The 1,101,497-nt window shown below is 50.1% G+C and overlaps 13 protein-coding genes and 2 long non-coding RNA genes across 29 annotated transcripts; 6 read left to right on the top strand and 9 right to left on the bottom strand.

Annotated features, from left to right (window-relative positions):
• The first annotated feature begins 1,459 nt into the window (after nt 1-1,459).
• On the top strand, nt 1,460-6,551 carry Uts2 (urotensin 2). The gene is made up of 4 exons (XM_052175764.1): nt 1,460-1,562; nt 3,548-3,664; nt 4,849-4,892; nt 6,438-6,551. The coding sequence occupies exons 1-4, from the start codon at nt 1,460-1,462 to the stop codon at nt 6,549-6,551; spliced, it is 378 nt and encodes a 125-aa protein (XP_052031724.1).
• A 1,935-nt stretch (nt 6,552-8,486) lies between these two features.
• Nucleotides 8,487-47,969, bottom strand: Per3 (period circadian regulator 3). Its single transcript, XM_052178249.1, has 21 exons — nt 47,444-47,969; nt 46,874-47,019; nt 46,004-46,119; nt 44,602-44,803; nt 41,345-41,393; nt 37,081-37,223; nt 35,123-35,201; nt 32,390-32,496; nt 32,013-32,169; nt 29,108-29,213; nt 28,032-28,160; nt 26,086-26,215; nt 20,481-20,616; nt 19,645-19,760; nt 19,343-19,489; nt 18,077-18,304; nt 16,785-17,461; nt 14,969-15,071; nt 13,570-13,753; nt 12,729-12,879; nt 8,487-10,990 (listed from the first exon to the last, which is right to left on the bottom strand). Exons 1-21 carry the CDS (start codon nt 47,566-47,568, stop codon nt 10,907-10,909), a joined length of 3,315 nt encoding a protein of 1,104 aa, XP_052034209.1. The 5' UTR covers nt 47,569-47,969; the 3' UTR covers nt 8,487-10,906.
• A 2,617-nt stretch (nt 47,970-50,586) lies between these two features.
• Vamp3 (vesicle associated membrane protein 3) lies at nt 50,587-61,401 on the bottom strand. 2 transcript variants are annotated; one of them, XM_052178258.1, is made up of 5 exons: nt 61,296-61,401; nt 59,571-59,652; nt 54,092-54,250; nt 53,381-53,432; nt 50,587-52,161 (listed from the first exon to the last, which is right to left on the bottom strand). In XM_052178258.1, coding segments are annotated over exons 1-5 (312 nt in total). In that variant the 5' UTR covers nt 61,298-61,401; the 3' UTR covers nt 50,587-52,144. The 2 variants fall into 2 exon arrangements, with proteins under 2 accessions (XP_052034218.1, XP_052034217.1); XM_052178257.1 differs by lacking the exon at nt 50,587-52,161 and adding an exon at nt 52,741-52,811.
• A 1,540-nt stretch (nt 61,402-62,941) lies between these two features.
• On the bottom strand, nt 62,942-112,472 carry LOC127681705 (calmodulin-binding transcription activator 1). 7 transcript variants are annotated; one of them, XM_052178250.1, is made up of 13 exons: nt 112,328-112,472; nt 93,653-93,804; nt 89,531-89,727; nt 89,091-89,169; nt 88,140-88,455; nt 87,248-87,774; nt 83,296-83,483; nt 82,366-82,612; nt 81,420-81,491; nt 80,207-80,227; nt 78,731-78,924; nt 77,641-77,715; nt 62,942-66,268 (listed from the first exon to the last, which is right to left on the bottom strand). In XM_052178250.1, the coding sequence occupies exons 2-13, from the start codon at nt 93,788-93,790 to the stop codon at nt 66,205-66,207; spliced, it is 2,118 nt and encodes a 705-aa protein (XP_052034210.1). In that variant the 5' UTR covers nt 93,791-93,804; nt 112,328-112,472; the 3' UTR covers nt 62,942-66,204. The 7 variants fall into 7 exon arrangements, with proteins under 7 accessions (XP_052034210.1, XP_052034215.1, XP_052034213.1 ...); XM_052178255.1 differs by having other exon boundaries at nt 87,248-87,432; nt 112,328-112,470; XM_052178253.1 differs by lacking the exon at nt 112,328-112,472 and adding an exon at nt 95,132-95,187.
• Nucleotides 112,473-147,386: 34,914 nt separating this feature from the next.
• On the bottom strand, nt 147,387-750,316 carry LOC127680442 (calmodulin-binding transcription activator 1-like). Its single transcript, XM_052175894.1, has 8 exons — nt 750,310-750,316; nt 750,087-750,193; nt 610,407-610,474; nt 464,635-464,770; nt 298,000-298,071; nt 168,444-168,597; nt 151,915-152,055; nt 147,387-149,953 (listed from the first exon to the last, which is right to left on the bottom strand). The coding sequence occupies exons 1-8, from the start codon at nt 750,314-750,316 to the stop codon at nt 147,684-147,686; spliced, it is 2,955 nt and encodes a 984-aa protein (XP_052031854.1). The 3' UTR covers nt 147,387-147,683.
• LOC127681708 (uncharacterized) lies at nt 435,103-447,639 on the top strand. The gene is made up of 3 exons (XR_007977152.1): nt 435,103-435,331; nt 446,247-446,314; nt 447,028-447,639. It is a non-coding gene; the product is annotated as an uncharacterized LOC127681708 (long non-coding RNA).
• A 57,222-nt stretch (nt 750,317-807,538) lies between the features above and the next one.
• Nucleotides 807,539-891,402, bottom strand: LOC127681707 (calmodulin-binding transcription activator 1-like). Of its 2 annotated transcripts, XR_007977151.1 has the most exons (9): nt 891,269-891,402; nt 865,337-865,406; nt 859,668-859,786; nt 821,091-821,174; nt 818,979-819,240; nt 818,525-818,626; nt 817,986-818,038; nt 809,289-809,417; nt 807,539-809,166 (listed from the first exon to the last, which is right to left on the bottom strand). XR_007977151.1 is itself a non-coding variant. In XM_052178259.1 (4 exons), exons 1-4 carry the CDS (start codon nt 891,311-891,313, stop codon nt 821,166-821,168), a joined length of 243 nt encoding a protein of 80 aa, XP_052034219.1. In that variant the 5' UTR covers nt 891,314-891,402; the 3' UTR covers nt 820,876-821,165. The 2 variants fall into 2 exon arrangements, 1 of the variants encoding a protein (XP_052034219.1); XM_052178259.1 differs by lacking the exons at nt 807,539-809,166; nt 809,289-809,417; nt 817,986-818,038; nt 818,525-818,626; nt 818,979-819,240 and having other exon boundaries at nt 820,876-821,174.
• Nucleotides 891,403-968,839: 77,437 nt separating this feature from the next.
• Dnajc11 (DnaJ heat shock protein family (Hsp40) member C11) lies at nt 968,840-1,016,640 on the top strand. Of its 3 annotated transcripts, none has more exons than XM_052178260.1 (16): nt 968,840-968,956; nt 983,169-983,298; nt 985,737-985,810; nt 989,646-989,747; nt 1,003,730-1,003,858; nt 1,004,865-1,004,987; nt 1,005,576-1,005,649; nt 1,008,302-1,008,491; nt 1,009,019-1,009,104; nt 1,009,403-1,009,519; nt 1,011,986-1,012,141; nt 1,012,911-1,012,980; nt 1,013,821-1,013,878; nt 1,013,989-1,014,131; nt 1,014,527-1,014,656; nt 1,015,426-1,016,640. In XM_052178260.1, exons 1-16 carry the CDS (start codon nt 968,885-968,887, stop codon nt 1,015,449-1,015,451), a joined length of 1,680 nt encoding a protein of 559 aa, XP_052034220.1. In that variant the 5' UTR covers nt 968,840-968,884; the 3' UTR covers nt 1,015,452-1,016,640. The 3 variants fall into 3 exon arrangements, with proteins under 3 accessions (XP_052034220.1, XP_052034222.1, XP_052034221.1); XM_052178262.1 differs by lacking the exon at nt 968,840-968,956 and adding an exon at nt 975,335-975,406; XM_052178261.1 differs by lacking the exon at nt 968,840-968,956 and adding an exon at nt 981,524-981,778.
• A 95-nt stretch (nt 1,016,641-1,016,735) lies between these two features.
• On the bottom strand, nt 1,016,736-1,022,976 carry Thap3 (THAP domain containing 3). The gene is made up of 4 exons (XM_052178264.1): nt 1,022,854-1,022,976; nt 1,019,744-1,019,936; nt 1,018,150-1,018,251; nt 1,016,736-1,017,877 (listed from the first exon to the last, which is right to left on the bottom strand). The coding sequence occupies exons 1-4, from the start codon at nt 1,022,925-1,022,927 to the stop codon at nt 1,017,590-1,017,592; spliced, it is 657 nt and encodes a 218-aa protein (XP_052034224.1). The 5' UTR covers nt 1,022,928-1,022,976; the 3' UTR covers nt 1,016,736-1,017,589.
• A 611-nt stretch (nt 1,022,977-1,023,587) lies between these two features.
• Nucleotides 1,023,588-1,030,126, bottom strand: Phf13 (PHD finger protein 13). Its single transcript, XM_052178263.1, has 4 exons — nt 1,029,757-1,030,126; nt 1,027,949-1,028,050; nt 1,025,990-1,026,512; nt 1,023,588-1,025,752 (listed from the first exon to the last, which is right to left on the bottom strand). The coding sequence occupies exons 1-4, from the start codon at nt 1,029,793-1,029,795 to the stop codon at nt 1,025,526-1,025,528; spliced, it is 891 nt and encodes a 296-aa protein (XP_052034223.1). The 5' UTR covers nt 1,029,796-1,030,126; the 3' UTR covers nt 1,023,588-1,025,525.
• A 308-nt stretch (nt 1,030,127-1,030,434) lies between these two features.
• Nucleotides 1,030,435-1,039,482, top strand: LOC127681713 (uncharacterized). Its single transcript, XR_007977154.1, has 3 exons — nt 1,030,435-1,030,934; nt 1,036,587-1,036,681; nt 1,036,780-1,039,482. It is a non-coding gene; the product is annotated as an uncharacterized LOC127681713 (long non-coding RNA).
• A 3,546-nt stretch (nt 1,039,483-1,043,028) lies between these two features.
• On the top strand, nt 1,043,029-1,051,695 carry Klhl21 (kelch like family member 21). The gene is made up of 4 exons (XM_052178267.1): nt 1,043,029-1,044,105; nt 1,046,451-1,046,856; nt 1,048,524-1,048,596; nt 1,049,437-1,051,695. The coding sequence occupies exons 1-4, from the start codon at nt 1,043,085-1,043,087 to the stop codon at nt 1,049,728-1,049,730; spliced, it is 1,794 nt and encodes a 597-aa protein (XP_052034227.1). The 5' UTR covers nt 1,043,029-1,043,084; the 3' UTR covers nt 1,049,731-1,051,695.
• A 1,776-nt stretch (nt 1,051,696-1,053,471) lies between these two features.
• On the bottom strand, nt 1,053,472-1,061,326 carry Zbtb48 (zinc finger and BTB domain containing 48). Of its 2 annotated transcripts, none has more exons than XM_052178266.1 (11): nt 1,061,194-1,061,326; nt 1,060,033-1,060,707; nt 1,059,429-1,059,679; nt 1,056,254-1,056,365; nt 1,055,584-1,055,676; nt 1,055,194-1,055,280; nt 1,054,936-1,055,090; nt 1,054,468-1,054,604; nt 1,054,233-1,054,397; nt 1,053,890-1,053,978; nt 1,053,472-1,053,818 (listed from the first exon to the last, which is right to left on the bottom strand). In XM_052178266.1, exons 2-11 carry the CDS (start codon nt 1,060,702-1,060,704, stop codon nt 1,053,519-1,053,521), a joined length of 2,061 nt encoding a protein of 686 aa, XP_052034226.1. In that variant the 5' UTR covers nt 1,060,705-1,060,707; nt 1,061,194-1,061,326; the 3' UTR covers nt 1,053,472-1,053,518. The 2 variants fall into 2 exon arrangements, with proteins under 2 accessions (XP_052034226.1, XP_052034225.1); XM_052178265.1 differs by having other exon boundaries at nt 1,061,189-1,061,326.
• A 233-nt stretch (nt 1,061,327-1,061,559) lies between these two features.
• Tas1r1 (taste 1 receptor member 1) lies at nt 1,061,560-1,072,583 on the bottom strand. 3 transcript variants are annotated; one of them, XM_052178268.1, is made up of 6 exons: nt 1,072,237-1,072,583; nt 1,068,559-1,068,865; nt 1,066,360-1,067,121; nt 1,065,850-1,066,056; nt 1,065,408-1,065,528; nt 1,061,560-1,062,686 (listed from the first exon to the last, which is right to left on the bottom strand). In XM_052178268.1, exons 1-6 carry the CDS (start codon nt 1,072,428-1,072,430, stop codon nt 1,061,755-1,061,757), a joined length of 2,523 nt encoding a protein of 840 aa, XP_052034228.1. In that variant the 5' UTR covers nt 1,072,431-1,072,583; the 3' UTR covers nt 1,061,560-1,061,754. The 3 variants fall into 3 exon arrangements, with proteins under 3 accessions (XP_052034228.1, XP_052034229.1, XP_052034230.1); XM_052178269.1 differs by having other exon boundaries at nt 1,072,272-1,072,374; XM_052178270.1 differs by lacking the exon at nt 1,072,237-1,072,583 and adding an exon at nt 1,071,673-1,071,839.
• Nucleotides 1,072,584-1,073,391: 808 nt separating this feature from the next.
• Nol9 (nucleolar protein 9) lies at nt 1,073,392-1,091,607 on the top strand. 2 transcript variants are annotated; one of them, XM_052178271.1, is made up of 12 exons: nt 1,073,392-1,073,865; nt 1,075,010-1,075,229; nt 1,075,475-1,075,602; nt 1,080,323-1,080,458; nt 1,080,572-1,080,662; nt 1,081,221-1,081,318; nt 1,083,789-1,083,950; nt 1,084,692-1,084,992; nt 1,085,658-1,085,775; nt 1,087,658-1,087,835; nt 1,089,609-1,089,742; nt 1,090,115-1,091,607. In XM_052178271.1, exons 1-12 carry the CDS (start codon nt 1,073,425-1,073,427, stop codon nt 1,090,247-1,090,249), a joined length of 2,142 nt encoding a protein of 713 aa, XP_052034231.1. In that variant the 5' UTR covers nt 1,073,392-1,073,424; the 3' UTR covers nt 1,090,250-1,091,607. The 2 variants fall into 2 exon arrangements, with proteins under 2 accessions (XP_052034231.1, XP_052034233.1); XM_052178273.1 differs by having other exon boundaries at nt 1,080,575-1,080,662.
• The last annotated feature ends 9,890 nt before the right edge of the window (nt 1,091,608-1,101,497 follow it).

Consider the following 1,101,497-nt stretch of genomic DNA (forward strand, 5'->3'; position numbering starts at 1 on the left):
GTTTTCTTGTTTTATTTTTACTTTTTAAGACAGGTTCTCTGCTTGTAGCCCTGGCTGTCCTAGAACTAACTCTGTAGATCAGGCTGCCTTGAACTCAGAGACCTACCTGCCTCTTTCCCCTGAATGTTGGGATTCAAGGTGTGCTCCATCACTTGGCCCCAGAATAGATTTTAAAAGAGATGTCCAGACTTTGAACTACCGAGCCCTCTGCCTCCATCTCCCAAGCATTGGGATTACTGGCCTATATCACCTAGTTTAGGTGGTGCTGAAGACTGAGTCCAGGTCTTCACAGAAGCCCCCCACCAGCTGGGCTACATCCTAGTCCTATAGCAGAGGATTTTAGGAAAAGAAAACCATCTCTTTACCCCAAGGCGACTACTTCAGCTTCGTGGCATTCCATACCAGTCCTACACAGCACATCTTGGGGTGACTCTTTTGTTGCTATTTTTGGTAGTTATTGTCATCTACTTGTGTATAGGCTTGGCTGGGGTCTTAGGTTTAACACTGAGGACCCATAGGTTAAATGAGGACTCATGGATGTAGCCCAGGCTAGCTTTCAATTCAGAACCCTCTTGCCTGGGGCATGTTAGACAACAGTTGTCAGTTATTTCATGCACACTCTTGAAAATGTGTGTGTGCACACATACAAACATACCACATGTGCACTCGTGTATGCACACACACATGCACACATGCACACTCACATGCACACACACACACAAACAACGTTCTAAGCAAAGCACTCAGGCAAGTTGGCTGCTATCAGCACGACTTTGCTGGGTTGGTCTGGATTCAGCCTGGGGACGTCCTTCAGTCCTTCTTTGATGGCTACTACCCAGCCTACGGAAACCTTGCTCTGAGGACTGAGTGCTTGTGATCGTACATGCAGCCAAGCACATGTATGTGCTGGACCTGAGCTTTGGGCAATGCTTGCTGTGTCTTTGCTATTTTGAACAACAGGTTTAATACAACCTGACAACTCATTTATTTACCAGTGAAGGAGTTTTTTTTTTTTTTTTTTGAAAAGGAAGCCAAGACATTTCACGTCATACCCTGCATCGCATCTGCTAACATTCATAAATCCTTGTCTTTGTGCCTTGGCCACACCATGCCTGTCCCTGCCTTTCACCCGTGATCTATTGCTGACTTACTTATTTTGCCAGATTTATAAACTTCGCAGTACTTTATAGAATACCCACTTTGCACACCAGTCAACAAGCCAGTAAATTTATTGTCTATGAATTGTTACTTTGAAAAATTACATCAATGCAAAGTGATTGCCTTTCAGCTTCTCTAGCCAATAAATTCATTTTATTTTCTTGGAGGGGACATATGAGGTCACAGGATGACAGAGGGGACATATGAGGTCGCAGGATGATAGATAAAACGGGCAATCCCTCAGTGAGGAGAGTCGGAAGTCCTCCGGAGCAGACGCCCAGCCCGACTTCTCTCCGTGGTCATGGACAGGGTGCCCTTCTGCTGCCTGCTCTTCCTAGGACTCCTGAGTCCACTCCTGTCCCTCCCCGTCACGGACACTGGCGAAAGGTCTCTTCAGCTTCCAGGTGAGGTGACGGTTTTGTTTTATTTTTATTTTCTTTTTTATCAGTTCTGGGTGCCACTCGAAGGAACGGGATGCTGGCTGAAAGGGGGTCTTCTGTAGGTGCAACCAGGCTTTGAAAAGAGGCTTATGGGATCTTCACTGCAGGTCTTAGATTTAGCAATGGGCAGGGTCTTCTCTAAATTGCGTATTTCATGTTACAAATGTACTTCGAACTTTGTCACTTTGTTTATAAAAATTGGACTGACTTGAAGCATTACCTTTGATTTAGGGATGAACTGGGTTGAATGCAGGAATAGTTTCTCTAACGACAGACAGTAGCGCACTCTGTCGTGGGTCAGAATGCATGCCTCCGATCGTGTTATGAGGAATGAAGAGGCTTAATTAAGCAGAGTGGTGTCTGAGGCTGGGGACTGCAGAGCCATCCAAGTATGCTTGCTTTCCTTCTGACCTGATGTTCTACTCACGTTCAACCAGAAGGGAAGAAATTAGAAATTTCACCACAGCCTCCGCATTTGGTATCAGGTTGTGTATCAGAGTTCATAAGAGATTGTAACTGGGTTTCATATTTGGTTGTGGATACTTAAGCAAGTTTTCCTTTATTTTTATTGAGTGAGCACGCACACACCGGGGTCCAGATGTGGAGGTAGATGCCCCGATTCTCTAGCACGTGGGCAGACTTGGTGGCAGGCAGCCTCCATCTGCTAAGTTACTTCACTGGCGTGACTCTTGGGTGTTTTCAGACCTTTTCCTCAGTAAGTTCTCTCTCCCAGCCATTGCCACTGGACTGCCCAGCCTCCGCCAGCACTCTGAGCATCTCATGTTCTGTCAAAGCATCCCTCGCATTCTGTCCATCAGCCGCTGGGGTCACTGGGTTCGCACTGGCACTGAGCCTGACAGTCAAGACCAGGCACGGACCAATTCTGTCATTTTAAAAGAGCAGTGCACCCTGCTCTTTCTCTCTCAAGAGACCAGGAGCGTTCAGACACCGACGCCACTTTAAATAGCTACGAGGAAAGAGCTCGGAAGAGGGCAGCCTGTTATTGAAATTCCAAACCGGTGGAAGCTTAGTGTTTTTTATCAGAAAAATTTCCCTCACGTTTGTTTCTCTGCAAACATCCTTCATCGAAGGCATTTACACATCATCACCATATGGAGGCTGTTCCCCGAGGACTACAGTGGCCACGCTCACTGGTGTGTGTGTGTGTGGGGGGGGGGGGTGGCGCCTTTAGTGTCTTCCTGCTATCTTCCATCAAGGTTGCAGATGAGTACCCGTCAGCCTGCAGCACTGCAGGGTCTTGTGTGGCTTTCCAACCAGGCTCCCAGAACATCTCAACGTGCTGGCACATGTCCCACTGCCAGCCGCCGCTGGCCATACACACGCCGCACACTCTGTACATGGCACCTGCTATCATGAAGATCACTCCTTACATGCACTGGCCATACAGGCTGCCGGCCCCCATTCCTCACACCACACGGCTTGCGCAGAGCATATAGCCACATACACGTACCTTACATACCTGAGTTGCATGTTACCACAGTTCTCTCAGCCTGCACACTTCGATTCAGATCATGTTTCACACAGAGGTCACAATGCAGCATCTGAGCTTCACATGAATGTCCACCGTGAGGCACAATAGAGGTGCCACCGACAACTTCCCTAGGGGAACACAGGTGACCTCAAGGAAAGGCGCAACAGGTCACAAAGGGTGTGTGGCGGTGAGGACCAGTCAGAGGTAGACTGGCTGCTACCCAAGGCAGGTGCTAGGGTGGCCACAACGGCAGGGAGAGGTGGCCCGCGAGTTCCTCCATGAACTCCTGATGACTTACATAGCTCCTTATATCTGCTCAGTGCCACTGTGACACGTCACCAGTTCCCCTTGTGGAGTTCCAGAATCCACCTCCCTGTCCCTAGCATTCACTGACGACCGGGAACAGGGCAGCCAGGTGAAGCTCATGGTAGGCTACTTGTCTGTCTCTACCCCACAGTGCGTGAGAAAGATGCTCTTCAGGTTCTGGAGGAGCTGGAGAGGACGGCCCTCCTGCAGACACTGCGCCAGGCCCTGCGCACGGAAGCAGAAGCAGGGGAAAGCCCTGGAGAAGCAGGTACGGCACTCTTAGGCTTATGGGCAGATTCCATTGCTACTAGATTTGATCTATTTCAGTTACTAGAGAAAGCTCTGAGAGCTGCGCTGTAAAACCCTTCTTAGCCTATTCTTCTGCCAACCCCTGTCTACCCTTCTGTAGACCCGAGGCAAGCCTGGGCTACAAAACAAGACTATATTAAAAACAATAACAGCAATAACAGCAGCAGTGAGAACATTTCCCTCTTGGGTTGACTTCGAAGTAAGTGTAAACAGGGTCAGAATGATGGGTGACAGACATGGGGACTCACACCTGTGAACAGTGAGTCTGAGGCTAGCCCGAGACCTTCATCACAACACACACAGCTGATAGAAAAGAACACAGCTTTGACTATTTCCTTCTGTTGCTCAGAGCGTGTGGGTAGAGGAAGAAGAATCTTCTAGTAGTCATTGTTAACTGACAGTCCAGCTATAGTTTAGAATCCTTGCCTGCTCTCAAGTACACATTGCCTCAACCTGGAAATGAGACACGATTTAGGGGTGTTCCTGTTTGTTTCTTTCTTTTTCACATGTGTGGTGTGCATGTATGAGGCAGGCCCATGTGGGGGTGTGGGAAGCCCAAAGTTGACACTGGCTGTTTTTCTCTGGCTCTCCAATTTATTTATTGAGGCTGGGTCTCTAGTCCTGGAGCTCCTTAGTCCAGCTGCTTTACCTAGCCAGTTTGTCCCAGGGATCCCATATCTATGTTCTGAATGCTTACGGGGCCAAGGTGGCCTCTATGCCCACCCAGCTTTTACCTGGGTTCTGGGGATCTGAACTTCAGTCTGTTAGCCTGTGCACCACAAGTCATCTCCCAGCCTTGGAATCTCAGATTCTGTATGTTTTGCAATAAGCATAACTGCTGGGTGTGGTGGCAAATGCCACAGGTAGATCTCTGTGAGGCCAGCCTGGTCTACATGGTAAGGCCAGCCTGGTCTACATGGTAAGGCCAGCCTGGTCTACATGGTAAGGCCAGCCTGGTCTACATGATAAGGCCAGCCTGGTCTACATGGTAAGGCCAGCCTGGTCTACATGGTAAGGCCAGCCTGGTCTACATGGTAAGGCCAGCCTGGTTTACATGGGGAGTCTCTACTTAAACAACGAAAAAGAGAGAGATTTAAAACACAGCAGTAGATCTAAATGACAAGGTGTCAAACTGTTTTCCAGATCCCAGCGCTGAGACTCCCACTCCACGGGGGAGCCTGAGGAAGGTAAGAAGCTCTGGCTTTTGAGAGAGAAAAACTGAACTTCTCATAGTTCATGGCCCTTGAGTGCTCCAAGGAATCACACCTTCAAATAATTGGCCAGTGTTCTTCCCAAGCAGAATTTTTCTAAACTGATTCGCAGACTATGTAACTGTAACAAGAACATAACAGGCACCTATCCTATCCTGGGCAAACTGTAACAAGAACCTGGCACTCTCTGTTCTGGGTACATTGTAACAAGAATGTAACAACCATCTTTTCTGGTTCTGGGTACACTGCAGTAGGATGTAAGAGAAAGGAGCAGCAGGCGAGGCTGCTGCCAGGCTTGCAGCCCACTGCCCTGCCATGTGACCTCAGCGGCAGGCCGTTGCTAGGAAGCTGGTGAGAAATGCTCAGTCTCCACCCATGCCCTACTAGTCAATCAGTCCTGCAGTTCACCAGATCTGTAGGGGAGTGACACACTATTCAGCATGGGGCACCAACAAGGCAGCATGGGAAGGGTTGGAGGACGCTGTGCTCCCCTCCCCAGGGTGAAAGGTGGTGCAAAGGCTGGACCAGACACACCCCTGTGGCTGTAATCGCCAGCAGCATCCTGGTAGCCATCGCTGTGACAGGAGAGCTTAGAGACAGGGAGCACTCCCTGAAGCCCTTGGGGGACAAGTATGGCTTCCGTGTGCGGCTGGGGAAAATGTCCATTACTCAGAGGGACAGTCTCGCTGGGCAGTGGTGGCACACACCTTTAATCCCAGCACTTGGGAGGCAGAGGCAGGCAGATTTCTGAGTTCGAGGCCAGGCTGGTCTACAGAGTGAGTTCCAGGGCAGCCAGGACTACACAGAGAAACCTTGTCTTGAAAAAAAAAAAAGAAACAAACAACAACAAAAAACACCCCCCCCCCCAAAGGACAGTCTCAGCCGGGGTTACTCTTGCTGTGATAAAACACCATGACCAAAGCAACTGGGCAAGGGAAGGATGTGTTCAGTTTACACTTCCACATCAACTGTTCACCACTGAAGGAAGTCGGAGCAGGAACTCAAACAGGCCAAGGACCAGGAGGCAGGAGCCGATGCAGAGGCTATGGAGGGATGCTGCTTACTGGCTTGCTCCCCCTGGCTTGCTCAGACTGCTCTGTTAGAGAACCCAGGACCATCATCTCAGGGATGGCACTGCCCAAAATGGGCTGGGCTCCCCATCAATCACTAATTAAGAAAATGCCCTACAGGCTTGCCTATAGACAGATATTACGGAAGCATTTTCTCTATTGGGGCTCCCTCCTAACGGGTGACTCTAGTTTTTGTCAAGTTCCAATACAAGGATTATCCCTAAGGTCTAAAACTACATGGAGGCTGTGCCCACTGTATTCTAAAATAAAAAGAAAACTACGGCTCAACCTTTAAAACAAGCTAATTTTGACGGTATGATTTATGTTCACAGAAGGCAAGTGCCTAGAACCTAACAGAAGCTGGCATACAAGGTTAGGGGAGCTCAAGGCGACCACAGAGGGGACTCTGACTCAGGGGTACTGACCTGCTGTTTTGGTCTTGTGGTTTCAGGCTATTGCTGGGCAAGATTCTACCACGGTACTGAGTCGTCTTTTGGCAAGAACCAGGAAACAACATAAGCAACACGGGAATGCCCCAGAATGCTTCTGGAAATACTGCATCTGACGAGAGACAAGCATTCGTCCGTGGTCTCAGAACCATCGCTCCGGGAAACCGGAAGAGCAGATGCTTGAAGAAAAATCATACTAACAACACCTTGTTCTGCATCATGAGAATTAAAATCCTCTGTTTCTCAAGTATCACACTCAGTTTGTTTTACTCATGTATAGATCCTGAAAGGTGGATAGTTTGCCTTTGCCCCCATTTATCTTGGAAGTGTACGAGTTGGACTGGAGGTATAGCTCAGTGGCAGAGAGCCTGCCTAGCTATGTGAACTCTGGGCTCTGCACAAAAGGGAGGAAAGCGTCTAAGTAAAGATAGCAAGAGAGCACACAGCCCAGAGGAGGAAGAAAAGGCAGAAAGAAAAAGGATTTGGCCAAGAGTCTCAAGTCAAAAATGATTTAAAAATAAATTACTTTCTTGACATCTCCTCAAGCCTTAAAAAAAATGAATATATACATTGGTCTGGGGTTGGATTGGGGGGACAGGGTCTCATGTATCCAGCACCAGCCTTGAACTCCCAATTCTCCTGCCCCCTACTTCCTGACGGCTCGGTGTGCGAGTGGATGTCACCACATCCAGTGTCGGTGGCTGGTGCTGAGACTGGAACTCAGCTCTGCTCGCTCCTGAGGCAAGCGTTCTGCTGGGCTCTGCTTCCAGCCAGGGTGCCTGAGTTTGGAAAGCTCTAATGTAAAGGCAGTGGCAGGGGCCAGGGGTGCTCTGGGCTGTGGCTTGGGGGCCGGGGGTGCTCGCACTCTTGCTCTCTGCAGGCTTGAGTGTGTACTGAGGAGCACTTGAGAGCTTCCCTGCTCTGCACCTCTGTGAGCTTCAGTGTTCAGCTGACTGGCTTTAAGTAATGGAAACTCACTTCCCTTCAGCTAACAAAAGGCAAAATTCCCAGTGTCCTTAGAGCTGACACGGGGATTCAGGCTGTAGAACCGAACTGGCGGGTTGTCCATCTTTAAGACACACAGATGAAGCTGGGCGGGTGGTAGTACACGCCTTTAATCCTAGCATTTGGGAGGCAGAGGCAGGTAGATTTTTGAGTCCGAGGCCAGCCTGGTCTACAGAGTGAGTTCCAGGACAGCCAGGTCTATACAGAGAAACCCTGTCTGGGGGTAGGGGGAGACCCACTGATGTGTAAACAGGGCAGCGTTTCCCTCACAAGTCTGCGCCAACCACGAAGCACTACGTAAACCTCACTTGCCCTGTCACCAAACATCACCAGTGCCTTCGAGTTCATGTGATAAAGCTAAAACAACACACAGTAGGAAAATCATGCAGGTTCAAGCATTCGGCTGTCAGGTCGGCCTGCCTGTGACTCATGGCTCCTTAGAGTGGGGATCAAACTAGTTCTCGTTCCCTTCTGGCAATCCCAAAAATCCAAGTGGGTTTCTAGTGTACTAGCAGAATCTAAAGAACCGTCAGCAGGCATAGTGATTTGGGGCGATTGTCTTAGGACAGACTGCTAAGTCCAGTTCCAAGAGCGGAGTCCTCTGCCCACACAGCAGCCCCCTACCCCCGCCCCCATCGTGAGAAGAATGGCCTCCGCTGCTGTGTGAGGCTGGGATGAGACGGTTCCTATAGAGCACTTATGCCGGTGGACACAGTAGACCCTGGACTGTGCTGCCTTTGGTGTTGGCATGAAAGGAAGGACAACGGGACAGGCATGAGACTTGAGGCCTTGCTGGCTGGGATCAGACTCCCCATTCTGATGTCTTAGCTTTGCTCTAAGTAACGCACAGTTTGTAAAATACAAGCTTACCCTACAGAAGCCTCAGGAATGCTTTGATAACTTTACCATGTTGGAATAAAGGAATAGCATGGTCTGTAGGTTTACATCCAGGGCTCAGTAAATTCTCAGGGCTGAAGTGGGGACTGAACAGTGGCAGACGTCTGTCCTCCAGACTGGGAACAGGTGGTGGACGGGTGTGAGCTGGTGATGTGGGCCTGGCACGGGACCTCCAGGGGCTGCAGTGAGTGAGCCGCTCTGGCTGGCACCAAGTGTGCGTGAGGCTTGATTACACAATAAAGACCACTCGAACACGTACACCATTTATTGTTTTTACTCAAAAAGACGCCCAATGGAAAGATGGACAGCCATTAGGTACCAGCAAATTCACAGTTAATTATGAACAAACTGCCAATTTGGTTAAAATTTGTGACCTTGTGAGTTATAATATCTCACTTAATCCATTTATTTACACAGCATCTTATTCTCATGAATTTTGACCTCTGACCCAAGAAAATAAAGCTTTGGGGAAAATATTTATGTAAATGTTCAAGTCTACAATACACACTTTTCTTACCAATTCGCTAGTTATTAATACGAAAGCCAGTGAGCTTGAGTTTCCACTGGGTGTGGCCCCCATGGGGGGTAGCAGGCTCTGCCGGAGTGGCCCTTGGTGGCGGGAACTGCCGGTGGACCGATGGCTTCCTAGCAGAGGTGAGACTTGGTAAAGGACTTTACAGACCTGACTACAGCACCATTTTCAAATCAAGCCTGGCACAATACAGACTCTGTAAGGTGTGGACAAAGGCAAGGAAATAAGGGATTGCAGAGAAAACAGGGATCGGGAACCGACAGGAAAGGGCCTCTCACTGGAAACCATCAGGTCTGCTGCATGTACACAAACGCAGAAGGATCCTGGCAGCTCCAAACAAACACAACCCTTCACTGGAGAAGGCCGGCCTGACTAACGCAGGCCTTCAAACCCACTTAACTACCAGGATGGAGTAGGTTCTGAGAAGTCTCTCTAGCCACACAGCAGGAGCACGTGTCTGGAATTGCTCAAGACCAGAAAGTTCCAAGAAACCTCATAGGCAGCATCTTAAAACGCTTCTGACACCTCCCAATAGGACTGCCATCTGGAAAAAGCAGTACTTTAGACAAGAAGTCTCGGCCACAGAGTTGGAGCGCTGGGTACAGGTATGACAGTCTCCTGACCACAATGACAATACAGTTATCAACAGCTATAAATGGTCAGATATCAACAGCTATAAATGGTCAGAGGAGAACAAAGCATTTTCCTAAAACAAAACAAAAACAACAACAAAAGAAAAAAAAAAGAAAGAAAAGGACATTGGACTACAGGAAGTGAAGCGGAAAAGGCCACTGTAAACCTCCTGCCCGTCCGTCACTTCCTTCCTGACCTGCACGGACGGATTCCACAGCCATCCGCGTTCAAGGGAACTGTGGGCTTCCCTAAACCAGAGCACCAGACAGTGAGCGGACAAACACGTAAACAACCGCACTCCCTTCTGAGAAGGAAACTGCCTGGAGAGCACAGACTCGTGGGACGCTGCTGTCACTGTCACCGAGCTGGGGTCCCCGAGCTCCCCTAAGTGTAGTCTCTCCCTCTGCAGGCCCCAAACATTACCCCTGTTCAAGGGCAAACAAACAGCAGGGCCAATCAGACCACTGGTCGTCACGGAGACCTCTGCAATGTGGTAAAAAGGAAAGGTTAACTGTGTGTTGGTGTGCCCGGGCACACACACCTCCGTGATAACAGGAACATAATATTCAAAACTTTGCACATTTATCTTATAGCCAAAAAAAAAAAAAAAACAAAACCCCACAACAGCTTTAAAAACACTATTGTTTCGGTAAGAGGCTTTTTTAACATGCAAGGCTGTCTAAAGAGTGAGAGTCCTGTCCAGCTGACAGATCTTAAGGAAAGAGCTCCCATGAGAGTGGCCACCACAGGAAGTGCATGGACGAGAATGGGGTCAAACAACCGCAACCGTGGTGCGATCCACATGGTTCCTAGGGACTGTTTTCAAGAAAGCTGGAATGTTTTACAATCAGGAAGAGAAGCACCACGCTGTACAAAACCTAGACCAATGTGGTCAGTTCACGGAGAACCCTGTGAGAAACACAACCTATAGACAGAGGTTCTTCAAGTACTCTAGTGGGAAAATGATCTTGTAACAACATAAAAAACCAAAGGAGACTAAGGCCTGGGACTCATTCCAAGTGTAACTTACTCAGGGTGACTTCTGAGATCACGCTGTCAGACACAATCCAACGTCTTCAGGTGACAGCTGAGCTAGGGAAGGCTTCTCGTTGGCAGTTTTAGTATCAGGAGCAAGGGCCTACGTATACTCCTGCTTTGGGAAAACGTCATCTATAGAAAACCAAGAAGGGAGGGCTGTGGATACAGGGCAGCAGTGGAGGGTGGGCAGCCCAGCAGAGGTGAGGCCCTGGGTCTGATCCCCAGTGCCACCGAAACCAAACCAGGACAAAAGCTAGGGAAGATCGTAATGTCAATGACCGCCATTTAAGAGTCAGACTGTGGTGAGGGAACACACAGCTCTGTGTCCTACATGGCCTGGAGAGGGTGTGACATCTTCACAGCTGCTCAACTGGTGTCTTCTGCTGGCTGCTGTTCGCAGACCTCTGCAGTGGTGCTGACTGAACCTCTGTCTTCACAGGCGACACAGCTCTCCAAAAGAGATCAAAGATAAGCATGTTATTTGACGTTAATGCCATCTGAAGAGTTTAAAAGTAAGGAAAAGGCTGGGCTGAGGGAGGGTTTATTGGTTGGTTTTTGTAAACGTGACAGACACAAAGCCAGGCATGTCTGGGACGGATGAGAGAACCTCAGCTGAGCGGATGCCTCTATCAGATTGGCCTGTAGGCAAGTCTGTGATGCACTCTCAGGATTAATGATGGATGTGGGAAGACCCCACTCATTGTGGGCTGTGTCACTCCTGGGCTAGTGGTCCTGGGTGCTATAAGAAAGCAAACTGAGAAAGCGATGGGGAGCAAACCAATAAGCTGCCCCCCCCCACGGCCTCCCCTTAAACGGAATCAGCGCAGATGCACACACCTAGACACGCCATAACCAGTCAAACAAAAGCAGGAGGACACACCACACACAGAAATCATAGAAGATTGTCTGTAGATGTCTCAGCAGAAACTTTGGAGGCCAGAAGGCAGAATGCTGAAACAGTCAAAGTGCTTAAAGAAAAAGACTCCTTCTACCAAGAGTCCTTTATCTGGGTAAACTCCTTAAAAGGTACAGGGGAAATCAGACAACCCACAGAAGCAAAGGCTCCTGGGGGAGTAGGTCTTGATGCCACCCTCTCTGCAGTGTAGGAAGTGGCAAAGGGCATGTACTGAGATGGCTGGGTAATAGTCAAGAGCCCTGGCTGCTGCCACAGAGGAGCTTGGTCAGATTCCCAGCATCACAGCTTCTCCTAAGTCCAGTTCTGCAGGATCTGGTGCCCTCTTTTGGCCTCTGTGGGTACCACACATGTGTGCAGGTGTGCAGACATACACAGTGCTGCACACAACTCAACACAAAAGGGAGGAACAGATGAAGGGGTACTGTAGGCTGGGTCAGATGGATGGTAACTCAAGGCCGCAGGCTGTTACAGCCCTGGCTTGCTGGTCCACGATATGACTTAGGACATTAACACAGAAGAATGACTTGGGTTTCTGTTTCAGGGTTCTCAGTGAACCAACAATCAGAAGGAAATGGATACTGAGCTCCTGTGGGGTGAGGAAGCCTCCTTCAGCTGGTCAGACTCTAGGGAAGGGTCTTCATCACCCTAAACATTCCAACTGCTGGGAGAGAACTATTTCACCATGGTTGTGGAATGCTGTTTCACACACATTAAAAAAAGAACTGTGGCTACTCACAAGGGACCTTTAAGATTGGGACTGATGTCACTCCTTTACAGGAAGAGGGTAGGGAATCACTAGTCTGTCACTGCAGACCCTCACTGCAGACCCCAGCCTCGTTCCTACATTTACCTCCCAGTTCTGTATGCTTTCACTTCAGGTGTCCTGTGTCTCAGGAGGTGACAAGAGTCTACAGGGTGCAGAGGGACTGAAGGGTGGGGGGGAGAGCCCCATCTGTGGGGCTATCACTCATGCTGGGGTGAGATGGTTTCAGTGATATGGCCGTTTGGGGGTCGTCCATGCTCTGTAATGTCACTCACTGGTTTGCCAAGTGTGCCTTTTCTTTAACAGGTCTGGCCCTGGGGCTGGGCCCTACCTGGGGTGAACAGACATTTGTTTATGCTTCTCCTAGGAGACCTTACAATGTCAAAAGGACCTGTATTCAAGACCCAGCATGCACTGCACTAATTAACATGTACACACTCTGCACTTAAAGTGCACAGTTAGATGAAGGACACTGGTTGCCTGGCACAGGACAGTCGTGGCATGCTTACTTGGAGGTGTCTTTCCTGAGGGGCAGTGTGGCTGTGGACCCAGGGGTGCACCTGGGCCAGCTCCTCCCTCTGCGCAGGAGAGAACAGGGGCTGCTGCTGCTCCATGCTGTGAAGCCTCTCCAGGTCTTGCCTCAGCACCTCGGCTCTGCCCCTAGGGTGGGAAAGGCCTCTCTGAGTGCTGTGCTCCCTGCCCGGTGCGGATGCACTTCGTCTGCTGGCTTAGGATGCACCCAGCTCGCCTGCCACACTGGCACAGCAAAGCTTTGCTGCTTGGGGGAGAACCGTGCTGCTTAAATGAAGCACGCCAGGAAATGCACTTCCCCTGGCCCCCCTCTGCCAGGGTGGAAGCAAGCGTCCTGTGCATTCTGAGAGACAGGCTGTGCATCCTGGATGCGGTGAAGTGTGCTTCTTCTGTATGGATCTGCACATGTGTGGCTCCAATTTTTCCTTCAAGAATCATTTGTTGCTTGGATTGAGATGAACAAATTTGTAAACACATTTTCTATGACTGTATCTAAAACATTTAAAAATCATTTTATGTAAACACACACACACACACACTGGAAACCAAACGAACAGCTAGAGTGATGGCTTGAAAGAGACGGCCACTTCTGGGCAAGTGTGACGACAAGATGCTGTCCTCCATCCTTACGTACAAACCACAGCTGGGAAGGTGCGTCCCCTGTCGCCAAGCCACAGTCTGATCTCTGGACATACATGTGTGCCACAGTGCACTCACACATGAACATGCAACAACATAAATGTCAGTAACAAGAAGTTTTTAGGATTGAAGAGATAACCCGTCCAAACACTGAGCGGGATTTGCAGAGTGCTTCCGTACCTCTCCGGCACCTGGTATGTCATAAGGACACACTCTGGCGTCCGTTCTATCATTCTCCAGATGGACTCCTCAGCCGCCCCGAGAAAGGCTTCGTCTCTCTGTCTATCCTGGGACCTCGGTCCGTTTTCAGAGATTTCAGAAGTGTAGTCACTGCTACTGAAGTATGTACTGCTGGCACTGCTTCCTGCCAAAATCAACAAAATGGAAAATACCAGTCAGAAGTTCATTTGCTAAAAAAAAAAAAAAAAAAAAAAGAAGAAGAAGAAGTTCATTGGCCAGGGGGTTCCTGTTTTAACTTGGGCAGCTGCCTGCCCATCTCAGCAGTGGTTTCTTAAGGTGCTAACCAGATACTTACCAAATAACCTAACAATTTCAAATGACACGGCATCACTGACCATAGGCCCGGACCAGAGACAGCCCAGTAACCATCTTCTGTACAATCCCAATAACTATCCATACAATCCAATTCTCCTGAGCAACAGAAAGGAAGACTACCAATATACATAATGAGGCTCAATCTTAACAGCATCACTCTGAGACTTAATGCAAGAAGCTCTCACACTGCGCTGTAGTAACTGAAGCGGCAGAAAGCACACCAGTGTGTCGGGACAGAGGCTGACTGTCAGTCTGACTATAAAACACCCCCACACGCACATGTTTAAACACTTGTTTCCCTGTAGGTGGCAGGGTTCTGGGAAGTGGTAGACCCTTCGGGGAAGGATGCTTGAGAGGAGGGTCACTGGGGGGGTAGGAATTTGAAGGTTACAACAGGGCCTCATTTCAGGTTGAGCTGTTTCCTGTCTGCTATGCCCAGGTCCCTCCACCTCAGACTAAGATGGTCAGCCTCCACTCCTTCTCCCTGCCACAATACACTGTAGCCACAGATCTGTGAGCAGAGCAAATCCTTCCTCCTGTAAGTTGCTGCAGTCGGGTATTGTTTCAGCAATGAGAAAAGTAACGCAGGGCTGGAGAGATGGCTCAGCGGTTATTGCACTGACTGCTCTTCCAGAGGTCCCGAGTTCAATTCCCAGCAACCACATGGTGGTCACAACCATCTGTAATTAAATCCGATGTCCTCTTCTGGTGTGTCTGAAGACAGCTACAGTGTACTCATATAAAATAAATAAAACAAGAAAAAGAAAGAGAGAGAAAAGAAACGCACACAGACTGTAAATGGTTACAGGAAGAACTTTCTAGAGCAACAGGAATATTCTAAGTGCTTGTAACAGTTACACCAAATATATATTATATTGTCAAATATAAACCTGTCCAAAAGCAAGCCTACAAAAAGAAGGAGAAAAAAGCCCCTAAATTCCTTTCTGTGCCGATGTCCAAGCTACAAGGCCTTGGACAGAGTGATCTGGTAATAGCGTGATAGGCTGTTTTCCTGGTCACCTACCCGAGGCAGCTGCAGATGGGGACTCTTGCTGCACTGTTGCTGTAGCCAGCTCCCCAGGGGCACAGAGATGGCTCCTACTGTCATTGTGACCTGTGACACAGCGCTGGAGGGGAGGACACAAAGCTACTTAGCACTCCGAGAGCTAGCTAGCCGGCAGCTCTTCAGCTTTCCTGTTGAGTGGAATGAGATTCACATACATAAATGAGGAGTGAAGACTCTCAGGGCTGTCGCTGAGAATGTGCTCAACGTTCCTCTGGAACTACTGTGTTCTGAACCCCGGCTGCACGCCAGGCACCACACCAGGTGGGCTTCCATACACCTCTGTCATGTGGCAAGAGTAAATGGACAGACACTTCATATGTTCTAAGCACAGTGTGTCAAACTCTAAGAACACAGCAGCAGGCAAAACAAAGTCCCAGTCCTCTGGGAAGACAGGCCGCACAGGGTGTGGCACTGCGTAAATACTGCATCCTTCATCCCTCAGCAGAAGCCGTGAGACAGCCATCTTCCCAGCTTTCTCGTGAAGACACCTAAGCCAAGTTGAACGCACCACTGAAGCTAGCCCATCTCACTAGTGACAGCTCCCATGTGAACCAAAGTCACTATATTTTCTTAGGATTTGTATGACTAGGTCAGTAAGAACGACCAATAGGTGAAGGCACCTATTTCTTATGACCTGAGTCTGAGCCTCAAAACCCACATGGTAAGGAGAGAACCAATTCCCCAGAGCTGTCCCTTGACCTCCACATGGGCACGGTGGCACATGGGCACCCACCCCAACAGTAAATAAAATGTTCTTAAATTAAAAATATTTATCACGTCTGTATGTATAGGTGTACACGTGCTTGAAGAGGCCGGATGAGAATTCCAGGTCCGTCGGAGTTTGCGGGCAGCCGATACCTTGCTGGGGTCTCCTCTGGCCCTCGGGACTGCACAGCGAGCGTTCTAACCACTGAACAGCTTACCCCACTCCTGAGCTGCTGTCTTATTCCTAGCTCCCCAGAATTTTGTCCCTCAGGCTATCAGAAGCAGTGACTGGGGAGACAGCTCATCAGCTGGGAGCCCTAGGTCCGGTTCCGAGCACCCACACTCGGATCTCTCCAGCTCCAGGGGACCCAGCTACCTCTTCTGGCATGGCCCAGAGCATGCCACATACATGCTGGCAAAATACTCCTCCGCATACAAGAAAGCACTTATTTTTTGATTCCATACTGAAATGCAGGAGTGCCAGATGCTGAAGTTCAATCTGATAAATATCTCAAAGTGCTTTCTTAGGTAAAGAGTTTGGAAAGTTCAAAACACTTTAACTAAGACAATTTTCAGTTTTGAAAATGACATGTATAAGCATGGGAGGATGAGCGGCCTACTTTCTGATTACGCCAAACACTGGCTCCTACCTTATCCACATGCTCCTGCGCTATGTGTATAAACAGAAGAGCATGGATTCTATATCTCAAGGCCGGCCTGGTCTACTGAGTGAGTTCCAGGACAGCCAGGGCTACACAGGGAAACCCTGTCTAAAACACACACACACACACACACACACACACACACACACACACACACACACACTCACAAATTGTTTTTTAAAGACAGAATCAGTGAAAACCCTCCCAAGAATCGAGAACAGAAGATTCCTTCATCTCCAGTCCACAAGCGGACAGGGACACAGGTCTCGTTTACGCAGAGCAGAGCTTAGTGCTGATCACAGCAGTGGGGCTGAGCGCCCACTATGGCTAGGCTGTCAGAGCTGGGCCCTGGCTTGGTCAGACGACCCAGGCGTTCTCAGTCCCTCGGTACCGACAGCAGCACTCACATGCTTAGGGTTTGGAGCAGCGCCTCTTCTCACAGCATCTGCGGACTCTGACGGGGCAGGCATTTCTTCCTGGAGTAAATTTAACTGCAGTGGTGAACTGCTCCGTGAGCTAATGAATGGAAACTCTTCACCGTGTGTCTCCCAGTTCTCCTCCACGCTCCTTTGGCCGTGGTCTGAAGAGGCTGGTTCCAGGTTTGGAGCCGCTGCTGGTACTAAGGGTGCCATTTGAGGAGAAGCTGCGGCCCCCAGGGATGGGTATGGAGAGAAGGATGCTGGCCAGAGAGGGAAGACAGGGGCACTGTGCAGGAAGATGGCCATCAACGTATCCAAGATAGCAGAAGGGAAGGCGGGAACAGCCTGAGGGCCAGTGGACAGAGGTGGACACCCAGCTGTGGAGTGCCCTCCTCCCTGAGAGGCAGTACCTTGGAGGGGAAAAGAGGGAAGGAGGTAAGGGGCCTGGCTGGGAGCTACCAGGGCTGAGGGGAAAGCTAGGCCTTCACCCCGGGGAGAGGAGATAACGGAAGGGCTCCAGTGCTGTTCAACTGGAAGGAGGCCTCTGACGTGGGGACAGAGGTGGGCACCGGAGCGGCTGGTCTCCACAGGCGTCGGCAATTTCTTCCGTTTGTGCTTCTGTCTCCCCCTTCCAGCACATCTGCTGTGCTCAGAGGGGGACCCTGCTGATAGGAAAGACAGAGGCACGTTATAGAAAAAGTAAAAACCGAGGAGAAAGTCACTGCAGGTAACCCTAAGTATTAGCTCATGAAGCAAGTATTTGCCAATACTTTTACAAATGCAAAAAGTTGTTCTAAATCAACAAAAATTCTGGGTAAAAACTAGTGCTCTAAAATCAATTAAATCCAGCACCTTAATCGCTTTCTTATTGCTCTTATTAGAGCTCCTCTGTAAACTGCGGAGTAAGTGAAGTCACTGCTGTCCACCCTTCTCCCTGGTCCAGCTGGCCCTGCACTGCCACAGGGGCCAGAGCGGCAGACCCAGGCAATCACAGACTGAAAATACTGCTAAAATGAGCACGCACAGACGTTCCCATTATTCCTCCAACTGTAAAAAACGAGTGTGTTAAGTGTTAAATAAGAGACAAGGACAGGGAAAACCTGAGTAGGTCACACACGAATATTCTACCCTTTTATACAAAGGCCTTGAGTGTCCATGGATTTGCATGTTTGTCAGGTAGCTCCTGGAAGCAATGTCCCACTGACAAGGAAGGACGGTTCAGCCTCTGTGTGACTCATAGTAATCTAAAGATGTAGGGGGCATACTGTAAGTGTGGCTACCTTCTACACCGGAGTACTTAGTGTGGTTTCTGCTTTCTTGCTGAAGATAGCAACCGTAGGGTGAGGTCAGGATCTTTTCCCGGAATCTGTCCACATAGTTCCGCTCTTCCTTCTGTGTGTGTGCGGAGAGGGCAGCTGCTGTGAGCCCCACGTGCTTAAATCCTCCTGCCATCAGGTGAGAGGCCTTCGTTCTCAGGGCCCAGGGCTTACACGCTGCAGCAACACTTTCTGCTGGGATCATGGAAAACGGAATTAATCATAACTAAGAGCAACTGTTTATTTTTATTTTGTAACTGCCCTTCAATACATTTCTACAAACATAATTGTTGGAATATAAAAACTTCATCAGTACAGCAAACATTCTTGTCTTTCTTTACATATATATTACTTTATGATTGTAATAATATACAGATACTATTTAGATCTTGATTTATCAACATGTTCCGTGTTCTTACATTTTTAGATTTTTGGTCAAAATTATTAATTTAGACACAGAGCTTGGGGTTTCCTGACTAACCTACTTGTCTTGAGTTCATTGGGCTCCTGTGTCAGTCGCTGGAACATTGGATTATAAGTATGTGCCATCACATCTAGCCTTTGAATTTCTATTTGTTTTTTAGAGACAAAGTCACTCCATGTAGCCTGGGCTGTCCTGAACTTGCTAAGCAGACCAGACTGTCCTTGAGCTTGGAGATCTGCCTGCCTCTGCTTCCTGAGCGCTGGGACTAAAGGTGTGCACCACTGTCTTGCTCAGTTGATTTTTTAAAAAATTTATTTATTTTTATTTATATGAGTTCACTGTAGCTGTCTTTAGACACACAGCAGAAGAGTGCAGCAGATCCCGTTACAGATGGTTGTGAGCCACCATGTGGTTGCTGGGATTTGAACTCAGGACCTCTGGAAGGGCAGTCAGTGCTCTTAAGTGCTGAGTCATCTCTCCAGGCCCCAAGCTTTCCCTCTTAATTTCAGTATTTAGTCTATTAAATGATTACTGAGAATCTGTTTTTTTTTTTCTTTTCTTTTTAAAAATTTCCTAATCATCTTCTGAATTCAGGTATTATTTAAATTTTTTTCACCTCAATTTATGGCTAAAGGTGATCTCTGTGTCTCATGCTGCATCTTAATTAGTCCCTGGTCCTCTAATGGAGACAGCTGCTGCGGACCAATGTGACCTCCTGCTTACTACTCACAGGCAACGGAGTGAGGAGCAGCTACTTCTTGCATTTAGGCCTTAGCTGTCCGTGTAAGTAAGGAGGGCAGCAGTACCTGACCGCGGCGGAGGGACCCGGTCAGTGCTGCTGCAGCTGCACTGGCTCAGCGCGCTGGTGGACAGGGTCTGTGCGGCGCCTCCTCCGGCGTCTGTGGATGGTACGGCTGTTTCCTGTTTCGGTATGTCCAGGAGCTGTTCAGTGTCTGGTGACAGAGATGAGAAACTGATGGTGAAATGCGCCAAGCAGAACCTTGGGGATGGTGACTGACCGTTTACGTCACTGGCCACCTGAGGGAAGACAGCACCAGGACTCATGGTGTCTGTCGGTGGCATCATCACCCCAGCACATTCCCGCTACCTCGCAGGCTGCTGTCCGCCTCCGGGTTTGGCTTGGCTTCTTCTGAGGACGAAGACGTGTTTGTGCAGGAGATGCACTTTCTTTTCAAGGCTGGGAGGCTGTAGCTTGTCAGGTACCTAAGACAAAAGAACTGGTCTGAGTCTTCTTATTGGCTGCACCGGGCCACTCCCACCTCTGTGCTTTTTGCACCACTGAGGCCTGGGGGACAACGCCCTTTCTTCTTGGCTGAGGTGGTCCCAGCCTGGGTTGCTGGTTTAGCTATCTCTTCCACTCTGTTCTTTAATTGGTCTCCTCAGCTCGCCCCGTTTAACTCTGACCAGCTTACACGTTCACTATCACACAGTTCTCTCACACAGAAGATGCAGCACCTTATTTTCTGTGTCCTCCATAACAGCCAATAAGCTGTGATCTGTATGTATGTAACAGGTATTCCGTGGCTAACACAGGACTCAGTACCACTGTCCCCAGCAGCTCTACGAATGCCACATGCAGCCATGGATCCTATCACATACAGCAGGAAATCAATACAGACATTTCTGAGAGTGCTGTGCAGCTCCACAATGACTAGCTAGGTTTCTGCCTGAAAGTGACGTCGCTGAGACCTGCCTTTCTTCTTCTTCTTTTTTTTTTAAGTTTTAAACTTTTTTTTTTAAGATTTATTTTATTCATATGAGTACACTGTTGCTATCTTCAGACACACCATAAGAGGGCATCAGATCCAGTAACAGATGACTGTGAGCCACCATGTGGTTGCTGGGAATTGAACTTAGGACCTCTGAAAGAGCAGTTGGAGCTCTTAACTGCTGAGCCATTTCCCCAAGCTGACATTTTCTTACCTGATGACACTGTCGATACAGTTCATCTGCTGATAGGATGAGCTGTGCTGCTCTTGCTGTAGATCGCCCCCGGAGCCGGTATCCGTGGTGCTTTTATTTTTCGGTGTCTGAGGGAAAGAAAAGTCTTTCTGCTCATCTAAAAGGAGATGGAAAGAGATACAATTCAAATGTTTATCATGTAGTGAGAAAATATTCAGCAAATCGTAGCATACATAGATAGCTCAGTGGTTAAAAGCGCCTACTGCCCTTTTTATTTATTTATTTATTTTAATTTTAATTTTTTTTATTTATTGAAAAGGGAAGTAAAGGGAAGTAAAAACACTTCATGATAAAATTAAAGATTTACATGGAAAATATTTCAGATAAACATGTTAAAATGACAATTTTCATGGAAAATTAAGAAGTAAAGTAGTAGACATGTAAAACATTGAAAACATTGCTAAATTAATTGAAATTTGGGATAGAAACATTTTATGATAGAATTGAAGATTTATGTGGAAAATATTTCTGGTAAAATTGTAGAAAAATGTAGAAAAACATGTTAGAATTGAAGATTATCATGGAAAATTTTATATAGATATAAAGATAGAAGGCATAAAAGTATTCCTAAGTTGATTAAAAATAGAATTATAAACATTTTCTGATAAATTTAAAGGCTTACATGGAAAATATTTCTGATAAATTGTAGAAATATATAGAAAAACATGTTAAAATTAAAGATTATCATAGAAATTATATAGATAAAATGATAGGCATAAAGATAATTCTAAGTTGATTGAAAATGGAATTATAAACATTTTCAGGTAACATTGAAGATTTACATGGAAAATATTTCTGGTAGAATTCAAGAAATAAATAGACAAACAAATTAAAATGGACTATTTCATGGAAAAATTTACATATAAAATGGTTGATGTAAAAACTCTAAATTGAAGGTGGAATTAGAAACATTTGTGATAAAATCAAAGATTTACATTGAAAACATTTCTGATAAAATAGAGGAAGTATATAGAAAGACATATTAAAATTGAAGATTATCCTGAAAAATAATGCAGATAAAATGGTAGACATAAAAGAAATTACTAAATTAATTAAAAGGGGAATTGCAAATATTTTCTGATAAAATTGAAGATTTACATGAGAAATATGTCGTTAGTCTATGCCTTTTTTTGTTTGTTTGTTTGTTTGTTTGTTTTTGGGGGGGGATTTGTATTTTTTCGAGACAGGGTTTCTCTGTATAGCCCTGGCTGTCCTAGAACTCATTCTATAGACCAGGCTGGCCTCGAACTCAGAAATCTGCCTACCTCTGCCTCCCAGAGTGCTGGGTTTACAGGCATGCACCACTACTGCCTGGCTAGTCTATGTGTTTTTATTGGGGAGTTGAGTCCATTGTTGTTAAGAGATATTAGGTGATAGTGATTGTTGTTTCCTGTTATTTTTATGTTTGTATGGGTATCTTCTTTTGGGTTTGTTGGAAGAAGATTACTTTCTTGCTTTTTCTAGGGTATAGTTTCCCTCCTTGTGTTGGCATTTTCCATCAATTATCCTTTGTAGGGTTGGATTTGTGGACAGATATTGTGAAAATTTGGTTTTATCATGGAATATCTTAGTTTCTCCATCTATGATGATTGAGAGTTTTGCTGGGTATAGTAGCCTGGGCTGGCATTTGTGTTCTCTTAGGGTCTGTATGAGGTCTGCCCAGGATCTTTTAGCTTTTATCATCTCTGGTGAGAAGTCTGATGTAACTCTGATAGGTCTGCCTTTATAAGTTACTTGCCCTTTGTCCCTTACTGCTTTTAATATTCTTTCTTTGTTTAGTGAATTTGGTGTTTTGATTATTATGTGCTGGGAGGATTTTCTGTTCTGGTCCAGTCTGTTTGGAGTTCTGAAGGCTTCTTGTATGTTCAAGGGCATCTCTTTCTCTAGGTTAGGGAAGTTTTCTTCTATAATTTTGTTGAAAATATTTACTGGGCCTTTAAGATGTAAATCCTAGCTCTTGTCTATACCTATAATCCTTAGGTTTGGTCTTTTCATTGTGTCCTGGAGTTCCTGGATGTTTTGAGTTACCAGATTTATGCATTTTGCATTTTCTTTGACTGTTGAGTCAATGTTTTCTATGGTATCTTCAGCACCTGAAGTTCTTTCTTCTATCTCTTGTATTCTGTTGTTGATGCTTGCATCTGTGACTCCTGAATTCTTTCCAAGTTTTTCTATCTCCAGAGATGTCTCACTTTGTGGTCTCTTTATTGCTTCTACTTCCACTTTTAGATCCTCGATGGTTTTGTTCAGTCAGTTCCTTCATTTGATTGTGTTTTTCTGTAATTCTTTAAGGGATTTTTGTGTTTCTTTAAGGGCGACTGCTTGTTGACCATGACTTCCTGTATTTCTTTAAGGGATTTTTGTGTTTCCTCTTTAAGGGCTTTTACCTGTTGACCGATGTTCTCCTGTATTTCTTTAAGGGAGTTACTTAAGTCTTTCTTGAAGCCCTCTATCAGCATCATGAGATATGATTTTAAATCCAATTCTTGCTTTTCCGGTGTGTTGGAGTATCCGGGACTTGCTATGGTGGGAGAACTGGGTTCTGATGTTGCCATGTGGCCTTGGTTTCTGTTGGTAGGGTTCTTGTGCTTGCCTTTCGCCATCTGGTGCTAGTTGGTATTCTTGTCTCTGGCTGGAGTTTGTTCCTCCTGTAAGGAACTGTTCTGCCTGTAAGCCTGTGTCCTTACTCCTTTGAACTCAAAAGTAAATGCACTGCTGGGAGATCTCTGTCTCCTGGCACACTATGTACAGAAGACTGTGGAGTTTCCCAGCTCCCCGGTGCAAAATGGCAGTGGGCAGAAGACTTCCATTCCAGCTGTTCCACTGATCTTAGGCCCTGTGTGCTCATAATTGGGTCCCCTCCAGAGAAAAGGTGGAGATCTCACCTCTATGCTCAGAAGTGAAAGCCTGCTGGGAGATCACTCCCTCCTGGCGGGCTATGCACAGAAGGCTGTGGAGTCTCCCGGCTCCCTGGTGCGAGTACTGCCCTTTTGGAGGAACAGAGTTAAATTCCCAGCACCCATGTCAGTAGGGCAGCACTGCATGATGGGTGACTACAACTATCACCAATAAAAACAAAAGAAATTCCTTGGCATTTCTGGTAGAAAAGTATGCTGTTAAATTCCCAGCTGACTGAGAAATCTGATTTGAAAGATTCCCCACCAGGTACAGAACTGTGTTGACATTCCTTCCTTTGATGATGCCGTTTCCTGTCTTCTTGTGTGATTTCAGGAGATGCACTGATACGTCTTACCTGTGCCTGCCTGTCTCCTGCCACCTTCAGCAACGTAGACTGATATTCTTTGAATCTGAAGAAAATCATGACTGTTATATCTTCAGTTTCTTCTAGGCTCCCGATTGATCCCATATTAGATAGTCTGATGTGAGTCCTGGACTGGAACTGTTTCTGTTTCAGTCTAAGAAGTCTGAGTGAGATCCAAAGCAATCTATCTCGGAGCTTATGGAGTCTTCTGGTGTGTTGAGGACAACTATTTTACATGTCTTGATTTGCTGAAACCTTTTGATCCTCAGTGCATATCAACATTAGTCTCTTCTGACTTGGGTCGTATTACTGAGACACTTCAGTGGGAAAACAGGCAGCAGGTCTACTACACAGTACCACCAGCCTATCAACAGTTTCATCGGGCCCTTGCACCCAGCTCCTGCTCAGAGCTGGCCTCCCTCCCTTTGCCCACGGCCTTGCAATGTACCACTCCTAGTTACGTTACCTCGTCAGGCATTTCCACTGCTGTGTTTGAGTCTTCTTTCTGTGTGCACTTTGTCTCTTGGAGGTGAGGTGCCTCTTCTTGTCCTTCCATAAACTACAGACCAGCAGAGACTGAGTAGCCATTTCCCTGTAGAGGCCTGTGTTTGGACTGACGTAGGGCAGCATTGCAGTCTCTGTCTCTGGTTTCATGGATGCTTCAGCTCCCAAATTCCTCTAGCCAAATTTTGTGCTTTAAGTGGTGGCTATTTCGAGAGTTGTTGTGAGTGTCTGCTCCACTCATTATCCCTTTGCATTTATTACAGGTAAAGGTGGGCTATGGAATTCTGGGTAAACTTAGATAAATAAAATCCCACGTGGAACTATCTGGTCTAGCGTGTCTCATTGCGGCTCACGGTTCTACCGCGTCCCGCGGCCCGGTGCAGCAGGCGCTCAGTGGGCGCAGCGAGCAGCCGCAACGCAGCGAGCAGACAGGACCTTCGAGCGAGCGCAGAAACCAACATTTAAGGCTCCATCTATAAACCATGTGATAAGAGAGGTTTTGCTGTCTGTCCTTCTGTCATACCAGAGAGCTTTCCCTTTTCCTTTGGAGGATATGGGAGATTCCAGCTCATTCTCAGAAGCAGAGTCGTAGAATACTCTCACTGTTTACTGTTCCTATCCTACCGTGACCCTAGACATTGCTCCGCTCCATACTATAAGAATAAACATTTGTTTGAAAATTACAATCTCAGGAAAAAAATTATAAGGAAGACGGCATCATGTTGCAGGCCTGGTTGGCCTAGAATTCACTAGGAAGACCAGGCTGGTTTTGAATACAATAAAGATCTACACACCTCTGCCTCCTGACTTCAGGTTTTAAAGGTCTATATGATTACACCAGGGAATCTCAGAAATGTTGACATAACAGTATACAATGTCCATGGCTCCGTGACATGTGAACAGTAATCTGCGTTTTGGGGGTGACAATGTCACTTATCTGTGCATGTTTGACTACAGAACAAAGGTCACCTTTGGGCATCTGTAATTCTCCACTTTATTTTTTGGCATAGAGTCTTGCCTTGAGCTCGCTCACAGTGTTGGGTAGACTGGCTGGTAGTAGGTCCCTGGGATCTGCTTGTCTCCACAGCTCGGCAGCATTGCAGTCATGTGTGGCTTTTACAGGGGTGCCAGGGGTGCGTGCCCAGGTGCTCATACTCATGTGAAATCAGGACAGACCCCCAAGAATCTAGTTACTGTCACCCCTGTTACATAAGCTCTGCATTTGACAATGATAAATACTATTACAAAAGTCACATGATCAAAATCCATGATTTCTAAAATTGTCTTAAACTTCAAGAAGAAACATGAAAGAAGACGTTAGGTTAAAAAAACAATCACTGTTACCTCACATCTAGAGAAAAGATTAGAATGTCAATGTTTTCTAGTCAGTCTAGATCATTCTCTGTTTGTTTGAAATGACAAAAAGGATCATTTTGATAGTTGTTATTATATGAAATGTATTAAAAATTAGCTTCTTTGGGGTTCAAGTACCTCAGAGAGGAAACAAACTAAGAATCTGATGGCATCAAAACAGTTTCTTCTTTGTTCAGGTGTGCTGAGCTGTAATCTAAATTAACTGCTTTGTTCCAGTGTACTAGGCTCTAATTGAAAACCGCTTAGCTTCTGAGTGTTACTGTGCAGCCGTCTTACTGTTAGTGACACTGCTACTGTCTCGTGGGTAGTCAGCAGGCTGGGAAGCAGCTCAGGCCCCAGCCTGGTCTGCTCAGCTCAGTGAGTAAGCCAGCTGCTCTCTGTGAAGAGACAGACGCTGAGAGCGGCCCAGGCCGCTCTGCGACTCACCGCCACCCTGGGGTTCCATGCATGTCTCCATCACGGGCTTCACTGATGATCTGGCCATGGACTCAATGTACAGCTGCTGGCCCACATTCTTAATTTTGTTCACACTGGCATAGACCTGCTGCAGGGTCATCTTGAGGAAAAGAATGATAAAGTCAGGGTTAAAAATGTAGAAGTGGGGGGTGAGGCGCGCACACGCACAGTGCACACTAAAAACTACACAAACAATACATGCTGAACTTCCGCTGACATGGCTGAAAGCACTCCTCACTTTAATTTCAATTCCTCCTGTGCTATGAAATACTGACACCAATCAAATTTTATTTCCATCTATCCATGGTACACCACTTTTAGAAAAGCCTACAAAGAATGTAAGGGGAGGTTCTGCAGCAAAGGTCCTTTTCCCCAATTGGTTCTTGAGTTGTCAGGAAAGAAGGCCTGGCGACAACTGCTGGACGGAAGGTACAGGTGGGACTTCCTGGTTCCAGGGGGAGAAGGAGACTTGAGGAAGGAGAGGATCTATCTGCCATGCTTTGGAGGAAGAAGAACAGCAATTATGTGAGGTCTGAGGAGAGCTTGGGCCTGTGGCCTCTACTACAGGTGGGTGTGTCCAAGGATGTTTGGCAGGGGCTAGGTGGGACTAGCCACTGAAGTTTAGGGCAAGTGGAGAGACAAAGATAATAAATTGGCAAGGGACCGCTTTTCCAGGCAGGAGATATCTGCACCCAGCAATTGTGTCTAGAAGGCAAGCTGTAAAGTGATAAGCTGTATGTGTGTCTTTTATCCTCGGATTTGAGGGTCTTGGGAAGGTCACCTCTAAGAGCTAAGGCAGGTAGAAAGGGAAGCTGGTTAGGCAGACCCTGGGCAAAGGTGGTAGCAATTTTAAAACTACAAGCAACAAATGAATCCAAGTGTTACCTTGTAAAGGCGAGTCTCTCTCTCTCTCTCTCTCTCTCTCTCTCTCTCTCTCTCTCTCTCAGATTTAAATAAATATATATTTATAAATATTTTATTTATATGAGTACACTGAAGCTTTCTTCAGAGGGCATTGGATCCCATTACAGATGGTTGTGAGCCACCATGTGGTTGCTGGGAATTGAACTCAGGACCTTAGGAAGAGCAGTCAGTGCTCTTAACCACTGAGCCATCTCTCCAGCCCTTTTCTCTCTTAAAAGACAGGGTCCTTACTCTGTAGTGCAGCTGGTCTCAGACTCTTAACCCTCTAGCTTTTACCCTGCCAGCTGAAATTTTAAGTGTTTGCCACCAAGCCTAGCCTAGACTTTCTTTTTAGATATTTATCTATACCTTTCAAGCCTTTTCTGAAATAAATTGAAATTTGTAAATGTCAAACAAATTATAAGATATCATTAGGTGCTGGACCACCCCTGACACAGTACAGAGAGCCTGTACTGGCTGGTTTTGTGTGTCAACTTGACACAGGCTGGAGTTATCACAGAGAAAGGAGCTTCAGTTGGGGAAGTGCCTCCATGAGATCCAGCTGTGGGACATTTTCTCAATTAGTGATCAAGGGAGGAGGGCCCCTTGTGGGTGGTATCATCCCTGGGCTGGTGCTCTTGGGTTCTATAAGAGATCAGGCTGAGTAAGCAAGGGGAAGCAAGCCAGGGGAAGCAAGCCAGTAAGACACATCTCTCCATGGCCTCTGCATCAGCTCCTGCTTCCTGACCTGCTTGAGTTCCAGTCCTGACTTCCTTTGGTGATCAACAGCCGTGTGGAAGTGTAAGCTCAATAAACCCTTTCCTCCCTAACTTGCTTCTTGGACATGATGTTTGTGCAGCAATAGAAAACCTGACTAAGACAGAGCCTAAGATGTTACAAGGTGCAAGACCGCCAATGACACAGTACAGGGAGAGATGTGGCCCTGCACAAGGCTGCCAATGACACAGTACAGGGAGAGATGTGGCCCTGCACAAGGCCACATCTGCACACACCTGCTCCTGCTGGACTTCCTCCGCACAGTGTCCACTTGACTCACTCGAAGATGTGATGCTGATGTGCTGCTCCTGTGAGCCGCTGCTGCCCAGGCTCCCGTAGCCACTGGAAGCACTAGCATGAACCGGCTAGGAGGGAGACATCAGTCTAGTCACTGCTCTGCATGCAGTAATGACATTCACCTCAGTTTCTAGCCTACAATCATCACAAAGCTAAGAGCTTCCTAAACCTGAAGGGGTGAAGAGGCGGATACTGCTAGCTGGCTGCTAGCTGGCCGCTGGTGTAAGACATGCCTCAGTGCCTCCCTATTCTCTGGGCAGAGTCTAACTTTTCAGTCTAGGTGAACGGCAACAGGTTCTTTTGGATGCCACAACATAACTGACTTTTCTAAAATCATAAATAAAAAAATAAAATAAAATTGGTTCGTTAGAATAGACAGAGCATGTGACACTTGGATTTTATAAAAGGTGGATTTTATAAAACCTCAGACACTTCATGAACCCTAGAGATTTTATAAAAGATGGTTCTGAAAACCACTGGCTGACTTCACACACGATGTGACGCACAGCTCACTTTACTAACACAAACCCTCACTGGCTGTTCTTTTCAGTAGGTAATTTTCTTACATTTCCCTTATAATGACAAGAGATACTGAGACCAAGCATATCACTCTTCTAATTTTAAAAATCAAATTATTAAAAAAATAAAACCAAAAAAAACCCCAAACAAACAAAAGCACCGAGGTCCAAACACAGGAGCTGAGTACGCTGCTGGCATCTGAAACAGGAAAAGAATTCTGTCATCAAGAGAGCACAGGTCTGTCCTGTGGAGCAGCTCCGTTTGCTGTGCCGAAGTGAGCACAGGTCGAATGTTCTGTACATCTCACCCAGAATAGGGAAAAAACCCGAACAGAACTCAATCCACACAGGCAAAGACAAAAGCAAAAATGTCTGAGACGTGTAGGGAAAGAGCCCTCTCTCCTCAGGGTGCATCTTGAAGAGTGACTTCACTAAGACTGAGCCAACATGAAGCACAATTTTGGGAATGACGTCTTTTTAGGAACCTCTCACTTTACCTGCAAGAGAAGTCTGTGAATTTGTTCTTGTAACTCTGCTATGCCTTTGTCGTTATTGGTTGCCTTTTTTATTCTGGTGGCAAAAACATCTTCGTTTAATGGACTCCTATAAAATGCCAAGTGAAACAACAGATCACGAGCCGGACTCATTTGAAATGGAGACTAAGCGGCTTGCCAGGGACCATTTAAAGAACTAATTACGTCTTCATGAAACAGCTCCTTGACTAAGTAGACGATATGGAGTTAAAATTCCCAAAGGAACAAACCAGATATAACAGCCCCTAACCTGCACGGTGCCGGGCATAGAACACAGGGCCCTGTACTTGGCTGGGAAACACTCCATGTCTAAAATACATCCCCAGGCCTTGATTTTTGAGACAAAGTCTTGCTCCAATAGCCCAGGCTAGCCTCCTAGCTCTGCTTCCTGAGACCTTTAAGCTCTGCACCCTGCACAGCTTAAATTTCTCAACAGCATTGACCTTTATGTAACCCGTTCAGAACTATGTACATATTGTCTATTTAGCTACTCTTTTGCTCCCAAGGGCTTTAGGAAGGACTGGCTTCAGGGTCTGACTGAGTAAACCTCTGTAGGCATGTTAAGACTCTGAAGCTGCTGAGTAGTTACAGCTGGGCTGGAGACAGCTCAGTGGTTAGTACATGCTGTTCTTCCAGAGGACCTGAGTCCCACCACCCACGTCAGGTGCCTCACGTCATGTCCTCCTAGGGGATCTGAAGCCTCTAGCCTCCAAGGGCACATGTAGATATACACACCCATGCAGGATTTAAAAACTAGTAAGGATAAAACCTAAAACAATTTACATGGGCATGGTAGCACACGCCTGTAATTCCATTACTTAGGAGGCAGAGGCAGGAGGGTCTCTGTGAGTTTGAAGCCAGCTTAGTCTGTGCAGGGAGCTCCAGGATAGCCAGGGCTACCCAGTGAGATCCTGGCTCAAAAAAAAAAAAAATCAAAAATCAAAAATATGTAAATAAAACTTAAAGCTGCTGAGCACCTCTGCTCCCTGATGAAGAAAGCTCTCGAGCCCCCTAGTGGCGAGAAGGAGGCCTTCCCAAGGCTACTTTACATCTCATTTACTCCAGGGGATTTTTAAATGGTCTACTGAGACTGCTCAGTGGGCGAAACTGTTTTCTGTGCAAGCCTGATGACTGGAGTCTGATCCCGGAGCCCTAGTGAGAAGATGCTCCACCCAAGATGCTCATCTCCACGTGTGCGTGCCATGTTACACATCTGGTTGCTCCCCTTACACAATGCCTCATGTAATAAATGAAAAAACAGGGGCTGGAGAGATGGCTCAGCAGTTAAGAGCTGCTCTTCCAGAGGTCCTGAGTTCAAATCCCAGCAACCACAGGGTAGCTCACAACCATCTGTTATGGGATCTGGTACCCTCTCCTGGTGTGCCTGAAGACAGCTACAGTGTAGACCTCAACAGTGTGCTCATATAAATAAAATAAATAAATAAATCTTAAAAGAAAGAAAACAAAACAAAACAAAACTTACTACCTGAATATAATGAATGCAAACAAAAATAATAACAAAGATAAGAAACTAACACTTATTAGGATCTTCTCCTAAAAGCTGTGCTAGTCTTTGTGTGTGTGTGTGTGTATGTGTGTGTGTGTGTGTTTCGAGACAGGGTTTCTCTGTGTAGCCCTGGCTGTCCTGGAACTCACTCTGTAGACCAGGCTGGCCTCGAACTCAGAAATCCACCTGCCTCTGCCTCCCAAGCACTGGGATTAAAGGCGTGCGCCACCATTGCCCGGCTGTGCTAGTCTTTAGAATATGAAAATAACATCTTTAAGAAGCCCTAAAGTAGCAGTTCTCAACCTGAGGGTTGTGATCCCTTTGGCAAGCCTCTATCACCAAAAATATTCATATTACTATTCATAACTGTATCAAAATTATAGTTATGAGTAGCAAGGAAAATAACTGTGTGGTTGGGGTCACCACAGCATGAGGAACTGTGTGTAGTAAAGGGATTAGGAAGGTTGGGAGCCACTGCCCTAGCTTGTGGTAGGCACTGCTCCCACTGCTTTACAAGTATTATCCATCCGATGGAATTATCCCTTTAGTGGGACCTTTCCCAGGCCCCCTGGTTATTAAGGGGAGAGGAGAGCGGAAGGGACCTGTCTAGGGACCAAGGTTCTCACCTCTGCCATGTCACGAACCTACATGGGGCCTTGGCAAAGTGAGGACTGCGGAGTCAGAGGCATCACCTCATACAGTCTGATGATGCAGGCATCATCCCTGACACTCGGTGTGAGGCTGGGTGATGGGGTCCAGGGGAGCCTGCTTGCCCAGCCCCGGGCTGGATGGCAGAAGTAACCAACAAATAGCAAAGCCAGTGGCCCGAGATGGTTCCGTGGTTAAGAACACTTTCTGCTCTCGAAGAGGACCTGGGTTTGGTTGCCAGCATGCATACAGCTGCTTACCAGAGTTGTAACTCCAGTTCCAGGGGATCCAGTGCCTTCTTCTGGCCTCCACAGCCCGAGGCACACATTCATCAAACATACCCGCAAGCAAGACATTTATACATATAAAATTAAAATATGACTTTTTTTTAAAATTTAGTTTTTTTTCTTCTGTGTATGGTGTTTTGCCTGAGTGTATATCTGAGCGCTACCTGCATGACTGGTGCCTGCATAGGCTAGAAGAGGGCATTGGATCTTGACACCCGGAGTCACGATCTACAGTGCAGCTACAGTGAAACACTGCCCCAAGACTGCAGTTATTGTCAGGAGATCACAGAGTGCTGGTAGTGTCGTGAAAAATAGCAAGAGGACTCCTGAACTCAGGGACCTTATACCCAATCCAGTCCATCTTCCCATGACAAGTGACATCTGCCTACTTACCTCTGTACCCTACAGCAGCAACGGATGGACTTACGTTCGGACTTTATGGCGACCAATGATGAAGGACACCTTCCGGCTCCAGGGGTTCACAAAGCTGGACCAGCTGGAATCCAGGATGATGTAATCTCCGTTCTGAGTGCAGAATCTGACGGGTGAGTGTTCAAATGGAGGGTGGCCAGCGTATTTTAAAACTACGGAAAGCAACAGGATTAAAACCAAACAAATAAGATTATGTGTGCTTCAGTTATCTGTGTGGGTTTTTTCTAGCATTTTAAAACAGAAAACAACTATTTTAGCAGTTTCAACATATTTCTCATTTGGGTAAAGGCTAAACTCTAATCAGAAACGGACTGAGAAGTTACAACCATCATCAGTAGCAAAGGACAACTTCCGTAGAGGAGCAGGCCCCACCTTTTTGGTGTATGGCAACCATCAGAGGCCGGTCTTCGGGGTGCAAGTGCGTTAAGATCGATGTTCCAATCAGATCCTGAGGTAGGTAACCCAGCAAAGGCACTGCTCTGGGGCACAGGCACACAGCACAGGAAGCGCATTACACCCAGCAGGTAATTAAGTAGTTGTTACATACTTAAAAACACCCACCCCGGTTGGCAATATAGCTCAGTGGTAGACTATGTGCTTAGCATACATAAGGATTTTGTCTCCTGCTCTGTAAAACAAAACATCTCCATCACACCCTAGCCTCACTATGAGCTCTACACAGGAAGAGCAGTAATGAAAAGATACCCACTAACGCACCCAGGAAGGCAAAACCCCAAGTGCCAGTTTATGGGGAACAGACACAAGCTAACTGGTGTCCATGGCCTTCTGCCATGTTTCACCAGAGCCATCTCTTCAGACACATCTGGACGATGCCATCTTTCTAGTCCTCACCAGAGCCATCTCATACACTAAGAAGAGGCTTGCAGGCTCACTGTGAACCCAGAAATCAAACTTGAGCAGACCTTTTCAGCCTGTTCCTCAGGACTCCTGTGTTCTTCATCATGTTGTCATACGGCAATACAGGTGTTAATGATGAAGTAGGCTATGAATTTATTCGGCATTGGTATATGAGTTTATGCATGTATTATGAATTTATGCAGCGTTGGTGTACCCTGAATATCCCCCAAGAGTTAGTGCATGTGGTCTCCAGCCCACGGCCATCTTAGGAGGTGCTGAAACCTGCAGGAGGCAAAGCCTGCTGCAAAGAACTTAGGTCACTGGGGTCACTCCTCAGGCCCTGTCTGAGTCGGCATTAACTCATCACCTGAAGAAAGTCTCAACTGTGCAAATGTCATCATCCTATGAGTCTGTGGACAGGCCTGGGGGGGACTTGATTTAAGAGACGCAGTCCACAGTGGGCAGGGTCATTTCCTGGGCAGGCGGTCCCAGGCTGTGTAAGGCTGGCAGAAAGGCAGCGGGCAAGTCATGGAGTGAGCCGGCAGCAGCCTTCCGCCATGGTTCCTACGTTCAGCCTCTTGCCCTGACTTCCCTCTGCTTCCTGGTGCCATGAAGGAAGGAGATGTACTTCCCCATCTGCTCCCCACTGTGATGTCCTATCCCACCAGAGGTCCCAAAGTGATGGAGCCCGCCAGTGACTGTGGCCTGAATAAACCTCTTCCCTCCTTACAAGTCGGCCACTTCTGGTATTCTATGACAGTAACAAAGGCTGATGGACAAAACAAAAACCAAAAAAACAAAAAAATGATTAATAACTGGATACAATGTAATGTCAAAAATCACCCACAGTATCAAAAGGCAGCTACCCTGTCTGCTCAGGGTGAAGAAGCCTTGTAAGATGACTTGGACAAACCAGGCTCCAGCAACAGTGTCTGGGCCTCGCTTTACACAAATGCATGACTCAGTCCGATTTCTCAGATTTTCAGATTTCGAGAATAAACAGAATTCTAAAATAAATTTGTGTATGTGGGGGTTGCATACACTAATGTGACAGCAATGCCTGCTTTATCCAGACAGAAATACTAAAGAACAGGAGCTAGAGAGATGACCCAGCAGTTGAGAATACTCCAGCTCTCCCTGAGGACCTGAGTTAGATTTCTAAAACCCACACTGTGGCTCACGACCATCATCTGAGGCTCTCTTCTGGCCTCTTTAGAGGTTCTCCACATGTAGTACAGATACATGCTCAGACAAAACAGCCAGACACGTAAATAATCTTTTTCTAAAAAAACAAAAAAACAAAAACAAAACAAAACAAAAAACCCTGAAAAACAGCAATAAGCACCATCTGCTCTTACTATGTGTAAAAATTAGCAAATATCAATTTAAAATTGCCTTTTAATATAAGTTCAAAAACAGAAAAAAATCCTTTAAACAAAGCTAGCCTTTTTTTTTTTTAAAGTATAAAGTATGTTCTCTTCTTTTTTTCTTTTTGGTCTAATTACAATAGTTAGCATGAATTGATTTGACAGGCATTGTCAAATGGAAATACTACTAAAGCAAATGCTAAGAGATTTGAGTCTTAGCCAGGCATAGTGGTGCATGCCTTAAATCCTGGCACTTGGAGGCAGAGGCAGGTAGATCTCTGAGTTGGAGGCCAGCCTGGTCTGCAGAGTGAGTTCCAGGACAGCCAGGCCTGTCTCGATACCACCTCCTCTCCCCCCCGCCCCCAAAATAGAGATTGAGTCTTGGTCCTAAGTTGAATACAGTCAGATGATTTTGGTGTACTGGTCCTTTGTTTATGTAGAAATAAGAACTCTTGTGCCACCCATGGCTCAAGCAAGATATTATGTAAAAATATCTTGCTTTTAAAAATATAACACACAAGATGTTTACACTAAAATTCAGCTAACTGGTACAGTGAGAAGACTTAACAGGTGAAAGCACTTGCCACCAAGCCTGCCAGTGTCAGCTGGATCTGAGACCCAATGCCGGGACGGTGACCCCTGACCTCCACATGTGCATGGCAACCATGCACATAAGCAAACAAACCCGTAAGTGTAACTTGAGAATATATTTATTCAAGGGGACGCAATTTAAGCTGGACTGTAGCCAGCAGGAGCCATGCAGCCAGCCTAGCAGTCTGTCACAGGACACACAACAGCACACAAAGCACACCTCAGATCTCTAAAGTACCTTGGTTTGTCTTCAGAAACAAATTTCCTTTAGACTCAAAACAGTATTTACCTTTCGTCTACTTCAAGAAACACACATCCTGGCGTGTGTGTTGTGGTAAAAATTCTTTTATCTACAGGGATTCGAGGAGCTATTAAAAAAGGAGAAAGACTGATTAAGGGTCAAACATCCAATTAATCATCTATCCAACTAGCTACTTAACATACAAGGAGGGGGAAAAATCCCATATGAAATGGCAGAAATCTAACTCAGAGGTCTGACGGGTCTGGGGTCAAAGCTACAGCACAGTGAGACGTTTCATTCCTAACGTGATTTAAATGAGGTCAATCTACGATGACTACATCATGGTTACTCTTACATACAGAAACTCTGCTGTGTTCTAAACAGCTGGTTTCTTTATCCTAAATGCTACCAGTTGGAGCTGAAGTGAGGGAGGTGCTGGACACACAGTGGTATTGAGCCACACTCCAAGTGGCGCAGAAGCAATGTGTTACGTAATAAATCCGGATCCCTAAGTCAGTGAGCTCTGCTCTAACCGTGCAAGGGAAAACGCAGGCAGCAATCGGAGAACACGGCTTACCTCATGTTACTTGAGCATGATTTCAGCTACAAGACACCTCAAGTGAATGCGTCAAAGCCTGGAAATATTCAGGGTCATGCAACATGCACACATTTCGGCTGCTCTGGCTACCTGGCTTCATCCCAGGCCACAGTTACAGTAGTTTTGGGGTTTTTCTTATCGTTTAGCACAGTGGTTCTCAACCTTCCTAATGCTGAGACCCATTAATACAGTTCCTCATGTTGTGGTGACCCCAACCGTAGAGTTACTTTCATTGCTACTTTGTAACTACTTTTGCTACTGTTATTAATAATATGTAGATATTTGATATGCAGGATGTCTGATAAGTAACCCCTGTGAAACCATAGTTCCACTCTCAGAGGGGTCATGACCCACAGGTTGAAAACAGGTTGGCATGTAAATCTATGGTTTTATTATTTCCTTAAAATTATTTTTATGTGCATAGGTGTCTGTCTTGCATGTATGTACAGGAGGAGGCTAAAATGGTTGTGAGCTACCCTACACTAGAGCTGCAGACTGTTGTGAGCGACCATGTGGGGACTGAGAACTGAACCAATGTCCACTGCAAGTGCAGTCAGTGTTCTCAACCACTGAGCTATTTTACCCTTGTCCTTTTATAAAAAAAATGTAATTAATGTTTTGATCACTGTGCCCCTGAACTAATTTTTCACCATGGTCCTATGTCTTTACGGTGACTTTTGTACAGGGCGGTAATTTGTAGAAAAGCACGTATCATGTCTCATAAGAACCAACGATGATTATAAGTATTAGATGGAAGCTGCTGCTATGTACAAGTTTAGAAATGTATTTGTTTATTGAATATATACACTGAAATTTCTGGAAGTTTCCAAACACTTCTATGACATCTTCCCACCTCTACCAACTGCTGAGGATCAAACCCAGGGCCTTGTGGTTATATAGCAAGATAAGCATTCTAGCACTGAGTTATACCTCCAGCTTTTCCTGAGACAGGGATTTGCTATGTAGGCCAGGCTAGCCTTGAGCTTGTTATGTAGCCCAGGACACACATGCTTCAGTCCCTAGAGCATGTGCTTCCTGGCAAACTCAACCGTTCTTGTGGCCTGTTCGTGTAATGATTTTAGTGCTACTATTTCATATATGACAGATATAAAAGGCCACAGAACAGGTCACCAACAGAGAGGGAATAAAGGACTATGTGTCTATCTGAGTGTGAGGCACAGGCCATGAGGCCACACTGTGGCATGGATAACAGCTCAGGAAGACAAGGCCAGTGAACACCAGCTACAAGTGCTTCTGGAGCGGATGACCCAGACTGGACACTGAAGGGGTCTTCTGTCCTAGCATGACAGAAGCTGCTATCCCCACTCGCAGAAGCTGCTATCCCCACTCTGCTGTCTGAACACCGCATTCTGCATCTTTCTGAGAGCAGGGGTACTTACTGACTTACCTTCGTAGCCAGAGTGAATCTTCTCAACCAGTGTCAGGCAGCAAGGCTCTGGTTCTGGCTGGTCGGAGCTCTGTACATGAACCAAATAGGGGAGGATCCGGAATGGGGAGTAAAGCCTCTTCTGCGCTCTGTCTCCACCTCCACTGAAGAGATCAAAGGTGATTAGTGCTCGTCAGGGGGCACTCAGCCCACTGCAGATAGGCTGGTGAATGCTCCACAGTAATTCCCAAGACAGAAAGACCTGAATCTAAAATGTTTAGAGATGTCTGTTTCCCCAAAGGGAAGGTTAGCTAGAAATCTCAGTCCCCCTGGGCAGGTGCACACACCCACTCTTCACTGGGTAAGAGGTTTATGGACGGCTATTACGTCACTGTCAGTCACCCCACGACTGGCTCATGACTGTGCCCCAAACTCCTAGCTTTTACTCTTCTCTGGTGAGGTACACCAACACTACTAAATAGAAAATGGGGTCCCATGTAATCGGTACACCAAGCACTACTAAATAGAAAATGGGGTCCCGTGTAATCGCACAGCCAAACCCAACTCTAAGGTACTCCCCTTCCCCTGTGTAAAGAATGGACAGTCTCACAGCTTCTTCAGCTACTTCTTGGCTGCCGCAGGCTCACCCTGAAGGTAAGCACTATCCTGTAAAACACCTGGCTGGGAAAAGGAAGTGTTTGAACCCAGCTGCCAACCTGGCCTCTGGAACAGAGCCTGACCCCTTCTCAGTTCTCACCAATGACAGTTCTGAAGACAAGCAAAAAGGCTATCTTCTCTGTTGGTAGGGGGACCATGCTACCATCCTGCAGAGACTTCAATGTGAACCCCTTTCCTCTTTAGTTGCAATCAGGCCTTTCTCCTAACATAATCTACATTAGTGACTCTACTCCCCGTGCTGTCTCGGAGCTCCAGAGCTTTCCCAGTGTGGCAGCTCCCCTCACCCCTGTGAGCCTGCTTCCTGATTCAGTCATTTGGATGAGGGCCTTCCTCTAACCAGACGAGAGCTCATGCTTTTATCTCCGACTGCTGTGAGGACTCCTCCAGGCCAAGGGTTCTAAGCCATTAATAGACATTTGCCCTGGACATCAACTGCTGACCTGTACCTCTAACTAGAATAGGCTCTCATACAGTCTTAGTGTAGACCTCAGGTTAGCCCAGACACAACTAAGCATCTTTCCAAGAAGGAGCTTTTGCTCTGTGCTCCTGGGCCTCGATTATCTGCACCCAACAGTCCTCCTGCCACCCCTTACTCCTTTGTGTGTCATGCCCCACTTTTAACCCATTCATAAGTCTTGGAAAAGCATCCAGACCTCATCCACCCCCTCATCAGCCTGCAAGCCAGCCAGTGCTCTGGCTGGGCTTGTCTTTGACAGCAGCTCTCTCCGCACAGCTTTCAATCTTTTCCAATGCTAAATATGCCTTCTTAAGAAACGGAACCCCCTAGCTCTGTCCGCTGAAAAGTCCAGCAAACACTGGCAGCCCTGAAATAAGGACTGTCCCCTCACCCAGACTGCATCAGTGGCAATGCCATTTCCCTGCACATGGAACTGGGGATTCCCAGAGAAATGACTACTGAGTCTGGGGTAAGAAAGTCTCTGTTCAGTACGGGATGTGACTAAGGCAGAGGAGGCTGCCAAAGACCATGTGGGTGCTGTTACAGGGGCAGGGCAGCCCCCCACCGGCCAGAGACGGGCAATTTCATCATTATAAAAAAGTGAATGGTAACTCTGTCTTTCAGAAGCACGTTCTAGAGTATGAACGGAGGAGATGATTGAGAGCTGAGATGAAGAAGCAGAGAAGAACTGGAGGGCAGGTGGCACTGGGTCGGCCATGGTTTATAGTTGGCCAATCAGGAAATACTGGGTTGCAATACTATTTTCTCTGCTTTTTGTTAGGTTAAAAAGTCCTAAGGAAAAGGTTTGAAGGTCATCAATCTCAACAAAACACTTGTTTCTGAAAGTGAAGCCCCCTGTGGTTTGGTCCCTTCTTCTTCATCTGCCCTCTCCCTTCTCTTCTGCTCCAGCCAGGTTCCTTGTTGACCCTCAGGCAGTCAGGCATGGCCCACCCAGTGCACTTCTGCTCCTACCACACGGACTCCGCTTCCTCAGGAACGTCCTCACACCTGCCTGGCTTGCTCCCACCTTCTTCAGGTCTCTGGCAGCAGCTGGGATCCCTCAGAAAGGACTTCCTTCATCGCTATCACAGTGAGGTTGTGCTAACAGCTGGTGCAATGGACTGAGAGCAAGGCTGGGCTCATGGGAGCTCATGGGGCACTACTCTCAAGATGGCAGTAATGCAGTTTCTGTCAGAGCGGGAGAGCTGGCTGCTGTGGTGTCTGGCTCCCTCTGTCTTTTTTACCCTCCCTGTTTGTCCTTTATCATGAGGCCATTGCCAGAAGCCAGCAGACTCTGGCTTTATGCTCTCCAACCGTGAGCCAAAATGAATTCTTCTCCCTTACAATCTACTCGCTCCTAGGTATTCTGTTACAACAACAGAAAACAGACAGAATGATTCTGAATAAAACAGCAATTTCTGGGCTGGAGAGATGGTTAAGAGCACTGACTGCTTTTCCAGAGGTCCTGAATTCAATTCCCAGCAACCACATGGTGGTCCACAACCATCTATAATGGAATCTGATGCCCTCTTCTGGTGTGTCTGAAGACAGTGACAGTGTACACACATACATAAAATAAATAAATCTTGAAAAAAAAAAAAACTCCAGCAATTTCCTCCTCATCCAGAATTTGTTGCTAGTGGGCACATTTATATTTGTGTATAATTGGCCTCCTGCTTACAAAACTTAAGTACAAGGTATAGCGGGACTTTCTCGGACCTGTCAGCAGTATAAATAATGACATGAGACTTGTACATAGTTTAACTCAGGACTTTTGCTTGATCTCCCAGCTAGTTCAGCTAACTTAACTCGACTATCTTACTCATAACCTGCCACGTGGCTAGCTCTATACTTTTCTCTGCTCTACTCTAGTCCATTTGCTCCCTCTGTGTCTGGTTCTCTGAACACAACCTTCCTACACCAGCCTCATTTCAGCTTTCTTCTCCCAAAGTCCCGCCCTCTCCACTTTCTGCCCTGCTATTGGTCAGCATATCTTTATTACAACCAATCAGCAGGGAGGCAACATCCAATACAACTCTAGATTGCCTCTAGGCGTAGGGGGCTGTCTGACATTCACATACATAAGCAGGTATGGAAGGACAAGTGTTTACAACTATAAGGTCACTGGTGGGCCGTGGAAACGACAGTACCAATGTCCTGACAGCATTTAGCTCTCTGCCAGTACAGAATTAACAACTGAAAACACAGAGACACACCTTCACACGATGTAAAAAAATGTTATCCCAACACATGGGGACAAAAATATTGCTTTGAATGAAGTACCTGATTCAGGTAGGACCTGAAACTATTTACTGTAACAAATGCACAGTTACTCTGCCTGTCAATGAGTGACTCAGTAGGGAGCACAGGTCCCTCCCACCTGATGACAAAAGTGTTTTGGTTAGGTGATCCCCCCTCCCTATGCATTCAAATACTATTAGCTTAATTTTATGGCATTTCTGGTTATTTCCCTTATAAACATTTTTTTCCTTTTAAAAACACTTGGAGTAGTTACTAACTTCAATACTGATATTAGCAACTGTGACATTTTAAGAAATGTTTTTTTCTTGCCTGGAATGGTGGCTCGCACCTTTAATTCCAGCACTGGGGAGGCAGAGGCAGGCAGATCTCTGTAAGTTTGAGTGCCAGGACTACACAGAGAGACCAACTCTTTAAAAAAAAAAAGTTCTTCTTTTTCCTCTGAAAGCAGCACCACAGTAGTTAAGGTCGGAAGGTGGCAACTACCTATGAGAATCAATCCCTGTTAAAGTGTGGCCAGTTTTCTTCTAGATCATTCTGTTTTTAAGCCCTGTTATTAAAAACTGAGAGGTAGGTGTGAGGAAATTTTATAAATTAATCTTAAATATGACTGAACTAGAAAGCAAAAAGCAAGCAAGCAAAACAGGCCCTGAAGCATGGTTGTTTTAGTTTACTTCAAATCACGGGCTCTGACGGCACAGGGCTGGTGATTATCTTTTAGTGTTTTTATTTTTCTTCTAAATTCACAAGTTCACATAGCAACACTCAAGAGGTTTTGTTGTTGTTGTTGTATCTAAAACAGAATCTAACTGCATACAAAGGGATCCCCAGAAAGGTTGAATAGAAATTAGAGACTAGGCCACATTTCGAGCCTCTGCGTTTTTTACTTACCAGATTCTGCAGAAAAAGGGTTTCACTGGTGCACATTCATACTGTGAGGCTAGAAAGAGAGAGAGGTGATCGCTCTGTCCCTCCCAGGGCAGCTCCTCAGTGAAGCAGCCCTGTCCCTCAAGTGCTCCTGAGAGGTGTTCTCTCACCTGTGAGAGTCCGACTGGACTTTCCTTCATTGCCTGTAGTCTTTCCCTCACTCACAGCTATTTCTAATGTCACCGTGATGACCTGGTGGCATGACTTTGGGGTCTGCTGTCTGGTTCACTGTAATGGTTGGGATAATCCGGAGTATTTCCAGATTTCAGTTCTCTGACATGTAAATGTGACCGTTTTCCTCCACTTTAGGTCTGACCTTGGGGGATTTCTACAAGCTGTGCTCTAGGTTCCCTGTACGATCCTCTATGCCTCTCAGGTGCTGCTAAAGTCATCTCTAGAGGGCCAGACCCTCAGCAGCCTCATGTTTTCTCTCCCTCAGGCCAGTGATTTTTACCAGCCTTTCTTAAATATAAGGTGACAACCCAAAGGTAAAGGCATTTTAAAGTCAAATGAGGAATCTTTTTCCTTAAGGTTTGCCCAAATGTTTTACTGAAAACACCTAAGTTACTGTGCTATGGGAAACTGTTAAAATACACACAATGATATGAACATAACCAGGGAGAATGCCAGGGACCCGAAATACTGACCAGGACTCTGTCCCTGCACACCTAAGGATCCTACGAACAATCAGAAAACTGCCTCTTGTTCACACCGCTTACCCAATACACCAGGCTTCCATGTTCACCACAAGCCACCGCAGAACCACCAGATGGACTCTGTGACCTCAGGGGACACAGCCCATAAGGTGCTTGATGAGCTGAGAATGTGTGAGTTCCTGCTTCTGGAAATGAGTTCTTAAGAACCATCAGATCCTCCCGAGAGGTCTATACAACCAACCTAAGCGGAAGCATGTTCTAAGACATGACCAAATGGACCACAGAGTGGACAGCATCCTGTGCCCTCTTAGGTCCATAAACCGCACAGGAAGAGACTGTGGTGAGCAGCGGGTTACAGCCTGGAGCGGCCTGGAGCTTATTAACTGCTCTCGATGGAAGATGGACACAGCAGACACACAGTATCCAAGGTAAACCTGATGTATTGTGTGTCTGCAAGGCAGAAGTGATCATTTCGGCAGATATTAAGGTTTTACCTGAGATTGTGATATCACAGCAATGATTAACCAGCAGAGAGCAAAAAGGCCAAAGATGCAAGCACTGTTGAAGAAAAGACAAAACCAAACCGAACCAAAAAGAGACAGCAAACGTGTCTAGCATCTAGAGCAGTTCCTGGCCTCATGTTATCACGGGACGTCCTCAGAATGGGTGAACAGTGAAATCGGAAAACCCAGCGCAGACAACTGAAGGTTGAGAATGTGCGTTTAGGAAAGGAAGATAAGCAATACTAGGATCTTTAAGATGGGAAAGGAGAGAGATAATACAGTTAGACAAACGTAGGCCAGGCTGAGTACCAAATTGTGAAAACCAGAGAAGCAGTGGCTGAGAGATCACAGGGAAACAGTCTGTTTCTCCAGATGTAAGCATTCTCCATCTCTCTAATTCCTGAAACTTAAACATGACTGGAGATGACAAATCTTGTGCTACACTTTTTTTTTTTGGGGGGGGGGGGTTCACTACATGGATGACAATGGCCTTGAAGTCCCATCCTGTCTCGTCCTCTAGAGTGCAGGGACAGGCTGCTGTGCTCACCTGTTCTCTGCTTTTAACACAACAAAGGAATGTTTTCTAAAAAAGCAAACAAAGGAGAGCTAGGGAGAAGACTCAACGGTAAAGACACTGGCTGCTCTTCCACAGGGCCTAGATTCAATCCCCTGCACCCATGTTAACAACCACTTATAACTCTAGTTCTGGAGGGCATCTGATGCCTGTTTATGGCTTCCATGAGCCCTGGAACCCATGTGGTACACAGACATTTACTCGGGCAAAACACCTATACATACATAAAGAAATCTTTTTTTTTTTTTTTTTTGGTTTTTTAGATTTGTTTTTTTCGAAACAGGGTTTCTCTGTATAGCCCTGGCTGTCCTGGAACTCACTTTGTAGACCAGGCTGGCCTCGAACTCAGAAATCTGCCTGCCTCTGCCTCCCAGAGTGCTGGGATTACAGGCGTGCACCACCACTACCGCCCGGCTAAGAAATCTTTTAAAACAGATCAAGTGATGCCAGGGATGTAGCCCAGTCAGCAGAATGCTGGCCTAGCCTCTCGAAACTCTCAGTTCGACCCCAGCACTGCCAATGGTGGCTCGGTGGTTGGTATATGCCTGTGATCTCATCACTCAGGAGGTAAAAGCAGGACGATCACAGTTTACGGCCATATTGGCTGTAAGGCAAGTTTGAGGGTAGCCTGAGTTACAACGAATAAACGGAACAACAGGGTAAAGGGACTGAAATCAGAGAAAAGGCCAACGATGCAGGTGGTGTATATTGAGCTCTTTAAGAGACGATTCACAGAGAACATAAGGAGTAATGAGCGACTTTAAAAAGGAAATCACACAATCAGAATGCCCCAGAGAGAGCTGCAGTCATGCAGGTGTGTCCAAGTGAACAGGCATTTCTCAAGGCTTCCAAATTATTGGATCCATGAATTTTCAGGGGCTAGAAAAAGTGAGTCAGACTCTCAGAATCTTACCGATGAAGTCACATCTGTCAGACTGACATCATGGAGTCAACACAAGGAGAAAATATGCCCTCCTAATTCAGAGTAAAGAGAGCCTGTACCAATCAAAGCTATTTTTTTTTAAATAGAAAATAAGTAAAATTTCACTAAGTGAAAAGAAATGCATTGGTCTGTTATGTTACTAAATGATAAAAAAAATGCCATTTTGCTGTGCTCTTTTAAAAGAGAAGAAGAAGGCTTGCAGTTGTGGTACATGTCCTGAATTCTACTCTCAGGCAGAGATGAGATCTCTGATCCCAGAGTTTGAGGCCAGCCTAGTCTATAAAGCAAGTTTCAGGACAGCCTTGGCTACATAGAAAACCTTATCTCAAAACAAACAAACAAGCAAACAAACAAACCAAAAACCAAACCAAACCAAACCAATCAACCAAAAAAACCCCAAAGAGATAAAATAAATAACCACGTAAACTAAATTTTAAAAAAAGAAGGAAAATGACATGGAGTTTATGTTGGAAATAACATGTTAATGTCTGTTCTATTTCTGGGTGCACAACCCCATCTTAGAGCAAGCTACACTGGTCTCACACCTCTTTGGGTCCAGTTGTCCCAGAAAGGAAGCTGTTTCGGAGCAGTGTGCGCGTAGAACACCCTCACGTCTTGAGGGGCAAGCAGGTCAACGAAGTGCAAACTTTTGAGGAAACCTTTCTTAGAATTCAGGATCAAAGCAGCTTGCTCGGATATGTGCACCAACTTTCCAGACAGAAACGAAAACACAGCCACAAAGGTGTCCTGCGGGAAATATTTAAAACAGACACAGAGGAACTTACAAACAATGCCTCTGCAAAGTCAGTTTCTTTCCGGATTTTGTATTGGTCACAATACAAAGCTTAAACCACACACACAACATGCACACACTCACCCCTTGCAAAGATAAAAAGCTTCCTAAATAGTTTTCTCCAGCATGCTTAACAACTATTATAAAAAGCATACCGTGCTTCCTAAAAGTCCAATCTCTATGCCAAAAATCCCACACCAGCTTCCATGCAGACTAAATATATACAGAGTGCACACACTTCGGCAAACTGTGCTCCCCACCAGAAGGGACTGTCTTGCAGCAAAGCAGATTCTATGCTTAAAGACCACGCTCAAGATCTCCTTCTCCACAAAGCTGTCCTTGACAGACCTCATTACATAAGAATTGCATGTCAGACCTGTTTGATTAGCCACAAACTCCATTTATAACCAGCCTTTGCGCTTGCTAGCACGGACCTGTTTCCCTCTCTAGACTTACGGTGAAGATTTTAGAAGGTGAATGTTTTCTTAAAACTTGCTGTTTAACAGCCTACTACATCACTGTGCACATTAGCAGAATAGGTTCTCTTATGTAACACTACATAGCTCCTGTTGTAGAACTACAATAATCATTAAGTTATGATGATGTTGGAGTCTAAACATCCAATGAAGGAGTCTCTACCATCAATACACTCTGAGGCTTAATTATTCTATCAACAAAAAGAGATTAAAAATTTAAATATACCACTAAAGTTCTCTTCTAAAATGTCACTACAAAAACGACATCTCAACTCACCTGTACTACAAAAATCCAGTTGTTACAACTTGAAGAAGTAGGTATTGGAACTAAGAATGATATGAATAGAAAGTAACAATTTGGAGATTAGAATAAGATGCAGGAAATTACTCTGCCACACTTTGCTTGATGCTTTTTTCTTTTCCTGTGAGAGAACAGGGGATGCTAAGGGGAGTAAATTACCTGCTGGCTAAGCACAGGAAAACTCTGATACAACACAAGGTGCTCCATCCCTCTTCAGACAGGGTTTCTGCATAGGACTTTTTTTTTTTTTAGAACTTTTGCTCTTTTTTTTTTTTTTAAACCTCAGCAAGTGAAGCTTCCAGTGACTATTTTAACACCTAGAGAAGGTCCTTAGGAAGAGTCACCAGGTGGAGATGGCAAAACTCATGAAATCTTACTGTGTTCTTGGAAGTATGTTCAGAAGCCAGAGAGGTCAGGTCCTCCAGACTGTATACCGTCACATCTGCCTGGTGTGCTCCACGTGGGCTGAGACTCTGGAAAAATTCACTGCTTGCTAAGAAACACAGGCAGATAAACAGACAATCTGGTGACAACAGTTTCTTTAAGAAGCCATTTCTTAGCACTATAAAGCTGGCGTATTTCCTTAGCAGAGGATACCTTAAGTGTGTTTCCCTCAAAACCAGGTGATTTTTTTTTGTTTGTTTGCATCAAGAATATAGCTAGGTATGCAAACTTAAGACTATGAGTTTTATGAATCCTGTCTGTTCTAGGTTACAAGGAGCAAGATTCATTTGAAGTTCTAAAACTAGTTAATAAAATCAAAGTCCAGATACCAAATACATGTATCTTTAATGGAGGAAACACTAGAATTCACAAACTACCTATTTCTCACAGGCTGAGCAAAGCGGTTTATGCTAGGGAAAGGAGAAACATTTGTTCTTTGATTCAGTCAAATTTTTATATGCATTTCCAAAAGTGTATGCATGATGCATTTCCAAAGTATGTGCATGACAGAAAAAAAAATACATGTATTTGCTCTTGTAACCTCCATGGAAGGCAATGATCCTTGAAAAAGTCTTCTGAGTTTTACTCTTTCGACAGATAGGCACAATATTGCACAGTTAGTAAACTATCAGAAAATAACATTCTCCTGGGCTTTTCAAACTTGGAAAGCCTAAAGCACCACTTACATCAGCCTCAGACTTGCTTGTCTTGGCTACACATAAAGTTCATGCCTCTGGAGACTGGAATCCCACTGTATATGAGTCCTGGGCCCAGCACCACCCTATAGGCTGCAACTTATTTACCTTGCACACTATGCACACAGCGCAGGGCATAGTTAAGGGCATCTAGGGTGCTGGGTTTAGTGTGTCTCTCAGCTGGAAAATACTTTTTCATTTCTTGGACAACCATTATAAGGTCTTCAGACATTCTGTTTCGGTCTTCATGTTCACTGAATAGAAAACAAACAAACAAACGAACAAACAAGAAACGGTAATGGTGGACACTCAAGGAATACCTGATTTCTAGGGATGCCTGGCTACCTCAACTAACCCAGGTCATAGGTTTAATGTCCTTTCTCTTCCAGGTAGGGTCCATTTTACACTTTCATTCTCCCTTCAGTCCTAACTCAGTCAAATTCTTTAACCACTTTCCTTTTTTTCATTCCATACTCCGGTAATTTAGTTTAGTAACGTTCCCCGTCCCATCAATCCTCACAGAACTATCAGAAAGTTCCCTTTCAGGTCGCCTCCCCCATCCTCCCCCCCCCCGGGGGGGGGGCCAAAAATACAATTAAAAAGTTGTAAACCCTGCTTCCCCCGCTCCAGGGAAGGGCAGTAAACACAGAGGGCGGTGGGGAGGCTTCCTAGCGTCACCTGTGGCTGCTGTCCACGCAAGTGCCCTGCAGCGGACCCTCCGGGCCAGACGCCCCGCGGAGCCCCGGTCCCCTAGTGTGGGGACTGTCGCCACCAGGCACTGCCGGGTCTCCACAGGGATCCATCCTGCCAGGCAGCCCTCAGCCTGCTTCTCTCAGTCTGCAGCTAGCAACCAAACCCGGCTTGTTTGGGTCCCTGCCATCGCCTTCGGGAAAGACTGGTCGCCGAGCACGCTCATCTGATGGGCACTTTTCTCCCCAGCATTTCCACAACCTGCTGGGGTGACGAGCTACACCAACAGCTGGACGGACCACCAGCGAGGCTCTCAGGGAGCGCGTTCAGCCCGCAACAACTTTTCCACCGTCCGTGCTGGGAAGCCCGGCGAGTACCGAGAAACACCTCAGAGCGTAACGTCCGGCGCGACCGGGCGGAAGGCAGGGGCAGCAGCGCCCGGCCGTGCGGGCTCGCAGGCGTCCTGCCAGCCGAGCACTCGCCGCCGCCCGCCGCCCCGCAGAGCCTCGCCCACCCGCGGGCAGGGCAGTCTCGAGGCCGTCCGCGTGCCGAGCTGCCGCCGGCCCCGCCCCCCTGCGCGCCAGGGACCCGGTCCCGCCCCCTCGCCGCGCGGTTGGCCGCTGTTACCGGCTACGCGAGCTCCCATTGGTCAGGGGGCGGGGTCCGGGTCGTGGACCTTGGGGGATTACATAACCGCGGGCGGGTGGGCGGGTGCAAAGGCCCCCGGAGTACCTTACATAACGCGCGGGTCGGGCGAGGGCGGCCCTCGGCCAATCCCGGCCAAGCGGAGTGGCCTGGACGGTAGGGCCGGGCTGCGCAAGTCTACTGCTGTGTTTCCCAGAGGCGGGGCCTTGGGGCTGTCAGTCACGAAAGGGCGGGGTCTGCGCAGCCAACAGGTGAGTGGAGCCTGTGGGGCTCCCGAGTGCTACAGGAATGCAGTGCTTTGGGGTTCCCATTGTTTTAATCTTTCCTAAACTTGCTGCTTCCTCCCACCCACCAATATAGGTGAGTGAACCCAGGTAGAATCCAACCGTATTTTCAGAAATACAAGTTTAATGGTACAAGGTAAGTTCGTTGGCTGCCCTCAAGTTACAGGTTCATTTGGCAACGGGAGGAAGGTAGTATTGTAAACGACGTTTTCGAGGAAACAGCCGGGACGCTCCTTTTACATAACTATCTGCTCTTCAGAAACGAAAGGTTCAGGGCAGAGCTCCAGCCTTCTGCTGCTGCCCGGGTACATCAAGAATGCACTCGGTAGTGGGTGGAGAGATGGCTCAGCGCTTGAGAGCTGAGCACCTACTGCTTCTTCCTTAGGATGGTTCCCAGCCACCCTCTATCAGATGCCTCTAATTCCAGTTTTAGGGGCTCCAATGCCCTCATCGATCGAGACGCCTGCACAGTGCGCATGAGCTAACCAGACATACACCACATAAATAATAAAATAAAATAAAAAATACACTCGTATGGAGAGGGTCCTGATCCTGGAAAGGACTGATCTAGCGTTGGAGGGGAGTATCAGGACAGAGAAAAAGGAGCGAGGTGATTGGAGAATGGGTGGAGAGAAGAAGGTTTATGGGACATATGGGGAGGGGGGGATGTGGGAAAGGGGAAATCATTTGGAATGTAAACAAGGAATATAGAAAATAAAAATATAAAAAAATACACTCAGCATTTGTTGGATGAACGAAAGTGTTCAGGTCCAAGGAGAAAGGGAAAATGCCAGAGGGCAGGTATCCACATTTCATATTGGACAAATGACCAGTTTTTTAAAAAGTCTTTCTCCTCAATGGGATCACTCTACTCCTGAGCCTGTTCTTCAAGAGTGCACACACGTGGGCAGGGATTATTGTACTGAGGTCAGGACCAAATTCTCTCATACTCAACGTACAATACACGGATGGTGCCGCTAAGTCAAGAAAGCCTGAGATGCTGGTAGGAATGTGAAGGACAGAGGTTAAGGAAGGAGGGAAGAGCCCTGGAGAACATGCTGGAAGGTAAGGGAAGGCCGCTGAGAAGGGGAACTGAATCTGAGTGATACCTTGGGCTGGGGGAAATGGGTGGGCCAACAGAACTGAACAGCAAGGCCCCCGCCTGGCCATCCTTGTGCAGAGCATGTTAGTCTTTAAGAACCTGAAGCCATGTGAGAACAGATAAGAAAGGAAGGGCCAGACTATGAAGCAGCTTGTGCTTAAGGTAAAGTATTTAGACTTTTGTGCTGCAAACATAGACAAAATCCTACCTGGTCTATATATTATTTGCAAGAGTGGGGGAAATGAGGGGAAATGTATTCAAAGGAAGGCAGATATAGGAAAAAGCCATGCATTTGGAACATCCCTCCCCTATCTAAGTGTACCTTGCTGGCTGTGTGGTGGACCAGGGTTAACTCTACAGAGCACCTCCAGAAGGCCAATGACCAAATCCTTACTAGTTTGGTAACTGCAAACCAGCTACAGACTCACTTCTAATCTGAAAAGCACTTTTCATTTAAGGTATGTGATGGTTAACTCCAGTTGTCGACTTTGTTGGGTGTGGAATCAGCTGAAAGGCAGCCTGTCAGGTATTCCTGAGCAGGTTTCTCTGCTCAGGTTATGTGAAGTGAGGAAGATGTACTCTAAATGTAGGCAGCAATTTTCAGAGACAGCTAAGATAAAGATGGGAGAAGGAAGCTCTGCTTTTTGTCTGCAAGCCTTCCATCACAGGTGGGTTAATCTACCCTGCTGTTGCTGCCTTCTGCTGTTATCAGAACTCAACATGTTCTCATGGGCTTCCACATGTGCTCAACACCAGAGGTTTTCTGGAATCCTCCAGGCCTGCAGTGCCAGATGGGAACTTCTGAGGCACTCAGCCTCAAGGACTAAGCAGCTCTCAGGTTCTCAGCCTCTTCAGTATGAGGAAGACCATATCACACCATTAAAATCTTTTTAAAATATATATTCATCTTATCAGTTCTGTTGCTCTAGAGAACCCTAACACAGGGTGAAATCTACACCTACTCACAGGAATATGTGCTCCTAGGAGAATGGATAAGAAAAAATGTAGTTTGTCAGGGAGGGAGAGGAGCATTAAAGGTCAGAAGTTTGGGACATGCATCATGTGTATCCCCAGCTCCACTCAAGAAACACAACACGGGATCATGTTAATAAACAACTTTATTCTGGTCACCATAGCGGGGACATTCCCAGCTAAATGCACAGGGAAGCGAGGTATTACTGTGTTAATACAGAAGCCAATGAGTTACATGACAGAATATGAAGAGACAGCACCAAAGTTGTGGGGTCAGATCAGGTCAGAGGCCCTAGGCTGATGGGGTAAGGCATACCTTAAACATTTGTTTAAGTAATATTAGGGAAACAGATTTAAAAAAAACCAAAAAACTAGAACCAGATTCTATGACATCTTGACTAATGCTGCTCTGCACATAAACACAGATTTTGGGACGTTCTAGTGGCAATGATGCAGGCAAGCAACTTGTCTTTCACCACTTCCTCAATTTCACCCATGCCTGAACTCCCATCTTTGAAGCAAACCTTGAAGAAAGTCTCATATAAACAACGAAATTGTCTCAGACAACAATGGCTACATTCTAAGAGCAACAGGCATGCCTGGTTAGCTATCCTCCAGGAGTAGCAGATGCCTCACCTCACACATAATACAAAGGATGAGTCAAAGCAGTAAACAGTCTTCTGGAACCCTCTCTGCAGACTGATGCCTCTGTGAGGCTGCACAGCTGCTGCCTGCATCACACCAGAGGCCATAGCCTAGTAGAGTCTGCAAACTACTGGCTGAGTATCTTGTTTACAGGTGTGATTTGAGCCCACCTCTATAGCTCTAGGAAAGAAGCCAAATCAGAATGAATAGTATTCTCTGCAGCATTCCACAGGAAGGACTGTCAAGATGTTGAAGGCTCACACATTAACAGTATTAACATTTTTTCTTAAAGGGAACCTTGATTTACACTTGGCACTTATTTGAATTTAACTATTAGAGGCAAACTTATAGGCAATTATTTGTATTTAACTTTTGGCAAACTAGAAACTTTGGTCATAGTTCTATAAAAACGTGTCAAAGGGTTATTTCTGATTAAAATACTATTTTAGAAGTGATATACAAGAACAAGAAAGTAAACATCTTCATATCTAACACAAGAGCATGAGCTCTTCACCAGTATCTTAAATACAGTGGGAGTCGGTAGTGCTTACAAATGGAGGATACTCTGAAAAGTTACCTAGCTTTCAAAATAAGGCACACCCTGCTATTGTCACTGACTTTTGTTAGGCAGTAGTGTTCTTCTTGGAAGGTCCAAGTTGGGAATTTAATTACCCAAAGGTTTAAAATGTGGTTTTGAAGACATGTCAGATGTGGGGACAGTGACTTGAACAAAATTCCCTTCCTAGAATTCACAAGTCATCAGTGACAACATCCACCTAGATTTCAGCACTCTGAAACACACAAGTCATCTTTCCCAGCCCATAAATCTGTAAAGGCACTGTGCAAAACGTGGGCATGGTAGGTCGCACCTCCAGTTTGGAGTGTATATGAAAAACAAAGGCACATTTTCTAGGCACTAAACTATGTAAACTAACAAAAGTAATCATTTGGAAAAAAACAATAGGTAAGCTCGATAACACAGCAAGTAGAAAGTCTTGAAGAAGATCCTGAACAGCCGGCTTCAGTTTCATCTGTTCTTCATTAAGAGACACACCACACTAAGAGGCAGGGAAAATTTAGAAACAAAGCAAAGGGCAGTTTAGTCTTTCTGTGTAGATGCTCAGTAGGGATTTCTACTGTCTAGGACAAAGAGAAACTGATCTGGCCAATTCTCTACTGGTAGCGTCTTTATGCTACAGGGTTCTGGGGAAGACTGAAATCAAAAGAGAAAAAGGAAATACATGAACTAGCATGAGCTGGGCCGGTGGTGGCACACAGCTGTAATCCCAGCACTCTGGGAGGCAAAGGCAGGCGGATTTCTGAGTTTGAGGACAGCCTGGTCTACAGAGTGAGTTCCAGGCCAGCCAGGGTTATACAGAGAAACCCTGTCTCGAAAAACCCAAACCCAAATCCAAAAAACCCCCCCCAAAAAAAAAAATTAAAAAAAAAAAAAAAACCAACAACAACAACAACAAAAAAAACAACCCCAAAAAAACCCCCCAAAAAACAAAAAAAAACCAACCCATGAACTAGCATGAAAGGCATGCTTTGCTAGGACATTCCCATAGATTGGAATGAAAATAGAATGAGTTCTAAAATACAGCCACAAGAGTGGTGGGAGTAGCTATGTGCTATCTACATTATTTATGTAATTACCATTTCTGTTCTCCTATGCCAGGTACTTTCTTACGTAGTAACCAGGTTTGTCCTAACAACACAAGGTGAACACCATTACTATCTTCATTTTATTCACGAGAATACTGAGGTCCAGACAGACCCAACTGCTTGCCCAAGGACACAGAACCTCTACTACAGGTGGTAGAGCTGGGATGGATCAAGGTAGTCTCAGCTAATCACCACATTCCACAAAAGGAAACAGACTAAAACTGCATAGGAGAGAAAAATTGGCCAGACAGTAGGAGTGAGATTTGCTATTCTTAAAGAATGAACACATCCATCTATCCATCCCTTCATGTATCTAAACAAAACACCAGACTTTAAATACAAAAACTCAAATATTTGGGATCAGTTTGGTGGCACATGTCTATAATCCTAGCACTTGAAATGCTGAGGCAGAACATTTGAACTTGTGAAAGATCACAAGTTCAAGGCCAGCCTGGATTGAATACTGAGACAGACTCAAACTTCCCTCAATACCATCATCTCAAAACACCCTCAAGTATTCAAAATATTTGGTAAAGAACAACATTTAAACCTTGGACTGAGTCCACTCTGTGCTGCTGCACAGACAAACATCTATGGCCATGGGTAACTCACCGATGATGATGATGACAATAATCACCAGGACGCTGACTCCTATCGCCCACATCTGCAACAAGACAGACAGACAGCGCTTGCCACCACAGCTACAGTGTGAGATACTTTATATCATTTCTAAAGCCTAAATTTTATATTTTCAGTTAAGGCCTGAAATTTAGTTTTGAGCTTTCAGAAATATATTCCAATCCTCTGTGACTCCTGGAAAGACACACATTTCCACACAGGCTCCTGATCTTCTCCCATTATCTCAGATTGTCCCTTCTAAACAAAGCATGACAGGAAGTACTTAAGCTCTCACCACAGATATTCTCATTTGCTAAGTCTGCTTTGGACCATACTCACTCGTTGCTTTTTCCTCTTGTTGAACAAGGTGAGATTTCTTAGCACTTAACTTTTGAAACTGGAGCCATTCCCAGAATGGGCAGCAAACTGCATCAAAGCCAACACCCCCTAACAGTGTGTTCTCAGGTAGGCCTGGGCCAGGGTCTACTGCCCATGACTGCTTGGGCAGTCTGATTCTGCATGTCTTCTAACTTTAGCCACAAAATCTGGATTAGATTCCCAGCTGTGGACGAGTAAAAGGGATATAGACTCACAGTTGGCCCAGATTCTACCCACTACCCTGAGTCACCAAATGCAACCGTGGGCCTGTGCAACACTTGGGCAATAGAGAGGGCCTGCTGTGAAGGTCTGTCAAGAGAGCATTACCTTGCAGTTCTTCCACCAATACTTTCTCTTCAACTTGGCAGCACTTGTTTCAAACTGCGAGGCACCTGCCTGCAGTGCATCTGCGCGGTCATCCAGCTCCGAGAGCTTCTGGTCTCTTTCTAACACCTTATCCACATTGACTCTCATGATGTCAACCACCTAAATGGACATGGTCACAGTTACACAAAAAAGGAGAGGAAGAACAAAACTCCACACAACATCTATGAGCACTCTGTATTTTTTTTCAGATTAATACTTTATTATGTTGAGTTAAACTTTCACTTAAATAGAAGACCCAGGCCTTTGGGATAGATAAATCCACACAGCAAACCAGGAATAGAAGGGAACTTCAATAATGGGCACTTACAGGGAAGCCCACATTAGTATCACATGCTATGGTGAGAGACTCAACTTCCTTCTAAGATCTGAAGCAGAACAACAGGGTACTTCACTTTCATGGCTGTTGGGAAGAAAGGCATCCAGTTGGAAAGGAGGACTACGACTACCTATGCCACGTGTAAGAAACTCTACAGAAAATCCTTAAGACTCCTTCATAAAAGGCTGCAGAGATGACTCATCAGGTAAAAGATCACGTTGTCAGGTCTAGTGACCTGAGTTCAATCTCTGGGACCCACATTGCGAAAAGAGAAAACCGACTCCTGCAAGTTGTTCTCTGATGTCTCTGTGTGTGGTGGGTATACTGTGTGTTCCCACCACCAATTATTTTTAGAGCCAGATCTGTGCCCATTAGTAATCCCTACACTCTTAAGGCAAGATGAGAGGCTGAGACAGGAGAATCACTTGGATGTTCATGAGCCAGTTAGCCTGCATTTCATAGCACAGCATGGCAGAAACAAGAGACATCTCCTTGACAAGGTGGAAGAGAACCGACTTCAAGAAAGTTGTGTTCTGACTGCCAACGCATATGCCATAGCACACCTGTGCCTGAATGAAGAACCTTACCTCTTCAGTACATACAAAAACATGCACACACGTGTGTGCACACAAAACACATGTGCACTAAATAAAAATATTTAATAGAATTTTTCAAAATCTACAAGGGATAAATCCAGTCATGTTACAGCATCTAAGATAAACACTTATCAGTTGCCTTTCTTCGTGCCAGCAATCAAAAAAGAACATTAAGATAACACTGTCTTTACCAAAAAACTCAAAATAAAATTGCAAGAATATAATCAAGGAGCTGAAAGACTTGCAGAATAAAGAAAGTACAAATCAGACTGAGTAGGTAGCTCAGTGGATAAAGGGCTTGCTGCACAAACGTGAGGACCCGAGTTTGGATGTGCAATGCTCACAGAAAAACAACAACAACAACATCAACAACAACAACAAAACAGGTGTGGCAGTCTGCTCCTGTCACTGCAGCACTGGGTAGGCAGGGAGAGGAGGACTCTAGAAATTCACTGGCCATCGATGAGCTATGGGTTCAGGGTAGGACCCTGTCTCAAAAATTAAGGTGTAAAGAAAAAAGAAGAAAATCCCTGATTTTGACCTCTGGCTATCACATGTGTACACACATGCATATGCTACACCCACCCACAAAAGAGAAGCCAAAACAATACAGAACACTTCTCCAAGCTGGGCACAATAGCACATACCTGCTATCTGAGAGGCTAAGGCAAGACACACAGACACACACACACACACACACACACACACACACACACACACACACGGAGGGGGGAGGGAGAGAAGAGGGGAGAGAGAGAGAGAGAGAGAGAGAGAGAGAGAGAGAGAAAGAAAGAGAGAGAGAGAGAGAGAGAGAGAAGGGGAGAGAAGAATTAAAGTATTAGGAAGGGGAAAGACATCCACAGTGGCAATTGGAAGACTTAATACTATGGAGATGCAGGACTCCTAGAGTGACTAAAGAGTCAATATAATCCCAACAGCTCTGTCTCCCTCAGAAAGACTGTCATGTAATTCCAGCTCCTGTGGCTTTTTTCACATGTAAGCTCAAAAAAGAAGTGAGAACAAGTAAACCAAGACTAACAGAGAGAGTTATAATAGTCATTTCAAAACTCACCGTAAAGCTAGAATAGTCAAACTGTGGTGCTGGCATAAGGAAAGATGAAGACCAGTGAGAGAGAACTGAGAACCTGGAAATCAGCTTATGTATTTATAGCCAATTGAACTGGCTATAGATTTATTATTGATCTATTAATCTATTTTGGTGACGGGGATGCTTGCATAAGTTAGCCAAGTGCTCTACCACTGAGCTCTCAGCCCACCAAGTAACTATCAAAAGGATGCTAAAAACAACAAATGGAGAAAGAATATTCTTTTCAACAAACAGTGCTGGCATAACTAAATAACCATAAGGGAAGAATAGATACACCAGTGAGCTAAGTTTAAGTGCTAAGACTATAGTAATCTTAGAAAAAAAAAAAAGTAAAGCTTTATAGCTTGCTTTAGGTTTCTACTCCTGTGCTAGAACACCACGACCAAAAGTAACTTCCGGCCAAAAAAGGTTTATTTCATCTTACAGTTTGTAGTCCAACATCCAGGGAAGTCAGGGCAGAAACTGGTAATGCAGAAGTCATGGAGGAATACTGCTTATGGGCTTGCTCGCCATGGCTTGCTCGGCCTGCTTTCTTACATTATCCAGGACAATTTTCCCAGGGTGGCACCACACAAGAGTAAGTAGGGTATTGTACCCCATATCAATCCTCAATAAAGGAACTGCTTGCCCACAGGCAAATTAGGTAGGGTATTTTCTCAATGGAAGTTCCCTCTTCTAAAATGTCCCTGACTAGAGTTGAGTTGATACAAAACTAGCCAGCACACAGCTTCAGGCTTGGCTCTGGGCTTTTAGATTTGCTATCAAAAGCAAGATCAACAAATGAAAAAATTTCAAGTAATTAAAGAGATAAATTGGGCTTTATATAAAGTAAAACCTTCTGGCATCAAAGTATACTATGAAGAATGTGAAACTCAACCAACAAAGAGGATGGAAATACTTATGAACTACATCTCTGATAAACATTAGATGTGAAGAATGCATAAAAGAGCCTTACAAGTTCATGTAACAGAAAGACAATACAATAAAATCATTTGCAAAAGAAGTATTATGAGAAATATAACCGTAATCCTAGTACTTGAAAGATGAGGTAAGTTCAACAGTAGCCTGGGCTACATAGTGAGTCCCAGGTTAGCCTGGCTATATAATAAAACCCTGTCTCAGAAACAAACAAACAAACAAAAAAGCAAACAAAAAAGCAAAAAACCCCAGCAGTAACACAAAAGGGGGTAAAGGACTTGAATAGTCACTCCTTCAGAGGCACACAGATGGCCAATATACACTAGAAATGTGTTCACTGTCACTAATCATTAATCAAATCATTAATTCAAAAACAAAAGGAGATACCACCTCCTGCTTGCTTGGATGGCTGCAGCCCCAACTCTAGAGCACCAGGACACTGGACACTGCTGCCAGAAAACAAGCTACTGTAGCCATTTGTACTTGTACAAGCTACAAGTCTGTAGCCACAGACTGAGCTGCCATACAATTATTGTATGAACCAGAAATGAAAACACATTTAAGATCTGGCTCCTGGATATTTACAGCAACTTATCAGCAGAGAAGTCAGAAGAGCTTAGTTACCCATTAGGTAGGAAGAGATAACAAATCATGGTTTACTCAGATCATAAAGGATCACTCAGCCAAAAGAGGAAACAAGGTGCCAGCACAGACTGCAGCCTCCATGAACATGGGACACACTGAGGAGAGAGAGCCCAACACATACCCTGGAACATGCTACACCTGAAACAGGCAAACCCAGAGAAACAGCTGACTACAGGTTACCAGGCAACCAGGAGAACCAGAGGTGAGTGACTATGAGTTCAGGGTGCTTTTTAGTAGAGACAAAAGAGTTCTGAAAGCAGAAAGAAGTGATAACTGTGCAAACAACGGAATATGGTAAACATATTAGATGCTAAATGGCTAATAATGACTTTAACTTTAGCCATTAACCTTTTAATGACTTTTAAAAAATGCTTAATTGTATTTTACAGAAATTTCCACTCAAGAACAAAAAATAGATTCTCTTTAAAATTTCTTTAATTTCTAAAAAGGATAGGATTTGAGTTTTTTTAAGTGACAGAATTAGTGTAAAAGCCTAAAATGTTCAGAATTAAGTTCATAAAGAAATCATCAAAGCAAAATCTTACTATATGATTTAATAACAGTATCTAAGATAGTTTTAGCTGTTTTAAGACAGCTAAAAGCAGAAAGATTGTGCCAGGTGGTGGTGGCGGCAGCACATGCCTTTAATCCCAGCACTCAGGAAACAGATGCAGGTAGACCTAAGCTTGAGGCCAGCCTGGGTTACAATGCGAGTTCCAGGACAGCCAGGACTACACAAAGAAGCCCTGTCTGGGAGAAATGTATATGTATGTATGTATGTATGTATGTATGTATGTATGTATGTATGTGAGTGGGGAGATGGTTCAACCTGGGTTTAGTTCCCAGCACCAATAAAGCATCTGAACCTCTAGTTCCAAGAGTTTTGATGTCTTCTAGCCTCTGTAGAAACTGTGTACGTGTGTGTGCACAAGTGCGCGAGTGAACAACCCCCCCATACATGTAGGAAAAAAATCTCATACACTTAAATATTAATAAAAAGAATATGGAAGTAGTGGTCTGAGTTTTTCATAGGATCTTCACTGTAGGTCTACATGCACACACCCAAACAAAAAGATGCCAGAAGACTCTACTAGCTCAAGAATTCCAGAGAGAGCTGGGGCTACAGCAGTTCCACCTGTTATGGGTTCTTCATCGAATATCAGAGAAAGCTTCTACAAAGACCTGCCCATATTAGGGAACTAGTAAACTTGGCTACAAGACACACAGCAATTTGGGAACAAAACAGAACCTAGATCAGAAAGGCTTGTTCCTGGCTTGAGCAATCTAATTACACTATCTTACAAGTAGTTCTGGGGACAGATATGTTTTAGGTTTGTGATTTGATAGTAGAAAAATTATTATGAAACCAAGAAGAATCTTCTTTGTGCTTAGAAGATGGCTTCTAGAAGATTCAAGCAAAATATTAATATACATAAAATAAATCTTAAAAAAACGGATATGGAAATACTGTTTCTCAAAGAATCTTTACTATTGCCCTGCAAATACATGTTCAGAAAGATGACTTCTGATATAGTCAAAATTTATGCTCATACTTTGATGATGCTTTTCCCTCCTAACATTTAAAAACGTTAATTATATGCCTGTGTCTGTGTGTGGGTGTGTGCAGGTACATGCAGGTGCCATTGGAGGCAGTTACAGGCAGTTCTGTGGTACAAATGAGAGTGCTTGGAACCCAGGTGAATCCTCTGCTAGAACAAGTAAGCGTTCTTTTAACCCTTGAGACATCTTTCTAGCTCCAATGCCTCTTTTTCTAAATAAAATTCTAGAGAATCCCCATGTTGTTGAAAAGTCACATTTAAAACGTTAGAGCAGTACCTCATCTACTTGATTTTGTGTCTGCTGGAGTCTTCGATTACTGCCAGTGGCAGCACTTGATCCTGAAGGCACACCTGTAGACCTGAAAGGTATAAAGTCACAAGTGTGAGTGCATTACAATGCCCAGTGCACTTGATAAGCAAACATGTAATCCCAGTGCTCCTCCAACCATGACATGGGAGGTGCACACTCCTGAGTCTTGGAAGCCTGAGGCCAGCTTACCTGATACGTGCAGCACTGAACAAGAGACACTGTCTCCAAGAAGGTGGAAAGCAAGGGCTGACATGTGAGTTTGTTCTCTGCTCTCAACTATACATGTTTGTGTGTATAAACTGTTATGCTGGGACTCAGTGTTAACTCCTTATACTGCAGTTATTTCTTAAAAGTCCTGCAGTAAGAAATAAAGGTAGTAATGTGTTTTTATAATCCCTTGATAATTCTTAAGGCTCTATCACTTGATAGTGACCAAAGTCTGAAACAAGTGTTTAACAAGATCTGTTTTGTGTCAATAAAGTGCTTTAAAAAAAACCCTTGCTTTAAGATCACAGATGTTTAAAGGCACTTGGTAGACTCCTGAGCTTTTTTTTTTTTTTTGGCAAGAACTGTCTTATAATTAGGAACAATCACAGAACAGACAATATGGAGAAGTAGGTTCAAATGCAGGGAGAGAGTCTGTGTGAACCAGAAGGAGGCTGAGGCAACTGTCTCTTGGAAAGTCATTCACCTCCCGTAGGCTCAGTGAACCTGTATTTTCATTCATTCCCACTTTTCACAAGTACTCTGGCTTTTAAGTCCTTATTGCCTCCATTAAACTCTTGTCCAATCTAAAACAGCAGCCAGCCTGTGCCTTCCTACACCACCCTAAGGTTGACTCAACAGTTCTTTTTAAGTCTGCAAGGACACAACACTGAGTTCTGTCTCACAGAACTCAGGGTCCGAAAGTTAAACAGGTAAGGACCGTGCTCTGGAAGCACACTATCCACGTATCTTTTTTTTTTTTTCTCTTTGAAGCCTAATAACTCTCTGAAGAGGACACTACTATCCTTATCTTATTAAAACTTAGGTTGAACATGCAGCTGGCTGAAGTGAACCAGTGTAGTTCTCTTGAGTGTGGACCGGACACTACCGTTTGCACAGCAGTCTGACAAGGTACATGTTAAGTGGTGACACCTCTGAGCAGAGGAACACATCCATTCCCGCTGAAGGTTTCTATTAGAAACCAATTTTAAAACAAGCGTGTCCTGGCTTAAGACGGATGCGCTGGGAGCGCGGCGGCTCCCCAGAGGACGCCATAAGCTGGTCTTCCACGGCCTGGGGCTCGGCGTCCCGCCACCTCCCGGTCTCCCGCTCCTGCCAGGCACCACCTCGCAGAGGGCGAGCACTCACGGTCGCCCCCGCCCCTCTCCAGGAAGGAGCCGCGGGGTGTGGCGGCCGCTTCCTCGGCCAGCCGGTGCCCCCACCCCCGCCCTTCCGCGTCTGCTCGCCGTCCGCGGGGCACTCGGGGACGTCGTGGCGCCACGACTCGTCCTGCAGCGTCCGGGGGGCAGAGTGCACCGCAGGGCCGCCGCCCACCTCAGGCACCCGGGACGCTCGCTGCGCGAAGGCCCGCGAGGCCTCCACTCGAGTCCGAGTGCCGGGCAGCGGCCACCGCGCCCGAAGCGGGTCCCAGGAGTGGGCTACCACCCCCGGAGTTCGCCTCTCCTCGCAGCGCGGCGCGTCACTCACATTTTGGCGGCGGCAGCGAATGGCCGAGGGTCTTAGGGACTTGTGCTGCAGGCGACAGGAGGCTGAGATGGGCGGGGCTGTGGCGACGTCACGAGCAGGGGGCCGGACCGGAACCGGTGACGCGCTCTCAGTCGCCGAGGGCGCGCCGGAAATGGGCGGGACAGGAGCCGGGCGCAGCAAGGGCTGTAACCTTCCGGCTGACCAGAGTGGGAGGGGCCAGAGCTTGCCCTGAAGTAGCGCCCGCGCTGATGAGTGGGCGGGCGTTCTCGGTGGACAAGTGGGCGGGGCTAGAGCGCGGCGCCTGCGCCTTTGGGCTGGGCTCTTCGCCGCCAAGGAATCACAGCAGCTTCCTGCAGTGTCTCCGCTGCCCTGTCTCTAGCCCTGGAAAGGCAGTTTAGAGTGAGAATGGGTACGTTTTACATTACTTTGAGCTCGCATACCTTATCTCTGGGTCGTGAGAATGTTAGAGAGAGCGGACGTGCCTAACGTTCCAGAATAATCTAGTGGTCCTGAGGAGACAAAGTTCTTTTCTGAGAAAGTTAAGAGGCAACAGGAAGTCCTTTTGGAGTCTTGGCCACAGGGTTTGGAAGAAGTCCCCTCTCAGATTCTCAGGTGACAAATATTTGCCATTGCACGGATATTACAACCCCCAAAGGGAACCTTGGCTTAGAGAACTGTAAGGTTTTTCCGTTTCTGTAATTCCCTGGCCCTAGCAAAAAAGAGATACTCAACTTTTGTTCAAAAATGGGTGAGTAGTATACGTGGAAAAGTATCCCAGCAGTCTCTAAAACAGACTAAATAAGCTCAGTTGGTGGATTCACTAAATGAAATACACAAAGGTATTTTTCCATTTCAGCATGGTAACTCCCAGAGGGGTGTGTGTGTGTGAGAGTGTTGCAATAAAGAGCGCCACGCCAGTGGGTACTAGGTTGACTAGTAGCTATAAAAAAACATTCTGGGCAGGAGGAATGAGACATCAAGTACAGACCAGCTGGAGAGTGTGTGGCTGGGCTTAAACAGTGAACAGAAAATGCAGTGGGCTCCTGGCAGGAGGTTCAGAGTGTGAAACAGGCACTAGTTCTGAGCTGGATCAGAAGTGAAGTCCCGAAGAGATTCAGACTGTAGGGAAGAGGACTGGAACAGTGACGAAGAATACCTGGCAGGGAGGCCTTTGTGAGGTAAGCTGGAAAAGGTCTTTAAAAACAAAAATAAACCACCCAGTAAACTGAAGAGTGTGGCTTAGTTAGCAGGGTGCCTGCCTAACACACAGTACTGGGTCTGATCCCCAGAACGACTTAAGACCCAGCCTGCTGGCACATCCATAATCTCAACAAAAGTCTCTTAGGTAAAAGGTTAAGAGGTTCAAGGTCATCCTTAAACTTAAGTGTTGTGAATTCATGGGTACTCTGAGCTACATGAGAAAGGTTAATTAAACATTGAGATCCTTATCTTCCAAGTGACTGCATGGTGTTAAGGAACCAGGCAAGGTAAGTAGAAAGTAAGTGCTTTGGGAAAGTGGCTCTGAGTGAAACACTGGGTGGGAGAACACTGCATGTGGAAAGTAAAAAAATACTTTTTGAGTTCTAACTATGACCTAACCCTCAACACCTTGGATTTCAGGTCATGTTAAAGCAAAACACAGATAATATGGGGAAATTTTCTTCATTTTTAATTTACAGCAGAAAGAATATAAAGCATTCAGAAAACATTTTCCATATTTTTAAGGGCAATTCAAAACATTTTGCATGGTTTCCAGCAGCTGAGTTCTTCAACAGATCCATTGAATCAATGATGCTTTACATGCACAATTACAAAAATAAAACTTACAAAAAAAGAAGACATCTAGACTAGTTTTACATGCAAGTCTCAGGGACCCCCCGTTGGGCGCCAACTACTGTGTGGAACTGCCATAAGCGACCGTGCAGCCAGAAAGGGGTTCGTCTTAATGTCTTTATTTCATTCACACAGTACAGCTGATTTTGAATGGGTAACAAGGATAGCAATTAAATCTTCAGGAGACAGAATAAGATTAGCTATTAATTTTATCATGAAATCCTACTCCTGGCACTTGGGAATTCAGATTATCCAAGAAAGCTGCGCCTACCTATCACCTTATATTCAAAATTAAGAGTCACAATCAAAAGGTGGTCAGAAATGCTTTGTGTCAGTGGAAGTACGCTTCGACCTCACCTAGAATTCACAGTTGTACTGGTAGGTTTTGACCCTACTTCTATCCCCTCCATAAGAACTTCCTAATTCTATGTAAGTCTCTATCTTCCAAAATTTTCTAACTTATTCAGCTAATGTGGCATGTGAGACATTTAAAAAAAAATGTGAGGGTTGAAGCAAATCCACTGAGGTCTTTGCTCTGGTCAAATGATTGGTCATCTGAACCATAAGCAATGGAGGAAATGTATCCAAATCCATGATTGAGATAGGATATTCTGAAAAGAGCTGGCTTTACATTCTATTTCCTGTTATGAATACAATTGTTTATGTAAATTACTCAGTGTCCTCAGACAGGTCAAATTGTGTAAAATAATAGATATGGCAGGGGCGGGGGTAGGGGGGTTGAGGATTGCAACAGCTGCAACATAACCCACACATGTAAAAACAAAATTGGGTCGGGTCAGATTACAAATGTACAGGTGGCTCCTAGCTGTGGGGCTGTTGCTGTTCCAAGCTGATCACAAGCAGAAAGACATGTACTGTACAGTAATTTGAGGTTGGCAGTGAAAGGAAGTAATTAAAAAACAAGTACAATTATAGAAAAGGCACCGAGAGCACTGACCCCAGTTTTTATTTTTTTTAACCACAATCCTTTTGTTTCTACCTTCCTTCTGAAGACACCAGCTTAAAGCTCATTTGTGAATATTTTTAGGCTTCACAACAAGCCTCGAGTTTTAACTCACGGTTGGCAGCCAGAACCATGTTGGTTTGTTTTTTTTTTTTTTTTATAAAAAAAAAAAAAAGAATCTCATACCAACCAATTCTCACACTTAACCTGGGAATTTTAAACTGGCATTAGCAAATGTAAAATTGGTTCTCTCATAGGTTAGCTTTGAAAGCATTGGATTTCTTTGGCTCCTCATTACCTGGAAAGTACTGTACCGTGGCACCCTTCCGTCAACACCAATCTCCACCGGGTTTTGCTTTTATTTTGTCGAGTGAGCAATTTTTATTCATTTTTTAAAAAATTTCCAGCAGGAGATATGAAAACATGTTGTTTTTCTCATTTTGTCCTAAATTTTTTTTTTTTTTTTTGTTAAACATTGATCATCCTAATGTTCTTTGTTGGTGTGAGTGGATGGTGTTAAGGTCTCTAAGGATTCATCTTATGATTATCTATTTTGCAAAAGTAACTTAATTTTCATAAGCAATATTAGCATTCACATTACTTGGCACCTTTGGCAAAAAATTTTTTTTAAATAAAATAAAATAAACTCCTGATAGCCAAAATTAAATGTAAACATATCCTTTTTTTTTTTTTTTTAAGTAATGCTACTCTGCCTCTTTTCCTAAGTCTAAATACAGTAGCTCCTTTTTTATTTTTTGCAGGTCATGCTTTAGCAAAATGTTCTTCTACAGAACATTTAAAATAAAGTACTCTTATAGTGAAATAAAGTTTTTTTTGTTTCATTTTACAGACCATAGCCACTAATGCTTTGCTTTTGTTCTTTTTCTTGATTTCATGCACATCTTTGTTTTAATATATACAATATATACAAACAATACATCCACATTGTTCTCGCTCATTCAGACAAAACTATACAAATAATTTCATCTTGCCATGTTATTGACCTCTCTGAATAAAATATTTAGCAATTAATATAACCCCTTTCAAATATTTTCTTGCTTTTTTTTCTTCTTCTTCATTTCTACCTTTTGTATATACACAGAAACCACTCCGTTTGGATGAGATAGAGCCAAAACATGGAATTTACTGGCCAGAATGCAGCACCACACTGGTCGTTTAGGTGGCAAATGTCCAGGCAAGGTTTATGATCCCTTGGAATTACTACAGTTTCCAAGGTTACTAAAAAAGGCTACATGCGTTACCAAGTCTTAAGTAATCCTCACTTCAAGAGAGTGGGGCAGACAAACTAAAGTGCTGACCATGAGAAGGGACAGGATAGTTACTATCCTTGCAGGTTCCTGGGAGGTGTTGGGGGGGGGGGGCAAGAAAATGAATTTAAATCCCATAAGCTGTTTCTCATTATTTCCCGTGCATTACCCGTTTACCACACACCCACCCCTCTGCAAATTTTCACAAGACATTAAAAACCTGCAGATTTTAAAAGTTGCATTAAGTGTGCTGTAGAGATTCAAACGAACGGACGGACGAACCAACGGACGGAAAGGAGGAAAAAAAAAACCGAAACGGAAACTCAAAAGCGAACAGTGAAGGAGATGAGGACAGGCAGACTTGAACGACTCGGGTGATCTAAGCCCTCCACTGAGAACCAAGGATTCAGCTTCTTGGAAGTCACCGCAGGTGCAGGCGCAGCGCTCCTCGTGGGGCTGACGTCGCCCCGCCTGTTCTTATCTATATTTTTGGTATAAATATTTGTACAGTTCCACACGATGTTTGAATACAGCCCTAATGACAAGGAAAGAGGCTTCCTCCTAAGATGAAGCCCTTCCAGTTCCTCCTGGTGTCTTGTTTTTTTCCTGTGATCCAACAGAAGATTTGAGTTCCAAGATGTCTTGCTGATCAAATTAAAAGTTGTCCATGAGAGTGCAAATGTAATGACCAAACATTCTCGTTAAAATCCTGCAGCTGACTCCCCAGAACTGCAGAGGGATTGTGTGTGTGTGTATGTGTGTGTGTATATGTGTGCACGAGCGTGTGTGTTGTTGTTGCATGTCTCTGCTAAAAACAGAAATGGAAAGAGTCTGAGAAGCAATGTCACATTGCTAAGGGATGCTGCTGTATGTCTTCAAGTTCCTTGGCCTTTTTCAATTCTTTCACTCTGGAAGAGAAACAAAACACAACACCAGGTGATAACTACAGAGTGAAACTGTGACCAGATAAAGGAGAGGGGCTGTCCCCCCGAAATGAGATGCCCAGACAAGCCCCTTCTGAAGACCGACAACAGGAGAACTTGTGAAATTGTTGGGAGAATATCCAAAGAGGAAGATGTGACACTATGTAAAAACATGTGCACGTTTTACAAGGGGCGCTCCAAGAAGAGAGCAAAGCTATTTGTTCTGTTGTTCTGAATAAAGGGTGACACTTACAGCTTGGGAACATTTAATTACTTGAGGAACTTGTTCCTCTGTCGGATGGACTGCTATATACCCCCAGAGTTCCATGTGATATAAACTAGGGAATCAGCACACAATTTGTTTGGCTCTGAGTACACCCAGGGACTGAATCATTATTTCACTCAGACTCCAGGCTGCAGACTACCTTGAACCTGACCCTATAACCTGCACAGAGTTCCCTCCCCTTCTCTGTTATATTACCGAGTCTTGGATCCTCACAGTTCCTGGTTCCCTCCCATTTCAAACTGTAACTTTAAAGTTCTTATTCCTTCTCACAACTCCCAAATAGGCAGTGTTAAGATCAATACCAAATGGGGACTTTGTTTTGCTTATCAGAGATACTACACATTTAAGTGAGTCTGCTCAAAGACTGCCATGGAGTGCTCACACCGTGGAGAGCTCACACCGTAGAGAGCTCACACTGTGGAGAGCTTTATAAATTGCTGCTCCAGTTTCCATTTTTTAAATATAAGACTCTGCTTTAAAAAATGTGGTGCCTGATGAGATGAGGTGCGAGGGAAGTGTTGTAGGATATGACACTATCCCTCTGCATGGACAATGGCAGGTGTATTAATGGCAGAACAGTCAAATGCAGGGCAATGCTCCCTGAGTCTGACAGGCTCCAAATGCCACCTGCCACATAGTAACATCTTCCCAGAAGCTGGCATGAGAGGACAGTTTAGCCAGACAGAAGCAGGAGTTTCTGAGGGTATTCCTTCAATGCCCCAGTGACAGAACAAGGAAACATTTGATTGGTAGTGGGCTTATTCAGGTATCAGTCAAATGTGGCCTCTATCTAAGGTCTCTCCTAGTGTTTTAAGATATGCCAGTCCATTAAAAGTTATTCAAAATGAATATTAGTATTTTCTAAATATATTCAGTAAAACTCAGGCAAATATGAACATTCGGGGAAGCATTGGTGGTGGTGGTGGGGCAAGGAGGGGCGGGACCAAATTTGTGGTGGGGCACACAGGTTGGCAATGAATGGAAAGAAACATATATTCTGAGCAATTTAAGAACTTTTAGATTTATAACCTTAAAACAAAATAATTTCTTAGGAGTATGAAAGCTGTTGTGATCTCTTCAGAGAAAGAAAATATATATTCTTTGGAAGAAAGCCTTCATCATTTATATTAAATTGCTGCCGTACATGAAAACTTGCTTATCTAGCTTACTGCATACACAAAGTCCAGTTTAGCACAGCTTATATACAAATAGCAGTGTATCTCCTAAACTGTCCTTTCTTAAAGCCATATTTAATATGCTTATTGCTGTTGATGATGTTGTTTGTTGGGAGACAGGGTTTTTCTGTGTAGCACTGGCTGATCTGAAACTCACTTTCTGTAGACCAGGCTGACCCTGAACTCAGTGATCTGCCTGAGTGCTGAGATCAAAAAGGTATACTTAATATGCATTTAATAATTAAGAATATCATAGCAAATTAGGTCTTAGGGTGTGGCACCACGTTGCACTATAGAATAGTATAGGATTATAGGCCTATGTTATAGGTCCTAGGGTGTGGTGCCACGTTGCAGTATAGAATAGTATGGGATTATGGACATGCATACTTGATAAATGGATTCTTGACAATTGAAACATGCTATAGGTCTCTGTTCAGTTTGTAAACATGCAGCATCTAGACTAACACCCCTTTTGGCTGGAACAATGCAAGGCATGCGTGGATGCCAACCTCATTTCCAGACATGCAGTGTCTGTGCTCACGCAGACCCATCTGCCAGGGTCCTGCAAGTTGTGCATGCTATGTCAAACACCATGTTTTCTTTGTGCATTAGCATGGAACTCACTCACAGCACCACTGCTAAGACCTCTAGAGTTTCAAGATGTCTGAACTCAGAATCTGTTGGCATCAACACAGAGACAGACCTTCATCTTTCTAGAACCATCAGAAATGCTTTACACGTATTAAGTTCATCACTGAGGTGAAATAAAAAGGAGACTGAAATGTTTTAGGCAACATCATACCAAAGAATCTGTAACCAGCTGGTCAGGATACCAGTCATGAGGATGAGCTTTTGAAGACATTCCCACTGCCTCTGCCACTTATTTCTTTCAGAACTAGTTAAAATATCAACTAAGTTTTCACAAAGGTTTAGGTTGCTACATAATGCTGAATTAGTTACGAATTAATGATGCCATCACAGACCACCAAGTTAAGGAAAAAGGCATGCCCACACACACAGGAAGTCTACATAGGAAAAACGAGAGCATTCCAATTTTCAGGTATATTAATTTCATCATACTATATTGGAATTATGCATGACATCGGAGGAGCGAGATGCCATGGGGCTTTTCTTTAAACAGAAGTCTGTTAAGGGATGAACTAGAGAAAATGGTGTGGGGAAGAAAAGACTAATCCTACTCCAGTATCGTTAAAGGTTCCTGAGCGCCTGTTACTAAGATACAGCCATGGACTCTAATTTGTAAATCCAGACTGTAAGATTCATAGGAATTAAGCATCCTGCCTCAGCTTGTGCTAAATAAATTGATAAATATCAGAGCAGCAACTTGAACTTATGTCTGTTTGACTTCAAAACCATCCTGTTCCTCTCCACTGCCTCTAGCAGCTCTGCTTTTAAATTCCTATTATACTGTGTTTTTTTTTTCCCAAAAGACTTTAATATGAAAAATAGATCTGGACCATACTTAGCATGAAAGTAATAATGATTCTGTTTTCTCCATTCTAAGACACCATTGTTTTGTGAAGCACTATATTGAATTTAATTACAATGTTACGGGGAGCCACCCTCATACAAAAGTGCACCTGGTCTAATGCAATCCTGGAACCCTGAAACACACATAAAGAATGTGTCTGTTATCCAAGAAGACAGCCTGCAACGTAAGGCAGACACACCCTGTTGACACCAACCCACCAAGACAGGGAGCAGAGTGGGGAACAGACCTGCCCTGTCGGTCCTGCTGAAATTACCAAAGAGGGCTTCACAGTACTTAAAGAAGATGAGGAGGAAAAAGGTGTCTGCATTTTCCTTTAAATCAGACACCAAGCATATAAAATGAAGCACACAACTTATGTGGCCTGCCTCCATAGAAATTCTATGTCTCTAAGCTGATTTGGACAGTACCAGAAGGACTAGACTTTTCAATAAATTCTAAGAAACAGTTATTTCAAATGAATATTCCAAAGATTTTTTTCAAAATTGATTTTGCCTTATCATTCATGGACAGAGTAATTAAAAGGCATATTTAAAATGTGTCTTAACAATGAGAAAGCTATGTAAGTTTGATCATCATCTCTGCATTTTCTTCCTTGCTCCTGTGGTCTCCTTGAGCCACAATGGATACATGCTTCCATATTAACTACCATGCCTGTTGCTGTTTTTTTTAAGGATTTATTTATTTTATTTATGTGAATACACTGTAGCTGTCCTCAGACACACCAGAAGAGGGCATCAGATCCCATTACAGATTGTTGTGAGTCACTATGTGGTTGCTGGGAATTGAACTCAGGACCTCTGGGAGAGCAGTTGGTGCTCTTAAGTTTTGAGTCATCTCTCCAGCCTGTTCTGTTTGCCATTCTTTAAGAGGTTTCTTTAAAGCATTTATTTATGTGTGTGTGTGTGTGTGTGTGCCCGTCCGTTCATGCACAGCACTATATGTACACATCAAGGCCAGAGGGCAGCTTTCAGGAGTCCATTTTCTTCCTCTATCATAAATTCCGAGGATCAAACCGTTACAGCAGCCAGCACTTACACACACAGAGCTATCTCACTGACCCTAAACGGTTCCTAAGATATTGTTCTATGTATCTGTTGTAACAGATTATATCTTTCATATTGTAAATGTGTTTACATGACAGAAACTAAAAATGTTAGTGGGAAAAATAATTCATTTCTGTATCACTCAGACTATAATCAACTGCCTGGTCTATTTTGCTTGGTATCTCCTGTGTTACACACACGTTCAGTACATGAACCTGGTAAACATAGACCTCAATTTTTGAAATTGGATTCCTATTTGTAAATATAATACCTGTGGTTACTAGCTATGCAATTTAGAGCATAGGTACTCAGCCAATTTTATGTTTCACAGCAGCTAAGGATTGCCAAAGTTTGGGTTTTCTTAAAGAATTACAAAGGTGAGGCCCACATAGGACTAAGAAAGAAGTGAACTTAAAATGCCCCAGTTACCTACCTACATCTATCTAGATCTACCTATCAATGGATTGTACTTGTTTTTGAATCCCATTACACAGAAGTCTTGGATGAGATACGATAGACAAATATAGGACAGAAGTTTTTATATGTACCAGGTATTGCTTCGTCTAAGGAGAGCTTTGAGCACAGTCCTTTCTATTTTTAACTATGTGTATGTGTCTGTGTGGGGCACATGCACAAGAGTGTAGGTGTGATTTCCTTGAGTCGGAGCTACATGAGGATTCTAAGAACCAAACTTCAACTTTCTGCAAGAACAGCAAACGTTCTTAAACACCAAGACATCCCAGCAGCCCGAGGACCATATTTCTGACTCTTTTTATCAGTAATTTGGAAGGTACTCGACTAGCATGGAGGTGCAGCCATCAGGGCAGCAAGCCTTTGAATTGTGACCATTCAAACCACCAGACGATCCCGAGATTTTTCCTAGCATTCAGGCTGCAAATAACTCACACTCTGAGATACTGAGGCAGTCTCAACCAAAAACAAAAAGAAAGCTGCATCAAATGGACTGGAGTGATGTATAAGCAGCAGCCCTGAAAGCCAGCAGAAGCTCACAGGGTTGACTCCATCAGATGTCCAATGAGAATACATGAATAAATGAGAGGCCTGCTGCGGAGACTCTAGCGAACAATGGCTTCATGGGAAAAGTGTCAGGCAAAGCCGCTTCATTATATCTACTGGGTGACGCTCAGCCAGAGAGATGCTTCATGAGTCAGTGGCTTTTAGCAGGCAGAGCCTCGCAGTGCTGGCCATCAAAAAACCACAGGACAGCCTGATGCTGCTTTCTGGTTAGTTACCTGTTGCTCTCAGGGCTGCAACAGCTTGTGGGAAATTTAGGAAAAGAGAGATCTTGCCATATTCCAGAAATTTCATTTGGATTGCAAAATAAAAAAGACAAGAGAGGCCCAATAAGAATGACAGAGAGCATGTTGTCTGCAATTTAACACACACCACTGTGTTCCAAAAATATTCATTTCCTAAAAGAGGCAAGTGAAACACAATTACTTAGAGATTCATGACCCATCCTCCATGCCATGCTCCACATTCATTTCCAACTTCCTGGATAACATGGGGCCACCTGGAATCAAAACCTCATGCCACATTTAACTGAAGATGTGGCTAACACATCTGTTGGCCCTTGAAGACGGCTCAGCTTTATGCAGCACTACTATTTTGGGTGGGGTCAGAAAATTATCCCTTGGATAAAAGTGTACAGCAAAACTGATGCCAATCTGTAACCCCCAGAACCTGGTGACAACCTGCTCCAGGCAGTTCCCAGGGCTGCTCGGGAAGGCACAGCTGCTTGGCTGAGATAACCACTCACCAAAATTCTTGGTCGCTTCTCATAAAGTGAAGGATTGGAAAACCCAGTTCTCAAAACACCCGTGGTTTGAACGCCTGAGATTGAACATGTTACCTCCTCTTCCTCTAACGAAGACCCATGTCAGTAGAAGAGCCCCACCCACCTTTATTAAAGGTGACATGAGCAGTGTCAGTAATTGCCAAAAATAGGTTATTTAAATACCAAGGCTAATCCTAAGGACCCTCTGCTGGCTGTGTTTTCTGAAGCCCTCCTTGTTACCTTGTACAGAAACAGGAGACACTTGTCTAGGATATACAAAGAATGTCCTCCCTCATTTATGAGGGACACAAAAGGACTGTCCTTAAGACAGAGGACAAAACCACTCTGTATCTGCAAAGGGACACAGCTTTGTGTCTGCATGCATTTCTAGCTGATTATGTCTCAATACTGAGGCCAAATTGTTGTGTGACTTAGTGGCTTACTGGTTCCTTAATGTGTAGCTCAGTGGTTCCACGCCACGTGGAGCACACAGGCAGTCCATGTGGAAGACAGGACTTCCCTAATACACCTTTGGGAAATCCTCAAACCTTAAAAATCATATACTAACCATGTGCTTGAAAATAAATAATTCATTTAAATAATGCAGAAAAAAACATTCTCCCCTTAAAGTAAAAATGTGTCTGGAAAGGAAGGAAGGGAGGGAGGGGAGGAAGGAAGGAGGGAGGGAGGGAGAAGAAAGGAACAAACTAACCAAAACTTCAAACCACACAGTTATCGGAAGTTGGTAACTCCATTTTCAGTTATTGGATAAATCAGGAGTTAAGCCTGGGTGAAAGACAGGGAACCAATGAGCTGCCCTCTGGAGACAATTATTGGACTGGTCCTTTCCCAACCTTCCAAAGAGGCTGAAATGAAAAGACACAGTTGGTAATTTTGGGGCGCCCTGCAGCTGGGATACTCTGCATCTAGATGAGCTATGGTATCCTAAGTCTGCTGATGGCGGCGCCTACCTTTGTGGAGGTCCTTTTGCTGTGGGCCTGGGAGTTTGGCCAACAGCATGTTCCACACTGCACCACAAAACGTAACTGTACATTTTAATGACTTCTCAGCATTTAAACCAATAACTGGTTTGCTGTACTTTATAAATTAACAAAATATGCATGTTATTCTCTTTGACACGCCACCTCAGGACTATACACCCGAGAGAATGCTCAGTCCCAAGGAGAAGTTCAACTTGGGGGATTATCAAGGGGGGGGTGCCACTGCAAGTCCTTGAGGAAGAGAGAGGGAGAGGAGATATTACTGGCAACTGCACAAAGCCATAGACAAGCCATTCCTCAGTAAGGAGCTGGATAAATGGTCCCATCCCAGAAGGAACCTGAAACCCTCTTGGCTCCTCTCTCTCAAGCTCCCTGCTGACTGCGTGAGGCATGAGGGATGTTATGAGATTCCAGCTTCCCATGCATGAGTGGGAGTCTCCAGAGCTCATGGCAGAATGCAGCAGGCACTAGAGAAATTAAAAGGAAGGACTTGGGCTTGCACTGAAATAGCCTTTAGGAAATGAGCTCTTGACAATGATCGGTATCCACATACCAGAAACTAAGAAGCTTCAGAAGGGCTTGAGCAACCACTCCAATGTCAGTTCCCTTCAGCAGGCTCTACAAACTGCATTTAGCATGCAAGATACTACCACTGAGGTAAACTGAGTGGTAGGCCATGCACCTGCCTCTGGAGGGCTCCTTGTGGCTTCTAGTGGGAGAGGTGGAACCTCCTCTCACTTTCTCCTCTATTTCAAGCAAACATGTCTGAGGCGCTCTACCACAGGGGCCTGGACACTCTCAATGGTGAACAACTGTGTAACACTAAGAGTGGGAACCGCTAAGTTACCAACATCGCTGTGTTTCTGGTTTGGGTTCCAAGTTTTCCCTTCAGCAACTGTTCATGGTTAGTTTGTCTTATTCCTGGATTTAAAGTAGTCACAGCTGTTCTACACTTAAGTCATCACTCAGGAAAAATTTGTAAAAACTCATTGCTGTGTCATTAAGTTGGCACGGCAGCAGCCTGTACAGGTTGACATGTTATTCCGAATTAATTTCCTCTCAAAAAGCTAACAAAGTTAATCCAAATTCCAGCCCAATGTTGCTGAGTTCTTGCCCTAGCTTCCGAAAAGTTTTCTGACATCTTTCACTGTCACTTCCAATGTGTCTCAGCTGCACTCCCACGTGCTCCTGTGTGCACTGTGCACCCACAGGCTGGGAGCTTATGCTCAGACACGGGAACATGGGCAGTGTCTACTGGCTACCTAGTCAAGACAATGTCTGCAAAGTACAATTGTGATTGGAACAGCTACTCCCAACTGTAACGTGGAGTCTTGAGGTCTCAAGGTACCTCACGCTGTTTTTATTAAGAATCACAGTTTGGCACTGCACATCCAGCACGACTTCTGCTCTGTACTCAATGTCCTAAGCAGGTTCTGTAGGGCAGCTTTGTATCCTGACTTGCCTCACACCATGAGGGAAGAGAGGTTTAGAAACAAATGCTCTAGGGCAGGGTGACAGGGAAGTAGTATCTGTAAATAAATGATTATTTTCCCACCCTAGCACTTTCCAATGAACTTTTTTTGCCTAAGAAATTTTGACCAGTTTTGAGGAAATCTGATGTGGCAAAATGCTGTAGTTACAAAACCCGTGCTGAATGTTTTCTTGTAACGCTGCCTCACGTCAGCAGGAAGGCCTGTGTGGAAGGCGCTCTGCCTGGCTTGAACATGCTTGGCGGTGGTCTCAGAGGTCCCTCCCTCACTTTCTCATGCATGTGCACACCGACTATAAGTGGCTGCTCTCCTGTTGCACAGACAGCAGGGTTAGTACTCAGGGTTAGTTTTTTTTATTTTGTCTTATTTTTCATTCAGAATGGATGTGAAACTTACTGGCATACCTACGCTGCAGCCCCATGCAAGCAAGCAAAAAGCAAAATATTGAAAATGGAAGATAAGGAGAAACTGGCTAGCAGGCAGCTAAACTCACCCTTTTGTACAGCCTATGGTCCACCAGGGGGCTTTAGACAGTAAAACAACACCAGAGAGCTATTAGCATGAGAGGGTCATAGCAGAAATCGTATCAATAGCTTTATTAGCATGTGAGGGTCATAGCAGAAATCTTATCAATAGCTTTATTAGCATGTGCGGGTCACGGCAGAAATCTTATCAATAGTTTTATGTCACCCAAAGACACTAGCAGGTAGTTTCTCTTGTGGGCAAGGCTGAGAAGGGTGGTGGCAGGGATGGGGACAAACAAGAAGAAAACCCGTCAACTTTTAAAAACCTGTTGTGATCATGTGTCTTAGAAATGCGTCCTGCTAACTGCTCAGGCCACTGTCTACCTACCTTGTTGAGAGGGTGTCATGAAGTTTTCTACTGTAATGCTTCTAAGAGACAATAAACATGACCATTCTATTTATGAAAGTAACACCAAGCAAGCCAGAATGGGGGTGCACACATCTGAGGGAAAACGTAAGTTTAAAATAACCCCCAGGAGAGAGATCCATCCATAGTGAAATATGTTAGACAGACAGACAGAAATGGGAAGCAAGGAACGCACACCGTGCATCCAGCACGCAAAGGCTCCTGCTGCCTTGCTTGTGTGTTTTTCCTACCGTCTGAACCAAGAAAGAGCTCTTTATTTTGCTGCAAATGGTGAGCAGAAAGAGCCCCAGACCTGACACTCTCCTTCCCAGGAGACCTTGCCAGCCTCCTGAGGATGGGCTGGTTAAACTATGAACTCGGGACAGGTGAGTTCTTCAGCAAATTCCTCAGCTAGTTTAAAGGTAGGAGAGGGATCCCACCATCCAGCCTACTTTAGCAAGCAGTCTTTTATGCAATTATACTTTAAGTATCTTATTCTTCGACTCATCCACTGTAAACACAGAACACACCCTGAAAAGAACACACACTCGGAAGTCAATGAAGGACTCAAGTAGCTCTGCTTACGTTGCATTTCTCATACACGTTTGGACTCAGTAAGCAACATGGAGCGAGCACAGTACAGCTTAACCCAGGGAGGTTCCGGTTTATTGACAATGGCCTCAAAAGCAATGTTGGGGTCTGGACCAGATGAACCAGTCTCACAAAGTGGAGCAGCTACTCTGGGCCATGGGGGCTAAATCTACTAGACTCTGCCCTGGACATGTTTGGGGGCTCTCATTCTGCAGGCAAAATAAAAAGGAACTGGACTCATGAGGAAGTAAGGAAAGTGGCCTGAGGGAGTCCAAGGTTTTTTACCAACCCAAGAAACTTGGCAATTCTACCAAGTCATAACGGTTTGACCGCCAACTGAAAGGCATAGCTTAACAACAGAGACAGGAGACTGACCGGCTTTGGGGGGACGTGCAGAATCACTCTCATTGCATGAGATTGTACCTGTAGTTTACTGTCCATTTCCTGCCAGGACTTCTTCGTTCAGCCTAGTAGTACTTGTATTCCGTGTGCTAGCGCCTAGGGCAGGGAGGGCAGGGGAGCGTGGTAGTGCTGGGGTTGGAGGAAGACCTTGACCCAAGACTTGGAAGAGCAGCCAGGGCATGAGCCTGCCCTCCCAGGTTCCACCTAGAGACTGCCTAGCACCCTAACACACTCTTTAAGGTTTTCTGTTACTTGATGGAGTGGCTATTACGCATGTTTCTTTCCATGGTCATACAGATGTGTGTCTGTGTTAAGTAAGAGTAAGTAGGTAAGTCTCAAAGGCAAGGTATTTTAAAATATTAGCTTTAAGAGAGAAAGAGAGAGAGAGCGCGCCTGATGTGAGGTCTCTGAGGAATGAGGGTGGTTAAACAGGAGAGAGCAGACAGTGCAGAGCCAGCTCTCAATGCTCTGCAAACACACACACACCCTCCGTGCAGCTCCCATGGCCGCCGCTATGGACTCCAGGCTTCAGCTATAGAGAGAAAGCAAGCCTCTCCCTCCAGCCCCAGACGTCTTAAGTCTTCAGTAAGAAAGCTCATGTTTCTTCTTGCTCCTCTAGCAAGGTTCCAAGAAAGCATGTTATATCCTCCGGGCCAACAGGCTGCCTTTTCCTCTGTGTTCCCTCTCCACTGTGAACCAATCAGACTGGCTCTTTGTGGTAAACTGAGAGGAAATGCTATCTTCTACATATCCAGCAGGGGGCACCAGCCGCTTAGTGGAATTCCACATGTGAGACCCTAGATGCCTGTCATCCTTAAGTTTCTGTGTGGATGCCTATTTAGCAGATTAAGGAAGTACGGTGAAGACCATAATGCAAACTGGCTTATAAATGGTATGTTAAAGAGAAACTTGGACTAAAAGCTAGTCCGAGTAAATTACATTCATGTAATTTAAATCAAAACAGAAAAATACTGCTGGGGGATGTCTCCGTGGTCGGACACACATCCTCTCAAGTCACTGCAGCCAAAGTGGCAGTGCCAAGATGCCACCATCCTGTTACAACCTGGAGTGCTTTCCCCATGCTTGCTGGAGGCCACCAGCATGGTGCAAAACCAGCAAATGGTTAGTAAGGTTGGGGCTGTTCTATTATTCCTTTTGAGCACAACGATAGATAAGGACTTGGTGTACCTGTGGCGACAGCGACGCAGAAACCTCATTATCTTCCGAGCAGCTTGGTCCTGCTTTTTGGTCAGCAAACTGCTCCTGAAAAAGCCAGAACATGACCGTCACAAGAAAGGTCCCAGAAAGCTGACAGTGCAGACCCGGAAACGACCTGCGCTGCAGCTGGAGGAGACTTTCAGTTGAAAGGTGTCACAAATCCAACTGCAAAGCACTCACTGCTCCCACAGTGCTGAGAGCAGCCTGGGACCCTCCCAAACCTTTGTTTTGTTTTCTTTAATTTGTTTGAGACAGAGTCTCATGCTTCTCAGGCTGGTGTCAAATCCACAGTGTAGCGGAGACTTCTCAACTCCGGATGCCCTGCCCTCATCTCCCAAGTGCTGGCACTACAGGTGTGCAATTCCCGGACCACTTACGTGCTGCAGGATCCAGAGCCCTGGGCTCTGTGCATGCCAGGCATGGCTCTCTCTCATAAGGAGACAATTATGAAGACTAAAAGTAAGATGGTCTTTCCATCTGCCTTTATAGCTCCTTCATGTGTCTGGGTAAGGCAGAGGGTTGTTTTATAGGCAAGTTAGCCTCTAGAGGGTTGAGATTACAGTGTATACCACCATACCCAGGTTTTTTCCATTGTGTGTGTGTGTGTGTGTGTGTGTGTGTGTATACAGGCCTGGTGTTAGCCAGACTTCTTCAGGCTAGGAGTTAATTCTGGGCTTGATACTCTCTCTCTGGTCTATTTTCTGTTTTTACTGCTACTCTCTGAACTGAAATCACCAAGCTGTCCTCTCCCAAGGTAATTAGGGAGTAGATCAATGTCCAGAACACTGCAGAACAACTCTTTAAGTACAGACTCTGATCCTGACAAATTCTCATCTATACTGAAGTTAGCCAGAGACATGAAAACAATAGCATGTGGCAGGTAGAAAGAGGACCTCAAAGAGAGAACAACAACTAACAACTAAAAGGCCCTGTTAGTCAAAGTCACAGCACCTGGACTCTGCTGAGAGGAAGGTGCTGCCACGCCTCAGGCCCTGCAGAGGCTGGTCTAGCTACCGTGCCAGGCAGATCCTCTGTCAAACCCTGCAGGCTCGCGACCCACCTAAGCTTCTGCTGCACAATGACCGCGGTCCTGCGGGCTGGCCGTCTCCGGCCGCACTTCTTGTAACTCCGGTAGAAGTTCTGAATCAGCACTGCGGCACGCCGGCTCTGCTGGAACCGCTTCTGCTCGTAATAACTTCGGAATTTGCTCTGGATGAGGATTGCCGCCTGTGTCATCTTTTTGTAAAGTGCATACTGTGGAGGACACAGAAGGAATAGGACAGTAATAACAAGAGTTGAAAGTCCTCCAAGCTTAGGAGGTAAGAGCCCCTCCTTCCTTCCTACCCTAGTCTCTGCTAGGAGCCGGCCAACTCTGGATGCCAATAGCAAGCTTCCAGTACTTTTCCGAAATGCAAAGAACTACCTTCAGGATGGCCTGCGGGCAACTGTATCTCCATCTTCACACAGCAACATTTTCTGCCTCTCTTCAAGATTTCCAAAGGCATTTAAAACTTAGAAACTTAAGCTATATTTTAAGATGAGAATTTACTATCCAATTTAGAAACATTTTAATTCTGTCTCTTGATTCCACTCATACAAAGAGGTACCTAGCAGTCAGCACCTTTTTCTAACTAATTTGCTCCATGCCACAAATTTCTGATGGAGTTACAAGGTCCCAAATACAAGGCTTATCATGAAACGCTGACACTTTCAAGCCGTTTCATCCTACAAAAGAGTAACACCACTCATCACACACACAGTGGGCCTGGGAACGGAAGGGAGGCTGTTAAGAGCTGTGGGCTCCTGAGGAGCCATGTCAGAGGCCCTGACCAACCTACTCCACAGCCTCAGATCTGAGGAAGGGCCAGCAGCCAGGCATGGCTCCTCAATCAGTCTTGTGGCCGTAAGAACACAAGCTCGCCACCATGCCACGTGAGAGTTTCTGATGCAGAGACAACGCCACACGAAGCTCCCTGCTTGTGGCAACTTTCTATTGTTAAGGGACCAACACTTCGAACCCTCCCCCATGGCTACCCACGGCACTAGTTGTGCTGTAACACTAGGAAAGGAAACTGACTTCTCAGAATGTCCAAAAAGCAAATCTGCTCTCCCTTGACCTGCTTTAGATTCCTCACCACCTGTCCAAAAGTCCTGTAAGGGACGAACACTGCAGCTGACGGAGCGTCTGCAGATCTAGTCATTGCGTCCTGAACATAGTGCATATTCTGGTTCCTGGGGCCATGGTAAAGCCCTTCACAGAAATTAGGTATTTGCTTAATATTCACTAGGTCCCAAGTCACCAGCTGTCATGGACTGCCCGGGCCATGGAAAGGTCTTATTAACCTCTTATTAACGCCCGAACCTCCTCTACTAAAAAAACCACAAGTCCCCCAGGACAGATTTGGCGTGTCTGGCTCCCTTAGCAAAGGAGTATTTGGTGCCTGTGCCATCTTAATGACCCCTCCTTGTGGTTGGTGACAGGTATGACATTGGTGACTGGTGAAATGGTTTGTGAGAGGACTTGGTGGATCATTACCTTCAAGGCTATCCATGTCAGCTTGGGGGAGAAACAGAAAATACAAATTAATGTTAGTTTACCAAACACAGGGAGCAAACCAAAAAAAAAAAAAAAAAAAAAATCCCCAAATCAGTACAACTCCCAACCCAGATCCAAAGCAACAAGAAGGCAGCCTTCCACCTTCCAAAATACCATTCCTACAGTTCTCACCACTTCCATCTCCCTAGCCAGATACAGCATTCACTCAGCAGGGATCTTCTTCTTCTTCTTTTTGTTTAAATACCTGTTGTCATCACAGACTTGAAATCTCATTCTGTATGTGACATAATCTGGTGCTAACTTGAAGCCTGCTCACCAATCACGAAGACAAAGGGACCAGAGACAAAGGGACCTTGGTGTCAGCGTTTTACATAATAAACCTCAGTGTCTGGGATCTGGGACTCAACTGGCCAGAGCTGGAACCCTTGCCTCCCAGCCCTCCATAGAGTTTAAAGGAGAAGTTTGAAAAACAACAGTAACACCTGTTAGAAACCAAAATCCTGGGTCAAAAGGACAGCACAGGACCCCAGATTACTCTGTAGTTATTATACAAGTTAGCATGCAATATCCTTCCCATGACAACATAAGGGTCACTCAACGTCCAAGGAATAAGTCCACGGTTTTCTCTGTAAAAACTTTTCCAGATCCGACAGTGTGTGTGTTTGTGTGTGTGTATAAGAGTGGGTCCAGGCTGGCCTTGAACTTGCCCCCCTCCTGTCTTAGTCTCTGAGTGCTGGGACAAGAGGCTTATGCCACTGTTCCCAGTAAAGAGACCAGGGTTTACCATTGAGTCTAAAGTCACTGAGGAAGTTTCAGTATTTTATAACCACCTTGATATCTATAAACTCTAACTTAATTTTCCCAAGCCTGCTTCTTGCTGTGTGAATGGCAATACAATTGTTTGCAGTGGCTCTGAGACTACAGGGATCCTAAAAACTGGTATTCCTGGCCCCCCATGAGGTCCGGCTCCCCCACAGGCTGGCAGCAATGCCTCCATGAGACAGGCCTGCCAGTTGTTCTTGCCTCCACTGGCTAAAGCTGGAGGCAGGCTGCTGTTTTCTTTCCCTAGGGTTCTTAATTACAGCAGTTCAAGTTAAGCCTTTGTTATCAGGAGCGATGGGTGGGGCTTTTTGCCAAACTGCAGAGCAGCCTCTTCCTCCTCCCAGGACGGCTGGGGCACAGCTGAGTTTACCTGTTTGTACTTCCTGTAACAGCGCTGGATGACAGCAGCGGCCACTTCCTGCTGTTCCCGCAGGGGTCTGCCCTGAAAGGTGAAGCAGGGGGATCAATAAACTGACCCAGGAATCGTCAACATACAAACAGCTAAAACCTTACTCATGTCAAATACACTAACATAAGAATTCTCAACATATGGAGGCTGGAGAAATGAAGGCTCAGTGGTTAAGAGCACTGGCTCTTCCAGAGGTCCTGAGTTTGTTCAATTCCCAGCAACCACATGGTGGCTCACAACTGTCTGCAACTCTAGTTCCAGGGATCTGACACCCTCAAATAACTGTCATCAAAAGAAATAAAACCCAGGTTATATTAAAACCACATCGGCAACAATCCCTATAAATTAAGAAAAATAAATTTTCAGAATAAATATCCAACTATTTTTGCTTTTAAAAGTCAAACCATATTTGTATGTTAAGAGGCCTAAAAATACTCATTTAAGAGGTTTTTAACAAATTAGGTATTGCACTACTGATCTTTCAGGCTCACTGTGGTCTTTCCTAAATAATCAGACTACTTTTTTTAAACACCTCTGGACAGTGATACATTTCGTTAGGAGTGTGTAGAAGGTAACAGAGCCCCACCCAGTCTCACCCCCATCCCAATAAAAGCGTATGTCTAAAATGATGACTGAGTTCCCAGGGGCTCAGGCAGCTCACAGTCCTCAGGTCCCTAGGGGCTCAGGCAGTCCACAGTCCTCAGGTCCTGATTTAGGCTATATGTCCCTTGGGGCTGAGGTGTCAGCTTACCAACAGTAAGATGGTGAGAGCCACCCCACTGGTTGTATTTGACTAAAGCTCCTAAAAGTTATTATGATAATAATACAACATAATATAACATCTTCCAATTGACATTTTATCAGACCACAAACCACAGGGAAAGGGGCCAGGGTGCTCCTCCTTTACCTTGTACTTGCGGAAGGCTGTCTGGACAAGTCTGGCTGCCTCATAGAGTTCTCGCTGCTCATGGTCGGACAGAGTGAGCTGGGCAAGCTCATTCTCCACCTTCTCGCTGGTGGACGCACTCAGGAATTCTGACCAGTCTGCCGCAGAGGGAAGGCTGGGTTTCTCAAAAGCCACTTCACTGACTGGAGAGCTCGCAGGGCTCAAGCTGGCATTAGAAGACGGAGTTAGGGGCTCAGTGTATGCACTCCTAAGACAAGGGGAGAAAGAGAAGATGGTTAGCAACTACCGTCACCATCCAGTAATTAATACTCCAGTAATTAATAAGACAAGACAGGATCTACCTGAAGCAAGCTGGGCTGGTAAGATGCTTCCACTGTGTGTGGGTAGCTAAACACACCTGACACTGGCTGCACCTCGGTGAGGTTCCTACTGAGCACCTATTATCAGTTTAGCACTGTGCTAAGTACTAAGCCCACTAAGGACACTACCTTGCCTCTAGGAAACTTTAGCAGAAATAGGCATATCCTGAGATAGCATCAGCTCTTCATTTAAAAGACATTTATTTTATGTGTATGAGTGGTCTATCTGCATGTACACGTGCATGCCAGAAGAGGGCATTGACTCCCATTACAGATGGTCGTGAGCCAGCATGTGGTTGCTGGGACTTGAACTAGGAGGACCTCTGGAAGAGCAATCAGTGCTCTTAACCACTGAGCCATCTCTCCAGTCCCATGACATGTGGGAGAAACACTTATAAACACTGATGTGGGAGAAAGCAACAGATGGAGAGAAGACAGAACCAGGGTCTGGAAGTGGCGCACTGCCCTGTGCTCTCCTTGGGAAAGTCTCTCTACCCTTGGCCTTCCTGCCTCCAGTTAAATCCAGGCCTTTATCCTGGTCAGAGGATCCCTGACCCCAAGTCTTCCCAACCTGATGTGGGCAGCACTGGGCAGACGGTCAGCATCAGCTAGGTAACTGGCCAGCCAGCTCATTGTACTGCTAATGGTGGCCGGGTCTGTTCTTTCCAAGGCTGAGGACTCCATGGGCACAAAGTTCTCCTGCTTGATTCGGTCTGGTGTGGCCTCGATAATGTGCTCCGCCAAGGTCATCATGTTCACCTGCAACCAGAAGGTCAGAGAACACATGAGCTTAGGAAAAACAAGACAAAGAACAAACCTTCAAAACCTTGTACAGGACACAGAGGGGCATGGAAGTTGGAAAGAGAGCCAACATACACCTCTACACTATGCATTCTAATATCACTTTAAGTTAGGGTGAAACTCACCCTGAGTTCTGATTATCTCCCAATCATAGTTTGGCTTTGCACCTTGATGATATCTTAGAGAACTTTTTGTCTTGGGCCCACTGTCTGCTATCAACAGCATATATCAGTTATAGACTTCATACCTGGTGTGGGGAGGGGGGTTCCAAGGTAAAACAGGACCTTAAAAATATGACATTATTTTCCTGCACGCATGTGGCCAGAGGTGACATTTATTTATGTGTCTGCACACATGTAGCCAGAGGACAACATGCAGGAATGTGTTCCCTCCTTCTACCTGTGGCCCAGGAGACCAAGTTCAGTTTGAGCAGGCTGAGGGCAAACACCTGTGACCTGTTTTATCATCCTGACGGCCCTACATATCTATTTTGAATTAACTGTGTGTGTGTCTATGTATGTGCCTGTGTGTGTGTGTGTGTGTGTGTGTACATGTGAGAGCAGCTGCTCACAGTCCAGAAGAGGGTGTCGGATCTCCTGGAACTGGAGTTGAGAGCCGCCTGGCATGGCACTGAGACCAAACCTAGTCCCTCTGCAAGATCATCAACCTCTCTCCCCATGGAGTGAGAGCTTGCCAGCCTCTAAGATGCTATCTTCCTTCACCAGTATCCGGCCAGTCCCTCGTTCCTTGTCTGGGAAATCCCAGAGCTATGGATACAGCAATCTGCTGAGCCTCGGTTTGGCTATGCCCACCTGCTTCTGGATCTGCTTTATGGCCCAGTTCTGGGAAAGCAGCACTGTGCAGCACGTGAGCAGGAGCATAACCCTGACATGCACACATAGAAAGGCAGAGCACAGAGACATGGGCCTGCAATCTCAGTGCAGGAGAGGCAGAACCAGGAGGATTCTGGGAGGCTCACCGAGAGACCCTGCCTTACAACACTACTGGGAGAAGACCTCAGCACATGTCTATGCACACTCTCACACTTGCAAAAATAAAATTTAGGATCGGAGGTGTCTTTTTAAAATTCCTTGCACACATCTTAAAAATGGTAGTCAAAACCAAAACAGTTTAGGTTTTCACCGGATCCTCTGGCTCAGCGGAGAGGTGTTCTAAGAGGAACTCCAAAGAGGGCGAAAGCCTGCCCTCCTACCACGAAGGCAGCTCAAAGTTACCGTGCTATGGGCTCGAGCTTTGCACGCCGGCTCCCCAGCTATGAAACCTTCAGTAAGTAGGGTCTTGCTGACAGGAGTAGGGTGACAGTGTTGTCCACTTGACAGAATCTAGAAGCACCTGCGAGAAGCCTCTGAGCATGTCTGCTGAGCTATTCTGATTACATACATTTATGAAGAAGACCAGTCTTTGCTGTGGGCGGACTGTTCTCTGGACTGGTATCCCGGTCTGTGTACCATGAAGACAGCAGACTGGGCACAGGGAAGCGTTCACCCGCCTGCGTCTCTTGACTCGGCTGTAAGGGGAGCAGCTGCTCTGAGCTGCCCTGACCTCTCAGCCACTACAGGCTGCGTCTTGAACTATGTGCTAGACAGACCTTCCTCCCGCAGGCTGACTTTGTCAGAGAACTTTCTCACAGCATCAGGGGAGTTAAGACACATGCTGTTAGCACAGGCCTTGGAAGGCATAGCTCCAGTTCCGGGACTTGAGCACGCTTGGTGGGTCCCTGCCATGCCCTCCCGCGGCCATAAACTCTTTAGCCCGTTCTACACCAGGTATTTTGGTCACTACAACACTAAGACGTCGAAGACTACATCCCAGTTAGAGGACGCTTCCAGAGAAGCAAAGTTCTGGGAATGAAACCAGATCTGGGTGGACAGTGCAGCTGGGACACCGGGAATGGATGCAGGAAGCAGGGCTGACCTAAGACTTTTCTGACAGTCGGACAACTCTCTAAAGTTGGCTAAAGTGGATTTTACAATCTAAAAATCAGGATCCACAACCCCCCTCTCCCCCAAAAAACTATTTTAAATGTCTAAGATAAAATTTCTTCAATGAAGTACCATCTATGACAGTGTTTCCATAAAGGTTTAACTAGAAGAGACAATCCACCCTGAAAATGGGCATCGGCATCCCGTGGGCTGGGGGCACGGGCTGCGTAAGCAGAAACTGAACAGCACCACACCTAGCTGCTGTCTGACCGCTTCGCACAGAGCAGGTACCTCGTGCTCCAGCCGCCCTGCCTTCCCCGGCAAGATGTGTGACGCCTTCCAACTGAACCAGAAGTAACCACACACACCCCTCCCCTGCTTCAGCTGGTTTCTTCCTGCCAAGCAGGAAGGTAGCCACTGCAGGTGCCGGCAGGAATTGTTTGCAGCAAGGACCAGGTAGACTGTAGCGAGCTATGCACCACCACATCGCAGTTACGCTAGTCACTTTAACGTTGTCCACGGTTCCTTTTATATGTTCTATGGCATAGCCACAGCTACAACAGTTTCTGTGTGAGCCCCAAGGCCAGAGAATAGGCACCACATAGCTCTTGACAGGAAAAACAACAAAACCAAACAACCTTACCAGTCTTTTGTCTGCAACCTTATTTGACTTAGGCTGGGTGTGGTGAGTCACATCTCTAACCCTAGCTACTTGAGAGGTTGAAGTTGGAGGTTTGACACCAGCCTGGGAACTTAATGAGGCCATGTCTCTAGATAAAATTTAAAAGGGGCTGAGGATTGTGCGCAGTGGAGAGGGTTTGCCTAACGTGCACGAAGCCAAAACAGTATCGTTTGATTTAATTTGGCAGGTATCCTCCTGGCTACACGGTTGTTGGTAAATCAGTGGTGGGGTCTGCCATCCACCAGGAGCCAGGGCTACACTGTGTAATGGGAATGCAGGCTTCTTGTCCCTCACAGAAAACCAGAGAGTTCCCCTCAGGGTACAATGCTCAGGCATGACTCAGCAGACACACCTCTCCAGGAATGGCTGGCAGGGGCGTGGCCTTCCCATCCCAGCTAGGGGTGGGGGTGGGGTACTTTTTATCTTCCCTTTAGTTCAGAGATGCTTCAACCAGAAGAATCTGGAAACAGGGCTTGGAACAGAGCATAGAAAACCACGCCCCTTTTGACTGCTTCAGCGTGTCTGAGTTGATGGGTTTTGTCTAGCAGCCAGGTGCCTTGTTCAGTCTGTGACAACTTTAGTGCCCCCCAGAGGATTCTGCTTCCTATGTTCACAAGGGCAGTCAGTAATTAGCCCTGGAGGTATTTCACTACACGCCATGTGAGCCTCAGGCCACCGATGCCCTTCACAATGGCTAGATGACGGCCCTGCTGGTCAAAGTCACTCAGATAATCCAAATCCTGTCTGCAGGCTTCCTTGCCGGCTATTTTTAGGGCCCTGACTCTTATAACCAGTACGGAAAACAGCAAAGCTGCCACTCTGGATGCGAGGAAGCAGGACACTAATTATTAGTGTTATAAGTTTATTTCTCGAGGGGCTGGTACTGAAGGGAGGGTCAGTTAAGGACCTGTGGTCAAGCCCCATTCGTGGTGCCAGGGAAGCAGATAACTCAACATTGCCAGACTGCTAACCCTTGCTGGGATGGGGATGGTCAGGTGTGTGTGGGTGCAAAGACTACACGACTTTCAGAACTGAACGGTGACATTCGCGGCCACCGTGAGGCTCCAGCTTCTGCAGGCTTACCCAAGCAGCCTTACCTGAATATCGTCCATGGGCTGGGAGCATTCCTCGTGCTCTGTCCTATCCCGGTAGGCCCCCATCTCTGTATTCACCACCTCTCTGTTAGCCAACATCAGGACGCTCATTGGTTCCCTCGGACGCACCTGTGAAGGCGCCACGTCCTTTACTACGCTGGTCCCCTTCGGATTTCCAGTCACCTGCACTGTAGACACACCAACGTAAAGATCTTTGGAACTCCACTTTACTACAGGCTGAGGTGCAGACGCGTGGGCTGCTGCAGTGTCTGGAGAGGGAGGGGAGGAGTCTTCCCGGCTGCGCTCCCTCACTCCTTCACTGGGGCTCATTGTCTCGGGGGAGGACTGCTTAGGCCTAGGGCTCTGTTTCCTGATACTTGGCTGCTCCAGACTCAGTGCAGTGCAGAGCAGCTTCTCCTGCCTTGCCTGGAAGGACTCGGGGTTCAACTTATGCTTTTTGGGAGCCGGATAATCTTTGTGGCCCTCGGGGCTGTAGTAATTAGAGGGTTCAGACCGAGGTCTTCTCAGCTCTGAAAAGTACAGTAGAAAGGACAGTCAGGTCAGGTGATGAAAGTAGGAATCCTAAAGAATTAACACTTTAAGTCTGGGAGATAAGGAGGGCGGAGCTGGAGCCCAAGGCATGGTCCTGAGGCATAAATACTCCCCAGCAGCAGAGACTACTCAGGCAATCCTCCTCTGAAAGGACTTGTTTCCTAAACAGACTTTCCATATTGGGAGGGGCACTATTTTTAAAAGAAAATCAGAAGCAGTAAGTAGCCCCCTCCCACCAACCCTTAAATGCACGTGAGTCTCCTACAGACTCTTCTAAGGGAAGCTGCAGATAGCCAGTGTGGGAGCCGGTGGGAGCCGGGATGAAACCCTCGTGAATCTGTACCTGGGTTGGTGCTCGCAATGACGGTGACTCCTTTGGGTATTTCTGGAGGGCTCATGGCCTCCCTCTGCCACTGGGTCATCCAGCTGTCTGTGGCTGGCTCCTCGCTTGGGGCACAGTGGATCCGGGAGGCCTGTCCCAGCTGGGCCTGCTCGTCTCTCTGCAGGTGTTCCAGACACTCTGCTAACTTCACGTGGCCCCGCGACCTGGCAATTCCCAGAGGCAGCCGTCCCAGAGAGTCGGGGATGGAGATGGCCCTGCGGTCCCACTTGTAGAGCACCACAGCCGCTTCCAAGTGCCCCAGGGCGCAGGCCCACATCTAAAAGCCAGGCAGACAGATGGAGGAACTCAACAGGAGGGCTGTGCACGGCAAACACCAGTCTCTGCTGGCACTCTCAGTGGGGACCCTGGGTGAATGGTGCCATCACAGCTGTCCGACTCCAACGAGAAATAACGGTGTGCGTGTCTGACACTCCCCCAGAGTTTATAAATTCGCTTTCCTACATCAGATTAGAATTTATCTTTGTATTATAGTCAGAAAGGGTCTCACTGCAGCCCAGGCTGGCCTTGAACTGTGTAGCCAAGGATGGCCTTGTACTTGCGGGCTTCCTGAAAGCTTACATTAGAAGTATATACACCACCATCACACTGTTTTGAGTCTCATCTTTTAAGTGACATTCTCAGATCCCATTGGGGTCTGGAGTCCCTGTGTTTGTCAGTTTAGAAAGATGGTTAGGGGACTAAACAAGCCACCTCATCCATCCATCCATCCATCCATCCATCCATCCTCCATTCATTTTAAGACAGGGTTTCTCTGTGTAACCCTGGCTGTCCTGGAACTCTCTCTGTAGACCAGGCTGGCCTCAAACTCAGAGATTTGCCTGTGTCTGCCTCCTGAGTGCTGGAATTAAAGGTGTGCGCCATCACTGCCCGGCTAACAAACCTCTTCCTTACCAGAGGAGTACAGGAGAAGTGGTCCACGTTCAGAGGATCAACTTCCAGTTCCAAATCAATGCTGTCTGCATGCTTTGTGCTGTCGGGGATAGCACAGAGGTTACCACACGTTAGCCCGTGGCAAGAGGAAACACCAGGACAACACAGAACCCGTGAAAATGAAACCAAACTGGGCACCTAGCCTCTCTGGTACGACTAGACTCTAAGGGCAGACTGGACTCCATCTGACAGAAGCCCAAAGGAAGCAGGACGGCTAACATCTCATGTCTCACTCAGTAGTCTAGGGCACAAGACCGTACAAATCTCCGGGGACCTGTCCTGGGAAAAAGCCCTGGCTTACGGGCCATCACACACACTGAGTGAGCGGACTCCTGGCCACCAGTGGGAAAGCCCAGGAAACAGAGACTGGGGATGGCCGAGGCCTTTGCGCCTGGCCTTACCGCCATTTGATGAGGGTCTGGATCAGGGTGGCGTAGCCCTGGGCAGCAGCCAGGTGTAAGAGGGTCATTCCACGGAAGGTCTTCGAATGGATCAGGTGCTTGGACTTGGCCCAGCAGGCACGGCTCATCATCTTTTCACAGACAACAACCACACGACTCTCGAAGCAGCTCCCTAGGGTCCCGGCGCCCGACGCACACTACGTCATGAGAAAGTACAGGTTACATCCGGGGTCCCAGGCCCTCTTCCACGCAAGCGAGACAAATGACAAGCAGCAGTCAGCAGAAAACATGTTAACAGTGAAAACAAAGAAACCTTAAGAACTAGAGACGGGGCTGGCAAGATGGCTCCCAGGGTGAAGGCTCCTGCGGCCAAGCATGAGTGAGGATCAGAGTTTGATCCCTTGGAACCCACGAGGTGAGCTGTCCTCTGGCTTGCATGCACATACACACAGTTTTGTTGTATTTTTAATTACATCTATATTAATTTCAAATGTGTGCATGAGTACAGGTGTATGCTCGAGAAGGTTGGAATAGGATGCTAGGTTCCAGAAAATAGGTTCTCTGGGGCAGAGTTACACAAGCCATCACCAAGGGTGCTGGGAAACTGAAGTTGGGTCCGTCATAAGAGCAGAATCCTAGCTGAGGAGCCATCTTGCTGGCCCCCCACTAGTAATTTTTTTTAAAGGAACACAGTAGACATGCCAAAGGTCTCAACCCCACACAAAGAACTACAGGCAATTTCTGAATGGTGAGATGGTCTCCCTAGGACAGAGCATAATGACCAGTTAAATGGTCAGCCCTTGAAAGCAACTAACTATATAACCTGAGCAGGTGTTAGGTATATGTATGTATGTATGTACGTACGTATATATGTACACATACACATATGCATATAGTGACAATGAAAAAAAGAGGCCATGGAATTAAAAGAGAATAATCAGGGAGTCTGGGAGGGCAACAGAGGGAAATGGGAGGGGGAAGGGGGAGGGGGAAAGAGGAAGGGGGAGATAACATAATTATATTTGGATCTAAGAAACCATAGCTTCACATGGGTAATAATTAATTTGATATATGCATAAGTTCTATTTTACTGAAATGTTACATTTTAGAAAGGATTTTAAGTTGAGAGGAGGAGGAGAAGCAGAAGCAGCAGAAGCGGCAGGGGGAGGGGGAGAGGGGCTGGGGGAGGGGAGCCAGTGAAACAGCATTGTGTGACATGGACGCACAGGTGACTCGCCATCCTCATCCTCAGAGCAGCTATAGTGACTGTGACACTCTGCCGTGTCTCAGGGGAGTTGACACTATTGAAAACCCTCTAGGCTCCAGATGGCAGTGGCCACCACAGGCAGCAAGCGGCTCCCATCTGGGTCACACCGACAGCTGACTCCTGCTTCTTCTAAACCCAAGAGATGTGGTGTCACTTCAGTGTGGATTTTGGTTTCTTTTTAAAACTTAAAACTACTTAAAAGTACCCCCAAAAAAACTTTTTTTTAACTTTTTAAAAAGAAATCCTGTGTAGGCGTGTTCTGTGCGCATGTGTGTGCCTGCAGCCCACAGAGGCCCGAGGAGCTGGCACTATAGCCGTGCGCTGCCATGTGGGTGCTGAGATTCAAACCCTGGTCCTCTGCAAGAGCAGCCAGGGCTCTTTAACAAGGAACCAGCCCTCCAGCGTCCCCCCTTTTTTAGTTCTTACAAACTACAAAGGGGCACACACAGGAAACCCTGAGAGATGCACGTAAGGGTTACAAGTCGTAAGGGTCCACAGAACCTAAGTTCGTCATGTGCCTTCCTTGCTGTGAAGGAGAGGGATAAAAATCACAGCTCATAGCCCCAACAAGCCGAGTCCCAGGGGACAGTCTTTTGTTCAGTGCACTCTTAGCCAAATGGCACATCTAGCCTAATCCCCACCTCTGGTGTGATTGTAAAAGCCTATTATTTTCTGGCAATAAAGCCACATAATCCAAATAGGACAGAAATGACACCAGTCTTCAATGCTCTTTATTTTTAAATCTTAAAAAAAATTCCAAAAATTAAAAAGGCAGGGTCATCGTCACCAGAGCTGTCAAAACACTCTAGAGAAGATGGCTGGGCCATCCCGACATGCAGCAGACTGACCCTGACGCAGGCAGAAGGCCTGTTCTGTAGACACCAAACAGACACGTTTAGAGACACGGAAACCATCAGTCAGTGACTAAGCAGGGAACGCTTCCAACTACACACAAATGGCCCTGTCTCTGTTGTATGTAGTAGAGACGCCATCATTTACTGGAGAGACAAGTAGTTGTAGCTGACACTGGATCAGATCACAGAGGGCTGACTGCCATATGGCTGAGCTCAAAAAAATGCGCTAAACTGTTCCCTTTATGTGGTGTTTGTATGTGAAAAGGGTTTCACGGAAATCTATCATTTGACCCTCACAGCAATATAAGGATTACTTGTTTTACAAAACTTAGTAGTATTAGGTGAAAATCAAAGCTATCTTGGGCTGGATATAGTGGCGTGGGCCTTTAATACCAGTATTTGGGAGGCAGAGGCAGGCAGACCCTTGTCTTCTAGGCTAGTCTTGACAGTAGTTTATTACGTGTGGCCTCTACCACCAATGGGAGACATAAAAGAAAATCTGAGATATGTTTAATGCTTTGCTTTCATCTGTTATTAATATATTAATATTAAAAATATTGGTGCTGGAGAGGTGGCTCGGCAGTTAAGGGCACTTGCTGCTCTTGCAAGGGTCAATTCCTAGCACCCACATGATTGCACCCAACTGGGTATTTGCAGTTCCATGGAAATCTGATGCCCTCTGCTGGTCTTTTCAGGCACTGCATGCACATGGTACACACAGACACTCACTCTCTCTCTCTGTCTCTCTCTGTCTCTCTGTCTCTGTCTCTCTCTCTCTCTCTCTCTCTCTCTCTCTCTCTCAGGCCAAACACCCATGCGCATAAAATAAGAAGTAAATTAAAATATTGCTAATATTTCATATTTTCAAGGTTTCCAAACCAACAAACAAAAGAGGAAATTCTGCCAAGCATGGTGGTGATACACAACTTTGACCCGAGCCGTGAAGAGGCAAAGGGGGCCAACCTCCAATGAGTTCAAGGCTACCATGGTGTATATAGTGAGTTCCAGGCCAGCCAGGGCTATATGGAGACCTCACCTCACAAACAAAATCAAAACAAAGCAAAACAACAGAAAGAGGGGTACTGAGGAGAAGGAGAGAGAAGGAATCCTGCACAGGAAACCATCCTTCGAAGTCAAGAATAGGAAGGGGATTTCCTTGTGTCTCCCAGACAAGCAAGGACTTGGTAGCTGACGCAAGAAATCCTACCGGGTCTTCTATCTCTGGGTGTTTTAGGAAAGTTTATTCTCAGACTTTCTCAAAATGAAGCTCCTAGATGGGATGTCCTCAGAAGCTTCAGGAACAGAAGTTTATCCGCAATACTTGGCCATCTCCCTGTGTGGCCACGCAATACATTCCCTGTGCAGTATGGGCTGGTATGTGCAGTGGATAATGGCACTTGCCGCCATGAGTGACAAGCCTGCGTCCGATCCTCAGAACCAAGGTGTTAGGAGAGATCTGACTCCACACAGCTGCCCCTGGGCCCCAAATGTGTCATGTACACATAACAGATATGAAGAAAATAGAATTTAAAAAGAAAAGGAAACGTGTTGCCAGAGATGACTGACGCCACGGCTCACTGGACAACAGTGCTCGGATGGTTTTCTGATTTCGTCTTCCGGGGGCTATGAAAAGGCGTGAGGGCTGCTGGACTGATTATGCTCTAATTTCTCGGACTGGCATGAGATACAGATTAGAAGGAGAGGGACTGGTTTAAATCAGAGTTCCGGCAGATGGGCATCGCCCCTTGGCTGTTCCTCCCAACTGCCAGGGAGCACAGTGAGATCTGAGACCAAGAGAGACAACAGCTGAGAACTGGGCTGCTAAGTCTGCACCCAGGCCTCTTTCACACCATGCAAACCAAGCACCATGAAGCAGGGCCCTGGACAAGGACATCAGTAGCATTAGGGAGGGCATTGGGACCAGGTGCCTCGTGCAAGATGAACCACAGAGCATTGCAAACAGACGCCGCCACGGATGGACGGACGGACGGCAGAGCCTACCTGGGCCTGGCCCCCTCCGGCGCCACTCCCGCTGCCGCTGCCACTGCCGCCTCCGCTGCTCGCCTGCTTGTGCTGCTGGGAGCCGGTCATCTCGGCCATCCTCCTCTCCATCTGCTCCAGTCGCTCCAGGATGGACATCCTGAACTGGTTATCTAGGGCAGAGCGGGAGGCGTGAGGCTGAGTTCTAGAAGAAAAGCATTTGACCTGTGGCCTATGCCAGCTTGTGAGTCTGGTGTCCAAAAGACTGTCAGCGGCTCTGCCAAGTGAGGGACTCCAGCAGGCCGATCTCCCCAGCAAGGCAGGCCGGCAGGCTGTCTCTGCACACCAGAACGGAATGCTTATAGAATCCCATAGTGACCAGAAAAAAAAATCCCTTTATGTTAAAACAAACAAACAAACAAACAAACAAACAAAACCAAAAAACAAACAACCTCAATTTTAGGTTCCTGCGTCACTATGTGGAATTCCCCACAGAAACCTTGAGATCTGACAGAACACCCTCCCCACTACACACACACACCACTACACCACCACCACCCAGGGCAGACACAGGAAGTGGCTATGATGTAATATAAGCTAGTGGGGGAAGATTTCGAGAAAGGAGGCAGGAGGGTGTGAGCTCCCTTACAGAGTTTAACACTCTCAGTCAGCATCAGGTACACAGTCCAATCCTACCTAAAAAAAGCAACGGCCGTCACTGTAGGACCTGGGACGGTAATTCAGAAAGCACGAGCCTATACCACTGAGTAAAGACCAGACGGCACCCCCGCACCCCAGCCCGCGTGCCAGCACACATGCAGGGAGAATCCGGATGCGCTGCAGAAGTAAGAGGACCCCAGATCACTGCGAAAGTCACCGGTGCCTCTATTAACGCCACAGGTTTTGGTAAATACGGTGCCAGGGGTGCCCACAGCGCTGAGGTCTCTGGCTGGTGGAGTCCAATCAGAGTGTGCAAACAAGGCAGCTGGTGCGTGTGACCAGGAACAGCGGGGTGGGCACAGAGCTGAGAGTGTCAGGAAAGGTGACCCCTAAGTGTGGCCAGTGTGAAGAGAAAAACCAGATACACAAGCCAGAAACAAAGGGCCTGAGGCGCTGGGAGCGGCCTTGGGGTGGGCCTGAGAGGAAGAGGGTAAGTGCTCGCTGAGGTGGGCTGTCAGAACCCTGCGGCCCGTGCTAACTGCACAGCAAGAGAAACCACAGTAGCCCTAACTCTCGGCTCTCCGCAGGAGGCACTCAGGATGCATTGGTTCATACTCACGGCCATGCTCAGAATACACTATGCCCCAAGGAAGTGCTCTGACTTCCAAAGGCGCAGATCCCTTCGGAACACGGCCACCTGAGTCCCAGGAAAGCCCTGAAGGGGTAGATCAGCTGGTGTCCCCTGCCACCCTAACAGTAACCCCAGACTGGTGAGTGGGGCGGCTCACATGCAAGAAAGAACACAGGCAGAGACTACCACTCCCAGCCCCAGCTCCTCACCAACGCGGGAGGCAGGTACAGCTGCTTTACTTCACAAACAGCGGCACACAAGGGTGGCTCCTCTCTCTGCCACTCAAACGCCCCAGGAAGGAAATATCAGAGAAAGACAGGCCCAGCGGTTTCATTTCTCACAAGTTCTCAGAGGATGCCGGGGATGCTAAACGGACCACATTTCAAGGAGCCTGGCTCAGGCCTGGCATGCTTCCACTGTGAAAGAACACCCCTCTCCCACCCCATGCTTGGGTGACAGTCTGACAGACTCCTTCCCAGTAAACTCACGCACCCACACCAGCTCTGTTGAAGAGAACTGGGACCCACACCTTTTCCCCAAGTGCAGAGCCAACTCTGGCCTGTCAGTACTTGAAGACATTAAGATCCAACCACACCCACCCTTACTTGGCTCTCTGACGCAGCCAAACACCACCCTGTGTTCCCGATGTTTCTGACCAGCTTCTATTCAAGGTGGGATGTGCTCCCAGCTGTGAGTCTCTGCCTTTACAAGTCTCTCAGCTGGTCTATTTACCTCATGGCTTCAGGAAAGTAAAGGTACTTCAGCTGTCACTGCCCTCCCCACAGAAGGTAAATAACTGGCTGACACACACTCTCGTGAGGACCGTGTTCTACCTAAACCCACTTTTTTGCAGAAGTAGCCTTCTTTGACAGGATATCGGTGCCTAGGAGAATGAACATAGGAGAGACCAGAGCTCTTGGTGGGGCACAGCTGTGTTGTGACCCACCTGACACCTCCTTTCTCTTATCTGTAAGGCAGGGGCGCTAAGGACTACCTTGTATGGATTAAATAATCCAACACGAAAGTCTAAGTGAGGAGACTTCTAAGTGTAAACTTCCATCACACTGAGGCCTTCTCCCGAGCCAAAGCTATGGGGCCTTTAAATGTCTACTTAATGTATGTGTGCATACACATTTTTATGCTTTTATTTACATATGCATAGCAAAGACCATGAAGCTCCCATAGGTCTTACCCAGTTTTCCCCAATACTAACATTTCATATAATGCCTGTGTTAAGATAAAGTGGCATCACTATGGCCCTGTTATTAACCACAGGCCTGAGCCTGACTGTACCCCACCACTCACTAGTGTGCCTTTCCTGCTTCTGTTTTAGGGTCCTTGGATTTGTGACTTTTAGTAGCTCTTATTTTCGACTTCCATAATTACAAAAAATCCTAATTGGATATTCTGCATGTGACCTTCCATTGCAGGATCGCCTGCTGGTTAGACAGGATCTGTGGGATCCTAAGGGAGTCCCAGTGAGTCAGAGATGGTGTGTAGATGTTGTGACCCTTGACCAGTTTGGTTTAGGCAGGGTCTGCTGGACTTGCTTGTTACATTGGGATTTTTCTCATGTAGTCTTTGCAAGCAAGGAACTAAACTTCCGTCTGTGTTCACAGGGAAGGGCACTGAGTTCTGTGTCACCCAGTCTTAGAAGCAACAGTCCCTGTGAGACGTGGAGCCCAGTCCTCTCACTGGAGAGTTTAGGAACCGAGACTTGGGTGCTGTGTACACTCACGGCCGCCGGGTTTCAGCTTTGAGGCTCCTTCAGTGCACAGAGCTAGTGCACACTTGTATACATGTAGACACTTGCACCCATTAGCAATGCTTCTGTTCTATGTTTAAAAAACGTGACTCAATGCTAATAGCTGAAAATAACTACAATGTTCATTTATACCCTCCGGGCCACCCCACCCCACCCCACCCCATCCCATGGAAGGTGAAAAGAAACAGTGTTTCCTAGACATAGCACTGGCAACAGGAGACAGGCTGCAAAGACTCCCCAGAGCTAAGTCAGACTGCAGAAGAGGAGCCAGAACCCCAAAGGCACACAGAGGGGCCGGGACAGTAACACGTCCAGCCATTCTCACCCCAGTTCCTAAATTTCCAACAATATTGAAAGCTATAACTATAAAGGAAACCACTCCTAGGCATGGCTCACTGGTGGTTACAAAGGTCAGAAGGAAAACATCACACAGCCAATCAATCACCGCCCAAGAATAAAGAACGGCTTGTTGGAGCTGTGTGTGGTGGCACCCACGTTGGAACTCAGCGCTCAGGTGGCAGAGGCAGGCAGATCTGAGTTCAGACCTAGCCTGATCTACGTGGTGAGTTCCAGGCCAGCCAGGTCTACACAGTAAGACCCAGTCTCAAAGAAGCATAAAACAACAAGTAAGAACGGGTAGTTGGGGCTTGATGTACCTGATGCCAGCCTCTCCCATCATGCAAAACACCATGCAGCCAATCAGGGAACTTCTTTGTCCTCTCTGATAGGAATTCTTAACTCTCAAAGGGATTCACTGAAAATATCCCTAAATATTTAAAGTGCCTAAGCTATACCAAAGGCTTAAAGAAAAATTTTTCAAGAAATCAGACACCCGCAGCAGGTTCTAAGTTTAGAAAACATGGAATCTGCTACTGGAAAGTGGAGACATCCAGGGCCTTGAGTATCCGCCATCAGTGAGGGGGGAGCCTGTGTCAAAAAGACCCTGAGCCGCCGCTCCGCTGCCTGCTCCTGATGTTGTACCTCCTATTTTAAGCTTTAGAGCTCAGTTCTCATGGCGATACTGAATGGTTTCTGACAGGAGAGCCAATCATTTAAAACACCAGGGCCCAGGACTGATGAGATGGCTTCCCAGCACACACATGGCCGTTCACAGCGGTCTGTAACTCGGGACAGTTACAGACAATCCCTTCTTCTGGTCTCATTGGGCACCAGATACAAGTGATTCGTATATGCAGACAGAACACCCGTGCACATTAAAAATCGGCTCTGCTATTAAGAGCACTGTTGCTCTTGCAGAGGACACGCATGTTCCCAGCCTGGGAACCCACATGACAGCTCAAAGCCATCAGTAACCCCGGTTCCAGAGATTTGTGGCAGATGCCATGCAGGAGGGACTATGGAGGGCAGGTGAGCTTCCTGGAGATAGTGCACTATTTGGCACAGTTGCAATGGATGTAGTTTGGAGAGGCATAGTCCTGGGGGTGTCCTCTCTGTATAACATCTTGCTGCTGCTGTGCCTTCTCGTGACTGTCCTTGCTATATGCCTCCTGAATCTGGCATGATGGGATTGAGTGCAGGGAGCCCCTCATTGCCCATAGTCTAGTGTGAGTGCTTCCTGGGAGACAGCCCACTCTCTTGGGCAATTTTCCTATAGATGAATATGAAGATGAACTTTCATGATATAATGCTGTTTAGATGAATTCCTGGCATAAATTGTTTTAGGAAGGTAGGGTAGTTGACAGAAAGTTTAGAAGATGGCTTAGGTTGTTCTGCCAGAACGGTGTAGGTATAGAAAGAAGAGCAGAATGTGCCCCTCCCTTGCAGAAGACTACGAGCTTCCATGCCTCCCAAGCTAGTAACTGTACTTGGAAGAGAAAGTAACAAGATATTGATCAAAGGAAACATTTCATTCCAGGTCAGGCCTGAGTTCTGGGATCTTGTGATCTAGGGATGCAGTCACAGGTTTCAGTGTGCACCCTGAAAAGACAGGGTTATAAATAAAGAACAGGTATTTCTGAGAATGAGAGCCGAGAACAGGTGATTAGCCAGGTTAGCTGAACACGACTTCAAAAACAAGATGCAAGATAGAGATGATGTGTGCCTTGGTAAGTTCAAGCTGTTGTCAGCTAAGCTCAGGGAAACACTTGCTACTCTGAACTGCCTTGCTTGTACTTTGTTAATAAATGGCAAAAGAATCATTATTGCTTTGGGGTTACGATGAACTTGTGGAGAATTCTCTCCACAGGCAGGAAATGTGTAGTTAGGTATGAGTTTCAAAAGAATACATACTCCATAAACCCGGTTGTAATTCTCCTTCTGTGTAATAATTTTAATGTTCTTGAAGAATATGTTTTATGCTGTTTCTTTTTAAGAATATGTAACATGGCTAAGAGGCAATCTTTCTCTTACATAGAGAATTTTGTCTTGGGGGAGGTATAAGTGGGTTCAGGGAAAAAGATAAAGTGGTTAGAGCTTGCTTCATCCACAAGGTGTGTGAGCATGTTCCAGCTTTAGGTCAGTCTCGGACCCCATATCCCCCTCCTTGGATGGCTGACCACGCTGTCTGAGTGGGTGTTCAACAGATCGGGTGCCCTCTTCTGGCCTTCACAAGTATTGCATGCATGTGATGCACTTATATGCAAGCAAAACACTCAAAATGTATCCAAAAAATGTTTAAGTTAAATCATTCTCCTGGAACCTGTAATATGGAATTAAACTTTTTGTTACACTGTAGCATACTCTTCAGCAACTTCTCCAGGTCACTCCGTCTGTTTTCTGGTGCCTCCCCCAACCCCCAATTCACTGTCCTCCAAACACACGGAGGAATTTTCCATGCCTCTGGGCCTTACTTAGCTAATGTTGCCCTTTTCCCAGTCCACCTGCGAACTTCTGATGCTTGGGAAGCTCAGCCAGCACTTTCAACGGTGCGGTAACAGCAGCTGCTGAGCTGCTGTGTGGAGTAGCTCCAGAAGCCAGGGACAGTGTCTAAGTCCCATCTACCCAACAACCGAGGGGTTCCCTCCTCACGGAGAGGAGAGAGCCGAGGCTTACTTACCCAAGCTCATGCTGTGTTTAAGATCAGGACGGAGATCTGAACACAGGCTGGAATCCAAAGTGTTGTTCTTTCCACTGAACCCAGCTGCCCTTCCCCGTCCTGCCCTCTGTCCTAAGAGAAAAACTCAGCAAACAATACACACTTACTCTTCTATATGCCATCCCACTAATGGCGAGACTACGAACTTTCGGGATTGACGCGGGGATCTGGCAGAGGCGGAGCGAGCATTGGTGGAAGGAGTACTCTTTTCTAATTTAAGACCTGGGAGCCAAGTTATTGATGAGGTCATTTACCGGCTGGCCAAGGACTCAGCAAATTTCACTGCCACAGTGGATCTATGCGCCAGCCAGCAGTTCTTACTGCTTCCTTCAGCGAGCAGAGAGAGGGATTGGATGAAACGGGCAAAACGCAGTGGAGCTGACTTGGAAGGCGGACGGGGAAAAAAAAAACTGTGTTTTCCTGGCTGCCGGCCATTTATTTATTTATTTATTTATTTATTTATTTATTTATTTATTTATTTTCTCTGCAGCTCAGGTAAAGAGATGATGTCACTACACAGTGCTGGCCGAGAGGCCTGGCAGCGAGATCCAACCATGTGACGTCCTCACAGACACAAGCTGGAATTTCCTAGCAGAGCAATGTCACTCTTCTGCAGCCGCTGGCGCTGCGCACTAAAAATATCACTGACCCCTAACTGTCAGGGTGCCCCCCTTGTCACTTGGGAAATGGGCTCTGAAAACGACCAGCACGGAGCCCACCGGCACGGAAGGCAGATTAGTTGCCAAATGTTAAACAAGTCTGTCAGGTTAAGCTGCTGTGTGAACACGGGCTTTTAATGATGTGAAATAAATGAATACATTTTTCTACGGCAGCCTCGGGTGCGTGCTTGGGCATGGATGTCCGCAGATCAGCTAAAGTGCGGCACAGGCGGAGGCGCGCCATGCACACTGAGCCACTTGGAGTCTTGTTGCTGGGGGGGGGGGGGGGAAGTTTGCCTTGGCAGGTAAGTGAATGGAGGAGCAGCCATCAAACACCATCGGCTATTTTAAAACGCGCTATTTGTGTCTCAAGCGCACATGTGCCCCCTGTTGCTATTTGGACGGGCAGCGTGAGGCCGCCGCTCGGTCCATTTACAGCCTTTGGCTTCCGTGGCTGCAAGGGCTGGCCAAGCGGGAGGAGGTATGGCCGGGACTATTTCAGTAAAGAACTGTAATTGCTGCTTAGGAAGTCTCCTAAATGTTTCAGGAAGCTCGGAAAGATGGGGAAAGCGAAGTCACTTCGTTCCTTCCCAGAATGCACGGGGCCACCAGGGTCCAGTAAGCTGCTCCTCCCTGGCAAAGCTATGTAAGATGCCCAAGTGCGAAGGAAGGGAAGGAAGGGCTGGACCACGACAGGGCACACACTGTACCACTCCGATTTTCCAAAGCAACTGCTAAATTTAGCCTTGGGGGAAAAAAAGCCTGCCATACTCCACTTTTAAAAAACCCTCCAACGCTGAGGTCCAAAAACTCTGGAACTCCCATTCTAGTTAGGGTGTCTCTTCCACCTGCTTCTGTCTGCGGGGCTTTGGCACCCCAGTTCTCCTCCGTGTCTTTGTTCCACACAATTTTGAATGAGAGAACCTTAGGAATGCCCGCAGACTCTTCTGGGAAGCCGCTGGAGGAAGCCAGCCGGCTGGTGTGGCAGCCCCGAGGAGCAGCAAACCTAACGGTTCTCTCCCTCTTGAGGTCGCCCAGTAAGAGAGCCAGGGGCGCATGAGGAGCAGCAGCAGCTTCTCCTCCAGGGATCCTCCCCTCTGAGGTTCCATGGGGGGCCCTGGAGCTTGGCTGCCTCTGCAGAGCTTGAGGCTGGAAAGAGCCCCAAGGTACTGCAGGAAGTGTCCTTGCTGTCAATAAAGGACAGATCCACCCGAGAGTCAAGGCAGCAAAGTAGAACCAAAGAGAACAGGGCTCCAGCCGAGGATTAGAGGGTCAGCGCCCGCTTTCATACAGCGCCCCTTTAAGTATGCTAACTTTCCAAAAGGCAGCCAAATCCACAGGCGGTCTCAATGGTTCCAGGCCACTGAGAAAATGCAATATATGACGAAGCCCATAATTTCAGATGAGTATAGTATATGTTAATAAAAGAAATATGACAAACAGAAAAGGAGACATCAGATAGACACAGTGGGGAGCAGATTATGCCAAAGCTGGAGGTTTTTCAAAGCCGGAGCATTAGCCTGGGACTTGGAGGGCAGACAGGAAGACATGGGAAGGAAAGCTAACTGGTTTGAAGGAAGGAAATTTGGAGCAAAACCCAGGACAAAGCCGGAAGGACTGTCAGAGGCATGACCAGGGTACTCCAATGAAGACAGGTTGGTTGTCCCACAGTTACCGGTGTAATCGGTAAGTCACTTAAGATCCTTGTGTGGAGAGTGTGGGGAAGAGGGACAGAACTCCCACTGTGCCCGAACTGGGGCTTCAGAGCTGTGATAACCAAGACACGTTTTCTTAACCAACCAGGGTCTAAAACATGAGATCCCAGTCTCTGGCTGAAGATAATGTAGTCTGATATACAAAATGTAGACAGGCCACCAGGTTATGTCCAGCCCGGCCCTGGTCTCAGAGCATACAGGGCATGTAACAGAGACATACGCTGAACCGGGCGTGGTGGCGCACACCTTTAAGTCTCAGCGCTGGGGAGGCAGAAGCAGGTGGATCCCTGTGAGGTTTAGCCTGGTTTATGCTGTAAGTGCCAGGGCTATGTAGAGACCCTGTCTTTATTTATTTTTTATTTTATTTATTTATTTATTTTTTGGTTTTTTGAGACAGGGTTTCTCTATATAGCCCTGGCTGTCCTGGAACTCTCTCTGTAGACCAGGCTGGCCTCAAACTCAGAAATCTACCTGCCTCTGCCTCCCAAGTGCTGGGATTAAAGGCATGTGCCACCACGCCCGGCTCCCCTGTCTTAAAAAAAGGGGGGGCAGGGAGGGAAGAAAATACACACTGAGAAATATCTGGCAAATGAACATCAGTAACAAGCTACTGCCATTTCTATGGTGGTCTGTTTTTCTAACCGAGTTATTAAAACCTATTTCTGGCTTCTGTGTTGTTTTACTTGTTTGATCCTGGCTGCCATATACCGCAAACTCACTATTTAGCCAAGAATGACCATCATTTCCTGATCCTTCTATCTCCACCTCCAGATTCCCCTCCCACTTCCTGCCCTTCACCAGGCACGGCCATCTTTTTGTCTATCCCACTGAAGAGAGAACAAAGACCCAGCGTCTGAAACAAACAAGACAGCTCACCAAGACTGTGATAATCTCTAGTGTTTTTACCTTAAAAGCCATGCTCTGCAAGGTGAGGAAGGAGGCTACAGGAGGCAGAGGTGGAGACTTAGCTGCTTTATAGAGCACCTGGGAGGAGCAGCCAGAGGAGCCTGGCCACTTGCAGTCAGGACTTCTACTCACAGTTCCTGGTGGTTTTCGGCATCTGAAAAACCATGCCACATATTGACTGGAAGAATTCCCCTGCGGTTCCACACTCAATCTCTATGCACTGTCGGTGGGCCTGCAATGGGCAAACCCTGGCTCTCAGAGCTGACTGAGGGGTGCCACCTGCACAGACGCACTCTGATAACCCTGCCTCACAAGTGCCGAGATTAAAGACACGGACCGCCATATCTTAGTCTACGCTTTTATTTTGTAAGGCAGAGTTCTATAATGGCATACCTCTATCCCACAACGTGGACATTTAACAGCCGTATTTTTCACAATGCTATAAACTCTGTGATAAATATAGGCAAAGTACATTGCAGATGAGTCGATTAAAATAATTTAGAAATAAACAGCCATAATCCCTAAAATAGTGGCCAGATTACAGGTAAGTCTCAACAGATAAAAGACGTAAAAACGGTATTTTATAATCTGACACAAGTCTTTCTGATAAAGGGATACATTTTGTTAAATTCAGCACGGTTCTTGAGAGACTCTGTGAAGAACAAACAGTTTTAGGAAGTGCTAGGTTCTCAGCATCTTTCCAAGATGGTTGTTTTGTCCTGGGCTCCATCTGCTGCACCGGAACAAGGAAAAAAATCCACGTCTGCGAAGTACTCGCTCCATGTGGAGACTGCGGTACTTAGCACCCACACCCTAGGCCAGGTCTGAACCTCCATCGGGGCCTGGCCTTCTGGGTGAGGCAGAAAAGTGAAAGCAGCCAGTGTCCACTACAGGGGTGCAGAGCTTGACCCCAAGCACACGTGGGGCAGCCCTGCTCTGTTACCGTCATACAAGTCCCCAGAACGGACTTCCTGAACCAGAGTACAGTTGTAAAGGTGTGGGGGACACTTAAATAATGGACCAAGGGGATGGCACAGTGGTTAAGAGCACTGACTGCTTGTACTGGCTGGTTTTGTGTGTCAACTTGACACAGGCTGGAGTTATCACAGAGAAAGGAGCCTCCCTTGAGGAAATGCCTCCATGAGATCCAGCTGTAAGGCATTTTCTTGGTTGGTGATCAAGGGGAGGGCCCCTTGTGGGTGGTGCCATCCCTGAGCTGGTGGTCCTGGGTTCTATAGGAAAGCAAGCTGAACAAGCCAGGGGAAGCAAGCCAGTAAGGAACATCCCTCCATGGCCTCTGCATCAGCTCCTGCTTCCTGACCTGCTTGAGTTTCTGACCTGACTTCTTTTGGTGATGAACAGCAATGCGGAAGTGTAAGCTCAATAAACCCTTTCCTCCCCAACTTGCTTCTTGGTCATGATGTTTGTGCAGGAATAGAAACCCTGACTAAGACACTGCTCTTCCAGAGGTTCTGAGTTCAATTCCCAGCAACCAAATGGTGGCTCACAACCATCTGTAATGGAATCTGATGCCCTCTTCTGGTGTGTGTGAAGACAGCTACAGTGTATTCATATAAATGAAATAAATAAATCTTTTAAAAAAAGGAAAAAAAAAGAACAAATGGTTAATAATGAACTCCAGCAGCCATGGACACCAGCCGTGGAAAGCGGTGGACAGCCTCTACTGCCAACTTTTATCCCACAGTTCCTTTCTCCCTCCTCACTGTCCCTGGGCATCCATCTCTGTCCCTGTCTATTCCCCCAGAGTCCATGTAGTCCCTCCTTCTTGCTTAGCATGTTGCAATCCTGGAAGCTGAGGTAGCTGAGGTGAAAATACATACAACTGACACATTAGCTGAGGGCAAATCAAGACTCAGGGAAGAAAAATGCTCCGCTCAAGCACGCTCCGCTCACAAAGAACGGCACCCAGTGCTCCAAGGGTGAGAAGGGAGTCCTTGACTTCACTCACTCAGCAGACCAGACAAAACAGAGGCCACTGGTTTCAGAATCACAGCTGTCACCTGCCTACATTCGTGACCATCCCTAGCATCAAAATCTGAAGAAGGACTGGAGGGATGGCTCTGCAGCTGAGGGCTACTGCTCTTTCAGAAGATACAGGTTTGGTTCGCAGCACCCCACTGTGCGGCTAACAATCACAACTGCTTGTAACCCCAGCTCCAGAGGATCCAACGCCCCCTTGTGGCCTCTGTAGGCAATGCACTTGCTAGCACAAATTTATACATAGACATGCACAGAACACAGAAATACACAGGCACAGCAAGCGTACACACACACACACACACACACACACACTCACTCACTCACTTTCTGCTCCTGCAGCTCACTGCCCCACCTCTCTCTGGGTTGCCTTGGATATGGGGTTTTATCACAGCTTGCTCTCCCTGGTCTTTTACAGTAGGAACCGAAACACCTTTCGCACATTCAAAAGCCAAGGGCATTGATTCTGGCTGGAGTACAATCAATGGTTTCTTTCACAAGATACTTAAATACAATCTTTGTTGGGAGGTCCAAACCACAAGTGTGTGAGGTTAAGAAACCGAATCGCATTTTCTGAAAATGGTCCTAAGGACCATTGGTCAACAACCACCGAGGACTTGATGAACGGGCGTGTCTCCTCATTTAAAATGGGACAGGAGTGAGAACACAGAGTGGGGCGTTACTGCGGAGTCTCTGTGGCTTCTGAGCGACAAGCTGGCGTAAGGATCGCGAAGTGTCAGTCCCCACACAGCGTGCCCACCTGACTGACCTCCCTCGCTCTGACCACAGACGGCCCTGGGGGCACACACTGTTTCTGAGCCTTCCTCAAAGCCGCATGCTCAAATTCTGTAACCTGAGGAGAAGGGGCCTGTGGTGGGTGGTCAGGTCATGATGGAGTACTTATGAACACGACTGTTATTACCCTTTAAAGGGATCCCAGGAAACCATCTTGTTCTGTAATGTGAGAAATGAAAGGCTGACGATAGCACCCAGAAGAAATCAACCTCGTGCGTGGGCACCCTGACCTGGGCCTTCCAGCCTCCAGAACTGTGGAAACCACTACGTTTCTAAGCTGCCTGCGGAGGGTATAATGTCACAGCAGCCCGGACTGAAAACTACTCTTGCCTGTACTTACGGGGTACCGGGGGTGAGTGGACAAAGGCCCGGGGCTTGACTCCAGCTGGGCCAGAATCCAGAAAGTGGCTCATCTGTGCCAATAAGGGACGTTTCAGGAAATGTGAAGGTCAGCCCTTCTTCCCAGACAAGTTTGCTAAACTGGCGGGGTGTAAAGTCGGCGCTTTGAGCAGGCTGCTTCAGGGAATACCGGCCTGAGACTACAGAGCCAGGAGAGGAAGACAGAGTCCTTAGCACTCTGGAGTCCACAGAGTTACTCAGTACCCAGACCCAGTGTCCCTGAAGAAAATGCCAAACCTGGACTTGATATGACTCAGGGACTTGCTTTCTACATATTCTGGTTCAAGAGGGACTTCTGTCATTTGCAGCTAAAAGAAAGGCTGGTGGGATGGCTCTGTAAGTAACAGTGTTTCCCCTGCAAACCTGGAGATCCCAGCTCGATCCCTAGAAACCACAGAGGCTGGTCCAGAGAACTGACTTCATAGTGGTCTACACTTGTGTCCTAACAGGCAGGGATGTGCAGCATACACAGTAGCAGACTCGCCTCATAGATTCCTCCTTCTAATTTTAGTCAGTTAAGCGTACTGGCTGCTCCTCCGGAGGACCCAGGTTAGACTCCCAGCTACAGGGTAGCTCACGACTGGCTGTAACGGCAGTCCTCGGGGACCTGATGCCTTGATAGCTTCTACTGAGCACTAGGCACGCACTGGGCCCACACATACATCATGCATGCAGGCAAAACATTTATACACATAAAATAAAGTTCAATTTGTTTAATTTTTTAAAAAAGAAAAGGTGTGTGGAGACTGTAAAATGATGGTCTTTTTGCTAAATACCAGGAAAGTTCTGTTTTTCACTTATAAGTAAAAATATTCCCTATCACTAACCATATTTTAGTGCTATAATTACGCTGCTATAATTTTCTCTAGAAAACCGGGTAAATTATGGCAGAAACAAGCTGCTGTACTTCTCCAGAGCACAACTTGATGCTCATTACCCAGAGAAATCAGAAAGATGGCAAAGGCAGACTGTGCTCTGGCCTAGCTGCAGACCATCTGTCATCGAATTTATGTCTCGAAGAATCTTAACTCTTCAAGTCTCGCGTTACAGCCGAGTGCTGTGACACAAAGACACCCCCAATAGAGCAGAATCACAATATAACACCAGACCTGAAAAAGTGGTCTAGAAATTACCTTTCGAGTCTTTCTTTCTTACTGTGGCCTACGGCAACAGAATCCACTAACAGACACGCATATACCTGAAACAGAAACACTTCCCATGTGCTCTGCGCTTTGATTTTAAAAATTGGTGGTGCTGACCCACTGAACGGACTTCTTCAACCACTCCCAGCTTTGGGAGCTAGGTAAGGGACGGAGACGCAGGGATATAAGACAGTCCCTACCAGTTCAGTCAGTGACAAAGTGAAGATGCAGTCCCCTCTTCCTCTATGATATGACACGAAACAGCTGTCGCCTATACACATTCCTGGACAGCAAACTCCCCCGCCAACCGTAAGAAACCCGGGAAGATGATCCACATGTCTGACCTAAGCCGCCTGCCATGGGTATGGTGTCCAGGGTTTTAGGGCTACCTCAGGACCACTTAAGAAGGACTCACATCCAGTGGAGACCTTGAACTGACCTCAGTGGGAGATCATGTGACGTCTGTGTCTAGACTGCCAAGCGACAAGACCAGACCTAATGTATAAATAGGATCCTGTTGGTTTCAAGCTTAAAGAATATTTTCACTTCAAGATCCTGGCACTGTTTGTTGAGGCACATAAGGCTGACCCATGTCTTTATTGGTGCGCGTCAAGTTTCAACTCCTAGATCGTAGCACACCAGGGAGAGTCAGGGAAGGAAGCTGTAGCCAGAGACTACACATTGGATAAATGGCACAGAGGCCAGCCACTTATCTAATCCAGGTACTGGAAAAGGTTAAGTCAATGAGGAGTGACCCAAGTCAAGCTCAGAGAATATTCACACAGACTTTAACATGGCCTGCTGATGTACGGAAGCTTCCTGCCTGACTGCAATACTAGATCTTTATTCAGCAGGCAAGTCTCAGACCTGGATGGTGGTGGTAAAGGGCAGTGGTGGTGGTTGGGGGGGTGGTGTTGTTACACGGGGAGATAGAAAAAAGCCGGACAGAGGAATGGCTGTTGAGGAAGTTAACAAGTCCTAGTTTAAAATAATGGAAAACCCTATTTATTTACACTTGCTTTCTACAACACAAAAAATAAATGTTAAGCTTATCAGCAGCTTAATTACTGTAAACATCTGCTCTTCCTATATTTACAGTCTGCAGCTTAGTTCTTATCAGTTACAAGTTGCTTGAAACATTGTATACAGTAGATGTTTCTGAAGGGTGGGCCCATCTCTCCACATGGAATGTCTACTATGCCTGTCTTAGACAACAATGCAAAATTCGACAAATGGAAGATACCATACTGCCAAAACCTTAATTAATTCATAAGGACTTCTCTAAAATGAAGCGTAAAGAAAGATCATAGAACTAGCCCCTTCCATGCCTGCATTTTTCTTTTTGAAGGCCACTATTTTTAAAGCTGTCTTGTCAGTTTTAAAGAGTGACTTTCCAGAAGGCAAAAGCCTCTTGCCTGCATACTGTGTGACAGCCCAAGTGTAAGAGCAGCAGATGCCTACTGTGTGACAGCCCAAGTGTAAGAGCAGCAGATGCCTACTGTGTGATAGCCCAAGTGTAAGAGCAGCAGAGATGCCTACTGTGTGATAGCCCAAGTGTAAGAGCAGCGGAGATGCCTACTGTGTGACAGCCCAAGTGTAAGAGCAGCAGAGATGCCTACTGTGTGACAGCCCAAGTGTAAGAGCAGCAGAGATGCCTACTGTGTGACAGCCCAAGTGTAAGAGCAGCGGAGATGCCTACTGTGTGATAGCCCAAGTGTAAGAGCAGCGGAGATGCCTACTGTGTGATAGCCCAAGTGTAAGAGCAGCGGAGATGCCTACTGTGTGATAGCCCAAGTGTAAGAGCAGCAGATGCCTACTGTGTGATAGCCCAAGTGTAAGAGCAGCAGAGATGCCTACTGTGTGACAGCCCAAGTGTAAGAGCAGCGGAGATGCCTACTGTGTGATAGCCCAAGTGTAAGAGCAGCGGAGATGCCTACTGTGTGATAGCCCAAGTGTAAGAGCAGCGGAGATGCCTACTGTGTGATAGCCCAAGTGTAAGAGCAGCAGATGCCTACTGTGTGACAGCCCAAGTGTAAGAGCAGCGGAGATGCCTACTGTGTGACAGCCCAAGTGTAAGAGCAGTGGGGACAGCAGGAAGTCACCTGGCTCTGGACCTTCCGGTGCTTTGCTGAGGGTGAGCCTGTTCCTACAGATCTAAGCACCAAGGCCCCCAAGACACAAGGTGAAATACCCAGGTGTGTCACCTAGCAGGCTAATAAGCACTTCCTAAATGTGGCTAATATTAACATGTGACCATCAATGTCACTTAATCTGGATTTCTCCCACTGTCATTAAAATTACTCCATGGCTGTCTGACCTTAAATGAAATACATATCTTAAAAGAATAAGAAAGATAAAATTACCCACAGGGTTGCTTTGGTTTACAATTGTTGGCCAACCCCTAGGAAGTGTGTAAGATTTTTACAACGTTGTTTACTAATTTCAATAGTTTTCCCAGTGCTCTCTCTTGAGCCTTCAATTTCCTGTCTAATCCTCTTTTATTTCATCTATTTTTATCTGGATTCATGTGTAATCTATATCTCAGTAGCCTCCCTTAAGTCCCTCCCCCCTCGTTGGAAGGGGAGCACACACCACAGCAAATACACCACAGCACGCACGGCCGCAAGAAGAAGCTTTTTGGCAAAGAAATACGTAACTGAAATCAGCTCCCAGACATTAGGCTCGGGCACCGTGACGGGATGCTCTGCTAATGTTTAATAATGAAGACCTGGCACCAGACTGAGACTCCCTCTCTTGAAAATATCAAAGGGGCACAAATATTCAATCACTTTAAACTGGAAAAAGCAACACCCTTTAAATATGAAAAGACACAAGGGTATGCAGTGATCAGAGGAGCTGAAGAAGGCGGGTACATCAGGCTGGGAAAAGATGAAGGCTTCCAGAAAACCCTGCGGGGCTGTGCCTAACAAAATGGTCTCCCCTGATATTTACTGGGAAGCATGGAAAACTGTGTTTTGTATGAACGTACTCAATTTTCTTTAAACATTCTTTTTTTTAAGGGGTGGGGGAGAAGCAGGCTATACACACAGTACAGTAACTTCCAAGTTCGTCAGAAAGAGTGGCACACCCGAAGTCATTATGACATATTTTCAAAGGAAACTCTAGATCCCCCAATTTACATGTCCCACACTGCCAGGGACCAGCCTCTCCAGAACTGAGCCTGGAATCCTAGATGTCAGTAAGAGCTTCACGCCTTCTTGGTCGGATACTTTCACTGGCAACTGATCCTTCAGCCTGATTTGCTCAAGCGAAACAAAGAATGCTCAGTTCCACCTGTTATCCACGAATCCTGAGGCAGCCCAACCCTAGCAGTGTCTGGCTATTCTAGGAAGGAGGATCCAGCTCAGTGCTGAGTACAGGGCTGAGGGAAAGTCTGAACCGGCATGCCTGAAATTTAAAAGCTTTAAACAATGCAACCCTGTTAATTCTTTCCTTAAATGATCTATGGATACACTTGGTTTGTCCAGAGTGGAATTAACCAAGACCCCCCTGGGGTTCCTAAGCCATGACTTCAGTGCTTCCCCCCCCCCCACTACTAGCCAAACGCAGTCTTCTAAAACATTAAAGATTATCATTCCCTAAATCTAATACAAAGAAAAAGAAAAAGACCCACAAGGTAATCTGCTACCTAGTAAATCTGGTTTTCAAATAACAAATGATTTATTTATGAACACATACCAGGAAAAGCACTGTGAGCTGCTTAGTGTTTTTCTTTACTGGATTTCATAGTAATAGCTTCTGTGCACAAAGACGGGAGGGAAACTCTATCCAGCTACTGTTTATCCATTTTACCACAAAACTGGTTGGGAGCACAGTTATAATATGTGAGTTTGGCTTCTCTGAGAGGAGAAACGGAGCCTGTTTAACCAAGTGGAGGTAAGAGGCACTCTGGAGCTCGGAGAGCCTTCCTTCCGAGTTGTTTACTTGGTCTGCTATCCTCATTGCTACCTCAGGTTAGGCGGACCAAGCAGGATGGGGGAAACAAGAAGACAATGCACAAGACTCAGTAGTGGGTCCCGCTGTTCTCCAGTAGCCAATGGGTTTTGACAATGGTTAAATGTTACTTCTAACGCCGTGCATACCACGGAGAATTAAAGAGCAAGACGACCCACCCTGGGCATCTAAACGGGTGGCCATGAATAAAAAGGTGCCCCCTCGCCCTTGCTTCGGGGCTGCAGGTAAGCCAAGCTCTCAGCAAGTTCTTCCACACCTACTTTCTCCACCGGCCTGGGGCGCAAGGAAAACAAAGCAGCCTTCGCCGCCCCTCGCTGCATGCACCGCAGGCAGGGATCCAGGCAAGGGGCGCGGGCCCGCGGACAGAAGGGGAGCTCAGCGCAGCGACAGAGCAGGAGCGCGCCCCCTGCCCGCGCGCCCCCGCCGCACCGCACATAAACACGCGCGCTCCAGAAACGCGCGCCAACGCCCGGCCCCGCGCGCTCCCTGGCGCACGTAAACACACTCCGTCTCCCACGAGCCCGCGTGTCTCACACCTGCTCTGCGCACGCTCGCCCAAACACACGCCCTCCTGTAAACACGGCCTCGCACCAGCGATCGCTCCAGAAACACAGCTCGGCTCCCCACGCTCATCCAACCACCCACACGCGCTTCCCACTCGCTCCCACAGCACACGCGTCTCACACGCAGTACTCAAACCTACCTGCTGCTGCGACCGCACTGCCCCACTCCAAAACACGCCCCCACAACACCAGGTCCCCACGCACACTCCAGGGTTCACTCGCGCCATAAACACGCGCGCACTCACCGCCGCGCCTGTAAAGAGACAACCCGAATGGCTTCGCCTCCCACGAGCTTCAGAATCACGCGTGCCTGCACCTAGCTCCTCCGACGCTCTCCTTCTTCACTCTCGCTCCCGCCCCCGCGAGCACGCGTGTTGTCCCCACGCCCGCGCGCCAGCCTCCGCCCTCGCCCCTCCGCCAGGCGCACACTCACTGGGACGTGGGAGCACAGTCACCCTCGGTCGGTCCGGCGTACAGACGCCCGTGCCCGGCTCTCCGCCCCGCCCGGCCCCGCCCGAGTCGCTCCACTCCACAAGCCGCCGCTGGAACGGTGCGCTGGGCTCCGGGTACCGCGGTCTCCCCGCCACAGCCCGAGTGCGCCCGCACGGCCAATGGAGGGGCGCGGCGGTGAGCTCACCGCACCCGGCTCCGCCTCCACTACCGCAAGGGCCAATCGAAGCGCGCTACGTCACCCGGAGCTGGGCAGAAGCAGGTGTGGGGCGCGGAGCCGCTCGGCGCGCGGACTGCGCCGGAACTGCGCCCAGCTTGGCGGCGTCGCGCTGGACGGCGTCGGGCCGGGCCTGGAGGGCGTCGCGCGCGCGTGGGGCTGCGTGGGGCCCGAGCCGCCGCCCTGCCATCGCGACAGCTCCATTAGCCTCCAGCCTGGATGCACCTCGCAGGCAGGGCGTCTCCCAGTCCGACGGGCCGCCGCGGCCTCGGGTTCCTCTAACTCCTGGCTGCGCAGCGCCGTCGGGGGGCGGAGGGGCGGGAGCCCACTCTCAGGGACTCTGTGGCCCAGGCGGCTGCAATGCAGCGAGCTGGGGGAGGGGGTACTGCGCTGTCCGAGGTGGGGCCCGAGGACCACAGGGCTGTGACAGTGACTGCACCCCCTGGGAGTTTAAGGTTCTTTCCATTTCTATGATCAAAGCTCAACTCCTTAGCTGGAGTCATGGGGCCTCCGCCTACTTAGTTCTGGCCTCGCTCTCCCCAACTTACAGCGCTGTAATCACCCACTTGGATACTTTGCCAAAATATTCTCTTGCCCTCCTGCTACAAAGCTAAACACAACTCTAAAGGCTCCTTGTCTCCACACAGCCTTCTCAGACGTCCCAGAGGAATGCCACCTACCCTTATTTCTCTCAGACATTTATATCCTATCCGTATTTGGTTAACCACTCACCCACCAAGATCTTGTTCATAGAAAGTGTGATCCACACACGCTTTTGAAGGGCCATCTTTTGTTTGCATTTCTTTTATATTGTCTATTGACTTTAAAAATGACGTTATATCTTTCCTGCCATCGGAGCTACAAATCTCTACACACAAAGGCCCCTTGCTCCTACCCAATTAGATTATCAAGATGACATACTTTCGCATAGCCCTTAAGTTCCAACAACTAACAGTGAATCCATGGTTAGACACCAAGTGAAGGACATACGGTGCTCGTGCTTCTAAAGCAGAAAAGGTAAGTAGGTGACTGAGTCCGGCCACCGACTAACATGAGCACACCCTCTTCCCAAGCTTGTGCTAGCATAAGCAGGGCTCCACAGCATCTTCACACTCCTGCTAGGTCCTTCAGAGTCCACAAACCTCTACCCTGGTCCCACACAGGAGCCCCACAACATCCCAACTCCCTCTCATGTGCTAGGGTAACCTCTGTCTCTATCTAGGGCGTGGCTTAAACCTCACTACCATTCCAGCTTTTTCCTGCCACTGTGGGTAGAACCATGCTGACAGCACAGTCGATTCTGGAGCTGCAGCACACAGTGGGTGGGTTCTGCCTCTGTCTAAGGGATGGTGCAGGAGCAGTAGTCAAGGACACTTTAACTTTGGATACAAATTGCCCAAATTCAGAGTTAGATGCTGACAGTTGCTACCCATTGCTACAGTTTCTTTGTATCTATGGGGCAAGCTTGAAATGTGATATAAGGCCCATCATAAACACATTGTGGAGTTATTATTACTTTCTTACCTAAACATAGCTATACCTTGAGCTTCTAAGCAGTGACTAAAAGTTATGGGACTGTAGGTTCTAAATTTCAAGTAATGTTCTATGGTTGGCCTGAGCAGTTTTAGTTTTGAACCTGTGATGTGTGCATTATTCTATATGTATACTGTATATTCATCAAGATCTCAAAGGTTAATGGGACAGCCCTCGTATCTCTCTGAACGATGACAGTGCAGCTGGGCTTGTGTCCCCAGCCGATTGTTGAATTGCATTGAGTAGACTGTGAACAACACACAAACGAGAGGAACTTGAGGAGCCACACCCACCCGATGCTCCTGCATGCCAGGGAATGCACCAAGATCTCGTGAAGAAACAGGGATCACCAGGGCCTTGTGTGAGGAAGCTCACACTCTCTCTCCTCTCTCTCTCTCTCTCTCTCTCTCTCTCTCTCTCTCTCTCTCTCTCTGTCTGTCTGTCTGTCTCGGTGAGTGTGTGTGTGTGTGTGTTTTAAAAGAAGGGGCAAAGTTCAGCCCTGGGCATCCCAGCTGTCTGGGGAGAGACCCCAGGGAATATAGGACTGACCCTTCTTTCTCTTTCCAGCCTCCGCATGGTATGAGAAGAAAATGGAGTCTGTGGTTGCCGCACGCAGTACCGGAGGCATGGCTGAGCCCTCCTGCCCAGTCTGAAGCTGGAACTTTCCTTCTAGGCAGCCTGCAGTCATGGCTCTGCAGCAGTAAGACTGTCCTCTTACTATTCCTCTGATGGACATAGTTTCCTAGAAGGTACTTCCTTCCTGCCACTCTGAGTCCCCACTGTACCGTGGGAACAAGCATCCTCTTTGGCCAGTGCACAGAGAGTTGGGTGGAGCTGGGTTGAGCTGGATGCTTCTGCAGCTAACTGATGGTGTGTTACAGCCAAATACGCACAGGTGCTGGGTTGTTCCTTGTGGGTAGTTGAGGCCTTTAGACAATGAAAGGGTGGGGGAACACCTGCCACTCAAGCAAAGGATCCCACTGGGGTTTTATGAGGTTTTGATTGGACCCAGGTCCGTTTCTGGCATGGAGAAAGAAAAGCTTTCCTGAGTTAGCTATGAGTCCAGTTGGTGGAACTCAGACCAAATGCGGTTTTTGTCCCTTAGGTGAATACAGTCTGCTGTAATTTTACCCCAGCCTCCGCTCCCTGGGGACCCTGAGTGCTGGTAGGGAAGAAGGAAAGCCCAGTGGGTTGGGTGGGTGTTGTCTGCTCCCATTGTGCTGGGCACTCCTATCCGTTACTGCTCATTCTTCTGCAAGTGGGACATGGCATGAGACAGAAGCCCCAAGAAGGCAGATGACTTGCTCCAGACTCAGCAGCTGGCGAGCAGCAGAGCTGGATTTCAGGGTCAGACCTGGATTTCGGGGTCTTGAAGCTGCACCCCATTTCATCCTGTTCCAGGCACTTAGAAAAGGTGCGGTCTGGAAGTTACTCTAAAAGGACGGAGTTTCTTTACGATGGTTAAACTATCAGGTGCACAACAGAAAGGCCAAATTCTCTGCCCTGCGGGGAGAGAAGGGAACATTCACATTTCCGCAGCCATCCCCAGGGACGCTCTGCACTCCGTGGACTCTTTGGACAGTCCGTGTGGCCGTGTGACTTTCTTGGGCCAGTGAAAGGTGGAATGACTTGTGTCATTACAGATAGAAATTTGAAGAGCCAGGGAGGTGCCTGCCACATTCACTTCCCCGGCCCTGGCACTTGTGAAAGCTTGCTTACGTAAAGTGGTGGCTTCTCTATGCCTAGACCCCTGAAGGTCCATCCCAGGCAGACTCCGCCCAATGACACTTGAAGTATGGCTGACCAACCACTGACGTCATCGAACATCGGACTGTTGGACACCGAGGCACAGTCTAACTTCTCCTATGTGATAACACTCGAGTATGCTTCTGAATAGGATGGCTTCCAGTAAGTGAAAAGGCAGTAACAAAATGAGTATTTTAATGGAACTAAGAGGCAGGAGAGTTGGCTCAGCAGTAAGAGGGAGCACTTGCTCTTTTCGAGGACCCAGGTTCGATTCCCAGCACCCACATGGAGGCTCACAATGACCTGTAATTCAATTCCAGGGCATCCATTGACATCTCCTGTCCCTCTCAGCATCCAGACATGCCCATGGTGCACATACATGCAAGCAGGCACTTGCATATACACATAAAATCTTTTAAAGAAAATTTAACTTAAACATAAGTAAGTGTAATATGCCAGTTTATGTCTTTAAAAAACAATGGCAGGAGAGATAAGGTGATACAATGGATAAAAGAAGTGTTTCCAACAAGTGGGCTGTATAACTGGATGCCCAGGCTGGAGTGATGGCTCAGTGGTTAAGAACATGCGCTGCTCTTCCAGGGATCCTGAGTTCAATTCCCAGCAATGACATGGTGGCTCACGACCATCTGTAATGGGGTCTGATGCCCTTTCTGGTGTGTCTAAAGATAGTGATAGTGTACTCACATACATATAATAAATAAATAATTATTTTTTAAAAACTGGATTACCCTCCCCCACTCAAAAGAATGAAAAGGGACCTTTCCTTTGCTCATGTAGGATATAAAAACTAACTCACAGTCCAACAAAATCATCTGCTGGCGCCCAAAGTATAGAACCCCTTCAAGCATCTTTGCAGCAGTTTGTCGTGGCATGGACTTTGTTGGAGGTCATCTTAAATGTGATCTCAAAAGCACCAAAGGAACAATAAATAAACTGAACTTTAGAAAAATGAAACAGTTGTGCTTCAAAGAATAGCAGTGTGGGGCAGAAAGGAGAAATTATGTAAATGACATGTCTAATAAGGGACTTGCATCTAAAATCAGAAATTCTTACAGCTTAAATTTAAAAGCAAACAACTTATTTTTTTAAAGCCAAGTAATGGATCAAATGAGTTTTTGTTTGTTTTTTAACTTTTTTTTAAAAGAAGATAAATAAATGGCCAGTAAAAACATGAGAAGATGTTCAGCATCTGATAAATTCAACGTCACCGAGGAATACAAATAAAAACTACTGTGGACCAGGGATGGTGGCCCACACCTTTAATCCCAGCACTCTACTTGAGAGGCAAGAGGCCGGTGGCCAGTCAGACCCACAAAGTAAGTTCCAGGCCAGCCAAGGCCGGGTATTGAGTCTCTGTCTAACAACAACAACAACAAAAACACCACCACGTGGCACCACCAAGACAGCCATGACGCAACAACAAGAACAACAACAAGAACAAGGGCCTGCAAGGAAAAAGCAGAACTCCTCAGCACTGCTGGTGGGGATGCAGGGTGGCGAGATGGCTTTGGGGAGGGTCCTGGCAGTTCCCCCCGGGGGATCTTCAGCTATGACACAGACCAGCGATTCTCCTCCTGGCTATGGACCCGAGAGAAATGGAAACAGATGTCAGACATGTGGGTATCTGTCTGACAACAAACAGAAAGGAAGGACAGATACACGCTATACAATGAACCCAGAAGGCAGAACGCTAGGTTAAAAAGGAAAAGAAAAGCCAGCCTTACCGCCAGACGCTGCCTGATTCCTTCTATAGCCGATGCCGAGAACAGGCAGGTTTATAGAGACAGAGAGGATTACTAGTTGTTTAGGATAGGGCTCAGAGTGCGGTGATTTCTTTTGGGAGGAGGGTGAGAATGATGTAGGATTAAGTTTCTGGTAACTGTATAACCCTGTGGACTAAAGACTTCTGAATCCTATACTGTAAAGCAGTGTGAGACTGGAAAGCTGGCTCGGGGTTAAGAGCATGGGCTGCTTCTCCAGAGGATCTGCATTCAATTCCTAGCACCCACATGGGAGCTCAGAACCATCTACAATTCAAGTTCCAGAGCATCCAATGCCTTCTTCGGGTCTCTGGGGGAGCATTACACCCACGGGGTTCACAGGCACACACGAAGGCCAAACACTTACATATGTGAAAATACATAAAGCTGTGAGACATAAACACGCACACACACAAACAGACACACACGCATAGACACACACAAACACATACACACTGATAGGAACAAGTCTAAGTCTTAGAAAGAAGACTGGACTTCAGGAGAAGGGCTCAGGTCATGGACAGGGGCTCTCAAGGCTAACCTCAGCTTAGCGGGGTTCAAGGCTAACCTTGCTCACTGAGCCCTTCATATCCAGCCCTCTGTGTGAGGCAGCAAGGGGAAGGCTCTAGACAGACAGGGCTTTGCTTCAGGACTTTAGGGCTTCTCAGTGATGGCTCCGTGTCTCATCATGCTGACTCCCAGGACCACAGGCCTGAGGGTAGCCAACTCTAACAGTACTTCTGGAGGGTGGGGAAAGAAAGGTCAAATCTACCAAATCCTTCAATACTGTGATGGCCCTTGATCTTGGAGAAACACATCCTGAACTGAGGTCTCTCTCAACACCCCACTGGGTGGCTGACTTGGGGATACCATAGACTTTATAGACTCCTACTGCCCTGCCGAGTCCTTGGCAGGGACTTTGGAATGTTCACTAGGAGGCGGGTCCTGGCTCGGGACAGTAGCCTAAATTTTGAGTCCAACTGCAACACTAAGTTCCTGGGTGATAGGTTTCTTCTTCCTTTACTTTGAGCCCTTTTCTGCCTATGTAAAATGAGATTAGACAGGATCTCAGTGGAATTTGTAAAGCAACCGGACCTGAGATCAAGGCCTCTGAGCTTCCTGGCAAGGAACCTGGATGCCACGTGATGTGATTAGTCCTGAGGTCAGCTGCACAAGTGAGCCCGACCAACCCACAGTGCCCAGAAAATAAACACACTTGTGTTATTTTGAGACCCTCAGCTGTGGGAGGCTGGTTTGCAGGAAGACGTACAGCTAGCACAGAAGTGGAGGAAGAAGGGTGCTCACCACATCAGCCTGGGAAGAAAGGCGCTCACCACATCAGCCTGGGAAGAAAGGTGCTCACCACATCAGCCTAGGAAGGCTGTTGGCTTTGTTTGAGTTGTTAGAAGGGGGACTGACAACATGTGGCTTTCTCTTCGTGGACAAAATGCAGGAAGAAAGGGAAAAAATCACCTTTAACTAGTTCTCCTTATTGCTTCTGTGAGCTCATCCATGCCCAACACTCCCAAATGTCAATTCTGCGGTGAATGATAAAGTCCACCGCTCTTATCCATATTAAAGTGGGGGGGGGGGGAGTGCAGAGACATCTCTTTCCAGGGCAGTGAGCAGAGAATCAGAAGTTGGGGTGAATAGGGACAGGTGCCCCAGGGTTGCCATCCCCAGCCTGTATTACAGGAGAACTTACTCGACCCTTTTGGGATGTGGGCCCTGTGTTAGAATAAAGATGGAGACAGCTCCTGGAGAGAGGATCAGGATGAAACAAAATGAATATCAAGGAAGATCCAAAGGCCAGGTCTGTGCTCAGCAAGGCTCGTGGACCAGGGATGACACCATCACTTTGAGACAACAGACCCTTTCACACTTCCTGTGTATTAAGATAGATGTGTCACACTTCCTGCGTATTAAGATAGATGTGTCTTCTGTGTAGCTGTGGAGGGAGGTGGCAGATGCCGTGGATAATCCCATACAGAGAGAGGAGACTTACCCTAACTGAGTCCTACACTGGGGCCTTATGGGAAAAGTTGGGCAGAGGGGTTCCGGGCCCAGACTCTTTGGTACACCCCAAGTTAGCTCAAAGCCTCAGCCAGCAGGCACTGCATCAGCTAAGACAAGCTCACCCCAAACCCACAACTGTATGCATTTCTTTGTCCAGCACAACTCACAGGCCCCTTCTGTGGAGAACATGGAAGCCTCCCTGATCCTCCCTTAGGGCTCCCTGTTCAAACCAGAGCACACCTGCTCAGTCTTTATGGAGCCTAGGGCTGGATGTCTGAGAGGACCCAAGGCTGAAGGTGGCCTTTGCACAAGGCAGACCCCTACCCCAAGAAGACTATGGGGATACCTACAAGGCGTGGAGGCATGCCTTTAGTCGCAGTGTTGAAGAGGCAGAGGGGGGCTGATTGCTAAGAGTTCAGGGCTAGCCTGGTCTACATAGTGAGTTCTAGGACAGACAGGGATACATAGTAACACCCTCCTGTCTCAAAAAACAAAATGCATATGCACACATGTGCATGTACACACAAACACACACACAGACACACACGCATGTACACGTACACGCACACAAGAAATGCATAGACAAAACCTGCCATCGTCAGATACCTTTCTAAAAAGTGGGGGTCTGACCAAGACAAGCAGGCAATGACAGAGTCAAAAGACCAGCCTCTTAGAATGACAGCCATCTTGGAATCACCCTCAGAGTGGCCATCAGCACCTACAAAAGTAAGCTAGGTGAGCACCCAGGGAAGGGGGCAGAGTGACAGATTTATCTCAGGGACTCTGCAGGCACTCCGGGTGCTAAATGGGATGGATAGCCAGAAAGGGCAAGCGTGTGGCCAGGGGACACAAGACTGGGTGACAGAAATGCATGCCCATCACTCCTGCTGGCCTTTCTGTGACACTATGTCATGTCCCCTCTACAGAGGCCCCTCTCCATGTAGTCACACCCCCATGGTGACAGCTCCAGGCTCTGGGGCTATGTCAGTCCGTCCTTTGGTTCTAATGCCCACTTTTCCTAAGTCAGTTTGCACCTAGTTGGCTGCCGCTGTGATCTAGACTCCTCTCCAGCCGGAGACGGAGACCAGACAACCCCGGATTGCCCCATCTGCTGCAGGAACAAGAAAACCCCACCCACCTGTCCTCTGTGGTTAATTCCTGTTCAGATGACTCAGAATACTACCAGTGCACCGCTCACTTTCTTACTGGGAACGAAACCATAGAGAAATGAACACAGCCCCCATACACACACTGACACACACATACTGACACACACACAAGGACTCACACACACTGACACACACACAAGGACTCACACACACACACACACAAGGACTCGGCTTAGTCCTTGAAGGCAGTAACAACAGAACAAAATTGGGGGCCATGGGGGAGGGAGGGTGGGAAGAAAAGAGATTCAAAAAGTGTAGAAAGAACAGGGAGGTGTAGGGTGGGGCAGGAAATGGGGCAGGCTGCCTCTGATGCAGGGGGATGTCTTGGAGTTCCAGACCTTTATACGTCTGCCTTCTCCCCTCAGTTTGCTCTTGCCTGATGCTGTCGTGGGGGAAGGGGAATAGAAGGGTTCTCAAAATGCACCAGGCTGGACAAACACAATGGCATATAAGCCTGCCATTCCAGTGCTCTGGAGGCTGAGGCAGGGGCATTGCAGCAAGTTCAAGGCCAGCCTGGGCTACAGAATGAGTCTACTTCAGAACAAAGCAGTAAGCAATCACCAGGGACTTCCAAGTTCCCGGACACTGATGGCTTCAGAAACCTCAAGCCCAGCCTTGTGGGATCCTGCTCACAGCTCTGGCATGGCACTGGCTCCAGAGCCTCCCCGCCCCCACCCACCTTACAGGCCCTGTTTGAGTCTCCTACCCTGATTCTCTGGCTTTAGCTGCTGTGGGATAGCACAGACCCAGCCTTCCAATGGTGATCAACATCATCAGATGCCTCAAGCATTGTATCGAACGGTCTCCACAGTAAAAGATGGCTGGCCACCATTTGCAAAGCCAGGTCCGTTCCCATCAGTGTTGGGGGGAAGTCACAGTGACACTGTGTGAGGTCAGCCACACAGAAGAGGATAATAGTCCTAGTTTAACCCAGGCTCCAGTTCAGGAAGGGGAAGAAGGGGGTTTGTGGGTAGGGGGAAAAGCTGTTTATAAGTCTGCCATAGCAAAGGGCCCTTTGGGAGAACATTTAACAAAACAGAGGATGTTGCTCCAGCCCAGGGTGCTGTCTGTAGGCTGGAAGTGAGACTCAAGGTCTTTTCAGGGTCACTGCACAGATGAGTGACTGAAAGTTGTGATTGAAATCATGTATTAGGGCAATAACTCTGGCTCACAATGCACCTGCATTTTCTCACTTAGTTTCACATCTAGGTAGACTGAACTAGAATCCATTTGATTCCACATCACAGCCCTGGGGGAAACTGAGCTGTCCGTGATATCCTGCAAAGAAGGTAAAATATTCATTTGCATTATGTTTCTGGATAAAATGTGTTCCCAACGAGCTGCACAACAGTGCTTTAAAAACAAGCGACCACACAGGGATCTTCATCATTCCTTCTTCCCGCCATGACGAGAGAAGAATGTAATCTCCGGCGTGTGTGTGTGTGTGTGTGTGTGTGTGTGTGTGTGTGTGTGTGTATGTGTGTGTGTGTGTGTGTGTGTGTGGTGACGACACACAGGGAGCATCATTTTAAGAGGTGAAGGCACATGGCCTTCACTCTCACCTGGGAGGTGGTCTCTAAGCACTTTTGGGTCACAGGACAGTTCAGCAATACCATGCCAAGAGGTTAACAGTGTGACTTGGTGTCACACACCCAGTACCAGCTAACCAGAGCTTGCATGACAGAGCCACAGACTGTGAAGGCCGAGGCTCTGGTGAGCATACTTTCTCTCTGACTGTCACACATCAGTGCCAGGAAAGCAACATGACAGCATGCTCAGAAGAAAATGGAAGCTCCGTATTTGAGAACCTCCTTGGCTTACTCATCGTGGCTGTTTCTGACTGTAATCTGTGTCCTTCGGTGGTAATACGCAGCAGTGTGAGGCTAACAACCTTCACTGTCTTTTTTGTAATTTATCAAGGGCTCTTAGGGACCTTTGAGCTTGTAGTTGGTGTCACAGAGGCCCTCCTGGAAGGCAGTATGCCACACAGTGACTTGCCTGGGAAGTTTCCTTCCTCTCTGATGGCCAGAGGGAGGTTAGGTCTGAAGATTGGTTTCCTGTTACCTTCCCACCTACAGGGATCTGAAGGGAGAATTCTCCATCCTCCCCAGGTGACCTCTTAAAAGGACCATCAAGCATCTTGTGCTTGTCTTGGGTCACTTGCCTGAAGCTTTTCCAGTGAGACAAAGAGCAGAAAAGGTTAACAATGGATGCCTTCCCCAGCTTGGTTCTGACATCCTAAAGCAAACGCAAGCCATGAGGATGAAGGCTACAAAGAGAGCACTGGGTTCCTCCAGTGACCCATTTGTCCATTCATTTGTCCATCCACCCAACTACTCCACCACCTATCCACCCACCCATCATCCATCCATTCATCAATCCATCCATCTACCCCCACCCATCTAGTCATCAACGCATCCTTCTACCCACTCACCTCCCTCCTCATCCATCACGATCATCCGCTCACTCATCCATCCGTCAATTCATCTGCTCATCCATCCCTTGAAGAACCAATTATTAAGAATTGCTACATCCCTCCATCTCTTACAGTGCTAATTAAGATAAAAATCCCTTGGGACTCAGCTATTTTCTTGTCCTTGTCAATCTCACCCATATTCACTGCCTCCTCCTATCCAGGACCACCTCCGTGCAGACACCCGTCTCCTGCTTATCAGCTTTCTTGGGTTCTGAAGTCTATGGCTACTTATCATTGACTTTTCTCACAAAAGTACCAAAGGGCCTTCAATCAAGCTCCACCAAACTCAGGACCAGTCCTCCAAGGTGAATGGCATGTAGCCCACAGGCAACCCTTCCATCTTCTCTGAGTTGCCATCTTTCATTAGAACAGCTAACTGGTCTACCTCGTGTACTTCAGGTCTTCTTTAATGTGAATGCCAAAGTCACTGCCAGACAGACCTACCACCTCTCTCCTGTCTCATGGCCTTCACCCAAACCTCCCTCCCATCACAGAGCTCTTGTAGATGTCGCCTTGGCCTGGAATCTTCTTGTCTTCTGCTTTCATGGAGTCAATGTTTGCTCTTCCTACTGATCTCTTCCAAGGTCATTTCTTCAACAAATCCCTCCTAGACCTCAATGAGGAGTCCGGCCTTATCAGAAGCATCCTGAGTTTAAGCTTAGCAAGTACAAGGACCTCATCAACCCAGCTGCACCTGCTCTCACTCCCAGCACTGGGACAGCACCTGGCACCTACAGGGAACACGCTCTACTTCAGCAATGAGTTCAGGGGAAACTGCTAATAAAGGAATTTACAAAGTATTATGGGAAAGCAGGATACTCAGGCTGTCTTCAAGGGGCAATGAGAGGGAGCACGGGACAGAGCATGCTTCAAGTTCTGGGGGCAACATTCAGGCAGCACCACAGGGATTGGGGAGAGACTGAGAAGACAGATGCTCAGGGCGTGGACGTAAAAGGAGGGGCCCTGTATCCTCCACTCCCTGGACCACCTGCTCACTCTAATGTCTGAGTCCTCCCCTGTGCACGAGGACCTGGAAGGTTGCTGGAACATCAGAGTAAGGACACCACATGCATATTTTGTGGATATGGCCCGGGGCATGGTGAACTTTGAAAGCTGCTAGGGCAGCAACAATGACAGCTCTCCGTGTGTCCCCAGGCCAGTCAGTGCAGCCTGGTGTCAGCAAACTGACTCAAGGGTGACTCTCCAAAAGTAGCACCAAGCTAGGTTGAGGATGAATGGGGTGGAGTCCTCCACTCACACCCCTGACCCATCTCAGGTTGCAGCAGCAGGAAAAAAGTCCCTCTGAGGCCTCCACTGGAGATCGTCCCCATCTGCTGATAACAGAGCTGGTTCCTTGGCATATGGCATCTCGAGCCCAGGGTGGAAGTCAGGTTCTATCTCTCTTGTTGGTACAGACATTGGCAAAGAGCATCAGCTCGTTCAGCTGGGTCACCTCTTGTGATCCTTGACCCCGAAGAGAACCGATAACCTATGCTTCCAGCCAGTTCCTTTCTCATCTGCCTTCCTGTCTCCCGGGGCTCAGGGATGCTTGGCTGTGGGGTGGAGAAGGGAAAGCCGGTGGAAGGGAGGACATCGTGCAGAGGGAACTCTTTGGAGACTTCCATTTGGTTGGCAGTGGTTTGGTTTGGGTTCAGTGGTCTTCTGGGGGCCCGGGCTTCCTGTGAGTGAGCCCTAGGTTTGTTTTTCATATACTGATACTTTTCACTTTGTGCTGGTTTTAACAACAACAACAAAATCCAACCCCCTCCCTTTTTAAACTTCTCATGTCATTAGTTCACAATGGGCCATGACTACAGCGTAGGAAGCTGGTCTGCAGCCTGTCAAAGACTGTTTGGAATGCTCTAGAGTGACAGAGGTGAGGGATAAGGTCACTGGACTGTGCAGACAGGACCAGGCATGTGTGTGTTGTTAGAAACTTTGAGAAAGAGAGGCCTTAGCCTTGGCTCCTGTCAAAGGCTGAGGGCTGTCCCCTTGGCCCTACCTGGAGCTGCGCTACCTGGGTGGTTTCTCCTGAAGTCTCCAGAGGTTCTGACCTGCATCTTGCCGCTTCGCTTCCTTGGTGCTAATGCTCACCAGGCTCCTGGTCTCAGGGTCATTTCTCTGCACTGCTGGATCTACAGACCAGCCTCTTCATTCTTTCTCTCAGAAAGGTGGATAACTGGAGCCCAGCTTAGGAAAGCCCACAAAACCAGCTGAATGGCGGAGTGGACCAGCCACACTGTGGACTTGATAGGCAGCCCTCCTACCTACAGGCTCCCTGAGTTATGGCAGCATCCAGTAGCCAAGAAACTAGAGCTGCCTTCTCCTGTCTGATATCAGCATGCGATCTGGGTGGGGATGATCATCATTTGTTCCTGATTAGTTCAACCCCAGATTAGAAGCGTGAGGAGGGGGTCCCTCTGGGACTCTGGGCAGATGTAGGGCTCAGAGGCTACCGTCCTCTTGCCCACAGACTTAGCAAATAGATAAGGTAGGAGAAGGAGAAATTCTCCCCTCCAGCTGTGCACTAGAGGGAACAAACAGTGGGAGGCACAGGGCCTCCTCACCAGGTCAGCTCGAGAGGGTCATGCCCTCTGCCGTCCTGCCCCAGGTTGTGGCTCTGAGCTGAGACAGGCCTGGCACTATCACATCTGAACTCTCAGCCACACTCTTGAGTTCTCTAAGCTCGGTCTTGCCCTGACTCTTTGAGACCCTTCCAACACATCACTCCCCCTGGCTAGGATGTTCTTTCCCTTCTTCACTTGGCACTGGACATGATGACGATGACCAAGGCCTTCTTGAAATGCTTTTTTCTCTCAGCCTCCTTGAAATCCCACCTTCCAGGTCTTCCTCTTTCCACCTTGATGGCCACACAGCCTCTTTGCCAGCTTCTCTTCTCCTTATGGGTAAGGGCTAGGCCAGCTTGTGGTCCATATTGCTCTTTCTTTTCTTCCTTCCTTCCTTCCTTCCTTCCTTCCTTCCTTCCTTCCTTCCTTCCTTCCTTCCTTCCTTCCTTTAACAGTGTTTCTCTGAAATCTTTTTTTTCCTGAATCTTACTCTGTAGACCCAGGCTGGCCTTGAACTCAGAGATCCTCCTGCCCCTGCCTGCCAAGTGTTGGGATTAAAGGGGTGCGCCACCACTGCCTGGCTTGCCTGTGGTTACCACATGGCTTCCCTTTCTATACTTTTCCATGGAGCAATGATACAAAGCCACCAAACATACACTCATGGGCCCCATCTCTGTTTTCTATCTCATTCTCCATTGTTTCCAGACCTTCAAAGCCAATGGTGACATTGGTGTCCCCGCCTAACCACACCAAGACCAAGCTCCACATTACCCGTGGCTCCCACAGGTGCTTCTTCAAACATCTCCGTCGCAGAACACAAGTCGCCGTCCCTCTAGCTGTTAGAGGCCCAGATCTGGATGTCAGCTCATCTAGTCCCCTTCCTCATTAGACATTCAGACCCCAGCAGGACATCTGAGTTTGCATCCAAATGTCTCTCAAAGCCAGTGTCTCTGCAGATTGTCACAGGCTCTGTCAGAGTCACTCCTAGCATCTGCTGCCTAAGCCCATGCGCTGGCTTCTGGGACGGGAGCCTGCAGGTGGAGACACAGTGTATTCTCCAAACAGCAGCTGGGGTGGCCTGACAAACAAACCTGAATGTGTCGTGTCACCTACCTAAACACACACCTGGGCACGTCACTTCACCCACTTAGCACACACCTGAGCACATGAGCTCTTCCTCTGTGGCAGCTCCCTACCGACCTTAGGAAGAAGTGTTAGCTGCCTACACCGGATGGCAGAGCCCCAGTGGACTGGAGTGGCTGGACTCTAGCTGATTTTCCTGCGATGACGTCACCTTCCTTTCTTCTTCCTTGGATGTGTCAGAATGCCCAGCTTGTTCCCACCCTCCTGGGGACCGTGTTCTTGAGAATCTTTCTGCCTAGCATGTTCTTCCTGTAAGTTGCATTCTATCCCCCTCCCCTGCCACAACCTCACCATCACAGGTTGTTGCCCCCCAACTGCAAATACCTGCCTGGAACCTCTCCCAGATCAGCTGGCTCAACAGTTCTGCTTAGTTCACCGCCAGCTGGTGTTTTTATCTGTAACTTGTCCTTTATCTTTCTCCCCACTGGACGATGATAACCCCCTGGGAGAGTTAAGACTCCCCAGGGTCTAGACCAGTGCCTGGCACCCCGCAGAGGCTTAGCACATATTTATGGGATGATGGAAGAATGAATGCCCAGGGAGGGGGAAGGAGGCCAGGAGACAGGCTAGGACGTGCACGACTATTTTGGGCTGCATGACAGTGGTGCTGGGGATGGGGAGAAGTAGAAAGCATGAAAGAAATGAAGGAGAGAAAAGTACCAGGCTGGAGGCAGCCTAGAGGGGAGAGGGGAGGAAGCAGGCATCCACTCTCCTCCCGAGGTTCATCGAAAAGGCCAGGAAGAAGCGTGGGACGCGGGAAACCATGTGACAGGTCTAGATCTGGGAAGACATACTGAGGAGTGGCCATCATGTCCTGAGCTCTTGTATTTGAATACTGAGTGTCCAGCCAGAGGCGCTGTTTGGGGAGTTTATGAAACCTTTGAGACATACACCTGGCTAGACACGGGTTGCTGGGGGAAGGCCTTGCATGCTATAGCTGCCTCTGGTCCTGGCCTCAGCACTTTGACTCCTATGCATGCCTTTCCCACAATGATTGGGACAGACTCCTTCCTTGGTCGTAGCAATGAGAAGAAGCCACTAACATACTTGTAGATGACAGAGTGGGTTAGACCCAGGCTTGAATCCTCAGGGAAAGCAGGCAAAGAAAGAAAGAGGCCAGCTACATAGGCACTTATAGAACCTTCCAGAAGGAGGAGCTGGTGACAGGCAGGGGAGTTGGAAGGAGCTGGAGGAGAGGGTAAAGGTTCAGAGAGTGGGGCAAAGGGGCTTCAGAAGACGCAGGATTGATCAGCAGGGGTCAAAGGGCATAAGGGTCACGTGGCCAATAGGGACCTACTATGGCAAGGGCTATGCTTGTCCACATGTCCATGGCACGTGGATGTGGGAGATCAGAAACTGCTGGATGTCAATGCCTTGTCTGTCCTGCCTCCCAGGACCAGCAGAGCATCATTGTCGAGTGGTAGCTTGCTTCTTCCAAGGATACCCAGAGTCCACAGAATAAGTGCTCGCTGTTGTGAGTGTAGCAACACTTTCTTTACAGGCTGCACCTGCTGCAGACCTCACCACATCTGGTCAGAGTCCCACGGAGACCAAACCCTGGCGAGGCGTCTGTCTCCTCTGCAGCTCAGCTCGCTCTCAGCGTGGCTAAAGACAGCCAGGACCACCCTGGGTATCTGTCTTGGTTACTTTTTTGTGATAAAAACTCCAATGACCAAGGCCACTCACAGAAGGGTTTATTTGGGCTTATGGCCCAGAGGGATAAGAGTCTGCCACCATCGTGTCAAGGAAGTGTGGCAACAGGCAGGCAGAGTAGCAGAACTGCTGAGAGCTCCCATCTCAACCACAAGGGAGCAGACACACTGGGAAGATGCTGGGAATGGTAAAGGCTTTTAAAACCTCAAGCTCCATCCCTGTACCATACTTTCCCCAACAAGGCCTTCTTGTTGCCTCCAAATCCTGCCAAACAGCTCTATCAACTGCACACCAAGTGTTCAAATGCCAGAAACTAGGGAGGCTATCTCATTCAAACTACTTCAGTCTTCTTCTGGAGTCCTCAAGAGCTGCTGTGCTGGGTCGCCTACTGGAACCTCAGCGCGGGATCTGATTCAGAAACGGAGCCAGATTCCAGAGACGGCTAGGTAACAAGGTCACCGTGGACTAGACGGCTCCTTACATAAAAACAGAGACACGGAGGAGAAAGATGACCTCGTGCCAGTGGAAGAGGGACTGCGGTTATGTTGCTCCGTTATATTGGGTGACAAAGGATGGTTATAGCTATCAGCCGTTGGGTGTGATGATAGGGAACTCATCTTACATCCTCTGAGGGGAGCCTGGCCCTGCCACCCTGGACTTCAGCCTTCCATTTCTGCCATGCGTGGTAACTATATAGTAGCCATAGGAGAATACAGTAGTCAAGGGGGTGTTGTGATGGTGCCCATCGGAACCTCTCTCCCACAGGCTTGGGTGTCAGCCAGCTCAGCCCCGAGTGGCCTGGAGCCAGGTCCACCATGCAGCCTATACCTACCAGGTCCTTGGGCTTCCTCCATGACACATTTCTCTGCTTTCTACCCATGCAGCTGGGTTGTCGTGGCAATGGTTGTTCCTTTGGTCTATGTCGGGGCTGGCCTGTCTCCTAAATGACCCTTTCTGGCAGGGTACTATTTGTCACTACTGTAGGAAGATGTGGTGAGGCAGCTGCAGGGAGACTTGTTCTTAGCCACAGAGAGGAGTTCTGTACAAAGCCACTTGGGTTGGCTCCAGATGTAACCTTTCCCTTGGTCCCAGGAGCAGCGTCAATAGATGACCGACCAGGAGCCTCAAGACACTGCCCACAACTGGATGCAGACATGAATCTCACCATCAGTATTAAGAAAGCATACAACAGGGCACAGGGCCCCAGCAGCTGGACCTACCCTGGGTAGCTTTAACTGCTAACTTGACACAGCCCAGAGTCTCGATTAAAGGATGAGCAGATCAGCTTGCCTGTGGTGTGTCTATGAGGAACTGTCTTGGTTGATGATTGATGTGGGAACGCCTACCCCTCTGGGCAACATCATCTCTTGGGCAAGTGGTCCAGGCTGTGAAGAATAAGCCAGCAAGAAGTCCTCCCCTCCACCCCCCACAGTTTCTGCTTCCAGCTCCTGGTTGAGTTCCTGCTCTGACCACCCATGATGGTGGATGATGACTTGAATGTGTAAGCCATGTAAGTGCTTCCCTCCCCCAAGTTGCCTTCGGTCAGAGTATTTTATCACAGCAACAGAAAGGAAACTAGCCACACTCCCAGCTTGTGATGTGGACCCCACAAAGAACAGGAGGGACTGACTACAAGATGGGGAAGACATTGGTCACACCCAGAGGAGACTCTCCCTCCTGACTCACCTTCTGCTACTCAGCCCCAAGACCCTCCCTCCTCCTGTCACTCAGCCTCAAGACCCTCCTGCCACTCAGCCCCAAGACCCTCCCTCCTCCTGTCACTCAGCTCCAAGACCCTCCTCCTGTCACTAAGCTTCAAGGCCCTAGTGTGAGACTGGTTCAAACCAACCCTGCTGCCACCTGTGTCCTCCGGGTCACTGCTGTACTTGGAAGCAGCCAGAGACCCATGTTACTAACAAGCATTTGTTTGCTCAAAGCTCACTCCTGGTCGACTTAGAAAGCTCCAGGTGGGGTCCTTATTCCCGCTCTGGTCTTTGTTTACTTACTGGCCAGCTCTGGTGACAGTAAGTCTACAGTGTCCCTAGAGGCAGGACAATGATCTTGGGCTTCCAGGATTTAACTATGCTAAGATTCAAAGCTGTTATCTAAGGTAAGACAATTAACCATTGTCTTTTCTTTAAAAAAAAAAAAATCTGTGGCCTGTGTGTGGTGGCCCATGCTTTTAATCCTAGCACTAGAAGGCAGAGGTAGGTGGGTCTCTATGAGTTTAGGCTAGCCTGGTCTACATAGTGAGTTTCAGGCCAGCCAAGGCCACATAGTGAGACCCTTCTTAACAAACAAAATTCTTGTGAATATTGTATTCTATGCTATAATATACAAATTTAACTTCTGCCTCTTCCTCCATTATATGGGGGAAAGGACATCTTTGGATTGCTCTGGGTCTCTGCTTACCCATACGTATTCTCTTCTGTCACCCAGCAGGCCCTAAGAGGATGATGTCCAGGTGGACTGGACAGTGGGAACCACACACTGGGCTATGATAGCCAGGGACCACTCGTCGGAAGGCCCTAGAATTCCTAATCTTGAGAAGAAGCGTCCCAAAGGCCTCTCAGGAGCAACTGGCACAGCTAGACTGCATGCAGGACCTCCAGCTCCCGGGATTTCTATAGTCTCAGGATTGTATGCAATGTATCTATGCCTGGGTGAGCCCCTAGCCCTGGTGGGCATAGGCTGGAGTCGGAAGCCTGCTAGGAGGGGACCACGTGCCAGGGTTAGACCTGCTCATGGCAACATCACGGCTCTGAGGCAGCTGCATCTCTTCCGTCTGTTTGCACAGAGGGCAGGTCAGACCAGACTCAACTAGGAAGCCAGACCTTACCTTTTCTTTTAGACCAAGGCCAGGGTGCTTGGGCAGGGGTGTGTGTGTGTGTGTGTGTGTGTGTGTGTGTGTAAATAATCTCCTCTGTCCTGTGAGTTGAAGAAGACCTCTAGCCTGCTTGAGGCCAGCATGGGAGGCAGGTACCTGGATACTGAGCTTGAGCATCCGGCCCTGCTCCCTCCTGCCTGAGATGACAAGGTCCCTCCCTCCCCAGAGTGAAGTCAGCAGGGTGACCAGCCCGGGAGAGCTGCCTCCATCTCTTACTCAAGTGCCCTCAGCTGTCAGAGGAGCGAGCAACAGTCTAAGCAAGAAGACAGGAGGGGTGGGAGTGGGGGCAGGGTGCCCCTGAATCTCGTCAGCCCACCGTTCTCAGGAATCAGAAGGTTACAAAGAAAAAAAAGGACAAGACACCCACAGATTCCACTCCAGGGACAGAGGTCACCTGGTACCCCACTGTCTGTGGCCTAATGAGCATTTGCCAGGGCTGGAGCTGCCGGCAGCCTGGGCATAGTCTCTTTGTGGACACAAGCACAGATCTCAGCACAGCCCTGGCTGTGTGTAGCCACTAGACCCAAGGCAGACAGAGGAGATGCTTCCCAGAAGCCCTACCCAGACACCCTCCTGGGAAACCAACCTCATAGCTTGCCTGCTTCCAGTCTGGATCAGTGTCCTCTTGCAAGTCCTATTGCTGACCATCCTGGGGTCCTATGCAAACGACCTGGGACAGTTATTCTGGATCTAGACGTTGTGGCTGTACTTGGAGCCTGGACAAAGATAGGGGCTTTTCTCCCTTCTGTCCTCTCTTCCCAGGACACTCCTTCCACCGCTCTTAGTCTGGCTGATAACCCCCTGCTCAGCCTTCAAGTGGCCTTCCCCCCAACTCCCCCCAACCCCCCGTGGAGCTTTGGAGCTGTAGGGTGGATTAAAGCTCAGTTTCCCTAAGACTCGTCTGCACCTACAAGCTCCCTGCAATGGTGACTCAACCAAGCACTGCATACTGCCACAGGCTGCCTGTGCAATGGGGTCTCAGCAGACGTGGTCCTTTGTCCCCAGCGCCCAGTAAAGTACTATAGAGAAACTGCCTAGGTCTTGAGAAGGCGTGGTGGTCCAGAAGGCTCTGGGCTGTGGCATCTCCCCCTTTTGCAAGCCTGTTCTCTGCTTTGCTTTAGTGGAGGTTTGGGGACATTAAATCCTGAGCCACAGGACCCCACCTAGAAGAAAAATCGCTTTCTGCTGGGTGGGGCTGCGCACACAAAAGCTGCGTAGCAGACAGGACTGAGCATTGGGGACAAAGACTGCGGCGGGGACAAAGACGGCGGCGAGGGCAAAGGCGGAGCCGCAGCTGCTGCGTGCACGCGCCTTGTGCGCGCTAATGCTCTGAGTTTCGGGACCAGGCGCCCCCACCTGGTCTTGAATCTGGTAAACAAGTCCATTATTCTAAAGCAGCAAACGCTGAAATTCTCCTTCCCAAACAGTCCCGGGAATTAAGGCAGGGGAAGGACAAAGAGCGCTCTCCAGAGTCAGAGGAGGGTGACGCCAGGAAGGACAGCAAAGCTACCAGCCCGCAATCACAGTGTTTTTGTGCTTTCCCTGCCAGAAACGCCTACGCGCTCTTCCTATGAACACCCGCCGTTCTGCGGCAACCCCACGGGACCCGCGTCACCCGCTAATGCGCGAAAAGACCCCGCATTGCGGTGGTGCGCACGCGCGTGGTGGGGAGGGCGTATGTGTGCATCGTGTGCGCGCTTCCCGCCCGCGTTGCCCCAGATCTCCGGGTACTGCAGTCTCCTCATCCCCACCCCCGCCTTTGCACACACGTCCCTGCTGGTTTGTGAGCTGGGATGGAGAAGGTGCCCAGTGGCCGTGGCGCGGCAGGGAATGGTGACGCGAGGGAATGAAGGGGAAAAGCTTACCCGCCTGGTCGCTGCAGCTTCTGCCTCCACACAAAGCTCGCTGCCAAGCCAACGGGTTGGCAAGAGGCCGGGAGACCCCCGCCCTCCTGCTAGCTGTCTCAGCTGTCTCCAGCGTTGGGGCAGATTATGTCCTTGGCGTGTCTCGGCGCTGCTCCCCTCCCCCACGGCCCATCAGAGGAATGAAATGGTGGGCAAGCTATGCACGTTCATTTAAAGATCTAGATGCGCCAGGAAGCTCCCAGATTCTCAGCCAGGAGGGATCTCAGTCCTGCTGACCCCACCTCTTATCTCCTCCCATTACTTGAAAGTACTGCAGGCCAAGAACGGGGGGGGGGGGGAGAGAGAGAATGCCCTGAGGCAGGGGGGAGGGGGGAAGGGGGTCCTCGGTAGTGCTCAGGGGGCTTGGTGGATAGCAGTCTGGCCTTCCCCAGCAGGCAGGATCAGTCCTCAGAGTGGCTCCCATGCCCACGTAGCTAGGGTTCTAACTGGGTCCTGGGTGGTAACACAAAGGCAGCGTGGCTCAGATGCCCAGGTGTTAACACCATCTCTCCTGTTTTGTGTCAAGGGGCTGGAGGTATTTCAGCTTGGAGGCCTACAGAAGAGAGAACTTGGTCTTGGAGCAGGAGGCTGCTGGAAGCAGGCTTAGGACCTGGGAGTGTGTGTATTATGAGGTCATCCTCCCTGCCTTCCATTAGTTATAAGCATCATTAGGTATACCTGGCTTTCTGGGCTTCCAAGGACCAGCAGATGTTTCATGTGTTTGAAGGCACACGGACTGAGACTCTGCTTTCAAGACAGACCCTACTGCTGGTCCCAGCATCCCTGGGTTCTGCCCTAGTGAGGCTGACGGGGTCACCCGGGGAGAACCAGGGATCCGAAGAGCACCCTGCTCCAGTCCCCAGTTTGTTCTGCAAAACCGAAACCGGATTTCCTGAACGGGAGCCCCTGGTCACGCTGCCCTTCTCTGTTACACACTGCAGGTCACCAGCTCACGCTGGCTCCAGCCTCAGCCAGGGATGCTGCCAAGGCCACCACGGTTCCTCGGCAGTCCTGCCAGGGTGCAGATGCCTGCTGACCCCAAACCACCTCTGAGAGTAACTCCGGAGGGTTCATGGGCCAAGGCGGCTGCCAGGCACCCTATGGCTGTGGGGACAGGGGCAGGGATAAGGTTGGGCTGAACACACTGAGAAGTTCTAGAAAGCCCTGTAGGGTCTGAACCACCAGCCAGGAGGAGAAGGACTGTTGCGGTCAGGTGGCTACTGTGGGTGAGGAGTACTTAGTCCTCCAACACCCAGGGATTGCTGTGGCTTCCAACGAAGGTACCCCATAGACTTTCCCCTTTATGGACTGTCTTGGTATTTAGGCCTAGATCTTAGATTTGTTCCCTCTGCAAAACCCCACCCAGGACTGGCCAGCTCTAGGGCATCTTGTATCATGCCTAGGTAGGGAAGGAAGGCAGCCTCTAACCTTAGGACTTCTTAGCCTATCTCTCCCATTGTTTTAATCTGCAGAGATTCTTTTGTTTCCTAGATGAAAGAGACCTATCCATCAACTCAGGGCCAAGGCCAGCAACTCTGGAAGCCCCGCCCTCCTTTGCAGTATACTTTCAGCCCTGGTTATGAGCCTGGGCTTGTCTCGGGAGCTGTACCAGGCAGAGGTTTAAAAGTAGCCAAGAAGCTGGGGTGGCAGGAGTGCCGAACTTCCCGGAGGAGGCCTGGCTACTTATCTCAGGCCACCAGCCTGGCCACCCAAGCCTGTCGTCTGAACAAAGGCCTCCCAGAGCCCACACAATGCTATCCCCTCCAGGAGGTGTGGGGCTGGGCCACGCCTTCAGGACCCCCCCACCCCCTTCTTCCTGTAGATGATACAGGAGCAGCATCATAGCTGGAGTAGCCGCTGGGCTCTCCCAGCTCCTGGGGAGCTGGTTTAACCACTCAGACACCTTGGCAGAAGCGACAGCCACAAGCCAGCCTCACGTGCTTCATCTGATGCCAAGAGAGGCTGAGACAGGGCTAACAAGTAGCCAGACACAGGCTGAACGGTAGTGTGCATTCACAGTCCACGGGAGGACTCCGCAGATATTCCCATGGCGGACCCCAGCACTGGTCCCTGCCCCTCTCTGCCAGCCCCCCTTTCCCCCCACATATATACTTCCTCTCCCCCTGTGCCCAAGAAGGCGACCAGAATGCCGCCCATTCTTACCGTCCAATGAGAGCCAGTCGTGCTGGGAGGAAGGGAGCGTGGGCAGAGCCCGAGCTTTGTACTCAAACACCACCGAGTTGGAGATGATCTGATTGTTGAAGGCAACTTGTAGGGTTACAAGACCCGTGTCATGGGCTGAAAGTCAGAAAGAGAGAGGTCAGGGCGAGGGGATCCCTCTCGATTACCTCTCTTTCAGTTAACAACCAGCAATTAACTCGGCTTCTGCCCACCTATCCCAGAGGGCCCAAGTGTGGCACTTCTGAGAAAAAAATTCTTGGCTCCAGATTCACCGAGTGTCTGGAATCCCCAGAGGACTGTTTATTGTTTGATTGTTTATTTTAAGACAGGTTCTCACTATATCATCCTAGTTTGTCTAAAACTATAATAGACCAGACCAGACAGGTCTCAAAATTCCCAGAGATCTGCTTGTCTCAACTCCTGAGTTCTGAGATGAATGGTATGTGCCGCCATTTTTGACAAGCCTCTGTGACTTAGCTGTCTGTTCCTGTGATACCTGGAAAGGGCAGGGACCTAGCTCAGCACAGATGGCTTGTCCCGTGCTTTTTTTTCCCCAGAATCAGTTACATCTGAGGATTTGTGGGTTTTTTTGGCCCCTTCTTGCTGCCGTGTCCTGACTCGCTTCATGTAAGATCCTCAATGTTTTAGGAGCTTGGCTTCCTGCTGACAGCAAGAGTTTCCTCTGCGGCTCTCACTGTGGCCAGGTTAGCCCCGAGATGCTGTGGGCAGGGTAGCTACTGAGCTGTAGTGAGATGCTAGCACATTTCTTCCAAGGACTCTGGGAAAGTGTGAGCTTGTATTTTAATGCAATCTCGGGGCTCAACAACAACTGAATGAGCAGAATAAATGGACGAAATGTTCTCTTTAGGAAGAGTAGAGAAGTCTACTAGAGGCAGAGACCTACATCTGCGGGGGGCGGGGCAGGATGGTGATGGTGGTGGTGGTGAAGGCTACATCACCAAGATATTACCATGGATATCTTGGGGGCTGCACTGTGGTCCCCAAAGATGTCCTGCAGGCTATGATGGCTGTGCTGGGGCTCAGTCCCCTAATAGGGGTCAGGCACTGCTTTTCTGGAGCTGGGACACCAATACTTAGGGCCTCCCCCAGCAAGAGCAGGCCGATTTCCAGGGAGGACGCACGGGGATCATATTACTGTTTAGACTCTTGGCTTTCAGAAGCCAAGAGGAAACTATCCAAGTCAGCTGCTCCTGAGGACAGGGTGAAGCTCTGGCTTCCCTCAAAGGACATCTGCGGATCCCACTTCCGATGGGAAACCCAACTCATTGGCCATGGCCTTCCTCCAACCGAGGTGTATATAGAAAGAAAGTCTTGGGGATATCGCTGCCCAGGTGTCCAGGACACACTCTGAAAGGATGGGTTCCCTGGGGATCATGAAGAACCTCCCATGGTTCTTCTCTGCATAGGGATCCCCAACGATATCCAGGGTCTTCTCCATCCCATATCCCTGGGCAAAACTCCAAGACTGTGGTCTCTGTTCTCTCCTAGAGATGTGCCTGGCTTTTCACCAGAGAGAAAGGGCTCTGGGAACTCTCCTTGTGATCTCAGGGCTCTCTGTTCTCCAGGTGGGGGAAGCTGTATCTTGTGTCCAGTGTCCCCATGGAGGACCCTCCATTATTGCTACTATGTCACTGTCCTGGCTTCTACACAACTGGCAGCACAGCTCAATGTAGCAGACACTCAGGCATCCCCACCATCCCCAGAGATGCAGTACAAGGGGGACCTGCCAGTTCAAGGTGTCAGGCCCAGGACCCACAGCCTTCCTTGATTTCCTCTCTGAGTCTCCCCTGCATCTGCTTCTGCTCTTACTGATGACCATACCTTGCCTCTGCCAATACAACGGCCTCTTGCTGAAGGCAACAAAGCCAACACGTCTCATGTCTGTTCCTGCTGCAATAGGCCTGGGGTGGGGGGCTGCCTTGAGCACCCCGAGAGAAGGCTACCAGGGGAGTCTTCTTCCTTAAAGGTCACCCCAAGCCCAGTTTCCCTGGCTTTCCTATTTAGGTTACTGCTCCTCCTAACCCATTCTCTCAGAATACATTTTTGTTGGGGGTAGGGGGGGAAGTCAGGGTCTCCTATGTAGACTTGGGCAGCCTAGAACTCACTATGTAGCCCAGGCTGGCCTTAAACACAGAGATCCACCTGCTTCTGCACCCCTCCTCCCAAGTGCTGGGATTAAAGGTGTGCATTAGCACACTGGCTCAGAATCATCTTTTAAAGTCATAATTTAGATTGAATCACTCTGCTGTCTAAAGCCATTAACTTCCCATGAAAGTACAACATAATCAGACTCCCATTGGCCAACCTCTTCCTGCCTCAGGGCCCCTGTGCTCTCCTCATCCTCTGCCTGTTGTGACATCTTCTTCCACCCTTCCCAAGACTGGATCTGTGCCACCCTGCTTCTGCCAGCCTCCCAGGGACGCGCGTCCTCATGTCTGAGAATAAACCTCAGCTGTGCGCAACCTGTCCGCTGGACACACCCTCTCTGCTGTGCAATCTCTCTCTGCTGGGCACATTCTCTCTGCTGTGCAATCTCTCTCTGCTGGGCACATTCCTCTGCTGTGCACACCCTCTCTGCCATGCACACCCTCTCCACTTCCCCTTGCTGCATCTTTTTGTTCTTTCATTATGTTCTGTGTCCCTGTAGCAGAGTGCCAGCTCCCAACAGCTGAGACCCCCTTCAGGTCAGCTCTCCATGCTCAATGCCACAGCCACTGTCAGGATCCCGCTCTGGCCATCCGTAACTCCTTTCAGTGAGCTGCTTCTGCGTGTGTACTGCTAGTCCGTGTCTTATGCTTTCTGACGACTTCCTAGGAGATCAAGTGGGGCTTGCAAGTCCGCGGCAGACTTCTTGGCAGACTCTTCCATCTCCTGCTTCTGGCCTACGGCAGTGCTGCTGCTCAGTAGTCCGACTTGACTGCCTCCACGGGCTCAGGACAGACCCAGACTATGTGTCCATTGTCGCCAGGGATAGTGTGAACTTGGAGGAACTCTGTTCTCTCTCAGGCTTGGGTTTGCCCAGGCAGGTGCCCCAGGATGCCAGGCAGTTGGCATTAGGGCTCTCTGTGCCTTCCCTTCCCTTCCCTTCCCTTCCCTTCCCTTCCCTTCCCTTCCCTTCCCTTCCCTTCCCTTCCCTCCCCTCCCCTTCCCTCCCCTCCCCTATCTCAGCCTCTCACATGGCTTGGCTTGTGTTGACCACCCTTCCTCCCCTCCCCTCCCCTTCCCTCCCCTCCCCTCCCCTATCTCAGCCTCTCACATGGCTTGGCTTGTGTTGACCAGCCTCTGAGCCCTTTTGTGTTGGCCAGTTTAGGTCTGGTGTTTATCCTTTAGGATCGGTCTCAGTCTCCTCCCGAAGACCCCGAGATGCATCCCCAGCAGGCGCCACTACCTCCCAAGGAAGCAGTTGGTTGACTTCCAGCTTTGGATTAGAAGCTCTTTGAGTCAGGTGTCCCTCTGGGCTCATCTCAGTTGGAGTCTAAGAACCTACTCAACCCATGGCAAGCGGGAGACGCTTACAAATGATTTGGGAATGATGAACTCATGAGCGAATGAACCAACTGATCAATACACCTGACAGGACCTGCTTCCGTTGGGATGTTAAAACGATATATCCTCATGGGACATGCTTTGTGAGGCCGGCTGCCAACGCAAGGTGCACAGCAGCCAGACCACGGCAGCCAGACCACGGCACAAAGCCCCTAGTTTTGTGGTATCTGATTGGAGAAAGGATATTTTAGAAGTGACCAGTGGGCCTTCTATAGTGCCCCAGGGGCCAGGAAAAACAGCGGCCTAGATGGACTCTGCGTATTAGCACTGAGGACCCAGAAGTGCGTGGAGAGCAGGCGAATTACCTGAGGAGATCAGAATGGCCCTGGCTCTACTTCCTTCTCCCCACTCTCCCTCTAGAAAAGCTTTTGTGAGATGAGTCCCAGAGGCAAGCGCTTCATGACCCCTGATGTCTATGCTCTCGGCTATGTGGAAGAAAGTCTCTGAAGATTAAGGTTCAGGGACACCATTCTCCAAAGTACGGCTACACAGATGGTATGTGACTGACAGGACACACCTGGGTAGGATTGATTCTAGCTCCCAGAGTCCTCTGGATCCTGGCCTCGGATACCATTCAGAGGTCATACAAAGCTTAGTCCTCTGTCAGGAACCTGAGGCAAGAGGTATTTAGCTAGGTACAGGAAGATGTGGCACCTATTTATAGGGCCAGGCAGGTCCCTTCCCACAGCAGGTGCAGCGTGGACAGTTTAATAGTATGCTGCCATCTCTCCTGGGCTGGGCAAGGCTGCCTTGGCCCAGGATGGCCATCTGGATGGCTGCTGTCCAATCTTAGCAGGGTTGCTGGGAGGACCTGGGGCTGGGTACCTCTGGAGCTGGCCTTGGAGCTGGTGAGAGCTGGGTCAGCAGCAAGGTACACACCGTGTGTATGTGTGTGTGTGTGTGTGTGTGTGTGTGTGCGCGCGCGCACGCTACAGTCACCAGGCATGGCGTCTTGTCACCCTGGGGCATTCTAGACTGAGCTGAACAATTTATGCAGGGCATTCTGATGTGGTGGGTTGCAAAGGAAGGTGAAGAGAGAGAAGGAGGGAGAGGGAAGATGAGAAGGGGAGAGGAAGGAGGGGGAGGGCGAGGGGGGAGTGGTCAGGGAGGAGGAATGGTTGGTTTGTAAGCTCCAGAGTGTTCCAATAAGGGACATGGTCAGCAAGACAGGTAGGCACTGGGGAGAGACCACACTGAGTGTAGGGGAACTCTGTTGGCTTGCATAGGCCTGGTTAGCTTGCTTCTCTCTGGGAGTCCCTTCTTTCCTTCCCCATGCTGACCCTGCCGGAAGTACCCTCCTTTTTGCCGGAAGTGCCCTCCTTTCTGTCGGAAGTGCCCTCATTTCTGCCGGAAGTGCCCTCCTTTCTATCGGAAGTACTCTCCTTTCACTGTCTCTGGCTTCAGACCATGTAGAGTGTCCCATCTTCCTTGTTCTGCCTCTCTGTCCCTTGCCCAGAATAGGTGAATGAGCTATCCACAGAGCAGGCATTGTGAGAAGTTAATGAGACAAAGGTTTCCCAGTCCCAGCCTAGTGAACAGAAAGGTCACGTTTTCCAAACCGCTTTCAGACTCCAGGAGCCGAGTCTCCTCTTTACAGATCTCCAGCACCCTAGGCACCTTGCTAGCCTTGGGGACACAACAGTCACCAAGAAAGATACAGTCTCTTGCCTTCATGGGGTCCACAGGCTAACAGGGAAGTAGATATAGTCAGAGGTCAAGGATGAGTTAGTCAGACAGAGATACCAATCTAAGGAGATCAGAGCTCCCTAAACTGTGGGTCACATGATCTTATAAGATGTTGCCAAATGGAACGCCAGAGTCGACACCAAGTCTGGCAACAGTGGAAGGTTTCTAAACATTCAACAACCAAAAATCCAACATAAATGCGTAGTGACTCTGAGGCCGTCTGGGCTGTGCTTGCTGGAGTGACTTTGCTGAACATGTAATACGCGTGCTTTGCTCTGCATGGTTGTCCTGGTACATGCCACCAGCAAACCCCGCCTGAAGCGGCTGGTCTCTGATCTGGGACCTGTCCGTCATGAACCGCCATGTTTCTGCTCCTCATACCAAGTTCTCTGCTTTTAGGTGGGACTTAATTCCTGAAAACAGCGACTAAACAGTTCCCTCCCCATCACTCCTCAGCGCACAAAAATCCATTCGGACTGTATTGTATTCAAACGTTTGCTTTTAAAGACTGCCTTCTGAGTTGAGAATTAGTTTCGTTAAAAAAAAAAAATCATTGCATGAGTTTTGGCTTGCAGTTATGGCAAAATTTCCAACAATTTCTAAAGCGGCTCAAAACCAAATTTCTGCCACTTTGTACTTTGTATTTATGTGTATTGGCATATTCTCATTATTGTTGGTTATAAAATAAAGATATTGATTAACTGAAAAATACTAGAGATGTTCTATACCTTTTGGTATCTAATAGCCAAGACTTAATATTTGACAGAAAGATAAACAAACTTTTTTTTATGAGTACTGACTCATTCATTTCGTTAGTACGCAAATTTGATCTCATCTTCGATAGACGATAAATGATATGAATACCAAATAATCGTCTTAAAATCAATTTCTATAATTGCCTTAAAATCAATTCCTTTACAGTTTGTTGCAAGTAAGTGTGACCAGTTTTACATGCCTGAAGATCTGAGGTCCCTTAGAAACTTCTTAGGCAAAAAAGGAATCACAAGACAAAAAGCCCAAGACCTCATGAATTAGGTGATACTGAGGCCTGGGATGAGGGAGGAGAAGGCAGAGCCACGGAGGGCATGAGCTCCTGGCTCGCTTCCCCTGAGTCCCATAAGGCCTTGAAACAGGAGCACATTACCTGCTCACCTCTCAAAGGGGCTTGTGCTCCTCATTCTGAGCTTGACCCCCACACCCCAGATCCCCACAGTCCCTCCACAGGGAAGGTTTCCTTGACCTCCTAGAACCTGCCCTGTGTCCCACTGAGCCAATATTGTGAACACACAATATTGCCCTGAGTTCTCTAAGCCTCAGGGTGGCCTGGGCCAGGGCAGAAGTGAGGTTGGCTCTGCAGTAGAAGAGACCTTGTCTATCTTTTATCACCTTGTCCAGGCCCCAGCTGGGCCCTGTCTTGTATAGGTCGCTTGACTAATTGGTTCTTTAAATAGTCCTTTTGCTTTGTTTTCTTCACAACCCCCATTGAGCATGCCTGCTATTCCCGGTTGATACAGGATCCATGAGCCCCAACTGATGATATTACAACAGACTGTGTGAGCACACTTCTTCACGGATGAGGGAAGCAGAGGAAAGGCGAGACTCCCTCAAGGTCACCCCAAGGCTGACTCAGAGCAGACTGTTCTCCTTCCTTCCCAAACCCCTGCTGGGCACAGCCTCCTCACCTGGGCAGTAGCAGCGCAGCACCCCGGGCTGAATCAGGGATGCCGGCACGGAGATCTGGTCGAACAGGCAACTGTAATTATTGCTGGCTTCTTGCCACGGGCCTGTGATGAGGACCTTCACTCCTCCCTGCAGAGGAAGAGACGAGATGGAGCAGTTCCCGGGGGGTGGGGGAGGGTGGAGGGTGGGGGGTGGGGGGTGGGGGGGCAGCACACAGGAGGCCCCTGAGGCTGCAGGCTTAGTTGGGGAGGGCTGAAGGCTGCTAGCTACACATGCAGATTCCCAGGCCGTATGCCACCCCATTCCAAAAAGCCTTGATTTCTGAGATGCTCTTCTAGAAGACAGGCCCACGGCTGCTCTGACCCCCAGAGGCCGTCCTCAGTTGGCCCCCAGCGTCTGGACCCTGACACTAGTGGGCAGGGCTTCTCATGCCACATGAGCCCATGGTGCACCTGAGAACCAGCCAGCAGGGTCCCCAGGAAGGAAGCAGAGGGGGCACAGGGGATTGTAAGTCATGCATTTAGGGAGAGATGGAGGAAACTCAGATTTGGAAACTGTCACCCCAAGGGACAGATGTTCTTGCAGGAAACTGAAGGGAAATGGAGGGCGCCCAGGGTGTGACAGGAGATGGTTAAGGGGAAGGCCCAGGAAGTGGGTGGGGTGAAGAACTCTATAGGGAGAGAGAGAAACTGAAGCAACGCATTCAGAACCGGAGGGGCTCAGATAGCGCTCTTGATCCTGAGCTGGCACTTGGGATAGCCTGACCCTCCAGTTCCCTACCTGCCTGCTCTGTCATTCAGGGTATCTCGAGCTATGCAGACACAAGAACAGCCCTCATTGGCACTTCTGCACCACACAGGCAAGCACCAGCCTGGCAGCCAGGCCTTCAAAGCCTGGGTGGACCTGCCTCTGCTCCAATGGAGGGAGAATTGTCTTCACAGGCCCAAGATGCCAAGCACCAGAAAGCATTAAAAACAAAAAACAAAAAACAAAAACAAAAACAAAAATACCGGGCTCTCTCTAACCTGCTCTGGCCAGCAGGAACATCCCAGGACAAATAGCCTCACGTGGCTGCTCCCAGGAAATCCCTTTCAGAGTCTTTGTTCCCGTTAGTGATTAATCTCTCTCTGTCTCTCTGTCTCTCTCTCTCCTGAGCTCCAGGTGGAGAAGGCTAGAGGTCCCCTACTTACGACTTAGCCAAGAAGAGAGGCTGGTCATTCGGGGTGAAGGGATGCTCTGCCCCGGGATGTAGAGGCAGGGGCGCTGGCCTCTGGCTCTCCTGGCTAACCTTGGATAGACCCACCCCAGAGGCTCATCCACCCCACCCCCAAACAAGTAAACACCTTTCCCTGCAGGGGGCGGGAGCTGTGCTGGATAGGGAGGAGAGCGCCACCTGGCGCCCTGGCTAGAGAAGGCCAAGAGGCGCTCCAGGAGCTGAAGCGAGGCCTGGTTAGGAGCTGCGGCAGTGAGCCCTGACTTGCCCACTGCTCCCGGCCTGGGCCCTAGCTGTCCGCTGCTGCCCCCGGCAAGCCTGCCAGACTCTGTCGCCTATTTAGTCCCCGATTCCCGTTTGCTTAACCCTTGCTTGTTCCTGCCCTAGAGGAAGCTCCGACTTCCAGACCCATTTTTTTCTCTCAAGACGCCCACTCCTTAGAATGTTCCCTGGAACCCAGACACAGGCATGACGGGGCTAGCCTTGGTTATAAGAAGTAGCAGATACTGTTGACTATGATGATGTCCTGTAGCTATCTGTGGCCCAGAGCTAGTAGACTGGCCCTTGGAGGGAAGGTGCCCTCCTGTGCTGGCATGCGCATTTCTCTCTGGGAGTGATGGCTAGCTAAGGTCACTTTCCTGTGGTGCCACAGAGGTTTGAACAGGAGTAGAGAGAGCTCAAGACCGTTCCAAAACCATAGCGTGCCCCCCAACCCGTTTATTTATTGTGTATATTTTTGCCTGCATGTATGTGTGTGCCTGGTGCCCTCCGAGGTCAGGAGGTGGCACTGGATCCCCTGGAACTGGAGTTCCAGATGGCCACGAGCCACCACGTGGGTGGTGAGAAGCAAACGTTCTCCCAGCTGCGAGAGCTGCCGAGCCTTCCCGCCAGCCCCCAGCGTCTGCTCTTGTCCTTGGTAACTGTGCGACTTCAGGAAGTAGCCCAGTCCCTGTGGTAGCTGTGATTTCAGAAGCCCTTCCGCCCCCAGAAGCTCCGCAATGTAGATTCAGGGCTCTGTCCAAGTGATGGTGGAGGGGGTTGGAAGAGATCGCCTGGGTGTGGTGTCCTGCTCTGAGCAAGGTCCTCCCGTGAACCCTGGGACGGGGGAGAACACCGGCTTCAAAAGGCCACGGGCGGTTACCGCGTGAGAAAAGGGGACATGAAAACTGCGACCCACGGGCTGTTAGTTCAACGACGGGTGACTGCGCGGGGTGGGGGTGGGGACAAAGAGCTGCGGAGACCGGGGAACATCAAGACCTTCTCCATGGCAACTGCCGCAGGACGCCTCAGAATCCAGCAGTTCCCGGGACGGTTCCCATGGCAACCACTCCGCCTGGCTGCGCTGTGTTGTTTGTGATGTGTGCGTGCTTGACGGTTCTAATTGCAGCTTCTTCTGCCTGGTGCGGCGGGACCCGGTGGTGGGAGATGATGTATGGGAGGGGCGGGGAGAGGCGGCGGTGCCGTCTGAGGTCTGTGTCCTGAGTCCTGACATGGAGGGTCTTGAATTCCTATGCACACTGGGCAGACGCTGAGGCAGAGAGAGCGGGTGTGTGTGTGTCTGTGTGTGTGCGTGCGTGCGTGTATGTGTGTGTGTGTGTGTGTGTGTGTGTGCATTCTATGTATGTGTTGTGTGTGTGTAGTATGGTGCAGTGTGTGCTACAGTGTATTCTGGGTGTAGTCACATAATGTGCTATATTGTGTGTTCACTCTGTGTGTGTGTGTTCTATGTATGTGCTGTGCTGTGTGTGTAGTACAGTGCAGTGTGTGCTACAGTGTATTCTGGGTGTAGTCACGTAGTGTGACTATATTGTATGTTCCCTGTGTGTGTGTTGGGGACCAGCTGAGCGATCACCAGACGGGTAGGTGTGGAGGAGACATGGGAGCGGGGAAGGAAGCAGTCTCAGAGAGGACCCAGCAGGCCAGGCTGGGCACAGCGTGCGTGGGAACCATTGCAGTTTAAAGCTGGTGGCAGCGGTATACCGGTGCCCACAGAGCCTGACATAAAGCAAGATCCCAGCCGCAGGGCTTTCTCCTGAGCTTGCCAGAGCCCACTTCACACCAGACTCCCGCTGAAGTCAGCTCACACCTGCACCCCTATCAGCTGGCAGGGACAGAAGGCAAGATACCCGGCAATCATGCCAACAGGGGGTTTATGAGGGGACATAAGTGTTAAGAGGCAGAGTTCTCCCTCTTATAGAGCCCGGTGACCTCGGGTTGTCCTGGGTAGGAGAGCCTGGCAAGGAGGAAGCCACCTTGAGGGCCTCACCACGAATTCCCGCTGGACACCAGAATGGCGTTTTCCCTCTAATCAAGTTCACTATGCTTTGCTTCCATTTCGGGGTGCCGAGAACTATCAGGGTTTTTGGAAAACCTGGGCTGGACACGCCTGACTACGATGGCATATGCCATCCTGGGCTGCCCTCTGGTGGAGAGATGCTGAACTGACGGTCTCCGGGATATAGTAGAAGGCGGCATAGGCTGGTGAAGAACAGAAGCCAGGCTTGCTGAAGACTTCCTTTCAGCAGGGGCTAGAGAGCTGGCCTGGGCGCATGCTCGCAGGCCAGGGAACAAGCCGATCCTGCCCCTTAGGTGTTATAAAACGCGGCTGCAGCCGTCCTGTAGGCAGTTTTCGTGAGAGGGCACCCACAAAGTTCTAGGACACGGAGGTCTCACGTCCACCCCTCTCTCTTCTGTGTCTTGATAAGGGAATGGAGGCCCCAGATCTGAGTCAGGCCACAAGTGGATATGACCTTCCCAGAATGCACCGCGGACTCACCTTCCTTCCTTCCTTACTGCTTTAGCGGGTTTTCCAAGCCTCCTGGGGAGGCTACCTGGTGGGTCTCTGGTGAGCAGGTGAGGAGGTGCAATGACGTTTGCTCGGGTGACTACTGACCCAGACCAAAAGAAAGCCCACTGGGGTCTTTCTGGGGTCCTACCAAGGGGTTGATGTGGACAGGGCTGGCTCTGCCTGGGCGCTTTATGCAGAGACTCCGAGGTCCCTTTGCTGCTTTCATTTTTAAAATGTACTTTTGTATGTGTGTGGGGGTGTTTAGCTTGCACGGTGTTTGTGCGTGCCAGGTGTCCGAAAGGGCCAGAGGAGGGTGTCCAGGTCTCCCAGGACTAGAGTTACAGACAGTCGGTCAGCTTCTGTGTAGGTGCTGGGAATTGAACCCCCGGCCCTCGGGAAGAGCAGCCAGTGCTCTCAATGGCCGAGGAGCCATCTCTTGGGCCTCTCCACGGGTGCTATTTTAGAGACAACGTGCCCAAGGTCACTGGCATCTAAGGGTAGAACCAGAGTTCACACCAGCCCCTCCGGTTCCAGTTCCAGCGCTACCACTCACTTACCGCAGTGGTCTCACGGCCTCCATCAGTATCCCGTGGACACTCACGAGACCCCACTGGTGACAGCTGCTCTGCCTATGCCGCTGCCAGGCTGCCGGTGCAGGGCTCCTGGGCGGCACCCTCAGCTACTCTGATCCTTCTCTGACCTGGGCCATTTGTGGACAGATCGTCTTATGGTGGCTTTCCCGGAGGGAGGAGGAGGAGGAAGGAGGAATGAGCCTGCTCCCTGCCTGTTGTTGAGATGACGTGGCAAGGGCACTAAGAGTTCTGGGCAGCCACCCCCAGGGGAGAGTGTCTGATTCGGGACCCAAGAGGACGCACTGGTAAAGCCAGGGAGAGTTCAAGCTCTGTCACATGCAAGCAAGGCGTTCAGGGGACCGGGAACCACACTGTCCCCTTCCCAGGATGTTCTATTTTATTGCACTCCCCCAGCCCCCACCAGGCAAGACCTGGGTCGTCCTACGATCCTGTTGGAGCAGTAGTCTTTAAGGCGGCAGCCCATGGTGACAGGAGCACAGGCTAGATCCTGGGTCACATGCCATGCTTCTGATCCTATGGCTAGAGTTGCACCCTCCCCTTCACTGTGGATGGGAGCGCTGCCCGTTGGCTGTGAGTGAGGCCAATGGCCCCATGTGATTCTGGTGTTGATTTCTGGATACTTTAAAAGCAGCACCAAGACACCCCCTCTGTTCCCCCAAAAGAAGGGAGGGAAGGAAAGGAAAAGAGAAAGAAGAAAGGCACACTGTTCTGATGGGTGCCCAGAAGGGCAGCTTGCCTCCAGGGATAGCCCTGACTGCGAAGCTACCTGCTAGAGTGAAGTCTGAGGGTGAGTCCCTTCCACCACGGGAGGGAACAGCTTTGTGTCTCCGGCCAGAGCTCCATCCAAAGAATGACCACATGCAAACAAGCTTTCCAGGCTGCATAATGGCCCAGGTGAGGGGGTGGTAGGGCGGCGGCATGGACTGGCATCTGCAGCTTACCTCTGGGTAAGACCACTCTGGGGAATAGTCAGTCACCATGAACACCCGTCCGCTCTGCTGCAGCATACCCAGGGTGCCCTGGGCCGAGGCGGCCGAGACCACCTCGGCAACATGCATGTAGGCCATGGTGCTGGGCCCGCCTTCAGCGCTGCTCAGCTGAAGGCTGCCCTGCTGGGGGCTGCAGCAGGGAATACACATCTCCGCCTGGGTGAAGGGTGCCCGCGCCCCATCTTCCGACTGTGAGAGGGCAGCGCTGTCCCCCGACACCAGCTGGTGCCCGTAGATCGTACCACTGCCCCCCTCCACAGAGATGAAGTCATTGATCAGGTCCGAGAACTGATTGCTGAAGGAAATGTCAAAGTGGTCCAGGCTGAGCTCCATGTTAGAGGTGTTGCCCAGGCTGGCCTGGGCCACCGGGTAGAGTCCCTGCACCACATTGCTCGGGAGAAGTGGGACGCCCCCCGCGCTTCGGATCACCCCATTGGTCTCTGGCTGCAGGTAGTGCTCAGAGCCACAGGCCTGCAGCTCCCCGGACTTGAGGAGGACCTCGCTCCCTTCAGCTGCCTGTGAGGTCTCCATGGTAACCTCCCCTTCTGGTGCCATGGCCTGGAAGTTGGCCTGGAACTGCATGAGGTGCAGGGAGGAAGTAGTCTCTATGCGCGTTTCCACGTGGCCGCTGCAAGAGCTGGTTTGGGACGAGGCCTCCGTTTTCACGGTGGGCATCACGAAGGTGGCCCCTGACTCGCTTAGGCTGCTGTGGGTATTTTGCTCAAGGGGTAGGGGTTTGCTGGCATCCTGCAGGAAGAAGCTGGGGGAGGGGGTCTGGTGGATGTGGGGGCTGTGGCCCGTCTGGCTGAAGCTGGACGTGTAGTCCTTGTTAGAGTCGATGGCACTAAAGTCCATCTGCTCAAGGGTGGTGCTGGGACTCAGGCCACCGCCCGACGGCAGGAGGCTAGACCCCGCAGTCAGGGTCAGGGAGCTGGACGCCGCCGCTGCTGCTGCTGCTGCCACCGCCGCCGCCGAGGAGTAGGCCGCCTCTTTGGCCATCTGCTGCTCGAAGGAGGTGTCTTCGGTCTTGATCTCCTTGGTGAGGACGCTGGTGAAGCCAAAGTTCCTCTCTGCAGGCGGCGAGTGCCGGATATTGGTGCTAACCATCTCTGCTTTCAGGCCCCCACCCCCGTATGTCTGGCCCTGCTTTGGATTATTGAGGAAACAGTCGGGGTCAAAGTTCATGGCGGCTTCTGGAATCTTCCGGCCACCGTCAAGGGTGGTGGAGAGGACCAGCTCTTCGGACACGTTGGAGGGCAGCATGGACAGGCTCTCTGAGCTGCCCGTGGTGGGGAAGGCAAACTTGTGGCCGTCAGAACTTACAGCCAGTACAAGGCCCTGAGAGGCATCAGGCGAGAGGAGGTGGTGGTTGGGGCCAGCGGTGGGGGACATGGTATACACGGCCTCATTGGTTACCTCGGACATGAACACTGTGGCACTTTGGGACAGTCCCCCCATCACAGAGGCCACTGCCATGCTGGACACACCTGTGACGACCGGGCTGTCTACCATGTCCGGGTCGCTGTTGAGCCCGCTGCTGATGGACACGGGGGAGCTCTGGGTGGTGTCGGGGACCTCCACCTGGTTGGTGGAGGAGACCTCCGTGCTGTTCTGGTGCAGCAGAGCAGGCTTGGCCACTTTGCCATTCCTCTTTTCCCGGCTTGTGCTCCTGCCGTGGCTGGGTTCATGCTTGCCCTCCGACACGTCGTTGTGTTGCACTTCTGAGTGGCCCCCGTAGCCCCCAGCCCGCGGCTCCACCTTGGGTGAGATGATGCGGTGTTTGGCACTGTTGCACTTGTGATGCACGCTGCTGCCCGCTCCTGTGGAGATGGGAACACAGCACACACACATGCACACACACATGCACACACACATGCACACACACATGCACACACACACACACACACACACACACACACACACGCGCGCATAAGGTCAGAGCTGGGACTTTGACTAATTTAGAACCCACCCAGTTACAAAGTCCCCATCCAGAGCCCAGGCAGGACAAAGACCGCAGTCCTTGTATATCTATGATCTACACTCAGGCCTGAAGCTCTGCCTCGCCCTGTGTGGCCATCCTAAAATGTTTTAATCCTGTTATTGTTTGTCATTGTTGTTTCAAAATCAGCAGGATGTGGCATGTGGGAAGCCCTGGTGTGGTGTGTGTGTGTGGGGGGGTGGTGTATGGTGTGTGTATGGTACATGTATGTGTATTGTATATGTGTGTGTATGGTATATATAGGTATGGTATGTATGTGTGTGTGGTATGTAATTATGTGTATATGTGTGGTGTGTGTGTATGTGTGTATAGTGTTTATGTGGTGTGTAAGTGTATGTGTGATGTGTAAGTGTGTATATGTATGTGTGTGGTGTGTGTATGGTATGTATGTGTGGTGTGTGTGTGTGTGTGTCTTTTCAAGAAAGTCCTCTTCACCATCAAAACCAGACCTTGCTCATCTGGAAGGACTCTTCCGGACCCACAAGGGTCCTGCCACACATTTCGGCTGTGACTCCATCCCCACCCCACCCTAGCTTCTCACACCTGGTTCTGGAATGCTCCAAGAAACCTGTGACCTATAGGAGCCTTGTACTGGGGACGAGAAGCCAGGGGCTGGCCCAGGGTGTGGAGAATGTACCCTCTCTAGGCCAGCTCTCAGACCCCAGGACCAAGGAGCAGTCTAGACTCTGCCCTAGGGGCTTGGGATTATTTATTTCTATTCCACGTGTGTGTGTGTGTGTGTGTGTGTGTGTGCATGTGTGTGCGTGCGTGGACGTCGGAGGACAGGATACAGGAGTTAGGTCTTTACCTAATGACATGTAAGATACAAACTCGGCTTACCAGGCTTGGCTGCAAGCCCTTTCACCTCTTGAGCCATCTTGCTGGGCCATGTGAGGTGACCCTCTCCACCATTCAGTTAAGCCAGGATCTGTCCCTATCTCTTTGGACCTTCACGCCTTCAAGGGTCACTGCTTCCATTCCATCAGACCAGGGACATTCTGTTCTTGATAAAACGGTGACTTCTTCCACAGAACAGTGACCCCACTGATTGGTGGAAGCATCTAATGGAGGCAGTCAGGGGAGTGGAGAGCTATATCTCACAAAGCAAATGTCACGGTCAGCAAGGCAGAGGCGCTACGGCAGAGTGTGAGACACTCGCTGCCCCTCCTTGCAGGAGGCCGGCTCAAGGTAGGTGACATTTGAATGGCTCCACTGTCTCAGGACAAATGATGAGAAACCTCAGAGCAGGAGACCTGAGCCTCCTGCCGAGGCTTCCCAAGAACATGCTCCCACGGGCACCTGCAGTAAGTGTGTGGAGGCCCTGGACCCCAGACATCTCTACTCTCCTGGTGCACCTGTGTGCTGCTCTGGGCCCCAGAGTCTCACTGGAGACTGCCCTCTCCTGTCCAAAGCAGGCTGTAAGATGATTCTAGGGGCGGGACCAGGATGAAGGGCATACTGGGTACCTCTCTCAGTTGCTGTTATATAAACCGGTTCCTTGTCCCTTTCCTTTCTGGATAGAAGGGTGGTGCCCTGTACCCTACCTGTTCTCTAGGATCCCCAACTCAGGTCTCTTCCTTCACGTGACAGGATAGTTCAGTTTCATCTGTCCCCACAGCCTCCGCTCGATCCACCCTCACTGCAGTGAATAGCCCAGTACCCAGGTGCCCAGTACTGCCTGGCTTCTGGAGCCCTTAGCTCCTTTCCTCACTGGACAGGACAGCAGAACCTACCACCCGGTTCCCAGTGCCACATGCCCCGCCCCCAGGGGCCCCAGCTCACCCAGGCTGCCGGTGCAGAGGCAGTTGTGGGTCCGTGGCTGGGGCTTGGTCTGGTGGCTGTCAAGGATCTGTTGTACCAGCTGCTCCACTGAGAAGCCGGAGCTGCTGTTCCCATTACTGCAGGTCCATTTGATACCATGGACTGGAGAGAGAGAGAGAGAGAGAGAGAGAGAGAGAGAGAGAGAGAGAGAGAGAGAGAGAGAGAAGAGGAGGGAGTGTCAGGGGCTGCTGGTGATGGGTCTGACCTGGCAGGGATGGGTATCAGACCCTTGGAAAGCTCGGCCTGCAGGAAGGCTGGTACTAAGATGGATTTGGGAGGCCATGCTAGCCAGCAGAGTCTGCTCCATTAGGAGCTCTGAGATCTTGTGTTTTCCACTTTTGCTAACCTGGGGAATAGCTCGCCTATAGAAGTGGCTCTCACCCTTCCTAAGGCTGCAACCCTTTAATGCAGTTCCTGGGGTTGTGGTGATCCCTCCCCCAACCACAAAATTATTCTTTTGTTACTTCAGAACCGTCATTTTGCTACTGATACAACTCATAATATACAAATCTGATTTGCAGGATATCTGAATAAGTAACCCTTGTGATGAAGGGTTGTTGGATCCCCAAAAGGGATCGCCGACCACTTTTGTTTTTCCAAAGTCAAAGGCCCTGAGATAGCTCTTTTGGGGGTTCCCAAAAGGAGGAAGAAAGCAAGGTGGGGAGGAGACAGGGTTGGGGTGCTGTCATGTGCCAGTAGACTGTAAGGCTTCGTAGGTTCACAGGGTGAAGTAGGGGGATTCAGCAAACAGGAGGACCCCAGGAGCAAGTGTGGAGGGGGCTCTCCGCAAACAGAGGCTTCAGCTTCCTACTCTGCCCACATTTCTCTACTCCAAAGGGAATCAGAAGAAAAGCTGGACAGGGAACAGGAATGATAGGCCCATAGCCCAGAGTGTAGAAGACTCCATTCCGGTTCTAATCAATGACCATGGTCTTTACAGCTGCCCTGGGGCTTTGTTTCACCCCTCGCTGTCTAGTCCCTGGAGTTGGGATGAAAAGCCCAGAATAAGAAGTTTCCACCTGCCTGGCCAGATGAGGCTGGTGGGTGGGGAGGGAGGTAGGAGGGTATCAAGCACAGAGATACCCTCAGGGCTCCAGAGTGCAGCCGTGGGGCACATCTAATCTGCAAGACAGGAGGAACCAGGCCCAGGCTCACACCTGGGTTTGCGGCCACAGTGAATCATGCCTTGTGAGTTCGAGGTGCATTCGTTTGCCTTCCTAAACCTGCTTCCTCCTCCGTAAGGCTAAAGCGGGAACAGACTAGAGCGTGCCTCACCGGCGGGGCAGTCAGAAGGCCTGTCTGGATGCCTTTGCACAAACTGAACAAAGAACAGGGTCGCACAGCTGTTGATGGTGAGGGCCAAGGTGGACTGGCAGGAGCCAAGCAGGTAGTGGTAGCTGAGACCCAGAGGTCCACATTGGGAAGGAAGCTCAGCCCTCCAAACTGGTACAGACCGCAAAGGTGGTGGCCGCCACTTCAAGCCCCTTTTGGTCGTCCCTATGGTGGAGTTTCAGGGGAAGGAGTGGGGTCTGTGGCTGTGTTCTGGCAATGTCTCTCCTGGCTGGTTTCCTTTTGGGTTGTTCTTGCCCACCTGGCCAGGTGATTCATTGCTCAATTCCCTGGCCCTCTAGTCCTCAGAGGGTCTTCAGGGATGTGCCCGTTAGCTTCCGATGTCTGTAGTGAGCTTCAGCTTCCGGTAGGTGGCCTCTGCGGCTCTGTGCAGGTCTGGAGGTGTTCCTGCCCGTTCTGAGCTTTATGGGTGGGCCTGGGCAGTGAGATGACTGTGTCTGTGGTCCATCCTTCTGCAGGGGAAAGGGGGCTCCCAGTGTGTGTGTATGTGTGTGTGTGTGTGTGTGTGTGTGTTCCAGTGGGAATGGGAATCCCCACATTCCAGGAGGCTGTAGATCTTGCTAATTAAACCAATTTGGCTGTATCCTTTCTGAGCAACGTGTCTCCAAGATAATTGCAAGAGCTGGAAAGCCTGGCCCAGGCCAGGGGTTGCTGTGCCCCTGGAATCTTCTCTTCAAATTACGCTCTGCCTAGAGTCCCAGGGTACAGGCTAAACAGCAGCAGGGACCTGGACCTAGGCCACTTACCTCTCCAGATTCATTTCACGGATGAGGAAACGGCTTCAGCGAGGGGAGATGATGTATCATGTGCAGGAGAGGGAGGGTGCCATGGAGATCCCCCTTCTGTTCCCCGGAATCTGCAGCAGCAGATCCGAGCTGCGCGTTTCCTCCACTGCACCAAGAGCTTGTCATTGCGGGGCTGAAGTGTTTCGGGTATGTTTTAAAGCTCCCACAGTGTGCGTGTGTGTGTGTGTGTGTGTGTGTGTGTATGTGTGTGTATGTGTACATGTGTATGTACACATGTGTGTATGTATATGTGTGTGTATGTGTGCTTGTGTGCATGTGTGTGTACACATGTGTGTATGTGTGTACATGTGTGTATGTATATATGTGTGTGTGCATGTGTGTGTACACATGTGTGTATGTGTATGTGTGTACATGTGTGTATGTATATGTATGTGTATGTGTGCATGTGTGTGTACACGTGTGTGTGTATGTGTGTACATGTGTGTATGTATATGTGTGTGCATGTGTGCATGTGTGTGTGTGTCCTTAAATGCCACCGAGATGGAACACATAGCTCTGTCCTGACCCTAATCCAGCAAAGAGTTCAAATCCGAGAAGGAGGGCCTTGTGTTGTTAGAACATCCGGTATGGAAACCTTAAGCAGACACTGTTGCAAAGCCAAGCCAGGTGCTGGGGAGCCCCCAGGTGACATGGATTGGGTTTTCTAGAGAGATCAGGGTTCTCAGGGTAACCCCAATGCTGGCTTCTACCCCTGTCAGTCCTAGATGGGGCTTTGGGTTGGGTGGGTTTGTTAAGCCTCTACTGAGCAGGCGCCATCTCCCTGATTCTTCTCCACCCCGGCTCCCACAGACCCCATTCTCTCTCGTCTTCTTCTGTATGTCGTGGAAGTACAAAACGAAACCCGGCGAAGGGTGACAGATTGCAAGCAGAGAATTTCTGGACGCTTAATGCAAATTACCGAGTGTCTCGGTCCATCCAATATGCAGATCATCTCCTTCCTCCATCTGGGGAAGGGGGAGCCTCGCTCAGGGCGGGGAGCTGTTAGTACTGACTATCAAATACTATCAAGACGCTTTTAACATGTCATGCTTGGCTTCCCGACACGTAATGAATCAGTGGGAAAGGGGATTTCTACAGGGGGAGAAAAGAAATGTGTTTTGAAAGGAAGGTTTGTAAGTGCACGGGGCACTTGCTGCTCACTGCCCCTGCCTGGGCCACGCCCTCCTTACCAGAGCAGAAAAGAGGACTCAGGAAGAGCCCTGGCTCAAGTGAGGGCTCACAATGAGGCACAAAAAAGGAGCAGCCAGGGAAACAGCCGGTCCCCTCCTGGTCAGTTCTTTGTCCCCTGCACAATTTGCCTCTGTGTTCTGGGGGACAAATCTCAGGCAGAGGGACCCCCCTCTTCAGGACCCCCTATGTGGAGCCTGGGTGGTAGTTTCTGAGCTGGTTAAGGGGTGTTCCCGGGAACACAGGGGCAGGGAATGTCCAAGACAGGAAGGAAAGCAGGTATGGAGTTGGTAAATTGCCCTAGAAGCGACCTTTCCGGGGTAGGAACAGCAGGGAGGACCACACAGACCACCAGGAAGCTGATGCTGGGATCTTAAAGAATTCTATCTTGGGGCCTCCTGCCGAGCCCTCCTGAGGCCCTGCCACAGCTGGGGACACCTGGCAGAGAAACCAATCATCTTACACCAGTGCTGATTTGACTGATCGAGATGTTCTCCCTAACCAGAACCATGGCAAGATGGCTTCTGCCATTGTGAATACTGAAGCCAGGGCCGGCGCAGGGCTGTGCTCAGAGATGGAGACCACCTTTCCGAGAGGCAGCCAGAGGCCATGAGTAGACTCCCTGAGATAGCAAGGAGGGGGCTGGGTGAAGGTGGGAGGCTTGAACTTGACACGGGCAACTGCCAGCTAAGGGCATCCTGGACCCCTCCCCGCCTCCCCCCGAACCCCCCCCCCTGTGGTGAACTGAATAGCATTCTCCTAAAGCTACACATGCCACGCCCCAATACATCTTTAAGGAGGTCATTAATAGTGGAGCCCCATGCAATAGCAGACAAGCACACGTGCTTCAGCAGAGAGAAGCCACATGAGACCAGAGCGAGAAGGCAGCCCGAGACTGCACAAGGCGGAAAGAGGCCTCACCGGAAACCATCCCCAGAGCCACCCTGACCTTGTTGTTCCAGTCTCCGGAACTGGAAACAACCAAGGCCACGGTGCACACACCCCAGTCAGTGGGGCTTTGCCACCGTGGTGCTGCCCGGGGTCTGCTTTCTGCTGCGATCCTGGAATGCCACAGGCTAGGGCAGGGCTTACGAGGAGAAGTGCATTCTGCACGGTTCTGGGGTGGAAGGCCAAGTTCAGGTGCAGGAGTGGGGGGGAGCTGGGGCAGCATGGGGGTAGGGAGGAGGTGGGAGAGCAGGGGGGAGTAGGGAGGAGCTGGGGGAGTAGGGAGAGTAGGGAGGAGCTAGGGGAATAGGGAGAGTAGGGAGGAGCTGGGGGAATAGAGAGAGTAGGGAGGAGCTAGGGGAGTAGGGAGAGTAGGGAGGAGCTGGGAGAATAGGGAGGAGCTGGGGGAGTAAGGAAAGTAGGGAGGAGCTAGGGGAGTAGGGAGAGTAGGGAGGAGCTAGGGGAGTAGGGAGAGTAGGGAGGAGCTGGGAGATCAGGGGGAGTAGGGAGGAGCTGGGAGAGCAGGAGGGAGTAGGGAGGAGCTGATGGAGTAGGGAGAGTAGGGAGGAGCTGGGAGAGCAGGGGGGAGTAGGGAGGATCTGGGGGAGGAGGGAGGAGCTGGGAGGGGAAATGGGGGAATAGAGCCGGCTAGGAGGATGTCTGCAGGTGGAGGAGAGCTGCCCACAGGATGAGCTTGCAGACTGGCTCGAGCAGGGCCCTGAGCCCCGGCCTCCCGCCTCTGAGGAGCTAACGGTGTGTGCACGTCAGCAGATGTCCATCCTGGTCTCATGGCCGCACGTGCACGTGTCCGAAGGCTGAGAGGGAAGACGGTGCGGTGCGGGACTGGAAGCCGGAGGCAGGCAGGTAACCGCCAGCCGCAGCGGCCTCTGTTGTGTTTCCTGGAAGAGTTTTCCCGCCTCAGTCCCTCATCTATAGCACAGCTGTCATGGTGCCTTCCCTGGTTCCACGCCATCTCCCCAGGGACTTCAGGGACACAGGAGTAAGGGGGCCTCGGGTTAGAGGTGGAGGGACGGTGAGTTCACGCTAGCAGGGACAGACCTCGGGAAGGAACAGGGTAAAGGGAAGGAAAGAGGGCCATCAGTCCTGGCGGTTCCTCTGGTTTCAGAAAGATGGCAGGACAGAGCTTTAATTGCCACAGCAACAGCACAGGTGTGCCAGTGAGAAGCACACCGACCCTTCCCACAGGAGGAGATGCTTGGCACTGTGGCAAACAATAGACAAGGGTCAGTGTCTCTGTGTCAGTGTCTCTCCCTGTCCCTCTGTGGCAGTGTCTCTGTGTCAGTGTCTCTGTGGCAGTGTCTCCCTGTCCAGTGTCTCTGTGGCAGTGTCTCTGTAGCAGTGTCTCAGTCCAGTGTATCTGTGTCAGTGTCTCTGTGTCAGTGTCTCGGTCGCACTGCTCCTGTGTCAGTGTCTCGGTCGCACTGCTCCTGTGTCAGTGTCTCGGTCGCACTGCTCCTGTGTCAGTGTCTCTGTGTCAGTGTCTCCGTGGCAGTGTCTCCGTGGCAGTGTCTCTGCGGCAGTGTCTCCGTGGCAGTGTCTCCGTGGCAGTGTCTCTGTGTCAGTGTCTCTGTGTCAGTGTCTCCGTGGCAGTGTCTCCGTGGCAGTGTCTCCGTGGCAGTGTCTCCATGGCAGTGTCTCTGTGGCAGGGTTTGCTGGATCACCCTTCCCTTCCTCCTGTTCTGTCTGAGCTCGTCTGCACTTCCACCACGCCACGCAAGGGTGACCACTTGCTTAACTTGTCCAAACCAGGTCACCCTGGGCCCAGGGACACTCCCAGGCAAGCCTGGTCATGGGGTCACCCTGCTTGTGAGGTACGCGACACAGTCAGCTGGAGAGGAAGCCATTTCTGTGCCTAGCCGCCAGTGAATGAGAGCCCTTCTGGAATTCTTCGGAGTTGTTGATGCTCAAAGGCTGTCGCCATAGCAACAAGGTCAATAAGGAATGGCAGCCGTGAGTGTTCCATCCGTGAGGTTTCATCCTCACCGGCTGCTTGTTGACAGGAATAAAGGCCCTGCTTCTGATTTCTTGGTTCACCTAGATGAAGTTTTCATTAGATTTAACTTCTCATATCCAGACACCCACACGCTAGTCAGGTCCCCGTCTCCCGACTCCGCTCTGGCATTCTGAGGAGCACTGCTCAGGCTGAGGGGTTGGGGTGGCGTGCACATGCTGGCTGCGTGCAAGGATCCTCTGCATGCAGCGTCTCCAAGGAGCTTGGCTGCTGTATTTCACTATCGGGACGCGGCATACAAGGAGCCCCCCTTTCCACTTGGAGGCCTGGACTTCATGCCTGGTCACACTCACCCCTGGAGAAAGCCAGAAGTCGAGGTTGGGTGTCGGCTGTGGTGTGGGGGAACTTACCCTGGCCATATTGTTTCAGAGGAGAGGGGCGTTGGAAGTAAGGGGTCAGGACACCTAAATCGGGATCTAGACCACATGGTGATAGTGTAGCCCTGGCGTCTGCATTTGGTCTCTTGGAAAACCTTAAAGGCGGACATGGTGTTTAGAAGGTGACCTGGGCTGAGAACTTCTGCCTCCTGAGTCTTAGACTCTCCTCCAGGGGTCTGGGCACTCTGTGCAGTAGCAGTGAATGTGCTAGAAGCCCCGACTTGTTGGCAACACTGGAAGCTCAGTGGGCAGGGAGAAGAGCCTCTCCTGGTATTGGCACGTCAAACCTGGAGTCCCCAGTCCTTCCCACCACTTGAGGGAAGAGCCAGTCAGTGGGGAAACATAGTTGTAAACAGCTGGGTGTCCTTCGGGGCCACTTGAAATTAGGGACATTTCAGATGGCTGATTTCCCTTAGGGGAAGCCCCCTCTTAACTCCCAACTACGAGGTGCAGAGATCTTTTAAAAAAAAGATTTATTTATTATTATATCTAAGTACACCATAGCTGTCTTCAGACACACCAGAAGAGGGAGTCAGATCTCTTTACAGTGGTTGTGAGCCACCATGTGGTTGCTGGGATTTGAACTCAGGACCTCTGGAAGAGCAGTCAGTGCTCTTAACTGCTGAGCCATCTCTCCAGCCTTTGTTTGTTTGTTTGTTTTGTTTGTTTGTTTGTTTGTTTTTTGAGATCTTGATTCTTACAGAGACATAAAACCTAGGGAGTTCGAGAATTCCACATTTCACTAGACTGATCTCTGACTTAGAATCAGATCCTTGACTCTTAGGCCTAGGGCAGGTCTGAGAACAAACCACAAAGGTTGGTCGGGCTGGTAAATGGAGCCAGAGGACACTTCCGGAACAGCCTAGAGGTACAAGCGCCCACAGGGCCCCAAAGGACATGCAGCTAGGGACAGGCAGGAAATTAGAAGCATGTTCTTCCTGGGAGGTGTGTGTGTGTGTGTGTGTGTGTGACATCAGCTCACTAGGATCTAGCCTGAAGGGAAAAAAGAACATTTGCAAAACAAACTGAGGTCTCATGGGCAGGGGGAGCCTGCAGACGGAGCCACCTCTGGGCCAGGCTGGAAGATGGCCTGGGTGTAGCAGGGTGAGGTAGCTGCCAGGAATGTGGGAGAGCAGAGCAGGGCTCGGCCTTCCTGAGGCTCTAGGGACAGCACAGGGCACAGGGAATCCTCTGCAGGCCTTTGGGGGTCTATCTTTGCTTCCCCAGACTCTCAGGTCTTATAGTCACTGCAGGACACAAGACACAGAGCTGCTATTCTTGGCCCCAGGGACAAAGGTGTATGGTCCATGCTCAGGACTTTTCTTGAGTTACAGTCAACAAGTGTTCAGCAAGACTTCACCGTGTCAGCTGGGCCTGGTGGCCCAGCCACTCAGAAGGCTGAGATAGGAGGACCATAAGTTCAAATCCAGCCTGGGAAAGTTAGCAAGATCCTATCTCAAAATGGAAAATGGAAAAAAAAAGGGCTTAGCACTGTGTCTCAGTGGTGGCACTTGCCCAGAATGGGAGAGGCTCTGGGTTCGAACCCCAGTCTCATGGCTTCCAAGAGATCACACTGTGTGCTGGCACCGAGACTCAAACTGCAAACCCAGAAAATATTAAGGGTGGCGGTTCTTAATTAGGAGACTAGGAAAACATCTCGGTCCTGGAAACCCAGAAACTAGGTCTCCCATCTTCTGGATATTTCCCTCTGGATGTTTCCTGATAAATCTCCGGCCCTGACTCCCTGCCATCCCAAGAGGTCCAAGGGTGAGGGTGCTAGCCCAGCTTTCCAAGGAAGAACCCTGGGCTTGCCTCTTTCTGGTGCCTGTCTCAAACTTGAGGTTCCAGGAAATACAAGCCTGGAGATTACAGCATGGAGACTGGTTTGTAAGATACCCAGAATCCCCTGGCTGGCTTCTGCCCTAGAAATTAGCCCCCAGAGTTTGCCTTTTCCAGGCCTGACCAGGTGCTTCGGAAGTGAAATAGATCCTGCCACTGGCCGCTCTGAGCCCAGGGCTCACTGTACTTCAGTGATCCAGAGGAGAAGGTGCAGCTGGGTGCTCTGGTCCCCAGAGAGGGCAGTCCGGACACCCAGGCTCACACCTGACTTACAGAGAGTCTGTCTCTCTTATCCCAGAGATCTTCCTCCACTTCAGGGGCACTGGATGAAGCTTCAGTCCTCCCTAGCATCATTCAGCCTGAGGCTGGTCCCTGACTCTCTGTTCTTCTCACGGCCACACCTGCAGTCCGTGGGCAGTGGCTTTGTCACTCCAGGAGGTCTGCCCCCCCACTCCACAGGCTGTGCTCAGAAAATTCCCGCAGGAGTGCTAGGCACATCCTGGAGGCGCGTTGCTACTCTTGGCCACCAGGTGGCGCTAAATGACCAGGATCTGGTCTGGAAGGCTCAGGCAAGGAGCACCCTTGTTGATACTCCATAATCACCAGGATTACAATCTAAGCAAAAAAACAAAACAAATAAACACCTGCCCCGTGAAGAATTTGTCTTTGTTTGAAAAAATCGTGAGAAAACATGCTACTTTGAGCGTATACTCTAAGGCTCAGGTGTGTTGGCACCAGTGGGCATCCTGGCACAGGTGGGAAGGTGCCCTGGGGACTGGAGGACAGGGTGGCAATGAAACTGGGTGGGGAGTTCCCAGGAAACGTCTTTGCCTCTGAATCTCTAAGTTTCACAATGTGGGGGTCCCTGTCTGCAGTCTCCCTAGCCTGTGGTGGCTGCTCTGCGGGAGTGGTGGGGGGGGGGGGCTGGGAAAGGCTCCCTGCTGAATATATAGAAAAGGACAGATGCGGCTCCTAAAGCCATTTCCAGTAAAGACCAAAGAGTCAAGGCATCTGAGGATTGCTAGGAGCGATGACAGCGCCCTCAACCTCTTGCTCACCATGGCCACCACCAATGCTTACAGCGGCCTTTACCCCACAACCAACATGGCTCCATCCTACACGCACTAGGACCCCCAGCCCACACTCTCCAGGGCCTCTACTAGGATTCCCCTCTCCCATACTCAACGTGGCCTCCATCTCTTTATTCTCAGCCTGGTTTCCACTCCTATGCCTAGCATGGCCTCTACCCAACATTCAACACAATATGCCTTCCTTCAAGCTAACATGGCCTTTCTTCCTTTAACCCCGAACTCGACATGGATGGCCTCCATGTCTCTGCGCAGCATTTATCTCAGTGTCCATCCCCATAGTTGCCTGGGCCACTGGCCCTAAACTCAGCATGGTCCCATTGCTTCAGAGTCAACCAACCCTGCAGGCCACAATCCTGACACTGACCCACTCATCTCTGCTTCCTTCTGGATTTTCCACACTGCCTGGGAGGCCCTGTAGCCTTCCTCCACCCTGTTCTTTGGGCTGGTGGCCTGGGGCCCCCACAACATGGCTATCCTTGACTTCCTACTCCACTTACAGCCCTGCGGTGCCTTCTAAGAGGCTCCCTTTGATTGGGTTCCCTGAGGGATGGCCTGGGATTCCTCCTGTCTGGCCTCTTCCCAAAGCCCCGTGTAGCATACAGCTCAGTGTCCCCTCTCTGGCTGGAGGAAGACAAGAGATGTCTAGGTGACCTGTGTGGCACCTTGCTGGGGTTCTGAGATAAGGACTTGACCTCCAGAGGGCGCTGTTCTGGCCTTTGGGCAGGTTTGCCTCCTAACTCCAGCCAGTACACTGGTCATCTGACATCTGTGATGTCATTTCAGGGCCACAGGGACCTGTCAACCAGCCCATTGTCGTCCATCCCAGGAAAGAAGACATGGCTACTCAGAAAGTTCAGGCGTACTGGCCACGTCTGGGAGAGGCGAGTCTGCCTCCTCATGGCTCAGTGCCGCCAAGTTTACATCTGGCCTCTGACTTCTGCTGAAAATTCTTTTACATGGTGCCTCCTTGCTGGTACGGCCACCCAAATCAAGGAGCCACAGAGCTACGGAGCCACTTCTCATGTGTGCATCCTAGTCTGGCTGGTTACTAGAGTGACCTTGACCTTGACTTGTAGGCAAGGGGCTAGGGTTGTTTTGGGAGAAAGTTTCAGAAGTCATGGGGTCAGGAAAGCAAGCCTTCCCCATTCTGAGCTCTCATGTGTGTCCCGGTCTATGTGTGCCCAAGGTAGTGAGGGTGTGAACGTGGGTACCTATGTGTGTCCAAGGTGGTGAGGGTGTGAATGTGGGTACCTATGTGTGTCCAAGGTGGTGAGGGTGTGAACATGGGTACCTATGTGTGCCCAAGGTGGTGAGGGTGTGAACGTGGGTACCTATGTGTGTCCAAGTTGGTGAGGGTGTGAACGTGGGTACCTATGTGTGTCCAAGTTGGTGAGGGTGTGAACAAGAGTATCTATGTGTGTCCAAGTTGGTGAGGGTGTGAACGAGAGTACCTATGTGTGTCCAAGTTGGTGAGGGTGTGAACGTGGGTACCTATGTGTGTCCAAGTTGGTGAGGGTGTGAACGTTGGTACCTATGTGTGTCCAAGGTGGTAAGGGTGTGAACGAGAGTACCTATGTGTGTCCAAGGTGGTAAGGGTGTGAACGTGGGTACCTATGTGTGTCCAAGTTGGTGAGGGTGTGAACGTGGGTACCTATGTGTGTCCAAGGTGGTAAGGGTGTGAACGAGAGTACCTATGTGTGTCCAAGGTGGTAAGGGTGTGAACGTGGGTACCTATGTGTGTCCAAGTTGGTGAGGGTGTGAACGTGGGTACCTATGTGTGTCCAAGTTGGTGAGGGTGTGAACGTGGGTACCTATGTGTGTCCAAGGTGGTAAGGGTGTGAACGAGAGTACCTATGTGTGTCCAAGGTGGTAAGGGTGTGAACGAGAGTACCTATGTGTGTCCAAGGTGGTAAGGGTGTGAACGTGGGTACCTATGTGTGTCCAAGGTGGTAAGGGTGTGAACGTGGGTACCGATGTGTGTTCAAGGTAGTGAGGGTGTGAAGGTGAGTCCCTATGTGTGTCCAAGGTGGTAAGGGTGTGAACGTGGGTACCGATGTGTGCGAGTGTGCATGGCATTATGGGACAATGCAGGAGCAGTGAGCACAGGAGGTGGCTGCTGTCCCAGGCCCAGGCTCTCTTTCCACAACTTTCCTACCTGGCCCTCCTTTTGTGGCTGAAGACACCTTCCATAGGCCTCTACGGACCCGGAGTGACATGGTGGGGTTCCCGGAGGACAGTTGGGCAGAACCAAAGCTGGGCTGGCTGGAGGCTGGGGATTTCTGGGGGTGGCGGAGGCCTGCTGAGAACTCAGGCCTGGCTTGTTCTTCAGGGCCATCTGGCTGTCCAGGGTGCTCCAAAAGGCACCCTAAGGAGGGGAGAGCTGGGCACGACTGTGCTCAGGGAAGGGCTGGGGCAGCTTAAAAGTCCTGGTGCATCAGTCTGGCTGCGAGCTGGGCAGAGGCTGGCATACTCTTTCCTAGTGGGCAGCTAGGAAATGGGATAGGGCAGAAGACCATGGGTACCCGAAGGGAACCAGTTTTGTCTGGTTCTCCGTTGGGTCACAGAAGCTGCGAGTGCTCCATTTGGGCCATGGTGGTAGTGGCTCTGAGCCACTGAACAAATTTCCCAGCAAGCTAGAAGGACCAAGAGCCAGGGCCTTGTTGCAGACCGGTCGTCCATGCTAAAGCGTCCCTCTGCAGCTGGCCTGGGAGGAGGGACGTTGCTCTTACTAGTGATGCTTGCTGGGAGCTGAGCTGAGGCTCAGGGACAGCCGTAGGAGTCCAGGGCAGACTCCAGACAGACTCCAGGACTTCCAGGATGTGGCAGGCTGTGTGAAGATGAGTTCCGTTCTCTCCCATCCCAGACAGAACCCCAGGCAGCCATGCCTAGACTTTGGCCAGAGATGAGCCGTCAGCCATATTGCAAGCCAGCAAAGCCAAAGCTCACAGGGTCCTATGCACGTGTCATGGGGGCCGGGGGGGGGCGTGCCTAGACAAAGCTCACAGGGTCCTATGCACGTGTCACAGGGGGCGGGGGGGGGACGTGCCTAGACAAAGCTCACAGGGTCCTATGCACGTGTCACAGGGTCAGGGGGGGGCGTGCCTAGACAAAGCTCACAGTTCCTCAGATTCCTCGCCAAGCGGGTGTGAGCCTGGGACGGCATGGATGGCTCAAGGGCTCACGAGTAGAAATGATGTGTTCTTTTGTGACTCTGCCCTTAAAGGGAAGAGGCGTGTTCTCCGTTTTCTTTTCCTTCCCCTTTCATTGATCAAGATGCAGTTGTGATGGGCAAGGGCCGGAGCAGCCATCTTTGACCCGCAGGAGAGGAAAATGGCAGATCTCCAGCTGGGAGGAGCCTGAGGGGCTGACTTCAGATACAGGGGACGGGCATTTCGACTCTGGTCTTGGGGAAGATGTAAGAGTGAGAGTGAAATATATTTCTTTTTGACTTAAGCCGCTGTTATTTGGCCAGGAGGGATTACAGAAGTCGGGGAGGCTCTTGGGAAGCCTGTTGGGAATTCAGTCAGACATCTTAATTTCCCCTCTGTGCTCGCTCTATATGTGAGCCCCTCAGATTGCAGGCGAAGGGAAGAATCAGGTGGCACAAGGAGCCCCTCTCCTGCTTCGCGACAGGTGAGACAGAGACTGAGCACGGATGGAGGCCTTACACTGATCAGCGTCATGTTCCGATTAAGCCACTGACAACTCTGACGGGCAGAGAGATCGGGAAACATCAGGGCATCAACAGGGAGGCCTTTGAAGGAGCATGATTTATGAACCTAATGCGCTTGGCTCCAGCCTTCATGCTATGCCGGGTTCTGGAACGCGTCTGATGGCTTCTTGGCTCTCAGCAAAGAGTGCTTTCCCCGAATACTGCTGGCTGGCACCTGTGAGCTATCCACGCTCAACCAGCAGCTAGGCACTTAGAGGGGGGCTGTGTTTCCAGGTGTCTGTTCCCAGCTTCCCAGGCAGGGCTGCCTGCACAGCAGAGCCCAGGGCAGGCGTACACCATCCGTTGAGTGATCCAACCTTTTGGTCTCCTTGTAGCTTTTATGTAACTTCCTTGACGCACTGCAGGCTCTAAACAAGCGTTTCCCCCACCCCCTACCCCCAGTTAAACCTCAGAGGCCAAATCAAGTCTGCTCTTTGTTCCCTGGAGTTTGGGAGCCAGAGACTCTTGCCTGGCTTGGAGGTGGCAACTTTGTGCTTGGTGTTAGGAGGCATGGCACTGATGGCTTCAGGTAGAAGCTGTCTGTGTGCATTTAGTGAGGAAGCCCTAGGCGGAGCATAGGGCATAGTTTTGCAGACATGGCTTTCCCTGGGAGCATGTCCCTGGTGCCCGTCTGGCACAAACTTGTGCCAGGACCCAGTCATCTGCTCCTGGTGGCCTGGGTAGAGTCTTTCATCTGCAGACTGGCCCTAATTAGTCAATGGCAGGCAGCAGGAAGAACTCTTTGCAGTGACCCAGAAGACAAATATGACCATTCCAGAGGGGAGGAATTAATGTTTTCCTTCTACCTGGAGTCGGGTTTTGGAGCCAAGCACCCCCTAGACAGAATACTGAGGATGTGGACCAGGAGCAGAAGCCCTTGGACTCTTCCCACCTTTGCAAGTCAAGAGTCCTCCCAACGGCCTTTTATTTTCAGAAGTGGTAACTAAGTATCAGCAAGAAGGCACCGGACAGTCAGGAGAAGGAGGCAGACATCACAAGTAGAGGGCCGATGAGTGACTGCCTCCGTCTCCAACCATATCTAATCTGCTGCCCGGAGATGAGACAGAAGACAGAGTTTCAGAAAGCTAATCCACTGTCTTCTCTGATTCCCGGATTTCCGAATAAAGTGAAATGTTAATCCTAGCCTCCGCTCATTGGTTTCTGTGAGTGACAGGTAGCGAGGACAGAATTCCAGTTTCATGGTGGCCATAGACCCAGGACAACGGTTAGTGTCCCGAGTCTGAGCTCTCTTGCCAGGAGGCATAAGAAAGGACAAATGGCCCCGAGGGGCCCACGAGGGGTGGGTAGGACCCCTGCCTGCGCTTGTTGGCACCCCTTGAGGCCACCTGGGCCCTGAAGGACAAGCAGAAGACCGTAGAACCAGGACCTGGGATGGGAAGGCGTGTCTGGATCCACGTGTCCCCGGGCCTGGCTGTGACCTGCTGCCCAGGATCCTGCAGACACTGCATGAAAGCCAGCGCAGTCACCTTCTGCGTACAGCCCACACCGTCCTGAGCACTAACTGTATGTCGGGGCTTCCCATGTTCCCTTGCTTTGTGGAATTAGGCGGAGGCTGTGCGGTTCCTCTGGATAATGGTGGTGGGTTTGTTTTTGTCTGATGTTCCCTGGAGTAGAGGTTTGAGGACACTAGGGGACTGTAGAGTATATGAGCTAAGCCATATATATAGCCTATATGTAGTTGTATATAGGCTGAGTCCAGAAACCGAAGTGAGGAGAAAAAAAAATGAAGAGAGGAGAGGCCAGATCCGGGAACCCACGGCATGAGGGCCACAAAGCCTCGGGAAGGGGGCAGAGGTGGAAGCATTGCCTACCCATGACAGGAAGGAGAGCTATCCCAGCGCCTTCAGGCCAGTGCAGACACCATTGGGGTTTCAGTCAAGGATGAATCCTGAACCCCGAAGGCCCCTGGGCCACCTGCAGTACCAGAGACAGTCCCTGAGCTCAGGAAGACAGCCCAGGAGATGCTCTGTCCTGAGGCCGAGCGCCAGGGTGGAGCATTTTGTATTGCATGTTATAACCCCCTCTAAAGCTTCGACGGATAATATATTGAGGTCTGGGCACGCAGGGACGTTCAGAAGCAGGTCCTGGCAGCTACCCCTGTCTTTGGCTTGTGTCCCACGAGCACGGATAGTTTAGTGCCTCTCCTGCTGTGTCCAATAACTGCAGCTCCTCTCTGGCTAGCTCAGAATGGTCCTGCTCCTAAGCGACCTACAGGTCTCCCAGGACCCAATGGTGTCTGAGAAGACAGCCAGCATGCCCATGTGCTCTAGGGCCCGGGCACGTCCTGGGACGCCTCGTGGACCTCTCAGTCTGGATGAGCCTATGGCAGAGGCAGGAGGGAAGGCGGTGCCCACAGGAACAAGGGTCCTCGGCTTCCTGGAGCCTTGGCCATCACACCTGACAGATGCTGCAGAAAGCTCCACTTTGCCCGATGAAGTGAAGTCAACTCAATTACAGGAAGCCCTTTGTCACCCAGGCTGGGCACTGGGGCAGCCCAGGGCCGGCAGCCTGCTGCCGTGTCCAGGGCCAGCATGGGCAGCCATTCTTCCTGTTCTCTGCCTGGTGCCTTCTCCTCGGTCTCTCACCCTGCTCCTACGTGTGCAGACACACTCTTGCTCTCTCCCGGTTTATGCTGTCCGTGTGTCTGAGCCTCACCTTCTCCATCTGTCGTTCGAGTCTGGAGAGTGCATGTCAGTGGGGGTGCGTGGGAATGGAGGTCATGGGATAACTTGGGTGGCAGTCCTCAGAGATTGTCCCGCCTTTGTGTTTGAGGTAGAGCCTCTCATTGGCCTGGAGCTACATTGCGTGGGCTAGGCTGGCTGTTTGGAGAGCTTCCAGGGCCCCTGACTTCACCTCAAATCTCACCATCTCTGTTGTGCCTGGCTTTTTACATAAATCGCCAGGGATCTGAGTTCAGGTCCTGATGCTCTACTGATCAAGCCATAGACCTCTCCCTGGGTCTGGGGAGTTTGTACCTCAGTTGTAGTTTAGGAGCTAATGAGGCTTAAGTGAGGGTAGACATCGGAGGGGGAGGGGATGCCATTAAAGCTAAATTCACAGTGTCTCCGTGTCTGAGAAAAATGGGGCTCCATGCTGAGACCCCAGGGCCCACCTGGGCGGGGCCGGCTGCGGGATCAGGGAGGTACTCACACATGGGCTTCAGTTGCCCGATGAGTTCCTCCTTTGTCCACTTCGCCCACTCCTTCTTGTCGGTGTTGATGGAGCAGAGGATGGGCCCACAGGGCTTTCCACAGTCCTCGATGGCCGGCACATTCAGGTAGTGCACCAGGACGATGTCGGGGTTCTGTGGGGGGAGAGCAGACACTGGCAGCATGAGGGCACAGCAGGTGGACATCATCCCCACAGTGCCCGTGTGGCACTAGCTCTATGCTGGAACCAGGTGACGGCCTTTGAGACCATCCACTGTGGGATGCCAGCACCTCCCCGGGCCTGTAGACACCATGTGCCATTAGGCTCCTGCCTTCACCGGGACAACGGGGAAAGGCTTCTTGCTTTTTATCCAGGACCCTCAGAGGCAAATCACCCGATGCAAACCACAGATATACATTCACAGTGGCTGACAAGCAAGAAGCCATGACCTCAACTGTGAGATGGAACTGTGTGTCCTGTGAGCTGAGGACCTCTCATTTCTCACCCCTGCTGCTTAAGGAACATGTCCTGGTCACAGTCACAGAAGTCACTGATACTGGGCTCTCAAAAAAAAAAGTAGCTACCAGGGCTTCAGACCCAGTACCAGCCTCTGTTTGCAGTCTGGGACCTTCCCCAGCACAAATAGCAACAGCACATGTCACAGTGCCTCACCCAGCAGGCAGCTGTCACCGGGAACCTCAGACAGCTTCTTCCTGTCTGCTTTAGAGCTTAAGAACGGAAAGGCCCGTGAGCCCAATGACATCAAGGATGTCTGTTTCCAGATGGTTCTGGGAAGTGGCCAGCCTCTCCCCACCAGATTCAATCCGGGTGCACAGGCACCGCGTTCTACCACCGGTAGCTCTGATGGTGACACCGTGGGGTTTCTGACAGCTTTGGTGCAAAGACTCCCCGAGCCTTTGGGCGGTCCCCCCAGCTCTGGAGTTTACTTGATCACACCAGGCCTGACAAATAAGAGCAACCACGGTGAGTCAGGCGTGGATTGGTACATCTAGGTCAGTCCTGGGGAGGTGAATAGCAGGAACAAGTCCAAGGTCATACAGCCAAGGCTAGCCTGGACTACATAAGACCATGTCATAAACAGAATCAATCAATCAATCAATTAAGCAAACACTAGCCAACTGACCATCACACATCTTCACAAATGTCCCCTAAAAATCTTGCTTAGCCTGACCAGAAAGTATTTCCTAAGTCACATTCTCTTTCAGCTTTCTAAGGAATCGTCAAAACACGGAAGAAAACTTTGGAAAAGCCACATGGTAGACAGGCCCTCTCTGCCTTTGCTCTGTGGGCCGCTATCCCCAGTTTGTCCCAAACTCCAGCCCCGGGAGTGGACAAGGTCCCCAGCAGAGGGATGCCGAGTCCGTGGTTGCTGTTTTGGTTACAGTCAGAGCCAGAGTAATAAATGAAAATATGAATCAATCAGCCCATTAATAAATAAAGACTCAAGGCTGTACCATGAGCAGTGTAAGAAAGCAAACTGGTGTAATTTAAAAAGATTTCCAATAAGGGTTGAAATGTGGGTTTTTTTTCCTTGCCAACGCTCAGTTAACCAGGAAATTAAATCAACACGAACAGGAGCCTCCTCGTTACGGGCAGCTTTTCTGGATTGCGGAAACCACGGTCCTTAATAATAAAGATAATCCCCGCCGCCACCGTGGGCCGACCCATTCTTTTTTGAGTATTTTCACACTGTTATTTCATTTGGTGTCCACGAGAGAGCAGGGAGGCGGGCAGGCCAGGGCAGGGCTCCCTCCCCCTGGAGAGGGAGACTCTGTGAGTCTTGCCCAGAACTCTGTTTCTGGCGAGGGACCCGCCTGGGCTGGATGCCAGGGCCCTGACTTCAGATTCACATCCTGCCAAGACAGCTGGTGGCCGCTTCCTGCTCTGCCCCACCGCTTCCCTATTCTTCATTTCCCTTTATTCTTGCAATATGCCAGACAGGTGGGTGGGCTGTGTGGATCTGCCACGCCCACCAAATGGAAGGGACGTAGGTGACTGCCTCCCTGGACTCCTAGCCCTGAGTTCTGCTCTCCCCGAAGCCAGGCTTTGTGAGGGTTCTTGCTGGATCCTGGGCCTGGCCTGGCAGCTGGGTCTGCTGCTGAGCAGGAAGGGAGAAGATGAGAGTCTGGATCAAAAGGCAGAAGGGACCAGCAGGCCACCTGGGGCTTCCTCTGATCCCATCCCTGGAGGGAGCTTGGCCCTGCAGGAGGGAGCTGCACTGCCCAGTGCCAGAGAGATGAAAAGCTGTGGCTTCCCTCGCATCCCCACAGCCTCAGGAGCTGAGGCCGCCTGTGCATGACCCAGCGAGACACAGGCTATAGCTTGTGAAGCCTGTGGACCTAAATCTGCAGCCTGAAGTTCCTGCATTTAGGTATCCGGATGGTTTCTTGAGATCTGCCTGCTACCCTCTATACAATCAGCACCCACCTGTTACTTGTGACATGGACAGACCCCTCTTTCTCCAGAAGGACTTTCCTGGTTTCTCAACTCTCGGGTTTCCAAGGCATGGTGATTTGGTGGAATGATAACTGATCAATCGATTGGATGTCTCCGTGTCTGAATGTGAGTCTCTTCTGGATCTCAGGATAAGGCCCTGGGATATTATAATACCCTGGCAATAATGCAGTCACTTCAAGTTTGTAGAAATGAAAACAGGTCAAATTATAACTCTGACTCATCTCCTTGAGGTTAAAGTCTGCTGACATCAGGGCCCACAAAGGGCAGGGAGGGTTTCTGAATGTGTATACTGACACATAAAGCTAATTTCCTCTATCTATCTATCTATCTATCTATCTATCTATCTATCTATCTATCTATCTATCTGTCATCTATTAATCTGTCTGTTATCTATCAGTATACCTATTATCTATCATTCCATCTATTTAATATCTATTATCTATGTATCTATCAATCTATTATCTATCAGTCTAGCTATCTATTATCTATCTATGTATCTATGTAGCAAGCTATCATCTATCAATCTATATTTCATCTATCAATCAATTTATTATCTATCTACCTATCTATCCATCATATATCAATCTATCTGTCATCTATTAATATATCTAGCATTTATCTATCAATCATTCTATCAATTTATCCGTTATCTATGTATCTATCATCTATTATCTATCATCTATCATATATTATCTATATATCAATCAATTATCTATTATCCTATCTATTATCTACCTAGCAAGCTATCAATCTATCATCTATCTATTATCTACCTAGCAAGCTATCAATCTATTATCTATCTATCTATCTATCTATCTATCTATCTATCTATCTATCATCTATCTACCATTCCTCTATCTTTGAGTTTCAGCCTAGGTTGGCTCAATGTATGAACTATATTAGCCCCAGAGTCACAACAACCTTTCTGCCTCAACCTCCTAAGGGCTGAATCACAGGCACGAGTCACTGTATCCACCACCATGTCTGGGTTTCCCCTCTGAGCTGTATCCACTCTCTACTTCATAAGGTACCAGAACCAGCAGCTGCGGGACTCTCATCATTTACCGTGGACTTGAGGGTTCTAGATCAACTCCCTTCCAGGGTACATGCCTGTCACAGGGTCTTCTGTCAGCCTGCCTTTCTGCATTGCTTTGATGAATTAACAGGAAGCCCAGATCCCAGTGGCCAAGGAATTTGGCTTGGGTTTGGAAGGTGCTTGGGTTTGGGCAGGCAGTGCTTGGTCCCAGATTCCACCCCTGAGAGCCCATGCTGGGGACCCTTAGGGCAGTGTGACATTCCTACTTCCTGTCATGGGCCAATTCCAAAACACAGAATGTTTGCAGTGTTTTTAAGATGTGGGGGCACACATCTCTTCTTGGCAACATTGTGGTTTTATGCACTAGCCACAGGCTTTATGGGGTGCTCTTGGTGAAACAGCGTAGGCGTTAGTGTTCCAGTGCGTCGATTTCATGGGATGCTCATTCATTGCTCTCTCCAGCTGTGATGTGGGCTGGGGCTGAGGGACAATTCAGGGATTTCTGTGAAGCTAGAGGCTGTTCCCTGAAGTGGAAATGACTTTGAGCCCCAAATGACTTAGAGCTCTGGCTGGGGCTTTAAATGTCAGGATGGGAGGATCCCTGGGGACTGGTACAGCCGGCACTGGTGAAGCCAAGGCCCAGTCAGTGTGAGAGGTTCCCTAGTCTTCTGGAAGGAGCCGCAGACTGGAGCGTCCTATCTCGTCTCTTGGAACTTACAGCATCTCAACTACAAATGGGAATGCGACTCATCTCTCTGCCCGGAGCTTCCTGGTAGGAACCCTGCCAGGCCTCTGGGAGTCACCAAGCAGCATACGGATGGCCCAGAGCCCTGACATTCTCAGTGGCCACCAAACCCCAAACAGACCCACACAAAGCCTGAAGTCCTTCTTGGGAGAATTAGCAGTGTCGGGTTTACCAGACAGGTTACCTGTGGGGATGGCCCTGATGCCACTGGCAGCCCATGCCTGCCCCCATTTTCACAGGTCACAGACTCTTCGCGGTGGGTGGGGGGTATGGCACTGGGTCTTTAGATCTCCCTCCCTCCTTCTCTCCCTCCGTCTCTAGTGAACTTATTTTGCCACAAACTTGAAGCCCCCAAGTGTCCCTAGGCCCCTTTCCAGCCTGATGCTGCTCACAGCAGCCCTGTTAACCCTGCAAGCAGATCCTCTTATGCGCAGTCTCAGAGGCTCTCCCAGCTCCGTGGCTCCACCCAGACTGCACTCAAAGGAGGACAGCACTGCTCTGCCCTGCCCTCGACCGAAAGAGTGGCGACCATTTCCTCAGTCCCCCACTGTATAGCTGTCAATGGTTCCAGCTTTCCCTAAAGCCAGCGGACCCTTCCTCTCGGCCCAAGTGCCCACAGGCCTGGAGTCCACACCTCCGAATGGCGCCGGTGTTGGAGGGAAGCCCTTCTCTTGGGTCTCCTCGCTTCCTCTCTTTCTCGTTCTTCATTCTTCTAACGTGAGCAGGCGTGATCTAATAACGTTATAATGGCTCTCTGAGCCTGAGGACAGACTGTGCTCATTCTCTTCCGGTGCTGCAGCAAGCACGTGTTTCTCCCCAGCCACCTTTTGTCTCACGCTCCCCAAAACGCGGATCACCACCCCCCCCCCCCATTCGCCTATGCTGCCGTTGCTGGCTCATGCATCCCCATACCTCGAGAAAGCCCCAATCTTCAGAGCACTCAGCCTCAAATAGGATGTCTTCGTCCAGCCCCTCCCCTCGAGGCTCAGGGACAAACGTGGAAGAGGAGGTGGGAGGATCGGAAGAGTCAGAGGCAGAGGATGACCATGACACAACTTCATCCAGACACAACAGGGATGGCACCACACTCATGAACCCACAAGTTCAAGGCAGACAAAATCCCGGCATGGAGAAGAAGGAGCGGGCGCAGGGTCTCACCCCTACCTAACCAAGATGTTATTTGCAATTGATAAATGCCAGGAAAGGGGAAAGCCAGAGCAAGCGATGTCCAGCAGGTCCAGGAGGAGGCCCGACACTTACTCCCAGAGTTACCGCCTGCCTTGGCCGCCTGCCTCCCTGCTCGGGCCTGCCTCGGCCGCCTGGCTCCCTGAGCCCCTGCTCGCATCTGCCTGATCTCCAGACGGAGCCCGCCCAGCAGATGCTGCTTTATTCTGCTGTCTGATCACTGGACTGGATGACTCTCCTCTTCCTCGGGGCTCTCGGGGGCTCTCGGCTCTCGTGCCTGGCCCTCGCTGTGGCTAATGCCGCCCTCCTCCTGAGGTGGAGCTCCTATTTAGAAAGCCGAAGGGGGCTGTGTGGGCAAAGGGGGATCAGAGAAAATGGAAACAAAACTGCTTTGAACAAAGAAGTGTCCACAGATCCACCCTCTTGGAACTGTGTGGTACCCACGGCTGGCATCAGCAGTGCAAGGGGGCAGCGGGTGCTCACCGGCAACTCTTGTAACTCCTGTTAACATGAAGAGGCTCTGCCAAGACTTCCAGCTATATATGCCCTGTCATGGCTGCAGCTGGCTAGGGGCATCTGTCCTGGGGGTGGAAGGGACCAGCCGATGTGCCTTTTCCTCTGATAAACCCTCACCAGCTTGGGAAACGCCAGATCCCCTTGCAAAGGCCTAGCGAGGGAGGTGTCGATTCAGTCAGCTCATAGCAAAACCTTGGCCTGGAGGGCCAGACTGCAGGCCAGGTTTGTGGAAAAGGTGCCACAGAGTTAAAGAGCAAAGGAGAGGAGCGGGGCACTCAGGCTGGTGACAGCCATGGGGTAAGCAGAGACTTGAGGGGGCGCCAGACTTCTTAGCCCACTGAGTTACCCGTGAAGTGAGTACCCTCTCGTTTCTGAGGGAGGAAGGGCAGGGTTCAGAGGCTCCCGTGTGGCTGATCTCCCCAGAGATCAGAACAGGGAAGCCATTTCAACAGCCTTCAGGGAGGGGAACCGGTCTCCTCCCGGCTGCCAGCTCTCACGTTGAAGGCCTCGGCCACAGCTCATCAGCAGTGCACAGTGCTCAGTCACGGGTAACCATGGAGCCAAGATGGAGTTTCAGGAGCCTCCATGTTGGACTTACCCAGGCTGTCTGACAGGTCCTGTGTCAATTATGTGTGCGGGAGTGAGCTAGTCAGCAGAGATTCTACCAAGAGACTCAAGTTGCCAAGAGCAAGAGGCCTGGGTCCCCCACTTGGCCACTTCCATTATGAACTGGGTGCCAGGTAGGGTCCCACTCCCTGGGTGCATCTCTCTGTGGGGAAGGAGGGTCAGGGCCAGCGCCCTTTGTGTAGAGCAAGAGAGACGGCCATATAAGAAGTGGTTAAAAATGCAAAAGGCGGTTGGTTTTGATAAAGAAAAATGCAGCGGCAACATCTGTTTGACTCCTGTTTGCAGCTTCATCAACGCTAAGTGGTCAATAAATCAGAGTGGCGTGGGGCTCCGCTTCTTCTGAGACTTGGTCATTAATCTCATGCCAGTTCTCATGAAAAATGAAGGCGAGCGCTTGCATGGTAGCGAAAATGTATACATTACCCAGAAAGTCCTAATAGCATGTACGAGTGCAATGTATACATTACCCAGAAAGTCATAATAGCCTGTGATAGTGCCACACACCTCCCTGCTTGCCGTGGGGTGCTGGGGGGGGGAGAACCCGAGAGGCAGAGGCTATGGGGAGGGGGTGGAGCGAGTAAATCAGCATCGCGTGTGCCAAGAGCCCGTTCTGTTATCGCATCTGTCATATTAGCGCATTTATGCAGAGCTCGACGACCCCGTGAGCCTGATCTGGAGAGGCACAGCTTTCTGGACCTGTGTGCTTAATAAACAACCAGGACGGGAGCCCGTAAAACGAGAGTGTGGAGCTGGCAGATAGAAGGACAGGATTTACTAGGGAATGGATATGTGACGGCAGCGGAGGCGGGAGGCTCGGGGCTGGGGTGTCACCCAGCTGTGTGGCAGACGAAAGTCCGTGCTGTAGCTGCCCCTGGCAGTCCGCCGCTGCCCTCCGTGCTTGGAGTAATGGGATGGAGGGGTGTGTGTGATGGTTCCAAGCTGTCACTTAGAGCACGCAGCAGGGCACTCCAGCCCCTACATCCCCCATGGGTCTGCTCACATTCAGGACAGAGTTCACGAAGGTCACAGGGACAGAAGAAAATTCTAAAACTCCATCTACCTTCAAGGGACATGGTGGCACTTGTCGCTTAGGTTCCCCGGGGTCTGCCAGTCCCTGGAAGACACAGGCTTCCCTGTCACAGACCAGAAGGGATCCTCTCTTGCTGTAGTGTATATGATTGACCTATTCTATGGCCTTCTCTGGGTGGCTGCTGGGCGGAACTCTCCTGTGGGCTCCTCCCATAGAGAGAGCCACCTGTGTTTTCAGAGATGGCCTCTGAGGACAGCTCTGTGCTGGCCTCACCTTCAAGCCTCAGCATGCCTGGTTTAGTCCTCTAAGTGCGGAAGTGCTGCACAATTGCTATCCCACCCACAGGGCAGAGAGTGTGTCTGAGGATGGAGACCCCAACCCGCCCCAGCTAAATGCTCCATTTCCTCTCCTTCATTCTGCCAGGGCTCCCGGAGACTCAATGGATATGAGTGCGGAGAGTGTGCCCCAAGCCCAGGGGCAGTCCAGGTCAGGAGCCATCACAGGTCAGGAGCAAAATCAGATGCAGGAGGCCAGCTGGGCCTGGGCTAGAGGGGGGGGGCTGGTGGGAATAGAGGCTGGATTTAGAGCTCAGGGAAGGGCAAGGCCTCAGACATCCCTGATTCTACACCAAGTTCCTGCAGAGATCAGAATGAGAAGATCTCTGTCAGGTGAGGTCATAGGACAGAATGTAATCTATGTCAGGTGGGGTCATAGGTCAGAATATGGTCTGTGTTAGGTGGAGTCATAGGTCAGAATACGGTCTGTGTCAGGTGGGGTCATAGGTCAGAATACGGTCTGTGTCAGGCAAGGTTTTGTAGGGAGGCCCTGAAAAGCTACAAGGGAACATGACTTGGGTTTTAGCACCTGTAACTTAGCAGTGTGTGTGCGTGTGTGCGCGTGAGCGTGTGCTTGTGCATGTGGTGTGTGCACCTGTGCACGTGAGTGTGCATGTGTGTGCGTGAGTGTGTGCGTGTGTGTGCGTGTGCACCTGTGACTTAGCAGTGTGTGTGTGTGCACCTGTGCGCGTGCATGTGTGTGTGTGTGCACCTGTGTGCGTGCACACATAGATTGAAAAGGAGGGAGAGAGAAGGGCCTGAAGGAGGGAGTCTAGTGCGATTGGGAACAGCAGGGCTCAGTGATCAACTCTCCTTCCTGGAAATCAGGTCCCATATTGTATACGGAGTCCAGGACTATCATTTTAACCTGAGGAACAGGTTTCCCAGGAATGGCCAGCAGGGCTAGGGGAGCTTGGGTGGGTGACCCGTAAGAGGCTGGGAGGTGCTTCTTGGGGCAGAGGCCAGCTGCCCAGGGAGCCCCTGACCCTGTCTCAGGGCTGCCATCATTAAGTGAACACATGCGTTGGCAGGAGTTGAGCCCGCAGCCCTTCCTGCTTTCGAGGGAGGCTGGGAGACTTAATTAGTTAATGTGGGTAAAGCGGCCTGAAGATGGAAACCCTGGGTAATTGCCGAGCGCTGTTGCTGTTGTTATTACACAATTACCAGAATTTTCCAGTCACGGGAATCTTGTTAAACAATTCCCACCTGGTGTGGGGTTCCAGGATCCATGCCGGCTGAGGGCCTGGCTGACTCTGACTCCTCGGTTGGAAGGTAATGGAGGAGAGGCGCAGAAATGTAGGGCACTGGGCCCATGTAGGTCCTGCCATATCCTGGGCACCCCAAGGGCACTTTGCCTCTGTTCCCTAGCAGACAAACTGCACATGCATGATGAAGAACTGAAGGTCCTGCCCGCGTGGATGTCCCCCAGAAATTTCTAGAAACTTCTGCCCAGACTCCCAGGAGGTCAACATAATCCAGATGTGAACTGCTGGGGGGACTTCCTGTGACACAGCCAGCCCTGGCTGTCTAGACTCCAGATGGACAGACAAGAGGTTCATACTGGCACGATCAAGCCCTGGGGCTCAGGATAGCCCAGGTCTCTCCCTCCCAAAACAGTGTCAATGTTTCAAAATATCACTACCTAGTCTACTGAACCACTATTTATAGAACCACTACTGAGTAAAGTCAAACCGATTGAGACTCTGCCTACTTCAGAGTTAATGTGTGAAGACAGATGTCCACATAGGCCACTTTATGAGGTTTTTCTTTTTTTCCAAACACTGAGGAGGAGGCATGGTCATCTCAAGGTATGAGATACACAAGAAATTGCAGGGTTTTCAAAGTAGTAACCAGGAACCATTCCTTACCAACTGCAAACACAGTCTCAGAGAAGATTCTTGGCTAGCTCCCAAGACAAAGCTACATTTTCTCAGGAACTCGTTCACCAGCCTCTGTGAACTCAGGCAATCATCCCTGGGCCTCGCCTGCCACACATCACCTGACCCTGAGGGATTCTTTGGGGCCACGAGGTTCATTTCTAGTCCTCACCTGGATGGTGAGGGACCCGGGCCTTTCAAGCGTTTCTCCGGTGATTGCTGCTCACCGCTTCGTCTGGGCGCTCTGTGCAGTTTAACTGGTGAGGGGAAGATCGCTAGGACCTTGGCAAGGCACGTGGCTCTTGCTTCTCCCCCACGAACAGGCTGATAAGACTGAAGCATGGATCATGCAGACTGCCTTATCCTCCACTTTGGCTAGCAAAACCCCCACCAAGAGAGGGTGTGATGGGGCCCAGTGTCGCCCTGTGGACAGCGGGAGGGTAAGACAGAGGGCTGTCTCTTCCCATCTCCCTTGCAGGCCTCTTGCCCACCTGCCTGGCCATGCTCACAGCCTTCCTGGAAGCAACGGCAGTACCTCCCCTGCTTTCAAAACTTGAGATTGTCCACTCGAGTGGCACTCAGCACAGGTCTGGCTTCCTGACCAATGTCTCCTTTTTATGGTCTTGACCTTCCCAACAAGCCTCTGGGTAGGAGATCCTTCTGGGCTGGAAAGGAGACCTGGATTTAGCTAGTCAGGGTCCCTGCCTTCTGTGCAGTCTCCAGACAGCAGCCTAGGAGGGGAAGGGGTTTTAAATAGGGGATTCTGGGAGGTTGGAGCTTGGGTCACACACACACACACACCCCACCCCTGCCTTGGGAGGATGCCTTCATAAGGTCCTGTTAAAGACACCAACCCCAATTCTTCCCTGGCTGGCGCATTGCCCAGCCTGTGGGGGGAAGGTATAGGATTTTTATGCTCCAGCAACCATAACTGTGAGATCCCAGCAATGGTTTTAGAGGGGCTTATGATGGAAATTGCGTTGTAGTTTTTTTTTTTTTTTTTTTTTTTTTTTTTTTTTTTTTAACGTGAAGATGAAGTATCATCACGGAAGTCATTGTGGCTCGTAACAGTTCGGGTCCTGAAAGAGTGACTGGAGTTAACAAAGCCACTACAGGGCAGGACTCGGATTAGAAAATATGGTTCTTCTTTTTTGTTATTTCCTTTTTAAACCCCTCGTTCTCTTCATCTTTTCTCCCGCGGCTCCTGTAGCTCACTGATAACCCGTAAGCCTCCTCAGGTAATAGCAGAGCTGCAAAGCTAATGACACAGGCAAAGCGCAAGCCACGCCCTCTGCGGGGGATGCTGTGTGGGCACCCCTGCTTCAGAGCCTCTCCCAACCCCCGCAGGGAGTACCGGCGCATCCTCCCTCTCCCCTTGCCCCGCCCCTGGGGTTTCATACGGTGAATACCAACAAAGATGGAGACATGGGGCATGCCTGTAATCCTGGATCAAGACATGGGGGACAGACGGCGGGGCATGCCTATAATCCCAGCTATGGAGGTGACAGCAGGAGGATTGAAAGTTCAAGGCCGAGAAAAGAAAATAAAAATTTAAATGGCTTGGGATGCCGCTCAGTTGCAGAATGTTTGCCTGGCATACATGAGGCCCCGGGTTTAATCTACGGATCTGAGGGAAGAGGAGGGGAAGGAGGAGGGGGAGGGCCGTCCATCTTCACCACTGTCTCCTGAAGGCAGTGGCTGATGCCAATGACACTTCGGGCAGCAGCAAGGTGAGTCCCCAAGTCCCAGCACTGCTTCAAAATGTCATCTCTCCTCCCCTGGGCTCTGAGGACAGCATGGGGGAGGTGAGTGGAGCCTGCTAGGAGCTTCTCCACTCCAAAGAATTGGCTGCCTCCAGTTTGCTTAAGCATCTCTTGAACATTGCTCTGAAAGACCGAGATGGGGCGGCACAGAGTCTCAAAGCCTCCTGGCAGCTCTGGTTCTAGAGTCTCACCTTCTAGATGCTGCTGCTGCTGCTGCTGCTAACAATGGCATAGGTGCCTGATCAACAGTGATGGAAATGTCCTCGTAACCCCTTGTTTCTTATGAATACAACACTGCTTCTCGCACCAAATGTCTCTCTCCGTGGTTCACAAGTCATGCAGTTACCAGACACATTTTGCACAGCCCTCTGCCGGCTCTGTCGGCTGCCCTTCCCACTCGGTCTCAGCGTCTGGAGTTTCACCACATCCCACCTACTCGTGGAATATCAGCTCCACCATCCTAGCATCTTTTACTGTCTTCCAACCAAAGAGAATCTTGTTCTCCCAAGGCCTCACAGGCAAAGTCGGGAAGCCCAGACCCACCTCCCTCATCTGTGGGCTGGAGCCCAGATCCCTTCCTCTAGAGCCAAGACTTCCCAAAATCAGAACCAAAGCCAGAAGAAAACGTCACCCACGTCTGTAGGCAGTGAGGAGTGGAATGACTGGCTGATGGAACGCACTGGCCCTTGAGGCTAAAGCATGGATGTCTTGTCTGTTTAGCCTGGACCCACAACTGGGAGCCTCTGTGCTGGTGTTGGGCATTGCTTTTGCAGTGAGTGGCCCACAGTGTCCTAGTGTCCCAGACACCCAGTGCGTGGCTTAGATACTGGACACCCACTGACCACCCTTTCTTTCTCTCTCTGGAAACTTCTCCAGCAGGTCCTCTAGGATTGCTTTCCCTGTGGGAGCACAGCAAGGCATTTTGCCCTGGTCTCTCATACACTCATCACTGCTCTCTTCTTCATAGGAAACCTTGACAGGTGGTACTCTTTCCAGGGTCCTAGGAAACTCTTTGCAGAGTTCTGTTGGCCATCACCTAGTGGACACACACACACACACACACATGCACACACACATATACACATGCATACGTGTATGCATGTGTACACACATGTGCACACATACATACATGTGCACACACATGCAAGGCACACACTTTCACATGCACATGTGCACATACCTGCACATGCAAACACATGCATACATGTGCACACACAGGCACAGGCACACACTTTTCCATGCACATGTGCACACAAGCACACATGCACAATGCACCCATGTGCATAGGCACACACACATGCATACGTACACACATGTACACACTTTTATGTGCATGCATATACATGTGTACTTGCACACACACTTGCACATACACACTCACATGTGCACATGCACACACATGTACACATACACATACATACGCACAAACATATGCACACACATGAGGGTGCGCCCTCCTTGATTGGGGAACCACAGCTCTTGCATACTGTTTGTTTTCAAGTCTCACCACGGCTGCCTGGAAGCTGAGAAAACATGCTGGGCTGAGGGCCTTGGCACCCGCCCAGGGTAACTGGGACACCCGTGTTTGCAAAGAAAGCATTTGTGAAGTGTGAAGAAATCCTGAGCAGTGCCGTTCAGATAGTGTGTTTAAATTTCACTCAGAATGTTCTATTTTGTGTAGGGGTAGAGTCCCTTTGGCAAAAACACACGGCTGGCATTCTTGAAGTACGGTTGCCATGGAGCCGTGAAGAGACACTAGATACTGAGGGAAGGCAATTAATCCTGTGGTTGGAGGGACACTGAGCCAGCAGCTCCTTGGGGAAGCTTCTGGGAAAGGGGATGCTAAAGCCAAAGTTGAAAGAGGGTGCTTTTAGTCCAATGCTGCCACATGGCTTTTGAGAGAGAGAGAGAGAGAGAGAGAGAGAATGCACACGCTTGCATGTGCTTCCCTGCTGTCTAAAATCGAGGCTGAGGCATCTGAAGGTTTCCATCTCTGGCCTTCCTGTCGGTGAACTTGCAAGGTCAGCGTGGCTTCTAGAGGCTGCCCTGGGATACTAGGCCACCTAGGGACTCTCCTCCTCTGCTTACCTCCAAGGCTGGTCACTCACTCACCAATAGATGTCTTTGGAGAACTCTGAGGTGTCAGGGTTGGCCTAGGTTTGGGAATCTACTGTGGACAAGATGTAGCTTCTGCTGCCAGGGATGAAGTATAAATATTTAAAGAAGAAGGTGATTGTGGAGTCTCTGTGAGGCTCTAGAAGTCAGCACAAGATGGCAGGCTAATGGGGTGGAGGGTGACAGGACACAACTCTTCCAGAGCGCTCAGAGGGGGCTGTGAGGAGAGGAACTGGTGCTGCCTGTGGAACGACAGAGAGGACGCCTGCATGGAGACAGACCCAGGAGGAAAGGAAGGCTTTCAGAGACAGAGACTGTAGGGCGGACACAGACCCCTGGTAAGCATTCAGGGAGACAGCCAGGAAAAGAAAAAAACACAGGTTAAGAATCAACACCCCCTACCAAAAAATGAAGTCTCCAAATTGTTTTAAAATTTCCAGATGTGGTACATGCTTGCAATGCATTTGAAAGGCTCAAAGGGGTGTGTGTGTGTGTGCTGTGAGTTCAAGGTCAAGCCAAGCTACCATGTATGACTTTATCTTAATAAATCAAAACAGGAGGAGGAGAAGGAGGAGGAGAAAGAGGAAGGAGAGGAGGAGGAAAAGGAGGAGGGAGAGGAGGGGGAAGAGGAGGAGGAGGGAGAGGAGAAGGAGGGAGAGGAGGAGGAGGGAGAGGAGGAGGAAAAGGAGGAGGGAAAGGAGGAGGAGGGAGATGAGGGAAAGGAGGAGGAAGAGGAGGAGGAAGAGGAGGAGGGAGAGGAGGAGGGAGAGGAGGAAGGAGAGGAGGAAGGAGAGGAGGAGGGAGAGGACGAAGGAGAGGAGGAAGGAGAGGAGGAAGGAGAGGAAGAAGGAGAGGAGGGAAAGGAGGAGGGAGAGGAGGAGGAAGAAGAGGAGGGAGAGGAGGAGGGAGAGGAGGAGGGAGAGAAGGAGGAGGTCACCTGGAGGTCTGTCCCTGTGGCCCAAAAGGGACTGATAAAAGCCATTTCCCATTACTGTGGCCTTACGACTGACTTTCTTGTTCCCTGGCATCTGGCTTGGCATAGGGCCCAGAGCCAGGCTGAGTAAATATTTGCTGAGTAAGTAAAGTGGCCCAGGAACACTTTAATGTTGAATGAGGCTCTCGATTGAAGTCGAAATTCAATCTCTCTTTAGAAGGCAAGCTTCTGCACGTAGAGGAGATCAGATCACCAGAAAGGGCTGCTTCTCCTAACGAGGGAGCCACACAAGATGAGCCCAGTCACCCTGCAGGAAGTCACCAGGCTCCCAATGCTGAAGGCTTGCTCTGCAGGGATCATCTCTCTGCCACTGGGCTGTAGAACGGAGGAAGGACAGCTGGGCTCAAGTAGTTGCTTCTAGTGACGAGGCTGATTCTGGCATTCAAAGCTGGGCAGGGAGCAGGGCTCTGTCATTGTCCAGCTTGCTGCTGCAGGATGGCAGGACCAGGGTGGGGCTGACCTTGGCTCATGTCTCCCTTGGGTCACTGTAAACGCTGTGACTTTGGGAAACTTGCTTAATGTCCCTTGCCTCCTCCCACCTGCAGCCACCTCATCCGCTCCAGCCCCCAGCAGGACGATCACCCTGTCTCCTCACAGCTCCGTGGTAAGGGTTATGGTGGGTGTCAACTTTCCTGTGTTTTCTCATAACTTCATAACTCCATATTGGACAGCAGTTTTTTAGAAAGCCAAAGGCTGGGTACAATTACAGTGTCACCTGTGGCCGCCCAGAGAAGATGTGTCACCCTGTCTTTAGAGACAAAGGGAAGCCACTGTGTGGAGTTCAGCTAGTGCCCAGTGTTCTTCAGCCAACCATGAACAGATTAAATTGAGTTACCTTCTCAACGCACCGGCACTGCGGCTGGTCCCTGCTGGGCATCCTTGCTCTACCAAGGAGTGCACAGGCCTTTCCGGTCCTCGTTTCGTAAGCTCCCCAAATGGTTGCCCATCCCTCTCTCATCCTAATGTAGGCTGGTGATGAGGGGCGTCGGCTGTTGTTGCCGGGCAGAGGCACACCCAGAAGGAAATTGCATGTTTAGTTTCCTATTAACTGTGCAGTTAATTAACTTTGCAGGACAGTGTTGACCAGGGCTCCCACCGATTCCATATTGGTGATGCACAGGGGAGGGATGCAGGATGCTCTGTCTCTCTCGCTCCCTTCTCAGGCTGGTACCCAACTTAGCAAATACTCAGAAGCCAATAGTAAATCCTTGGCACTTCAGACTGCAGTCCCTCGGGGAGTCTCTCTGGTGCTCACGGGACCAAGACAAGGTAAAAAAAATCTGTCTGGAGGGTCTGGAGTTCCCTGGTAGCTGCTGGGGACATGTCCAAGAGCTATTGGCTTCTCAAGAACTGGTAGCCTCTTGTCCTTGGGCCACACTTAGGAGAGGTTCCAAGGCTTGCTTAGTGCCCCTTCTCCCTGCCTGTGCCAGCCCCTAACCAGTGCTCTGTTGCCTCCCAGGAGGCCTCTCCTCACTTTGCCTCTCCTCAGCATCCACTCCCTCTTGTTCATCTCGCACCTGCCTCCCAGGAAGCTGCTCCAACATCTCTTCCCACCTGCTCTTGACAGAGCAGCCTTTGGTTCGACTTCAACTGCCAACTTTAAATTCTCAACAAAGGCTTTGACTCCACTTTGACTAACTCCAGGAGAGTGAGTGGGCTTCAGCTAAGAACCAGAAGATCTCAGCCTCAGCTGAAGGCTGCCCGGAGGGCCCGGCTCCAATCATGCCTTCACCACGCCCCTTCCTTCCAGCCCTCTTCTTCCTCATTCCATCCAGTTCCGTGGGATACCCAGTCACGATGGTTGGGGTAGACACGGTGGCTGAACAGGGCCCAGGTTTCTAATGGTGACAGTTTCCTTGAATGGTGACCTCTCTTTCTCTATACACCTGTGCATATTTGTAGGAGGCCAAAGGAAGCCCTTTGGGAGAAAGGAAGGATGGACAAAGGAGGGTCTGTGTTTTCCAGTTTCTAGCCACATCTAGCTGACAAACCATCTTACTTTTGTATCCTCCCCCTCTGGAGCAAAGCATTATGGGAATAGCCTGGATGTGCGCCTCACGGCTGTAGAGGTTTGACGTTGGGTCATTCTTTATTGTCGAGGCTTCCTTGTGCTTCATGGCAGGTTTCCCAATATCACTGAAGACCACCATTTAGTGCCAGTACTCTCCTCAAACGATCACAACAACAAAATGTCTCCAGGTATTGTCAAATGCCCGATGCGGAGTAAAACCACCGTTGCCTGAGAAGCCCAGGGTTTGTGATGGCACCAAAGCCTACCGATCCCTGGGTGCTATGTTCTGCTGTCAAGATTGTCAGAGTGTTAGGGAGGAACAAACTTGCTCCTAGAGAGAACATAAGAGTTGGGGTCTGGCTCTTGCCTGCTGTGGGGGAGGGGAGCTCATTTCCAGGGACATCTTGTTTCTTGTTTCCATTTATGTGACCGAGTCCAATATTCAGGAAGCATGTCCCAAGGTATTATGGTGGGCTCCATTGCTTTTTCTGTGCAGCATTTAATGCTACTCCAGGCCATCCTCCTGGCGTACACATGAGCCTCAGGAGGCAGGGGGTGAGCTTGATTGGTCAAGTTTCTTCTGAGGTGTCCTTGCTGGGGATGCTTCGGGAATAAATACGTGACCTGACTTAGCTCCGGCTACTGAATAAATAATAGGGTGAGGCCTCCCTGACACTTCTCTGTTGTGACGCTGACATGTGTAGCAGGAATCTGGGTCCTTGGGAGCATGGCCGAGCCCTCTCTCCACTAATCCTCCTGTAGCCAGCTCCCCAGGGGCTGTGTACCGCCGGATCTGTTGAAGGTGGGTTTCTCTTCAGAAGGGTGGGTGGCTCTCACAGCGGGCCAAGGCAGCAACAGCTGCCCGTGGGTCGGGGGAGGAGGACCTCAGCCTTCCTCCCGCCTCCTTAGCTCCCACCTCACATCGCCTGTCTGTACTTTGTCTGCCTCACACTGGGCGAATCCAAAGACTTGCTGTGGGATAAGTGTCCTAGCCTCTGCTGGCCCCTGGCCTGGCCGCCCTAAAATTTCTCCTTAGGATTCAAGCTTCATCCTCAGATTTGAACAAATCCCTCATTTCCCTGCCCTATATCGAATCCAGGATCAGGTGAAAATAATGTTAATTTTTTTCCCCATGGAAAAAAATAGCTCTAAACTACAACACAATAATACCGAGAACTTTCTAACTGGCATGCGCACTTGGGCAGAGCTAACCTGATTCGATATCTAAGGAACAGGGAAGGATTTTATTATCTCATTCTCATAATGGGAGAGGAAGCTGGTTACACGGTGTGTGTGTGTGTGTGTATGTGTGTGTGTGAACCCTAAGCCTTGGAGTTCCCACGGAAATCACAGTGCTTGACTTGATCTGGCAAGGAGGGGGGATATTTCTTCCTGTCTGGTGATGGTTCTGGATGTGTGGCCCTCTCTCTCTCTCTGTCTCTCTGTCTCTGACTCTCTGTCTCTCTGTCTCTCAGTCTCTATCTCTCTGTCTTTCTATCTGTCTTTCTGTCTATGTCTCTCTGTCTCTCTGTCTCTGGTTCTCTCCGTCTCTCTGTCTCTCCCATCATAACCATGACAATCTGGTGAATTAGAAAGCATAGAAAAATATCATCAGACTTGGTTGGGACCAATTGCAAGGAGCCAGTCTCATGGCCTGGGCCAACAGACAGAGATGAAAGAGAGAGAGAGAGAGAGAGAGAGAGAGAGAGAGAGAGAGAGAGAGAGGAAGAAGGAGGAGGAGAGAAAAGGAGAGGGGAGAGAGAGAGAAAGAGAGAGAGCATGCACAACTCATCTTTGGGGTGCAAGGCCTCTGACTCAGAGAATGAAGCTGGCTTCCCAGAGGTTCAGGTGGCCACCATGCCTGATAAAAGGAGGCCCAGAGGCAAGCTGGCTCCCTCCTTGTGTGACTTGTGAGGTGGTCCTGGCTGCTGGGGAGCCTCTGGCCCTTACAAAGCTGGAATCTGCCCTGGCTTGGAGGCAACAGGCCAAAGTGCTCTTTCCACCCAACACATAACTAACTCTTCCTTCCATCTTCCCTCTTTCCTTTCGTCTGTCCCTTTTCTCCTTCCCTCTCCCTTCCTTAGAGTGCGCTTATGTATGCATGCTTGTGTCTGTGTCTGTGTGTGCATGCACCCATGCACGCATGCATGCACCCATGTGTGTGAGTGTGGAGACCCAGGGAGAGGATGACCGGTGTCCTGCTGTATGTTCTTTACCCTGTTCCTTGAACCTGGAGATAAAGTAGAATCGTCAAACTTCAGTGATTCTTCTGGCTCAGCACCCGCACAGGTGTGCACGGCTAAATCTGGCATCGCTTTTTAGCCTGAGTACTTGAGACTCAGACTCAAGTCCTCCTCATTCTTGCACAGAAAGCACCCTTACCCAATGAATCACCTCTTCAGTCCACAACTAACACTGTCTTAAGAGGCTCTGTGCCAGGCTCTGGCAGCGCACCAATAGAAAAACAGTCTTGTCCTCGGGGTTTACAGGGAGAAGACAGACGATGCGGTGACCAGGCAGGTTCTCTGAGATGACCCCGTGGGCTGTTGCTGCTGCAGCAACATCAGAGCTGCCACCGGAGGACCAACCAACTCAAATCTCCATAACAACCTACCATGCTAATGAAGCAGGGGTGACATTTTCCTGGGACCGTGCCCAGAGGAGCCAGTGTCCGTCTGTGCTAGGCCCTGGGCTGCAGGCTTTAAGCGTCTCCCTGCACTGGGTTATCCTGAGATTGGCATATAGGTAACCCTATGATTGGCATATAGGTAACCCTATGATTGGCATTGCTTAGGAGCAGAGCGGACAGGTTCAGAGAGGCAAAGGAGCTGATTCTGTCACTGTTTCACATCCTGGCTGACGTTCTTTCGTCTGGCTGACGTGGCCCTGGCGTTGGATGGATGCTTGAGGTTCCCGACGCTGCAGCTGCTGGACTGGCTTAGAATCAAGAAGGCTCAGGGCTGGCAAGATGGCTCGATGGGTCAACATGCATGCCACTGACCGTGCTGACCCCCAGGACCCACATGGTAGAAAGAAAAACTAATTCCTGCAAGCTGCCTCTTATGATATGTGTTCTGTGCTGTGTATACATACATCCCCCCCCCAGTGAATAAACACACACACACACACACACATACACACACACACACATACACACACACACACATACACACACACACACATACACACACACATACACACACACACATACACACACACACACACACACGCACACACACACACACATACACACACACATACATACACACACACACACACATTTGGGACGTGAGAGTAAACATCTAAGAACATAAATCCTACATTTTATATGTAACCAAAGTCCACAGGGTGACCTTACCACTAAGATACTTATTATCTCTCTGTCCTCCCCTCCGGGGATGCCCATGTGTTAGATTAGCAGGGAAAGACGCCATCACAAGATCTGGGCATCCTGCAAGTACCTTATTTGCCTTGCAGACAGAAGCACCTTGCATTATCTGCAGTAAGTACCTGAGATGGTGGCTAGCCCTCTGGGCTCTTTACATATACTGTGTCTCCTGTGTGCCCTACGGCATTGTCACGTAGCATCAGGGTTACTCTGTCCTTCGAAGTTTTGTGCCCCAGTGCTTTCTTGACAATGACATTTTTTTTTGCATGCTCGAGCCGTTGCTGAGACAGACACGCCTGGTCTGAATGTAAGCACTGTGATCCCAGGACACACTCAAGACAGTGACTAAGTGACTAATGGGCACAACTCATGTGTGTGGATGGGATACACGGAGAGTTGAATCATGTGTTGGGTGGGATGCTGCAAACTTCCATCATGATATTCAGAATGGTGTACACCTTAGAATGTATGAGATGTCTGTTTCTGGGAGCTCCTACTTAATGCTTTTGGGTCACAGTTGGCCATGGTTATCTGAAAGCAGACACTGGAACTGTGGTCACGAGTATCTACAGAACTGGAATAAGAAGCAGAGGGTAGAGGACTTCTGGGTACTCATCCTAGCTCTTAATGGTGTCCCATCATTCCCCAGGATCCAGAGAGGATGCCTGAAACCAATTCAGGGAGAGGTACGCAGGCACTCAGTCTCTATGGGAAAAGGTCAACAGGCTCTTGGAGCTTTCCGTCCATATCGTTTGATTCTTTGCTGACATACCCTTCCCTCTTTGCCTGCTAGATGCCTGCCTACACCATCTCACACGGCCCTGTTAGAGAATGTCACCTCCCTCCTTCAATATTCTAGGGAGAAAGAGACTTTAGCCCTGTGCAACCCTCCTGCACGTACTCTCCTGCGTAGGGTCTTCACTTTCAGCACTCTGGACAGAACACGGGACGGCCACTCAGCCTTGCCCTGTTGGCACTGGAGGGTAACGGCTGAAAGAGCCTCTTGGGTATGAAGGACTACAGAAAGACTTTTGGCTGTAACTATGTGAATATCAATTACTTTGAAGTCAGGAAACCAGATCCTCAGTAGCCTTGGAGATCATGGTCAAAGTTGCCAAAACAGCCCAGGGTGAGTCTCTTGGCCCCCAGCAGCTCCCACAGGGCCATCACAGAATGATCAGTGCATGTCACATCTGGTCCCCAGAGCTCAACCCTCCACATTTGGGGACTGTCACTTCAGGTGACATCTGCATAGTGGCAAGACTTATTCCAAAGACAGATTTATAATAAACAGCCTTATTTTATAGAGCCCCAAATATTTGCACAAAAATGAGCCCTGCGTATAACTTGCTCCATTTATCTTTCTGCTGTCACTGAGTGTATCTCTATTTTATTACTGCATCTTCCAGTCTCTCCAGCTTCCAAGTGCACCTCTCATTTCCAAAGTCACTGTGATCCAGGCATCCCTGTCTCAGCTCCCTTCACTTCTGTCCTCCTGTCTGCTAGAGCTCTGCCCACACCCACTCATCCAGCAGCCTCACGGGGTACCCCCTCCCCCTACCGGGATTCTAAGAAGCGAACAGTAAAGTCCCTTGGAGAAGGAGTCACTCATTCCCTGGGGGCAACGCCTTCTTTCCAGCACTCTGGACAGAGCTCCCAGAGGCTCTGTTTTAACAGACTTAGCCTTGCAGGTCAGCATTGCCCTGTGCAGAGCAATTTGAGATGCTGCTCCCTCCTTCCTCCTCTCTTAGCATTTCCAGCGTTATGAAGTAAACCCCGAGTGGTTTCTAACCTCCACGGCTACCCAAGACACCGGCTCAGTAATAGAGCGAGCAGTGTATGGAAAGGAGCGATTTTAATTTCAAAGTTCTGCTGACATTCATCGAGTACTCTCAAGGTTTATATAAACAGAACGCCCTGCTTGAAATATCACTTTGAATTCTGTCGGTGCCATCATGCCTCTAATAGGCTGCTGTTTTGGCTCCTCTCAGCAATGTGAGCCTTTGTGTTTTAATATTCAGAGGCACAAGGAAGCAGGAAAATTATAGCTGGGAAGCCCAGGCTTGGTTCTTCATCATCCAAGTTAAATTTGGCTGAATGGAGGGAAAATATCCTTTTAAAAGGGGTGGTGAATGAGAATAATAATCTCTTACATTTACAAAACAGTACGCATTTTCAAAGCCCTCTCACATTCATTATCGTGTTAGATTTCCCTAGCAGTCTGGTACACAGCACCCCACAGAGATTTGTAGTGGGTGCCAGATATGGTGACAGGTCTCAGAAGATGTCAGTGAAGAATAAACTGAGGCTGGTGTGACAGTGACTGGTTGGTCACTCTGTGGTGGCAAAAGTGGGCAGGGCTGGTCAAGGCCAGGACTTGGCAACATCAACACATCTCTTGGTACACAACCTCCTCTGAACCTCCTCTACATCTGCAACGTAACATTTCCCCTCTCCTCCCATCAGACATTCTCCAAACCAAGCAGCGTTGAGGATGTCTTGCTTGGGTCTCTTCCTTTTTAGGAGATCTAATGTCCACAGCAAAATGGAGACTCCTAGTGGACAGTAATTTTTTTTAGTGAGTACTGTGTATATCCAAGAAATGTCTGTGCCTTGCCCTGCAGTGATTCAGGTGACCTTTCAACTCTGAGATGTGGGTAGCTCCTGTCATGATTAAGGTGCTGCCTGGATGCAGCATCGTCGAGGAGTCAGCTCTTTGTCACCCTGCTACATGCTTCCTCTTTACCTCCAACAACAGTGCCCATCATCATTGAGAGGGAGGACTTGGGTAAAGGATGGAGTTTGCATCTCTTTCTAAGGGCCAAGTTCCTGGTCCGCTGTCTTCTGATCCTGGCTTGGGGACCAGAAGTCTGTGAATCTAACATCCTGGATTCCAAGACTTCCCCTTTGCTTCCCTGATTTGTGGGACAAAATCTCTGCCTTGTATCCTGTCAGTGGCCCCAGGCATTCCACACAACATTGCCACCACTAAAGCAAGTGAGCTGTGGTAAGGACATATGACAAATGAGTGAATAAATGAACAATGAATGAATTAGGGGAGAATTTAACTCTTCATGTTAGTGTGTGTGCGCGCATCTGTGTGTGTGTCTGTGTGCATGTATGTGTGCATGCATGTGTGTATGTATATATACATATGTGTGTCTGTGTGTGCATGTGTGTATATATGTGTGCATGTGTGTGTGTGTGCGCAAGTGTGTATCTATGTGTACGTGCGTGTACATGCGTATGTGTACATGGGCATGCATGTGTGTGTGCATGTATATGCATGTGTGCATGTACGTGTGTGCATGCATGTGTGTGCCTGTGTGTGCATGCTTGTGTGTATGTGCATTTGTGTGTTTCTGTGTGTGCATGTGTATGTATTTTGTGCGTGTGTGTATGTGTGTGTATGAATGTATGTGTGTGTGTGTGTGTGTGTGTGTATGTAGGTCAGAGGAAAACATTGTAGAGTTGCTCTCACCTCCCATCTTCTTGTGAGATCCAGAAAATCAAACTTAAGCTGTCAGGTTTGTACAGCAAGGACCTTAACTCACTGAGCTATGTCACTGGATGAGGATCTAACTCTTCAAAGAGGTGCAGGGTGAGCAGCAGAACGACCTCAGCCATCAAGAGTACAACTCCTGCCCTGTCTCGAAGCCCTGATGGATCTTCAGGGAAAGTTTCCCTGTGGCATTCCCAGCATCTTCCTCTCAGCGGCACTGGAAGCTCCCGAGAACCTGGCAAAGTGGATGCATCTGGAGCGGGGGCTTTGGAGGGTCAAGGTGAGAGAGGAAGACAGGCGAATCCAGGGCTAGGGTACACCAGGGACTCATTAGATAAGCCTGTTTTGATGGTCCTGGCTGAGCCTGGACTGGGCAGGTTGGTGGTGGATTGCTGCAGGATCTGACTCTGGGGGCGGTGTCATTTATGGGTTCTTGAAATTTGTTGCTGTTGATAACAGTGACAGGCTATAAGCACCCCACGTGAGGAATGTTAATAACGCAGGAGGCATTTTTTAAGTGGTGGCTTTGGGGAGCCGTCAGCATGTCAGTGCCAATGGGCTGGCTGTTGGCGCTGTCATATATCTGGGAAGTTATTCTGGGAAGGTCGCGCGGTGACTCTGTTGTCATTACACACAAAATATTTCAATTTTCCAGAATAGACTTGGTTGTGGCACCAATGAATCTTCATCTCTTCTCCTTTTATGTCCCTGCTTGTCTCTGGAGTCTGGTTTTTTGTAAGCAGAAGATAGACAAACAGTTGGTGGCTCTGGCAGGAGTGGGACTCCGCACGGTGGAGCTGTGGTGAGGGGTGGAGGGTGGGTAGGAGACTGGATGGGTCTCTGAGAACCTCTGGTGGGGGTGTCACACCTGTAGTCCAGCTGAGGGATCTTAAGGCTCCCCTTCACACACATCTGACCCCCAACTCACCAGTTCCTGCCAGACTGTTCCCCAGACACAGCTGGAACCTTGAGCCTAGCGAGGGTCTTTGGCTCTTCTGTTAAAACCGGTTCTGCCCAGCATCTCTCGGGGCCAGCCCTCCCTCAAGGCCGTTGCTCGCTCCCGACTGGGAGCATGCGCAGTGGATCATCCGGCATTCATCCGTGTTTCCAGCTTCCATTTCCTACGGGGCAGTGCGCTTAAATCTTGTCCTATTTAACTTGTCTTCAGTTTGACATCACCGTGGGCAAGCGCCACACCATATTGACTCCCACAGGTTCTAAAGCTGGCTGCCTCCACTCCTCCTGTCTCTTGTCCTTCAGAACTGACCCCCAGTACCTCTCTAGACCTCAAGTCTGACTTCCCGCATATGAGGACCATCAGGGGCATCAGCCTGGGATGATCACCTCAGGAGCCCAGATCCGCTGCTCTCACATCTCCTCCCTACTTTCTAGTGAGCCGGACACATGTCACACCTTGCATGACTGAGGCGACAGGAAGACAGTGGCTCAACTTAAACTCTATTCCTGAGGGTAACTGCTCATGGGCAGGATGCCAGAGCTGGAGTTAGACATAGACATGCCCAGGGCCTCCCTGCTGGGCTCTTTAATCAGTGGGTTGCAGGTCTGGAGAGGACGTGATAGGGACAACAGAGACAGCTATCTTGAGAAAATACCCTGCAAGAAAGTTGGGGCACATGGAATCATCAACAAAGAATGCAAACTATCTCAGCCTCACACACATCCTGTTTAGGTTCAGGACAAGCGTTCCTCTTCCTTGGAGACCTGACATGGTGGCAGAACCCTGCTGCCCTCTCTTGCCTCACTCCTCTAAGCTGGCCCCTCCCTTGGCCTCAAACTTTTTAGTATACACCTTCAGCAAAGGATTCAACCCCCAGACATGTAGCTGAGATGAATGAGATACTTGCCCGAGGCACCAAAAGTAAGGAGTGGGGCACTGTGATGATTAATCTTGGTTGTCAATGGACTATATCCGGAATCACCTGACCCCCAGTTACTGGGCATGACTATGAGGGACTTTCTCGATTGGATCATTGGACAGGGAAGACCCACCCTCAATCTGGGCCACACTTTACAGTGGCATGCCAATCAAAGGGCACAGAAGAAGGAAGCTTTTGCTTTTGGCCTGCCTGGCCCCAGTCTCACAGGCAAGTTGGTCTATCTTCTTGCCGAGTCTTCCCTTTGCTGGTGTTAGAATCTACTTCTTCAGGATTCCAGCATAGACTGAAGACCAGCAGCTCTCCGGGAATTTCCTGAGACTCCAGCCCTACACTGAAACTACGGAGACATCTAGGCTCACGGGCCGAACAACTACCAGATCCTCTTGGGTGTGTCTGTTCGGAGGCACCCATTGTTTGACTGCTCAGTCTGTGGCCTGGAAGCTATTCTAATAAATTCTATCACTATCTAAAATGAATGTATATTTATTCTATCAGTTCTGCTCCTTTATAGAATACAAATACAGATTGTGGTACCAGAATGTTGGCCACATGGTTCTGGTTTTAGAGTCATGAAGAATATATAAATAAAGCGAATCTTTCTCGATGGTTGAGGAGAGCCATTAACGCCAGGACAGTCCCCACGTGAAGGTTCTGAGAAGCAAGAAGCCCTGAGAAGCCATTGTGTGGAGCTGTGAAGGAGAAGCTGGAGCTGTGTTGGGAACCCTGGGGTGTTAGAGATGCCGGAGCCAGGGGCTGGCTGTCTGCCGAGGAAAGCTGAAACAGGGTAGAACCAGCCAAGAGAGAGAGAAACCTCACTGGCCGCAGAGAAGGAGGGGTGGAGTCATTTAAGCCTGAGGTTCTCAACTTTCCTAACACTGTGACCCTTTAAAACGTTCTTCATGTTGTGCTGACTCCCAACCGTAAAATTCCTTTGTTGCTACATCGTAACTGTAATTTTTGTTACTGTTGTGAATTACTGCTGCAAATTGTAATGTAAATCTCCCATGTGATGTAAATATCTGATATGTGATCCCCAAAGAGGTCATGACCCACAGGATGAGAGACACCGATCTAAACTCTCTGAGATCCGACTTGGAATTAGCAGACGTTGAGTTTTCCCTTCTTGGTTTGGCTTTTACTTTGGTGCAGTATTGCCTCACTATATGCCAATGCCTCTGCTTTGAAACAGTAATGTATACTCTGCCACTGTATGTTGGAAGTATGTAATTTGCCTTTTGACTTTACAGGGTCACAGTTCAGAGATTGCCTCAAGTCTCAGAAGAGACTTGGACTTTTAAACAATGTTGAGAGACTGAATGTAATTTGTATCTTGATATGACTACAAGACTATAGGGGTGCAGGGGGTGGAATGTGGTGGGTCAAAGGAGAATGCCCCCCCCCCCAAGTCTCAGGCCTTTGAATACTTGGACTATGTGGGTGATGATTCCAAGGTGTAGCCTTGCTGATGGAAATCACTGGGGGCGGGCTTTAGGGTCTCAAAAGACTCCATCAATTTTGAGTTAGCTCTCTCTGCTTCCTGTTTGTGGATTGGATCCGAGCTCCCAGCGGCTGCAGGTGGTGGTGATGGATTCCTATTCCTCCTGAATTGTAAGCCCCACATATACCCTTCCTTCCATGGGTTTCCCTGGTCACGGTGCAATAGGACAGTAACCAACACATACCCAAAACCCTTGGTGACGAAGATGACGCTTAACACAGTGTCCCAAACCACCAGACCTACTGCGGATAGCAAATGTGGTACGTGTTACAAACGAAGCTGTGTTTGAAACAGACAGGATCAGTAACCCACCTTCTTCCCACTGTCACACCTGACCCCCTTGGAGACCTGGCTCTGAGCTAGCAGCCTTTAGTCATCCCGCCCTGTGCCCTCTCCTGCACAGCCGCAGGAATCCCCTGAGGAGGGGAATTTCCTCTGTCCACTTTTCCAGACACTCAAGAAGTGAGGTGATTTGCTCAGGATACCCAGGGTGGTAAAGGGCAGAGCTGGGAGCCCTCCCAGGGCATGGATCTTGGCCATTGAGCCTTATCACAGCATGTGGGCTGGCGTTCATGCCCAGGGATTATCTGTCCAGAGAGGCACCTGCCTTTGTCTCTCCTCACCTGGGGTTCCCCCAGGATTCTTTGCCCCCGAGCTCCCATTTGCTCCCCTCTTCTATGTTGATAGTGTGTCTACCCATGTAGGCAGGACGATACCCTGTCCTTGCTGTAGGGATCTTGAAGAGCATTTAGGAAGGAAAGGAAAAGCGGCAGGCCTTCTCAGCTGGGGCAGGTTCCTGCTTCTAGGAGTCGCTGGGTTGTGGCTCTGACGGCTCCCACTTGTCCTCTCAACCACTGTGTAGCCTCGTCTCCACCTCTGCTACAGTCTAACGCCAGAATCAGGCTAGAAAGACGCTGGCGGCGGCGGATGTTGCAGAGTTATGCAGTTAACTCAGTGGGCTGCTGCTCTCGGGAGGCGACACCAGACCCAGACAGAAGGCCACATGGTCAAGGATTACAAACCTGGTGTCTTAGTTTCTTTCCTGCCCCTGGGGATAAACTATCCCGACCGACCGGAAGCAACTTAGGGGAGAAAGGGCTTATTCTGACTCACAGTTCAAAGTTCTCATCTGTTGTGGTGGGGTAGGGTGGGGGTGGGGGCAGGGGGTGGGGGTAGGTGAGGCGTGGGTGTCACAGTGGCAAGGACAGGAGGAGGGGAAAGCCAGTTATGTGGCTGCTGAGTCAGAAGCAGAGGGGGAATGCAAGCTCAGCTTGGTTTCTCCTTTTCCTTCAATCCTGGGGTCACACAAAAAGGGGTGCTGCCCACATCAGTGTTGGCCTTCTCAGCTCAGTTACCCTAATTACAAAAATCCCCCTCCCACAACACGATGACAGGCCAATAATTCAGACAAGGACCTCCACGAGCCTCCCTACCCAGGTGATCTGGGACCTTCCAAGCTGATGGTTGAAAATTACCCAGCATCCCTGGTTTTGCCCCAGCCTCTGCTCAGCACATTCCATACCCGATTGTCCTTGGGCTGTTGTGAAGCTCTGTTCTGCGGCCACACTGTGCCACACTCACCGCGAACAGAGCTCAGGACACCCGTGATCACCCCAGGAGACCCTCACAGCCTTGGGAGCTCCGGCTCACACATCTTCCCCCCAGGACGTAAAAATGGTTGTGCAGCAGTGTGCAATCTCCCCATTTTCCTCAAAGTAACGCCAATTCAGCCCATTGGTACTTGGACAGGGATGGGCTGTTGTTGGTGCCCTCTCTGGGGTAAACAGATGTTTTCTCATGTCTCCCCAAGAAAAATCAGCAATGTTTACCAAACGACAGGAGGAGGGGGAAGCCAGTTATGTGGCTGCTGAGTCAGAAGCAGAGGGGCTCCTAACATGTGCTCCTAACACATCTTCCCAGAAGCTGGTCAGCAGGGCAGGGGAGGACTGCTCTCAGAGGCCCAGCCTTTCCCCACGAACCTGCCCATAGGTCACTGTGTTGGACTGTGTGTGAGCACATGACTTGGGGAGTGTAGTTAAGGGATGTCCTGGAGCCTTCCTAGGTGGTGGTGACTAGCCCCTGTGGCAATCAGTTTGACTGCAAGCCAACTAAAGACATGCTCGTCATCCCTGGTGCCTTTGGTTAGGGCCATCTCCTCAAGCCTTATGTATGGAACAGGGGGGCTCCCGAGAGCATGGAGACCCGCTCAAGGTCATTTCCCCTGTTGGTGTTGACAATCAGGCTGGGATCGGGATGTATGTGGCTCAGGGTTTCAGCTCTGACATCCTCCACAAGGTCACTGGGGGTGTGGTGGCAGCTGGAACTCTTCTGTCTTGTTCTGCTTGCAGCCTGTGGTGAAGCTTGGTTGAGACCAGCTCACTCAGCAGGACTGGGCCTGGGTCCCCAGGGAGAGTTCCAGGGTCCCCATATGTCCTCAGGGGGCAGGGATGCTGTCCTATCTCGCCTTTCCTCAGCTCGCCCTTCAGAGGGGCTTTGATTCGCTGTTAACCTAAAGTTGAGCAGAGCCTCATGAATCATTCATGAAGATGCTCTGACGAGATCATTATTTTGAGTGTCGAGTGTCAGGAAAACAGCGTCTGACGGGCAAACATGATGTCTGACGGCAGAACAGCCGATGGGGTGACCCGGGCACCTGCCATGCTGCAGGGAATTTTTAAACATAAAAAAAAAAACACTCTGGCTTAGAGCAGCACAGAGCCTCCTCACAGACCCCATGCAGGCAGACGCAGGCACGTGAGATGCAGGAAGGGGACAGGCTGTCCTGAGAGCCCTCCCCCCTGATCTCTGGTGGGAAGTGACTCAGTGTAGCCATGGGGGGGGGGCGGCCCACAGCCTGGCTCGGTAGAACAGATACTGCTGTCCCTTGTAACTTCCCAGGGAAGGTCATTCTAGAAATGACCGGGCAGGGGGCCCAGCCTCTTCCCTGAAACCTCCTAGTCTGGCAGCAGCGGATAGGCTGGACCTGTGGCTGGTGGAGCCCCTGGGACCCTGGGGAGGGGGGTGGGGTTCTGGCCGTGTCGAAGCCACTTTCCAGCAGATGACAGGTTGTCGATAACCTCACTACCTGCATTATTTAAGCAGAACAAGGTGAGCTTGCCTGCGCCCTTGAGCTCAGATCAAATTGATGGGCAGCACAGAAGCTACAGGCAATTAGATTGTTCCAAAGAGAAAGAAACTCGGAGGGGACAGACAGGCGGACGGGTGTGGGGCTTGCGGCGGGGTGGGGCTCTGGCCCTCTTGTCTGCGAGCAGAGGTCTTGAGCTCTGGCTTCTTTTTTGGCCTCTCATAGCACCTCCAAACCTTAGATCTCTGTAGAGGAGTTGGGCGTCAGATTTATGTGATTGTTTTAAGCAGTAAGCTGCCCCCCCAACCCCACCCGGGAAGCTCTGCCCTGTTCTATGACCTGATCCCTCAGGGGACTTTGTAGAATGTCTTCTTAAGCCCCCTGCCTTCCCTCCCAGTTCCTCACCTCTAACCAGCAGGTGATTGGCTGTCACGTGCTCTCTCTTCTCTTACAGTCTGGCTCCTGAGAGTTTAATCAAAGGCAAGGCAGGGGAGTGTGTCCACTCCAACAGGCAGCCACGGCGAAGGCAGAGCATGGGCCCCCGCGGCTCGGGAGGACCTAGGAAAGGCTGGTTCACAGACTCTAGGGACTGGGCCTATGGGAAAAGTTGCCACATGTTTTCCCTACCAGTTCAGGGACGCTTCCTACAGGCATAGGCTCATTCTGAACACTCACCGGGTGGAGGGCTTGCTGCCTCAACAACCGTCCACCATCTGCGGCCAGTGGGGCTGCTACAAAGTTCTTTCTTCCAGAGGATGCTACCTTTCAAAGGTCAGATGAGGGGTTCAGTTACTTGTTCATTTGCACACCCGTCTACGTGTCTGTCCATTCATCCTTCTGTCCATTCACCTACTCAGGTCTTCATCTTCCCACCCGTCTCTCTACCCATGCACCCACCCACAACTCAGTTATTAGCCCCATAAACCTGTCCATCAACATATCCTCCACCCACTTAACTTCCTATCCCTCCGTCTATCCCCCCTCCCAGCCCTGTCCATCCACTCACTGACCCACCTACTCTCTTTGCAGCCGCTACCTACTAATCCTATCTGTCAGCCTGTCCCCCTGCTTATCCACCCACCTGTCCACACACTGTCCTTCCAGTCATCCCCATACTTGCCCACTAGTCCTCCCTTTCTGATTATCTTCTGCCCGCTCATTTGTGGGTCCACTCACTTAGCCTTCCAGCTACCCACACAGCCATCCTTCCTTGTATGTATAGACGCCCACGACCACTTGAGTCCACTCTGGTTATGAAAGACGACGGGACGTGTGCGGTTACTGCTGAGGCAGGTGTGCCACAATCCCATGGCAAGCCAAGTGCTCCCAGAGAACACAGCATATCCAGGGAAATCCAATCTCCTTCCCAGTCATTCCCAGAACCACAGTCCCCGCTAGCTGACCCTGGCCGTACCATGTAGCCAGGGTACCCTTCGGCCCCGAGGAAGCTGGTGGGATCCTGTGTCTTAGGGTCTTAGGAGCTTTTCCCTCACATCCGCGGGGAGCAGGGGATGTCTGCCTGAAATCCGAAATGCACTCCCGAATTTCTTTCACAGATCACGGGTGGTTTTTTTTTTTTTTTTCAGTATGTGAAAAACCAGCTCAGACAAGTCCCTGGTGGGCTCAGTTGGGAAGTTTTTTGGACACTTAAAAATCTCAGCCTGCAAACGCCAGGCGTGCTGGAGGTAATTGTTCAGGAAAATCAAAGGGAAGCCGATACAGCAGGTCTCTGGTATTTTATCAGCCACAGACACGGGTTAGTTTTCATCATCCTGAGACTCAAGAAAGATAAAACTGGAGCATTGATCTGAGCCTCTCCCATGAGGGTCCCATGCTGGCAAACCAGAGCCATCGCAAAGCAGCCATTCCCTGGCTTGAAACAGCCATGTGCCGGGCGGCAGCTGCCGCCGCATTCACTCCTCTGGAGAGGCCGTGGTGGTTAGGACCACCTGACACCCCTTCTGCTACTTCCTGTGGGTGCCCCAACCTGCCTGGAAGGAGCTGTAGCAGGGCTGGGAGGCCTAGCCAGCACCTCCGGTGTCTATGTCAACTCAGGCATCCCATTCCCAACCCAGGGACCAAGGGCCTTGCTTAAGTTACTGTGTCTGGTGGATAACCAGAGCTGCCCTTTGCTGAAGGCTTTCCCTAGAGACAGGAAATGGCGTTGGGAGATGACAAACCCGGCAGGACAGGCCCTAGAGCTCACAGTGTCTTCAGAGGGCAGAGGACACCTGTGGCTAAACTTACAAGTCAATTGACAGAATCCATCCTTGGAAGGAATTCTTGGAGGAGACTAGCATTTAAACGAGTAGATTGTGGGTAGGCTGGTGGCCCTCCTCCTTGTGAACAGGCCTCCAACCACCAACTGAAGGTCTTAACATACAAAAAGATAAAAACTAAGGTCTCAGGAAACAGGAATCCTAACAGCAGGCAGCCTTCCGGCTTCCCCTGGAATACCAGCTCTGTCCTGGGTCCCTCAAAGGTTGGCCTGCCCCGAAGAATGCAGATTTGGAGGCTCCACAGTCGTAGGAGCCAATTCCTCATACACTTTCTGTCTCTGTCCTTCCATCTCCATCTCAGTCTCTCTCCCACTGACTCTTCTCTGGAGTATGCTATCTCACCCATAAGGCCTAGCCCAGAGTCAAGCTCTCTCTCCCTGCCTGAAGATCCTAGAGCCAATCAACAACCAACCAGGCAGCCACTGCTGTTTGTTGAGTGCTAGCCTAGTGCAGACCACAGAGCTAAGGGCACAAGCCCCTTGTGGATAGCCCTGGGCTTGTATTTTGATGCTAATTCCACTCCTCAGAGGCTGCAGATGAGGAGTTGCCTTGTGAACCTTCTCCTCACCTTAACTTTTCAAATAAAGGATTGAGCCAATGATTGGGTAGGAGGAAGAGAAGGAGCTGAGAGTTTGGGGGAGGAGAAAATGATTGATGGGAAGGGGGAAGAGCCATGGGGAGAAGCTGCAGAGAGAGAAGCTCGTTGCCTGGAGAAATCTCAAGTTATATGGGAAAATATAGATGGGAATAGAGTAGTGTAGTGGGAGATCTGCCCAATCTAGGCTTATAGCTTGTGTTGCTACTTATGGGGAATTGGGTTGAAAACAAAGTAGCAACACACGCCTAGCAACACTCGTGTCCTCAGAGAAGTGAATGGAAACTGGCAATGTCAAGCAACCTGGCCAAGGTCAAGTGTAAGAAGCCTGGAGGTTTATCTGTGGTCCCCCGCCTGGAACTGGGCTCTTGTCCTGGTATTTACTGGGAGGCCAAGGAGGAGAAGACCAGTGGCACCAGGAAGGAGTTGTTGGGGCAACAGAGAGGGAACAATTACTGTGATAGAACGCCACGACCAAAAGCACCCTGGAGGAGGGGGTGAAGGGCTTACTCTAGCTCACATTTCCAAGTAATAGTTTCTCAAGCAGGGCAGGACAGGGAACAGAAGCAGAGGCTGAGGAAGAATGCTCCTTATTGGCTTGCTCCTCATGACTTGCTCAGTCTGCCTTCTTATAGCACCCGGTAACGCCAGCCTAGGGAGGTACTACCTACAGTGGGCTCTGCCCTTCCATATCAACCAAGAAAGCGTACCACAGGCTTGCCCACAGGCAAATCTGGTCGGGGCATTTTCTCAGTTGAGGATCCCTTTTCCCATATGATGCCAGCTTGTATTAAGTTGGTATAAAAAGTTAACCAAACAAAACAATCTGGTCAGCATAGTTGCCAGTCAAGGCCAAAGGCTGATATCTGAGATCAGGCTAGACCTTCTATAGTCTCAGATTGACCGGGTTTCTGGGTTAGCACAGCCTGCTCCGGAGGCACCGGCTCTGCTTTTGTTGGGAGCTTTCGTGTCCTGAGCTTGTCACCTTGTCAGTCCCCTCCCATAGGCAGAAACATGGAGGAGAGCGGGGAGGAAATGAAATCTGAAAAGCCACGTCAGTTTGACTGATTCTCCAGCAGCTGGCTGCCCCTCATTGCTCCAAGGAAGGCAATAAAGCCAGCGAGCCAATAACAGCAAACGGTATGAGGCTTGACAGATATGGCCGTCCCCAGCAGGGGATGGCCAATTCAACCAGCGCAAGAAATGGAAGTCGGGGCAAACTGGTCCATGAAGTGAGTGACCCCGGGAAACCTCTCCCCCTGCCTAGTCCATCTGAGCAGTGGGCACCAGTCCGCCCCATGTGAGCGGGCTGCACCACTCAGGTAGAGGGGGCCCACGGAACAGATCGCTGAGTAGCTGTGGAAGGTGCTGCAGGGCCCCCTGGGCAGGGAGGTGGGCATGCGCAGTTAGCATCTGAGGAGGTGGGCATGCGCAGTTAGCATCTGATGTAGAGGGTGGATATCAAGCACAGGGGTGAGAAGCCAGTGAGTGTGAGGGGTTCTTCGTGCCAGCTTTCACGTAAGCCCAGGGCTTGGAGCAAAGCTGAACTTTCCATCCCTGGGTTGAGGGCAAGTCTCTTGCATTTCTGTGAACGGACAGGCACGGGTCGTGTGAGCCCCTCCGTTTCCCTGCAAGCTGGCTCAGCTGATCCTATGCTCGCCCTGCCTGCCCACTCTCAGGGCAGGTCCCAGGCTCTCACCAACTTCCTGACGATATGGTAGCAGGATAGGCCAAGCTCAGCTTCAGGCTTGTTGCTGAGGCTTGGCGCCTAAGATGTGGGCAGGCACCTGATGCCGGGTCCCCGGTGCATATCCAGGCAGTCGGCCAGGTTTCTGGGGACTGGACTTTGGCCTTGTCTCTAAGCCTCGTCTCCTTGGGAGGCGGAGGGAGAAGGGAAGCAGGGAAGGGGTGTCTGTACGGAGAAGACCTGCCGAGGTGAGTCTTCAGAGAGCATCTGTTTTCTGTGTCTGTGTAGGGTAGCTGCTCAGGTCTGCTTGGCATTGACATCTCTTGACTCTGAATCAACAACCATGGGGTAGGTGCGGGCTCGGGGAGATGGCTCGGTTGGTAAAGTGCTTGCCGTGAAATCCTGAGCAACGGAGTCTGATCTCCAGCACCCACCCACCAAGCCAAATGTGTGCGTTTGTAATCCCAGCATGGGGGAATCTCTGACCCAACCCAGCAAGTGAGCCCCAGTATGAGACTCTCGTTTCAAAAGGTCAAGGGGATGCCTCTTGAAGAATGACACTTGAGGTTGACCTCTGACTTCCACATGCATGTACGCATGTGAATACACACACACACACACACACACACAAAACCATGGGTGAGGCAGTGTGGTAGGGAACCTTGGATTTGACCAAACCTCCTAAGCACCATGGGGGAGCACTGACAGCCTTCTGAGCTCCAGTTGCCTGGGCACTCTCAGGGGCTGAGGTGGTCTGGGGTTCATGGACCCCGTAAGAATCTGTGTCTAGGCCTCTGCAGTGGGTCAAAGTCCCAGCCTTACGGGGGATCCTGGGAGACACGTGATGTCTGCTGGCTGAGAGGTGAGGTTGTGACAAGCCGCCAGGCCATTTTAATATGGGGGCTCTGGGAGGAAGGAGAAGCCCGCAAGACAGGCTCAGACCCCTCTGGCCCTGCCTCTGGACAGGCTTTCTTTTGTCTCTCTGTCTCTGAGATAAGGCTAGCCCTTCTTAGCGTCTTTCTTGACACAAGGTTTCCCTCATGCAGCTCCAGGCTAGCCTCAAACTCATGATCCTCCTGCTTCAGCCTCCTCAGTAGCAGGCCTACAGGAACGGACTACCACGCCCGATCTCTCTTCTTAGCTTCTTACTGCTTAGTCTAGACCTCAGTGTCTCCTAAGTGTGCTAAGTGCTACAAGCCCAGCACTCGCTAGCTGTGTCTGGACTGGTGCCAGCCAGCGCAGAGCATCCCTAGAAACACCCAGACTTCTGAGCACCAGCTGACAACGTGCCTCCGCATTCGGCAGAGCCACAAGAGGAAACAGCTTCCCACCTCCTGGGATCCAACAAGAACCAAATTAAGGTGCTAAGTTTGTACATTAATTTTTTTTTCTTTTTTTTTTTTTTTTTTGTGCGTCGCAGACAGGACTGGAAATAGCTTTCTAAAAGGTATTTTTAAAAACTGCTTTTTGGTGCTCCATTAAAAAGGCTCTCTGCCTTGCCTTGGAGACGCTGCATCTGCCAAAAATACTATGAAAATTGCTAAAACACAGTGTCTGTTGGCTCTAGCAGGTTTGCCGGCTAGCTCCAAATAATCCAAAACCTGATCACATTTGATCCAAGACGGAAGGCACTCAGCTAGCTTATTCTGACCAACCGTGATCCCAGAGCCTTGGAGAAGGGCCTCTCTGGGGTTGAGAGGTCAGCCCTGGATCCACACAGGCTCTCTCCTCAGGATTCTCTGCTCTCCTTTGCCATCTCCTAACCTGAGGTCTTGGTGTCCCTATTTCCTGGGTGGTGGCCCCGATGGCTTTGCCTGTGATTTCCTACTTCCCTTGCCAGGTCCAGCCAACTCCAAGCGCACAGAGCTCGTCATCTACCTGAAGTGCCTACCGAGATGTCCAGCATGCGCCTTGCTCCCGACACGGCTCAGAGAAGGCGTGATTTCTCTAGGTGTGCACAGCCTCGGCATCCCCCAGTTCTCCAAAATCCAAGGCCAGTGGTCACCCTGGATCCCTCTCTTTCTAAATCGAGCCTGCCTGCCCCTAAGCAAGTTTGGTGAACCCCACTGCAGTCACCAGTTCTCTTCCTCTGCCCCTACTATGTCCGCCTGCTGAGACCCTGTAAAACCTACTAGCCGTGTCATGGGCTGCCTCCTTGTCCCTCATAGCAAGAGAGAACTTTAAAAGCACATCATCAGACCATATCACTGCTGTGCTTAGAGCATCCAAGCTCTCTCTATGCCTGATCACTGAGGCAGTCTGCCCTGCCGCGGGGTGGGTGCTCCCTCAGTCTTTCCTTCCAGAGCCTTCCTGTGCTCACCTGGCTCGTTGGCTCCAGTCACCTGCTTGCTGTCTCCTGCCTTGAGGTCTCAGTACCTTGGAACCACCTGGTCTCTCTGGAACATTCTTCCCAAGGTCCCTACAGACTATTTCCATGTGACTCGGTCACAGTCCAGATGACATCCATTTGGAGAGCACAGACCTCGAACTGGTGGCCTTTCTTGTCTATCTGTACGTGGGCATCCTTCCCTCCTGCTATGAGGGCTGGGATCTCAGGACCCGACCTCGGACATCTGGGAGACTGTGCCCAGTGTATGCTCTAGTATGCAGGTCTCTGTGAGTGAATAAGCAAGGACCTGTCCCAAGTCACCCACCGGCACGTACGTGTGCACCAGGAGCTCCTGGCCCCTCCCTCGCTTCCGTCTGACAGTAGCTAGGACTCTTGCTGAGCCAATTGCACTCAGCCCCTGGTTCGAAGCCACCAGCCCAGGGTCAGGTAGCAGGAAGGTACCTCAAAAGGCCTGCTGGGTGGTACAGCATAAAGGTTTTCAGACCAAAGGCGGGGCAATCCCAGCCCAGCTGCCTATACTCTGCATGGCTTGGACACACCGGTTAGCCTCCAGACATCAGCTGCCCCTCCACACAGACCACAGCCTTGTCCAGAGCTAATGAATACTATGCTTCGTGAGGTTACGGCACCTGATCTTGCTCAGGTACTGAGGTTCTAACTGCTGCCATGGACGGAAGAGACAAGCCTTGGGGGGGGGGGGGGGGGAGTTATAGGAAGTCTTCAATTCCAATGAAAAGGACCTAAAAGATCCCAGTGGTCCTCAGGAGTCCACCACCATGGACTCTACATTTAGAACACAGAGAGGTCAGCATCCAGTTTGATAAATTAAAAATAAAATACAATGAAATGAAATGAAATAAATGGTACCTGGACACAGAACACCTGATCCTACACAAGCAAGATACACAAATGAGGCCTAGCCCATTCCACCAGGATGCTGGTCGTGCCTTGTACCTGAAGCTGGTACCCACAGTGGCCTATTCCATGGGATGCTGGCTATGCCTTGTGCCTGGAGTGGCACCTGTTCTTTCTCTCAGTGGCTTTTTGCCACATTTTGGTTATGATGCAGTGATGTGCCCAGTGCAGGGACCTGCTTTAAGGGTAGAACATGGCTATAGAGATAGGACAAGATAAAAACAAAGACCATCTTATGAGCCAGAACAAAGAGAGATGCAGGGATGAACTTAAGGAGTGGATTCCGAGGTGTGGCTGCTGAGCTGAGACCTAAATCCTGCGGCAGACACAGCCTTGGTAGATCGGGAGGGCTTCACAGGCAGAGGAGCAGTCTGGGTAAGAAGCGTGGGTTGGACTTGTTTTCCGAAAGAGAGTAGAGAGAGTGAGGTCTTCCTGTGGCTACAGAATGACCAGCAGTAGCTGGAGGCCAGATGAGGCCAGGGACATGGAGCCCTGGGACATGGGTGGACATGAAGATCTTCCACCTGTCAACCTTGGCTTGAGGTCTGATTTGCTCAAACCAGGAAGAGCTGATTATAAGTTTTAATTGTTCGTGGAAACTTCGAGGCCTTGGAGCAGAGTGAAAGACTCCTTAAATGGCTCACAATAACGGTCTGTTAACACATTCCAGACCCAATTTATCCAAGAACTTGTTAAAATTCCCTCTGTGCAGCCAGCAAAGGAATGTGCTTTTGAAGTCATTTACTTACCAATAAATTACAATGCTCTGGAATCATTAGCAGCAAAGTAAATTGTTTTAATTGATCTGAACTTCGTTACGACCCAGGGACTCCGCTTCTGTGCAAATGCACTTTCTAAGGGTCTAAAATAACAAATTAATCTCTCTTGAATCCTGTCATCTTTAGATCTGTTCTTTCCCCCAGAGACCAGGAAGGGGAGAGAATCAATGGTAGCAGTAGACATTGCTGCCTGCCCAGGGACCCACACAAAGCACTGCATAGATATTGCTGCCTGGTCCAGAGGTTGCACAGAACACTGCATACAGAAACACTGCATAGATAGATATTGCCTCATGCCCCAGAGGCTACACAGAAACACTGTATTGATATTGTTGCATGCCCCAGGGGCTGCACAGAAACACTGTATCGATATTGTTGCATGCCCCAGGGGCTGCACGGAAACACTGTCCAGGGAGCTGGGTCTAGGTGCAGCTAGTCTTTGCATGCGGGGATGGTGGGGGAGGTGTGAACTTTAGAACTATCCTATGCTAATATCTCTCCGTCCCAGTGTGTTGTCACAGGCTCTGTAATTGTTCACCCACAGGTTCCCGGTTCCTGCAGATTCTGCAGGTGCTGTTTGCAAGGCAATAAAAACACAAGCTAATTTAAAAGTGAACAGATTGGCGTGTGGCTTAACAATGGGGACATTTCGAAATGTGTGTCAGGTGACTTAAGAATATTTATTTATTTATTTATTTATTCACTTGGGTTGTTTTTCTTTCTGGAGGGACCACATGTATGTCACGGTATGAGTGTGGAGGTCAAAGGACAATTTGCAGGAGTCTCTCCTTCCACCAGTAGGTCCCAGAGATTGAACTCAGGTCATCGGGCTTGGCGGCAGGTGCCTTTACCTTCTGAGCCATTTGGCAGTCTCCATGAGGTGTACTTAACACACACCGAGCTGGCTGTGACCCAGAAATATCAACCTATGTGTGTCTCCTTTCTGCCTAAAACCACACATGTGTGCATGGGAGAGGATTTCACTTTTATTTGTGTATGCTTGTACGTCTGTGTGTGAATGCCTACGGAGGTCAGACAAGGGTGTTGGATCCCTCAGAGCTGAGAACCAAAACTCTGGTCCTCTGCAAGATCACCCAGTGCTCTTAACCAATGAGCCATCTTCCAGCCATGTCTGGATACATTTTAAAGTCAGGTTTTGTGTGATGATGTTGAATTATGAGCTGTCTCTAGGGAAGGCCCTGCGTGCTGAGCAGGGAGCCCCGTGAGAGTCACCCCCCTCCTCCTTGATACTACTGTGAGCCTGACTTTCCGTGCCCAGTGGCTCTGAGTGTGTACCAAGGTGTTAGTCACCAACACAGGACCTTAAAGGGACCGGAGCTGTGTTATGATTCCTCAGATCCATTTGGAATTAGCACTGGCCAGTTGATGGGAAAGAGGGAGGAGCAGTACAGGAGCTGGCGATAGCCAGTGGACCGACAGATCACGACATGGGTAAAGGTCACCTCCAGCCACATCCCTCCTGACCTGCTCTGCAAGCCACAGGCAGCAAGCCTAGATATCTCATATTCTGATCTGTGTGTGCCGACATCACCCTGGATGGCTTGCAGGTTGGTAGGGTTCTCTTGACCCTGGTTCTCTAGGGCTGGAAATGTTCAGGTCACACAGAGGCTGCAGGGACAGAGGTGTCCCACATCAGTCTAAACTGTCCTAGTGTGTGTTCAAGTCCCTGCCAGGTCTCCACAGTTCACAGTGCTCTGTGTGCGCGGAACTTCCTTCCTCTGACTGCTTCTACACAGGGCTGGGATTAGAAGGAAGATTAGGGAGAAGAAGCTAGGCCCCAGGGATGAGCTAGATATAAATGCTTGGCGAATTGATTGTGTTTTCAAGGAGACAACACTGGGCTATGCTCTGTGAACGAAGCATTCTTACCTGGGGACTGCGAGCCAGTGGCCTTCTGCACAGACACATAGGGTCACGTATAGACTCAGCGCTTGGCCCTCAAGTTCTTGTTTTTATAACATTTTCTGCAGTCCTATCAATCTGGGAATATGAAAGGCAGGCTGATCTCTTCTGCATGCAGCCCTGCCTGGCACAGCTAGTAGGTAGGAGTGGGAGAGTTTAAACACGCTGGCCAGGACAGAACCCACGGAGCCAGGAGGGCAGCGGATTTACACACCAGCTTATCTTGGTGGCAGTGATGGAGAGGCCTCAGGGGACACCTGTCCAGTTTACCAGGGGATGGGGAAGTGATTTACATCTCAGCAAACCCTTCCCAGAGAAGCGGGAACTTTGAGGCAAGGGCTTTGGGGGGCTCTATGTAAGGCATTGCTCTGCCTCCCAATGGATAACCCCACCAGAGCAGAGAACCTCATGGCTAGAAAATAGAACCAGTCCTGCGGGTGCTGAGCAGAGTCGGGGGAGCTGTGGACACACAGCTATGGGACACACTGTTGACAAACCTCCAGTGACAATGTTCTCACATGAACCCAAGTCTTCAAGTACCCAGACTTCCCAAAAGCCAACGACTGCTTCTTACAGCGTGAAAGGGATAAAAATGTTCTAGTACAGTTGGGCCTGAGGACTGTGCCCAGGTCCAGGGCAGGGAGGAGTCCTGCCTAGGTGGATGCCGGGTACCTGCTCTGATCACCTTTTTGGTTGCAGTAATAAAGTACGTGGTCAAAAAGCAAGTTTAAGGGAAAGGGGCCCACAGTTTGAGGGCACAGCTCACCCGTGGCAGAAGAGTCAGGTTGGTAGCAGCAGGAGGCAGTATATCAGGCCCACGGTTAGGAAGCAGTGTGTGTGTGTGTGTGTTCTTTTGCATTCCTGGACCTAGCCTCTGCATCCAGGATAGGTCTTCCTCCCTCCATTGGCCTAATGCCGAACATCCCTCACAGGCATCCATGGTGACCTGTATCCTAGGTGATTCTAGATCCCATCAAACTGATGATTAACCTCCACAGTATGAAACCTCTACAAAATCACACATCCTTTGGGTACCCTGTCCCTCTTAGAACTGAGGATAGGCCCGGGCCCAGCACTGCAAGGATAAGCTGCCCTGTCCCCTCTGAGAAGGGGAGGACTCCGCCCCCTCCCCTGGCCAAGTCCTAATCTCCCAAGGAGGCAGAATCAAATGTTAATGGGAAACACTTAACATGGGAAGGGAGTCTATTTCTCCTTAACTGTCTCTGGCTGCACAGGATTCCAGGGAGCTATTGAAGGTAAATTGCTTGGTTTTCAATTTTAAGCTGTACTTATCTGAGCCCGATCAGTCTTCCCTGATCGCGGCAGAAAATAATAAGTGCCCGATATGGGGTTGCCCTGGTGCTCAATAACACGGCGATTGTATCCCCATTTCATTATGGAAGACAGAGAGTGTTGGGTGCAAGTTTATTGATATGATAAATGGTCCCTCGTATCCCTATCGGTGAAACTTGTGCCTGAAGGCTGTGTGCAGGGGCTGGTACCTACTGGAAGAGCAACGTCATTGGCATCCATCTGCACAGCCTGCTGGGGAATAAACTGGGATTACCCTGCTAGCGAGGGCACTGCGGGGGATAAATGTGGCTAGGGAATATTCAGTCTTCCTGACCTGGAGCTAGGGGCAGGAATGTTGCACAGGGCTTGAGGGCCCAAGGTCTGGGATCTGCTGGATTCAAACTGTGTGTGCCCATCTTTCAATGCCTCCCTGAAATAAGGAGAGAATACCGGAAATGGTTAGGCAGAGCCAACTGCTGTCCTATGATCATGTTGGCCTCCAGGCCACTGGGGGCAGCAGTGAAGAGACTGCTGGTTGCTCTGGGTTCCCGGATGAACCGTTCTAGCCACGGATGTGGGAGGACACTGAGGCTGGGCTGGGCTGGGCTGCGTAGCCACACACAGGCCGCCTAGTCCCACTCTGCAGCGTAGAAGTTGCGACAAAGATTTGAGTGACTGGATGGACACCAGAAACAGATCTCAGCAAGGCCATCTGGGATCTGTTGCCCAGTGTAGAAGCCATGCAGTGTTGAAGCCACTGTGCAGGCTTAGGAGGAGGCTGGGGCAGAGCCGTGGTGTTCCCTTCCTGGGCAACCATTGCTAGTTTTGGCGACAGAGGCTTTTCTGTTCCCAGAGATGCCTTCCCTGGGGGTTGGGGGTGGGGTGGGGATGTGCACCACCCACTGTCATCTTGGGATCCCCACACAGTGGACCCCAGGAGTGGCAGCTGCTGAACATGACTGAGGTCTTTCCGAAGTGCACAGGATCCCTGAGTTCTCACCCCATCTCATGCACTCATCTTTAAACCCTAACATGAAGATAAATGGGAGGGAAAGACTCTGTCCTCAACCGCGTAAACACGGAACATCGAGTCGCGGCCCTCGGTCTGACACGGGAGCCCGTGAGGCATTGCTCGCCCAGATAGGTTTAATGCATAATTTAGAAACATCATCAAAACGGGAAGAAAGGGAAGAGGGCCCTAAATGACTCGGAGAGAGCTCCGGTGCTGAGCTCGTGAGGAGAGAGGCTGTAGGTTCACAGTGGACGCACACCCTGCGCTCACTGTAATTGGATTGAGACGGATCCCTGAGCACAGCACCTAGGCAGGACAGATGCACCCCTTCCAGAAGTGGGAGGCAGAGTCCCGCAGAAGCCAGCACACAGGCATGACAGATGACACACTCAACCCTGGTGGGTCCCGAATTCTCTCAGCAAATATGGGTGGGGTATGCTGTCTAGATTCCCTGGTGTCCTTCAGTCACCCTTGGCCCAGAGGCTGCTTCCTTGACCTAGGCAGATGTGGGGCCTGGTGTCTGGGTGGGCAGAGTGGTGGGGGAGGGGGATAGGGTTCATGTCCCCTTCCTCCTGTAGAGCTGAAGGTGGAGGCAGGTGGCCCTCCCTAGGAAACTATTGACGATTTCCGAGATGGGGGCTTTTCTGATCTTCATGATGTTTATTTATCTGGGGAGGAACATCTCAGGGATAGAGACATCACAGACTCATCCTGATATATCAAAGACCCTTCTGGTCAAGGAGCTTCCCAGAATACTGTAATTTCCCCTTCATTAAAGGGGTGTAGCATTCCCAGCACAGGCAGCCAAGATGGCTTGGGAAAACTCGGTCCCATGAGCCAGGAGACCCAGCATAGCACAGAGCCCTTGGAGTCCTGTTGTCTTTCTGTCATATCTTTGTGACTCTAATGTCCCTGCCTACATCAGACACTTTGAGGGTGGTGTGCCCTCCTCTATCAAGCTGGGCTGGCCTGTTGGGACCAGTCGCTTGCTAGGTAGTTCTTCCTTGTCAATGTGCCAAGCTCAGTGAGGAGGGAGGGAGGGAGGCTGTGGCACACAGAAGAGATGGAGTGTCCCATAGTTATGACCCCTTGATCCCTGGGGGAAGGGGTGTGTGGGGGATTTCCTGTCAGGCAGTGGGGTAGAGACTTCTGGTTGCAGTAGAAACTGGGCTAGCCATGGCTACTGGGAGGGCAATGAGCTCAGGATGTGCACTGCTGGGCCACACAGGAAAGTCAGCCTACCTACTGCCAATCCTCTGGTCCTGAGATTCAAATGGTCAGTTTGGCCCTGGCGAGGGCGGGGGCAGGGGGACGTTGGCTGGTGGCGATGTTGGCTGGCAAGGTTCAAAAGCGTCCAAGCCCTAGAATGTGCCCATGGTTGAGACTGGACCCTGGAGGATACAGCTGGCTCTTGTGGAGTCTAAATAAGACTCCTTCCCCAAAGGACAAGGCTCAGACAGGTGAGACAGGGGCAGCCCCTAATTTCTTGGGATTATTGACAGTTCAGTCCATCTGTTCGTCTGCTTTACTGTGGCTGCAGACATCCCTGGCTTCCCCTACTCAGGATCCCTGGAGAGAAGCTTCCTTCCCCGTGACATCAAGCTCTTGACCCCTAGTTCTGCTTCTTTTCCCTGGGTCCACCCATCTTTGACATCTTGCCTTTCTGGGACCTGCCCTGCCTGCCCTGTCTTCCAAACCCTTCAAGGTTTATGGGTCTGGGGTGCTGTGGGGCGCAGGTGCCGACGGAAGGCTCAGCCCCATGTCAAACCAGACGAGGGTGAAATGGACAAGGTCCCAGAGCCAGGGATCTTGGGATCATGAGAGGTGAGTGACAGGTGATACCCCCAGTTTCTAGGGGTGCACTACATCCCCTAGCCTTTATTCTATGTGACCTGGCCACCCTGGGGCGTGACACTTCTCCTTCAAGGCTGTCTGCTTTTGTTCTGTGTTGCCCCTCTCTTGCCTACACATTCACATCCATGTCCTGCAGCCCCTCAGGTTGGGTCCATTTGCACCCCATTCCTTTGAGTATCTCCTGCAGATGTGCTGCCTTCCTGGATCTTTCCCAGTGGCCCCAGGGCCTTTGCACGGTCACTGTCTGTCCAGATCCGCAGTCCCTAGATAATGTCATGTCCCTCAGGCATCTGCTTGGATGTCCCCGCAGCACAGAGAGGCCCCTGTGTGGCCACTCTGCCTGAAACCCCGTTCCTCCTTCCTTGCCTCTCTGCTCTGTTTATCGCTACAGCATTTATCACGATCTGAAATCATATTACAGGCTCGCAACCCAATTCCAAAATCCATAAAGCTCTGAAAACCAAAAGCTCGTTCATAACTCATTGGATGGCAAAAGAAAAGAAAAAAGAAAAAAAATCGTGACCTGAACGGATGCGGGGCTATTTATAGCCTGGGTTCATCCCTCTTCGCGTGAATATTCATACGTTTTGCTGTAGAAATATTAATGCGTTTGATTACGGGGTGCTGCTCCACACCCCGCTGGGGACATTACATAATATACGGTCTGCAAACTGTATTAAGTCTCTGAGTGTTCCCGCTGGGTTTCCAGTCCTCAGCATCCCTGATCTCGTGGGCCAGACAGCTCTGCTGTGGGGCGGTTCATGCCTTGGCGGACTCTCTGGCCTCTAGCCTGAGATGCTTGCGGGCAACATCCTCTCCATAGGTTGCCACAGGATAATGTCTGTGGACTTTGACAGGCCCTCAGTGAAGGTCCCCCAGCTTCAGCCCATCTGGCTCAAGGGTTTTCAAAAGAAGGACCTGGCCACTTCCGGTTTGTTTCCCTTCCTTGGCACACGACCAACCTGAGTCTGCTTGTGCTTTGCCCTGCAGTGTCCCCAGCACATGGTGATATCCATCACAGTTTCCTTGCTTGGTTCGGTCAAGGGCTCCCTCCTTGCACCAAGACACGAGTCCCCCTTCTTGAGGACCCCCACAGGCTGTATCCCTGGAAGCTCCCCTCTCTGCTCCTTTCGTGAGAATCCTGCTACCCTTGGTGGCTGACCTCTCTCTGTGTCCTGTCACCCACTGGCCTGCTTCCTGTCCTGACTCATTTCCCACCAGCTCTAACCATTGCTTCCTCTGGTTAGTGGTGGAAAATTCCGCGTGTCCTTGTGGGAATCAGAGGGGAACCCAGTCTTCCTCCTCTCTTCAGACGACCTCTTACTGTGGCTCCTGTGCCTGCCATCTCTCTCCCTGCCTCCTCATCTTTAGCAGTTTCTTCTTAGCTGCACATCACTGATGCCTAAAGAAAGCAAGGATTTCCCGCTGAGGGCAGTGTTCCTCATGCTGAGGGCTTATCAGGATGTCCTCAGAGTCCCCTCCCAGCAGAGTGTCCTTAGCCATCCTGGATGGATCACCTCTCTGGAATTATTCACACTCAAAGGGCTTGAAGCCCTTGGGGGAGGGGGACGTTGGTGCAATCCAGCTCCTCCATCCCGCCTCTGATCCCATAACAGCAGGGCTGACCTCAGACAGTGAAGCTTTAGAGTGGGAACACTGACCGGTGACCTCCTCTCGGGAGATGCTTCTTTATAAATAGCTAGCCGCTTATCCATTGGCCGGAGGCACGTTATCCCTGAACTGTCTGGTGAACTCACCGACCTCGGGAGCAAACCCAGGAATTCAGAGTCCAGTCTCACACAGGTGAAGCGGGAGACAGTAGGCCAGGAGCTGGGGAAGGTGATACGATCTTATCCTGTCTACACCTGGAAGACAGGTTTCTGCCCATTGACATTTCAGCCTGTGTTTGTACGTTCAGTAGGGAGGGGTGGTGGTTTGAATGAGGCGTGTCTCCATAGGCGCACATATCTGAGCAGTGGGTCCCCAGCTGGGGGCGCCGCTTGGAAAGCTATGGAAACATGGAAGGGTGCAGCCTCTCTCCCCTTTCAGTTCACTCTCCCAGCTTCCTGCATCCGCCATCACGCCTGCTGCTCTACCTCCTCTGCCACTGTGAACTCGCCGTCTAGAACTAGAAGCCACGACACGCCCTTTTCCACACGAGGCTTTTGGTCCTGATGTTTCATCACAGCCACGGAAGCGTGGCTGACACGTGAGATGAACCCGTCTCAGAAGCCACAGAGCGTCCAAAAGACGCTCCTTTCTTCTCCCTCCCCAACGACTCCAGCCGGGCACCCCGAACTCAGGGCACCAAGCTTGCTCCACTCCACACCCCACGGTGCTTCCTGTGTGCACAGGCTTCCGGCTGCCACACCCACGGGTTCCCACATATTTCCCACTCTTCCCTGGGTGAACTATCATGTCAAAGCAGGGATGCCAGCTCTACTGCTGAAGGCATGCTGGGCGGTTTTCTCCACCAAGGGTGAGCTGAGCAGCTCCTCATGGTCTCCCGCCCTTCACTGTCAGTTTCCGTGGTCGAGGTCACCGAGGTCACCAAGAGGTATGCTCCAAGACAAGGCTACCCTTGGGATCTGCCATACCCAATCTCTGGGAGGAGACAAACAGGCGACCCTGGACATAGTGAGGGTACAGCCCCAGAAAGTTCTGGAAGATAGCAGTAGTGTCCACAGCAGAGGAGCCCATTTCATTACTGTCCTCCAATACCCCAAGTCCTGGAAACACGGTCACCCTGATGGCTGGGTAACACTTCCCAGCATTCTTTGCATCAGGTACAGCTGTATGCCCGAAGGCTGGCCAACAGGGCGTGTCAGTGATGTACAAAAGTTCTTGGGGCTGTGTTAAAAAGGGAGGGCTGTGCCTCTCTTTCCTAGCAGCTGGAATGTCCCTATGACAGCTGGCATTAGGGCAGACATATTGGACCACAAGCAGCTGAAGCAGATGGTTAGAATAAGACCCAGGGAGTCTGGCTCCCTTAGACATTGTCAGAGGCACCCAACAAGCCTCTCCCCACCCCCGGCCAGCTCTGTTGCAGGGAGAAAAATAGACCTTTTAACCTTGGAAATTTTTATTTGTGTTAAGATTAGTATTTTTTTTAATTGATAAATAATTCCAACTCATGAGAATCTAGAGCTCAGGCAGATCTTGCCAGGGATAGTTCTAGAAAGTTCTTTTTACGCTACACTGCAGTGTGCTGGGTGAGAATAACTGAAGGCTGCCCAGCAGCATCCTGGGAGCCGGGAGCAGAGGGTGGGAAGAAATCAGGCGGGTAGAAGGCCGTTCTTCCTGAGGGACAGATGGGCCACTTATGGCCATGGCTCCCAACCTCCCTAATGCTGCAACCCTTTAATACAGTTCCTCATTGCTACTTCACGAGTGTAATTTTGCTACTGTTGTGAATCATAATGTAAATATCTGATATGTCTGGCATGTGACCCCTGTGAAAGGGTCACTTGACCCCCAAAGGGATTGCAGCCTACAGGTGGAAAACCCCAGGCTTAGGTGGTGATAGCCCTTTCTCCTTGGAGTGGCAGGAGTGCTCTCATTGGTGGTAACTCCAGATTCCTACCACAGGAGGGCCCTATTCCCCTGGACACAGACTCTTGGGGCAGACATTGGCTGTTGGGGGGACAGAGCCAGCATCATCAAAGTTACAGAAACAACTTTCCTGCAGTTCTCCAGGAACAAGTAGTTCCAGAAGGTGACCACTCAGCTGGCGAGGATGAAGACAGAGGCATCTGCCAGTACGAGGTACTAAACTTACCACACCCTCTGCTGAGGCTTTATTTTACTCTGTAATCACTCTGTGAGAAAAGGAAGGGCTCCTGGTCTCCCTTGACAGCCTAGGAAACTGAGGCATGACTCACAACAGAAGGCAAAACTGAACCATGACAACCAGGAGGTGGCGCTCTTAGAATCTAGGACCACAGCCTGAAGATGGTGTTAGGGCTTCTGCTGCCGAGTCCTGGTAGCAGCGACCAGGGGTGAGGGGCCAGAGATCTAGAACCCCTCTGACCCCTGTCTAGCTGGAGACTTGTCGCTATAGTCCCAAGGGTCACTCTACAATGGGTACATTTTGCAGGGTTAAGTAGACTCCCATGCCTGCAGCTCCCTGAGGTCCGCCTTGGCTAGGTTTTCCTCGGGATTTCTGGGGCCCAGGCTGGCTATTGTTTCTGTATCTTCTCCAAATTAAAAACCCATCGCTGCCCCTTCCTAGGTAAAAAAGAGTTACTTTTCGATTTGAATGTGTGGGAGGGTGTCCCCAGGGAGCCGAGTAATGAAGCCGCCAGTGCTCCTTGCAAAACAAATAGATAAATCAATGTTTCAATTTTCTCCATGTGCGAGAACGGCTGGCCACCGTTGCTTAGCAATCGGGAAGAACATGACTACTGGCCGCTCTGAGGTGGTAGCAAAGGCAGAGAAGTTGCTAGGGTCCTGAGCCACGCCAGGGCGACAACCATGCCAGCACCCTAAATGAGCACTCTCAGGGATGAGTGGGAGCCTAGGAGGGAGGCTGGAGACAAGTCCGGAAACTGGCCTTCCAGCTTACCAGTGCCCACAAAGGGTAGCGCCCCTGAGTCCCTGAGAGCCCCGAGGGTAAGCAGCAAGTGAGGCTTTCCAGGGAATGGGGCCATCTGGACACTGCGCTGCTGGGTATGAGGGGTGGAGGAGAGGCGGAGGAAAGGACCTGCAGTGCAGGGCGCAGAGGCCTGTCTGAAACATAACATGCAGGATACAGAAGGCAGCTGCTTCGGCCAGCAGACTTGCAAGCAGCCAAGCTGTGAACAGGGCCTCTGCTTTTCTGTGTTCGGATTCTCCATGGCTCTCTAGCACCTTTGGCCCTGAGCCATCAAGACAGTGTCTCGCTTTGTCTTGTTTTCCCAGCAGCCTCTTGGAGCTCATGGTTTATCATCATGTGTGGATGAGATAGAGGACACGTCTCCCATATACTGGGGAGCCCCTTCTTGGATGAGGCTGTGGTAGGCACTGTGTCGGCAAAGGTAGCTGGGAAAGAGAGCCCCCTCTTTCAAGGGACCTATCTGAAGGTCACCCTGAGGTAGTGGTCTGATCCAGAGTCCGTGGTGTCTGCGATGGGACTGTTCCTCAGGCTGAGGTACCCAGAGGCCTTGGGCCTGGAGGTTTAGGGGCCTCCAGTCATGATGGCTGACTGGGGACCAGAGTTACCAGAAGCTGTTAGAAACCCCTTCAGGACCTGCCTCCTGTTCTCCTCAGGTGTGAGATCAACAGTACTCTGCCTTGGGCCCCCGATTGGGTCCTCTGAGATCATGGTGTGACATCTTCCCTCTTTGTGAAGGTACAGTGAACATTTCCAGGGACCTTTCCTGGGTGTTGTGGCACACCCAGGGCAGGCTAGGGATGTCTGCCACACCAGTGAATTGTCCAAAGGCTCCGGCCATCTTCCCTGTCCCTAGCTAAAGGGAACAAGACTTCAAAGGCACTTCAGGTGCCATGGAACATGTGTGGCATCCCCTTGGCACAATGTCCCCTAATTCCTGCCCCAGACACTGTTCTGTAACCCTCTCTACAGCACTGGAGTATCTGGCTGACTTCTGACGCTGGAGATAGCCTGTAGGACAAGGGGTTTTTCTGACACAGGCCACAGTGAAAGTCTGGGGTTGGGTGACAGCCAAGGGGCTCTGTTCCTGAAACTCAGATTCCCGAGACCCACATCCCAGGATGCTCTTTGTGGACTGAGCATTGCCATGGAGATGCCGCACACGGCTCAGGACCGGGCCAGGCTACTAGACACGTGGTGCGAACACATGGGACCCTTCTGTAAGCTTCCTAGGAAGATGTCAACAGGTGTGTGTGGGGGGGGAGAAGAAAGAAGGGAGGGAGGGAAATAAAAAGGAGGGAAGGGGCAGATGGGAAGGGAGAGGAAGGAAGGGAAGATGTAATGGCGGAAGGAAGGAAGGGAGGAGGGAGAGGGAGGAAAGAGAAATGAGGAGGAGAGCAGAGGGGAGGGGCAAGGAGAGAGGAGGGAAACAGGAACGGGAAGAAACCATCTCTAGGTCCCCATAGGAACGGACTCCTACTCTCAGGGCGGAATGTGTTTGGGGACTGTGTGTCAGCTTGCGTTCTGGAGTGTCAGCATTATGGGGACAGTGGGTGGGGCATGGGGATCCATCAGGCTCTTTCTCGCTGGATGTCGCCCTCACATAATTCAGAATACTGCTTTTGTGGAACAGCGAAAAAACTAGTGACTCGGAACAGCTCTGGATACAATGCCCTGGAACAAAGGCTGACGACCGATCACCCACACCGACGCCCATCTGCCTTATAAATACGGCTTTGCTGGCACAGAGCCAGCCCGTCGTCTACCCAGCGACTGTGTCTCAGGGCCTTCCAGCCACAGGGGCAGAACTGGGTGTTGTGACAAAGCCGCAAGGCGTAAAGCACTCTCTGTGTCTTTAAGGAAGACATGGCAGCGTATGGCTTTAGACCAAGGCCTTAGAAGAAACAGAGGGTGGGAATGGAGAGCCAGTCCGACTGTACCGTGGGAGCGTTGGTATGAGGAAGGTAATTTGGTGAGGCCATGATGTTCATGCCTACAGTCCACACAAGTTTCCCCGGGGTTGAGCCTTGAGGGGGTATCCTTCCTAGAGCAGACTGGCGTCTCTGCAGGAGAGACTGTACCTAAGACCATGCTCAAGCCCTGTCTTGTCACAGCTGGCCAGCAGGGGGCGCCATGCTCTGTATCTGTCACAGGAAGCAGAGATGGGACGGTGAGACTGGCTGGGGAGGCCCAAGAAGCTCTCTGGGGCAAATCTAGCAGCGAGTCCTCAAATAAACACAGTGATGACACTTGTGATGTCTCGGGCACCCGTGTAGCTCCACACACGGTGTGTCTATGCATGGCCTCTGGAGGCTGTGGTTCTGGACCCGCAGAGGGGAGAGGGCTGTGAGGACGCCCCCTACAGGCCTCTCCTCTCACAGTATTGTCCTGGGGCCACTGTGTCCCGGTCCCCTCCCCTCCAGCACTGGCAGGAGATGACCCCCGCCTCCCCACCCCACCCCCGCCCCCAGAGGGTCCTGTGCACTGTAGCCAGTCTGTCCCGACAGTCAGGACACAGAGCTATGCCACTTCTCAAGGACATGTTCTGAGTGTCCAGCTCCTCTGCTTTGGAATGGCTCCTCCTGGCCCCCTCCAGGGCCGGTGTGCTGAGTGCCCTGTGAACCACAGACGGTTGTATTCTATGGCCTCTTGCTGGGAAGTTGGAATGCGGGCCCATTTTGAGTTTCCTGGTTCAGCAGTGCCTTGTGGAGGGTTTGAAGACTCTCTCAGGCCTCCCCCCAAATGGAATAAATCCCAACATGAACCCTTCAACCTCCCAAAGACCCCCACCTCCAATGCCATCATGCTGGAGAGGTTGGATCTCAACACATGGGGTTGGGGGAGGGGATACAAGCACTTAGTCCACCCCAACAAGGCAATTAATATTGCCCTGTGCCTCGGGCTAGCTTCTCTGTAGCCAGGGCCACCTCATTACCTAGTCTTTTGCTAAATGAAGTGTCCAGGAACTGAAAAAAAAAATCACAGGTATGATTACGAGAAATGAGTCACAAATGTGCCTGACCCTCCACTCCCAATGCCTATACCAGTGGCAGGCATTACTAATTGATCTCAGATTTCCTCTCTGAGCCAGAACTTAGGTTTCCCCTTTATTGATGCTATAAAAGAGATGAGATTATGTGTCATGGGTTCACTGGGACTTGAGAAACAGAGGACTTGAGCGGGCGGATGACGGGTCCAAAGTCATGTAGTGATTTAAGGTAGAGCAGGCCTGGGCCTTCTCTCTCCTTCCTCTGCTCCGGGGCCTTACAATAGGCATATGTATAAACTCTGTATTCATATTCTAGAATTCAGCTCCTGCATCAAGCACTCACAGGGAACAGAGATCTGTTAGGAACCTATACTTCGTCAAGACCGTCGACCTAGCTGTCCTCTAGATGGCTGAAGTTTAGATACATGGAAAGTGGAAGGCATCTGTCCAGAGAGGCAGAGATGGGCAGGGTAGGGTAGAGGACCACAGGGTACGACAGAGCCTAGGCTCCTGTTTTCGGCCATCTCGGGCTTCACTCCCAGGTCAGGGTCATGAGACTTAGGAAGGGCTCGTCCTGAGGATGTCAGGCAGGCACTCGGAACTGGCCATAGCCGGGGCAGAGTGCTTAGCATGAGCAAGCCCTGGGCTCCTTGCTGTTTCCTAAGGCAGCAGGATGGCCCGTTCCAGGGAGCAAGCAAGGGCAGAGGGGAGCAGATGGCGATGGGTCAGGAGACATGCAGAGAGCCGTGGTCCAGAGCTAGGCACGGCTGACGTTGGGACATGGCTGTGGTTGGCATCTGTACCATGACTGAACCTCAATTCTCCTCTCCTGGGGGCCCTGGGGAGGGCTGGGGTGAGACTGGGAGAAGTCAAGCCTGAGGGGTCTGGGGTTTGCAAGAGGGAACGATCCAATGGTCGGATGAGAGCTGCGAGCCCCTAACTCTTCCCGTCTTAGCCATCTGACCCCTGGCCTCGCTCCAGCTAAGCTCCGGAAGCCCAGACTCCTTTTCCCAAGGCAGAGAGGCCTGAGGCTGGTCAGGAGGCTTAGAGAAGGACAGGGCTGAGGAGCAGAATAGACAGCCCTTCCTCTCCGGAAAATGACCCCGCTGACCCCAGAGTTAAAAATAGTGGCGTATTGATCGTGGGCTGTGCCCAGCGCCAGTTATCTGAGCTTCACTGGCGAAAGGACCTGTCTGACTCAGCCGCTCGGGTAATTTATTTTTTTCCATTCAGTAGCCAGGGAGTGTCCCCCGCACATGAGTGTCCCGTTGGGCGCTTAGCCCTGTCTGCTCATGCATTCTTCTCAGCCCTTCCCATCAGGGCTCTCACGCCACAGGGATACAGGAGTTGCCCCTTGGAGGTCAGCTGAGCAAAATCCAGTTCCCCCAAAATGTGTATCTGCATGGAACACCAGAACGTGACAGTGTCTGGAAATGCACTCCCAAGTGATCAGCTAAGGTGACAGGCAGCTTAGGGCAGTCTAACATCCAGTGTCGGAAGGGAGAGGCTCAGAGATACAGAGAAGGCCTCCTGGAGAACAGGCGGGGGTGATAGGTCCTCAAGCCCAGGAATGTCAAAACCCAGCAGGAGTCCCAGAACTGGAGTCAGGCCCAGGCAAGCTTTCCTCTCAGGGCCCAGGGAAGGCCCTGACCGGCCTGCACCTCCATTTTGGATGCAAGGCCTGAGTGCTGTGAGGCAGCAGGGATTTGTGGTCTCAGGTTACACAGCCTGTGGTCCCCGTGTTAGGGCAGCCAAGGATCAAAGCTTCCTTCGTAGAAATGGCTTAAGATAATGGCTGGATCAGGATGGCAAGGAAGTAGCTGTGGGCCCCGGAGCCAACGGCACCCTCGGGCGGGCTTGGACTCAGAATGTCCATGCTCCGAGTCACCTTCTGAGACCTCGGCTTTCTCACCCTACAATGGGGACAATCATCCAAGCTCACAGGAAGTGCTCCAAACGCCATTGCAGGCCCACCTGCTAGGCAGTGGCTGTGTCGTGGAGGGAATGGTCCCAGGGGCATAGGGCACAGCTTGTGGTTCCATTGCTGCCCAATGTGCCACCCCCCCCACCCCGCCCCGGGTTCTGGGAGTTGTGACGCAGAGGAAACTGAGGCTGGGTAAGACAGAACCGCAAACATGACTTTAGAGGAAGGCATTGCTTCCAAGGAGAACTTGAACTAGAGAGCTGATGAGTGGTCTAGGGCCTGCGCCTGGCTCTCCGCACCACCGCTGTGGCCGGCAGACGAAAGGGTGCACCAAGCAGGGAGAGGCTTGCAGACGGCTTGAGCACAGGCTGGCTTACCATCACGCCGGGCCCTCAGCCAGCCCGAGCTTTCTAGTTTGCTCTAATCCGTCCCTTTGGTCCTCAGCAGCTCTCATTCCTCATGCCCTTCCCAACACTTGAAGCTGACATTCTAGACTCAGAGGTGACACGTTAGGAGGGGCCTCGGTGGGGTGAGCAAGCCGTGGACCAGAGACCTCCTGAGTGCTGCTAGTGCCCTTTCAAAGGAGGTCGGGAGACCCCTTGCCTCATGATGATGAGAGGACACAGGAAACAGGGCTGGAAGCGAGTTTGGCAGAGCAGGGCCGGGGTCTCTTTGGTATTCTTCGCAGGACTTGGAACTCAGTGGGTGCTTAATAAATGTTTATTATGGGTAATAAAATCAACCTTGTTTACTCCAGGACTGTCTCCAAAGACCACTTTCCATACTTAAAAATAACCTTAATCTTCTCTTGCTGCGTCCTCCACAGATGAGGTCGACTCTTCGGCGTCTGCCTTGCCTAGCGAGAAGGCCTACTGCCCACACACGTCCCCAGCTTAGCTCTTCCGAGACCCCCACCTCCGATCTCTGGAGAGCCCGGGACATAGGCCTAGATCTTTCTCAAGGGATTTGGAGGTACAGCGGACTCAACCGTATCCCTTAGCTTAATCCAGAATTTGGAACCAGAACCATACACTGAACCAAGACAAGATGGCCTCCCCCAAGTGCCGGGCTCCTTCCTCAGAGGCCCCCGTGCACAGCAGGGTCCTGGGTGTTCTGACTCACCAATACACTGGAGCAGGATGTGACTCTTTGGTGGGCTAAAACTATCTCAGAGAGGTGCCAGGCTCACCAGCCAGCCCTACCAAGCAAGATGCCCATGCCCAGCAGAGCAGGCTCTTCTGGGGACTGCCCGCCCCTGACCCCTGACCTCTCATTCTCTAGCAGATGGTCTGAGACAAAGGCTAAGCCACTGTGTCTAGAGTGGGTCTGCGGCCCTGGGTAGATCTGTCCCCAGCCTGAGCCCCAATACCTAGGACCACAGCCCCTGCAAACTCGCCTGCCCTTTTTGATGGGTATTTTCCCCTCCTCCCTCCCTCCCTCCCTCCCCTCTCTGCTGTAGGAGCCCTCCCTGCTCTGCCTCCCTCTCCACTGCCTTCCCTGTCCTCACAGATGCTACCTCCCCTTCCCTCATCCTCTGTGGTTCCTATCTCCCACTCTCCAAACCCTCTTTCCATAGGAGGTGGTGAGGACCACGGCTGTGACTGGAGGCCACATGTCACAGATCCATGCGCTCACCCTTGCGGCACACACAGACACCCATCACTAGATAGGTTCATCACTAGAACCTGCTGCACCTGGCTCCTGCCCTCGCTGCACAGGGCCCGGGATGGCGATGGAGCCGGCAGGGAGCTGATTTTGTTTTTTTGGTACTGGGTGTGGAACCCGGGGTGGGGTGCGGGTGCTGCGCCCGTGCTAAGCACACGCTCCACCACTAAGCTGTACCCCAAGCTGTGTGTGGCAGCAGGGGGTTCAGAGAGCTCCTGAGCACTCGCTGGGTAAAGATGAGGCCCTCTCTAATTAATTTTCAGGGCTCACTGCTGCAAACTGCAGCGCCCGCACAGGATCCCAAGGCAGCCGCCTCCTGCAGCCCCTTACAAATCACATCTGTGGCTGTAATCCCTTCTGGCAGCCACCTACCTCCTACCTCGGGGAAGGAGAGGAAGCCTTGGAGGCTGGCCTGGCTGAGGGAGAGACAAGGCAGGCCCTGTCTAGCAGCCAGCTTCCTTATTCCTGCAGAAACCAGAAGAGGGGCTGGGAGATGCAGGGGGAATGGGGGATGCCCAGGAAGAGAGTAGGATGAGGCTGTCCCAAGGATAGCTTCTGCCATGGCCCATAGACAGAATGAAACTTTTGCCTTCTGCTTGATTCTAAATCCCAGAAACGAAGGTCTCAGTTCGGAGAGCAGTGGTGTAACCTGGCCCTGGTCCTCACTCTGAGCCCTGAAGACCAAGTGTCAGGGAGACACTGCCAGGTCTGCCGAGCCTGTCTGGCCTGCCGAGCCTTGCTAAGAGTCTGCTCCTTTGTCCTCAAGGTGCAGGCACTGGGAGCCAGGTCTACCCAGGCTCCTCTGTGGAGAACGGATCCAAGTTATTCTCCAGAGCTCTGTGCAGGAGCTCCTGACAGACCCAAGAGTGCTCCTGTCTGGATACAGTAGCTCGCAACCAACACATGGGAGGAAGAGTCCCTGACAGACAGAAACAGGGCGCTGGGCTGGGTGGACCAGATTTGATGTATAGATACAGGTGACAATCAGCAGGTCTCTGTACACTTATGCTCTGGTGACACTGAGGTGAGGCCAGGGGCAGGAGCAGGAGGGACACAGTGAGCTGTCAAGGACAAGGCAGGAAGGGGCTTCCAGAAAACGTTTCTGTCAGTACCCAACAGCCTCAGACTGCTCAGGATTTCGGTGGTGCTCCAGGGAGGGCCTCAGGAGCTGAGGAGCCGGGGAAGCTGAGGGTGCCCTGACTCAGAGACTGGAGGCCATGGGAGCCACAGAGAAGCTAAGGTTTAACAACGGCTGCAGAAACGCCAGACCCTTCTCCATGGGTGCTCGTCTATGCCAGCCAGGGGAGCGAGATAAGCCATCTGAGAACACTGTGTGACAACCCAGGTGGCTTCAGATGGCTGCGGGTGACATCTCCAAATGAGAGATAACGTGTCGGGGACATGCAGGCAGTGCCACCGGTCCCAGCAGCCTGTTGAGGAGAGTCAGGCAGAAGTATCAGCTTCCGTGGGAAGTGAAACTTCAGCTACCCACCTCCTGGATGATGCCACAGTGGGAGGCAAACTGAGCCACACCCCCAGCCACCACGGTGGGAAAGTGCTAAAAGGCTTCCTCAGTGACCTTACTTATTCCAACCAAGCAAATATCTCGAAGCGTGACTGTCCCCTGAACGTGAGTTAATGGGGTTCAGCTGCTTAATACAGTAGCAGATTTTAGAGGGTCCCAAAGCTCTGGGCATGCTGATCCCCATGCCCTGGGCAGTGGCAGCCTGCTTACCTCTGTAAGGCTGGCTGGAAGCAGGTGCTAACAGGCGAGGCAGCCTCTGGCGTGCAAGGGTTCCTCTGCTTGACATCTCTAACCTATCACCCAGACCATGACCTTCAAGTGGGATAAATTCTAAAGGAGGGAATTCTCAGGACTCCCTCTGGAGGTGTGGCATTATTTCTGTGACCTAGGACATGAGATAGGGCAAGCCGACTGTGGCACAGCTAGAGAAAGCAGCCATCGCATTACAGGTAAGGGGGCGTCAATTTCTCCTGTGTATGAACAAACCATTCCTGCCTGTGGGAAGTAGGGTGAGGGGCCATCCCATCACTGTCCTGGCTCAGGAAGAGGGCATCCCCGGTGGGAATTAGTCTCTTGGGACCCTTCCTGCCTAGGATACCTCACAAGGACCCCACCTTGGCTGTGATAGTTGGCCTGCTGCCGCCCATGGTCCTTCCTGGGAGCCAGCTGACGGTTTACCGGGACTCCCTGTCTCCGATTTGAGGTTATTTTGGAAGGTGTGGTGTGGAAGCTTGTGTTACCCACTCAGCAGGAGCTGGGAGCCCTGTCTCCCTACAGGAGGGTGCCCACTGTTGCCTGGGTGGCCCATCTTGCCTACTGCCAGCCTGCTTATGAAGAAAAGGATTTTGAGACAAGGGAGGAGCTGTGTTCAGAGTCATACCCTTAGTGAGGAAGGCCCGTTTCCAGTGCCAGCAGCTGTGATTAACGTCTGTACCGCGTGGTACCGAGTCTCCAGTTCCCTCGGGTGATGGTCTTAGAGCCTTGGGCTGCAGTGAGGATGTTACCCTCTGGTGGCCAACCTTCTCTCAGCCTTTCTTCATCCTCTCTGCCTCATTGACCTGCCCACCCCAGGTACCACATGCTATCTTCACATATGAGAATGCCCGCCTAGGTCATTTTCTTACAGAGCAGGTGGGGTCCCAAGCTTGCTGAGGCTGCATCTTCAGGTAAATGATGTCCCTGGACCCAGAGATCTCAAAGCACAATCCCTCACGTCTCACCCCTGATGGCCCTTGTCTGGTCCAGGAGACTTTATGTCATGGCTGGTTTGGGGGCATGGGTCATATCTGTGGCTCAGATGCTTGTGGATTGTGTGGCCTAAAAGGGACACAGATGGTCTCTTCTCACCAGAGGGGACAAGGACCTCTTGCTCAAGTGACTTCCTGCAGGCCGTTCTTATCCTCGGCTCGGTCCCCAGCCCTGAACTCAGCAGGGTGAGCATGGACCATGTCTTAGGCGACCTCAGAGAGCCAGGGGCAGTGGGGCCTGCAGAAAATAGGCAGAGCAACCTCAGGGGCTCCAAGAAGTAGGGTGGGACCAAGGCCTTAGAGACACAGCCAGAAACCCTCTAACCATCAGTAGGGATGGGCAGGAGAGAGTAGATGCCACGCTGAAGGTGGACATCCACCCATTTAGATTTGCTCCCTGCCTTGGGCTCCCTGAGGCACACGTGTTTCTGTGTGGTTTTGAAGGAAGCACACATTTCTTTGGTAAAGGATTCTCCTCAAACTCCAGGAACATCATGTTTCCTAAGAAGAGCGGGGAACCAGGTTCTCATTTAAGAGGTGTTCTGGAACCTGACTTGGGGTCTCTTGTGGAATTCTCCTCCAGGTGGGGGACCTGAGGACCACCCTTCCTTCATTTCCCCAGTGCTGGGTCCAGAAGGGAATGCTCACAGAACATGGGTCAGCGGCAGGCTTGCTTTGTTGAGGGAATGATGATCTTAGGGGCAGGCTCTGGACACCCCTCCCCCATACTGTGAGTGTTCACGTATTATGGAGGGCCTCGGTCACTGGAATCACCTTGCCCAGTTCCCGTGTCCTCCTCACCTCTCCAAAACGATCTGTGGCTTGAACAGTTTCACCGAGCTTCAAGCTTTGGACTCTGAAAATCTGAAGCACAGAGCCGGGCTGCCTGCCCCCTCTGCTCCCTGATCCTTTAATCTGAGACTATTAAAACTTCATTCCACTTCTATTGGTAAACCATCCATCACTCTCACCAAGCCCAGCGGGGAGGGCGGCGGCAGGCGTAGGCGTAGGCGGGCAGGCTGCCCCCAGCTGCCGCTGTCCTGCCAGCCCTGGTCAGAATGGGGCAGGGAGGCCACTGTCCTTGAAGAGGTCAGTGGTCATGAGAGAAAGGACCTGGCAAAGTGATGTCGGGGTGGGGGACATGGTAGAGGTTTGCCACGGCTGCAGGAGGCGGATGCTGGGGCCGCCCCTCGGTGTATGGGGCAGAGCCCACACTGAAGCAGACATCACCACTGGTGCCAGCTGACACTCCCTGAATCCTGACCCTGGCACGTTGGCCTTAGATCTCTTTAGGTGGCTGCTTGCTTCCGGTTCTTGAACACCAGGCCGCACAGGGACGAATCAGGGGCCCAGGCCTTTAAGGTCCCCCACCAAAAAGCGACAGCTCAGTGCTTGCAGGATTACGGCTCTTTTTCTTAATTAAAAAAGATCCAATTAAATTAAGATATCAGAACTGAAGAACGGTTGAGTCATTAGTGTGGCTTTTATCTTAATGGCTGCAGCTGCCAAAACCCTCTTTCGATTCTGTGGCCTCCTCCGTCGCGGTGGGCGGACAGGCTCTTGTGTATGGACGTCCGGCCTGACTAACCGAGGGCAGGCAGGGTCAGCTGAACCACCCTGCTTCCCCTGTCCCCAGGCCACACAGAGCGGAGAGCTCAGTGTATGTTCAGTCTTGGGGACAGGATGTGGCCAAGTGTTCTTTCTTAGTACTTGGTGCCCATTGGAAGCAAAGCAAATCTTTACTGTATTTGAAGGCTTCCCTGAGGATGGAAGCAGCTCCCCTACTCTGCCCTGGAACCAGGAAAGCCACTGTGAGCTGCTGAGCCCAGTGCTCTGGGCAAGCGGGAGGGGCCGAGGGGCCGAGTGTGCTAGGCTGGGGCCCAGGGGTCTTCATTCCCGTATTCTGGGCTCCGGAACTCAGTGGAGACCAGGAAGAGTGTATGCATGCCCAGGGGCTGGTGGAGCTTGGGTTGGGTTGATTTGGATGCAGGGATAAGGGAGAGTGGTAGGAGACGAGAGCTTAGCACTGAGGGAGCCTGGGGATCATCTGCTGTGACTCAGGGGTTGGGAGGAGAGGAGAGAGGACAGAGGGGAGAGGGGAGAGGACAGAGGGGAGAGGGGAGAGGACAGAGGGGAGAGGGGAGAGGATAGAGGGGAGAGGGGAGAGGACAGAGGGGAAAGGGGAGAGGGGAGAGGGGAGAGGGGAGAGGGGAGAGGGGAGAGGACAGAGGGGAGAGGGGAGAGGGGAGAGGGGAGACGGAGAGGGAGAGGGAGAGGGGAGAAGGGAGAGGGGAGAGGAGGAGAGGGGAGAAGGGAGAGGGGAGAGGGAGAGGAGAGGGGAGAGGGGAGAGGGGAGGAGGAGAGGGGAGAAGGGAGAGGGAGAGGGGAGAAGGGAGAGGGGAGAGGGAGAGGGGAGAAGGGAGAGGGAGAGGGGAGAGGGAGAGGGGAGAAGGGAGAGGGGAGAGGGAGAGGGGAGAAGGGAGAGGGAGAAGGGAGAGGGGAGAAGGGAGAGGGAGAGGGGAGAAGGGAGAGGGAGAGGGGAGAGGGAGAGGGGAGAAGGGAGAGGGGAGAGGGAGAGGGGAGAAGGGAGAGGGGAGAAGGGAGAGGGAGAAGGGAGAAGGGAGAGGGGAGAGGGAGAGGGGAGAAGGGAGAGGGAGAGGGGAGAAGGGAGAGGGAGAGGGGAGAGGGAGAGGGGAAAGGGAGAGGGGAGAAGGGAGAGGGAGAAGGGAGAGGGGAGAAGGGAGAGGGAGAAGGGAGAGGGGAGAAGGGAGAGGGAGAGGGGAGAAGGGAGAGGGAGAGGGGAGAGGGAGAGGGGAGAAGGGAGAGGGGAGAGGGAGAGGGGAGAAGGGAGAGGGGAGAAGGGAGAGGGAGAAGGGAGAAGGGAGAGGGAGAGGGGAAAAGGGAGAGGGAGAGGGAAGAGGGAGAGGGAGAGGGAGGGGGAGGGGAGGGGAGGGGAGAGACTGTCAGAGATCCAGCTCATTCTCCTATCTTTGTCCTTTGCTGGGCCCTCAGTGAGTCTCCTGGACTCTTTCTTTTCAGATCCACTCAGACAGAACAGGCTCTTGCTGGCATCCCAGACCCTCACAAATCCCCCCCTCCTTCCTACCAGATTGCACGGATTCCATGGCCGTTGTCCCCAGGGCAAGGGGCCGTTCCACTTCAGTATCCTGTGTCTAGGCGGAAGTCAGATAGATAGCAAACTCACAGATACTATGTAGCCGTTCAAGCGATGGGCAGAGCGGCAGAGCCGTGGGAGCAGAAACCAAGTTCCGGCTGAATTCTACCATATGTCTACAAAGTGCTTCACTTCTTCAAGAAATTTTTAAAATGATGAAAAAACAAAAACAATACAAACCAAAATCAAAACCCAACCACGTGCTTCATGTGCTTCTGTAGGAAATGTGGACCCAACAAGAGGGTGGCGGGACACTCATGTCCTGGGTCGGCCCAGCTGATGAGAGCTGGCTGGAAGCAGTTCTAACTGTCGGTGACTGAGGCTGCCGGAGAGAGAAGGGACCCGCTGCGATCCAGACTCCCGGGCGGGATCTTACACGACCCCTGGATGGTCCTGTGTGAGGGACAGACATGGCAGAATCTGGTTGGGCCTAAACGAAGGTCAGTCGGTACCTCAGGCCCCAGAGAACATCGAACCTCAAGTAGCTATGGGAGCAGAGGGCATAGGATGGCCAGGGTGTGGCAAGAAAGATGCCAGCCCCAGGCACAGGGCAGGGGAAAGAGGAAACCTCTCCAGTTCACGTTTTCTCGGAGCCTCAGAATGCAACCTCGCTTAGAAAAACACCCTTTGCAGAGCTGTTTGCTTCAGTGAGGATGAAGTCATGACCAACGAAGTCAGGCCCCAAATCCAAACGCTAGCATCTTCATAAGGCCAGAGGAATTAGAACCCAGGCTGACATGCAGCGAGATGCCACGTTACAAAAAGGCAGACACTGCCCAGAGGCAGGCGGATCTCTGAACGTTAGGCCATCCTGGTCTACAGAGTGAAGTTCGAGAATACCCAGGGCTACACAGAGAAACCTGTCTCAAAAAAACTGAACTAAACATACAAATAAATATTCAAAACTTATGTTGTGTGGGCATTTGCCTCCATGAAGGTCTGCTCCCCACGCATGCGCCTAATGCCTGCAGAGCCTGTAGAGGACCTCAGGTTCTCTGGGACTGGAGTCACAGACAGCTGTGGGCTGCTATGTGGGCGTTAGGAGTCACACCAGCATTCTCTTGGAGAGCAGGGAGTGCTCTTGACGGCTGAGTCATCTCTCTAGCCTCGAGGTCTAACTTTTATTTCTTTTTAATTATGTGTGCGTGAGTGCCTGCGTCTGGGCATGCGCACAGGAGGGCAGGTGCCTGCAGAGGTCAGAGGTGTCAGATCCTCCAGACTCTCACACGCGGGCTGCCTGGCGCCCATTCCCGCAGGACCTGGTGCAGACAACCAGTGACCAATCCTGTCAGTTCTAGAGCCACTTCCTCCAGCACCACCTCTTCCTCTGTAAATTTCTTCCTCCATCTCTCCTTGCCCTCTCTGCCCTGACTGGCCTGGATGTCGCCTCAAAGGGCGGGGCCTACTTCTCTTCGTGGGCTCTGTGGGGCGACACACTGGCTTTTCAGAGACATCGTCTCTTAGATGGTAGCCGACACCATGACGGTGCCCACACACGTGAGAACGCAGCAGCAAGAGAGTGTCGGGCTGGCTGCTGGGAAGGGCCCTGGACATGGGATGCTTAGGAGGCAAGATGGACAGATCTGGTGGGGAGCTGGTGATTGGATAGTGGGTGAGGTTGGGGGTGGGGCTTGCCACCCAAGGGGCTTCTGAAGGGAATTAGGTTCATACAGGGAAAGACAATGACCTTTACCAGAATATTCATGGGAACTGGGCCCTTTTTGTCACTGTTGGGAGAAGGAACCACAAATTCTAGGCTCTTCATTCAGAGTCTCTGGCTTGTAGTATTTTCTTCCCTGGACCCCCCTTTTTCTTCTTACCCCTCCCTACCTCACTCTCTCCCTCCTTCCCTCCATCATTCCTTCCTTCTTTTTCTTCTTTTCCTCCTCCCTCTTTTCTCTAAGTTGTGACCCTATGTAACTGGCTGCTGGCCTTCAACTGGCTGTGAAGCTGAGGGTAACCTTGAACTTCTGATCTTCCTGCCTCCAGCCCTCAAGCGCTGGGATCACAGGCCTGCACCACCACATCTGGTTTATATAGTGCTGGGGATCGAACCCAGGGCTTCCTGCATGCTAGACAAGTCCCCTTCCAGCTGGGTTTAACATCCCTAGCCGGAAGCTCACAGCTCTGGAGGGTCCCAGCCCCAGTTCTGTCCTCAGCAGGAGATAAAGAGAGCAGTTCCGTGATCTAGCTCAGGTCTCAGAAAAGGAAGAAAAGGAAGATGGGAACTAGGAGTGGGGTCACACTGGTGTCAGAGGGGCTCCATTGGTTGAGGAATGAAAGTTCAGCGCCACCTGTTTTGGTTACAGGAAGTTATGAACCTGTCCCGTCCGCTCTCCTAGGTTTTCCCCACATGTATACAAGATGAACATCACCACGCTGAAAATGGAAGAGTAGAGGCTGCCACTTTCCCAGGTTCCAAAGAAGAGGGGGCTCTGCAATTCCATCGGTAGATCCTGGAGTTGCAGGCCCACTTGCTCCAGGGCGGACCACCCACCACCGCCTCGGGGAGCTGCCGACACCCGGCCTACTTGCTGGGAGACCCTGGAGCTGCGTGGAATGTGAATGTCTGGAAGTTCTCGGTTTATGGAGAGGTGTCAGCCTTCGCGCGTCATTACCCGGCGCTGGCGGAGGCAGCTGTGAACTCCGCGAACCCTCTTCTCACCTCCATTAGCAGATTGCTTTAGGGGTGGGGATCCAAGCAGAAATATTCAGCACTCAGGCTTGGGCTCCTGCCATCAGGTCTGGGTTGCCAGCTGTGTTTCTTCTGAAGAGATCTGGCTCCCACTATTTTGGGGTGAAGCAAGCCAAATCAAAGGGTTCCAGTGACTGAGTCAACCCCAAAATATCATAAGAGCATGAGGGCTTGGGACAACTGTGGGCAAAGGCATGTAAGAAGTAGCCTGTGAGAAGTGCGTGCATGGTTTTCTGTGATGCTGAAAATGGAAAGCATTTTCCATTGGGTCGGAGAGGGTGATTCCAGCTTACTTATCAGTTTCTACTGACAGGTGACAGCTTGGGGTCAAGCTGACGGCTCTGAAGCGCAGGTTCAGTAGAACATGTGTTGCAATCTATTAGTAATGCCTGCCCTGGGCATGGGAGGGGAAGGTGGTGGCAACTAGAAGATTTGCTGTCCTCAAGTTTCAGACAAATGCTTTAGAAGTAAGATGGGAAGACAAGCGTCACCTTCCAGAACATTCCTTCGGAAGCGTCCTGAAGAAGCTCTCCTGTGTTTCTTCAGCACTCTCTCTTATCTCTAGTAATGTCTAGAGCAGGAGAAGCCAGGATGCTGGTGTAATCTCTACACAGCAACTGGGACAGAGCTCCCTCAAGATCTGTGAAATAATTGGCTCCGAGGAAAGCAAAATGGAGGGAGAGGGGTATTCTGGGAACAGTGGGGGTAGGGGTGGAAGGAGAAGATGGAGTGAGCTTGGAAGGCAGGGGAGGGTTCCCAGCAAGGACTCCACACTGTTCTCAGCTTCAGGCCCCCTCTAGGCTACCGTCAGTGCCTTGTCCTCTCGTCCATTTCTGGCATCTGTCTGCACTGGCTGCTCGAGCAGAGCCGCCCTTGTGTCCTCACAGTCTCTCACAGGTCTGGGGCCCAGGTGTGGGCCTGGCATCTTAGCAGGGTGCCCAGCACCCGCATCTCGTCTGTGCGGCTGTCTGCTGCTGGGTCGGGGGCTCCCCTTCTCGTCTCCTGGCCACGATCTCCATAGCGTGTGACTCTTACCCACCAGAGCTCTGGCAGCCCATCTCCAGCCCCTGAGGCTTTGCACCAGTGTTTGTGTAGCTGCCTTCCCTTTCCGGGAGGCAAATGCAGGGCAGGGAGCAGATTTCTTAATTTCCTTTAGCTCCATGTTGGGGAGGGGGGGATTCAGCAGAGTCAGCCATTAGCTTGGCCCCATGCAGACTGGGCACAGTGGAACCTGCAGGGGGGGGGTGTGACAGCTTTTCTTTCTATTTCTCATCTTCCTGTTGGGTTCAGTGGAGGTCCCATGAAGGCCAGACCAGAGCTGCCTGGCCCACAGTCACCGCCCAGAGTGGCCTGCTGTGAGGGGATGTTGGCGGCCTTTCTTTTAAAGAGTTCTTTATTTTCCCTTTTGTGTATGCGGTTTGCTTCCATGTATGTACAACATATGAGTGCAGTGCCTGCAGAGGCCAGAAGAGGGCGCCAGAGCCAGCGAATTGGAGTCACAGATGGTGTGAACCAGGATGCCCTAAGTGCTCTTACCACGGAACCATCTCCCCAGCCCCATACGTTTTCCCCCCTTTGAGGCAGGTCTTACTATGCAACACTGGCTGGCGTGAAACTTGCTCCATAGACCAGGCTAGCCCCAAATTCACAGAGATTGTTGGCCACGGTCTCCCGAGGGCATGAGCCACTATGAGCCTTACTTGTCTTTTTCAAAGAGCTGACTAGTACCTCTGTCTGTCACTTCCAGCTTGCCCTCCTCACCTCCCTCTGTCTTCCCTCCCTCCATTACATACTCACTCACCTACTCACTCACTCACTCACTCACTCACCCACTCACTCACTCACTCACCCACTCACTCACTCACTCACTCACTCGCTCGCTCGCTCACTCACTCGCTCGCTCACTCACTTGCTCACTCACTCACTCACTCGCTCACTCACTCACTCACCCACTCGCTCATCCACTTACTCCCCTCACCCACTCACCCACTCGCTCACTCACTCACTCACTCACCCACTCACTCACCCACTCGCTCACTCACTCACCCACTCACTCACCCACTCGCTCACTCACCCACTCACTCACTCATCCACTCACTCACTCACTCAACTACTCGCTCACTCACTCACTCACTCACTCACCCACCCACTCACTTACTCACCCACTCGCTCACTCACTCACCCACTCACTCACCCACCCACTCACTCACTCACCCACTCACTCACTCGCTCACTCACTTGCTCACTCACCCACTCACTCACCCACTCACTCACTCACTCACCCACTCGCTCACTCGCTCACTCACTTGCTCACTCACCCACTCACTCACCCACTCACTCACCCACTCACTCACTCACCCACTCACTCACCCACTCGCTCACTCACCCACTCACTCACTCACTCACCTACTCGCTCACTCACTCAACCACTCGCTCACTCACTCACTCACTCACTCAATTACTCACCCACTCACTCACCCACTCGCTTGCTCACTTACTCACCCACTCACTCACCCACTTACTCCCCCACTCACTCACTCACTCACCCACTCACTCACCCTCTCACTCACTCACCCACTCGCTCACTCACTCCCCACTCACTCACTCACTTGCTCGCTCACCCACTCACTCACCCTCTCACTTACCCACTCACTCACTCACTTGCTCGCTCACTCACTCACTTTCTCACTCACCCACTCACTCACTCACTTGCTCGCTCACTCACTCACTCACTCACCCACTCACCCACTCACTCACTCACTTGGGGACTGGCTGGACAGATGGTTCAGACTGTAGAGCCCTTGATGCTCAGACTCACACATGTCTTGATACAAAAAGGAGCAAGTTCAGGAAGTAGATGGAGGTTCTCTCCATGTGCCCTCCATACATCCCTGCCACAAACACACACACAGACACATGGACACATGGACACACACATAGATACATAGATACACATGCATGTACACATTTGCATGTGCACACTTGTGCATGCACATATGGGCATGCACATATACCCACATGTGTGCACACACAGACACATAGACACACACATACCCACACACACATTTGTGTGTGTACACACATGCATGCACACATGGACACACAGATACACCCACGTGTGCACACACACAGATACACAGACATACACAGAACCATACATAGTCATATGCATAATCACATACACGACACACATTTGTGTGTGCACACTCATGCATGCACACATGGTATCACATACACCCACATGTGCACACACAGATACATACACAGACACATACATGACACGTGTTTGCATGTGCACATACATGAATGCATACATGTGTATGCAGATACACCCACGTGTGCACACACACAGATACACACACATACATACACACACATACATATATACACAGTCACATACAAGGCACACACATTTGCGTGTGCACAGTCATGCATGTACACATGGGAATGCACATACACCCACATGTGCATGAACACACACACATGCCACACCCACACCCACACACCATACTTTGGTAGCTGGACGTGGGACAGCCAGGCCCTCACCTCCCTCCTGTCACATGACCTGCCTCCTGGGCCCACGTGGGCAATGACATAGCAAATAAAGCTCAGGAGTGGCTGTCAGTTTACGGATTCTCTCCCTGATTTCTCCAAGGGTTCTTGGGATGCCTGGGATGGGGATGCTCCCTGTTGGAGCCCAAAGTGTTTAGACTTTACAGAAGCTGCTGCAGGCCCAAGGGTCTCATGATGGCTCAGAAAGAAGACTGTGTGAAGTACACAATGTATTTCCAGCACTTAGGAAGCTGAGACAGGAGGATTGCTATGAGTTTGAGGCCAGTCTGGCTAAAGCGAGACTCTGTCTCAAAAGAAAAAAGATGGTGCACAGCCCAGTACCAACCGGAACAAGTCTACACAGCAGCCACGGCTCTGGTGCTCTCCCTTTCTGGTGTAGCTCTGAGCATGGCTGTGGGCTGGGGCCCTCAGGCTATGATGAAGCCCAAGACGAGGGCTCTCCTTGCAAAAGATGAAGCAGCTGGGAAGGGCAGAGAGCTGAGTAGAGCAGGAGCTAATGGCAGGGGGATGATTGCTAGTGAAGAGTATGAGGCAGGGGGATGACTGTTAGTGATAAGTGTGAGGCAGAGCGATGACCATTGGGAGACAGGACAAATCTGGAGTCAGACTAGACCCTGGGTCTCCATCTAGACACTTCCTTGCCTCAGACTTCCCGGGATCTCCAATCTTCTCCCATGGGTGTTGTGATCCTTTAGATGGAGGTCAGATGGGTGGAGGGTGCCTGCTCCCAGGTTCTCAGTATGTGTCCGTCTTACTCAGAGCTTCACCCCCGCACCAGATGTTGCTTCCTGGCATTCAGGGTAGCTTGGTTTAGATTTGGTTTTCCTTCCCCTCCCTGTCCTTCCCTCATGAACCCCAAAGGTCCAGCTGAGTCTCTGAGGCTGACATAGGTTAAACAGGTTTCCGGTAAGGCTAGGAAAGCCCACAGCTACACTCTACTCAGAGCATGCTTTCTACAGCAGAGCCTTCTAGAAGCCCTGGTACACAGGTATGGAGCTGAGTTATCACACGCCTGATGGTATTTACTGAGCCGTCTGTGACCTCTTGGTTCTGTGGACACCAGTCTTAGGAACAGGGCTGCAGTAGGCCTTCCACTCAGAGTCACCTCGGAAGGGACCAGAAGGAGTCACAGCATCTTTGCATGGTCACCTTCTTAACAAGCTCTGTGTGGGACTCCCCAGGCTATGGGAAGGGACTAGAACCAGAGGGGAGCTGCTGAGGGAGCTGTGCAAAGTTATAGGTGCACAATTGTAGAGCAGGTCCAGAACTGCTTCCCAACCCACTAAGAGGGGAGACTGCGTGACCGAGTTGACAATCTATATATTTTTATTAGTTATAATTGTTGTTATCTATTTCTCAAAAACTACCCAGCAACCTGACAACTAAATGCACATGATCTCCCCAGGTAAGGGTGAGCGCTCTACACTTCCTACTTGCCTGTCCTTTACAGACATTACTAGTAGATAACAGCGCTCTTTCCTCTGGAAATAGCCTGGAGATAGCTTCAGAATCTTTCCTATGATTGATTGCTTCCTTGACGGATAAGGAGAAATTGCTCACAGTACGGAGGCTCTTGAGGGCTGTCAGAGCCCAGGCAGAGATATGGGATCAGTTGTTTGCAGGGAGCTTGGTCACGTGTGTAAACATATTTCAGGATGCTAGGAGATAACTTATTAAGATGGCAAATACGGTAGTAAGTATGGAATGAACTCACAGACACTGAGTGTATTTTCCTGCACCATCCACTTACAAGGCTTGGATCAACGATATCAAGATAACTGTGAGTACACTGAGGAGCCCATATCTTGGCTTTTAAATATCACTTTCCTCTCAGAGGAACCAGGGCCTTTGAAGAAATAGTGGATTCTCGGAAAGTACAGATATGTCTGGAATTCTGCATTCAGAACGTGGGTAAAAGCTCACAGAGTTCTGGCTCATTTCACACTGTGCGGAAGCCCACCTGCCCTCCAAGTGTGAGCCAACCCGAGCATCACCACAAGCGGTGTCACTGGAGCATGGGAATCCACTGAACAAAAGAGGAGACTGTCAGTCTGTAACATTGTAAAAATAAAGTAACTGAAGGTTAGAGGAGGGATGATACAAAGTACCCACTCCCAGAATACTTATGAACTGAACAGTGGGAGAGACTCCGGCATACGGAGAGACCACATCGTTTTGTTCAGAGTGTCTCCTAGGCCACTGGGCACTTGGGGCCCCTTGGTGCAGTCAGGCATGGAGTCACAAAGCCAGAAATTCCTCAGGAGGAGACACTGGCATCCTCCCAAATAACGGACATTTTCTGAAATGACGACTCTGTGACCCTCAAAGATGGCAAAGACACAGAAGCCAAGGACAGAGTGAAGAAGAAACATTGCAGGTTGAAGAGGATGCCGAGGGCATTGGGATGGCTGGTGGGACACACGGGGAGGCTGAGGACACCAGGGAAGCGTGCTGCAGGACCCTGACCGCAGGACCCTGACCGCAGGACCCCGATCTGGGAGCTCTGGGAAGGCTATGCAGGGGAACTCTAAAGTGTCCAGGTGCTAAGGAGGCTGGCAAACTCTGAATACGCTGCGGTGTCTTCTAATTTTCAGTAAATTTGTGACCACTTTAAAATTTTAAAAAAATGGTAAAAATAATGATCAGAAATCAAGAAAAACCAAAATAATGGTGAAACAACTCCCAGTTCGAATCAGTCTGAATCGGACACAGATGACACAGTAAACTAAACAGATCCACCCTGGTGTGTGTGTTAGAGTCTTCGTGGAGGTGACTCCCAGCTGGCCCTGTTCGCTGCTTTTCACGGGGATGAACAGGACCAGGCTCAGGTCCCCGAGTCATTACGTTGAACCCACCCCAGCAGAGAAGCATCGACCAGAACCACTGCAGGACTTCTGGGGCCAGGTGTGAAATCACGTGACCCACCCCTTCTTTGAGATTTACCAAGAGTTTCAAGAATGAACTGGATGCCCAAATTGTGGCCGGGCTCAGGACCTGGCCCTTTCCGTAACCCTTGCCAAGTGCCGTCCTGCTGAGAACATGTCAATTTGGAATACTCAGAGACTAGGCTGGAGATTCATACACCAAAGTGTTCCTCAGATAACTTTTCCATAGGCTTAACACTGAAAGGGTCGTAAACATCCCACAGAAGGGCGTGATAAAGTACAGTCTGTTCATAAAGTGGAATATCACACAGCCATTAAAAGCCATGTTATATAAGGTTAGGTGAACAGAATAGCATGTGAACAAAATACAAACTTACACAGGCTCCATGTCATAGCCACAGGAACTGACAGGAGACAGGCCAAAGAAGGAGCAGGGCTCGTCTCTGGGTGACTTTTACCATATTTTTTCATAGTTTTCTATAGCTCATAGCATGTACTGTGAGTGTATCTAATTTTTTTAATTAGAATAATATTTTTAAATGGTTAAGAGTAATGCATTCATTTGTTATAATGAGCTCAGTTGCCTCTGTAATTAAATATTTTTAATAAAGAAAAAGTCAAAGAAGAAAAAGGCTATCGGTGGAACCAATATTTATGCACCACCTCCTGGGTATCACGTGATGGGGGCTATGGGGTGGGGGGTGCAGAGGAACACGTGAGGAGCTAGGATGCTGCTTCCCTCATCTCTCCCTGACATCTGCTGAGAGCCGGAGTCCACCAGAGCTGGTGGCCGTCTGCAGCCCCTGCCAGCCAAGCCTGGAGCTTTGGTCACGTGACCACGGACCGCACAACTTGCTGGGGTGATGGGTGATTTGCCTGTGTAATGTCTGTGTGTTCCATCAGGGCACGCCTCGGAAGATATTTGTTAAACATATTACCCTTTAATAATCCATAACTTAAAAGGCAACGGCAGGTTGAAAGTAATCAATATCACATTGTAATAATTTCAAGCAAACAGAGATTTATATTCCATGCACCCTGGACAGCAATTACTTAACTCTTCTAATAGACTTGCGGACGCGGCTTTATTTCCCTTAAACCAATTTGCTTTATTGGCCAGATCAAGTCTTGTGGCTCTAGTACCAAACCTTCTCCCATCATCCAACTCAGCAAATCCAGCGCCCATCAATAATTATGACAAGGTAGCGATTGTTCCCCCTTTAGAGCTGAGCTATTGTTGACGAGCCCTGTCTAGAGTTGTCATTTTCTGAGTCTCCTTCTTCTGGATGGGGAAGAGCATAGGAAAGGCCTACTCACGCTACAAGGCCAGGGTCAGAGATCAAGTTCCAAACACGAGAGGCAGATAAGAAAGAGAGAGAGAGGATGTAAACAGACACACAAGAGAGCAAGGGGCCAAGCACGGAGTGTGGCCACAGCAGCTGGAGGAGCACAGAAAGTTCCTTTGCTTTGCTTTGCCCAGCAAAGCTCTGAGTTCTTCTGTGGCAAGAGTCAGTTTCCTGGAGACCCCGTGCCCCTCAGTTCCTCAGGTCAATGTGTCCAGGGCAGGCTGGGAGGAGCTCACTGGGGCATGCCGTTAGCCAGACACCAGTGACCCACTCCCTCCCTCCTCATGGTGGAGAGGCAGCCTCATGTAACTAACCAGCTAATTCATTCAACTTCAGAGAGGTAGGTCAAGGCCCACCATGGCTGGGTCAATTCATCACAGCTGAGAGTTGCACTTGGCGTTGGGCTCTCAGCAATAGTTTTCTTGACCTTTTGAAAACTGTATAACTATATAACTATCCCTCAGGAGTCTTTAACTTGATGCATTTTTCATCCTCAACTGCCCTGTGGCTCCCACTTGTAATCTGGAAAGGGTTAGTACTAGACCCGTGTATCTAGGTTGGTATCCTTGGGAAGCAGAAGCAAGGAAGCGGGCAGATCCACGTGTCTGCGAGGCAGAAGCCACACCGTCTTTTCTGCATGGTGTACACGTGCTCCTGGAAGGCAGGGCAGCACTGAACTCTTGGCCTGGGGTGGGAAGGGGTCTGACCCATACCTGGGAGCTAGGATGGTTGAAACTCTCAGCTGGGGCCACTGTTCTGGGCAGCCTGGTTTTCTCAGTGGTTTCATGACAAGAGTCTTGGTTAGTTCTGATCCTCTAGTGAGACCTGGTTCCAAAACTGAGCTCACTGTCTAAGCTTGGCTGTTGTTCTCTAGTTCTGATGCTGGGCCCTGGTCTGGTCTCTCAGAAAGCAACTTCTATATCATCCATCCATCTACCCACTCATTTATCCACCCACCCACCCATCCAGCCTCCCACCGATCCATCTATCCATCTACCCATCATCCATCTATCCATCTATCTACTCATCCATCCATCTATCCATCTACCCATCATCCATCTATCCATCTATCTACTCATCCATCCATCTATCCATCTACTCACCCATCCATCCATCCACACATCCATCTATCCATCCACCTACCCACCAACCCATCCATCCATCCATCCACCCATCCATCCATCCACCCATCCACCCACCCATCCACCCATCCATCCATTCATCCATCTACCCATTGATGTCTGCTTCTATCTATATAGCTATCCCTCCATTTATCCCCCCTCAATTGGCCATTCATTCACCACTCATCCACGTATCCATCTATCCACCCATCCATCTCTCTGTCCACCCATCCATCTCTCTGCCCACTCATTCATCTACTCATTGAACCTCCTCATTCACATACCAGCATGGTCTCAGGCAGCGGGCACGCCTCCATGAGCCAGATATGGCCCTTGCAGTGAGGCTGGGTCATGTCAACAGACTCTTAACACACAGAATGATGTTGTACAATGTAGGGCAGGTACAGGGTTTAGAGGGAACTCGGAGGAAGGTGTGATGACCTTTCTGGAAGGCAATGCATCCTGGAGAAAGTGGCTTCCTACCTGGGTTGGGGGGGACAGAGACTTGGCATAAAACCCCTGCAGCAGGAAGGGTGAACCCAGCAGAGGCTGACACTTCATTCTCTTCATAACATCTTAGCTCTGCGGCTCTTTTGATCCACGTCCAGATTTGTCCATCTGGACCTTCATTCCATAAGGGGGCTGCACATCCCTGGGCCTTGATGTCACACATGTGCCCATATCATACTACAAGACTCTCCGTGAGACCGCTACACAATGGGTGGAACCACACGATGTCCCCCTGTAAGGACGGCTGTTTGTAGGCAGTGGTTTTGGTGCAATTCTACTTTGCACATGACACACAGATTGGGCTGCATACACTGTGCTGCACAAGGCCCTAGGAGGTGCTGTTTCCACAGGCTGGTATGATGCGTCCTCTGGAATGATCCAGTGCATTGGCCCGAGAGGGATATTCTTCTCTCCTGAAAAGAAATATGCTGAGTGCTTCCCCTCCGAATGCATGGACCACTTACCCCATCCTTCACTGACCACTTCTGTAAAAATAACCTGAGCAGCCAAGAGTATTTCTTTAAGAAAAACCCCCACAGCCCTGGTAGTGTGAGAAATGGCAGCCTGAGTACTGGGCGGAGAGCACGGGATGTAGCTGGTGGCCAGATGCTCCCAGCCTGTCCTCTGGGGCAGCTGCTCACACCAGTCCCTCTCTGTGGTAGCCACAGGGGGGCATCTAGACTCACTAGGCTGAGGCTTCAAGATCTGTATAATCTATGGACTTGTGTGAGATTGCAAGGTGTATTTTTTTTTTAGGTAGATTCAACTGCTTCTTTTAATTTTTTTTTAAATTGTATTTGTGTGTGTGTGTGTGTGTGTGTGTGCATATGATCACGGGCACATCACACATGTGGAGGGGCGGAGGACAGCTTGTAGAAGTTGGTTCTCTCTGGGGACTCAGACGTGGGTCGTCAGGCTAGGAAGGCATCAGGTGGCTTTACCTACCAAGCCCTCTCGCCAGCTTGCACCATGTTTTCTAAAACAGCACACAGGTTAAATATGGAGAAGTCGAGGACTCTACGCTGGCAACCTTCACCCTGGGGACCACAGGCTCTGTGCATCTAGGGACTGTCGCCCACAGGAGGAGTCTTAGATGACGGGCAGGCAGTTGGGGTAGGGAGCTGGTAGAAGCCAGGATTTAGATCCCTGTAGCTGAGCTTAAATGAATTTTCCAGAAGTTTCAAAGCCTGGATGCCCAGGACTTCTGGATGCCATCTTCTGGCCTCTATAGACCCTGCATTGTATGTGCCGATCTATACATGCAACTAAACATCCGGAACCACCCCTCCCCAAATACATTAAATCTTTTAAAAAAGGTTTCAGGGTTCAGTTTGGAGCACTTTGGATTGGGGATGCGCACTCTTGGACTGTGCCCTGGACCCTTCCAGGGCTGAATGAGGTAGACAGGGGTGGGGGATGGAGGGAGGGGTCGCTTGTGTCCCTAGCTTGATGCTACCTGGTTTGAGCTCAGGCTTGCATGGGCCGGGACAGTCAGCAGCACCTGGTCCTCTCAGAAGCTCCTGAATCATAAGCAAAGACACACTTGGGTGGTCAGAGCTGGGGTTTACATAATTGGAACTGTTACATGTTGTAGACAGTGGCAAGCACACAGATTCACTAACACGTATCTTCTCTCAGCTTTGCACCCCAAGGACATCGTGTTGGCAAAGGCTGAGTATTCCCATCCAAACTGCTCCAAACCCTGAACCTTTGAAAAAACATTTATGTATTATGTTGTATCTGGGTGTTTAGCTTGCGTGCATGTTTCTGCACATGTGTATGCAGTGCCTACAGAGGCCAGAAGATGGCGTCGGATCCCTCTGGAACTGGAGTTGCAGGTAGTGAGTGTCCATGTGGATACTGGGAACTGAGTGTGAGACTTTGAAACAGAACTTGAGACAGAGAAAAAGTCTGAGGCAAAATGCTAAAAGCTAGGTGTAGTGACTTTGTCTCATTACACACATTCTAAACCCTGAAAACCTCTGGGCTCTGCGATGATATCTTCTTGAGGGATGCCAGTCTGTAGTTTGAAATCAGCCATGATGGAAATTGGCAAACACTGCAAATCAGGCTCCTCACTCCTTCACCACACCCATTCCCACTAGGAAGCTGGTCCTGAAGCATTTGTGGGCACACCATTCACACCTGACCATTCACACCTGACCATTCACACCTAACCAATCATTCACACCTAACCAATCATTCACACCTAACCAACCATTCACACCTGACCATTCACACCTGACTATTCACACCTAACAGAGGACCCTGAAGCCTGTGCCTCATTACTTTCAGGTAAACTGTTTGTGTGATATGCACACATTTATTCACATCTAGCAAGTGATGAAACAGGAAACAACCTGATCTAGGGGTGATGCCAAAGGAGGATGCATGGCGGTGTGTGTGTGTGTGTGTGTGTGTGTGTGTGTGTGTATGTGTGTGGTGTTTTATGAAAGAGAAGACTGGAGAAGGCCCTTCTGAGAGGAGAAGCTCCACCCTCGCCAGTCACCGCTGGGAGTGACAACTCCAGAAAAGGCCTTTCTTCTACCTCCCCCCAAGGCTCGCCTGGACCTGGGGTGAAAACTGTTCACCCAATAAAGCCATCTGCAATCAGAGTCTCGTGTCTTCCAAGGGGCTTGTGAGCGGCTCTACTTGTCTGGGGCTAAAGGGTTTGGACTGGTCTCCAGGGAAGTGATTGATTAACGAGGACAGGCTGAGCTGTTTCCAGGGAACAGCCTGCTCCATTTCTCGTTCTGGGTGCCCTTCAAGGGCAAGAGGCTCCCTCTGAGGAGATGGGATCCAGCACACCCTAGATATGTCTCCCAGACCTGGCTCCTGTAATACAGCCTTTGGCTTCAGCCCTTCACCCACCGACCCTGAGCCTGGCCTCCTTTCTGACGGAGAGCAGACCCATGTGGAGGTGGGCTGCTGGGTTCGCTGGCTGCAGCCAGGGCCGTGCTGCTTGTCGCGCTGGAAGAGGCTCTCTGGCCTGAGAAGCGGGAAGGGCTGAAGGTGATGGCTGTCGTCTCTGGGCAGAGAGTCTGCGGTTATTCAAACAGAGCGGGGAGGGGAGACATCTGCTGACTATTTGGGCTGGCCACTCTACAGGCAGAGGGCAGAGACAAAAGTGTCCTCCATAAAGATATCCCCAAGTCCTGGCCACTTAATCATGCGTTGTCCCATACACTGTGGGGCGATGCACGCCTTCTGGCTGGGCCTCCAGCTCAGGAGAGCCACATCTGTCAGGAGAGCCACATCTGTCAGCCGTGGGGAAGCGGCACCTACTGCAGGCAGATGCCCAGGGCCACCCTCTTACATTAAGCAGCTGTCACCTGGCTGGACCAGAGCCTCTGCTTAAGCCTGAAGCCTGCAGGAGGGAAGTCAAGGTGGGGGCTGGCATACCACACTCTGTTTGGGCTGGGCGGCCAGCTCCTTAGAGGAGGTGATGTCAGAGAACAGAGGGGCAAGGAGGGTGAGTGAGCATTGAGGGGGTGAAATCATTAGAACTGAGGCTTGGGGTGAATAGCACTCAGTTGGGGGACTCAAGGAGGGCAGCCTAGGTGCCCTCTTGGGAGTTGGCACATCAGGCCTCGGAGCCAGGGTGGGGTGGAGGGCTGGGAACAGAGGGAAGGCTTCAGTGGGTCCATGGTCTAGAAAGTTTCACATCTTACTCCCAGGCTCACACAGATGTGGGCGTCTGCTGCTCAGAGACTCTTGCTGGGCGGAGTACCCAGAGATAGCCCACACATCCTCCCTAGAACAGAGCAGACGAGGAAGATCTGAGAGCCTTGGCCAGCCCTTGCCCGGCTCTTTCCAGAGCAGGGACACTGGACCAGCGTCATGCTCGGGGTGTGGCCCCGCTCCACCAAAATCAGGTCCTGTCTGTTTATGAACCCTGGAAGGACTCTGGCAGGGAGTGAGCAAGAGAACAGAGAACCAGGAACCCGCAGCAGAGGCCAGGAGCCTGCACAGGGTGACCTCGGAGGCCGTGCCCTCCTCCCACTATGGTTTTTATTTATTTATTTATTTTGCAGAGGCAGAGTGGGGCTCTACTCTCCACCCAAAGCGCTGAGTCAGGCCTGGCTGGTTTAATGAGAATACACGGAGATCTATTTTGCATAAGATTCTCAACCGGCTGTCCCCTGGGAGCCCGCCTCCAGGGGAGGAAGCTGCTAGGTTTTATGAGCCTGTTTCTTGATTTCTTCAGCTCAGGAGGGGGTGCCGACAGGGAACCTCTGCCTACCCCTGCCTTACTCAGCATTTACCTTAATACCAGGCAGAGGTTGTTAGAACCCGAGTCTATAAATAAAGGATTTGCAATTAAGGCTATTAGTTAGCATCAGGTGGAACTTTAACACTGGAGCTTTGGATCTCATGCACATAAATAGGCCTGTACAGTAAGCATCTCACTCTGATTAAAAAGAAAATGGCGGGAGTTCCTTGCAAGAAGCCCTCCCTAACTAGGCCCCAAAGAGTCCCTGACAGCCTGGTTCTTGTAGGTGTGGGTGGATCTAGTGCTGGGGACATAGGAGAAAGGGCACCCAGAAGCCTCTTTGTCCAAACCCTTCCTCTGCAGCAATCGTGCCTCACAAGGGCACTGCCCGAGTGAGTTCCTGGCCCTTGTACTCCGGAGAGGGCAGGGCAGAAGCTGTTTATGTCTTCAGCAGGCTTGTTGTCCCCTGAGCCCATAGTCTCAACACACAATGATGCTGTGGAATAGGCTCCCAGCCCCCACCCTCCAATGTCAGAACCTGCTTTTGCGGCTAGGGACCCAGCCTCCCTTAGAAAAACACTAAGGGCCCGTGAGAGCAGGGACAGTTCCCAAGAGGCATCATGCTAGAGGGGGTAGCCCTGGTCCTTTAGAGCACATGTGATGATTAGTTACCATTGTCAGCTTGACTGGATTTATCAAGGAAACACAGGTGTGCACCTAAGAGTTTTTCCACAAGAGGAAGAAAGACCAACCCTAAATGTGGGCAGCACCATCCACGGGCTGGAGTCCTGGACCTTATTTTAAGGAGAAAGGGAGCTGAGAACCTGCTTTCACCTCTCGTTCCCAGACTGTGGGTGTGACGTGACCTCGCTCCTGTGGCCCTGCCCTCACGCCGCAACCCGACCATACTCTCCAACTGTAAGCCAAAGTCAACCCTTCCATCACTCAGCCCTTAATCAACTGGACAGGCATCCCAGGTGGAGCTCAGTCTCCCGCCTACAGACCGTCTCAATGATGGGTGGGTCCTCTAGAGGGCAGAGTGTGGGCTCCACACCCCAGCCCCTTTACACAACACACAACTGCAGCATCCTTTTCTAGGATGAAACTCCTCTCCTCCCTTCTCCCACCCCTCCTTCTTCCTCACTCTTGCTGCTCAAATTTCTGAATCTTGTTTCCATAATGGAGAGCCATTCATAACCAGCAGAAGATCAGTTATATGTCCCCGAGACAGCTTCAAGGACAAGCCGTGAATATGGCCACTGGCCTGTCTTTAAAGCCACCTGTGGGCCCTAGGAGGGAGAAGAAGGAGCCTCACGCTGCACATAATTCTTCTCTGCTGTGACAGCTATGGTGCTGTCCTGGACAGTGGAGATATGCACTCTGCGCCTCTGCACACTGCAGAAGCCTCTGCTAGACAGGACACAGTGAGGAGAGTATCTACCAGGGTCACCCTGGGCTCCTCAGCTGCTTACCAGGTTGGTGACTGTGACCAGCCACAGGGGAAGTGAATCCTGTGTGAAATGTGACACAAATTCTCATGGGCAATTAGTACTGCATCTCAGGCAGCCTTTTGCTGGAGTGCTACCCCCCCCCCCCCACAAACCCTAGCCAAGCTGAGAAGGCACCAGGGCACTGGGAAGATGGAGCTCAGGGCTGTTGCTACAAACTAAAAATAGCCTTCGGCCTCCAGCCAGTCTCTGCAAGATTAGGATGGCTCTCACGTAAGGGAAGACTAATGGATTTCTTCCTCAAGGCAATTAAAAAGTGATTTGTCACACCCAAGATGTATGGCTTTATATTGGCAGACCAGAGGCTGCGTGGGGTGGTGGGTGACGGGTGGCACCAGCTGAGGGGTTCCCTGGGGCTCTTTGAAAGGAGCAGAGCAGAAGAGAGTGGGCAGCAGGTAGGTGTAGCGTAGACATGGCCAGGGCAGGCTTGGCAAAGGGGCCTCCAGGAAAGCCCTTCACGCTGAGGAAAGACACTGCCTGAACAGTTTCTGGTGTCTCTTTAGCTGGAGAAGTTCAGACACTCAGGCTTGGTGGCCTCTGGTGGCTCCTTTGGTATCCTGGAGGGAGGGATTGGGGATCCTGCACCTGCGGCAGGCCACCGAAGTTCCTGACTGGAGAGTCACATGCGTGGACACATCCTCATAGCGTCCCCACACATGATAAGCCCTCATCACAGCTGTTCTACACCTGGGCAGGTCCCCACAGCATCCTCAATTGCTGACCCCTATCTGGACAGACCCATCTCTAGTTGTATCTCTGGATGTGTCCTCACAGCTTTTCCATTCCTTAGCAGGTCCCCTGTTTGGTCACGTGCGTAGGCGGGATCCCACACTTTCCCCCACCTTCTGAACACAACAGCCCTGTTTAGAATAAAGTTAGGAGCCCATCTCTGCCTTACTCCCTGCTCTCAAGCCCTCTGCAAACACTTGTAACTATAACTTGTAACTGGAAACTGCAACATATTTGCTGTCTGGGTGTCTTTTCCTGCTGTTTTGCGAAATGCTCTAAAAGGCAATAAATAGCACTCTGCACTTGAGAGGCAGAGGTAGGAGGATCTCTGAACTCCAGGCTAGTCTGGGTCTACCTAGAGAGTGAGTTCCAAGACAGTCAAAGATATATGGTGAGATCCTGTCCCAAAAACAAAAACAAAAAGTGGCTTAAGGAAGGGTTTATTTTAGCCTCTTAATTCCCAGTTACAATCTATCATGACCTGGGAATCACAGCAACAGGTTGTAATCAGAATAGTAAGGATGTATGTTCGCGCAAGACATCTCTGAGTATGGATGAGTCTACACCTTATCAAGCTGACAACTGACAATAACCAACTCACTAACTAGGCACAGACTTAAAGGAAGCGGCTAGGCTGGCGGTTCTCAACCTCCTTAGCACTGCGACCCTTTAATACAGTTCCTCATGCTGTGGTGACCCCCAACCATAAAGTTATTTTTGTTGCTACTTCGCAATTGTAATTTCGCTACTGTTCTGAGCTGTAGTGTGAATATCTGTGTTTTCCAATGGTCCCTTTCCTGTGAAAGGGTGATTTAAAAGGGTCACAACCCACAGGTTGAGGACCACTGGTCTAAGATGATGGGTCAGCTTGTGTGTGGTGGCAGTCATGACTAAGGGTGATCAGTTGCAAGAAGGCTCCACTAAACATCCAGAGGCTGTGGGGTAGGGTGGGGTGCTAGGAGTGGGCGGAGGACAGGAGGATGAGGCTTGGGGGAACAACTCAAGGATCAGTCCCCATTATCAGGTGTTGGTTTCAATCAGCGAGGGTTCAGATTACCAACTGCTTCAGGAGCAGGGCCGAGGAAGTCCCTCAGGGTTCCTGAGCTAGGAGGGGCCAGGCATGGTCTGAGGCCCTGGTGAGTTGGAGTTTAACTTTTTAGACCTGTGGCTCTTCTCCTGGGGTCCCTGGAGTGACGTGAGGGCTCTTGAGCCTTGCTGTGGTATGACAGCAGAACAGCATGGGCTGACTCAGATGGAATGCTCACGTGTTTGCTCACTGACCCCCTACAGAGTCCACAGAGTGTGTGCTATGGCTGCACATCTGTCTACAGATGCAGGACGGGAAGCAGCACCTGCCGGAGGGCGTGGGCTTTAGACTGGAAGACGCATGGCAGTGCTGAGCGAGAGATCCAACTCTGCACGGCAGTGTTGAGCGAGAGATCCAACTCTCACACTGCTGCACTCTTGGCCTCTTCATTGCTCCTCCTCCCTCCTCATTCTTCCCCCTTCTGCTCTCTCCTCTCCTTCCTTCCCCTCCCATCTATCCCTCCATCTATTATCCATTCATCCATCAACCATCCATCCATCCATCTATCCATTCATCCATCATCCACCTATTCATCTTCATCCACCTATCCATCCATCATCCAACCATCCATCATCCATCCATCTATCCATCCATCATCCATCCATCCATCTATCTATCCATCTATCTATCCATCCATCCATCTATCCATCCATCCATCCATCATCCATTCATCCATCCATCCATCTCATCTATCCACTCATTCATCAATCAATTCTTATTCTCATTCATCTATCCATACATTTATTCTATACCATAAGATGCATCCACTCATACATCTCTCTACCCATCTTTCTTTCATCCACTCATCCTATCCCACCTACCCATCTATTCATCCATCTGTCATCCATCCATCCATCCATCCATCCATCCATCCATCCATCCATCAGCCACCCAACCCTCTCACCTATCAATTCATTCACCCACCCCCCACCCAACCATCCTATACCATTGATCCACTCATTTTCCACCCATCCACCCTTCTGTCTATCCCTCTTAGAACCTATTGAGCATATTAAGACTTACTCCATGACAGGAATACTTTAGTAATTTGGAAAGTCCTCATTCTCTTCTTACAGTCGTAATACTTTGTTGGGAAGAAATACTAGTGCCCATGTAACTGTACACTGGCACTCAGCACTTACTCAGACATACTTGAGTGGGTACTGTGTTTGTCCTTCTGCTGTGTGTCCATGGGCAGCCTCCTTAAAATCTCTGAACCCCAGGCCTCATTTATACAACATACTTGGGGAGCAGTCAGGAGGTCTGTGTTGCACTGGGTGGTAACATGTATGGGACGGGTCTCCTTGCAGTAGGCTCGGTTCCCATAAATCATGGAAATAAATGCGCATTCCCCTGCTCTGAGGGGCCAATCAGTGCACCGCTCAGCATCAAATCAATAGGTTTAATATTTAATAATAATCCACTGAAAGGCACTTTGGTCACTCCACGCATCAGTGACACACTAATAACAAATTACTTCCTAAATTGTTAGCCTCGGTCCCTTTCATGAACCACTGGTTATGTTTGTGACAGGGAGGAGGAAGAGCTGAGGCGGGCCGCAGCCCCAGCCAAGATGCCTGGGCAAGGGCGTTTCAGCACTCTGGAACCTTCTGTATGAGGCGCTACAGGCTGGCACCGAGCTGGCAGAACTGGCACCTGCAGGAAAGGGGTGTGGCAAGGGCAGCAGGGGAAGCTGCCCAGCTACTGAGCACAGCCAGTAGCGCGAGTAGCTACATGGGGTTGGGAGAGCCCCAATCTAGCCCGCGGTGGGCATGCATCAGCGTGCACACAGCCAGCAGAGCCCTCTCTAGGGATCATGGGACATGGATGATGTGCAGGTGGGCCAGGGAGGTCCTTTCTTTCCTTCTGTCCCATCTGCATGCCTCCTTCAATGTATAGCAAAGTCATCACTTTGCCACAGAACCTTCCTGGAAACGTCCTAATTTTTTTTTAAAATGCCGGTTTTTTTTTTTTCTGAGCATTTTGACTAAAACGGTTTGTTGAAATATTATTTGACTTGTCTGCTGGTTTTCATGGATGCACCTTAAATTCTGCAGCCAGGTCCCGCCTCTTTCACTATATCCTAGTTGGGGGCAGGGCTGGGTGAGGTACCAGCATCTCCAAGTCCGTGGAGTTGGGCCCAGAGGACTGGCCGAACGTTCTGCTCTGTCCTGCTTGCTCTTCTCTCAGACTGAGTAGCCACTGGGTCACGCCTGCCTAGCTGGCCCTGGACAGCAGTCTGCATGGTCAGTGGATGGTCTGTAGATGCTACGGAGGGAGGACTCAAGGCAGAGCCGTCCTGCCTGGGCCATAGCTTCAGCTAGTGTGCTCGATGCAGGGAGCAGGGATGGGTGGGTGGGTGGACTTTGGTCCCCAGTGTCACTTTCCCTTCTGGCTGTTGTTGTTTAGAGAAGTGAGCACTCCTCCCTACTGGAGCCTGAGGATGCTCAGAGCCCTGGTGCAGAACACCATGAGCTTGGCTTCTCTCCAGTGCAGCGGGACTCTGCCTGAGGCCACTGATGATAACAATAATAATATTGCTATTATTAAAGAGATTTGCATAGACAGAAATTGTTTCCCTGATTAACAACAACAACCAACACCAAGGGCACCGGGAGTAGGTCATCCTGCAGCTGTGGCAAGACAGGGAGAGGCACCTGCAGAAGGTTCCAGGGCTGGGGCTGGGCAGGGACAAGGCGGCGCGTCCTCCACCTGCTGCTGAAGCTGGGAGGGGGATGGGCTCTGGGACTGTTGCTCAAGAGGTGTTGCTCAATAGCAGTTCCAGGAGCAACGTTAGCCTGGGCTAGTCCCTGGGTGTACAGGGGGATGTAGCCACGTGTGGTGTGGCGGGATGAAATGAGGGGCACTCTGAGGGGTCCATGTGAGACGGGCTTTCTCTAGGAAGTTACACCCCCTCGTGCTGTTGTTATAGCATGGATGACCTGAAGCTCAGGTTTATTGGGTGACTCGTGGGGTGCAAACTCATGGTTCCCAAAGTTTCACGAATGAGAGTGCCTCTAAGAAAGTTAGGGAGAGGGGGGGAGGGGTCATCTCATTTGATATTCAAAAAGCATCCACAAAATCCCTAGTAGCGAATGTGGGGATGTCTGTCGCACTCTCAGCCCGCACAGTAGGGGGAGCCCAAGGCACAGACAAAAAGTACAAGACACATAGGCTGGTCTGGCAGAAATACAAGCTCTACAGATGGAACGGAGTCCCTGGCCGTCCGGCCGTTTGCAGAACAAGGAGGCTCGGCAAGGTGACGAGAGACACGACAGGCACAGGAGAGTCTCCTCGTCTCTATATTCAAAGGACAAACACAGGAGATAGAATAGAACTTACGAGAGCGCCAAAGAGAACGGAATTCTGAAGCTAGCCTTTTGCAAACTGTGTACAGGAGCCACGTGCTAAAGTGGCCAAATACTACTGGTACCATCGAGAAGGCCTAAGGACGTGAAGCATCTGATGTTCATGGACCAGACGGAAGACACAGCACAGCGAGGATGCTAATCCTTTCCAAATCTATCAATGGGTTCGATGCAGTTCCTACTGAAACCTATGAGATGGCATGTATTCTTATTCTTGCCTGTATGTGTGTGGATGTACACACATTTGTGTGCATGTATGTACATGTGTTTGTGTGTGTATGAATTGTGCATGCATGCATGTGTGTATGCAAGTGTTTGTATGTGTATGTATGTGTGTATGTGTTTGTGTGTGTATGTATGTGTGTGAATGTACATGCATGCGTGTGTTTGTGTGTGTATAGCTGAGGTTGACATTGAGTGTCTTTCTGAGTCATTCCCCATCTCACTTGAACCCATAGCTTGCTGGTTCAGCTCATTTCTTTGGCCAGCTTGCTCTGGGGACCCGTGTCTCAGCTTCCTGTGCACTGGGATTGTATTTACATAGTCCAGAGGACCTGAACTCCGGCCTTCACTCCTGTGTGCCAAATGCTTTCTCTGTGGAAACATTTTTTGGACAGGTAGATGTATCCTATCATGTGTGTGGAAAGACACAGGCCTCCAAGAGCTAAGACACCCCGCAGAGAGGCACAAGGGCAGCCTGGTCTGCCTGATATTGAGGCTAACCACAGAATAACAGCAATCTAGCCAGCAGGGTGCCAAGAAGAGACAGACACACAGACCAGTGGGACAGGACACGGGATGGAGAGTTTGTTCTGCATAAACAAGTTCAGCTTTTTGATAAAGGCACAAAGCGGTTAAATGGAAGGAGGGCAATGTTTTCAACAAACATTGCTGTGGCAATTCGACATCTATAGACACACCCCAAAACCTCCTTCCCCAAACAAAAAGCCAGCAACAATAAAGATATAACAATCCCCCTGCAGCAGGAGCTCCAACCTATTGCCCTGACCACCCACATAACTCAGTACCAACCACAGACTGAGCTATAGAAATGCTAAAGCTGTTAGTAAAAATAGAAGATATTTGGTACCTAGTAATAGGGCACGCGATACCACAAACATGTACGGGTCTATAAAGGAAATGTTGACAAGTTGTATTTTATCAAAATTAAACTTAAAAAGCCCCCCACACTTCTCTACAGACTGACAAGAACATCATTCTGTGTGGTTCGGGGTTGAAGACAATCATTCGAAAATGGTTAACATCCAACAGAGGCTTCTTAAACAATGAGAAGGTGGTGGCGTTGGTGGTGGTGGTAACAGTTGTGATGGTAATGGTGTGTAGTGGTCACAAGGTACAGTGGTGTGTTTGGGATTCTTTAGTGTCTCAGGGATCGTGAAGTGAAGGTTGGTGCCAGGCCTTTCTACGGGCTGGACTGAACTTATCCTCACTGCTGCTGTCTGCAGTGTCTCCTCCAGTGTTCCATCACAGATCTTTGTCTCCACATCCACACTTTTGCTGACGGCTCAGTAAGGTGGGAACCCACCTCCCCGGAGATCAGCTCCCACTCAGCATCTGTAGGAGGCTCCACCCAGTGCAGAGTCACCAATCACTCCCATGACATGCACTCCTGGTGGCCAGGCATTAGGCTCTGCTGAGACAGCACCATGAGTCACCGTGGCAGGCCTTCATAGAGGAGAGGCCTGAATGCTGGAGACCAGGGCCAGATTGTGTTCGCTCACAGTGTTGGACAGACCCTAGCTCCACACGCTGGTCAGTCACCCTCTGGATCCACAGTGACTCTGATGACAGAACTTTGTGCAGACTGCAGAATGGACAAGGGACAAGGAGTTCTCAGGCAGAGTGACAGAAAAGCAGAACGCAGGCTATAGGGATCAAGGTGTCCCCTCCAGCACATGCCTTGCCTCCTCATTTTCAGAGAATGACAGCACCGTGTGTGTGTGTGTGTGTGTGTGTGTGTGTGTGTGTGTGTGTGTTATCTGAGCAAGTGGTTTTTTAGTCCATCCATTCATCCATCTGTCCATCCATCCATCCATCTGTCACATCTAAGGTACTGGGGGGGGACAACTCAAATTCTGGAACTAGACCACTTGAGTCCAAGCCTCAGATTTCCCCACCAATCTTTTAATGCAGGCGGGGCTCTTAACCTCTCCTGTGTCTCAGTCTCTTTTTCTCTAAAATAAAGGTGACATCAGTGAAGGCCACAGGAGAGGAGGTGTTGATGTCTTCGCCACTGAGTTGGTTGAAGAGATTGACACAGCATATAGAGGAAGTCAACCTTCTAAACAGCCACATAAGCACATTAGCCTGGGCAGGAAAGGGGAGCACTGCTCCCAAGAAAGTCTATTAATGACCCTCAACTCTGTGTAGCATAGGGCAGTGTGAGTAGATGCTTTCTTAAAACCTGGCTCCGTAGCTCTACCTCAGAGGTTTGACGTCATAGGGCCGTGGCGGTGCCTAGGACTCTGCATTTTGAGCAAAACTTCCCAGGGCTTCTGATACAATGGCCCATGGGCTGGAGCCTGGGAGAGTTTCTGGTGCTTCTCACAGCAGGGTGTCTTGGTTCTGAGGCAAGCTTAGGAGGAGGAGGAAGAGAGGAAGGGAGGAAGGCACACCAGGAGGCCTCCTGCTGGGCCCTCAGGCAGGTTCTGTGAGCACAGAGCCCCTGAGATGACACTGTGGGGCTGGCAGATGAAGGAGTGTCCCCCAAGCGTGGGTGGCTATTGCTTCTCCAGCCCCAGGATGAGGGGATCTTTGAAGATTTGGGTAGTGGAGGGTCATGAAATAACATGTTTTAGAAAGACCTCTGTGAGTCCTGAGACCCAGAACCAGAGCTGGGCAGCTGATATCCCCAAGATGAGCAAAGAGACAAAGACAACCTCGAAAACAAAAAGCGAGTGAGGGGTCTGGCTCTACAGACAGAGAGGGGAGGCACCACACTGGGAACAGGGGTGGCAGAGGTGGCACTCCCCCCATCAGGGAGGTGGAGACAGGTGGATTCCAGGGTCTCCTTGGCCAGGCGCCTAACCAACTCAGTGAGCCTCAGACTCAGAGACCCCTTTCTAAAACCTAAGGCAGAGCACCAAGGACGAGTGTTCAGGCTGTGAGTTGTTATTTGACAGAGAGCCTCAGAAGAGCCGCAGGGACCTACAGAGCAGGCTGCAGATGAGCCTCGCGCTGAGGGAGAAGGAAGCTCTGTCAGGTAGGCAGCTGGACGGGCAGCCTACAGCCCAGATGAGAGGCTCAAAACTGGAGAGGGAATAAGGGAGCTATTGTGTCCAGACAATGGGCGTGGCTGAGGTGAGTCAGGGAAGAGGTTGCGGTGACATGGGACCATCGGGTCCAGGGAGGTTCACAAAGCCAGTTAAAGCCCCAGGTCTCATTGAGGACACTGATGCGTGGAAGGGGCTTGCCATTGCCTCGCCATGCGAGTGTTCCAAGCATACAGAGTTCCCCATAAAAGTGGTGCGGTGGGTGGGTGGGTGGGCAGGCGGCCTTGCAGGAGAGCCACCTCCTAAGGTGCCACTAACAACAGCCGCCCTCAGTGTGGTCTGTGCAAAGCTTGTCCATCTTCCAGCCCTGTCTACCTCCCCCCCATCTTCCAGCCCTGTCTACCTGCCGACACCCCAGAGAGACAGATGTGGTCCCCTAACTAAGCTCCTGCTTATCAGGGAGGGGAGGGACAGGTGAGTTCTGGGTTCCACCTCAGCACTGGGACACCTTGGGCGTCTCACCTTGCAAACGAGCTTTTGATGATTCCAGAAGCCTCTAATTAGAGCAAGCAGTTAGGATCTCGAGATTAATAGCTACTAATATCGCGTGTTCCTTTCCTTTCTTTATGTGAAGCAGGTGGTCTGTCACGATGCCTGATGTGTCCGGGGGCGGGGGGGATGACCAGGATGGTTTCTTGGGGATTGATGCCTCTCTCAGGAGCCTCTGCTCCTGGCACAGGATTGGTCCCTTTCTGGGCTCCTATGCTAGCCTCTGGCATCAGGGTTCACAGTCTGTAGCCTCCACAGGACATTTTTTTTTCTGGGGCATGGTTAGGTTTAGATTTGAGTTATCCCTCCCAGAAGCTCATATGTTAAAGACTTGATTCCCACCTGGTGGTGGTGGTGTGTGTGTATGTGCGTGTGTGTGTGTGTGTGTGTGTGTGTGTGTGTGTATGTGTGTGTGTGTGCATGCATATGTTTGCATGTGTGGATTTGTGTATGTGTCCACATGTGTGCATGTACTTGTGTGTGTGTGTGTGTGTATGTTTGTGTGTCCGTGTGTGCACGTGAAGGCCAGAAGTCAATGTCAGGTGCCTTTTCCAATTGCTATGACATTTGGCTTTGAAGAGATGGAGGCAGAAAGGGCTGAGAAAAATTGATGAAATGTGTCCATGTCCTCCTCAGGATGTAGGTCAAAGAGGACCTTCTGCTGCAGCCAGCTCGGAATGCGCACAGGGTCCCCTCCCAGGGGCAGGGAGCACACACTGCCACCCTAGGGACAGCGCCAGGGCTCCGATGGCTTTGGCTGATGTGCCTCTTTGTTCTCATTCCTTAGACAAACTCATCAGGGCTCTGAGATGCTGACACCACCGAGGCCTTCACTGGGGCTCCCAGGGCTGAGCCCAGACCCGCGGTGGAGAGAGGCCATGGGAAACAGAGAGAAGGAGAAGGCAGCAGAGGACGAGGCGGGGAGACGGCCATGGTGGGTGGGGCTCAGTCTCCAAGAGGTCCAGCTACGCATCTGACAGCTTTTATTTTACCTGTTTTTTGTTTTGTTTTGTTTTGTATTGTTTTGTTTTCTGTTGGTTTGCTTTTCCAAATTGCAGAGAAAGTCAAACTGGCCCTGGCTTATTCTTGTCCCAGCTGCTACGTGGTCTTCATATATCTGTCTCTGGTCACACCCAGGACATGTCAGGCTTCACCGCTGCCACATGTCCATCCAGATGTCCTTGCAGTCTCCGGTGGGAGAAGGGTCTCTGAGCCCTTGGCCTCTATTTTCAGGCTAGAAAGCCTAGAGTCTTCGATGGCTCAGTGTCTGCCCAAACTTAGTCACCCAGAGGACCTACCCCCGACACAGGCTCAGAGCTAGGTATAAAAGGAATCTTCCAGGCCACACTGGGGAACTTCCTCCCACCCTGAGACTTGCTACAATATGTCGATTTAAACTATGTTTGAACCTCCTTCCTCTGCTTTGGGCTGGTTTCCACTGCCAGGGCAGAATGGATACCACATTCCCTCTGCTGGGACAAGCCAAGATATCCAACTGGTGCCTAGAAACCTGTGTGGGTTTCTCTCGATGCCAGTGACCTTTACATTTTGAAGATAAATCCCAGAGACCACAGTTCTTCCTGACACCCCCCCCCCTCAGGAATCCATCCCAGGCCCTTCTTCAGTCCAAGCCCACTGTACTCCTCCTTTCCTATGAGATAAGATGACAAGGGACATTATGCACAGTTGTCCTTTGTGTGCTGAGTCAGCACGTGGCGGCACTGAAAGGGAGCCCAAGTTCCCCTGTATCTATGAAGTGCTGGGCTTGGTGCCTGGGCCTGCAGTCATTACCACCATCCCATAGGTAGGGAGCACTGCTACAGGGGGATTAAAACATTGACTGGCCACAAATCAAGCAGACTTCCTCTCCAGCAAAGAAAGTCCCCTGTCGCCTTGCAGAGCAGTGTCTTGGAGTTTATCACAAAGGATTAAGCTGACCACGTAGGAAAAATACCAGCGGGGTTTGGAGTGTTCATTAAGAACAATTAAGAATCATCAAACGCCAGACCATCAGAGGACGATTAGGCGTTTGTGGAATAGGTTAGGACGGGGTCACTAAAGAAGGGTTCCACAGATCTTAACGCCGTAGCCTGTAATGACGCTCGTGAGATGCCACTCTGCAACAGCAGATTATTAGGACCGTGTTGTCCAACGGGAGCACATTTGCCCTGGGACTGCTGTGTCCGATGGGCATGTTTGCCCAAGCCCACGGTCACATGGGCCTCACAGTGGCTTGGAAGCTCATACAGTAAAGTTTGAAAAGCAATTATTTCCAAGTGGTGGGATGTCATGTGACTTTTTTCCCCCTAGAACCTCTTTCCTTTTCTGTCTGGTTTGATTTCCAAAACTGGGCACAGGCTGCTCTCCTAATTAGCAAACAACGGGCTATGTGTAGTTTACAAAGAATAGACCATCAGAGGCTCACACATCTCACCCTTCCCTGCAGACACAGCTGCCTTCCGTCTGTCTGAACACAGACTGTCTCTTTCCTCTGCACATTTGGTATGGGGATCCATTCTGTGACCCTTGGGGTGCGGCACCCGTGTACACTATCTTTTTTTAATTTGGGGTTTTCAAGATGGCCTCTGGCTTTCCTCCTGTCTTGAGGAGAGAGAAGAAGCATGTGGAACCCTGAGAGAGATAAGCAGGAGAGATTCCTCTGCTCTACCTACGACTGCAGAATCTCAGCAATCTGCCATGCATTTGGATCCAGGGTACCCAGCACCAGGGCATCTGCATCCAGTGTACCTAGCATCCATGGTACCCAGCATCCATGGTACCCAGCACCCAGGGCATCTGCATTCAGGGTACTCAGCATCCCAGCACCCAGGGCATCTGCATCCAGGGTGCCTGACCTACAGCATTTGAAGGAGCCAACTGTAGGGGGTTAGACATGACTGGAGGAAGTCCCTCCCAGCCAAGGGAGAGATATGTAAGCTCTGGATCTGGGTCAGCACTCTGCCTGTCCGCCACCTGCTGTCCCTGTCCCCATGGCTCCTGCTTCCTCCTGGCTCCCACAGTCCACACAAGCCTCCACCAGGAGGCCTTGGGACAGCAGAACGATTTAATCCCTATTACAGTATAAAAATTAATAACATTAAAATGTCATGATCATCCCACACTAATTAAGCATCTAATGAATAATTAGCTGTGGACACATCTGACATTTTTGGTCATTAATTTGAGCAAGTGTTTTAAGTTCCAAACAAAACCCCTCTGTGGTGGAGCCTGTGACTCTGTGTTAAGAGGCAGAGATCTTACAAAGTTAGCCTGCTCAGACCCCGCCTGTGGGAGGCAGGAGGGGCGGTGGGTTCTCCCTCCCTGCAGGAACGAGTTTGTTGTGCACAAAGGGGTCTCATCTTTCTCCTAGGGATACATCTTCCTTGTCCTTCAAAGCCCACCCCAAGGCCACACTCTGGCCCCTAATGTTTTCTTGGATGCATTTCTAAGTTTGCACATAGTGCTATGGCACACAGTAGGCGCTTGGTGAAGGAACAGATGCCTTCATCCATTCATGGTCTCCCCTACCAGCGTGGCTGACCTCAAGAGCGGACAAGTGTCTGAGTGACTGGGGCTGGGGCCAGCAAAGCATGATGGGAGACCTAAGGAAGATCCTAGCCCCTCCCCCCCCCCCCACACACACACTCAGGAAGCTGGAAGAGGCTTCTAGAAGGGGATCCAAGATAGGTGTGAGACCCCACCCCCTGTCTGCTGTTGGTGCGCCCCCTCTAAGTCACATGCTGTTTTGTAGCCTTAGCTCTAGCACGTTGTGAAGTCACTAGGGTTTTAAGGTTATGTTGTCTGGGCTCATTGCTGAGGGCACTAGTCAGATGAGACCACAGTGAAGTGGAGGCCCTGATCTACTGGCTGTTGTCTGTATAAGAAGGTGCTTTGGCCTCAGAGGTATTTGGTCATGACAGTGAGAGAGTGGCCAATATGAGTTTAAAGTCTAAACAATGCACATTATTCCTTATTTCATTATTCATTATTTCCCCTCCTTATAATGCGCAACTATGTGTGGTAATCCCACATTACAGGTGAGAAATGAGTGTGCAGCTCTATAGGGTTACGTTGTTTCTCCAGCCTGTGTGTGTGTGTGTGAGCATGCACATGGGAATGTACATGTGTAAGTGTGTGTAGGTGTGAGTATACATGAGTGTGCATGTGTATGGTGTGTGTGAGTGTTCTTGCATGTGTGAGTGTATACATGCGTGTACATGTATGTGAGCATGCACACACGTGAATGTGAGAATGTGTGTGTGAGTGTGTTCATGTGTGTATGTGTGAGTGTGTATATGTGTGTGTACATGCACATGTGTGTATGTGCAAGTGTGAGTTTGGTGTGTGCACATGTGCATGTACTATGTGCACACAAGTGTGCATATGTGTGTGCACACATGTGTGAATATGTGTGTGTGTTTGTGTACACATGCCACAGCACACATGTAGAGGTCAGGGGACAATCTAGGGCAGTCAGTTCTCTCCTCCCATCATGGGAGTCCCAGGGATTGAATCCCAGTGGTCAGGCTTGGCCGCGAGCACCCTCATCTGTCTGAGTCATCTTTGCGGCCAAAACTTTAGGACTTGCAAAGTTGGAGTTTTATGCTTAATTTCCCAGGTTTGACTTGAAAGGGAAGGGAGAAGGCGGTGTGCTGAGAGGGCGTGGTCTCCACCTTTGAAGAACATCAGCTGACATGTGGAATGAATGATCACTCGCAAGCACGTGACCTCCAGCAGTCTATCAGGGACCATGGGAAGACTAACTAGGTCAGCAGAGGAGATGCTGAAGGACAGTCACATGGAGGACTAAGGAGGGCAGACATGTGATCATTTACAGATGGCTCCCAGGAGCCTTCCCAGAGAGACAGCCCTGTGTGGGTAAGGAAGGGTATAAAGGGTGTGGTCAGGGACTGGGGGTGAAGTTAATCTTGCAAAGGCGCAGTGACCCCAAACCACAGGGAGCCACAGCACCCTCAAATCAGAACAGGGGTGATAGTCCTTCTTATGAGCAGGGTGCTCAGGAGGATCCTGAAACTGGGGTCTCTGTGAGGGGGAGCATCAGGGGACTTACGTATCTTAGGGAATGCGAGAGGAAACCTATTTTGCATAAATAATACAATCCTGTCCCACCCAGGAACTTCAAGATTTCTAATAGAGAGCCTCAACTCAGTTCTGATGCCCCCACAAGGTCCAAACCCTTGGTGTTTGGCCTCCTGCCACAGCTCCTGGCAACAGGGCCACCACTGCCCCTGAGCTTCTGACACAGGGAGAGAGACCCCCATCCCCACCTGCCTTCTGTCTCTCCCTCTACTGCAGGTGCAGCCAACACCAGGCCTCAGAGGTGGATCTGCTCCAGTCTGTTTTGACACCAGAAGCTGTCCCGGGCTTCATCACAGACCCACTGAACCAGTGCTCCCCAGAGGGCGCCCAGACATTGAGTTCCCTTTATGTTCTATAGGGGACGGTGTCCTCCCTTTATGCTCTATAGGAGGCAGAGTCCTCCCTTTATGCTCTATAGGAGACGGTGTCCTCCCTTTATGTTCTATAGGAGACGGTGTCCTCCCTTTATGTTCTATAGGAGACGGTGTCCTCCCTTTATGTTCTATAGGAGACGGTGTCCTCCCTTTATGTTCTATAGGGGACGGTGTCCTCCCTTTATGTTCTATAGGAGACGGTGTCCTCCCTTTATGTTCTATAGGAGACGGTGTCCTCCCTTTATGTTCTATAGGGGACGGTGTCCTCCCTTTATGTTCTATAGGAGACGGTGTCCTCCCTTTATGTTCTATAGGGGACGGTGTCCTCCCTTTATGTTCTATAGGGGACGGTGTCCTCCCTTTATGTTCTATAGGGGACGGTGTCCTCCCTTTATGTTCTATAGGAGGCGGAGTCCTCCCTTTATGTTCTATAGGAGACGGTGTCCTCCCTTTATGTTCTATAGGAGATGGTGTCCTCCCTTTATGTTCTATAGGAGACGGTGTCCTCCCTTTATGTTCTATAGGAGACGGTGTCCTCCCTTTATGTTCTATAGGAGACAGTGTCCTCCCTTTATGTTCTATAGGAGGCAGAGTCCTGGGAGCTTGATCCTGGCTTTTACTCTCCAAGCAGGGCTATTTAATGAAAATGGTAGTTTCACATCTACTTTTATTTACCAAATGTAGAATCTTTTTCCGATGTGAAAATCAGTCTGGAATCTGAGGAGCATGTCTCTAATCCTGACACTAAAGGCCGGAGGGCTTGAAGCCAGCCTGGGGTACACAGCAAGACTTTCATCTCCCCTCCCTCTCTCCTTCCCTCTCCCTACCTGCCACAGAGGGTCTGGAATGCTCCTGGTCTGATGTCTGGTTAGTGACTGTCTTAGTTAGGCTTTCACTGCTGTGAACAGTCACCATGACCAATGCAACTCTCATAAGGACAACATTTAACTGGGGTTGGCTTACAGATTCAGAGGTTCAGTCCATTATCATCAAGGCAGGAACACAGCAGCATCCAGGCAGGCTGGTTCAGGCAGAGCTGAGAGTTCTACATCTTCATCTGAAGGTTGCTAGTAGAAGACTGACTTCCAGACAGCTGGGGTAAGGGTCTTAAACCCCAGTAGTGACATACCTACTCCAGCAAGGCCACACTTCCTAGTAGGGCCACTCCCTGGGCCCAGCATATACAAATCATCACAGTGACTTGTCAGGCTCTCTATGGCCTCAGAGAGAGGCTACTGTTATAAACTATTGCTCCCGGGATGACCTTGGAAGGGCAGTCAGCACACAGAGCCCAGAGGCTCCCTGAGAGGTAGAGGAGCATCTCCCCTTTGGTCACCCAACTGTTAGGCAACACCTGATTCCCTCAGCTCGTGTGATCATTTACAGATGGCCTCAGGGCCCACACAACTCTCTTGTCCGTTGGGAGCGATGCCCACGGCTCATAACCCTCACTCCAGGCCACAGAAATTTGGCACCCTGGCCTCTTACTCTGGCAGGTTTGCTGATGTCCCCACCTGGAGCCTGGACCCAGCAGCTGTGTAAGGTCTGGTCCAAGTCTCCGGCCTCGGTGTGTTTTTATGGCCTAGTTATAAACCTCTGAGAAATGGGGCTTATAATGGAAACTCTGACACCACCTAAAATATGACCACATACTGGGCGCTCCCAGAACACAGCCCTAATTTATAAACCACTCAGGGATCCTGGGCCATTTTGAAACTCATGGACTGCAATCCAGAAATGGAGTAGACCCAGAGAGGGAAAAATGGCCCACGGGCCCTTCGGACTATAAAGTGCCACAGCTGACAGTCCAGAAATCAAGCCAGTGTCACAATGTTTGGTCTCTGTCCTGAATCCTGGTCCCCCTCCTCTCTGGCAAGTGTCCTCAGCCAGCTGCTGGACAGCGCTTTGGTCGCATACCACCCACCACCCGGTGGGTGCTACTGGGATCACTGGCTAGTGAGAGGGGCAGAGTGAGGAGAAGACTTCCTGTTGGTCCTAGTGATGTCTTAAGAAGAAGAGAAGAAAATAATTGGACCATCTGCTCCCCAGACACCCCAGGTCACTGCTAAATGCCGGTGGACGTGCCCATCCCCCATTGCCATCAGATCTCTGCCCAGCCACATCAGGGAGAGCCTCATTCACGGGACCGGGGTCCTGCCTGAGAGGGTATCTAGGCAAAGTGTGCAAGCCTTCAGTCTCCTGCTAACTCCCGCACCCGGAATGCGCAGAAGCAGGGATGAGAAGAAGGTGGTGCTGACTCAGACAGTGGCAGAAGGCACCAGAGCCTCTGTCCTCAGGAGGCAGGCTGGACCCTGTTCCTGCTGCTCAGCCCCTGGCTCCGCCCAGCCCCTGGCCCCGCCCAGACCCCCCGGCTCCGCCCAGACCCCGGCTCCGCCCAGACTCCTACTTCCCTCAATAATTCTAACCCACAAGCACCTGAGTATTTTCCTAGTTCTAGGCTCTGTTCTGGGGACACAGACGCTGCCAACGGGACTTGCAGGACAGGGTGTCCCCACATGTGAGAGCTCAGAGGTTCTAAGGCCTGTCTTCCACGGCTGACCCACCCCCTCTGTTCCCTTCTCAGGTCACTGTGGAGGCTTATATACGGTTACTGTCACCGCTGGCACCAAATTCATCTCAGAACTTTTGAGGGTCTTTTCAGCCCCACCTCAGTGTCTAGAAGCTTTCTGGATACCTCTTCTGATGGGGCAAGAGCAGCCGTCCTTCCCCTGTAGTGCCAGAGGTCTGCAGAGGGTAGTGTAGAGCCAATCCTGCCTTGCTCTGAGCACAGCTCGGAGACAGAGAACAGCAGCTGAAGGCCAATCAGTGCCTCCTCTTGGCTGCACCCATCAAGGATCTCACTTCCCTAAACCTAATGCAGCAGCCAGAACAACCCTGCCTCATAGGGTCCCAAATGGACTTAATGAGCTAACAAACACCCTGCTGGAGACACGGCCAAGAGCTCTGTAGACCTTGCTGGCAATGTGGTTTATAGAAGAAGTGGGCTTTAGAGGAATCAGCAAGAGCAAAGGCCCTGGGGCACAAACTAGCCCTCCATCAACAAACAGGATTTGTAGACTCAGAACTCAAGTCCTCCCCAGGGTGGAGTCTGCGGGAGGACTCCTCAGGAGAGGAGTGCTTCTGCTAGGGAAGCAAGCTCTGCTCTTGTCCCCATCTCCTTTCAGGAGGCCTGAGGGGATGGGGCTCTGCCACTCAGGCTGGTGGCTCCTTAGCGTGGGGCTGGCAGCTTCCCTCCGCCCACGCCCACGCTTCTTTCCCGCACTCCTGTCTCCCGAGCTCCCTGGGGAAAATACAATGTGAGCCGAGCCACTTTCAATTATGGATGCCGTTGCACTGAGCCCAGGAGGTAATGAAGGGCCCGCTCTCCTTCTGGGAGTGCTTGGAGTTCTCCGGAGCCTAAGGAGAGCAGAGGAAGCAGAGCTAAGTGCTGCTCTAAGGAGCAAATGGCTCCGCCATCCCCAGAGGCAGGAGTGCGCCTACCCGCCCTGGGCTGCCAGGCAGCTCAGCAGAGGTGCAGCCCCAGGGCAGGTCCCAAGAGCAAAGGGCTTGGTGAGGCTGGGTTCTGTGAGCCTGTGTGTGAGCATGTGTGACCAAGAGCCTGCGAGTTATCGTGAGTCCTGTGTAGTGTGTGTGTGTGTGTGTGTGTGCGTGCGTGTGTGTGTCTCCTCCGATCTTCTGGGAGCTTGTTACCTTATCCCAGGACATGGACAATATTAGGTGTGAGGGGAGCCCAGGACAGCACTGCTGTTGACAACACCCTGCATGGCAGGCAGTGTAGGTTCAGCTCGGGTTGGACTCACAGGTTAGACAGAAGGATGGCTCCCTGAACTCCTACATCCCCCAGAGACCTTGTGAAGCAGACTTGTGTCTGTCAGGAAAAGCCTTATTTCCCTCACCCGCCCCTCAAAACCCTGGCAAGGGCAGGCATCTAGTGCCAGATGAACTCAAATAAGCCTGGAAACTGAAACAGATCAAAGTTCCCTTCCTGCTCTGGCCTGTACCCCAGCTCCCCCTACTTTTGACTAACAGGCCCCTTCCTGTTCCCCTTAAAACCCACCAGACACTCCCTGATTTTAGCTCTTCTCTCTGCCCGCTCCCTGACTGAGATAGCCTGGCAGTCTGAATTCTCCAACAAGCCTTTCTCCCCCGAGAGTGGTCTAGTTTGATGGTTCCACCGTGCACCGTCGCTTACAGGGTCAGGACCCACGTGTCCTCGCTTACAGGGTCTGGTGCTTAGCCGACCCCGCTTTCCCTGGCGTCTCTTGTAATGCATCCCGTGTTTTCTGAAACATTTGTTTCCTACTTGCTAGACCTCCTGGTCTTCAGTTTTCCTTCCTCCACGTCCCTGCAGGGAGCCAGTCTGCAGCCTCCTTACCATCTATGGGTCCCACCTCCTGTCTGTCACCACCCACTCTTCCTTCTTGCTAGTCCCTCCAGGAGGCTCAACCAACAAGTGTCTTACAGTGAGAACAGAGGTGCAAAGCCTTCTGGGACTTCTGGGAGAGCTGGGAGTCTATGCAGATGAAGTACCCAGGGGATAAATAAACCTCTGGAGCCCTCAGAGAGCTCTCATTTCCTGTACCCCCTGGGGCCACAGCCCTGGTCCTCAAGGCCCAAGCCCAGCCTTCAGCCATCCCTGTGGCTCTGTGCAAGATCCTGACGTACAAGCTTGTCTAGACTACAAGCTCAGAACAGTGGCTGTGTGCGCCGACTGCCCAAGGTCATTCCACAGTTGTCTGTCTGTCCAGGCTTCTGCCAGGGCTCATGTTTGCTCTGTCATTTCAGCTTTGGGTGGGCTGTCTCCTGGCCTAGCTCCGTCCTGCCATGCAGCACTGGTAACACGGAGGGACACCTGTCTCTGGCCCCAGCACTGGCCAGTCCACAGCCCTTGGTAGTCAGGCAGCAGAGAGCCCATCCCTGTGGTGTGACCCCATTCCAGCAGAGTCTGGGCTAGCCCGGCTTCCTCTCACCACCGTGCCCAGTGGGTAGCTCTTGTTTATCTCATCTTCTGGAGTGGCATGCCCGGCCTAGGGTGGGGTGGGGACCAGAACAGTTCCAGTTTTCACTTTATGTCCCCCGCCCCCATTCCCTATTAGGTCCTCAGAGGACATGGCTGCCACTGTTGGCAGAAACATAGGGTGTGCTGGGGGATGGGGACAAATGTTAACCAAATACAACGACACACGTTTGAAGAATCAGTGATGAACCTCATTCCCATGCCAGGGTAGATATGGCCCAGTAGTGTCTCTGAGATCCAGCACTGTCTTATAGCATATGGTAGCTGCCTTCTCCAACCCCTCTTCTCCCATGGGTCCTGGCCTTGTCAGGGCTCCGAGCTAGACCCATTAGAACTGGGAACTATGCAAAAGGAAGGTAGATGGTGCTCGGACCATGAAGAAAGGCTGTGCTAGGCAAGAACTGGTTGTGATGTCCATGCTACAGCACATAGGCACTCCCCCCTCCCCGCCTCCGCCATGCCACGTGACACTGCAGCACGCAGGAGCCAGGCTGCACATGCCCCAGTACCACCGCCACGTGATTTACTTACGCGAAGTCCAACCCATGCTCTCCCCTTCTGTGAGGGAGGGAGCGTCATTCTCCTTTGTGGATGGATAAATGGTCAGCAAGGCTAAGCCCCTGTCTCAGAGCCACCTAGTTAGCAACTTCTGGGACTGAGCTGAGGCCCAGGAATGTTATTCCATCCTCAGCGTGGCCTGTCTCATGTGAGCAGTGGTAAGCACACCCTTCGTTTGTAGTAAATGTGATGTCCACAAAGAAACCTTTTGGCTATAGATGCTTGCTCTATATTCCCAGCCCTGCTCAGGCAGGGGGAACTCAAGGCTATGAATTTGCGCATTGTGCCTGGTCCCCTCTTCAGCGGAAGCAGAGCCCTGAGTATTTCCTGGTTATCTGGTGAATCGGGGTTGGGCCTGTGGCTGCTAAGGGCCAGCCAGGCAGTCAGCTCTCTCCACTCCCATGGCCCAGCCGTCGCACCTCTATCTTCTTGCTGTGGACTGGGCTCCTCCTGTATCCAGGCTTGGCCAGGAGATGAGGTGAAGTGTGGACACAGCTTGTATGCCAGGAGGTGAGATGTGGACACAGCTTGTATGCCAGGAGGCTCCCTGCAGGCCCACGGCCCTCAGTGTTCCCAGGCAGGGGCTGAGAGGCAGGGGACACTTGGTTCATTCTTATCTCCAAAGAGGCACTCCTCCCATGTGCAGGGCAGAGAGAAGTGACACAGGACAGTCACCGGGAAGTTATTCTACTTTCCACTCTACACAGCACATTCTCATCCAGTCCTTAACTCATTTTGTGGCCCAGAAACCACCTGCTCCCCGACTGGTTCAACAAGCCTTATCATGCCATGAAGACCCCCCCCTCCCCTGTGTCCCTCAAGCCCTTGATCTAGCAGGTTCAGGCCAGAACCCTCCATCCCTGGGGCTTACGGGGGCTTGTGGACTTCTTGGGAAGTAGGGGCTGAAGGTGACTTCCTGGTGGTGGTGGTGGGGCAGCCTTTCCCTCCAGATGCCCTCCCTAAAGCTGTCTGAAGCTGCACTCCTCCCAAGCCAGGGACCCAACCGGCACTTGGAATTCGCAAGGAGACTCTGCCGAGCTGCCGGAGCCCATCAAATTTTTATTGGACGCATTTCCTCTGGAGAACTTGTCTACTAAATCCTGCCCGGGCCGTATTAGAGAAATAAAAATTCGGCGCGCGCAGGCTTGACTGCCAATGTTTCTGCCCAGAGAGAGGACATACTTCCTCAAAAGCCAGTGTGCAGAGGCTGGCCTTTGAGGATGTCCTTGACCGGAGGTTGGGGGCTAGCTGTCAGCTCAGGCTCCAGACAGCCGAATGGCCTGAAGCCGCGCTCAGGCATCTAACCAGCCATCTTAAAGCTCCTGTGGGCCTTGGCCCGGTCCTGGCCACCTGCAGTTTCCTCGTCCCTGTCCAATCCTGAGTAGAAAACCACCAGCATCCCTACTTACTGCATGTTTCTTCCCTGAGGCCAGGGACCACCACAGCTGGAGCCTGGGAGCTCTGGTCTTGTGCCTAACAACTCTGTAGACCCTACCGCAGACCTCACTACAAACACCAGAGGCGCAGATGTTCTCAGCTGGAGGACTAAAGACTCCGCAGCACACAGGCACCCCACTGGGTTCCAGAAGGTGTCCGTGCATCCCAGAACCCCCAAGCTGTAGTCATTGATGGGGAAGGCAGAAAGACCTACAAGGAAGGGACTCCGTGGCACACGCCAGCCACTTCTACAAGCCTATCCATAGACTCGTACTTAAAGTAATTTTAAAAGAGCTCCTTGTTCATCTGCAATCCAAATCCACGGAGCAGCTGACAGTTTTACTTGCAGACTTTTGCAAGCCCCAGGATCAACCTCTGGGGTCTAGCGCACGTTGCGTTTCCAGACTTGGTCCGCTCCGCCTCCACCCCACAGGTGCAAAGCTCTGCAGAGTTGTTCGCTGTGAGCCGCTTGCCTCACGGGCTCTGGAAGACAGAAATCTGAACTGACAGCACAAGGAGGCTGGCAGCCGGGAGGGCACATCTGGTTGGGAGATTCTGGGAATAAACCGTTGTCACCAGCCCCCCTTCCTTGTGGGCAGAGCCCCGGCGAACACTTCTGAGCTTTTCCTCTCCCTGCTTTTCTTGTTTCCTTTTTTTTTTTTTCTTATACTTTGTTGCTGCCAACCAAGGGCGGAGAATGAGGCTGCTTCAGAAGGAAATCCCCCAGTAGGGTTTCTAAGGAAGGTTCTAGAATCTGCTTACTCAGCTTCCTCTTTTGGCTACTGAGCGTGGCTCCCCTGCAGTGGCCCATAAACACTCTGGCATCAAGACAAATGGCACATGTCACCGGCGGGTAATAACTGGCTTCCTTAAGCCCTGCTTGCTTCTCCGCAGGGCTGAGCGACGCTTCCACGGTCACAGACTCGCTCTCCCGGGAAGTTCCTAGGCCTCTCTGCCTGTGACTCCTTTGCCTAGTTGGGTCTGGCCAGTTGAGTGTGAAGCCAGGATACTTGCCAGAGCCGACAAGGGCACAGCCTACACTGGGCTGGTTGGCATCATCCAGGCCTGCGTTTGCAGCTTGGCAAAGGAAGCAGGTACCTGCTTCATTTTCTCTGAAGCTAAGCATAGATTTGGAAGGGTAAGACCCCCCAACACACACACACACACACACACCATCTTTGATGGGGAGCTAGTACCTGTCACTCAGAGCTGTGTGGTATTTGAAGCTGGTGAGCAGAAGTGTGAAGCGGTCTGGGTAAAGGAACATCCTCAAGAGACTGCTGTGACTGGCGTGCCAGCCAGGGAGCGACGCAGGGAGCGACGCAGAGGCCGTGCCCTCAAAGGACTGTGTTTGGGGATGGGGGTCAGGAGAGACTCTGCCTTGCTAGAGAAACAGGAAAGACCAGTAATTGCCCTTCTTAATGCCTGTAAACACATGCTGAATTCTCACACACAATAGTGCACACATGAATGCATACTGAACACAAGTTATGCATACATGTATTCACAAACATGCAATTCACTTATACACATGCATTTGCACACACACCACACTCACATACACTAATACACACTGAAACACTCCTGCACACATGCACATGCATATTCCATTCATATGTGTGCACACACTCATTTATGGGGAACTGAAAGTCATATGCTCATGAGGTTTTGAGAGGTCCACAGAGAAGTACTCTGTGACGTGACTCTCAGTCTAGAGGCACACCAGGAGCAAGATGAGCGGGGCCACAAGGGTTCTCTAGGGTTACAGCTCAGGGTGCCAACACTGATGGCCGAGAGGTAGGGCCAGGGCTGTCACCACCCTAGGCCTCATCCAACACTACCTGACAGTGGGACAGAGCCGGGGCCCATCTCCCCCAGGGCTCATCCTTTCTCCTGCCCAGACAGTGCGTGGTTCAGAAGATGGAAGGGGATGGGTAGGTCGTGACCTTATGTTGACAGGAGGAAGCAGCTACTTACTAGCTTCAGACATTTTAAGGGACAGGGCAGTATATGTGACTGATCCTCATGGCCGAAGGGTTGAAAATGGAGCCTGTTGTGGCACCGCCTTCTGTAGGACACCCCCAGAGGGACCATAAAGCTATGACCTTTTTAGAAGCTGTAGTTTGCTTCTCTCCGCTGGTCCTGGGTGTTCAGCCTGACATTCAGAGAAACAGGGCAGGGGAGCCTGCACAGGGCCCAAGGAGGTTTAGTAGCTTCTGCTACTCGTCCTGGCCTTTAGTCTTCGGGGCCTGGCTTGACATCTGTGTCTCTGTCCCTGGATTGTACTATCTCTTCACAGCCAAGAAAAACAAATGTGTTCCTTGAGTGCCCATGACAGAGGCTCCCGGGATGAGACTGTGCAGTGGTTAGCATCTGGACGTTATCTCTGAAGCCAAGCAGGCCTCTGTCCTTGGGTGGTGGGCAAGTCTGGACAGCAGGCTTATGTGAAGCAGATGGGCGGGTCATGGCTCAAAAGAGGGCAGCAGGGCAGGGTAGGGATGCATGTGCTCTCTCTCTCTCTCTCTCTCTCTCAAGATTTATTTATTTATTATGTATATGAGTACACTGTAGCTGTACAGATGGTTGTGAGCGTTTATGTGGTTGCTGGGAATTGAACTCAGGACCTCTGCTCGCTCCGGCCCCGCTTGCTCCCGCTCAAAGATTTATTTTATTATTATATGTAAGTACACTGTAGCTGACTTCAGACACACCGGAAGAGGGCGTCAGGTCTCATTACAGTGGTTGTGAGCCACCATGTGGTTGCTGGGAATCGAATTCAGGAACTTCGGAAGAGCTGTCAAGTGCTCTTAACCCGCTGAGCCATCTCTCCAGCCCAGGGATGCTGTCTCTTAAACACCTCCTTCATTTTTCTGAAGAACCTGCTCTCCAGTCATGAGGAACACCAGACAAACAAGAGCTGACTTAGATACTGGCAGTTCCTTCCTGGGAGGTGTTACTGGGGCATGGCAGGACGGTGCAGTCACCAATGTTTAAAGAGACACACAGCCAATGTGCAGGCCAAGACAAGTTCACAGTCACACGTGGAGCGTGAGACCTGCCCCCGATCTCTGCCTCCTTCTTGAGTTCTTAAGCTCACACCCTCTCTTACACTTGGCCACAGAATTCTTCCTAAGGAGTCCTTCATCCCAGAGAGCCCTGAGCTCGTGGTCCCACACAGTCTCTCTACAGAAAGCCCAGCATGGCTCCCAGCTCCTTCTGCTGGGCGCTTTTTTTTTTCTCCCTGAGACAGGGTTTCTCTGTGTAGCCCTGGCTGTCCTGGAACTCACTCTGTAGACCAGGCTGGCCTCGAACTCAGAAATCCGCCTGCCTCTGCCTTCCCAAATGCTGGGATTAAAGGCGTGCACCACCACTGCCCGACTCAGAGCTGGTTTTCAAGTACAAAGACATCCCAGACAGCCTGTTCCTGTGTGGGGACAACCTCAGGCTGACACCCCAGGAAGAGGATAGCCACTTTGCTCTGACTGTCCCTTTGTGTGTAGGTGGCCAAGTCTTCTGGGAGCCCTACCAGGGCTCTGGGGACACTCAGGAAGCTCTTCCTGAATCAGGACTGGAGAAAAGGTGGTTCTCGTGTCTGAGGCACTGAGAAGGGCTTTCATGCACCTGAGATGGAATTATGACCAGCCGGTCTGGGAACAAGACAGGAATAGATGAGTGCGGCACAGCCTCTCTATAAATTCCTGGAATCTGCAAACTGTCCAGGACTGGCCTCCTATCCCCGAGAGCCCTGAGACTGATTCGGTTAAACAAGATCTAGGGCTCTCCAGGTGAAAGGGCACAGGCTTCCTCAGAACCAAATTCTGGCAACAGGGACACCTCTGACAGGCAGGTCCTGGATGGTGACATCATCCTGCACCTACTTGCTCTGATGAAGACTCCAGAGGGGGCAGTCACCATCTGGGTGTTTAACACTCACCGGCCCGGGGATGAGAGGCTAGACCGCCACGGCAGGCCTCGGATCCAGGAGCTGTAGGTGGTAGCCACTGCCTGTCATGCTCAGGAGGGTGGAGTCTGACTGACCGCCAAAGGTTAAGTTGTTTTAATGACTGGAAAATGGGGTCCCAGAGACATAGGTTTTCACTATAGGCTCTGACATCACAATGAACACGTTGCTTCTTCCTCGACACCACCCACAATCCAAAGTTGACCACTCAGAAGAGGGACCCAGCTACCAGGACCACTGAACTCAGATATAGCAAGGCTGACTGTCAAACTCAAACCAGGAGAACAGGTAAGTAACAGCTTGCTGAGTCGGCTCCCCTCCTGCCATTATTCTCTCTCTCTCTCTCTCTCTCTCTCTCTCTGTCTCTCTCCCTCCCTCCTTCTTCCTCCTTTCCTCCCCCCAACTCTCTGCCTCCTGGGAGGATGCAGGATGCCTGCAGTGGGAATGATGTCATTCCTAAGTTTCTCAATCATTAAAGAGTTTGAGTCTCTCACTACTGAAGCAGCCACTAGACAACCACTAAGTTTGAGAGACGGTTTGGGGGAGGTAGGACAGCTATTCAGCATGGAGCTGGCTCGAGGAAACCAAGACCTTCTCTCTTGTCTGTCAACAGAATTAGGGTTGGCACAAGTCACCCCTCTAGGAGGACATGACAGGATGGCCCCCAATCCCAGAGCACATAAGATAGGGCAGGCATAGCCCCTGCTTCAGGGCGAGCCAGCTTACTGGGCAGGCTGACCACCCAGTTCCCTACTGATCACTGGCTTTCGTTGGACCTGTTAACCATCACACCCCGATGGACCTTGGTAGCAGGGTTGTATACCCCAACATGGTTTCTCCTCAGGGATTCCCTGAGCCTCTCAGTGCCCAGCCTGCCAGTTTAGCTGCAGCTCCAGGGCCTACGACCTCTCACGTCTCCAGGTGCGATACATTCAGAGGCGCTTCCACGAATCTCCTGCCCAGAAAAGGATAAATATTTCTCATCTATAGCAAATGTTTTCTCTTTAGCTAACATCTTGGCAGGTGAGCGCTCTAATCTCTCAAGAAAATCCAGGGCCAGAACAGCAAGCAGAGCCCCCCCCCCCACCCCCAACCTCCCCTCCCATTTAACCTCCCTCCTCTTCCCCCTCTGCCTTGAGCAAACAGAAATTCCGAGTTGCTTTTTTTTTTTAAATGCTGCCTTTTCTTTTGTTAAAAAAAAAAAAGAAGAAGAAGAAAGAGAAAGATCTGGGGAAGAGTCATGGTCCGTTAAGTCTGCATCTCTTGAACGGAAAACCCAGAAGCCCACCTCTCCAATCAAAGGAAAAATGAAACAGCTGTACGTGAGCGTTTAGACTGTATCAGGGGTGCAGTGGGCCTTCGCAACCCTCTGCTCAGCCTGCAGAGACCAGACTGGTAGCACTTCCTGGGATGTGACCAGTAAGGTTAGCCTGGGAGAGTAGAGGGGACTAAGGGCCTTGTCCCCACTAGATGCCACATGTGACCCCACACCTGGATGAAAGGCAGAGTCACAGAGATCCCCAGTCTCCCTTGTGTCCCCATATTATAGTCTCTGTGTTCCCCTCTGTAGCTTGGATCAGGAAGAAGCTCAAGGGATACATATCCAGGGGGGGTATCATCCTAGGGAACCCCAAAGAGAGGATCCTAGGTCTTCAGAGAAGCCAAAAGCTCCCTAAAAGATGACAGGTACCCTGTGCTTCCTCATGAGTTTCCCGGGGCAGGGCGAAGCTCTGCTTTCAAGTACTGGGAGTTCAGAACTGCGTGGGTCTAAATGCAAGTGTCTGTGGTTGAACTGTGGGATCTGTGGTCTGCACCTGCGTGATGCGTGCACCTGCGTGTGCATGTGCGGGTGCACATGTCCTGACCCAGGAGGAGATATTGTACCTCCCTTTCACTGCCACGGAAGTCCTGTCCCTGTCCCTGTCCCTGTCCCTGTCGCTCTCACTGTGCTTTTCCTCCAGCTGCTGTGAAGAAGAGGAGGGTGCGGAAGGAAGGACGGACGTGGCTCATGGCTCCTTGGACACATCTGAACATCTGAGCGGAGCATTCTGGGAGCGCATAAGGCTGGGGTCAGTTCCTCTCACTCTTTATCCACACTGCCCTCAAAAGTCTTGCGCAGACATAACCAGGAAGCAAAACCAAACAAACAAAAAAACCTTTAAGAGATCTTAAAGAGTGTGTGGTCACTTCTTCCTGCCAGAGAAGTCTTGGGCCCTTGAGGGAGGGAGGGAGGGAGGGAGCTGCTTCAGTCCACTTTGGAGGGCTTTCCTGGTACCATCTCAATGGGAGAGCCCCCCTCACCTTCTCTATGGGAAGGATACGCCCCTTAGCCAACTGGAAGTCTTTCCTATCCTAGACGGCTCCCCCTCTTCTCAACCCTGGGAATGGATATTGCCTGAGCATTTCGTTCAGACCATGTGGGGTGAAATCTTGACAGTCATGGTGCGAACACTGAGGCTTGAGGAGAGGCTGGACACAGTTCAGCCCCAGCAGAGGTCAGAGGGAGCACCAATGGCTCAGCAGAGGGGCCCGTTAGGTCTGCATTTCCCATCATGGACCAAGTAAACAAACCAGAAGAGGAAGTACCCATCGCCAGCCTGGCTTCCCGACAGGAAACAGTATGAGTGACTTCGTTTTTAAACATTATTATCCTCTTGAAAGCGAAAGATAAAGGATGCCTCGGAGCAGCCAAATTGCTTTGGCTCAAAAATCATTTTAAATACCATTTCCTTTAACAAGCCTACTGCCTGGGCAGTGGATCAACACTATTCATTTTAACCTTAGTCAGTAGGAAAAAAAATTCTGCAGACGGCTTGTAATTATTTAGCACTCTCCCTCTCTGACCCCCACCCAGATACATTAACTAATGGCCTCGATAGCACGTAACGGGTTCTCTCTGACACAAATGAGCACTGGGAGGTACACACAGACCATTCTGGAACCATTTTCCCTCTGTGTCCAGCATGAACCCTAGCTGGGGCCTGAAGGCTCTTTGCAGCCTTTTCTATGTGCGGTGGAGACCAGGGTTCTCCCACTACTGTAGCTGTTTGTGGACATCATCCGGCCAGTGTTGGAACTTGTTCGTGGCCTTCAAGTCAGCAAGTTCGGCCTGGATGGTGACTGAAGACAGGAGGTGGTAGGGAAAAGAGGTATGCCCTGCAGGCCACGATGCCAGGACCGAGCTGGCGGACTGCAGATGGGCAGGCAGAACTCAGGCTAAGATCTCCTATTGCTTTGGAAATGAACTGAAAGTAATTTTCATTATGTCATCCGCAAGCAAAAAACCCTACACCTAAGCAAACAGGAAGATCTGCAGAAACGAATCCCACAGGACAGAGTTTGCAAACCAGAGCTGGGCCGAGGGGGTTCTCTCTCAGCCAGGTCAGGAGACGCAGGGCAGGAGGGCAATCATTGGCTACCTGATCCTGATGTGTTAAGCCAATTTGGAGATCTGTCCATATCATGTCCATGGGGCCAGCACTCTGTCACCTTTAGCCACTGAAGCCATGTCTGAAGGCTGGGCATCAAGGGTACAGAAGTGGGCACAGCCTCCTACCCGGATCGGAAGACCATACGGGGTGGTTCCTTCCAGCCCAGAGCCCAACGGGAAACAGGCTGCTTCTGGGTGACCCAGATACCTGACCCCTCACAAGGAGGAATGGGATTTGATGTCACTCCTAGCAATTACAGTTCGGCTTGCACTGAAAGCTACATGCCTTGTTCCCAGGCAGGCCTGCAAGAAGCCAGGGCTACAGCGAAGGATACTCAGCATCTGGGTGGCACAGGGGCAATCTGATTTTGGGTTTGGGAAGAAGAGCTGTTTCTTCTGGCAGCACTCCAGGACTTTAGCCAGGACTCGCAGGTCTCTGTAGGAGAAGTTGCCTGAGCACATCAGTGCTAGGGACAGCTTTGCTTGTGGGGTGTGCGCAGAGCCTGGGTGGGGATTGATATCCAAGCATGTGCAGTTTCTAGTGGGACCCATGGGCCCTCCTGGAGTTGCTGAAGATTACCTTCTGCTGAGCAGCAGAGGCTGGCTGAGGACTCCCTTAGCCAGCCATTCCTTCTGCTTAGGGGCTCAGGCATGGGGAATACAGAGAGCATGTCATACCAACTTCTAAGTCACAAGATGCCCCCAAGGGCCCCGCCCCTGCCTGGATCTAGACCCTCAGAGATTTTCCTTATCTTCTGGGCCTCAGGAGGGACCTCGCTTCAACGAGCCAGTCACATGAAAATCTAGATTCACAAAATGGAGAAATTCAGGACAATTCTGGTTTTCCAAAGGATTTGTCACCAGGTCTCCAAGTGAGTCTTTCTGAATCTTTGCCCACAGGACTGGTTTATTCATGTCTTCTGAACCTGGCATGTTGCCCGACTCTACACTGATGTCCAAAGAACAAATTTCTCTAGACTCCCAAACCTGGCATTATGCACATTCTCAATGCACAAGAGTTGTCAAAGCAAACTTCAGCCCTTGGAAGCTTCCCCCTTCCCACACAGTGACCCGCCCTGAACGATGTCTTAGATGTGGATCTATGTGGGTGTCTTGGATGTGGATCTATGTGGGTGCCTCTGGAAGGTACCATTTGGTCCACTCTCTGCATTCTGGAATTAGAAGAAGCTCAGCCTCTGGAAATGGGGCACAGAGACAGGAGGCTAGACCACCCCAAACCAGTCTTGCTTCCCCTGTGCAGTCTAGCAACTGCCATGGGAAGCGTCCCCGAAGGCCTGGGAAGCCTTGGGTAGTAGCAGGAGGCACTGGCTGTGTGATGGTTGAGCGTGGGTGAGAAGAGAGGTGGCCACCGAGGAGGAGGGAAAGGAGAACATGTAGGACCCTAAATTTCCAGACTTCAACTTTAAAAAGCTCCATGGTTTGCATCAAATCGAGAAAACCGAGGCCCAGAGGTCACACAGGGGGCCAGGGGGTCATGTGACCTTTCACACAGGTCACTTCATACAATTTTTAAAAACAGAGCCTCTGCAGGACAAGTTTTCTAAGACCCACGCACAGGTAGAGTAGCTAAGGGCCCTCTACTCAACATGCCCGAGGTCAAGGGCTGGGCACCAGAGGAGCAACAAGGGAAGTGGTCAGGAAAATCACCGGCAGCATCCTTCCGGACTGCCATGCCTCCCGGGGATGGTATCACTCAGGCTCAGGAGCCACAGAACACTTTCAGATTCCCGTAAGGTGCCCTCGGGGGTCGGGCAGGAAACAGGGAACTGTTTAGGACCCTGAAGGACAGACCCAGAGGACAGGGGCCATGCCTGGCAGGGAGTCTTGGGCCAGGCAGTTCTTCCCTTGTCACTGTCCTCTGCTAGAGAAGAGGCTTCCCAGGAGCTTCTAGGATCCAAAAGTAAGAATGCCACCCAGAGAGGATATTTTTGGCCAGGTTGGCCATAGCTCAAGGAGGCAGAGAGTGGAACTGCCCTGTTCACGACAGGGAAGAGTGGATCGCTTTGGGGCAAGCATCATCCTTACTATGGCTCCCCAAACCACTCTTGCTTGTCTTCTCTTGAAGAGCTGACTGTTCTGAACTCCTCTCCCTGCTTAGCAGAGAGGAGCCCACATGGCCATGACCTCTGCAAGGTGTGTCCTTCCGGGGTCAAAGTTCACATGGTGCTGGGAGTGCAGGCAGTATGTATGTATCTATGTACCATGTGTGCACATGTGCATGTATGCATATACATATATGTTGTGTACACATGCATACACATATGTGCTTTGTGTATATGTGATAAGTATACACATGTAATAATACACTATATATATACAATGTATGCATGCATGTCAGGTATGTTATATGTACACATGTACATGTATATGCTATTCATTTGTACACACCTCCTGTATGCTTATGTATAGTACATGTATCATGTGATATGTGTGCATGTACACACAACATTGCTGTCCTAAGCATCTAGTTTATTAACACTATTTATATCACAGTCATGCTAAGTGCTGTGTGTGTTAAGGCCTCTCCTCTAACAATAACTAACTTTGCATCTCCACTGACCATACCAAGAAGCTAGGGTACTTTTTCAAAGCTAAGCTACTTTTCCAAAGAAATAAGGATAGAGTTGGGTTTCTCGTCTGTGCTTGGGCACGCTGGGAAGGCCAGCAGGAAGCCCTTCCTCCTGCTCCTGCCTCTGGGAGCTCTCCTTCCCTACAGGAGTTGAAGGGGGTAAAATGGAATGGGGACAACCAAAGGGAGGGAAGGGAGCTAAAGGTCAACTGTGGTCATCAAAGGCATGGGGGAGGGGACTGAAGGCTGGAGGTGATGGGCGGGGCCTGGCATTACTCTGGCAGTGTAAGCTAAGTCCTTAGGTCTAGGGACACTGAACCTCAGATCCTCCACCCCCAGAGTCCACGTGAGTGCATGGTGTTGGGCTACTCATTCCCACGGAGATTCAAGGCAGATTCTGCCTTTCATCTACCAAGGTACAAGTGTCATTGGTCACAACCGGATGTAGAGAGGCTTCAACAGTTCCTCAGACACCAGACATGACCTCCAGTCTGAGCTGACACTGTGGTGTGCTGGGGCCAGCCTGCCATGCCACCTGGCTTTCAGGAGAGCTTCCTGCTAAGGTCTGGGGAATGCTACAAACTGGGAACCCCACTGGGAGCACCGAGTCAGTGGCACAGGAACTGGGAACCCCCAAACCTGGCATCTGTTTTTACTTTCTGCTAGAGACCTGGTAGCTGGCTATTTGCCAGGACAACCCTGCTCTGCAGGACCAGATCTGGCCATCTTTCCGTATGCCCCGGCAGCAGAAGGGCAGGGGCCTAGCTCCGGAAAAGAGCCTTCATCCCAAACAGCAGCTGAACTCAAGCATCCTTTCTGGAGCTGGGAAGCTCGATGCGTCGCTGGCAGCAGGATGATCTTTTATCTAATTAAGCCTGACTCGGGCTAACGTTGTGAGGCTGTATTCTCTGATCAGACACCAGCGGCTGGCGGCTGAGCTGCTTGCTGGGGTGTCCTGGGAAGCCAGCCCAGAATGTTAAAAACGCTGTGGCTCACACACAGTCTGTGTGTGGAGGGGCAACCCAGAAAGACGCCCGGCCTAGTAGTTAGGATGCAGGGTTTCCACCCAGCTCTTCTGCCAAGTCATGGGCATCCCCGTTAAGTGGGGACCTCTCTAGGTGATAGCTTTCCTCTGGAAAACAAGGGGCTGTGGGACTGGTTTCTGAGGGACCCCTGGTACTGCCAACAGTGCCGAAATCTTCTCAAATAAAGAGGGGCCACCTGCATGGCCTGTTGTGTGTTGTGTAGTGTGGATTGAAGCCTGTGACTCGGCATGGCCGCTCCATGTGAGGTCCAAAACCTCACAGAATCCCAGTCCTGCAAAAGGTCATGTCTGCCCAAGGGGACTGGACTTTCTCTCTGCTGCAACCTTGACCCTAGGCTGTTGCATGACTTCATTTTCAGGGTGATGGCTCTGGTGGAAGGGGTGCCTGGTTGGAACCCGCTCTCACATTAAGGCAGCCGCTTCTAGGGAGCAGGGCACAGTAGGGTGTCACGGAGTCAGGACGGTGGCAGCGCATGGGACACCTGTCTTGTCAGGAGGCTCAGGTATGGGCATCTCCTCCTCCCCCTCCTGGACCAATGGCAGCGGCTGCTCTGACATGTCTGAGAGGCAGCTGCCATGAAGATGCTGTGACGAGTGCACATCGTAGCTGCCTCGTGGACATGGGGAGGTTATCGCCTTTAGTGTGGGATAACAAGACACAGGGGGGTCAAAGCCAGGAGGGTGGGCAGGCCAGGAGGGTGGGCAGGCCAGGAGGGTGGGCAGGCCAGGAGGGTGGGCAGGCCAGGTGGGTGGGCAGGTCAGGAGGGTGGGCAGGCCAGGAGGGTGGGCAGGCCAGGTGGATGGGCAGGCCAGGAGGGTGGGCAGGCCAGGTGGGTGGGCAGGCCAGGAGGGTGGGCAGGTCAGGTGGGTGGGCAGGCCAGGTGGATGGGCAGGCCAGGAGGGTGGGCAGGCCAGGTGGGTGGGCAGGCCAGGAGGGTGGGCAGGCCAGGAGGGTGGGCAGGTCAGGAGGGTGGGCATGTCAGGTGGGTGGGCAGGCCAGGAGGGTGGGCAGGCCAGGTGGGTGGGCAGGTCAGGTGGGTGGGCAGGTCAGGTGGGTGGGCAGGCCAGGAGGGTGGGCAGGCCAGGAGGGTGGGCAGGCCAGGAGGGTGGGCAGGTCAGGAGGGTGGGCATGTCAGGTGGGTGGGCAGGCCAGGAGGGTGGGCAGGCCAGGAGGGTGGGCAGGTCAGGTGGGTGGGCAGGTCAGGTGGGTGGGCAGGCCAGGTGGGTGGGCAGGCCAGGAGGGTGGGCAGGCCAGGAGGGTGGGCAGGTCAGGAGGGTGGGCAGGCCAGGTGGGTGGGCAGGCCAGGAGGGTGGGCAGGCCAGGTGGGTGGGCAGGTCAGGTGGGTGGGCAGGTCAGGTGGGTGGGCAGGTCATGTGGGTGGGCAGGCCAGGAGGGTGGGCAGGAGAGGAGGGTGGGCAGGCCAGGAGGGTGGGCAGGTCAGGTGGGTGGGCAAGTCAGGTGGGTGGGCAGGTCAGGTGGGTGAGCAGGACAGGAGGGTGGGCAGGAGAGGAGGGTGGGCAGGCCAGGAGGGTGGGCAGGTCAGGTGGGTGGGCAAGTCAGGTGGGTGGGCAGGTCAGGTGGGTGGGCAGGTCAGGAGGGTGGGCAGGCCAGGAGGGTGGGCAGGCCAGGAGGGTGGGCAGGTCAGGAGGGTGGGCAGGCCAGGTGGGTGGGCAGGCCAGGATGGTGGGCATGTCAGGAGGGTGGGCAGGCCAAGAGGGTGGGCAGGCCAGGAGGGTGGGCAGGCCAGGAGGGTGGGCAGGTCAGGAGGGTGGGCAGGCCAGGAGGGTGGGCAGGCCAGGAGGGTGGGCATGTCAGGAGGGTGGGCAGGCCAGGAGGGTGGGCAGGCCAGGAGAGTGGGCAGGTCAGGAGGGTGGGCAGGCCAGGTGGGTGGGCAGGCCAGGAGGGTGGGCAGGCCAGGAGGTTGGGCAGGTCAGGTGGGTGGGCAGGCCAGGTGGGTGGGCAGGCCAGGTGGGTGGGCAGGCCAGGAGGGTGGGCAGGCCAGGAGGGTGGGCAGGTCAGGTGGGTGGGCAGGCCAGGAGGGTGGGCAGGCCAGGAGGGTGGGCAGGCCAGGAGGGTGGGCATGTCAGGAGGGTGGGCAGGCCAGGAGGGTAGGCAGGCCAGGTGGGTGGGCAGGCCAGGAGGGTGGGCAGGCCAGGTGGGTGGGCAGGTCAGGAGGGTGGGCAGGCCAGGAGGGTGGGCAGGCCAGGTGGGTGGGCAGGTCAGGTGGGTGGGCAGGTCAGGAGGGTGGGCAGGTCAGGAGGGTGGGCAGGCCAGGAGGGTGGGCATGTCAGGAGGGTGGGCAGGCCAGGAGGGTGGGCAGGCCAGGAGGGTGGGCAGGCCAGGTGGGTGGGCAGGTCAGGAGGGTGGGCAGGCCAGGAGGGTGGGCAGGCCAGGTGGGTGGGCAGGTCAGGTGGGTGGGCAGGCCAGGAGGGTGGGCAGGCCAGGAGGGTGGGCAGGGCAGGTAGGTGGGCATGTCAGGAGGGTGGGCAGGTCAGGAGGGTGGGCAGGCCAGGAGGGTGGGCATGTCAGGAGGGTGGGCAGGCCAGGAGGGTGGGCAGGCCAGGAGGGTGGGCAGGTCAGGAGGGTGGGCAGGCCAGGTGGGTGGGCATGTCAGGAGGGTGGGCAGGCCAGGAGGGTGGGCAGGTCAGGTGGGTGGGCAGGTCAGGTGGGTGGGCAGGTCAGGAGGGTGGGCAGGCCAGGAGGGTGGGCAGGTCAGGTAGGTGGGCAGGTCAGGAGGGTGGGCAGGTCAGGAGGGTGGGCCGGCCAGGAGGATGGGCAGGCCAGGAGGGTGGGCAGGTCAGGAGGGTGGGCAGGCCAGGAGGGTGGGCAGGCCAGGTAGGTGGGCAGGTCAGGTGGGTGGGCAGGTCAGGAGGGTGGGCAGGCCAGGTGGATGGGCAGGTCAGGAGGGTGGGCAGGTCAGGTGGGTGGGCAGGTCAGGAGGGTGGGCAGGCCAGGTGGATGGGCAGGTCAGGAGGGTGGGCTGGTCAGGTGGGTGGGCAGGTCAGGAGGGTGGGCAGGCCAGGTGGATGGGCAGGTCAGGAGGGTGTGCAGGCCAGGAGGGTGGGCAGGTCAGGTGGGTGGGCAGGTCAGGAGGGTGGGCAGGCCAGGAGGGTGGGCAGGTCAGGAGGGTGGGCAGGCCAGGAGGGTGGGCAGGCCAGGTGGATGGGCAGGTCAGGAGGGTGGGCAGGCCAGGAGGGTGGGCAGGTCAGGAGGGTGGGCAGGCCAGGTGGATGGGCAGGTCAGGAGGGTGGGCAGGCCAGGAGGGTGGGCAGGCCAGGTGGATGGGCAGGTCAGGAGGGTGGGCAGGCCAGGAGGGTTGTCAGGTCAGGAGGGTGGGCAGGCCAGGTGGATGGTACCTGAATAGTGATGGCCGATTGTCACAATCAGCCTCTTAGAAGGTGCTAGATAGGGGCCTGGCCCGCTCCCAGGCTAGCTGCGCTGCTCTGAGGACACTGCTACGGTTATCTGGAAGGACGTGTGAAGAAAAGGAAACCCTGGCCTGTCAAGGGCATCAGCTGTGAATGTGGGAAACAGAATCCGACAGGAGCAGCCTAAGAGGTGCTGGAGACCATTAGAGAGAGAAAGATTTGCAGGCTCCTTGGGGCCAAGCTGAAGGGTTATGGCCCAGGACTGTAACACCTGAGCTCTCAAGATGACAGCAGCTAAGGTCACCACCGGCAGCTTGCTGGTATCTGAGCTCTGCTGTCTCTCTGACTGCAATGCACCATCCCGGAGAAAAACAGAGCCCAGCTCTGGAGTTAACCAGCCTGAAGTGGCACAGATTTCGTGTTTTCAGAAGCAGGATTAAGGCATATCTCAGTGTGGCAGCCTCCTCTCTTTGAGAGAAGCCAGAGATCTCAGCTCCCGGGGTGCATTCTGGAGACCCGCTTTCCCTGAACCCTTCTAAGGAGTTGCTCATGCTCCCACAAAAGTCTGGGAGCTGTGGGGCTTGGGGACCGTGTGGACCGGGTGCCATCCCCTGGGTGAGCTGCTGCCAGCTTGGAGCACAGAGTCTGCAGTCTGTAGGTAGCAGCTGTTTCATCTCCTTTGTCTAGGAGTGAATACTGGGGTCTGAAGCTAGTCGGCTCAGCACTTGGGTGCAATTACTACCTACCTGTGAGGGGCAGAGTTAGCCTTTAGTGGAGCAAGGTAAGATTCTTTCTGGCCTGTCTACCCAAAGGCCAGGGCCAGGAATGGACTGACAGCCTCTGCTTTGAGTGCTGTAAGGTCAGGTGGTATTTTGAGTGTGCGGGGTGGTGTGAACCCATTCCCAGGGTCGCCTCTAGGTGGCGCTGCTAGCTCCAGGCCTTGTCTTTTGGTTCCTGTACAGCTGAGATGCCCTAAACTTGCCAGGAGACCATAAGGACATGTGGTCCTTGTCTTCCAGTCCTACACCACATAAAGCAAGATGCAGGCTCTCTCCAACCCTCAGGGAATTGGGGTTGAATGCTACGGCAGCTGATGCAGGGACAGTTCCCAGTGCTAAGCCGAAGTCTCTTCCAGTCTCCTACCCTAAAGCCAGGCTGCTGTGGCCATGAGGACTCCATTGGGTTGGCTCAGTCTCCTGACTTGGAATTCTGAAGCCCTTTGGAGCTATTGAAGGTGGCACCAGCCTGGGATCTGAGATAGGGGACATGTACAGTTTATAGTCACATATAGAGCACAGCCCACAGTTGAGCCCCAGAACTACGCCCCTCCCAGCAGTAAGGGGCTCAGTTGAAGCTTATTTCTTTCTGAATGACAATACAAGAACTCAATTTCTAAATCAGGCAATCTTCTAGCAATTCAGGATCAGCAAATATGTCTAACCCTGGATTTCCTCTCAAGCTTCCAAGCTAACCTCATAAAGATTTCTGCCTCCCGAGGGTAAGTCTTCAGGGCACTCCAGAGACTTCTGGAGACCTTAGCTTCACTCCAAGGCCCCTTTGAACGACCCCTCAGAATTGTAAACCTGCTCCTCAGGAAGGGCAAGGGTTGCAGGCGAGGGAGGGGTCAGGGGGTCTCACACTGCGAGACTCCCTTATTGGGTTGTCTGTCCTGAGCCCAGGATCGTGCAAACCCAGCTTTGAGAGTTAACTGGGAAGAGCCCCAGGGAACGGCAGGAGACTGCTGGCCCCTCCAGCTGTCCCTTTGTTATGAGCTTTCCCCTCTGAAAGGATGGTAAGTGACAGAAGCCTGTCCCAGGAGGACATAGGCTGTGACTGTAGGTAGAGTCAGGACTGAAAAATGAGAATGTGACAGGGACCAGTTTGCAGAGAGGCGTAAAGTCTTTCCTCACTTGGGCTTCTTCTATGACCAGAGCATGCTCGGAGGACCGTGGCAGCGCCCTGCATCCTCAGACCCTGACTAAAGCACGTGCCTTTCTCTCCCCTTCGCCCCATCTTTCTCTTCCTCATGGTTTCCAAGATTTACAGCCTGTCCCGATGTTTTTCTCTCCAACTCTAGTAAAATGGTCCTTGAGCTTCCCTCTGAGTCCTTTTTTTTTCTTTTTTCTTTTTCGAGACAGGGTTTCACTGTGTAGCCCTGGCTGTCCTGGAACTCTGTAGACCAGGCTGACCTCGAACTCAGAAATCCACCTGCCTCTGTCTCCCAAGTGCTGGGATTAAAGGCGTGCGCCACCACTGCCCGGCTTCTGAGTCCATTTTTAAATTATTTTATTAACAAGACTAAATAAAACCCTATGAAAGGGAACCCCACGTTACCTAGTAACAATTCTACCTGTTTTAAAGCCTCAGAAACCTTGTGGGAAATGCCAGGCAGGTGCTGGCCTCTGGCCATGAGATGAAACTCCAGGCTTCCTGGAGGGAGGCTGTCTGTGTCCTTGACGGCCCTCGGCTATAACAACCCACACACTTGGAAAGTCTGTTCAGTTGGTTCACAGAGGAAACTGACTTCAGACACAAAGAACCAGGTGGACCTCGAGCTTTGGTTGAAGACGTGCCTACTGGTGCCCACTCTGCTTGCGACGTCTGATGCGAACAAAAAGGACTCACTGAGCTACTGCACATGTTTTACACGGTGACCAAGTCAGACAGCCCGTGGCAGTGGGGTCTAGATATTTGTAAAATCATCTCAGCTTTTCAGAGCATCAAGTGCTGGGGTGGGGGTAGGGAATCAGTGGTTTGCCCAGTACTGACTGAGGGTCAAGAAAACTGTGACTATAACTCAATGACTGTGCTAAGACCGGCATTTTAACCAGTCAGGTAAAGTTTGGGATATCTCCCAGGCAGCTAGAGGGTTACATGCAAAGGCCCTGGGGCACCTAGGAGCTAGGTGTTACTCAAGAACAAAATAAATCATCAAAGAAGAACCTCTATGTCAGTGGCTTCTAACCTGTGGGTTATGACCCCTTTGGGGTCACATGACCCTCCAACAGAGTCACATAGCAGATATCCTGTATATCAGATGTTTCATTAGGACTCACAACAGTAGCAACATTACAGTTACAAAGTAGCAATGAAAACAGTGCTTTGCGTTTGGGAATGCCTGCGACCTGAGGAACTGGGTTAAAGGGTCACGGCGCTGGGGGTCACGGCGCTGGGGGTCACGGCGCTGGGAAAGTCAGAAGCCACCTACTCTAGGTGGAGAAAGACGAAAGCACTTGACACGGGCCATCATGTTAGGGTGTGACAGTTTTAAGTACAGAGATTTGGGGAGCTGATTGGTGTGTGAGAAAGAAGGGAAGCCAATCTCGGTCATAAGAGGCTATCCTAGTGTGCTGTGGGGGATGGGTCACTTGCAAAGGGACAGCACCTGGCCTCTCCATGCAGAGAGCCAGGGCTTGTCTTGGGGCAGCAGAAGAGGTCATGGTGGGAGGATCTGGGTTGAAGACACATTTCTGAGAGGGGAAGGGAGAGAGGGACAGAGAGGGGTGAAGGGCAGGCAGAGCCCCTGAGGGCCAGGGGATCTTTTGGAGTCGGAGTCTTGCTGGGGTCTGCAGTGACACAGCTCTAGGAAGACTGTTGGATATAGTCCCTTCTTGGTCAGTGCGCAGGTCTGAACCTAGGAGTCACTAGCCTAAGACTGGCCCATGAAGACATGGGCCTGCTGAGCCCAGGAGGCAATGCGGAGGGGAGGCCAAGGAGACCTGAGAGAATCCAATACCAAGGGTCACAGAGAGACAGTTTGTACAGAGTGGGCAGTGAGATCAGGCCGAGGGGGAGCAGCAGAGAGCATTCCAGAAGGAACCGGGCAGCCTTGGGGAGTGCTGCAGGGGCGTGGGCAGGTGAGGTAGCTCTGGACTTAGCCAAGCAGATGCTCATGGGAAACCAGAACGCAGCCTGAAGGGCGGGGCAGGGAGCCCTCCGGGTGACCCCTGTGCTGGGTGAGCCGCTCTCCTGCATCAGGGCATCGCACAGGACCATGCTGGCTGTCTTCATCCTGTGACACCCTGTGCCAATACCCATCGGCATGTCTGGAAGAAAGACCATACAGGCTATTCCCTGGGAAGTCCTACCCACAGTCCACTGCTCTGGGATATGGTAGATAGAGTTATTCAGATCCTGCAGGATCTGGGCCTGAGTTAGGAGGAGGGCAGAGTTCAGAGGGAGGCTGAGTACACTGGCTGATTCTGTGTGTCAATTTGACACAGGCTGGAGTTATCTCAGAGAAAGGAGCCTCCCTTGAGGAAATGCCTCCATGAGATCCAGCTGTGGGGCATTTTCTCAGTTAGTGATCAAGGAGGGAGGGCCTATGGTGAGTGGTGCCATCCTGGGCTGGTGGTCTTGGTTTCTATAAGAGAACAGGCTGAGCAAGCCAGGGGAAGCAAGTCAGTAAGGAACATCCCTCCATGGCCTCTGCATCAGCTCCTGCTTCCTGACCTGCTTGAGTTCCAGTCCTGACTTCCTTTAGTGATGAACAGCAATGTGGAAGTGTAAGCTCAATAAACCCTTTCCTCCCCAACTTGCTTCTTGGTCATGGTGTTTGTGCAGGAATAGAAACCCTGACTAAGACAGGTGGGTACCAGGGATGCTATATAAAACCATGCATACCTGTGTACACATGTACATGCTAATGATTATCTCTGTGTCCATAATCACAAATGTATACATATGCAAACATTTTGTATATCCTCCACATCTGTGAACACATGTGCATACCTATGCCCATCTGTGATCACATACATTTACAGCAGATGCCCATACAGAATGTCTGTATATAGCCCTGTATACCCACAAATAATCTATGGCTATCTGTGCATACCTGTGAACACACACATACATACCTGTGATCATATATACGTATGAGTATATGTGTATACTCATACACACCTATGCACATCTATGAACACCTGTGATCATATGTGCACATATGTGCATGCCAGTGTGTACCTATGAATACGTGTGTATACAGGTATGCCTTGCACACTTACATAAATGAACACTTGTACATTATGAACACCTGTACACACCTGCATATACATGTACACACTTATGATTATCTGTGTATATGTGCGCACCTATGCATTTATGCATGTGTGTGTGTGTGTGTGCACTTGTGTACCCCCGCAGACATCTATCTAGCTAAAACCACCTGCCACAAGTCTGTAGTGTGTAATGTGTCTCATCCCTACATCTGGACATCCCACACTAAACAATGGTGCAGATCATGGTAACTCCTTATTCTTGCTGGATCTAGAACATTCCCACAGTGACTGTCGCCACCCACTAGGGCACAGCCAGAGGCCTAAGTGAGCTGCCGGCAGTCACAGGCAGGCGGAGCACGTGGTGGACGCCTCAGATTCTATCACATCTGAGTTTCCTTCTCAGCCCTTTGAGTTTCTTCAGAGGTGACACCGTAAGAATTTCCTCGAGGCCAACTTTCGTCTGGCGCTTTGAGAAGCGTAGCCGCAACAGTTTCCCCTTTGCTCAAAAGAAGATTAGGATATTACGGACAGGATGTCAGCTCAAGATTACACAAGCGGGATAATTAGACAAAAGCCTGCATTATAAGCCATCTAGCCGGGAAATTAAGCTGCTTTGGCTTTCTCCTCGCCTCTGAAGGGTATTCTGTAAGAGGAGTGGGGTGTGAGTTGTTGGGCGTGATAGAAAAAGATAGTAACCAAACTGCAGAGCCCATTGTTCTGCCTTTACATGAAAGACAATTGCTTAGTCAAGCTGACAGCACACACCGTGGAGCCACGGACCCCTCTGCAGACCCTCAGATTAAGAGACTGACACGTGGTGGATAATAAGGCTAATTAATAATTCCCATCTCCGAGGGACTGCAGCCCTGGCAGCCTCGTTGCTGGACTGTCTCCTCGTTCAGTCCTTGCTGAAGGACAGAGGAGAGCTAGCACGCCAGGATAAGAGACTCAGAGCGAAGGAGGCTGGGGACTGTGAGGGCACAGGAGACCAGCTGACGGATGTAGAGGCCCCAGTTCATGTGACTATGGGAGAAATCCTTGCCCGAGGCTGTGGGACAAGCCTGACTCTGGGGGTTATGATCTATTGCATGGTGACATCTAAAAGACTTTACATTTTGCTTGTGGAGAGACAGCCTCTTAGGGGCCGCCCCGGACGACACTTAGCCACCCATGCTCCTGGGTAAAAGCCCTGGCAGTGGCTCAGCCTACTGAGCATGGCACCAGGACCTTTGCAGGTCTGCCGCCTATCCTCAGAGTGAGAATTTAATGCCTGTATGCACACGCACACACACACACACACTCACATACAGACAGATACTCTCATATACTCACACACACAGACACACACTCACACACAAATATACACACTAATACACAACACACACACTCATACACATACACACACATACTCACATTGATACACACAGACACACACAGATATACATACACTCACACACTCACACACAGACACACATAAAGAAACACACAGACACACATAGAGACCCACACAGACCCACACAGAGACACACAGAGACACACAGAGACACAATCACACAGAGACACACACAGATACACACAGACACACTCACACACACATACACACACACACATACAGACACACACACTCACATACAGACACACTCACATACTCACACACAACACACACATTCATACACATACACTCATACTCACACTCACATTGATACACACAGACACACACATTCATACACATAGACATATTCACATAGACACACAGACTCACACACTCACACACTCACACAAGACACACATAAAGACACACACAGACACACATAAAGACATACACAGAACCACACAGAGACACACAGAGACACAATCACACAGAGACAGACACACGCAGACACACACACAGACACACAGAGACACATACACACATACACAGACACACACACTCAGACACACACACTCCACATTTAGAACACCTATCCAGAGTCCCAATCTAGCAAGAGTAGTAGAGAACTCAAACTCCCCGGATCCCAGGAGGATTTCCTACCCGCAGTACCTGTCCTGTCCACTAGGTGGTAGCAGAGTGTCCCGTGGCTTCAGAGAGCTCGAGCATTGCCAGCAACCTTGGCATACAGAAGTCTGCAAAGTGAAGGTGGCCACTCCCACCAGAGACCACCCATGAAAAGAACATTCCCCATCTCTCCTGTCCCCCGAGGAAGGGATCTGGATGAGGGAAACTGAAATCTGCTCGGTCACATTCCTCAGAGAGGAGAAGAGCTGGCTTTGGAAGCCTGCCGTATTTTCTGGAAGCGTTGGGTGGGTGCAACCATGGCCTTGGCATCGTAAATCGCAATCAAGAAAAGACATCTAAGGAGGAAATACTACTCGCTCCGCTGCGCAGCCTTGGCCAGGGTCCTGAAATCTTAATGGAATTGAGCGATTTTTTTTTTTTTTTTTTTTTTGCATAGCACCGTAAATTCCGTGGTGTCTACCTAATCTCCCGATCACGTTATTCAAGGGACATTTGAGTGGAGAAAGGAAAAAGCTGTTCGTTAGGAGAGAGCCAGGACAAGAAGGCTTCTCGGGAAGGGTCTCTGCCGGCATCCTTGTTCCTGTCCCTCCCTCTGACGTGTCCAACCCGTCTAGTCTGGTTTCCCAGGCGAAAGACGCCTAGGCAGTTTATCCACTCGGCTTCGGTTATACCCCTGGACTGGAATCTTCCAGCCTGAACGGGACCTAGCTCCCTTTGGCAACAGTCTTCCCTGCTGCTGCTCCTTCCTGGATCTCACGGTCCTCACTCCCTGCCCCCTCCCCCACCTCCTGTGTCACCAGTGCCAGCCTTCTCCTGCAGTGCGCCCGCTGACCCTGGTCCTCCTCCCTAAGTGGGGATGTCTCCTCTGAGGCGCCTTGGAGTGAGCTGATGTCTGGTTTGGGATTAGAATGCCTCCGGCACACCTAGTGGAGACCCGCTGATGTCCGGCCTAAGCAGATGCCGGAAGCCGTCCTGAATTCCCTTCTACACAGTGGTCACAGCTTCCTGAGGACCACAAAGTGCTCAGAAACAAGGGGCTGTGGTGAATGAAGTTATTAGCACAGATGATGATGATGGTGGTGGTGGTGGTGATGATGGTGGTGGTGGTTATGATGATGGTGGTGGCTACTGCTAACATGGGAGAAGCCTTCATGAAGTATCATTGTTTCTGTTTGTGGAGGTGGGATATAGCTGCTGCCCTCAAACACTGCCTGCTGCTAGTCACCCAGTCCCTATCAGCCTCCAGACTGCTGGGACTACAGGCCCTAGTTCATCATAGGGCTTTGCTCTGATACCTGCCCCTGCCCCTTCTTCCCTACCGTGTGCTGTGAGTGTGAGGCAGAGATGGTGAACCCCAGGCCTCTCAGCTCTGTTCCCTCTCAATCTCCTGGCTTGAGCCGGCCTACCGAGCTGGTCCTTCCCCAGGCCTCTTCCCAGACGGGCGTGGGCCAGGTGTGTGGATCTGGGAACTTGAAGCAGCCGTGGTTTCCCCCCCCCCCGCCCCCCTGCTTGACTCCTACAGAAAACATTCACTAACCCCGCTGACCATTGGGCAGGTGCCCACACCTGCCTCACATCCAAAGGGCATCGAGGCTATTCTTCCCACCCCGCTTCCTCCATCTTTCAACTCTGGACTCGCCGCCTCTTGCAGGAAAACTTCTCAGATCCCCTGGCCCATTGCTATGGTACCCAGAATGCATAGTATGGGCCAGCCCCCATGCCTAGAATCTGCAATGTACCCAGAGGCCATGTCCTAAAGTATGGTCCCCAGTTTGTGGCACTATGATAAGGTAGCAGAAACTTATGGCGAGGAAGCCCACGGAGGTCACTGAAGCACGTATATATCATATATATATATATATATATATATATATATATATATATATATATATATATATATACACACACACACACACACATATGTACATATATACACATATAAACATGGTATATATATGTACACACACATATAAACATGGTATATATATGTACATATATACATATATAAACATGGTATATATATGACATATATACTATATGATAAATATGGTATATATAGTATATTTGTGGTGTATATATATGGTATATATACTATATATAGTATATATATGGTACATATGATATATAGATGGGTATATATGTATATATATATATGTACATATGCATATATATGGTATATACCATGATACCATGTGCACACATGACACACCCAAAGGAAAAGGACCTAGAGACTAGGGGCAGGAAACCTCTGAAACCATGAGCTGAAGTAAACATTTCTTCCTTATAAGATGGCTACCATGGACATTTCGTCATAGTACTACCCCATCACTCCCTTGTACTCGCCATTTCTAGGGTTAGCAGAGCCTAGTGGGTGGGGAGGAAGGAAAGTGGAGAGGCTGACCCTAGGAGACCTTGACATCTTGCTTCATTCTGCCCCTTGGTGGCTGAGTGATTGAATTGCCAATCCCCAGTGACAAAGAGCACTTAGGGAAGGTTGGCTTCCTGGCCAGGAAGCAGTAGCCAGCAGCAGTCAGCCTTGTGGGCACAGCTGCTGGTCCTTAGAGCAGACCATATTCTGGGACCCAGCTCCATGGACTCAGGATACAGTGCTCTTCCCAGGTCCAGGTCCTAGACCTTGGATTTGAACTATCAGGTCTTCCTTAGTGAACTGGGAGCCCCACGCCCGTGCCATGTTCTTCCTGGATCCCCAGAGTCGATCCTCCCACAGGTCTTTGTGTACTGCAGGGCTGTGCGGAGCCAGGAAGGATCCCCACGGCCTCTGCCCCACGGCTGGAACGAGCAGACAAGCAGCCATGTGTAGGCACACCCCCCTGCCTTGTGTGCAGAAAACATTCATTAAGCATTTTAGAGAACAATGGTAAAGAGAGAAACACTCATTAGAAGCAGAGACGTTTTGCAAAGAAGCCAGCAGTCTGCTGGGAATCACGGGCAGAAACAGAGCTCATTCTCAGGGAGAGCTGCACTCAAAGGGATGCATCATGGAGGCCTGAGGCCTGGGGTCCCCTGATGGGGACTTGTTCTCTGTTTGACTCTGTTTCATCCCTTGGCTCTGTCTCTGGCCCTAGGGAGCTCGGTTCTGGAAGCTATAGCCAAGCCACGCCAGGCAGTGAAGCAGAGGCCGGAAGATCGCTGCTGTGCCCCATACCTGGCTTGTGTGTGACTCTAGACCTGGCCCTGTTCTCTGTGGACCTCAGTGGTCACAGATGCCGAGGGCCCAATGGCTGTGACACAGAGGGTGAGCGTGCGAGCAAAGGCAGCGTGGGTGGGACCTGCAGAGGTGGCCTTCTCCACAGGGCTGGCCAGCTGGGGAAGGAGATGGAGAAGCACAACCTGCTGGGATCCATGGGGCCCTGCAGCTTGGGATGCTGTCTTGGGCACACGTGGCCCCACCCTGACGCACCTCTGAGACGCTCAGTGTCTTGAGTAGCGCAGCACCCGTCAGTCATGGTATCGACTGTGTGCGCCTGTGAGCTAGCCAGGTTTCAGTGCTCTCCATCGCAGGCTCGCTCACTCGTGTCCTGGGTTCGACTATAGTAGAAACTTCACTAGCAGTGACTAGCAGAACCCCCCTCCCCAAAGAAAGCAGGGTGGCTCAAAAAAAAAATTCTAACTCTGTATGACTCAGTTTCACCTTTTGGGTCTTGGCACCGACCCGTGCTCCCAGCCACTGGCCTTTGGGCTTGCTCTGTGCCATCCTTTGAGGACATTTGTTTGTTAAACTGTGACCTTTAAGACATGTTGGCTCTGTCCCTGCCTTGGTCAAGGCTAGCGCTTGGCACTGAGGGAGACAGAGGCAGCCGGTTCCTCTGTTGGGGATCTGCCACTGTGGGTGAGGAAACCTCAGTGGACTTCTCTGTGGGCAGAGCAGAGGTCCCTGCGGTGCTAAGTGACTCTGAAGTGGCCCCCGCTGGAGGGATGGAGTTGAGCCGCAGCCTGTGGGCAAGATCTAGCTAATGAGCCGAAGTGGTGTCAGCCAGAGGTGGGGGTATCCCTCGAGGAAGCTCCTATTTCCAGCTGTGCCCTCCCCATCTGCACCCATCCTGTAAGTCCTGCCCTCTCTAGAAGGCTGTCTTGTTCCAGATGCTTTGCTTGGCGGATGGCGGGCTGTAAGCTCCTGGCCAATCCAGGCCTCTTCCTCAGCAGCTCCTCAGGGCCTGAACACCACCCTGTTCCACAACTTCCCTTCTCAGCCTCCATGGCACCCAGCCCTGGTACCCTCCTGCCCACCAAGCCTTTTCTGTGGTACTTGATGTTTGAGGACCCAGAGGTTAGGGATAGGAATGATAATCCTGCCTGGCATGGGATGGCAAATGAAGATGCAGCAGAGTAGCCAAGTTAGTTCTGCCACACTGGCCTTGGGTGGGGGACAGGAATCCAGCTTCCTGTCAGCTGGACTGTGACAAGTGAGACACAAGCACACGAATCTCCCCAGGCATGTCTTCAGCAGCCAGAGGCCACGGCACAGAGGCAGGGAGAGAGAGCGTGTGGAGGGCAGGGGTTTCCCTCTTGCGTTAGGGGCATCTGGAAGGCATCGGAATGCAGCTGTGGAGAAAAAAGCTCAGCACTCACGCTGCCCAAAGGTGTCTGCTTCCAGCAGAGGAAGTTTAATGGAGCTAAAAAGCCACAACAGTGCCAGGCAGTGGTGGTGCACGCCTTTAATCCAGGCACTTGGGAGGCAGAGGCAGGCAGATTTCTGAGTTCGAAGCCAGCCTGGTCTACAGAGTGAGTTCCAGGACAGCCGGGGCTACACAGAGAAACCCTGTCTCAAAAACCAAAAAACTAAAACCAAACCAAAACAGCTACAAGAGAGTGATGGGCTGAGAGGAGGAGGTGTAGGGCGGGCGTGGAGGAGGAGGCTGGTGAGTAGGGAGCTGATCTGTTAGGAGTCCCAGCCTGGTGTGGCACAGAGGGCACGGCCGAGATGCATTCTAACAAAGGACATAGACACCAAAAGGAAAAGAGCCACAGCCAGGGACAGGAGGCAATGAAGTCCCTGGAACCCAGCATCCGAGGCAGGGACCCAGGATCATGTGGTAGGCAGACCAGAGCACAGTCCTAAGAGCCGAGACCTCACCGAGCTACTGCCACTCAGCTAGTGAGAAAACACCCACGTGATGGCTTAGTGTCTTCAGGGCAATGCCTCTTGACAAAAGCAGCACCCCATGACCATATAATACACCCCCAAAGACACAGCTCTGAGAAATTCGGAAACAGGCACTCCTGCATCAGCCTCCAAAGAACACGGAGACAGGACAACCGGCAGTGGAGCCTGGTGCAAGGGGAGTGTCAACTTTGTAGATGAGCAATATTCTGATAGGCCACTCTCTAAGGAATCTGCTGAGTTTGGGGGAACTGAGGGAGAATGGAAGGACTGACTGGTGGGTACAGCTGGGAGGCCAGGGTGGTAAGACTCTGACAAGGCTGAGCTGTGGGCTTGCTATGCAGACAGCCTCAAGCCCTGTGGATACTTCCCAGACCATCTTCCCTGGAAGCAGCGGTCTCTCTGTACCTGGTGCTCTTTTCTGTTAGTTTATTCCCAACCTGGCCCCCTCAGGCTCCTGAGACAACCCGCATGTGCTTGTCAGTTTGAACAGAATTGAGTTCAGATAGCGGGGCCACGGTAACGAGACCCTCAGGCAGCATTTCCTGGTCAGAGGTAATAGGACAAGGTTCTGTGTAAGGGTCATGGCGACAGGCCCACTGAGCTGGGTCCTAACAAAGAGAATATGTATAGCAGATAGCTTGGAAAGAGACCTAAGTCCAGCCCCATCGGATAGATCCTCAGCCCTTCACCCCTCACAGTGGCATCCTATCCTGAGCGGCTTCTAGATAGCCTCTGTTTAGAACCACTGTGCCAGCACCACGGACAGGGGCAGTCTACACCACAGATGTAGATATTTGTCCATAACCACGGACAGAGGCTGACCTTGCCAGCACCACGGACAGAGGCAGTCTAGCTGCACCACAGACATAGGTGTTGGTCGATAACCATGGACAGAGGCTACTGTCCAGCACCACGGACAGAGACTGCCCGGTTTCGCCACAAACATCGCTGTTTGTCCACAACCACTGACATAGCTGTCTTTTCATAACCACGGACAGAGGCTGTCCTGCCAGCACCACGGATAGAAGCTGCCTGACCAGGAGGCTGCCTAGTCACACCACAGACAAAGCGGTTCATAACCACAGACAGAGGCGGCATAGCCAGCACCGCGGACAGAGGCGGCATAGCCAGCACCACGGACAGAGGCGGCATAGACAGCACCACGGACAGAGGCTGCCTGGCCAAAACCATGGACAGAGGCTGCCTGGCTGCACCAATGCATAGCAGTTTGTGCATAACCACCACAGAGGCTGACGGAGCCAGCACCATAGACCCAGACCACCCTCCACAAGCACAGCAGATACTCCCACACCACATTCTTTAAAGCAGGCATCACAAATCAATCACAGAGCTCCTCCCCAAGGAGTCAAGACCTACTCCTCCCCAGCGGGCACCCCTGTCAATCCCACTGTATGGAAAACGGCCCTGGAAGCCTATTTCCACGCGTACCTTCTGACTAACCAAGAAAGCAAACGAATATATGGATTGTAGCCAACCAGGATTTTATAGTGAGGGACAGGACACACAGCCTTCTTTTTACACCTCACCAAAAGAAAACTGGGGACCTTGGCACCTTGAAGCATCTACTCTTTATCCCCATGGATGAGCAAGTGTGGATGGTACCCTGGCCACCACCATAACTGTCACCAAACCAGTCTTGGAAAATACCACTGAAAACTAGGAAATCGCACCAGGGCTCTCAGCCCAAACTTGCTGTGAAGCACAGGAGCCCCATGCCCCCTTGATACCCTCCACGGACCCTTCCCAAGCACCAGCGAGTGACGCAAGAAGAATCCAATCCCAGCCACCTACCTGAAGGAGCCAGTAGCACCTCCGGTGGAAAGTAGGTATGATGGAGGAATGGACATAGCAGCCGTACAAGCACTAGGGAGAGAGAGGAAAAACGAGTTCAGTTGGAAAGAGGGAAGGGAGGGAGGAAGACGGTGGGCACAACAGAGAGGAGCAAGAGGGGCCACGCCACCGCTGGCAGGCCTGGGGAGGCTGAGGCACAGGGTGGACTCCAGGGGGAGGGTCTAAGATGGACTGTAGGGCATGCCAGTGTATGTGGGGTGGGGTGCAGGCATCTGGCACTGTGCCCTGTGGAGGGCTAGAGGCACCGGAGAACTCGGAACTGCCAGGCAGCATTCAGAGGCTGAAGCCACCATGCTATCACTACAGCCTAGGCTGAGATTGTTGGCTATATGGAGAGGACTGAGGGTTACCTTGTGGAATAAAACAACACACACACACACACATGCGTGTACACACATATACATATACATGCACACAACACACACAGAGACATGTGTGCACATGCACACATAACAATGAAGATATGTGTGTACATGTGCACACATACAGAGAGACATGTGTGCACATGCACACACATACAAATGCACACACACATGTACACACACACCATATTGCCCCAGGATAGCCATCCCTTGTTGTTGTAAGTCCAGTGCGAATGAATACAAGACTGAGCAAGAGTGGAGTATATCAACAGAAGTGGAGTGGGTACCACCTCCCATGTATCCCACTTTTGCTTTTGAGCAAGGGTTGGTTGATTTGTTCTGGGTTTGTTTGCTTGCTTCTTGTATTTACTGCAGATAGATTTGGTTGAAGAATGGGGATGAGGGGTGTGGGCCGTGGGGCTGCTCAGGTTCAGGACTGATCCAGTAGAAGGTCTGTCCTTAGGGGCCTATCACTTGGGCCACCCAGGTGGAGTTGACTGGTGGGTAGGCAGCACTGCAACCCCAGTTTCTGGGTGGGGGAAGCTGGTCTGCATACGGAGCTTGGCTCTCAAGGGGTGAGCCTGCTGGTGAGACAAGAAGAGGCCCAAGGTGACCTGCCAGTTAGGGTCCTCTGGAAATCTGCATGGGAGAGAGAGACTTCCAGCCACAGCTCACCGATTTGGCAAGGGCTATCTCGGGGTGCTTGGTGATGGGATCCACCCCAGAGTCTGCGCCAAAAACTTTGCTTTGGGCTTCCAGTTCCAAGTTGGACCAACCTTCCCCTTTCCATCCTCAGCGTTCCCTTGGCTTGTCAAGGTGCAGCCCAGAAACGGTGGAGTGGAGAGAGAAGAAGGAATTGGTAGAGCTGCCCGGGACACCGAGGGACTGCTCCCACCTCCCCCATAGCTGCCGGGGACACTGAGGGACTGCTCCCACCTCCCCCATAGTGGAGAGGAACGGCAGGCAACCTCTCCTCGGCACTTCTGTCAGACGTTTTTTATGCCCCCCAGAAAGACCAAGTGCAATTTGGCTTGACTCAGAGTCCATCTGAGCCCTGCCTGTCTGATTAGCGGGGTTGAAAGAGAAATCATTTTGGACTCTGGGATTCAGGCTGCAAGAAAATCAGATTTCCAATATGTTAGAACTTTTACAGATCGCTGTCAGCTGGGATTTAAGCCCTGTACAAACCAAACAAACAAAGCGGAAATTAATTTAAACGATTCCCTTGCAGTTCTTGCCCACGAAATGTATTTATTATTAAGAAGGCAATATTCTTCCCTGACTTTCCTGGTTTTCGAGATGCTATGTTTTTGGTTTTGCGATTGGGATTTTTTTCTTTCATTTCTTGCCAGGTTGATTCTTGCTTGGACAGTTTTTTGTTTTGTTTTGTTTTGTTTTGTTTTTCATGGAAGTGTTTGGCTTGCAATGAAGGCGAGCGGCCTCCTGTGACTTTCTGTGCCCTCTCCTTCCTGGCATCCTGGTTTCTCACGTACAGTTTCTTTGTTTGGCTCATTTCATGAGCCAAAGGGAGAGAAACGCTGATGGTTGAGAGAAAGGTCCCCATTCCCTTGAAATAAAAGGCGCCTGTCTATGTCTTCTCCCTGTTTACTCCCCTCCAGACTTGAGACGAACAAGGCTGGCTTCTGACATCCTATCCCTTCCTGTGCCTTCATTCTCGTAGACCTTAGTCTTCTGGCATCCCACATTCAGGCTGCAAGTTTGCCAAACACCTGCTCTACCCAGTGTGTGAACGTGGAGGAGAAGTGAGCAGGGGTCCCCTCTCCAGACGCACCAGCCAACAACCCGTCTACCCAGAAGTGCCCAGAATCACCACATAAGCAAAATGAAGTTCAAAAGAGAAATGGATGCTTGCCTATCAGGGTTCATGCATTTAAACTGGAGGAGAACAGGCCTCTCTCAGATCCACAGGACCATTTGTAGATGTTCCTCTGTTCCTCAAGCAACCACCATGATCACACGTCTCTTGTCTCATCAGCAGAGATGTGTGAAGTTAGGAATGTGTGAGAGGGAAGCAAAGCCATCGTTACACCCTGACAATTCGGGCATTGTGCAGAAGCCAGGAGTCACAGAGCGTGGGCCTCCGCCGGCCCGTGTGTTACCTCCACGGCTATCCTACTGTCGATCTTTCTAACCAGGTCCTTTGAGACGGGAGTTTTAGTAAAACTTCTGGGTCAAGTTGAGCAACCCTTTCCTATCCAGGACTTAGGGCAACTTAAGCCTTATGCTCAATGGCGGGGAGGGTAAATCTCTCATTTTCATTTCTGTTACTCAGCGAGATGAGAACACCAACACACACAGGATGAGACTCTGGAAGCGGCCTGGTGCGTTAATGCTCAAAGGGTTGATTCAGCTCTGGCTTGAAGAGAGCCACACTTGTGTTGAGTGACGCGTGCCTGTCCTCGTGTGGGGACTGACAGGAACAAATGCATAGTCACGTGTTCCTAGCATCAGAGTCGTTCAGGAGGGGCCGGCAGCAACATGGATGCTGGGAGAGGCAGGAGACCCGACTTGGCTGTCCCACCACTCACCAGCTCAGAGGCTGGAAGATGGCCATCACCCTAATGGTTTCCCTCAGTGTGGTCGTGAAGGAAGAGAGCTAAGGTACCAACGGGAGGCTTACGTCAGCCTCTGAGTCCAGCATTTCTGCAAACATGGGACAGGCTCTCACCAGAGGGGGTCGGGAATCCAGAAGAACGGGTTGGGCTAGCTGAGGCAAGAGATGGGTAAGAACGAATCAGCAGCTGGAGAACCCAGGGTTGAGGATGAGGTGGGGACCCACGCAGACAGATGGACAGATGACGTACGGAGTGTGCTGAGCTGACTGCTATGGTCAGATCCCCACAGGTGACAGCAGACAGGGGACGTGGCTCCGTATCTAGGAGCCATGGGAAGTTAAGGAATGTGACAGTCATATTCCTGTCTTGGATCCTTGCTTTGGGATGGCAGCCCCCGGGTGGCCATCGCCTGGACGGTTGACTCTAGCTTTCTCCTTGGGGAGGTGTGCGGGATGCAGAGGTGTGTGACCAGTGTGGTGGGAACAGCTCCAGGATGGGAGGTAGGCTAGACACTCAGGACCCTTGATGGGAGGACATAATAAGCATGCACAAGCCCTGCTGCCATACTGCGTGCTCCCTTCTTGCTGTGACCACTCAGGCCCGGGCCACCTACTCCCCTTCTGTACCTCAGCTACCTTGCTTGCCATGACCTGCACTCATTTGACTTTCTTCTTCTTTTTGCGGATCTCCACTCTGAGTGAGGGACGCTGTCATTGCCAGCCTGATTGGGATTAATTGTGCAACATCTCACAAGGCAGTTTATCAGCTGTCCCTTCACCTGTTCACCTAAAAGCAATCAACTTTGCCTGTAGTGATTTGTGCTGCACGAACTCCCAGCCTGATTTGACCAGGCTGCAGGGCGTCCCCTGCCTTCCCAGGTGGAACTTTCCAATTAGGGGTTGGGATGTGGTTAGAAGGAGCTCTCTCTCCAGGTCTGCTCTTGTGTGTGTGTGTGTGTGTGTGTGTGTGTGTGTGTGTGTGATTGTATATGTGTGTGTGTGTATGTGTGAGTACATGAACATGTATGTTTATTTGACTGGATGTGTGTGACTGTATATATGTGTGTGTATGTATGAGTATGTGAGCATGTATGTTTGTGTGACTCGTTATGAGTATGTGATTGTATGTGTGCAAATGTGTATGTGTGAGTGTGTGAGAGACTGTGTATATCTGTGTGTGTACATGTGAGAGTGTGTGTACATGTGTGAGTATGTATGTATGTATATGGGAGAGCATGTATGTGAATGGGTGTGTGTGTGTGTGTATACCTATGTAGTTGAGTGAGAGTGTGTGCTGTGCCCTCCCTGTGTACTTCTGTGTACTCAAAGCCAGATTCAGAAAGACAAATACTGCAACTCTCTCTCATATTAGACCCCATTGTTGGATTTGTATGTGTATATTTTATATGTAGATATAGATATAGACGGAGACGGAGACATAGAGATAGAGATAGAGATAGAGATAGAGATAGAGATAGAGATAGAGATAGAGATAGAGATAGAGATAGATACAGGCATATATGAGCACAGCCAGGAAACTGGAAAGGGGCCCAAGAGAGGAGAATAAAGAGGCTGTATTACAGGACACATGTGATATAAAAATGGAGAGTCAAGGCAGAAGGGCAAAATTAGGATAGGGGCTGGAGGTTAGAGAGAGGGGCAGGTTGGGGAGAGGGGCAGGTGGGGGAAAGGAGCAGGAGGGGGAGAGGGGCAGGTGGGGGAGAGGGGCAGGGGGGGGGAGAGGGGCAGGAGGGGGAGAGGGGCAGGTGGGGGAGAAGGGCAGGTGGGAGAGAGGGACAGGTTGGGGAGAGGGGCAGGTCGGGGAGAGGGGCAGGTAGGGGAGAGGGGACAGGTGGGAGAGAGGGGCAGGTTGGGGAGAGGGGCAGGTCGGGGAGAGGGGCAAATTGGGGAGAGGGGCAGGTGTGGGAGAGGAGCAGGTTCGGGAGAGGGGCAGGTAGGGGGGAGGGGATAGATCAAGACTAAGTGTGTATGAAAATACCCAAGGGAATCTGTTACTTGATATGCTAATTACTAAACAAATGTGGGGTGTGTGGAGAGACAGATGGAGAGAGAGACAGAGACAGACAGACAGAGAGACAGACAAACAGACAGCTAGACACCTTCAGGAACACCACCCTTCAGCAGAGGTAGCCTGCAGAAGAGCCACATTGGGCTTTAAGGTCCAGCAGCCTCCCTCTAACATGCCCGGGAGCGTCCTCGGAAACCACAGGGCAGTTTTTATCTTTTAATAAAAGGAAGACAGAGCACAGAGGAACCAACAACAAAGACCAGCTGCCTTCAAAGTAAACGTGCCATCGTCACCTAGAGCAACCAGTGTGCTGACCATGCGGCCTCTGCCAGGGCGCCCCATTGCCTCCCTGTGCCAAAGACAGAGCTCGCTTCATTGGTTAGGAGGGTGGACAACGTGGGGAGTCCTCCTCCGACTTTCTCTCTGCCTTTCCACCTGTTTCTGTTCTCTCTCTCTCTCTCTCTCTCTCTCTCTCTCTCTCTCTCTCTCATGTTTCCCTGTTTCCATTCATCTCACAGGCACATGCGCGTGCGTGTGCACACACACACACACACACACCTCTTCCCTTTGGCTTCCAGTTTCAATCACACACGGCCCAGGTTTCCTCACCAGGCGGTCTAGGGGAAGCCCTAAAGAAGCGGGCGGGGCCTAGACACTTCTGCTGGCCCAAGCTAATCTCTGCTAAAGCCTCTGCTGTCTTGGCCCAAGATAACACGGGCTCACAGTACCCAGCTGGTCTTGGGCATCCCTGGTGCAGGCCTGCTCTCACGGGGGTGGCTCTGAGGCCAGCTGCCTTCTTTTCCCCTCTGTCACATTTCAGCTGCTGCAGGAACCTGCAGGATCCCTTCTACCACAGTTACATAGCAGAGTTGCTGGACAGAGGGGTCCGTGCTGCCTGTAGAGACAAGGAGAAACTCGGGGATTTCCCCGGGGGGAATGGTGCACGCCTTCGGTATTGCGGATTCACAATCCACCCTTCCGTTCTCACGGGGACCGGCAAACATTCTGTTCAGGGACAGGCCTGGCTGGTGAGCATGTTCAGCTATTTTTAGCTTTGAGAGTCAGACCACTAGTATCTCTGCTCAGTTCTTCCCTGTGGGGCCGAAACAGCCTTAGGGGACAGGTCTGCGGATGGCTATGACTTGTCCTAGTGAGACACTGAAATGTGAGTTTTACGTGATTTTCACATGTCACAAGTGGTACTGTTTCTTTCAGGTTTAGAAAAGTGTTGACGAAGTGTAAAACACACAGTTGGCTCTTAGGCCGAGCCGGAACCTGCCAAGTCCCAACCCTTCAGAAAGGGAAATGAGCATTGTATGGCCCTTCAAGAAAAAGTCCCCTACGTACAACGCGTATGCTGTTGTCCCTCATTTCTCATACCGCGACTGTCTGCCGAAGCGAGTCTAGGAACGGGCTGCCATGGCACGGGCACACAGAAACCGCAGGACGAATAGTTAACAAACAGATATAAGGGGCTGGACATGGGTTTGAGTTGCAAGCGGTTTGTTCCTTTTCTGACCCTGAACACATGTGGCCCCTCTCCCTTGGAAGACTACAGTGTCCCTGCGTATTTGACCTCCCTAGAAGAAACAGCCCTCTCACTGTTTTCTGAGATCTGCCTCTCAAGAGGAGACAGTAGACAGGGAGCCTCACATCCTCAAAACACCAGCTTGTGATTGACTTTCCTTTCCTAGAAAAATGTAGCCACGTGGAAGACCTGCCACATGCTATTCTGTGGTTTGGTACAAAGGACACTCTAGTTAGAGAAGCCAGAACATCAGAAGCACCTGCGGAACCATTTGAAGACCAGAGTCTGTTCTTGCTAGGCCAGCAGGCCTTAACCAGACTCCTGTACCAGCGCCAGAAGACCCTGTCCACACCCTGAAGCATCCAGGTCTCCACAGAGAGACGTTATTCAGCATGGCGACCTCTAGCAACGGGTGACTTTAAAAATCCTTTACATGAATTAAAATGGATGGCTCAGATCTTCGGTCCCAATACATAATAGTATATTTAGGCTTGAATATGAAGGTGGGACTTAGATTCACCCTGGCAAACAACCTCTGGGCATATCTGTAAGGGAATTCCTAGACTGGGTTTTAATTCAGGCGGGAAGACTCACTTTGAATTGTGGGCAGCACCACCCTGCAGGCTGAGGTCAAAGAGTGGAGGGGACAGTCAGCTGAAGCCAGCACCGGACGGACGTCTGCTTCCTGCGGGTGCAGCCTCGCTGCTGCCCCGTGATCCCCCCACTCGCGGTAAAACAACGCCACACCTCCTGGAACTGCAGAACAACCCTTCCTTCCTAAAGTGGCTTTGTTGGATATTTTGTCCCAGTAATATGAAAAGTCACCAACAGGCCAAGACCCGTGGAGCAGAATTCCAAGCACCAAGAGGCTTGGATATGGAGGTAGGAAGATACAGAGAATTTGGGGCTTTAGGAGGGAGGACTTCGGAAACTGAAAGGTCTAAAGGCCCAAGTCCATCATTCTCTCATGACTAGCAGGACTTGATCATCGAAGGTTCCCAGAACCTTCTGAACTTGCCCCAGAAGAGTTCACCCACCCATTGAAGCCAGCTCCAAGGCAGGGATACTACCTGCTGTGTCCTCAGACCAGGGCACATGCCCGCACACCTCATCTGTAACCGTCTCGCAAAGGGGAGGGGGTGGTCTCCTCTGTGGACATCCCTGCTGAGGTCACAGCAGCCAGGCTGCCTGCCAGGGTCTGAGATCCGGCTGTAGCTGCTGCAGTAACCTCCACATTCCTTGGTGGTATAGATGGTGCTTGGCTCCTGTCTTCCTTGGGCTGGGGCTGGGGACGGGTCACTGTCTCCACAAAAGCACAGGGAGTAAACGGATTCTCGGTGTGCTGAGTTTAATTCTTTCGCTTGTCTCCATTGTATACATGACCCAGACAAATGGGTTTAAAGGGAGTCTCTGTGTAGAGGTGATGATGGAGAAGACACCACAGGAGGGAAGAGAGAATCCCTCAGGAAGATACCAGCTTAATCCTGTTGAAGTAAGTTGGGGAGGTGAGCTTCCAGGTGAGACTCAGCTGTACCCTCGCAGCAGGGAACCCTCGGCGCCGATGTACAAGGAAAGGAAAGATGATCCCAGGGAGATTTTACTGTTATCTTCTCCAGAACCACATCTGCACATATCACCTAGGTTCCCGAGTGAACCCCAATAAATGGTAAAGACTAAACAAGAGGCCCGAGGCCAAGTGCCAAGACCTCAGAGTCCAAGGAGATGTGCTCCTCCCCCCAGGTCAAAGGTCAGGAAAGCCACCTGAGAGGAAGGGACATTTGTTGAGATAAGAAGGGTGAAGAGGAGGTGGCCTGAGAGGTGACAGGCAGAAGACACCAGGCTGGGTACACAGCAGTGACCTCCTGAACGGACGGACTCTGGACAGGCAGGCATGCAGGGGTCCATCCTGAGTTTCTTATCTGAATCCTATGTTTGGGAGCTTGTGGGCAGGGCGTTTCAGACTGTCCTGTGGGAGCCCCCATTAAGACCCAGGACCAGTGTGTTGACAGATAACTGAGTGCATCAAATGCCCCGGCCTCCGTGGTTCCCTCCCTCTCCACTGGTCAGGGCTCTCAGTTGTCTGTGGGCAGCTCTGAGGGCCGAAGGCCCAGCGTGGGTCTCCCCGTGTCCGTGTCTTATCTCCTCTCCCTGTTTTCCTCTCCTGCTGTTTCTGGCAGATGGGGAGAGCGTCCTGATTTCTCTGTGACCCAAGAGGCATTTGAGTCTATTGCTTCTCGATTTGGGGTGACAGCACCAAAGAGGGACTTGACCTTTCTAGGTAGTGAGCCTCATTCCAGGGACATCAGTGGTGGCCAGAGGAGCCTCTGGGGTTCTCCCAAGACCTGCAGGGGTGGCTGGTTGCAGACAGGCTGAGAAATGAGCTAAGTGCTGATGTCTACCAAGTACAGCGGTACAGAGGTCAGGGTGGGGTCACGGCGGTCTTTTCCTGCCGGAGATTTGACAGATTAGGGGGCAGATATCCCCAAAGAGCAGTTTTCCCCAGTACAGCCTAGATCCCCCTAACCATAGACAGCAAGGCACAGAAAGAAGGAAGCAGGTACCCTGAATGTGAGACTGATCCCTGGTATCTTGGGAAGAGCCTGCGTGGGACAAGTGGAGGCTGACACGATGGCCCTCCAGCTGCACAGAGGCATCTTGGAGGTGACCCAATGCCTAGACAGGCTCAATGACTTGTTCAAGGTCACCTAGCATCTTAGGGACCCGATGGAGCCTTGGCTGACTCCTGAAGCCATCATGTCTTTCCTGTCACGTGCCACCCCTGGTTGCTTCTCACTGGTGCCATGGCCGAGAAGCCAGGTCTTCCACGGGACCTGCCTCTGTCACATGCAAAAGTGATGAAGTCCCTAGGGTGGTGCCTAGAACTGTCCTCGCTGAAGGATTCGGTTTGTATTAATTTAAGATTAGACCAAATAATTTAATTCGCATGCTGCTTGCGAGTGTGCTGGGGCTCGGCACTCATTAAACAGTGGATTGCTTTAAAATGAATCTGAGGTAAATGGATCGCAGGCTGACTCCGCCCCCAGGGTGGGGTGACAGCAGAGATAGGGAATATTAGATCATCACTGGCCAAGACTCCCATCCCGCTTCACTCCGAAGACCTCCCCACATGGCCTGCTCTCCGCCATACTGGACAATGACCAGTGAGCAAGGGGCTTCTGAATCCTCCATCCTGACCTTCCCCAGTAGCCAAAGGAGATGCCAGGCTGCCCAGCAAGCTGGGGATCTCTCCCGGAAACAGCCCCTGCACAGTGTACTTTCTTTGGAGCCTTTGGAGGGATATTATGGAGCTGAGGTGAAAAATCTGCTAAAAGATTATCTTCCCAGATGATCATCTTTCAAAGGATGCCTCCTCCCTCACAGTGGCTTCTCCTCATCTGGCATCAGGTGGTCCTGCCTTTTCAGGATGTTAAGCTGGTCTTTAAGCCACTTAATTGAACATCATTGTACCAGGTGCTGCAGGGAACCCAGAAGGATGGGGAAGGGTGGCCCAATAGGGAACTTCCTGAAATCCTCGAAAGAAGGCTGGTGAGAATTTCTCTCCACAGATGTGGCTGTTGAAGTCTTTCTTGGATAAAGTCACAGTGATGTCAATAGTAGAAGTCTGGCCTCTCCTCAGATCTGCAAAGTTTGCGGGAGTTCTGAGACAGATCTGACCCACACCTAGAGGGATACTGGGGACCAGGTGTCTCAGCTTGGCTGTGAAACAGGCCTGCCAATGTAGAGCCAACTGAAGGAAGGGAGACGGTGGGGCAGAGGCAGGACATGTCTCCCCATCCCCACAGGAAGCACGGGAAGGAGAAGGAAAAGACAGGGAGCCCTGTCTCTTCCTGGGACACACCACTCTGTAAAAAGGCCTGTTGGCCCCAGAACACAAGAATGGCAGACACCCCCATTGGTCTAAGGGGCTGGTTCTCAGGGCAGGAGATTCCCTTGTAGAAGCAAACGAAGAAGGCGGAGGAAGGCATCAGCGGTGGGGTCACTAAGGACCCCAGGGCTCTGCCTGGCACTGGGCACTCCCCATTAGTCTCTAGACAAGAGGGTACCTGCTATCCACCGCCCCTTGCCTCCCGAAGCTCCCCTTCCCCACCGAGAACTGGGACAGGGTTCTCAAACTAGAGGGTTGCCTGGCATCTCCGCAGAATGTTCTAGAGCACCTCTCTAGCAGGGCCCTTTTGGGGAATGGGACCTTAAAGAGAGCCGAGGGGCAGAGTGGCAAGGGGGGTGGGGTGAGGGAGGGAGCTGTAGGTACTGGGGGAGGGGCCAGAGCGGTGGGGGTGTGGCAGACTGCACCGTCTCAGGATCACTGCATGGGTATAGCAGTCCAGCCCCAGCAGCACCCACCTCCTTCACCTGGGCTCCAGCCCGCCCGCGGGAGACAGTGTGCTTGTGCAGAGAAACCGCCCGCCCCAGTAAAGCCCCGTCAGCCTAAGGATCGCATGAGTGAGGAGTGCGATAAAGATTAAATGAAGTTTTAGATAAGAAGGCATAAAAATCATGTTCAAAGATATAAATAAAATTCCCAGAGCTCTGACTTTATTGTGCTGGGGTGGTGGTGGTGGTTTCCAAGATTAATAAATTAATGGGCATAAAACAGAGTAATGGCTAAAACGGATAATAAGGTAAATTTGGATGTGCAGCCGGCATTGTTTCCAGCTGTGGCGCTCTGGTCAGGGATGACCAGGCCACAATGGGCGGGCACCTCTGTCCTGAGAGCACCTTGGCCATAGAGTCTGCTCCTTCCGCTCTGCCTCCTTCTGGGGTGAAGTCCGGGTACTTGCCACACTCGCCTGACGGGTCTCCCACCCTCGGCAGATCCACGGGCAGGAACACACGGTTCCTGTCACTGTCAGCCCTGGCCTGCTTGCTCTGTGGAGCCGGACAGATGCTGGAGGCTTCATTCTCTCAGTCTTAGCAGCCTGTCCTGGCACATGGGCCATCGGCCCCACTTGGGAGGAACACGCCCTTTGCCATTTCCCTTGTGGGTGAATCAGGCTGCCTGGCCCTGCTTGTCCGGTGGTCAACAGGAGCTGTCCCCAGTGTGTGTGTGTGTGTGTGTGTGTGTGGTCTCACCCAGCCACCAGGGGTTTGTACCCCCGACCAATTTCAATATAGCCTTGCCGTTTCTATTACAAATACTTCCAAAGCTACAAGACATAAATAATAAATAAATGAGGTGAAATTTCCTTTTTCTCATCGAAGTGCATTGCTCAGACTCATTTCTTGTAGACTTGTCAAGTGGTCGGAACTGATCTTGATCATGCCAGGGGTTTGTATTGGTGACAGCTAGACATCTCCCCTCCCCTTTGCTCTTCCCCTCCCTCCTAGACATCTCCCCTCCCCTCTGCTCCTCCCCTCCCTCCTAGACATCTCCCCTCCCCTCTGCTCCTCCCCTCCCTCCTAGACATCTCCCCTCCCCTCTGCTCCTCCCCTCCCTCCTAGACATCTCCCCTCCCCTCTGCTCCTCCCCTCCCTCCCTGGATATGAAGCGTTTCTGCTTTTCGTCTGTCCGTCCGTCCGTCCGTCCGTCCTGCCTGTATTAGGCATCCAGGGCACGCAGACAATGGATTTCCGTAGGCTCTTCTTGGTCTGGCATCCCTGTGGTCAGCATCCCTTGTGGGTTTTGCGCATTTAGACAAAGAATGACTAGCGAGACGGAGAGCTGTTGTCCAAGGTGCGGCTGCGCTCTCTCGGGGCTGGGGGCTCTCTGCATTTCCAGGAAGCCAACCCTCTTTCTCCCACTCCTCCATGCCTAGCCTATAGAAGGCGGCAGAGGTGGGTAACAGAATCATACACTCCAAGCCCTCAGTGGCCATTCTAAATGACGAGGGAGGTGGGGTGGGGTGGGGAGCACAAAGTGGTGGCTGGGATTGGCTCCCTCTGCAGGTGGGCCACGGAATTGCATCTGCTAAACACCTGTGACTCCATCCGGCTATCAAGGCGCACCTTTGCCAGCCAGCTGCACCCAGGCAGGAGTCTGGGAAGGCATTCTTACTTAAAACAGGTCATGAGGCTTTGTTTATGGAGAAGGTGGGGGGAAATGCCAGGCTAGACTGTGGCTATGTTAATGCGGAGCTGGGCTCCCTGCCAAGACATTAAGAGGGGAGTCGAATTCCTCAAACCAGCTTTAATCAGCAGATTTTTAAGGTTAGAATTACTCTCTCCTCTCAAGGCTTGCCAAGGTTAATTCTGGCCTGAGCATGCAGAATTAATGGGCTGGACAGAGGGAATCGACCTTTTCCTGATTTTTTTTTCTTAAGTTCACAAAAACATCTCTACAAGAGGAGAAGGTGGCAGGGCTGGGTGCCCCCCCACCCCCCGAAGGAAATACCCGGCACCAGGCAACCCATCTGGGAGCCCATGTCAGAAATACACACAATCAGACTCACGCCAAGTCAGGTGTGGACACGTGTGCCAGGGTGGGCATCCAGCCTCACCCTGGGAGAGTGGGAAGTAGAATTCCCCTCAGACAGCTGTGGCCGCCTACCCTGCCCAGCCTCTGTCTGATGTAGTTGTCCAAGTTTGAGAATCTCAGCTGGCCAAGAAAGACAGAGGCCTCTCCTCATCCTGCACTCTGAGGCACAGATCTACAGAAGAAGGTATGTCCCGTGAGAGTCCCCAGCCGGAGCAGGGTGTGGGTTCGAAACTCGCTTACACACCCCAGGATAATGACTGTGGGTCAGGGCTGTGTTCTCTCCGGATCTGCCCGCGGGAGCAGGAGGCACCCCAGCCCCGATCTGTCAGGTTTGCTCGGTGAAACAACGATGCATTTTTAGTGAGTGACACCCACGTGGCATCAGCAAACACAGGTCACCCATCTCTGTAGTCCCCATGGTATCCCCTCTGGTGGACCCCTCAGATCCAAGCACTGGGAGAGCCTTCCTTTGCCTGAGGCCAGAGCTATTAAAAACCAGCCCTGGTGCTGCCCATCCACTGTGTAACCTGCATGGCTACCGGTGGCCCCAGCCAAAGTGGGTCACTCCTGGCTTGACTTCCATACCTCCCCTCACTCTGCCCCACCCCTTCTAGCTCTAGAATGGGGAAGGTCTTGGTCCAAGGTACTCCCATTCCCCTTTCCCTTCTTCCCTCTCTCCTCTTCCCCCTCCCTCCTCATAGTCGGAGCTGTTCCTAGGATTTGATAAGCAGGGAAGGTCTCTTACTGTACTGCCCAGATACTGTAATACTGAGTCTGTAGGCACAAAGCTGTGGAGCCTGGCTACCTTGATGCACGCACGCGCACATGGGAGACTAACCTTTCTAACTGGTGGACTGTGGCTTTGTGGTCCAGAAGCACTGAGATCTAGGCCACTGTCAGGGTCAACCTGACTGTGAAGACAGGGCAATGCAGAGACAGGAGGATCTGCCTCCCTCCTGGTCATGAGTGGCTCAGCGGAACTGGGGTGCTGACGTCCATGTGCTTTGGTCAAAGGAGGCGCTGCTGCAAGCCACTGTTGGGAGAGGCAGCTGACTAAAGGCTCTCCCGGCATCTGCCCGACTTGGCAGTTTTGACCCTCCCACTCCCATCCCTGCCCTCTGGGCTCAGGTCAAAATCTGAGTTCCTAGTGGGAGGGAATATGTCCTATTCTATGTGCTTCCGCAGAACCCAGCAGTGCTGGTCAAAAGAACAGCCCCTTTGATGGCTCTTTTGAACTTTACACAGAAACTATGGTCCAGTCCTCAAAAGTAACCACAGTATTACTGTACAGCCAGCAGCTGAGCGCCTCAGTGGATGAGCCAAAAGATTGCACGAGGTTCACATCATCACTCACAGATCCACAGGGGAGCTCTTCACACAAGACTCAGGCAGCCCACAAGACCATCTATAGATGAAGTGGTGAGCGAGATACGAGATATAATAGATTCACACAAAGGAATAGTACTCACTTGTGTAAAGGAATAAAGGGTACATCCTGGGCAATTATAACCCTAGACTAGCTGACAGAAGCCAGAAGCCAAGTGATCTACTGAGTTTAGTTACTGTTTAGTTATTGCTGACAAAGTGCCTGACAAAAGCACTCAAGAAGCACGGGGTTTAATATTTTATACAAATACACACAGAGACATGTACTACATATATCTATATGTATATGCATATATATACACACATATATACATACATGTACATCTATCTATCTATCTATCTATATATATATACACACATATATACATACATATATCTATTTCTCTAACCCCTCCCCCCCCCTCTGCCGTTGTTGTTTTCTGAGGCAGGGTCTCTGGCTGAGCTCAAGCACAGAACATAGCCAAGAATGACCTTGAATTCCTGACCCTCCTGTTTTCACCTCCTGTACTGGCTGGTTTTGTGTGTCAACTTGACACAGGCTGGAGTTATCACAGAGAAAGGAGCTTCAGTTGGGGAAGTGCCTCCATGAGATCCAGCTGTGGGGCATTTTCTCAGTTATCAAGGAGGGACGGCCCCTTGTGGGTGGTGCTATCCCTGGGCTGGTAGTCCTGGGTTCTATAAGAAAGCAAGCTGAGCAAGCCAGGGGAAGCAAGCCAGTAAGAAACATCCCTCCATGGCCTCTGCATCAGCTCCTGCTTCCTGACCTGCTTGAGTACAGGCAGCTGGAATCTAGAAGACAAGCTGTGTGCTCCAAAGGGCAGAGCTGGAGAAGTGACCCAAGCCCTTGGAGGAGCCTGGAAGATTGTTAATTGGATCCCAGACATTGGACCGTTGGAGTTTAATTTTTGCTTTTGATTGTGACTGTGCCCTGATATGTTTCCCTCTTGAAGGAAGAAAGTATTTTAGTGGAGCCCACAGTTAAGAGACTTTGGAGTTTTAAAAGACTTTGAATTTTAAAAGATATTGGATATTTTAAAGGGATTGGACTTTTAATATGTAAAGACTGTGAGACTTTTAAAGTTATTTAGATCTTGGAGATGAATAAGAAAGTAAGAGTTGAAGCTTAATAGTGATGTGCTTGTGTGTCAAGTTGACAAGGGGTCAATTGTACTGGCTGGTTTTGTGTGTCAGCTTGACACAGGCTGGAGTTATCACAGAGAAAGGAGCTTCAGTTGGGGAAGTGTCTCCATGAGATCCAGCTGTGGAGCATTTTCTTAATTAGTGATCAAGTGGGGGCCCCTTGTGGGTGGTGCCATTCCTGGGCTGGTAGTCCTGGGTTCTATAAGAGAGCAGGCTGAGCAAGCCAGGGGAAGCAAGTCAGTAAGGAACATCCCTCCATAGCCTCTGCATCAGCTCCTGCTTCCTGACCTGCTTGAGCTCCAGTCCTGACTTCCTTTGGTGATGAACAGCAATGCAGAAGTGTAAGCTGAATAAACCCTTTCCTCCTCAACTTGTTTCTTGGTCATGATGTTTGTGCAGGCATAGAAACCCTGACTAAGACACCTCACAAGTGCTGGGATTACAGGTGGGGCATGTACCACTATATCCTGCTAGGAAGGGTTTATTTGGGGTCACAATTTGGCAGTCCAGTGTGTCACAGAAGGGGAGGGAGGGCAGCTGGTCACCCTGCATCTGTGGTCAGGGGGCAGAGTAGACAGGAAGTCGTGCTGGGCTTGGAGGCCCCAAGGCCTGCCCCAGTGACTCATTTCTTACAGTGAAGCTACACCTCCCATTTCCACAACCTTGCAGAATAATAGCACTACCTCCGAGGGCCCACTGTTCAAATACACGAGCCTGTGAGAGGTATGTCAACGCAGGTAAATCCTGGAGTCAGAACTCAGTGAGAGGAAGAGAGTGGGGAGGGGCTGGGTTGGAGGTTGCTTTGGGGTGATGAAAATGTTTAGAACTAAATAGCAGTGTTCATATGACAATCCTAAACATGCTAAGTGTCACCTTATTGCCTACTTAAAATAAGGTTGAGTCTTGTTATGTGAATTTCAAACCCAATGAAACAAAAAGAGCGAGCCCACAGCCTACGCAGGTGATGCTGTTCAGTGATCTCCCCCCACCACCATGAGGGCAACAGGGAGCCTGGAATGATGTGCTGAGGTCACAGAGTGCACAGGCCCACCCAAGTCTCTTGTCCAGTTGTATATCTGTTCTGTGGGATTTGCTAAAGGGCACTGGGTCTCAGTCAGCAAGTGATTGCTGCTCCTCTTGGCTTGGCCCAGCCTTGTAAACTCTAGCTGTCTAGCTGTCTCTCTTGGGTACCTTATATACACTGTGCCTGGGGTTCATCTTCTGGTGGTATGATGGTTTATATATACTCATCCAAGGGAGTGGCACTATTAGAAGGTGTGGCCTTGTTGGAGGAAGTGTGTCACTGTGGGGATGAGCTTGGAGATCTTCCTCCTAGATGCCTGAGGATGCCCAGTCTGTTCCTGGCTTCCTTTGGATGAAGATGTAGAACCCTCAGCTCCTCCTGCCCCATGCCTGCCTGGATGCTGCCATGCTTCTGCCTTGATGACAATGGACTGGACCTCTGAACCTGTAAGCCAGCCCCAATTAAATGTTGTCTTTCATAAGACTTGCCTTGGTCATGGTGTCTGTTCACAGCAGTGAAACCCTAAGACAGAAGTTGGTACCAGGAGTGGGGTATTGCTGTGATAGGCCTGACCATGCTTTTGTTTGGAAGAATGTGGATTTTGGGACTTTGGATTTGGAAAGCCATGGAATACTTTAAGTGGGGCTCAATGGGCCAGCCTGGTAGGAATATGGAAGACAGTGGTGCTGAGGGTCATTTGAACTGTTTAGGCCTGATTGACCAAGAGGTTTCAGTGGAGAAGAACTTTAATATATGATCAAGAGACCGGTTTTGTGATGTTTTTGTGAAGGACATGGCTGCTTTTTTTTGCCATTGTCTGAAGAGTCCACCTAAGGCAAAGGTAAAGAAATTTATATTAATTGCATCTGCAAAGGAAGTCTCAAAAAACCTCAACAGCGACTTTGCTCTCTGGTTGACCCTGATGAAGAGCATTAGCAAGCCTTCACAGGTGGGCCTGTGGTTTGATCGTAAGGCAATGCCACTGCCATATTTCTATGTGGCACTTATTCCTTGTACTTGCTGATGACTTATGTACTCACACGTGTCTTCATGTATGAATACATGTGGACCTCAGGCTCCTGTGTCTACATGCCAGCACAGAAGAGTCTGGAGAGAAAGGCCTAGAGGTGGGACCCAGCTAGGAACACTGGAGAAACCGAGGGCAGGGAGCCTAGAGCCTTGTTGGGTTAGCTGGTAGCTGCCATCCTCTGAAGCTTGTGGGCCTGGGCATTGCCCAAGCCCAGTTCAGCTCAATCTGCCAGGCCTCATGCAGAGCTTGCTACAGACGAGATGGCAAGAAGGGGTCTTCCCCTTTCCCCTTTTCAAAGCTCCTTAAGGGGTTTGCCCTTCTCCTCCCTTTAATCTCCCCACCCTGGCACAAACACAGAATTTTCTGGGAAAGTCACTAAGCTGAGTATCAAATATGGGGATAGTGAGGGAGCTTTTGAGACCAGGGAGAGCAGAGATAATGGTTGCTCTGGCCTCAGGGCAGAGCCAAGACCCTCCTCAGTGGTGGTGAAGTCTGCCACCCACCAGGGTGGGAAGGAGGCCCACTTGCTGGCACAGTTCAGTGGGTATCTAGGCTGCCACCGCTCCACAGCTCCACTCTGTGATCAGAGCCTTCCAAGTCTGCTCACCAAATCCCTCCTGCAGCTCTGAGCAGGGCCTCGGTGAGAGGTGTAATCTGCAGCTGGCAACAGGAAGCAAATGACTCTCCACTGGAGTCGGGGGCAGGGAGAGCGAGGACCGGCTGGATGCTTTAATGGTACAAGGCAGGGGACTTGGTCTCCCGGGACCTGGCACGCGTGAAAAGTGGGAGTGGAGCTCAGGGGCTCCGTTGGTGAGCATGACCGGCTACCTGCAGATCCCACATCCATTAGAGCAGCAGCCTGCTCCGGTCTCTGCAATTACACCTGCATCTCTGTCGCTAGCAGCATCTTTGCTGGCCTTCCTTGCAGAATAACAGATTGCCCTGCAGCCTTCAGGAAGATGAGCCTTCCGGGCGGGAGCAGCAGGCTTGCTTCTTAATGATGGGATGCAGGCACCCTAGGTTTAGCTGCCGTCTCTGGGGCCCCACCCTTGGCCCTGCCTTTTATCTACCTTGTAATGGGTTTGCAGGCTCTAGAGAGAGGGAGAGAATGCAATATTTTAAAGTGTATAATGTCACACAGGCTGCATGCAGTCCCAATTTTCTAGTTGTGTGAAACTGGAGAGAAACGGGCTACTTGTCGCCTGCCGCCATTGGTGCTGCTGAATTATGACTCATTGGAATCCTGAGAAGTTGCTAACCAGGGTGGGGTGGCATCAGATCTCGTGAGCAGGATGGTGAAGTAGTGGGGCTCCCGGCCCTGGGTCTCACCTGTTTTAGACCTGCTCTGGTCTGCTTATGAGTCATGAGCTGCCCGGGCCATGCCCCGCCCTTCCCACACACCAGCAGTGGATCAGTCTACAAGAAGTCTGCTTCCCCTCTTTCTGAAGCTTAAGCGGAACTCTGGGAAGGAGAGATGACATCATACATGGTGATATCACACGTCCAGGTTCATTTTTTTTTATGTATATGAGTACACTATAGCTGTACAGATGGTTGTGAGCCATCATGTGGTTGCTGGGATTTGAAATCAGGACCTTCGGAAGAGCAGTCAGTGCTCTTAACTGCTGAGCCATCTCTCTAGCCCCCAGGTTCATTAAAGATGAGAGAACATATTCATATATGAGTAGAGCTACATGTATGTATGTGTGTGTGTGTGTATGTATATATGTATGTATGTATGTATATATACACAAATTCATGTGGGTACACAAGGAGGTCAGAAGAGAGTGTTGGGTCCCACGGGGTTGTAGTTACAGGCAGTTTTAATCCACCTAATATGGGTGCTGAAAATAGAACTTGGTTTCTCTATGAGAGCAACATGTGCTCTTAACCTCAGAGCCATGTCTCCAGCACCCGAGACGTCTAATGGAACCCATTCAGAGCCTCATTGGACGTAGTTACATCTCTGAGCCACTGTCTTCTAAGGAAGGATCAGTGCATACTAACTGTCCAGTACCCTTGCTGGCCTTTGGTCCTCATATCAACCCTTCTTTCGGGGAGAGAACTGACACCTCGTTTTCTGGGTGGAGTCACTGTACCACGAAGAGCAGGCTTCTGGCCTGGCTTCCTAGAAGCCTACAAGCTGCACTGGCCGTGAGCGAGCGAGGCTTCCCCTTAGCCCCACTTCCGGGATGGAGGGGTCAGGAGCTGAACCTGGCCTGTCCCCTCCTCATCTTCTCACTCGTGCAGCCTCCTTCACAGCAGCACGGCCTGCATTGAGGTTTGGTTCTGAAGGCCTCTCTTCCCTCTCTCTAGGGAATGAGGATGTCCTCATTCCTAATTCACAGTCAAGAAATCAATCCCTCAGGGGCGAGGGCTCTGGCTCCCCCATCCCACCTCCTGGAACGATTGCCCAAGCCCAGGAGAGTCTGTCTGCCTCATCCTGAGAGTCAGGACCTCGCTTCACCCCAGACAAATGTCACTTGGCTCCCGGAACACTTGTCAGGGGCAACTTTAGTTAAAAAGTGGGCGCCCCACCCACGGGGGTCCAGGATGGGGTCTGGGCCTGTACCTCTTGAATGGTCAACTTCAACAAATCCTGCGTGCCTAGAAATGGAGGTGCAGGCCACACCCCAGGGTCTGCCTCAGACTGTTTCCTACTTGAGAGTAGCCCTCAGATCCCTATGCCCCCAGGCGTCTTTTTGACCACAGGCATGGTGTCCCGAAAGGCCACACTGGCATCAGTGCTGGTGACGAGTGGGTGTTTAAGGGAACCCTTTGTTTCCGTGCTTTGAGCCATTTGATATCTGTGTGTACAAAATGGCCCTTAGCTGTCACAGAGCAAGCAGGGCCCAGAGCGTAGCCTCTGGGAAGGGCTCAGGGGATCCCTTATTCAGTCAGTGTTGCTGGGACACAGCTCTGTGGGAGAGGACTTGGTTGAAAAGTTAGAGCAAGACCTGCACCCTGTCCACAGAGGCCTGGGCGCTTTTATGACTTGAGGGTGCCGAGAGCAGCTTCTAGAACCAGAGAACTTGTCAGATACTGAATCTGTCAGAGCCTTCCAGCCTCAAGAAAAGCAAGAAAACCACACACACTCTGTGTGTGTGATGTGTGTGTATATATGTGTGTGTATGTATATGTGTGCATCTATATGTGTGTATGTATGTATGTGTGTATGTATATATGTGTGCATGAGTGTGTGTATATATATGTATGTATGTGTATAACTGTGTATATATGTATGTATGTGTGTATGTATGTATGTGTATGTGTGTAAGTGTGTGTATGTGTGTATGTGAGTGTGTATGTTTATGTGTGTGTATGTGTGTCTGAGTATGTATAAGTGTGTGTGTTTATCTGTGTGAAGTCAGTGGTTTGACAGTGTTTTGCTATGGCAGCATGCTGGTCTGAGAATGGCTCTGTCCCCAATTCCCAGGAGGACAGGCGACTCTCACCCCGCTCCCGCCTCTGCTACTCTGCCTGGGTGTCTAGCAGAGCTCATTGTCAGAGGACCTCCCTGTGCACCCGCCTGGAGACCAGGTTCTCTCTGGCAGCTGGTCCTTCCTCCAGGATACAGGCTCAAGTAAATTCCAGACCCACTGAAGTGAGGGATTCCACGCCTTCCTGTCAGCCTGGGAGCCCAAGAGGTGGTCCCTGCAGCGGATGTCATTTATCAGGGCTGTGCAGAGAGAGACCCACATGCCTGTGCCTGCTGCCTGCGAGGGAAACCGTCAATCTCTGTGGCCTCCTCCTCACCCCAGAATTTGTTCAGGGAAAGTGGGGAGGCAGGGCCTGTGCGCCCAGGTCTCTGCTCCACTCTGCTTTGCAAACACAGAGGGTGGCTTAAAGGGGAGGGAGAAGGTGGCCGTGGAGGAGCCTGCTCATCTGCTGGGAGGCCTCATGAGCATGGTCAGTGTTTGCAGGCTCTGTGGTTAGACCTTCCTGGGTGTGACCTCGGTTTTACACCAGCATGTGACCTTGGACAAACAGCAGAGACTTTGTACCTGAGCATGGGCACGCTGGGAAGCAGAGAGTAGCCTCTGCCTCCTGGAGCGGTGAAAATCTGTCTGGTGTGCATCTGGGATCCCCTCAAACCCAGCCCGGGGTGCCCCCAGGGGAGCAATAGCTCCCCCACCGCTGTCTCCCAGGGAGCAGGGAATGATGGTTACCTTGTCTCCCAACAGGTGACACTGAAAATGAGAAGCTGCCCAGTCCTATGAAAACACTCAGGAGGAGACACAGGGCTGACAAGACCACGGGAAAGCAAGAACTGACCCCTGCTGTCCAGTGGGGGACAAAGATCCCAGAAGGATGTGCTGCAGTAGATGTTGTGTTCCAGTGACGCCCTAGCATTCCTCCCAGTACCCAAGGCTGGCATAGGCGTTGGATGGGACTGAGAAGGGGCGTGCAGCAAGGATGCTGGGGAGGCCTAGAAGTCTAGGTGGAGGAACAGCCTCAGCCTGAGCCCTGGAGGATGGGTGGCTTCACGCTGGTATGTAGAGGAGGCCTTGGGGTGATATGGTTGGAAGGACAAAGCAGAGTATAATTGGGAGGATGGCGGAGCCCGGGGTCGCAAGGCCTGCAGGTTGCAATGTGCACTAGCCACCAGCACAACAATACCTCAGAGGCCCATCGGCACTCATTCCTACCCGTTCAAAGCCCTTCAGTCCAAGGCTATCCCATGCCATCCACCACATGGGCACATGCACGTTTCCAGGGGTACATCTATGTTCCTGAAGAGACACACCCTCAAAAGGACACTTCTGCTCTCCACAGATGCTGGCAGTGCTTGGCCTACTGTGGGTGGGTGTGGAAGGAGGGGCATGTGATGCCTGCTATCTCATGGGGATGGAGGGGTACGGGGAGGGGTGATGGGGAGAGGCAGGGGAGGGGGATGGGTAGTCCATAGAGAGCAACCTGGTCCTGAAACACCACTAGTGGCTGTGGATGCCAGCCCTGCTCCCGAGAGGGAGGAAAACACGGCCTCCATTTACAGGATGCTCTGAGCAGTGCGCTATGGAAAACCAGGTGTTCGTACAAGGAATGGCAGGGCTCTGAGCAGAGACCCACAGAACCGTGGAGGAGTGACCCATTCATGACCTGAGGGAAGGGATGCCTGGGTTTAATCAGCTTAGTCACCGTTCTGATGGATGGTCCCTTCAGGTGACCTAAGCTGGAACACAGCCTCCTGAGGAAGACTCTCCACATGGCCCTCTCCACATGGCCCTGAAGACTCGTTGAGCCAATGCGGGCTCAGCGCCTAGCAGGGCCAGTGTATGCCGCATGCCCGTCGCGTGCCATCTATTTCTCTGTGGCTCATCCACCCTAAGGCCTGCCGTGTGGTCACGTAGACCCTTGCCACAACCACTCACAGCCCTCTTCACGGCCCTCCCTCCCAAGTGGGACTCCCCATACCCGTGGGATCTGAGCCCCAGACAGCCTCTCACCCCCAAGCCTCTGCCAGGCCAGGCCAGGCTGCTTTTGTGATCAAATATTGTTATATTTACCTAAGGATCTGTTAGGAAGCAATTTTTGAGATGATGAATATTTAATGAAAAATTTAAATATTTAATAGGAGCTCTTCCAAACCTGACTTAATAATCCGTGTCACGGGGCTCGAAAGGCAGGGTCGCGGCTTGCTGCTCCACGTGCTCTAGTACGCTGGGTGTTTGCTAGGCTTTCTGGGATTTTTTTTTTTTCTGTTCGCAGTTTTAATTATACTCAACATTCCAGAGAGAATCTCTCTTCTCATTAAAACTTAACTCTTGCTGACAGCAAGGTGAGTGGGTGGGGAGCTGAAGGAGATGGTTGGGACTGCCTACCCACCCGCCTGACAACTTCCAGGTCCACATGACGACAGAATGATGCCAAACATCTATAGTCTCATCCAAGCTACTTCTGATACCCGCGTTTATGCCCAGATGGGACCCAGGCCTTTGGTGGCTCTGGGAACACTTTCTAGATAGCATTGAGATTTATGCCAATTCAGGCTGACCCAGGTGACATCCCCAGGCCTCTGTCCCCAACCTAGGTCAACAGGAGCTGCAAAGGATGGAAAATTCCATCCCACAGTGCTTAAATGTAGACCACTTTGAAAGACTTAAAACATTCTAAAATCCTTCAAGCGCAGCCTAATGGTGACATGCTCCCCATCTTCTCTCTGTAAGGAAATCTGGGTTCACTGGCCTGGGGCTAGCTAGGTTCTTCCGTCTGGACTCAGGGTCGCAGGGCAGTTTGCCTGGCTGGGTTTTAGTCTCCCAGCACCCATAGCCTCAAGGGGCATCCCTCCTTAGCTGACTGATGTTCAGACCCAGCTCCAACCCAGCTCTAAGGTCTTTCCTTGTCCACTAGCTGTGAAAGCAAGCCTGTGCTGGGTGCCTGACTAGCTTCTCACTCACAGCCGCTGCTTAGATCCCTCCACAGGCTCTGTCTCCCGTCCTGCTCCGGAACCTTCCCCATGTGAGTCAAGGCCTTGTTCCCGAGTTGCATAGCCCGGCCTGTGGTCTCTTTCATTCTTGCCTCTTAGGCCTCTGCCCAAGCCACACATGGTACCAAATCCCTAGAGACCTGGCAAGTCTTTCCAGAGCCTGCTGAGGACACTGGAGCCGAGCTCCCTGTCACTGGTGTCAGGAGGGTCTGTGCTCTGCTGAGGGCAACTCCCTGTCACTGGTGTCAGGAGGGTCTGTGCTCTGCAACGTGGGCATCTTGAAGCACACACACTCCCTCAGCCACGTGGCTGCTTTCATGTCTAGCTCCACACTGTGAGCAAGTTGGAACTTGCTATGCACGTTTCCATTTTGTCAGGGCCTCACCTAGTTTTTAACCCTATCTAACTGTAAAGGGACACTAATCTAATGCTAACCTAACCCTGACCTATCCTAACTTTACCCTAATCTAATCTAACCTTAACCTAACCCCACCTAACACTGACCAATATTAACATAACACTAACAGCCTAATCTTAACTTAACCCTAACCAAACCCCAACCTAACTTCACCCTAACATTATGTATCCTTAACCATAAACAAACATTAACTAATTCTATCCTAACCTTATTTAACCTTAATCTAACCTAACCAAACTTTAACCTAGCCCTAACCCAATTTAACCTAACCTTATCTAACCTTAACTTACCCTAACATAACTTTTACTTAATACTTCTCTAATCCTATCTAACTTTAACCTAGCCTAACTTTAACTGTAACCTAACTCAACCCAACCTAACCTAACCAGCTTAACCCAACCCTGACTCCACCTGAGCCCTGTCTCCACTAATCTTCTCTAATCTTCTCAGACTGATGTGGATAGGCATTAATCCATGCCCCTTCCTGCCACCAGCCCCAGCTTCTCCCCAGCCCCAGCTTCTCCCCTATCTCCGTAGGCTCAGGACCTTGCCTAGATCCAGGATAGATCCATGTCCCTGCCTCTGTCCTAGGCTAGGGACTCATGGGACACAGGACCTTGCTACTTATTGCCTTCTTGGCTAGCCCAGCACCAGAGAGGTGGGAAGTAGCACCAAGAACTCTGGTCCCCAACCACATCCTCGCCTGCCTCATGGATTCTGTAGCTCTCCCAGGCTGCAGAAGAGCCTGCTGGAGCTGCTGAGTCACAGGTTGAGTTACCAGAAGCCTGGATACCCCAGAGTGCTGGGCACAGAGCAGGTCCTCACAGTGGCTTACGGTCTTGGGTCCCAGGCAGAGATCATTTTGGCTGGGGAGACCTCACTGCAGAGAAAGGACAGGCTGACATTTAAAAATGGTAACTCTTTTAATAAGGAGATTTTAAATATTTAGTAAACCCATGCAAGAGACCAATTCAGGCAGGAATGATAGTTTTAATCTTACAGGAGCACCAGAGGATTCCCTCTAAGAGAGCTCCCGCCCCAGCCTGGCTTGCGCCCCCCACCCCCACACACACACTGGTGCTTTCTTTGGGAGGCCCTGAAGAGGGTGGGCTCACTGCTCACTGGGCTCCTGATTGATCACCAAGTCCTGGCCTGGCATTTCCTGGTCTGTGCTTAGGCAGAGGTGAGGGAGGTGACTGGCCAGCTTATGGGAACTCTTAGGGCTGACAGCAACTGCTAGGAGGCAGAGATGACTGGGAGGGGAATGCAGAGACCCGAGGGACCACTTCAGAAACCCTACTCTTCCTTCTTCCTGACTTCTGCACCCACACAACCCATCCAGGAAGGCTCTGCCCCCTACCCTGGCTCTATTCTAGGCCAATGTAAACATTGGCTCATCTGGGTGTCCTCCATTCGATGCTAAAAGCAAACTTGGTACCCAGTGTCCTAACGGGCCCTGATGCCATCCAGGTGCTCCACAGATGTCACAGTGCTGAGATGGTCCGGGTTCCTTCTTCAGAAGCTGCAGATGACAGGGCTGCTCAGTCTTGGGGGATCGTGGCCACGCCCAGCCTTCTCTAGCATGTCCGTGGGATGCTCTGTGCTCCCAGTCACCTTGGCACGGTATATACTAAGTCACAAGTGCTTGCTGAGGTTTGTGGGTGCTAGCTCCTACATGGAGACTGATGGTGCTGTGAGGGGCAGCCTCATGGCCTGGTGGGTCCTGTGCATGCCTGGGCGGGAATCCAGAGGCCTCTGAGGTCATCCTGCAGGGTCTCAGAGGGGCTGGGAAGCAGGGCATTGAGCCAGGAGTGACAATCCTGTCAGCACCTATAAGGCTCAGACATCAGGCTGAGTGTCCCACAGGGGGCACAGTGGGAAAGAGTTTGTGGACACCAGTGACAGGAGAGAGATCCTTGCAGCAGGTCCAGAAAGTTAGTAGAGAATTCTGCTCTTGGGAAGCCTGGGATGACGACACCTCCCCATTGCCCTTTATAATTAGCACCTGTCCTCTCCACCAGTCCTACAGGAGAGGGCACTACACTTATCCTTTTTATATCCACAAATACCAGCTCAATGCCATTATATACCAGAGCTCAATCAATATTAGTAGTCCGGATAAAATGTGTCTCAGCATATTTAATATTAATAGCCGCCCCCCAAAGGGGTATCCCTAACACCCCCATCTCACTAGAATGCCCTGAGCTGTGGTTAGTGGGTTTTCGGGTTAGTGGGTTAGTGGGTTAGTGGGTTAGGGTTAGGTTAGGTTGGGATTGAGAACCTCAGCAGGTCATGTTGAATGGACAGTGAGGTCAGGATCTGAACCACGGCTCACCTGAACACAAAAACCCTGTCCTCAAATAGAGTAAGACTTTTGGGAACACCTTTCTTTGGTGTCTTTCTCCAGGTAGACCCACCCACACCACTCCGCAGGCTGTCCCTGTGAGCATACCGCCAGGACATTGGTATGCAACCTGTATACTCCTGGCACAGGCTGTGCCTTCACTTTGCATAGTTCCTTATTAAAGCAGGATACTTTAATCTTCGTCTAATTTTGTCTTTAGGGAAGCTCTGGCCCCAGGCTGCCGACTGCCGAAGCCCTCAGGAAGCCGGCACCTACTTGCGATTCACTCCACGGAGCCCATCTGCCAACACGCCCGTCTTCTGTGCTTGCCATCTCTTATTTATAATCCAGCTCAGATTAATGAATGACGGTGGTTCTCATCACAGGAAATCTGATTAATCAATTTAAGTGCTTAATCACCACAGCCTCGTTGAGAGCCGAGCACAAGGGGTCTCACTTTGATGTAGATGAAATTTCAGAAAGAGGGAGGAAAGAATTAAAGTAGTCAGCATGTCTCCATGGCAATACGGGGGATAAGGGCATCCCTGGGAAGTCCTGAGGGTCCCCAGAAGATCAAGGTGGGGGCTCCTCGGAAAGAACTGACAGATGACTTGGGCAGGGTGCCAGAGTTAACCTACCCTGGGCTCTGACTGCCCATTTTTAGTTTGTCCTGAAACTGAGCCAGGAGCCTCCAACCTGTGGCCTGTGGGCCCCAGGACCCCAGGACAACTATGAGTGTGGCCCAGCACAAAATTGTAAAGTCACTTAAAACATGATATTGTTTGCATTTAAAAAGAATGCTGGATTGTATGGTTCAGAGAAGACAATGTTATGTCTCAATGTCAGAAGGTTGTATGTGCTTAGCGCAGAAAGGCAGGAAGGGTGGTCAGCACAGGCAGAGCCCACCCTGGAGGGAGAGCTTTGGGGGAAGTGGCGTGGTTGAGCCGGCACAGAAGCCAAGCAGGCTGAGATCCACAGTTCATCATCAACGGCTAATGAGCAGGACCCGCGGAGCGCAGGGCTGCTCAGTTCCAGATGCCCCTCTGGCAGTAAGTGCTTCCCTACCTTCTGGCCTTGGCTCGGGGCACTGTCCCCACCTGCCTGTCACCTCTTCCTTTCAGCCAGTGTGAAGTCTGCAGCTTTAGAAACTTTTAGCTGGGTACCCTCTCCCAGAAAAGCATCCCTCAACCCCCATCCTCCAGTCTGCTAGCTCAAGCCACCGCCATCCTGCATCACTGGGTACCATAACTCCGCCCTCTGGATGTGCTCAGTTATCTCAACTCTTTGGGGGACAGATACAAAGAAGGGGGTTTTCTGGACCCTGGGGGTTTGCTGGCTGAATCTGTGGGCTCCAGCTTCAATGAGAGACTGTCTCAGTCAGTTAGCAGACAAGCAAATGAGGATACCCAACAGCCTCTGGCCTCAACATGCATGTGCACACATATGTATGCACATGTGCACATGCATACAAAGACACACGTGGGTTAAGTCAGGGCTGAAGGCCCGCGCCGGCAGGAGCTGCACACCCCGGGATGAAGCAGCTCCGCTCACCAGCCGGGAAGGCCAAAGCTCCAGTCACCGAACATTCACTGAGCACCTACTGTGTGTAAGCTGCAGTTCTCATCCAATTTAATCGCAATTAGCTGCGTATCATGACTAATAACCACGGGGACTTTACAGTTGGGAGAGGGGGAGTGGAGAAGGGGCATTCTTGGTTCTTAAGCTGTGCTGAGAAGGGACAAGAGGGGAGCAGGCTGGCTGGGTTCACTACTCTGCCCCCACTCCATTTCCTGGAGCCTGCAAGAACATGGAAGTAAATTTCAGCTCCCGGGGTTCTGAGACCCAGGGGCCACACCTGCCGCACTTGCGAAGGCAAACACTAGCTACTTCTGACAGGTAGAAAAAGAGAGTGCATCTCACGCTGTTTGTGACAGCTGCTGTACAGAGAGAGGCTAATTTTGGAAACAGATTATTAAAACATATATCTGCTCTGAAGGGCGTGATCAATCAAACGCTGGAGGGGCAGCTCACCCTGTGCTCTAGGTCTTCCTGGCAGCAAACCGCTCCTCCCAGCTATGGAGGAGTCTGCCAGGCCTAGTTCCCCGGGCTGCACTGGTCCGCTCCTGCTTCAGGCAAGATGGAGAAGAGGTTGGCGTGCAGTTTGGAGGCTGCTGGTGAGCTCTGGGCTGTCAACTAAACACCTCTCCTTTGCCAGGCCCGGGACAGCCATGATGTGAGGGTCCTGAGGCCGGCTGTCACCTGTGCAATGACAACCATGTGTGGTGCCTGCAGTGGGGTGGGGGTTAATGCAGTGCAGGTGCGGAAGCCCAGCACAGTGTGTGCCCCAGTCCGCCGACTTTCCTGGAACTGCTTCCTCCCTCTCAGATGCGCCGGGCAATCAGGGCGGGTTTGGGGAATCTAGAGACAATTCCATGAAAGTCCCTCAGAGCTTGCTGCACCCCACTCTCCCTATGAAAGAGGAAACCAGAACATAGGAGAAGCCCCACGCTCGGATGAGAGCCTTGGAAACCCAGTCCTGGCCCTCAGGAGCCTGGGACCTCTCTCCCCTCATCTCACCTGCCTCAGAATCAAGGTCCTTGCACCCTGGAGATAAAAAGCAGTCCTGAATCTAGGACAAGGGAGCTGTGCTGTGTGTGTGTAGAGTAGTGGTTCTCAATTGTCCTAATGCTTCCACCCTTTAATACAGTTAGTTCCTCATGCTGTTATGACCCCCAGCCATAAAACTATCTCATTGCTTCCTCATAACTTTAATTTTGCTATGGTTATGAATCATAATGCATATATCTGATATGCCGGATATCTGATATGCAACCCTATGAAAAGGCTGTTTGACTCCCAAGAGGGTCTTGATCCACAGGTTCAAGAACCTCTAGTGTAGCGAGCTCTCTGCTGGATACGGCAGGAGCTGCCTGCTTCAAAAGTCTGTTCTCTGCCCACCTGATCCAGCCTGCCTCTGTGCTTTATGGCTGAGACGCTGGGGAAAGAGATCTGCCCATAGTGCAGGTGTGTCCTGTCTCTTTCCTGCTAGCAACGTGCTTGGCATACAGGTCAGAATCCACCCACTGCCGTGCCTGGTTCTGGTGGCTCCACTTCCATGTATAGCCTCTATCACCTCCCTCCACCCACCCCTAGACGGCAGGACCCTCAGTTCCCCACCCTCAGTTCCCCACCACACTGAGAATCCCCTACCTTCCTCCCAGACACGTCTGACAGAAGCCCAGTCACTTGAGCTGTCCCAGGATGCGATTTGAAGGCAGTGGCGTGGGGGTGGGGGATGGGGGATGGGAGGGAGTGGGGGGGAAGGGTGTTGCCACAGACCTGGTTGGAACTTGTCCCAGGAACATATTCCGTGTATCTTAGAGCCTGCGGGCTCAGGAGAAAGTTCCAAACCCTAGCAATGGTGGCACCCCTCTATGATGACCCACTTCTCCCACATAAGACTCTTGGGGCTCTGCATCTGCCAACTACCATTTGCAAGCAGAGATAAGCCCTAGAGGCTCCCCTGATTCAGTTGCCTCAGCCAGGGAGTCGGGGAGTCGTCTGGGAGTCTGGGAACTCTTCCAGGTTAGAGGATCTGAAGAGCTCTGAGGATGCTGGGACTTCCAGAGTCTTGAAGAAAGAGACCGTAGTGCCAGGCTGGGAAGTATCCCCTCATTCCTAGCTCCCGTCCTCAGCTGCCTCCCGAGGAGGAGCAAGGGAGACTCTCTCAACTTCCTGCCTCTGTCAGCCATGAGCTCTGCAACAGGCAAGCTGCTGGGTTTGTACCCCTGCAGAAGGCAGCAGCTCCCAATAGACACAGAAAATGTCCTCCCCTGCCCCCATAAACGAGATAGAGGATCTTGTCTGTGACATTTCATCCAGCTGAAGCTAGCCTGGTCTTCTGCTTTGTGCCATGCCCTTTGTATCAAGAAACGATTGATAAGAGCATTGATCATGGACTCTCTGGCCTTGCAAAACCAATGTCTGTCCCTCATCCATACCCGCATCTGAGGAAGTCCATGTCAGCCACACAAACAACTGGAGACACAAGTCCACTCAGATTCAGGTTAGAGTACCCAGGGCTTAGCAAGATCCTAGACACAGAGGGAGGTCCAGGGCTCCTGAGGAAATTAATGTTTAGATAAACGAATGACCGGGCTGTCCTATTGTGTGAATGACACAGTATCTGTCCCTGGCCAAGAGGCACATGAGGATGTCTCTTTGCCTGTCACCTCCATATACCTTCTGTAGCCCTTTGAATGGGGACAAAAGGTCTGGCCATGGCTGTGTACTGATACTTAGGGAAATAGCCCGGCTCTGGATATACACAGAATATATCCTATCCAACCATAGGATAAGGGGGAGAGAAGGACTTGATCCCCAGAGGAAGGCAGAGGTGAGGAATCTTGGGGCTGCAGGGTAAAACCTGGCTGCAGTGGAGATGTAGTCCTGCTGACAGACTTGACATTTGTGGCTGCTTGAATGTGTGTCCCCAAAGTCAGGAACATTTGGGTGCTGAGTCTCTAGAGGTCGGTAGTGGGGCTGCTTGGGCGATTTGGGAGGTGTGGCCTAGTTGGCGGAGGTGTGGCCTAGTTGGCAGAGGTGTGGCCTAGTTGGCAGAGGTGTGGCCTAGTTGGTGGAGGTGTGGCCTAGTTGGTGGAGGTGTGGCCTACTTGGAGGAGGTGTGGCCTACTTGGAGTGCATCCCTGGACCTTTGAGTGGCTTTTGACTCAAAGCCTTTGGAGGTTTTGAGTGTTGAAAGACTCAGCCATTCCCAGTATATCCTCTCTACTTTTGTTCAAGATGTGGGCCCTTGACTTCTGTTTCTAGCACCCAGTTCCTGAAGCCTGATGCCTCTCTCTGGCATCCATGGATTCTAACTCTAGAACAGTAAGCTCAAATAAACTCGTCCTTCTATTAGTTGCCTTGGTCCCAGTGGGTTTTTTTTTTTTTTTTTTAATCACAGCAATAGAAAAAGTAACAGAGATGTAATTGCTTCTTCTGTGGTGAAAGGGGATGATCCTGTGCCCCTGACTTTGGGTTGAGATCAAGGTTGATAACTGTCACTGGGCCAGCAAGCTTCCTTCCTGTGCATATCTTGATGTTGACACTGGGCCCCTCAGAACATTTCTGCCACGAGAACCCTTCCTGTCAAGCCCTACCCACCTCCCTCTTTCCCAACCTCCTATGGTCACCAATCTGCTCTCCGCGTCCGTAATGTTATCATTTCAGCAATAATAGCATCTGAACGGAATCCCACAGGATACAGCTTTTGGGACTGACCTGCTTTCTCCACTCAGTGATATTCTCAGGGGATCCAGCCCGGCAGTGGCATGTGTTTACACTTCCTTGTGTCCTTGTGTTACCATGGGCTCCTCTGTGCAGTTGGCTTTGCCAGGCCTGGAGCCTTCCCTAGTTGTAGGAACCTGCACGCGCCCTTCATCAGGAAACCACATGGCACATCAGGGGTTAAGGGTGCAGGTGGGGTGAAGGGTGCAGGCGAGTGTGCCTGGGCAGGAGTGGGCAGGAGTGGGTAGTAGTGGACATTTGTCCTAAGGGCCAACGGCTCCCGGAAGCCCCACCTGAAGAGTCCATATTCAACACTTAGGAAAGGAGAGAAGAGAGGTATGCTGCTCAGGTGGGGGGTGGGCAACGGGTGGGGGTGGGCAAGCCCTTCCTTACCCAGCTTCCTTCCTGACCTCTTTCAGCCTGTTGGGGTAGCCATGTGCCTCCTGCTGGCCCATTCCTTGGGGAGTTCCTTCCAAGGAGACCTTAGGGGAAGTACACAGACACCCCAAGGTCTATGGAATGTGTATTGAGGACTCAGTGTACCTTGGCAGTGAGAGCCTTGATCAACACATCTCCAGTGGTCAGAGGGGCTACATTCTTCCTTCTAAGGAGCTGATCTCTGCAGGTCTGAGGGCCTGTGGGGCTGGGAGACCCTCTGGGGCTAACATTGAAAGGAGCCCTAACCCAGGTGCAGAGCCTTTATTCAAAGAGATGCAGACTGTGGCTGCTCCCGCCCTGGCTGATACCTGTCTCCCCAGTGGGAGCTCAGCCTGGGCATTTCCTACAGAGAGTGAAATAAACAAGGCTGTAAATAATCCTCTCCCCGTGAGCCTGAAAGACAGAAGGGCCCTGGATAGAGATAGAGGAAGATGCAGGGCCACAGGGGGGCCAGCAAATTTTGTTCCACCGAGTGGAACGGAGACAGCTGAGAGGTGGGTACCAGACAGGAAAGAGCAGCTGAATCTCCAGGGCCTCACTGGGCGGGGGACACCAAACCCGCCTCCCCCATAGGCAGGCAAGAATGGTGGTAGATCACTGTCAAGGCCCCGCTCCTGCCTTGTCCTACTGTGGGTCTGCCAGAGGACTCCTTATCTATAGCTAGATGCAAATTCTCACAGCATCAGTCCTCCCTCTCAGGCCTCTGCAGTATGGAGAGCAGTCTCCGCGGATTCTCCGGACCACTATGGGCACCCCCACAAACCAGGCTCCTTGAGGATGCTGATTTGTAAGCAGACCTGAATTCAGGCTCTGGCCTCATGCGTTCTGGCTGTGTGACCTCTGGGAAGTCACATACTCCCTCTCCAGATCAGTTTCTTTGTTTGCAGAGTAGAGACGCCTCATCAGCTCAGACAGCAGGGCGAAGGTTAGGAGACTAAAGGAGCAAGCCACTCTTGGCAGGAATCATCCCCAATGCACCCCACCCGGTAGTTCCCATCCTGTGCCCCCCCCCCCCAGTGTGCTCGGCGGGGCATCACCTGCTTCAGGTTGGCCTTGGGAAGCCATAGGCCCTTCACATCTGGGTCTTGTTCTCCAGATCTGAAGGCAGCTTTCCTGAACGACAGGCTTGCTGTGGAGTGGTTCACAGCTCGACTTGCGCTGGTGCCATCATTAGCACAGTTTCTAAGCGCCCGGTCATGTTGGGCACTGTCGTTCATCCCATGACGAGAAGGAGGTGGGTGGCCACAAGCACGACCTTCCAGGTCTCAGAGTCGGATGGCAATGATGGTGTGTGTGTTTGTGTGTGTATGTGTGTGTGGATGTGTATGTGTGTGCATACAGGCATTAAATTCTCACTCTGAGGATAGGCACCAGACCCTGAGCTATAGTGCAGGGATCTTGGAGCAGGGCAGTGGGTGGTCGGGGTATCCCTAGTAGCTAGGCTTACAGAATCAGGTCTCAAGGGTCTAAGGGAGCAGAATAGTCTAAAAGCAGGGCATGCTGGGTATGCCACTCAGGGTGTGGGGGGGCAGCAAAGGCTTGGGAGCAGGAATCTAAGGAACCCATAGCTGCATATAGAGTAGGGTTTACCCGAGGAGGCAGAGGGTACCAGCCGTTGAACAGCTTGTGCAGTGTTCTCCATCTACTGAAGGAGAAATATCTGGAACATCTCAGGGGGGAATGAATGCCAAAGTGGAGCTGCTTGCCTTCATGTGGTCTACATAAACGGCAGGGATTTGGACCCACTATGGGCTCAGAGCCAGAGGCTCAGTGGGAGCTGCTCTCTAGTGGGTACACTGTATGTGGGTCCTCTGGGGTAGGGCGACCTGGACAAGAGCTCTCCCTTGTATCCTCCAGGACCAAGCCTCCTGTGCAGGCTCCTTGGGTACTTAGCTACTGATGGGATCCAAAGGCAACACTCAGAGTGAGTCCTCAGAAACGGCCCTGGAGAGGGAGGCTCCGGGATGCCGGAGTGGTTCACTCTCACCAGGCTGAGAAGGCACCTCTGAGTCTGCAGAAAGCTGCTCTCCCCAAGTTCCCATAAAGTGTCCTGCGTCTCCACTAACTCATTGATCCACATGTTTTCCCAGGCCCGGAGATTTCTTAACTGTCATCACAAGGTTAGAAGAATTGTGAGTTAGGAAACTATGCAGCGTATTAAAGTCAGGCTGAAATATTGCCACAATACAGAGAAATATTTTATATTTATTCTCTTTTAGAAATTGTTATAAAGGGAATATAATGAGAATGTTGCAAACGAGCAGAATATTTTCTTCTAACCTGACAATAAAAATATGTCAACAGCACGCACGAAAGCCTAATAGGGAGCAGCCGATGGCTCCAGAGGCACAGGGAGTTAGGGAAGATTTCACTTGGTGTCTCAGACAGATCACAGAGCAGAAAGGGCGGTATCTGAAACCGGATTTCTTGTGACTGAATCCAGAGAGGAGGGGATGGGAGCAGTGGGTAGCCTCTGAGCCTGAAGAAATCCTGGAACTGGTCAGAGATCAGAGGCTAGCAAATATGCATATGCTACGGTCCCTGTCAGAATCCCATGATTCTCCTCATCCTTCTCCACCATCATCACTATCCCATGATTCCTTTCATCCTCCATCATCATCACTATCCCATGATTCCCCTCACCCTCCACCACCATCATCACTATCCCATGATTCCCCTCACGCTCCCCCGTCACTATCCCATGATTCCCTTCACCCTCCACCGTCACTATCCCATGATTCCCCTCACGCTCCACCGTCACTATCCCATGATTCCCTTCACCCTCCACCGTCATCACTATCCCATGATTCCCCTCACCCTCCACCATCACTATCCCATGATTCCCCTCACGCTCCCCCCGTCACTATCCCATGATTCCCCTCACCCTCCACCATCATCACTATCCCATGATTCCCCTCACCCTCCTCCATCATCACTATCCCATGATTCCCCTCACCCTCCACAATCATCATCACTATCCCATGATTCCCTTCACCCTCCACAATCATCATCACTATCCCATGATTCCCCTCACCTTCCACCATCACTATCCCATGATTCCCTTCATCCTCCACCGTTATCACTATCCCATGATTCTCTTCACCCTCCACAATCATCATCACTATCCCATGATTCCCTTCATCCTCCACCATCATCACTATCCCATGATTCCCTTCACCCTCCACCATCACTATCCCATGATTCTCCTCATTCTCCACCATCATCACTATCCCATGATTCCCCTCACCCTCCACCATCATCACTATCCCATGATTCCCCTCACCCTCCACCGTCATCACTATCCCATGATTCCCTTCACCCTCCACCATCACTATCCCATGATTCTCCTCATTGTCCACCATCATCACTATCCCATGATTCCCCTCACCCTCCACCGTCATCACTATCCCATGATTCCCCTCACCCTCCACAATCATCATCACTATCCCATGATTCCCTTCACCCTCCACCATCATCACTATCCCATGATTCCCCTCATTCTCCACCATCATCACTATCCCATGATTCGCCTCACCCTCCACCGTCATCACTATCCCATGATTCCCCTCACCCTCCACCATCATCACTATCCCATGATTCCCCTCACCCTCCACCGTCATCACTATCCCATGATTCCCCTCACCCTCCACCATCATCACTATCCCATGATTCCTTCCCTTCACCCTCCACCGTCATCACTATCCCATGATTCCCCTCACCCTCCACAATCATCATCACTCTCCCATGATTCCCCTCATTCTCCACTGTCATCACTATCCCATGATTCCCCTCATTCTCTACCGTCATCACTCTCCCATGATTCCCCTCACCCTCCACCGTCATCACTATCCCATGATTCCCCTCACCCTCCACCGTCATCACTATCCCATGATTCCCCTCACCCTCCACCATCACTATCCCATGATTCCCCTCATCCTCCACCATCACTATCCCATGATTCCCCTCACCCTCCACCATCACTATCCCATGATTCCCAATCTATTACTCAGCTCTATTACTCCCCATATCATTCCCAACACTCAGCATTATCCAACATCATCATCACCCCGTGACCATCACCACCATCTACATCATCTCCACTATCACTACCATCCAGGATCGTCCCACCACCATAATAGCTACCATCTGTATCATGACCGCTGTTACCACCCCATGACCACGACCATCAGTCACCACCGTCTTCATCCTCCCCTCCACCACAATCCCCATCACCAGCACACTGTTACCAGCATTATCAGATTCTCACCACCAGCACCATTTTTACCACCACCCAGTCCAGCATCATCCACTGTCTCCATGACAACCATCATACATCACTGCCAATAATATCACACGGCCACGACCATCACAACAGTCACCATTTCTGTCCCTCTATAACTATTATCTACGTCGTGCATGTCGTGCATATCATACCTCCAGCATGACCATTACCTAATTATTATCACTGCCCTCCTCATCATTGTTTGATGATTAGCATCTCCGTCACCATAATTATCCACAGCTATATAATTGCCACCGCTTCAGCTGTCATTCCGTCACCAGGATCACTGCCATTGTTATTCCATTACCATCAACCCCAATGCCACCATCATGACCTTGTGACTACCCTCCTGTGTATCCAGTATGATATTGAGACAGCTTTCGTAAGCACACACGTGTCTGAGGGACGGACCTTGGCCGGCATGCCAGGTTACTCTATCAGCACCCAGGCTGAGACACAGCTTGAAAGCACCTGGCAGGTCTCAGAATGGTGACGAGCCTTCTCCTTAGACAGTGTTACGTGCGTTACACGCCATATGTTGCCGCAGACTGCAGGCTGTGAGGAGTTCCATTCACTGAGTACTGGATAGACTCAATGTTTTGTACAGGCCCAGGAGCCAGCCTGGAAGCTAACACAGGAAGACAACCCTACTTCAAGACAAGATGCAGGTCACTAGTGCCTAACACAGTTAGGACAAGATGCCATGAACTCTCTCGGGCGTGGCATGGGGTGAGAGTGGGGGACTTTAGGGAAAAGAAGGTGTACTCCATGGAGGGTAGGGGAGGGAAGCTGAGGAGGACTAAGGGTTGGGGATGACTTCAGATAGGGCTTCCAGGAAGTAAGCCTTGTCTGTGGAGAGCCCGGCTTATGACCTACATGATGAGTTGCTTGGATCTGACTATGTGCCTTGGGGCTCCCTGAGGCAATTAGGTCACCAAAGTCACGAGAACCACATGATTTGTGATTTGGTGGTCGGTCGGCCAAAGTCCAGAAGGCAACATCTCACTCCTCTTTCTGAGCCCACACTCAAAGGTTCTGTTAGTAGAAAATCTAACAATTACTCATAGAGAACTTCTACCAAGTTGCTCTGTGGTGAGGTGGAATGGCATGGGAGCCCCAACAGCGCCTAGGACCCTACCTCTCAGGGCATGCAAGCCAGCATGCCCAGAAAGGCTTACGTGACCTGACCCCTGCTGGGGACTGTGCTTCCCAAAGCTGTGTGACACAGCTCCCCAGAGCCTGCTGGGAGCCAATGGCTCTCTGGTGATACAATTCCTCTATGGCACACCTGCTGGGACCACACCTGCAGGGACCACACCTGCTGGCACTACACCTGCTGTGATCACACCTGTAAGGACCACACCTGCAGGAACCACACATGCTGGGACCACATCTGCAGGAACCACACCTGCTGGGACCACACCTGCTGGGACTACACCTGCTGTGATCATACCTGTAGGGACCACACCTGTAGGAACTACACCTTCTGGGACCACACCTGCTGGGACTATACCTGCTGTGATCATACCTGTAGGGACCACACCTGTAGGAACTAAACCTGCTGGGACCACACCTGCAGGGACCACCCCTTCTGGGACCACCCCTGCAGGAACCACACCTGCTGGGACCACCCCTGATGGGACCACAACTGCTGGGACTACACCTGCTGTGATCACACCTGTAGGAACCACACCTGCAGGAACTACACCTGCTGGAACCACACCTGCAGGGACTATACCTGCTGTGATCACATCTGCAGGGACTACACCTGCTGGGCCACCCTTGCTGGGACCACACCTGTAGGGACAGTGCTTCCCACAGATGTGAGTCGCATCACCTCTGTCCATCTGTGTTGGGTCTCTCTGTAATCCCAGGCACACAGCTGATCTCAAAAGGAAAGAAAAGAACAGCAGGAGGGTTAGAGAAACCTCTGGATTCAGATCTCATTGTGCTTCCGGGCTGATGCTGGTGGACCTGCTTCAATGTCCAGGGCCCAGTGCTCACGTGTCTTTCTTGGGGGCATCAGCTGGGATTATGCTGTGCTCTGGACTCAGCCATGTGTTCAGAGGGCAGGGGTGCTCCTGGAGGGAAGGTGTCCTCAAATCGACATTTAACTTCCCATCACAAAAGATACTTCGGAAGCCAAATCACTCAGGATTATAAAAGAGACCAGAGATTGAACATTAAACATACATACACTCAGTGTTGGGGAAACCTGACCTTCAAAACTTCCTGTAAAACAATTTTTGAAACGGAATACTATTTATCCAGCTTAAAACAAATCATTGTGTAGCCCTGTTCACAATCTTCATGTTCCAATTTAGACTCTGTAGTCCTTCCCAGAGCTTGGCTGTGTTGGCAAGAATCACCATCGGAGAGTGTTCGAAAAATTCTCTGAATGTATTGCTGTAGAGATTCCAAGTTTGGGTTACGCACAATCAACTTATAAATATTACATTCATGTTCCCCGGACCCGAACAGCTGAGCATTAATCTCTCAAGATTAGTAGCTAAGTGTGCCGGAATCCACCGTGCACAAATAAGAAACCCACTTCCCCGACACATGCGGGCCACTTAGGAAGCAGCCAAAAAGGTCTGCATCATCTTAGTATTAATTTTTTATCAAAGCAGCCCGAGCTCATGTTCAGGCTTATAACAAACAGCTCTCCCAGGCTCGCACGCATCCTGTCTCCCACCGACAGAGCTCTCACTTGTCCTTGAGGATGGGAAACAACCTCTTCCGATCTGCCAGTTGCTGCTGCTGCTGCTACTGCTTGGATTCTAGAAGATTCCATCCAGGCTTAAGTGGGAGTGACACCTCAGGATGTCGAGTGTGGAAAACATGATTCTGAGTGTCCCTGCTGAGCAAGAAAGGCCTTGCTGGTGCCCTGATAAATTACTAAAACTCAGGCCAGATTTAAGGACCAAATTCAATCTTGCCCTGCCTCCCAGGAGGCCGGCGCTTCGGTCTTTTGTACTTGGGTTTCACAGTTCTACAAAAGCCCCTATTTGTAAGCCACACCCAAACTAATACGCTCAAACTGAGCACAAAACTGATCCCATTCTGAGCTCCCACCCAGAGCTCGGGGATCCCCTCCCCAGACGGAGGTCCCTCAGCCTCTTTGCCACTGGCCCTCCCTTCCAAAAGCCATGAGCCAGTCTGATTAATTATGGATTCTCCAAACCTCCAAGCATTCACTAAAGTTAATCTTTTAAATGATCTTCATGTAAATCAGGCCCTGTTCAGCCCCATCCAGGGCCCTCTGCCTTATCTAACAAATAGTATCAATCGAATCAATGCAGCTATTTAGTGGGTAATGGGCTCCGCGCTGGAAACCCCGGGTCGGCAGTTTTGGGTGGTGATCACTCTTGTTCATCTTACATCTGCAGCCAGGACAGAAGCCAAAGCTGTCCCCAGCCCACCTGGCTGCACTGGCCTTGGACCAGCCGGGAAGGGCATGCACAGAGCCTCCAAGGGGAGGGGATACTATCTTCCCAGCTCACCCAAGCTCTTGAGGCATGACAGTGAATGATGTCACAGAAGGGCCTTTGTGGTTGGCTCTGTGACTATTCCAGATTGGGCAGATAAGAGGGGACCTGAAGTCCTGCGGTGACACCTCTTCTGAGAGGGTAAGGCCTGAGTCTGAAGAATATGGCAAACCTCTTGTCCTTATTTGGGAAGTAGGGGGGGGTATGCTGCCTGAAGGGGACAGGGTCTACCCTGGTCACATATGGGAGATAAGGGGTGCATATGGCATTGCTGTGCCCTCTGCCACCTCTCTGGTCCTCTGGCAGCAAGAGTTTTATCAAGCATGGTCTTGTGTAGCCCAGGCTAGCCCCCAACTCCCTAGGGAGCCAAGTACAACCTTGAATTTCTGATCCTTTGCCTCAGCTCTAAGTGTGGGATCACAGACGTGCACAACAGTGCCTGGCCTATGCCCTGTTGGAGATCAAGCCCGCCTTTAACGGAGGCTAAGGAAACATTCCACCAACTGAGCTACAGCTCCAATTCCAAGAACCTGGCTCTTCAGTCATCTGGTTTACTTCTCCCTACACCCGCCCCCCTCCCCCCAGCTTCCTTCACACCAGTCCTTCCTCACCACCATGCTGTCACCAGGCTGCTACTGTGGACCCTGCTTCTGCCAGGATTCACAGAGGGAGACAGACCAAGGCCAGAAGACTTGTCAGTGCTGACCTCTAGCAGCTGAGCCACGCCCTTGTAGCTTTTGCTCATCTGCTGGAATGTTTTCTGAGAGCAGGCATCCCGAGACACTCTCCCTGACCCAGGTAGACTCCTATGTGGTGAAGCCAGTCCTTGGTTAAACCCTGGGTGGGGTCCACGGATCCCTGAGCTGCCCCTCTCCCCCAAGACATCAGTGCAGTGAGGATGACTCTGTGTTTGCCCCTGGGTCAGCAAGCAGTGCTGTAAACTGCAGGGCATTTTGGTCCCATTGTCTGAGGCATTCTGGAGATCAGTGGCCTCTAACTCTCCATGTCAGTACGGCCCTGTCTCCTTGCTCCCTGTGCCCAGTGGGAAGACTGTGTTCTGAGAGGACATTTCTGCAGGGCTCAGATCTCCACAATGCTGTGTGCATATTCCAGAGAAGAGCCAGTGCCGTACTGCGCTTGGCCCTGGACCCATTTCACATTATCAAACTGCAATGTGATATTTTTATGGGCCCCGCTTGCTTCCCAACTTCCCAGGAGCCAGTGTTGGGACTATTTAGCTGTCTGGGCCTCAGTATAAGGAAGAGGAAAATTTAACCCATGAGAGGGTGACACCAAAGCCAGGGCTACTCTTCCCTTTTGTAGGCTGCATTGGTTCCTTTCTGAAAAAGTGAGTCTTAATGTAGCCCAGGCTAACCTCCAGCTCCCTATGTCACCAAAATGTATCCATAGGGCCAGACCGCTGAGTCAGTGAGGAGACCCCCATGCCAGGAGGCTCTACCTGCCCCCTCTGCTCCTACCGTTTGTCAGGGGAGGAAGTGCTGGGGTTAAAGGAAGACCCTTTACGCTGTGCAAAATGATGTTTGCAAGAACTGGCAGAGACCAAGGAAGATCAAAGCCATTCAATTTGCAGTGCAGGCAGCGATGAGGCGGAGGCAGAGGCTTTTAATTCAGTTTCTTCTTTAAAAAGTATCTATGAATGTTTACATGATAAATGCCTTTAAAATGCCTCTTGTTGATACAAGGCAGAAGAGACGCCTGTGTCTGAGAAGCGGCCTCCCAGGGGAGACAGAAAGGTACCAGCAGATGGTGACTGCAGCCCACAGCCCAAGGCCCACACTGTTGAAAGGCATGGAAATGTAAGGCTATCAGGTTTCCTTCTACCAAGATCCCACTGCATACCTCCTGGGCGTGCAAGAGCCTATTGCACACCCCTGAGTGTACAAGACACTACTGCACTCTCCCTTAGCATGCAAGAGTCTGCTTCACCTACCCTGAGCATACAAGACCCTAATGTGTACACATACCCTGAGAATGCAAGACTCTAATGCACACCTCCTGAGCACGGAAGAACCTGCTGCAAACCCCTGAGCATGAAAGACCCTACCTAATAGCCCCTAAACATACAAGACCCTACCACATAGCCCCTGAACATGCAAGACCCTACCACATAGCCCCTGAACATGCAAGACCCTACCACATAGCACAAGACCCTACTGCATAGCCCATGAACATGTAAGACCCTGTTTTACCCACCTTAAGCATGCAAGACCCTACTGTACAACTCCTCAACATTCAAGACCCCATGGCACACTCTCTGAGCATGCAAAACTGTCCTGTACACCCCTGAGCATGTGTTGAAAGTTATCACCTGGTACTGTACTGTTAAGCAGCCCACGACCCTCCTGCAGCCTTAAGAAGGAGGTGCCACTGGGAAATTCTTGAAAAAGGAATAGTTCACTTGACTAATAGAGACTCTAAGAACACTCTCAAAGTGTCTGTCCTTCTGTCCTCATGCCTACTCTACCTTTAGATCATGTGACAGTTTGTATATGCTCTGCCTAGGGAGTGGCACTATTAGAAGGTGTGGTCCTGTTCAAGTAGGTGTGGCCTTGCTTGAGTAGGTGTGTCACTGTGGGTGTGGGCTTTAAGACCCTCATTCTAGCTGCCTGGAAGCCAATCTTCTCTTAGCAGCCTTCAGATGAAGATGTAGAACCCTCAGCTCCTCCTGCCCCATGCCTGCCTGGATGCTGCCGTGTTCCCACCTTGATGACAGTGGACTGAACCTCTGAACCTGTAAGCCAGCCCCAGTTAAATGCTGTCCTTATAAGAGTTGCCTTGGTCACGGTGTCTGTTCACAGCAGTAAAACCCTGAGACACTATCCTACCTTTAGTCACTTTCTTCTACTAGACATACTAATGAATGAACGAATGAATGAACGAATGAATGAATGAGTGTAGAGCACATATAGGATCTCAGAAGCACCAGACAGCTAACCCTATGATGTCTTTCTCTAAGTTAACTCACAGTTAACTCACCTTGGCCCTAGGAGATGGACAGGAGATGTGGTAGCCCATTTTGCTGATAAAGAAACTGAGGCAGAATAAGCATTTGGTGAGAGGAAGATTTATATTCATCGATAAAGCTTCTCTGGGTACAGCTTCCCAGGTGGCCCCATCTCACTGAAGGGAAACAGCGGCAGGAACCTGAGGCAGACTTGTGGGATCATTTCCATCTTTAAGCTGCACTCACAGGTGATTCTCAACAAAACATGCCCACCCGGGTGCATGCAAGCAGGCATGCCCGCACCACCCAGACTGCTGTAGCTGGGCTGAGGGCGGCCTTGCCCTGGCTCTCTCTCCAGAACCCACGTCAGCCCTTTCTGTCTTCGTGATCCTGACTGGCAGTTACCATCTCTGAGGCTTTTAACCCCTGAAAAACACACATCCTCAAATCTGAGGAGTATATTGTGGGCTCGGACATGAATATATCCAAAGTCTACACAGGGCCCTGCACACACACGCAGCCGGCTTCTGAGGGCCAAAGGAGGCCTGCCCTTGGGTGGGCAGTTTGTGGGCAAAGGTGAAAGTGGGCAGGACCAGGCTCCCTTCTGACCATTTCACAGCAACCAGTCCTCACAATGGCCAACAGGGGGCGCTGAAGGTACGACTGAACTAGTTTTAGTTTTCAGATGGGGAAACTGAGGGCACTGGCATATCGGAAGTCTTGAGGCTACAGAGAGCCCATGCTCTGGAGAGCAGGAAAGGGTAGGAGCCCAGAGTTAGACAGGCAGCATTAAAAGCCTGGTCTGGGTGGTTGGAGCTGCCTGGCCTGGGTCTTAGCCTGTCTGACCTTACCCCTTCTTAACCTGAGAGCAGGATACTACTAACCACACATATTTTATTTCTATGACCTCTGTGTGTATGTACGTGTTACTCATGTGTGTGTGTGCGACAGGCCCCCATGACTTCTAGGCTGTGATGGCAAAGGGTGGGGGGAAGGAACATGGGGGGTGGGTGGAATGGTCTACAGGGGTCGTAGGATCTCAGACTTGTTTTCCTTGGATCACATCCAAAAGCTGTCTGGATTCTATAGCTATCACTCATCCCTTCACCCTTCGGCCATCTTTATGCAGTCTGACAAGAGACCACGAATCTCCTTACAGAGTCCACGTGGCTGGCTGGTATTACGGGTGGCTCTGGTTCTCTCCATCAGGCACAGAAGAGAGAAGCGTCCCCTTACAGTGCGCCCTGTGCTTGTCATTTGATTAAACTTAATTCTAGTTCTTTAGAGGCCAGACGTGGAGGATGGTAGCCATCGAGGGCAGGCCATCTGAGACAGGAAGAGGGCTCCAGTGGCCCTCCTGAACACTGGCGCTGGGTGTCAGGCTGGATCACGCCCAGGCACTGTGTTCAAGGAGTCCCTGTGCCCTTATGCTAGTGCACAGAGCCTGGGGAAGCTTTCAAATGTCTAAAACAGCCGCCCCAGCCACCGCCCTGCCCCCTTCGGAATGCAGCTGGATGATTCTGCCAGCAAAGAAGGTGGGGGTCTATTCTGCGTCAGCTGCTGTCTCCTCACCCCAAGGAACGGAGCAGACCGCTGCCTGGGAACCAGGCCGACCGTGATGAGCGCATCATGCACCATGGAATCTCCGCAGCTCTGCAAAGAGACACTAAAAGGCGTGCACACACTTGGGTGCACATGCGCCTGCTCTGCATACTAGAGACTCACAAGTCTTCCAGGGATTTGGGGAACATGTCCTTCACGTGTGGTATGTGGCACTGCCGGCAGAGCATGTCAGGTCCGCACAGCCTGGGGTCTCAGGTGGTACTTGCGTTTTGATGGTGTGAGGGGCTTACAGCCTTCTGCGCTATGTGTGCAGGGCAGCCACGTTGGCTACAGACGTGTCACTGTGCGGTCCGTGCTCAAGGACTCTCCAGTCAGGAGATCTACACTGTGAGCTGTGATAGACACGCTCTGCAGTCCACAGTTGCGGCCATGAATATTCATCAGGGTCTTCTTGAAGATGTTGCTGAATCAGGGATTGTGAGCCAGATAGTTTACCCATAATGCCATGCAGCAGGTTCCGAGGACCACTCGGCCCTGTGAAGACTCCCGACCACAGTCGGGTTTCTGACCATCTAAATACTTGAGCCACGTTACTGGAGCAGCCTTGACACTTGACAAATCACCTGCCACAGGTTTCCTTGTGGCTCTTCCTGCTCTCGCAGTCTACTTTCTGACTCGCAGTCTACTTTCTGACGCGCAGTCTACTTTCTGACGGGCTGCCTGGGAGCAAGCAACTCCCAGTTCTGTCTTATGGTAGCTCCCAGTGTGACCATGCATCTGGGGCACACACCTTTAGGCACGTGTTTAAGGATGCTTCCAGAGAGATTTAACTGAGGAGGGAAGGCCCACTCTGCATGAGGGGTAGCACCCATAGACTGGGACCCAGAAAGAATAGGAAGGGAGCTAGACACAGCAATCCTCTCCCATCTCCCAGAGGGCGTGACTAGCTGCCTAGCTCCTGGCACCTTTTCCTGCGCAATGGATGCTACTTTCTAAAACTGGGAGCTGAATAACTCCTTTGTCCCTAAGTCACTTTTGCTAGGAGTCTTGTTAGTGTCTAGCTCACTTTAAACCAACTGTCACGTGACCTGAAAGCTTTTCAAGGAGGAGAGACTATGAGGTCATGGTCCCCCGTTCTTCAAACCACCAGGCTTCCAATCACCACCCCTTGAAAGCTCTTTGTCTCAAGGCAGTGGCTGACCACCAATAGATCTGGGACACTGGGTCCTTCGTGCTCCGTGGCTTGCCTGGCCTGTGGCCCTCAGACAGGCCCAGGCCTTGGCTCTCAGGCCAACAGAGAAAGCCCATGAGCTCTAAACACATCCAACAATTTATCTGGGAGGAAAAGAACTTGGAGGCCAGCCACACTGCCGGTGTGCCTTCAAGGAACTGCACGTGGGGAGTTTGCTCTTTTCCCTTAGAGATATTTATTTTTTGCATGAAAGCTAAATGCTGGTGCTGGTAGGATGGCCCAGTGGGTAGTGGTGCTTGCTATCAAGGCTGACAACCTGAATTTGATCCATAGGACCCACATGGTGGAAAGAAAGAGCCCACTCTTCCAAGCTGTCCTCTGAACTCCACATGCACTTCATGACATGCACACATGTGCATACAAACATATGTACATACATACATGTATACATACATACATACATACATATTTTAAAAGACAAAAAGCTAAGCATTAGGTGTCAAAACTACATCTTGGACAAAATGCTTAGCCTCTGTAAGAACTTGTTGGTGGCACTGAGCAGCCATCAGCTGTGAAGCCTGTTTCTCTTTAGAGACCATTATTTCCCTGTACGCACAGTGCTGACACACATACCAGGACAGTGCCTGGGTAGGCCCTACATAGATGACAACTGTCAACTGTGTCATAGGAAGTCTCAGAAGCCTGTGAGGAATATCTCCAGCAGGCACGGCCCTCGACTCCAGTTTCCTTTGAGGGATAACCAGGCAGGGACACACTGTTCCATAGGTGAGTCCCCCACCAGGCCCTGGGGCTTAGGGCTGGGGTTTTTATGGCCTTGATGGGGAAACCAGAGGCCTTTCCCATGAGAAAGAAAAGCCACTTCAAGAGGGTGGGCAGGTATCTCCAGATTCCATGGGTTACAAGTGGCTGCTGCCCCACGGAGGCTTTGGCTAGCAGGCTTTCCAATCTGAGGTCACTCTCTGAGTATGACCCAGCCTGTGACCCACCTAGCTCTAGACTGTAGGCCCAGAAAGGCAACCTTTATCGTGACCTTGGGCAGCAGGCCACAGGAACGCAGAGAGACCTTGAGTGCTGGGTGTGGAACCTGGCACCTTCCAACAGGAGGGAGGCCAGGGCTACTAGTCCTAGGCTATAAAGGCAGTGGGAAGAAGATAAGGGCAGCTCTGGGTCCATCTAAAACACAGCCGGAAAAGGCCTGAGGCCCCAGGTCTGCCTCCGGCACCACATACGCACATAGAGAGGGGACCTAGAAAAGGAACAGGATGGAGATTCCTGAATCCCAGACCTGCTGATGCAACTACAGGGCGGACAGCATTGGAGGAATGCTGTCCCCTACATGCACACACCTCCACACGCATGCACAAGTCCCTCCACACACACAGGCACCTGCACGCAGACACATACAAATAACAGACAACAGCCAGAGGCCCCCACATCACCACGCGGACACTAGGATGACAGCCTATCTTTTGTGTTTGTGCATGGGGAAGCAAGCTCAAGGTCATCTGTCTAGATGGTGTGGCTCCTTTCTGAACCAAGGGAATTTAGGCTCCAGGGAGAGCAAGAAGCAGGTCTGTAGGTCCAGGTCTTCCTACCCAATTCCTTAAGATGGCCCCACACCCCAGGCCCCAGCGACTGCCACAGGTTGGCATTCTGAGGGTTTCTATGTCCTTTCACAACAGCCAAGAGGCGACACATCAGCTTTCTCAACAACCTGTCAGCTAGCAGGTACTTCAAGCAAGCAGACAGGGGCGTGACACTGAAGTCCTGTGCGTGGAGGAGGAACCATGCCACCAAGGTCCACCCAGAAGGGTTTGCTCAGCCAGCGTGTCTTTAGCTAATCAAACAGAGTTCAGTGACCATACGGTGACTATCTCACAACGGGCCAATTTCCTGACCTGCTGCTGGGTTAGGTGCTTGACTGAAGTGTCACCCAAGTTCAGAGGACAGCTGGCTGGGGACTGAGATGCAGGACTGACAAGGCCTTGGCTCTTGCTCTTTCTGTCAGGGAGACATGCCCAGCAACAGTGTCTACACAGATAACTCTGTGGAGCTTCCAGTCACTCAAGTGAGGTGTGTAGAGAATCCCAAACAACTGCTTGTGGTGTGTGTGTGTGTGTGTGCGCGTTATGCACATGGTGTATATGTGTATTGTGATATGTGTGCATGCATGCTATGTATATGTGTATAGTATGTGCATGTGATATATATGTGTACAGTGTGAATATGTATAGTTATGAGAGTGTAACATGTGTGTGTGGTGTGGGTTCTTTGTGTGCATTTGTGTTGTCTGTATGTACAGTGTTTGTGCTATCTGTATATGGTATATTCGTGTGGTATGTATGCATGTAGTATTTGTGCATGTATGTGATATGTATGTGTGTGCATATGGTGTATATGCATAATATATAATGTGTGCATGTGATATATGTATGTGTCATACACATGATATATATGTGTATGTGTGATGTGTGTACATTCATGCTGTATGTATGTGTATAGTATGTGTATGTGTGATTGTGTGTGTGTAGTATCTGTGCACAGTGTGGATATGTATAGTGTATATGGGGGTAATATGTATGTGTGGGGTGGGTTCTTTGTGTGTGTTTGTGTTATCTGTGTGTACAGTGCATATCTATATGTATGGTATGTGCATGCGATATGCATGTATGAATGCATGCATGTATGTATGTGATATTTGTGTATGTTACATGTATGTGTGTGCATGGTATGTGTAGTATTTGCGTGTGGCATATGTGTGTATGTGTATAGTGTAGTCTATATGTATGTGTATATATGTTTGTAGTGTGTATGTCTGTAGTATGTGTACAATGTATGCAATGCATGGTGTGTATATATATTGTGCTTGTGTGTGGTGTGTGTGGTATATATATGTATAGTGTGATGTATATATGGTATGTATATGTATAGTGTATGCAGTGTGTCATGTGTGTGTGGTATATATGTGTACAGTGTGTTCACATGTGGTGTATGTGTACACAGTGCAGAGAAGCCAGCCTCTAGCATATGTGTGTGATGTGTATGCAGTATGTATGTGCATAGTGTACATATGATGTGTGTGTGCATGTGTGTATGTGTATGTGCGTGCGTGTGTGCATGTGTGTGTGTGTGTTGGCCGTGAGCACTTTATCATGTGAGAGACAAGGCAAAGGCTGGGCTAGTGTGAGGATATTTCCTATAAAAAAGTCTTTCCAAGCTGTTCTCATCCTGGCTGCACCTCTGGGCCGGACACTCGTCCTCCACGGTAGCCTCTGTTCCCCCTCCATCCCAGAACCCCATCTCAGTGAGCGCCCTGAAGTTGTGGGAACTGTGCTATAACACAGCCCCCTTCCCTGTCACTGTCTGGACTTGGGAACCCTGGTGCTCCTGTTAGGAGAGCAGGAGTCATGGTCACCAGGCTTCCACACTTCTTGCTGTTGCCTGAGGACTTGGGGTCCTTCCCATCATCCCCTGAGCCTCCAGCAACTCAAGGTTTACACCTCTTGGGAGCGCAAGCCTTGAGCCCACACGGCTGCGAAATCCCAGCGTTGCCAGTAGTGAGCGCCTGCACTCCTCTGGTCTAACCTCTTCCTGTGCGCTACCAGCCGGTCAGGAACCTGAGCCGGAAGTTCAAAGGGCCCAACCCACCACTCACCATCAGCACCAGCAAAAGCTCTCGAGGTCCCTCTCCTCCCACCACGCAGCTCTGTACAGAACAGTAGCCCTGCCTGGCCCTCAACTCCTGGGACGGAGCGGCCCGGCCAGCAGCATTGCTCTTCCAACTGAGCCAGGCTGACGCTGGGCTAGCCTGTGTGCGTTCACGGGAACCTAGCGCTCACCCACAAGGGTCGCTTGGTGCCACCCTCATGTACAAATTAGCACATGGAGGGAGCTTGGGAAGAAAAAAATAACTGACATCCAAGGCCAATGGAGGGTCACCCAAATGGGATATCCTGCCGCATCAGAAAAAGTGATCTCAGATGCAGTCTGCGTGGAGGCAGTACCCCCCAGTGACCTGCAGGGGGCAGGAGAGACGCTCCAGCAGGTAGCCTTCAGCCCAGACTCACCCCTCACAAACACAAGGACCTGAGGCATACTGCTCACCGCCCCTGCCACTCATTTTCCTGATATTTTTATTCCAGCTCAACTGTAAAAGTAATGGATAATCTACTGTTACACTAAAAAGACCTTTATTTTACGCTGATCATTAACTGGAGGCTTCGCGGTGCAGATTGGTTCTATTAGAGACTTGAAATTGCTTATATCAATTTCCTTGTTCTGCAAAGACTTTCTTGAAGCGCGTTATAAGTACTTTTCCCGTTGCCCCAAAGCAAAGGGCTCAGCTGGGCTTCTTGCAGGGGACCCTCAGCCAGGCGCTGGAAATAACACTGAATGCTGAAGAGGGTCCCCCCCCCCAGAAGCTGGCAGCTGAGAGGTCCTCGCCTAATGGACAACAGCGAGAACACAGCCTGCTCCTGGAGCTGCTGTCTTCAGCTTTGTGCTGACGGAAGCAGAAAGACTGCACTCCAGAGATGTCTGCAGGCAGGGAAGGTTGTGCTGTGGGCGCTTGCTATCTTTCAGGGGATACCAGAGGGTCAGAACAGCAGAGATACACCAAAAAACAGTGTCGACGTACATGTTGAATTCTGTAAGAAGGGTATGGGGGTGATCTCTCAGAGATAGCAAGAAGGATCAGATCTGCATAGGGATGGGAGGGCAAAGGGCACCTCAGGGGTGGGGTGCAAAGTGGACAGTGTGGGTACCACACTGAGAATGGTGTCTTGCCATTCAAACGTGAGGACCCGAGTTCGAATCCCCAATCTCCACATGGCCTGTAATCCCAGCATTCCTAGAGGTGGACACAGGAGACTTCCTGGAAGTCAGCTACTCTGACATACACAACAGCAGCAAATGACAAAAGAGAGGCTTGTCTCTCCAAGGTCGTCCTCTGACCCACAAACTCACACTGTGGCTTGTGCACAGTTGCACACACAAACACACAAAAGGTTAAAACAGAACTGCATTAGAAGCATGGACCAACAGCCATCCATTAGTGATGAGAGACTGGGTCAAGGTCGCGGCGGCGGCAGAATGCTGAACAACGGTTATGTAAGGAAGAGGGAAGGTCACGAGTGAGCTGGCCCAGACAGAACCGGCAAGCAGAGGGCAAACGTGCCCTTTGCCTCGGCGAGCCCATTTCCGGAATGCGTCCCGCGTCTGTACTTGTGCAAGCAGAAAGTGATATATGCACGGGCGCCCTCCACATATAGTATTTCTCGTAGAAAAAAAAAAACCCAACAGTAGTGAATTATGGCCCTGTGAGTTTGGCAAAAGTAAAATCAGAGGAGGTAGCAGAAAAGTTCTCTGCGACAGTGACAGACACTCTCTGGAGTAGCTCATTAAATCCAAAAAATATGACATGACTGAGGAAACGGATAGGGCGCGTGCAGAGGCGCCAGTGTGCCGCCGCCGCCGCCGCCGTGTGCATCAGTACAGAGAAACACCGGGCGTGGCGAGAAAGCCGGGCATGCGAGCGCTCAGTGGACGCCTCCTTCATTTTAGTGCCGTTTTGATTTTGAACCACATGAGCATATTAACATAGGCCGGAGGATGGCCGTTCAGAAATGTCTGTGTGTACCTCTCCAGAACTCACAACTCAAGCCGAGAAGAAGGGAAGGTCAGAGAAAGGCAGAGCTGAGGCTTTGACTATGGGCCGCTGCGTGCAAAGAGATGCCCCAAAGCCGGAGACTGGAAGGAAGTGGGCTCTCTCCTGGAGCCTCCTGCGGTGATGTCCTGTGATTGTTAGGAGACACAGCTCTGGGCGTGTCTGTGTGGGGAGTAGGGCGTGGGGTGGCGGTGGGGGTGAGGTGGGGGTGGGACTGGGTTAATTGAAATGAGAAGATGCCCCCTCAATGCGGGCAGCACTACCCCGTGGGCTGGGGTCCCAGATTACACAAAAGGAGAAAGCTGGTGTTCCCGACTGTGGGTGAACTCTCCCCCTTCTCCCCCTCAAGCCTCGGTGCCAAGCGGACTGTGCCCTCAAGCTCCAGCCACACAGCAAACCTTCCCGTTGTTCTGAAGTTCTGTTTGACTTCAGATGTCCAGAACTGTAAGATGTGAAGTTCAATGTTACTTTTAGCCGCTAAATTATCCACTTCAGGATCCACAGATAACAAATGCATTCTTTAAAGAGAAACGAAGTCAGAAACAGAAGTCCAGCGGGGGCATGGCTGTGTGCCTCTACTTCCCAAGACACTAAAGGGGCCTGCCGGGCCCAGCATCAGGGGCCTGATGCCCTCGTGGAGCTGCCTTGGGCAGGGAAGGTCTTTAAGTACAGTCCACCCCGGAACTGCTCTAACTGAGCGTGGGACGGGGCGCTCGCTGCTCCTTCTCCTTAGTAGGCTGTGGCTGCAGGAGCAGCGTCCTTGCTTGGAGGCCAACTTGCTCCGCTTTGCTAACCTGAGTGCTTCACAGAGAAGAGCCAGAGCCTGAGGTCAGACCCCACCCCTGAGGTCAGACCCCACCCCTGAGGTCAGACCCCACCCGTGCGGCTTCGGGGAGGGCACCAAGCACGCTGAGGGCTGAGGTCGTGAAGAATCCCCCCTGTGTGCTTAGGGAGGGGGCGCTGACTTTCTCACGTCCCCTGCTGACCAGTTCAGATGCTTCCTTGAAAGCCCAGAGTCACCTCCTCTGGGAAGGCCTCCCTGGTTTCCTGTCTTCACCACACACTTTGGGAGCCATCTCTCCTTTTCCGCAAAGTGTTACTGTTATTTCTGTGTCTTCTTCCCTCAGCGATCTGTGAACTTCTTGTTTGTCCCAAATTCCTAGCAGAGTTTCTGGCATATAATACCCATTCATTCATTCATTTGTTGATCTGTTCATTCATTCACCCATTCATTTACTCGTTCATTCATTCATTCATTCATTCATTTGTTCATTCATTCACCCATTCATTTACCCACTCATTCATTTGTTCATTTGTTCATTCATTCTTTCATTCATCCATCCATTTATCAAATACTCTAAGCACCTTTTGTGCCAGGGGCTTTTGTAAGTGAAAGAATAAAGCATAGAGATTGAACCTCAGCTCTAGAAAATGCATTGAGACAATTCCTAGCAGTGGAGTCTGGCAGGGACTCTGAGGGCAGACCACTCTAAGGTCCCTGTGATGCGTCTCACCCTTTGATTCTTCTCTAAGTTTGAATTGATGCTTGTGTCCCGACTCTCCGCCAGCGTCCGATCGCCCTCTTCATACCGCAGCCCACTTGCCTGGCCCTTTGAGCTTGCTGAGACCTGACTCACCGCAGACCTGGGGCCAGGACAGGAGGGAGAGCCAGAGACCTGGAGGGAGTCACTGTGTGACTCAGTGGTGCTGGCTCTGTCCCCACAGAGGCATCTGACAGCCCCGTGCCTGCCACAGAGTAAATCAGAGTCCCTTGTTCTCTCTAATTTGGGAGATGGGACAACCCACCAACCCCTATAACGACAGGGTGGCAATGGCCTGAGAGACTAACGGGTTCTGTGCATGCGGCAGCTGCCTGTGCACAGAGGAGCAGCTCAGGATGGTTCTCGTGGGTAGAAGAGAAAGTTGGGGTTGGAGGAAGTAAACAAGTCTGGGGAGACACTGTGGGAGGGTGGAGGGGGCGGCCTGCTGGGTTAATGCCTCCTGACTCATCCTCTGCCCACTCCCTGCCTCTTCTTCTCCTACAAGCAGGTCATAACAGCACCTGGATCAGACACAGGTACCTCCTCACCTCCAGCTGCTCCAGCAGGGGTCCCCCACCCCCACCCACCCGCAGCCCTTGTCATTCCTAGACTGATAAGAGAACAGGTGACTCAGTTCTCATTCTGGGGAGAGGAAAACTACAGAGCGGGTGACTCACTCCTTCAAGGTGACTCAGAGTCTGTCTGGGACTGTAGCCCAGTGACCTAGTTCCCAGAACTCACTCTTGAGACCAAAGGACATAGTTCTGGGGTGGGGAGGGAGGTAGCAGGCAGACAGCAGGAATGGTCATCCAGATCTCAGAACTCAGGTCCTTATACAATAGGAATTAGCTTCTGGGGAGCATGGCTGTGCCGCTGGGGATGGGGGATGGGAGGTTGTTATAGCATCACGGCCTGAAAAGAACGTTCAGATGCAATCTAGCAAGATACGGGCAGGATCCGTGTTCTGGAAACTGCAGAGGACTGATGAAAGAGACCAGAAAGGAGAGCCGGGCACCGCACTCTGACTTATCGCAGCCTGGGTAGCCACGAGCTGTCAGCACCGGTGAACATCAACTAGTCTATAGGTGACAGGATGGAGTTCTGGTCAGAGTCCCAGCAGGACATGTTTTCTGTAGGAATCCACAAAGGAATTTTTAAATTTACCCAGAAAGGCAAAAGGGGGAGGCTTGCCAATGCAATTAGGACAAAGAGGGAGGCTGTGAGACATGCCCTGCCTGGCTTTACGACTCAGGATCAAGCTACAGTCATCAAGACAATGTGCGCCTGGCAAAGAGACAGATCCCAATAAGGGAGTCTTGAAATAGAACCTCGCCCATTCAGCCAATCGATTTTCAATGGGAGTGTGCCGAGGCGACTCTGTGGCCAGAGGACGGTCGCTTCAGTCCGTACTGCTCGAAAAATTGGATATCTACGTTAAGGGGGGAAAAAGCCCTCAATCGATATTCACAACCATAAGCAAATACGAACCACAGGAGAGTCACAGATAGACTTAAAACTGAACACTAGCCAAAAAACACTATAACTTTCGTGTTCTGGGTGAAGCAATCCTCGATTAGACACTGGCATTAGTAAAAGCACCAGTCACACACACACATACACACACACACACAGACAAATAGCAAAAATAAAACCAAACCAAACCAAAACACAGAAAAACAACAACAACAACAAAACCCTGACCACTGCCACCACCAAAACATTGAGAAACTTGATCTTATTGAAATTAAGGTTGCCTGTCCTTTGAGACACATTGCAGATGAGTGTGAAGACGAGGTGACAAGCTAGGGGCCTTGCCACCACTGTTCTTCTTGCAAGGAGGGCCCCCTTGCAGGCCACATGTAGAGCAAAGGGCTTGTGTCTGCCCCAAGAAGAACACTGGGGAGAAAGTTGCCAGGCACACAGCTCAATGAGTGGACTGCTCACCGTCTGAGTGTGAGGTTGTGAGTTCAGATCCCAGGACTCATTTAAAATATCTCTGTGCAACATTGGCTGTATGGCAAGTGGAAATCATGTCAGCAGAGGAGAAATGGGTAAGGTTGAGTGGATTCAAAAAACCTCGGTAAATCCCATAACTGAGAATGGTAGGCATTAGAATCAACTCCAGACCAGGTTTCTGTCCTGGAGCATGTGACCACGACACCCCACTAAGAGGACCATGACAACCGGTCATGTATTGCAAAAACCTAGAGTTCTCCATGCTAATGAGGCGCCTGGATAGGGCCCAAGTGTTTAGCCAATGAGCTTCCCCTCCTGGGCATTCCTTCTCACCAGAGACCATGAAAGCTAGAAGATCCTGAGCAGATCTCATACAGACCCTAAGAGAACACAAATGCCAGCCCAGACTACTATACCCAGCAAAACTCTCAATCACCATAGATGGAGAAACCAAGATATTCCATGATAAAACCAAATTTACACACTATCTTTCCAAAAATCTAGCCCTACAAAGGATAATAGATGGAAAACGCCAACACAAGGAGGAAAACTACACCCTAGAAAACGCAAGAAAGTAGTCTTCTTCCAACAAACCCAAAAGAAGATACCCACACAAACATAAAAATAGCATCAAAAATAACAGGAAGCAACAATCACTATTCCTTAATATCTCTTAACATCAACGGACTTAATTCCCCAGTAAAAAGACATAGACTAATAGACTGGATGCATAAACAGGTCCCAGCATTTTGCTGCATACAGGAAACGCACCTCAGTATCAAAGACAAACCCTACCTCAGAGTAAAAGGCTGGAAAACAAACAAGCCGGAGTAGCCATTCTAATATCGGATAAAATTGACTTTCAACCAAAAGTCATCAAAAAAGACACAGAAGGACACTTCATACCCCTTCTTGCAAAAGATATTTAATCCCTGGCTCACCCTGAGGAAGATGTTTGCATCCTCATTCAACACGAATAACAGTTTGGACAAGCAAGGGCAGTCTCCTTCACGAAGGACTGCTGCGGGGTGGGGGATGTGGGTGGGGGAGGGGTGGGGGAGGGGCGGGGAAGGCTGCCTTAAGGAGTCATGTCTAATCTCCCATAGAAGGCCTTAGCCCCTCTGTACTTCTGACACTCACTTGGAAGCAAACTGGATTCTACCCAGTCTTGAGCTCATTGTGGGTCTTCGGACCCCCATTCCCAACTCCTCGTGCTCCCCAGTGGTGTACACAGGGGCTGGAGCAACGCAACACCTGTCCCAGCTCCTGCTGCTTTTCACCTGAAGAAACTCGGCTGAAACCCCTTCTTTAGACTGCATTTCACCTTTCCTGAGCAGCGGCCGGCATTTAGGCATCCCAGCAGCAGCGAGGCAGAAGCTTAGACCGACGGTTGGCCATCTGAAATCCCAGAGTGGGGAAGGCAGACAGGGATCCCGAGAGCCCACTGGTCAGTTAGGCAGCTCAGCCCCTGGTGGGTTCCAGGTTCACTGAGAAAAGTAGGTAGTGAGAACCTGGAAGACAGCTCAGTGGTTGAAGTACTTCCCATCAAGCCTGAGGACCAGAGTTCATACCCCACAGTTGTGCTACACACACACACACACACTATATATATATATAATATATAGTGTTTCAATATAAATATATATATTGAAAGCAAAAATATAAGGTGAAGCCTTATTGAGGAGAACACCTAATGTCAACCTTTGGTAGCCATATTCACACATATACATGTGCACAAACCTACACTAACACATACATAAATCACAGCACACATATGCACAAACCCAAACAAACACATATATACATCTCACTCACACGCGCGCGCACGCGTGCACACACACATACACACATTTACTTCATAAAGTCAATAAGTAAAACAAAGAAAAAAAATGGCTGTAACACTTCAAACGTCCTTCCTCAGGCAGATGTACAGATGCATGCGATCAGGCACCTGAAAAACATCGCTTGCCATTAGCGAAACACAAATTAAAGTCTCAATGACCTTCACTGACTGACTTTGGAGATACTTGCTCACTGGCCAGGAGGGGGTTAACTAGACTTTGAACGTTGCTTGTGGGCATCAGCAAGACAAGACGGTCTTCGTGGAATCCAATCTATCAGATTTTTATAAAGTTCAATGTGTTTACCAGGCAGCCTAGCAATTTCACGCCTAGAGATTTACCCAAGACATAAAAGCAACTGAGCAGACAACAACTTGTGTGCACGTCAGAGCTTGGGACGAGTTTCTGAGCTGATGGAAATGTCCTATCCTTTATGGTGCCGATGCGTACGCATCTCTGCACAGGGGTTTAAAGCTCTAGGATGGGTGTGTTTGATAGAACATGAGACCAAGCCTTCCCAGTCACATGAATGGGCCACAAGACCCGTCTCTCTGAGAACCAACACCCTAATTGATAAGAAGATGTTGAATATAAAACTTACTGTCACTGGGACATCAGGTGATTCGACAGTCTAGAATCATCCGAGAGAGGAATTTCCTAGATCAGACTGCCCTGTGGGCATGTCTGTGGGGGGCTGCCTTGATTGTTAATTGATACAGGAAGTCCAGGGCCACTGTGGGTGACACCATTCCCTAGACTGAAGGTCCTGAACTGGATGAGAAAGCTAGCTCATTGTAAACCAGCCTGTGAGCGGGCTAGCCGACAGCATCCTCTATGATAGCATCCTCTACGGTCAGGCTGTGGGGAACAGCAGGAAGGCTTGCCCTCAAGTCCCTGCCTTGAGTTCCCTTGATAATGGACTTTGGAAGTGTAAGCTCAAGTAAAATGTTTCCTCCCTGAGTTGCTTTTGGTCAAGAGTGTTTTATCATAGCAAGAGACGAAACTAAAACAAATGGCTGTAAAGGGCTCAGCAGACATCAGCAGGCCCAGACACTAAAATGTGGTGCCAACCCCACGGAGACGGCAGGATGCACCACTCGACCTACCGACAGAAATGAGATAGCCTTCCCACGATAACGCAGAAACGAGCGTCTATAGTGAGAACTCGAGGCAGGGCCAGGCTCTGATGGGTATGGAATGGGCAGGGGGTGAGCAGGGAGGCCTCAAAAGCCACCAGATGAGAGGCTAGTCAAGTGCAGAGAAACTGGGCGTTCGAGTGGGGCCCACAAACCCTTCTGCTCACCTCGAGTCCCAGCCACTCAATTATGCTGGCACTCTGCCCTGTATAACAGGACAGGGTCATTAGCAAACACCATTAATGGGACACACAGCCTGGATGCCTGTAGTGAGCTCCGGGGAGAAGAGGGTGATCCGAAAAGAGATGACAGAAAGGCTGAAGGGAGGAGAGGAGATGGCTGGAGAGGAGGAGGAGGTTATCTTCAGCATGGGGAGTCCTGCTAGGCAGGACAGGGCTGCTCTATCTGCTCTATGGGGCAATGAGATCTGGAGTCAGGCAGCCACTCACTGCCGACTGCCCTTCTCTTACAGAGCTCTGAGGCAGGGCTGCAAGGCCCAAGGAATGACTCAAAGCAGTGGAAGGACATCCAACAGTGATAAGTCAATCTTGGCCTTATAGACCCAGTCGGACAAGGAGATGAGGGCAGGCAGGTGTAAGAGCGAGGCCACTGTGGCCTGGGTGGAGGGTCACAGGCCTTCCAGTCTCAGACTCAGGCTCACATCAACAGCCCAAGGACATAACCCAGCCCCTAGGAAATTAGACCTGCCAATGTGTAGAGGCCAACTGGCTGCTGCCGCCTTGTTGTGGTGGTCTTTCCAGAGGTGAACTTTTCCTCAGAGCTGCATCTCTTTGGCTGTTGGGCAGGCTGTGGCTGCATGGTAGGCCCAGGCTGGTACATTTATCACACCCTGAAGCGCCTTCTGTTGGAGTGAACTTGTTCTGGCCATCTCCTCTCCTGACAGCAGGTCTCCTGCACCCCCAGGAAGGGCGGGCTATTAACCACTTTGCTTCTGACACATTGGTATTCAAATTGAGCCAGAATCCTATTTCTACCCACATGGGCCAAGGGCCCCCAAGACTATAGGGATGAATTAAGATGGTCCTTTAGTCCGGCTTGCAGAGACAGAGGCACTCTTGGTCCTTGTGCCCACAGGACAACATCTGTTCTAAGAATTCCTTCCCTTCGAAGACATAAAAGAGGGCTCCATCTCCCCATAAAGTCCCAGTGACAAACCAGTGTAAGATTCCACCAAGGGGACTCGATGAGTTTATTGACTTCCTTATAGAGCATGGGTGTGGGATTCCTAACAGGCCCCCAAATCAGCCACACTGGAAAGTCTTGGCCCAGTGAGGATGATGGTTTCCCTATGGTTGTTTAATGGAACCCATGGTAGTCTTCCCCTAGCCTGGAAAGTTCAGCTCCTCCTGAGACCCTCCCCTCCCAAGGCCTTGCACACAAATGGTTGAGAGGGGTGCTGCTCCGAGCGCCCTCCCCATACCTTCCTTCCGTGAGAGGACACACGCAGCCCCCAGGCTCTGTGGCGATTGACTCCGGCAAGCACGTGTGGGGGCACCAATGAAGGTGGCACCTATTTTTTCCTGGAGGACTTCTCTCTGCAGCAGCACCCTAGAACAGGACGCTGAGCAGCCGTGACAGTGTCCCGCTGGCCCTCACCGTGACCGTGACAACAGGAGACAGCTGTGTCTACTTCGACTTGATTCTTACGGGTCATTTCTTTCAATTCTCACAAAGACCCCACGCAGAGGGACAACTGCCCCATTTTTCCAGTCGAAGTAGCAATTGATTCTCAGAGTGGCAATCCGCCCACGGCCAGAGCAGGGATTGGAACCAAAGGCCCTCCAAGATCAGCAAGTTATAGACAGAAATGCCCATCTCCTGACCTGGCTGCAGAAGGGAGGCCAAGCGGGAAGGAAGACGGATATAGATTCTAAAGCCTTCCCTAGGAACTGACCCTGACAACCAAAAAGCCTTTCAAAGCATTGTCTGCAGGGAGGGGGAAAAAGCCTTGTCAGAGGAACAAGAAGGAAAAGGCACAAAAGTGGAGATCAATTGTGTCACACACAATATGGCAGGAAGAACTGACCGCATGAGAGATTCTCTCTGACTGGGTTCTGCCAGCCTCGTGGGATTTCTCATCCCAAGATTAATCGAAATTCTATCCTGCCGCAGCCTACTCCCTGTCCAGTTTCCTAATATCATTTTTTTTTTACACCATGCAGCACAATTGTTTTGAGACAAGGACTTACGTAACACAGGCTGGCCTTGCACTTCCTAAGTTCCTGAGGGTGGTCTTGAACACCTGATCTTCCTGCCTCTACCTCCCCACTGGTAGGATTTCCGGCAGGCACCACCAGGCCTGCTTCATGTGGTGCTGGGGATGAAACCATGGCTCAGTGTGTGCTTGTCAAAGCACACTACCGACTGAATTATCTCTCTCCACCCACACTGTGCACATTTCAAAATCCATCCCATTGGACCAGTGCGATCATCATGCCTGCTGATCTACGCTTGATCCCCGCGGCACACATCATGGAAGGAGAGGACTGACTCCTACGGGTGCTTCTCTGACCTCCTCTTGGGTGCTGTGGGACGTGTGCCCATCCCTACAAATGAATAAGTCTAATTGGAAAACCCACCCTGTAGCTCTCCCCACGTCTCCGTGGGAGCAAGCCATCTTGAAGCTTCAGGAAGAGAAGCGGTTGAGGCTTGGCCTGTGGAGTGGGTGAGACCCAGGCTGGGCCTGTGAGGGATTTTTCATATCCAAACTCAACAGTTCATTTGGAAAAAGAAGTGGCCAATTCCGGGCAAGGCGGCCCTGGAGGAAGATACTTAAATGCAGTCTTTCTCGTGACAGGTTATCTTCCAGTCGGGCCACAGCCTCTCTCTGGACCAGATATGTCTGGCTTCCCAGCCCAGTGACTGCTTGCCCTTGGCCCGTTGATATATAGCTCTACACCTTTGCCTTGGGGGAATGGAGCTCGCAGATGCCAGTTACTGCTCCCCCCTCCTGCCCCCATAGTCATCCTTTGGAGAGCTCGCTAGCCTTGAAGGCCCTTCCCAGAGCTGTCTGCTCCTCCTCCTTCCAAGTACTGGCCTGTGAGCTGAAAATTTAAATGTCCAAATATCCCTTCAGAGATGTTATTCAAACATCGAGGCCGAGATAAACATATCCGAGTTGAGCTGTAAAGCGCCTGAGGCAAACGTCTCCACAGCTTTATTTGTTCTGGAAATATCGCTTGCTGCTATCCAACAAAAACCTGTTAATAGCAAACAGAAAGGAGACAGGGGACTCCTCCTGCTGAAGCTGGGCGGTCTGAAGCCTGCGGGCGACCAACAGCATGCTGGGTCTTCCGTGGGGATCTCTCACCTGGGAGGCCACAACCAAAAAAGCAGGGTCCTGTCTCCGCTCAGGCCCAGCAGAGTCATCTCAGAAACTGGTAAAGAAGGTGATAGCCCTTGTGAGCCTAAGGCTTGCCCTTCGCCAACCCAGAGTCCCCATCAGACTCCGGGCCCCAATGCCACAGGCCCGCCCCTCGTGATTGACAGCCAGGCTGCACACGGGTCACATGCTGGAGTGAGCCACAGGATTTTACGGTCTGTGATTCAGCACGCCGACCCTCCTCTCTTCATTTTGATTAAATTAGCAATAACGAAGCCTGACAAAGGGGCAGAGATTTGCTGATTTTTATCGAATGTGTGCCCTTGCTGCTTAAATGGGTGTAAGCGGGTAACTGGCCTCCGATGGACATATCAGCAGCCAGTGAGCAGCGGGTTGGAGAGGCTGCTGGGGAGGCTCCGAACATGGCGTGGGGGCTCTGGGACGGGGCCCGCATGGGGATGCCCAGGAGATCCACGCCTGGAGATGAGTGGTGGGCTTCAGGTAAAGCCCATAGCCCTGGGGAGCCTGGCCAGGAGTCAGGATGGAAAACCACAGGAGCGGAGGCCCCTTGCTGCTCTCTGAGAGAGGCTTCATGCAGTCTGTAGGGACAGCCTTCCCAGGGAGCGGTTCTGTGTGTGTGTGTGTGGGGGGGGGAGCTGTGATTTGCCCTGTTCTCTTCTCCTGTCCCAGAGTCACCTGGCAACAGCCCAAGCCCGCTTTCTCTGCTGCTCTGTCCCCTGTGTGGCACTGATAAGGCAGATTATGCATTCCGTAATCGTTCATGGCCATTCTTATCCTCACCCTCTTCCTCCACACCACCACCACCACCATCATCACCATCATCACCACCACTGCCTCCATCATTCCTTCACAGGCTGACTCTGTCCTACACACTACCTTACTTTAGTCAACGCTGTCAGTCAGACACCCCATTCTCACTTTACACAGGAGAAAACTGAGGCACACGATCTTGGCCCACCCTGTGTATGACTTATTAGCAGGCAGACGGAACCAAGATTTTGATTAGCTGAACTTTTCTGACTCCAGTGTGTGTTCCAAATCACATCTACAGGTAAGTCAAATGAGTCGAAGGGAAAATAAATGCTGGGCATCCAAGTGCGTGCAGATGGGATGGGGTCACGGGGTCACGGGGTCATGGGGTCACGGGGTCCCAGGAGTGGAGGACACGCACCAGTGTTTGTGCTCTCCAGCAGTGTCTGCCTTGGCAAAGCGCTCAGTGTGTACTGATGTAGGAAACCCTGAGGTCTATGCTGCCCTGACAGTCGGTCTTTTCAGGCATGAGATGAAAGCCAACACCCTGGCTTTGTGATCGTGCGGTCAGTTTGTTTCATCCTCCCTAGGACACCAAGCTCCATGTCTAGGGCGTGCTGCTGCTGGGTCATTATCTTATTTCAATGTTCAGCACCTGGCGTGGCACAGAGGGAGTTTCTCTGCACACATGCGCATCTACAAGCACACACACACACACACACATGCACACACACACACACCAACACACACATATGCACACCTACAAGCACGCACGCACACGCACATGCACACACCAATACACACATGCACACACACCAACATACACACATGCACATACACACACCAACACACACACATGCATACCTACAAGCACACACACACACACACACACACACATGCACACACACACACACATGCACTCTGTATAAACAGATAAGCTAAGAGCCGCAAATGTTCCAGACTCCACCTTGGGAAACTGTAGAAAATCTCCCTGGGTCTTTTTCTGTCTCTCTTCATATGTCTCTGTCTGTCTCTGTCTCTCTCCATCTCTGTCTCTGTCTCTCTATCTCTGTCTCTCTCCATCTCTGTCACTTTCCATCTCTCTGTCTCTGTGTGTGTGTGTGTGTTTATATGTGTCGGATGTAGTAGAGGGCTCTAGAAAAGCAGTGACCACTAAACATGAGCAGCACAGCCCTGCTCCCCCATCTCAGGCCAGGCCCCACCCCATCTCAGGCCAGGCCCCACCCCATCTCAGGCCAGGCCCCACCCCATCTCAGGCCAGGCCCCACCCCGTCTCAGGCCAGGCCCCATCACTGGACACCAGGAACTGGAACCTGGAACCCCAACAAGTTCATTACACTTTGCCCTCCCCCCGCCTTGTCATCTTTGGATACCATGGCATTTCTCTCTCATCTAACCATCATAATCATCTATGTATGTATCTATACATGTATGAATGCATGTATGTATGCATCTATGTATGTATGCGTGCATGTGTGTGTGTGTGTGTGTGTGTGTGTATCCATCTTTCTATCCATCTAGGCTAATAAATCACAAAGACAAACAGGCCTATATTAATGGCACAGAGAGGTTTCATATAAAACGTCCTTAATCCTTCCCACATACAGGAGGGCGTATGAACCAATGAAGAAATGAATAAGCTTGAGAGGACTTGGGAGGGGTGTGGGATGCACCCTGACACAGCCTCTTCACTGTGACTGAAAGGCCCTTCACCACACTGGTTACCATGGGATCCAAGGGGGGCAAGGTGTGGGGAGGGCAAAGTGTGAAGTGAAGTTGTCAGTGCTCTACTTCCTGGTAGAGCCTCAGGATGAGGGCTGGCCTGAGTTGGGGAGCACGGCTGGGCTCGTCCTGTTGGATGGCGGCAGTGTCTCTAGAGCCCTCCGCTACATCCAGCTTCACAGGACCCATCTCAGGACGACCTCCTGTGCCTCTCAGTAGCCCTCCCCAGCCCCGGGCACCTCTATGATTTCATAGAGAAGGGCAGATAGAAGACAGATTCAGGGGCTGGAGAGACAGCTCAGTGGTTAAGAGAACCGACTGCTCTTCTGAAGGTCCTGAGTTCAAATCCCAGCAACCACATGGTGGCTCACAACCATCTGTAGCAATATCTGATGCCCTCTTCTGGAGTGTCTGAAGACAGCGACAGTGTATTCACATATAATAAATAAATCTTTTAGAAGAAGAAGAAGGAGAAGGAGAAGGAGAAGGAGAAGGAGAAGGAGAAGGAGAAGGAGAAGGAGAAGGAGAAGGAGAAGGAGAAGGAGAAGGAGAAGGAGAAGGAGAAGGAGAAGGAGAAGGAGGAGAAGGAGGAGAAGGAGAAGAAGAAGAAGAAGAAGAAGAAGAAGAAGAAGAAGAAGAAGAAGAAGAAGAAGAAGAAGAAGAAGAAGAAGACAATGACGACAGATTGAATTCATCCCCAGCAAACACTGGCTCTGTGATGTGGTTTCTGGCAAAAATGGCTGATGTCCATCTGTACCAACCCTCTCCTTCCTTATGCACCAGAGCCCCAACCTAGTAACTACATGAAAAGCTCAGAGTGCCGGATACATGTCCAAGCTTCGGAAGGTCTATGTAGGTATACATACAAGTCGAGGAGATACAGCTGGGAGCCGGGCAGCGGTGGTGCACCTATTTAATCCCAGCACTTGAGAGGCAGAGACAGGCAGATTTCTGAGTTTGAGGCCAGCCTGGTCTGAGTGAGTTCGCTGTGCACTCTTTCAAGGTGGAGAATTGAAACTGCCAACTTACATTTCTTAAGACATTGCTGGTGAGCCTCACTCCCGGACTCCTAAGAACATTCTCCTACCACTTTCTTTAGAAGGTAGCTTATCTCCGAGATCCTTCCAAGGTACAAGCACATTAGGCTCAAGCGGTTGTCGCAGTGTCTGGCGCAGAGTGAACGCTCAGGATAAACCAACTGGCCACAGCCCAGCTGTTCTGTGGGGTGGTGGCTGCTGCTCTCTGTAAGGATATGGTAGATCAGCAAGGTAGTCTGGGCAGATGGCTTTCACAGAGCCCCAAGTGCACCTCCGCCTGGCACCCAGCCATGCTTCCAACTGGTGCGCCAACCCTCAACTGGGCACAAAAGTCTCGGTGAGAGGGATGGAATTGCGTTCTACAGGGAAGGACTGCTTCAGTTTAAAGCCCCAGGGAGGTGTGGTCAAATGCAGCACAGCCACACTTGGATAACTGGAAACCCTGCTAAGGATGCCTGGGATGGGGAGGCACCGAAGGAGGCACCAGGCAAAAGGACAGTCACGTCCTGTATCCACAGGAAAAGGATCCCAGCTCTCTGGGGGAAATCCTCCTCAAAGAGCCAGATTTTCATATAAATAATAGACATGTCGAGGCATAGGACGTCTAGTAGGACATCTAGATTTGTTATTCATCGCCAGGGTTGAGAATGTTCCATTTGTAATAATTTCCTCACATTCTATAGACGTTCCTGCAGCCTCTGTCTTCAGCACTGGCGATGGGCAATTAATTAAATTGCCATTGTACTTCCTGAAATGGAGGGTGCTGATTAAGGACAGCCTTTCCACACTGCTTGCCTGATGCTCTGGGTTCTGCCCTGCTATAGTGTTGTAGGGAGTTGCTTTGTGTGTGTGTGTGTGTGTGTGTGTGTGTGCGCGCGCACGTGTGTATGTGCATGTGTGTGTGTATGTGTGTGTACAAGTGGAAGCCAGAGTCAAATGTTCTCCACCTTATTAGATTGTTTCCACATCTGTTTATTTTGTGTGGGGGAGGTAGGGGATCTGCATGTGCTCTGGTTCACATGTGAAAGTCAGGAGACAGTTTATGAGCAATCAGTTCCCTCCCACCGTCTGAGCTCTGGGCATCATGCTCACGTCACCAGGCTTGGCTGCCAGCACCCTGACTAGCTGAGCCATCTCACCAACCCACTTTATATTTTGAGACAGGAGCCCTTACTGACTGTCAGGCTGATTAGGCTAGGCTGGCTAGCCAAGAGGGGCTCCAGGGCTTATCCTGTCTATACAACCACAGCACTGGGGTTACATGCACCCAGCACCTGACATCCTGATGAGTTCAGTTTGCACTTTGCCCTTCCCATGCCATGACACATTTGGATCCCAGGGTCACCAGTGTGGCAGGTGTTCTTTCAATCACTAACATCTCTCATCTAACCATCGTATCATCGTATGCATCTATATATTTACACATGCTTGCATGTATGTATGTATCTATGTATACATGCATGTATCTATCATTTACCTCTATCTTACCTATGTATGTACGTATCTATGTATACATGTATGTATGTATCTATGCATGCATGTATCTATCATCTATCTCCCTTATGTATGTATGTATGTATCTGTCTATCTATCAATCAATCTATCTATCTATCATCTACCCATCCATCCATCCATCCATCCATCTATTCACCCATCTATTCATCCAGACTAATCCATCACAGAAACAAATAGGCATATATTAATCTCTCACATGAAACATCTTTTTTCCTTCCCACCTAAAGAGGGCATATAAACTAATGAAAGAATGAATGAGTCCAGGATCCCAGATAACAAAGCCAGAGGTCAGAAACTGCACCAAGTGTCCTGAATCTGCTTTTTGTCCGTCCTGCCTGTGGTTTAGTGGCCGCCACCTGAACTTGTCCTTCTCTTCCAGAGAATTCTGATCAAGGGAGGCTTCGAGAAGCCCTACACTCCGGACGTGGGGTCACAGCCACAGAAGGACAATGAGCTCGGTGGCGCTGTTCCAGGATTTGAAACTGTACCCTTTTCTGCCGGTGGCTTGGAATAACCTTCCGTGCTCTTTTCCTATTCCCCAAATTTAAAGTACATCACCAAAGACGAAACTTCCTAGGAAATGAATCTCCATGTATAATGTTTTCCCCCTCCCATGGATCTCAAATTGTAATAAACGTATAACTTGAATGCTAAAGGTGAATTCTAATCAAGGACTTGCGTGTTTATTTTCCTCTAGACCATAATTTAAAAAAGAAAACCAAAACCTATAGCAGCACTAGCAGCATTCTCCTGTGATATCTCTTTGAAAACCAACTATTTTTGAAAGCCAACTTAGACAAACGCATGTGCTCCGGGGTGTAAGGCAAGCGGCACCGTGTGTAAAATGTAATAGCGGAGCAGGGTCTGAGTATATTGACATTATAAAAACCGGGTAGCGGTGGGAAATAATATTTTTACAAAGGTGCCAAACAAAACCGCCAAACCTGCAGGTAGGTTTACAGATCGCTGTCACACGGCAGTGGTATTTTATCTTGGGGTGCCCACGAAAGCGAGGTGAAGAGGGCCTGCGGGGGTACCTGAGGCCTGTCAGCTGTCAGCTGCCCTGGAAATCAGAGATGCAGAGGGTCCGCGCACCTCCCGACTGGGGAAGCAGGAAAATGAGTTCCCTCCCTCACAATTCCCACAGACCTTCCCGCATTTCTGAGATTGGTGTTGGCTTTGGCTCTGCCTTTTCCTTGTTTGGACTGAGATGATATTCAGCCAGCATCAAACATACCATTTTTAAGTGTCCTGTTCAGGGTTGGGGGTGGGGCTTCACGGCACTGCCACTATCTGGCTCCAAAATATTTCCCTCACCCTGAAAGAAAACTCCTTGAAGCCTGGAGTCCCACGGCCCCTACCCCACGCTCATAGCTGCCGCCTGTCTTCTGCACTGCAGTTTTATCTGCTCTGGGCACTTTCCAGCTGGGGGAGACAGTGGTGGCTTCGTGACAAGTGACCCCCATAGACTCAGGAACTTGAACCCACTTGATGCTGTTTTGGGTGGGGAGGTTTGAATGGTGCAGCCTTGCTGGAAAAGGCACTGTTGGGAGTGGGCTTTGTGGGTAAATGTATCCTTTCCAGTTTGCTCTCTCTGCTTCCTGCTTATGACTCAAGATGTGAGTTCTCAGCCTCTAGCTCCGGCCATGAGCCCTCTGGAACCATACGCCCAAATAAACCATCTCTCTGAGCAGCCTTGGTCACCGTGCTTCCCATAGCAACGGGAGAATAAACGGTACAGAGCCACGCACGCTTGGCCTTTGCAGACTGGCCTTGGCGAACCTGAGAATTCTGTTGGCGATCCTGAGCATTCTGGTTCTGCGCATGCTTGGCTTTTGCAACCTGGCCCTGGCTCAGGGGAACATTCTGTTTCTGCGCATGCTTGGCCTTTGCAGCCTCGCATTGGCTAACCTGAGCTTTCTGCTTCTGCCTTGCCAGAGTGGGCTTCAGCCCCTCTGCCCAACTCACTCCAGAGAACTCTCGTCTTCAGCTGAGAGACGAGTGCTCCGCATCTACCTTTTGACCTCTCTGAGGGTTCTTTCTTTGACATCAGGGGTCCCTGGCATGGTAATGGTGCCCAGTTACATGGGAGGTGGCCAAGCTTTGATGTGTGAATAGATACACCGCAAGCATTGCCATGGTAGAAATACCGTCGGAGCTCAGCGTTTACTCTGCGTCTTTTCGTTTGTTTATCCTCACAAAGTCTGGAGACTTCCCCCAGCACTGTCTCCCAGGATAGACACACATGTGGCAAACTTCCCACAAGAGGCTTGTCTGTACATGTTTTTGGCATTTCAGGCAATACAGTCTCCGTCACACCTCAGCTCTGTTTTGCAAAAGCAGTCATACTCAACAGTGACAAATGGGCACGGTTGTGTGCCAATAAAACTTTATTTATAAAAAAGAAAGACAGATGGCAGACTGGATTTGGGCCACGGGATTGTCAAATGGTAGTCTCAGCTCATTGGCTGGCTCAGAGCAGTCAGGTGGGGAGCCACGGGGATGGAGAAGAGAGCCTGGTCCTCGATGGTTGGGAAGAGATAGGTTCTCTCTTCATGGGGAGGGTAGGTGGTGTCACTGGGAAGTCTGAAATGCCTGCAGCCACTTTGTACCCCAAGGAAGCCAGCCTTGGACTGAGGAGAGGTCACACCAAGTGGCACCACCAGAACCAGACACCAGACGGCGCCCCTTCTCTGACCTTCCCAACTGTCACACATGTTAACTACTTGGAGTCCCATTATCACCAGGCAGATGTTGCTGACAGCTGCCTTGTGTTCTTGAAGTCCTCAGCCAATGCTTGCTGCGTGAATGAATGAATTGGGTCTCCTGCAGGGTAGGGAGGTGGGCAGACATCACGACTCCGGCTCCCTCAGGAATGGGCCCTCACCTATGATCTGCAAACTCATCCCGTAGAGCAGTGGCTCTCAAGCTGTGGCCTGCAGCCCCTGAGCAGGGGTGACATATCAGATAAGCTGCATATCAAATATTTGCATTATGATTTTTTTAAAGGCATGTGCCCGGCTAAATTTATTTATTTTATTTATATGAGTACACTGTAACTGTCTTCAGACACACCAGAAGAGGGCATCAGATCCCATTATGGATGGTTGTGAGCCACCATGTGGTTGCTGGGATTTGAACTCAGGACCTTTGGAAGAGCAGTCAGTGCTCTTAACTACTGAGCCATCTCTCCAGCCCTGCATTATGATTAATAATGGCGGAAAATTACAGTTATGAAGTAGCAACAAAATACATTGATGGTTGGGGGTCACCACAACACGAGGACCTGTATTAAAGGGTCGCAGCGTTACATTAGGAAGAAGGCTGAGAACTGCTGCTTTAAAACTTTCAAATGTGGCCAGGGAGAAAGCACGTGGCAGAGCCCTGCTGATGTGTGCAAGGCACGAGGACAAGCAGTAAGTGGTTTGGGATGGGCAGATCACTGGTTTTGTCTGCAGGGTGAAGGATACTCTAGTCATCTATAGCCACACAGACTTGGGGTGCTGGACACATGACAGATGTTACACTGTTTTTCTCTCCTGGCCCCTAGTGTTATATGGGCATGGGATGCCCCACCCTTTCCAGAGGGTGTTGTCCTCAAAGAGGAAGTGGCGGTATAGCCCCCAAGAGCTTGCTCTAATGGAATGACCAAGCCGCCCAGCTTGCCGCTGGACTTTAAACTAGGCACCGTCAGTGAGCCACCTTTGTAGATGCTCCCAAGGTGCCAGGTATCCTCATGAATGCCCAGACAGCTCACAGGTAAGCAACGGCTTACAAACTCCTGTCCAGCCTTCCTGGAGGTCAAGGGTGGACACCGCGTCGGTGTTCTGCTTTATATGCCTCACACAGGTGTTGGACATAACCCTGTGGCCATCAGTCACGTAGGGCCACGCCCCAGGCCCCTGGTGTTCTGGCTGGACTCCATCCCCACAGTCACCTGGCTACAGCCAGGTTTGCCCCGCCCACAGCCAGGTTTGCCCCGCCCTACAGTTACCTGGCAACATCCAGGTAGCCAGGCCCACTATAAAAGGGGTTGTGTGACCCCTCTTCCCTCTCTCCTGCCCTCTTGTCTTTCTCTCTTGTCCTCTTCTCTTCTCTCTCTCCCTTTCTCGTATCTTTCTCTTTCTCTCTTCTCTTCCCCCTCTTCCCACGTGGTCATGACAGGCTTTTACCTCTCTATCTCCCCCTCTTACTTTATTTCTCTACAATAAAGCCTTAAAATCATGGGCTGCCTCTTCATATCTAAACCCATCGTGTTGGAGCAATAGAACAGGCCTCGAAGCATCTGCAGCCGGCAGACTGGACCGAGGACTCCCCTGCCCAGCCGGGCTTCCTCCACAGGTACCTGGGCCCACATCAGAACGGGCCTGCATCAGAACAGGCAGGCGGATAAGATCCCACACGGAGTTAGAGCCGCAGCTCTGCCTGCAATCCTCTAAATCCTGCCTCTTCAAACAGCCCTGCCATGTCCTCCACCCTGCTGCCGCCATGTTTGTTGGCGGAGAGCACCTGGCTTCGGAAGCAGGCTCCACAGACTTTAGGTTGGCACTGATCACAAAGGGCAGTATGGTTGGAAAAGTCAGATCTTCAAGGTCCCGGACCCACACAAGACTAACATCTCTTGCCTGGAATTCAGGCCTCCAAATCTATGGCTGCCCTCTAGCCTGGGTGACCATGGGGTCATGTGTCCTTTAATCAGAGGAAGCAGACTAGCTAGACTGGACGAGGCCAGACTTCCGGCTGCTCAGGACAGGAACACAGATTAACACCCCAGCAAGCTTGCCTGTCTCCACCAGGCGGGGGTCCCCTGGCATTTTAATTTCCTACCCCAATGTACTTATGTGTACCTCAAACCCACAGTGGCAACTAGAAAATGCATGAGGCAGGTTACCATGGAAACAATTTCTCTTTGAAGCGGGACTTTGCTTTTGTGCAGTGAGGTGATCTGGGGCCCCCGTAGTCACTGAATGGCCAGTGGTGGGATAGAGGGGCTTGTGGTTGACCAGAGAGGTTTACCTCTACTTAGGGAACTGAGAAGAACAACCTTTTATCTTCTCCTAGAGGTGGCTCAATGTCTCCCTTTTCCACAGGTCACCAAAACTCACTCAATCCGACCCCCCCCCCAGAAGTGGGTCAGGTTTCAACTTGTGCCCTCTGGCTCCAGAACCTTCTAGAAGCACATGGCTCTACCGAGGGGTCATCTAGCTTTGACTGCACAGGAGCACAGATGAGGGGACCTGAGAAAGAAGTGGAGCAGGATTCTGTCTTCAGGTCCATCTCAGGACCGTGGCTAGGCTGGTGTCTGTGCTGCTGGTCTGACAGTAACTCTGGAGTTAGTAAGAAGCCCAAAGGGTTCCTGGGCACTCCCTTTCAACATCTGTGAGCCACAGACCCACTGATCAGCTGCCCGATTGCCTTCCCTGCTGTGGACACCTTCTGAGGTAATGCGGCAGCCATTTCTATAGCTGGAGGGACTCATTGTAGGCATCTGGCGTTCCCGCCCTATTCCTTGCCTTCTGCTCAGGAAGCCTGTGATTGCTTCTGTGCTTGGGGAACGCAGCTATTCAGGCCTTCTCCATCCTTGTCCACCGCACGCACCCTCCCCTGTGCCCCTGTTTCCCTGCTAAGCCCATTCCGCCTAATACTGCAACAATCCCCTTTTGTGTTCCGTACGAACTTTCTGCATTTCCAATCGGAACCATTACTCCTATTTCCCCTCTCAGCAGTCCGTGAATTCTCAGATACGGAGCAAACAAGGCTCCGGGCACAGGCTCTGCCCATCCCTCAACTGGAGGCTGAATAAGGCTCTGTTAGAATTTTGTCTGCGGAGGAAAGAGAGCGGGCCTGCTTGGGGCGGGCGTGTGCTGTCTGTGCTGAGATGGGCTGTTTTCCATCGGGGATCCAGCCGTTTCCTGGGCAATTTGTCAATGACATGTGCTAATTCTGGGCTCGCACCGGAGGCTGCGGTTTGCCGGTGGGGCTGGAGGCGGCTTCGAGAGGCTTCTCCCTCAGCGGGGCCATTGGTCAGAACCCCTCTTGCTCTTATGAACGTGGCCAAGCTCGGAGTGGCCAGTCGGCCCCGCTCAGCCCATCCGTGGGAGCATTCTTTATTAGCCAAGGAAATTGAGGATGCCCAGTGGTGAGGGAGGAATAAATCATTGTTCCCAGCTAAATGGAGTGCTGCGGATCTTCTGAGCACGCCGCCTTTTATCAACAGTGCAAATAACGAAGATTCCATGCGCCGAGAACAATGAAATGAGCCCCGCACTATTGATGGGGTATTTGTACAACTCTGTGAGTTATGTTTCTAAACCAGGCTCTATTAAAGATGCAGAGCCCCTTTCAGAAGCACAAAGACTAATACTGCCCTCCAAATAATTTATATGTTCCCCACAAGACAAGAAAAGAAAAGTTGTCCGGAGAGTGGAGATCACCGTTTGGCATTTCCCAGCTCCTGTGCTTTCTGGGTCTCTGGTCAGGTTTAGGAGCAGCATCCCCAGATGCCCAGGTCCCCCGCTCCTCTGCTCCCCAATTTCCCCTGTTCTTCAGGTGGAGGGGACAAGAGCAGGCAGAGGTAGAGAATGAACCATCCTTCCTGCCTAGGGTCAGTGTCTGAGCCTACTCAGTACCTCATTCAGCCTCAGCAGTCCAGGATTCTGGGAACCAGGACACCTGAAACCCACTGAGAGCAAGACCTTTAAGGGTTAAACCTTAGCAAAGCTCCCCACCCACTTCCCAACCCCAGCAAACCACACACACACACACACACACACACACACACACACACACACACACACCGTACTGCCCCCCCCCCCCAGTCTCCTGCTGCTATCACAAGCACAGGGGACTTTTGGCAAAGGCTGAAGATAAGACTGGAGGCTATAGAGGGGATTGGGATAAGGGGGGATGTCCTGAACAACACAAGACAGCCCCCCCCCCCCAAGAAAGACCCACCTTGCCCTATAAGCATTGACAACGCCACGGCTGGGCAGAGGCGTGGTCGTTCTGTATAGCCTTGCTGGCTATAAGTGGATAGAAGGAGACGGCTCAGCTTGAGAGGCCTCCACCCGTCACACCAACCAGACACGAAGCTTGATGAGAAGGCAGGACGCAAGCACCACCAGGCTAACCCAGGCTAACCCATGCTAACCCAGGCTAGATCCCACTGAGGCGTGACTCCTGATGTGCCCGGTGCAGGCCCTAGAGGCTCCTTTGGGGTCCAGGCTTGGTTTCCCCGCTGCCTACAAGTCTCACCCCTCTGGGCCCCTTCCTATGCAGTAGAAGCAGTAAGAACCCACTGACGTCACAGGCAGCTGTGGGTACTGAATCAGGTCTTCTGTGCAAAGCATGCACAATGGCAGCAGCATATGCAAAGGGACAGGAAGCAGAGGCTGTTAGGGTCGTAAGTACTGACTGGTGAAGAGCGGGGATTGTGTGTAGGGCTCAGTAAGTGATCGAGCCTCTGGAATGTGTGCCTGTCAGCCGTTTCCCATGCTGCAGAGAAGAGCCTGTGATAAACCCTCTGTTGCATGGAGATGCAGAGGTGAACCTCTGGATATTGTATTTGTCTTTAGGGGGGAAATCAAATGCTAGTTTAATGTAACTCAACACAACACACACACACTCCAATATAGTGAGCCTCACTGGGTCTGTGTGCCTCCTGAGGGACACTCACAGGGCCTCGTTGGTGCTGGAGGAGAACAATAGCTCCTGAAGAGTTGGTCTCAAGGATGGGTCCAGGGGTTAGGAATGATGAAGACATGTTGGAAGGCATTTTGGCCAACCTTGCAGACCCACCCCACACAGATTCCTCCTTGATCCTGGAGGACCAAACATGACAGCCAACAGTGAGCACTTCAGGGTTAGAGAAGAGGGGGCTAACAGAGACAGGTGCATGGTCCACCTAGACCATCTTGGAGCTGGATTCCAGAAGGTCCCGCCCCCATCTTGACCACTGGTGGTGACACAACACTCCCCCTCAGATGGCCCCATGAAAGGGGTGCCACCTCCTTAGTTATAAGAACCAAAACGTTCCCAGGGTGGGAGACAAAAATTAACCCTGGTAGGGGAGTGTGGAGGCTGGTCACCTCTGGGCCCCTCATGCCCGTAGAACAAGGGTATCACAGGACAGACCTACATTTCAGGTCAGTGTGAGAGATGGAAGCAGGGTTGCACAGGTTGACAGGAACCAGCCTGACATGGGGATTTCTCAAGTGCTTTGGTTCAGAGAAACAACTGGGTAGATTTGGGGAAGATGGTAATTGAAAACACAGCATTGGGCTGGGACCATGGTTCATTTGTTTGTTTTCTCTAATGACTTATTTTTTATTCGCTTTACATCCTGATTACAGCCCCCCTTCCTCCTCACCTCCCAATCCCACCCATGAATCTCTTCCCCCATTGTTCCCTCACCTTCTTCTTAGGGAAGGGGAGTCCCTTTTGGGCATCACCCTACCTTGGGACATCTAGGCACATCCTCTCCCACTGAGACGCAACCCGGCAGTCCAGGTAGGAGGAAGGGGATCCAATGGTGGGGCAGAGACTGAGACAGCCCCCACTCCACTTGTTAGGGTCCCACATGAAGACCAAGCTGTGCATTTATAAAGAGCCCCTGGATGCTCTCTGGTCGTGGCCCAGTCTCCTCGAGCCCCCGCGGGCCCAGGTAGTTGGTCTTCTGGTGGGACCATGGTTTGATGGGTAAAGATGGATATGAAGGCATGAGGACCCAAGTTTGGAATCCCAGAATCCATGTAGAGGCTGAGAACGGTAGCCTGGAATCTCAGAACCGGAGCAGAGGAAGCAGGAGGGTCTGAGGCTCACTGTCTAACCGGCCTAGCCAGCTGGTAAGCTCCAGGTTCTGAGAGACCTTGGCTCGAAAAGAAGGTGGAGTGTGTGTGGTAGGAAAAGACTAATGGCACAGACCTCTGGCTTTCACACGTGCACACACACACACAAACACATACACACACACACACAAGTGCATGTACCTGTACGCACATACACCTATACACATGCATACACAGAAATATACACAGATCTACACATACAGATACAGAAATACACAACACACACACAGAAATAGACACTGAAATGCACACACTCACACACAGATATACACAGAAACACACACACAGAGAGAAACACACACTGAAATGCACACACACACATACACAGAAACACACAGAGAACTGCACACACACATATACACAGAAAGACACATAAACAGAAACACACTGAAATGCACACATACATACACACATATACACAGAAACACACATACATACACAGAAACACAAACTGAAATGCACACACACATATACACAGAAACACACAGAATCACACATGCACACACACATACACAGAAACACACATATCCAGAAACACACACCGAAATTCACACACACATACACACATATACATAGAAACACCCACAGATACAGAGACACACATATACAGAAACACTCACTGAAATGCACAGACACATACACAGAAACACACAGAGAACTGTAACACACATATACACGGAAACACATATACACAGAAACACATACTTTTTTAAAAGGGCTTCACCAAAGGACCCAGGATCTGGACCCAAAATAAAGAATCCTGAAAAACGACAGAGGGGCAGAGGAGGACAGCACCATCTAGAAGACACACATGGAACTCTGCATGCATTTTTAATGAAATGTAGGAATGGGAAATCTGTATCATTATTCAATTGCTATATTAATACGTGTGGCATGTGCTTTTAAATATATATGAGTAAACACAGTAATAAATAGCAAAAAAAAAAAAAACCCCAAAAAACAAAAAAAAAACCCAACAACCCCGAGAATGAAAACCTCTTTCAGATACACTTTCCTTCTCACTTAGCAATATATTAATCCTGGAACAATCACACATGCCAATAAATAACAGCCCGTGGAACATGACGTGTTAAGAGTGGTCCCGATAATGTGTGTTTTCCTGCAAATCCGACCTGGGTCGTAATGGATTATTTTACTCCATTTCGGGACGCTTGTGTTTCTTACGTATATTTTAAAACCCTTGGGTTCGAACGTACCTTATTACATTTTAAAGTCTTTGGATTGTAGCAGAAAAATGTTCTGCACTATAAAACATAGAGCATAGTTGAGGTTTGATGGGTTTGCTTCTATTTTCTACCCCACAAAACGCTTTCTAAATGCCATTAAAATTTAGCATACACCATAACAACCAGGCTGCATTTTGTTCCACGCTTAAGTCAATTGACTTCTGAGTTTTATTTCTTCATATACATCAAACCAAATAAAGTCATTGCTGCAGTTGGAGGTGAGGGACATTGGCGCCAGCCAGTATGGCATGAGCAGCCCTGATGCCCCCACAGGAAGGAGGGTGCTGGTGGAAGACACAGTGCGGGGACGGGGACTGCTGATGTAAGTCTGGGGAAGGGCAGGGCCGGGACAAGAGAAATGGCAGGCGCAGACCTGCCGTGAATTAGGAGAGATGAGACTCATGGGAAATATTATAGCATCAAATCCATCCTTAGAGGATCAGAAGATTCCACTTGGCCCAGAGTCCTTAGAACCCGGTCTAGAGAAGACCTGGGGTGCTGAGGCAAAGTTTCTCTTTAGTTGGTCGTAACTCACAGGATGACTCCACAGAGACCATCTCTCCCAGAAGGCCTGGGTCTCTTTTCCTTTCTTATTCACATACTTTGTGCGTGCAGATGCGGAGGTGAGAAACAACATTCAGGAGGTGGTTCTCTCCTTCTACCTCGTATATTCTGGGGGCCAGACTCCAGGCTATCAGGCTAGGCAGCAAGTGCCTTACCAGGTGAGCCATCTCACAGGCCCCCTCTCTCTGCTTTTGGCAAGTGTGTCTTATCACTATGACAGCTTAGAACCATGAGCTTGACAGTTCGGCGGCTTCTGGGTCCTCTCTGAGGTTGTTCCGGTCCCCCCTGAGCTTGCAGCTCGCTCGTGTCAGAAGTGAAGGGTATCTTTGTATAGGAGCCTCAAGCCCTAGCTTTTACCCGAGTGTAGAGCTGAACTCCAGGCAGCCCCTAGCCAGCCAGAGCATCCTTTCCTAGATCATTCTCTCCCTCGGACCTTCAGAAAACTCTGGGAAGTGGGTAAGCTGCGGGTGGCCCTTGCCCAGGAGGAGGGCACGTGGCTGGGGAGGTAGTATTACCCTGTGAACAGCCACCTGGGCCCCGTGGAGGGCCAGGCACGTAAGCCTGAGGGTGTAAGCGCCTGGCTCTACCTGCTGAGCCGCCGCGTGGAAGGAGTGTGCAGCCTCCCTAATGCGTTATGGCAGGAAGGAAGTACAAATAAACATAATAAATCTGGCGGAATGGCCATGCTGATGCAGAGTCTGAAACCGCGCGGAGGATGGGGGGGGGGGGGGGGCGGCCGGTGTCCTTTGTGTCACGGGAGCTCATAGCCAGCTCTTTCCTTTTACCTGGGGCTCTGTTCTTTACAGCAAATTGGACCTTTCGCTCTGAAAGAAATAATTACTCTCCGAGGAGAAGAGAGCTGGCCATGAATGCTGATATGACACACAATGTCACCTTGCCAGTCAGAGCAGGCTCCAGCCTCGGCTTGGGGCCCAGTCTTTTCCTCATAATGGAGGTCACCTCTCTATAGAATTTGTTGATGATCTCCAAAATGACAAGTTAGAAAGCTCCTGTCAGCAGGATATTTTTTTTCCAAGAGGGAAGGACAGCAGTGAAGAAGGCAAGGCGGCAGATGCCGCGGAGCTGGGAGAGGCCCAGGGGCCCAGGGACCCAGGGACGCCCAGAGACAAGGCTAAGGGCAGGTTTTGCATAACCACTGTGAAGTCCCATCCAAAATTAACTTCTGGAGCCAGTGACACAGACACATGTGTCGTATCAGAAACTGGTGCTCTCCCCTTGTCCATCCACAGTGGCGGGGTTGAGGGGGGGCACTGACCGGGAGCCAAGCCGACAGGAAGCCGCAGTCTCGGGCTCCCATTGGTACACTGCACGGCACCCCTCCCCCTGCCGGGGTTTCCCCACAGTCCCGGCGCGCAGCTACGTTCTGATTTGCCTGGGGAAGGAGGAATATCCCCAGCTGCAGTGCAGAAGACCCTGAGCAGACTGGGGGAAGGTGGGAAGACTGAATGTCATCATTAGCTCTGCAAAAAGAGCATCCACTTCACCTGCCAGCCTTGCTCAGGGGAGCAGGGGAAGAGAGGCGCCAGGGGTTGTAAATAATTCCATCTGCTGAGCCTAGGAAGGGATTCGAGCCACGTGCGCACCTCGTGTTTCTGTGGGAGCTGTGGAGATATTCTGAGCTTTCTCCAAGCACTCCTTGCAAGGGCTTTGAAGGAGTGGGCCCAGGAGAGAGGGCACCTCCTCTCTAAAGTCCCGCTGACCAAGGACAGTAGCTCCCTCCTCCACCTGTGACTAACCAGCACCACTTGGGTAGGTCTGTGAAGAGTGGGTAGGGACGATGGGAGACTCCACCGAGGGTGGAATGCCAGGCTTACCAACGACATAGGCACAGCTCAGGCAAGTGAATGAGGGGAGGCAGCCATAGCAGGGTTTACCTCACTCTGTACGCCGTGTGAGGGACAGTGACACCGTCTCTGCGCCCCCCAGCCCCCCACTCCCCCACCCCCATCCTAAGAACCTCACAGCCACTCCTTAAGTCACTGTGCTTTCTGATGCTGGAATAAATTCAACCATGAAAGCACATTTTTGAGTAACACACGGTACGTTCCAGGGCCACAGAGAACATGCAGTCCTGGGCCAGAACTCAGCTCCAGGCCGCTGGTGGCTTTGCAGAAGGCCACAGGCTGGGGAGTTCTGGGCAGCAACTTTCTACTCACTGCCAGGTTGGGGGACAAGACACCTCCCTTGGACGCTGTTCATCGGCAGAGAAGGCAAATTCTGGGTCCTATACCGGCTTTCCCAGACCACCTTGCTGATAAACAAACCCAGGGCCAACGTCCTAAACCGGTTCCAAAATGGGAGAGCCAAAGGGAAAGAAAGGGTCATCCTTGCCAAGATGGCAGATGCAGAAAGCCTGGTGCTGGACCCCAGCGGGGCTGCTATGCTGCCCCTGCCCCCAGACAAGTCTCTCTGCCGCCCTGGGGCACTGGGGGAGAAGGCTCTTGGCTGAGTGTCCATACCTTCAGGAAAAAAAGAAAAAAGAAAGCCAGATCTTTTAGAAATTATTTTTTAAAAAATAGGAACGGGAGTTTTTAATCAGAGAGGAAAGGGGAATTCCTTTCTGGTAATGGCCCAGTGGTAGCGCTCCCTAAAGTAATGAGGTTTCAGTGTCCGACAACAGAACGTGATCTATTCTAAGGAGATAAAACTCCAGAGATAATTTTAGGATGATTTTCAGATGCCTGGGAGGGGTTGCAGGGGACCCCACAACTAACCCCAGCATATCCTGCTTCCCTCCCTCACATGTAGCCTGGAGCCCCTCACACCAGAAACCCACCGCCACCATGCCCAGCTTGACCAAGTAGAGATACCTGAGTATCTAGCAGTTCAGTCATTCACTCAAAAACCCTAGCGCAAACTTCTGCTTCTATACCATAAATTCTGGTGGCTTCTAGAACATCATGCGTACACCTGGTCTGCCGCGAGGAGCACAGGAGAATCCCATCTTTGTGAGCCCGCATCCAGTGACACGTTAAGACAGCCTCTCCCCGTGCATCAAGAACATTCTACTCTTGTTCACACACCTTCCTCAGCCCTTTTTACGGGCAGTCTCTTCTCTCTCGACCCCATCCACAGACCACGAAGCCTCTACCACACTGTCCCTACAGCAAGTACAGATACTTGACCTTGACCTGCATACACAAATCTGAGGGGCAGACAATGCCCAGGGAAGTGGGACACCATGTCCTTCTCCCTGTGACACCCCCTGCCGCTACAGTGTAGCCCTGAGGTAGTCAACTCTCTGTGGATGCTTGCTTGTGAGTGATTTAAAGGATCCAGACTTATTCTGACGATGAGCGCTGGCCCTGGAGGTGAGGTTCAAGATCCCAGGGGACAGTTCAACCTAGCCATGTGGATGCTCCTGCCTCTTCTCAATCATTCTCCCCCCACCCCCGCCAGAAGCTGCTAGGTTCTGGGCTAGACATCTATTTAGGTCTTCTGGGCTTTAAGTTTCAGTGGCATTGTGATAGTGTGGCTCTTTGGCAGACTTCTGCTCCTGGGCGTGGCCAATCCCCTGAGACTCTCCAGCTTGCCAGGATTCTGTTGGGTGGCCATGGCGCTGCCACCATCTGTGCTTGGATAGGGCCACGGGTTCATCTTACATAGGAGGAGGCTCGTGCACACACACCAGGCCCAAAACAGACCTGCCAGTCTCAGAGCCCAGGTCCTTCTGAGGGTTCTGGAGGCGGCCACATGCCCCATGCTTCCAATGCCACCCGCCCTGTGACACATTACTCTGTGGCGGCAGCCAAACCACCTTCTTTAAAGACTGCCATAATCCACAGCCTGGAGGGAAGGATTAAGTGAGGTTCGGCTGATGGATGATATCCCACAAAAGGTCACCCCCCAGATCATCACCCCATTTATTATTTATTAACAACCTCCGAGACGTGCGTGTCACAGCAGCTGTCCAGGAATGGGGAAATGATAAAGTCATGTTTTATAGCTAGAGGCCTCCTAAAGGTGTGTAACAAAGAGCTTACCAAGCGATTTCAATGGGTTACAAAATAATTTATTAAGAAGTCACCGTAGCCAAACATTAAAAAAGGTATTAATCACCAAGAGAGATGGATGCGAGAAAAACAGCCCAGTACATGTCCTCGGTGGCACAGAGCAAGTGCCACATCCTGCTGATGTAGCACTCGGATCAGACAAGGGCCGTGTGCAGACTATCCTCATCCTACAGGCCCCGGACTTGCTATCACTTCTGCGTAGGACAGTTTCTCCCTAACCCTCATCTCTGAGCAGGTAGGCAAACAGTCGTGACTCTCTAGTAACCTCTGTGTCTATCCATGTGAGCTCCCGACATTATCCAAGACCAGGAATTCTCCTCACATTCACCTACTCCACCCAAGTCCAGAAGCACTGTCATAGAACAAATAACTACCCACACGCACCTCTTCCACCTAAGCCCACCAACGCCATCCAAGACCAATGACTCTGCACGCACCACCTACTGTAGTATATCACAGCCGCCTATTCAACTCTCCTCAGGTTATAAGAGAAGTACTCACACTGGCAAGATAAGATTCAAGCCAGCTATCACGTTATGTGGCTGGGGTTTGAAGCAGGTAGATGACCCGTGTGTGGCTCCCGGGAGGACACCGGGCATTTGTGGCTTTGGGTAACTGCTTGCAAGAGGCAAGCATGGAGAACAGTCTCGGGCTGGTTTCCTAGAACACAGATTATGGCTTGCATGTTTGAGGAATATTAAACACCTAGAGGGCAGATATCAGAAATTCTTCCTCAAAGAGCAGTCAAGACTGAGAGCAGCCCCAGGGCTTGGGGAATCATGAGAGAGATACAGTCAGAGTGGAAAGGGAACAGAGGATCAAAGATGATTAATATACATGGACCCAGCTTGAGGGCAACCTGATCCAACTCTCCAGGCAGGAGGGGATGGTCCCCATCAGGGGCATCGTCGCTGATCCAAATTCTTCTAACTAGCAGCAACGCCTCTCTTGCATAAGAAATTGATTGTCACGCATAAAAGTTTAATGGACCTCCAGCCTTCCAGGTTAATATTTATTGCGTGGGATGAGATTCACTTTGACTTTTTAAAAAGTCAAGCTGTAGAAAAGTCACCAGGTGACTAGATACACAGACCTGAGTCACCATTTCTCCCCCCGCAGGCGGTCACAGAAGGCCTTGAAGGACAAGGACGTGCCTCCCCCATGATCTTGACTGAGCTCTGTCAAGTGTCTTCTACAAGGCTTCGCCCCCAGGGAAGCTTTGCCCAGCCTCATCCCTTTCCCAAAGAACTTTCCGTGCATGGTAACTGGGGGCCAAGTCTGTTCTATTAGCATCCCCAGCCTGTCAGGCCCAAGCTAAAAGTTGAGTGGCCTCACCAAATAAATGAACGCTTATGACCTGATATGAGGGTGAAAGATTGAGATGAGGAGGGACCCCCAAATTGCAAACCTACTGCCTCTCTTTGTGGTGGCTAATACTGTCACCTCGCAGGATCTAGAATCACAGCCGAGATGAGCCTTGATTAGCTTACATGGAGTGGGAGGACCCGTCCACCCTAAGTGTGAGTCATACTGTCCCTGCTGTTCCACGGGCTGAGGTCTTGGGTGCATAGAAAGGTGAAAGCAAGTTGAATCTCACTGTTCATTCTGCTCCTTCCTTCCTGTTCCCATTACCACGCCTTCTCCACCATGATGGACCCTGTCTCTTGGAACAGCAAATAGCCTCCTTCTTCCTCGGGCTCCCATTGCCAAGTATTCTGTCACAGCCACGACCGAGACTGTAACCGAGATACACTCAACTCGCTGGCCGGACTGGCAGGCAGTGACTGGAGATCCAAACTTGGTTTCCATGATGGAAGCTGTCCTGAGTTGGAAGAAAATTCCAGAACATCACCCCTCACACCTAGCCTATCTTCCATGGGCAAATCCCATTAGCAGTGGCTGAGCACAGGCTGATTTATGTGCTGCAGAAAACGACCCCATTAAGCTTGGCAGTAAAGTCCCTTCAGCCACGACGCACTGCACCCTGCCTGCCAAGTGGCTGCAGACACAGGTCGGGGAGGAAAAGGCCTCCCTCTCATCTCTCTTCTTCCTGTGTAGAGATTCCTCAATCTCGGGTCAGCCAACCCTGTCCACCACTTGGCTAGGCCCAGGGAATGTGTAGCAGATGTGGCAGGATACAAAGGGACTCACACAAAAGCCGTGAGAATCCACTGTGTTTCCCAGCACAGGGTGGTAACCCAGGCTGGCTGCCATCTTGCTAGGTCCCCGATCAGCCCTTTGGGTGGGGATGTTCTCCCAGTTTGCAAGCAAGAAATTGAGCCTGGGAGAACACAAGTCACATGGCCCAGGTCCTGTGTGGGGGAATGGTGGACTGAGATGCCTTGCTTCACACCAACCCACAGGCCATCCTCTTAGCCCACCTGACACAGTGCCCGGAAGAACATGTCTGTGGAAGAAATGGCCTCCAGGCCTGCCTCAGGTGTAAGCCCCAGTGACACAGGAGCAGAGCTCGTCTGCAACCTTTGCATCTCCCAAGATTCCCATGTTGAAACCCTGAGCCCCCAGTTCTCAGATGGTGACCTTTGGAGATGGGGGTCTTATAGAGGTTATCAAGTTAAAATGAGGTTTCAAGGTGGATCCTGGTCCAAGATAGCTCCATCCTTATAGAAGCAAGGATTTGGGATAGCACAACAAACCTAGGATGTCACAGGATGATGCCCCACAAGCTGGGGTGCTAGCAAGCACACACACACACACACACACACACACTAGCCCTGGCCTGTGTCTAATGTGGTCATAAGTAGGTGTTTTTTTCTTCCTGACTGTCACGCTCCCACCCTGACTTCTGGATTCTTGGACTACCTTTGGTCTAAGAATCCAACCAAGACCCTGGGTAAGGATGCTAAAGAAACTCTCCCAAGTAGGCCCAGACTGCTCTCCCCTGGAGATCAGCCACCACACCTCTGACATAGCGGTGAACAAACGTATTGTGTCACGGCTAAAGACAAGTTGCAAACAGAGAGAGGAAGACGGGGATTGAGTCTAAGGAAAGACACGGGGAAGAGGTGTGATGTGACTGGGAACTGAAGAATCTTGGGATTTCTGGGAGTTAGGAGGGGTGGGGGAAACTGTCTATGCCAGTGGCGGTGGTGAGAAGCCCAGCAGACGGACCCCAGAAGAAGCTGAGCCTTCCAGCTGCCTGGCTCATCTTTCACTGCCTCTACACCTGGCAAGAGAAAGAGGACAAGATGGCGGCCCACTGGCCCCTGATGCTGTCAGCATCTCAAGAAAAGGCTTCAGGGGCAGCCACCAGCATGCAGCATGGTAAAGGCAAACAGGCCCAGAGAGGACACCTCTGAAAGCAGGTCCCCTGATGCCCTTTGTGGGCAGACAAGCCCCACAACTACTCTATATGGGAGCTTCCCGTTCCTCCGTTTGTCTCACAAGCTGCTAAAGGGTGTGAGTTTTACAGCCAAAGCCATCAGACCACAGGGCCCTTGTGGCTACAGCCCCTCCTCCGCCTCTGTCCCAAGTATTAATGTTAGTCACACAGACAGGGGTTGGGGAGGCAAAGCCAAAGTCCCTTGTCCTTTCTTTAAACACTGAACCTCACTCTAAGAAGGTCCCATCAACCAGACTCCAGAGTCTCATTCGGTCTGGATACAGCGGTCCCTCCTTGATCACGTGCCTGCCAGGTCATGTGATCGAGGAAGAAAGAAAGACTAAGGACTAGCTTGCTCCCGAAGGGAACCCGAGGGACAGAGCAAAAGTAGGGCTTGGTGTCCCAGTAGCCCTGGAAGGAGGGGTTGGAAACCCTGTCCACCCTAAACGTGGGCCACCTAAGTGTGAGGACATCAATAAAAAACACAAACAGTGTAAAACGCCACCAAGCAGACGACGAGTTTATTTCTCATTATGAGATGCATGACACGCTCGGACTCCTCTCGAAATAATGAAGTCCATTTTTAACGTCCGCTTCCGTGACTTCCAGATAATAGGCAAATTTACCCCGAGGCCGCATCCCGTTATCAAGGCGGGGCTTTTAGTGACAGATTCAGAAAAGCAACCCAAGGGTCCCGTGTCCCCAATGCAGCAAATGAAAATGAGGACTTGGGGTATCTTCCCTGTCAGCTAGTCGTAGCCTGTCAAAAGGACCCCGCCCCTTTCTTCTATAGCATACCCCTGAGCCGGGACTCCCAGCCTGGTTTTGGGACTTCTTATCCAACGGCTATCAGTGGCACACGCAAGGCCCAGGAGCCAGGACCCCTGAGCACCACCTGGAAGCCAGGCCGTGCAAAAAATACTTCCCATCTGTCTCATAGGTGCCACCCTCTGTTCTGCACCCTGGGACTCCTTCCTCCAAACACACATTGGCCTTTTAAGGCACATATTGTTGGTGACACCTGCTGGTTTAAAGAAATTTAAAAAAAATTATTCTTATGTTGTGTGTGTGTGTGTGTGTGTGTCTGAAGAGGGTATAGATCTTTGGAGCTGGAGTTACAGGGAAATGTGAGCTGCTCCACACGGCTGCTGGGGACCAGCTTTAGGTCCCACAGAAGAGCAGCAAGCGTTCTTAATGGTGGAGCCATCTCTCCGGCCCCACCTGCCTGTTTATAAACAACAAATATGTGTCCCTGGGGATGGTTTTTCTTTTCTTTGTTTAAAAATTTTATTCGTTTTATTTTGTGACAGGATCTCATGTAGCCAAGGCTAACCTCAAGCTTCCCCTCTCACGCCTCCCACTGCAGTTACGTGTTGTTGGCAACGGAGCAAGCTTTGCCATGCTATGCAAGCATGCTACCAACGGAGCCCCAGCCCCAGCCCTACAATCTCCATACTTGACCAGGTCCTACCTCCACTAACAGCAGTGGCCTGGAATGGAGCACCCCTGCTCCCCACAGAGCTAAGCCCCGACACATTAGAAGGGATGTTTGGCCGAGTGGACCCGGGCTTGCAAAACTGGAGCAGGAGTGCTGGGCAGAGTGGGAAGCAGAGTCGGCAAGGCTGACGGCTCGCCCGGGGTCCTGGCTGGCTAGAGCCAAGGGGGTGGGAGGGGATGAGTGCGGGCCAGCCTGGGCAGAGGGGGGTCTGCTTGCAGGAGTTTAAATGGGACTCTAGCTAGAGGAAGAGCCACCGGGGTGTTTTAAGGGGGGTGGTACTTAGGATGCCATGGTGGGAGAATGGGTGGACACAGAAAAGCTTAGGGGTATTTGGGGGCAGGGTATTTGGGGGCAGGGTATTTGGGGGCAGGGTATTGGGGGTTGGCTGAACCCGCAAATGAGGAAGTCAGGGAAGAAAGATCCAGGTGTCCCTGACATTCTTGACAGATGGACAGTGGGTGTGGAAGATGGTATGGTTCCTGGAGGTTCAGACAGAGTTTGCATTTGCCTCTTTTAGATCTGGGGTGTCTCATAGGCACCCAGATGGAGAGTCCCAGAATGTGTCAGAGGCCTGGGGATGAGCTATAAGAGGGGACTGTAGACAGAGATGAGACATGAGGTGCTTATAGTGAGGACAAGCCAATTCCAGCCTTGACTGCAGGCAGTTGACTGCAGTCGTGATCTCTGTGAGGAGATCTGGTGAGGTCCCTGCTATGTCCTGTCTCACCCCTTGTTCTGGGATGATGATGCCTGATGTCCCATATAGAGAATGGAACCTACAGACACCCAGGAGTACCTGTGATTATTTGACAATGCCGTCTCTCTGGACCCTCCTTTCTGTTTCTGGGTGAGTTAGGCTCACTGTTACCATGGGGGCTTGCTGTCTCAAGGTTCTCACCCTAGATGGGGCCTTGCCAAGAGCCCTGGGCCCAGCCAGGAAGAAGGTAAGACTGACTCCCTGGTGAGAGACTAGGAAGTCCTCAGCTCTGAGCTGGACCCCAGCACGAGCTCAAGCCGAGCCCCCCCATTACTCCCCAACCCGGGGAGTCTCCAGCACCCAAAAGAACTTCCATGGGCCAGAGTTTGCTGGGCTGAAACCAGAGGCCCGCAGGTGTGTGGCCTATCTTAATTTACCTTAAAATGTCCTCCTTGGGAGAATATCTCTGGGCAGGTGGTAAAGAATATCCTCTAGACCGGAAGCCAGTGAGGACATCACCTGAACACCTGCATATACCCCTAAGCTCAGACAGTCACAAAGTTGGACACTGTGTCTCTGTTAGTAACAGGGTTGAAGAATCTGGGACCTGGGTGACATCATGTCTGAGTCTTTGGTGGGCACAGGCTGCAGGCTCTTCTCAATTTTTCTTCTTGGGGAGCACACAGCACATGTGTGACCAGATCTCCTAGATGACACGGCAGTGCCTTGGAAGGACCTAGTAACAGGATGGACAACCCTCGCTGGGCACTGAGCACAGCTTCCATATGACACAGGACCCCTTCCCTTCTTTCTGCGCCTTTGCTCTCCCAGACCACCCCTCTCCCTTTCCCACCCTTAGCCACAGAGACTTCCATCAGGGCTGCAGTGAGCTGGCACTTTCCTGATGTTTCAAATCCCTGCCCATAGTTCTATTTCCTGGTTTATAGTGGTGGCACTGAAAACAGGGACATGTCATTTTGCTCTTTTTTTGTATAAAAACTCTTGCACGGGGTGCTCTAAGTGAAGCTGTCCTCACGGTCAGGTGAAGTTTATTATTTGGTAATAATAATGCCCTGTTTATACTTGCCATAAATGTCAGGCCTGAATAACAGACTGCAATCTAATCCCACGATGATGGAATTTATGAATAGCTCCGAATGCAGAGCCCAAGGTTCCCTGTGACCACTGCCCCCTGATAGCCCCTGAAGGATTCCCCACTACCCCCCCACCCCACCCCACCCCACCCATCCCCCCCGAAACAGGTAGGCAAGGGGGTGAAGCTCTCTATATGGGAGCCAAGCACAGGTCCCAGGTGAGGTCAGGTTCCAGGTCTGTGTCCATTGCCCTGCCTCAGCCATTCTCCACAGAGGCTGGGCTCAGAGCCCCACTCAGGCTGAAGGCACCATACGCTATCCTTGACCCACAGAAGGAAGACTTACAGGTGTGTGTCTGTGTGTGTATATGTGTGTGTGTCTGTGTGTGTGTCTGTGTGTGTGTCTGTGTGTGTGTCTGTGTGTGTGTGTCTGTGTGTGTATATGTGTGTGTGTCTGTGTGTATGTAAGGGCTTGCCCTCTTCCAGTGTGTCCCCATTCTAGAAAGACTGGACCGCTCTGCTGTTTGTCTCAGAAGTCTCCTGGTGTCGCGTGCTCCTCTTTGTTTTGGGGCCTTGGGTAGTTCTCAGATTCCAAAGTGACCCTGTCTGTCCTCAGTCCCCAGTGAAAATAATTGCTCAGTTGCAGGACCCATGTTACAAAAGTGAACAGCCTGTGAGACTCTTCTCCAGAGGCAATATAAACTTCGACATGTGGCCCAATCTCTGGCAAGCTCCAGGTGTCATACTACCCCATCTGCACATGTCAAAGATTCTCAAGACTCTGAGGTGTGCCATGGGAAAAAATGACTAGGGGACCACAGTGTACACAGAAGGAGGGAGCTCCACTTTTGGGGCCCTGGAGGTCCCCACAAGCAGCTGCTGGAGCAGAGCAGTGGTCTATTGGGAACATTGCCAGCCTGAGCTGACATGGCTTAGGTAAAGTAGATTTGTGTCAGGAAAAACTCTTGATTCCCTGAGAAAGTTTTGAAAAAGAAAAAAAAGGTATAAGTGTGTGTGTGAGACTGGAGAACTCTGGAGACTAGAGACATATCTGAGATGCTCCTTAGGCTTATCCTACATGTGCATGTATGCCTGCATATGTACATGCACATGTGTGTATGCAGTGTGTGTGTGTGTGTGTGTGTGTGTGTGTGTGTGTGTATGTCTGTGTGTGTGTATGTGTGGTAAGATGCTGGCAGTCAGGCCACTCCTAGCAGGGAGCTCCCCTCCTAGAGTTTGGGCCAGAGCCTCACTCTAGATCATGGGCCTATCATGGTGCTCAGACTTGTGTAAGGGCCTCTTCTATCCTCAGCTCTGCCCAAATTAGACCCAAACTGGGATTCTACCAAGAGCAGTCACCCAGTCACTTCTCAGACCCGAGAAGAAATGACAGCTCCCTGACCTATCTTTAGAAGCCAGCAGACGTGGCTCATTGGGCCACCTTGAACGGGAGGGCTCAGATGTGCCTGCTTCAGTACTGTCACAAGGTGACCTGTGACCTACCCATGACCTACACACACACACACACACACACACACGTTGTCCGAGTTCAAGCTCCAGTGTCTATGGAAATCTGGTGTTCGCAGATGATCAAACGGTAAGGAGGTCATTAGTGCAGGCTCCAATTCAATATGGCCTCCCCTCATTAGAATCACAAATGCGGATGCGGAACAAGCACACCCTGGGGGAGGATTCTGAGAGGACGTGGGGAGGACACTGCCACCCGTGTGCCTCAGAAACTCAGGGAACCAGAAGCCGGGAGAGCTCTGGAATTGGTCCTTTCTCCTAGAAAGCACAAGGCATCCACCCTGCGGACACATGGCATCTGACATCCAGGCTCAGAGACCCCCGAAAGAAGGCACTCCTGTCCTGGGAGCGCCCACCACAGTCTTCAGTACGCGACCCGGAAGGGCAAACACGTGTCATGATTTACCTCCAACCCTTGCCTGACATTGTCACTGTATGACCCTGAAGGGAAAGTGAGGGACAGCTCTGGCTTTGTGATGTCCTATCCCAGATGCTCACGACACCTGGTACAATCATGGCGCAGAAATTAAAAAGACTTGGGTTCAGATCCCACTGTACTATGGAACTTGCAGAAGTGACTAGGCCCTCTGAGTTCAATCTGCACATTGAAAAGAGTATCAATAACTCGTCTTTGAAAGGCCGCTCTGTGGCTTGCTGAGAACATGTATGTGAACATGGGAACATGCCTGGTACAGGACAGTTGACTGATTTCAGTTAAGGAGGCTCAGGGGCCTTCCTGTTCTCTCTCTAAGAAGAAAAGTGACCCGCTCCATCCAAAAGGGACATAGTGTGGCCGCATGCTATCCAAAGTACACTGTCTCTGAGATAACGCCACTGACACGGGCCTCCAAGGAGAGCGGGAACAGAGACGCGCATGCTCAGTGCATGCTCGAACAAGGCTGCCAGAGCTTTCAGGGACTTAACAGTCTGCGTGGTGTATCCCAAATCCATCTGTGGAGGACCTAGCGTGTCAGGCTGCAATGACACGTGAGACAGGCTATCTTTCCTTTTCTTTCTTTCTTTCTTTCTTTCTTTCCTTTTTCCTTTCTCCTTTCTTTTTCTTTTATCCTTTTTTAATAAATCTTATGAGTTTAGATAACTAACTTATATGTGCATGTATGTTTATGTGGATGCACATGTATGTGGAAATGCATGTGTGTGTGAACATGTGAAGACCGGAAGATAACCTGAGTGCTCTTCCTTGGTGGTAGCCAAGCACTGAGGGCTTAAGGGTGGTAGAGCCGGCACTAATGACCTATACACTTCTTTTAAAAAAAAAAGTCTTTTCTTCTTTTGATGAGACAGGGTCTCTCTCTCTCTCTCTCTCTCTCTCTCTCTCTCTCTCTCTCTCTCTGGCTTAGAACTCACCAAGCAGACCAGGCTGGCTGATTAGGAGTGCTGGGGTTACATGTGTATACCACCGTGCCCCTGACCCCTTAAAACGTGGGTTCTGAGAGCCCAAATCTGGTCCTCACGGTTGTAAGGCAAACGCTTTACCAACTGAGCCATCTCCCCAGCCTGGGACTCAGGGCAGGAGTGGTAAGAATGAATCCCTTGTGGCAATACCCAGGCTGATGGAATCTGGTTGGCCCCAGCAGACCCAGTGTGGTCTGAGCCCCGATGGCCGAGCAAAGGGTACCTACAAACATCACATGGCCCAGGTTAGGGGTGTGGGGAGGCAGAGTAAGAGACCCCGGAAGGAGACCAGTGCTAATGTCTGGCCTCCATGCCTATGAGGCAGTAATTAACAGTCGAGGGCCGGTCCCCTCCTTGAATGCTTTGGGATGTCGTCTCCGTTTTGCTGACTTTGGAGAAAAGGGATGGCGATAAATAAACGCGAAGCGTGTGCGGGCGGTGGTGCGAAATGATGCTTCGTCTAATTATCGCCATTCCGAGGCGTCGTTAACACGCGAGTGAGCTCAGAGAATGATAACGACTTCTGTGGTTCGTCGAGGCTGGGATTTGCCATCTTAAGCCCTCAGAGCAGGGACGCGGTATTCCCTGGGACAGACTCTCTCGCAGACAAATGACAGCACTGCATAGAGGAAAGCGAGTCACCGTGGCCGAATTGAAAAGGGCATGGTGATGTGCCCTGCCTTCTGGGACTGCCTGGAGAGGGCTCAGAAAGTCTGCGAATAGAGAGTGACTTTGAGGGGCACCCGAGAGGGCTGCTGGGAAATCTTCCCTCCATGGCGGCTCCCTCTGCTGCCTACAAAGGTCATGATACAGGGAGTGCACCGGCTCCATCTTTCCTTGGTGTTTAGTCATCCTTGGATCCTGCTGTTGAGAAGGCTGAGGCTGAAGCAGCTGGAGCCTCCTTTGTCTGTTTTAATCTCTAGGTTCCTATTGTCTGTCCCTTGTCTCAGCCTGGAATCTCACGGAGCCCATTTCTGTCCATTCACCAGGCCCCGTTCAGTTGGGTCTGTCTCCGCCTCTCCCTGCAGGCACCCTATGTCTCTGTGGGCACCACAGCCTCTATCATGCTGCCAGCATGGTTTTGCCCCTTCTTGGGCTCTCTGCTCAGTGCCACAGCTCCATCGAATCACTTGGACTAGGAGGGCACAAACAGGGTGGCCGACGGCTCAGCAGAATGCTGGGCTGATGTGGAAAGGAAGGGTGGCCCGGTGAGACGTCTTACCCACGGGAGCTGGTACATTGCTAAGACTGAGACCAGAGAGTGGAGAGGGAACCAGCCTAGACTGGGAAGAAAGATGCAGGCGCTGGAAGACAGGACACGTATGTGCCAGAGATCAAGGAGGGCTGAGAAGGGCTAAGAAGCGGCAGCAGAGACATCAAGAGGTGGCAGCATACAAGAGCCAGCCAGGCAGAGAAGCCCTACACCGTGGCCGCCCCTGGCTTCTAGTCTTGCTACAAAGGCTGGTCCAGCTCCATGCCAGTTTGGCAAGCCACGCTCCTACCAAGGTGAACTTGCCCCTGAGATACCAAGCCACATCTTAGCCTCTGAGACTACAAATGGGACTTATTTGGAAATAGGGTGTCTACAGGTTTAATTAAGGATCTCAAGCAGGACTTGGGTGGCACCTAAATTTAATGGTGGTGTCCTTAGATAGGACAGAAAAGGATGCACACAGACAGCCTGTGGTGTGAAGTGGCCGGGAGGCCCACGTGACTCAGCAGCAGGCTGGGGAAGGCTCTGAGGCTTCAGGCTGCTGGATGCAGGGATAGGTGTGGATGGACCCCGACCCCCAGAGTCCTGGGGTAAGTACTTGTGTAGACACTGTATTTTGGATTCCTGGCCTCTGTTGCTGTGAGAGAAATTGTCTGTTTCTTCATACAATCCAGTTCCTGGTTGTTATGGGACCGAGAGATGATCCGAGCAAAATGGGGCCTCATACAACCAACCAATGCACTTCTAACACAGGAGTGAGGGCGGCCATCCAGGGAGCCAGTGTAGCAGCAGGAGTCTGACAGGGCTTTAGATCTGCCTCTTCCTCAACCTGCCCTGTGATCTCCAGCCCGGACAGAGCCTCGCTCTGGAGCATGGCTCCTCCTGGGAAAGTGGGGGTTGGCCCCCCGGAAGCGCTACCTCACAGCAGCCAGAGTCCACTATTGACATTTATTCTACTGTTCTCTCTGTTGCTGTGATAAAAATGCTCTGAGCAAAAGCAACCGGGAGGGAAGGGGTTATTTAGGTTACATTTTCCAGTCCTCGTCCACCATTGAGGAAAGTCAGGACAGGGAAGGAAGCAAGACCTTGAAGCAGAAATTCTGAAGGAATGTTGCTTGCTGGTTTGCTCACAAGCCCCCGCTTACCTGGCTTTCTTATGCAGCCCAGGACCACCTGCCTAGGGATAGCACCGCCCACAGTGGGCTGAGCTCCCCTACACCAACCAATTACCAATCAGTTGCCTCCTACAGACACGCCCACAGGTCAACCTGATTTGGGAATCCCTCCAATGAGATTCCTTTCTCGGATAACTCCAGACTGTGTCAAGCTGACAATTACTCCAATGGGGGCAATGTGTCTGCAGAAACAAACGGTAGAAAGGAGATAGGCCAAAGGAACAGGAACCACGTGCTAAGCCAGCTCCCTTTTTCTTTTGAGACAGAATTCTATGCATCTCAGACTGGCATGGAACTGTAACAGAGGAGGACCTCCATCTTTGGTTATTCTTGCTTCTGCCTCCAAACTGCTGAGATCACAGACGCACATACGGCCACACCTGGTTTCATTGGTTTCATTCGTACTGAAGACTGAACCCAGGGCTTTGTGCAAACAAAGCAAGCCCTCCGCCCGGTGAGCCGCACCTCCTAAGCCACTTCTTTAGCTTACTTGCACTCCACCCGAGGGCCCGTCTCTGGGATGCAGCTTGGGGCTGAGGTGGTACAGCGTCTCTTCACTTTCTAGTCATCTGTTCTCAGAGAAGCCTTTTGGGGACTTTTGGAGAACCCCAAACAGCCAAACTGTAAGGCCAGGCCGTCCTGTGGTCAGAGGAAGGATATGTGTCTGCGCGTGCACTGTGTGCTTCCATCTGTAAAGGCTGGGATGTGTGGCTGGGACACTCAGCCCTGCGCTGCAAGGCTCTGTCTCATGGAATATCAAGAAAACACCAGGTGAGGAGCCTGGCCTCTGGAGATGATCAGACGTGGGTACCGCCTGCCTTTATACACCCGAGGGGCCAAACCCCAAGAGCTAGGGGAGCTTGAACTTTCAAGAGGGAGGCCTTCTGGATCCTGCCTCCATTTCAGAGGTCAGCCCTCAAGTTACCACTCTCTCCCTTACGAATCTAAAAATAATTAAAAATACATTTGGAGTCATGGTGACTCATGCTTGGGATCCTAGCACTTGGAAACTGAGGCAGGAGGGTGAAGAGTTTTAGACTAGCTTGAGCTTTGTAGCATGTTGCAATATAAATAACTGAATGAACACTTAAAAAAACCACTTTAGATTTTCAGAATCAGTGTGTTCTCTTGGTACCAGCCCTAAGCAGGCAGGCATCATGCCATTCATGAGCCTGGGAAATGCATGTAAAGGCCTTGGCCAGGTCCTTCCTGGCACCCATGTCGAGAACTGGGGCCTTGGAATATGCTGGCACACTGCCACCATGGCTTCAAGTGGTGACCACTTGGAAAACCACTAAGAGTCCTCTTATGAGAACAAATGCCCATATGACTCACAGGATGCTATGAAGACACCTTCGGAGAGGTCTGGATACCCCAGAGCCAAGGCTGGCACTGCCAGGCTCACCAACAGTGTGTGGCAGGTGCATCAAAGACTTACGGCTAGCTGTCAGAAGCCTGCGGTTTCTACCGGGCTCCCTGTGGGACACAGGTGAAGGGTGGAGAACAACTTGAGGGAGTCAGTTCTCTCCTTCCACCAAAGGGTCCTGAGACTTGAACATGGGTCTACAGGTTAGGCAGCAAGCACCTTTACCTTCTGAGCCATATCACAGGCCCCCTCTTTTATTTAAAAAAAAAAAAATCCCATAAGAGACAGATGATACTGGCTCAAGTCCTACACAGCCACAGGAGGGTAGTCAAGACAACACAGTTAAGGCCCTCTAGCTTTCGTGACAAAGCACACAGCTGCCACAGCTATGTCCCTTGTATCCCATAATCTCCGGGAGTCTCACCCATAAGCAGCCTCTCCCTTGCGGATCCCCAGTCCGCTCAGAGCCGATGAGCCTTGCACAACCGTGTGCCTACCGCTTAACATGGGAAGACATTACTTATAAAGGATGATTCTGGAAGGAAAGTTTGGGGGTTTTTATTATACCTCTGGGCTAGATTGGGCGATCTTGGAAGAAATAAGGTTGTACCCTTTTCATTTCCTATCCACAGGACAATATTTTAGCAGTATGTGGGGGTCAGGGAGAAGGAGCCTGGGGCTGGCGCTGTGTGATGCATGGCTGTAGAATCAGGGCCCGCTGAGCACGGAGGGCACCGTCTCCACCTTAATAGGAGCAAGGAGATTGTGTCTGATTGATGAGGAGTGAGATATGTCTCTCAGAGGACATGCTGGGGTTGCAGAAAGCAGCCTGCCCACCAGCTGTCCAGAGCTGTGTGTGCCCAGGCATGCTCTATGGTTTATCCCTGATGTTTCTCTCTCAGCTCTTCAGTGGCCTGCTGGGTGTGGGGGAAAGCTCCCCTCTCCCCCATCCCCCTTTCTTTCCAGCATTAGGGTTCAGTTGCCTGCCCACTAACACAGTTCCAGTATATGATCTAGACTCCTCGCTGTTGGATGCTAAGAGGACCAGACTGCTTATTTTAAAATACCATGGCCCAAAGCAAGCTGTGGAAGGAAGAGTCTGTTAGGCTCCTGGTGAGGGGGGATAGGAGTTTGACCTGGCGAGGGGGCATGCACGGAGGCAGGAGTGGGAAACCCAGGGCTCACGTCTCTAACCACCCATGGGAGGCATAGAATATGAATGGGATGGAATTATAAACCCTCAAGGCCCAAGCATGGCCACAGACTTCCTCCAGCCGAGTTCTGCTCTCCAAAGTCCATAGCTCCTTCTAACAGTGCCACCAAGTGCTCAGATACATGAGCCTAGCGGGGACATTTCTCACCCTCACCACCACAGGGACCATTGGTCCAGAGCTGTTCCAAGCCCTGCCGTGAGATTGAGAGGCAGGAGGGTCATTCCTTCCTACCTCTGGGCTCAGAGCTCTCCAGGGTCACCTCTTCCCCAGGTCCTATCTTAGCAGGTGTATCCAACTTTCTGACAATTTCAAGATGTTGTCACCTACCAAAAGCCCACATTTAAAAACTGTACCATTAAGTCACAAAAAATATACCATGATATTTTACATAAGTGTATGGTTCCCTGTTGGGTGGTTGTCCTAACTTTACTTATGTTGCTATAGTAACATATCCTGACCAGGAGTGGTATGAGAGGGAAGGTACCTTAGTCAGGGTTTCTATTCCTGCACAAACATCACGAACAAGAAGCAAGCTGGGGAGGAAAGGGTTTATTCAGCTTATACTTCTGCATTGCTGTTCATCACCAAAGGAAGTCAGGACAGGAACTCAAGCAGGTCAGGAAGCAGGAGCTGATGCAGAGGCCATGGAGAGATGTTACTTACTGGCTTGCTTCCCCTGGCTTGCTCAGATTGCTCTCTTATAGAACCCAGGACCACCAGCCCAGAGATGGCACCACCCACAAGGGGCCCTCCCCTCTTGATCACTAATTGAGAAAATGCCTTACAGCTGGATCTCATGGAGGCATTTCCTCACCTGAAGTTCCTTTCTCTGTGATAACTCTAGCCTGTGTCAAGTTGACACACAAAACCAGTACAGAAGGGATTTATTTGGCTTCCAGTTCTGGGTTGTAGAGCATCATTGAGAGGAAGTCACTATAGGAATGACAGACGGCTAGTCACACCCCCATCAAGAGCAGAGAGAGAACAGGCACATTCCTGTTTGTTTCATTCTTACACAGTTCAAGGTGCAGCTCAGGAAACTGAGGTCTCCAGTGGGCTCCTACATCAGTTAACAGACAGTCTCTCTCAGACACGCCCACAGGTCACCCTGTCTTGGCAATCCCTCCGTTGAGACTGTCTTCTGGGGTGAGTCTATGTCCTGTCAAGCTGACAGTGAGTGCCAGCCAGCACAGTGTCATCCACAGCACTCTGAGGCAGCACACAGCTCACAGGCTATGGCCTGGACGATCCTGCAGGACCTGTCGGGGCAGGTGACAAGGAGGTCACCATGGAGGTGACAGCTCAGTGGAGAGGACACATGAGCCATGCTATACTGCCCAGCATCAGGGCGATGCCAGATGCCAGCAGAGTCGGCTGTCAAGAGGGTAGATGGCCTGTCCTGGGTCTCAGAGAGCCCAGAGAAAGCTCAGGCTGTGCAAACTTCAATGTCTCAGACAAGCATGTGACTCTTTTGGAGCCTGCCCTTTGCTCTAGTTATGGGATACTTGGAGTGGCTCCTGGAAATGGTCCTTAAGTGAACTTGAAAGACATCACATCTAATTTGTTTCCCAATAAGGACATCACTGAGTGCCTCAGTTTCCTCATTGGTAAGGGAGTTCTGTGTTTGTAGGTATGAGAACTCAGGGAGAGGCTATGTAGAAATAAATGGCTTGCTGGGCAGAGTTAGGTCACAGTCAGAGGCAAGGGCTGCTGATGTCTGTGTACCAACAGGACAGGCATGGACACCATGGGAACAAGTGCTCCTGCCCATATCTATCCCTGTAACTCCCCAGGAAATCATCCATGGGCCCTATTCCTTCAGCCGAATCTAGCCTGCGGCTCCATTCCACCAGCTGCCCAGGAAGTTCACCTCTATTCCTAGCCAACCCTGGCACCCTGTCCCTCTTCCCTGTAGGAGGCCAACCCTGGCCCCTCTGTATCTCTACTCAAGCTCAATACCCTGTCCCCTCAAGTCCCTGGGGAGGATGCCCCTTGACACTTAGCCCATCTCAGGCCCCCAAAAGTCATCTCCAGCTCATGTCCCTTCAACTTCCCAGGACCCAGTCTGGAACCCTGACCTTTTAGCTTCCCAGGAAACCAGCCTTGGGCCCCTGTCCTGATCACCTACCTGGAAATAATAATAATTCCTGCCTCTTAATTCTACATTCCAGATACCACACTGCTCTTGTTAGGATTCTTTCCAAGCTCCACCCCACAGTTACCTGGCAACAGTCAGGTAGGCCTGGCCCACTATAAGAGGGGCTGCTTAGCCCCTCCTCTCTCTCACCTCTCCCATGCTTGCCTCTCCCTCCTTCTCTCTCTCTCTCTCTCTCTCTCTCTCTCTCTCTCTCTCTCTCTCTCTCTCTCTTGCCTCTTACCCCCTTGGGCTCTCCTCCCTTCCCCCCTCTCTCCATGTGGTCATGGCCGGCCTCTACTTCTCTACTCTCTGCCTTTCTTGGCTTCTACTGCCCTCTTAACCCCCATCCCCATGCCCTCAATAAACTCTATTCTATACTATACCGTTGTGTGGCTGGTCCCTCAGGGGGAAGGGGGTACCTCAGCATGGGCCCGCTGAGGCACCCCCTTTCCCCACACCCCACCACGCCTTAGATAGAACATATTTTAATGCCTTTTTATCTTTTTATAATCACAATAGCTTTATCCTCCAAGAACAGAGAAAATAATCTCAAGATCTCTGAGCTGTCCAGCCCCACGTGCTGAAGAGCTAAGAACACGTGCTAATGGCGTTTATCATGGGATGTGCTGGGGACTCGAGGCCAACCTGGTTGTCACTACCCCACTCAGGACCTCAGCTGCTTGAGCTGTTCTGTTCTCGGCTGGCCCTGCCTTCTGGAGTATGTCCATTCTGTTCAAGGCTTAGACTTGAGTGAATGGCAATGACTTAGAACAGAGAGTGGACCCTGCTTTGTCTTCCTGTGCCTCAGTAGCCCAAAGCCCCAACACGGTCCCTTCATACCCAGGAGATAGCTTTCTTTCTTACTACAAACCCCAAGAGTTGGCACATCTGGGGGCTGGCACAGCTGGAGGGCAGCTCTGTAGCCATCCACAATCCAGAGTTCGGGGCTAGTTGCCCACAGCCTGCAGGGAATTTCTACCTTAGAGACTCTTGTGGACTGGGGGCTGGTGTTCAGAGCCAGAGGGATTTTTGTCAAGGGTGAGTCTTCTTGGTTTGGATTAGGGAGGAGGCCTGACCTTCCAGGATACTTCCTACTATGTATTTATCATGGGGCTCACTCCAGTGGCTTGTGGGCTGGGTGTGGGTTTGTCCATGGTAGGAACCCTTGGACGGTAAAGACTACGTGTGCCCTCTACTGAGTCCTTGAGGCTCGAGTCATTGTTTGATGAAGAGATGAAGGGTTGGTATTAAGGTTCTTGCCAAAAAGACAGGGGGTGGATGGATGGATTGATAGATGGACAGATGGATAGATGGACAGATGGATGAATGCAAGCATGAATGTATATAAGCAGGAGATGGGGAGGGGTAGAGAGAGGAGAGGAAGAAACAGAGGAAGAGGGAAGGGAGGGAGGGAAGTCTTCTAGGTGGATCAAGGCTTAGCAGCTACCAAGGAAGCCAGCCATGCTCCAGGAGAGGGCTAAGTCCTGGGGTTCCCTCACCTAGGCATCTCTACAGAGACACAGATGTCTCTGTAGAGATTTGTCCTGTCTGGGCTGTCCCCCTGGGAACCTGACTAGAGGGACAACCTGCCTGCCTTTTCCTGGGTGCACAGACTAGGGAGGCAAAATGCCTCAAGGTCCCCCTGGTCTAACCCTCATTAGAAAGTCTTGCTACGTGACAGGCTGGAGCCGGGGCTTGCGGCCATGGACCACATCCAGTGGCCACCTGGATTTGTAAATAAAACTGTATAGGAATGCAGCCCGTCTGCTTTTGTATGAGACACCAGTCCAGCTACAAAGATCTGATGGATCTAGACAGCTGAGAGACTTACTGACTCGCCCTGTGAAGGCAAGGGTTGTTGATTCCTGGTACTTGATTGATGCCCCTGACGTCTGAGGGTTCTGGGGCTAACCCCCAACAGAAACTGTTGTTTCCCACATATCTTCCAAGGAAGCGGAAAATGAAGGGATGTGGTGGAAGTCAGGGCTGTGGGGAAGGGCCACAGTGGAATGCTTTTGAAGGTGACTGGAAACACTGGAATCCTTCTGAGTACACAGGACTGGGCTTCACTCAGGACCTCCTGCCTGAGCAAGTGCACAGGCCTCCTGAGACTCACCAGGAAATGGCCAACTCCTTCTTAGGGAGGGATTCCAGACCGCTGCGTATGGAGTGGTCACCCCACCTGTCTGTGTTTTCTCTTTCTGATACAGGCATGGTGCGATATAATCACCTGCACATCATCCTGCCCATCTGGAACTGACGACTCAAGCTGGGTTTTAAGATACTCAAGAGTCGCTCCATCCATGTTAGAATTCAGAGCATAAACTTTAGTTTAGAATTCAAATGTAGAACTTAAATTAAATGAAGTGTAGAATTTAAAACCAAAAATCAGAGTATTAGAGAGTTATTTTTCAATTGTTCTTTTCATTAAAGTCTTTTTTAAAAAAAGAATCTATATAAACTGACCATTTTAGCCAGTTTGGGTAGGAGGTTTGCTTTCATTAAATACGGTCATATTTCCATGTAACCGTTACTGTCACAGTTGTGTGCTTTGAACCCCTTTGCTACCTGTTTCACAGGACTCAGGTTTACTGGACATAGTACCAACCCCTGCGTTTTACTTCTGGGTGGAAGGTCACGTTTCCTCAGGGACTTGCCCTATTTCCGACTAAAGCTAGGTATAAATAAAATGACTGACAAGTCCCTGGGCTGAGTCCATCTCAGCGACAAGTCCATGTGCTGAGCAAGTCCATGGGCTCTGTGGGCATGGGCTTTACTGAGGCCAAGCCCTGTGCCTGGTGAGCATCTGCGTGAAGTTCACAGCAGACAGAGTCCAGCCTGCCTCAGGAGTTCCCTCTGATCCTGGACTGCGGGAACTCCTCCTCTGTTGTGTGTCCCAATACCACCAGCCCGTGGTTGTGTCTGTGGGAGGAGTGGAGTCTCCCGTGTGCCTCCCTGGGGGTAGCCATGGTGCCAAGAGGAAACCCTCCAAAATCCAGAAGAGGAAGCAGAGATTTGATGCCCGTGTTAGAGCTCTCCATGGAAAAGAGCCAATAAGAGATATCTATATGCCTGTCTATCGAGCGAGCAATCTATTGATCGAGACTTACATACATATTCGGATGATGGAGAGAGATTTATTTTGAATACTTGGCTCATCTCTGGGGCTTGGAAAGCTCTGTATTCGGAGGGCAGAAGGGCAGCCTGGAAATGTGGCCAGGCGTTGGTGTTGTCCTCCTGGGTATGAATTCAAGCACAGCCAGCTGGGAGTGTAGGCAGGGTTTCTAGGATACAGACTGGAGCCAAATTCTTTCAGGTATAGAAAACCTTGGACTCTGCTCTCAAGGCCTTTTTCTAATTGGAAGAGGCCCACCCTTGCTGCAGGGGCATTTGCTTTCCTTAGAGAGTACTGATGTATGCCCATCTCTATAGAAACTTCTAGACTGCTGTCTGTCCCCAGATCCAGGTGCCACAGCTGACAGGTGAAGGAGACTAGAATAACCCCCTTTGTATGTCCTCCTGAGATGCTGCACTCCTCGGGGCCTGGAATTCATATTAGGGCCACAGGTGCCTCTAGGCATCTGGAGAGGACCACCAGGTATGGGACTCGTGTTCTAAGGAGAACACTACTTTTCCCGTGGTTCCTTCCAGAAGCAATGGAGTTATCTGCCTCAGCTAGGGCTTTCCCTGGACAGCCTACCTCTTCCCTCTCTGCATAGCATCCCAGCATCTGCATCTACATCTGCATCAGCCTCACTGTCCACCCCCAGACCAGGAAGAGAAGGCAGGCTATAAGAGTGGTTGTTCTCAAGGACCAATCTGGTCTTTTATTGCTTTGCATACTTGTGAGAGAAAGAAATAAATTTGCAGGTGTTCAGCAAAGGGCTGCCCCGTGGGCAGGAGAGCCCCAGGTTGGAGTGTGGATCGTGGCTGCGTTTTAATTAGCTCCATAAATAATTACGCCTCGGAGACACCAGATCTGCCTGCCAGGCTCTTCCCCACACCAATAGATCCATCTTATTTAACACAATTTTACTGATTAAACAAACCTGTGCTCTGTACTTTAAATGCCAGTGTTAGGCTGGCCTCATTTTCAGAGTTATCTCTAAACACATCTGCCACCACTGAATGGCAAAAACCCCATGTCACTAGACAGCCTGGCAGGTGGGTTCCTCCCACCATGGATGCGTCACAAACTCCATGAACCCAGCCTCAGAGTCTGCATTTTATCCTCACTTGGCTTCTGTCAGAGAGCCTGGCCTTGTTTTTCTCCCCAGAGCCAGGTGTGTGAGACTCTGGGGTAGGGGATGTGGCGGCCATCTTTTCATTCAGAGCTTCAGGAAGACGAGGGACTCAGGAGGCTGGGGATTCAGGAGGCCTCCTGAGATAGCCCAGCTGTGCTGATGGCTGTCACGGAGAGTCTGTTGACATCCCAAATCCTGACAGGTGGCTGCTGGGTAAACTGTTGATTGACCCACTTGTTTCCTTTGATAAAGGCACCATTAAAAAAAAGACAGTGTTGTGTGCAGACGTCAGTCTCTGGACAGAGACGAACTCCTTTTGTACCTGAGGATGTGGAATGCGGAGCTAGCGTTCTATTCCATCCCTGAGCACAGGAGGTTCCACTTGCTTAGAACTTAATGGAGACTTGCACAAGAAAACCGTAACGAGCCCCTAGGAGGGAGCTCTCTGAGGGAGAACCAGCTTTCGTGGCTGTGGGGATTGTGGGCATGGGTGGTTTGCTCTTCCATGGTTTATGAATCCAGTCTGATATGGCAGGCACATCGGGTGCTTCTCAGAGCCAGGAGTCACTTTAAATAACAGGTCGGTTCTAAAGTTTGCAGGAGGAGCTTCAGCAAAGGGGCTCAGGATTTAATTTGTCTACGGGGTTGAGAGCTGTGGAGAGCGTGCCTCTCCCACCCGATGCTGCTGCGGCAGGCAGGCCGGCATGCTCTAGTTAGAAACTGAGCGCTCCCCCGCCAGAAGCCAGGTGAGAGGGTTACCGAGCGTGGCTTTCAGAACCGTGGGTTTTACTGCTGGCTCCGAGGAAAGCTCAGCCTCATTTGCATCCCAATGGCAGTCTGGGAAAAGGCACAGGGCACCGGAAGCAGCCTCCTCCAGCTCCGCTGGCCTGTCACGGGTCACTTTAAGCTAACATCTGGTGAGGGTATTTTAAAACCACATCTGTAGCTTTAATTGGGGCTCACCTGGGGGTGACAGGGGCAAGCTTGAGAGACCCATTGCTGGAAAAAGATTGGTGGTCTGGGCCCAGAAGCTGCCTGGCTCTGGTTCTGTGATGCCCGGTGTTGGGCTGAGATGGCTAGGGGAAGCTCTGCATGCCGCCGCGAAGAGAGAAATCCCCTTTCTACCCCTGTAAGAACGTCCATTCTGAAAAGTGCCTTCTGCCCCAGTAACCAAGTAGGGCTTCCCCTTAAGCAGCACAGAAGCCCACACAGTTCTCAGATGTCAAGAAGGCCTTGAGGTCGCCTTGTACTCCCTTGCCAAGGGACACCACAGGTTTCTCTGCCTGCTAGGCAGGTCTCTCTTTTCTCTCTTTTCTGTGGTGATAACTAGATGGTACTTCATTCCCTAAAAGAGTTTTATTTTCCACACGACCTACAAGAACACACTTCACAGCACACACACACACACAGGCACACACACACTTCTCTGAGACGGCTGCTCTTCCTTAAGTACGTTCAAGATGTACAGAATTATTCAAAAATCCTGTCGGCTCAAAGAAATATGTATTAAAAATTCAAATTTAAATGGTAATGTCTTTGGGTAGGCCTGGCCAAACAAAACACTTTCGTCCACCAAGTCATAACCACCAAGACACAAGGAAACTCCATTTCCCAAAAACAAGGAAACTCCATTTCCCAAAGACAGGCCGCCATGCCATCTGGCTGTGGCACCACCCCGCCTCCTTTCTTGATGAATACCAGTAATAATAGGAGCGAAATCCCTGCATTTCACTGGAACGGCCATTAAAATGTAAACGCAGAGAGAGGATTTTGAGTGGGTCACAAAAATGCTTTATTCTGGAGACTGCGTGAGGCGAGGGGAATCTACAGTTGAGTCCTGAACCTATTCCATAGTATGTAAATATGCCAGCTCCCGGTCCCGAAGACGGGGTTGATTGGAAGATCTGCAGCAGGGTGCAGACTTGGTCATTTCCTTGAACAAGTTGCTCATCTTGGCTCAACTATAAGGGTTCTGATGCTGCAGAGGCCCAGGGCATGTCTCAATAACAAGGCAGAAGCCCTCTCGGTGAGGCCCAGGGCAGGAAGGGGAGTGTGCTCAGCCTGGGCCTACCCACTGGGGTTTCTCCAGGTTTGACTTTGTGTGAAGGGACACCAATACGGCTGTCTTCATCAGAGTGAGGCCTGGGGTCAGATCAGACACACACTCCACACACTCGGGCCTTTGTCTATTTGTAGAGATGGTGAGGAGACCAGACTTGTGTCAAGCCTGGGGCTCTGTGCGAATGACTGGGGTCATCAGAGGAGCTGGCCAGCGGTGACTGGAGTGTCCTCCGAGACACCCGCTCTCCCCGTTCGCAAACCTCAGAGAAGGGTGCCCTGCATGCCTGGTGGCTCTCCACGAGGGCAGAGGGGATCCTGTCACTGATGTGCATCCGCCTGTCACTTGCAATGAGTTCGACATGATGCGGTGGAGAGCCTTGGGAAGAAGGATGCAGGCGTCTTAACATTCGACTTGATGGTGATGTCCCCCCAACCCCCATGTCTCACTATGACTTTAAAGGAGTGACTGGAGGCTTGAGTGCCAATCACAAGAACTGACACACACCCTCTGCCATCCGCTCATATCTGCGAGGGGTAAGTTCATGCCCCATAAAACCAAAGGGAGTTCTGAGCATGGTGATAAGGACTATGTGTGCACATGTTGGGGTGGGGGATTAGGAGCCTACTGGTCGGAAATGTAGTGTATATGTGCACGTGTGCATGTGTGTGGAGGGTGTGAGCTAGTGAACATGCTAGCAGGGAATGTAGTTACGCACACATGTGTGCATGCATGGAAAGTGGAGGGGGTTGAACCTACTAATAGACTTATATAGGTATGTGCATAAGTGTGTGTATGTGTGTGTGTGTTGCATAGATTATGACCCTGCTAACAGGGAGCGTGCATGCGCACATCTGTGCATATGTGTGTCTCCAGGGGTCTCTGTATATTCATGTCACCTAGAAGTATTCTTTATTTTTACTGCTTGCTCTGCTCAGGCTGCAGACGGTGTAAGATCAGCAGCAGCCTCTAAATTATAGATCGGCTCACCGAGTACTCCGTGTCACTCATTAGCCACGTCACCCCGAGGCTCTGCGCAACCGTAAATTAAGGAACACAATGGCTGCAGGGAAATTAGGTGAATAATTTTCTCATTAAACTAAAAACTTGGGGATGCTTCCGGTTACTTCCAGGCTGCTCCTGAGACAGTACAGAACCACGAACAGATACCAGGCAGGACCCTGGACGCCAAGGGTGCCATTCTTCAGAGCGAGTTAGGTGTGGTTTACATTAAAAATAGAACAGGCTCCCGCAAACAGACTTGTATTTATATGGAGTGCTGCGACAACTGTCATTTCACATTACTCAGAGAAATCCCACGGGTCCGTTGTAAGTATTAAATGTGGCAATTTTTTTTGTTTACCGACAAAACATAATAAAAAGAACACAGGCTCCCGGGTGACATTCAGGGGGATTTCCCCCCTCGTTCCCTGAAGTTATTCATAAATTAAACATGTGTTTCCTGTCCCCGCTGCCCTGCTTTTTGAGGGTTTCCTGACAGGGGACCAAGCCTGACAGGGAAGGCAGCGCCCTGCTCCCGGAACCCCCAGTCCACAGCTCCTACCCAGTGCCCTTCCTGCTGTGTCTCCATGTGTCCAAAGAGCAGATCCAACCTCATCCTGGAGGCATCGTGACCAGTGTGACAAGCAGAGAGGTACAGACAGTTAGGAAGGGGAACACATGTGCATGCATGTGTGTGTATGTGTGTGGTGTATACATGTTTGTGTGTGCGCATACACGTGTATATGCATATGATATATACATGTTTGTGTGTGCACATGCATGTGTGTATGCATGTGGTGCATACATGTTCATGGGTGTATATGTATGTATGTGTATACACGTGTGGTATATACATGTTCATGTGTGTGTGCATAAGCATGTGCGTGTGCACGCTCACATGTGTGTAGAGGCTAATGTCAGGAGTCTTCAATTGCTCTCCACATTATTTTTTGGGACAATCTCTCACTGAACCTGGGGCTCACCAGTTCGGCTAGGTTGGCCGGCTACTGAGCTCCAGGGTTCCTCCTGCCTCTGCCTCTGCCTCTGCCTCTGCCTCTGCCTCTGCCTCTGCCTCTGCCTCTGCCTCTGCCTCTGCCTCTGCCTCTGCCTCTGCCTCTGCCTCTGCCTCTGCCTCTGCCTCTGCCTCTGCTGCAGTTATAGGCATTTTCCAATGAGTCCATTGTATTTTGTGGGTCCTCATGTTTACCAAACCTAGTTCTATTTTCCAGGTCCCAGGAGGGATAGACTTACCTATTTATTTATTTATTTATTTACTTTCTTACTTATTGTGGTAGAAAAGAAAGAAGTTGTCCAGATTACGCACCTCAAGCTCAGGATTTGTTCTCACTGTGGATACACTAAGCGTCCAGGGAAGGCCGTGAAACTATCCAAACTAGAAAAAGGAGAACTGAAACCGAGTCGGCCCAGATGACCTTCTCGTTCTTACGCACAGTGGGTCAGGAGGTCAGAGTGACAGGAGACCACGCTCATGGCATGTGGTTCTGAGCAGAGGCTCCCGCCAATGCCTTTACAGATGCTCTCAGAGTATGGCATGGGGCATTGCTGACCCATGAGCTGCCTTCTGTGTGCAGCAGTGACTCCCCCAGGGTGACCACACGCGATGGCGTCAACACCCTGGCATCTCTTGACGTTTGCACGTTCTGCATCTGAAAGCTTGCTCCTTGCTAACTCAGATGTCATGAACGTGGTCTATACTGCTCACACAACTCAGATGCCATGAACGTGGTCTATACTGCTCACACAACTCAGATGCCATGAACGTGGTCTATACTGCTCACACAAGCTCTTCAAGGTTCTCGCTGATCTTTCAGACTGTGAAGGGCTCCTGGGATCTACCTGGGAACTGCTGCTGATTTAGGGTGCCTGCTGATAATAGAAGTTCCCAGCAGCACATGGGAAGGATGGTGAGGTACACGGAGCTTAACTGCTGTCTCCATGGCGACAGCATCCCCATCCCTATCAGGCAACCTAACTCTGACTTTGATAGGTCTGACTTTGCCATGACATAAATAAATAAACAAACAAACAAATAAATAAATAAATTGCCATCTCTACCCCTCTCCCCAACATCTAGCTAATGGGTTTTTAAATACAATTCTTGCTGGCCAGTGTTTCCTGTTACAGTCCTTACAATAGGGGTGCTAACCTGAATAATTCATTCTCTTCTCTTATAACTTAGTCTGCTAGTACAGAAACAACTGAGTAATTGCTTTCAACTTTCTACAAAATATTCTCTTGTCCTGGGTAATAACTTGATTTAAAATGTAGATAGACAGAGACAGTTTCCATCTTAATCTACAATGGTTAGCTGATAGGAGGGTGTGACCTGCCCTGATCTGTGGGAGTTCCCTCGAAGATCACTCAGGCACTATTGGTCCTCACTGGGCTCTCAGCCCTTATCTGGGTCCAGAGGGTCATGCTCTGAAGACAGTTCATGTTTCATTTCCCTGCCAAGGTAGGAGGTAGCTCACTGCCCTACCCAGACCCAGCATATAGAGACATGCATGTGTGCATATGTGATCAAACAAACACACATTCATGCATATGTGAGCAAACATGCACATATGTGCACATACACTGATGTACACACATGCACATGCATATTTGCATGTGGGCACATGCGCACACACAGACACACACACACACACACACACAGAACTATGGGTATGGAAGGAACATTCAGCGAGAAATGGACCTCTATGTTTCCCTCGTTATCAGCTCTGTGGTTCTAAACAGCTCACCTATGGGAAAAGCATAAAAAAATTTCACCCCAGAAATATAACATCTTAACACTAAACCTTGTATAGGTTAGAGGTTGGGCCGTTTGTCAATATAAAGCGGCAAACTTTTAAAAAGCTATCTCAGTACTTCTTGCTGCTAAGTTTGGTTGAGAATTTTGAAATTTCCTTCCTTAATGAAAACAGCCTTACAGGAAGGGGAGACATGATTAATTATGAACACAGCTGCCACGTCCTAATTGTTAAAAATATTCAATTTAATTATTTAGAAAACATCTAGTCACAGTTTATGTTCATCTAGGGAGGGAGATTAGAAAACCCAATATAATTAGAAATGACATTGTTACTAATTTGCAATTCAAGAATTCCTTCTAGAACATTCCATCAACCCCTGGTGTACCTAATGCTTCTGCTCCTGGAGTAACAAACTATGGTGGCACCCTGGGATCTGAAAGGGAAGGACGGGGACAAAGGAGGAGTCGAGGCATCTTTATATCTCTGAGGTATTTTTAAGGGAGTTCTAAGAATGTTACCAAACACAAGAAGGAAAGACTCTCCACAGGCAAGAACCTACCAACAAGAAAGGTTAAGACATGGAAAGTTACAGCAACGGAATGTAGGTGTGTGTGTGGGGTGTGTGTGTGTGTGTGTGTGTGTGTGATCTGTTTAAAGACATTAAAGAGGAGAAATCAGAGTATGAGAGAATAAGAGAACCTCAAACGAGAACCTCTAAAGACAGAAACATTAATTGCCAAAAAATTAAAGCTAGGGCCACCGAGAGGTCCAGCGGATGACATGCTTGCTGTGCAAGCGTGGGAACTGGGATTCACATCTGCAGGAGTCATGAACTGCTGAGTGGGCATGGTGGTCCCACCGTAATCCCAGCACACAAGAGGTGGAGATGGAGTCCTGGGACAAACTGGATAGCTAGACACATCTGTGTGTTCTTGGTTTAATAGAGAGACCCTGGCTCAGTGAATAAGGTGGAAAGTGATTGAGAAAGGTTCCTGATGTCAGCCTTAGGCCTCACCATACATACATACATACATACATACATACATACACACACACATAATACATACAACATACATATATACAATACATACAATATACATAATACATGCATACACAATACATACATACATAATACACACAACATGCATATATACAATACATACAATATACATAACACATGCATACACAATACATACATACATACATAATACATACAACATACATATACACAATACATACAATATACATAATACATGCATACACAATACATACATACATACGTAATACATACATACATACATACATACATACACAAACACATGCACCCTCACAGTGCACATGCACACATACACACATGAATATGTGCACCTCCACACACATACAAACATACATAGACACACCAAAAATAAAATGTAAAGCTCATGGTGAGGAAAATAGAGTCAAAGAGAGAACTGGTGAATTGAAAGATAAATCGAGAGATGTTCTTAGTATGATCGAGGAATAGCAGTGCACATCTGTAATATCGGCACTTAGGAGGGGAAGGTAGGAGGATTACGAGGCCAGGTTCAAAGTCAGGCTAGACTTCATAGTGAGCCCCGGGCCTGCATTGCAGAGTGAGACCCTGCCTCAAAAATTAAGAACAACAACCAAACTTTTTATTACGAAAGCCAGGACATAGAGAACACGTCAGAAAATATGAGGTAGAAGAGACACAGAAGCAACCCACAACACAGAGGGACTGAGCTTACAGGGGCAAAAAGGACTGCGGCAACATCTGGAATCTGGGTTCCCTGAGAGTATTTAGTCAGCCCTGTTCAAGATGGAAGAGGGCAGCTGCGTAGATCCGCAGGAGAGTGCTGGCCTAGCAAGCCCAAGGTCCCAGGCTTGATTCCCCGCACTAAAAGAAGAGAACCTGAGGAGGGCTTGCAACTATGGCTTAGCAGTGGAGAGCACTGCGGCTTGTCTAGTGGATCTGACATCTCTCCAGCCTCTGATTCTGGAGGCTCACAACTACCTGTAACTGCAGCTCCAGGGGATCTGACGCCCTCTTCCAACTCAAACGCACTGCACACACACACACACACACACACACACACACACACACACACACACAGGTACAAACAGTTTTTAAAGGGCCCAGTGAATTGCAATTGGGAAAAAAAATAAACAAACCCCAGTCTAGCGCATCAGAGGTAAAATGCAGAGCCTGGGGGGTGGAGGTGGAGGCCGAACAAAGGGCCCTGACAATTACAAAGACAGCTGATTTCTCAATGTAACCATGAGTCCCAGGAGGCCCTGTGCTACTGTTTCAAAGTGCAGAGAGAGGAAAGTAAGAAAAGAAAAGAAACCAGGAAACCTGTCAACCTAGAAGAATTATGTATCCAACAAAAGCAGTCTTTCACCAGGGAAATGAAGATATTTTCAGAAACAAAACGAGACCTGAGAAAGTCCACCTCCCCCAAGACTCCCCGAGGAAAGCTTCCCAAGCCAGGCCCCCCGAGAGAGGGAGGGGATTCCAGAATGGAGGTGGGGGTGGGGAGCACCTGGATAAGGGAAATGGGAAATATGGCAAGACAAAAAACCCTCCTCTCACCAAGGCTTGTCCGAGGCCATCTCTCCAGTGGCACAGGGCCTCTGCTTGTCACATCCTCCTCCATACTACATCTCCACTGTTGTATTCAACATGCTATGAATTCCACCTTAAAGAAGATACCAGAGCAGCGGAGACAGCCGTGCAAGCATTAAAGAGCCAGAGGTGGTTCTGCGTGTTTCTAATTCGGCCATGGGAAGGCAGAAGCCGGTGGGTCCCTGGAGCCCACAGGGCAGCCAGTCCGGCTCCCGTAGGGAGTTCCAGCTTTCACGAGAGATGCTGTCTCACAGCGTTAGACCGAGAGCGAGACATTCCATGTTCTCACCCGTCCTCCACACACACGCACACACATGCACATCCCAAATCTTCCCGCACTCCCCTCCCCACGTGTCCTTGCTTCCCTCGGCAGTCCCTACGTTCTGTCTTCCCCTTCATTTCTTCAGGTCTGTCTACACTGAGCTCCAAACAGCTTGTTGTCTTTACTAGAGCACCAAAGCTAAGGTCGCTGCCGGATCAGCCCTCTTTGAGCGTAGCGTGGAGGTGGCCACCCCCTCACATCGTGCATGGGCATGTCTCTTCCGCTGCCTTCCTGGCTCTTGTCCTTCCTGGTGAGCCTCAGGGATGGGGTGGATTCTTCTTCGGGGTGCCCCAAGGAAGCACAAACTTCAAGTGATAGATAGGTGGCAATAATGACAGGAACTCCTGCTCCGGAAGCTCAGAGGCCAGGTGCCAGCTGGACCGCATTCTCTCTGAAGGGCCTGGAGGAGGGGCCCTCCTTGTACCATCTTCCTGCTGCTTCCAGAATGCATCTGTCAATCACTCTCCTCCTCTTTCATTTTGTGTCCTTGTGGGTCCCTGTCTGTAGTGGCTATTCCTGGTTGTCAACTTGACTATATCTGGAATGAACTACAATCCAGAGTTGAAAGGCTCCCCTGCGATCGTAATCTGGAGGCTGGGAGATACAAGTTTCTGACCTGGGTCTTTGCATGGAGATCTTGAAGCACAGTGGCTATGGATTCCAGAAGATTAGGGCAGGGAGATCTCTGAGTTCGAGATCATCTGGGATTAAAGGCGTGGTGGCATACATTTTAATCTGGGCCACACACTCTGCTGGAGACCTACATAAGGACATTGGAAGAAGGAAGATTTGCCTGCTTGCCTTGTGGGACTGAGCAACTGCTAGATCCTTGGACTTCCATCCGCAGGTGCTGCTGACTATTGTTAGGGAGTTGGACTACAGACTGTAAGTCATCAACAAATTCCCTAAATATATAGAGACTACCCATATGTTCTGTGACTCTAGAGAACCCTGACTAATACACTGTCCAAATATTACTCATTTTTAAAAAATAGCAATCACAGTCATATTGGACATAAGGCTTTCTAATCCAGGAGCTGAATCCTCTTAACTTGATTACACACACACACACACACACACACACACACACACACCTCTATTTCTACCAGAGGTCATACTTGCAGGTTGGAGAAATTAACTGAATTGATCCCCCTGCGGGATAAGCCCAGCCTTGATACCCGTTCTACCAACTATAAGCACACTCACCTCTGTTGCAAAGGTTCGGGGCACCGCCTCTCATACCCTGGGCCATATGGTAGATCTCCACAGAGCTGCTGGAATGGAAGCTTCTTCCCCCACTAACTCTACATTCCCACTTACTTCCTTAAAACTGGGAGAGATTCAGGCCGTGCAAGCACTCGGACTTGGAACCCCAGCCTTGGGGTGCAGGCATCACAGTCGAAGCATGTCCGCGTCAGGGTCCCACTCTCCTCCACACTGGTCCCCTGCCCAGATGTCTCACCTCTCCTGATGCCCCGCCTCCTCTAGGAGAACCGGACAAATACCCACAGACACACTTGGCTCCAAGAGCTACTCTTTAACTTGACTGTGTCTTCAAGATCCTATTTCTAGATGAGGTCACAGTGCTGGGGTTGGGAACTGAACCTCTCTCTCTCTATGGGACAAGATCAGAGACGTGTCAGCAAGTGTGTCTTGCGTCTACCCCTCTGCCCTCAGCTGGGCCACGTGTGGCGTGACTTGATGCCTCCTCTCACCTGGTAATGTCCTGCCTATCCTTCTTGGTCAGTTCTCTGCATCCCAGCAAGGTGGACTTTATACAGAGCCGTCAGAGACAATGGCCCCACACTCACATATTTGAAGAGGGCACCAGTGGCCTGTGAGGCTCTCTGCCCATGGCCCAAACCTTATTCCGCAACCTCGTTCACATTCATTTATTCTGTCTTGATCTCAATGGCCCCCAGACTACTTCTGCAAGGGGCAAGTATGATCCCAGTCTGAACTCACTGTCTCCACCTGACACTCCTCTTCCGGGGCATGAGAACCATTTCACACACACACACACCACCAGCTTCATTTAAATACACCATCTACTTCATGGAGACCATGGGCAGCTGTTCTTGACATCCTAAACCTCACCCTCCCTTGTCTTTGTAGTAACTGCCACTTGCCAGCAGCTCCTGATTCGTCTAGGGGCCATGGTGACTTGTTAGTGTCTGTCCTGCCCACAGCATGGAGAGTCCAATGGGGACAGGAGCTTTGCTGTCCCATGCACTGGGAATCCTATGTGCCCTGAGCAGAGCCTGGGCACACACTGTTCTGATCTCTATGGAAGGGAAGAATGGGGTGTTAACCTCAGGGGGCGATGACAGAGTCCACTCTGTGGAGCAGGAAAGGAATTAAGACACTAAACCATCCTCCCGGCAACAGCGCTTCTGACTGGACATGGAGGGTCCCTGTGGGGTGCCTACATACGTTTCTTGTGTGTTTGAGAGCCGGCCACACTATTGATTAACTTTAGACTGTTCATATCTAGGTTAGAATTTGCTAACAGTAGAAATAAAAGATACAACAGCTAAGCCATCCATATTTCACAAATGCAAATGGAAGAGATGAGCCCCAGTGAATGGAGAGAAAAGAAGAAACAGAAACACACACACCCCTACACACATCCCCTACACTTACAATTCACACATGCATACACGCACATATACATACACACATACAATACAAACACAAGCACACACACACAACACATACACTCATACACATAATCACACATAGTCAAATACAGTCACACATGCATATACACATATACAAACATACATATTCACAGATACACTCACACACATATGCATACATTGTTATATATGCACACATGCATACACAGATACACACACACACACACACACACACCAGACCCCAAACATGGAAATCACTAGAAAACAATGAGTTTAAACCAATCAACAGTTACATCCAATGGAACAAATTCAGTTTTCAAAGTAAAAGAAAAGGTATCTGTCCTAATTTTAAAGAAAAATCCGACTATTTTGTCACTTAAACACACCATGACCAACACATAAGCAGGGGACCACTGTGAGGATGGGAAGACATACAGGAAACACCAGTCCCAACAATGCAAGTTTTAATGCTAAGTGCATGACCCGCTGCAGTGAAAGGCTCACTGTGGACTGCTGAAATATTTGGTTCATAGGAGACAGATCAGTGGGTAAAGGAGCTTACTGCCAAGCCTGAGAACCTGACCCTTGAACCAATGTGCCAGGAGAGAACCAGCTCACAAAAACTGTCTGTTGACCTCCACACATGGAGCTAGAGCATGTGTGCCAACACACCACACACACGTGTGTTCACACACCAGATAAATGAGTTAATAATAAAATGTTAACAGGAGGCACACAATGCTAAACAAACTCATATAATAACTTCACTCTGAAATAGAGAAAGCAACATGTTAAATCAATGTGATAAAGACTCAAGGAGAAACTGACAGTGGGACATTCAAAATACTTGCAAATGACATAGAGAAATGCACAAAAAGCTATAAAGAGCTAAGTTGACGTGGTTAGGTTCTTAGGGTGCTGGGTCAAAGGACCAGGTCATAAAACTGGAGAGTAAAAAGCTATTTTCTTAAACTCTGGCAATATGGCAGGGTCAGTAGAGATGTTCTATAGGGATGTTCTATAGAGAGATGTTCTATAGGGATGTTCTATAGAGAGATGTTCTATAGGGATGTTCCAAAGGGGTGTTCTATAGGGATGTTCTATAGGGATGTTCCAAAGGGGTGTTCTATAGAGAGATGTTCCATAGGGATGTTCTATAGGGATGTTCCAAAGGGGTGTTCTATAGAGAGATGTTCCATAGGGATGTTCTATAGAGAGATGTTCTATAGGGATGTTCTATAGAGAGATGTTCTATGGGGATGGTCTATAGAGAGATGTTCTATAGGGATGTTCTATAGGGATGTTCTATAGAGATGTTCCATAGAAATGTCATACTCTCTCTCCCTTGGGATGCAAGGGAAGGAGCTGAAACACCAGTAAGATTCATGGTAGAAAGGAGAGGAAGAGGTTAAAGGGTGCAGGAAGCTGGTGTGGAGAGTGGATCTACTCTGTGATCACAAAACACTCGAGAGTGTGTTCCACGGGGAAGACAGCAGTGTGCACAGCTGCAAGTGCCCGCTACCACTCCTTTATATGGCAGGACAGGGGACCAACGGAAGAGAAGCTGGTGGGGAACTTAGCTGGCAGGAGTCACGGAGTGACAGGTCCTATAGAGACCTGTGAAAGCCATTAGAATCCAGGCCAGGAGGGGTGAGTAGCTGACATGCTTGGTTAGTAGAAGCCCAGCAGGACATCAGAAAGGCTGACAGCAGAACAGAAAGTCATAGTCTGTTATCCAGTCTCGGGACCTGAATCATGTTTCAGACCTTACACCTGGTGAAAGGAGATGGGCCAGATGCTACAGCAAGCATCTGGACTCCACAGCAAGATCACTCAGTGGATGATCTCTCCAAGGGCCTACCACCACTTATTTGAGTATGGGAATATTTGCTATCTTGAGAACTGTTGAATATGGATTTCAAGTTGGCACTGATACTCAGAGACCTCCCAAGAGTTACCATGGTCACACTGCTATTTGGGGACCTGATAATTCCCAGGCAAAGTTCACCTATATGGGATGACCTGGTCTACGGGTCCATATGGTAGTCATCTTGTGCCATGTGGTGTGTGACTGGGATTAACCACTGAGTTGTTTTAGCCCCACATCAGGGCACTAGATCAGTCAGATATGCAGGGAAAGGACAGTTAGAAGTTGCTTAAATTATCCTCTCTTGGTGTCGGTTGAGGTTGCAAACTTCACATCCCAAGAAGATGGTGGGGCTGAGTACCTCAGCTTTTAGGGCCGAGTGTCTAAAAGAAGCTGGGTAGCCTCCATCCAGCCTTTGTCTGCCTCTAGTGCTGTCCTGTACAGCAGAGGTGCTGAAGGACCATGCTGAGCAGGCTCCGCTGACTGGCAGGTCAGTCGGTCCCAACCGAGGTCTTCTCTAGAGCAGCACAGCCCCCTCAGCTGTGCAGCACACGTAGACTAGTGACTGGGTTCTCTTCTACCTCAGGAAATGGTTTGACTCGCGGAGACGGTTAACTTAATGCTCACTTACAACAGTCAAAATTAAACCAACTAAAATAAAGTGTAAGAAGACTTGCGAGCCAGCGCAACGGAGCAGGGAGAGGACATCGAGGACACCATAGAGGAACACACTGAGGTTGGCGTCATGGGCACATGATGGGACACACGCAGGACCTCTGGGATTCGAGAGATAACCGCCGCACTGACCCAACTTAGGGATGCTGGGCAAAGGTCAGCACACATCAAAAGCAAGCTGCACCTCTAGGTGTCAGCAGCTGTAAATTACAACGTGAGGAGTGTAGAAAGGGCCTCCTGCAAAACATCATCTCTCAAGGAATAAATCTGACAGAAGCACCAGGCTGCCCCCGGGAGCACTGTGGAGCCCCCACTGGACCTGTGTCCAAGACTGAACCATGGCGACCCACACTCAGCTATTGAAAATTAGCGAATACGTGAACCAACATTTACACATATCGTGCCTCTCCTGTCTATTATGCTCCCTCCTTCCACATCTCCATGTTGTAGCATCTCCTCAGGGAACTGCCCACCAACCTCTTCGGGAAGGTGCTGTCTCATCAGCCTCGCTACCACCATCTTCACGAGTCCAGCTGTGCCTGCTTGTGAGCGCTCACCAGGACGGGGCCTGTGGGCTGTTGACGTCCCTTCCCGGCTGGAGAGACTGACAAAGGTCTTTGGACCCTTACCTGAGTTTCCAGCTGCTCCTCTCAGCCATTTGTAGGCAATCATGCCTTGATTGCTCCTTGGTGGGGAGGGAGGGGGTCTTAGGACAGTGCTAGAGCACACGGGCTGGGGGAGGACAAGGGGAGGGGCTCCATCTACATTAGATGAAGACTCCCCAGTGCATCCTCTCTGGGGCCACACCCCCATGCTCTGTAAGTTCAATAAACTCATAGCCTCTGCAGTGGGGATTGGGATGGAATTGTACCTTGCTTTGTTCTTAGAGCCTTGGGAAGGGCAGTAGACTCTGTTCATATCCCCTCCCCACACCAGAAGGAATTTTAGCAACATCCCTTTCCAGGGTCAGACCATGTTAAAACTCTCCTTTGAAGTATCCATTGCTGCATTTCAGTAATAGATCATGTAGGCGACTGCCCAGTGTCTATCTTCCCTACTGGACGGTCCACTCCACCATGAGAAATGGGCCTGGCGTAAGGAGACGCCCCAGGACATCCGCTGACTGCCTGATTTAATGAATTTGCTTTGGCCTCTTAGAGAGTTCATCCAATGCACAGGACTTCAACGCAGCCTTCGTATTTCCCATTTCCCCCATGAGATTCCTCCCCTCACTCATCACCCTCTATCAGTTTGTGTGATTTACCCTGAGGCACCTGTGTGTTCCAGGAGCTGTGCTATTCTAGGGACACAGTCGTAACTAAGATGTATGACATCTTAGGGCAGCTTTCATGGGGAGCAGGTGGGGCTGTGGCACAAGCAGAAAGGTTCATATCTGGCTGCAGAGCAGAGAGGGGGCTTCCTTTTTATGCAATCCCCCAAATAACCGAGGGGAGGCCCCCTCCTCTCCCGCTTGTCACATACAATAATCTTCTCCCGTGGAATTCCAATTTGGTAGCTCTCTCCACTGAGTAGTCATGTACGAAGACCTTATTAATACAGTCAGAGCCTGTGGTAGCTGAGATTCATTTAAAACTAAGATGGAAGAGGAAGATCAATAACACTTAGCTCTGGTCACTTTACATTTTTCTGTAACCAAGGTAAGCATCTCTTGTAAATATGCGCCCCCCCCCAATGTTTGTCAAATTCACCCAGCCTCAGTCCCCACCTTTCTTGATCCCATGACTTTGTTCAATATTGTGTTTTAGTCACAATATACCAGGTGACCACCCAGAAGAGTGTCCCCCACAAAGTTATCACTGAGAAACTTCTCCTTGCCCCAATGAAGCACTATGGTCAGATTCAATACGCGGACGTCAGAGCAGCTCCACAAGCTGCCTGGCGCTGCCTGGTGCTTCCCTGAATTTGCATGCTGCAATGCAGGTTAATTCCACCCTTGACTACGGGCAAGGCTCACAGGCAGACCTGACCTCTGAGCAGCAAGAAACTCTGAGCAGGAAAAGAGGTTTGCCAGTGCAGGCCTGGCACATGGGCTCTGACGTCAGCTTTGCGATACACTCTTCCCCACTCTCTTTCAAGCTCGCTAGCTTCACGAGCCTGCCCATGTCCCCATGGTTTCCTCCCACCCTACAGTAGACGGGTAGCACAGGAGCAGTAACAGCCCTTGCAACAAGATTGGCCTGTTAGCAGAGCCGTCCCATCTCCCTGTGGCCTTGGAAGGAGGGAGAAATGAGAGAAATGGGCCCTGGTGGGGCAGCGACCAAGAAGCCTGGGCTCTGCTCGGCTCTGCTCATTTTTCTTGAACCATTATAAGCAGCTCGTAAATAGCTCCAGAGAGGGCGATGACGTCACATTCCACGATGACGTCACGTCCCCCGCACCGCCCTGCCTGGTTGCCCACTGTTGTGTCCAGTTCAGGATACTCTAGTCAGCCTGTCAGTGGCCAGGGCAAGGGTGAGATGGGACACCTGGCACGCGGATGCCCTTCTGCTGAGCGTTGCTGGCTCCCGTACCTGCTGTGTGAACACATCAAGCACCGTCGGAAGGGCACGCACAGAACTGCTTCCGGTTCCCGAAAGCCCTGTGATGGAGCGGCCCACTTAGGGATGTGGGCAAAGCCCTGAGCGGGCTTTCCACTCAGGCATCAATCACTTCACCGCTACACATCCGTCAACCTGCTGGAGCCTCAGGCGACACTCTCGTCAGTTCCAGTCTGCAGATGACAACAGTGGCTTCCTGGAGGTCACACCGGTTGACTGACTCGGCTTACTCGTCCTTGCCCTAACAGCTGCTGACCACTGACGGCGGACCCCAAGTCCTCCGGGGCCCACACTTGAGAGAGCTCACACAGAAGATGGCGGCTGCCTCAGACTTCACCCTCCATGCACATGGGTGAACACTGCTTCGCCCTGCACAGCTCTTTCACAGGCACATAGATTCTGGAGGACCCTGATTCATCATCTCATCTTAGAAGCTCCCGCCTCTGAGAATCGTCGTACTTCCTCCAGGAGACCTCTAAGATCGATCTGTCAGAACCCCTTGCATATTAAGCCCTTCCTCCCGCATGCCAGGCACTGTACGCATGTCTCCCTAATCTCGCCCGGGCTCAATAGCGTCCCCCCAAAATCCACGTCCGCTCAGAACCTCAAGTGGAAACCTCATTAGGAAAGGGGTTGTTAGCTCTAATCATCAACTTGACGCCACCTCAAATCACAGGATAGAGAATATTTATGGGGGAATCCTCTTGATGAGGTCATCCATGTGAGAGGACCCAGCCTACTTCGAGTGGCACCATTCCCTAGGCAAGATGAACAGCAGCCATTCAGGCACGCATGCACATACGCACGTAAAGATGAACAGATGCCTGCACACATGCATGCATGCACGCATGCACAGATGCCCGCAGTAGGCACACACACACAGTAGCCATGCATGCACACACTTTATCTGCTATTGACTGTAAATAGAACTAACTGCTTCAAGTTCCTGCCTTGCCTTCCCAATAGCTACAAACTGTAACCTGGAACCGTAAGCAGAATAAACTCTTTCTCCCCCCTCCCCCCCCAATAAATTCTTTTATCAGAGTATTTTCTATCACAACAGCAGATGTGAAGCTAGGATGAAGGCCTTTGGCAATATAGCCGGTTAGGATGAGGCCATACCAGATTAGATTCAGTGGTGATATCTTTACAAGAAGGTCACGTGAAGACAGGTATAAATGAGGAACATCATGTGTTTATAAATCAGATGGCAAGAAGCTAGCCTTACTGGAGGCCCCTGGACTCATAAAGAGTGGGGTGGGTCCTCACTCAGAGCGTCTGCTGAGAAAATCCCCAGCTTACACTTTGATGACTACCATGGTTACGATCATCATTGACTTGACGAGATCCAGGAGACAAGCCCACTGCTGTGAAGGATTTCCTAGAGTAGTTTAGCCTCCACACATCTGTGAGGGGTTATCTGGGCTTGGCTAACTGAAGTGGGAAGCCACGCTTACCCATGGGTGGCTCCAGCCCACTGGACTGGTCTGAGCTTAAAATTTTAAAAGGAAAATAACTGTTGTCCTCTGTTTCCTGACGCCTGATGCAACCTGACCAGTTGCCTCAAGCTCCTGCCATCAAAATGCCCCTTCCAGGAGGGACTGTGCGCTCCCACGTGAGTCCAAAGGACCCTTTTCCTCCTAAAGTTAAATTTGCCAGGGATTTTCTTTGTCACAGGAACGGGGAAACTTCCCTAGATAATGCCACTCGTTAGTCCCTTAGAACAATGACGCAATGGTTGGTTTCCTTGTTTTTTGTTTTGTTTGTTTTGAATGCCATCCAGTTTGCAGTTCTTTCCTGCAAGAGCATAAGGAGGATTTTTTTCAGCCTGGTCCTAGGGGAAGAAGACCCTGCCTGCTGACAGGTGAGACAGCAAGCTCAGAACTGTTTAGGGGCCTGTACGTACTAAGCCAGCTCATACGTGACCAGCCGGGGTCAAAAGCAAGTCTATCTGCTTCCCTGGCCCCTAGTCTCAGTCATGGAGTTGGTCAAGACGGGAGAGAGGCATATAGTGCTCCCTCTGGTTTCTAGGTTTCGAATCCTTTACCTGGGATCCACAGAACCAGAATTGCTCCCCTACCCCCAGGGCCAGGGCAGCCCCACCCCCAACAGACCACACAAGCCTTGGATACGAGAAACAATGTATCTCCAGTTCCACAGTCTCATGCTCCCTTTCTGAAAGCACCGAGTCCCCAGGTATGTAGGTAGGTTTATGGGAGCCCTGACCCGTCCTGCTCCTCCTGGTCGCCAGCTGCCCACTGCCTTCCAGGAGGAGCAGCTGACCAACTTCAAACATGTCCTCATTCATCCTTCCTGCTCTCTGACACCCATCCTGACCCTGAAGCACAGAACCCCTCCAGCGGCCTCACGCCTCCAATCTCTCTCTCTCTGAGGCTAATCATTTCTCATGTCCACTTCTCAAGGTCATGTCTGCCCTTCAGCCGGAGTCTCGGGATGATTAGAACTCGGGAAGGCTGCCCGCTACTTGGAGGGAAGGTTGGCTCCGGTGGGGGTCGGGCGGGGGCAGTTACTGCCAGGCCTTCGATGATCAGGAAAGCAATTTGGAGGCCCTGGAGTGCACTTGAAGCTGTGCCCCATAAATGAAGAATGGGGGTGGATTGATTTATAACCCGGAGGGAGAAAACTGTGTCCAGAATGTAAACAATTTGTCCACTGTGCGTGGAATGCCACAGCCGTGGCACCCAGCGGTGCTCTGCCTCCTCCGGAATGCCAGTTTCCTCTGCCCCGATGCAGCCCGCTTGGACTCTAGCTTGGGATTGTTGGTAGTCATAACCTAGGACGCCTGGGTTCTAAGATGTAATGAAGCAACTGTGCCAAGGGCAGCAGTGGCTGAGGGCAGTGTGGCAGACATGTGCCTCACCACGGTCTTCTGTAGTCCTAGAGCACTGTTGACACTTGATTGGCAGGGGTATCCTGTGATGTGCATGTAATATCGTGCAATGTGCATATGGCATTATGTGACATGCATGTAGTATCATGTGACATGCATGTGGTATTCTAGTTCTCAGTGTCCTATATCTCTACTCTAGAATGTGTCCCCAAGGGCCACTATGTCTCCCACACCTAGAAAGATGGGCCTTACTAGCTGTTCAACAAATGCTCATTATCAGAGAGAAACCATGAAACTTCAGAGCCCTGGGGTTGTGACACAGTGGCTTCCAGGCAGCTGCTTAGACATACTTACCGTGTGGCATAAAGTAATGTGCTTGTGGAGTGCCAGATAAATGTGTCTGGGATAGAGAGATGACCCGGGAGTTAAGAGGGGTTGCTGAGGACCCAGTCTCAGTATCCAGCACGCACATAGCAGCTTGTAACCATTTCAACTCCAATTTCAGGGGATCCTGCGCCCTCTTCTGGCCTTTGTGGGTACTGCAGTTATGTAACATACATAAAGGCAAATATCTGTGCGCTTAAAATAAAAAATAAATGAATCCTATTTGTTAGGACGTAGTGTCTTGCCCCTGTAATCCAGGCTGTAATCTCAGGCTGAGACAGGAGAATCAGATTGTGGGTTCCAGGCTAATCTGGGCTAGTGTCTCAGTTAGGGTTACTGTTGGGGTGACAGAACACCATGACCAAAGCCCAGTTGGGAAGGAAAGGATTTATTTGGCTTCTGCTTCTACATCACTGCTCATCATTGGAGAAATTCAGGGCAGGAACTCACGCAGGTCAGGAACTGGAGGCAGGAGCTGATGCAGAAGCCATGGAGGGATGCTGCTTACCGGCTTGCTCCTCATGGCTTGCTCAGCCTTCTAAACAGAACAGAGGATCACTAGCCCAGGGACAGCACTAGCCACAGTGGACTGTGGGATGGGCCCTCCCCCAGCAATCACTAATTAAGGAAATGCCCTCCAGGATTGCCTAGAGCCTATCTCAGTTGAGGCTCCCTCCTCTCTGATGACTCCAAGTTATGTCAAGCTAACATAAAACCAGTCAGCACAGCTGCATAGCAGGACACCATTATAACCAAAGAAACCTGTGAGAGGTATAGCATAGCCTCATTTAATAACAATGTGTGTGAGAATGTGTGTTTATGAATGAGTGTGTGTATGTCTATAAACAGGAGTGTGTGTGTGTGTGTGTGTGTGTGTGTGTGTATGAGACAGAGAGGGAGATAGGGAAGGAGAGAGAAAGCTAGCTAACTAGTTAGTTAGTTAGTTAGTTGGTTGGTTAGTTAGACAGGGGGTATTTTCACTCCATAATCTTTTATTCTGCATACATTTTGATACTATGTTGTCTTATACAAAATGAAGCTATTCCTCTTGGGGACAGCTCCTCGCTCTTTAGTCCACACTGTAGCATGCTGAAGGTCCACTCTGCAGCAGGGAGAGGGAGGGAGCGCCTTCTGTCCCTCTCACAGACACGAGCTAACAAAAGGGAAAAAAATCAAGCGCTGCTCCGCTCAGTCTAAGAGCTTTGCCTACAGTGACTCCTAACACGCTGCTCCCCACTGACGCAGAGGCTGCAGGTTTGGCCAAGGTCATCCTGGCACCCATAGCGCCTGAACACCCTTCCCCTCTGGCCCTCAGCACAGGACACTGTCACTGCTGTTTGTTCTGCTCCATGACAGGCCTTGCAGATGGAGAACCTCTCTCAGGTGTGGGGTGGAGACAGGGGGTAGGGAGGCCCTAGCAGGGCAGGCTTAAGTCCACAGGAATGATTTACAGGAGAGGAACCAAGCCCTGACACTGGAGAGAGGCTCCCCAAGACCCTCCTTGAGGGGAAGGCGCCTCATGAGGAATCCCAACATAGAAGCACAACAGGGGCTCTAACTTGGAAACAGATGATGCCCCCCACCTCCTTCCAATCTGTAGCATATGCCTGTGGAGATATAAATCTTGCAACTGCAGATACTATTGGTGCCTTTTTCATTACCATCAGCACCACGTATTTATAATTTAGTGATGTGTAAAAATTTATAAAGGCACAACTAGTGGTTGGTTAATGACAGCTGGTGTGACAGCCGTACTTAGAGGACCTTTCATGTCACCCGACGTCTGGCCTGCAACAGAGTGCCACGTGCATTAAACAGGTGACAGAAAGGGGAGAAACGGGCTTGACTTTACCACAACTTCAGAGCCGGAAGCACAAAGCTTGTCCCCACCGCTCTCACCCAGGGTGAGCTGCTCTGGGGAAGAAGGGAAGCCCCCTGTGGGAGGGGCTTAGCAGCATGAACCAGATGCTGGAGACCCTGGCACCAGCGTGCTTCAAAGTGCAAGACTCTCTAACAGAGGCTAACTAAGGCGCGGGACCCGGATGAAACCGTGATCGATAACCATTGCCATATTGACAAGTGCATCATTTTATCATGGAAGCAGAAACCCTTGTCTTTCACAGTGTGAGTCCTAAAATAGCCGCCTCTCAAGGGGCAGCATCCTCAAAGTCGTTGCTGCAGAGGAGCCGATACAGGTCCGGGAAGTTTAGCCCTAAAGCCATGGCTCTGGTCTCACAAGTCTTCAACCCTGTGTGCTAGATGACAGGAGCCTGGCCCGGGAGCCTGGGAAAGCCCGTATCCCACATCCAACTGGGGCTCAGAACAGCTTGGCCCTGGGTGGGGCTCAGCAGATGGAGGTCTCCACTGTAGAAGAGGGACCAGTTCAGCAACTCTGAGGCCAAGCTGCCTTTATAAAAGTGGACCAAAAAGGAAAGCAGCCACACAGATACCCCAGTGTCCTCTGCACCCCCAGCGCCCCACTCTCCAAAGAAGTGGGGGGGGGGGGGCAACCAGCATGCCTTGGCCTGTCTGTGCTGTAGGTGATGGGAAGGGACCTTCTTGAAGATGTCATATCTATCCTCAGACATGGACCAGATATTCCATATGTCATCTGTGGGTCAAGCAGTACCAGACTCTTCCCTTTGCTAGGAGGGACTGTCCCCAGACCTCATCTGGCATGCCCCATGGTCATCCGTAAGACCCCTGAGGGTCCCCAACGGTTTGATTAAATATTCATCTGTTTTCCCTCAGCACAATTAAAGTGGGTGCGTATTTTCAAACTATTACTCTCAGCAGGTCCAATTGCACTACGAATTAAAAAAAAAAAAAAAGAAAGAAAGAAAAGGAAAGGAAAGAATAATTAAAACCCACGCTTCTCCTAACAACACAAAGTAAGGCAATTGCCAGACACTTTTAATGAGCAGTTTATGTAATTTAAAAAGCCAGACCCTCTGCAAAGAGCACTTCCCGTGCCAGGTGTCTTGCAGAACTTAGGTCCTGGGGGCCAGCCCCTGCTGCGGTGGTTCCTCTGTAACCCCAACTCATATAGCTAGACTCCCAAATAATGGTGTGGAAGGCTTCCTGCAAACACTCAGGCTGTGGCTCCTATCGGAAGGCGCACTTAAACATGGGCTCGCATAAAGAACGGTGGGTAATTGCCGCTTGAATCCAATGTGTGCTGTATCTCATCTATGATACGCAATTTAAAAGCGATATTCTAGCAAGAGGACTTTATGAGTTGCTGTCATGATAAATAAAAGTTTATGGCATAATGGAATTAATATTTACTTTGAGTGCAACACGGTCTAGTCAAATAAAGTTGCCTGGGAATCACTTTGGACCAGGAGAGCATGAACATGTCACCCACTGATGACAGAACCCCAGTCTGCTTGTCTCCTCTTACTGTCGGCTAATCGTTCACAATCTTGCGCTGCTTCGGTTCCGATGCTATAAACTATTATTGTAGTTAGAGGTACTGATTTGCTGATGCGTTCAATGTGGAAGGTTTCTGTGGAGTCGAGCAGTCAGAGCAGGGTAGACTAGGAGCAGAGGAAAAAGAAAGGAAGGAGAAACCACGCGGCTCCCTCCGGGTGGGCGGACGGAAGCCAGCTTTGGCCATGCGAGTCGCACTGGTGCAGTAGCTTCCAAAAGGGAGTCTGGGAGTCACAGGGCATGCAGTCTCTAGCTTTATTGTGAGGAGAGTCTTCAAAAGAGAATGCACTGTGAGAATGGAAATCACACAGTGGCTGCCAGATTCTAAAGTAAATATATAACAGGTAATTGTTTTCTTTATTCCAAATTATGAGGACTAGAGGTGCGAGAACAGTCAGTTCAAGTCTCAATGGTCTTAAGCTCGCTGTAAAATGAACATGGTGGGGGCGTCAGAACCCTTCACCATGAGGCACCCCGGGCTTCTTAGAAGTGACCCCAGGACTAAATTCTTGCCCATTATTTTCTGTTATTTACTCCCCTGTAGAGCCCCCACAATAAAACCAGGGTCTGCCGTGATCCAAAGGAGGCGTCAAAAGCAAAATGAGAAAACAATAAGGAAGGGCGCGAAGCCAGCAGGACGGGGCCGTCCCAGGGCCTCCCTCTGCCTGCTCTGAGAACCCGGCTCCTGTCCCATTTTGGAGCTGGGCACACTGCTGCTTAAGGCGGCCGGGGAGGCGATGGAGGTGGGGGGCTTCGGTGGAAGATTCCAGGCAAATGAGGCCCACCCACACCAGCTGTTGACTCTGGGGAGCTGCCGGCTTCTGGGTATTGGAAAGAGTTCTGAGTCACATGGCAGCGGGAGGCAAATTGCCCAGACCATAAACAAGTGGGAGAATTCCAGCGAAAGCAGGGATTAGTGGGGCAGGCTGGACCCTCCCCCGGCATAGTTCCAACTGAGTCATAAGCAAAAAGGAAAGGCAAGAGATTATGGGTGGCGGGCGCGGTCTGGTCTGCCGCACAGAGGCAAAGGCGGTTTCAAGCACGGTTTTCCGGCATACCGAGTACCTTTTACATAAAGCAAGGAAGTTGCTGCTTCTTGTACTGCTGTATTGTGAAGGAGCAGTGCCTTCATAAGGTACCGGTAATGGAAGTCGTGTTCTGAACGGAAGAAAGGCACCAGTGTGGACAGATTTCCAGGAGGGAGGGCCGCCCCAACCGTCCCCCTATGGGTCACCTCTCAATCCCCAGTTTTCAGCCAGAAGACATAATCATTGTGTCTAACAGTAGGAAACTATTTCTCGGGACCTCAGGGGCCTCCATGGGACCAATAGAGACTTCAGAATGAAGGAGGTGAAACACCAGGCATCTCTGGGGGAGCCCGAGGCTGGGGTACAGCCTAGCTGCTGAACCAGGTACCTTTCCGTCTTGACTCTTCTCCTGTGTATCTCAGGAGGAGCCCAACCTGGCCCTCAGCCCCACAACTTGCCACCCCACGACTTCCCTGGGAATTTCTGGTGAATCTTTCCGTGAGAATTCCCATGACTGTAACTGAAGAATCTAACAGGCTTTGTTCATTTCAGTCACAAATCATTTCCATTGGTTTTATTTCAACCCAAAGCCATGAACCACATCCCAAGACACACACGCACATACATGCACGAGCACGCACATGCTCACTCACAACCCCTACATGCACGGGTGTGCTCAGGCACACACACACACACACACACACACACACACACACATGCTCCTTCATGCACACTCAGACACACACATGCATGTTCACCCACACACGTGCACATGCACTCATACATGCATGCACACATGTACGCACAGGCAAGCACACAGAGCTGTCCTGTAAGGCACAGCTACAGGAAATGGGAAGAGCTGTAAAGATTAAATCAAAGGATCTCAGGCTCCAGCTGCAGTGAGGACTGGTGTAGCACTGCTTTGCCTCTGCGCACACACACACACACACACATGCACACGCACACACACACAGAGAGAGAGAGAGAGAGAGGAGAGAGAGACAGACAGACAGACAGACAGACAGAGGGGGACAGAGACAGAGAGACAGAGGCTTCGTCTGCAGGGAGGACTGTTGTAGTTAACTGCCTTGCCTCTGCAGACAACCACAGAACTCAGCAAAGCCCCCTGCAGATGCTATTATCAGCGAACACACTTTTCAGGCCCTGGGCCTGTGAGAGAGAAAACACAGAGTAAGCCCCAGGTTTGTCCAGTTTTCTGAACCATTCCGTGGGGAGGTGAAGCCCAGTAGCCTGCCTGATCACAGAAAAAAATCAGAGTTGGGGTTGGTCATTGCCCATTTGGGTTCTACAGAGAGGGGCGGTGTACGTAGGGGCATCCACAGAGATGGATCCCCAGAGACAGATCCACAGAGAAAGATGGCCTGGAGGTCCCTGGCGGGTACTTGGCAGAAGGCAGAGCTGCCCACATGCAGAGACCCAAACAGCATGGATAGAAATGAGGACCTTTGAACTCCTGCCTATCAGGATTAGAAAATCTTTGCTATGTACATAGGGCACCCATTCAAGACTCCAGACAGGACAAGCCTTGGGATCGAGGACCACAGACCATATCAAGGGCCAGAAATCTTCAAAAGGCAAAAAGAAAGCCTCAACCCAAATCTGTCCAGCCTGTGAGGATCTGCCAGTAATTACCCTCCTTTAGGGGACCTTCGGTTGGAGTAACAGACTCCATGTCCTTTTGGAAAACAGACTCACCACAAACTGCCTCCCAAAGTAGCTCTCTTGGCCATGCACCATGTACACAGGCTGAATTGATCTATAGATTTCTTATTCAAGATCAGAAGGGGCTTTCTGATGGGGAGGTGCTTGATTTTGCAAAGTTAGGCTCTTTCTGGCAAGAGGCTGGTTGGTTTGGGGTTCTGGGGAGGTTGCTTAGCTGTTAGAAGCAGGCACAGCTCTTGCAGAGGACATTGTTCAGTTGCTGTGCCACAGGAGAAGGCTGACAATCACTTGTAACTCTAGCTCCGTGAGATCGGATTACAGTGTCCCAGAAAACAAATTCAGAGGGACAGACAAGGTGGGGAGGAAGACTCAGCGATACCAAGCTTCTGGTGGGAGTGGCGGAGGCAGGGGGACAATTAACTGGAAAAAGAGATCTTTAAAACAAAGACCCTGGGCTGCTGGTAGTTCTGCAGTAGAGAGCCTGGTTAACATGTGCCACCTGTGACCACTGAGGGCACCTGCACTCACGTACACACACGATTTGCACACACAAACACACATAATAAAATGAAATCTTTTTAAAGGGTTGCTCGCTTTGTTTTTTGTGTATGTGTGTGTTTGTTTGTTTGTTCAATGCTGGCACTGAGACCTGGGGCCGTGGACTTTCTAAGCATACATCCTGTCATTAAGCCAGGATCTTTTTGAGTCTACAATTTTATAAATTTATCTTCCCAGGTGGTTATCCAACCCCCTTTCCGCCATTGTCATCAGAAGTTTGGTTCAGCCAACCCTCCCTCCACCTTGGCAGTCTCTCTGAATGTGGCTTTCAAGTGACAGTCCCCTGGTCTTCACCCCTTATGTCCCCAAGTCTCTATTTCTTTTTGCCAGCTTTCCCTTTCTTCTAGAGTGCTAAATGTTTTCTGTGCGAGCCTGGGTCCTCGGCCGTTTTCTCTCCTTTACACTCTTTCTATTGGTACTCGTCCATGATCCATGCCCTCCAGCATCTGCCTCTCTGGTCTGAATGACCTCCAGCATCTGCCTCTCTGGTCTGAATGCTCCCTTGACCCTCAGACGTGGAGAGTCAATGGCTATTCAATTCCTATACTTGGATGTCACTGTTACAATGGCCTAAAGAACTGTCTTCCTTTCCCATAATTCTCTGGCCTGCTAATGGTGCCACCACTCACCCCGTTTCTCACCTCCCCAACTTCAGAGTCATCCCTAATGTGTCCTCCTCCCTTAAGACCAAATCTGGGTTCTTTTAAAAATAATTTCTTCATTTTATATGTATGAGTATTTTACCCACATGTATGTATGTGCACCACATGCATGTCTGGTACCTACAGAGGACCTCCGACTTCCTAGAACTGTCATTCCAGATGGTTGTGAGACACCCTTGGGTGCCGGGAACAGAACCTGGATCCTCTGGAAGAGCAGCCAGTGCTCTTAAGCACTGAGCCATGGCTTCAGCCCCCACATCCAAGTCCTTGACACGTTCTGTCAACTACATCTTCTGGCACACTACAGGTCAGCTCAGCCCAACTCCTCCCAGCATGGTTAAAAGTTACCCAGGCTTATCTACAAGTCCACGTCAGACAGCTGTGGGCTGCCTGTAGAGCGACACTATGCAGCAGTGGCCAGGGCTTCAACCTCCCATGCATTGCGTTGCGTAGAAATGGGTGGCTGTTCTCGGGGACCTTTAGTTTCCCTTTGTAAGCTCCCGAGTGTCCTCCCATGGAGACCGGCAGGACGTCTGGGATGCCACTTGCCTCTTCTCTCCTTTACACTGATCCGCAGGTATGTGTTGCGAGAGTCCATGGAGAGCCCATGTGGCGAAGGGCTGAGGGTGGCATCCAGTGGACAGCAACTGAAGTTCTCAGGCCAAGAGCCTGAGAAATGGAGTCATCCCGTCAGCTATGGGAAGGAAGCTTGGGAAAGACTCAGCTCCCTGTGCTGATAACATCTCTGCTCTTTTCTAAGCCCCAGCAAGCAGACTGTGGCAGGACAAGACCTCCACAAATATTTGCTGAACTGATGATCAATTTCACAGAGCGGGCCTTCCCTGGGTGCCTACGTGCTTATAAAATGGAAACTCTCTGGAAGCAGCCTGGGACGCTCTTCTCAAGTCACACTCTCACAGAGAGCAGCCGCTTTCCGATCTTCCTCAGCGGCCTCCCGAGGAGGGGCACTGACTGAAGAGGCGCTTGTCTGCAGGCAAAGCAGTGGAGGTGTTTCCGTCCCAGCTCTGTGACACTGACGAGTCATGGATGGGGGTGGGAAGTGGGAGACCGGTGGGACGATAGCTCAGCCACTCTCCCACCATGCACGTGGGCAAGGCTCCTGTGCTCTGGGTTTAGGCCAGGTCCTGCTCTGTACTGTGTATACTGCCTCGTCTAGACCCCCAAGCCAGAAACAGCAAGTGACCTTCAGACTCAGGCTTTATAGACCAGAAGCCAAGGCTGAAAGCCCAGGGCACGCAGGAAGAAGAACAGAAAGTGGCTCCACAGAAGGTCTCTAGGTCAGCAAATTGCAAAATCACTTGTTCATATTTATTGCTAGGCTGTTTGCAGCAGCTAAGAAAGGGAACCAGCTTAGAGGCCCATCAACGGATGGACGGACATATAAAAATATGCTACATATACATAATGGAGTTTCATACAGCCATAAAGCAAAAGGAATCACAACATTTGCAGGAAAATGTGTGGAACTGGGAATTGTGTTAAGCGAAATAAGCCAGGCTTGGGAAAATCATACATGTTTTCTTTCATATGAAATTGTGTGTTTGTGTGTGTGTGTGTGTGTGTGTGTGTGTGTAAAGCAGCAAGAGACTATGGGAGGAGAGATGAGGTCATATGGGAGGAGGGGAGGGGTGAAAAGAGGATAATGGAGAGTATGTGATGTGGACACCAAAGGGGAGCACTATTTGTGGGGAGGAGGGGGATTAGCAAGAAGGAGGCAGGGAAGTAGAGTAAGGTAGAGAGAGGGAACGAACTGGAACCACGTATAAAATACCACAATGAGACCCGCCACTGTAAACAATAACAAAAAGAAGATGGGGCTGCAGTCAGGATGCTGAGGTCAGAATGAGGGCTGTTGCCCCTGGCATCGGGATGTTGAGGTTAGTCTACAGGCTGTTGCCCCGGTACCACATGGCAACTGCTAGGCAGTAACTAGAAGGCTGTATCTTTCTTCTTGGACTTATAGATATGAACAGAAAAGCAAACGGAGGAGTGGTCTTGGGAACGGGATGGAGATGGAGATGGATTTCAGGGCACATCTCTCTAGGGAGAGCTGGGGACACACTTGTGATCAAGAGCTTTGGACTTGGAGGCTATTGGGGAGATGTGCTGGGTGCCATGTGGGGGAGGTGCCGGGTACCATGGCAGGGGCAGTGCTGGGTACCATCAGTGCTGGGAGACTCTACCCTGGGCTGGGCTGGGCTGGGCTTCTCTGAAGGCTGAGATGCAGATGCCCTTCATCAATCCTGACTAGATAGCCCTATTCATCAGGTTTCTGCAGGAACCTAGCCAGGCACCTGTTTGGATTCAGGAGCCTGAACTGAGCCTGAGAGTGAGGAGAGACTCAGCTTCTGTGCCAGGCTGACATTTCTAAGAAAGCAGTGCGGATCTCTTCTTTCAGAAGGTGATAGTGCCTGAGGATGGGTGGCCAGGCTGGGTTAGCAAGGGGTGGACGGCTTGAATGTAGCCTGCAGCCTCTCCAGGGGGTCCAGGCCATTCCCTCAAGATGTACACACAGCACGCAAGGCCACCTCTGGAAACCACAGGCGATTGGCTGTTTCTGTTAACTAAGTTTGTTCAAAGAACTCCTTTTTCCCCTGTGTGAGACTGCAGGACTGCAGGCCAGTTGCAAATTGATCCCCAGAGAAGGCTCTGTCCAATCAGCCTCCCCTCCAGCTTACACCACAGGAGCCTAGGAACAAGCCACCACTTCAGCAATCCAATCTCCATATATTTCATTTTTAAAATATTTCATTTCTGGCCAGCGGTTCTTAGATCGCCAATTTGATTTGGTTTCTATAAATGGATTTTTTGTAGTGTAGGTGGAAAATATATTTAATTTCAAATATCTGCAAACTAAAATATTCAGTATAAACATCACAGCATGCTTGAGCAGGGCATGCACCCCACAAGGCAGAGGCCAGCTTTGAGACAGACACTCTAGTCTCGGGACAAGATTCTCTTCTGTTTCCATTTCTGACGCGGATTTCTGCGAGGACACTGGAGAGCTGGTGTCTGCTCTGCAGGGTCTCTCCCTGCTACTCCAACTAAGAAGCCAGGCATGTGTAACAACCAGCTCTCTGAAGGCCACCCAGCCATGCCACAGAGCCACACTGACTGCACTGGAGCCTCAGCCACCCCAGGGAGGCCAAGTTCCTGGCTCTTCTCCTCAGCCAGAAAAATGTGTGAAGGTGCAGAGTCCGGTGCTCAGCCTCCTGAGCTCCAATAGCCAGCGTGATCCCCGTGCGCAACCCCCCCCTGCCGGTGTGACCCCCGCCGGGGCATCACTTAGAATAACTTGGGCCTGGGAGAACAGCTAACTCTCTGCCAGAGGTCACACAGCTCAAGGTGACAGTGTCGAGGCTGTGCTCCCTCTGCAGGCCCCCAGGAGGATCCTTCTTGCTATCCCTGCTCTCAGATTACCCCAACTCCCCAGAACCCCTCAGTTCTCTCTGATCACTTGTCCTTTCTCAGTCTAGATCCAACGTTTTCTCAGGACACCCTAGGCCATTTTGACTTAAGAATTGACTTCTAGCCAGATGGTGCATGCCTTAATCCCAGCACTTGGGAGGCAGAGGCAGGTGGATCTCTGAGTTTGAGGCTAGCCTGGTCTACAAAGTGAGTTCTAGGCCAGTCTGGGCAATACAGAGAAACCTTGTCTCAAACAGAAGAGGAGGAAGAGGAAGGAAGAAGGAGGAAGGAGGAAGGAGGAAGGAGGAAGGAGGAAGGAGGAAGGAGGAAGGAGGAAGGAGGAAGGAGGAAGGAGGAGGAGGAGGAGGAGGAGGAGGAGGAGGAGACGGAGAAAAGAAGAAGAAGAAGAAGAAGAAGAAGAAGAAGAAGAAGAAGAAGAAGAAGAAGAAGAAGAAGAAGAAGAAGAAGAAGAAGGAGAAAAGAAGGAATTGACTTCTAAATGAGATCCCAGGAAGACATGGTTCAACCCAGTGTACCCCACTATGTGAAGGCTAGGAGCGCAGGTACAGACAGCTTGCTTTACTGATAAGGAATCTGGGCCCTGCCTCTTGCTATCTCGTTTTCCCAGGCTAGCCCTTCACCTTTTCGTGTCTTAATCCTCTGGAATAGGACCTCTAGTCCAACCCTCTCCTTCCAGCCTTCATTCACCCCCTCAGTGCATCTGTTACTTGTACACTCGCCCGCACACTCACCCCGCCCCTCGCACCCGAAGTCTCAGAGGTGTCCCTCAGGGTACGTCTGTCTGCGCCACCATAGTGAACAACAACCAATCTGAGTCCTAAAGCAAATTGACGACGACTACAGTTACTGAATCCCATCAGAAGCCTGGGCTAGGGTGTGGGGCCAACCAGGCAACGCCCTCTCCCATTGTTCACTCGATGCTACTTCAGTCGGGAGAGTCCTTTGCCGCACTGCTCTGCCTCCACCCTGAATGTCTTCTCTCTGCCATGTGTGTGTCCTGAAAAGATAACTTGGCTTGGCCTTCCCTGGAAGTCACAGCTTCTACAGGGATAGTCATCTCGGCTGGCAGAACAAATCCCAAAGCAGTCATCACAGCCTCCTCCTCCTTCTGTCTTCCAAGGGCCCTTTTAATATATTGTCAGTCTATCAGTTCCATCCTCCCGGTGAGCCCCGACTGTACACACAGCATGCAGCAGATGACAAGAGTGACGATTTTGCTCTGCAGCCAGGTCGCTGGTACCATTTTACCCGTGTTCATACTGGTGTTTCTCACCAGCACACCCATTTTACAGATACCACGAGGTATATGATGGTAACGGTGGAGTGTATACAGAGCACATCTCTACCCTGTCTGGTCTGAGGACATCTTATCCACACCTCATGGAAGAGAGGAACAGCACAGGAAGGGGGGAGGGTACATGGAGCTGCAGAGAAACGAGATCCTGCAGGTCACTGACAGGAGAGTTCAGAGCAGCCCCTGCGTGGAAGGCTGGGCAGGAGAGTGGTTCAAAACCCTACAGGAACAGGGGTACAGGCATTGGCTTACACGTGGTTTCTTTTCTGGCTCCCGTGTTCTCCTCTATAATCACACGCTGACATACATTTGTAGAGCACTGTACCTGGCAGTCAGACCATCCTGGATCCCTGTCATCAACCCTACTGCAAGAAGTCACAGGTACTCTGTTATCCTTTGTCCTGATCACTACCTGCCATCCATCCTCCCTGGCTCAAGGCGACAAACCCGAGCCCTGTTGTCCCCACGTTGACAATGTTCACACCCTCCTCAGGCTGCCTGCTTCTTAAGGAGGGTGGGCCAGCCTGGCTTTCCTGCCCATAGGACCTGTTCCGCAAAGCCTCCAACAGAACCACAGCTCAATGATGGTGAGAGAGGTCACTGGGAACCAGTTTTCTGGGTCAAAGGAAGCATCAAAGGGGGTTTTAATGGTAGTAAGATAGGCTATTATCAGGTGTCCCACGCTGGCCCGCTGAGGGAAGGAACAAGTCCTCTGGGGCTAGGAGTTGGCAGGTAGCTCAGACCTCATCCAGACTGTGCTTGTCTTTATCCGTGGCAGTCATCAGCAAGGTAACAGATAAAAAGAACAAGAAGGATGTTCCATGAATGGAAGGGAAGGCTGAGTCAGGCCTAAAATAGGCAGAATATGGAGGAGACTCATCTCAGCTGCCAGGGACCCAAACCATTCTGAGCTAGGAGGTGGCAGGGCACTGAACTGGCAGGCTCTGTGGAAAGGCACGCTAGGAAGGAGTCCACACTCAAGTGCCTTATCTCAATCAGTAAACAGACGGTCCGAGGAAAATGCGCCAGTAAGGTTCCGCTATGATGGTGATGTGATCATATCCTTCAATTGCGCCCTGAGCATGGCGGCACCCCTAAAGTCTCCACAGAACTGCTGTATGTGTCTCATCTCCATATAACCCAGAACCCTGTGCCCAAGAAGCACAGGCCCGGAAGGGCATAGGGCTGGCAAGATGAGGGCTCGCTTCTTACCCAATCCACAAAGAAAGAATCCACCAGTCACACATACACATGCATACACACACACACACACACACACACACACACACTCCTCCTCCCATAGACATCATCAACCAAAACCTCAAACCATACAGGATTTGGAAGGCATCACCGTGGTAATTTAAAAGCCACTTACTACCATGTGCGACTTGAGTTGGTAAATTGAATGGATGGCAATATGAAAATATTTCATTAGATGTATTTTTTATGCCGAGTTAGGCTGGTGCAATTATGTTGGCACTCAGAATCTGCATTAGTCTGAAACTATTTTTAACACTTTTTCTAATTTAGCGTGATTAATTCTTTCACTTAAGGACACACTCACTCTCATGGTCTGATTGTTTCTCTGTCTGGACTTCTCTCTGCTTAGGTACCTAACTCATAAAGGATTCTTATTCCAGGGGCTGGGATCCAATTTCTCAGGACATTTACTTACCTAGGAAGGTGATCGTGTTCTTGTTTTTGCAACAATTATTTCCTCCACGAGGCAGACCAGGCCATTGACATTAACTGTAATGCACCTTGACCTATTAAATAGGTGCTGGAAACCCCCAAGCCCAGAGACTGTTTTAAAAAGAAATTCTTGAATTGGTTTGCAAGATGCCCAGATTTAACTAACTAAAAAAGATGACCAGTCTGTGTTTTAAAAACTAGACTGTAGCTGATATACCAGTGTGGACAGGGTCCCACCCCTAGATGAAGAGCTATAATTGTATGCATGTGTGTGTGTGTGTGTGTGTGTGTGTGTGTGTGTGAAAGAGAGAGGGAGAGAGAGAGAGAGAGAGAGAGAGAGAGAGAGAGAGAGAGAGAGAATCTGTTTTCTCCAGGGAGGTTATGCAATCTCAAGAAATAAACCCTAAACTCACATAAATACAACATTAAATGGCTTCAGTAGGGTTTGTGTGTGTGTGTATGTGTGTATATGTGTGTATTCTTGTGTATATGTGTGTGTATTCATGTGTGTGTATGTGTGTATATTCATGTGTGTGTGTGTGTATTCATGTGTGTGTGTGGATGTGTGGATGTGTGTGTGTGTGTGTGTGTAAAACAATAATTATAGGAAAATAGGTCATGAATTTAAGGTGGGAGACACGAGGAGTCGGGCGGCAAGAGCAAGAGGTGGAAATGATTTAAACATAGTACTACTCATTTGAAATTCTCAAACAAACAAACAATAAACACCCTGGAATACGTTTAACAGAAGGCACTTTGGGGACAGGACCAGAGAGACCCATGTCCCCTCGCGGAGTGGCATGTGGCCAGAGAAAACAGACTGTCACCATGATGCCTGCTCTAAGTTCTCCCCTTTGGGAAGCTTATCAATGGAAACACTTGGTCTGTGTTGGTGAAGAGTCTGGCTCTTTAAGTCAAAACAAATGTGTGCTGTCACATTTGGGATTCTTGTTAGGAAAATATTTGGGTATTTCTGTTTGTTTAGTTTTTTTGTTTTTTGTCAATTCTCTCTTAATCTGGTTCTAATAATAATAACTTTAAAAGCGTACAGATCCCAGCGCCAGTGTCTTTCTCCGAGACGTACCCTGTGCTGGAGCGTCAATTATGAAAGCTATTTCCATCCATGCAGACACTAGTGCCGTCAGTCCACCCAGAACCTTCGGAGATCATTTACATAGAGACTGCCTTTCCCGTGCTAAGTGTAAATGCAAAATGCAGAGCTCTCCTGGATGGAATGGAATGAGGGTCACAAGCCTCCCACGGAAGGCTGCTGTTTCCTGGGCGGGGCTGCTGTTTACCGAACAGGAAGGCGACACAGCCAACTAGGAAGCCATTCCCTGAGCAGCCTCTTGAAGCCACGCCCTAAGGCACTTCTCGCTCAGCCTCCTCAGGAGAGCTGGCTCTTACTGCCTTCCATGACACCCACATGACACCACGGCCGCCATAGCATCCTGCCGCCGCCGCCGCCACACGCTCCTTTGGCAGCATGTCTCTGTAAAACTCAGAGACAGTTGCCAGGCCGGGGATCCCCAGGGTAGAGCAGGAAGGGCCTGGTGCACACACAGGGAACTTGAGAGGTATCACAGTGTCACCCAAGAGGGCCAAGAAGAAGCTGAGGAGGTGGGTTGTTCTATAGCCCTTCCTTGGGGTGTGCTGTCGAGATGTGGGGGGATAAGGGTGGGGATGTTTGAGGGCAGGCATCCAGTGTGCCAGCAGACTGGCTACACACCAGCTAGCTAGACCCAGAGACTGGGTACTGGCCATTGACTAGTATTAATATTAATATTATGGTATTGTTACTGCAATGGTTACAACCATAGCCCGGGTCTTGGTAGCCACAGCAACCTAGACTCAGCCACCCATCTCATTGCCGTTTCTTAAGATTTAGTTTTTAAGTGCATGCGTGTGAGTGCAGGTGCCTATATAGGTCAGAAGAGGACGTCAGTCCCCTGGTGGTGCAGTTACAGGGGCCGCTATTACACTATTAACACAACAGTCAAAGGGGCAGAGCCTGGGGCCTGGCAGACATAACTATCTAGGCTTAGGCACCCATCCTCCATCAGTCACTTTGTGAAATAACAAAGAAAGGCAGAGGAAGAACATGGCCAAATCGGGAAAATAAAGTTGTGATCCCCTAACTATATCTTGGGGGTCTTGACATGAGGTTTAGGTTTAAACAGAAGGTAAGAGGTGTCTGTAGCTAAATGGTCCAGGTCAAGGTGTGGTCCCAGCCATCATGCTGTCTCGGCTCCAGTCTCTCCTGCGAGGTGGTCTGACTGGTTGTCAGAACTCTGTGGAACGTCTTTCTAGATTTCCAGTTCCCTTCTGACTGCCATCTGGTTCCAGCCTTTCCCTTCTCCCAGCCGGGCACACCTGGGGAAAATCCCAGCTTAGGGGTCCATTCGTTTTAGTCATCTGGTAGCCAGAGGGAGGGGTACAAGCACGGGAGTCGGTCTTGTTATCGTCATTGCTACGGGGTTTCCACGCGGGATCTTAGCCAAAAGGCCAAGAAGCGATGCTACGGTGTGAGCCGAGCGTTTCAACACCGGGCTAAATCCCAAGCCTCAATAGGACTGTTTTTTTTTGTTGTTGTTGTTTTTTTGTTTTTTTTTTTTAAGTCAAGCATCTCTGAAATTCGTGAGAATAAAAGGGTCCAGAGGAGGATTGAGTAGCCTGTAAGCTTTGTGCTCTGAGCCTCCTGTAGCCACCGCAGGCCCTTCCTGGGGTAGCTCCCTTCCTCCCCTCTAGCCCTGCCTAATTGGGGTCCATTCCCTGACCTCCCTTCCAGTTCAGGAGCTGGACCTCTCCAGCCTGGGGACTTCCATCAGTGGCGCGGCTCTGGCTGTGGGGGCAGACATAGGAAGATGGGCTCTCAGAAACCAGCCCTGTTGGACGGAGGCCTTTTAGCATTCAGGCCCATGATGTCCCACAGCCTTGCTCGGTGGGTTCCTGAAGCAACAGAAACAGATGCTGGTGGAGAGAGCTGGGCCCCATGCGCTGTGGCAAGCGTCGGGCAGAAGGCCAGCAGGTTACCTCTGCGGAAACCCAGCCATTTTGTTTACGGTGTTCTGACAATGCTCAGAGCTGCTCAGAGCAGCCTCGCAGCGTGCCAGGCTGCTTGACATTCTGCTGAGGTATCAGCGGCTCTACAGGATGACTCCTGTGACTTTGATGGCTTTGGGGGCCGTGGCTCTCCTGACTTTGCTGCCCCAAGGCCTAAGCCATCTGTAGCTTCTTGCTTCCCACGCCCGAGGTCCGGAATGCCAAAACCGATCAGGGAAATGAAACTGACTACAAGCTACACAAACAGAGCAGAAAGTGTGTATTCAGGACTGGGTGGAGACAGGGTCCCTCTGTCTTTAGCAATAAAAGGAGAAACCCTCAGATCTGAGTGTGCACCCAGCATCTGCCTACCTTCCATGCAGTACATGTTCAAACCAATAACTAGATGAGAACATTCCCACATTTAGCACCTCCTAATGGCTCTGGTTGTTCTTAGCTTAACTTGTAAACATTCGTTTGAGGTTCATGGGCCCTGCAAAGTTCAGTTCCAACCTCTTTCTCATCACTGTACTCTTCAGGCTCTGTACTGCAAGCACACCAACTGACATTCATGCATTTCCTAACACATATCCTGTCTGATGCCCCAGGGCCTTTGCATATGCTGCCCCTTGGTTCTCTGCTGCTCCCCTCTCCTCACTGACAGTGTCAATGAAACACCCCGGCTTACATGCTTCCTTCATAGGTCCCCAGACAAGCAGACCACCTGCTGTAAGATCTCACGCTTCTATTACTTTTCCTTTGCAGTAGCTAGACATCGTTTTCCCTGTCAATTAGGGGGTTAAATTGTACTACGGTCAGTAGATGGGGTCAGTCCCCATATATCCTCTCCTGGTTCTTGTAAGATGCTCAATAAATATTTCAAGAATAATAAACCTCTATTTCAAGAATAAAAAACCTCCCAAAGCCAGGTGACTGGGAGGAGAAACCTTTGCAATTTAAAGTAGAAAATCCAGGACACACTGGAGGAGACTGAGCTTGAGAGTCTGGGAGTCTTGTCTTTGAGCGGGAATCTCTGCTGAGCTAAGTGACCTGAATTCCATAAAAACCTGTTGAGCCTGTTCGTCACTGGTCAGACAGTGTGTGGTTATTGAAAAGTTATCACCTGAGAACTGCTTGGCACAGCAAGGGGTACCTTCTGTTGCATTTTTCTCATCATTGGTGTTGTTATTAAAGGGCTAAGTGGTGGGCTGGGAATCTTCCGATTGCAGTACCTGCAAGCCCAGGCTGAAGGCACCCACCCTGTGCAGTTCTCCTTGGACTGGGTGACAGAGCTACATGTTGTGAGCCACCTAAAATAACTGCTCTTAACTGCTGAGTCATCTCTCCAGAACTGCTGAGTCATCTCTCCAGAACTGCTGAGTCATCTTTCCATCTCAGACATAATTTTTGCTCAGTAAACTTCTCTCCCATTCCCAGTGCTCCATCCTGCACCAAGTCACCCCACAGCAGCCACACTGGCAAAGCATCAGCTCCTGAACTGCACTGATGGTGCCGTCAACCAACGCACTCAGGAAAGATGAGCTCAACACACAGCCAGCATCACCGGGATGTGCCCAGGAGTACACCTAAGAATACAATTAGGCAAGGAGGGAAGGCTTGTACACAGTGAGTCTTCAAAACACACCCAGAAGGATTCCGGAATGGGTGTAAAGGTATCACTTGCAGAGTGAAGTGGGACATCCTCAAGTTCAGCAACTAGGTCAAGTGTGCAGCGTCACAGAGTCATTTAAAAAGAAGCTCCTCGCTTGAAATAGAGTCCAGTGACAGTGTATACAAATGCCAATGAAATTACCTATGTAATACAGTGTGTGTGTGTGTGTGTGTGTGTGTGTGTGTGTGTGTGTGTGTGTGGAGAGAGAGAGAGAGAGAGAGAGAGAGATATTGAAGGGGGGGAGGGAGACTTATTGCCAAACCTGACTACATGAATTGATCCCCAGGACAACATAAGTTGTCCTTTGACCTCCACAGCCGTAATCACAGCCATGGTGTGGTATGTGGCATTTGACATGTGGCATGCGTAACCTTCCTCCCTCATATAAGTGTAATTACCTTTTTTAAGTGTGTCTCTTTGGAAAGTCTCCCCCAGAGACATTCCTCACCCTGTCCCAATTCCGGTGCCTCTAGTTGCAGTATTGAAATCAGAAGTGTAACTCTTACACATTTATTTTGTCTTTATAAATCCACTTAGCTATTTACTCAAAGCTTGTTTTATATAAAGTGTAGAGTCAGCACGCTGATGTCTATGAGACAAGTAGGTGGAGTTCCCATGTTGCAAGTACAGATCAACTTGGGGGAAATTGTTACCTGAATGACACCAAGTCTTCAAGTCCATGAACATGGTACCTCTATTCTATGAACATGGTATGTTTACCCCATGAACATGGTGTGCCCAGCTCATGAACATGGTGTGTTCAGGTCAACATGGTATGTCCACCCTACAAACATAGTATATCTAGTCAATGAACATGTATACCTCTCCATAGCTTCAGATACCAACTACTTACATAGTTTGCTTAACTTCATTCTAGGATTTCAATGTGTTACACTGTCACAAGTGTATTTTACTTGACCTCTGTTTTCTAACATTCTTTGGAAACATACTTGCTTTATATCAATTCACCTGGTTTCCAGTGGGCTTTCTGAATTCATCTACCAGTTCAAGTCAGTTTTTCATAGTTATTACTGTTTGCAACAAACAACACTCATTCTTTCCCACCCATAATGTCTTTCAGCACTTCTGCTTATCTGTTGAGCTTCCTTCCAGGCCCTCCATCCAGGCCAGCATTGGGGTGAAGTGACAGAAGGGAGAAGTACAGCAACAGAATACTAGTTACGATCATCACAGCGGACTTTTTAAAATGTTTAGTTTTTTTAAAGTGCATATGTGTGCATGTGTGGGTGCACACAGACGCATATTATACACATATACATGATACATATGTGCACATTCATAGGCACACATACCACACATACACACACTATACACACATGTACACATGTGAGCAGGGAAAGACACACATGTGCATGCATTTGTGCACACAGAGACACATATGCACATACACAGACCACACACACACCACAGTCCAGGTGTGGAGATCAGAGGACAGACAGAGGTCTTCACCTTCCTCCTTGTTCAAGACAAGGTCTCTTGTTCGCTGCTGTGTCCTCCCAGCCGGCTGGCTCAGGAACTGCCAAGAACCCTGTTTCTACCTTGTTACTTTGTTACTTGTTACCTTCATTCCGACCTGAGAAAGTTCCTTGACTGAAAGTATCATACGAGAGAGTTTATTTGGGCCTCTGGTTCCAGAGGGGAAAGGTCCATCCTGTCTAGGAGGGAGGAGAGCAAACAGTAAAGCCGTGAGCTTCCATCCCCCAATGGCATTCAAAGCAAAGGGGAAGCAGGGCAGGCCACGCCCTCTAAAACCCCACCCATCCCATGATGCACTTCCTCCCAGAAAGCTGCATCCATCTCAGACGTCACTAGGTAAGTGGAGCTTTCGCTTCTGGCTTCATGTGGATTCAGGGGATCCAAACTTAGGTCCTCATGCTTGCCCAGCAAGAACTTAACCCACTGAGGTCTCTCCATCCTGAGACATCCTTTATCAGATAGTAGGAAGCCCCTCTATGCACACTTTGCTGAGAGTTTTTAAAAATCATGAATGAATACACAATTATGCCATTTTCCGTAGCTGTTGATAAGATTATATGGTCGATATCCTTTGTTCTCTGAACACAGGCAATTACATCGATTTTTTTCAAATGTTAAATCAATCTCGCACATCCCCAGTTAACCCTATTAATCACGGTGAATTATTCTTTTCACACGTAGCTGCATCCCCTTTGCTAATACACTATTAAGGATTTTTCCATTTATGTCCCTGCTGGTTATTGGTCTGTAGTCTTCTTGTAACGCCTCGGTCTTGACTTATGATCAAACATACCGGCCTTGTGAAATGAACTTCTTGGGTGAAGTGATTCATCTTCCTCTCTTTCCTGAACAGTGTTGGCATTATTCTCCCCTTAAATGTCTGACAGAACTCAGCATGGGAGAGTCTTCTTCACAGGAAGTTTTATAATTATGAAATTAATTTCTTTAATAAACATGGAATGATTTAGATATTCTGTTTCTTCTTGTGTGGACCTTAGTTTCATTTTTTGTTTGTTTGTTTGTTTGTTTGTTTGTTTGTTTTTTGCTCTTCAAGACATTTTACCATTCCATCCGTGCTACCCAATTAATCACCTAAGGTTTTGTGCTACTCTCTTACATACACTGGATACAGTTTCCACAGTGGGGTCCCCTTTCATTCATGATACTAATCATTTGGTTTCTTTCTGTCTTTGCTTCTTGATCACATTAGCTCTAGATTTATCCATGTATTGGTCTTTGAAGAGCTTTGCTTCTAGCTTTGAGAATTCCATCCATGTCTACCTTGAAATATGACCACAGCTAGTTCCCGTTTCCCTCTCCAGATCCTCCGCTTGCCGCCGCTGCTGCTGCTGCCGCCGCCGCCGCATCCTCCCTCCCGATCTTTTGCCTTTATCGCTAGTCTGGTTGATAATTCCCACTGTTGGCTCACTTGCTGCTTCATGACGTACTGGCTGGGATTTTGTCAACATAACAGAATCCAGGATCGATCATTGAGAAGAAGGACCGTCAACAGGCAAGTCTGTGGGCTATTAAGTAAGGATCGTTGCGGGCGGGCCCATCTGGCTGTGGGTGACTAACCCTGGGCTGCTGGGCCTGCTATAAGAAAGCAGGCGGAACCATGGGGAGATGACAGTAAGCAGCACCTCCTTCTACAGCTTCCCTACCAGCTCCCAACCTGCTTGAGTTTCTGCCCTGACCTTCCCCTAGGATGGGCTGTAATTGACACATGTATGTCATACAAACCTTTCCTGTTCCAGTTGTTGTTGCCCAGTGTTTTATCACAGCGATAGACATCTAGCTAAGACTGCTGACCGCTCTCTATCTCATTTTTCTACTCTGATACTAATCAGCTCTTCTTTTTCCACCTGCTAAACAGAAAAGCACGTCTAATCTTTTAAACACTTGCTCATGCAGATGAGACGGGTTGATTTCTATGCACATGCAGAAGCTTGGAGAACACAGACCCTCCCCCTGAGACCCACTTTCCCGGCAGCGGAAGGTTCTACCCACAGCCATGGAGCTTCTATCTTGGCTATGAGTTTTCATTCATTTAAAGAAAAAAAAAGTTACCTAGTTTCCTTTGTGATTTTTGTTTCTTATATCATTGTCTCTAAGTATCTGGGAGTGTCTTAGATACCTCTTTTGCTACTGGTTCTCTTACCATTGATGTACTGAGCCGCTTACACTCAATGGTTCACAGCAGTCAACTGCCAAGTACAGCTGGATGGTCCCCTCGGTCCCCTCAATGTCTGGCACAAAGCTGCTCATAGCAGTTCTTTTATAATCCCGCTGTTCCTAAGAGTTCACAGCGATGTCCTCCTGATCTTAGTCCCTTAGGTCATTTCATTTATGGATCATGGGGCAACCATCATTTTAATATTTTGGGAAACTGCCCCTGACCTCCACAGCAGAACCATTATTTCACTGGATAAAAGTCTCATCTTCTGTCCCCAACCTCAGTCTGCCAGCTTCCTTAGTCCATTCGTCCGCCCTTGAGACAGGGCCTCACTGTGTAGCCCTGGCTGGCCTGGGACTCACTATGTGGATCAGGTTATCTTCAAACTCACAGAGATCTATCTACCAGCCTCTGCCTCTCGGGTCAGAGGTGTGCGCCACCACACCCAGCCTTGGCTGGATATTTAAAAGAACTAGCTTCTGCTGCCGCGCGCACGCACACTTTCTCCATTGCTGTCTTGAGTCTCCATCACCTGGCCTGTATCTGTCTGCTCGGCTGCCACCCTGACACAGAGCCATGGAACTGTGTGCGTAGATGCCAGAAAGTAATTCTGTCATGGTTCTGTCATTCCAGTGCCAGCAAATCTGATCTCTGTTGTGAATTCCTTTGCATATGTATTTGTGTGTGTTGTGTGTGTATGTGTTTTTTGTGTGTATATGTGTGTATATGTGTGTATGCATGTGTGTTTTGTGTGTGTGTATGTGTGTGTGCACATGCGTGCACACATGCACGTGTACATGTATGTGAATACCCATAGAGGCCAGTGCCATCAGATCTCCTGGAGTTGGAATTACAGAAGGTTGCGAGTTCCTGATGCAGGTACTGAGAAGCAACTTAGATCCCCTGGAAAACAATACATCCACGCTTACCCGCTGAGCCACCTCTTCAGCCACTAGGACGGCTTTTATTAAAGACACTAATCCTTTTGGACCAAAGCTCCACTTATCCATCCGTAGTGATGTCCCTGAGAGACTCCTCTTGCCCTACAGACACACAGCTCTAGCACAGCAGTGTGTAGGAGTGAGAGGAAGAGGAGCACCGGCCTGGAGGGCCGTCCTTTGGTTCTTTTTGAGTCTCATTTGTTTTTATTTTTCTAATTTCCTCAGAGGAGGTTTGGACAACTGTTTGGGATCAATTTCTGCCCTTCTCTTTTGATGTGGGCATGAGAAGTGATGACTTTCTCGTGATTTTTGGTAAATTATATTCTTAAGCCTTAAAAACTAAGAAGGAAGAGATAGCCCATCCCCACCCCCCATATTTACTGTTCCAGAGGCTCCTCGGTTCCTGTGTGCAAACAGGAACTTTCATTTAGTAACAATTCCTTTCAACTGAGAAGTTCCTTCTGATGCCAGCTGGCTTCTCCCCCTTCATTTTGGGCAGTTTCTGGTTTGTTTTTTCTGTTTTGGAAGTGTTTGGTTGTTTGGTTTGGTTGTTGTTGTGTTTTGGTTTTGTGTGTGTGTGTGTGTGTTTCTAAAAATGTCTTTTATTTTCTCTCTTGAAAAATATGTTCATCGAGTAGAGCTGCAGGCTGTGGAGGGGCGTCTCCTCTTGGCTGCATGGCCTTATTTTGTGATGAATAAAAAAACAGTAGTATTTCTTTTTTGCATAATTTGTCTTTCTTGCCCCTAATTGAAAGTTCCCCTCTTCATCGCTGGCGCTCGGGAATTAATTTTTATTGCCTGTGTTAACCTCTTTCTATTTATTCTATGATCCGGTTCATTGAGTATCTAGGCTCCGTTCAATTTTATAATTTCCATCAAATTTGGAGAAATCTTGACCAGTATTTCTTCAAAATATTTTTGTTGTTGTTGACTGCTTTTTGAGACAGGGTCTCACACCCAGGTTAGACTAGAACTTACTATCCTCCTGCTTCAGCCTCCCAAATGTTGGAGGCCACACCCCGCTCCTCTCTCCAGTGTCTGTCTCCTCGATCTGGTCCCCCGTGGTACCTCCGGTGGATCATGAGCTATCGCTCCGTGCTTTATTAAGATTCTCTACCTCCCTCCACCCATCCTGCTCTGGGTGGTTGAGACCAGCGGCTCTTAGGGTGGACTCAAAAAAAAAAAAAAAACCTAACTCCTGGACCCGTCATACTGCATCATCCTGTCATCCTAACCTGTTGATCGTGGGCATATTGGACACTTGCTTCTAACCAATTGAAATACTCAATGTATAATAACAGGATTGAGATCTATGGTTACATATAGAAACTATGACTTCTACCTTACTAAAAAATACGGCTCTGTCTGTAAGAAGTCCATATGACAAGGTGGGGAAGGGGGCCTGTGAGTCGTGGCCAGCTAAGAGCTGAAGCCCCTGGTCCAAGATCTGATAAAAACTTGAATTTTCACACAAGCACACCCCCCCTCACCTGAGCCTTCAGGGAACCCCAGGCTTTGGTTGGTACCTTGATTTCAGCCTTGTGAGTAGCCCTGACACAGAGGGCTTCTCTGAGCCCTGCTTGTTTTCTGACCATCCAAAACTATGAGATAGAGGGTGTGTGTGGTCAGAGGCAAGTTGGTGGTAATTTGTAGTGTTTTGATAGATAACACATCTGGTCAGATTTTGCCTTGAATATAGCATTTTCTGATCATCCTTGCTTCCTGAGTTCATCCTTCCCTGTGAATAATTGGGGGCCTGTGTATAGCACACACCAAGGACTGGTACCCCACTGTATCTTCTCCAAGCCCCTGTCTCTGAGTTCCACACCCGTGTCACTGTCTCTAGGGACTGATTTCTTTCTCCCAGATCTGGCTGCATTTCTGTGATTCTTTCACTGCCTAATAACTTTTATTGAGTTCGGGGTATCGTGAATAATGCATTGTTGATGGTGGATTTCGTTATGTGATTTAAAAGGATGCTGAATTTTGCTTCGTCAGGCATTGCGTGACTACAGCTCACTTGAAGTTTGCTGATCTGCTTTTATTTGGTGGGTGGGGGTAGTGGGGGGATCTATTCCGAGGGGAAGTCAGCCCTGTTGTAACACGTGATCATTCTGGGGCCTCTAGCATATACCCAGGTATTAAACAAGCTAGTCTGAACTTGACCATTTCCCAGGGCTCTTGGAATATTTGGTTTACAGTTTTACACTAGCACTTGTCTTATTCCTGTAGACAAACACCTGACAAGAAGAGAGGAAGGGTTTACGGGTCCAGAGATGGAGGGTCGAAGACAACATAATGTGGCAGCAGCAGGGTCATGAGGTCGCTTGCTCAGGACCAGGAACCAGAAAAGGGACAAGATGTAGGTCCAGGTTACAAAGACCCACTCGTAATGAGCCGCGTCCTTTCGCTATGTCCCCGCCTCCGGATGGTCCCACAGCTTCACCAAACAGTGCCATCATCTAGGGACCAAATGGTCAAACACATGAGCCTTTGGAGGAGATTTTCCCACTCCAACCACCACAGGCTTGCTGTGGAGCGATCTTGGGACATACCACTTCATACCCAGGCAGGTCAGTGGTTAGCCACAGGCCCTCAGCTGCCACGAAGATTCCTGGATGTTTCCCTGGCTATTTTTTGTTGTTTTAAGAACTTCCCAGTCTTTCCTATATACTCCAGGAGGCTCTTTCCTGGATAGCCCTGGCCTTGTATTTTAATGCTAATTCCACTCCTCAGAGGGGCTGCAGATGAGGAGTTGCCTTGTGAATCTTCTCCCCACCTTAACTTTTCAAATAAAGGCTTGAGCCAATGATTGGGCAGAAGGAAGGGGGAGGAGCCGAGAGTTTAGGGGAGGTGCCACGGGGATTAACAGGAAGAGGAGGAGCTATGAGAGATAAAGGGAGAGGCTGCAGAAAGAGAAGCTCGTGGCCTAGAGAAACTGCAAGTTATATGAGATAATATAGATGGAAATAGAGTAGTGTAGAGAGAGATCTGCCCAATATCGGCTTATAGCTTGTTTTGTTAACTGATTGAGTTGAGATTTCTTTTACCGGGGAATTGGGTTGGAAACAAAGTAGTAACATCCTCGCTCTCCAATCTCCTTCTCAAAGCAACTCCGTCACCACCACGCGCTACTTGCCCACTCACACCCATGTTGTGGCCTGGAAACCCCTCTGGCTATATCACAAAAGCCCTTTATTTCTTCAGATCACACAGCCCTGAGCTGCTAACACCCAACACAGCTATGCGTGGACTCCAGTTGGCTTGCGTGAAACGTGAGTTCGTTATCGTTACTATTAAAGGTCTTTAAGCATTCTGGGAAATGTGCATGAAAGAATAGGATCAGCTCTTGACTCCACCCCGTTGGACCCCACCCCTTTGGACTCCACCCCCTTTGGACTCCACCCCTTGAGTCTCCTAGCTCTGTGAGTGCAGCAAGAATCTACCAGAAAGCCCCACAGTGCTCCACACACTGTGGATTTCTTATCCTAAAGGTGATGGCGCATGTGCCCTGGGCAAAGTCATGATTCTTGTTTTCGGTTGAGATGTTGCACTCACGGTGGATCTGGGTCTGTTCTACTTGGTGTGGTCCAAGCCCTGTCCCCATTCCTACATCCACCACTAAGTCCACTGTATAGGGCAGACAGTGTGATAGCTGTGGACAGTGCTCTCCAGTGCTCAGGAAAGCAGCAGACGCGGTGGGCGTTAAGTCATGTTTCTAGAATGAATGGATGGAAGAATTCGATAATAAGCCATCTCCTGAGTGTGACACACAGCCCACTCTCTGTCCTCTTAGGTACTAGGTGAGCAAAGTTTCAGGTCCTAGGCTAGACCTATGCACCCTGTGGGGTCTCCTAGTTGGTCCTGAGTTATGTGTAGCCCATGTTCACATCCACAGAACAGACAACCCCAGCATAGAGCCGGTCTGGGTTTGCTCATAACCAAAATCACCTCATTTGTGTGTCTTTGTCCCCTACCCACACACCAGTGCTCCTGGCAGAGAAGGTTCCAGCAGGTTTGATCACTCTCCAACCGACTGCGTCTGCATAAGCGATGAAGAAGAATTTCAAATTTTCCTGTTTCCCCTCCCAAACAACCTGGGATCTGGGCTCCTCCATCCACCATCCAGAGCTTTAATATGTAAGCTGCAAGCAGCAGCCAAGCACCATCGAGGGAGGACAGCTCGGTTTTGTTCTATCCTGTCGTTCTCCCCCTCGAATCTCCGACCAACCGACCGACTGACCGACCGACTCATCAGGCAACACAGTCTTCCCTTTTCACTGAGCAGTATCCTAAATTCCAGATTATGAGGCAGAGCCCGATACAGGGCAGGGAGAGGAATCAGAATCAGAGTCTAAATCACGGGCTTCTGAAGAGCCAGCTGGATCTCCAGCCTCTTCGTTAGCTGGTCAGGTGCGGCCCAGTAGAGGATACAAGCTGTGTTTATAGTGTTTCGGTGACAGATGTGAAGGAAAAAGACAAGGCCCCACTTGCTGGGGGAGGAAGAGGCACTCATGTCCAGAGGAGTTGCTGGGAGCCTGCCTAAGCCCTGCTGGGTGGCCCCTGAACTCAGGACAGAACTCAGATGTTTTGGGAGGGACTCAGGAGGAGCTGGAGGGAGGGATGGGGGGACGGGTGTGATCATCTTATGAATGTATAAAAGTTTCTAAGAATAAATAAAGAATAATGAGGTTTTATTTAGCCTGCAGATGTTTTCTGCATGTGTGTGTGTGTGTGTGTGTGTGTGTGAGAGAGAGAGAGAGAGAGAGAGAATATGCAATGAAGAGGCCAGAAATCAACCCTAGGTGTCATTCCCCAGGAACCGTCTACCATTTATTGTCTAGAGTCTCACTCTTAGCTTGGTACTCACTCGGGAGCTGGGCTTGGACGGCTGACCAGGGAGCCTCCAGGGATCCGCCCATCTCCATTCTCCTGCATTGGAATTACAAGTATGGGTCGCCACACCAGGTTTTCCTTGTAGCTTCTGGGGACCAAGCTCAGGCTCTACTACTTGTTGGCAAACACTTCACACGGCTGTGCCCCAGCCCCAGGCGTGACTGTTCTCATCCTAGGAACAGATTTCTACAGATACATTGTGTCACAGAGCAGACAGGGTTCAAATCCTCAGTAGCCATCTGTGTCTCTGAGTTGCTGGTCTAGAAAACTTCCCATAAAAGAGTCCAGCCACCCACAGGTGACATGTCAGAAGGGTCACCCCATTGCCTAGCCTCAGCCTGTCATAATTTCCAGAAAATAACTGGCATAGAGACCCAGGATTCCCCAGACCCCAGAGCCTCTTCCTCAGCCTGCTGTTTGTGGCAGCCAGAGAAAGGGTGTGTGATTCTTGAAGCTTCCTTCTGATGCTTGGATTAATTCACTCGAACTTAGTTGGTTTTTTTATGAAGGGCAGGTGAGTACAGGGTACCCCATTCATCACGAGGGAAGGGCGGCTCCCTGAGGGGGTCTACCAGACAGTCACCCTTTCTGTAAATAAATACAATGGTGACTGCCTGGGTCAGAAAAGCTAAATGGAACTAAAGTCTGGGGATACCCTCCCCCCACTTTCCATCCATAAGCCAAAATATTGCTAAGGCTTTTTATAAACAAAGATAATGAGTTGTATAATTTATGTAAATTAACCAATGCCGCCGCATTTTCTAGAAGTAACATAAACTGCATTATTTATTTGATGTGCTTTTTGGAGTAAAGAAAATATAATTATAATTGGATATTGTACCCAACAGTTTTCTCCCATTGTTTTCTGATTAGCGTTGGTGGTTTGGAATATCAGATGTGAACTCGCCGAGCATATCACACTTGGGAGGCCTTTCCTTTTGCACGCGAAGGTGACAAGCATCTGACCCACGCCCTTGCACACACCTCCTGTGGCAGAATGAAGCTTCGTGCACAAGTTGTTCTGGGCACTCCCCAGCCTCAGGTGTCAGTTCTTTTCAGCTAATGCTGGCCTTGGGTACTCCTTGATCAGCTGTTCTGGGACATGACTGACACCATTTTCCCTCCCTAAAGGCATCCCTGTCCTCACTACTCAAAGTTGAATCCCCAGCACCAGCGGCAGCAGCAGCCTCGCCTAAAGATTTGCTCTAAGCAGGAGCCGGTCCAGCCACACAGCCAATTCGAGTCCCCAGGGGACTCTGCTGCAAGAACTTTGAGCAACCCTCCTCTCTGTTTATTCTTAGTGAAGGGACTCCATTCCCAGATGCTCCCAATGGAGGCGGCTGGCTCTGCTGCTGCAAAGACACCAGGCTGGGTCCCCCCAGCTCGCCTGCCCCTGCCTGCCAGCAGCAGCCCACATTCCCTCGCATCTGACAGACACTGAAATGAGCAACACAGAACCCCGTGCTGCAGTTCTTAATATCACCATATTAGGGGCATTAAAAATGCAAAGACAGATAATGAAGCAAAAGAAATTAAAGAAAGGACCGGGGAAACCTTGCAGCCTTGGAAATATTTCTGTCCCCTAAACGTGAGCTGGCATCTGTTGGCCCCTGTCACAATCCTGCTCCTCCTGGCTCACAGGCAAAGTGTAAGATCCTGGAAACCCGCAAATGCAGCAAGCTGGGGCGTCACCTTGTTAACGCAGCAGAATGCAGAGGATGGACCGTTATTGGAAAGCGATGGATCCTTGAAGGACCGTATCTCATCTGGGACTGGAGGTCAGGACCTCTGCTTGTCCTGCCTCCAACCCAGCTGCAAGGCTCCTCTCCTTACTTCCAGGGATGAAGAAAACCAAACCTCTGAAATGGAAAAGCCAACAGGAAGGGGAAGGGTAATTTACAGAATTTATTTCATCTCCTCTCCCTTAATCATGTAACAACCAAACCCCCCAAAATGTCCTACATTCCAGTTTGTGTCCGACACGATGTGCAAGCTAATTGAGTGTAAAAACCGTCACTCGGCTAGTATCCGCTAAAGCGCGGGTGACAATTGTTCTTCCCCCCACACCCCCCCAGCTCTGTTTCATTTCTGTTTTTGTTATAACTCAGTCCGTTCACAATATGTCATTGTGAACGCTATTTGCAAAAGAAAGTATAAAAACAGATTCTTTATTCCGAACTGCACTCGGGTTTTTTTTATTCCTTCTCAGCCTCTCTGCATTTAGACCAGGCTTCCATCTGGAAGGCTTAAAAAAAAAAGTTATAGACAGAATTGCCATACATAACGAAGCTCCCTCTCATCTGGTATTTAGCCTGAGAATTTTATGGCCAGGTGTTGCGAAAGGGGGAAATATACGGCCAAAATACCATGCCTCATCTAATTTCCAACATTACATTTTGCGTCTGAAAATATTCATCAATCTGGGGTTGAAGCTGCCTCAGTACAGTTACCTAAGGGAACTTCCAGGAAAAGATAGATGTCATCAGGAAGGAAGCTACAGCGGGCAAAGGCAAGCATGGCATTGGACCCGGACTCTGCCTCTGCATACATGGGAACCGGAAACTCCGTGTTGCCATCCTTCCAAAACCTCCGCTTAGCCAGTGAGGAACCGGAAGCCCGGCTTCACATGGTCTGCCCACCCGACACTCAACTCCTCCTGGCAACGAAAGGGTTAAAATTAGTGGCAAGGGCTGTGATGTGGCTCAGCTGGTTTAAATGATTGCTGTGCTAGCTTGAGGAGCTGAGCTCAGTCACCCGGAGTGCTATGTGTGTGGCGCATTCCCATAATCCCTCTGCTGGGGATGTGGGGGCAGGAGGATCCTCTGTGCGCGTTGCCTGGGCACTCTCACTGAATCAGGACACTCTGGGTTGAAAGAGAGACCCTGCCTCAAAAAAGGGGAGGGGGGAGATAACAGACTTAGGAAGATCACATGTTAATCTATAGCCTAAATGCATGCATGCGAATGTTCTGGAACCTGCACATATGTGCATGTGCACACACACACACACACACACACACACACACACACACCAGCAAAATTATCTATTCCTTCTATATTGTTTAGCAGGAAGTCTCATTTCTTTTTTTTTAAATAAAGATTTATTTATTTCTATATTATGTTTTGCATACATGTTGTATGTAGGTAGGCCTGGTGCCTCCAGAGGGCCAAAGAGGGCACTGAATCTCCTAGAACTAGTATTACAGAGCATTGTGAGCCTCTGTGTGGGTGCTGGGAACCAAACCTGGGTCCTCTGGAAGAGCAGACATTGCCCCCTTAACTACTAAGCCATCTCTCCAGTCCCGGAAAGAACCATTTCTTTGTGTACCAGTTAGCCGTGTGGAAGTCAAGCAAAGCTCTGTTCTTGAAGAGTTAGCTGCTGAGTGATTTAGGGTGTGTTCTTTGGAGAACCCACGAATCACAGTACATTAAATTAACATGGCAGTGTCCAGGCAGGCATGGTTCAGGAGTTGCTGAGAGTTGACATTTTCATCTAAAGGCCTCCAGGAGAAGACTGACTCTTCTGCAGTGGGAAGAGCTTCAAAGCCCACCCCCACAATGACACACTTGTTCTAACACAGCCTCACCTACTCTAATAGGGCCACACCTACTCCAACTAGGCCACACCCACTCGAACAAGGCCACAGCTACTCCAGCAATGACATACCTACTCTAGCAAAGCCACACCTATCCAACAAGGCCACACCTCTAAATAGTGTCACTCCCAGGATCAAGCATATTCAAACCATCACAACCCTGTACTAGTTTGAATGTGCAAGTTCTCCAAAGGCTCAGGTATTTGAACACTTGGTTCCCAATCAACGGTGCTGATTAGGGAGGTTATGGGACCTTCAGGAGGTGTGGCTCCTCAAGAGAAGTGTCTTGCTTCCTCCCTGCTGTTGAAGCAGTGACCTCTCAGCTTCCTGTTCCAGCTGACCGCCAGCACACCTCCCTGGTCAGTATGGACTCTCCCTCTTGAACCATAAGCCTAAATAAAGTCCTTCTTCCACAAGTTGCTTTTGGAGTGGTGTTTTATCACAGCAACAGAAAGTAACTAATGCAGCCCCCACGACGTGGACAGAGCACCCCTCCCTGACCTCGGCCTAGACTTTGTGTAGGATGAGCTTTGCTGCTCCGTTGGCTTTGGGGGCAATGCCCTACAGCCTCGTTTCTATTGGACATCTAAGAGCGCGCGAGTGGGTCCTTCGAGAATTCAATGAACATTCATGACATTTCAAGCAAGGGGGAAATAAACAGGATCACACACTAACCTGATCCCCACATATGCTTCCAGAGCTGAACACCAACCTGCGTAGGGAATCTTTAGGTTTTAAGTTAAAGAGTGGCTGGGGAAGTGGACCAGTTGTAAAGCAGCCGCCATGCAATCCTAACGATTTAAGTTTAATCCCTAGAACCCACTTCAAACCCAGACATGATGGCACAGGCCTATAATCCCAGCACTCCTATGGCCACACGGGAAGTGGAGACAGGAGAATCGCTCAGAGTTTAAGGTCCAGCTAGGCTTCTGTGTGCAAAAGGGACTGCCTCAGACAAGGCGGAAGGCTAAGGCTGACTGCTACAGTTGTCCTGACTGTGGCACGTTCAAGTTCACACACTCACACACAAGATGCAAAAGCAAAGTTAGGCAGGAGCAAGCAGCCATGACATATCACTGTGAACTAGAACCGCCAATAAAAGGATGAAGAATCGCCATTTTTGTAAAGGATGTGAGGGACTAAAGGGAGGGGAACCCCACAGCCACTTGCTGTGGAATTTATGTCTCCATAAGTGAAGCATTAGGAGTCCTGCGTAGAAAAGAAATTATTGATACGTATGTTCCCTGAAGAAAGCTTCTCGAGAGGCCTATTCCAGGTCTCGTAATAATCTGTATTCTTCTGAAATGGCGACGTCTTATCTTTGATTTCCCTATCACCACTGAAGGTTCATGTATCATTAAGCTTCACGCCCTCAGAGGTTTGGTTTATTGCGCACCACCTAAAATATTTAATAAAATAAATTCTAAATAATCAATTCGCGAGGACTCGACATTTCTTATGTTTTTGTAATAAATGTCTGCATCTCGCATCCATCATAAACTGCACATAAGTCATGGCAGCGAAGAATAAAGGGACCTTTGTCATTTCCTCGTGCTGTTGTGTAAATACTTAAGCAGGGGACAGGTTACATCTGCACCTCTTCGTGGTTGCTATTCCATGGAGGGACTGCGCAACGTCCCACACAGCATCCTTCTATCTCCAGGACAACGTGGTCCTTTAACCTATCCGGTTCCGCAGGGCTGTCTCTGTACGCTGGAGCACACATTACACTGCTGAGACTTACCTGGAGCTCCTGGGTGCTCCACAGCGATACCTGGGTTCAAGGAGGAAGCACGGTGTCTGTGGAGCCCCACTTTCAAGGTTTCTTTTTCAAGAGACCTTTCCCTGCCTGACTCTCTCAGGCTGGAGGCAACTTAGTGTGAGACAAATAAGGCATATGCCACGAGGACCTTTTGGTACCAGAAAGAAAAACAAGGAAGATGTTCCAACTTCCCTGTTACATCATGAGTCAAAGGGTTGAACTGGGGAGATAGTGCAAGGGGTAAGCCACGCCTGCGCAGGGCTCGAGTTCAAACTCCCAGAACCCAAACAAAAGCCAAGCATAGTCTATGCACTTATGGTCCCAGTGCATGTATGGTGAGATTGAGGTGGAGACAGGGGAATCTCTTCAAACTCCCTGTCCAGCCTCTCTGGCATATGCATTAGAGATGGAGATTTTATTTACACACACACACACACACACACTCACACACACACACATACACACATATATATATACATATACACACACAAACATACATACACACACATATATATACATACACACACATATATACATATGCATATGCATATGCATATACATATACTCATACACATACACACACAAACACAAACACACACATACACACATATATACATATTCACACATATATACATATACACATACACACATACACATATACATACATATATATACATACACACATACACACACATATACATATATACACACACATATATATACATACACATATGCATATATATGCATACATACACACATACACACATACACAAACACACACACAAACACACATACACACATACACATATTTAATCCAGTGAGCAACCAACCACCCTATCTCAAGTAAGGTTGAAGATGAGGACTTCTATCCATGCTTTGTGCATGTCCACAATCACATACATGAACATATCCTGCTCACAGCAGACACGCATATCACAGAGAGTGTCTGGCTGTAAGCACGAGTATGGGGACACAGCAGGCCTTGGGCTTAAGTCCTCAAAGGGTTCCTGGCATCCTGACCGTACCCCTCTCCCCAACTCTGGCCAGTTCTCACAGTGCCTTATCCCTTCTAGAAACAATCACACTCCAAAAGAGGGATGAGTAGACGGGACTCATGTCCAAATCCAGCCCACAGCGCATCTTTATAAATAAAGTTGCGTCAAAACACAGCCCTGCCACTCCTGGGGCATCATCCGTGGTTGCTTACATGAAAGGTAGAGTTGAATTGTTCAGACAGACTGCCTAATCACAGACCCCAAAATATTCTCTGTCTAGGGCTGGGAAGATGTCTTTGTTTGTGTAATGTTGCCATAGACACTGAAGGGCCTGGATTAGATCTCCAGCACCCATGTAAAAAGCTCGGTGGTACAGGCTTGTATTCCCAACACCCTGGGAAAGGCAGAAGACAGAGACTTGGGGCCTTCCTGGCCAGCTAGCTAAGTCTCAAAGATTACTGTGGCTAGGGACTAAGAAAGACACCTGATACTGACCTCTGGCATTTACACACAGGGACACAGGCATGTCTACACACACCCTCAAACATGTGCACATGAATACAAAACAAATTTTAAAAAATATTTTCTACTTGGACCTTTAGAAGACCTTGGACCTTCCACCAACTCAAGATTTGTTCAAACAATATTTAGTTAGGCACCAAACATATCTACGGTGTCATGCCAAGAGCCAGCTAGTGTACAGAAGAGACACAGAGGGCTCCTCTTTGGAGGAGATGAGGGCAGGGCCAACTGGCATCTTCTGCTTCAGAGAACTGGTCTTCTTCTCCTGCACTGGCAAGGATGACTGAGTAACGGCAGGCTCAGCCACATCATCAGAGAATTTAGTTAGAGATTTGTTTTAAAGGTACTGTAGTGAAGTAGCAAATTGTCACGCAGACTTGTGAAATTTCCCTTTTGACTTTTTCCTTAAGACAGGACAAAACTCATTCAAAAAAAATTTTTTTTAGACTGACTACTTTTTCATTTCAGCATATGAGTGGTTTGCCTTTTTGTATGCACGTGCGTCCTGGGTGTGCCTGGTACTGAGGGGACAAGGGGCACTGGCTCCTTTAGGGATGGAATTACTGATGGCTGTGAACCACCAAAGCTTGAGCGAGCTCTTTGCAAGAGCAGCCAGTGTTCCTAACTGCTGCTTGGGGTGAGACAGCAGACAGGGCCCTGCCAGCAGCAAGAAGCTGCACTGGGGGGTAATTTGCATGCAGAGGGATTTGTAAGTCACATGAGGGATCCATTAACCAAGGCCACTTGGGGCAGGGCAGACAGGCTGTGAGTCTCCTTGGGTGATGTGGACCTTGTGGTCTACAGACCACCCGTGAGCAGCCGGATGAAACAGAGTGAACTCTGGGATTTCTGCACTGTCTCCAGGTCTAGCCAGAGTAGAATATGAGCCCTTGCGTACACCTGGAAGGCAACTAACTGCCCTTCCCCGGGGTTGGAACAGAGCCATAGAAATGGAAGGCTAACATCTAGGAGAGAACCCTTAAGGCACACAACAGTTCTCCTATGAAGCCATCTACTCCCTACCTACCACCCTGGCTTGGTTTCCAGGGAGACAGTTGAAGTGCAGACAACAGTTAAAAGCACACATGCACCCAGATAGAACACGGAGGCTAGCCAGTGACACCCAAGCAACCTCAACCTTGGCAACCAGAGGAATGGCTACCCCTCGTTGTTGGTTCATCAGTAGCTCTTCCTTCTTCCCACTCCCATGGGGTGCTGCAAAACCCTCTCCCACCCCTCTGTTCCCCCACAGCTGTGGCCAAGGTGCTGGAAGCACCGGAAGAGCCTGTGGCCTGAACACTATGTAGAGCTTCCGTGTTCCCTCTCCTGTCTCAAGAGCATTGGGGGCGGCTCCCCTGCGGCAGATCATAACTCAAGCCAACACACAGGACACGGAGCGTTTACCACTCAGTCAAGTGAGGGCCAGAGGTATTCTCCACTAGAGAAGCAACTGCATCTACATCTGATCATCACCAAGACACAAGTACCTATCACTGTCTCTGTGATGGGCAGCTACAAGCACTTGGGTAGCTCTCATGCTGAGCTCTATGTAGCGGTTCAGTGGGAAAAGGGCCCTTGGTGACTTTGATAGTGGTATTCAAGGGTTTCTGTAGTTACCACTGGATCTGCTAAACCTCCCACTCATGGGCTTGTGCACTAACGTGCCTGGACATTTAGGAATCATTAGGATAAAAATTCAATATAAGCTCTGAAGCTCAAGATGACAGTCTGCGGAGCTGCTTCCCCAGGAAGCATTCACCGCACTTAAAGGCTCAGATTGTATTTAGAGAAGGACATTGCAGACACAGACTAGTTCCTGTCTGCAAAGACACAACGAAAACTAATTGTCTGCAAAGACACAAAGACAACTAATTGCATCAGAAGAAAGACCAGGTCGATAGCAGAAGCCGATACAATGTGAGTTCTAAACACAGCAGGTGCCACTTTATCATAAATATGCCCCGGCAAATATTTGAGATGTATTTGGTAGGGGTATGTGGAAGTCAGAGGTTGACACCAGGTGTCCCTCTCCAGTCCTCTCACTCTTCCTTTTGAGACAGGGTGGATCTTGTTAAGCCTGAAGCTCACTGTCACAGCCACACTTGCTGGCCCATGAGCACCAGGAACCTGCCTCTCTACCCATGCCATTCCCAGAACTGGGCCACCAACGCATGCTGCTTCTCCTAGCTTGAGTGAGTACTGAGGATGCAGACACAGGTCCGCATGCATACACAGCAAGCATTGTACGCAGAGTCCTCTCATCTCCACAGCCCTTAACTGGGTACCAAGTCGTCCATCCTTTTCCTCCTCTTCTTCCCTTTTCTTCCTCTTTTCTCCCCTTCTATCATCTCCCTACATCTCCCATGACCCAGTTCCAAGTTTTAGCTATGCAAGGAATTGAGATTAAATACCAACCGCATAGGGTGACCAGAATAAAGGAAGCCAAAGCAAGGTGATGACCACAAAGGTTCTCAGACACATGCCAGATCTCACTCTCAGACCCTAAGAAGGGAAAAGTAGGGTCACTGGGCACTCTAAAACCTAGATAATAAGCTTCCAGAGGGAGGGCCCTGTGGTTAAAACCACTTGCCGCCCTCCCAGCAGACCAGAGCTTGGTTTCCAGAACCTATATCTTGCAGCTCACAACCACCTCTAACTCCAGCTCCAGAGGATCTATTGCTCTGCTCTCTGAGGGCATTGAACTCACGTGTGCAAACCCACACACAGATTCTCGCACATGCACACAATTGAAAATAGTAAAATACAATTCTGCAAATAAGATAAGCTGTCCTATGCAAGCACGAGGGCCCATGTTCAGATCTTCAGGACACACATTTCAAAAAACCAGGCATGGCAACTGTCTTAGTCAGGGTTTCAATTCCTGCACAAACACCATGACCAAGAAGCAAGTTGGGGAGGAAAGGGTTTATTTAGCTTACACTTCCACATTGCTGTTCATCACTAAAGGAAGTCAAGACTGGAACTCAAGCAGGTCAGGAAGCAGGAGCTGATGCAGAGGCCATGGAGGGATGTTTCTTACTGGCTTGCTTCCCCTGGCTTACTCAGCTTGCTTTCTTATAGAACCTAAGACTACCAGCCTAGAGATGGTGCCACCCACAAGGGGCCCTCTCCCCCTTGATCACTAATTGAGAAAATGCCTTATAGCTGGATCTCATGGAGGCATTTCCCCAAACTGAAACTCATTTCTCTGTGTTAAGTCCAGCCTGTATCAAGTTGACATGCAAAACCAGCCAGAACAGCGACAACATCTTGGAGAATAGAGAAACAGGAAGTATGTTGGGGCTCGATGGCCATGTCATATTGAAACAACTGGTATTGTCTCTACACATCACTGACTGTGACGCCCTCATCTTCCTCCACACCTAACATACTGATGTCACCCAGTGTCTAGACACCAGACAGATGCTTTACAGCATAGAAGACATGAAATGTTCAACTGTCTATGTGCTAGACACACTGATACATCAAAGACAGCACTGCCCTAAAAAAGGCAAGGGCGAAGTCCTTGGGCAACACCTCCCCAATCAGGAGTAGACTCTGTAAGGCTCGAAAGTCGTGTGGCCACAACACAGGAAGAAACATGGTCTGTGTGAGGGATGCTATCCGTGCACAGTGACTCTAGAGGAAATAACATGGACCAAACACACCCCTTTTAGTGAAAACAGAAACTGTGTGTCTGTCAAATGTACAGGCTGGTCCCTCAGAGGCTCTGTGGTTCCCTGGTTCCGTTAACCCACGTTCTTCCTCTCTATTTACTGCTGTTTCCCAGACTTGATTTGGACACCAGATCTGTTTGAGGCTGGCTACTGCGAGCATTTCCCATCATCTGCAAGCAAGACACCTATTTATCTTACGGCTGGGAACGGAGCTGCAGCGATCGGCTCTGCCACGAGGCAGCTGTTTCATACCCTGTTAATCCCTAATGCAGTAACTACAATATCGTTTCCACTTGCAAAAGAGGTGCCTTTTTCCCCCTTCCTTTTTTAATATGTGGCCTAAGTGCTCAAATAAAGAACATCATTCTAATGAGGATGAGTCCCCAAATGGAACCTCATTACAGCCACTGCCGTGCCAACACCGGCCTTCTAGCTTTAAGGCAGTTAATGGAGAAGTGAGAGGCACTGGGTTCTTTCCAGGCAGCACAGACAGATCAGCAAAATGTTCGCATCCAAAATGACAGTCAGAGGGAATGGGGATGGTCTAGGCCAGGGACCTCCCTTCATCAAATGATGGATTCTATAAGCAGCCAGGTTGGGTCCAGCCTGCCCCTGTACCAGCCGCCTCAATACCAGGCCCATTAACTGACCCCCAAAGGGCAAGGGGTTTCTTGAGATCAGAGAGGAGGGCCCTGATGTAGAATGCTATATTGCCAGGGTCACAACCATTGTGCTCAGCATAAGAGCAGCTGAGACTATCTGTAAGTCACCCTGAAGATCCGGCCTGCTGAAGTTACTCTACAGGAGGGGTTGGAGAGGGTCACATGACCCTTGCTTTAGCGCTCAGCGATGCTTCTGGCACCTTTGCCACAGCAGTAGGTAATTTTGCCCTGAGGAGATGTGGCCTCATGGACTTGGAAACATGCTGCGGAGTATGAACTATGGGAGGTAAAGAAAGATGGAGCTACAGCTGGGTTGCTGTGGAAAAGCCAATCATCCATGACTTTCTGGTGGTAGGGCCACTTTGGGGTGACCTGGACTCATTTAAGCAGCCCCTCACCCTTGCTATGCCACTATCCCCAATAAACTCTTTGGTTTCCCCCCAAGTTCATAGAATTGCACTTCTGCCTGCCATTGATTCTCTATCTGGGGAGAGAAAGAGCTGTTTAAAGCTACCCACAAAAGGGCCCATGCAATAATCCAGGTACCAGGAAGTGAGTAACCAGTTTGTCTAGGGCTGGGAAAGATACTAACGTGGGACATGCCACCAATCCAGTCACTCTCTGAGGAGAGCTCCACGTACTGTCTCAACAGACTATCATTGACATGTCTTTCCCAGCCTTTATCTGTGACATGAGCAGCTAGCTACTTTGGCTGCTTCACTTCCACCTAAGCTGCTGCCCTCAAACGGGGTCTACCTTCAACATTGCCTACACCTTCCACACAGGGCCTTGGAATTCTCCCAGTGACCATCAAACCCCTACTAAAGGTTTGTGTAGGGATGGTCCTGATGTTAAGGTCCTGTTCTCCAATTGGTTCTTGATCTGTCAGTAAAGAAGCCATGGACCAATTGCTGGATGGAAAGGATAGGCAGGACTTCTGGGTCCCTACAGGCAAGAGACAGAAGCCAAGAGAGGAGAGGAGAGGAGAGGAGAGGGGAGGGGAGGGGAGGGGGAAAAGGGGAGGGGAAAGGGGGAGGGGAGGAGATGAAAGGGGAGGGGAGGGGAAAAGGGGAAGGGAGAAGAGGGGAGGGGAGGGGAGGAGAGGAGGAGAGAGCTCACCATGTTTCTGAGGGAGATCTTGGATGGAGTGGCTACAGGCCACTCCTACAGGTGCTCGGTTGGGGTGTTTAGCTGGGACTGGATGTAACTGGTCAAGTAAAGTTGTGGCAGGTGGAGAGGTGCAGAGATAAGAATATTGATCAGGGCTCACTTTTCCAGGAAGGAGAGAGTCGTACCCAGCAATTGTGCCCAAAGGAAAGTTGAAATTGAACAACTGTGTGGAGGGTTTCAGAACATGTGTCTGTGTTTTTTAACCATGGATTCAAGGGAAGCTGGGTGGGGGCTGGTAGTGTGGCCTGTCCCCAGAGCCTAGGAAGGGTAGCAAAAGCTACACTCAACAGATTTGTCTCCTTGTGAAGCTGGAAACCACACCCTTCTTTGCACCCCTGTATCCCTCAGTATCTGTCACAATGCTCATGGGTGGCCAGCACCCAGTGGGTGGACCATATGTGCTGAGTAGCATGGGCTGAGCTGACCTGAAAACCTAAGGTCACACTGAGTACCAGTTAAGCTTAAAGCCAAGAATGTTCAGCCTCCAGACCTAGCTGGAGGGCTTCAGAATGTTCTCTGAAGGTCCGACCTCCCCATCCATGAAACAGGCATGAGAACATGTGTTCTGCATGCATGCTTTTAGGAGAACCAGGCAAAGTCAGTTTGCCTTGTTCACAGGAGGTTTGTAAAGTCGTGATTGTCTACACACTGAGGGGCATAGCTCCTGCCTCTCTGGGGACCCAGCAGCGACGGAATGAGGACATGGAGAACGGAGAGCGAAGCTGGCTGAGATGTGCCGGAAGTCCGAGCAGAGGGGAGATTACTCACAAAGCTACGTGTGCCAGCGTCTGGGGCCAGAGAAAAGGGCCGTAAACAAACTTGGGAAGGAATCTTCCAGAACGGCTCTCTGGCTGATAGAATCTGACAGGTGCAAATGTGACTACGGGAATTCTTAAGGCACGGTGACCTTTAGAAGGACCTCATGCCCCTTCCCTGGGCAGTATCAGTTGGGCAGACAGAAGTCAGCTTGCGGGCAGGACCCGCTTCAGACCTGCTGAGGTCTCTCCTTTGTGATGCGCTGACACCTCATTCCCCTTCCCTCTCCTCCTGCCAGCTCCCATCATCCCTGGAAGCTTCCTGAGCAGGCTTCTCCTTGGCTCCCAGACAAGACAGCTGATAGAGAACTAGCAGCTAGCCAGCTTCAAAAGCCTGCCGCTTCTACCCTGTGCCCAGCCGAGGAAATCCATGTGTGGCGGCCCCAGCCCCTGAGAACAAAAGGAGCCAGGACCCAGCTTTCTTTCAGCTTGCTGGAAGCTTCCCTGGCCTCAGGGAAGGCTTATAGCAAGTGATATGTTAAACGATAGACCCAGATGTCTTTATCAAGCCCTTGGATGGAGGAAGCCCGCTGGGATGGTAAAGAATTCGGGGCTCTAAAGCTGTGGCTGTCCATCCAGCAGGGGGGTAGCTGGAGGGGATTAGGGCTTGGGGGACACAGGTGCCAGTCACTGGACCTGCCCGGTGAATCCACAGAGAGCAAGCAGACTCCGGAACTGCAGAGTCCTGTACATGACACCACAGCAGAGGGTGGAGGCGGCTCACTGGGCTTCCCAGCCCTGCTCCACATCACCAGCTACCATAGATACAGCACTGAGGAGTACAGGTGCTGATATGGTGTGGGTGGGGGGAGAGAGAAAAGAAAAGTCCTTCTTCTGGGCTATTTAAAATTCCACAACCATGGAGAGGCAATTAATTCAACAAGAAGGAGCCCATTCCCATAAATAAGAGAGACAAACAATTCAAATTGCATAGAGTACCATCTTCTGAGGACCAGAGTGCTGGAGGGCGGTCGGGGAAGTGGTCGTTTCCAGTGCTGGTAGACTTGTAATTTGAACAGTCACTCAAGAGCGATTTGGCATTGTCTAGCGAAACTAAAACTCTCACACCCAGCAATTCCTGGTCCAGATTGCTCATGTGCCCAGGAAGACCTGCGTGAGGCCACTTAGCGAAACGGTAATTATAATCCCCAAAGTCTGGAGGCCTTCTAAAAGTCAGGGGAGCCACTTCGGTATTTAAATAGAGAACTGTGATAGAACCATTTAGAATGTAAAATAACATAGATTCGGCTTAGCAGGTGATATTAGGTCGTGGACTGGAAGACAAGATGTCGATTATTTGCAACAGTCCCCGTCTTCCAAGAATTCATTTTTGCACCCCACTTCTGAACTCCTGGGGACACTTAGCCTAGTGCTCAACCTTCCGCACCTCTCCACACTGTTGAGCGTCGCGTACAAACACGGCCACCTGTGAGTCTGTGGCAATGAACACACATCCGTCTTTCTCTACAGACAGCACACAAGCTCACCAAAGCAGGTACACACCCTGTATTTGATATCTGGTTCAGTGGGATAACAAGCCAAGTGCAATGGGAAAGAGCCACCAAGAAGCAGAGCTGTAAGCAGTCTCTCTCTCTCTCTCTCTCTCTCTCTCTCTCTCTCTCTCTCTCTCTCTCTCTCTCTCTCCAAAAGCCAGAAACAAAGGCAGTGTCTCGTTGGCCAAGGCTTTGCCATGGCGGTCTCTCAGTCCCAGCACCCATAGGCCTGCACACAGCCAGCCATAGGCCATAGGAGACCCTTCCTGGTTTGCATGTGTCCCTCTCCTCCAGATTCGAGGGACCAGGCTGTACACCGTGGAGCTGAGCACCGCAAATAACTCCCAACATAAATATGGCCTAAAAATAGCCATAAATCATTCTCACTCCATCCGGTGACAATTCTAATTTATAACAAGAGGGAGGAAAATGAATACGGTGACTTTTTTTTTTCCCTAGGCTTCCGAGCTACTGCTGAGGACGAATTCCACCCTGCTGTTACTTACAACCAGGAGTTCCTGATTTACTATTACTAAAGATGAAATATACCGTAGGCCTCCGGGCACGGGGGCTGCTTGCTGAGGTTTAACGTGAATTCCTGCAGGCTCTCTACATCCCTGCATAAGTAGCTTCCTTTCTCTTGGTCTACCCATTCTTCCGTTGTGGGGGATAAGAGCCCTCCTCCCAGAGAGTAAGCCCCACCTCTCTGGGCTCCCTGTAAGAGAAGCTAATGCTGTGTATTAGCAGGACCCTGGTCACAATCCTGGAGATGGTTCTTTCCAGCAGCAGCAGCAGCACGTTCGGGTAATCTGCACATTAATGTTCCATGCAGTCAATTAAACCACACTGTGCGCGAGGCAGAGGAGAGGGAACTGGAATTTCTCATACCGAGGCTTTTCTTATTCATCACTATAAAACAATTCTTATTGGTATATTAAAAAAAAAAGCACACACACATAAAATGAAAGTTATCTCTCTCCATGGGGTAATATAATAAAAGCCATTTGATGCTATTTTTGGCAGCCATAAAAGCACATAATTAATATGGCGGGGGAAGAATCTCCGTGACAAAGTGTGTCACGATGAAACGTCAGGACCCAAGGGCAACCCTCAGAACTCGAGTGGGCTCACGGTCCTCACTGTCACTGAGACATACCGGACACTTGCCATCACTGAAGCAGCGGGGACACCTGTCTCTGATCTCCCTGAAATGGCAGCTCGATCAGGGAAGGCTTCTGATATCCTGCCCATCCGTGGTAGTGCTGGCCACATCCCTCTGGGGTTGGCAAGTAAGACTTGGTGGGACTAGCAAGGAATGTGGAAGAACAGCACTGACTAGCAGGTCCTTGGGGCCGCCTGGTCCGAGGCCCTTTGAAGGGCAGGGCCCTCTTTAAGGCTGCCGGTGCCTCAGAGACAGAATAGCAAGGTTGCCTTCAGGAAACCAAAAACTGCGTTTGCTCAACATTCTGCACCCTTTCTGCAGATCCCTCTCCACGACAGCACTGGAAAAGCTTTGCTCTCCAGACAACCTATCCCATCGTCGTTAACCTCTGTGAAAGTTGAAACACCCATGCAGAGATAGACTATTGGTCAGCCCTGGAAGAACCGCTCAGCCCCGAAGGGCATGACCAGCTGGCTGAGGCACCTTGCAAGGGGACTTCCTCCTTATGACGTCACCTGCCTTCCGGACACCTAACCCACCCTTCCCAATGCACCCAGAAACACGTCCCTGGCAAACACAGTAGAGGAACTCGCAGGCACCTTGCTAATCCCCATCCACACAAGAGTGACGCTCTTAGTAGAGCACTTAGGCCGTGGCTGCTTCCCTAGAAAAGGGAGGAGAAACTCTGGGGTAAGAGAACAGAAGCCAATGCCAACAGCAGGGACTTGGCAAACAAGATTTCTTTAGACAGTGGTGACTGGCATTAGGTCGCTTGCAGCGACTCCAAATTCCCCATGGCGGCCCGGAAGTGACGTGTGGGGGCTGGAGCGCCTCTTTCGCCCTTACCTCGACTCCCTGGACTTTGAGCTTCATGTGGTCCTCTCGGGTCGTTTTCCCATCTTTCCTCTTCTTCCAGCAGTACCCGTCTTTCCTGTACTTCACTTTCTTCCTGTTGTAGAGTATCATGGAGCCATTCTGCGGCCTGCAAACAACAAACGGTTAAGTTACCGAGAGAGAACGGAGCAGAAGGGAAATTTATGAAGAGAGATACCACAGACCAGTAAAAGTCTCTACAGGAAAAAAAAAAGGCAGCAACATCCCACATTTGCTGGGACGTAATTTTTCACCTTTTATTGCGGTTCCCCGGATTAACCGTGTTTTATGGCCAGCCGAAATTTGCTTGTGGATTTGGTACCTAATGAATTAAATGTGTCAATGGTAGGCTTAAAAAAACAACCCCTCAGTAATTTCCACAAACTAATCAGGATATATGGCATGGACGCCCTGAGCACTGTGGTGAAAAAGTAAGCAACACATACACACACACACACACACACACACACACACACACAGAGTAAGAGAGAGAGAGAGAGAGAGAGAGAGAGAGAGAGAGAGAAGGAGGGAGGGAGCGAAAAGAGCCAAGGGTATTGTGGCAGCCTGCAATATCTTATCTCTTGTAGAAGGATTTTCTACACATCTTTTAATCCATCACCCAGCATTAGGGAATAAATAAGTTTAACGCAGATACTAGATGACTATGTTAAGAACAGACCAGTGGCAGCCCTGGGTGCTGAGGCCAACCTCTCTTGATTCATTGCTTGCTTTTAGATTACTGCTGGATACCGAGGAGCATCAAGGTCCTCCTTCCCTGGCAAGCCCAGCACTAGACTGCTCCCATCCAAGCCTCAGCCCTCAGAGGTCTTAGATAAGTCCAGGAACACTCGTCTATTCCATCCACGGCAAGGGTAGCTTCGGGAAATGGTGGCCAGTTTTCTAAGTGCCAAGGACAGAATGGATGTTCCTGTGACGTTTAAAATAAACAAGCAGGGCTGAGAACACGGCTCGGTCAATAAAGTGCTTGCCGTGTGATATAGCGCCCATGTAACAAACTGGGCAGAGTGCTCTATCCCAGGACTTAGGTGGTGGAGTCAGGAAGAACAGATGCTTATGGTCACTCTTGGCCAAACTGTGTGTTCAGGGCCGGCCTGAGACATACAAGATCCCGTGTCAAACAAAAGAAAGCAAAACAAAGCAAAAAAACAAAAAAACAAAAAACAAAACAAAACAAAACAAAAAAACCTCAAAACCTTGGATTTCCCAAAGAAGAGGCATTCCTCAGTCACAGAAAGCTGAGAAGTTGTGTGTGTGTGTGTGTGTGTGTGTGTGTGTGTGTATGTGAAGGTGCCATGGACATATTTTGGGTGGAATCTACAGAGAGAGCTGAGGGCCTCCGACTGCCGAGAGCAGGTGCTAGGATGCTAAAGCCATTCCCAGAATAGAGTCGCTGCAGGTGCGGATGCGGGCAGATCCAGCCCTTAAAGCCAGCGTGCTCACCCAGTGGCCGGCTATGTGCCACCTGCACCTGACCACTGGGCACAGAAAGGCTTGCCATGGTGTGTGTGTGTGTGTGTGTGTGTGTGTGTGTGCCTGTGCTGGAGCCAGGGGCACTCCATCCTGCTCTGAGCCAGATCTTCACTTGCTGCACAGCAGTGGGTTAAGGACACACCTCCACTTGTCTGCTTCTCTGCTAAGGTAGAGTAGGGGAGAGGACCACCAATCCCTCCTCCTGCCCCCTGGGGAGAGCCTCCCACTTCCCGCTTTGCTTTTCCTCTTGCACAATGGGACAACACTGTGTATTGATGGCTTAATCTTCCATTGTCTAGAGGGTAAAAAGAAAACCCAACCCTCCAGGGTGATTGCAGCTAATCGTGGCTCCCACCCAGCCCGGCTGTGGCTGTGTCCCCCAGCAGCCACAGGGACACGAGAGAGCAATTCCACGGGAGATTACAGACTCTCGAGGCACCTCCCTACACCGCACTGTTCTTTGATTAGGAGCAATTGGTTCGTTTCCTCCCTCAGCCTCCACAGGCAGAAACAATGGCAGCAAACAGCTCTGCAAGCTAGTCAGGACGCTATCACCTGACCATACAGTCAGAGCCTGTGAGTCTACACTGGAAACCCCACAGCTGGCCTCCATCTCTTCATGGGAGCGAAGTTGCAGAGAGGGGAGGAGTCTTCTTCAGCCACCGTAGCTCTAGCCACCATCCCTGCACCCTCAGACCTCGGTGAACCCTGTCAGTCCCTTGAGCACCTAGCAAAAGGTCCCCAAACCCGAACTTCCACCCCTAAGGCCACTGGCTGGAGGGGCCAGGGCGTGAAGGAGCATGCAGAGGCAGGTAGACTCTGTGTCCCTGTCCTCTCACAGGAGCGGTGAGGACATGCACGGCAACACGGCAGGGACACCCTGACCAAACAAAAAGCAAATCTACCTTCCGAAGACCTCAGAGTGAACCGCCATTTCTAGGGACCAAGAAACGGCCTGACTTGTCCCAATCCCGCCATTGTTCAGGATTGTCACTATCGTACCTGTATTGCAAACGGTCCCCAGAAGGAGGGGACCTCAAACTCTGTCAGGAATAGTTTTTGTGACTCGTCTTCAGTCTGCCTCACCTTAAGATTCTGAGGGTGGCCCTGTCCGTCACTGTCACTTTGACAGGACACCGTCCCCAGGGGAGCTTCAGTGTTCATCTAAAATGACCTCAATGGAATCCTCAGCCCCGTTCACAGTGCCGAGAAGCCCAGCTGTGTGCGGCCCTCTCCTCTGGTTCTACTTCAGTTGCCTCTGCTCTCTGTGCTGTGGAGACCTCACCACAGTCCCAGGCCCTGACAGCGATAACAGGGAAAATGGCTGCCACTAGAGAAGGAGCCGTGTGCCTTACGAGACAGCATGGGAGAGGCTATCCTGCCATCCTGAGGCAAGCACAGTAAGCCTGAGGCTGCGGGAAGGGGGTTCAAGAAGGAGGGAGGGTCAAGGAGGTGGGCGTTAGGGTGGGGGAAGAAGAACTAGGCCTCAGGAGCTGAGGCAGGGGGGTGCCATTGACTAGCTGAACACTTCTGGTGGGGCAGGGAGGCAGGAATGCAGATGCAGATGGAGGGTATGAAATGTGTAGCCAGCAACCTAACCCTGTCCAGCCTTCTGTGCCCTAGTCATTCAATGTAATGTACCTGCTGCTGGCGGGGGATGTCCCATTTACCTGTCATCTGCATACAATCTCACCTGCACACCAGCTCCTGCCCAGGAGGCACCGCCAGCACCCCCAGATAACCCAGTCTTTTGTGCTGCAGTGCCTGGTAAGTCTGTGGGTGCCGGAGAAGCCAAGGCTGCCACATGAGCAGAGACTAAATCCTGGTCTGCTCTCCTGGCTGGGATCAGTCGAGTCCCGAAGCAACCTTAGCACAGCACCAGGTCCCAGGAGGGTGGAGGCCAGACTTCCTCTCTTGTAGTAAAGCGAAGCCTTAGTTATCTATCCTGTCCGTCTATAGCACGTGGGTGGAACTCTGGAGCTGTTCCAGGTTCCCTTTCTATGATTGGGGTAAATCTGGGGGTGTCCCAGGCATATATTCTGTGTCTGGAGAAACTCAGGCTATCCCAGACTTGTCCTCCCACAGCTAAGAGAATCCGGATGTCCAGGGGTTTTCCTTCTGTTCCTGGAGTAACTCTAGGTTTGCCCCAGGCTTCCTTTCCTGTGACGGATAACTCTGGAGCTATCCTGGCTCCACCCTAAGCTAAGGTACCTCTGGCTGCTCGCACTGGTCCTGCTACTGCTCTGGAGTCCATGGAGACCTACTGAGGAACAAGTCCTTTATTTACATTAATCCCTTGCCTCTGTCACCTCCACATTCCCTACTGCGGCTTCTCAGGGTCCTGAGGTAGACTTGAACCTTCCTTTCAGGATCTCCTTCTGGGACATCTAAGCAAAGGCAGACAGTCTGAGAGCCTCAGGGAGGCTCCCCAGGCCCCACAGGCACGCACTGGTGCACAAGAGACACAGCAGAGAATGTGGCCGCCGGGAGCTTTGTTCTAAGCAGGAAACCTCTACCCATGGAACCCTTTCATCTAAGAAACTAACAGTTAAGAGAATCAGTTACACTCTGCACAGTGGAGGGAAAAACTCCTCGGGCTACAGAAAAGCTTCACAAATTATAACAATGTATAAAATGCACATATATGTGCTCTAGGGGGGCAAGTGCTCGGAGAGTGGGCAGATGAATAGAAAGATGAGAGAGACCGGACAGTGTGGCAGTGTGAAGAAGAAGGTCCCCAGTAGGCTCAGGTGTCTGAACACTTGGTCGCCCATCGCTGGGACTGTTTGTGTAGGCTCAGGAGGTATGGTCTCTCTGAAGAAAGCTGGGGTGAGCTTTGAGGCTTCAAACCCATGCAACCTCCGCTGCTTCTGTCCTCTACTTCCTGCTTGTGGTTCAAGCTACGAGCCCTCAGCTTCTGCTCCAGCCACCATGGCTGCTGCCTGGTACCATGCTCCTCCGTGACTGACTTAACCCTTGGGGCTGTAAGCCAAATAGACCTGCCTCCTACAAGTCAACCTGGCCCTGGAGTTTTATCACAAAAGAAAACAAATGTAGAAAGATGGATGGATGGATGGATGGATAGATAATAAATAGATGATGGATCATTAGATAGATGAAAGATAGATGAGTACATACATACATATATAGGTACACATAGATAGATAGATAGATAGATAGATAGATAGATAGATAGATAGATAGATGAGAGAGACTGGATGATAGATCATTAGATGATAAATAGGTAGGTGGATAGATAGATACATATATGCATACACATGAAAGATAGATAATTGTGTACAGTTGATAGAATGATAAGACTGTCTACAATAAAGAAAAAGGAAACCCTAAAGAAAATTTAAACATACAAGAGGATTGTCTAAGAAAGTGATCCAATCTGAAGACAACTGTGAAATTTTCTAAAGTTTTAAAAGCAGGTTTTTCTGCATTCAAAAATGTAGCACATCTTGGTTAGGGTGAAGTAAGGTCCCAAAGTGTGAACCTTCCCTTGAGTTAATTACTGACAAGGAGACCACCACTGGGATTTTTTTTTTTTCTAAATGAAGAACATTCTTAAAAAAATTACTTAGGGGGTTGGAGAGATGGCTCGGTGGTTTAAAACGTTCACAGCGCTTTCAGAAGATCTCTCTTCAGTTCCCAGGACCCCCGTGGCAGCTCACAACCACCTGTAATTCAAGTTCCAGGGCATCTGACACACTCTCTGACCTCCTGCATACATAGAGTGCACAGACATATACTCCCACACACACACACACTCATAAAAATACAGTAAGTATGTTTATGTCATTTACAAAACATAAATAATCAAGAAGAACCAGATAAGCCACGATAAAGCAGCTGAGAGGCAGGCATGGTGTGGCGGAGCAGGATGCAATCTGTGCTATTTGGGGAGGCTGGGGCAGGGAGATCGAAAGTCCAAGATGCTCCTAAGCTATGCGTCAGTGCTGGGAAGGCACCAGCATTTTCACATGCAATGCTAAGATCACAGGAGAAGAACTAGAAAAAGATACCTTTGAGGGTTATCCCTCCCCTGCTGACACATCACCTCTAAGCAGACCAGTAGCTCTCCACGTAATAGATAAAAATCGTAATACTGGAGAAAAAAAATATAGGTGCACTCCTTTATTACCAAAGGAAACGACACTTTTCTAACCACGATTCGAAACTCAGTGATAACCCGTGTGAGCTGACTCCATCAGATTACAACAAGCAAAGGCCTTAGAGGGCTCTCCACAGAGGCTGCTCCCTTCCCACCCCACCAGTCAGCGATGCCTGCGATGCGCATGCTCATGCGCGGTGATCTGGTATCCGCTCCCCCTCCCCCACGCTCTGTCTTTTGGATGGAAGCCACCCCAGTGGGTGTGTGGCCATTTTAATTTGCATTTCCCTAATTACTACTGGTGTTAACCTTTTTTTCATGTCCTTATTAGCTATTTGTAGAATTTCTATCTGAAATTGGTAAATTCTATTTGAATCTTTAGTCCATTTTCAATTAAATTGCTAGATTTTTTGAGTTGCCGCCAGAGCTCCTTATGTAAAGTCCTAATGGAAATACTTTACCATTAAGTTCATAATTTGAGAGTTTTTTCCCTTAATTTTTTAAAAATTTTTGTTAAAATCCAGGTTAACATTTTTCTCCTTCTGACTGTCTCACCACCATTTTTCAGACTGAAAATGTTTGTCCTGCCTCCCCACCCATCCATGGAATGTTTGAAAATAAACTAAGCCTACACATAAGGTTTTATTTCTGAACTTCAGGCCCCATCCTGTTCTCCATCCTTGTGCCAATCATTTTCACAGCTGCAGTTCTGACATCAGGGACCCCAAGTCTTCCAACTACACCCCTCTTCACAGTTGTTTCATGTTCCCATACCCATATGATTAACTTGACAATTTTAGGATTAACGAGGACTGAAGGTTTTTCTTTATTTTAGGCTGATTTTTTTTAAATGTGTATGTGCCTGCATAGATGTCTTTTTTTTTTTTTTTTTTTTTAGTTTTTTCAAGACAGGGTTTCTCTGTGTAGCCCTGGCTGTCCTGGAACTCACTATGGAGACCAGGCTGGCCTCGAACTCAGAATTCTGCCTGCTTCTGCCTCCCAAGTGCTGGGATTAAAGGCGTGTGCCACCACCGCCCAGCTGATGTCTTTTTTTTTTTTATTAGATATTTTCTTTGCATTTAAAATGTTATTCCCTTTCCTGGTTTCCCCTCTGAAAACCTATCCCATCCCCCACTCCCCGAGCTCACCAACCCACCCACTCCCTCTTCCCTGTCCCAGTATTTCCCTATACTGGGGCATTGAGCCTTCTCAGGGCCAAGGGCCTCTCCTCCGTTTGATGTCCAGCAAGGCCATCCTCTGCTACATATGCAGCTGGAACCATGGGTCCCTCTTTGGTTGGTGGTTTAGTCCCTGGGAGCTCTGGGGAAACTGGTTGGTTCATATTGTTGTTCCTCCTATGGGGCTGCAAGTTCCTCCAGCTCCTTGGGTCCTTTCTCTAGCTCCTCCACTGGGGACCTTGTGCTCAGTCCAGTGATTGGCTGAGAGCACCCACTTCTGTATTTGTCAGGTACTGACAGAGCCTCTCAGGAGACAGCTTTATCAGGTTCCCGTCAGCAAGCACTTGTTGGCATCTACGTCTGGGTTTGGTGACTCTATATGGGATGGATCCCCAGGTGGGGCAGTCTCTGCATGGCCTTTCCTTCAGTCTCTGCCCCACACGTTGTCTGTCTCTATATCTCCCACGGATATTTTTCCCCCTTCTAAGAAGGGCCAAAGTATGGATACTTTGGTCTTCCTTCTTCTTGAGCTCCGTTTGGTCTGTGAATTGTATCTTACATATTATCACCATTGGTGTGCTGGTGCAGTGGCTGCAGAGGCCAGAGGAGGCACTGAATCCCCTGAAACGGGAGTTACACACAGTTGGACCCCCGTGGGGCAAGTGCTGGGAACCGAACCCTGATCCTCTGCAGGAACAAGTGCTCTTAACCTCAGAGCCATCTCTCCACTGCCTGGAGTAGAGGATGGGATTGAATCAAGAAGTCAGTTTGGAGAGAGACGCTGTCCTGATAGCACTGAGTGTTTCCACCATGCTCAATGATGAGGCTGTTAATCCCATGAACTCGGAAGGGTCTCTCCGACTGTGTGAATCTGGGTTCTCCCTGAGGAAAACCCTAGACTTTGCAATGGACAGGCATTAAAAGCCAACTCATGCTAATTAACTTATTCTATTTAACATTCTTTGTGAATGGAATTGTTTCCTTAATTTCACATCAGGGCTCTTTGTCCCTACCTCCTAACTGTATCACTGCCTCCTCTATATTGATCTCTGATAGGATTTGGGATCACCTAGGAGGCAAGCCTAAGGCACGCCTGGGAGGAACTGTCTAGATTAGGTTAGCCCCCGAGCAAGCCTGTGAGGCATTATGCAGATTAGTTTAGCTGGTGTGGGAAGTCTGTTCCCTGGCCTTGGGAACCGTGCAGGATAAAAGGGAGGAAATGGAACTTGATGGTTCACAAGTAAAGACACTTTTTGTGCAAGCTGATGGCCCAAGTACCATCCCCAGAACCCATGTAAATGTGGATGGCGAGAATGACTCAAGGTGTCCCCTGACACCATCGTTACGTTGTCATGTCACAACCAAGCACACACACCTCTATGATACACAGTCATAACTCATAATAAAATAGAAGAGAGGAGGCGAGCTGGCCCCAGCATCCACGGCTCTGTCTCCTGACTGTGCAGCCGACGTGAGCAGCCAGCTGGAGCTCCGGGCTCTTCAGCCTGTGCCTGGTGGGCTGGCCCTACGAGCCGTGAGTCAAAGCAGCTGCCTCTTTTTAAAAATTGCTTTCGTCTGGGCATTTTTCTCAGAGAAACAGGAAAGCTGGCTATGACAGCTTTGTCTGTACCTCAGCCTTCTACATATATTAGTTCCTGTAAAGTTTTGTAGATTAGATAGACATTCTACCTGTAAGGTCAAGCTGCGCACACGAATAACATTCTTTAGCGCCCTCCATTCGGCCGCGGCTGTCTTTTCTCTCTTTTTTGCTTTATCGACCTGGTTAGTCCTTCAGTTCATTGGATAGATGTGTTGAGAACAAACAATTTGCATTGTTCCCAGTTTTAAGGAAAATGTATTCCAGTGCTTATTTTGGTTTTGTTTTGGGTGTTTTGTTTGTCTGTTTTCTGCCTTTAAGTACGGTATCAGCTGCATCAAAGACTTAAACTTACAAAAAAATGGCCGAAGGCTCAGGAAGCCACTTGAACAAGCTCCCGACCCGACCAGCCACGGGACAATTTGAACCATAGTATGAGAAACACGCACAACTAGAACGCATTAAATACGTTTAATCTCTAGATTCACTGTGATCCAAAAATAAACAAGCAACGGCCTCAAAGGCACACACTGCTCACTGCCGGAGGACGCCAGTGAAAACCTGAGGAAAAGCGCATCAGCCTTCCCTGTCAAAGGCTCTTCCTGGTTATCAAATGAGGAGAGAATTTTCTCTACAAAAGCCTTCCAGCCAATAAAAGACGAGGAGGGGGAGAAGGAGAAGGGGAAGGAGGAGAAGGAGGAAGGGGAGGAGGAGAAAGGGGAGGAGAAGGGGGGGGAGGAGAAGGAGGAAGGGGAGGAGGAGGAGGAAGGGAGCAAGAGAAAGCCCTGTCCTTCAGGCAACTCACCAGAGAGGCAGCCTGGTAGACAGAGTCCCTCGGTGGGAACACATTCCACTACTGAACAAAGACAAGAGAGTTAGGAGAGAGAGCATAAAGGTGGAGGGCTGAGTGCTGTGGGAGGGGTCCAGGGGGAGGTGGGGAAATGGGGGGTATGTATGATCAAAATATATATGTATGAAATTCTCAGAGTAAATAAAAACATTATTAAAATAGAAGACCTTAAAGATTGGCTTCATGACCTAGCATCCATTTTATCGATCCCCTAGAGGGGATAGGAACCCCCTAAATGATACCGTGTAGGAACTCGAGGACAAATGGTCTGTCTGCTCAGCCAGTTCTTTGAGACTGAACAAGAGAGAGAGAGAGAGAGAGAGAGAGAGAGAGAGAGAGAGAGAGAGAGAGAAAGAGAGAGAGAGAGAGAGAGAGAGAGAGAGAGCTGGAGTCAGGACACACATCACGACAGACAGAAACACATCCATCGACTGCAGTGGGGGGTGTTCCTAAGGAGGGGATTGATTGGGCCAGACAGTGTGTACACATAGACTTACATGTGCATACATGTGCATTCTGATGTGTATAGGTATAGGTATGTATATGTGTGTGTATGAGTGTTTGTGCACGTACATGAGTGCGTGTGCACGCTTGTGCAAATGAGTGTAGGTGTATTTGTGTCTATGTATAGATGTGTATATGTGTATATGTGTGTATATACATATATAGGCATGTGTATTTACATGTATATATGAGTATACATATTTGTATGAATATATATTTGTATGTGTATGTATATATATGTGTCTGTGTGGATATATACGTGTATATGTATATGCTATGTAAGTATATATGTGTGTGTTACTTGTGTACAATATATATGCATGTCTCTATAATATATGTATGGTGTACACACATCACACACATATGTACATACATATGGAATTTGTGAGACAATATGAATTTCAAACACTGTCTTGCCATTTAGAATTATGACTAATTTGAACTGATTATTGCAGTGCAGAAGTAGGTTTTAAAAGGTACCTTATCATTTAGAGACACAGATTAGAGTATTTACTGGTGAATACAGCTCTACTTCACAGTAACGTCAGTGGGTGGGAGGGCTGGGGAATGTCAAGAGGCCAGACTGGCCAAGCACTGACCACAGCTGAAGACAGGCCTGGAGATGTGGATGCCTGGAGCCCGTCGGTCTACACCTGTAAATGTTTGCAGTGTCCACAGGGAAGATGGCTGTCATGGGATTTGGAGAGAAATCACCTCAGTCCCTTCCTTACATGACTCGAACAAACACCTCAGCTTCCTTGTTGCAGGGAACCTGACGTGAGCAAGAGGCTTGGCACCTGCCCGGCATGTAACCTTCATGCTCATGGCTTCCTAGTTGCAAGCTTGGTCCTTTCTCCCTTAACAGCAATGGTGGGAAGCCTGAGAGAATAAAGCCGTGATGCATCGTGGGGTGTGGCTGGGACAGGCATTATGAAAACAACCGTTCTTAAACAATGAGGCTGTCACCTGAGGAAGGAAAAAGATGATTGTCGGGTGCTGATCAGAGAGAGGCTGTGTCCGTGGGAGGTTTTGTATATACATGTAAGGCGGAGAATTATGGAATAATCAGGAACTGAATCCAACACTAACTTCAACCTCAAAACTGAAGTCTGCAGCTGGGGATTGGCTCAGTCAGCAATAGTCCTTACCTGTAAACCTGAGAACCTGAATTCAATTCCCATGTCAAAACCTGGATGGCATCTGTAATCCTAGTGCCTGGGTTGGGGGCAGAGAGGCGGGTCCTTAGAGCTCACTAGACAGCTCACCAGACAGCCAGTCTAGTCTAATCAGTGAGCTCCAGGTTCTGTGAAAGACCTTGTCTCAAAAAAATGATGGACCATTGACAAGAGAAGAAGGAGAGACTCGACATGGACCTCTGGGCTCTATGGGCATGTGTGTGTGTGTGTTTATGCGTGTGTGTATGTGTGTATGTGTGCGTGTATGTGTGTGTATGTGTACATGCACACACAGAGGCACACACTGATATCCAATATCCAGACACTCTTTCCAATCTCCAACATTAGACAGAAGCCTACATCCTATGCAGCTCTGGTTCAAGGCTCTCTCCTAAAACCCTCATTCTTGTTGCAATCGTTTGCAGAATCTCAAAAAGAACAAAAAACAAAACCAACCAACAAAAACCCATCGGTATCATCCACGCAGACAGTGGGACCCAACTGCTCCTGAAGGAACCATTCTTTTGTGGGCCCGCCTACACCCCGCAGCCCTCGCTGCAGCCCGCTGCACAGCTCTGAGTGACCGTGATCAGTTCTGCCCCTTTGCATTCTGCATTCGTAAGGTCAGTCTCTTCCATTTTCCTTAAAGCAGCACGGACCTGCACATAGTCGGTGCAACATCCAAGTGGCTTCTATACATCATAAGCATTCCCCTTTCTCCAGTTAAACCCCAGACTAATCCTAGTGCCGCTGTCCACTCTGTTGTCTTTGCCTCTGGCCCTGTCCTTCCTGCCAGAGGCGTGGAGGTGGGCCTGGTACGGGAAAATGCAGCGTGTGCATTTCTGACCACCGGCAAGCCGTGACCCCACAAGCGAAGCAGATCTCCATGACGGGGCCAGACCGGGCACAATACCATTCTCAAGGCCGGTGCTAAATCTCCGCTCCGGAGGGCAGTTAGAAAATGGAAAGTGTCTCCTTTAATTGAGGCAGAAGGACTTTATGTACTTGAGCCTCTCCTGATCTTTTCACCATGAATAGCTTGATTTACATGCACCATTAGAGGCAGGTGGCCTGGACCAAAATGCCAATGATAACCGTGACAATAAGGAGAACTGTCACTGGCTAAGCATTTGTCTGCTCCTAGAGGCCGGTGAAGCCTTTGCACCAACGCCCCATCTTAATCCTTCAGTATCTTTCAGGTTGGTGTCAGAGTCCTCGGTGAGGAGACACAGAGGGACAGAAAGGGTCCCAAAGTCACACCGCTGACAAGGTGAGGGCCAGGGACATAAAATGGGCATTGTACCTCTCTGTGGGGCCTGGCCAGCTTCTCGCTCTTCCTTTCCCACCAAGGCACTTTCTGGTCAGTGAGACACACCCGTGGAGAAGCACCTCACACAAAGGAAAGACTGTCGGAACCTGACGTAAACCGGTCCTGCGGTTCTCCCTGGTGTAGCGAGGGCTGGGAAAAAGTCTGGTAAAGGACATCTCCCTGCTTGTCTCGTCTGCACACAGGCCCCGCCTGGGGAGAGCCATGATAAATGGCTGGCAGGTTGACGGAGCACCGGACAGAGCCCCAAGAAGCCGTGGAGACAGCTCGGATCTCACAGGACACACGGGGCTGGTTTAGTAGCAGTCAGGCACCTTCTCCCTGGCTTGTTTATAGGGACCTCACAATTTAGGGGCGCATGGGGTGGTGGCAACCAAAAGCAAGCAGGCTGCTCAGGCCATTCAGTCATGGTCACTCTGGGATATCCGTAGAATGATGGGCGAGGGGGTGGGGGACACGAGGTCTGGCCCAGGCTGCAATCCACCAGATATGAAAACCAATTGCTTTCTATAATAAATTCTAACAGGAGCCATAGAAATAACAAGGCTGAGGAGAAGGGAATGCCAATTTGCTTGATTTGATTAGCTCCTTCTTGGGCGGTCCAGCCCCAGCTTCTTTTCATTAAAATAAGGGCAAATTGAAAACCGTAAAAGAGCCTTTCTTATCAGACAATAAACGACCTGGTAGACTCATAAGCTCCCAGGCCTTCCGAGGAGCCAGGAGCGCCCGGCTGTACCGGCTCTGGACATCTGAGGTCCCAGGAAGCTGCTGCCCCAAACGGCTTTGTCTGGTAGGGCCTTCTCCTGTCTCTAAATCGTCCAGCAGCACGTGGTCTGCTCTGACCATCTTGCCTAATCTCTGTGAATGCCGGCTAAGAGACCAACACCAGACAGCTTTGGGAAAAGAGACCTTTCTGCTAGGGGTGTCATACGCCCCTCTTTAAGGCCCAGATGACTTTGTAGGGACAGTAAGCCAGGGCATGCAGGGCTTTCAGAACTCCGCGATGGAAGCGCGTTTCCCAAGGATCTTCAAATGCAGGCAGCTAGCCACAGTTTTGTTCATCTAAACCGGTGTCAGAGGTCACAGGTGAAAGGGCTATAGGTTCTTGGGGATGGAAATGACCAGGAGTCAGTCCAGAGTGGGTCTGTGAGAACTCACTAATGCCTCATGCCTGGTGTGCCCACAAGGTCCTCTAAAACTTTTATTAGGACAGCTGGTGATTTATTTGGTTAATGTTTACAGAGCACTGTCATATACCAGGCACTCATATGGCCACTCTGGGTGCCACTTCCTTGTCTGCACAGTTTGCAGACTTGGGGCTTCTGGGACAAAGGTGGGAAGAATTCCACAGTGAGTTGGCATGCTTGCTGACTGCTAGAAGTAGGCAGAGGGAGACAGCCCAGGGACTGATCCTAGGACCTACGCAGCCCAGGGACGGACCCTAGGACCTACGCAGCCCAGGGACGGACCCTAGAACCTACACAGCCCAGGGACTGACCCTAGGACCTACACAGCCCAGGGACTGACCCTAGGACCTACGCAGCCCAGGGACTGATCCTAGGACCTACACAGCCCAGGGACTGATCCTAGGACCTACACAGCCCAGGGACTGATCCTAGGACCTACACAGCCCAGGGACTGATCCTAGGACCTACACAGCCTAGGGACTGACCCTAGGACCTACGCAGCCCAGGGACTGATGATCCTAGGACCTACACAGCCCAGGGACTGATCCTAGGACCTACACAGCCCAGGGACTGATGATCCTAGGACCTACACAGCCCAGGGACTGATCCTAGGACCTACACAGCCCAGGGACTGATCCTAGGACCTACACAGCCCAGGGACTGATCCTAGGACCTACACAGCCCAGGGACTGATCCTAGGACCTACACAGCCCAGGGACTGATCCTAGGACCTACACAGCCCAGGGACTGATCCTAGGACCTACGCAGCCCAGGGACTGATCCTAGGACCTACGCAGCCCAGGGACTGATGATCCTAGGACCTACACAGCCCAGGGACTGATCCTAGGACCCAGCGTCTGGGCGGGGGTTTGTCACTGAGACAGGCCAAGTCTTAAAGGCTTGGGGAACATGCCTCATCTGGCGGAGGGCAGTCAGGAAGGGCAGGGACTAGAGAGTGGACAATGGAGCCAGGCCCAGGGGGGCTGGGTTAGTTCTCGAGGTTAAAAGAGTCAAATCAACAAAGTTGATCAAACCACAAACTGCAAGAAGGGAACAGCCAGGTCTTTGGATTTTAATCTGAGTGTGACACAAGCCAGGTGACCAAAGTTAACCCAACCGAGGCAGCTTTGGGTAGAGTAGGGCTCATGCTATCCCCAGGCTGTGACGCACAGGGAGCACGGACTGAAGGTTAGCAAGCAGAGAAGCCACTGTGCAGAGGAAGGCTGGTAGCTGGCATCCCCGTCGTGTCGGTCGGAGCATGTGCAAAACAAAGCCATTGGCCCGATGCTGGGGCGTTCTCCTCCAGCACCAGCCCCCTTCCATTCTTAGGGTGCTTTCTCTCTTTCCTGTCTTTTATTCAGTGCCTAACTTGGGAAGTGTGACCTTTCCCACGCTCCTCCTGACAACTTCAGGGATCTGTCACCGACCCCGCTAATTTCTCTTAAATGCTAGAAAATTTGTCCCCATGTTTCCTTTTGGTCTGTTCCTAAATTTTTTTTTTGAATGAGACTTATGAATGCCAAAATGGAGCCTCAATTTCCCTGGTAACAATACTCTGAAGAAAAGAAAAAAAAAAGCGTGATATGATTCAGGCAGGCAGCAGGCACCTTCCAGACAATAGGGGGCCACGCCTCCAAGGGGCAGGGGCAGAGCTTCCGGTAGGCGTGGCTTCTGTCCATCCCTCTCATCCACACAGGGAAGAGTTGAGAAGTGGAAGAGAGGCTGGAGTTGGGTGTCTGAGATAGGTTCTAATGTAGGCTGGGCGGGCCTTGAACTGACTCAAGCCAAAGATGAGCCTGAAGAGGGAGTGTGGCTTCTGGAGCAGCGCACTGCCTCCAGCGTGCTGGATGCAGGGCTTCTCTTTGAGCCACACCCACTGTGTGAAATCCAACTGTATCATCTATCTGCGGCTAGTTCTTCGGCCTCCTCACCCTGTCTGACCGTGAACAGCACGAGCACTCCACAAATGCTTGCCGAACAGAAAAAGAACCAAGAACGGAAAGGAACAGAAAACATGACTCTGTTTTGGGGGGAATTTGGTCAAACAAAAGGAGCAGAGAAGACAAGAAACATCAGCCGCACAATCATAGATGCCAACAGTGGCAAAGGAAAAGAACCTTCTAGTCCTGAAGCTCCGTGCAGCCCAGGCTCAGACTCGCCAGCCCCACAGGGCAACAGGAACATCATTCAAAAGCCACCCAGAGTTTGTGTCATGCTCCACCCCAGCGCATCTCATCCGGCCAAGTCCATGCCTCCTCGGTGGAGCCCGGCGCTCCCACGGACCCTCACCTGTCACATCCCACCACCGATATTTTATTAATAATCCAATGTAAATCTGGGAGAAAATTAATGTGTCATCTCCTCGCAGGAAGGACTAAACATCTCAATGTGAGGGTCTGTTGAAGTTGTCATTTATCATTAGCGTGTAATTCAAGGCGAGCTTCCCACACTCTGGTGGGAGCTTTCGAGACAATGAATCTCGGGGAATTAGCCTCTGGTCCAATTATTCCTGCTTCCCCCCACCTACCTAAGAGATAAATTCTGTCTCCGTGGGAGGAAAAAAAAATTAAAAAGAGAAGACGAGAAGGAGGAGGAGGGAGCTTGCGGTTCTCCTTCCTGGTTGAAATCAATTTTTCTCAAGGAGACAAGGCAATATTCATCGTGCGAGAAGGGAATAAGGAGGCCCGCTAAAGGCCAATAAATGGAGCCGTTCCGATGAAAACTTCCTCAAATCAAATGTAGGGGAACCTCTTAATGGGCTTTGTTCTTCTTTTCCATAATCCATAACTATTAAGAGAAAGATGGGCAAGGAGAGGGTACTGTAAAGGGAGTGCTGTGTAAACATCACGCGGAATTTTCTTCTAGGGAGAGCCAGCAACCACTGTAAACGCTGGGCCACTTTCACTCTAAACACCTGGCACCCATGTAAGCCAGGACCACGGAACCTGTCTTAGGCTCCCGAGAGTTTACCCTCCAGGGAGGAATGAGGCAGAAATTGTTTTTAACTTTTTTTTTTTTAAGCTTTAGTGCAGACCATAAAAATTCATTCTGGCAAAAGAGCCACATTCTGGTTGCAAAGTGATCAGGAAGGGTGGAAGGTGGGTGGTGGCTTCTCCAGGCACTGGGAAGGGGACTTGAGCATGGGAGCCCCAGTCCTGTCCGGGTGACCTCCCACAATGCGACATAGCACCACGCCCATAGCTTCCAGTGCCTTGTTCAGCTACAGCAGGGAGAGCGCCAGCTAACCGTGGCTTTACCTCGAGGCTGACTGCGCTACTTGTTCCAGTTCTGTGGGTGAGGTAACAAAGGGCTTAGAGCTCCTCAGGCAGGAAACACGGGGGCTCAGAACAGGAGTCCCCCTGGCCCTGCTCTCAGATGGGCTCACTTCCATTTGTAGCAAAAGGAGGCTCAGCCTATGCATGGCAACGGGCCCTGAAAAGTCCGCCCTGGGAGTCTCCGCCACCCTGCTTGGCAAGCAGGGCTGCTCCTGGTCCTTGAGTTACCAGGAAGAGAGAAAGATCTTCACTCTGAGCTCAAAGCACCAAAGAACTATCTGACAAGACTCGTCGGATCTAACCATCTGTCGTAGTCAGTGTCTGGAGCTCAACAGCCGTCTGTTTCCTTCCTTGTACCAACCTGCACCCATTTTTTTTCAAAGATTTATTTTTGTTATCTTTACTCGTGCAAAGTATGTGTGTTGGTATGAGTGTGTGCCACCTTCGTGCGGGTGGTCAGAAGACGGCATCAGATCTCTGGAGACCACTTGAGTTATAGATGATTTTTGAGCTATTTGACATGGGGGCTGGGATCCAAACCTGAGCCATCTGCAAAAGCAGCAAGTGAGTCCTCTTAACCTCTGAGCCATCTCTTCAGTCCCAGCATGTCTGTAATGAACATATACTGTTCTGTTTTATAAGAGAAAGAGGAGCATTGCTGTAATTGCAAAGCTGCCTCTTTAAGCAGGGCCCAGTTGAGCCCCGCCTCTTTGTCTGGTCTGCTCCCCCTAGGCCCCGCCTCCTTGTCTGGTCTGCTCCTCTAGGCCCTGCCTCCTTAGGTCCTGCCTCCTTGTCTGATCTACTCCCCCTAGGTCCCGTCTTCTTGTCTGGACTACTCCCCCCTAGGCCCCGCCTCCTTGTCTTGTCTGCTCCCCCCTAGGGCCCGCCTTCTTGTCTGGACTACTCCCCCCTAGGCCCCGCCTCTTTGCGTGGTCTACCCCTAGGCCCCGCCTTCTCTTCCAGTCTGCCCCCAAGCCCCGCCTCCTTGTCTGGTCTGCCTTGCTAGGCCCCGCCTCCCTGTCTGGTCTGCCCAGCTAGGCCTGCTCCTACTCAGCCACCCCTAATACCACATGACCCCTCAGGTTCATCAGTTCCTTTATCTCAAGCTTTAGTTCCTTGCCTCGGGCTCTTACACTCTTTTCTCTGGTCCTTGAGCCCAGGAGCCTATACTATGACCACACAGACCAAGGGGGAGCCATGCAATATTGAGGAGTTGCTGGTGCCTGGCAGAGGCAGGGTTTGATAATAAAAAGCATCCCTTGCTCCCACCTGCTCCCCTCTACCACGCGTTCACTGTTCTGGGGCCATCTTCATCCTTCCTTCTGAAATCTATAGGGGCCTTCTTCTGGGTCCCCTCCACCTGTCCCCTCCTGGGTGGCCTTCCTTGCACTGCCTAAACACTCACCTTTAATGGTTCTGTGAGGTGGTCATCTTTGGAATGGCAGGCCAAGCCTCCCCAACTGGCCACAGCTTATATTCCCACCCTTGCCTTACATGTCTTGAAGCCCTGTGACCCACCCACCCATCCCTACAACCAGCAGAGCATGCACTTAGGCCTTGGTGTCACTGTGCATAGTGTCATATAAACCCAAGAGCCCCAGGAGTCCATCTGCTGTTACTTCACCCCTGGCCAAAGCCCCAAATCCCATTTGGTTGGTTCTCCAAGGCCTGCCTCCACTAGTTACTGGTTCTTCCCCTTCCCACCATGAAAGTAACATCATTTCTCTGGCACTCCTCTGCCCACCCTGTGGCATGACCTGGTATCTCCCCCAGCCTGGCTCTCCCTTCATTGTCTCTCTGTTATAGTCGGTACTGTGCCCGCCCACCCAGAAGGTAGGAGGCCTTGACTGTGACATCACCCCTTTATTTCCCCCTTCTAAATGACTCATGAGAGTGCCATGGCTTCAAAACCATCTCTGCTGGATCTGGAGGTGACCTGTATCCCAAAGGGGCTGGTAGGTGCTAGCTGGTATATGTCAGGAACTGTATGGACCCTGTCTGATTCTTGCAATGACTCATGGGTAGGAGTTATGATGCTCTCATTCCTCTCAAAGATGGATCCTGAGAGGCAGATGGTTTCAAAAGTTCACACAGATGTTCTAGTGGCCCTAGCATTATACTGTATAGGGAGGTCTGGCCCCGGGCATGCATATGTGACCATGCATTACGGCCTTTTCCAAAAGCTAAGATGTGCAGAGTCTCGCTCAAAAACCCACCCCGAATTCAGAGCCCTAGGAAAAAGCCTCACTCAGTTTGTGTCCTTTGAGAAGAGGCTTTCCAGGTAGTTGAAATGCCCTGGGTATCCCATCCCCATGTCCAGTCCCCAGTCAGGGGCACTCAGGGCCCTGCCTTCCAGGGTCCTAGACCGCAGCCCCATCCTGTAGCATCCTCTGGATCCGCACCCGACTTTTATTAGTTATAGCGGGAATTGAGCTGCAGGTGTTTGGTCCACAGAGACCTCAGCACCTCCTCTCTCCAGAGCTCATAAATCAGAGCCTCATGGTCTAACGGCTACGATGTTCCCCTAATCATGTTACTGCAATATTAATAAGGCTGTTTAATGCAACCGGATCCTTCTAAATTGTCACATAAAAATTTGGTAAATGTCAGACACATCATTTAATAGAAAGCGATGCTTTATTGCCAGGGGATCTGGGTGGCTGAAAGGAAGAGCAAAGAGCCCAACCTGGGTGACCTCAGGCAGGTGTCAGGGTGACCAGGTGCCACCCAGGTGCCAGGGTGACCTCAGGCAGGTGTCAGGAACAAAGTGTCCCCAGCACAGGCTCACCTCAGGCCTTTCTTCCCTGGCAGTCAGTGGTCTCCCTCAGAGTCCACTGTAAGCAGGAAGCAGGGCAAGGGTTGTCAGACAAGGGCTGGGGCTCCTGGGGAGTGGGAGCTCTGATCCTCAAGCAGCAGGTTCCTCCGGCCCCTGGCCACTTCTCCCAATTCCCTTGTTATAGTGAAGTATTGAGGACAGCAAGACAGCAGGCAGGAGTACTGCCCCACACTTGAGCAATTTCACATGCATGTGCGGGGCTCACATAACCAAACTGGCTCAGTCAACCTCTTCAGGCAGGACAGAGGCTGTTGCCCCAGTATGGGAGCGCAGGGACACTGGGAGATAAGCATTGAGCACAGCCTAATTAATGTCTGACAGGACTACAGACAAGTTGCTCCCGCTGGGATGGAGAGACAGCTTGACTGGAACTCCAGCACCCACAGAGAAGGCCTGGTCTGGAAGGATGCTGCTCAATCGACATCTTCAAGGAAGGATGTTCAGCCGTCATTGGAAGAGAGTGGGTACCAGACTTCCAAATTGAGAGTGCTGCTCTGAGAACTCATGGGTGAGGAGAGGTGTAGTTCTGAGCCTGCAACCTCTTCCTGAGAGGAGACAGACACAGAGACGTGAAGCTGGGACAGCCTGCTGTTAGTCCTGGGACGTAGCGGTTTCCATGGAGTCTTTAACTCCAGGATCCTCGGACAGTTTCTGGTTCCCTCTGGTCATCAAAGCCCAAGGCGCTTCTCACTTCTCAGGACTCATTAACACCAACCTTGCCTGGGGTGTCCAGATCACCGCTCCTGAAGGGTGACTGGACGTGCTCAAGTATTCGTAGGACCACTCTCCTGACACAGGCAAGTCCAAGCTCCAGAAACCCAAATAGATGTGTCTAAGGAGTGTGTGTGTGTGTGTCTGTGTGTATATATATGTATGTGCATGTGTGCATGTGTGTCTGTGTGTGTTTGTGTATGTCTCTGTGTGTATAGGTGTGCATATGTGTGTATATGTCTATGGGTATGTGTCTCTCTGTGTGTTTGTGTATGTCTCTGTGTATCTGTGTGAACGTGTGAGTTTGTGGGTGTGTTTTTGCCTGTGCATATGTGTCTGTGTGTATGTGTCTCTGTGTGTCTGTGTGTCTATGTGCCTGTGTGTGTGTATATGTATGAATGTGTGCACTTGTAGGTGTGTGTGCGTGTGTGCGTGTGTGTGTGTGTGTGTGTGTGTGTGTGTGTGTGTGTGTGGACTGCATTAGCCTGAGTACACATGTGGAGATCAGAGGTCAGCTATCTTTCTCCATTGCTTTCCACCTTATTTTTGAGACAGAGTCTCTCTCTGAACCTGAAGCTTATCACTTCGTCTCGATCGGCTGGTCTCAGGGATCCTCCTGCCTCCACCTCCCCAGACCCAGGGTGGGGGAGTTCATATATGCACTATCATGCCTGGATTTTATGTGGGTGCTTGGGATCAAACTGGGGTCCTCATGCTTGCACAGCGGGCACTTTACCCAGTGACCTACTCCCCAGGCCTGTTCGGCCTTTTGATACAATAATGTCATGAGCAAATGCCCCGGGCCACACTCACAGCTATCCTGGACCACAGACTGCACACACACAGCTTAAAGGAATAACCCTGCTGTGTGCTAGTATCAGACAAGTCCCCAGGACACTGATGTGGGGAAGGAGTGGCCGAGAGGGTCCTGTGGGAGAAGGGGAGAGAGGTGACAAAGTCCTGCCTCAGGGTGCCGCCCTGTCCAGCAGGCTCCCTGCATCCCCCTTTGCTTCAATAGACTCCCTTCCAACCTGCTTGGCTCAGACAGGGAGATTCTGGTTCAGGGAGGCTGGGTCAGGTCACAATGCTTTCTGTCATTCAGAGACCGCACAGCAGTGAGGACGTGCCACCCTGTGAACCAAGTCTCCGGGCAGCAGCCGTGTAGGATGGCAGGAAAATGACACTGTCATAGGGATGGCAAGATGCCACTTCTCCGTCCAGGAGACACGAAGAGGCTGCCATGCACGGCCCTGGTGGAGGGCTGGGCGGGGACACCTGCCAAACACTCCCACAGTCCTCCAGCCTTGCCCTTGATAACCAGCTGACCCCAGCTCAGCCTGAGGGCACAGAAGAGTCTCAGATCTGGTACGCCTCCCCAAGATGATGACGACGCTGTTTAAAAATAAAGCCAGTATGCAGCAGATTTCTTGAAAAAAAATTCCTTAATTTTAGCAAGCGGAAAATAGTTTTAGAAATCTGTTTCTCTCTTGGATTCCAGTGTGTGTGTGTGTGTGTGTGTGTGTGTGTGTGTGTGTGTGTGTGTGTGTGAAGACAATCCACTCCGATTTGGCCAGTGCTCGATTTTGCGTCTTCCATTTGTGTAGAAGCTGAGCCACCCCACAATGGCACTGGCCGGGACAGGGCAGGGCACAGGAACCCTGGCTAGCTAGTCCAGGCTTGCCAAGTTCACTGACCACTTGTTCGCAGTCTGACCTTAAACCGCCACTCTATTTCCAGCTAAGCTTATGGCCTATAATGAAACCAGCTCTAGAGGACCCAGGGGCTCCTGTTACAGGGCTCCAACCTCCTGTTTCCAGCAAGGTGAGAGGTGTGTGCTCCCGCAGAGGTGCAGTGGGGCACACAGCCGCGCATCTGCCAGGACTGTCGGAGGGAGTGACTGTGGTTATAAATGCGCTGTAATCATCAGGTACTCACGAGCTCTCTGACCCTCGGGGCTGACCAGGCCATTGGGCAATCTTCCACCCAACTCCTTAACGGAGCCCAGAAGATGGGATGGCGCCTTCATTAAATCTCCCACAGATGCGAGCGAAAAACTGCGATCTAATAAAGTTAAATGCATCTAATAAAATAAAATTTGAGATTAAAAGGAAGTTGTCTTGCATATTCATGAGCCATGTGAGTGCCGAGAAGGAGCTTCTAATCTCCTTATTCTTGGGAAGCTGAGAGCTACTGCAGGCAGGCAGCCACCAGGAAGGGTTCTTAGCAGAGCTCAGCCCCACCCACCGAGGCCCAAGCACCCAGGAATCCACGGAAGGAGTACTGCCACTTACTGCCACTTTTCATTACCATTTAGTTTACATGCTTTCTTCCCTGTGACCCCAGCAACCCCCTGTGTATTGTGGGACAGTGACTGCTGGTGTGCCATAATCCTCGGCTGATATCCTATAAGCCTGATTTATAAGCTGCAATTACTTATATCTGGTCACGGAGGTAAGAGTTACTTCCTCCATGAAGTCTTCTTGACCCTGTGATGACCCAGTATGCGTTTCCCAAGCATCTCCTGCTCTCCCTGTCTAGCATCTACCCCTAAAGCACGAAGACTCCCACAGAAAGGCACTGGCACATGTGTGTGCACGTGTGTGCAAACATGCATGTACATGTGCACACACTTACACGCATGAGTAGGCACAGACACAGACAGGCACATGGACACACACACACACACACACACACTGCCCTGTTGTAATCTCCTTTCCCTTCAGACTTTAAGCCTAGCAAGATCAGAGATGGGCTCTGCTTTACCATGAACGGCCTGACTTAAAGTGTCCAAGTCATTAGATCACGAAGGGGCAGTGGCTGTCATAAGAAGTTCTTTATCCCCAGCTTGTGGGGCTGGGGATAAGGGAGGTGCCCTCCACAGAAGGGGAAGGAGAGTCAAAGAAAAAGAGTTCTCGATGCTGCAGAGAGTGCTGTGTGCATCTCAGCACTGTGTCTCTCAGCTGCTCCTGGGCAGGGAGACACCATGAAGGGGGAGAAGCTGGGGTTAGGAGGACGTGTGCTGCACAGCCTGGCTCTGTGTCAACGTGACACAGGCTGGAGTTATCACAGAAAAGGAGCTTCAGGTGAGGAAATGCCTCCATGAGTCCAGCTGTGGGCATTTTCTCAATTAGTGATCAAGTGGGGAGGGCCCCTTGTGGGTGGTGCCATCCCTGGGCTGGTGGTCCTGGGTTCTATAAGAGAGCAAGCTGAGCAAGCCAGGGGAAGCAAGTCAGTAAGAAACATCCCTCCATGGCCTCTGCATCAGCTCCTGCTTCCTGACCTGCTTGAGTTCCAGTCCTGACTTCCTTTGGTGATGAACAGCAACGTGGAAGTGTAAGCTGAATAAACCCTTTCCTCCCCAGCTTGCTTCTTGGTCATGATGTTTGTGCAGGAATAGAAACCCTGACTAAGACAAGTGAGCCCACACAGCCAGAACATGGGAAATCAGACTTGGAGACCCAGCCAGTCCATCGGCAAGCTCCTCCCTGAGGCGAGAAAGTCAATACGTGGATGGGACCCCACCGAGGGCAGAGGGGAGTGCTGTGTGAGGTGGTATCAGGTGTCCCAGGCAGTGGCATGGCCCCTGGGAGCACAGGAGAAAGCTCCTCTGGAACGGCCAGCATTCGCAGCCCCCTTTAGCCCAAAGGATGCAAGTTCACCGCCACCCAGGCTCAGATATTATTTCAAAGTGGGGACATAAAGTGGGACACGCAAGGACATGCAAGGACGTGGTCCTATAAGGTGCCTTAGCCTGTAGTTGACAGGGCAAAGGAGAGGAGCCGGATTGGGGAAGGGAAGACAGGGAGGTGCAGGAAGGATTAGGTGACCGCACACGCTAAGCCTCTGCCTCCCCCAGCAAGCACATTAAGACATGTAGCTCGGATCCTCATAGCCAGAGGGTCCAAGGAGCTGGGCCAGGCTATGAATCATCACCCGAATGGGGACAGAAAACATCAGCTTTGCAGGTCCCACGGCCTGTCTGACACAACACGCGAGGGATTTTCCCGACAGTATCATCCGTTTGGCTGATAGCCCTGAAGTATTTCATTTAGCTGGAAATCACGCCTGGTCCATTTCCCAGAGCCGGCTGACATTATGAGAAGCCCGTGTGACACGCCTGCAGGAAAGCAGCTCAATAACCCATCACCTGCAGTCAGGGTCCCACTGTCCTCACATGGGAGCATGGGGCTCGGATGGCTTCTAGAGCAGAATTGCTGCTTCCTGCTAGGAAGGGCTCATAGCAAGCCTGAGTGTGCGCACGTGTGCACTCTGTGTGTGTGTGTGTGTGTGTGTACAGGATTTGGAAAACAGTTTATCACATGGCACCAAATTGTCACAGGTCTCCTCCTGCTAGAATGGGCTTGTAGCAAGCCAGTGTGTGTGTGTGTGTGTGTGTGTCTGTGTGTGTCTCTGTGTGTGTCTCTGTGTGTCTGTGTGTCTGTGTGTGTACATGGTATGGAAAACAGCTTATCACATGGCACCAAGTTGTCACAAGTCTCCCGGCCATTCTGTCAGACTCTCCCATCCCTTTCCTGAATTTAATCCCCACCCTGGTTCAGGAATTATTATCTCCAAGCTATTCCTGGTGACTCTAACACAAGAGCTGTGGCCCTGATTCTACAGCCAGTGAGTGGCAAGGCTGAGGGATCCCAACTTGATCCATGAATTCAGAGGCCACACCATCTACTGTGATCCGTGCCCCCTGTCCCTGAAACCTGCATAATGGTGTGTCACGCTACCTGGAAAGGTGTTAGGAAGGGCTCAAGTCTTACAGCCAAGGGCGCCTGCGGAGCAGTAGGTGAGCCTGATCAAGCCAGCCCAGTTCTGGAAGAATACTCTTCCCGAGACCAGAGGGCTCTGCTGCTCTCTGAGTCCATCTCTGACTTGTAAGTCAGCATTCTTTGTGACACAAGCCGGAGGACTTGGGTGTTCATCAGACATGCGAACGGACACACGGGTGAATGAATGAACGAGTAAATAAACGTCACTCCTGAGCGACCACTGTCACCTGCGGCTCCAGGGGAGCGCCGCTGTGTCCCCGTCACAAGGCACTTCCCATCACAGAGCTTTCTCTTTCAGAATTCAATCCTTTCTGAGTTGCCTCTAATGTTCTGGGTGATGGCTTCTGAGAAAGCCGGGCCATCAATTTGTCCTGGGGGTGTGAAGATGTCCAGCACTTCCTGCCTCTGGTCCTGCTGCCTGGCAGACTCCTCGGGGAGTTCCCCTCCAGAGCAAGCTCTGCTGCTGAGTGACCACAAGACCAGATGAGGCAGGAGGGGGTGGGGAGCGGGGGTGCCACCCTCTGAGAGGCGTGAGGCCTGAGGGTGGGAAACGGGAGGTAGTGTGGCTTTAATGATTACAAGTCTTTCCTCAGACACCACCTCTGCCGTGTCTCCCTGCTCTCGGACATTTCCTGTCTGTACCTGGTTTGGAGGAAGTCCAAAGTCAGAGCGGGACCTGTGGCATTGGCTGAGAAGATGAGGCTTGGCTCCTGGGACACAGTTATTGGTTGTTTTTCTTTTTAAGATTTATTTTTATTTTATGTCTATGAGTGATTTGCCTGCGAGTGTGTCTGTGCATAACACGTGTGCAGTGCCTGAAGAAGAGAGAAAAGGACATCGTACCCCTAGAATCGGAGCTCCAGGTGGTTGTGAGCCACCATGTGGGTGCTGGGACCCGAACCTGGGTGTCCTGCCACAGTGGCTAACACTGAACCTCAGAGCCATGGCTCCAGCCCTGTGGACTCAGGCATGTGAGCTTTGGAAGCACTCCTGTAGGGTGTAGCCATTGGTAGATGTGCCCTGCTAATGGCACAGAAAGGAGTTCCTTTCTCCCTGCCCAGCTCAGGTGGCACTCATTCTACAAAGGCAGTGCAGACCCCAGCCATGTCCCAGGGGAACTAGTGAGACCCCTGACCTTCTGGAAGGGTAAGAGCCACAGGCCCAGGCGGCCCCCTGTGCAACTATCTCGATTGCAACATCTGCTCCAAGAGAGGGGAGAGGGGCTCGCAAGCCCTTAGAAACTCATAAGCCTCAGGAAGTTCACGAAACCTACAAGATTCAGGAAGCAGTCAGCTATTGTGTAGGAGAGAAACTCTTCAGAGGATCTGCCTACTGCTTGGGCAGGGAACTCCAAAAGTTTTGTGTGTCACCACCCATGCTAGGGTGGACTTTTTAACAACTGCCAAACACCCCCATGCTCCTGTAGATGTCCAAATCAACCCCCTGACACACCAAGCTAACCTTGGAAGGAGCATATCTTTGGTCTATTGTCAGTGCCTCTCCCGGTGGTCTTTCATATCTTCCCGGGATGTATGTCACATAGCACCACTAGTACCCAGATACTATCAGAACCAAAGATCCTCTGTGAAGAGTAGCTGCACGGCCCCAGGTGTAGGCCACTGTGGGATGCGCAACTGAGGCTGGTCTGTCCGTGAACGGAGCACCCGTAGGGGCCATCTTGATGCAGATACCTGTTCCCATCCAGTGCGTGGCACGCTCTCTGCTGTGGGTGATAAGACATGCCACTAACACTGAGAAGCCTGAGTGTGGCATGTCCCGAGGGGCAGTCCCGGGGTGGCCACCTTCCTCCAGGTAACTGGGTGACATGCTTCCTTCCCAGTGGCTGGAGATATGGAACTCATTGGAATTAGATATAGGGGACAGAATTGCAAACAGGTTCTGCTAACAGTTGCATGGCCCCAGCTGTGGGCAATAAGACACGCACTGGAGCTAATTCTGGGCATGCTGTCTGCAGGGAAAGGAGATGCCACGGAACCACGGAAGGCAGGATGCATGAGAGGATAAATTGGTGGTGTCAGGTTAGTCTCTGATCTGGCAGGGGGAGAGGGGGGAGGGAGGGAGGGAGAGATACAGGGATATAGAGATACAGAAATACAGCGATAGAGGCAGGGACAGACAAGAGAAGGAGACAGAGAGGATGTGGTGAAGGTGCCAGCTTGCTATTTCCTATAACTGAAGAGAACAGAGTTTAAGTGGCATCCATGCTGAAGACCCATTCCTGGGATTCAAGAACTCGAAGCCCATGGGGGAAACGGGACCAGAGGAGGGGAAGGGCGTGAGGCATGTGTACCGGAAGCTGTCCCTCAGACCTGACCTTTGACATAGGAAGGAAAAGTTCGTGGTTGCGCCTGTGCAAGGGAGCCCAGGGAACAGACGACAATCGGGGATAGTTCTCCACCTGGACTGCCAAGGCTGGGGAAAGCCTTTTAAAGAGAAACGAAAGCTAGAGAGACGAAGAGAAGGTTCGGTCATGACCAAAATGAAATGAGAGCTCCTCACAGGCTGGCCCGTGACTCTGCAGGACAGGGAGGCACGCGGGGCCTCACTCTGAGCGCCGTGGGAGTGGAAGATCTGAGTACTGTATCATCTCTCCTCAGACAGGAGCTGGAGAATCTGAGTCAGTGCCAAGGAATGCGGTCCCTGATGGACGGGTCCATGGGAGCCATTAGGGACGCTCAGGTACCGCCAACCCGGGTTCCCGTGGGAGCCTATTTGAGTTCCTCTCTGGAACTAGATGGCAGAGGAAGGGCAGATGTTACTGAGGGCACTGAGGGTTCCAAGGGTGGTGTTCTGGATAGGGCTGTGCTCGTAGGGATGCTGACACAAAGGTTAATGGCACGGAAGAGGGGGCAGAAAGAGTAGGGGAGCCCAAGGTTAGGGGAGCAGAGGAAACCAGTGTCCTCTGGACACGTCAAGACCCCCACTTGCAGAACTACACAAGACCAGGCCAGCCAACAGCACAGCGTGGATGGCGAAGGGACCATGGGCTGATGACTGCTAAGGATGGAAGGGTTTTCTTCAGGGTGTGGCCCTTGGTAGGTTGGCCTGTGGACACCACATGCATATGGGAATACTAGTTAGACACAGTGGGTCGTTTTTTTATTTAAAGAAAGGGGGAGAGGACATGAAGTTGATAGGGGACATGGGGGACATCCTGAAGTTTAGAAGGGTGAGTATAATTAAATTGTTTTATCTATATGTATAGCGTTCTAGAAAAGTAAATAAAAACTGTATATTAAAAATAAAGAAGTTAGAGCTGGAGAGATGGCTCAGCTGTTAAGAGCACTGGCTGCTCTTCCAGAGGTCCTGAGTTCAATCCCCAGTGACCACATGGTGGCTCGCAGCCATCTGTAATGGGGATCTAATGCCCTCTTCTGATGTGCATGAAGGCAGAGTATTCATATACATAAAATACATGAATAAATAAATTGAAAAAATGAAGATGATAATTCATCGGGGACTTTGCGACTGTTCTGAGTGTTAGTGGCTTTGCTGAGCCCTACAGTAGACTGTCATGAAGACGGACAGGTCTCAGACATATTCAGCATGTAACCAAACACCAAGGCAAACCAAGGGAATGGAGATGGGCAAACTAGACAAAGGAATCATGGGGTCACTCAGAGATTTGTGTCAAGTTCCCGGGGAAAAAGTTGACAGAGAGTCAAATGTGCCACTAGGCCCCTGGAAGACACTAAAGCCCAAGTAACAGGTAACCGAAGAGTTAGTGGGGCTATGGAGGTGTCTCCAGGGACACTGTGCCCCATTTCTAGGAGTAATGATTGTTTGCCCAGGACCTTGTCAGAAACCAATTATGGCCAACAGCGAGGCAATAGCTTTGGCCAGGTGTCTGCCCAGAGACTGTCCTCAGAACTGGGGAGCTGACTTAAGTGGCAGGCGCAGCAGGCAAGAGCCTGGCCCTACTCTCCCTTAGTCCCAAGCCAGACTGAGTAAAATGAGTCCCTCAGGAATAGACATCCAGGCATCCCACGGCAGTGACTCTGCATGGCATGCTGCCCACACGTCAGGTGAGGTGTGACTACTGGGGCAATAGTGGTATGCCCGTTGTGAGTGAAACCAACTATCTTCCAACTGAAATGAAGGCCCAGGGAACTTACATGTGGTACTTTAAATCAAGGCAAGAAACTGTGGCTACAGAGATCACAGGCTCTAGAGAGGAGGCCACTGTCAGCTGTTTTGTTAAAGGGATATGATGTGCCTCTCAAACTGCCTTCCCGACATGTCTGTTAACACCCACAGACAGCTGCCGACAGTCTCGGTTGTGGAGAGAACTTATTTTTTTCAGTGGGCAATGGCTTCTGTGGAGATTAACCACTTGCTGGGATCTGCTATACGGAGGTCCCAATTCTCAGCCATTAATGGGAGAGATAGTCAGACATCAACGTGGCCCCCCACCCCCCGCCAAGGCTGAGGGAAGAATGAGGATAGAAGGTACCAGGCAGGAAAGGTGGAGTGTTGTGTAGCTAGGTCCTCTGAATTAAAACATTTCCCCTCAGGAGCATGGAGACTCATAAGACTCTGGAATTTTACAAAACTTACCAAGTAAGAAGGCTAATGAAACAAGATTCTTCTAGGACTTACATAAGTAATAAATGGGGGAGATCCTCTTGGGTGGAGCTGCCTGCATGCTGTGTGGGGAGCTCCTGGAATGTAGCTCTCACATGCTCTCAGTCACCTGCAACACTTCTTGCTCAAGTAAGACATGTTCATATAAGTGACCCTCGTTCCTGTCCCCTTGAGTGACCCCAATAAAGTCACTAGTTCAACAAGCTAGATTTGGCTGAGTTTCTTTGATCTGTTCCTGGTGCCCTATCCAGGGTGAATAGACCTTTGTCCGCATTGCCTTAGGAAAAGTCACACAACTTTGTTTTTCTTGGACTTACAGAGAACAGGATGGATGACAGCCCAAGACAGCGAGGGACAAACTCTCAGCAGTCAGCAAGAAGGAAGACTCTATCTTCGGAGCCAGAGGAGGGAAACCGGCAGGACAAGAGTCTTCCCAGAATGCCCTGCTTCCTTCTTGCTCCTTCAGATCTGAAGCATAAGGATCTTTAGAGGTTGTCCTATCCTTTGAAGGGCCTGGAGTTTCTACCACGGCAACTCAGAAGTGGTCTATTTCAAACCAAAGGTACACGAGTCACTCACTCCGGGCATATCGTGAGCCCCTTCAGGGTGTCATGTGCGGATGAGTCTTTCTCAAACTTGGACTCTGAATAACGTCAGCTCAGGCAGCCATGACAAGGGATCACAGATTGAACCTACTCCCTCACAGGTCTGGGGGCAGAAGTCAGAGATCAGGGAGCTGGGAGGCTCTTCCTCCTCCTGTTTCTTATTCTGCTCACCCACTTCCTTCTCTAAAATTATCTACATGCATACATGTCTGGGCACATGTGTGCAGTGCTAGTAGGTCCCTGGGAGCTGGGGCTGCAGCTGGGTCATGAGCTGCCCAGTGTGAGTGACAGGAGCTGAACTTGGATCTTCTGCAAGAGCTGCACTTGCTGTCAACCTCTGGAGTAATCTTTTTAGCCCCTGATAGATCCTGGTCGGTAGATGGCCACCTCACTTCACCAAGTCCTCACAAGGTGAGCAAAAGAGTGAGAGAGAGCCACACACGCCAATCCTTCCCACTCTGACCCCATCAGTGGGGCCCCGCCTCATAACCTCACTTAAACGAATTACCTCTCATAGCCTCACTTAAACGAATTACCTCTCATAGCCTCACTTAAACGAATTACATCAAACTGCCACCCTGTAGGACCAGGGGTGCTCAGACATTTGGATCATTCCATTCATTAAGTCTCCTTCATAAAGACCTGCACACAGACTCATGCACATGGACGGTGAAACTCATGCAGACTCACAAACACACACATATCTGCACCTGTACACAGCTCACTTGGCCACACTCGTGCTGGACAGCTGGACCACAATGCTCTCTCCTGCACTGCTACGACACCAATTACCTTCTTGAACAGACACTGGAAACACAGCGTTCAGCTGAGTGTCCGTAAGAAAGGGCAGCCAACAGAAGAACACCGCAGTGTCAAGCAGCTCGCGGGGAGACTGTGTGAGAGAGGATCCCTTTCAAGCATGTCCTTAAGACCCATCTGTGTACAATTAGCACAAAAGGCCTTGTTAATAAGAGGCCTGTATTGCTGCTGTATTTGAAACGGATGTCACTGTAGGATGTCTCTCAAAAGGCTTGAAGAGGCTCTTCAGCAGCCAAGGTAATGATGGTCAGAAATCCCTCATCAGGTAACACCCTGCAGAACTACACAGGCCAATGGGAACAGACCACACTAACCTTACACTATTATTGTGCTTGGGAGGCAGAGACAATGTAATACCACATTACCTATAAGAAAATATGTAGCAGTTAGCAATAAAGCTAATTCTGTTCTTTCCTTAAAATGTATTTCATTTTCAATCGCGTGTGTGAATTTGAGTGTAGTGCCTATGGAGGCTAGTAGGGAGATATCCTAGGGACAGGCGCAGAACAGCAGATGCTGCTACTGAAGTCACCATGAGCATAAAGGAGCAGAAAAGAATTGGGGGTTGACTATGGCATTCTGCACCCTGACGGGGTTTCAGTTACATGGGAGCACGCACTGATCTAAGCCTATCAATAGTTTACTCAATATCTGCACCTCTCGCCATATTTAAAGTCTGTAGAATGAAGGAACATCAAAGAATGCTTGAACTCCAAGACACAACTGTGACAACCAATGTGTTTAAGGATGAAACGTGTTTGACTCACTTTGAGATGCAAGGTAAAAATAAGATGGATGGATGGATGGATGGATGGATGGGTGGATGGATGGATGGATGGATGGATAGATGGATGGATGGTGGGAGGATGGGTGGATGGATGGGTGGATGGATAGATGGATGGATGGATGGGTGGGTGGGTGGATGGATGGGTGGGTGGATGAATGGATGGATGGGTGGATGGATAGGTGGATGGACAGATGGATGAGTGGATGGATGGATGGATGGTGGGAGGATGGGTGGATGGATGGGTAGGTGGATGAATGGAGGGATGGATGGGTATAGATAGATGGGTGGATGGACAGGTGGATGGAGGGATGGGTGGGTGGATGATAGATGGATAGATGGACTTTTGATAAAGCAAGCAAGACCTCTTAACATCCTGTATGTTTAAAGATCTTTATAATAAAATGTTGTGAAGGGGCTGGAGAGGTGACTCAGCAGCTAAGAGTACTTTGTAGAGAAAATGAGTTCCATTCCCAGTAAACACATGTTGGGTAGCTCACAAATGCCTATAACTCCAGCTCCTGGAAATCTAGATCTCTCTTCTGAACTGCATGGGCACTGTACACACACACACACACACACACATACACACACAGAGAGAGAGAGAGAGAGAGAGACAGAGAGACAGAGAGACAGAGAGACAGAGACAGACAGACAGAGACAGACAGAGACAGACAGAGACAGAGAGAGAGAGAGAGAGAGAGAGAGAGAGAGAGAGAGAGAGATTTTTAAAGGCCATGTAAAAATGTTGCAGAAAGTATTGGAGATTTATCAAAAGGGTGAAGCAGCCAGCACTGACTGAGCTGGGGATCCAGTAGTCCAGATGGACATAAATAAACAAGTGCATAAATAAATAATGCAAGGCAGCGCAAGCCCTTCAGTGCGGCAGGGCACACTAAACAACAAGCAAATTTAGCAAAATCACCATCTGGCAGACATTAGAATAATTGATTCAATAAGAATCATCAATGGAAGCTAAGATAAGTGGGCAAAAGTTTAATGAAAAATAAGGTGTTTATACAGACCCAGACGGTCCTCCCATGGAATGTGAATTAATTACAAAGTGGGGAAACGTCTGAGTTTACACCAAAGAAATGGGCGGACACCATCTTAGGCGGGTCTCAGAGTGGCCATTGCACTTGGCAACGCTGAGTCCAAGACACGGTGAGGAGCTGGGCCAATTTCATGGGTTCTGCTACAGAGGCAAGCTCTCTTTATGCAGAAGCCCCTGGTGACCCACAGCAAGGCTGGTGCCACAGAGAAAACACAACAAAAGTGGCAGCGCTAGGGCCAGAGAGATCACTCAGGGATAAGAGCACTGCCTGCTCTCTCACGGGATCCAGGTCCAGTTCTCACCACTCACGTGGTGGCTCACAACTGTCTGAATCTCAAGTACACCACACATACACACACACACACACCCATATGTTCGAGCACTCACACACACACACACATATACATATGCTCAAACACACACACACATGCCCATGTGCTCAAACACACACACGTGCTTGAGCATTTACACACACACACACACCCTTGTGCTCAAGCACTCACACATACACATGTGCTTGAGTACTCACACACACACATGTACACATACACACACATGAAAACACGGAAACACAGCTTAGGAAATAACTCTACATGTACCATGTTTGCTGTATATGCTCAAGGATCTGAATTTGATACCCAGCTATCACGTAAAAAAGAAAATCCATGTGTGGTGGTTGTATGGTTGTAATTACAACTCTGGAAAGGAGCTAAGTGGGTCTCCGGGGCTTGCTGGCCACACACACATGAGCCTCTGCACATACAATTCCAGTGAGAGACCCTACCTCAAAAATCAGCTCCAGAGGATGACGCCTTCATGTGCAGACACATCTAGACATGCAACTTCGTAATATATATATGCATACCTGTGCATACATAAACACATATAGGCATATACCTGTACACACACACACAAACACAAGCATGATCTTGCACATAAGCACACACACATGTACCTGCAAACATATATACACACATCTTTATGAACATAAACATATGTGCATGCAGTTATATATGCATACACATACCATATACCTCTTTACACATACAAGTATGCACACATACCTCAAACACATAAATACACACATGTCTAAATATGTGTGTATATACATGCAGACAGACCGACACACACACACACACACACACACACACACACTTGTACACACATAGGTGGGGAATCTGGGTAAAGAGCATACGAGAATTTCTTGTTTTGTTTCTAGAACTTTTCTAAAATTTTTAAATAACACAAAACTAAACTTTCTAAAATATCAAAAGGCCACAGACTGTCAGAATTCTCTGGTTTTGACCCATCTTAACTGGTCCAAAACAGGGAGGCATTTCTGACTCAGAGACCCCAGAGGACTGAGAACTTCTGGAGCCAAGCGCCCATCCTGAGGAGAGTTACACGGTTGCAGCCTGAGTTGGTGCGCTGTGCAGCAGACAGGTGGCGCTCTTGAGCTGAAGCCCGTGGTTTCTGCACACATCACTCCAGCTAGTTCTAACAGATTGTCGCTGACAGAGGACGGGCTTCTCTCAGAGAGCGCCAAGGAACGGACCTGACAGCTGCCTCCCCCCACACCGCTCTGGAACCACCATCAAAGACGCAATTAATAAGCCAAGGGCGAGACTCCTCTTTCTCACACAGCCTCAGATATGAATCAACCCCAAAGTGTTAATAGATCACCCGCTATCTCTAGGACCAAATACAATTTGCATTTGAGATGACATCCGCAATATTTTAAAAGCTCAAGTCTAAAACAACAAACTTGGCAGCTTTTCTGAGCAGCAATTAACGCAGTGACTAATCCCATCAAGGAGACAGTAATTGGCGTGGAGATCTCCCCCTCACACCAGCGGCAGGTTGAGAAACTTAATCCTAACCTTTTTTTAACAGTGTAGGCTCCGGAGCCTCTCTGCTCATCGAGGAAACAAATGCAGTTATTAAGGACAAGGGTAATTACCCTCCTGCTCCAACATCAACAACAACAAAGGATTGTGCAAACAGCAGGCAGGCAGAGGGTAGCCTAGATCACCGGGAAAGCTTTATGTTATAGCCAGTCCAGGTAGACGGTGGCACCTCTGCCTCTCTGGCCCCACTCCGGGTGGAGGGTCAGCCCCAGCTCCAGATGCAACTTCTTCTGCAAAGATGGAAAGTGCTGATCTACTCAGGGAAGAGCAGAGGGGGGCAGAGTGCAGCCTGTGGATGGCCAGGCAGTGCGGCCAGAACCCTGCTGGCCTACGCACAGTGCACTCGGTCCACAGATGCTCCCCCCACTTCTGCTGGCACCGCTCCTATCCTCCAGGCCCTTGGTGCACACCGAGGCCTGAGTCTCCCCCTCTGAGCCACAACGGGACACACAGAGGGGCCCACGCTGACTCTGCTTCCTGCGGGCTGGCGCCCTCCGTGGAACAGCATGTGCTAAGGTGCTAAAAATCATAACCAAAACCTGGGGATGAGGGGGTTTATTCACCTTGCAAGGTGCAATACGGGGCAGAGGGAAGTCAGGGCAGGAACCACGAGGCGGGGATAGGCAGAGGCCATCGCCTGCTCAAGCTGCTCTCTTAAACACCCTGGGACCACTAGCCCAGGGGTGGCGCCACTCACAGTGGGCTGGACTCTCCCGTATCAATTGCTAATTAAGGAGATGCCTCATAGACTTGCTTATAGGACAATCCGATGGAGGCATTTGCTCCATTGAGGCTCCCTCTTCCCAGGTGACTCTCCTTGCAAGATATGTCCTGTCCACTCACATTGAGGCAGTGAGAGGCCAGTGATTGGAGGGGCGAGAGGAGGCGGAGCTAAGAGGAGAGAGGGGCAGGGCGCGGGGAGGGGGGGGATGGTGGGATGGAGGCTTGGTGGACTGCACTAGCCAGGGAGAGAGAGGGAGACACAGATATGCAGATGGCTTCAGATGTATTTCTGGTGTTTTGGAGAGGTTAGAACTATTGAGGTAGACGTTATCATTGTAAATCGGCATTATGTAATAGGGAGTTTTATATACATAAATATATTTGGTTAACTATTCAAGTGTAAGAGTCATGCTTTACCGGATACTTGGAAGGAGTGGGTGCTGGGCAGAAGTGTGGGACTCCCACCGTTTACAGAGTCCATGGCGGAGAGGAAACACAGCTGGGATGCTGTGAGAGCTGGGAAAGATTGACTCAGCAGCGATAGTAAGAACCACCCTGAGCGGGGCCCACCGGGACCTGGTGCAGAGGCCTGGCAGGGTGGTACTACTTTTTTTAAATTATTACCCACTGTCTTAGTCAGGGTTTCTATTCCTGCACAAACATCATGACCAAGAAGCAAGTTGGGGAGGAAAGGATTTATTCAGCTTACACTTCCACATTGCTGTTCATCACCAAAGGAAGTCAGGACTGGAAATCAAGCAGGTCAGGAGGCAGGAGCTTATGCAGAGGCCATGGAGGGATGTTCCTTACTGGATTGCTTCCCCTGGCTTGCTCAGCCTGCTCTCTTATAGAACCCAAGAGCACCAGCCCAGGGATGGCTCCACCCACAAGGGGCCCTCCCCGCTTGATCACTAATTGAGAAAATGCCCCACAGCTGGATCTCATGGAGGCACTTCCTCACCTGAAGCTCCTTTCTCTGTGATAACTCCAACCTGTGTCAAGTTGACACACAGAACCAGCCAACACACCCACCATAACTCTAGTATGTGTCAAGTTGGCAAAACCCAACCAGGACTCAAAAGATTCTTGAGACTCTCACCTGATGCACCCTGGGTCACCTAATACATGAGGAGACTGATGAGAAAGTTCTAGCAGCAACTTCCTAAGGTCTTGGGTGCTCATTGCTCCCAGTACCTACGAGGTGATGGCAGAGAGGGGCCTTCCCACCGCGTGCATTTCAGCTCCCAGTGAGGTCTGAGTTGTATCTTCATTAACAAATGAATGGGTAGCCAGTGCATAAAGGAGCGAGCCCGCAGGTGACTGGCCACAAAAACAACCACTGACTACCCTGCTTGTCAGAGAAGCAAGCAGCCCTGGAGAGATGGCTCCGGGGCTAAGAGCACTAACTGCTCTTCCAGAGGGCCCGAGGTCAATTCCCAGCAACCACGTCCTTATAGAAAAGCAAGTGGAACTAAAAAAACAGAGGCAAAGTGGATGTCAGCCGTACCTGTGCCGCCGCCCACAGCCACGTGCCATGGAAGGACCAAGCACGAGGCAGGGAGCTTCATCTCTGAAGAGATGTCACCCTGTGTACAGTAGATGAGTCAGCACTTAACTGCGCGTGGAAACTTGTCCCCGGCAGGCTGGCACGTTTACCTGCTATCACTTAGTAACACCCTGGGTTTGGGCTAGCAGCAGAACAGTGGGAACTGCTAGAGGGGATGTCTGTCTGGGGTTGAGAGGTGGGAGGATTCCTTCATCAAAGGGTGGGAAGGGCTCGGCTCTCATGAAGGTGGGGAGAGCTGTAAGTGGATCTCAGATGCTGAAGGAGAATCAGAGAGGGGAAGAGAAAGGAAGAGAGGAGCAGAGAGGGGAGGGGAGGGGAGGGGAGGGGAAGGGAGGGGAGGGGAGGGGAGGACCGACCAGGAATTTGGTCCCAGGAGAGAGTTAGGGAGTATCCAGAGCAAGGTGTCATAGAGATCCTAGGCCCGGGCATCATGTCACAGAGAACAGGGCAGATCCTCAAAGCTGGGATCCTCAAAACCCACTAGAAGTGGAGCTCATCTCAAAGGTGGGCGTGGTTGCTGGTGACAGCGCAGGATGAAGAGGAGGCGGGGCTTTTAGACAGTGCTTTTTAGACAGTTTGCTTTCTCCCAAAGCTAGGAAAGAGCGAGCAGCCTGTCTCTCGTTTACTTTACTCAGAAACTCATCGCTGGTGCTGTCTCTCATATCGCCCCTCAGATGTTTGCTGGACAGCCCTGGTGTCACGCCGAGGCAAACGTCTCCTCTCCAGTTACAGCGAGAGCCCCTTCAGGGTGGGAACTGGGAACTATCCATCCCTAAGCCCTGCACAGAGCCCAGCAAGACGCCAAACGCAGCTGCTATGCAGTGGTTGCTAATGTGGATGCGAACACTGCAGCTACAAATCAAAACACGGCAGCCCAGAGCTTCCTCCGGGAGGCCTGTCCTGAGGCTGACGCACCTCACCTCACACAGGAGCACTTAGGTTTTGTAGAAGCACCTGCCAGGGTCATGGAACCGGAGCCAGTTCCCATCTGAGTGGTAGGAACAGAGGCTGGGGCTATAGGAGTACACAGCCCACGGAAACCATCCACAGAGGGCTCTTAGGGCTGGAATTTAGAAGAAAACTGCTTGTCTGCCATCAGCTGCCCTTCAGATGGGCAGAATTTGAAGACTGAAAGCAGTTACTATTGGGGGAAAGAAACCCCACATTAGGAGATCAAACAAGAACGGTGTCAATAAGGAGGAGCACGCAGAGACTGACTTTCAGAAGCCATTATGCAGAAATCCCACCGCAGCACAACAAAGACACAATATGCAGGAATATACCTATTGTGGTATGTGTAAAACTCCTAAGAAAAGAAGAAGACTTGTGAGGCAGCACCAAGCGTGGGTAGGTAACAGTCGTTCTTACATGAGTGACTGACTCGGTGACGGAAGGAGGCCACTTGTCCCTGGGCTGATTTACAAACTGAAACCCATACTACAGGGCTACACAAATCAATGCTAGAAGTTCACTATGGAAAATAAAATTTAAGTACATCTTGGAAGATGACGAGAAGCAGAGGTGTCACTTGTGTGTGTAGGAGGCACAGCTCCTCCCAGGCACCACCACAGGGCAACCATAATTAAAGCAGCAACTCCCCTGCCTCAGACGTGGAGTAGGAAACAAAGTGTGGGTAGTCACCCAACTGGAGGTGGAAATTCAATGCAGGATAAGCGTAGCTCTCAGGACACTGCAGAAAGGAGTGTTTCGCTTTGTTTTGTTTTGTTTTAATAATCGTTGCTGGGACAACAGGCAAACAATCTAGAAGATAAAATTAGATCTATACTTCACACCCAAGCCAAGCAAAAACCCCAGGTGAGTCAAAGAAACACATCTTATAAAAAGGAAACTGCAGAAATACTAGAAAATGCACCAATTTCAACAATGTGGGTGTAGATCCAAAGTTTTCTTACTATATTGTAAAATTACAAACTCAGGGACAGAGAAATCAGTACCATATAGCTGTGTAAAAATAAAGACATCAGTTATACATAATAATACAGGATACAAAAAGAATTTTAAAAAAATAATTGAAAAGATATCACAATACAGACTGAAGGACACTGGAGTGGCTACATCAATGTGAGACAAAGTAGACTTCAAAGCAAAGAGGTTAGCAGGTACAAAGGGGAACATTGCACACAGTTGCAAGCCACGCACAGCCACGTGCAGCCACGCATGCCACGCACAGCCACGCATGCCACGCACAGCCACGCACAGCCACGCACAGCCACGCACAGCCACGCACAGCCACGCACAGCCACGCACAGCCACGCACAGCTATGCACAGCCACACATGCCCCGCCCAGCCACACACAGCCACGCACAGCCACACACATCTACACACAGCCGAAAGGAATCATTCCTGATCTTTGGGAAGTAAGGATTACTAAAACACAGGCACTAGATAACAACAAACGCACAAAGAAGCGAACTGACCGAGTTGGGCAATTCAGCTACAGTCCTTGGAGATTTCAAAGCTCTGATTTCAGTAACAGATAGAAGAAATAAAACACTGGCCAGGAAATGAAAGGAACCTGGGGCAGACAGTTCACACGTGAGCAAGCCTAGCGCACGTCTCGGGATGCTGAAGTGCCCTGGGTTTGGACACCATTTCAAGCATCGGGTTCTGTAAAGAGTGCAACACAGGCGCTGACGGTCTTCCTTCTGGACACACAGTGAGGAGATTGTCACCAGTTCACAAAGACACTGCAGCACCATGTTCACAACAACATTGTATGTACCGCAATACTTGTACATAACGGTGACATGAGCCTTTGTCAGGTATAAAGAGAGCATGACACACGTGCATACACACATATGTAGCATGCTATGAATGTGTGTGCGCACACACACAAACACACACATTTATTAGAATACTAGTGAACTTTAAACACAGAACATGTGTTTCCAATTGCCCCACATGGATGGTGTATGTGTTGGGGGACTCTATACTAAATTAAAGAGACCACTGAAAGAGGTAAGGATGGTCTGCGGTGTCACTTACACGTGCAACCAAAATCTCCAAATACACAGAGACCAGGAACTGAACAATGATTGCCAGTGGTGGATATGGAAGGAAGGACCTGGGGGTGGGGGTGGGGGATGTGCAGGGTTCGAATCCAAGGCAGCACATGTAGAGAGCATGAATCGTCCAGAGATCTCTGGGAGCACCACAAGGACCACGGGTAGAAGGGATACAGAAGAGCAAAAGCAACATGGACATCCTTGAATCGCGGGTCTAGGGATGAACTTACGCCTCTTGACATCACAAAGAGCCCAACAACTTTATCATAAAAGGCTGAGAAAAAAGAGAAAAAAGACATGACAAAGGACCGGAATAAGCATTTCTCCACAGAAGACGAGCAAATGTTCAGGAAAGTCAGCAGCCCCAGAGACAGGCTATCAAACCCACCACGGGATGCCACAGTGCACACAGTGGGATGTCCTAGCACACAGTAGGATGTCCTGGTGCACACAGTGGGATGTCCTGGTGCACACAGTGGGATGTCCCTGTTCACACAGTGGAATGTCCTGGTGCACACAGTGGGATGTCCCTGTTCACACAGTGGAATGTCCTGGTGCACACAGGGGGATGTCCCTGTTCACACAGTGGAATGTCCTGGTGCACACAGTGGGATGTCTCTGTTCACACAGTGGGATGTCTCTGTGCACACAGGGGGATGTCCCTGTGCACACAGTGGGATGTCTCTGTGCACACAGTGGGATGTCTCTGTGCACACAGTGGGATGTCTCTGTGCACACAGTGGGATGTCTCTGTGCACACAGTGGGATGTCTCTGTTCACACAGTGGGATGTCTCTGTGCACACAGTGGGATGTCTCTGTGCACACAGTGGGATGTCTCTGTGCACACAGTGGGATGTCCCTGTTCACACAGTGGAATGTCCTGGTGCACACAGGGGGATGTCCCTGTTCACACAGTGGGATGTCCCTGTGCACACAGTGGGATGTCTCTGTGCACACAGTGGGATGTCTCTGTTCACACAGTGGGATGTCTCTGTGCACACAGGGGGATGTCCCTGTTCACACAGTGGGATGTCTCTGTGCACACAGTGGGATGTCTCTGTTCACACAGTGGGATGTCTCTGTGCACACAGTGGGATGTCCCTGTTTACACAGTGGGATGTCTCTGTGCACACAGTGGGATGTCTCTGTGCACACAGTGGGATGTCTCTGTGCACACAGTGGATGTCTCTGTGCACACAGTGGGATGTTTCTGTGCACACAGTGGGATGTCTCTGTGCACACAGTGGGATGTCTCTGTGCACACAGTGGGATGTCTCTGTTCACACAGTGGGATGTCTCTGTTCACACAGTGGAATGTCCTGGTGCACACAGTGGGATGTCTCTGTGCACACAGTGGGATGTCTCTGTGCACACAGTGGGATGTCTCTGTGCACACAGTGGGATGTCCCTGTTCACACAGTGGGATGTCTCTGTTCACACAGTGGATGTCTCTGTGCACACAGTGGATGTCTCTGTGCACACAGTGGGATGTTTCTGTGCACACAGTGGGATGTCTCTGTGCACACAGTGGGATGTCTCTGTTCACACAGTGGGATGTCTCTGTGCACACAGTGGGATGTTTCTGTGCACACAGTGGGATGTCTCTGTTCACACAGTGGGATGTCTCTGTTCACACAGTGGGATGTCTCTGTGCACACAGTGGGATGTTTCTGTGCACACAGTGGGATGTCTCTGTGCACACAGTGGGATGTCTCTGTTCACACAGTGGGATGTCTCTGTGCACACAGTGGGATGTCTCTGTGCACACAGTGGGATGTCTCTGTGCACACAGTGGGATGTCTCTGTGCACACAGTGGGATGTCCCTGTTCACACAGTGGGATGTCTCTGTGCACACAGTGGGATGTCTCTGTGCACACAGTGGGATGTCTCTGTGCACACAGTGGGATGTCTCTGTGCACACAGTGGGATGTCTCTGTTCACACAGTGGGATGTCTCTGTTCACACAGTGGATGTCTCTGTGCACACAGTGGGATGTCTCTGTGCACACAGTGGGATGTCTCTGTGCACACAGTGGGATGTCCCTATGCACACAGTGGGATGTCCCTGTTCACACAGTGGGATGTCCCTGTTCACACAGTGGGATGTCTCTGTTCACACAGTGGGATGTCTCTGTGCACACAGTGGATGTCTCTGTGCACACAGTGGGATGTCCCTGTTCACACAGTGGGATGTCTCTGTGCACACAGTGGGATGTCTCTGTGCACACAGTGGGATGTCTCTGTGCACACAGTGGGATGTCTCTGTTCACACAGTGGGATGTCTCTGTGCACACAGTGGGATGTCCCTGTGCACACAGTGGGATGTCCCTGTGCACACAGTGGATGTCCTGGTGCACACAGTGGGATGTCCCTGTGCACACAGTGGGATGTCTCTGTGCACACAGTGGGATGTCCCTGTTTACACAGTGGGATGTCTCTGTACACACAGTGGGATGTCTCTGTGCACACAGTGGATGTCTCTGTTCACACAGTGGATGTCCTGGTGCACACAGTGGGATGTCTCTGTGCACACAGTGGATGTCTCTGTTCACACAGTGGATGTCCTGGTGCACACAGTGGGATGTCTTGGCGCATGCAGTGATAGAATGAATGTGTCAGTCAGCAACACTGGTTGAAGAATGGGACCTGCCTGTGAGGATGGATGTGTGAAGGGAAGACCTCTATTTGGAACAGTCCTAGCCTGACCATTCCTCACATACAACTACTGAGTTATCACGTGTCCCAACCATCAAGCCAAGGTACAAGTGAGATCTGCGTGGATGCCCATCAACTGAGGGCTGGAAAACAACAGGTGCTGGATCTGTACCTGGACTTTAGTTGACTTAGTTGATTTTAGTGTTAGGGAATTAGGAGGGCTGGAAAGATGGCTCGGCTGGTCAGAAGCATGAGGACCCAAGTGTGATCCCCAGCACTCACACAGAGCCAAGCATGGCGGCTCAGGCCTATGATCCCAGAGCTTGAGAGGCTGTGACCAGTAGATCCCTGGAGCCCACTGGCCGCCAGCCTGTCCCTGAGCAGCTAGTTTCAGGCCCCAAAGGTCCCATCAAGAAACTCTGTATCAGAAAATAGAGTGGATAGTGCCTGAAGGAGGACATCTGAGGCTGACTCACACACACATACACACATGCACATACACACACACTCACATACACACTCTCACACACATACTTATACACAAACACACACTCACACATATAGACACACACATACTCTCACACACACTCAAAAGCACACATCACACATATAGACACATATTCTCTCACACACACATGCAGGCACACATACATATACACATGCATGCATATTCACATAAGCATACTCACATGCATGCACATAGACATGCACACACTCACATGCATTCACATACTCACAAGCACACACATGCAAGCACACACATAAATACATGCATGCAAGCACACATACTCACACATCCATACTCACATGCATGTACACTCACACACATACAATCACACACATGCACACACATATGCAAGCACGCATATGTATACACACTTGCATACACACTAACAACATATGCATGTACACATACTAACACACACGCATGAATGCATATTCACACATGCACACACATGCATTCACACATATATATACACATGCACAATCATACATGCACACACAGATGCACACAACACACTTTTGTAAATTTAAACTAAATATTGAGGGTAAGTTGGTGGCTGCATGGAGTTGGGGGCAAGCCTAACTTAGATAGGAAGACCATAGGATGGTAGCTAAATGAAAAGGGCATCTTTTTTTGAGCTGACAAAATGTTAACTAAGAGCAGGCCTTGTCTGCCATCATACTAAAACCCATTTGACACGTGTATTTGAAACGGATGGATTAGGGAATGGAGAAGTGGTGAGCACTTAAGAGCCCTGGCTTCATGGGACCCAGGTTCAGTTCCCAGGACCTACAAGGTGGCTCCAGTTCCAGTGCATCTGATGCCCTCTGCTGGCCTCTACACGAACCCAGGCACACACATGGCACACAGACATACATTCAGGCAAAACCCTCATACACATAAAACAATATAAATAATCTAAATGGGTGGATTATACAGTAGATAAGTTATATCACAATAAAATCCTCATAAAACTGTTTTCAGTTTGACAAGAAGCATGGTGATCATAAAGTCCCCAAGTATCACTTCATAAGATATTTATCAGGTTTTTTTTAAAAGCCAGAAAATATGGAAAGTACTGGTGCCTGTCAGGCCGCCTTAATCATGCCATCAGTTAACGCCAACCAGGAAGGGGGTTAGACATGAGGAGCTTCCAGATAAGACGGGCTGAAACGGCCGACATCACCTCTGGGGTGCTTGAGCTACGCGAAGTGACCGGATCCAACCACCAGAGAACATCAAACACAGCGGAGACTGCAGGGCATTCCACAGACACCATTGTTCTCCAAGATCAAAGAAACGCCGCCATGGTTGGACTCCTGGAGCGAAATCCAGGACAGCGACCTCCTTGGTCTGCTATGAAAAACTCTAATGGGGGAATTGTTGGACTTTCCGTGAGAGACGGGCATTAAACAATGATAATGTGTCAATGGCCGTTTCCTGACATCGTTGGCGTTCTGTAAGATTGGGAGGGATGTCCCAGGCAGGTCAGTCTGGAGACCAGTCCAAGAGAGAGCTCCCATCCTCCCAGCCGCACTGTGGGGTGAGACTCTTGGGTGAAGGGGAGCTTGTACTCAGCTTGGAAAAGGATGGAGTGGTGACAGAGACCTCCCTCTCCCTGGAGGAAGTGTGCAGGAAGTCAATAAGGAGGAAAGGAGAGGTCAAAGGTCAGATAAAACGGGGGGCAGCTGGAGGGAGGCTGAGCAACGCCAGAGGGAGCCAGGGAAGCCATGGGTGTTGGAGAAATGGCGCCAAACAGAAACCACGGCACAGAGGTAGCCGGTAAAACGCGTGTGAGTTGTCTGCACACTGGGAGATCTTGGAAGATACCAGCTTGGCCAGGGAGCTGGGAGGGACCAGTGACAGAGCCACTTTAGAAGCGAGGCCTAGGAGGTGAGGGGACCCTACGGTGGTTCTGGGCGCACCCCCACACATTTGATCAAAGGGGTGACAATGAAAGGGACAGGTTCCAGAATCTTCTCCAGAGTGATAGCCACAGAGTGGACACTGGCTGGCCCACGGCTCCCACTGCAAGGTGTGATTCCTGGGAGTCAGGGTCAGCGCACACACACTCCATCCTCCTTAGATGCTGCATTGCTGGGTCTGGGACCACTGTCCTGGGACTTCCTGAGTACGGGGAAGACAGCCCTTCTCTGCTCCTGGTGGCAAGGCCACCCATGCGGTGACGATGCCACCCTGCCGATCTCTGCTAAGGGAGACTGAGTGAGGTCGCTGCCTTCTGCTGGCTTCCCAACCAAGGGAATGGTGTCCCTGAGATAGTCAGGGGACAAAGCGCAGGGGCCAGGTCTGGCCAAGCCTTCCCTGTCTGTCCGCCCTCACCTCCCCAGACACCACACTGAGTGCTAGCCCAGGGAAGCCTGGCTATTTGAAAGAGAAGCCATGACAGACAGATCAGGAAAAGAGCAGAGATTCTGCTCTGATTCACCAAACAATGGATCAGAGCAAGGTGCATAACAAAATCAACCATAACCAGTTTCCCTGGGCTGCGTTCATTTGCATGGTGGGGAGTGCATGATGGGAAGTTACCTGCCAACCTCTCACCCTCACCTTTTAAGGACTCCTCCAAAGTGAATTTGTGTACTTGCTCAGGCCCCTGCCTGCTAGTCCCTGCTAGCCCAGACATCAGTAGGTCTTCTGCTACTGCCTAGCCATTGCACCTCACACACACAGTTTGCTTCCTTGCTTTCTGCTCTGGTCTTGTGGCTGGCTCAGTCCTGCATACCAGCAAGGAGGGGTGCCCGGCTGCTCAGCTGGGGCCTTGTCTTTGGGAACTGCAAGGATGGCTTCCAGGCTCTCTCCTGGCCCTGCCAGTCCCCACTCAAAGAAAAAAAACCCTTCCTCTCCCCTCGCTGGAGCCAATTCTAGCTCACTCTCCAAGGTAGTCATGCTTAGCACACCAGGAAATGCACATTTCTGCAGTCCAGAATGGGTGGGTAGATGACTGGAGGTACAGATGGGAGCAGGTTGCAGACAGGCAGACAGACAGACAGACAGACAGGCAGGCAGGCAGGCAGGCAGGCTGACAGGCAGACAAGCAGATAGATAGATAGATAGATAGATAGATAGATAGATAGATAGATAGATAGATAGATAGATAGGTGGGTGGGAGGGGTGGGTAGATAAGATTATATTACATGATTGATAGATAAATTACATAATGATTGATAGATTACATACTGATACATATATATATTCATACATACATGCATGCATACATACATACATACATACATAGGCAGACAGACAGGCAGGCAGGCAGCAGGCAGGCAGGCAGGCAGACAGACAATCCACCCTATTCCCTTTCTATCTCTAAGGTCTATAACACAGTGCAGGGCAACCTACCTGTATTTAATACACACTTGCAAATGTCAAGATAATAAAATATTCACCAAGATGTCATCAGAGAAAATGACCAGCCCGAGATTTAAGAGGAAGGTCCGCCCACAGACCTAGTCTGAACTTTCTCTAGAAACTTTTTTTTTTTTGAGCAGACTTTGTAACTAATGCCTTTCCATCATGACTCGGAACCAGAATCAAAATATTAACACTGCAGCTCAGCGGTCTGTGCGTGAGAGGCGTCCTGGTAAATAATTCCTGCTTATAACGGCGTGCTGCAGGCTTAAATCTTACCCCAGACATGAAAAAGGACAGTTAAATCAACTTTGTCCATTTAAATATCATTTTCCGATATCTAGAACCCATCTCTTTATTGCTCAACAACCCTTAGCAATTTCTTTTGCCCTCATTTATTTCTGGTTCCCAGGGGAATCCTGTCTGATTTATTGGAAATTAGTTCTCACAGCTAGTAAATGCTTTAAACTGTTTTCATATAAATCACTCTAAAATCTGTGAGCACTGCAACTGGGCTAAAATGATCTCTTCCAGTAACACCGAGCTCAGCCACACCCTCTGTCCTGCAGTTGGCCCGACATCCCCTGTGGTGGCGCCCCGGGAGCAGACACCAGACTCCGCCCTCTCTTGCCACTTTTATCTTCCATTGCAGATGGCGACCACAGCATATTAGATATGGCATAGCACATTAGATATTGGCAAACCAGCTTCTTCTGGAGCCGGGGAACACCGGGGCACCCAGGGCAATGTGCCCTCGGTGCGCCATCGATGGCGGGAGAAGGCCACATTTCCTGTGCCCACCGTGCGGTGTCTGCCTCCATCTGTCAGGAGAGGTTCCGCTCTGTTGTGGTAACAGAGGGCTTGCTCACTGCTCACACCGCATGGCCCTTGGAGTTTGCTGGGAAGTCTGGTCCTCGTTGTCTCTCAGAGCTACAGGGAAGGGAGCTTCCCTGTGTGCAGACTTTCAAAATGGTCAGGGCAGGAAAAGGAGGATGGGGTGCGGGGGTGGGGGGGGACTCCGGCCTGGCCAATCTGAGAGGGGCCCGTGGTGCTTCCGTTCATCCATTAAACCAAGAGGCGCAATCACCTAAACATCACAAGGCCAGGAGGAATGGAAATCTCCCCATGTGGACAAAAAACAGTGACCACCTGGCTACTCAGCCCTTCTGCCCTGGGGTGGGTCAAGTGGCTGGTAAGTGTGTATGTGTGTGTGTGCATGTGCGTGTGTGTGTGTGTGTGTGTGTGTGTGTGCGCGCGCGCGCATGCATATGCATATGCATATGTGTGCATGTGCGAGTGTGCATGTGTGTATGTGTGTGTACACATGTGTGTGCATGTATGTATTGTGTGTGTGCGTGCATGTGCATGTGCACACACGCGTGTGTGTGTGTGTGTGTGTGTGCGCACGCACGTGTGTGTGTGTGTGTGTGTGTGTGTGTGTGTGTGTATTTGTGTTTGTTCCACCAGACATCTGGAAATCTTCCTCCAGGCCAGCTCACAGGACCCTACCCTGAGAGGTGTGGTGGCCCCCACACAGCAGTGGCTAAAACGTCTAGTGCGTGCCGTTGGAATCAATCTGACAAACAAATGGTTGTTATCAGGATAACTCTCAGGAACAGACAGAGATCTTCAAATTGACAAAGAAAAGAAGCCTCGGAGGCACAAGGGGAAACTTAAAAAAAAAAAAACCACACAGCTCAAACACTCTCTGCTGAGGAGAAGAGCCAAATATTTCTCTTAGCCTGGAGCTCCTGGGGGGGCGGGGGAGGTCTGGGAGAAGGTGGGGTCAGGCGAGGGACAGCTGGACCTGCGGGCACTCTGCACCGAGCTAGCCTAGACTTTCTTCTTCCTTGCTCTTTCCTCTCCCCGACTCCTGCACACAGTCCTGTTTTCAGAAGAAGCCCTCCAAGCATCACCACGAGACAGCAGGATAAAATGCTGGGCACGGTAACGAATTGCATACAGCTCGGCGTGTAGAAATCATTTTTAAGCTGAGAACACCCTTCACGGACCAAAATGATCTATATGCGGACAGACAGGGCCCGTGTATCTTCTGGAGAAATGATAGGACCTTATTCAATGATTTAAAGAACAGCACTATAAAAAAAATAATTCCACATATAAATATTTAAATATAGTTTATTATATTCAATACCTGTCCAAACATAGCCTCTCTATAGATCTTTTTTTTCCAACTGCACTCAAAACCCTGGACTCCAGGCGTACTAGGAAGAATCTTTAAAACCGCGAGAAGACTTCACCATGCTTTGGGGAAGACAGAGCTGTTTTTTAAAAGTAACTTACAAGAACTAGAAAAGGTTATGTTTTGAGCAGATATTGACAAGAGGAGGAAAGTGTGGAGGGAAGGAATTTAGTGGAAGTGTTTATTGCTTGTTTTCAGGTTCTGCTCCTGGAGAAACATCGCTCCACAAGCCAGAAATAGCTCTCACTATCAGATACAGTTTTGTTTCTAAAACACCTCCTTCAGGGGTGGAAGAACCCCTCAGTTACAAGACTGCTCGCCCAGCGTACTCCGGACTCCAGGCACACCTGTGAACAGGGTGCGGTGGCCCATGCCTGTAACAGCAGCACCTGGGCGGCAAAGGGAGAGAAGGTCAACGTAGGCCTCTGCTAAGTAGTGATTTCCAGGACAGCCTGGGCTACACGAGACCCTGTCATGGGGCAGCCTGGGCTACACGAGACCCTGTCATGGTTATCTTCAGCTTGGCATACCAGAGAGGAGGGAACCTCAATGAAGAAACCTCCCCTGTCCGATTTGCTCGTGGGTGTATCTGTAGGGCATTCTCTTAATTGCTAATTAAATGTCGGGTGGTCCAAGGCCACCAATGGCCAATGGTGGCACCATTCCTAGGCCACCCCTCCACCCCCACCCCCCCACCCCACCACACCCCACCCCCACTGTGTAGGGAAAATGGCTAACCGCTAGCCTGGAGGCACACCCGGAAGCGGCTTTCCTCTGGGCTTTCTGCTTCAGTTCTAACTCCAGGTTCACACCTTGGTTTCTCTCAGTGACGACCTGTGACCTGTAAGCCAATTAAACCCTTTCCTCCCCAGGTTAGTTTTGGTCACTGTGGTTACAACAGCAGCAGAGAGCCAAACGGGACAAACGCCCTGTCTTCACACAAAGAATGAAACCCCAAATATTCTTCCAGTTCAGGCTCCACAGGGGCACACAATCGTGGATATAGGCGTCCGTCGGTGTGAGCCTCTATCCTTGTCAAACAGAAGGACGCTGGAAGGACACTGAAGTCCACACCATCTACCCCTTTCCAGGGCTTCCTCAAACGCCCCGGCATTTCAGCCTCAGAGACCGTAGGTGGCACTAAGAGGAACCTGCAGCGGGTGACAGCTCAGGGCTGCTGGCTTCTTCTGTAAAATCTTCTCCCATGCCCTGTGGGCACATAGCGATTTTCTTTCTAAGCAGCTGTTCTGCTCTGCCCAACAGACAGCGACAGCCAGCCATTCCCAGGGACCCTGGGCCACCTGCCGGGCTCACAGTGTATCCACTTGTGTTGTAAACCGGAGACCCACCACCTGGACTCTGCACTCGGGACCAGGCATCGAGTGTATGTGTGACCCCGGCTTGTCCCTTCCTTGGGTGCACTCGGGCCAGGGGAATGATTCTGTCTTGGGGTCAGTCCTTTGTTGCTCATAAAGTTCTTTCCCCACCACCTTGTCTCCTCCTCCGGCCACAGAAGTTCCTGGAACTCTCCCGGAGTCAGGAGCACCAGGATGCAGCTGCAACGACTCATGTGAGACCATAAATTCCAGACTGTTCTTGGCTCTCGGGGGAGATGCGTGACTTGACAAATGGCATGCTCTCTGGAGAGCAAAGGCCTCTTTCTTAAAGGACAAGAGAAGGGAATTGTAGGGGAAGGAATTTAATTTTTTTTTTTTAAAAAAAAGTGTTTATTATAAGAGATGCCAGAGCCCTCAGAGAGTTCTGACGTCATGAGGGTCTAAATCGGGGCGCTGCACCCCTGGCTGCTACCTGATCTGAGCTCTCTGCAGAAGGTCAAGGAGAGACTTGTAACGAATAGTCTACCCAGAGACCTCCTTGTGTGCGCGTGCGCGCAAACATGCATACACACACACACACACACACACACACACACGCACGCACGCACATTAAGGCTAGAGGAGAGCCTCAGGAATTATCCCTCAGAAATGACCCGCCTTGCTTTTTGAGACAGGGTTTCTCACTGACCTGGAACGTGCCAAGTACGACATTTGGCTGTCCCTCGAGTCCCAGGGACCGGCTTGTTTCTTTGTCCCTGTTGCTGAGGTTCTGAGCATGTGTCACGATGCTTTGCTTTTTGAATGTAGTTTCTGGGGACGGAACTCGGGTCTTCACGTGAGCAAGGCCGGCATTTTACAGAGTGAACAGTCTTGCTCCATCCCTTACCCCACCCCTGCCTCTTCCTCTCTCCCTCAGGAATTTCCTTTGCTCTGTGACTTTGGGAAGTCCTGCACACACACTCACACACACACACACAAGTCCACTTCTGCATCTGTAAAGTGGGAGGCACAGGTCTCACTCAGAGGGCCGTGAAGAAGACGGACGGATGGCTTTGAGTATGTCTATGAAGAGCCAATTCCACGGGGTCTGGTCCTCACAGCCGTAGCCACTGCTCTGACATGTGGCTCTCGGCTCAGTGGCTAGCTGTGGCCAAGGACACAGATAGTTCCATCTGGGTCTCTGCTAGTCCTAGGTGAGGCTCTCATACATTTATGACTCCAGGAATTCCTCTCCAAAATGTCCGCGCATCCCCTGCCAGGGCATGTGGCTCTGTCCCGCTCACCTTGGGACTTGCCTATAAAAACCTGGCAAGCTCCTTTGGAAAGAAAACACAAAGACATCGTGGTGCCAGCAGAAATCAGGTGGTACCATCCCAGCCAACTGCCCACAAATATCAGACAACCTCCCTACAGACAACACCCCCTCAGAGAAAGATACAGAGGGAGGGGCTGGGTGCAAACACTCTTCCAACATGGGTATGGGTGCCTTAGAGATCCAGGCCTGGATTCTAGTTCCTTGTCCTGCTTCTGTAGGATGAGGAATGTTTGTTTGTTTTTTTGTTTGTTTTTTTGTGACAGGGTTTCTCTGTGTAGTACTGGCTGTCCTGGAACTCTGTAGACCAAGCTGGCCTCTAACTCAGAGATCCACCTGCCTCTGCCTCCCAGGTGCTGGGATTATGAGGAACTTAACAAAGGAAGGCTTTAAAGCATCCATCATGGTTCGAAGGCATGTGGCCGGGTGACTGCGCCCACCATCGGGAAGCGGAGAGAGACGGATGCCACTGATCAACTAAGTTTCCCCTTCTTACTCAGTCTAGGACCCCAGAGCACGCGATGTCGATGCCCATTCCTCAGTTAAGTCAACCTGGGAGCAACCTCACAGGCATGCATGCTCAGAGACTTGTCTCCTATGTGAGACTCTATAGCCCGTCCAACTGACAACCAATATTAACCCTCAGGCTCTAACTGTGGTGACAGCCAGTAGAGCCACAAGCTGCCGGGCCAAGATGGCGGTGGTCACACACCCTTCCCACACAGGGTCATGCAAATAGCACACCGGACATCTTCCAGAGAGCTTCCACCAGGACTCAGCCTCCCTGCCCTGGCCCACGCTCCACCAAACTGAACAAAAGGACTGTCGCAGACAGAGATGCCAGAGCACAGAGGCAGCCTCTGTGCCCAGGTAAATCGGAAAGTTCCAGACTCTCCCCAGGTTCCCAGACACCGGCTGGTCTGTCCCTCCCAGACACTGCAGGAAGAGAATGCCTTTTCTTAGAGAAATAACAAGACCAGATACTATCTCGGGGAGACTCGGGTTCCTGGGGGTGCTGGCCAGCCGTGTGAAAGCTGTCAGTGACAGATCGGATCCGAGACATCCCTCCCATCCGTTACGTTCAGTCCCTCGTGCCTTGCAGCTGTGCCAGATGTAGAGAAAATTACATGTTCCCTGAAACTTAATGACCAAATTTAAAGCAATTTCCAACTAATCAGGGTTCTGTTAAGTTGCTTTTATTAATTTAACGGTTTTAAGGACTTCACAAAAACGATGCAGTTGGAAATCTTTGTGGTGGGATCTGCTCACTTGGGGAAAGAAGGGATGGCGTGCCATCTGACCAGCCCTCTCAGAGCCAAGGACTCTGTAAAGACACCAAGCAAGGCTTCTGGAAACGCCTTGGTGTTGATCGCCCAGTGCGCGATGGACTAGCGTCCTTCTCTCTCCATGCCGTCTGGGATGATCGCCCGCGGGTCCTGCCATCTATTGATCGTAAATGACTGGCACTGGCCATCAGAACCAGAGCATTCCCCGATAACCTGAATCTACAAAGCTATCGAATGGCCTACCTGGAGATTCCCTATTTCAAACAGAAATAATACTGTTTAGTTTAGCTCAAGACTGCGAACAGGCCCGGCTTCCCTCCCACGTCCAAGGGCCCTTCTAGGCAGGGCTGCACTCAAATTAAGGCAAACAAGAAGAATGCCAGGCATCTGCTAATAATCTCTGAATCCTGCAAGCATGGTGTGTGGCATCTCATTTCAAAAGCTGAGTCAGAATTTAAAATCCATATTTTAAAAGTTGCTATGCATTCCTAACTACGAAAATGTTGGGTCATTACGGAAATAAATTCCATCCACCTACAAGCTGTGTGACTTTAAGTAAATAACTCCACCCCTCTGAGCCGATTTCCTCACATGTAAAACATGGCTGTCTTCCTTCACAGTGTGATTTGTGGGGGTAAATGAGTTGTTTAAAATGCTTACAGCAGAGCCTGCCTCCCAGTGAGCGTATGGATAATATTAACTACAGCCATTATGTGTACTCGGAATAAATGGGCGCTGTGACTGGGAGCTTGTGTTTTATGACTTCTTCATAAGGCTTACTGTAGCTCTATTTTTGAATTGCAAAACAAAACACTTGTTTATTTTCCTGTAATAAAAACCACTCAAACAACTGGAGGCATAACAAGAGAAACTTGAAATTCTCCCCCCCTGACTAACTTCGACCTCTTTTTCAGAAACAACCACAGCCAACAACTTTGAGCATATATTCCCAGAGAATTCTATGTTTGTGGTTTATAAACTTGGTTAATTTGCAAAATATTTCATTATGTGTGTATGTGTGTCCTTGTGTCTATCTGTATGTGTCAATGCAATACCCAAAGAGGCCAGAAGAGGGCGCCAAGTTCCATGCAGATTGAGGGACACGTGGTTTCAGCCATCACATGGGTGCTGGCAACCAAACTCAGGTCCTTGGTAAGAGCAGCAAGAGAGGGCTTAACTCCTGAGCCATCTCTCCAGCTTTGTGTATATGGTTTTAAAAAAGTATAAATACGAGGCTAGAGAGATGGCTCAGTTGTTAAAGAATTCTGACTGCTCTTGTAGAAAACCTGGGTTTAGTTTCCAGCATCCATATGGTGGCTCACAACTCTCTGTAACTTGGGTTCTGGGGGATCTGAGACCTTCTTCTGGTTTCCATGAGCACCAGGCTCATACATGCAGCACAGACATGCACACAGACACTCATACACATAAAACAAAATAAATAAATCTAAAAATAAAGGCATACATATGCATATGGGGTCACATAACTGAACGCTGGAGTCATGAACAGTTTGGCAACTAAACGATTCCTCAACAGTCAAGGGCTAAATATGAATTCCAAATCCAACACAATGATTCTTTCTGAGGGCTTTCTGAGTGTTCCCTGACACTGAGTGATCGTGGGGACCTCATACCAAGTAACACCAACAGACGCTGAATCGCCCTAGCTCAGAGTCAAGCACTGTTATGCCATGAATTAGCATGTTTCCCCTGCAAACACAGTTTTCTGTTCTTATAAAAAGCAAGTTCATAACCTGGAGTTGTAGCTCCGCCATTATGAGCGTGTACCACTCTTGCAGAGGACCCGAATTTGTTGGCTCACAGCTAATTTTAATTTCAGCTCCAGAGAATCTAATACTATTGCTCTCAGCAGGTGCTGCATTCACATGTACACACACACACACACATACACACACATGTGCATACACATACATGCTCACACACACATGCACACACACAAAAACACATGCACTTATGTAGATGCACATGCCCATGCACAAGCATACACACATGTGCATGTGCACACACAAACATACATGCTCTGAACACACACATACATACACACAGGCACACATTCACACACAATTAAAAATAAGTCCTAAGTGATTTAATTACAGAAGGCAAAGGTTTTCAATCTTCCCTCCCATCATTCCCCAGCATGTGAGTATCAAGTTAAAATATCTTTGGACTGGGTTATGTTAAACTGTTTGATTTTAAAAACTGCTGTTTGAGTTGCTGGTTTGAGATTCATAAAATCATTAAATGAATTTTGGCTTGGGGTTAGGATGAAATTTTCAACAGTTTCTAAAATATACTTCTGCCAGTTTGTACTGTGTGTTTACACAAAGCAGTGTTTTCGGCACTGAGTGCTATGAAACCAAAATATCAGTCCACCTGAGGAACACTGACTGTGTCCCACGGCCTACAGCAGACATCCAGCCAAGGTTTCATTCTTTTTGTAAAAATAAGGAATCCCATTCATCTAAGTATGCAAATTTGCTTCTATTTTTAATAAACGATAAAAGTATGTGTGTATCAAATACTTGTTTTAAAACAAACTTCATAAAAGTAACTTTAAAAAAAGAAATCTTAAAGGGTCAGGAGCTGGCTCAGGGGTTCGAAGCATGTGCTGCTCTTGTAGGGGACCTATTTGCTTTCCAGAATCCACATTGGGTGACCCACAGTGACCTGTGACCTAGGTCCTGGAGATCCAACACACTCTTCTGGCCTCTGGTGGGACCACATTCATATGCACATAGCCTGACACAGACAGACAGACAGACACACACACACACAGACCCCCCACACACATGCATATGCATATAATTTAGAATGTTCCAATTAACATTTTATTACGAGTAAGTGTTCAGTTTTGTTTATATAACTACATGCTTGGGCAGGTAAAAATGATGACCACTTCTCTGTTGAAAAGGAGTCGTGAAAAAATGGTTACGTGGCTCTGGCTCCCCTTACACTTAGTAGGTACACGCATACACAGGCATGAACATGCACACACACACACTCACACTTTCACATGCATGCACATGCAGACACTGAGACACATGCACTCACACACTCACATGCACACAGACACACAGACACACATGTACACACTCACACATGCACACTCGCACACGCACATACACTCATGCATACACTTGCACATAGACACACACTCACATGCACAGGCACACACGCACACTCACACTCATATGCACACACACACACACACATGCACACACACTCTCATGTATTCACATGTGTGATTTTAATTTGCCTACAGTCTTGCTTTTTCCCTCACTAACATACCCAGGGCTTCTGCCAGCTTTTTGTCTTACTCTTTTTTATATTTTATTACACCTGACTCATCTGTGTGCGTGGGATGTGGGCTGGCCAAGGCACACCTGTGCAGATCAGAGGACAGCAGGAAGGCGTGGCCACCACGTGGGCCCCAGGGGTTGAATTCACATTGTCAGGCTTGGGGACGGTGCCTTTAACAGAGGGTCCACGTGGCCGGTCCCAGGGTTCATTCCTTTCCACTGTTCTGTGCCACTTCGGGGTCCACGTGGCACGTGGCACTTGGGTTTTTCTCTAGCATCTCCCACTCAAAGGACTCTGTGTATGGCTGTAACGTTGAGTGTAACGCCTGGTAAACCACTTCTCACTCCCTGGAACGGTTATTTCAAAAGCAGGCAGGTTTTTAATGGGGCTAGCCAGGGGATAGGCCCCGGGGAGCAGCAGAAGCCCTCCTGCTAAGTGGGCATTTTACACCGACTCCAGGTGACTCCCTACAACACTCACAGGTTAGCATCGCTCCACCCTCATCAGAGAAGCTTCAGTCGGCAGTGGACGGAGACCAGCGCAGAGACCGGCAACTGGCTGCAGGGATAGAGAACACACGGCGGCTTCCCAAAGTTCGGCACTAAACAGGACATCTACGTCATGCCCTCCTCCCTCTTCCCAAGGCTGAGGGATCACTGCGGATGAATCCGAGGAAACACTGGAAGAGCCAGAGACAGTGAGGGACCACAAGGAATGGCCTCGACATAACAGGGCAGCTGCACACAGAGCTCACCGAGGTTGTGATAGTGTGCACAAGACCTGTGCCTGCTCAAGCCAGCCAAAATCCCAGCATGCAGAAGGGTCACAGAGTCCCACCCTTATCCAAAGGGTTTCTGTCAATTGATAACTTCTATTTTTTCATTTATGTATGTATGTGTGTGTGTGTGTGTGTGTATTCACACACAAACATACACATATACACACGTACACACACACACATACACACACATATGGGATTTTTCTTAGAGTTTTGTTGTTGTTGTTGTTGTTGTGGGTTTTTGTTTTGTCTTGTTTTGTTGTTCTGAGACAGGATTTCACTAATGCAGCCATGATTGGCCTAGGACCCACTATGTAGCTCAGGCTTGACCTCGGCTCACAGGGATCTGCCTGCCTCTGCTTACCAAGTGCTAGCATTAAAGGCATAGGCCACTGTGCCAAGCAGAAAGTCATTTATTTTCAAAAGCGTGGCTCCTGGTAGATCCGCCATGTCCCAGTGGATGGCCATGCATTCGAAAGCAGACGGGCAGCACAAATTGTACTTGACGGGTTTACATTTTTTAAAAAGAGGACACCAAGTTGGGTGGGTAAGGAATGGGCAACAGATGGACGGGGCAGCTGGGGTAGGAGAAATGTGAGCAGAATACCCTGTACAACATTCTCAAAGATCTAATAAAGATGAGAAAAGATGGAGGTGCGGGTGCTGGGGCGATGGCTCAGTTGTGGAACACTACCTTGGAGCACTGCCTTGGAGCACTCACTTCCTCGGAGCACTGCCCCAGAGCACTGCCTTGGAGCACTACCTTGCAGTATGTGCACCTGAGTTTGAACCACATAAAAACACCAGGTGTGTGGGCAGTCACTTGTAATCCTGACCCTGGGAGATGAAGAGAGAGGGAGATCCCAGGGGCTCCGTGACCAGCCGGCCTAACTGGGGAGCTCCAGACCAGTAAGGGAGTCTCAAAAACAAATGGTAGACAGCATCTGAGCAACGCCAGCTCAGGATGAATTACGGTTCCCACACATGTGTGCACCCATCTCCCCACAACACGCGTGATGATAAGTGTTGACATAAATATCAAGAAAAGGGGGGCCTCACTTGGGGTGAGGTGTAAATGTACTGTACCTATGAAACAAATGTGACAGGTCTTTGGACAATCGGCCGTGAACTTGCCATTGGCTGAGCTGTGCTGCCTGGGTCCGTGCGCCTAAGAGATAAATGAAATGGGGGCGGTGTGCCAGCGTCCTCAGCAGACTGTTCTCAAGGCCAGGAGAGGAAAACAATCCCGATGTTCATGGAGGTGAGCTTATATGGAGTGTAACAGAATATTATTCTCCTTTGAGGTGAGGAGGAAGGGTCGCATACCTACAGGAGGAACTAATACCAAAGGCAGAGAGACAGAAGATCTGACGGTGGCTGACAGGCATGGGGAAAACAATGTCCATTCTGTGGAAGGATGCTGGGGATGCTTGTCCACAGCATGGCTACGACTAACGCCACCAAACTGGGTTGGGTTTGGTTTGGTTTAGTTTCCTGAGACAGGGTTTCTCTGCATAGTCCTGGCTGTCCAGGAACTCACTCTATAGATCAGGTTGGTCTTGAACCCAGAGATCTGCCTATCTCTACCTCTAGAGGGCTGGGATTAAAGTTGTATGCCACCACTGCCTGGATAATGCCACCAATCTGCACACTTGGAGATGTGTCTAGAAAGTGATGTGTGCTTTGTTATCATTTTCTTCTGAAAATGTAACTGTGTGTTTTAAACCCTTTCCTAAATCTACTTTGGAGAAAAAAGTACTTCGAAGAGTTCTGGCTGGTGGCTGGAGAGATGGGCTAATGGCTAAGAGTGCTTGCTGCTCTTGCACAGGACCTGGGTTCAGTTCCCAGCACCCACAGGGCAGCTCACAACTGTAACTATAACTCCCACTCTGGGGGGGGGGGGGGAATGGGATGCCCTCTTCTGGCCTTCTTAGGTATTGCACACATATGATGCATATATATATATATATATATATATATATGCAGATAAAACACTTGTACATGCATGCACACACAAACACCTGCACACACACACAGCCAAACAACTGTCCAAGGATGAGGCCCCATTCACTGTTGGGCCTGAAGTTGGTGGGGGCCAGGGGGTTAGAGGCATTGCCTGGAAACACCTGACCCACAAGAATTATAATGAAAAGTGGGAAGAAAGGGTATGTGGGTCCTGAAACCCCTGGACAGGCACACTGGGGTTCCTCTTTCTCTGTTATTTTCTGTTTGTTTAAAAGCGATGTCACTGTTTCAAGAACACATCTTTTCAGTAAGAAAGATGCCATCAAACCTTATTCAGAAAATCTCCAAGGCCTGGGTCCCCAGCTGCACAGATTTTATGATCCAGTTTTTAAAATTTTAATGGAGAGACAAACAGGGGATTGACAACTTTTTATTTCTCTAAGTAAGGATGTTTTTAAAAAGCCATCTGCTTTCAAAACTGTTCATAAAAGAAGGTATGGTTTGCACGGAAACAGCAACCGGTGCATAAAAGAGTCTTCCCCAACAAGGGATGCCATTCCCTCAACCCGAGAGTCCATGGGTGGTACTGTCCTTGCGCCTGCGTTCTGTCACAGGCTGGGACACGGGAGCCTCTCCCCCAGCCCACCCTCCTCACCTACAAATATGTCAACTTCTCTGTGTGTCTTAGATGCAGTAGCTCCTCCTGCCTTGGGCCCTGTGGCCCAGAGATCCTGTAGACCCTGCAGCCCCGCATCCCTGCAGCCCTGCGTCCCTGTGGGTCTGCCAAGCTGTCAGGGCCAGTGGCCCAGAGACCCTCACCTCTCCCCAGATCCTCCCACTGCACATCCCAGCCCTCCTCCCGGACCTTATGAGCATCAGCCCCTCCCCACCACAGGTCAGGGAAGATTCTAGAGATCACCTTGCCCAAAGAAACGTGTTTCACCAGAAGACACCTACATTACATCAACCAGGAGACTGTGTAACCCCACTTAAGTAAGAGTCCCTGTTGTTACACCCCACCAGGGAGTCTGTCAGTTACACCAACCAGGGAAACTACAAATAGGACCCACCAGAAGCTCTGATTACACCAGACAGTCTCCTGCATCCCACCCGTCACACTGAATCACACCCCCAGGAAAGATATTGAATTACACCCCCAAGGAAACCATGAATTACACCCACCAGTAAGAGTCTGAATGACATGCCACCAAAGCAACTGTGCCATATCCTTCCGTGGAGACTACAGCACAATCCTTTGCAAAGACTGTACTAAGCCCACCATAGAGACATAGTGTGCTTCTCCGGGGAGCCCCCATATTGCTAACCCCCCTCAAGGAAATGCTGAATGGAGCTACGTGCCTGGTTCTACATGTCTCTCCACTCACTCTCTTCCGGCCCACATTTCTTTCCCATAATGCTCGTTCTTCAAGGCTCAGGCTTCCTGCAAGGACTGACACCTAACACATTGTTTCTATGACATCGCTTCGTCGCTGAGTAAGTAAATTAACCATGAACGGAGGAAACTCCTTAAAGAATGCCTGTCAGGAGGCCTCCCAGATGACTCCTGCTCTGCAGTTACCCAGCAGGTGGGATCAGAGTGAGGAGAATCCCAGTCCTCTGGTTCCTGGAATGGTGTTCTTGCTGTGTACAAGGCTGCCTCCTGCACCCCAACAGCAGAGGACAGTCCTCAGAGTCAGTGTCACAGGTGCCCTTGAACCATCACAGGGAGGGCGACCAAAGGGGCATTCTCCTGGTGGCTGCAGCTTCTGGGCACTAGACCTGCTGCGTGATACCTTGTTCAAACCCTAACTCTCCTAGGAAGAGATGCTGCTGCTTCCTCTTAGAGAGGTGTTTAGTTTGAAACATTTGGAAACATGGGAGATTTGTAAAGAACAGCAGAAACAGCCCCTGTCTATCCTTTCCCTGATTTGCTAATGTTAATGTATGCCTTTCAGGACTTTCTCTCCCTGTCTCTTTTCCTCCATTAGGACACACCACACCACATGCACACAAACACACAGGCAGATACACAGAGAGACAGACACACACAGAGAGACAGACACACAGAGACAGGCACACACACAGTGACAGACACACACAGAGACACACACAGAGAGACAGACACACACAGACACATACACACAGAGACACACACACACAGATGCACACAGAGAGACAGACACACAGAGAGACAGAGAGACAGACACACACACAGACAGACACACAGACACACAGACAGACACACAGACACAGATACAGACACAGACACACACACACACACACACACACACACACACACACACACATTGATTCTGAACTGCCTAAGCATCAGCCTTGTCTCAAGGCCCCTCTGCCTCCTCCCTGTGTATTCTCCATAAACATATACATATAGAAACACATATAAACATCAACACATACAAGAGACTATCATGCCATCCCTGTCTCCTCACAGGGTCCTGGAAAGTCCTTTAGAGCAAAGGGAAAGACAGGAACATGGCCCTCAGGGGTACGCATCTCTTAGCATCCTTTCCTCTAAACAGTTCATTGGCATTTCCTGCTGAGGCCTTGGTGTTTTTCTTCGCACACGGGCCAATCCTTTTTTGCATATTTCCCTCAATGTAGGCTTGTCTGGCTTGTCTGTCACTAGTGCCAGGAAGCATGGCTTGGGCAGAACTACCATGGGGACAAAGTGTGTCCTGCCAGATGCTTCAGGAAGACTCCAGCATCGGTGGCACCAGTCGTGACCACTCGACTCCAGCAGGGTTTGCCCCGCTCTCTCTCGCCTGTAAAGTCAAGACTTCCCACTTGAAGTTGCTGTGGGCTTTGGAGGCTGTCCCTGTGAGTCCCCTCTACGCTCATCCACAGGCTGTCTGCAAAACAGCGTCTCTCATGCTCTCCTTTGTGATCATCTCATAGCTCGGCAGTGGGGGCCTGGCCCTGCTGACTCAGTCCACGTCTCGGCCAGCGCTGGATCAAACTGTGCCAGGCTTTCTTGTGCAGCCGTGGGATGAGTCATCGCTCCAAAGTCTCTGCTTCCTTGAAGTGAGGAAGTTGTTTAGAAAGTGAGACAGAGGTGCTAGGCTTGCTACGGGGGTGCCAGTGCTTCTAACACATCAACACATGCACATATGCTTCTGCCCCCCCTCTCTTCTGTGTGTGTGTGTGTGTGTGTGTGTGTGTCTGACACTGACACCCAGGACTCCTTCCAGCCTTCCACCTGCCTGCACACAGAGTTCCCTTCACTGACTCCCAAGATATCTGCCTAAGTGTCCGATCTTGACAATAAGTAATTTCAGAATTTCTAGTCCAGGAGAGAGAGGAGGAGGGGCACAATTCCATAAAGCGCTCGCCTTCGTTAACTTTAAATGTCATGTTGCCACAACCTGAAATCACTTGAGAAGAGAATTTCAATCGAAGAACTGTCTAGCTCAGCTTGGCTGGTGGGCGTGTCTGTGGGGACTGTCTTTATTCTTAATAGATGGAGGAGGACCCAGCCCACTGTGGGCACCACCGTTCCCTAGGCAGGGACTCTGGAGCTGTGTAACATAGGAGAAAGGCTGAAGCGGCAAGCAGGAAGCACAGGCGCTTTCCTTTCTCTCTTTTCTTGGAGGCGACATGATGTGACCAGCTTTCTCAAGTCCTTGCCTCTGTGACTTACCTGCAATGACAGGCTATAACCTGGAGTTGTAAATCAAGTAAGTCCTTAATCCCCTATGTTGCCTTTGCTCCTGCTGCTTTATCATAGCAACAGAAATGAAGCTAGAACACTTTGCAAGCATGAGGACCCAAGTTCAATTCCCAGAACTGGCACGGAGAAGCCAGGCAGGTATGGCCAGAGAAGCCAGGCAGGTATGGCTGTGCGTGCTTGTAAACCCAGAGTTGTGGTGGTGAAGACAGCGAGATCCCTGGGGCTCACTGGCTGGCCAGCCTAGCCGAAGGTGCGGAGTCTTCAGATAATGAGAGACCACGTCACAAATGAAACAAAAACGATAAAGTGGAGGGTGACTGAGAAGGAATCACTTCCAAGGCTGTCTGTGGCCTGACGTGCTGAAGGCCTTGTGTACATGCACACAGGAGCACATAAACGCACACACACATGCACACAGGAGCACATAAGCACACACATATGCACACAGGAGCACATAAGCACACACACATGCACACACATGCACACACATGCACACATGCACTAGAACACACATAGGCACACACATGCACACATGCATGCATGTATACATGAATGTGAACACACACAGGCACATACACACAGGCACACACACAGGCATGCATGCACTCACATGAATACACAGGTACATGCACATACACAGCACACAACATGCACACAGCATGTGCACACATGCACACACATACACTTGAACACATACGGGCTTATGCACAGGCACACACACATGCACACACATGCACTTGAACACATATGGGCTTATGCACATGCACATACATATGCACACACACACACACACAAACACACACACAGGTGCACACACATTTGTAGATCCATGTCCTTTTAGAAAACAGCTGCATCCACTCTGGCAACCACACAAGTTGTTTTACAACTATGTTTCATACTAGCCTTGGGGCGTATGGTGGAAACACCTAGTCTCAGTAACTTGGAGAGACCCCCACTTCTCAGCTTTATTGCCTTGCTTCTGTCGTTACCCCACGTGGGGCTTTGCCTTGAGCTCAGTGCTTTCTTACAGTTATGAAATATCGACATAATTATTAATGTCAAAAGTATACAGGAAGGTAATCTCAGGGAAATTTCAGTTTGTCCCTTCTAGGCCTCCCCACGCCCTCTCCCCTCCACTTGGGTCCCCGCCACCCCATAAGCCATCAATCTCACTCAGCTCTCCTTTCCCCTTTCCGGGAGCTTTCTCACTAAAATCCAGAAATGTGCACACCTCTGTTTTACTCTCCAGTGCACAATGGTAGGAGCTAAACAGCTGAAAATTTTTTCATTTTGGATGGAACCCAGGCTGGCCTCCAACTTCCCATGCAACACAGAATGTCCTTGAACTCCTGAACTCCTGGCCTCCCTGTACACACACACACACACACACACACACACACACACACACACACACGTGCTGGCATTACAGGTATGGGCTGGTTTGGACAGTCTTAGGGATGGAACCCAGCGCTCTGTATGTGCGTTGGCAAGTGCTCTACATCTCTGGCCTTGTCTTTTTTCTTTTTAAGACAGGGTGTCACTCTGAGTCTGGGCTACCCCAAACTCATGGAATCCTCCTGCCTCCCTCTCTGAAGTACTGGAAATGTAAGCACACACCAATAAGCCTGGCTCTTAAAGAGTTTCTTCAAGCAGTTTTATTTAGGCACAATCTTCTTGTGTATATTAGAGAATGTGTGCGCATGTATGTATGTGTGCCTATGTGTGTGCATGTGTGCATGCATGTATTATGTCATGTGTGTGCATGTGCACACACATGTATGTATGTGCACACATGTATGTGCATGCATGCATGAATTGTGTGCATGTACATGTATGTGTGTGCATGCATTATGTGTCTATGTGTGTGCAAATGTATGCATGCATGTATGTGTATGTCATGTATGTATGTGCATGTGTGTATGCACATGTGTATGCATATGTGTGTGCATGTATATATGCATGTGCATGTGTGTGCATGTATGTATGCTATGTATGCATGTGCATGCATGTATGTGTGCATGTTCATGTGGTTGCCAAGGACTATTCAGCTGTTTTTCCTCATCACTTCTCCTTCCTGTTTCTCAGGGTCTCTCACTGGCCTGGAACTCTGGAACTCACCAAGTAGGTGAGGCTGGCCAGGAAGTGAGCCAGGGATCTGCTGCCACAATCCCTGTCGCTGTGCAATCACAGACACATCACCGCCCCTGACTTGTTTCACATGGATGCTACAGGCTGAACTCTGGTCCCCGGGCTTGCGGCTCTACCTGAGCTGTCTTCCTCATCCCTTTAGGAACAATCTTCAACTGTAAAACCACTCACTGTGAGTGCAGTCTGCTGGATTTTGACAAGAGCACTGAGTGTCCAGTATCGCCACATCCACTCAGCTGCCCTCCCCCACCCTGTCCCCCTCCCCCACCCTGCCTTACCAAGACCTCACAAGATGCTCACCCCTCCTCCACGCTGTCACTCACCTCCCTGGGAGATACCCTGAGATAGCGCATGGAGGCTTTTTGCCCTTCTCCTTCCCGTTGCCCAGTACTCTGCAGTGTGTGAACCCCTTACTGTGAACTCACAGATATTTAATCACTCAATGGCATCCATGCATTCAGCTTGATTTCCATACAAATCACCCTTGCCTGGAAATAACCCAACTTCCAATTTTCCAACTTTAAAATAGGTGCTAAAGTTGGTGTGCACTTCATACATACATTTCAACGTCTGTGTTCTGATATTTTCCCCGAGGCTCCTACTCTATGATACAAACATAAGGTACACGCTAACACTACGGCGTGCTCCCCACTGGCTTCATTTCCAAACTACGATGTCTTCAAACTATGATGGGCTTATCAGGCTACAGTCCCAGCCATGAGGTTGTGCCTGTATTTACAACCACCATCGCTTCTGCGTTAAGGAATGTTGTGAATAAATCGCTGTTTGTTCTCCGTGCCAGTGACAGGCTTTGTACAGCAGTCTCACAAACACCCAGATAAAGAGATAAGTGATCTGATACACTGGACACAATACATAGTCCCTGTGCCTGTCCCTGTGTGTCACCTAGTTTGTGCTGGGACCAAGGACAAGTACCAGCAGTAACTCGCAGCCATGCTGCAAAGGGTGGGTAAGCCTTCCCCATATAGGAAGGGGGTTTGGGGTCCAGACAAAGCCGACAGCCTTGTGTTAGGTTAGATGTAGAATGGTTATGGAAGATAATCTCTCTCCCCCATCTCTGTGTATGTGTGTGTTTGTGTATGTATGTGTGTATTGTGTGTGTATGTGTGTATGTGTTTGAGTGTGTGTATGTGCGAGTGTGTATGTATGCATGTGTGAGTGTGTATATGTGTATATGTTTGTATGTGTGTGTGTATGTGTATGTGAGTGTGTACGTGTGTGTCTTTCTTGCTCTCTTTGCGTTGTTATATGTACTGGTATTTTGATGTATCTTAGCATACTTCCTAGAAGAATCTCTCTCTCTCTCTCTCTCTCTCTCTCTCTCTCTCTCTCTCTCTCTCTCTCTATCTCTCTCCCCCTCACTCACTCCCCACCCCAGTGTGTGTGTGTGTGTGTGTGTGTGTGTGTGTGTATTTCCAGCCTTCCAATGTATTTCAGTATACTTCACAGAAGAGGAATTTCTGGGCCCAAACATCAATGCATGGTAGCCAAGTCTCTTCCCACAGGGGTCACCCCGTTTACACCCCCACCCAGCTGCCACATGTTTGTCTCCTTCCAGCCTTGCCAACAGATGTGCTGCTGAGCCTTTTAATCTTTGCCAACTTGACAGGTGAAAACAGCGGCTCGGAGCCCCTGCCATCTGCACGCCTCTAATTACGAGTGAAGCGGCCGTCACTCCGTAGGCTTAGAGACAACCTGCGTGCTCTTCCCACGAATCGCCTTTCACATCTTCTGCCAGCCTCCCCGCCCCCCCCCCACCACTGCAACAGTTCTCTGTGTTTTAAAAGTCGAGGCTTCCACTGGATATGTTTTATGGATGTTATCCCAATCACTTGTGCCTGACCGGCTTATGATACTTTGTTTTCTCTCTCCGGTCAAAGTTGTTTTATGCACTAGATCTCAGCCAAAAGGCCCACAAGTGATAGATACAAAGTTGTGTTAAGCAGTCAATGTATCAACCTTGTCTAGGTCGTAGATCAGGCTGAGGAAACCTGCCCCATGGCTGTGCTACAGAGAAATGCTCCCACGTTCTTCTTCTAGTGCTTTTATGATGTCGGTTGTGAGATTTAGACCTGAGATGCATTCTGAGTTTAGTTCTTAAGGATGGTAGAAGACTCGTGTTGATGATTTCATCTTTTTCTGAAGATCTATCAGTCATCTCAGTAGAGTGAATTGAAAAGTGAGTGTCTCTGCTCCCGTGATCTCAGATCTGTTCCCCTGCCCCTTCTTAACAAATAGCAAAGCATATGTGTGTGGGTATGCGCACATTGCTGCAGTTGCCTGTGGATGACACGAGAGGGCGCCGAATCCCTCGGAACTGAAGTTACAGGCAGTGGCAAACCGTGGAATGCTGGGACTCAAACTCAGGTTCTCTCTAAAGGCCTTATGTGTTCTTAAACACTGAACATTTTTCCAGTCCGGATCCTGACTGATTATACTAAACTTCCCTGTGTACTCAGGTCTATTGTTGGACTTTCTAGTCAATTCTATTTCTATTTTGTCCTCTTATGCACTAGCACCATGCTGTGTTAACTGCAGGAGCTTCTTAGCTGGTTTTCGTGTCTGACAGAGGGATTCCTCCATAATGGCTTCACCCCCCCCCAGGGTCTTTGTGGTTAATGCATGTTCAGTTTTTCACATGAACTAAAATTCCAGTTGTCTCTGCAAAGGGCTTAGAGATATTCTCTCAGAGATCACGTTCAGGCCATCAATTAGCTTGAAAAGGACCAGCATTTTCTGTTTCTCTGAAAAGTTCTCTTGGGCTGGGCTTTGCCAACATCTCAGTTAGTTCATGACTAAGTATCTTGGTTGCTATTGTGTCTTATAGCTGTTTCACACTTAAATATAAGAAGCCTACTGAGGGCTGGAGAGAGGCTCAGTGCATAAAGCCCTTGCCATGCAAGTCTGAAGTCCCAGGTTTGAACTCCAGAACCCACAAGAAGAGTGAAGGGGAGAACTGATTCCACAATATGTCCTCTGATCTCCTGTCTGCACACATGTGTATCATAGGCAAATATACATGTGCACAAGTGTGCACACACACATACATATTCACACAATAACAATGATAACATTTTAAAATAAAATTCTTGTGAATCTGATAGTGGTTTAATTATTCACAACTGATCAAAGTGCAGACAATATAAATGTCAATGGAGTGGTCAAATACAGATGGCACATCTGTGCCACACACACACACACACACAAACACACATGTACATACATACAGTCACACACACACACATGTACATACAGTCACACACACACACACACACACACACACACACACGCCCCAACATTCAAAGATAGTCTTAGCAGAGTTGCTAGAACACGGTGATATGCCCCAGCAGTGCCTGGCTTTTAGGCGCTGGGAGTCCAAGCTGGGTCCTTATGTTTTGCAGACCGCACCACCTCCCTGGCCCTGTTTTGTTTCCATGGTTGTGTCTCTCTTGTTGATCCACACTTAACCTTTTGTGCCCTCTCTCAACCCTGTCTTGTTAGCAAGCATGTTGCCCACTCTGTGTAATAACAGTGGTGGGGTTTTCTTCCTCGCCGCCCTGTGCTCCGCTCTCCGGCTCCGTAGCTTTTTTCCCCTTCATCTCTCACTTCCCTTTGGGTTTATTCATCTGCAGCTACAGCCATCTCGCTCATTTCCTACATTTTTTTTATTAATAAAAGCACTCAGAGGAGAGAGTCTTTCTCTGATTCCTGCTTTAAATGTTCTCTACAGATTACAACGGGCCGCCTTTTCATGATCGTTACTTCTTTTTAATTTATTTGTTTCTTGATTTCACTTTGTTGTGATAATAGAAGGATTTTTTTTTTTACAGTTCCACATGACAGGGTCTTTTAAACTTTGTTGATAACAGTCATTTCTAGTGTGTTCTGCTCAGGCAATATAGCTCATGGTGCATCTACCTTATAGAACTCACAGAGGTTGTGCGACATTGTACAAGATGAATTTTCATACACTCTATAGGCACTCGCGAAGAAGGCCTATTCTGTATGATGGGATGCACACACACATGTGCACTGCGTGTGTGCATGTTTCCTTGGTCACTGCCTGGGAAATCATGTCTCTGGGCTTTAACCCAAGTGATCTGCCTTGTGCTGAGTACAGTGTGTTAAGAAGAATTATCGGGTGACCAGGCAGTGCAGTGGGTAGATGCCCTCACTGTTGAGCCTAACAGCCCGAGTTTGCACCCAGGCCCCACAGGTGGAGAGGGAGAAACATTTCATCTGTGTGCTGTGGCATGCGTTGGCCCGCACACAAAATAAACGTGATTCAATTTTTAAACTCCCGTTATTAGTGTCTCTCTTACTTCTTCTGCAGCTTCTGTCCTAAAGGCAGCTCCCACGTTATCCCACAAGTAGATCCTTGCATCTCCCATGTAATTATTTTGACTCCGTCACCTCTTGTTCCCGGATACATGAAGTCAGACCCTGCGGGCAAGGTGTGACCCAGGCTGTCACGTGACTTTCCATGTATTTGGGAGTGGTAGCCCCAGAGAGCCTCAGAGATCCTTTGCCTGGTCATAGAGACATCCGGGAACTCCAGACCAGGTGTGGCTCATTTGGAGCCCCGACTCTTCTTAATCAAACGTTCTTGATCTTGGGCTGTTCTCAAAATTCTCTGAGCCACCCTTCTTGGCTACCTCCAAGCAACTTCTTGCTGCCGAGAATGGCTGTACTGAGCCTAATTGTTTCCACGCAGTGAGCTCAGGTAGAGACGCACATAGCAATTGGCATCTCTGAGGTGAGGGCTTATGGACTCCAGGCTGGGATGTGGACAGGCTCTCTTGAGAAGGAACCTAAAGAAAGTTTCACTCTGTGTGCTCCTGCATAGCCGCAGGGGGCGCTCTCTGCCGCCTCACTGAATCTGACTGGGACTCTCTGTTTGAGGAATGATCCTGCTACAGGAATAGTGAGGCAGAGAGGCGCCCACTCCATATACGGAAAGGACTCTGGAAACCAAAGCCTGCAGCCTTTGGCTGAGCGTCAAGTCAGGGTGTAAATGCAGAGACCCAGTTAGACCTAATTGATTAGCAGAGTAGAAGAGGCCCCAAGTGAACCTGGGGCTAATCAGGAGGCTGGAGGAACGAATATGGTTTACCTCAAGGCCAGCGACACGAGCTACACAGTCAAAATGTCACCTAGAATTTTCTAGCCTAATTACAAATGCGGAGCCTCCATTTGCTAGGTGAGCAACAGTCATTAGAAAAGCAGAGACACAAACAGAAGTTAAATGCCCCAAAATCTTTTTAAAATGGTACAACCTGGTGAGGGCGGGGCCGGGGCGGGGCCGGGGCGGGGCGGGGGCGGGAGCGGGGTAGGGGGGTAGCCTTCCCTATGCTGCCCAGCTTTGGAATCCCTGGGCAGAGAGAGAAATAAAACCCACAGGAAAGCGAACAGGAAGGGGGGAGATATTCAGTCAGCAAGGTGCTTGCTATAACAAGCATGAAGAGCCCAGGTCAGCCCCCAGCACCCCGTGAGGACTGAGAGCAACGGCCTGCGCCTGGAATCCCGGGGCTGAGGAGGCAGGCGCTGGGTCTCTGGGGCTCACTGACCGAATCACTAAGTTCCAGGTTCAGTGACAAACCCTGCCTCAAAAGAGAAAGAGAAAGGGGGGGGGGGGGAAATAGCTGAGGTGGCGGGGAGGAGGGGGGGCTAAAGTGCTTACAAGACTTCACCCTGGATTCCACACAAAGGACTGACGATTCCCAGGTGCCACCCTCTGAGCTCCACACGCACACTGCAGTATGTGTGCACCCGTACATGTGCTTAGTTTGGGTTAACTTCACACAACCTAAAGTCGCCTGGGAAGAGGGCGCCTCAGCTGCGGGACTGCTCATATCATGTGGCCTATGGGCACGTCCATGAGAGACTGAATTCATTATTAATTGATGCAGGACGGCCCAGCCCACTGTGGGGAGCACCGTCCACGGGCAGGAATCCTGGATGAGAGCCCCGATAGGCAGGAGCCTGAGAGCCAGCCTGGGCTGTATTCCACCATTGCTTTTGCTCTGTGATCTTGCCTTTAGGTTCCTTCCTGGAATTCCTGTCTGTGACCCGGATAGGTAAGCCAGATGAACCATTTCCTCCTAAGTTGCGTTTGGTCATGGTGCTTATCACAGCAACCGAAAAACAAAGTAAGATGGGCGTTACCAAATAAAATTTTAAAATTAAAAAAAAAGTATAAATGGAGACCAATTAAGAAACATATCCAGTTTTGACCTCTCCTCCACACACACATGCACACACAGGCATGCACGCATGAACATGTACACAGACACACAGACACACACACACACACACACACACACACCTTATGCTTTTCAAATGTTGACCCTGTTTCTTCAACAGGACTTCTCAGGAAGAGAAGCTTGTCAGGCAGGCAGAAGTTTCTGTGTGTGGGCGGAGCTTTTGAAAGTGGGAGGGGCTTCCACGAATGGGCAGGACTTCTAGTTGGGAAGCACCGGTATGTGGGCGGGGCCTCACTCACTGAGTGGGAGGAACCCTAGTGTGTTTGGCTGTCGATTTGACCTGTCTTTATGAAGACATTCACCAAAGTGTTTTTCTCTTCTTTGTGAAAAGAGGTTCTACTTTTGAACCCTCTGAAGTCAGGTGGGAACGGTGATCAATGTCTGCCCAGAGAAATATGATGTGAAGATCACTGCCTCTCCCAGGGCCTCTCTACCACCTTCCCCAGGGCCTCTCTACCACCTTCCCCAGGGCCTCTCTATCCCCTTCCCAGACCAGTGAGAACTGTACAGAGGAGTCAGAAACCCCATAACAGCCGGGCCGGAGCAGCATTTATTACCCAGCTCACAGCAGCCTGGACTCTGAAGCCCGCAGACTCCTGTTCACTGCCTTGTGGGCCTGGCACGGAATGCTTCCTGGACACAACAGCGCCATTCCACCGGAAGATGCCTCTCCTCTGCGGGCGCCCAGTCACCTCCTCCTAACTCCCTGCCCCCAGCACCTCAATACTCAGTACCTGCAAACTATCATAGTCCCAATTGCCCTGAAGAAACTGGAATTTTACCTTGCCTTTAAAGGTATACTCCTGCCCCAAAGGGAGACAGCTGCAGTGACTGCGCCATAAACCATGACTCCGCAAGCCATAGAAGGAGCAGGTGACCAAACTAGCAAATGTCAGAGATGTACAATCCCCCACACACACACAGTCCCAAAGAAGGAGGAAACTGGGGTCTGAAGGGACAAATAGAACACATGCAAACGTTTGCCGAGTGTACACACACACACACACACACACGCACAAGCACACATGGCCAGTGCCAGGAACAGCTGCCTTGAGGCCTCTGAAACTAAGTTATTAAGCCTCTGGGGAAGTGTATTTCCCTGGGGATTTCTGACTTTACCTACAGGTCATTTGGGGAAAAGAGTGGAGAAATGGCCACAGCTTTGAAAATAACAAAGTATCCAAGGATCAGAAAGCCTAGCCCCACACCTGAGTGTTTGGAACCAAGAGCCACTAGGCAGAGGTGGAGAACTCACCCACAGGACAATCCCCAGCCCCTCCCTCCTCGGCTGGGTCCTCTGCATGTCCTTGATAGTTGGGTAGCTTGGTGGTCTGGGGGGGGGGGGACTCCTAATGGTGGGAATGCGGCTGTCTCTGACGATTTTGCCTGCTCTCAGGACCCTTTTCCTCCTACTGGGTTGCCTCGTCCAGCCCTGATGTGAGGGTTTGTGCCTACTCTTTTGTGACTTGTTACACAATGTTTGGTTGATATCCCTGGAAGGGGTGTGGAGCGGGCGCTGTGCTTTTCTTAAGGGTAATGGAAGAGTGGATCTGAAGGAGTGGGAAGGTTCGGGGCGGAGGGGGGGAAATCACATGTAATGTATGAGAGAAGAAAGCACACACACATGCGCACACACAACACACGTGTGCACACGCAAGACGCACACATACAATCAGCAGGTAGGAGGGGGAAAGACCCAGAGGCGCAGCCTCTGAGCCACACGAGAAATCATTCGAAGCCCAGCGCTGGCTCGGGGACACTACATTCTTGATGTGACTAGCTCTAGGCCCAAGGCAGGCCCTGCCAGAGTTCCTGCTGGCTGTGTGGCCACTTCAGCCCCTCCCCCAGCCCGCAACTCACTCGGGGAGTGGGGGTGAGGGGGCAGCTCCATCCCCCCAGCCACGGGAGGAAATCACGTCTTGGAAAGGTCGGGATTCCGCATTTTAATTCTGATTACGGCTTAATCCAACACAGAGAGCATTTGGCATGGTGCCTCCCTGCTGAACGCAGGAATGTTTTAATGGAATTGTGTTATCATGGGACCGTGTGGCCAACTGTTCAAACAAGATACCCGCTCCAGCTTGCTTGAAGAGCTAAGCAGGCTCGCAGAGAAAAGAAAACGGAGTAAGCGTTCTGCTCTCACACATTTCTGTGTGAGGAGAAATGTCATGATGCCTTTTGACACGCAGCTGCTTGCAGCTGCACTCCGTGGCTTTGAACCGTCCCAAGCTCCAGTAGTCAGACATGCAGGGCCCTGTCCACTGCCCCTTGCAGAGCACCCTGGGGCATAAGATGCAGCTCCTGTGTATTGAAGTGCCAGCCTGTGGGTTGGCATGTGCGCCTGTCACTTCCTAGCCTCCTTCCTCTCTCTAAATCATATCTGAGTAGGAGAGCATGTGCATGCGCGCACACACACAAACACACAACACACACATATACCACACACATACACAGAACACATACATACACACCACACACATACATACATGTACATAAACACACACCACACACACACCACATACACAAACCTACCACATACACACACCACACATACAATACAACACACACACATGCACACACACACATGCTTGCACCACATATATGCCAGAGGCCACCAACAAAATGGTTTCCTAAATTTTTGGTTCTCTACCTTGTAATCTCAGGATTTGGAGGGGGAGGGGTTGACGAGGGCGCAGGCTGCACGGTGAGTTCAGAGTCTGCCTGTGCAATGAGAGACCTTCACAGATCTCAGGGGGGGCAGAAGACGGGGGGGGGGGGTGACTCAGATGGCACGGTTCTTGGCTTTCTATGTAAGAAGGTCTAAATTTGAATCTCAGAACCTGAATAAAACAAAAGGCTCGGGTGGTGACAGGTGCCACAGTGCTGGGGCTCGCTGGCCAGCCAGCCAGGCCTGCTTGGCACGTGCCAGGCTGAGGAGGGGAAGACCCTGTCTCAAGAATGAGGTCAGCAGTACCTGCAGCACAGCACCCTAGGTTGCTCTCTGACCTGTACACGCAAACCTATACTTTCAGGTGACATGCTCACATAGAGACTTCCTCCTCCTCCTCTTCCTCCTCTTCTTCCTCCTCTTCCCCCTTTCTTCCCCTTCCTCCTCTTCCTCTTCTTCTTCCTTCTCTTGTTCTCTTCTTTCTCATCTTTCTCTTCTTCCTCCTCCTCTTCCTTTTCTTCCTCATTTTTCTCTTCTTCCTCCTTCTCTTCCTCTTCCTCCTCCTCTTCCTCCTCTTCTTCTTCCTCCTCTTCCTCTTCCTCCTCCCCCTCCTCCTCTTCCTCTTCCTCCTTGGGCAGGGCCAAGCTGAGTGCCCAGGGCCCTGCTGGAAGACTCACGCGGTAGAGCAACTTGAAGCAGGTCATCTACTGAACTTCACCCCTGCACCCCACCCCAGAACAACTTAGGGCCCAGCCAGGAGCCAACCCCAAGTTCACAGTCCCTCTATGGAGGATGGAGACATGGCTTTATCTCCTGAGTATCACACAGGTCTCAGCTCCCTAAGTGTGGTCACCCTCCCCCAGTGGCAACCCTTTCTTCCCTCACTATCTCCTCAGAAGCTGCTCTGATGCTGCAGGCCACTGGAGGGTAGGCGGTGTGATCTTCACACCCTGGCCTGGGAAGAAGAAACCATAGTTCAGTTCTACCTCGTGGCTTCTCTCCTGGAATCTTCCAGCCAGGCAAGGCGGTTTGGGTTACCTCTTCTCTCATCCAAGGCACTTGTAAACAGTGGGGTTTTTTTTGTTTTTGAAAAGGGGTCTTGTATATTTTTGTGCACCCAAGATTTATGGAAATAATTAAGAAACTTGATTACAATTCCATTGCGGCTATTTACTTGGAGAACAAACCTTTTCCTCGACGACTTCCTCGCTGTGACTAATGCGCTTGGCTTTCGTTTTATTTTGAAAGCATAAATTTTCCTTGCTGATGGTGGCTCTGCACAGTGTTTGCAGAAGAGGCTGCTTTTACTAAGTTTCTGACCTGACAAGTTAATGGAAGACTAAGGACGCTGTTTGCCCAGCTGACAGCTGCTCCTGTGGGAACCACGGGCCTGGAGAGCTGCAGCCACTGAGCCTTGGGCAGGGGGGGGGGGGGCGTTTTCCCTCCAGGCAAGAATCCAGGAAAGGGTTGGAAAAGTGTCTGTGTGAACCAGATGGAGGGTTGACAGCACGAGATTCCAGAAGGACCCAGGCATCTTGGAGAGTGGGGACCTCAGTGGCCAAGGTGACCCACAGCCGAGGCTGGGCTCAGTCAGTCCCTGCCAAGTCCCGCAGGGTCTCCTTGGGTTCCTTTTGTATCTTGCTGGTTTCCTTTTAGGTTCTTCATAGTTCTGGGAGTGTGTACGTTCGTGCATGCTTGGGTGTGTGCACATGTGTGTGTTGTGTGTGTGTGTGTGTGTGTGTGTGCATGCGCTCACACGTAAGCATGTACACCTGAATGCACACCCACACACTTGCACACACAGACACACACAGAGACATACACACACACAGACACACAGGCACAGACACACAGACACACACAGAGACACACACAGACACACACAGACACACAGGCACAGACACACACACACACACACACACACACACACACACACACACTGGGGTTACTGCTGAACGCTCTCATGCTGGTTTTTCATGGGCCCTTACTGACTCAGCTTTCTTCTAGTACTCTACTGGATATTACAGGAAACCCACCATCTTCCTCCCTCAAGCAAAGGATCATGTATTAAAACAAAACAAAACAAACAGATGTACAAAGTCCCAGGTTCCACCATCTTTCTTGTTATTGAACTGTCTTTTATGTTTGGGGTACAGAGACCCTCAGCCTCCACCATGAAGGGCACTGGCCATACTCAACCCGTTCTACCAGCTCATCACCACTCCATGCTGCCGGGACAATCACTCCCAGTTTGGTGACTGTATCTGCAGTGTGAGGACAGGTGGTGGAGCTGGGGTCCTGGTGTAGACATGCTGGCCCTCCAGAGGGCAGAGGACAGTCACACGCTATTTCTGAATCCTTTAAGGAAGTCACGGCTTAAGGAGCTAAGAGGGACACGGTGTCCTGGGGCTCATGAGTCAGCCTCCTGCCCAGGTTGTCACCAGCCAGGCTTTGGCACAGGGTGGACGGACGAGGCGGCTTCATCCTCTCCAGGTACCAGGGAGCGGATCTAATTTTAGCTCCAGGCCCAGAACTGTCCATGCAGGAGATCATTCAACACCTGGCTGTTCCCAGACCCGGGGGATCGCTGGCCCAGGGTCCGGAAAGGCCCGCCTCACACCTCATTGCACAGGGGCCCTGGGGAAGCCAGCTGCTCTCAGGTGTCATCCCAGGAAGTAAATGTCCTCCCTACTGCCAAGAACAAACGTCCCTGTCTTCCCAGGGAAGGCCTGGCAGGATTGAAAGTGCAGGACTGGCAGGGAGGCAATGTCTTAAAGATCAAGGACAGTCTCCAGCCGGGCTCCCCTGTGAGGGAGGGTCCCCCACCACCAGGGCTGCAGGCGGACCCCACCCCAACCCCCAAGGCTACAGGCGGCTCCTCCTCCACTCACGCCCCAGGGCTGCACACACCACAGGGGCTGCAGGTGGCCCCCACCCCCACTCCCTAGGCTACAGACGGCTCCTCCCCACCCCATCCCCAGGGCGGCAGGCTCCTCCCCAGGAACCCCAAGGCTACAGGCGGCTCCCACCACCATTAGGGTAAGCAGCCAGGCTCCCTAATTTCACTTCCTGGTACCCTCTCCTCAGTTTAGCTCCCTCTTCCCACAGCCCCACCCCTCTGCCTTCAAAAGCCCTCCCCCTACTTTGAGGCTCTCAAAAGTGCCTCTGAATCAGGAAGTGATGGAGGGTTTGTTTCCATTTCCCTCTTTTTTTTTCATTTATGTATTTATTTTATTTATTCACTTTACATCTTGAAGGTAGCCCCTCCCTCCTCTCTGCCCAGTCCCCCCTACACCCCCCACCCCCACCCCTGTACCAACCCACTCCGCACATCAAGAAGCAACATGCCCAAAGAGGGGCTGAGTGAGCGAGCAGAGAGGGTGTCTGGAGTGGAGCAGACAGCAAACCAGGTGTTCATCATCTGACAAACAGGTAAGAAGAATGTGGGTATCGCAGAGTATTACACAGCCATGAAAAGGAACAGAGTGCCAGTTCACACTACAGCATAAAGAACTATATCGACAGAGTAAAGGCGGCCAGTTACAAGGTCCACGGGATGTGTTGTTCTATCTTGTGGTGCGTCTAGCATGGGAAATCCTTGCTGACCAGAGGAGCTGGGAGAAGGAAGAACAGGACCTAAGGACCAAGCAGACACATGGCTTTCCTCAGATAATGAGGATGTTCCAGACTCAAAGTCTTTTCATCATGTGGTGAATACTCAAGACACCACTGAAGTGTTCACTGTAAAATGTATCCTGGGCCTCCGAGGTGTCTGTGTGGGTAAAGCCCTTGCCCCCAATCCTGAAGAATGAGTTTAGTTCCCAGAATCCATGGGGTGGAAAGAAAGAACGATTCTTGTAAGTGGTCCCCTGAACTCTACATGGGCAGTGGCATGCATGCCCCACTCCAAACATACTAAATAAAATCCTTCCCAAACATGTAGCCAGGCATGGAGGCGCACACCCTCGGTCCCAGCACTCTGTCAGAGGCAGGAGGATCTCTCCGATTCCCAGGACAGCCAGGGCTACAGAGTGAGGCCCTGCCTCAAAAACAAATGAACACCATTTTGATGCTTAATCTTTAATAAAAGGAATTTTGTATCAACTAAAAGTTTGAGCAGAGGGGACAATTCAAAGGGAGGAGCACTCTGAGGGTCTGAGAGGAGGGAAGATGGATATGATATGGCAACACACACACACACACACACACACACACACACACACACACGGCAGCCAGGGCGACCAGGGGCTAGGAAGAAAATGATTGCCTTGGCGGCAAGGTCAGAGAGTGGGCAGCAGTCCACACATTCTTAACACAGGGGACAGCCAAGACAAGCCCCGGGGGACCTACAGGGAGCGCACACTTCTCTGAGATCATAGCAGGGTGCATCTGGACTAGCAAGCGCATTCCTACAGCCATAGAGAGAAATTCATTAGTGTGTGTGTATGTGCACATGTGCGTGTGAACGTGTGTTTAGGTATGTGTACATATATGTGTACATGTATGTGTATGTAGGTATGTGTAGGTGTGTGCATGCATGTGTGTGCATGTGTGTATGCATATGTATGCTTGCATATGTGTGTGCATGTGTGTGTGTAGGTATGTATGTGTAACGTGTGGAGGCCAGACACTAACCCTGGGTGCTGCCTCTTAAGAGCCATCCACCTTATTTTTTGAGACAAAGTTTCTCATTGGCCTGATATTTAGGCTATGCTGTCTGGCTAGCTGTCCCCAGAGATTACAAGCAGGCACTAGCATGCACAACCATCTGGGACCTGGGGATCCAAGTGAGGTCTTAGGAAAACATAGCAAGCACATTTCTGACTGGGCTGTGCCCCGGCCCCTGACTCCTGCCTGTCCTGAGCTGATGTCAAGCAAAGTGACTGAGGAACACACCCTTCTCTCCCATTCCAGTCTTGAGCTGATGTCGAACACAGAGACTGAGGAACACACCCTTCTCTCCCATTCCAGGAGGAGAAAAGCAGAGAACAAGTTTACTAAGACATGGAACTGGCAACAATGGCAGCTCTTCAGGATGACAAGGAAGGATGGACAAATCCACCTTGATGATCTTTGTTGCACTGTTCGCAGTGATTACCACACAAACAGAAGCTAAAGTCTATAAGGTAACGAGAAACGGAATAACCGAAAGACACAAGTACCAATCTCTGCTCTATACAAACCTCCCTCACACACTGTAGTCCACTGTCCCTGTTGATTGGAACCAGCACCAGGTCTCAAACATCCAGAGAGTAGATTGGGCCAATGCACTAGTGGTCCCCCACTGGTGGAACTGTTTGGGAAGGATTTGGAGATGTGACCTTGTTGGAGGAGGCATGTTATTGGGGGTGGGCATGAAGTTTCAAGAGCCCATGACAGGTCCTATCTCTGTGTCTGTGTCTGTTCTCTCTCTCTCTCTCTCTCTCTCTCTCTCTCTCTCTCTCTCTATCATTCAAATTTTAGATACACTTACACAGGTAATGTTTTCCAAATTACTAAGCAAACTAGAAATCAAATAAGAATCTGGTAACAAAAAGATTCTACAAGAATAAAGTTTGGAAATGAGGGAACCGTCTTAGACAATTTAACAAAGAAATCATAATGCAAGTCATAAAGTATTTTGAACTTGATGATAATAGGAATTCTACACATTAAAATGTGGAGGGTAATATACTTATTAACTTAAATTTTTATATAAATGGGAAAAATGAAAATTAGTAAATCAAGCTTACCACTTATAACATTAGGAATGGATGAGATATACACTCGCAGGGTCCAGGAAGTAGACATCAGGAATGGATGACAGATACACTCACAGGGTACAGGAAGTAGACATCAGGAATGGATGACAGATACACTCACAGGGTCCAGGAAGTAGACATCAGGAATGGATGAGATATACACTCACAGGGTATAGGAAGTAGACATCAGGAATGGATGGCAGATACACTCACAGGGTCCAGGAAGTAGACATCAGGAATGGATGGCAGATACACTCACAGGGTCCAGGAAGTAGACATCAGGAATGGATGGCAGATACACTCACAGGGTCCAGGAAGTAGACATCAGGAATGGATGACAGATACACTCACAGGGTCCAGGAAGTAGACATCAGGAATGGATGACAGATACACTCACAGGGTACAGGAAGTAGACATCAGGAATGGATGACAGATACACTCACAGGGTCCAGGAAGTAGACATCAGGAATGGATGACAGATACACTCACAGGGTCCAGGAAGTAGACATCAGGAATGGATGGCAGATACACTCACAGGGTACAGGAAGTAGACATCAGGAATGGATGACAGATACACTCACAGGGTACAGGAAGTAGACATCAGGAATGGATGACAGATACACTCACAGGGTCCAGGAAGTAGACATCAGGAATGGATGACAGATACACTCACAGGGTACAGGAAGTAGACATCAGGAATGGATGGCAGATACACTCACAGGGTCCAGGAAGTAGACATCAGGAATGGATGACAGATACACTCACAGGGTACAGGAAGTAGACATAGGAATGGATGACAGATACACTCACAGGGTACAGGAAGTAGACAATGAATATGAGAAGAAGTCCACAGAGCTGAAAATCTATGCAGCAGATGCGACAAATGCAAAAGTTCTTTGGAAAGAACAATATAAATGACAGAATGTTGATGGAAAACGGGACAATATTAGGTGAGAAAAAGAACATTACTGGAGAAGTCTCAGAGACTGAAGCATTATTGGGAGGATAGATGACTGTCTCATGGCAGTAAATCGGGAACAAATGAAATACATGGACCCCAAGAGAATAAATGTATCAAAACTGCCTTAAGAAAATATGGCTTAGAAATCTTAATATTCTTATAAACACAGAAATCGAAGTAGATTAAAACACCAGGCGCCACTCCAGGTTATTAAGCATTCCAATAGTAAATAATCCCAATCTTACACAAAGTTTTTCCACAGCATAATTATCCCAAGGCTTCAAAAGCATGTCTGGCATCTACTCTGACAAGGGCATCATGGGAAAAGCAGCCCAGAGGCCAGAGTGACTCAGGGACAGAGAGATAAAACTCTTTGATAAACCTTAGCAAACCAAAGCCAGCCATATTTAAAAACGGAGACATTGTGAGCAAGCTGGGTTCCTCCTAGGGCTGAAGATTTAGACTAATATTAAATAAATAAATAAATAAATAAATACAACCCACAGTAGGTATCAACCTCATGGGAGAAAAATATAGCTATTCTTTTATAAAATTTTCACTTAAATAGATATATCCATATAATATATGTGTACATATTTATATATTATATATTAAATATTTTTATATAGATAGATGAATGAGTGCTTTGCCTGCATTCAAGGTTAGGTTTCACATGCATGCAGTGCCCACAGAGGCCACCAGAGGGCCTCAGATCACCTGGCCCTGGAGTTATGGACAGCAGTTATCCGCTGTCTTGGTGCTGGGTTCCCAGCCTGGTCCTCTGAGAAGCAGCAGGTGCTCCCAGCTCCTCCACCATCTCTCTCCAGCCTGAACATGGCTGTCCTTAATGGCTGCTTTAAAAGGACTCTGCCATCAAAGGACCGTTTTGGATTAAAGAATGAAAGTCTTAGAACTAGATTAGAAGAAAACTTTCCTGCCATCCCTTCCCCCCTTTTAAAAGAAAACATATCATGTAGCAAAACAAGCTAAGCATGACCTTGGCAAGCACCATCAGTAACAAGGAGACACAGAAAACTAACTCAACTGTCTGTCTGTCTGTCTGCCTGCCTGTCTGTCAGTCTCTGTGTGTGCCTCTTTCTCCCTCTCTCCTTACAGTGCATCACATAGCTCAGGCTACATCAAATTTTCTATGTAAGTTGAGCAGTGCCTTGAGTTTCTTTCTGATCCTCCTGCCTCTGTCTCCCATGTGCTGGGATGACAGGTGCAGTGTGCACCACCACATGGTGCAGAGGACCGACCGCTGGGTCTCACGCATGCTAAGTAAGCACTCTACCATGTCCCTAACCCAGAAAAGTCTCTTAATAGGAAACATGAAACAAGAGTTCCCATGAGTACCAGTTCTCGACAACATCACACAAGAAGTCCCGGGCTGTGCCTCAGTACAAGAACAGGAAACAAAAGCTGTAAACTCAGGAGCGGGAGAAACGCCTTTCTCCACACACTTTGACGATGTGATTAGAGAGAGAGAGAGAGAATCCACCACACTCCGGCAGCAATGCATCAAATTTAAAGCTCTTACCGAAGTAGCTAGACATAAAATCGGCACGCAAAAGTAAATTAATATCATTACAACTGTGACAAACAGAAAATATAATTTAAAAGAAACCAATTATAATTCCAATTTAAATCTAATCTTTCCAAGAATAACTTTTCAGGGTTTATCTTAAGAATGCATTCAGGAGTAAAACATAAAGCATTTTGGTGGTGCAGGTCTGTAATCCCGGCACTCTGGTGGCTGAAGCAGGAGGATTGCTGCAAGTTCAGGGTCACCCTGGGCTACATATAGAATCACTGTCTCCAAAAAGAGATTCTGGGTGTGGTAGCGCACACCTGTAATCTCAGCACTTAGGAGGCAGAGGCAGGCAGATTTCTGAGTTTGAGGCCAGCCTGGTCTAAAGAGTGAAATCCAGGACAACCAGGGCTACACAGAGAAACCCTGTCTCAAAAAACCAACAACAACAACAAAATTATAAAATTGTGAATAAATACATTAGAGATGCCTTAAATGTGTATTAGAGACACATAGTGCTCAAATATAGATGGACTTCAAATACTTGGAGAGCTGGATCTTGGTGGTCAGCCTCAGGAGGAGGAAATGGCCAAATAAGGGAACAGACGTTGGTGGCTAGCTTTAGGAAGGGGATCTAATGGTTTTGGCAAGGCAGAGAGTGCGGTGAAGGGGGAGGCCTGCAGAGCCATGCTCACACACTCGACACTCGAGCGAGCAGCACAAAGCCCCTTCAGGTTTGCCCCCAGCCTTTACATGGATAGGCACACACACACTCACCCACACACATGAACATGCACACCAACATATACGTACACAGATGCTCAAACATAGATACACTTGTATACTCACATATATGTATGTATGTATACACCAATACTCATGTGTGTGTATGTATTTATGTATACACACACATACAGGACTAAAATCCCTGGAGAATCAATGTTGCTACAACCAGATTCTGTTCCGCAGCCAATAATCAGTGAACCAAAGTGCGCATGTGTCCTCCTTAGTGGTGTGCATGCGTGCGGAGGATGGATGCGCCACGCCCTACCTACACCTGTGCTTGTCGGCAACCAGAAGACACACCAGCAAGAGAACAATGAGTGACCTCCTTTGTGAAGGTTTTAAGATCTACAAGCAATGCCTTGTTTTGCAGAGGGGTGAAAAAACGGAACATAAGAAAGGATGAGGGTGCCCTTCCCGGGGCAGAGGGGGCGTGCGGTGAGCGCGTGACGTGGTGCTTTGCTTCTCTTTCTAAACGACAGAGGTCTGGAGCTGAGGAAGCTGGTGGCGGGTACACGGATGCTCTGATTTTCGCCACAGTTGTGTGTGTATATTCTACGAATAAGTTCATGATATGTTCAAGTCAACATCGCCTCTATTTCATGTTGACAGCAGTTGCCCATCTAGGGTGGTTCTATTCATCCATCTGTCACTGGTGGGGCCTTGAGTAGCCCAGACTAGTCCCAACCTCACTATGTAGCCAAAGAGGACCTTGGGAGTTCGAATGCCTCCACCTGCAGAGTGTTGGTTTGCAGGTTCTGCCATGACTCTGCTTGCTGCTGTTGGTCCTGGGCATGAGGCTGGTGCTGAGTCCTTGCCAATGTAAGTGGTTTTGCCAGCCTGGATTTAGCTTAGCTTCTCTTTTTAAAAACGGGCCCTTTTTTAAAAAGCCAGTGAAGTCTGGGTTATTAATACCACATGCTCAACATCTCTCAACTATAATGTATTTTCAACAGCTTTCTGAAACACATTTCCATAAAGAAAAGTGATGGTTCTGAAAGGGGCCCTTTTGAGGGAAGATATCCCTGTGGGTGCTGGAAAGAGGGCTCAGCCGTTAAAGCACTTGACGCCCTCAACAGCGGGTCTGGGCTCAGTTCCCAGCAGCCACGTGGCTTGGAAGCTCACAAGCATCTGTAACTCCAAGGAGTTCCAGGGAGTCCAACATTCTTCTAGCCTCCAGAGACTCTGAACATGTGTGTAGTATACATATATGCAGGCCAAAAACTCTATACATGAACTAACACACGTGTGCATGCAGAGAGATACTCCTAAAAAGAGCAAGACCATTAGAGGCTTTTGCCGTGGAAACAGGAGATACATTTTTGCCTGACTTGTTTGTCTTGGCATCCTAAGGACACAGCACCCCAAACTACTTACACATGGTTGACAGTACAGCTCTCCCAGTTTAATTAATTAGCCCTCGTCCAGGTAGAATAAACTTACTGGATAAAACACCAGGAAGATAAAGAACAAGTAACACTGATAATCTTCAGACAATCTCTCCCTATTCCTCCCGTGACATCGGACTTCGATGTTCAACACTGTGTGAGCCAGCACTGAACCGTCCCGGCCACAGGCATGGATGCCCCAAATGCCAACTGTGACACAGCATGGGTGACTCTGCTTTGCAATAGGTAAGGTACCAGTAAGAGCAAGGGGTGTCAGTTTGAATACGGGCCCTCTGGTTTCCTGCCGCCTGCCCCTCAAAACCCCTGCATCATAGAGAAATCCCCAGATCAAATAAATATCTGGCAGAGTACTATTGGCAAAAATGATAATAAATTCAGCTCAGTTCCCACCACAAACTGGCAAACGCCATCAGCAAACCAATCCAATCTGTCTGTCTCAACTTCTAAATAGCTGTTGATGGTGCCAGCCAGGGCCTGGGAGCTCCCGGAAGCCCCGAGTAAGTGTCTCATGCCTTTGCATCTGCCAGAAATACTGAGGTGAACTGAGGGTAGGCATGGCCTCCATAAAGGGTCAGAAAGAGAAGGAATCAAGAGAGTGGGGGAGGGGGAAGCTTCTAATGTTCTACACGTTTGCCATGGCTTGAATGGGAAATGTCCCTTACAAGCTCATGCCTTTAAATACTTGATCCCCAGCCAGCTGCTCACTCTCTTTGGGGATACTGTGGAATCTTTAAGGGATGAAGTGTGGGGATTTGATAAATGCTTGGTCCATGGGAAGCGGCACTGTTAGGAGGTATAGCCATGTTGGAATAGGTGTGGCCTTGGTACAAGAAGTGTGTCACTGGGAAGGTGGGCTTTGAGGTCTCCTAGTGCTCAAACTCTGCCCAGTGTGGGACAGAGAGACCCTCTCCCTGGCTGCTTTCAGATGAAGATGTAGAACTCTCAGCTCCTCCACAGCGCCATGTCTGCCTGGATGCTGCCATGTTCTAGCCATGATGATAATGGACTGAACCTCTGAACCTGGAAGCCAGACCCAGTTAAATGTTGTCCTTATAAGAGCTGCCTTGGTCATGGTGTCTCTTCTGGAAACCCTAACTAGGATATGAAGCTTGGGGGTGAGTGTGAGGTTTATAGCCTGGCTCTGCTTCTCATGACTGCTGTTACAGTGTAGCCAGATGACCCACATTCTTGCCACCATGGCTTCCCACCATGACCGAGCATATCACAGACCCTGAGCCAAAAGACACTTTTCCCCATGCTGTTTCCTGTTGGGTATTTGGTCACAGCCATAGGAAAAGTGCCCTGGCCTCTTTGGGACCCTTCACAGACGTCCAGGTTTACACTCGTGAAGTGCTGTGGGAACTCCATCCTCCTCCTCCACTTTTTCCACAGAGTAAGAGCTGAAAGAGATGCTAAAACCTGGAGCTCCAGCCAGGGGCACAGAGATGTGCTTTCTGAAGGACAGGGTATATGGTGAGATGGAGTCACTGTGACACACACACATGGGGAGCACGGAGAGCCAAGTCCTTCCCTAGGCATTGGCACATGGGGAGCACCGAGAGCCAAGTCCTTCATAGGCATCAGCACATGGGGAGCACGGAGAACCGAGTCCTCCCTGAGCATTGGCCCTGCACATCCCACTCTCAGCTCATCCCCCTTTAGTCCTCCCACTGCGCCTCTTTGGGTCCCACAGACAACCAGCAACATCCTGTACCATACCGTGTCTGTGCTCAGGCTCCCAGCTCCATGAACCTGGCTATCCCCAAGGATGTGATCCTTGTATATTGTAGTTTGGGAAGCAAAGGGGAAGCTGGTGCCTCCTTGTACCACGATATTGGGTCCAGAGCATCCATCCTCCTTCAGAAGCCCAGCTCCCTCCCAGCTGATGCCCTCCCCCTCATGACTGCCCCTCGCTTTCTATCCTGGGCACCTGGGCACCTGCAGCATCATGCCTGGATCCTTATTCCCAAGCCCCACGCTGACTATCAACCTGGAGGACCTGGTATCTGTGCCGGCTGGCTCTGTGTCGACTGGACACAGGCTGGAGTTACCACACAGAAAGGAGCTTCCCTTGGGGAAACGCCTCCATGAGATCCAGCTGTGGGGCATTTTCTCAATCAGTGATTGAGACAGGAGGGCCCATTGTGGGTGGTGCCATCCCTGGGCTGGTGGTCCTGGGTTCTATAAGAATGCAAGCTGAGCAAGCCAGGGGAAGCATGCCAGTAAGAAACATCCCTCCATGGCCTCTGCATCAGCTCCTGCTTCCTGACCTGCTTGAGTTCCTGTCCTGACTTCCTTTGGTGATGACCAGCCGTGTGGAAGTGTAAGCTGAATAAACCCTTTCCTCCCCAACTTGCTTCTTGGTCATGGTGTTTCATGCAGGAATACAAGCCCTGACTAAGACAGCATCCATGCCTATCTTCTGAACGCCCAACCTCCCACCCCACCCAGTGCCTTTCAGCTCCTCCCCCTCCTGCCAGAGTAACTTTTCTCAACATCCAACCCTGGCCACTCAGCCTCCAGACAGCACTGACAGTTGTCTCTGAAATTGTCAACTTCTCCTTCCTTGACCTCCTTCTGCCAAGCCGTTCTCCCGGAGCTGGCACCGATAGCCAGCCTCTCAGGGACAGGTGGGTTCCAGGCCACTCAGCTTCTGCCTTCTCAATCATTCCCTGCCTCCCCCTCCCCCACCCCACAGCCTTCATCTTCCCTTAACTGGGTTGCAAAGCCTGCTGCTACTGGCTCCCAAAATACCAGACCTCTTTCCACAAAGCAGTGGACTGAAGGAGAGGAAGACAGAAGGAAGGGCTGGATGTAGACGTTCTTAGGCACTCATTACAAGTCCCTGCACCGCTGCACTTCCCACTTGATTTTCTGCCTCTTTTACTGCTTTAGGAGAAGCAGCATCCGGTCTCAGCGCCTGCCAATGGCTTCTGTTCTCCTGGACCAGTCCCCTCCCCTGCTATCTGGATCCCACCTCTCTCGGCCGTTTCTATCCATATTTAAGTATACTCTATAGTCTCTGTTCTGTAAACCTGGCCCTTGCCACATCACACAGGATCCATAGATTCTCTGCGGCCTTCAGATCCCAGAGTCCAGAAGGAGCTGGGTGTCCACAGTCATTTGTCACCTCTCCACCCTTGGGTCACATCCACCCGACTCCACTCCACTGAAGCTAAGCAGTTAAGACTGTGAGGAGTAGATTCATCACCACGCACAAGGCTGCTTCTCAGCTTCCAGTCGCTGGACTTCCAGTAGTGGAGAGCAGCAGTGTAGACACTGAGATGAACCCTCCTCTGTGGGGTGCTTATGATCTCCTGGCCTCCTCTTCTCACACTGAGGACCAATCAAGGTCCCCTGGCTGGACTCTTGCCTAAGCGCTAGCTGCAAGTGGACTCTACTGCTCAGTGCTGGACTCACTGGTCATTTGCTGTATCTATGACTCTGACGCCATCTTTGACTTTACTTTGTCTATACTCACTGTATATAAGTCTACACCCATTCTACACTAGGTCCTTATCAACTCTACCCACAGTCTACACTCATTCTAGACTAATTCTGTATCCACCATACACACAGTCTACACCCATTGCAGACTAGGTCCTTATCCACTCTACACACAGTCTACACCCAGTAGACTGATTCCGTGTGCATCATTCCAGGCCCCATCTCCTAGGGGACCTTCCTCTCTGGTGCCTGAAATCAGGAGGCTTTACTCCTGCCTCCTAACTTTCGTCTTCAGCTGCAGAGAAATCAAGAACTTCAGTTTTGAAACTAATCCTCTACTTTGCAAATAAAGTGGGGGCAACCGTTTTGGGAACAAACAAACCAATCTGTTGCTTCCTTCCAAGTTTGAACCTAGGGTTTCCAAGTGACTTTGGAATTCCACACACCCAGAAGGAATGGAAGCATATGGCCATGTGAACTCTGTTCGCAGATATTTACAAACACATCATTCATAATAGCCAAGAGAAGCTGGGAATAGTGGTGGACAGCTTTAATTCCAGCCAACTGGGAGTCAGAGGCAGGTGGACCCCTGTGAATTCCAGGCCAGTCTGGTCAATATGGTCAGCTCCAGACCTGCCACAGCTACATAGTGAGACTCTGTCTCAAAACAAACAAACAAACAAACAAACAAACAAGAATTAGCCTAGGGTAAGAAACCTACACATTAATCAATGGACAAATGGATAAATAAAATGTGAACTGTTGTTCAGTAATTAAGAGGACTGCGGTTCTACAGCACCAACACCCGGGCTAAGACATGAAGCAGGGAGAGAAGGAAGACAGACACGGGACATACAGACCCAAGTGAGACAGAGATGGATGTCCCCTGAGAGCACTTCCTGCTCTCGCGGAGTGCCTGGACTTGGTTCCCAGCACCTACATGCTCCCTTGTGACCACCTGTCACTGATTCCTGGGATCCAACGCATTACTCTGACCTCTGTGGACACCTGCACACATGTGCTACATGTACAGAGATACTCAAGCACATACAACATACATAAGATAACTTAGTGTATTTTTAAAAAGAAAGAGATGGTTGCCTTGGTCTTGAGGAGTTTGGGGAATTGCAGAATGACAGCTAATAGATATGGAATGACTTTGGGTGGGGGGAAGATAGATCGTTGCTCTAAAATTGACTGTCATAGTTACACAGTCACGATGCAAATGACCCTTGGTTACAGGGAAGTGCCAAAATCCGCTGTTCGGGACACAGCTCTCCCCACCATCAAAAGATGCAGCATTCCACACCTAAAACAACTTCAGTGGCTTCCGCTGGATGGAACAGAAACACCGAGTGCCTTCCTGGGCCTTTGGGAAAGCAGGGAGAAGAGGCAGAGGAGAGGGAAGGAATGAGAAAGCCCTCGGGGAAAACACACGGCAGTCAGAGGACCCATGATAGAACAGAGAAGGGCATCCTTCCACACACAGGATGCAGGAGACTGGATTTGGATACCTTAAGTTTTGAAGAGAAAGAATGAGTGTGGAAGTTTCAGAAAACAACTCGGTGGAGAGAATGAACCCCAGGAGGGTGAGAGAGAGGAGGGAGAAGATGAGGCCTTCGTTGAAACACTGAAGAGAACAGAGTGAAGGCTCCTCAGGGCACGGTGGAGTACGGAGGAAGGGTTTAGTCTGGTTCATAAGCAGTGGGTGGGTACGATGTGTTAGGGAACAGACAGACAAAAAGAATTGAATGAGTGGCCCCATGCACTGAGACCAAGAGATAAGAGATTTGAACCAATGGCCATGTAATACCCAGAAGACAAGAGAAAACAGACACTTCCATGAGGAGGAGCTGTCCAGCGCCAGTTGGGTTGCCGTGCTGCACCGTAGCAGAAATGTCTGGGAAGGGAGGACTTAGGGTCACTATGGAAACCAAACCCATAAAAAGAAATGAAAAATTCCCAGGCCCTCACATTTGTCAACTGAGGACTCTGCAACTGAGCCACACCACCAGACTTCCTGATGTTTTAAGTTCGAGACAGGGTTTCACCGAGTAGCTCAGGCTGGCCTTGGGTTTATTATCAAGCCCAGGCTGGCCTCAAACTGGTCTAAACCCTCCTGGTCATTAGGGATAAGCACAGGAAGAGCCTACAAGAAGATGAGAAGTTGGCCAGGGAGTTGTAAAAAAACAGAGCAGAGTGCGCCAGGGCCTGGGAAGGCTCTTTTCTATAACACTCCTGGCTTAGCAGAGCCAGCCAAGGCTGCTGAGAGACCAAGGGATGAGCAGCATCTGAGGGCAACCTGGAGGTGGTTAATGGGAGCTCAGCCAAGGCTGCAGCATCCGGGTCACAAAGCAGATCGAGCCAGGGTGAGGTGATTTCAAAGACACTTGGGTGGAGAGGAAGTAAGAATGAAGTCAAGGAATAACTGGGGCCGGGGCCACGGCTCAGTCAGTAGAACGTTCCCCCTGCAAGCGAGAGGACATGTGCTTGAGCCCTAGACAAGGTAGAACACCCTTCGGATCACAGCGTTCTAGGGTGAGGGAGGAAAGGAGGAACCCTGGGCCTTGCTGACCCATCCGCCTAATCTATTTGGTGAGTTCCTGGTCAGCGGGCGACTCAGTGACAAAAACCAAGGTGGGAGTGCCTGAGGAACTTGGGAAGTTGGTCTCTCTAGATCACACGCACATACACATGCATACACAAGTGCCTACACGTCCATGAACACACACACACACACACACACACACAGGATAAGCGAGCTGTGTAATGAAGAACAACAAACCATCATGAATATTAAAATCTGGATTGTGGGGTGGGCACGTAGGACTTGTTGATATGGACATAAAGACCATTTCATCTTCTCAGAACAAGAGGGAGTAGACACAGGTGAGGCCAAACCTCCTTGACCCAGAGATGTAGCAGAGGGTCACGGCAGGTCCAAGAGCTCAGGTGGTAGGAAAAAGGGGTGATCGCTGTCCCTCCACTGTGGGGGGCCTGCAGCAGCCTGAGTGTGTGACCAGGGAGCCTTTACCTTCCTCCTCATTTGAAACAGACTCCCTGTTTACTGCTGCATTCTCTGGGCTAGCTGGCCAGTGAGCTTCTGGGCATTCTCCTGCCTCTGTCTCCCATCTCTCCATAGCAACATCGAGATGGCAGGTGCATCTACCACATCCAACTTTACATGGGCTATGGTGATCCGAACTCTGGGCCTCGCATTTGTGTGGCAAAGGCTTTATCCTCTGAGCCTTCTTCCCAGCCCTCTTTATAACTTCTAAAGTTATTATGTGCCAGGCATGGTAACACGTGTCTTGGATTCCAAAACTTATGAAGTGGAGGCTGGAGGATCAGGAGTTCAAGGTCAGCCTCAACTATATACTGAGTTCAAGGCTAGCTTGGCCTATGGGAAAACCTGCCTCAAACACACACACACACACACCCATACACACACACACATACACACATACACACACATACATACACACATATACACACATACACACACATACACACATACACACACATACACACACATACACACACACACATATACACACATAGATACACACACCGATACACACACATACACACACATACACACACATACACACATGCATACACACACATATGCACACATATACACACATATACACACACATACATACACACACCCATACATACACACACCCATACACACACACATGCACACACACACACACATACATACACACACACACACATATGTACACACATACATACACACATACACACATATGCACACACATACACACATACATACACACATACGCACACATACGCACACACATGCACACACATACATACATACACACACATACATACACAAACCCATAAACACACATATACACACACATACACACACATACACACACACACCAATATACACACACACACATCCACACACACACCAATACACACACACACATACACACACATCCATATATACACCCATACACACATACATACACACACACCTATACACACATACACATACACACACACTCACACACACACACACACACACAATTTTGTTACAAAGTTCAAATAAGATAAAACTCATTGGCCCATCTCTACTCCTTCCAGACTTAGGAGCCAGAACATTCTATATAGCGCCCACGGACGGACACTTGAGCCCTCTTTTCGCAAGCCTGACCCAAAGGTACAATGGCTGTTCTGACTTTCATGCTTCTTAGCCACACAGTTCTGTAACTCTCCATTCACCAGAAATGTATAAAACACCGAAAGGTGCAACGCTTAGTTCCCACCCAGTACTTAACTTGAAAAGCATCAAAGAGACAGCCAAGCTGAATTTTACAGAGAGAGCCCAGTTCCCATCACCTAGATTCTACAAATAGCGCCTTGCTATTTCTGTCTCATAGCTGTCTGTCCAGCTCCTTCGACCCTTCATTGATCCACTTTATGTTTTGATGTATTCCAAAGTCAGCTGCAGGCAGTGGTACTTCTGCCGACGTATATTAGGGAGAGCTCGATATCTGTGGCTTGTTTGTTTAAGGCAAAATGTACAGAGAATGAAACACGTAGAACTCCAGCGTGTCACGGGGTGAGTGTTGACAAATGCTGGTGCAGATGCAAACCGGGCTCCTGTCAAGATACCGCAAAACCCAAGAGGTTCCTCCCAAAGCCCTTTCCTGTACATTACAGACACCGTCATCTACAACACAAGCAATAACTGTTAAGGTTGTTTTCTGCCATAGATTAGTTCTGCCTAATCTAGAAGTTCAGATAAAGAAAACGTGTGCTATACACTTTGAGTGCCAGGTTTCTTCTACTCAGCATGGTGGGGTTTGTGGTGTGTTTTTTAAAAGGTGTGTGTGTGTGTGTGTGTGTGTGTGTGGTGTGTGTGTATGTATGTCTCTGTGTCTATGTATGTATCTGTGTGTGTTTGTGTAAGTTTGTGTCAGTGTCTCCTTGTCTCACTCTCTCTCTGTGTCTATGTGTGTCTGTTGTTTGTGTATATGTGTGCATGTATGTGTATGTATGTATGTATGTATGTGTATATACATAAGTTTATTACAATGTGGGTAGGAAATATATTGTTAAGACCAGCCCCTTCCAGACAGACAGACTCTGTGTCTGTGTATGTATCTGTGTGAGTGTGTGTGTGGTATGTGTGTATGTATGTGTCTCTGTGTCTGTGTATGTATCTGTGTGTGTGTGTGTTTGTGTAAGTCTGTGTCAGTGTCTCCTTGTCTCACTCTCTCTCTCTGTGTCTATGTGTGTCTGTTGTCTGTGTATATGTGTGCATGTATGTATATATGTGTATATACATAAGTTTATTACAATGTGGGTAGGAAATAGATTGTTAAGACCAGTCCCTTCCAGATATACAGACAGACAGACAGACAGACAGAGCGACAGCACTTGACACTCAGGCAGGGGACAGAATAGCAAAGGCCAGAGAGGGAGGCCATGGATTAGGTCTGTTGAACCCAAGGCCACCCATGCATCACAGGCTCCTGGACTCTAATGACGGATCTGTAATGGAGGTGAGCCCCAGGATCAGCCCAACCATCTTCTAACTCAAGGGAGAACCCCCAAATGCTGCACATGCCAACCTGGTTTGACTGCTGTGACACTTCAGAGAAAGGATACCCAGTCCCCACTAAGCTCCACCCAGCTCCCCAGTTGCGCATGGGACCACGTGTGCCCCAGAGAGCCTGGGCCCAGACACACAGAGGAAGCCGGGTACTGAATCACAGAGGGTGCTCGGGGCTCTGGTTCCAAGTCCTGCCCTTAGGAGCTGCATCCTACCTCAGCCTTCTGGTGGTATGCCCAGCATCATTCCTGAAGTGTACCCCGAATGCCCGGAGGGAGGGGAGAGTGTTGAGAATCTGGGGGCTGAGGGGAAGAAGGGGATCCAGGAGGCTCCACCTTCCATCCCCCTCCTCACCTCGCTCCTCCTGTGTCCCCCTTAGCTTAGACTCTATCATCCAGAGAGATGACAGCACGCAGGCACCGAGCCTGGCCGAAGTTACCCTGCCAACCATCAGGCTATCTGTTTGGAGGCAACACAGCCAGGAAATAGCACTTTTCCCTGAAAATAATGCTTGTCAACAGGAAGCTGGACTAGGGCAGAAGCCACGCACTTTTCAGTGGCTTGAAGCACTTAATGTCTGATGCTTCCTTTCCCCTTAGACCAAGCGACGGAAGAGCAGGAAGATCGCCCTGCTCCCGGGGTCTGTGTGCAGTTTCGCATCACAACCAAGTTCCCTAAGGAGTGGGGACTTTCTTTTTTCATGAATACACAATCTTTCTATTGTGGGTCCTTTTTTTTCCTGTTTTTCATTTTCATTCCAAACACTGTGACAGGCAGCAAAGGGTTCCAGACATCTGTCCGTTATCTGTCTCTCCTGCAGCTCCTACAGCATCAGCCTGATAAACTGCTGTGATTCAACACTGCCATACGCCGCCTGACTGGCTTCCAGTGTCTAGGAAATGACCGCAAGGAGCTGGCGGTTTCTGCTGCGGATGCAGTATGCAGATTCTGCAAACAAGATTTAGTTTCACAGCTGGTTTTCAGAACAGCTTAGAGTCAAAGATTCAAACTACAGAACGCAGCGAGCAAGTTCTTATCAAAATGTCAAAATCGATTTGGCCAGAAAACCTTGGCAGGAAACATCTGTGAAAGGTTAGGGGCGTGTGCCACTCCCCCCCCCCCCGCAGCCCCCCATCGATTCACACAGCTGCCAAGTTCATCAGGGCAAAAAAGCACCAAAAGTCTGTGTGCACGGGAAGCCAGGGCGCTCCAGAGCCACCAGCCCTCTCTGTGAGAAGACTCCAGGGAGGTGGGGGGCCTACTGGGCAAGAAACAAAAGCATCCTTCCACCTGCCCATGGACGGTCTCAGCAACGCCTCTGGTCTCCACAGGGCAGAGAAGTGGCCTTGTTACAGAAAGGGAAAAGAAAATTGAGAAGGGGGGATGGGGTGGGGAGAGAGAGACAGACAGACAGACACAGAGACACAGACAATGAGACAGACAGAGAGACAGACCCAGAGACCCAGACAGAGGGGACAGGAGAGCAAGGAAGGGGGGAACAGGTGAGAAAAAGAGAGGGGAGGGGAAAAGAGGAGAAGGGAGAGGAGGAGAGGAAAGGGGAGGAGAGGGGAGGGGAGGGGAAGGGAAGGGAGGGGAAGAGAGGGGAGGAGAGGAGAGGGGAGGGGAGGAGAGGGGAGGGGAGGAGAGGGGAGGGGAGGGAGATGATCCAAGGGAAGCCTCTAGTCCAATTCTCCCCTGCTCTGAACAAGATCCCTCATCTGCCAATAGCAAGGTGGAGATGAACCCCAAGTTTGGGGCAGTCCAGTTTTGCTTCTCTGTTGCTGTGATGGACAACACGTGTGTTTAAGTGAGGAACTGATTTATTTGGCGTATGGTTATATGGCAGATGGAGTTACACATTCAGGTTGTAAGCTGTCACTGGAAAAATCCGGAGAGGAAGCAGCCTGAAGCGGAAACCACGGAGAGGCAGGCAGTTCTTACTGGCTGTGTCCCTCGCTCCAGCTCAGCCTGCTTCCTCTCACAGCCCAGGACCTCTGACCCAGGAGTCGCAAGGCTTACCGTGGGCTGGACCCCCCATGTCTATCAACAATCCAGACAATTCCCAGAGACCGCTCTGACGTGGGCAATCCCCCAGCTGGGTCTCCCTCTTGGGAGGTGAGTGACTCCAGGGTGTAATAAATGCCGATAACCGGGAACCAGGGCAGGGCCTCCAAGGTGTCTTCTGCAGTGGGGATGATTTTGTTAATTTTCTCATAGCTGTGAGCAGACACCTGACAGGAAATAGCTTAAGGAGGAAGGGTTATGTTGGCTGGTTGTCTGAGAGGGATACAGCCCAGGATGGAAGGGAAGGCGCAGCACTCTACCAGGAGAAGATGCTCACATCTGGACGGATCAAAGGATGGTGCTCGGGGCTCAGCTATGGAAGGCAGGCGGCTACCCACATTCAGAGTGGACACCGCCCAATCTTCCCACCTGCACCCCCATACACACATTCTCATTTATGCTCGCTGCCCTCCCCCGCCCCAAACCTCTCAGGAAGCTCCCTCAAAGACAGCCTGGGATTTGTGTGTCTCCTAGGAGACAAAAACAAAAGTCTAGTCAAGTTGGCTGTGGAGATTGACCATCTCAGTAGAAACAGTGTTACTATCTGTGTGCTTTCCTGGAGCCTGATCAAGCCTACTAGCTGCTTCCCAGAAACAGGAGCCAAGTATCGCCAGTGGGGAAGGGACACCCTGAGGCGCTGCAGGCACCGCCCTCCTCTGGTCCAAGCGAGCCGCCTCCAGGCTGGTGGGAGATGCTGAGAGGTGGGTGTATGGATCCCATAATCGCCAGCACCTCCTGCTCCACGTAGGCTCACGCTGAGGTCAAAACTAATTACCGATTCTCATATATTTTTTCCCACTTCAGACAGAATCATAACGCTATTAAGAGCTAATACATTTATTACTGTGATTCTCAACCGGGCAATACTAAAACCTGTGAAAGTGACTTTGCAAATTACCAAACAGTCACCAAGCTAATGAAGCAAGGCTTTTAAAGTGACTGAGGGATAATTCCTATATTATAAGGACAGCAATCTGTGAAGGGAGATTTGGTTTAAAAAAAAAAAAAGAACCACACACATTATAACCTATAATGGAGAATGTTAATCTGTGGCGAATCCAGTCAGAACGGAACAGAAAGAAAAGCAGGGGGAAGAAGAAACACACAGGGGCGGGGCACAAGAGTCCACAGGCCTGAAGATGCCTGGAAGGCGATACCCATGGGCACCATGCCAGTCGACCGTGATGGCCTTGCCAACATCTGGGATCACAGCGGAGGCAAGCCTCTGAGAAGGTCTGTGAGGGAGAGTGTAGGTTACGCTAACAGAGCTTGGAAGATCCACTCAGAATATGGGCAGTTGGTCCATAGGTGGGGGTGGGGTCTGGGAGAAAGGATCTGAGGGCCAGACACCTCTCTGCTTCTGGACTATGGGTGGCGCGTGACCAGTCACCTTCTGCCCCTGCTCCATGACCTCCCTACCATGGTGTGCTTGTTGTACACCCAACTCTGAGCCAAAAGAAATCCTTCAGCCCTAAAGTTGTTTTTAATCTGTCAGGGAACCAGAAAAGCAACGAATGCACCTACCGAAAGCCACAGCGCCTGTAGCGTTCTCCTGAAAATGCACTGAGGAGCCCTGTCTATCGTGCTCGCTAGAAAAGAGCCTTAGCTGGCTGCACCTTCACAGTGCTCAGGCTCAGCCGTGTGAGGCTTAGATGCTCTGCCACCGTCTCAGAGGTCAGCCCTACCCTGGTATCTGGCTCGAGGCAACGTGGTCTAAGCCAAGGTGGTCCAGGCACCACCCAGCCTATCTTCCCAGGGCTGCAGCCCACCCAGGGCAAGAGGCAGTGCTTGGAGTGGGGTGGGCGGGGCCGGCATACAGGCAGATGGAGTTAGTTCATGGTGCGCACCCCCTTCCAATGCAGCTCTCTCCATAACTACAACACTTTTCAAGGTTCCACATCAAAGCCTCGCGCAGAACAAAGCCAAGGAGACAAGCACAGAGGCTGGCCAAGGGAGAGGAGGCCCATGCTTCTTGTTAGCAGCTGACAGCAAGCACCGGGCTCTACTTAGTCAACCAAATCTGCCTTTATGCAGAAGCGTTTTCCCTCCTGCTTGGCCCAGTGGTTCCAACCGGTGCTCCCCCCTCCCCCAGCAGATTTCGAATCCTATTATACGGTAAACATCTGTGGCATTAATTTTCGCCCTGTAAACAAATGCAGGCAGCTGTGGCAGATCATCTGATGAGTCAATCACTCCAAACAGCTCTCTCTCTGCCCGCTTTCTTCACGCTGGCAAAAATGAAATGGGGCTCTCAGCCCATCTGTGGCACTGCCAGCGGTGCGGTCCCAGCAAGGAAACAGACCTCTTTGTGCCCAACCAAGCCCCTCCTCCTTTAGAACACCTAACAGGACAGACCCCGCACCAAGAATGCAGGCTCCACGGTTTGCATTTTCCCCTCCGCTGGTGGACTTGGACTCGATCCTGGAAACCCCGAGAATTTGTTTGTGCTGCTGGGTGCTCACTGGCTCTCAGCGGGGATGACCTGCACTGCCAGGAGGACACTGGACAGTGTGGACACCTTTTTGGGGGTGTCCCAGCTGGAGGGAGAGAAGGTTGGTTATCTACTGAACGTGCACGGCCAAGGCTGCTATTAAAGAACCAGGGCAAACCCGCCATGAGCAGGTGAGCAGCCACCTAGCAGGAGAGTTTGTGTTTAGAGGTCACATCTCCAGTGTCCCAAGCTGACCTCAAACTTAATATGCACACGAAAATGACCTTGAACTCCTGATTCTCCGGCTTCCCCCCCCCACCCCCCCTGCCCCTACCCCCACCCTCACCCTCACCCCACCCCACCAGCACTGGGATTATAGGCACACCCACTTTGATTGTTTGTTTCTTTAGGCAGATACCCATCCCACTGGTTGGGAAGTGCCTGGGTATAGACTTCTAAGGAGCAGCGTCATCCCTCCCTGGGTCATTCAGCCTGGGATGAAAGAAGTAACAGTCTGTCTCCTTTATGCCCTGAGGCCTCTGGTCTTTCCTAGGCTCCAGTAGGAGAGGCTTTCCTGTGCCTAGTCTACTAACCACACCCAGCAGACCTAGCTCAATGGTGACCTGCCTGTGTGTGCTGTGACACAGAGCCGGGACAGGCCCTGTGCCAGCAAGAGCCCATCTCCAGCAGCTCCCACTGTGCCTACCTCATGCCTCATGCAGTATCAACCATGGTAGCGTTGCTCAGGACACTTCACAAGGGCATTCTGAGAGCTCGCCTCTGAGGCAGTAGCTAGCTAGTCGTCCATCAGTGTAGGTTTCTGCCACCACATGAGATCAGAACATTTGTGTGTCCCACGGTAGTGCCTCCCACAGGCAGGCCTTCATCCGAGCTCTGTCTTGCCACTACCACCTTCCCCAGAAAAAGCACAGAATGAACAGCTGCCATTCCTGACATAGCCGGCCATGGAGACTGGGCTTGGGCACCGGCACGCAGTGTGTGGCCTTCCCGGCATCTCATGAGCCTCAGCACCCCATGCCTAAGTCTGAGCTGCTGGCTGACACCCAGGCCCCACTTCTTCCTGGAATTAGGCTGTGCCCACCCTGTTGGTTCTGGAGAGCTCAGCCCTGCCCCTCCCCCACCCCACCCCAGTGTCCCTGTCTTCTGTCCTCAGCATGTCCAGAACCAGCCAGGAAGTCTAGCCCTGCTGTTGAAACCCAAAGGAGAAAATGCTCTCATCATAGCCTTCTTGAAGATGAGATCACCAGCACCTCCTAACAGGCCCAGAGGCATGCTTGATCATCGCAGGCCCAGAAGGTCAGAGAACTGACCCAGGACAGCACAGCTGCCCGGGAGCCAGACTCAGCCAGCTGAGGCCTGCATCTCCACACCCAGACCTCAGAAAAGCTCTGCTGCCATATTGGGATGGAGGAAAGGCTGGACGTGAGGAAACATGGAGGAGAGTGCATCTTTGGACCCCCATCCTGCAACCCTGCACTCTGTTTGGAGCCACAGTCTGGTCCACTGTTCAAAAGCAAAGGCCCCTTGACCCAAGGGAGCAGCGCCCCTTCCCAGTCTAAAGGGGGATGCCTAGAACCCCCCAACAAGGTGTGGCCTTGTTACAGTAGGTGTGGCCTCATAGGAGGAAGTGTGTCACTGTGGAGGTGGGCTTAGAGATCAAGCTAGGCCTGATTGGGCAGACTCCTGCTGCCTTCAGATCAAAACATAGAACTCTCAGCTCCTCTAGCGGCATGTCGGCCTGCTGGCTGCCATGTTTCCCGTCATGATAATGAATTAAGCCTTTAAAACTGTAAAGTAGCCCCAACCAAATGTTTTCCTTTATAAGCATTGCCATGATCACGATGTCTCTTCACAGCAATGAAACCCTAACTAAGATACTCCTAGTTCACCAATGGGGCAGGGCTGTCCACCTCCACCAGCGAAGACACTGCTAGCAAGGGCAAGAAAGTACTTATGTCCCATTCCTCAGGGACCCTCTGCCCTACCTCTGCCTTGTCCTACACTCTAGATGACTAGGTCAACACCACATGGAATCATCCAGGACTCTACCCTGTACCTCAGAAATACACCTGCAGAAGATAGATGCTTGTGATGATAGCAGTCGAGGGAAGGGCACCTGCACGGAGTGCACGGATCTCTGGTTTTGATCCCCAGTGTTGAAGGAAGAAGGAAGGAAGGAAGGAAGGGAGGGAGGGAGAGAGAGAGGAGGGGAGGAAAGGAGGGAGGGAAGAAGGGAGGGAAGGAAAGAAGGGAAGAAGGGAGGGAAAAAGGAGGAGGAAGAAAGGAAGGAAGGGGTGGAAGGAGGGAGGGAAGAAGGAAACAAGGAAGGAAGAAGGGAGGGAGGGAAAGAAGACAGAAGGAGGGAAAGGAATGAGGGAGGGAAACAGGAAGGGAGAAAGGAAAGACAGTCACAGGTCATGAAGGGCCCAGCTATACTACAGCTTGTTACAACCAGCTCTTCTAGAACCCCCTCTCTGCTGGACCCTGAGCAGACTCTAGGGACCTGTGACAAATAAGCTCAGGCCAAACTAGGTGAAGAAGTAAGAAACCAGGCAGAGCAAGAGCGGGGCAGCTGCTGCAGCTGCTGTCTTCTGCAGGTGCTAACTTACCAGTTTACTTAAGAGTGGCGGCCACACAACCCCACAGAGCACCTGTCTCTCTGATCTACACCAGAGGCACCACCACACCCTCAGGGAGGGAAGAGCTGGGGGGGGCACACTGGGCAACTGGGCAGAACAATTCAGACTGGCTGTCGCCAGGGCAGAGCAGGGGAACCCTGGGTACACACAGAAATGGTGTCAACGCTGGAACTGGGTCCTTTGCACACCAATAGGAAAGGCCTAAAGCAACCAAGCAATAGGGTGGACATTCAGAGCAAGGACAGTCCTCTCCATCCTGTCCACAGCCCAGCAAGGGGTGGACATATCCAGGCAAGCATATGAGCCCCCCCCCCAACTCTGTCCCCAAACTCCAAGTCAACCTCCCTGGCAAACATCTCCCAAATTATGTGCAGGTCTCAGCTACCTGACACATAATGCCCAGGCTCTGCTCTATGCCCTGTGGGCAGAAGCCCTCAGGAGTTAGTAGACAAAGTCCAGGATGGTTAGTAGTCACCCTCAGCACCCAACAGTCACGTGCACGGGGCCTCACAGTCACCCAGGGCCCAGTAGGGGGGAAGAGTCCCTCCCTACATGCCTTCTCTCTCTCTCTCTCTCTCTCTCTCTCTCTCTCTCTCTCTCTCTCTCTCTCTCTCTCTCTCTCTCACACACACACACACACACACACACACACACCCTTCCAGCATGCTTATTCACTTAAGAGAACGTGGTCACGAGCCCCACCTCCACCCCCACCCCCAGAAGATCCACAGCTGCCTTGGGTGAGCCAGGCCCGGGGCCTTGAAGACTGCCCACTAGAGGGGAGAGGAAGAATTGCGGCCTTCTAGTCTCCTTCTAGAATTACCAGTTACCCCATGTCATAAGAATGGAGACAGAGTGGCCATTAGCAAGCCCCAGCAGGAGACAGTCCACTGGACCTTTTGAATTTCTCATTTAAAGGAAACCTTTCAGGGTTGGTGTGCTGACTGGTTTTGTGTCAACTTGACACCAGCTAAAAACATTTGAGAGGAGGGAACCTCAGTTAAGAAAATGAGGTGGCAGGCAACCTGTAGGGTATCTCCTTAACTAGTGATTGATGGGGGACAGCCCAGCCCATTGTAGGTGGTGCCACTCTTGGGGAAGAGGTCCTGGGTTCTATAAGAAAGCAGGTTAAGCAAGCCATGAGGAGCAAGCCAGTAAGCAGCAGCCCTCCATGGCCTCTGCATCGGCTCTGCCTCCAGGTTCCTGCCTCCCTGAGTTCCTGTCCTGAGTTCCTTCAGGGATGACCAGTGATCTGAAAGTGTGAATGAAATAAACCCTTTCCTCCCCAGCTCGCTTTTGGTCATGGCGTTTCTTCACGGCAATAGAAACCCTAACTAAGGCAGAGGGGGAGATGGCCCAGTGAGTGAAGTGGGTGACGTGCAGGCGTGAGGACCAGAGTTCAGATCCCCAGAATCCACATAAAAACCCAGGCAAGGATTATATATAACCTAAGCAGTGGGAAAGCAGGACAGGCAGATCCTTGACCCTCTGACCCGCAGTGCAGGTCAAATTGATGAGCTTCTGACTCAGTGAGAAGGCGTCCTGTATTTACTTCTGGTCTCCATGTATGCACACATGCATGCACATGCATGCACACACGCATGCACACACATGCACATAGTAAGTGTTCGTCACACAGAATCACTTCTTTGGGGAATAGCTACTTAAATAGTTTGTACTTTCTGCTCATCTAAATGAATTCTAGGGGCCAAGAAAGCTGGCTCAGGCTCACATAACACACAGAATTGGAACCCTGACCATGATACTCCCAAACTGCCCTCTCCAGAACAGGGGCTCACAACTGCCCCTTCCAGCCTACTGAACGCCTCCCTTAAGAGTAACTTCACCCTGACCCCAGGGAGAGGCTTCCTTAGGCACAGCCAGTCCCAAGCAGGTCTAAGCTGGATCCCTGGGGCTCCTGGGGTGGAGCATTGCCTGGCACAGGCTCTGAGAGTGTACAGAGAACTGCCCCAGCATGCCTTGCGTTACTCAGGCTCTGCCCTGTCCAACAGGGCAGCCAGGCATTCTGGCTGCTCAGCCCACCCCGCATCCTCGCTTTCTCAGAGTGCTGCAGCCCCAGAGCCTGACTGGGCAGCTGCCAGGTCCATCTGTCCCAAATCGCCTTCTTCAGAGACTCTAGGCTCTCTCGCTCCATTCTCCCCTCTCAGAGCAGGCTTGGCTCAGGCAGGAAAAGCCTATTCTCCCTGCGCTATTAAGCACAGCTCTTCAAAGACACATCTCACATTGAGTTAAACCCTTTCGTGAAGCCTTTGGTGGTTTCCATAAATACCATAGATGAATAGGCTGGAGCCCATGAAAAGCCCTTATTTACTGCAGGATGAAGGGCCAGGAGGAGCAGGGGAGGGAGTCTGGAACACGGCCACAGGGCAGGTCGGGTGAGGGGGCATCTCAGCTCAGGGCTAAGGTGGAGGTTTTGTGAGGAGGACTCTGGGCAAAGAATATGTCTGCCCCTCATCTCTCCAAAGAAAGTAGCCTCTGTCACTTCCCTATAAAACAAACAAACAAACCCCTTCCATTGAGCACTTTGGGGCGCTCCAGAATGAGCGTCACATGTACGCAGGCTGTGTGCTGTGCTGCACAGCGGGTGCTGGGACAGCTGGGTATGCTCACAGCGAAACACCAGAGCTAGAGCCCAGTGTGAGAGTCGAGGACAGCCTCACCGATGACAGAGGGACCTGGGTAGTGACAAGGACGAGCCAGGAAAGCTAGCTTGTGAAAGGCATGAATGAACCAAAGCCACGTCTCTGTGAGCTGTGTCGCATCTCAAGCACAAGCCTTGCCGTGGATTCCCACAGCTCGGGACATGCGGAGACAGGTGTCGGTCGACCGGTCGACAGTCGTTCTCCTGAGCCAACCCCACATCGACTTTTCAGCCCCTCCTCAGTAAAGGGTAACTGAGGCGGCGTCCAGGCCCCTGAAGGGAGCTACAGGTGGACAGAAACGTGTGGCCGGCAGGAATCCAGGTCGTTGAGAACAGACAACAGGAAGAATCTGCTACGCACACGGGCAGGAGGAAGCCTGCCACTGACACTTAACAGTTTGTTTAGGTGTGTAAAATGTAATTAATTTTAGTTTCACACTTCTCAAGTGGCTCTAAACGATGCTCATTCTGAAACATTCTAAATGTCTCATGGAGGATTTTTTTTTTTGCTTCTTATAGTGATTAATAAACTCAAAGATGGGGTTAAGACTTTAAAATGTATAATCTCTCATTAAGACGGAAGCCATCTGCATCCCCGATGGTCAGCCAGCCCAGAACCCAGAGCCTTGGCTCTTGTCAAAAAAATCTCCCCTGGAACTTGGCTGGACATGAGCGCCTCCTACTGCTGGGAACCTTCCTGTCTTCCCCCTCTGCACACAGCCCAAACTCTGCAGCAGCCCAAAGCCCCCAAGAAGGTTTCCAGAAGGGAAAGAGGCCTATATCCAAGGGTCCCAAGGTGGGCCTTTATCATGGGGCAGAAATGAAAGCCAGCTTTGGCACAGGAACAGTGGGCAAGAGGGTTGTGTGTCTCTGAAGCACCTGGACAGCAGCTGGCCCAGCTTCCCTGAGGGAAGGACCTGTACCTCAGGGAGGGAGCGTTGTCCATTGTCAATCACAGGCCGGGAACCTCCTCTCTCTCTCTCTCTCTCTCTCTCTCTCTCTCTCTCTCTCTCTCTCTCTCTCTCCCTCTCTCTCTCTCTCTGCCTCACCGCAAACCTGTGCCTTGTTTCCCCTAACCTTCCAAAGCTGCCTGCACCTATCATGAGCCTCACTCTCTTCCATCAGCAGAATCCAGAATGTTGAATCCATCACAGAATGCTGTCTGTGACTGAGCTTTGAAGTAGCCTTTCCCTCAGTCCTAACTCAAAGCCAGGCCTAAGACCAGAGAGAAAGGAACATTTGCCCTTGTATGTGAAGTGTTCTCTGTCCACCCAAACCCAGTCCACGGGAACTCTGCCTGATTCTGGGACACCACCCACTGACACATCCACCTATAACATAGGCTCTCATTCCAACCTACCCTAGGGAGCTGACTGCTTCCAGACAAAACAATCCTTGCCCTGTTCAATGCATCTCCAAGGTATGCCCCCCCCCGGGATACTTTGTATCACCCACCCTGGGTTTATAAGCCTGTAGGGTACAAGAGAAGCTTGGATCATCTGGAGACCACAGAGCAATGCATGCCAGGGCAAACTCTGAGCCTAATCCTGGGATGCAACTTTCTTCCACACCCAACTCCTTGGAAACCCACCCTCCCCAAGCATCCTGCATCCTCAGAGCTACAGTCCTGGGCCAGCCAATGGCACCAGCATGATGCTGTTCATGAGGGTGGGCAGTGCCATTTCCTGTCACATGTGTGGATAGTTCAGGGAGCTGTCCACTTCCCAGAAAGCAGAAGGCACTGGGGATAGGAAAGTTCTTTAGCATCTATGAAAATCATGGCCCAGGGTAGCGTGACAAGACAAGGCTCTCTGAGACGGCAGGGGGCCATCTACCCACACAGTCACTGTGATACTAAGTGTCCCCTCATGGTCTTAAATACATGGCCACCAGTTAGTGGCAGTGCTGGTGAGGTTATGGAACCTTTGGGAAACAGAGCCTTGCTGGAGGAAATACATCATGGAGGATGGGGGTGGGAGGCGCTTTGCCTGCTCAGAAGCTCACCCCACTTCCTGCCCAGGCGTTCTAGTTCATGCTTGGGTTTGACGATGTCAACAGGCAGCTCTCACACCTGCTCTGCTGCCATGGCTGGGGCTCCAAGCTGTGCTTCCCACCTCCCATAATGGACCCTAACCCATTAGAACCTGTGAGCCGAATAAACTCTTCCTTTTCTAAGTTGCCTTGGCCACTATGTTTCATCACTGCAGCAACAAGGTATTTGATACAGTACCACAAATGAAAAGATACACTGTATCCATGCAGCAAAGGCTGAGCCCTACCCAGCACAGAGGAAGGTGGAGGTGCAAACAGTCGAGCTACTGGGCAGATCAGGAAGTAGGAAGGGCACACTGATGGGACTGGATGGACACCCTCTTCTCCAGGAGGAGCTCCTGACTCCTGCTCTGTAAAATTGTGGTTGGCAAGAGGTCCCCAAGTTCTCATCCAGATGTGATGATGGGCAGGCCTTCTGGGGCATGTAAGAAACTGCTTGTTTCCTTTCCCTCAGGAAGTTCCAGAAGCATCCTTGAGAAGGCTAGCCAGGACCAGAACATACTCATAACGTCTCTCACCACTGATGATATATTCCGTGATTGCTGTGCCAGTCTCTGTGGAAGACACCTGTTCTTGAGCCCAAGCTAAAGGACAGAGTGACACTTCTGAGTTGATAGCTGTTACGGAGTCACCACCAGGGTCAGTCTGAGAGGAGCTAGTACCCATTGTGCATCAGTACATCATGCATTGCCTACATGCCTATCCCAGGTAACATGATATTTTTATTCATGTGTATATTGTATCATGATTAAATAAGGCTAGACATGTCTCCTATGAGTGCATATGTGTGATTTATGCCTGCGTGTGTTTGGGTGGGGACACACATGTGAAGAGCAGAGGTAGGTGTCTTCCGCTATGGCTGGCCACTTTTCTCAGTAGATTTGACAGAGTCTCCCACAGGCTTGAGCAGTGGGCCAGTGAGGCCCTGGGATCTGCATGTTTCTGTCTCCCTTCCACTGTGGTTACAAGCGTCCATTACATACCCATTTTATATAACTTTATTTTATGTGTGTATATGTCTATGTGTATATGCCTGTATGAATGTATGTGCATATATGTGATGGGGCATAGCTACCAGAAGAGGGTATCAGACCACCTTAGAGCCAGAATAACAAGAGTGATTTTGGGGTGCCCAACCTGTTATAGAAGTACTCGATTCTAAACTCCAGTCCTTGAGACTGCACAGTGGTGTTCCTAACCACTGAGCCACCTCTTCAGATCTGCTCTTAGCTTTTTACATAGGTGCTGGGGATCTAACTGAGCTATTCACGCACTTGAGTGAGTCAGCCATCTTGCCAGCCTCCAGCTAAATCTCTCTCTCTCTCTCTCTCTCTCTCTCTCTGTGTGTGTGTGTGTGTGTGTGTGTGTGTGTATGTCTGTGTGTGTCTCCGTCTCTCTGTCTCTGTCTCTGTCTCTCTGTCTCTCTCTCCCTCTCTTCTCCCTCTCCCTCTCTCATTCTCTCTCCCTGCTATGAAGGCCACAACCTAGGTGTCACTCTCTAGAGTCTCCCTAGTTCTCCAGGAGGGAGCTGGGATGCTCCCGTGACAATGCATCTGTGCCTGATGAGTCCTATCTGCCAACTGTCTATACTTGACTTTAAAAATAAATAAAATGAACAGGACATCAGAGCAAAGGGATACCATCCCTGATTGGGGGTGGGGGTGGGGGATATCAGACAGCAGAGGCTCATGAGAAAGTGTTGGCAGAAAGAGTCTGCAGGAGCCCTGCTGTGCCTCTCACAGGGCAGACAGCTGAAGCCAAGTCAGAAACACCAGGCACCCCCTCACCCCCACCTGTGCAGAATTCTGTGGCTCTTTTGATTTCTGGAATGACTAGAAGGTTTGACACTCCACACCCTCCATCCTGGACAATGTCAGAGGGATGAGGGACTGGCCTCCAATTAACGCAGCACAGAAGATCTAACATCCTGGATAAACCCCACCACAGGTGCAGAGGACAGGAGCCATCCTTCGCCTTCTGTCAGTACATTTTTAAGAACGAGACGAAAGGTAGCTGAGAGTAGGGGTCGTTCAACTTTAAGGTACATTTTTAATTAAAAGAAAGAGATCAGAGCGGTGATGCGGCATCATAAAGCAGATAATTTTACAGCTGGATGGTCTCCCTCTGATGTACTTGAAAACCATTTTCAAGCGACATAAAGTTTAACATACCGGTACATCTGCCTACCCGCTAGAATCTACATGGAATTTAAAATTTAATTATATTAAAGCTTTGCTACAGTGTATATCGCAAGCACACTAACCAAGTGGAACCTGAGTAGAATCCCTGCAGAAAGCTCTATTTTGTTGTGTTGTGCCCCCCACCCTCGCCCCCCTTTCTACTGGAATTCAGTTCGGGGAACCCAGTGTTGAGTTTGACAGACAGTTGATGAAGCCATCTAAAATGTTTACTGCGTACATAACAAACCCCTGGAGACCCGATTATTTACTCTCCCCGGTGCTGCTGAGGGGCCCAGTCCCCCTCCCTCCTCGCCTCCTCTGAGCTAATGTGGAAGAAAGGCCATAGGAGGGGGTGTCAGACAGCCAGGGTGACCCTGTGAGGTTGGGGAAGGGTGAGGCGGACAGGCAGGGAGAGCTCAGGACTCTGGAGAGAGTCAATCCAGTGTTAAGTTTGTGTCATCTGTGTCACAACACACCTTCCATAGATGGGAAACTTTCCCTAGTAACCTATTGGCCAAGGGTGTTTCCTACGTTTAAAGATGAAGTCCTGGCTGGAGCTAGTTCAGTGGGGAACCCTCGCCCAGAGATTCATGAGGACCTGTGCTTCCTCCACAGCTCTGGAAGATGGAGGAAGGAAGGAGGGAGGGAGGGAGGAAGGAGGGAAGGAGGAAAGGAGGAAGGAAGGAGGGAAGGAGGGAAGGAGGGAAGGAGGAATGAAGGAAGGAGGAAGAGAGGAGGGAAGGAAGGAAAGAAGGAGGAGGGAAGGAGTGTGGGAGGAGGGACGGAGGGAGGGAGGAGGGAAGAGGGAGGGAGGGAAGAGGGAAGGAGGGAGGAAGGAGAGAGGGAGGGAGGAAGGAGGGAGGGAGGAAAGAGGAAGGAAAGAAGGAAGGAGAGAATGAGAAGAATAGAAAAGAGAAGGGGAGGAAGGACTGCGTCAGGGAGGAAGGAAGAACAAGGAAGTATCAGAGAGAAGCCCTCACACATTCTGTTATTCAGTTCAGTGTGGTGTGAATTTTCAAAATCCACATAAATTCTTTTTATAATAATTATTAACTATAAAAATGCACATTTAAATTGTGATTTGTTTCTTTCCAGTCATCATATTTAATTTCTGGATTTTAAATTAATATTAAAGGAGTTTAATTAATATTAAAGTTTTTTTTTTAATGTTTGAAAGTCAAGGACACGGGCCCAAATCTAGCCATTCTGAAAAGCTACACTGAATCCCAGTGATGAATAGGGCCCCCGGCAAGGCCTCATAGAGGGCCTCCTGTCCAGAGACACCCAGGAGATGGGGGTGCAGAGGCAAAACGGAAGAGTCCAAGCAGGGGCAGACGGAAATGCCATTGCATGAGTCTGAGGGGCAGCTTTGACATCCAAGGGGATCGATGGGGAAGCTCAGAGACCATCAGGCCGGAACTGGGACTTTATGGTCACTGGCTCACAGACCTGCATCAGGAGAGCCTGGCAAGGTTAGCCAGGAAGTTAGGGAGACAGTCCTGAGGGAGCCCCGGGCACGGCTGCCCTAAGAGGTCAGGACAATAGGAGCTGCACATGGGGTTGGCACAGGGTGACGGCCACAGCAGGAGACCAGGAAAGAGCAGCTGGGACAGGAAGAGGTGACGAACATGCCAAGCTAATGATTGGCTATGCGCTGAGGACAGAGCCAGAGCCTTGGATTTGGCGACCTAAGCATGTGTGGGGGCGGGGGAGGGGGAGAGTGGAGCCTGGGAGGAGAGCAGACACAGAGGCGGCAGCTAATGCCAACCCACTGAGGGCACAGAAGAGACTGTTGCAGCTTCCAGCAAGGCTTTAGTCTGTTCTTTAATAGGAGCCGCCAAAGACTGCTCGGTGCTGATAGGAACGTCCCAGTAGAGAGGGGGAAACCGGGCTGATGGACAGCGAGGGGGTATTAATAACACCCCATGCAGATGGAAAAGAATAAGACCCAGCACACAAGTGTCCGGGTTCCAAACTGGCTACCATCTGACCCAGGGCAAAGCACGCCCTGTGGGTAGACCAGGCACGGGGTGGAGTTGCTGCTGGGATCTCGCAGAAGGTCCCCTGTGATGCACTCCGACCTCTCTGTGAGATAAGTGGCATCTCTAACACCGAGTAGCTTGAGCATGAAGCTTCAGAGGATCCGGAATGGGGTCTAAACAGTATAGACTTTAACAGCGAGCATCACCGGGGTGGCTAGGGCACAGTGCACACAGGAAATCAGCACGTGCTGCTCATGTTTCTAAACTCTGCACATAAGGGAGCCAGGCGGGATTGCTATGAATCGCTCTGTGAAGATTAAAACCATCAAGCAAGCTGGGTAGTGCACGCTTGTGATCCGGGCGCCGAGGAGCACGAGGCAGACGGGATAGTGAGTTGCCGAGCCTGGGCTCCACAGTGCGATAAACCAGCCAGCAAGCGTGAGGGCAGAGAGCAACTCCAGTGATGTAGAAAGCTGTAAGGAGGGGAGACAGCCCCTCATGTGACAGTACCAACACGTGAAACTCAGAGGTGCCCGGAAGGCTTCAGGAAGAGGGGTACAGTGGAGTAAAGATGGAGCACCAGGAACACTCCACATTGCCTCCAGGGGCAGCTGAATCAGGACTGTGGGAGCAGAAATGGCTCCCACAGGAGCAGCCAGCTGGGAAGCAACAGGGTTTCCCAAAGGCCATGGCCCCTGAGCTCACTCAACTCCAGACCTGGGTCACAGCCAGGGAAGCGCGGAGAGAAGTCTGCGGTAAGGCATACACTATCTCCTCCCCTCAGGTCCTCTAACTTCCTGACTCCAGTGGGTGTTCCAGATGCAACACACACACACACACACACACACACACACACACACGCCCCTCTAAAGACTCAAAGATGACATTCACAAATAAGAGAAAGCACACGATGTTTGTCTTTCCGGGGTCTGGGTTACCTCCCTTGGAATGATTATCTCCAGCTCCACTCATTTACCTTTGAATTTTATAATTTCACTTTTCATAAAGGCTAAATATATTCCATTGTGCAAATAAATGGACCACATTTTCACTAGCCAGTCCTCAGTTGATGGACATCTAGGCTGCTTCCATTTCCTGGTTATTGTGACTTGAGCAGTGGTGAGCGTGGAGGTGTCTCTGTTGTGGGATGCAAAGCCCTGTGGGTATACGCCCCAGCGTGGAAAAGCGGGATCATCCTGTGGCCGATCTAGTCTAGCTTTCTTGACGAATCTCCACACTGACTTCTACAGACGCTGCACTTTTTTTTTTTTTACAGTTTGTTTGTTTGTTTGCTTAAAGGTTACAACCCACTCAGTGCTCCCAGGCTGGACTAAAATCTATTAAGTAGCCCAGGATGACCTCAAACTCAGTCCTCCTATCTCAGCCTCTTGTGTTTGGAGATTACAAGTATGAGCTCCTATTCCAGGCTAATTAGCTCTTCAAAGATTTAGACACAGACAGTACCAGAGAGTAATTCCTAATAATTCCCAGGAATTCCTAGGAGAGCCAGCAGTGGCTCTTGCAGAACCAACACTAACTTGATAGTCCTTTGGCAAACTGGGAGAAGACAGAATCACTGGGAACAGTGAAATCTATCACGGTGTGTCCCACAGACAAACGGGTGTGTGGGAGGGAGCCTGGGGGATAATTCTGTGGTAATTATTACAGCGTCATAATTTGGATGAGACAGACAATTCCTTAAAAGACAACAAGTGCCAAGTGCGAAAACATACAGACCACAAAACAAACTTTTATTTAAATTAAATGTGTAGTGAAAATTTGCCGTTGCGGACATCGGCTATTTGGCTTGTGAATAGCACCAAACATTTACAGAGGGCTTAAGACTGAATCAGCACAGACTCCTCCACAGTCTGGAAGATGGAACATTTCCCGCCGGTTTTATGAATGTAACGTTACCCTAATACTAAAACCAGGCAGTGGCGATGTAAGGAAAAGAAGTTATCTGCCAATGTCCCTCAAATATGCATGCCAAAAAACCTTTCTCAAAAGAGAAGCATACCAAACCCCCTTATAAATAAGACAAGAACACTTCATGCTCAAGTAAAAGGCTGATTTCATATTCCAAAACCAAAGGAACTAATATGCTGTTGAGAGAAAATAATATAAACTAAAGGGAGAGAATAAGATGATCACCTCAATGCTTGACAGACTCCACGCATCGTAAAATCCCACAGAGCTCCAACAAGGGTGTGTACTGAGTTAGCAGTACAGTTTCCCGGGGTCGGACAACGTCCAGTAGCTAGGCACTGTGCTCTCACTGGGAGAAGCTGGATATAAGGGAGCGGCCTCTCTGTACTATTTTTATCTCTTGAGGGCCAGTAATTATATAAAATATAAAAGTTGACCCAATCCCCCTCCCCCATCCAATATCCTTGCAAATTATAAATGCAAGGGAACTTCTGCAATCTGACAAGAGGCGTTTATGAAAAACTTAAAGTTAGTTGCCTGGCATGGTGGCACACACCTTTAATCCCAGCGCTTGGGCAGCAGAGGCAGAAATATCTCTGTGAACTTGAGGCCAACCTGGTCCACATGGAGGGCAAGTTCCAGGCCCCCCGCAGGAGCTGCACGGGAGAAAGTTCCAGGCCCCCCTCAGGAGCTGCACAGGAGACCCTGTCTCAGAGAGCAGAGCAAGAGCCAGAGCACCTGGAGCTAATATCACAGTGTCTGCAGTTGGAGACTTACAATTCAATAACAGAACCCGAACCAAGTTTTAAATGGGCCAAGATTGGAAAACATTTCATTACAGAAGCCACTGCGGGGCGGCGAGCAAGCTCATAGGAAACTGTCAACATCACCTGTCTAACGTGCTCCTCCTCCAGCAAAGGCTTTTAAATGAGTGAGGTAACTGTGTGTGTGTGTGTGTGTGTGTGTGTGTGTGTGTGTGTGTGTGTGTGAATGCAGTAACTCCTGGGACTGTGGGACACACAGGCTCTCAGGAGAGCTGCCCGTGGCCTCAAAAGCGAGAGATGCAGCCCAGAGAGGCCACTCTGGGCAGGTTCCCAGAAGAAACACCAGTGAACTCTCCTGCAAAAATCTAAATGCATACGCTCATTCACCAGAAAAGTTTCTGGCACACGTGTGTGTCACTAGGTGGGTAGATAAAAATCCACCAACACTAGTTGGCTGGTTGAAAGCTATGGCTTTGAACACGTGCTAGAAATGTGGATGGATCTCAAAAATCGTCACGTGAGCATAGGGGTCAAGGTTAAAAGCACGAGTTGCAACTTGTAGAGAAAGTTTTACAAGATGCAAACCTGTTGGTGGAGACATAGAACAAACGCTCATTTAGAGACGGGGGAGGGGCAAGATGGACGGAAGACGGAGGAGCACACACCCCTGACCTGTGGACACTTGTTATCCCGGTAATGGCGGCACCTACATCATGCCTGCGTGCATCTGTCAAACTCAGCATTGTTGGACAGAAAGGGGGAACCATTGCTGGTTGCCCTGATGCTCTTTGACTTCTGCTGTTAATTCTGCTTCCTCAAGAGGGGCTGCCCCACCCCCGCATCCGACGAGCAGTCAATCACATACTCAGGTGACCTCATGTGAACCTTCTCCCCATTTTGACTGGTCAATACAGGCTAGAGCCTGTGACTGGGCAGTGGGAAGGAAAGATGAAATGGAGGGGAAAGGTGGGAGGGGAGGTCTTAGAGAGCTGGGGCAGGAAAGGGAGGAGAAGGGAAGGAGAGAGGAAGGACAGAGGGCAGAAGAAGCCAAGATGGAGCAGAACCACATGGCCAGGAGAAACTGCAAGCAGCCAAGGGTCTCATAGCTGGGGAATAAGTTAGTATAGTGTTGGGTCTGCCCAATATAGGCATATAACTTTTAAATATAATAACTAGTTTGTGTGCTTTTTACATAGGCTTATTGAGGTTGCGAATGCCTGCAACCCAGGTGCGGACAGTTTATAGTCACAAGTCACACCATGAGCAGACAGTTAGTCAACATGCATGTTGATCAAGCTCTGTCATCGCCCCATTTCACAAACATAGAAACCGACTCTCAATTGGCATAAACCCAGAGTCAAAGCTTCCCACAGCCAGGACACAGTGTAGATACTCCGAGGTGAGAGCAGGACTGATAACAACGCTCCTCACCCTTGCGGGAACTGTGCACAGTACCCTTCGTGGTGACTATGTGGAGTACTTTTGTGCTAGAAATATGGATGGATCTCAAAAATCGTCACGTGCGCATAGGGGTCAAGGTTAAAAGCACGAGTTGCAACTTGTAGAGAAAGTTTTACAAGATGCAAACCTGTATATAGCACTCTTTCAGTGAGGCTGGCCCTAGGAAGATGGCGGCCCTAGGAAGATGGCGCCCCAGAAGAGGAGAGGCAAGGCTGAGCTGGGCCTCGCTGCTCTCTCAGGGCCTGTCCGGGAAGGGCTCAGGGTCCGCCCCCATCTGTACCAAGAACTGAGTGGAGAGCATCCAGGTGTTCTAGGATCCAGTGGATCTAAATCCAGGGCAAGTCTGTCCCATTACCATCTCTGAGAGCCCGGGCAAGTGAATGGTATTTCCTTCATGATTAAAAGCAAGACTAATAATCTTTTCAATTTTATAAAGTTCTTGTAAAAACTTAACAATAAAGTGGAGTCTGGATTCCTCATCCTGAGTAAAAGGCCCACTGTGGTCTGGCTTTGTTCATCTGCCTGGCTCTGCCCACTCTGCCTCACCACCCCAGGCTGCCTCTGTTGCTACCCCAGGGCCTTTGCACACACTCAGGTCCACTTCACATGTGTCACTGGGTAGTTTGCCACATGTCTTAGTGAAATAAACTCCAGCAATGAGGTCATCTCTAACCACCTGTGTGAGGAGACTCTTTTGACTCCAGGTCAGCTGATCCGGAGTTCACAGGCCCAGGCTTCGCTGGGAGTTATTACAGTAGAGCATCACAGCAGAATCAGTAAGAGAAAGGGCAGATGAGGAGGTCTGGGCGAAACAAAGCCGTATCCACCAGGGAAGCACTTCAGAGACCAGAATTGGTTTTTGTACACAGTGTAGGGAAGAGTCTGTGCCAGCCCTGTCTTCTCAGCACACACCAGACCAGCACGCTCTGAGGAAGAAGAGGGTGTGTACGTGTATGTGAAGCAACCATTTGTTTGCACAAGCAGTAAGAACATAGGAAGCCACTCTCGTGCCAGGAGAGAGACTACACATCAGCTGAGGTCCACAATGCTGGACAAGGGGTGACTTAGCAAGCAGGCCTTCCCAAAGACAGGCTCAAGGTCGTCCTGGGAACCACAGACAGGCCTGACAGGCTAAATCTCGTCCTCACGCCACCTCCCGACTAAGCAAAGTCCCCTGTGTGTCCTGCTCAGCCTCGGCCGCGGGGGTGGATTAGACGGGGCTGTGCCTGGCTCAGCACCTGCCTGCCATGCCGCAGCGCTGCACCGTGGGCCTCTCCACGCTGCACCGTGGGCCTCTCCTGCTCTGCAGTGCGGCGAGCTTTCAGGGATCTGGAGTTAGTGAGTGAAGGGTGAAGGAAGGAATCAGCAGAAGGGGCCTGGGGGAGGCCCGGCCCAAAGCCTTTGCTGTGTAAGCATGAAGACAGGGGTTCTAATCCCCAGCACCCAGGCGGAAACCAACTGTGGTGGGTCGCATCTACAACCCTAGCACGGTGAGGGCATGGTGGGGAACAGGCAGAGCCCAGGGATTTGCTGGCCAGCCAATGTAGAAGAACGGGTAAGCTTCAAGTTGAGCAAGAGATTGTCTAAAATATAAAGTGGAAAGCAATGAAGGAAGACTTCTATAACCTTCACTCGCACGTGCACACATACACAGGCACCATACACACATACTGCTACATGCATCACATCACACACACACACACACACACACACACACATCTGGCAAAGTGTCTGACAGGCATTGAACACCAGGATCTGGCAGGTCTATTCTGATTAATCACTTGACTTCCTGGGACCCTGGGGAGACGCCCACAGTCCTGAGGGAAGAAGCTCTGCACAGAGGCAGCCTGGGACATCTGTACCCATGGTCAGCAGCCCAGAGACGGGGAAGGCACGTTCAACGACTCTACCATATAGACCCTCCCTGAAGTCGCCTCAGGATGGCTGGCTGGCTGAGATGCTTCTCTCCCCAGACCCCCACCACCCTTGGAAGGAGCAGGGATCCCAAGGAATACAGCAGACTGAGCGTACCTCAGGGACTAGAGACTAGGGTACCAACAGACTGCAGCATGAACTTCAAACCCAGTGCAAAGTGTGAAACACCGCTGGATCTTCAACTCTGAGAAGAGACGACATTGTATAGCCTGCCCCAGGTCTGAGGACTATGGAGTTAGTTTAAAGCAGGAGATACGGGTGATCAATATGAATCTTTGTATTTTTAATGGGAATCATTACTCAAAATATGTCACCGGCCAATCAATACGAAAGTTAAAACTCATCAATATTTAAATTTTTCCCATTGACATCTCATCATCCTGGCCGGGAAGGAGTTCAGCACATCGCAAAATCCATTATTTAATCTTTGGAGTTTGCAGAGTTCAGAATTAAACACTACTTGGCCAGTGGGTGTCAGTTAGCAGCCTGGACAGAGGCCGTAGCGGAGCTGATTTGGGAGGGGACAGGAGGACAAGCCATGGAGAAATCTGTACCATGGTCCAGCAGGCTGACACACCCTGGCTGTGGAGCCGGCTGTCCTCTGTGAGGTCCTCTGTGACATATGGGGTGGCTGTCTTGGAAGTGTGACATTCTGCAGAGGTGGGCCCTCTGTGGCCTCTGACACACAACCTGGCTTCAGGCCAGAGCTCAGATTCCTCCAGGGGGTCCCTCAGGAGGCCTCCCGGGCTCATTTCTTCCCATGGCCATACACTATGGTACTGTTGACTCTCGCTGTCTCTGTGTCTCTCTCTGTCTCTGTCTCTCTCTATCTCTCTGACTCTCTGACTGTCTCTGTGTCTCTGTGTCTCTTTCTCTCTGTCTTTCTCTCTCTCTCTCTCTCTATATATATATATATATATATATATATAGATAGATAGATAGATAGATATAGATATAGATATAGATATAGATGATATAGATATAGATAGATAGATATCACACCAGGATGACTCTTGTCCTTGTCTCTTGTTTTTTTTTTTTTTATAGTATTCTTTTCTACTATAAACATCCTGCCCCCCCACCCTCCCCAGGCCTGGTTAACTCCTTGACCTCCTTGAGTCTCAGTTTCTCTTACTTTTCTCTGGGAGGTATTTCCTTGCACATGTATAGATGGGGGTGTGGGACGTGATCCCACGCTGATCTGGAGGGCAGGTTCTGCTCCATTGTATCATCCACTGGTCCATCCATCCTGCATCTCCATCCCCTAGTGTGATACCTGGGACACAAGAGGGGCCCTGTCTACACCAGACAGATGGATCCCGGTCAGGAGCTGTCCTCAAAGCTGACTTGAAGAGCACCTTGGGTGGGGTGGTCATAGCCTAGGGGACCGAGGCTAATATCCACAGGTGGCTCCATGCTTCCCATGGCTGTGCTAATGTGGGGGAAGAGGAGAACCCCCCATGGGAACATGGGGAGCTGGGGCAGAGGATGGAAAACACAGAGAAAAATCTCCATTTCCTAAAACCTGGATACACCACTTGAGGAGAAAACAGAGGTGGGGACAGAGGCAGGGTTGACACTAAGAGTGGGTTTCAGAGAATTCAGTGCCCATCCTGTCTGCCTGACCCAGTGCTCTTGGCTCCAGAAACAGTTATTTCATTAGAGCGTAAAAGCCTCTGTTCTCTAAGAGTTCATCTCGAACGGCACACAATCCGGCGAGGAGGGCATTAAATCTTCGCCTACGGCAATTTCATCCCTGCCCTATCGGCCTGAGTCCTATCTTGCCAGCACCGTACTTCATCGCGGAGATTCGGGAAGGAGACCCGTGACCTGAAGCTTCAGGAACCTATGTAATACACGCTGCCGGCAGAGCCTGAGAAATGGCTCAAAAACCCATTAGTGGGCTGGCGAGATGGCTCAGCGGGCAGAGGTGTCTGCTGCCAAGTCTGACAACCTGAATTTGGTCCCCAGGATCCATGTGGTAGGAGAAAACTCTGGTCCCCCACAGCCACGTACAGACTAAATAAACAAGCAAATAATTGTATATTCATTAGGTGTCCCGACCTGCAGGGAGGTCTTGGCTAACACATCACCCTGACTTTGGAGTATGAACATGGAGACAGGCATTGAAGAGGAGATTATATTTAATCCTGCCCTCCAGTGGCAAGCAGAACATTCCAGAGAACTTTCTCCTACTGGCAGAGGGGCCTTGTGTATGGCAGGAGGGTGTTGGGTGTGTGTCACAAGCACAGACTGGGGGACTTACACAGGAGAAGGTACGGTGATTTGAATATGGTAGGCACAGGGAATGGCACTATTAGGAAGTATGGCTTGTTGGAGTGGGTGTGGCCTTGTTGAAGTGGGGGTGGCCTTGTTGGAGTAAGTGTGGCCCTGTGGGTGTGGGCTTTAACACCCTAGTCCTAGCTGCCTGGAAGCCAGTATTCTGCTAGAAGCTTTAAGATGAAGATGCAGAACTCTCAGCTCCTCCTGCACCATGCCTGCCTGGATGCTGCCATGTTCCCACCTTGATGATAATGGACTGAACCTCTGAACCTGTAAGCCAGTCCCAGTTAAATGTTGTCCTTATAAGAGTTGCCTTGGGTATTCAAAGTGGCCCCTGGTTCTGGAAAGACTCAGTGCAGCAGTATAGGGGAATACCAGAACAGAGAAGTGGGAAGGGGTAGATGGGGAAACAGGGGGAGGGAAGAGGGCTTATGGGACTTTTGGGGAGTGGGGGGCCAGAAAAGGGGAAATCATTTGAAATGTAAATAAAGAAAATATCGAATAAAATAAAATAAAAAGAAATAAAATGGAAAAAACAAAAGAGTTGCCTTGATCATGGTATCTGCTCACAGCAGTGAAACCCTAACTGAGACAGAAGGGAAATGGTTCAGAGAATAAAAGTAGGGGAGGGGCCTTACAGTCAGAGCAGTGTGAACTGAGAGTGGTGGGGGGAGGGCTCACAGTCACAGTTCACAGTGTGAACTGAGAAAGGCTAGATGCCCAGAAGGTGCCAGAGATGGGACAGTCACCGTGAGGTGAGGTGTCGTGCCCCAGGTCTACTGTGTGTCTGAAGGGCGTCTGTCCAGGACTGGGGGGTGGCTCACTGGGCCAGCACATGCTACCGTTCTCATGGCTCCAACCTAAAGCCATGCCCCTGGGCTCAGGACATACTAGCCTCACCCACTACCCAGCTGCCCTGAGATATGGGCACAGCCACACTGGCCTCACCCCTGCCAGACCTCCATTCATCATGTCACCAAAAGTGCCCAGATGTAGAAGGCAAGATGAATGAGGAACAGAGACCAGGTGAGAGGCACACAGGACTCAGGGGCCTTGGGAACCAGAGTGAGCCCCCTGGCCATGCCTGGGGTGGGGAGCAACAGGACACACTCCTTAGGAGGGAATGGGGACAGTCACAGACACTGACAATCACAGGGGGCTGCAGAGACTCCAGGGGCTGCTGGGCTGGGCTTGCAGACGACATCTGAGAATGAAGGCATAGCCACCCTTTCGACATTGTGACCCAATGATGTCACCTGCAAAATTAACACTCAAGTAACGGTGTGATCAAGTGACCAAAAAAGAAAAATCGCACCAAAAGAAATCTCATGATGTTTTAAAGCAAATTAATGACCTGTGGTGTCAGTGGTGGCGGGTGGGGGTTGGGCAGCATTGATATCTATCCATGCCATATACAGTCTCACGGGGCCCACAGGCGTCAGGTTAGACATGTCTAGTAGAACGTCGTGGGGTAGGCCGACTATCGTCTGGGGTTAAATGTGTTCCAGTCAGGCCTGCACAGTTACGGACTGGCTTTGGTTCTGGGGGAAGATGAGTCTGGCTAAGCCTGGAAGGGAGCATCACAGAGCCACCTCAGTGCTCAACAGAAGAGGGAAGCAAAGACAGAGACAGCTGAGCTTCACCTCAGCACCAGGGAAGCCAGCATCGGCTCAGAGGCAAGCAGGTCTAGCTGCCTCACCCTTCAGCATCAGCCTTGTAGCCATGCTCAGAAACCAAAGCCCCACAGCAAACAGGATGACCCAGATCCTCCCCAGACACTCCCGAGAGCCGATGCGGATAGAGGAGGAGCAGCAGGTGACTGACCCCTGACCTTAGGAGTTCACATACAGAACCCTCATCTGTGGCTGCTCTCAGTGCCCAGAAGCTCCATGGTGTTCCCAGAAATGACCTTCCAGAGCACCCCTCCCCTGCCGCATGGTCCTCCCAAGCTCCCTCCCCAGGATAACCCGGAGAAGCCGCGGTGTGTGGCACTTACAAGTCATCAGGGCCCCACTGAGAGGTGGTACCAGAGAGGTCCCACAGTGGCTCTCTTTTACCTGGGGGACAAAGGGAACTGGCAGGGGAGGGCCACAGGAACAGGGCTGGGGCTGGGCGGGTGGCACTCACTGTGCAGTGGAAAGCTGTGTGGAAATGTTCAGGCGCAGTAAACAGACGTGAAGTAAGTAAAAGCATAAAGACCACACAGGGCATCCTGACAGGTGCCCAGAGTCATGAAGACAAGCCACAGTTCCTGATCCATGGTGTGGGCAAACAGGAGGGTAAATCAAGCCCTAACCTGGGCAGGAGTTAGGTGTTACAGTTATGGCATGTCGTGGTTGCTAACGAATGATCAGGTACTCTATCAGAGGCCTGTAACAGAAGCATCAGGAAGCTCTCAGGGCCACCGGCGAACACACCCAACACAGGCCCACGATAACTGACTATGAATCCACGTGTCTGTGAGGGTGCAGAAGTCCTAGCGGGCTTGCCCTTGTGTTCTGTCAGCTGGAGGGGGTACACAGTTGGGGTTTAAGACAAGAGGCTCTTGTGCTTGGTTACCCTCTCTGGGGTCATTCTATCCCTCTCTGGTCCCACCTCTCAGTGGGACCCTGGTGACTTACAAGCCTGTGGGCCTCTTCTCTTGTTCCAGCACGACAGGTTTAGATGGAAGGAGATAGCCCATGGTTTTCAGCTTTATTGTAGAGGAGTAGAGTGAGAGAGGGGAGGCAGAGAGGTAGAAGCTGGACGTGGCCACATGGAAAAAGGGAGACGGGAATGGGGAGAGACGGGGAACAGGGGACAAGAGACAGAAGAGAGAGCAAGAAGAGGGGCCAAGCAGCTCCTTTTATAGTGGGCAGGGCTACCTGGCTGTTGCTAGGTAACTGTGGGGCGGGGCAAACCTGCTGTAGCCAGATGACTATGGGGATGGATCCAGCCAGAATACAAGGGTCCTGGGGCGTGGCCCTAGGAGACTGATGGCCACAGAATTATGGAGTCAAGGGCCTCGTTGTGTCTGGGAGCATGGGCAAACAGCCTTCCATTTTTCATGGATTAAGTTCACTGGGTCGCTGGGGTTCAAACCTATCTCAACCAGAACATAGACTGCCTTCCATGGTCCAACAAAGCCCCTCACACGGCTTCTCCGGGCTATCCTGGGGAGGGAGCTTGGGAGGACCATGCAGCAGGGCAGGGGTGCTCTGGAAGGTCATTTCTGGGAACACCATGGAGCTTCTGGGCTCTGAGAGCAGCCACGGATGAGGGTTCTGTATGTGAACTCCTAAGGTCAGGGATCGGTCACCTGCTGCTTCTCAATTCGTAGCGGCTCCTCCACTTTCAAGTCATATATAGCACGTGATCTTGTGCATCCATAAAACTTAGGCACCACAAACGAGAGCGATCGGATCTGTCTTTCTGAGGCCTCATCCACCTTTTTAGCATCACCTCCACCTGTTCCCACGTTCATAACTCCTCCCTTCATGACTGAAAAATGTTCCCAAGAGCATATTCCATGCCACACTGTTCTTGGCCCCTGCTGCTACTTTGTTTCCAACCCAATTCCCCGGTAAAAGAAATCGCAACTCAATCAGTAACAATACAAGCTATAAGTATTGGGCAGATCTCCCACTACACTACTCTATTCCCATCTATATTATCCCATATAACTTGTGGTTTCTCCAGGCCCCCAGCTTCTCTCTCTCTCTGGGCCTCTCTGTGGGTCTACCGTAACTCCTCCCCCTCCTGTTTATGCCCGTTGCTCCTCCCCTAGACTCTCAGTTCCTCCCACTTCCTCCTGCCCAATCATTGGCTCAAGCCTCTATTTGAAAAGTTAAGGAGGGGAGAAGGTTCACAAGGTAACGCCCCATCTGCAGCCCCTCTGAGAAGTGGAATTAGCATCAAAATACAAGCCCAGGGCTATCCACAACAGTCCCCTTGCCTGTCTTCAGGCGCCATAATGCTCCTCTTGCAAACAGTGCTCAATGAGCACCGATAGGCAGGTTCCCTCTGGCGAATTTTGGGTCAACACACAGCAGTAGTTGGCTGGGTTGTATGGTGGATGCACTCATAGTTTTTGGAGAAGCCCCTGTAGTGGCTGGACTAACAGATATTCTCCTATCTTTTATATACAGTGAGTCTACATTCCTTTTCACTTAAGCACGGTCTTGGGCCAGCGCTGGGACAAAGCAATGTGTCTCAGCAGCGAAGAAAGGCAGCAGCATCTTTGTTTTCCTGCTCTACCGAGTCCCCAGTAGGAACTGCCTGGTATGCGTGCTGGAAACCAAACGTTCCTGGGAGCACTTCCATAGTTAACTTTGACTGACTTCTTGCTTGTGATTAATCATGAATGAGTCTGTCTTTGTTTATAATTAAGACGAGTGTTGTACCCTGACACTCCTCTGCTTACACATATGTCCTTGAGAGACTGTCCTCCCCTAAAAGAAAAGGCCTTGGTCACACATAGAAACTGTGGACCGTAAACTCGCCATGGAAGCATGTGTGTTGGTCATGCTTTCCGTTGCTTGCTTTTAAAGACTCAGAGAACACTCCGGCTCGCTGGCGTGGTACTGACCAGCAGCCCTCCCAGCTCTTGCTCTTGCATCTTCTTCCTGCCTTTCCCATATCATCCTCACTCCACAGCCATGGTTCCCAGGTTGACTGACCGGCAGGTCCTGCTGGATGCTTCTAACCACTGAGCTAGCTCTCCAGCCCTTTCTCTTCTGTATTTATGCATGGTGTGCATGCCTGTGTGTGCGTTCATGCGTATGCCAGTGTGCAGGCATGTGTGTGCCTTCATGCCAGTGTGTAGGCATGTGCATGTAGAGGTCAGAGGTGGCTTTTGTGTGCCTTCCTCAATCACTCTGCACCTGGTTCTTTGAGGTGTGGGTCTCCCACTGAGCCCATAGCTCACCAGTTAGTTAGATTAACTGGTTGGTTAGCTGGATGGATCTGGCCGTCTCTGCCTTTGCTGGTACTAGGGTTACAACATACGTACACCACACTCAGCTTTTTACATGAGTTCTGGAGATCCAAACCCAGACAGACCCTCCTGGTTATACAGCAAGCACATCACAGCTGAGCCTTCTTCCCTGACCCCTATTTTTCTTTCTTATTAAGACAGTCTTTTAGCTCAAGCTGGCCTGGAACTTACAATGTTGCCTAAATTAGCCTTGAATTTTGATCCTCCTGCCTCAGCTTCTTGACTGCTGGGGCACCAGGTCTACTCTACCATACCGAGGTTGCTTTGAGTTGCTTTTAAAGTCTTACAACTTCACCTAAGGCAGTTAGCTCTCATCCTTGCTGACTAGTGGCTGACATTTAATGTGGTAACAGGGACACAATGTATCAAAGCATGGAGCCTGTTAGTTAGATCTTCATTCCCATTCAGGTTTTTGGACAGGTGTGCAAACCTGTTACTTGAAACATTTCATATCCTTTTGGTTCCTGACTGACCCTTGTAACGAATTCTAGGATCTCTTTGATGCCCGAGGGCCATGCTTCCTGCAGCCAGCTCCATGGAGCGACCTGCTTGTGAATGCTGGTGGTGAATTCTCTAGTCTCAGCACCATGGAGGGCAGGACAGCTTTTTCTCAATATCCTTCTCCTGGGCCCAAGTTAGCAAGGGAGATTGTTGATGTAGTATTTTTTTAATGAGGGGGGCCCTGTGGGCAGGAAATCTGTACCCTCAATCTCTCCTCTATGGAACACCACAGGGGTACTCAGTAAGGACCCTGCTTAGAAGAACCTAGGAAAGGCCACACCGGTAACTTTGTGTCAGCAGATTCCCCAAGTGAGACAGGCTTTCAATCAGCAGAAACTGTGTCTTCATTGTCCCTACAGTACATCAGATCCCTGCCCCCTCCCTGCAGGAATACCAGCTTTCCTATCGTGGGGGTCCTCTGAGTCCCCAGTACATACACACAGCTGTCTGCTTCACCCCCTGAGGTCCCCCAGACAGACCCAGAGTGGTTGGATCACAGCAGCCTGTCTCCGGGAGACAAACATTTCCCCTGCACTTCGGGCTCAAGGATCCGTCCACAGAGATGCTCCAGGACTCACACCTCTCAGGACACAATTAAAGATGGCCGGCTTGATTCTGCTGATTGTTCTGCCTGGGATGGGAGGCTGAGTCGCCCGCTCATCTGCATCTCTCTTCTGTTTGAAGCTCTGGCTTCTACCGGATTCCCCAGCTCCTGCATTGAGCTAACCTCGACCTGAGACCCCAGCAGGACAGACAGAAAGGTGGGCTTCCCACAGCCTCACAGGAGCTCAGGATTGGTTTGGAGGGAGCTTGAGCCAATGGAGTCCTTTTAATGAAAAGGATCAAGCGCTAGCAAATCCTCAGAGGAAACAGAAGGCATTTAATCCTTTAATTTCTGAAATTTGAACTGACATTAGGGGTCCTTTAAGAGCTCCAGACCCCAGGCTGCCCGTAAACCACGTGGGTATCCAGGAAATACAGGAGTTAGAAGTTACTGACTTAGCAAACTGCTTCTCATTCCACACAGTGCTCTGCACCCCCCCGAGCCCCCACAGCTTCAGCCTCGGCTCCTGGAGCCCGCTCACCACAGGCGAACTTGCCCTGGCGTGGCTCTGTAGTCTGGAGAGCAAGCTCCCCCAGCTTCCTGCCCTTCCATCAAGGTCCCTGCCTGAGCCCTGACACGCAAGAGACTCTGTCACCAAAGTACCATTCCCCACCCCTGCTGCTCAGTGCACATTTGCACAAGCAAGCGAAACACTCATTATCTGATACATGGAGATATCCTAACACTCGTAAGAGCAAAGAACCTCGAGCCATCCGTAGAGACACAGTGAGAAACAGCTCTGACTCCAAAACCATCTGTGAAATAATAATACATCAAAGCTCAAACAAAATGGGCTGTCATCCCGGCACTGTCCACTCTACAAGCCCCTGCTCCTGTCCCTACCCCTAAGTGACAGCATGTCCTCCCTCTTCTCCAGAGGTTGTTGCATCTGTCAGTAGAGATTAGAGTGTGGGGAGCTTTGAGGCCGGAACCACCCACTGAGTCAGCACAGGCCTGAAGAACGCAGCCTTCCTTTGTAGGAAAGCACCCTGGCTGGCTGAACTACTCAGCCAAAGCCCACTTAGGTCCTGGGAGGGCTGAGGCACATGACAGAAGCTAAGAAAAGAGGCCGGGAGAGATGGCTCAGTGGGTAAACGCGTAGGGTATGTGAACACGAGAAACTGAGCTTGGATTCAGAACCCTTGCGAAAAGCCAGCTTGGTGGAGTATTTCCCCTCAACCCCAGCGCTCTGGGAGGTGGAGACAGGCTCACATCGGTCCAGGTTCAGTGAGAGACCCTGCCTCAAAGGTATAAAGGAATCAGTGGAACCAGTAGAACCGCACATAGGGACCTGAACCCACCCATGTACACACATACACCATCCCTCTCCCCCACCCCCACCTTCCCACCACACACAGCACTGAAGTTCAAAGGTCATTCATTCTGCAAATTCATTGAGGGGACTTTGAGCAGGGGTTCTCCACCCAAGCCAGAGTGAATAGAAGTCCCAAGGGTACCCTGAACACTTGAAGGAAATCGAGAAGGAGAGACAGTATGGCTACAAGGCCAGGGGCTCTGGGATTATCTCACTGTCTGATCCTCTGGGTGACCTGGGGCTAGAAGCCTGGAGAGACAAAGTCTTCTGCATCAGCACGGCCTCCTGTCAGAAATTTGGATTCAGGAAGTCAGCACATCCTCCGGTCCGCTACGGATTTGAAGCATAAAACATATCACTAACGTGGAGGAGAGCATTAAAGGTTAACTATGAGCCAGGGAAAGGCGTATATATTTTGCATATTTCACCTCTTGGACAAAAGCTGACTTCTCATTAATATTCTAGAATATAAATTAATCTGTGAAGCACTTAAAATGCCACAAAATCTTCCTTATAATGTTAATGTCATGACCGCCTAGGCACGCGCTGGCCTGGCCTGCCTGTGAGGCCTTCTTGCCCAGGTCTGTCCTGCATGCTCTGAGTGGAAGCCACGTGTCCACAATCAGTCCTTTAAAGTCAAAGCACCCTCTCCCCAGACTTGTTCTCACCCCTCCCTCCACAAGCCCCGCCCCTGCCACCGGCTCCTCCCTCCAGTCCTTCGTGTAAAGGGGCCACACAAGCACGATGGCAAGGGCAGCCACGGAAAGCACACCCCAGGTCCACGCGACCCTCAGCCAGCCGCAGTCCTCAGCCCAGGAGCTGTTTTGGCTGACACAGCCTCTGTCTATAGCTTCTGACAGAAAAGGACGATTCTGGGCTTAATAAAGTTAGACTGAATTCGCTGAATAATTTATCTGCACACGTTGCACTTCAGCAAGTCGCTGCCTCGTGTGCTTATGCCAAGCTCTCCTGGAGTGAGCTTGGAGCCTGCTGTGTAGGGACCAGGAGAGATGGGGACACGGGGCTGCCAAAGAAGGCTGCTACCAACAGGCCAGAGGAAGAAGCACGCAGAAGAGGGGCTTGTACACCGAATATGGCGGCCTATAGAGGCGGAGCCTCTGCCAGGCAGCGAGCTACAAAATATGTAAGAGAATGAACTCATCTCTGCAGCCACAGCACCACACCCTGGAAAGAGAGTCCCTGGAGACCTGGAGCCACGAGGGATGTGTCAGCACTGTGTGACTGGGATACCCCTTCATGTATCAAAGTCCAGACGGAGCCGGAAGCTGAGTATGGTGTTCCAAACCTGTCATCCTACGTCTTAGAAGACTGGTAGGAGGAGTGAGTTCAAGACCGCACAGGGCCACACAGCAAGACCCTGTCTTAGCCCCCTCCACAACAAAAAGTAACCAGAGACTGGCCTCTGGGGAGAGGGACACAGGAAGGGAAAGAGGAGGTCTCTGAAGCTAACCAAAAGCTAACGTCTGCTGGTCATTTACGAAGAGAGGCATCTAGAATTCAAGATGGAGGAACACTCACTCTTAGGCAAAATCTGAAGTTGGCCTTCAGCCAGGCACCCTTGAACAGACCATTCACGCCTCCATCTTCCCTGTAAAGTAGGGAAATATGAAACCTACGTCCCCAGAAGCTACTAATGCAGGAAGTCCTGCAGGGAGCACACCTGCCCCTGCATCCCACGAGGAGCTCAGACAGGGGCCATGGATACAAGGCCAGCCTCCAGGCATGAGATGACTTCAGTCCGTTGTTCCCCAGCGTGTCTCATTTGCTGTGCACCACAGCCCAGAGAGGTGAATGTTCGCCCCACAGGGGTGAGAGGAAGAAAACCTGGTGCTCAGAGGGATGACGGGCGTGTCCCCTGCTCATCCCTGCCATGCGCTCAGTATGCTCAGGACACAGCAAGCAGGGGTAAGGGGCACTGTCCCCAAAGTCACCCTTCTTAAAATAACCCTAGACCTCAGAAATGCTCGAGGGTTTCTGCTTCCCAATAGAAGTCTCTGGAAAAGCCAGGTGGTGGTGCATGCCTTGCCTGTACCTGAGAGGCTACAACAGGAAGATTGCAAGTTCTAGGCCAGCCTAGGTGACACAGCTAGGTCCTGGGAAAGAAGATAAGAGGAGAGGAGGAGGGGGCAGGAGGAGGAGGAGGAAGAGAGGGAAGGGAGAAGGAGAGGGGAGGGAGAAGGGGAAAGGGAGGAGGAGCTGAAACTAGGGAAGGGGAAGGGGAGAAAGAGAATGGGGGAGGGAGGGAGAGAGGAGAGAACAGGAGTGGGGAAAGGGGAGGGAAGTGGGAATTGAAAGGCCATAACCACACTGAAATCCCTAGAGCCAATCTGTTAGGTCAAAGGGCAAAAGAAGGTTCTGGTAGGAAACTAAAACCATTAACCCACCGAGCACGGTGGTGTGTGGGACAGATTCGTAGAGAAGGTCAGAGGAGAGTGGGTCTGAGAGATGCTAAGAAGGCTGAGATTAGCCTAGGGACGTGGTGGCCCCTGGCAACTGGAAAGCAAGAGTACAGTGTTCTTCAGTTCCTGTTTCCCATCAGCCCAGCCTTTCAGACTGGAACACAGGCCAACTGCACAGGGCCTCTGCCCCACAGAGCAGCAAGGCAGCAAGGCTGCAAGGCAGAGCAGGCAGCAAGGCAGAGCAGGCAGCAAGGCAGAGCAGGCAGCAAGGCAGAGCAGGCAGCAAGGCAGAGCAGGCAAGCCTTCCTTGGTTATGAGAAAGAACAGGAGAAAGGGTCACCATCAGGACATACAGGGTCCCTCAGAAGGACTAGGGTCATTTTCCAATGGGAAGAGAGTCATTCCACAGGGTCCAGCCCCTCCAGAGGGATGGGGCTGTGCTTCTGGGCTGACAGAACAAACCACTGACCTTCCTTGAAAACACAAGAGTCCAACCCAACTTTGAAAAATGCCCATTCACCTGCCCTGGAGGGCGCTTGGCCGTGTGTGTGTGTGTGTGTGTGTGTGTGTGTGTGTGTGTGTGTGTGTGAGAAGGGCCTCCCAGACCGCTGATTAACTGTTACAAGAAGAGCGCCCACTCTCCCCTGCAGCGGGCCTGAATAATTCATAGTCTGCATGTTTGAAGGAAGCCTTGCAAGGCAGGGAGCTGAACTGGGTCAGGCTGGCCCAGCCTGCCGGAGCAATTCAGCCACTAGGTCATTTTCAAACACAGAGGATAAGCAGTTGCAAGGATTAATTATTGGCTCCTCAACTCTTTCTGAAGCCCGGTGGCTAAGAAAAAAGGAAGAAAAAAATCACAAATTGATGTCTCTTAAAGTACCTCTGAAAATTCTAGCCATTCAGGAGAAAGAGAGTTTAAAAGGGGAAGGGGGTAGAAACCCTAACCAGTCAGGGTAAAGAGATATGTGGCCCAGGAAAACTGTTCTGTTCTGCTCCTTGTTAGCCGCGTGCCCCCCTGGCAGCTTCTGGGAGCCAGTGTGTGGCGGTGGTATCAAGATTTCCTGAGCAAATTAAGCTATCACCCTGAGTCCAGGAGCAAGATCCAGGAAGGAGCTGAATGAATCACTTGAAAGTCAGATAAATTGGAAGCAGAACTGCCCCAGGCTGTAGCTCGCTCATTTCCTCAATGACCAGGGCTCTCTCTCCAACCCACTGGAGGCAGCAGTGTTAGAGGCTGAATCTACACTGAGGGAACGAACCAAGCAGCGGGAGGAGGCGGAGCTGAGTCCTCCGGTCCACGCCCCTATCTTGACCCCACCCACTGCTCACTGGTTCTGTCTGGGGATTGGAAGGGTTAGGCCACCAGAGTCCCCAAATCTAAGGACTCTCTGCTTTACCACTCTGGCCAACAGAAAAATGATTCATCTGCCCATGTTTACCTAGCAACCTGCCAGTTGTCTGGGGGAACCATAGTAACCGTAGACTGCTGCTTTGTAGACCACCAGGGCCTGCAAATGGGCTCCCACAGCAGCTGTAGGCTGGCTCCTGAGGCCTCGAGAACATGGTGTCATGACCAATCACGTTTGGCTTGGGCACTGGAGGATCAGGCATGTTAGTCACCCTGAATCCATCTAGCCTGTGTGTGTGTGTGTGTGTGTGTGTGTGTGTGTGTGTGTGTGGCATGTGCACGTGCATATATCCTTATGGTCACCTGCCTAAGTGAGGCGGTGCATGCACAGGCCTGTAGAAGTGCAGACAGATCCAAGATCAACCTTGAGTGTCACTCGTCAGGCTGATTTCTGAAACAGAGTCTCTCAGTGTGCTTGACTGAGCTACCCGGCCAAAGAACCCCAAAGGGACCCTCCTGTCTTGACCTTGTCAGCACATGGGGTGGGGTGGGGTTGTTACAAGACCGCATGACCATGCCTTTATTTTTAATGGGCTCGCTGTGGGCTCTGGGCCAGCTCTCTCTGATCCCCGCCCCGCCCACACTGCTCGCTGCCTGTCTTCTCCTGATGCATGATGAAGACATGTGGTATTTGAGCATCTCCAGTGTCATCCTACCTGGCCATGTGATCCTTCCCCTGACACGGACTGGCACCAGCAGCCTCCCTGCAGTCAACGTGGGCAGATGTCACTTGGGAGACTAGCAGGCCAAGAAACTGGCTCTTGTCTGCCAGCCGCCAGGTTGCAGGGCCACATCAGCACGGGACTGAGGACAGCTCTGAGCCAGCAGCCAGCTGGGCCCTCAGTCTGACAAACTCAGAGGACCTGGACCCTCCACTCCCCTGGGGGCGAGCTTGGAAGTGACCTGGCCTGCACAGGGACCCGAGATGAGACTGTAGCCCAGATGACATGGTCACTGCAGCTTTAGGGGCCTGAAGTAAATGCCGTAGCTCAGATGTCCAATGATTTTACCCAGCAGGCATGGCGAAAGGATGGGTAAATGCCAGTCACGTCACCAAGCTTTGAGGTGATTTGAAAACTGGTTCAATGGTCAATAAGAGTATATTGGATGGAGAAAGGAAGGCATCTAGGGCTCTCAGCTCAGCCTGCTGGGCACAGATGCCTCCCTGGACAACTCCTCCATTCTGCACGCTAGTCCGGTGAATGTTGGAACCCAGACTTTCAGTGTTTTCCCCCTTTCCTCTTTTAACCCCATCTCTTATCCCAAGTAAAGATGAATTGCTTTGGGTGGTCAAGAGAATGGATCTGGGCTCTCAGGTGGCAAAGGCAAAGTTCTAGCAAGATAGAGGCCAAATCTAGCAAGATAGCTCAGCCAAGGGGCTTGTCACCGAGTCGGACAAGGCGCATCACATCAGGCACCCGCATGGTGTGAGGACAGAACAGACCCACACGGGCAGCCTTCTGCACTCCGTACATGCAGCGTGGCCCTTCCAGATGCACGCACACACACACACAAGACTTTAATTCTTTTTATTTAAAGTCCAATACTTAAGAAGCAGAGGCAGGTGGATATTCGTGAATTAGAGGTCTGCCTGGTCTCTATAGAAGGTCCAGGCTAGTCAAGGCAACATAGTAAGACCTTGTCTCAAAAAAATATTTTCAAAGAAAGTTTAAGGGCAGCCTAGGCTACATAGGGAGTTCCAGATCTGCCAGAGTCACACAACCATTGAAGGGGATGGAGAAAGGGAATATGAGACGGGGCGAGAGGAGAGGGGGTGGAGGAAGAGAGGGAGGGAAGGAGAGAGCGGGAGGTGTACTGGCTGGTTTTGTGTGTCAACTTGACACAGGCTGGAGTTATCACAAAGAAGGGAACTTCAGTTGGGGAAATGCCTCCATGAGATCCAGCTGTGGGGCATTTTCTCAATTAGTGATCAAGTGGGGAGGGCCCCTTGTGGGTGGTGCCATCCCTGGGCTGGTAGTCCTGGGTTCTATAAGAAAGCAAGCTGAGCAAGCCAGGGGAAGCAAGCCAGTAAGGAACATCCCTCCATGGCCTCTGCATCAGCTCCTGCTTCCTGACCTGCTTGAGTTCCAGTCCTGACTTCCTTTGGTGATGAACAGCAGTGTGGAAGTGTAAGCTGAATAAACCCTTTCCTCCCCAACTTGCTTCTTGGTCATGCTGTTTGTGCAGGAATAGAGGCCCTGACTAAGACAGGAGGGAAGGAGAGAGGGGAGAAGAGAGAAAGAGGGGAAGGAGGAAGAGAAAGGGAGGGTGGGAGGGAGGAAGAGAGAAAGAGAGAGAGAGAGAGAGAGAGAGAGAGAGAGACATCATCCTTCCTTTCTGCTGTGCAAAAGAGGAAACTGAGGCAGGACCCAGCTAACTTTCTGCTGATAAAAGGATACAAGAGGGGTTCAAGTCAAGAGTTTGGCTCCTGACCAGCACGGGGCCACAGTCTCACCGCAGCTTTCCTGTGGATTTCATGCTATAGAGTGGGGTGTCTCATTGTGGGCGGCATAGTCACCTGGGGCCAGATCATGCTTGGAGGTACAGCGCTGTCCTGAGCACTGTAGGACGACTGTGAGCAGAGAAGCTGTGAGCAGCCAGAGGCCAGGAGCACACCCTCTCCCATGAGGACAACCCAGGCATTGTCAAATGCCCTGACCAAGGAAAGGAACCATCTCTGATTGAGAAGTACTGACTGCATGGTCAGGGAGGGTCCCCTGGGGTGACCTTCAAATGTTTCCATCCATGCTCCCTAAGCAGCACACAGGCACGAGGACAACGGAGCCGTGTGAAACAGACCACTGTAGATGGGAGTCTTAGCTTGGAGAGCCCGCTCACCTCTGGGGACCCAGCATCTGGAACCTTTTCAACGCTGGGGCGCAGCCAACAAAGTCTTGAAGCTCTGATACTGTGTTGCAGTATCTGAGCTTCAAGAGCGTCTTTCCCTTGCAGCGAGCCAGCCTGGGGTCAGCCTTGCTTCTTTTTCAGGACCTGCCAGACTGTTGGCAGCCAGAACACAAGGAAGCCATCTGGCCAACGCAGGCCTGCTCCCCGGTGCTCTTTGCGTGGTCGTTGGCTTACAGCCCCTCTCCTAGCATCCCCTGACCTCTAGAACGTTATGCTGATGCCAAAGGTACCAATTACCCTGTGGTCTAGGGATGAGAGCTGTCCAAATGTCACTCTCCCGTGCCTACTCAGCGTGCACTGTCCCCCAGCGCAGTCTGTGACCTTCTGATTGACACTCATCCTTCCCAGTGAAGCTGTGCTGTTTTTTCCAATGAAATCAATTGCAACCGATTGATTGTGGCCTGTTTTGCATTCTTTCCCCAGCTCATGCTCACACACACACACACACACACACACACACACACAGGAACACGCACAGGCATACCCACGTACATACCACATGCACCACAGACTTCTTTGTGTGTGTGTGTGTGTGTGTGTGTGTGTGTTGTTTAGACCGCTCTGGTTCTCTCCAGTGTGTACAACCTGGCTCTCCAAGTAGATTCAGGGCCTCCTTCTGCCACAGCAACCCACAGTGCCCACCGCAGCTCTAGGCTCACAGCAGGCACTGGAGAAAGGCTTATAGAAAAGTCAGACATTGTGGGATTATACTTTGGTATAATCTCCTTTTCACTCCCACTTGCCACCCACACTACCCTTTGTGTCAAAGGCTGCCCCTGGTGGTTCAAGATTCCATCCTGGAGGCAACCACTTCTATGCCTACAACCAACAGTGATTGTATCTTAACTCCCAAATTAACCAGACCAGTCTCCCAAACCAGAACTAATCCTTGCACCTCCCATGTCACACCAGAAAGGCGAGAGATTAAGCCACCTGCCTGTTAGAAGCCTCTTCCCAAGCCAATTAGGAATAGTTTCAGGAAGGCGGCCTGGGCGCTGCAGCATCCAGAGCCCTCCTCCAACCCAAAGGCTTAATGTTGGGTCGCTATCCTCCTGGCAGACAAGCTCCACTGGAAAATTATAATGAACAGCTCGGCGGGGTAGAGGCAGCCTGGCCCACTGGATCCGGAATACTCCTGGGTTCCCTGCCGCCGCCGAGGGTGGGTGGGTAGAAGAGATTGGAAACCATTAAGAGAGGCACTGGAGTTTTTTAAAAAGCACCCCAATAAGAATCAAAGAGGCCTAGGCTCTAGTCCCAACTTCTGTGGCTAATTAGTGGAGTAGCCTTGGGCAAGCAATGCAGACAGAGCCTGCTGCCTCACCTGAGCATCATTAACGAATCTCTCCTCCCTCTCCTCCCCTCCCCTCTCCTTCCTCTTCCTCTCTCCCTTCTCCTCTCTCCTTGCCCTATTCTCTTGCCCAGTATACTATATCCCACGGGTGTTACCTGCTCCTCAGAACTGTGAAGACCTGAAACCCTAGATTCCAAAGGGCTTTGCAAAGTCAGAAGCAGCATGCAGCTCCAGCACCTTTTGCGGGGCTGTGCTCTTAGCAAATCAACATAACCCAGATCTAAAAGGGATCAGCTAGCTAGGACACACACACACACACACACACACACAGAGAGAGAGAGAGAGAGAGAGAGACAGAGAGAGAGAGAGAGAGAGAGAGAGAGAGAGAGAGAGAGAGGCTGCCACTGCCCTGTACCAAAAGCTCTGGTCGGTTAGGAAACCTCTGCATGCGTGCTGGAAAACTTGATGGGGAACCCTACAGCTATTTTCAGACAGATGTTGAGGCGTGCATGTACATGCTCACTCACACACACACACACACACACACACACACATACAACACACACACACTTCTTTCCTGGGATCCAGCCCCCCTCTCATCTGGCCTGGGCTAACACATCATGCTGCGATTAATTCGAGACAAACAGCAAATAGCTCTGAGCCGCGAGCTGCAGAGGCTAAGGAAGGCAGGAGGAACCCTAGACGTGCCTGTCACACAGCTCTGCCTCATCCTGTGTACCTCGACACATTCGGGTCCCCGTCTGGGGAAGCTCCCTGCAGACCTAGTGAAATTTTCCAAAGCAAAGGTCCCGTGATTTCTGTGAAACAGACTGTTCTCCCGAGGAAAGAGCCCGAACTTTCTGGCAGGGGTAAACTCACAACACAATGACCTTAACTTAGTAAATTAATTCCAAAGCACAATTGTTTTCAATCCTCATTTAAAATCAGCCTTCGTTAATCTAGATTTAATGACATAGGAAATGGAAATTCCCTTAATAAAATAAGTTATGAATATTTATCATCCCATTTTACCTGAAAATTGAATAATTCATCAATTAACTTTACTATTAATTATTTAATGCAAAATTAATAAACTGAAAAACTCATACAGATCCTCACGGACCCTCTGGCACCAGCTTAGGAAATTAGGCCCTAGAGAAACAGTGGAGCTATGGGGAAATCCCAGCAGACAGGGATGGGATGTGGGGCTGAGGCCAGAATCCTTTTAGAGGCCGACCCAAACTGCTTACTCATAAAGGGAACGAGATTTTATCCCCCCAACACGCACCTTAGAGTTCTGTACCACAGCCAAAAAAGGAAGTGCTCCAAGTCTGGCAAGTCTTTCCAGAACAATCCTCCCAGACAGTCTCTCTGCTGTCCATCACAGCACCCATCCGTGGCATCACACTGAGTAGGACACAGAGAAGAAGGCTGTCCTGGCTGGCCAGGTCCACAGTACAGGGTGCCTCTCCCTGGGCGTCAGGATACCCACTTGATGAGGAAAGATGTGGGCAGAGAGGAGGGGAGGTGTGGGCTGCCAGGGTCATGGAAGACAAAGGGACAGCGTGGGCAGGTATGACACGGGATCCCCTGCATGCCTGTCCCTCCACGCTCCTGGCTGGCCCTTCTTTAGGTGAGATCACACCATCTCCCATCGCCATCAAGAAGACAGTGTCTCTGTCTTCTCATCCATCATGGGTGCTTTCTCTGCTTCCACGTTATTCTCTCTCTCTCTCTCTCTCTCTCTCTCTCCCCCCCCCTCTGTGTGTGTGGAGGGGGGTGTACATGTATGTGTTCATGTGACTATGTGTGTACAGGCATGTAGGTGCTTAAGCCTATGTGTGCGACTGTGGGCGGACCAGAGGTTGATTTTCTTGGGTGACGTCCTCCATCTCTTTCCACCACAGCTTTTGAGATGAGGTCTCCCTGAACCTGGATCTTGCTAACTCAGCTAGCCGTGCTGGCCAGTGAGCCCCAGGGAGTCTCCGTCTCTTCCTCCCAAGCACTGGGTGGCAGGTGTTTGTCACCAGGCCCAACTTTTATATGGGTGTTGGGAATCAGAGTCAGGTCCCTGTGCTTGCTCAGAAGAGACTGTACTGACTGAGCCATGTCCCCACCCCAACAGCCTCTTACTGAACCGCCCTAATCAGACTTTCCACTGGGAGCCTCCCCATCCTACTTTCTATCCTCTCAAACCCCCACTCCCACCCCACCCCCAGTCCCCCACACATCCCTTCCACTGCCACCACTATGTCATCCTGCAAGAGCTTTTGGTCCAGTCTTACACGCCGTATTTCCTTCACACCGTGCTCTGTGCAGGCCACACAGCCATGAGCAGTGATAATCTGTTCCCCTGCGAGATCACACACGCACTTCCAGAAAGGTCTCTACCCCAAGCCCAGCCTCAGGATGGTGGCCTGGCCATCTTTCCCATCTGCCCGTCTACTGGCTCAGGGGGCACCCCTCCCTGCACTCTCTCTCAGCACCCCACTTCTTAGAAGTCATTGTAGCTTATCCACTGTTCCCACCCCATGCCCAGCACAGTGCACAGCCTAGCTGCTCAGAGAACTGACTGTAAAAATGGAGTGGACGCCAGCCAACAGCCAGCCAGCCGAGGTTGGGATGCAGGGGTGGGGGTGGGGGTCCTGCAGTTCCGGAAGAAAGGGGCTCGGTTTTTTTAATTGTAGATAAAGGGGATGCCTTCTCCCCCAGAGGACAGCTCCCCTAATGTCTGTAGGTCAAATGCATCATGGGATCCCATGACAACGGAGACAGAGGGCTGAATCTTACGTGACACGTGCAAGGTTGGCATGTTCACACAGCAGGCTTAAAAACCAAACGACTCATCTGTTTTCACTCCTCCAAGTTTGCTCTTTGCATAATTTCTGCCTTTCTCTACAGCACTGCCTAGGCTGGCAGCGACTCCATAGCTGATACCTCAGTCTAGGCACCAGCTGCCGTTTCGCATACACACTCGGTTCCACCACAGCCCCATGCCACTCCTGTTCAACTGCCAAAGGAAGACAACCCAGCCGGGATATTCCTATAGATCCCAGGCAGGCGAGTGCCGGAGAGCCAGAGCGAACTTTCCAGAAGCTGTGGCCAGTTCCCTGCCTGTGGGACTTGTTTCCTCCAGGACCCAGGTCCAGCCCTACCCTGGAGCATCCTTCTCCCCTAGAGATGCCACAGAGAGGAGGCGAGAAGCAGCCCGGACAGATTTTTTTTCTTTTAGTAGACATTTTCCTCTTCTCATGGAAACTCCTCCCGGTTAAACCCCTCCCCCACAGGGAGGTCAGAAGGACACCTTCCCAGAAGTCCTTTTATTTAAAAGGAGTGATTGATCATCTCTAGAAGGGCATGTGTGTGTGTGTGTGTGTGTGTGTGTGTGTGTTTGCATGCACACATGTGTGCACGCATGCATGTGAATGTTTGCATTCACATGTGCATGTGTATATGTGTTGTATATTTGTGAATGTGTATATGTACATGTGTGCTATCCATGTGTATGTATTGGGGATTATATGTTTGTACTTATATATGTATAGGTATGCATATGTGTTATGTACATACTTGTAATGTATGCATGCCTGTGCATTCCTGGTTATACACACTTAAGCATGTGTGTACTGTGTATGAGCATGTATTGAGTAATTGGGCTTGTGTCTGCACACATGTTCACATGTTTTGTGTGTACATGCATATTATGCTGTGTGTACATGTTTGTGTGCATGTCTGTACATGCCCCAAAGTATGTATATGTGCACCATGTGTGTACATATTGGGTATTGGATACTGGTGCAAATGTGTGTGCACATGTTGTGTTATATCATGGAACGTGGACACCCATGTTTGCATATGTCTAGCATGAATCAGAAAGCTGTGTGTGCCCATGCGCTATGTTTTTCTGCATGTGCATATAAGAGAATGCCCACATATATGGAGGACACGCACACTGTGACACTCACGGAGGGAGGGGCACACACAGCCAGGCTTGAGAATCAGGAGTTCTGCCCTTTTGTTTTATTTAACTTGAACTTTGTAGCTCCATAACAAAAAGACTGTGGGACTGTGGGAGCGCTAAGAATAGCAAAGCCAGCAGCCCCGCCTGGCCACAGGAGAGGCCTGGGAACCACGCTGCCCGGACATCCAGACCTTTGGTAATTACTCACCGCATGGAAGCAGAGATTGCCAAGGGGTCGTGTGGAGACAGCCTTTCCTGCGTTGCCATGCAGTGAGCCCAAGGGCCAGGCCACCTCCCTGCACTCAGCACCAATGTCATAGGTCATCACTGGCTGGGGACACATGACAGATGCCAGTGCAGGTGCACTGCAGAGACAGGAGACAACCTTAATTCTCCAGCACAGGATGGAGAGAAGATGCCAAGAAGAGTCTGACAGGCAGCACAAGCAGCTTAGAGCAGTCCGTGGCCCCTGGCAGGGCAGGGCGGGGCCCCAGGGCTTGTGTGAGCACACTGGAGCTTGGTGGAGATGAAAAGGCCCAAGATGTCACCTTCAACTTACACGTATAGCTCTTGAAATGAACACAGCTGCTTCCTGAATTTAGGTCCAGGGAGTGGCCACAGCACATCTTTCTGCCCAGGCCAGGTGGGCTCCGCCATTAAGTGTGCTAAGGAGGCTACAGCTCTGGAATTCCATAAGCCCCTCTTCCATCTCCACCTTCACACACATCACAGCTCCTCCAGGAAGAGGCGGGAGACTGGGGCACCCTCTGCTTCCTGGAAACGATCTCCAGGCAGCAGCACGGCTCGAGTGAGGGAACTGAGAGCTGGCCGCCATTCCTGTGAAGAAGACCCTCTGGGAGGGAAGGCCACCTGCTAGCACAGTAAGAGAGATGTACCCAGAGCATACAGGACTGTCAGAAGACAACGGCCATGCCACCAGAAGAGAGGAAAGCATACACACTGCAAATCTGGAGGTAAGACTCAGGACCAGGAGAGGAAGAAGTGTCCACCTGGATAAACAGGAGTGGGCCGGAGGGCAGGCATGAGGCTGGGTCTCCTCAGCAGCAGCCTAGAATGTCTTGACATACCAATCTATGCCACAGCCTGACCCTAGTAGGCTAGAGATGCGGCCATCAGTGTCTGCAGCAGGCCCTAGAGACAGGACCTGGCTCCAAGAAGAAAGGGAGGATGTGATGAGGCCACCAGTCAGCCCTCACACCAAGAGCACTCATAAAACACACATGTACATACATATACACACATATATACACACACATAAAGAAACACACACATACATACACATACACACATACAGACATACACATACATATATACACATACAGACACAAACATATACATACACACATACATAGACACATATACACATATATATCCACACATAAACATATACATACACATAATATACAAACATAACATATACACACACATATATATACACATACATACACATACATATACACATATACACAGAGACACACACATATATACTCACACATAAACACAGCCATACACATATATATACATATATGCATATATACACATACATGCATAGATACATACATATATATACATATATGTACCCACACTTACACATATACACACATATACTCCCACACATAAACATATACATACACACATACATATAAATACATAGATACACACACATGCACACATATACATAAACACATATACACACATGAACACATCCATATACATATACACACATATATAGATACACATACATAGATATACATACATAAATGTGTATACATACACACATATATAGCCCCACACATAAACACATAACACATATACATACATGTACATAAATACACATACATAAATAAATATGCATACATAAACACACAATCAGTGTTAACCAATTTCACAAAATCGAGATACAACTGAGGACACAGGAAGCTCCCCAGTCTTCCGACAGAGCCCAGTGTAGGTGCTGACCTTCCCTACTGGGCAGCTGGAGGACTCTGCCTCTGTCCTGGCAACTTCAGTAGACCTTGATGGAGTTCCTAGGGGCTGGATCCACCTTCTCTCCCCATTTGGCATTCCACAATTGCAAATAAAGAACCAGGATCTGGGAGAGACCCACTCCCACACAGGGCTTAGAGAGGTCCCCAGCACCATAGCAAGCTGCCAAATAATTTATCGGGATCTGACTCACAGCTAACCCCTCAACCCCAGAGGACAGGTACCTCAGGCGTGAGGAGGCTCCCTGGGGTCCTCAAGGCACACACATTCCCTGGTGCCTCACTTGCTGCTTTGCTAATGTAGTATAGTTTGTACTTGTTCATTCATACATGACGCCTGTGACGTAGCACATGTAAGCAGGTCTCCATTCTAGTGTAGCACTAAGGCCATCATGTTGGAAGGAATGCTCTTCCTCTTAGGGTTTAAGAGAATCCCTGAACTGACTTTCTGCTGCATCAGAATGTATCAGAATTGAAACACTGGGGGGGGGGGCAAGGAGGAGGGAGACTCTGGAGACTCAGGAAGTGAAGGAAACATACAAGTCTCAGGAAATAAACAAAACTCACAAGGCTTAGGAGACTCCTAAAGATTACAAGACTCATAAGATTACATAAACAGTAGCAATCAATTGGTAGAGGGAAGTCTCCCAGGCCAAGCTGCCTGCAAGCCACTCAGAGATCCTGGGATATAACATTTGTGAGGGTCATCTATGCACTAGTGATGAGTCAGACATACTCCTGTAAGTAACCCATACATTCCTTAGTTCATGAAGCTTGACCAGGGCCTTGTTGTTGCACTGGTCTGTGCTGGGTGACCTGTCTGACTTGGCTAGAGAGTTGTTTATGCAATACCTGGGTAAGAGAATGGCTCCTCACTGGCCCCACCCACTGCTCCAACTCACCAACCTTGCTCATCCACAATTGAGGAAGAGCCGACACGAGACACATACAGTAGAGAACATCACGAGACAGTAGACACATCAAATGTCAGGGCCAACACGAGAGTCAACGGTTTAGCCATCTTAAAGCACACAGCTACTTCGAGGGCTGTCACACCATGTACAGATGTCACTACCATCTCCAACATATTTTTTCTCTTATCCCCTGACTAAGTAAATCAGTCATCTTTCAGACCCTCTAGTTTGACCTTTCCAGATGCCTCATGTAAGCAGAACTGTGTGGCTTTTGCCCCTTTGTGCCTGGCCCTGTCCGTCAGGCATGTGTTGTAGCTAGTCTGTGAGCTCCGCACCTCTCCTGCTCTGGGGCGTTTGGGCCATCCCGGTGGAATCCGTGTCGCTTTTATCATCCTGTCTGGTCACTTGGGCACACTTTCAGCAGGAGTGAGTCATCACTAGCCAACCCAAGAAGCTTCTGGTGCTCAAAGGATCCAGTGGGTGTCTCCTTTGTCAGTTACGCTGGACTTGAGCAAGGCGACACCAGCTTCACAGGACCCGTCAGCCCCCCCCCCAAGCCCTCTGCTCACACACGGACCCCACCCTGGGCCCCCGATGACCAGGTCTCCTCCTCTAAGCTACACCTCCCGCACTATACACACTGCACACACTCCTGTCAAAGGAGCTTCAGTACCAAGCTGTTAGGAAACGGAAGAGGCAGCCTGGCCTCGTCCTTGGGAACTTGCCTTCCCACTGGGAGGCAGACTTACCACTCTAGACAAACTGTCATAAGACCCACTGACACAGCAGAGGGAGCTTTAGGAAGCCAGCTAGAAGGTGGGTGTGGGACACTTGCCAGGCCCTGGGAAGATGTCCGACAAGAGACAGCCTCATTGGGCTGTGAGAAAACAATGTGGTGTCTGAGGCAGAGTAAAGACAAGGATGAGGTGAGGGAGATGTGGAGGCTGGTGCAGCCAACTCTAACCACTGTGGGTTCCTGGAGGTGTGCAGTCAGGGGCATAAACTGAGAAGGGCATGTCGTGACTGGGAGCCAGCCCTGGTGAATCTGAACCCTGTCTCCTGGGAAGTCTCTAAGACTCTCGAGTAGGATCTGATGTCAGACACTGCTGACAGGAAAGTCGGTGGCAAAGGCATGCAGCCGTGAGCAGGCCCCGCTGGAGAGACCTCAGCCCCTGAACATGGTAAGAGTGGGGAGTTCTAAGCCTTCAGAAAGCAGAGGGGAATATAAGCTCACCACAGAGACCCACGGACCCAGTGACCAGTCTGAGTCAGGGGACCAAAGCAGAGCCACAGGGAGGAGCAAGAACACGCAAGGCTGAGCTGGATCTTTGATGATGAGGTTCTTGAGAGAACCTGAGACATCAGGTGATGTAGACCAGGCAGGACTGGGGGACAGCAGTGGAAGAAAGCTGAGGTAATGATATGACGTCCAGCGGTCCTGGAGAGAGCTTCCTCTCAGTGGTCTTCAGAGGAAGAAGTTCATCCAAGACAAAATGTCCGCCCATCATTAGGGGTGAGGAAGAGCGGATCTGAGGTCAAGACAACCTGAAAGGATAAGAGGGGCCCCCAGAACCCCCTCACCCTCCTGCCTCTCTCGTCTCCCTGCCTTCTGTCTTCCCGTTCAGAGTTTTACTGCTTACTGACCAAAAGCATTTAGTGTTCATTGTAGGAAAATTCTATTACTAGGCCCCTCTGTGTCGGTGTGAAGGTGCTATCTATATCAATCCAATTAATTAATTAGATAACGAATGGAGTTTTCCAGCTCTCCTCTCGCCAGCATAAATAGGATTCCTGGGAAGAGATGGCTCTCACTTCGACCTCAAGCCTCACCCATACTGGCTCACAAGGGAAGGCTGTGGGCTTCCCAGGGAATGGGAAATAGATTATCGGGGTTTCTAAAGCATGCTCTGCTCAGCCAGTGCTGTGCAGGGCCTGTTCCCAGCGTGCTGGCTCCGCACTGCCTGCACCTCAGAGTGGGAATGGGGGAATCTGGCCCAAGAAACACTCAGGAGGCCCACCTGGCCGGCACATTCAATCCCCACTGGCCCACGGAGGAGGTCCTGACTGGCACCTACAGCTCCCAGCTGCAGCTGAGGAACAGTAGAACAATTTCCCTGGCTGTCTTCTTACTCCCTGCTACCACGAGCTATGTCAGGAGAGGGTGAAGAGCTATATTCCTGGGTTCAAATTCCAGTTCTAAAGCAATTAAGCCTGGGAAGTCCTGTAGCCCTTTCCCTGCCTAGCAGAGCTGTGGTATAGGTTTTAAGATTCGTGTGTGTGTGTGTGTGTGTGTGAGAGAGAGAGAGAGAGAGAGAGAGAGAGAGAGAGAGAGAGAGAGACAGAGAGAGAGAGAGAGAGACAGAGAGAGAGACAGACAGAAATAGACAGAGAGAGAGAAAGAGAGAGAGAGAGAGAGACAGAGAGACAGAGAGACAGAGACAGAGAGAGAGAGAGAGAGAGAGAGAGAGAGCACTCACAGGATGTCAGATCCTCTGGAGCTATAATTACAGGTGGTTGTGAGTTAACCAAGTGATGTGGGTGCTAAAAACCAAACTTATATCCTGTGGGAGAATGGAAGGTGCTCTTAACCCCTGAGTCATGCCCTCAACATGGTATAAATTTTAAAACACAGCTCCGAATCCATAGCAAACACTGACGATGCAGAGCTGGCATGCTGGCCAGTCCTGAGGCTAGATATGTGCAGAAAGAGTGAGATGGAGCGAGCTCAGGGCTCCCGCTTCACAGCCCCCCCCCCCCCCGAGCTACACCTCTCCCCCCCCCTCTCCCCCGTTCTGGTCCTCTCACTTGCACTTGGAGGGAATGTACCAGGCGTGTGGGTTACCCAAGGACAAGGGCCACTGAAAAAAAATCTCCATTCACACATGGGTTAAAAAAAACTGTGAAATGGCACCAAGCCCGCGGTCAGGGGCCTCTCCGGATGGGTGTGGGTGGTATTCGAAAGAGACCACACAGAGGAAGGGACACACAAACTAAAGTCTGTAGGAGGATGGAGGCTAACGCTCTAGAAAGAGGGGGGGGGCTCTACTGAAGGTCATGAATCCACCTGGCAGGCTTGGGAGGGTGGAAGGCCTGCGGTCTCCAAATGGTATCACGATCCCACTAAACTACACACCCAGGGCCAAATAAAGATGGCCCCAAGGTTAAGTTTTCAGGCTTATGATCCCAGCTCCGTATAACACAATACGGGCCATTTGAGCATTCCTCACTGAGCCCTGTGGCAGCCACACTGCCACCCTGAGACCCTCAGCCCTGGGAGCATTCTCGAAACACACCTCATTACGAACAGGAGCCTTCTCTATAATTGGGTTGAGATCTGATCTGAGCAAGGGCAGTATTTGTCCCTAATGCCCCAGCAAGCCTCAGAGGCAGACATGGGTCCATCTGCAGTTCCTATACCAACATCTATATGTGGACTGATTACAACAATTAATTTAATAAGGATTCTTCCACACAAACAATGTATCATTTTATTAGCAAACTCTATAAATGTCAACGGTGCAATTCATTCTTATTAATTTTCTAAAATGAAATTAACAGTAGCTGCAAACAGAACTTGTATTGCCTTCCCATTCAGCAGAGTATTGGTACCATTAATTCCCTAATACCAGGAGGCTGGCTTCTAGGGACTCAGCAGTTAACCGCACCAATTAATTTCAATACTGGCAATGGTGGAGGAGGGGGATCCAAACTCAACAACTAATTTAGGAAGGTCCTTGAACAACCGGGGCAACTTGTCCTTCTCCGGGGACCAGAAGCTTTCAACCGTAAACATAGAGCGTGCACGAGAATGTAACAGGAGTCCGCATATTCACTCTGCCTGGAGGAAAGAAGTTCAGACTCCCACAGCCTGAAGGAAATCACTCAATGCCTGATGTTTCCAAGGTCCAGGCCTCCAGCAGACTGGGGGACGCGGCTCACAGGCAAGAGCAGCGACGTCCTATGAAGGACGTGGACATTCACACCTGCAAAGCAGGTGACAGGTGTTATGTCCCCTGTGATGCTGTTGAGGACCCAGGGAAGACAGGATAGGAGCTCTACTTCTAATAAAGAAGAAAAGAGGGCGGGGACGAAGACTGGGCATGGTGGTGCACACCTGTAATCCTAACAGTTGGGTATCTGAGGAAGGAGAGGGAAGGGGAGGCAGGGAAGAGAATGAGGAGAGGAAGGAAAGACAGACGGAAAGGAAGGGAGGAAAGCCGGAAAGAGCAAGGTGGTGCTTTTTAAGTAGTTTAAGATTTTCATACAATTGTCACAAAGAACCCCCAATCCAGCTCCCGCGTGCTCGTGACAAGAAGTCTCTTGATCCATTATACTACAAAAAGTCACCGAGTTCAGCGTGACCAGATGACAAGTCTGCCTCTCAATCGATCCCCAATTTCCTGGGCTTAAATGTGAGAGGGAGAACTCTTGCCTTGCTACGTTCTAAAGCACCGTGGTCACAGTGCGTGCGTGCATGCGTGCGTGCGTGCGTGCTTAAAACCCACCATGTTCTAAAAAGCCAGTCTTAAATTTTTTTCTCCAACTTAGATTCAAGAAGTGTGATGGCCAATATTAGTAACCTGGTAGAATGTAGAATCACCTAAGAGAAAGCCGCGTGTATGCTGCTTAGAAGTTGCTATGATACGTGAATTAAGGAGAGAAGACGTGCCTTAACTGCGGGTGGTACCATCCCAAGGGCTGGAATCCTGGACTTGGATGAGAAGTGAGCTGAGCGTCAGCGTTTGTCTTTCTCTGCATCCTGACTACAGACTCATTGCGGCTTCACCCTCCTGCCACCCTGCCTTCCTTGCCAGATGAACTGTTTAACCTCAGACCTTGAGCCAAAATAAGCCTTCGCTTTCTTCAGTTGGTTTTCCATCGGGTACTTTGTCCCAGCAACAAGAAAATGAATAACTACACCCGTCGCAGGAGGAAACAGTCTAAAAGCCAGAACCCATTGGTCCATATCTCGGGACGTATAGATGGGCCACACACAGGACCAGTGGTGCACAGAATGCATCTCATCCTAATCCTGGTTCCAGCTGACAATGCTAAAGATTTTGTCCTTGTCCACGCGTCACAGACTGAGAATTCCACTTCTTAGTCTCAGCCCTGCAGTCGGAGCGCTGCAAGCTTCCAAATAATGTGAGCACCTGGCCCCGTCACTGCTAATAGAAACGTCCTAGCAATTGGAAGAGAGTGGCTGCAAATCTCCGACGGCTTAGCGTGAAACATATCAAAAAATAAAAAACTTAAAAGAGTTGCGCGGGAAATAAGAAGCTGTCTTTAAAATGAGCCCCAGGTCCCAGGCTCACCATCTCCCGCCTATAATCACATCATTTCTGTGCCCAGGACACAGGTCAGCTACATTTTCAACAATTCCATCCAGTCCCGGGTGGCAAAAGAAGTTAAGTGTTTGTGGCAGTTAGTGAGTTCAAGGACATTTCCTGCGTAATATTTAGCCATTGCTTCTGATTTGGGAGCTCTCCCTCCCAGCAATGGGGGTAACCCGACTTTATTGATGTATAAAACACACCGAGGCCCGGGCAGCGGCTAAGTTAGTTTTCCTTTTCAAAAAGTATCTGCAACTGATGGCAGGTGGGCACTTTCCCAAAAATAAATTGACCCCTGCCCTCCACCTGTCTGATAAGTTTCTGACAGACTGGCTGGAGGATGGAGCCCAGAGCCATCCTGTGAAAAGCCCGACAGCTGTTGCCCGGCGTCTAAACCTCCTCATCGCATTCACTACCTGCGTCTTGGACCAATTAAGGAGCCCTCCCCTTCACAGGCCATTGAGCACAACATGGCCCTGTCAACTCGTTACCCTGCACTGAGTGGCTGGATCCGGTAATCCACGAAAATCAATCATCTATTCTCACCGTATAGAGTTGGAAAAAAAAAAAAACTGTGACGGCTGGGACATTACCTTGTCTTAGGGGATGTGGTTAGCCATTCTTCGTGTTTCTCAAATGTTATTAAATAAGCCGCAATTTCCTGAAACAAAAAAGATAAAAAGATAATGATAACAATTAGCTCATGTTGGACCCTGAGAAGCAGAAGAAAGATAAAAAGTTGTTATTTTTCCCCTCCCCGCTGCTGTGCATCTTGGCCGGGCTGGAACTCGGACTTTTCTAGAAAAACGTTGACCCGGACTCAGCGTCTCTTTTGATTCTCTGATCCCCCTCCACTCAACCAGCCACACAATCACCATCAAAGCCTGGGTTTCAAAGGAGGGGTCAGTGGCAAGGACAAAAATATTTCTCTGTGGAAAGAAAACATCAGAAACCTTTGAGGTCCCAAATGCCATCGTCGGAGGGAGGACAGCGCATGCCAACAACAGGGCTCCGAGTACACTCGTCTCTGAAACAGGACGTCTTTCAGCTTCCGCACCAAAGAGGTGCGTCCTCTCAGCTTGACTCCCAACCCCCACCCTGGAGCCAAACCACAGAGAGACTGAGAGACAGAGACAGACAGAGACCGAGACAGACAGGGGAGAGAGAGAGAGAGAGAGAGAGAGAGAGAGAGAGAGAGCCTTTCCCACTGTTAGCTTGATCTATTGAGCAGAGTCTCAGAGAAGTGCGAAGTCAGCCGAGTTTCAGGCAAAGACTGAGGAAATGTGGGCACCTGAAGGTAAATTAAATATTTATAAAGACAACAACATCATCACAGATAGAAACGCTGATTTATTAATAATTTCTACAAGAAGCCAGAGAGAGAGAAAGAGAGAGAGAGTCACTAGCGTGAGTCATTGCCCCATCTCTCAGGCATGACATGCCCCATTACTTCCAGATCCAAACAGATCTGCTAACATGAAATTGGCTGGGATTGTAAGTTAATTAAGGTTGGGTTGGTACACATTTCCCTTGATCTTGGTGGCAATATGACACAGAGATTGCTGCTGTGGACTGTCAAGGAAAGGCAGAGCAGGGGGGCGGGCTCCCCTCAGCTCCTGCTGCAGCCGAAGCTGCTCCGGAGGAGAGCAGGCTGTCTGCCCAGAGGCCAAGAGCGTCCTGAGCTTAGGCACGGTGGATCTGACTCCTGTGGCCAGCAATGGTCCACATCCGCTTGGGGGAGAAGGAAGAGAGACACGGGTCAGTTACAGGTGAGAAATATGACTTGCCATGCCGTGAAGACCAAGACCTTCTGTGATCATAGTTGTCTTAGTCAGGGTTTTACTGCTGTGAACAGACACCATGACCAAGGCAACTCTTATAAGGACAACATTTAATTGGGGCTGGCTAACAGGTTTACGGTTCAGACCATTAGCATCACGGCAGGAAGCATGGTGGCATGTAGGCAGACATGGTGCTGGTGAAGGAGCTGAGAGTTCTGCATTTTGATCCAAAGGCAGCCAGGAGAGACTGTCTCCTATGCAGCTAAGAGGAGGGTCTCTAATTCCACCCACAAAGTGATACACTTACTCCAACAAGGCCACACCTACTCCAAGGCCACACCTACTCCAACAAGACCACACCTACTCCAACAAGGCCACACCCACTCCAACAAGGCCACACCTCCTAATAGTGCCACTCCCTGGGTCAAGCACATTCAAACCACCACAATAATAAATGTCCATTGCCACACATATTGGAAACAAGAGCCCCAGCCAGTACAGCCTGCAAGACTGTACCCTACAGAAAAAGCTCAAGAAGCAGCAAGTAATGACAGAGGTAACTGCCTCTTTGTCCAAGTTCCTACCATTGATTTTTAGCTAAGGAAAGAATGAGCCCCTGTGCCTTCTGACATTTGTCTCCTCTCCTTTCGAAAACTCCTTCCCTGAGATTTCAGCATAGGTCAATAACCCCATGCCCAGGCCAGCCCCACTGCTCTGGTCGTCCATCCTCCACTCTCCCACGGCGCCTTCCTCAGTGTGCAGGATTCATCACCGTGTGTCCTAATTGCTTGTTTACTCTGGTAGTATCCCCACTGGACCATGCAAGAGTAAGGGCTGTGTCATTGCTGATACATTCACAGGACTTAATGGTGTCCTGGGGCATAGGGAGAAACCTGAAAATGTCTATTAGATGCAGGATGAGTGGGCAGATAGGTAGGTGAACAGGTGGCTGGGTAGATGGACCAGAAGGTAGATGACTACATAGGTAGGGTAGGTGGCCAGAGGTACAGGTGGATGGAAGAGCAGATGGGTGGGCAGGGAGATGGATACATAGATGGGGGGCAGGGAGATGGATACATAGATGGGCAGGCAAGTGCGTGAATAGATGGGTGGATGGTTATGTGGGTGACTGGATTGGTATGTGGGTGAATGGGGGCCAGAAAGGTGGACGCTCTGTAATTAAATATGCATTCATAAGTGAAATGTATACATGCCTTTGTGTGTAGTGGTACATGTGTTTGGTAGTAAATGTGTGTGTGTGTGTGTGTGTGTGTGTGTGTGTGTGTGTGTCTATGACTGGAGATAGTTGACTTGAGACCCGAACAGCTACAGAACTGGTTCTGGAATAAGGCTTCAAGGTTACTTCATTGTGTCGCCAGAGAAAGGCAGCTCAGAATCATTGCAAAGTGCCTACCTGCTGTCAGCAAATAGACCTGGCCTCCAGTCTGCCAAAGATCAGCAGCCTCGTCTTAAGCACAGGGCTTAACCCATCCAGACCTCAGAGCCCTCTGCACAGAGGAAAATACCACCTCCCGGGACAGTTATAAAAATGATAGCCCTTAATTCACAGACAGTCACGGTGTGTCCACAGACGAAAGCTTCTGTGTTAAGGATTACATGTTGTGGGCTGCATGTCTCGGGGCCCCTGAGGCTGTAGCAGGTGACAGGATAGTCCATGCCACTGCTGGGCTTACCAGCACCTCTCCCTAGCTGCTACCCCTGACAACCAACTCTCCCACACTCACGCTTACAATGCTGGCTCTGCCGGGTGACAGTTCAGAGTTGCTGTTGTCAACTTTCTCAAGCAAACATCACCTCCCATTTGTTTTTATAAGATGCTGAGGGCAGGCCATGGCTGCCACACACGTGGCCAGCCATGTTATGTACAAGCTCTCTCCCATAATTTTAGCAAACTTGTTTTCCAGAGGAAGCTGCCTGACCATCTAGATGCCCCGTGTGCTGGCTAGTTTTAGGTCAACTTGACACAAGCTGGAGTCATTTAGGTAGAATGAATCCCAAGTAAGAAAATGTCCCCACTAGGTTGACCAAGGGACAAGCCTATGGTACATTTTCTTGATCAATATGAGAAGGTCCAGTCCTGGGCTGCTGGCCCTGGGCACTATAAGAAAGCAGCTGGCATGAGCCACAGGGATGGAGGGAGTCAGGAAGTAGCATTCTTCTGTGGCCTCTGCTTCAGTTCCTGCCTCCAGGTTTCTACTGGGACGTCCCTGGGTGACGGACTTTAACTGTAAGCCACATTAAAACCTTTCCTCTTCAAGTTGCTTATACCTGTGATACTTGCCCTAGCTAAGAATCACACCCTAGTGACTAAAGATGGGGTGCAGTACATACTAACACCCTTGCATCTCTCGCTCTACTCCATAGGCCCAAAGACCTACAGACCCATGGATCTGTGGACCCACAGACCCACAAACCCACAGACACATCCACAGACCCACAGACCCGCAGAACTGCAGACCAGCAGATCTTCACAAACATTCTTACACCCACATCCACCACAGCCTGGCAGGGTTTCCCACCACTGCTGTCCCCCAAAGAGGAAAACCTCTCTGGACCCATGCTGCATTAAAGACATTGACTAAGCACCTACTGTGTGTGGACCCAGGAATAAGAGCACAGCAAAGGCTGTATCGCACTTGAACTCGCAGCCAAGGAGGAGGGAAAGACATGTCAGCCACAGAGAAGTTACAGAGCACTGTTACTGCAGAGCCATGTGTTCAACTGCTGAGCCAAAGGAGGTGGCAAGCAAGAGACCAAGAGATCACACTCTGTAATGAGCTTCCTTGGGCAGCTGGCTACTCCCTCTTCTTCCACCAAGGGATGTGTGTGTGTGTGTGTGTGTGTGTGTGTGTGTGTGTCTGTATGTGTATGTATGTGTGTGTCTGTGTGTATGTGTGTGTATGTGTGTATGGGTGTGTCTGTGTCTGTGTATGGGTGTGTTGTGTGTGTGTCCATGTCTGTGTGTATGGGTGTGTGTGTCTGTGTGTTTGTATCTCTGTGTGTGTGTCTGTGTGTATAGGTGTGGGGGTATGTGTGTGTCTGTATCTCTGTGTGTCTGCATGTGTGTGTGTGTGTGTGTGTGTGTGTGTGCATATGCATGTATGTGTGGTGTTTCTCCCAACCGGTGACACCTCTCACACAGCTTGGAAAAGTACCCATCTCACTTAATACCAGATTTGCTAAGCACAAAGACTAAATCCTTGCTACCCAGATCCAGCCTTTGCATGGACAAGGTGACTGGACTGACACCAGGCACTGTCACACTGTTGCTGGTCTCCAGATGTGCTGGAGGTGTCTGGGTCACCTGCCTAATCCCAGCGTCATGCTGCACAGTCTTACTAGCCTGTTGCCCTTGCCAGACTTTGTCCCCTCCTCACCAGATGGGCAGACAGTGGGTGGGCGTTGCCCTTTCAAAGCTTAGGAACTCGCTGGGCAGATGGAGACACACATCCAAGGAACGAAACACTCTCCTGGGGATGAAGGCATGCTCAGTGGCTAAGACTGGGCACTGCTCTTGCAGAGAAACCGAGTCCGGTTCCCAGCACCCAGGTCAGGGAGCTCAGGACTGCCTCTAACTCCAGCTACAGGGACTCTGGCTCCCTCTTCAGGCCTCCACAGACACCTGCACTCGTGTGTGCATACCAGCACAAACACACAGAAAGACACATCAGTAAACTCTTTAAAATTATAAAACACAGATGTAAATGCTCACAGCAGCATTGTTGGTGAGAGCTTACAAAGAGGCAGAGGCCACCCGGTCTGTAGATGGATGAATGATTTACAGAGGAAACATGAATGGGGCAAAGTCCCATTCCAGAGGCTACAACACAGACATACCATAATGAGGGCACAATGCTACCTGAAAGAAACTCACGACAGGTCATGCGTTAAGAATGCCACTGGTGAAGTACACAGAACACCCCAACCAACTGACAGAGAACCTAAATTTGCAGTGGTGGAAAATGAGGGGGTGAGGGGTGACTGGGGAGAGGAGGCGGGGTCTCCTTTTGGGGATGGTATCGATGTCAGGAGCTAGCAGGCATGCCAGCTACAGACCAATGGGAAGACACTAAGTGTCGCTAATGCTACAGAGCAGTGGTTCTCACAGGGCTAACTTAAGAGCATCAGAAAACATATTTACATTATGATTCATAACAGTAGCAAAATTACAGTTATGAAGTAGCAATGCAAATACTTTTATGGCTGGGGATCACCACAATGTGGGGAACTGTATTAAAGGGCTACAGTATTAGGAAGGTTGTGAGCCACTGCACTAGAATATTTTAGTTACATTGTATCCTAATTATTTTTTAAGGAGTAAGAAGAGTGCACACGCAGCCAGCTGGATGGGCCGGGTGATGGAGATGCCCGCCCTGCCTACACAGCAGACCCAGACTGAAAAGGCCATCTTGGCACATCCACAGGCTGCCTTCCTGTTACTCTCGCGTCCTCAGTCATCCCAGATCCTGCGTCGACAGTAGGAAGGATGGCCCACTGTCAGGGTGAAGGGATTCATGGCAGGCTCCAAAGCAAAGACTGTCCAGCTTGCAGATTTTAAATGTTCAGTTTGTCCTTTGGATGTTCAAACAGAAAAACTGTTGCCAAAATACAGTGTGTGTGTGTGGCCAGGGCAAGGACAGCAGCCCGTGGGAGATAGAATTCAGTTTTGTGGACTCCGCTTTATACCAGCAAGGGTCCCTGCCAACAGAAAAGCAGAGGGGTTATCCCAGAGGCACTGTCGTGAAGAGCGAGGGTACAGAATCGGCAGTACAGTGAGCCACCCTACTACTCATCGTTGGGGTCAGCAATACCCCCCCAGGCATTGAGAGAACTTCAAATTCCATGGTGGTGGCAAGTCACTGGGTAGGGACTAGAGCCTGTGGGTAAGGGGGCTCTGCTGTCTAGCTGGGTGCCTACAGCCTTGTCCCACCTCGCATCCAGCTCGCCATCTTTCCCACATCCCCTTTGGGTCCTGATGATGATGATGATGGTGATGGTGATGGTGGTGGTGGTGGTGGTGGTGATGGTAATGATGATGATGGTGGTGGTGGTGGTGGTGGTGGTGGTGGTGGCCTAGTCTCCCTAGGAAATTGCCAGGCTGTCCTTCACCCCACACTGAACTGCAGCAGCTGGAACCTGCTCTGCAATGACTGTGGTACTCTAGGACTCCCGGCGCATAGTGCTTTGTGTTGTGCAGCTCTGTGTGGAGAGTCTGGGTCCCTACACAGCCAGAGAGTCCTGCAGTTCTTGAATGCAAAGGTGACTGTTGAGTAGGTAAATCCCTGCATGGGGTTATGCAGAATTCTTCTACACACAATAAAGGCACGCTGGAGCCTCTCGGTGCAGGGGGAAGGACGCCTGTTGCTGTGGAACACTCTGCCATGCTCTAGAGAAATGCCCACGTGGGCAGCTCCCAAACAGCTTCCAGCCTGCACTCAGGACAGGAGCCCCGCCCTCAGAACGGGAGCTCTGCCCTCAGGACGGGAGCTCCGCCCTCAGGAAGGGAGCCCCGCCCTCAGACTGGAGCTCCGCCCTCAGGACGGGAGTCCCGCCCTCAGACTGGAGCTCCACTCTCCAACAGTGAGTATCAGGACTGTGTGCCACCATGTGTCCTCTCGAAATTCCAAGGAGCTACGTTTTTTTTAAGGTTAAAAAAATATTTGAGAACTTTAATAATAGGTTTTATATTTTAAGCCAAGTGTATTCAAAATAGCACTTCCCTAATTTTAGAGAGCAGGAGAGCTGTCTCCTGTTCTCTACACTGTTTTCTAAAGTCAGCGTGTGTTTCTCTCCCAGCCCACCTCAGCCAGGCTTGGCAGGGGGCGGGGGGGGGGGGGGGAAGGCACACAAGGCTGGTATGTGGGATGGTGGCCCTAAATAGACACTGTGGGAGCCTGTGACAGACTGAACCTTCTTCTGGCAGTCAGGTGGAGTCTGGGTGGGAGAGAAGGGCCACCACCAGCAGGCACTTCATGCAGACACTGTCACCTCCGTTTCCCTCGGGGGGGGGGGGGGAAGGAGCCATGGGAATATAGGAATCCCAGAGAAGCTAAATTCAATGAGTTTATTGGTGCTGGGTCTCTCTCCAGGGGGCGCCCTCCCAAGACGGAGAAGAATGGGCAAGTGCACATGCAGACACACACACACACACACACACACACACACACACGGTGTCTGTCTCCAAAGACAAAGAACAGTCCAGCCCAGAGACTACAGCTTGTCTTCCCAACAATCACACCGGAAACAGCTCTCAAAAAAAAAAAAAAGGTAGCAAGTTCTGCCAGTGCTCCTAACAATTCCTTTACTCCATCTTCCAGACAGGTGCTCAATGCCAGGGAAAGAAAAGGTCTGTGGAGAGGCTATGGTGCTTTCTGCAATAAATCAAACAAGTGCCACTGTGCACATGTACATTTCTGCACATGCGTGTATTTGTATATATATGCCTAAGTATGCATGTGTGTATATATGTTTTGGTAGGTAATATGTTTAAGTGTGTATAATGAGTGTATGTTTGAATACACATATCTATGCTCATCTGTGTGTGTACACACATGTTCATGCATGCTCTGGGGTATGTGTCTGCCCGGGTAGGCATGTGAATGTGAATGTTTGAGTGTGTATATATATAGATAATATTTATATTGTTTGGGCACAAATATGTTATGTATGTTAGGTGGTATATATGTTCATTGTGTATTTTGGTATGTGTATTTGTGGATGTGTTTGGGCTTGTGTTCATAACTGTCTGTGTGTGTATACACGTGTATGCATATATGTTGGTATCTGCTTGTACTATATTCTCCTGAGCCTCGGTAATAAAAAGAGCTCTGTGCTCTATACAGTCTCACCTATCTTTTGCATAGAAAACTCCGTTTTCAACGGAGGTGTAATTTTAGAAGTTTGGTTTTTATGAGAGTGCTGTACAAGGGTTTTATCTGTGAGGACGGACGCTGAGGGGAGAAGGCAGTGCTCTCCTAGCAGCTGGCCCCAGCATCTGCTGGAGCCACAAAATGCAATTATATTACTCCCAAATGTGAAGTAAAAATATCTTGTTTCCAATCCTCTTGGTTTTAAGGCTCATACTGAGCGTCCTCTGGGCATTTTGGTGGTGCCAGCTCTCCGTGCGATGTACTTTATTAGGGATGTGTGATTGTCATATTAATGACTTCTATCCAACATGTTTACAGTGCGGAAAAACTTTCCCAGAATCTGCCACTCACTGCACTTCACCAAGAATAATTGGCCCTGATTTAAATAAACAACCGTTCTGTACCCCCTTTCCAGTGGCAAGTAACCCTGAATAAAGCTGTTGCGTCCATCTCGGTGATGCAGATCCCACCGAGGTCCTGTCTAAGGGCTGAGCTCCCATCCCTTTTATCAATGGCTGGACCTGCCCTCTTATCAACAGCTGGGCCATCGAGGTGATCAGGCCCATACCTGCAGGAGATACTCTGGGTCCCCACACGCAAGTCAAACCAACACCCCCCCCCAACTCAAAATGGTGAGTACCCGCCAGAAGCAATGAGCACGCAGATTGGAGATTTCTCACTCTGTTTCTGCAGGGGGTGAGACATCTCTTCACTCAGACTGTGTGATGCTGGTAGCGAAGGCGTCATCCAGGAGACGGGTGTCTGGATGACTTCCAGGGTAGTGACGGGCTCAGAGTTCGTGTCTAACAGCCTGGGCTTCTTCAAAGAGGAAGCCTAGCACGGCCGTCCGCCTACTGTGCAGGCCTGGGAGGCACACACGTGTCCTCAGAAGCAATGAGCGACCAAAGACACTCGGAGACAGAAACTCACACCACCTCAGTTATGCATCCGTTTGTCACTATGATTATTGGGTGAATTATTGAGGGCCTACTGTGTACCGGACGCTGAGTCCTAACAAAGAGAAGTGACTGACGGTCCTTGAAAAGACAGCTGCGAAGACAGACAGGGCTGTGCAACCCAGGGCTGTCTTGTCAAGAGCAAGTCCATGAGGATGTTCCCTTGGCAGTGTGAATGATGAACTCATGCTGAGGAGAAAAAGAAGGAAGGGTTGAGCCACTTGGACAGCACGGGAGTGTGCAGGGGGCTGCCAGGCAGGCTGGTGACGGAGACTCTGGGGCAGGAATCAGCGTGTGCAAAGACAGGAAATGAGAAGCGCAAATGCATTCGGGGAAACGTTGGCAAATGCAGCAGCCGGCGTTGACAGGGTCTGGGGGAGATGAGCAGAACCCAAGCCGGAGGGTGCAGAGCCCCCAGACTGAGGAGCAATTAAAACGCCAGGCAAGTGGAGTCCCCAGCACGAGAGCCAGGGATCTGGGAAGGCTTTTAAGGGGAAGAAAGATAGAGGGGGTCAGGGAAGGCTTTTAAAGCAGAAGAAAGATAGAGGGGGTCAGGGAAGGCTTTTAAGGGGAGGGGAGGCATTGAAGGAGCCGTGCTCTGGAAATGTCGCTTTGATGGTGGTGGAGCAGAGGGGGTGACAGCTGGAAGACTGTGATGACAGTCCAGGAAAGGGCTGGGAGCTTGTGAAGGGCAGCGGGCGGAGACTCGAACGCACACAAAGAGGATGGCAGTAAAAGAGGAGCCAGCGAGATGCGGAACTCAGTCGACAACAGGAGAGTACCACGAGGCAGGGGGGACAGGCTGGAAGCCAGGGGCACCCACAGGCAGCCTCGTGGCTGGATCCAGAGTCGGGCTGGCTGGCTTTCCACTGCTGTTCCTTCCTCCCTTTTGTCCTTTTTGCCAATTGAAGACTGGGGAGGGATTCCCAGCTTCTCTAGGAAAACAAAGCTAGAGACCCATGGGTGGTCGTATGGAACACAAACTGGCTGGCGCAGGGGGAGCCCATGTCCCTGTGGGTAAGCCTGAGCCCCACGGCCACTGCATCTCCACCCTGCTGGCTTCCCTCGCTAACCCTACAAGCATTTGATGGTAAGGCCCTTGCTGTGACAGTTATGACGTTGGATACTGAGTGGACTGGAAGACCATGGGCTGAGGGAGGCTATCCAGAATGACAGCTTAGAGCCGTACCCACAAGAACACTCGCTGTTCCTTACAGTGGTCACCTGCTGGTTGAAGTGGTCAAGAGATTAAGACGGACCCAGCTGTGCCAGCTGCCTGGCTAGTACTCGGCTCTCCGTGCCCTACTCATGGATGCTGAAGCTAGGCCCCAAAACATTCCCCCTCCTGCCAGCTCAGAAGAATGTTGGGATTTATAAACAGGGAGCCTCAGGGAGCCAGGAAGATGGGCCCGGCGGTAAAGGATTTGCCACATAAGCGTGAGAACCTCAGTTTGGTCCCCAGAACCCATGTTTAGAAGAAAAGTCAAAATATTGGACATGGTGCTGCACACTTGAAATCTCTGTGCAGAAGTGGAGTCAGGAAGATGCCTGGGCTCATGGGTCAGCCAATCTGGCCTGCTTGGTGAGTCCCAAGCCAATGAGAGGCCCTGCCCCAAAGAAAAGGTCATCGGATGGTACCTGCAGACCAATGCCCAAGGCTGTCCTCTGGCCTCCACATTCATATGCGCATACACACACACACGCACATGCACATGCATGTGTGTGCACACACATACACACAAGCACACACACATGCACACGCATGCACACGCACAGCACACGCACATACACATGCACACGCATGCACACGCACAGCACACACACAAGCACACACACATGCACAAGCACATGCACACGCACATGCACACACACACACACACAAGCACATGCACAAGCACACGCACATGCACACACGCACACACACAAACACACACACACACACACACCAGTGGACCCATGCAATGATAGAGCGGGGAGGCACAGCTCTTCTGGTTCCCATAAGTCTAAGGTGAGGTAATTTCTTTAGCGCTGTCACCTAAACATGGAGCCCAGTGGCACCCAGGTGGCTTCTCCCTGGACCTAACCCGCCCGCCACAGGCTGCTGCAGCCGGTCTTCCTCCACTGATGTCCTCATGTGTCACTGGCTGCTCCTGCTAACCTCTTGGCAGCAGCGCGGTCGTTTGGAGGTCATGTGCTCCTCTTTTCAAAGGTCTGGATGGCAGCCATTGGGGTGCAGGAAGACATTCTCAGTCTCTCTGATGCCTCTCCTTCCTCAGCCTAGAGGTCATAGCTATTCTCCTGACCATGGTACTGGGGGAACCCTCAGTCTGTCTTCTATCCCTATGAGGAGTTAGCCATTGTCTGCTGGGTAGAAGATCTATCTATCTATTTATCATCTATCATCTATCTATCTATCTATCTATCACCTATCTATCTATCTATCTATCTATCTATCTATCACCTATCTATCTATCACCTATCTATCTATCACCTATCTATCTATCATCTATCTATCATCTATCTATCATCTATCTATCTATCATCTATCTATCATCTATCTATCTATCATCTATCTATCTATCATCTATCTATCTATCATCTATCTATCTATCACCTATCTATCTATCATCTATCTATCTATCATCTATCTATCTATCTATATTTTGTCTATCTGTCGCCTATCTATCATCTACCTATCATCTATCATTTTATCTATCCAGAGAGAGAGAGAGTATTTGTGTGTGTGTGTGTGTGTGTGTGTGTGTGTGTGTGTGTGTGTGCATGTGCCTGTGGAAGTCAAAAGAGAGTGTTGAATCCCCTGCAGCTGGAGTTACAGATGGCGATAAACTTTCCAATATGGATGCTGGGAACTAAAATCTGGCCCTCTGCATAAGTACCATGCGCCCTTAGCCACAAGGCCATCTCTCCAGCCCTGAGTAGCATCACTGCTCAAATAATAAATGTGTGTCTAGGTGGGTCCTGGCCAACATAAGACCCCCCCACAGCTAACCATCCCACCAGTGTCCTCCATCACCCTGCCCTATTCTCTTAGGCCTATCACTGTACCAGAAGCTGGGGGAGAGGCTGAGGTGCCCAGCGGGGATGAGACAGAGAGGAGGCTTGTCTTTGGGGAAATACACGGTGTATCCCAGTGAAGCCTCTGCAGCAAGCTCCCTAAATGTCCACCAGATGGTAGTTGGAGGCCTCCAAAGGGTGTGTATCCTGCTCTGGGGCTGATGACATCTGAGTCCTCCTATATATGCAGATAAAAAGCATTTCTTCTAGAATAGAAAGTTATAGTTTCAGTATTCAGACATGGATCTGTGCCTCAGCTGGGATAACACAATTATAATAATGTCATGTAATATATGTAGATTAGCTCATCGAATTAATATATATATGCATATATGGTGTATATATGGCTACACACAACCACATATGTTCACATAGTAGGAGGATGAAGTTGCCTTCTTCTCTTGGTCTCTGCCCCATTCCTTAAGACAAGGCCTCTCAGAGGCTCACTGCTCTGGGTAGCTTGGCCAGTCAGCCTGCTTATGAGCCCTGCCTTTCCCCATCGCCCTGCGCAGACACCTGTAACCATGCACGCTCCTTACACGGGTACCAGGTCTGAGAGCAGCAGGTCCCTATGCTTGGACGGGGCTTACACGGAAAGCACTCTTATCTATTGGGCCATCATCTCTTTAGCCCCAAGAGTTAACTCTAGCTCATCAGCATCACTGAGGTATAATTTGCATACAGAGAGATGCGTCCTGCTTTATATTCAGAGTCAGTGAATATTAACAAATACGTGATACACAAATACAAGCATTCATCTCTGTCAGCACATTCAAAATACAAAACGTTTACAGCACCACGAAAGGATTTCATTGACTATAGAATTTTAGGCATACACAAACACCTACACTCATTCCATCTATCTATCTATCTATCTATCTATCTATCGATCTATCTATCTATCTATCCATCTATCATCTATCTATCATCTATCTATCCATCTACCTATCCTTCTATCTATCTATCTATCTATCTACCTATCCATCCATCTAGCTAGCTATCTATGTGTACTGGCTGGTTTTGTGTGTCAACTTGATACAAGCTGGCATTATCACAGAGAAAGTTTCTTCCCTTGAGGAAGTGCCCCCATGAGATCCAGTTGTGGGGCATTTTCTCAATTAGTGATCAAGGGGGGAGGGCCCCTTGTGGGTGGTGCCATCCCTGGGCTGGTAGTCTTGGGTTCTATAAGAGAGCAGGCTGAGCAAGCCAGGGGAAGCAAGCCAGTAAGTGACATCCCTCCATGGCCTCTGCATCAGCTCCTGCTTCCTGACCTGCTTGAGTTCCTGTCCTGACTTCCTTTAGTGATGAACAACAATATGGAAGTGTAAACTGAATAAACCTTTTCCTCATGAACTTGCTTCTTGATCATGATGTTTTGTGCAGGAATGCAATCCCTGACTAAGACACTATCTATCTAATCTATCTCTTCTCTTGTCTCTGTCTCTCTGTCTGCCTCTGTCTCTGTCTCTCTGTTTCTCTCTCTCTCTCTCTCTCTCTCTCTCTCTCTCTCTCTCTCTCTCTCCCCCTCCTTCCCTCCCTCCCTCCCTCCCTCCCTCCCTCCCTCCCCATTGCTGTCTGACTTGCACAGTGGCTGATGGGAAGTCTGCAGGAGGCATCCATCTTTGACCTCTTCCGTCTGTCTTTCACCTCCTTCTAGCTGACTAAGCAGTTCTCTCCATCACTGATTTGAAGCACGCTGATTACAGAGTATCTTTCTGTGGTTTTCTTTCTATTTGCTGACCTTCTTGAATTAGCAAGTTTACTGCTTTATTTGGATTTGGAAAACCATCAGCTATTACATGGTTTTGTTCAGTGTTGGGTTTAGAGTCCGGGACCAGAGCACATGCTGGCCAAGTTCTCTAGCCAGGAGCCACCAATACCCCCTGTCTCTTTAAATTAGGAGTGCCAGGCTTCACTGTAGCAGATTTAAAATTCTTGTGGATCCATCTGACTCTGCTTGGGCTTATCTTTAACCTTTATAGAAGGCATGTCCTGTAGACTCGTCACCTAGAGATATTCCAGCCCAATCATTGCCACGGTGAGATATTGCCGATGCTCCGGGTATTCAAAGAGAACTTCCAATCTGACAGTCAAAACCGAACACCCCAAGGGTAAGGGAGGTGGTTATTTTGATAAAGTGCTTATCTAGGAAGCTCGAGGACCTGAGTTCAATCCCTAGAACTCATATTTTAAAGTAAGCCTAGTGGTGGTGGCACAGTAGTGCTGTGAAGGTCGGAAACACAGGCGACTCTGGGGCCTCTGGCCAGCAGCTCAGTCTGCTTAATGATTTCCAAGCCAATAGACCATCTCAAAAGGAAAAGGTCAAAACTCAAGGCTCTCCTCTCTCTCTCTCTCTCTCTCTCTCTCTCTCTCTCTCTCTCTCTCTCTCTCTCTCTCTCTCAAACACACACACACACACACACACGCACACGCACACGCGCGCACACACACACACACACAGGTATGCATGTGCACACACACACACAACCTTGATCACTCCCATTTCCACTCAAGCACTGAGGATTTTCACCTCTCAGTGTCCAGTCTGTGCACTTTCGCCTATGCATCCACAGGCCAACAGACCAACCCAGGGGAACCATTGATGTTTCTGGAACAATCACTCTGCAAAGCCCATGCCTCCTTAATACCCTGTGCTGAGATACTCTGACCACCTCAGCCTCTGTGGTCTCTGCTCCTGATCTATGTCTCTGTCCCCGATCAGGATCTCTGCTTGGGATGCACCTGGGACCCAAGGGCTGGAAATGCAGAGCTGCATGGCTCAGTCTCTGCAGTGGCTGCAGCATGGCCCTGCAGCCCAACTGCTAAATACATGCTTTTGTGCATTTTATCCAAATCTATCACAGCAAGAGAACAAATCTGGTTCTAGTTACTTCGTCAGGGCCAGCGGCAAAGGCTTCGCTGTACGCTCTTATAGCTTTTACTGTGCTCCCAGGAAGGGAAGCCATCTTTGGGTAAGGAATATAGATTGCCTCTAGAAGCAGGGTTAAAACCTTGCGTGTGCCCTTGTGGTCACAGAGACAGCTTGCTGCAGGCCTATGGGGAGCAAGGCAAGCTTCAGTGCCCAAAGGTGAAGCAAGAGATGGTATCGGACAGGACTCCACAGTGCCTCTGCCCCTGGGAGTAACACCTGTCCATCACCTGTGCTCCCAATGGAGGACACAGACCTGGCGGGTTCTGCTAAGGAACCAAGGAGCCTAAGAGCAGAGCTTGTGTTTTCCAGAGCCACAATGTAAACCTGGAGAGGAAGCAGAAGCTCTGCTGTAAGAAATCTGGCTTCTGCCTCATCCTTGGCAGGATTCTGTCTGCAGAGTGTCAGCAGCTGCCACTCACGGCCACCTCCCACTAAGAGTGAGGGACAAGGAAAAGCTGTGTGAAAACGGGGTCCATCCACGTAGGCTTCATGGGGTCTCTTCCCCTTGAGGTAAACTCTGAGTACATGGTTAAATACATCAGAGAGAGAGAGAGAGAGAGAGAGAGAGAGAGAGATCTTCCCACCCATAATGGTTTGTTCTGGCATATTAATCAATACAGCCATTTTGAAATGGTCTGGCATCAAAGAGGTCAGGAAAACCTTGATGATTGAAGACAGTGACTCTGGTTCCACGGAAAGAGGCAGAATGGGACACCATCTTCCCACCTCCAGGACAAGCAAAGCCTCCTAACTCTGGGTGTCTCCATGCCCTTACAGGGCAAGCAGCACCAGCACTCATGACCACCCAGTCCAATAAAACTAATAAAAAAGAAAGAAAGAAAGAAAAGAAACAGAGGCAAGCCATCTTAAAATAACATATCCAAGACACAGCAGAAACCATTGATCAGAAGCCCCCCTCGCCCTCACAGCGGACGGCTTCACGGCCGTTCTAACACCCTATAATGGAATTCCATTATCTACAAAAGAAACTCATTCTAGAGGAGAGTTGCAAACAAAGAGAGAATCAGAGAAGGATGGCAAAGGAGTAGACTCCCTCCACACACCTCTGCTCCTGGAGAAGGGCCGTAACACCCCAGCTGAGCCAGACACAGGAGCGTGCAAAGAGGCAGCTTATTTCTGAAGTTGCAAAATTGAGCATCAAGGGAAGACACAGTCTAGGGTAATGGGGACTAGAGAGATTGCCTCTCTCTTTTCTTAAAGATTGTGTGTGTGTGTGTGTGTGTGTGTGTGTGTGTGTGTGCATTTGTGGTTTGGAAAACAGTGCATGCAGAATAGGAGGGAGTCCCCTGGAGCCAGAGTTACAGGTGGTTGTGAGCCGTCCATTGTGGGTGCTGCAAACCAAACTCTGGCATCTTACCCAGGGCATCTCACTAGAATGTAGAGTTCATTGGTTCTTTTTTTGTTTTGTTTTGTTGTTTTGTTTTTTGTTTTGTTTGTTTTCATTTTTGTTTTTCCCCTGTTCTGGCACATGGTAAGGAATGCTCTTGTCTCCACCCAGCCCCACCCCATGCACAGCATTAAGGGTTACAGCACACGTGTGGCATGACTAGCTTTTCATGTGCAAGCCGGGGGCCCTGAACTCGGGTCCTCGGGCTTGTGCTACAAGTATTTGTACCCGGTGAGCCTCAGAGTCTGCTTCTTCCTTTCTGGGTGAAGGCTGAACAGATGTTGACTGTACTGAGTGAGAAAGTAGACCTGACAATTACCTTTCCAAACATTCCAGGGGAACCTGCTTTAGGAAAATAGAAGGGTTTCCACTAAAGCAGGGAGCAAGGAAGATTCATTAGCAACCGCCTCAAAACCTTAATTCACACTTCAAACAAACAAGTTAATTGTGTAGCTAACAGAGTGTGACTTGATTATAGGCCACCAGTGGCCATTAATAGATGAAAGGTGTTTGGGTTTCAATAGTGTTTGAATTTCATAACCCACCCACACAAGGGGAGGTAGGCTTGGGCTCCAGCTCCGTTTGCTAACACCTATAATCGGGAATCCCACGTGGCAAACAAGAGCCTGGCTTCCAGCTTCTGGGAGAGAAGAGCAAACAAAAAGGAGAATTCATGAATTGTAGGCAGGCAATTTCTCTCTGCTGCTTTGAAGAGGGCCCGAGTTTGGTCTCAGAAGACCCTAATGTATGCAGAACACAACCTTCCCATCTTACAGCCCATGTGGACCACTGTGATGCTGCCTCAGAGAGGGACCCACAGTCAGGACATCCACGGGACCAGACTGTAAGTAGCACACACCTTGTGGCCATGAATAAACCTGCCTCGAGTTCTCTTTGGCCGGTGAGTCTGGGCCTCCCACTCTGAGATTCCATCAGAAGGTTAATGGGAGGGGCTGGTGAGAGAGCTAACTGGTAAAGTACCTGAAGCACAAGTGTGGGGCCTATATTCGGATCCCCAGCACCTACATTATAGGTGCACCTATAATCCCAGCGCTGTGAGGATGCAGAGGGGTTGACCCTGGGCATCTTCGTCCTGTCAGTCTAGGTGAGTAACCTAGCTCTGAGTTCAGATTTTTTAAAAAGATGTCACTTACTAAGGCAGAGGGTGATCAAGAAAAACTCCTGACGTCAACCTCTGGCCTGTACACACACACACACACACACACACACACACACACACACACGCATACACAGGCAGCCAGAAGCACACGTGCACACACTCATATGAACACACACAGGCACCCCACATCAACACACTCACATGGATACCCCCACGGACCTCTCTGTCTCACACACACAGGCACACACTCACATGGACACACACAGGCACCCACAAGCACACATGCACACCCACAGACACACCCAAATCCACATCTTCACACTCACATAGATACTATGGATCTCTCTCTCTCTCTCTCTCTCTCTCTCTCTCTCTCACACACACACACACACACACACACACACACACTCCCTTTTTAAAAAAGCCCCTTTCCCTTTTCCTTCGCTTTCTGATAACATCAAGCAGCCAGATGAAAGATGAGGAGCCCAGAAGCACCATTGTGTGTCACACAGATCCGCACGGCTGCAGGGCAGGAGCCTCAGTCAATCAAATCCATCTTCCAGAGGACTTTGCGAGACTACAGTGCACGGAATGTCAAAACCATAAAGGGGATCCTGCTCTCGAAAGTGCTGTGATGGGGTAGCACTGGCAGAAGGGAGGCCCGTGTGGTCTTCAGTGCTTGTTTCTGCTTTGCTTCTTGTCCTGTGTGTGTGTGTGTGTGTGTGTGCCTGTGTGGGGGCAAGCATGCATGTCAGTGCATATGCATATATGTGAGCACACGTGCATGTGAGTAGAAGCTAAAACACAAGCTAGGTGTCATTCCTCGGGGTCCATCCACCTCGTTTTTGGAGACAACATCTAAACTGGGATCATCGAGTAGGCAAGGCTGTTTGGCCAGCCAGCGCTTCAGGCCATCCTGTCTCCACCCCTGAGCACGGGGTTTACAGGCATGTACCACCACATCTGGATTTTTTTTTTAAATAGTGGGTCTTAGAGGTAAAGCTCATGTCCTCGTGCTTGCAAGTCAAGCACTTCACTGACTGAGTCACATCCTCAGCCCTTGGAGTCTTTATGTGAAAATGTGTTTCTAACAAAGGAAGACCCTCTGGCCCTCCGTGTCCAAAGTGATACTGGTCTACAAAGTCAGTGCCAATGATCTGTAGCCATTCACACCCCAGAGAGACGCCCGGATGCAAAATTCATCCTCCCTTGTAAGCACTTGGAATTCTTTGGGGATCTGAGTCATGCATTTGGGGAAACACGAGCCTCTGAGACAACGTTCTTTATAAGCTTATGACCTTCGAAAGCAAGACACCTGAGTACAGGTTCTAAGGTCACTGGGATAGAAAGCCAGCAGACCAGACTTAGGCTAAAAACCCAAAATGTGGCAATGGAGAGAGGTATTGTCCTCAGCCCTGAACCAGCGCAGTGGGCTGCTGTCCACGGTCCTGAATCCTCACGGGAGGCTGCTGTCTCTGGTCCTGAACCACCACGGTGGGCGCTGTCCCTTGTCCTGAACCGCACCACGGGCTCCTTCCAGGTCCTGAACCACCATGACGGGAGCTGTCCGCCGTCCTGAACCATCACTAAGGCGCTGTCCGCGGTCCCGAACAAGCTCTGTGGGCCGCGGGCCGCTGTCCCCGGTCCTGAACCAGTACACGCGGCGTGGTGGGGGTTGGCTGGGAGCGCTGTCTCTGATCCCAAACCAACAGGGTTTTTGTTTGTTTGTTTGGTTAGTTGGTTTTATGTTGTTATAGTTCTTGGTCCTGAATCAACACAGGGTCTTGTTGACCCTGGCCCAAAACATTGCACAGGGGTGGAGAAAGAGGGAAGAGGATGTGTTGTGCCTGGTTTTGAACCAAAACTGTGATTTATGGGAGTAAGGTTTGCTCCTACCTGTGACCTGGTGTATGTGTACACACAATGCACACACCTGCAGATGATGTGGAAAGACATATCATGACCACCACACATCCTTGTGAAATTTGGCCTCTCACTGAACCTAGAGCTGTTTTACAGCTAGGCTGGTTCCGGCCATTTCCTATCTCCGCTTTCCCACAGTGCTATGGTCACAGGGATGCACACCCATGGTCACTCAGCCTTTGTGTGGGCACTGGGAATTTTGACTCAGGTCCTTTACGCTCTTGCAGACTGAGCCATTTCTCTGGCCCAGGGAGGCAATACTTTTTTTTTTTTTTTTTTTTTTTTTTTTTTTTTGGTAGGTGCTAACCATATCTCTTCAAGTCAAATGGAGATGAGGAGAGAGTGATTGAGAAGAAAAACGACGAGGGCACATGAGTGCTGTTTTCTCAAAACTTCTATCCAGGTATTTCATTCCAGGTGAATATATAGACATATGTTCTGGATCAAGACATAAAATATATAGCTGCCTTCTTACCAAGGACAACGTATTGGAAAATTGCTTCTCTGGACTGCAGTGGCTGCAACATGTCCTTGAACATGAAGACCCCTAACTCTGTGCTCAGAAAATGGTCAGAATGTCAGCTGTGAGGCAGTGGTAGTTGAAAACACAGGGTGTAACACAGAGAAGCACATAAAAATGGAACTGTGTGCCCAGGAGAGGGAGAGATGAGGGGTGAGGAGGGAATATTGTGGGTTTTGTACCACAGTTACTGACATCATGAGGTTTTCTCCCTCCTGCTACACTAAATAGAAGGTAGGCTTCCAGCTTTATCCACAGCTCCACTGTGGTTTCAAGAAGGCAGCAGTACACCGACCTGCCACGCCCAGCCCTCAGGCAGGAATGGTGCTGGCTACTAAGTGGTACAGTGACCTCACCCTCTGTACCTCGGGCTCAGTGAAGGGCTTTGGTTGAGTGGCGAAGGCACTACTGCACACCAGCAGTGACAACTGCACCCGTACACAAGCTGTTGTGGGGCTAAGTGAAGGAATGTATGTAAGTCACTTAAAACAAGACCTAGAACTCATTACTGAAGCCAAATGGCTAAATATCACTATAATTTCATCTAGCTAATACGTTCTGATGGGAAATGGAAAAATCCCACATTATTCAACGATTTGAAAGCATTTGTGGGAGGCTGGGGAGCTGACTCGGGTAAGGGCACTAGTTGCTCATCCAGGGGAACCACATGCAATTCCTGCCACTCACAGAGGAACTCAGGACCATCTTTAGCTCCATTTCCAGAGAACCTGTTGCCCTTTTTTTGGCTTCATGGGCACTGCACACATGCGGTACATATACATACATGCGGGCAAAACAGTCACACATATAAATAAGCATTTAAAACACTTATGGGCTGGTCAGATGACAGAGCAGCTAAAAGCATTTACTGTGCTTCCAGCTTACATGATGCCCATGTAAATGTGGAGGGATAAAAATGACTCCTCTGAATGATATATATATTCTGTGTTACTCTCCATCACTTAAGCACACATACACATACCACATGTATACATGCACACACTCACACATGCACATTCATATTCACACATACATGTACACACATGCACACACATGTACACGCTTGCACACACATGTACATACCCCACATGCACACTTACACATGCACATGCACACACTTACACACAGGCACACACACTCACACAAACATGCATATTTGCACACATTCATGCACACACACACACACACACACACACACACGCATGCACACACATGCATGCACATATACACACACACATGCACCACATTTTAAAACCACTGAGGAATATTTTAGTCTGTATAAGAGTGTTGAAAAACACAATAAAAGTTGTATAACATAATCTCAAACATATTTTGAGGAGTTGGGGGAGACACTTTATGAGAACATTAACACTGGTTGGATTTGGGCGTAAGTACTTAAATCGATTCCATTTCTCTGCACTTTCTTCTATTTTTTCCATTTTTTCTACAATTAGCATATGTTTTATAATTAGGAGAAAACTATACTTCAAAGACTCTAACTCAAAGTTGAAATGGCTTTAATCTTGAAATGAAAATGTGCCATTCTGCAAGGCATGTAATGAAACTCGGTAGACGGTTGAGGGAGGCTGCTGCTTTCCTTCAGAGCACAGCACGGGATGCTTGCTGACCCTGATCTCTCTGGGACACCCCACAGATACTGAAAATGGGGATTTTACCCAAACCTTTGATCTATGTTCCACCCAAGGGTAACACTGATAACCTTAAAAGACCCAGGATCCTGGCACCGCAACTCAGATCCCACCGCCCACCTCTCAGTCCAATGGACAAGGATGCAACTGGAAAACACAAAACCAAGCACTGAGCCCTTAAGAGCCTCTTATGTAGCCTTGGCATGACTCTACAGTGGAGGTGCTGGCCAGACCCACATCACAGACACCAAAGTAGAGAAGTTAAGCATTTGGTTCGCAGCTGGCAATGATGTGTGGGACTTGTGGAGGCTTTGAGGGATGGTGCCTCGCTTGAGGAAGTGGTTGTGTGGAGTCTAAAGGCCTGACCGCCTGCCACCACTTCTTGTTCATCCTATGCTCCTTGACTGTAGACATGATGCAAGCAAGCCCCTGGTCTCCTCACCATGCTTTCTGTATGAAGATATGCTATGCTCTTTACTTGGGACCCAGAACAGACCCTTCCTCTCTTGTTGATTGCTGTGTACTTGGTCACGGCAACAAGAAGCATAACTATGCTCTACACACAACTGACTCTCCGAAGACCTCCCCCTGTCTCTCTCCAGCAGGCAAAGACCACCCTAACAGTGGCTCCTCCGGTCACTCGAGAGTCACCCTGTGTCCTCTGCTTCTGTAGCATCTAGAGCAGATCCATTCGTTCTGCCTTCAAAAATGGCCGACGTCCAACACGTCTCTGCCTGCCCCGCCCTGGAGTCGAGCCAGCAGCACCTCTCACCTGAGTGGCTGCAATGTCATCCCTCCTGTTCTCCCTGTGACATCTTGGCTCCCCAACACCAGCCCCATCTCTGTCAAAGTCAAAAGAAAGGTCTTTACAGTGACCTACCAGTCCTGTGTGATACAGAGCTCTTTACCTTGTCACTCCCTGCTACCCTGCCCCACCCACTCTGCCCCTCGCTGCCTCCTGGTGCACCCCACTCCTGGACCCCTGTGTCTGCCATCTCATATGTCCGGCTCCCTTGCTGCCTTCCTTCCGGTCCTATCTCAGATGCCCCCTGGTTGGGGATGCCTTCACCAACCACTGCATTAAAAAGCAACCCCTACGGGGGCCCCTGCCCAACGTATTGCTATTGTCCCATGAAGGAAATGATCCCATCTGCTTTTCTGTGAGATGCTGGGGATCTTGCTGTGTGTTGTTGACTGCCATTTTCTGTACTCCCCACTCCCACTGGAATGCAGAGGCCTCTTTCAATCCTCGTGGGACCTCCCCAGGCCTTGGAACATTGGGTAAATATAAAAAATAATAATATCAAATAAATGAATGAAAAAAAAACAAACTGGATGAGAATCATCTATCTAATAAACTTCAGTACTGTGGTCCAGACTTACACCTGAGACCTTCACACTTCACCTTTCCCTGCCTCTGGCTACCAAGCAGCACTGCCTGAGAACCTCACAGAACCAGAGACATCAGCCAGCATCCACAGTCATAGAAAGCTACGGTGTCCCTCCTTGGTGTCTGAGAGTAGTCACAGAGCCGGTCTACATGCATACGAATGCCAGGGAGCACAGAATAATAATTCGCCTTTAATCCCAGTGAGGCTCGGAAGACACTGTGCGTAGGCCAGCGTGAACACATCTCTCCACAGGAAGAACTACCACAAAGGCGGACCCTCCGGACAGAGCCGCAGGCCTCCTCCACCTGCACTGCGCATTTTGGTAACGATCCCCCTCCCCCAGGCAGGAGGCCACAGGGAGATGTCATCGAGGCACAGCCCAGGCTGTGCACCCCTTACATACTTGGCTTAAAAAGTCGATCTCTCCATGATCCACTAGGAACCCAGAGAACAGCTAAGAGAATCTCGTCTATCACATTTGTGCTTAACGGTTAGCTATTAATTGGCTTTTTCTGTGGGTGTGTAAATCATCTCAGTTTTGTTCACTGGCATTAATGAGGGAGCAGTGCTCATCAACGGCCCGCTCTCCACGTCACCTTGTAAAACCACAGCCCATGTATTTAAAAAAATAAAATAAAATAGATTTATCACAATCCGAAATGCAGATAGTCATTAAAATAATAATTAAAATATAACTACAAGCACAATAAAAGTTCCGTGATAACAGCCTACACCTTAATGTATATTAATTCTCTTAATGATTTACTATATACTTCTTACAGGGTCAAATCAATGTCTATGCCAAAAAAAAAAAAAAATTCAATTAAACCCTATTCACTGTATCTTTCAAGGGAGTCTATTGTTTGGTTTTGTCTCCCTACCAGGCCATTTGTCAGTTGCTCTCACCCAAGATTACAAACAGAAAGGACGTGACCCATCAAGGTTGGGAGGAACACATCCAAGTCCAGCCAATCCACCCTCGCCATCTCCTGCTCATTTTTCACTAGCGACCTTGTGGAGGGGGAAAGGGAGGCACTGCTGGGCCTACATTCCCAAACAAACCTTTGGCCCCAGGCCATAGCCTTCACAACTCCCCCACCCCACTCGCGGGACCAGCCGGAAGAAAGCTGTGGCCAGCAACTGACACCGGCTGCCCCACCCCCATCCTGGAACTTCTAATACTTAGACCAAGTCAGCTTGCCTTTTCCAAACTCGCCCTCCACTGGGTTGAGGTGAAGGGGGAAAAACATGTCCCTGGTCCCTGCACCAAAGCCAGCGGCTTATCAAGCTTTGCCCGAGTGTGTTTACTAAAATTAAAACCCGCAGAGACTATTTCCATGCTTGGGGAAAATGGACTGCCAGGGATGGTTTCCTAAAGCAGAAGGCTAGAGGTCAGAGGTTTCCTAGAACCTCTTCTCCGCCCCCTCCCTGCCATTCAGCACAGTCGGTGATGGGCAGTGCCTAGAGCGTGCAGGAAGACCCCAGGGCGCTTAGACTCTGGTTGGGCCCCGCGGGTGGATGCCGAGGTTAGGGTCCGCTGCTCAGCCACTCCCTCTGTCCGTGACCACTAGGGGGCAACCAGCATCCCTGTATCGGCCAGTGGTCCTGAGCTCCAATGACTTCTCTAGAGAGCTTTGTTTGGGATTTGGAAGGGGGAAGAAGTGAAGTTCATGGTGATCAGCAGTGTCACACCCATTTTGCAGGCAAAGAAACTAAGTCGTTGAATGACAGCTTACTTTGGGACCCAGCATTTAGAAAAGATGCTGAAAGAAACCCAGCCGATACTGAATGCGCATGCTCTCGTGAACGGCTTGGAAAAGCTTCAAATTGCCTCTCTCCTGGCCCTTCCCCGCTGGCACAGCAGGGGCTCGGGTGTGTGTTGGAACAGTACCCTCTCGCTGAGAGCCCCTCCCTCTGCTGTCCCTTCTGTGCACAAGACCTCGCCTCTCAGAAGTCCCTTCTGGGTCCAGAGAACACTTGAACCTCCGGAAGTGCGTCAAGATGGAGAGAACTGGAAAGGGGCTACGGAGAGGGGTAGACACAGAGGTTCTCATTAAGCAAGGCGGCCTCATGCTGCTGCAGGGCTTTATAAGCCTCAGCTGCACGGTGCTGTTTAAAATATAGGTGCAATTTGGGCCTGTGGTTAATACTGTTTAATTTTATTTTGTACTGCGTAGTATCTCCCCAAGCTGGGTCTAGGCTGATTTGAATCTTGGCTCCAGGCTCTGCTGACTTGACAAATTTGCCTCGTTAGGGTTCCCTCTGCCAGGACCCTGTGCCCATGCTGGTCCTGTGATCTAGAGCTAATGTCCAGGATCCCCCTCACAGGACCCACAGTACAAAAAGAGGACACACAGCTGGCTGGTCCCCTGGAGGGGGTGGAGGGGCTGGGCCACGCTGCTGGCAAGAGCTCTCCACACCTCTGGTGTGTCTGGGTCATCATTCATTTGCATATTTTAAACCTCCAGTGCCTTATCTGCGTGTACACGAGGCTGTGTGCATGAGATCCGTGGTTTGGAAATTTTGATCACATGGCCCTTGGAGGAGGCAAGACTCCAAAAGAGAAAGCAATATTTTCTATTTCTGGCTCCCCTGGTTGGAAGCAATGTGACCCCAGGAAAGCCTCTGCAAGGCTCTGGTCTTATTTTTATCCCAGAAGGTCTCTGGGGAGGTTGGGTAGGGAGATTAGGCCTCCCTCTGCAGCGTGAGGCACACAGTAGGTGCTCAGTGAATGACAAAAGCCTTCCTGGAGAGTGACAGGCTTCCCTGTGGCCTTTGGGTCAAAGACATCCTTGTAAAATAAAGATGTTTTCAGAAGTAGGAAAAGTATGAGCAGGCTCCTGAGGTCCTTCAGGAACCAGAACGTGACAGGTGGGTGTCTTATCTTCTTTGGGATCTGTAGCTCGAGAGACCAAGACTGCAGCCAACTCTGCCCCTCGCCTGCCCTGGAGCTCTTGAGCAACAACTCCCCTCACAGAAGTCTGGCTTCCTTCTTCACTGTCAATTATATACATGAAAACACGCCAATAAATCCGCTCAGCTGGAACACCCCATAAACACTAGTATGTAAAAAGAAAGAGAAAAGAGATTTTCATGCCCAGCATTCTGAGCAATAAGCAAGAGAGAGAGAGACGCTGGTCCCTTGGCAGCCCCTGAGTGGCCAGGAGGGTCTTGTCAAGAGGTGCTCCTGGCTCGCTTACGAGATCTAGCAAGCCAGGTCAGCCGAATGGTGTGGAGCCATGAATTTTTCCCCACTCCAATAAAGTGCCTTTTACTTTATTTGTCCAGATTATGTAGAAATGGATTTTTCCATAAAAAGCAGAACTCGGGAGACATGATGGATTTTCTCTGGCACCTCACGGGGGCACGTCTCTGCCCACTGCCATCTTCCCAGCCCAATCGCACATGCCTTGATCGGCCTGTCTTCCCTTCTGGCTGCTCATTGGCTTTCAATAATTCCTCAGAAGCCCATGGGTAGCTACTAAATTTAAACTCCTGTCCTGAAAACTCAAATTCAACTCAATAAGCACTTATTGACATCCAACCACACACAGGATATGAAGTCAGGTGTTGTGCTGCAAAGAGGAACAGGAGAGAGGAACGGGAGAGAGGAACAGCCTCCTAAGCAGGTTAGCACTGGAATATTCTCCACTTTGAGCTCAGCACGAGGAGACCTCAAGGACTGGCAAAGGACACACGGATGTGAGCATAAGAATGCAGTGCCATCAGCAAGAGGATACTTCAGGCTACAGAATCGCAGAGAATTCTAACCTGGAGCATCTTGAGGAGGCAGACAGGCTATTTCAAGCCATGAGAGGTCAGCAGATAGCACTCACCCTCAAGAACCAGAGGTTAAGGGATGGGGTGATGGCTCATTGGGTAAACAGTTCACTGAACAAGCACAGGGTCCCGAGTTCTGTTTCTAGCGCCCATATTAAAAAGTCAGGTATGAGGAGGCCACACGCCTGTGCTCTCCACACAGGACAGGCAGAGGTAGGAAGCTCTCCGCAGCTTGCTAAGCAGCCAGTCTCATCGGATAACTGAGCTCCAGGTTCCATGAGAGACCCTGTCTCACAGAAGAAGACAGCGGAGCAATGAAGAAAGACGCCGGACACCAACGGCCGGCCTCCCTGTGCACCCAAACGTCCGCATGCACAAGGAACTTGAGTCCTGCTGGTGAGAGCTAAAAATAATGCTGGATAACCTGTGGAAGGCAGTCCCTGTGTAAGGGGACAGACACTCTCGGGGGTTCTAGGAACTATCAGGATAGCTGCACGCTCAAATTAGCAAGTTTTTTTTTTTTTATCTGCTCCTTTCTGTATCTTTTGCAAGAATCATAGCGACTGGCACAGCACACACAAATATAGGATGGGTGGATGAGGCAGACAGATGGAGGATGGATGGACAGACGGATGGACTGACGGACAGATGGATGGATGGATGGATGGATGGATGGATGGATGGATGGATACGTAGTTAATCCACAGTAGTGGGAACGAATCCAAGTGTACCCCCACTACCTATAGGGTTCCAAGAAGCAGAATAAGAAGGCTGTGCTTAAGAAGAAAACACGTGGTCAAGAGAATCTTGTTTTTTAGGACAATACTGATCAGAGACAAGGGAGACATACAAGCATTCCCAGAGACACTTGATCCTGTTTGGCCAATACTGTTCACGGAAGAATGACGCTGAATCTAACCAGTCTGAAGCTCAAAATGTCCACATCCCTCCTGTGAACAGTTCCAAAAACCAACGAGCCATGCAATTAGGTTTATCACAGCAACAATCTCACTCAAGATACAAGTTTTCTGAATTCATTACCTTTCCTGTCTGTCACGGTTATCAAACACCCGACAAGAAGCTTAAGAAGAGAAGAGGTATTCCCACTCGGGGTTTGCAAGCCACGATACAATCCATCATGGCGGAAGGTACGCAGCAGCGCTTGCATGTCAAATGTCGAGCACAGAATCGAGTGTTTGAGCACCTAGTCCCCTGCTGACGGCAATGTTTGGGAGGTTGTAAAAAAAAAAAAAAAACTGAGAGATGGAGCTTAGATGAAAAAGGTGGATATGGATATGCGGGCCTTGCAGTGTAACCGCTGGCCCCACTTCCTGTCCCAAGTCTGTTTCCTAGCCTTCTGAAACATGAGCAGGTTCCTATCATGACAGAGGCCCTCCATGTTATCCCCACCATGGTAGACTGTGTCCCTTCAAACTACAAACCAAAATGAACTCTTCCACCCCCTTAAGTTACTTCTTGCCAGGTCTTTGATCATACAGAAAACTGGTACCAGGAGTGGGGTTGTTGCTGTGACAGACCCAGCCATGTGGTTTGTGGATCTCTGGATTGTTTTTACACAGGTGGTATATAGAAGAGTTTAGAAATGCAGGCTAAAGTGCTGTGAGCAGAGTCCATGGGAAATTATTGTGAAAGTTCAGAAGTTTAAAACGGCAATAGGAACAAGGCAGCTCGTGGGATAAAAGGACGATTTTGGGAATCAGAACAGAGGCTATTCGTAATGCATTCTGGCAAAGTCTCAGCTTTCTTTCTGCGACTTGAAGAAGGCTGGATTCAAAAGCAGCAGACTGAGTCTTTAGTAGAGGAAATGTCAACAGCACAGCATGCAAGCTGTGGCACGGGTTTCTGATCCCCACTCATAGATTCGTGGTGACAAGAGTCAGGGGAGGGCGGGGCTGTGGGAAATGAGCGTCACCACGGTTAGAGCTCGAGACAGGGCAAACGAGGAGCGTTCAGACAGAGCAGCTGCTACTGTCAACCTAGATTAGTGCAATTAAAGAGGAATCTCAAAACCTTGTCCTGGGACAGTAAAAAACATGCCTTGAGAGAAAGACCCCATTCCACTCACTAACGGCCTCGAAATGTGACTCATCTGAAAAGAGAGTTCCTGCACAAAGATGACCTCTACAGCCTCCAATTCCAGCAAGTCCATTTAGGTAAATACTTTTTCAGGCTTGCCCATCAAGGCACAGAAAGGCAACTGCAGCTATGGTTCAAAGGGCATTGCTTATATCTCGGTCCAGTAACAGAAACTGGTATTGCCCACGTGGTACTGGTTTTTGCAGGAATGCAAGATGATGCAAGAACTTGTAAGTCCTGGTAGCTTACACTGGTATTCTAAAATGCCAGGCCAGGCATGCTCTAGTATGCTATAGACACTCTATAGTCAGATTACCTACATGGGGCTCCTGGGCAAGCATTTCACAGAGCTGTAGAGGTGGAAGCTAAGCTACGATAGGAATCCTGAGAACAGACATGTCAGAGACATAGGACACTTGTAGTGGTTTGAATATGCTTGGCCCAGAGTGGCAGAGGTGTGGCTTTGTTGAAGGAAGTGTGTCACTGTGGATATGGTTAGTGAGACCCTCCTCCAAACTACATGGGAGCTGGTCTTCTCCTAGTGGACTACAGATGAAGAGGTAGAACTCTCAGCTCCTCCTGCACCATGCCTGCCTGGACGCTACCATGCTTCCCTGTCATGATGATAATGGACTGAACCTCTGAACCTGTAAGCCAGTCCCAATTAAATGTTGTCCTTATGAGAGTTGCCTCGGTCACGGTGTCTGTTCACAGCAGTAAGACCCTAAGACACACATACTGAGGAATGGTGCAGGCACCAAAAGGGAGTTAGCTCAAGAGAGGGGCCATATGTGCTGCGGGTAACCATGCCCACAGGGCTGCCAAAACCTGTTGGAGCCCAGAGGCTACCACCACAAGCCCCAAATGCTGGACAGGGAACTGTTGGATTTTGTGTTTACCCTGATGGATTTTGGTCTTATGTTGACTGGATAATTCCTTACTAGTCCCCATTCCCTCTTTTGGAGTGGGCCTGTTTACTTTACATTGTTATATATTGGGAGCATGTAACTTTAAAAAATAAATTATAGGGGATTACAGTAAAGAAATTGCCTGGGGTCTCAGAAGAGACGTCGGACTTTTAAACAGTGCTGAAACTGTTAGGTCCAAGGAGACTTTTGACATTGGCGTGATTGCGGTTTTTTCATTATGAAGTGGCTGGGAGCCCGTGGGGGTGAGGGGAGGGATGTCACGCCTTGGATAGAAAACGCCCCACCGGCTCGTGTGCTTGATTGAACAGCTGGTCCCCAGCCACGGGTGCTACTTTCAGAGGTTGTGGAACCTTTGGCAAGATGTGGCCACATGGAAGTGGATCTCTGAGGGTGAGACCTAAGGTTTATATCCTGCTCACACACCCTAGGGCATCTTTACTTCCTGATCACCTGCAGCATGAGCGGGGCAACTCTAACTTTCAGTGCCGTGGAGTGAAGTCACCACGTTTTATCCACCAGGACTAACTGTATGCCCTCAAACTATAAGCCCAAATGACAGGAGCCTTCTGGTCTTGGGAGGGGGTCCCGGGGAGCTGAACTAACTTCTGCCTCTGTGTGGTATGTCCCGCTCCTAACCTGTTCGACTGTGTTCCTGGCTCTCCACAGAACGACCCTCATCTCTTCCTTCCCATCTCTACTCAAAGATTCTTCCTCTTCAGGAGCCCTGCTTGCTTCCTCCTCCCCTGCACCGTGCCTCAGTGCCCTTTCCTTTGCTGTAAAGCTCTTCTCAGCAATAAACTTATCTTCATGTTTATTTGTTGAATGCCTACAACCCTAGCAATGTGTGTCACACAAGCCACCCTTGGATGATCTGGCACTACAGGGTGTGATGACCTTGGGTGAGTGTCTTAAGCAATCCAATCACCAAAGAGTAACCACCACTATCATTGTAAATTAGATCCTTGTGACTCGCATGCATCTCAAGTCACATGTCCCTATAGCTGAGGACCAGATGGAGTGACTTTGCATGTCTCGTGCTTAATGTTGGCTTTCTCCAAGGGAGAGACCAGCTCCAACATCTGGACATCTGCCCTTGGCGCAAGCTCTACAAAACCCACCAGAAATGTAGGCGTCGGCTGAGCTACTTTACGTGTAGAGGTGACTGGAGCTCTGTAGCAGCAGAAAGCACGCTTATTTAGGCCCCAGGTAAGTGTGATCTCCATGTATCCAGTCAAAGTGTTTCTCAAAGACCTGTCCACCTCGTGCTAAGCGGTACGGCTTGCTTATCCTTAGCAATGCCTGTGCTTCTTCCTTGTCCCAGGCTACTGGGGCTGGCTCACAGCCAGGCCTATCAGGTGAGACACTGAGGTGGGAGAAGCCGTGGTGATTCTGTCCTCTCGGACTGGAGCCTCAGGAGCAGAGGTGGATAAAAGGGAGGGGAAGAGATGGTGCCTAGAACAGCAAGCATCAAGAGACAAGGCAGTCCCTGAGTGTGAGCAGGGCTTGGATCATGGCCCCTGCTCCTCCATAGCCATCTTCTCCCCCTTTGCCTCACCTCAAACCATTGGATGCCCTCTTCACTCTCTGTTCCTCTTTCAGTTCCGCCCTATCCCAGCTCCGAAGCACAAGCCCTTTCTGCCTGAGCTGCTGCTCTGCAGACCTACCTCTAGGACAGCCCCAACTGCTACCTAACATCTCCATTAGGAGTACCAACGCCGCCTCGTGCTGGGCACATCTAAATCCATGTTCTTATTTGCTTTCTCAATCCCATGTCTCCTCAGGCATCAGCTGCTCAATATGTAGCAGCACTGATCACACACGTTAGGAATCTAGAAATGCCATGGGCTTCTATGCTGAAGATATCGCAAAGTTGTCTGTTCCTCATCATCTCCTCTGCTGGACCCTGACCTGCGGCTGCTGTGTTTTGCTTAGACAAGAGCAGTCACTGACCAACCAGTGCCCAGACTATATCCCAACTCACCCTATCCCACTGCCAGAGATCCACACCTCAGAAACCAGCCACTGCCCAGCCTCCCACACTGTCTCAGTCAGGGTTTCTATCCCAGAACAAAACATCAAGACCAAGAAGCAACTTGGAGAGGAAAGGGTTTATTGAGCTTACACTTCCACATTGCTGTTCATCACCAAAGGAAGTCAGGACTGGAACTCAAGCAGGTCAGGAAGCAGGAGCTGATGCAGAGGCCATGGGGGGATGTTCCTTACTGACTTGCTTCCCCTGGCTTGCTCAGCCTGCTCTCTTATAGAACCCAGGACCACCAGCCCAGGGATGGCACCACCCACAATGAGCCCTCCCCCCTTGATCACTAATTGAGAAAATGCTCCACAGCTGGATCTCATGGAGGCACTTCCCCAAATGAAGCTACTTTCTCTGTGATAACTCCAGCCTGTGACCAGTTGACACACAAAACCAGCCAGTAAACACACCTTCCTATTATACCTAGATGGGGTTTCTGTTGCCTCTCTCAGCATCTGATTTCTAGGTTTCTCCCCCAAGGCATGGCATCCCTTCCTTCTCTTTTCTTTCTCCCCACCACCCCCATAACACACACAGACACACACACACACACACACACACACACACACATTTTTCATCTGCTTCTCCTCTAAGGATGCTTTCCTGGTCCTCCACAAACCAACCTTCACATCCTCCTTTCCAGCTCAACTCAAGATTCTTCTTCCTCAGGGGCACGCCCCGGACACGCACTCACTCCCCTCCCACCCCGCACTGCTTCTGAGAGTCTTTTTATCTGCTTTACGGTGCTTTTTCATGGACAAAATTACCTTGGGTATTTATTTTCGGGCTGGTAAAGAGTGAACTGGGTCTCCCTACGTTGGAGATCTAAACACCTAACATGATAGTGTTTGGAGATGGGATTTCTTTGGGATGGTTAGATGAGACAGGGAGGGGGCCCTCATGATGAGATTTGTAACTTTATTGGGAGAGAGAGAGGGAAAGAGAGAGGAATGAGTAACCCCCTCCCCCATCCTGGTTAACTATAATTATCAGCCTTGCACAGCCTAGAGTTCTCTGAGAGAATCCTCTCCTGAAGAATTGCCTAGGTCAGACTGGCCTGCGGGCGTGACTGTGGGGATAGTCGTGATTATCAATTGATACGGAGGTCCCCCCGCACTGCAGACAGCACTGTCCCAGGCAGGTGGTTCGGGGCTGAATGAGGAAGCCGATCTGTGAGTGAGCCAGCAAGCCGCATCGCATCCTCCGTGGTTTCCGCTTGACTTCCTGCCCTGACTTGGGCCGTGACCCGGAAGTATAAGCTGACATAAACCCTTTCCTACCCGGGTTGCTTTTGGTCAAAGTGCCTTCACGCAGAGCTAGAACTCCTCCCCCATGTGATGCCTCAAAGTAAAAGCAGCTACCATCAGGACGAGGGCCTTAGCCAAGAAGAGCACAATCAGCCAGAACCTTGGTCCTGACCTTCCCAGGCCCAGCGCTGTGAGAAATCAATGTCTATTGTTCACAGACACACACTCCAGGCTGCGATGCTTTGTCGGAGTGGCGGGCAGGGACCAGTGCGCCGCCTTACCTTCTGACTTGTCTTCCCCTCCCTGCCACACTAGAACATACACTTCAGGATACAGAAAATGCCATTGTGTTTCCAGACGCAGGAGGATGCTCGACAGAGGACAGGTGCCAAAAAACTGCAAACCTGTTCCCACCGCACAGCTGCGACATAGCTGCGCATGCGCATGAGCACAGGATGTCTCATAGTCTCTGTCCCAATGCAAGCAGTAGAGCCGGGAGCGCATCCGGATACCAAAGAGCTACAAAACCTAAATATGGGGGGAGGGGCAACAATATCTCTTGAGAAAAAAAATGTTTTTTGAAGAGTTGGAAGGTTCCATCTGTGAGATGATTTCTGCCTGCCTCCCATCTGCAATACAGCCAAGCCGAAGTTTTCCGGGGTGTACCCGGCAGAATATCCCCTCCAAAATAAAGGATTGGGGATGGGGGTGGGGTGAGGTCTACTACCCAACAAGGTGCACCACACCAGGTACCCCAAACTGTGTGGGTGGATGGTGCTGAGCCCATAGCCGCCATCCCTCGACCCAGCAGCAACGCTCAGCCAGTTTGATGTAATCGTGTAAAGATGAACTCACAGGCTCAAATTTAACATGACTGTGTCTTAGGTCACTTGAGTCGGGGATACCACGGATGGCAGCCACCTAAGAATGGAAACAGAGGCTAGGGGGACACAGCTGTAAGCCAAGAACGGATAGCTCAGGTCACCCATGAAGATAGGCTAGTGACCACGTGCTTGCCGCTCCACAGAATGGGAACAGGCCTCACTCACCAGCCTGGCCAGAGTGAAGGTGTAATCAACACTTGTTTGACTGAGCCAAACTCTTCCGGGCAAAGACAGAAGGGGAAGGCTAAAGGGTTTCCCAGACTGTTGCATCAACAGGCGAGCCAAATGAACCCTGCGCCTGGACGGTCTGTCCGCTCAGATGGCGAGTCTGTCAGATCTCACAGCTGAGACCTTGGAAAGCTCGGAGATAAATGGAGAGGGGATCAAAGGGGCGAGGGAAGCAGGAGGGTCTAGCAGCGAGCCGTGCTGTCCAGGCCGCTCTCCTGCAAAGCGGGATACAGGCAGTTCTGGCATAAAAGGAACTTTGTGGCTCCGCTCTGGGGCCAGGGGTTCTGCCTGCTCCTGAGGAGTCGGAACCTGAGTCCCCGATGATTTCCATGCGGGAGTATAAGACACCATGAAACTCTCTGCAGTCCACTGATGAAATGTGAAGTCAGGAGCAAGGGGACAGGAAGGACAGTAGTGATCTGTCCCAAGACCCCTGGGCCTAACCCCAGGTCTACGCAGGAAAGGGACTGGCCTACGACCCCTGTCTGTGTGAGGCAGGAGACTCCTGTAATGAACTTACTGCGCCCCTCCCCCCTTTATCTGTTGACTTCCTGAAGCCTGGGATGGACAAATATGACTGCATTGGCGGGGAGATGAGACCCCCAAAGAGATAGAAAATGATCCCCCCCAGATGAGTGTGACCCAACAGGACTGTTGCCTTGTAAGAGACGGGGACCCAGAGGGACACCAAGATATGTACATGGAAGACAGGCCTTATAAAGGAACAGTGTGCAGACATGATGAGCAAGGCCTTAGGAGAAGCCAGGCCGGCAGACACTTTGATATTGTCTTCTGAGACCCACCTGGCTCTCGGGACTTAGCTGTGGCTGGACCGCCAGCCTCACACAGCCCCTTGGGAGGAGAGCCTGACTATATAAAGGCTCCTATCATATTTAATATCCATTAAATACACAGGAGCGCTGCAGAGGCCTTTTTATAAGAAAGCTAAAAGACAAGCTGTAGGGTCCTGAGGACTGGCCTGGGGGTGGCCGATGTCGAGGCACATGGTAGGGCTATGGCTTTGGCTCACATCCTGGTTCCAGCCGGTTTGCTGTTCTACCTGAGCCTCGGGCTGCTCCTCTCTAAAGTAAGGCAACAATAGCAACAATAGCAACCGCTTCTTAGCATTGTGTGAGATTCAGATCTGATTATAGCTTTTCAGCACGAAAGTAAGTGCCCAGCACAATAAAAGGCTCAATTAATACCACCCAGTATATTCTATTTTCAATGTTTTCTCAACACATGTGAGCCACTCTGCTTGCTTTGGGCATAAGAAGGGGAGAGAATTTCCTCAAAGAAGAAAAGTAAAAAAAAAAAAAAAAAGGTACTGTGTTGTGGATAGCGGGATAGCCCTGGTCTTGTATCTTGATCCTGGGATGAGAGTTGCCTTGTGCACCTTCTCCCTACCTTAACTTTTCAAACAAAGGCTAGAGCCAATGGTTGGGCAGGAGGAAAGGGGAGCTGAGGGTTTGGGGGAAGAGAAAAGGATCAAGGGGGAGGAGCTACTGAAGATCTATGGGAAGGGGGAGGAGCTACGAGGGATCACCTGAGAGGCTGCAGAGAGAGAAGCTGGTGGCCTGGAGAAACCTCCAGTTATGTGGGATAACATAGATGGGAATAGAGTAGTGTAGTGGGAGATCCGCCCAACCTAGGCTTATAGCTTGTATTGTTATTGATTGAGTTGAAATTTCTTTTACTGGGTAATTGGGTTGGGAAAATGTAGCAACAGTATGTACCATCTTACCAAGACCCAGAACATGGGACACAAAGATGGCAAAGTTTCCTGGATTCTCCTGACGCCCCATGATGTGCTGCGCTGTCCCCCAACCCTTCCTCCCCACCAATCGCTCCACAAACGAAATCCACCAGGAGAGAGTAGGGATGCTGATGGAGTCCTCCCTGACCTTCCTGGAGAGAGGAAGCTCTGACACAGAGAGGCAACAGCCAGGGATGAGGGAAGATTCTGGGGAGCACTAAGAACGAGGTGAAAGGGGAACTGAGTGGTGACCCCGCCACAGCTGCCTACAGCTAGGAGGTGAGAGGTGCAAATGGCTGGGCCACACTGACTCCGATCCTAAGCCCTGCACTGCTGGGACCCCTGGAGCACGGGAGAGATCAGCCTGTAGAGCCGCAGAAACGTCGTGAGGACAGACACCATAAAAAGAAAGAAGCACGTATGTGTGCGTGAGTGAGTGTGTGTGTGTGTGTGTGTGTGTGTGCGTGAGTGAGTGTTCACCTGTGTCTGCTGTTTCCTAAGCAGAAATGACATGGGGACAAGCACATAAAATAAAGAGGTGCGTGTGTGCGTGTGTGTGTGTGTGTGTGTGTGTGTGTGTGTGTGTGTGCACATGTTCCCATGTATCTGCTATTCCCTAGTGTAACCACAGCCCCTGGAAGTTAGGCTTCTCTCTTTGTAGTGTGAGTAGGGGTAGGGGTGGGTAGTATACATGCATGCATGTGTGTACATCCATGTGCATGTGTAGGACATCAAGCCAGAGCTTCACGTCAAGTGTCTTCCTCCATCACTCTCCATCTTGTTCTTTGAGGCAAGGTCTCTCGCTGAACCTAAAGCCCTCCGATTGGCTGGACTAGACAGAGAGCGCCAGGGAGCTTACTGCCTCTGCCTCTACCTCCCTCCCAGTGCATGCTGCTGCGTCTGGCTCTGTTGTGGGTGCTGGAGACCTGAACCCAGGTCCCCACATTAATGCAGTAAGCACTTTACCTATTGGTCCATCCTTGGAATTGTTGGATTTTTCAAAACTGCTTCTCATCCTCCAATGGCGTCAGGATAAAATGGTGCAGGCAGAGCAGGGAGCTAGCTGCCACGTTCAGACCTAGAACCTGGGCAAAGGATCCCTGGGTCCAGGTGCCACCATGGGGGATGGGGGAGACGTGGCCTTTAGTGGTCCTACTTGGATGGCACCAGAGAGCATCTGCCTCACTGTCCACTGAGCACTGCTATTTGTTCTTCAGTTATTTTCATGCTGCGCACATATTCCGGGTGTCACTCCACATAGCACAACCACATTAGTGTCCGCCACGGCTCTCTGAGCAGTAGCGATGGGTTCCAACTATCTAGCCTGAGCCTGGTTCCGCAGGAAGACCTGCAGGGAGCCATGAACAAAGTACACAGGGTTTCTCTACTTTGTCCTCCAAAGAGATCACATCTGAGACAAACCCGGGAGCACATCCGAGGAAACGCTGGGACAAGGACTTCCTGGCCTAAGGCGTGATGCCAAGGACATCTGGGTTTCCTCAAAGGACATCTCAGCTCTGACCCAGCAGACATGGAGGCATGGCTGGGTCTGGGGAAAGGCCCCATACAGCCCAAGCTGGATACCTCTCTGAGGGAAAGGAGAGGAGGGTACAGGTTCCCACCCACCTGGGCACAAGTCCTAGAAGTGACAGTGGCCCAGGTGTCCTCCATGGCCACTGGGATGAGGAGGAAGTGCCAATGACTGAACCAGGCTTTATCTGGGGCAAATGATGTCATTGGAACCATCCGCTGGAACAGTTTCACTTACTTATCCCATGACCTGCTATTAACCTGCTTCTGGGGCCCCGGGTTCCCACAAAAAGGACATCATCTGGTATGGAAAGTATCTTTCCTCACCCAGCTAGCACCCTGCATCCTAGCTGACAGGGAAAGTTCTATCTGGAACTCATGGAGAGTGACTAATGTAGACCAGAGCACCCGCCGAGCTAAGCCCTTCCCTGGCTCTATCTATCCATCTATCTATCCATCTATCTATCCATCTATCTATCCATCTATCTATCCATCTATCTATCCATCTATCTATCCATCTATCTATCCATCTATCTATCCATCTATCTATCCATCTATCTATCCATCTATCTACCTATCTATCTATCCATCTATCTACCTATCTATCTATCCATCTATCTACCTATCTATCATCTATCTATCTGTCTACCTATCTACATATCTATCATCTATCTATCTGTCTACCTATCTATCTATCTATCTATCTATCTACCTATCTATCATCTATCTATCTACCTATCCATCTATCTACCTATCTATCTACCTACCTATCTATCTATCATCTATCTATTTATCTACCTATCTATCTATCATCTACCTATCTATCTACCTATCTACATATCTATCATCTATCTATCTGTCTACCTGTCTATCTATCCATCCATCCATCTATCCATCAATCTATGTTTCTCTGTCTCTATCTCTCTGTCTCTCTCTCTCTGACTCTGTCTTGGTCAGTCTGTCTGTCTGTCTGTCTTTCCCTCTCTCCCTCCCTCCCCCCTCTCCCTTTTCCCTTCTCTCCTTCCCTCTCCCTCTCCCTCTTTCCCTCCCTCTCCCCCCTCCCTCTCTCTCTCTCTCAATGTGAGGCCAGCAACCACAGGGCAAAGGGAGACCCTCCTGTTTAACAAACTCGCAGATGTGCACATCCCTTGCCCTCTGTGGGGTTTCAATCTCATGGGGCAGATGGATGCCTTCCCACACATTTCCAAAGTCCTGGAATCCAAAGTCTCCAGTCCCACTGGACAGTAACCCAAATTTCAGCAAGATCCACCCGACACCCTAGGAACTGCCAAGCCTACTGCACATAAGGCTGTCATGAAGCTCACTTTTTTTTCTGCTTATATACCTGTGAAGTTGGCTTTTAAAAACACATCGTTCTGGCTGTGCTACAAGCTCTTCCAAAGATGTGTTCCCTAGGACAGCTCCCACTGAATCAGTCAGTGTGTCAGACAGTTTACACACTGCAGTGGGCCAGGCTGAGACCAGGGGATCCCTGGGTGCATTTCCAAGATGAGAGACATAAGACAGGACTGGGCTGCACCTGTCACCCAGAGCAACCGCCTTCTGTTAAGAATCTTGGATTGCAAAGCCGGAAAGGCACACACCTCAGACCCAGGTAGAAGAGCAGAGATCTGGGACCTGCTCTTTCAGCCCCGATCCCCAGACTGGACTCTGCATCCATGAGCCCACGCTCCAGTCATAGGAGAGACAGGTGTAGAAGTGAAGCAAGGTAAGCCTTAAGATGGAGCAAGGGAGTTGGCGATGCTGGCACCCACCTCCCTAGGAGCCCTACAGAGAGCCCTCCCCCTGGGCCCTAAGCCCCGCCCTCATGCCCGAGCCCCGCCCTCCTGGGAGTGCGTCCTTGAACCTGGTACTCTGCTGTGTTTGTCCTGTGTTGCTATTCTAACAGAGCACCATTGTTATCCTCAAAAAGAAAATGAACTGGGGCTCAGTGGACGGCTTACTCAGTGACGATCGAGGAGGCCTGAGCTCATTTTCTGCAACACCAATGTTTAAAAGCCAGACATGGGGTTCCAAAGCACCCGGAAGCCCAACACTGGTGTGGTGAAAATGGGAGAACCCTAGGAACTCATTGGCCACAAGGTCTAACCAAATCTGAGAACTCCAAGTTTCGTGAGAGATTCTGTCTCAAAAGAAAAAGTGAAAAGCCATAAAGGACAGTTGATATTAACCTCAGGCATCACCCAGACATGCACACACACATACACACATGTGCACACGCAAGCATGCAATGTGCACACACAATAGAGGAAGACAGCATATTAAACTCAGGCTTACACACACACACACACACACACACACACGTGCATGCACTCATATATACATTCACATGCTCACACACACACACACACAAATGCATGCACATGCACACACACATACACATACAAGCATGCAATATGCATACACAGTAGATGAAGACAGCTAATATTAACCTCTAGCTTTCACACAGACACACATACATATAAGCAATGTGCACACACACACACACAAACACAGACACATAATACCCCAAAAATAAGAGTAAGAAGTATTAATAAATAAAAATGGCTAGAAAAGAAATAAGTCCAAAATGACTTTCAGATGAGCCACACAGCCAGGGCCTGATAGGTCCTGATGTCAGACCCCAGTCCTCCTTCCCACTGATGGCAGTGTCTCCTAACAGCACATCGCTACTGGAACAACTCAGAATAAATTATTGGAAGCATGCCTGTAAATACTCAAAAGCACCATGCGAACATCAAAAGCGGCTGTAAAGCTGTGTGCATGCATGTGAAATGTGGTTCATACAGCTGACACCAGGGTGAGGAAAACCCTCTGATGTGTCAGCTCGAGTTCCCCAAGATGGCACTGTCACCTCTTGGCTTCAGGGACCAGCTGTGCAGCCTGTGGCAGCTATGCTGAAGCCCACCTCCAGAAGAGAATCGAAGCAAGACTTCCAGAACTCTTCAAGTCAAGCAGATGCTGAGGAGTGGAAGGATAGGAAACTCAGAAGGAACAGCCCACCTTGGGCTGATGAGCAGTGGACAGAAGGACCCGCTCAGGGAGGCTGCTGAGTCCTGACGTCCTGCCAGCCGGGGATCAGGGCTGAGAAAGAAGTATGGCCCTGTCCCCAAGTGCCTGGCGGAGCTTAGTCTGCTGTGGCAGAGTGAGCAGGGCCTGAGGCCTGCAGGCCTAGCCAGAGGAACAGGCTCTTGCCCTGGGGTGCTGCTGCAGTCCCCAAGGGACAGACACACCCAGGCAAAGGGAGTCGGGATGTTCAGGATGCTGCCCCGCTCCATTTCCAGGCCACAGGTTGTTACCAACTATAGCACTGAAAAGGCTCAGCAAATGGCCACCAGTGAGCTCATTAGGACCAGACGGCAGCTCTCGCCAAGTGCCTACTGTGCATGAGAATTTGGGATGTGCCTTTTCCTATGTTCTTTCATTTGCTCCCAGGACCAGGCCTGCAAGACACTGTGAGGTCTCAAGATTGCTAAGTCACCCTGGAGCCCCTGAGATGCAGGGCACATTCTTTCCTTTTGTCTTCAGGGAGTCTTACATGGCTCCAAGTTGCTACAGAACCAAGAACAACCTTGAACTTCAGACCTCCTCCCTCCCTCTCCTGAACACTGGCCGAGATTACAGACTTGTGCCTCTACACCTGGTTTATGTGGTGTTGAGGACGGAACTCAGAATGGAACCACATGGGCTAGGCAAGTCTCTACCAACTGAGCTACACTCCCTTCCCAGTGTGGGGGTACTTAATGACATCATTTAAAAAGTATGCGGCTCTTACTCTGGGGCTTTGCTTTAAACAAAAGCAAAGTAACTGGTAGGAGGTTCCAGTTACTACAAAATGCTGACCACATGTTGTCACCAACCCTTTGGGCAACTCACAGGGCAGGCACTGTTACTGTCCCATTCTGCAGATGACAACACTGATGAGTTCATAAAGCGGGGCATTGAAGTGCAGACCAACCTGAGTCTAAACCTATGCCTCACCTGTTTTCCTCATCACCTCCGTGGTTGGAAAGACCGACCCCTTCTAACCTGTCTCTACAGACCCTGACTACTGGTGCAGGACACAGAGCAGAATACATAGGGGAGAGGGGCCCAGTCCTTCAGACACTTGTGGGTCCAACACAGCCAAAGCTGCAGCTGGCAAATTGGTTCTGACTAACAGCAGAGGGAAAAAAACTTAGAAATAAGTCAGGGTGGAATAAATATGCATGGTGCACAGGGAAGGCCTGAGACCCTGGGCCACCCTCCTGTCACCTGCAACTTGCATACTCGTAAGCCTGACAAGGATTCCCAGGAGTGGCCCATCCAACCATCCCAAGGAAGAAACTGGCTATCCCCAGTGGGAGATGCCCACCAGCCTGCAGGAGAGTGGTATGTCCCCATGTCCCTACTCACTGTGGTAAACTTGGGGTCTCCCCTCAGGAAATCAACTGGACACCTCAGGAGGCTGCTGCTTATGCAGTCAAACTGTCAGCCTTGAGAAAGTAAAGGATGGGTCTGTAGCAAGAATAGACGACGAGCAAAGAGACCACCACTAAGACTTCACTGCAACAAGAATGATAGTGTGCTGGTTGGTGTTAACTGTCAACCTCATACGGATGATCCCTGAATCACCTAGGGAGAGTCTCACCGAGAGATTGTCTACCTCAGGTTGGCCTTTGAGCATGCCTGTGGGGGGGTCATCTTAATTAAATTAGCTGATGTGGCAGCCCACTATGGGGGGCACCATTCCCTACGCACCGTGTCCCAAACCATAGAGTGGAAATGACAAGTGGAGCACAGGCATGTGATCATATCTGCATTCGTTCTCTCTCTTTAGCAATGTGACTGGCCTGGCCTCGAACTCAGAAATTTGTCTGCCTCTGCCTCCCAAGTGCTGGGATTAAAGGCGTGTGCCACCACTGCCCAGCCCTAAATTGCTTTTTACAAGGGTATTTTATCACAGCAACAGAGATGAAGCTAGAACAGGTAGGGAGAGCCCATGCCGGCGGGGCAGAGGTGCTGCTGTGCCAAGATACGGGATTGTTACAGTCTCATTCTAGGAGGTCTCAGGGTTCCAGGAAGCATTCATTCATTCATTCATTCATCATTCCATCAGTCCATAAATGTGTGCTGAGCACCGGCCATACACCATCATCCTCTGGGAGGTGCTGAAGTCACAGGCAAACAGGTGAGAACCCCCGCCTACGGAGGCAAAGCAGAGACACACGTGCCCGGGGAAGTAATGGTTGTAAGCCCTGGTTAATGGTGAAGAGACCTGTGTCCTAGGAACAGAGTGAGCCAGCCACACCAGCAAGGTCCTGGTGTGAGGCCCCCATGTGCCAGGGACATCAGCTTCTGCTCTGAGGAAAAGAGGCAGCAGCAGGAAGGTTGGGTCAAGGAAAGTCTCGAGAGAGCCGTGTGGGCGTGAGCCAGTGCTCAGTGTCACAATGTCTTTGGGCAGCTCTGTGAAGAATGGACCAGGAAGAAGGCTGCTGCACTGTGGCATCCTGGCTGAACACGAGGGGTAGCAGTGTGGGAGTGAGCACAGAGCCCGCCTTCAGGGAGGTCTTACTGTAAGGGAAGTCGGGGTGTAGGGGGACTGAGAGCAGTCTGGGCAGGGACTGATGGGAGAGGACCCTGCAGAGGAGAGGTGGGCAAGGAAACAGCCAGCTCTGGGGAAGAGGGACAGGATGGCTGCCCTGCTGGGATCAGGCACAGGAGACAAGCCAGGTCCACAAGCAACAGGCAGCCAATACTTCAGCAGGCCTGCAAATGCCTCTCTCTCTCTCTCTCTCTCTCTCTCTCTCTCTCTCTCTCTCTCTCTCTCTGTCTAGATAGATGGATATGAGTAGATATAGACAGATATCTATAAGTGTATATACAGAGATAGAGAGCATCTCTATATATAGATGAGATATAGACAGACAGATGATACATACATACATAGATACATACATGCATAGATGATCGATACACAGATGATAGATACAGAGATAAATACATACATACATTCATAGATAGATAGATGGATACAAACACAAATAGTTACATAGACACAGAGATACACAGATACACAGAGAGATACATAGATTGCTACATACATACATACAGACAGACAGACATAGCACTGGAGGCAGGAAGTCAGCCCTGCAACTCATCTTTCCCTGATCTCCCAGTGGCTCTTTTACTCCACAGGCTTTCCCAGATATCCCCTCAGGATGGGTTCCCTGGCTGTACCCCAACACTGCACCCCCCCCCCTGTACTGCTGCTTGAAGGACTTCCCGGCCCCAGCAGCACATGCTCCTATTCAGGCTTAATCAAACGCTGCCCTTCTCCAGGAAGGCAGCGGGTCCTCTGCTGCTTCCTAGATGCAGGTGTCTAGAACAGTGCCTGCCGTACTGTGAGCAATTGAATGCTGCTAGGATGAATACAACCGATCTTATGGGCTATCAGTTCCTCTTTTGAGGACAGGATATGAAGCGATGATCGAAGAGGCCCAGAGGCCCACCCGGATCCGTCACATTCCCTAGGACAGAGGACTTGCTCTTCCCCCTCGGGCTATCCCAAGGAGCAGCTCTGCCTCCAGCTCGGGTATGCTGACCTCGGAAGCTTGTGACTCATACAGTCCTGGGGGTCTTCCACGTGGGCTGTGACGTCAGAGCCATGGATCCGCTTGTGTGAGGACCCGCAGGCTTAGAGGAGCGCATCTCAGAAGCCAAAGATGATGTTTGGACCTGATGCTAATTAGCTGATGCTCAGAAACACTTCCCTCTCACAGCCCCAGGAGATCCCGCTATTGACCTTCCTCGTGTCAGCCTACAACTGTGGAGCCAGGGTTCATCTGCAACTTTAATTCTGAACTAATTCCTAAAAACCTACAAGAGCTTTGCACCACAGGCCAAGGGGGCGTGGGAGAGCCTCAGACGTTCAGTGAATGATGCCAAACGCGCTTGAGGAAGGCCTGGTCACAGCCGGTCGCCCGCCATAGCTATGAGCATGCCACGGCAGATGAAGCTCGGATTCCGGTGCCCGAGTGTGGGAGTGATGTTAGCAACACACTGTGCGGTAGACACAACCCTGACTCCAGAGAAGCTCAGACAGGATAGGGGAAGGAAAGGAGGCAGAGCAGATGCTTGGAGCAGGGGAGCGAGCAGGGGAGCTCACGCTCACAGAGGTGTGCTGCATTCAGCACAGAGCCCTCAGAGAGAGCCCCCCCACCCCGCTGTGGCATCTACAGGCAAAGACGGACCCATCTCATCCGGGTAGCAAGACCAAAGGGGAGATTCTCCCCACCCCTTCCCAAGGAAGCCAATGGTAATGCACCCTAGGTCGATCCCCAGAAATAGAAATCCCTGACACTCTGCACTTACGAGTTCCATCAATGATTAAAGAAGGTTTGTTTTACTCTTAACTCTGTGTGTGTGTGTGTGTGTGTGTGTGTGTGTGTGTGTGTGTGTGAGGGGTGCGTACACACACATGTGCAGGCGCTCATAGAGTCCACACAAGAGCACTAGATGGCCTGGAGCTGGAGTTATATGACGTTTTGAGCTGCCTGGCTTTGGTACTGGGAACCGCGAAGTCATCTTCCAAACTTAATACTATTTAAAATATAAATTTTATTAAAACTTAACTGACTTATCATCTAAATGGTGAAATTGGCATTTAAACTACAAAGAAGTCCCTGGTCTATTAAAAAGCTAGTGAAAATATTTAAGCCACTCTCAAAAGGAAGCAAGGGAGTGAGCTTGCACATGTGGGGTTTTTTAAGATTTATTCTTACTCATGTGTAGGTACACACATGTGTGTGTGTACGTGTGTGTGTGTGTGTGTGTGTACCAGTGTGTGCAGCCTATGTGTGTGTGTGTGTGTGTACCAGTGTATGTGGGTGCAGCCTGTGTGTATGTGTGTGTGTGTGTGTACCAGTGTGTGTGGGTGCAGCCTGTGTGTGTGTGTACCAGTGTGTGTGGGTGTGTGTGCAGCCTGTGTGTATGTGTGTGTGTGTGTACCAGTGTGGGTGTGGGTGTATACCAGTATGTGTGGGTGCAGCCTGTGTGTGTGTGTACCAGTGTGTGTATGTGTGTATGTGTGCAGCTGTGTATGTGTGTGTGTACCAGTGTATGTGTGTGTGTGTGTGTGTGTGTGTGTGTGTGTGTGTGTGTGTGTGTATGCCACATGTTCAGGGGTGCCCACAGAGGCAGCAGATGGTGTTGGAGCCTCTGAACTGGAGTTACAGACAGATGCAGGTGCCCAGTGTGAGGGTCACAGACAAGCTCATGTCTCAGTTACAGCAAGTGTCCTTCACCACTAGTGCCTCACCATGAAGTGGTTTCATTACATCTAGAAACTGGACAGGCTGTCAGCTTTAGACATACTCGCGTCTGTCTTTTCCTTCTCCACTGCACCATAAAAGTCTTTCCTCTCTAAGTTGGGATTGATGCAATCTTTCTACAAATCCATGCTTGATGATATTAAATGTTTAGGGTGCAGCTCAGCAGTTGAGCACTAGCCTACACACATGAGGCCTTGGGTTCAAATCCAGCCAGAAAGAAAAAGAAAAGGAGAAGAGAGGGAGAGGAGGAAGGAAAGAAAGAATCAAAGAAAGAGAAAGAAACAAAGAAAGAAAAAAAGAAACAAAGAAAAAAGAAAGGCACTCTTGCAACTAACTCTTAATTGATTAATTCCATCTACAGTAAACCGTCTAAGGCTGAAGGTTTAGCTCAGTGGTAGAGCATTTGTCTCAAATGCATAAGACCCTGGGGCATTAACTCTTGACTGTATTTCAGTTTTCAATGTTTCCTGCTGTGACCTCCCTCGCTCCAGCCATCACCCTGCATCCCGTGTCTTCTCTTACCTTCGAGTCCCCCCCTTTCTCTGCCACACTCAAAAACTCCTTGTCACAATAATTAATCAGTTCTCTCCCTCGAGCAATTATATTCAAATTACCTTCACCCGCGGCACTGAGTCCCGATCAATGAGAGAGCACATCCTGATCCCCACTTAGACAGGAAGTTTTTACCCTGCAGTACCTCCTGCCCCCTGTCTTCTCTGTTCCAGGCCCACACAAAGGTTGCACAGTTATGTCGCAGAGTTGTCCCTGCTCTTAGGATGGTCAGCCTGTGAGAATTCACCACTGGTTAAACAGGGCAGGCTGACCAAGGAGACCTAGCTCCCAACTGCCTTTGCCTACAGTGAGCCTCCTAGGTCATGGAGCTCTGCCCAAACTAGTGTTCCTCTATTAGTTTAGTGTCCTGGGCATGTCTATGCTGTCTCTGGGAAGGCCTTACTGAATCCTTGCCCCGCCTCCCCCCACCACTAACTGCTCTGGTGACTCCCTCCATGCTCAGGGGTCACAGGGCACAGCTCCGATGTCAGCTCATTCCGAGCACAGGTATCCGGATCTGCGAATGTGTGTGACACAGCTGCCCTTGTCGTTTTCCCTGGTCTCACTGATAGGAGATGGCCACTTGAAGCTGATCTTTCAACAAGGACATCCCCAAGTGCGGCTGAAGCCTTCGCAGGAGGGCAGCTATTTCAAGTCCTAAATCTCTTTCTTTGTCAAGGAAAACTAGAACAAGCCACCTGGTGATAGAAACACTGGATTTTATGCAGAGTGACAAGAGCTCTGCAGCCAGGGAGGCCCGGGGACATGGCTGGGTGGCACTTGAGCAGATCTCCTGCTGGGCTGACACCTCACTATTGCCCAGCATGTGGAGGCTCTGGACTTAACAAGAGCTTTGCTCTCTAATCCTCATGATCTGTACAGGAGAGCAGCCATAGAAACCTAAGGAGCTGGAGAAAAGGAGCTAGAGAGATCTGAGACAGGAGGCCTCTCTGGGAACACAGACCCACTAGACAACAGCTCCTAGCATCATTTTTGTGCCCCAGTACCTCTAAGCAATGGCATGGACTGGAAGAAGGAGACGGCGACAGAGGGTGGGTGCTACATAGCTATGTCCTTCAAATGGAATCAGCAACATTCTCTCCTGGAGTCAAGCAGGAGGCATGTAAGTCTCAAAAAGTACTTGTCACTGTTTGAATATGCTTGGCATAGCCGGTGGCACTATTTGGAGGTGTGGCCTTGTTTGAGTGGGCGTGGTCTTGCTTGAGTGGGCGTGGCCTTGGCGGAGTAGGTGTGTCACTGTGAGCATGGCCTTTAATACCCTGCTCCTAACTGCCTGGAAGTAAGTCTTCCACTAGCAGCCTTCAGCTGAAGATGGAGAACTCTCAGTTCCCCCTGCGCCATGCCTGCCTGGATGCTGCCATGCTCCCCCCTTGATGATAATGGACTGAACCTTTGAACCTGTAAGCCGGGCCCAATTAAATGTTGTTCTTATAAGAGTTGCCTTGGTCATGATGTCTGCTCATAGCAGTAAAACCCTAACTGAGAGAGTACTGAAAACTAACAAGTTTCAGAATTAACTAAGGATTCAGGAAACTCCTGAGAGCTACCGGATTCACAAGGCCTGTCTCCAAGGTTACATACGCAGTAACAGTCCTGGGAGAGGAGACTCGAAGATAGCAGCTGTCACGCTGCCTCCATACTCTCCCTGGCTCATGAGGTTGGCCTGGAGTGGAATCTTCCCTTTGGTCTATGGTTGGAGCTGTATCTGGGGTAAAGAGACACCCGCTCACATCTCCCTGGGGAGAGAGAAGAGACAGTGCAAGAGAGGGAGAAGGGAAAACAGGTGACATGGTCCTGCAATCAAGATGGACGCCATCTTTCAAGGCTGTGAGGAGTTAGCTGTCTCACACAGGATCCTTTGTCCCTCCCACACCTTTAGACACTCAGTCCTGACTTCTTCAGACCCTGTTCACACAACCTTCTCTGCAGTTTAGCTGCCTCACGCTGAAGGGAGAACAAAGAACCCCACCCCACCCCACAAACACCAGCTCGTGGCTGTAATCGCAGCTGTCTCCTCTCTCCAGTGATAGCAAACAGAGTACTCACTTCTTTCCCATGGGACACTGCTTGTTTCAGGGGAGAGACCTGCTCCCCCTGGTCGTTCAGGGTTCAAAGCTGCTGTGGCTCCAGGAGGACACATTGTAAACCCTGGGGCTCCAGTTCTATTCACACTGACCCAAGGAAGATACATTGTAACTGCTGATTCAGCTGCTGGCCTGAGGCAGGCTATCCCAGCTCCTGCTGACTCACTCACCCCTCACCCCCAACTTCAGAGGCCTCAGGGCGGCGCAGTTCCCTCCCCTTGACCAACAGCAAGAACCGAGATGAGCAGCACTTCGGGACAACCATGCCACGTTAGGCTCTAAAGTCTGGAAGAAAGGCATTGCATTTGAGATGCAGAAATGAAGGCTCAAGGGCACTAAGTGTGTGTATCAAAGGCAGTGGCCCTATAAGCAAGGAGCACGCGCACTCAGAATGGGACAAACCTGTCCGGCCCGCACTCTCTCCCCGGGGAAATGACTCACTTTCTCCTCTCCTGACAGACCCTGAGTTCTTCAAAGGAACCAGAGGCTTCTGGGTCTGGCCAGCAGAGTCAGGTGCTCAAAACTGTCTGCAGAGTGAGTGTGTCGATTCTGCCCTGGGGACACCTGAGTCAGGACCGGATGTTTCAGCCTTTCCGCGCCAGCATGGGGCTCTGCCAATACCGGAGCCAGAGCCACCGGACATTCATGGGCTCTGCTGGCTAGAGAACCTGGGGTCCACTCGGGGCTCTCTGGGGATATAGGACGGTCTTAAGTCACATCTTGCTTCTGCTCTGGAATGTGCTCAGTCACAAACGAGCTAGCCAGAAAAATCTAGAAAGTTGTAAACAAATGTCCTCTGGTTTTCTCATCAGTGCAGGCTTAACCACACTGCCCTAGAGCTTATTAAATAAAGTAAATTAGGTCTCAATTATTTGCTTGCACACCAGGCAGGAAAAAATGAAATTTTCAATTTAAAAGTAATATTGCTATTAATATGCAGGAGCGGGTCTGAAATTGGACTCTCTGCGCCTTCCTGCTGAGAGGGGTCAAGGGAGAAAGGCTGTCGCAAAGCGGGGCTCCTCCCCATCACGCATCTGCGGGACGGAGGAGCCCCAGGTCTGTCCAGGGTAGGAGGCACATGGGCTGCTGGAACAGCAGCTAGGAAAGGGACAGTATCATTAAACCACTTCATTTAATCTCCTGTGATTTTCCTCAGCTGTGACAATCTCATCGCCAGGCCCCTGATTAACACGGCCTTCATTATCAAGAAAATCTAAATGGGCGCATTCCAGTGCCAGAATCTACAGTTTTTAATGGAAAGACATCTAGAAAGAGGAAAGTGTTCACTTAACGCTATCAGCCTCACATTCAGAGAGCAGCTCCCCCAAGCCATCTGCAGCACAGAAGAGATTCCGAAGTCAACCCCACCCCCCCACCCCGCTCTCGTGATGATCTGGGCTCCACCTGAACTTCGAGCTCCGGAAGCCAAGTCGGCATCTTTGAATGGTCATCTTCGGATCTCTCCTTCCGGAAACTGTTCTTCCTCGGGGGCTTTGATGAGCGTATATTGAGTCTAATGGAATAGAAATAACCTTCCTAGGGTAGAGAGGGTTAAAGATCTGGAAGGTGACCGGAAATAGTCTAATGACAAGCGGACCAGGCGCCGAGTGAGGCGTGGTGGCTGGCTGGTCCCGTTCTAGCGGAGGGTAGGATAAGCGAGCAAGATGCTCCGAGCCACTGACAGGGAGGTGGAGCCACGGATGGCCAGGGACCTTTCGGGGACAGGTTGGTCAGCTCTGTATCTCTCAGAGGGGTGACTTCATGCAAGGCACACTTAAATGCTCCAAACTTCAGTTGTACATTGAAACATGGGCGAGCATTGGTACTGGGTTCTTCTGGTCCTTCTGGAGATGAAAACATTGAGCGCATGAAGAATTTGTTTTATAGGTGGCACGTGGGAAAAAGAAAGAGACTTCCATATGGAAGACTTAGGTGGAGGACCACATTTCTCAGGGCCTCTGGGGAGACATTAGCATCAATGATAATTTGCTTCCAGAGGATTCCAGCATCAACACGGGAAACCTTCACATGGATGGTTGTGGGGAGGTTAGTGTGTGTGTGTGTGTGTGTGTGTGCCACATATATGTGAACATGTGTGTACCCTTGTGCATAATATTGAACCTGTGTGTGTGTGTGTGTGGGTGAGTGTGTATGTGTATGTGTGTGTGTTTGTGTGAGTATGTGTGTGTCTGTGTGTGACTGTGTGTATGTGGATATGTATGGATGTGTGTGTATGTGTGTAAGTTTGTGAGTGTACATATGTATATGTGTGTCTGTGTGTGTGAGTATGAGTATGTATGTGTGTATGTGTGTCTGTGTGAGTGTGAGTATGTATATGTATGTCTGTGTGTGTGTGTATGTATGAGTGTGTGTAAGTATTTATGTGTATGTATATATGTGTGTGTATATGTGGATGTGTATATGTGTACGTATATGTGTGTGTGTCTGTGAATGTGTGTGTATGTATGTGTATGAGTATGTGTGTGTATGTGTGTGTATGTATGTATGTGTGTATGTGTGTGTATGCATGTGTGTGCATGTATGTGTATGTATGTGTGTGCATGTGTGTGCGTGCATGTGTGTGCGTGCATGTATGTGTATGTGTGTATGTATGTGTGTGTGTGCATGTATGTGTGTGTGTGTATGTGGGGTGGGTCAGAGGACAACCTCCAGTGTTGTTCCTCATGAGTAGCCCCCTTGTTTGTTGAGATGAGGTCTCTCCCACTGGAACAGGAGACTCACTAGCAAACCTGTCTCCACATCTACAGCATGGAATTGTAAATGTCCTCGGTGACAATGGCCTTTTTGTGTGGATGCTAGAGGTCAAACTCAGGTCCCCAATGCATGTGGACCAGCTAAGCCATCTCCCCGGCTGTTTCTGTGTGTGCTGCTGGGGACAGAACCCAGCACCTTGTACGCACTAGGTAAACACGGTGCCTTTGAGCTGTTCACCCAGCCCTGCAGGCTTTCACTGAAACAGTGATGACTGTGGAAGGAGACATGGCAGGCTGATGGGAAGGGGGAGGGGAGGGAAGGAGGAGGGGAGACGGAAATGAGGAATGTTGAGAGGGAAGATGCCACCCCAGGTGGGCTCAAGAGGATGATGACATGCAGGAACAAGCTCCCTCTGCAAAGCAACTGAAGAGCTGACACCTCTGAAGGCCAGGGCGGGCTGAGCTTCCCCCCTCTGCTCAGTCAGGCTCCAAAGGCCAGGCCTTCAAGGTCGGAGAGGACTGGCTCTTCTTTCAGGGCCTGCCACCAGATCTGCGAGGAAGGTCCTATCCTGACTCACACGCTAACCACACCTACATATTGCCCAGTTCGGAAGTGAGCCACCCCCACCCTGAGTTCTGCTGTCAGTCACAGGGGACATGCACTGGAGTGGCCAGAGGCTCAAGTCTGACCCTGCCATGTCACCCTGCTTCCTGACCAGTTGGACGGAACCCCTACGGCCAGTCCACCATGAATGCACAAATGTGGCAGTCACAGCCACATGGCCCATGCTCTGCGGACCCTGTGACATTCCACGGGAAAGCAACAGTGAGTCAGTCCGAGGGCTGCCTTTCTCTTATACATCAGCTCCCAGCCTCCTCCACCAGCAGCCTGACTCATCCCCTAGAGGATCCAAGGAATTCATTTACCTTCCCCGAGTCCCATATATCCTCCAAACACTCCCAGGAATGTCCATGTGCGCCTGCATCCAGCCTGCTCTCTGCGCTGCCTGTCACCTTGCAAAGATGTCATGCTACTGGAATGTCACTGCATGTGACACGGAAGGGAGGCGACGCAGGAGAAGGTTCCTGCTCACAGCAGCTCCAGCTGGCAGCCCCAAGTATTTGCTAAGTAAAAAGCTACCAAACCTCCTACCTCCGGAGTCCCAAAGTCTCCTGCCAGCCACCCACAAGGAAAGGAAGAGAGAGAGAGAGAGAGAGAGAGAGAGAGAGAGAGAGAGAGAGAGAGAGAGAGAGAGAGAGAAAACACAGAGAAGATGACCAAAGAGTCAGGAAGGGCCATTTCTGAGAAGATGAAGAAGTTACTGAGAAGGTATAAATGTTTGTCATCACCTCTCAACATACATACACACACAAACAAACACGCACACACATACACACATGCACACACATACACACATACATACATACACACACATACATGCATGCACACACATATACAAACACGCACACACACATACACACATGCACACACATACACACATACATACATACACACATACATACATGCACACACATACACACACACACACACACACACACACTGGTCATAACTCTGGCAGCTGACCCTTTCACCACCAGGAGCCAGGCACTATGATTTTATGTACTGTTGATCGCTGAGCCCATTTGTCATAGGGGAACACATGGGGGGAGGTGCCAAATCTATGACACTCTCACCCCAAAGCTGCTACAAGAAAGGGACTTATAGAATATAGCACTCAGTTTGTGTGTAACAGCTGAGAATAGCCCTGAGGCACTGGGAACCCATCACACCCTGGGACCTTTACAAGGGACCATGGGAGTCAAACGTCCCCTGAGTGGGTTCATTTCCTGGCTCTGCCCAGCTATGCACCTGTGGACCTCCCACACACGGAAAGGAGTCCGGGGCTGAGGTCCTCATGCATGAGCTCATCCACGTCACTAGGAACGTTTTGGAGGGGATTCTGTTCTGATTTCCCCATTTCCTTTTGCGTTCTTAAGGCAGCTGACTCAGACTCCGAACACCTGTGTTCCACCTTGTTACAGTGACCTCTGGTGGTCATGAGTCGGGCATTGCATAAGTTCTAGCGACTTGGTAACACATGCCTGGAGGGCTTCTGGGAGATTCTGAGCAGAAGAGCAGGGAAGTGGGGGGTCAGAAGCGCTGGCGGCTGGCAGGAGGGAGAAGGCTGGCCATCCTCTGACCCTGAGGAACCCACTCAGGCTTTCCCACCATGCCCCTGGCTCTGGGGGCCAGCCTGCAGTCATGCCCCAGCTATTGCTGCCCCCCCCCACCAGCTGGTAGCATCTCCATGCCAGGCATAGAGGGCACAGGCTCCAGGAGACCTGTTCGGGGTAACAGAGGGCTTCTAAAAGGTTTGAGATCTCATCTCTGCCCCAACCTCCTCTGCCGCCTCCAGAGCTCCTGAGATAAAATGGGGGATTGCATGGAAGCCCCACACCGAGGGGAATGCCAGGTGGGGCTGCTGCCTACAGACCACCCAGGCTAAGAGGCCGCAGCTTCCGCTCGGCACCTCCAGAAGTTCCTCTTTACACTTGTCACTCCCCCTATGACGGGTTCTCACAAGACCCCCTGCAGTTTCTAGTTGTGGAGAGGCTTGGCCTCACTGGAATCCGAAGACTGGATCACTCTGCTGGCATTCCTGGAGACTCACAATGGACGGAGGGCATCAGTATTGGCTCACTTTCCCTTCTCTATGAGAAGACGTCAGCAAACCTTCCTGCCGAGGATGGTACAAGGATCATTAAAAGGAAAATGTCCATGGTAATTGCGCCTTTATGCATATTTCTTCACTCCGAGATTCCGTAACACAATAAAGCCTCCATTCCCCCAGAACCGTCTCTTCAGCATGTTCTCGCATTATGCTTAATTTCATAAGAGTTTCTCGGCCCCGCATAACGGCACAGCTCAATGCAAAATCAGATATAAATCTAGCTTAAGAGACTCTCAGCAGGAATTTCATCTAAAACTGTAAATGTTAAAAGATTCTGGCTCTGATTTATGTTATGTTGTGTTCAAAGAGAGCTCTTAGCCAGCCGCCTTAGGCTCCGGGACTCCTGGGACTGCAGTGTCTATGCCCTGGTGTCCCCAGGTTGGACTCCCTCCCCCTTGTGGCGAAGAAGCACCTTCGAGGTCACTTCCTTACTTCCCCAAACAACAGAACACATCCTACAGGTCCGCCATCCCCAACTCTATGAAAAGTAGGAGGGGGATCAAAAGGAGAACCATGAGTTGGGATGCTGGGGTGCATCATACAGGGACACAATCCCGACTCTCAGATTCCTGAGTGCACTGTAAAACCCAGCCAATGATGGCGTCCATGTCTGGCTAGATCCTGGACAGGGCACTTGAGATGCTGGCTGTAAATCCCTAGTAAAAGGAATGAATCTGGAGGAGGCATCCATCTATTGTCTGAGCGTATTTAAGATGTTTTTAATATGCAGATTATTTACAGAGCAGGCTCCTACAGCTCCGAAGCGAGCATTACAGTCCGTCATGTAAAACCATATCTGGGCGATTTTATTACAGCCTATTGCGTGCTCGCCACGCTCAGACAACGCATAATACACAAATTATTTACATCGGGAAAACATCGCTGTGGCCCCGGCATTCCACTTCCAACAAAAGACAACACCACAGCAGTAGATTACATTGAAATATGCTGGCTGGCTTCTGAAACTTTCAACTTTATGTTCCAGGACGCTAAATGCCAAAAAAATAAAAAATACGAATTCACACAGTTAGAGTTTGGCGGGCGCTCAGCATGTCTAAAAATGAGCTTCGCGGGTAGAGCTATCGTGAGCTGGGGGCCCCCCAACCAAAAAAAGGCACCCCAAATAAGTCAGTGTTCTGCAATTGTAAAATCCATGTATTTAAAGAAGATTGAGGTTTCTGAGCCTTATGATGGTACTTAACATATTTAAAAATATGCACTGCAAAGCTCTCAAAGTTCCTGATTTCATCCATAAAAAAAAAAAAAAAAATGGCTTGCCACTTCTAATGGACTCCACCCAAATTGGAGCAAAATCTGTGGGGTACACGCCCCCAGAAGAAAAGGCATTGAAATGACTTGTCTCCATATCTTTCCAGGAAAGTGCATTAAATATAGATATGCTCTCACCCCCACCCGCTCTAGGCTGCCCATTTTCCTCCCACACCTCACAGCCCACGAAAACGAGGAGAAAATTAGCAAGCCTGTTTAAGCTCCTGGATACCGAGGTGCCGGATCCGAGGGCCCGGCTCTGTGCCTCCTAGAACGTTTTGTCTCAGGCTTTGACGCCATTCCATCAGCCAGGTTGACACATGCCAATTAGCTCTGAGCGATTCACAGCGCTCCCACCCCACATACCTGCCTGTCCTCCAAGCATCTCCCATTTGTTTCCCAATATGCCCTAACAGGAGACGACTGAGTGACCGTTCAGATGTGGCGGGAAGTGCTACTTATTTTAATTCAGACCCCTGATCCCCAGATAGCAGGAGAGTCCACTTCTGACCCCTCTGCTACATGAAAAGCAGGAGTAGCTTGGACATTTTGTATCTTTATAGATGCAGCAAAAGTTTCTAGAACTCTTCCAAAAGAAAGAGGATGGGAAGAAAGAGGAGAGGACCAGAGAAAGAAAGAAAAGAAACAGAAGAGGAGGGGGCGGCCTCAGAGGCTCAGACCTGCAGTCGGCTACAAAACACAATTCTCATAAAACAGTAGGAACTAAAATCAGGAGCCAGCCCTGCTCCAGACCGATCGCAGGCATCTTTGTCATGGTCTGCGTAGGTAAGTGTCTTCACCGATTGTAGAAGCAGGCACCTATATCATTACAAATGATATACTTCTGAAGTTAGCCCTTCAGAACCTCTACGCATGCGCGTCACTCTCCGGGGTATGCTGGGCCTGCGTGCAGACAAATTTGAAAGGGAGCCGAGTAGACTGTCAAAACTTCTCCTGGTAACTGTGGAAGCTGGTTGATGGCACACTGGGTTTGTTGTGGGGGGAAAAAACCTGAACTGTATTATACAACTGAAACCGAAATGACCTACTTGCAGATTGAAGGCACAAAATACTAATTCTTCCCTTAATATCTCATTGTTTCGTGTCAATGTGTGTGTGGATCTTTGTCGTATTTTTATTTTTATTTTTTTTTTATATCTGCACTAGGTGCCACCATCCGCTAACCCACTCCACCCCCAATGGACACTTGAGATACCTTATAGTAGTGACAGCACCTTAAAATGCACCTCGAAGTGTGACCCCGAAGGCGCAGAATGGCCCCACTTCTCAGGCGCTAAGGGGACTTGACTTACTTGAGTTTGAAGTTTAACCTTTGTTTTCATTGGCTGGCTGAGATAAAGGTTTTCATTGGCTGGCTGAGATGAGGGGGTTTACTTCATCCAGGTTTTGTAATCCCTGGGATTACAAACCTTTGCTGCTTCTCTAGACTTTTTAAATGTAGATTCTGAGAAATGGTCAAAGAACTCTACTGACGAGCACCCCCAGCCTTCCCAAGAACCCATAGCCAGAAGTAGGAGCCTGACTCCAAAGCTGATCATTTCATTTGATTGGTTTGGGGGTTTTGTGTGCGTTTTGGTTTCTTTTTCTTTTTGGGGGGGAAGTGTTTGGTTGATTTCTGTTTGTTTGTTTGTTTGTAGACAAAGTCTCATGTAGTTGTGGCTAACTTTGAACTCCTCATCTTCCTGACTTCACTTCCCAGGCACAGGGATTATGGGAATGTGCCACCAAGCACCAAACTGGCTGAGAAGAGAAACTCTTGATGCTGGCCGCGTCTGGCTCTGCTCGGTACGGTTCCATTTTGGAAGAGATTTGAGAAGAGTATCACTAGGAATGGTGTTGTTGTTGTTGTTGATGATGATGATGATAATGATGTTACCCTTTCAGGATTTTGTTTTTTAATTACAATTATGTGTGTGTTGTGCACATGTGTACACATGGAAATGCGTCATCAGATTCCCCTGGAGTTACAGATAGTTATGAACCATCTGCTGTGGGTACTAAGAACTCAACGAGGATCCTCTAGAAGAGCAAGTCACCTCTCCAGGCCCTTTTCTCTCAACTTTGCTGGAACCAGTGACCCTGCCCCCTTCCCTTTTGCTGTGTATAAACTTCAGGATCAGTTGTCCAAGATCCTAACAAGTGAAATGTCTTAAAACTGTGTGTCAGCAGTTTTTCATATTTGTATGCCTTTCTGTTTAGAAGTGTGTTTTTGTCTTTTAGGTTTTTTAAGAAAAAAGTCCCACACTGTACTTCAAGCCTACCTGGAATTCACTATGGGCCCAAAGTCATGGCAATCCTCCTGCCTCAGACACCCCAGATGCTGTGATTACAAGTATGTACCACCACGCCTGGTAAAGCTGATCACTTTGACCATCATGATTATAGAGTGTGACAACAAGATCAAACCCAAATGTCCCTGCCCCACAGCTTTTGAGATTCACTCTATTCCCCCAGGCTGTGTGCACTGGCTAGTTTAGTGTGTCAACTTGACACAGGCTGGAGTTATCACAGAGAAAGGAGCTTCAGTTGGGGAAGTGCCTCCATGAGATCCAGCTATGGGGCATTTTCTCAATTAGTGATCAAGTGGGGAGGGCCCCTTATGGGTGGAGCGATCCCTGGACTGGTGTTCTTGGGTTCTATAAGAAAGCAGGCTGAGCAAGCCATGGGAAGCAAGCCAGTAAGGAACATCCCTCCATGGCCTCTGCATCAGCTCCTGACCTGCTTGAGTTCCGTCCTGACTTCCTTTTGTGATGAACAGCAATGCAGAAGTGTAAGCTGAATAAACCCTTTCCTCCCCAACTTGGTTCTTGGTCATGATGTTTGTGCAGGAATAGAAACCCTGACTAAGACACTGTTGGTTTTAAATTTGTCTAAAATAAAGAAAATCCTCCCCAAGTGCCTTGAAGACTAATATTCAGACAGCACCACAGATGGGCTTGCAGGGCAGGGAGGCCATACTCCCTACATAGGCCAGAAGAAGCCAGTCCACTCCTCACACCATCCTCCCCTGCATCTCCACCTGCCTCTGCAGCAAAGGCCTCTGGGTCCTTCAGAGATGCTGCCCTGATAAATACCCAGCCTGTCTTCCCAGATGTGTCCAAACCATCTCAAGTATTCCATGCCCATTTTTCTTTATCAGACAGCTGCAACCAGGAAAGGCTGAACGGGCACATGCGTATATCATCCTTCCTTACATCACCTACACAATTAATTCAAGTAAATCTTTAGGCAATGCTTGATGCATCTGAGGGACCTTATTAGCAACGACCTCCAAGGTTTTCTTGTTTTATTACCTAAAACATTAGGAACGGTTCCACTCTAAAGGTAATTAAGAAGCCTTCCAGCAGCAGCAGGGCACGGCCGAGGCAAATGACAGAGTCCTCCAGGAAATAAGGCCTCTAAGAGGCTGCAGGCCCTGGATGCACCAGCTCATCACACACAGCCCTAAGGTCCCCAAACCACCGCATCTCTGTTGCCATAGCAACAAAAGGAAAGTCCCTAAGAGTGGTGACTAGCTCTTAGCAGCAACACAGCCAGCCTTGCTAGAATGAACCGGGTCCAGGGAGCTGAATGAGGAGGAGCCACAGGAGAAGTCTGGGGAGAAGAAAGCATCTTGCATGCAGACAGCACGGAGAGGACACAGGGCCCAAGTCCCAAACATCAGGTTCCAGTCTCTACGGCTAACTGACTATGTGACATTGGGCAAGTTATGCAACGCTTGCGAACGGGAGACATCTTGGCAGTGGAACCAGGGACAGGCACGAATCCTAGGTGGTGATGGAGCTGAGGTGAAACTAGCTGGAGTCCCTGGCAGAGCAGAGACTCGGCAGTGGTTGGCATTAGTGCTGATACCTGGGAGATGGACGGGTCTTTGCCGGCTAGCGTTCACTCAGCATTTTCCACAGCTTTGAGATCCTATCGCACGTTTACGGTATTTTCCTCTTTTCTCTGTACTTTTTGATGCTGACGGAAGTTGGAACTTTCTAGAACCTATTAGAAGTAACATCCACATGCCACCCAGACACATCTCCTGGTCATAATATTTTTCCAGATCAATTTATTTTTTAAGAAATAGTAAAGAAGGGACCAAAGAGATTGCTCAGTCTGTAAAGCACCCCCCAGGCAGATATGAGGACCTAAGTTTAATGGTAGCACCCACTATCCCACACGTATACACACACACATACACACATACCACACAATACACACATACACATATACACAAACATACCACACACATACACACACATACATGCACATATATGCACACATACACACATATATACACACATACCACACATATACACACACATACACACATATACACAAACATACACACATACACACACATACCACACACATATACACACACATACACACACATATACATACACATACATACACATATACACATTCACACATATATACACATATACACACACATACCACACACACACATATACACACACATACACATATATACACACACCACATATATACATACGTTCACACATATACACATACATACACACACGTATACACAAACATATACACATACACATATACACAAACATACACATACATACACACCACACACACATATACACACATACACACCACACACATACACAGCACACACACATGTGCACACACATACATACCACACACACATATACACACACACATACACACACAAACTATATTCAATGACACACATCTGCAATCCAGTGCTGGGAGGTGGACACAGAGAAACCCTGGAACCGATTGGCCAGTCAGTCTAGCTGAATTCGTGTGCTCCTGGCTATTGAGGGACCCTATCTCAAAAGCTAAGATGGAGGGCAACTGAGGCAGACACCCAGTGCTGCCCTCTGGCCTACACATGCACACATGCACACATGCACACAGAAGATAACCAGAGCTCATATCTTTGCCTCCCCTCCTTCTCCTCCTCGTTCAAGTAGCCGTTGACTCCCAGTTAGGTTTGTTCATTTGTTTGTTTGTTTGTTTACTATGCAAGCACTGCCCCAGCTGGCTTTAACTGTCAACCTGACACAGCCTGGACACACCTGAGAAGGAAATCTCAGTTGAGGAACTGCCCAGGTCAAATTGGACACCAGTGTGTCTGTCAGGGACTGTCTTGATTGTTAAGTGATTCAGGAATTTCTGCTTCTAGTTTCTGCCCTGACTTCCCTCGGTGATGGACTTTGACCTGGAATAAACCCTTTCCACTTCAACTTGCTTTTGGTCATGGCATTTCATCTCAGTCATAGAAATTCTAACTAAGACAGAAAGTTTTGTTCCCAGTTCCCCAGTTCCCAAAAAAGAGGTGGTAAGTTTAAGAGGTGTGGCTTAGTGCTGGGTCCTTAAATCAAGGACAGACATGTCCTTTCCTGAGATTAAGGCCAAATTCAGAGTGTATTGGTACTTCCTCCTACTGCAGTGACCAGTGCCTAACTAGGAAAGGTTTGTGTTGGTCAACGTGTTTTATCACAGCCACAGACAGCAAACTAAGACAGGACCATATTCGTAAATCACATATTTTTATATTTGAAGCTTATATGGATTTTAATACATGATACATTTCTTTCTAAGCTTGTTTTACATAGGTGTTTTGATTCCTCTACACATAAACACCCTCAACTCAGTTTTCACTGCTGTGTACTAATCCAGCCCAAAATTACGTTTACAATTTGTGGGTTCTTCTACTAACTGAAGACTGCGTGAGCTGTCTCACATTCACATTAGTGCAAACAGTGCTACAGAGAACACTCTGCACCCAACTCCAGGATCTGCCGGCAAGGAAGCCTCTCTGATGTGGGCCCACAAGACTTGTTTAGGGGTCTGAGAGGTCAACCCTACTTTTATCGAACCCCCCTAAACACTGGGAAGGGACTTTCCTTTTTGACATGTTGACATGTTGAAGTGGCGGCAGTGGTAGGCAGCACTCGGGGGTCTCAGCGAGATAAAAGCAATTGCCAGGGGAAGCACCGTGTGTGTGTGCGTGTGCGCGTGCTCGCCACGGGAAGCACTGTGTGTGCATGCGTGCTCTCTCCCTAGTCACATTAGGAAATCCTTCGTGGGGATTGGTGGGGTGAGAGCAAAGCACAGGTGCCGTAAAAGGACCAATGGGAAGGAGGTTTGGGTGAGGAGAGAGGCGGACAGGAGTGTGGAGGAAGGTGCGTGGGGACTGATGACTAGATCTAAGGATGTTTAAAAAAGAGCATAGGGAAACTTATGTGTTACAGGTTTTATAGAAGAGACAGACAGACAGACAGACAGACAGACAGACAGACATGGAGACTCATACCAAAGAGTTTCATTGAGTTACACTACCCCAGAAGATATAGGTGGCCAAATAAAATTCCTGGTACTAGGTATGGGACAGCTCCCCTCAAGTTGTTGATCAGGAGTGACCACAGAGACGCCCCAAATAACACACTATATTCATTGCCCTTACAATGAATATACCCCAAACAAGTCTTGTGGGCACACATCAGAGAGGCTTCCTTGCCAGCAGACACGGCTGTTCCTGGAGTTGGGTGCAAAGTGCTCTCCGTAGCACTCTGTCTGCATTAATGTCCCTGCCCACCATCATTTGATGGTGAGACCCTAATTGCTGAAGGTGCCACAGGCTTTGGTCACAGGACATAGGGACATCAAGCTAGATGCCAGGAAGCTCGCTTCACAGAGACGAGCTTTCGGAGCTGGAAGGCGTTCTGTGGGCTGCCAGCGGGAAAAGGCTGTCAACGGTCTCGCTTGGCTCTGAATCCTAAAAGCTGTGGTAATGATGTCCAGGTATAGCAATGCGTGTAACAGTGTCACACATGTTGTGGGGGTGAACAACCACCTTCAGGCTGAACTTGGTGCCTATTCCATGGGAAGAAACGTATCCCCAACATTGTACACTGCACAGGAACCCGTGCCTGGGAGCTCACAGGTCCCAGGGATGAACCTGCTCCTTTAACCTGCTAAAAGGCCTCGGTGTGAAGCCACCCTCTCCGTGGTCTTGCTGCTTTACTCCTGCAGTAGTGCTGCCTCAGGCCTCATCAGAGATGTTCCAGAGCTCAAAGCTAATCAGCATGCAGAGAGGGAGGGGCAGAGAGCTCTGCCACAAGTCACACGTGACCGTACACATGCTCAGCCACAAGTCACGTGTGACCGTACACACCTGGAACCCAATCTCTAAACTGATCCTAGGGGCTTATTAGCTAGTCAGTCTATCCAAACCAGCAAGCTCTGGGCCTATTACACACTGCCTCAGAAAATAAGGTAGACAGCAACAGGGGAAGGCACTGGGCAACCTCTAACCTCTACATATATGCACGTACATGGGCAAGCACACCCACAAGCATGTGCACACACATGTATATGCCACATATAAACATATGAATGCACATACATACATGTACACATACAGAGACAGAGAGACACACCCACATACATGCACACATACCACACACACATGCACATACACACATATACATATATACACATATGCATATCTATACACACAACTATACAAAACCACACACACATACATATGCACAGAGATGCATATATCACATGCAATGCACGTACATACACACATACAACACACACATACATACACACATACACCCACCCATGCACATGTATGCACACACACATGCACACACACAGGCACACATCCTTCCTGGATGATCAAAACAAAATGAGTTTAGTGAAGGATGCACACACCGAGGATCTCCATAGGCTGGAGGATTATCTTGATGGAAAGAATTCCATGAGCATTAGAGTTGCAAGATAAACTCTCCACTTCTCACTGGATGCCAACGTACAAACCAACGAATGCTCTTTAGACGCAAGTATCTGTCAGGACTTCTGCTTCTGGCCAAGAGAGGAACCAAGACGCTAGACAAGTGCAGAACCTTGCTTCTCTAGACACGGACATCTGACATAGAAGGACCCTGACCTGTGAGAGATGGGGACATACAGGACAGTGCTATGGAGTTTCCAGGCTGTGGCACAAAGGGGGACCCAGGCCTAGGAGTCTCCTTGAATGAGAAGAAGGAAGAAGAAATGGAGGTGGGCCAAGGTCACTGGAGGTCACAAGACAGAGCACTGGACGGGATGCCCAGAGGATTCGGGAGCCATGCAGAGGGCGCCCCTGAGTATTCATGCAAACACAGATTCATGCATGTATCTGAGAAAACCATCCCAGGCCACACAGCAAACCAACCAACAGGATTATAGACAGCCATCCCGCGACTTGCAACCAGAAATAGAATGACACCTGCTCCCAACACCAAGCATGGAAACCGTTCACAGCATATAAGGCATAGATCTCCCGGGAGGAGAAAAAATTAACTCCAGACTCAAAGCTGCTGAGGACCCAAGTAACAAGGCATAAAAAAACAAGACCTGAAATGTTTCATCTGATTCCAAGTGATGTAAGCATGCTCCAGAACAAAGCTCATGAATATTTATAGGAGTCGGAATGTAGCAAGCCTCCCAACATGGTAAACGCGTAATGTCTGAGATGAAACGGAAAATTCCCAGGTATGCGAAGGAGTGGGGAAATGTGACTTATAATGAGGAAAATCAATCACAAGCAAATCAGAAATTATACAATGATGGACTTAGTGGATAAGAAGATCGAAGGCAAGTGGGGAGGCGTGGGGACTGCAAAGGGGCCCACGCGAAGTTTCTAGAGATGGGCACTGCAAGCAAAATCAAAGGCACCTGGAGTGAGACGACGGTGGGTGAGGAGGACAGAAAACTTGATGGCCTGTGCATACACGCAATGGAAATGACTCAGACTAGGAGGCAAAGACACAAAGGAAGGCTGTAAAGGCGGAGCATCAAGAGTTCACACCCATCCTTGGCTGCATGATGAGTTCAAAGCCAGCCTCTGCTACGGGGTTATCTAAACAAGAACTACCAACAAAAAAAGAGAGAGATAGAGGAAGGAAACGAGAAGGCTTTCTGTGGATAAAGTTCCCAGTGGAGGAGAAGGACAAAAACGGATTTTCAACAACAACAACAAAAACTATTAATTTGTATGTTCATGAAACTTAGTGAGCCCCAAGCACAAGACACGTAGACAAATGCTGTCAACTCGACTAGATCAGTGTGCTCAAATCTAGCAATGACGATAAATCTTAAAAAAAAAAAAAAAAAAAAAAAAAAGACATGTGCGCAGAGGAACAAAAGGCTTTGGGGTTTTTCACCAGAAATGATGTGAGAAAGCCAGAGCCCATACAGACGCTTCTTAAAAGTTCTGAAGAAAAAAAAATAAAAACCTAGCAAGTGGGATTTTTTAAAAAAAAAAAAAAGATAACTGAAATGGTATCCTGGGGGAATGGTAACTCCATGGTCCAGAGAGAGACTTTTATCATTTGAGTGTCTCTGAAGCACAGCTGTCTAAAGCACAATGAATAATGGTGGAGCCTAAGGTTGATCACACTGCACGAATTTAAATATGTGAGATTCATAAAAGGATGAGGGTAAGACCCAGAAACATAAGACTGCCATGCATGCCATTGGGGCCGTATCACCTGACCGTGGATGTGACGCCATCTATGACAACTCTGAGATATACAGTTGATAAGCCAACAAAGCAGGTGACATGGAACCATAGGAATTCCTTTAACTCAGAGGAAGGTGGGAAAAGGGAAAAGGAGAACAAACAGGAGATGTTAGAAGCAGAAAAATAATAGAAGCCTAATTATACTCTGAACCCCATTAAAAGTAAATGGTCTAAATACTTCAAATAAAGGACAGAGATTCTTAGATGGTAATACAACACAAGACCTAATTATATGTTGTCATAAGAACATAGACCTTAAATACAAAGACAAAACTCGTTTAAAACTAAAAGGAGGAAAGAAAATTTCCCCTGAGAAACACTAATCCGAGGAGGTAGAGCTGTGCATGGTGGAGAAAGAGTAGCATTCGGTGTCTAGGAGGTTCAGGTAGGAGGTTTGTGAGTTCAAGGCTAGCCTAGGCTACAAAGGAAGACTCTATGCAAAGAAAATGAGGAGAGGAAGGAGGAAAGGTAGAGGAGGAGGAAAAAGGAGAGAAGGAAAAGAAAAGGGGTAAATGGGGGAGGAAAGAAAAGAGAGGGTAGGAGGGAAGTGGGAGGGAGTAGGGGGAGAGAAGGGAAGGAAAGGAGGGGGATGGGAGGGAAGGGGAAGTGGGGGAGGGGAGAACAGTGGGGGGAGGGGGAGGGGAGGGAAGTGGGGGAGAAGAACAGTGGGGGGAAAGGGGGAGTGTGAGGGAGAGGAGGAGAGGAAGGGAGGGAAGAGGGGGAAGCAGGGGAGGGAAGAGGGGGAAGAGGGGGGAGTGGGGGAAGTGGGGGAGGGGAGGAAAGTGGGGGAGGAAAGAGAAAGGGGAGAAGAGGAAAATGGGAGGGGAGAGAATCAGGAGCAGCTCCATGAACATCACACACAGTAAATTTCAGAGCAGAAACACTACCAAGGATCATTTCATAACTATAAAGGAAGCAACCGATGGAGAGACCGCTAGAAACAAACAGGAAAACAATACCCACAAACCAATATTGGGAGAAATTGTAAGGAGAAATAGACAAGTCAGAAACTGTAGTTGGGAGTGATCAGTAACGGATTAAAATGAACGAGTGGACATAGGTCTGAAACGCTTCCAGCGTGACCTAAACTCGCAGCCACATACAGAACATCTCCAGAACGTGCAACCGGAACTGCCTAAGAGAGTATGCATCCTTGAGTCTAAAGGTGCAGCCCTGCAGCTGTAGGTGCCCTGCTGGATCAGAGAGCCCTCCGCACAGCGCTGGTCTCTGTCCACAGTAGAAGCCGACTGGAAACAAACAGCAAGTATTTATCAGATGGTTTGTTACGCCAGGAATATGAGACTGTCATTCCAACTGGCCCTGTTGCTGCCGATGAAAATTCTGTTTTCAGAATGAACTGTTAGGCAAAAAACAGAATCTGAGAAAACCCGTATCTTCTTCCACTGTGAGCTCACTCAGCCGCTTATGAAAACTAATGACTTTTCTGGAGCTGTAAGTGGTGACACCCAAAGGCAATCGGGGTGTGCCACACGTGACAAGGCATGCTGGCCCTTATGATCTTGTATCAGCCAGAGACTCAGTATTTTCAAAATGGGCAGTGATGTTTTACAATCAGACCTCAGCTAGTTAAAGAATCTCTCCAGAGACCTTTCCTCCAGGCCGGTGAAATGGTTCAGTTCGAAAAGGCGCTTTTAACCCATGTCTGATGGCCTGAGTTTGATAGCCAGAGGCCACCCAAAAGAGGGGAGGATCAACTCATACACACTTGTACTTTGACCTCAACAAGTGCACTCTGGTGTACATATTCTTACGTGCATGTGCACACACACACACACACACACACACATATGCACATGCATGCACGCACGTGCACACACACAAATAACAGTCAAAGTAAAAGATTATCTACCAACACAAAAGAACAGGCAAATAGATTTGCTAGAACAGGGTAAAAGTTGCTACACAGTCATCGTCATAGATGATTTAACGACAGGGACATGTCCCAGCTGTTGTACTATCGTGCAGACAGAGGAGAGTACTCTCCCCAAAGCAATGGCCGTCGCATCCCTTGGTCCACAATCTTACAGAAGGGCCACAACACACATGGTCTGTGCTGCCCAGTGTATCAATACTTGATGGTGGTCCCCAATCCCATACTGCAACTAACCTCCAAGAATGTATCTGTCACAGCCCGGGTCTTTTTCACTTTCATGTGTTTGCGGTATGCATGTGTGATACATGATCACACGTGTGCAGGCCCACATCCATATAAACATGTGGAATCCCAAGACTAATACTGGGAGTTTTCCTCATTCTCCATCTTATTCCTTGGGGCAGGATCTCACTGCTTGCCTACACAGCTGGGGTAGCCAGCCAGCCACCTTACTCTCTGGTTCCAGCACCGAATTCCAGGCAGGCCACCATGACCCAACCAGCCTTTATGCGGGTGCCGGGGATCTGAACTCCAGTTCTATCTGCTGAGCCACTTTAGTTCAGTTCTTCGATGTTCCTAAAGGCGGTGGACTGAAGGTTTAAGGCCCCAGCCTGGCCAGCTGTCAGCAGGTGCTTCAGTATCTGTAGGGTTGGGCCTAATGTAAGGAGGTCAGGTGATGCGCGTCCGTATCCGTGAAGGCGGCACCAGGGCTCCGGCCACCGCTTCCACTGTCTCTATTTGCTCCCCAGTGGTGAGAAAGCCTCTGCCATTCCCTGACCACCATGAGGGTCCCTCATCTCAGAACCAAAGCCCAGAAACCATAAAATCTCTGGAACCAAGAGCCAGTGTAAACCCTTGCCCCTGACTCTCCTGGTGTTTGTCACAGCAACAGAGAGCAGACTGACGCAGCACAACTTGAGGTTTCAGTATCATATTCAAAGGAATATCTGAAAAAAAATCTCTGAAACAGCCATTAAAATAACACCTTATATTCTATTTGCACACCTGTACAAAGTCAATTTTTTTCTCACCCAACGTATGGGAACAATGTTGATAGCGGGTGCAGGTTCGAGACTCCAGTCTGTCTTTCACAAAGCCAAACATGAGAGAAATGTGCAAAGTTACCAAGCCATATCGTTCCACACCAGATCTCATTTTCTTTCCAAAAATATTGTTACTTTTATCGTACAGTAAGCCATTTTGGTCAACACAAAATGGTTTTATTACTGTTGTTTTAATGAGTTAATGCATATTTTAGTAATCGCTCAGTTTTAATGTCTAATACTGTATATATTACAGCTATAAGTCATAAGCAGATGATCCTGGGAGCCCTGAAGAAGCTCCGTGAAAGGGGATTGTGTGTGTGTGTGACTGTATATGGTTGTGTATCTGATTGTTATGTGTGTGTATGTGTATTGTATGCATGTGTGTGTGTGTGTGATGTGTATGATTGTGTGTGGTTCTATGTGTATCTGATTGTGTATATGTGTGTTGTCTTAGTCAGGGTTTCTATTCCTGCACAAACATCATGACCAAGAAGCAAGTTGGGGAGGAAAGGGTTTATTCAGCTTACACTTCTGCATTGCTGTTCATCACCAAAGGAAGTCAGGACTGGAACTCAAGCAGGTCAGGAGGCAGGAGCTGATGCAGAGGCCATGGAGGGATGTTTCTTACTGGCTTGCTTCCCCTGGCTTGCTCAGCCTGCTTTCTTATAGAACCCAAGAGCACCAGCCCAGGGATGGTAACACCCACAAGAGGCCCTCCCCCCCATCACTAATTGAGAAAATGTCCCACAGCTGGAACTCATGGAGGCATTTCCCCAACTGAAGCTCCTTTCTCTGTGATAACTCCAGCCTGTGTCAAGTTGACACACCAAACCAGCCAGTACAATTGACCCCTTGTCAACTTGACACACAAACACATCACTATTAAGCCTCAACCCTTACTTTCTTATTCATCCCCAAGATCTAAATTACTTTAAAAGTCCCACAGTCTTTACATATTAAAAGTTCAATCCCTTTAAAACGTATCTTTAAAATTCAAAGTCTTTTAAAAATTCAAAGTCTCTTAACTGTGGGCTCCACTAAAATACCTTCTTCCTTCAAGAGGGAAACATAACAGGGCACAGTCACAACCAAAAGCAAAACTTAAACTCCAATGGTTCAATATCTGGGATCCAACTCATGATCTTCCAGGCTCCTCCAAGGACTTGGGTCACTTCTCCAACTCTGCCCTTTGTAGCACACAACTTGTCTTCTAGGCTCCAGCTGCCTGTACTCCACTGCTGCTGCTGTTCTTGGTGGTCATCACATGGTACTGGCATCTCCAAAACACCGCTGACTTCTGCTGTTCTAGGCTTCACCAATAGCCTCTCATAGGCTCTCTTTATGGTGCCAAGCCTCAACTCATATGCATGACCCCTTCAGTCCTGGGCCATCAATTGCAACTGAGGTTGCACCTTTACCAATGGCCTTCCGTGGCCTCTCACAGTGCCGAGCCTCAGTTGCTTTTCATGACCCCTTCATGCCTTCAAAACCAGTACCACCTGGATGACTCTTACACAGTACCAAGTCCTTCTACAGTGCGAGGTACAACCTTGGCTATCTCTGGAACACAGCCTCTGTGCTCTCAGAAAACACTTCCCAGAAGATTTCACCTCAATGAAGCTGGTTTCTTCTTCTTCTTCTTCTTCTTCTTCTTCTTCTTCTTCTTCTTCTTCTTCTTCTTCTTCTTTTTTTTTTAGTTTCTTTTTTTTTATTCGATATATATTTTTATTTACATTTCAAATGATTTCCCCTTTTCTAGTCCCTGACTCCTGGAAAGTCCCGCAAGCCCCCGTCTCTAGCTGGTTTCTTCTTAATCACCGCTAATTTCTTAGCTCCAGCTAACCAGCATCAATAGTCCCAGTAACACAAAGGTTCCCTTTAGTGGTTCTGGTATCTTGTTAATCATAGCTGATTTATCAGCCCCAGCTAACCAAAACCACAGAATTTTCACAATCAAAACAGCAACAGCCCTGATAAGAGTCTTATATTTTCCCTCTGAAATTTCACAAGTCAGGCCTCCATCTTCTGCACTGTTCTTATCATTGTCTGCCAAGCTCCTACAGAATTTTCCACAGACCTCTTAACATCCTAATGGCTCTTCTAGCTCAAAGTTCCAAAGTCCTTCCACAGTCCTCCCCAAAACATGGTCAGGTTGTCACAGGAATACCTCACTACGCTGGTACCAATTTGTCTTAGTCAGGGTTTCTATTCCTGCACAAACATCATGACCAAGAAGCAAGTTGGAGAGGAAAGGGTTTATTCAGCTTACACTTCTGCATTGCTGTTCATCACCAAAGAAAGTCAGGACTGGAACTCAAGCAAATCAGAAAGCAGGAGCTGATGCAGAGGCCATGGAGGGATGTTTCTTACTGGCTTGCTTCCCCTGACTTGCTCAGCCTGCTTTCTTATAGAACCCAAGAACACCAGCCCAGGGATGGCACCACCCACAAGAGGCCCTCCCCCTTGATCACTAATTGAGAAAATGCTGGATCTCATGGAGGCACTTCCCCAACTGAAGCTCCTTTCTCTGTGATAACTCCAGCCTGTGTCAAGTTGACACACAAAACCAGCTTGTACATGTATATATGTGTATGTGTGGTGTATGTATGTGAGTATGATGTGTGTCTATGATTGTGTATGGTTGTATGTGCATCTGATTGTGTGTGTGTATGTGTGTGGTGTATGTGTGTGAGTTTGATGTGTGTGTATGATTGTGTATGGTTGTGTGTGTCTGATTGTGGGTGTGATATGTTTGTATGACTGTGTATGGTTGTGTGTGTGTCTGATTTTGTGTGTGTGTGTGTGCGCGCGCGCCAAGTACCTTGCAGTCCCCAGGGAAGCACAAAATCAAGAGAGTGGGACAGATCAGGACTCTGAACAACAGAGCACCTCCTGAGCCTGTGGGTCCATGCAGACAAATGCTCCAAGATGCCTGAGCTGCTTCGGAGACTGAGAGGTATGATGGTCAGAGAAATGTCCAGAGAGGGAGGAGAAGACCTTGGAAGAAGCCTGAGGTTAGGAGATGGGGTGCAAGATTCTAAACTGCATTGGCAGAGGGCAATGGGGACCTGGAAGGGGAGGGCTCCCTGCACTGGACAGGCCTAATAAGTTAAAGGAAAGGAGAGATCAGGTGAGCTTGGCTGCTCTCACTGTGCCTTCCGGCTTTGGGTCCACTCTGAGCCACTCCTCCACCCAGAGCCTGGTTGGTATTAATATCAGCTCCACACAGCTAATAAGTCCTGGGCTTAGCATCTGCCATACACTTGATCCCAGAAAACTGTCAGGAAGGAATGCTTTCTAGAGTCTCTCTGGCTGGCAGGAGTGTATATGCGGGCATGACCATCAACGTGAGCAGAGTCTGAGGGTGTCTGTCCCCGTGCCCAGCTGCCACAACTCTCAGATGGCTGCACCCCGCACTGAAGACGTGCCTACCATCAGACGAAATCTACCCTGCACCCTTCCAGGGTTGCATCGGGGAGGGGGCTGCCAGGTTCTCCTTCATGCCCACCAGCACAGAGACCATGGGCACATCTCCATTGTCCAAATCTGGCTCAGGGGACACGAGTGCTGCCAGCCGGGGAGTGGCCACATCGCCACCCAAACCAGCAAGCCCAAGGTGTGCAGCACCGCACAGACCAGAGCAGGGATTGAGATTAAACAGCAGTAGCAGGAAAATGCAGGCTGGCGTGTATTGATCCTGGGGTCAGGGAAATGTATAACTAAGGTTCCTTTGTCCCTTCCCCCAGGCCCAGTGGACCTCCCTCCGGGTTGTGCTTTTGGCCTTTGGCTTAATTGCAGATATTTAAATGCAGCGTGGGTGTCACTATCGATCCTCAGAGCAACACTTTAAAGTAGATGTTCCTCCTCTCAGGAACCGTGGCACCCAGCAAGCAGGGTGTGTGTGTGTGTGTGTGTGTGTATGTGTATGTGTGTGTATGTGTGTGTATGTATGTGTGTGTATATGTGTGTATGCATGTGTGTATATGTGTGTATGCATGTGTGTATGTGTGTGCATGTGTGTATATGTGTGTATATGTGTATGAGTGTGTATGAGTGTGTGTATGTGTGTATATGTGTGCGTATGAGTGTGTGTATGTCTGTGTATGTGTGTATGTGTATGTGTGTATGTGTGTATGTGTGTATGTGTGTTATGCATGTGTATATGTGTGTATGTGTGTATGCATGTATATGCATGTGTGTATGTGTGTACATGTGTGTGTATATGTGTGCGTGTGTGTATATGGGTGTGTATGCATGTGTGTGTGTGTGTGTGTGTGTTCTACAAAGGGAAGCCATCTCTTCTCCACGTTGTCCCTCGGTGACAGATAATGTGGCAGAGCCCAGCTTGACTTCTTTCCAGCTCTCTAATTCCTTAACCAGGGATTAAATGGATTCCAGGGCAGGAACCCTAGCACTGCACCTCTGAGGGGAAGCCAGCAGGATGAGACCCTTCAGGAAGCGGCATAGATACAAGTGGGCCAGGGAAGTCTGTGCCAGAGAAGGTTGTGAGTGTGGATCCTGGGGCCAGAGCCAGGGTTCCACGCCTTCCCTTGCCCACCCAGAGACTTCTCTTCACAGACTGACAGCGGGTGTGGCTTTTGCTTATCCTAGGCGAGAACACAGACATGTGACTAGAGTTGCCCCTAGAGCCTCCTCCCGCCCAGGTATGCCTGCCCAACAGTCTGACAAGGTCTGGGAGGCAATACTACCCTGTCCCCCACCAGGAGCATCTCCTGCCCTGGTCTGTGTGAAGGACGTCCCTTAAAGGAACCTCCCTGTAAGGTCACATTAGGCTGGTGCTCCGTCCTGCCTGACCTTTGGGGAAGAACTAATCCTGCTTACAGGCAGCTCAGGCTGTCCCACACCATCCCCTCTTTTTCCACTTTGCAGTCATCACCAGGTCACCGAGAGATCTGCTGCAGCCACCTCCAGCGCTCAGGAAGAACCGCACAGCCAGAGGCCACCTCTCGGTTATTGTCTCGTCTCCCCAGCACCTGCCCAGGCCCAGGCCCATTTGCACGCCCCCAGCACCTCCCAGCAAAGCCTGGGGTGCTGACAACATGGGCTCCTTGAAAGACGCCGCCTGAATTTCAGAGCCCCTGGTTATTCACCTGTGCACCCCTGAAGGTTGGACCGTCCCTCCTCCCTGGAGTGCAACCTCGTGGCCACTGCCCTACCCCCACCTGGCTGTTTGCTGGAGTCTCCAGCTCGGCTGCACCAGCTACCACAGGGGAGAGATCATTACATTCAGATCAGCCACCACAGCAATAGGTCAGGCTTCCAGAAGCCTCCCCCAAACGCTGATTAATGGGCAGGAGCGGCCCCTGCGCATCTCATTGCGCACACGGCCGCAATGAAACCATCTTTGCTTTACAGTTCTGTGCAAGACATAAAAGTGGGAAGTATCCCAGCCTTCCGAGGGAGCAGGCTATGAATACAGAAGCAGCCCCGGGTTATTAATCCAACACCATTAGTCTTAGGGAGTCACCCCAGCACTGACCCCCTGGAAGGAAATTTCTCCAGCTGTCCATTCCTCATTTCAAATTATCCATACAGTCCCCGTACCGACCACCGGTGAGTTATTTGATATTTTGGCGAGGAAAGTAAACAATATAAAAACCAGCGGAACTTGGGGTACTATAAATTCTGAGCAAGTTATTTTCGGAGAGAGGAAGGCTGATTCATAGGGTTCTCTGCTTCCCAGGACTAATTTGGTTTCCTCTTTTTTTTTTCCTTTTATTAATAGGAGGTTAGCACCCCGGAAAGATCACATTTTTGTTCTCGGCTGCACCTGTCAAGGGGATCCCAGGCTCACAGCCTGGCGTTTGAAGGTTTATCCCAGGATGGTTTTCACAGAACAAACACAGCTCACACCACATGCTTCAAAACCCCGGGACGGCAGGCACTTTGGTTCTTAAAGGCCGACATGATGTGGCTCATACAGACTGCCAGAAATCCCGGATACATCATCGCTCGCCTGTCCTTTTGTTCCCTGGGAGCGGAGAGAGAGAGGCCTCTGGCTTGTGTTTTCTTCCAGTTTTTCAATGAATGGGGTCTGGCAGTGGTTCTGTTTCCGTGTTGTTGTTTGGTTGGGTTTTTTTTTTGTTGTTTTTTGTTTTGTTGTTTTTTGTTTTGTTTTTTGTTTTGTTTTGTTTTTGTTCTCTACCCCCCCACCCACATGATTTTCACTATTAGGTTGAAGAGCCTGACACTTCGTCTTCTCTGCTTTGGTTCTGTCTTCAGCCGTATTCAAGCCTGCGCCCTTCTCTCTGCCCTCCTTCAGGGACGCTGCAGGACGTGTGCTGAGCCATTAGGTCTCTGCAGGCTGCGTGCCGGGCTGTCACGTCTCTGCTCTCCACCTTTACCCAGGCTGCCGTCTGGAGGATGTCCATCCCCCTGCTGCGTGACTGACTCTTTCTTTAGCAAAGTGTGTGTTTTGTTTGTCTCTTCAGTTCAGGGTTTCAGGAGGTCTGGTTTTCATTCAAAATAATGGTTCTCATTTTGTTTTGTGTTTTGAGACAGGGTTTCACCACATTGCCCTAACTGGCCTAGAATTCTATTTAGGCCAGGCTGGCCTTGAATTCACGGAGATCCACCTGCCTCTGCCCAAGTTCTGGGATTAAAGGTGTGTGTCACCATACGTGGCCCTAAATAATGCTTTTATTGTTGTTGTCATCATTATTATTTCTAAAAGAGATGACCAGTTCTTTAAAACGTTCCACTTCTCCACACCAGCTTACTCAATTTTTATATATTTTATTTCAATTCATCATACTTGGAATACTATCTGTGGTAGTTTGAATAAGAAATGTCCTCACAGGCTCAGGTATTTGAACACTTGGTTGTCCATAGGTGGCACTTTTGGGGGAGGTTAGGGAACTTTCAGGAGGTAGGCTTTGGAGAAAATGCATCATGGCAGGTGGGCTTTGAAAATTTGTAGCAAGGCCTCACTTTCTGCTCTGTCCCCTTTACTTCCTGTTCTGTTCTCTTTACTTCCTGTTCTGTTCCCTTTACTTCCTGTTCTGTTCCCATACAGTCATTCTTAGGTGACTACATCATCTCTGCTTTCTGAGACACAGATTCTTTCCTGGCAGAATTTGTCTCTCATCTCTTGTGGTAGGTTTTCTGGCTTCTTTGATCATTATTGTCTCAGATCCTGGCTACCCTGAGAGTCCTCCTGTATCTCCTCGTAAGACTCTATCATGTCCTAAAGCAGCGTATCAGCCCCAGAGGGGCCCTGTAGCTCACAAACACTTCAGGGTTCCGCTTGCTCAGAACCAACATGCTTTTGGTTTTTGGCTCAGAGTTTCAATCCACATGTTCAGTGTGGGATATGTTCTCATGACTATATAGTGTTTAGTATTGGTCTCTCTGTGTGTTTCAGGTCTTCCTATATGTTTCAAGAAGTTCCTGTGGCAGCTATAGACTGGAGGTGGCCAGGGACTAAGGACATTCCTGTCCCTAAAGAATTCTGTTTTATATTGACTTCCTTCTTGGTCTGTTTTGTACTAGAAACACAGTTCTGACTCCTCAAGCCTTGACTGATTCACAGAGACATGCCAGGACATCCACCTGTCCATCTGTCCATCTGCCTCGCCCTTTTTTTTTCTGACACCAGCAAGCATCCTTCAGTCTTGCCTTTTGGAGTGAGCTTTTGGTGCTTTGTTCATTATAACCAACCCAGTGTTTCCCTGGGGCTAGGGATGGGAGATAGCCCCACACAGCACAGTCACACCTTGATCAGAACACCAACTAGAGCTATCCTAGACCCTGCCTAAAGGAGCAAACATCTCACCTAACATTTACAAAAATACACCAATCCCAGTCTCAGCAAGCCATCCTTCAAACCCCTTGGTATATGATCAAGAAATAGCCTGTCATCAATATAGAGTCAGACCCAGGCTTTGGGCCTCCCTCACACTGCTGGGACTTCAGAGTGAACCAAGCACTTTGCCTGGCTTTTCGAAGTACTGTGCTGTAACAATCACGGCCTTTGAAACAAAGGCTGGTCATTCACATGCCAAATAAATCAGGGATGAGACCAGGATGAAATCCCACCCCTAATGCTCTCACGACAGAGGCAACCCACACAGCACTACCTACAGACACCCAGGAGTCACCACACACCCCTTTCCCTAGCCTCCCTCAACTGCCAGCCAACTGACAAGAGAAGGGACGGATAATAGAGAGTTCCTCAACACCGATGTCACGAGGCACGCAGGGGAGGAAGGGGCAGCTGCAGGAACCTTGGAGAAGCCAGAGCAAGCCTGATTTCAGGAGGCCTCAGCTCCAGGGCACACTGCTGATGGCTCTCCACGACCTCAGAAGCACTCGGCAGTCAGTGCTGGAGACTGTCCGTGCACGCTTCAGCGGTCTAAATGTGCAGAACTTTGCAGTTGGCTGGCGGCATGGCCTGAGCAGGTCACTTCATTTCCCCTCTGAGCCTCTGGGGACAAACACGGGGGCTATGGGCACATGCAGGCCTGGCGGGTAGCTGCCACACCTCACCAGATGGCAGTCGCAGTGTACAGTGTGGAGAGGATCTTAAAGTGCCCAGGCCCCAGAATTAAACTGCTCCACACAGGGTCCCAGGCTCCCTCTGACAGGGAAGCAGAATGTGTGCCTTCCTGAATGCTAAATATTGAAAACCATTCCTTGTAGCTTTTCTGCTCCAGATGCCTGGAGTCACTCAGGCAGATGTGACATATGATAAAGCACTGATACCTGAGGTGCGTTGGCTAAGCTGTGACCAGCACTGGCCTCATCGCCATTGACACAGAAGATACAATTCAAGAACCTGACCCCCCAAATGGATATCTGAAGCCGAGGGTGGTGCTGAACCCTCACAGTGCTGTGTTAATTTGCTTAGATTAGACATACCTGCTGTGATATGGTTTAATCTGTAACTTAGACACAGGAAAGGTCAACAATCAAAGCCAGAAACAGATCAGTCATGTGAGTGGGGGTCCCAATTTATCGTGTTGCCCCGGGCCTGCCCTTCTTGTGAAGGTGTGAGGCGATTCAGTGCCTTCAGGGTGCAATGCAGGAGGTGATCCCATGATGAGCGGTGATTTTCTTCCTCCTGCCTCTGTAATGTCCCCTCCTGGCCCTGCTCTTTGACCCACAGGTAGGTTTCATTTGATTTTTTTTTTAAAGTTTCTTAGATCAGAGACTGGGGGTGTATTTCAGTGGGTAAAGTGCTTGCTATGCAAACAGGAGGAGCTGAGTTAGGATCCCAGAACCTCTGTAAAAGCCAGGCATAGCTGCATCTATCGACGGCCTGGGGGCCAGAGAGAGGAACTCTGCAAAGCCCTAGTCAGCCAGCCCCAGCTGAATCAAACTAGCGAGCTCCAGGTTGGATGAGACTCAGTACCTCAGAAAGAAAGAGTAGGAGAAACTAAGGGAGACATCCAGCATCAGCCTTTGGGGGCCATGTACACATGGCAATTACACACACTCTCTCTCTCTCTCTCTCTCTCTCTCTCTCTCTCTTTCATACACACTCACACTCACACTCACACTCAAATATATACTCACACATGTATATGACACTCACATATACATATCACATATACATATTCACTCACACATTCTCACTCACACAGACTCAACCACCATGCATACATTTACATATACTCACACACAACACACTCTCACACACACTTACACATTCACATACATACTAACACTTTCACACTTACACACTCACCCACAACACATGCACACTCACACACTCAGAATTCACACTCACACTCACACACCAATGGCCTGCCGTTTAGGAGGTTTTGATCTGTGACTGGTCGGAGGAGCAACTATGCTCAACGTGGTCAGACGAAGAGGGAAAGGGAAAAGCACCAAGGTCCCTCTGCTCGTGTAGGGCATTCTCAGTGGCCACTACCCCCTCGTAGGCTCTCCTTAAGGTTTCCAAGAGCCAGGTGTGATGGCACAACCTATAGTCCCAGCATTCAGTAGGTGGTAATCAAGGAAACAGGACGTCAAGGTCAGTCTCAGCTACATACTGAGCTCAAGGCTAGCCTGGGCTCCATGAGTCCCAAGAGCACTCCAGGTGGAGACAAATCCTATAAGACACAGATCCTTGAGGGACATTCTAGATCCCCATCTATAACAAGCTGTCTCGTGCCCCAAGAATAGAATAAATTACTTCAGGGCAGAATACGTTGATATTTTTACAGTTGGTAGCATTGAGTAACACTGGACATGAATGTACCATCAACATCCGAAGCACAGGCGTGCCAGTCAAACCAGTGACAACCCACCATCCCTCAGGGGACTCTGAATGACAAGACAGCCATGACTACCACTGCAGAGCACAGCCTAGAGACCTCTGAGCTTACAGATGCTATACCTAGGAAAGAGGAGAAAGGAATGGTTGGCCTCCAAGACGGTACTGCATAGAGCATGGGAGGCCGAGAGAGTCAGGAGCCAATGTGGATGCTCCGTCATAGACCAGACCTCTTTGGGAGACGGCTTGGTTTGGGGTCTGAAAGCTAAGGGAGCCAAGTGTTTATGTTCTTGCTTTCTGTCTTGAGGAAGTGTTTGCAACCCTTAAGCACTGGCAAACCTTTCCCTAACTCAGGGAGCCTTGGTTTACGCTACTGTTGGCCGACAGTTAATATGTCATTTCAAATATTGCCACTTCTGCTGGGCTGGCAGGAGCCGTGCAGTCCTGTATCCCAGCTTCACAGCAAGTGCTCTGTGAACTACAAACACAGCCCGAGCCCGTCCCTAGTCCGACTGCCATCCTTGTCAGGTTCTGCTGGATGTGGAGCATGCTGCCGATCTGAGGGAACCTTCTTAAATGTCCCCAACACATCTTCACAGATGCTGAGCAGACAACCGGAAAAGGCTTGAGCGTGTAAAGACGGTCCTAGAAGATTCTCAGAGTCAACTGCCCAACTGGCTAGAGGATCCACGAGGATCCTGGAATCAGGGAGAGACCGGGTTGAAGATACGGCACATCAGTGGTACCGATACCAGCCTCCTCAAAGCACACAGGAGTCGGGTCCACCCACCGTGGTCCCCTCACCAGAATGGAAGAGCAGGGAGTCAGAATGGGAAGAGGCCCTCTAATACCACTGATCTTTACTGGCTGGGGATATTTCAGGTACGATGTGGCCTTCCTGGGACTCACATTGGAGTCCCCAGGCAGCTCCTGCAGCCAGGCTTACCAGACAGAAACAGCAAACCAGGTCAAGCCTGGGCTTGGCTATTCCAGGCTGGGAGCTCTAATAGCTGTGAAGGGAATTATGATCATTACGTTAATTGAGACAAAAGGACCTGCTTTAATTGTGAACGTGGGACCATTCACTGGGCTCAGGGTCCCGGATGGAAGAAAAAAAAAAAACAGAGAAAGGAAGTCGAGCATCCGAAAGCACAGATTCCTCATGCACATACCGTGTGGCTGCGTGGTTGGCTCCTTCAAGCATCTGCCATTGTGGCTTCCCTGCCGTGAGGAACTGTGACCAAGACTTGTGAGCCAAAATATGTCATGTCTCCCTTAAAGTGCTTCTGTCAGGGTATTTTACCACAGCAACAGGCAAAGAAACTAAGACAGATGGTTTGACCCTGACACAGGAGCACACCTGTAGGGAGGACTGCAGCTGCAGAGCAGAGATGCACCCTGACCCTGGGAAGACTCCTACGACGGGGCTTTTCGTAGCCCTCTCTCTGCCTTTCTAGCTGAATCTGGGGTTGAAGTCCAGCAGGGCATGGCAGAGGAAACCTGTAATACCGCCATGGAATTCTCTAGAATTTATACAGGACATCATCCTGTGTGGCTCTGATCTCTGCCTGTGCTTTCTCCAATAAAGACAAGAGCAGGGTGTGTCCTCTCAGGGTGAGCCCGGTGAAGACACCCTACATCAGAAGTGTGGGGAACAGCCCTACAGGTCTGTTCAGCCTGGACTGTAGCAGGGTCTCCCTTCAAAACCTTCACTGTAGCTTCCCGCCAAGCCTGCCTGAGACCGCAAGAAAGCCTGCTCCGAGGTCACCTTCTGACCTATCGGCAGCGAGCGGGTCCGCAACGCTTCCAACTCCTGAGTGACCTGAGCAAGTCTCTTAACTAGCTGGAGCCCAGGATGTCAAACAACCAGGTACCTGCAGACAGGACACCTCTGAGGATGGAAAAGGCCTTTCATGTGAGTGTCCTCCAGGAAGGAAGCTCTGAGATCATCCAGCATAAAGCCTTGGAGGCCGGGGCCTCAGGAGCAATCCCCGACACTCACACTCATGAGAAGGACTTAGATTGTCACTGCCATCCAAAAGTTTTTGGAGGAGCAGCCATGAGCCCCATCCACACCCCACCTCCGCTGAGGCAGCAGCTATGAAATACAGGGTAAGGAAGCAGTCGTCGTCAGAGAAGGTCAGGACAGGAACCTGGAGGCGGGAGCTGATGCAGAGGCCACAGAGGAGTGCTGCTTTTTGGCTTGCTCCCCAGCCCAAGGGTGGCACCGCCCACCATAGACTGGGCCTTCCCACATCAATCATTAATTAAGAAAACGCCTGAAAACTGGATCTTATGGAGGCCTTGTCTCTACTGAGGTTTCTCCCTTCAGATACCTCTAGCTTATGTCGAGTTGACATAAAACTATCCAGGTCAAGGGGACCTGTGGTTCATCTTACAAGGCTTGCCTCTGTGGAGGTGAGGGGCAGTGGGAGGAGACAGGGAGGCCATCCGGACACCCACCTCAGCTCTCCTGCTGTGCCCAGTGAGACTGTCACCGTGCTGGGAGGACCATAGCAGAAGAGACCATAGCAGCCCCCCACCCGGAACGGCAAACGTTCAGGCCCGCCTAGCAGGGCCCCCGGAACGGCAAACGTTCAGGCCCACCTAGCAAGGCCAGGCGAATGAAAAGAACAGGGGTTTGCTCTCCCCGCCTCTGCTCCATAAGATACTCTATCCTGTAATTTTCTAAACGTCTTGACTTGGAATAATAAGATCAGCAGCTCCAAGCGGGAAGGCGGTTTACACATCATTTAGCTTGTGGTGTCTGTGTTCAGGGCGCCCTCGGGTATCCGGAAAACGTTCCATTTTCTCTCCCTGGGAAAAGCACTGGAAGTCTCTGTCACGGAGCGGCTCCCTGCTCGCCGTGGATGCACCAGCCTTGAGTGACCCTGGTGCAAAGCTAAGGCCTGCTCACCACCGGCGACCCTTCCACGTGCCCCTCTGTGGGAGGCTGAAGTCTTTGTGCTCACTCATAAGCCTTGGAGGAACCAGGAATGTCAAACACACGGGGTTGCCCCCTCAAAGGGACGAATAGGGAACCTGTCCTCCACCCAGAAGGCTGGGAAGCAAGGATGTGGCTAATGGCCTGGTGACATTTGCACTGTCTGTATGCCAAGGCCACCTCAGATCCTCCCACAGACCCCTACCATGATCCCGTCAATCTATGAAATCCATCTTTATGGACGATGTCACATGTGCTTTACAAAGAGTTTCAATGTAGTCACTTCCTGAGGCTTATTGGGTACACAGGGTTGAGTTCATTTTCACCAGAAATGATTTCAGCAAATTGCACTGTGCTTAAATAGGCCTAAAGTAAACTTCTCAGGGTTTTGAACCGACACGAGCTACTTAGTCATGTTAAACTGAAGTACCTTCTTGCCTTCCTCCAATCGACACTCTGCTGGCTGTGGTGGTTTCAAGGACTCCCACACCTATCCACCTGGCCCACCACTCAGGAAGAGGACAGTGGTGCCATCTTTGAGAAGACAGCCAGGCTTTTCAGTGAGTGGAGTCCTGCCCACTCCCTGGGAAGGGTGGGTCTTCCTGCATTGTTGGGTTGTAGAGCAGAGGCAGGGTTTCACTTAAGGAAAGGCCTGCCTTCCTTACGGCCCCTTGCCCTGCCATAGCTCCCTATACAGGGCAAGCTGGCACAGAAAGGAAAAACCAGTCCCCGCTTCTTGTGGGCGTCGGGATTCCCAGGGAAAGGGAGCCTGTCACCAGCTCCTTCACAGCTGACTGCACCCCAGCCCCCTCAGGCCCGGGCGCTGTTTATAGCTTCACACCTTAAACAGACTGTTATTTTGGGTTTTGCATGCCTGGCTCAAGGCTCAGCTTTGATTCAGATTCCCACATATGCCACTTTCAGCGGGTACCAGGACCCCGCGGGCGCAGGAACTGCCTCTGGGTGGGTTTTGAACTGCAGGGGCTGGACCAGCGCCCAGAACCCAGGCCTCGGCCTTGGCTGCCTCTGCCCACCCTGGGCCTTCTCAGCGCCACTCGCTCAGCAGGCCGGTTACCTGGGTGGAGCAGCCTCGGCACAACGCGGGACCCACACGGCCAGGCTATTTTAAGAACAGTATTTTAGGAAGAGCATTGTGGCTGGGTGTCAGCTCCCAAGATCACAGCCAAGCCTCCGCGGCCCTGACTTTGGAGAAGGTTGCAGCCACCGTTTGTCCTTTGGGCTTTAAAGAACAGTCTTGAGGAGGCAGAGAGGCAAGATCCAGGGGATCCTGCACATCCTGGAGGCCGAGACCTGCAGAGGTGCCTGGGGTCCCTAAGCATCCAGCACCCACTCAAAGGCAGCACATCAGAAACTGTCCACAGTTGTGAGTGGACACCCCACCCACCTCCACTCCACTCTTCCTCAAGTCCTTGAAACCATGAGCAGGGCGCTTCTGAGCTGTGCCTCTGTCACCTGTGCCCTGAGGACTCTCAGGCCTGTCCTCGGCAGCCACTACACATGAACAAGACAGAGCCCTGAATCCATCCCACCCTGCAGACAGTCCTTCACAGGGGTCAGAGAGGACCCCTGGGATGACGGCAGAGCCAGCCATCAAATGTGGGGACAGTGCTCCCTCTCCACCAGGTTGTGCCCCTGTGGTAGTTCATCTTCAGTGTGAACTAGGTAGAATCTAGGATCTCCAAAGAGGCAGTTCTCCTGTTTGCGGTTGGTTATCTCAGTTCAGTTCATCTAGGTGGGAAGACCCACCTCGAAGATGAGAGGGCGCCAATTCCACAGGCTGGGTCGCACGCTGCATCGAAAGGAAGAAAGCAGGCATCATCCTGCTCAGCTGCAGACACAGTGTGACCATCTTCCTCATGGTCCAGCCACCAAGACTTTCCCATGGTGGATCTGCACACACACACACACACACACACACACACACACACACACACACGCTCAAGCCAAGATAAAGCCTTCCTTGTTTCAGATCATTTGCAAAGTCTTTTCTCTCAAGTAACCAGTGTCACCCCTCACGACACGCCCAGGCCTGGGGACACAGCCTTCACCATGGTGTCTCATCTGCCATTTCCACACCCTCGGTGCCAGTGTGTAACCCCACCACCACCCAACACCATTTTCTGCCTTGCTTCAGGCGTCCTCTGCAGTGACACTTGGAAACAAAAAAGACAGTGAAGTCCTCCTTCCCTTTCTCTGAGACCGTCCATATGGTCCCATTTTCCTCGGGATAAAATGCAACCTCTTTAAGTCTAATTGGAAAACAGGCTCATTGGGAAGGAAAAAAGAAAACCCTCACCCAACTTCACAGCAGAAAAACAAACACCTCAACTCAAATACAGGCAAAGGACCAAAATATACGTTTCTCCAAAGACGTGCAGTGGCCAAGATGCTGTGAAAATCTGCTCAGTATCATCAGCAGTCCAACAGTGTGAATCAGTGTTACAATGAGATCCGCTTCATGCTAATTAGTCAGGGTGGCTATTTTCTAAAGGGGGGACAGAGAGCAACAAGTGTCAGCAAAGATGTGGGGGACTCAGAAGTCTCTCGCATAGCTCGTAGGCATGGCAAACGCTGCAGCAATGGCGGGAAGCAGTCTGGCTGCTCCTAAATAAATGTAGAATTGCTGTGTGTGCCAACAATTCCACTTCCAGGTCTAGTCACACAATAGCTTGATGCTGGGACTTGCACAGATATTGATCCAACAGTCTTCAAAGTGGCATTGACAATAAAAGCCAAGGAGTGGAAACAACCTGGGTGCTGTGTGCTTATCCGCAGATGGGTAGAAAAATGAAAAATGGTTTGTGTGTATGTGTGTGTGTGTATGAGTATTGTGTGTGCATGTGTGTGAGAACCTGTGCATATGTATAAGAGTGTGTGCATGTGTGTATGTGCATGTGTGTGTGAGTTCATGTGGGAGTGTGTGGGAGTATGTGTGAGAGTATATTGTGCATGTGTGTGAGTGTGTACATGTGCGTATGTAATATGTGTGTTCATGTGTGTGTGAGTTCATGTGAGTGTGTATGTGTGTATGAGTGTGTGAGCATGTGTCTGTGCATGTGTGTACATGTGTGTATGTGTGTGCATGTGTACCTATGAGTGCATATATGTGTAAGAGTACTGTGCATGTGTGTGAGTGTATGTGAGTATGTATGTGAATGTGTGAGAATGTGTGTGCATGTGTGTGTGACCATGCAAGTGTGTAAGTATGTCTGAGTATGTGCGTGTGTGTGCGTGTGAGTATGTGTCTATGTGAGTGTGTGGAAATGTGTATATATGAGCTTGTGTGTGTGAGTACATGTGATTGTATGTGTGCATGTGAGTGTGTGAGCATGAGTGTATGTGTGTGCATGTGTGTGCATGTGTGTGTATGTGTGTAAGTGTCTGTGCATGTGTGTTGTGTGAGTGTCTGTGTATGTGAGCGTGTGTGTATGTGTGTGAGAGTGTCTGTGTGAGTATGTGAGTCTATATATGTGTGTGTGAGTATATGAGTATGTGTGTGAGTGTGTGTGTGAGTATATGAGTGTGTGTGAGTATGTGTGAGTATATGAGTGTGTGTGTGAGTGTGTGTGTGAGTGTATGTGTGTGAGTGTGTGTGTGTGTGTGAGTGTATGTGTGTGAGTGTGTGTGTGTGGGAGTGTGTGTGTGTGAGAGTGTGTGTGTCTGTGATAACATGGACTATATACAAGAATGGCAAGTGTGAGTGACAGGAGCTCCCCAACCTGTGACAGGACTGAGAGGAAGTCAGTGCCACCTGAGCAGAAGGCCTGGAAAGCCAACAGGAACGGAAGGCAGGTGGGTCCTGGAGGGCGAGAGCCCGGAGGGTGCAGAGGACTTTGCCCTTGACTCCTGCTGAGATGGGAGCCTAAGAAGGCTCGCAGCAGCAGAGCAGCCTGGCCTGACCGTCATCCCAGCAGAATGGCTGTGGCAGCCAAGTGGAGACAGGCTGGAGAAGGCAGGAATCCAGAGCCTGGGCGCGGGGAGGGGCCTCGGGGGCTAGGCCCACGTGTAACACCACGTGGGAGGCACACACACCCAGAAGGAGAGCCCACAGGGTTAGTGGACAGATGGGATGGAAGCTCGCAGGCATGATTTGGGCTGAGATGCTAGAACGACAAACATGGCTGTGATGCTAATCTTGTTGTCAACTTGACTGCATCTGGAACTAACTAAAACCCAAATGGCTGGGTACACCCCAGAGGAGTTTTTTCTTAATGAAATCATTTGAGGTGGGAAGACCCGCTTCTAATCTGCATCCTTGAGGTGGGCAGATCCACCTGTAATCTGGACCACGCCCTTTGCTGGTACCCACATCAAGGACGAGGTCTGGGAAGAGGGAACCTTGCTTCCTTTTGCCTGCTCGTTCTTGCAGTCACTTCATTGGCAAGACCATCCCTGTACTGGCATTACAGCCTGCTTCTTCAGGATGCTGACAGACTGAGACTCATGGGCTAAACAACTGCTGGAGTCTTGGGCCTCTGTTGGTAGGCAGCCATTGTTGGACTGGCTGAGCTACAGCCTGTAAACCATTATAATAAATCGTGTGTGTGTGGTGTGTGTGTGTGTGTGTGTGTGTGTGTGTGTGTACATATACACACATACATATCATACATTTATAATATGTATAGACACACACACACACACACATATATATATATATATATATGTTTGTATTCATATATATAACGTGTGTGTGTTGAATCCTGACTATTAAATTGGGAAGGAGCGTAGTGTCCGTGTGAGGGCTGCAGGGGCTCCGATCCTGGGTAAGAGGGACAAATGGTGGTACCAGTGACTTTGGCACTCAGGAGAGGAGCCAGGCTGCAGACACTAAGCAGGAAGTTAAACAGAGAGGCTGGGAGAGCAACAGAAGGAAGGAAAAGACAGAGACACGCCGCCCTACGGGACTTACAGGAAAGGAAGGAGCAGGCGAGGAAAGAGAAGACACAGCCCAAGAGGGCAAAGAACCTACCACAAGTAGGAATGAGGCATGACAGTCAGCATCAAGACAGGGAGCAGATAAGACCAGGCAAGCGCGGCTGGCAGGAGGTGCGGAAGGGGCCAGCCCTGCACTTGGTACCACGGAGGGCACAGCCTTGGGAAGAAGACTTCAGCGGCGTGCCGAGGGGTGTACGCTGGAGCATGCTGCATCCAGCAATCGGGCCTCCAGGCCGCCTGAGCTCGGCTATACCTAGAGCCAGGCTCTTGCATGTCCCTGCTCTGAGAGCAGAGACTCCCTGGTCAGTTCCAGGTTTGTCTGCTTAGAGAAAGCCAAGAGGCCTTTTCTGCAAGCAGCCAGCCTGGTCCCCACTACCCATACACACACACACACATGCATACACACACATATACACACATGCACACACACATACACACACATGCATGCACACACATATACACACATGCACACACACAGCAGCAGCCACGTGACACTGCTTCACACAAGCCCAGCTCATGAGCTGTCAGAATCAGGTACGGGTGGACCGTCGTGGGGTAGGACCCGGCACGGCACACGTGCTTGGGTAGGCTGGAGGCAGTGTTTGCCCAACCACCCACCGTCGGCCATCTTCCTTCCTGACCATTAACTCCGTTCCTTACAGCTCGCTGTCTGCACTGCTGGGCTGTGCATCTCAGAAGCCTCTGAAACTGCTTTGGGCGCTCACGGTTCAGTGTGGTAGTCGGTTCACTGACTCCTGACTGGTTGCGTCAGAAGGCGCCATGCAGAGCATGTGCGGCTGCTGAGGCTTCCCGCCTCGCGGTTGGCTCTGTGCGGATTAGTGTGGTTTCGATCGCGCTCTTGCTGCCTGAAGCTCTACATACACTCTCGCGTCCTAGACACACCCTGGCCTGCGCCTAGCGTCTTCCCTGATTTCTCTGCCACTCTTTACTCTGAAGAGACACCAACAGAGGCTGTTGTTCCTCGTGGACACTGCTCCAGACTCAGAATACAGGACGGTCCCTTGTCACTATTCAGACCTTGTCTCATCCCGAGGACTCTGCTTAAAATAACCCCCTCCCCAGTCCCCTGGCAATGCTATTTTTATTTTCCTCATGGTTTTTATCACGGTTTGTAACTATTTTATTCTGTGTTCTGAATTGCTCTGGATATCACGCCTATCTCTCTAGTCTTCCAAAGCCCCAATAAAGACCCCAATTCCATAGCCATCTCTCTGGAGTCTTCCAAGACTCCACGTCCCAGAGATGACAGCCATAGGCGGCATGAGTGACTGCTCCTCATCTCCCCTCCCACTGCCTGTTTCTCACTTGCCTCCCTCACAAAACTCCATCCTCATTCCTCGCGGATCCTAACGCAGCCCGTGTGCTGCTAGGGAGCCCACTGCTTCTACAGCTCAGGCTGCCAACCGCCTGTGACCTTCCCGGCCAGCCCAGGGGCCCATCCCCAGTTCCAGTCCCACATTAGGAGTGTGAAGAAGGTCACACAGCGTATTCCCTTCCTCCAAGCTTATGACGATTTGTTCCCCATGCCCTCTCTCCTTCCCGCTCCTTCCGTCTCCCTCTTTGGGTCCCAGCCTCCAACCTTCTCAAGAGTCCTAGACTTTTCTGTTGCTGTGATAAAAATTCTCTGACCAAAAGCAAAGTAAAGTAAGAAAGGGTTCGATTGGCTCACACTTCCGGTTACTGTGCAGGGAGGCTAACAGGAATCCAAGCGGCTAGTGGAATCACATAAACGGCCAAGAAGAGAGAGAGAGAGAGAGAGAGAGAAATTGCTGGACTCGGGCTGCCTGCTAGATTTCTCTTGCCCTATAAGGATCAGGGCCTAGCCTAGAGAATGGTGCCACCCGTGCTGGGCTGCGTCTTCCTACATCAGTTAATCATCAAGACAATCCGCCATAGACATCCCAAACCAGCCTGGTCCAATCCCTCCTGCAGGCTCTCTTCTTAGGGGATTCCAGATTGTGGCAAGTTGACATTAACTCTCATGACATTTAAAGCTCACTGTCATACCTTGCCTCTATCCTTCGTCCTCTGGATCTCCTGTCAGCACACCACCGTGCTATGACTTCCCCACCTCAAAAATCTCTCCCCACTCCTCTCCAACCACCTCTCATTCCTTTCCTACAATTATCTTCGCTGCGGCAAAGCATGAGCTCGGTCTGGATCCGAGTGGGTTTCACACCGCCTGGGGCATGCGCACTGTGCGGCCGTCACTTGACCCTCAAGCTGTCTGGAGCTCCTGGAGTGTGAAACTCCCCACCCCACCCCACCCCGCGAGGCTGCAGCTGACAATCTCTACCAGCCTCCCTGGCACAGCGCACTGCAGAGGAATTGCTGGCAGCACAGATGGTGGAGATGCAAAGGGGGCGGAACAGCCAGGTGGTTGAAGGGGCGAGCCCCTGAGGCCCGGGGCTACAGGCAGGGCTACAGAGCTACACTCGGCCCTGGAGCCGCGGCTCTGAAAGGGCTCAGACCCAGGGGTCTGGCCCGCCCGTCCACAGTGTGCAGCCTAGGGCGGGCTTGTCTTCATTTCCTCTCCAAAATCCCAGTAGCATCATAGTCCTAGCCTGGCTCCCTGAAGCCCCCTGTATCCTCACCCGGAAGCCTCAGGAGTTCCTGGTATAAGCCTGCACTGTTCTGAGGAGCAAACAGGGCCCAGAGAGGGAAGGGTCATGCCAAAGCCCTCCAGCTCCCTCCCATCCCTGCGCCCCGCGTGAGCAGAGGTCAAAGGGCACGATAGGCACTGAGTTCTTCTAGTGCTATTGTCCCTGCCCTACTCAACCAGGAGGGCGGGGACAGCAGCAGAGTCTCCCAGGACTCTGGCCCCGGCCAGGATTCCTAACATGCCCTCTCAGGCAAGTCTACAAGAGGCCTGAAAGGGCCTTTTCTTTCCCTCCGTGTCCTCCCCAGCACCCAGTCCCACCCTTTATCCAAAGGCCACTTAAAGCACAAAATGAGGTCGGACATTTCATTCGTGAAATAACTCGACTAATCAGGGATTCTTCCAGAAGTAAGCAGAAAGCTCACTCTTTCTGTACTTAATTATAGGAAACAATCATCTCAAATGGATATTTTACTATTTGTGTTTATTGGCAATCTAGCTGCTTTCAGAGACATTCATAAAGGGTCCTAAGGCCTTCTAAAGTCTGAATTATCAAGATGAAGTCATTAACTTGTATAAACATCCTCCAGTATAATAGGTCACCTGATAAGAGTCCTGCTTAGAACTCTGCCCCCTCCCCCTCCACGTCCCAAAGAATGCCGCCCGCCCACCTGGCCTACCCAGCCCCTCCACTCGCCCTGGACCCTCATCTGAGGCAGGTGGGCCCTCTTGCAGGCCACACTGACAAAACACATACCCAGCCTGCTTGTTTCTCATACCTGGTGTCTGCCTAATGCCAATTTAAAGCAATGTATAGGCCATAGGAACATTTAAAAAAAACAAAACAAACAAACAAAAAAAAAACCCCAACAACAACAAAAAAAAGTTTTCTGCCTTTCCAGACTATAGCCTGTCAGACCAAGGCGCATGCGCACAGACCTCACTGCTCCATTCAGGGCTCTTCGTTTCCTCTACTTCCTGTGAACTCTCTCTGCAGTGCCCACCCGTGCTGTGTTCCCTCTGTGGGTCTGTTAGAATCTCAACTGAGAACATCAGAGACCCAGAGAGGAGAAAAGATCTCCCCTCTTCCTCAGCCCTGCAGAGTATCCACCGACCACTCAGCCAATCCCTCCAAAGCAACTGCGGCTGAGAGAAATACACAGAGGAAGCTAGGAGGTCGTGTCTTCCTAGCCGGATCCTCGCCCTTGCGGGGCTCGGCTTTCGGTGCTAACCACAGAGTGGGTCTCTCTCTGGTCTTGCTGAAGCTAGGTGCGTATGGGTCAGTCCACTGGTATGCGAGACTAAGGGCCAAGACCACAGGGTCAGGGCAGCAGGCATAATGAGCCGGTCTCTGGGGGAGATGGGGCGTTCTCACATGGAAGGAGGCAGGTGGGAAGGCACAGAGCGCCCTGTGGAAGTCTGAGTCCAGGTCAAGGAATCTTGAAAGCACCTGAAAGAGTCTGAGCCACTTCCTGTGAGACTGGGGAATCCCCCTCCCCCCTGGTCCTGATGCAGGGGGAGATCCCCACCCCAGAGGATTCTCTTTCATTCTCTGGAAACTCGATAGGGTGGGCTCCAAACCCAGGAGCTTGTGTCCCTAGCAAGACTCCTTGCTTTCTAACTACCTAATTTTCCCATGTTTCTGTTAGGCCTCAGGACTCCCTACAGGAAGATTCGAGGAGACGCTCGTGCTCTGAGCCGCCGTTGTCAATGGAGGCCCTTTGGGTCAGTTCTTTACCCCCCAAGTTCCCATCCTGTCCCACCGCATCAAGGGTTCTGCAAGACCAGCCCCCAGTGAGATATACCCACTGAGCCCTCGGGGTTGACCTTCTTCCATTCCAAATCAATAAATATCCCCCCAAAATTGTAGCCCACAATCCTCCACTCTTGTCCCCTCAGTACCAGCCCCAGCCCGAAAGCCTGACAGCGCTGTTCAAAACACTTGCGAGCACTGATATTAACGCTCTGTTTTTATTCTCTGCCTCCACTGGACGCGGCCTCCCTCGCTGAGAAAGTAGTTTATTATGGGCTACCACAAATCCTCTCTGGTGGGAGAGAGAAAGTGAACTCCAAGTAACTAAATGAGCTACCAGGAAACAGCAGAAGAGCTTCGCAAGGCAGCCTCCGTGATGGTTTGGTTTCGGGAAGGCGGGGTTAAGGGGAAACCCAACTGGCAAGCGGAGTGGAGGCAGAGAAGGGTTTGTGGCTCCTTCAGCCGGGGGACAGACCCCTATCCCCAGAGGCTGGGGTTGCGGACAGAGGAGAAGCTGGCTACTGAGTGGACCCGAGAGACGGCTCAGGGAACCCAAGCAGGAGAGGCAGCTGCCTCCTCCTCAGCTTCCATCTCAGCCAGGCCTCGGAGCCAGGAGTCTCTCCCCCGCCCACCATCTTCCTCATAATTAATGCGCTGATTCTCTGCACCTGAGCCTCAGGTGGCTCTGAAGTACAGACAGGGCTGGATTTGTTCTGTTCCGGTTTTCATCAGATAAACAATGAGGGGGCTACACCCTGCACCGCCCTCCGTCCCGATCCTGGGGCCAGCGCCACGAGGCAGGGAAATGCTGCCTTTCCCCTGGGCTTTCTCCGCCCCTGTACTCTTTACATAACCTGTAAGAAGCATTTATTAGATTATAATGGAAAAATCAACCCCAGTCTTAGAAAAATCTCTTATCCAACCAGCTCTTTTATCCAGGACTTTAAGGACAATCCACTGCCCAAGGCACAACTAAAATTAAACCTGGAAGTTTCTCAAACCCAAACATCTTGGCAGGTCTATGAAGCAAATCCCAAATTTTCTTCAAGCCGCCCCTAAACCCAGAATCAGCTCCTACCCTCCTCTTCCCGACATTCCAAACTCAGACTTACTGTAACTCCTCAGCCTTCCCCAGCCTCAAAGCTCCCCTCCCCCAGCCCTTGAGCCTGAGCCACAGCTCCCAGACGCCAGCTCCAGCATCTGCTCCTCACAGAGCTCCGACCTTCAGCCCCTGTGCCCGTGGGCTTCTACAAATGGCTGAGTGTGGAACCCACGAGGGGAGTGAACTTACACGACTCTATGTATATACAGTGTGGGGTGAACCTATATAGAGAACTTAGAGAGAGAGAGAATATAATATATATTATTACTAATGGCTGACCTGGTCTGAGAAGTTGCATAAGGCTCCTGGTGAAGCTGAGAAGGAGCCTACCTCTGGGGTCCAGGAAGCATTAACAAGAAACAGTCAAGAGCTGATATGATACACATACATACACACACATATACACACACAAGCACATATACACACACAAACACGCATACACACATACACACATATACACACACAGATATACACACAAACACATATACACACAAACACACATATATACACACAAACACATATACACACACAAACACACATACACATACACACAAACATACACATATACACACAAACACACATATATACACACAAACACATATACACACACAAACACACACACATAAATACACACACATACACACACAAACACACAGACACACAAACACACAGACACACATATACACACACAGACAGACACACACATATACACACAAACATACACATAAACACACACAAACATACATACATACACACATGCACACACACACACATATACACTAGGCAATGGCAACAGTGTTAGAGGACTTCTAAGGGCAGGGACTCAAATGGGCTTAAAATATACATTATATATACATTATGTATACAGAAAGGAGGAAGGGGCAGAGGGAGTGCTCTGGAGTTAGGAGTGCTTGCTGCTCTTTCAGAGGACCTGAGTTCAGTTCCCAGCACCCACTCAAGGTTACTCACAGTGGCCTGTAGCGCATGTTCCAGAGGCTACAAAGCCTTCTCCTGGCATCCATGGACACACACACTCATATACACATACCACTCCTGCACACACACACACACACACACACACACACACACACAAAGAGAAAAATAGTAATAAATCTTCAGGAGAAAATAAAGAACATCAAGAGATGGCGCCTATGATGGTGGTACAGCACCCCCTCCTCCCCACACCCCCATCCCTCATCCACTACCCACCCCCTCCTCCCCACACCCCCATGCCTCATCCACTACCCCACCCCCCTGGTTCCCCCATCGAATGCCCATGGCCGCATTGTGATCTGCACATCTGCATTTGAGGTGAGGTTTATATGTACACCTCATTTCACAATAAACTAAGAGTTAATCGGTAACACATTCTGAAGAGAACATTCTAGCAACAAGAAAGGACCACGTGAGCTGACTGACTGGGCAGGTGCCCAGGTGGGTCTGCAGAAGTCATTCTGCAGTGCCTGCCTCTCCCTCCTGGACCCAGTTCTGCAGCTAAGGCTCCAGCTGCCTCACACACAAGTCCAAGTGCACTTGAAATCAAACCCCTACTTTTGAAAAAAAACCATAAAAACAAACAAACAAACAATAAAAGCCCACTAGACTGGGTCCCTTTGCTCCTTGGCAATTATTCTTTCTTCAAATGGATAATTCTTCACCGTTAACCGGATGGGGGGGATTTTCATTTGTAAGATGATCCATCTAGAAAATAATGTAGTGTCCACCATAATTCCCATTTCCTAGGCTCACTGGGCAATTTTTTTTATTTCGAGGAAAGGTAGGAAGGTCATTTTCGGTAGCTAGATGCATTCTCATGGCCAAATCACTTCCAAACAGCTTACACTGAGAGGCGGAATTATACTTCTGAGGCGCACCACATAGCCTGACTCCTTTGGGGAGATAATTTTCAAAATAAAAATAATGATGATGAATAATCTCTTGTTTGATGTGTGGTGACAGGCCTCACGCCACCTCTCACGCTGCCTGTTTGTTCCAAGGAAACAACACTAATGCTTCCGGAAATCTAGACGCTTCTGCCGCCGCCTTCTTTGACCCAGAACATGGCTTTGATCTGCTGGGATGTGAAAGCCAATGTTCTTCATGTGTGTGCCAGTGCACAGGGGTGGGGGCTTGTTGGGGCGCTTGTTGTGAGGCTGTCTGTTGGGAGGGGTGTTTGTTGGGGGTAGATGGGGTATTGTTGGGGGTGAATGGGGTGTTGGGGATAGATGGGGTGTTTGTTGAGGGTGGTGGGGTGTTTGTTGGGGGTGGATGGGGTTTTGTTAGGGGGTGGATGGAGTGTTTGTTAGGGGGGGTGGATGGGGTGTTTGTTGGGGTGGATGGGGTGTTTGTTGGGGGTAGATGGAGTATTTGTTAGGGGGGTGGATGGGGTGTTTGTTGGGGTGGATGGATGTTTGTTGGGGGGTAGATGGAGTGTTTGTTAGAGGGGTGGATGGGTGTTTGTTGGAGGTGTATGGGTGTTTGTTAGGGAGGTGTTTGTTGAGGGTAGATAGGGTGTTGGAGTGTGTATGGGGTGTTGGGATGAATGGATAGGGTGTTGGGGGTGGGTGGGTGTTTGTTAGGGAGGTGGATTGGTGTTTGTTGGGGAGGTGTTTCTAGGGGCTGTGTCTGTGGGGACCAAGAATGAGCTTTGTTCTCATTCTCAGCACTGTCGTGTTCATTGCTTTTCTGTTGCTGTAATCAAACGCCATGAGAGAGTTTGTTTGAGTTTATGGTTTCAGAGGACTAGAGTCCATGCTGGCAGGGAGGAGCCAACAGGCTGGAGCTGAGCAGGAAGCTGAGAGATGACACAGGCACAGGAGGGAAAGCAAATTAGAAATGGCATCAGTCCTTTAACTCAAAGCTCACCTCCACCCTCCAGAGACACACTGCCTCCAACAGCACCACCAAGGGGGAACCTAGTGTTTAAATCTGTGAGCCTATGGGGGACATTCTCAAACCACCACAGCCGTCCACCTTGGGTAACCGGTTTGTTGTTGTTGTTGTTGTTGTTGTTGTTGTTGAGACATTTCCATTTTCCTGGAACTCATTGATTGGGCTGGATGTACTGGCCAACCAGGGATCCATCCACCTGCCTGTGTCTCCCAGCAAGGCTGGGACCACAAGCACTTGCCTGGCTTATTTAAATCCTGGGTTCTGGGGTTCAAACTCAGGTCCTCATGGTTTTAGCCACACATCAAACTCTTTACCAACAGTACCATCTGTGGTGGTTTGTCTATGCTCTGCCCAGGGAGTGGCACTATTAGAAGGTGTGGCCTTGTTGGAGGAAGTGTGTCACTGAGTGTGTGGCCTTTAAGACCTTCATCCTAACTGTGTGGAAGCCAGTATTCTGCTAGCAGCCTTCAGATGAAGATGCAGAACTCTCAGCTCCTCCTGTGCCATGCCTGCCTGGATGCTGCCATGCTCCCTCCCACCTTGATGATAGGATCCCAGGATCCCGCTCAGCTTTGGTGAGAGAGAACCAGAACAAACCATCACCACCCTACATTCTGGAGAGCACTGGGCCTCTGGGTTGCCACAAAACTGCAAAGACTGTGGGCAGTTCTTGTAAACTAGGTGAAGCCCCCTGAGCTAGATGGTGGGACAGTGGAGAAGGCTTGTGAGCTGAACCCCTGAACTTAGAAAGAATGGGATTCCAGAGTCTGGCCAGACATGCACACTACAGGCCCGGCCCTCAGCTCCAACGGGTTTTCTCTTAGAGCCTTGAATAAAGACACAGAGAGCAGTCTCTTGAAATCTCACAAATAGCAATTGAAACAGACCTCAGGGGGTTTGTGTGACAGAGTGAACCAGCTATGCAGAAGTCACAGGGTGGGAGGCTACACTTTTTATGACAGTGTTTTCCACACTCTTTTATTCGAGCATGGTCCACACCAGTCCATAGGGTGGGGCTCTTGACCCCTACAGCAGCTTTCTCTCTGAAGCTTGCTAAGAGAATGAAGAGCCTGTCTACGGGTTCACAATGTCTCCCAACTGGAACAGGGGGCAGAGGGGGAGTCTGACAGAGTGTGGGCTTGACAGGCGTTTACTCGGTCACCTTAACCAACAGTAAGAAGGAGCAGCTGCAGAGTTAAGCATCTCCACTGCGCACACAAAGGACCAAGAGTCTGCTCCCAGCACCATGTCAGGGGGCTCACAATTGCCGGTAACACCAGCTCCAAGAGACCGGACGCCCTCTTCTGGCCTCCACCAGCACCTGTACACATGTGCACGCACCCACTTACAGGCACCCCTTACATACACACACAGAGAGATGCTTAGTGCTACCCTGTGGCACACACACAGGACTAGCACAGCCCTGTTGTACAAACAAACACACAACCACACACCACGTACTCACTTACTTCGAAAGGAAAATGTCAAGAATAGGGAAGACAGCAGCAAAGATTTTGCTTTCTGCCGAGATCAGAAACTATGTGTGTGGCTGAGTGTCTGGTCCTGGTTATTTCACCTCAAGGTGATTCCATCTTCCAAAACGACTCGAGCTTGTGTCAAAAAGACATAAAACCATCCAGCAGGGCATCGTTTGAAATCAACAGAAACAAGAACCTCCTGACATGTGACGCGCTTGGAAGAGCCAGGTCACCACACAGGGTACTGAGCATTCAGATGTGGACATCTTCGCACACAGGCTAAAGCTAAGGGAAGGGACGCAGGTACTGAGCGTGGCAGCCGTTCTCCCAACAGGGGACAGGGGAGAGGGTGAAGGAGACAATGTGCAGAGTGATACATCCTGACCTCATGGGATCCAGGGGTCAGCAGTCACCAAGAGGAACTGCTGCTGAGGAAGGATTTTCGATCAACTTTATACAGCACTGTCACTCCAAGGCAGCGAGAGACACAATGAACAGACTCAATGTGCACATGCGCCAACAAGAGCCCGTGGGTGGGTCTGCATCTCTTAAATGCACCACTTGTGACCACGTTTAAGATAATCTGAGAGGAACAGGACATGCTGGCTCTCAAGTCCGTTTCTCAGACGTGCCCGAAGGGTCTAGGGAGATGGCTCAGTGGGTAAGCACACCAGCTGCATTTGCAGAAAACCGAGGTTCGGTTCCCTGCACCCACCCAGCTCACAGTCGCCTGTAACTCCAGTTCTCTGTATTTAACGCCCCCTTCTGGCCTTCACAGGAACTACATGGTGTACAAGATACAATGTAGGCAAGACCTTCACCCATAAAAACGAAATAAATAAGTAAACAAATAATATTTTAAAGTGCATTGCGCTGGCTTATATCTAGGAAGAGATTAAATAAAGATCCCTGCTAGAGTCTGCTGGTCTACACCCCAAAATAGAAGTTTAGAGCAGAAAATTACTGTCAAGCTTGCATGCGGGACAAGAACATATGCCTTATAAGCTTAAAAATAAACAAAATGTAAGACATGCACACTGTGATTATTTTTTTTAAAAGTACTCTGGTAAAAGCAACCTATGACAGAACTTTTATTTCGGTTCTCAGTTCTAGGAAGGCAGGGCGGTGAAGCAGCTTCTCACATAGCACCTGCAGAGAGCAGGAAAGGCCCGTGCTCCGCCCACGGAATGGCTCCGCCCACTTTTAGGGTAGGTTGTCCTCCAGAATTCAGCTGATCTAGATAATCCCTCCGGGTGTGTAATAGAGGCTGCCAGGCTGACAATCAGTATAAACTATGGTGACCTCTCCTTCCACTCATGGGAACTGCATTCCGATACGGGCTGATGGCACTTCAAAAGGAGCTGGCCAGGACACAGGATGGCACCTGAAAGCAGGTGCGACAATACCAGGTCACCTCCATCTAGACTCCAGAACAACGCCCACCCCTCACCTCTGTCAAACTCCGCAGAAAGAGCCCGGTGGAGGGTCTCGGCTCTCCCGCTCCCTCGCTCGCACTGCCCAGGCCCCGCTCCTTTCAGAGTAGCAACCGCTCATGGCGGCACCTAAGCAGAGTATGTGGGTCTGCAGGGCTGACAGGAAGGACAGAACGCAAAGGAACCGACTAACAGCCCCAGGGAAGGGAGCATGCTGGGAATGTGGGGGTCGCCAAGATCCAAATGGACACTCTGGGCACGACAACGCAATCGCTTCTCATAACCGGAACTGAGTTTCCACTTTGGAAGTTGGAGTTCTAGAGGTGGGCGGTGAGGACAGTGTACTTAATACCACTGGACTGTACCCTTAAAATGCTAAAAATGGCAAGTACTATCTTATGTGTATTTTATCACAATATAAGAATAGGGAATGAATAAATAAATACTTGAATAATGTTATGAATATAAAGATCCAAGCATGTTCCCAGATACACAGACATCCAATAAAAGATGACTTTATTAAAAAGTACATGAGCGAAATAAACAGAGTTATGGTGTTATAACGGATTCATTTATAAATATACTCTGATCGGCTTGTGTCTGTCAAGTGCCTCGGCTAAATGTGCGTGGGACATCGGAGGGCAAGACGGACACAGAGCCGCTGGCGTGGCCCCAGCACTTAATCAGGAGCAAGAGAAGACAAATCAGACAGAGAAGGCCTGGTGGAGCTGGGTGCTCAGAGAAAGGGTGCGCGAAGGAAGTCTACAGAGTGGGGGAGTAGGGTCGCTCAGAGACACCAAGGAGTCAGGCTCCTCGGATGCAAGAGACATCAGATAACAGATTGTGGGGCCGATGCAGAGGGACAGGTGTGACCTTTGCCAATATGCAAGCAGATCTCTGGCCGCTGCTGAGGAGCCGAAGCTGCCAGAGGCACAAACTTAGCATATTCTGTTCCTAAAAGAAGTATTTGATAGGTAGCCAAAAGGTAACTTAGTGAGCTTAGGACCACGGGCTGAGGAAGGACCTCGCCCAAGAAGCATCAAGAAAGGAGCAGACAGAGATTCTTAAGTTTTAAAGGAAATTTGGGGAGGAGAATATTATTCAACCTCCTGTAACAAGACAAGCATAAACAGCCTGGGGGCAGGGCGAAGAGGCAGGGGGTGGGGTTAAGAGATGATGGTCGTGGCGAAGAGGCGAGGGGGAGGAATGAATAGGCAGGGGGCGTGGTGAGAGACAGGGGGTAGGGTGAGTAGGCGGGGAAGGGGAGGAGCGGCAAGGGGCAAACAGGCAGGGGGCGGGGTGAGTAAGCAGGGGGCGGGTCAAAGAGACAGGGGCAGGGCGAAGAGTTGAGGGGCGGGATAAATAGGCAGGAGGGCGGGGGTGAGTGGGGGGGCGGAGTGAGAGGCAAGGGGCCGGGTGAATAAACATGGGTGGGGTGAATACAGAAGAGCAGGGTGAACTAAGAAGCAGTATTTAAAGAAAGGTATAAAGACCTCAAACTGAACACCAGGCATTATGCCAACAGAGATGTAAGACAGAGGGATAGTAGATGCTTCTGAAAAGAGCCTGTAACTCAAGAAGATAGACTCGTCGTGAAAAGATATGAGCCTAAGGACTTGGCCCCAAAAAATGCAGAGTAATAACTGGCCAAGCCACAGAAAGAAACTGATAAATCAAGAGATTTCTTTGGAGACTTTAACATATCCCTCTCAGAAATTGATGGCTCATGCACACAAAACAAAGAAGGAGGAGAAAAACAAAGAAAAGAGATTTATTACAGTCGCGCTAACAAATGAATAGAGAATTCCCCAAGAGATGTTGGTAGTTTTGAGTGGGGGGGAGGGGCTCCAATCAGCGTCGAAGAATCAACATTATACATTTGCATGCCTAGGACCCTAACAGAATTTAAAATGAAGAACGATGTTGCTGTCACGTTATTAAACTGCCTTCTGAAGATCTACATTTGTACCTAGATCAGTGCTGCTCTCTCTCAGCTCTGGTCTGAGAAGCTCACTCGGTGGTGCGGCGTGTTCATGCAGAGACTCGAAACCAGTCCAAGTGCTGAATATGAATAACTGAGTATGTGAGAGCTCAGCTGTTGGGGGGATCAATTACACCACCATACAACCCCCACCATACAACCCCCACCATACAACCCCCACCATACAACCCCCACCATACAACCCCCACCATACAACCTCCACCATACAACCCCCATCTAAGGCTCAGGGAACATCACAGGGGGTGCGAAGAATGTCGGAGCCAACAGAAGGGAGGAGAGCTAAGAAACGCTGACTTCGGACCACCACACAGCTGTTGCAGCAGGAACTCACAGCCACTATGTCTATCTATATAGGATCAAGCCTGTCAAACTTTCCGCACCGGACGCCCCTCCCCGTGGGCGGAGCCATTGGCAGTTGAGGCTATCAAACCTGACCACTGGCAGGTTACCCGCGCCCAGTGGATAGCCCTGCACCCATGCGCATAATGGACCACACTAACCGAACTCAAAAGACGTCCTTTATTGCTGTGGTAAAACACTGCCCAAGAACAACTTGGGGAAGAAAGTGTTCATTTGACTTAAATCCTCCATCACAAGCTGACTGAGGGAAATTAAGGCAGGAACCTGGCAGCAGGAACTAAAACAGCCCACAGAGGAGCTTCACTCACTGGCTTTCCCTCCAGGCTCAAGCTCAGCTTTCTCACATCTCCCAGAACCACGGGCAGGGGTGTGGCACCGCCCACGACAGGCAGGGCCTTGCCACGTCAGTCATCGACTAAGACAATGCCCAAAGAAGAAACTCACAGGACAATCTGTGGGGTAACTCCGCGGATGCAAATCCTTTTCTCAAATAGTCCAGGTCTGTGTCAAGTTGACAAAGCACGAGAACAGGTGGGGAGGAGAACAGGTTGTGGGGGGAGAGAGAGAAAGAGAGGGGAGAGAGAGAGGGAAAGAGAAAGAGAGGGGAAAGGGGGGAAAGAAAAGAGAAAGAAAGGTAGGGGGAGGAGGAACAAAAGGAGTGGAGCAGAAGGGAGGGAGTGGGAAGGAGGTGGGGGAGGGGCGGGTGGGGGAGGGGAAGGCCATGAAGTTGAGGGGAGGATGGAACAGGTTTCTGAAATAGAAGGGGTTTAGCAAAGGATGGATATCACCAAAATGTATTGTATAAATACATGAAATTTTCAAAGAATAAAAAATATCATGGGGTCTGGGAGATGACTCAGCAGTTATGAGCACTAGCTGCTCCTGCAATAGACCCAGATTCAGTTCCCAGCACCCACATGGTGGCTCACAACCACCAGTAACTCCATTCGGGACAGGAAGGGGGAGGGGCATCCAAAGCCCTCTTCCAGCCTCTGCAGGCACCAGGCACAAACCTGGTGCCTACTGCATACGTACAGGCACAGAAAGTAAAAACAAATAAATCTCTTTAAAATACCATTTCAAACGACTATCAAAAGCGTTGCTTGCTTGCAAATTCATTATATCTGCAAACTAAAAACATCTCATTGATCCACACTAAAGGAAACGTTTAGGTCGGTGAGACTCACAGCCAGAGACTGAACCTACAGACTCAATGGATATTCACAGACAGAGAACACTTGGGGAAAGTTGCTGAATGTGTGGAGACTTTTTTTTAATCAGTGTTCTCTGAACAATGCACAGTGTTTAACAGCATCGTCACTCGACTACAGGAGTCGGCTAGAGCCGGTTTAAAGTCTGGATGAGTGTCCTGTTGGTTATACCCAAACTCACCACCGGTCTATGAAGGGCTGGAGGATTTGGTATCTTTGGAGTCCTTGAGCCAACCCTTGCATGGATGACAAAGAATTCATATTAAGCCACATTGGAGAGACTGCGTTAAAACTTAAGGGACATGAAGAACTCTGTTTCCAACAACGGAGGAATAACTCACATTGGATCGACTCTCCAACAGCCAAGGTTCTGGTTCTTAATCCTATGATTGAAACAGGGTCTCACCCTCCCTTTGTAGCTCAGGCTGGCCTCAAACTCATGGTCATCCTCCTGCCTCAGCCCTCTTGAGTGCCAGGATTATAGTCACTAGCCATCATATGCCCACCTCAACAAATTTTTCTTTTAATTTGAAAACTCCAAAAAGAGACAAAAGCAAGTGGGATACAGGAAGGAGGAGGAAGAAGAGGAGGAGGAGGGAGGAGGGGGAGGGGAGGAACAATGAGTTTCTACATTTGTTGGTTTCTTAGTGTTGTCTGTGGCAGGTCCCAGTGAGGGTCGCAGTGCAGCAAACACTCAGAAAACTGCAAGTCCTTCCTCAAGAGTCAGAGAGCCAGCCCGGGGCTCACACATAACTCTAGCACTCGAGAGGCTACGAGGTCTACAGCTCCAGAATAGTGTAAGCTACAGAGTGTGTCAAGGGAGAAAGGGAGGGAGGGACAGAGGGACACAAAGACAGAGAGAAAGAGAGACAAGACAGACACCTGGAGCCACCTGAATAAAGACGACCCTGGCGTGCAAGGCGAACGGTCTACACTGTGGATTCTGCTCAAACAAAAGGCCACTTATTGAGAATAACCAGAGTCCCAAGTCTCCACCTCGTGTCACTCATTAGGTCCCCAAAACAATCCCAAATTATAAAGTATGTAAGCAGGAGACGGATCGCGCCATGAATGGTGACTCTGAGGTGACAGAAACATCTGTCTTCAGAACATCCCTTCATTCCATGACTGGCTTCTTAGCTATGCTTGCCTTAGAATGAGCAAACCAACTCCTCGGGAGGAAACCGCCCACATTCGAGCAACCAATCAAAAGCCTTAGCCAAGTCCCTCCTCTTGGGATACGCAGGACCCTCCACTATTTCCCTAAGAGTTCGGTACTCAGCAATTAGGAACAAGACCACAAATGCAGTGTGAGAGCCAGCAAGCTTCCCACCTGCCTGACCTTCCCCTCAGGGAGGCTCGGACCACTTTTATCCTTCTCTTCCGCTTCTCCCTAACAATGTACCGAGATTGGCCCACCGTCCCTCCTCACAGGTCCCGCCCACATTTGAGCAACCAATCAGGAGCCTTATCGAAGTTCCTCTATGGGAAAGGCTGCCACAGACTGTCTTTATAAGGACTGTTGTCCATTTCTTGGTCACACCCAGTCTAAATGACAAGCAGTGGCATTTTGAAGCAATGCTGAAACTAGAAGAGAAAGATTTTAAAGCGAGAGCTGGAGAGATGGCTCAGTCATTAAGATCACTGGCTGCTCTTCCAAAGGAACCAGGGTTCAATTCCCAGCACCCACGTGGAGCTCACGACTGTCTGTAACTCCAGTTCCATGGACTCTAATGCCCTCTTCTGGGATCCTACATGCAGGCGGTGCACACAAACTCATGCTGACACATACACATGCATTAATAAAATGAATAATCAGTATTTTTTAAAAGAAAACAAAGGGGCCTCTGAGATGATGCCCCGACTATGATACACAGTAACTTCCTATCTCAAAAAAAGACATTTTTTAATATATAAAAAGTAAGATACAAAATCACAAATTATTTTATTTAAAAAATTAATTATTAACGTAAGTAAAAATGTCTGAGGCCAGTGAGGTGATTGATGGGTAAATAATCCTGCTGCCAAGACAAGATTGAGTTCAATCCCCGGAGCCCACTGGGAAAGGAGGGAATTGGTTCCCACAATGGTGGGACACACACACACACACATCTTGAAGGACCAAGTTCAAGATTTATTATAAAAGCCACAGCAATCAAGACAGTGAGGTAGTAATGCAAATTTAGAGGCAGTCTGTAAAATGTTGGGTAGACTGAATACAGCCCAGAACACAGGCATCCTTGTATGGTCAATTTACTTTAGACTAAGGTATCAATGCCAACCAAGAGGAAAAAGAACACCTTCTCAGTAAATAGTGCTGAACAAACAAATAAACTTCTGAAAAAAGGAGATGCTGGAGACAGCAAGATGGCTCAGGTGTCTGTTTGGGGGTGGGGGGTAGATGCTTGCTACCAAGTCCTAATGGGATGGGCTTCCATCCCAGAGACTCACTGTGTAAGGAGAAAGTTCCCCCAGGTTGGCCTCTGGCCTCTATACACATGTGTATACACACACACACATGTAGACACACAACATAAGGAAACAGGACATAGGAAAGCAAAGGACAACCCTGTGTCCCTCCTTGAATCATACACTAAAATTCAGTCAGGAGTGGAGAACAGGTTGGAGCTAAAACTAGAAAGCCTCCAGAAAAGTACACAGGAAAGTGTCTCCACACCAACAAGGAGAAAGACCTAGGAATCGAGAGCTGTATGGGGGAGGGGGCGTATACTGGCTGGTTTTGTGCGTCAACTTGACACAGGCTGGAGTTATCGCAGAGAAAGAAGCTTCAGTTGGAGAAATGCCTCCATGAGGTCCAGCTGTGGGGCATTTTCTCAATTAGTGATCAAGGGGGAGGGCCTCTTATGGGTGGAGCCATCCCTGGACTGGTGGTCTTGGGTTCTATAGGAAAGCAAGCTGAGCAAGCCAGGGGAAGCAAGCCAGTAAGGAACATCCCTCCATGGCCTCTGCATCAGCTCCTGCTTCCTGACCTGCTTGAGCTCCAGTCCTGACTTCCTTTGGTGATGAACAGCAGTGTGGAAGTGTAAGCTCAATAAACCCTTTCCTCCCCAACTTGCTTCTTGGTCATATGTTTGTGCAGGAATAGAAACCCTGACTAAGACAGGGTAAGTGGTAAATCATCCCTTGGCAAAATCAAAAACTTCAGCTCAGGAAAAGATAACAGCATAAAAGCGAATATGTGGACTGTATCCTAGGAAGAACAGCCTAAAATCCATAGCGAAGCACAGTCAGTAGCTACTGTGCGCACAGTACTCCTACGAGCCAACAGCAGGAGAAAAGGAAAGACCTTCGAGGGCAAAAGATTGGAACAGACTTGTCACAGAGAAGGACATGTGGATGGTTAAGAAACATCCAAAAAAAAGTGCTCAGTCATTGCGGAAATGTACACTGAAGCCACACTGAGATCCATCATGAACCCTCTAGAACGGCCAGCGTTAAAGATGTCGGATAAATGTTGGCACATGCGCAGGACAGCTAGAATCTGCTCAGGCTGCAGGTGGGAACGGCCATCCCTTGAGGGGGAAGGGGTGTGTTTTACATCTTTTATTCTTTTTGGGGAACACACACGAGCAACAGTGGGCATGAGGAAATGAGGGGCCCCTGCAGCAGCGCTCGGGCCAGCCGGCTTCGAGGCAAGTGCCTTCGCCCGAGTCTTTCTCTCCGACCCTGGCAGCTTGCCTGCTTTCTCTTCTTTTAATAAAACAAAAATACAACACTCCCAATTCTTAGGCACTTACCCAAAAGAAACAAAAACATGTGTCCTTCAAAAAGACTCGTGTAAAATATTCCCAGTGTCTTTACTCATAACAGCCCCGCACAGAAAACATAGCAGATGCCAGGGAGCGGCTGGGCGCACACGGAGCCCGCTCACTCACAGAAAGGGCGGTGACAACTTACAGGAGTCCCCGAAGCCTGCCCAGGGAAACCATCTCCCCTCAGAGCACGGAGCACATGAATTCATTTGTATGAGGTTCAAGAAGAGGCAAGGGTCGGTTGGGGAGCCTGGCTCAGAGCGTTTGCAATGTGCCTGCAGCTCAGTCATGAACACTGGACTCCTGACCCCCAAGAGTCCACGGAGAAGCCACATGAGGCTCTAAGCCCCAGCTCTGAGGGTGCAGAAACAGGAGACCCCCAGGGTTTGCGGACCAGCCAGTCTAGCTACAGTGATGACTCCAGACTTAGTGAGAGGCTCTGCTTCAGATAATAAAGTGTGGAGACGAGGAGGATACTGGATGTCGTCAGCCTCTGCCCTCCAGATGTGCGCACACGGGCAAGCATGCCCACACACATATAAAAAACATGCAAAAATCAGCTAGAGTTAAAAACAATCAAATGTTGGCTGCCTGGTGGTGGGATGACTGGGAAGACACTAAAAGAACACTCTGGAATCGTGGAACTGTTCTGTGCACCAGTCAACTTAATACGTGACTCGTGAGATCACGCATCTTGCTGTAAAGAAATTTTACCAAAAGAGCAGATAAATAGAAATAGCTCAAGATAACACGTGGCACCATACTTCAAGATGGTGTGCCGTTATCTTCATCCTACTATGCAGAGCATCAGTTAATATAGCTCTGCGAATGGATTCGGGCTAGAGCAATATAGCAGTGGTGGAGAGGCGGTACCAGGGCTTGAACCTGGACTGCCGCATGCGCATGCGCATTCGCTAGGCACGTGTTCTCCCACTGAGGGCTAACAACCTTCCTCAGCAAAATGCTAAGTGAGGGAGCTCCGCGAGGCCTTTAGCCTGTGCCTACATCTGGAATTTTTCATGATAATATTGAAGGGGCGGAAGGAAAATAAATGGGTCACGGCTGGGGCTGTGTGTAGAGGAACGTGAACAGCCCACATTCAATGAGAAACAAGGTTTAAATATCATCCGCTAAGCATTTGTGCTTTAAAAACCGGCAGCGACTTCTTCCGGAATGCCACTCTGCTTTTATCAGAAGAGGAGGAACTCGGGATCAGACGGTCTCGCAAGCCCTTGGCACACAAAGTCAGCCAATGGTATGTTAGCAGAAGTGGAGGGTGAGACGTCTATCGAAGTCTACCTCTTGTCTGGAGTGGCTCCAGAAGTCATTCTGGGCTTTCTCCTCCCCTCCCCCAGTTCTGTGTCTCCACATCCCTTAAACCCAGTTCTAAAGACAGGAACAGGGTCAATGAATCAAAACAGAATATTATCTTTCTGTTGTTATTTTTGTTTGTTTGTTTGAGGTCTTGGTTTTGTTTTTGGTTTTTTGCTTTTTTTTTGGATTTGTTTTGTTGTTGTTGTTGTTGTTTTGTTTTGTTTTGTTTTGTTTTTTCGAGACAGGGTTTCTCTGTGTAGCCCTGGCTGTCCTGGAACTCACTCTGTAGACCAGGGTGGCCTCGAACTCAGAAATCCGCCTGCCTCTGCCTCCCAGAGTGCTAGGATTACAGGCGTGCACCACCACTGCCCGGTTGAATATTGTCTTTCTGTTGTTATTTTTGTTTGTTTGTTTGTTTGAGGTCTTGGTTTGGGGTTTTTTGTTTGTTTGTTTGTTTGTTTGTTTGTTTTGTTTTGTTTTGTTTGAGACAGAGTCTCACTATATAGTCTTGTCTGGCCTGGAACTCACCATGTAGACCAGGCTGGCCTCAAACTCACAGAAATCCACCTGCCTCAGCCTCCTGAGTGCTGGGATCAAAGGCGTGTGCCACAACTACCCAGCTTGAATAATGTTGTTTCATTTTGTTTGTTTTTTACTTCTAGGTAGTAAAAAGTTTAAAGTTTGCCTTAGTAGTTAGCAAACGCTCAATGTAGACCTTCTAGGTTCCAGAGCCTTTGAATTTCCCTTCAGAGCAAACTTGAATTTTCTCAGCAAGTCACCCTGGGGAGACAGCTCTTGGTGAACGCCCAGGGCATCCACCAGATGAAGAGGCTATGTCTTGCTTAGAAGCAGCAACTTGGCAGGTACCTTGAGCCGTGGGTTCTCATAAATCTTGTTTGGGGGAAGGAAGAGAGGGGGGGGGGGGGGAAACCTTTCAATTCCCACTGGAAATATGCAAAGCAGCCTCCACGCGGTAAATCTTCCTTTTCAGTCCTAAGGAGATAACTCAGACCTATTAACCTTCCATGTTATTTTCAACTTCATTATTTGAGCTGACACGACAAGAGACCAGTGACGGCTCTTTCTGGCAGAGTGCATGTAAATCGCTTTCTCTAAGGAAATTACTTCTCTGGCCTGGATGTTATTAATCTAAATTCTCCCTTAGTCAAATTGTTGCCCATAATAAATATGGAACAGGTTGGGATACTCAGGGAGAGCGGCACACTTGGCAGAGGCTGGACCCGCCGCTAACATGTCCCCTCAGGGAGACACATGGCCTCAGATGGTTCCTGCCTCAGACCCCTGAGGGTGAGGCTGCCCAAGATGGCTCCTGACCCCGCTCCCGCCTTCCTCTCTAAGCACTGTCAGTCTGTCCTGTCCACTCCATCTTCAATATCCTGGTCAAACCCTCCTAATGGCCTCCCTCTAGGGATGACTTTCCAAGGAAGCTTACGGACTTGAGGTGCCACTTAGCATCTGCTCAGCCCACGTGCTCTACCCAGCTCTCTGAAATCAAGGCCTCCTCAGACTTTCTAGGAGCCAGACAGATTCTTCACTGGCCGCTCCTAAGGCTCTGGGTTAAATGCATCTTGATACCGATTGGCTAGGGGAGGGGGAGCTGATCTTGGTTGTCAACCTGACTGGATCTGGAATCAGCAGAGAGACACAGCTCCTCCTTCCTTCCTGGACAGAAGAGCAGCTGCAATCCTGGCCTCCTCCAGGCCTTTAGCACCAGTTAGGACTATGAAGACACCCAGCATCATGGTCTGCATAGCTGCTGGGTACCAATCTTTCCAGCACCCTCACACATCTTTCCAGCATGTGCACACCCGTCAGGGATGTGCCCAGCACGCATCACGTAAGCCAACTGCATTGGCCAGTTTTGATGTCAGTCTGAACAAGCTAGAGTTGTCTGAGAGGAGGGAAACTCAAGAAAATACCTCCAGACGATTGGGCTGCAGGCAAGCCTGTAGGGCGTTTTCTTAATTAGTGATTGATTTGGGGGAATCCCAGCTCACTGTGGGTGGTGCCACCCCTAGGCAGGTATTCCTGGGCACTATAAGAAAGAAAGCTGAGCAATTCACAAGAACAAGCCAGTAATCAGTGCCCTCCATGGCCTCAGCATCAGCCCCTGCCTCCAGGTTCCTGCCCTGCTTGAGTTGACAATGAACAGCAATTCAAGTGTAAGCAGGGGAGGTGGGGAGTGGGGTGGGGGGAGTGGGGGAAACCCTTTCTTCCCCAACTTGCTTTTTTGGTCATGGTATTTCATGGCAGCAATAGCAACCCTAAGACAGCAATCAAATTAATCTCTTTTTTATATATTTGTTCTATCTGTTCTGTTCCTCTAGAGAACTGTGGCTAATATACCACTTAAAACCCCATTGTAGTCCAGGAGAGCTGGCTCAGTAGTTAAATGCCTGGACTGCTCTTGCAGAGGTCCTGAGTTCAGTTCCCAGTACTCACCTTGGGTGGCTCACAGCCACCTGTAACTCTAGCTGCAGGGCAACCAGCACCCCCTTCTGGACTCTAGGGGCACTGCATTTGTGTGCGCGTACACATATAGACACACATATATTTAAAACACAATTTTTAAAAATTAAAATTCAATAGTTTCTAAAGAGCCATTCTGTTTATTACCTAAGTCTTTACAAACATCTCCATCTCCACAACCTGGGGAGGAGGGTAGGGGTTGCTAACTCGCCTCTGTGTGGCCCAATCCTACCTGTTGTACGGCTCGGTAAGACTTCATCGCCAGAGATGCTCATTTCTGACAAGGCAGCCCAAAGGATGGAGAAAACTGCTTGCCATAATGCAGGGGGTGGCGGAGCACAGAAAGCTTTTTTCCGTTTCTACTGGGGTTCTTTCCAGGGTAATTACAAGAAGTTGAGAATCTATTTGGGGACTTGTAGCTCATTAAATGAGTTTCCATCTGTGTACCCACCACCTAAGAAGTATTGCCTTGTACAATTCCCCGGCTTTATTGTGTGCAAGTCAATCTGCAGCGTACACCACTGAAAGGATGTTTCAATAGCTTCTGATTATGCAGAATGGAGCCGGGCTTGCATCAGGCCTGCCTCCTGTGCTCCCTAACCCTTGATGGGTGCCAGGATGCGGGGGGGGGGGGGGAATGGGGGTGGGGGGGTGAGGGGAGGGGGAAAGGAGGAGGGGCTGCGAAACTCCAGCCTCCAGAATAACCTGGGCCCTTTGCTCCCCGCTCAGCCCTGCAGAGCTCGGAGCTCACTGAGAGAACCCCGACTGGAGGATTCACTTTCAGATTCCAAGCGTGTCCTGGGTCGATCGATTTTATTTAAGGGCTAATGTTCCCAGGGAGGAGGGGAGACAAGGAAGCTCCCACAGCTGGCAAAATGCCAGGGTCAGCCTGAGCCCCCTGAGCTACAGAAGTCCAAAGCACAGCAGACACTCTGGGCTGCACCGTATGGCGGCAAATGGCCAAAGAACAGAGTCCCTTCTCCATGTTCCCTCTCCCCTCTCTGGGGAAGGTGCCACACAGAGACTCTCATGCCTTCCTTCCAAAACTACGTCAGAAACCTCTCTGCAGGCGCCAGTTCCCAAATCCTCACTAAAGGATTTCCCCAGCTCTGTCTACCAAGACTTTCCCAAGATTCTGTCAATTTTAACTATGACCCTGCGGTGCAGGGGACAGAAGGCTGCATCACTATCACTCTGTGACTAGGAGGCAGAATATATCAAACAATCACCTGTGAAGTTGAGGAGCACCACGTGCCTTGAGCACCTCCAATCCCTAAATGGGAAAACCTTTGCAGAGACCGCACCTGCAGGTAACAACATGGAAAACACAGGGGACTTCAGGAAGCATCCAGGAGTGACTTCTCTAAAAGTTGGTATACACAGGGGGCAGGGAGATGGCTCAGGTGCTGAAGCATCTGTCACCCAAGCAGGAGGACCTCAGCACACATAAAAAGGCCGTGTGAGGAACACACATCTGCAATCTTCGCCTCAGTAGGGTAGAGACACGTGGCTCTCTGCAGGCCCCTGGCCATGTGATCTTGCAGGATCATGATCATGCAAACCAGTGAGCTCTAGGTTCAGTGAGAGATGTTGGCTCAAAAATTAAGATGGAGAACAACAGAAGATAATACCCTACATGATATTCACATGTGCTTGTGCACACGCGCACGCGCGCACGCACACACACACACACGTACATACACACATGCACACACACACACACACAAATGATAATAATGTGCAGAGTTTGCCTTTCCAGAATGTTCTGCCATTCCTGAAGGAGAGAATCCAGCCTGAGAAGGGTTAATCCTCCCAGGCAGAGATTAGAAGATGAAACTCTTGCCCGCGCACAGAGGTACCCAGAGCATCCGGAGCATAATAAATCCACGCATGCAGAAGGCCTCTCTCCTCATTTGTTAGTCAGCGGTGTGTGAAAATGTTAATGAAGGGAGCTATAATCTATGAGAATTCCACTATTAAAATGTAGTTCACGTCCGAAGGCTTCTGCTTACACACAGCCTACTGTTCATCAATCCTTCCCGGGCATTGCTAATAATAGACGTAATTGCTCCGCTCCGTCTAGCCACCTTCACCCTGCGATTCGAAGATTCGCTACAACTGCTATTGTAGAAATTATTCTCATGCTATTAACTTTGGGCTTTATTATATGTGTTCTTAAAAGAAAATAAATGCATAGAGATTGTAAATGTGTATCAGGTTCCCGGTGAAAGTATATTTTTAAAACTATAACGCACTGACAAAGGCACCAGGATAGGTGATTTAACAGCCCTCTTCCCTCACCCAAGCCTAAATTAGATGGCGCGGGCTTTCGTTCTCCTTCGTAGAAAATTTCTGCTCTGAAAACAGCAGCAGGTTGCTTGTTGCAAAAAGAGAGTTAGGAAGAAGCCGGTGAGGCGGGCATTGTGTGCAGAGCGCAGGCGGGGGACGCTCTTCACAGTGGTCCTTTTCTCTCTGTATAGATCTCTTGCTTCTCAGTGGGCCTCCCTTTGCTCAGCCAATGCTCCTCTTCCCAGCAAGTCCTCTCTTCTCAGCGAGTCCTCCCTCTTCACGGTGGGCTTTCCATCCTCCCAGGAAGTCCTCCCTTTAGAGCAAGCCCTCCTGGTTCACAGTGGGCCCTCCCTGTTCCTCATCCATGAGTCTGCCCTCTTCATAGTGAATCCTGAGGTCTTCAGAGTGGCCATCACTATGGACCACAGAGGTATCCTAGAGCCGTTCAGCTACATAGCCTGACCCACGGCTACAGAAGGCTCCAGGCCTTTCACACAAACCAGGCCCTGGATCTCGGGGTGCCAGTAATCTCTGCAGGCTGTGGAACTGGTGTACAAGGATCAGGACAAGGTGGAGGGACGAAGGGAGAAAGGAGGGCAGTGCCTCTGCCCTGAGCCCACAGGCTTGCCTTTCCATGGGCGGGCACTGGTGCAGCCACAGTGCAGAGGAGGGGAGAGGAGGAAGTGAAGGAGAGAGGAGGGGAGGGGAGGGCAGGGAGCAGAAGATGTGAAACTCAGTCTTAGAAACCCACTTTTGGATTTGTTCTAAGAGCATGGATCAAGACAGTTCAGGCAAAAAGTATACCCTGGAATGCAACATACACGCATACACACATACACACACTCACACACATAGACGCACACATACATAGACACACACACACATACACACGTGTATAGATACACATATGCATACACACATGCACACACACACACACACATGCATACATACATACACACACATTCATACACATGCATGTATTCACCTATCCCTCACATAGACACAAAAATACATATACACCCACACAGATATATACATACACACATGCATAAACACATATGGATAGATACACATATACACACCCATTCACACACACATACACTCACTCACATATACACATATACATCTGTACAGATACAAAGACATATGCACAGAGACAGACACACATATCCACAAAGACCCCCACATACACTCACACAGACACACACACACATACTCACCTGCACACACTCACAACACACATACACACACAGACATACAGACACACATACTCACATTCTGTCTGGAATCAAAGGGGAGAGTAACACAGGATAAAGAGAGCCCACAACCCTGCACGCAGGAGGGTTTCAGGAGCGAGCCATGCAGAGTCGCAGGGGGCGGAGCTGAACGCTGGGACGCAGCTCAGCAGCAAATGGAGAAGAGATCACCACGCGTGTGGGAGGGCCTGAGTGGGAGCGAGCCCAGCACCCATGCCAGGAAGTCAGGCACGGTGGGGACACGGGCATCGCTGGGGCTCCCTGGCTAGCCAGCCTGACTCATTTGGTGAGTTTCAGTCCAGTGAGAGATCCTGCCTCAAAAAACAGGGTGGACAGCACCTGAGGAAAAACACACCTGAGATTGTCTTCTGGTCTCCACACTCACACACGCATGTACGTGCATGTGCATGTACAAATACACATGCACACACATGTGCACATATATACACATACATGCACATGTATGTAGGTGTATGCACACATACATACTTTCCAACCAATGTCCCAGATACCCTCCGACAGGGCGGGAGAGGATAGCCGTTGCCTAGCAGCAGCCTCCACCTTTAGCCCAAGACACCGCTCCCTGAGAGTCTCTAGGGAAGTTCATGCCCAGGGGAGGCCACACACCACCGCCCACCCACGTGCTCAGCAGCATGTTCTGGAAGGAACTCTGTGGGCCTGTGGTACAACTCAGAGAAGCAAGAGCAGGCAGAGATCAAGGAGCCCCGCTTCCGACCCTGAGGCATGGGGCTGTGTGCTGTGTTTAAGACGTGCAACTGTGTTTATTTAGAAGCACAATAAAATAGATGGTGTGTTAAGTGGAAACCTGTGTATTATACATGCATCTAATTTAAAGTGTACAGAACTGTAGGGAAGAACATGCCCTTGAAGGAGCATCTAGACAAAAGTACGGAAACTAGGTAAATGAAAGCAGTTGCCTCCGGTTTCATCGTTTGGACATTTCTTCGGAGAAACTGCGCTAGACATGCCTTCCTCTTTGATTAGGAATTCTAAAAAATAAAAAATAATTTTTAAAAAGTGGAAGGCAGAGATACGGAGCTTCCGGTGAATGGAGAGAGTCCTCCATAGGGTCCCATGTTGGGACACTCAGCACAGTTGGCAGCACTGTTTGGAGGGGGGAAGTGAGGCTTTGTTGAAGCAAACCTGTCCCTGGGGACAGGCTCACCCCACTTTCGGTTCACTCAGTGATTCATGGTTGAGGGTGGAGATGGCGCACTCGGGAGATGGCGTGATCAGCTTCCTGGTCCTGGCATCATGCTCCCGGCTCTCTGCCAAGCCTCCCTGGGTTTGCAGACTCTGATCCCTGTGGTGCCATGAGCCCAAATAAACTCGTGTCTTCTTTTGTGTTTATCACAAGAGAAAAGTAACTAACTGGGGGTTTTGTTGTAATGGTTGGGAGTTGTTTGTTTCAGACGGGTAGCTCAGGTTGAGCTGGGAACACTCAATCCTCCTGCCTCCACCTTCCAACTGATGGAGACTGTGCCATCTATGTCTACACAGAATCCAATTTTTCCCTTAAATTTGGTGCCTTGTGTATATGTGTGTCTGCATATGCCCCAACAGGTTCAGATGAGGGAACCATATACCCGGGGACAGCAGCTCCGCCCTCAGTGCCTATGTGTTGTGGCTGTCTGTGCAACCTAGAGGAAGTCCCTCCGGGCCCTCAGCTTCCACGGGCTTCGAGAGACAGACATCTTCCTGTCTGCCCTGTGCTTGTTACTCCTGGTCGCTGAGGATCCCCGAGGGGCGCCCTTTCCTTTAGCCCCCTGGGGTTCCTGGAAGCATCCTTTGTTGGCCAGAGAGAAGCCTAGACCTTTGGAAGAGGGTTCTGGATGCCCAGGAATGGTAGAAAGGTACCGGCCCATTGGGAGATGGGGGACAGTCCCTGACAATGCCCAGCTGAGCTGACCCATGTCAACAGAACCCAACCTAAAGTCCCCTGAGAGAAAGGGAGCTCAGATAAGAGAGGGCCTGCCTCAGCTTGGCCAAGTGCAAGTCTGTGAGGCGTTTTCTCAATTAATGTGTGATGTGGGTGGCTGTGGTGGTTTGAATATGCTTGGCCCAGGAAGTGGCACTATTCGGAGGTGTGGCCTTGTTGGAGAAAGTGTGTCACTGTGGGGGTGGGCAATGAGACCCTCCTAGCCACGTGGGAGCCAGTCTGCTCCTGGCTCCCTTCAGAACAAGAGATGGGACTCTCAGCTACTCCAGCCCCACGTCTGCCTGGACGCTGCCGTGCTCCCACCTTGATGATAATGAACTGAACCTCTGAACCTGTAAGCCAGCCCCAACTAAATGTTATCCTTATAAGAGTTGCCTCGGTCACAGTGTCTGCTCACAGCAGTAAAGCCCTAAGACAAGGGTCCCTCCCACTGCGAACGGTGCCGCCCTTGGGCAGGTGCTCTTGTAAGTCATATAAGAAAACAGGTCGAGCAATCCAGGAGGAAGAGACAGAAAGCACTCTTCCTCTACGGCCTCGGTTTCAGTTCCTGCCTCTGGGTTTCTTTCGTCCTTCCTTGAGCTCCTGCCCTGACTTCCCTCAGTAACAGATTGTAAAGAAGACATCTGAACTAACCAATCCTTTCTTCCCCGGGTTGGCTTTTCTTCGTGGTCTATCACAGCAGCAGAAACCTAATTAACTAACACATCTACCCTACCCAGTAGGTTCCAGAACCTAACGTTACTAGAAGGGGCTTCCTTCTGCCCTGGCCTGTGCTTCAGGAGCTGGGGGAGTTTAGTAGGTTACCACCCCCCAGGGTCGGGGAGCTTTTCTGAGGTTGGCCTTCTGAAAAAGAAAAGTCCATAGTGGGTTATAAAGGTTTCAGTGACAGAGAGAAGGATTAGAGGACAGGTTCTTCTCTGTCTCTCTCTGTCTCTGTCTCTGTCTGTCTGTCTGTCTGTCTCTCTCTCTCTCTCTCTCTCTCTCTCACACACACACACACACACACACATGCGCGCGTGCGCGATTCCCCTCGTCCTGTCCCATGACCTAAGGAACCAGAGCCCTAGGAGGGCAACTAAGAAAATCACAGAGAAGGAATATAGAAGTGTCCCGCATGTTGGGGATCCTCCCCAAATGCACATCACCTCAGCTTTGTACTTAATTTTCTCTTAATTTGGGGCATGCAGCACTAGCCTAAGTGTTTTAAGGAGCCGGTAATGGCCCTTCACTAAAATAATTCAACCATCACTATAATTTCAGTGCCACCATCAAAATGAAATAATGGCTGTTTACTGCGTCACACCTTTCAAATGACCTTCATTTGAATACAAATTGTGGCTTGAAATTCTAAAGGCTGCTCGGGTACCAGAAGGCTGCAAAGCTGAGCTCCGGAAGGGTTGCCCTTCCAGAGCCTCCTCCCTGCACCTGAAATGGCTCTCTTCCGGTGGAGCTGCGGGAGAGACATTTAGCGCCCAGGTGCAGAACACAATGGCCCTGACCCTGCACAACATGGAACAGGAACTGGAGGAGGAGTCCAGGAAGCAGCTGAGGGAAGCGGGACCGGGGCAGTGCTGACCCTGATGCTGGCAGGGAGGAGCAGAGGCAACCGTCCATGACCAGTCCCCAGAGCCACCTCTTATCTACACTGGATTTTGGGGGGGGGCGGTGGTGGTTAGGGGATGTACTGGCTGGTTTTGTGTGTCAACTTGACACAGGCTGGAGTTATCACAGAGAAAGGAGTCTCCGTTGGGGAAGTGCCTCCATGAGATCCAGCTGTGGGGCATTTTCTTGGTTGGTGATCAAGGGGGGAGGGCCTCTTGTGGGTGGTGTCATCCCTGGGCCGGTTGTCCTGGGTTCTATAAGAAAGCAAGCTGAGCAAGCCAGGGGAAGCAAGCCAGTAAGGAACATCCCTCCATGGCCTCTGCATCAGCTCCTGCTTCCTGACCTGCTTGAATTCCAGTCCTGACTTCCTTTGGTGGTGAACAGCAGTGTGGAAGTGTAAGCTGAGTAAACCCTTTCCTCCCCAACTTGCTTCTTGGTCATGATGTTCATACAGGAATAGGAACCCTGACGAAGACAGGGGGAGATCATTCTAGCCTGCTTCCTGCTCAGCCTTGTCATCCTGCTGTTCTCCGTGATTCCCCTCCAGGCACCCTAACCACCCACCAGAGCCTGTGCCTCAGCCTCCTCTGTCCTTTTCAGATCTGCTCAGAACCCTGGGACTCCGCCAGGTGTAAGAGGTCGCTCGCAGGCCTCCTGGCAGGTCTGTTGTTCTCTGAGCAAATGTTCCATCAGCATTTACCAGGAGGGCCTGGGTCGAAGGACTCATCTCTCAGACACCCCAGCTTTGAGTGTGAGTGTACGTGCATGAGTGTGCATTTTTAGTTCAGGGAAAGGAGACTGTGTGGATGTCAGAGGACGACATCAAGCGTCGTCCCTTAGGCACCGTTAGGCCCGAGCCCTCCACTGGCCCAGACCTTTGCAAAGCCAACAAAGCCAGCAGCCTGCGAGCCCCTGGGATCCGGCCTCCCTTCCACCCGGGATAGGGGTGACAAGCAGCGGGCCACACAGCCAGCTTTTTGCATGAGTCCTGGGGTTCGCACTTGGGTCCTCATGATAACAAGGCAAAGCTCTTTACAGACTGAGCCATCTCCCCAGCCCAGGCATATGAATCAGCCCCTAAAAAATGTCTGTCGCACTAAAACATCGTCTCCGGGACTTGCCTAAAGCAGGATCTCTGACTTTTATCACAAATGAAAGCTGCCCCTGAACCCAGGCCTGGACTTTTTTTTTTTTTTTTTTTTTTTTTTTTTGGCAAAGGTGGCTTGAGGTAAGGACTTGCTGCCTATAGCCTTAGTTTCCAGGTCTGTAAAAGAGCAATACTGATCCCAACCACCTAGCGAGCCACACAGGAGGAGTGACTGTCTCGGTGATCACTAAAAAGCTCCACCCAGTAAGTACCATTACCAACCATTACCAAGGACCGGGGCGTCACAGCGACACAAACATGCACACATGTTTGTTATGGACACACATGTTATGGACACACATGTTATGGACACACATCCGCAGCCAGCATCCTGCCTTCCAGCTTGTTCTCGATAACACCGCACAGTCACACCCACACGCCACCATCTTTCTCCCATTCGGCGCCCGGTCTGGCTTGGGTCTAGAGTGTTCTCTATCCTGTCTCACTGGCCCGCCCGCCCCTGGATTTCCCCTCTAAGAGTCTCCTTAGTGCATGGTGCTCACACAAGCGCCCACCGCTCCCGAGGCGACTGTCCAGTTATCTACTCTCAGAGTCCAATTGCTCACGGCAGGAATTCTCATTGCCCAGAACCTCACTCCAGAGCCGGAACGCCAACTGAATTCACTGTGGCTGCAAAGCTGAGGCTAAGTGACGCTTCCTCTCCTTCCTATCAGACAGCACCAGACCCTACCTACCCCAGGACCCCAGGCTGGATGGGCAGGTTTCTCCCGGCTTCTGCAGACTAGTCTCCCTCTGACCCTGGCTGAGGCCCCCGTGCCTCTCCATGAAGAACAAGAAGCACCCACAGGCCTCCCCTCCAGAAACACCCCTCTGCCTCCTCTCATCCCACCTAAGTCCCCAGCTGCTAGGCAGGTCATCAGCCGCGTGGACTCCATTGGCTCCCATCTCTATGGGTATCGAAGGGTCACAGGCCCTAGAGGGGGCAGCACTGCCTCAATGTGGATGTCTGCGAGGCGCCATGAAAGGCCACGGGGATTCTCATTGCAGCTACGTGAGATGTCCAGAGGAGGCACACCCAGGGGCACAGACAGTAGGGGTGACAGGAGCTTTGGGGGGGTCTAGGAGGGCTGAAAGTAGAGACAGCTGAAGACAATGAGTTTCTTTTGTGGACAATGACGGCTGCGGACTCCGGAATACACTGAAGGCCCCTGAGTCACACACTAAACGAGGGCGGGTTGTTCCTTGTGTCAGTTACATCCCCGAGAAGCTGGTAATACTCTTCGAGCAGGCTCCACCCCTTCCTCTCCTCCCACAACCACACCAGGCCGCCCAGAGGCCAGAGACCTCCCTCACCCACCCCGAGAGCGCCTGCCCCTCATTCCCCAAATTCATTGAGTTCAACAAACAATAGCTGTGCATCAATCAGGACTTAGGGAGCCAAGGGCACCCAGGCCTTGCTCCCAAGGAGTCCCCAGCGTGATGACAGACAGACAGACAGCAGTGGCAGCAGGAAGCAAGCAAGCCCAAGGTCCCGCAGAGGGCACCAAGGAGAACGTTCCCTCTGCTGGTCCTGAGGGTGTCACTCGGTCTCTCGGGATAACTCTTATTCTCTTCAGAGGATCTGGAGCCCCGAGGCTCATACATGGTGGCAGAGAATGGTGTGACCCTCAGAAGGCTTGGTATCTGCTCCCAGTGGGGGTGGCTGGCTGAGGTAGCCCATCTCATGACCCTAGACGTCCTTTCCAGTGGGATCCTCCACAGAAGGGTCCTCCTCTCAGACAAGTCTTCCCCAAGGAAGACTTTCTTCAAAGGAGTCTCATGCAGCAGAGTCCTCCCCAGCAGGTTCCCTATACCAGCATCATCCCCAGGAGTCCTCCCCAAGTAGAGACCTCTCCAGCAAAGTCCTCCCCAGCAGGGTCCTCTCCAACAAGTAGTCCTCCCCAGCAGGGTCCTGCATAACAACATCCTCCCCAAGGAGTCCTCCCCCCAGTGTAGTCCTCCCCCAGTGTTGTCTCCCCTAGCAAGCTCCTTTCCACATGGGGTCTCCCCCTGGAAAGCAGAGGGGCAAGTCCTTCACAGAAACACCCGTTGCAGGACACTCCATGGGGATATAAGTTTGTATGGTAACTTGTCAAAATACCAAGTCCTTTGTAAACTTTTCTGAAAAGGACAAATGTAGGACTGGGACTGTAGGTCAGAGGTAGAGCACCTGCCTCACGTGCGTACAGCATGGGGTTCAAAGCCCTGTACTGACTATATATATGTGTGTGTGTGTGTGTGTGTGTGTGTATATATATATATATATATATATATATATATATATATATATATATATATATATATATGGAAGAAAACAAAAACTGTATTCCTACCCCTCTCTCATTTGTTCCAGCAAAAGCTCAGGTGAATGAATGATTAATGTTTTTTTTTTTGCCCCGATGGAGTAAGACCCTTTGTCGTCTCTAAGTTGACCCTAGAGAAGTCTTGAGGTGAAGAGGAAACTTCTAGTTTGGAAAGTTATGTCAAATGATGGTTTGCTGGGACACACAGGTGAAAGGATGTCTTGCTAAAGCAGACACGAGAAAGAGTGTTGTCCTGAAGGAGACACAGGTGAAGGATGTTAGGATATAGCAGACACGTGAAAGCACCTGGGAGGCGGGAGTGTAAATGTGACCCCGCAGACAGTGGAAGACGAGCACTGAGCCTTGGTTTGCTCTGCCTGGTCATTCTTCACTAACAACACTTGTGTATTGGTTGGCCTTACATAGCGTGGTTGAGCTCAACTTGTGATAATGCCACCATTGAGAGACACTCGCCCAAGAACTGTTCATCAGGTTCCTGCAAATAGCCCCAAGACTGGTCAACCTCAGCAACACCAAGAAATGCCTCGAAAGGCGTGGAGCCAGCAAAGACAGGGTACCAATGCTGTGGCTCTTTACCCCTGACCTGTGCTCCCTGACCCATGCCCTCTGACCTATGCCCCCTGACCCATGTTTCCATGGCTAGGTGTCACCAGAAGGACTACCCGAGCATGAGCCTTTGTAGTAGCTGCACCTCGACAGGACTCGCCGTATGTCCAGTCCCAGGGTTCTCACACAGCGCAACTTGGAAGAAGGAGCCTCAGGAACTCTCACTTTGGGACCATCTCTAATGGCGGCGTGTGGGGCCTTGAACTGTATTTAATTAGATTGAAACAAAGAAATGTAATCTTCCCTGCATTCCCAGTGCCTTGGAACAACTCCAGTCTGACATTTAGGGGATTCTCCGAGATGATTAATTCATATCTGCCTCAGCAGCCACATGCAATTCCTGGACTTAGCAACAACTGACATTTTAATATTTTTTTTGAGACAATGACCAGAGAACTATGAGAGGCTGAGCACAGAGTGGGACGCACAACTTCTCCAAAGCTGCTGTTGCGGGGGACGCCTGGGGAAGGAAGGAAGGCATGAGCCTTGAAGGATCTCAGGGAAAGGTTTCAAAACTCTGGGAAAGACACAGAGGGGATTCTGGGAAGAAGCAAACAGCGAGAACAGAAGAGCGTGAGATCCAAACTGCAATTGAATGAAAAGCTCTGGTTTGTGCAAGTATCTGTGTGTGTTCATGTGCACACACACGCAGGTGCACGTGCACTCCCATGTGGAGACTTGAGGTTGACACCACGTGTCTGTGTGTGTTCATGTGCACACACACACAGGTGCTCATGCACTCCCATGTGGAGACTTGAGGTTGACACCACATGTCTGTGTGTGTTCATGTGCACACACACACAGGTGCTCATGCACTCCCATGTGGAGACTAGAGGCTGACACCACGTGAGTGTTCTCATGTGCACACACGAAGGTGTAGGTACAATTCTGTGTGGAGGCTGGGTGTCAACGCCATTGTCTTTATACACTCCATCTTCTGAGACAGGATCTCTCATTAGTTAGCTGTGACTGCTGACCTGGAAGCCCCAAAGACCAGCCTGGTTCCCCCTCCCCTCTGCTGGATTCTCTACCAACAGACTCAGCTCCCTAGCCTGAGAAACTTTTATGTGTTGTCCATTGTTGTGGATAGCCCTGGGCTTGTATTTTGATGCTAATTCCACTCCTCAGAGGGGCTGCAGATGAGGAGTTGCCTTGTGAACCTTGTGGAAGGAGCAGAGAGTTTAGGGGAGGAGCCGAGAGTTTAGGGGAGGAGCCAAGGGGGTTCAACAGGAAGAAGAGGAGCTATGCCCAGGATCAATGGGGAGGCAGCAGAGAAAGAAGCTCATGGCCTGGAGAAACCATAGTTATATGGGATAATATAGATGGGAATAGAGTAGTGTAGTGGGAGATCTGCCCAATCAAGGCTTATAGCTTGTGTTGTTACTGATTGAGTTGCAGTTTCTTTTACTGGGGAATTGGGTTGGAAACAAAGTAGCAACAGTCCATACACACAGCCAGTAACAACCAGCGCTCAGTGCCCTAAGGACCCAGGTTCGGTTGCCAGCACCCACACGGTGGCTCACAACCGGCTCTGACTCTGATACCAGGAGATCTGGCGCCCTCTTCTGGCCTCCTTGGGCACCAGGCAGACACAAGGTGTACATTCTTGCCTATGTAAAACACTTATACGTACATGTCTTTTTTTTTTTAATTAGGAGGCGGAGCCATCATGTCGGACCTCCAACAGAGGGTGTAGGGACAAAGGCTTCTCTGGCCTGCTGCAGCTCCACAGTAGATGGCTGTGGATGGCGGCAGGATAGTCTCTCTGAATAAAATCACAGGAGGGGATGGAGCCCCACAGAAGATGGACAGAGAGAATCCTAGTTTGATGTGGCCCTGAGATGGTCCCAAGCCACTACACTGAACTGGAAATCATGGCAACCGCTCTTTGCCTGAGCCTCAGTTTACTTATCTGGGCTTCTGTGCAGAAAGCCAGCTCTGATGTCTGAACAGTCTTCTAGAATGCTCTACCACGTGATGAAAGGCCACCCTCTTCATTGCCTTCCTCTGGGCGGCTTCCCAGCCTTTGAGGCCCGACAAGACATGGGCTAGCCTCACAAGAAGTATGACGGGCAGAGGGAACGGGAGGGCTCGAGGCAGACAACCTCATCTTTCTACATTATCTCCTCACTTCACAGAAATCCCATCGCCCAGGACGGAGCCTCGCATGGGAGTTGTTGACATCAATCCCTCAGCTTAAGAATTGGTCGTCTCCATGCACAGGCCCCTGTGCCCCACACCACCCCGTTCAAGGGTTTATTTTGCATTAAATCTCCAAGCCAGAGACCCTCCCATTGGTCTGCATAAAACAGAGTTATGAGTCCAAGTGTTTTTAAAAATAGATGCAACCCCGGACCCCGAGAAACGGAAGGGACATTATGGGAATACACAACCGCATTGTTTTGTTACTGTATGAAAAATTGGATTCTCTGACTCCAATTTTCCCCTCCTGCTCCTGACTCCTCCCCCTCCTCGTTCCTCACCTGAGTCACTGCGGTGATTCCTGGCACCAAGCACAAGATATATTACAAAGCAGAGCAGCCCTCGCCAGGCTCCAGGGTCCCAAGCTGCTATGTTTATGCTGCTGAAGCCCAGGCAACCTCCCGTCCTCCTGAACATTCACAGAGCCTGCCGTTCTGGGCCGGATGTCAAATGAGCTCCCAGCTTCAAGCTGGATTTCAGATGTATTTCACCACAGGGCTCCCATTACAGTAGTCCTGGCATGGGTTGTGTGTGTTCACACACATATGTGCACACTTGTGTGCCACAGAGTGAGGACAACCTCAGGGGTCAGTCTGTTCCCTCAGTCATGGGGTTCCCAGGTATGGGACTCAGGTCACTCAGGCTTGGTGGCCTTTGAACTGTCTCAGAAGCCCAGGGGAAGCTCTTTTGAGCAATGAAGTTCCGAAATGCGAAAGCTCTCTTGGGCCGGACACCACGGGCACGGGCAGCAGCGGCTCAAGTTTTGACCCATGCCAGTCACCGTAAGAATGAGGGGAAGTGGCTCCTCCGTGCTCTCAGGCCAGAGGGCTAAAGTCACCACAGTCAATGAGCTAAGAGTTCTGAGCATCTCAGGGACCCTAAGAGGAAACTGTCTCACTGGAGTAAGAAGTTTGGATGCAGATTCAATATGAACCACAGGTTAGGCTACAGGTCATAGCATTCCTGAGTGTTTTCCTTGGGACTAAAGTCCCAAGGTCAAAAGAGGCATCGCTGGAGACTGGGATAACTCAGTTTATAAAGTGTTTGCTTGCAAGCATGGGTGCCTGAGCCTGATCCCCAGAGCCCACAGACAAAGGCAAGGTATGGGGCTGTGGAGCTGCTTATGTGAGGAGAACCTTGCTACATTAATTAGCATGAGGATCCTAATTCAAATCCCCTGCACCTACCCAGAAAGCCGGGTGTGACTAATGCATGCCTTAGCCCCAGAGCTGGGCAGAACAGAGAGAGAGGGCATCACGGGGGCTTTTGCTGAACACCAGCCCAGCTCCAGGTTCCTGGAAAGAGCCTGTTTCAAAAGTATAAGGGGGACACCCAGTGTCCACACCTCCAGGTGTGCACAGGTATGCACATGCACACAAACCCAAAATAAGGAAATGAATTTAAAATAAAACTCAGAAAAGACTGGACATGGCAGGCTACACTTAAAATCCCAGTGCTCAGGAGGTGCAGGTCTTCCTGGTGAGCTCCAGGCCAGTGAGAGGCATTTAAAAGGATGACAGCTGAGGTTGTTCACTGACCTACATACACACATACACACACACACACATTCTCATACACACAATGACACATGCACACACACATGCACTCACACATACAATCACACATGCACACACTCATGCATGTGCACACTTACACACACACAATCACATACAGCAGGTTAGGCTACACACATTCCCTAACCCTAACCCTAACCCCTAACCATAACCATAACCCATACATACACACATGCATGCATTCACACACACAATGACACATGTACACACTTATGCACATGCAAACATACACACATACACACAGATGCTTACACACACATGTATACACACACACCCATGCATGCACACACGTACAATCACACAGCCACATGCACACACAAGAACACATACACACATACATGAATGCACATGTATATGAATGGAGCTGCCATGTTTGCAAAATGTAGGAACTCGCTTCATGTCTACCCCAGAGGATGAAGTCAAGAAAACGTGGTAGAAGCATGCTGTAACACACACACACTGCTATAGTATTTAGTCTTGAAGAAGGAGGAATCCCGTGACATCCGACAGTGTGGATGGGCCTTGAGGACATTAACTGGAGCAAAAGAGCCTCAGAAAGACAGTACTGTAACAGGCCCCAGTTACATAAAGTACCCAGGCAAACCCACAGAGTTGGGGTTCACACCAGAGGCTCAGGGCAGGATGTGAGGTATGCTAGCCAGTGCGTACGGACCATCAGCTACACAAGAGGAACTCACTGTAGTGATTCAATGCATGGGCTGTGCCCGCAGAGGCACTTCCAGTGTGCTGAGACAGAGCTCCCGCTGGCTGTTCTTATCAAAGCCACAGTGAGATGGTCTATCTCAGCCTTCGACCTGATAAGATCTAGAATCACCTGGGAGACAGGACTCTGCGTGCGTGTGTGAGATCACCACGATTAGATCAATTGAGAGGGAAGACCCGCCCACTGAGAGCACCTCAGTTCTATGGGCTGGAGCCTCTACTGATCAAAAAGAGCAGGTGACCACCTGTGGGTGTGACATCACCAGCTGCCCCATGCTGTGCACCTGTGGGTGTGACATCACCAGCTGCCCCATGCTGTGCACCCGTGCGTGTGACATCACCAGCTGCCCCATGCTGTGCACCTGTGGGTGTGGTGTCACCAGCCGCCCCATGCTGTGCACCTGTGGGTGTGGTGTCACCAGCCTCCCCATGCTGTGCACCTGTGGGTGTGATGTCACCAGCTGCCCCATGCTGTGCACCTGTGGGTGTGATGTCACCAGCCGCCCCACGCTGTGCACCTGTGGGTATGATGTCACCAGCCGCCCCATGCTCTGCACCTGTGGGTGTGGCGTCACCAGCCACCTCATGATCCAGCTAAGCTGACTTTTCCAACCATAACAGACCCGGCCTTTGAACAGTGAGCCAAAGCAAACCCTTTCTCTCCTAAGTTGCTTTCACCACAACACTTAGTCACAGAAACAGGAAAAGTAACTAACATAGTCATTGCAACAAAAATAAGTCAAGCTAAGTCTGCATGAGGACAGAGAGTAAAGCTAGCCCCTCCTTCTCCTTCTGCCCGCCACTCAGCCTTGCCCACTTCGGTAACAGCTCCTGGCTAAGGGCGGCTCTCAAGACCACCAGTCATCACAGGGCCTGATGCCACAGGTCTGCATTTGAGAGGCTAACCCAAGAGAATCTCGAGGTTCACACCCAGCCTGGGCAAATTAGCAAGACCCTAAGACCCTGTCTCAAAAGAACAAGTGAAAGTAGGCTGGCACTGTGGCAGTGTCGCCACCAGGCATGCTCAAGACCCTGACTCGGTCTCCAGCACTGAGAAATGAGGAAGGTGTCAGAAATTCCCCATATCAGGCCTAGAGAGAGAGAGAGAGAGAGAGAGAGAGAGAGAGAGCACCAGAGTGCTTACTGAGCAGGATCCCATCGCCAAATATGGAAAAAGCAAAAACTCAAATACTTGTCAAAGGTCAAATCGATACTAATTCACTGCAAGGAATAAGGAAGAGTCTTGGCCTTTTTTTTTTTTTCGGTCTTTCCTCTTTTGTCTTTATTAAAGACCATTGGCCAGGTGTGACTTCCTTTAGCGTGCCTGTTATTCCATACAGTTTAAGTTTAATGCTTAAGAACCAGGCACAGAAAGCTAGTTCCTGCGGACGAGAACCTCTTTCCCAAACAGGAACCTGTGTGCCTTAGCAAACCTTCTGGATGAAGGTTTTCCCTGTCTTGTCTTCCCTCAAGACAGCAGCCCCGCCCCTGCCCTGGACATTTCTCCACTCTGGTCATCTTCTCTGCGTCTGCAAGGCTGTTGGGGAGCTGACAGGATCAGGTCACACCGGTTAACACAGATGACGTCTTGGTGAAGCTCTGTGGAGGCCACAGACAAGGGACTGCTTCTCCGGGACAGCCCCTTTCTCTTTTGAGAGCTGGGAGAAACCTGAGCACGTACCCAACACTGACAAGGACAGCTGGTGCTGCTCATCCCAGCAGACATCATGGCCTGCCACTGTGCCAGCTGTAACATGAAAAGTCTTGCAAGTCGTTGTCCAAGGGGCCAGCGAGACGGCTCTGTCAGTGAAGTGCTTGTCATACAAACATAAGGATCTGAGATCAACCCCCGGTAACCATGTTTAAAAAAAAAAGCCACAGACATAGGTAGAGCACATGGCTGTAATCCAGTGGGGAAAGAGGGGTGAAAAGGTTGGATTTCTGGGACTAATCAGAGTAATCTGATGAGTGAGCCTCAGGCCCAAAGATCCTGTCTCCAAAAACACAAGGGGAGATAGCTTGTAAGAAAGACACCCAACGTTGACTTCCGACCTCTGTAATAGACATACACACACACACATGTACACGCACATGCTTGCACACACACATGCACACAGTCATTGAACATCATTGTGTATCTGGTTGTATGTACTTTCTCACGTGTGCACATATGCACAACATTGACTTCCAACCTCCATGTATACCTGTAAACACATACACATACACACACACACACACAACACACACACAAACGCCCTTGCACTCTGATGACTGTAAGATGCGCAGGGTATGGTTGACGGGAGAACCTTCCCACACCGACCTGCTTGCAAGCTGTTTGGGAGATTTCAATTCCGGATTCTCTGTCTCAGTTCTCTCTTCATCCTCACTAAGATCTCAGCTGACTGACAGCCAGTGGCAGGGTCTGGGATATGATCACAGCCTTAGGAGCAGAGGCACGGAGGTCGGGGAGGTTGGGGGGTGGGTGGAGGGGACCATTCCAAGCATCCCCACGCCCGGCCAGCCACAGGAGCTCCACGGAGAGAAGCAAGGAGCAGCTGGACGGACACGGGGGTGGGGACGGGGACAAGGGAGGGTGACGGGATCCCACTCAGCACACTCCACCTGCTCTCTGCTCATGACCCTCAGAGTCCTCCCCACCTCTGCCTTGTGGTCACGGATGTTCTGAGGGCCACAGTAGGACCAGCTGCTCTGGACAGCAAAGGGGCTTCCCAGAATCCCCTGAGACAGGAAGTCAGTGCCTAGCAGAAAGCCAGATCACCAGGCAGCCAGGCCCAGCACAGGGATGAGGCCAACTGCAGCGGCTGCTGTACACAGCTGCCTCCCTGAGACACACCTTGCCTGGCCTTTCAGCCCTGCCCTGTGTGTAAGTGGGGGTGTGTACCCCTGTACCTGTACCACTGGCAGCTGTCCTCAGCAGCCCTGCATTCTGTTCCCTTTGCCTAATGCTTTTCCCAGCATCCTCCAGCCTGACTCCTTTTACCAGAACATCTCTGATTCCTCCTCCAGCTTTGCACTTGCAGAGTACTTCCCATGAGCCTTCCCTGGATGCCCAGGGTGGATTATATGTCCAGCCGGCTCAGGTGCTCCAGTGACCGGCACTGGGGACCAGATCCACTCTTACCGTCTGTTTATTCATTAGGCTGCATTGGCCTGGCCAGCACAGCACATAGAGCACACAGATCACAGCACACAGCGCACACACAGCACACACAGCACAGCACACAGAGCACACACAGCACAGCACAGCACACAGAGCACACAGAGCACAGCACAGCACAGCACACAGAGCACACAGAGCACAGCACAGCACAGCACACAGAGCACAGCGCAGCACAGCACACAGAGCACACAGAGCACAGCACAGCACAGCACACAGAGCACACACAGAGCACACACAGCACAGCACAGCACAGCACACAGAGCACACAGAGCACAGCGCAGCACAGCACACAGAGCACACACAGCACAGCACAGCACACAGAGCACACAGAGCACAGCACAGCACAGCACACAGGGTACATAGAGCACAGCACAGCACACAGAGCACAGCACAGCACACAGAGCACACACAGCACAGCACACAGAGCACAGCACAGCACAGCACACAGAGCACACACAACACAGCACAGCACAGCACAGCACAGCACAGCACACGGGCAGCCCATAGGAGAATTAGTGCTGTCAGATCAAAGGATCTCTGACTAAGAAGCTGCTACGACTCCTAGGCAGTCTGTGGGTGGGGAGCCAGGATGTTACTCATGAAGTTCTGTACTCTGGGGCTCTGATCTTTGCGACATCACCATGAGCAAAGGGAAGGGCTAGGCCCTCTTGCCGGCACTCAGAGATGGAGCAAGGTGGGACAAGAGGTGCCAGTCTCCAGGGAGGTCCCTGAGTGCCAGGGAACACACTCAGTTCATGGTAAGAGCGTTTCCTTGGCACACAAAGAGGCAGTTGCTACTCCTGGGGATGCCAACTGGGCAGAGGGACCTGGTGGAATTCTTGGGGTCAACGCTTCAGGAGGGAGGGGTCTGGGCTTGGCCGCGAAGGGAACAGCAAGCAGCTGACGCTCCGTTTGGCAATCCATCGATGCTCTGCGAGTTAATGCCTTATTATTAGTGTGCATATTTATAACGCGCCCTCCGGTTATTAACGGTGATATAATGCCAACTGAGAAAACCAAGGGACCTCAGAAATATTTACATAGCAGCATAATTAAGACCAGGAGCTGAGTCACGGAGGGAGCCTGGGGGGGTGGGGGAAATGGGACATTCTGGCTTCAGCCAGCTCTGTGGCTTCCTAAAGAGGAGCCAGTCAGAATCCAGCTGAGTCTTCACCTTGACCACCCTAGACCTTCAGTGACAGGCCACCCTCTGGAACGACCCTCACATAAGACTCTTCCAGACTTCTACAGAAAGTCCCTGTGCAGCCACAGTAGATAGAAGGGGGGAGAGTTAAGCAGGGAATGCAGTCTCTGGACTGCCCAGCTTTGGCGCCCCTGACCAGACCAACATCCCCAGAGGAACCTCAGCACAGATGCTTAAGTCCCCACAGGCTGAGGGAGCCCCCAGACTGGCGAGTAGCAAAGCCGTCCTCCCCATCGCCTCAGCCTCAGAACAGAAGCCTTCCACAAGGACACGAAGCTCCTCCCTCTCCTTTCTCACGGTCTCCCCTTCAATACCCTTGAATGCTGTTCAATCCTCAATCCAGAAGACGGTTCTCAGTCAGACTTCGGGGGTCTAACAGGGGACCCTTAGCTAGGACTGTCTCCCAGTGCGTGAAGGTGTTTGAGCTCATGGGTGGGTGAACTTGTTGTGTCTGGGGAGGGGGTGTTGCATTTGTTTATGGGGAAGTGAGCCTGTGCTAATGTGTATGTGAGGGGGGCAGACCAGAGAACAGTCTAGGGTGTCATTCCTTAGGAGCCACCTTTTTTGTTTTTGCTTTTTGCTTTTTTTTTTTTTCCTTCGAGACAGGGTTTCTCTGTGTAGCCCTGGCTGTCCTGGAACTCACTCTGCAGACCAGGCTGGCCTCAAACTCAGAAATCCGCCTGCCTCTGCCTCCCAAGTGCTGGGATTAAAGGCATGCTCCACGACTGCCCAGCCACCCACACTGTTTTTTGAGACAGGGTTTCTTACTGATTCCTCTAGGCTAGCTGTCCAGGGAGCCTGCCAGGATCTACACCTCTGCCTCCCCAACAGCAGGATTACTGGTGCACAGCAATGCACCCAGCTTCTTATGTAGGTTCTGAGGATCAAATCCAGGTCTTCACGCCTGTGTGGCAAGTTCTTTACCGGCAGGGCCACCTCCCTAGACTCTGTGACTTCTTTTCATGACCATCTTTCAAAATAAAGAGGAAAGGAACTGGCTTTAAAATGGAGAAAGGGGACCCAAAACACAAATTAGATGTGACAAAGCAGTGTAATATTATTCAGCCCCCAAAAGGATAACGCTGTGATGCCTGCTACAGCACAGAGAGACTCAGAAGAAGAAGAAGCCAGTCACTGAGGATGACCTGCTGTGAGTCCTTGGGCACAAGTGTCCAGAGAGCAGAGTGTATTGGTAATGGTTCCAGGGTGCATCAGACAAGGGATTGGGGTTTTCTCTCAGGGTATGAAATGGCCTCACTGTGGTGCTGATGGCGCAGTTCTGTGACTATATACAAGGCCCCTGAATTATGACTTAAAGTGAGTGAACTGGGCTGCAGAGACAGCTCAGCAGGCAAAAACTCCTTCTGTTCTTGCAGAGGACCTGAGTTCGGTTCCCAGCACCCACGTCAGCCAGCTAGCTCATAACTACCTGTAACTCCAGCTCCAGGGAGGCGATGCCACTGGCCTTGATTGGACACACACGCGCACACACAAGTTAAAAAATAATTTGTAAGAGGATTAACCGTACGGCCTGTGGGCTGCACTGTGCTGTGGAGTCTAGAGCACAGTAGGCAGGCCCCCTGGTGCTCCCGGAGCACTTCTGTGGCAGTCTGTGGTCAAGGTCAGCCTTCAGCAGCACCCCCGCCCCCAGCCCTGCCCTGTCCACTCGGACACAGTTCCCTTGGTCCCCACCTGCAGGCCTGACAGAGGCACCTGGGTGGCGCCCCAGAAAGCTCACAGGACTGGAAATCTACCTTCCAAAGGACGCAACACGCCTGTAACTAACACCAGATCTGAACACCTGCTGAAAATAAATGTCATTCTATTGGCTTCTGGAAGGGTCTCCTGCTCTGCAGCGGATCCCACTCAGCTCTATTGAGCCTCCATCACAAGTGATATGCAAATGTAGCTCTTGTCATTCTTATAGCCCAGAGTGGGAATGTCCCCATAAAGCCATGGTAACAGCGCCTGGTTTTATGGCCGGCTAAGTTTTCTTTGCCTCTTGTCAGGACTTTCTCTTCCTCGAAGCTGATTAGAGAACAGGCTGCTTCGCATTTCTTTTCCTTTGGAGAAACCAGAGCACGCAGTCACCAAGCTGCACCTCCGTCTGCACCATGCCTCAGCTGCCACCACTGCCCAGCTCCCTCCCAGCCTCCGGGACTTATAAAACACAGTCCCCTTCCCACCTGGTGTGGAAATGCATGGCCTCTGCTCAGAGGGGGATATAAAGGCAGCCTTATTTATAACAACTGATCGCCTCTGCTCCTCAGGTTAGAGCTGGCTGTGCGCTCACACACACACACACACATGAGATACACAAGCACATACAACTGTATGCTCAAACATGTGCACACACAGACATACAAACATACACATATAAGCTTACATATTCTCACACTCAAACACATGTGAAGACTCATACACTCATGTAAGGGATGCAAACATGCAAGCACGTGATCACATACATGTATACATGGGGCTTAAACGTACATATATGGTGGTATGCACATATGTACACTGACACACACAAGCTTTCATGCATGCACACGCACAGAGGCTTATATACAAACTTGCATACACATATGCAGACACACACAAACTTGTATACACACGCAAGCACAAACACAACACAAACACATGCATAAGCTTGAATGCATGTATTCACAGATACATACAAGCTTGTAGCATTTAGGCGCACACACACACACACACACATACACACATATATAGGCACACACATACATATATTGTGCTGCTTTTTCCAAAGTGGCTTTCACATACACCTTGTAAGAAAATACCTTGCATCATGGTGTCTCGGTAGAGAATTCCTGGCCTCCCTTGCTGGGGCTATCCAGGGTAGAGAGGTCAGGGCAGGTCTCCTAGGTGAGAGCCTTCTTCTCTACATTTCAAGCACTGCTCTGAGGTCCAGAGAGAAGGCCTCTAGCACAAGATTACTCTTTTTCTACCTCAGTCCACATTACAGAAAAAGCCATCAGTCCTCCTTCTAGAGAATTCCTAGGTGCACCCACAGACAGGCCATCGTACCTCCTCCCCCACTGGAGGCCCTGGGAGAGAGGAGGGACAGGCATCAGATCTTCCTCCCAGTGCTCCACTAAGTCCTCCTCGAAGACCTCAACTGCAATGCAAGGCTGAAAGGTGGTGAGTGCGACAGGCCGTCTCAGGTCCTTCAGGCCCTGCAGGCAGGGGACACGTGCCACACCCTGACCCAGACTGGTGTAAGTCCTATGCTGATGCAACTGCACATAAATCAGGTAACTTCAGGACCACACAGCAGCCTCAGCCCTCAGTGAGGATCTATGGGACTAGAAGAACAAGATCTTGGCCCCTCCTTCCCACTAAGGGAGTTTAGGGTGCATCCTGCGGCCCCTCATCAGCCCCGCCCTAAGGTCATCTGGCCTGATGAAAGCAGCCCCGCCCACTAGCTGATGAGCCCTGCCCACTAGCTGAGGAGCTCCGCCCATTTCCAATCCGTTTGTGCTTTTTGTTCTCTGTCATTAGATGGCCTTACAGGGTTCTCCTCTATGGGCATTTATTCCAAGCATAGCCATTCCCTGAAGCAAAGGGCCCGTGGGTCATTCCTGGGACCACCTCCAAATCACAGTCACTCTGTCTTCTACAAGTAGGGCCTGAGAAATAAGAATCCTGGAATGGGAAGAGGAAAAGGTGGGGGCGGGGGGGAATACTGTAGGAAATGGGGGTGAGAGTGCAAAGTGGCAGGAGAGGCCAGACACCTTCCTCCCCCTGGAGGCCCGCCTCCCAGCAATGCCGAGTGACCTTGGTGAGGTAAAATGAGAAAGAGAGAGAGAGAGAGAGAGAGAGAGAGAGAGAGAGAGGCCTGGAACAGATACTTCAGTTGTGTAGAAGTGGGAAGATATCACTATCGTGTAGCACAGACTCTGTCTGCTGGTCTCTATGAGGTCTGAGCTCCTAGCACACTAAACAACAAGTAAGATGTCTCCTCAGAGCTGCAAAAGGCCAGCGGCTTCCCCGTGCTCTGTGAAACATCCAGAGAGCAAGACATGACACCTGGGTGCCCAGGGGAAGGCTGAAGGCAGCTTGCCAGCCAGATGCCCAAAAGGGCTGGCCAAAAGAAGGCAGGCTCCCATCCTGGCCACCTCAGGACCAGTCACACTAAAAAGAATGTGCAGAGCCCTTCCTAGAAGCCTAGGGGGTTGGAGCCCCTGAGAAGTTGCCCCCTCCTTCCCACCCTACCAGGGACAGCCAGCCAGACCCCATCTCATTCTACCTCAGGGACTGGGTGTGCCTGCAGCATGCTGGCATCAAGCGTCCAAGCCAAAGCTGGCCTGGTGGCATTATGTCCCTTGGCATCTGAGAATGAATGCCCTCAGGCCAATCAATCCCCTGGAAATGTTAAAATAATAATAATGATGATAATAAAAATAGCAGAGGCCACAGCCTGTGGCCATTCCCTTCAGGGCATCATCTTCCCCACCACCCCCACCCCCAACTGTGTATCCAGATATCCTTACACTTGCCTCAGCCCTGCCACCACAGGCCAGGATGGGTCTGAGGCCTGGTAGCAACTTCAGCACCAGGCCGGTGACACAGACCTTAAGCGTACGCAACACCCACTCAGCACCTTGACACCCACTCAGCGCCCTGATACCCAGTCAGTGCCTTGATGCCAGGCATCAAGATGGTGCAGGCTCTTAAACTGGCAGAGGTGCGACCACAGAGGCATGACTGCAGAGTCACAGCCCTTTCGGGAAGCCTGGACTCTGGCTCCCACCATTGGTCCCGTGGCCTTCCCTTGTGCTGCTCTCAGCCTTCCCGTGTGTTCTCCAGACAAGCTCCTCTGCACTTCATGGAGGAATCCCTTCCTGCTTCACAGAGCCAGCCAGAGCTGCTTCTGTGGTCTACACAGAGGCTGTCCCTGCAGCTCAGTGCGAGCGCTCGCCCCAACCCTCCCTGGAAGCAGACAAGTGGGACGAGCATGAATTCACCTCCTAGACACTGCCACCTACAACATCCAGAGTCTTATGCAGATGTTCCCACCCAGACTGCCTGGGGGTTGAAAATCCCCGGGGTTTGCTTCCCCCACCGAGGCTGACCTCTCTGGGAGGAACTTACTTGCCTTGCCTGCAGAACGGAGACGACTGAGCTATCAGATCTTACAAGGTCCTTACCAGGACGAAGCGTGTCATAGATGTGTTGTATAAACAGCTCTCAGAAAGTTTGGTAAGAAGGCTCAGCAGGTGAAGGCACCTGCCACCAGGCCTGCTTGGTCGAACCCCAGGATCCGTGTGGTAGAAGGAGAGAACTCAAAGTGGTCCTCTGATCTGTATGCACCATGGCATGTACTTACACACACAAACATGCATACACACGTGCATAGAGACCCACACTCACAAAATAAACGCACTAAGAGCTTAGAGTAGGCCCTTCCTGTGGTATTGTCTTGTAAGACACCATCGACTGCTTAAGCTTGCGACTCTGAGCACCCACAGGGGGCCCTGAGCTGCCTCAGGCCCTGCGGCACAAAGCCCAGAGGATTGTGTCTGCAGAAGTCCCCGGCTGACAGAGGATAGACTCGTAAACACATAAGTCTGCATCCCGTGTGATAAGACTGTTTGGGAGGTGCCTTGAAGTGTCGTGGGAGCACGGGGAACCAGTGATTAATTTTGCTTCAGGGCTGGGGAGTCTTTGCAGAGGAGGTGACATTTGAGCTGGACTTTGAAAGACGAGCTCTCCACAGAACTAAATCTGGACCCAGTGCCAAGACTGTCAGCCTCGAAAAATCAATCCTGCCCCCCCCCCCCCCCCCGAGGAGGGGCAGCTCGCCACAGACGATCCCTGCCCCAGGACGCCAGCTGCCCTACAGTGTGGGTGTCCAGACTCTCTCTAGAGACTGGTCTACATTTCCACGTACAACTTGACATCATTTCCTCTGTCCAGCCCTATCTGCTCACCACCGGCTGGGGGCTCTCATTTCCGGGCAAACTTCTTTAGCTTTTGCCCCTTGAAGACATTTTGAATTTTCTCCCCCTAGTAAGAATGATCATGACCTCTTTTAAACGGAATCAGCCCCTTTGGAGAATGCGCCATGTATCTCTGACAGAGAAGAGAAGAACTCTAGTCAGGGCAGGCTTTCATCGCAGCCCTGTCTGGAGATGGCAGCATCACTTCCCCACCCCACCCCCACCGCCCATCCCCCACCCCGCCCCACCCCCCCCCACCGCCCGCACCCCATCTCCCCCCCCCCCCCGTCCCGTCCCGCCCCCGCGCTTGACTGTACATTTGAGTAGCCATTGCAGTGGGGCTGGGATGGTTCAAAGACTGGAGGATTTTAGACCGGGACCCAGGAAACCTGGGCGATCGATCGATCGAGTTCGGGTATCTTTAAGTAAACACATCTGCCTCTCACACCACTCAGGACCCCTCTACTCTGCCATCCTTCCTGAGCTATTTTGTGATAAGCTCAGAGGATCCAGGGCAGCCTGGATTTGAATTCTGGATTTGAACCTGTGTAATGTTGGCTGGGCGACTTCCGGTAAGCCTGCTAAACCCCTGAAGGAACAGAGGACCTTGTGGGCTGGGTCATGCCTGTGGGATAAGTGCCTGCCTTAGGTAGATGGCTACCTGCTACTAAGGTGGCTGCTGCCGGAACTTCTAGGACAAGCCGTATCTCAAGCACCTGACCTCCAGGCTGTGTCCTGCTCTCCTCCCCAGAAGATTCTTCATAGCCAGGACACACTGATGGCCCTTGTGAAACACTAGCAATCTGATTCTAAGCTGTCTTGAGCTTCCTCTGGACAAAGCTAAACAGTGATAGCCAAAGCCACTGCTTCCTCCACAGTGCCCCCCACCTCGTCCTGTGGGGGACTAGGCCCTACCCATTGAGCCATCCCACCCACACGTACTGAGCTCATTGGACCTCTAATTTCTTCAACACAAACAGCGCTGGGGGCTGCCATGTTCTGGGGACTCTACAGACTGCGGCTGTCGCTTTGGAATCGTTGGCAGCAAGGACTCCACCAAAATACTCAAGGTCAAGAGACCAGCGTGGGTCTAGGCAATGTGTACCTCTTAAAACAGTGACAAATATGTTATTTAATTTTAATGAGCGTTTTTGCATCTCAAATCTAATTACAGCATTATCAAGCCCCGCTTTGAACTGCAGGTGGCTTCTCATTACGTGTGTGGAGCTGCCACAAGCGTTTCTCGTGAATACTAATAACAGCCTGATGCTACTATCTATAAAAAAAATTTTTTTTTTAAAAACTTCCAGGGACTGAGAAGGCCTGACTTTATAACGCATCTGTGGGGGCCAAGCCACATGTCTTTGCAACTTAATTAAAAAAAATAAATATTGTATGTGGCCACCCTGGAGGGTGACAGCTCAGGAAGTGGCAGAGGGGAAGTGTGGCCAGGAACAGAGATGTCGTCCCCGCAAGCTCAATACTCAGAGGCTCAGTCTTACTGCAGTTTCGTTGCGTAACATTCAAATCCCCCAATTTGCTTGCAGTTCAGAGAGAACGGTTCCGTCAACAGATTTTCTGGGTGACGGACTCCAGTAATAGGCCTAGGGCAGGAAGTCTCCGGGGGATGTGCTCCGCCCACAAGCCTGTCGGGTGGACAGGTCTGAGGAGATGCCCATGCCCCGTCACAGAAGCCATCTGAGACAGCGTGTGGCTGCCCCCGGCCAGGCTGGATGGGGAGGGAGGGGGATCCACAGTTGTGAGTGGGAAACTCTGCAGCCTCTGAGTGGCGGACACTGTCAGACGCACGGCGTGGCTGCGTGCTGGAGCGCTGGAGCTGTACCAAGGGTCTGCATGCTGCTTGTGTGTACTTAGACTGGTTTTCAGGTTGCACCCTCCTCCTGACTGGCACTTTTCTCAAGAGGGGCAGGTCTTGAAGGGTAAAGGTGATCATTTGTCATTTTCACTCAGGAAGACCCTGATGGTGTGTGAGGTGCAGAGCGCTGCTACCATCCCGTAAGGGGCAGCAGCAACTAAGGCAGGGCTCCTACCACAGGACAGGACAGGGTGATGGTCCAGCTATGGTCTCTGCTAGGACCTGTACATCATGGTCTGGATTTTTAAATGTCTCCAAAGGCCCAATAATTTAAATAAATAAATAAATAAATAAATAAATAAATAAATAAAGTCTGTGGCCACTCTTGAGTGACAGCTCTGGAAGCAGCAGGACCATGGACTCAGAGTGAAGATAGAGGTTTGCTCACTGGCCTTGGCGGCCTCAGCAGGTGCTGGGAGCTGTAGGGTCCAGGGCCTGCCTGGAGGAACTTAGGGCTTTGGGTGCCAACACAGGAGCCATAGTGAACCTGGATCCTCTTCCTCTCTGCCCCCAGGAGGTGAACAGTCCCCCGGAGCATGCAATCCTGCTGTGAAGTCTTACCTCAACCCCAGGCCCAAGAGCCACAGGGCCCCAGTGACCCTGACTAAACTTCTAAAACCACAGGGTCATGTAAACCTCTGAAGTCCCTTCAAGCTGACTGATCCCAGCTCCGTACCAGCAGCACAAAGCTAACAGACCTCCCTCAAAACCAGGTCCTTCCTGTGTCCAGGTTTAAGCTGGCCCTAGGTCCTGATCTCTACCTGCATGTGGGCAACAGAGGGAAAATCCCCTTGGTCATGTCACTGGCCCCATCCTCAGAGTTTATGACTATGTGACATGGTGCTACCACGGGCTGTAATGCACACACAGAGACACACATGTACACACACCAACACACAGACACACAAGCACATCCACGCATGCACATAGACATATATGCACGCACTCCAGTGCACACACACTATACTCACACAGACACACATACAGACACACATGTACACACCCACATACTTACACATACATACACATGTACACATACATCCACACACGCACACAGACACACACGCACACATGCACACACACATACACAGTCTCACAAACACACACATGCACACAAACATAAACACAGACACTTGCACACACATGCACACACACATACACACACATGCAGGCGCATGCACACATGATTTAAAATGAAAAGAAGAATGGCTAAGCTTGCCTGACCACCAGGAGGACCACGACAGCTCATCTCTGCAAAGGCTGAGCCTGCCCAGGTTCTAACTGACAAGTTCTTCTTGGAACCCTGGTGGGATATGGCTCTAGGAGGACTCTGGGCATCCAAAGGCCTGCAGCATACCTGGTGTTAGCCTGTCCTGTAGACGCTCCACCTGCCCCCAACCCTGGTCCTAATAGACAGGGTAGTTACGGGCCAACCCTGACACTACTCCCCTTTTCTTTTAAGACAGAAGGAGTTCATGACTAAACAGTAATGTCCCCTACTTCTCGGGGCCGTCCTGGGTGCTGCCTCCCGAGCCCATTACGCCTAGTTATCTTGTACAACATGGTCACACAGGTACTGTTACCACCGACAAGTTCATTGAAAGAGAATTTATGGCCTAATTGTGCAGCTGTTGCCTTCTGGGACGGTTTTCAGAGATGTTCCACAAGCGTGGTAATAATTTAGTCAAGTTTATCGCACGACTATATTGTAATCGACCAGACAGCAGGCCAGAGTATGAGGAGGACCACCCACAGATCCAGCAAACCCCAGAACAACCATACTGTGACCCTGAGTTCTCTGGAAGGCCCACACAGACCCATGCTGCCCCTGAACTTGACACGAACTTCAAAAGCACACCTGAGTCTGCAGCTGGAGGAGGTCAAGTGGAGGGAGCCACCGCAGGGTGGACAGAAGTTCAGGGTCTCCCAAGAGGGAGGAAACTGGGGTTTGCTTGCAGCAGTGTCTAGGTGGGTAGACACGCAGTGCACTTCTGTGCAGTAGGATGTGCATGGGGTGGGGTGGGTGAGCGTTAGCTCCCAAATGAGGCTCTGCTGTAGCACCTTCTCACACAGAACATACCAGAAACACTGCTACAGAGGAGTCTGAACCTGGCCTTTCTGTGCTTTCTCCCCTCCTCTCTGCCTGTCACCTGGAGGGCTGCTGGCTTGCACAGGCACGAGGGAGACAGCCCTCCAGGTAGATGACTCTTCTGCCTTATGCAGTGGTGCAGGGCCACAGTGCAGGACTGCGGTACAAAATGGAGTCCAGATTTGACCTTCCCAGAGCCAAATCCCCATCAAAATGGCTTCCCCCACCCACAGGTAGCACGGCAGAGGCTTCCATGGCCCAGTCAGAGTTTAATTGGCCATGATTTCCTTGAGCTCTAACACTGTGACTAATGTGCCAGAGAAGTAGCAGAAGGCTGGGACAGAAATGCTGTCCTGGCGAGGTCATAGGCAGAAACCTGTTCTACCTGGAAGTCATAGAGAGAACAGAGCCCAGGGCGCACACAGATGCTAAGGCCCGGGTACTCTTGATGTGTTTATAAAAAGATAAAGAGAAGGGAGATATGTTCTATGGGGGTGTGGTGAGGAGTGGGGGAAAGGGGTGCCCCAGCGGGCCCATGCTGAGAGGCATCCCTTCCCCTGAGGGACCAGCCACAGGACGGCATAGTAGAGAATAGAATTTATTCAGGGCATGGGGAGGGGAGTTAAGAGGGTAGTAGAGGCAGAGAAAGGCAGGGAGAGGGAGAGAAAGAGAGGGAGGGGGGAGGGGAGAGGAGAGAGGGGAGAGGAGAAGAGAGGAGAAGCCGCCAGCCATGAGTGCATGAAGACAGAGGGGGAGAGGAGAATGGGGAGAGAGGGAGGGAGGGAAGGAGAGAAAGAGCAAGAGAGAAATAAGAAACCAAGAGAGTGAGGAGGGGGCAAGCGGCCCCTTTTATAGTCAGGCACACCTGGCTGTTGCCAGGTAACTGCGGGGTGGAGCTTAGACACAATGCTAACATCTCTGGTGTCCCATTTACAGGGAAGGTAAAGTCATGGGAGAATGGTCCGCACTGAAGGCCAGGACTCCACATGCCTAACTGACCCTACAGGGGCTCTAAGAGCCCCATCATCCTCTCCACTGGCCCATGGCTGTAAATAGCAGAGCCCCCCCTCCCTCTCTCTAGCCTGGGCCTGACTCAAAACTGCTACAGTCCTAACACGTTGAGGACCAAGTGCCTTCAGCCCTAGGGCAGAGGAAGGGGAGATCAGGTGAGGGAGAAGATGGGGCAGACGCCAGCCCAGTGTCTACAGCCATGCAGCCTAAGGTCTCTGCTCCCCACCCCCACCCTGACTCATCTGAAACCAGCCGCCGGGGGAGTGGTGGGAGGAGACTGGAGGGGAGGGTGGGTGCTCTCCGGAACACAGTTAACGAGGCTGGAAGACTCACCGGCCAGAGCCACAGAGCAGGATGCCAGGACCAGAGACAACAATCGATAAGATGAACCCTGAGCGAGAGCAGAAGGGAAATCGAAATGCTGACCTGGAAGTCGGGCTCTCATGCGGAGAAAGGTCAGGGTGGCTCTGAGAAGCGGGGTGCAGGGACCAAGAGGAAGCCCATCTTGACCATGGAGGGGAATGAAGGAAGCAAGCGGCTGGGGCCCAGTCAGTACCAGGCATGCTCAGAAATAAGCTCCAGGCCGGGCGGTGGTGCCGCACGCCTGTAATCCCAGCACTTAGGAGGCAGAGGCAGGCGGATTTCTGAGGAGACGAGGCCAGCCTGGTCTACAGAGTGAGTTCCAGGACAGCCAGGGCTACACAGAGAAGCCCTGTCTCAAAAAAAAAAAAAAAAAAAAAAAAAAAAGAACAAAGAAAAAGAAAGAACGAAAGAGGGAGCTGGTGAATTGCTTCAATGGGTAAGCATGTTTCCCACACAAACACAAGGACCCGAGTGGGAGTTCCACGGCCCACATTGTGTGGTTGGGGAGAGGGGCACTGATCACTGCGCTTCCTGGCCACTCTAGCCAACAAAGAAGGAAAAGTCCAGGTTTAGTGGAAGACCCCATGCCTCAGGAGAATGGGGCAAAGCATGATAGAGTAGGACTCCGGATGTCTGCCTCTGGCCTCTGAACAGGGGTGCACCAGGCATGCACAGCCGTACACACACCACAGACGCCAAGGACAGAGGCAAGGGAGAAGAAAAGGGTTGGACCACAAAAGCAGCTCCAACGACGGGGCACTTGCCCGTGAGCTCTCAGGGCTGGGACAGCACAGAAGACCCGCAGAGCTCAAGCCAGACGAAATCCCGGAAATCCCGGTGGAGAAAGGAGATGGGCACCCCAACCAAGGAGCTATTGGCAGCTGGGAGCTTCTAAGAGGCAGGGAGGGGCTGCTTGCTTTAAGGGTGTGGTCTCTGATAACCAAACTCCAGAGCAGGTGCCACACCCAAGAATTATGTAGGTGGCACAAACTGGACTCGATGGGCATAAAATAACAAAAAAGAACGCAAAGTTGGGTGGGTAGGAAGGAGGGGTGGGTCCGAGAGGAGGTGGGGGAGGGGCGGGTCTGGGAGGAGGCCCAGAAGGCATAGATATCAAAATACACTGAACAGAATTCTCAAAGAAATAATAAAGGTATTTTAAAAGAATATATCCCGACTTCACCTGCACAAAACAAGAGGTGGAAACAATAACAACCCCCCCAAAAAAACAAACAAACAAAGAAACAATAAACCCGGGTTTGCTCTGCCCTGGCCCCACCCCTGCTGTGGGGGTCTGTGCTCTGCTGAACTTTGAAAGGTCCTAGTCCTTAAGAGTTTGCTGCACCCAGGTTCCTCCAAGCTTAGCCTGTGTCCTTTGTGACCTTGGGCAAATATCTTAACCTCCCGAGCCTTCTACCGCAGCACCAATAGAGTCCGCTCCCCTCACACTACTGTAGCGCAGACAAGCCTGCCATATGCAGCCACCCTTGAAGAAGAGCCCTTCATCTCCAAAAGCCAAACTCAAGAATCAAGATCAGACAAGACAATTGAGAGGCTGAGGGTTGGTGGCCTGGGAGACACAGCTGGCCATGGGGTGTGAGAACACAAGAGGCCGGAGGGAGAGCACCACAGCCATTTTAGGATGAATGCAAGGGCCACAGCTAAGGGACAGAAAGCGTCCCTTGCCTGTATCCAGACTGGGGCTTCTGCAGTCGGAGAGCCCTGGCCGAGCCTGCAGATCCCTTCAAACCCACTGAGGTCTAGGAACTAAGACCAAGCCTGCCCCAGTCCCCACACAGCACCAGACACTTCTGCATACAGCCTGTACCCCTCACAAGTAACACAATGGCCAGTCAAGAGCCCATCCCGGGGTGACATTGTCAGAAAACCATGACCCTGGAGCTGCAGACAGATGGACGGATGGACAGGTGGATGGACAGATGGACAGACCAGAGAGTATAAGCTTCTGGGAGAAAAGACAGGCTAGTCCCTCAGCATGTGTGGATGACTGGAGAGGGCTTGGCTCCCAGGAAGGACCTGTGCCCCCCTCCATAGACCTGGCTTTCAGGTGCTGGAGGTCAGCAACATCAGAAAACCTGTGGGAATGCAAAAATGGGCTAGGAGCTGAAGGCCTCTCTGTGGGAGCTGGTCTGTAACTTCATAACTTTCATACTTCTGCTGAGGTCTTATGGCCACATAATGCTCAGCCATTTTATGCGGGATTGTGTGCTGTGCATGTACCAAAGAGATCATTTTAAAGAAGGGAAAAATGGACCGAGTGCTACATTGTTTCTGAAAGTTCCCCAGCAAGCTATGAAGTGCAGAGACTTCCACACCCCTGATTACAGCATTCCTCTATCAGAACAGACTCTGGATCATAAGGATCTGAGAAAAGCAGAGCCCTTAGCTGGGCGTGGTGGTGCACGCCTTTAATCCCAGCACTTGGTAGACAGAGGCAGGCAGAACTCTGAGTTCGAGGCCAGCCTGGTCTATAGAGTGAGATCCAGGACAGCCAGGGCTACACAGAGAAACCCTGGCTTGAAAGACAGAGTAGAGTCCAAAGTCAAGGCTAGAAATCCCAGAGCAGGCTGACCCTCCTTGCTCAGACCCCAAGCTGGTCAACTCCGAGAAAGGGAAAACCCATTGTGAGGTGTGTCCTGGTCCCCAAGCTGAAATCACACCTGTGTGTGGTAGAGAAATCCAGGTTGGCAAAGAAAACAGCAGGGCCAGGCACCTGTGTTGTAAAGGAACACTGTCCACTGGTCCCAGACCAGCACTGACCTCTGGGCTCCTGTGGGCCCTGCAAAGCCATCCCTGTTCCTGCAGGCAGGAGCATGCCCAGCAAGAGAGAACATTCTCATTTCTAGATTCTTTGCTCTCTGTCAGGCTGGGCTGGGAGCCAGGAGTGGGAACCACAGTTAACTCCTCGAGCTGCGACAGCAGTGTGGAGAGAACATGACGGGGTAGCCGCAGGACGGGCTATTAGGCAAACATTAGCAACCGTGTTTGCAAAGAATGTTTAATGACTGGGGAAATATTCACAATATGTTGTCAAATGGAGAAGTAAAGCTAGAGAAATAATACAATCCCAGCATCGCTGGGTATGACAACAGAACCCAAAAAAGACAGAAAACAAAAGAACGGAGGCCTTGATGCTCAGAAAGGGACTGGAGGAGAGAAGGCATCCAGCTCCTGAGGGGCGCGGGCGGCCCCGAGGCAGGCCTCGCCGTCCCCTTACTGTTCTTCTGTATGTTTCAAATGCCTGCCATGAAGAATATTTTTACTATTGCGACTGACTGTGTTAGAATTGATTACTGAAACAATATTTCTTCCCAAAGAAAATTCATTATCGTATCCAATTTGATGCCAGAAACGTCCAACACCTGCAGTGATTCAGGGGTGAGATGCCCACGAGGGCCATGTGTTGACAGTTTGCTCCCCAGCTGACGGGGACGGGATGGGGGGCGCTCTGACTTAACTGATGGATTCATCCAGTGATGGACTCATAATCTGATAGAGCTAGGAGACAGGACCTTGTTGAAAGAAGCAGGCCAGGGAGGTTATGGTGCATTCAGTGAGAACAGCCCTCATAGGCTTGCTTACATGTTTGAATGTGGTCCCAGTTAGAGGAACTGTTTAGGGAAGATTATGAGGCGTGACTTTTGTTTGTTTGTTTGTTTGTTTGTTTTGGATTTGGTTTTTCGAGACAGGGTTTCTCTGTGTATCCATGGCTGTCCTGGAACTCACTCTGTAGACCAGGCTGCCCTCAAACTCAGAAATCCACCTGCCTCTGCCTCCCAGAGTGCTGGGATTACAGGCGTGCGCCACCACTGCCTGGCTGAGGCGTGACCTTGATGGAGGAGGTTTCTCGCTGGGGGTGGGCTGAGAGGTTTCCAATCCCAGCACTCAGGAAGCAGAGGGCAGTGGATCTCTGTGAGATGGAGGCCAGCCTGGTCTACAAAGTCAGTTCCAGGACAGCCAGGGCTACCCAGAGAAACCTGTCTCAAAAAACAAAGCCACAAGCCCATGCCAGGCCTGGTCTCACCTCTGCCTCCAGCTTGTAGAGGAGATGAACACTCTCAGTCACTGCTGCCCAGCACCACGGCTGCTGGCCTGCTGCTGCCGTGCTCCTGCCGTGGCGCTCATGGGCTCGGCCTCGAAAACTGTGAGAAAGCTCCCACGTAAACGCTTTCTTTTATAAGCTGCCTTGGTCCTGGTGTCTCTTCACAGCAAGAGCAGTGACCGAGACCGGTGTGTATCTTGTCTCTGAGCACGTCTGCTTCCCAGGCTGCTCCAAGGTCACCGTGAGGGAAGCAGCCTCTGCTTCCCTGCCCTGGATGCTCTACTTCACATGAGGCCTGACAGCAGTGGAACCAGCCCACCGTGAACTGATATCTCTGAAACAAGAAACCCTCTCCCACCATCTTAGATATTTTGTAGCAGAAAGAAAAGGATGGCTAAAACAAACCCCAATGCTGTTTTTTTTTTCTTTTTTTAGGCGGTGGGGGTTAAAATACATGTAAATGTCACTCTGGACAGCTAAGTGTCTGTGTCGTCATCCGACAGCAAGCTGGCAGGAGGGATCTGCCAGGCAGAAACTGAACGAGTGGGAGGCGGAGGTGGGGGTGCAGAAGCCACGGAAAGTGTCCAGAGATCTGGATAGTGAAGACATGGCCTGAGACTGACCTGGCTCCTGTCCTGTTTTACAACCGCACTGCACAGGACTGACGCTGTCGGTGCCACCGTCATCCAGGGCACCTGCATGGCTCATGTCACAGTCATGTAAAACATCGCTTCTAGCTAAGCTGTTCTTGACAGCTAACAGTGCACACCTCGGTCACATTGTGTTCCCGCCTCAGTCACACTGTGTTCCCTCCTCAGTCACACTGTGTTCCCTCCTCAGTCACACTGTGTTCCCTCCTCAGTCACACTGTGTTCCCTCCTCAGTCACACTGTGTTCCCTCCTCAGTCACACTGTGTTCCCTCCTCACTCACATTGTGTTCTCTCCTCACTCACATTGTGTTCCCTCCTCACTCACATTGTGTTCCCTCCTCACTCACACTGTGTTCCCTCCTCACTCACACTGTGTTCCCTCCTCACTCACATTGTGTTCCCTCCTCACTCACATTGTGTTCCCTCCTCAGTCACACTGTGTTCCCTCCTCACTCACACTGTGTTCCCTCCTCAGTCACATTGTGTTCCCTCCTCACTCACACTGTGTTCCCTCCTCACTCACACTGTGTTCCCTCCTCACTCACATTGTGTTCCCTCCTCACTCACACTGTGTTCCCTCCTCACTCACACTGTGTTCCCTCCTCACTCACATTGTGTTCCCTCCTCACTCACACTGTGTTCCCTCCTCACTCACACTGTGTTCCCTCCTCACTCACATTGTGTTCCCTCCTCACTCACATTGTGTTCCCTCCTCAGTCACATTGTGTTCCCTCCTCAGTCACATTGTGTTCCCTCCTCAGTCACATTGTGTTCCCTCCTCAGTCACATTGTGTTCCCTCCTCAGTCACATTGTGTTCCCTCCTCAGTCACATTGTGTTCCCTCCTCAGTCACATTGTGTTCCCTCCTCAGTCACACTGTGTTCCCTCCTCACTCACATTGTGTTCCCTCCTCACTCACACTGTGTTTCCTCCTCAGTCACACTGTGTTCCCTCCTCAGTCACACTGTGTTCCCTCCTCACTCACATTGTGTTCCCTCCTCACTCACATTGTGTTCCCTCCTCACTCACATTGTGTTCCCTCCTCAGTCACACTGTGTTCCCTCCTCACTCACATTGTGTTCCCTCCTCACTCACATTGTGTTCCCTCCTCACTCACATTGTGCTGCGCAGCTCCGCCCACACCTCCCAGTCATCAGATGGCAAACCAGCCAACTGCACCTCCACCTGACAGTGTGCATGAACCCTCAGCCTAGACACGGCATTTCCTGTCTAGGTCTTCTACACTTGCAGGAGAAATGAACAAAGGTCCCTGGGGTGAGGACACAGAAGGTCCCTGGGGTGAGGACACAGAAGGTCCCTGGGGTGAGGACACAGAAGGTCCCTGGGGTGAGGACACAGAAGGTCCCTGGGGTGAGGCACAGAAAGCTCTGCTGCCACGTCACTCCAGAGCCTAGTCTAACCCCATTTTACAGAGGAGAACATATCGACCTTTGGCTCTTTCAATGGGAACTTGCTACATATAGGACAAAACACTCCAGGCTCCCCACTTCCAAGCATTGTCCCTCCCATTCATCCCTCACACTTTTGCTCATGACATAAGGCATAGTTGACAAATGTTGGGGGGGGTGCAATGGCTAAGACACAGAGGGGCTAAATTACTCCACTAAAGACATGTTTAGCAGAAGACGATCTATGATTGAACAACTTAATGAAACAAATCCCACCTGACCTAGATCCCTCACCTGCAGATTCCCCCTGACCTAGATCCCACACCTGCAGATTCCCCCTGACCTAGATCCCACACCTGCAGATTCCCCCTGACCTAGATCCCACACCTGCAGATTCCCCCTGACCTAGATCCCACACCTGCTGATTTCCCCTGACCTAGATCCCACACTGTAGATTCCCCCGACCTAGATCCCACACCTGCAGATTCCCCCCTGACCTAGATCCCATACCTGCAGATTCCCCCTGACCTAGATCCCACACCTGCAGATTCCCCCTGACCTAGATCCCACACCTGCAGATTCCCCCTGACCTAGATCCCACACCTGCAGATTCCCCCTGACCTAGATCCCACACCTGCAGATTCCCCCTGACCTAGATCCCACACCTGCAGATTCCCCCTGACCTAGATCCCACACCTGCAGATTCCCCCTGACCTAGATCCCACACCTGCGTATTCCCCCCTGACCTAGATCCCACACCCGCAGTCCAAGCAGGCACATATATATTCCTATTTGTCCTGTGACTCCCTGCCCTCCCCCTACCCCCCATCCTCCCCCACCTCCTCTTGATCCCAGAAAACAGTAAAAGCACAGTCCTTCCTGCAAGCCTTTTCCTGGGACCTGTAGGGAGTGAGAACTCACTCCTGCAGTTTGAAGAAGCTGGCAGATGCTGTGCTGATGCTTATTGTCACATGCAGCCTTGGAAGGAAGTCAGTGTCAAAGACGCCTGAGTTCCTTTCTCCCCTGTTCCACATTCCAACACTCTCAGCCTCAAATGCCAAGCAATAACCCAAGCTGTAGTTTAAACTTAGAGTAAAGATGACAGGAAGCTACAGGTGCATTCAGTGAGGGGTTACTTGCCTGGTATGCACAAAGCCCTGGGACCCATTCTAGCACTGCCAGGGACATAGGAAGGAGAGGAAGGAAGGAGGGATGGAGGGAGGGATGGAGGGAGGGAAAGAAGAAGAAGTGATAGATACATACATATGCAGATGATAAATGATATATACATAGATAAAAGAGAGATGGACATAGATAAATAGATGATTGATAGAGATGATAAACAGATGATAGATGATGAGATAGATGATAAATAGACAGACAGACAGACAGACAGACAGACAGACTATATAAACCGATGGATTTTGGCCTTATCCCAGGACTCTTCGTAGCGTTAGTCTTCTCTGCAAAGTGAGAGCAAGCAGAGCATCTTGAAAGGAGACAGCCATGCCCTTCGTCCATGTCTTGCCCATTCCTGTCCCCTGCCACTGGACAGATAGAACCCTTCTCAGCATCCAAGAGACACCGTAGCTAGATGAGCTCAGAGCCAGTTGGCAGACAGACAGACAGACACAGAGATTCACCTGTGCTTGGGCACTGTGGGGACTGCAGGGAGTCTGGAGTCAGCCCCATGTTGGGTCCCAGTCTGGCTCGGCCTCACCCCCTCACCGTGCTGCAGGCCTCAGTCACCCGCCTGTCAGGCTCCTTCCTCCCTGACGGAGGAGAAAACGACAGCTCTTCCAAAGCAAGTGCGGAAAGCTAAGGAGACCAGGTCCAGAGGGCCTGGGTGGGACTCAAGGGCGATGGAGCTCTCCATCACTGTGCCTTCTGGACTCGCTAAGGTTTTGTCACTTGGGGAAATGGTCCCATAGTTTGATGCCTTTTGAGAAATGCACTTATTAAGCCGGGAACTCTGTGAGGCAAGACTGGGGCTCACATACACAAAATGGCTGCCCCAGGATCACCCCGAGGAGTCACTGTGGGTTCCACTCCTGTGGACAGCCCGCCTTTCCGGCCTTTCCGCCGCACGTCAGCACATCAGCTCCCTACTCATGCCTCTCCGGAGAGCTGCGTTCTTGAGCAAATACTGGCTCTAGGGTGGGACAGAAAAGCAAACTCACAAGACCTGCACCGGCTTCCCACAATTCTCACTACCACATCAGGGGCCACCCTACTGTCCCAGGTATTGGAAGAGGCTGTAGTTCTCATGGGGGCGGGGGATCTGTCCCCAGCCCTATCACTATCAACTTTGAAACCTCACCCATTCAAGAGGACCCCGCCCCGCCCCGCCCCAGCTCCTTGAAACTCCTCTTCTCGCTCAACCCCGTTTCCCCAGGGACCTCCCGGCACCAGGTCAGAAGCAAAAACAATTTATCCTGCTACAATTAACCATTGGTCCCAAATACGACGTCTTGGAGTGGATTAGCCACAAGGACTGGATTAGGTGGACTTATCTAAGAAAAGGCAGGAGTTCCTGTTAGCCTCTCTCTTGCATCACCAGATGGTCTGTTCTCCGAGTCTCCCTGGAAGATTATCCCACTCCCAGGGGAGCGGCAGCATCAGAGTGGGGTGACACACAGAGACGCACCAAAGAGCAAGGGCGCCCGCCAGCATGGCCTTCTGGGAAGGGTTGTTCGGTTTTTTTGTTTTTGTGTTTTTGTTTTTGTTTTTGTTTTTACTTTCTTATCCTTTTAATGGTATTTCCTTAATTGTCTCTGGGCTTGTGGTGCAAAAAAACAAGTGGAGAATTTAGGGGTCAAATGTTGGACCTGAGGGGAGTTCCTTTTATTCATGAGCCCTACACAGAGCACTTAACCTCTCTCTAAGCCGCAGCCTTCTGAACCCCAGCAAGAAGGAACTCACGGGGATGAGGACCAGCGGATGAGGACCAGTTGTGCAGAACTGGCAGTATGGTGTCTGGGCATCGCCCACCACCCGTCACCCAGCCTCTCCCAGTGCCAGCTTCTTGTCAACAAAATGGAGACATCAAGGTTGCTGAGAGGGTGAATGGGGGAACCCTCGATAAAGCCTACACATGGTGGCGCACGCCATCATCCCCGGGATCCCGGCAGCCAGAGGGCTGAGGCGGGAGGAACGGGAATGTCCCTGTGTTCTTTCCATACCCGTGAATACACAAAGGGAGTGGCCAGCCACCTGGAGAGGAGTCCAGGCCTCATAGAAGGACTTTTAGAATTTTCCACTCAGCCTTCCAAAATGTCATCTGTCTGATTGGTTGACATCTCCCCAAACCCTTTATATATGTATAGAGATGTCTCTGCTGAGGGAGAAGATATCCCAACAGGTTGCCTGCAAGGGGCAATTCTGGGCCTAACACAGTCCTCACCCAACTTGCCCCATACCTCAGACCTCTCATTATACAGTTTGTACAGTGAGGGAAAAGGACAGTTATTTTTGATGGTGCAAGGGTTAGTGTATATTCATCTGTATCTTCTACAAACATTGTTTAGCTGGTACAATAAGCCAAAAAATAAAAATAAAAAGACCAAAAACAGGCACACGGACTGGAAAGGAAGAGACAAAAGTGTCTTAATTTACAAATTAGATAATCCTTTACACAGAAAATCCCAAGGAGTCCACAAAAACACGATTAAATTAATAAGTTCTGCAAGATGTCCAGATAGAACATTGATGGGCAAAAACCAACGGTATCTCTGTACATTTGCAGGAACAGCGCTAAGGATGAAATTAAGAAAATAATTCCATTTACAACAGTTCCAAAAGGACAAGACGCTTTAAAGTTTCTGGCTGAAAAAAGAAAGTAGCTGAAAAGTTAAACTCTCAAAACCATGCATCGTGAAGAAATTAAGGTGTTAAAACAGAAATGCATCTTACGTCCGGGTATCAAAAGACTTAACTGTTGTCGAGAGGACGCTATCTTCAAGCTGATCTTGAAATTCAACACAATACTCATTGAAATCCCAGCTGCCCTCTTGGCAGAAATGGCCAGGTTCATCCTAAAATCTATAGGGAAAAAGAGTAGACCCAGCATAGCCAAGAAAACCGAAAAAGCAAAACAAAAGGCTCACATTTCCTCATTTCAAAACTTATTCCCAGTCTACCACAGTCCAGACAGCATGGCTCCGTCAGGAGGGAGGGCGCGGAGGTGAGGATAGAGAGCTTGCAAACAATCCCTCGCAGTTCCGGCCAACTAACCTATAAACCAGGTTCCAGGTAACCCAGCGGGTAAACGGTGCGGGTGAGGGTGTGTGGGCAGCAGAGACACGCTCCTCCCCCATGCCCTACATAAAAATGAACTTGGTGTGGATGAAAGACCTAGATCTAAGAGCTGACGCTGTAAGGACTGAGAGGCCTGGGACTCTGTCTCTGTGACACCGAGTTAGGCAGCAATGTCTTAAAAGCAGCAGCAGCAGCAACAGAAACAACAGAAATAGGTAAAGGAAGGAAAGGAGAGAGGGAGGGAAGGGGGAAGGCATGAGCTGAGCACATCACCAGAATGTCAAACCTCTGGTTCCCAAGGACACTACCACAAAAGTAGAAACACAAAATAGAAGTTTTGAAGAATTAACGTATCTGATAGAGGCCTTGTGCCTGGAATATGTGAAGAATCCTTGCAATTCAGGCGATGTGGCCCAGTAGGGACAAGCTCTCGCCACACAAGCCGGAATCTAATCCCCAGAACCTACAGGGGCTGGAGAGGGAAACCCAATTCCCAAAAGATGTTCTCTGAGGTCCACACAAATGCCATGGCATGCACACACACACACACACACCATATCACACACACATAACACAATGGTAGTAAGTGTTTTTTTAAAGAACCCTTATAATTTAGTAATAGAAAGACAACCCAGGCTGGCCAGGCAGCCCAACCATCCAGACACCAGAACCATCCAGTCCCTTAGGCACATCAATAACCCTGCAGATGGCAGTCACAGGATTTTGTTGGATTCTGGGCTTGAACCTAGCATCGCTTACGTAGAGTGCTGCCTAAGCACTCTGCCTATAGACTGATACAGCCCTCAACTCTCATCAGACAAACTTCTGTTTGCAGCGGATGGTAATTAGCAGAAACCAAAGGGCAGAGAGTAAGACTCTAGAGAATGCTCAACTGTACACAGACCATCTCTACTGCACCCCTCCCCCCACGGCTCAGGAATCATTGCAGAAGAAAAGGTGAAAAGACTCTAAGGGACAGAGACGGTAAATAAATACACGAAAACACGTTTCAGTGATACTGACAGTTGTGACAGCGTGCACCGGGGCTCTTCGAGCTCAAGTCAGACCAAATCCCAACAAGAAGAGGGGGTGTGGACACCGAGTCTCACCCAGCCAGCAGCTATAGGCAGTTGATAGCTGTTGGAAGGGGGAAGGGTCATCGTTAATGGTATAGCCCCTGGTGGGTCATCCACACTCCAGTGGAAGGCCACGCATCCCACAGTACATGGGCGGCACAAACTGGACTCAGTGGATGTAGAAAGAGGACACAAAGTTGGGTGGGTGAGGACGAGCGTGGATCTGGGAGGAGTCAGGGGAAGGAGGACTATGGTCAAAACTCACTGTATGAAATTCTCAAAGAAATCATGTTTTGAAACTATATATAAGTCAGTTACACAAAACATGAGGTAGGAAAACTGATGCTTTATTTACTTAGTTGGTTGGTTGGTTGGCTTTTTTGAGATAGTGTTTCTCTGTGTGTTCCTAGCTGTCCTGAAACTCACTCTGTAGACCACACTGGCCTTGAACTCACGGAGATAGGTCTGCCTCTGACTCCTGAGAGCTGAGATCAAAGGTGTGTGCCACCGCCTGGCTAGCTAAGGCTATTTATAAAACAGAGATGGGCACAGAGGGCTGTAGCAGCACTGCCAAGCAGCATGCACGGAAGCTACGACTCAAGGGAGGGAAAGGGACCTGGAAAACTCCAGGGGTGGGGGTGGGGGTGGAGACAAAGGGGCATCTTGCCTTTGTGCTGCACAGCAGGAGCACACCGGTGAAGGGAACTGGGTGTGGCTGCGGAGGACAGAGCGAGTGGGTGGCAAGGAGGCAGGGTGGGTAGCTCTAGGCTCTGTCCTAAGAGCTCAGTCTAGAGCCGGAGGCCCTCGGCCAAGCCATGAACTGTCACCGTTCAGCGAATCAGTACTCGCTCCTGGTCTGCACACCCACATTCACAGTGCCATCATTCAGAAGAAACCCAAGGATCCACTTATGGACGAACTAACAAATAAAACCTGACGGATCCTTAAAAAGGGTGAACCGGTGACACCAGCTCCAGTACAGATTGAACCCTGAGAGCGTGAGCTGATCACAACTAGACATGCGCTGTATGGTTCACGCATGAGAACTGGACATGCGCTGTGCGGTTCACGAAGAACACATGCACTGTGTGGTTCACGCAGGAGAACTGGACATGTGTCGTATGGCTCACGCGTAAACATTTCCATGGCAACCAGAATCCTAGCACTAAAGCAGGGTAGGCCCAGGGGCTGGCAGGGGCGGGGTGCTGAGGTAGTGTGCATTGCAGGGTTTTGGATAAAGAAAAGCGTTTGGAGAGGATGGCGATGATGGTAGATACATGGTAAGGTAACCACACCTTCTGCCCCTGGACGGGCTAGCTCATGGTCATGTACATGGAAAATGTCGTTACATTTAGACGTAGCCATCCAATGTGCGGTAGAACGAGGCTAACATGCATATAGCGGTCAGCATGCTGCCCTGCTGGTCAGAGGCCCTTAACAGAAATCATTAGAAGCTAGAAGGGACACATCCTCCCTTGCACAGTCAACATTAATGATATCATTCTCAAAGCTCGCCCAAGGGAACAATGTGTCCAACACCAGCAGGCCAGAGTCTGCTCTGGCTCACGGATGAGAACTGGACATGCGCCGTGCGGCTCACGGATGAGAACTGGGCATGCGCCGTGCGGCTCACGCATAAACATTTCCTACCCTAGCTGCCCTGTGCTGCCCTGTACAGCACGGAGGCCGCGGGGTTGCCCAGATGACCAACCTTCTAGGGAGAGCCTGCCCTAGTGCGCTCTCCTCGGGCAGCCCTACATGAAGAGCCATGGCCTGGATGCTGGGCTTTACCCGCCAGCCAAACGAAAAGGAGTCTAGGACTGTAAGTCTGCGTGGAATTGCTGAGCACATACACAAGGCTAATGCCATGCTATATTAAAATACTAAATTCATTTTTATACTTTTTATTTAAATTGCTGGGGCCACTTGCCATGGGTGATTAAAAATTCTGAGCAGGGTGCATTGTGTGAGCCAATTATGAAAGAGTGTATAAGTGCTGTGAACATTACTTGGAAAGTGCAGGAAACCATTTGTAAAGTGAAAATTCTTCTTTAAAAAAAAAAAAAAGACCTGTTTAAAAGGGGAGGAAAGCCAGGCCTTGTGGCAACTGCTTCCTTTTTTTTTTTTTTTTTTTTTTTTTATTCGATGTATTCTTTATTTACATTTCAAATGATTTCCCCTTTTCTGGGTCCCCACTCCCCGCAAGTCCCATAAGCCCTCTTCCCTCCCCCTGTTCCTCCATCTACTCCTTCCCACTTCCCTGTTCTGGTATTCCCCTATACTGTTGCACTGAGTCTTTCCAGAACCAGTGGCAACTACTTCTAATCTCTCAGCCTTTAGGTGGTAGAAGTGGGAGGGTGAACGGAGGATCAAGGTTTAAGGTCATCCTTAGCTATAAAGCTAATTCAAGGGCAGCCTGTGCTACTTGAGACCCTGGCTCAAAAATCAAGTTGATTTAACTGAAGAAAAAAAGAGACTCAGTGGAGGCGGGGCAGAGGCAGAGAGGCAGAGGCAGAGAGGCAGAGGCAGAGAGGCAGAGGCAGGTTTGCTCAGAGCGGTGCAGGCACCAGGAGAGGCAGCCTAGTGGGCGTGGCTTGCCCCAAGCCAGCAGCACAATCTCGGTCCACCAGGCAGGGACCAGGCCAAGGTTTGTTTTCCATCCTGAACTTATTTCTCCTCATCCTCGGGCTCGTCCATGACTGAACTTAAGGGAACCCTGTCGTGCAGGCTCTGTTCCTGTGGCTATGCAGCTTTTATCCCCGAGGTGGAGGACCTAGCTCCCAGTCCAGAGGAGAAATTCATTCATGTACAAAGCCAGACATTGGATGGACCAGCAGACAAGCTACCAGCCTGGCTGGATCTTACACTGAGGCAGGGCGAAGCAGAAACCCTTTGAGAGAAAACAGCTTGTGAAAGCAAACCCCGTGCTATGAGCGTGCTGGCTGTCCGCTCTAGCTTTAGCAAATGGAGAAAGCTTCCAGAAAGTAGGACCTGGACAGAAAGGAGACCTCACACGATCTGCCTGACAGCTCGGATCGAAAGGCACCTGAGCCCATGGAGAAGGGAGCTGAAAGGGGCCCTGAGGTTGAAGACAAGGAGACAGGCCTCCAGAGGACACGTTAGAGCTCCTTCCGGGATGCCAGCAGGCAGCACTGGGTCCCAGCACCGAGCCTGTGGGGCTGCCCAGCAGCTCCAACCTGTCTACACATCACCATGGTGATTCCCTTCCTTGGGAAACAACTACGTTTGTTTTCTTTTCCGTATTTTGGATGGAGGCCATTTGATAATTACAAAATGTACAACTCATAATGTGTCCTAAACTGTCTCTGAATAGTATGTGGTTTTGAAATAATACATAAAAAGCTTAATAAAAATTAATGTGGAAAAGAGACTCATCAGCCTCAGTTGGAAATAAAATCAGTATTAATTACTTTACCCACAGTCACTCTGGTGAGCTAGAGATGGCGAGACCATTTCCTCCATGTAGGAAGGAGTCGTGGAGCTATCCCTGCCCCTCTGCCTCTCGAGCCCCAGGCCCAAGGTCCCATCAGCCCAGTCCTATATATCACGGTACCTCTTTAAGGTTCCCTATGCATGTCTGTATTGGGTTCCAGTAAATGAACTGCATGAGGGCTGAGATTGACATGGGTCACGTGACTATGAGGGTGGAGCTTGACATGGGACACGTGACTGTGAGGGCGGAGTTTGACCTCAGGACACACTTCTATCTGCTGGAGTGTCCTTGAGAGGATATCCTCCCACCCAGCTGTCCCCAGGAACTAGCCGAAACCCCCAAACCTTGCTTGAGGACTGAACTGTAGAGCAACAGAGCTGCAGGTGACAAATCCCCCACCATCGGTGACCACAGCGCTGTTGTGCGTCTTGGCAGCTCGGCCAGGAAGTGTGAAGCCACAGTTCTGGTTAGTCCGCACCCCAGAAAGCCTCAAACCAGGAGTGCAGATGTCATGGAGACTGTCACAGCCGTCCGTAAAGGCGGGGTTCGGGGACTCCTGCCCCTGCCCACTGCAGCGGGGCCCCTGCACTGCTCCTGCTATAGTGTCCCTAAGCTTCCAGTACCCGCGCTCCCTCCAGCGAGTCTCCTTAAGCAGCCTACCCACCCAGCAGCCGGTCCTCCAGAGGAGATGGGGTCCCTCCTCCCACAAACCACACGCAGGGGAAGGACAGACAGGAGCTGGTCTTCAGTCTCAGAACTCCTGACAAACCCACACTGGCTGGCCTCTCTCTCCCTTCTGTTATCCCTTAGAACTTTTCAGTGTTCCTGTGAGGCCCCTTAATGAGGAGGTGTAAGCAACAAAGTGGGCTCCAGAGTCTGGCCTCTAGCTCGGTCGCTTCCCTAAGTCTCTGCGTCCTCATCTGTACAACAGACGCCTGTCTTGCGGGATTAAAGGAGACAACTGACTTAGATGACTCTCCCAAGAGCCAAGGACAGGATAAGTGACAACATACAGTATTAAGTGAGGTGAGATGGTACTGACTATGGTGATGACGCTGGACATACAGACGATGGAGATGAGGGTGGAGACGAAGATGGTGGTGGTGACAGTGATGATGGTGGTGGTGGTGATGGAGGCAGAGATGGTGGTGACATCAGTGAGAACGGTGATGCTGATGCTGGGGAGAATAGTGATGATGACATCAGTGTCCGACAGGGACTGGATGACAGCGGTACTATGACAGTGACAATGATGCTGGTACAGGTAAAGCTATGGTGGCGATGACCACAGTGACTGTGATGAGAGAATAAGATGGAGGCCGTGACAACGGGTTGTGATAATGAAGATGACGGTAACACTGGTGTTTATGAAGACCAGGGAATGCGCTCTCTCGCTTTTAGGCAAAATGTCGCCCATATGACCAAACCCTCAAGGGCTTGGAGCTCTGCTCATGCCCAAATCTGCAGCCAGAGTGCAGCTCCCAACCTCCATCAGGTCCTGCAGGCTCAGCAGATGCAATCTTGAATCCTTATTCATCAAAGAGAAGGTCAGGGGGAGAGCCCCTCCCCGCACTGGCTCACATCCAGACACCTCTCTCCAGTCACCCCATCCGCAGGCATCCGCTGCCAACTGGCCACCATTAACGCTGCCAGCCCCGTCAGAAAGGTCCTGCAGCATCCCTGTCCCAGAGTCCTAACTGCGCCATCCCCATCCTGAAATCCTATCTTCCGTGCCAGGTGTTTGTATTCTGCCTTTGGTGAGATTCCATCCCTTTGGACTAAATACCACCGCACACAAACGCAGCGTGGCTTCCCTGCATAAAAAGAGAGACCATGGGAGAACTGCCATCGTAGACACTGCTTATTATCTGGGTTATTTTTGTTGCAACCAACACAACCTAGGCATAAACAAACAGCATAGAGTCCCAGGAGCCAAGCTGGAATCCCCACAGGCATCACTCCGGGCAATCTCATGTGCTGCAGGCAGGACACAGTGCAGAACACCACTGCTGAACACGGGGTCTCCAGTGAGGAGGGGCAGGGGCTGGGAAGTCCAGGGTCTCCAGAAGACCAGTGAGGAGGGGCCGGGGCTGGGAAACCGTGTCTCTATCCACCCATCCCTTGACAGGGTTACACTTCTGACGGCCAGAATTCATGACCACGGGAATCTCAGACCAAGTCTCCTTGCACCGAGATCCTACGCCTACCCTTCCGAGCCTAGGGCGTCCAGCCAGGGTCCGCGCAGTCCGCCTCCATCCTTGGATGATGCTGTCGGCTATTCTCACACCCAGGCATCTAGAGTTAGCCTTTGCTTCACTCCAGGAAGAGGGGGAAACTACTCATATCTGGCTCAGAAAGGCCTTGGAAAAGTTTACTTTTTTTGTAAATGTTTTCTTTACCAAAGCCAAATCCCAGGGCCAATGTGATGTGCGGCGGATTAGACAATTAAAGCAGGCGCACAGAATACAAATCTGAGTTTGTTCAGCTGGGTCGAGAGGATCTCGCCATTTCCTTCCTCCCCCAAGTCAATTTACTCAGAGAGCGGCCTTCTCTCCAGATAAGCACATTGACTTTAAAATAACGTGCGTGCCAACAGCTGCAGCCCTACGACAGAGAAGACAGAGCTGTGGCAGCGAATGATAATTAAATATATTTTCATCATCCGTCGTTTCTTCTTCTTCTTTTTTTCTGCAGGTGCCAGGGTAATAAATCTAAACTCGCCTCTTTTGTCAGCTGGCAGTGAACACATTTTAACTTGAGATCTCTTGGGAGGAATTAAGAGTCACTTGGCCTTGTAAAGGAGACAGGGTTTTTACTTCCAAACTGCCAAGTGGGGAGCTCACAGCTGATTGGTTTCATGATACTTTATTATTTGACAATATATACGCGTCAGGTTGTATTTCAGAATACCACACCTACAGGATAACCAGGACTTCAAGAGATCCATCATCGGATTCTAGAATAAAAACCTATTTGAGAAGATTTTCACCACTATTTTTTTTTATGAATCCCAGATTTAATGTATTATGGACTTAGGTTTACTCCAATATTTTAGAACTTTTCCAGCATTCTTTAAATCACCACACACACACACACACACACACACACACACACACACACACGACCCTTTTTCTCCTAGTAGCACATCACAGGCAAAGCTGCTGCCGGTGCCACCTGCAGCCTGAGTTAAGTGCTTTCGATTGGCCTGAGGAGTTTGGTTGACTTTTTATTTTGACAGTTTAACGGCTCCTTCTCCCCAGGGGCAGCCTCATGTTCACAGTCTTCAAGAAAGCCTGATCCTCCTCAGCCTTTTTTTTTTGCAGGTCCTATGCAAAATATCCTCGCTGAGGGGCAAGCCTGGCTATGGCCACCAGGGAAGGCAGAGAAGTTGCGGGGAGGTGGAGACTGGCAGAGGGTGGTGAGGCTACTGTGGGGCCTGATGTGGGGTCTTAGGCTGTACCCATCCATCATGAACCAGCCCTGAGTAGTGGGGAGGGGTTTGTCAGCTCGGCCTAACACACCCAGAGGCATGCGACTGGACCACCCAGCATTTCCAAGCGACTTTCCCCCTCTACGTTTCTGGAAAGGAAACCCTCGCTTTGTCCTCACATCTATGAATCCTCAAACACTAACGCCTAAGGCTGGTGACATGGGGCAGGTGAAGAGGAAGGCTTTGAAGGGAAGAAGCGAATTTACCAAGCTATGGCCAAGGACCTTAAACGATGGTAACTGAGGTAAGCTGAGGTTTTCAGGTGAGAACTGAGCATAGGAGAAAAAAAAAAAAACCAGAAACCCTTAAGGGTATAAGACACGTTTACTAAATAAACACTAACCCCCTGCTCTTACTGGCTACAGGTGGGTCCCACAACCATTCCACACAGTGGGGTGCTAGCTGACACAGTTCCAAAGGAGACACTAGGGAGAACACAGCATGAGCAGCTCCCCCATCAAAGTCCCGGTAAGCTTTGATTCAGAAGCTGAGAAGCCTGTTCGGGAGGCCATGTGGATACAGAGAGGTCTAGGCGGAGCCAAGAAAATTGGAAGATAGGTATCACATGAGAATGGGGACAGCTTTTTTGTCAAAGGATCTGACACTTGCCACATAGCTACCAGCGTCAGGACAGTGTAGTATTGTCTTAAAAATAGACATGCAGATCAATGGAATAGATCCAGAAATAAACCCTCACAGAGAGGGACAGAGCGCTTTACAAAAGAGCAAACTGTGGTGCCCTGGAGGCCTCCCAGTAGTGAGGCTGGATGCTGCTGCCAGAAGCCTGAATGGGAAAGACTGAACCCGCCCACTCCTCAAGTGTTAGGGAAGAAATGCCCCGCCCACTTCTCACACCCTGAAGAAAGGAATCCAAACAGACTACAGAGAGCTGAGTTGAACATCATACTAAGTGAGGTAACCCAGACTCAAAAGGTGAATCATGGTATGCACTCACTAATAAGTGGTTATTAACCTAGAAAACTGGAGTACCCAAAACATAATCCACACATCAAATGAGATACAAGAAGAAAGCAGGAGTGGTCCCTGGTTCTGGAAAGACTCAGTGAAACAGTATTTGGCAAAACCAGAACGGGGAACTGGGAAGGGGTGGGAGGGAGGACAGAGGAAGAGAAGGGGGCTTACGGGACTCTCGGGGAGTGGGAGGGGGGCTAGAAAAGGGGAAATCATTTGAAATGTAAATAAATTATATCGAATAAAAAAAAAAAGAAAGAAAAGAAAATGAATAACGTGAAACTCTTGAGATGGCCCACTAGCACTTGCTGCCGTGACTGATCCCCAGGACTCATCACGTGGTTGTCCTCTGAATTCCAGATACATGCTGCGGTGTGCGCACACCCATGTGCACACACACATGCACGCGCACACAAGTAAATGCAACAAAAGATAAAATTTGGAAGAAATGTCATGATTATAGTATAATATTAAATATTTAAAATCAAATTTTAAAGTTTTTAAAAATAACAGAAGTACAAAACAAAAAGATGAAATTTGGGCCTGGAGAGATGGCTCAGTAGTTAAGAGCACTGGCTGCTCTTCCAGAGGATCCAGGTTACATTCCAAGCAACCACGTGGCATCTCACAAACATCTGTAACTCCTGTTCAGGGGGATCCATCCAGTGCCCTCTTCTGATCATCACAGACACCAGGCACACTCACACCGCACATACATACACGTAGGCAAAACATTCATATATGTAAAAGAAAGAAAGGAAGGAAGGGAGGGAGGAAGGGAGGGAGAGAGAGAGAAAGAGAGAGAAAGAAAGAAAGAAAGAAAGAAAGAAAGAAAGAAAGAAAGAAAGAAAGAAAGAAAGAGAAATCTAAAACCATTGAGGGGTAGAGCGCATACTCACCAGGCCAGCCCCAGTGAGAATGGAAACAGCAGAAAACTCTGGAAAGACCGGAGAACTGCAGTTATTCATGAAAGTTGCTTGGGCACAACATAAGAATCCATAATGAGAAAGACAGAAATGAACTTCTGTACTTAAAGGTACGGGGCCGTCAGGCTGGAAAGAAATTGGTAAGAAGACCCTGTGGTACAAAAGACTGTCAAAGGGGAGACTCTGAGTTCAGTGGCGAGAAAAAAACCCAGTACTCTGTTTCAGTTTTGAGAGAGGGTCTCACTGCTGTCCCGGCTGTCCTGGAACTGACTATGTGGACCAGGTCAGCCTTGAACTCACAGTGATCATCCCGAGTGCTGGGTGACCACATACCTATTAGGTCAGATGAAGTCAAAGGCTGATCACATGAAGCAGTGTAGTGTGGAGAAGCTGGGCTCCTCACCCGCAGTGGGATGGTAATTAGTACAACCACGTCGGAAAACAATGACAGTCTCTGTGAGGCTCAGCCACTCCAACCCGTGCTGCTACCCACGGCCCCAGCAATGAGCTTACTGTAATATTAACTCATTTTGTCATTTTGACAACTCGGTATCCAGTTCAGGTTGGCCTGTGGACATTTCTATGGGGAATCAGCTTGATAATATTACTTAAGGTAAATAGAACTGCCCACTGTGGGCGGTGCCATTCCTTGGGCCTGTGAATGTGTCTATGGGAATCATCTTGATTATATTAACTGGAGTCGGAAGAGCTGCACACTGTGGGTGGTGCCATTCCTTGGGCTGGGGGTCCTGGACTGTGTCTGAATGAAGAGTGCAAGCTGAGCACAGCCACAGCCACATAAAGGCATCCACGTAAACACAACCACATAAAGGCATCCACGTAAACACAACCACATAAAGGCATCCACGTAAACACAACCACATAAAGGCATCCACGTAAACACAGCCACATAAAGGCATCCACGTAAACACAACCACATAAAGGCATCCACGTAAACACAACCACATAAAGGCATCCACGTAAACACAACCACATAAAGGCATCCACGTAAACACAGCCACATAAAGGCATCCACGTAAACACAACCACATAAAGGCATCCACATAAACACAATCACATAAAGGCATCCACGTAAACACAACCACATAAAGGCATCCACGTAAACACTGTGCCAGCAGTATTTGTAACTGTCCAAAACCTGAAAACATCCTGAAGATCTGTCAGTAGGTTAACAAACTGTCTCATACCCATGAGATAGAACGCTACTTGACAGTAAGGATCAATGGGTTTCCTATCACATGGGGACGGATCTCAGAGCCATCACACTGAGGAAACAAAAGAACAGTATACCATATGCTGCATTTATATAAAACCCTCAAAACGGAGAGGCGGCTCAGCAGTGAAGAGCACTTGTTGCTCTTGCAGACGACCCAGGGTTCAGTTCCAAGCAACCATTTGGGCAGCTTACAACCACCTGTCGTTTCAGTTCCAGGGAATCCTGCCTCCTCTTCTGGCTTCTGAGAGCGCCATGTGCACATGTGCACATAGATACACACTGTGATGGTTTGTGTAAGTTCGGCCCAGGGAGTGGCATTGTTGGGAGGTGTGGCCTTGTTGGAGTGGGTGTGGCCTTGTTGGAGTAGGTGTGTCACTTGGGTGTGGGCTTTAATACCCTTCTCCTAGCTGCCTGGGAGCCAGTATTCTCCTAGCAACCTTCAGATGAAGACAGAGAACTCTCAGCTTCTCCTGCACCATGCCTGCCTGGATGCTGCCATGGTCCCACCTTGATGATAATGGACTGAACCTCTGAACGTGTAAGCCAGGCCCAATTAAATGTTGTTATTTATAAAAGTTGCCTTGGTCATGGTGTCTGTTCATAGCAGTAAAACTCTAAGTAAGATACAATTTAAAAAGTCGATCTTAAGTTTTTAAAACTCTGGAAATGTAAAATGGTCTAGAATGACAGAAGGTAAACCCATAGCCACCTGGGAGGAGGGCACGCCTGGGAGCCACCGGAGGACAGGGCTGGAGCAGGCGGGACAGCCTTCCTGTCATGGCTCACTGTTCGCAGCGCCCAGATGCTCCACATTGTCCATCCTTGACACAGCAGCCTAGTACATGTCACTGGGGCTCTGGAGAAGCTTTTGTGTTTAAGTGTGCAATGAGAGCGGTGCCCCGCCCTGTGGGGTGAAGAAGTGTGTGCCCCAGCTCTGGTGCGTGTGCGTCTGCTCACTCATCCTTCCACCCCACAGGTGACATACAAGCCCTGAGGATAGAGACCGCTTCTCGCTTGCCAGAAACCAGAGCGAGAGCTCTGCTGATGTACGCTGGCCCTGAGCCTGCACATCTGCATGCAGGTGTGCAAGCACACAGCCACAGCCAGACTGCCCAGACGGCTGAACAGGGCTTGGGCAGATGACACTGTGCCTTAATTTCTTCATCTAAAAAAAAAAAAAAAAAAAAAAAAAAAAAAAAAAGGAAACCAGTAACCCCCACCCCACGGGGGCTGTCACGATCCAACAAATTAACACCCATGTGACTCTTAGCACGGTGTCCGGCATTTTTAGGAACTCGGCGTATGCTACATTTTACACTTTATGACTAAATTACCTGGAGAGACACATGCTGGGATGTGGCATGGTCCTTGTCTCTAGTCTATCTGATTTCTAGGACTTTGTTTTCATCACTGGAGTCCATGAGACACCCACCTGAGGCCAGCACGCTGGAGAGGAACAGCACGCACCCCCATAGCCCACACCAGCCCCGACCTCTGCAGCCATGCCCAGGTTTCTCAGAGTTCAGCCTGCCCCTTCCCTCCACCCTCAAGGAAGCAGACTAGAGGTCTTGCACCAGGGGAACACACACTACAGTCATGATGAGATTACTTTGTACTGGCTCCTTGGGGACTTACTTTCTAACCTGACCCACAGCCTCTCCACAGCCAGGGAGGACTATCACCCCAAACTGGAAAACAGAGACCAAAAGCCCTGGCTTTGGAATTTCAGAAGGGAAGGCCCGGACATGGAGCACGGTGAGCCAGAGAGGTGAGTGAGAGGCCACCTCCCCAGCCGTGAGCTTCAGCGGCTCAAGCACTAGCACGGGGCCTGAGTCTGTTCTTCAAGTGGGTCTGGAGGTCATTTAACCTGAACCCCAGAGGTTTGCATGTGACAACCATGGTTTCTTAAACCCCTAAGAGGGAGGCAGACACAGCCGACAAGAGCTGGCTCTGGACAGGGGACAGGGTGACAACCTCACCTCCTTGTGTGACTCAGAACAATAAACCCACCAACTTTGCATCAGGGTTAGGAACTGGATATTGAGCCAGGGACCTTAACATGCTCAAAGCACTCTGCCTTGAAGCAACACATCCAGCCCTTGGGGAAGATTTCAGTTGGTTTAGAAAACATAGAATTAAACGAGGTGGTGTTTCTATAGCCTGATGAGATGAGGGGTTGACCGAGAAGTTAAAACGAGTCACAGAGAGACAAGGGCCTGTGTCTGTGTACCCAACTTGTCACCTGATAGTTGTCCCACCTATAAATTTACTGTGACAGTTGGTCGATATCTTAGCCTAAGAATTACCAGGAGAGGGAGTCTCAGTGAGAGACTGTGCAGCTCGAGTCTCCTGTAGACATATCTGTGGGAGATTGTCTTGACTGTATCTGTCGCCATGGGAAGCCCTGTCCGCTGTGAGTGGCACCGTTCCCTAGGCATCCTTGGCTATATAAGGATGTGGTGGTTTGGATAGGAACGGGCCTCCTCATAGACTCGAATGGGAGCATCACTACTTGCCAGGGATTAGGAGGTGTGGCCTTGTCGGAGGAAGTGTGTCACTAGGAAGTTAAAATGCTCAGGTCAGGCCCAGTCTGCTCTCTTCCCGTCGCCTGCCCGTTGGATACAGAGCTCTCGGCTGCCTCTCCAGCGCCATGTCTGCCTGCGTGCTGCCATGCTTCCAGCCATGACGACAACGGCTAAGCCTCGGAATACAGCAGGCCCCAATTAAGTGCTTTATTTATTTATTTTTTTAATAAGAGTCACTGTCACGGCCATGGTGTCTCTTCACAGCAACAGAGGACTGACTAAGAAAGCGAGTCAGCAAGTGAGCTGGGTATTTATGCATTAATGTGTTTACACGTTAGCCCATAGCTTCTGCTATTGTGGATGTGATGTTACCAGTTGCTCCCAGCTCCTGCTGTCTTGACTTCTCCTCAATAAGGGACTTTTTTTTTTTAAAAAGATTTATTTATTATATGTAAGTACACTGTAGCTGTCTTCAGACACACCAGAAGAGGGCATCAGATCTCTTTAAGGATGGTTGTGAGCCACCATGTGGGTGCTGGGATTTGAACTCATAACCTTTGGAAGAGCAGTCGGTGCTCTTACCCACTGAGCCATCTCTCCAGCCCAATAAGGGACTTTTACCACGAACTCCCTTAGGGAGTTTTGGTCAGGGTATTTCGCCATGGCAACAGGGAACTAAGGCATTCATGGGTGCCAACAGTAAACAGCTGTGTACCCTCCAGAGCATCGTGGCATGTGAGGACCCTCAACACAGACGGAGCAGGACTTGGACCCAGGAGGACAGATGAGTGGGCACAGGACGACACAGGGCAAGGGGAAAGAGCCCAGTCATAGAAAGGCTCACAGGGACCTCAGCAGAACCAGGAAGTATTGAACGACCCACAGCGGCATTTCTGCAGCTAGGGCAAGAGAAAGCAAGCTCAGTCAGTCTAAGCCCTGGATCCCAACCAGGGGCCCATGCCTGTGAAGACACCATGTCTTGGAACACGGGGGGAAGTTGGTGCTAGAGAGACAGATGCTCACCAATGGCCTCTGGCATCTGTGAGGTCTGCGTCCATCCCACCGAGGGACAGGGAGAGGGACAACTGGTTCTTGCCATCATGCTACATTTGTTCTGCCGGAAGAGCTGCCCTTTACTCGAGGGCTGTGTCCTTCCAGCTTTTCTCTGATCAGACATCAGTGGTACCCTCGACCTGGAATTCTTCTGAGTCTTAGTTGGCAACATTGAATGCCCTTCACCTTGAGTGCCATCCGTCTGCACAGAGGGCACGCTGCCTCGTAAGGCATCGCCCATGGGGAGAGGTTTACTGACAGCAAAACCAGGGCTAAGTGACAGGAGAAGAGAGGTATCTTCCACAGCCAGGAGGAAGCCCAGCTCCAAGGGTGGGAAGGAGGAAATGGAGAAACTGGGTCTCCTCTCGGTGGGGTGCTACTGTGTGGGGAGTGACTTGGAAAGCAAGTCTTGGGAAGTGAGGGCGGGGTCTTTCAGCAGAGAAGCTGAGGGCAGATGACTTTGAGGGAGGGGGACAAGAAGGGGCAAAGGTCCCAAAAGGAAAGTGGGCTAGCAAGGCCTGGGGAAGGCCAAGCCCTGGAGAGGGCCCGCCTACGGAAGGGTAGGATAGGTGCAGAAGGCAGATGGGTGGGCAGGGAGAGGGAGGGCAGGGCGGCACACCTGCTTAATAGGAAGCACCCCTGCTCATCCAAGCTCAGGCCCGACCTGACACAGGCACCTGCCGGATGTGGGGGGGTGGGCTCTGATCCTTTCAGAGCCCCGATTGTGTAAACTGGGGAGCTGCAGAGCCCTCAACCCTTTGAGGCCTTGGCTTTGAGCACTTCGGGTGGAGGCACACACCCACCAAAACAGCAAAGGGAATGCTTGGCTCTGCGTGGAGCGCTGTGTTCCTGGCAGGGCTGCAGCCCTGCTGTGGACTTGAAGGAACTCTGGCAGGCAGGGCTCTCTGAGCCCACATCCTGAAAGAGACTGTGTTCAAGTAGCCTACCATGAATGTGGAGATCAACTCCACCAGTGGCTAGGTAGTAAGGCTGATGCTCCAGCAGAAAAGAAAGAGGACACAGGACCCACCTACCCCTGCCCTATAGATGGGTGGAGCGGGAGGTGGGGTGCCTAGGTCTGCCTATCTCTCCTGCAAACCTCCCCAGTGGGTGCCTGGGACTCAGAGCCAGAGGGATAGGAATATGCTTCCCGGTTGACCCGGGGCTGACCCCAAGTCGCTAGAACTTTGTTCCATAAATGCTCCGAGGCATCTGTGTGCAGGGGACCCTCGGGACATATTAAAACCCCGGGGGTGGGGTGAAAGAATGCAACCCTCAGTGGTACCCCAGGCCTGCAGGTCCGCCCAGGGCAGTTCACCTTCACCGTTGGCCATGCTTTGAGATGACCCTGTGAAGCCACCATGCCATGGTAAGGCTGGGTTCTTGAGATTGGCTGAGATAAACGGCAAGGACCTCAACAAAAACATCCAAAACAACCAAAGAACAACAAGAAACAAACAAACAAAAAAAAAAAACAGCAGGAAATGGAACATGGGAACAGGAAATGAGGATGAAGACACCCAATGTGACCCAGGGTCTGCGAGTTCGCAAAGTATTTGAAGGATACGCAATGCACCCTAGTGATATGGTCACAAATGACAAGAATCAGGTATATCTTCAAGTGACTGTTAAGCGTTTAGACAATGAATATATCGAGGACTTTGGGTCTAAACTAGATAGATATTATTAGATATTTAAGTCTAAGAATGTCATTTAAAATGTAATCACTGCGAGACTTAGGAGTCAATAACCCAGGAGCTTCTGACCTGAGAGAAAATGGGCGTGATTGTTCTCAAGACATTTCCCACCCCAAAGTGACACTGGGGGGGGGGGCTAAATGATTATACTGGGAGCATCACTCAGAATTGACAAATACAGTCTTGAACCAGCGACTGAAGGACTTTCTTCATCCTCCCACCAGCCCATGAAGGACTTATTTCACACTCCCGCCAGCCCATGAAGGACTTATTTCACACTCCCGCCAGCCCATGAAGGACTTATTTCACCCTCCCCCCAGCCCATGAAGGACTTATTTCACCCTCCGACCAGCCCTTTTGCCTTGGACACACTGTCCTGGCACAATTAGTAGTAGCATACTTCTCCTGTGGGCATAGTGGGAGGCAACGCATCTGAGAAGTATTGGAACCACCCACTCCCCCTAGCGGGAAGATCAGCTGCAGCCCCCGGGGTCTTCCAGAAGCTGGGAGCTCTTTGGTCAACCCTGAATGTGTCTCTTTGGAAGGGATGCTCCGGAACTCTAGCTGTGGAGCTTCCGCGCAGGAGGAAGCCAGCCTTCCCTCTTTGCAGTAGGGATCTGGCAAGAACACATGCCATTCAGTCACCTTGAGGAACTGTCACGGGCTGTTCGAGTACATTCTGCATAATGGCCCTGAAGTCAGGACTCTAGAATGTGCAGGCAGGACAATCAAGACGGGAAGGATGGCGGAGACAGTGGAGTAGCGGAGGTGTCAGGGAAAGAGATGCAGGACTGGGGACGCTCCCAGGTGGTGAACAGTGGTAGAAAACTCACCCTGGTCCCAGGCTCTCCTCACCTTCCCCTAGATCCAGGATCCCGTCCACACTTAGCGGGCAGTCTGGGCCAAGGGCAGGCTTCAGTCACTGGCACTGGACTCGTAATGCCCCACTATCTAGATGAAGCTGTCATGGTACCAGCTGTGAAGGGCCAGCCTGGCCTCAGCCCGACATTTATAGTCACGGCAAAACCTCTTATCATATGCAAGACAACTACAACCATGTCACAAGAAAGAAAAAAAATCGCCCGGAGAAATCAGACCAAGGGGCAGCTCAGGCTGCCAGAGTCCATCAAAATCGCTATTTGCAAGGTTCTCCGCCAGCTCTACTCGGTGTGTTGCCGCCCGAAGTGCTAAATCCCCAGCGTAGTAATAGAAAGAGTATTCATAGGCACTCTCGGCTTCCAGTAAGATGCAGGAACTTAGCTCACATCTTTGAAAGTTTATAAATAGCCTCGGCAAAGGAGCTGGGACACGCTTCTTAGTAAATACAGCTGACCCATTTTCCCATCTTCACCAGGAATGAAGAGATTGTTACACGGAGAGTACAGGACAATCTAAATATATACTTCCTGTTCACAGGGCCGAAACCAGAAAAGCAGAGTCGGCGCTCCGTGAGTAAGGGGGAGAAGCCAGGCAGGGGAGGGTGGCTGTGGTCACCTCCGTGAGCTCTGTCTAATGCCTACTTGGAATACAGGGGGCCACGTGGACCCTGGTCTCTGCAAGCCATTCCTTAGGATCACCTAGCCAGCCTTTCCCATCATCCCCTCCTTGTCACCGGATTTAGTTCATTGGCCTTTCTGTCTCCCATGGCTCTCCTTTCAAAGAAGCCATGGCGGCTCCTCCTTTTGTCTCTGCAGACTGAGGAATGGTGCTTGGCTGGGGACAGGCACGCAGTAAATATCTATCCGATGACAGAGTGCCCTGGCGTGTTACTGACTCCAGGTAAGCTCTGTGGGATTGTCACCAACCGACCCAGTGGCCCCTTTGATGTAGGGGAGCTACAGACCGGCCTGGAGAGAGTGGAGCATTTCTGATGAACTTCATACCGTCCTTCCGGCAAGAGCTGCAAGATTAAATAATTCACTAAACCCGGCACACTTAGGGGATTCAGGAGGACACCTGCCCCAGCGATTGCATGGGAAGCAGAAGCCTGCCTGGCTCCGGCTACCCACAAATGGATGGGAGCATCTGAGCAGCCAGTACATACCTCAGCCCACGGGTCTGACCAGAGATGGCTGCCGTGTGCTGGCCGGGGCTACTGGCAAATCTGCCTTACTGAGAGAACCACCAGCTACTGCCCTTTCAGGAGCTGCGAGCAGGGCAGAGAGCAAAGGCTCCGCACTCTACCCTCCCAAGTCCCTGCAGAAAAGCAGCAGGTGGGCTAGGTAGACCAAATAGAGGGCAGGGCACCGGGGCTGGGAAGCCAGGGTTTCTGAGGCTCGCTCGCCTCTGTCTGCCTCCAAAGGAAGGAGGGATAGAGATTCAGTTGGTGCAGGGGAATGGCTTTTAGCTCAAGCAGTGAGCCTCAGGAAAGGCAACCAACAGCGGGGAAACCTGGGTCATAGAGCGGTCAGGCAGCAGCGAGGGCAGCCAACCCAGGCCAAGGAAGCAGCCCTCAGGCCTGGCCGGGTGCCGCCTGCCAGAGGGGGTTGTCTTCCCTTCCCTGGGAATTGGAACCGGAAACCTCCAGCACGTGTCAGTCCTTAGAACTGAATGGCCAGCTCGCGTGGGGGAGAGGCTGAGAGAGGGTCTAGTCACCCCTTCCTGCCAGCCTCAGGTCTGGGGCGGGGGCGGGGGCGGGGGCGGGGAGTGGGAGGCTCCCGCTCCCTTGGGATGGCAGCAGGTCGCATCCTGGAGAAACAGTCTTGTTTAAAGAGGGCGCTCTGTACGGGCTGAAGACTCCGGCTTTACAGCCGCAGTGCCTGCCATCCTGGGATTTCTTGTCTAGGTTTCTGGAGTCTGCTCATTTATTGGTTATTTCTCTAACTTGACTTTAATTCATAGCCTCTGTTAGGATCATAAAAGACTTTAATTGATACTTATTTGATGGAATCTACCTTATTCATGAAATTTATTACTTCATCCAAGTACAAGCAGGAACCAGAAAGTGGAGTTTGCCACTGTCAGCCGCCCGCCGGGAGCAAGCCGCCTACCGGAGGAGCAATCGAGGTGCTGCGGCGGCCTCCTTCCTGGAACTCTTAGGGAATGGGGGCAGGGCTCCGAGACTCCAGTGCTCCAAATTAAAACCTAGCCTCCCAGGGGAGCCTCAGCCTTGGCCTAGTGGTTGCAAACGTAGGGTGGTTTTAAAACAAGTCTGCACAGCCTCCGGCTTGCCTCCCGCCAAGAAGTGGTGTCTGGCTCCCTCCTCATGAGCAGGCTGGCCTTAATGGCTTGCTTGTGACTAAGAGCCTAAAGCAGCAGTGACTTGCTAGACTGTTCTGTGAAGGGCCAAGGTCGCCCTGAATCTGGATCCAATATGAGAATTTATAACCCTAAAGCCATCATGCCTAAGGGTTACACGGAGGGAGGGATCCCCCAAATGTCTGCATCTTCTCAGACTCTCAGAAGGAGGATTGGGGGGTCCTCCTTCCTGTGCAGTGGGGTTATGCTAAGACATCTCCAGCAAGAGCTGCTGGGCCAAACCAGAACCCAAAGAGTCGGGTAGCCGTAATAAATGACTGCTGTCTCGCACTGCCCTGTCGGGAGTAATTTGTCACAAAGCCAAGAACAACTGGAATAGACAAGGGGTGGAGGGGGGAGAAGGAGGGAGCAGGCCCCTTCCCTCTGTTCCTTCACTTGCTTCTCTAAAACAGGAGGACTGGGGGCCAGGTAAAGGTTCTTGCCAGTGTTTAGCAAAACGAGAAGAATTTTAAAAGGGGTGTGGGAGCAGCCAGCCCAGAGCAGACCCTCCGTCAAGCCGACTGCTCTCCACTGGAGCACGCTTTGTCTTGAAGGCAGGCCCCGTCTCTGTTGTTGATGTGCCTTTCATGAGAGGCTGGTAAATCTGTGGGAATTGGCTTCTAACCGCCTCACCTGGTCAGATTGGAGAGTTGGCCATCCTGTATCCACTCACAAATGTGTATAGGATTTGACCGGTCTGTGACATCCTGAGTAGCTATCCCTTGGACATTTGACAGACCATCATTTACGAAACACCTTCAGTAAGGAAGCTGATGTACTGATGAAGCCCCAGCCCAGCCTTTCAGCTCAGGTGCCTGGCATGGCTTTAAAACAATTCTAGATCTCTGAGGGGACTGAGAGGCTAAGGCGCCGACAGGAAGCCGGCACCTGACCCACCAATGCAGGGCAGTGCATTGCACAGAGACACACAAACCTCAGAGAAAAGGTGTCAGCAGATGCAGTTTCCAAAAATGGAGTGTTTTCAGGTCACAGAGCAGAAGTCCGCCATCCGGAAAGCACTGCTGGCTTAGTTTCTAAAATGGTAACAAGGCTCAGCTCCTCCACCTCCGGCTTGCTGGGTCCTCCTGGTTCCTCTGTAGCCTGGGGTGGCTTTCCAGGAGCCACACCCTGGGAACTGAAGCAGTGACCACCCAATACCACTGGGCCAGGGCCAGACAAGCTGACCTTCCTAGTTGGAAGCCGGGAGAGGGGTCAAGTGTCTGTGTCCACAGGACACCATGGAGGGATGCTTCCATGCTGCGATCCCACGACATTGCCTCCCTATCTCTGGCCAACTGCAGGAAAGCAAAGATGAACCGTGTGTGTGTGTGTGTGTGTGTGTGTGTGTGTGTGTGTGTGTGTGTGTCTTCTTCAGGTGAGGCTGTGGGGAGGCCAGGCCAGTGCTGACGGTTTCCAGACAGTGGATAAACAACATTTTGAAGCCACAGTATTTCTTAAGCACAAATAGTACAGTAAAGCGGAGACATTTATATGCAATTGGGAGACATTTATCCTGTGACAACATTCTATTCCAATGACTTTTCTATTACCACCAATGATTAATGATGTAAATTCTGTCACTTGGGATGATGGATGCAGGGCAACAGAGGGGCCTTTGCATAGATTACCTAAACTCTGCCTTCCTATTGGCTCCCAGGACAAATGTGGTCTGTGCTTCAAAAATGATTCCTCTTCTTCAGTCCTCTCCTGAAGCAGCCGGCTTAGGACCCGGGAAGAGGGAGGGTCTTCCCTCTCATACTTTTGCCTGTTCGGCATCAGGGCTACTGACAGAATCCATTTAAGGGTAGTCACCTAATTCTTCCCAAATGGGAGCTGGGGAGGCTGCCCTAGGCATTGCCTCAGAAGTTAAACAAACACATTCAGGGTCTTGGGATTGCTGGGCACAAGCAAGCCCGTCCGATTGCAAAGAAACCAATATCCCTGACCTTGTCCATGGCCCTATTACCCAGCGTCTTCTCCATGGGCTGCCCAACAGGGAGGGTATTCACGGCAGCCTTCCCAGTACTTCTTTGTGGTTTTGCCTCACCCTTCTGTAAGCCCTGTGCAGTTTTGAACTCTTGCCTTGGGCCCCGGCTGAATCACTGTCCTCCCTCTGGGGCCCTACAGCAAGTGCAGGGCACCTTGCCCAGCCAGCCAGGCCTGAGACTGAGGATTTATCCTGGCATAGCTCTTGGCCTCAATCTCAGTGACAGATGACTATGTATGTCCTCAAGGTTCCTTTTCCTAACACTTGAATCTGTCCTTTCTGTCTGGATCCACACACTCTCGCCACAGTGGCCTGGACTGAGGGCAGCGAGTCCCTGCTTCACCATTCTCCTGGCTCAGATCTTGCTGACCTGGGTGTCCCTTCTGAGCCAGATGTCATCACCCCATCTGGCCTTTCTGCTGCAGCCTGGGCATCACCAACACCAGGACCCCCTCCATGCCACCCTCAGGCCTTCTCCAGCCTCCTAAGCGCACCACGTTCCTACGGCGCCACACCGTCATGGAGCGTCTTCTGCTCCCTGCCTGGGACAGTCCTCTAGCTCCGCTCAGAATGCGGAGCCACATGGGCCTCTGCCTTCCCTGAGAGCAAGCCTGCGGTTCCTGCTGGTCATGTCACCTGTGAGGGAGAGCCAAACACTCTCTCATCAGCACAACAGACTTACAACTAAAACAACCTCTCTACTGCAGGTCCGGGAGTCCCTCCTCATCCCTAGTTCATTTCTGTACTCCCATGGGTGTCTCACACAGAGCGTGGGGTGGGGTGGAGGGTGGGTACCATGGGGTGGGGCTGGGGCTGTCTGAATATGCTCATGTACAAAGCAGGAAAGAAAATCCCAGTCTAAAAGGGAAAACCTAGACGACCAGTGGCCTCATTCATAAGGCAGAGGCTTGGCCCTTAGAGGAGAGAGACTGATGTGCAGCAAACACCCAGGCCTGTAAACCAAGCTGTTGGAAATGCTGTGGACAATGCTGCTTGGTTTCCCCTGCTGAGGAAACTCAGGGCTGGGCGGGGCAGGCCTTACAGGAACTCAGGGCTGCGCCTGGATCTGGCTGGATTCCTGGCACTCCTAACTCAATTTGGCCATCTCTCTCTCTGAGTCCTTTCTTGGAAAACAGATGAGCTCTCTACTCTGTGACGCCTGAGCCGTGCCAACAGGTGGAGGAGCCTGGTACAGTCCAGCTGGGGTGGGTGCGGAGGAGCCCTGGCTGCTGTCAGGAAAGAACAGAGGAAGGCCCGCCCCACCCCCAAACCTCACTGCACCTTCTCTCCTTCCCTAGCCCAGCAGCTCGGCCACCTCCCAGGTCTGGAGTCTTGGACAAGAAGGCAGGGATGACACTCAGGAAGTGGGGACAGGACTTGGAGACTCTGGGCTCCAACACCAGACACATAACCTGATGGAACACCAAAAAAGGACCTCGCACACCCAAGAGCTTAAGGACTCAGACCTCTGAGTCAAGAGCGAGCCATGGAGAACCACTGAGAACCGGCTGGCAGAGTGGGAGGGCCTTGCTGAGCAACTGGAAACCCTCACAAGCAGAACAGGAGCTCTGCTGCGCTAGCTGGGCAGGCTCCTTTTGTCTTTGAAGACAGTCCCATGTGGTCTAGTCTAGCCGAAGACTCCCTGTGCAGCTGGGAGAGCTTCTGAAGCTCCCGCTTCCAGTTCCGAGTGCTGGGCTGCAGGCATTGTTGCCACAGCATTTGCCTGGTTTTATGCAGTGCTGGGGCTGGAGCTCAGAGCTTCAGGCATGCTGGAGATAATCACTCTACCAACTGAGCTCTAACCTAAGTTCCACTGTGACCTTCCTAGTGTCACTAACCCAGTGACTGCGCCTTCCTCCCCATGTGAGTGACCATGGGTGCCAAAGGTGGACCCCAAGCCCAGGGGTTACTTCCTCCAAATTCCCCTCCCATCCTGGTCCTGGTTCTGCTGTGTTCCGTGCCCTCAGCCCAGGGACTCTGGCCTTTGCAAACCACCGCTTCTAAGGATGAGTGTGGACTTGGCTCTGCTGAAGGTCTGCAATGGCCTCCCTGGTCATCAAGGCTTCTGACTACAGCCTGGGGTCCACCCTTAGGGCAGAGACTGCTAAGGCCCCCAGGGTGTGACAATACAGGCCGGGAGAGGGAGATTCTAAAACCAGGAATCCAGAGCACTTAAAAGTTACTGCATTTCTAGGGGTTGGTCTTCTGGAGGACACAAGATCGATTCTCAGCATCCACATGGTGGTTCACAACCATCTGCAACTCCAGTCCCAGGAGACCCAATGTCCTCTTCTGGCCTCCCCCAGTACACAATACCTGTAAGTGGTACTCAGACATGCATGCGGACAAAACACCCAGACACATTCTTTAAAAAAAAAAAAAAAAACTAAACTACATTTCTTGACAGAACTTTCCTAGGCATGGTGCCTACATTCTTGGAGTTTAAAAAAAAGCATAATCTTTAAAAATTCATAAATATACCCTTTTTAAAGACTCAAACCACTTAAAGGAACCCCCATGTGTCTGACAATCCAGAGTCCCAACTCTAAAGCTCCTAGAAAAGAAGCAGCTTTTCCTTTCTCAGAATATAATGAATTGAAATCAGAATCCTCAGTTAAGCCCGAGACTGACAAGGGCCGGGGAGAGCAAACGTCCTGAGGAGCCACAGGACCAGGCAGGACTGTGGGTCCTCTCTGCCTACTCCCGGAGTCGCTGTGGCCAAAAGCCTGCGAGTGAGCGAGTGAGCTGCACAGAATTAGAATTCAGTGGGGCTGCTCTTTGCAGGCAGTACAGTATGTCTTCATTGGGCTACAGTAGGCACACAAATCAAGATGAAAAGCAGGTGAGATGGGAAAGGTGTTTCTAGAGAGGAGAGAAAGCAGTCCAGCGCGCAGAGTGAGCCAGGGCTCTCCAGCTCCCAGCTAGTGTGTGGCCAATCTCGGCCTCCCATCCCATCCCTGAGTGTCTGCTCTAGGAGGAGCTTTGTCCATGCAAATGGTGCTCCCTGCTGCCTCCTACTGGCCAGAGACCATGGTGAAGGCAATAGCATGGCCACTAGCTAGAGCAGTCTGTGGTTATACATGTGTGCGCATATGTGTTGGGATGTGCTTGGTTTCGAGTGCACATTCACATGTGCAAACCTTGGGCAGTACTCAAGCTCCAGGGAACAGCAACAGAGCCAGAGGCCAGCCTCTTTTTGAAGGCTACTTTCATGTGGATGGAGTCAGTATCATATGGATCCCACAGAACTAGTCATTGTGCCCAGTACCCCAATGGCACTGTGAGATGCGCTGAGGGCCAACATGGCCTCATGCACCTCGGATCTACAACTCACTAACTAATGCACTCGTGCCCCTGTGCTCCAGACCAAAAGGGCAGTCCTTTGCCTGCAGTCTCACCATCTTTTCCTGAAGCCCTCAGCTCAAATATCCCACTCTGCCTGGAGACCCAAGCCGACATTCCTTGTGCGTGAAGCCTCTGGTGGTCTTCCCCAGCTCCTCCTACTGAATTTCCCTCAGCACTTAGCAGAGAGCCTGGTGGGGCACAGCTAGAGTGGCCAAAGACAAATGCCCACTCCCAAAGCGACAGGAGACAGAGGAAAGGAGAGCAGAGTCCAGGGCCCTTGAGGAGATGTTTGGGTTGGAAACTTGGGAAGGGAGTGCCCAAGGCAGGGCTACGGCTCACCAACGCTTCCTTGGGCGCCTGAGACTAGGAAAGCAGGGACAGCGCTCACAGGACTGCACTGGAAACTTAGGGGTCCCCCACCCACTCCCAGCCTGATAGTGGTTTAGAACAAGAGTTGGTGGCCTGGGATCTGACCATGGTGCTGACAACCAGGGGCTGCTCGAGGAGGCCGCTGTGGTGCAGCTGCCCGCAGTGCTGAGGCGCCCAAGGAGAGTATTCAGGCCATGCTGGGTCAGAGCAGCCAGGTGGATGGCCACTTCAACTCCCCCACACTTCCAGGCACAGCCGCTGGCCCAGGAGAAAAGTCAGCCACACACATAAGATGAGGACACACCACACAATACACCACACACATACACCACACACATAGGATGAGGACACACCACACACATATATCACACACATACATCACACACATAGGATGAGACATACCACACACATAGGATGAGGACACACCACACATAGGATGAGGACACACCACACACATACACCAAACACATAGGATGAGGACACACCACACACAATACACCACACACATAGGATGAGGACACACCACACACAATACACCACACACATAGGATGAGGACACACCACACACATACACCACACACATAGGATGAGGACACACCACACAATACACCACACACATACACCACACACATAGGATGAGACACACCACACACATAGGATGAGACACACCACACACATAGGATGAGGACACACCACAGACATACACCACACACATACACCACACACATAGGATGAGGACACACCACACACATACACCACACACATAGGATGAGGACACACCACACACATAGGATGAGACACACCACACACATAGGATGAGACACACCACACACATAGGATGAGGACACACCACAGACATACACCACACACATACACCACACACATAGGATGAGGACACACCACACAATACAGCACACATAGGATGAGGACATACAGCACTTCCTTTCAGAGAACAGGAAACTGACACACAGGGATGGCAGTCAGTCTAGGCCACAAGCAAAGATGGGAGCCTGGGGGTCTGAGAACCAAGGGCAGAGGGTCTGGGTGTACTGGCTCGTGCCTTTGAACAGGTCACATAGTCTGGGCCTAAACTTCCGTCCCTGTAACTGGTTGCAGGATCACTTCTTTGGGTGCCTGCTGTAGGGCTCAGTGACAGGCATAGGGACTGATGACGCGCTGTCTTCCGACCCAAGCTTGGTCCTTGTTGGCTGTGACAGCAGATCCCTACAGACTGAGGCAAAGCCTTCTATTGGGAGTGGGGCCTAAGTCACATCTAAGCTGGTAGGTGCCAGTTCAAGACCAAGTCACCAAGTATGCCATCCAAAACACCACCCCACATCCACAAAGTGTCACTGGAGAGTCACCAAATGCAAATGACCAAACTTGCCTATTTCACTTGCGACACCAAGGTTATCTGAAAAGTGCTAAGGAATGTTAGTGCCTGGCGCTCTTGATGTAAAGGGAGAGAAATGTTGAGAACCTGGGACACTGGCAGCAGAGATGGAGAACATTAATATTTCATTAGTGTCCCATTAGCAACACAACACATGCTGTCACACTTGATGACTTCTTGGGAATATTACTTCATTCTGAAACAAAGGGAAGATGACACTAACTCTCACACTACTAGCCTGCTAAGCACCCTGAAGCAGCCAGTCAGACAGGACCAGACCTTCAGGGTAATGGCTGCTCTGGACAATGAGCACCAGCAGGTACTCCTAGGCAGGGGCCTACAAACCTGCTAACCCAATAGGAATGTAAAGCTGGGCTGGGGAAGGATGAAAGGCCTGCCTTAGGGTTCTCGATCTGAGCTCTCGTCTCCAGGCACAAGGCAGGACAGTGCCTGCCAGTTGGGGGAGTCCAAAAATCTGACCCCCGAGACCTACCTGCATCCCTACCCCATTAGAGCCTGAAAGGAAGAGGAGGGCATAGAAGCCAGGATCCAGAAGGATCCCCAGCTATCACCTGCGTAGACCACCGTCACATTCATCCGCTCAACAAATATTGATTGTGCACACAGCAAGGGCCAGGAATGTACTCGATGCCAGACACACAGCTGCAGCCTGCAGACCTTCAACAAGGACACCTACAGCAACTGACTTCAGTCACGGCAGCCCTGCAGGTGGTGAGGGAGGTAGCTACCAACATTCCCACCTTCCAGATGAGCTCAGCAAGCATGCTGTCTGTGGGGGTCTCTTCTCCTATGCTGGTGAGGGCCTCGTGCAAGCTCTACCCAGGCCATAGGACTCCCAGACCCCACACTGCTTTACCCATCTTGAGATAACTTACAAAGACAACCTAAGGCACAGAGGTGCTCATGAAAATGACCAGCAGGCAGAAAGAGGCCTCCTCCCTCCCAGGGTCTCACACAGTCAGAGGCAACAAGAGGCAGTGCCTCTCAGCTCAAATGGCCTCCTTCACAGGAGCGGCCTCTTGGGCCCCAAACCTCTAACGTGGTCTGAGGGCCAACCTGCAATCTATCCACACTGGCTCCGGTTCAAAGGCTAAGTCCTCATCCCTGTCTGCCCAAGGAGCAGAGGGCATGAGTCCTCCAGGGACCCCCCTCCCCAACTCCCTCTAACTCGGTCTATTAATTTAAATCCCAGGAAGCTGGCCAGGAGTGGTGGGCACAGGGGATGTCTGAGAGGGTCTAATTACTGCGGCCGCTCCAAATGGAAGGTAACACCTCGTCTCCTCATTAGCAGATGGACTGCAATTTAGGATGACAACCTGGAGGACAGCAGTGGGGACATGAGCTCCCCTGCAGGTCCCTGCCTCACTGCCACTTTAATTTCCTCACTGTTGAGCAGTTATGAGCAAAGCACTCCCAGCAGAAGGTTCTGAGGAAGCCCAGGGATGTGATTCTGGGGTGTAGGGTCCAGGCCCGGCCACCAGTCTCCCACATACAGACTTGTTAGGTAACAGGAACACACGCCTCAGTCTTTATTTTCTCATTAAATAGTGAGCAAGAGCACGTTGACTGTGCTCTATAAACAGATATGGTACAAGATGGGCTTCACGGACACAGCGACCTTCCTCAGCAGTGACACGCTGGGGCTCAAGTGCAGAGGGCAGCTCCCCAGCAGCTCCAGGGCACATGCCAGGGTTTCCCACTCTGTAAGCAACACTAGCGTTTCCCTATCAAAAACAGATATGAAGGAGACTTCCTCGGCTGGCCTTGTCTTAGGAGCCCCAGAAATGTCTATGCAGTGAGATGATCCTTCAAAATTCCATCCTACCCTGGCTTTTAAAGAGAGCTCCTTGGGATGCTAAGCTTCCTGGGTAACTGCACCACACAGAAGGTAGAGGAGCCCCGGCATAAGACCGGGGGCGGGGGGGGGGGGAGGTTGGGGGGAACCAGCATAACTCTGCATGACTTTTCCTAGGGAGACCTAACTAGGGGAGGGTCCTGTCCAGGCGGGCTGACTTAAAGGAGCGTGAATGACGAGCATGTGAACAGCATCTTCCCCACCAGGAAGTCCCCCTGGGCATCCCCACAAGCTGCACCACCACCGACCTCCTGACCAGCGGGGGAGGGAGGGAGGGTGAGGCTTTCTTGAACTGCCTTGCCCTCGCCCATGCCTGAGAGGGAATGCTAACATGCTGGGCTGGTAGTGTTGCTGCTGGGTTATCACAGCGGCCCAGCCCAGCTGAGACAGCTACTTTGTGTAAGCTGTACCAGTGTCAGGTGAAGGCTTTTCCCTTCTATCCAGGCAGGTGTGTGCGGAAAGCTGGAGCAGGCTGGGCTCATCTGGATCATGAACTCTAATTACACCTGGCAGAAGTGGACTGACAAGAAGCACGGTGCATCGCTGCACAGCCCCCAGAGCCCTACAGGTAGCATCGCCTCAGCTCTGGAAGGGCAACAAGGGCTTTGTTCAACCCCAGAGTGGCAAAGGCTGAAAGACAGAGCTCTTCAGTCCTGGAGAGCTATGACAGGCCAGCTGACCTCTAGAACAGGAGACGGAGCAGTGTGCTGCCCTGGAGCTGGCGCAGGCTGACTGAGCCGATGGAGGAAGCAATCCTTGGCTTTAGGCTAATATTCTAGGGACAGGCCATAGATACCACTCCCACTCCCACTGGATGTTGAACCCGGGACAAGAATAGCTGAGACCTGTAACGTTCGCACAGGTGTTTCACAAAAGCCTTCCTCACAGATCCTGCTGGGCCACAATCAGCCCAAGGCCATGGGTGAGCACACTGAGATAAGTCCTTAGGGACTTCCTCTTATCCCAAAGGGCTCCAGCTGGAGTCACCCTGGAAACTGGCAGGTGGGTTTTGGCTCAGTGGTCGCCATGTGCGAGGTGCTGGCTTTGTGAGCCTGGCCACAGCCGTGCTCCCTGGAGCTTGCCCTACTAGCAGGGCGGCTCTGCATCTTGCCAGTTGGACTCTGCCTGAGCTGAATTTATCGGCCCGTGTCTTCTCCAGTGCTCCTCTCGGGGTAGAGAACCTAAGCACCAGAGAACTGCGCTCTGCTAGAGAACCCCCAAACCCGCCAGCCCAAAATAGAGCAGCCCAGATTATACCAGTACCAGTACGAGTACCAGCACCAGGTCCAGGACCAGGACCAGGACCAGGACCAGGACCTGGCAGCCTGCATGCTTAGCAGATGGTTTTGCTTAGGCACTCTTTAGGTTTGTTTTCAAGTACAACCGGGTAAGAAGACAAACAAGTTTCCCATGAGTATTTTGATTTAATTCAATTATAACCTATCTAAACACTACAGAGTGTAAGCCACTTTGCCCTTTCACCTAAATTATTAAAAATTCTTCAATCTCTCCTGTTCACACCAACCGTTTCAATGGCACAGCAGACAGTGTCTCTCAGAGGCCAGGAAACCCTTGTTTCTCTAAGAGGCTGCGGTACCTGCCTCCTGTGCAGAGCGAAGGATGGAATGTGACATGGCAGGGTGCTGTCTATGCCCGTCACCTGTCACCGTGGGCTCCATGCCTTTCATTACATTAAAGCTGACCATGCAGTTCCAGCAGTGGGTGGTGTGTGTGGTTTTCAAGACACTGGGATATGACCCGATTAATACTGAGCTCACCTGTCAGGACAAAGTTCTGGTGAAAGGGTGGATTGCCTCAGAACAGCAAGAAGAGGGGAAAGCAACACCCACAGCCCGTCTGAACTCCAGCTCTAGGCTGGAGTTCACACCCCAGGCTGCCCAAGATGACCCTGTGCTGTGTTTTCTGTCTTCCCAACTCTCCACTCCAGAAATATAAAATGGAGGACTGTACTTCATCACACCAGAAGCTTATGACACAAAACCCTCTTCTAAGGAAAACAAGCTTGCCCTTCAAATGACTTCAAGAAGGGCCTTCGGGTCTGAGACTGGCTGCTGAGAGGGAGGTGAGCACCGGCTGGCTATGTGCACACAGTCACCCGGTCTGTGCTTCAGGGCTAGAGTGCTAGGGGCCACCTCAGAATCATACAGGGCTGAAGATCCAGGTGGATGTTAGCTCCGCGTCACATCGTCCAGGGGTAGGACAGAGTTGGTGGGCTGGGAGCTGACCGTGGTGCTGACCATGGGAAGGCAGAGAAGGGTGGGGGTGCACTCAGAAAGGAAGACAGAGGGCTTAATCAGAGCTGGGGGTATGTCTGGAAGAAGGGAACAGGCATCAAAATGACAACTGCTCAGGTATCTGGGGGAAAGCAAGTGGCTGCTAGATCCAGAAAACAAGGAAAAGAAGGAAAGACTCAGGCTGGAGAGATGGCTCAGTGGTTAAGAGCACCGACTGCTCTTCCCAAGGGCCTGAGTTCAAATCCCAGCAACCACTGTAATGAGATCTGACACCCTCTTCTGGTGTGTCTGAAGACAGCTTCAGTGTACTTACATATAATAAATAAATCTTGAGGGAGGGAGGCCACAAACCTGGAGCCCAGAAAGGCACGGGGGCTGGAGGGCCATGCTGGCTCCCAGGAAGAATTACTAAGGTCTGCCTGGCCCTTGGATTATGTCTGGGAACAGTTCAGGTGTAGTTGAAGGCATTCTCCTAGGTCAGGGGGAAACTCTTACTCCCAAGGTGGGCTAGTCCAGTACCAGATGCTCAGGTATCTCACAGGAAGGGACAACCAGCCCAAGGGACAGCAAACTCACCGACAGTCAGTTACATGCAGTCAGACACCTTGGTTCACTGAAGGTCACAGTGCTGCACGTGGTCTGACCATGCTCGGAGCTCCTGACTGCCTCCATTTGAACCTAAGCCACAGTCCAGCCCACTCGGAAGCACGCCTGCATCGAACTGCAACGACTCCCTCTCACGCCTCCCAGAAATGTGGGGGGTTGTGGATCAGGAGAGAGAGGGGGGCACTGTGGAGGGCAGTTGCTGAGGCTGCAATTTCATCTGTCCTGTCTCCTTACAGTAGAGTTCCCTGAGGTCAGGAACTGCGTCCCACTGTCCCATCCATCCCTGAGTCCAGATGTCTGGCGACTCAGCAGATAGCAAGTGTTGACACTGCCGCCTGGCTCCAGGGCACCCTAGCACTCAAGGACAGGGTGGAAACCACACGCCGGATTTAAAAAAGCAAACAGACTGAAAAAATTAGAACAGACAAAACAGAACCATCTGCGGCCTTAAGTGCCGGCTACCTGGAAGGCGGGCAGAGAGCTTGCTCTTTGAGCCCTGCAGGAGGAAGGAGAGCGAGTCAGGGAGCTGCAGCAGTTTGTGTCTCTTTGGCCGGTCAACACCATTCTGCCTACAGGCTCAGGAAGCAAGGTTTGAAACTTAGCTAAAATGCATATCTTCATTTACTCAAGAAACTCAAACTGGCCCCAGGCAAATAATAACTGCATGAGAATATTTCATTTAGCACCTTCCCCTCTCACTCCCTTCAGGGGGAAGACTGCTGCATTCAGAAGTGAGGGAGAGGGAAAATTAAATAAAAAAAAAATAGAGAGAGAAGGAACAGCTACAGAGTGGGAAAAGGAGGCGTGCATCTCAGAGCCGACCCCCAAACTCACACCACTCTGGTCGGCCTCTGAAACAATCTCACTGTGCCTTCTGCTGTGTAAACAGTAAGTATTAAAAGCATCAATTAAGAGTGCCCAGCTCCAGCGTTCCCACAGCCAAAGTCTCTGGCATGCCTCCCACCACCCCCACGTCGTGCCACGGAGTAGAACTGTCTAAAGCACCACCTTTCCTCTGGCTGTCTAAGGTTGGAGGGAGGGCTGCTGCCATCTGTCCTACCAGAGGACAGATATGCCTCAAGTTACCTCTGCCCTCCAACGGGCATCAGCCGCTCAGGCTCAGCCAAAGCACAGAGCATGGGAGCCTTCCTTTTTAGGAGGCTGGCAGTTCTGTCTCCCAGAGCCCCTTGACAGGGCACCGTTCCCATTTCTCTTCTTCCTCTCTTTGCTGAGAAGACCATCTGGGGAAACCTCACTGGCAGGATTATTAGGACCCTCCTCTGACAGTAAATGGAAAGCCTGCACACCAAGCAGTGGTCCTTCCTGGCTCACCAGACTATATTTTGGGCAACACAGAGGTTCAAGATTGCAGACAGCCACTGGACTCCTATGATCAGAGCCCAGACATTCCAACAGACTGGCTTGGGGACATCAAGTCTGTGAGACTCAAGCCCAGTGGTGAAGTGGTAGTACCAGCAGCCTCTATAATAGTAGGTACAAGGCTGTCTGGCCCCAGAAGATGCAAGTGAGAGATGCAGGGGCCGTGCCCCGGGATGCCAGGGGTGGGAATGGCACAGTTGGGCTCCCATGTACTTCCTTACTCAGAAGCAAGCACAGAGCAGGGCAGGGCAGCTTCCCTGGAGAAGCTCACACCCATTTACCCGCCCTACAGAGCGCTCAGTGCAGCCAAGAACCCTGACTCCTTAGCATGGGGCTGGTGGCTTCCGCAGCTCCGTGTGTATTATAAATAAAGGAGATGTAAGGCTCAGAACAAAGAGGCAGACACCATCACAGGTACCTGGATGTGTGTTCTGCTAGAAGGGAAGGCAGCCCAGAGAGAAGGCCAAGAGGGAAAGCTGGCCAGGAGACAGCAGGGACTGAGGAATGGGGCGTGAGGACAGTGCCCTGAATGGAAGGGACAATGGACATCAGCAAAAAAATGTTCAGACAGACACCCCAGAACACAGAGACAAAAGCCAGACCATGGATGAGTCATGCAGACCTCCAAGCAGAGCCAGTAGTGGCACACGTCTGCAAGTCCAGCCTGTGCAGTTCACGGAGAGGAAGACTAAGTGTGAGGCCAGCCTGCCAGATAGAATAAAACCCTGTCCAAAAAAAGAGATGTCAGTGAATCCCCGAAGCAGGGCCTACTCAGTGTGGCAGGGAGGCAGACACAGTGAAGACAGTGGTGCAACATCTGGGTGAAATTCCACCTCAGACAGACAAGTGTGAGCAGAGGGTGGGGTGGCAGTGGTCAGTACTGTCTAGACAGGCGGTCTGAATTTAGGAACCGGATAACTCAGGTAACTGGGGAGCTGACTCAACATGATGGATGGCACCACCCTTAAAAAGTGCTTGGACAGACCACAGCCAGAACAGTAGGGTTCAAAGAAAGCAGGGCCAAGGATCCACCTCCACCATTGTCCACACCCCTCCTTCCCAATGTGTGTCTGAGCTGCAGCTGCCTTGGCTTTCAAGACCTGCTCTATGGATGTGCACATGCAAGTCCCCCAGTTCTTCCTAATAAGGGGGTAATACAGGGGTTCTACAGATGGCCAACTGGCAAACGCAGGCAGATCGAGGCCCCGGAGCCATGGTTCAGTCAACAGTTGACCTGTTTGCTCTTGCCTCATTAGACCAACAATGTGCACCACCCAGAAACTAAGGTACGAAGGATTCACCCAACGGTGGCCAAGAAAATAAATGGCTATTGGAATTTGGGATTCAAGTGCACATAAAAGTTAGCTACGCATATACAAGGTATAGCACACAGTCAAAGGCATACACGGGAACCTGGGTCTCCTCCAGGCCACTTCCCTGCTGTCTCGCGGTCACCACTGCGAGGTTTCCTTGGTGTTCACATCCTTGTGCCAGTGCTGAACAAACACTTCTCATCCTGGAGTTTCGCCGCTGAAGCTATCAGCAGTTCCATAACACTCCATTAGATGTTTGCCAGCTGATAGATGTGGGTTGTCCCCAGTTTGGGGTTTCATATGAACACTATTGTCCAAGTCCTTTGAGGAAGTTCTCATATTTATTTCTTTAAGGTAATTACTTTAAAAAGGAATTGCTGGGCCATAATATAGATTGCAGGGAAAAATAATGTAAAACCGCAGAGACTGTAATTCTTTTACTTTTCCCCCCCATTTTTATGTATGTGCATCTGTGTGTGCCAAGTGTGCATGTGGCTGTGAAGGACAGAAGAGGACGCTGGGTCCCCCGGGATTAGCTGTGAGTGCTAGGCCAGAACTCTTGAGACAGGAAGTGCTCAGGGCCCTGAGCATGCTTGCCTCAGCAGCCTCTGCCAGCGGCCTGTCCCTCATTGCAGACCCCTGTGGATGCTGTGCTTTCCCAGGGTCCCAGGATATGCAGCAAGTCTTCCCCACACTCATCATTTGAGGACCTTTCTTTGTATAACTCCCGTGTCTGCCATTCATGGCTACATACTTTTAACCTCACACAAACATGTGCCCACGGCCACAGCCGAGACACGTGGGACTTCCATCATCCCACAACTCTGGGGCCTTTGCAGCAGCGAACTCCCCCACAATCCTCAGCAGCCTGCCTCCTTCCCATCAAAAGCCTTCTGGTTCTAGTCTCTTTCTCCGAACCTAAGATACTTGAAAGTCCCTATTCTGTGAGTCCTCACTGCTGTCCCCACTCTCCTGTTAAATGGCATTCGGGCTGCTTTTAGATCTGGAGATCACGAGAAGAACCGTAGAGAGTGTTCATAAAGACGTTTATATCAACACAGCATCTCCTCCTCTTTGGTAAGGGCCTTGAAGAGCAGCTTATTAGATTTTCTTGTAGATTTATTTTTAAAACAAAACCAAACCAGGTGGCCTTGTGTATTCACTTCCACTACAAGCTGAGTTTCAGGCACCCTGACTCTTCACTTTCCATGTTCTGGTGAGGACAGTAAGTGTGTACTGGCATCTGCTTGTGGTGTAACTTCCCTGTTGACCACTGACAAACGTCCTCCATTTACCTCACTGCTCTCTGCATGCCGTCAAGTGTAGATTCCAAGCTCTTGTCTGTCTTCCCATTGGGTCTTTGTATGTCTGAGGTCTAAGAGCTGTCTGGGCATCACATGCACAGTCCTGGGAAACACTGCTCTGCCCAGTGTGCCTTCCAGCTGTGCCTTGGTTTCCATGATCTGTCTTTGTAATTTCTGTGAAGTCTGACATTCACATCTTACAGAATGTACCAAATCAAGCAGTTTCTTCTAACCCAAGCCTTTGGTTTTTCCCTTAGGTTTCCCAATCCTGTAACATAAACTGCATCTATGGCCATCTTGAGTAACTTCTGCACAGTCCAGGGTGAAGAGCAGGCCTCCTTCTCTTTTACATGGGAGTCCAGGTGCATGCTTCTGATTACTACTTGTTGGAGGCTCCCTCCGTTGAACTACCTTTGCACCTCTGTCAAGATCAATTGAGCATGTCTATTTCTGGACTCTCAGTTTCGTCCCATTGATCTCCATGTCTACCCTTCTGCAGTACTACCGTCTTGATGGCTAGAGCTGGATGGGAAGTCTGGAAACCAGGCAATGGCAATCTTCTACCTCTATTGTCAAAATCGACTTGTTTTCCTATGTCCTCTGTGTTTCCACACGAATATCACAGGCAGCCAGCTAAATCTGGATGAGAACGGCACTGATTCAGGACCACCGCGAAGTGGCAGACGCCATGGCTGTACCAAGCCACCTGACACAGTGCCCTCTCACTTACTTGGACATCAAAGTTCTCTCTGAGGTCACAGACACATATTTCCTTTAACATGTTTATATGAGGGATGCTACCATAACCAATACTGGTTTCAAATCTCGATCTTAGTTGTTGATATATACCCTGTCGAACTCAAATATTCACATAGGTGATGTTTTGCTTTGTTCGGATAAACTGCATAGTTTTTCATAATTATGCTTTTGGGAAATATAGGTTAGGTTTTGGCGCTCTATTAACAGTCTGAAAATCCAGACAATAGGCTGTTTTCAACAATTACAAAGTGTACAGAGCAACCAGGTGTGCTAGTGCACACCTTTAATTCCTGCACTTGGGCGGCAGAGGCAGATAGATCTCTGTAGGTTGGAGGCCAGCCTGGTCTACAGGGTTCCAGGAGAGCAGGGGCTACACAGAGAAACCTTGTCTTGAAAATCTAAAACAAAAACTAACCAAACAAAACAAACAAAAAACCCAGGACACAACTCAGTGAAAGCTCACTTTCTAGATTTAGATCACATAGGGTGACAAAATGCAGCTGTCAGAGCTTCCATTGTCTTCTGTTACAGATGCTCTCACTCTTGTGGGGCCGATGGGGACCTGCCACATCACCCAGCTAAGCAGTCCCCAGTAGGCACAGCATGCGGTCAGGCGACATGGAGCAGAAGCGTCTCCATCCATACCCACCATTACTGACTGCAGTAACAGCACCTCAGCCTAGGAGCAGGAGGAGGGCGCCCACCTCCCTCTCATCCTTTCAAGAGCTGTTAACTGTTTTTCCCACCAGCAGATCCACGTGAAGGGTCTCAATTACAGACAACTGCATAACCAACTAAAACCACAGCAGCATTTGAAATGGAAAAAAAAAAAAAAACAAAAACAAAAACCGAAGGCCCTGGATTCTCGAGAGGCCACACCAAATTCACCAAGTTACTGGAGCAATTACCGACATAGGGCAGATCATTAGATAAAACAAAGGCTACAACAGCATTTGTGCCATGTGACTGATTCTGTCCCTCCTGCAGTTACATGATCTGACTATGGTCCTCAGTTGCATCTGTGGTGGCATCTGCGAGGACTTGTTGAGTTGGTTGCAGCCTCCAGCACAGACGCTGCCCCTCCCATGCCCGGGCTCTCACCGGCCTTACACACTGACTCCTCTCCTATGAGGCTATGGAGCTGAGTCTCAAGTGCACAACTTACATGCACACAACTTTTAACAGAGGAATAAGTCTCCAGCACTCCACTGCCATTCGATCAAACTCGAGGCAAGTGATTGCCGAGCGAGTTCCCAATTACGCTCAACCTTAAATCACTGTTTGCGCTGATTGCAGACCCAGCCCTGCAGGGAGTTGTGCAAAAGCATATATTTGGCAAGCTTTCAAACCATGGCAACAAAACATGTGCTGAGGAAAATGATTCAAAACATTAAGAAAGCAGTCATTTATTTTGGAAGGCCTGTTCACGTGAGACAGTAAGCTGCTTCCCAGAATAGGCGCCATCCATCAGGAAACCCTACAGCCCAGCACACACTGGCTGGAGTGCGCCTTTCAGCTACCACGGGGCCTTGGTGACTATTTATCATCCACATGCATCCAAGGTGGAAAAACAGGCTGGGTCCACGCCCGTAACGGTGCACAGCTGCCATGGGCAGGCAGCAAAGCTCCCTGCTTGAGAGAAATGCACCCACAGTCAGATGACCTCACAGAACCTGGAGACATACCTGAGTTTCAGCACAAGCTTGTGGACACAGAGGAAGAGAACAGTGAGGCTGCCTTGATGCTGGATGGACATGACCCATTTCTATATTTTAAAAAATGATATGCAGAACAAGATAGGCCATAGCTTCATATTAACCAGGAGCCTCCTCCTGGAAGGTCAACATGCCAAGAGGCTACAGGTAATCAGGTTAGGTCAGGCAGCAAGCTAAGTCACAGCTAGGGAAAGCCTTCCCAGTGCCTTTCCTGAACAGCCCATGGAAAACCATCTGTACCATCTTCAGAGTCCACACACCAATCCTACAGCAAGCCCACCACTTGGCACCCCCGTGGGCTTAACCTGTCTGCCTGCGTGGAAGACAATGTACCACCAATAAACCAGGGGAATGAGCAACAGATGGACCCTGTTAAAGGAGGACAGTGATTAGTTCTCTCAGTCAGGGTACACAGTGAGTTTAACAAATAGCTAATCTCAACCAATTTTAGGAAACACTCAGCCAACCATGGAACCAAAACCAGAACATGAGCACTGCTCAGGAAATGAACCTCTGGGGCCTGTTATCTTAAGGTAACAATGTCAGAGTCATGAGTATTTTTTTCTTTTTGGCTTTTGGTTTTTGGTTTTTGGGTTTTGGAGACAGGATTTCTCTGTGTTGACTTGGCTGTCCTCTGTAGACCAGGCTGGCCTCAAACTCAAAATTCCACCTGCCTCTGCCTCCCAAGTGCTGGGATTAAAGGCGTGTGCCATCACTGCCTGGCTAAAATGAGGGTTTTTAGACACCTCTAAACATGACCCTTCAAAGGTGAGAGAAATTACAGACATGCAGTTATCCAGAAATCAATGCAGGTATCTTAGCTATAGAAAGAAAGGCTGGCAGAACATGGCCCTTTCTGGAGGGAAACTCTCTGGCTCGTCTAAGACTGGGAGAAGAGACTGAGTGCGAGTGGGAATTGTCCAAGGATAGCACTCATGGCCCACCAGCTCCAACCAGCATGTCCAAAAGCACCAATCCAGTTACCTCATGACACCTCAGAGGTGAGGACATTATCACTCTTGTTTGTCAGACAGCATCAAGTTCGCTGTGCACACAAGTTCTAACCGTACATGTGGGAGCCACAGGGCCTTTCAACCCTGGGGTCACTGGCCAGCAGCAGCCAGTGGTGTACAAGAATATGGTGGCAACCTTCTGTTGAACTAAGCCACCTTGCTAACTTCAAACACCATCAACCAGTGGTCTAGTCCAAAGTGACGGGGTTTGATGGCATGAAGTGATAGAGTTCCCAGTAAGAGGGAAAGTTCATTAGGAACTCAGATACTGGAGACCAATGGACGGGACGCCAGCTCTCCTCCCCACACTAATTTAAACACATCCGCTCACTGCCATGGGAAACCTGTGGCTGCTTTTCCTTCTAACAGTGGTCAATGGCCTTGTTTAATCCCCTTGCTCGCATACACAGCACCCATGTTGGTCGGTCGGTCGGTCGGTCGGTCGGTCGACACAGGCCAGGCCAGCTGCTCTGTTCCCACCGTGTTTGCTCCAAGTCCAAGCTGGTTCCTAGTTGGGCAGTTACAGCACCTATATCTCCATGGCATTAGGCTCCAATCAAACAGGAGAGATCTTCAGCAACCTCAGCTGATAAAATGACCCTGTCAAAAGTAGCCCACCGTCTCCTGCTCCACGGAACAATAAATACATCTCAGTTCAAAAAATAAAAAATAAAAAAAAAGTCCATTTCACTATAGACTAACAGAGGAGTCATTGTTTATAACGCAACCACTACAAAATAAAGATAGCAGCAAGAATGGAAAAGTCCCACCAGGAGCTTTTGCTCAGCACTCAGGTCTCCTGAGTTTCACAACCCAGTCCCCAACTACACATTCAAGACCAGAGTGAGTACTTTGACACAGTTTGGAGAGGCAGGGTATATCCAAAACTCTAAATTGGAAATCTAATTCTTCTCTTCCCTAAGGAAGTTTTGTACAAAAGGTCCAACTAGCTATGTGAGAACCCACACTTTTCCAAGTATTAACAGCTGTCTATATTTTCTCCCCAGATCTGGTATGTCAGGGGGGAAACTAAAAAGCCAGATGCTGCTAGCTGAGGTCTAGATTTTTGCCAATATCTGTATCTTAACAGATCTGTTTCCAGGCCAGAGTGACTGCTAAACCTGGAGTGTCCTTATCACACTCGGCATAGAGATATCACAGAAACCACAGGAAATGGCTTCTGCCCCTCTCAGGAGTGGCCCTCTGCAGGGTCAGGAAGTCAGCCATTAGCTCTCCATCCTGTCTGGGGAGAAGAGTGTCCACATAGGACATGTCCCGAGGGCTGTAATGCTCCAGGAATGGCTAGCTGTCCCGGGGGTCAGTCTCCTCCCACACCCACTCAGTCTACAACTACCTGTGCTCTCCAGGCACTCAACTGGTGGGAACACAGCTGAGGAGGTAGACCTGAGAGGGCAGACCTGGTGGGGAAGAGAAAGGTGCCGAGGTAAAGAGACAACTGCCTGCGCTATGGAGAAAACAAAGATGCAGTGTGAATGATGCAGACGGAGCATGGCAGTGAGTGGCACCTGCTGAGGAGAGGTCGGTCCTCGGGTGAGCCCTGGCTGGTACAGAGGAGCCAGCGCGTCCAAGTGGGAAAGGGCTGACGGGAAAGCTTTCCAGGGACACAGAACAGGAAGTGCCTGAGAGAGAGAGCCGGGTCTGATGTGCTCCAGGTGTGTACAGAGGTGAGTAGGGGGCTGAGAGGCGGTGGGGAGGGCAGGGGGAGGATGACGAGGCCGACCAAAGGTACTCAAAGTATGCGACTGCCACTCTCACTGCTGGGTAGACACCACGGCTTCTGCACGGGGAGGCCAACAGAGGCAGGACGTTCCCGCAGGAAATGGGAGCAGCTGTCCAGCACAAGAGGAGGAGACATACAGTCTGATCCAGGTTAGAAGGAAACACAAGACAATCTGATGTTTGAGATGGGGCAAGGCAGAGTCATGGACACTCCAGAGTTCTGGCTTTAACCAATGACTCTGTCTAAGCTCTTTCTGTTCTATGACACAGGTCGCACACAGCCCAGGCTGGTTACAAGTTCAGTCATGCCTCTGTCTCCCAGTGCAGGGACTGCAGGTGTGGGCCAGCCCAGCCTACTCTTTATCTTCACACTCGTCCATGCTTTCACCAACGCAGATTTCAGCCCTCAGCATCTTTAAACACGGATGCAGACTCCAGGGCATCAGAACAGAACCTGCCAGAGCCACCCCCTTTCTTCACACGTCCCCCTCCTTCCAGAAGAGCCTGGCTCTGAGGCCCTCCCTCCATTGGCAACACTGCTCACAGAACAACTTCCTATCACCAGGCTTTTTAAAGCAGGTACTTTCTCTAGCTTGAGTTTATCACTGTTTAAAATGTTGTGCTAGTTAGCAGTAATTATGTAAATGCAGGCGGCCATTTCTATTTTTAAAAGGGAACCCCATTTAGCATTCTTACATCCTGAGATGTTTAAAATAGCTAGTCCAGTGGTGCCTTCACTTTATTCAAACGGCTGTGGGTTTAAATACAGGTTCAGCAGAAACCAAAGCAAGCCAAACATTTGCTTTCTATTAAATGTCTAAATTAGAGGATTAAAAAACAAACTACTTTATATCTGACAGACAGCAGCCATCAAACCAGCGCCATGGCAGCATTCTGACTGCCAGACAGCAACGGCATTGCAGAAAGAATCAATTTAGGAAAGGATGGATGGATGTCTTTAAACTCTTCAAAAAGGGAGAAAAACATTTGAGCAAATCTTTTAATTATAGCATCTTCCAAAGAACCTACAAAGCCTTTCTTCTTTCCAAACCTAATGCTTTTTAAAGGCAGCTTTGCCCCTTAATTCCACATGAAATATTCAGTACAGCATAATTAAATTTTATTCCATGCTATTTTTACTGGGTTCTCTGAAATAGAGGGTGCTTGCATCTTTAAAACAAACTTCCCAGCAACTTAGCTTGCACAGTGAATAGCTGGTTCTCAACACTAAACTTAAAATGCAAAACCTCCTTTCAAGGCCTCTCTCTGCCAGCGCAGGGCAGGCACACAGGTATTGAGAAGACAGGCTCGACCCCATGTTCCACCAACTTTCACAGAAGCTACTGACCCAGCTGTTTCCCTGTCTCTGCCACAGGCACCAGGCAGCTCAGATCTTCATTTCCAACTAGGCTCTGTTCATTTTTCATTATCTCTGTGGTGGCAAAGGTGACAAAAAACGTAGACAAGCACTCTCTGTGGCTGAGAGGCCTACAGTTTCACTGCTTGGATAACTAGTTCTTGGGAAGTGGGGAGTAGGCCTGATGGTTTGAGATTTTTATACAAACTGAAATTGTAATCACTCTTCCAGTTAGGATCAGCAAATAGGTTACAGAGTCTAGCACCAGAGAAAGGTGAGGGCTAAGCACCTCAAAGGGCAGGCAGGAAAGCCCATTCTGCAGAAGCACCAAGCACTACGGCCATTCACGTGGGCTCAGGAGAACAACTCACTGCAGCACAGAACTCCCCTTGGAGCAACATCTTCATCCTGGATTCTGCCAACCTGAGATTGTCTTAGAGAGTTCAAAGATCATCCATTCCAGCCATACTGTCCAATGCTTTATAAAGAGGACAAGCAACCAACAACCACGATCTGCCCAACAGACACTACAGATTTTAAGGATAGCCACCAGGAAGAGACTCTGGACAGCTCTCCTGAACCTCTGGTGCCAGATTACAATAGACAACACTCCAGACACGGTTTCAGCTTTAATGAAGCAGTTAGGTTTTCAGAGGATCAAAACTTCTCTCAATCCATTCGTCTTTGTAGAGCGGCCTTTACTACAAACTGAAAAGTTCTTCATGGCACACGCCTTCCATCTCAGCACTCTGGGGGCAGGGGCAGGAGGAACTCTGAGTTCAAGGCCAGCCTGGTCTACATGGTAAATTCCAGGACAGCCAGGGGTACAAAGACAGTATCTCAAATAATCAAACAAGATGGCACTCAGGAAGTGAAGGCAGGGGAATCAGAAATTAAAGACTGTGTTCAATTATCTAAACCAGCTAGAGCCAAATCTCAAGAGAGCAGAAGAGAAAAGCAACAGATGCTACCTTCCAAAGTTACCTGACGCTTGAAGCCTAATGTGCTGTTACCACAACCACCAGTACAGGGGGCTCTGCTGTTCTTAGAAATGGACATCACCCAGAAGTAGAGTAAGGCACATGACAACAGTATTTAATTTTCAAAGGACAGGAATGGGCAGAGCATTCTTCTAATTTATCTACAGATAGAGTATTCTAATTTATCTAATGCGGTCACGTCCGCCAGACATGCAAAGGTCTTCTCCTGAGACGCTCTGCTGTTTTCATCCACATGCCAACGTCTCTGTAAGACATTCTGCTATCTTTTCAAGAACTTTCCCTTACCAAGTATCTCTTTCAAATAGCTCAGTGGCACTTACCAAAAACTGTTGCACATATCTCTACTGCCACGGTTTATCTGCAGCACAGCATGCACCCGAACCGCAGAGTCGCTAAGCCTCACAGAAGCAGCCCCAGTTACTCTGGAGCCATCATGGTGCTAATGGAGTCAATGCAGCCGTCACTTACAGATGAGCCCTGGTTTCTTCAGGTCTAACAATGTCAACTCCAGAACAACTGATAAAGGTCTAGAAAAAGGGAATTGCCTACAGGGCATCAAGGAATGATTATGCATGTCCGCACGAGTCTTCCCAATGTAGACGACAGCAGCCTTTCAAACAGGAATGTTACAGGGGCTGTGTGCTAGAGGGGCTGGGAAGCCTGCAGAATAACTGCTAGGACCAGGCTGTTTTCACTGTGACCCTTCACCAGATCGACCCTTGATTGATTCTCTTGCATCAGTTGGCTCATGAAAAAGGTCGAAGCTCTCTCCTCATCCTCAGCATTAAGCCAGTCGACGTGTGCCTGGCTTGTCACTTTCTCAAACTGAAGTACATGAACCTTAAGGAGCTCCCACGGATCTAAATAAATGTACTGACGTTAGCTAGCAGGCTAGATCAAGATGTGTGCTAAAGGGGTTTGAACTGATAGTTTTTACCTTTCTAAAGAAACATTTGGGGATCATTTACTCATTTTGAAAGCACACATACTTCTACATTTTCTTCAATCCAAGTGTGTGAGAAGCAGCTAAGAGATTATAAAAATGCAGAGCTGAAACTTGATGCCATGGATAACCCCCCCCCCACCCCCAGGCTGCACGTATCAGTAAGTATACAAATAGGGAAAATACTTACACATTATGAAGCTGGAAAATCGCAGAAAGTGTTTCTAACATCAAATAGCCAGATATGGAGCGAAGCCAAAACAGAAGGTGGTCTGGGACAAGTGCCAGGTCTACCTGCAGTGGAAACTCAGGTACTGAAGGCAAACATTTCAGTCTTCAGCAAAATGCTAAGTGGACACCTAAACCCAACTTGACCCAGGTGCATTGATTATAAAAACCCTCTTCAAGAAAACCCAGCAGTATCAAACCAGTATGAACTCAGTCTCATCTTTGTAACTCTGTTGTTAAATTATGAAGCTAACCCACAATAAGGGTTGTTTTTTAAATTGTCTTTTATGTGCCAAAGGCAGGGCTTGCTGTTGAGTGAAGGAAACAAGGCATTCTTCAGCAGCCATACAGGAGGTTCATCTGTCTGGCCCGTGAGCTCATCTCTGAGCTTCATTCTCTTCAGGGTCTGAGACATGGGCTAGGCTTTCTCCCTACGTCACAGCGGCCCTCATAAGGCAGAGCCACGTCCCCAGGACCAAAGGCTATACAGAGACAGAGACAGGGTCAGTGTCTGCTCTACCTGATGCCAAAATCCAGAGCAATAGAATCTGGCCAGGGGGCCTCAGTGGGAAAGCTGGCTCCAGAGGACCCCAGGGGAGCGAAGGCCATCAAGACCTACCTACCCACAACGCTGAGGCCAGGCTGTGCCTGTAAATCACACACAGCTAGCAGGGAGGACCTTTTGTTAATCCAGGAACTTACAGTGATGCCCCTTCTCAAAAAGGCAGAGTAAGGAATGCATCTAAAATTATTTCATAGATTCCCCCTGGGAAATCTAAATGCCAGCATATTCTCATGCAGCAAGCCCGTCTGAGAAGTCCCTCACTCAGAGCACTGCTTTCAACTTGAATAAAGCTATTGCTAAGTCAAACCCCATAGCCCAGGCTTAGCAGAGTAACTAGCAGGCATAAAACACAAAAAAAGATGACAAAATTTGAGAGGGTGTAAATCAGCAACCAAAGGGCCTTCAAAATCACCAGGAAAGACTGACAAAAATAATGTCAAGTGGCTCTTGGGTCAAAGTTCCTCTGCTTGATGTCCTCTGTACCAGCAGAGGGCACTAGCTCATGAAATCACTCTTTAAAAGCATAAGGTAATTTAAACTACAGGAACACTGAATGAGAACTAGATTAAAAGGATCAAGTGCTTAAGTATGCGATTTTAAGTGACTTAAAACAATCAGTTTCACTGAACACCATAGGTGCGTGTACACACACACACACACACACAGCAGAAGCTTGTGTATATATGCAAATAACAGTAAGCCAATCAGATCTTTAGGGCGATACAAAGACATTTCAAAATAAAAGAGGATGTGAAGAACTTAACTTCTCTTTCATCTTTGGCATGTGCAATCTGGAACCTGGTCCACCTCTCCCAGCTCCTTTTATACAGGCACACAACAGAAGCACCAACCAAGAAAGACGAGTTGGTTTCTTAATTTGAGAAGCCATGTTGGATGAGTCAGAAAGGAGACATTGACCGTAACAGAATCATAGTGCACTTTATTAAGCCCAGCTGAAACATGATTTTGTTTGTACTTCAACTCTTGTAAGAATAAAGAGCATGTAGTTCACTACGTCCTGGGTTGCTGTTCTAAGCAAGTCACCTCATACTTACATCTGTACCCTCCATCAGGATTTACTCACGCACACAATTCTGAGAAGGGGTCTGTGAGCTCTGCCTCGTTAGCCACTTCCTGCAATTATATTCTCAGCTCAAAATCTATCCTTCTTTTTACACTTCCATCTGAGTTAAAGGTCACATTCAAAACCACTCAGTGACATGCCTGATGCAAACAGCACCGCTGCCACAGCTTTAGCTTCTGGGCTTGCTGTGTGACACAGAAAGGTCTGGCCTTTGCTTTCCTTAAAAATGGCTGAGTCTGGCTTGATGGCAGCTATTAGATACTTCCCAAGTGAGGAAGATTTGGGTTTGACTGGCTTTGTCCTGGTTTTAGTTGATTGCTTCTGTGTATGATAAGCAAGGTTTACAGTGAGATGAACAAGGCTGAAAGGTAAAATATACTACCCTAGAGAAGTCTGACTCTTCAAACTTGTCATCACCAGCCACCATCACTACACACTCACCTTGACACAATGGCCCACGTCACAGGAGACTGGTGCCTTAGTCTTTGTTTCAAAATAAAAACTCAAGAGTTGCAGGAGTAGTCTTGTGACCTCTGCTAATACACAGAGGTCAAAGATGGAGAGCGAAGGCTGCTGTGCCAGCTCGTTTACTGTCATTCTCTACATGCGGACATGTGTGCCTAACAACCGCCCATGGATGCTCTGGAACACAAGAACACCTCAGAGTGCACCTACCCCATATACTGAGTCAGGCCTGGGACTACAAAAGTCTTAAACACCCATGAGGCAGCTAAGCAGTCAAACTGCTGTTACCTCCAGCTCCACTTGTCCTGGTAAATGCCTGCTCGCTGGATAGCACCTGGGTGTACTGGAACTGTCACTGGGATCACTGAGGAAACGACTTAGAGTCGTTGCTGCTTTTCTACCTTCCTGGATTCTCCTCAGTGACAATGCTATGATACCATGATAGTGTAGTGACTCACATTCCCGTCTGTCTGCTGTTACACAGGCATCATGAACACCACAACGTGCAGTGGCTCTACAATTCACAATCCCACCATCTTGGATACTCTGGCTTCTTGTATCTCCCTTAACTAGCTGTAAACCAAGACTTCCTATGTATGTTACCATTTTCAATGGCATACAGTGTATAAATGGCAAGTTGAACACTGAGAAAGGACGCAACACTAGTGGCCCAGCAGTCCACTGAACAGCATTTATTGATGTAACAGGAGCTGCCCTGTGTAGAGACGGGGACAGCCACAGCCTGCTCTTGGGGAGCTTCCATTCTTCTGGGAGGCAGTAATCAGCATATAGACAGGTCACTGCTGTGTTAATATGAAAAGGGAAGTTTGCCGGGGGTGACAGGGACACAGGGCACACGTGCTGCAGGCCCTTCCCCAAGGTAAGTGCCCGCTGTACACTTTCACAGTTACTCTGGATGAAGAAAGGTCGCTTTCATCTATTTCGTTTTTAGTAACATTCAGTTCATAAAACATAGGGTTTAAAGTACAATTAAATCACTGATAGAACTGTCCTGGAGAGAATATGGAGCTGGCAGGACGGGAAGCTCTCCCTATGCGCTCTGACGGCTTCCTCCCCACATGCCAGCCCTCGGGGCTCCAGCTCTGTGGGTCCCTCTTCTTGCTGAGCCCATGAACAAGTGTGTGGTGAGAGCCTGAAATAAACAGGTGTGAAATGGGTCAAGACCGTTGCTTCTATTTCTGTTTTAACTGAAGAAAATGTGCCCCACTTCCAGAGGCAGAGAAAGAAGAGAACACGGGAATAAATCCAACTAAAGCGTATTCTAAACACACATGAGTGTGTATGTGCACATGTGTCTCTACCCCACATGTGACCTATTTCCCTAAGATCATTCAAAACTGGGCCTTATATAAATGTCTTTTTGACAATGTTACAGTATAACTTTTATTAAACTATATCTCTGAGAGACCACAAAACTTAAAAAAAAAAACAAATTAAAAATTAAAAGTTCAAAGATATCAAGGTCCAATTAACACTAATTTCACAAGATTTTTTTCCTTACTCTGCATGCTCAGCACACTCCTAGGGTTTGTGTTTTTTTCTGACATGGCGTCCCAGGAGAGCCATTAGGTACAATGAGCTCTCTAATTCAGATTAACGTGTCTAAGTGCACACTGATGGAGCAGACAATACTTTGAGAGGCTGTCTTGCTGGAGTGTCTGTTGTGCATAGAGCTGATAGGACTAACTCCCAGCACTCCAACTCAGCACCACAGGCCAGTTTCCCAGGTTAGAAAAATACAGTATTTCAAAGGGATGCTGAAGGCTTAAGTCAGGGACACTTCCCAATCAATGTAAGGTCCTAACAAGCTGCCAGTGACTTCCACTGTGATCTTGACTCTACCCCAAGTGCAGAAGAGATGCCCCAGAGACCTCTGCCTCCCTCACTCAGGAGCTACAGTGGGCAGCACTGAGCAGCAGGTCAGGAGACACACTAGTGAAAGGCACATGGCTGCCTCTCAGCCCTCACGTCAGCAGAGTATATGCAGGACTGTGTCATACAGGGCTTGAGGGGAGTCCAAGGCCCACAGCACCGGCTGTGCTCAGTGCACCGTGGGCCTGAGTATGAGGAGGATTCATGGCCTTCTGCAGGTCAAAGGCCTCAATGACCTATTTTCCCAGGTGTTATTCAACTAAATTAGCAACTTGAGCTATTGGGATAAATTGAAGATTTCCACATAAACCCCATGTGCATACACTGTGACATCTCTGGGGTCAGTCAGCAGCTTCTGACTTGTTACCAGTGCTCTCTGCACATTTGCTTTCTGCCACCAAAATCTTAAGACCTGCATAAAAAAAAAAAACAGCCTTTATTCTCTTCTCCACAGAGTTGTAAAGTTTACTCTTACCTGAGGGACTTCACCCCATCGTTTCTCCCCCCACCCCCCACCATGATTCCTTCTCTCACCATCACGTGCCAGGCTGGGCTCTAGGCAAAGAGGAAGAGGAAGGCCCAGCAGCAACTCCAGACAGCCCACTTGCTGCATGAAAGAGGCTGTGACAACACAGGGCACAGGCTCTCACACTGGGGCCACATCTGCAGGAGCAGTGAACTGGAGTCAACCATACTGAATGAAGCCTAAGAAAAGGGTCTGTGCGAAGGGGATCCCAGCTGGCCTTCAGAGGTGGGGGGGGTGGGGATGGTGAGGAAGGGGGTAATGAGGGGAAGAGGAGGGGGAGAGGAGGAAGGGGGAGAAGGAGCAGAGGAGGAGGAGGATTGGGCTGGTGGAACAAACAGAGGGCAGAACAGGAAAGGGGGGGTGGGTCAAGAGGCAATAAAGGTCCCACTGGGTGGGGACACACTATCAGGGGCCAGGGCTCTGGGTGTGGTTGTCAGGGGTGTACATGGATCCTCTGATGAAGACAAGGGATGGGCGGGCACCTGCCTAAGGAAGAGCAAATACCAGCACATCTTTAAAATAAATAAATCACAAGTTTAAACGTTATGCCTACATTTCTTTGTGTGTGTGTTTTAAGCACTCTCATGGCCCAGATCTAAATTAAAAACTGTGGACAAGGATCACTCACTTCCCAGTCTAGACAAAATGACCTCACTTTCAGTGAGACTACAATCCCATGTGTGCCAGCTTAAACAACTGTGCTAACGCTGCCTTGCAAACCCCAGCCTCTGGTTTTCTTCCATGGCCTGTAACTCACAAGCGACAGAGAAGGCAGCCCTCCCTCATTCTGCGGGGCCCACTGGTCTCCTCCTCTTCAAGATGCACACATGAAGAGATGAGACTACAGCAAAGCCCTCTGGGCGCTAACAGAGGGAGGGCTTGAACAAGCTGCAGTGAAGCGGGCCTTCAGGGCTAGCTCCTACCTTGTTTCCAACCAGCTCCTGGCCCCCTTCCCTTGTCCTTTTCCCACTCTCTCACTAGGGTAAAGAGAGTCTGAGAGAACTGATGTAAAGTTTCATTATTTCTAAAACATGTTTTTTGAGCATTTTATTTTTTAATGCAAAAATTTTAATACATTTGGAAAGCCACAGCTCTCCACCGACACCAAGCCTGGGCCTCACAGACCCTCACTGGCTGCAGACCGCGTGCCCCTCACTCTCTTCACACAAGCTGCCACAAAAGACCACAGAGCATGCAGGGCTCAAAATGGGCTCTTCCTAAATACTGTGCTCAGAAGATCTTGCCAGGGATTCCTAGTTAATCTTAATATTGTATAGAAAAACAAAAGGGAGCCTAAGGTAACCTAAGGGTGGAAGAGGAGTGGCCTCAGGTCCATCCGGTTTCTCTCAGGGCTCAGCTAAGGCTGCATTACTGCTGGTCCGAAAGGCAACAACAGAGTGAGCAGGGCAGACCTGCAGATTGCCTCACCTTTCCTAGCTCTTAAGACTAGAAAACAGTTTCTAGACTGAATCGATTTTTATTAATCTTCAAAGACTCAATGTGAGTCAGAGCAACACAAATATACAAATACACTAATTTGCGCCTTGCAGATATAAACTATATAGTGTTAAGCAACATAGCAGAAGGCTGACCTGGGCCTTGTCAAGAGGACCAGAAAGGACGGAGTGGCACACTGCTGTCTGCACCACACAGAATGCCCTGAAGCTGCTAAAACGCCGGCTTCTGTGGGGATTCAAGCACCTTCAAGACTGTTGAGCTAAGTATTACTAACTGAATTTGAGGGATTTGAGGATTATGCCAAAATAAAGATCAGCATCTCAGATACATGGAAATAAAGACAAGGCTCTGAAGGCTAGTGTCCCCTTGGGAACTGTCTGAAACACTTGCAAGGGCAACGCCTTCATCAGCCGCCCCAGGAAGGCCTTGCCTGAGTGAAGGAAGAGCCTTCAGAAATGATGGCCTCTATTTCTGGGGTTACCATGAGAAATCCTGAGCCCAGAATTTCAGTGGGGAAGACCAGCCCTCAGATCACACAGATGAAGCTTAAAGCAGGGCCCCTAACACACCCAATCATAGACATCACACACTGGGTGGAAGACAGTGCACTCTACTAAAGCTCATTTCGTTCCAACTTCTTTAAAGTGGCTCCTCGACACTGTGGGGAGACAGTCTGCCTGAGGTCTATGTATCAGCACAACCACCCCTCCAAAGTCCAGCTTGAGTGTCACTGAGTGCCAGGAACCCCAGCGCTCGCTGCCTGCTGCCTGCTCCTTCCTCCTCACTCTCAGCCTGATACCTTGCAGTCCTCACCATGTTCGCTCTGCACAACACTCGGCTCCTCCACTGAACACAACTCACAGCAGCCTCACCTCAGGTTAACTCGTATGTGTGGGTCCTGGCCTGGCCTGCACTTAGCCCCTGAAACCAGAACCCAAAGCCAACGCTCAGCTTTCTGCCCTCTTACCTTCACCTGAAGCTGCTGGCTCTAGGCTTTCCCCATGGCTCTTACTGACTCCTCAGTGTCCTTAGCAGGATCTGACAGATGACCACACTGATTGAGGCTAAGGCCTTCTCGTATACCTTCTCTCCTTTTTTCTCCACTCTTCCCCCTTCTCCTTGACACTGGTGGCTCAGGAGTCCATGCTCCCTGTAGGATGTCCACTCTACAGCTCATCACATCCAGGCAGTGCAGTAATGTTAATGCTACTCCAATGTCTAGCTCTAGCCAAGTGGGGCCTCTCCCCTGAGTTGGACAGACACATGGCATGCCTCTAACACCTACAGCAGACAGCTTTAAAGCTTGATTGTCCAAATCACACCTCAGGTACCCTCCTTGTCCCTCCTCCTCACCCGCCATTCCCACAGTCTTCCCAGTTCAAGGAACTGCATGCTTACAGTGTCTCTGTTCAGGGTTGACATCACAATTCCATGAGAATCCCATGTATCAGCTCTCACTGAAAATCTCCCCATACCCAATTACTCCTGACTATATCTGTCTAAGCCACTTTCAGTTCTTCCCTTGATGGGCTGCCTACTTCCAGTCTCCTTCAGTCAATGAGTACCAGAGCTTTCTAAAAAGGGCCTGAGGCAGCTACATGGTCTGCTGGGCTGAGCTATACAGCTCAAACACAGCATCCAATGGCTGCCCTGGTGGTCACTGTGTGGCTGAGATAGATGCATGAGGTAACAGGGCTCTCTCCCAGCAGGGCCACAACTAAACCTGAACTGTGATGTGGAAGGGTACCACTGATGTTCTTCATCCTATTTAAAAAACGTAAACAGCATCTGAGCTTGTTGGCTGTACCAAAATGAGTAGCAGGATGCGATACGGAGACCCTGCCCTAGACTCTGCCCTACAGCTGGGCAGTAGGGTCAGAGGTGCAAAAGCTTTCTCCCAATCTACACCAGGAAGAGAAGGCTTCTCAGCGTGGGACTTGGCTCATGCCTATTTTCCCAGCACTCAGGAGGCTAAGGCAAGGCATGGATACAAATATTACATCAGCTTGGATCAAGCAGTGAGATTTTATCCACTGCCTTTAAGAAAAAAAGCAAAAAGTTCCCAATTTTCAGTAGTTTTGTAGATGGTGCCCCTCCCTGAAGAAATGTCTTTGCTACCTTGAAGCACTTTACAAGTAGCAAGAGTTTAACTTTACAAGCTTGAGGCTCCTACAATCTTAAACTATGTGCTCAAAGTTAAAAAAAATTTTTTTCTGTTCAATGTGCCAGGTTCAAGTTCACAGATGTACAAAGCTGACTGAAATCATTAGCACTGCCCTACACAGGTCATGTGACATTTTCTGGATACTACCAAGATCTGAACAAACACCACAGAACAGCTCACCAAATACTGAAGTCTCCCAAGCAGAGGCAGATGAATTTCCCACCAGCCCTGAGACAAACATTCTGTTAAAGGATATCCCAGGTCCCATGGGTCCAGCCTGTCTCATACCTACACACATGTATTTCTCCCAGGCTAACTGACAGTTGTTTAGACATGGTAGTCCTGGGATAGATAATATACACTCTTTCTGCGACAGCCTTACAGAAGGCACGGCAGAGGAAAAGTGACAAAGGTAGGACGAGGCTGCTAACCCTGTGGCATGCACGTTTGCAGGACTGGGGCGGAGGCATTCAAGGAGCAGTGCTGTATAGAACTGCCACACCTGCTCTGCTGCCTTGGACCCTGCTGCCAGACTGAGTAAATAAAAGCTGGCAGCAGAGGCCCAAGAGGTCACAGTGAGCTGCCTCACACCCATGCAGGACCTGCCCACTTCCCTGTATTGCTCTGGCTTCCTGTGATGTCATGGGAACAGATGGAGGTCACTGGGAGGTCCTGAAGAGTAGTAAGATCTAGAGAGGTCTTTTCTGTTAGCCTCCGTGGTTGTTGTGTTTTAAATTCTGCACTTGATTAACCATTAAGGTCACCATGACATAGCAGGGGCCTGCTGTGAGGCAGGCAGCATAAGTCACATCTCAATTCTGCACTGCTGTACCGTGGCAACACCTGAAGCACCAGGATGCTGCTGCTCTACTTTAACACTGTATTTAGCTGATGATCCTAAATAACACTCTGTCAGCTTTTGTAACCCGGCACAAAACCACACGCCTTGTGATCTACCAGCTGGGCTGCGGTAATGCCCTTGACTGGAGCTTAAAAGCTTTGGTCAGGACGTCCCTTTGATGTATTGTCTTTCCATATCAGACTGCAATGATTACCCCCAGATGTGTCATCACATAGAGTGCTACCAAAATTAGATTACGGCCAGCTAGTGAGACTCCCGCTCCCCTCTGGTACCACCACGGAGGCTGCTGCTCTTGCCTTTGTATGCAGGATGGAGACGACACAGTTCTTAGGTTTACAGGATACAGGGATAAGAACCATCTGCCTGGTCTGGTATTTCTTTAATTAAAACTTTAATTACAGATATATCTCTGCACAGATCCGTGCAGTCTATCAGCTCCTGCTCTTAATTACCTGCACTAATGAGAAATGAGGAACTTGCATTCACTGAGTGTCTACTATGTGCAGGAACATGTGCCTGAGACCTGAGGGGGGCCGGAGCCCAGCAGAGAGACCCAGAGATGAGACTTGGACCAGGAATTTCACCTGTTCCTTGACCTGTCCTCTTGGCAGCATCTCTGGAAAGAGGGAGGATTAAGAAACAGAACCTGCACAGGAGAAGGAAAGGACGGGAAGTAAAGGGCCAGCCACGCCCATGGACTATGGCCATCATCTTCTGGTGGAGTCAGTAACTGGGGATGAGAACTACAAGACGCTGCTGTCCCCATGGCATCCCCAAGTCTGACGTCATCTTCTTTATCAGACGTTTTTGGGGAATGACACAGAACACTTCCCACAACCACAAGAGCAAAGGCCATCAGGAGGGCCTCAAAGGTCACCAGGTGGTACCTTGGCCAAATGCTCAGACCTAGAAACTCACACAGAGCCACCACACTCCAGGCTGAGGCCTCTGCTTCCCTCAGAATCACCCTGAGCTTATGTCACTCGCTCTTCTGACTGCTTCGCCAACCCTGCTGGAGGCAGACAGTTAATGGCAAGCTTCTATGCGGCCACGTTTGCTACTCCACCCTAACAGGAACAATGCAGCAGCAGAAGAGGCCTTTCCCTCCCTGGAGCAGATTCCTCATCACCAAAATCAAGGGGTTCAACATGGATGGTCATCTCCCTCTCAGTTTAACAGCTTATAGTGAGGCTATGGAGAAGCTCAAGGTAAGAAGCCGCCAGGACAACACCAGCTTATTCAGGGCCTGGTGGTGACACTGGCTGGTGACTTAAAGCACGGTATTTCTCGGCCTACTGAATAAAAGCCCATGTGGCAAATTACCAACATCCTCAAGGTGAACAAACTCAGGACAGATGGCCACAAACACAGCCTAAAGATATTCAGGCTTATGAAGGTGGCACCTACTCCTTTACAAAACAGATAACAAAACATACTTTTAAAAGTCCATTGGAACATCTACTATGTGCTGGGACCGCTGGAGGATTTATAAATGCATTACATTGCGATGACAGATACACTGAAAACATCGGGGATTTATTGGGGGGAGGGCACAGTGCATAGCTATAGAGGAAGAAAGGAAAAAGTGAATGTTCTAGACATGAGAGAAACGAAAGGAAGCAGAACGAGGAAACAAGAATGGCCCTGTGGTGCGTAATCCTGATTGTTTAATACAACCGAGCACCTAGAAGGATGCTCTTGAGGAGGAACTGTCCAGACCAGGTTGTCTGGTGGAGACATGGGTCAGGGATTGTCTTGATACATTAATATGAAGAGAGCCAGCCTGCCAGCGGGCAGTCCATTCTCTGACTCAGTCCCGGGCGCCGGCCGAGCATGAGGTCTGGTCCTACTGTCCTCAGTCCCAGTGAGGACCTGATGTGATGAGCTGGCTCAGGCTCTGCTGGCACTTCCCCACTGTACTGGCTGGTTTTGTGTGTCAACTTGACACCGGCTGGAGTTATCAGAGAAAGGAGCTTCAGTTGGGGAAGTGCCTCCATGAGATCCAGCTGTGGGGCATTTTCTCAATTAGTGATCAAGTGGGGAGGGCCCCTTGTGGGTGGTACCACCTTTGGGCTGGTGTTCTTGGGTTCTATAAGAGAGCAGGCTGAGCAAGCCAGGGGAAGCAAGCCAGTAAGGAACATCTCTCCATGGCCTCTGCATCAGCTCCTGCTTCCTGACCTGCTTGAGTTCCAGTCCTGACTTCCTTTTGTGATGAACAGCAATGCAGAAGTGTAAGCTGAATAAATCCTTTCCTCCCCAACGTGCGTCTTGGTCATGAGGTTTGTGCAGGAATAGAAACCCTGACTAAGACAAATTGGTACCAGCGTAGTGGGGTATTCCTGTTACAACCTGACCATGTTTTGGGGAGGACTGTGGAAGGACTTTGGATCTTCAGGCTAGATGATCCAGTGTTAAGAGCTCTGTGGAATGTTCTGTAGGAGCTTGGAAGATAATGTTGAGAACATTGCAGAAGATGGAGGCCTGACTTGTGAAATTTCAGAGGGAAGATTAAAGACTCTTATCAGAGTCATGTTTAGATTGTGAAGATTCTGTGGTTTTGGTTAGCTGGGGCTGAAGAATCAGCTGTGATAGCAAGATACCAGAACCACTAAATCGAACCTTTGTGTTACTGGGACTATTGATGCTGGTTAGCTGGAGCTAAGAAATTAGCAGAAATTAGCTAAGAAGAAACCAACATCACTGAGGTAAAATCTTCTGGGAAGTGTTTTCTGAGAGCACAGAGGCTGTGTTCCAGAGATAGCCACAGTTGTATTTTGTGCTGTGGCTGGACTTGGTACTATGTAAGACTCACCCAGGTGGTACTAGTTTAGAAGGCATGAAGGGGTCATAAAGAGCAGCTGAGGCTCTTGGCACAGTGAGAGGCCACAGAAGGCCATTGGTGAAGGTGCAGCCTCAGTTGCAATTGATGGCCCAGGACTTGAAGGGGTCATGCATAGGAGCAGAGGCTTGTCACCATGAAGAGAGCCTATGAGAGGCTATTGGTGAAGCCTAATTACAATAGAAGATAGCAGTGTTTTGGAGATGCCAGGACCATTCGGTGACCACCAAGAACAGCAGCAGCAGTGGAGTACAGGCAGCTGGAGCCTAGAAGACAAGCTGTGTGCTACAAAGGGCAGAGCTGGAAAAGTGACCCAAGCCCTTGGAGGAGCCCGGAAGATCGTTAGTTGGACATTGAACCATTGGAGTTTGAATTTTGCTTTTGGTTGTGACTGTGCCTTGATATGTTTCCCTCTTGAAGGAAGAAAGTATTTTAGTGGAGCCCACAGTTAAGAGACTCTGAATTTTTAAAAGACTTTCAATTTTAAAGATATTGGACATTTTAAAGTGATTTAACTTTTAATATGTAAAGACTGTGGGACTTTTAAAGTAATTTAGATCTTGGGGATGAATAAGAAAGCAAGAGTTAAGGCTTAATAATGATGTGCTTGTGTGTCACGTTGACAAGGGGTCAATTGTACTGGCTGGTTTTGTATGTCAACTTGATGCAGGCTGGAGTTATCACAGAGAAAGGAGCTTCAGTTGGGGAAATGCCTCCATGAGATCCAGCTGTGGGGCATTTTCTCAATTAGTGATCAAGTGGGGAGGGCCCCTTGTGGGTGGTACCACCTTTGGGCTGGTGTTCTTGGGTTCTATAAGAGAGCAGGCTGAGCAAGCCAGGGGAAGCAAGCCAGTAAGGAACATCTCTCCATGGCCTCTGCATCAGCTCCTGCTTCCTGACCTGCTTGAATTCCAGTCCTGACTTCCTTTTGTGATGAACAGCAATGCAGAAGTGTAAGCTGAATAAACCCTTTCCTCCCCAACTTGCTTCTTGGTCATGATGTTTGTGCAGGAATAGAAACCCTAAGACACCCACAGTGCTGGACTAGAGCTGGAAGTTCTGAGCTGAAATAAACTCTTTCTCCCCCTAAGATGCTGTCTGTAAGTTTTTTGTTTTTATACCACAGCAACAGAAATGAAACCAAAGACCTCTACTTCAGGAACCTTGGAACGTAAGCACAAGCCTGGCTTCTGTAATGGCTCTCAGTCAGGGCTGGTGCGCAGAGCAATAACTGGCGAGGGCTCTAGGCACTGGCTAGTGTGGGGTGAACATCTAAACCAGCAGAAAGAGCCATTTTAGTTCATAGTGTCATCTGCTCTGGAAGTAACAGCACTGGCGCATACATTCCAGACAGACACATTTTCATGTGTGAAATCATTTACCTGCTTTTTCCTTTCTTTATAAACTTCCAGGATTTCTGATCTGTGGTTCTCAGCTAGAAAAGGATCAGACAAGGGTGGACCAGTTATGCAAGGGGCTTTCCAGGAGTAAGGAAGGCACTGATCCCAGGGAAGCCTTGCTAAGCCTAGGGCAGTTCTGTTACTGTCTGATGACCGAGGGAAGAGAATGAACCCAGTTGAGGCCCTGCAGCCAAAACAGCAAAACTGTCCTGTGCAAGGCAGCGAGTGTCCATGACAGCTGCTCTCCAGTGGCAGCTCCAGAGCACCAGGGCCACGAGCCTGGCGAGGGTGGAAACCTACCTGAGCACCAGCACACTCCTGCAGACCTGCTACCTCCTGGGTAAATCTGATGATTAAAATGTGTAGACAGGGCAGGGAAGAACACCTGATACATATTCTCACACATGGTGGCAGTGAGGCCATTTCCCTTGACTTAAGAGAACATTGAAGACTTCTGCAGTTGAGAAAAACACTGGGCAGCTCAATACCCTGATTCCCAACACGCTGGCTGCAGGGCTTACCAAGGGAGAGGAAAGGGCGAGCCCGGCTAACCAGGCAAACAGTGACTTTGCCTCTTTACTCTTCTTTCGTCTCCAAAGTCCAAAATAGGTAAACAAATGAACCTTTAAAAAAAAAAAAGTAACGGTAGTAGGTGAGGCCGCTCCTGGTGGCCGTGCTCTGAGAGATGAGAAGGTCACGTAGCTCTGCCCTGAGCTTGCCTCTGCTGCAGATGTCCTTACTCACCATGCCTGTGGGTCTTCTGTTGGGACTGAGGGAGGGAAAGGGAAAGGAAGGAGGGAGGGAAGGAGGAAAGGAAAAAGGGAGGGAGGGAGGGAGGGAGGGAGGGAGGGAGGGAGGGAGGGAGGGAGGGAGGGAGGGCTGGGGCCCACTTTGCCTGAGGTGCCGCACGCACACCTGCCCACCCCACACTTGGTACTGCTCTACAGACCTCACACCCCGACTGCTAGAACTCACCATGATCCTGTGAGTGGGCGCTATCACTGTCACCCCATTAAAGAGGCAGTAAACTCAGGAATAGGGCGGCTACGTAATGTGCTGCAGTCAGAACACTTGCAAGAGGCCAAGGTGGGATTCGAACCTCAGCAGCCTGGCTCCACAGCCATGGTCCTGGCCCTTCACCACGGGGTTCACTACCACTGCCTCTTGGCACAGCCATAGGATGAGGTTCAGTTTCAAAAGCACCTTTCTTCTGAGTTCATTTATCATCCCAACAACCCTAAAAAAGCAAGTAGGAGACATACAGCATCTGTATTTCATATACATTACAATGGAAGTAGCAAGAAAACGGCTTACAAACTCCTACCTGGGCAGCCAAGCTCCTAATTCACTGTTTTCAACCCAAACTCATGTCTTCTCAAGTCTCTGTGTGAGTTTTTTTAGCTCTGTGAACTGCCTTAACAGGCACGGAGAGCACGTCCAGGCCTCCGTAGTGCAGAGCAGACTCTCAGGCACCCCTCAGTGAATCACGATTACATAAACAATATCCATGCTCTCACAACCTGGTACGAGTCCTAAGTGCCAACACAGAACTATTTTGTTCAAACATGTTACTAGCTCTCTGAGACAAAAACAGGTTATCTTCAAAATGTACTAAGCAGTTAGCTTTATATTTATTCACAATGACAGTGAAAGCATTTCACTTGTGCATCTATTAATGTGTCTTCGGCTCCTGCTAGATTCATGAATAGCGTACTAGACTCTAGAGAGCCGACTCTGTCAACAGGGAGCCTGGGACTCCCTTGGGACCATCAGGCAGCTGAGAGGAATGGGGGTGACAGCACCATCACCTGCCACTGAGTCCACCAACTCTTCTGTCAAGGGCATTGCTTTGCTGCTGAAGGACACAGCACCCAAAAATCAAAGGACACAACTAAAACTGGGTGGGTGGGTGGGGGGCTTTGAGGCGAAGGAAAATACTCCAGCTCAACTGTGCAGTGCATTATGATGAGAACTGTGTTAATCACAAGAATAGCCAAGGTTCAGTCCCCCAACTCCCAGGACAGGCTCAGTCCCAGGGGCTGACAGTCCCAGGAGACTTTATCTATTTCTATTTCTCAACTCTAGTGTTCTGCAATTCTGTGACAAGAAACCCAGCAGGCAGGCCATTGGCAGTGCTGCAGGGATGCAGGTGTGACAGGCAAGAACAAGCTCAGACACTCAGAAAGAACTGAACTCCACTTCAATGCTAACTGAAGTGCATTCAGTGTTGAGCTGTGCTCCCTGGACATGCTAAGAAATTACATTTGGGGGCAGTATTTTATAAGTTCCAAGAATTAAGTACAGCTTTGAGGCTTGTTCTGCTTTAAGATAAATGCAAAAAGCAAACAAACAAAAACCCTGTATTAACTTGAAAAACAACTTTAAGGTCAAATGGTGTAAGCAGCCTAGCACAGGGTCCTCCAGCACTGACCAGATTTCAGCAAAGTCAGAAACCACTGTGGATCGGGCAGACTATTTATTTCCCTTATATTTTAAAGAAGTTTATTATTACGGAATGGAGAGAGATGAAACTTAATGAGATAACTGTATTCTTCTAGCCTTTTAAACTTTTTCTCTCAGTAAAACTTGAGAACACAAAACATAATTGGAAATATGGCATTGAAGAGAATAACAATTGAAATTGCTGCTGTTTCTGAGGGGAAGGCGGCGACAGCCGTGTGAGGATGTGGGGGAGGGTGTGGTAAGGCTAAGCGTGAGCATGCGTGTGCAGGGAGCGGTGGAATGGGAAGGGAGACCTCAGGCTCCTGCACATGTATATGTGAGCAACATGTAAACATCAGCTAATTCATAGTTCTTGCAAAACATGGACAGAAAAGGAAATACCCTACATGGGGAAATGCACTCATTAAACTTAAATTTTAAAAAGATGAAAACACAGATTGTACTTTATTCTTAAAAATCAAAATGAATTTAAATACAGAAAATGAAGACAGCATTTTGCAACTTTATCACTCAAAAGAGAATCTCTACTTGAGGAAATCAGTGTGCTGCAATTGGAGAGATGAAATGTTACAGCTTGTACAGCAAAATTAAAAATGAAATTAAATTAAAAAATGAAATGGTTACCAAGGTAATGCAGGTCAGGGGATCAAAGGTGAAGGGTCACACATTATTAAAAAGAAATCCAAAAGGGCGGCTGCATCATGATCTCTGCAAAACAAAGGAGCTCCAGTGAGTACACGCAGCATCTCCCAGAAAACAAGCAAGCTCGCGCGCGCCCTCAAACTCAACAGTCGTCCCTGATTCCATGGAAAGCCATTTTTATTCCAGTATAAAACCAAATTCTAGTCATCTATTACTAACCAAAAAAAGAAAACAAATGTTTAAGCAATCATAGTAAAGCCTCCTCGCACATTCCCGACTGGAGTGGCTGGGAAGTGCTGGCATTCCATCCCAGTTGGGATCCAGACCCTGTTTTCCGGAAATGACAATGTTTGATAAGTTGCCAACATATCAGGAATCTAATTTGGTCACAGCATGGTGAGTTGATTTTCTTTCTTTTTTTTTTTCTTTTTTTTTTCCTTCTCCTCAAGGAATGAGTTCCAAAATTGAGTTTTTGCAAATTTCTTTCATTTGAAGTAGCTGCATAAAATTCCCATTATTGAAACATTTAGTATAACAATGTTCTAGAAGACAGCAATAAAGTGATACATGATAAAATAAACTGTATAACTATACCTATTAAGTCTGCTCCCACATTCAACTTTCACTGTACAAGGAAAAGTACATTTTAAGCAAAATAACAGCTTGCTATGTCTGTTGGACTCACACAGTTACCAGGAGCCTGACATGAGGAAGAGCCAAGGAGTGAGGCGGGATCTGACAGGCTTCATTTCTCAACCAGTGTTATACTTACTCGGTTCCATTAACAAACCGACTCGTTCCTACAAAGAACAGGAAAGCTGAGGCTTTGTTTGAAATCTAACTCCCACCTACTTGTGGCAGTAACTGAGGCCACAGCAAGCTGAACAGCGACGGCAGCAATGCTCACGTCCTGAAAATTGATCAGCAGTGACAAGTGTCCTCACTGTCTTTACTTTGAAAACTAAGCCTGAGCAGGCAGTTCCCCCGTTCGGACGGGGTCCAGGGTCCTTATGCTGACCCGACAGCGCCTAAGAAGCCCTGAGCACAGTGGCCGCTGGCCAGGAGGGGCCTCAGTGTGGTGAGCGCTCCTGAGAACCCACCTTACCAGCACTTCTACTCTGCCCCACCCCACATCCAACATTTCACTGAACTTACCTCCCATATCCTTATATTTTAAAACATAGACAACTGTCAAAAGGATTTGTTAAAAAACTAAGATACTCCTAATGGCTTGTGGCAATCAATAAAATAATTCTATGAGTGCCAGCTTTTGCTTCCTATGGTTAGGTTTTGTTAATAACTGCAGATGGCATGCACCGGATTCCAGTGTGTGTGTTAGTGCCCGAGGCCTCACCTCCTAACCCACTGCTCTCCCCCAGCTGCACAGCTATGAACAGTAAGCTAGCATTCCCTGTGGAGCACTCCCTCCAGCCCAGCGCGCACGCTTGCTGCTGGAAGGCAGGCAGGCAGCGCTGAACCCTGCAGAAGGAATCAACGCCCCATCCAAACCATGCTCATGCACACGCAGGGCTCCAGGAGCGGCATTGCTGAGATCATTTCAGCATGTGTGTAACAAAAGGCAAAAAGCTAGCAGTGTGGCATTAACTCAAGTTTTGTTTTCCTAGACTATCTTATATTAAAAAGAAGCACCAGGCCTGTTCAGATCAAGTATTGTAGACAGCACAACCACTATTAAACATCTATCTATGCATAGTATATCTTCTTGACAATGACTTCTAGATGCTTTTTAAAAGTCTTCTAAATCATTTTTAAAATTCCATACCTTACAGAAACAGCTCCCCAAATTTCTGCCTATTATTCATGAGTCCCAGCCAGAAGTGTTAGGCCAGACCACCCAAGGCCAATGTGACTTCCAAGTTGTCAGATGCTCACTCCCTAAAACATCCTGACCTTCCATGGGAGTGGACCTTCCTATCTAAACACATGGCAGTTCTGACAGCCTCCAAATGTAACTGTGCCCTTGGTGACAACAATCCTGATGGTTTTAAAAATAACAATCAATTAACATTTTAACCAATGTTTCCTAGTTTGGGGAGAAGGTAAGTCCAGAGGGAGTTTACTATGATTCTAACAAGTACCTAACTCAGCACCCAGGAAGGAAAAGGGTTACACTACCACTGCCAGCAGAGACTCAGCACTAGATCCAAGATGTGGAGAGCAGCTCTCCAACCAACCGCTGGACCTGTGGAGGCCAGCATGGGATCCCCTCAAGTGGTGCTCCAGCCAACAGTCCTCAGGGCACCTACTGGGCCCAACACATTTATTCTGGAGCACAGCTCTAGAAGGTTCAGAGCTCGGTAGCTTCAATCTTCATCCAAGGAGCCAGTGCTAGTCTATACTGGAGTTAAAGTGTTTTCTCTTTGGATTTCTCTGACTTTTAGACCATTCCCAGGCCTCAAACAGCAGTAGACCTTATGAACCAAAAATACCCATCTTCCTTTTCTTCTCCAGAAGCTTCCCTTGGCTTCACTAAAGCTACAGTCAACTAATGATAAAGACCTCACCAAAGTAACAGAAAACAGACTTAGGAGTTGCTACAGACTAGAACATACTCCCAGATAGGGAACCATGGGAATTTTTCTATCAAGTCGGGACAGAGCTCTAGACCATCTCAGGGAAACTTCACAAAGCTACAGTCTGTCTCTTTCCACAACTAGTAAGAGAATTGAGTGGTGAATGCTCAGAACCTCTAACCAGCCTCCAATGCCTCCCATGTGTCCTTGATCTACATCTATTCACCTACTGCTAGCAGGATGCCCCAGGGACTCTCAGATGACTGTTGGGGACATGCTCACAAACAAATGCAATTCCTCTTCTCTGCAGGAGGAACTGCTCAGTCTCAGACAGACCAAAGGCCTGCTAGAGGAAAGAGGTGCTGCCATGTTTCCCTTAGACGTTAACTTCTGACCAACAAACACAGAAGAACTGGGAAGAAATGTGGGATAAAGAACTTCAGTGGGAGGGTAGAGAGGATTGAAGAAACCCATCGAAACAGAACCTGAGACATTTTTCTGGTTCTCTGCAAAGCGACTATTAACGCTGCCATGTAATGCATTCTGGAGCACACATGAAGTTCAGCAAGCACGTGGACTGATTAAAGAGATAATCAGCAAAAAGCTGATTACAGTGATGGGGCAAATTTTTATTATTTTTAATCTATAACTATAAATTCATAAATCCCTGTGCAATTGTGTAGCATCAAAGGTACCTGAGCCATAACCAGCTTTTCAATTAAAGCGCAGGCTACAATTCTGTTCATAATATGGTCTATGTTAGTTTGTCCTGCATGGTAGAAACGGAACACACTCCAACACCAAAAAGAGTAGTTGGCTTCTGAATCTGCAGTCCTGTGTTCGCAGGCCCTGTGTCTACAGTCCTTGAGTCTGCAGTCCCCGTGTTCACAGGCCCTGTGTTTGACAACATATGGTATAGATGGCCTCTTTTCCTTTGCCAAACATCACCGTGTCTTCTGGGTTTCCAAGTTTTCAAAGCACCAATCGTCTGTTTCATGTCTCTCTAAGATGAACTAAGATGTCTGTTTTCTCCAAAACTTTCTATGAATGATAGCACACCACACTCTACACCTACAGCCACAGTAGTCTTACTATAAGCTATAGGCTTTTTCTCACTATGTAGCTCTGGCTAGTCTGGAACTCATATATAGACCAGTGTAGAGAGCCTTATTGGGGTACCGTGTTGCCTGGCAGGAACTTGACATTAGCCAAGGACAAGGGCTTCAAGCAGGAATCTGACATTAGGGCATAATAGGTAGGTTACGGCAGGAATCTTTATCTTAGAGTAGAACGAGAGAAGCAGGCTTCAGGCGAGATTCTGGGCTTGGACAAGGAAGTAGGCTCGGGTATTTTGGTCATCCTTACACACCCTGGGAAACAACTATCACTGAAGTAATCCTGGGACTTGGCTCATTGCCTTGACAATTTTGTGTTTACTGTCTTGCTTATTCCTTATTGTACTACTATTGATCTTAATTCCTGCATGTAATTAAATTGGTATAAAAGTGGACTAGAAATTATTAAACCCACCCTTCAGTCTCTGGGGTCATGCTGTAGTTTTGTCTAATTGTCTTTCTTTTCAATCCTCACTCCTGCACTGAAGAACCTGTTGACTGACTGAGTGGGCTTGGTCGGACCAGCCTAGCTGTCTACACCTCTCAAGTCATGGAATTAAAGATATCTGCTACCACACTCAACTCCACTATATTCCTTTGAGGGAGGTACAGTAGTGCATACCTATAACCCCCAAATTAAGCAGGTTTGTGGCAAGAGGATTTAGAGATATGCGCCAAGACAGACTATAACAAAAGGTAAGAAAAAGAAATAAAAAGGCAGTCCAGAGTAGAGGGAGGCAGAAGAGACAACCTAAGATATTTACTTGAACAATAAGCGTACCTGTTCCCTCTGCTGATTTAGACTTGTTCACAGAGGATAAAGAGAATGGGGTGGGGGGGCTGCAAGAGGAACCAGAGGACTTCTTCTGAGGGATGGCTGCACCCATGGCATTGGGGCTGCTCATGGTGATACACACTGTGCAGTCATCACACACACACACACACCCTAGAGTTAACAGATATGTCAATAAATATTTTTTATTTCATATACTGAATAAGTGTATTAAAACATGGTAATACCTCCCATAAATATGTAATTACTATGTATCAATTAAAAACAAAAATAGAAAGGCTGGGGAGATGGTCCATGGATAAAGCACTTGTCACACAAGTGTAAGAGTCAAATCTGGGAGCCCCAGGACCTGTGTAAATATACAAGTGGTTGCGCCCATCTGTACTTCTACAAGATATGGTGCAGAAACAGCAAAGACTCCAGAGGCTCATCAGCTAGCCTCTGAAGCAGTGAGAAAAAAGTCTTTTGTCAAACAAGGTGAATGGTAAAGACTGACACCTAACGCTACCCTGTGATCCACACACGTGTGCCTTTGAACACTGTCCTCCCCAAAGACACAGCAAACACAATAATCTGATCAATCAATATGGCTGTAGCTCAGTTGTTAATATGCTTGCCTAACATGTACCTAACCTTGAGTTTGATCCCCAGAAGCACATAAACAGGGTGCAGTAGTATATGTCTGTAATCCCTGCAGAGGATAGACAAAGCAGGATCAGATACTCAAGATCATCCTCAGCTATGTTACACAAAAATCCAGGTTAGACATGAGACTGTCTAAATAAACAGCCATTTTTAAAGAGTGTATTATTTCCCATATGCCATTTCCTCAATAAAGAGTGGTGTGTGGATGAGGATACTGAGTGGGAGCACAGGCATAGATGTTGCCTCACACTCACTCTAGGAACCAGGCCACACTGGGACTGCCCATGCAGAGAAAGCCAACAGACTTGTGGGGAGGCCCTGGAAGCTACTGCTCCTGAGCTTTTTGCTGCCTGTCTATTACCACAGATGAAGAAAGAATCCTCCCTGTTCATGCGTAAGGACACACACAGATGCTGTGTATTTAAATTTTCCTTATCTTGGTTACCCATACTGGCTGCACACCTGAAATTATCCCATTACCAAAATCAGACTGGCCTACTACCTTTACACAATTGATTAATCCTTGGTATAGCCAAGACCCACTCCTTTCTAGAGTTATCCACCATGGTAAGGGTTGGCAAAATGCACAAGTTCCTCCAAATACAAATGTAAAAGAAGTAAATAAAAAAGAAAACAAATTCATCACTGCTGGCTTCATCAAATTCCTTGTTTGCAGATTTCTTAGCAACATACACCAGTTTTTAAGACTCCTATGCCTGGGATTACAGATGCTCCTTTCTTTTTTTAAGATTGGGTGAGACACTGCCATCTAAACCATCCATCACACATGAACAGTACCTCAAGCTCCAACAGCGGGAGACGACAATTCTAGACACCAAACAAGTGACTAAGGAGCCTGCCTTCCTGGCAAGGCTCAGGTGAATCTGGGTAGTCCACAGCCCTTTCTCTGGAATGGGACCCAGGGAGGCCGGACCTACTGGCCAAGAGGTAACAAGTCATTAGGTGGCAAAGATGCTAAAATGCTAAGTTTGAAAGAAAATTCTAGGCTGGAGAGAGCTCCTTAAGTGAAATGCTTGTCATTCAAGCATGAAGACCTATGTTCAGATGTCAAAAACCATGAAAAGCAGGTGTGGATGCACACGTCTGTAATCCCAGGCGTGGGAGCACACGTCTATAATCCCAGGCATAGGAGCACACATCTATAATCCCAGTGCTCCAAAAACAAGGCATAAGAAGAGACAGGACACTCACTGCCCAGGAGCTCAGCCACACAGAGACACGGCAGGAGTCATCCACACACTCCAAATACTTGCTGGTGCCACAAGCTTGTTTTTGTTTTTAAAAGAAAGAAAATGCAAGCACGGCATATTAGTGGTTTTTCTCTACCAAGACTTAAAGCTCTTACATACCTAAAAATGCCTTAAGTTTTTAACAACCTAAAAGGATGGTGTGTGAAGTGGAGTGGAGGGTGAAGGGCAGGGTCGAAGATGTCAGGAAAAGCAACAAAAGGTACTTTCTGACAATGTCATATGGAAGCCTACAACTGTAGATGCTTCCTAAGATCTATCCACATGCAGACATACAGAGTTAAAAATGGACTTGTTTCACAATGGGCCAACAACACCCCTACTAGATACTAGAGGCTAATTTAAAAAAAAAAAAAAGCAGCTCCAGGAACAGGTTGCTTTTGGGGGAGTTGGAGGTCAGTGAGATCCCCAAAGACGCCCACACATTATAGGCTATTGAAAATGCTGCCGGGTTACCTTCCAGAACTTGCTAACTTCTAGACCGTATAAACAAAGACCTTACATACTTGGTCATATAAGAAGAGGTACCAACATGGAAGCATCACCTCTACTGGCTAAATTCCATAATGCTGGGAGGTGCTATGCATGCTACCAGAGACGAAAAGTAATTCATCCTGCCCAGCTGTGAACCCTGAGCTACAAAAAGGACAAGCCTGGTAAGGCGTGGGCACCATTATGAGGCCCAAGACCCTTTGTCCACACAGATTATAGATCCCAGGAGGGAACCCACTATAACTCTACTAAATAAAGATGATGTTAAACCAACTCCTAGTGAGTTAACATTATCCTCAATCATGAGAGGTACTTCTATATATGTAAATGAAGATCAATACAGAGACCCACAACTGGCCATGGTTCAGAAAAGCAGAAACTGGAGAGCAGTCAGCCCTAAGTGGACATACATATGCGCTCCCTCCCCAAAGGGGCAGGAGTGTAAGAGCAGAGCCCGGAGGCTGCAGGGCAACAGCAGGGCAGCTGCTCCTGGGCACTCACAGCCAATGTCACAGCCTAGCAAGCCACAGCCGCACTGAACCTAGCACGGAGAGGAGCAGGGCAGGAAGTTTCATCCTCTGCTGGGAAGCTACCCTGCAAGTCAGCAGCTGGGAGAGGAAGAGTCCATTCTCTCTACAATCACACCCTGATAAGTTGACAATATCAAGTATATCTGGGCAATACAAACTGGCAGGGGAGGGGAAGATAATAAAAACACCTAATTCAAATTATATCGAATAAAAAAAAAATATTAAAAAAAAAAAAACACCTAATTCCTCCAGGATGTTTTCTCAAATAAAGTTGATTTAAAAGCAAGGGTAAATCCGGGAAGAACTGGGGGAAGGAAGGTGACTAATCAAAACACATGAAATTCTCAAAGAATATTTTTTAAGTCCTTAAAATTCACAGAACCGTACTACAAAGGTGAAGCGGCCACCTAATACAGCTTAAGGATTCTCTTCAGTGAGAAGGTGAACCAGGAAAGTCTGCCGTTTCTTCCATTTGTGACTTTGGGGTATTACTTCATTTTCAACCATGCCTTCCTTTTATTCGTCATTTATAGCATGAAAGCACTATCCCTGCATCACAAGGTTGCTGTGAGAAGTAGCTCACGTGATGAAAGCACTATCAGCACCCAAGCTGAGGACAGGGAATGTCAGCTCTGCCAGCGAGACACAGCTGGCCCTCGAACATCTTCTGGTTCGACTCTCCAGCCTACAAGGGACACACTGGGGGGGGGGGGGGGGGGCGGGGAATAGAGGATACAGAATCAAGATGGTAAATCTTAAAGTTGGAATTCAGGGTACATAGTTCAAACTCTAAAGGGCTGGTCTGTGGGGGTCTCCTCCATGCCCAACTGGTTCACATGCACTCCACAGCACACACTCTGCACAGGCACTGCAGTGCAGAGGCTCCTGATCTGTACTCAGTAAGGAAAGGAGTGAGGCACCAAGAAGACTGAGTGCAATTTCTCGACTGGACACTCGTCCTCTCACTGCTCCTTACAGAGTACACAGGACAGCATCCAGGCTTCTTTCTAGCCATGGATATGGATATAGATCCATAGCCAAAAACTTGTTTATTAGCTACAAGTAAAGAGTGTTTGTTTTCTGATGAAAGTTAACCCAATGGGCAAGCATTTATCAAGCACGCCTACCTTGGGGCGACTCCCAAGGTAGGCGGTAACAAGGACAGATACAAAGAAAGGAGCAAAGACAGGTCCTAGCCTGATCTACCATTGTGATCCAGAACAGCTCAGACCAAGATCAAGAAATTTCAGACGGCATAGGTAGACTGAAAAGATGTGGGACACTATAAAAACTCCCAGCAAGGGCATCTCACTGACCCTGCAGGGAACTAGAGATCTGAGGGAAACAAAGTGGAGAGAGTGAGTGCCAATCCAAGCAAGGACTGAGAAAGGAAGAGCTAAGGACGCAGAGGTAGCCAGCAGCCAGGCTACAGTCCAGTGGAGGGTACAGACAAAGTCCTGAGGGAAAAGTATTTCTAAAGACTACTCTGGACAGAGACCAAACTAAAGGCTGGGCTACAGGAGACACAGGCTCTGAAGAACCCCAAGACGGTCTAAGGCCCAAGGGCCTTTTCAGTCCCAAGGGAGTGGTGGGCATAGAACAGAAAGAGCCAGGAAAAACTGGGCAACGTGCAGCACAGAACAAAAGAAGGGAAAATGCTCCAAAGGACCCTGGATAGAACCGAACAGAGGCCATACAGTGGCTAGATCTGGCTGGCACTAAAAGCAACAGGCAGCAGCTCGTGTGGAGAACAGGTATCTTTGACCTAACTTGGTAAGAATGGTTCTTTTCTTTACAACCATCCACAACCTCCATCTAGTCATGAGGAAAGTCAAGAAACAAACTCAAACCTGACAGCATTACACAAAATATTTCTCCTGTCAAGGTCAACACCAAGACAAAAAGGTGACAGCTGGATGAAGTCTAAGAAGAGATGACAACTAGATAGTGTGGCAAACCAGACTGGGTCCCGGAGCAGCCAAGAGGGAGGACAGAGGCGCAGCACAGGTTCTGATGGCAGCAGTTTGCTGGGGACAACTGAGCCAGCACATATTAACTAGAGCCAGACACTGCTGTGTAAACATAGAGACACCGTCTGCCGGGGCACCCGGACAGCTCTCAGGTCAGGTCATCATAATCAACACTGTACAGCACAACTTGGAGAAGGAGTCCATGGATGAGGGCGTGGTTTAAGCAGAGAGACTGCAGGCACTGGTCCCTCCCTAGCACCCTTCATGAGGAACCAGTCAGCCAGCCTAGACCAAGGACATTCCCTCAGTCATCACAAGACCTAACAAGATTTATGTGCAAGATGTGAGAAGGCAAAGAAGTGACAGCTACAGAAACAAAGATAGAAACTATCCAGTCCTCTTGTCAGTGGCAAGACCTGCTTTAAACTCAGTTTTCCTCAACAATACACAGTTTCTAAGATTACTTGAGTTCATTTACTGTAACTCAGAACTCATTCAAAAAATGAGTACTGTACCTTCTGTTTTAGACAGATATCTAAGTAGAACGGCCAGTAATTTTCTATGTTAGAATAAAGGAGAGGGTCACTACGTAAGGAAAGAAAGTCGTGAAAGCAACATGAAGTCCAGAGTGACCACATCACAGGACAGTCCACACAGAGCCCAGGACTCACAGCAGCACAGGGAACTGTGACCACATCACAGGCGACAGTCCACACAGAGCCCAGGACCTACAGCAGCACAGGGAACTGTGACCACATCGCAGGCGACAGTCCACACAGAGCCCAGGACTCACAGCAGCACAGGGAACTGTGACCACATCACAGGACAGTCCACACAGAGCCCAGGACTCACAGCAGCATAGGGAACTGCAGCATTTCAAGTCAACTAGGAAAGGCCAACACTCAGCACAAAGAGTAGTCTGGGAGGAAAATGAAATTATAGCTCTGCCTCGCCCTGCTTATGTGGCTTCTCAAGAGTTTAGGTACATTAAACACCTAAGGAGAAAACAAAAAGAGAGGAGAGATGGCCCAATTCCACTACAAGGAAGTAGTCCTTGTGGTCCTTTCTGTTACCTTCCAAAGCCAGAAAGAGCCAAAGTTAGGGTGCACTGTTCACAGGGCTGGCACCCAGTGTGTTCAGAAAGCTACCAATGCACTGTACGTGCTTTGTGCAAGAAAACTGTGTGTGTGTGTGTGTGTGTTTCTTGAAAAAAAAAATACTTAGAAAGCAAGGACAGTGGGAGGGAAGATGAACCAACTTCAGGAAAAAACATATCAAGTTACACAAGCAGTCCCAAAATGCCAAATCATAGGAACATAAAAACAAATGAAATATAAAGGGAAGCAAGGAGCCAGGCATGGTGGCACACACCTCTAATTCCAGCTCTTGGGAAGCTGAGGCAGGAGGTTGTGAGTTCAAGGCCAGTCTTAGCTACACGGAGGAGTCCTACCTCCTGGTAACAAAGGAAGCAGTTTCTCACCAACAGACGGCAAGACTCCTGAGGGAGAGCGTCAACTGTGCCTGAGGAAGCGTAGACCGTGTCCTTTCATATCTGACTCCTCTAGTTAAACTTCTACATGGCAAATGTTTATCCTCTGCAAGCACATCTGTCCCGAGAACAGAACTACAAAAGTATGCAAAAATATGTGAAGCACAATATTAAGTGTGCTATTTTTAAAAGGCTCAGCTATATTAAACAGCTAAGTCTAAAAATCCAAACCAACATGGTGTAAGAACAAAGTAGGGATTGCTAAATTTCTGCGGACACCCTTGTTCTGCAATTATGCATATTCATAACCACACATATGTAGCAACAAGGAAAATGGCCATTATGTTCTGTGTTATAAGGAGAAAACAGTCAAGGTGTGTGTGTGTGTGTGTGTGTGTGTGTGTGTGTGTGTGTGTGTGTGTGTGTGCGCGCGCGCGCACGCGCGTCTGTGTCTGTGTCCACACGCTCTCAGAAACACACGGGATTTACTCAAGCACCACTTAAACCCCCAAAAGGGTATTATTACTATGGTTTGGACATGTTTCAAACTATCCCCCCAAAAGCTCTGTATCACAAGTCTGGCCCTCAGGGGTAAAGGTATATAATCTCTAAGGTGGAGCCTAGAAAAAAGTCCTTAGATTAGAGCCAGAGAGGTTCTTGGAGCAATAGTTAATATACCTAAGAAGAGACCCTGGTGGTTTCTTGGACTAGCCTGGTCTCTCTGGCTTCTTATTTGGAGACACAATTTCTCCCTCCACATATATTCCTGAAATCAACCCTCAGACTCTCACCAGAGGCTAAGCCATTAAGCCGCCTGATCTTAAACTATCAGCCTCCAAAACTGTAAGTTAAAGAACTCTTACTGTAAAGTTCCTAGCCTTAGGCATTTTACTGTAGTAACAAAAAATTAGAATAAAACATTCCCTAAATCAAATTTCACACAATGGCTATCTTCTAGGAAGTGCAATCATAGGAGAAAGTATCAGTTTGTAAGTCTCTACATCTCTATGTGCTAGGATTTTTTAATGACAATTTATTACTACCTCCAATTAATCACATATATAAGTGGTCTTACATAATGAAGTTTAATAAAGCAATCTCAGGAGTAAAGGTAGATAATGTGTGGCACAGAACAGACTGATCCACACACAGCATGGAGTCTTTCAGATATCAGGTCTTCCTAGCTAAGACTTACTAGTCTTACATGAACACTGAAATCCTCCAGCCTAGAATACCCTTCCTGAGCAGCCAGAAGCCAACTGCCCCAAGCCACAGTCAAGTCATGTAGCACACCGTGCAGTCTCCACATGAAAAGCATCGGCAAACAAAAGACAACCCTCCTCCAGCTTGTCTAAATTCAAAAGAACTGTGGCTTTCCAGGAAGACTCAAGCCAAGAACAGCCATGCGGCTCACTCAGCAAAGGCCTGTGAAGATATGCACTACAGATAGGCATTAACTGATCCACAGAGTGACTCAATATACAGTCACCATGGTTCAATACAGCTAAACCAGTGTAGTTGCCACAAAATAAGCATAACATGTATGAACACGCGCGCGCGCGCGCACACACACACACACACAGAGCAAAATAATGCTTTAGGCAGCACAGGTTGTAAAGATCCTCAATATGTAAAAGCACTTATAGATTACTGAAAAGCCCGTCTCTGCTAAGCAAGGCCCTCAAGGAGCATGAGACTGTGAGATCTGGACATTTCACTAGAGTGCCTGACAGGGAAGATAAAACCAGGCCATGAAATAAGAATGCCTGAAGAACCCAAAGCACATATGGACACTTAGATCCATTCAGAGCAGAGTTACACTTCTTCTACGTTTATATACATTGCTCTGTGTATACGGTGGAACATAACGATGTGGGGTCAGAGGGGTTCTGGGATTGAACTCTATCATGAGGCTCACACGCAGGTGTTTTCACCTGTTGACACATCTTGCTGGCTCCTGGCCATGATTTGCACTATGGTCATCAGTACTAATATCCCTATCAACAGCACAGTCATTCACAGTCATCCCTTCTTTCCTATTTCCTGGGGCCAAGTATCACTAACTTCCCACAACTGTCTAAAGCACACTAGGCTCTCCTGAGCCCTGGAGACAGTGAGCATGACGCCTGCTTGCTATGTCTCCCATGCTACTCAGGCTGCTGAGTTCACCTCCTCGCACTACTCAACCGGTTACCTACTGTCTGTTTCCACCTTGGAAACGAGTTTGTGGTTTGTATATAGGCTCAGAATAATACCTAGCTTACAGAGGTTCAAATATTTGCTGGGCCAATGAATGTCCTCTTTGCTGGTTGGTTACCTCTCGTATTTGTACAAGAAAACACCGGCTTTGTCCCACAGACCCTGTGGACGTCCCTGGTCTGCACTCTTGTCATTTCCTTGTCTCTAGCTCCCCTTGTTGTTCTTTCTTACTTTATTTATTATATGTAAGTACACTGTAGCTGTCTTCAGACACTTTTTCTTCTCGCTCTGGCCCTGCTTGCTCACTGTAGCTGTCCTCAGAGACCCCAGAAGAGGGCATCAGATCTCATTACAGATGGTTGTGAGCCATCATATAGTTACTGGGATTTGAACTCACGACCTTCATAAGAGCAGCTGGTGCTCTTAACCGCTGATTAGTCCTCACCTCTCCAGGACTCTAGCTCCCTTTGTAACTGGTTCAGTTTTATTTGCTCTTCCAAAATCCAAATACCTCTTTTTTCTTTTCTTGAACAGTAACATATCGTCACTAGGGAAGGTCCCTAACCACCCAGCATGACACTCTCTGAACCAACTAGAGCAGAGATGTGGGACATCGACACCCCCCCCCCCCCCCGCCGCCGCCCTCGGCACGCTTGTCCTACTTCAGGACTAGAGGAGTTGATCCCCAGCTTCATCCAGTTATGTCTAGCTTCAATACCGCCACCTTGGTAGCAGCATGCCAGTGTCCCCTGGTTCCCTGCAAATGTATTCCAATCTCTGGAAGCCACCTAAGGAGCAGTGACGCACCCACAGCAGAGTACAAAGCTCTAGCCTCCATCGTGGGGACCTGCTGTAGGACATCCTGCTTCCTTGGCAGTCTAAGGCCAGGAGCTGCCGCCCATCCCACCACGGTTCACTTCGGCGCTCTAAGGTCCTATGCTCCCTACTTGCCCACATGGTACAAGCTCTCCCACACTGTAGGCCTGCCTCCCACAAGCCTCCTCTATCTGGATCAGTCGTCTCACAGAGCCTCATGGTTTCAATAACTTCACACTTCTCTGAATGGCTTTCTAAATACATGTCTACTGTCTGATGACCCCCTCGGTGGTGACTCTATCTTATCAGAAATATACCTCTCCAGAGACCAGTCAGTGATGGTCAAGTTACTGGCTGGTCTGGGTTAACAGGCTTCATTTACCTCTACAGTTATCTTCAGCGTCTGCTCTATCTACCCTTGGAGGTCCAGCCTGGCACATAAAGAGCATGATACTGAATTAATACATAATGTCTAGGGTCATCAGGGTCTATCTGATGGACACCCATTGTGGATGAAGGAGAGGACAATCCATTGCACCCACTTGCCATCTGGATAGGTCTAGCTTTCTGGGGCTCATGATATTACTGTATTACTCGTCAACATCAATAGCTTCTCCAGCATCCAAGCTCCTACAGCAGGTGCAGCAGGTGCAGCCACTCTGTCTTGTAGCTTGGAGATTGTAGCACATGGCTGGCGACTCTCAGCAGCATGTGTCTAGGGACTTCCCGCCATATAGTCCACTAGAGCCTGCACTCTGGGTATGATGTGAATCTCTGCTGACCATCAGCTGTCCATGCATGTGCTACTCCTCACACTCTTCAGTCAGCCTCACTTAGAACTAGGCCAGGCCTTGACACTTCAGTCCCTTGTTTATAGTCAGTCAACCTTCATACTAAAATCGTCTTTAAATCTATTAGTTCTTCTTCCTTGGCTGGATCCAGACTGACAGTAATCTGAAATTGTATGCAGTGCAAGACTGGAGTCATATTTTGTTTTATCCCAAGTAACCAATTAACCATTCTTTTTGGTTATCTACTCACAAATTTACTTATTTATTTTTGCAATGCTAAAGGTCAAACCTGAGCCTCATGCATGCTAGACTATGTTCCATACGTGATCTACATCACCAACCCCAAACACCATTTACTGCAGTGTGTCCTTTCTCTTGCTGCACCTCAGGACACCTGTGTGACCATTTCAGGCTCTGTGGAGGTATACGTGAATCTCTTTGTGCAGTGGACTACTGTTTACCTTACTAGATCATGTTTTCATCAGTTTACAGCAAGTCTTGCTATCCTGGAGCATAAGTCTATATATTTTGTTCTTCATAAGCTTGGCCTAGTCTTTTATTATCTCCACAGACATTTTAACATCCATTTGTCAATTTCAAATTTCAATCACTCCATTCTCCTCCAAAGAGTCTGATGACATTGCCTGATACTATGTCAAATGCATAGAGTTTGCAAACAGTCAACAAATTTAAAAAGTATGCTTTCTAATTAATGAACAAGGTATATCCTGCTATTTGCTTCTCTGGCATGGACTGTACTATTTCAAAGTTTCTTCTAAATAATGTACTTTTCTACTATGGCAAAGGACCAGCTTTACCACACTCTCTGTCAGTAATCTGTGAACTACAGTTGTAACGAGCTAATTAGTAATATTCACTTATTACTAATGTCATAGTCATATATATATATATTTATATATAAATAATTTATATATATTTATATATAGATATATCCCCCAAACAGACATATTCCTTCCATTCTAATTACTACACTCCTCTGGTTCTGAACTCAGGGAAACATCAGAAACACAATAACGGAAGTGCTGTCGATGAGTAGTGTGTGTCCTCACCAGGCTGGAGAGGACAGCTGCCACTCCCATCAGTAACCTGGCGTTGCTGGACACCTTCTCTCAGATAGTTTGGAAGGCCTTTTTTTTTTTTTTTTTTTTTTTTAGTTTTGCATGTCTTAACACTATCACAATTTTGGGTTTTACTCTATTAAAATAGTGATCTAGACCAATCAATTTTTTGAATAATAAATCTGTCTCTCAGTAAATCTGATATTCTAACTTCAGTGTTTTGGATTTTTCAAGACTTATTTATGGACTAGCAGTTCAAATTAATACTCTTTATGCACCTGAAAAAAATGTACAGCCAATGCCTATCAGGAGCAAAACATTTATTCAAGTTTCACTGTATTGCATTTTTAGCATTTCTTCTTTTCAATGCACCATTTCCCAGTTCCACTGTGTCTAATCTGCAGATAAACCCATTCACTGAGCCCTAGATAGTCACCAACCTTCATTACCTACCTCAGTCTCTGTATCCTTACAGACTCAGTCACTACCCAGTAACAAACTTCTGTTCACCTGCCAAGGTTCTCATTTTGTCCCCTTCTAAACCCTGGTCTTGCTGAGCAGAATTCTCCCACAGCAGTTCACCTGCTCTATAGCAATGTGAGCCACCATTCCCCAGTCTTCTGACCACATGCCTCCTTATACGTGTCCCCAGGAATAAGGACCCAAACACGTGGCCTTCCACCAACAAAACAAACCCATCCTGCCTGTTGTGTATACTCTGCAGGTTTCCCTTCGGGAACGTTATTGATTTTTTGGAAGCAAGAGGAAACAAAAACGCCTTCAAGGCCAGTGAAATGGCTCTGCAGGTTACCCCGAAGCCTAACAGCCTGAGGGGAGTCCCTGGGATCCATGAGGGAGACGAGAACCAACTTACTAAAAGTGTCTCCTAAACACACACACACACACACCATCTACATGTACACATCATCTACACACATACATCATCTACACACACACACACACACACACACACACACACGCACGCACGCACGCACGCACGCACGCACGCACACAAACAATTCTCGGTATTCAATGAGCCTTTCATTTCTTTGCACTATGAGATAAAAAAGAAACAGTAAACCTCTGCCAAATATGTACCAAAATCTTCTCTGCCAGTTACATTTAAATCTTATGGACTTTTTGGCATATAGAAAATCTAAATTTACATGTAGTCAACTTTTTTTTTTTTTGCTAGTCAAATTTATCAGTTTTTTCTTTCTAGTTCTGACATCATAACTAGAATGGCCTTTAGCATGTCAACAATATGTAAATATTGACTCATATTTTCTTCTAGTATTTTTAGCACTCTTTTACATTTAATTTTTAGATTTATCTTGTTAGATATGAGACAATAACTTAATAGTTTTAAGGGATAAACAAACGGTTCTAAATTCAATTAAATAACTTTCCAGCCCTTCCTTTAGATAGTACTGATTATCATACATAACATTTAAAAATATATGTTCAAATATAAATGGATCCTGCAAGCCCAGCATTGCTCATCACTACTGCAAACTCTTCCTGCTTCTCTATCCTCCCTTGGTATTAAAACAGGGACTTAGAGGCTACTTTTGCTAAAAGCACTGATTCTTGGCTTGGGCACAAGCACAGACAGGATAAAAGCAGAGCATCTTTGCCTTTGCCTTGTTCTGTCTTCCTTGCTCTGGGTCAGAATGCTACTCACCTCTTCAGCAGACAGACTGATCACTTGAGAAATGCTTGTCTAAAGATGGCAACCCTCTCCACCAAGGCTAGGTGCACAAAGGTATGAGTAAGGGGTTGTCAAGGTTTGAAGCGATATGATGTTCAAAAAACAGCAGTGTGATCATTGACTGTATATGACCAGTTGAAATTCCCCAGACAGCAGTCCCCTCGTCTGTGGCTGCACATGGCCGAGCAGGTCACAGTCTGATCATGACGGCCTGACTAAGCATTTCTCACTCCTACCTCTGCTTCTTCCCTTCTGACTCCAGCTCCTCTCCAGGACCTCTTCCTTTGCCCACTCACCCACTCCTCTAAGAAAAATCAACTAGCGCGGTTGTCTTCCTTGGCTTTTCCCTGGACCCGCCACCTACAGCTCCCAAGGGTGTGTCTGCTTCAGTGTCCAGTGTATGCTCCAAGCTCCACTATAAAACAACATGAACTCGACAGGCTGAGCCTGCAATGTATTCTGTTCTTTGTGGTTCCATTTCACTTCAGCCACATGCTCTAAGTCTCCTCTCCTCTACAAGCAGAAACTCAGAATTAACTCACTAAGGCATAAAAAGGATATTTTAGGCTGAAAATATAAATTCTAAAATCCTTTATTTTCCTATAAGCAAAGTCTCCCCAAGGGATCTCCAAATACCTCAACTGTCATTGACCCTATCCCCTGAAACAGCTCAAACTGCCTCAGGCAAGGAGACAGCCAAGACAACACATGCCTCAGGTCCTCAGAGCTCCACTCACTCCAAAGCCCTTCTCTCCCAAACCTTGTGTGTTTTCCTACAGATGCACTTCCCCTATTAATGTAGTAGGGAAGGCCCAGAGTCTGGCTCTTGTCAATCACAATTCTCTGTACATTCCCCTAAAATAAGCATGCGCACACGTGTACACATGCATGTCAATCACGCCAGCCCCCTTGGCCCTGGCTCAAACATGAGTCTTCTCTATGACTGCTGCCCAGAAATTGGGCTAAATGAATTGCCATGGTTTGGCGTCCTCCCCCAGATTCCAGCTTTTTTCACCACCACTCTCTAGAGCAGTAGTTCTCAACCTTCCTAATGCTGGGACCCTTAATACAGCTCCTCCTGCTGTGGGAACTCCAAAAATAAAATTATTTTCATTCTACTTCACAACTGCAATGTTGCTACTGCTATGAACCACAGTGTACACATCTGATACACAGTGCATCTGACATGTGACCTTGTGAAGGGTCATGACACACAGGTTGAAAACCAATGCTCTGGACTATCTGGAGTAACTGTGCAAGATGAAAACATAACAGGTTACCGACTGAAGCCTTACCTCAGTGATTAAATGCGATTGCCTCAGTGTGAAGCACACCATGCTCTTCTCCACTGCTTCTACATGCCATGATGTCACGTTTGCTTGCTGCTCCTGCCTGCCTGGTAAACTCCTAACACCTTCTAAATGTACTCTAGCATCTTGTCTCCCATTCACCTGATATATGCAATTTTCTGATCCTCTTAGCACATCATGATGCAACTGAGCTTCACGCCCCTAGAAGGCAGAAGAGCCTTTTATGTTCTAGGGATTAGCTCAGAGTGAAGATTTCTACTGAGAGAATGCCTTCTGACCAAACTTGGGTCAGGTTCCTCCAAATTACTCTTCAGTGCCCATAGGAGACAGACTCACAGTCCAGTGTTGGCTCACATCCTACCAAGGGGATGTAGCCAGAACCCTACCCTCAGTACCTGACTATTCTCAGTACCTGATCCTTGTCCTCCACCAGCCCCTCTTGGGTATCTGATCAGCCTTCTCTGCCTTTGACCAGGATCTCGCAGGTTGGTTTAGTCAGAACCCTGTGACCTCTAATGTTTCTTGGTAACTTTCTCTACACCCCTCCTTTGCCCTGCTCCGTGCCCTGTGAGGGGCAGCCTAGGGCCCACTGCCATACTGCAAAGCCTTACTGCTGTGCTCCCTCTACAGTCTGCTTTAACAAGTGTGCTGAGCAGTTTCTTCTACAGAAATACACAGCAGGCACTCAAAACTCCACTGAAACAGATGAACAGATATGATGCCTAAGAACACATCAAAAGACTGCTTAATGGAAAAAGCAGGGAAATAGTCCAGGGCTGCAGTACGCAGCAGCAGCTGCTGCGTTACCATAGACTCATCCTGTCCTGCGACAGTGAGACCAAGCACTGTTGCACTGAGGCTTCTACCTCTAACTGTGGCACAACCGCAGTCTGGACAAGGAGGCAGCACAAGTCATCGTGGCTTGCTCACTGCACATCAAGAGCAGGACAGAGCGATTTCCAGCAAGTGCAGAGGCTGAGAATGTTCTAATTCCTCAGATTAGCAAATGGACTTTTGATATAGGAGTTTGCTGAACCTACAGTCTCTACTGTTACATACAAAACGTTTTCAATACAGAATGCACAGCCAGAGTGCAGTGACAAGGTCCTTCCACTGTACTAGCTCTAACACTATATTCCCCTTATCAAAGGCCTAACAAGTCACAGCTCCTCCCCTCTAGCTCTCTACAGACTCTGGTAAGTAAGAAGCAATTACTAACCTCAAATCCAAACTTCAAAAAAGAGCCCCTAAATCATACATCTTTGAATCATAGACAGCTAACAAGTAACACTGGCTAGACTCTACAAACTACCTGCCACCATACTGGCCATCACCTGCAACCACAGGACACCATGTGCTATCACACTAGAAACCACATGCCACCACTGGACACAACTTGTCACCACACTGGACACTATCTGCCACCACTGGACTGCAATTTTTTGTCTTTTTGTTTCCTGAAGTCCTATTTACAGAAGATAGGATGGTAACAAAACAAACATTGTAGACCCTACCCCCACCCATCCAAGGAGCCCTTGCTAAGCATCCTCTGCCAAAGGCATGCACGGTCTAACTTCTGCGGCCGCCGTGCTGTTCCGTCTGTGTCACCTGCAGCCACTGTTAAGGTGCAGCTTTACCGAGGTGTCACTCCCAAACCTTAACGCACACCCACTTACGAGTATTCTTAGAATATTCACAAAGCTATGCAATCATCACTATAGATGCTTTTAGCACAAAAGGTCTGAGAAATCTAGGGCTCCCTTCTGTAGATTTACACTAGACTTAATAAAAAGTAGCCACAGAGTCAAAGCCCAAGCAGCTATAGGTGGTGACACCCAGAAATGGCAGACACAGCCTGTGCTTTCCAACAAGCTGGGAACAGGCAGGACAGGAGGTAACAGGCCACCTACCCGCTCACTGGCTCTTCCTTCACAAGCTTTTCTCCTCCGTGGCCGGGCTTGCTGGCCACCACCGGAGGCTTAGCAGCAGGCCTAAGGACATGGTAACTAACTTTCTCAGCAGACTGGTGGCTGCGGCCATGCAGCTAGGAGCTGCTTATGCTGGCCCCTTTTAGACGCTTTGGGAGTGAAGGGGCAGTGAACTTCCGGGGCCTCTCCTTTCTCCTCTTGCACTTGTTTCCAGTGTCTCCCGAGAGTCATAAACAGCCCCTTGTTCTGCAGCACTCGGAGAGCCCTGACTGCCACACTCACAGGGTAACTTTAGAACTACTCAAGCAACATTCTATGAGACTCTTCTGTCTACAGCTATGTTCTGCCATCTATTTTAAGTCATATACCATTTTAATGGCCTAACTATTAAAATATTATATGCAAACTGAAAATCCTATAAATCCTAAGCATATCTATGTTTATATAGATGTATCACACCAAGGCCATAAAACAAACTGCTATCAGCAGCTCAAAAGCTGGTCTACACCCTGCCCACTCTCCAAAGGTAACTACGGCTCACACCAAATCCATAAATTCATTTCCCCTATTTTCAAGCATTTTTAACTTATGGATGGAATCACAGTATTTCACTCTTGAGTACACTGCTTTCTTTGCATCAACAACCATGCTTATTAAAGACTTCATGTCTTGGATGAAGCAGAAGTCACTTGTTCTCACTGCTTTACAGCTTTGCATTACACATGCATACTACAACCAATGTTCTGTTGTACTGTTAAGTACTGGGGCTGCTTTCAGACTGTAAGAACCAGGAATACAGATCCTGAAAATGTTTCCTGTATTTTGGGGAGCACACACACAAGTACATTTTTGTTAACAACATATATAAGAAGCTGAACTACTAGGATGTGTGCTGTGTCTCTTCCAACTCTCCCAGTGGTTAAATCAGTGTAGCCTCGATGCTCCTCGCCAGTGCCCGGTGCTGTCCTCTCCTGCCTGGTGTCTCTACAGCACTGGTCATGCTGGTTCATGCAGATCAGTACCTCTGGCTCACTGACCATCCGAGGTGCTGCACAGTTTCCTGCTCACTTTCCTGTGCTGTCTCTCTTCTCACTGACTGACAGAAATTCCTGAACTCTCTGACATAGGCCTGTGCTGGCCAACCTCACTATCTGTAGCCTGACTTTTCATTCATTCAAAGAGGTCACTTAGGAGAGAAAAGTGCTTTTAATGCAATCCAATATATCCTAAGTTTTTACTTTATAATTGTGCTTTCTGTGTCTTGATTCCACTGCTCAGATCAGAACCAGGCCAGTGAGCAATGTGTCCTGTCCATGTCACAGCTCTTAGCTCAAAAACCACACTTCAAGTGCACAGAACTGTCTCAACACACAGAGCACCAGACAGAAGTAAGGCGACCAGACCCAGAGACACATGCACTCCTCCAGTTTGGTGTCACACATGAGGCTATGCACATTAGTGTGACCAGAGACATGTGCATTCCTCCAGTTCAGTGTCACACATGAAGCTATGCACATTAGTGTGACTGGAGACACATGCACTCCTCCAGTTTGGTGTCACACATGAAGCTATGCACATTAGTGTGACCAGAGACATGTGCACTCCTCCAGTTTGGTGTCACACATGAAGCTATGCACATTAGTGTGACCAGAGACACGTGCACTCCTCCAGTTCAGTGTCACACATGAGGCTATGCACATTAGTGTGACCGGAGACATGTACTCCTCCAGTTCAGTGTCACATGAGGCTATGCACATTAGTGTGAGAAGTGTGTTCTAAACACTGTTAGAGGAAGGTATCTTACAGCCTCCACCTAAGCATGGGCATATATCAGGCACACACGATTTACCCATCTACATTACATACACACATCTACCCATGGACCTATATTTTTCACCCATCTTTCAAAAATTATGACATTAAACAGGCAAGGTAGGTTAGCAGGTAAAATCCTTGCCACAGAAAGCTGACAACCTGAATTCGATACACAGGACGCACAGAAAGGTAGGAAAGAATCAACTCCACAAAGCTGCCCTCTATCCTTCACCTGCCCTCTGTGGATTATGTACTGCCCCCCCAAACACATATGTACATAATAAGTAAATTTTTTAAAAGACAGTGACAAAAAAATTAACTACATGTTCTTTATGACCACCTATGAAACTGTGCAGACCACCAAGGGCACACACTTCTAAGAAGCCACCCAGTGTCTGAAGACATCCCCTAACAGAGGAGTGTGTGCCACTGAAGGGGTCTGATGCCATCAGTAACTGTGCCTATGTCACAGAGTGGGGCTGGACACTGGGTCAGTGCTCAGACTGAGTTCTTGCACAGGCTTACACAGAGAGCAAGACTGAAGTGGTTTTCACACATTCTCTAGTCATCAACAACATCAGGTGGACACCCAGGATGTACCACCAGGCTTACAGAGCTCAGGATTAGATAAACCCACACAAGTCCCCTGCCATACCAAGATGACCCACACTGAAAAGGAATAAATTGTTCCTGAACCAGAAGAGAAGCCTGCACCAAAGATTCCTGAGCAGAAACTCGGGAACTGGCTCACTGCCAATCTTTATGACATGGAGAGACATTCCGCATAAAACAAATACAAGTAAACATGAAAGAGAGTAACAGGGCAGATGGGGGAGGATAGGGAAGAGAAGGGGGAGGGGGAACAAGGAAGCAAGGAGAAGAGGTAGAAGAGCTGAGTGTGGAGAAAGGATGGAGGAAGGGGAAGGAATGGTGGGAAGGAAAGGGGACAAAAAGGAGAGATAGGGAGGAGCAGGGAGGAAACACACAAACTGAGGCTCAGAGCTATCCAGGGGAGAATGAGGGGTAGTGGTGAGTGACTGACACAGGGTAGGACAGACACCAACAGCAGGAAACACTGGTCAGCACCAGCAGGAAGCCACAATAATGAGATGAAGGAGTCAGAGGCAGCGGGCAGACAGTCAGGCTCCCTAGGAGGGTAAACCCCACGCCTTGTCTGGGGGAGATAGTCTTGAAAGAACCTACCTCCTTTGGGAAGGTTCCAACTGGAACACAAGTGCCACAGGGCACATAACCTTGCTTCACCACAACACACCCTAGCAACTAGCATCCCATCAAACCTGCTGAAACGTCCCTGATACAACGAAAGAAAAACTGAGGCAGGCAGAGGACGAAGAACAAAGGCCTGAGCTTTGCTGAGTGAGTGCTGCACTCACCAGCACCCAGCTGTGCTGTGTGCAGACCAACCTGTAGCTGCTCCAGGCTCCGAGAGGAGACTGGTCTCAAAGGCCAGGCAAGTACACATGAAATCACTCCGTGTGTGGGATGTGGGCATGCAGAGGCAGTAGGACAGATGGATGGATAGACAGATGGACAGACAGACGGACGGACACTGTGCTTCACTCAGCCTAGCTTCGTGTCTCCAACTCTACCAACTGTTTCTCTCTCCAACAGACTTAGAGGCTTTGTACCCTCAGAGCTCCCTGTGTCTTTCCTTTGCACCTCATGCCATTACATATATGTTCCTCCACACAGGACTCCCATCGAGAATCACCACTGTGGCCTCACACCCGTCCTTCCTCGCTCCTCATTCCACTCCACCCTGCCTCTGGGTGAACTGACACATCCCAAGGTCACCAAGTGTCTACAGGTGGTCAAAGCCCACTACGACATCCCATCACATTTAACTCAACTTCTTGTAACCTTTATCTTTAACTACGGCCTGTAATACAGAATAATGCCACTCAGACAGCTACATATGACTCCACAGCCTGTACATATGGTAAATGGCAAAACCAATCAGGCAGCGGGGAAATTTAGGTTGCTAATAAACTGGTCTTATATCAGAGAGATCCCCCTGGACTATTCAAGTGAGGTAGCACAGGGTTCTCAAACTGGGAATGTGGCTTTCCTACGCCCCACTAAACTCATCCACCACATCCCCAATACTGTAAGGAAGAGGAGGAAGAAGAGAAGAATGGAGGAGGAGGAGGAGGAGGAGGAGGAGGAGGAGGAGGAGGAGGAGGAGGAGGAGGAGGAGGAGGAGGAGAAAATGATGTTGAAAGTAACAGGAGGAGGAAAGCAGCAAAAGTCTGACAGAAAGAAGCATGAGCACAGAGGGAAGCAGCCTCTGGGGATGGGCGGGAGGCTGGGGAAGAGCTCAGCAGCAGGACACTTGCTGGACCCAGGCAAGGCCCAGGGCTGAAAGGGGAACTGCAGAAGACACATAGGCTATGAAATGTGAACAACTGCTACAACAGAGCCTCGGGAAAGGCATACAGCCCTTCCACGCCTTGATTCTAGAGCAGTGACTACTATTCCAGTGCCTGGCATCCAGAGCCAGATAGCAGCATCTATGCTGTAAGCCATTAAACTGTGAGGATCTGCTGCATCGGCAAACAAGAACCCAAGTGTCATTTGTGTCGTTGTTTAAGACAGGTTAGTCTCACTCTGTATCTCTAGTTGGTAGAGACTACTATGCAGACCAGGCTAGTCTCAAACACAGATGTCTGCCCACCTCAGCCACTCCTCCAAGGTGAACACCAAGCCTGGTTTCAGGCCCCCCTCGTTTCTTTCCTTGAGGCAGCGTCTCTCTATCTAGCCCTGGAGGTCTGAGAATTCACTTTGTATATCAGGCTGGCCTCAAACTCAAAGATCCACCTGTCTCTGCCTCCCGATGAATACCCTCCCTAGGGAAGGCATGAGCCACCGCACAGGCGGCAGCTTAGGCTTCCTTCTTGAAACACTTGGTGTGCATCTTGCCCTGCCCAGCTCAGCCTCTGCACTGCTCCTCCCGTCCTCTCCATCCTCTCACACCCACGAGACCTCACTTACCTGCAGTTTTAAATACCACCTACACAGTGGTGGCTCTGCAACGATTACGTCCAGGCACACTTCGACCCAGACATCCAGACAGCTACTCTCTGCCTGACTCCCCATGCACACCCTGTAAGCTTATGGCTTGCTGCCCCCAGCACCAAGCTGAGATCACCATCCAGGGGTTGGCCTTGGCCTCTCCAGGCCCACCTCATGACACCCCTGCTTTTGGCCCCTCCATCACCTACCATCGTCTCTTACCAAGGCCACCACCATCCCATCCATGCCCTAACTAATTTCTGTTTCCACAAAAGCCATGGCGCAAAGACAGTAAAAATAAACTCCTTATGTCATGCATTGCCTCCAAGTTCCTCTCCCGGTGCTTCCCTGTTGGTTACAAATAGTACCAGGCCTCTCTTCCCCCTTTACCTAGTTCATCTGCAGAAGCTCACTCTGCTGCAATCTACAGTGTCTTTCTTGCTGTTCCTCAAACAAGCATAATCCTGCTCCAGGCCTCCATTCAGCTCCCTCTCTGCTGAGAATATTCTTCCCTCAGATCCTCAGGCAGCTGGCCAGATCTCTGAGCCCACAGGGTACTTCCTAAAGACCATTTCTATCACACACCCCTTAGCTCCCCAATGCTCGTCCCTTGGTGTCCTATTCTATTCCCTTCTCAATCTCTTCCATACTTGTTAGCTCACAGTCTGCCAGACAGACCCAAAACAGCATGGAGTTGTCCAGCCAGAGACTTCAGCATCTCCAATCAGTGCCCTCAAAAAAGTACATGCATAATAATGGTATGAGCTAAAGCAACATTAACATGCAATCAGTAAACACTATACTGTGAATGGCTGTCAAAAAAGGCCTAACACAGAACCCAGGAACAGAAGAACCAAAAAAATGCATGTATAATGATTGTTTTGGGTTAATATGTAACATATGCCCACACTAGCACAGAAAAGGTCTGAGTAGCAATGTGTTTCTTGTGGGTACAGCAGTCAGCAGGGAAGAGAAGTTCCTTTCTGGGGCCTCTAGTCTGAACCTGCAAGCCGTTCTCTTCAAAGGGGCTCTTGATTCTTATTTCATCCTGGAGCTAACATGCAGAGGTGAGTTCCACCTAAGAACTGCTGGTACCTGGGGCGGGGCACACTTGGCTCCGCTCCTCTCCGCTCCTCTCCTCTCCTCTCTTCTCCTCTCTTCTCCTCTCCGAATTTTCCAAGGATAACTCAGGTGTTCTTTTGGTTTCTAGTGTGGCTTTAGTGAGCCAGGTGATCTAACCCGGCGTAAGTTAGCGTGGCCCCTACCACGTGAGCTCAGCAGCCTCACTGATGGGCTCCCTTACTCCATGAGGGTCAGGAGGTGCTCAGCACCACGGTCAGTGCTCAGGCGCCACCTTGAGCAGAGAACACCTGTGTCCACCTAGACCCAGCACAATAGGACCCAGAGCTCAGCTGTGCGCTGGGGCTGGGGAGAAGTCAGTACGTAAGACACCTGGCTGCTCCTGCTCGGCACCTATCTACAGGGTGGCTCACAGCCACCTGTGTCTCCAGAACCAAGGTGTGATGGTCTCTTCACACCCACAACGCATATCAGGCAACACTCATGACATAAAATAAAAGTGAATCTTTCTTTAAAGATGCAAGAAGAATAATATATTAGATAATAGCAGATGCTAATTCCAAACACTTAAGTCTCACTATCCTCATTTATGAAATAAAAATACACAGCAGGTTCTCTGGCTTGCTTGAAGAATGTATTATTAAAAACTTACTGGAAATTATCTTTATATAAAAAGTTTGGTTAATAACAACTAAAGCACTTAACAGAAATGATTGTTAAATAACTGGAGTCAAGAAGCCTACATTTTGTTCAAAAATAAAACTGTAACACTCACATTAACAAGAAACTTGTGAGACCTGGACAGGGATCTGTCACTCAGGGCTATGGGATGTCGGGGAACATGAGATGACCTCCTGGGCCCAGCTCTTTCACACTTGCCTCACTTAACGGACGGACGCTTCCCCAGAAACAGGAGCAGGTGGCATGTTCCTGTTCTTTCAACTTTTTCTTAACTTGGATGAAGACAGGTGTATGTGTGCGCTGTTTCTCCCATGTGTTCTGTCTGAAGACATCCCTTGCAGCTCTCTGAATAAGAACCCCACCTGGCAACAGAACAAGCGTCCCTCTGGGGCAGCTTCAGGCAACGGCCTGCCCTTGACCCAGAGTACAAGAGGCTCTCTCCACCTTGGCCTTGGCCTTCTGACCCACTATGGTCTCCAGCGGAGGGATACAAGATAAAGCCCCCTCCCTCTCTTCACAGCCTCCACATGCTCCAGGACTGCCTGTTCTAGCCACGCCCACCATGAGGTTCCTGGGCCCAAGTTCTGCTCTTCCTTCCTTCAGGCACTTCAGGGGGCTGTCCTCACCTACTCACAATGTTTTTCTTACAGACTGCCTCTCACATGGAAACTTGTTTCCTTACAAACTCCTTTGGAGTCACAATCGAATAAAAGCAAAGCTAAATGAACTTGGCCTCCTGTGGAAGACTGCGCAGATCTTGGTCAACCTGAAGGCTGATGTTCTCCCAGTTTCCCTTTTTCTCCTCAACTACAAATTGTGAGCGACTTAAATTTTGCCTTTATTTCAATTCTACATCCATGATGAGATTTACAGAAACCCACCCAGGTATGGACCTGAGACAATGTCCTTCCTTCTAGAGAAAACTGGCCCAAGCTCATCTCACTCTGATCTGATCCACCACAGCCCACGCAGGGGGTTCTGTCACCTGTTCCCTTTTTCTGGAGATGAGGTCTCAAGCATCTCTGGCCTCAAACTCTCCCTTGCTGAAGATGGCCTTGAACTTCTGAATCTTCTGTTTCTATCTCCAAATACTCCACGTATTTACAGTGTAAGCCATCACACCTAGATTATGTGGTGCTAGGGATCAAACCCAGGGCCTTGTTTGTTCCGGGTAAACATTAACAATTGAGCTTCCCCGGCATACTTGCAGTTTCAAAGTCGAAGGGCCTTATGTCTCTGAGCTGCTGCCACACCCTTGCTTCTGACTTTCTAGGAGCATCAGCACTAGGAAACCTGAGCTACACTTTAGGATTAAAACCGTAGCAGGGTTTTATAATTAGGCAGCATCTGGTAGGCTGGTGACAGCTAGAGGGGTCGGAAGGTAAGTTATGACATTTGGCTTCAGAGTTCTACTGCTTTCAGCCTCGTGGGCCAGACAGAAGCCTACCTCCATACTCTGTCCTCAACAGATCGTGCCTCCACACCCAACCCCACCACTCTTACTTTAAAAGACCTTTCTATATACAGCACTCAAGTTTTAAAAACTGCATTCAGTATCATCTATATACTTACTAAAATAAGGAACAGCCTCTAGAGAGCTTCGTCACATTACCTATATCCAACGTTTCTAAAATAAACCTAAGCAGGGGAAAAACAGCAACCCTGACTCTCCAGTCAAGGCACACTAGGCAGAGCACACCCGACTCTCCAGTCAAGGCACACTAGGCAGAGCACACCCGACTCTCCAGTCAAGGCACACTAGGCAGAGCACACCCGACTCTCCAGTCAAGGCACACTAGGCAGAGCACACCCGACTCTCCAGTCAAGGCACACTAGGCAGAGCACACCCGACTCTCCAGTCAAGGCACACTAGGCAGAGCACACCCGACTCTCCAGTCAAGGCACACTAGGCAGAGCACACCCGACTCTCCAGTCAAGGCACACTAGGCAGAGCACACCCGACTCTCCAGTCAAGGCACACTAGGCAGAGCACACCCGACTCTCCAGTCAAGGCACACTAGGCAGAGCACACCCGACTCTCCAGTCAAGGCACACTAGGCAGAGCACACCCGACTCTCCAGTCAAGGCACACTAGGCAGAGCACACCCGACTCTCCAGTCAAGGCACACTAGGCAGAGCACACCCTGACTCTCCAGTCAAGGCACACTAGGCAGAGCACACCCGACTCTCCAGTCAAGGCACACTAGGCAGAGCACACCCGACTCTCCAGTCAAAGCACACTAGGCAGAGCACACCTGTGCACTGAGCATCTCCACCTGAACACATGTTAGAACCAGCACATGTGTGCAGTCCACAGGACCCAGGAGCAGACCCCAGACTCAGGCCATGCAGCTGAAGAATGTCAGTCTCCAGGCAGCTTCCCTCTCCACCTCAGCCCCAAAGGGTTCAGCCTCTCAAACTGTGGAAATCACCGCTATTCAAAGTCTCTCGCCCACTGAAAAGGGTGGAGTGTTTTATTCCAACTACACCTGCACGCTCTTCAGCTTCTCCAAACTGGATTTGTACCCTAATGTTTCTTAATCTCTGGAAACAGTCCAGTAACTTATGACCTGGATTAGAAGATGGCTTCATCTCCAATGCTAAACAGGCACAAAAGCTTAACACTAAGACCAAGAACTCATGACCCTGGAGAAGATGGCATTCACTCCTAAGTATGCTGGTTGCAGGGAGCCCAGAAGCTGCGGGGGTGATGAAAACATTCTAGAAATTAAAGTGGCGCTTACTGCACAACTTTGTCCTTATGGTAAACGGTCACTAAACTGCACACTTCACAAGCAAAAACAAGGGATGACTAGCAGTAAAAATCATAGCTACGATGCCACAGCAGAGCTCTATCAGCTTCCCAGATGCCCCACACTCCAAACTCTGAAAGCAATAGTAACTTTTCAAGAGCAATCTTCACATGTCGGTGGACACCATCACCTCCAGCTGGAGGAGCGGGGCAGCCCAGTGTCTTACGTAAGGCACCTGATGAAGCACAGAGCCAAGAGCAGCGTGCCTGTGCACCAGGTCTGCATCCGGCTGAGCTGCTCAGCTCTGGCTCTGGGAAAGACTGCAGGGGTCTATGAGTCTGCAACATTTCACATCTTAATTTATCATCTGAAACAGTAACACCAATTACAAACATTCCAACACAAAAATTCATTGTTCAAGTTGGTGGTTTGTGATTATATTTGCCTTGGCACCCCAAGAGTGTCATTTAAATTCTTGTTGAACTAATGAGAAAAATCACAGAAGTGAATTTAAAACTAAATGATGTATTTGTACCAGGGTCTAACATTTACAGAAATGTGCAAAAGCCAGTTTCTCAATGAGGAAACAAGGTAGAAAAACAGTATAGCACAGGACAATACCACATGCCAAGTTTCAAAGAACTGAGCATGGCCCAGCCTGTAAGATACTGAAGCCCAAGAGATAGTCTTGACTTAGCAAAGCAACATCCATCCCACCCACCGGCACAATTCAAATCCACTGTGTTGGTTCTGAAGTTTCTGTGAGTGTCATATATCTGAAACTATATTAATAGTAACAATTACAATTAGAATGCAAAAGCTGCATTTAGCTTGGAGCTGCAAAGCTGAGCTCCAAAACTTAAAGAATTTAGTTTTATCTATCTCATCCATCCCAAATGAGCACTTATTGAGCAGTGGCTACTGGCCAGATGTTCTTCTAGGCACCACGCCCTGAAGTAAGGCCGTATACATAGCTAAGACCTAAGCTGGCAGGCTGACCCTCAGCATCTCTGTAAGCACTGCCCTCTGACTCTCTTCCAGTCCTCAAAGTCAAGCCCCTGAAATGAGCAGTTCGTTTTCCTTGCCTGTTCTCCTCACCAGTGAGAGCGGGCTCTGCTGGCACTGTAATGGATTCTGTCTACCTGTGCCTCTGCAGACTTGACAGAGGCTGCTCTCACCAGAGTCCTGGGGACAGTGTGGTCCACTTGTCACAGGCCTGACCTCATGTGATCAGCTGGTGTCCCTCTCACAGCCTGGCTCTGCTCCTGTAACTCATACCTCCCATGCTTCTATTTAACCAGAGCAGCCTGCCCAGACTCAGAAACCACCACCTCTTGTCACAAAACTACCCAAAACAATGTCTCCTTCAAGGCTAACTTGACTTCCCAAGTCCTCAAAGCCAATGCATCTCCATGGCCTTCCTGACTAGAACATTGTGTTCTAGATGAGCTAACATTCGGGAAACTTCCAGAGTCCTAAATGAATCCCCAAACTGAGGTTTCCAACTTCAGAGCTAACATTACATAATAGACCAGCAAAGCCAATCACTAAAAACTGCAGCCCTAAGGCTGTAACTTTTTTTAAAAATATGCAAAGAAAAAATTAAAAATACAAAAGTACTGAAAACTATATGCCTACACACAAAAACAATTATGGAAATTTTAACAAAATAAAGCAGTTTGTATTTAAAAATATAAGTGAAACATAGTAATTCCCATGGTCTTACAGTCCTTTTTAAAAACAAAACAAAACAAACAAACAAAACCTAAATACAGAAAGCCAGGAAAGATGCTCACAACTTAAAAGAGTCTTTTCCATGAGAACATCAGATGAGAGGCTGTGTTTTCTCTGGCTATTGGCAGCTTGAAATGGATCATCTATACTGCGCTGCTTGCTTCTATCACTGATTTAAAAAAAATATTTAAAGCACTAAAAATGCACCTTAGGAACTGGAGAGCTGGCTCAGTGGTTCAGAGAGTATTAACTGCTCTCCAGAGAACTTGGGTTGGATTCCCAGCACCACACAGTGGTTCACAAATGGACCTAAATCCAGTCCCAGAGGATCCAGCACCCCCCCCCTCAGGCCTCCTAAGGAACCAGGGACACGCCCAGTACACATGCATACATAAATGTAGGCAAACACTCATATATATAAATAAATCTTTCTTTAAATGCATCTATCACAGAAAGCCTGACACTGCCTCTATCATGGGGTATCACTTTAAGAATTGAGTCAGAATAAGGAGGAATTCTTTGCTTACTCCAGAAAACTTTGTACTAGAAGAAATATAACATTAATAAGTTCAAAAACAGTACACAGTCACGTGACCTGAACACTTGATTACACAGATCTGTTGGTGCTAGTGAGTCCATGTCTGAAGGAATGTCATCCGAGACCCAGCTCTAAGACCCAGGAAAGCAACAGTTTTAGGTTTTAAGTCAAACGGTTAATTTGACGACTGGATGACACAGCAGAGCAGTAACACTAGTGAGTCCATAAAGGACTCTTTCGCCATCAGAAGAATTATTTCTGGCTCTGGACTTTAAAATATTAACTCAGAATGCAGAAACCCTGTCATAACTGTTCATCAAACACCAACTACCACACACTAGGTTCCGGGACAGTGCACATTCCAGCAGGGTAAGGTGGAGCATGCCTGTTAGCCCAAACACTGAACAGGCTGAGACAGGGGCACCTTGAGTGAAGCCAGCCTGGGCTACAAAGTAGCCCCCTTCTAAGTAAAGTAATGGATGCACTACTGAGGTCTTGGCAACTTCTCTCCTGGCAGTATGAGCTAGGCCTGGCCCCAAGTTACACATAAGAATGGTTCTACTTTCCATGTTCCCTCCTCATTCGCTGGAGACTGTAACTACTCATCATTAAGAGGCAAAGTGACTATGTGGTGACATAAGCCTGTAATTCAGGAGGCTGAGGCAGGAGGATTGGCAAACATGTGGAGCCAGCCTGGACTACAGATCCAAATACCAGGTCAAACAAGACTACACAGCATGAGTGTTTCTAAACAAATTTAAAAAAAAAAAATGTTTTAAGGAGCCAATGAGATGGCTCAACAGGTAAAGGTACTTGCCTTGCCGCAGACCCAGCAACCTGACCTAGGACTCTAAGACCCAAGGACCTACATGGTGGAGGGAGCAGAGAACCAAAAGAGACGGAAGGATGCCTGGCCAGTTAGTCAGCTCCATGTTTAAGGAGAGACACTGTCTCAAAAAAGGAATGTAGAAAGAAACTGAGGAAGATTCTAGACAGGTATCTGGCCTCCACACACATATACATATGTGTGTGCGCACATACATACATGTGTATATGCACACAAACATGGAATATGCATATACATCACACATTAAAGCAAAACTATTTCCCTAAGAAATGAATGGTACTAAAATAAAATCATTTTGCAAGACATTATATACATAAAAGAAATATATTTTTAAAGTCAAATAATTCTATACAACAAAAAAGATGACAAGTCACTGAGTAACTGCTAGGTCTTGAGAATCCAACTGGAAAATAGTCATCACCTGTCATCCTGCACTTGGGACACAGAAGCAGGATAGAGTTCCAGATGCAGAGTTCAAATCCATCCTTAAAAATATGAGCTCCTAGCCGGGTAGTGGTGGCGCACGCCTGTAATCTCAGCACTCTGGGAGGCAGAGGCAGGCAGATTTCTGAATTCAAGGCCAGCCTGGTCTACAGAGTGAGTTCCAGGACAGCCAGGGCTATACAGAGAAACCCTGTCTCGAAAGAAAGGAAGGAAGGAAGGGAGGGAGGGAGGGAGGGAGGGAGGAAGAAAGGAAGGAAAGAAAAGAAAAGAAGAGAAGAGAAGAGAAGAGAAGAGAAGAGAAGAGAAGAGAAGAGAAGAGAAGAGAAGAGAAGAGAAGAGAAGAAAAGAAAAGAAAAGAAAAGAAAAGAAAAGAAAAGAAAAGAAAAGAAAAGAAAAGAAAAGAAAAAATGAGCTCCTACCTCAAAGAAAGAGTGGGGAGAACACTAAAGAGGAAAGGAAGAGGAATAATAATAGTAATAATAACATAATAATAAATAATATAGCAGTCCTTTGGGACAGAGCAGGAAAAAAGAGCATAAGTTCCAACTCCTATCAGGATGACACTTAGTTCCCAGCTCAAGAACTCTAAGAACATTATTTAGCATCTCCATGTCACACTTCATGAAGAGGAACCCATGGTACCTAGCCTGCAATCAATTACCAATAAACCCTGGCTTTTATCATTACTGATGTAGTAGTCACCACCAGGGCTTCTTATGTGGGCCTCAAACTTCAGGAGCTATACCTAGCTAAGAAAGCAAATATCTGAAGTTGGTTTGCTTCTAGATAAACATTTCATTTCTTCACAGTTGCAAATAACTAAGAAGGAAAGGAAACTATACAGGCCAATGGGTTAGAAAAAGAAGAAATAAGCTGGGTGTAGTAGCACACATATTTAATCCCAGCGCTTGGGAGACAGAAGCAGGCAGATCTCTGAGATTGAGGCCAGCCTGGTCTAAAGAGTAAGTTCCAGAACAGCCAGAGCTACACTAAAATATCCTGTGTCCGAGGAAGGAAAAAAAATTAAAAAAAAAAAAAGTAGCCAACCTAAGCCAAAAATCACCCCCTCATCTAGTCAATGCCTTTCCCTTGGTAGTGCAGCTTCATTGATCGGAGGGGATAGGAGCTCACGCTACCAAGCTTCTGCTCGCTCACTTCCCAACCAACTCAAAACTCCACTGGAGAAGAGGTTTGCTGCCCACACTGATGTCATTTAGTTTGAGTTCTTAGAGTGAAAGCCAAGACAAGCAATAGGACGCATTTCAGTGGTACTGCATGTGGTACATACTGCATGTGGCCTGGCACATGCAGGCTCTTGGGTCATCTCCCCAACCCTCTAAAGACAGAACAAAGTTCTCTGCATAAATAACCAACTCCAGGAAGAAAGCTCAGTGGGCTGCAGAGATGGACCAGTCAGTAAAGTGCTTGCAACACATCGAGTTAAACAGCTCTGCAGTCCCAGGAGCCTGCCACATGCCTATCAGCCTGAATTCAATCCCAGAACCCACATAGTAAAAGAAAAAAAACTGATTCCCAAAAGCTGGCCTCTGATTTCTATATGGGCATTGTGGCATGAGCACACAAACAGGTGCACACACACTAAACAAATGAAATTAAAACATTATAAGATAAAAGCTGACTTTATCAAGGGGGGCTTACAACCTCTGTGCCAGGGGTTCTATAACCACCAACCTACTCTACCTGACAAACATCAGGCCAGTAAGGAATTCTCTCTCCAAACCAGGATGATAACTGAACAATCCTTCCTAGGCTGACCTCTACTTCTATAAACATGGGGTGAGGGTACACATACGTACACACATTATACACAAAAGAAATGAAGTAAGAAATTAAGCTCAGAAACTATACAGCCTCTATATAACAAGAGTACTGCCTTGACTAAATTATCCAGCCCTTTTCTACCTACACTGCCTCATCTCTGAAAAGAAATACTGTTCACCTTCCATCATAAGCTTTAGAAATAATTTGGGCTCAATCACTAGCAAAGCACAGGTTCTCTCTCTCGGTAAACAGCCAACACCTTAGTCTTAACTCTCCCTGTGGCCACACACACAGTATGAAAGTGTGTTTCTCAAACCACAAATGACTCAAAGCAAGTACAAATAAAGGAACTTCTCAAAAGTCAAATGAGTCACACATTATCCCCAGGAGTTCAACTGTGAGGAGGGGGTAAGTACATAAGCTACACAGAGTGACACAGAGAGACACAACCCCACTACACACTCAGCTGCTCTCAGGCCACACCCCTTTCTAGCATGAGCCCCTTGTTCCAGGAAGGGGGATCTAGAGAAAAGCAGTCTTTGTACAACAACAAGCTTCCCAACAAGCCAACTTCTTCACACAGTTCTCAGGCAGATCATAGCCATCTAGTCCATTCTAGAAGGAAGATGGGATCTTAACACTGACACTGATGGCACTCATGCCACAAGCCATGGGGACCTCATGGGCACGGTAGACAGCAGGATTTCCCTCAGCTGGGAACACAAAATCCCAGTGAGAGGTACATCCATCTGACCTGTTTGCCTTCGAGTTTTGGGATCATCGTGAAGAACACAGAAGGAAGAACTCAGGAAATGCCCAGACAGCCAAGGAAGCGGGGCCTACATGACTACTCGGGCGGGTCCTCCTCTCTGCAGTCCAAGCCAAGTTCTTACACAACAGGGACAGGGTGTGGGGTGCCCGCACCACAGGCACCCACCTCAGCCTTCCACCTTCCCCCTGCAGTCCTCTAGTTCTTCTAAAGCCAAGAAACAGAGGGGGGAGGGAGAGGGAGAGAGGGAGAGGGGGAGAGAAGGAAAAAGGGAGAGAGGGAGGGAGAGAAGAGGAGGGAGGGACAGAGGGAAGGATGAAGGGAGGGATGGAGGAGGGAGAGAGGCAGGGAGAGAGGGAGAGAGAAATGGAGGGAGGGAAGGAGGGAGAGAGGGAGGGAGGGAACTGTAGGCCAATCTTTAAACTAGACTTCTCCTCAGAGCCTCGGTGTTGAGCTGAGCAATCACTGTAAGATATGGCGGCTAGAGAGCCCGCCAGCCATCCACACCTTCAGCAACATGTTCCCCTCTGTGCTTGATGCTGCACATCCCTGCACACAGCAGTCGACCTTTCTCTTCTAGTCCTGCAGTTTCCTACCTCAGTTGTCTGACAGAAGGTCAGCAGCAGCAGCAGCAGCCCGAGGCCCTGGAGACAACACCCTCCTTATTTATCACACCCTCTCAACACTGCGGGGCATGGTGGCTCAGTCCAGCTATGATAACAGCTAGAAGGCTAAGGCAGGAGGACCAAGCTGGAGCACCATATCAAGACCTAGTCTTGCAGCACACACAGAAAGTCCTTGATTGATGTTTTATAACACTGCTAATGTTAGAAAGTGGAGCATGTAAATAATTTAGACTTAGAAGCAAATAAATATGTGAAAGAATTTGCCTAAAAGTTCCATAAAAGTTTAAAGCATCAATGTAAATGTATCTACCAGCTAAGTCTCAGACTTGGCCACAGTCACTTCTGAGACTCATGAGCACATTATCAGGCAGTCTGTAACATCGACTTTCACTAGCCAACACATACAATGCCTATTCCTATGGAATTGAACTGGACAGCATGCCTAATTGCGTATGTTTTGTGACAATTAGAAACCAAAGCTCAAGCATAAAAATGTGCTGTCACATGTGTGTCTCAGGAGCATCAAGAGCACTAGGTTTCTGTGTAATGCCTAACCTAGAAGAGAATTCCTGCAAAGCATCAAAAGTCTACGGAGCTGCTGACCAGAGAGACAGTCCATGACTAAGATGAATTTTCAGCATATTTACCTTTTTTTTCAGGTCTAAACTACATGAAATCCTTAGTAAGGAAACCATGCTGGTTAGAGGTGTCTAAGCTCATGCTGACCACACCACTGTGAAGCTGCTCTCCCGCAGAGCAGAGGTCCCCATGCAAGTGAGGGCAGCTCACACCTCCAAGAGCTTCTCCCTGAGGCAAAGCAGGGAGTTGGAGGTCCTGGCGAGTATTTAAAACTACAGCTTGTACGAGTGGAGAGATTCATCCCCACAGCCTCCCACAGCTCCAAACAGAGTCAAGATAAAGGTTCTAGAGACATCACTGCTCCCTCTCACATCCACTCACAGGGAGGAAGGAGCTGCACTTTATGCTAACTTAGAACTAAATAGTGAACCAGCCTAGCAAGGCAGTAACCAGCCATGTGAGTTAAAGGAATGCAGTTCACAAACTGATAAACACACACCCAGTTCTCATCACCACAGTAATCAAAGTCGCCTTACATTGAAATGGTTAATACCCAGTTTCTATCACCACTAATGGCTATTACCCTACCTTAAACACTTAGATGTCAAACTAAAACTTTAGATAGCAAAACAATGCACTACTAATATTAAGATTCCCAAATTACAATTAACCAAAAAGGAAAATCTGCCCAAGAAGATAAACTTTCTTTCTATCTACTCCAAACCTACTCTTTATCTTGATGTAAATATGTGGCCTACAATCCAGCCTGCAGGACTAATAGATTCCTATTAGTAAGGGAAAGCAGTCAGTATTTGAAGCAAACTCTCTTTCATCACCAAAGGCCTGATAAACTTGCCCCCAACTCTACAGACTTCAGATTTCCAGAGCTGCTTTCTGTCACACACCGGGACTGTAGAACTCATGCTGCCCTGAGATATAGGGAGATTAACCACCAAATGCAAGATGTGAGGGGCAAGAAAACACACCCAGCCCTCATGCTGCTTTAGTAGAGTCACGTGCACTCTCTACAGCGGTCAGTGCAAGCCAAACACACCAGACTAGCCAACTCAAGATTAAGAATCCTTTACATTGACAGGTTCTTTGTTCCATCTGGTGAATTTAAAGCTAGTATAAAGTACTTCTACATAAAACATTCTAAAGAGTCCAACCATAAGATAATATACCCTTAAAAATTGAAATGTATCTACCTCATTAGTGTTCCAGCGGTGCCTCTCTTTGGGTAAACTTGAACATTTCGGCAGACATTCAAGCAGCTTTTTCGGTAAAAAGATTTTTACATGACTACTATTGCTGTTCCCATGATCATCTATAAAGAAGAAAACAATTAATTCAGAGAAAGAAAGAGAAAGCCTCCTTTTAAGTCCACTGACAGGTCAGAAGCAGCAGCTCTGTGTGGGGCTGAGACCGGAGCACAGAGGGCCTCTACTCCTCTAAGTTCCTCATCTACACTCTCGGATGGATGGACGGATGGACAGCAGCAGGCAACTGCCTGTGAGCATCAGAAATAGACTGAGCTTTACCCCATCACAAGAGAGAGGTGGGAAGTACCCAGCAGCACCCAGAACCAGAATGCTAAAGACTCTTCCAGTGTTTCCAAAACAATATCCTCAAGATTACAAAATGACTTAACCTCACAAAATCCAGAAACTGTGTGTTAACCAAGTTTAAAGTTTCATGTTTTTGAAGTTCAAAGAAATATAATTACGTGTGACTTTTATTCATAAATTAACTGTTCCTTTGTCCCCGAAACAAATCAGATTTACCCTTTCTAAAGGAAATCACAAACTCTCATAAAGAATTTAAGTCTGTAGTTGACTAACAGATAATATGGAAGCTTTTCTCAGCTCCACCTAAAAATCGATCACTTTAATGTTATTTCCATGTATATATCTTCAGAATTCATGCAGACCATCAAATGTGAGTCGGACGATTCACTCCTTTAGACTAGACAGCAGGTCTGACTGCCTGATGCTTCCTTCCCAGACCATTCCCTTATATAGCATTTACTCCCATCATTCATTTACATAGCACTTACTTCTCCACACCTGTAAAGCAATCTCTTCCCAATCTTTTCCTGCCTCCAAACTCATGGCCAGTTGTGGTAAATTCCAGTCAGTTTCAAATTACCCACTCCAATTTTTAATGCTAATTGAAATCTCCAGTCTACTCCTAAGGGGCCCTACACTGAGTCCTGGGGACTGTTTATTACAATGTTCAACTCAAGGAGCTCCAGTCCTAGGCTCATCAGCATTCATGACATCAGTAAGACAGTAAGAACACCCACCCGGAGTTCATAGCCCATACCCATGCAGGTTCTGCTTCTCTGTGTATGTGTGATCTTAGGTGAGTTACTTAGTATCTCTAGTTTTCCTACATCATGAACCGGAGAATGAGAGATCATTTCATTCTCCCTCCAGTACAAATTTCTATAAAATTTAGGGTCCTTCAGCAATAGCTTGCCTTTTAAGTCAGGAGCCTCACAGGTCTCCAGGTGCCGTTTGATGACATTTACAGTGAAATACAATGATTTATCTGTCCAGTTATCTCTGAGCTTCTATTTAAAGCGGTCTTTTGAGGAGTAAATAAAACAACAACAAAACTTTTCTAAGGTCACAATATTTTTTTCCCAAAAATTTCTCATCTGATTAGCATGTTTTTTCTTCTCATGGATAAGGTCAAAAGAAATAAATACTGAGCACAAGATTAGTCAGAGAAAATGTACCACATCATACAGAATGTTTTATAGGAATTAACTTGAAAGTCTTAGCCTACTAACTTTTTGGGGGGCCATGAAATACACAGCCAATTGAACTGTAACACAACTATGTGTCTGTAGCAGTGGAAAACTTATGAAACTGTTCTTAGGAAATCTAAGATTAATTCCAAATTAAGATTAAATTTAAGGCTGGGCAGCGGTGGCGCACGCCTGTAATCCCAGCACTCTGGGAGGCAGAGACAGGTGGATTTCCGAGTTCAAGGCCAGCCTGGTCTACAGAGTGAGTTCCAGGACAGCCAGGGCTATACAGAGAAACCCTGTCTCGAAAAACCAAATAAAAAAAAAAGATTAAATTTAAGAATGTTGCTTAAAACAGAACGGAAATCAACAAATAGAAAGATAGGAGGACATTCCTATTAATTGCTCACTGTAAAACCTATGTAGTCTCATGTGTCCATGCACATTTCCGACAAGACTTAAAACACACAAGGCAGAATCACAGGAGTCTTTGCCTTCCTGCTCTCTAACCCGTGGTTCCGGTCTCTCTTAAAAAAAAAACAAAACAAAACAAAACTAAACTGTGGAGCACACAGTTTTGAACGTAGAGGTGAAATTCTGAAATCTATATTCTATTCAATATCGATGGGGCATCTTTAATGAAGGCAGCACTAGGATACGACTGAGTCAGTGCCCAGCGTGCCGTGGGTATGAATAGCCATCTCCCTGAGTAGCCATTTAAAGAAACCCTAGTTTCTATTTCCATCTGTAGTCACAACCAATGCTAAATTTCTATCCCTTTAGCCTCTACCTGGCGCTGCCAGCAGTAAAGTATGTGTGTGTATGTGTGTGTGTGACAGAGAGAGAGAGAGAAAGAGACAGAGACAGACAGACAGACAGGCAAAGACAGAGACAGAATGTTGAGTGCACACGGGTGTGAGAGGAATGTCAAATAAGCGTGTGAGAATGTTGTATGAGAAAATGTTGAACAGACAATGATAGTGCATGCCTTTAGTCCCAGTTCTAGAAGGCAGAGGCGAGTGGATCTCTGTGAGTTCGAGGCCAGTCTGGTCTACACAGGAGTTCCAGGTCAGCCAGGACTACAAAGAAAAAGCCCTGTGTCAAAAAACAAAAAGCAAAACAAAACAATAAGGTAGAAACTTGGAGGCTGGAGAGAAGGATCACCAGTTACAAGAACTGGCTACTCTCCCAGAGGATCTAGGTTCAATTCCCAGCACCCACACGGCAGTTCATAACTGCCCATTAACTCCAATTCCAAGGAATCCAACAGACATACAAGTGAACAAAACACCAAAGTATATAAAATTAAAAAATAAATTAAATGTATAAAAGGAAAACCTTAAGTGTGAACTGAGTCAGAGAATGTTGAATGTGTTTTTTGTGTGTATTTATGTGTGAGAGAATGTTGAGTGTGTGTGTGTGTGTGTGTGTGTGTGTGTGTGTGTGTGTGTAAGAGAGAGCTTATATGCATGAGTTCCTATTCTCAATAGTGCAACTGCTCCAGGAAAGCTCCAGGCAGGACTCCACTGCAATCCTAGCTGAGGAAAACACTTAAAGAGGAAAGTATAACACTATGTGTCACTGTCACTGTCACAGTCCGCCAGAGCTCTCCACAGGACTGTACACTGAGGGTTGCTCTGCTTTTAAAGTGCCCCATTCCCAGAATTCTAGGCTTGTGCTGAACAAAGGCCAGGTGATCTCAAGAACTGTAATGATGGGTAAACAGCCCCACTCAGCTTATGAAAACGCAAGCTCAATACTGGGCAGAGCTGGAACTCAAAAGGGAGAATGCTAAACTCCTACTTCACACTTCAGAGTTTAGCATGATGGTAGACTATGTGCCTAGATGCACAGGGTCCTGAGTTCAGGCCCCAGCACCATGAAAAAATAATCCAACTTCAGCGCTTCTGGTTAAAGTATGGCAATAAGGGCTGGAGAGATGGCTCAACGTCCAAAGGTCCTGAGTTCAAACCCCAGCAACCACATGGTGGCTTACAGCCATCCGTAATGGGATCTGATGGCCTCTTCTGAGGTGTCTGAAGACAGCTACAGTGTACTCACGTATAATAAATAAATAAATATTTTTTAAAAAGTATGGCAATAAAAAAAAATTTTTTAATTAAAAAAAAAACCCGTTCTTTATATTGGAACAGAACTGTTCACATAGTAATACTACATAAAAATGTAATCTTAATTAAAAGCTACTGTTTAATGTTTTTACAATAGCTGTAAATAATTAAATAATAGAACATATGTGCTAGTTTTAAAACCCCAGTAACAGTATCTTAACAGTAAAACTAAGTATAAGCCGGTTTCAACTGTCCCTCCATATTCAACCCAAACAGTTCAACTCTGACACTGCAAAGCGGGAGTATCAACTGCACGACAGGCACGCACTTCATTATCGTTATCTAGCAAAAAATGTGTGATACATGACTTCACAATATAATTTCCTAACCTACTCACAATAAAAATGTAACCAGTGGGGCTCCTGAAATTGACAGATGATGTGCTTGGCTGACAGCTATAATTCTAGAGAATGAACCATCCTTTCTAGTCAACCTTCAAATATTTTCTAAATGATCATGTTAGATTCATAGTGTAATTTAACTAAATCTTTCTAAAATGTACAAAAATGTTCACTCAACTAACTGAATTCTAACCTCCAGTTTTGGTTCTGAAATTGAGATTTGCATTGCCAAACCTCTGACTCAAATCTGGATAAATGCACTTGGCCTGTTCCTGGGTGCTCTGATTTCTGCAAGCTCAGGCATAAGTATATCAGCTGGATCAGCCTGGAGATGATACCTCCAACATCTTTCATTAGAATACAAATAGGGCAGTTTGGGGCCTGGGGCCGCCCTCTGCTTTGAGTGGGAACCGGGTGGGAGTGGCTAGGCCTCTGGTAGCACAAGTCCAACTGCTAACTCTTGAGGACGCGTGCTCAGCAGTGTGGAGAGGAAGAATGAGAAGGAGGCTCCACACTCTTCTGTTGGCTCTAAGTACTATGTGCTTAGACTTGATTAGTGGGAGGGAAACAAGCACACACTGGTGCAGTCCTGACGGCAGTACTCACACAACGCACTGCCATGACTGACCTAACCTTCCAGTTCCTGTCACACAGACAGGAAGTAAGCCCTGACTGTGCACAGAGCAGAGTGCTGGTCTGAGCAGGTGCTACAAAGCCAATGAACCCATCTGTATTCTCCAGAAGGAGTCTCAATGGCTAAAAAGCAGTTAATAAATTAATAGTGTTGGTATTTTACAAGCTCTTTTTCCCCTCTTCATGGAGGTATGAGTACCACTGTCACCCTTCCTAGTCTTAAGTAGCCCAGGGTTACTGTTTTCTTCTCAATCATGTCACTATGTCCCTGGTCCAGGTTTAAGGATACCCATGAGGCAGGTTCTGTAACCTCCTATTCATTCTACAGTTGCCATTTCAATATGATATAATATAATATAATATAATATAATAAATATAATATAATATAAACTCAAAACAGAGGGAGGCCTGGGTGCCTTACCCTGAGTCACACAGGCTCAGGCACTCTCCTGTCCTTCACTTCCCTCAGCTCCAGCTCTAGGAGCAGGTGATCAGGTTCTATACTGACTAGGAGGCAGACACTCCTGGAGGACGATGCTAACACACCAGGCACCAGACGGGAGTGTATGCTAGGCTCTCTTGTTTAATGCTCATGAGAACTGTGAGTTCTAATCACCCCCACTCTGCAGATAAGGAATTTGAGGGTTCTGACCAATTTGGCCAAGGTCCACTTTTATAAGTAACTCAACTGGGATTCAAAAAGCCCTCTCTGGCTCCTGCACAACAGCACCTCGCCCTACTCTGCACCACCTGCTACTGGACACCTCAGGTACAGAAGAGCTGTACTAACAGCAGCACCTGAGGGGCTCTGACCTTTCTGTGTGGCTCACAGAAAGCTCACAAGCTGAGCACTGTTTATGTTGCCTAAAAGGACCAAGTAACTCATCTGAGATCACACAACAGCAAAAAGCAGAAACCCAGGACCTCCTGGTCCAGGGCTGTCTTCACTGCACTTGAAGGAGTTACTCTGGCTGCCAGGCCCACCCATTCCTGAAAGTCAAAAGCTTTTCAAATCCTACCTTCTATAGGTGGCACGGTGTTGAGAACACAGTAGGTGCTAGTTCCGCAGAATACACTTTGGGAAACGCTCTAAGGAAACAGAAAATAAAATGTAAAACTAATCTTTGAAAGACACATATCTGGCTCTTCTGTGATATTCCTGCCAAAGATGCAAAACCTAAATCTAACCATGAGGTAACATCAGACAAATCCAAATGTGGGCATTCTACAAAATGCCTGGCCTAGAATCTTTCATGTCAAGTTTCACAAGTGAGACAGACTGAGAGCCTCTGAGGACCGTCTGTTACCCAGGAGAATGAAGAGGCTACTGATTGTGCCCCGGGAATCTGTGGATTGTTTATAATTGGTCAAAAGTGAGATAGGATCCGAGGGTCCTATGTTAGAAATGTCTCAGTGCTAACTGCCAGGTTGTGGCTGTTGTAGTTAGGGATCAAAACGTTCTTGTTTGTGAGACATACACATCACAGCATTTGGGAGTGCTGGAGACACTGACATCTCATCTGCAAATGGTTCTGAGATAACAGTGCTTTGCACTGGAGGCTTTACATCACTTTGAAACTTAAGACAGGGCTGGAACGAGCGGGGCTGGAGTGAGCAGAGGTTCTGAGTTCAATTCCCAGCAACTACATGATGACTCACACCATCTGTTCAGCTGTACTCATATACATAAAATAAATAAATATTAAAAAAAGCAGCAGCAATGTCCACGACATCCTTATCAACATTATTACTAACCACATCCCAGCAACGCACCCAACACTAACTCATACAAAAGTGCCAGCTGAGCACCAAAGGGCATTCCATGGAGGACAAGAGGAGAAAATCAGAAGACATGGACTCTGCTGGCAAGTCTCTGGTCTCTCCAGTCAATTATTTTCAGTCCTAAAAATAACTTCATGTTTGGCTGCGATACTAATTGAGATTTTAGATTATTTATCATATATTATAAAACACACATTTTTACACTTGGAGAAACAAATTTCAAGTTCAACAACCACCCACTGCATTTACATGTGAAGTACAAAGACTGTGGTTCCATCACCTACTAGCTATCCTTGGAAAGTGCCTGAGCCTCCAGAGGTGATATGTCACCACAGAGGCAAGATGACACTCCCTCCCACGATGGTGCTTCCCTCTCCTGTCTTCTCAAACGTAAGAACAGTCAACTATCCCACTACTTTATAAACAGCACTCTTGCAAGGTTAACAAAGATAATCTTTAACAATTTTAACATTTTCTAAGAGCAAAGAAGCAGCCTCACTAAACATAACTTTTCCTTTTCCTGTCTCTTCCAGCTGTGGCGATCCAGAGTCTCAGAAGTAAATACAGTCCAGCTGCCCCATACTACAGCTCCTACCCAGAACAGCCAGCAGCTCCTTAGCTCTTTCTCTTCAGTGTCTGGAAACTTCACATACGACTTTTACTGTCCTTCTCCATTTGCTTTAACCAATAGCAGCAACCTATGATGGCATCTGCATTGACAACCTCTGTAAACATCTAGATCCAAGAACCCTCCCTACAAATGAAAGAATATGGCCCATGTTAGAATTGCCCAGCACACCATAGGGGATCACAAGACATCATGAAGCACGGAAGAAGGGAAGTAAGCAAAGCCCCTCTTGCACCTGCCAGCCTCCACACAAGCCTGCTAATCACACAGAGACAACTGTTTCACATTCAAGACTTAACATTGTCTGCCTATTACTAAAAGCAATTAACATTGGTTTTAAGGGTAGCTACTACTCAGGACATCTTAACAGTCTCAAATCAAAGGTTTTTAAATCACTAGTGTTTGGTGAGACACACTAACATAAATAATCTCACAAATGATGGGGTTTTCACATCTAGCTTCCAAGTCTAATAGTAAGTAAAACACTCAAAGTAGCAACACAAGAGTTCTGACACTGAGCATAACAGACACTAAGGACAGAGCTCAACCACGTCCCCTCCCCCCACCAGCACTGATTTCAGAAGTTCCCGGTTGATTTAACCAGAAAAAGAGGTTGCCTAACATGGAAGCAAAATCTTATAAATCAGAACCTCAAACCCTCCAAGTTCTCACAGCACATAAGCCATGACACAAGACAATGGGAACAACACAGGCAGCCACTTTGACTAGAATCAAGGGACTTTCACAGGACCACATGAGCACAGTTCTCGATGCCTCTCTGCAATAGTGCAGTGACTTGGCCGAAGGAAGACCTGCTAATCCCAAGGTCTGCAAAGCTGGAGCCATCCATCCTTCTTGGTTCCCCAACTCACTGCTCACAACTCAGGACAGATCAACCCCAAAGGGACAGCCCTGCAGCATGGGAAAGTAGAGGTATGGGTGCAAGTCCTCCCACAGTGTGTGTCCTGATGCTCTCCCAGGCAACAGGCCTTCAAGACACCTCTGGCCCCAGGGTTAGGCATGCTGGAGATGGAAGGGTGAAAAACAGGCACTCCTCCCACAGCACGTGACTGTAAGTGACTAAAGGCCTTGAGAGAGAGGAGGAGGAAAGCACTTCACAATCTTTGCAGTAAACACTGAGGATGTTAAAGCCAGTCCACAAAGCTTATTACATCAAAGGGGAAAGCAGCCATATTAAATGCAGTAAGCCACTGTCCCAATTACAAGTGATACATCAAACATTTTCGTCATCTGCTCTACCAAGACTTGGGCTGGTTCTTGAAGACCCATGGTCCTGACACGTAAGAAGTGTGATTAAAGAAAGTTAACTGCTCAGCAGCCTCACGAGACACTCCAGGTACAGCATCTCAAAAGACCACGTGACACAAAGCATGCTGTCCACACCCACATCAGCACATTCAAAGTCCCTAACAGGTGTCTGTCCCTGTGTGCACAAGAGTCACCTCCAAGCAACAGCGCTGGCATCCATGCCCCTTCTATCCCATGGCAGGACTTCATGGGTCCCTGGGCTACTCTGCACTAGGACAGCTGGGACAGCACATGCTCATGCCCACACGCTCAAGGAGCTAGGGCAGAAGACCACTGGTGAGACTGACCAGAAAGCCATTCCTCACTGCAGGAGAGAAAGGCCCAGAAAAGGAAATAGGTTCAAGACCCACTGTCATCTCAGCATAACACCATCTGTAAACTACCTTTAACTGCAGAAGATGCACTTCTTTTAGAAATGTCTTCAACTAACCAAAAACACCACCTTTAATCCCTAGATCACTCTGCATCTACAGCCAATCTAGTCGTTTTTCTTCTCTGGTAAACATTTCTAACACACTCAAGTCTGACTGCATACCAAGGGCACTCTTGAAGGGCTGTCTGCTCAGCCTGCTCACTCCACTGTCTGTAGTGCTTCACTCAAAGTCAGCCACAAAAAGGAAGTTCAGGTGTCTGTGGCATTTATAAATAAACAATATTTCCAGGAGTTCGTGGAAAGGAAAGAGCAATGCCCTGGGCTTTAGTCAAGGCACTGGGCCTCTGCTAACACAGCACAGCCACAGCCCAATCTGTAGTTCTCAGACACGGCTCTGAGGAGCTGTCCCTCAGCACTCCTGTACCACACAGCAGCAGGTCAGTAGCTGTGAGCTCCCTCTCACTCCAGCTTATGTTGGGGATATTCTTTAGAACAAGTTGTGTCTCTTTATTCAAGAAACTGAACAAAACGAATTGTCATGGACACTAAGAGCCAATATTAAATTTCTGGTTACAAGCCTGCTAAATGAGAAAAGTGCAAGGTGTGTCAGAAGACACGCTTAGGAGACACTCCTTGAAACCAGGCTAGTGACACCTGAGACTGAAGAACCAACACAAGATGCTTTATCCTTTTCCTCAACTACAAAAGGTCAATGGGGGAGGAGGTCATGTGTGGAACAGCACAAAAACATTGTAAGCTTATTTATCTCATCACTTTCTTCACAAAGCCTGAAACACCCTCAGGGCTACAGTTCTACCATAACCCTCAACACCACAGAAGATCCGAGACAAAACCAAAGCAAATGCTTGCAACAAAAGGGGCAAGTCTAGAAGGCAGTTCTTCCCTTCTCCCAGCAGGCAAAACAGCAACAACAACAACAACAACAACAACAACAACAAGGAGACACCATCTGCTAAGTTGGCTGGAAAACCTGGAGACTCCAAGAGCGCTGGGTCTACAGGTGAGTGAGTGTCTAGGGCAAAGCCAACTGAGCGGCAGAGCCACATCTGGAATGCATCCAGCCTTATGGAGAGCCAGGGAAATGGAGCTGATTCCCCACAGCCAGAGGTATGTGTAGGGTACACAGTAATCTCAGAATTTTTGGAGGAATCTTTACAGATAAGAATCATACTACGGTCATAATTTTATAAGATCAATTTTCCCAGGACATAAGTATATTCAACAATCTGAAAATAAACAGTGCTTAATAAATGTCATCATTTGTACAAATATCCATACTCCAATACAACATGTTCTAGAAACAAGCATATAAGACCTAAACCCTGTTGCTAGTGACTGCTCAGAGACAAGAGATAAAGTATCAGCAGAATCACCTAGGCCCTCCATCTGTACGGATGACTCTGTGTCAACTTGACTCAAGCTAGAGTCATCAGAGACAAAAGAGCCTCAGGTGAGATCCAGCTGTAAGGCACTTTCTCAATTAGTGATCAATGAGAAAGGTGGTAGGTGGTACCATCCCTGGGCTGATAGTCCTGGGTTCTTTAAGAAAGCAAGCTGACAAATCAGGGGAAGCAAGCAAGCCAGTCAGCAGCACTCCTCCATGTCCTCGGTGTCAGCTCCTGCCTCCAGGCTCCTGTCCTGCTTGAGTTTCTGTCCTGACTTCCTTCAGTGATTGATGAATAGCAATGTGGAAGTGTAAGCTAAATAAACCCTTTCCTTCCAACCTTTTTTTGTTTGTTTTGTTATGGTATTTTGTTGCAGCAACACAAACCCTAACTAAGACGCCAGCTAACACATCATCACAAGTGGCATCTCACATAAAATCTTGGTTTATTCCTACAAGTAGTAGCAGACAATATGGACATTCTAGAAAAAGAATAAGAGCAAGTCTGGGCACTTGACCAGGATCACTGGCAGGGAGACAGGCAGAGCTCCTAGCTGTCACAGAAACCTGGGAATACTGCCCCACTAGGAAGTGCCCAGAGTTAGAGCAGGAAGAGTGAAAAGGCTCAATGCTGATCTAAGATTTTCACAACTTCTGAGCATTTTCTGTCTTATGAACCATACCACCTATCACCTAACACCACAGCCCTTAAAATTAAACTAAAGCTAAAGGAGAGAAGGACTGTTTCCACAAAAGCAAAGAGGCACAGGCAGGACAATGGCAGAAATGCCTGCCCTGACCCCAGTGAAGTGTGGCGTGCAGCTCAGGGTGAGCAGAGCAGAGCTAGGAAGGAAGCCGAGGCACAGGGAAGGCCGAAGGAGGCAGTCACAAGGCCAGTGCGCAGCGCCTCACCTATTGCACTGAGAAAAGCGGCTCTCAACCAGATTCCTAGCATGGTTACTATTAAACTACTCAAAAGTTCTAACACAATTATCAGATTGCCAAGCCCAGGGAAGATCAGAGGCAGCAAATCAGAAGGAAAGAAACAGGACTAAAATCCCACAAAGCAGCAGAAGCAAGCATGCCTAGACAGCAAAGACAGGTTTTGTTTGTTTTTGAAAACAATAAAGACCAAAAAAGGCTTAGGAAGGTACAGCAGCTTGGATTCATGTGCCATGACTAAATGCTCCCTCACAAGGCCCCAACTAACACAGTCGTCTACACAGCTCAGTGCCATAACCTATGTCCATCACAATGAAGCCAAGTGAGCAAACAAGACGCCGTAAATTCCATACACTCTATATATTATCAAAGGCCAGTTTTGTCTGTGTAACATATAAAATACACCCAAGTGGGCTGACTCGTTTCATCAACAGCACCCTGAAACTGAAGGGGTCACCTGTACTGGCCAGTAACCTCAGGTAAACAAGTCTGCTTTTACCAAGGGAGAATCTCATCAGGGCCAGTTATAAGACAGTAATGTTAATGACATGAAAACTGACTCGTCCTAGTGTAGTAATACAGGCTACCTGAAAAGCATCACCATATGGCCACATCTCTTCCATAACTCCCATCACAGCAAGCATACCATCTGCACCCACAGGGCCTCCACTTGCAGCACTGCCCCAATGTCTCCACATCGCCTTTCCCTCCGTCCCTCCCTACTGCAGGAAGCAAACTTCGTGACGGACCTGCTGCAATCCATCATGTTGACATCTTCACACACTCTGAAGGCTGTATGAAGTGAGCACGTACTTGCTTTAGACCAGTGTAAGGTTTCATTTCCTGGGTGAAACAGATTGTGACTTCTGTCATCTTGCTACCCAGTCTTCTTAACTTGCTGATAAAGGATGCCAAGTGGGAGAGGCTCATTAAAGGTAGCCTCCCACTAAGTGAATTCTCAGATGCCCTGGGAGCTTGGAAGCCAATTCTTCTCCAGCTGAACCTGCACACAAGAGCCAAGCCCTGACTAGCACTGAAATGGTAAGTTCATGAGGCCCTAGGCAGAAGTTAGCCATGCCCTTCTGAACTCCAGACCCACAGAGAGCCCTGGAGTAATAGCTGTCATGTTTTAAGAGGCAAGTCTGTGGTCATGTTTTACAGCATCAGCAGATGAACTAACTGTACAGCCACAGCCCAACAGGTGACAGCTGCCCCATTTTGTTTCTCTCTTTAACCCATCATTTCACTGTCATTTCCTTCAACCATCTTCATATACCAACAAAATTTATGTCAGTGTGTATGAATGTTCTGCCCTCATGTGTATCTATGTACCACGTATGTGCCTGATGCATGCAGAAGACAGGGAAGGGTGTTAGGTTCTAGCATTTCGGGAGCCTATGACCTGCCATGTGGGTGCTGAGAATCAAACCTGGTCCTCTGCAGGAGCAGCCAGTGAGTGCTCTAAAGCCATCTCTCCAGGTCTACAGTCCTCTCCCCTGACCCACTCCCAAGCCACATACTGTGGGATCCTGGACCTGGTTCCTATTCAGTTGCCTCTCTGGCCATTCTTTCCTAGCCCCTACGTATCCTCTTCCGAACCTTTCTACCCCCAAATACCTTCTCTTCCCCATGGCAACCACAAGCACTACACAGAGCTCTCCTAATTCTTTTGCTATGACTCACCCTATTCGTCCAATAGGCACTGTTAGTGCTCTGGACAGGACACGGCACTGAGCCCAGTCGAGCAAGGCTGCTGCTTCGATGAAGCCTGTGCTCCCCGGACCCTCCAGATGCACTCACTGTTTTCCATTTTGCCCTGTACCAAGAAAACTTCCCACCATGCATGTCAACATCAGGGTCCTCTTGCTGTCTGACAGTACCATGAAGAAAGAGAGGTACAAGACTTAAGTCTTGTCCCCAAAAGTTTCCAATGTGGCTGTGTGCACATACTTTTGTATCATCTTTCTCTTCTCAGTACATATGGTTCAAAATCTAGGAAGCACCTTCTAATATGGCCTACACTCTGCTACAAAATTCATTCACTATTCACTCATTCACAGAGGGGTGTGTGCAGGGGTGTGTACACTCACACCTACTCGCTTTTTCTTCAGCCAAACGCTATCAAGAGTTCTTGTCAGGCATGATTTTCCCTAGATACTGATCATATCTTGTTTGCTCACTGGCTCATTTCTCAATCAACAAATGAACTTACTCATGCCCACCCTCTAAAACATGTATCTAAATGAGGAAAAAGAAGAGTGGACGAGCAGCCTCAAGGCTGTGGACAGAGAGCAGAGTGCTGTGGCAAGCTGATACCCGATCAAATCTAGACAGAGGAAAGGCCAAGAAGGCTTGTAAGAGTCACATTCAAACTAAAACCCGAGACAGGCAGAGAGCCACCAAGCACATGTGAGCTATGGCCTGCATTTTGCAGTCAAGAGTAGATGTGTAGCTCACCTACAACCATGAAGAAATGCAGATCCACCACACAGCAGACTGAAGACTTCACCATGCTGTGGGTGTAGCTGAGTGGTGCATAAAGCAGGGCAGAGAGTCTTTATTAGTACCTTAGAGGAAAACGGACTTTACCCAATCTATTCTACTTCTCTTCTGGAAACAACATTGGTAAAAGTTAGAGTCAGAAAATAACCTAATTCTCTACACATCTATAATACGAGCCCATCTGCTCACCTAGAACTCTGTAATTCCTTCCTCAGTTAGACTCCACAAGCTCTCCAAGGTTCTGTCCAAAATCCTCCTGCCTCTCAGGTTAGCCTTTATTCTATATTACACTTGCTTTAAGAGCACTGGATCCCATCTGCAGCTCATATGACATCCTCATGTCAGTCTCTCCCTTGCCTCTCACCACCCCCACTGTTCCATGAAGACAGGAAGAGAGACTGAATCTTTCCTTTTCTGAGCTTTGCACAGACAGTTATTATCTGCTGAGTAAATGACCTGACTCAAAAGCACAGTAGCAGATTCCCACAGTAAATACTAGACTATCTTCTGCCTCCAACCACTGTATAAATGTCAGTGCCACTAGTTCTACCTCCAATAATTACATATATACACTCATACATACATACAATGTGCTGATTCTATGTTAACAAATGTATATTAACCAGCATGCCAAATTTTTTCTATAGAGACAAACTATGAGTAAACCTTTAGATCACACACTTGAGTGTGTAAGCATCTATAGGTCATCCGTAAGCACAGCTGCCTGCTATCTTACACCCTACAAAGCCTAGCCCCGGCCTAACAGTGCACATCAGTGTTACATCAAGACAGCTCACTGCCCTGATAATTGCAGGCAGCAGTATGCTTTCAAGGTGAGATGCTCAGCATCTTGAGCTAAGCAGGAGTTACTAAGCATAGAGGCAGATCCATTAGGATGATTTTAACTCCTCGAACAGATACAGATTTAGCATAATCTCAATTGCATTTACTGTACAAACTGGCAAGTTGATTCTAATATTCAAATAAACACAAGGAATGTATTATAGTCAAAAAGCAATTCTAAAAAAAAAGAACACAGCTGGAGGCCTACGCAGGCCTGCAAACCTAGCTCTCAGGATGGTGAAGCTGCAGGATTGCAACAAGTGTGAGGCCAGCCTGAGCTACATCAAAACTCAGCCTCAAAACAAAACAAACACCACTGCATCCCAAAGCTCCAGTAAGAGATGAAGCCCATGGTGACAGCATAAACAACATGTGTAAAGAGAGGAGATGAGGGCTGAGGCCCCAGAAAAAGCCTTCACAGACAGTTAAACCACTTCCAACAAGGGTCAGACACCTCGATGAGGACAGAACAGTGTTCTTCAACAACTGGGCATTACCTAGGAACAGAAAGTCTACCTCATACTACAAACAAACACTAATGCAAAAATGAACCAGAGATCTAAACACGAGAGCTAAAGCTATAAACTTAGAAGAAAGCTTAGGAATAGGGTTTCATGACCTTGGATGAGGCCTTGCCTCCTTACTGACAGCTAATACCTCATCAAAGTGCAATGTTCTATGCTTCAAAAGACAATCAAGAAAATGAAAATGAAAGAAAATATCTGATTAAGAACTGATATATATATTCACAATCTAGTAAGAACTTTTCCAATCCAGCAGGAAAACGGTAACAACTGAATGTATAACAGGAATGCCTCAGAAGATACACACCAGACCCCTCTGAGCAGACCACCATCAGTCACTGGGAAATGCACATGCAAACCACACGGACAGTCATCTTCCCGTCTATAAGAACCAGGAGAAACAACAAGGACAGACAGTAGCAAATGTTAGCTAGCAAGGGAGGAACTGGAGCCCTTAGCCCTGCTGCTGGGAGCACACTCCAGAGCAGCCATATCACACAAGAATCCAGGTTCTTTAATAACAGAGTAAACTATAAAACAGCATTTCTATCTTAGGCACGGTACCCAAGAGAAGAGAAAACCTACCTATAGAAATACCTGTGAGGACACACCCTCATTGAGTGCTGAATGGAGACTGGGATGTGGCAAACAGTTAAAGGGATTTGACACCTTGAAACGGATAAAGAGACAAGAACTTCAGAGCATCACTGGCCATACAATAGCATGAATCCACAGACCCATCAAGACAGGAAACAGATTAGTAACTGCTCAAGTCAAGGGAAGAATGGGGAATGCCTTCTAAAACATACAAAATTTTATTTGTACATTAACTGTACAAAAAAACTCTGTTTCGTTATGACATTTTTCATACATTGTTGCAATGTGATTTGATTTTAGTAGGTTTTCTTTCTGGACTAAGGAGAGCAGTGTGGATTTGAAGATGGCTGTACAACTGTATCAAAAATGGTCACAGGGTGTATGTGGCTATGAAATCTACTTTAATAATGATATTTTTAAAAAAAGAAATCAAGCTGTGGGTAGTGACGCTTGTAATCCCAGCATTTTGGGAAGTAGAAGCAGAAGGACCAGAAGTTCAAGGCCAGCCTCAGTTACATACATACAGAGTTCTAGGTCAACCTCAGTGCCATGAGAATGAGACAGACAGACAGTCATTCAGACACACAGACACACACACACAGACACACACACAGAGAGAGAGAGAGAATCAATTCCTTTTCCTAGTAAAACCTCCTTATACCTCTTTCTTTTGGTGGGCACAGCACAGTGCTGCACAATGCTCCCTGCACACTATCTACTCAAGGTCATCACTATTAAACATTGTAGGTATTGAAAGTTCGCAGGCTCTCTGCCCTTTACAGTCTTCCAAACAGTTCTTTCATAGTCTTCAATGTGCTTTCTGTAATTCTATGAGAAATCATGAAGAAAAAAAAAGAGAGAGAGATCAAGGAACAGGAAGGAAATGTGAAGGTGACCCAATGTGAAGAGGAACAATGAGATGCACACAAGTGGCCACAGGCAGAAACACTTCTGGGTTCTTCCTCCCATACCCATTCTCTGAGTACTATCTTCCATTGTTTCTAGAATTTATGTTTATCATTTTTAATTAAATGCGTGTGTGTGTGTGTGTGTGTGTGTGTGTGTGTGTGTGTGTGTGTGTGGCATATGGGATAGTTTGTATACAAATGAATGCAGTCAGTCACCTACAGATTCCCCGGAGCTAGAGTTACAGGCAGTTGTAAACCACCTAACACGGATACTGGGAACAGAACTCCAGCACTCTGCAAGAGCAAAACCAGAAAGCATTCTTAACTGCTGAGTCTTCTTCTCTAGCCGCAAAACTCCACTAAGCTGTCCATAACTAGGGGAAAGGAAGTGAAGTCTACACAAAGATCCGAACTATGAGACCTCAGCTGACAGTGACACCCACCTCCCAAAATAAACGCCTGACATACCTGGGAGTGCTCACAGGGCAAACAGCACACAAACCACTGTATTCTCGGTATCCCACTTTACACAAAGCACAAGTTTTGTATAGTCACAACACCCAGAAGTGATTTATTTCTCATACACCATAGCTGACCAATACGTTCAGCCTCCAATCTGTAGCTACAATAAAGATTTTCTATTACATTTGTTTATTTGTGTATGCACCTTTGTTGTGGAGGTTAGAAGATGACTTTAGGAGTTAGTTCTCTCTTTTTACCATGTGGGTTCAAGGAATCAAACTCAGGTGGTCAGGCTGAGAGGCACACTAAGCCATCCAGCCAGCCCACAGTATTTTTTACATTACTTGATGGAGCCAGTATAAGGTGCCATGACCCTGCTACAGAGGCACGATCTCTTCCCTGCTTAGCCCCTCTACATAATTAGCAAGCTTCATCTTAGCCTACCTCCACCAGCACAAAAACCTGGTGTCTGGACACAAAACAGGGTTCAGTCCAACTCTGTCTTGAATTTTCTATACCTCCTGAGCCTTCAAAGGTGAAGTCTGATAATGGTGAGCACCAAACCAGAGCCAAGACATACATGAGCCATGACTGATGCACAGCAGACAGCACCTGCATGTAACTTAAGCTAAGACATGAAGAAGGTCCCCTCGATAGAAAACTGATAGGCAGCAGGACATGAAAAATGGGATCCCAGCTCAGCCCAAAGTGTCTCTAGAGCTAACTTCCTGTGTACATACACAAGGACAGTCCCATGTTCTTGCTGCTTTACCGTCTGTCCCAGAAGCCACAGCACTAAAACTGCCCCCACTTAACCTGTCCTATGTGGCCAGACTCTTGCAACCCAAAATGCACTAATTCTTTTTGAAACAAGATTTCACTATGTAGAGCTGGTCTAGAAATCACTCTATAGACCTGGCTGACTCACCCAGAATGCATTACAGCCTTAAGAATTAGATGTCACCATGGCATTCTCTTCTTCGGTAGTGCTACAATATACCCAATACACAAGTTACCCTTGTAGCCATTACTGAACACACAAGGTAGTGTGTACACACACTGTGCATCATTTATCACTGATCACTTTTAAAAACATTCAGAAAGATCCTAAGTTTTTATTATTTTACTGATCCAACAGTTCTACATCTGCTCCTTCATCAAATGGCAAGAGCAAAGAACCTCTGCAGGGCAGGCCTGGCAAAATACGCAGAAGACAGCAGAGAGCAGTCACCACACCTGAAGCACCAAAGCAGGTGCATAATCACCGAGGCCACAGGAGCTACAAATGCCAAGAGGACAGACAAGAGCCATCACAGCGTTTGCTCAGGCTGAGAGGTCGTCTCAGTACCACACATGCAGCAGAGGGCACCTGCACAAGCAGCAATGGCTTACATGTAGGATAATGTGACTGGTACAGAAAACAGAAGTCTCTTCCCACCCAAAATGCCTGCAGTAAATTCTGGGCAAGTAATCGGTGATCAATTTCTGGAGGACCCCTAGGAAGAAACAAAAGTCCTTAAAAGCTCTGAGTGCCCACTCACCACCCCTCTACCGTTATAGCACAACAGCCACCATCAATAAAACTAAATGAGCAAGAAACCGCCTCAGAAGCTGTGTCAAAGCCAACCACTCAGCCAGCATATTTCCTAACAGCAGAGACGGGACAAGACAAAGACCATGAACAGGAACACCAGGAACTTGACCTTGTCCTCCTGTATCTTTAAGTACAAAAGAAACTCAAAACATGAATTATGCTCAAGACCTCCCATAATGCTCGACCTGGAACAGCCCAGGGATTGTGTCTAAGCAAAGATGCTATACCATTGATTGCAGCAGACCATAGCAACTCCCCAACCCACGAGTTTAATAGGAAGAGTCTGTGTTTACTGAATTGCTGGCAATCAATACATTTTAATAACACTTATATTAATCAAATCCAAAAAACATAGCTAAATGAATATAAATACTATCTAGAACATACATGTCTGGGGTCAGCAAATAATACTTTTTCAAACTGCAGTCATATATTATTTAAGTCTACTTTCTAAAACTATAAACCTTCATTCATACCTAAATAAAGGCTTTAAATCCACAACAGACGATACCTAAGAAGACTGTTTCTGTACTGAAAATCTTCACCAAAAACCTTAACATTTTTTTAAACTTTTCTTCCAACAGAAAGGGAGCATGTCTGTGTACAGCAAGCATAAAGGAGGCACCGCAGAGGCGAGCCTTCAAATCCCCCGCCGTGGCTTGAGCCTGCATAGTTATTCTTGACCTGGTATAAGAACTTCAAAAGGAAAAAGAAGTCCCCCAGAGCAGCCAGTATCAACAAAGGAGCTGTGAAGTCACCTGCAGCTATCCACCTTCACTTCCTCACCATCCCTAGGAAGAATGGAGAGAACTTTCAGAGGACATTCCTGGGACGGCGCTTTATCCATCTGGACAATCTCCTCACAATCATTACCAACTAACTCATGACACAGCTGAGGTCTGGGAAAGGTAGAATGAGGAGAGGAGACAGAGTCAAAAATAACAAATGGATGCATGAGAATTGTCTGATAAGGACAAAAGGTAAGGAGGCCCAAGAGAGAGGCTACTACTACCTCTAGCCCCAAAAGCAGCATCAAAGTCAGCAGCATCCTGCTGGTGGGGCTTCTTAGCCCAAGGTCACCCCTCTACTAAGGGGAAGAAGCAGCCCTACCCAGGAACCACAGGAGCTGGTTAAAAGACAGCAGATTAGCTTATCACTGCTTGATTCAGGGAGGGGAAGGACATTAATGCTGACACCAAGAGACACCTCCAATATGTAAAACCTGATCATCGCAGCCCCCAACTTTTCCGACATCCTACACACTTTTGAAAATTTCGAAGTCTTAACAGTAAATAGTCTTTTCTTGAATTCAGCAAGATGGCTTAGCCAGTAAAGCACTTCCCCACCAACCTGATGGACCTGAGGTTGATGCCTGAAATCCACATGGAAGAGAGAGCAAACACCTATGTCTCCCCTACCACATAATGTTAAATCAAAACCAAAAACAAAACCTGGAGCTGAAGAGATGTCTCAACAGTTCAGAGCACACACTGTTCTTCCAGGACTCTAGAGATCAGTTCCCAGCACCCATGTCAGTAGCTCACAACCACCTGTGACTCCATCCACCTCCAGAGAGTTCCAACACCCTCCTCGGACCTGCAAAGGCATGGTACTGGCTCTCATGTGCTCATATACACACATACACATAACTAAAAATATAATATTTAAAAACTAAATTCCAAGGCTGGAGAGGATAGCTCAGTGGTTAAGAGCACTGGCTGCTTTCCCAGAGGACCCAGGTTTGATTCCCAACACCCACATGGTATTTACAATTCTCTGTGACTCCGGTTCCAGGGATCTAATACATTCTTCTGATAAACAAGTGGCACACAAACATACATCCAGGGAAAACACCAAAACACATAAGTCAATTTTTTTTAAATGTCAGAAAAAACGTTAAATAAAATAAAAATAATTCCTGTCTTCAACATTACAATTGAGTGGTAGTTTCCACAAAGCCCTGCATCTGACTCTCAGCCCTGCAAGGGGAAAACTTCTATCTATTCAATTTATTTTTACATGTACTATATATACACATATGCAATCATATGCACGTGTGAATATAAATATACAATTCCATAATTCTAAATCATATTTAAATAATATCAAAACTATTTAGCTCTTAGAGAAAATAACCACTGTCATGTGTGCCTTCAAATGCATATCCAGAAGCTAAATGCTTTCTTCCCCTTAGTACCTCTACAAAAAAAAAAAAAAAAAGAAAGAAAAGAAAACCCTCAGACAAGCCACTCATCTGTTACCTACCATCAGACAACTCAAAAACATAGAAAGCTCCAGCACTGCTTAAAGATATACGGACATGTATCTGAGTTGTCACATGACTTAAAATGCTGCCCCTATGGTCTGGGAAGACAGCTCAGTCAATAAAGTGCTTCTGCACCCATGTAAACACTGGGTGCAGCAGCACACTTCCACCACTGGGAGGTACTCAGGCAGATCCCTGGGGCTTTCTGACCTGCCACTGTGAGCAATGAACTCCAGGCTGAATGTCTGTAAGAGCTGGAAGGCACCACACCAGAAGCTAACTTCTGCGTCACTATATATATTAATTTTTATTTATATGGTGGGGGAGACAAGCGGAGGCCAGAGCAAAACTTACTAAGGTCAGTTCTCTTTCTACCATGTGGACAGCTTGGTGGCAAAGTGCCTTTATTCACTAAGCCATCTTGCTGGTCCCCAAAACAAAATATTTAATAATAAAACTTTGTAACTTTTAAAGCTCTGTATTTCTATAGGATTTCTAAAATGTTATGAGCTGTAAACAGGATTTACACATGTACACACAAAATGAAGTTTAATATAAAAAACAATTCTAGAGTAAGATACATTAGCAAAGTCCTTAGTTCACATCCTATTGAGCACATGCGCACACACATACATATACATACACTCACATACACACACATACACACAAAGTTTAAGGAAGATAGGTATCATCAGCAATGACTATAGTTTTATCATCTACTCTAACCATGAACTGAGCTATAAATGGCACTGCCTAAAAGTAACATATGCTATTTTTAAATGTCTTTGCCAATTAAATAGTTAGAAAATCAGTGAAGCCCACCCCCCCCAAGAACGCAAAGAAAATTAACTTGTTTAGAGCTAGCCATTCATCAACCACAGGCTTGAAAGATGCCTGTGGAAGAAAACTCAAATGAGTGTTCTTCAAGACTGTCTTCACCGGGTCAAATTTCAAACAGTAACCTCCCTGGAGGAGAAGCTACATTCCACAGCTACATGAGTGTACAATCCAGAGAAATGAAATCGAACTCTAACTCAAGGGATGTTATGCCTTCCACAACAACAGTAGATCAAAACCAGAAATGCTAAAATCAAGTTATTTGAAATACTTGGAGAGTAACCAAATGCTCAGAGTAGTCCAAGAGCAATGCAACAGTGGCATGATCAGCTCAGGCCTCACCTGTCTGAAGTGAAGAAGAATCCTCCAATTCAGCAAATGATAAAACAAACATCCTTTATAACAAAGGAAACATAGCACAGCACTCTAACCTTACAGCAAAAACAGAAATTTTGTATCAATATGTTTACAACACAACTCAACACAATAATCAGGAGCTAATTAAAACTGCTGCTTTAGCTGGGCAGTGGTAGTGCACGCCTGTAATCCCAGCACTGGAGGCCAGCCTGGTCTACAGAGTGAATTCCAGAACAGCCAGGGCTATACAGAGAAACCCTGCCTCGAAAAAACCAAATCCAAAAAACCAAAAACTGCTGCTTTAGATCCCAAGCTGTCTAGCCAGCAACCTTGCCCAAACTGAACTGTTGCAGACCAACCAGCAGGAGCAACTGCAGCATGAGCAAAACAACTGTGGTGCCTCATCTTCTGTTTTATCTTTCAAGGCTGACTTACAAAGTGACTGATGGTAAACTGATTTGTGACTATGCCAGTTCAAGAATACAAGGCAGGGCTGGAGAGACAGCTCAGCAGTTAAGAGCACTGACTGGTCTTCCAAAGGTCCTGAGTTCAATTCCCAGCAACCACATGGTGGCTCACAACCATCTGTAATAGAGTCTGATGCCCTCTTCTGGGGTGTCTGAAGATAGTTACTGTGTACTTACATATAGTAAATAAATAAATCTTTAAAAAAAAAAAAAAACAAAGCAAAAAAAAAAAAAAAAGAAGCACAAAATTAATGAATGAAAATGCTGATGTCATAGCTCAGCTCTCAGAGCTGAAGGACACAAGGAAGTGTGCACCTATCTTCAGGGATGTTAACTCAAAGTTACTTGGTGAAGAAAGGATGTGCAATGGCCCCTCCTTGCTCAGAACCAAGAAAGGTGAGGCCACAGAAAAACCTTTGCTAGAAAGAAATGAGAAACAGGCAATGCCTGAGGCACAAATAAGCACTGCTTGTGAACCACACCCAACTATTTCAGGTGGTTAGAGTTAATATTTGAATTTTATAAAGACTTAGGAATGGGGGGGGGGTCTCCTGGGGGTGTCCATCATAAAACTTTTCCCACTTGGGACTGAAGAGACAGCTTAGCAGTTGAAGAGAACCTGCTGTTCTTCCAGAGGGCCAGAGTTGGACTCCCAGCACCCACAATCAGGAGCTCACACACAGTCACACAAAACACACAAATAATAAAATAAACTGTTTAAAAAAAAAAAAAAACTTTCTCCCAGGACTGGAGAGAAGGTTCAGTAATTAAGAGCATTGACTGCTCTTCCAGAAGTCCTGAGTTCAATTCTCAGTAACAACATGGTGGCTCACAACCATCTGTAATGGGATCTGGTGGCCTCTTCTGGTGTGTCTGAAGACAGCTACAGTGTACTCATAAATAAAATAAATCTTAAAAAAAAAAAAAAAAAAAAAAAAAAAAAAAGAAAGAAAGAAAGAAAGAACACCAACCACTTTCTCCCACCATGTGGCCTAAACTTACAACAAGTACAGGACAGCATGAAGACTAGCTGGCTCTGTCACACTACACTGATCCTACGTGATCCTAAGGACAGCAGGTAGGACTCACAGGCCTCAAGAACAACTTAACATTTTTATATTAGGGAAAGGATGCTGCTAGGTAACAATGCCAGCAAACTATTATCACAAGGTTTTGATTTATTCAGGGCTAAGAAAGCAGCTAGGAGTGAAACTGGCCACATTTTTCATCTTTTGGCAGAAGTGAAACACTAAGAAATAAAGTTTAGGCGCAATTTTTTAAAATCCTTCTATTCAAGACACTAAGCCACCAGTTCTTGGTCCCTACCGTGAAGGTCACTACAATCTTAGCAACCATCAGTGGTCGCAGAGCCTTGAGACCTCTCCCAACACAGGACTCCAAGGACAGTCTCACTATCTATGCTATGGTGCAAATAACCATTTCCACTGCTTAAAAGAGCCATTCGCCAAAAAGTTGTTTGTTTGTTTTTAATTTAAGCAATAAACAATTCTGCCAATAAACATTTTGAAAAGGAGATCGTATTAAGTTAAAATGCAAACGTGCCACTTTTATCTACAGATCTGGAATGCTGGAGATCACCTCGACTTCCACAAGCACCTTTGATAGAACACCACTACCCCCTTGTGGATTCATAATAAAAATTCTTATCTTGAATCTAGTTTTGAAATGTTCCATTCTGCTAAACTTCCACCGAACTTTACAGTTTCTTCACTAAAAACTATTTTATCTCAAGCACTTCTAAAAGAAGGGAAAGAGAACACACTTTATGATCACCAAGGCCATCAACAACTCTGTAGTGAATGGGAGTTGGCATTCCACTGTTCCACGCCCACTCACCATTGGGCTGTCCTCACCACTGACGCTGATTCCATCACTCTAGCAGCTTTGTGTGTCCTATGGCCGCAGACCTCCTAAAAAGCTCTTATAATTTCCAAAAACAAAAGGGGACACAGACCCTTTAGAAAGGGACTAAAATTCACAAAGACAGAAATCCCCGACTTTACTCACACGCCTTCAGAAATAATTCCTGACAGTCTCAAGCAACCCAGATGAAAGAAAACTAAAATACACTATTCAAAACTAGAAACAAGGAGTGTGAGGGGAGGCGGTTCAGCAGAATGACCACCTCCAAACCTTAGAGGCACGTGTCTGTAACCCCAGAACCTGGGTGACAGAGAAGAAGTTCAAGGTCACCCTCAATTACATAGGGTATGTAGTCTAGGCTTCATGTGATGCTGTCAAAAATAAAATAAAAAAAGACAAACATGAAGGGACAAAGATCATGATAAAAGGAAGAGTGTATCTGGAAGCATCCACATATAGCTCTGCCATCATACATGAACAAACCTCACTGATACAAATTAAACAGGATAGCATATCTGGTTTCTCCATCCCAATAGATTCTAGCTTTAACAACAGTGTCCAGTGACGTGTGTGGGCAAAGAGTCATGATGGCTGGCACCTTCACAGAAGCCACCACGCAATTCTCAAACATACACAGAATTCATGAGAGGACACAGTAAGTAACCACTGCCAGTATTCCTTTGAACTATTAGGAAGGAATAAAAAGGAAAAAATAAGCCTGGCTGGTGTTACCTTGCGATAACTGATAAGGAAAAATGGAAGAAATACTTCCAGAAAGGATGCAAAAATGCCACTTAGAATACAGACCCAAAGGTACCAACTGTGCCCCAGCCTAAGCTAGTGGCTAACCTCACAGCAAGAGTCATCAGAACTAGAGCTAGCCTTCAGGACGGCCCGCCTGGTCTGGGATTATTCTGCTACATTCACTGTTTCTGGATTGGGGGGGGGGGGGCTTAAAGAGGTATTTTGGTTGGTATGTGGAAGCAAAGAGTAAGGCCACTTACTACTGTCTCCAAGTACTGCTGTGCTTGACATTTCTTTCAAGGCACGGACAGCACTGTGCGTGCAAAGCTACCCTGCCCTGCAGAAGGCGGAGGGAAGGAGACAGTCCAGGCCAACACCTCTCCTTCAAAGTCACCCTCTGCTAACCGTTTCAGGAAGGGACATTTCACGGCTTGAAAGACCCGGCTAAAGCTAAACGGGGAAAAAAGTGACTGCACTTTTCCAGAATAGTAAGACTCGTGTACTCTAAAAAATATGCAACCACATCAAAAAATGAGCAGACCACTGGAATGAACACCTAAGAGTCAGTAAAAACTAAAGATATCTCAGTCCTTCCATCTTACACTGTGTCAACCATCTAAAAATTAAAGAGCACTCCTCTTGAGTGAGTGAGCAAGTGTATGTCTGTGTGTGTGTGTGTGTGTGTGTGTGTGTGAGAGAGAGAGAGAAAGAGAGAGAGAGAGAGAGAGAGAGAGAGAGAGTGTAAAGTGGGATTAAGACTGGCTGGGCCTCTCTGCACTGGAGTGTGTGGAATTTCTTTTTAAGTCAAGAATAATGAGATTTAAAAAATGTTCAAGGAACATTACCAGTCTTTATAGGAGACCATGACATTCTACAAGCTATGATGCTCTAGTCAGAGAAAGAGAACCTGAAAATAGTGTCTAAACACACTGATGGACAGCATTTACTATGGAGAGCAGTACAGACTGTGCTCACTTTGTGTACACTTCCTCATATATGACAAACTACAGGGTGGCAGGCCACCCCCATCTTCTAATGGCAATGTTAATAATCACACAGACTAAGTACTAAGTACTACACCCATGATGGCATTTAAAAAAAATACGACTGTGTCTGAGCAATTCTGTCCCTAAACCTGAGTAAAAGGATGGAGGGATGAAGGAAAGGAGGAAGGGAAGGAGGAATGGAGGGAGAAAGGGAAGAAAGGTAGAAGGGAGGAATCGAGAGATAGAGGGAGGGAAAGAAGGAGGGAGGATGGACGGATGGAAGGGGGGGCAAGTAGGCACCCCTTCCTAAAGTGAGGTAGACAAAGAATGAGAACCAGATACCTCTCCCCTCACCACACACACCAGCCTGCCCCACAGCACGAGGTGAGGCAGAGGACTGTTAACTGTACCTGAAGAACTGCACTGCAATCAAACCAGAAGAAATGCAGCAAAAACAAATCCCAAAATCATACAAGGGGAGACTCTGAAACCTGAAGGACAGCATTTCACTAGGACTCTGATTGTAAATACCAATGTCCCCTTGCTGGGACTTAGGTCCCATGCCACCTACCTATCCAACAGGTAGAGAAGGAAAAGGAGGTAGAACCTGAGTTACTCAGAATAAACAAAGTATGAGATTCCATAAGATACACAATATTGAGTTGACCCACAGGACAAAAATGCGAAAGATACATTGTCACCTGTCACCACAAAACAAACCATCAGGGGACAAAGGATACAGCCACCCACAGACTAAGGCTTTCCACAAGAGTGAAGGCTACAGAACCGGCTTCTACCAGTCACTGTGGAGAGAAAGCCCCGCTTCCGAGATGATGAGAACAGCACATTTCAGATTAACTTTGATCAATGTCAACACTGTGATGTATACCTCACTTGTACTCAAAAAGAATCAGGCTTTTTCAGAATAATATGAATGTCAGTACGATTAAACAGAATAAAAAATTAAAAGACACATAATAAACTAGTGACTGTATCAGGCTCTGGCCTTGGAGTAGAGGTCACACTTAAGCATTAGACTGAGATAACTGAACAGCAAAACAAGAGTGGTAGTCATTCAATGCTTAATCCCTGAGAACATGAGCCACGGGAAAGACAAGGGTTTTCTAAACCTTCTGTAAAAATGTGTCTGACACTGGGTTCCATGCATGGGCTACCCAGTAACCAACGCTGCCAGCCTCAGTCTTCTAACATCCCAATCCATCACATGTCTAAATGACCTCAAAGTTACATCTAGAAGTCAGACTAAGAGTGAGCGCTACTTTCTTGTATGTGGACACAAACACACACTCACGCACAGTGTGGTAGTGTGCTAAATGCCCCTCCCAGGACACCTTCTGCCCTCTTCACCACCTTCATACACCTTCAGGGAGTAAGGAAAGGAGGAGGCACGGGAGAGCACACTGTTCAAGAACATTTTTGTTAAGATTACAATTCAAAAAAAAAAAAACAAAATTCAAAAAAAAAAGTTCATAAATCTTTACTAAAGTCAAGTACAGACTGAAATGTCATTCATAGAAAAGGCTAAAATGACCCAACATGGAGTCAGGCAAAGTCACTGAAATCTCCACAAATCCCTGCTCACAGCAGACACCAGGAAAGGGCTCCAGAGTTAATAGCTGAGTAATGGACCCCAGACAGGACAATGACTTCTCCTCAGAACTGCAGATACTAACAGAGCACCAAAGACTCCATGGAACACCTGCGGTAGGCTAAGAACAAGAGGCCCACAAGTGAAAGGGAGTGCTCTTCACACTGCAATGAAAAGGACACAGGAGTGGCCCAGAGTAATGAACAGGATGTAGGGAATGGGCCCCTGAGGGGCTATCTCAAGATCACAGAGAATCGAAATCCCAACCGGGCACACACACTAACTCAGTAAACTCAGAGGTAAACTATTCCATTCTTACTCTCGAATGGGCCATCTTGGGGGCAGGGGGGGATTAAAAGAGGGCTTGAAAACTTAAGACACCAAAAAATGTGGCTGAGATGGGCATGGCACACACACAAATGCACTCGTGCATGCGTGTGACTCCAGCATTCAGAAGGCTGAGGCAGGAGGACTGATCATTAGTTTGAGGCCAAGTTGTTCTACATAACAAACTCTAAGCTAGCCTAAGTTGCAAAACATAGACAACACACTAAATTTTTGATAAAATATAAAGGATGAAAACATGGCTAAGTATGACATAAACTCTTCTCCAAGAGCAGGAAAGAGCAATGCTACTCTTGTGAAAAGGAAAAGCTGACGCACTCTGACCTTGAGGACAGGAGCTGTGCAGACAGCCACAGGCAGAGTCCACTGCGGGGTAAGATGGAGAAACCCAACATCTCCCAGAAACAGGGTAAATCAGGTCTTCAAGGAAACTAGAGAAAGGGTCATCTGGCCTTTCCCAACTGCTGGGGAATCAGAGATGGAAGACAAAGTGATGTTTGAACGGTGAGATAGGGGTGGGGCAAAGTAATTAAGAGAAGCAGGGTAACCCAACTAACTGCAAGAGAAGACCTCCACAGATTCCCAATCTTCCTGAATCCAGCTACACAGTCAGCACAAGCAGATCACCTTGAGATCCTCACTTTAGACAAGCAATGCAGCTGTGGTGGTGCAGCGGACCCTCACTACCACACCCTGCATAGTGGGGTACTCTGGTGGCCAGGGACAGCACCCAAAGGTGATCAATGGCCTGGAGAAAGGCACAAAAGAGCCATCAGCAGAAACAAGAAGACTTTGCCGGGCCTACAAGAACATACACAGCAGGTAATCAGCTCTTCATTTTTCCAAGGCTCACTGACAACCCTGGAAACAAGCAACTCCTTTAAGCTGACAACAGACACAACATTTAAAACAGCCTAAAGATGGAAGATGCGCAGGAAAACCAGACCAAAGGCTTGACTTTCTGGCAGCGGGTACCATGTTGAAAAGCAGAGCCAGAGCCAACTGAGACACCTCCTTCCTTGGGAAAGCAAGGTGGGGGACTCACTTGCTAGGAAACGGACTTCAAGAGAACAGAAACAAGAACACACAACACACAGCTGGAAGGTGAGTGAGGCTCCACACGAAGCCAGTCAAAGGGTAGGTAAGACCACACTGCAGAGTGAGAGCCCTGGACAGTGAGGGGAGCACCAGAACAGAGGCAGAGCGCAGGGCTCTCCACCAGCACCAGCCCCAGAGGAAGAACCTGGAAAACCCTGCCACCTTCACAGGAAGTGGCAAGCACTTTTCCGAAGGTACCTTCTTCTAATTTCAGGGTCTCTCACTTCGTTGGCTGAAATACAACAGGGATGTACTTGAGGCCATCAGTTAGCTCCCAGTTCTACCAGGGAGAAACAGCTTCTTCTCCATTTCCTATCATTTCCCCAAAACACAGGAAATAGCTTTCTCCTACACTGCAGGGGGAAAAAAAAATCAAGATAAGAACTTTCACTCCCCACAGAATCAAGCTGAGAATACTGTCCCTAGACTCCAAACAGAAAAGTCTGGGCATTCATCAGCAAGCACTCCACACATGGGAGATGGGATTTCTGCTTATTCAGTACAACACAAATGACAAATGAAGGAGGAGTGAGAAATTGCCTTTATCAACGACACCTCAGTGTCTTCTAACCCTGAAATCACCAATAACATGGGTATGTATGTACGGATACACACTTTCCAGCATATTAAGAGTCCCCACACACTCTGAGCATAGAGCTGTCACCTGACCCTTCCAACTTCCTCTGGGCATGTACAGAACGTTATTACACATATGCACAAAGTGGTCTGTGTCAACAATTGGGTCTCAATTTCTGTGATGCCAAAGAGAACCAGAACAGCAAAGACTAGAGAAATTTCCACTTTGCCTGAAAGGTGCAAGATCCAAAGAAATGTTTTCATCCCACTAGAGACATACCAGGGCCAAAGGAAGGTTCTGGTACAACAAGGAGCACACAAGCTACCTCTTCTCGCACGGCATGTGGGCGACAAGGGTGTCTATGCTCCCTATTCTGGATAGAAAGGCATATGGCTTCTCCTTACCCAGCCAACATGAATACAATTTGAGAAAATTAGAAAAAGTCAAGGTAACAGGCTCACTAAATATGGCTGACTGGGAAACAGGAGCCATAAGGAGGATTTGAGTTCTCTCAACAGGGGGAAAAAAAAAAAAAGAATTGGGAAGTTTATTTCCAAGAAAGATTCAAAGACTTCTTGAGAGTGGGACACATAAAGTCTGGTTCTTTCTGCTCAAAAGATAGGAATCAGAACACCAAATCCAAGGGCACAGGTCCCTTTTCCCAGTGGAAGAGTGTTAATTGGTGAAGGGTGCCCCCTAAGATCCGAGACTGAACAGGAAGCAAGAGAGCCTTGTTTTCCTGCAAGAAAGAAGTACTAAGGTCCCTTTTCGCTCAAGTGGTAGGCACATCGCAAGTCCTGCCTGCCCTACATCTTACTGGGGCGCCCACCCTGGCCCAGACAGGGAACTCCAAGGAGAGAGGCAGACAGCTAGGGAGCATTGGAGCGTCCGGTTTCCCCAACAAGAAAGAGGGCAACTCGAAGGGTGTTCAGGAAATGAGCTCACCCCAACCCAGGAAAGTGTACGGAAAGAGTGCAGATCTGGAAGAAGTGTCTGCCTGCCTATTTAGAAATGACTTCAGAGCTGCACAGGGCCCCACAAGGCACTGGGTGAGCAAAGAAGGAAGAACATGAGTAGCCGGAGTCCCCGTGTCCTGGCAAATAAAAGGATAAACCCTGCGTGCAGAGGCTCCGCGTCCCCACGAGAGTCCCCTCAAAAAGGGGACAGGCTAACACGGAACCCTCAGTGCTCGGCGAGGATCGGGGTCACGGAAGGTAAAGGGCAAGGCAGTGTGGAGACCCCACCCTCCCGATAGTGAGGGTGCAAGGGCAAGAGTGAAAGAGCACGCTGTGAGGGGCGGGGAGGCCGCACGAGGACCCCGGCCCTGCTGGGGGAGGGGCCGCCCGGGGCCTCAGCCGAGGGGCGCTCGGCACGAGGGGGGCCCCCTGGCGGGGACCCGCGCGGGGACACCCCCACGCCGGCGCTAGGAGGCGCCGCGCGGCCCGAGGGGGGCTGTGGAGGGGAACGTCCGGCCCTGACGCCGCTACGGCCGCCGGCACCGGTGCCCGCGAGCCCCCGCGGCCCGGGAAACTTTCCGCCCCGCGGCCCCCTGACACCCCGACCGGCACGGCGGGGATGCCCCGGGCCGGGTGCGGGAGGCGTCGCGGCTTCTCCTCCTCCTCGCTGGGCCCGGCCCCCGCCCCGCGCGCCCCCCGCCCCGGCCTGCCGCCCCCGGGGCTGGGTGCGGGGCGCCGCGCTCGGCCGGCCCGCGAGTCACCTCAGGACTCGGCCGCGCTCCGCCCCCCCCCCACCCCGCCGGAGCCCTCCCCGCGCCCGCCGCGCCCCCGCGCTCGCGCCCCGCGCCGCCGATGCCCGGGATGTCCGGCGCGGCCCCGGGCTCTCCGTGTCGCCGCCACCCTGACAGCCCCGGGCCCTCGCGCTCCGGCTCTCACCTTCCGGCTTGTTTTCGGCAGCCATTTCCCCTCCGCGCGCCACATCCTCCTCCTCCTCGCGACCGGGACCCCGAGCGCGCGCCTCGTACCGCCGCCGCCGCCGGCCCAGCCACCCCGCCGCCGCCGCGCACCCGCCCTGGCCCCGCCCCGCAGCCCACGCACAGCGACCACTGGGTAACACGTCTGTCAGTCAAGGTTCCCGCGGCCAATCGGGCCACACCAGGGGTCTCACTACTCTCCGGGAGGAGCGTCCTATCCACCCTGTCCATTGGCTGAGCACCACCGCACCGACTAAAGTGATTGGCCTAGAATCAACGCCCCCTCCCCACCCACTCCCAGGAAAACCCGCCCTCCAGACCTAAACAAAGCTTCCTAGTGGCCAGAGGTCGAAAGGACGACCCAATCAGGGTGAGGCTGACACGGAATATTTCCTCGAGGCCGAGACGTGGTGTTTTGATTGGACGTCACTACAGTGTTTCCCAAGCCGTCCAGACCAATCAAAGGGGGTTCCCGGAACTCGGGAACGGCTGTGGGAAGCCCCGCCCCCCCAGCGTGACCGTCATGAGGAAGGCGTTCGCTCATTGGTGTGCTGGGGCTTTTCCCGCGTGCTCGGGGAGCTGAAGGACGTTCCCGGGGAAGCCGCTGCTGGCGCGTGGGGGTCCCGGTGTCTTCGGAGGACACGCTGGGATCTCCGGGATTCCTCAGCCTGGGGCGCTGGCGGGGGGCGGCCCTGACGGAGGGATACGTAAGGCACCGAGGAGTGCCGGTTCTCGGTGTTCCCGAACCCTTTAGCCGGTAGTCGGGGCGTCGCTGCCCGCTACGGGGGAGGGGCGCACCTCCCGGCAGACCACGCCCCTCTGAAAGATCCCGCCCCTTCCTGGCCTCTGAGCCCCGCCCCCTCGGCCGGCGCTGCGTCCCCGCGGCCGCCCTACGCTCCCGCCCGCCTTGCGCTCCTCTGTCCCCTTTTCTAGCGGCTTAAAATACTGAAACTTTATTTTGGTCACGTTGCCCATGTGACCGGCGGAGCCGATGAGTCATAGGTGCCTGTCCCAGGCTGCAGCCGCGGATCTAGGGCTCGGAACGCTCGACCTCGGCTAGCCTAGCCTGTCCCTCCCGGGCTCCCGGCGTTTCGGTCGGGCTCCGCGCAGCTCTTCTGCCTGTAGGGCCACACACCGAAGGGATTCGCACGCCCCGCAGACCCAAGCCCCGGCCAGGAGAGCTGCAAAGTCCCGTGCCTTCTCGAGAGAAACCAGGAGCTCTGCACGTGGCCAGAAAAGAGAGGAAAGGATGAAAGAAGGGAGGGAGGGAAAGGGCAGAGTGCAGGAATTCCGCACATAGACAAATAAAAGGGAAGAAGAAGGGGGGGGGGGGACACCGAGCCCCGATTCTGCAGGTGCACCGAAGGGAAGCGGGAGGGAAGGGCGGAGAATGCCATTTAATGAAAAGCAGCAGCTGAGCTCCAGAGCCTCTTCTGTAAACTTGCACTGTTTGATTCCTCAACATTTTTTTTTCTCTCCGTTTGCTACTAGCAGAAACACTGAAAAGTCGATCGAGTGTTTTGGCGTTAGGATTGATCGTCAAAGCCAGTCTGTACCAATCCTAACAACGTGTGGTCTTTTTATGGTATTCACCGTTGAAAATTGCTTAGGTTTTTCCAAAAATAAAGATGTCCCAAAAGAATGTTTTGTATTGTATACTCATTCTTCAACAAACTTTAATTTTATGAACCTCAAAAAAAAAAGCGAAATTTTAACAACTAGGGTACAGTATTTTATCGATTAGCATTCTTAATAGCACTTGTGTAGACGATTTGGGAGCTGAAACCTGCCTCTGGAAACGCTGGTGGCGTTGTAAATTAGAATAACCCTTTCAAAAAGCAATTTCACGGTATGTATTAAAAGCCGTAAAAATATCTACATCTTTTGACCTAGTAATCTTATTTCTGAGAATCCATTCTAAGGAAATAACTCCAAATCGGGGTGTGGGGTTGCTGGGTGCCTGACGATGTTCCTCACTAATCACTGTATTTGGTACAACAAAGAAGTGAACACTGAAGGCTGGGGAGGCGGCTTCTCAGTCAGAAGCGCAATCTGCTTCCCGAAGACCCCAGTCCCGTTCCCAGCACCCACCCTGGGCAGATCACAACTGCCAGGGGCTCCGGCTCCAAACCACTGCACTCATCCCTCATATATACCGCATATACCTGTACTTTCCTCATACATACACAGAGTTTAAAAATAAACACTTTGAAAAGTGGACACGGAGCCGGGCCGTGGTGGTGCACGCCTGTAATCCCAGCACTCTGGGAAGCAGAGGCAGGCGGATTTCTGAGTTCGAGGTCAGCCTGGTCTACAGAGTGGGTTCCAGGACAGCCAGGGCTATACAGAGAAACCCTGTCTCGAAAAAAATCAAATCCAAAAAACAAAACAAAAAAAAACAACAAAAAAACAAAAAGTGGACACGGCCCAAAATGCTGATGTTGGCGGTTTAACAGATAAATTGTGCTTAGCCACGCAATGGAGCACTGAACTAGTCACAGGTATCAGAAATGGACAAACTCGCCATTTCTGGTGGCAGGGAAAATAGTCAAGTTTTTGGTGTTTGTTTACAAACATAACTGAATGATCGATCGATACAGAATAGCACGTGTGAGGGCTAAGGATGTGGCTCAGTCCACAGAATGCTTTGACTGGCATGGGAGAAGCTTTGCATCCCTTCCCCAACCCACCCACCATATAAACCAAGCTTGGTGGAGGCAGAAGGGTCAGAGATAATCAAGATCACCTCCAGTTCCATAGCAAATTTGTCTCCAAGGAAAGTGGCACACAGAGACAGAGAGCATGTGTGCTACATCTTATAAAAGACTGGTGCATTGTGTTCAAGAAATGGCATCTAGGACATTGAGACTATTACCTAACAGTCTTTATTTTATTTTAGTTTTTCAAAACAGGGTTTCTCTGTGTAGCCCTGACTGTCCTGGAACTCACTCTGTAGAGTGAGACTGTCCTGGAACTCACTCTGTAGACGAGGCTGGCCTCGAACTCAGAAATCCGACTGCCTCTGCCTCCCAAGTGCTGGGATTAAAGGCGTGCGCCACCACTGCCCAGCTCTTGTAAGCATCTTAACAATGACGATGATAACAATTGCACCTTCTGCTTGCTGAGGACACAAGTGCCCTGTGAGACCCTGAGACTATACCCACGAACAGAGAGCATCTGTCTTCAAGGCACTCACAGGCTGACAACATTAACGACAGCCCAGACAAGTACTGTGGAAACATGGAAAGCAGTAACCAGTGTCACATGAACCTCCAGAGAAGTGTCATGTAGCACACCCTTGCAACAGTTGTGTGCAGAAAGGCAGATCATCCTTTGCTCTCTTTTGGTAAATTTTTACCATATCTCGCTTAAAAACATGATTTGTGTTAATATATAATGGGCTTGCTATTCTTTGGAAATGAACTGGTGCCTTTTAAATGTTCTTAGTTTTAATTTAGAAAATAGCATCCAATTCAACATAAACATGCTTACATAAGCCAAAGCTCATTGGGTCCCCAGTGATTTCAAGTATATAAAGAAATTATTAAAACAAAGTATTCAGGAATTCCTGAGCTGGAGAAAGGCTGGGGTGTGGGGGTACTTGAGAGAGAAACCAAAAGATGTGTGTGTGCAGTATGTGTGTGTGTGTATGTTAGCATACAGTGTGTGTGTGCAGTGTGTGTATGATGTGTGCAATGTGTGTGTGCCATGTGTGTGTTTGTATATAGTGTGTGTGTATACAATGTGTATAAATGGCATTGGTCTGTGTATATGGAATGGGTTTGTTGTGTGATATGTATCTCTGTGTGTATGTGTGTATGTGTGTGTGCAGTGTGTGTATGGTGTGTGCAGTGCATGTGTGTGTGTCCGTGTCTGTCTGTCTGTCTGTCTGCATGTGTCTCTGTGTGTAACATAAATATCTTGTGGAGGTCAGTTCTCTCCTTCCACTGTGAGGATCCTGAGGACTGAGCTATGGTCTCCAGGCTTCACAGCAAGCTCTCTGCTTACTGAGCCGTCTCACCAGCCCCCCTGCCTTATATTTTGAGACAGCATCTTTCATAAAACCTGGTGCTCATCAATTCAACTCAATTGACTGGGCAACAGGCCCCAGAGTCCTCCTGTCCCTGGCGCTAGGATTAAAGACAGGCATCTTAACGCTCTACTCTTTTACTATAGTTTCAAAAGCAGGTCCTTACATACTCAGCGTGCATTTGACTGACCTAACCTCTCCAGCACTGAGTTGGGTATTTTAAGTAAAGAAAGTGACCTGAGACCTGACCAATGAAACCGAAACCAGTTAGGATTTTTTTAGATGAATCACTGGTTACATTTGGTCAGTATTTACTGAGAGAGAACCAGGACTCCCAGACCACTCCAGGCAGCTTTGTTTTCCTTTTTAGCAATTAAAACACAGAAGTGAACATTAACATGAGTCATTGGGTTTCAGGTGAAGTTATTTAAACAACAGCTCTGACGTAAAAGTTTTCCACCATGACCTTGAGTAAAACTCCCCTATCGCACCTGTCTGAGTTTCCTGATTTGCAAAGTCTGTAGGGAAGACAGGATTGCACCTCTGGTTTGAAACTCAGGGAGTCAGCAGCTGAGTCCCCAAAAGGCTACAGAGAAATGGCTGAGGGACAGCAAAGATTAGAGGAAGGGGGCAAGGGGACATTAGTGTCTGCACAGCCAGACCCTCTTTATGCTTCCATTTGTCTGTCTAGTGGGCGTGGCTCCTGACAGTTGACAGAGATAAAGATTTCACAAGTAACCCTAGACCACCACTGGTGGCTGTAACTCATTCCGAGGGCTCCTTAGATATACATAGCCGATGCTTCTAAAGGTAGCTCATTCCTGTGTTCAGTCTTCTAGGGAAAAGTCACTCAGGTGTTACAAGAAAATCACCTGTCTGTCAAAAGCCCAGCACAGAGGCTCCTGACTGTGTTACCCCAGTGCTTCCAGGGCTGAAGCTGGAGAATCAACACAAGTTGGAAGTCAGTTCCAATGACAGTGTGAGACTCTGTGGAGCAAACAAACAGATCAAAATCACCTGCCAGACACCTAAAACACAGCGGGAGAGGAGGCGGACACCAGCAAACCAAAAGACAGAGGCAGATGCAGAAAGGCCACACGTTCAAGGCCTACCTGGCCTAGGGAGATCCTTTCCCAAAGAGCAGCTACTTGGTGAAGAAAGTGCTTGTCAACCACAAGGGTGAGAACCCAGCATCAGAGAGGCAGAGACAGGCAGATCAGCGGGACTTGCTGGCTAACCTCATCAGTAAACCCCAAGACCCCATAAGACAGCCTGTTTCAAAAAGCAGGGTGAACAGCTCCTGGATTACAACATTCAAGGTTGCCATCTGGCCTCCCTGGGTAAATGCACACCTGTTCACATGTACCCCCACACACAAAACAGCAAAAGGAAACTGAAAGAAAAGCCCCTGGTGTGCCAGCATTGTCATGTTGAGTGGCCCTGAGGCTCATCCCGAGACACACACTTCCAGGGGAGTAAAAGAGAAAGGTGGGGCCCAGAGGTATCTCGCTGCCTCTGGCCTTCGGTATTCTTGGTTTGTTTGCGTTAGTTTAGGTTTCCCTTTGTGTTTGGTTTGGGAAGTGGGTAAATGTGTGAGGGAGGGAGGAAAGGATGGGGAGATGTGGTTCTGTTCTCCTGCAAGCATATGTAGAGGCCAGCTCTCTCTCTCTCTCTCTCTCTCTCTCTCTCTCTCTCTCTCTCTCTCTCTCTCTCTCCCCACCCCCACCTCTCTCTCTTTCTCACACACAAGGAGAGTCATAGGATATCTTTTGGAGATGAACCACTATCTACCAAGTTTTCCAGCTCAAATGAGTAACTGGAAAAAGAAACAAAACCCACCAGGCCTAACATATACAGAGCCTCACTACTCTCATATGGACAGAGATAATTTTGTGATTACAGAAAGAGAGTTTCTAAACAGCAACAAAGTATGTAGAGAGATGACTCAGTCCTGGAGAACACCCACTGCTCTTGTAGTGTGATGGTTTGTATATGCTTGGCCCAGGGAGAGGCACTGTTAGGAGGTATGGCACTGTTGGAGTGGGTGTGGCCCTGTTGGAGTAGGTGTGGCCTTGTTGGTGTGGCCATGTCACTGTGGGCGTGGGCTTTAAGACCCTCTTCCTAGCTGCCTGGAAGCCAGTCTTCCACTAGCAGTCTTCAGATGAAGGTGTAGAACTCTCAGCTCCTCCTGCACCATGCCCGCCTGGATGCTGCCGTGTTCCTGCCATGATGATAATGGACTGAACCTCTGAACCTGTAAGCCAGCCCCAGTTAAATGTTGTCCTTATAAGAGTTGCCTTGAGCCGGGCATGGTGGCGCACGCCTGTAATCCCAGCACGTGGGAGGCAGAGGCAGCGGATTTCTGAGTTCGAGGCCAGCCTGGTCTACAGAGTGAGTTCCAGGACAGCCAGGGCTACACAGAGAAACCCTGTCTTGAAAATCAAATCCAAAAAAAACAAACAAACAAACAAAAAAAGAGTTGCCTTGGAGCTGGGCGGTGGTGGCACACGCCTGTAATCCCAGCACTTGGGAGGCAGAGGCAAGGTGATTTCTAAGTTTGAGGCTCACCTGGTCTACAGAGTGAGTTCCAGGACAGCCAGGACTACACAGAGAAACCCTGTCTCAAAAAAAAAAGAAAGAAAGAAAGAAAGAAAGAAAGAAAGAAAGAAAGAAAGAAAGAAAGAAAGAAAGAAAGAGAGAGAAAGAAAGAAAAAGAAAAAAAGAAAAAGAAAAAGAGTTGCCTTGGTCATGGTGTCTGTTCACAGCGGTAACTCCAGTTCTAGAGCATCCAATGCTCTCTTCTGGCCTCCTTGGGCACAAGGCATGCATGTTCACATACATACAAACACACATACATGCATACATGCATACCTATGTGCATGCCTATTACATACAGGCAAACACTCATACATAAAATAAAAGTAAATAAATCTTGAAAACAACAACATCAAAGAACATATTCTCTCCAGTTACCTTTGGGGATGGAACAGGAGTAGCCTGAGAGACCTTCGTTTGATGTGATTTAGATTTATTTACCCATGTGCACCCAAGTTCAGGGGCACATGACATACCAGTTCCATGTGCTTGGAGATTCAACAAAACATGCTAAAATGCCTGCCCTGCCGGAGGGGACATGGATGGAAACATAATAATCACGCAGTACATCGTTGGAGGTGGCTCCTGAAGGATGCTAAGTACTTGAAGAAAAATCATGAGAAAGTGTCTTAGTGTTTGGGTTATTTTTTATTGTTTTGTTTCTTTTACATTGTTTGCTTTCTTTTTGTTTTTATTCTTGCTTTTATTTTTGAGAAAGTGGATCATAAAGGTTCTCCCTCGAGTCCTGCAGGAAAGAAGGATAGTCCTCATGGGGCGGGTGGGATGCTGTTTTGGGCAAAGGAACCAGCAAGTTCAAGAGCCCCGGGGCATATGTGTGTGAGAGCAGAGAGCACGGAGCTGTGGAGCCAGGGAGCCAGATGAGACCAGGACAAAGAGCAACCGCTTTTGCTTGTCCCTGAGGAGGTTGGGTTTTATTCTGAGGAGTCTCAGAAGCCAGCAGGAGGTGGGGCTTGAGCCCAGGGCATTATCTTACAGGTGCTTTGGAAGGATCCCACCACAGGCAAGGAGAGACAGCACTGGCAGGCCGGACACAGGGAAAGCAGGCGGGAGATGATTGCAGACCTTGGGGCTCTGAGGTGGCATCCACAAGACGTATCTTCTTCCAAGAGCAGCGGTGACAACTTACCCTCATGTCTTAAGACAGAAATGTGTTCTGTTACAATTCTGGAAGCCAGAGTCCAAAATCAGTTTCACTGGACCTAATATCAGGATGGTGGCAGTTGACAGGATGGCAGTCTTTCCAAACCCACCCTGTTTTGATCCAGCCTCTTCAATTCTCTCTCGCTGTCTTCACTCTGGCCTCCTCTTCTGTCCGTGCCAACTCCGCCAGCTCTGTTTACCCAGCTCTTTTTATTTTCCTGAGACAAGGTCTTGTGCAGCCAGGTTGCTCTGTGTGTGTGCACCACTGTGCCCGTTCCGTGCTGGAGATCGACCGACGGATTTGTGCAGGTAAGGTAGGTACTGTACCGGTGGAGCTATGTAGGATGGCACTGGGGACCCGTCTAGATAATTCAGACGAATCCCTCATCTCAAGAGCAGTAATCACTTTTACAAAGACCTACTTTCCAAATAAGATCATATTCATGGGTCCTATAGAGTTAAGAGTCGGCATCTTCGATCGCCGCATCCCAGATTTTCCACCCCAGGAGTGTGGAAGCGTCTTCGGGTAAAGAGCCAGAAAGAAAATTCTTTAAGCTTTATGGACTCTGTGCTCACTGCTGCCAACTGCTCAGCTCTGTCGCTGCACCACAAACGCAGTGCAGAGCAGTGAGTGTATGAATGGACAGGCCCGTGTATCAATAAAACTTTATTTACAAAGTTAAGCCAAGGAAGAGGGAGGAGGCCTTACCACATAAGGTGTATGTGGAAGGGAGATGCCTTGGGTTTTGCTAAAGAGTTAGTTTGAGATAAAATAGCAATGCGGGCTGAAGAGACGGCTTAGCCATGCACCAGGCATGTGGCTGGTGCCTCCAGGTGTCAGAAGAAGGCATTGGATGCTCTGGGATTGACTTTACAGATGGTTGTGGTGCTGAGAATAAACACTAGGTCCTCTGAAAAAGCGACAGGTACTCTTAACCATTAAGCAAACCCTCCAGCAAACCCCACATAAAAAATAATAAAAAAAAAAAAAATTAAGGAAAATACACAGAAATGCTTTGGTCCAAGGCTTGACTCTTGGGATTTGGATTGGTTTATTTTGGTGAATGGCTGGATGGCTAGCTGGTCAATTGGTTGATTAGTTGTTTGTTCAGTTGTTTGGTTGTTTTTTGTTTGTTTGTTTTCCGAGGCAGGGTTTCTCTGTGTAGCCCTGGCTATCCTGGAACTTACTCTGTAGACCAGGCTGGCCTCGAACTCAGAAATCCACCTGCCTCTGCCTCCCAAAGTGCTGGGATTAAAGGTATGCACCACCACTGCCTGGCATTTGGTTGTTTTTGAGAAGGGTCTCACTATGAAGCCCTGGTTAATCTAGAATTCACTATAGACACCAGGCTGGCCTCTAACTCACACAGATCTGCCTGCTTCAGCCTCCCAAGTACTGGGATTAAAAGCATGCATATATCCACCAGGCTCTGTTCTTCTCTGATGGGAATCGTCACATTGGACAAGCTGACCTTGAACTCTGCACATGGCTAAGGATAACTTTGAACTCCAGATTGTCCTGTTTCCATCTCATGAGTGCTGAGGTGACAGCTCTGTTCTACCATGCTGGACTCTCCACCTTTGGGATTTGTGTTTGAGCAATTTATTTACGGGGGGGGGGGGGGGGGGTTTAGGTGAGAGAGTCCGAACCCAGAATTCAGCTTCAAACAAGCTGTTGATTCTAATTGCCTGTTAGATATCCAGGAAACTAAAGGAATATGTGCATCTGGTTTACAGAGGAGATGGGGCTGGAGGCACAAAATAAGCAGTAGTCAGCAACTATGGTGTAACCCAGGGGCTAGACAGGGCTTCCCAGAGGAGGGAGCGTGCCCACCCAGGCACCACACTTTCCAGAGAGACAAAAACAACGATTCTCTTGCTGATACGAAGGGGAGATGTGTTGAGAGTTTTCCTCAGCGTTTTCATCAGTGAAAGGACTTGACGGATGCTGAGGCTGGTTCACAGAAGTCACAGGACAGAGGTGGACGCAGGCGAGCGAGGATGCTTGCTAAGAGATGCGAGACTGCTTAGTGACCCGAAGGGTAACAACCATTATGTATGGGACTGCGCTTCCTACTCGGGGGAAAAAGAAAAGAACTCTTCTGTATATGTGGTGCTCTGGTTTGGTTTGCTTTGTTTTGCTATGATAAAACACCATGACCAAAAGCAATTTGGGGAGGTAAAAGCTGATTTGGCCTACAGATTACAGTCCATCGTCAAGGGGAAGCCAAAGCAGAAATTCAAGGCAAGAACTGAAGCAGAGACCGCGGAGATCGAGGCTTACTGCCTGGCTCAGTAGGCCACCCTTTTCCCACAGGACCACTTGCAGAGGAGCAGTGCCGCCCATGGTGGGCTGGGACCTCCCACATCCATTAGCAATTACAAAAGCGCAACAGGGACGTGCCTACAGTCCAATGCGACCTGGAAGTTCTTCAGCGAAGGTCACCTCTTCCCAGACAACTCCAGGTTGTGTCACATTGACAACTGAAACTGAGGGACGGACGTGTGGACAAAATTTGTAATGCCTCATTTCCTATTTCCACTTCGTCTACAGGATGACAGTTAAAGTGCCCCCCAACAGATACTATGAACCCAAACCAGAGGATCCATTTGGTAAGGTAACCTCTTGTTCATTCCCAGTGTTCAGACACTGCCCCCCACTACCAATCAACAGCAATTAAATATCTGTCAAGCCACTGGCATTGCCCTGTGCTACTAAGACACATCATGTCAGTGTGGTGCCATACACCTGTAATCCCCCAACTCAGGAGGCTCAGACAGGAAGATCCTGAGATCCAGGACAATCTCTGCTCCATAGCAATACCCTGTAACAGAGAAGCAAATCAAATTAAAGCACATCGTAAGAAGAACACATACGCCTATTCTCTTGATATTTCTGTTCTGGGAGAAAGCAATATACACAATAAGTGGATGTTCTGTAGTCTATGTGACACACTCCATAGCCTATAAGGCATTCCATAGTCTGTGTGACGTGCTACATAGTCTGTATAAGATACTCTGTAGTCTACATAAGACACTCCATAGTCTATATACGGTACTCTATAGTCTCTATAAGATACTCTACAGTCTATGTGAGAAGGCTGTGGGTAGAAAAATAAAAACAAAAGAAATAGGTAAAAACACCAAGAGAGCTGGGCATGGCAGCCTGCGCCTTTAGCGCCAGGCTTGACAAGCAGAAGCAAGAGGTGAGTCAGAGGGCGGCAGCCTTGTTGAGGTGAGTGAGTTCTAGGACAGCCAAGGCTGCAGAGAGAGACCCTGTCCCAAACCAAACCAAACGACAGCGTCACGAGTGCCAATCCCAGAGCCAGGGTAGGAGTGGTGACCCTCCTGTCACCCCAGCGTTTGGGAGACAGAGACCGGAGTTCCCTGGAGCAAGCTGGTGCTTAGACCAGCTGAATCCGACTGCTGTGAGTTCCAGTGAGAGACCCTGTCTCCGTGAGAAAGGCGGAGAGCCAGTGGGGAAGATACTCAGTGTCTACTTAGACACACACACACACACACACTGTACAGTCTCAGCTTAAATAGAAATGATCAATAATAGTCATGATTAAGACATTGATGAGGCTGGAGAGACGGTTTAGTGGTTAAGAGCACCGACTGCTCTTCCAGAGGTCCTGAGTTCAAATCCCAGCAACCACATGGTGGCTCACAACCATCTACAATGTGATCTGATGCCCTCTACTGGTGCGTCTGAAGACAGCTACAGTGTACTCACATAAATAAATAAATAAATAAATAAATAAATAAATAAATCTTTAAGAAATTGGCATCTTCTACCATATATACCTGTATAGAAATATCCTCATAGTTCCTAATAATTTGTACTTTAAAAAACAAATTTATAGGGGCTGGAGAGATGGCTCAGCAGTTAAGAGTGCTGACTGCTTTTCCAGAGGTTCTGAGTTCAATTCCCAGCAACTACATGGTGACTCACAACCATCTGTAATGAGAATCCAATGCCCCCTTCTGGTGTGTCTGAAGACAGCTACAGTATACTCATATACATAAAATAAATAAATCTTTTTTTAAAAAAATAAGCTTACATTGGAGCACAGACTCAAAGGAGACAAGGGAATTAGTCACAAAGACATCTAAGAAAGACTCCTTACATCAAAGGAGTTTAGAAGGGGTTAATATTTTTTAATAGCAAAGAGAAAATTGTAAGCCAAAAAAAAATCAGAATCTCAGAAGTCAAAACAGTTTGTTTCTGTGGCAGCGGAGCGTTCTTTCAAGTCCTCAGCACACTGTGAGCGTGGGAACGAGATCAACGCGGAATCCAAAGGGTAATTATGACGCCTCTAATCTTTTCACCCTCTGGAATGAAAGCCGGCACTCCTTTCATTAGAGGAGGCTCCCATCTGCCTTGCTACACCACCCACAAAGAGTCAGACCACGTGTGTGACAATACTAAAAGCGAAAATTAAAAATTTCAGTAGTAAATAGCGATTCAAAAATAGGTTTCTTGAAAGGGAATTTGCTTGTGAATGGAAGTACCGCTCCAGTAGACCTGGGACTCCGCTCTGAATTTCCAAGCTTTGCCTAGTAAACACGGGGAAAATGAAGTTTTGTTTCTCTGCCCTTGATCCGAGAGGGCGGGGATGGGGTGGGGAGGGAGGACCCGCCATTGCCCCCTCTTTAATCCACGCTGTGTAAATCGAGGCCTTAGGACTTGGGCCAAAGCTCTCAAAGCCCAGTTTTCTCCGATGACAAAGGATCTCTTTCTTTTTCATCTTGTCAAACATAATCACCTGCGGACAAAGTCATTCGCTCTCCTGCCTTGTGTAGGGCGTCTTTGCCAGCTGACTAACTTTTCCTAGGGCAGGCTAGGATTAATCACTCAGCCTCTGAGATGTTTCAGGCCATCCGGACTGAGAATTAGAAACAATGGAATCCACCATCCAGCCCAAAACAGAACAGCTCCCTCGGGGCTAGGAGGGGGACCAGGGGTAGATGACCTTGGAAAGTCAGTTTGAGCCTCAGGCGAGGCGGCAGAGGGTAAGCGAGCTTGCGGTACATGCACAGGTACAGGTACAGCACCACGGAACAGCCGGTGCCATACTGCACACCAAACGCTGGTGTGAATGTGCTGCAGAGGGAGGAGACAGAAAAGAGGCTCCTTGGGCTTCCCTGCCAGCCAGACTAGCTAAAACCGGGAAGATGGTGGTACAGTGAGTGACCCTGCCTCAAAACCTAAGGTGGAGATCCTTCCAAGGACGACACCCTGCCTTCTCCGCGCGTGCACATGCGTCCTTAAATATGCGCACGCATGCGCACGCGATCGGGTTGGCAGGTTTCATAAACTACCTACATCTGGATCCTTCGGACTCGGAAGACTCTTTCAAGCATCACCCACCCCTAACCTGAAGTGGTCGATGGCGGCTCCTTCCAGAAATAGTTCCATTTGCCTCTTCCTCGCGAGCTCCTACCGTCATGTGTGAGGGCAATTCATTATCTTCTTTCTGCCAGGCACCCTCTCGGGTCTCCTAAACACCTGAGCAACTGAAGCCCCCCTTATGCGCGCCTTCTAATGACTGTGAGCCTTGAATGTCAGTTCTGAGCTCGGGAACTTTAGGTGTCCCAAAACGCTGTGCTCTTCTCACAGGCTGGAGTTTTTAATTGGCCACTTCTGCATTGTCAAGTTCAATCAGCCCGTACATAAAGAAGGGAGAAAGAAGAGAAAGAGGAGAAAGAGGAGGAGGAAGAGAGGGAAAAGCAAGGACAGGAGAAGGAGGGAAGAGAAAGAACAGGAGGAGGAAGAGGAGGAAGAGGAGGGGGGCAGAGATAGTGTCCCCAGTGACACTCAACAGCTGCAGGCTGGAACCTGCTAAGACGTTCAGACAGGCTGGCCAGAGCGCTAGAACAAATGTCAAGGGATATTTCCTGCAAAGAGGCTCCAAAAATAATGTAAAATTGTTCTGTCCTTTTAAAAATGGAAAATGCCTTGGCAGGGTGGATGTACCGTTTGCCTGGCTGCATTTTCTCTCGGTCTCCGTCTCCGTCAAGGCTTGAAAAGTGCTGTAGTTCTGCCGCGTCAAGCGGAGCTCGGCGTAACTGGACCACATCTAATGCCTGTACCATGCAAATGAAGATTGAGACTGATGTCTCCTTTGATATGTGTGACTAAAGGCTCAGGGGGGGATAGGATAGTTTCCTTCCGACCCTCTGGTGGAGAGAGACTCTTTACCTGTTGGCTCTGTCTTCCCAGCGGAGATGGATGTGACTCTTGTGCTAGAGAGGAGGCTGGGAAGGGCTGGGATGTACAGCTCTCCCCGTGAAGAATGCGCTTTCTGTGACTGCCAGGAGGGGCAGTGTTTGGGGGGGGGGGATTAAGGGAAGCGTGTGAAGGGCACCCCGGGGTGGCTGTCTGCAGGGAGTCGCACGGGCTGGCTGGAAGGGCCCAGATCACATCCCTAAGGCAGAGTTGGACGTGAGGTGAGTTGTGGCTGGGATTCCCAGCGGGGCATTCATCTGGCTCCTTCTGGCACCCAGTAGTGGACAGGATCTAGGGAAAGAGGGAGTGGGAACGGCCAAATGGGAGAAGCCAGCCTTGGCCACGACGGAGGCGATGACGATGGCAACTACGACGACCTATTCAGCCTCAGCCTTTGCTGGATCTCCCTGCCAAGGGGCAGAATGATCAGAACGGAGCTGGGAGGATCTGAACGCTTTCCCTGTATTGAGGAAGTCTATGGGAACACACACACACACACACAGGGAATCAATAGCTCTGAGCATCATCAGAGCTCCAGGCCCTCCAAATTGGCTTTGCAGGGCGCTCGGGGCCACATTCACAATGAAGGGAGGCGTGCTGACCACCCCGACTCGACTCCCCCTCCGGTGCCTTGTTTAAAAAGGCACTCTGCAAGAAAGATGCTGTTGAAAGGCAGGAAAAGCAATCTATAAATTCTGGCTCGGGCTACTAATTAATTTTTAACATCTCTCTCTCTCGTCTCCTCTCTTTTCCCCCTGGTGAATATTTGTACATGTCACTCAGAGAGGACACGAGGAGGGTAGAGTTCGTTTTGGAGGTGGAACATTAAACAATATCTCCTTTTCCTGGGAAGACACAGCACAAATGTCAAACCATCCTAGATAGGGAGCCAAGGATAGACCAAGAAAGGATTCTACAAAAGTCCAACTTGTAAGCCAATTCCTTTACTAGGGTTATAGGAGTATGGGTGGGTGGGGGTTGGTTACAGGAAGATAGGTAGGTGGGGGTTGCTCCCAGGATTGCAGGTAGACAGGGTCAGGAGGGAGTGGGGAGGGTGCTTCCAGGAGTGTGGGTGGAAGGTGGGGGCTGCTTACCAGTGACTCAAAGGCAACTGCATCCCAACATAGGTGACAACCCACGGAAGCTAAAACCCAGCACAAGTTGGAACACCTTGTCTATTCTGGATGAAGAAGCTGCCTCAGGCACAGCTGCCTCCCTCACTGCCCCCCCCCCATTGTTTAACCCCTGGGGAGAGACCTTGTGAGTCTCTTACATTTCAGCTCCCTGGGATTTGTAAAGCTGTTTCCTCGCTCAGTCTCCTGAGCCTCCTTCCTCCTTTCAGAAAGGAATATTTCAATTCCGAGGAAATCGCTACACAACACTCAGACAGGAGGATGTCTGTGGGTCACCGCTGTGTGCTTCAGCTGAGCTAGGACGTGACAAAGCTCGAGGATGACAGAATGAATGCACGCATGCAGGCAGAGATGCCCAGGCCAGCAATATCCAACGGAACCAGTGTGCTGAGGGGGGCAGGAAATCCAGGTAGAAGAGAAGCTTAAGCCGCCCTTAGATGGATACAGTATCTGCTTCTCTGGCTGCCTTCCAGAACACCGCAGACTGGGCGCCTCAACAACAGAAGTGTGTTGTTTCGCTGTTCTGAAATCTGGGAATCACCATGCCTGGGGCTTTGTTTTCTTCTGAGCCCCACCCTCATCTCAAAGGCTTGTTTTCGTCTACATGCTTGGAACCTGTCGAGGTCAGAAGGTAGGTGTCAGATCCCCTGGAACTGGAGTTACAAATGGTCGTGGACCATCATTTGGACGCTGATGATTGAACCTGGGTTCTAAGAACAACAAACGCTCTTAACCACTGAGCCATCCCTCTAGCCCTGAGGTCTCTCTTTTGGCTGGCAAATGGCCACCAGTAGTTGTCCCATTTAGATGTCCTACCTCTGTGAGTACCTTCTCTCCGCACAGGCACACCGACAAGATGGATAAGGAGCCAAGCTTAAAGTCTCACTTAACCCCAGCCTGTTTCCTTTCGAAGTCCTGTTTCCAAATGTAATCCCGTCCTGAGATTCTGGAGATCCAGGCTTTGCAGGACGGAGCTCAGCAAAGCAGTTCAGCCTGTAACAGGCCAGAGTCTTCTCACACAAGCGATTGAGCAATCTGTACTTCAGTGATTTGGAGAATGAAACAGTATTGGTGCCATTTCCTGCCTCGTGAGGAAGCCGGCCTTTTCCGGGTCATTCCTCCCACACTGGCCAAACATCTTTCCATGTAAACCCTGCTGCAAGCAGCCTCCTCGCTCCTCTCCTTCTCTTCCTCCTCCTCCTCTCCCCACACACCCCACATCTTGGATAATTTCATACATGAATACAATGTATCCATCTTAACCATTTCCAGCCTAGCCCTCTCCCTCCCAGAATAATCCCTAACATGTCTTCCACCCACCTTCTTTTTCTCTCTCTCCTCAGACAAGGCGAGATGTCAAATGTGTACCTCCTAGCCAAGCTGCCTCTGCACCCTCTCTATCACCTGGGGTAGGACACTCTACGGCATCTCTTATCTAAGGGCTAATAATTCTGCCCTGCTGTCTTCCCAGCATCCCTGGGATGCTCCCACAGGTGGTGTGCCCAGGCTTCCTCAAAAAGAGTAGCTATGCAGCCAGATCCTGCACATCTTTCTCTGGGGTCTAGCCAGAGAAGTGTAGCTCTCCTTGCAATAGATGGAGACCATTACAGAAAACCACAACCAATCAAAACGCGGGGTCGCGGAGCCCAGTCCCAGTGGATATATCTGCAACGCAACTCCTGCATATAAGTAAGGCTCAGGGATCATTTTGGAAGAGAGAGCAGAAAGATTGTAAGAGCCAGAGGAGCAGTGGGTTGTCCGAGGTTACACCCATGAAGTCTCATCGACATGGCTGCCTGAGCATGGCCTGAAGAAAGACGCTGACATACATGTAGTATGGATGGGGAAGCTCACAAGGCCTCAACTCTGAACAAAGAACCACAGGCAGTTAGGGAACGGTGAGAGAGGGAGAAATACTTTTCCCCAGGGAAGAGCCCACCACATAGATATCCAATACCAAATTGTCAGCCCTGGATGTATATACATAGATGTAACATTATATAAACTGAGCACGTTGTATTTAGTATATATAATTGATATAGGTAGGTATAGAAACCATAAATTTTAAAGAGAGAAAAGGTGAGTTATGGGAGGGTTTGGAAGGAGGGAAGGGGAGGGGATTACATCACCCTAAAACATTTTGGTTTTAGTTTAAAGGGAGTGGTTGTGTCTACAGGGACTAAGTCTCAGACTAATCAAGGCACATGGAGAACCTATTTTTAAATATGATTTTTATTAAGATCAACACAAATGCATTAGGAGCCAGAGTGGGAGGCTGGCGTAGCGTGATAAACACCGGAAGATTTCCAACAACTCCTGTGCTTGCCGTAGCCTACAATGTCCCCACCATCCCAAGCGCTGGGCAGGAAGGTTCCAGCCATGCAGGCTATACACCAAAGATGCTCCCACTGACTGACCACAAGCAATTGCCAAGACATATGGCAACATAAAAAAAAAAAAAAATCCAGGTACAAAAGAACTAGATGTAACCATTTTTTAAAAAGATTTATTTATTATATTATATGTGAGTACACTGTAGCTATCTTCAAACACTCCAGAAGGAGGGAGTCAGATCTCATTACAGATGGTTGTGAGCCACCATGTGGTTTCTGGGATTTGAACTCAGGACCTCTGGAAGAGCAGTCAGTGCTCTTAAGCACTGAGCCATCTCTCCAGCCCCAACCATTTTTTTTTTAAACAGGGTGAAGTCAGGGTGTCAGCTCACACCAGGAAGTTGAGGCTAGCCTGGGTTACATAATCAGATCTTGTCTCAAAACAACAAAAAAGAAAAGTAAAGAAAGTTCACAAATGCCTGTGAATTAAAGTCCAGGTGTGTCTAGAGACAGGAGTAAGAAAGAAGCCTCTCCCTAAAGTACCTCCAAAGGATCAGATCTTCTCTTGGCATGTGTGCAATTACCTCTTTTATTATTATTTTTTTTAGTGTGTCATTTTAAAAGCATTAGTCCCGTTTTTAAAATTAATTATCATTATTCAAAGAAAGGGTTTTTTTTTTTCTGGGGAAAAAAAAGAAAGATAAGAAAGCCACAAACTATTAGATGATATTGATAATGAGATGGTGATATTTTGGGCAATTGTGCATAGTAATTGAATGGCCCTGAAACTGAAAGTTTAATTATCCTTTCTGTTTAGCATCTGAAATTTGTTGATCTGGTATTTCTGTGTGCATAGGGGATAAAAGCATTGGGCCACAGAGCCCGTGAGATTCTCCCTAAGAGCAACATTTAACTGTAAGCATTTAACTCCAATACTAAAAATGGGGCTTGGAGTGGAATCAAGGGTAGGAGAGATGGTGCAGTGCTTAAGAACATGGCCACTTTTCCAAAAAAGGCGGGTTTGGTTCCCGGCACCAAGTGGCATGCAACCATCTATGACTCCAATTACAAGGGATCTGGTGCCCCCTTCTGGCTTTAACTAGTACTGCATACAAACACAAAGTAAATAAACGAGAATCCGATTTTTTAAATCTTTTCTAAAGCTTTCCAAAAAATGGAGTCATTAAATTCGTTTTTAACTCTTTGGGTATCTTTATTCATGTTTGTTTGTCTTAGCTTTCCTGTGTCTGAGTATTGTGCTTAGGTGTAGTCTGTGAGCCATTGTTCCTAGCTGGTGCCCATAGAGGCCACAAGAGGGCAGCACCTCTCCTAGAACTAGCAATACAAGTGGTGGGTGCTGGAAATCGAACGTGCATTCTCTGAAGGACCAGCCAGTGCTCTCAACCTCTGACCTACCTCAGCCCCAATCACTTATTAATAAAGTGTGGTAATCCTGGGCTCAAGAGCTGAGTCAGGAGGACAGTTGAGTGGCCCAGAAAAAATTGAGCATGGTGACCCATTCCTTTAATTCCAGCACTTGGGATGCAGAGGCAGGAGGATTCCTATGAGTTCAAAGCCAGTGAGTTCCAGAGTAGCCAGGGCTATATAGTAAGACTCTGTCTCAAACAACAACAACAACCAAAGTTTGGAATCTGCCTGTGCTACAGAGTAAGTTTCCAGGTAGTTTGTGTGAGACTGAGACCCTGTCTCAAAACAAAGAACACGTGGGGCCAGTGAGGGGCCTCAGCAGGTAAAACAATCCCCATGTCAGATCCCCAGAACCATGGTGGAAAGAGAGAACAGACTCTGGAAAGTTGTCCCCTCACCCCTTCACACACACACACACACACACACACACGGTACACACTGTGCACACATGCAATAAGTAAACACAAAAACAAAGTTAAGAACTCAGGTCAGAGGACCCGGGCAGCTCCAACCTAGTGGTTAGTCTGACAGATGCTGCTCCTGTGGGGGCCAGGGGCAGTGTCACACTGCAGTGAAGTAAGAAACAGCTATGGAAGGAGGTGGTGTCCCTGGTACAGTGGCTGCAAAAGGTGACAGGAAGGAGGAAGAGGGAGGAGAAAGGGAGAAGACCCCTCTCCTGGCTTTCAAAGATGGCAGCTTTGGTTCTGTTCCCAGGCCGGCCGGAAGGAGACTTGTTTGGTTGATTGTTTTGCGTTGGTTTGGTTCTTGGTTTTTGTGATTTGTTTTTGTTGTTTGAAGATAGGTTTTCTCTGCGTAGGGCTGGCTATCTTGAAACTCACTCTGTAGACCAGGCTGGCCTCAAACTCACAGAGTTCTGCCCGCCTCTGCCTCCCAAGTGCTGGGATTAAAGGCGTGTGCCCACAACAACAGGCTCGGAAGTAGGTTTTGATTGGGGGTTTGATGTTCAGAATCAAATGTTTTTGCTTTCTTGTTTCAAATGCGACCACAGGAGCTGGCTCTGCGCATCTTTGTGAAGAAGACAGTGAGAGCTTAGCACCCAGAAGAGCTCTCACTGCGTGCACCTAAGGACATGACCCAGCGTGAGCAGGACGTGTGACTTTGTCCAACCATGAGATTCACCTCCAACTGGTGAGAAGATGACCTAGGAGATGACCTAACGCAGCCACCACAGCCGGGTGCCCCTGCATGACCAGAGTCCACGCCAATGCGCTGCTCAAACGGAAGGGGAGGGATGACGTCAGAGACGGGCTTTGCTGTTTGTGGCTGTTTCTGCTGAATGTGAAGAGTTCTGCAAATGCCCGACTGGAGCCAGAAATTCAGAAGTCGGTGGGTTAGGTGAGGGCTGTCTTGAGTAATGAACCCTCTTGCTCAGTGAGATACACCTCTAGATCAGGGGTTCTCGAAGCAGGGCCTTTGGATTCGCCACTCCAAGACTGTCTAAGAACTTGTCAAGGATATCTGCAGGCCTGAGGTGCCCTGCCACCTCAGCGAATCAGAAACACCCCGAGAAAGCCAGGCGTGCGTGTGTGTGGAGGCACACACCGATCTTTCCACAGGCCTCTGCAAGTGCTTTCGACCCTAAGGGAACCCACCAGCCCCAATAAGCCTTTTGTTGCTGTTATTGTTTTTAATTTTTAATTTTTTTCCAATAACCCTTTTTTAAAAATTACCTCTGGCCGGGTGGTGGCGCACGCCTTTAATCCCAGCACTCTGGGAGGCAGAGGCGGGCAGATTTCTGAGTTCGAGGCCAGCCTGGTCCAGAGTGAGTTCCAGGACAGCAAGGGCTACACAGAGAAACACTGTCTCAAAAAAAAAAATTTACCTCTGTATATATTATTTTTTGCTCATTACTGCATCAGAGTGCCCGGCAACAGCAAGCTGAAAGAGAGGACGGGAGGGCTCCCCACCCAGAGTCGGGAAGCAGAGAGAGATGAGTGGCTCAGCGCAGGACCCGGGCCGTGAGACGGCGGCAGCACCGCGAAACTTCCCCTCAGATAAGCCCTGCTGAAAACACTGAGTGCTGGGAGAGTGTCTCAGCAGCCAGGAGTGCGCACAGCTCTTATAGAGGACCCGGTTCAGTTCATAGCGTCCATGTTGGGCAGCTCATGACCACCTGGAAATCCCAGCTCCAAGGGGACGGGATATCTCCGGCCTCAAGGGCAGCTGTGTGCGTGCGCATGCGCAGAAACACTCATCGGTTTACATATTCTAAAGATTTATTTATTTATTTAATATATATGAGTACACTATAGCTGTACTAATGGTTGTGAGCCATCTTGTGATTGCTGGGATTTGAACTCAGGGCCTCTGTTCACTCCGGTTGACCCCCCCCCCACCTCACTCCGGCCTAAAGATCTATTTTTATATGTAAGTACACTGTAGCTGTCTTCAGACACCAGAAGAGGGCATAAGATCCCACTACGGATGGTTGTGAGCCACCATGTGGCTTCTGGGATTTGAACTCAGGACCTTCAGAAGAGCAGTCAGTGCTCTTAACCGATGAGCCATCTCTCCAGCCCTCAAAGTACATATTCTAAACAACTGCACAGACAGGCCCAGAGCACTGTGTCCATGGTTGTTATAAATTCAGTAAAGTTGACCATGAAGAATTCAGACCACACTGTTTACTTAGAGTTTTCTGTTGTTGCTGTGGTAAAACACCATGACCAAAAGCAACTCAGGGAAGAAAGGGCTCATTTCATATGGCAGGATTGTAGGTCCGGCATCACGGGAAGTCAGGGCAGGAAATCAAGACAGGAACCTGGAGGCAGGTACTGAAGCAGAGGCCATGTCCCGGCTTGCTTCCCGTGGTCTGCTCATACAACCGAGCACCAACTGCCCAGCAGTGGCTCTGCCCACAATGGCAGAGTCCCCGAGTACCAATCATTAGCCAAGGCCATGCCACAGGCTTGCCTACAGGTCAATCCTAGGTGACATTTTCTCAGTTAAGATTCTCTACAGCTGGAGAGATGGCTCAGCGGTTAAGAGTGCTGTCTGCTCTTCCAGAGGTCCTGAGTTCAATTCCCAGCAACCAAGTGGTGGCTCACAACCATCTGTAATGGGATTGGATGCCCTCTTCTGATTTGTTTGAAGACAGTATATATTTGTTTGAAGACAGTATATATATATATATGGTTATATTTTATTATATATAATATATAATCGATTATATATGGTTATATAATATATGGTTATATATTGTATATGATTATATATTATATATTTATGTAAATATTATGTATATATGTATATATTATATGTAATATATATATATATGATCCTCTCCCTCAAGATATGTCTAAGTATGTGTCAAGTTGACAAAACCAACCAGAATATTCACTTTATACACACGAGCAGGGAGTCGCATACAAGCTCGTTCTCCCCAACGTAAAGCTGGTTATGCGCACACGTCTCTGCCTCTGCAAGCGTCGCACAGCCAAACACCAACGTGGTTTCTAATGGTTAAACAGCAACATTGGAAAGGCTCTCCCTCACGTGAAGTTCTGCGCAGGAGGAGACGCCACAAAGACGCCAAGTGTTGTTTTCTAAACACTACAGTCAAACAAAAGGCTGGCTTTTCCCCGTGTCTGTGGGACTGGGATCAAACCAACTGTTATTTTGGCGTGGCGTACCTTCACGTATCTGCAGTGATTTTTGTAACGGGACGTGGGGGGAGCCTCCTAAAAGCCAGTCTGCCTGACGGTCTGCCGTGCAGAAAAGCCTGGCTCTGGCTGTGACAGTGACCCAGTGCATGCTTCCTGGGACACGTCGGAACTCCCCAGTGCACGCAACAAGGAACCCCTCTTCGTCTCCCAGGCTGCAGGCTCGCCCATCCAAGGTGGCAGTCGACCGCCTGTCCCGAGCCCCCTGTGAACCGCAGGGGCTGAGTCAGACAGAACAAATCTCTTCTTAGAGGGCCAAGGATACAGCTCGCTGCCATTTCCCACCATCCAGAGCTAGAAACCAACATGGGAAAGGGAGGCCGCTTGTCCCAGGGAAGAGGACCGGGGTTAAAGCCTTTAAAGCCGGGGAAAGCCTTCCTGCCTTCCCACAGAGGCCCCTTTCCCAGGGCTGAGAAGCACTTTCGGCGGCCCTCACAAGCCTAGGAAGGGGGAAAGCGAGCCTCTGGGTCTCATCCGGGCATGTGAATCTGTTCCTGGCACAGACAAGGAACCCGACTTGAATCTAAAGGGCAGAAACTGCTCACACTGGGGGTGGGGCAGCATTGCGGCACCCATCGCCCCAGCCGCAGCACTGCCCACCCCTGGCCCCACCCCAGTCATGGATCTTGTTGGCATCAAGGCTTGGAGTGGCACTGTGGGAGGCCAGCCGTGAACCCACTGTGCAGTTGTACACACACACACACACACACACACATACACACACACACTTCTTCACGGCCTGCACCCTGGACTCCCAGCCTGCCTCCCCTCAAGCCAGGCTTCCCTGGGGACACAATTAGAGGCTACAGAGGGGTTACTTAACAAGATCTGGGGTCCTCCCGCCAGGTTCATGACAACAGACTGAAGCCACTATCGAGCCTCATTTGCCAAGCCACCGCACAGTCAGCAGTAAATTGTACAAGAGGGAAAAGGAATCCGGAGACTGAAGGCGAGCGAGCTTGTTTTCCAAACTCCTCCTTGGCCGGCAGTATTGTGGGATCAGCAGAAACCCCCAGCCTCTTCCGCTGGGCTTTCCAGCCAGCCTGCGCCTTCCGGGAGCAGCGGGCAAAAGGCGCCCGCATCCCCACGGCGACCTGCCTTCCAGGCCTGCCTCAGCCAGCCTCAAATGTGAGTGGGTCGGGTGTGGCTGGGCCTGGAGACCCAGCCACTGTGGTGACTGAGGCAGGAGACTATCAGTTAGGGGCCAGCCTGGGGAATACAGAAAGTCCGTTTTTTTCAAATCAAAGGAAAAAATTAAATTAAAAATGTGTATAATACAGACTATACGGCATCTCCTGTATTGTCATGAAGATCAATATATATACATACAGGTTGGAGTGTCAGCCGGACACAGGCTAGAGTCCTCTGGGAAGACGGAACCTCAATAGAGAAAATGTCTCCATCAGATTGGCCTGTGGGAAAGTCTATGGGACATTTATTGGTTAGTGGGAGCGCGCGTCGCTGAAGGCGGTGCCAGTCCTGGGCAGGTGGTCCTGGTTCAACAAACTGAGCAAGCCATGGGGAGGGGACGGCGTGCCAGCACGCAGTGCTCTTCGACGCCCTCTCTGCCTTAGGCTCCCTCGGCGTCCCTTGATGACGGACTATAATCTCTAAGACACAATAAATGCTTTCTCTCCGTGCTGCTCCGTGTTTATCACAGCAACAGAAAGCACGGCAGCCCAATGCCTGAGAGCGGTCCTTGGGGACCGGAAGTGCACGACACCCCCGCCAAGTATTCTTCATCCTTTGTGGGACCGGCAGCCAACCTCTGCTTCCCTGGCCAACCACTCTCCTTTTTATTTTAAATTTTATTTTAAATTACATTCGTCTATATACTCAAGTGTGCAAGCCGTGTCACACGTGTGGAGGTCAGATGGTCACTTGCCGAATTTGTTTCTCTCCTTCCACCATGTGTGTGCCCCAAGCATTGAACTCGGGTCGTCACGGTTGGCAGCAGACTCCTTTACCCGATGAGCCATCTCGCCAGCCCCTCATTTTCATTTCCGAATTGAAGTGCCCTTGTTTGAAGCTGTATGAATTACAGAGGCAAGCTCTGGTGACTTAGGAAGGAAGATTTAAAATTCCTGTTCATTTGCATAGATATGTAAATTTTAAGCAAGGTCTTTTCTTTCTTCTTCTTCTGTTATTGGTGCTGTTGTCAGTGGTGGTTTCTGGATTTTAGTTTTTGGGTTTTGGGTTTTTTGAGGCAGGGTTTCTCTGTGTAGCCCTGGCTGTCTCAGACCTTGCTCTGTAAACCAAGCTGGCCTTGAACACAGATCTGCCGGCCTCTGCCTCCCAAGTGCTGGGACAAAAGGCGTGCCCCACCACACCCAGCCTAAATTGGATCTTAATTTGTGGTTCAGGCTAGCCTTGAGTTCCTGATCCCCTGCCTTACGTCTTCTTGATTCAGGCTCCCAGGCCTGGGATTGTAAGAGTGCAGGGTGGGTTCCATGCTAGCTCGTCATTTCCTGTTTGTGTCCACGGGCCCATTTATTTACCCAACTCAGCCAAAATAGCACCAGGCTGCCTTTGCTCTGTAGTCTGAATCCCAGCACTTGGGAGGCAGAGGCAGGCAGATTTCTGAGTTTGAGGCCAGCCTGGTCTACAGAGTGAGTTCCAGGACAGCCAGGGTTACACAGAGAAACCCTGTCTCGAAAAACAACAACAACAACAACAAATAATGAAAAATAAATAAACAACATCTGGGCTGACCAGAGGTCATAGCCACCCACGTACTCAGGGTCTCAAGGAAAAATCATTCCCAGACTCTAACCACTCATCTGCATTCACTGAGCCTCTTCTGATCCTTCACCATCTCCCCAAATCCTCTCAGGATCAGCTGCGTGTGCCTGAGGCTCCAGGTCCTCCCTCAGGAGAGCACTAAGGGAAGAGGGTGCTCCAGAGTTAAGGTCTGCTCAAAGCCGGGGAGATCGCTCCGGCTAATGAAATGCTTGCTCCGGCTAACGAAATGCTTGCTTTCCAAGCACGAGGACCCAAGTCTGAGCCTCAAAACCTACATCTTTTAAAGGGCCAGGAAGAGGATGGGGCTGGAGAGATGGCTCAGTGGTTAAGAGCACTGACTGCTCTTCCAAAGGTCCTGAGTTCAAATCCCAGCAACCACATGATAGCTCACAACCATCTGTAATGAGATCTGACGCCCTCTTCTGGTGCAACTGGAGACAGCTACAGTGAGTAAGGGAGCAGGGCCAGAGGGACAAGTGTCTGAAGACAGCTACAGTGTACTTATATATAATAATAAATTAAAAAAAGATCACCGCTGCTCTTCCTGAAGACCTGGGTTCGGTTCCCAGCACCCACATGGTGGCTCACAAAAGATCTGACACCCTCATCCAACCTCTGTGTGTCAGGCACATGTGGGGTACACATACATACATGCAGACAAACCCCGTGTACACATAAAATAAAAATGAAATCAGAAATCCAGGTGAGTGCTTGTAACACTGAGGGGCTGGAGGTAGATCCCAGATTGTGCTGGCCAGCTAGACTCACCGAACAGGTAGGCCACTGGAGGATAAGGTACTCCAGTGTCCCTAAGAATCAAAAAGTGGATGACATTGGAGGAATGACACCCAAGATGGTCCCCTGACCTCCACACGGGAGGACCTGGAGGTGAAGTGGAATCTTTTCTTTTAAATATGTATGTATATATTTATTTATTTATTATATGAAAGAATTACACTGTAGCTGTTTTCAGACACACCAGAAAAGGTCATCTGATCTCATTACAGATGGTTGTGGGCTGCTGTGTGGGTCCTAGGATTAGAACTCATGCCCTCGGGCTTGGCAGCAAGCTCCTTTACTCGCTGAGCCGTCTTGCATCCAGGGTTGTTTCTTAATGTTTTCCAATGGTGTACTGAATTGCATTTCACACATTCTGCCAAAAGTTAGGCAGAAGACAGTAGCCAAATCCAGTCCTGCTGGTCTCCTTCGCAGGGAGCAGGCAACGGCCTGGGCCAGGGATTTGCCTCCTCCTTAGTCTGGGAAATCAGGTTGCTTTCTCCCCGGCTTAGTGTTGGCATAAGTCTGTGACCTCAAATCACTGCAATGGCCGTAGACTTCCCCAAGCTTCCCCCGGTGCTCCGTTCCAATCGGATTATTACTGCTCATTTCTCTCCGGAACGGCCCAAACCCCTCCCTAGACTCCCAGCCACAAAGGGGAAATTAACAGTGACATAAAAAGTTAAGAAGGTGAGAGAATATTATCACTCCTGTCAACAATAAAATCTGCTGCTGGTTTTCAGTGGGGAAGACAGGCGCGTCTATTATTGATAGAATACAGATTGTTAAATATTAAATGCTCGAGCCCGGGACAGGGTAAGGGTAAAACCAAGAGTGTGCGAGCTTCGCCGGAATCATAAAGACGTACCTCCTTGCAAGGGTGAAGTGCACCTACCTACGTTTATTACCAGTTTTACTACACTGTAAATTAAGGGGGGGAACCCATGAAGTGTCAGTTTCAAGATCTAAGCGATAGGCATTATCTTCAGGAAGGCATCTGTCCGCGCTCCATTCCCTGAACAGCTCCGGCACCATCATCACCTGGAACTGGTGACGGTTTCAGCAGGGGCGGGCGATGAAAGGCGCCTTCCCACGCTTTATTTACACCTGAGGGAATGGCCGGCTAGGAAAGGGCTTTACGGGGCGCTAACATCTCTGTTTCTCGCAGTCGCTTACCCCATCCACATGCTCATGCTCACAGAGGGAGGTGAAAACTCCTTTCTAGCTGAGGCAGGAGGACCATCTGGGTCCGGGGATCTAACTAAGAACAGTCTGCATAAATAAGACCCCCGAACAGAGAGGGGCGGGGCCAGACGGCCGACTGAGCAGTTATGAGGCGAGGCCGCCTTTCCAATGACCCAGGTTCCATTCCAAGCACACACACACACACACACACACACACGTGGCAGCTCACAAGCGTCTATAACTCCAGCTCCAGAGGATCTGATGTCCTCTGCAGGCCTCGTTGGTCACAGGGCACACAAACGCACACAGACACACACACGCAAGCGAAACACCCACACACAAAAAATAAAATAAATAATTTCTACAAATATTTTTTTAAAAAAGAAAAGGAGTGGGGAGAAAAGGAAAAGCAGGCCGGGGAGGCAGCTCAGCCTCATGCTGAGGGGTTTGCCACACGTGAGAAAACTGTGAGATCGATCCCCGAGAGCCCAGATCCAAATGTCAGACACCGTGGGGAAGACCGGTGATCCAGTCCTGGAGAGGCAGAGACAGGCAGCTCCCTGGGCTGCTGGCCAGCCACTCAAGCCCAGTCAGGGAGCTCGTGAGCTGCACACACTCAGTAACAGACCCTGTCTCAAAACACTAGGGTGAGACTCTGACATCAACCTCTGGCTTCAGTGTGTAACCTCACATGCACCTGTGTACACACACACACACACACACTCACATACATACACACACACATACTCACACATTCACACGCACTCATATACACACTCTTATACACATACATACATACATACATACATGCACTCACATATACTCATACATATACACATACTCAGACACACATACTCGCATTCACATACTCACATACACTCACACACATACACACATATATACACATTCACACTCACACATACTCATACACACTCACAACATACACACTCATATACATGCACACTCACACATTCACACACTCATACACCACACACTATCATGCACATACATACACTCACACATACACACATATATACAAACTCATACATACACATACTCACACTCATACACTCGTACACATATACACACAAACTCTCAAGCACACACTCACACACACACACATACACGCATACTCACACTCACACAGAGAAAAGAAAAACAAACTCACAACTTATGTGGATGCCAAGCATTTTTAGTGTTTATGTGATTTTTGTCACCTTACCTAGCTGTTATTTCCCTTTTTTTTTTTTTTTTTGAGACAGGTTCTGTAGACCAGGCTGGCCTTGAACTCACAAAGCCCCACCTGCCTCTGCCTCCTGAGTGCTGGGATTAAAGATATGTACCACTACTATACTTATTTTTTAAATTTATTTTTATTTTATGTCCACCCTGCGTGAGCATGTCAGATCTTGGAGTCACGCATAGGCAGTGTGAACCACATGGTTGCTGGGATTTGAACTCAGGAAGTCAGGAAGAGCATTCAGAGCTCTTACCCACGGAGTCATCTCTCTGGCCTCCAATTTTTACATTTTTTTAAAGTTTATTTTTAAAGTAAACTTCTAAATTTTCTCTAAATTGCCCAGACTGATATTGGACTCCATAAGGAGTCCAGGCAGGCCACAGAATCAAGGCAATCCTCCTGCCTCAATCCTTCAGTGTTGGGTGTAATCACTACATGAAACTTTAATTTCTGTCTGAGTTGATTTTTTTTTTCAGATAAGCTCTCATTGGTCTAGGTTGGCTTTGAACTCACAGCAATCCTCCTGCTCAGCTCCTCCTAAATGCCAGGATTACAGGTATGAGCCAGAATGCCCAGGTCTGCCCAGATCTTTCTTTTGTTTGAGGGGGGAGAGTTGACAATGAGGGGTGGGTTGAGGCGGGTTCTCATGTAGCCTAGGCTGGCTTCAGACTCACTCTATATGTAGCTGAGGATGACCTTGAACTTCTGATCCTCCTGTCTCCACTTCCCAAGTGCCAGGATTTTAGGCTGGCTCTGATTTGAATTCTCAATGCAAAGTTAAAAATCTGGAACAACCACCACTGGCTTCCTAGCGCGAAGTGAGATGTCACAAGAGCTGCCAGTACCAGGGAACCCCTCGGGCTGCCCCCAAGGCTCACGGGCCCAACAACTTCATCTCCTGACTTGCTGCTCGCCAGAAAAGGATTCGCACATCCAATTTGTTTTTCCTTTTCTTTTTTTTTTCAAAAAAAAAAGTGTTGAATTAAACCAAAATATTTCCCAGAAAGCACCTGATTGAAATACAAATTATACCCACTGGGGTAGCAGCCTCCCGTTTAATAAGTACTCAGTAGGGAAGGTGTGTTACATTATCTCCCTTAAATAGCGGCTGATAGACTTATCAATATTTGGATTAATTTTAATGTTAAGGAAGTAAATTCTTAACATTTCCATTTTAGGTAGGAAGGAAAAACTACAACTCAATTGTCTAGCGGCCTTAACCTTGACTGTCCTGTTTTCTGACTGAACTTTAGACGATGATATTAAATTCAGAAATTAATCTAGCCTGCAGAATGGATAATTAGTCAAAACCAGAGAAAAGTCACAAGAAATTAACAATGAGATCAATTCCTTGATTTTTATGTCACGCCTTTCTCTCCAGGGCATTTGCAGCACACTTTCAATATGAGCTGGCTGACTCTTAAATTCTGTTAGAATTATATTCTGGAAAGATCTAGGCTATTCCTTTAAGAGTTAGGAAAAAAAAAAAAAAACAGAGGTAAGAAAGGTTCCAGAATGACGGGAAAGAAACCCAGAAAAGGAAATGATTTGAAAAGAGGCCTAGGAAAGAGGGAACTGCCACAGCCCAGAGAAGTCGAGCTGACTGGCCCTGACCGGCTGTGGGAGAGCTGAATCGTGGGCGGCCGCAGGAACTGAGAGAATGGCTTCCAGAGGCAAGCCTGGGGTGTGTAAGCGGGCAGAACAGCGAGGCGGAGAGCCCTGGAGGCATCCCCGGTAAAAGTCGGGATTTGGTGGGATAGCAAAGAAGAACTTGGGAAAGAATTAAGATAGGTTAAGAGATGAGTCTCTGTGTGGTCCTTGCTGTCCTGGAGCTCACTCTGTAGACCAAGCTGGCCTTTAACTCTATCTGCCTGCCTCCGCCTCCCAAGTGCTGGGACTAAAGGCGTGTGCCACCACAGCCCGACTTAAGAGGTGAGTCTTACCATAAAGAGAGGCATACAATAGATCCTCAAAGACACAAAGATACAAGACAAGTAAAGATTGGGGGGTACGACCTGCATGATAGAGTGCTTGCCTGAGACACAGGCTCCTGGGCTCAGTCCTTAGCACTGTGGAAACTGGTCCCGGTGGTACAGACCTGTGAGCAAATCACTTGGAGGGCGGAGGCAGAGGAGTCAGGAGATCAAGGTCATCCTTTGCTATACAATAAATTCAAGGCCAGCCTGAGCTACCTGAGACCTTGTCTCAAAAGAAAGAAAACAAACAAACAAAAACCCATAAGGCCCCATAGCAACCGAAAACTGTTATATGAAGCAATTGGTGGAACAAAACAAAAATAGGATTTTTTTAAAGATTTATTTATTTATTGTGTATGAGTACACTGTATCTGTCAGACACACACCAGAAGAGGGCATCCGATCTCATTACAGATGGTTGTGAGCCACCATGTGCTTGCTGAGATTTGAACTCAGGACCTCTGGAAGAGCAGTCAGTGCTCTTAACCACTGAGCCATCTCTCCAGCCCACAAAAATACTTTTTTTGGGGGGGTGATAATGGCAATGGTCAGATTGAAGCAGGCCTTGTCCACTCCTGACTGAGGCTATCATCCTAGTGGGAGGTCCTTCGCTGGCTTTGAGTTCCTGCTTTTACTTATATTTTTGTGGGGGTTCCTACAAGTGTCATAGCCGATGGCAAAACAATTCTCGAAGAGGCAAGAAGGAAAACTCTGTTCAGCCCTCAGTGGCCAAGACTCGATTGTGGTGGTGGCCAGCAGGTAGGCAAACTCATCTGATCTTCACATTCTCAAGACCTGCTGGTCAGGGCTGTGACCAGGGAGAGAAAGGAAAGGAAGCCATGTCTTCCGCACTGGAAGACCAATCCAAACCTTGGACACCTGACAGCCAAGAAATCAAAATGTAATCCTATTACCTCAAGTTAGAAAGTGAGCCAGGGGGGCTGGAGAGATGGCTCAGCGATTACAAACACTGACTGCTCTTCCAGAGGTCCTGAGTTCAAATCCCAGCAACCACATGGTGGCTCACAACCATCCGTAATTAGATCTGATGCCCTCTTCTGATGTGTCTGAAGACAGCTACAGTGTACTTATATATAATAAATAAATAAATCTTTAAAAAAAAAAAAAAGAAAGAAAGTGAGCCAGATGGGTGGCTTGTAATCCCAACTACTTGGGAGGCTGAGGCAGAAAAATCACAAGATCAGGACCAGTCTCAGTGGAGGGGGACCAAGGAGAAGGAGGAGGAGGAGGAAGAGGAAGAAGAAGAGGAAGAGGAGGAAGGAGAGAAGGAGGAAAAGGAGGAGGGGAGGAGGAGAAAAAGGAGGAGGAGGAAGAAGGAAGAAGAGGAGGAGAAGAAGAGGGAGAAGGAGGAAAAGGAAGAGGGGGAGGAGGAGGGGGAAGAGGAGGAGGAGGAAGAGGAAGAGGAGGAAGAAGAAGAAGAAGATGAAGAAGAAGAAAAGGAAGAGGAAGAAGAGGAGGAGGAGGTGGTGGTGGTGGACATGGTGGCGCACACCTTTGATCCCAGCACCTGGGAGGCAGCACACAGACCTCTGTGAGTCTGAGGCCATCCTGAACTTCAGTGTGAGTTCCAGGCCAGCCTCAAAATATAAAAGAATAAAAGCAAATAGTTATTTTCAAAATAGGAGGAAGGGATGGGAAGGGATGCAGTTCGGTGCTGTGCGCCTGCCTAGCGTTGTAAGGCCCTGGGTCTGAGCCCTAGAACCAAACGATAATAAGGATAATAGAAGCGACCGATAGAAGAATCCAAACGAGTGCGTGTCAAACACTGGGGAACAGCAGGGATCGAGCAAAGGCTCCACGGGAAAAGTCTGTCCAGCCCTAGACCTTGGTACAAATTCCCAGTGCCCACTGGTAGCCTGTGAGCCCAGCATGGAGGGGTGGTGGGGAAGACACAGGGAGCTCTGGAAGCGGCTGGCCAGTCTGGCCGAAATGGAGAACTCTGGGTTCAATGACAGACCCTGTCTCAGAAAAGGCAGTGAGGAAATGAGCAACAGAGGAAAACACCCCAATTTAACCTCTGACCTCCAGACATTCACACAGAAAGATGAATGGGAGGGAGACACACACACACTCACCCATGCACACATGAACACATGCACATACCCACAGGAATGCACACATACACATATATGCACAGATCTGCAGGAATGCACACATACACACATGCACATACACATAGGAATGCACACATAAACACACATGCACACATACACGCACCCACAGGAATGCACACATATACTCGCATGCACACACACATGCACACACAGGAATGCACACATATACTCACATGCACACACGCACACACAGGAATGCACACATATACTCACATGCACACACACACATGTACACACACAGGAATGCACATATACATACTCATGAACATATGCACACATGCAGAAATGCACACATACACACACATGCACACATGCACACACCCACAGGAATGCACACATACATGAATGCACACACATGCAGGAATGCACACATACATACATGCACACATGCACATACACATAGGAATGCACACATACACATACATGCACACATGAACACATGCACACACCCACAGGAATGCACACATATACTCACATGCACGTACACAGAAAAGCACACATACACACTTATGAACACATGCACATACAGGAATGCACACACATGCACACATGAACACACACACACTTTTATGGAATTTAATGAATTCTACCAAACATTTTTTTAATGTAGCAACACCCGTCATGAGCATTTCCAAACAAAAGCACTAGGACCTGTGCCTGGTCTTATTGTGTAAGACCAATATTTATGGTTCCCAAACCAGACAAAGGCTCACAAAATCAAGCACCAGTATCCTCAACAAAGTGCTAGCGCGCTGAATCAAATCCATATAAAAAGGATTATGTGACCAGGTGGGATTTATCCCAGGAACGCGATGTTGGTTTAACATATGAAAATCGATCAGTGCAATACACCATATTAATTGAATAAGGGATAAACTGTACGACCATCTCAACCACTACAGGAAAGGCATTTGACAAATCCAACAGCCATCAATGTGAGCCCCGCTCCTCAAACTGGAGGCCAAAGACTGCACACACGGACTATCACACTCTGCGATGACAAACTGGAGTTTGACATCTGAAACTAGGAGGGACTCAGAGATGTTGTCAACTGGCCAGTATGTTAAGAGCTCTTGCTAGGACAGTCGGGCAAGCAAAACAGCATCTAGACTGTTTTGATAGAGAAGCAGCTATGTCTTTTCACAGGTGGTTTGATTGATTGTGGGCAAGTGTAGTGCTGGGGTTCAAACAGCCCCTTGTATGTGCTAACGTTATACTTCTGAACTTCTTGCCCACTCCTTTATTTTTAAAGACTTACTTTTTTCTTTTTTTTCTTTTTTTCTTCTTTTTTTGGTTTTGCAAGACAGGGTTTCTCTGTGTAGCCCTGGCTGTCCTGGAACTCACTCTATAGACCAGGCTGGCCTTGAACTCAGAAATCTGCCTGCCTCTGCCTCCCAAGTGCTGGGATTAAAGGCGTGCGCCACCACTGCCCGCTGACTTACTTTATTTTTATTTTATGTATATGAGCATTTTACTTTTGTACTTTAAGTGCAAGTAGTGTCTGTGGAAGGCATTAGATTCCCTGGAATTGGAGTTATAGATAATTGTGAGCCGCCAGATGGGTGCTGGGATTCTAACCCAAGTCTTCTGGAAGAGCATCCAGTGTTCTTAACCTCTTAGCCATCTCTCCACTCCCACACCCCCCCACCTCTTTGTTAGGATTTATTTTGGATGTGTGTGTGTGTGTGTGTGTGTGCGTGCAAGTGCCCAGAATGGCCAAAAGAGTCAATTGTATTCCTTGGAAACTAGAATTACAGGAATTTGCAAGTCACCTGATGTTGGAACTTATTGGTGCCAAAGCAGATGTAGGAACTGAACTCAGGACCTTTGCAATCACAGTGTACAATCTTATCGACTGAGCCGTCTGGCCAGCCCTCCCCATCCCCCACTTCCACCTGCCAGCCCTCAAGGTTTTCATTTGTTCATTTATTTTTCTACTATATTTTTATTGTGTGTGCGCACACTCATTTGCATGTGTGTGCATATGTGTATGTGTGTACACATATGTGTATACATGTATGCTCACACATGTATGTGTGTGCATGTGTGTACACACACATGCACGTGAGTTGCACCCTACATGCTGCATGTGTAAATGTTGGAGGACACACTTGTAGAGTCGGCTTCTTTCATCTGCCACAGTCTGGGTTCCAGAGTTCCAGCTCAGTCTGAAGCTCTCTGGTGAGTGCCAGGCTCGCAGGCATGAGTCATGTGCTACCACACTGACCCGTGTCAATGTACCAGTGCCATCACAGTTCTCACGAAAAGGGAACAAATGCACCATGCAGTCCAGGCAAGTGTGGGCTACTCAGCAAGAACTGCTCTCAAAAGCCACAAACCAACAACTGCAGTGGAATGCAGTTACGTGTCTATGAACAATAGGAACGTGAAATTGAGACAGTGGCTCTGTGTGCAAACGCATCGAAAGCTAAACACAACAGAATGCCATTGGGGCTGGAGAGATGGCTGCGCAGTTAGGCGCAACCACTGCTCTTCCAAGAGAAGGGAGGTAGATGCCCCGTACTCCTGTCAGGAGAGCCTCACAACTGCCTTAAGTCTAACTTCAGGGCATCCGCTGTCCTTTTCTGGCCTCAGGGGCACCTGTGTACCCCTGGTGCACTCGAATGTACGCATAACAAAAATCAATCCTCGAAGTCTGGGGGGTGGCCCACGCCTTTAATCCCACCACTCAGAGGCAGAGGCGGACACCGATCTCTGTGAACACAAGGGCAGCCTGGTCTTCACAGTGAGTACTAAGTCAGCCATACATACATACATACATACAGACAGACAGACATACATACAGACAGACAGACATAAGTGCTGTCTCAAAATTAATTAAGTAACTAGTTAACTAAATTTACAAATGTCCTCAAATGGAAGACATTAACGAGGATCTGGATAGTAGATTGGAGGACTCGGCATGCATGCTAAAATTCCCTCCCCAGGGACATACAAACGGCTCCAGTCCTTCCCCCTACACTGGCTAGCGACTCCTCCAGAGTTCACTCTGGGGAACCAACAAGTTTATTAGGCTTCCTGACAAAGCTATGGGTGAGGAATTATGGGCAGGAACCTTAATTCAAGGAGACCACACTGCAAGGTCTTCTTCACCCAGCATGCACGGTGAGTCCCTAGGCCTCTGCGAATGGCGCCCCTCCCCCTAGCCTTCCCTGTCTTTAGCCTCCGCCTTCTCCCAGGAGCTTGAGGCCATGCACAATCAGGGCAGAACTGCATACCATTGGATGGCTGGATGCTCAGGTGAGGGGCTCAGGGTGCTTCCAGTCCCTTCCCAGAGGGAGAGCTCCCAGTTAAGCCCAGCTGTGAGGATTTGGGCACACAGGTCCAGCAGCGCATGTGAAGACCGAAGCAGTCTGGCTCAGAGGCTAGTCCAATAAGACAAATGGTAACACCCCTCAATGGCTCACACATTTAACAAAACCCAGTCAGAGACCTAAACCTAAGAGCACAAGTTTAGAAACTCTGAAACGTTCTGACTTTGGCTAGGCAGTCACTTTTCAGACAGGAAAACCATCAGTTACAAACAAAAACAGAAATTCAGCTTCACCCAAATCCAAAACATAAGTGTCCCAAAGAACCACCAAGAGAGTGAAGGGAGAGTGGGGTGTGAGGCCTTCTGTTGTTTTGAGGAAACACTGTGACCAAAAAGCAAGGTGGGGAGGAGAGGGCTTATTAGTGTCACACTTCCATATCATCAAAGGAAGTCAGGACAGGGACTCGAACAGGGCAGGAACCTGGAGACAGGAGCTGACACAGAGGCCATGGAGGGGCATTCTTACCCATCATGCCTTGCTCAGCCTGCCTTTTTTTTTTTTTTTTTTGTCTTTTGGATTTGTTTTTTTCAAGATAGAGTTTCTCTGTATAGCCCTGGCTGTCCTAGAACTCACTCTGTAGACCAGGCTGGCCTCGAACTCAGAAATCTGCCTGCCTCTGCCTCCCAGAGTGCTGGGATTACAGGCGTGCGCCACCACCGCCCTGCTGCTTTCTTATAGAACTCCGGACCACCAGCCCAGAGATGGCGCCACCCACACTGAGCTGCCCACCCCCCATCAATCTCTAATTAAAGTGATCTACAGCTGGATCTTAGGAAGGTATTTTCTCAGATGATGTCCCCTCCTAGCAGATGACCCTAGTTTGTGTCGAGATGACATGCAACTAACTGTGTCTCAAAAAACAAAACCAAAAAACAATAACGACAACAGAAAAAAAAAAGCACAGAAAAGTAGAAGGCTAAACTTTAAAAAGGAGAAAATATATGAATCTGATAAAGATGCATTATCTAACACATATAAAGAATTCTGCCAACTTAATATTAAACAGACAACCCAATTTAAAAAGTAGATGTAAGACTGTTGTTCCTAGACAGGGTTTCTCTGTGTAGCCTTGACACCTCTGGAACTTGGTCTGTAAACCAGGCTGGCTTCGAACTCACAGAAATCTTCCTGCCTCTGCCTTCCAAGTTCTGGGATTAAAGGTGCGTGCTGCCACCACCACCACCACCACCACCACCAGCAGCAGCAGCAGCAACAACAAAAGACTTTTTGAAATAGCCGGAGCTCACTATGTAGACGGGGTTTCTCTGTGTAGCCCTGGCTGTCCTGGAACTCACTCTGTAGACTAGGCTGGCCTCGAACTCAGAAATTCACCTGCCTCTGCCTCCCAGAGTGCTGGGATTACAGGCGTGCGCCACCACCGCCCGGCTGATAAAAGGCTTTTATAGACATTTTCTGAAGGTTCATAAATAGCATATAGGTTCATGAAAAAGTGCTCAAATCATTAATAGAGGAGTACAAACCAAAGCCGTGGTCAGGTCCCCTTTCACATCCACAGATGGCTACAAGAGGAGGGACTGGGGCTGACAGGTGCCTGGTCCTGGGGACGGTGTGCCAGGCAGGCAGGAGCTGCGGCAGGGAGGGGAAGAACAGGAATACTCCAGATTTTTGTGCTGACTGAGTGCAGAGGTGGATGTGAGCCTTTGAGAATACACTTAAAACCGCTCGACTGTACGTTTTCACGAGGTGAAGTATATGGTATGTAAATTATATCTCAATAAAGCGGCGATAAAAATAAAAGGGAAAGGGCAGATGAGTTGCGTGAGTCAGGCCTGAGGAAGGCAGCGATCAAGAGAAAGGGGAGCCGAGAGGAAGGGGTGGGTGCGCAAGCCACGTCTTTGTCTATTTCAGTGTCAAACAATAGTGTCCAAAACCCATCAGTCACACTGCGGAGGCGGAATCAGAGAGCCGCAGAAGGAACCAGGGAAGAATTAAAGTTAAGCGGGCTATGCTTGTCCTCGGGAGCGCCCTTGCCCGGCGTGCGCAAGGCCCAGCGCTCCAGAAACCGTCCGTGACCCACGTCTACAATTACATCACTCAGAGTTCAGAGTGAGCGGTGGAAGCAAGAGAATGGGAACTTCAGTGTCGTTCTCTGCTACGTAGCAAGTTCAGGACCAGCCTGGGCTACAAGTCACTCACAAAAGTTGAGGCAGGGAGATGGAAAGAGGGCTCAGCAAATAAGAGCCCTTGATTCTGTTCCCAGCACCCACAATGAGATGCTTACACCCGCAACTCCACCGTCCGGGGTCTGACGCCCTCTTCTGGCCGCCTCAGGTACAGCACGCACACTGTTCGTGCGTGTACTCAGGGCCCCTTACAGTCACATTGAAAAGAGAAATCTTTTTTTTTTTTTTTTTTTTTTGATTTTGGTTTTTTCGAGACAGGGTTTCTCTGTGTAGCCCTGGCTGTCCTGGAACTCTCTTGTAGACCAGGCTGGCCTCGAACTCAGAAATCCGCCTGCCTCTGCCTCCCAAGTGCTGGGATTACAGGCGTGTGCCACCACCGCCTGGCCAAAAAAGAAATCTTTTAAAAACAGTAATTAAAATGCGACATTCTAGGCTGACTCCATGATAGGCTTCAAATCGGCAGTTCAGGAGACTAGGCCTAAATTTCTGTTTCCAAAGAACTGGGCAAGTCCAGGCCTCAGAAGCTGCCCCCACCCACAAGGGGTCAGCAGCAGTTTCCAGATTTCCTTAGCAACAGTTTCCAGAGATCCCCAGCAACCGTTTCCAGCCCCTCACACCCCAGCAATGGTTCTGGGATGTCTCTAGAGACAGCGAGAACAGATTAAGATAGAGGTCACCTACCCCTCCCCTAATGTGCATTAAATCGGGCCTGTGACCTCACTTGGGTGTCTCCATCTTGGTAAGGGGAGAGCCCAGCATGCTGGATTCCTGCAGAATAGAGTGTTCCTTGCTTGTTGTATACTATTTGCGTCTGGGGCATCGTTCTTCGGTGAATCATGGAACTTTACAAGAGCATAAGACAGTTAGAAATTCAGGGATGGCTGCTCCTGGGACTCTTGTCCTCCTGTTGGGTAGCCTTGTCCTGCCTCAGTGTTACTTTGCTTCATTTTTTGTTTGTTTGTTTGTTTTTTCGAGACAGGGTTTCTCTGTGTAGCCCTGGCTGTCCTGGAACTCAGTCTGTAGACCAGGCTGACCTCGAACTCAGAAATCCGCCTGCCTCTGCCTCCCAGGTGCAGGGATTATAGGCATGCGCCACCACCGCCGGGCCCTTTGCTTGTCTTATTGTATCTTGTCTTGTGGTGTCTGCTCATCGTCTCCAGGAGGCCTGCTCCTCTCTGAAGGGAAGCAGAGGAAGAGAGGATCTGGGGGAGAGGGGAGGTGGGGGAACTGGGAGGAGTGTAGGAATAGAAACTGTGGTCCAGTTGTTTTGTATGAGAGAAGAATCTTTTCAATTAAAAAAAAATCAGCCGGGCGTGGTGGTGCACGCCTTTAATCCCAGCACTCTGGGAGGCTGAGGCAGACGGATTTCTAAGTTCAAGGCCAGCCTGGTCTACAGATGAGTTCCAGAACAGCCAGGGCTATAAAGAGAAACCCTGTCTCGAAAAAACCAAATCCAAAAAAACCAACAAAAAGAAAAAATCTAAGAGGCCCACACATGACAAACATAGCGCAAGCAGGGCTTTCCTCTTCCCTCTGGTTAGATTATGTTCCCAAGGCTAGCCCCCAAGGTCCGTTCCCTTATAGACTGTTGACTCATTCCTAAGACTAAAACACCAAGGTCCAGCAGTTCAAATGCTTTATTTAGCTACACTGACGGACCTGTCCAATCAGGATTTACCAACCCCACCCTAACTCAGACTTCCCCCCTTTTCTCCTTAAAATCCAGTCCTGCAGTCACTCCTGCTGCTGTCTTTTGATGGATCTAGATCTAGAGGCAACACCCCCCCCCCTTTCTGGGTAATGAATTTCCTTAGTGTTGAGAACTTGGTCTCTGGGTGTGTTCTATGCTGACTCTGAGGAGGCCTCCCTCCACAGACATAGGAGCAAATTTCTGCTGCCCTGGTGCCCCGGGAGGCAGAACACAGCTAAAGAAAGGGGAAAAAAAAGCATCTAAGGTCACGCTGAGGTCATGCTGGAAATCACACTGTCCAGAGCGGGCTAGAGTGACAAGTCTGCTTTCTGGGATTCCGTTCTTAGGGCTGGAGAGGTGGCTCAGTGGTTAGGAGCACTGGCTGCTCTTCCTGAGGACCTGGTTCTATCCTCTGCACCTGCATGCACTTAAGACTGTAACTCCAGTTCCAGGAGGATCTACTGCCACCTTCTGGCCTCCACAGGTACCAGGCGCACATACGGTACACAGACGCACATGAGGTACACACACACACACACATACAGTACACACACACACATGTGGTACACAGACACACATGCGGCACACACACACACATGCAGACAAAGCATCCATACAAGTAAAGCATATTTTTCAATTAATCAAAACTTTTCTTGCCGGGCAGTGATGGCACATGCCTTTAATCCCAGCACTTGGGAGGCAGAGGCAGCCAGATTTCTGAGTTCTGGTCTACAGAGTGAGTTCTAGGACATCCAGGGCTACACAGAGAAACCCTGTCTCAAAAAACCAAAAAAAAAAAAAAAAAAAAAAACCTTTTCTTTTCGTCCTCACACCTCAAGCTCTGAATAAGATTTCATGGGCTTTCACCACCACACCTAGCTAAAAACAGTTCTAATACATGCATGCATACATGCACACTTACATATGTATATACATATGTGTGTGCATAAGCTATTCCAGATCTTTGAGGTGAGAAATCCACTTTTAATCCAGATCTTCTGGGGTGGGCCACACACACCTCTGTGGCAGCCTATATAAAGCACACGGTAGAAGAACGCGCTCTCTGCGCGCTTCCTCTCGCTGGCAAGTCTATTCCTTCACCGGCATTAGCGCCTGCCTTGTTCAGCATCCCAGTGTAGACTGAAGACCAGCTAAGACGTCCAGCCTCATACACTGAATAACTACTGGATTCTCTGACTTTCTGTTGCTAGACAACCATTGTTGGGCTAGGTGAACATACAAATGGAGAGAGAGAACTTATTCTGTAAGTTCTGCTTCTCTAGAAAAGCCTGACATACACATATATACACATGCATAGGTATATACACACATATATGTATATATGTATATGATATATATGTAGATGTAGATGATGTATAGGACATATGTATATGATGTTCATGATGTATATGTATGTGTATGTGTATACTCACACAGCAGCAACAGCAAAGGTATAACCTTTGGCTTGCTGCTTCATTCATTCATTTTTATCTTTTTACTATTTTTGTTTATTCTTTGACAATTCCATATATGTGTGCTATATATGCATGTATATACGTACATACATACATACATACATACATAGTTTGCCATGCTTTGGATTGACTTCAGAGCATGTGTGTGCTGGACCAGCCCCCTCGCCACTGCATTCAGTGCGCATCCTTCCTTTTCTACTTAATTTTGTTACTATAAAGTTAAAAAAATAATCTTAAAAAGGCAAGCAAGCATTTCCTCCCCTCAGCCCTGCAAAGATCATGGTGACTGAGGTGAGGACAGGGGAGCTTTGAAGGAGGGGCCTGGATGGGAAGCCAGGCTCTGCACTGAGCCTCTTCCAGGAACCTGTCTATAAACGGAATCCTTGTCTCTGGGTCCCGCCCGCTGCTGTCCCTCGAATCTCCTGCAGTGGCAGATGCCCCCGCTCAGGCCTGAGCCAGGGTAATGACAGATTCACGTAGTTTACCCCCAGCCAGCTGAGAGATCAAAGTGGCACTCTGTCAAAAATGGAATGGCGTAAGGAGTTAACTGTAAAATTAATTAAATGTCATGCACTCAAAAACAGGACAGACGGGAACGAGAGCAGAGCCACAGCCGGGCAGCCAGCAGGCTGTTCTTACATACTCTTCTGTACTGCCCCCCTGCTGAGCCAAGAAATTAGGGGTTTGTGCTGGCATCCCTGATACCTCTCCTTGGATTCTATTGCTAAAATCCCAGGCCACTCCTCTCCTGGGTCGGATGCAGGCCCAGCTAACACACGGACCAGACAGCTATTTGATCTGGGACTCAAAAAAAATTTTTTTTGAAAGCAAAAAAACAGTGTGTAAGGTAATTTTGTTCCAGATCTTTCCCTCCAAGTCATGAACATAATAGATTTGACTTTTTACTCGTGTACCCCCCTAAGAAGCATAAAAGAAAGGTTACACTGTCAGGCAGCTAGAAAAGAGTTTAATTAATCCCAAAGTGTGCACTTCGTTTGGAAAGTGCATTACGGAAGAACCCTGTGTCTACTGAACTAGATCCTTCAGGCTATTATGCCTGGTGCTGGAGAGAGTTTTCTGAGGGAGCCAGTCCCTTGCGGTCTGGAAGGCACTGCCATTAAACTGAGATCTATGCAGGGACCAACACTGAAGATGCTGAAGGCGCAGGACGTCTCCCCGCACAGCGGGAATTGGTGTGTCTATGTTTGTAGAAGATCTGAACCCAAAGGCTGTGGGTTTCCTTCTTGCCCGATGGCCAAAGCTGCCCAGATGGCTGGCTCTCTCTGGGTCACCCCCATCAGTGCAGCTGCAAAGGTATGACCGAACGTCTTTGGCTTGCTGGTTTGTTCATTTATTCAATCATTCATTCGTTTTGATGTTTTCTTTTGTTTGTTCTTTGGCAATTTCATATATTCATACGATGAATCTTTTTTTATTATTTTAATTTTATTGTGTAAGTGTGTTTGTTGTCTGTGCAGATGAGTGCAGGTGTCCACGGAGGCCAGAAGAGGGCGTCAGATCCTCTGGATCTGGAATTACAGGGCAGCTACTGGGTGCTAGGAAACAAACTCTAGTCTGCACATGCTCTTAACCAAGGACCCATCTCTCTCGCCAAATACAAAGCAACTTGATCATACCCACCACAATTTCCCCCTAACTCCCCTCATATACTCCCAATATGCTTCCTCCCACATTCATGTCCTCTCTAGGTCTCCTGCTTTTTTAACTTAATGTGTGTGTTGGCTTACGCGTAAGCGCGTCACATGCATGCAGTGCTCATTCCTGCCAGAAGAGGGCGCTCGATCTCTTGGCACTGGAGCCAGCATGTGAATTCAGAAACTGAACCCAGACCCTTCTGCAAGAGCCACAAATGCTCTTAATGCCTGAGTCTCCTCACAATCCCCTACTCCTTCTTAGCACGGTGGGTTCAGTTGGTGCCGTCTACTGGAATGCTGATTGATCTCGTTGGTTTACCAGGGTCTTCTACAGGCAGCCGCAGTTGTGGCAAGTTCACGAGTGCAACGTCCAAACAGGTCCAGAATTTCATGTTTCCCAGCACACCTCCCCATCTTCCACGATGTTCGCTGAGTCTTGTGGGGTTGATAAAGATGTCCCATTTGCGGCTGTACTCTCAATGGTCACTTCACAACACTTTGACCAGTTATGAGCCTCTGCATTGACTACAGTCCACAGCACACAGACACTTCTCCGCGAGAGACTGAGAGCCACAGTAACCTATAGGAAGACATAAATATTAAGAAGGCAGCTTGACACCAGCAGTAGTAAGCTTCCCTTAGAGCCTACGACCTCCTAAGGTATGTGCTTTTGACCAGGTTTACAGTCCCAGGCAGGAAATTTCTCCTGTATTCAAGGAATATCTCAGAAGAGAGGGGTAAGAAAGATTCTAAGCGCCAAAGGACCAGGAAGTCTCCTGTGAGGTTGGACCTTCTAGACAGGGTAGGGAAGGGACACCCATGAACTCTCCACAATATGGCTGCTTAAGCAAGACTTGAATAATGACAGCACCGGTTGTCATGCCAACGTGGATGGGGGAACTCTCACAGGGCCCCACCCCTAGGCAAAGAACTGCCAATTAAAGGCTGCTGAGAGGGAGAATTTGTCCTCCCCAGAGATAGCCCCCTAAATGCTCATACTGATAGCAAACGGTCAGCCTTTAAAAATATACATATAAGCAACACTAAACGGACTCGGCAGCTGAATAGATTTGCATACATATGTGTGTAACAACAATAATTAAAGAATGAGAGGGCATAAATTTGAAAGGGAAGGTATGTAAGTGGGGTTAGACTCCAGAGAAGGAACTCAGAAACAATGTAATTATATTTTTTAAAGACTAAAACTAAAAGGTCGAGATAAGGTAAAAATCATGAATAAAGAAATATGGACGTTACTTTTACATCTCTCCTGTGGAACAGACCTCAAACTCAAGCAAAGAATAGCTGGTTCTCCTCACCAGTGTTGGCGCTGTCGTCAGAGCAATCCTGCCCTCCCTGTGCAGGCAGTCCACGGCTCATCAGAAACTGGTTGTCTAAAAGGGGGAGGAGGGAAATATGGTTGTGTTTTAACTAAGCATCTTCTTTATCAGTTGGATGCTAGACCCAGCACTCACCCCGACGACGACGACGACGACGACGACGACGACGACAACGACGATGACAACTTGGTGTCCTCGGATGACAACTCGGTGTCCTCGGAAGACAACGCAGTGTCCTCGGCCCATAGTGGGTCGGATTCGCGGGAACAGAAAGCAGTAGTGAAGGGCTGGGAGGGGGTGCTGGCGAGCCACAGGCCCTGGGTTCAAGCTCAGCAGAGCAGCAAAGCAGGTGGGGCGTACCTATAACCCCAGCACCAGGTAGGCTGAAGCAGGAGGACTGCTATTAATTCGCGGTGTCTGGGCTATGTAGGGAGCTCCAGAGCAGTTAGGGGGCCTTTCTCACTAGGAGAGAGAGACAGAGAGAGAGAAAGAGAGAGAGAGAGAGAGAGAGAGAGAGAGAGAGAGAGAGAGAGAGAGAGAACGAGGTGGGAGGGGCGTTCTCTAGGCTCCACCCCTTTACGGAGGAGCTATTGGCAGTCCATGGCGACTAAGAGGGAGGGTAACATCCTCTGAGGAGTGGCCACTGGAAGGTTCCCCATGCTCTGGTGGATGTCCCCACACTGACCTACAGGTAGGTAGCACTTAGAGGATTTAACAGATTATCAAAGGAGGAAGAGAAGTAATGAAGTTGGGAGGGGGGTATGTTGGTCGGTTACAAAAGAAATTGTAGGGAGGTGACATCCTGTACCTTGTATACATGTAGAAAATTCTTCAAAAATGAAAGAAGGAGGGATGGTGGCTGCTAGGGTCAGGACTGGGGGACGCTGAGTATCATGGGGGATAGTTTGACCAGACGATGTTCCCAAGACAGCCAGTGGGGACGGGTGCCAACTGAACATACCCGGTGCTGCTGAACCACCGAGAAGTGGCCGAGATACTAAGTTTTCTGAAGCCAACATTTTACCATGATTTAAAGGAATTAATAATGAAAGGGCAAAGCACAGGCTGTTCTATTAAAAAGTACATGGTGTTCTGCCTTGCTGTAGATGTTAGCATGTCTCTAATTTCAGAACAGCTTGAAGCCCGAGGCCAAGGTTCTTCAGTGGGTGTCTGAGGGCGACCCGGGGCCAAGGTGCCTCCGCGGGCATCTGAGGGCGAGCCCGGGGTCAAGGTGCCTCCGTGGGCATCTGGGGGCGAGCCTGGACTCTTCAGAGGTCTGGGAGGAAATGTCTCCTGCTCCTGAGTAATAACGGTGGTTTTCTGGCAAAGACTAAGAAGGAAGGAACTAAAAATACTTATTGGCCACTCTGCCAAAACTCCACAGCGCTCAGAACGTACCAGGCCAACATGTTGAAGCACTCTCCAAGATAGAAGGATCTGCCTAAACACCAAGGTCAAAGTCATGTCATCATTCCACTCCGCCTCTCAAGGCTTCTGTTGTTCAAGAGACAGGGCGTCCAGTACTGACCCCAGATAGCTCACTGTCCACCCAGCACAGAGGCAGTATCCAGAAGAACTGGCCAGATTCCCAACCTACACCCCAGAGACACCACCCAGCGCCCTGCCTTGGGACCCCATACAGCTACTAGCCAGGGCTGCAGAAAACCACGCCCAGACTGCAGAAAGACACGCCCAGGCTTCAAGAAACCACGCCCAGGATGTAGGAAACCACGCCCAGGCTATAGGCTGCCCCCTCTCAGGACACCTGAGAAGGGGAGGTGGCAGAAGAGAGGGGAAAGGGGGTGTAGAGAAGTTCAGAAGGCTTATGCTCCTTTAGATGATCCTCTCTAACATGCACAAGAACCGTGGGCGATCTGGTCAGGATACAGCAGGTATGCCACACAGCCTGGACCTGACCCATTTAACAAGTGCTTGGGTGTGCCAACACAGCTGGCGCTCGGAACCACACGGTCAAGAAACAAAAATCTTCCCAGGCAGAGAGCATTGCAGGACGCGGGGTGCGACACAGGGGACCCAGGCATGGCGAATCCCTGGCTTGAGGACTACAGGGTATCTCCTGAAACCTGTCTTCACCTTGCAGGTTGGCATTGGAGCAGATGTCACAATGCTCTGTGCCTGTTAGTGTGGAAGAATATGACTCTCCGCCCAGCACCTTATTGTGGGTTTGGGACATTGGGGACTCTAAAGGATAAAGTGTGTCCTTGCAGGAAGGGTACGCACTGACCTAAATTGGTGTCTTGGGCACGTCGTCCTGAGGCTTAATTTCCTTACTTAAGCGAAACTAATGGAGGTTGTGGCGCATGCCTCGATGCTGGCATCTGCAGACAGAGAACCTGCATCTGCCGGTTCAAGGCCAGCCTGGTCCACAAGCCAGCTCCTGGCCAGCCAGTGCTACATAGTGAGACCCTGGCTCAAAAAATAAATAAACAAATAGATAAATAAGTTAAATAGATAAATATGTTAAATAGATAGATAAATCATCTCTGAACCACAAAGGAGACCATAGTTCTAAGGACCTGAACTTTATCTTTACATTTAAGCTAAGAGTTAGAATCCACTCGATTTTTAAAATGTTTTAACTGCCTATTTCTGTGTTTTGAGACAGGGACTCATACACCAGGCAGGCCTCGAACTCACTGCATAGCCATGGATAGTCAAAACTTCCTAGCTCCATCCAGGATTATAAGTATGCACCCCCACAGCACACTAAAACCCACTTTCTTTTTTATTTTTATTTTATGTGTATGGGTATTTTGTCTGCATGCATATCCAGTCACCACATGTGTGCCTGGTGCTCTTGAAGTTCAGACAAGTGTGCAGACACCCTGGGTGGAGACAGCCATGAGCTGCTGAAATTTGAACTCTGGTCCTCTGGAAGAACCAGTGCTTGTAACACATCTCTCCTGCCCCATGTCCATTTTAACCTGCACACTCACTTTCTGCAGTAACAGTGTTGCAAGTGGGAAGCTGAAAGGCAGAAGCCGCACAATCAGACCCCAACAGGCTTCGGGTGACTCAGAGGAGTAGGCTGGGGCTCAGCCCGCACCCAAGGGGGTGTCAGCTATTCCGTCCTAAGACTGAATAATCTTTCCCTGCTCCAGATTACAGAGCCTGGACCCCGGCCAGGACATAATGTGATATAACTATAGAGTAAGTTATTCAAATTATGATCACTTCAGGAACCATTTTTTATGAGAAAATAAATTTTAAATAATAGCATTTTAAACTTTTTATGGCTACATTTGTCATGTGACCTGGGACAAGGTATATTTTTGCACCAAAATGGGACACATTAATTATCTCTGAAGTAGCACTCACTGAGCATCAACCTTCTCAGGGTAAAAGGGCAGAACCAGACGGCCATTTTCTCTGTCTGTGGCACGTGAGCCCACACCCTGTAGAAACACACATGTGCATACACACATATGTGCATACATACACATGTGCATACACACACATAAAGGTAGAGCTGTTGAGCCTGTGGGACTAAAATAGGGCCCAGGAAAGCCACAGAAAAGTCTAAAACAGAACAATAGACATAATTATGACTCTGTGTGTATGAGTGTATTTGTATGTATATGCGTGTGTGTATGCATGCATGCATACATGCAGGTGTGTGTGTATGTGCACATGCATGTGTGCATTTGTGTGTGTCTGTGTGAGAGAGAAAGAGGGAGAATGTTTGCTTAGCTTGTTTAGCCATTAATTAAACACTTAAACCTTAACTTTAGCCAAATCTTCCCACATCTTAGAAACAGAAGAAAGAAACAAAAACGAAAAAATTTCTACTAATCAATAATGAATTATCTACTTCTCTTTCATTCCTCTGGGAACACAGAGGGTCCAAGCTCACTGCCTGTGCAGGTTACTGGAAACCCACCATCTAAAGCTGGACAATGTGCTGCAGGATAGCCTTTTTTAAAAAAGATCTTATTTATTTTACATATATGATATATATGATATATATGATGAGTACTCTGTAACTGTCTTCAGACACACCAGAAAAGGGCATCAGATCTCATTAGGGATGGTTGTGAGCCACCATGTGGTTGCTGGGATTTGAACTCAGGACCTTCGGAAGAGCAGTCAGTGCTCTTAACCGCTGAGCCATCTCTCCAGCCCCACAGTACAGCTTTCTTAATGGAAAACCCACAACACAAGACTTAGTTTATTGAGAGCCATACACAGGGCTGGAGAGATGGCTCAGCGGGTGAAAACACTGACTGCTCTTCCAGGGGACTCAAGATCAGCAGTTCCCAGGACATTACGTGGCCCCCAGACTCAGGCTGCAGGACATCCAACCGCTGTCTGGGCTCGGAAGGCTCCTGCACTCAGACAGCTAAATCTGAGCTTTTGTTTAAAACTGTTAGGAATTTTGCCAGCGAGAGCTCTGCCTTATTGCTTGGGTCAGTTTGTACAGGGATGTTAAAATCCACCCCTGAAAGCATACAGAAACCCTGTCCTGAAAAACCCAAATCCAAAACACAAAACAAAAGAAAGCATACAGAGATGCTGGTTGGCCGGAAGGCGATGGGGGGCGGGTCCTGTGGAGGTCACTGCAGGCTGCCACAGATTTGCAGCTATGCCTTCCCATCACGATGGATGCAGCCTCCAACTGTGAGCCAAAAGAAACCCTTCCTTAAACTGGCCCACAGCGATGATGTAAGCACTAATACACTCGCCATTAAAAGCGACGGCACTTCCTCTCCATTGGCGCCCACAGCTGGCATCACTGGGAACATGCTAGAGCAGGGGATGAAACTGACCTTCATTGGTTTCTTCAACCACGGCCGACTGGGATCAAGATTCAGAATTAACTACCTTGTGTCACACACCAGAGTGTGTCACACACCAGAGTGTGCCGCACACCAGAGTGTGGAGCAAGGCTGCTGGATGCTGTTTGTTGTATAGCAGTTTCCCGAGAGACCATAAGGCAGGGAAGCTCCTTAAGGAGGAAGGCAAACAACTCAGGAGCTTCGGGAAGGCCCTGAAACGGACCAGACTCAATAGGTCCCTCTCCGGGAGAAGGAAGCTGAGCTGCAAAGAAGACTCTCAGATCAGAGCAGCTGCCTAGAAGAGGTTTAGACCAACTGAGGCACCTGGAAAGGACGCTCTGCAATCTGATGAGCTGCCTTCAAGACACCGTGTGCTCCAGTCTCTGGCTTTGTGAGCCTCGCCTGTGCAGGGGTGGGCTTTAATGGCGCAGCTGTCTTTGAGTAATTTCTGCTCCTGTAAGTAACTCCAATAACACTCACTGGACTTTGATCAGTCACCGGCTCCCTGTCTGTGGTGAGCAGATGGAGAGCTGTATCTCCTCAGGGAAGGTTTTGTCCCACAACAAACGTCCACCCTGTGCCCTGCCTAACAGGAACTTCCAGTGGACCCTTTGTGGCATATGACATTAGCTATTAGTATGGGATTGACTCACAGAACTTTAACCAGAGACAGCCCATCCATGGGCTATGTGTTGCCCCGTGGGGCTGAGAAAATGGAGAGTTAATGTTGGAATTTGACGTTTAAACATTACATGGAAGGAAGACTCCATGGCATTGTCTGGGCACACCTTGGCATAGTCCCAGGCATCCTGAGTCAAGATCACCATGACTGTCCTGGGTAATCTTAGCTGGGTTTCCCTGCATAAATTCCCAACAGACTCTCAAGCAGGTAAAACCATTGATAGCTTCAAGACTTTATGTGGGGATCCTGACTCTGGGTCAGCACTTAGCAGTGCACATGTGGAGTGTCCTCATATACCTGGATTTGTGTGTGCATTTGTGTATGTGTGAGTGTGTGTGAAAGAGTGTGTGTGTGTGTACATATGCACATGTGTTTCTGTGTGTGAATGAATGTGCATGCATGCATGTGCATGTGTATGTATCTGTGTGTGTATGTGTCTGTGTGTATATATGTGTGGTGTGCATGTGCGTCTCTATGTGTATATGTATATGTACATGTATCTGTGTGTGCATGTGTGTAGGGTGTGTTTGTGTGTGTGTGTACATATGTGTGGATGGGTGTGGGCATGTTCAAGTCTCTGTGTACATGTGTGTATGCATGTGTGTATGTAGTGTGTGTTTGTGCATGCATGTGTCTGTGTGTGCATGTGTGTAGGGTGTTTGTGTGTGTGTATGTGTGGGTGGGTGTGGGCATGTTCGTGTCTCTGTGTGTATGTGTGTGTGCATGTATGTGTCTGTGTGTGCATGTGTACATGTGTGTAGGGTGTTTGTGTGTGTGTGTATATGTGTGGGTGGCTGTGGGCATGTATGTGTCTGTATGTGCATGTGTGCATGTGTGTAGGGTGTTTGTGTGTGTGTATATGTGTGGGTGGGTGGGGGCATGTTTGAGTGTGTGTGTGTGTGTGTGTGTGTGTGTGTGTGTGTAGGCCTGAGTGGGGTGTCTTCTCAATCACTCTCTATTGTCTTTGTAGAGGCAGGGTTTCTAACTGAACCAACTTAAGTAGGTTGGCAGGCCCGTGAGCTTCAGGGATCCACCTGCCTCTGCCCGCCTAGCCCTGGGGTTACAGGTACACACCAACACACCCAGCTTCTTCCGTGGGTACCAGGGATGAGAACTCAGACCTTCGTGCTAGTGCAGCAAACCCTCTACGACAGAGCCATCTCCCCAAGGACCTTGACTCTTCCCCCTCCCTCTGAGATCTGCCAGCCTCTAACATAAGGTAAACCTGAATGTTCCAGCCAAGATGAAGTCACCTTGGTCCAGAGTACTCTTCTGTTTCTGTAGCAAATTACAACATCCATTTGGTCTCTCTGCTAAATCAGACTCTTCCTGGCTCCCTTGTCAATCTCACGCTAGTTTAGGATTGATGCTCAAAAACTGGTGTTAAAAGGTGTTGAGCTGGGTGGTGGTGGTGCGCGCCTGTAATCCCAGCAGTCTGGGAGGCAGAGGCATGTGGATTTCTGAGTTCGAGGCCAGCCTGGTCCACAGAGTGTGTTCCAGGACAGCCAGGGCTACACAGAGAAACCCTGTCTCGAAAAAAACCAAATCCAAAACCCCTACCCCCCCTCCCAAAAAAAGGTATTGAATTCTTACAGACAAGTAAGAGTCAAGAGAGAAGGCCAGAAACAAGGAGGCGGGGTTGGCAAGCCCCGGAGTCCTGAACCTGCAACCAGCACAGACCACTCTAGTGGCTTCATTTTGTTTCTTTTGGGGTTTTTTTGTTTGTTTGTTTCCTCTTTTGTTTGTTTGTTTGTTTGTTTGTTTTTACTTATTTATTTTTGGTGGGGGAACATGGTTTTGGGGTTTGGTTTGTGTTTTGTGTAATATTTTCTCCCTTTTTCTTTATTTTATTTTATTTTATTGAGACAGTTCCTCCTTCTAACCCTGACTGTCCTGAAACTCACTCTGTAGACCAGGCTGGCCTCAAACTCATCAATATTCACCTCCCTCTTTCCTCTGGAGTACTGGGATTAAAGGTGTTCACCACCACCATACTCAGAGCTCCAGGTTCCTCCCTTACCCCATCTCCAGTTGCTTGAGCTTTTTTTTTTTCCTCTCTCCTTCTTTTTACAACCAGAAGAGCCCAGTCTTAAACAAGGCGTCTTGAACTTAATTGCTCTTTTCAGCTGAGTGAAAGAAGAAAAAAGGAAAATATCCACTCGTTCATGGAGGACTTGTGGAGAACTCTCTGTGTGCCTCTGTGAGGCTTTCGGGGGCGGGTGCAGCAGTGGTCCTGGCCCTGGACGCAAGACCCTACGCAGCTCAGGGTGGAGGAAATGGTGAAGGGACCCCAGGCACAGCCAGTTCACTCTCCAAACTTAAACTGAGGTGCAGATTTGCACTTTGAAGAAATGAGATGTGAATGTTTGATAACAAACAACCACATGTAAATTTATTTTTGTCCCGCCCTCCGCCCCGCCCCCAACCCACCCCCCCCACCCCCCACCGCTTCCCTGGATCTATAATCCTTCTACCACCATTAAAAAAGAATTTAAAACAAACAAACAAGGTTTATCCTGAGAGCTTTGCACAGATTAGTTTTCACAGTGAGTAAAACCCACGAAAGCACAGCCTCTGCTTGCAGAAAACCGGGATCACAGGGCCAATATCCATGGAAACCGACCCGAAACACGACATCCGTGACAGATCCTCGAAGGGATGGATAACCAGGCCGGATGACCCTGTTTTAGGACTCTCTCTGTGGGATCTTCAGGGACCCCAGGAAAGGGGCACGCTTTTTTTGAATCCCGCACAAGAATTCGGCCTTCCCCCGCCCCCCAAAAAAACAAAAAAAACCCACCACCAACAACAACCTGTCTGGGACTTGTTTCCGCAGCCTGAGGGGCTCGAGGGGGCGGGAGGAGCACACACTGGTTTGCTGGTTTCAGAGGGAAAGCTGAGCCCCGCCCTCTCGGTGCCATCAGGGGCTTCTCCACCGAAGAAGCATGGGCCGGAGGAAATTTGCTCCAAACTTTGGGGAAAAGCTGAAGAGGTGGTCCAGTCCGTAAAGTGCTTGCCACGCAAGCTCGGGGTCCTGAGTTTGAATCCCAGTAGCCATGTAAAAAGATAGGGAGGGCATGGTGGTCTGCTCTTGTGATGCCTAGGGAAGTGGAGACAGACAGGAGGCTACCTGGAGATCGCTAGCTGAATTGGACAGCCAGCCCCAGACTAAGAGAGACACTGTCTCAAAAACAAGTGGGGCACTTGAGGTGACCTCTGGTGCGCACACGTGCATTCACACACACACACACACACACACACACACACACACCTTTAGAGAAAGGCTCTAACTTAATTGTCAGAGTCTTCATAGAGACCGTGATGACCCACCCCCACCCCAGCAAAGCCTGCGGTATAAGTTTCTAGCATGGCCAGAAGAGTTATCTGCAGTCCCGGCACAGGATGACAAGGCTGGCTAACAGCTGTCCCCTCTCTCTTTGCAGACTCACAGACCTCCCTCCGTTCCTTGCCTCACCGGGACCTTGGTGATAGCTTTTGAAAGAAATAGGACTGTATAAATCACAGACCAAAATCTAATTACAATAGAGAAAGGCAGGCCTGCGAAGACAGCCCTAGGTCAGCTGGAGGAGACTGGGATTGATTTTTTTAGGAGGTCACGGAGCAAGCAGCCTCTGGCCAGATGTGACCCGGCAAATGCCCACATCTGCTGAAAAGTATCCAAACTGCCATTCCTTGGTACTCAGTAACAGACAGATAAGGCAGGGAGCGGAGGCTGTGTGCGCAGGCGCGCATCAGCTGCCTGACAGGCGCGTGGAAGACAGCAGGCTCCGTTACTCTGAGGTCCCCGTCTTCCGAGTCAGTGAGTTTGATAATTGGGTTTATCCCAAGCAATGAGCATGATTCTAGCAAACCTAGCTAGGAGTGCAGAGAGCTCTGTGTGCTTACGTGCTTCTTGAGCGGGGTCCGTTAGCGTCCTGTGGCCCTGCTTTCAGACGTTCTGTCTTGGCTATCACTGGGATGGAACCTTGGTGTGGCTCTCCACCATTTCAGAACAATACGCAAAAAATAAAAGGGGTGGGGAGGCATGGTGGCACACGCTTGTAATCCCAGACTTCTGAAGGTAGAGGCAGGAGGATCACACGTTCTAGGCTAGCCTGGGCTACATAACCTAAGTTCTAGGTCAACATGAATTGCCTAGAAAAACCTATAGGGAGGGGGACGGAAATAAAAGGGAGGGGGGACCGCCCTACTTAGGCTAACTGGCCGGCCATTGATCTCTTCCTCCCCAGCACTGGGATTTCGAGGACCCGACATTAAGTCCTGTTTTTTATGTGAGTTGTAGACGTTATGCCCAGGCCTGCACGTTTAGGGGGCAACTGATTTATCAAGTGAGCTGTCTCCACAGCCCTTGCTGCATTGTTTTGTTTTGTCTGAAACAGGATTTCATGTGTAGACAAGGCACCCTTGAACTCTGATTATTCTCTGGCTTCTGCCGGCTCGGGGCTGAGGTCACAGACATGCGACATCCGTGACACAGCACTAAGAACCTGGCAGGCAGAAGCACTCCGCTCAGCCAGCCCGTGCACCTCAGTCCCCCTGGAGTATGCAAAGGGGCGAAGCAGGGCTGCCCCAACAGAGCCAAGTCAGGGAACGTGACATCCGCCATCGCGTAAATAGCTGCGTGTATCTCAATCGGACCGAGGATTCTTTTTGGGTTATTTATTTATTTCTGTATTCATAGATAGCTCTGATAACAACCAAGAAACGCCAGACTCCAGAGAACAATGAGAAAATGTAGAGGAGCCAAAGATAAAAAGCTCGGCGCACGAAAAAATAATAATAAAAAAATCAATTCGCTTTCGCAGATTACAAGTGGAAATTCCCGGGTGGTGGGGCAGGTGAAAAGATTCTGGAAGAGGGAGAGAGATTGTATATTTCATGGGGGAAAGATACGATAACCATTCTCTTCTCCTAAAGCCAGTGATGGAAGATTGTCTCTGCTCTGTAGATACAACGCTACATACTGTCAGGATAACCGTAACAGGAAATCAATAGCATCTTCTATATGTGAAAAAGACACCATCTCAGCAGACCCCGCCCCGCTAGCCGGGCTACACGGGATCTTCACAAAAAAACTTGTCAGTCAACATTAATCTTGGTCCTGGGACGGGGAGTCTCCCTCAAACCCAAATCTTGTCCTATAACGACTCTGAGACTGTCATTATAATTTATAAAGAGGCAGTTGTGTTAGAAGGCATTGTCCTTCGTTAGAGCTGCAGAACCCCCAGGTGGCTCTGCCTGGCCGTGTCCCCCTTGGTAAGGCAGATGCTCTCGAGAGCCTTCTTCACATCTGTGCTGGGTGACAGCCTTGACATCAGCCACCAGACACTGCCTCTGTCGGGCGTAACGTGACAGTGACGTCAGGCTCAGTGGGATTTATGATAACACCCGGGGTCTTGTCTTTTCTTTTTTCTTTTCTTTTCTTTTCTTTCATTGATCTGAAACAGAACCCAAGTTAATATTAGCAAAAAACAAAACAAACAAAAAACAAAAATCCATTTGGGGCCAGTGTCATCTTCCTGCTACAGGAACCTGCCACTGGCAGCCTTGAGCTTTGGCTCCGAGCGGTTCTAGCTGAGTCCAAGCAGGGTGAGGCCCCGATGGGCGATGGGCGGAAGACTACTTTTCCTGGCATCGCCCCCATGCAGGGCTCTAACCACCCTCTTGCTAAAGTGTCTTTCTTTCACAAGAAACTAATTTAATTGTTACAAAACATCAAGCTCATTCTTGTCAAGTTTGGATTTTAGCAATCGGCTGTGCCCTGGTGTCAGTTTTCTTTCTTTCTTTCTCTCTTAGATTTATTTATTTATGATATGTGAGTACACTGTCATATTTATGATATGTGAGTACACTGTGGCTGTCTTCAGACACACCAGAAGAGGGCATTGGATCCCCATTACGGATGGTTGTGAACCACCATGTGGTTGCTGTGATTTGAACTCAGGACCTCTGGAAGAGCAGCCCGTGCTCTTAACCGCTGAGCCATCTCTCCAGCCCCAAACCCCGATTTCTTAAACTGTGTACATGAAGCTACATGCCCCCCCCCCCCCCGTAACCAAACATGGGGGAGGAAAACAATCTTGGCGGCAGCAAAGGTTTTTTGAACAGTCAGTGACCATAAAATTTTAACTCAGATGCACGGTGAGTCGGAGGTGTTTTGGAAAGTGCTTGCCCATGCTGCACTTCGGAACTCCATTGTAGGGAGAGATGGCTCAGCGGTTAAGAGCACAGACTGCTCTCCCAGAGGTCCTGAGTTTAAATCCCAGCCGTCATATTGTGGCTCACAACCATCTGTAATGGGATCTGATGCCCTCTCTGGTGTGTCTGAAGACAGTGACAGTGTACTCACATACAAAACATAAATAAATCTTTTTTAAAAAACAAGGAACTTGCCGGGCGGTGGTGGCACATGCCTTTAAGCCCAGCACTCGGGAGGCAGAAGCAGGCAGATTTCTGAGTTCGAGGCCAGCCTGGTCTACAGAGTGAGTTCCAGGACAGCCAGGGCTACACCGAGAAACCCTGTCTCGAAAAAGAAAAAGGAAAAAAGAAAAAAAAAACAAGAAACGTCATTGTGTCCCTGGTTCTGAGCACACAACCAGTATGCCACCCGAAGCCAAGCACGCTGCCTGAGATGCCCCAGCTCAGACTAGAAGCCATTGTACACTGGGAGCAGTGACATTTGCACCACACATACAAAGTTCCCTTCCCAGACACAGACGGAGCAGTCTAATTCAGAAAACAGGGCTTTTCGAAATCTCCTACGGTCACTCCTAAGCACATAAGCACCGAATCCATGTGGCCTCAGGTCAGACTGTGTCAGAGTGTTTGGTTGTTAAAGTCGCTGTCTGAGTTGCCGACTTGAATTCCATAAGAAAGAAGCGTTCGGTGTATTTTGGTGTTGGATTAGGGTGGAGTTTCCAACCATTTTTGAAATGACTCCATGAGATGGTCTGAGTATGTCTAGCCCAGACAATGGCACTATTAGAAGGTGTGGCTCAGCCGGGCGTGGTGGCATGCCTGTAATCCCAGCACTCTGGGAGGCAGAGGCAGGCAGATTTCTGGGTTCAAGGCCAGCCTGGTCTACAGGGTGAGTTCCAGGACAGCCAGGGCTACACAGAGAAACCCTGTCTCGAAAAAAAAACCAAATCCAAAACAACCAGGTGTGGCCCTGTTGGAGTAGGTGCGGCCTTGCTGGAGTGGGTGAGGCCTTGCGGGAGTGGGTGTGTCACTATGGGAGTGGGCTTTAAGATCCTTGTCCTAGCTTCCCGGAAGCCAATTTTCTCCTAGCAGCCTTCAGATGAAGATGTAGAACTCTCAGCTTCTCCTGGACCATGCCTGCCTGGATGCTGCCATGTTCCCTCCTTGATGATAATGGACTGACCTTTGAACCTGTAAGCCAGACCCAATTAAATGCTGTCCTTATAAGAGTTGCCTTGGTCATGGTGTCTGCTCACAGCAGTAAAACCCCGACTAAGACAGTGGCCAAACATATCTCTGCCATTTTGTGCTATGTACCTATCCCAAGCCGGGCTCTGAGCACTGATATGTTTATAAAATCAAAGGATCAATAATTCTGAAGAACGTCGACGATGGGCTACAACCTGCAATATCAAACATCCGGCTTCTGCATGTGAAAATCAGCACGGCAATATCATCATTACACAAATATGCTTTTGTCTTTAGTAAATGGTAATGTTACATGTATACCAAAGAATTATTTTCAAATAAATGTCCCGAGGGCTGGAGAGTTGGCTGGTTCAGCGGTTAAGAGCACCGTTGCTCATGCCGAGGCCCTGGGTTCACGGCACACACGGGAAGGCTCGCAGTTTCAGGGACTCTGATGCCCTCTCCTGGCTTCCGCAAGCACCAGGTATGCCGGCGGTTTATAGACATATATGTGGGCAAAGCTCTCACATACATTAGATTATTAGATAAATGATAGAATGATAGATACAAGGATAGATAGATGATACATAGATCGATGTCATTTCTTTTTAAAAAAATATTGGGCCCATCACATTCCATCATAGGAAAGGGAAGGCTTCAAAAGGCCCCACCCCTCCCCGAATCTATAAGGGAATGAAGTTACTAGGATACACATTTTTCTTTTTTCTTTTCTTTCTTTCTTTTTTTAAAAAGATTTTATTTATTGTTATATGTAAGTACACTGTAGCTGTCTTCAGACACACCAGTAGAGGGCGTCAGACCTCATTATGGATGGTTGCGAGCCACCATGTGATTGCTGGGACTTGAACTCAGAACCTTTGGAAGAGCAGTCAGTGCTCTTAACTGCTGAGCCATCTCTCCAGCCCTTCTTTTGGTATTTCAAGACAGGGTTTCTCTGGCTATCCTGGACTCACGTTGTAGACCAGGCTGGCCTCAAACTCACAGACATCCATCATCTGCCTGCCTCCACCTCCCAAGTGCTGGGATTAACTACGTGAGCCACCATGCCCAGCAAGACAGACAGGTTCTTTAGTAGCCATTGGTGAGTTACCCATACTCCTGTAATTAGCCCCTCACCCCAGCTACTGTAAATAAATCCAATTAAGCTCAACGTTCACAGAGCGGGGAGAGGGGTGGAAGGAGGCGTAGCTGCAAAAGGAAGGAGATAATTGGGGAGAGAATGCAGGAGCGAGAGGCTAAGAAGGGCTGAATATGATCAAAATACATTATGTGCACATATGGAAACGTCGTGAGGAGATACAAGACTGTACAACAGTGTATGCTAATAAAAACTTTTGAAAAGATTTCTGGGGTGGGAAGAGTCATGAGGGGAGAAGCCTAAAGATCCCCGAGGCTTAGGCGTCGGAAACTGCTTCTCCCCGGTGTCTGCAGGCGGAAAGCGCAATTCTAAATGCTGGCACAGCGCACTCGCTCGCCCTGGCTCTGCGGGACCAGTCCTCCGGAGTCTGCCATTTCTGCTCCCTGCCTGGTGTCTCTTGGCCTCTAGCTGGATTGCTTCTGCCTGCTGCGCAGCCAGCTTCTCCCTGCGTGTCTCCACACCGCCTTCCCTCTGCCTGTGCCTGCGTCCAAGTTTCCCCGCTTTGCAAGGATGCCATTCGGTTGGGACTGGGGCCCACTCCGGTGACCTCATTTTAATTTAATTACTTAAAAAGGTCCTAGTTTCTAGCACTCTCGGGCACTGGGTGTTAGGACTTCCTTTAAGGTATGAATTTGGGGGAAACGAGTCAATCTAGAATAGCCTGTCCCGTAGAAGCTTACATCCCGTTAGGTGAGATTAGATGACTTAAACATGAGACGGCTGTACCGAAGTTTCTAGACCTTCATATTGTTGTCCATATAACCTCGTCTTATGGTGAGTATTCTGTGAATTGTATGGGCTCTGGAAAGGATCGCTGGTCTCCAGCCACCACATCCGCGCATGCGCCTAGGCCATGTGGTTCTCTCATAAGAACCTTTAATATCTCCATATATTATTACATGTCCTCTTGAGGGAAAAAAATCACACGTGTTCGTGCGCGCGCGCGCACACACACACACACACACACAGCAGTAGAGGCTCCTTGTACTCAGTGGAATGCAGGCCGAGTTTCTCAACACTATGAGAAGACTGAACTCTCGGGAGAGGCCCAGGTATGATCCGACCCTGAATCGATTCCCTGCGTGTCTGCACTCAGGCAACGATCAGTTCAACAGGTGTTCGCTGTACAGAGCCATATTGGGGCGGTCTTGCACTTGGTCAGAGTTTGACTTTGGTCAAGGTTAACTTCTCCCAGTTAGCCAGGATCCTGCTCCACCTAGGGTGGAGTGCACGTAGTAAAGGTCAAGTTCATTGTTCCTCCAGGTATAGGAATTCCTGAATTAAACAGGTGACCCACCCAGCTGCCGGAGCAGTCAAGACGAAGACCTCCAAGAGAAGCTAGACAACTTCCACCGGAACTCAGCCTGGAGTCTGGGGGGAAGGGTTTGCCCGAACTGTTAAAAGGTCCGGCGCCATTAAAGTTTACGGCTTTGATCAGTGAACATTGACTTAGCCGTACTTTCTTTTCGCCGCTCTTCCCTATGACCCCAAAATTCTCTCAACAGGTAACCCGGTTTACATGTAGCTGCTGGCGGCTACAGTTCGCCCGAGTACCAAGTATGTTTCAGGGCTGATCTGGGAACTGCAGGAAAAGCGTTGGACAGAAGGAGATGTTTTAAATCTCTGTCTTAAGTATCATACATTTCAGTGGGAAGACAGTAAATAAAATATATAGCACAACGGGCTCTGGCATTAAAATATATATAGTATGCCGGGCTGTGGTGTTTGTGAATGAGAAAAAGCATAGCGAGAAGAATGGGTCGGGAGGGGGCGGTGCTGACGTGTACAGCTGGTGGCCTAAAGGGGGCTCAGATGGCACCGACCTAGGAAGGGAGGGCCCTTACACCAGAGCAGCTGCGGAGGAGAGCCTTGTAAGGACTGGGAGCCGCCAGGACGGTACCCACCTCTTCATACACCGGTATGTATACCTACACCACGGTAAAGTTGATTGGTCAGAGCTGAAGAGATCGATGGCTCGTCAGTTAGCAGCGCTGACTGCTTTTGCAGAGGACCCAGGTTCGAGTCACTGCATCCATGCGAGGCAGCTCTCAATGGCCTGTCACTTCCAGAGAATTATGGTAACTGTGAGCCACTATGTGGGTGTCAGGAATTGAACCTGGGTCCCCTGCAAGAGTAGGCGGTCCTTTTAAGCATTGAGTCGCCTCTTAAGCTCCTAACAGCCCCTTATCCTTAGAGACAGGAACTCTCACCGAACCCAGGACTTCCAGATTTGGCTAACCTGGCTGACCAGTACTGGGATCAGGAGCCACAGAGCTTATTATGTAGGGGCTGGGGAATCCCACTACACTACTCTGTTCCCATCTATATTATCCCATATATCTTACAGTGTCTCCAGGCCACGAGCTTCTCTCCAGCCTCTCTGTCCATCCTCCGTAACCCCTCCCCCTTCCCGGGACCTCGATCCTCCGTAGCTCCGCCCCCTTCCCAGAGATCCCCCTTTTCTCCTCCCCCAAACTCTCAGCTCCTTCCCCCTGCCCAATCATAGGCTCACGCCTTTATTTGAAAAGTTAAGGTGAGGAGAAGGTTCACAAGGCAACTCCTCCTCTGCTGCCCCGCCCAGGAGTGGAATTAGCATCAGAATACAAGCCCAAGCCCAGCGGTGGTGCACTTGGGAGGCAGAGGCAGGCGGATTTCGGAGTTCGAGGCCAGCCTGGTCTACAGAGTGAGTTCCAGGACAGCCAGGGCTATACAGAGAAACCCTGTCTCAAAAAATAAATAAATAAATAAATAAATAAAAATAAAAATTAAAAAAAATCCAAACAACAACAACAACAAAAAAAAACCCCATAAAACAAAAAACAAAAAAAAAAAAACAAACAAAAAAAAAAAAAACCAAGCCCAGGGCTATCCACAACTCATATTTCTGTGTTCCTCGTATTTCTGTGGCTTCGTGCTTTGGTGACAGCTATCTCCTCAGGCCCCAACAACCTTTTATTTATTTATTTTCATTTTCATTTTTGGAGCCAAGATCGCACTGTGTAGCCCTGGTTATTAATGAAACTTGCTGTGTAAGCCAGGCAGGCTTCCTCCTTCTCAGGGATCCAGCCGCTTCCACTTCCACGTGCCGAGATTAGAGGCAAATACTACCGTGCCTGGTATGCAATTCTCTACATTTAGTATATTCCCATAGCTGTCCCACCGTCCATCTTTGACACCTGGGTGTCAGTCCTGGGACTCTTCAGCCAGTATTGCTGTCTGTAGCAGAGGCAGGAACAAGTTGACCTCAAGTTAGTGTCCTGAATGCGCCCCTTTCCAGAGAGAGTTCAGATTACGCCCTCTGTGATTGTATGAATACCGGCGGCTCTTTTCACTCTGAAAAAACTAAATTCTAAGATCACCCCGCCTTAGGCTCACTGTCTCTGACATAAGAATCTCCCGGTGACCTCTTTCTCTCTCTCTCTTAATCTGTGCGTGCAGGCATGCAGTCATATGTAATAATGCGGGCACACATGTATCACATCTATACCTGCCACAGCTAGTTGGCCCACAAGCTTTAGGGGACTCCCCGTCACACCTCCCCAAAGGTGCACCAGGAATCGACACGTGCACCCCCTCCTCAGCCCGTAGGTGAGCTCTGGGGAGTCACACTCAATCCTCGTGTGCATTCTAAGTGCATTTACCCCTGAGCCACCTAGCCAGCCTCCAAAACGGTATCTCTTATAAAGAGTGAAGACCTTTGATGACTCTGAAGGTTGGGGGCAGAGCGGGGGGGTGCAGCGTGGTGGGCGGGGTAGGAATGGCCTCCAGAGGCTTATATCCTTGAATGTTTGGTCATTGGGGACTGGAACTGCTTGAGAGGGATCAGGAGGTGTGGCCTCCCACCATGATGATAATGGACTGAACCGCTGACCCTGTAAGGCAGCCCCAATTAAATGTTTTCCTTTGTAGAGTTGCTGTGGTCATGGTGTCTGTTCATAGCAACAGAACACTAAGACAGCGACCCATCTCTACCTGAGCTCCTTTGCCCCAGCTCCATTCCTAGAAATGCTTTCCATTGGAACATTTGTCCAGCAGGTGCTGGTGCTGTTGGGGGTCAGGGGCCGGGGGGGGGGGAGATTAGGGGTGGGCACAGCCTTGTTGAAGGAAGTGTGTCAGTGGGAGCAGGACTTGAGAGCTGGGAGCCTTGTCTACCTAGAGTTCACTCTCTGCTTGAGGGATGAAGATGGTAGCTTGCAGCTGTCTGTTTCTGCCGACGACGTGCCTCTGCTCTGTGGGCGTGGACTCTTTTTTTGTTTTTATTTTTGTTTTTGGTTGTTGTTGTTGTTGTTGTTTTGGGTTTTTTGTTGTTTTTGTTTGTTTGTTTGTTTGTTTTGGATTTGGTCTTTTTTGAGGCAGGGTTTCTCTGTATAGCCCTGGCTGTCCTGGAGCCCACTCTGTAGACCAGGCTGGCCTCAAACTCAGAAATCCGCCTGCATCTGCCTCCCAGAGTGCTGGGATTACAGGCGTGCGCCACCACCGCCCGGCTGTGGACTCTCATCCCTGTGACTCTGTAAGCCAAGTCAAACGCTTCCTGCCTTACACGGCTTCAGTTGTGCGTTTTATCCCAGCGGTAGGAATGGCTGTGACAAGGGCTGACTAGAGTCGGCCTCTGTTGTGACCAGAAGCCTGAGAAGCAGGAGACAACTAACAGAAAGCAGATGTCCTCTGGTGGCTGCAGGCGCGTGCACAGCAGCCTGGGCTCACGTTCCTCCTCTGATGCACAGGTGGCATGTCTAGACTGGTCAAGACTCTGGCTGTGACCGTGCCTGCTAAGATTCCCATCTCGCCTGAACCCTGTGGGGACCAACTGCTTATCGACAGCAAATCTCTCCTTACCTGTTGGCATTTCCACACACATGCTAAAGCTGAGAGAAAGCCAGAAGCAGGAGGGAGACAGAGGTCTGGGGTGTTGGGGGTGGGCACCACCATTCATTAGCCAGATAGGCTGGCACATGATTAGAGACCAGGGAGTCGGAGATACCCATCCCAACCCCCGCCCCGGCTGTGCTCCCGATGAATGGGACACCGCAACAGGCAAAAATCAATGGCGCTTCGTCTCATTCTGAAGTTTACACGTACACTGGCCACCAGACTATCCCAGCCTTTTGTATCCATGGAAACCGGTTATGATGCTACAAAAAGAGGATGCTGGTTAGTGCGGGGAAGGAATAGTATCGACAGAAGCTAGCTTCGAAATGAGCTGTGAGCAGCGGAGGAAGGCAGGGGACCCCGGGAGCTACACCCGGGGCTCTGGAAGGCAAAGGGCATCTAGAGGTAACCAAGCACAACGCTGTGACCTAAGCAGAGCCAATGCCATAGGTTTGCTTTTACTGCTGGGTTAAGCGCCGTGGCCAGAAGCAGCCCGGGGAGGAAAGAGTCTATGTGGCATCCAGCTCACAGTCAGTCACTGACACAAGGCTAATCAGAAATGCAAGCGGGAACTTGGGAGTCAGAAACCAAAGCAGGGGGCGTGGTGGCGTGCTGCTTGCTGGTTTGCTCCTCTTAGATCGCTCAGCCTGCTTTCTTACCACACCCAGCACTGCCAGCCTAGGGGTGACGCCACCCAAAGTGGGCTGCACCCTCTCAGTCAGACAATTGAGCTAGGCAGGGGTGACCCACACTTTTAGTCCCAGCACTCAAGCGGCAGAGGCGGGCAAATCTCTGAGTTTGAGGCAAGCCTGGTCTACAGAGCTAGTTCCAGGACAGCCTGGACTACACAGAGGAACCCCCACCCCCCACCCCCCGGTCTCAAAACCAAATCAGGGGAGGGGAAAAGAAATTCAGAAAATGCCCCACAGGTTGGTTTACAGGCCAAGCTGATGGAGCCATTTTCTCAGTTGAGGTTTGTAGCAGGGACTGTGGGGCCGCCTCTATATAAACGGGGCGGGGCGGGGCAGAGTGCACAGCCGCAAAAGCGTCTCCTACGGGAGGACCCAATTGAGGACTGCCCAAGAGACCACGGATTGCTGGTGCAGACAGTGCCAGCCATGCAGGAACTGCTGTTTAGAAGAGATACTTTCCTGGGACCGATGGGGCGCGGGCAGAGGGTATTAGAGGAGCTTGCCGCGCTCAGATGAACTGCTCCAGGAGTCTGTGACCTGACCCAGGGCAGGTAGGGTCAGGAGGCGAGTAGTCCGGGGCACAGGCAATATTTGGCGATCAGGTTCCTTCTTCTTAGATGGCCCTTGCTATGTCAGGTTGATTAAAAAAAAAAAAACCCAAACCAAAACAAGTCACACACACACACACACACATCTCACAACCAGCCAGTGCAGCTCACTCATCTTGGGTTTAATTCTGAAGCCTCTGGACAGCTGGGCGGTACATGCCTGCACCTTTCTGCTTTATTTTCCAGATTTAAAAACAACAGAGTTTTTCCTCTGGTCACAGGGAAAGGACTCTCTCCACGAGGAGCAATGGGCTAGAGGGCAGAGGTCACACTTGGGATAAGGTGCCACATCTGGGTATCAAGCAGGACCATGATCCTTCAGAAGTTTCTGGAAGACACGCTTTCTTGCCTCTCTCTGGTTCTGGGGACAAGTGTCCTTGTCTTCAGGCCATGTTGCTCCTCTCTCTGCCGCAGGTTCCCAACAGCCTTCCCCCTCAAGCCCTTTTCTTTTTAAGAAATATTTATTTACTTATTTAATGTATATGAGTACTCTGTTGCTGTCTTCAGACACCCCAGAAGAGGGCATCAGATCCCATTACAGATGGTTGGGAGCCACCATGTGGTTGTTGAGAACTGAACTCAGGACCTCTGGAAGGGCAGTCAGTGCTCTTAATCTAATGGCCACTGAGCACCCCTCTCCCCACAAATCCTGTTCTTACAAGAACCCTTATCATTAGACTTAAGGTCATCCCTAAATCCAGGGTAATTTAATCTCGAGTTCCTTAGCAATGTCTGCAGGAACGTCCCCAAATTAGAATTGCATCCCCAGGTCCTGGGGTTGGACTGAGATGTACCCTGGGAACACCAACGTCCGAGCCACTGCATCTCCTTCCTGGGGCTTTGCGTGGGCGTCCCTCCGGGCCTCCAGGCGATGACTGAAATTCCTTTGGAGGAATCGCAAGACCAGTTCCTACTATTCTAAGATCCATGTGTGGCAAGGAGCCGGGGCATCACCACGGTGATTCCAGACACTGAAACTTTGACCTCTGGTTCGTTTGCCTATTCACCGGAACCTCGTGGGCAACAGGAGGACCGATTCCGGAGGTGTGCCCAGCTTGGGGCGAGGACTCCCTTTGGTCTTCCTTGAGAAAATCGTATCCGTGAATTCTTGGATCCACCCGCCCCCCCCCCCTCGAATGACCCCTGCCGTTGGCTTAGCAACCGGCTTACACTTCCACCACAATCAGACGGATTTGGAGTGAAGAAGATCGAAGAATTAGGGGAGGCAGAAATGCTCTCACACTTAACCAGCCTCCGCCACTCCAGCTCAGAAGAGATTTTTGAGAGTGCCATACTGCACAGAGACGGGAGGGGCTGTACTTGGGGCTTGCCGTGATTGATGTGACCCTGGCAGGCTCCTATCTAGTTCTGGGGGCGAGCAGAAGGACCAGGCAGCAGGAGAGAGCCTGTTTCTCCGGGAAGCTGAATAATCTTGGAGGAGCCCCCTCCCCTCCACACCCCTCACTTTGGTGGCTCATCCTGGGGCCTTGGGGGGGGGGCAGGTAAGTGTGAAGCCTTGGGGTAAGTTCTTTAGTTTGTCAGCCTTGGACAGGGTTTTGGCGAAGGGTTCTGGTGGTAATTTCCTTCTCTGTGAAATAAAGACCAGGGTGACAAGCCGCCTGTTAGCACATCCATCACTGCCTTCGGGACTCAGCGCTGTGCCTCCAGGAGCATGCTGGGCCCTTGTGTAGCACGCTGTGCCCTGGGCACATGGTGGCTTTGCAGTTGTGGCACTGAGCCCTGGAGAAGCTACCAGTTAGGAGGATATCGAAGGAACCCCTCTGCATCTTAATGGCCAAAGCAGAAGCACAGACTCTGTTTCTGCGACCTACAGGACCTATGGCACCTTCTCAGTGAGAACACTTGTGGTGGCCAGGCCCTGTAAGCCAGAGCGGCTCAATGCTGGGGGGGGGGGCAAAGCAGATTGTGTGTGTGCCTGAGTGTGCATGGTGAGGCCAGCTGCCCGTGTCCTCCTTTTTCACTTTCCACCGTATTTTTTGAGACAGTGCCTCTCTCTCTCTCTCTCTCTCTCTCTCTCTCTCTCTCTCTCTTTCTCTCCTTTTTCTTTTTTTTTTTCTTCTGGTTTTTCAAGTCAGGGTTTCTCTGTGTAGCCCTGGCTGTCCTGGAACTCACTCTGTAGACCAGGCTGGCCTCGAACTCAGAAATCCGCCTGCCTCTGCCTCCCAGAGTGCTGGGATTATAGGCGCGCGCCACCACTGCCCGGCTTCTTTCTTTCTTTCTCTTTCTTCCTTTCTTTCTTTCTTTCTTTCTTTCTTTCTTTCTTTCTTTCTTTCTTTCTTTCTTTCTTTCTTTCTTTCTTTCTTTCTTTCTTTCTTTCTTTCTTTCTTTCTTTCTTTCTTTCTTTCTCTATTTATTTAACGAGACAGTGCCTCTCTCTGAATCTGAGCTTGCTAAATGCAGCTGGCCCGCAGGCTCCAGGGACGCTCCTGCCTCTGGTTCCCGGTGCTGAGACCAGACGGGGCACCTGACTTTGTCCGCGGGTACTGGGGATCTGAACTCGCATCTCACGCTTGCGCAGTAAGCACTTTACCGACCGAGCCATACTCACGTGAATTTTCTACAGACTAAGAACGTGAGTGCAGCCACACAGCCTGCGAAAGCTCCCTCTCGGGACGAGCTTCTGGGAGTGCTGCCTCTCCTACAAATCTTTCCCCTCTCTACTCAGCGTGCAGTTTCCTTTGCTCGGTTCTGCTCTCTGGGCCCACAAGTCTGCCCTCTGCTGGAGAAGGGACAATTAAGCAGTTCCACACCGAGGAAGCGGTTTCCGCCCTGTAATCAGCTCCGGTTCCCCCGTGCAATGTCCTTATCTCAAACTCAGAGATGTTATCTGGGCGTCGGAGCTGTTGAGTGGGCAATACAACGTCCCCGGGCTTAGGGGATCATAGATAACATCTCTCCACACCGCACGCCCCAAGGAATCATAAAGCAAAGTCCACGTTATCAAACGCAGCTGGAAGTCCTCTGGAACGTCACCGTTAGAATTCATCTAAAAGGGAGTAAATAAATATCTGGGAAGCCAGCAGCGGAAAGGGACAAGCCAAGGCTTGGTCCCCGCCCCTCTGCCCGGGTGCCCAAGGACGTCACTTCTCCAAGCCTAGTTTGCTGAAATGTAAACCGAGGCCGTTCACAATCGCATCACAAGTGTTGGAGAGATTAAGGAGATCGTTAACCAGGTAGCACAACACCTGGCCCGAGCAAACTTCCATTCTTCACGGGCCGTCGAGCTGCTGCTTTTGGGGTTGGGGACGCAGGTCAGTGGGAGAGTGTCTGCGATAGGCCAAGGCTCTGGGTTCAGTCCCAGCACCACACACACACACCACACACATCACAGTAGGAGACACACCACACACACCAAACACACACACACACACACATCACAGTAGGAGACACACAGACACCACACACACATCACAGTAGGACACACACACACACACACACACACACACACACGACACACATACACACACACCACACATACACATACCACACACACATACACACACACACACACACACCACACACACACCACAGTAGGAGACACACAGACACCACACACACATCACAGTAGGAGGCACACACACACGACATACATACACACACACCACACATACCACACACATACACACACACACACACCACACACACATCACAGTAGGAGACACACCACACACATATACACCACACACACACACATCACAGTAGGAGACATACACTACACACACCACACACACACATACACACATCACAGTAGGAGACACACACACAGACACCACATACACATCACAGTTGGAGACACACACACATGACACACACACCACACCACACCCACACATCACAGTAGGAAACACACATACCACACACGCATGCACACATACCACACACACACCACACACACATCACAGTAGGAGACACACACACCACACACACACACACACACACACGCACACACGCACACCATACACACCGCACACACATGCACGCCACACACACACGCCACATACACCTCACAGTAAGAGACACACACATCACACATACCACACACACAAACATCATAGTAGGAGACACACACACACACCACAGTAGGAAACACACATACCACAACACACACACACACCACACATCACAGTAGGACACACACACTTACATACATGCACTCATATACATGCGCGCACACACACACACATAAACACACACACACACACACACACACACACGTGCACGAGCATGCACACACACACCATGGTAGGAGATACTGACTGGGGAAATGGTACGGAAGTTCCTACGCTCTGTGGACAGCTTCACAAGCCTTAGCCTAGGGGAGCTCCCTTAACTAAAAGTGGGCTGTGCATGTGGATGGCAACAGACAGCTGATTTTGATTTTCAACTTGATGGGATTTAGTATCTGCAGAAACCAATCTCTGGGCGTATCTGTGAGGGATTACCTAGATTACTTTAACTGAGGTTGCGAGACTCGTCCTGATTGTGGGACTTGCCATATGCTTCTGCCCTGGAGTGGAAAGGCAGCCAGGTTAGCGCACTCACGGCTCCTTCCGAGGACCGGTTGGTTTCTTACACCCAAACCATGTGGCTCACAACCACCAGTAAGAAAGCTTTTCTTAGTGAGAAAGCAAGGTGGGCACCAGCATGCATCTCTCTCTGCTTCCGGACCGCAGCCCAGCTGCCTCCCCACTGCAGCTGCGGTGGGACCAGCTGGTGTGCAGCTGAGGTGTGACCAGCTGCAGGGTGACCAGCTGGCGTGCAGCTGAGGTGTGACCAGCTGCGGGGTGACCAGCTGGCATGCAGCTGAGGTGTGCAGCTGAGGTGTGACCAGCTGTGGGGTGACCAGCTGGTGTGCAGCTGCGGGGTGACCAGCTGCCTCCCGCTCCTGTCACAGCGTCTTCCCTGCCATGATGACTGTACCTTCAGACTGTGAGCCAAAATGGCCCCCTCAGTACATTTCTTTGTACTGTGTCACAGCAATGGAAAAAAAATAACTAGCCCCGGGAGGGACCTCCTTCTGAGACTTCTGCCACGCGTGTGTGCGTGCATGCGTGTGTGAGTGCGTGCGTGCTTGTCACCAGGAAGCAGTGCTGCTTCTGGAGACCAGAGTGAGAGTGGTAACCAGGGATTCTCAGCGTTGTTGAGGCGGTGCTGGGGGCTGGGGTTGCAGGTAGTGCCGTACTCAGCAGAGCTGGGGGTGAAACGCCACTCCTCCTCAGGAAAGACTTCTTCATCTGTCATAGGGACCAAAGCCGCTTCCCTGAAGCAGGGCCCAAGCTGGGAGAACCAGGTCAGGTGCACACTGAACAACGCTGACACCTGGAATCCTAGAACGTTCTACTGCTGATGCTGACACCTGGAATTCTAGAACGTTCTACTGCTGACTTCCGGGCAGCATCTTGCTTGTAGCCTGGCTTTGCAGCTGACAGTAAGGACAGCTGTTTGAAGTGTCTGAATTCAAGAGCTCCCAGGGGTGAGAGGTCAGAGCTCCAGGATCATCTCTGTCCCTTCTTCCTCCCCCAACCCCTCTGCTGGTCTGCCTGCCTGCCTGTCTGTCCTCCATGTCTTCCTCTATTCCTCTCCACACAGTTTTTTGAGACACTAAGCCTAGAGCTTGCTGGCTAGGCTAAGCTGCCTGCGGAGCGCCGGGGATCCACCTGTCTCTGCTATCCTCAGCGCTGGGGACAGAAGTGTGCACACCACACCTGACACGGACGCCAGAAACCCAAACCCAGGTACTCATGCTTGAGTGGCAAACGCCACCCACTAAGCACGTCCCTAGACCCTATGTCTATTTTTGTTTATTTTATGTGTCTGTGTGGTTTGCCTGCATGTGTGTCACCTGCATGCCTCGGACCCTCGGAGCCAGAAGGCGGTGAGGGGTTCCCTGGAACTGCAGCTGCAGCCAGTGGTGAACTGTCAGGGAGTGCTGGGAATTGAACCCAGGTCTTCTGGAAGAGAGACCAGTGCTCTTAACTTCTGAGGCATCTCTCCAGCCCCATTAGTCCCTGTGTTGAATGGTTATAAAGTATACAGGACATAACTTGCCATCTTAACACCGTTTGTTTGTTTGTTTGTTTGTTTGTTGGAGGCAGGTTCTCGCTTTATAGCCCAGGATGGCCTCAAACACACAGTCCTCTTGCCTGGGATCAGAGTGTGCTAGCCCAGACTGTCCTCTCATGCAGTCCCTTTGCCTGGCACCACGGGTGTGCCCTTGTTAGCACTGTAGGTGTGCGCATCAGCAGCCACGCCCACTCGTGTGGCCAGCATCCAGGACGCTTCACCTCGCATATCCAGACTCTAGACTCATTCAACAGTTTTCTCCAGACCCCTTCCTTTCAAGAACCCCCAAACACACAGAGATCCACCTGCTTCTCCCAAGCACTGTGATGAAAAGTGTGTGCCAACACACCCAGCTTTAAATTAAAAAATAATAATAAAAGAAAAACTATGTGCATTTTATTTCATATTAACTGAACTTCAATAAAACATCACAAGAATAAAGGGAAAGTAAGAGAACTTGTGAGAGACTTAAATTGCTGGAGGAGGAGGGAGAAGCTTCGAAAGAGAGAAGGAATAGAACTTAGGGTCTAATATGCTAAACTGGGGTCCCAAAAGTTAAAAGAAAAGCATTTCAAACATCCATGCTTGAAGCCCAAGGGGATGGAATTGCATCGATCAAATTCTGGAGAACAAAACAATAGCCAAAGTAAAAATGCCTGCCTTTTTATATTCTTCACAGACAGAGAAAAGGTTTTTCAGATAAACAAAATGGGAGCGAGCGCTCCAAGAGCAATCTGCGCACAGAGAATTCCACTCGGAGCTCTGAGGCCGAGGGTCAGTGACCCCAGAAATTCAACATGGGATCCAGAGCAAAGACGTTTGGAAGAATGGGGGGGGGAAAGAAAAAGAAAAATTCTCCCCCTGGAACCAAAGATTCCAGAAGGAAAGCCAGGGCCATGGCCCTGGGAGACACAGGCGTCAGATCACCCATGACAGTTAATACTGCAGCGTAGATCATAAGCCATCTTCGCAACACATAGGGAAAACCCATCTTAAATGTGGACAGCACCATCCACGCCTGGGGCCTTGGACTGTGGAAGGCCAGCTAAGCAGAGCCTGAGGTCTGCAGGCGCTGCTTCTTCCGGCTCCTGCCGACTTCCCTCATGATGGCCTGTGACCCCGCCTGCCGAATAAACCCTTACCTCCCCTAATTGTTTTTGTTCAGAGTATTTTATCCCAGCATCAGGATAGACTAGAACCGTGGGGGAAAATAGAGACTCGGGGAGAAAGATAAAACCTTGTAGCCTTGGAGTGAGAAAGTTGGCAACATTGTTAATACTGCTGCAGGGTGTGCAGGTGGAAGGCACTGAGGTCTGGGTGGTCTTACTCAAGGGAGAGGCGAGCTCCTGGTTTCCAGGAGTTACAGAGTGGCTACAAAGGCCGCGGAACGGTTAAAGCCCTATCCTGCTCAAGCCTATTCAAGCTACATTAAAGATGCTGCTCCTCTCCCAAGTCAGCCTTCTTTCAAGGCCTCCCCGGATCTGCAATTTGGTGTTTACCAAGTAGCTCAAACTGGAATGCAGGAGTGACTCACTTTTCTCATGACCTCCACCCCCATCCCCCCCCACACCCACTTTCCCACTTACCTCCATCCACCCCTACCCCCACCCCCATTCACCCCTACCCCCATTCCCATCCCTGTCTTCCAGACCTGTTCTGCCAGCAGCTGCAGCTGGTCCCAGTCCAAGGAGATGTCAGTCTGCTTTCTGTTGCTGTAACAAAATCCCTGGGACCAGAGAGTGTACGAAGAAGGAAGGTTCGTGTAGCTTACAGTTTGGGTGGCTGAAAGTCCAAAGGGCTTACTTAGGCTGGCCCCGGTGAGGGTCTTTCCTGGCCCTGCTGAGGGTCTTCTAGAAGTGTCACATCAAGGCAGATAGTATAGCGGCAGAAACTCCGGTGAGAAGAGAGATCGTGGTGTGAGACTTGAGGTCTGAGACTGCCCCCAAAAGAGCTACATCCTTCCTTCTGGGATAGCATTCCCAGTGACCAGTCCCCTCCCATGCCATCCCACCGAGGACCAAGCTTCTAACACACACTCCCTTGGGGAACAAACAGTAGGAACGGGTAGCCTGTGTCTGATCATTCACATGGCTCCTGTCTTGATCCAGGGCCATCGTCCCGCCCCCAAGACACGCCAATAACCTCTCAGTACACACGGTAACAGGAGGGTGTCTCCACTCTGTGTCCAACCCGTGATGTCCTTCGCATGTGCCCTTCATCAGCTGCGTGTGCCCTGTCCCCGCCTGCCTCAGCTGGATGTGGGGCCCCGACTTCCCACCTGGCCCCAAAGCACAGCAAACTTCTCGAAACTCTCTCGCCGCCTCTGCACAGGCAGGTTCTTCCTCCCGGGCTTGCTAAGTTGGCAGTTCGAAATTTCCTCGTTGGACAGGTTTTCCCTGAGCAAGGCAGTTGGTCTTTTGCATAGAGCACTGGTGGCCACCTTGCATACAAACTGAGTTGGGTTTTTTGTCTGTATGTATGTACATGCGCACACACATACACACACACACATATACACACACAAACACACACACAAGTAACTCCACAAGCACAAAATCCTCTTTCCTCTGTGAGTTGCTGAAACTCTGATGTCCATTCCTGGACTCTACTTCCACAGTAAAGATGAGTGGGGCAGCCAGGCGGTGGTGGTGCACGCCTTTAATCCCAGCACTTGGGAGGCAGAGGCAGAGGCAGGCAGATTTCTGAGTTCGAGGCCAGCATGGTCTACAGAGTGAGTTCCAGGACAGCCAGGGCTACACAGAGAAACCCTGTCTCGATAAACCCAAAATAAATAAATAAATAAATAAATAAATAAATAAATAAGCAAACCAGGGAGGAAAGGGTTAATTCGACTTCCACTTTCTTGCTGTAGTCCATCCCTGGAGGAAGTCAGGGCATGAACTCAAACAGGACAGGAACCTGGAGGCCGCCTGAGCTGACGCAGTGGAAGGTTGTCACTTACTGGCTTGTTTCCCATGTCTTGCTCAGCTTGCTTTTCTTAAAGAACCCAGGGCCGCCAGCCCAGGGACGGCACTACCTACCACAGGCTGGGCCCTCCCCCACTGAGCTGAACTAAACCTTTCTCCCTTAAGCTGCTCTGGCTCCGTGTTTTGTCTCAAAAAGTTAATGGCATTACACTTAAACTAAGTAATTGCTGTTTTCTGAAATTAAATTTCAACTCAATAGATCCTTTATTTAATGTGGCAGACCTATCTCCGGAACATGCTAGAAGGGACGATCCCAAAATTGGATTAAGTCATCAAAGAAACTTCCTGGTTGTCTTCAGAGTGGCTAAGTGAGTTTGGAACATTTTAGGGTCATTGTGAATAAGTGTCACTGGAGATGGATCAGTGTCCTAAGATTTACTGTTTGAAAAAAAGAGCCCGGGCTGGAGAGATGACTCAGCGGTTAAGAGCACTGACTGCTCTTCTGAAGGTCCTGAGTTTGAATCCCAGAAACCACATGGTGGCTCACAACCATCTGTAGTGGGATCCCAAGCCCTCTTCTGGTGTGTCTGAGGACAGCTACAGTGTACTCATACATACAATAATAAAAACTTTTAAGTAAATAAATAAATAAAAGGTCTGGAGAGACGGCTCAGTAGTTAGGAGCGCCGGCTGCCCTGGCAGAGGACCCAGGTTGGTTCCTAGCATCCACATGTGATTCACAACACTCTGTAACTCCCATTCCAGGAGATCTGGTGCCTTCTCTGACATCCTCAGGCACCAGGAGTGCAGGTGGTACACATGCATACACGTAATAGAAAGAAACCTCACAGGCTGGAGAGATGGTCCTGAGTTCAAATCCCAGCAACCACAAGTTGGCTCACAACCATCCATAATGAGATCTGATGCCCTCTTCTGGGGTGTCTGAAGACTGATACAGTGTACTTGCATATAATAAATAAATAAATTAAAAAAAATTCTCACACATAAAATGAAATCTTTAAACATGTATCTTGTGTGTATTATCGTAAGTTTTGCTTTGCCCCTAAGTTACAGGTTGCTTCACAGAGTGCCGGGCCCCCAGTTGACAGTGGCATTTCGGCATTTACTCTGGTTCCAGGAGTAGTGAAAGGACTTTCAGCACCAAGATGAAAGGACTTAAAAGGGGGGAGTATAAGGGGTTAGGTGAGTGTGGCTAGGCGGCGTGGGGGAAGGTGTCCAGGCGGGCCCTTGCCTGGGCACCTCTGCCCCTGAGGGACCACACACACACAGACATGGTATAGAATAGAGTTTATTCAGAATAGGGGATGGGAGTTAGTGGGAGAGAGAGGTAGAGAGAGAGAGAGAATAGAGAGAGTGAAGGCTGGCCATGACCACGTGGGGGGGGGCAGAGAGTTGAGAGTGTGGGGGAGCGGAGAGCAAAGAGGGAGAGGAGGGGCAAGTAGCCCCTCTTATAGTGGGCCAGATCTCTGGGGCGGGACATACCTGGCTATTGCCAGGTAGGTGTGGGGTGAAGTTTAGACAAAACCCCAACAAGTAGTATGCTGAATGTATGGTTTTTTGTTTTTGTTGTTTTTGTTGTTTTGTTTTTGTTTTTGTTTTTTCCGAGACAGGGTTTCTCTGTATATCCTTGGCTGTCCTGGAACTCACTCTATAGACCATGATGGCCTCGAACTCAGAAATCTGCTTGCCTCTGCCTCCCAAGTGCTGGGATTAAAGGCGTGCGCCACCACTGCACGGCTGGATGCATGTTTTTTACCTTATACATTTGTACAGCCCTCGGTTCCCATTATTTTGCCCACAGCGCACCAGGGTTCTTTTTTTGGAGGGGAGAAAACAGCGAACCCTGGAAACAAGTGCGTTCCCCAAGCCTGCAGTGTGTGGCCGTTAGCCCTCCATTCGTCACTGACACTTTCCAAGGCACCACCACCAAAAATATGGTGGGCCCGAGAGAGAAGACAGGCCCAGAGCATCCCTGAGTCCTTATTTATTTTGTCTGAGTGGTGATAAAAATCAGGTCATTCTCAATCACAGAAACACAGACCTGGGTGTCGTGAAGGATACCTTATGTTCTGCTTACGTCATGCTAACCGGCTGTGTTTTCTTTCTCAAGCAAAGGCAGAGCTGCAAGGATTCGCCCAAGCAAGTGAGCACTGCAGCCCAGCTTAGGAAAAAGGAGACATCTTAGCGCTCTCGTACACACGCACACGCGCGCGCGCACACACACACACACACACACACACACACACACACACACACGGGGGAGGGGGGGGAGGCATCCCATGCACGCAAACAAGCCTCTGTATGAAATTTTCAAAATCCAGAAAATGTCAGCAGGTAGTTTAGCCCTAACCACAGCTCTGTGAAGGAAGGGAGGGAAGAAAAGCCTCTAAACCTTCAGGAAGAGAGCTGACGGATCGTGACTGTGGACGCTGTCTCGGGGAAGCCTAACCAAGCTTTAAAAAACAAAAACAAAAACAAAAAGCTATTAATTTCCAACCTGGGCCAACAGCCTACTGCAGGCTGACTCCACACACCTAGATGTTCCCGGCCAAAAGCTCCTGAGAGGAGTGGGCTACTTGGAAGGGACCCGGCACAGGCCCAGATGGCGCACATCTGTCTAAGAATTAGGATGAGAAAGAAACCAACCTCTCCTATCTGCAGACAGGTGTTGGGGTCTCCCAGGATACCAGCTTATAGAGGGCAAGCAGAGGCTGTGTGGAGGAACAGCAAGGACCCCTGACAAAAGATACAGGTCGTGCGAGCCAACAGGTGGAAGAGCCTACGCTGCTGCCCACCGCTTGATAACATAATTTCAAAGACACTTAAAATATTTAGATTATTGTAACCAAGGTGTTTTTAATAAGGCACCAAACAGCAGGCACCAGGTTGAAATCAATTAGACTCCACTGCTAAATTACACGGGAGAAATTTCCAGCAGAATGGCTCTGAGGCAGGAACCACAGGTATATAAGCACGCCAGACACAATTAAGAACCAAATGGATATTGCCTCCTCATTTATGCGGCAGAAGAAAAAAAACCAAAAAGGCCAGGTGCTCCTACATCCGGGGCAACGGCTAAGAAAAGACAAAACAAAGCAGAAACAGAAGATAAGGCACAAAGGGTGTGGGCAACCATTCTCGAGGCTGTGGCTTCCCAGTGGGGGCGCGCTAGGGGAGAAGCTTTACAGTCCAGGCGTCGGAGGGGGGAGGGGGGTCGGAGCTCGGGCGTGCCCGGTTCGCGGCCACCCAGAACCCACCAGAAGGGTCTTAGGAGTGTGGGGCGGCCCTGTTGGATACTAACCCCGCCCACACGGGTACACCCCCCACTCACACATAACCACCTCACTCTCACAATCGTACATACACAATACACCCACACACACTCACAAAACCACTCACACTTGAACACACACTTCTACACACACATCACACATTCCACCCTCGTACACACATCCCATACATCCACTCATACACAAACACACTCGTCACCCCACACATGCTTGTGTACACACCCCCACACGCTTGAACACACACGTCTACACTCCCCTACTTATACAACACAAGCCCACCACACTCAAACCCCACACATGCTCGTACACACACACACACACATCAGTCTCATGTACACTCACACACATCCCATACATCCACTCATACACAAACACCACACACTTGTCATACCCACACATGCTTGTGTACATACCCACACATGCTCGTGTACACACCCACACTTACACACAGGCTATACACACAGACACACACAGACACACACAGAGAGACTACACACACACACACACACACACACACACACACACACACACACACACACACACAGAAGAACGCTCAAGGTTCTCGGCCTCCTCCCAGATTCCGGCCTCGGCCGCGCGGGGGCGCAGTGCGCAGGCGCGTCCCGTGGGCTGCTGTGCGGCTCCGGGCCACCAGGGGCCGCTGTGGCGTGGGCGGGAGGCGCGCGGGACGCGCCGCGCAGCGCCGGACCCTCTTAACCACGGCCTCGCCGGTTTGGCGGGGTGAAAGGTTGCGAAGATGGCGACGGCCTTGAGCGAGGAGGAGCTGGACAATGAAGACTATTACTCACTGCTGAACGTGCGCAGGGAGGTGAGGCCCGCGGCGTGGCGTCGGCGGGGCTGAGGCCCGGCTCGGCGGTTCTGGACGGTCGGACGGGCGGCTCTGGCCCCGCAGCCGCCCCGGCAAGGCCACGGCCCGGCCCGGAGTCCGCGTGACCCCGCCGCCGTGCGCGCCTGCCGGCCGTCGAGCTGCCCGCACCGCCGCGACCCTCGCGCCCTGGCGCGGGGCCAGCGTCCGCCCCGCGCTCCGCGTCCTGTGCGTGGCGTGCACCGGGCCCGGGACGGGCCCGGACCCACGCACTCCGCGGAGGGGGACGAGGGCCCCGGGGAAGCCGCTGCAATGGGGTCCCCGGTCCCCGCGACCCAGTCCCACGCTTCCCCTACACACTCCTGCCCTAGGCTAGGGGGTAGGGCTGTCAGCCTGAGCCAGCAGGTGGGCGAGTGGAGCCCGGGACACCAAGGTCAAGGCCACACGGGAGCCTCTGCCGGGTTCGGTCGGTCCCCTCCACTCTGGCGCTGCTGCAGCCGAGTCTACCCTCACAGGCCAGCGACTCGTGTCCTCCTCCAATCCGTTGAGCCTTTGCCCAGAAATCAGAGAGCAGGACCTCCCCAGCCTCGACCCAAGGGGCCGTGGATAAGCAAGGCGTGCTAGGCCAGAGACGCACCGGCGCTCTGACCGGACTTCAGCATCCAGGTCAAGTGGATTCCCGCGGTCTCCTCGAAAATAAAAAGTCACTCTAGAGGCCCGCACTGTCTGGCACATGTATCTATCACACGTCCTTATTCTCGATGGCTAGTCCGCACTTGAGCTCTGTCAGAGAAGGGTTTCCGGAAAGGCTTCCAAGGTCAGGTCACGAAAGGCATTTGTGATGTTTGTGGCTGCTGGGTTCTGGCTGTCAGCCCTGCCAGAGAAGTCCCGATCCTGTCTTTTAGATTTTCTGGTAGTGACCAAAAGTAACTGAATTGTGCAGTCTTCAGCAACGCTAACCCAGTTACCAGTAAAAGTTGGTCAGTGTGCTAATAACCAACATCTTTCGGAGTGTTCGTTTTGTGCACAGCCACCTGCAGAAAAAAAAACCCTCAGTGTCTCTTTAAATTGTGATAGCCGCCCTCATAACAACCCAGTATTTATAATCGAGGAACAAACAGGTGTAATTCGTCCCAGGGCAGTCAAACTCTAGAAACCCAGCTCTTGAAGTCTGCTGCTGCCTCAGTTTACCACTCCACATACAGCACAGCTCTGTCTTTATACAATGCCCTGTATCAGCCACTGCTTACTACAGAAACTTTCCTGGACTCTCGGGGAAAACTGCAGTGGAGCACCTGGGGCTCCTCACTCTGGATTTATAGCTGAAGGGCCCTCAGACTTGGAGCAGATTGTTTCTGTCACTTAGCAGTTGAATGAAGCTGTAAATGTCCCCCCTAGGTTGTTTTGATTTTGTTTCGTTTTTTTCTGACACAGGGCCTCACTCTGTGGTGCTGGCAAGAACTCACTGTGAGCCGGGCAGTGGTGGCACACACCTTTAATCCCAGCACTTGGGAGGCAGAGGCAGGCGGATTTCTGAGTTGGAGGCCAGCCTGGTCTACAGAGTGAGTTCCAGGACAGCTAGGGCTACACAGAGAAACCCTGTCTTGAAAAACCAAAAAAAAAAAAAAAAAAAAAAAAACCACCAAAAGAAAACCAACTCACTGTGTATGTGTAGACCAGGCTAGCCTTGAACTCACAAAGATCTGGCTGCCTCTACCTCTCAAATGCCAGGAACAAAGGCAAGAGACACAATGCCCAGACATTTCCCGGGTCTTGAGGAAGCAGAATGATGGTAAAAGGAGCCGAGCTTCTGTGATGGGTTTGTTGTTTCTTTTGTTTTAAATCTCCGAGTCCTGACTAGTCTGGGTTGTTGGCAGTTGAGCAGCCATTATTTACCTGTTTGCCAGAGCTCCTGAATCTATGCGGCTGCCGGTGCTCAGAAGGACATGTGAACCCTCTGGGATTTCAGGGCTCTTCATTTCTGTTGCACTGGGATAGGAGCCAAAGTAATACTTCTTTTAAAGGAATGCTTTACTTCTGGCAGTGAGTGCAGGCACCCCCTGCATTTATAACTAGGTGAAGTCCTCAACACACAAGCCTCTATCTTGGGCTGTTCTTGCCAACATGTTCGGTGTTGAGTGCCATTGTGTCTGCTTGCTGACTTTGTGGCAGCTGCTTCTACTGCAAAGAAAGCTTGAAGACTATGGCACTGGTGTTTCCTAGAGGTTTCTGTTTGCTTTCCCATGCCTGAAGTTGAAATAGCCTGCTTTAGCCAGAGAACAAAACAGAAGAAACCTTCAGTCTTGCTCTCCTCGAACGGGAGAGCGTGTGCTTGTTTTGTGTGTCGAGTGCCTGGGCAGCTGCTGCGTTTGCTGTCTGTTCTGAGCCTGGCTGAGGTACTGTAGGAAGCCACTCGTCTCCATACCAGCAAGGGCATCTTCAGAGTGATCAGTTCCACCAAGTTCAGTCTTTTCCCTAGAGGAAAAGTGGAAAAAGTGGAAAAAGAGGATAAGTGGAAGCAACTCTGCAGACCAGTACATTCCAAGTACAGGCTATAAGCGTTGAACTGGGCTGTAGCTCCGTCGTAGAATGTTTGTCTAACATTCCGAGTGCAGGTTATAAGCGCTGAGCTGTAGCTCCATCTGTAGAACGTATGTCTAACACACATGAAACCATGAGGCAGGCCAGGTACTTACTGAATAAACTGGGCACGGTGGCACTTGGGAAGTAGAAGCAGGAGGTTTAGACATTTAAAGTCATCCTTGGCTAACACAGTTTGACGCCAGCCTGGGATACATGCCGGCTTCATAGAATTCTTAAACTTATATATTTTAAATCCAGTTTATTCCTAAATAATATGGTCTGGATTCTTCTTTATCACTCTCATGATACACTTGAAAGAATTTCATTTTAGCAATGCATTCTGAAGCAGTAAAATTATTATGAGTTCCAGACCAGTCAGGTCTACATTAAAACAAAACAAACAGCCGGACAGTGGTGGCGCACGCCTGTAATCCCAGCACACAGGGAGGCAGAGGCAGGCGGATTTCTGATTTCGAGGCCAGCCTGGTCTACAGAGTGAGTTCCAGGAGAGCCAGGGCTATACAGAGAAACCCTGTCTCGAAAAAACCAAATCCAAAAACCAAAAAAACCAAAACCCTATCTAAAGAAATGGGACTATCTTTTTGTGTGTTTGTTTTTGGTTTTTCAAGACAGGGTTTCCAGGGTTTCTCTGTATAGCCTTGGCTGTCCTGGAACTCACTCCATAGACCAGGCTGGCCTCGAACTCAGAAATCCACCTGCCTCTGCCTCCCAGAGTGCTGGGATTAAAGGCATGTGACACTACTGCCCGGCTCTTTTTTTTTTTTTAATATTTAATTTTTTGTTTTGTTTGTGTAAGTACACTGTAGCTGTCTTCAGACACATCAGCAGAGGGCATCAGATCCCATTACAGGTGGTTATGAGCCACCATGTGGTTGCTGGGATTTGAACTCAGGACCTCTGGAAGAATAGTCAGGGCTCTTAACCTCCTGAGCTATCTCTCCAGCCCCCCCCCTTTTATTAATTTATTATTATGTGTAAGTACGCTGTAGCTATCTTCAGACACACTAGACAAGGGCATCAGATCCCATTACAGATGTCTGTGAGCCACCATGTGGTTGCTGGGATTTGAACTCAGGACCTTCAGAAGAGTAGTCAGTGCTCTTAATTGCTGAGCCATCTCTCTAGCCCCTGACTGTCTTAATGTAGTTTTTTGATCAGCCAACCTCTTTTTCAAGGCCATTGGGAGGTTTGGGGTTCTGATGTCTGTTTCTTGATTGTTTGTTTTTGTACTGTCTGTCAGATATGTCTGTGGTGCTTGGTTTGTGTGAAGGTCTGAGGACAACTTGCAGGAGCTGGTTCTCACCATCTGTGTTGCGGGTTCTCTTCTTGAGATCAGGAAGGAGTCTGGGTTGATCCTCTAGAGTTTCTCGTGGACACGTGTTCAAAGGGTGACATTTGTGGCAGTGATTGTGAGTTGGTGCTTGCCCTGGGTCTGTAGGGTTGGGCCTGACTGTCCACATCAGCCTGTAAGCCCAGAGGTTCAGGGCCAGGAATTATAGCCCATTCTGCCTGCACCCAGCCTGCAAGTTCTTAGCAGTGTACGCCAGTACTAGAGAGAACGCATGGCTTTTGTCCCAGTGCTGCTTCTGTCGGGAGGTGCGCTCCTCTGCCTGTTATTGTGTAATTGCGTGTGGTGCTTATTGTATGTGTGCATGTGCATCATGTAATTACATGTCTAGGAGTCAGTTCTGTCTTTTCATTGTGTGGGGACTCAGGGCCTGCGTCAGGCTTGGCAGCAAGCTCCTTACCCACCAAGACAGCTTGCATGCCAGTCTTGTTTGTTTAACACAGAAGTGTAGCTAACAGGCTGGGTGTGGTAGCACATGCCTTTAACTCCAGGACTCCAGAAATGGGCCAGCCTGAAGGAAGGAAGGAAGGAAGGAAGGAAGGAAGGAAGGAAGGAAGGAAGGAAGGAAGGAAAACTAACACTGTATTAAGCGCTTACTGTAAGCTAGGCTTATACACACTGCCACTTGGGTAGAATGTGTGTGAAGTGCTAGACATAACTTGTTATCCAGTTGATGGGGTGAGGTTCTGCTTATTGTGAAGACACACACACAGCATGGTGAAGGATGCCTGTAATCCTAGCACTTGGAGGGGAAACACAAGGTCAGGAGTTCAAGGTCCACATCAGCTCTGTAGGAGTTTGAGGATACCCAGGGCCACATGATACCCTGTTACAAAAGACAAACCAAAAAGGTATGTGTGTGGACAGCATTAGCATGCCTTGCACTGGTGGTGTGTGTGTGTGTCTGTGTGTGTGGACAGCCTTAGCATGCTGTGCACTGGTGGTGGTGGTGGTGGTGGCGGTGGTGTGGTGTGTGTGTGTGTGTGTGTGTGTGGACAGCCTTAGCATGCTGTGCACTGGTGGTGGTGTGTGTGTGTGTGTGTGTGTGTGTGTGTGTGTGTACAGCCTTAGCATGCTGTGCACTGGTGGAGTTGCTTATCTGATAATACTCCTGGAAGTTGGTGCTGGGCATGTAGAGGTGCCGTGCACACATGGGCCTGGCTGCATCTTCAGTACCACAGGGAAAGTGTGTGTCAGAATGTGTGCATTAGGTTATGTGTGCCCAAAGTTTTCTGTGCTCCTTCTCATCTAAAGAGCTGAGTTTATTCTTTCTAAAAGGTGTGTCTGACCTTTAGATGGTGCTTCCCTCAGAGCTGACCTAGGGTGGGGGCTCTGCTGAGAGGTGAACCACAGGGTGGAGACTAGAGATTGGGGTGCAAACGAATGGGGGTCACACAGATGCTCCGGAGGAGAAGCAGGACCGAAGGAGGTGAGCGGCATGCCGTGACCAGGGTGGCAGGGAGGCAGAGTCGAGAGAGGCGGCCTGTGGACTGGAGAGCCGTGGAGGATGCTTGGCCAGGTTCAACATCATCTCAATGTAATTAGCCAACAATACAGTTAAATTCACTTCGTTAATGAACCGTAAGCCAGTTAATACCTTCCTGCTTTGGGCATTTCAGTAATAGCTACTTGAAATTTTTATGCTCTAGTTTTGCATTACCCAGACGGACACTTTCCTTTTCTCTCAGAGATTTCAGTCGAAAGTTCTTGTGTTTATTGTAACTTTGATAATAAAGCAATAGAGAAGGAAAGCTGGGCTGTGCTTTGCCTAGCTTCGGAGCCAGGTCCTTACTTTATTAACTGTCCGTTTTAATTTTGTGTATTTCATTTGTAGCTCTCTTGTTCAAATAAGGATTTAAAATAACAAATTAATAAATTGTACATGCTTCAGAGAGGACCCAGGCACACATCTCTGTCAGGGAGAGGCGGCCCCTGTCAGGATGCGCCGTAATCCCACTGTGAGGGGAACAGCCACCTCTGAGTCTCCTGAGCTGTGAGTACTCCTCCTCCAGGTCAGGAGCACGGGGTTCTTCCCTGATGTATGGAAGCCAGAGAACTCTCCAGAAGGAAAATGCCAAGCTAAAAGAGACGGGGTCCCAGGAGAGTGCCTGAGTGGGCAGCTGGCGCAGACAGGCCCTGAGGAGGTTAAGTCATGTGGGGAGAGGAGCTGACTGTCAGTGTGGACAGAGCCCAGAACCCCTGCCACGGGAGAACTAGAGTGTGCCTCAAAAGACCGTCACTGTGGCCCAGTGCATTTCTGTACTTCCTTGTTGGACGGTGCAGGGCTGTTCCTACAGTGTCCGCCAGAGGGGTGAGCAGATGGACGGGTGCCCGCCTGCCCCCCTCCCGCCTTCCCTCTTACCTCCGTCTTCAGCAGCGCTTCCTGTCAGCTTGCTTCCTTTGCTCTACTGGTGATAGGCCTTGGCCTCTCGCAAGGAAGGTCTTATGCAAGCTGAAGTCCCATTTAGATCTCTTCTTCTTGCCTTCTGACGTACTGCCAGGTGAAGTCTGTGTGTGTGTACCTGGTGTTGCTTTTTTCCTTCTTTATTTCATTTTTCATATGTGTGGTGTTGGATTCCCCCAGAACTGGAGTCACAAGTGGCTGTGAACTGCCAGGTGTGGGTGCTGGGCCCTTTGCTAAGCAGTACAAGAGCGTTTAACTGCTAAACCGGCCCTGCAGCCCTTGTTCATGGGTCCTAAGAATAAAACCACATCTAGTTTGCTGTCTCCTGGGGTTAGGGACCATCTTGTGGTGTTTTTGTCTCTTTGGTGGTACCCAGAGCCTAGCTGACACTGGTCATCCTGCTGACAGGGGCGGTGTCCATCTGCCCCCTCCCCTCCCCCATGTAGGTTTGTTTTGCTTTGTGGAACACCCACCTTACAGTTTTGTTTTCTTTTACACGAGTATGTGTGTTCCTGTGGGTGTGTTGTTGGAGGAGGGGTGTGAACCAGAGATTGCTAATTCAGGTGTTTCGGTGGCCACCTTGTCCTGGGGGTCCTGACTCTGCTGGCTGCCACACCCACCTGCAGCTTACACAGTGCAGAGGGAGGGTGTGGCCTCTGGGTCCATTGCTCCGTCTCCAGGGTCCTTAAGACCCCTGTATTGAGGCTCCGGTTGCTGGGATAGCCTTCTAGTTGCTTCGGGAACTGGCTACTGGAAGAAATTTCTTCATCTTTGTTTTGGAAAGCCTTTGCTCTCTTGTATGAACATTGTCTGAAGTCAGATACGAGAGGAGAACAGATTCACATGCAGGGGTGCGCCTCGGGCTCTTCTGCAGACCTGTGGAGAGCACCTGCTCTCCTGTGGAAGCCTGGCTCTTTCCTGCTGGGTTTGGCCTTTCTGTCAGGCAGGCAGGTGTTGATAGTCTCCTCTTGATTCTTTATTGCAGTCTTTCTCACCAACACCAGCAATGTTGCCTGTAAAAAATCCATCCATTCCCATGGTGCCGGGAAGGATTTGCACACTGTTTCTCTTGCCAGGCCATGCACAGCCGCATTCTGCTGTGCACAGAGGCGGTGCTGTCTGCGTTTTCCTACAGTGACAGGCTCTTCCCTCTGCATGGTTAAGATGTTGGCTGTGCATAAGTTCCTTCCCCGAGAACCAGCCTTGGCTGTGGAATCTCACTGAGACAGAAACAGGCAGATCTCCGAGTTCTAGGTTACCCAAGGCTAGCTATATAGTAGAAGGAAAGGAAGAGGAAAGGGACGCTGTTTGCGTGGGCAAATGGTCTCAGCATGTGGGGGGCTTACACAGATGGGCGCTGCTTGTGTAAAGGGCCAGGCTGTAGAGTAGGGCCCTTCTCGGGAGGGCGTGCAGGCTGCGCCGCCTCCAGCTCCAGGGTTTCCCAGCCCTGAGGAGAGTAGGGTTTGGTCTCTGCTGTCAGTATCTTAGTGACACAGTGAACCAAGATCCCTTTCTTGAGGCAGCAGCTCCAGCCCAGACCGGCTCAGTGCTCACTAGCTTCCAAATCAGCTTCTTCCCTGTTGGATCATTTCCCAAAGCAAAGTCCAGGCCTTTACTAGCTGAAACAGGTTTTTTCTTCTCTCTCTTTCTCTTTCTCTCTCTCTCTCTCTCTCTCTCTCTCTCTCTCTCTCTCTCCCTCTCCCTCCCTCCCTCCCTCCCTCCCTCCCTCCCTCTCTCCCTCCCTCCCTCCCTCTCTCCCTCTCTCCCTCTAAGACAGGGTTTCTCTGTGTAGCCCTGGCTGTCCTGGAACTCACTCTGTAGACCAGGCTGGCCTCCAACTCAGAAATCCGCCTGCCTCTGCCTCCCAAGTGCTGAGATTACAGGCGTGCGCCTCCACCACCCTGCGGAGCAGGTATTTTCTTTTTTCTTCCAGTGTCCTTGGTTGCGGTGACTAGGTGGACTTCCCCATTCCTCAGGGATACGGGCTTCAGAGAAAGCCAGAGCTTTGTTCCTCGAGTGATGTGTGGTGAAGAATGACTCACCGTGCTGAGCATCCTTGCTCGCTCCTCGCAGGACTGGATAAGAGCACAAGTATTGCCATTGTAAGCACCGTGCAGCAAGTATTATTGGCTCTCTGTTTGCCTGGCACATAGTAGGACTTCCTGGTGCCTGTTCGGTGCACAGAGACCATGTTCCTTGTTCTAGGCAGTCAGTAGGAGTTGGACATGTGACACTTCCAGCTTCAGATGGTCATATGTCTCAAAAACAAATCAAACCCAAACAAACAAAATCAACAACCCAGCCCTGAGTTTGGCAAAGGGCCTGCTGGGATGGCCAGTGAGAGGAGCTCTTATTGACAGCCTGAGTGTGCCTCTGCCCTCGCCCCGGGTCCCACACGGTGGAAGGGGAGAGCAAACCTCAGAAAACAGTTCTCTGACACATAAGTGAACTCCGGGTCATGTGTTCGTGTGGAGATGAGGTTTGAGGCCGGCCCGGGCTATATCCAGTGCAAGCCTGGACTGTCCCAGTGTTCCTGGGAGGGCGTGCACGGTGACTCTCCATGCCTGTGCTCTGTGCTCACTGTGGGGCATCTGTCACAGGCACTCCTGCTGGTCAGGGCTAGTTCTCACACCCACGGAGCCACCCCTCAACCCTGGTTTATTTGGTGTCTCTTTATTTGGTGTCTTGCTTGGCGCCGATGAGTGTGCTGCAGCCCTCCAGGGCCGGGCTCTCTTTGGAGGCTTTGGCATGGGGAATGCCAGCCTGGTAGAGTGGTTGAAATTGTTCTTTCCTCTTGAGCTTTTAGAGCACGCTGAAAATAGAGAACCTGGCTGGCCATGCTCTTATTTGTTGAGTGATTTCTGTCATTCGTTTGAGGGATATATTTGGTGTTTGGAACAGGGTCTTTCCAGGCGTGGTAGCGCACGCCTGTAATCTCAGCACTTGGGAGGCCGAGGCAGGCGGATTTCTGAGTTGGAGGCCAGCTTGGTCTACAGAGTGAGTTCCAGGACAGCCAGGACTACACAGAGAAACCCTGTCTTAAAGAAAGAAAGAAAGAAAGGAAGGAAGGAAGGAAGGAAGGAAGGAAGGAAGGAAGGAAGGAAGGAAGGGGGAGGGGGGAGGGAGGGAGGAAAGAAAGAAAGAAAGAAAGAAAGAAAGAAAGAAAGAAAGAAAGAAAGAAAGAAAGAAAGAGGGTCTTATTTTATAGCCTAGGCTGGCCCAGAACTCATCCAGCCTCCTTCCGTCTAGCTCTGGAGTGCTGGAATTCCTGGCATGCTCTGCCATGCCTGGCTGCACTGAGAGACCTTGATTTCTGACTCCTGTCCTGAGTACTTGTGAGGGAGCTTGTTCTACCCTTTGTGATTTCATCTTCTAAAGGTTTTCCTTCTTTATTTAGTTTTTTTGTAAGTCTATTTTCTGCTGCTGTAATAAAATGCTTGAGGTTGGGGACCGTAAAGAATTGAAGGGTGATAAAGCTTGTTGCTTGGGAGAAGGCTGCAGGATACCAACAGCTTCTCTTCGGCTCTCGTAAAGAGAGGCATTGTGGCCAATTGCATTGAGCCGTGTGGAGCCGGTAAGGCTTGGTCACGGGGAGCTGGCGCAGCCGGGGTCCTGACCTTTTCCTGAGGGCATGCCACAGCAACATCACAGCCCAGTCCCTTTAACATCAGCTCTGGGGACCAAGCTCCTAGCACACTTCAGGGACATTCTTGGTGTGTGTGTGTGTGTGGGGGGGGGTTAGTTGTGTGAATGTGTGTGCACGTGTGAGCATGGGTGAAGGGACCTGTGCATCCCCAGAGGCTACAAAACGGTGGGAGGAGTGAGCAGCTGTCAAATGGATGCTGGGGTCTGAGCCCTGGTCCTCATGACTGAAGTGTAAGCTCCCTTAGCCATGAGCCACTGCCCCAGCTCTCATGCAGTGCATTATACGCACAAGTCTCTCCTGCTCCTGCCGTTGAGTCAGTCAGCCTGTAGGGTTTGGCTTGTCGTATTTTATTTTCCTGTGCTTTAACCTGCCTTATGACTCCTCTTGTTCCTGAAGGCTGAGTGGTGTGTTGTCTGATAGCCACAGGCTAATGCAGCCTCCTGTCTCCTTTGATAGGTTTCTAATTTCATGTGGGTGATAGGAATGATTCTTAGTGTGTCCATCTTTAAGTTGTTTTTTTAAGGATTTATTTATTTATGATATGTAAGTACACTGTAGCTGTCTTCAGACACTCCAGAAGAGGGCATCAGATCTCTTTACGAATGATTGTGAGCTACCATGTGGTTGCTGGGATTTGAACTCAGGATCTTCAGAAGAGCAGTCAGTGCTCTTACCCGCTGAGCTGTCTTTTCAGCCCCCTAAGATCTGTTGTTAAGAGTGTGTGCCATCCTGCAGAGGACCTGTGCTTAGTGCCTAGCACCCACGTTAGCAGCTCGCAGTCATCTGTAGCCGTAGCCCTGCCTTCAAAGGCGCTACCATCTCCCTTTTCTGGCCTCTGCGGGCACTGCACACATGTGGCATAAATAGACAGACAACCACACACATATGTTCATGCTCACACGGAAGAATAGAAATCTTATTAAAAGATGTGTGGAGCCTGAATTTGTGGCCTAACATATTCTCTTCAGATGAGTGGGGAAGTCAAACTTTCAGAATTTAAACTTGGGATATCCCTGGATTTTACTGTGGAAGTTTAGAGATAAATGTGGCCGAGGTGCCCTTCTTAATGGCATCTCATTACCTTCCGAAATGGCATCGGGAGCCGACTGGTAGTGAGAAAGGTTATCATTTATGAAATATCGAACCAGTGACCTTAACTACTCAGTTGTGATGAAAGGCCCAATCTAACCTTTATTGAATGTGATATTTATTAAAAATGAAACTCTCATTTCCATTACTTAATCAATAGCACTCTATGCCGTTTATTAATATGATTAAAGGTGGCGTTGCAGACTAGATTCCCACTCCCCAGATACTTGGCTTAATTTTAATAACCAGGAAGCATCTTTCTAACCTAGTGTCAGTCAGATCTATTTTATCTTACACTGGTAACTTTCATAAGACACAAGAAAGAACGAAGTTTTCAGGAAGAAGGCCAGACCCCATAATCCCAACACTGAGGGATTAAGTAAGAGAATGCATATGAGATCACATATCATATCACCAGAGAGCAGTCCCTATCAGCATTGGGACATGGGAGGGACACCCACCACCCTGCTGTGAGAGCAGTGGACCTGCACCTCACAGCCTGGGCTACATGGTAATACCCTACTTCAAAAACCCAGGGAGCTGGTAAGATGGCTCAACAGGCAAAGGCACCTGCTACCTGAGCCTGACAGCCTGAGTTTGATCCTAGAACCCACGTAAAGGGCAGAGAGAACAAACTGCGCAGAATAACTGCTGACCTCTGCATGCCCGTGGCTCCCTCACGCTCACACATGCCATGGATAGATAGACACATGCTTACACAATGATGTTTGTTTTCAAATAAGTGCAGGGCCCAGAGGGTCTAGGCTCGGTGGCTGGGAGTGCTGGCTTCTCCCCAGAATTCAGTTCCTGGCCCCTTGTCAGGCACTCAGAAGCACCTGGAACTCCAGCTCCAGAGAAGCACATGCTTTCTCCTGGCTTCCATGGACACCTTTACATACATGTGTATACAAACACATGAATGATCTTTAAGAAACAAAAAAAACTGCAGGACTGTGGTGGCATATGCCTTTAATCCCAGCACTCAGGAGGCAGAGACAGGTGATCTGTGACTTCAAGGCTAGCCTAGTCTACAGACCAAGTTCCAGGACAGCCACAGCTAAGTGGAAGAACTCTGTCTCGAAACAAAAAAAAAAAAAAGAAAGAAAGAAAAAGAAAAATTTACAGAAATGATTGTGTGACTTAATTTTAAGTCATAGCAGTGAGCTATGAGAAGGTTGTGTTTTATTTTCTGTTTACTGTTGTGATTCAAATGCAGAGTCTCCTGCAGTTGACATGTTAGTGCAGCAAGAACTGCATTGCATGCATTTGCATGAGCAGGGGAAGTTGCAGACAGGGAGAGAAGCAAGAGAAGGCTCAGCCTTGGCGTGGTGCTATCAGGCCTGAGCAGTCAGTGGGTGGGGCGCAGGTCCACTGCTCTCACAACAGGGCGGTGGGTGTTCCTCCCACGCCCCAGTGCTGACAGGGACTGCTCTCTGGTGCTGTGCACTGCCTGGCTTGCATGTGAGTGAGCCGGTATATGCCTCACTATACCTAAGGGACAGTCTTGGCTCTAGGTTTCACAGGGACGGGGCAGCAGGTTCTGAAGAGCCACCATTTGTAGTTTTTCTGTGTGTTGGGCTGTCTCACTGAGTCGTTAGAAAGCTCTCTTGCCCAGCGTCACAGGGCATGGACAAGGCATAGGTTGGGTCTAGACACAGGCCGCTGGACTCCCGAGCCTGCCTTCTCAGCAGCTGGAATGGAAGGACAGCATAGACCACCCAGCAAATCACACAGGTGACCAGATGGAGAGGGAGGAGAGGCAAGCGGCTAAAAGCTGCTCTGCACCATTCCCAAGGCCACCCTGAAGAGGAGGTGGGAGAGGTTGGTGACAGAGGCACAGTCTGCCTAGTTTTCAGAAACAGTGGGCTGTTTGTTTGATCCTGACCCTCTGCTGATGGACCAGCTAAATGGGGACCTCCTAGCAGCTCCTGAGAATCTGTGCAGCAGACAGCGGCCTCTGACTAGGCTCCGGCCTCACCCCTGCTTTTCTGAGTTGCAGCCACATTGGGCTTTTGGGAGGTAACCAGCAAGTCCTGGGCCCACTTCACGCCTGCCCAGCACCTTGTCTTCCTTTGCGGGTGCCTCAGGATCTGGTTTTCAGCCCCTGCCTGAGATGCTGCTGGAAAATGTTGAAGTCGTGCCACCAGAAATCATTACTGACACGCAGACCAGAGAACCAAGTCCTGGAATGGGAAGGTTCTTGGTACCTCACAGAGGAATGTCACATGACCTTTTCTTTATCACTCTCCCTGAGCTCACTGTGTCCCTGGGGCCTCCTTTGAAGACTTACCTGACTCTAGGGTATGATCGCTGGTGTCCCATCTCCACCTAGACAGCTGACCTCTTGGGTCCCTCTTGCATAGTTAGTGACCTCACAGGATGCTTCCCTTGTCGAGATGTGCGCGCAGGGTTGGGGGGGGTCTTTCTTCAGCATCACCCGTGATAGACAACAGTAGTCTTGGATGCCGGTTCTAGGCTTTCTAGAGACAGGCTGGACAAACACATGGTTCCCAGGGCTGTGGAAGAACTCTGGAGGGACTCTCAGCGGCTCATAGCCAAGAAGATGGTTGTGCTGGCTTCCTGCACTCCATGCCTGTGTCCATAGGTCTGTCAGGAAAGACCTGTTACTGCATTTCCTGTTTAAGCCCTGGCTGCTCCAGGCCAAATGGAACATTTTCCATGTTCCCTGTCAGAGGCCAGGTTAGGGGGGGTGTTGTTTGACTTTGGCTTTCAAGAATCGGTATGTGTTAAGCCCTTTCTGTCAGAGAGGATTCAGCGGACATCTTGTGCTGATGGCACCTCGCTGTTCTCTGCTGTGTGCTGTCTGCTGTGGGTGACTTGGCTGATGTGGGACTGGGCAGCATGTGAGCCAAGGAGGAGACAGCTATTCTCATTCCCTCTAATAGCTTGTCCCCAGCAAACACAGTTGCTATTGATGTACATAATTGATCACTTTATTAACTGTGGAAATGAAGCCTTATTGGGGAAATAGCGCATAACTTGATTATGTCCTGTGCAGAGGGCAATGTGGACTGCCGCTGGTAGTCCCTGTTCCGAGGCCCAGTCTGATCATGATAGTGTCTAAGTGCCATCGATTGTCCTCTGATGGAATTTGTCTCCTTAGGCCTCTTCTGAAGAGCTGAAGGCCGCCTACCGGAGACTGTGCATGCTCTACCACCCGGACAAGCACAGGGACCCAGAGCTCAAGTCACAGGCGGAACGGCTGTTCAACCTCGCGCACCAGGCTTACGAAGGTCGGTGGGGGCTCGGCTTCCTGCTCACAGACAGTCCATTCTTAAGAGACTTGATTTGTAGGAGACAGAGAGACGGAGTCCTGAGAAGTGTATAAAAAAGTTGAAGAAGATGAGAGTCCAGGCCGGGCCTCCATGGAGGGTGCCGGGTCTCCAGTGGTTCCTGGTGTCTGCCTGGGGTGGGGGGGGGGGGCGAACAGACTGATGGGGGGGGTACGGGACAGACTGATGCGTAGAAAGTGGCTGCTTTGTTCCCCTTTTTTGTGAGAAGCTACAAGGACGTTTTTAACCCAAGTGGTTTTATTGGTTTTGTGTCAGTCAGTGAAGGAGGTGTGAGCAGGCTGGGGGACAGTCATTCAGGAGCTTAGATTTATGACTCACCATAAAGAAGAAAACTTGGGGAGTGTTGGTCTCTGGGAAGGTGGAAGGGTCTGGAAAGAATGGTGGCTTCCTAATGCCAGATGAGATTGATGCTACCAAATTAGACATTTTAAAGTGATTGAAATGGTAGAATGTTTTACAATGATTTAAAAAATAAAAGCTAAAATACATTGTCACTCCTAGTATTTTATAGATTAGGAAAAAATCAGTTACTCATTTCAGATCCCTGTAATCTGTCCTTAACTAGAGGTCAAAAGTTATATAATGTGTCTCAACATGATTCCTCACCACAAGCCAAATAGTGGATGGCATATTTTATCTTACCATTTTTTGCCAAGAAGCTAAAGTTTGATTAGGTGGCACACACCTTTAATCTTGGCACTCAGGAGGCAGGGCAGGTCGAGCCCAAGGCCAGCCTGGTCACAGAATGAGTTCCAGGACACCTGCTGGGTAAAAATGGGAAATTTACTTTTTTAAAAAAGATGTGTTTATTTATTATATGTATGTGCACTGTAGCTGTCTTCAGACACCCCAGAAGAGGGCGTCAAATCTCATTACAGATGGTCGTGAGCCACCATGTGGTTGCTGGGAATTGAACTTAGGACCTTCGGAAGAGCAGTCAGTGCTCTTAACCGCTGAGCCATCTCTCCAGCCCTCGAAATTTACATTTTAATGACTAGTAAAAATTGGGCAATGGTGTATGACAGACAGGTGGTCTGGTGATGACCAAAGCCCACAAGGCTCTGGTGTGTAAAGGGCTGTGGGGTTCAGCTGCATCTCAGTCTCAGGTGCGCATATGGTGTGCATGGCTTGCAGTATAGCTTAGAGCCCTAGAGACAGGTAGACAGAAGGCCCGCCCCCGTGAACTGTTGTAGCAGGCAGCGCGCGCGCACACACGCGCACGCACGCACGCACACGCATGCGCATCCTCTTCTGCAGAGCCCTGGACGAGCGTTTTCTTATTAATCCACTTAGCTTGACAAGTTTGGCTCTCAGTTTTCAGTGTTCCACATTTCTTTCTTCTCCGTTAGGTTTGCCTAGGCATAGACTTATTTACATCCCTTTTTAATTAGTCCTAAAAATACATGGGAACCTCAGAGAAGTAATGCAGAGATCCCAGCAGCACTCGGAGCAGAGCAGGGGCAACAGACACATCTGCTTTGAGAGTCTGAGCAACCTTTCCTCATTAGCTGATGCGAGTGATTCACAATGATATGAATGGTGTTCCTTTATTTTAAAACCAATTTCAAGTGGGTGAGGTCCACACACCTATGATCCCAGCACATGGCAGGTTGAGGCAGGAGAATTGGGATGTTGACTGTATCCTGAATTTGAGCCTGAGCTACATTATTGTAAGTTTAAAATATTACAAATAAAGACAAATACACCAGAAACAGAGGTCTTGGGGATTAGTGTGCTCCCCAGTAAGTGAGCTGTTGGTGTACTGCAGAGTGCCCCACCCACTGAGCAGGGAGGGTCAAGCAGCCCGTGCTCACTGGCGTGCTGAGCGCCTATCCTCCAGCATTCTGCAGGTGGAAGCAGTGGACGGGACGTTTAGGATGTCCCCAGCTACACTGAATTCACAGCCAGTCTTGTCTACCTGCAACTGTCTCAAAAAACTAAAGTCTGAAACCAAAACAAAAAAGTCTCTGCTTTAGAGCTGCCAGAGCCGGGCCTTGCTCCTGCACAGCGCACCTTGTATTCATTGTGATACAAGCCGGCTGGACCTAGAAGCCCAGCTTTTCCCATCTGTAGCCTGGGGAGGGGAAAACATTTGTCAGAATGCAACAAAAGACAGACAGAGACTGGGCGATGGTGGCACACGTCTTTAATCCCAGCACTTGGGAGGCAGAGGCAGGCAGATCTCTGAGTTTGAGGCCAGCCTGGTCTACAGAGTGAGTTCCAAGACAGCCAGGGCTACACAGAGAAACCCTGTCTGAAAATAAAAGACAGACAGACCGTCCCCTGGAGGACTTTCCTTCTGACCTACACGCTGGTTTTTCAGGACTGAGGGGAAGTTCATGTTGTATGTTGTTTGATTTTTTTTTTCCCCGTTGCAGTGCTTAGCGACCCACAAACAAGGGCTATCTATGACATATACGGGAAGAGAGGCCTGGAGATGGAGGGATGGGAGGTAAGAGACGCTGCGTCGGCATCCATGATATCTGGGACCGAAGAAGCACACTGTCAGTCACAGTGGCCCTCGGGCTGGGAAAGACCTAGCCATATCGCACCGAGTGGTCAGAACCTTCACTGTCCCTCCCTGGGGCAGGAGGGTGGGAAAGCCGTTAACTGTATTGTAAGACCCCAAATTGCTGCACAATCTATAGGTGTTGTTACTTAATTTTGTTGTAAGGCCTGTGTGCTGGTGCCCATGGCATCCCATCAGACCTTAGCAGGAGATGTGCAGACGGTGCCTGTTTCCTGTCTTCCTCGTTCCTGTAGAAATTCCTTCCCTCTGACCCTGAAGCCAGGCTAAGGCTTGAGCTGTTGCGGGAAGAGCTGGCTGGTTCTGGTGGGACTCGTGGCCACCTCCCATCTGTGGCCGTGCTTTGATGGACACACCACAGTGAACTGTATGTAGTACAGAGATTTGAGTCCTGGGAGATTTGGTGTGACTCTCCAGCAGCTGTTGTCTGAAGCACCAGCTTAGCAGCTGAGTCTCTCTGGGGAGCCCTGCCCTTTGAACTAGACTGTTTACACTTTGTCCCCTCCTCCACGCCATATTGTCACCGGGCTCTTCTCTGCAGCACAGACTCTGTGTGTCCTGCCTGGCTCCTGTGGGTGTTTGATTTCAGGCCTCACACTTACTGAAAACCTCAGTCGTCCATTATCGCTTTGCCTCATTTACCCAAATGGGAAGGAATGCAGTTGTTCCCAGACCCTCTGCTCAGACTCGGTGCACTGCTGGGGTCAGGGACCAGAGCTGAGCACTGCATAGGGCTTTGGCTACAGAGCCATCGGCACCACCAGGGTTGAATTCTGGTATTGCTCCAGCACTCCTGGAATAGTGGGATCCCCAGGCAGAATAGAGTGTGACTACCTCTCACCAGAGCAGAGTGCGTCCCCCTGCCATGATGCAAAGGCAGACTCAACAGGGTGTGACCAGGTGCCGAGAAGACAGATGCTATGCGTGTTATTTTAGGAAACTACTGTAAGGAAAGAAAATTCTCAGTGAATCCACAATAAACAGTCAGGCATGAGAGCTCAGGAGAATTCCCAGCTTTGGGAGGCAGAACCCAGAGAGTCATTAATTGGAGCCTAGCCTGAGGTACATCGAGTTCCAGACCAGCCTTGGCTCCATAGAGGATCTTGGAAAAACAAACCAACAAAAAATGAAAGCGTCTTGCATTATTAACAGCAGCAGACATGCAGTAGGAGGCCTGCTCCCTAAGTCCATGTTCCCTGTGCGTGCTCCCACATTCCTTGGAGGAATGGCTATGGTGGGTTAGAGTGTTTATGTGGCCTTTCTCCACAGTAGTAGCTTTTGCTCCATGAAGGACACTGCACCCTTTTCCTTGTGTTACTGATCTTTTCAGAATACCAGTCTTTGTTGGTGGCTGAAGGGTGTCTGTCACAGCCTGTTACATAGACATGTGGATAGTTGGTAGAGGATGCAGGTCCTTGTGGTGCATATGAAGTGCCTTCAGGCCAAAAATCTCAAAGCACCTGGCCTCAGCTGTGACGTCACTTCCTTTTAATGGAGGATATTAGGGATGAATTTGGGCCTTTCTTTTTTTAAGGCAGGGTGTGACTATGAAGCTCTGAGAGGCCTGGAACTCACTGTGGCCCTCAGCTAGTGACAGCAGCCACACGAGTGAGTGCCTGGGGCTGGCTAGCAGTGTGATATCAGGGCCCAAGTTGAAGATGAGAAAGTTAGACTGAACTGCGGCTACCTGGCCAGTCTCAGGATTCCTCGTGGCTACAGGTGGAGGGGAGCCATGCCCAGCCTGCTGGCAGCCTGCCCCACAGGCCCGCATCACTGGCCACCTCCTCCGCAGTCTACAGCCTGGTACAGTGGCCATTTCCCCTGTTAGAGTGGCTAAGAAATTTGACCTCTGTGAAACGCTGTAATACAGCCAATATCAGGAAAGAGATTTCCAGTGGTCATAGAGCAGAGATGGCTAAGACACTGTGAGTGTAAATGCAGGCTGTTCACTAAACAGAATGCGTAAAGTCCTGATCTGCCGATAGGAATGTGCACTGCTGATCTTGTAGAGTTGGTCCATGGCCACATGAGACCTGACATTGGGTCTGGAGAGATGGCTCAGCCATTTTGAACATTGGCTACTCTTCCAGAGGACCTAGGTTCAAATCCCAGCACTGATATGGTGGCTTACAACTGTCTGTGACTCACATGAGTGGTGTAGATATTCATTTTAACAAAACACTAAAATGCATAAAACAAAATGTTTAAATTAAGAAAAACATTGTAGATTAAAAAAAAGAAATACATTTTTAAAAAATATTAACATTGAATCAGGTATGGTGGCACATGCCTTTAGTCCTGGTGCTCTATGAGGGACACAGGAGACCTCTGTGAGTTTAAGGCCAGCCTGGTCTATATAGTAAGTCCCAGAATAACCAGGGCTATACAGAGAGACCTGTCTCAGAATAACCCTCACCCCAAAAAAGAAAATAAAAGTTGACTTAGGATCCTAGATTTTTTGAGTCAACAATGCCTAGAGACTGTGGCTGTGGACATTCTCCCTGGAGGTGGGGCTGCCCACCCCCCACTAGCCCTGATGATGCCCCTTCTTCATGGGTCTCTGTGACTAGCCATGGGTGGGCCTTCTGTGAGTTGACAGGCTGCTCCAGGGGAACTATTCACATACAGCTAAGGTTCTGGGCACCACATGCAAGGCTGTCCTCCCCGACCACCCGTCAGTGCCAGAGTATCAGGCGAGCCCTGTGACAGGCTTATGGGGGACAAGGAGATGCCTGTGCCCAGGAAGTGTCCCTGCTGTTCTGGGGGGGACAGTTGGTTCTGATTCTACCCCAGCTGCATAAAGTATGGGCGGGCGCAGGCGACAGGAGCAGAGCTCTGGTCTCTTCACTGGAGGCTTCCAGGCCGCAGCTGTCAGCTCATTCCACCAAGGTCAGAGCCCAGCTCCACCCTGCCCACCCTGCTCCCATACTCACACTCCTGGGGCTCAGGCTTGGGCAGGTGGAAGCAGTATCCTCGGAAATGGGGTACCTGATGTCCACAGTGGCCTTCCTCTTCATGGAGCCTCTAAAAGCTCAGCCTCACAGCCTTCCTGTCACAACGCAGTAAGAAAGACTGTGCTGGAGTGCTATAGTCTGTCACAGACGACCTCACAGTGTACACATGCCTTTCATGTTGTCTGCTGTGGATTCCTGAGACTACAGCATTGCTAGCAGCTCAGTGCTGAGCCTTCTGTCACACAGACGGGATTCTTATGCACCGATTCGTCCCTCATGTGACTAGAGATTCCAAGTTCTATAACCTACAGGGAGCCTCACTGATAGTTGAATTCTTTTTTTATATATATTTATTTATTTACTATATGTAAGTACACTGTAGCTGTCTTCAAACACTCCAGAAGAGGGTGTCAGATCCCATTACAGCTGGTCGTGAGCTACCATGTGGTTGCTGGGATTTGAACTCAGGACCTTTGGAAGAGCAGTCAGTGCTCTTAACAGCTGAGCCATCTCTCCAGCCTGACAGTTTATTTCTTGATACAGAATTTGAACTGTAGAATTTCCTTTAATGGTTCCTACAGCCTCTAAGGTTATTAAAATTAAGAATGTTGGTCACAGGAGAGCCCAGAAAGCAGCAGAGCCTTACTCTGCTCACAGGGTTGGTAGAAGCTCTTTGCAGATCCTTCCATATCGTTTAGAGCCCAAGGGTGGCCACGCTGGCCCCTAGTTCTTATGTGCATGTCAGATAAGAGTCCAGCTCTCCAGGTGTCCTGGCCCTCAAACTGTGTCCTCAATTCTGTTCACAGGTGGTGGAAAGAAAGAGAACCCCAGCCGAGATCAGAGAGGAGTTTGAGAGACTCCAGAGAGAGCGTGAAGAGAGGAGACTGCAGCAGCGAACAAACCCCAAGGTAGCCAGTGCCGCCTCAGAGGACCTGGGAAAGCCAGGTTGAAATGATGACATTTTTTGAAGTGACAGCAGATAAATGTAGGTGGGGCAAGGCCTTGAGCCATGTTCTGCCGGTGACAGCTCAGGCTGTAGCAGAGACGGAGTGCTCAGTTTTGGAGTCAGAGAGCCCCTGAGGCCTGTCCTCTGGTTATGCAGACAACAGCTCAAGCACTGAGGCAGTGGGCCTCTGTGCCAGTCAGACTGCAAGGGTGTATCTAGCTACCAAACAGGGCCTCTGCCTTTATCATCCCAGACATTGCTGCCGTGAACCCCAGTCTCTAGGCTGGAGTCCTCATACAGTTGGCAACCATTTAACCCACTGACGTTATGGAGTCAGCCTCTTGCACAGTACCTTTTTCCTTCTCCTGGGGAGGTCATTCTGAGTTATACCCCAGCCAGGAGGCAAACTGGTATCTTATTAAGTTTGAGGTGCCCTTTGTCCTGACTGACTGACTGACTGACTGACTGACTCTGGCTCGGTCCTATCAAACAGTGAATGGGTGCTGTTTGCTGTTCGGGCCAAGCCCTCAGTGTGTCTGGATAGCCCCGACGAAGCCTGCTCCTGTCATGATAAGGGCCTGGTAGCCTTTCTGTGGCCTCCTGAGCAGCCTGTGTCTTGCAGTGAGGCAGAGCACTAGGAGTTCCTGAGTGAACAGTGAAGCCTTCCTGAGTGAACAGCGGCAGCTAAGGGTCACAGGAGGTTCCTTCTAGCGTGTGTGCTATAGAACACAGTGTGGGAGGACCTCTCTCCAGAGGACACCTGTCAGTCTGACTCTTGCTTCTCAAAGTGTGTAAGGACCTGGGTGGTGGCTAGCGCCTGTGATCCCAGCACTTAGAAAGCTGAGGTAGGGCTGCCACATTCAAGGCTCCCTGAGAAGCTCAGTGAGGCCCTGCCTGACAGTAAAGGGTAGGTGGGCGTGTCTGGCTCAGTGTACTGTTTGCCCAATGTGCACAGGGCCCTAGCTTACATCCCCAGGACTACGAAACAAAGTGAAGGAGGTAATTGACAGTTTCCCAAAGGGCCTCACGGGAGTGCGGGTCCCTGTAGGAGGTAATGTGTTGTGTCATCGGACCTGTGCAGGGCTTCCCTTGGGCTCAAAATCGTCTCTAAGGCTATGGGTGGAGCTCCTTACTGAAGCAGCTCATGTCTGTCATGTGTGGGTCATAGCTTCAATCCCTTCCTCTCTATCCACCCCCAAAATACCCTCTTTAGAGTACTTAAAATAACTGAACGGTTTTCTGCTTAAGGGATAATGATAAGAAAGTGGGGAATGAATCTCTCCGTGTTCCTGACGATTTTAAACTCGTGCTTGGACCCACGGGTGTGGGTCTGTGGCTGCAGCTGCCATTGCCGACATGAGCCTCCCTCCTGTCGCCCCAGCACAAGTGGGTTCAGTCATGCAGTCACAGCATAGCTGAACTGACTCAGAAGTCTGGGGTGCTCCGCTGCTGCTCCCTCCCAGCCCGGGGGAGGGTCTGTGGGAAGGTCAGGGCCGGTGCAGTCAGAGGATGGGCAGTGGGCAGACAGCGGCAGGCCAAGGCGGCTCAGCTAGCCTGGCTGGAGATTGTGGGTCTGTCAAACTCATTCTTGGGGATTTTACAGCAGAAAGGCTGGGTAGCACAGGTGAGAGACGTGACGTGACTGACTGACAGGCAGGCGGGACTTGAAGCAAGCTGTTTGACCTGTGTTCAGTGAGTCCTGCCTGCAGTGCCAAGTTACTGAAGGATTGAATATAGTCACTCTGAGCTCACCAGAAGGTCACCCTACTGTGCAGAGGCCAAGTGGCGCTGGTCACAGTGGGTGCAGGGCCTGACCGAGTGTCACCGTTGTACCAAGGCAGCACAGTAGAGCACTGGGCTTGGAGGTGAAAGCCCTGGATGGAGCTTTAGGCTCTGCCCTCCAGCCGCAGCTACTTCTCCCAGGATGAACTGGGAGGCTCTTCCTGTGGAGGCGCATCGAGTGGAGGGAGTGTGTGGCTCCCATGGTCCCTGTGCTCACTGCCTCTTGTCTGTCGCCTTCACTTGCCCATACAGATAAACCTGTGTGCACTTCCCATTGAGAAAGCCCGCTGTGACGAGCCAGCGGAGGGGTCCCGGGGTTAGCAGGCCGTGATGTCCGCTCCTGTGGACTGGTGGCACTGGTCTTCCGACTGGGCCCCTCTGCCCCTCCCTGCTGGTTTGTGGGATCCACCACACTGCCCTTCAGAGCCTGGAGTATAGTTGCCGGGTGAGCTGCTGTGACGCCTATCCGTCCAGGAAGCTCCCAAGGTGCCCATGGGCGCAAGCAGCCGCTGGCTGCCTCCCTCGCAGGTGTCCATGGACCCTCCTGCGCCTGTGCTCACAGAGCCCGGCTGTGGCTGAGGATGGGCGTGGCTTCCTTTTTGACCCTTATGTGGAGGTTACACGGAGATTGTTATTTCCTTGTTACAGGCTGTTCTTTCCAAGTTACAGGCTGATAGAAACAGCAAAGTTAGAAAGACACCGTTGTCTTCACACGCATAATGGCTTAGAAGTATAATTCAGCTTTATCAGCAAGTATTTGAAAAGCAATTATATCAAGGAAAATAAGTAATCATACAAATACTTTTAAATGCTTGAATGATTTCATAAAGACATGAATACATTGCTGACTTTTTTCCTCCTGTTTTTGTTTTAATTTTATTTATTTATTTATTTATTTATTTATTTATTTTGAATTATTTATATGAGTACACTGTAGCTAGCTGTCTTCAGACACACACCGGAAGAGGGCATCAGATCCCATTACAGATGATTGTGAGCCACCATGTGGTTGCTGGGAATTGAACTCAGGACCTTTCTGAAGAGCAGTCAATGCTCTTAACCGCTGAGCCATCTCTCCAGTCCTGTTTTTTGTTTTTGTTTTTGTTTTTTAAGACAGGGTCGCTCTGTGTAGCCCTGGCTGTCCTGGAATGGAACTCACTCTGTAGACCGGGCTGGCCTTCAAGTTACAGATAAAATACTCTGCCTCCGGCTGAGATTAAAAATATCAACTACCTTTTTTTTTTTTTTTTTTTTTTTTGGAAATTTTGGCAACCTTAGTTTGGCTTCCAGGGTGTGTGTGTGATAGAGTTCATTCACAAAAGCTGTCTTCTGACATGTGTTCATGCATATTCATTCTCTCTCTCTCTCTTTCTTGCTCGCTCTACTCGCTCTGGCTCTCTCATTGATTGCTTAGTTTCCAAGGCAGGGCATAGCCATCAGGCTGAGGCTGCTGTGGCTTCAGTCTGTTCTGTGGATGTGGTCTTAGAGTCATAAAGCCAGCCGGCCTTGGCGACAGGACAGAAGGAAACCCCTTGGCACCCATGTTTGTTGTGCTCAGGGGCAAAGGGAGGGCTAGGGAGGCCCCGGTGCAGAATGAAAATGTGGCTGTGGTGTGAGGACTGGATCCATCCTTGGGGCCCGTGGTGGTAAAGAACTGGCTGCATTGCCGTTAGGCCTCGGATCCCTGCATGACTGTTGTACGACTGCTCTTCTGTGCTCACAGTCCTGGCCGCTCCGATTTGTGAAGTCTAGATGGTCCTGGCCGTCAGGTACTGAATGGCCCTGCGTCTACTCACACCACCAGAGCTGCCTGTGCGCTCACCCCTTGCTGCCATCATACAACACCATGACAGGCACCACAGAGAACCAGGAGCTGGTGGATTTGTGGGTTAGAGGGATGATTCAGAGTCCACGGAGACCGGCAACATCGGCAGGAAGGAAGGGAGAGGTGGGCGTGACTGAAGGAAGCCAAGAGGGCGAACTGCGCCTCCAGCCAGGCTGGAACCTCCTCAGTCAGTGCTGCTAGCTGGAACCATGTCACCACGTTGCCTTTTGGGGAGACTTGCAGGTAATAAAGAGTCAGTGGGAGCTGGGTGCTGGTGGCACACAACTTTAATCCCAGCATTTGGGAGGCAGAGGCAGGCGGATTTCTGAGTTCGAGGACAGCCAGGGCTACACAGAGAAACCCTGTCTCGGAAAAAAAAAAGAGTCAGTGGTAAAATTGTAAGGATCTGTCTCAAAAAGATGGGGGTGGGGGGAGCTATGTTTATCCCTAGCCACTAATGAGAAAGTGACGACTGCTACATGTCTGTGCACTGCGGTTTCTCAGGAAGGAGCAGTGCTGTCTAGCAAAGGAGGAAGAAGCCGGAGACCGTGAATGGGGCTCTCCTGACCTTGGCGCATTCTTCTGATTGGTTTGGCAAATAAACAGGGAACCAGATGGAGTCCTGTAGACTTGTTATCACCAGCCCTAAGAGGGGATTAATAATCTCCTCCTGTGGGTTGGATCTTTAGCGATACACACCCAGACTGACTGGTCTGAGCCGAGGATCTAGATCTGTAGCCGCGTGGCAGCTCAGTTTCTAGGAGTCCTCTGTTCTGAATGAGGGCTACCTAGCACCTGTTTCTCTGGTGGCCATCTTTAGACACTGTTCTACAGCGTGTCAGCAAACTGCACCCCATTCTGTAGTGTGCAGTCTGGAGCTAAGAATGGCGCTTTCCTTTTGAGTTCTGTAAAATTCAAAGGAAGAGTATTTTGATGTTGGGCATACTGGCGCACTCAGGAGGCAAAGACAGGTGGAAATCTGTGAGCTTGGTCTATAGAGTCCAGGATAGCCAGGGCTCCACGGAGAAACCCTGTCTCAAAAAACAAACAAGCAAAAAGAATTTTTTTTTTTTTTGATTTGGTTTTTTCGAGACAGGGTTTCTCTGTGTAGCCCTGGCTGTCCTGGAGCTCACTCTGTAGACTAGGCTGGCCTCGAACTCAGAAATCTGCCTGCCTCTGCCTCCCAGAGTGCTGGGACTACAGGTATGCGCCACCACCGCCCGGCCCGGCTTGCAAAAAGAATATTTTATAACAGATAAAGTCAGATGGTGTTTCCCTGAAGGGTGGCCTGGAGCTCAGCAAGCCCTCGCCACGGCCTGCCTTGGGTGCAGAGCTGGTGCCCAGGAGTGCTTGCGCCTGCCTCGAGATAGGAAGCTGGGGATCAGAAAGACAGAGTGCAAGGTTACGGCTTGCCTTTTAGGGACAAGAGGATAGCCATAAGTTCAAGGTCAGCTCGGATTAACTGCTTTTCAGGCCATCTTGGGCTCCTTTCAGACAGACAAAATTACCAAAATTGTGGCCAGTTGTGGTGGCGCACACCTTCACTTCCAGCACTAGGGAGGTAGAGACAGGTGCATCTCTGCATTTGAGGCCAGCCAGAGCTAATAGAACCAAGTCTGAAGTCACCAGCTTGTTGGAGTTCTCAGTTACCATGCCTTGTTTAAGAACAGCAGGCTGGCTGAAAGTGACGACTGCTGTGCAGTTTTAGGTTTCTTTTTTTGTTGTTGTTGTTTTTTTTTTTTTTTTGTAATATTTTTATTTTCTATATTCTTTGTTTGCATTCCAAATGATTTCCCCTTTCCCAGATCCCACCTCGCCATATGTCCCATAAACCTTCTTCTCTCCACCCATTCTACAATCACCTCTCTCCTTTTTCTCTGTCCTGATACTCCCCTCCAACGCTAGATCAATCCTTTCCAGGATCAGGACCCTCTCCATACTTCTTCATGGGAGTCATTTGTTATGCAATTTGTACTTTCAGTATTCAGAGCTTCCTGAACCCTGATCACTTATCAGAGATTGCATTCCATGTGTATTTTTTTGTGACTGGGTTACCTCACTTAGGATGATACTTTCCAGATCAAACCATTTGTCTAAAAATTTTGTGAATTCATTGTTTCTAATTGCTGAGTAGTATTCCATTGTGTAAATATATCACATTTTCTGTATCCATTCCTCCTTTGAGGGGCATCTGGGTTCTTTCCAGCTTCTGGCTATTATAAATAAGGCTGCTATGAACATAATGGAGCATGTGTCTTTATTGCATGCTGGGGAATCCTTTGGGTATATGCTCAGGAGAGGTATAGCAAGGTCCTCCGGAAGTGTCATGTCCAGTTTTCTGAGGAACCGCCAGACTGATTTCCACAGTGGTTGTACCATCTTACAGCCCCACCAGCAGTGGAGGAGTGTTCCTCTTTCTCCACATCCTCGCCAACACCTGCTGTCTCCTGAGTTTTTGACCTTAGCCAATCTGACTGGTTTAAGGTGAAATCTCAGGGTTGTTTTGATTTGCATTTCCCTAATGACTAATGATGTTGAGCACTTCTTAAGGTGCCTCTCGGCCATCCGAATTTCTTCAGGTGAAAATTCTTTGTTTAGATCTGTACAAATAGGGTTATTTGGTTCCCTGGGGTATAACTTCTTGAGTTCTTTGTATATATTGGATATTAGCCCTCTATCAGATGTAGAGTTGGTGAATATCCTTTCCCAATTTGTTGGTTGCTGTTTTGTCCTTAGTACTTGAAGTTCTAGCTAGAGCAATTAGACAACATAAGGAGGTCAAGGGGATACAAATTGGAAAGGAAGAAGTCTAATTATCACTATTTGCAGATGACTTGATAGTCTACTTAAGTGACCCAAAAACCTCCACCAGAGAACTCCTACAGCTGATAAACAACTTCAGCAAAGTGGCTGGTTATAAAATCAACTCAAGCAAATCAGTTGCCTTCCTATACTCAAAGGATAAGCAGGCTGAGAAAATAGTTAGGGAAATGACACCCTTCACAATAGCCACAAACAATATAAAGTATCTTGGTGTGACTCTAACCAAACAAGTGAAAGATCTATACGACAAGAACTTCAGGTCTCTGAAGAAGGAAATTGAAGAAGACCTCAGAAAATGGAAAAATCTGCCATACTCGTGGATTGGCAGGATTAATATAGTTAAAATGGCCATCTTGCCAAAAGCAATCTACAGACGCAATCCCCATCAAAATCCCAACTCAGTTCTTCACAGAGTTAGAAAAAGCAATCTCAAACTCATCTGGAATAACAAAAAACCCAGGATAGCTAAAACTATTCTCAACAACAAAAGAAATTCTGGGGGAATCAGTATCCCTGACTTCAAGCAATACTACAGAGCAATAGTGTTAAAAACTGCATGGTATTGGCACAGTGACAGACCAATGGAATAGGATTGAAGACCCAGAAATGAATCCACACACCTATGGTCACTTGATCTTTGACAAAGGAGCCGAAAACATCCAGTGGAAAAAAGATAGCCTTTTCAACAAATGGTGCTGGTTCAATTGGAGGTCAGCATGCAGAAGAATGCGAATTGATCCATTCTTATCTCCATGTACTAAACTCCACTCCAAGTGGATCAAGGACCTCCACATAAAACCAGACACACTGAAACTAATAGAAAAGAAACTGGGGAAAGCCCTTGAGGACATGGGCACAGGGGAAAATTTCCTGAACAGAACACCAATAGCTTATGCTCTAAGATCAAGAATTGACAAATGGGACCTCATAAAATTACAAAGTTTCTATAAGGCAGTTTTAGGTTTCTAATGGCTACTCTCTCTTTGCTAAACCATTGCTTGGTTGTCAGTGTGGAGTTACTGTCTGTGCTTTTGTTTATGAAAGGTCTTGCTTACAGCCTGGGCTGACCTGAAAATCATGATCCTCCTGTCTCAGTGTCCCCATTGCTAGGTAGGGTTCAGGCCTGTACCACCCACCATGCCTTGTTGAATATATACTTTTCGACAAACTTTCGGACCCAGATGTGGTGGTGCTGGTGGTGGTGGAGAAGGAAGAGGAGGTGGTGGTGGTAGTGGTGTAGACTTGTTGAAAAGGAACCCAGGACCTTACACACCCGGACTCTGCTAGTGCACTGTGTCCTCAGCCTGCCACACTTTGAATTCTTCTCATCGTTTCTGGGGTTGACCAGACTCCACTGGCTAACACTGGACTGACGCCTCCCTGCTGGTGTAGTCAGAGGATGTCTGGGCCTTATCACTCACAGATTTACTGGTCCAGATGTTGAAGAAAGCTTGGTTGGTTGTTTAGTTGATTGAGTTTCTTTTTGAGCAAGGGTTTTAACTCAAGTTTGTAACTCATACTAGTCTGGAACTTACTATAATCCTCCTGCCTCAGCTTTCCAAGTGCTAGTATTCTAGCATTCAAACAAGCCCAGAATTGACAATAGCTTCTGCAAACAAGCCTGGCATCTTATCCTTACAGCTCTTAGCCAGCTTGGAATTCCTCTCTGCAGGTGAGTTCTAGGGTGGCTGCCTTGATTTGCATATCTAGTCTCCCCCAAACCGGGGTGGGGGGGGCAGGTGACCAGCAGTCAGCACACCCTCCTGCCTGCTTTTCCTTCCTTGTTTAAATTGTGGTTACGCACGTATTACTGAGGGTCAGGCGGAACATATCAGTCATGGTAGTGAGCATTTGTAATTCCAGCTCTTGAGAGGAAAGGCCAGAGAATTAGGAGTTGAGAGCCAGCCGCGGCCACATAGCAAATCCAAAGCCTTTGTGGGTGATGTGAAACTCTGGTCACCAAAACAACTTTTCCATTTAAAATTTCTTCATATTAAGGTGTGGAGGGATTGCTTGTGGGCATTGCCTTTCTGCCGCCATTTAGAACAGTCTTCAGTGGTTTTTGTTTTGGTTTTTTAGGGGTTTTTTTGTTTGTTTGTTTGTTTGTTTGGTTGGTTGGTTGGTTGGTTGGTTGGTTTTGTTTTGTTTTGTTTTGTTTTTCGAGACAGGGTTTCTCTGTATAACCCTGGCTGTCCTGGAACTCACTCTGTGGACCAGGCTGGCCTGGAACTCAGAAATCCACCTGCCTCTGCCTCCAGGAGTGCTGGGATTACAGGCGTGCGCCACCACTGTCCCGCTCTTCAGTGGTTTTAAAACATTGTATTTATGATCTGTTGAATTTGTCATCAAGTGTAGAAACTAACCCTGTGAACTAACCCATTCCACTCCAGAATGAAATATAAGTTTAACTAGTTGCAAGTGCCAGTTCCACCTACAGACTCTACCTTGTCCTAAGTACATGCCAAAAGGCTGTCAGTAGCATCTGAATTCTCTCAAACCATCAGTGAACATGGTTGGTTCAGGATTTCCCTCATAAACTGGTGTGTCTTGGAATGTTCCTTTGTTTTCAGTGACTGCAGACCCCTTGGTATTCGAGACTGCTGAGTTACTAGAGCTGAGAGAGTGGCGCACTCACCTCTGATCTCAAAGACCAGAAGTTGCTTGACCCAGGAGCTCTAGGCCAACCTGAGCAACACAGTGAGGACCCCCCACCTCAGCAATGGTCAGAATACTGGGGTGTGGGGACATGCGTCTCTAATGTCAGCACTTGGAAAGCAGGAACAGAGGAGGGCTTATCTAAGTTTAAGACCATCCTGGGTTGCACAAGTAGTAAGACCCTGTTTCAAAAGAAGAAAACCTAAAATAATAATAATAATAATAACAATAACAACAACAGCAACAACAACAATAATAATAATAGACAATTTAAGAAGGAAGTCTGAGCCAGGCTTACAGCTCAGGTGTGTAGTCCTTGGTGCTCAGGGGTCAAGGTTCAAGGCCAGCCTGGACAATCTCGACCTTGTTGCCTGCCATGGCTAATCATGGAGGTAGCTGAGTAAAAATAGAAAGAGTGGTAGGTTGGTGTGCAAGCCTCCCCCACAAGTCCAGACACTGGAGGGAGCTGAGTGGTGGAGAGCTTGCCTTCCCAGTGTGTGCCAGGAAGGAGGGAAGGAGACTTGTAAGGATAGCTTTCTGAGAAGATGGAATTTTAATGCATTAACTAATTAACACATTAGTTACCTGGTGCATTAATACATTAATAATTTTTTAAATATTTATTTATTTATTATATGTAAGTATACTGTAGGTGTCAGATCTCTTTATGGATGGTTGTGAGCCACCATGTGGATGCTGGGATTCGAACTCATGACCTTTGGAAGAAGAGTCAGTGCTCCTACCGGCTGAGCCATCTCTCCAGCCCCCATTAATAATTTTTAGTGAGACCATTTAGTTTTATTATTGTCTGAAGAAGGTGTCATGACAGCAACCATCACCAAACAGCCCGGGATTCTCCGGGAACTGCTAGACACAGACAGCTGGTGCTTTTTATTTATTTTTTATGGCAAGTGACGTGAGAGATTGTCAGAAAAATATCAAATAAAAAAAAAAGACAGATTGAAGTGGGAACTTCTGGCTTCTTTGGAAAGTCAGTTATGTCAGATGATATTTTGCTGCGGCAGACATGTGAAAGGATGTGTGATGTTTAGAAGGAATAGAAATACCACCCCATGGGCAGTGGGCTCCAGCGCTGGCTTCACCTCTGTTCTTCGCTGACAGCACACATGCATTGGTTCACCTTACATTGAGTTGTCGAGCTTCGTTTTGGTGACGTCATAGAGAGAAACTCGTCAGTTTCTCCTGGATTGAACTGCCTTGCTTATTGTGTGTGGCATCTGCCAAGTGGACTGGACTGAGAACAGTGAAGGCTAGAGTCACAGCAGATGGCTATCATGTATCCTCTGTTTCTCTGTGCCTGCACACGATGGGGCCGTGATGGGAGGCTCACTGAGGCTTGCAGCCTCACACTGGCCCTGCTGGGGGAAACAGCACATTCTTCTGGTTCTTCATGTGCATTGTGTGCTTGGGCACTGGGCGGATGAGTTGGAAGACAGTGGGTAGGAGGATTGGGAGCCTTGCTGGGCACGTTAGGTGGGAGAGACTGAGTGTGGCCTCTTAGGGCCACTCTGCCATCTTCTGTGCAGACATTTTTATTTGGAGGGGATGTGGTGCACCTGTGTGGAAATCAGGATTGTTTGCTCTGCTCAGTCATCCTTCCAGCACGGATTCTGGAGATTGAACTCGGGCCGTCAGGCTGGGCAGCAGGTAAGGGCGTTCGCAGTCAGGAACTCTGGACTCTTACTTCAGAGCTGCTGTTGCCGGTGGCGATACCTCATGGAAGGTCTTAGCTCATGGGTAGGCCAGCAAGAACAAGGTGAAGATGGTGTGGTCCCAGACAACTTCTGGATGGCACATCCTCTGAGACCCCCGTCTGCCGTTCTCCAACTCCTGTGTGAGTCTTCTACTGCTGTAATGAACTTGCGGTAGAGTTGGTGGTGTATGCCTGTAATCCTGGTACTCAGGGGGCAGAAGCAGAAGGGTTGCCACAAGTTTGGGGCCAGCTAGCCTGAGTTTTAAATCATAGGCCAGCAAGGACCACATAACAAGCAAAACCGTGTCTCTAAAAGAAAAGCAAGAACAGGTCTGTCCTGTGCAGGGTTGGCTGCTGGCACTACTCTGAGGCCTGCAGCAGCACATGTGGGAGACATGTGGAACCCTTCACCTTATAGCCAAGAGGAGAGAGAGATCTAGGCCCCTCTGAAAGCACAAAGCCAGGGAGAAGTGTTTTCAGGGTGCAGGTGCTTGATCTTACCTAAGCTGTCTGGACCTTCTGGGCTCAAAAGATAACCCTTCCCCCAGCAGCTGGGACTGTGGTTGTGCATCACCAAACCAGATCCTCGGCTTTAAATGACCCAGCTCCAAACAGTAGCTCTCTGGCCCTCTGCAGCCCCAAGTGACCTCCGTCCTTGCTCCTTCGTTAGGTTCCCACGAGGCCATCACTTATCTGTTATTTATAAGTCTGTGCTTGCATTCTGGGGTGATAGGAACGTCCTGTCTTAATTTGGTGATGGTTCAGTGAATGTCATCGGTCAAAACACTGACTCCTGCAGGCATGGTAGCATACCCATAACCCCAGCCTGGGGTGGAGGCAGGAGCATCGGAAGTACAGAACTGGTTTGTACAGTCCTCTGTATTCAGTGGTTGATCCCACTGAATGAGAGAAAAGACCATTACCCAGATTCTTTGGTCTAATTATGCAGGTTTTATCTTCTATCATATAAGACTATTTCCCTGGGACTGGAGAGATGACTTAGCGGGTAAGAGCACTTGACTGCTCTTCCGAAGGTCCTGAGTTCAAATCCCAGCAACCACATGGTGGCTCACAGCCATCTGTAATGAGATCTGACGCCCTCTTCTGGTGTGTCTGAGGACAGCTACAGTGTACTTAGATATAATAATAAATGAATCTTTAAGACTATTTCCCTAGCCGGGCGGGTGGTGGCACACACCTGTAATCCCAGCACTCTGGGAGGCTGAGGCAGGCAAATTTCTGAGTTCGAGGCCAGCCTGGTCTACAGAGTGAGTTCCAGGACAGCCAGGGCTATACAGAGAAACCCTGTCTCAAAAAAAAAAAAAAAAATCCAAAAAAACAACAAAACAAAACAAAAGACTATTTCCCTGAAGTGGTGTTTGAGAAAATAGCATGAAGACAGGAGAAGTGGGGTTTGTATCGTCCCAAACACTGACAGACTAGGGGGGTTCCAGCAGAATTTTGGTTGTGTAGAAACTTGGCTAAACATTTCAGAATTGTTTGGCAGAATGTCTTATCAGGGTGGATATAGCATGTGGAACATGTCAAATTCCAGAAGATGGATCAAGAAATAATCAAACCAAAGTTTTACAGAAAACAGGAATGGACTTATTTTGACCTTGTAACAACATAACTGGATTTGTTGTTGTTGTTGTTGTTGTTGTTGTTGTTTGAAACAGGGTTTCTCTGTGTTCCTGGAACTCAGTCCATAAACTAGACTGGCCTTGATCTCACAGAGATCCATCTGCCTTTGCTTCCTGAGTGCTAGGATTAAAGGTATGTGCCACAATCACCTGACACAGGATAGTTTTTAATCTTAGAATGGAGTCAACCTGGTCGCTGAGTGTTCCCATGATCCTAGCACTTGAGAATGAAAAGGCCAGTATGAGCAATGGCAAGTTTTAGACCAGCTAGACCACAACGTGAATCCATCTTGAAAAATAATAGGCTGAGAGAAATTAATAAAAATGTGTATACACACACCAAAGTGAAGATTTGTACCTATGAGAAGTCTTAGAACTTTGAAAGAAAATGATGAACATTGTTTTTCAGAGTAAGGATTTTTTTTAATCAGTGTGCTGTCTGATTTTATGTTAATTTGACACGGGTTAGGGTCATTTGAGAGGCAAGTACCCCAATTAAGAAAATGCTTCTGGGCTGGAGAGATGTCTCAGCAGTTGAGCACTGACTGCTCTTCCAGAGGTTATGAGTTCAAGTCCCAGCAACCACATGGTGGCTCACAACCATCTGTAATGGGATCTGACACCGTCTTCTGGGGTGTCTGAAGACAGCTGCAGTGTACTCATGTATAATAAATAAATGGGGCTGGAATGGGGGAGTGGAGGGGTGCTTCCATAAGCTCAGGCTATGGCAAGCCTGTAGAGCATTTTCTTGATTGGTGATTGATGGGGGAGGGTGAAACCCGTGGTGGGTGGAGCCGTCCCTGGGTTAGTAGTCTTGCGCTCTATAAGAAAGCAGGCAGAGAAGCCAGTAAGTACCATCCTCCTTGTCCGCATCAGCTCCTGCCCCTAGGTCCCGCCCTGTGTGAGTTCCTGCCCTGACTTGCTTCAGTGATGGACTGTGCAAAAGTAAGCTGAATGAGCCCTTTCCTTCCCAAGTCCCTTTTGGTTGAGTTTCATCACTGCCACCAAAATCCTAACCGAGACAGTCGTGAGCACAAGTTTGGCTTAGCGTTTCTTGTGAACATGCTGTCTTCTGTTGGCTCGACTGAGTTTTCAGAGGCACACATGTGCAAACACGTGTGCACATTGTGTACCTGCTGCTTGGTCCTGAGGGCACTCTTGAGTCTCAGAATTGTAACGTGGTTTTGAGGTGAAGGTGCTTAGCCCACAAAGCCAGGGTCCTGTGTGCTCCCTGTACAGTCAAGTCTTGTACTTCTTGCTCCTGTGTCTCGCCTCTGGTGCACGCTCCGACTGTAGGTGGGCAGGCGGCTCTTCCCATGGAACTGGTGTTTCCTGGCTCTGATAATCCAAGGCTTTTTGCAGCATTTTATTTGAACTGTGACCTTCATGCTGCGTGCACTTCTGGCGGGCAGGCCTCCCATGAGGTCAGAGGCCCGAGCACTCTGCTTTAGTGCCAGCTCCACGGACCCTGCCCTTCTGCTGACTGCTTGTTTCCGCCCCAGGGAACCATCAGCGTCGGAGTGGATGCCACCGACCTTTTCGATCGCTATGACGAGGAATATGAAGATGTTTCCGGAAGTGGCTTCCCACAGATTGAGATTAACAAAATGCACATATCCCAGTCCATTGAGGTAAAGCACACAGACACCTCTCTAAGCCCAGCCCGGGCTGGGCCAGAGCAGCTGGAGGGGCGTAAGCTCCGGGTTTCTCCTCATCTTTATTTATGAAATCCTGCAATTAGCCACGGAGGGGCGGAGGTGGGGAGGGAGCGTGCATACATGCTCCGTTTGGCCTTGTTTGTTATGGCTTTGCTCACACACGAGGCAGCTGCCAGCGCTCAGCTCCCAGGGTCCAGGTCTCTCCAATTAGGAACGCTAATGGCGCTAAGCGTGAAGCCCAAAGTCAGGGTAGTTTTAGGAGAGAAGGCAGCTCTGCCCAGCAGACAATTTTCAAAGCGTTTCTCAGTCTGCACACTTGACTGTGTGGAAGGCAACAGCAGCTCTGGCCCTGTGCCGGGAACTAGAATGCCACTCTGCCCTGGGTGCCACAGGGTCAGGCCCCTGTACTTAGACACCAGGGGCTCTGCCTCCAAAGAGTGTCTTTATTACCCGGTGCAGGACTGTGCCCCATGGAGTTAACTCAGGAGCCTGGCTGCTTTGAAGAACCCTTAATACGTCCAGAACTCTAGTTTCAAGCTGGAACCAGGGAACCCAGACAGCACGTTATAGGACGGCTCATGGTGGGGTCTCCATGTAGCTCCTGCCGTGTATGCTGATCCCTGTGGGCTTTGTCCACTCTCCCCATCAAAGTTTTCAGCTCAGCACCTAACAGCCTGATGAGAGCAGGCAGTGGGCTTGATCCCAGGACGGCATACGTAGAGCAGTGCATCTGGCTGGACGTGAGTGTACCTCCCGGCACTCGGGAGGCAGGGCAGGAGCCTCATCTCTGTAGCGCCACAGCTAGAGCCATCTAGTTAGACCCTCTTAGAGGCGGAGAGTCATAACGTGACCTTCACATGAGGTCATGCATTGGTGTGAAGCCAGAAGAGAGCAGGCCAGCTGTCCCTGTGTATAACCTGCAGAGGCCTGTGTCCCCATCGCTTCCATTCACTTGCTGACAGCACCTGTCTTCTCTTAGGCACCCTTGACAGCCACAGACACGGCTATTCTCTCTGGAAGTCTCTCCACCCAGAATGGCAATGGCGGCGGCTCCATTAACTTTGCGCTCCGACGGGTCACGTCTGCCAAGGGATGGGGAGAGGTAAGGCGGTGGCCTCGGGTCCACACATGGCCCTGCTAATGAACAGTCCCTCTGCCTGAGGCGCCTCCGGCAGTCCGACCTTGGGGCGTCAGTGTCCTTATTTAAGCTGGCCCTTTGCTGTGCCAGCAGAAGGTGGTGCCAGCGCTGATGTCGGGTCCAGGGTTGGCAGCCCTGAAAGAGCGGCACTGCTGAGCAAATGCAGCTACAGTAAAGAGACGTTGAAAGTCACCCAGGCAAGCATGTGAGGCAGCCGGGCAGTGCGGAAGTGCCAGGGAGACCCTCCTGTCAGAGGAGCCAGCACTGCAGGGAGCCGTAGAGTTACACGGCTGCCCGTAACAGAGGGCGGGCAAGGACCAAGTTTCCTCCCCTGACCTGAGCCTAGGGAGGCCAGAATGCACGATTGGCTTTTCTTTGGAGGAGTTTCTGTCACAGTCGGGGCTCCCTGTGGATCTGGGGAGAGAGAAAGCTGAAACATTAGGAGTCTGCCAGCCCTCTGTCCAGAGGCTGGCCGGGTGCAGGCAAGCCTGGGCTTCTGCTATAGGAGGAACAACAGCAGTGAATGCTTTTTCTGTTTATTTTTCCAAACAGTTGGAGTTTGGAGCTGGAGACCTCCAGGGACCTTTATTTGGTCTCAAGCTGTTCCGTAATCTCACACCAAGATGGTAAATATACAAGATAACTCCTCTTTGGTGCTGTGTTAACTTAGGATATTAGAGCCTGTGAATTCTTGTGATCATGAGCATTTGAAGTTACTTACATGTGAGCACAGTTGAACAAGTGCTATGGGCAGCCTGCAGCTAGAGAGGTCTGTATTGGAGAGCATAGCCCAGCCAGTAGTCTGCCTTCTGTGCTGACAAGCTTCCCGCTTGGGCCCACTTGCCTTCTAGTTCTGTGAGGACCGTGAAACAGTGTGTGTAGATGGGGGAGCAGGCGTGTGTGTCATGGCCTCTGTAGCTGATCGAGACGGCATGCCCTCCATCTAGGCTTCTGTCCTATGTTCTTCCTGGCTGCTGTAACAGACACCCTGCCACAGCAGCTTGGTGGGGAGGGGGTTATTTTAGCTCACAGTTCCAGCTAACAGTCTGTTGTAGTAGGAAGTCACGCTGCAGAAGCTTGAGGGAGCTAACCTCGTCACAGCTATAATTAGGAACAGAAGCAGGGGGGGGGTGCACGCCTTTGATCCCAGCACTTCAGAAGCAGAGGCAGGTGGATCTCTGTGAGTTTAAGGCCAGCTTGGACTACATACCAAGTTCCAGGCCAGCCAGGAACCTGTCTACACTGAGGTAGACCATCTAGATCAGCCATGTCTCCCTCCACGACTCTACTCCATGGCTACTTCCAACTCAGGCCTAAAAGTCGCTGTTGAACCAAGCATGTGGTAATGCAGAGACAGGAGAAAGGTCAGAAGCTGAGGGCTATCCTGGGCTATTCATGAAGAATTTGAGGCCATGGGACATAGAAGACTGTGTCAGAACAGAGTTGCTGGATAAGGTCAGGTTTAGTGGTATGTGTGCATGCTCCCCACTGCTGTGGAGGTTGCTGGAGGAGCATGACACATTTGAGACTGGTGTGGACCTATGAATCCTGTCTTGAAAGGCGAGCATGGTTGTAAATGCCTGTAATCCCATCACTTGAGAGGCAGAGGCTGGGCGGTCAGGAATCCAGAGCCAGCCTGTGCTACACGGCATGTCAGAGCCAGCCTGTGGGTTAACGTGAGACCCTGCTCCCCAGAGCAGACAGCCCTGAGAAATACTCTCCTCCCTCCAGTGTCTGACTTGCTTATCTACCCACCCGATGGTTTTCCTTTTTGGGACAGGGTTGAACCTGAAATCTGTGGTAAGCATGGGTCACATTCCGGTGTCTCTCAGCTTCTCTGAGTTTCCCTTGGGGCTCTAGCTGTCTAATTTTCTCTGTCGGAACCCCTAGCTCATGTCGGCTGAAGTAGAACATGGCTGAGTCTCAGATAGGTGGCAGACACTGGGCTAAGGAATTGGCTCTTATCCTTTTAGTTGAGGGAAGCTTCTGGAAGGGAGTATAAAGTAATAATGGTTAAAAGTTAGTGTTGGAGAGAAGGCTCAGCGGTTAAGAGCACTGGCTGCTCTCCCAGAGGTCCTGAGTTCAAATCCCAGCAACCACATGGTGGCTCACAACCATCTGTAATGGGGTTCAATGCCCTCTTCTGGTGTGTCTGAAGACAGCAACAATGTACTTATATATAATAAATAAATCTTAAAAACAAAACAGCCGGGCAGTGGTGGCACACGCCTGTAATCCCAGCACTCTGGGACGCAGAGGCAGGCAGATTTCTGAGTTTGAGGCCAGCCTGGTCTACCAAGTGAGCTCCAGGACAGCCAGGGCTATACAGAGAAACCCTGTCTCAAAAAAAACAACAACAACAACAAAAAACAAACAAACAAACCAAACAAGCAAAGGTTAGTGTGTGGTCACCTTCGTGGCGGTGTTTTCTCCAGAGAGGTGACTAAGCTAGCAGTGCTGTGTGACTCCCTCATTCTGCACTGGTGAAATACCTTCCTGAGCCAGAAGGTGGGGCTGCTCTTCCTGCTGCAAACTTCAGGTTCCTTCTTTCAAAGCTGTTTTTCTGTCATTTCAGCTGACTAGTTCATAGCAGGGAAGAATATCAGGATCCCTTGGGCAGGTTTTAAAAATTGATGGTGTCTAGAGAAATGGCTCAGAAGTTAGAAGCACTGGGTGCCTTGAGGAGGCCCCGAGTCTGAGTCCTCACACCCATATAGCAGCTCACAGTCGTGTGCAACCGCGTTCCAGAGTACCTGACAGGCACGCATGTGGCACAGACAGGTGAGTGTAGACAAAACATTCACACATAAAATGTTGTGTGTGTGTACATGTGTCATGTGCATGTTGTATGCAGGTGTGTGCGCACGTACCGTACGTGTACACACACACACACACACACACACACTCACTGTAGAGCTCCACCCAGGACTTCTGACTTCGTCTGGCGTGTGGCTGAGGTGGGTGGCTCTCCTCTGTGTTGATGTTGATGTCACTTGGAGGCCGTCCATGCCCCAGGGCAGTAGTTTCAGGACCGCTGTCTTGAGCCCCAGGACTGCCTTCTGGTAGCTCAGTGCACGACACCGACACCTAGGGGTTCTAACAGGGCTGATGGCGGATGGCAGGGAGTGGGGGTCCCTAGGGAGGATCCTAGAAGACATGTGCTTCCTGTGCCTTGTGCTGCTGCTCTCCTGGCTTAGAGAGACGATCACCCTGACCTGAGGACCCGACAGAAGAGCCACAAGCCCCTGACAGCTGGACCCTTTCTGTCTGTCCCCCAGCTTTGTGACGACAAACTGTGCTCTGCAGTTTTCATCCCGTGGAATCCGGCCTGGCCTCACCACTGTCCTCGCTCGGAACCTGGACAAGAACACTGTGGGCTACCTGCAGTGGCGCTGGGGGATCCAGTCGGCCATGAACACTAGCATCGTCCGGGACACTAAGACCTGTCACTTCACTGTGGCCTTGCAGGTGAGTGGGTAGCAGAGCTGCAGTCTCCTGTGTGTGTGTGTGGGGGGGGGGGAATGGCTCCTTATGCTCCTAAGCCCCTTGGGGCAACTCTGGGCACACTTAGCGGTGACCAGCCTCTCGTGTTGAGGTGGCTGACTGAGGCACGCAGGTGGCTGTGTAGCTTCACATCCTTCTGTCAGAACTGGGGCAGGGGAAGGAGAGGAGCCACTCCGAGAGCGAATGCCCCTCAGTTCCCCCTAGCTGCACGAGGATTTTCATGAGCGGCTAATATACTGTGCTCTGACTAGAAAGCTCAGGCGTTTGTAGTTGTGTGCTTTGTAACGTTCCTACCTGTGGTGATTTCAGAGTAAGACCCAGGTCACCCAGTGCTGTCTCTGGTTCCTCAGTTTGTGTGAGAATCATACAATGGCAGATTGCTAACATCTCCCAGAAAGTCGTTACATAGCTAGTGGATGCCTTGGCGGGCAGACAGCTGGGGACCCGCTTCCCTGGCGAGGCTGGGCCTCATGCTCTGCTTCTCTCCTCAGCTGGGGATCCCTCACTCCTTCGCGCTCATCAGTTATCAGCACAAGTTCCAGGACGACGACCAGACACGAGTGAAAGGGTCCCTCAAGTAAGTCTCTCCTCGCCTTGCTGGCACAGTGAGCCAGCTCTGTGGAGGGCTGGCAGGGAGGTACTGTGGTCAGCACCTGCTTGTCATCCTCACACAATGCCTCTTGCTGCGTGGGATTTGCTGCTCTGCAGCCAGCCCTGAGAGGCCCTGCTGCCAGAGACGGTCCAGGTCTGCTGTCAGCCACAGGGGTGCTGTGGTGTCTGTTCCCACGCTTGGTGTGGGCTAGGGAAGGATCTCACGTGAGCGTGCTGCTGGGTAGGAGGGGAGCCATGCCAGCAGCTGTGTTCTGCCCCCGCAGGGCCGGCTTCTTTGGGACAATAGTGGAGTATGGAGCCGAGAGGAAGATCTCCCGACACAGCGTCCTGGGTGCGGCTGTGAGCATTGGCGTCCCTCAGGGAGTGTCTCTCAAAGTCAAGTAAGTTGAGCCTGTCCCTTGCCGACCAGGGCATGGGATTTAATTCTCCAGTGTGCCATTGGTTCTGTCTCAGCTACAGGAGCAAAGGTCAGGGGAGCACAGACATGGCGGTGAGTTAGCGGAAGCCTAGTGTCCACCTTCCCTGGTGATGCATGACCACTATGCCCTCACCTCACCAAGCCTGCCCAGTGCCACCCTGGACATCTGTAGTGCCAGACACCTTGCCTGAGAGCACATCAGCACACCCCCTTTCTCCATGCTGCTCAGTTCTTGAGTCACACCATGTGAGTTTGCCTATGGTTTGGATGTTGGTTTGAGATAAGTCTTACGTAGCCAAGGCTTACCTAGCCAAGGCTAGCCTGGAACTCAAACTTGGATCCTCCCGTTTCAGCTCCCTCAGTATAGAGACCCCAGACGTGTACCCTCCAGCTTCCTGGTTTGCTCGTTTGTCTGTTGTCCTGCAGTTGGCCTCTTGTCCAGCTCGCTCTGGAGGTGGCCTCTGACCACCTGGAATTAGCCTGCTCTGTGCCAGGACTCTGACATCAAGCTGTAGCTGTGATTTCTTTCTGGCTGTCTCTTCCTATCTCCCAAACAGGCAACTCTGGGGCACAATCCTTGTGTGTGTAGGCTCTTCCCATGTGGCCCATGTTTTTAGTACCTACTGTTAGCTACAGTTTTGGTATCTGGATGGCACACTGGAACCCATGCCATGGTGGTGAAGTGGTTCCAACCTCCTCACCTCAAGAGTCCCATCTTGGCCTGCTTCCTAAATATCTAGCTCATACGCAGTATCCCCTCATATCCATGGATAATCACTGTATGGACAAGCCAGCTGGGATCGGGAATAGCAGAGGAAGAGTCATTCAGACACAGTCAGTGCAGCATGTAGCCGTTTATATAGCATTTATATTAGTCAGTCATGTCTGCAGTCCTAGCATTGGCAAGCCCGGAAGATGGCTGTCAGGAAAGTGCTTACAAGGAGAGCCCATGCGAATAGCCCAGTGTGACAGACGGCATATGTTGCAGTCCTAGTGCCGGGGCAGTAGACACCTGTGCCTGGGGTTTGCTGGCTAGCCAGCCTAGCCTGCTAGCCACCTTCCAGGCCAGTGAAAGATCTTGTCTAAGGAATAAGAAAAGGGGAAGCAACTCCTTAGAATGACACCTGAGATTGTCTCTGACTTCCATACACAGGTAGCCACCAAAAAAAAAAAAAAAAAAAAAAACAGTTTTGAGTACTAAATTCTAGAATTCAGGCTCCAGTGAACCAGTGCTTCCCCTTCTGGCCTCTGCACCTGGTGCATGGTGCACGTGGTGCATGGTGCACATGGTGCACATGGTGCAGGCAAAACACTCATCACATAAATCAAATAGTTTTTAAAATGCTCTCACTGGTGAAGATGTGTAGGTCTATGCAGAAACATTTCCATAGAAATGTTCTGAGCTGGGGTTATGTGCACCCTAGCCCTCTTGGTCTGAAGAGAAAGCTCAGGCACTGTCTTCTGAGCTGGGCGTGGTTTGAGCACTTCTGCCAATTCCGGGGAGAGGCTGTGGCCCTGGGTTCCCTGTGATGATACTAAACTGCCAAACTGATGTGGTTTTTTTTTTTTTTTTAAGATTTATTGTTTTTAATTACACGTATGAGTGCGGCTCTATTCACATGAGTGCAAGGCTCCCCAGAGGCCAGAGGTGTCAGGTCCCCTGGAACTGGGCAGCGCCAAGCCTCCAGCTGTGGTTGCTGGGCACTGAACTTGGGAGAAGGCCCCCATGCCTGTCTTCACTGCTAAGCTGACTCCACCATTGACTATTTATGCGGGTTGGAGGCCCTCACCCTTGACCTGAGTACGTTAGAGCTCAGACTTCCAAGTATTTATGTGCATAATAGGAATCTTGGGGAGAGGACCCAAATCTAAATTAGTTCAATGTTTTTAATAAATGACTTTCTGTATCGCCTTCTGTTAACTCTGTTGTTTTGTTGACCATGTTTCAAGGAGTGCGTAGGTCTGAGATTTCCCAGCCTTGGTCTGTCCCTGTGGCCTGCCTGTGTCACCTGTTGGTAACGTGTCCTTTCCATCTCGTTAGATAAATCATGCCAGCCTCAAACTCACAAAGACCCAGGCAGGGGCCTCTGCGTCCCACTGCTGGGCTCACCAGTGTGCACTCTATGCCAGGCTTGAGTCCCTTCTAATAAAGACATCTTACAGCCAGGGAGCAAGCCCATCTTACCAATTTAATCTGGTGCCTTCTGAAGTCCTTGACTTGTTTGAAACACCTCACTTCCCGATAGAGGCTGTCTCTGGGAGCTTTCCCTCCTCCGAGGCCTTGGACTCCAGTTAAGTATCACACAGTCGGCTCAGCCTCGGACCTGGAGTTCTGGTTGCTGAGAGGTGCCTCCCGATGGAGAGAGCTCCCTTCCTCCCCACTGGAAGACCTGACCCGTCCTGCGGGTTTGCTCTTGTGTCCTCGCAGGCTGAACAGGGCCAGTCAGACCTACTTCTTCCCCATCCACCTGACAGACCAGCTGCTCCCCAGCGCTGTCTTCTACGCCACCGTGGGGCCACTGGTCGTCTACTTGGTAGTGCACCGGCTGATCATCAGACCGTACCTCAGGGCTCAGAAAGAGAAGTGAGTTTTCCATGGAAATCCCACGCCTCCACCGTGTCTAAACTGGCGAGAGAACTGGGAAAATGTCACAAGTTAGTGCCGAGAGAGGGCTTAGCATGGCCTTGGGTCCTGACAGGTACTAGTCAGCAAGCCTCAGAGCCTCAGGGAGCCGTGCTCCTCACCCTGGCCAGCCCGTCCTCCTTTTAGAAGTGACAAGTTCTGCTCTGTAAACTGTAAACAGGACCAGCAGGCATGCTAGACATGTCACCCTGCCACTGAGCTTGCACTGGCATGGTCCAGCTCCGTGCTGCACGGAAGAGCTGGCTCTGCAGTTTCTGTAGGGAGCCCTCTGGGCCAAAACTGAGTCCGAGCATCCCACAGAAAATGGAGAGGACTTTGTTAAGCTCAGAAATGCTAAGCTCGGGAGGAGGGATGGTGGTGCCCTTGTGGCTGCCTGTGACCTCTATGTCACTATAGTGTAGGGACCCAGTGCTCCCTAGGTCTGACACGCCTGTGTGGGCCGACCTCGGGCCTGTGCTGCTGTAGGAACAGGATATGTGCATCCAGAGTAGTCTGAGTCCCCCTGAAGCTAAGGACGCCCCCTGGAGGGGGTGGGCAAGGAAGGTGATCTCAAGCTGAAGGAAGAAGCAGTCTAGCCTGGGGTTGTTTCGAAGCGTCTTCTAAGTTCTAGAAGTAGAAATGCAATTAAGACCACAGGCTGCACTCTGGGCTCAGTCCAGCAGGGGGCTCAGTGTGCGCACTGTAGAGTGACTTGTTGCTTCTCCAAAAGGGAACTGGAAAAGCAGAGAGAGAACACAGCCAGTGACATCCTGCAGAAGAAGCAAGAGGCAGAGGCCGCTGTGAGTGTCCCACTGCAGATACGCAGGGCACAGGGCAAGCCTCCCACCCTCGAGGCCCATCCTGCTGAAGGCTGACCCAGCCTGGGCGAGGGCTTGACGTCACTCCCCAGCCGCTGTGGGGGTGGGAGGGGCGTGCTCTGGAGACTGCAGTCTGTGCCCTGGGGTGGCAAGCCCCAGAGTCCAGCAGGGCTCTAGCCTGGCACATACTGCCCTGGCTTCCTCCTCCGCTGTGCTGTGCCTTTTATAGATCGAGGGGGCAGAAGGTCAGGGCTACTAGCAGGGTGCCAGGGGGTTCTTGTGACACAGATGAGAGGCCACTTGAGCCCATGCGTGTCCCTAGGCAAACGTGCCTGTTTGTGTGGCAGCCACAGCCCTACCCAGCTGAACGGCTCCACAGAGAACACAGATCTTTTTCAAGAAAAGTAGGGGGTCCAGCTGCTCATTTGAAGTGTCTAGTTTGAGGCAGGATTTCACAGTGTATTCTATTTGACACTGTACTTACTGTGTACCCCAGGTTAGCCTTGAGTTTATCACTGGGTCTCATTAGTCTTAAACACTGTTGTCAGTGACTTCTCACCCATGTCCTGTGTGTGCAGAGTCACTGTGCAGGGAGGAGAGGTACTGTCCCTTCCTCGGCTGTCATCAAGTGGGGCCGCGCCTGGTGAGGTGACTCCCCAACAGCGTCCCAGATAGGACTCAGGGCTTCAGACGTGTGCAGGGCGAGCTGAGCACGCGGCGTTTGCCTGTCCCCGTCAGCTCTTGATATCCTGACAAGGACCCCGGCTGGATGTTGATCCTGCTCTGGCCAAAGCCCAGGGTCCCCAACACCTTCTCTCACAGGTTCGGCTGATGCAGGAATCTGTCCGGAGAATAATCGAAGCAGAGGAGTCCCGAATGGGTGAGAAGGCGTGCCCTTGCCGGGCTCGGCTGGGCACAGCACTGGGATTCCCTAATTGTCGGAGGGAAGTGGCAGGTTGGCCTGTGTCAGCCCTGCTGCTCTGTCCCCAGGGCTCATCATTGTGAACGCCTGGTACGGGAAGTTTGTTAATGACAAGAGCAGGAAGAAGGAGAGGGTGAAGGTGATTGATGTGACCGTGCCCCTGCAGTGTCTGGTGAAGGACTCCAAGCTCATCCTCACCGAGGCCTCCAAGGTACAGTGCCAGGTCATCTCGGCCACCTGCCCCAGGGTCCAGCTCCACGTGACAAGGACAGCCAGGCCTCTGTGCCCGGATAGCTGCTGTGCAGGAGCCGCGAAGCTGCCAGGTGCCAGCAGACACCTGGCCAAGCCTTCCTGGCACTTGTGTTTCCTGTCTGCTGGCTTCCAAAAAGAGGCTGTGGGCCCAGCAGTCCCCTGTGGCCGTGTCTGGCAGGCTTCAGGCTGCCCTGAGAAAGGGGCTCGACGACCAGTCTGGCCTACCTAAGTAGACTAAATTCTCCTTCCTTCATCAGGCTCCAAGCATGTGTCCTCATCCGGGCTGTGCCCAGCTGGTGCTAGAGGGTGGTACGGGCTGGGGATGGACCTGACCTGACCTCTGTCTGTGCGCAGGCCGGGCTGCCCGGGTTCTACGACCCTTGTGTCGGGGAGGAGAAGAGCCTGCGAGTGCTGTACCAGTTCCGAGGTGTGCTCCACCAGGTGATGGTGCCTGACAGTGAGGCGCTGAGGATACCAAAGCAGTGTGAGTGACTGCCTTCGCTCCCTACCACCTTCCTGTGCAGCAGGCTCATCAGTGACACCTGAGTGTGCGAGGTGACAGCTACCGGGGTCCTAAGGACCCAGAGCACAGATGCTTTGGCCCAGGGACTTGCCTGGAGTTGGTGTGTTGGCGCACACTCTTGGCCAGGTGTGACCCTCTGAGCACCCACATGATACTATGTGGATTCCAAACCAGCCTAGGCTACAGAGTAAGGCTCGAAAAGAAAAGGCTACACACAGCCTGATCTACAAGAGTGAGTTCCAGGACAGCCAGGGTTATACAGAGAAACCCTGTCTGGGGGTGGGGGAGGCTAGCTAGACAGGGCTCAGCAGTTGAGAACATATGTTGCTTTTGCAGAAAACCCAGGTTTAGTTCCCAGCGCCGGCATGGTAGCTCACACCCATCTGTAACTCTGGTTTCAGGGTCTGGTGCCCTCTTCTGACCGTGGCACCTAGCACGCGTGTGGTTTGTTCAGACAGGACACCATACACAAAAACTTTAAAGGGGGTTGGGAGACTTGGCACCTGGCTGTAGCTGTGAGTGGCTGTGTAGAAGTGACACCCTTCTTCCTGGGCACAGAAGTTGAGTGTGATGGGACGTGGAGCAGGGTCCGGCCATCTCTGAGCTCCAGGCCAGCCAGAGCTAACTTGAGCAGCTGCAGCAGGGGCTCCCAGCCAGGCCAGGGGCTGCGGCGGTAGTGGAGGAAGCTTCCTGGCCACTTGCTAGCCTGACATGCTCTCTTCTTTCCCAGCTCACAGGATCGATACCGACGGGTAAACCGCTTGGGACCCTTGAGGAAAAAGAGGCTACGAAAACCTTTTCTAGGAGGCTACAAATTTGGAAGCAGGGAAAACCCAGACATGAGATGTTTTTAGTTTATTTCTCCAGAAGGTGGCACTGTATCAATTATGTGAAGGGCCATGCAGACAGCCTAGCTTCATGGTGCTGTGGGTGGGACTGAGGAGCCTCTGGCCAGACCACAGCAGGGCCATGTCTTTCCTGAGGATCATGTTCCTGGAGGGCAGGGCCTGAGCTGGCTCGAGGTCACACCCTGGTCTTCCTCATAAGCGTAAGTGGCTGTGCACAGCGGCTCTCGAGGTATTTGGAACATTCTGCCCTCACACATGGAGCTGCTCTTCCTGAAGCCCCTCTGCTCGTGGGAAACATGGAAGGAGGAAGGCATGTGTGCTGCTCGGTAGACTTCCCACAAGCCACCTCTCTCTTCTGAAACGTCACTGAATGGACTGGAGAGGACTGCGGGTTTATAAAACTGCTTTTTATCTGAGAACAACGGGTTTGGAAACTAGTCTCTTTTCTTGCCACTTTACAGAGCTTCTCAAATCATTCCTCCAGGCCCTGGCTTGGAACAGATAGGGGAGACCCCGGGTCCCAAGGTGCACTGCCCAGGCACACTGCCCACATTCTAAGAGAAGAGGCCCTGCTGCCCCACACATGACACCTTTCCTACCTTCAGGACACCCTCCTCTAGAGAGTGGTGTTGGAAGGAGGGGACCTTTGTAAGGAGTGGGAGCCAGCTTGATCAGCCAAATATTAGATGTGGGTGCAAGGCCGTGAGTGCCCAGCAGGTGGCGCCGTTGCCTGCGAGGCCGCACAGGGTCCCTTTAGGGCATCTGTGCCCGGATCCCTTTTGGTGCACACTTGCTGGATGTCACTGCAGGCTCTGCCCTCTGAGTAGGTGGTGCTCCACAGTGGCGCCAACCCTGGCCCTGCAGTGGTAACTGCTGAAGACAGGCATCGCCTCAGCCCTACTCGAGACCCTTCAGTTTTTAAAAGCAGTTCCATTCTGTAACTTTTCTTGATATTTTATTGCCCCAGACTGACTGCAGTGTGCACCATTGCATGAGCCCTGCCTCAGTGCCCTGTGGCTCCCTGGGCACTACTGCCCCTTCTGTCTGAAGCTGACTATGGCAGCACTGCCCAACAATAAAACTGACCTATAAGCTGAGGCTGCTTCCGTCCATCTGTGCGCGTTAAGGGACAGTCAGCCGCCACACCCCCTCCCGGTGTCTTTCCCATCCCTGTGTTAGCTTAGACAGTCGGATGCAACCTGAAGCAGTGCTAAATGTCTACCTGAGACCCAGCCTCACGGTGAGGAAACTAGACTTAAGATTTCCTGTTTGCATTCATTTGAATCAGTCTATGTGGTTTATTCTGGCCCCAAACTCGTGATCCTCCTGCTGTGGCCTCCTGCGTGCCTGGGTTGCAGGTGTGCCTCTAGTCACAGACATTTTTCTGGTACTCTGTGTGTTTCCATGGGGCCCCCCAGAGGTCCAAGGGAGGCATCGAATCTCCTCGAGCTATGGACGGATGCGGGCCATCATGGAAGTGCTGGGAACTGAACCCAGCCTGCTCCTCTGCAAAAGCAAGTGCTCGGCCAGAGCCGCCTGCGTGGTGCCCACCTCACCCCGCCTTTGTTCCCTCAAGTCAGTTCTGTAGTCAGGGTAGTCACACCACCGGGCTGTCCTTTATGAGGGGGAGAGTTCTAAGCACAGCCAAGTGGCAGCCTGCATGGAATCTTCAGAGGGTTTATTCCACATTCACACAAGCCAGGCAGAGAGGAGTCACTCAGATGCACAGGCCCCCCCCACCCCCCCGCCCTGCCTGCCTTCAGAATGGCTCCTATGGGGAGACAGTAAGGACCCCACAGGCTGTAAGAATGACCATCTCTCCCTCCAGGAGTATCTCTGACAGGGTTGTGACAGCCCCAGAGCTGACAGCCTCAACCCAGGAGACCTGGGACTGTGCCTCTCCCTCCCCAGTACTCAGCCCCCACCCCACAACCGCCTGTTGTCTCAAGGCACCTGCGCAGCATCAGCAGCGCAGCGGGAGTGTCCACAGCAGGGCTGAACACCACCTCCTGCTGGGGTGTCGCCACACCCCAGAGTGCCTCAGGCTCAGCTCCCCTGTGCCGGCCATCTGGCCCGCAGTCCCCGCGGCCCCCCTCTGTAGGCTCTCAGGCGGCCACACGTCCTCCGCAACAGCAGCCTCTGGGCTCTCAGGCGCTTCCGAAGCCTCTTGTTTTCCTTCAGTGTGAGGAAGAGTTTTTTTTTGAGAGTATCCAAGTCCAAAAGTGCATAGCTGTGATCAGACGGCTGTCTGGGGAGGGGCCTCTCCAACCCCAGAGGGCTGGCGGGCAGGCCGGCGGCCTCCACGGCCTCCACTGCTTCTCGATGTGGTAAAACCTGAGGACAGAGTTCAGTGAGTGCTGAGGAAGAGCCTTGTGGGACGGCAGGAGCTGGGGCCACAACTGCCCTTTACCCTTGGGGTCTAGCCTCAGCCCACTGCCCTTCTGAAATCCTGATGGGCTGTCGTGGTCTCACTGAGCCGCTCCGGAGCTCAGCCACCTATCCCAGTGCTCCTGTTGTGACCGGTCGGTCCTCTGGAGCACTGCGTTTCTTCATTTTGTTTGCAGCAAACTACGTCCCTCTGAGGCCACCTGGTCCCAGGGTCTTACCTGTTGCACGGGGCCTTCCGCGTTTGGAGGCTGAAGCTCTTCCAGTGTCACGTCCATGTTCCTCCCTGAGGTGTCCCCACCAGCCCCCACCTCAGGGCAGACCTGGGAACAGCAGGCGGAGTCAGGCTGGCTGAGCTGGGGACACCGGATCCAACAGCTGCCACTGTCCATCCCTGAGTAATCCCTGCACAGCGGCTCTGGCCTGCCCTGGGCCTCTGCAGTCCAGAGCCCACCTCTCCCTCCCCCTCCCTTTCTCCCTCCCACCCAGTCCAGGTCTCCACCCTGCAATTCACTGAGCCTTCAAGGCAGGAGGAGGAGGAAGCCCGAGGTCAGGGCTTTCCTGAGGAAAGCACCCTGACCTCACAACCCTGCTGTCTTCAGGGAGCATCCTCACCTTTCACCAGACTCAAGCTTGTGACACTGCCTGAGCAGGAAGCCCAGGCAGCACTCTGGGATGTGTGGAGAGCCCCGGCGCACTCACCTCTGAGGCGCCATCTCCTCTCTCCCATACCTGTTCAAGACACCGGACACAGTGGGACCCAAGTCTCCTTGCTCAGCCTAAAGCGGGTGGGGGTGGGGGCCACACCTAACAACAGCTGAATCCAGCTTGGCTCTCGCTTTCACTAGACATGTTCCCAAATGCTGGGGCAGTGGCACCCAGACAGGTCCCTACAGTGCCAAGGACCCGAAGCCCCTGCAGCCCCCAGAAGCCTGGTAACCAACCACTCTCAGTGGACGTTTGCCCACCAGCGCCATGCGATGGAAAGGTCCGAAGCAGATCCAAAGTCCCTGCCACTTACTGGCAGTCACCATGGTGGCCACCGGCAGCTTCTCACCCAATTCAAAGTGGGAGCACTGAGGACTGAGGTTAAAGCGGGCATCTGAGCATGCTCAGACCTCTTTCAGCCCCTCTGCCTGCCTGTTCTTCCGGCACCACACTACAAGCTGTCATGCTGCAGTATATCTACAGACGTGGCCTGGGACACACCATGTGCTACCGGCTGGAATCTGTGGCAATCCTCCTGCCTCTACCTCCTAAGAGCTGAGATTACAGGCATGCACCATCACACCTGGCTTTCTTGTTCTGAGACAGGGTCTCATGGACCTCAGACTAGCCTCAGACCCACCCCATGGTTGAATATTTGATCTTCCCACCTCCACCTGCCAGGATTGTGCCCAGCCAAGCCCACAGCCCACATTTCTGTAGTGTTAGGGATCAAACCCAGGATTATGTGCATGTTAGACAAACACCTGTGCCAAAAAAACTACAACCCAGTCTTCAGCACACATGATAGACTTTAAAGGGAATTACTTTTTCTTTCTAGTAGGGTCTTATCCTGGTTTTTTTTCCTCTCTTTTTTTTTTCTTTCTAGTTTTTCAAAACAGGATTTGCCTGTGTGGTCCTGACTGCTCTGGATCTCACCTTGTAAACCAGGCTGGCCTCAAACTCAGTAACCCACCCGCCTCTGTCTCCCAGCTGCCTCTTACACGGCTAGCCCAGCACCCTACCAACCCGAGCTACATCTCCGTCCAACTGCGACTCCTTTCTAGGCCCTACCCAACCCCACTCGATGCGCACAGCGACCGCACCTACCTGCGTGGAGCTCTGAAAAGCGAACAGTGTGGGCACAGCGTTGTGCCTGAGGTTCTTGCGGTTGCCGAAGGCGCTGAAGCACTCGGGCCGGAAGTGTTCGGAGCAGATGACCGTGTGCTGCTTGGGCTCGAAGCCAGCCCTGCCCATGTTGACCACCCACTTCCTCAGCAGCTCCCGGCGGCTGAACGGGAACCTGTGGGCACAGCATCCAATGGCACAGCTTTGGAAACTCAGTAATCCACACAGTTAGTCATCCAGAGACCCTCGCCCCGGCTTCTATCGACATTCCTATGACTCATCCCACGACCACGAACATGGGCAAAGAACCCAAGAAGCCCCGCTTCCAAAGCACACTCCAGGAGCCACCTCTGGTCCTCCAAGAGCTCGCCACATGCCAGTCTCCAGTTCCCTGCCAGAAGACGGCAGTGGGGAGGACCAAGTCCTGCCCTTCAGGAGTCCGCACCTCAACAGGAGCAAGCCTCGCTGAGGTGGTTGGGTTGCAAGGGCAGGAACAGGTGAAAACAACAGAAAGAAGCCCTGTGGTAGGTAATCAGGGCGAGAAGCCGTTTGAACAGACCCTGCAGCAGAGAGAAGATAAGCCCCGGGGCCTTCACAAAGGATGGGTGGGGGCAGGGGACAATGAGTCCGGCTGGGGCACCTGGAGGAAGAAGGACCACATGACACACACACAAGGGGCTTTATTTAGGTAGCAGGGCCATTCCTGTCGGTTCTGGTTGAGGAGAAGAGAGCCGAGCTGGGGAAAGCACTGAGTACAGAGCAGGACACTGAGAGGATGCTGGGTTAGTGAATGACTAACTGGTGAGTTAGTTAGACTGACTGCAGTGAGTCTGCAATCCAGCACTGGAAGGCTGACAGGACTAAAGTGAGTTCAAGGACAGCCTGTGTTACAAAATGAGAACCTGTGTCGAAAACAAAAACAGGCCAGGCGGTGGCGGCGCACACCTTTAATCCCAGCACTTGGGAGGTAGAGGCAGGCAGATCTTTGAGTTCGAGGCCAGCCTGGTCTACTGAGGGGGCTCCAGGACAGTAGAGGCTGGAGAGAGGAACTTGTCAAAAGAGGATGAGAAGGGAGAGGGAGAGGGAGAGAGAGAGAGAAGGAAGAAGGGAAGAAAGGAAAATCAAAAGCCAAGTATCAAGGTTTGCCTGAGGATGATGAGGAAAAAGGAGAAAGGAATGGACTCCGTTTTTCCCGTTCCCGAGGAGGGCCCTCGGAGGGCCAGGTCCGGGTGAAGAGAAGTTTGATGCCTTAGGTGTCGAGTCCAAGGCGTCCTTCAGCCTGGCAGAGCTCAGAGTGGCGGGTGCAGAGCCTGCCAGCCTGGGAGATGTCAGCACTGAAGCTCTGAGAGACAGGCCCCACCCTGAGCAAGCCAGCACTGGGTGTAGGAAGAGGGGAGGACTCTGGGATGGAGCCTGACCAGAGAGACCTGGGGCAAAGGTCAGGATGGGCCCGGGGAGTCACGCTGGGGGAGAGACCTGCCCAGTCAAAGCCTGATGACAGAAACATACAAGCAAGACCTGGGTGGGGCGTCATGGTCGTTACCTGGAAGGGTCCAGTGCAAAGCCAGCCTGGGCTACACATTGCACAGCCTGGGCTGCACGAGACCGGCCCTCAGGAATAAGAAGCAACACTGGCCTGAAGCATGGATGACCAGTCAGGAGTCAGATGTCAAAGCGTGGGAGTCACACAGATCACAACTGGACGTGTAATGACTGTGTCATAAACAGGTGGTGGCGACCGCCTTTAATCCCAGCACTTGGGAGGCAGAGGCAGGCGGATTTCTGAGTTCAAGGTCAGCCTGGTCCACAGAGTGAGTTCCAGGACAGCCAGGGCTACACAGAGAAACCCCTTCTTGAAAAACAAAACAAACAAAAAAATTAAAGATGTGGAGGTGTGTACAGTACCTGTCTACGCCTGAAGATCTGAGCTCCACCCCCAGTACCAAAGTAAAATATAAAAGTCTCCCAGAAAGGATGAGAGTGGGGTATTTTTGAATGTTCAAAGCCAGGTTTGGCTACATATTCACTCTGATTTGAGTCAGAACTACAGAAAAGGGCCTGGTCTCAAAAGAAGGGAGGGGGTGGCTATTAAATTAGATAGGCGCCTGGCAAAATCCCTGTGGCCCCACAAACAGGAAAGAAACAGTGTCCTCTGACCATGCCATGGGAGACACCAAATACATTTAACTTAAAAACAAAATTTCAGAGTGAACAGAGGTGAGTGTATCCCTGAGTATACAGCCACAAGACCGGGAGATACTTAATACCTGAAAACTACCAGGCAGCCACCCAGAGGCCCTTGCATGCACAACATTCTGGTACTATGGAATGGAATACTATGCAGGAAAGAACTCAATAGTGCTTGAGGGGCAAGGATGACTCTTGTGGGGCCTCGAAAGAAGAGAAGTACAGAGATTCCATTTCTTAAGGTTCGAGCCTGGCCACAGCAACCCAGGCTGCATGCAGGTTGTGCCCCTGTGGGAGAAGGGAGTGTAAACGGGGGCCAGCAGTCGTCTGTGGGCTGCCAACCGATATGTGTATTTCTCCGTGGTTGCCGCTCTTAAAAGTGTTCAGGGGGCGGGGAGGGCGAGCGCGCAGGGTACGGGGTGCGGGGAACTGAGCCCTGAAGGCACAGACGCGGCTCGAAGCCGGAGCAGCTGAAGGGTGCTTCCCTGGAAAGGGCTTGCTGGGGAGAAGCGGTCCCGGGCTGCAGGACCGGGGATCCGCCACCTTCCCACAACCGAAATCCGTGCCATGAAGCCGGATCATCCTGGGAGCACTCTTTCCTCCAGGCCCCGCGAGGTGACGCAGGCGCAAGGGGTCAGAGCAGGGACACGGCCAGACGCCACTCCCGCTCCTCTGCTCCGCACTGAGCACCCACTGCTTCCAGGAGAGGAGGGGGCTGCGGGGCTCAGGCTGTGAGGCCGTGCGCGGGAGCACCACGGACGCCCGGCCCGACCCGGCCCGGCCCTCTCGGCAATCCCGGTCCCCCTCGCCCGCAAACCCTGGCCTGGGCCTCCCGGAGCTCCCGCCCGCTGCACTGAGGCCCGCGAGCGTTCCGTAGGGCCGGGTCCCGGCTTCCCATCCCTCACCGGTGGAAGGTGAGCTGCTTCCTGCGGCTGCTGTAGCGGTTGCAGCATTGCCGGGCCGCGCACGACTTCGGCATCTCGGAGACCGGCCCACTGCCCCTAAGAAAGATGGCGGCTCCGCGGCCTTGGGGGCGGAGCCTAGGGCGGGGTCTGCAGGCGCCGGGCTTGCTCTGCTCCCGCAAGTTAGGGCCGAGAACCGAAACCACCTACAACTCGTGCCCAAGTAACAACCTTGGAAACCTGGACTAAGAAAAAGCTAACAGTTTACAACTTCCAGGACTGATGGGGATCCGGGCTGGGTTTGTGGTATCCGAGGCAGGTACAGAGCCTGCTGGGCCTTGAACTCACTTCATCTCAGCCTCCCAGACAAGATGTGGATACCACTGTAACCAGTCCACCCCTACAGACAGAAGATGCCTAGCACTGGACTCACCTGCCTCTGCTGGCCAAGCGCTGGGATCAAAGGCCTGTGTTGCCTGCCAGTCCGGACTTCAAAGGGCCCAAAGGCTGTGGCTTTGAAGGCCCCGACAAGTGCGGGGCAGTGGGTAGGGGTGGCGGGCACACCCGAATAGGCAAGTGTGACGGGAACTGGATCTAAGCGGTAACTGCATCAGTGGACCAGGGGTCGCGGTCCCTTTTCATTGTGCTAAATGCCATCAGCTCAGCTCTGCCAGGCCTACCACCCGGCAGGTGAGTGGTACCTTCTTCAGCACGGGGCTCCTAAGGACACACGGACCTCAAAGTAGCAATATCTTTATTTACAAAATATACAGTTTCACAGAAACAGCTTGCTTTATACACATAAACTTTATAATTACACAGAACATGTAAACGATGTTGTGTCTGGCCTGGCCAAAGCCAACAGGAAGGGTCTACTTGGGGATGACCCCTTTCCCTCCCATCACCAGCCATCAACCAGGAGCCCCCAGAGGGTCACGCCCAGTTTGCATAAACAAGCTGATTGCAGCTGCCCAGCTCAACCTACCCCCAAAGCAAGGCGTCCAACTTCTACACCACCCACAGGGAAGGACCCGGTAAAAACAAAGCAAGCAAACAGAAACTGAGATGTCGGATGTATTCCAGAGGCATCGAATCTCCGAGCACATGGAAGAATGGCCAGCTCCACCGCTCCACAACAAAACCACACATATTCTTAAATGCACTTAAAAAAAACTACTGCAACTTTGGTTATTCTCAGGGTGAAGACACTGGACAAGAACTGTCATGGGGCAGGTCTTTGGCAAACTCCTCTAACTTGTCCTGGGTATTTGCCCCAGTCAGAGCCACACAATTGCCTAGGGACAAGACTGTCACAGCTCCTTTTCTGGAGCAGAGCTCTCCCGTGAGGTCTGTACAAGCATAGAGCTCAGCCATACTTCAGAACTTCTCTGTACTTTAATATGAACAACAGGAGGAAGAAAGAAAAAGAAAAAAAAAAAAAGAAACTGGGTAAGTGGGAAGGATGCGAAGAAAAAAAGGGCTCTGATTAGCCAATTAGTCTCCAGTCTGCGCTCCTTTGGTGCTTAAGATAATGTGGGGAATGCCTGGTGACCCTGTGAAAGTGCTCCAGGAAGGGGAAGGCGACAACTTGGCCACTCTGCTGTCTCGTGCCTAACAAAGAACACCTGTGATAAATGGACATCAAACACTGCTGAGGAACAAGCACTGGAAACGATAGACTGAGAGCCCACGCCCTCCCGAGCCCCAGGACCACCAGTGTCCAGGAGCTGAGGCAGCCTGCACCCAAGCAGGGCTCTGGTTCACACCTTTGAAACTCTGCAAGCTGATGTCACAGCACTAAAGTAAGCCCTTGCTTCGCCCCAGAAACCCAGCAGGTCAGCTTGGAGGGAAGGCACAATGCCCTGATTCTTTTCACCCATTATCTGAAAAAGAGCACACAGGTCCCAAGGACAGCGGCTTCGGTGGACCGCCAATGGAGCAGCGAAGAGGCAGCCACGTGCTCCTACAGCCCAGGAGCTGGGCACCCTGGGGCAGCACCACCGCCAGCAGAGATGGGGCACCCAGGAGGACAGATACTTTGGGCTGTATCTTGCGGAAAAAAAAATTTTTTTACATCGTGCAAAACAAGAAACTGAGTTATGAACACAGAACACCTGCACCCCAACCCCCGCTCTGTGGAAAAGTGGCTACATACTGTCCCTTTAAACAGTGAAAACCAAAGAACCACTGCTCACCCCCCACCCAGGGCTCCTCTTGGGGACAAGACCTCTCAGAAAACAGCTCCCTGGCTCAGTAAGTACAACTGAGGCAGGGAAGTGAGAGCACAAAGGGGCGGGTAACTTGGACGGCTGCTGGACAGACACTTGTGATAACAGAGTGACACTGAGAATAACACAGCCAGGGACACACAACACCTCCACTCCCGAGCACAGAGGACACAGGACGGACGGACAGCTAGCACCGGCTCCCAATGGCGGCAGCTGGCTAACAATGCCTGTGCGCCCTTACTGTTAGCAGAGAACACAGCAGAGCAGCAGCTCTGCCGGTGTTGTCTGCTCCCTGGCTCTGCACAGTTCTATCTGGACGGCTCGCCCTTTGCTTAGGCACCTGAGTGGCAGGGTCTGCCCGCACCAGAGCTGGGAGGTCTGTGCTTAACTAAGGGAGGCCAGAGCCCAGGCCCTTCCAGTCCTGCCTAGCTCCTCGACAGCTCCAGATCAGTCCAGGAAGAGCTTCCGGGAGCCCATTCGGGACCGGTTGGAACGGCGGATATCGAACTTGGAGTCCCGGCACTTTTGGCAGACGAACACTTCCGGAACGTTGGACTTGCGGATCTTCGCACAAGACAGGTGAATCCAGGTGTGGCACTCGTTACACTCAATCATGGGGCGGCCAGCAAAGGGCTTCATGCAGAAGCAGGTGACAAGGTCCCAGGAGTCATCATCTGGAAGGAAGGAACCAACAGTTGAGAGGCAGGGACCTCCTGAGCCCTTCTCCCTTGGGGACACAGTGGCTAAGTGTGACCACATCACTCCAGCAATCACTCCTGGCCAAGGCATTTCCCACTGGGGCTTGCAGTGACCTGGCTGTCTCCAGAGCTACCAGCTCTTTAATGAGCACCTATGCCCCACGTCCTCCTTCAGGTCCTAAGGCCCTCTGCCCCACCCACCCAAGCCCTCACCTGAGTCGACCATGATGTCCTCGTCATTGCCAGTGCTGTCCTCGTCTCGGAACACCACCTGCTTCCCCTGGCGGACGATAGTCCGTTTGCCTTCAGTCTTTATTTCTGTGACCTGATCAGGTGACACAGTGGCACAAGAGCCACTTGAGGGCGTGTCAGAGTCCCAGCCTGAGCAGGGGTCGGCAGATGCCTGGGGGCTACCCTGCATGGCAGGGCTGGAGGGGGTCTCCACGGCCGGGTCTGCGGCTTCCAGTTTCAGCAGACTCCCCCTGAGACCCTCCTTCCCAGGCATGTCGCTGTCCCTGCGCTTCCTCTTCTTCTTCTTCTTCAGCTTGTCTGTCTTCTTCCTGTCCAGCAGGAAGTTACTGGGCTTGGCTCTCTGCAAGAGGGAAGGCTGCAGGTGGCTGAAGCACCGGTCAGGCACTGAAGGCGCGATGTCAGAGAAGCCGGTGTCCCAGCCGTCACTGTCAATGGTCCCGGCGGTGCTGTTGGCAGGACTGGGGCTGCCCCGGAGGGGGAGCTCCTGAAACAACAACAGGCGAGGTTGGGAACCTAGGCAGCCCAAGGCCAGGCGCACCCCCAGATCAGTCCTCCTGCACCAAGCCCCCGCCCAGCCCAGCCTCATGAGCACATCAGCGGGACAGCAGCCCCGGAGCCAGGCCTAAGCTCTCGGTTAACCGTGGCAGCTCAGACTAGCGCACAGTTGGACAGACTAGCAGCAGAGCACGCACTCCAGGAGCATGCAGGGCAGAGGGCTCCTACATCTCCACCTTCCCAAATCCCACAGAAAGCCACCAGACACCTCCAGAGTTTATTCTACCTTCAGTAAGAATTCCCACCACTTGTTCTCCTAACTTTTTGATCTTTTTGATCAAGTAAATTTAAGCTATTCCAAAGTTTTGACCTTCTTTAAAAATCAAAAACAAAGCAAAAACATTTGGGCAAAATGGAACATGCCTCTTAGGGAAGACGGGCAGATTTGAGTTCAAGGCCAGCGTGCCTGGTCTACAGAACAGAGAAACCCTGTCTGGGGGGTGAAAAAAAAAAGAAACAAAACTGGAGACGTTCCAAAATATTACAAAAATCTAAGTCTAAGTAGATAATTAGTGCCCCAAACAGCAAGCTAAGTGCTGGCCTTGTACACGCAGTGCTTTGCCGCGGTGTTCTGCGTGGCAGAGGATGCTCTGCATGGCAAGTAAGGCCAAACCCACGCGAGAGATCATCCCCAACAGCAGACTGCAGCTGTGCCCGATGTGCACAGGCCTCCAGCCGCCTGAGCCATGGCCCACAGCAGCCCACACCCCTCCCTCTGCCCTGTCCTTGGCAAGGAAAATGCTTCCATGGACATCGAATTTGGGACATGGGTAAGAATCCTACAAGGCCCATTTGGCATTCCCTAGACCAAGACAAGACCTGAATCCTAAGGCAGCAAAGTGTATGCTTCTGTGGCCGGGGTGTCCTCCTCTTCAAAGCAGAGGAGGAAGAACTGTGCTTAGCCTCGGGTCTGGCCAAACACTGGCCCTTAAAAAAAGCAGCCAAGCAAGGTGTCTCCACACACGCTGTACTCTGGGCCTGCTTGCCACTGCAGTTACTCTTTTCTTGAGAAAGGGTCTCATTCTTAGGCCATGCTGGCTTGGATTTCATTGTGTTGCCTGGCCTCAGACAAATCTCCCTCATCCTTCTCAGTGGGGGAATCACAAGAGTGACTGGAAATAAACATTAAGTTTGTTAAATAAACCGAAAAAAGAAAAAAGGATGTTAAATCGTTTCTAGACAAGTCTACTAAAACTTTGAAAATAATGTCCCTGCCTAGGCTGATCTAGGCACCCCAAAAAATGACTCCTTGCCAGACGCCAGTCCAAAGCTGACACCAACTGCTTCCAGACACGGCTGCTGAGGCACCTGCAGCAGGAACCCGAGGAGGGGGCATGTCCCTCCAAAACCGTCAGTCATGATTACCTCCTTCGGGTAGGGGATATAGCCCGCATAGGCCAGGACGAAGGTGCAGAATTTGTTGAAGTCCTCCACAGTGCGGCGCCTCTTACAAGTGGGGGAGTACTCCTGTAGAGGGGAACAAAGAGTCAGTGAGGGAGACTCCCGCAGAGGAACTGACCAAAACAAAGCAAGCTGCAACTTTTATTGCCAAGTCACAAAACCCTGCAGGACTTAGTCTAGAAACAAGATAAGGTAAGCTGGGGGGGGGGGGGGTCGAGAAACAACCGTTTTCTTAAGGTGGAAAGAGGAGTTCTAAGAATCTGTGCCAAGAACACTGGAAACCGGCTGGGAGATAAAAGCCTGTCTGTGGTCCACCTCTTGGCATTCGCCTTATCTGTTTGTCCCTGCAGGCCTATCAGCAGCTCCAACATCTACATTTTGCTACAGATTTCCCACTCTGAAAATGAACCACAGCTGTGGCTCTAAACAAACACATTCAAAGTGATTTCAAAGATCAGCTACTTAATCTTTCCTTGCTCTCTAAACCTGACTCCCTCGAGGCCAAAGCAGGGGGGGGGGGGCCCAGCGTCTGCAGCTCGGGGGACATCCTCTCCCAAAGTAGGGGCGGGATGCCGACACCGCACTGTTCCTAGGGCTGAGTCAGAAGGGAGACACTGGTTTAGGTGCGCACGTAAGACATGAGACCTAAGCAGGATCGGCCGGCTCAGGGGCCATTCTCAACGGCCGGCCACCACGCACCCATCACAAAAAGGGTTTTTCTCCCCAGAAGGCGGAGCATCCCGGCTCCGGGAACATTGTCCGCGGTGGCACCCCGCACCTTGTCACTAACCCCACCGGTGCTCAGGTGCTCCGCCAGTTTGGGGGTGAGGGCCGACAGCCCGTCGACCTCCGAAAGCCTCCCGCAAAGCGGCGCGCAACGCAGCACTTTCAAACGCGGTCCCAACTTGCTCCAGCAGGCCGCTCGCTCCCGCCCCTCGGCCAGCCCCGCAGGCGACCGGCGGCAGAGCGGGCCGCGCGCTCCCGGCACTCGGGTGGCCACCGGGCGGCCCGACCGGGCCCCAAGTCGGGAAAAACTTTAATTTCGCCCGAGGGAACAACGCGGGGGGGGAGGGGGAACCAGGGCCTCGGACAGGAGTGCGGGGCGGCGCCGCGGCGGCGGCCAGGGACCCGCCCTCCCTCCCGGAGCAGATGGCGCGCGCCGCCCGCCTGCCCGCCCGCGCAGGCCCCGGAAGGTGCGGGGCCCACCCGTGGGGTGCGGGACGCCCGCGGGACCCGGGCGGGTGTCCCGGCGCCGCGCAGGCCCCAGCGCCTCCCGCCCGCAGCGGCGACACGGTAGAACCCTCGGGCCCCGCCCCGCCCCCGCCGCACATCCCGCACCGCGACCCCGGGGCCCCGAGGCGCTGCGCGGGGGCCGCTCCCCGGAAGAAGGGGGAGGGGCGGGCGCGGGAGACCGGCTCCCGAGTACAGACCCCCCGGACGCGGGCGCCGTGGGGGCGGGGCGCGGCCTGGCCGGTGGAGGGGGCGGCAGGACCGCGCGCGTAGCCGTTCCGAGGGGGCCGGGCCGCACCGGGGAAGTGGGAAGGAGACCCCCGCGAGCCCCAGGCTGGGCGGCGGGGGGCCGTGTCCTCGGGGCCGAGGGTGGGCGCGGCGCCCGGGAGGACCGGCGGGGAGCAGAGGCGCGGGCCCTAGCTGGGGGCGCCGGGCGAACGTGGGGGAGGGAGGCCGGGCTCGAGACGGCTTCCCGGGGTCCGGCTCGGCCCGGAGTGCAGCGAAGGCCGGAGAGGGGGCGGCGAAGCGGAGCTCGTACTCACCTCGGGGTGGAAGGCGGCGGCGCAGGAGTCGGAGTCCATGTTCCGGGTGGGGGGCGGTGGCTGTGGGAGTGCCGAGACCGGAGTGCGGGAGCGGGCTCACGGGACGCCCAAGGCCCAGGGGGCTCCGGCACCGCGCAGAGCGAGGGCGGACCCGGCCGGGGAGGGGTCGCCGGGGCTGGAGGTGACGGGGGTGTCGGTGTGTCGCGTCGCAGCCTCGCTGATCCCGAACCGGAGTCTCCACAGCGAACTGAGTGGAGGATGCAGCCCCCACGACCGACGCTGTGGAGAGGCGGGAGAGGCACTGTGGGGGGCGGCGGCGGCGACAGCGAGCGGGAACACGACCGGCTCCCCGACCTGACGCCCAGTTCGGCTCGTGTCTCGGGAGGGAGGGCGGGAGCACCGCGAGGGTCGTCGGGAAATGTAGTCCGGGTTGTCTGGACTTCGTCATGTGGGGGGTGTGGCCCGCTCGGCGCGCTGCATTACGGGAGTGGTAGTCCCTGGCGTTGCGCTGCGGCGGCTTGGAAACTGTATTAGAACTCCAACTCCCAAGAGGCTCTGCGGCAGCGGACGAATGCGGAGGCGGTGCTGACAGGACTCCGGAGCCTCTGAGCGGGGGAGGTGCAGGGGCTCCCACCTCCCAGCTGGTGGGGGAGGGGCGGCAGCTCGCGGGCTACGCGGGGCGGGGTAGAGCAGCGGCCTGGGTCTCGGAGGGCGGTGGCCCGGGCTCTGCTTTCTCCTGTGGGGCCTCAGCTTCGGCCTTTGTGGGGCGGGGGTGTCCCGGCTGCTAGGGCAGGATGGGGGCGGGCCGCTGACGTCCGCGAGGGCGGAGCGCACTTGTTTTCGCAGCCCCGGGCGTTTAGCTGGAGGTACCGGGAGACCGCGGCGTTGGGCCTGGCGGGGTCACTTGTGGGTACGCGGTGCGCTCGGCGGAAGATGGGACGGAACTCCGGGACAGCGCCGCGCCGGCACACACGCGCCGGCCTCGGTTCGCTTTTTGTTTTCTCCTCGCGGTCCCCGGTCCTGCAGCGACGGGAAACGCCGAGTTTCGCTTTTCCTGGGATCCGAGGCGGCCGGTGCTGCGAAACGCGTGAGCTGCGTGGCGCCGGCGGTGACTGCGAGGGCTGTGGATGGTTGAGTGGGCAGTGTTCTGCCGTGGGTGTGGAAGATCGACCGGAACCGTAAGGCTGCTACTCTTATTTTAGCGTTAGGAATCGTTTAGGAGGAAAAATATGATGACTTTAAAAACTGTCAAATGAACGACAAGATTTTAAATCCGGATGAGAAAACATTCTGACACATCTGAATAGGGAGTGTATCTGAGCCTGGGAGTAGATCTGCCAGTGGCTACCGCTGTTCCCAGGTTCAGCTAATTCCTACGTGGACAGTGATTAAGATAGCAATAGGTGTGGCCAGGCGTGGTGGCCCACGACTTTATTATAAACTGGAGCCCGCGGGTCTCGAAGCCACCCTGGTCTACACAGTGAATACCTGGCCAATCAGGCCTTTTGTGAATAAGGGGAAGGAGGAAGTGGGAAGGAGAGTTGCTGCCTAACTGGGTACCACCAGCCTGGGGTCCGTTAGACACTATCTTAAGAACAAAACTTGGGTTGATTTCAGAAATCCTGCCGGCCTCAGTTCCCTAAACCATAAAATACCTACCAGGATGATTAACTCAATAAAGGTAGTTTGCTGCTGCGGCTGCCATAGTTCATTCGTAACGCGTGAAGTAGTGAAACCCTGTCCAGATGATACCGGGAAGTCACACACAGATGGGAAGCATGTAAATGCAGAACTACAATGCTACCTGATTTCTGTGGCCAAAGCTAAGTCTGGGGCCATGGTCAGAGCCACCTGAAGTGGCTTGGATTTGGTATTTTTTTGTTGTTGTTGTTGGTTGGTTGGGTTTGTTGTTGTTATTGTTGTTGTTGTTTTGTTTTCCTGTGTATAAAAGGACTGCAGAGCCAGGTATACTGTCTGTAAGTTCAGCCCCCGGAGGCTGAGGCAGGACTGCTGAAAGTTAAACCCCAACTTTTGGGTTACAGGGAGACTAAGGTTGACAGTTTAGGAAAACCCTCTCACCAGGTGGTGGTGGCGCACACCTGTAATCCCAGCACTTTGGGAGGTAGAGGCAGGCTGATTTCTGAGTTCAAGGCCAACCTGGTCTACAGAGTGAGTTCCAGGACAGCCAGGGCTACACAGAGAAATCCTGTCTCGAAAAACACCAAATGCAAAAAAAAAAAAAAAAAGGAAAACCCTCTCAGTAAGGGTGGGGATGGGGTGTCTAGGATTGTAGCCAAGATGACTGCACTTGCAGAGCTATGCCCAAGGCTTTGGGTTAAGATATGCTATCTTGGGGCTGGAGAGATGGCTCAGTGGTTAAGAGCACTGACTGCTCTCCCGAAGGCCCTGAGTTCAAATCCCAGCAACCACATGGTGGCTCACAACCATCTGTAATGAGTTCTGTCACCCTCTTCTGGAGTGTCTGAAGACAGCTACAGTGTACTTACATATAATAAGTAAATAAGACTTTTAAAAAAGAAAAGGCTATGCTATCTTTAGTAGTTCGGAGGTAGACCGACAGTAGTTAAGAGCACTTTGTGTTCTTGCAGAAGACCAGTTTTCCACGTAGGAGCTTACAACCATCCATAACTTCTCAGTTCCTAGAAACTGATCTTGAGGTCGCAAAGCTCACACCCAGCAAAACACTTGTACATATAAATACAAAAAAGAAAGTGCCACACCATACTAGCGTGATAAGGCATACCTGTGACCCTGGGCCAAGAGGAGAGAGAATTGGAGTACTAATCAACCTTGGTTCCCTGGGAAGCCTGAGGCCAGCCTGCATATCCCAAGACCCCAGCTCAAGATGCAGATAGAAACCAAGAAGTAAGTGACCACACCTGATCTTTATTCCCTGTGCTAAACAATTCACAGTAAACAGCCAAGTCGATCTCACACCAAGAAGCTGACTGAAGGCCCTGCTCAGCACTGGCAAGCACCCACATCACACAACCCACACTGAGTGTAACTCCAGCTTTAGGGAACCTAGTGATGCTTCCATACATGTAAACCCACACTCAGAAACATTTATTTTACAGTAGAAATGAGCAGTGGGACTCTGTCCCATGCATCTAATCACAGCAGTTTCAGGGCAGAGGTGGCAGACACTGTCTCGAAAAATAAATAAGTTAATTATAAAGTTAATATTAACTTATAAGTTAATTTATAAGTTAATAAAAATAAGTGGCAAGCACCTTTAACTCTAGCGGTCTCTACGTAGAAGTAAGTGGAACTCTGTGAAGCCAGCTAGAGCCACATTGTGAGACTTTATTAATAAAATCTTGGCCGGGCAGTGGTGGCGCACGCCTGTAATCCCAGCACTTGGGAGGCAGAGGCAGGCGGATTTCTGAGTTCAAGGCCAGCCTGGTCTACAGAGTGAGTTCCAGGACAGCCAGGACTACACAGAGAAACCCTGACTCAAAAAACCAAAAAATAAATAAATAAATAAAATAAAATCTTGTAAAAAATAGAAAAGGGAGGGGGGCTGGAGAGATGGCTGGCTCAGCGGTTAAGAACACTAAGTGCTCTTCCAGAGGTCCTGAGTTCAAATCCCAGCAACTACATGGTGGCTCACAACCATCTGTAATGGGAACCAATGCCTTCTTCTGGGGTGTCTGAGGACAGCTACAGTGTACTCATATACATAAAATAAATCTTTGAAAAAAAAATTGAAAAGGGGCTAAAAAGATGGCTCTGTTGTTAAGAGCACTTGTCACTTTTACAGAGAACCTGGGTTTAATTTTTGGCACCCAGCCGGGCAGTGGTGGCACACGCCTGTAATCCCAGCACTCTGGGAGGCAGAGGCAGGCGGATTTCTGAGTTCGAGGCCAGCCTGGCCTACAAAGTGAGTTCCAGGATAGCCAGGGCTACACAGAGAAACCCTGTCTCGAAAAAAACCAAATCCAAAAAACCAAAAAAAAAAAAAAATTTTTTTTTTGGCACCCACATAGTGGCTCTCAACCGTCTGTAACTCCAGTTGCAGCAGATCCTGTGAGCCCTTTTAACCTCCGTGGACACCATACATGAACGTGGTGCAGGAATATAAATGCAAGCAAAATACTCCTGCCCATAAATCTAAAAGTTAAAAAATAAGTTGAGGCCAATAAGGTTGCTCACGGCTCTAATCCCCAGGTTAGGGGACCTGAGTCTGGGCTGTGTGCGGAGTTCTGCGGCAGTTGAGGCTATGCATGCACTGAGATTGCCTCAGGCCCCCTCCAAATGAAAAACAGGAAGTTAGTGTCTAACCAGTTGGTAGCTGAAAGCCCTTGATTATCTCTGGATTTAGGCTGGACTGCCTAAAAGTCAGCAGATAGCCAGGTCATGAGGTGGTACATACCTTTAATCCCAACACTCTGGAGGCAGAGGTAGATTGAGGTCTGAGTTCAAAGCCAGCCTGGTCTACACAGAGTTCCAGGATAGCCAGGACTGTGTAGAGAAACCCTGCCTCAAAAGAACAAATTTAAAAAATGGATAAATAGGGGCTAGAGAGATGGCTCAGAGGTTAAAACTGTTCTTGTAGAGGACCTGAGTTCAGTTCCCAGCAACCACATGGCACCCAATGACTTCTGGTGTGTGTCTGAGTGTACTCACATACATAAAATAAATCGAAGAAAAACACCCTGGTCTCTAGCTAGGGATATGGGTCCATGTTGGGGTACTTGCCTAACGGACTCGAGACAAAACTGCTTAAATTTTTTCAAAGCCCCAACATCTAGGGGCTGGAAAGATGGCTCTGTTGGTAGTCAAGACTGAGGACTGCTGTTACAGAACTCCAGTTCTGTCCCCAAGTCCCGAGTCAGGATCTACAAACGTGTGCACGCTCACAGCCATTTGCACGTCCACCTGCAGAGGAGCGAGCCCGGGGCCTCCTAGGCCATTTGCTTTCAAGTGTACTGACCCCGCACTGGTGTATGCATTTAACTGAGTATTTTTAAGCCTTCTAAAATGTGTAGGGTTTTTTTCTTTTTTCCTCCATGACCATCTAGACCATGTATCCAGTGCCCAGAGATGGTGTCAGTCATGCGGTCCTCTGCAGTGCAGCCGGGGCTCTGCTCTTTACTGCTCCCTAAAGTTACTGGAGTGTTTTAACCTAAGCTGCCTCATAGCCTGCAGCTATGGTGAAGGGTCACTGGGTGAAGAGATCCACCTTCTTCCATGCTGCCTTGTTCTCAGGAGCACTGTCCTGTTCCCAGCTGCCCGAGAGTGACCCTAGATCTCCCTCGGTAACAGGTCAGCCATGGGGTCCAGACCTTGGGAGTCACCTTTTTTTTTTTTAATTTTCTCCTGGGGTTGGGGGAGGAGTGTGTGCTTGGTGAATGTTGACTCTCAGACAGTTGTGATTGCTCATGAGAGGAGGGGAGAAGCCCAAAGTGAGCCCAGGTGGCAACAAGTTAAAAATACTAAGAACACCATGGTTTCCTAGTAAGTCATTTGAGAATGTGTTTATTTTCATTGGGTTTCCAAATATAGCCCCTCCTACCTAAGTCTCTCTGGCTCCTTCACTTTGGGGAACACTGTCTGCCTCCGGGTTTCACTGTGTAGTTGGGATGTGGGTGTGAATTTCACCAGAGGCTTGCTTTTCCCAGGCCGGTTCTCTGATGCCACTGCCCTTGATCCAGCCAGTGTTCTCAGGAATCCTCCTGTCTTCCTGGCTCAGGGGAGGGAGGGAGGGAGGGAGGGAGGGAGGGAGAGAGAGAGAGAGAGAGAGAGAGAGAGAGAGAGAGAGAGAGAGAGAGAGTGAGTGTGTCTGTCTGTCTGTCTGTCTGTCTGTGTGCATGTCTGTGTGAGTGCATATGTGTCTCTTATCTGTGTATGTCTGTGTGGCTCTGTGTGTGCATGTCTGTGTGAGTGCATAACTATGTGCCTGTGTGTGTGTGTGTGTGTGTGTGTGTGTGTGAGTACATGTGTGTGTCTTATCCGTGTGTCTCTATGTGCATGTATGTGTCTCTGTGTGCATGTCTGGGTGCATGCATACCTATGTTCCTATGTGTCTGGGTGTGTTTCTGTCTGTCTGTGTCTCTGTGTGTGCCTATATATGTCTGTCTGTGCATGTCTGTGTGCATTCATATCTGTGTACCTATGTGTCTGTGTGCGTGTCTGTGTGTGTCTCTGTACATGTCTGTGTGCATACATACCTATGTCTGTGTGTGTGTATCTGTGTCTCTGTGCATGTCTGTGTGCATGCATACCTGTGTGTGTGTACACGTGTGTTCCTTAGCAGCACACTGTTTCCAGCCTGTAGCACCTGGGTACGGCATGAGCATATGCGTGAGTAACTAACTCATCAGCACTTTGCAGACTGAGTCACCAGTGGGTGAGCACTCTCTCGAAGAAATCAAGTCAGCTTCATAAGTTAGCTTCATGCTGGGAGATTACAAAGATCACACGAAACTGGAGAGCTGGCTAGGCAGTTGCTGTGCTCGTGAGAGCCAGAGTTCAGCTCACAGTGCCCAGCTCAGGAAACTGCAGCTCCTGTTACTCTGCCCTCTCTTCTGGCCTCCTGGAACTCACACCAATGTGTACAAACACAAACACATAAAATTAAAGTTTTAAAAAAAATTTTTATTAGGCCGGGCATGGTGGCACACGCCTGTAATCCCAGCACTCGGGAGGCAGAGGCAGGCAGATTTCTGAGTTCGAGGCCAGCCTGGTCTACAGAGTGAGTTCCAGGACAACCAGGACTACACAGAGAAACCCTGTCTCGAAAAAAATTATTTTTATTGGGGCTGGAGAGATGGTTCAGAGGTTAAGAGCATTTTCTGTTCTTCCAGAGGTCCTGAAATCAATCCCCAGCAACCACATGGTGGATCAGCACCATCTATAGTGGGATCAGATGCCCTCTGCTGGCCTACAGGCATAGATGCAGGTAGATTGCTTATCTACACACACACACACACACACACACACACACACACACACACACACGTAACACATAAAATGTTTTTATTGTATGTGTATTTGCAGATACTGTGTCTGGATCTGTCTGTAAGCCACATGTGTGCTTGGAGCCACTGGAGTCCAGAAGAAGACATCAGATCTCCTGAAACTGGGCTTAGAAAAGTTTGTGAGCAGCCGTGCATGCTGGGGATCTCGCCAGGTTCTGAAGTCTGAGCTCATACACTGAGCAATCTCTGCAGCTGTTTTCAAACAGAAGAGCTGGGGTGGCGGTGGTAGCGGCGGTGCACACCTTTAAGGCCAGCACTCAGGGAGGCAGGCAGGCAGATCTCTGAGTCTGAAGCCAGCCCGGTCTGCACAGAGCTCTAGGGCAGCCGGGGCTGCGTGGTGAGACCCCCTCCAAGGAAAAACTCTTAGCGCTTGCCTATCTAAAATTAGAATGTGAACACCAAATGAAGTGCTTTATTTTTCTTTTAACCAGGGATCCCCAGGCTAGCAGGTTGCCCTGAGTTCGGAGTGTGTGTTGAATAGTTTTGCTGTGTAGCCAAACCTGACCTCAAACTCAAAATCTCTTTGAGTTGGACTCCTGAATGCTGAAATTACAGACCTATGCTACCACACCCTGTGCAAATAGGTTTTTTAATTTAACTTTTTGTACTTACATGAGTGAGCTTAAGTGTCATGGTAGGGGCGGGGAGCTGAGGCAATCCTGCTGGTTCTCTCTGCCCACAGTGGGAGTTCCAAGGACAGTACTCGGGACACCAGGCTTAGGAACAGACATAATGCCGAGACCACCTTGTAGGCCCAGAACTTTTGTTTTTTGTTTTGTTTTGTTTTCATTTAAGTAGTACCATTGGTTAAATCGCATATCAGGCATTAAATTCACATCATCCCAACCAGGTTCCTTAGGCTCGGCCTAGCAGCACATGCCTCCAGTTTCAGCATTTGAGAGGCCGAGCCAAGGCTGCATTGTGAGACCCTGCTTAAAATAAAGAGGAAGAAGGCAACAGCAGCTTGTGCGGATATTTATAACCCCCCCCCCCCAGGACTGGCGTTTGATCCTAGGGCCCTTGACGCTAAGCAGCCATTCTACCCACAGAACTCCATAGCTCCAGCACTGCTGCATTTTCCTTTAGCAGAGGTGAACTAGAATTTTCATGAAATTCAAATCTATAAACTCCCACTTATCTGGCAGTTTAACATCTCAGTCTCCAAAGGGGAGCCTGGGCCACCCCAGGGTTCTGGATAGCCCACGAGGTGAGGTCTCAGTCACCTTAGTACAGCCAATGTCCTCACACTCAGTCGCACTGCACTGTGTGTGTGGATGACCTTGTCACACTGTGTGAGGTGAATGCCTCACATTCCCGTGCTGAGCCCTTGAGACTCCTGGGGAGAAGGCATGCCTGGGTTGGTAGGCTGCTCAGAATTCCACACACAGCTGTGAGGGCTGTGTCTGGGCCTTTCTAGCCTCACCACATTCCTGGCCTCCCATGCCTGCCTGTTAGGTTGATGGCGTCATGATGAGCTAAAAAAGATTTACATTTACTTACTATTCCATTCGTATGATAGTTTCACCTGTGTGTGTGTGTGTGTGTGTGTGTGTGTGTGTTTGTGCGCGCAACCCCCCCCCCCCCACCTGCCTGGGTATCCTTGGAGGTCAGGAGAGGATATTTGCTCTTCTGGATTGGATTTACAGACAGTTGTGAACTGTCACATATATGGGTCCTCTGCCAAAAGCAAGAGGTGCCCTTAGCTTCTGAGTCATCCCTCCAGCCCCTAAAATGTTAATAAATCAAAAAACAGACCGAGGCTGGAGAGGTGGGTCAGTGGTTAAGAGCACTCGTTCTCATTGCAAAGGACCCAGGTTCAATTCCCAGCTCCCATGTGGAGGTTCACCATCTCCTCAGGGACCAGCACCTGTGGGGCCCAGATACACATGAAGGTGAAACTCACACAAAATAATAAGAAAGTTTTTAAATATTTAAAAATAAGTAAATAAAAACACCTAAATACCTTGAGAAAAATGTTAGCTTGAGCTAGCAGTAATAGCTAATGCCTATAATCCCAACAACTTGATCGAGTAGGGAAGAATACAAGTTCTAGGCTAGCCTGAGCAATTTAGTAACTGCCTACTGGAAAAAAGCAAAGGGGCAGTGTTGGTATTCAGCGACAGGTGCTCCCCTAGCCACCTGTAAGGCCTAGAGACCAGGTCCTAGCACTGCAAACTGAAAAAGGAAATCAGAGGGGTTCCATGTTTGTTCTTTTGCCAAGGTCTCACTATGTAGCCCAAGCTGGCCTCTGAACTCAGGGTGTGGGGCTGGAGAGTTGGTTCGCTCAGCAGCTGATAACACTGGCAGCCCGGACAGAAAAACCCCCGGTTCTGTCTCCTGCACTACTCACCACCCTCTGGTAACTGGTTCTGGGTGTGTGCTGCTCCTGTTCTGAGCTCAGGCAGCGAGCGAGCATGTGGAGCACAGAAAGACGGGAAGGCAAACACGGAACACGCATACATCTGGTGAAAAGTTTAAACAAAGAGCCCAGTACAGTTTAGATAATTGTGTATGTGTAATAGCAACGCTTAAGTAAAGAACTTAAATTTTAATTAATCTTTATACGTTGCTGATGACAGTACAGTTACATCACTCCCCTTTTCTGTCCTCCATCCAAACTCCCTAACTCTCAAATTGATAGTCTCATCTTCCTCCGTTATTATTGCTATATGTGAGTTTATGTGTTATGCAAAAAATATACAAATAAAGCCCGCTGAATCTGTGTTTGTTGATTGTGTGCATTTGGTTTTAGGGCTGACCAGTTTGTACTGCGCAACCACTTAGGGGACCCATCCTTGGGAAGGACTAATCCTAAGCCACTGACAGCTGCCTGTGTCCCTTTGTCTAGGGCTGGGACCCCAGGAAATGTCCCCCCCATTGTTTCCATTTCTAGTGAAGGCAGCTTGACAGCTGAGTTCCTGGTCTGCTGGCTCTTCAGACCCTCCTGCCCCTTCCAGGATGCTCTGTTCCCCGACCTTAGATATGTAGATGTAGGAGCTGTAGCCACTGGGGCTGTGTTCTGCATTGTGTCCTGTTGTGGCTCTTCCCTCCCCCCCTCCATTTGCTATAAAGGGAAGTTTCTTTGACCAGGGGAGGGACAGGTGATGCTAAACTTATTCGGTAAAGATGGCTCAAGAACCGAGAGGAATCTGTAGGCCACCAGTCTGAAGCTAAGCTTGTGGGCAGAGAAATTAGTGGCTGGGGTAGAGTTAATTTTTTTGTTTTTGTTTTTTGGATTTTGGTTTTTTTCGAGACAGGGTTTTTCTGTGTAGCCCTGGCTGTCCTGGAACTCACTCTGTAGACCAGGCTGGCCTCGAACTCAGAAATCCACCTGCCTCTGCCTCCCAGAATGCTGGGATTACAGGTGTGCACCATCACTGCCCAGCGAGTTCATTTTTTTTTTTTGAGACAGTGTTTCTCTGTAATTTTACATGCCCTGGAATTTGCCATGAAGACCGGATTGACCTGGAACTCACGGAGATCTACCCTCATCTGCCTTCCAGGTATGGGGTGTAAAGGCCTGGTCAACCTTATTATCAATCTTTTTGACTTATATTTGTGTGGTGCTAAGAACTGAACTGGGGTTCATGTATGCTAGGCAGCTCTGCTACTGAGCTGTTTCCCCTACCCAGGCCTTGTTTTACTGGCCTGCATTTTTTTTTAAGATTTATTTTATTTATTATATGTAAGTACACAGTAGCTGTCTTCAGACACCCCATGAGAGGGCATCAGTCTCATTACTGATGGTTGTGAGCCACCATGTGGTTTTTGGGATTTGAACTCGACCTTTGGAAGAGCAGTCAGTGCTCTTAACTGCCGAGCCATCTCCCCAGCCCCAGCATTTTCTTTCTGTAACAAAAGTGCTACATACATCTTAGAGAAAGGACACAGGATGGGCATGGTGACACATGTCTAAAATCCCAGCTCTTTGGAAGCTAAGCCAGCCTAGGCCGTACAGTGACTTCTAGCACACACCTTTAATCCCAGCACTCCGGAAGCAGAAGCAGGTGGATCTCTGAGTTCAAGGCCAGCTTGGCCTACAGAGTGAGTTCCAGGACAGCCAGAGAAACCCTGTCTTGAAAGAACAAAGCAAAAGTCCCAGAATCCACATAAATGCTGATTTAATGGAAGACATTACAGTCCTTGCTACCCAGGGGATAGGAGGTGGAGAAAGGCAAATTTTTGCAAGTCTAAAGTCCACCTACTCTGGATTTTTGTGGTGAAAAATTAACAAAGAGACTGTCCTAGGTGAGGTGGCAAGCCAGCAGGTTTGGCTGCTTTTTAATTCTAACTCTCAGGAGGCAGAAGCAGGTGGATCTCTGTGAGATCCAAGCAGCCACAAAGGCAAGGCAAGGGTCCACACCTGAGGCTATTGTCCCCTGACCTCTCAGACTCAGGGATACTCCTGCCGAACTCACAGGGGTGAAGACACAACTAACACAAAGTAAAACCACAAGAAAGTTCAAACTAAAACACTTCTAGGGCTGCCTATAGGGCTAAATAAAATAGGAGCCAGGCCCTGGGTTCAAGCTCGAGAAAGAACAGAGATGGCTCATTTTCCCCACTAGGTGATTTGTACATTTGGGTCCCAATCTGACTAGACAGACCTACCATGGGTCCTGCTGTGTGCGGTCTGACTTGACAGACCTAGCATGCAGACATGCATGTCTTCCCATCTCAATAACTACGTAGTAATCCTTTAAGGGTGCATTATGGAGCTCACACATGCTGTGCAACTAACCCTTTGATGTTGGGATGGAGGGAACAGGGAATTGAACTCAGCTGATAAAGTGCTTGCTGTGTGCCTGAGGCCCTTGATACCATCTCCAGTAGAAAGAAACAAAATCCACACTCAGTTCTCAGATGTAGCGTTTAATATCGAGGCTTCTTGGAGCTGACACCAAGGAACTGGAGGACTTTCCTACCAGTATCCCACTTCCTGGCTGCTCAGCCTGTCAGAAGCCGCGGGTAAACTATTGGCCAGCCTCCTGGGCCCAGGAATGCTGCTCTGCCTTTAATAGCTGTGTGAACAGTCCTTCTATGGGCAACAGGCCGTTGCCCGGGTACCTGCATGTTTGCTTCCTTAGGACCTGTGCTTGCCATGCTGACCCTGAAATTTAGACCAGATACATTCTCACTGGAAAAGGAGGAGAGGTTCCTTGTGTGTAAACCCTGAAAGGGTTTAGAAATGGAATAAAACTTAATATCTCCAGTCAAGGCTGTATCAATCCAGGAATGGTAGAGGACTGAGTACAGGGTGTTTGGCCCTCCCTGAGGCCAATGGGCAGGCTTGAGGCCGGAATGCTTTCAGAAAGGAGGCGAGGGACAGTTAACTAGCAAGCACGATGTTTCTTTCGATATTTCTCTCGCCACACTTGCCGGAAACTAAGCAAAGCAAAACCCAAATATGGCTCCCACGTGAGGGACTCCTGTAATGTATGTACATCCACATATATACATACGTACGTACATACATACAAACAGCCCCACTGCGTCACCGCTCGACTGTGACTGCTGACCGGCTCTGCAGCTTTTCAAGGTGCTTCCCTGACGGATCTCGAGCTGGACCCATTGAGCCACCCGGAGAGCTGGGAGCCTGAGAGCTCCCCAGCAGACCTGCCCCTACCCTTTTTGAGAAGCCTGCTCCGAAAGAAAGTAAAGTTACTACTTTACTGACTAAACTTGACGGCTGATGAGCTAGAAAGTCAGGCACGAACACAGTGGCGCACATTCCTGGAGTCTGGCCCCTATTCGCCTATACGCGCCAAGAATAAAAGACAGCGACGAAAACTCTTCGACCTGGTGTTGAATTGTGTCTACACAGTGTTTACACAGAGTTTACACAGTTTCAAACAGTAAATTACTGTTTGAAATCTGACTAGGTTAAGAAGCTATCCCCTGGAGCCACTGAAACTAAAACAGGGTCGCTGCTCCCAGATGTCCTGAGGTTCCCAGGGGCACAATAGGGAATCTGGGACCAAAGGGGTGGCTAGGATTCGGGCGCCGAGCTCGCCTCTCCAGGCCTCTTTCTGCAAACCGCTGGGCTGGGGAGTGGTCAGCCCTCACTTGTCACTCGCCGTTCCCAGCCTAGCGTCAGCTGGAGACGACTGGAACCCCCCCACCCCCACCCCCCAAAGAAGGAAAGGGGCGGGTGTGGGCGGCGGTGACTCAGAGCGCAGTGCTGGGAACAGAAGGGTTAAATGGGCACGGTTAGTGGCGCTCCGCCCCGACAGACCCCGCCCACAGAGGCCGCGGCAGGCCTGCGTATTTATAGAGGCGGTGCCGGCTGCGCCCGGGCGTCCCTGTGACCCGCAGCCCCGCGTCATGGAGCGGCCGGCGCCTCTGGCCGTGCTGCCCTTCTCCGATCCCGCGCACGCCCTGAGCCTGCTGCGCGGCCTGAGTCAGCTGCGCGCCGAGCGCAAGTTCCTGGACGTGACCCTGGAGGCGGCGGGCGGCCGCGACTTCCCCGCGCACCGCGCGGTGCTGGCGGCCGCCAGTCCCTACTTCCGCGCCATGTTCGCGGGCCAGCTGCGCGAGAGCCGCGCCGAGCGCGTGCGCCTGCACGGGGTGCCGCCCGACATGCTGCAGCTGCTCCTGGACTTCAGCTACACCGGCCGAGTGGCAGTGAGCGGCGACAACGCCGAGCCGCTGCTGCGCGCCGCCGACCTGCTGCAGTTCCCCGCCGTGAAGGAGGCGTGCGGCGCCTTCCTACAGCAGCAGCTCGACCTGGCCAACTGCCTGGACATGCAGGACTTCGCCGAGGCCTTCAGCTGCTCGGGGCTGGCGAGCGCGGCGCAGCGCTTCATCCTGCGCCACGTGGGCGAACTGGGCGCCGAGCAGCTGGAGCGGCTGCCGCTGGCGCGCCTGCTGCGCTACCTGCGCGACGACGGGCTGTGTGTGCCCAAGGAGGAGGCGGCCTACCAGCTGGCGCTGCGCTGGGTCCGCGCCGACCCGCCGCGCCGCGCCGTGCACTGGCCGCAGTTGCTGGAGGCTGTGCGCCTGCCCTTCGTGCGCCGCTTCTACCTGCTGGCACACGTGGAGGCCGAGCCGCTGGTGGCGCGCTGCCCGCCTTGCCTGCGCCTGCTGCGCGAGGCCCGCGACTTCCAGGCGGCTCGCTACGACCGGCACGACCGCGGGCCCTGCCCCCGCATGCGTCCGCGCCCGTCCACCGGCCTGGCCGAGATTCTGGTGCTGGTGGGAGGTTGCGACCAGGACTGCGACGAGCTGGTCACGGTCGACTGCTACAATCCGCAGACCGGCCAGTGGCGCTACCTGGCCGAGTTCCCCGATCACTTAGGCGGGGGCTATAGTATCGTGGCGCTGGGCAACGACATCTACGTGACGGGTGAGTGCGCTGGTGGATTTCCAAGAGAGAGAAGACCTGGCGTTCTAGGGCCTGACCTAGCCCTTGGCAGGGCAACTGCGTTCATTTCTCCATCTGCTTTTAAACTAGAAGAGCCCCCTGTTGGAGCAGAGACATAGGTCCTTTGTGGGTCTCTATGCCCCGAGTGGTAAGCCTGCCTTGCTTAGCCAACTCCTTGCCCCGAGGTACCTCCCTCTTTTTGGATTGGAAAAGACCCGGCTTTGACCTGGCACAATGGGTGCTTTCTTTTAATCCCCAAGGAATGCGGGGACAGGATGCAGGCTGGCGCCTGGTGAGGCATCCCTCCCTGCCCAAAGCAGGGACATTTCTCCCTCCCTGCTAAGCCACAGGGGCCTCCTGACTCACGGCTTTGTCACCAGTGGCAAGGATTCTTAGAGCCAGCACCTAGGCTGGGTGCACTGTGGATCACATGGTGTTGAGGCTGCCTCTAGTCTACGACTGTAAACATGGTCACATGTTGAAAGATTTTCTTCCAGTTACTTGGCTGAAACCCCAAAACGCTGCCGAGTCACTGTAGGCGGGCCCCAGCCTGCCCCAGCACTGGGTTTCTCCCACGTTTTCTCACTAAGAATTAATCCCTGATCAAACCGGAGGGAGGCTACAGGAGGCCAACAGGCATGGCCTCTGGAACTGCTATATAAGGAAAAGCCCACTGAGGCCTCCGGCCCTGTTATCAGGCCGGCTGGCGTGAGGCTGGGTCGTCCTGGGGGCTGTGCCTAGCGTGGCACATTCCACATAAAGCCTCCTCTGATGTTGCTGAGGAGGGGACACATCCCAACTCAGAGGTCAGTGTCAGCTCTGGCCTCAGCCACCCTGAATCCAGCTCTCTAGGGAACCCTGCCAGAATGCCCCTCGTTAACAACCTGAGGCTGACCCGGTGTTGTTTGGGGAGCACCCCGCCCCCATCTCCTCTGAAGTCTGGGTAGTGATTTTGAGCAGAGCCTACCCAGAACTGGCCGGACTCGCCCTTGGATAAATGTCACAGCTGAACAGCTAATCAGGTTTAGGCAGGTGGCGCCCGCCTTGCATTCAGCAGCTGGCAGGGGATTTTCCCGAGGGCCATAGAAGCTTCAGCTGCTTTGCAGGGTCCCTGTGAGAGGCCCAAAGACGCCTCAGACTCTCCTTCCTCAAAAGCTCTGGGTAGAGAGACAGACAGAATGTGTCTGTCCTGTTGACGGCGCCTGCTGGGAAAGCCAAGGGTCCCAGCCCCCGGGATTCCTGCGATCTCCTGAGAGCATGAGAGAGAGAGGTTCAGGGCTCAGACCTACCTCACGCTTTGGCAAGACAGGGTAGTCCGGTGTAGACCTGGCTGTCCCGGAGCGCTCTGTTGGCCAGGCTGGCCTAAACCTCACAGAGATCTCCTTAGTGCCCTTATGAAAAAGACTTTGTGTACACACACACAGACCAGTGCCTGTCAGACTCGCATAGCTTGATTAAGAATTTCAAGTGAAACACGCCCCTGTGCTCTTCCTGAAGTGCAAACTAGAACCCCAGAGTGTGTAGAGGTGTGGCTCGCTGTTAGGTCTCTTGGGGGATCAGTGTAGATTCTCATCATGTCCTGGCACAGTCCTGGTTTGGAAGTGCCCAGGAAGTCTAGGATTTGGTGTCCAAGTCCTGTGTTTAGCGTACCCAGAAGAGCCGCCTAGACCCAAGGCTGGCTGTTCTGAGTTAGTGAAGTGCAGAGGTTTTGGTGGTGGTGGTGGTGGTGGTGGGGTTACCTAAAGCTATGCGGGGGAGAGTACTTTTCATTTCATTATTTTACTTTTTACATACGTATATGGGTGTTTTGCCTGGGTGTAAGCTGTACCTGGTGCCCACTGAAGACAGAAGAGGGCGTCAGGTCCCCTAGGGCAAGAGTTGCGTGTGCTCATGAGCTGCCCCGTGGATGCTGGGAATGGAACCCAGGTCCTTGCAAGGGTAGCCGCTGTTCTCCACTCTCATTTTGTTTTTTGGGATGGTGTCTCACGTGGCCCAGGGTAACCCAAACTCCTGTGCGCTGGGATTATAGGTGTGTTGCTATCTGGGGAGCGAACCCAGTGTTCTCCGGTAAGCGCTCTACCCGCTTAGCTGAAACCGCAGTCCAGGTCGAGAGTGGCATCTTTCGGCCTCGGGTTTGATGGCAGTCAGTGGGTCTGTGCAGTGCCTCAGGGACAGTTTGGTGAGGCCCCCAAGAGGACAGATGTATTTTGGGTGACAGGGGTGAGAGTAATTCCTCTGTAGGGAGAGGCCGACCCCAGAGCCCAGGAAGGCTCTGGTGGATGACTCCCCGCGCGTGGACTGACCATGTGTCCTCTGCGCCCCGGCAGGCGGGTCTGACGGCTCCCGGCTCTATGACTGCGTGTGGAGATACAACTCGAGTGTGAATGAGTGGACAGAAGTGGCGCCCATGCTCAAGGCCCGGGAGTACCACAGCTCCTCGGTGCTGGATGGGCTTCTCTACGTGGTGGCGGCCGACAGCACGGAGCGCTACGACCATGCCACCGACTCCTGGGAGGCCCTGCAGCCCATGACCTACCCCATGGACAACTGCTCCACCACTGCCTGCCGCGGCCGACTCTACGCCATTGGCTCCCTGGCGGGCAAGGAGACCATGGTGATACAATGCTATGACCCAGACACCGACCTGTGGTCGCTCGTGGACTGTGGCCAGCTCCCCCCTTGGTCCTTTGCACCCAAGACTGTGACTTTGAATGGACTCATGTACTTTGTCAGGTGAGGCCCGTGGTGCACTGTTCTTTGTCTCCTCATCCCTGGGCCCATTTTGTAGATGGCACTGGCAGGCCAAGCTGGGATCAGGGGCTAGGGACACCCTTTATACCATAGCTGTGGGCTTTAGGTCTTCTTACTCAGGCCACATCAAGGATAGTGGAGTCTTGGCAGTGCCTAGCTAAGCACCCTGTGGCTTACCATGCATCCACCGGGCCCATATATGTGCATGCACACGCATGTTCTGAGTGGGATGGAAAGAGGGGTCTCGGCTCCACCCTAGCCTGGTCCACAGGTCTTTGAGGACCAGCCTGGGCACAGTCAAATACACCTTGACTAAGTGGCTACTGGGCATCTGGGAGAAAAGTTGGATGCCTGTGTCCTGTGTGCGTGCGTGTGTGTGTGTGTGTGTGTGTGTGTGTGTGTGTGTGCATGTGTGTAGTCACTGCTTCCCTTCCTGGCCCAGAATCTGCCAGCGACTATGGGGCTGAGACAGAAGGAGGGAACTGACAGACTTGTTGCCTGCTGCCTCCTTTTGGTCACAGACTTTGATCTGGGATCCCACAGGTGGGTGGGTGCCCTCTGCTTCTAGGCCTGGGAACTGCAAGGACCTTTTGTCTTGCCTGCCCCACCCCGCCCCTCTAAAAAGGAGGTGGTTGCGATCTAGGGAGTCTAAGGGACGCCCGGTGGTTTTTTGTTTGGTTGGTTTTGTTTTTTGTTTTTTGTTTTGTTTTGTTTTTGGCTTGCCATCTAAGTGGCTGAGGGGCCTGGTGTCTTTCTTTAAATCCCAGGACCTGAAGATCTGCTTTGAGCCTGCCCTGGAACCTTCCTGGTTCCTGTTATAAAAACTGCCTGGCCCTTCCCTAGCTCGCCCCACCTCCTGTGGACTCTTTAAGACGTGGGAGGGCCTGGCTATAAATATGACTTTGAAGAGTGCCAGGTTTTCTCCTCATCCCCTCTACAGTGGCTGCCAGCCCAGTACCTTCGAGAATGCCCTCCCTATCTGTCCTAAGGTCCCAGAGCAGGATGTCCCCATGGCTGTCCTGGGTCCTGACACTTGTTGGCTCTCCTCCTGGAGGGGAGTCAGCGCTGATTGCTGGCCCTCTGCGTGGACGTGGGAGGGCTTTGCCCAGCTAGAGGTTGACTTTGGTGCCATCCACACAGGAAGCTGGTTCAGCCCAACCGCAACGCCCAGATAAAAGAAGGCAGTGTTTTGGGACCCATATAACCCTATGCCCAGGGTGCACCTAAGTCCCAAGAGCCCTGTTGGGGACACAGCCAGCACCCTGTAAAGGCCATAGCATCCTGTAGCTATGATCAGTGACCAGTGAAAGAGCTGCTGTCTGGGGCCTCCTGCTGTGCACAGACTCCACACTGCTTTCCAGAAAAGGCAAAGATGTTGACTATGGCTAAAGAGTGGCAGCCTTGTCTAGGGAGCCCTGTCCGTCCTGGCCCCTTCAAGCTGTGGCCCTTTGGTCTCTGCTGGAAAGAAGGCACGGAGTGTAGGGATACCAGTGGGTTTAAAGTCGGCCTGAACTAGAAACCAAGACCCTGTCTCAAAAATGTATGTACAGGTTCATGGGAAGAATCAACAACTTGAGGGCCCTCTGGCCCTTCCCGCCCGAGGTGCTGCTTCTGTCTAATGGGCCTTCTCTTCCTCCATTGCTCCACAGGGATGACTCTGCCGAGGTGGACGTGTACAACCCCACTAAGGACGAATGGGACAAGATCCCATCTATGAATCAGGTAAATCTGCAGCTGTGGCAGCGCCTGTAAGCTCTGGCTAGCCCCGCTTTTGCAACTGACCTGTCATTAGATTGTTTGGGCAACAGTCATGGTAGGTGGAGCTTCTATTAAGTCCTCTCCAGGTGTTCTCAGAGTTAATGGGAGGCTGTTGTCACCGACCAGGCTAGTGGCTGCCACACCCTTCCTGTGAGCCCCCAAACAGAGGAGGTGAGGAATCCAATGAGCTTTCCACAAAGAGACAGCAAGAGCAGAGGCCGCAGGGCTGCTGTTTGTGTGAACACCAGCCCCCACTGTGGCTGAAAGGAGTAGGCTCAGACAGGTCTCCAGATCCGGTGCACCCCTACTTGCTACCTGAGGAATTGGCCTTGGTGATAAGTAATATGTTTATTGGACACACCACGCTGTGTGCTGTGGCCCAGGGAGGGGGCGGGGGGAGCACCTTCACTGCTGCTGCTGTCTGGTTAGGGTCTCTGTCTCTGCTTGCTGAGGAAGGTCTAACTAAGGCTGATAGAGTAGTGACCCTTGGAAGGCTTTGTAGCATCTGACCAGGGTCCTGATGGCTGTAGCAGCATACTGTGTCCTGTCTGTACTATGGAAAGGATGGACAAGCCCGCCCTAAAGGGCTGATGCTGGGTGTGGCCCACACCCTGAGACCGTGCTGACCACATGGTGATGGAGAAGCATTGTCTTGTCTGTACATCTAGAAGGCTGGCTGAGGTGGTCCTCAGTGCTGTGGCTATGACATGCTGGGCTGATCCCGGAAATTACTAGAGCATTCACGGGAGAGATCTGCCTGGCCACAGTCGCTTTCCTCTCTCACTCCTCCGCCTTGACCCACAGGTCCACGTTGGGGGCAGCCTGGCCGTCCTGGGAGGCAAACTCTATGTGTCTGGGGGGTATGACAACACCTTTGAGCTCTCGGATGTGGTAGAGGCATACGACCCAGAGACCCGGGCGTGGAGTGTGGTGGGGCGGCTTCCGGAGCCCACCTTCTGGCATGGCAGTGTGAGCATCTTCCGCCAGTTCATGCCACAGACACCGGCAGGGGGCCGAGGCTTCGAGCTGAACAGTGGTGGCAATGACGTGGACGCAGGCTACCACAGGCTGCCGCAGAACCCGGAGGAGCTACAGTAGCCCAGGCCTGGCCCAGGGGAGGGCCTTGGTGCGAGAGGCCTGGCACCTGCAGGGGAGTGGCTCCAGGGTGCTTAGTCAGCCCTTAGATGCACTGTGTAAAGGTTTCTGTGCATTCAGAGCCTTTGTCACAGCTTCTGGAGACTGACCAGGCGGTGATGACTGCCATCGTGTATCAGCCTTCGGAAGTCCTCTCCAGCTCACCATGCAGGGTGCCTCTCCTTGCTGCCCCCCTGGGCCCGTGTGCTCCCAGAGCAGAAGGTCGAGTAATGGTCAGAAAGTGGCCTGGCCTGGAGCGCTGAGATTCCAGGAAGACAAAGGCTACAGTGAAGGGCTAAACTCCCCATCCGGTACTGAGGATCCCCCAGTGCTGCAGGTAGAGGGGTGCTCACAGCACGGTTGGGGTCTTGCCATACAGGAGTTAAGTCTGAGATCGAGCTGGAGGACCGTGAGTCTTGAGAGCTGTTCCCACAGCAAAGTTCTCACCTGGCACGGAGGCCCGCCTTCACAAAGCCGGCTCCTCCTTGGGAGCCTCACTGACATTTGGCTGTGTGGGCCTGAGCAGGAGTGGGGAGCCCCCAGCACTTGCCTTTAGGTTTGAGATGCTTGTGGTTTGACCTCAAAAAGAAGCCAAGAGTTAGGAGCAGTAAGACAAGTGGGCTTTGTCTGACTTGAAGATGGACAAGCCACCATTGGGAGGATTTTCTGCCATGTGTGGAAAACATAGGGATTCTGGGATCGCAGGCCTGGGGACACCTGCATCACAGTTCAGGGGATCCCTGGGTTTGTGACTTTAAGTGGTTTCATGGGTTTGGGAGCTGAGACCCCTTTGTACCCAGGGGGGTTTGTTATCTTCCTGGGGAAGAGCCCAGTAGGACTTTTTGTTATAGACAAAGCCAAAGTTCAGAGTTGCCTTTTCTAGTGAACTCAAGGGTGGGTGAGGCTCTAGAAACAGAAGTCTCTACTCCATCACATGCCTACTGCCCTCCTCTTGGCCAGCTGGCAGAGGAGGCAGCCTTAGTCCCAGGTACCCACTTGCTTCCTGTTTGATGCCATGCACTGCAGGTGTCAGCCCTGTTGGGTTTGAAAGCCATGCTCTGCTGGGCACCTGACTCTGGGAAAGACCGTAGGTAGGGGCCAGTGCTGTCCCAACCCAGGCCCACTGGTGACCTAGACTTCCCTTGGGCGCGTGCCATCAGCCCATCCCCCAAGTGCCTCCTCTTCTCTGAACCTTAAAAGAGCTGCCTCCCAAGGCCATCTGGAGATGTTGACGCTCTGCTACGGGGTGCCTTGCCACAGCAGGGTGGGGTCCTCTGTGTGTGTGTGTGTGTATGTGAGAGAGGGAGAGGTACTAATCTCAGTGCTGGGAACAATGTTGTTCAGTCCTCATGGGGACAGGCTAGGAGGCTTTCTAGAGAAAGGACTGCATTGCTACACTCTGCAACTTGCAGAAGTTGCTGCATTACACTTGCACAGGGCCCCTCTACCTGCCTGTGCCCCAGAGCTACTCAGGTTTCTACACCAGGGCCCCACAAAAACTAAGGATAGTAAAAAGCAGACACTTCTGTGGCCCCACTGGGAGTCCAGGACTGTCCCTCCCTCAGCCTCACCTCTGCTACTGGCTCTGGGCTGTAACCCACTGCTTAACACACGTCTCCACACGAGCAGGGGTTGAAGCTGGGTCCCTGGGTATGGGATTGTCCCTGTCACGTGTATAAAGCTTTTATATGTTAGGACAAAATTAAGTTATGAGAAGTTCTTTGCCTGGTATTTGATGCTGGTCTATAAGGGATTTTTCTTCTATTTATGACTTCAGAGACCTAAGACCCCCCCCTTCCTTGGGGAGGGGGCGGCGCTCAGTCAACAGTGGCTGGGCAGGTTTGTATATTTATTTTTGTCTGAGCTGTGTCCCAGCATCCTAAGGTTTTAGGGTGCTTCCCTAATTTTTGAAATAAAATGTTTCCTATATACCGGGTGTCATGGCCTTCATCTTTTGACAGGGTTTCTCTGAGCGGCCTTGGCTGTCCGAGAACTCAACTTTGTAGACCAGGTTGGCCTCAAGCTCACGGATCCACTTGCTCTGCCTTCCAATTGCTGGGATTAAAGGCGTACACCACCAATACCTGGCTAAGTCAACCTCTGTCTTCTGGGAATCCTTTGTGCAAAGGCCCACACTGCTGTGGGAGGCAGGTGGTAGGATCAGGCTGGGGATGCGGTGTCGGCAGGTGTAAGTCCGGGGAGCCCAGCATCTGAGGGAGCTTGCCTCAACAGAGCTTTTCAGGCCCTCTCTTACCTCAGTGGGTGAAATGTGTGTGATGCATAAAGATGGATTCTGTGCCTGGGAGGGTGCCTTCAGCAGTGAGCACATGTGGGTGGCGAACCCCAAAAGACTGAAAACCACAGATACTTAGTTCATAACAAGCTAAATTAGTTATGAAGTAACGATGGAAATAACTTTATGGTTAGGGGAGCACCACTACAGGAGGAGTTCTGTTAAAGGGTTGCAGCATTAGAAAGGTTAAAAACCACTGCTCTAGAGGGCTCCCCAACAGGCTGTGAGCCTCCACCCCCCACAAAGCCTTCAAGCTGGATCACTCTCTTTCCTCAGAGCCTATCTAAACACAGGGCAGGCCAGTGCCTGGACTAGAAACAGGCTAGGATCCCTGAGGATGGATGGAGGATCTCCTGTGCGAAGTGCTACACCACTGAGCCATACATCCCCCAGCCTTAGCCTGTAGCATCTCCAGAACAGATCTGAAACAGCCCAATAACTGCCCATTGCCTCTACCTCAGCTGCTTCAAGGAATGAAAAGGTGGTCACGTGGGTGTGTAAGTTCTGAGTGAAACCATTTTCCTAGTCTCCCAACTCCGTGGGGAGCAGGGGGCGGGCATGGACGTGGTGCCATGGAGCAGGGGTTAGGCAAATCCCACCTCCAGCTGCCAGAGCCGCGAGCGCTGATTGAGCCTGGCTGGCGAATGTCCGTATCTGACACGCCTACTACGGCCTGTGCTTCCACCAGCAGTGGCAAAGACTGCTGCCCCGGCAAGGGCGACTCAGGCCCCAGAGCTCCTGCTATACTGGTAGGCCAGGTGGGCATGAGAGAGCAATCTTCAGAGCAGACCCCACCCCTGCCGGTAATTCTGCAGATGGCTCTTTCTCAGAATTGACCTGAGATGCAGAAGCATGTACCAGCCACGCAGACGTGGCTGAGGCAGGGACTCGCTCAGGCACACAGGGATGCGAAGGAGTTGGGAGATTTAAACAGGCATCTGCAGTACGGTGACCCACCCTGGGTGCCTACAACTCTTCCCATTTAAGGAAGGTGTGCACTGAGACGGGCCCTCCCCAGGGACAGGCCCCACGCGAACCAGAAGCCTGTCAAGGCCAGCTTGCTTAGTGGCCGCCGCCAGGGTCAGCTTCATCGAACTTGCTGAATTCTGGCCAGTGAAGCCATCACCACGGCCCTGGCTACTTGGTCCAACTTGAGAGGTTTCATCCCCTGCCTGGCCTCACCTACACAATGGTAAATAAAGACACCACCAGTTGGTGTGTGAGAGTGAGGGACAAGAGAAAGCCACCCCCATTCCTCCTCAGCTTTGCTGGGTGACCAGAGCTGAGAAGAGCTGTGTCCTGTCAAGGCCTGGATTCCATGAGGGGATGACCAGGAAGGAGTGAAGGAGTGCTTCAGTGCTGGCCAGGCCTGGACTGCAGGACACCAAGGAACACACCCCTGAGCCAGGGAATCCTAAGTCACGTGTTTACTGGTCAGTGGGGCCATCTGGGCAGGGGTCTAGGTGTCACAGTCCTCCTCGGGGACAGCAGCCGTGATGATGAGAGAGGGCTCCAGGACCCCGGGGCTAGCAAAGCTCTCCTCTGAGCACAGTCTCTGGCTAGGGAGCTGGGAGGCAAGGCCACCCTGGGTCAGCGACTCCACGATGACCTCTGCAGAGCCCACCTCCAGGTCTGCAGGCGGCTGGAGAGCCACAACCACCATCTTCTCGTCCTCGATGACGAGGTTCCGGAGCTTGCGCTGCCGCGGGTTGTAGTTATCCACTCTATCGTGGATCTCCATGTGCCTCCGCAGGTGAGCCTGGGGACAAGCAGGCGCTCAGAGCTGGGGACAGGAGGGAGGAGGGGAGCAGGAGACCCAGCCTGGCCTACCTGCCGAGTGAACTTGTAGCCACACTCAGTGCACTCGAACTTTCTCACGCCTTTGTGTCGTCTAACGTGCACTCGTAACTGTTCCACAGCTGCAGAAGAAATGGGGCGAGGGGCATCAGGAGCAGTCTACCCTGCTCCAGGCCCTACAGCACCCAGCACTGCACTGAGGTCACCACTTCCCAGGTGTCACTTATAGAAGCTCCACCCTTTCCATCTCAGCACATGGAGGATGGAGCACCTAGAAGCCACTGTCACCCTTGACCTCTGTGGAGCCCCTCCAACCCAGGTGGACAGGAAACAGAAGCCAGGCCCTCTATTCCCCGCCAGCTTGCCAACCAATTACCTTTGAAGGTCTTGCCACAGATCTGGCAGAAGTGGGGTCTGCCCTCTTGGTGGCGGCTGGCCACGTGCCTCAGGAGGGGGCCCTTCTCCGTGAAGCGCTGCTCACAGAACTCACAACTGAAAGGCCTCTCACCCGTGTGGGTGCGGTTGTGCTTGTCCAGACTGGCTGTGGGGAACAAGATGGGGCTCAGCTGCCGTCTCAGGCCCGGGGCAAGGAGGGGATGGGCCTGCCTCACCTTGAGTGCGGAAGGTCTTCCCACAGAGGTGGCACTGGAAAGGCTTCTCGCCTGTGTGTGTGCGCAGATGCATATTGAGATTGGCCTTCTGGGTGAATGCATGGCTGCAGAATTCACAGACATACGGCCTTTCATTCCTGTTCAGACGGGAAGACAGAGCAGAGGCCATCACGGCGGGGAAGCCATCCCTTTCCGTCAACTCTGCGGGAGCTGGACATGCTGAGCAGTGGGGCTTGTGTGGCAGCAAGCATGGGACACCACAATTCCCAGAAGCAAAAGACAAATTGATGTTGCAGGGAGTCAGGAGGCTAAAGGGTAAGAATTAGCCCAGGAAGCAGAGACTCCCTCAGCCTGAGCCTGCCCACTAGCCTGACTAACCTGCCTGTCTCTCACCTCACCCTGGAAGGGCTCAGGGAGGAGAAGGCCGCTGTCTGCTGTTGGAAGGAGGAAGCACTCACTCACTCCTACCTATGCTTAGCCTTGATGTGCATCTGTAGCCCGTTGCGACTCGAGGCCCGGTGCCCACACTCCTCACACACAAAGAGCTTCTCTCCACGGTGCTTAAAAGCCTCATGCAGCTGCAGCTCCGTTCTCGACAGGAAGCACTTGGCACAAGTGGGACACTGCAGGTGGGTGACAGGCAGAGGGAGCGCATCCAGGTGAGGACAGGGTGGAGCTGTCCCGGAGTCACCAGAGCCCCAGCCGCCTGCACCGCCTGGCACTTACCGCATGGGGTTTAGGGGCCCCGTGCAGCTTGATCATGTGGCTCTGCAAGTCCTTCTTCTGCATGAACTGCTGGGCACAGGAGGAACACTGAAAGAAAAGACAGGCCCAGTTAGGTCCGGTGCAACCGGCACCATCCTCCCGCCCGGCTCTCAGCACATGGGGAAGGAAGGGCACGGTGCATACACAGCAACAGTCCCAGGAGGGGGTGAAATTCAGCCATCCGTACTATCTCTAAAAAAATGTTGAGCAGTAAGGCCCTATCTACAGAAGTGGTGTCACCGGATGGGCGAGGAAGGTAGGCTTCAAGGAAGAGGTCCCAGGTACCGCCTCAGGCAAAGAGCTGTGCACCCCCCCCCTCCCACCCATGGCCCTGGGACAGGCAGGCCTGACCTTGTAGGGCATCTCCCCTGTGTGAGACACCATGTGCACCCGCAGCTCCATCCTCCGGCGGAAGGTCTCCTGGCATACGGAGCATGTGAAGACCTGGCAGTGTGAGGGGCAAGCAGGGCCAGCATCAGGGAGGGCCTCTGCCTGCGACGGCAGCCTCTGCTGGGGCTTCCACACGCTGCTGGGAAGTGTCTGCCTGGGGCAGGGGATGCTGGGGTAGGAGAGGGTAACATGTAACCTGCCTGCCTTGACCGTCAGAGCACTGCATACTACCACACGCCAGACCCTTCTCTGCTCCAGACAGGCTAGAGACAGTCAGCTGCTACTGACCAGTCTCTGGGAAGAGAAGGATGGGGTTTAGCCAAACACTACCCACTTGGGCAGGGGGCTGACACGGTGGCCCTTCCCAGCAGCCTTCTCCCACAAACACTTTACTTGCTCTAAAGCATAAGATGGAGCTAGACCAGGAGCCCAGGCCGGCAAACCCAAAATATCCCTTGTGCCCTCTGAACTTGTGTCAGACATGTACTAGGAAGTGGACGTGACGACATCCAAGGCCCCACAGTTCTTAGTTTATAATCCCGCATGGTTTCCTGAGGATCCGTCCCAGATGGCATGAAGACACGGGCCCCTGGGCTGCTGCCCACACATGCTTGGACCAATTCCCAAGTACCTGCTCTGAGCGGTTCATGCAATTCCTGGCTTCATGTTCCAAGAGATTCTCCTTGCGAAAATAACACTTGCCACATTTGGGACACTCGAAGGGTTTTTCCCCAGTGTGCTTCCTGCCAGGAAGAGGCACAGAGGTGGGGGGCTAAGAGGGTTTCCCAGCTCTGACCCTCAAGACCCCTCCAGCTCCTGCCTCAGATGTGCTGTGCTGCTCAGGAGGAAGAGGCATCCTGAGGCTAGCTGGAGTTAACCATGTAGTCTTAGTGACACTCTGGTTGGTCATGTAAGGGAAGGCTACAGATTTCCTCAGGTTAGAGATCCTCAGGAAGAAAAGAAGAGACAGCCACAGGTCCGAAAGGCCGCCTGCTGGAAAGACAGCAGGAGGGGAGGGAGCCCTAAATGGCTGCCTGAGAACTTCACTGGTTGACACCCTCCTCTCTGTGGCCCCACCTTCAACATCAAGGCAGAGGGCAGGTGGCATGGCTCAATGGACAGAAGCACTTGCTGCCAAGACAGATGACCCAGGTTCCGTCCCTAAGTCACATAAGGTAGAAGAAAACAACTCCCTCTCAAGCTGAGCATGGGTGTCACACACGATCCCCAGACCCCCAGTACCAGAGTCAGTAAACATGGAACTCCACGACCAGATTCTGCCTCTCGCTTCCCTGGTGCCAGCAAGCGTGGCTGTAGCAGTTCATGGAGTCCTTGAGTCACCACTGGCTCCTGGCTCCCTACCTACCTCTCCAGGAGGCTCCGTTAAGTGAGAAAAGGTGGCCTGTCAATGCTTATTTCATACTGAGGGAGCCCAGGGGGCTGAGGCCATGGGTAACCGGTGAGCCCGCCTGCTCCTCACTGACCTCACCACAGGCCCAACTCCAGGTCAGGGCCTAACCACTCACAACAGCCAGGCCTGCTCCTAGCCCAGGGCGTTCCACTAGCCCTGTTCCCAGCAGAAGGCTCTCCCAGCGAATGGCTACCATCCCTCCTCCAAGTCTCTCTTCCAGCCTAGATGGGTGGCTGAGTCCATGATGCAATCTCAGCTACTTGGTCTGCACCTTTTTTTCCTCCCAGCATTCTGGGGATCGAACCCAGGCCTCAGATGTTAGGCTGCAGACTAAGACTGAGCTACAGCCCATTCCCAGATGCTCCAAGCTGAGGCAGAGGATCGTAAGCTCAAAGCCAGCCTGGGAAACTGAGCAAGGCCTGTCTCAATAAACACAGGCTGGGGATGTAGCTCAGAGACCCTGGGCTTTGGTCCCTAGCACTGAAGGTCACACGGCAGGAGGAGGTCCCCACCTTCTTAATAAATAAATAAACATCACCCCCAGGCCACAGTTATTGGAAACTAACCCTATCTATACAACAGACTCCAATTCCCAGTTCCTGGGTCCTACTCTCCTCCTCCTCCCAAACAGGGTACCGCACACGGTAGCCCCAGCTGGCCTGGAACTCACAAAAAGTGCAGGCCCAGGCTGTCTGCTTCATTCTAAAGCGCTGCTCCCTTTCCTGAATGACACAGGCTTTCTGTATCTGCACTGCATCCGAGCACCATAAAGACCTTCACCTGCAAGGGCTACATCATCTGGTCGCAAATGCAGCAGCTTGCTGAATAAACACACCCTGACCTGGGCGCCAGGGGCAGCACTGAGTCTCCTGTATGCCCAGAAGCCAACTTCCTATCCTCCTTTTCCTCCAAGTATCCTCAGCCCTGTAGTCCCCACCACAGCGAGGATCTCATTTTCTAGTTTTCTTTTGAGACACAGTCTCTCTATGTGGTCCTGGCTGATCTGAAACTTACTACACAGACTCAAACTTGCAGCAATCCTCCTGCCTCCGTTTTCCAAGTGCTGGGATTACAAGTGCAGCCACACCTAGATACAAAAATCTCTTGAAGCCATTCCTTCCCAGTTCTCGGGGACATCAGCAAACCACAGAGAAGGAAGGAAAGAAGGGAGCAAGGGCAGTCATGGACAGTCTCAGCTATCCCAAGGCCAAGCCCCAGGCATAGCCAACAGGTCTCACTCCTACACCAGCTGAGCACCAGGGGCTCGACAGACTGACACACTGACGACAGTGGCTCAGCACAGCCTGGCTCTGTCCAAAGGCAACTGCAGCAGAGCAGTACGGCTGCAGAGCAGCTGAGGCGGGGCTGGCTGCAGCACTCACTTTTATTACTGTTCTGGGTGTCTTGGGAGGGCATTGGATTTTTTGAGTTGAGACTTCGCTGTATCCCTGGCTGTCCTGGAACTCAGGCTGTAGACCAGGCTGTCCTCAAAACCCAGAGACCAGAGGCTAGAGAGATGGCTCAGCGGTTAAGGGCACTAACTGCTCTTCTGGAGGTCCTGAGTTCAAATCCCAACAACCACATAGTGACTCACAACCATCCATAATGAGATCTGACGCCCTCTTCTGGGGCGTCTGAAGACAGCTACAGTGTACTTACTTACATATAATAAGCAAATAAATCTTAAAAAAACAAAAACAAAAAAATAAGAGATCTGCCTACCCCTGCCTCCTAAGTGCTGGGATAAAAGGTGTACACCAGTATGCCTGACATGTGGTACTGGATCTTAAGTAATATGAACTCAAAACAAGTCAGGTATGGTGGCACATGGCTTTTATCCCGGTACTTAGGGGGACCAATGAAGGTGGATCTTTGAGTTGGAGGCCAGCCTGGTCTACACAATGAGACTTATAGGACACCCAGGGCTACACAGAGAAACCCTGTCTCAAAAAACAAACAAAGACCCACAAAACCAACAAGAGGAAAAACCTCCAAGTCACACAGAACACCTGTTAGATCTACAAATGGTGCCTTGTATATCACTCACTCACAAAGCTAACATCTCCAGAAACACAGGCAGCCTCTTGTCACAGCCTACACTGCCTGTCAGACCTCAGCTCCAGCTCAGGAGGGCCAGAGGCTTGTCTCATGTCTCACGTGGGCAGAGGCCTGCCCACAGTCAAACTCCACAGTGGGAAGAATCTACTGACCAGGTGTCCACAAACCCACAAAAAGACAGGAAGAGGCATGCCAATCAGACACTATCTGGGTCTGACCGAGAACCCCCAGCCCGGCAGAGCCCAGAGGAGGGGAGTATGGAACCCGCGCCTCAACACAGAAGGCCAGATAGGGAAAAGAAAATAGAAAGGAAAACAAAACAAAACAGAGCATTTACCTGTTGTGGACTTTTAGGTAATATTTGCTGAGGAACTTTTTATGACATGTGGGACATTCGACAGGCACAGATGCACCTTTTCTGCCCTCAGTGGGCTCGGAGGGCTCGGCCTGGAGGGAGCCCGCCCCCAGGGCTGGATCGGCCGCACAGGGCTTTCGGGTCACTTTTGACTTCCTTCTGGTCAGCATAGTCTCAGGCTCAGAGCCGTAATCACCATCCCTGTCGTCCTCAACTTGAACCACCACTTCCCACTAGAGGAGAGGAGGCACAGGATGGGGTCGGGTCACCCAGGTATCAGCAGGGACCCACCTTCAGTTCCAACATAAGCCCCACACCAGAAGAGCCCTTCACCAGAGACGGTTCCCCGCAGGGCCCAGAGAAGACCACAATCTTGGACTCAGAGTTCAGCAGCTACCTGAGCAGGGAGCTGGCCAGGTTCATTAACCTAAGGAAATACCTGTAACCCTGCCCCTCACTCCACCCCAAGGACAGTGTAGCTCGCAGAAGGTCAGCGGGGACCACTGGCTTCCCACGATTGCTCCAGAAGAGTTGGTCCTTACCCTACGCTGCCCCCCACCCCAGTTCAGCACCCCAGAAACAGTACCTCATGGCTGTTGCCCTGCAGCGGGGCACCTCCAGCCTCGAAGGGCCTCGCGGGCTCTTTGCAGTCCTCGGACTCTTTGTCCTCTGAAGGAGGAGGCTTCAAAGCCTGCTTGAGTTTCCCACAGAGAAAGGCCCCGGTGCTCTGAGCAGGCGTCGTCTCGAGCTGGGCCTGCTCATTATCTCTGGGCTCCTGATCCACAGAGGCCAAGCTCAGAGTCCTGAAAACTTCCTCCTCAACCAAGTCTGTCGGCTCCTTGAGGTGGCCCTTCACGTCCTGGGAGGCAGGCTGGCCCAGTCCACTCTGTGCCTGACCCACTGACGTTTGGGGCTGGAAGCTCTGACAGAGTTCCACAGCCTCGGGCACCCGCAACTCTTTGGCTGCTAAGAGCACCTGATCCCTGTTCCCCGAGGTGAGGGCGAGGTGGCCAGTGTAGAAAAAGTCCAGCAGGAGGCCGAAGATCTCAGCAAAACCCGCAGGGAGGACGACGCTGCCCCCTGAGCCATCCCCGTAGATTCTCTGGAAGAAATGGCTGCAACATGCCAGGACGCTCCAGTGCGCCTTGAACACCAGGCCCCCCACGTCCAGCGTGGCGTCGCAGTACTGGCCCTTCTCGCGCTGCTTGTTGAGTTCCTGCAGAACCCTCACGCTGTGCTGTACGAAGGAACCGTCCATAATCTGGAAGGGAAGGTTAAACATGACACTCTGGTCAGCCCCGATCGGGAAAGCCCTTGTGGACAGAGTGTGAGATGGACACTTTAACATCCACCTATGTCGGGATGAAGGCGTGGGTGAAGAGTAGAAGGTGCCCACGGAGCACACAGCCAGTGTGGAGTGACAGCCTCTTGGGGACGGGGAGCGGCATGGGCTGGCCAGAGGGGAGATAGCGGAGAGGAAGTGCGTGCATGGCGCGAGACAGGACGGGGTCGGTCGGGATAGGGTGCTGGTGGGGGAAAATTGAGAGTTTGGGGACAGACAAGCGTGGACGTCAACTGATCTGTAGCGCACCCAACGCACAGCCAGTCGGGCAGGGCGGCGGCTGCGCACAGGTGACCCAAGCCCACGCCGCGTCTGCACATCGCGGGCGGCAAGCGGAAGGAAGGCGGCCACACTCTCTTCAGAGCCCCCAGGCGGCTCTCCGCCTCCCTCCCGCACCCACCTCACCCTGCCGGTCCTCCCGGCTCACACCGGCTTCACTGCTCCGGGCTAGACCACTTCCACCGCCCACAAGACTAACTACTGCCCGGCCCACAGCGCAGAGACGCAGCCGCCGTCGCCGTGCCGGATGTGACGTATGGGCGCGCAGGCAAAAACCGGACGCCTCGGTGGCGCAATGTCCTCAGGTCCCGCCTTAAAGGCGGAGCCCCAGAAAGAGGCCAATGGGCAGCTTGGGGCGGGGCCAAGGGTAAATCCAACTGCGCTGGGTCTGGAGTCTCCTAGTGACGCCTAGCTGGGCACTAGGCTCCCACTCCAGCTATTTGGTGTGCGGTCTCAAGCCTCTCCCCAGGCTGGAAGAGCAGCCAAGAAGACACACACACACACATACGCGCGCGCGCGCGCACACTTCACGTCTTTATTGCACTGGATTCTTCTGTGTGCTTATACATCGCAAGCCGTGGCTGAACTCTCCCAGACACTTCAAGCTCTCCGCCCCACTAGACCCGCCACCTTCAGCCGGAGAAGAGAGGCTTCCCAATCTGCCCATTCCCAAGAGTTCCCAGCGGATCAGGTAGTGCCGCAGCGCCTCGTGTAGTCCTGAATGGAGGCCTGAAAGTGTTCTGTATTGTTGAGTTGTGGACGGAAGAGAATCACATAGCACTTAGGGAGGAAATAACCGCTGAAGCCGCCACTCAGAGTGGTCAGCCCTGCCAGCACATTGACCGCAGGCAGGTAGATGCCCTGGTAAATGCTGGACACGGTGAAGAAGGCGATCCAGGATAGGAAGTTGAGGAGCAGGCTGAAGGTGACACATTTGGCCTCGTTATAGTTCTCTGGCAGTTCCTTACCCAGGTAGCTGCAGACAAAGGTGCTGATGGAAAGGACGATATTGTGTGCGAAAGCCACCAGGAAGCCCACAGAGTTGACCTGTGTGCACTCAAGAATCACCAGATGGGGGAAGCGCCGGTATTCCCTGGTGGGCCGTGGGGTCCACATTGCAAGCCACGTGAGACAGATGAGCAGATGGAGCATGGAGCTGGCAATGACGAAGAGACCAGCACCGTGGTTTTTGGCCCAAGTATGGTACAATGTGGGTACCTTGGTAGAAAACTTGAAGATGACGACCAGTTGGAAGGAGCGGATTGTCAGGCAGGAGAGGAAGATGGCAAACCCGAGAGAAAAGAGGGTCTGACGCAGTAAGCACGTGGGCACCGTGGGCTCCCCGAAGAAGCTGTAGAAGCTGCAACTCCCGGCCACCAGGGAACCCAGCATGAGGAAACACAGCCTGCCCCCAGCTGACCTCACAACAGGCGTGTGAAGATGCCAGGCGAACAGGCCAGCAGTCCCGACCAGCAGCAGCAGCAACAGCGTGTTAGTGGCTAACAGCACCAAAGAGATGGGTTCATGCCAATCCAAGAACTCGACTGTGCGTGGGAAACAAGCTGTGCTCCCCTCAGGCGCCCATTCTTCCATCCCACAAGGCTGGCAGGTGTGAAGCTCTGAAAGGGAAGACAAGGTTTCTGAGAGCCAGGTGAGCAGAAGGGGCGGGAATGGGAAAGGCAGTTCGAGGTCGTCTTTCAGGCCTGCAAGATTCTGGAAGTTTGCAAACACAGAGAGCTTAATGCTAGTTAGTAGCTCTGCAGACTAGTGAGGCTGACTTGGTAAGAGTGACCAGCTTTTTTTTTTTTTTAATATGTATTTATTTGCTTGCATATATCCTGCAGGCCAGAAGAAGGCACCAGATCTCAGTACAGATGGTTGAGCCACCTGTGGTTGCTGGGATTTGAACTCAGGACCTCTAAAAAAACAGACAGTGCTCTTAACCTCTGAGCCATCTCTCCAGCCCCTAAGAGCACCCAGCTTTTTTTTTTTTTTTTGGTTTTTTTTGGGGGGGTGATTTGGTTTTTTCGAGACAGGGTTTCTCTGTGTAGCCCTGACTGTCCTGGAACTCACACTGTAGACCAGGCTGGCCTCGAACTCAGAAATCCGCCTGCCTCTGCATCCCAGAGTGCTGGGATTACAGGAGTGTGCCACCACCGCCCAACAAGAACACCCAACTTTAAAGATAAGACATTTTTGTCTTTAGCCGGGTAGTAGTGGCTCACACCTTTGGAAGGCAATTGGGAGGCAGACGCAGGTGGATTTCTGAGTTCGAGGCCAGCCTGGTCTACAGAGTGAGTTCCAGGACGGACAGCCAGGGCTATGCAGAGAAACCCTGTCTCAAGAAATCGAAAAATAAAAATAAATAAAAATTTTTTTTTAAAAAGGACGTTTTTGTCTCTCTCTGCGTGATTTCCATTAGCCAGATCCACCTTCTGAGCTTGTACTTCAAGATACATGAGTCCCGACTTCCTGGTGATGGGCATTAGATGCTCCCACCACCACAGAGATACTAAAAGGAAAGAATGCGTGCCCCACCCACCCCGCCCCGCCTTAAGCTCCGAGCTGAATTCATACCCCCTGTGCCCTCTGCCCTCTGCTCTGAGTCGATGCATGGGGCACATAGCCTCTTCCTGCTATAGACTATGCTAGAGTGTGTGATTAATTCAGACCTTTCAAGTGCTGGACTCTGGCACAGGGAAGGGGCTTCATATAAACAGCACAGCACAGTGGAGCTGTGTCCATCTGAATAGACAAACCAGACCGTGGGAGCTGGTGGGGTGTGGAAGCAGTGCTCCAACAGAGGGCAGGCCTGAGACTCCTACGTGGTTATTTCTACCCAATCAGAGTTCAGCCTGGTGACACAGGTCCTTCAACCTGTACCCAGCCTGGTAGTGTGAATGTGCTTGCCCATGGGGAGTGACAGTAATAGGAGGTGTGGCCCTGTTGGAGGAAATGTGTTGCTGTGTAGGCAGGCTTTGATGTCTCCTAGTGAGGAAGACATCCTCCTCCCCGCTGCCTTGGGATAAAGATGCAGAAGTCTCAGTTCCTTGTCCAGCACCATGTCTGCCTGCGGGCTGCCATGCTTCCCGCCTTGGTGGACTGACTGACCCTCTGAAACTGTGAGCCAGCTCCAGTAAACCGTCTGCCTTTGTAGGAGTGGTCCTGGCTCTCTCCTCCCTGTCTTCTCTCCCTCTCTTCAGACTAGCTGTTTCTCGTTCCCTCTCACCTCTCTCCCTTCCCATGGCAACCTCCCTGACTGGCCCCAGTCCTTGGGGCCAGTGAACAGAGCAGCTTCCCAATAAGCCTGCATTTAAATGAAAAAAAGGAAAACAAGGAGTTGCCTTGGTTGTGGTGTCTCTCTTCACAGCAGTGGAAATCCTAACTAGAACACTGACTGACAAGCCAATGAGCTGAAGTCCAGGGCCCAGGGATGCTGGAGCACCCACCTTGGGTGCCGGAGCACCTACCACCTTGGTGCTGGAGCATTCAACCTTGGGTGCTACAGCACCCACTCTCTTGCGGTTCACTTACTCACCTTGGGTGCTGGAGCATCTACCTCCTTGGATGCAGGAGCATCTACCTCCTTGGATGCAGGAGCACCTACCTCCTTGGGTGCTGGAGCACTCACCTTGGGTGCTGGAGCACCTACCTTGAGTGTAGGAGCACCTACCACTTTGGATGCTGGAGCACCTACCACCTTGAGTGCAGGAGCACCTACCACCTTGAGTGCAGGAGCACCTACCTCCTTGGGTGCTGGAGCACTCACCTTGGGTGCTGGAGCACCTACCTTGACTGCAGGAGCACCTACCACTTTGGATGCTGGAGCACCTACCACCTTGGGTGCTGGAGCACCTACCACCTTGGGTGCTGGAGCACCTACCTCCTTGGGTGCCGGAGCACTCACCTTGGGTGCTGGAGCACCTACCACCTTGAGTGCAGGAGCACCTACCTCCTTGGGTGCTGGAGCACTCACCTTGGGTGCTGGAGCACCTACCACCTTGAGTGCAGGAGCACCTACCTCCTTGAGTGCTGGAGCACTCACCTTGGGTGCTGGAGCACCTACCACCTTGAGTGCAGGAGCATCTACCTCTTTGGGTGCTAGAGCACTCACCTTGGGTGCTGGAGCACCTACCACCTTGAGTGCAGGAGCATCTACCTCCTTGGGTGCTAGAGCACTCACCTTGGGTGCTGGAGCACCTACCACCTTGAGTGCAGGAGCATCTACCTCCTTGGGTGCTAGAGCACTCACCTTGGGTGCTGGAGCACCTACCATCTTGGGTGCTGGAGCACCTACCACCTTGGGTGCCGGAGCACCCACCCTCTTGCTGTTCACTTACCACTCGTGTTGAGAAAGGTCCCAGCTTCACAGGGCATGCACTCGAAGCAGCAGTGGTGGGAACCCACAACCACCCTGTGGTGCCCTGCCAGGCAGTCCGTGCTACACACTGACGCAGGCACCTATAAGAAGCCACAGCGATTTGCAGGTCACACAGAGGAGCCCAAGTCCTAAGGACAGCTCACAGGAGGGACAGAGAAGAGGCATCTGTGCACTGCTCTCCAGGTTCACTCCCAGAGCACAGTCTGGGGTCAGATGTGGTGAGATACAGCCGGGCATCTGTTTGATGGCACATGAGGCTGGCATCCCTGGCAGGACTGCAGACCTGAGGTAGCCTGCCGTGTGGGCCCCCCTTCCCCCCCCAGTCCTGCTCTGGGCTGGCATCACTCCCCAGGTTCTGGTAACATAAAGCAGTCACCTGGCGAGCAGCCATGTCCCATTACCTGATTCCCGTGCCACTGGATTCTTGTCTTATTTATGTCGAGATGAACTGGAGACAGGGAGGCAGAGCCAATGACCACAAAGGTCCATTCAGGTCCATTCCAGTCCCAGGCGATGATGTCATAGAAGCCTAGAGGGTCCCCGTTGTCGTCGAATGCCACCGTCTTCTTATGTAGAAGAAAATTCACCTTGTAGATCTGCTGAAGAACCTAGGACAGACAGATGTCATGAATCCACCACAGACCACACAGACCCAGCCAGCCAGCAGGGTTCTCTGTTCTGGGTGGCTCCAACCCACCCATAAGGCCTTCGGCAAACTATTCCCACTGCTAGAGATTCCCTTGACCGCTGACCAGCTCCTGAGAGGAGACCTCTCACAAAGGACTCTTTTGTGAGCATTCCTAACCTTTGACCTCTCTGGGACAAGGTAGGTGGGGGAACACAAGGCTCAAGGAAGGGAGGAGCCGGCCACTCACTGTCTGGACGCAGACAGCCTGGCTGAGATCTCTTACCTGCCAGGGGTAGACTGGGCCTCTGGAACAGGCCTCAGAGGTGCATCCCAGGAGCTGGTGGAGGCCATGGGCCACAGCATACACAGCCTGGTACACGTTGTGGGCGGCGCTCATGGAGAAGGCTCCGAGCTTGGGCATGCTAAGCGGCGTGAAACCGTGGCATTCCCGGCACAGCTGGTTGGTGCTGCACCAGGACTCCTCTGGGCAAGTGCTGGGAGCAGCCGTCACCGCCCTGACGTAGGACTCTTCAAACTCCTTCAGGCCGGGGACCTGTTTCTGCTGGATGGCCACGCCCAGCACCGTCCCGATGCCTCGGATCCCAGGCACACTGGTGATGTACGTGGAGATGGCCCAGTCCTCCGAGGCGATCCACACCTTGCCAGTCAGGTTGGCCAGCACCACAGACCTGAAGAACACTCCAGCCAGGTGCCGGTTGGAGAAGACCACGACCACGGTGGTCCTGGCTCCAGCCAAGCGCCGCATCATGTACTCCATTCTTGGGTCACCCGCCTGGGCGGAGAAAGGCACGACGTCCTTGAAGGCCACGCAGATGCCCCGGGGCGTGGCCAGCTCCTCCAGCGCCTGTATGCCCAGCTGCCCGTAATCGCCATAGCTGCCGATGAGCGAGATCCAGACCCACCCGAAACTCTGCAGCAGCTGCACCATGACTTCCACCTGGTGCCTATCACTGGGGATGGTCCGGAGGAAAGACGGGAACTTCCGCTTTGCGCTGAGGGTCATGCTGCTTGCCTCATAGCTGACCTGTGTGGAGGGGTTGCACCCACTGGGGTCAGCCACAGCAGCAACCGTAACTGAAATAGTCTGCCCCTCCCCCACAGCGCCCACTTAGTACAGGGAGGATGCAAAGAAGGTGGGCCTCTCTAGGGAGATCGGGGGTGTGGGGCTCTGCCTGACAGACAAGTGAAACGGCCACGTGTTTAAAACACGGAACAAGCCCTGCTCTCTAGGACATGACAGGGGGAACCTTAATTCTCACTTCCATCCTGCACACTACGGGGAGCTAAGGTGCCCTCTGAGAAACGACATGTTCAGATCAAGTTGGAGGAGTAGATCTCTAATTCAAGTGAAGAATGTTCTGGAGAGGCTTAGCAGAGCCAGGGGCTGATGAAATCACCGGTACATTACAGTAACAGGTAAAAGGTTTAACCAGGTATGGCCACTAATCCCAGCACTTAAGAGGGCGAAGGTGGAGGATCAGGAGTTCAAAGCTGCTCTGGGCTGCGATGTGGGTTACAGGGCCAGTCTGGCCTGCACGAGACCCTGTCTCAAAAAGCCAAAGGAGAGAAGATGAAAGACGGGCCCTGAAGGTAAACCAGACTTTGATGGCGATCTGAAAAACTGTCAGCAAAGTCCTAGGGGCAGGCAAAGATGAGATGACAGGAAGCCATGGATAGAGCCATGCAAGGAGCGGGGTGGGCGGGACGGCAGGCCTCGAAGAACCCATGCAGGGGAAAGGACTAAAGGACCAGCAAGCGCTCAATGGATTTGGAACTCTGCAAGGTATTCCTACGACAGCCGGCTGGATCAAGCAAGGACAGACTCCAAGGCTGAGGCGCAAATGGAAGAGTCAGGAAGCCACACTAGAGCGCTCTAGGAAGTTCAGTGGCAAGGGGCAGGGAGAGAGCCGGGCGTGTAAGCACAAAGGACCCGCACATCAGGGGACCGGGAAGTCAGAGGACCCGGAAGAGGGCTCGCTGGCCGCTTCGACGGCTGAGCACAGCAGGGACCGTGGAACAGCAAGGAAGAAAGGCATGCCTGCACGTGGTACAGTGTCTAACGTGGAGGAAAGGGCGTCTGGATGACAGGCAACGGAGCCTTTGGATGAAGAGAAGGCACAGAGTGAGCACCTGGGTAGCAACGCTTCCTTCCGAAGGGAAATCTGTGGGCCAGGTGTGGTCCTGTCCGTACGCCTTATTAATCCTAGCACTTGGGAGGCAGAGGCAGGGGATCTCTGTGAGTTCCAGGACAGCCAGAGCTACATAGTAAAGCCGTGTCTCAAGACAAAACAAACAAAATTTAAAAGGATGGGCTTTCCCCATGATGGCTGAGGCAGAAGGCTGGAGGCAGGCAGGAAGACGGGGCAGACGCAATGGCGGGCAGGATGACATCAAGGGGCAGCCTAGCCTCAGAGAGGATCCCAGCGCCCTCCACCCTTGCGATCCCCGAGGCTCCGCTTACCAGGGGCATCAGAAAAGGGCCCAGCAGGGCAGCAGTAGTGACAGCGTGGTCAGTGTTGTCAGGCCCGATGATGGCTACCAGCTTGGAGGAGTGGTTGCGAAGATCTCTCTGCATGTCTATGTGGCCCGTCCCTTGCAGGGCGAGCACCCTCATGGTGGCATACACATTGGAAGACTCTGAACACACGTCATATAGTTCATAGCCCAGGGTGACGTTGGGGAGCAGAGCCGTGGAGTTGTTAATCTCCTCCACAGCGAACCGCATGGCTTGGAAGAGATGGTAGCCATGGCCGTTGAAGCTGTCAGGCCTGTAGGGAGGAGCCCAGAAAGAACAAGCCTCACCCCACACGCCCACACCCCCAGACCCTCTACCTCCTGCATCCCACGCTTTGGAGGCAGAAAGGAAGCTCTGAGGTTTCTGTCCAAGCCAGCACCAACCTGAAATACCTGGCCCTAGGTTCTCAGAACTGAGACCACCCCACACTACAAAGTGCAGTGTCTTTGCTGAGCAGACGAAGTTTCCCACTCTCACAGAAACATGATGGCTTAATAAAGGAAAACAAAGACTTTCCTTTTTGGCTGCCGCCATTCGTTCTATAGCATGCAAGCCTCAGATCTATACGTCTTCAGATTGGATTATACAAGAACGCTAGATTACCTAAATGTCTGTTTGAGCCGTTGGCCTGAGTTCCTAATGATTGTGGATTGAGGATTGTGTCCAATGACACAGTCCTCAGTGATTCTTGGCATGGGGTTGGGACAGAATTTCCAATGATTCCTGAAATGACCCTAAGCATACTTTTGCCATTTATACTATATATTATATATTTGTACTATATATTATATATTTATACTATATATCATATATTTATACTATATATCATATACTTATTCTATATATCATATATTTATACTATATATTTGAAGTTGTGTTCACAGCAATCAACATAACTAAACTCTTAAAAAAATTCTGTGTCCAGAGGTGCCAAATATTCAGCTGAGATTTATGTAAAAATAAACAAATGCGTTCATCCATTCATCTTATGAGTATGCAATTGTCTTTTTTTCTTTCCTTTTTTTTTTTTTTTTTTTTTTTTTTTTGACGCGATGTCACTACATAGCCCTGGATGGATGGCCTGGGATTATTTAGATTAGGCTAGCCCAGAATTCACAGAGAGCCACCTGTCTCTACCTCCTGACTGCTGGCATTAAAGGTATGTATGACCACGCCCAAATATCTACCTATTTTGTATACCTAAAGTCATGTTAAAAATTCTCAAGGGACTGGGGCTAGAGAGATGGCTCAGCGGTTAAGAGGACTGACTGACTGCGCTTCCAAAGGCCCGGAGTTCAAATCCCAGCAACCACACAGTGGCTCACAACCATCTGTAATGATATCTGATGCCCTCCCTCTTCTGGGGTATCTGAAGACAGCTACAGTATATTACATATAATAAATAAATAAATCTTTAAAAACAAATTCTCGGGGGTGGGAGGGGGTTGGGGCTAGAGAGAAAGCTCAGTGGTTAAAGAGCATTGGCTGCTCTTCCAGAGGCCCAGCACCCACAAGGTGGCTCACAACCATCTATAATGTGATCTGATGCCCTCTTTTGGCATGCAGGTGAACATGCAGACAGAGCACTCATACATGAAATAAATAAAGCTTTTTTTTTTTTTGGTTTTTGGTTTTTCAAGACAGGGTTTCTCTGTGTAGCCCTGGCTGTCCTGGAACTTACTCTATAGTCCAGGCTGGCCTGGAACTCAGAAATCTGCCTGCCTCTGCCTCCCAAGTGCTGGGATTAAAGGCGTGTGCCACCACTGCCCGGCTAATAAATCTTTTTAAAAACAAAAAACATCTTAGAGCTTCTGGACAGAAGTTCAGTGGTTAAAGAGCCCTGGCTGCTCTGCCAGGTCCAGGCTTCAATTCCCAGCAACGACACAGAGGCTCACAGCCATCTGTAACTCTAGTGCCAGAGGCTCTGTCCTCTGGGTACAAGGCATGCACAGGACAGACGGAGATATTTGTAGGCAAAATACCCATACATACAGAAAAAAAAAAAAACTTTTCCAGATAAAAATTGCCACAAAATGCAAAAATTCCAGAAGCCCTGTTCTGAAGAAACAGGGTTAACATACGTTCTTCCCACCACGACGCCCTCAAGCACATAGAAACATGCACACAGGAGAAGGAGTCCTCTGCAGGACTAGTTCACATGATAGTAAATTTCAAAACTGGTAGGGTTGGCCAATCTTCTCACTCCGAGGACGGATGGGGACTCTGATCCTTCCCCAGTACCTTCTCTCGGAAGGCCTGAAAGAGGTTGCGTGAGGCCCATTGGCTGCCCAAGGGTGAGCTCTTTTACACAGCCTATCAGTGTAAATGTTTTTGTTCTGCTTTTTTGGTTTTGTTTTGTTTTGTTTTTCTTCTTCAAGGCAGGGTTTCTCTGTGTAGCCCTGGCTGTCCTGGATCTCACTCTGTAGACCAGGCTGGCCTTGAGCTCAGAAATCCACCTGCCTCTGCCCCCCAAGTGCTGGGATTAAAGGCCTGAACCACCCCTGCCCCACCCAATTTAAATGCTAACCCCCTCAAAAACACACTTTCACACGGTAAAGTCTAAACTGACAGTTGGAGCCAGCAACTTCAGGCACCATCTCTTGGTCAAACTGACATGTAAAATTAACTTTCCCACCCACCTCGCACAGCTAGACCTAGGCTGAGAGGTCTCAGTTTTGGTAACGGTTGTCACGAGGGACCCAATGCTGAGGATCTGACATGCCCTGCTCCCCAGCCTTTTTAATGACCGCCCTCCCCCACCCAGCTTTTGTCACCTGTGTCCCCAGAGCAGATTGAGAGGCTCAGTACCTCCTCACCATAAGTCCTTCAGTCACCTGAAGTCAGTTTTCTTGTGGAAACCGAGCTTTCTCTGCCCAGCCCCCCATCTGCTGCTCTCAGACCTAGTCCTCTCAGGCCAGAGGTTCCAGAACCACACATCCTAGCCAACAGTCAGGTAGCCATCACATGAAGCAAGCCAGCACTCTGGACCTCCCTCCGCAATGGGAGGCTTGCACAGAAGGCATCTCAGAAAGGAAACCTCCTCCTGGAAAGTCCACTTACCTGCTGGAGAAAAGCCAGACGCTTGAATGGAGTTACAACGCACGCCAACAGCAAAAATGAGAATATATTGCAGTATAAATAATAATACATAGGGGGCTGGAGAGGTGGCTCAGCATTTTAAGAGCACACACTGCTCTTCCGGAGGTCCTGAGTTCAAATCCCACAACCACATGGTGGCTCACAACCATCTGTAATGAGATCTGATGCCCTCTTCTGGTGTGTCAGTGACAGCGTGCTCATAAATAATTAAATGCCACCACAAAACAGGAAAGGATGGGCTGAGTTCAGTCACTGAGATCTCTGGGGAGTGGCTCGCTCTGAGGCAAGCAGAGCAGTCCTTCCTTGTGTTCCTCTAAAGGAGAGTCTCTGACAGGATTTCTGGCCTCAGCTGGTTTTGAACTCTCATGCCCTGAGTTTGGGCCCCTCCTGTCTCCCTCTCCCAGTATAGAGATGATATGTGTTGCATGCCTTAGCCACCAAATCCAGGTATACGGCGCTTGAGCCTAAACCCAGAGCCTCACATCGCCGCCCCACTAGGTGACAGCTCCGCCGGGCCCTACTTACCTGTCACAACTAGTCACCAGAGGTCTGTGTCTCACCTGCAGGCAGTCAGCATGGAGGGAGAAGAGGCCGGCAAGGAGGAAGTCCCCAGGGAGGCTGAAGCCGGGAGAGAACTCTCTCCGCTCGCAGTTTAAAGCCCAGCAGTAAGCTACGGCCAGCTGCAGGCTCAACAGCCCGTGAGCTGCCCAGAAAGCCATGCTGGCCAGACGTCCCTCTGCCCAGCATGACTGAGCACACCCCAGAGAAGGGCTGCTTAAATACAGGGAAGGACAGCTGCCCAGATGCCTGCCTCACAACTTCATGCCCCTGAAAGGGGTGGGACTGGAGCCCAGTTGTGGAAAGGCTGTTGGCCTTCCGGGCTGTGGTCTCTCTCAGGAACTGGGCAGGGCCAGGGCAGGGATGGAAACCAGGTGGATCCCTGAGACCCCACCCCCCCACCCCCCTCTGCTCGGTTGTGGTTTCTGCCCATGCTCTGGCCCAGCTGTCTAGGGAAGGGAACCCTGATGGATTTTTTTAGGAAGGCTGGGGCATTGAAGGTCAGGTTGTTTTGTTTCAGTCTTTGTTTTTGAAGTGTTCTCTTGCTCTGAGGCCTAGGCTGGCTTTGAACTCCAGGGCCCAAGCCATCCCCCTACATCCTTCACAGGAGTAACTGATGGTACTGCTAGTTTATGTCAGCTACAGTCACAGAACATAGTAAACCTCATTTAGTAAACCTGAAACCAGGCTTTGCGGTGGTGACCCCAGTATTCAGACATTCAAAGTGTGAGCTAATCAGGGTTTAACCTCGTTGTCCAGGATCGCTGCCATCAGCCAGAAGACAAATGTATGCAAACATGGAATATACAAATGGACCAGATTTGTTTAAAATGCCAATCCTGGAGGGTTTTTTTCTGCAGGAAGAAAAAAGAATCCCAGGTGGATTTCCTGCGAGGTGGCCTGGTGGTTAAATCCAGGAGGTTTGGCTCCCCTGTCTCCAACCGGCCAGGGTGGGCTTTTGCATAATGTAAATGAAACCCTGGGTGGGACCTCCAAGCTTCCCAGGCGGCCACTGAGGGCAGAAGTCCACGATGATGCGCTGCAGACGCCGGCCGGGAGGTGGCGCTAGCAAACAGCCCCGCACCTCTTCCGCTGGGAGGGGCGGGGCCACGCGGTCTCGCGAGATCTTCCCGCCAGCGGGGTTCTGGGCTAAGCATGGCGGAGTCGGAGGTGATGCTCCGGCGGGTTCCGAGCCGCTCCTCTTGGCAGCGGGTCCGCAAAGCCCGGCCCCACCTCCTCCTCAGCCGCCGGGGCCGTCGCCGGTTCGGGGTCCTGACCCGGAGCGAGCTGCGGCGCCTACGACGGCGGCTGCTGCGGGCACACACGTTGGGCGCGCACGTGGCGGTAAAGTGCAAACTCCGGGCCCGCAGCCGGCCGGCGCCCCGGAGCCCGCCCGCACCCAGCGGCCCGCCCGCGCCCAGCGGCCCGCCCGCGTCCCGCACCCAGCCCGGGTCCTGCAGCCTGCTCAATCCCCGCAACCACTCCACGCCCCAGAGCCGATCCGGGCGCCCCGTGCAGAAGGTGTCCCCGAACGTCACCCAACCCGCGCGGGACCTCGGCTCGGGCCGCGTGTTGCTGATGCTGCCGCCCGGAGAGGTGAGTCGTCAGCGTCCCCGGAATGCTGGTCGGATGCAAGCCCATCCCCCTGCTCCGGAGCCTGGAGGCCTGCCAGCTATGCTCTACTCCTAGCAAACCAATGGGTCGGGTTTACAGGCACTTCAGCCGTCCGCGATCCAGGTGTTCGAAACCATTTAACACTCCGATCCCTCACGGGAGTGACAGTTGCCATTTCTCCCCTGTGTTTATGGGCCGAAAGACTAAGTAACTTGCTCGAGGTTAGACAGTAGCAAGGCAGAGCCAGGAGTCAGACAGACTCTGATCTTTGGGACATTGCCACACTCGTGTCGAGAGGTGAGGCCCCAGAACTTGGAGACTCAGAGCATGCTGGGAGCTGTAAGCATCGGGTGTGAGAGCGGTGTTGGGACCCGCAGTGGAGGTATTGTGTTTAGGGTTAGGTTAAAAACCTGACAGAGGCTGGGCGGTGGTGGCGCACGCCTGTAATCCCAGCACTTGGGAGGCAGAGGCAGGCGGATTTCTGAGTTCGAGGCCAGCCTGATCTACAGAGTGAGTTCCAGGACAGCCAGGGCTACACAGAGAAACCCTGTCTTGAAAAAACCAAATCCCAAAAAGAAAAACCTGACAGATGTTGGTTACTTAGTACAGTGTAGTAGACCAAGCTGGCCTCGAACTCAGAAATCCGCCTGCCTCTGCCTCCAAAGTGCTGGGACGAAAGGCGTGCTGAGCCACCACTGCCTGGCAGATTGCTTGTTTTTATTCTGAATGTGTTTTGCCTGCAGTGCTTGAGGAGGCTAATGTAGACCATCAGGCCTCTGAAAATAGTCGTAGAAGGCTGTGAGTCACCATGTGACTGTTGTGGAACCAAGCCCGGGGACCCCGCAGAGCAGCCACTGCTCCTACCCAGTGAGCAGCCTCTGTGTAGCGTGGGTGTGTTTCCCTGTCAGGTGTGGCCACATGCACTCTGAATGCAGGGATGGTTGGATTGTAAGGATTTGAAGAACAGCCTGTTGTGCGTTCTACATAGTCAGTTTTAGGACAACCAGGGCCCTGAGGCCTGAACCAAGAAAGAAAAGTGATTTTGATAGGTAAATAGCAAGATACGGTGTTAGAATTTTTCTTTCCTCGGTATCGGTATCTGTAAATTTTTTTCTTTTCCTGCTAGGGTTTTACTTTCGGTGGCATCTGCCGAGTCACTTGCGTCTACGGCCAGTTGGAAATATACGGCCATATCATCAAACAGGGGCAGCCTCCCCAAGATGTCTTCTCTGTCTACACCCACTCTTATCTGACCATCAATGGGGTTCCATACCCAGAACCCGAGAAGAGTCAAAAGGGGATCAGAAGGGAGATCCGCTCCCTGCTCAAGCCTTACACGAAACTCGGTAATCAGCTTCCGCTTCCTATATCAAGGCTAATGCTTGTAAGAGCATAGTATGTTCTGGTCGTTGTACTCTAAATCCTCACTGGGGGGGGGGGGGGTCTTAAGTTATTGTTAAGTTATTGGATGGCCTGTCTCCACCCAGATATGGAAAAATCAGCTGCCCCTCCCGGGTGGTGCTCCCCACAGCCTAGAGCTTAGCGGTTGGGATGGGCCCTGTGGGATCTTGAATCACTCCTCTCTTTGCAGATGACAGAGACTGGGTAGTACGGTACTTCCCTCCTCTGGGCTCCATTCTGATTCTGGAACGGATTCAGACTCGTTTAGTGGACTTCCTCAAGACCTATAGGTACTCCTCGTACGTGCTTCTGCAGGAGGTGAGGCCAGTGCTCCATGAGCCTGCTCCAGCAGTCGGCCGAATGAACGGCTGTGTAGGGACCCCCTCACAGCGATTGTCCCCTCTGTCCTGTCAGTGGGGTAGGGGTTCAGAAGATCGTGTGTGAGCAGGAGATAGTCTATAGAGAGAGATGTATTATGGTAAAGGCACTTGCTGAACAACCTGACTGATGTGGGTTCCACCCCGGGTACTCCTGGCAGAAGGAGAGGCAGTTCGTGGGCGTGATCCTCGGACCTCACACATGAGGTACGGCACACACTTGCATACGTCATTCAGACCGGCTGTCCTGAACTCATTCCCTCTGCTTCCTGGTTTCACTGCCCAGTCAAACTCAATCAACTCTTTGTGAGGAACAGAGATGTCTGGTTGCACACGTCGAGCAGGCAGAGTGTGGGAGTGAGCAGTTAGGAGTCGAGGGTCTATGCATTTGGGACCTGCAACAGAGAGGGCATCTGAGAACACAAATGGGGGAGGGAAGCGCTAGAGCTTATGCACAGCACACAGAGAGGAGAGGTCTGGGCCTTGCGCTTCAGAGGGAGTGAAGGTACTGAAGTCACAGGCGCCTGAGGAATGGCCAGGGTTGGGGGCATTGCCGGTCTGAGGTAGTCTGAGGCACTTGGAAAGGGTGAAGATCTGGATCATACAGATCTCTGTAGATTGCTGAAGGAAGGATAACCTCATGATGAGAGCCACTGAAGGGCTCAGAAGGAAACGCCTTTGTCTCAGAGAGAGAGAGAAGGGAAGGCGCAGGGAAGTGGGCGGAGCCAGAGCTCAGCAGTACCTTCCTGAGGGGAGTCTGAAACAATGTGTGCCTGGGCACTTGAACACAGCAGAGAAGGGGGGGCTGAGGGGAAGGCCTGGATCTGCCCCCTCCCACCCCCAGAACTTGACGCCGTGGGAGGAGCAAATAGCTGTGTGTTTATGTGCAGGGTGTGTGTGTGTGTGTGTGTGTGTGTGTGTGTGTGTGTGTGTGTGCGCGCGCGGGCGGGCGGGCGCGGGCGCGAGCTCATGTGTGTAGTAACCAGAGGACCCCTTATGTTTGTTTCTCCGAGTTGTCTGTTGGCGCTCTGGCTGGCCTGAAGGTTGTCAAGGAGGCCAGGCTGGATGGGCAGCGGTCAGAGCTCTGTCTCCTCCCAGGTCATGGCTTACCAGGCATTTGGTTTGTTTAGTTAGTTTGAGACAGGGTTTCTCTGTGTAGCCCTCTCTGTTGACCTGGCTGGCCTTGAACTCAAAGAAATCCTCCTGCCCCTGCCTCCCAAAGTCTTAGAATTAAAGATGTTATCTACCACCAACAGACTTTAAATGACTTTTTAAAATGTATTATTCTGTGTGTGAGTATTTTACCTGTACATGTGCATGTGTACCATATGTGGTGTGCCTGGTGTAAACCTCCATGTGGGGCTGAGAATCAAAGCCCAGCCCTTTGCAAGAACAGAAAGTGTTCTCTCCCTCTCCCTTCCCCTCTCCCTCCCCTCTCCCTTTCTTCCTTCCCCCCTTTTTTGTAGTTAATTAATTTTTTGTCTGTTTTGTTTTTGTTTGAGACAGGATTTTCTCTGTAGCTTTGACTGTCCTGGAACTCCACTCTGTAGACCAGGCTAGCCTTTAACTCTGTCTCTGCCACCCTGACTGTAGGGATTAAAAGCTACCCAAGGTGGCCTTGTAAGAAGTTTCTCTTCCCCTTTTTTGTTTGTTGTTTTTTTTCAGTCAGGCTCTTCTCTTTTGACTTTGGTTGTCCTCAACCTTTTAAATGCAAATGTAGCCAGGTGGTGGTGGTGGTGGTGGCAGCACACTCCTCTAATCCCAGCGCTTGGGAGGCTGAGGCAGGCAGATTACTGAGTTCGAGTCCAGCCTGGTCTACAGAGTGAGTTCCAGGACTGCCAGGGCTATACAGAGAAACCCTGTCTCCAAAAAACAAAACAAAACAAGATAATGCCAATGTAAGCTTGGTGTGGTAACGCACACCTTTTAGTCACCGTGCTCGGGAAGCAGAGGCAGGAGGCTCTCTTGTGAATTCAGGGCCAGACTGGTCTACTTTGGGCAGCCAAGACTACAGAGAGACCTTGTCTCAAAAAACCAATCGGTAGGGGGCTGGAGAGATGGCTCAGTGGTTAAGAGCACTGACTGCTCTCCCAAAGGTCCTGAGTTCAAATCCCAGCAACCACATGGTGGCTCACAACCATCTGTACAGCTACAGTGTACTCATATTCATAAAATTAAAAAAAAAACCAATCGGTAGATGTGTGCGTGCAACGATTACAAGTGTGCAACAACCACACCACCAGAGGGCGACTCACTAGCAGAGTATGCTAGCAGAGTGTGCACTGGCATGGTCTCGCTGTCCAGAGGGGAGCAGGCCTGGCTGGTGTGCGAGCAGAGAGCTGCTGAGGGAAGGGAGGGAGGGAAGTGTAGTGGTGGGAGGGTGTGTCTCTGGAACTGCAGTTTCAGTGTGTAATTACATGGGTGTGTGCAGATGTGCACAGCCTGTGTAGGACAGGGGTGGGGTCCCTCTGGAGCTGAACTTACAGAAAGTCACAAGCCATGGATGCTGGGAACAGCGGTTTGTCTTCTGGGAGAACTTCTCTCTCTCTCTCTCTCTTTCTCTGTTGTCCTTTGGAGACAGTGTTACTGTGTACATTGTATTTCTCTCACCTCCTGGCATTCTGGGATTACATAGATCCGACCAATACGGTGGTTCATGTGCTTGTTTTTATTTACTTCTTTCTGGGGGGGGGATGCTTTTGAGGTGTGAACTTGATGTGGAAGGTGATCCTCAGGCCATCCCCACTCGTTGTACAGTGTCTCGCTGAAGCTGGGGCCACGCTGCCACGATAACAGGTATCAGGCGTGGACCTGCGGGATTGACAGAAGACACAGACTCGGCTCATTCTGTAGGGAGAATGCCAAAGCTTTACTGAGCGACCAGCAATATCTACTAGAGGTCAGGGATAACAACAGGAAGAAACAATCATAGCCATAGGTCAGGCACCTGGGAGGTCCCTACCACCCAGGGTGGGGAAAACTGCAATTAAATTAAGCTGCTGGATGTTTCCTGGGCAAACAGCTCAGCTGGGGATGTTGAGCTAAGGTCACTGATGCCCAACAGGGGCCTTCCAGTCACAGTTCTTCTCCCTAACCAGGCTCTCCCAGGGTTCCTGCCTCTGCTTCCCAAGTACTGGGCTTAAGCAGCCTCACATCTCCTTAGCTCTTCATGGACACTGGGGATTTGAACTCTGGTCCTAATAACTAGAGTTTTAACCACTGCGCCATCTGCCTAGGTCTTTGTGTGATTGCATTTTGAAGAGTTTGTTTTCCATTTATATGTCTGTGAGGCCAGAAGATGGCATCAGGTTCCCTGGAGTGGAGCACAGTTGATTGTGAGCTGTCTGACATGGGTGCTAGGGACCAAACAAACACTGGTCTTCTGTAAGCTCAGTAATCCGTCTTAGCCACAAAGCCATCTCTTCAACTCTTTTTCATGAAATGTAATTTTTTTTTTAAGATTTACTTATATTTAAGTAGCTGTGTTCAGACACCCCAGAAGAGGGCATCAGATGGTTGTGAGCCACTGGTTGCTGGGATTTGAACTCAGGACCTCTGGAAGAACAGTCAGTGCTCTTAACCGCTGAGGCGTCTCTCCAGCCCCCAATCTCTTCAACTCTTGATGACAGTTTTGTCCTCCACAGAAGGAACTCTAGTAGTGGGAGGCACCCAGGGCAGGAACGTCTGAGCTGCCGATTGCAGGAGCTGCATTTGTGGGAGGTGCCCTCTTCCCTCCTCTCTGCCTGGTGGACACCTTCTACCCCCAGCCCCCTGTGCCATTGTAGTTTGTATCTTCATCCAGCAGGCCCTGCAACGCACACTGCCCTTTACTCTCCGTCTCCATCTGCCTCTCTACCCGGGGTCTGCTGTGTTCCGTGGCCTCTGCTGAGCTGCTCCTACATTTCCATGCCTTCCTGATTATCTAGAGGCAGGGGCAGCCTGGGAAGGGTGTGAGCTGTGGAAAGAGACTTACACGTGAGAAGGAGCAGGATGCTGCTGGTGGGGCCTGTGATGAGGGTTGAATTTTGGAATATTAAGAGAAAGTTTGGGGGTGGTGAGATGGCTCAGCAGTTAAGAGTACTGACAGTTCTCCCGGAGGTCCTGAGTTCAAATCCCAGTGACCACATGGTGGCTCACAACCATCTGTAATGGGATGGGATCTGGTGCCCTCTTCTGGTGTGTCTGAAGACAGCTGTAGTGAACTCTCATATCTCACATATAATGATAAATCAGAGAGAGAGAGAGAGAGAGAGAGAGAGAGAGAGAGAGAGAGAGAGAGAGAGAGAGAAAAAGTTTGTAGCCAGGAAGTAATGGTACATGCTTTTGATCCCTTGGGAGGCAGAGGCAGGTAGATTTCTGACTTTGAGCGTTCCAGGACATCCAGAGCTACACAGAAAAATCCTGTCTCAAAACCTAGAGGTGGGCAGCTTATTAACTTAGAAGCAAACAAATGCATGTTCATTAAAAACTTTCCTTATGCCAGGTGGTGGTTGCACGCCTTTAATCCCAGCACTTGGGAGGTAGAGGCAGGCGGATTTCTGAGTTCGAGGCCAGCCTGGTCTACAGAGTGAGTTCCAGGACAGCCAGGACTACACAAAGAAACCCTGTCTCGAAAAACACCAAGAGAAAAAAACCTTACAGTTTCAGTTGTTATATTTCAGACCATTCCTGCGCGGGTTAATGAGGAGTTTGTAGCTTTGAGGAAAATTGGCATCAGAAGAGAGAAGAGGAAGAAAGGCATCTGCTTGAGCGAGAGTGCACTTGCTGCCCTGGAGGAGTTAGTCAGCGTGTCCTGTGGTGAGTGTGGCCTTCTGTAAGTGCCCGTGTCCCCAAGCCTCAGTCACCGCTCGTAACTAGAGTCCCGAGGACTGGCTCACCCCAGGGCTCACTGTTTGTTTTACCTGCAAAAGTAGATGGCTGCCCTGTCATCCTGTTGTGTGGCGCTTGTGACATTGGAAAATCAACGTTCAATAGAATACTGATTAACCAGTTATTAAATAGGTAAGCTCGCTCGCTTGTGTTTTCATTGGTCCTCTGGGCGTGAAGTGAGTCAAGTGGAGAGACTTGGCTTTTGTTTGATCTGCTAAGGTGTGGTCTCACCCTCTAGACCAGTCTGGCTGCTGTGATTCTCCTGCCTCAGCTTCCCCAGTGCTGCGATTACTGGCATAAGTCACCATGCCCAGCCTGATGGACAGACTTGAGTTGGGGATTTGTTTAGCTCTCGGGCTGTCAGCCTGGCTGTAGTGGTCGCTCTGCAGTGCTCCTTACCTCCCTCCTCCCTCCCGGGCTGGCTCTGCCCGGCTGCAGCCGGGTGCCTGGGTGCCTGCTCTCCGTCTGTGCTGGGCCAGCTGTTATCCCCGAGCTCAGGACTAAGCCCTGTGATAGTTTGTAGAATACCTTGCGTGTCATGAACGGCACAGGGCCTTGCCTGCACCGTGGCCCCGCCTCGTGGAGTAGGACAGCTACCAGGCCACACGGGATAATGGTCCTTGTGTGTCACACATCCTGCACAGAGGAAGGCTGGCTCAGATCTCTCTCTCTCTCTCTCACAATTTTCAGCATTCCTGGGGTTGACTATCTGGACTGTGATCTGGGGCAGACAGAGTTCACTCCTCCTGGCTGTGTGTCTTTACTCAACATCACAGACCCACTCCTGGGTACGTATTACATGTTTCTCAGTGCCTCAGGCTACTCTCAAATTCTGTATAAAACGAAAAATACGCAAAGGGAATCACCCTGCCTCCAGCGTCCACAACAAACTCGAGCGTGTTTAAACTTTAAGAAATACAAATACTTTCTGTAAAATTTTTGAATAATTTTTATGTGTGTGTAAGTCCAGGGTGTTGGATCCCTCAGAACTGGAGTTACACACAGATGTAAACTGGGACTTGAGCTGGTTCGTGCTCTTCTGTGAGCCGACGTGTAAATTACAAACACGTCACCCTAACAGCATCAGAGGGACCTGTGTGTCTGAGCCAGTACTACTGAAACGTCTACGGGGGTGGGGGTGGGCATGGTTCTCAGCTTCTGTGGATCTCACTGCCGCATCCACACAGCCGTGTGGATGGATGGCTTTCTGAGACGGGGTTTCCTCGTGTAGCCCTGGCTGTCCTGGATTTCACTATGTAGACCAGGCTGGCCTGGAAATCACAGTGATCCCCCTGCCTCTGCCTCCTAGGTGAAGGTCTGCATGGCCTGGCTCCAGAGTTTTTTATTATCCCCCATGAAACACTTTTCTTTACAGTTATCTCGTCCTCCCACCCTTGTCTATCCGTGTGGCACTCGCTCTCGCGCGAGCTCTCTTTCTCTCATATTTATTACTATTTTTTAATTTCTTGTACATTGCTGTTTTGCCTGCCTGTCTGTCTTTAGGAGTGTGTTGGATCCCCATGTAACAGGAGTTAGGATGCTTGTGAGCTATCCTGTGGGTGTGAGGACTTGAACCCAGAGCCTCTGGAAGAGCAGCCAGTGCTCTCAGCTGCTGAGCCATCTCCCCTATCTCTTCCTCTCTTAGTTGCTGTTTAGTCTAGTTCTGTCCCCGGGAATTGGCCTATGTTTAGTCTTGTATGAGAGTCACTCCGCCTGGCTGTTTACTGTCATCTAGGTTAGAGAATGTCCAACTTCATCTCCCGAGTGTTGGCATTAAAGACCTGTGCCAATTGTTCCAACACAGCCTGGCTACAGCTCTGGATTTTTTTATTTTTTTACTGTTTTGAGGCAAGGTTTCTCTCTGTGTGTGCCCTGGCTGTCCTGACCTTGCAGAGACTCAGCTGCCTCTGTTTCCTGAATCATAGGATTAAAGAATTTATCACCATGTCCAAAACACTGTTTATGTTTTTTAAATTTTATATTTGCTCTTTTTTTAAAAAAGATTTCATATATATGTATGTATGTATGTATGTATATATGTAAGTAAGTAAGTAAGTACACTGTAGCTATCTTCCAACACACCAGAAGAGATCCCATTACAGATGGTTGTGAGCCACCATGTCGTTGCTGGGAATTGAACTCAGGACCTCCAGAAGAGCAGTCAGTCCTCTTAACCGCTGAGCCATCTCTCCAGCCCATATTTGCATATTTTGAGTGGGAGTTAGGTGCAAGTGTCTTGGCACACATACACACATGAAAATCTAGTGACAGAGGGAGTCGGAACCATGTAGGTTCTGGGAACTGAACCCTGGTATCAGCTTTACTCGGTGATCTGTAGCATCGGGTTTCTGCATCTGTAGGGGGGCTGGGGGGGGTGGTTGGGAGCACATTCGGGCAGGTACCCTGTAGGCAGAAGAGGATCTCCTAGCCCCTGAAGCTGGCACTGGAGGTGATTATCAACCTCCCGATCCTGGGTGCTGGGAACCAGACTCCGCTTCTCTGTGAGAGTGGTGCAGATGTTCCTTCCACTAAGGCCGAACTCTGGCTTTTTCCTTTTGGTCTTTTCCTTTTGGGGCTTGGGGTCCTCACTGTGTACCTCAGGTCTGCCCAGAACTTGCTGTCTTGGAAGTCACAAAGCTGCAGCTGCCTTGCCTACCAAATGCTGGGATTAAAAGTATGTACAGGGGGCCGGCTCAGCCAATAAGAGTGCTGACTCCTCTTCCAAAGGTCCTGGGTTCCGCCACTCAGCAAGGAGTTATTAAAGGTCATTGATTAAACTTTCAGCAGACTCTAAGCCCTAAAAGGTGCACAGGTTCATAGTTGTACCTCAAGTACCTGGAACAAATACAGCCTTGTCAGAACATGGTTGGAATTGACTTACATACATGAAATTGGGGGTGTTCTTGGTGGTTTGAGAATTTCCGATGTCTCTGGCAGTTTGGCAGGGACAGAATCCCACCATTGCTTCGTGGCCATGGCGTGGCTACTACTGCTTGGCAGTGCTGTGGACTGAACCCCCAAGAGCAGTGGTTCTCAGCCCGTGGATCTTGGCACCCCCCCATGTTGCATATTAGATACAGTTGACTGACAGTGACAGTTGTAAAGTAGCAAGGAGAACAGTTTATGGCTGGGGGTTACCTCCTAGGTGAGGACCTGCATTAGAGTGGCAACACTAGGAGCGCTGAGCACACTGCCCCCAGAGTGTTAACATGTCAGGTAAGAGTTTGGTTACTAACTGCTCCTGGTTTCATCTCCTAGGACCACCGTACACCCACCAGCGGCACCCACAGAGGATGGTGTACTACGGGAAGATGCACTGTTACAGTGACTATGAGAATTACATTGAGATAGTAAAGTACGTGTTCAAAGGTTACAAGAGAGAGTCCCCTCTTATCATCAACACAATGGGTTGGGTGACAGGTAAGCTGTGCACGTGTGTGGTCGTGCAGGCAGCTGTCACAGCACTGCACGGCCAGTGATGACAGGGTGTGTGTGGTATGTCCGTACACGTGCACTGTAGTGCTCAGATGAGGGTGAGTGTGGGTAGCTTGGAGCTGGAAACAGTACCTGTCAATTAAGAAGCCAGTGGCCAATGAGCTGAGGCAGGGAATAGGAGGTGGGACACTGGTAGGAAGAGAGGGAGGTGCTGAGGAAGACTAAGGAAGAAGCAGACTGGGGCTGAAGGAGAGGCAACTAAGCAAGTTAGGAGCTGGTCACTGAGTGAGTGGAGTTAGGAGCTGGTCACTGAATGAGCGGCACAGCTGTGGCCAGGCATTTACTAATAATTAGTTTTAGAGCTATCATTCCAGGAGTGGGGGCCAGAAGGAAAAACCAGTTGATATTTTTACATATTTCACTTTGGTTGGTTGCTTGCTTGCTTGGTTTTTGTTTTGGTTTTTGAGACAGGGTTTCTCTGTCTAGCTCTGGATGGCCTGGAACTTGCTCTGTAGACCAGGCTGGCCCTGAACTCAGGTCCGCTGTCCCTTTGATGTCTGCCACTACTGCCTGGCTCTTGTTGGTTGTTTTTAAATTTTCTATTCTGTTAAACACTGCATGCAATGCCCTTGGAAGCCAAAAGAGGGTGGCAGATCGCATCAGATGTGCCCGTGCTGCCCGGTCTGTCGTGCTTTACCTGTGCCTGTGGTGTCTCTTCCTGCACAGGTAAAGGGATGCTGCTGCTTGTTGACCTGATCCGAGTCCTGTCCCCCAACTATGTCATTCAGCTGTATTCTGATCGGAATAAATTAGTACAAACTCTCACCTCCGAATACGTAGAGCTCACAGATGGCCTGTATACAAAAAGCAAGATCAGGAGATACCGAGGTCTTGAGATTCCAGAATTTAGAGACAATTTGGAATTTAATGATGACGAGAAAGAGTCTAGCCCATTTCCAGTCTTCACTGGGCATATACTGTTAACTGTCTATTCGGAATTCTTAAGCAGTAAAAATGAGAAAAACAGGTAAGTACAGAACCCCTTGTCAGGAGTGCCATCCTGTGGCGGGGACGGGTTCTGCTCAGCGTGGTCATGGGGCTCTTGTAGATCATTCCAGCACCGGGGAGGCAGAGGTGGGCGTCATGGGTTCGAGGCTAGCCTGTAGTACTGTGAAGCCCTATAAACAAAAAGAGAATGATCCTGTTAAGATTTTCTGGTTTTTTTATGGCTATCCGTGGGGCTTCTGGTGCTGTTGGCCAGCGCTGAGGAGTCTAGGATTCCTGGTGTTCGGAGGGCTGTGTCAAGGCAGGGTTTCAGATGGAGATTGCTGTGTGTGTGTTTGTCTGTCTCTGTGTGTGTGTATGTAGTGCAGGCCATTTAGATAGCTTCTTGGTGTTGGTTGGCAGACCCTCCAAACCAAACCACATCTCCAACCCGAGGGTTTGGGAATATCCTGAAAGAGCAGTGTCTAGTGTTACCTGATGTGTGCTGTCGCTGTGACACAGTGTGCTGTGGCTGTGACTGCTGTCAAGGCTGCGGTTGCCGTGATGCTGTCCTCACTCTGCTCTGAGCAGTGTCTAGTGTGACCTGATGAGTGCTGTCCTGTCACTGTGACGCAGTCTGTGTGATGCTGGCCGCCGAGGCTAGGGCTGCGTGATTCTCTCCTCACTCCTCTCTGCTCTGCTTTTCAGAATCAAATACAACAAGATTTTTCGAGATCTGGCAATGCTAGGTTACCTCAGCCAGCTGATGCTGCCAGAGCCAGAGCCAAAGCCGCTTAGTCCTTTGCACAGCCTGACGCCCTATCAGGTAATCGGAGCTGGCGGGCAAAATTATCTGATACTGATAAGATTCTGGAGGCTTCTGAGGCCCAATGAGTGCCTGTCTGCTCCTGTATAACTCCTTGCTTGCCTAAATCTCAAACAGCCCTGTGGTGTGGGTTCTGGTACTGTCCCCAGTTTTCAGATGAGGAGACTAAGGAACAGTGAGGCTGGGTTTCCTGGAAGAAGATGCAGAGTTGGCAGGTGGTTCTCGGCGGGCGAGCCTCAGTGTCGGCCGTGTACTGTAGTTGCGCGACAGCTATAAGTTTTCTGATGGGGGGGGTTGCCCCTGCCCCACATTTGCTCTTTGCAGCTGCATGAGGGTAGGTCTTAGGAAACTGTGGGGCACTGAGCCGCCCTGCCAGAACCTGGTACCCGGAGCGCCTCCTGTGGACCTGGTTGTTCTTGTCAGGCTGTAACACCAACCATCTACAATGCAGAGGCCAGGCTGCTAGGAATTGCTTGGGGGAAACCATGATTGTGTGAGGATCTAGGGTGATGGAGATGGTTCAGGCAGTAGCAGTGGTGATTGTGATGTGGGATGACACTCAGTCTAAGCTTCTCATGCAGATGCGTGGGCGCGGGCACACACACACACACACATATTCTGGAGTCTTCTGCTTTAGACAGGAGGAGGCAGGAGGGAGGGCGGGCGTGACTGCTCTGCTAGGCTTTGCTTCTTGGGGGAGGAGAGATAGACAGACAGATGGTGATCCTTGAATCTAATTTCTTCATGTTTCTTTGACCAAGGCTACCAACAAACCACAACAAACCCCGCCTCTCCAGGCCCTAGCATTTATATACCCTCTGAAGAGTTCCCAGAATTCCAAGTGTCACCTAGCAGCTGGCAAAACCACCCTCTGCCAGGGCGTGAGGCAAATCATAGTCAGCTGCTTTGGACAGTCCTAAGCCGCTCTATATCCCCACGCCTGGGATTAAAACAAAAACCATGTTTTTTAAATATTTCTGTGGGTTTTTGTGGGTTTTTGTGGGTTTTTCTGTTTGTTTGCTTTTTGTTTTTAAAGACACCAAAATTCCAGAATTACTGTCACTACACTGACTTATGGCACGTGTTGTAGGTCATGAGGAAGCCTGAAGGTGATGGGAGGTTTGCTTCTAGAAAGAAGGAAACTGAGAAAGCAAGGTGGCGCTCAGTACAGCACAGCAAACGTTGCGGCGCAGAGTGACGCTGTGGCCGGCTCCTGGGCAGCCTTCCCCTAGTCCATCAAAAAGTGCTGCCCTGCAAGCCTGCAGCTGACTGAGTGCTAGCTTGGTCTGACCCGCGCTCTGGGTTTGTTCTTAAGTTGGGGAGAGAAAGGAATGAATGAAGAGTATTCTGACAGGAAGGAGGGAAGCCCAGGCTGCCTTGAACTCACGTCCATGCCTCTGTCTGCCACGAGCCATGAGAATCGTCATGTCCCACATCGCCCAGGCCTTCCCGCATTGTAGGCCAGGACTCTGACAACGGAGCTAACCCCTAGTTTGTGTTTTCAAAACCCCAGGTTTTGGCTGGGTGTGGTGGCACATGCCTACAGCCTCAGCACTGGGGAAGATAGCTTCAGGTTCAATGAGAAACCCTTTTTTCTCAGAAGAAAACAAGGGGGGCCTGGTGTGATGTCCTGTTTTGAGGCAGGCTGGTCTACATACTGAGTTTCAGGTGAGCCTGGGCTATATGTATAGTAACACTGTCTGCAAAAGAACCCTGCGAAGTCAGACGACACGGAAGTGAGCACACACGAGTCTCTTAAGTCAGACATTGTAGTCCACACCTGCTCATTCACTGCTCAGGCCTCTAAGGCAGTAGACTGTCTGATTGACTCATCTCGGAAGAAGTTAACGAGAGAGGTGCACATTTGTGGCTTATTCTCCAGGTCCCCTTCAGTGCAGTTGCTATCCGGGTCATGCACGCCGACGTCGCACCTACCCACATACTGTACGCTGTGAATGCCAGCTGGGTCGGCCTCTGCAGGATTGTGGATGACATGAAAGGCTACACTCAGGGCCCCATCCTGCTTGCCCAGAGCCCCATCTGTGACTGTTTGGGCTTCGGTGAGTAAACCGTGAGTCATGCCTCCTACTCTGACCTCTTCACTGGAGACGACAGACTCTGCCTGCACCTTGTATTCTTCGGTGTCAGACATAGAGAATCCTCTTTCGCTGGAGAAATTAATGTCTCTCTGTGCTCCTGGGGCAGGGTTTTACCTGCATCACATTATGTTAGCCTGGTCAAGTCCCTTCTGGCTGAACATGGGAATGGCACTTTTTTTTTTTTTTTTTCCGAGACAGGGTTTCTCTGTGTAGTCTTGGCTGTCCTGGAACTCACTCTGTAGACCAGGCTGGCCTCGAACTCAGAAATCCTCCTGCCTCTGCCTCCCAAGTGCTGGGATTACAGGCGTGTGCCCCCATGCCCGGCCGGCACTTTCTTTTTAAGATTGACTTATTAATAAGCTGGGCATGGTGGTGCTTGCCTGTAATCCCAGCACTTGGGAGGCAGAGGCAGGTGGATTTCTGAGTTCAAGGCCAGCCCGGTCTACAGAGTGAGTTCCAGGACAGCCAGGGCTACACAGAGAAACCCTGTCTCAAAAAAAACAAAAACAAAAAACAAAAAAAGTACACTGTAGCTGCCTTTAGATATTCCAGAAGAGGGCATCAGATCTCCTTATGGATGGTTGTGAGCCTCCATGTGGTTGCTGGGAATTGAACTTGGGACCTTTGGAAGAGCAATCAGTGCTTTTAACTGCTGAGTCACCTCTCTGGCCCCTGAATGGCACTTTTTTTTTGTTTTTTTGATTTGGTTTTTTTGAGACAGGGTTTCTCTGCATAGCCCTGGCTATCCTGGAACTCACTCTGTAGACCAGGCTGGCCTCGAACTCAGAAATCCTCCTGCCTCTGCCTCCCAGAGTGCTGGGATTACAGGCGTGTGCCACCACCACCTGGCGGCACTTTTATTTTAAAGATGTATTTATTATTATATTTAAGTACACTGTCACTGCCCTCAGACACTCCAGAAAAGGGCGTTAGATCTCATTATGGATGGTTGTGAACCACCATGTGGTTGCTGGGATTTGAACTCAGGACCTTCAGAAGAGCAGTTGGTGCTCTTAACCGCTGAGCCATCTCTCCAGCCCTGAATGGCACTTTCTTAAATTTTTTTTTTTTTTTTTTTTTAGCTAAGTATCATAGCTTACTTCAGGAGGCACGGGCAAGTGGGTCTCCTGCTTGAGGACAGTCTTGTCAAGTTAACAAGCTTTTGGACAACAAGGGCTGTGTTGCCAACAAAAGAAAAAAGTCCTTTTTAATTTTGTGGGTGTGTTCACATGAGTTTAGAAGCCTTTAGAGAACAGAGGTGTTGGGTTTCTAGTGCTAGCATTCCCGTCGGCTGTGAGCTCCCTGACGGTGGTGCTGGGAGCTGAGCTTGGGTCTTCTGAAAGCTAGCAAGCGCCCTTCCCCTGTCGGGCCAGGCCGCCCGCCAGCCTTGCTGCACATTGTGTTCTGTGTAAAACACTGGAAGTGTTTTGGGCATCAGACCCTGGGAGTGCAGTTGTGAGTCACCTATGGGATCTAGAAATGGAACCTGGGTCCTTTGGGAGAGCAGCAAATGTGCTTAGCTGCTACGCAGTATATTCATCCCCAAAATTCAAAATTGAAACCCTTAATGTTGGCCTGGAGAGAGGACTCAGCAGTTAAGAGCACTCACTGCTCTTCCAGAGCTCCTGAGATCAGTTCCCAGTGACCAAGTCATTAGGTCACCTTGACCTCCGCTTTCCTGAGGTTGAGAGGGAGCGTTGCAGATCGGCTGACGCTCGCCTCTCTGTCTTAAAGGGATCTGCAGAGGCATCGACATGGACAAGCGGTTCTTCCTCATCCTCACACCTCTGCCTCCAGAGGAGCTAAAAACTGTGAACTGTCTGCTGATTGGCTCCATCTCCATTCCACATTGTATTTTCAAGAACCAGGTAAGTCCACATGGTGCAGGCCTGTGGGAACCTGCGCAGGGAGGTCGAGGTGACGTCGTCAGCGGTGGAGGCAGTAGGTCCTTGGGAGATTGGCACTTTTTTTCTTCATTTTTATAATTCCATTTCCCGTGCATTGATGTTTTGCCTGCGTGTGTTTCTGTGTGAGGGTTTCATACCTTGGAGTTACTGACAAGTTGTGAGCTTCCATGTGCACACTGGGAATTGAGCCCTGGTCCTGTAGAAGAACAGTCAGTGCTCTAACCACTGAGCCATCGCTCCGTCCCCTGGAGACATGCACTTGATTATGTGATTTGAATGCCCACATTCCTTGTGGACAGGTCTCTATGCTGCTGCTTTGTATTTCCATTTCAGCCTGGGCCGGAAGGGGCGCTTCCTTACGTCACCAAAGATTATAAGTTACATATTCCTGGTGCATCAAAGAAAATTGGAGGAAGGGCGTATGGAAACGCAGTTCCTAGACACAAATTACGGCCAAGAAGAAAATAAAGCCTGGGTGTGGAGAGAGACTTTCCTACCTGGACACCTGTCCCCAGGCCGTCAGCAGACTGAGAAGTCCAGGTGGCTCTTGGGCTCCTGCTCATGCCCACGGCTCATGGAACTGGAAACTGCTGTGGGCAGTCATTCAAGGCCCCTCCCCCCTCCCCCGTGTTCTTCTCCAAGACGGGGCTCCTATCATACAGTTCAGACTGGCCTCAAACTCTGGGTCCTCGCGTCTCCACTGTCCAAGGCCGTTATTTCAGGCCTGTGTTGCCACACTAGCTCTGAGGCTTCTAAGCTGTTTGGTATCAAATTTGCTCCACACCTCTTGACTGGTTGTCCCTGGCATGAGGAGTGCTTCCTGAGAACTGTAAACCAGTGAAGAAAGCCGTGATGTCCTCAGAACAGGAGGAGGAAGGACAGACGGACGGCCTTTCTGTTCTCCAAGAAAATCAGGGCCACAAAGGACTTCCTAGAAACCAGGCGGCAGGCTGGCCCACCGGCTCTCGGTGTAGCGCCAACTGCTTGGGGCCTAAGCAGGTCATCGGACGGGAGCAGAGGCCTGCATTGAACCAGGGGGACTTTTGATGCCATCCCATCTCCCAGTGTAAGCAAGGATTGGAGGATTGTATTTCATGATAATTTCTGGGTCTTTTTAATCATGAGGCTTTATGTTGAAGAACTTGCTCTGTCATCCAGAAACCCTCTGGGTTAATTATGGAAACCATGGCTCCTTAAGCCTGGGTGTGCTCCCACCGCCTGTGGACACACGCATGCCTGGCTTGGGCAGACAGTCGCTATCAAGGATTTCTTCTAAGGACCCAGAGGCCACTGCAGGCAGTGTTGTCATCAGGAGCGACTAGGTCCGGTCATGTTTGTGGTTGCAGAGCAGGATGCTAAGGCGCCTCTCAGGCCACCATGATGTGTCTGTCACCAGCCAGCAGGATCATAGAGGACCAAGGCTGTGGAGGCTCGCACCACTGCTTGTCTCCATCTTGTCTGCTCCTGATCCTCTTCGGGCCCAGTTGCCTCTGCCCTGCAGCAGCCTCACCCTCTGAAAAATCTGTTAAGAGGCAGAGCTGCTCTTCCTGCCTGGTCTCTGCAGGGTTCCCTGACTAGGCCCCGCCTCTCCCCCAGCCCCCAGTTCCTGTCTTACTGGAGCTTGTGGTGAGCCTTTCTGGGAGCGAAGGGGCTCTTACCCTGCTGCCCAGGCTGGTCTCTGGGCTCCTTTGAGTTGATTCTCCTGCCTCTGCTTCCTGAGAGCTCAGATCACAAGTATGTGCCATCTTAGTCTTGCAAAGAGTTTTAAGACAGCCTTTGTCACCTCAGATCGTCCTGTCTTCACAATAATAAAGACCCTGAATACAGCTCTCCCATCTGCATTTTCCTTTAAAGGGGGAATCTTAGCTTTTAAAAGCTGACCGTGTAGTAAAGACTGGTGTCATTGGTAGAGGGAGCTGTGGGCAGGGGCAGGTGTCTGAGGAGCAAAGGCCTCTGGCAGGATTCCCAGAGGGGAGGGCTTTTGAAGCCTGGCTCTGGTGAGACCTGGCACAGCTGTCTGTGCAATTATGGTGTTGGCATTTGGGGCAAGTTTTCAGCTCTGCTGTCTTTTTTTTTTTTTTTTTTTTTTTTTGAGGGGAGAGGTGTTATTTGGAGACAGGATCTTACTATGAACAGGCTGGCCTCCAATTCTCAGTGCTGGTATCACCCTGTGTCCCTTGTGTGTGGTTCTATTCAGATGATCTGTCCTGGCCCACTATAGTTTTCATACGCACACTTGTTTAAGAACACTACAGAACTGAGGCAGCCACTACCTTCCCTAGATTGCCAGTTCTGTGTTAGAGTGGCACCTATAAGTTGTTGCTGCCCTGCTGTTGTCATCAGGAAGTTAAGGCCCAAGAAAGATAGTGCAGAGGCTGCCATCTTTTCCAGAGTCTGGGCAGTGGGGAGGGAGGCAGGGAGGCAGCTGCATCCTCCACCTGGATCTCTTTAATAAGAGCTTCTGCTGTGCGGTGGTGGTGCACGCCTTTAATCCCAGCACTTGGGAGGCATAGGCAAGTGGATTACTAAGTTCGAGGCCAGCCTGGTCTACAGAGTAAGTTCCAGGACAGCCAGGGCTACACAGAGAAACCCTGTTTGGGGGGTGGGGAACTTCTGACTTGAGGTTTCTGCCTGCTCCACGAGGTGGTTATCAGATGGTGTAGATAAAGAGCCCATACTAACCTACACAGGTGAAAGGCCTGCTGGATGGGCCCAGGGCCTACTGAGACCCTATCTCAACAAAACAGTCCACCCAAACCCCTGAATCTCCTTGGTGCACAGCCCCTTCCAGGTAACACCCATTCTCAGGCTGAGACAGGGACACACTCCCGCCCCCAGGCAGTGGTCTCTATCCACTGTCTACCCCTCCTTCCCTTCTCACCCTCCCACTCCACAGTGTCTCGCTCGTGGCCCAGGGGCCTAGAGCTCCCAGATAACCTGCTGGCGTGGTCTTCTGCTTCAGTTTCCTGGGTGCTGGGGCTCTAGTCGTCCACTGGCTCCTCTAGCCTCCGTCTGACTCTTTGTTCCTTCGCTGTGAGTGGCAGCACAATGGGTGAGACACTGCTGTTGGAGCTGGGGCAGCCATAATTTACCCCTGAGGAGGAACTTAGCCAAAGTCTGTTTCCTCCTGTATTTCAGAGTGCAAGGGAGATTGTCTAAAGGCCTGCCAAGGCACTCTTCTCACACAGCCTGTCCCTGTGGTCATAAACTCTGAAGGCAGGCATCGAGGTTTTATTTTAATAAGACCATTCTCCACTGTGCAGTACCTAGAAATCTCATTAGCCATGAGCCTGATCATTAAAGTTTCCGAGGACGTGGATTTGTGTGCTTCAGTCTGTACGGTAGCTTATTCCAGATAATTATTTAAACATTTAAGCCACGGGAATGGAATTAGCTTTGGAAAGAGGCTAATGGGCTCAAGGTTCACAGAAACCCCACCAGACACTTCTGCCTGAGGCTGCAGTAACAGGAAGAGTGTGTGTGTGTGTGTGTGTGTGTGTGTGTGTGTGTGTGTGTGTGTGTGCATACATGCCTGCGTATGGGTGTTACCTGGAAGGGGCTGTGCACCAAGGAGAGTGAGCTTGGGTTTGGGTGGACTGTTTTGTTGAGATAGGATCTCAGTAGGTAACCCCAACCAGCCGGAGACTGGCTGGCTTATAGACCAGGCTGCTCCTGAACTTCCTGCTGCTGCCTCCCCAGTGTGGGGACTACGGGTGTGAACCCCGCGACTCCTAGTGAGATGGCTCACCAGGAGAGTGTCGCTGCCTATGCAGGGGTCAGGTATGATTCCCAGTGTCCTTGTGCTGGCCCGCACCTCCCCTTAACTCCAGTTTCAGGGGATCTGATGTCCTCTTCTGACCTCCACTGGCATGCATGTGCATGTGGCATGTGTGCATGCAAGCAAAACACTTTAGATCTTAGAATATAAAAGTGCATCCCTGCATCTGGCCACCGTTCAGAGGTTCTGCTATTGTTGTTGTTGTTGTTATTATTATTATTATTAAATTCTACTTTATGCCGGGCAATAGTGGCGAATGCCTGTAATTCCAGCACTCTGGGAGGCAGAGGCAGGCGAATTTCTGAGTTCGAGGCCAGCCTGGTCTCCAGAGTGAGTTCCAGGACAGCCAGGGCTACACAGAGAAACCTTGTCTCGAAAAAAACCAAATCCCAAAAACCAAAAAAAAAAAAATTGTACTTTATATTAATTGATAAGTTTTGTCTGCATATCTGAGTTACAGGTATGAGCAGCCCTGTGAGTGCTGGGAATTGACCCCAAGTCAGGGTGACCGCTAAACAGGGCGTTTGCAAGAGATTCCTCAGAACACAACCCAGGGCAACTCTGGTTTTCCCTGACTTGGTGCACCCTAGCAAAGAGAACCAGACTTTGCTGAGGAGCCAGGCTCAGCAGTGGCTAACGTAGATAAGGGGCCCATCTGTGCTGAGGGAGGGAAGGCATGTGACCTGCAGGGCCTCTGGAAAGGCCTCGCACAAATAAATGTCCCCGGGGCTTTGCCAGGACCGAGCAGCTGGAGGGTGGGCGAGGGCACAAGCTGAAAGGAGAGTCACCCGGGCACAGGGTGCCTGAGTCACACACGCCAGGGCAGAGTATGCAAAGCCTTGCAGATCAGCAAATAGAGCTGAACCGACAGAGCAGCCACTACTCTGGGAAGTGCAGTTGCCATGGTTTCAAGCCAGCTGTCCTTAGGGCAGCCAGCAGTCACTGGATGGAGTTTTCCTAAAGCTTTTGAACTTGCTTAGATTCTGGGGTGTGGCCAACTCTGCCAACTAACTCCCAGGCTGTTCTCCCCTAGCAGCCCAGCCAGGTGTCTGCTGCTGGCCTTGGGATCAGAAAGAGAAGGCTCTCCCTACTGTTGCTTTCTAGGAAAGGAGTGGGCAGCACCGACGAAGCTGCAAGCTGAGGAGTCTACTACATATAAAATTTTTCAAATGTACACTGTGCTCACAAGACCAGTGTTGGAAGGGAGCACGTTGGCAGAACTGAGAGCTCTGGTGTTTTTCTGTGTGGGCAGAAGTTTTTCTTCTTCGGGAGAAGTTCAAGTTGCTATTTGGTGTAGAAGAGGCTCTTCAGTGTGGAGATCATAGGCAGTAAGGCCAAGTGATCGGAGGACCCAGTGGAGTGTCAACCCAGTCCCCACCAAGTCTGGACTTCTGCCTTGCAGTGGGCACTTGCCTTCATTCAGAAACTGGCAAGTCAAGCTGGGCGGTGGTGGCGCACGCCTGTAATCCCAACACTCTGGGAGGCAGAGGCAGGCAGATTTCTGAGTTCGAGACCACCCTGGTCTACAGAGTGAGTTCCAGAACAGCCAGGGCTACACAGAGAAACCCTGTCTCGAAAAAAAAAGAAAAGAAAAGAAATCAGCCATATGTGTGGCCCATGCTTGCACACATGCATGCATGCCTTTAATCCCAGTGGTCAGAAGGCAGAGGCAGGTGGTTATCTGAGTTCCAGGCCAGCCTTGTCCATAGATTGAATTCTAGGGCAGCCAGAGCCCAGGGCTACACATACAGACAGACGTCTTTAAAAAAAAAAAAAAAAGCTTGGAAATCAAAGGTTTAGGATGTAAATAGATTTGCTATGCAAGCCTGGTGACCTGGATTCAAGCCCCAGCAGTCACATAAAAATGGAAGGATAGAAGCAACCCCCAGAATGGCCTCCACATATGTCATGGGCACACACAAATACAATAACATTTGAAACATTTTTTTTCTTTTTTTGGTTTTTCGAGACAGGGTTTCTCTGTGTAGCCCTGGCTGTCCTGGAGCTCACTCTGTGGATACGCATCAGTGTTTGGGAGTCCATTCTCCCTCCACCAGGGCTTCCGGGGAAGCCAGGTCACCTCTTGAGAGGCTTCTACCTGCCAGGGCATCTCTCCAACACCACCTCGAAACCTGTGAATGATGCCTTTGTGCATGCTCTGTGCCATTAGGTCTGTGCCACCTGTGAGAGGGGGCGTGGCTAGAAAGTGAGTGGCGGGGAGAAGCTCCCTGAATGCTGCTCGCCCTGCCCTTATCTGGTCACTAAAGTGTCTTCCCAATATTCCTAGCAACCACATGGTGGCTCACAACCATCTGTAATGGGATCTGAAGACAGCTACAGTGTACTCATATAAATAAACTTTTTTTAAAAATGAGTATTAATGCTGTATCTGCATGTACACCTACATGCCAGAAGAGGGCATCAGACTCCAGTATAGGTGATTGTGAGCCACCATGCCGTTGCTAGGAATTGAGCTCAGGACCTCTGAAAGAGCAGTCAGTGCTCTTAACCACTGAATCATCTATCCAGCCCCCTCCCTCACCACCACACTTTCTCAGCCCCTTTCCTCACCACCACATCCCCCTTTTTTGAGACAGAATTTCACTATAGAGTCCTGGCCAACCTAGAACAACTCTATATGTAGACCAGACTCCCTTCAAACGCACAGAGATCTGCCTCCCATGTGCTAGTATTAAAGTCTACACCACCACACTCAGCTCACCAGTACTATATTTTTAAAATGATCTGCAGGGGCTGGCTGGCTGGGTGAGCAGGGAAAAGGGACTGATACCAAGCCCGATGGCCCAGAGTTCCATCTCCCGGACTCACATGGCAAAACATAACACTGGAAAGTTTTCTTCTGGCCAGGTACATACATACGCTGCTACACACATGTGTACCAACACACATGCACACTGTAAGCAAAAAATAAATGAAAAAGTTATATTCAGGGCCAGGCATGGTAGCACACACCTTTAACCCCAATACGTGCAAGATGACCTTAGTCCATTCACAAGGCCTGTGGTTCCTTAGAGCGCGCGCTCGCCAGCCCTGTGAGCCTGGCAGGCTGTGATGGCACGCATGTGAGTCCCAGCACGCGGAGACAGGCAGAAGGACCACAAACGTAGAACCTACTTGGGCTGTGCAGTGAGATGCTAGCAAAATAGATAAAATAGCTGGGCATGGTGGCACATGGTGGGCATGGGTGTGGGGACCAAAGCAGCTGCATCTCTGAGTTCCAGGCCAGCCAGGGTGATACAGGGAGACTCTGTCTCAAGTAAGTTGATAAACTAGGCAGCGGGCTGAGGACATAGCTTTAGTGGTGAACCATTCCTTTAGCACATACAAAGCCCTGGATTGCATTTCTGGCACTAAATAAGCAAATAGTGTTTAAAATCTTTTTTTAGGGGCTGGAGAGAGGCTCAGTGGTTAAGGGTACTACTGACTGCTCTTCCGAAGGTCCTGAGTTCAAATCCCAGCAACCACATGATGGCTCAAACCATCTGTAAAGAGATCTGAGACCCTCTTCTGGAGTGTCTGAAAACAGCTACACTGTACTCACATATAATAATAAATAAATAAATAAATAAATAAATCTTTTTTAAAAATCTTTTTTTAATTTATTTTATGCATATGAACACACTGTTGCTGTCTTCAGATACCCAGCAGAGGGGGTCAGATCCCATTACAGATGGTTATCAGACACCATGTGGATGCTAGGATTTGAACTCAGAACCTCTGGAAGAGCACTGACTGCTCTTCACCTCTGAGCCATCTCTCCAGCCCCTAGTGTTTAAAATCTAAGGCTGATCAAGAAATTTAAAAAAAAAAATAGAAAGTCTGCACATACCCCTTTTCTGTTGGCCTCCATGGGCACATGACCGCTGTCTCAGGGTTTCCATTACTGTGAAGAGACACCATGACCAAGGCGACCTTATAAGGACAACATCTAACTGGGGCTGGCTTACAGGTTCAGAGGTTCAGTCCATTATCATCAAGGCAGGAACACGGCAGCATCCAGGCTCCTGGCGCAGGAGGAGCTGAGAGTTCTCCATCTTCGTCTGACTTCATCTAGCAGAAGAAGGATCGCTTCCAGGACTTTTGGCTAAGATCAAGTGCAGACAGCTAGGAGGAGGGTCTCAAGGCCCAGCCCACACAGTGTTACACAGTGACACAGAGTGTGAGCCAGTGACACACAATGTCACATAGAGACAAGTAGGCCACACCTACTCTAACAAGGCCACTCCTCCTAGTAGTGCCATTCCCTGGGCCAAGCAGACTCAAATCACCACAACCACTCAGAACAAGACTAAGGGTGAAAATCCTTGGAGGCCTCAGGGGCAAGGGACCCTTCTCTGGCTTCACTCCGCCCTAGCCCCTGATTCAGAGCATGCATCCCCTTGGGGTTCCTACTACAGTGACCAATGTGCCTCCGCTTAGGAACTGAAAAGTCCTGTGTGTGAGACTGAGGCAGGAGACCTGGAAGAGGGGCCATCTTAACTCAGCCTCAGGGTATGTTACTGCCCCAGGGCCTTTACACATGCTGCTTTCTGGCCAGTGCATGGCCAAAGCAGCCTCTCAGGATCCTGGGCTCTGCCTCAAGTCTCCTCCATCAGAGAGGATGAGTCTGGAACAATGCTCTGTCCTTTCTCAGAGTGAGTGAACATTGGAGAATCCCGAATGGAAAGCTCCCCTGGACAGACTCCACTGCAACACCCAGGCAGACCTCCGTAGACTCCGCCTGTGTCCTGGGCTCAGGCAAAGACCAGGCTGAGGCCTCTGTGACCAACAGAAAGACACAGTCTGGGTCAGAGACAGCCTGGCCTGAGCCGGGCATGTCCCCCAGACGGTGATGGTAATTTCCAGACGCCAGAGCCAGTGTTCCAACAGAGGGTTAGATGTTTTGAAATTCCAGCTGTCCTGGGATTCCGACCTCTCTCTGTGGTCAGAAGCCTTTGTTCCCTGGACAGACGCAGTCCCCAGAGGGCTCAGCCCTTTAGTCTGTCTGGCCAGGTTTGAAAGCCTGTGTGGCCAGCAATGGGAATTCACTGGAATGTGGCCATTCTTCTGCTCCCACAGGCTTCTGGAAACCTAGGCTTCTCCTGACCCTAGCTGAGACTCCTCGGACAACCAGCTGGCTGGACGGCAGGAGCATAGGGCAGCTGCTGGCGCCCAGCTTCCCCAGGAGCTGTCAGCTCCGTCCAACCGAGCATCCAGGGGCCTGGGTGCCTTTGAAACTAATGGAGTCTTGCCTTACTCACGCGGGTGAGGGGGCAGTGCCTGCTGGGCCAGGCCATTCTGGGCATGTTCAGAGACTCGGTGAGGGTGGGGCAGGGTGGGGCCGGGACTCCATGTCCAGAATGAACAAGACTGTAAGGGCCGTCATCTGAAGCAGGAACTACCCTTCCACACACCATCTAGTGGCTGGAAGGGGGAGCCGGTGGTCTGAGGGGCACCCGTGGGTGTGTGACCATGCAGTGGTACACCTGAGATCTGAGGGGCACCTGTGGGTGTGTGACCACGCCCCCAGGTAGTGCAGCACAGGCTTTTAGAGAAGGGACAGGTTCAGGTTTTCATTCTGTCTGTGCAGTGTTTGTTGGCTGTTACCTATCACTGGGCTGGAAAAATGGCTCAGCAGTTAAGAGCACTCGAACACTCTCCCTGAGGTCCTGAGTTCAATTCCCAGCAACCACATGGTGGTTCACAACCATCTGTAATGGGGTCCGATGCCCTCTTCTGGTGTGTCTGAAGACAGAGCACTCATATACATAAAATGCATGAATAAAGAAATCTAAAAATAAGTCTTCAGTCATGTCCCCCCCTTTCCACTAAATGTGAAGTCCAGCCTTGTGAATTAGCTCAGTCCCAGGGCCACCCCAAGATGTAAGTACCCCATGTTTACAGGCAAGGGTGAGACTGGAGTCCACAACCCCCTCCCCCAGACATGGCTTGAGCCTGAGCCGGACTGGGGCGGGGCTGAACCCTGACACATTCTGGGAAAAAAAGAAGAAAATGGTGTGGGCAGCTGGTGTGTGGCCAGCCAGCCCCAGGCTGCACTTGTCCCGGGCTGTGCTGGGTGGACGGGTGGGTGACAACAGTTAATCCAGTGGTGAGACAAGGCCTGGACCTCCCATAGGAGTGTGGGGCTGTGGGAGGCCCTGCGGAGGCCTGTTATCTGCACTGTCTCCATACTACTGAGGGTCCAAGGAATACCCCATTTTGAGGCCCATATCTAAGTGGCTAGAAGGGTCACGGAGGGTTTTGACGCCAGACGTGGAGAGAGAGCCTAGCGGAGCCCCATGGCCTCTGGGCTCTGAACACTGATGGGCAGGGTGGGCTGCCTAAGTCCAGCGTGGGCGCCTGAAGGCACGTGGGTGAGGGGAATAAGGCTACAGCACCCACACGGGATCCCAGCCTCCTAGATGGCCTACGTAAATCTCGGTGCTCCCCTGCCGTAAATCTCGGTGCTTCCCTGCCCTTGGTTTTCCCTTCCATAAAAATGGAGCCAACAGCTGGGCGGTGGTGGCGCACGCCTGTAATCCCAGCACTCTGGGAGGCAGGCAGAGGCAGGCGGATCTCTGAGCTCGAGGCCAGCCTGGTCTACAGAGTGAGTTCCAGGACAGCCAGGGCCAGAGAAACCCTGTCTCGAAAAAAACAAATCCAAAAAACAAAAAAAAAAAACAAACAAACAAAAAAAAATGGAGCCAACAGTAATAACAAGCACACATCCCTCCGGCGAAGTTAAAGAAATCCCCAGGCTCTGTCTGAGGCGCAACCCATAGAGGAACCCAGCAAATGTTAGTGTCTGGCATGTGTCATCTAGGAGAGAAGGACCAGCGGGGGGTGGTCTTGCAGGAATACATGGAGAAGCAGTCATGAGTGCTACTGTGGTCAGGCATCCTGCAGTGCCCTCTCCCGGGGTCAGGAGCGGCCCTCTACACAGATCTGCTGGCCTTCAGCTAGGCCTTGCAAGGGCCGGAAGCTCTACAGTAGTAGTCCCAGGATTAAGGGAAGAGCCTCGTGGAGGGTGCAGGATGGGGGCGGGGCTCTCTGCGCCCCTCCTGAGTCCTCAGGCCTGGCCCTTCATCACAGACAATTAAATCTCATTTGTCTGATCTAAACCTCTCAGGATGGCAGAAGGGGAAACTGAGGCTTGAGGGAACAGCGGCCATCCCTGGCACTTGCTCCCTTCCCCAGTCCATCTATTTTCAACAGTGCCACGGGGCCCGCCGAAGGCGGAAGGCCTTAGGACTGGGGCTGGAGTTGGACAGAGGCTGCAGAGATGGGCTGGGTAGAGGCCTTACCCGCAAGCAGGCCGAAACCTCAGCCGCACATCTGGCCACTGTCAGAATGAATCCTGAAGGGCGGGGTCTGTGCCGCCCACGCTGGGCTCTGACATTCACCTCTCCTGAGGGAACCAATTCAGGGCATTCTGCTTCCTGCCAGGGGAATGGTATCCATCCCGCCCCGGCCTTTGCCAAGGTCGCTAGCGAGCATAGGTCCCTTGATACATGCTTGCAGAAGGTGGCGCGATTCTTCTGTGCATCTGGAGCAGAAGTCTGGTTGGAAATTGTGGGGGTGAAGCAAGAAAGAGCCAGAAGGCTGGGAAGCAGCTCACACCCGTTCTTGTCGGGCTATAAACCAGCACCCCGGTGCCGCTTAATTTTCCAACAAGCTCTGTGGCAGACCTGAGCGGGGGCCACTTTGCATGCGTGCTCAGCAGCTGGTACACAGCTGGCTCTACTCTGCTGTCCTGGCATGCAGATGCAGATGGCCGGCAGACAAGGGGGGGTAAAGGAAGAAACATTGGTCACCTGCCCCTGGGCATCCCAGGGGACCTCAAAGTGAGCCCTACCCGGTCAGTGGGAGGGAAAGAGCCCTTCGTGGGAGGGGAAAACCCACCTGGTGCTGGAGAGATGGCTTAGAGGTTAACAACAC

This window comes from Apodemus sylvaticus, chromosome 3, assembly GCF_947179515.1.
Source record: "Apodemus sylvaticus chromosome 3, mApoSyl1.1, whole genome shotgun sequence".
In the NCBI taxonomy this organism is placed as follows: Eukaryota; Metazoa; Chordata; class Mammalia; order Rodentia; family Muridae; genus Apodemus; species Apodemus sylvaticus.

Bases quoted from the DNA above. Each gene is read 5' to 3' on its own strand.
- Uts2 (XM_052175764.1), top strand. From the start codon at position 1,460: ATGGACAGGGTGCCCTTCTGCTGCCTGCTCTTCCTAGGACTCCTGAGT. The intron at 1,563-3,547 runs GTGAGGTGACGG...TCTACCCCACAG, and splicing joins AAGGTCTCTTCAGCTTCCAG to TGCGTGAGAAAGATGCTCTT. The intron at 4,893-6,437 runs GTAAGAAGCTCT...TTGTGGTTTCAG, and splicing joins CACGGGGGAGCCTGAGGAAG to GCTATTGCTGGGCAAGATTC.
- Per3 (XM_052178249.1), bottom strand. From the start codon at position 47,568: ATGGATCCCTGTGGAGACCCGGCAGTGCCTGGTGGCGACAGTCCCCAC. The intron at 20,617-26,085 runs GTGAGTCGCAGA...ATCTCCTTTTAG, and splicing joins CATGGAACCCCAGGGTGGCG to ATGAGCAGAAAGACTTTTCT. The intron at 19,761-20,480 runs GTAAGAAAATGT...CTTTTGTCTTAG, and splicing joins TGTATCGACAGTGTCATCAG to GTACCTGACAAGCTACAGCC.
- Vamp3 (XM_052178257.1), bottom strand. The intron at 53,433-54,091 runs GTAATGCTCTCT...GTCTTGTTGCAG, and splicing joins ATTGGTGGAAGAACTGCAAG to ATGTGGGCGATAGGAGTCAG. The intron at 52,812-53,380 runs GTGAGTTACCCA...TTGTGTTGTTAG, and splicing joins TATTGTCATCATCATCATCG to GACAAACCTGGTTACTACGT.
- LOC127681705 (XM_052178250.1), bottom strand. From the start codon at position 93,790: ATGTCCATCCTGGAGCGACTGGAGCAGATGGAGAGGAGGATGGCCGAG. The intron at 87,775-88,139 runs GTACAGATTCAC...TGTACTTTTCAG, and splicing joins CATTGCGAGCACCAACCCAG to AGCTGAGAAGACCTCGGTCT. The intron at 81,492-82,365 runs GTAAAGGAGGAG...TTCACCTTTCAG, and splicing joins CAGCCTTCCGCAAGTACAAG to GGCAGACCCCTGCGGGAACA.
- LOC127680442 (XM_052175894.1), bottom strand. The intron at 298,072-464,634 runs GTAAGGGCGAAA...CTCTCTCCCTAG, and splicing joins TCAAAGTCCAGGGAGTCGAG to TGCTTGTACGGCTGCTATGT. The intron at 168,598-297,999 runs GTAGGTGGCTGG...CTCCCCCCACAG, and splicing joins GGTGCTACTGGCTCCTTCAG to AACCCCGACATCGTCCTGGT.
- LOC127681707 (XM_052178259.1), bottom strand. From the start codon at position 891,313: ATGTGGCGCGCGGAGGGGAAATGGCTGCCGAAAACAAGCCGGAAG. The intron at 865,407-891,268 runs GTGAGAGCCGGA...CTGTTTCCTTAG, and splicing joins TGCCGAAAACAAGCCGGAAG to AGCGTTTCCCAAAGTGTATT. The intron at 859,787-865,336 runs GTAGGATTTGAA...TCTTCTTTATAG, and splicing joins CACCGTGCCACCTATAGAAG to ATGATCATGGGAACAGCAAT.
- Dnajc11 (XM_052178260.1), top strand. From the start codon at position 968,885: ATGGCGACGGCCTTGAGCGAGGAGGAGCTGGACAATGAAGACTATTAC. The intron at 983,299-985,736 runs GTCGGTGGGGGC...TCCCCGTTGCAG, and splicing joins CGCGCACCAGGCTTACGAAG to TGCTTAGCGACCCACAAACA. The intron at 1,009,520-1,011,985 runs GTAAGTTGAGCC...GTGTCCTCGCAG, and splicing joins GGAGTGTCTCTCAAAGTCAA to GCTGAACAGGGCCAGTCAGA.
- Thap3 (XM_052178264.1), bottom strand. From the start codon at position 1,022,927: ATGCCGAAGTCGTGCGCGGCCCGGCAATGCTGCAACCGCTACAGCAGC. The intron at 1,019,937-1,022,853 runs GTGAGGGATGGG...CTGTGCCCACAG, and splicing joins AAGCAGCTCACCTTCCACCG to GTTCCCGTTCAGCCGCCGGG. The intron at 1,017,878-1,018,149 runs GTAAGACCCTGG...CTCTGTCCTCAG, and splicing joins CGGAAGGCCCCGTGCAACAG to GTTTTACCACATCGAGAAGC.
- Phf13 (XM_052178263.1), bottom strand. From the start codon at position 1,029,795: ATGGACTCCGACTCCTGCGCCGCCGCCTTCCACCCCGAG. The intron at 1,028,051-1,029,756 runs GTGAGTACGAGC...TCCCCTCTACAG, and splicing joins CCGCCGCCTTCCACCCCGAG to GAGTACTCCCCCACTTGTAA. The intron at 1,026,513-1,027,948 runs GTAATCATGACT...TTGTTGTTTCAG, and splicing joins ATATCCCCTACCCGAAGGAG to GAGCTCCCCCTCCGGGGCAG.
- Klhl21 (XM_052178267.1), top strand. From the start codon at position 1,043,085: ATGGAGCGGCCGGCGCCTCTGGCCGTGCTGCCCTTCTCCGATCCCGCG. The intron at 1,044,106-1,046,450 runs GTGAGTGCGCTG...GCGCCCCGGCAG, and splicing joins CAACGACATCTACGTGACGG to GCGGGTCTGACGGCTCCCGG. The intron at 1,046,857-1,048,523 runs GTGAGGCCCGTG...ATTGCTCCACAG, and splicing joins GGACTCATGTACTTTGTCAG to GGATGACTCTGCCGAGGTGG.
- Zbtb48 (XM_052178266.1), bottom strand. From the start codon at position 1,060,704: ATGGACGGTTCCTTCGTACAGCACAGCGTGAGGGTTCTGCAGGAACTC. The intron at 1,059,680-1,060,032 runs GTACTGTTTCTG...CCTCTCCTCTAG, and splicing joins TGCAGGGCAACAGCCATGAG to TGGGAAGTGGTGGTTCAAGT. The intron at 1,056,366-1,059,428 runs GTAAATGCTCTG...TCTTCCTGGCAG, and splicing joins TACCTAAAAGTCCACAACAG to GAAGCACACTGGGGAAAAAC.
- Tas1r1 (XM_052178268.1), bottom strand. From the start codon at position 1,072,430: ATGGCTTTCTGGGCAGCTCACGGGCTGTTGAGCCTGCAGCTGGCCGTA. The intron at 1,067,122-1,068,558 runs GTAAGCGGAGCC...CCCTCCACACAG, and splicing joins GCCCTTTTCTGATGCCCCTG to GTCAGCTATGAGGCAAGCAG. The intron at 1,062,687-1,065,407 runs GTAAGTGAACAG...CTTCCCTTTCAG, and splicing joins GACCTTTCTCAACACGAGTG to AGCTTCACACCTGCCAGCCT.
- Nol9 (XM_052178271.1), top strand. From the start codon at position 1,073,425: ATGGCGGAGTCGGAGGTGATGCTCCGGCGGGTTCCGAGCCGCTCCTCT. The intron at 1,080,663-1,081,220 runs GTAAGCTCGCTC...CACAATTTTCAG, and splicing joins ATTAACCAGTTATTAAATAG to CATTCCTGGGGTTGACTATC. The intron at 1,081,319-1,083,788 runs GTACGTATTACA...TTCATCTCCTAG, and splicing joins CATCACAGACCCACTCCTGG to GACCACCGTACACCCACCAG.